The 1,103,603-nt window shown below is 42.4% G+C and overlaps 151 protein-coding genes, 5 long non-coding RNA genes, 10 other non-coding genes and 1 pseudogene across 319 annotated transcripts in view; 76 read left to right on the forward strand and 91 right to left on the reverse strand.

Annotated features, from left to right (window-relative positions):
- Nucleotides 1-1,900: 1,900 nt before the first annotated feature.
- LOC6726106 lies at nucleotides 1,901-32,217 on the reverse strand. Of its 3 annotated transcripts, none has more exons than XM_039296467.2 (5): nucleotides 31,996-32,217; nucleotides 30,036-30,376; nucleotides 12,422-12,547; nucleotides 4,992-6,999; nucleotides 1,901-4,823 (listed from the first exon to the last, which is right to left on the reverse strand). In XM_039296467.2, exons 4-5 carry the CDS (start codon nucleotides 6,888-6,890, stop codon nucleotides 2,826-2,828), a joined length of 3,897 nt encoding a protein of 1,298 aa, XP_039152401.1. In that variant the 5' UTR covers nucleotides 6,891-6,999; nucleotides 12,422-12,547; nucleotides 30,036-30,376; nucleotides 31,996-32,217; the 3' UTR covers nucleotides 1,901-2,825. The 3 variants fall into 3 exon arrangements, with proteins under 3 accessions (XP_039152401.1, XP_039152400.1, XP_039152402.1); XM_039296466.2 differs by having other exon boundaries at nucleotides 31,937-32,217; XM_039296468.2 differs by having other exon boundaries at nucleotides 32,112-32,207.
- Nucleotides 32,218-73,553: 41,336 nt separating this feature from the next.
- LOC27206954 lies at nucleotides 73,554-74,341 on the reverse strand. Its single transcript, XR_001600223.3, has 3 exons — nucleotides 74,185-74,341; nucleotides 74,011-74,128; nucleotides 73,554-73,958 (listed from the first exon to the last, which is right to left on the reverse strand). It is a non-coding gene; the product is annotated as an uncharacterized LOC27206954 (long non-coding RNA).
- Nucleotides 74,342-94,432: 20,091 nt separating this feature from the next.
- LOC27208671 (protein disconnected) lies at nucleotides 94,433-100,664 on the reverse strand. The gene is made up of 2 exons (XM_016184236.3): nucleotides 100,130-100,664; nucleotides 94,433-97,175 (listed from the first exon to the last, which is right to left on the reverse strand). Exon 2 carries the CDS (start codon nucleotides 97,107-97,109, stop codon nucleotides 95,397-95,399), a length of 1,713 nt encoding a protein of 570 aa, XP_016039595.1. The 5' UTR covers nucleotides 97,110-97,175; nucleotides 100,130-100,664; the 3' UTR covers nucleotides 94,433-95,396.
- Nucleotides 100,665-131,493: 30,829 nt separating this feature from the next.
- Nucleotides 131,494-131,617, reverse strand: LOC120285411. The gene has a single exon (XR_005544709.1). It is a non-coding gene; the product is annotated as a U5 spliceosomal RNA (small nuclear RNA).
- Nucleotides 131,618-131,942: 325 nt separating this feature from the next.
- LOC120285400 lies at nucleotides 131,943-132,138 on the forward strand. Its single transcript, XR_005544698.1, has one exon. It is a non-coding gene; the product is annotated as a U2 spliceosomal RNA (small nuclear RNA).
- A 10,156-nt stretch (nucleotides 132,139-142,294) lies between these two features.
- LOC27207049 lies at nucleotides 142,295-143,803 on the reverse strand. The gene is made up of 2 exons (XM_016182801.3): nucleotides 143,215-143,803; nucleotides 142,295-143,018 (listed from the first exon to the last, which is right to left on the reverse strand). The coding sequence occupies exons 1-2, from the start codon at nucleotides 143,673-143,675 to the stop codon at nucleotides 142,571-142,573; spliced, it is 909 nt and encodes a 302-aa protein (XP_016039596.1). The 5' UTR covers nucleotides 143,676-143,803; the 3' UTR covers nucleotides 142,295-142,570.
- A 387-nt stretch (nucleotides 143,804-144,190) lies between these two features.
- On the reverse strand, nucleotides 144,191-153,042 carry LOC27207347 (katanin p80 WD40 repeat-containing subunit B1). Of its 2 annotated transcripts, none has more exons than XM_016183047.3 (10): nucleotides 152,626-153,042; nucleotides 151,666-151,793; nucleotides 151,369-151,586; nucleotides 147,391-147,732; nucleotides 147,142-147,277; nucleotides 145,448-146,515; nucleotides 145,258-145,385; nucleotides 145,099-145,188; nucleotides 144,960-145,034; nucleotides 144,191-144,900 (listed from the first exon to the last, which is right to left on the reverse strand). In XM_016183047.3, exons 1-10 carry the CDS (start codon nucleotides 152,657-152,659, stop codon nucleotides 144,666-144,668), a joined length of 2,454 nt encoding a protein of 817 aa, XP_016039597.1. In that variant the 5' UTR covers nucleotides 152,660-153,042; the 3' UTR covers nucleotides 144,191-144,665. The 2 variants fall into 2 exon arrangements, with proteins under 2 accessions (XP_016039597.1, XP_016039598.1); XM_016183048.3 differs by having other exon boundaries at nucleotides 145,258-145,388.
- On the forward strand, nucleotides 148,050-150,915 carry LOC27209219 (peroxisomal multifunctional enzyme type 2). Its single transcript, XM_016184687.3, has 3 exons — nucleotides 148,050-148,212; nucleotides 148,545-149,330; nucleotides 149,623-150,915. The coding sequence occupies exons 2-3, from the start codon at nucleotides 148,622-148,624 to the stop codon at nucleotides 150,708-150,710; spliced, it is 1,797 nt and encodes a 598-aa protein (XP_016039599.1). The 5' UTR covers nucleotides 148,050-148,212; nucleotides 148,545-148,621; the 3' UTR covers nucleotides 150,711-150,915.
- Nucleotides 153,043-153,367: 325 nt separating the features above from the next.
- On the forward strand, nucleotides 153,368-154,668 carry LOC27206746 (proteasome subunit alpha type-7-1). Its single transcript, XM_039296991.2, has 3 exons — nucleotides 153,368-153,615; nucleotides 153,693-153,922; nucleotides 153,987-154,668. Exons 1-3 carry the CDS (start codon nucleotides 153,514-153,516, stop codon nucleotides 154,402-154,404), a joined length of 750 nt encoding a protein of 249 aa, XP_039152925.1. The 5' UTR covers nucleotides 153,368-153,513; the 3' UTR covers nucleotides 154,405-154,668.
- Nucleotides 154,669-155,455: 787 nt separating this feature from the next.
- On the forward strand, nucleotides 155,456-162,718 carry LOC6740156 (ethanolamine kinase). Of its 5 annotated transcripts, none has more exons than XM_039296985.2 (4): nucleotides 155,456-155,628; nucleotides 158,103-158,398; nucleotides 160,762-161,330; nucleotides 161,396-162,163. In XM_039296985.2, the coding sequence occupies exons 3-4, from the start codon at nucleotides 161,194-161,196 to the stop codon at nucleotides 161,949-161,951; spliced, it is 693 nt and encodes a 230-aa protein (XP_039152919.1). In that variant the 5' UTR covers nucleotides 155,456-155,628; nucleotides 158,103-158,398; nucleotides 160,762-161,193; the 3' UTR covers nucleotides 161,952-162,163. The 5 variants fall into 5 exon arrangements, with proteins under 5 accessions (XP_039152919.1, XP_039152918.1, XP_039152920.1 ...); XM_039296984.2 differs by lacking the exon at nucleotides 155,456-155,628 and adding an exon at nucleotides 155,985-156,051; XM_016181118.3 differs by lacking the exon at nucleotides 155,456-155,628 and having other exon boundaries at nucleotides 157,561-158,398; nucleotides 161,396-161,845; nucleotides 162,095-162,718.
- A 325-nt stretch (nucleotides 162,719-163,043) lies between these two features.
- On the reverse strand, nucleotides 163,044-165,629 carry LOC6726117 (vesicle transport protein GOT1B). Its single transcript, XM_016172494.3, has 5 exons — nucleotides 165,457-165,629; nucleotides 165,299-165,390; nucleotides 165,032-165,210; nucleotides 164,261-164,342; nucleotides 163,044-163,227 (listed from the first exon to the last, which is right to left on the reverse strand). The coding sequence occupies exons 1-5, from the start codon at nucleotides 165,479-165,481 to the stop codon at nucleotides 163,183-163,185; spliced, it is 423 nt and encodes a 140-aa protein (XP_016039608.1). The 5' UTR covers nucleotides 165,482-165,629; the 3' UTR covers nucleotides 163,044-163,182.
- LOC6726116 (cytochrome b-c1 complex subunit 7) lies at nucleotides 163,393-164,107 on the forward strand. The gene is made up of 3 exons (XM_002107058.3): nucleotides 163,393-163,552; nucleotides 163,668-163,715; nucleotides 163,779-164,107. The coding sequence occupies exons 1-3, from the start codon at nucleotides 163,513-163,515 to the stop codon at nucleotides 164,024-164,026; spliced, it is 336 nt and encodes a 111-aa protein (XP_002107094.1). The 5' UTR covers nucleotides 163,393-163,512; the 3' UTR covers nucleotides 164,027-164,107.
- A 227-nt stretch (nucleotides 165,630-165,856) lies between the features above and the next one.
- Nucleotides 165,857-170,554, forward strand: LOC6726118 (RNA-binding protein cabeza). Of its 5 annotated transcripts, XM_039296987.2 has the most exons (7): nucleotides 165,865-166,029; nucleotides 166,103-166,234; nucleotides 166,302-166,395; nucleotides 168,097-168,131; nucleotides 168,968-169,131; nucleotides 169,221-169,690; nucleotides 169,905-170,554. In XM_039296987.2, the coding sequence occupies exons 1-7, from the start codon at nucleotides 166,023-166,025 to the stop codon at nucleotides 170,221-170,223; spliced, it is 1,221 nt and encodes a 406-aa protein (XP_039152921.1). In that variant the 5' UTR covers nucleotides 165,865-166,022; the 3' UTR covers nucleotides 170,224-170,554. The 5 variants fall into 5 exon arrangements, with proteins under 5 accessions (XP_039152924.1, XP_039152923.1, XP_039152922.1 ...); XM_039296989.2 differs by lacking the exon at nucleotides 166,103-166,234 and having other exon boundaries at nucleotides 165,859-166,029; XM_039296988.2 differs by lacking the exon at nucleotides 168,097-168,131 and having other exon boundaries at nucleotides 165,863-166,029.
- Nucleotides 170,555-170,846: 292 nt separating this feature from the next.
- On the reverse strand, nucleotides 170,847-173,528 carry LOC6726119 (endoplasmic reticulum resident protein 44). The gene is made up of 7 exons (XM_016172493.3): nucleotides 173,245-173,528; nucleotides 172,976-173,060; nucleotides 172,220-172,311; nucleotides 171,723-172,116; nucleotides 171,386-171,652; nucleotides 171,112-171,310; nucleotides 170,847-171,039 (listed from the first exon to the last, which is right to left on the reverse strand). The coding sequence occupies exons 1-7, from the start codon at nucleotides 173,299-173,301 to the stop codon at nucleotides 170,895-170,897; spliced, it is 1,239 nt and encodes a 412-aa protein (XP_016039610.1). The 5' UTR covers nucleotides 173,302-173,528; the 3' UTR covers nucleotides 170,847-170,894.
- A 31-nt stretch (nucleotides 173,529-173,559) lies between these two features.
- Nucleotides 173,560-180,156, forward strand: LOC6726120 (myotubularin-related protein 4). Of its 6 annotated transcripts, none has more exons than XM_016174012.3 (16): nucleotides 173,560-173,725; nucleotides 174,596-174,719; nucleotides 174,784-175,775; nucleotides 175,920-176,110; nucleotides 176,172-176,367; nucleotides 176,436-176,621; nucleotides 176,690-176,854; nucleotides 176,927-177,053; nucleotides 177,122-177,227; nucleotides 177,294-177,607; nucleotides 177,667-177,771; nucleotides 177,835-178,426; nucleotides 178,479-178,629; nucleotides 178,695-178,799; nucleotides 179,088-179,290; nucleotides 179,753-180,156. In XM_016174012.3, exons 1-16 carry the CDS (start codon nucleotides 173,711-173,713, stop codon nucleotides 179,940-179,942), a joined length of 3,762 nt encoding a protein of 1,253 aa, XP_016039614.1. In that variant the 5' UTR covers nucleotides 173,560-173,710; the 3' UTR covers nucleotides 179,943-180,156. The 6 variants fall into 6 exon arrangements, with proteins under 6 accessions (XP_016039614.1, XP_016039617.1, XP_016039616.1 ...); XM_016174015.3 differs by having other exon boundaries at nucleotides 173,579-173,842; XM_016174014.3 differs by having other exon boundaries at nucleotides 173,579-173,818.
- A 551-nt stretch (nucleotides 180,157-180,707) lies between these two features.
- On the forward strand, nucleotides 180,708-183,741 carry LOC6726121. The gene is made up of 3 exons (XM_002107063.4): nucleotides 180,708-180,988; nucleotides 181,097-181,819; nucleotides 181,953-183,741. The coding sequence occupies exons 1-3, from the start codon at nucleotides 180,836-180,838 to the stop codon at nucleotides 183,006-183,008; spliced, it is 1,932 nt and encodes a 643-aa protein (XP_002107099.2). The 5' UTR covers nucleotides 180,708-180,835; the 3' UTR covers nucleotides 183,009-183,741.
- On the reverse strand, nucleotides 183,727-185,371 carry LOC6740159 (lambda-crystallin homolog). Its single transcript, XM_016180799.3, has 3 exons — nucleotides 185,040-185,371; nucleotides 184,599-184,977; nucleotides 183,727-184,357 (listed from the first exon to the last, which is right to left on the reverse strand). Exons 1-3 carry the CDS (start codon nucleotides 185,075-185,077, stop codon nucleotides 183,827-183,829), a joined length of 948 nt encoding a protein of 315 aa, XP_016039619.1. The 5' UTR covers nucleotides 185,078-185,371; the 3' UTR covers nucleotides 183,727-183,826.
- A 1,439-nt stretch (nucleotides 185,372-186,810) lies between these two features.
- On the reverse strand, nucleotides 186,811-189,797 carry LOC27208781 (IWS1-like protein). The gene is made up of 6 exons (XM_039296983.2): nucleotides 189,562-189,797; nucleotides 188,164-189,495; nucleotides 187,954-188,107; nucleotides 187,531-187,894; nucleotides 187,060-187,467; nucleotides 186,811-186,995 (listed from the first exon to the last, which is right to left on the reverse strand). Exons 1-6 carry the CDS (start codon nucleotides 189,578-189,580, stop codon nucleotides 186,873-186,875), a joined length of 2,400 nt encoding a protein of 799 aa, XP_039152917.1. The 5' UTR covers nucleotides 189,581-189,797; the 3' UTR covers nucleotides 186,811-186,872.
- A 465-nt stretch (nucleotides 189,798-190,262) lies between these two features.
- LOC27208719 (WASH complex subunit 4) lies at nucleotides 190,263-194,404 on the forward strand. The gene is made up of 9 exons (XM_016184280.3): nucleotides 190,263-190,410; nucleotides 190,472-190,989; nucleotides 191,049-191,255; nucleotides 191,310-192,410; nucleotides 192,477-192,729; nucleotides 192,793-192,947; nucleotides 193,005-193,431; nucleotides 193,493-193,698; nucleotides 193,756-194,404. The coding sequence occupies exons 1-9, from the start codon at nucleotides 190,386-190,388 to the stop codon at nucleotides 194,197-194,199; spliced, it is 3,336 nt and encodes a 1,111-aa protein (XP_016039621.1). The 5' UTR covers nucleotides 190,263-190,385; the 3' UTR covers nucleotides 194,200-194,404.
- Nucleotides 194,405-194,610: 206 nt separating this feature from the next.
- Nucleotides 194,611-196,966, reverse strand: LOC6740497 (peptidyl-prolyl cis-trans isomerase). The gene is made up of 2 exons (XM_016176523.3): nucleotides 196,677-196,966; nucleotides 194,611-195,190 (listed from the first exon to the last, which is right to left on the reverse strand). Exons 1-2 carry the CDS (start codon nucleotides 196,932-196,934, stop codon nucleotides 194,765-194,767), a joined length of 684 nt encoding a protein of 227 aa, XP_016039622.1. The 5' UTR covers nucleotides 196,935-196,966; the 3' UTR covers nucleotides 194,611-194,764.
- A 1,129-nt stretch (nucleotides 196,967-198,095) lies between these two features.
- On the reverse strand, nucleotides 198,096-199,980 carry LOC6726122 (27 kDa hemolymph protein). The gene is made up of 2 exons (XM_016172492.3): nucleotides 199,896-199,980; nucleotides 198,096-199,820 (listed from the first exon to the last, which is right to left on the reverse strand). Exon 2 carries the CDS (start codon nucleotides 199,628-199,630, stop codon nucleotides 198,725-198,727), a length of 906 nt encoding a protein of 301 aa, XP_016039624.1. The 5' UTR covers nucleotides 199,631-199,820; nucleotides 199,896-199,980; the 3' UTR covers nucleotides 198,096-198,724.
- On the forward strand, nucleotides 199,981-202,505 carry LOC6726123 (XK-related protein 6). 2 transcript variants are annotated; one of them, XM_039297464.2, is made up of 5 exons: nucleotides 199,981-200,404; nucleotides 200,481-200,636; nucleotides 200,806-200,936; nucleotides 201,182-201,334; nucleotides 202,381-202,505. In XM_039297464.2, the coding sequence occupies exons 1-5, from the start codon at nucleotides 200,175-200,177 to the stop codon at nucleotides 202,422-202,424; spliced, it is 714 nt and encodes a 237-aa protein (XP_039153398.1). In that variant the 5' UTR covers nucleotides 199,981-200,174; the 3' UTR covers nucleotides 202,425-202,505. The 2 variants fall into 2 exon arrangements, with proteins under 2 accessions (XP_039153398.1, XP_002107101.1); XM_002107065.4 differs by lacking the exon at nucleotides 202,381-202,505 and adding an exon at nucleotides 201,416-201,861.
- Nucleotides 202,506-202,695: 190 nt separating this feature from the next.
- On the forward strand, nucleotides 202,696-205,244 carry LOC6726124 (calpain-C). The gene is made up of 2 exons (XM_016174017.3): nucleotides 202,696-203,426; nucleotides 203,515-205,244. The coding sequence occupies exons 1-2, from the start codon at nucleotides 202,696-202,698 to the stop codon at nucleotides 204,824-204,826; spliced, it is 2,043 nt and encodes a 680-aa protein (XP_016039625.1). The 3' UTR covers nucleotides 204,827-205,244.
- On the reverse strand, nucleotides 205,144-207,462 carry LOC6726126. Of its 2 annotated transcripts, none has more exons than XM_039297465.1 (4): nucleotides 207,327-207,462; nucleotides 206,510-206,854; nucleotides 206,134-206,446; nucleotides 205,144-206,045 (listed from the first exon to the last, which is right to left on the reverse strand). In XM_039297465.1, exons 2-4 carry the CDS (start codon nucleotides 206,848-206,850, stop codon nucleotides 205,749-205,751), a joined length of 951 nt encoding a protein of 316 aa, XP_039153399.1. In that variant the 5' UTR covers nucleotides 206,851-206,854; nucleotides 207,327-207,462; the 3' UTR covers nucleotides 205,144-205,748. The 2 variants fall into 2 exon arrangements, with proteins under 2 accessions (XP_039153399.1, XP_016039626.1); XM_016172490.2 differs by having other exon boundaries at nucleotides 206,134-206,449; nucleotides 207,327-207,461.
- Nucleotides 207,463-207,891: 429 nt separating this feature from the next.
- Nucleotides 207,892-208,703, reverse strand: LOC6726127 (HIG1 domain family member 2A, mitochondrial). Its single transcript, XM_016172489.3, has 2 exons — nucleotides 208,449-208,703; nucleotides 207,892-208,365 (listed from the first exon to the last, which is right to left on the reverse strand). The coding sequence occupies exons 1-2, from the start codon at nucleotides 208,591-208,593 to the stop codon at nucleotides 208,202-208,204; spliced, it is 309 nt and encodes a 102-aa protein (XP_016039627.1). The 5' UTR covers nucleotides 208,594-208,703; the 3' UTR covers nucleotides 207,892-208,201.
- A 1,394-nt stretch (nucleotides 208,704-210,097) lies between these two features.
- On the forward strand, nucleotides 210,098-216,898 carry LOC6726128 (high mobility group protein DSP1). Of its 7 annotated transcripts, none has more exons than XM_016174020.3 (7): nucleotides 210,098-210,244; nucleotides 210,902-211,014; nucleotides 212,841-213,317; nucleotides 213,408-213,566; nucleotides 213,643-213,806; nucleotides 213,943-214,117; nucleotides 214,189-216,898. In XM_016174020.3, exons 2-7 carry the CDS (start codon nucleotides 210,991-210,993, stop codon nucleotides 214,369-214,371), a joined length of 1,182 nt encoding a protein of 393 aa, XP_016039630.1. In that variant the 5' UTR covers nucleotides 210,098-210,244; nucleotides 210,902-210,990; the 3' UTR covers nucleotides 214,372-216,898. The 7 variants fall into 7 exon arrangements, with proteins under 7 accessions (XP_016039630.1, XP_039153394.1, XP_039153396.1 ...); XM_039297460.2 differs by having other exon boundaries at nucleotides 212,862-213,317; XM_039297462.2 differs by having other exon boundaries at nucleotides 212,865-213,317.
- Nucleotides 216,899-217,639: 741 nt separating this feature from the next.
- LOC6726130 (1-phosphatidylinositol 4,5-bisphosphate phosphodiesterase gamma-1) lies at nucleotides 217,640-223,677 on the forward strand. The gene is made up of 4 exons (XM_016174024.3): nucleotides 217,640-219,244; nucleotides 219,581-220,049; nucleotides 220,111-220,964; nucleotides 221,019-223,677. The coding sequence occupies exons 1-4, from the start codon at nucleotides 217,940-217,942 to the stop codon at nucleotides 222,087-222,089; spliced, it is 3,699 nt and encodes a 1,232-aa protein (XP_016039633.1). The 5' UTR covers nucleotides 217,640-217,939; the 3' UTR covers nucleotides 222,090-223,677.
- Nucleotides 223,678-223,855: 178 nt separating this feature from the next.
- Nucleotides 223,856-226,147, reverse strand: LOC6740162 (splicing factor U2AF 50 kDa subunit). The gene is made up of 5 exons (XM_002077006.4): nucleotides 225,991-226,147; nucleotides 224,827-225,390; nucleotides 224,666-224,754; nucleotides 224,480-224,602; nucleotides 223,856-224,402 (listed from the first exon to the last, which is right to left on the reverse strand). Exons 1-5 carry the CDS (start codon nucleotides 226,001-226,003, stop codon nucleotides 223,941-223,943), a joined length of 1,251 nt encoding a protein of 416 aa, XP_002077042.1. The 5' UTR covers nucleotides 226,004-226,147; the 3' UTR covers nucleotides 223,856-223,940.
- A 40-nt stretch (nucleotides 226,148-226,187) lies between these two features.
- LOC6740161 lies at nucleotides 226,188-228,917 on the forward strand. The gene is made up of 8 exons (XM_016181123.3): nucleotides 226,188-227,132; nucleotides 227,191-227,299; nucleotides 227,361-227,496; nucleotides 227,558-227,702; nucleotides 227,758-227,834; nucleotides 227,893-228,008; nucleotides 228,062-228,176; nucleotides 228,250-228,917. Exons 1-8 carry the CDS (start codon nucleotides 226,486-226,488, stop codon nucleotides 228,348-228,350), a joined length of 1,446 nt encoding a protein of 481 aa, XP_016039634.1. The 5' UTR covers nucleotides 226,188-226,485; the 3' UTR covers nucleotides 228,351-228,917.
- On the forward strand, nucleotides 228,851-238,836 carry LOC6740167 (protein no-on-transient A). 3 transcript variants are annotated; one of them, XR_006542060.1, is made up of 6 exons: nucleotides 228,851-229,256; nucleotides 230,477-231,746; nucleotides 232,307-232,612; nucleotides 232,669-232,724; nucleotides 233,889-237,859; nucleotides 238,102-238,316. XR_006542060.1 is itself a non-coding variant. In XM_016181126.3 (5 exons), the coding sequence occupies exons 1-5, from the start codon at nucleotides 228,900-228,902 to the stop codon at nucleotides 238,333-238,335; spliced, it is 2,223 nt and encodes a 740-aa protein (XP_016039635.1). In that variant the 5' UTR covers nucleotides 228,851-228,899; the 3' UTR covers nucleotides 238,336-238,836. The 3 variants fall into 3 exon arrangements, 2 of the variants coding, with proteins under 2 accessions (XP_016039635.1, XP_016039636.1); XM_016181126.3 differs by lacking the exon at nucleotides 233,889-237,859 and having other exon boundaries at nucleotides 238,102-238,836; XM_016181127.3 differs by having other exon boundaries at nucleotides 233,889-238,316.
- Nucleotides 238,837-239,660: 824 nt separating this feature from the next.
- Nucleotides 239,661-248,459, forward strand: LOC6726131 (furin-like protease 2). Of its 5 annotated transcripts, none has more exons than XM_016174028.3 (17): nucleotides 239,661-239,835; nucleotides 241,558-242,485; nucleotides 242,555-242,659; nucleotides 242,721-242,796; nucleotides 242,869-242,969; nucleotides 243,254-243,388; nucleotides 243,448-243,607; nucleotides 243,666-243,969; nucleotides 244,021-245,244; nucleotides 245,303-245,490; nucleotides 245,556-245,712; nucleotides 245,779-246,053; nucleotides 246,243-246,528; nucleotides 246,603-246,802; nucleotides 246,873-247,160; nucleotides 247,225-247,448; nucleotides 247,516-248,459. In XM_016174028.3, exons 2-17 carry the CDS (start codon nucleotides 241,688-241,690, stop codon nucleotides 247,957-247,959), a joined length of 4,965 nt encoding a protein of 1,654 aa, XP_016039640.1. In that variant the 5' UTR covers nucleotides 239,661-239,835; nucleotides 241,558-241,687; the 3' UTR covers nucleotides 247,960-248,459. The 5 variants fall into 5 exon arrangements, with proteins under 5 accessions (XP_016039640.1, XP_016039641.1, XP_016039637.1 ...); XM_016174031.3 differs by having other exon boundaries at nucleotides 239,663-239,835; nucleotides 242,869-242,978; XM_016174029.3 differs by having other exon boundaries at nucleotides 242,721-242,969.
- Nucleotides 248,460-248,635: 176 nt separating this feature from the next.
- On the reverse strand, nucleotides 248,636-251,459 carry LOC6726132. Of its 3 annotated transcripts, none has more exons than XM_016172486.3 (5): nucleotides 251,123-251,459; nucleotides 249,988-250,175; nucleotides 249,582-249,843; nucleotides 249,300-249,518; nucleotides 248,636-249,242 (listed from the first exon to the last, which is right to left on the reverse strand). In XM_016172486.3, the coding sequence occupies exons 2-5, from the start codon at nucleotides 250,173-250,175 to the stop codon at nucleotides 248,943-248,945; spliced, it is 969 nt and encodes a 322-aa protein (XP_016039646.1). In that variant the 5' UTR covers nucleotides 251,123-251,459; the 3' UTR covers nucleotides 248,636-248,942. The 3 variants fall into 3 exon arrangements, with proteins under 3 accessions (XP_016039646.1, XP_016039647.1, XP_016039648.1); XM_016172487.3 differs by having other exon boundaries at nucleotides 249,988-250,189; XM_016172488.3 differs by lacking the exon at nucleotides 249,988-250,175.
- Nucleotides 251,460-251,839: 380 nt separating this feature from the next.
- On the forward strand, nucleotides 251,840-255,236 carry LOC6726133 (trimeric intracellular cation channel type 1B.1). Of its 5 annotated transcripts, none has more exons than XM_039297466.2 (4): nucleotides 251,840-251,942; nucleotides 253,520-253,838; nucleotides 253,891-254,163; nucleotides 254,225-255,236. In XM_039297466.2, the coding sequence occupies exons 2-4, from the start codon at nucleotides 253,561-253,563 to the stop codon at nucleotides 254,502-254,504; spliced, it is 831 nt and encodes a 276-aa protein (XP_039153400.1). In that variant the 5' UTR covers nucleotides 251,840-251,942; nucleotides 253,520-253,560; the 3' UTR covers nucleotides 254,505-255,236. The 5 variants fall into 5 exon arrangements, with proteins under 5 accessions (XP_039153400.1, XP_044779557.1, XP_016039650.1 ...); XM_044923622.1 differs by lacking the exon at nucleotides 251,840-251,942 and adding an exon at nucleotides 251,951-251,966; XM_016174035.3 differs by lacking the exon at nucleotides 251,840-251,942 and adding an exon at nucleotides 252,143-252,295.
- Nucleotides 255,237-255,674: 438 nt separating this feature from the next.
- LOC6726134 (negative elongation factor D) lies at nucleotides 255,675-257,968 on the reverse strand. Its single transcript, XM_002107075.4, has 5 exons — nucleotides 257,799-257,968; nucleotides 256,970-257,682; nucleotides 256,441-256,887; nucleotides 255,890-256,371; nucleotides 255,675-255,813 (listed from the first exon to the last, which is right to left on the reverse strand). The coding sequence occupies exons 1-5, from the start codon at nucleotides 257,859-257,861 to the stop codon at nucleotides 255,782-255,784; spliced, it is 1,737 nt and encodes a 578-aa protein (XP_002107111.1). The 5' UTR covers nucleotides 257,862-257,968; the 3' UTR covers nucleotides 255,675-255,781.
- A 180-nt stretch (nucleotides 257,969-258,148) lies between these two features.
- LOC6726135 (serine/threonine-protein kinase ATR) lies at nucleotides 258,149-266,258 on the forward strand. The gene is made up of 5 exons (XM_039297454.2): nucleotides 258,149-258,490; nucleotides 258,550-260,761; nucleotides 260,818-261,111; nucleotides 261,180-265,877; nucleotides 265,944-266,258. The coding sequence occupies exons 1-5, from the start codon at nucleotides 258,264-258,266 to the stop codon at nucleotides 266,067-266,069; spliced, it is 7,557 nt and encodes a 2,518-aa protein (XP_039153388.1). The 5' UTR covers nucleotides 258,149-258,263; the 3' UTR covers nucleotides 266,070-266,258.
- A 63-nt stretch (nucleotides 266,259-266,321) lies between these two features.
- On the reverse strand, nucleotides 266,322-270,346 carry LOC6740164 (phospholipid-transporting ATPase IF). Its single transcript, XM_002077009.4, has 7 exons — nucleotides 269,772-270,346; nucleotides 269,581-269,706; nucleotides 268,942-269,509; nucleotides 268,453-268,867; nucleotides 267,795-268,386; nucleotides 266,923-267,715; nucleotides 266,322-266,859 (listed from the first exon to the last, which is right to left on the reverse strand). The coding sequence occupies exons 1-7, from the start codon at nucleotides 269,971-269,973 to the stop codon at nucleotides 266,373-266,375; spliced, it is 3,183 nt and encodes a 1,060-aa protein (XP_002077045.1). The 5' UTR covers nucleotides 269,974-270,346; the 3' UTR covers nucleotides 266,322-266,372.
- Nucleotides 270,347-271,079: 733 nt separating this feature from the next.
- LOC120285342 lies at nucleotides 271,080-273,217 on the reverse strand. 2 transcript variants are annotated; one of them, XR_006542077.1, is made up of 4 exons: nucleotides 273,031-273,217; nucleotides 272,572-272,964; nucleotides 271,409-271,631; nucleotides 271,080-271,315 (listed from the first exon to the last, which is right to left on the reverse strand). It is a non-coding gene; the product is annotated as an uncharacterized LOC120285342 (long non-coding RNA). The 2 variants fall into 2 exon arrangements; XR_006542076.1 differs by having other exon boundaries at nucleotides 272,572-273,217.
- Nucleotides 273,218-273,249: 32 nt separating this feature from the next.
- LOC6740165 (phospholipid-transporting ATPase IF) lies at nucleotides 273,250-280,771 on the forward strand. Of its 2 annotated transcripts, none has more exons than XM_016181124.3 (10): nucleotides 273,250-273,476; nucleotides 276,178-276,385; nucleotides 276,452-276,577; nucleotides 276,689-277,235; nucleotides 277,310-277,724; nucleotides 277,789-278,537; nucleotides 278,602-279,098; nucleotides 279,201-280,014; nucleotides 280,072-280,398; nucleotides 280,463-280,771. In XM_016181124.3, the coding sequence occupies exons 1-10, from the start codon at nucleotides 273,441-273,443 to the stop codon at nucleotides 280,674-280,676; spliced, it is 3,933 nt and encodes a 1,310-aa protein (XP_016039653.1). In that variant the 5' UTR covers nucleotides 273,250-273,440; the 3' UTR covers nucleotides 280,677-280,771. The 2 variants fall into 2 exon arrangements, with proteins under 2 accessions (XP_016039653.1, XP_016039654.1); XM_016181125.3 differs by lacking the exon at nucleotides 273,250-273,476 and adding an exon at nucleotides 274,629-275,597.
- Nucleotides 280,772-281,190: 419 nt separating this feature from the next.
- On the forward strand, nucleotides 281,191-283,886 carry LOC27207613 (TNF receptor-associated factor 3). Of its 3 annotated transcripts, XM_039297458.2 has the most exons (6): nucleotides 281,191-281,329; nucleotides 281,630-281,783; nucleotides 281,855-282,283; nucleotides 282,352-282,760; nucleotides 282,817-282,932; nucleotides 282,991-283,886. In XM_039297458.2, the coding sequence occupies exons 1-6, from the start codon at nucleotides 281,202-281,204 to the stop codon at nucleotides 283,297-283,299; spliced, it is 1,545 nt and encodes a 514-aa protein (XP_039153392.2). In that variant the 5' UTR covers nucleotides 281,191-281,201; the 3' UTR covers nucleotides 283,300-283,886. The 3 variants fall into 3 exon arrangements, with proteins under 3 accessions (XP_039153392.2, XP_039153391.1, XP_016039658.1); XM_039297457.2 differs by lacking the exon at nucleotides 281,630-281,783 and having other exon boundaries at nucleotides 281,245-281,265; XM_016183296.3 differs by lacking the exon at nucleotides 281,191-281,329 and having other exon boundaries at nucleotides 281,525-281,725; nucleotides 281,807-282,283.
- LOC6726136 (annexin B11) lies at nucleotides 283,345-288,398 on the reverse strand. 4 transcript variants are annotated; one of them, XM_039297455.2, is made up of 8 exons: nucleotides 288,343-288,398; nucleotides 286,172-286,240; nucleotides 285,329-285,901; nucleotides 284,792-285,173; nucleotides 284,500-284,729; nucleotides 284,220-284,429; nucleotides 284,084-284,152; nucleotides 283,345-284,021 (listed from the first exon to the last, which is right to left on the reverse strand). In XM_039297455.2, exons 2-8 carry the CDS (start codon nucleotides 286,181-286,183, stop codon nucleotides 283,956-283,958), a joined length of 1,542 nt encoding a protein of 513 aa, XP_039153389.1. In that variant the 5' UTR covers nucleotides 286,184-286,240; nucleotides 288,343-288,398; the 3' UTR covers nucleotides 283,345-283,955. The 4 variants fall into 4 exon arrangements, with proteins under 4 accessions (XP_039153389.1, XP_016039660.1, XP_016039659.1 ...); XM_016172484.3 differs by having other exon boundaries at nucleotides 288,266-288,398; XM_016172483.3 differs by lacking the exon at nucleotides 285,329-285,901 and having other exon boundaries at nucleotides 288,266-288,397.
- A 427-nt stretch (nucleotides 288,399-288,825) lies between these two features.
- On the forward strand, nucleotides 288,826-302,942 carry LOC6726137 (zinc finger protein hangover). Of its 4 annotated transcripts, none has more exons than XM_039297469.2 (8): nucleotides 288,826-289,727; nucleotides 295,103-295,450; nucleotides 296,661-296,804; nucleotides 296,995-298,780; nucleotides 299,242-300,215; nucleotides 300,345-300,956; nucleotides 301,241-302,582; nucleotides 302,666-302,942. In XM_039297469.2, exons 1-8 carry the CDS (start codon nucleotides 289,380-289,382, stop codon nucleotides 302,812-302,814), a joined length of 5,703 nt encoding a protein of 1,900 aa, XP_039153403.1. In that variant the 5' UTR covers nucleotides 288,826-289,379; the 3' UTR covers nucleotides 302,815-302,942. The 4 variants fall into 4 exon arrangements, with proteins under 4 accessions (XP_039153403.1, XP_039153404.1, XP_039153401.1 ...); XM_039297470.2 differs by having other exon boundaries at nucleotides 296,995-298,768; XM_039297467.2 differs by having other exon boundaries at nucleotides 301,241-302,942.
- A 1,888-nt stretch (nucleotides 302,943-304,830) lies between these two features.
- LOC27207010 (cell cycle control protein 50A) lies at nucleotides 304,831-307,335 on the reverse strand. 2 transcript variants are annotated; one of them, XR_001600251.2, is made up of 7 exons: nucleotides 307,148-307,335; nucleotides 306,665-306,933; nucleotides 306,230-306,425; nucleotides 305,840-306,175; nucleotides 305,609-305,774; nucleotides 305,436-305,526; nucleotides 304,831-305,297 (listed from the first exon to the last, which is right to left on the reverse strand). XR_001600251.2 is itself a non-coding variant. In XM_016182774.2 (6 exons), the coding sequence occupies exons 1-6, from the start codon at nucleotides 307,206-307,208 to the stop codon at nucleotides 305,252-305,254; spliced, it is 1,074 nt and encodes a 357-aa protein (XP_016039663.1). In that variant the 5' UTR covers nucleotides 307,209-307,335; the 3' UTR covers nucleotides 304,831-305,251. The 2 variants fall into 2 exon arrangements, 1 of the variants encoding a protein (XP_016039663.1); XM_016182774.2 differs by lacking the exon at nucleotides 305,436-305,526.
- A 53-nt stretch (nucleotides 307,336-307,388) lies between these two features.
- Nucleotides 307,389-311,418, forward strand: LOC27208841 (protein DDI1 homolog 2). Its single transcript, XM_039297471.2, has 4 exons — nucleotides 307,389-308,029; nucleotides 309,538-310,021; nucleotides 310,086-310,371; nucleotides 310,435-311,418. Exons 1-4 carry the CDS (start codon nucleotides 307,792-307,794, stop codon nucleotides 310,801-310,803), a joined length of 1,377 nt encoding a protein of 458 aa, XP_039153405.1. The 5' UTR covers nucleotides 307,389-307,791; the 3' UTR covers nucleotides 310,804-311,418.
- LOC6726138 (eukaryotic translation initiation factor 2 subunit 1) lies at nucleotides 311,394-313,018 on the reverse strand. Its single transcript, XM_002107078.4, has 2 exons — nucleotides 312,202-313,018; nucleotides 311,394-311,932 (listed from the first exon to the last, which is right to left on the reverse strand). The coding sequence occupies exons 1-2, from the start codon at nucleotides 312,894-312,896 to the stop codon at nucleotides 311,602-311,604; spliced, it is 1,026 nt and encodes a 341-aa protein (XP_002107114.1). The 5' UTR covers nucleotides 312,897-313,018; the 3' UTR covers nucleotides 311,394-311,601.
- Nucleotides 313,019-313,387: 369 nt separating this feature from the next.
- LOC6726139 (histidine triad nucleotide-binding protein 3) lies at nucleotides 313,388-314,260 on the reverse strand. Its single transcript, XM_002107079.4, has 3 exons — nucleotides 313,960-314,260; nucleotides 313,711-313,901; nucleotides 313,388-313,637 (listed from the first exon to the last, which is right to left on the reverse strand). Exons 1-3 carry the CDS (start codon nucleotides 314,147-314,149, stop codon nucleotides 313,599-313,601), a joined length of 420 nt encoding a protein of 139 aa, XP_002107115.1. The 5' UTR covers nucleotides 314,150-314,260; the 3' UTR covers nucleotides 313,388-313,598.
- Nucleotides 314,261-314,473: 213 nt separating this feature from the next.
- LOC6726140 (eukaryotic translation initiation factor 4H) lies at nucleotides 314,474-319,451 on the forward strand. Of its 2 annotated transcripts, none has more exons than XM_016174041.3 (5): nucleotides 314,474-314,627; nucleotides 315,768-316,073; nucleotides 316,210-316,496; nucleotides 317,199-317,483; nucleotides 317,809-319,451. In XM_016174041.3, the coding sequence occupies exons 1-5, from the start codon at nucleotides 314,596-314,598 to the stop codon at nucleotides 317,973-317,975; spliced, it is 1,077 nt and encodes a 358-aa protein (XP_016039666.1). In that variant the 5' UTR covers nucleotides 314,474-314,595; the 3' UTR covers nucleotides 317,976-319,451. The 2 variants fall into 2 exon arrangements, with proteins under 2 accessions (XP_016039666.1, XP_016039665.1); XM_016174040.3 differs by having other exon boundaries at nucleotides 316,210-316,397.
- A 1,784-nt stretch (nucleotides 319,452-321,235) lies between these two features.
- On the reverse strand, nucleotides 321,236-385,558 carry LOC6726141 (sodium channel protein para). 50 transcript variants are annotated; one of them, XM_039297682.2, is made up of 31 exons: nucleotides 385,386-385,558; nucleotides 380,262-380,350; nucleotides 379,810-380,000; nucleotides 377,004-377,036; nucleotides 373,450-373,605; nucleotides 373,136-373,341; nucleotides 369,093-369,221; nucleotides 365,967-366,058; nucleotides 365,589-365,865; nucleotides 365,163-365,472; nucleotides 363,668-363,976; nucleotides 360,207-360,269; nucleotides 358,443-358,623; nucleotides 358,172-358,383; nucleotides 357,997-358,096; nucleotides 357,698-357,766; nucleotides 354,874-355,127; nucleotides 354,626-354,799; nucleotides 353,236-353,398; nucleotides 352,098-352,285; nucleotides 351,784-351,988; nucleotides 349,109-349,290; nucleotides 348,090-348,497; nucleotides 346,830-347,003; nucleotides 342,992-343,114; nucleotides 341,187-341,309; nucleotides 340,021-340,215; nucleotides 339,167-339,412; nucleotides 336,832-337,102; nucleotides 332,210-332,514; nucleotides 321,236-330,537 (listed from the first exon to the last, which is right to left on the reverse strand). In XM_039297682.2, the coding sequence occupies exons 3-31, from the start codon at nucleotides 379,957-379,959 to the stop codon at nucleotides 329,539-329,541; spliced, it is 6,297 nt and encodes a 2,098-aa protein (XP_039153616.1). In that variant the 5' UTR covers nucleotides 379,960-380,000; nucleotides 380,262-380,350; nucleotides 385,386-385,558; the 3' UTR covers nucleotides 321,236-329,538. The 50 variants fall into 50 exon arrangements, with proteins under 50 accessions (XP_039153616.1, XP_039153600.1, XP_039153611.1 ...); XM_039297666.2 differs by having other exon boundaries at nucleotides 348,090-348,572; XM_039297677.2 differs by having other exon boundaries at nucleotides 349,109-349,320.
- Nucleotides 381,167-383,554, reverse strand: LOC6726142 (calnexin). The gene is made up of 2 exons (XM_016172481.3): nucleotides 381,708-383,554; nucleotides 381,167-381,638 (listed from the first exon to the last, which is right to left on the reverse strand). Exons 1-2 carry the CDS (start codon nucleotides 383,337-383,339, stop codon nucleotides 381,372-381,374), a joined length of 1,899 nt encoding a protein of 632 aa, XP_016039669.1. The 5' UTR covers nucleotides 383,340-383,554; the 3' UTR covers nucleotides 381,167-381,371.
- Nucleotides 385,559-397,528: 11,970 nt separating the features above from the next.
- On the reverse strand, nucleotides 397,529-399,301 carry LOC6726144 (sodium/bile acid cotransporter). The gene is made up of 2 exons (XM_016172479.3): nucleotides 398,022-399,301; nucleotides 397,529-397,958 (listed from the first exon to the last, which is right to left on the reverse strand). The coding sequence occupies exons 1-2, from the start codon at nucleotides 399,048-399,050 to the stop codon at nucleotides 397,623-397,625; spliced, it is 1,365 nt and encodes a 454-aa protein (XP_016039671.1). The 5' UTR covers nucleotides 399,051-399,301; the 3' UTR covers nucleotides 397,529-397,622.
- Nucleotides 399,302-402,057: 2,756 nt separating this feature from the next.
- On the reverse strand, nucleotides 402,058-406,068 carry LOC6740543. Its single transcript, XM_039296700.2, has 6 exons — nucleotides 405,861-406,068; nucleotides 405,367-405,793; nucleotides 405,058-405,308; nucleotides 404,398-404,991; nucleotides 403,523-404,336; nucleotides 402,058-403,435 (listed from the first exon to the last, which is right to left on the reverse strand). Exons 1-6 carry the CDS (start codon nucleotides 405,945-405,947, stop codon nucleotides 402,252-402,254), a joined length of 3,357 nt encoding a protein of 1,118 aa, XP_039152634.1. The 5' UTR covers nucleotides 405,948-406,068; the 3' UTR covers nucleotides 402,058-402,251.
- A 743-nt stretch (nucleotides 406,069-406,811) lies between these two features.
- On the reverse strand, nucleotides 406,812-412,437 carry LOC6726145 (actin-related protein 2). 2 transcript variants are annotated; one of them, XM_039298084.2, is made up of 7 exons: nucleotides 411,809-412,437; nucleotides 410,881-410,991; nucleotides 410,035-410,049; nucleotides 408,835-409,050; nucleotides 408,570-408,779; nucleotides 408,075-408,503; nucleotides 406,812-408,006 (listed from the first exon to the last, which is right to left on the reverse strand). In XM_039298084.2, exons 1-7 carry the CDS (start codon nucleotides 411,854-411,856, stop codon nucleotides 407,836-407,838), a joined length of 1,200 nt encoding a protein of 399 aa, XP_039154018.1. In that variant the 5' UTR covers nucleotides 411,857-412,437; the 3' UTR covers nucleotides 406,812-407,835. The 2 variants fall into 2 exon arrangements, with proteins under 2 accessions (XP_039154018.1, XP_039154019.1); XM_039298085.2 differs by lacking the exon at nucleotides 410,035-410,049.
- Nucleotides 412,438-415,161: 2,724 nt separating this feature from the next.
- LOC6726146 (serine/threonine-protein phosphatase 2B catalytic subunit 2) lies at nucleotides 415,162-418,537 on the reverse strand. Its single transcript, XM_002107086.4, has one exon. The coding sequence runs from the start codon at nucleotides 417,875-417,877 to the stop codon at nucleotides 416,165-416,167; it is 1,713 nt and encodes a 570-aa protein (XP_002107122.3). The 5' UTR covers nucleotides 417,878-418,537; the 3' UTR covers nucleotides 415,162-416,164.
- Nucleotides 418,538-422,498: 3,961 nt separating this feature from the next.
- On the reverse strand, nucleotides 422,499-445,466 carry LOC120285233 (serine/threonine-protein phosphatase 2B catalytic subunit 3). Of its 2 annotated transcripts, none has more exons than XM_039296377.2 (2): nucleotides 445,143-445,466; nucleotides 422,499-426,577 (listed from the first exon to the last, which is right to left on the reverse strand). In XM_039296377.2, exon 2 carries the CDS (start codon nucleotides 426,312-426,314, stop codon nucleotides 424,572-424,574), a length of 1,743 nt encoding a protein of 580 aa, XP_039152311.1. In that variant the 5' UTR covers nucleotides 426,315-426,577; nucleotides 445,143-445,466; the 3' UTR covers nucleotides 422,499-424,571. The 2 variants fall into 2 exon arrangements, with proteins under 2 accessions (XP_039152311.1, XP_039152312.1); XM_039296378.2 differs by lacking the exon at nucleotides 445,143-445,466 and adding an exon at nucleotides 444,632-444,896.
- Nucleotides 445,467-446,117: 651 nt separating this feature from the next.
- Nucleotides 446,118-447,200, forward strand: LOC6726147. The gene has a single exon (XM_002107087.4). It carries the CDS (start codon nucleotides 446,373-446,375, stop codon nucleotides 447,069-447,071), a length of 699 nt encoding a protein of 232 aa, XP_002107123.1. The 5' UTR covers nucleotides 446,118-446,372; the 3' UTR covers nucleotides 447,072-447,200.
- Nucleotides 447,201-447,260: 60 nt separating this feature from the next.
- LOC6726148 (structural maintenance of chromosomes protein 3) lies at nucleotides 447,261-451,770 on the reverse strand. The gene is made up of 5 exons (XM_016172478.2): nucleotides 451,619-451,770; nucleotides 451,427-451,541; nucleotides 451,212-451,351; nucleotides 447,889-451,008; nucleotides 447,261-447,814 (listed from the first exon to the last, which is right to left on the reverse strand). The coding sequence occupies exons 1-5, from the start codon at nucleotides 451,631-451,633 to the stop codon at nucleotides 447,602-447,604; spliced, it is 3,603 nt and encodes a 1,200-aa protein (XP_016039673.1). The 5' UTR covers nucleotides 451,634-451,770; the 3' UTR covers nucleotides 447,261-447,601.
- A 211-nt stretch (nucleotides 451,771-451,981) lies between these two features.
- Nucleotides 451,982-453,792, forward strand: LOC6740170 (ubiquitin-conjugating enzyme E2 G2). The gene is made up of 4 exons (XM_002077013.4): nucleotides 451,982-452,318; nucleotides 452,381-452,462; nucleotides 452,536-452,795; nucleotides 453,106-453,792. Exons 1-4 carry the CDS (start codon nucleotides 452,276-452,278, stop codon nucleotides 453,222-453,224), a joined length of 504 nt encoding a protein of 167 aa, XP_002077049.2. The 5' UTR covers nucleotides 451,982-452,275; the 3' UTR covers nucleotides 453,225-453,792.
- Nucleotides 453,793-455,095: 1,303 nt separating this feature from the next.
- On the reverse strand, nucleotides 455,096-457,068 carry LOC27207710 (inositol polyphosphate 5-phosphatase K). The gene has a single exon (XM_016183392.3). The coding sequence runs from the start codon at nucleotides 456,781-456,783 to the stop codon at nucleotides 455,257-455,259; it is 1,527 nt and encodes a 508-aa protein (XP_016039674.1). The 5' UTR covers nucleotides 456,784-457,068; the 3' UTR covers nucleotides 455,096-455,256.
- Nucleotides 457,069-457,730: 662 nt separating this feature from the next.
- LOC6740169 (nuclear pore complex protein Nup153) lies at nucleotides 457,731-468,947 on the forward strand. 7 transcript variants are annotated; one of them, XM_039297505.2, is made up of 9 exons: nucleotides 457,731-458,195; nucleotides 458,280-458,866; nucleotides 458,933-459,448; nucleotides 459,506-459,759; nucleotides 459,921-464,307; nucleotides 464,370-464,525; nucleotides 465,328-465,468; nucleotides 466,358-466,425; nucleotides 467,484-467,727. In XM_039297505.2, the coding sequence occupies exons 2-9, from the start codon at nucleotides 458,711-458,713 to the stop codon at nucleotides 467,575-467,577; spliced, it is 5,772 nt and encodes a 1,923-aa protein (XP_039153439.1). In that variant the 5' UTR covers nucleotides 457,731-458,195; nucleotides 458,280-458,710; the 3' UTR covers nucleotides 467,578-467,727. The 7 variants fall into 7 exon arrangements, with proteins under 7 accessions (XP_039153439.1, XP_039153440.1, XP_039153435.1 ...); XM_039297506.2 differs by having other exon boundaries at nucleotides 465,331-465,468; XM_039297501.1 differs by lacking the exon at nucleotides 466,358-466,425 and having other exon boundaries at nucleotides 467,484-468,947.
- Nucleotides 468,948-469,152: 205 nt separating this feature from the next.
- Nucleotides 469,153-473,217, forward strand: LOC6726149 (serine/threonine-protein kinase PAK mbt). The gene is made up of 3 exons (XM_039297508.2): nucleotides 469,153-470,866; nucleotides 470,938-471,209; nucleotides 472,007-473,217. Exons 1-3 carry the CDS (start codon nucleotides 469,705-469,707, stop codon nucleotides 472,481-472,483), a joined length of 1,911 nt encoding a protein of 636 aa, XP_039153442.1. The 5' UTR covers nucleotides 469,153-469,704; the 3' UTR covers nucleotides 472,484-473,217.
- Nucleotides 473,218-473,488: 271 nt separating this feature from the next.
- Nucleotides 473,489-479,701, reverse strand: LOC6726150 (nucleolar protein dao-5). The gene is made up of 3 exons (XM_002107090.4): nucleotides 479,422-479,701; nucleotides 474,221-474,735; nucleotides 473,489-474,077 (listed from the first exon to the last, which is right to left on the reverse strand). Exons 1-3 carry the CDS (start codon nucleotides 479,436-479,438, stop codon nucleotides 473,929-473,931), a joined length of 681 nt encoding a protein of 226 aa, XP_002107126.2. The 5' UTR covers nucleotides 479,439-479,701; the 3' UTR covers nucleotides 473,489-473,928.
- Nucleotides 479,702-482,425: 2,724 nt separating this feature from the next.
- On the reverse strand, nucleotides 482,426-495,338 carry LOC27207946 (rho-associated protein kinase 1). 3 transcript variants are annotated; one of them, XM_016183571.3, is made up of 11 exons: nucleotides 494,302-495,338; nucleotides 494,087-494,235; nucleotides 490,793-490,938; nucleotides 490,465-490,721; nucleotides 486,097-488,725; nucleotides 485,759-486,033; nucleotides 485,459-485,625; nucleotides 485,192-485,385; nucleotides 485,021-485,126; nucleotides 484,733-484,957; nucleotides 482,426-484,423 (listed from the first exon to the last, which is right to left on the reverse strand). In XM_016183571.3, the coding sequence occupies exons 2-11, from the start codon at nucleotides 494,146-494,148 to the stop codon at nucleotides 484,339-484,341; spliced, it is 4,146 nt and encodes a 1,381-aa protein (XP_016039677.1). In that variant the 5' UTR covers nucleotides 494,149-494,235; nucleotides 494,302-495,338; the 3' UTR covers nucleotides 482,426-484,338. The 3 variants fall into 3 exon arrangements, with proteins under 3 accessions (XP_016039677.1, XP_016039678.1, XP_016039679.1); XM_016183572.3 differs by having other exon boundaries at nucleotides 485,459-485,652; nucleotides 494,302-495,337; XM_016183573.2 differs by lacking the exons at nucleotides 494,087-494,235; nucleotides 494,302-495,338 and adding an exon at nucleotides 493,441-493,490 and having other exon boundaries at nucleotides 485,459-485,652.
- Nucleotides 488,879-490,285, reverse strand: LOC27208711. Its single transcript, XM_016184273.3, has 2 exons — nucleotides 489,850-490,285; nucleotides 488,879-489,782 (listed from the first exon to the last, which is right to left on the reverse strand). The coding sequence occupies exons 1-2, from the start codon at nucleotides 490,193-490,195 to the stop codon at nucleotides 489,040-489,042; spliced, it is 1,089 nt and encodes a 362-aa protein (XP_016039680.1). The 5' UTR covers nucleotides 490,196-490,285; the 3' UTR covers nucleotides 488,879-489,039.
- Nucleotides 495,339-495,681: 343 nt separating the features above from the next.
- LOC6726151 (40S ribosomal protein S19a) lies at nucleotides 495,682-496,782 on the forward strand. The gene is made up of 3 exons (XM_016174044.3): nucleotides 495,682-495,807; nucleotides 496,108-496,178; nucleotides 496,268-496,782. The coding sequence occupies exons 2-3, from the start codon at nucleotides 496,108-496,110 to the stop codon at nucleotides 496,665-496,667; spliced, it is 471 nt and encodes a 156-aa protein (XP_016039682.1). The 5' UTR covers nucleotides 495,682-495,807; the 3' UTR covers nucleotides 496,668-496,782.
- A 1,024-nt stretch (nucleotides 496,783-497,806) lies between these two features.
- LOC6726152 (probable small nuclear ribonucleoprotein G) lies at nucleotides 497,807-498,426 on the reverse strand. The gene is made up of 3 exons (XM_002107092.4): nucleotides 498,269-498,426; nucleotides 498,051-498,198; nucleotides 497,807-497,988 (listed from the first exon to the last, which is right to left on the reverse strand). Exons 1-3 carry the CDS (start codon nucleotides 498,298-498,300, stop codon nucleotides 497,938-497,940), a joined length of 231 nt encoding a protein of 76 aa, XP_002107128.1. The 5' UTR covers nucleotides 498,301-498,426; the 3' UTR covers nucleotides 497,807-497,937.
- A 462-nt stretch (nucleotides 498,427-498,888) lies between these two features.
- On the forward strand, nucleotides 498,889-508,188 carry LOC6726153 (probable G-protein coupled receptor Mth-like 1). The gene is made up of 2 exons (XM_016174045.2): nucleotides 498,889-501,495; nucleotides 505,695-508,188. Exon 1 carries the CDS (start codon nucleotides 499,457-499,459, stop codon nucleotides 501,491-501,493), a length of 2,037 nt encoding a protein of 678 aa, XP_016039683.1. The 5' UTR covers nucleotides 498,889-499,456; the 3' UTR covers nucleotides 501,494-501,495; nucleotides 505,695-508,188.
- A 994-nt stretch (nucleotides 508,189-509,182) lies between these two features.
- LOC6726154 lies at nucleotides 509,183-509,856 on the forward strand. The gene is made up of 2 exons (XM_002107094.4): nucleotides 509,183-509,362; nucleotides 509,417-509,856. Exons 1-2 carry the CDS (start codon nucleotides 509,288-509,290, stop codon nucleotides 509,681-509,683), a joined length of 342 nt encoding a protein of 113 aa, XP_002107130.1. The 5' UTR covers nucleotides 509,183-509,287; the 3' UTR covers nucleotides 509,684-509,856.
- LOC6726155 lies at nucleotides 509,646-511,125 on the forward strand. The gene is made up of 2 exons (XM_039297796.2): nucleotides 509,646-509,866; nucleotides 509,927-511,125. The coding sequence occupies exons 1-2, from the start codon at nucleotides 509,777-509,779 to the stop codon at nucleotides 511,013-511,015; spliced, it is 1,179 nt and encodes a 392-aa protein (XP_039153730.1). The 5' UTR covers nucleotides 509,646-509,776; the 3' UTR covers nucleotides 511,016-511,125.
- LOC6726156 (nuclear envelope integral membrane protein 1) lies at nucleotides 511,062-512,925 on the reverse strand. The gene is made up of 2 exons (XM_002107096.4): nucleotides 512,024-512,925; nucleotides 511,062-511,952 (listed from the first exon to the last, which is right to left on the reverse strand). The coding sequence occupies exons 1-2, from the start codon at nucleotides 512,759-512,761 to the stop codon at nucleotides 511,284-511,286; spliced, it is 1,407 nt and encodes a 468-aa protein (XP_002107132.1). The 5' UTR covers nucleotides 512,762-512,925; the 3' UTR covers nucleotides 511,062-511,283.
- Nucleotides 512,926-513,234: 309 nt separating this feature from the next.
- Nucleotides 513,235-526,804, forward strand: LOC6740171 (CAD protein). Its single transcript, XM_016181129.2, has 8 exons — nucleotides 513,235-513,517; nucleotides 514,552-515,323; nucleotides 515,377-518,628; nucleotides 518,692-518,796; nucleotides 523,317-523,456; nucleotides 524,141-525,965; nucleotides 526,023-526,406; nucleotides 526,479-526,804. The coding sequence occupies exons 2-8, from the start codon at nucleotides 514,565-514,567 to the stop codon at nucleotides 526,686-526,688; spliced, it is 6,675 nt and encodes a 2,224-aa protein (XP_016039685.1). The 5' UTR covers nucleotides 513,235-513,517; nucleotides 514,552-514,564; the 3' UTR covers nucleotides 526,689-526,804.
- On the reverse strand, nucleotides 518,818-522,839 carry LOC6726166. Its single transcript, XM_002107106.4, has 2 exons — nucleotides 522,027-522,839; nucleotides 518,818-521,892 (listed from the first exon to the last, which is right to left on the reverse strand). The coding sequence occupies exons 1-2, from the start codon at nucleotides 522,641-522,643 to the stop codon at nucleotides 519,258-519,260; spliced, it is 3,252 nt and encodes a 1,083-aa protein (XP_002107142.2). The 5' UTR covers nucleotides 522,644-522,839; the 3' UTR covers nucleotides 518,818-519,257.
- Nucleotides 526,805-526,872: 68 nt separating the features above from the next.
- LOC27208310 lies at nucleotides 526,873-534,134 on the reverse strand. Of its 2 annotated transcripts, none has more exons than XM_016183909.3 (4): nucleotides 533,921-534,134; nucleotides 528,062-528,140; nucleotides 527,347-527,476; nucleotides 526,873-527,272 (listed from the first exon to the last, which is right to left on the reverse strand). In XM_016183909.3, the coding sequence occupies exons 2-4, from the start codon at nucleotides 528,135-528,137 to the stop codon at nucleotides 527,089-527,091; spliced, it is 390 nt and encodes a 129-aa protein (XP_016039686.1). In that variant the 5' UTR covers nucleotides 528,138-528,140; nucleotides 533,921-534,134; the 3' UTR covers nucleotides 526,873-527,088. The 2 variants fall into 2 exon arrangements, with proteins under 2 accessions (XP_016039686.1, XP_016039687.1); XM_016183910.3 differs by lacking the exon at nucleotides 533,921-534,134 and adding an exon at nucleotides 530,807-530,949.
- A 1,852-nt stretch (nucleotides 534,135-535,986) lies between these two features.
- LOC6726159 lies at nucleotides 535,987-536,724 on the reverse strand. The gene has a single exon (XM_002107099.4). It carries the CDS (start codon nucleotides 536,580-536,582, stop codon nucleotides 536,178-536,180), a length of 405 nt encoding a protein of 134 aa, XP_002107135.1. The 5' UTR covers nucleotides 536,583-536,724; the 3' UTR covers nucleotides 535,987-536,177.
- Nucleotides 536,725-536,835: 111 nt separating this feature from the next.
- Nucleotides 536,836-537,921, forward strand: LOC6726160 (protein singles bar). The gene is made up of 3 exons (XM_002107100.4): nucleotides 536,836-537,392; nucleotides 537,480-537,620; nucleotides 537,696-537,921. Exons 1-3 carry the CDS (start codon nucleotides 537,081-537,083, stop codon nucleotides 537,771-537,773), a joined length of 531 nt encoding a protein of 176 aa, XP_002107136.1. The 5' UTR covers nucleotides 536,836-537,080; the 3' UTR covers nucleotides 537,774-537,921.
- LOC6726161 (anoctamin-10) lies at nucleotides 537,798-541,667 on the reverse strand. Its single transcript, XM_002107101.4, has 8 exons — nucleotides 541,122-541,667; nucleotides 540,909-541,057; nucleotides 540,726-540,832; nucleotides 539,892-540,162; nucleotides 539,600-539,812; nucleotides 538,311-539,281; nucleotides 538,075-538,251; nucleotides 537,798-538,012 (listed from the first exon to the last, which is right to left on the reverse strand). The coding sequence occupies exons 1-8, from the start codon at nucleotides 541,138-541,140 to the stop codon at nucleotides 537,979-537,981; spliced, it is 1,941 nt and encodes a 646-aa protein (XP_002107137.1). The 5' UTR covers nucleotides 541,141-541,667; the 3' UTR covers nucleotides 537,798-537,978.
- Nucleotides 541,668-541,948: 281 nt separating this feature from the next.
- Nucleotides 541,949-553,046, reverse strand: LOC6726162 (septin-2). 4 transcript variants are annotated; one of them, XM_016172477.3, is made up of 5 exons: nucleotides 552,801-553,046; nucleotides 551,894-552,206; nucleotides 544,042-544,501; nucleotides 543,243-543,645; nucleotides 541,949-543,157 (listed from the first exon to the last, which is right to left on the reverse strand). In XM_016172477.3, exons 2-5 carry the CDS (start codon nucleotides 552,054-552,056, stop codon nucleotides 542,897-542,899), a joined length of 1,287 nt encoding a protein of 428 aa, XP_016039691.1. In that variant the 5' UTR covers nucleotides 552,057-552,206; nucleotides 552,801-553,046; the 3' UTR covers nucleotides 541,949-542,896. The 4 variants fall into 4 exon arrangements, with proteins under 4 accessions (XP_016039691.1, XP_016039690.1, XP_016039689.1 ...); XM_016172476.3 differs by having other exon boundaries at nucleotides 551,894-552,225; XM_016172475.3 differs by having other exon boundaries at nucleotides 551,894-552,225; nucleotides 552,970-553,022.
- Nucleotides 553,047-553,985: 939 nt separating this feature from the next.
- Nucleotides 553,986-568,788, forward strand: LOC6740172 (carboxypeptidase D). 8 transcript variants are annotated; one of them, XM_016181130.3, is made up of 10 exons: nucleotides 553,986-554,092; nucleotides 554,377-554,507; nucleotides 565,429-565,710; nucleotides 565,850-566,182; nucleotides 566,239-566,426; nucleotides 566,909-566,938; nucleotides 567,031-567,326; nucleotides 567,395-567,571; nucleotides 567,640-567,732; nucleotides 568,420-568,788. In XM_016181130.3, the coding sequence occupies exons 3-10, from the start codon at nucleotides 565,463-565,465 to the stop codon at nucleotides 568,624-568,626; spliced, it is 1,572 nt and encodes a 523-aa protein (XP_016039692.1). In that variant the 5' UTR covers nucleotides 553,986-554,092; nucleotides 554,377-554,507; nucleotides 565,429-565,462; the 3' UTR covers nucleotides 568,627-568,788. The 8 variants fall into 8 exon arrangements, with proteins under 8 accessions (XP_016039692.1, XP_039153460.1, XP_016039696.1 ...); XM_016181133.2 differs by having other exon boundaries at nucleotides 553,987-554,092; nucleotides 566,897-566,938; XM_016181131.2 differs by lacking the exon at nucleotides 568,420-568,788 and adding an exon at nucleotides 567,858-568,363 and having other exon boundaries at nucleotides 553,988-554,092; nucleotides 566,897-566,938.
- On the reverse strand, nucleotides 556,889-557,898 carry LOC6726167 (serine protease SP24D). The gene is made up of 2 exons (XM_002107107.4): nucleotides 557,631-557,898; nucleotides 556,889-557,575 (listed from the first exon to the last, which is right to left on the reverse strand). Exons 1-2 carry the CDS (start codon nucleotides 557,855-557,857, stop codon nucleotides 557,047-557,049), a joined length of 756 nt encoding a protein of 251 aa, XP_002107143.1. The 5' UTR covers nucleotides 557,858-557,898; the 3' UTR covers nucleotides 556,889-557,046.
- LOC6726169 (chymotrypsin-1) lies at nucleotides 558,547-559,727 on the reverse strand. The gene is made up of 2 exons (XM_016172473.3): nucleotides 559,422-559,727; nucleotides 558,547-559,153 (listed from the first exon to the last, which is right to left on the reverse strand). The coding sequence occupies exons 1-2, from the start codon at nucleotides 559,640-559,642 to the stop codon at nucleotides 558,625-558,627; spliced, it is 750 nt and encodes a 249-aa protein (XP_016039697.2). The 5' UTR covers nucleotides 559,643-559,727; the 3' UTR covers nucleotides 558,547-558,624.
- Nucleotides 560,452-561,498, reverse strand: LOC120284215 (chymotrypsin-1). The gene is made up of 2 exons (XM_039297531.2): nucleotides 561,227-561,498; nucleotides 560,452-561,116 (listed from the first exon to the last, which is right to left on the reverse strand). Exons 1-2 carry the CDS (start codon nucleotides 561,487-561,489, stop codon nucleotides 560,564-560,566), a joined length of 816 nt encoding a protein of 271 aa, XP_039153465.1. The 5' UTR covers nucleotides 561,490-561,498; the 3' UTR covers nucleotides 560,452-560,563.
- LOC6726170 (serine protease SP24D) lies at nucleotides 561,539-562,740 on the forward strand. The gene is made up of 2 exons (XM_002107110.4): nucleotides 561,539-561,908; nucleotides 562,161-562,740. Exons 1-2 carry the CDS (start codon nucleotides 561,685-561,687, stop codon nucleotides 562,699-562,701), a joined length of 765 nt encoding a protein of 254 aa, XP_002107146.1. The 5' UTR covers nucleotides 561,539-561,684; the 3' UTR covers nucleotides 562,702-562,740.
- Nucleotides 563,554-564,668, reverse strand: LOC6726171 (serine protease SP24D). Its single transcript, XM_002107111.4, has 2 exons — nucleotides 564,396-564,668; nucleotides 563,554-564,110 (listed from the first exon to the last, which is right to left on the reverse strand). Exons 1-2 carry the CDS (start codon nucleotides 564,617-564,619, stop codon nucleotides 563,576-563,578), a joined length of 759 nt encoding a protein of 252 aa, XP_002107147.1. The 5' UTR covers nucleotides 564,620-564,668; the 3' UTR covers nucleotides 563,554-563,575.
- A 110-nt stretch (nucleotides 568,789-568,898) lies between the features above and the next one.
- Nucleotides 568,899-572,026, forward strand: LOC6726163. Its single transcript, XM_016174047.2, has 2 exons — nucleotides 568,899-569,215; nucleotides 569,289-572,026. Exons 1-2 carry the CDS (start codon nucleotides 569,141-569,143, stop codon nucleotides 571,860-571,862), a joined length of 2,649 nt encoding a protein of 882 aa, XP_016039698.1. The 5' UTR covers nucleotides 568,899-569,140; the 3' UTR covers nucleotides 571,863-572,026.
- A 53-nt stretch (nucleotides 572,027-572,079) lies between these two features.
- LOC6726164 (transforming growth factor beta-1-induced transcript 1 protein) lies at nucleotides 572,080-578,918 on the reverse strand. Its single transcript, XM_016172474.3, has 5 exons — nucleotides 578,781-578,918; nucleotides 578,170-578,212; nucleotides 574,046-574,270; nucleotides 572,743-572,976; nucleotides 572,080-572,668 (listed from the first exon to the last, which is right to left on the reverse strand). Exons 2-5 carry the CDS (start codon nucleotides 578,170-578,172, stop codon nucleotides 572,591-572,593), a joined length of 540 nt encoding a protein of 179 aa, XP_016039699.1. The 5' UTR covers nucleotides 578,173-578,212; nucleotides 578,781-578,918; the 3' UTR covers nucleotides 572,080-572,590.
- Nucleotides 578,919-579,077: 159 nt separating this feature from the next.
- On the forward strand, nucleotides 579,078-584,726 carry LOC6726173. Its single transcript, XM_016174050.3, has 4 exons — nucleotides 579,078-579,395; nucleotides 579,623-580,404; nucleotides 583,860-584,345; nucleotides 584,402-584,726. Exons 1-4 carry the CDS (start codon nucleotides 579,078-579,080, stop codon nucleotides 584,505-584,507), a joined length of 1,692 nt encoding a protein of 563 aa, XP_016039700.1. The 3' UTR covers nucleotides 584,508-584,726.
- A 219-nt stretch (nucleotides 584,727-584,945) lies between these two features.
- On the reverse strand, nucleotides 584,946-609,342 carry LOC6726174 (protein gone early). 2 transcript variants are annotated; one of them, XM_016172471.3, is made up of 11 exons: nucleotides 608,935-609,342; nucleotides 603,123-603,561; nucleotides 602,417-602,752; nucleotides 602,195-602,353; nucleotides 587,450-587,713; nucleotides 587,234-587,385; nucleotides 587,043-587,170; nucleotides 586,428-586,979; nucleotides 586,193-586,315; nucleotides 585,591-586,094; nucleotides 584,946-585,530 (listed from the first exon to the last, which is right to left on the reverse strand). In XM_016172471.3, exons 2-11 carry the CDS (start codon nucleotides 603,439-603,441, stop codon nucleotides 585,443-585,445), a joined length of 2,625 nt encoding a protein of 874 aa, XP_016039702.1. In that variant the 5' UTR covers nucleotides 603,442-603,561; nucleotides 608,935-609,342; the 3' UTR covers nucleotides 584,946-585,442. The 2 variants fall into 2 exon arrangements, with proteins under 2 accessions (XP_016039702.1, XP_016039703.1); XM_016172472.3 differs by having other exon boundaries at nucleotides 602,417-602,767.
- Nucleotides 588,702-590,222, forward strand: LOC6726175. Its single transcript, XM_002107115.3, has 3 exons — nucleotides 588,702-588,825; nucleotides 588,894-589,644; nucleotides 589,712-590,222. The coding sequence occupies exons 1-3, from the start codon at nucleotides 588,811-588,813 to the stop codon at nucleotides 589,984-589,986; spliced, it is 1,041 nt and encodes a 346-aa protein (XP_002107151.1). The 5' UTR covers nucleotides 588,702-588,810; the 3' UTR covers nucleotides 589,987-590,222.
- LOC27206400 lies at nucleotides 592,317-593,537 on the forward strand. The gene has a single exon (XM_039297530.2). The coding sequence runs from the start codon at nucleotides 592,339-592,341 to the stop codon at nucleotides 593,389-593,391; it is 1,053 nt and encodes a 350-aa protein (XP_039153464.1). The 5' UTR covers nucleotides 592,317-592,338; the 3' UTR covers nucleotides 593,392-593,537.
- Nucleotides 595,508-596,387, forward strand: LOC27208381. Its single transcript, XM_016183966.2, has one exon. The coding sequence runs from the start codon at nucleotides 595,719-595,721 to the stop codon at nucleotides 596,385-596,387; it is 669 nt and encodes a 222-aa protein (XP_016039705.1). The 5' UTR covers nucleotides 595,508-595,718.
- LOC6726177 (serine/threonine-protein phosphatase 2A 56 kDa regulatory subunit epsilon isoform) lies at nucleotides 598,421-599,974 on the forward strand. The gene is made up of 4 exons (XM_016174052.3): nucleotides 598,421-598,684; nucleotides 598,739-598,929; nucleotides 598,996-599,329; nucleotides 599,387-599,974. The coding sequence occupies exons 1-4, from the start codon at nucleotides 598,469-598,471 to the stop codon at nucleotides 599,657-599,659; spliced, it is 1,014 nt and encodes a 337-aa protein (XP_016039706.1). The 5' UTR covers nucleotides 598,421-598,468; the 3' UTR covers nucleotides 599,660-599,974.
- On the forward strand, nucleotides 600,300-601,930 carry LOC6726178 (keratin, type I cytoskeletal 10). Its single transcript, XM_039297529.2, has 3 exons — nucleotides 600,300-600,440; nucleotides 600,531-601,368; nucleotides 601,452-601,930. Exons 1-3 carry the CDS (start codon nucleotides 600,426-600,428, stop codon nucleotides 601,814-601,816), a joined length of 1,218 nt encoding a protein of 405 aa, XP_039153463.1. The 5' UTR covers nucleotides 600,300-600,425; the 3' UTR covers nucleotides 601,817-601,930.
- Nucleotides 607,640-609,714, forward strand: LOC123327368. The gene is made up of 2 exons (XR_006542099.1): nucleotides 607,640-607,873; nucleotides 608,883-609,714. It is a non-coding gene; the product is annotated as an uncharacterized LOC123327368 (long non-coding RNA).
- Nucleotides 609,715-610,033: 319 nt separating this feature from the next.
- On the reverse strand, nucleotides 610,034-642,600 carry LOC6726179 (integrin alpha-PS2). Of its 3 annotated transcripts, none has more exons than XM_016172469.3 (12): nucleotides 642,434-642,600; nucleotides 638,949-639,293; nucleotides 630,390-630,520; nucleotides 628,701-628,798; nucleotides 623,447-623,573; nucleotides 619,986-620,047; nucleotides 619,297-619,345; nucleotides 615,891-615,965; nucleotides 613,245-614,523; nucleotides 612,930-613,173; nucleotides 611,040-612,872; nucleotides 610,034-610,959 (listed from the first exon to the last, which is right to left on the reverse strand). In XM_016172469.3, the coding sequence occupies exons 2-12, from the start codon at nucleotides 639,152-639,154 to the stop codon at nucleotides 610,870-610,872; spliced, it is 4,194 nt and encodes a 1,397-aa protein (XP_016039710.1). In that variant the 5' UTR covers nucleotides 639,155-639,293; nucleotides 642,434-642,600; the 3' UTR covers nucleotides 610,034-610,869. The 3 variants fall into 3 exon arrangements, with proteins under 3 accessions (XP_016039710.1, XP_016039709.1, XP_016039708.1); XM_016172468.3 differs by lacking the exon at nucleotides 642,434-642,600 and adding an exon at nucleotides 641,577-641,951; XM_016172467.3 differs by lacking the exon at nucleotides 615,891-615,965.
- A 431-nt stretch (nucleotides 642,601-643,031) lies between these two features.
- Nucleotides 643,032-644,179, forward strand: LOC6726180 (39S ribosomal protein L22, mitochondrial). The gene is made up of 3 exons (XM_002107120.2): nucleotides 643,032-643,432; nucleotides 643,502-643,715; nucleotides 643,830-644,179. Exons 1-3 carry the CDS (start codon nucleotides 643,169-643,171, stop codon nucleotides 644,045-644,047), a joined length of 696 nt encoding a protein of 231 aa, XP_002107156.1. The 5' UTR covers nucleotides 643,032-643,168; the 3' UTR covers nucleotides 644,048-644,179.
- Nucleotides 644,178-646,259, reverse strand: LOC6726181 (zinc finger protein 184). The gene is made up of 2 exons (XM_002107121.4): nucleotides 645,715-646,259; nucleotides 644,178-645,653 (listed from the first exon to the last, which is right to left on the reverse strand). The coding sequence occupies exons 1-2, from the start codon at nucleotides 645,898-645,900 to the stop codon at nucleotides 644,628-644,630; spliced, it is 1,212 nt and encodes a 403-aa protein (XP_002107157.1). The 5' UTR covers nucleotides 645,901-646,259; the 3' UTR covers nucleotides 644,178-644,627.
- Nucleotides 646,260-646,933: 674 nt separating this feature from the next.
- Nucleotides 646,934-647,614, reverse strand: LOC123327332 (protein deadlock-like). The gene is made up of 2 exons (XM_044923530.1): nucleotides 647,226-647,614; nucleotides 646,934-647,161 (listed from the first exon to the last, which is right to left on the reverse strand). Exons 1-2 carry the CDS (start codon nucleotides 647,388-647,390, stop codon nucleotides 646,985-646,987), a joined length of 342 nt encoding a protein of 113 aa, XP_044779465.1. The 5' UTR covers nucleotides 647,391-647,614; the 3' UTR covers nucleotides 646,934-646,984.
- A 272-nt stretch (nucleotides 647,615-647,886) lies between these two features.
- On the forward strand, nucleotides 647,887-649,388 carry LOC27208427 (histone deacetylase complex subunit SAP30 homolog). Its single transcript, XM_016183998.3, has 2 exons — nucleotides 647,887-648,525; nucleotides 648,736-649,388. Exons 1-2 carry the CDS (start codon nucleotides 648,133-648,135, stop codon nucleotides 648,862-648,864), a joined length of 522 nt encoding a protein of 173 aa, XP_016039711.2. The 5' UTR covers nucleotides 647,887-648,132; the 3' UTR covers nucleotides 648,865-649,388.
- Nucleotides 649,389-649,629: 241 nt separating this feature from the next.
- On the reverse strand, nucleotides 649,630-651,360 carry LOC6726184 (exosome complex component RRP45). Its single transcript, XM_002107124.4, has 3 exons — nucleotides 650,785-651,360; nucleotides 649,932-650,657; nucleotides 649,630-649,873 (listed from the first exon to the last, which is right to left on the reverse strand). The coding sequence occupies exons 1-3, from the start codon at nucleotides 651,242-651,244 to the stop codon at nucleotides 649,833-649,835; spliced, it is 1,227 nt and encodes a 408-aa protein (XP_002107160.2). The 5' UTR covers nucleotides 651,245-651,360; the 3' UTR covers nucleotides 649,630-649,832.
- An 831-nt stretch (nucleotides 651,361-652,191) lies between these two features.
- On the forward strand, nucleotides 652,192-655,924 carry LOC6726185 (UPF0472 protein C16orf72 homolog). Its single transcript, XM_002107125.4, has 5 exons — nucleotides 652,192-652,850; nucleotides 654,347-654,436; nucleotides 654,508-654,694; nucleotides 654,754-654,981; nucleotides 655,086-655,924. The coding sequence occupies exons 1-5, from the start codon at nucleotides 652,670-652,672 to the stop codon at nucleotides 655,207-655,209; spliced, it is 810 nt and encodes a 269-aa protein (XP_002107161.1). The 5' UTR covers nucleotides 652,192-652,669; the 3' UTR covers nucleotides 655,210-655,924.
- Nucleotides 655,925-657,932: 2,008 nt separating this feature from the next.
- LOC6726186 (NECAP-like protein CG9132) lies at nucleotides 657,933-660,538 on the reverse strand. Its single transcript, XM_002107126.4, has 4 exons — nucleotides 660,344-660,538; nucleotides 658,978-659,374; nucleotides 658,524-658,729; nucleotides 657,933-658,458 (listed from the first exon to the last, which is right to left on the reverse strand). Exons 1-4 carry the CDS (start codon nucleotides 660,424-660,426, stop codon nucleotides 658,407-658,409), a joined length of 738 nt encoding a protein of 245 aa, XP_002107162.1. The 5' UTR covers nucleotides 660,427-660,538; the 3' UTR covers nucleotides 657,933-658,406.
- Nucleotides 660,539-660,688: 150 nt separating this feature from the next.
- On the forward strand, nucleotides 660,689-661,798 carry LOC6726187 (rab-like protein 3). The gene is made up of 3 exons (XM_002107127.4): nucleotides 660,689-660,807; nucleotides 660,871-661,389; nucleotides 661,458-661,798. Exons 1-3 carry the CDS (start codon nucleotides 660,747-660,749, stop codon nucleotides 661,715-661,717), a joined length of 840 nt encoding a protein of 279 aa, XP_002107163.2. The 5' UTR covers nucleotides 660,689-660,746; the 3' UTR covers nucleotides 661,718-661,798.
- On the reverse strand, nucleotides 661,731-663,151 carry LOC6726188 (decapping nuclease DXO homolog). Its single transcript, XM_002107128.4, has 2 exons — nucleotides 662,357-663,151; nucleotides 661,731-662,270 (listed from the first exon to the last, which is right to left on the reverse strand). The coding sequence occupies exons 1-2, from the start codon at nucleotides 663,049-663,051 to the stop codon at nucleotides 661,838-661,840; spliced, it is 1,128 nt and encodes a 375-aa protein (XP_002107164.1). The 5' UTR covers nucleotides 663,052-663,151; the 3' UTR covers nucleotides 661,731-661,837.
- A 426-nt stretch (nucleotides 663,152-663,577) lies between these two features.
- On the forward strand, nucleotides 663,578-666,096 carry LOC6726189. Of its 2 annotated transcripts, XR_006542095.1 has the most exons (3): nucleotides 663,578-663,922; nucleotides 664,002-665,283; nucleotides 665,960-666,096. XR_006542095.1 is itself a non-coding variant. In XM_039297260.2 (2 exons), the coding sequence occupies exons 1-2, from the start codon at nucleotides 663,690-663,692 to the stop codon at nucleotides 665,215-665,217; spliced, it is 1,449 nt and encodes a 482-aa protein (XP_039153194.1). In that variant the 5' UTR covers nucleotides 663,578-663,689; the 3' UTR covers nucleotides 665,218-665,667. The 2 variants fall into 2 exon arrangements, 1 of the variants encoding a protein (XP_039153194.1); XM_039297260.2 differs by lacking the exon at nucleotides 665,960-666,096 and having other exon boundaries at nucleotides 664,002-665,667.
- A 125-nt stretch (nucleotides 666,097-666,221) lies between these two features.
- Nucleotides 666,222-668,324, forward strand: LOC6726190 (pickpocket protein 28). Its single transcript, XM_016174057.3, has 4 exons — nucleotides 666,222-666,415; nucleotides 666,511-667,177; nucleotides 667,242-667,836; nucleotides 667,956-668,324. The coding sequence occupies exons 1-4, from the start codon at nucleotides 666,222-666,224 to the stop codon at nucleotides 668,315-668,317; spliced, it is 1,818 nt and encodes a 605-aa protein (XP_016039714.1). The 3' UTR covers nucleotides 668,318-668,324.
- Nucleotides 668,325-671,265: 2,941 nt separating this feature from the next.
- LOC6726191 (glutathione hydrolase 1 proenzyme) lies at nucleotides 671,266-686,292 on the forward strand. 4 transcript variants are annotated; one of them, XM_016174060.3, is made up of 7 exons: nucleotides 671,266-671,418; nucleotides 682,405-682,620; nucleotides 682,940-683,043; nucleotides 683,431-683,968; nucleotides 684,153-684,566; nucleotides 684,715-685,356; nucleotides 685,430-686,292. In XM_016174060.3, exons 1-7 carry the CDS (start codon nucleotides 671,360-671,362, stop codon nucleotides 685,929-685,931), a joined length of 2,475 nt encoding a protein of 824 aa, XP_016039717.1. In that variant the 5' UTR covers nucleotides 671,266-671,359; the 3' UTR covers nucleotides 685,932-686,292. The 4 variants fall into 4 exon arrangements, with proteins under 4 accessions (XP_016039717.1, XP_016039718.1, XP_016039719.1 ...); XM_016174061.3 differs by having other exon boundaries at nucleotides 683,707-683,968; XM_016174062.3 differs by lacking the exon at nucleotides 671,266-671,418 and adding an exon at nucleotides 676,631-676,904.
- Nucleotides 686,293-686,449: 157 nt separating this feature from the next.
- LOC6726192 lies at nucleotides 686,450-694,392 on the reverse strand. 2 transcript variants are annotated; one of them, XM_016172464.3, is made up of 3 exons: nucleotides 694,147-694,392; nucleotides 687,410-687,818; nucleotides 686,450-687,337 (listed from the first exon to the last, which is right to left on the reverse strand). In XM_016172464.3, exons 2-3 carry the CDS (start codon nucleotides 687,815-687,817, stop codon nucleotides 687,131-687,133), a joined length of 615 nt encoding a protein of 204 aa, XP_016039720.1. In that variant the 5' UTR covers nucleotide 687,818; nucleotides 694,147-694,392; the 3' UTR covers nucleotides 686,450-687,130. The 2 variants fall into 2 exon arrangements, with proteins under 2 accessions (XP_016039720.1, XP_016039721.1); XM_016172465.3 differs by lacking the exon at nucleotides 694,147-694,392 and adding an exon at nucleotides 688,734-689,805.
- LOC123327365 lies at nucleotides 694,147-696,260 on the reverse strand. The gene is made up of 2 exons (XM_044923685.1): nucleotides 696,141-696,260; nucleotides 694,147-695,167 (listed from the first exon to the last, which is right to left on the reverse strand). The coding sequence occupies exons 1-2, from the start codon at nucleotides 696,243-696,245 to the stop codon at nucleotides 694,805-694,807; spliced, it is 468 nt and encodes a 155-aa protein (XP_044779620.1). The 5' UTR covers nucleotides 696,246-696,260; the 3' UTR covers nucleotides 694,147-694,804.
- On the reverse strand, nucleotides 694,525-694,617 carry LOC120285325. Its single transcript, XM_039297261.2, has one exon. The coding sequence runs from the start codon at nucleotides 694,615-694,617 to the stop codon at nucleotides 694,525-694,527; it is 93 nt and encodes a 30-aa protein (XP_039153195.1).
- Nucleotides 696,261-707,224: 10,964 nt separating the features above from the next.
- LOC6726194 (regulator of G-protein signaling 7) lies at nucleotides 707,225-711,470 on the reverse strand. The gene is made up of 7 exons (XM_039297259.2): nucleotides 710,010-711,470; nucleotides 709,449-709,696; nucleotides 709,203-709,386; nucleotides 708,804-709,090; nucleotides 708,615-708,728; nucleotides 708,416-708,541; nucleotides 707,225-708,310 (listed from the first exon to the last, which is right to left on the reverse strand). The coding sequence occupies exons 1-7, from the start codon at nucleotides 710,673-710,675 to the stop codon at nucleotides 707,983-707,985; spliced, it is 1,953 nt and encodes a 650-aa protein (XP_039153193.1). The 5' UTR covers nucleotides 710,676-711,470; the 3' UTR covers nucleotides 707,225-707,982.
- An 852-nt stretch (nucleotides 711,471-712,322) lies between these two features.
- On the reverse strand, nucleotides 712,323-743,187 carry LOC27206344 (atrophin-1). Of its 3 annotated transcripts, XM_039297257.2 has the most exons (7): nucleotides 742,996-743,187; nucleotides 742,648-742,876; nucleotides 730,988-731,021; nucleotides 724,317-724,716; nucleotides 716,181-716,809; nucleotides 713,842-715,852; nucleotides 712,323-713,472 (listed from the first exon to the last, which is right to left on the reverse strand). In XM_039297257.2, exons 4-7 carry the CDS (start codon nucleotides 724,353-724,355, stop codon nucleotides 712,648-712,650), a joined length of 3,504 nt encoding a protein of 1,167 aa, XP_039153191.1. In that variant the 5' UTR covers nucleotides 724,356-724,716; nucleotides 730,988-731,021; nucleotides 742,648-742,876; nucleotides 742,996-743,187; the 3' UTR covers nucleotides 712,323-712,647. The 3 variants fall into 3 exon arrangements, with proteins under 3 accessions (XP_039153191.1, XP_039153190.1, XP_039153189.1); XM_039297256.2 differs by having other exon boundaries at nucleotides 742,648-743,187; XM_039297255.2 differs by lacking the exons at nucleotides 742,648-742,876; nucleotides 742,996-743,187 and adding an exon at nucleotides 741,152-741,450.
- Nucleotides 743,188-747,585: 4,398 nt separating this feature from the next.
- Nucleotides 747,586-749,240, forward strand: LOC6726197 (ketimine reductase mu-crystallin). Its single transcript, XM_002107136.4, has 3 exons — nucleotides 747,586-748,698; nucleotides 748,771-748,968; nucleotides 749,060-749,240. The coding sequence occupies exons 1-3, from the start codon at nucleotides 747,915-747,917 to the stop codon at nucleotides 749,134-749,136; spliced, it is 1,059 nt and encodes a 352-aa protein (XP_002107172.1). The 5' UTR covers nucleotides 747,586-747,914; the 3' UTR covers nucleotides 749,137-749,240.
- Nucleotides 749,196-750,828, reverse strand: LOC6726198 (GATOR complex protein NPRL2). The gene is made up of 3 exons (XM_002107137.4): nucleotides 750,512-750,828; nucleotides 749,943-750,449; nucleotides 749,196-749,854 (listed from the first exon to the last, which is right to left on the reverse strand). Exons 1-3 carry the CDS (start codon nucleotides 750,686-750,688, stop codon nucleotides 749,300-749,302), a joined length of 1,239 nt encoding a protein of 412 aa, XP_002107173.1. The 5' UTR covers nucleotides 750,689-750,828; the 3' UTR covers nucleotides 749,196-749,299.
- A 191-nt stretch (nucleotides 750,829-751,019) lies between these two features.
- LOC6726199 (DNA-directed RNA polymerase III subunit RPC9) lies at nucleotides 751,020-752,294 on the forward strand. Its single transcript, XM_002107138.4, has 4 exons — nucleotides 751,020-751,112; nucleotides 751,190-751,304; nucleotides 751,368-751,520; nucleotides 751,580-752,294. The coding sequence occupies exons 1-4, from the start codon at nucleotides 751,105-751,107 to the stop codon at nucleotides 752,006-752,008; spliced, it is 705 nt and encodes a 234-aa protein (XP_002107174.1). The 5' UTR covers nucleotides 751,020-751,104; the 3' UTR covers nucleotides 752,009-752,294.
- On the reverse strand, nucleotides 752,036-753,079 carry LOC6726200 (density-regulated protein homolog). Its single transcript, XM_039296515.2, has 4 exons — nucleotides 753,061-753,079; nucleotides 752,850-752,988; nucleotides 752,499-752,760; nucleotides 752,036-752,293 (listed from the first exon to the last, which is right to left on the reverse strand). The coding sequence occupies exons 2-4, from the start codon at nucleotides 752,967-752,969 to the stop codon at nucleotides 752,106-752,108; spliced, it is 570 nt and encodes a 189-aa protein (XP_039152449.1). The 5' UTR covers nucleotides 752,970-752,988; nucleotides 753,061-753,079; the 3' UTR covers nucleotides 752,036-752,105.
- A 369-nt stretch (nucleotides 753,080-753,448) lies between these two features.
- On the forward strand, nucleotides 753,449-755,180 carry LOC6726201. The gene is made up of 2 exons (XM_002107140.4): nucleotides 753,449-754,061; nucleotides 754,127-755,180. Exons 1-2 carry the CDS (start codon nucleotides 753,612-753,614, stop codon nucleotides 754,730-754,732), a joined length of 1,056 nt encoding a protein of 351 aa, XP_002107176.1. The 5' UTR covers nucleotides 753,449-753,611; the 3' UTR covers nucleotides 754,733-755,180.
- Nucleotides 755,181-756,261: 1,081 nt separating this feature from the next.
- Nucleotides 756,262-757,635, forward strand: LOC6726203. Its single transcript, XM_002107142.4, is given in 4 exon segments — nucleotides 756,262-756,318; nucleotides 756,320-756,394; nucleotides 756,449-756,811; nucleotides 756,932-757,635. Coding segments are annotated over 4 exon segments (639 nt in total). The 5' UTR covers nucleotides 756,262-756,276; the 3' UTR covers nucleotides 757,091-757,635.
- A 4,906-nt stretch (nucleotides 757,636-762,541) lies between these two features.
- On the reverse strand, nucleotides 762,542-763,432 carry LOC6726205. Its single transcript, XM_002107144.4, has 3 exons — nucleotides 763,155-763,432; nucleotides 762,951-763,079; nucleotides 762,542-762,858 (listed from the first exon to the last, which is right to left on the reverse strand). Exons 1-3 carry the CDS (start codon nucleotides 763,314-763,316, stop codon nucleotides 762,661-762,663), a joined length of 489 nt encoding a protein of 162 aa, XP_002107180.3. The 5' UTR covers nucleotides 763,317-763,432; the 3' UTR covers nucleotides 762,542-762,660.
- A 3,744-nt stretch (nucleotides 763,433-767,176) lies between these two features.
- On the reverse strand, nucleotides 767,177-768,061 carry LOC6726204. Of its 2 annotated transcripts, XM_016172461.3 has the most exons (4): nucleotides 767,912-768,061; nucleotides 767,772-767,847; nucleotides 767,568-767,696; nucleotides 767,178-767,475 (listed from the first exon to the last, which is right to left on the reverse strand). In XM_016172461.3, exons 2-4 carry the CDS (start codon nucleotides 767,811-767,813, stop codon nucleotides 767,281-767,283), a joined length of 366 nt encoding a protein of 121 aa, XP_016022778.1. In that variant the 5' UTR covers nucleotides 767,814-767,847; nucleotides 767,912-768,061; the 3' UTR covers nucleotides 767,178-767,280. The 2 variants fall into 2 exon arrangements, with proteins under 2 accessions (XP_016022779.1, XP_016022778.1); XM_016172462.3 differs by having other exon boundaries at nucleotides 767,177-767,475; nucleotides 767,772-767,980.
- Nucleotides 768,062-784,152: 16,091 nt separating this feature from the next.
- On the forward strand, nucleotides 784,153-807,075 carry LOC6726207 (UNC93-like protein). Of its 3 annotated transcripts, none has more exons than XM_016174071.3 (6): nucleotides 784,153-785,219; nucleotides 799,237-799,364; nucleotides 804,011-804,145; nucleotides 804,630-805,035; nucleotides 805,449-806,302; nucleotides 806,698-807,075. In XM_016174071.3, the coding sequence occupies exons 2-6, from the start codon at nucleotides 799,317-799,319 to the stop codon at nucleotides 806,869-806,871; spliced, it is 1,617 nt and encodes a 538-aa protein (XP_016039728.1). In that variant the 5' UTR covers nucleotides 784,153-785,219; nucleotides 799,237-799,316; the 3' UTR covers nucleotides 806,872-807,075. The 3 variants fall into 3 exon arrangements, with proteins under 3 accessions (XP_016039728.1, XP_016039727.1, XP_016039729.1); XM_016174070.3 differs by lacking the exon at nucleotides 784,153-785,219 and adding an exon at nucleotides 787,103-787,190; XM_016174072.3 differs by lacking the exon at nucleotides 784,153-785,219 and adding an exon at nucleotides 795,820-796,042.
- Nucleotides 807,076-808,337: 1,262 nt separating this feature from the next.
- On the reverse strand, nucleotides 808,338-811,087 carry LOC27206343 (dnaJ homolog subfamily C member 22). The gene is made up of 2 exons (XM_016172459.3): nucleotides 810,691-811,087; nucleotides 808,338-810,166 (listed from the first exon to the last, which is right to left on the reverse strand). Exon 2 carries the CDS (start codon nucleotides 810,146-810,148, stop codon nucleotides 808,928-808,930), a length of 1,221 nt encoding a protein of 406 aa, XP_016039730.1. The 5' UTR covers nucleotides 810,149-810,166; nucleotides 810,691-811,087; the 3' UTR covers nucleotides 808,338-808,927.
- Nucleotides 811,088-811,266: 179 nt separating this feature from the next.
- On the reverse strand, nucleotides 811,267-813,084 carry LOC27209412 (zinc finger C4H2 domain-containing protein). Its single transcript, XM_016184848.3, has one exon. The coding sequence runs from the start codon at nucleotides 812,757-812,759 to the stop codon at nucleotides 811,752-811,754; it is 1,008 nt and encodes a 335-aa protein (XP_016039731.2). The 5' UTR covers nucleotides 812,760-813,084; the 3' UTR covers nucleotides 811,267-811,751.
- Nucleotides 813,085-813,388: 304 nt separating this feature from the next.
- On the forward strand, nucleotides 813,389-826,069 carry LOC6726209. Of its 3 annotated transcripts, none has more exons than XM_039297620.2 (9): nucleotides 813,389-814,011; nucleotides 818,967-819,690; nucleotides 821,083-823,366; nucleotides 823,426-823,552; nucleotides 823,612-824,252; nucleotides 824,452-824,547; nucleotides 824,608-824,742; nucleotides 824,816-825,339; nucleotides 825,409-826,069. In XM_039297620.2, exons 2-9 carry the CDS (start codon nucleotides 818,975-818,977, stop codon nucleotides 825,542-825,544), a joined length of 4,659 nt encoding a protein of 1,552 aa, XP_039153554.1. In that variant the 5' UTR covers nucleotides 813,389-814,011; nucleotides 818,967-818,974; the 3' UTR covers nucleotides 825,545-826,069. The 3 variants fall into 3 exon arrangements, with proteins under 3 accessions (XP_039153554.1, XP_039153555.1, XP_039153556.1); XM_039297621.2 differs by having other exon boundaries at nucleotides 818,967-819,564; XM_039297622.2 differs by lacking the exons at nucleotides 813,389-814,011; nucleotides 818,967-819,690 and adding an exon at nucleotides 820,560-820,692.
- LOC27206570 lies at nucleotides 818,215-818,639 on the reverse strand. The gene has a single exon (XM_039297626.2). It carries the CDS (start codon nucleotides 818,549-818,551, stop codon nucleotides 818,219-818,221), a length of 333 nt encoding a protein of 110 aa, XP_039153560.1. The 5' UTR covers nucleotides 818,552-818,639; the 3' UTR covers nucleotides 818,215-818,218.
- A 263-nt stretch (nucleotides 826,070-826,332) lies between the features above and the next one.
- Nucleotides 826,333-838,724, reverse strand: LOC6726210 (E3 ubiquitin-protein ligase UBR1). 2 transcript variants are annotated; one of them, XM_016172458.3, is made up of 11 exons: nucleotides 838,531-838,724; nucleotides 837,502-837,726; nucleotides 833,843-833,860; nucleotides 833,079-833,413; nucleotides 832,639-832,971; nucleotides 831,887-832,574; nucleotides 830,658-831,819; nucleotides 830,486-830,597; nucleotides 830,290-830,418; nucleotides 828,814-830,212; nucleotides 826,333-828,751 (listed from the first exon to the last, which is right to left on the reverse strand). In XM_016172458.3, exons 2-11 carry the CDS (start codon nucleotides 837,677-837,679, stop codon nucleotides 827,622-827,624), a joined length of 5,484 nt encoding a protein of 1,827 aa, XP_016039736.1. In that variant the 5' UTR covers nucleotides 837,680-837,726; nucleotides 838,531-838,724; the 3' UTR covers nucleotides 826,333-827,621. The 2 variants fall into 2 exon arrangements, with proteins under 2 accessions (XP_016039736.1, XP_016039735.1); XM_016172457.3 differs by having other exon boundaries at nucleotides 837,502-837,902.
- Nucleotides 834,787-837,224, forward strand: LOC27207864. Its single transcript, XM_016183508.3, has 2 exons — nucleotides 834,787-835,862; nucleotides 835,928-837,224. The coding sequence occupies exons 1-2, from the start codon at nucleotides 835,717-835,719 to the stop codon at nucleotides 836,184-836,186; spliced, it is 405 nt and encodes a 134-aa protein (XP_016039737.1). The 5' UTR covers nucleotides 834,787-835,716; the 3' UTR covers nucleotides 836,187-837,224.
- Nucleotides 838,725-839,078: 354 nt separating the features above from the next.
- On the reverse strand, nucleotides 839,079-938,820 carry LOC6726213 (inactive dipeptidyl peptidase 10). 4 transcript variants are annotated; one of them, XM_039297623.2, is made up of 10 exons: nucleotides 938,556-938,820; nucleotides 921,686-921,785; nucleotides 846,152-846,365; nucleotides 845,999-846,093; nucleotides 845,845-845,930; nucleotides 845,040-845,612; nucleotides 843,774-844,940; nucleotides 843,485-843,679; nucleotides 843,268-843,428; nucleotides 839,079-843,202 (listed from the first exon to the last, which is right to left on the reverse strand). In XM_039297623.2, exons 2-10 carry the CDS (start codon nucleotides 921,770-921,772, stop codon nucleotides 842,856-842,858), a joined length of 2,925 nt encoding a protein of 974 aa, XP_039153557.1. In that variant the 5' UTR covers nucleotides 921,773-921,785; nucleotides 938,556-938,820; the 3' UTR covers nucleotides 839,079-842,855. The 4 variants fall into 4 exon arrangements, with proteins under 4 accessions (XP_039153557.1, XP_016039738.2, XP_039153558.1 ...); XM_016172455.3 differs by lacking the exons at nucleotides 921,686-921,785; nucleotides 938,556-938,820 and adding exons at nucleotides 852,968-853,094; nucleotides 856,227-856,442; XM_039297624.2 differs by lacking the exons at nucleotides 921,686-921,785; nucleotides 938,556-938,820 and adding an exon at nucleotides 884,197-884,509.
- Nucleotides 894,749-895,925, forward strand: LOC27207366. Its single transcript, XM_016183063.3, has one exon. It carries the CDS (start codon nucleotides 894,884-894,886, stop codon nucleotides 895,862-895,864), a length of 981 nt encoding a protein of 326 aa, XP_016039739.1. The 5' UTR covers nucleotides 894,749-894,883; the 3' UTR covers nucleotides 895,865-895,925.
- On the forward strand, nucleotides 896,070-896,642 carry LOC27209128. The gene has a single exon (XM_016184629.2). It carries the CDS (start codon nucleotides 896,131-896,133, stop codon nucleotides 896,548-896,550), a length of 420 nt encoding a protein of 139 aa, XP_016039740.1. The 5' UTR covers nucleotides 896,070-896,130; the 3' UTR covers nucleotides 896,551-896,642.
- Nucleotides 904,777-920,195, reverse strand: LOC120285354 (annotated as a pseudogene).
- A 401-nt stretch (nucleotides 938,821-939,221) lies between the features above and the next one.
- On the reverse strand, nucleotides 939,222-940,444 carry LOC27206776. The gene is made up of 3 exons (XM_016182588.2): nucleotides 940,265-940,444; nucleotides 940,023-940,196; nucleotides 939,222-939,890 (listed from the first exon to the last, which is right to left on the reverse strand). Exons 1-3 carry the CDS (start codon nucleotides 940,349-940,351, stop codon nucleotides 939,297-939,299), a joined length of 855 nt encoding a protein of 284 aa, XP_016039741.1. The 5' UTR covers nucleotides 940,352-940,444; the 3' UTR covers nucleotides 939,222-939,296.
- A 215-nt stretch (nucleotides 940,445-940,659) lies between these two features.
- Nucleotides 940,660-949,839, reverse strand: LOC6726215 (WW domain-containing adapter protein with coiled-coil homolog). 4 transcript variants are annotated; one of them, XM_044923531.1, is made up of 15 exons: nucleotides 949,561-949,839; nucleotides 948,820-949,328; nucleotides 947,832-947,868; nucleotides 945,141-945,489; nucleotides 944,821-945,072; nucleotides 944,686-944,760; nucleotides 944,545-944,620; nucleotides 944,349-944,434; nucleotides 944,184-944,279; nucleotides 943,705-944,120; nucleotides 943,404-943,642; nucleotides 942,881-943,341; nucleotides 942,650-942,819; nucleotides 942,404-942,531; nucleotides 940,660-942,334 (listed from the first exon to the last, which is right to left on the reverse strand). In XM_044923531.1, the coding sequence occupies exons 2-15, from the start codon at nucleotides 948,858-948,860 to the stop codon at nucleotides 942,256-942,258; spliced, it is 2,505 nt and encodes an 834-aa protein (XP_044779466.1). In that variant the 5' UTR covers nucleotides 948,861-949,328; nucleotides 949,561-949,839; the 3' UTR covers nucleotides 940,660-942,255. The 4 variants fall into 4 exon arrangements, with proteins under 4 accessions (XP_044779466.1, XP_039152345.1, XP_039152344.1 ...); XM_039296411.2 differs by having other exon boundaries at nucleotides 942,404-942,525; nucleotides 949,566-949,838; XM_039296410.2 differs by having other exon boundaries at nucleotides 949,566-949,836.
- A 700-nt stretch (nucleotides 949,840-950,539) lies between these two features.
- On the forward strand, nucleotides 950,540-951,968 carry LOC6726216. The gene is made up of 2 exons (XM_002107155.4): nucleotides 950,540-950,719; nucleotides 950,778-951,968. Exons 1-2 carry the CDS (start codon nucleotides 950,645-950,647, stop codon nucleotides 951,294-951,296), a joined length of 594 nt encoding a protein of 197 aa, XP_002107191.1. The 5' UTR covers nucleotides 950,540-950,644; the 3' UTR covers nucleotides 951,297-951,968.
- LOC6726217 lies at nucleotides 951,861-959,695 on the reverse strand. Its single transcript, XM_016172453.3, has 6 exons — nucleotides 956,600-959,695; nucleotides 955,714-956,164; nucleotides 955,129-955,643; nucleotides 952,638-952,999; nucleotides 952,377-952,566; nucleotides 951,861-952,310 (listed from the first exon to the last, which is right to left on the reverse strand). The coding sequence occupies exons 1-6, from the start codon at nucleotides 959,196-959,198 to the stop codon at nucleotides 952,147-952,149; spliced, it is 4,281 nt and encodes a 1,426-aa protein (XP_016039744.1). The 5' UTR covers nucleotides 959,199-959,695; the 3' UTR covers nucleotides 951,861-952,146.
- LOC6726218 lies at nucleotides 953,144-955,022 on the forward strand. The gene is made up of 2 exons (XM_002107157.4): nucleotides 953,144-954,312; nucleotides 954,387-955,022. Exons 1-2 carry the CDS (start codon nucleotides 953,255-953,257, stop codon nucleotides 954,871-954,873), a joined length of 1,545 nt encoding a protein of 514 aa, XP_002107193.2. The 5' UTR covers nucleotides 953,144-953,254; the 3' UTR covers nucleotides 954,874-955,022.
- A 3,787-nt stretch (nucleotides 959,696-963,482) lies between the features above and the next one.
- On the forward strand, nucleotides 963,483-969,949 carry LOC6726219 (proton-coupled amino acid transporter 1). Its single transcript, XM_002107158.3, has 6 exons — nucleotides 963,483-963,614; nucleotides 966,919-967,073; nucleotides 967,739-968,099; nucleotides 968,171-968,622; nucleotides 968,691-968,863; nucleotides 968,926-969,949. The coding sequence occupies exons 1-6, from the start codon at nucleotides 963,603-963,605 to the stop codon at nucleotides 969,180-969,182; spliced, it is 1,410 nt and encodes a 469-aa protein (XP_002107194.1). The 5' UTR covers nucleotides 963,483-963,602; the 3' UTR covers nucleotides 969,183-969,949.
- LOC6726220 (proton-coupled amino acid transporter 4) lies at nucleotides 963,532-975,879 on the forward strand. 4 transcript variants are annotated; one of them, XM_016174075.2, is made up of 4 exons: nucleotides 963,532-963,614; nucleotides 973,789-974,798; nucleotides 974,861-975,036; nucleotides 975,199-975,879. In XM_016174075.2, the coding sequence occupies exons 1-4, from the start codon at nucleotides 963,603-963,605 to the stop codon at nucleotides 975,438-975,440; spliced, it is 1,440 nt and encodes a 479-aa protein (XP_016039746.1). In that variant the 5' UTR covers nucleotides 963,532-963,602; the 3' UTR covers nucleotides 975,441-975,879. The 4 variants fall into 4 exon arrangements, with proteins under 4 accessions (XP_016039746.1, XP_039152265.1, XP_016039745.1 ...); XM_039296331.1 differs by having other exon boundaries at nucleotides 963,534-963,614; nucleotides 973,792-974,798; XM_016174074.3 differs by lacking the exon at nucleotides 963,532-963,614 and adding an exon at nucleotides 972,616-972,806.
- LOC6726221 (actin-related protein 2/3 complex subunit 3) lies at nucleotides 975,871-977,180 on the reverse strand. 2 transcript variants are annotated; one of them, XM_002107160.4, is made up of 3 exons: nucleotides 977,033-977,180; nucleotides 976,757-976,930; nucleotides 975,871-976,274 (listed from the first exon to the last, which is right to left on the reverse strand). In XM_002107160.4, exons 1-3 carry the CDS (start codon nucleotides 977,036-977,038, stop codon nucleotides 975,930-975,932), a joined length of 525 nt encoding a protein of 174 aa, XP_002107196.1. In that variant the 5' UTR covers nucleotides 977,039-977,180; the 3' UTR covers nucleotides 975,871-975,929. The 2 variants fall into 2 exon arrangements, with proteins under 2 accessions (XP_002107196.1, XP_016039747.1); XM_016172452.3 differs by having other exon boundaries at nucleotides 977,014-977,164.
- A 1,486-nt stretch (nucleotides 977,181-978,666) lies between these two features.
- Nucleotides 978,667-982,316, forward strand: LOC27207043. Its single transcript, XR_006542124.1, has 4 exons — nucleotides 978,667-978,867; nucleotides 979,621-979,822; nucleotides 979,880-980,086; nucleotides 982,053-982,316. It is a non-coding gene; the product is annotated as an uncharacterized LOC27207043 (long non-coding RNA).
- Nucleotides 982,317-983,913: 1,597 nt separating this feature from the next.
- On the forward strand, nucleotides 983,914-1,006,412 carry LOC6726225 (pleckstrin homology-like domain family B member 1). 5 transcript variants are annotated; one of them, XM_016174080.3, is made up of 11 exons: nucleotides 983,914-984,405; nucleotides 995,458-995,572; nucleotides 996,553-996,637; nucleotides 996,847-998,437; nucleotides 998,562-998,737; nucleotides 998,802-999,481; nucleotides 999,774-999,909; nucleotides 1,001,526-1,001,721; nucleotides 1,004,655-1,005,100; nucleotides 1,005,165-1,005,297; nucleotides 1,005,365-1,006,412. In XM_016174080.3, exons 2-11 carry the CDS (start codon nucleotides 995,458-995,460, stop codon nucleotides 1,005,539-1,005,541), a joined length of 3,735 nt encoding a protein of 1,244 aa, XP_016039752.1. In that variant the 5' UTR covers nucleotides 983,914-984,405; the 3' UTR covers nucleotides 1,005,542-1,006,412. The 5 variants fall into 5 exon arrangements, with proteins under 5 accessions (XP_016039752.1, XP_016039749.1, XP_016039751.1 ...); XM_016174077.3 differs by lacking the exons at nucleotides 983,914-984,405; nucleotides 995,458-995,572 and adding an exon at nucleotides 996,310-996,495; XM_016174079.3 differs by lacking the exons at nucleotides 983,914-984,405; nucleotides 995,458-995,572 and adding an exon at nucleotides 996,310-996,483.
- Nucleotides 1,006,413-1,006,596: 184 nt separating this feature from the next.
- Nucleotides 1,006,597-1,011,837, reverse strand: LOC6726226 (mediator of RNA polymerase II transcription subunit 15). Of its 2 annotated transcripts, XM_044923772.1 has the most exons (6): nucleotides 1,011,680-1,011,837; nucleotides 1,010,636-1,011,616; nucleotides 1,009,279-1,010,359; nucleotides 1,007,924-1,009,215; nucleotides 1,007,635-1,007,867; nucleotides 1,006,597-1,007,369 (listed from the first exon to the last, which is right to left on the reverse strand). In XM_044923772.1, the coding sequence occupies exons 1-6, from the start codon at nucleotides 1,011,835-1,011,837 to the stop codon at nucleotides 1,007,050-1,007,052; spliced, it is 4,065 nt and encodes a 1,354-aa protein (XP_044779707.1). In that variant the 3' UTR covers nucleotides 1,006,597-1,007,049. The 2 variants fall into 2 exon arrangements, with proteins under 2 accessions (XP_044779707.1, XP_016039754.2); XM_016172451.3 differs by having other exon boundaries at nucleotides 1,009,279-1,011,616.
- On the reverse strand, nucleotides 1,011,787-1,013,715 carry LOC6726227. The gene is made up of 5 exons (XM_016172449.3): nucleotides 1,013,575-1,013,715; nucleotides 1,013,017-1,013,457; nucleotides 1,012,425-1,012,492; nucleotides 1,012,064-1,012,219; nucleotides 1,011,787-1,011,928 (listed from the first exon to the last, which is right to left on the reverse strand). Exons 1-5 carry the CDS (start codon nucleotides 1,013,634-1,013,636, stop codon nucleotides 1,011,816-1,011,818), a joined length of 840 nt encoding a protein of 279 aa, XP_016039755.1. The 5' UTR covers nucleotides 1,013,637-1,013,715; the 3' UTR covers nucleotides 1,011,787-1,011,815.
- Nucleotides 1,013,716-1,014,352: 637 nt separating this feature from the next.
- LOC6726228 (40S ribosomal protein S5a) lies at nucleotides 1,014,353-1,019,271 on the reverse strand. The gene is made up of 5 exons (XM_016172447.3): nucleotides 1,019,122-1,019,271; nucleotides 1,017,677-1,018,079; nucleotides 1,015,888-1,016,004; nucleotides 1,015,479-1,015,577; nucleotides 1,014,353-1,014,537 (listed from the first exon to the last, which is right to left on the reverse strand). The coding sequence occupies exons 2-5, from the start codon at nucleotides 1,018,076-1,018,078 to the stop codon at nucleotides 1,014,469-1,014,471; spliced, it is 687 nt and encodes a 228-aa protein (XP_016039756.1). The 5' UTR covers nucleotide 1,018,079; nucleotides 1,019,122-1,019,271; the 3' UTR covers nucleotides 1,014,353-1,014,468.
- Nucleotides 1,014,620-1,014,757, reverse strand: LOC120285406. The gene has a single exon (XR_005544704.1). It is a non-coding gene; the product is annotated as a small nucleolar RNA psi28S-1192 (small nucleolar RNA).
- On the reverse strand, nucleotides 1,014,793-1,014,929 carry LOC120285407. Its single transcript, XR_005544705.1, has one exon. It is a non-coding gene; the product is annotated as a small nucleolar RNA psi28S-1192 (small nucleolar RNA).
- On the reverse strand, nucleotides 1,014,965-1,015,101 carry LOC120285408. The gene has a single exon (XR_005544706.1). It is a non-coding gene; the product is annotated as a small nucleolar RNA psi28S-1192 (small nucleolar RNA).
- On the reverse strand, nucleotides 1,015,141-1,015,281 carry LOC120285409. The gene has a single exon (XR_005544707.1). It is a non-coding gene; the product is annotated as a small nucleolar RNA psi28S-1192 (small nucleolar RNA).
- Nucleotides 1,015,697-1,015,845, reverse strand: LOC120285405. Its single transcript, XR_005544703.1, has one exon. It is a non-coding gene; the product is annotated as a small nucleolar RNA psi28S-2876 (small nucleolar RNA).
- LOC123327384 lies at nucleotides 1,015,958-1,017,820 on the forward strand. The gene is made up of 2 exons (XR_006542125.1): nucleotides 1,015,958-1,016,037; nucleotides 1,017,510-1,017,820. It is a non-coding gene; the product is annotated as an uncharacterized LOC123327384 (long non-coding RNA).
- On the reverse strand, nucleotides 1,016,082-1,016,236 carry LOC120285402. Its single transcript, XR_005544700.1, has one exon. It is a non-coding gene; the product is annotated as a small nucleolar RNA psi18S-1854 (small nucleolar RNA).
- Nucleotides 1,016,428-1,016,581, reverse strand: LOC120285403. The gene has a single exon (XR_005544701.1). It is a non-coding gene; the product is annotated as a small nucleolar RNA psi18S-1854 (small nucleolar RNA).
- LOC120285404 lies at nucleotides 1,016,773-1,016,926 on the reverse strand. Its single transcript, XR_005544702.1, has one exon. It is a non-coding gene; the product is annotated as a small nucleolar RNA psi18S-1854 (small nucleolar RNA).
- Nucleotides 1,019,272-1,020,368: 1,097 nt separating the features above from the next.
- On the forward strand, nucleotides 1,020,369-1,022,002 carry LOC27208755 (coiled-coil-helix-coiled-coil-helix domain-containing protein 2). The gene is made up of 2 exons (XM_039297803.2): nucleotides 1,020,369-1,020,552; nucleotides 1,021,246-1,022,002. The coding sequence occupies exons 1-2, from the start codon at nucleotides 1,020,506-1,020,508 to the stop codon at nucleotides 1,021,709-1,021,711; spliced, it is 513 nt and encodes a 170-aa protein (XP_039153737.1). The 5' UTR covers nucleotides 1,020,369-1,020,505; the 3' UTR covers nucleotides 1,021,712-1,022,002.
- A 614-nt stretch (nucleotides 1,022,003-1,022,616) lies between these two features.
- LOC6726242 (protein xmas-1) lies at nucleotides 1,022,617-1,025,998 on the reverse strand. The gene is made up of 3 exons (XM_016172446.3): nucleotides 1,025,863-1,025,998; nucleotides 1,024,501-1,025,510; nucleotides 1,022,617-1,024,335 (listed from the first exon to the last, which is right to left on the reverse strand). The coding sequence occupies exons 1-3, from the start codon at nucleotides 1,025,909-1,025,911 to the stop codon at nucleotides 1,023,148-1,023,150; spliced, it is 2,247 nt and encodes a 748-aa protein (XP_016039759.1). The 5' UTR covers nucleotides 1,025,912-1,025,998; the 3' UTR covers nucleotides 1,022,617-1,023,147.
- Nucleotides 1,025,999-1,026,123: 125 nt separating this feature from the next.
- LOC6726243 (protein xmas-2) lies at nucleotides 1,026,124-1,030,861 on the reverse strand. Its single transcript, XM_039297802.2, has 3 exons — nucleotides 1,030,604-1,030,861; nucleotides 1,029,003-1,030,536; nucleotides 1,026,124-1,028,938 (listed from the first exon to the last, which is right to left on the reverse strand). Exons 1-3 carry the CDS (start codon nucleotides 1,030,645-1,030,647, stop codon nucleotides 1,026,404-1,026,406), a joined length of 4,113 nt encoding a protein of 1,370 aa, XP_039153736.1. The 5' UTR covers nucleotides 1,030,648-1,030,861; the 3' UTR covers nucleotides 1,026,124-1,026,403.
- Nucleotides 1,030,862-1,031,355: 494 nt separating this feature from the next.
- Nucleotides 1,031,356-1,066,940, forward strand: LOC6726244 (partitioning defective 3 homolog). Of its 4 annotated transcripts, XM_039297798.2 has the most exons (9): nucleotides 1,050,430-1,050,537; nucleotides 1,058,216-1,058,546; nucleotides 1,060,430-1,062,124; nucleotides 1,062,192-1,062,814; nucleotides 1,062,876-1,063,163; nucleotides 1,063,231-1,063,904; nucleotides 1,063,972-1,064,476; nucleotides 1,064,752-1,064,856; nucleotides 1,065,341-1,066,940. In XM_039297798.2, exons 2-9 carry the CDS (start codon nucleotides 1,058,364-1,058,366, stop codon nucleotides 1,065,834-1,065,836), a joined length of 4,569 nt encoding a protein of 1,522 aa, XP_039153732.1. In that variant the 5' UTR covers nucleotides 1,050,430-1,050,537; nucleotides 1,058,216-1,058,363; the 3' UTR covers nucleotides 1,065,837-1,066,940. The 4 variants fall into 4 exon arrangements, with proteins under 4 accessions (XP_039153733.1, XP_039153735.1, XP_039153732.1 ...); XM_039297799.2 differs by lacking the exons at nucleotides 1,050,430-1,050,537; nucleotides 1,058,216-1,058,546 and adding an exon at nucleotides 1,031,356-1,032,586; XM_039297800.2 differs by lacking the exon at nucleotides 1,064,752-1,064,856 and having other exon boundaries at nucleotides 1,050,431-1,050,537.
- On the reverse strand, nucleotides 1,066,644-1,069,082 carry LOC6726246 (probable tubulin polyglutamylase TTLL1). The gene is made up of 4 exons (XM_002107173.4): nucleotides 1,068,585-1,069,082; nucleotides 1,067,954-1,068,533; nucleotides 1,067,509-1,067,849; nucleotides 1,066,644-1,067,451 (listed from the first exon to the last, which is right to left on the reverse strand). The coding sequence occupies exons 1-4, from the start codon at nucleotides 1,068,917-1,068,919 to the stop codon at nucleotides 1,067,220-1,067,222; spliced, it is 1,488 nt and encodes a 495-aa protein (XP_002107209.1). The 5' UTR covers nucleotides 1,068,920-1,069,082; the 3' UTR covers nucleotides 1,066,644-1,067,219.
- Nucleotides 1,069,083-1,069,465: 383 nt separating this feature from the next.
- LOC6726247 (glycine-rich cell wall structural protein) lies at nucleotides 1,069,466-1,070,358 on the forward strand. The gene has a single exon (XM_002107174.4). It carries the CDS (start codon nucleotides 1,069,479-1,069,481, stop codon nucleotides 1,070,214-1,070,216), a length of 738 nt encoding a protein of 245 aa, XP_002107210.2. The 5' UTR covers nucleotides 1,069,466-1,069,478; the 3' UTR covers nucleotides 1,070,217-1,070,358.
- Nucleotides 1,070,359-1,072,744: 2,386 nt separating this feature from the next.
- On the forward strand, nucleotides 1,072,745-1,074,082 carry LOC6726248 (glycine, alanine and asparagine-rich protein). The gene has a single exon (XM_002107175.3). The coding sequence runs from the start codon at nucleotides 1,072,848-1,072,850 to the stop codon at nucleotides 1,074,042-1,074,044; it is 1,197 nt and encodes a 398-aa protein (XP_002107211.1). The 5' UTR covers nucleotides 1,072,745-1,072,847; the 3' UTR covers nucleotides 1,074,045-1,074,082.
- Nucleotides 1,074,083-1,074,764: 682 nt separating this feature from the next.
- On the forward strand, nucleotides 1,074,765-1,075,458 carry LOC6726249. Its single transcript, XM_002107176.4, has 2 exons — nucleotides 1,074,765-1,075,018; nucleotides 1,075,080-1,075,458. The coding sequence occupies exons 1-2, from the start codon at nucleotides 1,074,802-1,074,804 to the stop codon at nucleotides 1,075,355-1,075,357; spliced, it is 495 nt and encodes a 164-aa protein (XP_002107212.2). The 5' UTR covers nucleotides 1,074,765-1,074,801; the 3' UTR covers nucleotides 1,075,358-1,075,458.
- Nucleotides 1,075,459-1,075,679: 221 nt separating this feature from the next.
- Nucleotides 1,075,680-1,076,377, reverse strand: LOC6726250. The gene has a single exon (XM_002107177.4). The coding sequence runs from the start codon at nucleotides 1,076,308-1,076,310 to the stop codon at nucleotides 1,075,789-1,075,791; it is 522 nt and encodes a 173-aa protein (XP_002107213.1). The 5' UTR covers nucleotides 1,076,311-1,076,377; the 3' UTR covers nucleotides 1,075,680-1,075,788.
- Nucleotides 1,076,378-1,078,698: 2,321 nt separating this feature from the next.
- LOC6726251 (phospholipase A1) lies at nucleotides 1,078,699-1,080,292 on the forward strand. The gene is made up of 2 exons (XM_002107178.4): nucleotides 1,078,699-1,079,420; nucleotides 1,079,537-1,080,292. The coding sequence occupies exons 1-2, from the start codon at nucleotides 1,078,722-1,078,724 to the stop codon at nucleotides 1,080,221-1,080,223; spliced, it is 1,386 nt and encodes a 461-aa protein (XP_002107214.1). The 5' UTR covers nucleotides 1,078,699-1,078,721; the 3' UTR covers nucleotides 1,080,224-1,080,292.
- A 1,350-nt stretch (nucleotides 1,080,293-1,081,642) lies between these two features.
- Nucleotides 1,081,643-1,083,769, forward strand: LOC6726252 (vitellogenin-1). Its single transcript, XM_016174082.3, has 3 exons — nucleotides 1,081,643-1,081,924; nucleotides 1,082,170-1,082,429; nucleotides 1,082,772-1,083,769. Exons 1-3 carry the CDS (start codon nucleotides 1,081,687-1,081,689, stop codon nucleotides 1,083,504-1,083,506), a joined length of 1,233 nt encoding a protein of 410 aa, XP_016039762.1. The 5' UTR covers nucleotides 1,081,643-1,081,686; the 3' UTR covers nucleotides 1,083,507-1,083,769.
- A 1,547-nt stretch (nucleotides 1,083,770-1,085,316) lies between these two features.
- Nucleotides 1,085,317-1,085,947, forward strand: LOC27206593 (uncharacterized transmembrane protein DDB_G0289901). Its single transcript, XM_016181135.3, has one exon. It carries the CDS (start codon nucleotides 1,085,426-1,085,428, stop codon nucleotides 1,085,783-1,085,785), a length of 360 nt encoding a protein of 119 aa, XP_016039763.1. The 5' UTR covers nucleotides 1,085,317-1,085,425; the 3' UTR covers nucleotides 1,085,786-1,085,947.
- Nucleotides 1,085,948-1,087,882: 1,935 nt separating this feature from the next.
- Nucleotides 1,087,883-1,089,098, forward strand: LOC27207033 (glycine-rich protein DOT1). The gene is made up of 3 exons (XM_016182792.3): nucleotides 1,087,883-1,088,259; nucleotides 1,088,574-1,088,669; nucleotides 1,088,724-1,089,098. The coding sequence occupies exons 1-3, from the start codon at nucleotides 1,087,998-1,088,000 to the stop codon at nucleotides 1,088,930-1,088,932; spliced, it is 567 nt and encodes a 188-aa protein (XP_016039764.1). The 5' UTR covers nucleotides 1,087,883-1,087,997; the 3' UTR covers nucleotides 1,088,933-1,089,098.
- Nucleotides 1,089,099-1,089,445: 347 nt separating this feature from the next.
- Nucleotides 1,089,446-1,090,312, reverse strand: LOC27208770 (loricrin). The gene has a single exon (XM_016184323.3). It carries the CDS (start codon nucleotides 1,090,273-1,090,275, stop codon nucleotides 1,089,607-1,089,609), a length of 669 nt encoding a protein of 222 aa, XP_016039765.1. The 5' UTR covers nucleotides 1,090,276-1,090,312; the 3' UTR covers nucleotides 1,089,446-1,089,606.
- Nucleotides 1,090,313-1,096,607: 6,295 nt separating this feature from the next.
- On the reverse strand, nucleotides 1,096,608-1,097,369 carry LOC27206342 (ctenidin-1). Its single transcript, XM_016172444.3, has one exon. It carries the CDS (start codon nucleotides 1,097,289-1,097,291, stop codon nucleotides 1,096,764-1,096,766), a length of 528 nt encoding a protein of 175 aa, XP_016039766.1. The 5' UTR covers nucleotides 1,097,292-1,097,369; the 3' UTR covers nucleotides 1,096,608-1,096,763.
- Nucleotides 1,097,370-1,101,090: 3,721 nt separating this feature from the next.
- The window catches only part of LOC6726254 (glycine-rich protein 23), a 7,674-nt gene continuing 5,161 nt past the window's right edge, over nucleotides 1,101,091-1,103,603 (reverse strand). Inside the window, exons 2-3 of the mRNA XM_039296428.1 lie at nucleotides 1,101,833-1,101,920; nucleotides 1,101,091-1,101,770 (exon numbers count right to left, since the gene is read on the reverse strand). Coding sequence (XP_039152362.1) covers nucleotides 1,101,156-1,101,770; nucleotides 1,101,833-1,101,920 — 703 coding nt within the window. The 3' untranslated portion in view covers nucleotides 1,101,091-1,101,155. The remainder of the gene's footprint in view (nucleotides 1,101,771-1,101,832; nucleotides 1,101,921-1,103,603) is intronic.
- LOC6726262 (espin) overlaps nucleotides 1,103,478-1,103,603 on the forward strand; it is a 63,145-nt gene continuing 63,019 nt past the window's right edge. Inside the window, exon 1 of one of the 2 annotated variants that reach the window (XM_039297931.2) lies at nucleotides 1,103,478-1,103,603. This exon is cut by the window's right edge and continues 241 nt beyond it. The gene's annotated coding sequence lies outside the window, so the exon portion shown is untranslated. The other variant, XM_039297930.2, reaches the window with a different exon arrangement.

The following is a 1,103,603-nucleotide window of genomic DNA, read 5'->3' on the forward strand; positions in this document are numbered from 1 at the left end:
TCTCTCTTGTTTTATTTGGAAAATGGTTGGCGACTTTTCTACATATAATCTTGATGTTCTGTGTTGAAATTCAATTTCATTAAAGTCGGATGGGACGTTATGTAAATGATAAATTATTCTGTTATGCATGACATTATAATTATCTTAAATATGCGTATTGACAGAGAGATTAGGCAAAGTTTAAAAAGGCTGCGAACCATTTAAAAGAAACACACTCGCCGTGCCCCCTGTGTGTGTGTTTGTGTGTGTGTGTGTGTGTGTGTGTGTGTGTGTGTGTGTGTGTGTTGCCGTTTGCTGCTTGTTTTCTGCGTGTTCGCTTCGGGCTGAACGATAACATTGTGGCAATTTTATTTACCCACAATCTGTTGTTTTTCCTCGTAGAACTCGAGGCCGGGGCGCCAAGTGCCAAGTGCCAAGAGCCAGCAGGATAGCCAGGATAGCCAACTATAGGGCTAGGAGTTGAGGTTGGAGTTGGAGTCGGAGTTGATGTTGGTTGGAATATAGTCAGTGGCACAGACAGGGACCCAAACCGAGTCCGAGTACGAGTCCTGCCAAACAGGAAGGAAGAGAGCGGATTTCAGCGGAAGGAAACACTAAAATGTTACTTTAAATAAATTGCACCACACCGGAGGCTCGGTTCGGTTCGACTCTGCTATTTTCTAGACACAAAACCTCTCCTTTACTGTCCTCGAAAGGGGGGAGGTCATTGAAATGTGGCTATATGGCTGTATAGCTAGCTATATGGCTGTATGGCTATATGGCTATATGGCCGTGCCGATGGCAATGGCGATGGGTATGGGTTATGGGGTTGGGGTTGGCTATCCTGCTGATGGTGTTACTACCAGTATACTAGCGATATATTCAGCCCTGGGGTTGGTGGGTTCGCCGGGTGTGACATGGCCAACCACACACATGGATATGCGGATGGGATGGCACCCATGTGCATATGTATATATCTACATATGTGTATGTACATATATATCCCATATAAGATAGGAGCGAGCGCACACCTTCCTGAAAACCCGGACTGCATGTGCAGTATCGTATCTACTGGCGCACCGCACTGCATTTATTTATTTGGACACTAACGCCCTCGCAGCCCGGGCAGCAAAATTTACGAGCTTCCCTTAATCGATCTAAAATTAAACGGCTTGTGCTGGAATCAACCCTTTTTCGTGTGGAAAATGGGGGGAAAAAACAGCGAACTTCCACCTTCCACCTTCATGCATTTTAGCTATCTGCAATCCTAATTGTTATCAACAATTTGCAATTCTTCTTCCGCAAAACTAACGTTGCAAAGCGCTCAAGTTCAGGCGAATTTGCCTTTTTCCTGGACAATTCGTTTATGTGCCAAATTTATGGCTTGACTGCACATTACATTATTTACACGATGCATATATGTATAACTTTATATATGTTTACATAATAAAGCAATGCCGGAGGACCAATTTATTTAAACTATGCTTAGAACAACAGGAAACTTGCAGTTTCTGGGGAAATTAAATGAATTAATAAAAATATTTTGAAAATTCTTATTGTAAAATTCTGGAAAATCTGAATTTATAATAACTTGGAGTCTATAAAGAAATCTCTTAACTGTTAAAAGTTAAACTTCACTTTCTTGTATTTTTAATTTGCAATCAAGAGGATGGCTTAATTTCTGTTAGTAAATGAATAGAAATAAACTTAGAACATTTCAGAAAATGTCCTTTAAATTCGACAGCACTGCTCGATGAATTCGAGTAAAAAATAATAATTAATTTCCCATTGAATCTTTAGATGAGTAGGTGGCTTCCAAATTGGCGAAGGATTTATTGTGTTCCGTTTTTCCAGCTTGGATACTATTAAACGATAATAGTTGCAACATTTTGAAGTTCCGATTCCCAAACACAAACAGAGATTTAAGAATTTTTCAGATATTTTATTGCAAACATATATAGCTTAAATATGAGTTGAAGGTATTTGTCTGGTTACTGTTTCAGAACTAACTAACCGACTACATAATTACTTTAGGATTTGTTTGTAATAAAAAAACAACAAAACGGTTCATATTTTTATTTTTTTTTGCTTTTGTTTATTATTTTCGATTTTTGGATCTTGAGGACTTTTAATGAGTGATCCTAACCCAGTTCGGTGAACGGCAATCTGTAATCAAATTTAGTTCGTTTCCTCATATCAAGCGTTTCGTCGTTGGTTGACTCATATTATTTGCATTTGCATTTCCATTGCCATTCCGTCATATCATATACAACACACTTAATATTTCAGTTACAATAAAAAAAAAAAAAAAACGTTACTCACGATACCAGTAGGCGCTGCTTAGAGGCTACTTAACTTACATAATCGAGTATCACTAACAATATGTATCGTTATTTATTTATTTAGTACTTGTTATTTCTTTGCCATTTATAAATTCTCTACAACACGACGTACTTGTACACAAAACATCAGTTTTCATAAGTACAATTTAAAAAAAAAGGGACTCATATATATAGTATAAATAACTATATATATATATATATATATATTGTATGTATATTTATGTATAGAAAAAAAAATGCTAGTTGATCCATCTAAATATTTTTATTTTAGCATTAGCCTAAGTGAAAGTATTTCGTATTTATGAGCGGCAGACGATCTTCGATCCTCGATGTGAGCATGAGCAATGCATTTTCCATATATACGTATATATATATATATATAGATCAAGATATAACCCCATCCGTATATCTCGCATATCTGACTTCCAAAGTGTGTGCACCGCATGACATGGGGGGCTCTTAGTGATAAAATGCCAACGCCTTGGCATAGTACGAGGTACATGGTCATGATATGCGATCGGGACTTTGCCGCTGGCCCGGATCTTCGGTGATGCCCGTGGTGTCACCGGCATGCGCCGGATGTACACAATGATCCGGTGATCTGGACTGCGATCGCGATCTCTTCGGCGGTGGCGTTATCGAGTGCTGTGAATTTGAATCGGAGGAGGTGCGTCGACAGAAGGGACTAAGTCCGCCCATTCCGGCGGCGGCGGCGGCGGCGGCAGCTGTATTGCCAGCACTGGCGGCCAGCATGTGGGGCGTCAGTTGGGGGAATCTCGGCATGCGCGGCAGTCCGGCAAACAGAAGCGGACTCGCGCCGCCGCCGTGGCTCAAAAATAGGCGGGGACTTGGTGGCGAGCCATCGCCGGCGATCAGCGGATAACCAGCGTGGCCATGTCCAACGGCGAAACGATGCTGCAAAGCCTCGAAACAGAGCGGTACATTCAGTCCATGGGCATGGGCACCGGCGCAAATGCGGGCCAGAATCTCCGCCTGAATGCTGCCCACCGCCGCCGGATTGACACCGCCAGCGCCGCCTGCCGATGAGCCCACCATCGCCGAGTGATGGAAGCCGCTCTTGTTGTTATTCAAATTGAGACTCATTAGCTCCAGGAGCGGATCCGTTGCGGGCATCACGGGTGCATGGAGTAATCCATGATCATCGCTGGTCGACAGCAGCTTGCGATGCAAATTGAGATTCGAACTGTGACGATCGCGGCTGCGTTTCGAGGGAAATGCCGCATTGCAGCCATCTATATTGCACTTGTGGTGCAGCTTGAGGTGGACGCTCTGGTGGTGCGTCTTGAGATGAAAGTGGTTTTGGAATATCTCACCGCAGGCGGTGCACTTTAGGGGGTTCTCCTTATCGATGGGCACTTCGGGCACCTCCACCTCCGTTTCCGGTTCCGGTTCGTGTTCTTGTTCGTGTTCGGGTTCTGTTTCAGTTTCCGGTTCCGGTTCGCGCTCCTCGAGCTCACTCGCATCCAATCCGTTGTCACTTTCACGGCGCACACTATTGTTAATGTTAATATTATTGTTATTGTTATTATTATTATTGTGATTGGCAGTCTTGTCGCTGGACTCCTCCGCCAAGGACTCATCGCCACCCATTAGCTCCTGCTTGATGCGCACGTAGCGATTCTCATCCGCTTCGTAGTTGATCTCCTCCAGTGGCTCCAATTTGATGGCGGCCGCTGCCCGTGAAAGATCTAGTGTGGTGTCCACCGGCGCCGACTCCAGTTCGTCTTCCTCTGTGTCATCCCCCTTGTCAGCTGGCCTCGTTTCCTGCTCCTCCAGTTTCATTTCTGGCTTGGATGCCGCAGCTACAGGATCTGGTTCAGGTTCCTGATCCTGTTCCCGCTTACGTTCTTGACCCTGCTCCTGATCCAGTTCCTGCTCGTGATCCTGTTCCGTCTTAATGCAGAGACCCACCGGCCTGAGATCACCGTAGGGCGTGAGGGGTGGCGATGGTATCGACTTGGTGGACTCGCCCACCTCCGATTCTTTGGCGGATGCAGCGGCCTGCGCGGGCAGACGCACCTTCTTAATGGACAGATCGGCGGCCACGTCGTAGTCGATTGAATTCTCTCCCGAATTCTCATCCGATTGCACAGGACATCGGACTGGATTCTGGCTCTTGCGTTTCCGTTTATTGGCCGCCATTTGGGCGAGGGCATGGGCGTGCCCAAGCGAGTGGGCGTGGCCGTGCGAGAGGGCGTGGGCGTGGGCATGGGCATATGTGTGGCACTCCTCAAGGCCGGACTGGACAACCTTGCCCGGACTGGATTGCTCTTTGGTTTGACTCAGGCTGGATACCGCCGATGTGGAGCGCTCGTCGCTCTCGTCGTTCTCATTCTCATTATCGTTATCGTTTTCGTGGTCCAGCGGCATGCTATCAATCTCATCGCCGACCACAACGATGCCATCGGGATCATCGTCATCATCGTCCTCATCGCCGTCAGCCTCGTCGTCATCATCGTCGCCGGCCATGTGGATGCCAACCTGCGGGAGAGCAAAGGAAAATGTTATTGAATAATATGTTGCAAACTATAAACAAAGTTAAAACTTAACAAAGTTAAATGGACAACATGTCGGATGAGTAATATTTTAAGAGAGTTTACCTAAAGAATGAGATTTCCAACGTATATATACAAAGGTTGTTTAACCTACCTCCAGTATCTCGTCGTCGTCCTCATCTTCAGTGTGCTCGTTCTCCATCGCCAGTTTACGACGCTGCCCCTCGAATCGTCCGGCATCCAAGTACGATCTCTGCAGATAATCCTGTCCGTGTTTCAACTCCAGAGCACCGACTCCCGCTCCTGATCCCGCGCCCGAACCACCCATCGCATGATGCCGCAAATCCGGTGGCGGCGTCAGCAGCGGGAAGCTGCCGAATGGTGCCAGTCCCGCCATGAGGCCATTGGGCGCCTGGAGCAACAGCGGATGCGGTTGCGCACTGCGTCCATCGTGCGGCGAGATCTTGCGTCGCAGATGCGGCGAATGGAGCTTGGGATTCGGATTGGCGCTATGGCGATTCCTCGATCGCCTCGAGCTGAACATCATGCTGCATCCATCCACCGTGCACTTGTGCATCTCCCTGAGATGCACCGCCGAGAAGTGAATCTTCAGAGCACCCTTGTCGCAAAAGGTCTTCAGACAGACATTGCACTGCACTCGCTTCTTGCCCGTCACCGGATTGATAAACTGGGTGCCCAAATTGGCGGGCATCGAGCCCCATTGCCGCTTGCCACCGCCGCCGCCAACGGATCCTCCATTTCCACCACCACCTCCTCCGCCCGGTGAGTGTGGCGTCTTCCGGCTCGACCGCATATTGGAGGATAAGGCCAGACGGGTCATACGCTGCGAACTGGAACATGATCCGGAGGCGGATACCTTATCGCTGTTCCGTTGCTGCTTGCCAGAGGAATCATCCACGGATCCTGCACCCGAACTGGAGCCCGAACCCGATCCCGATCCGGAGCCGGACCCAGAACCCGCCTGATGCTGATACTGGCCAACACCTGGTGGCGGCGATGGTGGGGATCTAGAATCGGGCGGCGGTGGAGGCGGTGGCGGTGGCAGGTGATAGGCCATGGCCATTGCATTGAAGAACTGGTTCCGATGCAGGTGGTGCTGATGCTGCTGCTGCTGACTGTGATGATGGTGTTGTCCGAATTCCGTGGGACTTTGCGGCAGCGGCAAGGGACCACCAAAGGCACCCAGCGCCGCCGCCGAGCTGATTTTCCGAAAGTCAAACGGTTGCATGTTCTGCAAATCACTCAGCGGATTCATCGGGTTCGGATCGTGCGTGGGCGTACTGTTGCCCGTTCCAGTGCCCGATCCGGTGCTACTACTATTGTTGTTATTGTTATTGTTATTATTATTCCTACTTGCCGCCGCCGATAGCTTCTGCTGCAATTGATTCTGCAAATGCAGCTGGGCATGGGCCAGCTGCGAGAAGTGAACGCTCATCGATTGCGCCGACGATTGTGCGTGCGACGATGTCTGCTGGACGCTGCCGGAGGAGCGGGACGGCGACTGGTGACCGCCGGCGTTCGCATTCAGGGCGAGTGGATGGCGCAACGGTAGCGCCAGGGGCAGCGGATGCGGATGTGGATGCGGATGCGAATGCGAATGCGAGTGCGGATGGATGGGGTGCGTCGTCAAGGGCAGCGGCGGCAGGGGCGGCGAACTGCGGCGGCTGGGGGTCATCACCATTGAAGCGGGTGATGATTCGCGGCTCAGGTGCACGTTCCCTCCACCGGTTGGCAAATGTGGGTGGTGCTGATGGTAATGGTGGTGGTGCTGGTGCTGGTGCTGGTAGGGGAGGTGATGCTGGTTCTGTTGCCTCTCATGACCTTGCAGTGGATGGCGATAGGAGGCGGATACAGTGGCGGCGGCGGCGGGCAGGTGGTACAACAACGATGACGACGTCGACGGTGGCGGTGGCGGACTAACCGAACCGCCGGCGGCTAAACGATGAATTTCAGAGGCGGCGGCGCGAGGATGCGGATGCGGTTGCGGATGCGGATGAAAGTGCGGCGGATGCTTCTCGTGGCCAATATTCATCAAGCGGCGGCTTAGGAACAACAATTAATCTGTAGACTTTTGACCAAACATTAGACTAGATGCGGCATTTAGGTTTCCAAGTGTTGAGCGCTGTGCTTTTGTTGATTCGCTGCAAGAAGAGGAAAATACAATCGTTTTATTTAATATTAAAATAGTAGTAATACTTAAATAGAGAATGAATCGAAATCTTCTGTTTCAAGTCACAATAAAAACGGAACGAAAACAAAGCAAAAACAAATTCTTGACCGTAAAAGCGTTTCGTTTCATTGTAGAAAAACGTATTTGCCTAATAATATGTCTGTTTTTTTTTACTGCCAGGCACTTAAGTCACCTTTTTCATTATTTATTTATTTAATGTCACATTTGTTTTGTTATTTGCTGCCAGCAATAGTTTATCTTCTGCATAAAAGTCTCTCCAAACTTGTGTACATTTGTACGCTGTCAGTACCTGTGGCATTATAATTTCAATTAATTTCGCCCGAGTTTGTGGCGACCAAGTGTGTGTGGCATTTAAGCGATCTGAGCGCCTCGCAGCCACATATCTTCCACCATCTCAAACATTGTCAAGGAGTTTCCACCGAAACCGCCTAACGAAGTGGCCACAACTCGATGGAGCGGACCGCGGACCGCGGACCGCGGACCGCGGACCGCGGACCATCATGCCATCAAGCCATCATGCCATCATGCCATCATGCCATCGGACCTCCCAGACACCACACATCATCCACAAGCAACCACACCGTGCATACACGAGTACAGATGATTATTGAAAATAAAAATAAGAATAATGATGTGACAAATTCTGAGTGGTCACTTCACGTCTCTAGAAGGAGTGATGGCGAGGGGAGCCGCAGAGTCGTCGGATGGCAGCGGCACAGAGGGACACTTGTAGACACACACACAGATACACACATAATATCGTTTAGTGGAGAGCCCGGCGTGACATGACAATGTGATAGTGTGTGCAGAAGACGCTCTTCGCGCTGTCGTCTACGGCCACTTGAAGTCCCCATGTCACATTCTTCTGTGCCGGCACCACCACCACCACCACCACCACCGCACAAGAGCCAGACTGAAGACTCCAACAGACTGGCGATCTTCGATACGATCCGATACAATACGATCCGATCCGATCCAATCTGAGCCGAACCGACTAGATCCGAGTCCGAGTTCCGAAATCGAATCCAATCCAAATCGATAGGGCTGTGATCGTGATATTCAACTCCACTGCCACTTCCACATCAAGATGAAGATCGAGGCCGAGAGATCGCGATCATTACGCGCGACCTCTTGATGATCCCATGTGATGAGTGCCGTGCCGCTTGCGACGAATACTTAAATATTAAAGCAGAAGGTTCAGTCTGCATGCGAACATATTTAAATCCTTCTTCCAGTTTTTGCAGTTTGTTATTTTAATATGAAAGAAACTTTCTGCGTAATGAGTTACTTAAAATTACTTAAAAAAAAGCAATTGCAATCCCTTGCTTGAATATCATATGTTTGTATACTTTTAACAAATAAATCCCACTTAAAATGCTATAAATATTAAATTCCCCTGGGCGACATGCAATGATATATGGCAAATGACAAAATGTACGATTAAATGTGTATCAAAAACTGCAGCTATGGAAACTTTCGCTACTATTATTATTATTTTTTTATCATTATTTTTTTTTCATCTCTCGCCTGCCTTCGGACAGTGCCATTTGGCATTGGGGAACTTTTGCATGATATATGTCATCTTGGCAAGTCATTTAAATGGTATACAAATTGTTTTTTAATTGCCACCTGTTCGGGCTGCTGCTGCTGCTGTTGTAACGACATTTATTACGATTACGTTTCTGTTCGGATCTCGGAGTAGGGAACGTTTTTACCGGCATTTAGAACCGGAGATGCACGACGCGGCAGCTTTTAATTGCTTTCAGTTGATATTTAATTTGATATTTTTTCATACTTATTTTCCCCGCGTACAAACATATATTTTTTGTGATTTGACACGTTCCGAATCTGAGAGTTCTCCGTTCTGACCAAACCAGTTCTCCTCCATCGGCATTCACACATATGTTGTGCGAGCTGTGTGTATCTGAACCCATCTGCTCTGGCCAGAGGCACTGATTGCATAAAAGTGACAGTTTGCAGCGAGAATTATTGGAGCTTTGTTGTGCGCCTATAATTGGGGTTCATAGTCCAAAGTAGCTGGACTGGGCTTTTTCATTGTATATATTTTATATACATATTTTACAGATTCATCTTTCAGATGTTTGTCTGAAAATTCATTAATTTTGCACTTTTTGGAATTTTGGAATTTTTTTGGAATTTCAATAGTATTGTTTTTGAAGGATTCTTAAACAATACATGGCATTGATTGAAGTTAGCTAAATTTTCCAATTACGATAAAAGTTTTAAATGAAATATTAAATGTTATTTTCAAGTGGATTTTTAAAAATGTGGTTAAGTGAGATTTATATGCCAAATTTGTGACGGATGCTTAACTGAAAAAAAAAAACTTGCAGCTCATCCAAATACATCACTTCATATGTTTGTTAGTACCGATCGATGCTGTTGGGCAATTTGTATCCGAAGGTTTCATCGACATTTATGAAGCTCTTGCGAGAAGACAGATGAGAATCTGTCCGAGATGAGAACTCCTTTTAATTTCGTATTTCACATGAAACTCATTTTCGTCTCATAACAAAATTGCCGCTAAGCTGCGAGCTGCGAGCTGCGAGCTGCGATCTCAGTTCACTCTGCGTATCCCCCGGAACGAACAAAGGAGAAGAAAAATGGCATTCCAGACACCAATCATGATTATTATTGGCTTTATCGCATAGAATCGGCGGCGGCAGCCGTCATAAGGAACATTTTCTTAACGCATTTCCAAAGTCATAAAGCAGAGGCGGTCATAAATGCGTGTTAAAGTCGAACAACAGAACGTTTTCTCTTATTTTTTCTGTTTTTTTTTGTTGAAATGTCAACCATTAAACACGAAAAAGCCGATCCAAGCCGATCGTTCTCACAGATCCAATCCGATCCCACAAGATTCAACAAAAGAGCCCGAGCCCGAGCCCCATTCCCCTTGACTCTATTTTGTAAAAATTTATTTATGAAACACATTAAAAGTGTCAACACGGCTTGCCGCACATGAGATATGTTTGGCAAGTTGCCTGCTCTGTCAAAGCCGATGTTAAAGCCAACCAACCAACCAACCGCCTGCCCCTCGATATTTTGTCCAGATCTCCAGTAGTCTCCTACAGCCCTAACCTCCCCCCCCCCCCCACCCCCCATGAAACCCACCGACCGAAACCCGAATCCCAATTCGAGCCCATGGCACCACTTCAGTTCTGATTATGAACGCCTCTGAATCGCCCCGACTGCTGCCGAACAGGGCTTAACAAAGTGATTCCAACATAAACTTACTACTTCTCTGTTCTCGTTTTTATTTTAATATTTTTTTTTATGTTTTTTTCCTTTTTTTTGTTTTTCTTGCTTTTCTTTTTAGCTGTTAGTATGCAAATCCCCTGTGGGATCGTTGACGAAAGCCGCTGGGCTGGCCCGCCGGTAAAAATTCACAGGGCGAGCGCCAACATCGAGCAGTGTTCGATGGCAGGACACGAACATGAACATGGATCCCGGACCTAAATCAGGGATCCTGGGGTCCGCAATTGTGGGGCTGCGACTGCGACTGCGATTGGGCGACAAATGCGGCATTCGTGCAGAGAAAATATTTATTTTCATCAAATTATGAGTGATAACACTTAAATCGTTGTAATTAGTGGCCTGCTCATTTTTAATTGTATGATTTGATTGTTGACTTAAAATAATCGTTTCTGAAACTCTTTATTTATTTAGTGAATTTCTTGCACAGAACTACATATTTTGTTTGTTATTTAGTAAGTCTTATGCACCTATAGAATTCCTATTTATTATGGGATTAGCAAATAAACATAAACTTGTTGCTCATCGAGCAGGTGAGAAACCAAAATCTACTACTATCTACTCTATCTATTACACTCGCAGAAAAAGGTTTCTATAGCGATAGCTTATTCTAGCATAACTAACTGAAAGTGCTAATAAAAATCGAACCAGGAAGAGGATCATGAAATTGATATCTATTGACTGACTGTCTTTCCTTACACAGAAAGAATAAAATGTGAATAGAAACTGAAGTTATTGAGCAAATTTACTGCAATTATTTAGTGCACGCAATTTTCACTTGAATTCTAAACTGCATTCTTGCTTCTGCATTTTGCATTTTGCACTTTGAAGATCATTTGTATCTACCTACTATTTCTTTCGGTGCATGCTCTGGCGCTACTTGGGACCTCGGCCGACTGTCGCTGCCGATCAGACGTGATGTTTGGGCTTGGGCCGCCTGGCAGGGGTCCGCACTGAATGCTCCCCGGATCTGGCTCCCCGTATCCTCGACCTGATTCAGTCGGCCAGAATGGTCGTAATCCGGGGCTTAGACTGTGTTTTAAGTGGATAGGTCGGTTAGCCCTCAAGCGCAAACACGAAGCCGCATCAACATCATCGGATGGAAAGTGTGATGTTGGGGCTACTGGATCTATTGGGGATTTCGGAGTGTAGCATCTGCTTTTATACGTCTTCTTTTTTATTCAAGAAAGGGGAGCGTTTAAGTGGAAGAATCAGTGATTTTCAGTTTATGTTAGCGAATTTTAGCAGAAGGTTGGGGTTGACAGACGCAAGCCCCCTTTAATGTGACAAAAAAGGTTGAAGAAGCTCTTTTAAATACAAAAGTTGAAAAATACGTAAAAAAAAATGATATTTTCCACTTTAATTTTGTAAGTCAAGCAAACTATGCTTGCTAAATAATTTTTTTTCCAGCAATGAAGTATTATTTCCAGATCTCTTATCGTTCAAGCGACATTAGTGATCTGCCTGGCTTTTTGCGTTCAGCTTTTTGTTTATTTACTTATCGGGTTTTTTGGGGCGTCACCAAGATGATGTCCAAATGCGGACCATCCAGCCAAGTTGGCACAGGCTATTCAAGCCATCTCATAGGCTTGGCCGTGGCATTTTTGGTTAAAAGAGCCTCTACCGAAAGTACGCCGAGCTGATCTCAAGTAAACCACAAAAGCCATTCTTGTTTGTTGCCGGGAGCAAAATCAACGATTGATTGAAGGAAAGGAAAGGCAAGGAGATTTGAGGCTGGGGCCACAAAACTGTGGCCATAACCATCGAGGCTAAAAAAAAAAAACAAAAAATATAAAAAAAATAAAATAATAAAAGCTAAAAACTGATGATAAAAACCGAGGCTGAAACCAAGGCGGCGGCGGCTTTGTTCATCTGCTACAAGCATCGCATTTAATGAGATTTGTATCAGTTTTTAATAGCTTTGTGACTCTATTGTGCTGTGGCCGTATCTAAAGCAAATCTGGAGTCATCTTGTCGGGGCGATAGAGATATACAAATTAGTGTGCCGAGACATTGTCGAAATAATGGCCTAAAAGTGACCGGTATGAGGAAGTCGAGGAAAGCTAATATCATCTACTCATAAGACTGCAACTTACGTCTTTTTGTGGCCGTGGACCGACTTCCTGAAGTGCGTTGTATATAGATATATTTATATCTATATATATATAAATATATAAGTCTTCGGCTTGCTATAGATCGCAGTTTAGAGTTCCACGGCAGATCTAAAAGAAAAAAAAAAGAGAGGAAGGCGATGAAAAACGAGTGGTTAGCCATTGCCGATCACGATCTAACAACAAGTTTTGATGATTTATGCCAACACGTCCGTCAAAATGTCAAATTCTTGGGCACACATCAACAATTCGACACATTTCACACATCGATGCCAAAAACCAAATCTCTTCGGGATTGCCGCAATGTTAAAGTCAACGTTATTTGTACACTTTTCAAGACGCCCCCACTCCACCGCCAGTCCACCGAAAATTGTGTTAATTTAAATCAAATGACAAAATATAATAAACGACCATAAAATTTAATCCGAGTCTTCTCTAAAAAGGTACGAAAAATGTGCCAACTGATTGTGCACACAAAAGTTGTCCCAATAATCCTAAAGTCGACTTATGTAGTCACTTAAATGCATTTTCGATTGAATCATTGAAACAGTTGACTTTAAAATGCCAAAGATTTGTATATAAAGAAAATCTTTGATATATATTGAAAAACCCATTGCAAGAAAATAAAAAATGAAAATTTTAGACCATTTTAGGCACTAATTCAAAGTATGTTTTCATAGCTTAACAAGGCGCACTAGTCGTATACGTAATTATATTTGATTCAACGTTACAGTTGCTCATAAACTTATTTCCTGCACTGAGTTAAATTTCATTAATTAAACATATATTCGAAATCAGAACAACTCCACCCGGAAAAGGTATATAATGTGTTCTCTAATGTAGAGTGTTTGACATAAAGTCATGTCTACGTATGACACAAAGGCGAAAAATGAAAACCAATTAAACAAGCTAATCATTTTATTGTCATTAGCACCGGCAGCAACAACACTTGCCAAGTAAAAAAGAAGAAGTCAAATTTAAACGGCTTATTAGCATTACCATTTAGGTGTTATCGTCAGTTATGGCCATTGTGTGTGTTTGTAAAGAGAAAACCAGTGCCCATGAATGTGCACACTATGTATATACCCTCAAAGTACGTAAACAGATGTATGTATGCCTCTCTTCGAAAGAGAGAGATTACACTTTTTTATAATTTTTTATTCTCGGTTGTTAAGGATTGCAGGGTATGCCGTGTATCGGTTTACCCGAACCCAGACTACCATTTATTTACTCATCGTGTGGGCTTAAGTCTTGGACAGTTAACAGTTTTAACTGTGCAAACATTGGGTCAACCCATTAGCGGAATTATCAGCTTCGTACACGTATTATACTTGTGACAGCGGCGCATGTCAACCAGGCAAATCAACACGCTTTAAATATATAACGCAAAAGTCTGATAACAGTGGAGCATTGCATCATCAAGCTTTATATGTATACATATATTTAGCTTTTTTCAAAATATTCTCTTTGAGATCCAGTAGCAAAAGTGCAACTTTAAAACCTCTTCACTTTCCATTTCAAAAATACTGCATTTTTCGCAGGCAAACAGCAACCCCAAATTAAAATCACGCAAACATAACAATCGTTTATTTTAGGTTTGTGTAAAAGGAAAAAAAATACCACATAGTTGGGTCGCTGAAGTATTGATTGATTAATGAACTGAATATTTCATGTGTCCGGTGGTGCTTTTTATTTAGCCCTACTGCTGGCTTTATCCTTGACCAGAGCGAAACGTCTCGTTCTTGATCCTTCCGCCCAGCACGACTATTGCTGTCCCGTTGACATTGTAATTGAATCAATAATAAAATCAAAATGTACGACGATGACAATGACACTTGGATTTCGACTTCAACTGCGACTTTTCGTCTCCGTCTGGACAGAAAGCCCTGAACCTCCGCGCTCGCGTCTGTCTCTGAATCCATGTCCGTGTTCGTTTCGCTGTCCGTGTCATCGTGTCATCATTTCAGCATTTCAGCACAAGGAACGGCAACGTCACCATCGCCGGCTCTCGAGAGCCGGACCCCCCTTTTCGAATTCCGCTGGGTATAGGTGTAGGCATCGAACTTGGTTTACGATTCGGCCGGGTCAGATCTACTCCATATACATGTGTGTGCACACAGAAAGAAATGATAAAGTACAAGCTTGATAAATATACCAAAAATAATACCGAAAAATACCGAGTCCTATTTTGGGACAAAAACGTTACAATAAAGCTAATAGATTGGGACCACAGCTTAACCATTATTAACTGATTTGCTACTTGATCTCAACTTCAACAAACTATTACAAAAATACTAGAAAATACCACAAGATCAGATGGAAACTTAAATTATGCAAAGAAGCAAGTCGAGTGTTGTATTCACCGGACAGTGCTCAACAATAAAAGGGTCTATTAAATTGGAATTGGAAAATACCGAGGAACATTGTGACATCAAGCAGTGAGTGAGCTTTTCTGATATGGTTGTTGTTTGCAGCGCGAACGTCAATGCTCAATCAATGACTTCGACTGGCTGTCTGACTAGCAGACTTTCCTCGCCGAGTGCATGCTTGTGTCTTTCCTTTTAGAATTTGTTATAATGTGTACGAGTATATACATATTTCATTTTTGAACTGTCTCCCTGACAGCCCACGAACGTTTTGAGTGACGTACAAAACGATGTCGTGTTGTCGTGCCACGGATTCGACTTCGCGTTCGACCAGGTTGACTTTTTGTCGTTTCTCCTCCGCTTTTCGCGTATAAGTATATGTATATATGGCGTATATAGTATATATAGTCTCAGTCGCAGTCGAATCGACGGACATGGCAATGGTGACTTTGACTTGAATGCGCCAAGCGAGCGATTTCTCGAGTGGGACGTCAAATCAGCTGAACTTTTCATTAAGGCCTTTTGAAATTCGGCATTAACCCTTTGGTGAACCGTCCCTGTCACCCTGTCGTTTTATTATTATATAGCCGGTGCTGTTGCAAGTGATCAGGGAACCCATTAGCAGTTGATCCGTGCCAAAGCGAACCGACGAACTGAAGAAGCTCGGCGGCAAACGACTTGACTTTGTCAGCGGAATGACAACACGGTATAAATCACAATAATATATTCTATGTCGGGAGAATTGCGAATCTGACGGGTTTTTGGCCAGAATCAGGATATTTAGAATATGCCCTTAAAGTTGGGTACATTTTTTTAATGGAAACATCTTTTTCAGATGTGCTTTTCTCAAGTATGGATTTTAATTGAATTAATATTGATATCTTAATATTGAATCAAAAATTGAAGAAATAGGTTATTGTATGGTTTGCTGGATATTTCAGTAGACATTTTTAGACGCCTTGAGATATGCAACAGTTTTCTGTTTTTAATTGGCTTATAATTTGTAATATTTTAATCCTTTTCTTATATGTGACTGCGAGGATATTTAATATATAATCCTTGCTAGCCAAAAGTTCAATCCCATTAGACTTAATGATACCATTTCATTTTAAGCTTACGTCTGACTTCTAACTCTTTTGTCAACACTACTGGCCCCGAGGCGTTCAGGGGAAAAGCGACCAGGACAGGGTCTGGAAATGGGACTGCAATTGGGGACCTGGCATTGGCCTGTGCGCGTTTGCTTTTTTTCTGCCAAGTTTTTTTTTCCATTTTTTTTTTTTTTTTTTTTGAAAGGCAGCCGTCATGGCGGTGTCAGTAGTTTTGCCGGCCGGGCGAGCCGAGTAGAGCCGAGTTTGGCTGAGCTGAGCGGAGTCGAGCGACCAGGCCTCATACTGGCAGACAGTCAGTCAGCCAGTCAGTCAGCCAAGTCAGCGATTCACAAAGGAAACACTTGAGAAGTGAACATGTTAACGGGAGAAATAGTTCGTCGCCTCCTCCAATCCAAAACCGAGGCCGCAAAGGAGCCGGCATGGATGGTATTCAGTATGGAGTATGGAGTATGGAGTATGCAGTATGCTATATATGCTATATGGTATATGTGTATATGACCATCATACGGTGGTGCTTTTATAATGCTGCAGGTGGGGAGGAAGGTGCATTGTGTCGCCCGAACCCGTACCTCAAACTCAAACCCGAAGCCAAAAACACTTGCGAGAGTCACTCGAGAGCTGTCAATCCGAAAAAGCTGAAATAAAAACGAGAGAAAAAAATAGGGAAAAACGCCAGCGAATAAGGTAAATAAAAATGGGCGGCAGACGACGTCGGCGAGAAGGCAAAAAAAAAATAATAAAAAAATAAAACACACAAGCCGAAAAAGTCAAGGGTAGCGTCAAGTCGAGTGGAGTCAAAAGGCCCAGTTCCCAGTTACCACACTTCTCAGTTCTCAGTCCTCAATCCTCGCTACTCAGTCCCCCAATCATGCAGTCCCAGTCGCATTCCCATTCCGAATCCCAATCCTCATTGCCCAGAGTTCCCATTTTCGATCCGAAGCTGGATCCGCTGGACACACTCATGGCTGGATCGGTGGATCGGTGGATCGGTGGATCGCGGCGCAACGTTATTAGCTCTCGTACCAGTTTTCATCCAGGGGCGTTCCGCTCGGAGGGCATTAAATGATTATCTGGCTCTGTCATGCCACTGAGATCGGTCTCGAAAATTATGCGAATTTCATACTTTAGGGGGCATGTTCTCCTTGTTTCTGTCTGGTCTGTCTCTTGTGTTTATGTTATTTCTCGTCTCTACCGTGCGTTGTGGCATTCATCTTCCACCGTGTGTCCTGTGTCCTTTGCGTTTCAGTTTCGGTTTCGACTTCTCCATCTGATATCGATATTATTACTACTCGCTCGAAATGTAACCGAAGCGATTTGATTAAGGAACCACATTCGGGCAGCAGGTGTAACTGAAGAAACGCCATCCATCGTTTGTTTTTCGTGCTGAGGTGTTGTTTGTAGACTAGACAGTGTGGAATTTAGTTGAATCTAATGCTTAAATTCACGACTCAGTACTTGAACTTTATCAATCGTAAATTTTTTATCGCTTCAGTTGAAGTTTATGTGGACTTCGGAAGATTGATAGCTTACTACTGTTACATACACTCATTTTCTCAAGAATTTGTATTCAAATGACAGGAAAAATAAAAAAGTTGCAATTAAGGCTAACAGAATTGCTTTTAAATGAAAAACTACACTACACTGAACACAAAACAACTTGTAGTACATGTAAGACAGAATACAATTAATAGAGTTTTAAAACTGGAAAAAACTACAAATATGGACAATTTAAAATCTGTGTTTTTGATTAACATCGCTAATTGAAGGAAAATATCTCTTGGCCAAAACAACGGATTCTCGTTCTTGAATTCGGGAAAGAGTTTATAGATTTGCATATTAAGATGGCTGGATGTGGCCAAGAATGAAATATCCGGGCTAGGAGTGATTGGCTCCTTCCCAAGCGAATGGCAGCTGAAAGGTTTCCTAGGGAGCAGCTGCTGAACGAGGATGTATGCACCTTGAGCTTGCAGAATGAAAGATAGAGAGGAAAGCTCTTTTATCGGACTGAAGATCGTGGCAACCAGGCACTAGCGGCAGTATCAAAACGAAAAGCCCTGCAGTGTCCGGCAATTGGATGTGAATATAAGATGGCAACAAATTGCCATATGGCCATGGCAATGGGCATCTGCGATCGTCATATTCGGGTAATATTCGCTCGTAAAAGTATCACCGACCATGTTTTCCACAATGGGATAGATCCTCCGGCCTGGAAGTGAAGACGCCACCGCCACCGCCACCGCCAAGAATGGTCATATAATGTGAACAGGAACAGAGGGCTGTGAACCGAAAACAGCGGGAATATTATCCCTCAGTCCATGACCGAACCTTTCCAATCCATTCTCTCCGTTCGGCGGGGTAGACCTCATACGGTGCTAAAGACTCGAAATGCTCAGATGCGAATGCAAAGTCAGTCGCAATTTCAGGGCTCACCTGCCTGCCACATCGATGCTGTGCATTTCCATTCCCATTTGCATTTCCATTTACCCCACGGCTCCCCTTGATGAATTCCTTAACAAACACTCCAATCCATTCAGATCTCAGGACGCATCAACCTTGTCGTCTAACTCGACACCTAGTCCAGGTAAAATGTATCATCTGGAGCAAGGACTTCTGATTTAGGAAAGGTTATAAAAAGCGCAAGAAATCCTTGAAATATGGTATTAAGGGCTTTCATTTGACCTTATGGCATAGATGTCGTATTTGGTTGATTAAGTTAGTAAAAGGTGGGATCTTATAATATTCCCTTCTTTATATCGTTTAAGTACACTCAGATAAATACCTGAGAAGTCACATTGTTCATATTATGAACTTATATGATAATATTTCTTAGAAATTTATTGTCATTTCTATTCACGTGGTTCATTGCCAGCCAAGCTGGGAAAGATGTGAGCAAAGTGCCGATGTCCCTGTTCCAAGTCAGTTCAAGTCCACGTCCAAGTCCGCGTCCATCTGCATTCCCATGGCCTTTACCTTTCCCGCTCCTGCTGACAGGTTGGCTTATTGAGCCCGAGACAAGATAAGTGCTTTTGTCTCTCCTCTCCCGCCCCATCCCTCCGTTTTTGATGCCTGCTGATCTACGGCTCTGCACGCGGATGCGAATGTTAGCGCGTTTACATCCACACTCGCATCCGCACTCACATTCACACTCGTATTCACATCCACACTCACATTCACATCCAAGGAAATGGCGGGTTCAGTTCTCATTCGCACATTTTATGATGGCCCGAGATTGCCATACTTTCTAGCTCTGCCTCTGTTGAGTGATTGAATTGGATGGGTTAGGCTCCACATGCTCGTATCTAGTATGCATTGGTTAATACTAAACAGAAAGAAAAGAAAGAAAATCAGTCTCTATGGCAGGTGTCTCGTCTAACTGTTTGATTTCGTTTGCCATTGTTTTTCTTGCTCGTTTTTGTATAATCCCCTTTTTTTGGCATTATCAAGCCGCAGTCATGGACCCGTCGCATCACATTGCTTCGCCATTGTGCAACGGCGGTAACTGGTTTTCCATCCAGCCAGTCGGCCAGCCAGCCAACCATCCATCCATCCAGCCAGCCAACCATCCAACCATCCGTCCATCTGTCCATCTGTACAGCCGCCCAGGCCATCCATCCATCCATCGGTCCAGCCTTCCCCTTCGCTTTATCTTTTAGCGAGAATTGCCAATCATTCGCAGCCGCAATAAAATTACATGAGTAAAATGTGTCCGCGAGCATTCGTGGTACTTGATCGTTTTTTTCAAGAGTGCGGTAATCGGTTTCAATTTCATCTTTATAGTGTTATGAAACCCAGGGTTCGCACACAGCTTTTTAGTCGCCACCTTCTCAGCGAACAAACTCAACTCGACAAAAAAAAAAAAAAAAAGGAAGAGTGCTTCGGTTCGGTTTGGTATTCATTTTGGTTTCCGTTTGGTGTGCTGTGCTCGGTGGGTGGACACTGGTGGGTTAGTATCCATCCTTTAATCGGTAACATCTTATAGCACACTGTACGCAATTTGGGCAAAAAAAAAAAAAAAATGTTGAATGGAATGGAATGCAATTCCAGTAGTTAGTCGCAGTATTCATAATAACGAAGTCTCTGAGTACGAAATTCTTTACATTGGATTCTCTGTAGCCCCTTTTTATATGAATATTTACCACATAGCTTCTATCGAAAGAAGACTAATGCTAAGGCTTTGACCAAATCTAATGACTATACAGGAAGAAAAAACATTAAACTTGTTGATTTAATAAGCAATACAAGTGAACTGCTTTCATAAAATTGAACCAGCTTCAACTGGCACAAATAATTAAATATGTTTGCAGAAAAAACTCATAAACTTAATGGTTGAGCTAACTAATTTTCATGTCAACTGACTTTTAGGCACCAAAAAGAGTGAACCAAACTTCAGATACCTTCTGTTGGCCATGCACAAGATCGCCATTCCCAAATTGGTCATTTTGTCCAGTGTGCTCCACCCGCTTCTTCATATTCAGCTGACCGTTGTTGCCGTCCATGCCGCTGGGCTCTGCTCTATTGCTCCTCCATTTATTTAAGATGGCTGGAGCTGGAGCTGGGCTGGAGCTGCAGCTGGAACTGGAGTTGGGAGTCAGGAGTCAGCAGTCAGCAGTCAGGAGTAGAGAGCTGCGATCCCGGCCTGCGACTTGGACTCGGAGTTGAGCCTGTAAAAAGCAATTCACTGTAATTGCTTTGTGACTTATGGCCCGGCCCAACTTGCGCGTTCATCGCTTTACCGATTGCTAGTCGGCAGGTAGCTGCCGACTCCACTCAAAGGCACCTCCTCCTCCACCACCACCACCAACTCCACCTCCACGTCCTACTCCTCCAAAGATTTCCACCTCCATTTCCACTTCCCCATGCTCCACCACAATGTCCCTATTTTGGATTTTTTTTTGCTCTTTTTGTGCTTTGCGGTCTTCGCTTGGAGAGGCTGCGTAGTCTGGCCAAGTGGTAGTGGTAGTGGTAGTGGCGACTTGACCTTGTCATGCCATTAAATAAAATCAAACAGAAACTGAACTTGGTCCGAGATGTTCCCGCCAGTTTGCCAGTTTTGCCAGGTTTGCCAGTGTGTCCGCCCTCTCCTTCCGGCGACCCTTTTGGGGTACCAGGTAACGCCCTCTTCTCTTCTCGGGGAATCGCTAATCCCACAGTTCCATCTACGCCATCGTCTTCACTCGCCGTCTCCATCGCCTCCATCGTCTTGGCACATAACGAGTTGCTATATTTTGATGGATTTGCCCGTTCGAGGTGTAAATATTAAACAACAACCAGTGCGAAAACGTACAGTATCCAACGAAGCCCGATGTCAAGAATGCACTGCATGCACCTAGCCCCTCTTGGCCACATCTTGCTAACTGGTTGCTGCTGTTGTTTGCAGTTTGCCGTCTTCAGTTGTTAAACTTGATGACTGATGCTCATTGAATCTAATGCAAACGCAAACCGCCTCAAATCGCACTTTTCTGTGTGGAAAATCAGCCTCCATTGTCATTTGAAGACGATTTTTATGTAGACCTTTTCATTTGGCTTGGTTTAGAAGGGGCTAATTATAGTTAAAAGCTAAATATTGTCGTCCCTATTTGGTATTTGGTGTAGTAAAGGCTTTACGTTCTCGATCTGAGCAAAAACCCGGACCGTGTCGATCCAGACATGTCCATTTGTTGGCGCATATCATGCCTTCGTTGGTTAAGTTTGCTTAAAAGTGGCCAACCACGCCCCATTTAGATCGTCCCATCGTTCCTATGACAGCCATATATTATATATGTATAATTAGGAAATCGGACCTTTTTCTGTCTCTGCTTTTTGTGGTCAAGCGACAAAGTACACTGTGCAAAAATGTGCGGTCTTACTAAAGAAAATTGCACTTTTGCCAGTTGTTAAATCAAACGTATTACCAATCTGCTGGAAGTCGGCTTATGATTAAGACTGTAAGTTCATCTTTAACTTGATAACTCATCTTATGTCTAAATTCACAATACTTATGATTTAAGGACAATTTACGCTTGTTACATATTCTTCAAATCTGAAGGTCGCCAGCTTAAAACAATCTTTGATTTATGTAGATAGAGGTATAAAATCTTGATCGAAACGGATTGGAAATGAAAACTTGGGCTAATCAACATATCAGCGAGTGTATTGTGTTCGTGTGTTGTCCCATGCGGTGTGCCAATTTTCAGCAGATAATGGCGAAGAATATTGGCAATACAAAAAAAAAAAAAAAAAGGGAAAGGGAAAGGGACGGCGATAATAGGAACATCGGGATACAGAAGGGAAAAGCGAAATAAAAAAAATAATAAAAAAAAAAAAAAACAAAAAGCCGAACGGACTGCGGATCACGGGCCAAAGTTGGGATCAGCTAATACGCTTTGCTTGGACTCGGCTTGTCATTAGCTCACAGCTGCCAGCGTGAGTTCAATTACAGGCTGGGTCCAGACCTCGAAAGCCGAGACGGACTGGACTGGTTGTGCAGGTCGGCAGGAAATCGCATGCCATTACAAATTGTCCACATCAATAAATGGTGGCGAACGAGTGTGCACCGTGCGCTGCTGCACAGTGGGGCAAAGTGGTTTGAAAGTATACTTATATCAAAAAAAAAAAACTGTCCAAAGAGCTATTAAATGTAGCTATTCAATTCAAATTTTTACCAATAATGTGTTCAATTATGTAGCATACATATTTATGTAATATTCAATCACTTAAGTTTCATTTTCTGCCTTTTTGCATTTTGCTCTTTTTGACCAAATTTAAGCTTGTTTATTCCACAGTGCACTGCACTTGTCAACATGTTCTCACCAAGTCAAAAATCGCCAACGCACAGCGGAAAGAATTTGTTTCACTGTATCAGGATCATAATAGAAATTGAAATGAACCAACAAAAAGAAAAAAAAAAAGTTACTTTGAAAACAACAAAAACAAATTTGAGATTCGCAGCTGAAACAAGAAAACCGTGTTAATCCTAACAAATTGCTTTTACCATGTCACAACAAATAATTAAAATCAGTTAGGGCAATATATTAAGAAGCTGACATTTTGTTTCGTTTTCGGGATTATCTCCTCTTAAGGTTTGTGAAGCTTATAATCCAATAATTTCTTTATTGCCCCGTCAATCTTCCTTCCCCAAACCATCCCGCATTTCTCTAAGTGCAGACCTTGCTCCAGGCGCGAACTTGGTCTTAAGGAAAAAGTGGTCAAGTGGGGGGGAAATGTCTGGGGCAATCGAAAATCTTTGACTCTATGCCTATGGCATTCATCAGTATGCCTCGTTAAAAGCGAGTTCCTTACTTATCTTTGATTTGCCATAAGCACAGCGAAAAAAAGATGCCATTAAATAAAAGTTGGTACTATATGTACATACGTATGTGTTTGTATGTAACATGTGAAAATGGGATAAATTTGTGTGACCTTATATATATTTTCTACATTTCGGAAACGCCTGAAAGGGTGACTATACCTATAATTCACATAATAATATCAGGGCCAACAATGTTATTAGTGTGTGAAAATAAAAGCTTGGTTTTACGGCATTTGCGTTCATGGAAACTGTTTGGCATGCGTGTTAATTTGAATATAAAAGCATATTAAAAACGCGCTGCAACGCGCTTAATTTCTCAAGCCATCAAATGCATGATTAATTCATTGCGCGGCAGCCAGATTTTCCCAGAGAATTGTCAACCGGTTAGTTTGACGTTGGAAAATGCAATGCACATGGGAGACAATGATTTTCTTTCTTTCTTTATTTTTGGCTTAGCTCTTTTTTCTATTTTTTCTATTTTTTTTTTTTTTTTTTGAGAGCAATTAAACGCCAAGCACGCCGAGGTTTACTATGTGAAAAGAAGCCATTAAGGTCGCGCATGTCACAAATTAGCCGAAATTAAAAACATTTAATCTTTCGTGCCCAGGCAAAGTGAAGACGACAGAAGATCGAGACGCAGCCGCCATTCCCGCCAGCAGTCGAGAAAAACCCACAAAAAGCTACAAAAGCACAGCAACAGTCGGCAGAATAGAGACAAAGCCGTCAGACAAACAAAAGCATACCGCCCGTCACACGAATAGCAGCCTCATCAGCTGAAAACCAAATCAAATTGCGGCAGTTAAGTCAGCAAAAAAGTTAATACGTACTTTACATCGAATTGATGGCTAATTATTAATATTAAGATGTATAGATTTCCGTTGTAGAATACAACATTTCAACGTTCAAGAACGATAACTTATATTTGGATATGGGAAAAGTTATTTTTTCTTGCGATAAATAATGCGTAATTTCGTACAGATGGACTCATTATCTCATTATTAGCTCAAGAAACTATTGAAACGACCAGGGCTGTGCGTTTGGGCCACTCACGCCACTCAGTTGCTACAAATAGATTGAGTTTTACGAGGAACAGAGATGACGATAGGGAAAAGAAGCCCTGACGAGATAAGTTACGGACATCGTGTAGATTCCCAAGTATTCTGTTTGGATCACTGCTCAGATGGCGATATCAATGCCCGACAGACAAGAAACCACCTGATGGTAATTGAATTGCAAGCCGCTCCCCTTCTTCTCGCCAAAAAAAAAAAAAAGAAAAACAAGTGGGTTGCCGGCACACGATGGCAATGGATCTTAATCAAAGGAAGGCAAAAGCTCTGATTTGGATGTCAATTCCTCCATGTACGAAAACTAATCACCAGAGCCTCAATTCCGACATGAATGCGATATCGCAAGGGGTATAATTGCTGGTTAATAAATACAGCCGGTACGAGGGATAGATTAGTTGCAATGTATGCAGGATGGTTGGCATGGGGGGGCATTTCCGACCCTATAAAGTACCGTTGCAAGGCAACATGGCCACAAAAGGGTCCTTTGTGCAGTTAAAAGGGCTCATTGTACTCGTACAAGTAACCGTTTCCTACCCTATAAAGCGTATAAATGCATGTCCGTCTGTTTGCCAATTTCGGTACCTAAAATGGCCAGCTTACATATTATGTAACAACAGACTGGTAGTAAATAGTTGTAGTTTTTTTATATATGTATGTATACTTTAAAAACACCTATTTAGAACTCGAAACTGAAATACTAAAAATAACTATCGAAAACTTGATATTTAAATGCTAATAATTTGTGGCAATCACGATTTTATAGACGCAGCCGTATGGCCACTTCTGACTAAATCTATATACATATACAAGTATACAGATATTTTTCAAGAAAAAATCAAAGTGTTCCATTGTCTGATTGTCCATAGCCAATCTCGAGGCCGTGAAAGATCTTTTGAGATCTGAGATCTCTGACCAGCCAGACGGCAAGGTCGACACCATGCCTTAATTATTAATACACATAAGGCTATGTAATGGCTTAATCGAAATGCGGGAAAGGAAAAAACGAAAGAAAAAAATCGATTAGATCGAGAAATAATGATCTACTATTTTGGTTTTGGTTTTATGCGCAAGTTTTTGCCTAAGTTTTAGTTAAAAAGGTTTCTTCTACCACACACTTTGATTTCTTATATCTAAAATAATTACTTCCAGGTAAAAATGATAAACATTTAGAGTGATTTAGGGAATCCCCTAATAAGTTTTTAAGTTAGTTGGAGTACTACTGAGCCTTGTTAGCAATGCGATTCAGTTGCTTGCAGCATTTGCTGTACCAATGTGTTTGTGATATCACATTCCGACCGATTCGCATCATGTTTGCATCAGCTGGTAATAACATTGATATTTTGCCACTTCTTTTTGGGGGCGCCGCATTGCCATTCAACAAAGCCCTTTAATCGCGGCTTATTTCTGAGTTCGTTATGGTAATGAAAATTGGACAATAAGTGGGGAATACAAAACTGAGGAGAATCTTGTTGCAAGGCAGCAACAAGAACAACAAGATGAACAATAACAATAACAACAATAACCAAGAAGCCGAAAACAACTTGGACTCGGTGGAAAATTCAATTTGGTGCCAGCAGCAGCAGCAGCAGCAGGAGCGAAAAAAGGAGTGGGGGTGGGGGGACAAAAAGCGGCAAGGAAACACTGCAAAAGCGAGTGCAATAAATTGTTACATTCGCGGCACGACGCGCACCTGACACATAAGCTCCAAGTTGTCGTCTTCATCTGCGCCTTTTTGCCGCAAAAAACCCAAAGAGAACTCGACCTGGAGGAGTTCAAGCTATAGCATACCCAAATACATATATGCAATATGTATGTACATATATAGCCGATCGGTTGGAGAACGGAGCGACCCAAAGCGATTACGATCTGGCCAAAAACTGTTGCCAACTCGATCGAGCACTTCGAGCGGAAGATTGAACATCTGGTGGCTTGCTGTGAGGTAGCGGAGGCGGCGGCCCATTGGATCACAGTGGGCTATATTTTGATCGTTATGATTTCTGCACTCGCCAAGGTGTTATTACGTCGAATGTGTGCGATTTCTTTGGCCACTTTCAGGATATTTGGCCATTGCTTGATGGCATCTTGGCATCAAAACACACACTTGCCAATACTAAGCGAAGAAAAGTATTCCATGGGCACAAAACTTTAAACCAACATATATTCGGCCAAGTCTGTAGCATAAATGATCAATTTCTCAAACTTGCAACGAAATCATTCATAATATATGGTTTACGATACTCGACTAACTTTCTGGCTTGTAACTTATGGATCAGCCCTGTAATAAATCGTTTTCGAACCACTGTCCAGCGGTGGCTGCTCTGCAATTATACGCTGGCATGGCTGGCGGGGGTGGTGGAATGGAATGGGTTAAGGTTGGAAATGGGAATGGGAATGGGAATGGGGAAGGGGATGGGTATGGGGATCGGGATGAGGATGAGATGGTCAGCGGATTCAACGGATTATACGAGCCGGCGCTGGGCAGCAACAATTACGATGACGAGGTCGGACTTGGATGTGGACGTGGATATGGATATATGCGGTTGATGCCGTTGTGGATGTGGATACACCTTGGCTGCAGCTGTGGATGTGAGAACAATGTCCCATGTCCACCATTATTGCATCTGCGGATTCGTGTGTTTTGCTGTTGCCGCCGCCGCCGCCTTTGCAATCTTATTTTATTTTATGCCACCGCGGGCAAGGGATCATCGAGTCGCATCCATGCATTCTTGGTGTTTTCAAAGGTGGAGGCAGGCACAAATCGAGCAAAATTATTACTGTCCTGGCGAGTGAAGGAGTGATTGAGATCATTGGATTGGATCGCAGTGTGCCCCAATTTCCCATCCTTTGCTAGTGCTCGTTGGGAGTTTCAGCCTCATTTTAACGTGAGTTCGCTTCAGGCAATTTTGCGTTAATGCATAGAAAAGAGGAGCAAATACTTAAGATCCAAATGACCAAAGGACTGCAATTAGCGATATTTACGGGGGAAAATATTTTAAAATATTTTTTGATTTTACTACGGCACTATAGACACTTAAAGTAGAAAATACTTTAAAGTAGAAACATTATTCCATTGCAAAACAATTTTTTCTATTAAGATAAGTAAGTAGTAGATAATTATGTTTTGCATTTTTTACCCTATTAAACGATGCTTTTGTTTTATCATTTGTATTAATGTAACATTTGTGAACGAGTATTTTTCTTATTCGAATTATCTTTGTTAATTCAACAATGATATAATGAAATCGCAGCCCATTCAGTTGCACTGTAAGCAGGTGTCAGAGGGTCTTTAGCACTGTTTACCTTGCGGTCGGATCGGCCATTCGGATCGGTCTTGCACCAGGCTGGTGTTAGAGCTGGAGCTGGAGGCACTGAGCCATGGGCCTCCTCCGTCTCCATCTCCATCCCCATCCCCATCCCCATCCCCAACCCCATCTCTTGGACTCAACTCAAACTGGCGCCCATTGTGGACGCCTGAGCGACAATCTTTGTCGTCAGCCAAGCATGATCCCCAGGTGTTGGGAGCGGGAAAGGCGGAGTGGGAGGAGGAGTACCTGTCATTCGGTCTTTGTCTCTTTGACTGCCTTGCCCAATGACACTGAGCAAAAATGTGTAGTTATTTGCCCAAGAAAGCCCTGCGGAAATATTCCTTAAAAAACATCGATTTAAAAGACAGAGATTGATTTGAAGAAAAGTCATTCAAAACGATTTTTATTAGTTTAAATGTTTAATGAAAATCCTTAATGAAAGTTGTAAATTATTTGAAGTCATGTTATATGCAGATTGATGAAACAATTACTGGTCATATGAAGAAGTATTAGCCCTGAAAAAGTTCCATTTAAATGTAAATGGAAAATTAAGTTACTGAAATGGTGCTGCAACAACAGGGAGTTGCAGTGAAAAGATGCGAAATGAGTGGAAAGGTGTCTAGAGGTTGTGGCTAGAGAAGTCAACTGCCGTTCTATTGCTAATTATAAGCATGGTGTAAATTTACAATGCTTGTGTTTTACAGCTCACGAACAAACGATTATATGACTATATAGTTATGGCCTCCGCTGTGACTCGCCACTTGCGCCCACATAAATACATATATATATATCGTATATAGGTATACATTTTGACAAAGGTTCTTGGTTAGAAAGACAAAAGGCAGGTATATTCCCATATATTCATTCACTTGCTACCGTTCTGAATTCCTTGTGTCGTCATTTGTCATTTTTAAAGTGAGGAATCTAGATGCGTGTGCACATTTCACTTATTGTTCATCACTTCTGCGAATAGGAAATCAATGTTTAGGCAAAAACCTCCACCAGATACAAATACACACGTGCTCACCAATACAAACGCACAAACACACATACACACACACACGCAATTTAAGTATTATATGCGCGGAACCGACCTTGAGATTGAATAAAAAAGAGAATTAATAAAACCAAAATGACCTGTTTAATTCATGAGAAAATCCAGATGGAAGATATGGCTGGGAAAAAAAGCGGGGAGTGCTCGTTTGAGGGAAAATCAAGGCTGAATGAAAGAGCTCGGAAATCGCTGGAAAAGCGCTTAGGGGGAATTATCGTTCAACGCCATTTAAAAATTCGCTTGTTCTTTATTTTCATTTTTTTTTTTGTGAATATGCTGAGCAAATGATACATTTTTCAGCAAGTGAATGCTAATTGCATAGCAATAGGTTATTTGTAGAATAAAACGAATGTATATTTAACATTAGAATTACATTTTTTAATGTAAAATACACTATTTGCATTGCCAAATTGATGGAAGAATACATCAGTATGATCTTTAAATAGACCAAATTGTATCTTTAAAGAGGAAACTTTTGGTGGAAACATTGAAATCTGCTAAGCACATATGCTTTAAATATAATATAATATTGCTACTAAACACAGTTACTGTAAAAAATATATAAAATATCAAACCAAAAGTGCAGAAATAATGCTTTAAAAAGCAATTTATAACATATTTCATCGAAATTACAAAGTGTCATGTCCCAAAATGGTAACATTTTTGACACACACACAGATCCAGATCCTGATAAGCAGGTTTGCCGGCAACAACAATACGCAATCTCACTTACAGATAGGCTAATTAAATCGCACTTGATCAAATGGAGATAGTGAAAAGTTGACAGGGAACACGGAACCGGTACAAGTGACATGATCGCAATAAATACGAAAGTGCAAGTCGCTTTTAAGTTGTAGCAGCCAAATTGAATGAATTCAATCTTATTAAATATCAGTTTATAAACAACTATATGCCTAAGCTCATTTATTTGTTGAAATTATCAATTAACATAAGTCTGCTATGTAGAAATGAACTGCGTACTAATCTGTTTTCTTTGAAGCTGTTGTTGATAAGTTCAAATCAAAGCTCTTATCATTATTTGTAATGAAAAACCCAATCTGCACGCAATATTTTCATGTTAACAATCCTAGTAAAGTTTCAAGTATAAATCGAATTTAGCTTAAACTGCTTGAAATTTGATAAAATTACGTATACGATAGGTAAGCTTGCAACATAAAATTGTATCTGTCACCAAAAAAATTAAGATAATCTAAATTGGCTATTCATTTATGAAAAATAGCGTGTTCGATATCATAGGAAAAGAAAGAAAATACAGGGCTTATCACTTAAGTACTTTCAATTAATATAAGCCATGTCCTTGAGATGATATTTTAGGATTATTTCGCTGATAATTAGGGATACAGAAGTAATATCTTTGAGATATTTTTGAATTTCCTTAGATTTACTCACCTTTAGAATCGGCGTTAGTGTGCGTTTGGTGTCGGTGCGTTTGTAGCTGCAGTTGCTTTTTGCTCAGCTTGTAGTTGTTGATGCTGTTTTAGTTGCTCTCTCACACACACACACACTCACACACACACACTTGCATACTCGCACACATGCAAGCCCACGTGCGTGTGCACGAGATTTATTTGTTGTTCTCGAAATGCTCTCCGCCTTGTATGTTGTTAGATTTGTTAGCTTTGTTGTTTCTAATTCGTATTTCGTTTTTCTTAATTTGCTGGTTATTTAGAATAGGTCTTCTTCTTCCTTTTCGTTGCTGCAGTTCATGTTGATCAACTCATTTAACTGGGCTAAAATACATACATATATATATGGCATATTACGTTTTATTCCGGCACTGAATTTTGGTATTGGTTTCGTTTTTTCACATCGAAGTGTTTGTCATTTTGTACTAAAGTTCTTTTGGGTATATTTTGGTGTGCTATATTATATATGTTTCTTATTTAGCTTTAAATTTTTCTTTTTCGGGGGTGTCTCTTTCGACATTTTTCCGTGCGAAGAGGACGGACGACAGGCGGAATTCGCAGTGCCGCCGCTTTTGAAAACGGTTATAAAATCGCGCGACAAACGAACGAGAACGCTGCTTGCTTTTTTGGACGGCGAAGTCGCGTTGCGTCGCTTTTTGCTGCTACTGCTGCTTCTTCTTGCCCGTTTGCGACCCACCCGATGTGTCGCCATTTTTCGCTGGCCAAAAACTTTTATGCACTTTGCACTCTCGCTATTGCCAATCGGTCGCTCACTCGCTCTCGCTCGCACTCGCGGGCGCCAATGCACATGCAGTTGTTGCTATCTCGCTTGCTCACGCCCTGCGACACAAACAAACCAGCAACGCAACACACATACACACCGAGTCACACACACATACAGTTATACAGATAGAGGGACACCCACACACACAGAGACACCCGCGCACGACGACACACAATCAAAAACCCATTCGGCTACAATCGCCCACCACCACGCCCCCTTTTGCCCACTCTCTCTCGTTCTAATAAAAGACCCCCCCGCCGCACTGCGCCACCCGCCTCCCATTCGTTTGCCTTTCGACCAATGACACTCGACGACAATATTAGCGAGCACACACATACACTTACGCACTCTCGCACTCACACACACACGAACACACACACTCGCATACACGCACACGCAAAAAAACGAGTCACAAAAAACGAATTGTCGACGCCGACGCCGACAGCGCTGCCGGCAGAGATGCTGGGTATGTCCCCAAACGAAGGAAGGCAAAAGAAGAAAAAAAAAGGCAGAAAAAATATATCAAAGAGAAAAAGGAGCGCGTACATGTGTATATGTAATCCAATCCAAGCAGTGGGCGTGGGTGGGTGTAAAAAACGAAGGCGCAACGCACTTTGTGTGTGTGCAAAAAGCAAGGAAGCCAATCCAAAAGACGCAACGACAAGCGACAAAACGACAAGCGACAAACGACAAACGACGACGGGCGACGTGCGACACTTGGGCGTGGGTGCGACAGAGATGGCGCGACTCGGCAATTGGAATGCAAGGGGAAGAAGAAGCAGCTGGGAGCCGAGGTATAAAAAAAGTAAATAAATAGGAGGCACACGAAGCAGGACATTCGCTGTTATCCTGGAAGACAAACCGAACACCCCACACCACCACCCACTCCTCCTACTTCTCTCTTCATTTTTTTCTCACACCCACACTCACGAATGTCCTGCGAGGGGCGGAGCACCAATACCAATACCAATTCACTTGAATCCTTTTTTAGTTGTTTTTTGTTATTTCTTTGGTTTTCGTTTTTTTTTTATGGGTAGCACAGTAAAAACAGTTGTGAAAACAATAAAAAAAAGTACGAAACTTAAAATTTATAAACTAACGGTTTTAGCGACGGCAAAACACAAACGGTTTTTTAGATTTTTTTAAAATATATTTTTACTTTTTATTTAAAATTTTTTTGGTTGTTTAAAAAACGGCGACAAGGTTTTTTTTTGTTATTGCGAACGCTGGTCTACAATTCCGATTCGATTCTTTTCCCAACCGATTCCCGATTACCGATTGCGGTAAATGTGCGGTGCGATGCGATGCGGCAGCGGCAAGTCGACTTCACTGTTTGAAATCACGTCGCCGCCGCTTTTGCTGCTTTTGCCGCTTGGCGCTCTGCTCAAAAAAAAAGTACAAGAAAAAACAAAAACAACAACAACAGCGAGAGCAACGAACGAGTCTGGGAGCCAAACAAAGCACGCACACACACGCAACGGCTCTATTTACATGTGAATTCTCTGGACACTCGCACACCAGTGCACAGGAGCACACACACACAAAGCACCTCACACACTCTAACGCGCTGTCCATTCGCTTGTATCGCCGGCTCACTCGCACTCGCGCGGAGAGGCCCAAAATGCAAGCAGTCGAAAGCAGTGCTCGCACCTTAAGAGCGGCAAGAGAGCGAAGAGAGTATTTGGGCAGCTCTTCTGCGCGCTAAGAGAGAGTCCTGCGATATGGTTATAATATTTCTGTGTGCTTCCCTATCATTTGGGTACAATTATTTATCAGTTCAAATTATTAATGGGCAATTGGCAGTTTTCCGTGCGAAATGGTTGTTCTGGGACTTCTTTTAGTGGTTTAGATACAAAAATCACATCACGAAAACACAATTCATGTGCTAAAATACATTAACGTACGATAATCTGTTAAATTTCTTTTGTTTGTTGCCCGGCCCTATTTAAATTACTAAAAATTTTAAAGTTTTAAATTTGTCTTTTTTTTATTTCTTTTTTGAAAATAAAAGATGAAACATAGTTGTAGATGTACTGTTTTTACAGATTTTTAAAGACTAAAAATTATTGGTATACTATTGCTAAATAAGATATATTTTCCTTCTACAATTTATCTTATATAGCAATTTATCTTATATTTGGACTTAGTGCGAAGTTCTGTTAAATCATTTGCAATACTTTCTTGCCAACATAATGATAACAAAATTGACCAAAAAACTTGATTATTGCATGCAAATAACAACAAAGCTGGCACTTAAACAGATTTTCTTTTGCTTTATCAAATTTCCCAACAAGAGAAGATTAATACCCGTTTTAAGATTTTGAGGAAGATAATTTCAAGCGTTTTACTGCCTTCGGTTCAATTTCTAACTTAAATAGCTTAAATGCCTTGCTTCAGATGAACATTTATCTTGCATGCGGAATTTAAAGGGATGGGAAATTACACAGCAATGCTAATTTATGTAAGGCTGCAAATTGGCGAAAAGCCTTGTTATACGCCTTAAAGCTCTTAACTGCAATCCTTTGCGAAACTCGGGGGAGCCCCATTTGGGGAATTGAATGCAGAAACCAAATGTCAATTGCATACAAATGGGATAAATTTATACCACCCTGTACACACAAATATATAAAGATATATGTATATACCCATATATACGTGTTCTTGGATTTGTAGACACATTTTGTTTATTGGATGCGAAAGTAAATACGTGAGTGTGTATCCCCATGTAGAAGTTGCACATGGAGCTGTGCCCACAAGATAGGCACTCACTCACACACGCACAGTTGCAGGGAATATATATCAGTGTGTGTTTGTGGTGGGTGGGGGGGTCAAATATCCTTAACCGAAAAGGACCTGCCCCACGTCCATAGAGCGCTCCCTTTCCCCCGCACAAGCACCCAATCCGAATCCAAAGTCCGACAGAGTGCGGTGATCTCGAGGGAGGGTGGGGTTGGTTCGGCTCGGTTCCACAGGACTCCGTGTGACACATGAAAATGTGTCGCCAGGACCTTCCCTCTCTCTTTCTCGATGTCTCTCGCTCGCTGTCGCTCTCTCTCTCACTCGCACTCCCGCTCCCGCTCGCGTTCTCTCTCTCTCTCTCTCGCTCTCTCTGTCCGTCGCTCTTTGGACCAGGTGCACCTACTCCCCGCTTTATTGGTCGAAAGCAGAATGGATGGTTGCGCATGGCAAAGAGAGAAAGTCTATCGCTCTCTCTGTCGCACAAGGGGCATCTTTCGCCTTCCGCCGTCGGCTAAGCAGTGCGCCACCCAACACCTAGATGGCCACCCACCTCCCACCTCCCACCCATCCCCTATCGAATTTCGGTGGCCACTGCCCAGAGGCTAGGGTAGCCGATTCGGGTCCATCATTGCGTTTTTATCGAGCATTAACGCTAATCTCAGGTAATCCCAAGGTCGTTTCTAATTAGGAATGTTGTATTACATTAGCTCTGTTAAATTAAAGCACAGTGCAGCTTCGTCAGTGGATTTCCTATTTATGGTACAAATAAAATATGTTCAACATAACTATTTAAAATTTAGTATAAAACTAAATATTTTTTAATGAAAGTGATCTTTTGCTGCTAGATCTAATATGCATATAGATTATTTTTTCAAATAATGATAATGATATATGATATAATCTGTTTTCACTTTAATGTATTCTATTTCTTTTTAATTAAATTAGAATTGGCTAGAAAAAATATATTTTTCTAAATGTAGGTCGCCCAGCATCCCCAGCTTTCAATTGCCAACTGTCGATGCTGAGATAATCCTCGGTCCTATATTGACAAGTGTCTGGCAAAGCCAGAAATGCTCCTCCTCCAGTGAACTCGACTGCGAAAAAAAGGGCTAAAGCTGAAGTTAAAGGTAAAGCTGGGAAATTACATGTCTCGGTATCTAAACGCACATTAACCATCGCTCTTGCAACTCCACAAGCCACTTTTTGTGGGACCAGAGCGCAGCGGCTGGGCATTTTCCTCCTGCCTTTTCTTATTTAATTTCGATCGATCACTTAGGGAGGACGAATAATAAAAAAAATAGCATGAACATGCCGCGGGCCAAAAACGTAGCTCTTTTCCTGCAGATAACACAGATACCCATATATATAGACTCGTTCTAGGCAGCTCCAAAAAGTTCTAAAGCACTTGGAGAAATAATTATAAACTTGATGTATTAGAAAGATATTAAATTAAATTAAACGATTAGTATTTCTTGTATAATTATGTTTTCCTTAAGCGCGAATTTATAGTGTAGAATTTGGACTAGGGTGTCGGTTTAGCCCCACTCCACAGTTTCTTTTTGTAACAAAAGTCCCGCCTTAAGACTGTTTTTATTTTCTTTCAGAATTGATACAGAATTCTTTAAGCAACTCTTGAAATTCCCATTTGCATTGTGAAAAAATCTCAGCGGAGATTACTTCAGATTTGTGACGGTCATGCGTGGCATTTGAACTTGTGCAATCCAATGCTGCCCCATATGTGGCACTCTCAATACTCAATACTCAGTCTCGCGACCACTGATGGCGTTCATCGGCCAAGCCTGTAGAAATCAATTAAGCCAAGTTCTCACGATCCGCAATGACTTAGTTGAGGCCCCAAGCTGGGGTTTTAGCAGATGTGCACATCGGTGTGTTAATGGAGATTTCACAAGGTGACGGGATGTGAGGTGGGATGTGATGCTTTCAAGGATAGGTGATTCTTTTTACTTGTTATACTTGTTAAAAGATTACTTTCTCTTCAAACCAAAGTATAGTACAGCGTATTGCTCTACTTTGCTTTAATGATCGATATTGGCAAAATTCTACAATCGATTTAATCAATAATGCTATCGATAGCTTTGCCGTACAATAGTTTAAATATGACGTCCTGTAATGTATCATATGTAACGCAAGCATGGCAAAGGAGCTTGAGAGTATCTGCAGTGGGTGGCTACACAGATGGAGCATCCGAGGGGGATTTGGCCAGGTGCAATATACTTAGGGCACAATCGATCGGCCAGCTTCGAATGCTTTTATCGGCAAAGTAATCGCGAGGGAGAGGGCATGGTTCGCTGCTTTTTGGGGGAGGATCAGGCTGGGACTTGGAGGAACTGGACGTTCAGCTGATGCAGCTGATGACCCGCGGCGATTCGAATTTCCGTCTGGACCAGCTTCGATTGCATCTGCGTTCCGTTGCGACCGACCAAGCCAAATCCCAATAAACTGGGCCCAAATGTGCGATGAGATCGGATGAGGCGAGGGTGAGCAGTGGAAAACGGAGGGAGTGTGCGGTAATGGCATTTCGAGTCAAGTGGCTGAGGATTGACTTAGGGCCAGCGACAAATGACAAAAATCCCGCACCTTGCTGTCATCTGAAGACCGAGGGATCAGAATTGGTTTCGAAAACGGGGGGTGTGTGCTGTGCTGCAGGTCCTCAAAAAAAAAAAAATAATAATAATAAGAAAAATAAAAACCGATCTCGCACATATGTCTACCTTCACACAAAGGGGGATTAGAACCGTAAAACGTTTACGCAGGGCAATGGGCATTCTTTGAAATTCGGCAATCTCATTGTTTTGCCAGCCTCGGTGGCGCATCCTTTTATTTTATCTGTGTGTCCTTTTAAGCTCCTTACCCTCCGATTTTACCCATCACCTTTTCTCAGGTCGGACAGTCAAGTGCGCAATTCACCGAGGTGACAACGCTAAAAAATCGGAACATAAATACAAATAAATCAAGAAATGGTTGACTCTTGTCCCGTCTTCACTTAACCCACTCCAAAATGTATTGCTCCCCAACTCTGGCACTTCTTTTTTCCATTTCCATCTAACGTAATTGCTTTTCAGTTAAGTTGCGTTCGTATCTCTGGACTCGATAGCGTTAAGTATCTGGACAATTGGCAAATTTACGAGAATGTTGATTGGGTATGCTTTAGTTGAAACTGTGCGGTGCGTTCTAAATTACACAGTGAAACGTAAACCTAAATAACTATGAACTCCAAAAAATAAAAAAAATACTTAAATCAATGTTGATATATGACAAACAGTCAATATTGTAACTATTTGGGTTAAAGATACTTTAAATCCGTGGTATTTCTTTATTTTCCTCCAAGAGTAAATGCACTTTTTGTACAGTGCATTTGAAACTTAATTGCAGATGATAGCATTAAAAAGTGCCAAAGTATAGGTCTTGCAATAAGATGACACGAATATGGCATACCCATTAACTTTAAAAATATGTTTTTCAGAAATCTAAGCTTTGCTTTCTCTAAAATTCTCTAAAAACAACAATGTAGAGAGTTATAGAGAGCTTGCATGTTCAAACGATATTGGGTTTGGAATTTCCAATACTACCCCAGAAGTGCAATATACCCTTATGTTTTTACAAATAACGAGTGTAATTAACAGAAGATAAATTAATTGACGGCACGGCCACACTAATTGTGCTTAATGTGGAACCGATATAGTCAAGGCGATGGGCGCAATTTTGATAAGCGATTAAACGATTACCCATTAGTCGCGACTTAACGGTCGCAGGCCCCTTTTCGTATCTCTTTGTCCTTGGATCTTGGATCTACCAAGGGATCACTACACGAAACGCAGCCCAAAACCTTCATTAGCGGTTCGGGTGTGTCACACATCACATGACGCTATTACTACGAATATTACGAATTAACCCTCGTTCGCGATCCGTGCCATATGGGCCACCACTTTCCCTCCACAGCCACACCGACTTTCCTCAATTTCTCGGTCCTTGAGGGTCAGTTGGGCTGACTGACCAGACTTGCCCTTGCCCAACCGCAACTGTTGACCGCACAGCGAAACAGTGTTGGTCACTTTAATTACAAAATAAAAAGAAGCTAAATGACTAGCCAAATTTGGCAGTGAAAAGTAGTTAATACCTAAATTAATAAATTATTAATATTAATAAATTAATACCTAAAACCAAAATGATGCAGTATGGAGTTAATTTATGTCACTAAAATAGTTTTATATTAATTTATGTACGTATTTAAGGAATTTTTTCATTGGTTCCCTGTTTGGAAGTTATAAATGAGACTGAAAATACATCTACCATACATATATCACATATATTTGGTATATAGCCAATTTGGCATCACTGTCAAGGATCCGCAAGGCGGACTTCTAAAGCGAAGCTCAATGAATGCAATATTTGTCATGGTCATTATGAGTTATAAACGATATTTTGATCCCTAATCACTTTTTCACCGCAGGCACACACGGAGACACTCTCAAGCTGTCAACGCATTCGTTTCACGTGTTACCAAATGTCTGTGTTGGGATCCGACTTTCTGTGCCCAGTATGCTATATATACAAGGTATTGGTATTGGTATTGGTATTGGTGGTGCAGCCTGTCCTTTATCCGGACCCATCCTTCCCAGCCTTCCTGCCGCGACACTGGGACAGATTGTCTTTGTGTTCTTTTTTTTTTTTTAGTTTTCGTCGCCGGCGGTGGAATTAAAGGAACAATTGTTGTAGCAAGGGCAATTATAGATTATCACCTTGATGCCATCCCGCTCACTCCCGCACCGGAGAATCGTCGAAAGAGAACCATAAAGATGACACCACATTGTTTTATCTTTATCGCATAATTGCGGTCAATTCTCCTTCGATCGCCGAGCGCTCTTTTGCCTCTTGACTTGGATTTCGGCATTGACTTTGATCATTTGCCGTGGCCACATTCACCAGGGCTCGAACTCGAGCCCGATCGACTTGGCTCGAGACGGACGGGGGAGGGCTATAGCCATGGCTCTATATGCTTGGCTATATGTTTGTGGCATGGTATATGGTGGTACCCCCACACTAGAACGATGAGAAGGCGGTGCGGGGAGTCGGGCCACCGAGCACACATTTATCTTCATGTCAAAAATTAACGCTGTTGAAAATCGCCCGGACTTGAACAATACGCCTTTCTATTTCGTTTCGCTCAGAGTCTCGGTGTTTTGAATGTTTTGGATGTTTTGGAGTTTGGATGTTTGGTAGTCTGTTAGTTTGGTGGTTCATAGTTCGGCGTCTTGTTCTCAGGCTCATTTCCCATTTCCATTTCTACTTCTACTTCCATTTCCATTCCCTGCCCCAAGGTCTATTTTCATGAAGGGCGGAACGAGTCTGTACCAAACGGTCCACTCTGCTACCTAAACACCTCATTTGACCTCTAAGTTCTGAGTTAAAACAACGAAATTAATTTGCATCTCGAATATAAGTGAAATATGACCGGAAATTGGATAAATAAATGGGTTGAAACTAACTTAATTTGATATAGATTTAATTGTTTATGATATTAGGTTACCGAATTGCAGCTACTTGATAAAGTTTCATTGCACTGAGTAGTTAAGCAAGTAATTTGACTTGTAAACAAAAACAAGCTAGGAACTGCATTTGGAACTCAACTAATAACAGCAGACCCACGATATCCTGCAATGTGAGAATAAATCGATTTGTTGGCTCAGTGCTGTGTTGTTGGTTATTCGGCATGACAGTTTTCATGGTGGAGCGACTTAAGTTAATTAACGAATCAGCAGATCTGTGATGGGGCCGCAAGAGCGACCATGCTGGGAGTCAAATTCACACTCGCCACAAACTGCATTTGCCATTGCAAAGGGTTAAGCTTCGGCCAGAACTCGATTTGGAATCTAGAAACTGGGACTAGGACTGTGCAAGTTGCAAGTTGCAAGTTGGAAGTTGGATGGACCCGTCCTAGACACACCATCGCAAATTGTTTACAATTCGAAAATTGTTTGTTGACTCTTATCGGCGAGTGCATCTTAACGAACACGCAACACCTGAGCAACCAGGCTGTGTTTTTTTTCTTTTCTTTTTTTCATTGCTGTATTTCGAATTTCTGCGCTTTAGGTTTTCTTTCATTTGGCTTCATTCATCGTGCCCAAATGTCATGCGATGGCCGAGAGGACCCTGACCGCTAATTACAGCCTCTTGTGCGGGGAATCGTCTCACGTGATGCTGATGGGGATTGGGGATGGCAGTGCAGCCGGGGAATCGGGATCGAATGCTATAGATCACCGATCCCACAATAGGTGGCCCATCTGCAGATACACTGTGAAAAATTTCTTCAAGAGTCATGCTATAAAATATAGTGCTAAATACATTTAAAAGCTTATTATAAATAGTAGCATGTGGCCTTATAAATATGTCGTTAAAAATAGGATATAATATAAATCCAAAAATGTTTCGTACAACCTTTTTTGCAATTTATAAGTTGGCTTATTTTTATCGGTGCATGGTCACACGGTTGCATATTTGTCGAACTCGGTCACACCGGTGCTTATCACCAGTTATTGGCAGTGAACTTTCGTACACAACACGACCTTATTAAAAGACATTGAAGACCACCCACCGATGGAAAAAAACTGCTTCCATTTGCAGTTTGACAAACTTTGCACATAATTAGTGCGTGTAAAATGCACATTAGCCACTATCCTAAACCAAATGAATTTGGTTTACAAAATTCGATTTTAAGAGAAGCCTTTGTTACGTTGTTTCATTAAATCTCCTGACAGTTTAGAACCCTCCTAGTGTTGTTCTTATATACATATGTATGTGTACGCACTGTTCGTGGAGTTGGGACATGCAACATATGAGCGGTATATGAGCTTAGGTATTTCATGTTCTGCAAAAACCAAGCTACCAAGTGGATAAGTAGTTAGCCGAGAACCTCGGCGATGAAGCCCCAGACCCCGAGGTGGTTTCCAAACTCTCTAGTCTTCGCTCTGAAGAATGCGGTGGTGGTGGCAATGTTGCGCTGTCATGCGAAAGCATTTCGTCTAGGTCGCTGTGCGTTGACATTCGCGGTGCCCAGTGCAACATCAAGCCAGCCAACAACTAACCATCAACCGTCAACGACGCGGCCCTGTCGCATAATATGATAATATGATAATATGCAATCGCCCCAGGTAGAGACAACAAAGGGATCTGTATCTGTCCGCGACAGATACTACTTCTACTACCAACTCAACGGCGAAGGCGAAAACGAAGGCGAAGGCGAAGGCGTTTGCGTGTCGAGCGACATCATTTGCATAACAATGCTGGAGATAGAGACGATTCAAATTTTTGGTCTCCCAGAGCAATTTTCACGACGATACTGCGACTGTGACCGCGGCTCCCTGAGGCACCTGTTCGTATTAGTACTCACACCTGTACTCCCTGCCAACCGATACCACATGTATGTACATATATACATATGTACACGAATGTACACAGGGAAAATTCCATTGGGGACATATACTTTGTTGACGTCTTCTGAATTATTTCATTTCATATGAATATACTTGGAAAATCAAACTTAGAGTGAATGCTACTGTATCTCAATGAATTTGAGCAAGAAACATTGAATATACTTGCAAATAGTTTGCATAAATCTCGATCAATTCTAAGCCAAAAATCAGTTTGAACATAGTTTCTTAACTAGCCATAAATAAATAGTTTAAGCTGCTATTTAACAATCTGCAGAAAGGGTGTAGAAATGATTATAGGAGAAGGAGAAGGTGCTATTGGAGTAGCTTGACCTTTTGAAGGACTTCTTGTCATCATTATATTGGTTGTTTGAATGCGCAAAAATGAATATCAGCTGTTTTCGGTGGTCGATTCTGAGCTTAGAAGCAGTCCCTCTTGATCTCGATATATGGGCTCTCGACTCCACTCCACTCCACTCCACTCTACTCCATTCCATTCCATTCTACTCCACTCCACTCCACTCGACGCAACCCGACTCGGCTACGTTGCGTCGCCAATGCGGAACGGACCGAGGGCCGAGTCGAAGTCGAAGTCAAAGTCGGGAATCGCAATTGGAGGGCCGATCAGCGGGCCAGATTGGCCCAAACCACACGACACACCAGCCTAGCCAACCAGTTGTTAAATAATTTATGCGCCACCTTCACCGTCGCCGACAACGTCACCTCCTCCACGGTGCACTGTGCGAAAATACTGTGCGATTTCATAAAATTGTTAACTTAAGTCAAAACCAAAATAATCAAGTTCAAATAGTGATCTTTTGGAGACAACAAAACTATAAGGATATGTCCTAACAATTTGCCCTTTAAAGGAATGATTGCTATTCATTTTGAATTCTTTTGGAATGAAGAATTCGCGTTTCACTTTTATTTAGTGACAAGAACGAATTTATTGATTTTGAAACAGCTGTTATTTATGTTATGCATAAATTAGCACTGAAATGGATTTTTTCTCAGTGCCAACGACTCTGAATGCTTTAAGACGTAACTGCGCTGCTCTATAGGGAGAATTATTTGCGTTCGCCTCCTTGCGTTTACTAATTAAGCGAGAGAAATATTCAAAACCTTTTCCATTGTTTCGAGCGATTTTCAAGTTCAATTTACATAACATTCCTAACCGCCGTCGCCCCATAGCATTCAACTTTTTCATTATTTTAAATTAAGATCGGTTGGCCCACAGACTGCAGCTTTGACTTCTCTCTCCCTCTCCCTCTCTCTCTCTCTCTCTCTCTCTCTCTCTCTCTCTCTCTCTCTCTCTTTCTCTCCCTGTCGCGTTTTTCCATTTTTCCAGATGCGAGTAATAACGTCGCAGTCATGAATTGATAATCGGTTGGCAATGCAAGTGGGGTGGGCTCAAGGGCATTGCAAAAAGGCGGGAAAGGTCACCGCCAAATGATGGTGGAGACCCATCAGAGGAGGGTAATGTGTCAAATGAGCAACCTGGGGTAGCGATTTTCCCAGGGGACTTCAGGTTACTGATCTTATAAAGTCTAAAACTAGGGGGAATTTGCTACTGAATATCTTGTATTAAGTTGATACTCAACAGTTAGGAATATACTAGTTACAAGAGTACTTTTCAAAGTATGAAAAACATTCAAAAACAACTGTAAAATACGTATTAATCGTTGAAATCGAGACTCAACATTTAAAATTTACTCATCATACCGCGATGATATGTGCCTTCTGTTTGTGCTCCGCTTCTTTTGTTGTTTGAATATAGCGTGTATCCTGTTTAGCAAACAATTGGCAGATAGACAGGCTGCGGTTCAATCAAGGAAGCAACTGTCTCGATTCCCAAAAACATTAGATGAAAAGTGAAGAGCTAAGTAAAGTGAAGTGAAGTGAAGCAGTCCCTCCTAAAAAAATGAAGACCGATGAACCGGAGCGACCAGACAATGCATCGCCAGACGGACGGCCTTCTCATAAATGATAATAATTTCTGTAAATAAATATTGTGCAATCATCGCATCGTCAGGAGCGAGACGAAAACCGAAAACCCCTAACCCCTAACCCCTAACCCCTAGTTGCCATTATTATTATGCTGTCATAATTCCAAATAGAAATCCCAATCCTCCGCGCCCGCGATCCCTTAATCAAGCAGAAGGAGCAGCCCCTAATGACAAGCACAATGCCGAAGATAGAGAACAAGCGCCATCTGTTTACTGGTTCTCCGGGCCATAGTCCCTCCAAGCGGGAATCGGATGGCATCGATGGTCGGTTGGCCCACTCGGAAACTGAAGATAGAATGGAGTGCGAGTGCGAGTACCAGGCACAGTGTTTGTATTGTACAGCAGCGAGTTCTCATTGTTGCCATGCACACTGGCCTCCTTCATTGTTTGGGCACTTACGCAATCCTGGCTAAGGACATAGGTACTAGCGATACACACACTTACATACATACATCCGAGGTGGTGGATTGGTGCCCGCTTTTCCCCTTCAACGCTAAGGGAAATCTAAGCATTGATATCTAAGCAAATATAGAGGGATTACATAGTTTTTTACGTTTAATTGCAGAAGCAATACTTCTGCTTATAAGCAAATTCAAATTTAAATATTTGTTTGCCAGTCTAATATTAATTATTTAACATCTTGAAATTTAACATCAAGAACTCACTTAAAGGATAACAATTAAATCGACTTTGTGGCAACTTTTTCGGCTCTTCAAAGCCTTTTTGTGATAAAAGCCCACATATTGAACTCTTGCTAATCCTTTTTTTTATAGGTCGATAAATACTCCACATGAGCACGAATTTATTTCGCCCTTATTTTCGTCATTAATGAGTTAATGAAATTTGAAACATTGTATCCGCACTCAAAATGAAAACAGAGCAATAATAACAAAATGCATTTCGGTGGTCAATATGTTAAGAGCATAACTTAAACTTCTTTAAAATCAAGAAAATGAATTAAAGGCACCGCCACATTGTTTTCAGAACTAAATCAACAGTCCAATTGGTTTAGCGTAAACGTGGAATCTGAACAAAACCACTCATTAACCGCCTCGATATATGTATGTACATCCTTAACGATGTTCAGCGAGCTGGAAGACCAATTACTCATGATCCAAGAAGAGTCGTAGATGGTCATTCTAGTAGTGGAAAAGAACAGTACACTGACCAGATCGGCTCTATATAGTATGGCCTCTATATATTTTTGCTAGCAAGTGTGGCATGACAAAGACATGCCAATGATAGTGCAATGCCTACGAGACTATAACTATAACTATATATATGTTTATATATACATGTGTGTATATATGCTGTTTCTTGGTCCCCTTCCATCGGCGTCCATACCAACGTATCTAATTAAGTCAAAATTTATGCGCGTGTTCAGTGAGGACGATGAAACAAACGGCAACTGCAGAGCTAAAGACGTTAGTTTTTCTTTCTCTTCTGTTATAAATTTTGTTTTTTTCATTTTTAGTTTTTTTCTTTTTCCTCGGTTAGTTGCTGTTGTTAAAGCTTTAATTGCGAATGGCCAGAGTAATAACTGCGACTACGAAATCGTAGTACTGGCCAGCCACTACTACTGATTGACAGGGGCGCCGTTGTGGGGGGGAGGGGCTGTTTGGAAAGGGGATGCCGTGGTTGGGGGTTAGGCCTTCTGCCGCTGACAACTACATATGCCATGGTCCATGGTTATGGTATAGAGCCCATGGCGAACCTCTCGGAAACTGTCTAATATGTCTGGTTGGGATTTCATCTTCTAGTTCTAGCAGGCCCTTTGCAATGGTTACCCTTTTCTGCCAGTTGTCTCATATTTTTTACATTCATTTCGTATTTATTAAACTAAATAATCTCTACTTTTAATCATCTAAACTGTTCAACATCTCTACATCAATCTAAATTGATTTATTTGCCATTGCTGATGAGAACAACTTGAAACTGGGACACTATCCTGCATGAAATGCCAATTGATAATCCTTTTGACAGACATACAAACACATTTAGCATTGGTCAAGCACATTCGAATTGGCTCCACCCATTTATACATATGGCGAATGTATCTGCGGCAAGACAATCTCTGGGCATTATGAATCCAGTTAACATATTATATTTAAACCGTTCGTTATGATCTTAGCGCTCGCTTTTGCAACGCCCTGATTGCTTCGCTATTAATGCAACGGCCAGCGAGCAGGTGGAGCCATTCAGATCACAATATGTGGCTGTGGCTGTGGCTTTGGCTTTACCCCTTAGTTTTGTAGTTTTCGTGGCAGTCTTAGACATGGTTTCAGCTTTAGTGGCAGCAAACTCATGTCGGTACCGAATCCAAAACGGAGTCGGAGTCGCACTTAGTCACGCTCAAGTGCATCCATCGCAGCCAAAACCGCTCGCTGTTTCGCTGATTATAGGACGAGTGTGTTGGGTTTCTCGTTTGTTCGAGGCCCACTCGCCCCCTTGCGATTGTAGAAGAATTAATCCTACAATTAAGGAAATTCGTTTAAATGAGCCGCGAAGAATAAATATATATGAACAGCAGCTCAAAGTCTCTGTTACTTAGAGAGTAATGCTTTATGGGTGACCAAACTAACTAGTAAGGTCTCAACTTAACTTGAACTTTTGTCAATTGGTTTAATATCATTTCTTTAAAGTTGGTACACTTTTGGAACAAAGCAGTTGTAATGAAAAGATCAACAAATGGCTGGACTCTACTGCCGTGCGTCTTTTGTTTCACTTCTGTTTGTTTTGGAAGGTGCCCCTTTCCCTTGGTTTGTTGTCAGTTTGTTGTCCGTGGGTAATCCTTGTGGCTAGTGCAATCATGGCAATCATCTCACATGTTGGGCCCAGTCCGCGCGGCACTTGACTGGGATTCGAATCGGAATCGAAAGCGGCATGGGCTGGGCATCGGAATTGGAATCGAAATAGGCAGAGGAATGGGAATAGGAAGCAGCAGCTCCATATCAAACCGAACATGCCAGGCAATCCAGCAAACTTCAGTGGATGGCTTCCGCCGCAGGCAGTGCCATCGGAATTGACAATGGTAATTGAAACGCGGACGGTGAGTGAGCGAGTGGAGTGAGTGAGTGAGTGCTCTCGGGGAAACTCTCTCGCTTATCGTAATAAACCACTTAGGGCCAAAAGTATTTCAATGTGCTGTTAGTTTCGACCCCACAAAATTCCCCCACACAGAACTGAACAGAACTGAAAATCCAGAGATCCAAAAGTGTGCGCTCTTGGCTTTTTAATCGCATCGGGATGAAGCGAATGCGAGTATTATTATATTGGAACGGAAGTAGGCGATTCGAAATTAGAGACCAGACCCCACGGCCCACAGATGTTGTTCGCCGGACTTTTGGGCTGCAGATTTACTTTTCCCGAAGGATGGGGCTGTGGGGTTGGGGCTAATGAGTCGCTTGGAGTGTCGCACGTGCGTCTACTTTGGCTCTTGATTGCCGGAATACTTAAAGACCGAGGTTCCAACCCCGAAACGCTCGTTTCACCCATTCCACAAATTTGTGTTTTCTATTAGGCGAGACATTAAGTAAATGACCATTCAAGAGCTGGAGTTTTTTTTCTAGGTTTTTGGTTTTTACTTTTTTTTCGGTAGGCTGGTGCACTGATAAGAAGACTCCGGTAGTATTTTCGGCATAATTTCAATTGCATTTCAACGGAATGACGAACTATGTAGAAGTTCGCCCCTCTGCGTTGTCAATCTTTTCTTGGGAGCAATTCCGAATAAATGATGTTTAATGCTACACGTGGGCCACATGCGCTCCACTCTGGACGATATAATCTGGTGTAGGAGAATCCCCAAGTTGATGGTGCTATATGGCCAATCGGGGATGCAGTACATGAAAATCGGGCAGTTACAACCTGGAATGCATAAAGTGCCTCTATGAAGCAGGGTAATTGAATCGTAAAACATTGGGAAACATATTTTAGCATGTAATTCAGATATTTAAATAGTTTATAATTATATTTATAATATGCTAGCAACATAGCATCTCTGCAAATGTTTTCACCCATATGTCACTACTTAAATTAAGTAATTCAAGTGGAACTTCCTCGCGATTGCAAGATGCCCTTTTGTTGTTAGCATTTTTATTTCTTTTCCGGTTAAATGAGCTAAACTGCACATTTCTCACAGCATGATACACTGCAACAGTTAAATCATAAAAAAAGTTTTATTTGTCTATTTTTATAGCGTTGCTTAAGTTAACTTTAAAAATCATATTTATAAAAAACCTCAAGAATTACAGCAAACAAATGCGTGCTACCAAAATAATTAGACTTATCATAGATTTCAAGTTTACCCATCGAATTTTTTTAAGTGTAGGCCTGCCAGTGTCCTACTCCCTACTCCGCATCCAAAACACATTCAATGACATTCGCAGACATTAGCAAATCAATGGCAGAATGCACTCGCTCCCATAAACATGGAGCGTAAATTGATTTTAAGAATTTTCGCGCGTGCATTTGTTCTGCCCTTCATGCGTTAAGTGAACAACAGTGCTTAATGATCAGCTGGCGAGCAGAGGAGCAAGAAGCAGCCCAAGAACACCATTCCATCCGACTTCGCCATCGACATCGACATCGACTTCTGGTTGCCAGCAATTATGACTATTTGCATTGGCAAGCCTTCGCGGCTCGGCTCGACTTAACTCAACTGAACTTAGCGTCGAAATCATTGTCTTTGGATATGCTACGTTATGTTGGCAGAGCCCAAAATACTCTGGCCTCACCAATTTACTACTTCCTCATTTTCCAACACGTATGGGGTTAAATCAAGCGAACAGTTACTATAGGACCTACATATATACACAAATATACGGCCACAAGCGATTTAAGGCCTGTTTAAAAATCACTTAAAAAAAAAAAACGCAATAAAATTTGAGATCAAATGACCATCTTATTTTTTCTCAGTGTGCCCAACTCTACGTTTGGCTTAGTGACTATGCAGCTGGTTCGAGCAGGGCTGGGTTTATAAATACACATATTCACACTTTCACGTTCGAATTGAGCTAATTGAAACGTATCTTCATTAACTGCATCGGCAAAGACCTCCGGCCATCTGGTGGTATTGCCACCAGCAGGCGCAGGTTATGGCCTGTATTAAAACCAAAAAAAAAGGAAAGAGGAAAACAGGAAAACCAAAATAACAAGAGGCACAAAAAGTCAGTGCCATGGTCGTGGGTCGTGGTAATGCCCTGCCCCCCTTTTTGCGATTTTCCTCCCGGCCAAGACAAACACTCGTAAGTTTACTCGCACTTGTGCTTTTTATTTGTGGCAGGTTGCCAGCGAGGAATGAGAAATGGGGAATCAGGAATCAGGAACCCTGAAACGAAAACTACACAGAGTCAAATGGAAAGGTGATACCAATAAAATATAGCTCCACACATTGCCTGCTATCGCTACACATAATCACTTGTGATCTCAAATATGAAATGGAATTAAGGAAACTTCAATCTTTGGCTCAGTACGAACGGGTGCTCAACCCTTTAGTGGGTTTTTACATTAACCAATTGAATATGTTTAGTTAGTCCAGAAGGCTGCATAATATATTTTCTTGTATTTTTAATTAATTAATTCGGACATTGTATTTGTTACAATAAAAAGAGATTTCCGGGTTGTATTTCTGGCGAGTTTCGAGGAGCTTTCTGCATCCTTGTTGGCTGGGTTTCCAGCGGCCATTGCCCACAGGTATGTACCTCGTACTGTAGCGTTTTGTTAAATCATTTTTATGAATACTATGTACGATGAGGATGCCGCGTGGGTGGTTGCAGATCTGAATACCCAACGTCGAGGTCAAATTTCCGAGTGTCCGAAGCTCAGAGTTCACGTTTGTTTCATGTTTGTTTTTAACGCAATGGCGACGACGGTTTTGATGTTAGGCCGCTTGTAGTCAAATTGGTTTGCCTTTGTTTGGTCCACATAATGGTCTGTGTAAGGGCAAAAAGTATAAAAAAAACAAATCAAAAACCAAAAAAAAAAGAAACTCAAGCGGAGCCAAATGAAAAAGGGGAAAAAATTCACAAATTACTCTCATTTCGTTAAAAGGGCACAAAGGCTTCGGCTGCGGCGACGGCGGCGGCGGCAGCAATAATAAAACGACATAATCATCGTCGCCGTCATCTTATCCGTGGTTAAAAAATTAATAATTTAAATTTATGGAAAAAGGAAAGAGAATGAAGCGACGAAGTCATCGCCAAAACAACTCCAAAGCTGTAGTCTATTATAAAGCAACATGACTCAAAACGGACACGACGACGACGAGCTCTGTCGGTTTCGTCGCAGATTGGATGTGTCCGTGGCACAGTGGGAGATTTGGCCAGTCTTGCTCGGAAAAAGTCAATATTAATTGTTATTTTGAGTGAGCAAAATCAAGGGATTGAAAGATTGAAAAGACTAAAGCCCTTCGAGTTATGAAACTTTCAAATCTGAATACAATTAGTCAAGTTGTGGCATTCTTAAGTGCCGTTTTGGGTCACCAGATCCGTTGAACAAACATTATTCCGTTGTTTTCGAACTGTAATAAAATATACTTAATTAAAAAATAAATTTTTGGGGGGCATGACATATTAATGTTGCCATATAATTGTATCAGCTATCGACTAGAAAGTGTAGTTCGGGGTCACCATTTGTCAACCGCTGCTATTGAAAGCAAACCACTGTGCAGCGGGAGCCAATAAATAAAAGGAATACTGATTGCACACCTCGGTTGCGGCATTCCCAGGCTCCCACATTGGAACCTTCCTATTTGCGATTAGATACGAGTCTTCCAGTCTGCTTTCGCGTCGTGGACATGGGGTGCTCCCATGGGCTTATCAACGGGTTTTTGGGTAAACTTAATGACAAAGTCACACGCTTTGATTTCGCATTAAAACATTAAAGATACAAAGCTGGTGATGGCTGAGGGGGAATATAAATTAAAGAAAATGATTAATTGGTTTCGACGAATCAACGCAAGGCTACCAATACCAATAGCAATTTGCTCTGGTTTCATCTTGGGCCCCATCCTTATCTCGGAAGAAGCTCGGGTTCTCACATGAGACTGTCCTGAATGGGCAGTTATGAAGGCTTAAGACAGCATACATAATGGGAAATTGGGGGAACCTCTAGACTAATTTTCAGAAGAACATCACAATAAATTAACAAATAAAAGTCGGCCTTCCAAATGGATTTGTCCATATACGTGTGTATCCTTATGTACAATCAAATAAAGGCAAATTTTTGTGGCCGTTCTTCCTTTTTGGCCTTGTCTCCTTGTCTCCATGTCTCCGTGTCTCCAGACTCGGTCCTCGTCCCAGTTTCTCAGTTCCTCTTTTTCGGACCAGCTTGATTATTCCTCCAATAATACGAATGTGGCCAACGAGCAAAGGAAACAATCTGGCCAACATTTACTGTCGCCGACGTCTCGAGTTGGTCGCCTCCTTCAGTTTTTTGTTTTGTTCTTTTTTTTTTTCGTACCCTGCGCCATATACATACGTAGTATTATTCGCCGGTTTTAGGGACTCCATTAAAATAAGTGCCTAATTTCATTTATCCTTGCTGGTTTGTCCGCTGGTTGGCTCTTGGCTTGATTGACTGCATGGCTGGCTGGCTGATTTTCTGTCTGTCTGTCTGTCCGACTGTCTGTCTGTCAAGTTATAAGTTACAAAAATCGCCAAAATGGATGCCTTAACGTGAAATCCGGGCGCACTACCATCAGCATCAGCAACAGCACATCACAGATAAACAAAAAATGTGGATCGACAAAAAGAGGAACATCCGTTGCATTCGAGGACCTCGTGTGTCTTGGTCACGAGAATATATCAAAGGGGACGCTATGGCTAAATCTGCCTGCTGCCCTCGGGGCTCATAGAATGAATCTTAATGAATTTCGATTCGAAATGTTCAGGAGTCGGCGGTCGACTGCCGGTGGGTGTTACCTTCTGGCAGTAAAGTCAAAAAGTGGCATCTAAAAAAAACCCCAGACACATATGAGTATATGAATATATATACATATGCACATAGGTGGACACAGTTTTTAAGCGCTTTTCTCTGGCTCCTCCATCTCCCCATCATCGTCCAATCTGTGGGCCTTTTGTTGTCCTTCTTATTGTTATAGCTTGGCTTTTTTAAGTTTTTTTTGTCGTTGTTTTTTTTTTTTTTTTATTTTTTAAACTTTTTTTTAAGGCACTTCAGCCTCGTAAGCGCCGCCGCCGCCGCCGATCGATGATCGTTCCTCACATTCACACGGATCAAACAAAGACACCACGGAATTGAGGAGGACGAGTTTAAACCCTGCCCAAAACACGCAAATTGCGAATGAGTATGGGGATGTCTGCTAACCATGGCCAGGTCACGCCGTCTCCTTTTTTCTTTTGGTGTTGTTATTGAGTTTTTGGCAACAAACTTTAACAAAATCGTCCACTGCACGCACTGCTCGGGTTACCCCAAAAAAAAAATAATAATAAAAAAAAAAAAGAAAAGGAAGAAACAAAAAACAATCAAATTAGAGGCAGAAACTCCGCGAACATTGTATCTGATGGCAAGTCTATCGGTGGAAGGAAATTAAAATGGGATGGGAATATGAGAATCTGCATCGATGGCATTTAAAGTTAAATTCATTATTTACGCCTTAAAAAAACTGGGCAGGAAATGTGAGGAAAAAAATAATTAAGCGTATGCAAACGGTCTGCAGGAAAATGTGCCGATGGAACCAGATATTAAAATATCCTTAGAAATTGTATATGATACATAATATAATATCATATATGTAACGAAAAATATATAAAACTGCATGTTTATGATTCCCTAAATTCGTTGAAGCCTTGTGATTTACGATTTTTTTTTTTTTTTTTTGGTGATATAAAGAAGTGGTGTTCTGTTGAAAATGAAGAAGCATGCCACGATGTTGCAAGCCTTTTGTATACATGTCGAAATGAATGTGACTAGCCATATATGAAGGTACAAAATTGTTTTGTCGGTCGTGTGTGTACGAGTGAAATTTGAAGTGTTAATGGCGCGTGAGTCAACGTATTCCTTGAATCAATAAACATGCACGAAAAAAACAACAGAAAGATTAGAAAACGAAATCATTTGCGTTTTATATAAACGAGCTACCGAAACGATTTGTAACGATACATTCCAGCGTAGCAGTAGCAAAACTGTGTATGAAACAGAATGTCTACATTTGGTCGCAAGTACCGACTACCAAAAATATCTTTAAGTGTCTTGTATTTGTTTACTTCCAGCTAAATGTTTACCCAAGATCGAAATAAAAAATGTGTAGTAGGCATTCAAGTTTTGGACCGCTATTTTTCACGTGCCATATCCCCACACACAAAAATCTCCACTAACTCGAAGACAAGTGGAATGGGGTGGGTGGGTGGTTCTATCTCTGGACGTAAGTTTGAGTTTGAGGCAAGTGAAGTGAGGCGATTAGATACGTACATTCGTGGAGATTCTGGCAACGCCTGGCCACCACTGTGAAAAGAACCTGGCCAGATTGGCATTTACTGCTGGCACTCGCTCGCATTCACCCGCATCAATCCCTGGCCATAAACAAAAGTCCAGCACTCGGCTAAAAATACAAATGATGCTGCCGAAATGTACACATCTTAGCAATGCCCACTTTTGAACTCGTTTTTTACAACTGCACATTTAAGGGAAAAAATCACCAGCGTTTGGAATGTGCAATTCCCAAAAAATAACGAACAAAACTAATGAAATCGCTGCGATGAAGGGAATGACATTCACAGACATTCTAGAGCTAGAACTTTTAAAAATCCATCATTGCAACAGGATATTTCTGTTCTGGTTATTAGCTCTAGTAGATTTCCACTCTCGACGGCTCTTGCAAAAGTCGAAGTGATTTCTGTGGCGCATAAATACCAATTTTGGTTGCTTATTGTTTATTTATTTCGCAACAGTCAAGACCAAAAGAGATGATTTTCTCTGTCAGGTGATAAACCGATCAATTTGTATATAGATGGTATTTCTAGAGCCCTAAGCACAAGCTATTGGTTCTCATGGTTTTCATAATGTTTTTAACATGAATTTTGATGTTTTGTATGTTTATACCTATTGAAAGCAGATTAAATAAATGGTATATGGTAATCTTAGGAAAATGGGTAAAAGCTAAAAGGATTGCATTATGTTCACATAATCTAAATGGCCATTTAAAGTAGTTTGGTACATCGGAAAACTTGCAAAGAACTTACCATATAACGCCTTAAAGCAGGCAACACTTTCTGCACTACTGGGTATTAATTAGTCGAGAAACTCCACTGCATCGAAATTGCTCGCTTTTCATTAGAATTGGGATTTATATTTTTCTTTAAATATTCGTAGGGTGTAGGGGTGGGCTAAAGAAAAATATAAACATATTGGAAAAGATACAAACAGCGTATTCTTTTGCCTGGCAGAACGAATGCGTCTGTGTACGTACTACGTACTACGAGTATAATAAAATCTCATCGGCAATGACTTGAGGTGAATTCGCGTCGAAGAAGGGATATGGCGTACTATATGTATCTATGTTCAGATATTTCTTCTTTTTTTTTTGGTCTTGTTTTTGGGGGTGTTTGGGGCTATTAGGTAGAGACCGCTATTTGCGGCGTTTTGTTTGCTTATTCATAATTGTTATTAGAGCACATTTTTCATCGTAATTTCTTTCACGCGAAATAGTAAAAAATAAAGACATCTAAAAAGTTCCCCACTGTGTTTTTCTGTTGATATTGCTTTGTATGTATGTACGTTGTATGCTGCCGTTCATCTCCTTCAGCCGCTGATGATGTTTTGCTTGAGTTGAGTGTGCGGCATTTGGCGGCAAAGGCCTATTAGTGCGCCTTGTTCGTACCGCTCCTATGATTTTATTTTCCACGTACTACAACAAAAGATATTCCCTATGATTTCGATTTACGCCGGCCGACCTTATATCCATTATCCATACTCCGTGCATGCGACCTCGAGCGTTTTTCATTTTTGCTTTTAATTCATTAATGACTTTTGTAAGTGTATCCCTCGCAATTAGTCACCCATATATGCATGCCAGCAATCTCTGCGGTCCACCCGTTTACGATTATATATAAATGTATATATAGAGTATATATAGAGAGTATGTGCATGTATCCCACCTAGTCGAATCGAATCGAATTGAATCGTACAGTCCATTCCGATTCAGCGGACACACACACTCATGCATCTGTATCTGCGCGCTACACCGTGTGCAATTGCCTCAAAACAACAAAAGACAGCAGAGCACAATACCTAATTGTTAAGTATCAACAAAGTATAAATCTAAGATGCAAAGCAAACCGAAAACCAAACGAAGACGATTTAATTATATGAAATCCACGCATATTCAAAATTGCCTGCCGCGGAATAAAAACAAAATAGACAAAACACATTCAATCCAAAATGTATACAAAAAGTAAGATATTACCATTAATATAGGGCAGCGCGCCGACAGAGACCAAGTGCGAATGATGTGCAACAGATGGCCCCGCCGAATTCTCGCTGCTTGCGTTGGCGACGTTCATGATTTGTGCACTCGCAGAAAATATGTGTGCCGAGCTAGTACTTGTCCAAATTGCAGATGCTTCCATTCAGATACCCACCTACTTATCTCGAAAACATTGAAACACTTTCAAACACTGCATAAGTTAGCAAAATTGAAATCTCTTAAACATAATAAAGTTTTCTAAAATCTTTGTGACAACGTATATATATTTTAAATAATATTTCGAATATATATCCATATATTTCTTTGATAATAGTTACAAAAATCCACAAGACCTTTGTTAACTCTTAAGAACTTTTTAAAACTACGAAAGCTCTGTTTTCAATTCTTTTGTCTATGCAATTAGCAATTATGTCTAGTTTAAATGCACTTTTCAATATGTAAGAATTCAGGTAATCGACTATTTTTTTCAGTGCAGAAGAGCAGAAGATGGCGCGTATCAGTTGGTTTGAGAAAAGTCCGGTAGCTTTCACCGTTCGCATGCATCACTTTGCCACTCCGCCCCAGAAAATATCCCCCATTTCCCCAATGGCCACAACCCAAGATATCCAGTATAGTGTCTGTCCAAATGCGAATGTTTGGATCTGAATGCTGATTCTCGAAAGGAACGTCGACGATATATGTAGAACCGAAACTACAGAAGCATCGCCAGATCAGCAGGGGAGTACAAGTCGGTGGAGCACTTAGACACTTGAGTTGTCCAAAGATCCATATCCATGAATATACATATATATGTATATGGGCAGAAGGGTTGTGTGTGGGGGGAGGGTTGGGGAATGGATCTGAACTGTTTCATCTTGAAATGTTCGAAGCCACAGCAGGTTGTCTTCAGGCCAGAATCGGATGCAGATATGTATAAACATACCCACTCCCATTTCGATATTTATACACTTTCCGATTGCCCTTCTATTTCAACTTCTCCACCTATGATTTTTGGGCACACTGGGGTTAAAATGTTTGAGAACAGACTTTCTTTAAGTCATTTCTACCGATTTAAGGGGATTTTTTTAATTTTTACTAATATGTATTAAAATTAATGAAAAGCGTTTCTTTAAAAGTGTAAAATCGAATAAAAATCATTATTACTTTGACTGACATAACTACACGAAAATTTAATGTTTCCTGGGCGGAAGTTATGGCCTGATTTATGGTTTATAACCATCGATGGGAAAACAGTTAGCTCGTGTGGCACCCCATGGATGCGCAGCACTAAACTGTTCTTTTTATTTTAGCTAAAGATCACAGGAATTAAGGCACGCGAGTCGACTGGAATCCTGCTGTTTTCAGCATTTGTTTTGTATTTTATCCTTTGCCACCTATTCATTGATAATTCATTGATAATCTGAAAATTGTAAACTATTGTAAGCTCTGCGAGAGTATAAAATAGATCAAAAATTATACATTTTTTAAAGCCTGAGAATAGTTTAAATATTACATCAAAATTGTTGTCATTTTGATCAGACTTTGCAGTATTACCTAAAATATTTTTATAGTTATCATGCTGGTATAATCAGATGGATCTTATGGATGTTTTTATCATTTTTGTTTCTTACACAGAACGGGTAATAAAAAGGTGGGAAGGTTGATAAATTGAATTGATTGATCGCGCTAGAAAGCGGCATGAATAACAGCAGTAACAAGCGGTAATCACAAAATAGTATCCACTGATTTTGAGTTATGGGAAATTTTTAAATATTCCAAAACGAAATTACGGCTCAAATATCATTAACCCGTGCGATGGTCATTCCAAAGCATTTTGGGCCTGGCAAGGTTAGATCCCATGCCAGTTTGCTAACACTTAATCAAATTACCGACCGGTGGACAGTGGGCAACAAAGGCCAAAAAGTGGACAAGAACTTATAATTACATTTCTTTTTCAAGTATTTAGTTATGTTTTCTTTTTAAATTACTTACTACTGCACTTTCTTTCAAACTACACTTGCCTTTCAAAACAAATATGCTGCCTACTTAAAAGGGCATATTTGTAAGTGCTGAAAATTTAAAAAATTATTATTTCGATAGACTTTGGGCAAAAGTAAAAATAAAAGAGATTAAAAAAAATTTCTTTTTTAAAATATATACATATAAATATAAGTTAGCAAGTCCACAGTTAGCATCCCACAGTTTGATTATGGAAGATACAAACGAGAAAAAGATGGATTCTTTCAGAACTCAATTTTTGGTTGGCCATTAAATGTAATGACAAAAAGAAAGAAGAAGCTTTAATAAAAAGCCTATGCGCTCAATAGAGTTTCAATCATTAAAATATAGCAACTATTTTTTAAAAAAACCTATATGTAATATCAAAAAAACCTTTTAAATTACTTTAAGTTACATATAAATTGAAGTTTCCAAAGTGTAACCCCCTACCGTTTCGTGTGTTTATTATCACCGCCAGATCTACAGACTCCTGGAGCCAAATTCTACCTGACAAATCTGTTGATATATCAAGCGGACACATTCGACATTTGACAAAAAGCCTTTGCGGTCGCAGCTGAGTCTTAATCACCTTGTAATAGCCGGTAAGTGCATGACTTCCAAAATTTTTATCTGGATTTCCGACACGTCCCCATCATCTGCTGTGCATTTTCCAACCAGCAACCAATTCACTGTGACTCGGTTGGGTTTTTTAATTATTTTGTCACTAGCTTATCGGCGGGGCCATCGACAAATCTTGACAAAGACATGACATGGAACAATTTGTTCCGAGCGCGGTGCGATTGTGACAAATTATTGACAACAGTATCAGCGGTCTGAGAACGAAGGCGCCACCGCAGACCAGCCATCCAATCCAAATCATGCCGACCATACCAATCCAATCCAATCCCATCCCATCCCATCCCATCCCATTCGATCCGACCATCCAGCCAAATAGCCACCGACCAAGCCTGATTCTTGAGGTATAAGCCATCAATCTCAATCTGATAATGACGCCGCTGAAGCGCCAGAGTGCCCGATTGTCGGGCTAAAATACAAAAAAAAAAAAAATATACAAGAAAACACACACTCTGAGCTGAAATCAAAGTCACTCACTCACACACGCGCACATTGTCGGGGATCTGGGTTTTGTGATCTAAGTGTTCTATAAGGAGTGATTCCCAAGTCGATTCGTCTGGGATTCCGTCTCCTAGGATGTAACTAGTGATGCCAATTTATTGGCCAATATAAGTTGCTCACTCGAAAAGTCAAAGAAAGTGTGTGTTTCCGATTTCTTGAATTGATCAGTGCCTATTGTGACTTTCTTCATGTTCATTTATATTAGTTTTTGCTTAAGAATATATTGTGATTTAATATAAATTTAAGGATTTTGACTGTAATACAAATAAGTATTTAATAATTTAATAACTTGCTCTCAAAAATAGATGAAGTCGTCGGGAAAATGTCCATATTTTCAGTACTGATTGCGTTAGCTGCTACTGCAAACCCCGCAGTACAGGGGCGGGCGATTCTTTACATAATTATTACGTTTTCCCTTGTGTGGTGGGGAAAAAAAGTGCTCGCTCATACATAGAATCAATGGGCGGAGAAGGAGAGTCTGAGTTGCAGACACAATGCCATCAGGCCAGTGGCCACCATCCAGGTCCATGCTCGGCGTTGTCCAGTCGAAAAGAGTGTGCGCCAAAAGTAGAAAGTAAATGCCGATGACTATGGACTAATCTTAAAAATGACGGGAAAATGTCAGTCACTATCACAGATCAAGCGTAGAAAAAATCATTAATTTAAATTGTGACCATCTACCTCGACATCGACTTCGACATCGACCACGGCCCAGAACATCGGCAATGGCAAACAACTTGGCTACAACATCGATACGATACCAGCCAACCGACCGACCGACCAACCAACCAACCAGCCAACCAACCGACCGACCAAAAGACCTACCAACCAGCCAACCACAACTACAAAGGCCAAGAGACGGGGCCACTGAAGACCGTCGATTGCCATATTGTCGAAATCAAATTGACCGACGAGGCTGGTTTTTGGGGCTGAAACCTGGGACTGGCACTGGGATTGTGGCCGAAATGGTGGGTCCGGTGTGCTGCTTCTTTTTCCTTCATTTTGGAGAAAGGCGAAAGTGTGTGAGTCCAATTTGGTGCGCGAGTGTGAATGTGATTGGCACGTAGTGGTCAGCATGTCCCATGCTGAGTCTTAGTTATGAACAAATCTAACAAATCGATGAAAAATCATTTACGCAAGCATATGCTAGTTATCTGCTAAAGCGACAATCGTGAAAGTCATATACAGATAGATGTGAAACCAAAAAACTATTTGGGCCAAAGTTGGCAGATAAAAGGACAGATGCAGGATATATGTTTTAACAGATATACCTAAGAATGATTTTAGAGGCAGAAAATGTAAATGGCAAATAGTGAAATAAGTTGACGAACAGATATACGGACACAAATATGGACAGACGAACTGATATACGGACAGCACATCGGAGCGGATGTAAAAATTTTGAAAAGGACGAGTGTGTTGATATATATTATGATGGACAAGGATATAAAACCAGGTAGAGCAAAGGGAACATATACGAACATCTATACGGACAAATATACGGACAAATATACGGACAAATATACGACCAAATATACGGACAAATACGGACGTATTAACGGACAATTTAAGAGATCACGAGAATACTTCTTGATCTTAGAGAAGACCTCCTCATATATGATTGCCATTGTGATACTCAATGTACATTGTACTTATAAATCGAGTTCCTTCTGCTGGGTGATCAACTGGAGTGGGGTCACCACACCCCACCCCACCGTTCACTAGTATCATTAGGGCGAGCGTTAAAATGAGTCAGGTATATATACGACAAAGCCGAAACTTTGCATTCGATGGTGGAGGGGGAGCGCTCACAGGGCTCATAAGTTCGAGAAAAAGATTGCGTGGTATGGGTATGAGTTATTGTTCGTGGTGCTTCGGTAATCTGGAGGACTGTGGCGATAAAACATCAAAACAAAATTCCGAAAGAAACGATTAATCTTTTGGTCATTTTCATTTGATTGACGGATGGGAAGTAAATACGAGAATGAGATGGAAATATAAATGAAATATGCGAGATTTCAAGTGAGCCATAGTAAGACATATTGGGTTGGATTGGATTGGATTGGATGGGATGGGATGGGATTGGGTCGTCGGCAAGACGAATTATACTGGAGCCAAGCAGCAACTAGCACAGATGATCAAAGGAGGTTACGCGTCTGCCACAAACAAATGCATTTTGGGCAAAGATGCTGAATGGTAGTTACCATTTACCATTTACCAGTTACCATGTTACCTGATCTTTGAGACAACCGCAACCCAGTTTCTAGGCTGAGTATCGTGTGTATCGTCGATATACATAGATGATCATAAGCGAGTATATGTATGTGGATTCCACGTAATCCAACCCAAAGCGAACGAAAACTAAAACAAATTCAAGTCAAAGAGAAAAAGGAAAAAGGAACGCCTACCGCGGAAGCAGACGTTTGACTGCCCGAACCCGGCAATTATCAAAATATGTGCATTAATAATGCGTAGGGGAATGAATCAGCTGCCGCCGAGGTGATCTTAGGTGATCTTGCCTCTTGCCTCCGATGTGAACTGAAGGAGCGACGCGTTGCAGAGCTGCGGTGAGGTGAGTTGAGGTAAGGTGACGACCTCAGGAAAGACACCGAACTATCACTCTGGATCGGGGTGGACGACGTCACCGCCATAGCCGTCGGATACGCCCAATGCAGATAGCAGATCCGAGAGTAGACACTAACAAAAAATACTGTTGCCCAACGCTGGTTATAGCCCTTCAATCCCGCTCTGATTTATGGTGTCTGCAAGGAATACTTCCCAAAGCCATATCCGTTTCTTGGTGGTTTGGCCATTGTGGGGACTCTTTTTATAAGCTTCATTACATATGCTAAATGGTTATAAATACAAGTAATTCGTTGAGTGATGATCAATTCTATGTGCTAGTTGGAGGTACATTGGATTGTCTTTCTATAATAAATAGTGTTTAATTTCGCGATGAGACCGAAATAGCGGGCAATTATGGCCTGATTTTTCTAAGTGAAGAGAGGCCCGAGGGGCAGACCATGCCTGTGTCTCCTCTACCTTCTTCGCCGCTTAAGAGTTCCACGGTCACGGCCATGGTCACGAAAACGGCTGCGGAAGGCATTTCAATCTAGAGACTCTACCCGCTGTGAATGCGCTAATTAAAAATGTCCTTCGACAGGGACTCGCCGCAAATATTGGTGGGCGTGGTCAAATATTGCATAAAAAGGAAGGAGAAAACAATAAAAGATGTTTGTTGTTTTCGTTTCGAATACGCAGAAGAGTTCCCAAATGCACTTTTTAGCCATGAAAAATTAATTAAAATCAAGAAAATAACGTTCAAGTTGAAGAGGAAATTAGAAGACATATCTAGCACAAAGCTGAATAAAAAAAAAGAAACCAAGAGTAATTATACAAATTCAAGGTTCTGACTTGATTTTTCTTTGTACACATCCATTGTGCGGCGCGAGTTTCGATAAAGTAGTTTTCGGCTTTGATTAAACCTCATTTGTTAGCTACACATAAAACCTATAGCGACTGCCAACCAGATACAATATTATTAGTCATCGCGTAGCACATAATCGAATGCCTTCGAATGCTAAGGTCCCCTGTCAATTAAAGTTTTTACATACATATCTGTACTGGACGCAGACCACAACCCCCACTGGGTCGTCTGTTTCGCTGTGGTTAGATCATTTACTTGTCCAGTGTTCGTTCGGTCATCAGATGACAGCCTCCACCCAAAAAAAAAAAAAAAGAAAAAAAGAAGGAAAAAATCAAAATCAAAATCAAATCGAAAATCCCAAAGACCGAATATCAAAGGAAAACGAATTTTTATACGAAAGCAGCGAAGTCATGCGGGCCAAAAAGTTTCGGAGCTCTCCGTTTGATAATGTGGTAATGATGTAAATGATTAATTTCTTGAATAATTCGAAAAATCACGAAAACGTAATGAGAACAAATTATGTGGCGTCCGTCTCAGCGGAGGAGGAGTCGCTGTAGAAACCCCTTTCCAATTCTTATAGCTGTTTGCTCTTGTGGTTTCACTGGAAGTTCTCTGGTCAACCGATAGCGAACGTCTTGGGCTGATTACGAATGTAAATTTTTAGAATTACTTAAGAAAAAAAAAAAATAATAATAAGGAAAAATGTTGTATTTATGGACCGTGACCGTGAATGAAGAGACGTGGTTGGGGGTGGCGGCTGCACCTGCCAATAAATATATGCAACTCCGTATATGGGTGACAAAAGTCTGGCGGTGGCAAGTGCAATGTCTTGTTGAACTTGAGCAGCAGGTCATTATCCACAAAAGACCCCGACGAGTGTCTTTCGATGGAGGGGTTGACAACATGGGCCGAAGTAGAGGAGCTCCTGATTATGTATTCATGCATAAGTTAATATGCCTCGCTGGAAATACTTATGTATGGATGTACACCCCCTCTATACCCCTATCCCTATAAGTAGTGGGCTCCCGGAGTCGAGCGTGTGGTTCGAATTAAAAGTCGTTGGACGCTCCCGTTTGCCGTTTAGTTGGAAATGTTGCGGCGTAAAACGAATGCGCGAACTACTGCGGCATGAAATTAAATCCAACTTGGTACCAAAGTATACCACTCTCTATGTGTTTGTATCGCAGACGACCACGACGACGTCGTCGCTATCTTGCATATCCAAGTGGTGCAGTCCAGATCCGCCAGATATTCAACAGATGCACATGCATGTGTGTCCGAGAAGCCGAAACCAAGCCAAGCCAAGCCAGGCAAAAGCTAAAGCTAAAGCAAACCAAACCAAACCGAACCGAAACCGAGACAAAGAAAACTTTTCTCTCCAGTGCCGCGCAGTTGTCCAACCGTGCCATCATCATCATGGTGATGGCGATGGCGATGGCGATGGTGCTGATGATGTTGTGGATTGTCCATGTGTCCATGTGCATAGAGAGGGCACTTGTTCACTGCCCCAGAAACGAACGGAACGCAATCTGAACGGCGAACGCAAACGCAAACCGAAAAACGCTGAAAACTTAGCGCTAAAACGCTGTAACGCTGAAACGAGCCAACGATGATCGCCACATTTTCTTCATTTTTCGCTCGCTTTTTTTTTTTTTTTTTCATTCGTCTTCTTCTTCTTTGGGTGCCCGCCCCCTTCTTCTTCTTCTTTGCCTTATTAATGAGCATCGTGAAAAGTGCGACCAAATGTGACGTTTAAATATTCATGAATCACCAACTATATCGCACAGCCAGTTCCAGTTTCTTCACTCGGGGGTCCAGTTTATCTGCCCAACGACTTCCGTCCACCGGACTTTAGACTTTACATATTAGACCAAATTGCTGAAAGCGTTTTCTTTCTGTCCCCCCGTCACCATCCCCCGACTATATTGTCTTTTAGATAAGCTAATAAGGCATTGGGACACTGTGAATTCAAGGGGTTAAATTCGGGGTCATTTCATATTCCAAAACCAGGAACCAGCTAGTTTAGATGAAGCCATCACCTAGGCGGTGATAAATCCAAAACATCTGAATATAGTAAGTAACCTACTACAAAGAAGCGATTCTCTTACTTAATATTCATTTCATTTATTGTATATCTATATCTTCTGCTCTTGTCAATTTGAATAGGACCTGTAATTAAAGCTCCATCTTGTCTTAATTTATCAGCAATCTTGACCGATTAGGCTTAAATTGTAAATAAAATGTGTTGATAAGGGAGGTGGGGGCAAGTGTTCTAGATATACGCTGCGATTGACAGATTCGTTTACAGAGCCAGAGGCTTGACATTTTGATCGCTATCTTATATGCAAAACAAACAGGCCTTTGATTGCATTGAACATTATGCACCCCGACCATAAAGTCGGCTACCCCATATGCCCCGTGGATGTGAATGTGAATATGAATGTGTGAGTATGAGTATGAGTATGAGTATGGTTGTGAATGTGAATGTGCTGGTGCTGGTGCGGCAGGGCTAATGACTGCGGATTCCGAAAGCGCCCAAATTAAACCATCATAATTTGAGTAATGATTGAAAACCCTAGGGTATTTCGCGCATATACTTACTTACGTACACACACTTACCTTGTAGCGAATACTTGTTGTTGTTATATTCATATTTTTCTTCTTTTTTTTTTTGTTGTAGCGGAGTTGAGTCCTCTGCGTTGGGCTAATTTGCATATGTAAATGTGCGTTGTCCTCGTCGTTGCTGGTTGCAAGCAGCCTTTGAAGTTCCCTGGCTGTGTGTGCTCGACTTTTCCCTAAATGAATTTCATAATTTGCATCGCCCAAGTGTTAAATAAGTCGTTTATTGCGCATTAAAGGACAGCCAATTTCCACTAAATTATATTTGCATACCAATATATATGTATATATCTTCATATATAAGTTAGCCAGAAGCCACCGGTTGGCTAACAAGATGATGATGGATCATGTGCCGCGAAAGTAAACAATATTTTGCATCGTTTAAGCAGCAAATGACAGACCCTAGGCCATGCAACTAATTATGTGTCTTTTGAATTACTGGCACAATATGTCTTGTATCTGTTACTTATACTATATAAATATAATCAAGTAAGAGGACCAACTAAGATGGCATTTTTGTTTTAAGAAAGTACGTTGATTCCATTAAGTAAAAGTCGCATGGGTTCAATACAAAGTAGTTCATTTCATATATCACGCCAATATCGGTTGGCCAACACCCTTTCCTGGCCTGGTCAGTTGGCACACACATCGATTGCGTTGCTCTGCTCGATTGTATTCGTACTCGCCACCGTGTTGCCATCGCAATTGCCATCGCCATCGCGATGTTGCATCAAATTCGCTGTAATATACTAACGTCTTTTTGTGTTTGCTGCGATTTTCTGGCGATTCACTTGAGTTGTAGTGGGGCACAACTCCCCTGAGTTTTCAGCCGGACACTATGTGGTTGGTTACTCAACCTCTGACGACTCTTTGACTACTTGCCAAATTCCCCCATTCGAACAATTAATGCTTTTGGGAAATGTATCCAGCAAATTGTATCCAACACCCACATGAGCTGACAAAATTCGCAATACATACGTACGTACATATGTATGTGTGTATGTGTAGTTTTTGGAAATCCATCGAAATAGTTGCGAATTGTTCGGCAAGATGCGGAATTAATCATGGCCGTGATTCAGCTCGGTTCTGTCAAACGCAAATGTCACATTGATGAATGATTATCGTAATTAAGCGGATAACGATGCCAGATACTTAACAAGGACTCGGATATTGACTTCCCTGGAATGGTGACATGTGAAAGAGTCCCCTTGCTGCTCCTGCCTCTCCTCCTTCTGCTCCAACTCCTCAATCACAAAGGTCACAGACTGTTGGTGCTGCTGCCCAAGTCGGTTAAAGCCAGTGGCTTGGCCGAAAAATTCAAGACAACAACAACTTGAAGTTTTATATCTGAATTAATCTGGGCGCCTGCCTTTTCGGCTGCATGCATACAAACTAGAGCGGAACGGGCCGGACATTGATGTCTAAAAGTCGGAATTTGTTGGATGTGCCATTTTACGGGTAAGCAGCTAGCAGTGAGCAGCAGCAGCAAAGCCATCTGCAAATTAAATTGTAAATTTTCAATGCTCCTGGGACAAATTTCAATCTTTTATGTGTGTGCTACACGTCTGCGGCGAAGGCAGCAAAACACGGAGGTTTCGAAATATGGCAGCCACGAGATACAACTACAACGACAGGCATCCTCGTGCTGAGGTGCCACACTGCCAGTGCCAGACATACGACTTTCCACTCTTCAGTGGGTGGGATGCACCGCATCGCATCCCATCGCATCCCATCGTATACTCGTATGCATTGTCTCCGCATCTCCAGCCGGGGACTCAGTAACGGCATCTGGCGGAGTCGCATTCTCCCGTCCGGATGAGAAACTATACACAAATTAGTACGCTGAGAAAAAATGTATCGCTGTTCTAGGTGCAAAGTCCATGAGCATGGTATCTTTCTTATCAATAATAGTTTTTATACCAATAACTACTTTGTTATTGTTCTATACCAGATGATGTATCATATCAAAAACTCTATATATTGTTAGTCCAACTTGATACCATCATTATCACAATATTCCATAATGATATCCTTGAGAGGTATACCAACTTTTTAAGCTTCTATTTACGATAGGCATTTTACAGTTAATTGATGTGGGTTCTATACTCATTCCTGATTTTCTAGACAAATAAGCCTGTTTCTATCTAATTTGCTAATTATGTTTAAAGATATATGCTTTAGATATTTGATAGCATAACTGAGATACTTTGTACTTGATATTGAGGCGAGATATTTGATTGTTCTATCAGCTTTTCTCGCAGTGCAGACATCTGTGCACGACGCCTTGGGTGCATTAGTGCCGGCGACGGAGACGAAGACGGAGACAAGCCAGGCGGATATGCTCAGCGGCTGATGGTGGTAGGGCCCTATCCCTGCACCTCCAATATGCTCCGCATTTTCGGGGATCCACGGGTGGAATGGGGGCGATATATGGGGGCCTCTCGACAAATGCCATGCAATGCACGGGCGCCAATGGCAATAGCATCGGCATCGGCATCTCGGCAGCAGCATCAGAATATCTCGTTCAGACACAGATGGAGGGGCATGGAAGGGTTGTGTTGTAAATGTTTATGGTAGTGTCTTGACATTTGACAGTTTGTTTATTTTATTTCGTCACATTTTTGTGATGATTTGTAGGCGGTTTAGCGCCAATTACTCCACCAAACTTTTACAATGCAGTCTCTGGTAAACGGCAGTCTTTAAAAATAACACATTTGGCGCCAATTACCAAAAAGACCGAGCCACCGACGAATGCTCTCAAATGTCAGGGGCTAAATATCGCTAGCTTCAGCTAGCTGGTTAATATAGGTTAAATATGGAGTAGATACTTCATAGGTTTTCGCATTTGACACTTTACACCGTTGGAATTCGAATGTAATTCGAAACAAAAGCATCGCCCAATTGTTCTCTTGGCCAGCCAGCCTGTCAAGTCGTCTAAATGGGAATTCCAGCACTGAAGTTGCCATTTTGCCTAATCCACCTTAATGTGGATAAATATCTCGTACTTTTTCGGCTGGGGTGCACTTGATCGTGTCAATTTATCTGTCAAACGCGATGTCGTTTAACTTCTGTGACAGAAACGCGATTACTAACGTTCCATTGTCATCCATGGAGTGGGGGCAAAAAATGCCTCGATTCCTCGTTGCTGGTGGCGTTGACGAGCCAGTTGGCCTGGCCATTAGAGATTCGATTCAGTTCGGAGCCGTGGCAAAGACAAAAATTGGTTGAGGTGACACGGCCGAAAAGAAAAAAAAAGAAAAAAAAAAGAAATACCTCCACGGCTTGTTCAAGGCTAATTCTGTCACCTGTCAGCACTGTCTTGAGTCGTAATCGCACTCGAAATCGGGCTAAAATGGTTTGGCTATATGTATATATATGGTATGCGACATATGGTGTATGGTGCATGTGTGTGGCGATTCTTTAAATTGTCACCGTTTGTTGACTTTGACGGACCCGGCCCGAACGCAATTGTCTAGATTTTTGAGTGGCAGTATGGAATGCCGACTGAAGTGCTCGACAAAACAGGCGGCTTGTATGGGGTAATTTAAGATCTTTCCTATATGGACATCTTTACAACTGAAATGTGGGTCGAAAACGAACGATTTTATGCTCTATAGTTATATAAAAAATAATAATTAAGAAACTATTCAAACAATAGTTCTATCAATTTCAAAATAACACATATTTAATAAAAGTATAGCATTTAATTAAAGTGGAGAGGAAACATATTCAAGTTGTATGCATATAAATCTAATTTTCGCTAAGCCATTTCCGACTTATATGTATACTGACCTCCTTTCGAGGACTCACCCCAAATGGTGAAGACGAAAGTCCTGGAAGTGCACAACCCTTAATCACGTTTGCTTTTTATTTTAAAACCAAATGAAATTTATGAGAACGATTCGGACAGCATTTATTTCAATTTAAGAACCATAAAATATAGTGCCCACCACTAGCTTCGATTCCGGCATACACTTTAACGATCAATCGCGTTTATTTGGCAGCTGCTCACGGAATTTAAAATGGCCTGTATTTTGCTTCACGTTTCTGGTTTTTTTCTTCTTTTTTTCTGAGTAATATGCGGCAGGGCGAGGCCTTGGCAATCTGTGGTCAGTCCGACAATCCAATAAGATAAAAAGCTGCTGGGAAAAAAGGAGGAAGAAAAGGACATGCTGCAGGACTCGGTCCTTCGGGCTAACTATGCAGAAACCGAGCTTAACGTTCCGTCCGAGCTTACGACACCCGTGGGAGCAGCCAATAATTTCAAATCAGACATACACACCCACACACACACACATACGCACACACCCTCCACCGCACACGAACTCATAAACACGTAAGACCCCTGCCCATACCCCCCACTCCATATACTATACCTATATATATATACATATATATATTTTCCAGATCTCATGAATCAAATGGCACACATCGGGCATCCTTGAATGGGACCCCTTGTTCGCTCGCATCCGAGTGGAAGGATTCTGAATTCTATATTTTATTTAGTCACGTAACGGAGCTCAGAAGTTCTCTAATGCATTCCAGCATGTGGGAGATTTTTCAATTGAAATTGAAATCGGTTTATCAAAAGTTTTCATTCAGCATATTTATACGTTTATACGAACCATTGCCAAGTCTTTCACGTACCGCATCCATTTCAATGTATCGATTATGGTTGGGCTTTTATTCGATCCATCCAAACCTATGATTTCGGCGAAACTCTCCACCAAACTGCGCTTGTTTTTAATGTTTGTTAATGTGTCCTGGTTTTTAAGTTACTATCAGTGACCTCACACTCGACATAAAAAAAAAGAAACGACATAACATACTTTAGATAGTTGTTTTTTAGGTAGCTTTTTAAACATTAAACATTAAACAAAAAATGTTAAATACAAATATACTATTTAAGTATATTTTTATAGTTGTATGCAATTGCTTGCTACTTTAGTGGTTTAAGTGGTTGCAAATTTGACAAGAAGGTGGGGGGTATCCTTCAAAAAAAGGACGAGATTTTCAAGTTATGCCTTTCTTCTTGAAGTACAAGTAGTTCCCTCCCATCTGCGGCTGATGATCCATTAGGCTCTTTAAGATTGCGACTTGCCCAAAGCGAGTGAACTCAAGCACATGTTCGGGTTTGCAGCCGTTCGTTGTTGCGAATATGGTCGAAAAATCATTTGAATGGGCGGTGGTCCACGAGAGTATCTACAAGTAAGCAAGTATCTAAGAGGTAACGAGTCATATATTGTCTTCTTGGCATTCGTGGCCTTCTGTGGCCTTTTGCGGCTGCCGTCCGTTTTGTCGTTACACCTTTTCCCCGAAGCGAAATAAAATAAAATATTTCAAATGACCACGTCTTGGCTATTTTCCGTTACATTATGGTAAAATATTGCCCTGACTTACGGTCGATACAGCCGTCTCGGTTTTCGACTTGGGTTTCAGTATTTTTTTTTTACTTTTTCTGGGCTTTGGTTTGGGTTTTCAGTTTTGGATTTTTGGATTTGGGGAATGGGCTTCAGTGCGAGCTGAGGTCTCGTGTCCGAAAAGCGGAGCGGTAGAGCGGATCGTTCTGCGGCGTGGAGGGAAAGCGTGAAGCGTATAAAGTCATAAGGGTTTATGCATGAATTGATTGCATCAGCGTGTGCTGGTGGTAGTTGTAATAACGAAATAAGAATTATATGCCTTGTGTAGCAATTCGCTTTAATAATCTATGAAGTGGATGGGCAGTGGCTTCTTGCCACTTTCGCCTCAAGTGTGGCAAGTGGCAAGAACTTTGTTATACTCCCCCCCTAACTGCCCCCTCTTTACCCCTCTTGTCTTGTCTGCCTGTGGCTTTCCATTGTGTGCGCTTCGGTCAGTTCGGAGTTTGGAGTCTGGCGGAGTTCAGAGTACCAAGTCCCAGTTGCATTGACATGTGAGATATTTGACATAATTAAATTTTGATACGAGACCATGGAACTTGAGGGCATTCCGAATGGACAAGTTGGACAGATTTACTCCTTGTTGTTTTCTTAAGACAATTCCCAGTCTCACGTACTAAATGCCACATACTTCATACTACTACCGTGCTGCTGCTGGTAAAAACGACAGCGGCATTCCACTTGTCATTAACCTTGTTATTAAAACACTTTTGTTTATGACCATAACATCTGATGTCCGATGTCCAAAGGGCGTTTCCTCGATGACGGCACGGGGATGGTGGCACGATGGTCAGTTCGGCAGGGGGACAAGTCGAGCAAATAACTTACGTGCCTCTCATTTGTCTCTTTGTCATTGGATGTCCGAGGATGTGCGGCGAAGTCCGAGGATATTTGACCAGCACGCAAGCAAACACTTGGCGAAAAATCTATGAACTAGTCAGAAATTATTTGGGTACTCAAAAACCAGTGAGGGCAAGAATTCAATTTCACAGCCTTAAAAGATATTAAATTTCGAAGTTTAATCTGACAACTTTCTTGCGGTGTACCGATGGCAGGGGCAATGTTTACAAGCTCTAGTGCGGGACAGGACCACACCTTGCTCCCCACTCCTGGATCTCTGGACTCGGAGTCCTGTTTGCTGCGTCCGCAGTTGGGTCGTGGGTTCTGGTGCTCTGGTGTTTGGGGTTCCTGGTCCTTGGGACAGACAGGACGTGTGGCCGGCTTCCGTCAGTCGGCGACCATTTGTTTTCCGGTGATCATCGCAATGTAAGCGAAATGAGTTCAATTTGTTAGTGCTGCAGACACACACGTACTAAACACACTAATTTGCGGCATCGCTTCTGGACATATCAGCAATTTGTTGCCAGCAGCTGTCCTCAGACGAACTTTTACAGGACTTTCGTAAATTTCTGGTCCTGTTCCGGTCAGTTCAGCTCAAACTTGATCCGTTGAGCGTTGACCATATTTCTTCAACTCGGCACCCGCCAAGCAAATCGACAAAACCAATAAAACAAAACAATTTTGCGGCCAAAAAGCGAGAGAGCTTCCCTGGCCCGGGAAATAGGTGTGTTTTTATTGAGGGGTTGTTGAGGTTATTAAATGAGCACACACAACACTCACACACACAGCACATAGTTTTTAACCATCAGAGAGATGAGATGATGTGCCGCATGGAATGTGGCTTTCAATTTGTGGCTACCGACTCATTATGGCCCACTGGCAATGATGATTTACCCAGTCTGTCTGTCTGTTCTGTCTGTCTGGACTATCTGTCCCATTGTCCATTTGTCGGACAATCACTGAAAGGGTCTTGCTCCAGATAAAAGGAATATTGTCTCCATTGTCGCCCAGTTTCCGAACAATGAATGCCCACTGTCTTGGCTATAGAGCTTGAAATCTGACCCGCTCACGACCAGCTTCCAAATCCGAATCCAAGACCAGGAGCTTGGGCAACAGAAAAGAAGATGAAGTCGGCCTTAAAGCGCTTCATGGACACCCCAGCCACACGAAGCGACAACCAAGATCTCGACAAAAAGACGATTAGGCCAGCAAACTAGGGAATACCCTTAGTGTTTTCAGTTCTCTAGATCCTTGTCTTTATAAAGTGTTTGTATAACTCTGATATGTTGGCTTTAAGATTTTGTAATTCTTTGTTACATATTTTATTGTAAAATACAAAGTATTTAGTATTAGTTAAGCTCAATTATATCTTGGCTTCTACTAAAACGAAGTGGCCACGTCTCTGCTCTACCCCAAACTCATCAAAGTAATGTCCGCAAATGTAGCGAGTACCAATCTTATCTGCGAAATGCAACAGTTGCAGCAGAAGTCATCCGAACGGTGGTCCCATTTGTTAGTGTCTTGAGCTGCGGATAGTGGATACTCATAATGGAAACGAGCAGGTTCCGCGACAAAGTGTAATATGATGCCTCTGTTTTCGCTGGCTTTCGATCAGGACAATGACAAATCAGATATGTAAGTGGGTCTTCACGAATCGGATCAGTGACAATTCCCTGGGAACGGACAAGCTGAGGCCTATGGACTGGAGATGCTGACACTCTCTCTTTATAACTTGATAAATTTTTAAGTCTTACATTGGCCAAAAACAAATTCATACCTTATACAAATAAATTTTAAAAATATTCGACTAGTAAACCTTTTACTCTACGAGTAACGAGTATAATAAAAAACGAGAATGAATGCTCCAGAATGAATGTGAATGTGAAAAAATAATATGAAGTACGAAGGAAGTAAAAAACATCACCTACTTATGATACATTTCGAAAAAAGGCTACTGAATACATATATAACTAAGAATTTTTTGAATTAGGATATAAGAAATAATAAATTTAAAGTTTACAAATTATAAATTATAAATATAATAAATATGTATATATATAAAATATAAATATCTTAAGTTGCTGCATTACTTATATTTAAAAGTAAAATGTTATTCATTTAAAATGAGCTAAATAATATGTACATAGATACCATTTATCGGCCCAATTCGCACAGTGTATAAATTATAATTTGTGTTTCGGCCTTTAATAATTCCGGCACACGAAATTGCGTAGAAACTCATTAGCGGAACTGCGGAAAAAAGGGCTCAGGATCAGACGGCGGGCTCAGCAGCAGCTCCAGCTCCAGCTCCAGATCCAGCACCAAATTGAATTCGTGTACGATGGGCTTTAGTAGTTGTTTATGCAGGGAAGGCGGCGGTTGGCATATTATTTATGAATCCGGTGGGAAATGGGGGCGAATGTGTCGCAATGCCCGCCCACTTGGAAGTCAGGGAAGGGTGCCCGTGCCGGTGCCTGAGAACCCGTAAGCCCAGGAGCCCGGGAATTCCGGATTCCGGATACGGGCAACTCCGCTACCCTCCCTTTCGCCTTTCCGGTCGCAATACAAGTGGGAATACGGCGAATACCCCGAGCACGGCTGCAATAAACGAAAGTGTTTTCCGATATAAGGAGCGCTTTTAGCCTATAATGTGGTAATCGCTCGCGTAAAAGGCGACAAATCATTTAAGCCCGGCCCAACCCTTCTCCATCCGAAACTGGGCAGTGAAAGTGGATGTGGATGTGGATTTCTGGAGGCGGTGAAGAGTGCCCTGGTCCGAGGCTATATGGAAGCAGCCCACCGTCACAAGGGTGACAACATCAACATGAAAAGGGGCAAGGACTCCACCCTCGGGGATCTCGATTCTGCAAAATGTATGTGAGCCAACCCTTTGAGCCTGCCCCGTAGCTGCTAATTTCGATGTGCCTCGATGTTGCGAGTCCTTTGAAATTGGGCATCATCGCTGGTAGCATCACACTCGTTTAATGCACAGAGAATAATAAGAAGTGACTTCAAGTTATATGGCAAAGGACTTTCAAGAGGAACACCTAGCTAAAACATGTGTGCCACAAATCAGAATCGGTGGGTTATTAGAATTTTATTTTTGTACAAGCTAGACAATTGAATAAACCTTCTTTAATATTTAATGTATTTAAAGTTGTATAGTAATAAAGAATAATTAATGCCGCTTTATACACCATTTTCGCTCAGTGCTGCCTGGTCAGAGCACCCCATTTGTGATTTCTGCTAAGGGCCAATTCGATTGGGCCATGAATCTTTTCCGCCCGGTGGCCGTGCCAAAACATAAAAGTGGAATTTGTTTTTTATGACATCTTTATTCGTGCTAAATAAATACAAAGAATGCCGGGGGGACATTTGTCGAACCCGATTGACCCTCAACCCATTCACTTCCAACCAAAAAAAGAAAAAAAAAGAAAAAAGGAATACCCCAACCACATTGATTAGCAAGCCGTTCATGATAAATATACCATTATGCAGTTATCGTAATTGCGGGTTACAAATATCCAATCCATTACCGCACCGAGGTCGGTAGCCACCTTAATGATTTCACTGAATATAATATATGTGGTGCCGGTGGCCCACATATGAGGCCATAGAAGAAGCCCAGAAGTAAATTATCCCCAACTGGGCCTCCCTTAAGAGTTCAAGTCGAGGGATTCTAGCTCTTTAGCTTTTGGCTTTTATGTTTACCGGCATTAAATGCAACATAAATAGGTAGTTTATGTGCGGTATAAGCGGTTATTATCAAAACATTTGCTGAATAATTCTTAATATAATTAAGTAATCGGCTTGCTTAAAATTCTTGTTCCAACTGTTACATAGTGAGAATGGTAACTGGCAGATTTCCTTTTCTTAGAATTACTTCTATCCAAAACATGGACCAGTAATAGCTTTGCCCGACCATTGGAACATTTCATAAGGTACTTATGAAATGTACAAATGAGCCAGCAGTGCTGTAATTATCAAAGCAAGATTTGAGGTCTTCAAAACTCCAGTCATTCCAATTGGGACTTTAAGTTTATCCTGAGGGGTAACTCCTAATTGAAGACATCTGAAACTAAAGTATTAGTATGTTTTAACCACTGTGAATTCACACATTTTACCAGCACTTGATTACAAAAGTCACTAATAAACTGGGTCATCGAAAAAAATTTGGATTTGAGGTCTTGAAAACTCCAGTCATGCCAATTGGGATTTCAAGTTTGTCCTGAGGAGTAACATCTAATTGAAACTATAGTATTAGTATGTTTAAACCACTATGAACTCACACATTTTACCTGCTTTTGATTACACAAGTCACGATAATTTACTCAGATACTTTCCGAACGGGAACGCTTCTCATACTGAACGGCATTACAAAATGTGTTTCAAAGGCTTGATATTTCATAGCCCCCCTACTAAGTTTGCTTGGTATATCACAAAGACCAATGTGAACAAGTTACCAAATCACAGATATGTATATTTGCCCACTCACGATGACCAGGGAACATCTGTCACCATTCTGCGTTTGGCAAGACAGCAAAAGTGGCCAAAATGAACGCAATGCCTCGTATGTCATCGCCGAAATGAAGTTATCCAAGTGAAGCGATGGAATCCGCCGCCGCCGCCGGTGGGTTTATGAATTTTCGATTAATCAACGCTTGAATTTCGTGCGTTTAAGCCCGGCAGAAGTAGCGATGACATATCTGACAGGAAGAAAGATTGTGCAAAGTACCGGCGTGGCTCGTTTCGACAATTTCATTAATGGTAATTTGCATGTTCAACAAAGGTTGTGAAATAAATAGCGACAAGAAATCAGGAACAGGCGTAAGAGCCATGTAAATTGTATCTGCCGCCCTCTGGTAATTGTTCCCGGTATCCGCCCCTCCGGGAATCAGATGGGTCTGCTCGGCTCGTTCGCATTCGTATATTGTACATTGTATATTGTATATTGTATTCGGGTGGGCTGGTCCTGGGACACGCCCGTAAATGTCGTCGAGAAGGAGGTGGTTTTGCCGGCTGTTTCAAATAACCGAGGAGTTGCTCGGTACCCAAGTCCCATGTGAGCAGTGAAGTTTTTTAATCAAGCCTCCTGTCAAGTGTTTGCAAAACAAATATCGCGCTTATCCATCAATCAAAACACGCAATATGGCAGCGTGACTTTCCACAACTAAGCGAGGCACATCTACTACGTCCAGGCAACAGGAACGGCGACGGCTCCGACTCCGGCCCAGTAAAGCAAGTGGTTCTGCCACTTACTTGCCCTCCAACGCCAACAACTCCATCTCCGACGACGCAAGTGCCAAACCAAATGGAACGGAGCGGAACAATAAAGCGACACTGTCAAACATTTGCATACACGACACCAGCAACACCAGCAACATCAGCAACACCAGCAACAGGAACAACATCGGGATATCACGAGGGGAATCCGCATTTAGTGCTACCACAGCACTATGGTCCAGAATTCGTTTTTTTTGGCATAAAGTCTAAATTTTTATGTCAATATATCGTCCTCTAGCAATTATTTTCTAATAGAAAATTGATCATATAAATAAAAACAAAAAACAAAATTGACCGAAAGCTTCACTAAATCGTTTTATGAGCTTTTAAAGTTGAAGTGTTAAAAAGCTGATTGAGAGAATGCAATTTCCGAAAAATTACTTGCTTACTTTTGCATGTGGTATGATCGTTAATACGCATCCAAAAATTATAGTAAAATATGGAAAATAAATGCCAAGGTATGATGTTTTTAACTTATGTAGGTAATATATGTATAGTTGTACTGTTTTTATGTTGTGTGACATCCAATTTATGTGTATTTTAACAGAAAATTCTAACGTGTCCCCTGTGTTTCGTGGAGTATAACTAATTTTCTGACAATTTCTGACAAAAGTTAAAAACGTCAGTTTGTACCTTTAACTATTGTCTTTCACGGTAAAGTAATATCTTTTGCCCATTTTTGCTCGTTTTCTTAAAAATTTGATTTTAAATAGGCAATTTTGAGTTCAGACATAGCGACCTCCTGGACATTTGGAGGCGTAACAATAGGCAAAAAGTTATGTTTCAAATTACGTTTATTCCGCAATCAACAACAATAATCAGGAATCGAAAAAGACAGAAGAGATTGACAAAAAATAGTAAATTTTGAATTATTTACTAAAAAAAAACTGCCCGAGTGTAACAGACAACTAGACCGATTTATTTTCAAGCATACCAAGTGGATGGCGTCAAAGATAACAATTCTTGTTAGTGATTTTGAAAACTCCAAGACACCGAAGCAAATGGGACGCCGAAACTTATCTTACCAAAATGAAGGAGAAAGATTAAAAAGGAAACTGAAAATACGAGTGAAGCCCGGAATAAGCTTTACAAAAGGGACCGACTATCACATGCAAAAAAAGATATTCGGATCAATAGGATGAGTGATATTTTCCACAGAGCGATTGATAACTCGGACCCACTATTATCAACAATAAGTTTAAAAGAACGAGAGAGAAAAAATAGGAAAAACCACTTCCGAAGGCAGTAATAAGTCTTTTGGAAATACAGTCTAATTTTAAACCTGATCCATGAGACAAAATATTGGATTCACAATCTGATTCTGATTCGAATTCAGATTCGGAAATTTAAAATGTAGAACTAGAAAAAGAAAAGGGGGATTATTTTTAAAACAACAATATACACGACTTTAAAAAAAAAAAAAAAAAAAAAATGATATTTCGTTGACTCCTGAGCCATACCAGTAGTTAATATGGGAGGCAAGAGAGGGCGTGGTCGCACAGACTTCAAATTTTCTGTGCAAACTATTTGTGATTTAACAACAAAATGTACAAAGTTTCAAGTCTGTAGCTCAATTTTTAGACTTTATGCCAAAAAAATCGAATTCTGGACCACAGTGCACAGTACGGGCTCACTTTTCGCCTCCCTCCGGAATCGAAACACTCTCACGCAGATTTTGCCCTCTGATGCCGCGGATAACAAAAAAAAAATAATAAAGAAAAAAGCGGAAAAATATGGAAAAAAAAAAAGAAAAAAAAGAAGGAAGGAATGTGGCACACACTCTGGCTGACAAAGGTAATAATACGGGGAGCAGCGGAGCAAGTTGGGGTATTGCGATTGGCAACTGATTGAATAATTTAATTTAGTTCTCATAAATTTATGATGACCGGCTGATTGAGTTTTTCCAGGTGCCACAATTCGGCGAAACTGGTGGTGGCAATTATGATTTTATCACGATGCGAGATCTTATATTTATTAGCCAAATATTGTATCTGCATGGGGAAATCGAAATGGAAATGGTAAAGTCATTTTACAGGTGTATTTATACACAACTTTTCGGGGTGTATGTTCATAAAGAAAATGTTTTTAATTTTTAGCAGGAAAACAAAAGGATGGGGGTGTATAAATTATGTCAATAATTTAAGGACTGAATATTTTAAGCATGATACCATAAATATTAATAAAAATCGTTAACAATAATATAATAGACATACTTTTTAAAAGGCAAAACTATAAATGAACCTATGTGTTCTGGAGTTATGTTTATTATAAAATAATAATAATAATATATTTTATATAACATAATTCATTTTAATATCGGTTTAGCTTTGTATATTTTATTATTTTCTTAATTCATAAATAATTCAGACTATCTAATTTCTAATAATAGTATTTATTAATAATCCTACACTGTATTACCTAATTTTACAAGCATATTTAAAATTATTTAACTTTTTGACAACTTTATTTCAGTCTATTTTTTTTTGGGGATCTTTTGTCATTAATATGAAATGAAACTGCGACTTTGCTCAACCTGCGAAATGAGCAGAATGAGTTATCACGGCAGCGTGTGATGTCAGGCCTCACTTGTTATTAAAATCCGGAACGGCGCCTCACATCCCCCAGATTCCCCCAGCCCATTCGCTTTCCCTCTCCCGTTTTTCAACAAAGTGAAAATTTATTAAACTTCTAAATAGTGTTGACAAAGATGTACGAGAGTATGACAGGCATGACAAATAGTTTACCACTCCCGGTGCCCAAAAAAGCACACAGGGAACACCCCGTAACATCGAGAATCTCGTGCTCATACTCACACTTTGTCGCTTTGACAGCAGCAATTTAAAGTGATGCCGATGCCAGTTCCCCCCCGATCCAAGTTCCCATTTTTCGCCGGCCGTAGTAGTACTATGGTGTGGGGGGGAGGGGAACTAGGGGTTTTGTTTCGTACTGGGGTTGTGTTGCCACCACACGGCGAACTGGTGTGACAAAGTGGCGTGAGATTTTTGGGCCAAGTGGGCGGGACAGAAGAGCCGGGGAGGCGCCACCAGGCCACCAGGCCACCAGGCCACCCACTGCGGCAGCAGCCTCAATTTGAACATCATTAAATGAGTTAATGCAATTTAAGACTCTCGACATCTGTACGTATCCGTATCCATATCGGCAGCCCCATCTGCAACTCCTTTACTCGTGTATATCTACATATATTTAACGTATATTTTTGAGCTTGTGAAAAAGGGTGGGCTGTGGTTGGACCCGTGGCCCATGTTGTTGTGGTCACTTTTTCCACATTGTTTTCCTTCTGCCAATATGTATTCGTATCTGTATCTGTATCCGCATCGGTATCCGTATCTGCATCTGTATCTGAATCTGTATCTGTATCCTTTAACCAACACATTTTTACACTGGCATTTAAATTTTTTTGATGCCGTTTAATGGGCTTCGAGCAGCATGAGTAGTAGTAACATTCCCCTACCCACAAGCCACCCACTGGTTACACCATCCCCCAGGAAAATATTGCTTTCCGGCAGCATCCGTTCATCTTCCTGGTCTTTGGGTTAGGGGTTGGCAGCAGGGTACAGAGTACAGAGGACCGGAGACCGGGGACCGAGTCAATCTCGCATCATTCTTCACAGCGTTTAAGAATCAATTTCCAACACAATACAACCGACAAGTATCAACAGCACATTTTCCCATTTTTCCCAGCTCCCCCGTCCGGAAAAACACTTTCCGCAAAGGGGTATCCGTTTGGCAAATGCAAATGGCATTGTATCAATTTGCGAAAGTGTCGTTTTCTGACTGAGAGTCCTTAAATGTGTCTTGAATCGGGTCAGGGATATTTTGCCACAGTGAATATCTTTCATAGTAGTATAATAACTAAATAGAATCTAGATGTAATCCATACTAAATTTTGGCTAATTCTATCAAATGTTGGGTGTTAAATTCAATAAAACGTATTTCATGTTTATAAGCATACAGAAAAGCATCCAATAGATATATTACATTTGACTTTATCGAGATACATTATTGTTCAGATGAGATTCTTTTCGGAAAAGAATCATTTACACACTTATTTTCCATTTACTCATATAGTATTTTTCTCACATAACAGGTGCATTTCAATTAAAACAAGCCAAGTGCATTTTTTTTTAATTTGAAATAGTAATTGGGGAACAGGGTCGTATTTTGCCATTGCACTGAAATCGAAACCAGAGATCGTAGAAATATTTTGCGAGGGAAACTCGCGCTTTGTAACATAATTGAATGCACCGATTGCATTACACAATTGCATGCGAACTGCAGGCGGCAGGATTTTTTCCGTTGGGGTCGCAAGATGGTATCCAAAAATACATCTGTTCGTGACTAAAAACTGAAATATATCAGAGGGGCCGTCGATTGATTCTACATCCATGTGTCCAAAGAGTCACGGTCTGGAGTAGCCGACCGATTCGGATTCGCTGGAAATAATGTCCAGTCGATCCGTTTGCGAATATATCTGGCTCAATAATAATCGGATCGGATCGGATCGAATCGAAACGTATTGTATCGCATGGATCGCGCCGCATAGCTGAAACAGACCACCAAGAAGGGGTATGGAATGGAACTTGTAGGGGGAATCCATCCGTATATATGTACGTACGTAGTCCAGGGGTCATAAAGTCGAAAGAAACCGCACGCAGTTTGGATTGACCGGTTTATGTATTTATTCAGCCGCTCGACGGCAAACTTCGCAATTGGTGGTCCCGATATTCCGAATCCGAATCCGATTCTGATTCTGATACCGTTTCCGATGCCACACATCCCATGGCATCTAGTTGGAATATTTTCAAAGTTCGAGTACATCATATACTCGTGGTCCGAAACGCACACATGTCGATTTGAACGGAACAACAATATGTATGTCCGATGTGGATATATGAATGCGACGACACGTCTAAAATCGGCGACTGTGACTAATGGAAAAAATTCGATATTAAATTGATTATATTGACAAGATGGCAGGGAATGTTTTCCCAACACACTGCGTCAAATCATAAATTCATAAGCTATTAACACACAGACAAATTGAAAGTCGCGTTCGATGTTATGGTGATTCATGGCCAAAATGGAAATGGGGGGGTGGGAGCCCCAATTTCCCGAGACGTGGCGACACTTTGGTAAAAGCCGTCTGTCACCACGAAATCGGTGAAAAGCATTTGACAACTAATTTCTCGAGGTGTCGACACCTTGCAGAAACGTTTTCCCCGCTACCGCCACCCAAAATCCACCCGAAAATAAGCCCCCAACCGCCCACAAAACCAAACCAAACAAAAGGAAGGGTATAGAATGGAATAGATGAACCCAAACCACCCATTTTCAGTCTGACATCGCATCGCACTCGCACTAACTAAACGCACCGCAATCTAATTGTTGTAGGCAGCATCCACGGTTCTTTAATTGAACACATCAACACCAGCTAAAAATACGATAGATGTGTATGCTGCGAGTAATCGATGATGGCTAAAATGGAGTGGGTGGTGTTCGCTGGAGCTCGGTAGTTTGGTAGTTTGGAGGCACTAGTTTGGTGGCACTCATGGGATGGGGGGACGGTGGTGGCAACTTGCAGCATCTTCGACGTAGACGGCTCTTGTGCCTCGTGCTGCAGCACTGAAAGAAATAAGTGCTAGAAATAGCTGCATTTTAATTAAGTACTAGTTACTACTAGTTAAGTACTAGTTTTAGAAAGTATATTACAAACTTGTGTTTTCCAATTAGTTTGAAGTTTGCTTATCTTAAATATGAAACCTAGTTGCTTTATTCAAAGAAAATTTAAACTATTTAAACTAGCATATTAGGTACTTTTAAATTAGCATGTCTTCTATGATTTTTATAATACTTCGTTTATATTTTTCTTTTTCCAAGTACTAAGTCTTTTTTAAATATAACACATATATTTATACTTATTAACTTCTAAAGTTACTGATACAAAAGAAGTTGCTGTTCACAACTCTCTGTTATCTACTTCGATATTATATATTGTTATTTAATGTATTTAATGTTAAAAAGCCTAAATTCAGTTCCCTGAAAATCTAGCAAAGCTAACCCCTGATTTCGCCAAGTGTAGAACGACGCAGGCAAATGTGGTGTGCGCGGAAATGTATGACATCGCTGGCAGGAGGAGGGTTAGGATTTGGATTTGGATTTGGAGTTGCAGTGGGAGATGGTATTGGAGCTGGAGGATCCCCGATCCGGCCGGCCGTGCGTTGTGGCGAACGTGCAGTGCAATAAACTGTTATTTGATGGGAGTTGGGAGTCGTTGCAGTCCAGATGGTCGACGCTTCGTGCGATTCGATTTACTCCGCTGGCTCACCCGTTCATCTTTGCGGGCCGCACTGCAAGAATTTGGGGGGCGTATCGAGTGTCAGGATCATGTCAATATTATTTACTTGACATTCGTTAATGTTATGCAGCTAATTACTTGGCCAGGCCAATAAATATGCAAAAGAATTCTCCAAAAAAGACAAATCAACTTGTGGTATCCCCACATTTTGATTGAGTAAATTCTTGTTTTTTCTTTCGACTTAAAAACCCTATTTATTAGCATAAATCAATGGCAATCATTTCATTAGAAGTCAATGTCCTTTCCATTCTTTATTGCTGTGCGGGGAAAACGAGCTGTGTTTAGTTGCCCATCGGTTGTTTGTCACTTTCGTTCATTTTTAAATGACAGCAAACGTAAACTTTTGTCGTTCGTGGTGTAAACACACGGCCCAATATGAGAAAACAAATATTCGTATATCTAAAAGTCACATTGTTGACGTTGTTTTTGTGGATGTCGTCGGTGCTAAAACTGTGAGCTGTGAGTGCACAGAGAAAAATAAAGGGAAGCATGTGCAAATAAAATGGAATCAAAGGTTATTATATCCATACTCTCTAGAAGCCCATTTCTTTGGGTATGGTAGAATATATTGTATAATATATAATATATATAATATTGTGTTTGTCCAGAAACGCAAGTGGCAAAAAGTCGGGCGCCATGGACTCGTAATCCTGCGCCCGCCCTTCCTATGCCCAGATAATCGATGCATAATAAATGGCATCACTGTCCCATCTGAGAGATCATTATCACCAGAGAACTACCACTAAACGTCACTTTTTTTAAGATCAAAGTGCTGTTTGCGCGATTTAAGTATGCGCGCACGCATCTTCAATTAAAGCCATCGAAGCTGGGATCTTTTTTAGTTGGATCCGAAGTTGGAAATTAATCTGCGGCTGCGCTTTGCTGCAACGCAATACATTGCCACAGAGTGTTGTGGGTCGGACCACCGAACCCGATTCCTCGCCAGCGATTCTTCTCGTGCCTCTGCAGATGGGATCAGTGGAGCTCAGCTCAGCTCAACTCCACTGACGACAAATTAATTTGGCAGAGGGCGATGCAGAAACTCAATCTGAATCGGAAACCGAAACCGTAACCAAAATCGAAGTCCGAGTCGAACGAAAGGGAACTTCTGGATGGGGAGACAGAGTGGAACCGAAGGCACTGCAAATTGTTGTTGTTGCTGTTGTTATTGTTAGCTGCATGTGTGTGTTATCTAAATATTGTCATTGTCACAAATTTTTAAAAAGTTACGCTAATGGATTACACGATTTTCGCATTATCGCTTTGTTACCGCGCCGATCGCAATCGCATGCGAGATCAGCGGCCTGCCGCCTCGGTCGCTCTGTGGTGAGTGCCCACCGTACGGAGTGGCATCATCGGTAGCAGCATCTTAGCATCTCTCAGCATGGCATTGTATGTAAAACTACTACTACTGCCGCAGGACAAGGACCGCCACCAGCACTTTGCGATATATATTCCTCGTCGGATACGTGCCGAAACCAAAAAAAAAAAAAAATACAAATAAGAAACCTCCAGTCGTCGAATCGAGTCCAGATTAACGGGGGCCAGCTGGAGCAACTTGGCTTTTGGATTACAAGCAGGAAACGCTGCTGCCGCCGCGACTCGTTTCGGCTTTTAAAAATAAAATAAAAGAAAAAAAAAAAAAGAAAAAGGCGAAAAAAAAAATAAACTGCCCATGAGCATTATGCCAGACACTTTGTCTTTGACAGCACCCAGGTCTTGGCTTTCCGATCCCCGGATTCCCTGCCAAGTGGAGGTGCGAATCCAGTCCTCTCTTATCAGCGGCAAAAAAAAAAAAAAAAAGTAAAATGTAAAAAGTAACTGGAGAAAAAAACACAGCACGTTCCATTGTCGCTCCGCGTCGATCTAATCTGCAAATTGCGGCCACGCCGGCTTGATCTCTCTTTATCGGTTCGGTTCGGTGGGGTTTGGTGCGGTTCCATGGTTCCTGGGATAGTACACGATCGTAAACTAGCGATGCCGATGATGCCCCAACGGACACCATGTGTCATACAATCTGCGTAATGGTCTTCTAGGACTCGGTTTTCGTGAAATATGAGATGTCAAGTCACTGGGAAAGAAGTGTTCATGTGGATTGAACTACGTGCATTAGTTAATGAGTGCAAAGTACTGTTTATGGATTAGTAAGAACATATTATTTATAGTTTCATTAAGTAAGAACTGAACTACCCCATTACTTCTATTGAATTGCAATTGCCTATGGGTCTGGTTGTTATACTTTAAGAAGCTTTTACAACCAATTGTTAACAGAATCAAATCTTATCGAAATGACATTACTTAACCCTTAACCCTTAACCCTAAACACTTTGCTGGTAAGGGATTTGAACTCCATTTAGCACATTTTCCATCAGCGAATAGTTGGCACCATCAAAGTGAAATTGCTGCCTAGCTTTGGTGCCAATTCTCAAATGGAAAACTTCTACTTGGGCTGGCAACCATAACGACATATGGACCGACCTGCCAAATATTGCCGTTTTATGCTAATGATGTGGTTTAAGTAGCCACGAAGGGGTTAAACTCGCTACTAATCGGTTAAAAGCCAATTGAAGGCCACTGACATGAATCAATTGCCGGGTGGGGGAAACTGTTTAGGATGATTAAATTTGTGATAGAATTGATTTCGGTCAGGCTCGTTTTCTTTGTCGTCTGGCAAAAGCAAGCGAATGCCACGCCCCCTTTGGCGAAAAACCATTCAAAGATGAATAAACCGAGTGGCTTCTCCACTTTAATGTTACAAAAAAAAAAGGAAAAAATAGGGAAAAAATGTAAAAAGGGGAAGACGAAAGGCAGGAAATAAAAAGGGAAAACATTTCGCATAAAAAGCAAATACAACGCCGGGCAAAAACACCAGTAATCACGTGTGTACATAGCGAAGGACATGGATGATGGGATGCCGGGCAGGATGCCCCAGGATTTCCGGCAATCCTCTTTGCAGGCTTGGGGTAATAGGGTGGTTAACGCCACAATATACAAATAGGCATAGGTCGCCGGCGTCGTTGTACATTTGTTTCTTTTTTGTGGTCAAATACTTTTGCATGTAAATGTTAATTCATTGATTTTTATAATGCGAATCCGTATCCATCCATGGATAATGCCCACTGCCCCCGCCGTACCTTCTGCAACATTTTTTGAGTGGCCGGTGGCTGTGCAAACATTACGAATCCCCCAGTAACAACAACCCAACATCCCAGCATCCAACAAACAAACAAACAAATAAACCAAAGTGGGCGGAGTTGGTGGGGGTTTAAGGACAAGGCAAGCATTTGGCTTTGATCTTCCTTACTTACTTACGTTTCATCACCAAAGTCGTTGTCAATAAAGGCTAAAGTTAATGGGTAAACACACGGATTCGGGCATTGAAGGACAGGGTTCGGCGAGGACAGTTCGCAGTTCGCAGTTCGGAGTTCAGAGTTCAGATTGGCCTGGGACTGGCATTGGGCAAAAGCTCGAGTTCGGGAGCCGCAAAAACTAAAAAAAACCAAACTTCTGCCAAGAGAAACATTGTTGATGCGGTCGGCAGTCAAATATTTGTGGCTTAAGCATTTTCCTTTGTACCGTCAGCTAATTTTCCTAAACGGATGCCCACGCCCCCTTGTTCCAACAACGCAGATGGTCTCGATTATTTTACGATTTTGTGTACAACACTCCTCTTCGAAATGCTCCAAATGAATTTGGCCAGAGCCGCCTGGTGCCTGGTGGCCAAGTAGAAAGTCGTCGTGAATATGACTGATTAAAGTCATTATTTGCAGCTTGATCAAAAGGATACTTAAAATGTAACTAACTTTATTATCCTGCCGCTTTTATAGCCAGTGAAATGTAGTGCGAAAGTAAGTTGCCATTGATAACTATTTTAGAGTGGCCCACTCATTCCGAAAGAAATAGCCCGCTGGCAATTTTCTATTAATTAATTTCAATGTAACAAAATATATATTCGCATGTTTTTACATTGCCATTAATACAAAACATACGGAATGCAATCTGATATTAGTAAGAACTTTTTCGGATTATGTGTTTTTCGCATTACAGCAATCATTGAATGAAACATATTGCCTTTTGGGCTTTTAGTTATGATATTTATATTTACTAATTAGAATGTAAAGCAAAACTTGTGAATACTCTATGAATAAAACTCAATTAAAATACTGATTTTCTTATCAAATCGAGAGAGATACTACAATTTTCATGTTACCTATATATCATCTCTGAACTTAATCCCATATTAGTTGTCGCTTTTCCGGATTATGCTGTGTGGAGATCAAGCTAAATGGAGTCATATCCTTCGCATGTCGTGGGTCTTGAGGTCGCGTATGCGGTGGTTTGCTTGCCACTCCCCCACACCCATTTCCACCACCCACTTTCGGTCCATTTCCCTGCGGCTTCCGGCATTTTCAGGTAAACCAAATACAAGGCGACCTTACCAACGTTACCAACCTTTCAACCGCACTTCCACTCACACTCGCACTTGCATTCACACTCACACCCACACCCACACTCATACTCACACTCATACTCACACTCACCTGGCCGGCAAGCTTAATGAAGCTTGTGTAATTGATTTTATGTTTGTTAAAAACGGCAGAAAAAGAAGCAACGCGCTTGCACTCGGTTTGCTCCGATATTCATGGCATTCAATTTGAATTGAATCGCTCAAAAACATTTCACACACACACACAAGCCAAACAAAAAAAGCAAAACTTATTTTTACTGAACTCTGGTCAAGCGAAAAGGCCCGCAGCGGTCAAAGTGCATGAAGTACCCCGCCTGGCAGCTGGAAAAAATGGAAAAACACAACTTAGGCTCACTCACTCGTCTGGCCAAATGAAGGAGGCTTCCCGAGGACCAACACCATGCAGCTTCCATTCCAGATCCCAGATCCCAGCGCCAGTTCCAACTGGTTGATTCAAAGCGATGAGTTATGAGCGGGTTAAAATAGCATTTGATACGGCCATTGCGTCAACGAGATGATTTTTTTGATTCCTAATCAGGATTTAATGTGAAGCACAGAGTTAAGTAATCGCAAAGTTATCGCGGCAATTGATTCAATCGATAATGGTTTAAAACAATAACTTTTTGCTTTAAGAAGTAAACAAACCTTATAAGCTAAAAAATACATTGCTGGTATAGTTTAGCTAACTGACTCGTTTACAAGTTCAAAAACATTCGATCGATTTGTAGTTGATTTAATGTGAAGCACAGAGTTAAGTAATCGCAATAATCGATAATGGTTTAAAACAATAACTTTTTGCTTTAAGAAATATACAAACCTTATAAGCTACAAAATAAATTACTGGTTTAGCTAACTGACTCGTTTAGAAGTTCAAAAATATTCGATCGATTTGTAGTTGATATGGAATATAAAAATATTCCGATTTTAGCCAACCATGTGTGTTGTATGTTTTTCGATACTTTCAATGCAAGTTTGTTTAATGAAATACAATAGGAAGCACGCCCATACCATTTTTGGCCCGCCAGCATGTGGCGATGGATGTATTATTGAAACGGATGCCCGGACAGAAGTGACATTGATGTTGGATGGAATTAGGATCTATTACAGCATTAGCTATCCCCAGTCCCCAAAAAAAACAACAACTTATGAACGCAGCTGAATGCAGCCCTTTCGAATTCCGAATGGATATGGATTCGGTTTGGCTTGGTATCGGTTTCTGGCAAAGCCAATTAGCACTTACCCACTACATTTTCGGGCAGGAATCAAAGGCACCGTGTACCCATCAGCCTAGCTATATGTATGTATATGTATGTATTTGAGTTTGTTGATATAACACACAGAGATCCTTTAGCGACACATCCGAAAGACATGACATCCACAATGCGCACAGATCACATTATCTATCGTTATCAGTCGAGAACGGGATCCTAACACATTTCTACTCCGCCGAATGTGTTAATTGCACTTGGCAGTGTTTTTCCTGAAAAGTGATCCTTTTGGCCTCTCCGCCATTTGTCCCTTTGGCCAGATGATGTGCAGCAGATAAAACGGCACTGCCGCCACACAGCACAGTAGAGACCTTGGACGAACCTCGAATCTTGGCAAACACAAACAGTAACCCAAAAGGAAAAAACACCGACACACAATATTGGGTCGTCGTAGGTCGTAGGTCGTAGGTCGTAGGTCGTGGGTCTTTGGGTCGTTTTGTCGCACTATTGTAAACTGAAATTCGGTAGCATGTTTTCACAACATGTCGCCCAATTTACCCTTTCACGGTTTTTCTATTTATCTTTTGACTATTCCACAGTATTTTGTTGTTGTTCTTTTTCCCGTCCCAAAGTCGGCCGCGTGTGGAAATCGAAATGGTGATGGAAATTGAATTTGATATTGAGATGGAATTGAAAATGGAAATGCATCGTTTGTTGGCACGGTTCGGATGCACAAATTAATAAATTCGTGCATGTCTACGATCACATGTGTTTACATACCTGACAAGTATTCCTTAATGAATATATGTCACTCGAATGCAGACTGATCTTGGGGTGATCAAACTATATGATCAAACTATACTTGAGATTTCACTTTGAAATGCGTGAGTTCGTTACTAGTTTAATTTTTCAAGTTGGCCTTTTTGGCTTGGCTTCAAACGGATTGCTGCTAAAATGTCATATATTTCATATCATATCATCAATGGGATTAGCATTTTATTTTGCAATTTGAATTTCCACGTAGTGACGAAGCGAGCCATGAGGGTGTGCAAAGATAACCTATTTAAGACATGAAGAAATGAGAGTCTACAGCGGTTTGATCATAGCAAGCAACCAATTAATAAGTAAACCAAACACATAAAAAAATGGGGAAAAAATAAATTGAACATGTGACGACCGCGCATTCAAATCATTTTTTGTCACAAATATGGAAATCACACCACTTGTATTGTGATTTAATCCGTTAAGAGGCGTTTTTCTTTTGTTTTTGTTTTAACAAATTTCTTATCAGTATCAAGTTTAAGGGCTCTATCGTTCTACAAGTAGCCCTTATCAGTTTTGGTTAGACAGTCTGACCGACTGAACCATGGGGATCGTAAACACATCCCTTTTATTTCGAGCCCGGTTTGTTTGTAGAGCCGCTCCTCACACTTTTATCCCTCGCCGTTTGTTTGACGTGAAGTTCGGCTACCGACGGGCATTTCTTCAGTAGCCGTTCTGAGTATTGAGCATTGGTTCCGGAAAGATCAGAGGCACAGCAGTTGGCCAAGTCTTAACTAGTATGTGTGCATTGCGTTTTTATGGTTCTGCTAATTAGCATCCAGCAACAGACGTTCGATATACGAGTATGTGGGACTTTGAAGGAATCGCGGTGGGCCGCTTCCTCCTCCATCGCTCTCCTTCTCCTTCACTCGTGTCTAAATTGATATTTTCCCAATCCTACAAACTCCGCACTCCGGACTCCGAACGGCGTGTCTTGTTATCTTGTGGCTGGTAGATCATCTCACCTTCCCTCGAACAACAAACACAACACACATCGTATTTAACCATCCGATGATGCGTATGACAGGCAAACCGCCTTGCCCCAAAACGAAGGGGATGAATGCACACGGAGAACGGGGAGGGCAGCTAAAATGTCTAATGGCTTGATGAAAAGTCCTTGATGGCGATTATGACAAGGTGTTATTATCTAAGTGGATTGGCATAGACTTTAGTCTCTCTATTCCCTCAATTCTTACATAATATAATATTATAATGGGAAAGAATTATGTATTAGAATCAAGTATAAATTGTTATTAATGTTTGAATAATTTCAATATTTTGCAACTATTTTTTCTGACATATATACAGATACTTTTGGTTTATATGATATATTGATTTGTAGCTTAGTTATGTGTGCATCCTGTGTTTTTCTCAGTGCACGTAACTCCTGATACGGCTAGGGTGGACCCACTGCTGCACTGGACCACTGTTGTTGGAGGTATATGTTATTGTTTTTGATGTTGCTCCTGCTCCTGCTCCTGCTCCTGCTCCTTGCGGATGAGGATGCACACACAGTGCGTCGGGCAACCGTTGATGATGCCGCTGCACAGAGTGTGTGGTAGCTGCAATTTGCGCAATGTAATTTAATTAATGACAAAAAAAAAAAGAAGCCAACGAAATATGCAAATCGCTTTCCGCACACACACTGGTACCGTGCCATATTAAACCACGCCACGCCACGCCGCACCAAACCCACCAAACGATGCCCCTCATACATGGCAGCATACGCACAAAGGGAGGCAGTGAGTGTGGTGGAGCCGTGGAGCTGTGGAACTGGAGACGGCCAACACCTTTGGCTGCCCCAACTGGCCACTCTGGCCGGGCTCAATAATGGTTCGGTGGTGCGCGGATGATGGGTGCAGTGGTGCTGTGGTGCAGTGGTGCGGTGGTGGTGCAGTTGGAGCTGTGCATTCGGGGGATTCAGGGATGGGGCGCCATTGGCTGCTCGTGGCGCTGGCGCTGTTGTTGATTATGTTGTTGACAACGGGCGTTACGCACTTTACGTGACTCACTCTCTGCTCCTGCGTGTGTGTGTGTGTGTATTACGTAAATATTTATATATTGCAGCAGGTAAAATATATGTATATATATATATATATATATTTAACATATATATCGAAGAACATGCGTGTACTGTATGCCAACATACATTCATCCGTGCAAATGCACACACATGCCCGCGGGTATTACGCGCCAGTTGCCGGCGTGTTTAAATTGTTGTTCGCAAAATATTTGCATTGCTCTGCCTTGCCGGCGAGGCGAACGCAAATAGCCATTTAAGTAATTACAGCACTTAATTTTTAATATTGATTTTTCAAATTTATTAAAACTTAATCAATTGTTTAACCAGATAATGCCCCATTCGTGTGCGTGTGCGAGCAAACAATCGCCCAGAACTCCATGTTGTTTGCCCCACGACAGGTGTCAAAATCGCCCATGGGCTTCGATTCCAACTCCAACTGTTTGTGCACCGAATGTGGGTGGTATTTAACCATTTATTAACCGAATATTCGCAATTTGTAGGCACTTTGGGTAAGATTTCAAATGGAAACTTGAGTAACACTTTAATATAGCTTTTGACTGATTTTGGACCAAGAAAGGATAATTTCTTCTAAAGAAAATATATTTTTTATGAGCTAAGCTTAAGTTTTATTTATTAAATATATGAGTTCCTTTAGACCAACTACCATATATTTGCATAGCATTTAAAGCCACTAAAAAAAAGGGGTTTTAACGAGTACAAATCGATGTTGTTTGGCCCTCCAAAAAACTATTAAATGGGTAATTAACCAGGCTAAATAAGTGGTGGTCCTAGAACCCATGTTTTCCCGGAGGTCCCGTGTACCCCAGTGGCAGTCCATGTGACAACATGGAATAGTTGTTCCCAGTTGATTGGGTTACTGCCTCCGGCGGCGGCAACTTCGTGTTCTTATGTGAATGTGAATGCAAATGTGGTTGTGTGCTGCGAAGACAACCCATCATGTTTCCATGAATTGTAAATTAAAATGTCGAAGTTATTGCCCAAGTACTGAGGTCGTTGTTGTGAGTTGTTGTTCTTGCCAAGCGACTGGCCAAGTGAGTAAGAACCAAGGAACTAACGAGATTCAATCAGCGGCCACTTAAGCAGCGGTTTCTTGTCATTAAAATTAAGTAGATTTACTTACTTGGAATCAAAGTTAAACCCGACTGCTGTCGTCTGCTGCTGATCACAAGATTGTTGTTATTTCTCCTTCGTCTGCCTGTGGTGGTATGTCCACAATCACCGAAAATCGAAACAAATTTTATGGTGCTCCCAGGCTCCCAGTAATTCCACTGACAAAACGATCTATTTACCGATTGCTGGCGCATCCAAAATAAACCCAAACAGAAGCACATGAATGGTAAAGTCCCCAAAATCGTAACACAAATCCAATTACTTCGTTGTCAACCGGAATATAAACTATAATGAGCACTTTGATGGAAATTAGGGTACTTTTTATCCGATCAGGTTCATTAAAGGTGACACACACTTCTTTTAAATATATTCTTAGAATAATAAATGTTCTTAGAAGAAGGCAAAGAATTCAATTCCAGAAGAAAGTGGAATCAGCTTTAAGAACTCAAACTTAAGCGCCGTATTTATGAACTGTCAAATTGTGAATTACAAACGCATTAGGCTAATACCCACGCTGCCAATCCTTTAAGCACTTCCTTTAGAAGGGTGGTGCACCCAATCCAGCCCCCTTTCCATAATTTTTGATGTGGCAGAGTCGCATGTGTCACTCGGATGTCATATGGATCCGTTTCGCGTGACGAGCATTGGACGTTGCGATTTTGGGCCACTTTTGGATTCGCGCCAGTGTGGCCAACGTCGGTCCTATTTCAAACGTCAAGTTACTCGGCTCGAGCAGCTCGACTGCTCGACTCCAACTACTTGACTGTCACATCTCAATAACCCTCGAGTGGTTTTCAATTGTCTCCAGGAATAAACCTATTTGCATCCCTTACACACACACACAAACACACGCACACTTGAGTCTATCCCAATCCCATTTTAAATGTTAATTTTTAACGCATTGTGAATTTTTCTAATATTTCATAAAAACCAAAAGATTTTCTTGCCATCACAGCGAATATGTAATGCACTTTCTTATTAGGTTTGGAATGTGTTAGCTTGAAAAGCTAGTTAAAAGTTTCATGTGGCATAAACATATCATATTTGTGGCTATGCATACGTTATTTGTGGCAAAGATTTGCTCTGCGCATCCCATGAATACGTGATAGGGTATCTCAAAGGTTGACAGGCATGAGCAAACCTTTTTTGTTTGCCATTTCCGTTCTGTCTTCTTCACATAACGCAGAGTACTTGAAAAAAGTTACACACACACACCCCCCCAAACCCCATAACGTACATCACCTCAACAGCCCCTCCCTTCCGTCTGGTGAAGCCATCTCCAAAGGCTGCCTCGTGACATCATCCAATTGAAAAACTTAAAAGTAAATAGATCCCAAGAGATGAGACCGCACCATTCCATTCCTTTCCAATTGCCATTGCGTTCCGTTGTCTTTGCTTGACTGTTCTGTTTGTCTCAAGTGACATCGTTGCCAAGGATCATCTCATAATGTGGCAAGCGTTTAGCTTCATCCACCCCTGCACCATCACTCTCCATCAGAATGGGAATGGAAATGGGTATGGGTATGGTATGGTATGGTATGGTTATGTGGGTATAGGACTGGGTATTGGTATGGGAATGGGAATGGAGATTGGGGATTGGGGATTGGCTTAGCTCAGCTCAGCTCAGCTCATGTTTTTCGGTCTCTGAAAACTCAGGGATCCAAATTCTCGAGTTCTTAGCTGCGAGCTGTGCTCGTTCTGCATTCAGAACGCTGCGCACGGAACGAACTCTCGACTCATATCCTTCGCTTCAAACCACTTGACATTTTCACAGTCTGGCATCCATGTCAATTTTGCGGTTTCGGTTTCGGTTTCATACACATCCATGTGGATGCGAGTGTGTGGGCACGGGCACTACTGGCTCCATGCTCCATTCTCCACATGAATGTGGAATTTTGGGCTCGGATTTTGTGGCACAGCAATGATATCTTAAGCGTTCTGAATAATAGTTGGTGAATAATGGTACAACTTAGAGTCGGAGTCGTAAAACATAAACTATCGTGGAGTTTTTTGCATAATGAACGCGAATGATTGAAATACAATTTTTACGATTGCATTCAGATTTATTTGGTATGTAAAAAATCGAATGGGACAATATTGATGAAACAAGCCGTACATATGTATGTGTTCTTGGATTTTGGCCATTATAGAGCTACACTCGACCGCATTTTGACCAGTCGTAATTAGTCGCTTTAAAGTAAGCCGTGTCCGAAGTGATTGGGAAAATAAAGCAGAGAGAATATTGTGGAAGCGGTGTTAATATCGTTGCGTGTTTCATAGAATCGTAAATATGTGCGAGAGGCGGACGAGAATGTGAGGTTCCTACAGCCGTCTACTTAGGGTCTTTCTATTTGGCCACTTACGCTACAGACTATGTATCTGTATCCGTATCTGCATATACATATTTGTATCTGTGATGGTATGCGTGCGCCTGAGTGTGTAATCCGTCCATAAGTGGCCTCAAATGCTTATCCATAATGATGATGATGATGTGGTTGCCGCTGCGACCAATAGTTGGTCATTCATCACGACGATTCGCGGGGGGAGTACGATATGTACAAGTATGGGATGGAGTATAGGAATATGGTATGCTATGGTATGGTATGGTATGTTATGGTATGGTATGGTATGTTATAGTATGGTATGATTCGGAACCGTAAAGTATGGTTTCGGTATGCTATGCTATAGTTGCGGAGCCGAAAACCAATTTATGCCGCATGTCACGCCTTCTTGTGAGAGTCCGTCGGCATTTCGGATACTCATTTGCGCCAACGGGAGGGACAGAGCAGTTCGAGGGCGTTGCCCATTATAGATCTCATCAGACCAATACTATATACATTTGAATCTGGATTCGTTGGGACAAGCAAATACGTGTGCTTTTCGCAGGGGAGGAGTAGAGCCAGCTAGCTTGACTTGTGATTGTGATCCAAATGAGCTACGCACATCAGGCTGCTATTTACGTAAAATAGCATTAGCCAAAACATTACTAAATGATTTAGGATGGGCAGTAGTAACATATCTGAATTAAATGGCATTTAACGAAAATAGCAATTTTGTACATATTTTCCATTGGATTTTATATCTTTCGAATGGAAAAACAAAATCCGCATAAAACCGATGACTCATATATATATTATTCACATAAAGTACATGCTCTATTTTCTTAGCACTTGATCTAGTGAAAACGTGAAAATTATGTATCCGCCCAGAGAACCAATAAAAAAAGCAGTTTTGATTACATGTTTCTTCAATTTTGCCGTTGTTTATTTGTTAATAAAAAACTTAAAATCTTGTTGTAATACAGTACACAATCGTCGGGAGGAATTCTCGTTTGCGATAGCAATAACATTTTCGTTCACCTACGATCTATCAACCTTTGCGATTTTATAATTTTGTTTTTTGTGTTTTTTTTTAGGGATTGGGTGAATCTTCTGTTTTTCATTTTTTTTAACACACGGGGGATATGTTTCAATAGAATTTGCTTGCTGTGTTAGTACATCCAAGTTATACAATACAATATAGTTTTATTGGCTACGAAAAAAATTGTCTTAAAACTATTTAATATATGCATTCATAATATATATTTCGTTATAAATATCAATACTTCGTTGTACACCGATAGAGGGGGCAGGGAAACGGAACCCGTTCCAAAATCCCCGCTTCTGCACTGCCCAGCCCGCTTTTCAGATGACAGACTTTATGTTTTTTTTTTTGGATCCGATCCTGGGATCCCACACACACACACACACTCTCTCTCACACACACACACATTCATACATCTGCACATACACACTGAGGAACGGATTGAATACTATACACTTAGATGTCGCACTACAGTATACATTATACATTATACATAGGTTTTCAAAAAAAAATCCATATAACACATGTACGAGCAGAAAAAGCTTAGTTTCGGAGCAATTCCAGTTTTCAGAGGGGGGTGGGTGGTGTGCTCAGTGGCATTGGGTGTTGGTGGGCACACATAGGTGGGTGTTGCGGGGTCGCGCCTGAGGAGGAGTGCCAGCCATTTAATGGTCAAGCTGTGGCACAGCCCCGCCACCTGAAGCTCCACCTTCTTGTAATGCAGCACGCCACCAAATGTATTCTTCTTAAAATACGATTCACAAAAAAAAAAAGAAAAACAAATTTGACTAAGGAAATCATCTAGAAATCATCGCCATGGATCAGCAGTCTGCAGATTAGACGGAAATCGGCGCATTCGTGGCCGCCGGCGATTGCTGTTGCGGCTGCTGCTGGTGGTGCTGATGGTGATGGTGGTGGTGGTGACCCATGTGGTGACCCAGATGATGGTGCTGCTCCTGATGATGGTGGCTCAGGGTCAGATGATGATGCTGCTCCTGCTGGTGCTGCTGCTGCAGCTGATGATGATGGTTGTATTGCTGGTGCTGTGTCTTCAGCAGCATGGAGCGGTACATTTCGGAAAGGAGGCTCCACATGGGCGGCGAGTCCTTGGCCAGATCCACGGGGGATCCTGCCGGCAGGAAGGCGGTGGGCGGTGCCTGACTGGTGGCAGCGGCAGCCGCTGCGGCGGCAAACATCTGGGTCTGCAGCAGGCGCAGATGATGATGCTCCTCGAGGTCCAGAACGGGCAGTGGGAGCATTTGCCGCCGGCTGGTCATGTAGGCACTGTCGCTGTCCGGGTCCAGTTCCATTTTGATGCTCGTCTGTGGTGGATTGGCGCTAGCGCTGGCGGAGGAGCTGGAGGCGGAGGAGGCGGCTGCCGTGGAACAGGCGGAGCTGGAGGCGGTGCTGTCGTGACGCTTCCGCTTGCCCAGCAACTGATCCATGGAGAAGGCATCGCTGGGCGAGCGCTTCTCACGCTCCAGCTCATGCTCCTGTTCGGGTTCATGCTCCTTGTCGGATTCGACATCCTGTTCCTGCTCCTTTTCCGCCTCCTGCTCCCGCCGCTCCTGCTCTTGCTCCTGTTCCCGATCCTGCTCCGACTTGCGACGCTTGTGAAGGCTGAAATCCAATGGCTGATCAGCTGCTCGCTCCTCATCGGCGGCGATGCTACTACTGCTGGCCAGGCTCAAGCTGCAGTGCATCTCCTCATCCTGCTCATTATCCCGTTCGTGATCCTCCTGATCCTCGCTGGAGGCCGCCGGACTAGAGCTATTGGCCTGCATGTCCACGTACACAAAGTCGTTGTCATCCTCGGGATCAGCATCCTGCTCATTGTCCACCGATCCGGAATCGGGATCCTGACAGCCGGTGGAAAGCAGGCCCAAGCCATGGAGACCCGCCTGTCCGCCGAACATGACGTACGGATGGTGACCATGATGCGGCGGCGGCGGTGGCAGAAGTCCGGGAAACGCAACCGGAAGTCGTCCGGCGACAGCGGCCGCTGCGGCGGCTGTTCCGGGCGAGAAAACCGGAAACTGCTGGGCAGTGCGGCCATCGTGGGGCGAGATCTTGCGCCGGATGTGCGGCGAATGGAGCTTGGGATTCGGATTGGCGCTATGGCGATTCCTCGAACGCCTCGAACTGAACACCATATTGCAGCCCTCCACCGTGCACTTGTGCATCTCGCGAAGATGCACGGCCGAAAAGTGAATCTTGAGGGCGCCCTTGTCGCAGAAGGTCTTGAAGCAGATGGAGCACTGCACACGTTTCTTTCCCGTGGCCGGATTAATGAACTGGCCGGCCAGATTAATGGGCGGTGAGCCCCAGCGACGTGGCTTTAAGGACGAACCCGATCCGGTGCCTGATCCAGTGCCCGATCCCGCTGCGGATCCCGATCCAGAGCCACTGGATCCGCCGGGTGAGCTGGCCGGAGAGGCGGCATTTGGCTGCGGGTGTGTCGGTAGATGGGAGTGCACATGCTGGTGGGAATGTGGGCCATGGCCCAGCAGATAAGCCGGTGACATGAACGGATTCATTATGTGCTCCATGTCGTCTGTGGTGGATTTTGTTTCTATGGTCGCACTGGCGATGGCGGTGGCGATGACTGGTGGTGCCTGGAAAACAAACAAGAAACAGAAACGAATCGTTAGGAGTGTCAATCAGGGAGTGTCAATCAGGAAGTCACTGAATCGGTCAGTCCTAATCGAAAACTATTGCCAGGGTTGCGGGGCAAATCCGATTGCGCAACTACAGCTGGGAATCGGAATCAACCTTATCGCCGAGAGTCAGCAGGGCAAATTGTTGAATGGTCTGTGGTGCCGGGGACATGGACATTGACTCCTGGACCTGGGACATTGGGCAGTGGTCATTGATGCGCAATTAGAGTGCGAAAAGTCAAGACGGTCGCGAAAGTCAAGGGATGGCAAAGTATATTTTGGGGGGGCTCAATTAATCAGTGGATTACAGCGATTAGTTGGTCATTGCTACATGTATAAGATACATTCCGAAATCCAGATTTAAACGAAAGTCTTTAAAGATGCCAGCTGTGTGTGCTGCAAAGAAAAACCCCATTGATGATCAAATGGATTTTTCATGAAGTTCTGTGTCAATAGAATATTTATATTCGATATTCTTAAGATATAGATTAATATCTGAGGCGAATGTATGTATGTACTAATCTATAGCATTGGAAAGCGCTCTAAACCCATATCTCAAGTGTATTACCGAAATTCCCAAGTGAAAGCTCCCAAGGAGCTTAGCCAACTTTGTGCAAATCCAGCTAGATTTATTGGTAAGACACACACTGCTTGCAATAACCCAGACAAGCGAACATTTATATCGGCGACACCGATGGCGGCATATCTTTCATGTCGAACCGATCGTACAGTAGAACATCTTGAATTAACCTATGGCTTTGAATTTTGAAATAGATAAAAGGAGCATCCATCGACTGACCCTACACCATTTGATTTATTATTTATCATTTTGGTTCCTATGCAAATAGTCTTGTTTGGATCTCCCAAATTCTGACGTAGCCAGGGCCCACTGTACACTCACACTGGCGCATTACTTGTGTAAGTGCCCATTGCCTCATTTACTTGAGCGAAATCTTTTACAGCTTTTTCGGTTCTTCTGGCCATTAAAATCGCCTCTGACAACGTCGACGGCGACGACAACATGCGGCGATCAGTGTCGGACTTCGACTTTGGATCGGATCGGTCGGAGTTAAAGCCAAAACCAAAAGCCAAGCTAAAGCCGCAGCTAGCTCTTTTTTTTTATTGTGGACTCCGTTCGCTACCGTAATTGTGAGCAGTCGACTTGACGTTAAAAACAGAAACAAATCAGGGATAAGAAAAAAAAAAAGAAGTGAACCGAACCCAGGGGCGTCACAAAACTGGGGACAATTGCGGTGAGATGCGGATGACGATGGTGATGATCGTGTGTGCGATGTCGTGGCTGGCTATCTGGATTCGATCTCAAAAGTCGAACACACATTCGCATTCGCTTGCCCAATGCCCAGCTAAAAAGTTAAGCCGAAAACCACATACGACTATGGCTCACACATATGGGCACACGTACACGCACACAGTTGCAGAAAGCCAGGAGATGGTCGCTTTTTATGGGGCTCATTAGTAACGATGACAACAATAGCATTAAAATGAGTGTATGTACACACGGCAAAAATGCGAAAACGCAAAAAAAAAAAAAAAAAACAGAAAAGAAGAGCGAAAAGGGGAAAAAAACTTAATTGTCAAGTACTTGGAAGTAATCAGTTTGTGACTAGGTGCCGAAAATATTGTTACCATATTCGTTACTATTCAGGAAATAGAGAATGACCTAAAGCTATTGCAATCATTTTCTAGATCATTATAAGGTAACTATATCATATGAGTTGGAATCCAAGAATCTTCAAAAAAAAGAGATTCAATTCAAAAAATATAGATCTTTTAACATTTCAAAGTGAAAGAATATAACACAACCCAAGATCTAGGCATCATTAGAATCTTGCGTAGCACAATAATGCGCACAAAAAAACAATAAAAACCGCTCTATTTTCTCTCAGTGCACGCGGTCGACAGATCGAGGTGAGTATGCATGTACATGGGTAATTATTTTTGTCAAACGCTTAAAATGTCTTAAGCCACCGAAGGTGAAAGGGGGGTGATGTTGGGCAGCTTGAGGGGGGGAGGGGTAGGGGTATGGGGCAGGGGAAAAACCAATCACAACTTTTGATGGCTCTCGGGCGAAACGTTTTTTGATTATCGACAGTGGCAGCAAAATGTTGAAAGTCCCCAAGACAAGAAACGACAAGATTGAAGAATTCCGAGAGTTGGGAGACGCTTTAGATGGTAGATCCAAGATCGGTGGATCGGTGGAGTACGGTGTGGGGCAGTTGGTGGGGATGGAAGATGCCGAGATGTGAGCAATCCGGCGGCTATAATTGCTGTTGTAGTTGCTGTTAATAGTAGTACATTATAATAAGCAGGAGTCGATGGGCACAAGGGGCGTGCAAGGGGCTGGCGATGGTCCGAAGATGACAACCCCGATGGTCCGGAGCTCAACGAGAAAAACAGAGCTCGAAAACCGCAGACAAAAATCTTAATTACAACTTTGACATTTGGCGTTTCCCCGAAGACATCACTATTTTGTCGTCGAAGCTTACGCAGCAAATAGACAAAAATGGGATTACAAATATTGGATTAACAAGCTGCTAACAATTTAGCAAAGTCGGGATATTATAAGAAAATCTATAAACAAGAGGTATTAGATGGCAAAACATCACTAGATAATAATGATAATGGTAATACCATTTCAAATTTATACTGAAAGTCACTTGATGCCACTAGCCTATGTGATCCTAACAAGATCATCTATTACCATGAAAAGAATCCTATTGTTTCGCTCCTTTTATGCCTATTTCATTGCATATTTCTCTAATGAGTTATCCTTTTTTCTTTTTAGAAAATACTCCACTGATCTCGAAAAATATTCACTATGTCTTCACTTTGATTTAAATTCTTCGCTTGAAGAGCCGACGGCAAATCAACTTTACTCGAACTATACATACCTTTTGCTAATTTAGCAGCGAGTTGTTGATATTTTATTGTATTTTGGTTTATTGCTGTTTTTGTTTTCGATTTTCTCACTTTGTCACAGGTTTGAAATTTAAAAAAAGGGTTTCTTTCGCTTCGTTTTGTTTTGATATTTTGTTGCGTAAAAAGTTGATAAATTCAGATGGTAGAATTCACTGTTGGAGCTGTGTGCTGTTGTTGTTTTCATGCCCGTGGTGCATTTATTTTTGTTGCATTTTGCTGAGATATTAAAAAAGTTGGTCGTTCACAGTTGACGATGACACACACACACACGCGCTCGTACGCACGCACACTTATGCACTGGGGCGCGCGGCAGAGAGAAGAGTGGACTGGGCGCGGATATGCGGATGCGAATATGTGAATATGCGGAGTGGCAAAGTGGCCAACGAAGTAGCGACGAAGATGCGGATGTGCGGAGAGCAGGGACAGCAGAGATCCACTTCTTCGAATGTCGTGGGTGACACTGATTGTCGATTTGTCGTTTCACCAACGAATTTGTGCGGCGACTGCGACGCCGGCAGCGCAGCGGGCAGAGAGCGAGCGACAAATGCGGCGACACCGACACCGACACACCGACTGACTGACACACACACACACACAAGCAGACACACACACGCACACGCGGGGTGGGTGACATTTGGCTCTCTCTCGCTCGCTCTCCCGCTCGCTCTCGCGCCCTCTCTCTTTCACTCTTTCGCTCTTGCACCTGGAAGAGTGTGAGAGAGCGCGCTATTGGAATTGGCCTTCGTCACATTGTCGTCGATGGGTCATTAGGCACTCGCCCGGGTGCGAGCGAGAGATCCGCCCGCACTTGAGTCCATCCCGCTCGCCCAGTCGGCAAAGCAGTGCGCGGCAAGAGTAGCCACCACTCTCTTACTCCTGCCGCGAAAGAGCGCCGTGCCGTGCGTGCGAGCGGTTTGGCACGCTCGTGCGGCTATCTCGCGCCCGCTCGCACACTGTCGTCTGAGTGGACGAAACCGTTTCGTTGGGTTGACACATGCGACATGCGACGTGTGTGTGTGTGGTCAGTGCGGCACACACATTCACACGCACTGCCGCCAGCCAAAGAGAACGCAGCGCTCGCTCTCGCCGCTTGCTGGTATGGGTGCCTTGGATTCGATGGTGTGAGTACATGGCCGGGCACTATAGTGTGACAGAGCGAGAGAGAGGGAGCCGGAGCACAGGAGCGCAAGAGGGAGAGAGCAACGAGAGTGAAATGGCAATGGCCACAGTATACAGTACACAGTACGTAATTTGTCGCTGCTGCGACGTCACTTTTTGTCTTGGGTTTCTCCTCTCTGCTTCTCTTCACGAAGGTTCTTTTGAAATTTTTGTCATTTGATGTCTTGTCCACTCGGTGCTGTGCCCTCTCGCCGTCCCTATCGCACCCGCACGAATGGCCGCGTTGAGCGGCTCTCTTTGTTTTGCGATTGCGCTATGCATCTGTATGGGTGTGTGTGTGGGTGCGAATGTCGCTGTATAGGTGTATCTGTGTATGGGTGACACTTTGGCAATGGGGGCGATTCGCTTCGTTTTTTTTTCCCTGTCGCCACACAGCACCAATGGAATTCGAGCACTGGTGACAAAGAAGCGACGCTGCTGCTTCCTCTTTCCCCCACCCCCACCCCTACCACAGACCCTCAACGACTCTATCACCATGACCGCCCCCACCACCACTATGTATATATATGTACATATGTATGCATGTATAACTTATGTAAATCGCACAGCTTCGGTGTGTAAGTGCCTTATGTGATAGCAGCACCTACACACGTGCATATACACAGCTCCTTGTCGTTTCATTGTCCTTTTCATTGCCGAATTAAAATAATTCTCACCCACACTCCCACGCATTATATGTATGTATGTATTTGCTAGACGCTGGAATGTCCCACATAAGGATACAAACGCACACATACATATTTGGCCACATTTGTTCTTCAATTTATCCACACAAGTGTCCGAGAAAAGTTCTTAAAGCGAAACAAAAGCTTGGGCAACAATTCCTATTTGCATTAATCACCAAAAAACAAAAAAAAAAAAAGAACAATAAGGACCGCATTATTTTGTTGCTTACGTTACAAGACGTTAGCATCAATGTTGGAGTTCCAGGAAAATGGTCAGGACTTTTATGTATAATAGAAAGCACTCTCTTAACATTGAAAATCTTTAAGTATTACAAAATACCATACGTTTAAATGGTACATAAGGTTCTAACGAAAATTTATTCAAGTAAATTTAGTTACTACTTTTAAAATGAAACCTTTTGGGTTTTCGCAACCATTCAGACCCATTTTAAATCACTTCTTTAGCTTTATAGGTTTAAATCATTTTCTTGTAAACTTAAAGGCTTTAAGCTTTCTTTAATAAAATGCATCATTCATTCAATAAGTTGTTTCTTATTTATCTTTCGTAATCGCAAGTACATGTGCAGAAACATCAATTGTTCTAAATATATAAATAACATAATTTATTCATTGTTATTTTGCAAAATACTATGTTTACTTTAATTTTTCATCTGAAGGTGGGAATAAATCCTTCCAAACCAAACTATATTTTTTTCGGATAAACAAATTTATCTCAAACTTAAAAGCACAATAAATCCACTTTAAATGTTAAAATGTGATGTGAAAATGAATCAGGCGGCTTATAGTTAGATGTGTTATTAAAATCATTTCAAAGAAGTTTTTACCATCAATTTAAGTGACAAGTGCAGCAACCTTTGTGTTGCCTCGATTCTATTCAACAAGGTGTCCTCAAATTGCTTGATTTGAGAATAATATCTGATAATATTAATGTGTGGAGTGGCTTTATAATCGATTCCCCAGTGCTGAGTGTCACTTTTCAATTCGGCGCCGCCAACTGGCCTTTGTGAATTGATTGATGTGAGTTCGAAGGTGAAAAGTCAATCCTCGAAGGTTTTTTTTTTCAATATTGTATGGAACGAATGGAAATATCTTCTCTGGGGTCATCTCGATGTCGCCCCCCCTTTTTTTTCGTGTTGGACAGTGCTAGTCAACACTTTCGTTTTTCCTTTCTCTTCTATTGTGTAGCGAAATGGTTTCATTAATCAAAAATTTGGAGAAATAAATGCTCGTTTCTTTCGATTTATTTCGGCCCCCTGCCAGATTTGATAAATAATTGCTATCTTATTATGTCGATTGTCGTTGCTGTCGCCGCTGGAATCAAAATTCAGGGACCTCATGGTCCCACAGATCCACTGTCACCGGGCTAAAGTCAAGATCGAGATACTGCTGAATCGGAATCGGGCACAAAGTTCTTTATTAACACTGGGATAGCACGGCACCCTTTGTGCACGAACACCGAAATCGAAACGTAATCGAGGTCCGAGAGCCGAGACGAAATCGATCAATCATTTTTCACACTTTGTCGTCCAGGTTCTCATTCTCCGTCCCATTGCCATTACGATTACCATTACCATTCTCCGTCCTCTATCCTCTATCCTCATTCCCATTCCCATTCCCATACCATCCAGATCGAACCATCAAGTGGAGGCCCTGTGGATTACAAAGATCCAACGACTATATGTATATATATATATATCTCATCTCTTTCTCGCCGTACTTGACTTCGGGTCAATAAATCGTTTCAGATTTTTTGTTTCGGTTCTCTTTCCTCTGATTTCTTTAAATACGATTTACGCTGACACAAATGATATTAAAAATCCATTAATAATTTTTGACCCTGCATCGATTTCGATTCCGATACCCAGCTATACTCTTTTTACCCACACAAAAAACAAAACAAAAATAACGCCCTGAGCCCGAACCAGAAACCCCAGCTAAATATCAACCTGAGTATTGATACTCATATGGAACTGCAAAAGGCCATGGGAAGTTATCCAGTTCGCTGGCTTTGCTCTCTTCAGTTCAAACAAAGGCGTCACAACATCTCACATTTAATTACATTTTTTCCAGATCAGTTTGCCTCCACGCCCCCAAGCTCCCCACCAAAAATACGAAAAAATCAAGAAAAGACAGGACAGCTCATTAGTTTTGGGCGATTTATCCGGGAAAACTCAAGCAACTGTTCATCAGTTTTGTATGTGGTAAGAAAGTTAGATCACCAAATGGTTGTTTGTCGAGTAAAGGATTTTCGAAACGAATCAACCTTGCACACTTAATATAATTATCCTTGGTAACCGAAAAAGTAGGGGCATTATAAATAATGGTTGTTAATACATATAGAGCTCATCTGTAAATTGTGGGTTTGTTTCATTTTAAATTAATTGCACCTCTTACTTTTTGAAAGAAAAACAATGTGAAATTGCATGATCGTAACTATCTAACATTTTTTAAATATAAATATGTTATAAATGAAATGCTCTTTATTCTGCTTGAAAGCATATACAATATGTAAATATTTTTAAAATATCTATGTACAAAGTAACTTTTTATCTAAATAGATGCTTGACCTACCTTTAACTGATTTAACAAATTAAAATTGTTTTCTGAATAAGCCAATAATGATTTTATGGAAAATTAAAATATATTATTGATGTTTTCAACAATTTCCGAACGTTCTGAATCTGGTGACTTTTCTATGATTTTCTTTTTAGATTTATAACTTAAATCACTAAATGAGAGCTTAGTGTTCACAACCTTTGATAGATTTTCAGTACTATAAAGTCGACTATAATCGGTCGTAAAAGGTAAGTTCTGTTGCGATTTCTTCCGACGACTGTGTGAATTAGTCCTTTCTGGTTCAACCCGCATGCAAAATACGCAGGCAGTGCGATTCATTAATGCATATTGAAGTGAGGCGACGGCGAAGTTGAAGGTGAGGTGGTGCAATTATCGCACAATCCTTCGACAATTCCTCAATGAATGCGTGAAATCCGCGCAGGATGGTCCGCACATGAGACATAATAATAATGGTAGATGGTAGATGGTAAATGGTAGATGGTTGTTGGTTGATGGTGAATCGGTGGCGGTGTCTCTCCTCGGGCCCTTGGATATTGCACAATTGCAAATCCAGGTAGGCTGGGAACTTGGAAATGGGAACTGTGAACTGTGATACGGGGAATTCATAAAGGACACGGGTCGGGCGGGCTAGTAGTTTCCATTGTGAGCACTCAATAAACTCCCTTTTGCCGGCGCGGCGGTTGCCATGAATATGGTACATTATGTGCCCAATAATTAAGTGAAAGGGTTACAATGCCTTCATGAGAACTCTGCTAACCGGGTGATAAAACTCGGTTCAGTTTGGAAAGGGGTTTCATTTCGTTGCGTTGCGTTGCGTTTTTGCTTCCAACATGTCGGCAAAATATTTCATAATGGCCGATCATAAAAATCCTGCCGACCATTTCAGGTACGAATGCCAGGATGTGCAGGACAATCAGGACGAGGACTTTGTTGAATGGGAGTGCCGCCAGCGATGGGAAGGTCGTTCAGTAAGCTCGCGAATGAATAAGTAAATAATTGAACGGCACAGCTCCGGTCACCCACGAGTCCATAATGAGCTGGCATAATAAAAAGGACCTTCGCAGGCACGAGAATATTGTGTTCATAAACCTAAGGGAATTTTTGAATCAGTCGAGAATTCTTTTGAAGACTTAATGAATACGTAGCTGCCATAAATTGTGTTTTAATTTTTCATTAATTTTAATTAAGAAACAACAATTTTTATTATAATTATAAATATAATTAGAATTGTAGCCTAATATGAGATGGTGCATACGATTTTGGTCTATATCTGACCACAAATGATTCCAACTATCTGGCCGAGATGAGATGATATGTATCTGCCAATGCCCAGCAATTACGCCATAATTACAACAGATACGCAAGCACAGATATGCTCTAGAACAATGAAAACAGGCACAAAAGAAGGTTCCTTGGGTAATACTCGGTGATTTTTGGCCATCCATTGTGCAGAACAAGGAATATATAGAGAGATACGGGATCGAATCTCATCTGTTGTTTGACTTGGTGGAATATTATGATTTCCCATATTTTCTGCAGATGTTTGACGGAGATTATCCGTTGATAAAAATGGCTGCTCGATCGTATTTCCGCTATTATACAATGCATTCACATACAAACAATGGCATGGCCATGGGATTAGCAATCGATCCTGGCCCACCCACATCTGAAGGACTCAAATCCCGAATCCTGCTGGCTGAGAAAAGCAGTTCTAGATGACCCGACTAGTAAAATATGTTTAGGTCATCGATATTCCTGATTTGAACCCGCTTTATTATGGAATTACTGGTGTTCTTTTCGTAATTAATAAATATTATTTACAAGCAAAATGATGTGAAAAGTGAAATTAAAACTAATCGTGACCCAAGATCTAATGAAGTACATAGTATATTGAGTTTCAAATATTATAGCAATGAGATGGTTAATCCAATTTAAGTTAAAAGAAGAATAACATGCAATAAAGTGCAAATAGCATATGAATTAAATATAGTAAAAAAGCGTGTGTAATACCTAATAATTTAATGAAAAATTAAATTTAAACAATACAGTAGTATATATTATATATATATTCTTATATATATATATATATTCTTATATATATATATATATTCTTATATATATATTCTTATTATTCGAAGTATTTTTACTGCAAACCTTACTTTGCAGAAATCAACGAAAGCTGTCCAGTTGCCATTTTGAATAAATTTGTTTGTTCCTTATTGAAATCGAGCCTTTCCAAAAATCTCAACAGCTTGAATCCTTTCGGGGTATATTTGATATCTGGAATTCATTTCGAGGCAGGGGCTTAATACATTTTCCACTCACACAGATGCCGACAAGCCACACCCATACTCAGTAAATATCCAGGAGAGACCTCACATCGAGCAATAATTATGCATTTTTTGGGGTAGGTTTTCCGCAGATTTTCTATTCCCTGCTACCGTGTATCTGTGTGTGTGTGTGTTTCTGTGTGTGTGTGTGTGAGTTTTGAGGATATGTTTAGTAATTGCTGCTCGTAGGTCGGTACAAACTATTAAAGGACATTAGAGGTTGCACCCTCGCGGGCACATCAATGTATTATGTATGTACGAAGCACACAAAGTGATTCAGTGATTCGGGAACAAGTTTGCACCAAGCCCTAATGATGGAACCCAGATGAGATACCATTCCCAGCTAGCGTTCTACCAACGAAATGGGAACAGCCACCCCAGATGCGGTATATGGTATACGGGATCCGGGATCTGCTGGGGACGCACGCGTCCACTCGACTCGACTATCTGGGGATTATTTGTGTGGTTTACAGTTTTTAATTATGCACCGCGACATGCGGATGCAGTGGTATTATAATGGCCAGGGATCCCCAGACCGCAAGTTCAACGAAAAATTCAGGGGAGTGAACTGAAGTGGCGTGGAACACAAATGGAATGCATCATCCAAATCACTCCCTGCCCATTTTGGTTTGCTGCCCAGTCACAGGACTCGCCATTGTGTGCGATGTCCTGGGAGAGTGGGACAATTGGGGGATATCTGTACAATGTAAAGGACACAAATGGATTGAAAGGGGCAGTTTACTTCGAAAATCAGTGCTTCAACTAGGGGGTTTTTGAATTTGCACAAAAATATGTAACAATTTTGACATGCCATCAATTGGGTTAACAAATTTTTTTAAATATATACAGCTGTGTTCAAAAAAATAGCAGTGCTTGGGACCTGCGAGTTTAAGTTAAAAAATTCCTATGATTTACAATTTTAATGGTCAAATTTTTTTTATAATATCGTTAAGTATTTAATTTCAAACAATTTAGCAAATGTTTTACTTTTATTTCTTTAATAGTTTCGAAAATATAGATTAAAACAACATAATAGGCAGAAATTCAGGTGTTCACTAAAATAGCAGTGCTATGAAAAAATAGTAAAAAAAATCAACTTGACTTAGAACGAACTTAGTTTTTCTTTTTAATGTGTTAATTAGGGCCTAATACTTTGTTGGATAGCCTTTGTTAGCCAGCACAGCCTTACAACCACGCGACATGGAGTACACCAGGTCCTGGCAACGTTTGGGGGGTATTTTTGACCATGCATCCTGCACAACTTGCCAAATCTGAGCCTTAGACGTCGGGGATTTCTTCGACACATATTGTTTAATGTCCCCCCACAGGTTTTCAATCGGGTTTAAATCGGAAGATGATGCTGGCCACGGCATTACATCTATTCTATTTTGGGTGAACCTATTCTTAGCCGATTTGCTTCTGCGTTTCGTATCATTATCCTGTTGAAATGTCTATTTTAAGGGCATATTATATTCAGAATATGACAGTAAGACATCACTAAGAATATTTGTATATGCGTTTTGGTCTCTAATACCATAAATCATATGGTATGGACTCATACCATTGTAGAAAAAACAAGCCCATACCAGGATTTTAGGTCCACCATGATTGAAAGTCATCAGTGGGTGTTTTGGGTGGTACTCCGTGTTTGGAGGTCATCAGATATACTGTAGTGAACCAGTTCCACCAAATAGCACTATTTTTGACCCGTCAATCCAAAGGATATTATGCCATTTGGAGACTGGCCAGATTAGGTAGGTTTTAGGGAAGCTTAACCTTGCCTTAATATGCCGAGGGCTAAGTAGGGGATCCTTTTGTGGACTCCTCTCACATAAATTATGATTTAGTAGTCATCTCTGAATAGTAACGTTGCTTATTCCCAAGTTCAGCTCAGACTTTATGTCCCCAAAGGATGCAAAAGGATAGACTTTGCTGTAACGAACTATGCGCCGATCCTCTATATCTGTGGTTTTACGTATGGTACCACGGTTTTCGGGCTTCCATTCATATTTAATGGCATTGGATACCATTTTGGCAGAACATTCAAGGTTTTTTTGAATGTCCTTATATGTTTTTCCTTCCTTTCTAAGCTTAAAAATTAACATTCTTTTCTCCTGGGAGCAGTGGTGTCCTCTACCCACTAAAATAAAATTTTTAAAATTTTTTTTTAATTTATTGCCCTTTAAAATATACGAATTAACTTAACCAAACTCACTTTTTAGAAAATATTGATCATTTCGAGACTTTACGATGGACAAAACCAGAGACTGCTATTCTTATGAACAGCCTAAAAGTGGTGAATTTGCTCAAGAATGTAAATAAAAAAAGGATAACATGAAAAACTGACGGGATTTTCTTTTTTTCTATATCTATACATTCCATTTTACAAATATAAGTGGAAAAAAAAGTGGATTCCAAAAAGGGACATGGAGAAATACATTTGTGTTTCTTAGTTTCCATCGCACTGCTATTTTTTTGAACACAGCTGTATGTTCATATTTTTGAAGAAATTTTGAAAACTTGAAGAATATGGATTCTTTGAGCTTTCGTAGGAAAATAGGATTACAAGTATGAAAGGTCACAACTTGTTCACTTCGTATTAAGATTCTTTTCTGCAAATATTAACATCACGTAATGTAAGCTAATTTTCAATAAATCTGCTCTATTTTGTAGCCATAAGTTATATTTTTTTGGAAACAAAAATAAATAAATTTTGAACTATAAAAGAGCACACCTTCAGTTTCGATTGCAGTTTTAAATGTGGCGGCTTTAATACATTTTCCTCAACACATTGACTTACTTCTGCATATGCATATTAAGTTTCTCTTTGTCCAAAACACAAGAATCCAAAACAACTAACTTGTCGACAGGCCAACCTCATTCCGAACTTCCAGATCTCCCAATCTTCAGATACAGATACATAGTAAGTAGCAGGGAAATGGCCGTGGGGCCAGGGGGGGCGTAATGAAATTAGATTCCGCTCAGGGAAGTGGCGGGGGGATTTCATAATAGTCTAATAGTCGGAAGTGGAACTCCTGGCACACGACAATTTCACCTAAGATGGGGACAAGGCTAATTTAAATGAGCGAACAGACGCTTTTCCGCTTTTCCGGCAACCGCTCACTTCCGCTTTTCTTAGTCGACGGGAAAAATTATAACAATTTTGTAACCGAACTCGGGCGAAATTTCCTTTTGGGAATTCATAAGCAAAATATTCAGAATATATACTCTATATATATATATATATATAAACAGGGGTTGGGGTTTTTTTTTCTGGTTTCTGAGACACGGAGACGACAGAAAGGGTTGCGCTATTCTATTATATTATTCTACGGCTGTTTCCTACCGCCTGTATCTAATTTGGCCATATTATGAATTTAACCCTTTCGTGTTTGCTGGATATTTAAACAACTGTTTGCACAAAAGTTTAGCCTAGAAGGTCGTCGCTGCCGGCAGTCGTAACGGTAACGTTAACGGTAACGCAGCCTCCTCATAATTTCCCACCTCCCACTCCAGCCCAAAAAGCCCCCAAATTGATTCTACGTAATGCGTAGAGACAACCCATCCCCATTCCCATTCCCATCCTCATTCCCATCCTCATCCAGTGGCTGGAGCTTAGACCACCACCCCATTTTACTGTCTGGTGATTCAACTTTAGCTTCTGTCTGCCAGAAAGTGAACTTTGCTTTTGGCCTTACTTTTGCTTACTTAACACTGGCAGAAAAGGCGATGCACTTGTACAAAACATAAAAGAATATTTAGATCATGTCTTAAATGAAACAACTAACTGGGTGTTACATTGATAGGAAATCTAATGGGAAAATCATATAAAAATTGACTTGCCTTTTTTAAAAACAAAAGGATTCAAATCTGTTTAAATTGGTTTAAATTATAAATGTATGTATTTTCATTATTTTTTACCTATGTAAATTGCTTAACGGATCTAATTTATTGGTTTATACTTTATAGTTTTTATATTGAATGGGCAATTAATGTTGCATTAACCAAATATGAAAATGGATTTGATTTTTGATTGCATTTCCTATGATATTTCTATTTCTATTTCTATTTCGGTTGATATCCGAAATAAACATATTTCGCAAATAAAATACATATGCATGTGGTTTGCAACTATTATAACCCACTTACGCCCAAGTTTGTCTAAAGTTTATTAATTAAACGCTTGTGGCTACGTGTGTGTGGTTGAATATCGCCAAAAATGATATATTTATTTTGTTTCGCTGTATTAATGGGTTGGCTGCGATTGCGATTGCGACCCATTACCGTGGGGTATTCGAGCGGTGTTTTCATTTACTGGGCCTGTGTCCTCGTCGAACTCCTTTCCTTTGTTCTTCGCCGGAGACCTCCTTTTGGCAAGATGTCTTGGCTGTGGACGCGAACCTCGTTGTGGATGTGGTTACTCGATGCTGGAGATGTGTCGCTGATGCTCCTTTCTGCTGCTCCGCTGTTTGCTCCTTTGGCAGTTCGCGACTTACGACTGCTAATGATGCCTTTTCCAGCAATTTAATTGTTAAACAATGAAAACGCTTTTGATTACAAGAAAAACAAGGGGCAACCATCTGGGGTTTTGGGTTCCGGGTTCCGGGGCTCGGGCTCGGGCTCCTTTTGTTTTGCTTCGGTTTTGCACCCCATTCCATTCGAGGCGATTCCATTCCAAAGAGAGGCGGGGAGATATTGTCTTTGCCTCCCGCGGCAATTTCACAACGCAAAGGATGCAGGACGCAGGACGCAGGAGTAACTGGAATGGACCCACGGACGGCAGGATGTTTATTAATTTTTACCTGAGGTTATCTATTTGTCGCGCTATGTTCTGCGTTCAGCCCTTTTTTTGGGGTTGAACCGCGCCGAGATGGTGGAAAATGCCTAAAAGGGGGAAAAGTGGAAAAAGAAAAAAATTAACGAAAATATGAAATTATAAAATGGTTGCGTTGCTGGCGTCGTTTTCGCTGCCCCGCAATTTTCATGCTCATTAAATAATTTCTACTCATGAAAGTTCCTCCTTGGCCCCGAAGTAGCAAACCCCCCACCCACCATCTGGATATCCATCCGCGCTGTTCAGAGGACCAGAATCAGAAGTATCATAGAAGCATCTTTCTGAATGGGGTCGACTATGCGGCACAGAAAGGTGGGCGTTAAAAAGTTTTTATTGAAAGTTGTAATTTAAATTTATTAGGTTTCACATTTTAATTAATGCACACTTCTGCGCGTCCCAGCCTCGTTGCCGCGTTATGGGCTGCAAAAAAAAAGAAATAAATAAAATAAAGTCGAAATCGCGGTGGGGCAGATATCTATGGATATCCTGCAGAGACAATTTCAGTGATTTTTCCCAAAAAAAAAAGTTATAATTATTAAAGCTGGAGACCTCATTCAATGCTACTTAAGATACCAAATTTTATATTTCTGTGGTTGTCTTGTATTTTAGGCATATATTGTAAATATAACTTATTTCCGTTGTATTTATTTTTATATAATCCTAGTTTCTTACAATTAAACTATTATATACTCCTTAAGTTGGCTAATTATCTAGCAGAAATGCAGTTATCTATTGTGAAACCAAGATAAAATGAATCGGTAATTATAAGATTGCGAAATCAACCCGAAACAACCGTCTAACTTACATAACAGTCCAACAAGTATTTATTAATACAAATTAAGATGTTATCGACTTAAATTGAAATGTGCTTGGTGTGCGGGGACCCCCCAAGAACAAAAAATGAGCCGCTTAATTTACTCGAAGGGAGCAAACAAAGGCCAAAAAAAAAAAAAAAAAATAAAGAAAAGGGCAGCAAAAAGCGCAGACGCCCATGTAACCAAAAAGGGGGGATTCGAGATGATGGGGCAAAGGACACGCGGATCCAATTGCAATTCCCAATGCCAAACAAAGCACAAAACACAGAGCGGAGCGAATTTTAATGCGAACACAAAAGTTCACAAATTAGCAAATTTAAGATTCTTTTCGTCAGGGGGGGGGGGGGGATTGGCGGTGGTGGTGGTGGTGTTGAAAAAAGCCAAACAAACAAGACCAAATAAAGCGCAAACGGACTGAATTCCTTTTGCAAGGACTTCCCGTCCACTTTGCACACACAAATACAAATGTTTTCTCGTGTGGAACAGACATAAAAAATGGGAAATAAAAAGAAAAAAAAAAGAAAAAAAAAAGAAAATACACAGCCAACCAACCGACAGAAACACCAGTGAGAATTGAACCGCCGACGACGTCTTTGTCCTTGTCATTTTGGCTGTCATTGTGGGGGAAAAGCTCTATGGGGGCGGTTGAATTTTCCAGTAGCAGTCCAAGTGCCTCAAAAGGCAAGCGGAGAAATAAAAAGGCCATTGAAAAGCCCACCGAAAATGAGGGGCGAGCTAAAAACAAAAAAAAAAAACACAAAAATGGGCCAGCAATAATAAACAATTGTGCGATGGAAATCCGCGATTGTAATCCGCAATTTTTACGGCTTTTGGATGGGATGCCCAGATGCCCAGATGGGGGGGCTTGCTCTTTGGTCTCTGGATGTTGGAATCCGGACTGCCAGAAACCTGGATTCACGTCATTTCCGTCACCAGGCGGCGGCAAGCGGTGGCTATCGCCCAAACACCATCTTTATTCATTTTTGAAAACAATCGCATCGCAATCTGTTAACAACGAGCTGTGGCAACAAAAGTAACAGCAAATAATACCGCAGAGCTGAACAGTAGAGCAGTTGACTGACTAAATGACTGCGGAAGGACGAAAAGGACGAGAGCGAGAGGATTTCCCGCTGCGAAAAGGACAAAAGCACCTGTACAACAAAAGGTGCCCGCTGCTGATCTGGCCAAGCAAATCTCCATTTCCACATCCTCCGACCTCGATGAACTAAGAGTCCTGCGCCCATCGAATTCGAAATATCCTGCATATAGGACTACAAATGGATCGCATGGCTGTGATGTATGTGTGTGCAATTAACCCCTTTTTTTTTTGAGAAAGGAGTCGCACGACAATCCCGAAAACCAATCGGAAGTCAGAGAGAGAGAGAGCCAGGGGCAGGGTTAGAAATCGGATACTGCCCCTATAGGTCCCCTATTACAGACGTGTTTCTATCATAATCTATCAAAGACTTGAATAGAATATTAAATGTATCTATTAGAAAAATCTACATGCACACTATTATGAACTTGATTCTACCGATAGTTATTTTATACTTGAATATACATATAAATTGTAGCTAGATGAAGACTAAACTTATACATAAAAAAAAGCACTTCAATTAGTGATTATATGAGTTTTATGTTCTTGATAACATTCAGTTTCTCTATCTACTTTTAGCTAGTTGGGAATATTAAATGTATTTATTAAGAATATCAATTGTATCTAATATCTACATATATGTCCCATATTACGAGCTTGATTCTATCAATAGCAATTAAATACTTGAATATATCAGTTCTATCTTATTGACAATATACATTTTATCTATTAAGAATATCAACTGTATCTAATAAATAATAGTAATAATTTAAGAATTAAATGAGAAGGAATCGATTTGTGATCATTATGTTAAAAATTGTTTATTATATTATACTTCAAGTAAATTTTTATTATGACTAACTCGTTATTGAAAATGTTACCACCTTATTAACCAAATTGAATTCGCTTTCATAACACTCCTTTTATTTTATCTTTAATCCCAAAATAGTCTTTATTTTATAAACAATTTTGATATATTTTCGAATACAAAAAAAAAGAGAAGACAAAGCAGAATCGTCGTGTGCAATTAATGGTGTAATTATTCCGCATTAAGCGCTTCATTTAAATAGTAAATATCTGGCCAAAATACTCCCACGCTGATAATGGCACACGAAAATAAAGATAACATTTTCCACCTGCGTTGTAACACTGACAAATACGCATTTATTAGGCTTATATATGTGTATATATACATTTGAGCCGACATCTCTGTATATCCGACCTGTTAACAGTCCGCAAAAAATGGGCTTTTGACACGAGAACATCCATTATAAGCGGTACTTAATTGTGTTGTGTTGCGTTGCGTTGTGCTCCCCGTCTGCTGGTTTTGTGGCACTAGAAAAAAAAAGAAAATAAAGGAAACATGTGTGCATGGACCACTGGGGGCCACATTCGAAGCGTGTCCTGCCACACTCTCGCACAATGTCCTTTGCCCGCTGAACCCCAAAGGCCCCTTTGCCATCGGTCAAGGATAATGGCAACGACATTTCGATGAAAACGCAGCTCGTGGGGGGGACACCATATATATATGCTGCTGTTAGTTGGTCTTTAATTTGCCAGTTAAAAACGGATTTGTTAATGGGTAGAAAAAGTATGTTAAATGTTTGTGAAATTAAATTAAATGTTTAAAATGTATCAAAGCATTTTGGAGTAAGAAAGACTGATTACCCAGACTAATGTTTGATATACATATATTATAGTTATATAATTACTTTCAACAAACAACATTGATTTTATATGGAGTATAACGATTTTTCTGACTGAAATCTAATGATTAAGCTAAGATATGCGATCTTAAAATGAATATAAAATGAACTACTACTCATCCTTCATTTTCTACCGATCAATTTGCTCAAAGCCAGAGTAACCCAAAGCTGATCTCGAGAGCTACTATCCTGTTTCATTCACAAAAAAGTCGGCAAGACACAGACTGTACTTAAAGAGTACGTATGTGTGTAATTGATGGAGGATTTGTTTCCTGGCCATTTTCGAGCTGTTCGGGACAGATGACGTCGAGTTGAGTGGCCAAAGGACCGATGCGAATTTAACCCCCGCAATGAGCGCGGGATCATAATATGGGAATCAGTTTGGAAAATGTTTCACATAAGTGCCTTTCGTACATAAGGACTCTGTATAAGGACCAAAGCAATTGTGATCAGCGGCGGCGTGCTTGTTGAATAGAGCAAAGAAACAAATCTCTTTCGCAGCTCATCATCATCGCAATCATCGTAATCATCATCGCAGCATCCTCAACATTTATTTTTTAGCTCAAGCTAATGTTTATTTAAGCAGTGCGGGGTGTGTTTTCATTTTTTCATATTTTTCTTTTTTTTTTCGCGGCACTGAGATTGGCAATGGCCGATTTCTATATCACTCCATATTATTCCCATATAAGGACGACGCCGACGACAGCGCGGCAGGATGACAGCTAGGGCGATGAGGATCCTCGAGAGATTATAAAACTGTTCGTTCACCCTTGCTCTGATTTCGAGTGGCTCAATATCGCAGCTCGGCAGCTTGGCACACAAAATGTCTCCCATGAAGGATGCTTCCTCATTTTGAATAGCCCCTTCCCCTCGAAAACTCCAACGGCCAACCACCCGATGTTTTGTTGATTCAATTCACATAAGTCCCTGCATTCGTACATATATTTGATTGCATTCCCTTTTCGAACAAGAAGGACTCGTCCCAGTTGGCAGGCAGAACGACATAACGCGCTTAAAGAGGTATATAGCTAGATATATAGCATGCAAACTGAACTTGGCACCCCCTTTTTTTTGGATTTTTGATTTATGGGCACAATTATGACTGAATCGAATACGAATCCGAATTCGTCAAACTAAAGTAATAGGTATATAACAGATATATTTATATTATATACTAAACATTTTACACAGACTTTAAGCTCGTTTTTAATAATTAGAAGTGATGAGTGTGCAAATTGCCTTAACTTTTCTTTTGCTTTTGCAAATATCCAGGGTATGTTATAGGCGACCTTCAAATGTAGATTTAAGGTGAGGCTACTCTCGAATCGCCACTCGTTTCCACTTTTTCTGGAAGCCCACCCAAGGGATGGGCGCTGGCAAAGAAAAGGCTGCCCTGAGTCAACTACGGATTAATTAAATACTCATATACGAAAATGTTTGGACGTATACAGCGGTGGACTGGGACTGCCATGAATGGAGTGGAGTGGATCTGGTCGTCCTGGTCATGGTCCTGGAACATGGTCTGTGCTCTTGTGTTCTAAAGCGAATGCCATTGTTTTTTATAGCTCAATGCACATCAGTCCGTCGTCCTGCACAATGGCCAACACACACACACACACACCCAAACAGGCAAACACGCAGCCTGAGCCCCAGAGTCCTGCAATTCCGGGAGTCCTGGAGCCCTGCTCTTTCTAAGGACACATGGACACACCCTCAACCCACTCGGCAATGCACATGAATTCCAATTATGTGTATGATTTGCAGTGTTTGCTAATATTTGCATTCTCCTGTTTACCTTTGGATGCAATTTTGTCAGCTTCTTTCATTGGGGCTCTCGAATGGCATGGTGGTTGGGGTGCATCTTCCATTTAAATTGTTTTTAAAGCGGCGAACAAATGAATTTATAAAGTCTAAAATTAATGAAACAAAGAGCAATCGATTAAAGACTAACGAATAAATGAGAATCTGTAGATAAATCAATAAATTTTGAAAGTTTTTTATGATTTTTTAGTAGTAATATATAAAACTTGCTAGTTAGCTAGTTTAGCTGATACTTCAATAAAGTAGAAACAGTACATGCAAACCTTAAAGTGGGTGCACTTTACCCAGCATCCACATATTTCTGTTTCCAGTTAAACATCTTGGAAAACCCGGGACAAAATCTAAAAAACCATCTTAATGCGTGGAGTGCATTCTTTGACCATTGAAAAGGAAGTCACGCGTTTTTTTAAAGGGGTATAATTTGATATGTGACCACAAAGTTGGTCAACTTTAATTGCGGATCATCTGTGATGGTCTGCGATGGCCTTTCGGGGCGATCTTGACTCATAACATATAATATCTAGGGTCGGTCCGAAGACAAAGACTAGTTATAGAACACATCCCGTCCGGGTTTGGCGTGACCTGTAATTAAGCGCCTCAGATGTTCTTCAAACTCTTCAAAATGACACGAGTCTCATTGTCGTCGTTTCAGTTTGGATGGAGCTTTCGGTTCATGGGGGGGAATGAATGCAAGCCCTAATTGATCTGGTTCCCATTAATAATGACAGCTCAGAGGGGCTTAAATCTGTTGACCTCTCGCGGCACAGATTTTAATTCAATTAAACTACAACAACTTTCTGTGTACTTGGATTTCTCAGTTATAAGTTATAAAGTTGGAAAATGTATTGACAAAAGGAAAAGATTCTCGATGATGGCACATACTCGTATAAGTATTAAAGTTGAAATTTAATTAAACGATATTTACCATTACGAATGGTAATCTATGTGTGGGCGTTCAATCCCTGATATATTTCATTCATGTAGCAGTGATTTGGCAACGATTTCCTAGATTTTCTCATACATTTTTTGAGGCGGTCTTTGGATCGTGATTAATTTGAGAACGGCGGCGGTTTCTCCGGTTGCTGGGCAATGCTTTTTACCTAATGTCTGATGGCCAGGTGGCACTCATCTCCTCATCTGCAGCCTGCTGCCGCTACCCATTGATGTGAACCTTAATTATAACGCCATCGAGCTGCGTCATCATTTACAAAACGCCACCAACCACAAGACCGAATCAGGGCAGCCATTATTATTATTATTATTGCGGGGCATGGACGGGGCTGTTTAAGTACATAAGCCGGGGAAAATTTCCATACACCCATCCATCCGTGCACCATATATTGCTTGCCCTTATGTGCGACCCTGTGCGAGGGTTTGATTTCCGTATAGATGTACACTTTTCGCCCCCGACCCATTCCAAATCGAAAAATTCGGTTCAAATCAAGTTTCAACCGGAGGTCCAACCTTACAAAAGGGTTGCGATGCGTTTCGAACTAGGAAGAGTCCACCTTATATTTTATTAATTAATTTAATTGGACCTAACTTCTAAGTCGCATATTAATAGTTTGCTTAAAGTGTATAACTGCCTTTGTCCCAGATGAAAAATGATTGCTATTTTGATTGTTTTCCTAACAATAGTTTAAATGCTTAGTTAGGATATTAAAACAATTTCCATTTATTTATGTTTTAAATTTAACTTCCAAAAATGTATAATATTGTATATATATCCTATACATTGTTCAAAATTGTACATATTTATTATTACAACTTTTTTTTTTGTCTAGCATACGGTTTTGCTTTTAAGTCATCCACATATTTGGAGTAGTGCCCATTGTACCTGGCTGGTAATCTATGTGTTTTCCTAAATTAAGACAATTATAATTTTGCTAAGCTCGGGCAGCGAGGAGCGGAAAAACAATGCCAAGATCTGAGCGAATGCAGGTGGGATTAACCGGGAAAAGTTGAGATGCGGGGAAATGCTAAAATCGTTCGGTTAACACAACAGATCGAAGAATAGCAAAAGAAAAGCCATGCGAACCGACGTTCTTCCATACAATGCCATCGATTTCTGCTGACAACAATGGCACAGTGTTGCGAATGAATAATTAAAATAATAGGTCAAGCGGGCTGAACAAAGGGCAACAATGCCGATATCCTTGCTGATCCTGTTCGAGGCCCTCTGAGATGGTAGCGCCATGCGCTAAGGCTAAGCGCACCGAAACAGGTTGGTTATCCCGGCTATCCCGGCTGGTTATCCCATGCCGGTCCATGCTATGGACGTGCATACCTACACCTCTGGGCCAACATGCCATGCCTTATCCGTAGGGGTTTAACTGCCAAAGACAAAAGGACGCAAGGCGAACAAACGCAGCAGGCAAAACAATGCGGCAAAGCGTTAAATACGTACGTTTCGAGCAGCCAAATGGCAAAAGACAGCTAGAGAGAGAGAGAAGAGAGAGCAAAAAATGAGCAAAAGGACACGGTAGCAGCGGCAGGACAAAGGACACAAAGGGGCAAATACAACTAATTATCCTATTCACCTCGTCCGTCCGTGTGCGTGTAATTACTCAGTCTGCATCCTGGTCAGCATCCTGGTCAGCAGCACGGCTAAAAGGACCCCGATCCGCACTTGTCAACCGCGCAGCTATCGTGCAGCTCTAATCCTGCCAGATCCTTTCACTCCTGTGTTCCTGCCGCTGGCCCAATTGCTCCTACTCCCACTGCTGCGATCGCTGCTCCTGGACGACCCGAGAAGCCAATTACCAATTACCGATTTTATCTGGTAAGCTGTAAACGCTTGTGCCCTCTACTTGTACGTTTTGCGCACAGCGGAGACACTTGGATGACACTCGTCCTTGGATGATCCAAGCGGCATATGGTCGTGATGATCATCAATCAATCAATCATGCATACATTGCTCATCAAGTACCTGTTTCGAGAAGTCGAGCTCCAGCCGTGTCCAATATCGCAATATCGAGAGGAGAAATGTGGAAAATCAAAAAAAAACCAAATACTTACCTATCCTCCGCATACGGAATTCTAAAGACAAAGTGCCGAGGTGACCTGGTACTCCCAAGATGAATCGACGGTTTGTTCGCACCCCGTCGATAAGCAGTTAATTATATTTACTCCCATCCTGTTTTTAACCATCGCAAGGGCGTTGCAGCTCGGCGGCTTTGCTTTGTTTCCTGCTGCACATTATTTTCCAAGTACGGTGCATAGTACGCGTGTCTAGTTGCACTTTTTTCCCAAGTTTTCGGCGCCAAGGAGCATTAATCAATGACAGTCAATACACCCATCCATCCATCTATTCGAACTATCCATCCAATCTGTCCGCTCAACACGGCGGCATTCATTGCAACATTACCGTAAAATTTAAGTTATATGTATATGGTATATGTATGCCTCTTTTTTCGGCGATCGGAGTGGATCGCTGGCGAGCTCAAAGGGAAACCGTATAAATCATAATTACATTTCCAAATTATTCATCGTCAATCAACATAATGAAATACGTTTTTGGGCTCTCGAACCTAACTAATCTATTCCACGTGAGCCAGCACTTTCGATCAATCCCGTCTCATACGATCCAGTTGCAAGCCAAAAAAAGATATATATATATTTGAAAAAAGTGGGAAGTGTCGCAGCATGAGATTAATTACAAAACCCATGCCCTTATTCAGTTTTGCCCACTAATCAACGAGGATATGACCAAGCTCTTTTCACGATCAGGCTTTTCGTGATGATCCGATTTCGGAATCTAATAACTGAAAGTAAAGTTTCTATAAGGAACCTTTTGCTGTATTTGTATCTTATCGATTACATATTTCCGCTAATTAGTTATCGTTTTACATTTGATATATTTGATATATTTTTAGAAATGTTTGATACTCATTTTCCTAACCATCAATAGAATAAAACTTGATAGCTTTGCATAATTATTGACTAACCTTATATGATTATACAAATTATTTCAACACTCCGGGCAAAAATGAATTGCAATACAAATGATTTCAACATTTATCTAAATACATATAGTATTGATGTTTTCATACTGAATTACAGAAAAAAAAGGGCAACAGGCTATAGAGGAATGAGTTTTTACCCCATTTACCGGCCATTGGCGCCATACAAACATGCATTTTAAAATAATTAGATTCGAACCCTTCGCCCTGAACCACGAATTTTGAATGGAGGAGGGTATTCAACGTACGGAGCGAATAATACGCAATTAAATTGAGGGGTGTGGCCAGTGTCCTCATCCCTTTGCACTGGGCAAGTCAACGAAAAATTTCATTAACGAAATCACTGTCGACGCACTCGCACTGGCATTCAAATTCGAATCTACATCCACGTCCACGTCCATCGTATGCATACAATGATTTTTAAGAGCCATTTACATTTGAGTAATTCCATTGGGGTGTGTGTAGCACACAGATTTTGATTCAGCCAGCCCCTTCCCAATAATCGTCGAGAATGTTTACATAGACCCGTCGAGTTCAAAGAACCTACATATGGGCCATTCTTTTCTCTAGTTAGATTATTCATTTGCCAGCAAATTTGCCGGAAATAACTATGTGTTCACCAAAATCACCAAGCGTTTGTATTTCAATTGGGTAGAGTATTCTCATTTGATTAAAAGTCAGGCAAAACACAAGGCTCAGTATCTTAAGATGCCTTTTTCCATAAACTTCGAATTGTGTATTACTAGTGGCGCCAGTCATAGTAAATTATTCACACATTTTAGACAAAGAAAGTTGTTTCAAGACAGAGATATTGAAAAAATCTAGAAGTTTCATCTATCCATTATAAATTTCATTAACGCTTGTTTTAAGCAATACAAAGAAGTTTATAATTGTTTCATAAACATATCAACAAACATATCTTATTCTAGATCAATAATTAATACTTTAACATGAGCAAAAGAAGACACATTATCTGGTAAATATTAAATATTTACTAAGTTTAAGTAACTCATTCTAAATATAATACAAAGTTTATAAATTTTGTTGGATATTGTCACGGCCTGAAAGTAGGCAATTCAGAATAAGAACCACATACCATCTCGTGGCGCCATCTATGTACAGATAAGCGAACAACGACCGTGGTTGAGCATGAGCAGATCGCCACCTATGTTTTGACAATGGAACTTTGATCAATCATTAATTGTCATATGAGATCATCTGGAAAATTAATTTCCGCCAGCGACTAAATGAAACAAATTAAAGCTAATCATATTTTTCTGTTTAAGGTGACCATTTCCATGTGCCCAAACAAATGCGAAAACAAAAAAAAAACACACAAAAAACCATCACACACAGGATCTGTCTAAAACAATCAAACGTTCTAGGTTACTTCCGCTTAATTAATTTCAAACCCTAAATTCAGCTGTGCCAACAGAGTTTTCCGCTGCCCCAGCTACCGAGTCCCAGCTGGAATGCCCCTGGGCAGTGCACACATTTCCGTAACGCATGGAAGTGAGTCCCATCCGGACCAGGATGCCGTGTGGAAATTGTTTAACATACAATTTGCGAGTGAAAACTTTTGTCACTGAGCACCCAACTCCCACACCCACCCACGCATCCACTTTTCATAATGCGCAAATGAAAATCTAATTAAACAAACTGCTGCAGTTGAATCAGTCGCTAAATCCCAGAGCGATAAGCAATCAGAAATTCCTCACAACCAGTGCCAAAGACCAGTTTTATCGAAAATCGCAGGGGTCAGAGGTCAGGGGTCAGGGGTCAGTGGTGTGGCCGGAGTGCTTGCACGGACATTCCTTTATGCAAATTAATTTCAATTGATTGCGCACGGAACAGTTTTTATTTCGATATTCCGCTGTCGCAAATATGTATACATTTTACTTAGATGGGCCACAATCGCTTTGATGTCGCTCATGTGAAAAAGTGCCTGGCATAACATTTTTCTATCGCAATAGGTTACTCCGGCCACAAAAGTTGCTCCACTGCCTGTTGCCTTAAATAATTTGTGCGGCAGCCGAAGTGGGAAACTTTCTTCTAATGAAAAATTTGTGTCTTAAATCTGTAAGCTATTAGAATCGAACTGAAAAGTCAAGTAATGCTGTAATGCTTTTTTAATCCGGAAATCCATTAAAGCTCGAGACTTTGCGGAATTCTTAATGCTTATAGCCATTACTCACTCGCAGAGTCATAGGGTATACTAGATTCGTTGAAAAGTATGTAACAGATATAAAGAAGTGTTGATCTGGTCATGTCCGTATGTCCGTCTGTCCGTATGTCCGTCTGTCCGTATGATTTCGGGAACTATGAAAGCTTACAAATTTGTAAAATAGTATAATATTGAATTTAATCAAATTTAACTAAAAGGAATAGTCCTTCTACTTCACTTCAGTGCTGAAACTATATTACTGCATTCTTTAAGACACCTTTATAGGTGTGTTCAAATACGAACTTTGAGCCAATGTACGTTCCTAAATTCCTAAATTAGCTTTCGCTAAAAATGAGAAAAACTGGCCAATATATCTGTCTGCAGGTTATTTGCGCTCTGCACGACTGGCGGCTAAAAGCGGGGGGCTATTGTATTGGCCTTGTTGCTTTCTAACCGTTAATCGTCCTCAATTGCCTCTAAAAGCAACTTACACACGCTTTTCACGCACAAAAGACGCCGAAAGCGTTCCCTCATTGGCAAAAGCCCACAACAATATTTGTCTTTGACCCTATTATTTACTAAATTACCTTTTCCTTACGGCGAGGGCTTATGAACCCCAAGACCCAACAAAAATACCAGACATATGTCGGGCTCTTCGGGGGTGAGCTGGTACAAGTGGAGTCGCAAGGCACTCGATAAGGCACTCGCCAGCATCTGCAGGTGAAATTATTTATTTTGCTCGGGTTAATCCACTACAAAAACAACTGAACTGAACTCAACTGAACTCAACTCAACTGCTGAGTTCTCAACTCTCCACTAACGAAAACGAAAACGAAGGGTAATGCAGGGGGGCGGGAAAAGCGTCGGAAAATTCGAGCTGGAAGTCGAGGAAAGCGAGGAAAGTGAGCAGCCCCGAGGAGCTAAGCGTATGTGTACAAAGTGATTATAATTTCTTTAAGTGATTTCAACCTTACCTTGAGGTATTTCGGCTTAATTGAAAACATTTCGTTAAATGGCTTCGGCGACCGTGTTTGCGGTTGAATGCTCCACACTTTTGAGCCAGTGTTTGCAGTGATTAGCTTTATAAAACACTCATTGTACGAATAAAACGAGTCGTGTGGGTATGTTCATGAGTGTAGGTCACGGAAATGGTAGTTTTAAGAGGACATAAACCCTTAATGGTTGAGTGGGTAAAGTATAACTATAGCAATCTTTACTTGGTTCACCTTTCACTTCGGCCAATGTGCATATTACCATCAACCGGTTGTAAATATTATATGACGAGTTTTAGACTATTATTGAAAAGTAATCAGTATTTTAGCCAAAACAATGCAAATAATGGTCCAGATATTGAATGACATACCTCGTTGCGCTTGTATTTGAATTTCCAATCGATTTGCATTCAAATTTGGAAATTCTATATTTTTGACATTTTTTTTAAATTTTGATGATGGTACCCCTTACAAAAAATGCGAAAATTTGGCCAAAAATAAATTTTACAAAATTAGTTTAAAAGTGACAGAAGTTGTTAGTATTGGTTGTAAGGAGTTTAAAATGGTACTTATTTTTGCCGTGTGAGAATTTTTAGTCAAGTTATAGCCAAAAAAGTCAACTTGAAAATTGAGTTTTTTGCCAAAAATAATTTTTCTGATTTTTGGCGAAAAAAATAATCGGTGTTTTGATCAAAACATTGGAAATAATGACCCAAATATGGAATGTCATACCTCGTTGGGTTTGTTTTTTAAATCCCAATCGATTTGCATTCAAGTTTGGGAATTCTAGGATTTTTCAATTTTTCGCAAATTTTGATGAAAAAATGCGAAAATTTGGCCAAAAAATTAATTTTACAAAAGTGAATGGGGTGCTAAGTATTGCTTAGAAGGTTGGAATGATAAACGATATTTTATTCATTTCATATATTGAGTTTCTATTTTGAGCATATGTATTTCTCTGTGTGTAAATGGTAAAAGGCTATAAACGAATGGACATTCCATAGAAGTGACCCCAAGCGAACATTTTCAGCTAGACCATAATTCCTTGACAACGGTTTGCATTATTCACATAAAACTTTATAGCTTCGGCCGGTTTCAGGATGGAGCTCCTTTCTCTTTTCACCCGTTCCCTGGCCGTCTTGTCCCGGTCTCGTCCTGTGCCATTTAGTCGTCGTCCTGTGCCGTCCCGGCATTTGCATTTTAAACATTAATAGGTGCATAATTTACAAAAAAAAGGCGAAGCAAATGAGGCCGCTGTGGGCTAACAACGGGTTAATTAATAATTTCCAGCCTTAAAACACGGCATGTACTTATTCGGAGATCCATTCGACAAATAGCCAGTCTTTAAAGATAGGCTTATGCCGTCTTTAAGTCGCAGCCCTTCATTTTTTGTTGTTGGGTGGCGGCAGCCACCCCCGCCACCTAGTTGCTCATCCTTTTTTATATTTTAATTATTATGACGAGAATGTCCAATAAGGCGCGCGAGGACTTTCAGAATCCTTCCCCCTGGGTGTAAGTAAGTAATATGCGGAGTCCACCGAACGGGTTACCCAAATCCGAGTTCTCGAGGGCAAAGTTTCGAGTCGCCAGCGTTTACTTACTATCCCGCTCTTAATGAAGCCTCCCGTTTCCGGCCATCCGAAATTCACATTCGAAGCCAAGTCCTTTTGGAGTCCTTGTCTTGGTGCAAATATTGTCTGGTCTGGTCTGGTCCTGGTCTGGTCCTGGTATGGTCCTGGACTGGTTTTTGGTCTGGTTGTTGGACAAGTTTGCTCTGCTGCCGTCAGGAGATTGTCGTTTTTAATCTCCAGCGCGGTTTTTGGTCGGAGTTGGGGGTGGCTCTTCATTCTGGTAAGGGTAGGTAGCAGCTACCTCTGGGTGGGTGTGTGGGTGTGTGTGTGTCTGGGGTGCCAAAATGATTGCGAAATTGAATTTTCAATTTTATTTTTCGAATAAAAAATTCAAAAGCCAAAGAAGCAAGTGTACATGGCTGCTGTCGAGGCAAAAAGCGAAAAGCAAAAGGCAACTGGCCTGTATCCAAAAAATATTTATTGCAAGTAAACTTTTATTACAATTTGTGTTTATTTGCTCAACCTCTTTTCAATTAGAAGCCAGGGAGTCGAGTGGATGGCATCGTAAAACAAATCAAACGAATGTTCGCAAAAGTGTAGCATCTGAAGGATAAAAGCGATCGAAGTGACTTTTCAACTACGTCTGGGTATTCTATTGGTTTTTCGGTCAGCAGACTTAGCCCCCTGGGTATTTACATACAATTTTCTACCGAAAATCTTTATTAAAACATTAGCCAGACAAATCGAGTCGTATGTAGTAATAATATAAATTTTAACACATGAAATAAATAATAATAAATTTGGTAAGTAGCGCAGACATGAGATGGCGAAATTGCATCGATGGAGCTGAGGTTCAACCTTAAATCAACTGAGTCTGGTGCTTCCTGGTTTAATTAATGAGAGTGACTTGTGCTACTGCGTCCATTGCCCAGTGCACAGTGGTTTGAGACTATGACAAAAAGTGGTCGAAAATATGGTCACATAAATTGGCAAAATCAACATAGCTTTATACTAGTATTTTAATAATAATTATACACTTCATGCTAACTATTAGAAAAATAAGTAGTTTAGAATTTATTTTTCTGTTAAGTAGTTAAGTTTCTTTTTCGCACTGGAAATATTTCTTAGAAAGATGAATGTTTCTAAATCCAGCTACCTTAAATCCAACTTATATTTCATGTGTTCAGTCACTAGCTAGAATGTTCTCTTTTGACCAATTTGTTGACCATTCGCCACTGTGCGTTGTGCAGAATCAGAGTTTTGACAAATCATTATGCGAGAACAGGGATCCATATTGCATATTGAGACAGACCCCTCACATTTCCCCAACACACTGATTGTTTGCGAACACTTAGCGACTGAATTTGCAGGACTTACGGCCACAGGAGCAAGGACCAAGGACCGAGGACTAACGACCGTCCAACGAAATGACAGAGTGTCCGCGACACGATGATGTGGCAAAGGAAAAGCAAACAGGATCGAAACAGGAGTAAAAACAATGCAAATCACGCAAACCACTGCCATGTCGAACCAATAATTGAAAAGTCCTAACGCCAAATGGCCACGACAGTCATCAATCTTTGAGGTGTGTTTCCCATCCTGCCACTGCTGCTCCTCCTGTTTTCATATTTTCGTCTCATCTATTGCGTGTTTGTGGCCTCGAAATGGGAACGTACATCCCCGAATGGGACCGGATTTAACACGGAATCCGTTGCACTTCCTACTCCCAGTGCTACTCAAACTTCCTCCGCGGACACTCCCACACTTCCATGTGGATGGATACATGTATGTCTTGTGTGGACATGTCTTTCCAATCCAACAATACGAAACTACGGCAATCAGGTTAACTACTACACTGCCATCGGCATTATGGATACAGAATGCCAGTCAAATTTCATTGATTTTACAAACACGGGAGATGGATTGTCATTTTCTGTAACTTGTAAATATTCCGCCTTTGTCGTTTGACAGCTAAAATATTTAATTAGAATAAATATACATTCTGAAATGCCAGAAATTAAAGCATTAAATGAATCAGTATGTCTTGGTTAACTAAAAGTAGTGCTAGTTTTGCTAGAAGAGAAGTTGATCCTTGGTAGTAAAGGGGCTTTCGTACAACTACTATTCAACTTCAGCAATCTAAGACCTTAACTTTAATGTTTATCGAAGAAAAACTACACGATTGGACGGCAACTTCAGCACTTAGTGTCCTTAGAGTCCTGCGGCCGATAATGTCCAGTTACGCGAGTGGAATACGGATATTCGGGACTGATTGAAAGGGTTGGCCTCCAGTTATTTTCGCAGTAGTGTCTCCACTATTGATTTTCACTAGCATCTGAAGAGCATTCTGCTCCCGCCATGCGGATATATACACATATATATCTATATATTTTTGGGGAAAAAATGCCAGTGATTTACCGCGTCGTCTAATGAAAACAGCAAAGTTAAATCGTAGGTAAGGAAATGCGGTCATCCCGAAAGTAATATTTTGCTTATTTTTTTAATGTACAATTTTGTGGCTTTTAGCGGCTGTCAGGTGGAGGCAAGCCCAACTTTTTATAGTCTGCGGCGGGCGGGGTAAACATCTCAAATGGTGGTTGTGAATGGGCAAAACTTGTTCTTTGATGCGCACTTTTTTTTGTATTTTAAGTTTTTTCCTTTGTTTTTTTGAGTTCTACAAAGGAACTCGCGGCACACAGCAGCTGTGTGTGTTGTGGAATGGGCGATAACCTGGCGGGAGTTGGAGTTCTAGATGGTGCGACGACGGACATTAAGTAGTAGAATGTTGTCTTTATAACACTGTGAACACAAGCACAAGAAGCGCCGGCGAAAAGGTCACAGCATGCCTTGCCCCCCGGTACAAAGGAGCCAACTCAAGTCAAACCCACACACCCCAGCGAAACAATTTTTCAATAAATTAGGTTTCTCAGCAGATTCCGCGCCGTTTGCCCCACACCTTAATGCAGTACCATGCCAGCCATAGCTCCTCCTCCGCTCTGTCCATCCATTTACATTCGTGGGTCCACTTTTCCATTGCCCAAAAGCCAAGTCAAGCCAAGCAATTCACCCCATATTTGTTTTCTGGCTTTTTGTACGCAAACGAGGAGGTAACTTCCTTCCACCTCGTCCTGTCATCTTGTCATCCCCCAACTCCCCTCGGAAACCCCCTAACCATAGCATGGAGCAAGAAAAAAAGAATCCTACGGGTATCGCCGAACGCCTGGGGTCGTCGAAATATGCTTTGCCACTGAAGTCGCTGATTTATGCCCTTTTTAATGTGGCCAAAGTAAATGTCATTTAATTACACCCGATTTAATGGAATTTTACGCATTATCGGTAAATTTTTTGAAAACTTCCTGTCCGCAGTTACTTCCGCCTCTCCGTCTTCGCTGCTTTTGGTCCCTCGTAACTTCGTGCCTTCCGTCCTTCCTTCCGTTTGGTCGAAAGTCAAAGCAAAATTAAAGTATTGCTTGGGGGCAGGCCAGTAATTCGGTTGAAACGCTTTCGGTAGGTTACGCAAACAAGGACTCAAGTTGAATGGAAAGCGCGACACACTTCAAAGGAATGCCCAGAATTTTTGAAAAGAAAATATTTGTGCCCGACTGCAGTGTATTCAGATTTTATCTCCATCAACTTGTTTTGATTACCATCCATTTATCTATTCATTCGAATCAAATTGAAAGTAGTCGATTGAAACTGATTTTATCATTTAATAATATTTAACATATTAAATATTTAAGTGATTCAATTCGATTAGTGTGACAAATGCTGCAAACCCTAATTTAAATACGATGCTGGGGATAATGAAATCCACAAAGGACACAATGGCAAACGCAACTCATTCCCGCATATTTCCATTTCCAACTTTTGTTTTTCTTTTGCATTTTTCATAAAAGGAGCAGAGCGACGAGTTCTGTGGACATTAAAATGCCACAAAACGTTTTATAGTAATTTTTCATCTTTGTCGGCCTGCCAGCCCCAACCGCTTCCAAAAAATACCTCACATCGCCACGTTTGAGATTCAGTTTTTCCACTTTCAGTTCGCTTTTTTTTTTTCATTTGTTTTCCCTTAGTTCGCTGGTTCTGGTCCGGTGGAAGGAGTCATGTGGGTGGGCCTGGGCTGGGTGTGAGGGTTACACGGCGCTATAAAGCCGAAAAAGCCGCCGCCAACATTTATGTTGATCTCGTGCGGCGAAATAACAACGCTGCGCACCCATTTGCTGATACATTTTTATCTTTGTATGACAAGTTAATAATGTGTCAGTCCAGGCGCCTTTGTCGTCCTTTAAGGATGGACACGGAAGTGCGGTAGTACGGAAGTTCAGCGGCAAGCCTGGCAAAACCCAGGGTTGCTATGTAGATTGCTCCGCTTTTCGTATCTTCACCCACGGCATCAAATAAATTCTGGCACGCCTGTTGTTTTTTTTTTTTTTTCATTTTTTTTTTGCCCCCCGCATTCTGCATATTGAAATTTTGTTGCGTCCGGAAAAGCCTTAGGTCCAAAAGTATTTCCTTCAAGTTTTAACGGATTTATTGTGATTTTTGGGTCACGTGTCTGCTGTGGAATTTGTTGAGCCTCGTTCGTTGATAATTGATTTTCATTTGATTCATTCGCTGGAGGTTACAAATGAAAGCGAAGGGATGCAAATTGATTAGGGTAAGAAAACAAACAAGCAAGATTTTGAGTCATAATCTTAGTCTTGTTTTTTATAAATGTTTTCACACATTTTTCAATTTAATCTTTCTACTTAATATTTGCCTTACATATTAGGAAATAATCTCTGAAAATTTCCACTTTTATTAGACATTTTCCATTTTCCGCTCAGTGTTCAATATTGATTTCGTTCGAAATTTATCGAGAGAGGGTAACAAATTATAAATCTACCCACATTCGACAGTTTCGAGGCGCAAGAATTATTTCACATTCATATCTCGAAAATTACGACACCCCTGGGAAATTGGTGTTGGTCAGTTTGCGACATCTACCCCTGTCCACCACCACACAGGATATCCAGGATACCCAGGATCCCAATACCGATATCCTCTCATCGAGGGTCTTCGAAATGCCATTTTCAGTTTGTATAAATCCTGCATCTGAATCACTGGCTAAGAATGCTTAGTATGCAAGTCACACGCGCCAAAATGCGATAAATAGATTATGGATATGGCTAGGAAAAAGAAAATAAAATAAACGAGGCAGTTTCTTTAAATTTTGGACTTTACAATTCTGTATTCTGCTAGAATAAAAAGTCTACAAAAAATGATTTAAGCTCGAGGATTTGTTATTTTTAATACACCAAAATCATCTTATATTTCAGTAGTGTTTTATAGCAATGTAATGTACTTTTTAACGAATCTTTAACGAATCCCTTTACTCCACAATTAACGGGTATGATAACGTTGCTTTCCTTATTTTAACCGAAATTCAAAGTTTATTTATGCCAATAACACAAGCTAATTATATGGGTGAATTAACATTCTACAAACTCACTCAGTTTGGCATTTTTGATTTTCATTTAATTGGCACCAAGTGTTGTGCTAAACAGTTACAAGTTCTTCAATAAAATGTAACTAAAATGTTTAAAATATATAAATAATTGGCCCTATAACATAAGTTATCAGGCCTTAACAAAAATTTAGTTTAGACTCATTAGAGTGTTCCTCTCCACGGAAATCTTTAGTAAAAGGCGAAAGATTTATTCGACAATTGAAGAGAAACCAGAGTGACTTTACACCAGCAAACATAATGCCTCTAGGATCAGTATTGGCCAGAAGGACTTGGGAATTTTAAGTGTGGGTAGTGTTGGGTAGGATTGAAAACTCACTTCAAGACATCTGCTTTAGCTACCTACATAGATACTATACCTACTGACATGTTTAAATTGATACCTGAATGTTATCTTACCATATGACAATGACCTTTGTGATGTGAGGAAAAACCCCCCTGAAATATGCAATAATGATATTCGATTCTGAAGCCTGCAAATATAGTAATTCCCAACTGGTCTTGGCTGCAGTCGCATGAAGTCCTCTATCCTGGGAAAGTGTAGTTATCGCTTCTCGGCCTTATGGCTAAGATCAAAGTGTAGTATCTGTTCTTATCAGCTTAACATCTGATAGTTCCTCCATTGGAGGACAACAAATGTTAAACTGATTTTTGGAATCAGACAGAGTGCTAGGGGCTTGCTCCACCTCTGTCACGGGTTGGCCCGGTATTGCAGTACCGCCGGGATTTCGGCCCAACTGAATAATAAATATTTAATATTAACATTAGTGAAGAATTATTGCTTTCTTTACAACCTCTTTATTGGGACGTTTGACGGTAAAAACAAACTCGCCCTGCTATATGAAAATTCGAATTGTAGGATGAAATCGCCCAAAACTGCCACGCCGACATAATTGAACATTTTTTTGATATTATTTTATAATATTATTAGCCTTAAAAATTTCTATTGATTTGTCAAAAAACTTTCAGCCACGCCCACACCTTTGAACAACTTTTAAGATTTTTCTCATTTCATTTCCCAATATCTATCGATATCCCAGAAAAATGATTAAATTTTGCGTTGGCATTCACACTAGCTGAGTAACGGGTATCTGATAGTCGGGGAACTCGACTTAGCATTCCCTCTTGTTTTATTTTACAACCTTGCTTTTTGTCCAACAAATATTGTAAATATTCTGCTGCCAATCGTCAAAACTATAAAGGCGAAAATTGTTTTTTAAGCTCAACTCCCCGGCGACTGCTAATCAAAGGGGCATCTTTGATGTTATCCTGCCAACCGCCTTAGCCCTAATCCAATTGGCAAGCCGATTTGGCCATTTCGGGGAGGACAAGTCATTTGTAAATTGGGTTGGGCTATAAAATTTCATTTTTACCGCTTCATTGCCGTAATAGCACTCATTTATTGAATGCTGAGCCACACGGAGCTCTCGCACCCTGTCTAAATTAATGTAAATTTGCATTGGCCAGGCATTTGCCTTGGAAAATATGGATGGTATCTACTCGGATCCATGGGGCCACAAAAAAAAAAGCAGAAAGAAGAAAAGCCAGGAAGCTGCTATGTGACCCTTCTAAACGTTCTATAATTCGCTTATTATGCGCTCGATGCTGCTCACTTTTATGTTTCGCCACATTTGCTGGCACCCAAGACCGACCGCCAGCCAGGACATAAAGTACGCACCCTCTCGCCTGCTCCTGGTGGGCACCCACTTCCTCAGCTTGCTCAGCTTCCCTTCCTTGCGGGTCGTGACCCTAACCCTAACCCAATGCCAATGCCAATCGCAATTGCGAGGGTGGAAGTGAAGCTGTGCCCTGTGGTCATGACCCCGTCCCATCGGCGGTTCATATTTAGTCATAATTTATGTCGCTCTGGGTGTGGAGCTCTTCCGATGCCACGCCGATGCTCTGCATCTCCTCAGTTTCCGGCGTTTTTTTTTTTTTTTTTGGTTTTTTATTTTGAGCCAGAGGCACCGGAACCAGCAGCATCGAAACACCTTCGCGGCACATCAGCGGTTGATGTGCTTGCAAATTTATTAAAATTCCAACGCCAGATACATTTTATTGCGGCAGATCTGTCAAAAGTGCGTTGCAAGTGCGTAGCCAGAAGAAATGCGTTAAGTCGACGAATTCGCACTTGAAACATGGCTGGAATTTTTATACTTGCTATGTAAATAAATACTTACTTGCAGACAAAGCTCACAGTAAAAGAAAGTCAGTTTAATGCTAACTTAAATCTTCTAAAATCTTCTAAAATCTAGAATCGTTATAGTTTATACATTTGCTAAGCTTTTAGTGCATATTTGCTTGTACACTGAGCCATAAATGCACTTTAAAATGCACTTTACCTTAAAATAGCCCATTTCTATACATTTCTAGTCAATTTTTGTGCATGATGTGTGCAAAATACCAGCCATTTCTCTCAGTGCAGCAATGTGTGTGTCTGGTTCCGCTTACTGTTGGCTGGCAGCAACAAAGCAACAAAGCAACAATGGCAACATTGCGTCCCTGCGTGGCCCGCATATTACGAATTTCCTCTGGGATTCCGGGGCATCGGGCCCCGGTTCTTTTGATATTGTAATGCGCATAATAGGATTTTTATGACACCTTCTTCATTGGGGCAGCCGTTGCCAATGGCACTGGCTGCGATTAAACGCCAACGCCATCCGTTTCCGTTTCCGCTGTTCAGTTCCGGCCGAAAAAGGGAAAAAAACGATATGGAAATGGCAATGGAGAAGTGGAGATGGCAGGACGAGGATGCCGCTTGTCACCAAAGTTGTGAATTTTATCGGCCGGATGTGTGCGGCATGTGGTTTGGCTGGATTTGCATTGGATCATGAATACCGGGCGATGGTAATGGGCACATTAGCATCGACTACACGCGTTTATTGCCCCCCTTCGATATAAGTGCATGTGCCAAATTTGTAATATGCAAATTTTGTTTAAGGGCTCACCACCACCCACCATTCGCCTATCACCTTTGGCATTTCATTTACACTTGTGCTGCATATTTTATTTCCATATTTTGTGTTGTACCTACACGGCATTATTGCACACAAATGGCCAGTTACGCATTAAGGCGTATGCTTATGGCTGTGACTGTACGGCGTCGGTGCTCCTGGGGGAGATGTGAAATCCGGATGAGACGGAGACCAAAGCTGAGGATGAGTATGAGACCCAGATCCGACCTTCAGACGATTGTTAAGAGCTGCGTCTGCCACCTTCAGTCTTTCCGGGGGATTGGGACTGTCGTAATGTGCCTCTGGAATTAATTTTGGTACATTTTTTAAAGGTGTCGCCCCATGACACTGAATTTTAAGCAGATCTGCTTTCTTTATGCCATGCAATCACTCCGTGAGAAATAAAGTGAAATAAAACGAAGTGAGTGCTCAAAAACATTTTTATTGCCCTAATGGCGTTTTGGAAATTTCGAGTTAATCTCAATGGAGAAAATTTAGCTTAAATAACTAAGGCAAAATATTAACATGGTTTTTTAAAGCATACATTTCATTTCAAATTTGCATAATGCCAACTCGAAATACAAAGAAATTATGCTAAGATATTGTATTGTTTTATTATGCATCTTATTTAAACAACGCAAAGGATTTCTCACAAGCATATCTGCAATTTGAGCCCAGATTGGAAACCTTTAATTCGATTGGAACAATTGTTTTGATATTTTATATATACTTTACAATATCACCTGCCAACACTTGAAGCACAACTCCAAGTAATTAGAAATAGGTATTTGCAGTAGCTGATGGAAGGACTTGTGACAGTTGAGACACTTGATATTTCGTCACTCCTTGGCATTCCTTAGGGTTCCCCAAAAGGTTGCCCCAAAACCCAGGCTGACTCCTTGAGGAGAATAAATCAGTGGCAGGATTTCTTAATGTTACTTTTTGATGGCCGAGCCGTCCAACCGAAAGGACTGAATAAATATTTTTGCTGTAGAACAACGTGGCGGAGGGAATTACGCAAAATGCGGTTAACAATTGTAAAGAGGGTGAAATCAGTCCTCTGTAAATAATTTCACTTTGCATCGAAGCCGAAAACGAGACCGACCAAATATTTTTTGCGAGCGTGTACAAATTGTCGAGTGATAAATGGTCTTAACAGGATTCTATTTATTTTCCGCTGTGCTATGCGGCCAAGTTACTCTTCATTACATTTTTGGCCGGCTTGTCGTTTCAACAAGAGGAGCAAAATGCCATCCCAGCATCACTTTATTTTGGCATAAAAGTGTACATAATTTGACATTGACAATACACGGGGACAACAACAACAAGTGCGCGGGTGGTGTTTTTGTTGTTCGAAGGTCCTGGAAGTCCTGAAAATCCTGAAAGTACTTTAAAATGGAACAGTAGCTGTGGGGGGGAGGGGAGAAGCTGGGGCGCAAATTGATTAATTGGTTTGTGAGCGTCTAATTAAATAAAGCGGTTCAACGCCCGGTACTAAATAGATCCGGCTCGTGGGACCCACGTCACTGTGCCCTGCTTTTGAGCAACAACAGCAGCCCATTTTTTGCTGCTTTTGTTGCTTTTTATTAATGTGACGGCTATTTGTTTCTAGTAAGCAATTACAAAGCAATTTTATAGCAATTACCTTCTTCTAACAGCTTGGGACAAGGCCTTTTAAAGCTATATTTTGCGGGAGGGGGAGTGGGGCGGCTAACCACACCCAAAATCGCCCCCCACTTTCACTTCGAAAACGGGAAATTATTGCCCGGCTCCTTGAAATATGCAACTCACCCCGCATGTTTCCATTTTCCGCCTTCGTTCCTCTAATTTTGTAACGTAATTTTGGCCTTATTTTGGGACAGATGTGACCAGGGCATGTGCTGTGAAATATATCTTCTGTTTTTGGCGCTCTTTCTACACAGATTTCCGTTGTTTTTATTTTTTTTTTTTGGATCGGTCAGCGTGTAGAACATTAGCCGCATCACCTGTAATTAAATGCTTTCCCCTAATATCTGAGTGATTTTATGGTTTAAGTAGTTTAAAATCACCTGTGTAAGTACGCTAATGATGTGACAGTATCTACTGCTTTACATATCTGGACATACGGACACAAGGACATACGGACATACGGACGGACAGAATCCTAAACAATTTTCGGTACAATCATAAATCGCGATGGTTCATTTAGTTGGTATGAAACTGATAATTGCTCGTTGGTTTTTATGGCACTGCAATTAAACGTGGCCCGTATGCTTGAGAGCAAATATCGGCGATGAAATGCGCAAAAAGGTCACCGGAATGGCAAAATCCCAGCCACTTGTCTTGGCCAATTCTGGCACTTTTCACATTGCCACTTGCCACATGCCACTTGCCACTTGGTAGTCCTCATTTGTATGGACAGCGGCAGATTCCCTCAGGCAATGAAGGCGAAATCAGGCATTATTCATTAGTCGCCTAGTTCGGCTGCCGAATAATTTTGTGGACAAACAAACGGGGCAAATACATATGTAGAGCTCACAGAATCGAAGGAGTGAGCTGGAGGAAAAAAACATTTAAAGAGCTCTACGCCAGCTACATTTTGATCGAACTCATTCGATGCGGATGGGTTGGCCCTTGTCCATTGTCCATTGCCTGCTTAATTGACACACACACAGAGTTTTATCTGTGGGAAAACTAATTTCCTAGGCGTACTGTCTTCGCTGTGCGTGTGGGGCGAGTTTCGTTTTCTACGCGAAAAACTGGGTGTTTACATTTAGAGAAAAAATGTATAGCTATCTGGAATGCGCAATAATATAAACAATGGCATTTTCAAAGCAATTGATATATAATTTAATCAGATCAGCATTAAAAGAAATTCGCTGCAAACAAAAACACCTCCTAACAAGACTATAAACTAGTAACGAACGCACGTCCATGCCGTTTGATATCAAATTTGTGACGGAAGAGTTCTTACTTACTTATTATTTCGCTCTACACCAATAGATCATTCTCTTATATGAATGGCTAGAACTCCTGCTCCTATCGGTGTCCTTCGTCACTAAGGAATAAAAGCTGTTTAAAAAAGCTAGTTAAATAGTGGCAGGATTTTTCTGGCAGTGCATGTGTGCTATGCCTGTGCCTGCTGATAAGCATTTCATGTCACATCCTTAAGGGCTTCCACTCACTCGCACCACGCGGCAGACATCGGAGTTCACATGAGGACGACATGGAGGATATGGAGGACACGGAGGACATGGAGGCAGTGGCTCGGGCACACCCTCCCTTTTGTCTTTACTGTCACCGTCAGCGGCGCTTAAGATTGCTTTCAACGCTTAATTGCTTTTTTTGTGCGATGTGCGAGTCCTTTTGATGTGCCAATGTGGAGAAGGCGGGCTTTTGTCATGGACCTGAACGTGTCTCATATATATATAGTATAGTATAGCATAGTGCGTAGCATTTTCGCAGGAAGAACGTTATTTCAATTTCCGCCTTGCCGTTGGCCGCCTTCCCTCCTTTTTCGGTCAAACATCCCAGACACGCCATTATTGTTTGACGTGTCAGTGTTAATGAGTCATTGTCCATTAAGTTTGCTCATTTCAAACGGGCAATTAAATTCGACTTTATTGCACTTCACTCGCCGACGAGATCGAACCCCGAAAACCGAATCGAATCTGACTAACGACTCGCCATTCTGGCGCAGCGAATGCTTTGGATGTGGACGAGAGAAATGGCCGGACAATAAATCAGTTTGTTTATCTAAATTAATGCCGCTGCTTTGCTATGCAGCACTTGTCATACAATGTCACATGTCACGCAAGTCCCCAGGCAAAGCGAAGCGGCACAGTTTCTCCAGCGGCCACATAAATCAGATCGCAAGAGAGCAAAATATGAGGCATGGTCGACATAAATAATTAACAAACTCCGACTCAAATGATAAATTTTTTCGCACAGCACAGACGACGGAATATTTATGACAAACAAAAGCTAGCTACAAGATACAACATACACGCTTGTTTCGTTCACTCGGAATGCCCATGGCACTTGACACTCGAGTGGCCAGGGGCATCCTATCGTCCATGCCTCCGTTTGCCTCTCTAATCAAGGACCAGGGGATGCGATCTGCCCCTTGCCGGTGATTTACGAGCTCCCCAATCATTCGGGACACATAGCCAAACAAGAAGATACCGTAGACAACCAACAACGGAGAACATACTCGTACAAGAAACATAGCATCATAACTCGTCATTGCATTTGATTTTATTTCGGCGTTATTTATTTGAATTATTTATTTATCCTATTATTGGGACGTCGAACAAGTTTCGCTTGCTTCCTGGAGGGTGGTAATCTCTTCGCTGCCATCGTATCAGTAGGGTGGAGTCTCAGAGTTCCGGAGTTCGATATTCGAGAGTTCCACGCCCCGCAAATTTGACATTACTGACCGACCGTTCCCTGTGCATGAATATTCGTAATATTGCCCAGCATATGTCCATTTGCGTGTCCTGCGTCCTGGTCACAGTGCCAATCAATAATGCGGACTGGATAAAGATTTATAGGTTTTGCATTTGCCCGGCCGCACGCACCACTCCTTCCACAATTATGCTCGCCCCACCCTCGCAAGTTCCCCACCGTCCACGCACCCACACTCACACGAAATCCAAAGGACGAAGGATATATCTGCCATATTTGCACCACCCATCCAGATGGGACACCGCTTTGGGACAGACTGGCCAACTGGTAATTACAAACAAGAATAAGTGAGCAGTTATTCAACGTGGATGTATCCGAAAGATACAAAGATACAAAGGCAAGGGCCAAACAAACTGTTTATCCCACCGAATTGTATCTATCAAATGAGCAGTATTATTAATGAGCTGGCCAGAATGCAGAAGGTCAATCATAGGTGTTATAATACGATCCCACTTCGCTCTTCCGGCGAAATAATACATATTTAATTTCACTTTTATTTCAACTCAGTCCACTTTTACTTGATTTAATCAGGAAGAAGGTTTTTGGCGCGTCAGTCATTGTACTTCAACTGTAGCGAATCAAATACAGGAACTTTAAGTTATAAAAAGGAAAAATATGTTTAAACCAAATTAAATGCTGTATAACTGCTGTATTCTTTTAATTATAGCTTAAATATAAAGCATTTGTACAAATAGAGTTTAAGTATTAAAGCAACGTCTATAGCTGTCCTAATGAGATTTTTGTAAAATGTTATACTAGATTAATTCGTTGAATATTATGTAAGAGTTATAAGACGATATACAATTTATATATTCCTGTTCGGATCATAAGCTGTGCCGATCTGACCATGTCCGTCCGTATGAACGTCGAGATCTCAGCAACTATGAAAGCTAAAAGCCAAGTTTCTCTCTTGTTTTTATTTACCAATTGTCTTACAAAATCTTACAAAAACCTAGTCCTTAACTCAAGTCGAGTTCAGTAAAACAAACTTTATTTTTATCAAAAATCTCCCAAGAGTTCTTTAAAGTTATTTCGTGAACATGAAACTGCGAGTTACTCCAGCGATGATTAGCTTCCTTGAGCACATCCCCATCCATCGTTGGGCGCCACTCCATCAATTAAGGGCATTCAACTTGGGCACACTCCGGCGTTGACACTCTAATAGGGAAGTGGAATTTTTATAGGTTTCTTTATGTCGTTTGTACCTTGGTTGCCTAATTACGTGCAAGTCTACCCGGGGTAGACAAATAAATTTTCGGTGATTTGTTGACATGCGGATGCGGAAAGGCAGGCATTACTCTCCACTCTCTACTCTCTACGCAATAAGTAACTAGAGCGAATTTAACTATTCGCCGATTACAGTGGGAACAGTCCGCACGGAGTGGAGAATGAATGGCTCCAAGCGTACTTTATGTCCCATCAAAGTACGCCTACTCCATAAGGTGGTCAAGATGGCTCCCCATGACGGTCCAAAATCAGTAGCATCCTGTTGGCGGAAGTGGCTGCGGCAGTGGCAGCCATGTGGAAAGTACTGGCGAGACCGGGGCCATAAAGAAAAACTTCATTTATTCGGAGGGAAATAAATCTTTTAATGCACATCGGAGAGTCGTTATTCGGGCATTGTTTTCTCATTTGCCACAACACCTCCAAATACGCCCCCAAAAATCATGGGGCATATGTCGTGCCATTTGGCCATCGAGGCCCTCCAGCCAGCCAGCCAGGCAGCCAGTTAGCCCGTGTTCCCCCAAAGGTAAAGCATCCAGCTTCTGCTCCAGGTCCTGGCCAGAAAATGCCGACTTCCCTGTCAGAGCAAATGAACGTTGAATGGCTATTTCAATGATTCTAATTATGGAGCCGCCCGGCGCAAAAGTTTGTTAAGTATCGCGTGCATCATTGTTATTGTTTTTCTTGCCAAGCCCGAGATCCACAAAGCAGCCGAATTGCCTTGTTCTTTGGATATATGTGGGTACACGCACAGCAGCGGGCAAGAAGCTAGGTGCACATGGGTTGGGCTCTAAAAGAAAAGTCAATTAAATTAATTAGTAAATTAATATAATTTAATGTTTGCTTTACATTTTACACGTTAAAGTAACTTATTGCAGAAAATATAACACTATCATGTTGCATTCCATTTGTGGTACTATCTATGTATCTACATCTATTTTGTTGACCTGTGCTGTGGGAATCCATCCTCGCCTGTTACATTTCATTCGATGGGTGGTGTGCGCTCATTAGGTGGCCACCCCTCACTCTCACTTCCATTTCCAATTCCAGCGCGAGTCCTTCGCTTCGCATCGTCATGCAAAATGTCCCACAAGGACGGCAATTGTCCTGCGCTACCGGATTCATGGGTGTGTGTGTGAGTTCATGTGTGCGTGGCTGTGACCTGTGAAAATGTCCGTGTCAAGTTGTGAGTAATAACACGGAAATGCCGAAGGAAAAGGACAGCGAAGCACAGCTCGTAAAATGGACAAACGCAGGACAGACAGACGCGTGGCTTTCTTAATCATGTAGTAGACACGGGAATACCCTGCCTTTAACAAGAAACGCCAATTTATGCTTGGATTTGGTATATTTATTTTGGGCTACGAAAATAGTTAACTTGCTGGAAGTAGGGCACACATACTCTGAAGATCATTAAGTTCATAAAACCTACTTGGCTTAAAGAAGAGCTTAAACGGAGATTGGCAAAAAAGCATGGATATTCAGCTTGTATTGCTTGTTTTAATTATTAACCTTTAATTAATTTGTGACATGACCAATATGAGTTTCGATTGATGAAATCAAACCTCTTGACAAATCGTCCTACACCATTGGCAACCGAAAAGCTTAGCTCCAAAAAAAAAGGACATTAATTAGCCGTACGTGTTCATGCATTACACAAGTATTTGTTGTCGCTGGTATTGGGCACCATAATAGCTCTTTTGCTCCTCTTGTGTCAAAACGACAAGGAAAAAGGAGAAGAAGACCCAAGCACACATAAAGCTCCAGGATGAATGGCCCTTATGACCTTCTACCATGTGTGCGGGTATACCATATATACCATAGATATACATATGCATGCTTGTAAATAATTACGGATGCTTCTTGTTTGCTTGCAGAGACAGCGAAAAAGTTAAATTACACAAATCGCAAACTTTAATATCCATCCATCCCCCGCTAGTTCGAAACAAAAGTCAAAGTAATGGCGTTGCGTAATTAACGAGACTCTGGGGATCTCGAACCGATGGACGTAATTTTGCCGGGTCTTCAATAAATCCATATCCGTAAATGAAACTTGGTCAAAAGAAACTAAACCTGGCAAGTTGTGAATGGGCTTTATTTGCTTTGAAAGTTTTTTACACGTTTGAGTGGAGGAGAATAACTTAATTCAATTTAGGTGGGGCAACTTTTGGAGCATAATTGTATTTTTTTTTTATAATTTCTTTGGATTTAGAATTAATGTACGCTATGAAAAGTTAATTTATCGTTTTTTGTTCGATTATCTTTTAAAGAAATATATTATTCAAATATGATATAGTTTATGCGCTTATATTGATCCTATAAATCGACAAAAAAAAAGCCTTATGAAATATGAGAAGTGAGTGAAACAATTTAAATGCAAATATATATGCAAAATCATCAAAATTGCTAATAAGCTTAAGCTTACCTCAATATTTTTAATCAATGTGCTGGTACACTGAACTTGGTGCTAATTTCCATGGGTGACAACTACAAATGCATTCGAATAATGAATAATAAAAAAAAAATATATCTTACATTCTAAAAGCCCATCTACAACGTCATTTTATAGGTGGTAGAATTATTCGCTAAAGGCCGCTGAATGTTTTTGATTTTCTTCTTGTTCGGCTTGTAAGGCGCCGAGTTCCGATCCTCCGGGGATCCACTATCATACGGTGTCCGTACGATCTCCGGCAGGTGGGCGTAGTATACGATGCGTTCGTTACGAACCGGAAAATTCAGATCAGACTGCTTCGATGAGACGTACTTGCTGCTGCTGTAGGAATCGATGGGCGCCATTGGGTCACCAATGTATCCGCGCCGCATTTTCGGATAATCCCTCAATGGTGGGGCATCCGGGTATCGGTCGGGATACATAACGTAGGGTTCCGGATACTGCGGTATCCGGGGACTATAGCTATCATACGGATCGAAGCGTTGACGGTGCATGTACATGTCCTCAAAATACTGTGGATAATTCCTATGGTACTGCTCATCATATCTGCAAAAATAAATAGTTTAATAATAGTAATCAAATAATAATTAGGTTCATGTTCCATGAATGCATTTCATTAGCATAATTTTTCTGATATTAATTTTTGGTTGAACTACTTATATCAGATTCTGAGAAAAAAACCTTCCATTACAGATTAACTATCTTTTTGCGATAGCTTCGATTTACTGGAACACACACTCACCTGTCGTAGCGGCGAATATAGGGATCGTAGGACCTGGATGGATACATCGGTGGAGCACTGGCCAGCAGTTTGCCGGAGTAATCGCCGTACCAGGGCAGTGGCTTGTGGGCAACTCCACTGACCGGCCTGTTCAGCGAAGCCAAATTGCCCTCGCCATGAATCTTAATGGCTGAGGAGGCACTCAGATCATTATCGGCCCCATAGGGATCCGCCATTCGCCGAGGCCCCAGATAGTAATCGTAGTCCTTGTATCCCAAGGGCGGCTTCTGGTAATTCATTTGCTTTGGCTGCGTGGGATCCAGGACGCCCATGCCCATAGTATCCACTACGCTGCTGTCCTTCGCCTCCATATCCGGACTACGGCCAGGGTCCTCGAAACTGGGATTCGCCGCAATGCAGCTGGCCAACAGCAGTGGCAGCAGACAGCGCATCCACATATGGATGACTCTATTCTCGGACATCGTGCAGAAGTACAGCCGATGCGCTCGGAGTGCCAGGTCGAAGTGCTCCACTAATCGCTGCAAAACTCTATTGAAAGGTTGGGCATTAAACGCTACAATGATTCGGCGACATGGTAAGTTGAACTTCAAAGCCGTTTGTTCTGGCTGCTTTGTTGGTCATTCTATTGGAGCAGTGAACCGCACTACTCGTAGTACATTCCCCGATTTCACCGCCTGCACAAAAATAAGCATAATAATATAAACAACCCACCCACCCATAGAACTTCTCCCATTGCACTAGTCTGTGTGCTAAATACATGTAAAGACACTACTTTAGTTGCAATCCGACAAAAACAGATAAATCAGCCAGCTTTTAACAAACTAATTTTATTCATTTCTTTCTTTCACCAACATACCTTTGCCATACACACACATGTGCTTTAGATCGCCATGAACTTTTTTAGATTAGTTGTAAACTCTGAAAAGTGTACTTACCTCAAAGAATATTTGATCGCAAATAGTAAATAGAATCCACGTATGTTTTCTTTTATATATTTTTAACTTTTGGGACTTAGGTATAGGTAAATAATTATGATATAAATTAGTTTGCATAACAAATTAATATTACAAATCATTAAATAACTAAGGCCCATTTTCTAATCATCGCGGTCGGCTGAAATTGGCTTGTGACGAAGGAAATCATACGTAACTTTCTCAGTTCACAAGTTGACCTCATCGCAACATGCTGATGAATAGAAGGCCGAAGGGTTAATGTTAATGTTGGATAAACAGCGTTCGGAAGAGCTCGTCTTGGAGCTGCTGTTCCGGAAACGATTGTTTAAAATTCCTTAGTTTGGCAGCTTAGAGCGACAAATGAGGCCACTCCCCACGACACTGGATTTCGTAATCAGGTTTTGGGAAGCTGGTGGTTTTCTTTTGTTGACGATCTTTGTACCGTTCATGGGCTGATTTGAACGCCGAGGAGCATCTACAGCTGGAAATGCGTTGCCCTTAGAAAATAATTATGTTTTGCAATTGTGACAGCGTGGACCCAAAGTGTGTGCTCTCGGGCAGGTTCTTGATTTGCAACAACCACCGCTGGCACTCGGCGCACTTCCTCTGTCGATCCTCGCGTGTCACATCGACGCCCAGGCCATTGGCGGCCCAGGAATCGAGGTTCTCCTGTATAGTTGGCAAGAAGTTCGACAGTATAATGCGCAGGGTATCACAGGCTCTCGTAAAGTGGCTGAAATACAGATTGTAATTACTTGGGCTACCACTTCGTGTATGTTTATCTGTACTTACAACTTGTGTTGGCTTTGCAAGAGTTCGTAAATCTCTGGCAGCACAAACATGCAGAAGTCCAAGTTCCACGAGGACCTGTAATGGTATTAAACTCCTATTGCTATCGCTATCGCTTTAATATTTACAATATCATGCTTACGGTTTCTCCAGTATGGCTCCGAGTAGATCTATGAAAATGGATTTGCCACAACTTCTTGCCTGCCTTAATGCGCCCAGCACATCGTGAGACCTACATGATTACCAATGTATGCATCAATTGATTGATATGCTTCAAATATAACGTGCAACCAATACTTACCTTGTTGCGTGCCGCAGCAAATCCAGGCTAGACTGGCGATTGCTCAGCTCCTGCAGCACAGCCTCATGTGATCTCGAGAGCATATCGAAGTCGTGGTCATCCATTATAATGCGATTGTTCATTGGCTGCTGCTGGAATAATATGACGTTGATTAAATGAAGGGCACCAAGCGAAGGTTTCAAACACTCACGTGAATTTGCTTTTCCTGAGTTTTAGCCTGGTGAGACGTACGCATATCGAGGGTGGTGCGGGATCGCATCGGTGGCTTTGTGATGATTTCCACATTGATATTTTTCTGTTGATTGTTCTCCTTGCTGAACTGACTCTGGGCCGAGCCCATTGGCCGTTTGTTCTTGTTGACGACATTCGAGGAGGAGGACTTTTTCAATACCATATTGTCGTCCAGCTTGTGCAGTTCCATGGAGCTGACCGAGGAGACCTGGCTTAGCTTGCTGCCACCAAAGATGCCCGTGGACGTCTGCTTTGCGCCGGCCATGTTGCTCGTTGTCCTCTTGTGCAGGGTGGTGGTAGTGGTCTTCTTGATCGACTTGGACGAGGCGTTGATCGTGGAGGTGGCGGGCACTGGCTTATAGTTATTGGTAATGTAGTTCAGGTTCTGATTGACCGGAAAGTCCTCGGCCATTTCGTAGTTATCATAGTTGTTGAGTATTGGCGGATTGCTATCGTTCAGATTGAACTCCAACTGCTGCACATCCGCCTCCTCGTTCTTGTCCAGCGAATATTGATTGTAAATGTCCGGCTTGTGCAGCGAACTGGGTTCGTTCAAGGACATCAGGCGGGTATCGATGGCCCCGTAACTACTACCATAGCTGGCCATATTATCAGGCACTCTGGAGTACTTACCCTGCCTCAGGGAGGAATCGATTGCTCCGCCATATACGACATGATGCGGCGCCAGGTCCGCCGACGATCCGGCCATCGTAGCCAAGTGGACAGGTGGCAACGAGGACATTGGAGAAGTCTCCGCCGACTCCAGCACCGCCTCATTCACAACCTCCAGACTATAGTTGGGCGAGGACAATCCACTCTTGTCGCCCTCGTGCTCCTCCTGCACCTGTGCCGGCTTGGCACCACCCACTGACAGCCTGAACTTCTGGTTGCCACGTGTGAAGCTCTTTCGGTTCGTCGAGTTGTGCTTAAAGTTGGGTAGAGAGTTTGGCGGCTGATAGAACGGTATCACTCGATCCAGACTGATGGTGTTGATTGAAACGGTGTCGATCTCATGACAGCCACAGATCTGCAAAAAGAAGGGCAATGGATTTTAATGGATATTCCAGTTGTAGACATTTTACATTTAAGGTGATTCCTTAATCAAAACGATCAAACAGCTGAAGAAAATTTGTCGGATGCAATGTTTGCTAAAATAAAAACTGTGTTGACATTCCATATTTGGGTCATTATTTCCAATGTTTTGATCAAAATACCGATTATTTTTTCGCCAAAAATCAGAAAAATTATTTTTGGCAAAAAACTCAATTTTCAAGTTGACTTTTTTGGCTATAACTTGACTAAAAATTCTCACACGGCAAAAATAAGTACCATTTTATACTCCTTACAACCAATACTAACAACTTCTGTCACTCTTAAACGAATTTTGTAAAATTAATTTTTGGCCAAATTTTCGCATTTTTTGTAAGGGGTACCATCATCAAAATTTGCGAAAAATTGAAAAATCCTAGAATTCCCAAACTTGAATGCAAATCGATTGGGATTTAAAAAACAAACCCAACGAGGTATGACATTCCATATTTGGACCATTATTTAGAATATTCTGACCAAAATACTGATTTTTTTTTTTTCAAAAAATCAAGATAACGAGATTTCGAAGGGTACTTTGCTTGAAAAGTGAGTGCTTTAACTTACCAACTTATTGTTAACCACTTTCATGTCCGCCAAGGAGGACCAGGTGCTTTTAATATGGTCTAGCTCACGATCCGGTTCCCATCCAATTACCGAAATGCCCGAAGAACTGCCGACAAAAAGGCACTCGCCATTGTCACTGAAATAAATGAAGTTGAACATGCAGATTATTAGAATTTATGCACTATTTGGCACAATTACTATATATTTAAATATATATCACGATTACGCATTCTTCTTTGCAGGACTCACCTAAAGGTTATACACCTGATCGCCTGGCCATAGAAGTGCGTGGTCTGCGAGACGAGCTGCTGGTGCTCCAAATCGTAAATGGACACTGTGCCATCGACGCGACCGGCGGCCAGCAGGAACTCGAACGGATGGAATTGCACGCATGTGATGGCCGTAACCGGCGGATCGGCTATGAACTCCATTATCTGTTTGCTCTTCCGTATGTCCCAGATGAGTATGGAACCCTCCAAACCAGCAGAGGCGATCCAAAGTCCATCCGGCGAGAATTTTACGGAATTCACGTGGGACATGTGGCCGCGACATACCTTAATGCAGTTGTTTTCGTTCTGCACGTCCCATAGCCTGAAATGCAGAGATATGAAAGTTAATAGTTAGTTATGTAAGGAAGGAAACAATATGTAATTCATAAAGGTGCAATATATGTAATTTACTAGTTAATAACTCAATTTATTGTTGTCTATGTTAAATAAAGAGACTATTGAAATTGAAATGTTGACGATAAGTGTAGTTTCCATAATTATGCATTTTTAAATTTAAACGCCTGGAAAATGGAAATGGGTTGGAGACCTTGCTACGGCTTAGCGGAGTTCCGAACCGATGTACTGCTTTCCAGCATTTTGACGGCACTACTTTCTAGTGCTCACAAACGTACGAACGCAGGGAGTATATTTTAGTGCATTTTCGTGGGGTGAACCGATTGAACGATTGCAAAATTATCTCGACAGCGGATAGTAATGCACTTTGTACCAGCGATACTGGGTTAATCTGTGCATTCGGGCATACCACACCATCACACCATCGCACGACTAATCTTCGAGAATTGTAAGTGAACCGTGGTTAATGTGTGTGTGGTCCATTTCACGCACTTCGAATAACTGTGCTGTCGTCACTGTGCCAATGTATCTTGTATCTCGGACTTCGTTGCTTTCGGTGCCATCCGAAGCACTTGGCTGTGAACCATGAACCCCTGGACTTGGACCATATCGCCTGGGTAACGTTCTTCAGTCGAAGAGCCCAAAGTTACACTCACATATGCGAGGGCCGATAGCATTATCGCTTGAGATTAAGCCCGATTGAAAAGAAGTGCTCCTCTCCTTTCGTTTTTGATTATTAGCCAACCAGTTTATTTTCATCGTTTCATTCGTATTTTGCAGCCGAGAGCGTTGCCGCAGAGACCGGATTTGTGCAGCGAAACCAGAAATTGCGATTGCGATTGACCAACAGACAGACCATGTCCTCTTCCGATGGAAAACTTCGTTACGACGGCCGTGTGGCGGTGGTGACGGGAGCTGGCGCCGGTTTGGGCCGCGAGTACGCACTGCTCTTCGCGGAGCGTGGTGCCAAGGTGGTGGTCAACGATCTGGGTGGCACCCACTCCGGCGAGGGCGCCTCGCAGCGAGCCGCCGACATTGTGGTGGATGAGATCCGTAAGGCCGGCGGCGAGGCGGTGGCCGACTACAACTCGGTGATCGATGGGGCAAAGGTCATCGAGACGGCCATCAATGCTTTCGGACGCGTCGATATACTGGTCAACAATGCCGGCATTCTGCGCGACAGGAGTCTGGTGAAGACCAGCGAACAGGACTGGAATCTGGTCAACGATGTCCATCTGAAGGGCAGCTTCAAGTGCACCCAGGCGGCATTTCCGTACATGAAGAAGCAGAACTATGGCCGCATCATCATGACCTCGTCCAACTCGGGCATCTATGGTAATTTCGGGCAGGCCAACTACTCGGCCGCCAAGATGGGCCTCATCGGATTGGCCAACACGGTGGCCATCGAGGGCGCCCGCAACAACGTACTTTGCAACGTCATCGTGCCCACTGCAGCCAGTCGAATGACCGAGGGCATCCTGCCCGACATCCTCTTCAACGAGCTGAAGCCCAAGCTGATTGCTCCCGTGGTGGCCTACTTGTGCCACGAGTCCTGCGAGGATAATGGTAAGTGGGATCCGAAGTTATGCGAGAGTTGCATTATCCCAGAAATGGTTATCATATGAAGTTGTATCAATTTAACCCTTTGAGAATCACAAAATTATGCAATTTTTGGCCAACCAATGCTAAGGCATCTATAATATGTCCAGTAGTCCAATCCAAATGGTCAACATAATCTGCCTGATTAGGGAAATTCATACTGATAGCGTTTAAACTTAGCCCGTTTATCAGGAATATATGTACATGTGTGTATATATGGGGTTTATTAATCGCATTCTCCTCTTCTCCGGATCCACAGGTAGCTATATCGAGAGTGCCGCCGGTTGGGCCACCAAGGTGCACATTGTTCGCGGCCAGGGCGCTGTGCTGCGTCCTTCGCTGGACGACCCCGTGACCATTGAGTACGTCAAGGATGTGTGGTCGAATGTGACCGACATGTCCAGGGCAAAGCACTTGGGCGCCATCGGAGAGGCCTCCGGCACCCTGCTGGAAGTGCTTGAGAAGCTCAAGGAAGGCGGCGGCGACGCCGTCGAGGATACCTTCGAGTTCAATAGCAAAGAGCTTATCACCTACGCCCTGGGCATTGGGGCATCCATCAAAAACGCGAAGGACATGCGCTTCCTGTACGAAAACGATGCCGATTTCGCCGCCATTCCATCTTTCTTCGTTCTGCCCGGCCTCCTGCTGCAAATGTCCACCGATAAGCTGGTCAGCAAGGCTTTGCCCAACAGCCAGGTGGACTTCACCAACATTCTGCACGGCGAACAGTACCTGGAGATCGTCGACGATCTGCCCACCAGTGGCACTTTGCTGACCAGCGGCAAGGTCTTCGATGTTATGGACAAGGGATCCGGCGCCGTGGTCGTCACCAATTGCGAGTCGTTCGACGAAAATGGCCGCCTGTTGGTGCGCAACCAGAGCAGCACTTTCGTTGTCGGCGCTGGCAAATTCGGCGGCAAGAAGGAACCCATCGCCGGTGTAGTTCCGCTGCAGCCGGCGCCCAATCGCCAGCCGGACGCAACCGTCCAGTACGCGACCAGCGAGGACCAGGCAGCGCTGTACCGTCTGTCCGGCGACAAGAACCCCCTGCATATCGATCCCCAGATGGCCCTGCTGGCCGGCTTCAAGACACCCATCCTCCATGGACTCTGCACACTGGGCTTCTCGGTGCGCGCCGTGCTCGCTCAGTTTGCGGACAACAACCCGGCTCTGTTCAAGGCAGTCAAAGTGCGCTTCTCCGGACCCGTGATTCCGGGCCAGAGTTTGCGCGTGGACATGTGGAAGCAGGGCACACGCATCAACTTCCGCACCGTGGTCGTGGAGACCGGCAAGGAGGTCATATCCGGTGCCTACGTCGACCTGAAGAGCTCACAGGCGAAGCTGTAAGCTGATCACTTAGAGACACATAGTCTGCCTTAGTCGCGATGGATCATCATTGACTTTATAATTCGTTTCGCGTCCGTTTACTCTGTACATACAATATAACAAATATGCCTATACATATGCAATTGTTGAAACGCCCGTGGTGGTAGAAGTATTTTTTTGTAACACTTTTATAAAACTCCCAATAAAACATCACCTAACTGACAAAGCAATGTTGTTTAAGATCATGGATATAAAAGATCTGAGAGATAAGATAACTGAGATCCCACAAAGAATATAAACTTTAGCTAGACAACACAAAGTGATATTATCTTTGTCAATCTGTCCCCTTTTGTGCAATGTAGTGAGTCATATTATCTTAGTTTTATACTTATGTAGGTCAAGTGATATCGAAGAAAAGACTATATTAATAGATGGCATCCAATATGTACACATATGCATTAATCCAAAATAAGATTTAAGATCTTTCTTTTGTGTAGATTATAAAACCAAAATACGCGTATTCTTTAGGATTAAGCACAGCTAAAAGAGGGAGGGAGAATATCGCCATCCCTTTTCAATCTACGAATACACTTTAAATCTGCCAGTTGATAAGGAAACTAGAGCTTCCGACTGACTCATGGGGTGACTCTGACTATTTATATATCGGTCCTTAACTCACCTGACGGTGGTATCATTGCTCCCGGATACCACATATTCTCCAGACGGGTTAAAGTCCAGAGTGCGAACACTCTTCATGTGGCCATTTAGCGTGGAGTAGATTTTCTGTGAATTCAGATCCCATCTTCGGATTATTCCGATATCGTCGGCGGAGTAGACAAAGTTATCCTTATAAGCAAAACGCACGCAATCGATGGAGCGATTGTGGCCCGTCAGAGACTGAAAGGAAAGCGTCACCGATTAGTACGTACATAAATGTAGGAAGTAGTTAGTATTAGTATTAGCAGGTTAAACTCACCATAAAGCACTCATTTTGACCAATCGCCCAGAGGTTCACATTGCGATCCTCTCCTCCGGTGACCAGCACTCGTCCAGTTTCGCCAAGATCAAGGCTCGTGACCCTGCTATCATGTGCCTTTATATCGTCTGCAAAGGATGAGAATTGGTTAGTCCTTTTTGCCAAGTTTTCATGATATGATGATATGGTTAGTATGTACAGCTAAAGCCATAGGTTAAACAACGGATTTTCAAGATCAAAGCGAAAACTTACAACAAATATACAATAATAATAAAAATATGTTTTTTCCGTTATAGTATATACTAAAAAAATAAATTTTAAAATGATTTTTGAATCTTTTCAAAGGAAACTGTCGATATAAATAATTAAGTATCGTTTACGTTATCCACATTTATGAATGACAAAGATTACTAGGTTTTATTTGAGAAACAAAACAGATAAGATTAAGCTATGAAATCGATGTACATACATATGTACATATGTACAGTATGTATGTACATACGTTAATGTACGCATTTCAAAGAAATTGAAAACTTGTTCGCAGATTTAAGCCTTTTTGAACTTCTACAGTTCTGAATATTCAATTGAAGTCTTCTAAAGGCCATATACAAATATTATTTTAAAGTCTGGAGAAGCAGTATGCTGTTTATTTGATATTGATATTGCGTTGTAAAGCAAGATATTTATTATTTTAAAACGAACAATTCAGCTGCAGCTGCACTCAATGTACATAACTACATACATACATATGTACATCTGGGGATTTTCCTATTGGGTATCTGCATTGTTTATAAGAACGCATGGTATTGTTTTAAAAGTTACTGAAGTTGCATGCAACACTAGAATTTACAATAGTATTTCAACCACGCACACACACACATATACACGCAGTCGTATTTGTACGTGCTTGTGCGTGTGTCGGAATATACAACGGTACTTTCGAACATTCGGTTTACTTACAGATCTTGGATATCAGTTTTCTGGGCAGCGCCATAATCAATCAAATTGTTGTTATATAAATACGCTGGCAGCTGCTAAATTCGCTCCGAATGCCAGGTTTTCGAATAAATATTATCTTTTTGTAGCAGGTGTGAGCCAAAGTCTGTGATCAGCTGTCTGGGCTCCCGTCTTTCTTGGGCAAAATGAAGACCACTTATTTACGAAACGAACAAATAAACGCACTGAAACAAAATCACACGGTGTGTAAAACCTTTACGAGCCAATATCACCGCGATCGCATTGTTTAAAAACAGATAGTCTTAATGTTTAATCGGGCAATTCTTATTAACAAAAACAAATGCACATCACATTGTAATTACAGCGACGTCGAGGGCTGCAGCAAGCCGTCGATGAACACCGATTACCAGGGCCGGGATAGCGAGTGCATTTTGTGTGCATTTAATGTAACATTTGTTTGTTATAATAATTATTATATATAAATATATATAATTTTAAAATAAATAAATTTTGATTATTTTATAACAATAATAACATACAATGTAAAAAAAAAAATTAATTGAAATTTTACCTAATTATTTTCAACCTTGAAGCTGTAAAACGGCTTAAAAAGGCATTATAGCATTTAAATAGACTTCAATCTGGAATAGAATAGAATACTAAAGATAGACTGAAATAAAAAGAATTGTATTGTTTCTGATACATTATATCGGAAACGATATATCGTTCACTGCGAAACGGTATTATTTTAGTAATTTTCATCGAACCACTGCTGCGGTCACACTGCGGCATTTCCTCAAAAAAGCATCATCATTGCCTGGCGAACTCGAGAAGGAAAAAGCTATAAGTTAATATTCTGCAAGTACCTCAGCTATTGAATAAAGCAACAAGATGTCTTCACGCTACGATCGTGCTGTAACCATATTCTCGCCCGACGGTCACCTCCTGCAGGTGGAGTACGCCCAGGAGGCCGTTCGCAAGGGTTCGACTGCGGTAAGTGCAATTTAGTACCATTCGCAGTGCCGCCAAACCGAAACAAACCTGGACTTTTCCACTTTTTCGCCTCGCAGGTCGGAGTTCGCGGCGCCAACTGCGTTGTGCTTGGCGTGGAGAAGAAGTCGGTGGCCAAACTGCAGGAGGATCGAAAGGTGCGCAAGATTTGCATGCTCGACAACCACGTTGTAATGGCTTTTGCCGGTCTCACGGCCGACGCTCGCATCATGATCAACCGTGCCCAGGTGGAGTGCCAGAGCCATCGCCTCAATGTCGAGGATCCTGTGACCCTCGAGTACATAACCAGGTAAGGGTTTGTGAAATTGTCGCAGTAAATTAGCTTCTATATGGTTTTGGGCCTTTCATTTTAGATTCATTGCCCAGCTGAAGCAAAAATACACGCAGAGCAATGGCCGCCGTCCCTTCGGCATTTCCTGTCTTATTGGCGGCTTCGATGCAGATGGCTCTGCGCATCTGTTCCAGACTGAGCCATCGGGCATTTTCTACGAGTACAAGGCTAACGCCACCGGGCGTTCGGCAAAGGTTGTGCGCGAGTTCTTCGAGAAGTCCTACCGCGAGGAGGAGGTGGCCAACGAGCACGGAGCCGTCAAACTGGCCATTCGTGCGCTGCTGGAGGTGGCACAGTCGGGCCAGAACAATCTGGAGGTGGCCATCATGGAGAACGGCAAGCCACTGAAAATGCTGGACACCGATGTCATTACCGAATATGTTAAGATCATCGAGAAGGAGAAGGAGGAGGAGCTCGAGAAGAAGAAACAGAAAAAGTAACACCCAGCAGCTGGGACACTTCTTCGATAGAAGGCCTTTGCATTGAATCGTTTTCCAAATGCATTCGGCGACACTATCGTGTGTCGCCGCCCACATTCTGTCTGCTCATTGTGGCCAACCTGATTTGACTTGGAAAACGATTCAAATTGAATTCGGTGAACCGAATGCATACTTTTTTTAATTGTCACTTTCTATTCCTCGGAACCCTGTAAAACGGTATGAAAATATTTGATCTGTATAAAATACATGCGTCATCATACATTAGACGGAGCTCCTGTTGGATATTCGAGCTTTGTTCTTGCATCTGGGGTTCATGATTATGGGCTAGCTATAGGGTATAAAGGGTTAAAAACCTTACATTAGTGGTATGACAATGCATTTTAATGGCACCCTTATCAGAGACAAAAAGTAATTGTAAAAATACCACGATTTTACTGGACCTTAAAGCTATATATTTTACATGTTTAGTAATGGAAATGTTGGGATATAATCCAGTTGGGATATAATAAAAGCAGAAGAACAGGGAAAGAAAGAAATAAATTGTATTCAAATTAAATTTCAGTTTGGCGGGCTCTTACAAGGAGCAACAAGAAATGCAATTACAGTCTGGCAACGCCGTATTAGCTGGGTTCTTCATGCTAAGTCGATTTTCTGGGAACGCCTATATAAAAAGAGTGTGCAGATAGAAAGCTTTAGCATATTTCACCAGCTTGGAAAATTCAGGAAAAGTATGATAGAAAACACGCCAGTAACGTGCCGGTCTAACAGTCTGGCAGCACTGCTCTTGTCGAAAAGTTGTCTGCGAAAAGTTTTGCATTAATAATCAACTTGTGAGAAATTTAAGAGTATCCACTTATTCCAATTCTAGTCGAAAAACCCCTAAAATGCGATAATTTCGTTAAAAACTCTATGCAGGCCGGTGCAGTGTGCCCAGCTGGTGGCTAAGCGCAAGTACCTTCATCCGCGCGCCACTTAACCGAGGCGTTTTGGTATTACCGGCAGATGGTGCGACCGGTTGAGCGAACCGATTGTTGCACCGATAGTTCGGCAGCTATATATTCCAAGTCGGAACCGAATCGTTTGCATCGCCCGCTGTTCGTTCCCCAGTCAAATTTGTGTGTTGTGTGCGCCAATTTCAGCGGGGGCCAAAATCGATAATCTGGTTGTGTGATTTTCGCGGCTTTTTTTTTGTGTTTTCTTTTAAAAAACAATCAATACCCGAAGGTAACGTGTGTAGACAACTAACAATTCACCTCAGTGTGCGTTTGCATTCGTTGACGCTTGACATATTGGTACACATTTTATTATTATTTTACCTTGTTTGTCGTTTTCAAAACTCAAATTGCATGCGAAACACGAATCAAATCCAGTCGAATCAAATCGAATCGAATCGAATCACTATCTGAATTCAGAACCACCGAATCGGAATCAAAACCTGGTATGGGAATCCTTCGAATCAACCAACAAATATCGCACCGGGTTCAGGAAAAAGGATGCTCGGATTGTGGGAGGGGTCGTCACGGTGAGGGGGTCGTGGGCGGGGGGTTCTTAACCCAGAACGCGCTTAAGGCCCCTTCGCACGACCTAAATTCCGCATGGAATCGCCGCTTTTGAGGCTTAAAAGAGGCCTTCAATGTGACTGGCAAAGTAATGTAGCTTATATATATTTTAGTTTCATTCACAACATTTAAGTTAACAGAATTCGCGTAGTATTACAGGATATAAGGGAAACTTAGCCCGTGCAGATGGGCCCTAATCCCACCTACTATGCACACATATGCAGTTGTACCCTTGCACGTACATACATTGCCACTGTATGCGTAAACTTTTGGCCTGGCTAAAAAACCAAAATAAAGATGAAAAAATGAAGAAAGTGCGAAACGGAAAACATGTTAATATTAAGGCAAATGTCCCGTGCTAAAGCGCCCGCCCCCACCTGTCTTATTGGACCCCGGGCTTTTCACCTGATTTCCGATCTTACATACTTTCGCATGTACATAATGTACACTTGCATTGCTCAACACATGATTTGCGTGGAGTATGTACATACACATGTATGTACATTCCCGTATTCACAAGATTAGCATTTTACGCCCTATTTATTTGTGCGCGAGTGTGGGTGCATTCCCTGGCTCCAGGAGCGGAGTCAGCGGGGTCATTTCGGGGCGTCGCCCCCCAAATAGTTCCAATTGTAATCAAATTAAGTGCATACAGGCTAATTTCGATTTAAAAATGCCTTTGATCGAATTAAAAACTTAGCCACCCCCTCGTTACGCCCCTGCATTTTAAGACATTGGCTTAACACGGCGATCTTATTGACTTATTTTGACCCCCTTACCTTATCCCATGCATATACACATACGTATGTTGTCTCGTTACCTTCTCCGATTTATAGTCACAGCCGTACGCACCTTCGTATATTTCGAGTACACACGGCTACGTGTACTTTCCGCCCGGCTGTGCCGAATTCGAAGACATGCTACAGCACGGGGTAGCACAATAGCACCATTAGTGTAAACAGTTAGTTATTGTTGCCGTTTGATTCTATCATATTCGAGATGTTTGCTTATCATAAACGAATAAAAAGTTTATTTTTGAATCAGCTTTTCGTGATATAGTCGAAAATGATGACAAGATGATGGATCTAGTCAGTAGATAATGTCCAACGATAAGGTCTAAGAAGAATGGTAATCAAAAAGCGTCCCATCATACATACACACACTTGCATGAATTTGTGTAGCTAGAACTGCATTATGTATTATAATTAACTATTAACAAGTTGTTAGTTTGCAAATCGTATCATTCATTACATCATTATTAATGATTAATAAGTATCATTTAGGCAGCTTTAATCTATATTGCGAATTTTGGTGTTTAATGAGGGTAAAATAGCATGTTTATCTGTTGCTGAAATTAGAAACTTCCTGTACGAAGCGAAAACCAGTTAACGAATTGACTATCACAATTTCAAGGTTTATTTTCCGTAACCATTTTTTATGGAATATACGTACATATATATTATTTGCTTGGCAAATTAGCGAACATTTTCTCGTATAATTGTTAATTGCACATTTGGGACTCTAAGAGTGTTGATCATTATGTAGATTAGTTTTTGTTTAGGAGGTAGATTTTGCCTAACTTCGGTACAATCTTCTATATCTGCTATATAATAAATAAATCTTAAATTACTAAATACACCTTTACTGAGATTAAATTTAGTATGAGCGATACAAATATGATTCAACCCAAAGAAGGCTAGTTTTACTCAAGTGGTGAAGTGGGTGTGTTTGGTTGACTTCCCACATGGTACGCAGATCCTACTAACTGGGTGCGGTCATCTCCATCCAAAACTCTGGTTTCGGTGCGCATGAGTGAGAGGACATGGACGTAGTATACTTACTGGGTTGTTTTAATTTCTCATCTGGCTGCGGCTCGTTGGGGGGGATATCTTTGCTGGTTTGGTTGGGTTCTCGGTTGGTTTTGCATTCGGATGATTAGCCTTTAACTAACGCTACCTACCTACTCATTTTACATGCTGTTGTTATTGTCGTTCTATGTGTATGACCCGACCTGACACTTTCGTATCTCACATATATAATACAATAGAATGGGCACAGAAACCAAGAGCAACAGTTACACAGGACAGATTTCAACAAGTGGCGGCAACCCCAAAGTGATGAAAGATTCTTTATCCTTAGTTCGTCAGACGGTCAATCAGCAAACGCTATCGCTATCGCAATCGAACCAGGTCCAGAACCAATTGAATTCACATTCAAATTCAAATTCGTATCCGAATCCAAGCGGGAGCGAAAATAAAAACGAACACGAACCAAATCCGCGCGATATTCGAGCCAAACAGGAGGATAAATCCAGAAAAGAGGCAATCGTACCCTTTGTGCCCATATTTGTTGAGGAGGCCGACGTGATTCAAGGGGCCAAGGAACTGTTGAAGGTTATTCGACCGACCTGGGACCTCAGCCACGTCGAGTTTAAGGTAACGTAAACCTCATCAAACATTCAAAATTATAACGCCCCCTGCAATCTACAATAGCATAATCCCAACAATTAAATCACAAACAACTTGAATCACAAGACAAACAACACACTATATACAATGCAAAAACGAAACCATCAATGTCATATTCTCTACATTCTCCATCAGATCAGGGTAGTTCCGCAGATCGAAGATCGTTATCCGGCCCAAAATGCGATGGTGATGACGACGCTGTATGTTTCCTTATCATTTATTACGATCACTAACTGGTGTGCGGAACGTGGGCTATATACTTTACTATATACATACATAAGCACATATATATAGAGAGATATAGAGTCGTAGTAGTTGCTAACATTGTTTGAAACAGGGTTATTGCACAACAACAGCCAACCGTCCAATAGTAATTATATAATATACATATATATATTCGCTGCTGCCGCCATGATAATTGTAAATAGACTTTGTTATATCAATGAAGAGAGAGAGACGCATAGGATTGTTATTCGAAATTAACATTATTCACTACGCTGGTGTTGGTGTTGGTGTGTTAGGACAGCGAGAATTGAACTACGGAGACTTCAGACCCCGCGTCGCAGTAGAAACCAGTTTGCGGCTAATCAAGCCCTCGACTCCGGGGGGAAAATAATAAGTGCCCCCTCCTAACACACGGAGCGGGGTGGCAACGGGTGCGAGCCAAGAAATAGGCCTTCGTGCCAATTAGTCGCCTTAGTTCTAATGAAATCGCACGTTCTCCAATTGCCACAATACTTTATATGCCTGGCATGGAAGGTGTTGAAAGCAGGCAGGTGCATTGACTCGAGTGTTTTTACAGATAACCATTACCGTCCGGCCGTCCGTCCGTAATTTACGGATGATCCGAAAAAAAAGCCGTATTTTTCCCTCGCTTTTTAGGGGCTTGATTTCGTTTGTCCCGATTTGATAATGGCACGCTGTCGAGTTAGAGTAGTATGATGTATGTATGAGGCTGCCTTTAATCACTCCGGTTTTGTTTCGAAATGGGGCGTTCTTGCCTTATCGGAAGCCACTTGTACGCCTTGACCTCGCTATCTGTGTACGCCGCACCATAGGCATGACGTCTAATTGGTGTACACAGCTTGTCCGTAACTCACTTATCAGCTTTATGGCAGCTCCTCCAGTCGGAATTGCCAAGTGCTGAGTCTTGCCAAATCGCTGGTGGGCCATAAAACGTGGTTCATCCCTTGATCAGCGACTGGTTCATAGTACATGGGTACATGGGTACACAGTCTAAATCATGTCATGTCCGTTTTCAAAGCTATAGACACATTGGTAGCCGCTTTTTGTCGCTTGCAAAGGATTCAAGTGGATGGGGGGCATCCTTATGGGGAGGCACAAATCTTTGGCGCCATTCAGACGAAATGGTGATAATAAAAGCTACAATATGAATACTTGTTGCCGAGAGCAAAAATCCGAGTTGATTCATGGACCATGGCGTCATAGGCACCGTTGCTCAACCATAAACCAAATGTTTAAGTTTTACTTCAAGTTCCACGGTTATTTATGCCACACAACTGTCATGGGAGTAATGGGTTAACTATTGACATTTTTATAGCTGCCAGAGACGTCGTTCAATATGTCCATATATATATGAAGTGGAAAATTTACTATATCGCCAGCGATCTGAAACACACGTGTTTGCTGAACAAACTACTACTTTAATCTTGAGTGCATTGAACACGGAGCAAAGGGAAAATAACTGAGAAATATTGATTATACCTGCAATAAATAAACGTTTCCAAGAAATGAATAAAACCAGCAGGGGTCTTAGATTGAAGTGATTGAAATGAACTAATTACTATTTTGCTACTTTTTTTCACACACTCTGGGCTTTTTGCGCTTTGAATATTATGAATTTAAATTGTTTAGCAATTCATTATCTTATCTGTTTCTGTGTTTTCATTAAAAAAAGCACCATATGCGTATTCAAGACGAAGGTGGTCTTTCTGAGACGCTTAGCACGCAAATAGCTGGTGTCACAAAGTTTATCACCCATGTGCTTCACTCTTTTCTATACATATGTACATATGTACATGCATGTGGAGTCGATAAGGAAGTGGCCATAAGCCCTTTAACGTAGCTCTTGAGCTGCGGCTTAAAAGGCGAATTCCCGAAAACGTTCCATTGAATGCTACTAATGAACCTTTCCGTATGGCAATTGGTATTAGGTGATGATGCAATAACTTCACGTACAATAAACAAAGCACACAAATCACGTAGCTACTCAACTCTAGCTGACTAGTAATTAATCCATCCTAACCCATTCACTGGATCCACATAGATGAGCACGATTTAATGGTGCTGTTCTCTTATGCTTATTCTAGAGTTTCACCGATGGCATCACAAACAAACTGGTCGGATGTTTTCATAAGGAGATCTCCAAACTGAGCGATGAGAACGGCGGATCGTATATACCTATCAAGACGCAGGGCCTGTCGCCGGTTCAGTCCGAGGATCCAGTCATCATCGAGAAGGAGGACGATGATCAGTACACAGACGATCGGGCAACGGACGACGGCTCACCTGTACAGTACTCCGATAACGTAGTGCTGGTCAGGATATACGGTAACAAAACGGACCTACTGATAGATCGCAAGGCGGAGACGCAAAACTTTCTTCTACTGCATACGTATGGGCTAGCGCCATCGCTGTATGCCACGTTCAAGAACGGCCTCGTCTACGAATACGTACCTGGAACCACCCTGAATACGGACAGTGTGCTCTGTCCAGAGATTTGGCCCTTGGTCGCCCGTCGCATGGCCGAGATGCATCGCAAGGTGAGGAAGCACGGGGATAGTTCGGCGACCAAACCCATGCCGATGATTTGGAAGAAGACGCAGAGCTTTCTTGATTTAGTACCTGAACGTTTTAGTGATGCTGAAAAACACAAAAGGTACGGACACCAGATCCTTAGCCCTCATTGTTCATTCGCTCATTGTGTTTGATTTGCAATTGCAGAGTGAAAGAAACGTTTCTACCTATCGGCCGCCTGCGCGAGGAGTTCAACAAGCTATATGAATACCTCGAGGCTCTGGACAGTCCGATTGTCTTCTCCCACAACGATCTTCTGCTGGGAAATGTGATCTATACGCAGAGCCTGAACACGGTGAACTTCATCGACTACGAGTATGCCGATTACAATTTCCAGGCCTTCGACATTGGCAACCACTTTGCGGAGATGTGCGGCGTGGATGAGGTTGACTACTCGCGCTATCCGAAGCGCGAGTTCCAGCTGCAGTGGCTGAGGGTCTACCTCGAGGAGTACCTACAGCGCAGCCACATTCAGAACGACGAAGTCGAACTGCTCTATGTCCAGGTCAATCAGTTTGCGCTGGCATCGCATATCTTTTGGACGGTGTGGTCCCTGTTGCAAGCCGAGCATTCCACTATCGATTTCGACTACGTAGGGTGCGTGTTGCATAGTATATGCACTGTAACTTCGAATTGGGAATGCACGATGCAATTAAATGATATATCCTTTAGAAATATAGATGTATATATCAGTTTTGCTTGATGAGAGCAATCAACATCTATTAGACAGCCATTGTAATGGATTTATTATATTATTGTGCACCCTGCAATTCCTTTTTTCCCCCAATTACGACCCTTACAACCAATCGATACTAATGACCAATTTTTTATTCGCCCCACTTTTAGCTATGCATTTCTTCGTTATAATGAGTACTTGGCTCGAAAGGTGGAGTTTTTGTCATTGACTGCAGCTAAGAACAATAAGTGATTTCTCTCTCCCGGCCACTCAGCGCATTGGGAGTTACTAAATTATGTGCCCAGTGATATATGTATAAACTAAGGCTGGAACGGGTCTCAATGTTATACATATGTATATATATAACGTGTGTTCAGAAATCAGAAACAAAGCCGAAACAAACTTAAATTAGTGTCGTGTTCGTGCCAGCCTTAGTGTATGTACAGTGCTCACTCGAAACAGTGGACTATTGAGAACCAAGGGTGTGCACTGAATCGAATTTGTTCACTATAACGAATCACAGAAAAAATAAACAATTTAATATACTTTTCAAAAACACCACGTTTGAAAAAATTTGATTTTTTTTACTAAGTTAAGCGAAAGTTTCTAAAATGTCATAAATTAATCGTTCACTTTTACTAAAAGTTCACATATTCGAGTGTTCACTCTTAAGGGAGGGCACTGTATATATAAAGAATTTGTATATGTTCTTTAATTTGTATAAATTGATATTTTGTAGTCATAATAAAGCGAAGGTATGTACTTTAAAATAAAAACGCTATCAATCATTTTAATGAAGGGTTTACCGTTGGCGGGAGCTTATCGCAAAAAATTGGCGAAATAATATTTAAATAAGAAGTAGGGATTTCCGCTTGTCGAAGCACTCCGCTAATTACCAACATTTTTTCCTTTTTTGTAATCAATCTTTAGGTTTTGGGCTTACTGTTTTATATACAATACCCGTTTACAAGTTAAGTGAAAGTTGTATGTCTTCAGACATAATTTTTTAATAAATTTAATCAAGGTTATTGGTTAAAATAAATTATATCAAAGCCCAAATTAAACAACCTTTTCGGATAGTTTCCCATAACAAATTACAAAAGGAGAAAGGCACAATCATTCGGTTTGATAAACTACAAGTATTTTGTTTATGAAGGCGGTTTTTTACATGGACTTATATGGGTTTACAAGAATTTGAATTGATTTTATTTACTTTATACAAAAAGTCTTTGCAAAATGGTCAACTTTGGAGATGTAATTATACTGTAGTTCGGTTGCCGTCTCCTCCAAGTTTTTGGACAATCTAAATACAAATACAAGAGGGTAAAACGTTAATATATTATTATTATTTTTAATAGCTCTAAAAAAAATACATTTGTAACGAATGTTTTTGAGTGCGATATATCGATAACTGCAGTGTGTCTATAGTATATTTCGAAAATCGATTTGTGCAAACGCAACTGTAGTGCAATCGTTGATCGATAACGGGGTGCGATAGCTATCGAGAGGCCCATCTCCAACGTACTCATACCTAAAATAAAAAGGCTGGAGGAATATTTCTTTCCCGACTTCTAATTTTACGTAAACCATGTCGAACTATATTGCCAGAAAGGGACCCGCAGTTCTCTGTAAGTATTACGAACGGGCAACAATCGGACACACGTTGCATGCAACAAATCCCGTAGCGCAGAACGCCGGAATATTATGATTACGTAAATATGTAATGCGAATTTTTCCCCACAGCAAATCTGGGCAGATGGGCCTACAATCTCTCCGGATTCAACCAATACGGTAGGACTACTATATAACCTAGTGACTCCTAACAGCTGAGCTTTATGCCATCGATTTTTGCAGGTCTGCATCGCGATGATTGTCTGTATGAGAACGAGGATGTGAAGGAGGCCGTCCGTCGATTGCCCAGGAAGCTGTACGATGAGCGCAACTACCGCATCATGAGGGCCCTCCACCTGTCCATGACCAAGACCATTCTGCCCAAGGAGCAGTGGACCAAGTACGAGGAGGACGTCAAGTATCTGGAACCCTACCTCAAGGAGGTCGTGAAGGAGCGCGAGGAGCGTGAGGACTGGGAAAAGATCCACTAAACGCGCCACTAAATCCCTCTACTTTGGACTTGTAAATGTTGAAATACATAGCTTAGATAAATACCAAAATTGGCTATGAAATCGAGTCTGCGTGGTCGTTTGGGAATGTGGACCCTTCAGTTTATTCAATGGGCTTTCGCGTCAAGGCGAGATGAGCGCGTTAAATGATCATGAGTATGGGCTATTTGCTATGTTAAATTTTTATTTTTTGTTAGGCTCTCCATGCTACCTTACCTTTTGCATAATTGGTAAATTAAACAGCGATCCTAAAACAGGCACTCGGCCTAGGAAATTAATGGCCACGGGGAAGAAGCCGCTGAAAATAAAAAGAGAAGTGTCAGAGCTAAAAAGTAAACGATCAATCACTAAGAGGAGTTACTTCCACTTGTATTGCCATCTTGCACGTTTCGAAGTTAAGTTAAAGGTTTTATATTCACTGAATATTTGCCATACTTTAAATAAATTATTTGGATATATATGAAGCAGACCTTTTAACTTTCGTTAGAAGATATTTTAATTAATGAATAGACCTACTTATATTAGGGTAATTGTTAACTTGCACCTTTGGTCGTAGCTTATGAAGAAGCATGACATTGAATAGGTAAAAAGAGAGAGATACAGATAGGAAAAAATGTATAAAAAAACCGTAGAAACAGCGAATAATTTGAATGAAGGACATACTTTGTTGCTTTCTGTAACTCTGATCAGCAGCTATAGCAACTGATCGAGCTTATGTTGTAAGCGAATCTGAAGAATTATACTTTGTAGTTGCTATTAATGCCACGGGGTCGAATTGTCCCATCCACATGACTTGCAGTTTTTCAATTAAAATATTAAAAAATTCTAAAGGAAGTCATCTGACAGCAAATTTGACTGCTTAGCCCTCACTTGCAAATGGTGTATTAAGAGCGGGAAAGCGAGAAGACCATGTGGAGTGCGTCCGGCTAGCCCCGCTCAAATGGTCTCAAACGAATCCGACTGGGACTTGGCCAGGGTGCTACGAACCTGAAGAGTGCGAAAAATCCATAGGATTCAATAATCATGCCGATGATGGGGAATCCCAGCAGGACGATAACGATTCCCCCGAAGAAGGCCGTTGTGCCTTTGACTTTGTGCCGTTGGAAGAAAAAGCGCAGGGTGCGCTCCACGCCAATGACGCAGGCCAGGCCCGATATGAATAGAATCTGCGGGAAAGAGGCGATTGCTATTATTATAGAGCTCGCAGGGTGTGCTATATGGGGCATATGGTGCAGGTGCATGTGGGTAACGTACATTGCCAATGGCGAGCAGGCCTTTATCGAACAGCAGCAGCATGCCGAGAAACAGAAAGAAAACGCCAAAACCAGCCAAGCCGATGCCAATTTCTGCGGGAAGATTTCAATAGGCGGTTTAGTTGCGCTGATGGCTGTCGCATATCAATGGCTACTTACTCTGCAGATCTGATATTTCAATCATTTTGTGTTTGGCTCTGCTTTAATTTGATTTCAGAAAAATTAAATCCACGTAAACACCAATTCAATTTCAAAGCACAAACAGCTGATTTCGACTTTCATTCAAAGTTAAGTGCTAACGACTGTAAACAATGTTTGCAGGGATGCAACCGCTTCAGTGTTGTAAAGCATTCAAACTGCTGATTAATTATTGAAAAACCTCTTGGACTCAGTCAATTTGGATGCAAAGAAATAATGAAATGTATTAAATAAAAATTATTTCTAACATTTAATACGTATTTTCCCAAAAATATAATATTTGTCATAATTGTGTTCCATTCCCACACATTCCAAAGCATAGATATATATTTCGATAGGCGCTACGATATCCACACATACCAGCCCCCTTCGACGCACATCCCTAACTAATTTTCACACGCCATTTTACAATAGAATTTGTGACGATCTGACGCTTTTTTCAATTCGGCCAATTTGTACGCAGCGAGTTATTAAAACTCCTGCAATTCTATTGATTAAAAAGAGACTGCACGCGACGTTTAATAGTCATGGAACGTAAGTATAGTTTTACCTCGCGCAAAAGTCGCAACGTGAATACATTGAAAACGCTGAAATATGTGCACTCTAGGTGGCGGTTATGGTGGTGGTTCGGGACAGGGATATAATAATTTCGCTGTCCCCCCACCAAACTACCAGCAAATGCCAAATAAAACGGGTAACTACAACGAGCCACCTCCGAACTACGGCAAACAAGGCGGTGGTAAGGCGTGCATGCAAATTTCGTGTTGCGGGCAACACACCAATACTAACACACTTATGTTTTTAAGGTTATGATTCCGGTTCCGGTCATCGTGGTTCTGGTGGCGGCGGCAACGGCGGCGGCGGCGGCTCATGGAACGACAGAGGAGGCAATTCCTACGGGTATGTTATCCACTTTTAGTATTTTGCTGCTGTTCAGTTACAGCGAGGCTATTTAGATCATGGGTATCGTAGTCTTTCACGGAGGTTGCTTAAGTGTTATAAGAGAAGTGTATGCATATATAAACATTTACGAATCAATCCAGCCAAACCAATGAGAAAAAAGACCGAGCCACTACTGGGAACATGAAGCGTAATGTAAAGATTTTATTGAAATGCAAGCGATGCACTGTGCTGCATCAAAGTGTGAAACTGCTTGAAGCAATTCCTGCAATTACGACTTGTTCCGACTACTTTAAAACGCAGAAAACATAAAATTAGAAGGAAAAAAAACCGTATCCCCCAATTTGGCTATTTATTATTTATCCGCATGACTGTATTTCATGTACGCTTGTTTTTTTTCATCGAAAATCTGTGTAAAAATATTTAAGACTGGTATTTCAAAATGGTTTTGACGACTCAAATGAGTATAATGGTGAAAAAAAAAAGATGACGGCCTGGGGAAACAAATATCTGCAATGCATAAATAATACTGGTAATACTGAATAAGTAATAAGCCGTTGCAATCGGAATAATAATGGTCGCCTAATGAAATCTATGGTGAATTCCTTGATATTTGCATAGAGAATCGCGCACATTTTATTATCGTTTTAAACTATATATATCATACAGTAAATCATCCATTCCTGACTTAAAACGATTCCATGCAAGCATAAACATGTTCCAAAATGAACATTCAAAAAATGTGTGAGTTCCCAAGGGGATGGTAATGAAAACCAGATCAAACATGACATAAGTGATAAAAAACTATCATATTATCGAATATCAAACAGAAATCATCAAAATAAATAAATTGTGGCTCGAGGCAAAAACAATAAACAAAAAAAAAATTCGATATAACAATTATTAATGCACAGTTCGGAGGAATTGGTATGGTACTGAGACTCTAATCATCTTAAGGTATTTACGTATACAAAAAACGTTAAACAATTTCAATTATTACCTATTATACTTATTACCTATATACATATTTTTATACACATAAAAAGCAGTGATTTTGCGTCTAAGAGAGAGCTTACCTCTAACAATCTAAATGTAAGATAGTTTTAAGCAATATATTTTATATAGCTTTAATGTCTTGTGATTTTAACACCTACTAAACGTGAAAATACTTTTAAGATTAATTATTTATCACTTAAGCTTCTTTCATAGTCGTTAAGCAAGAGTATACAGGTAGTGTTTTGTGTTTAATAACGATGGTATCTCGCTGTGAGATACTTACTACCTACATTAGTGTATTTAACTAGGTCGAGCTCCTTCCTTCCCTCTCGTTTCTGTGAATTTGGCAAACAAATGCTTTTCCGTTAGTAGACTAATGCAAACGTTAAGATTATGTGTATAAGAGTTAGGTGTACATATGTAGGGCAAACATTATGTACGTTGTCCTCCTTGGCAGTTTGATCAGTGACTGCCGCCGCACTTGGCTCTAATTTTGAGAGATGGAAAGCAACAAAACGGACATTCGCTGTTTGAACGTCGTCGTCACTGACCGAACTGCGCCGGGTGCTCAATAGATGGCATTAGATGCCAGAAAATCGAACAGGCAATACGTATTCTAACAAGGGATCCTAGGCGTATACCTCACCATACTGCATTAAAACCAAAATCAAAGCATTAAATAAGTTATTCAATATCCTCTTTTAGAAATGGAGGCGCCAGCAAGGACAGCTACAACAAAGGTAAAAATAATGCAAATAATTGCAAACATATCGAGTAATGTATACCAATATTTTTCTACATATTGAACTTGAATCTAAAATCGAAGTAGAACATAAAATTTAAAAACAAAAAAAACCCAAACCGATTAGAACATAAAACAGAGTCTAAACCAAAAGAGTAAATAATTGAATATGCATATTAAACAAACATCTTCCTTTCCTGGCGGCATTCTTTCATTGTGGGGCCTTGCCCATTTGAAATTTCGTCGAAAAGTCCACGCATCGTTACCTATAAAGTGTATTTTTAGCGTACTTTTCCAAATCGTTGATCTCTGTTTGATCAATATAATGGTTAACGACCGACTCGGTCAGTCCACGGGTATTTAGTATTTAATTTCTGTAAAGTGTTGTAATACATGTCAAAGCGTTGTCACGAATTAAATCAAGGGTTGGTCGGGCAAACTCCTGGCAATTTGGGGTCACCTGTTTGTGTTCTTGTGTACCAGTCAGTCTGGCTTTGAAAGCTCAAAAGCCGACCGCAACCCGTTCAAAGTGTTCCCATGTCGTCCCACCCACTGAAGGTTTTTTTGAAATACACCTCAAAATTCTGGTTTCACATCTAAGTGTCCTGGTTAAAATGTCACGGAACAGCCAAGTATAGGATTCGGTACCAAATGCGGGCGTCTACTTTGGCCCTCACCTTCGTTGCATTCTTTGGTGGTTGCAGTGAGGGGAGAAGTTCTAAAACAAAAAAAAAAAAAAACAAAAAAAAAATAGTAATTAAATAAAGTAGCAGTTCCATTATAAGCTATACCCTGCCTTGCCAGCTCGTCCTAATTTCCCATTCGCTTTTGTAGGACCCGGAGGATACTCGGGCGGCGGCGGCGGTGGAGGAGGTGGCGGCGGGTCCGGTGGCAACGACATGATCACCCAAGAGGACACCATCTTTGTCTCCGGCATGGATCCCTCAACCACCGAGCAGGACATTGAGACTCACTTTGGAGCCATTGGCATCATCAAGGCAAGTAGTAATGCATTTTAGGTCTCTGTAGCTACGTTTTAACCATTGTATCTTTGTATCCCTTTGCAACTTTGGAATCCCAACAACAGAAAGACAAGCGTACAATGAAGCCCAAGATTTGGCTGTACAAGAACAAGGAGACCGGCGCCTCCAAGGGAGAGGCTACTGTCACCTACGACGACACCAATGCTGCTCAGTCCGCCATTGAATGGTTCGATGGACGCGACTTCAACGGGAATGCGATCAAGGTGTCGCTGGCCCAGCGCCAGAACAACTGGAACAAGGGCGGCGGTGGCGGCGGCGGCGGTGGTGGTGGACGCGGAGGATTTGGCGGACGTCGCGGTGGTGGCGGCGGCGGAGGAGGTGGCGGCGGCGGTGGAGGCCGCTTCGATCGCGGAGGAGGCGGTGGCGGTAATGGAGGCGGCGGCGGCGGACGCTACGATCGCGGAGGAGGCGGTGGAGGTGGCGGCGGCGGTGGCAACGTGCAGCCGCGTGATGGTGACTGGAAGTGCAACAGCTGTAATAACACCAACTTTGCCTGGCGCAACGAATGCAATAGGTGAGCAGAAATGAGATATAATTGCCATCAACATTCCATTCCCATCATAACTCCTAAAAATCCACAATTGCCTGTGAATATCACTTATCAGTGTTTGAGAGCAAGCAATTTAAGCTGATAAGCCACATAATTGCCATAAGTCTTTATCTTTAGGGAACCACAAATTGAACAATCTTTGGCTTGCTACGATAGTAATAACCACTTCCATTTGCAGATGCAAGACTCCCAAGGGCGACGACGAGGGCTCGAGCGGCGGTGGCGGAGGCGGCGGCGGCTACGGCGGCGGTGGTGGCGGAGGAGGAGGAGGCTACGACCGCGGAAATGATCGCGGATCCGGCGGCGGTGGATATCACAACAGAGATCGCGGAGGCAACTCGCAGGGAGGCGGCGGCGGCGGCGGTGGTGGCGGCTACTCGCGCTTCAATGACAACAATGGCGGAGGACGCGGTGGCCGTGGAGGTGGTGGCGGCAATCGCCGCGATGGTGGCGGACCGATGAGAAACGACGGAGGCATGCGCTCGAGACCATATTAAGTGCATGGCAGACAGCCGACGGCGGCACCTATTTTTTTCACTTTTACTTATTAATTGTAGCGAGAGTACGCTTTTAAATGTACTTTTAAAATTAACAGTCAGAGCAAATTTTAAATGATAATTGCCAGCACACATCTTCATTTGAACCGATTTCTATCCACACACACACGGTTATCGCTCGTTTTGACTGAATTATATTATATAATTATGTAATCTAATTTAACAACTGTAACTGTAACATGATACATACGAATAAACATATATATATATATATATACATATAGCTCATACATATGTATAGATATATATATATATATAGAGAAAATCAGAATCACTGCTTCAAATTTTGGGAGTTGGCATCATTTCCAGCTAAGCTGACTAAGAAGGGGATTCCAAAGAATTCAACAAGTTCGCCTCGCCGAAATCTCCAGCGTATTTTTAACAACAAATGAGGAACACTTGGATAATTCAGCAACTGTTGCTTTTTTGCAATAACAAAGGTTGATAAATCCAGACTTTTTATTTTTAGAATTGTATTGAGGAGAATCGAGGCTGCGCCCGCTGTTTGCATGGTCGATGGATACCTGCTCATCTGCTTTCGGGGAAGGTTGCTCACTATTACATTTTTGTATTATTTTCTTTTATTTTCAATATACATTATTATTATTATATTACAGTTCATCTTTTTCTAGCAGGGTGTAGCGATGCTTGGATGGGCCAAGTTCCTTGAATTTGGACTCTGGCGGCGATGTACCCTTGCCAGTGTGTGGATCAGGTTCAATATCATTTGAGGGATCCGGCCCGTAATGAAATTCCCTGGAAAGCAAAGCAGCAGACCGTTTAGTATTTGAGCCATGGTGTTAGCAAAGGCGGCTGAGTAACAATTACCTGTGCAGCTTGCCACTGTAGAGATCCTGGAGGAACTGCTTCAGCTTGCCCGGCGAGTACATGTCGCTGAAGTGGGGGAACAGATACATGTGCTTGAACGAGTCGATGGCAATCAGGGGCAAGTCATCCTCGGATTTACCCAGATGGTGCAGAGGATGCGCGAATCGCTTGCCATCGGCGGTCAAAAAGTTGACGTTCTCTGCAAAGTTGCGAAAATACATTGGTCAAACGAAATGCTCATATACTAAGTAATCAACGCGATGATTCATCTTACGTTTCTCATCCAGCAATTGGCGCTCAATGATCGACTTGTAATCCTTGATGGAGTTATGATCAGTTGGATGGTGGAAGAGAATTAGGAACGGCAGACCCTCCTCCGTAAGTTCCTCTGCATTCTCAAAGGTGATTTCACGCACCAGGGGCACACACTTCTCCTGGACCCAAATTTTGAGCTCATCGAAATTTTGTAGGCTGCCAGTGTAGGTCTCATCGTTCTCATGAGACAGAGCTACATCGGGTCTAAATACTATGATAGGTGTTCCTGAAAGCAACAAAAAAAAGCCGACATTCAGTATTGGCTGGCAGGGCTTGGTGCGCTCGATAGATCTTACCTGGTGGATGCATGGCCTGGGCGGCATCTCCGAAGCCCACGTGGAACTGGCAGTCCTCTTTCAGATTTGTCGCCACCTTGCGGAATATGTCGTACTCTGGCTGGTCCCTACGATCGAAGTAGCCCAGAATGAGGCGCTTCTTCGAGTCCAGGTTCTCCAGATCCTTCAGGGATTTGAACTCCTGAATGGGATCCTCCAGCTGCTTCTTGACGAACTCGAGGAACGCTTCGGCCGAACGCTGTCCTCGGTATTCGCGCTTGCTGAGCTGCCCATTGCGGACAATTTTCAAGGTTGGATACTTGTTTATGTGGAAACGGGACGCGATGGCCGTCTCCTTGTCGCAATCGACCTTGCCTAGCACCACCTTTCCAGCCTCTGGAAACTCCTCCTTAATCTGCAAGAGAAATCCCATTGAATGCCACGTATTTATATTCGATATAAATTGACTATATACATATATATGAATGTATCGCATTGTTTGTAAGCTTTTGACTCACCTTATCTGCAGCTTCCGCGAATATAGGTGCTAAAATATTACTAAACCGACACCACTCCGCATAAAAATTAAGGAAAACCAATTCATTAGACGCTGCAAGAAAACAAAGCGTGTTTTTAATGTAAGCACCAAATTGTGTAAAATTGTTGTATGTGTATAAAGAATACAACTGCGTTCAGATACTAAAGATAATAACTTTGAAAAACATATATTTTGTTATATATATTTATATCAATATGGAATTACGGGTTTATGCATTTATAATTTAAATGCATATGTATTTTTATGGAATATATTTAAATTTGTCACTGAATATACATATTAAAATTAGCCTACGGCCAGGCTTTACTGCAAAAGTTAACATTAGTAAAACAAATAAAATAAAAAAAAACAGTATAGTATTACTGCAGAAATGTGTACAGGACACACCCTATATAAAGGACCTTTTCAGGCAAAGCCCAAGCTTCGGACATTCCCGAACTGCTGACCAATGGCTAGTGCCCATTTTGGCGGACTATCGGACCAATGGATCCCAGTGCAGCATGGAAAATAAACCGCCCTAATTAAGTTTTATCCAATTTGCACACCTTGTCCTTTACGAAAGCGCATAAAACTTATTTTACCACGTTGGCAGTGCCGAATTGAACGAGCCAGTGATTTTGTTTAGTGACACGTCAATGGGGCAAGTCGGCTAATTGATTCCCGCTCACGCTGGCAGCGGGATGACTGTGATGGTTATGGTATGGGCATGTCTCACCTAGGGTCATATCGATATTATCACTGGTCATGGGCACGGCTCCGGCGGCATCTGCCGGCTGTGTGTGCTGGAGTAGCTGTAGAATCTGTAAATTCCATAGGATGTCAGTTCTGGTTAGTTAGTTATTTGGTTAGGGGGAGCCAGAAAAGCCGGGGGCTGTCTGGCCGGCCCCTCCCCGCGGTTTCCCCGCCCGCTGATCGAGCGGGTGAGCCACTCCAGTGACCAGCGACCAGCAACATGACCAGACAGAACGGAACACGTCGACTCACCGCAACTAGGGCCACACACGGCCCAAGCTTTCCGATTCCGATTCTGGCTCCAAACATTCTCGTTCGGCTTCCGAATGGCGAATGCGGCTGGTGTGGAGTGGGCGTGGAATTGCGTGCACCGGCAGAGAGTCCAAGCGATCGGTTCTCTTTTTTTCTGATTTCAGTTACACATCAGCTGGAATGGAATGCAAACGTACGCACAATTTATAAGTTTTACAAATTTTTGGTTGATTTTATCGGCTGGCCAGTGTTGGTTAGTCTCGAATGCACACCTCATCGGCAATCGAGTAACGATAGCTCAGTCACATGACTTTGCCATCGCTAACAGCAGCGATAACAGCGATAGCAGCAAACAACGATAGCAATTTCAATGGAAATGAAACAAAAAGTGTCTAAATGAATACATATGCATACATATGTATGTGCAACAACATTTGCAAATCTTTGTTTATAATAGCTGACGCTTATGGATTTTATGGTGGTAAATAGAGCGAGAAAATCTAGAAGCCAAGCGCGTTTTCAATTCGGCAATACGTTTTGAGCTAAATACCCCGAAAAGTCTGCTGAGCGAACGGTTTGTGGAATCCAAAAACCAAATGTGTGTGCATACATATGTACGATTGTAATGTGTTATTGTTGCTCCCCGAAATATCGAAACACTTACATACCTACATAGACAAATATACGTATGAGTTTATGCAAACATACACATGCGTAAATGTTTAATTACTTTGTTTATGACAACATACACGGCCATAAGAATACGTCGAGTACGATAATCGGCCATTTTTCGCCTATTGGCTATGAAATCGTGATAATCTAGTCTATTCGTATATATGTGCGTGCGTATGTAATGCAGCGACATATATATATGTGCATACTATATATTGCGCACCTTGTGGAACTGCAACTGTGTGTGCTCACATAAATGTATGTACATTGTACATTGTACATCCATACGTGCATATATATGCAGTGCATTATCTATATTGCCACCACGACACTCAAAAACTCAAATATTAACTTCGATTTGTTCTAAAAGTGTTGATTGTGTCCAAATTATCATCCCAGTGACATTTATTTGGCTTTGTTTGTGCACTGCTTAATGCACATGCACACATGTACATAGTATTATTTATTTATTTATGGGAGCCACTATACTATACGTATCGAATCGTCCCAATAACATCGCACACACACTGCTGTGCGTAATTATGTATTCGGATGGTGGATATAAGAGATATATGCACCTATAAGCGATAACCGGATTTCCAATGACACCCAAATCGACATGCCTAAATATAAGCAAATAAGTAATTTCGAATACGTTACATGCTAAGTATTCTTTTAGCCGATTCACACAATGTCCGATGGATCACCGCCTCCATCGATTTGCTTTATCCGTGCCGCCGAATCGTATCCAAAGTCACAAATGGAGAAGGAAGACTCCCAGCTGTTCGTCCCGTTTCAAGAGTGTAGGTGCTCCACCATATGCTGTTATCCATAACACCTGCTAATCTATAGTATATATCCCACCAGTGGCCGGCGAATCGATTAAGTACCTGGGGCGCACGGATGATGGTATCCTCGCCCTGTCCAATTATCGGATATTCCTCTCCAAGCAGTCAACCGGCTACGAGACCTACGTTCCACTGGGCTTAATCGAATCCGTTCAGGTGCGAGATTTGTTCCAGCTGATTGTCAATTGTAAGGATGCCAGCACTGTGCGCTGCTCCTTTCCGTCGGCGGAACAGTGCTCCGACTGGCAGCGGCGGATCCATCTGATGATCGGGGTTCCCGAGTCACTGGAGACACTCTTCGCCTTTCCCTTCTACTCCTGGACCTGCGATGTGCTCGGAAGTGGCAATGGCAGCGGTATCGTTAGCGCCCAGGCCAACGGAAACGGCCTGATTGCCAAGGATCGTTGCCTAACGCTACACAATGGCTCGGCGAAGCCCACAGCCAACGTCACAGCGTCGAATCCTCTGCCCGATCCTGCCAGCGAGACCATCTCAGCCGCCATGAGCAATCGCCTGCAACGATCCGTGCGCTATGAAAGCGACTTTAAGAACGAGGTGGCCCGCTTGGGATTCGATCTGAAGGGATCGTGGCGCATCTCCACGGCCAATGCTGATTTCAAGCTCTGTCCCTCGTATCCACCCAAATTGCTTGTGCCCTGCTGTATCACCGACGAGATGCTCCACAACGTTGCCAACTTCCGGGGATCGCGAAGGCTGCCGGCTGTCGTCTGGCGGCACCAAAAGTCGGGCGCCATCTTGGCCCGATGCAGCCAGCCGGAGGTCGGTTGGCTTGGCTGGCGCAACACACGGGACGAGCAGCTACTCAAGGCACTCGCCGATGCCTGTGCCTTTGACAGGGGCGAGCACGCCAGGCATTCCACCTGCGCCAATGCAAAGGCGCAACCAACAAAGGGCTCCAAGGAGACCAACGGCCAGTCGGGCTTATCCGGCAAGAGTTCACCGTCTCTGGACGATTCTTCGCATGAGGAACTCACGCTGGATGAAATCAAGGTAAGTTTATTAACAAAATAGCCGGGTATTCTTAGAATAAAGGTTTCAGTTACCATAAATTCATAAATTACTTAACACGTAGCAGTAAAAAGATGACAAAATGATATAAATTGATCATTGCTCTTCAATTGCATTTGCTTTCAGAAAATCCTCATTGTGGATGCTCGCAGCTACACCTCCGCAGTTACAAACCGTGCCAGAGGCGGCGGCTGTGAGTGCATCGAGTACTATCCCTGTGCCGAGATTGAGTTTATGAACTTGGGCAACATCCACGCCATTCGAAAGAGTTTCCATGCTGTCCGCCAGCTTTGCGCGTCATCTCCCGATGATCCAAAGTGAGTTTGCTAGGTGATTATTAAAGATATGCATACATGAAATGGTATCGTATTCTTACAGCTGGTACGGACAACTGGAGAAGACCATGTGGATGCAGCATCTGTCCGGCCTGCTGGGAGCCACCATGACCGTTGTGCACACCATCGAGAAGAATGGACGACCCGTCCTTGTGCACTGCTCAGACGGTTGGGATCGCACTCCACAGATCGTGGCCACGGCGCAATTATGTTTGGATCCCTACTACAGAACGGTTGAGGTACGTCGATATACATGAATTTGTTTGTTCTATGGTCTTATATTTTACCTACTTGCTTGTTTTTGCAGGGGTTCCGCGTTCTTGTCGAGCGTGAATGGCTGAACTTTGGACACAAATTCGCCGATCGCTCCGGAAATGGTCCCAATTCCGATGAAGTTAACGAGCGATGTCCAGTTTTTCTGCAGTGGCTTGATCTTGTGCATCAAATACACAGGCAGTATCCATGCAGTTTTGAGTTCAGTATAAGCTATTTGGTAAGTGGTGCAATGGAATTTCGCACGCAGTAGTGCCCCTTAACTGATTGTTATATATTTTTGATCAGATCAAACTGGCGCAACATTCGTTGTCCTGTCTCTTCGGCACGTTCCTATGTAATTCGCTCAGAGAACGCATCGAGAATTCAGTTTTCGACCGAACGTTTTCCGTGTGGCCATTTTTAGCGGAAACTATGTATAGAAATCCTCTCTATAAGCATGAGACTGAAAAGGTGGTTATCATTTGGATATATGCTGTCAGCCTAAAGGATAATGCTAATGATTTTTGTGTTTTTTTGTTTTAGGTTCTTTGGCCGGCGCACAGTGTGCGGTTTTTATATTTTTGGTCTGATGTATACCTTGGTAGTTTAGGCAACAAAAATGGAACTGATCTTCCATTACTAAGTAATGAAAGACAGAGCGGACACAATGGTGAGTTGAGTGGAGTACTCCTAATTGAAATTGACTCACTTTTTACTCTTTACTGTCACAAACAATAGGCCTGATGGCGAAGACACGATCTTCTGAAGACTTAACAACGAATGAGTTGGGACAGAGCACCATTTCCAGGAGGTCCAGTGATCCCAACCTAACCGTTGAATCCATGTAGGTCAACTGAAGATTATTTGATGCGGCAGCAAAATGAATTTTGTTCTTTTCCCTGCGATTCAGTGTTACAGATTGTTTCAATGCCAATAGCAACTCGATGTTTGACATACGATCTGAGGCCAACAACAGTGTTAGCGAAAATGTCCAAGAAAGTGTTAAAGACTCCAAAGAAGTAGAGCTGGACGTGACGGATGCAACTGAAGTAGGTCCATGTGGCCGTTCAAATAATCCCATTCCAGATTTCCATAACGACCAAAGTACAGCTTCTAACCGTGATATATTGGAAGTGGAATCACAAACGCAAAGGCGAAGTTCCTTGGTGTCGTCCTCACAGCTGATCCCTGGGCCTGTCTTCGTTTTTGGCTCATCCGAAAACGGTAAGAGATGTTAGCATAAAGCAAAAGAAACTTGACTTTAACTACATTAATGGTTTCAGAAAAAAATGCAGTTCCTTCGGAATCTGAGGAATCCTTGGCGACCTCACAGAAACTAAACCCCGAATCTGGGCGACCTTTCTTCATTTTTGGTTCATCCGAAAACGGTAAGAGATGTTAGAATGAAGCAACTGAAACTTACTTTATATTAACTATCTTAATGCTTTCAGATCAAAGTCCAGTTCCTTCAAAATCTGAAGACACAAGTGATATTTGTCGCGCCCTGTGGCATGGCGCAATTGAAACCAGCACTGATACCCTTATTCCTGCGGAGCCCGTACAAAAACCGAACAGCGACAATAGCAGTAGAGATCACATAACACCGCCCACAATGGAACTGGTCAGTGGTGATAGAAAGCTGGAGTCGACTACGACTACCACTGTCCAAGCCAGTAAAATCAGTCAGAGCTACAATAATTTGCCGAAGGTACACATAAGACCGAATGCCGTGATATGCCCGCAGCGGGTAGACGCTTTTCCGCATCACCTGGACCTACAAGTGCCAAGGGAGACGACGGGAAATCCGGACCGTTGCAAGCCGGAAAAGTTAGCCAAAGATGCGAATGCGAATGCCAATGCCAACGGATCCCTGCTGACATCCGATGGCTGCAACGGCGAGGAAAGTCTCTTTATATCACCCGACCTGCAGCGGTTCGTGGGCCAGTCGCCATTCGATGCTCCCTCAGCGGGCGGACGAATACGACGAAATACCTTCGGATCGAGCTACAGTCGCGACATGAAGTTCACAGCAGAAAATGGCAGGTGAGTTGTGTGTACCTACTCATTGGACTGAATCAAAAAACTCTACTTTCAGCGCACACCAATTCCCGTCATCGGGGATCATTTCGTTGCCCCCAACACCATTTCAGGAGAGGGCGCAGTTCACTATATCCTGTCCAGATGGCCTGGCTCACGGACTCAGCGAACAAAACATAAGACTCCACCAAATCGTACAAGAACACAAGGTGAGCTCCAGTACAAAAGCAGTTTTCTTTATAGTCATTTTAATTGCATACATACACTATTTCAGCTACGTGAGGAAATGCTACTGCGAGAAATACACGGTATGCGACTGGCTCTGTTGGAAAAAGGTTGCCCCAGCTGCAACAGCATCGTTTCGACAAATATGGAACATGTAAATAATGATCGTTTAAGATACAAAATGTGTGCATATATTCTTGAAAAGCGTGGTTAATGTTAGATATAGACCCTCGGTGCAAAGTGTGCGCCCAATATGCTTGAAACAGGGACCTTGGTCTTTGGAATCTCACAGTGCATATTATATAAAATGAGGATTTGTCCCATGCCCAAATCCCCAGAGCACCACAGTGGTGGTGTTTGAATCGAGGGCAATACTGCAATCTAAACATAAGTAGCAATGTGCATTAACTGTCAGTCGTCTAATTATTTAACTCTTCTTTAGGAAAATGGATCGGATATCGTTGAAAATGCTTCAACATGTTCCTGGGAGGCCGTCGAAGAACGTAGCGGTCCCGCCTCGTATGCCCCTTCCTCGATCCAAGAGAAAAAAGCGTCCAGTGTCCTCTGGGTACCAGACCATGCTGTTTCGCGTTGCTCTAGTTGTCAAACTGAGTTCTGGCTTGGACGAAGAAAACATCATTGTCGGTGCGCATCCAACACTTGAAACCTTAATGTTTTACTCTTAAAAAATTTGCAATATGTATGATTTTCGGCTTGAGTTGAATATTACCATTTTTAGCGATACAAAATTCCTAGACCTTAATGTCAGTAACTAAGACTCGAGTACCTTTTTTATGACTGTGCAATATTACGATTAAATTTGACTATTCAATTTTTTTTTCTGATGCTCATATTCAACTTGGGTTGAAAGCGCGTTATAATTTTCTTACTTTACTGGGATACATGACTACTATACTAACAGTGTAAACTATGCTAATCAAGAATATATAAAAGTCAAATAATTCATTTATTCTTTTAAGTTTTTCCATCGTAGCCTAGACTATTTCAGCAAATCAACGCAGTCAGTTGATATTATTTATAAACTAGTTGTTTCATACGACATTTTAGAGCAGTTAATAAAGCGAACACTATTTAATGTAATTACAGATCTTGTGGAGAAATTTTTTGTGCTGACTGCTCGGAGTTTTGGGCGCCGTTGCCAAACGAAAAGCTTTTTAACCCAGTTAGGCTATGTGGATCCTGCTACACGAGCGTCACAACCAATGTCCAGGAGTACGCTGCGGTACCTGCAGAATCCCAGGCGAAGGACGATGAGACGTCTTCGGCGAATTCCTAAGCGCTTTTCCTTTTCCCAATTCATTTAAGTCTCCTCTGTTGTATCAATTTGTACATATTATTACTCAAAAATATTTATTGCATATGTGAGCACCATAATAGCGAAAAGTTCATCTGTGCGTTTATATAGAACACGAAATTATACAATTTTGTTAGAAATATATATGTGGATATATGGAAACAATTGTAAATTAAAATACAATCTTTAAACAAAAGTCAAATTCGTTTATTCAAATGGGTCGAAATAAAGTGTAGCTAAAAAGGGGTTAACAAAATCATTAAAAGCACTGAATATGTAATTAAATAGTGTGAAAGGTGTGTCTTCCTAACATTCCGAAAAAAATCTTTTTTAAATGTTGCTTATGTTTTTTTTTTTTTAACTGTCAGTCGAATGTTTAACGCAAAGAAACAAAAAATATAATTCGACTTTTAATGTCATACGTTGAATCTTTTATAAATTTGCTTTTAAAACACATTTATTTTTAAAAGTGTTCAAAAATGTTCCTTTATCTTGCGTAATAAATGTATTTTTTCCTATTAGTTAAGTTATCCGGCAATGGATACAAAATGTATGTACCTCGTACCTCATGCTGTTGTTTTATTTTCATAGCTTAAAAATATATAAAATGAATTTTTTATATAAAATTAAGGAAACAGTTAATACTATCAATAGCAATAATTAAATCACGTACAAAATTTGCTATCGTTATCGATACTGAACCTGTGTGAACTGACTATAAAAGCTGCAGGTGTAAACCTGGGCTCAGGTAACATATGTATATCGATAACTTTTTACCCATACAGTCGTAGTAGCGCCAAACACGGCGTTGTTTCGAAGGTTTTTTTTAAATTAGTTTCATTCCTTAAATTGTTGTTATTTGTGATCCTTCGAATATGTGTGATGTCCGAAATCTAATTGACCTGACCGAATGGGATGAGCCCAGCAAGGAGACGTTGCACGAAGAGCCGGAGGACTCTGTGGTGGCCACGAACTTTGAGGTGCCCTACGATCCCTTCGATCTGATGGAGAAGGAGGCTTGCATCAAGGTAAGGTTAGGTTGCATACCACTGGGATATCCAATTGGCTGCAAAAAGGGTCTACCAGTGGTACTCATTCGTACAGCTCACTAAAAACTCAATGGTGCCAAATTTCAGGGCATGACCTTGACGTCGCAGATCGAGGAAAAGGTGTCCAGTGCCGAACGACAGTATCCGGATCTCGAGAGCGAGAGTCCTCCGGTTTGCATGCAGACGGACACAGCGAATGCGTCCGGACCAGGATCAGGAGAAACAACCCAAAAGAAACGCTCGAACAGCTCATTCCAGAAGCAGCTCCTCAAACTTAATGCCTCGCGATCCGTGATCAACACCCCACCACATAGTCGATCCAAAACGGAGTTTGAAAGAACAATCCTGAACGAAAACCTGCAGATGCTGGCGGCAGAGTCACCACTGAAGCTTATAGAGGACGACGACGTCATGTCCAGCAGTATCAATTTCGAGGAAGACCTTAAAATGTTACGCATTCCCATCCTAGACGCGCTAAACAATGCAGAACCCAAGGCAATAGCCGAAGACAATCACGGAAACGTAAACAAAATTGATGTAGTGACTCAGGAGGGTCAGGAAAGACCACAGACACCAATCGAAAACCAATCAAATGGCAAGAGTTTGAGCCAACTCCTCGAGCAGCTGAAAGTTTTGGCACACGAACACGTCGAGAGGTCGAAGTGGCATCTGTTTGACTCGGCAATTGAATCCATTGCCGCTGTCATCTTCGGACCCAGTGGCTCTTGTCTGGATGCTAAGAAAGCCGAATCTACTATACCATCGCCATACTCATACACCCGCCAAGGAACATTCGATCTCGAACTTCAAGTATGTATTTACATTGCAATGTAGCCCTTAGTAATAATAATAGGCATGTTTGTTTACCTATTCATTTTCACTGCCAATCATCATATCGCTTGAGTGTCTTATAACTAACAATTCTTGTATTTCTAAAATTTAGGGCACAAAGACAAAGCGTTCCCTGGATGCTAACCAAATACAGGAGGAGGAGATCGATGTACCAGGCAGTAACGTTCAAAGCTTTCCCGATGCCATGGTCTGTTCAACAGCCACGTTTGATGGCGAATCGCGACTGGATGCATTTGATAAGGACTTACTTACATCCCTACCATCAATACCATCAATTCCATCGATACCTTCGATACCGCCTGTCTCAGTTGCCAGAAAGGAGCCATTTATGACGGAGTTGGTCGACGAAACACTCGCTCAGCAGATTAACGAGCTGCTGGAGCGGCACAAACTCGCAAACACGGGAATGAGTGATCACGAACAACAGCAGGGAGTTGATCCCAGGACAGTCATACTGTTGGTGAACCCCAGCAACTACAGCAGCACTCAGGTGGCATACACCACGAGCAACGTGGCCAAGACTAAACCAATGCCTCTACGTGAGACCAATGCGGCGGGCTCAATGCGCCGTCGATCGTCGTCGCTTTCCATTCAGGACAAGTCGAAGCTGCCCAGGGAAGTCCTAAAGTCCGATCGCCAGGTGGAGAATCTGCCGCCGCCCAAGGAGACCAAGAACACAGCCACTGTTGGGCCGATGGGTGCAGCAGCTGCCTTTCGCCAGAGGAGCAACTCCTTCTCCACGCCCAGCAATCCGTCCACAAAGGCCTACGAAAGCAGGCGCACTCTAATGAGCAGCCGCTTGAGGAACCCAGCCATAAACGAATCGGTGACCAAACCCAGCGGAAGTGTTAAGGCGACGAAGCCCATCAAGCCGGTGATTCCCATTATGAAAGTGACCGCAAGCAACGAGTCCACCTACCTGAATCCGTTCCATCCGCGCGTACCCGAAACGCCCATCTCATCGAGGACCAAGCCCGCCCAAAAGATATCCTGCACGAGCACACCACTGCCACAAATGCGCACCCAGCAGCGCAGATCCCTGAAGCCAATGGCCATGACCGCAGGATCGGGATCCCTGTCCAATGTCTCCTATTCGACGCCCAGCATTAGGGGGCCGAGCTTCTGCAAGAAGAGCGGTTCCGGCTAGAGGATAGAGAGCGTAGGAATGGGGCCATGGGGAGCACTTCCTTGGCCCGTGGGCGGTGGCGCAATGTCGCCTGAAAGTGAATTCGAATGTGATGTCTGAGGTCAAGTTTTTAACCTTGCAGATAAAACGACAATGTGAAAACGGCTTGGCTATCTCCCCCCATATTTTTGTTTCTTCAATTTGTTTTTCCTCTTTTTTTTTGTTTTGCCCGGCGTCACAAGATAAAGCGAACTGATATGCAGTCTGCGCACTCCATACTAAACTTTAGCGAATTAGTTTTCGTTTCGAAACGGATTAGCAGGTGTAGCCAGTCCTTTGTGTTTACTTTGCACTCGAACTGAACGAACTAATTAGTTAATTTATCTTTGTTATCTCACTAACCCACTAAGTTACTCAAGTGCTTGAAATCCCTTTCCAATTTCCCTATGTTCTTGAAATCCCTTTCCAACTTCCCTATGTTTTTAAAATCCCACTGAAGTGGAGTTTGTTAAAGAAGAGATTTGAAAGTAAGCCCAGCATATCAGAAGAGAACAAAAATAGCATTTAAGGCAGGTGAAGCCGTTTGACCACAAGTATCCTACGTTTTAAGGATTTGTCCATTGATTTAATACCTAGAAGTATGTAGCTAGATAAGTCGCTTGCAAAGCACACGCCCTATTAATTTCGCTTTTCTCAGCTGGCTCGAAAGACCAGCGAAGAATAATTCAATAAAATGAGATTATCAGTTAAGCAATTTCCGTATATTTAACGTATGTATGTGGCGCTAGCATATCACAACAATGAAAAAAAAAAAAACGCAGCAGCAAGATAATAATGAGTTACTGGTTGAGCTTGCTCTTGAGAATGCTCAACTGGGTGAGGCAGTTGTCGCGGTAGTTGCGGCGTTGGGCCAACTGATCCAGCGGCACCATCTCGCCCAGCTGCTTGGCCACCTCGACGGCGACGGGGCCCTCCATTTTCGGTGTCGGTCCCATTGTCTCGCTAACCGCATAGATGGTCTTCGAGTAGCGCTCGAAATAGTTCGCCATGCCCTCGGCATTCAGATGGGCCGTCTCCAGGGGACCCAGGAAGGCGTAGCGCGGTCCCAGTCCATTGCTCATCACGCTATCGATGTCCTTGACGTTCAGGATGCCGGCCTCGACCAAACGCCATGTCTCGTTCAGGATGGCATACTGGATGCGGTTGAGGGCGAAGCCCTCGATCTCACGCGACAGCGTAACTGGTTTCTGGCCAATCTCCTCCATCAGGGCACGGGTCTTCTTCACCCATTCCGGTTTCGTCCACGGCGCAGGCACGATCTCGACCAGAGGCACGTAGTACGGTGGGTTGACGGGATGCGAGACCAAAACCTGTTCACGAAATCAAGCGTAATTGGGCTTAGTCATGGCGGCGTTCTCATCGAAATCCAACTAAATGCGAATCGAATTGGGCACAAGGACGGCGCAGCTTTAAATTAAAGCAATTGCAGCTAAGAAGAATGTGTCTATTGTATGCACTGCGATTAACTAACTATTCTCTTACTAAGTAATCAGCTCAAGGTGCAGATATACTATGAGCTCTTGGCCCACTAATCTCAAGAATTCAACTCACATTGGCCTTGTTTTTCAGATCCGCGCTGAAGAGGGAGGGCAGAAAGGTGCTGGTGGAGCTGGAGAGGATGGTGTTGGGTCCGACGACGGCGTCCAACTGCTTGTAGAGCGCCTTTTTCAGATCGAGACGCTCGGGGATGCACTCCTGGACGAAGATGGCGCCCTTGACCAGCTCCTTGAGGTCGTTGGTGCCCGAGATGCAGGCGAATTGCTGGGCGGCGGTCAGCTTGCCGCGCAGCAGGCCCTTGGCCTCCAGATCCTGCAGCTCCTTCTGCGTGGCAGTCAGCGCGGTGGACACCTGCTCGGGCAGGATGTCGTACAGCACCACCTGGTAGCCCACCGAGGCGAACAGCATGGACCAGGAGCGACCAATCAGACCGCTAAAAATGGTAACAACGCCAGTCAGCACCTGGATATCCTAGCATCTCCTGCTCCCACTCACCTGCCAACAATGCCAATTTTCTCGTTCTTCGTCGACATCTTTGTTTATTTACTTATCCCGAATTACTTCGATGGAGTTGGATTTGAGGAGGAGCTATGGAGGAGCTATTGCTGTCGACCGCCACTTGGCACAGCGTACATGCGTTTGAGCAATTAGACGGCAGCGCAACCGGTTTAATATTCGGCGATAACCACGCCAGAGGTGAACCCAAAAACGAGAACGAGACCCGAGACCCGAGAGCCCAAGTGTTTGTGGGGTGTTGCGGACGCGCTTGATGGGTGTCGCTGGAGATTTCGGAGGAGATAGTGGGCCGTGCGATAACAATGCCGCCCCGTTGGGCAATTGGACGATGCTGCCACGCCCACCGCGCTGTTTACACATCACTGAGCTGCCGCGTACCTGGCATTTAGTACCGTTGGCTTTTAATGCAGGCCCCATTTTTTGTTAAAATAAACCAAGGAGTAACTGATTGTCCATGAATTGATTTATAATCATAATTGATTTGATTAATCCCCTCAAGCAACTCACTTAATTAAACTTACAAATGCCAGCATTGGTACACTTAATTTCGATAGCTTTTACCTTGGCTAGGTACGCAGGACTGGTACCTGTACCTTTGCAACCGGTATTTTCCACTCGGTGGGCGGTGGAGGGTGGGGGGTGCGGTAGATAGTCCATTTCCTAGCGGGTGTTGTCACAACGACAAAACTGTGCCAAGATGCCCTTAATTTGACTTTTATTAATAATGCCATTTTATAATGTTAGTTTAGCTACTACGGCGGGGTATCTTTGTGATTGTCCGTGCACTTATGTATTTGCTACCGGCACAAAAATAACCCCGCGAATTGTTTACTAAGCTTTTTGAGCTTTCGCTGTCTTAAATATAAGGCAATCAAATATTGTAAATATATTTGTAGAGCAAATGGCAATAACTACGTCAAGAGTAGTATTAATCTGATTCGAGCGTTTCGTTTCAAAACTAGTTTAATTATACGTTTTTCAATGCTCTGCCTGTTAAAAATTAAAAATATAGGCTATATACTATTCCTTAAATATGATTGTGAGTTGTAAATCCAAAGATCTATTTTGTTTGTTTAGTTGTAATCTCTACTGACATATTTATCACTTAATTTCTTGCGCGAGAATGGTACAAATTTAACTTTTAGTTTCTCCAATCTTTGGTTTTTTCCACATAATAAATTAAACGCGACGTCTTAAGATTAGAATGGAAAACATGATCTTGCTTTTCTCATCTGCGATATATCATACGGTTTCTTCGTGTTTTACGTGCACATACAATATGAAACCAACCAGCCTAAAAATATAATAACCTTTGAAAGGGTATACAAAAGTTATACTCTTAAAGGATTAACTTTCCATCTTTCTTATTTCCCGTTTTTTGTGTAAGCCAGTGTTGTTAATGTATTCAAACGAACACGAAAAGAATCTGATTAGTGTATTAAAAGTGAAATTTGTATTGCTATTTTGTTGCTTAACTATTTTATTTGCTTAATGTGCTTTGCTCTGCAAAAGCAAAGTGCAGCTGAAAGCTGTAATATCTAATCGGTGAATTACACATGTGCATATTTACAACTAACAACAGTGACCAACTGATAAGATGGCAGCATTCGTGATAAGAGCAGCCTGCATGGATCTCCCATCTCTTTCCTTTTGACTTTGGATTCTAGCTCATCGTATTCAATGCCTCCTCAAATGGACCCGCAAAATTCAAAAGGCCGGCGTTTCTCGCATTTAGTCATATTCAAAAATATACATGTTTTTTTTTTTTTAATTTCCTTCTATGATTTAATTTAAAGTTAGCTAGAATGCTGCTTATAGTGCCATCTTTCGACCCTCTATCGATATCTCAACTGCCCTGCGGCTCTCCTTCAGTCGCTTTGAGTCCAGGAAACGTTTCATGTGCTTCTCGTAGCGGTTTGGCTTGCGTTTTGTCGACTGAAATGGGAACCAATGAGATCAAATGAATAAGACGAAAGGTCTTAATGCTGGGACTACTAACCGCGGAGACTTCACCCTCGACGGTTGACTTAGGGCGGATGACGTAGTCCTTGTTGGAGGGCATGGGAACACGAGCGCGAGCCACCCAGCCGGGATCTCCGGGACGCAGCAGCTTGTCCTCGTTGGAGAGGGTCTGATTTAAGGTAGGTGCTTTGCTGCTGGAGGAAGGCTCTGGATCCGGACTCTTGTGCCGATGACGCGACATCTGCGCCAAATCGCGCTCCTGACGCTCCTCCTTGCTCATCGCTGAGAAGTTGCAGCTAACGTTGAATATCGGCCGAGCCCATTCGGAAATCAGGCGACCAGCGCGATCGCGATTCGACTTGGTCTCCTGGGGATGTTTGTACAAGTACATCACAGCCTTGCCAATGCCCGACTGTTTCAACAGTCCCTTTTCAATGGTAGGAAACTAAGGGACGAGATCCCATGCATGAGAAGCCATGATATAATATAGAATAATCTATATACTTACATCTGATAACAGTTTAAGAATACTCTCGCGTATCTGAAGACATGGCAGACTTTTGTTTGGCAGGGGCGCTAGCCAATCTGTAAGTACATTGAGTATGTTGTGCTCCAAGAAGGCCAGCTGCAAGTGCTTCTTGATCAGCTGTGACATCACTTGCTTCAGCATGGAAATCTTCTTCGTGGCCGGCTGACCTGTCATGTTCAGCTGACGGTCGTCGTCCGAGGCGTTCTTCATGCTGACGATAAGCTGATCGATCAGATCATCGTTGTCGTTGATCAGATCAATATCGCGCTTGCGACGACGCACTCGCTTCTCCTCCTTCTTCCTCATGAGCATAGCATCAAAGTCGGAAATAAAGTTACTGTTCCTGCAATGGCATTTAATGTAGGGTTAAAATATATTCGCCTGAAGGAAACGAAGTCTTACTCTGGTTCATTTGAAATTGGTGTGTTCTCATCGTCAGAGCTCTCTGTGATTTTGTCTTGTGATTTCTCCTTGCCTATCCCATTGTCCTGCTCATCCTCTTCATTGTCTGTGTCCGTGATTTTTACACGCTTCTTTGTCACCTTCGGTCCGTCGTCTACATTGAAATAATACATTAATTAAGAGCCTTTAATAGTTGTAGCCAATATTTACCATCAGAGTCGCTGATGGCCAGTCTTTTTCGCCTGGAAGCAGTCTGGGATGTGGCACTACCGGACCGAGACCGGGATCCCTTTCGCGAACCACCGCTAATGGATCGGCTGCGGGAGCGGGAACCGCTTCTAGAACGCCTCGATCCGCTCCTGGAGCGCCTGGATCCACTTCTAGAGCGCCTGGAACCACTCCTAGAGCGCCTGGATCCGCTTCTAGAGCGTCTAGAACCACTTCTGGAGCGCCTGGATCCACTTCTCGAGCGACTCGATCCACTTCTCGAGCGACTAGATCCGCTGCGGGATCGTCTCGATCCACTCCTCGATCGCCTGGAGCCCGAGCCACTGCGCGAACGACTGGATCCGCTCCTAGAACGTCTGGAGCCACTGCGTGAGCGTCTAGAACCACTGCGGGAACGGCGAGATCCGCTGCGAGACCGCGCCGATCCACTGCGAGAGCGCCTGGATCCGCTCCTAGAGCGCCTGGATCCGCTCCTAGAACGCCTGGATCCGCTTCGGGAGCGAATGGAGCCACTTCGGGAGCGTTTAGAACCACTGCGCGAGCGCCTGGAGCCACTTCGAGAACGCCTTGATCCAGATCCACTACGAGATCGTCTAGATACGGAGCCGCTTCTCGAACGTCGGGAACCGCTCCGCGATATATTTGAGCGTCTAGAGCCGGACCTACTGCGAGATCGCTTAGATCCACTGCGGGAGCGACGTGACTGCTTAGAGCCACTGCGGGAGCGACGTGATCCACTGCGGGAGCGACGTGATCCACTGCGGGATCGCTTAGATCCACTGCGGGAACGCCTGGAGCCGCTGCGTGATCGTCTAGAGCCACTGCGGGATCGTCTAGAGCCACTGCGGGATCGTCTAGAGCCGCTGCGCGAACGTCTGGACCCTGCAGGCGATCCCGGTGCTGCGCCAGAATGACGGGAGCCACTGCGGGACGGAGCGGAGCCGCTCCGCGACCGACGGGAACCGTTTAGGGACTGCTTGGAGCCACTGCGCGAACGCCGGCCACTGGCTGCCGAGTGCACCGATCCGCTGCGGGACTTATGGGATCCGCTTCTCGAGCGGGATGCGCTCTTCCTGGTAGCACTGCGACTGCGACTACGCGAGCGGTCGGCGATGGCCTCGGCATTGTCATCACCATTCTTGGGTGCCGGCGAAGGAGACTTGCTCTTGCTCTTCTCTGGCAATACTGGCTCCAAATTGGTTGCGTCGGGATTGGTATCTTGAATTTCCTTTAGCTCCACTTCTGCGGCCGCGTCTGTTGTGGTCTTCTCGAGTGGCTCGGATAAGGTATCGGCTTCGTCGCCGCCGGCCTTTTCTGAAAATTAATAGTATAAAATGGTTAAACAAGAATTTCCATTTAAGAAACAATTTGGTAATCAACCTATTTCAGACGTTTCCATGTCGCACTAATTACTCTAATAAATTTGTTGTAGTGCACAACTAAATTTGCCTACTCAGTTGATCAAACTGACTTTAGGCTCAAAATAATGATTCCTGCAATGGCTTATAAAATACGACGCGATTTTATTGCTCGGCATTTGTCAGGGCCAGTGGAACGAATGGAAATGGAACCGCAACGCTTGTGGTGCACGCATACACTCATGCATACACGCTGTTTAGGGCCCTTATACACGGCAAGCCTTTTGTTATCGATAACTATGATATGATATCTGAAATAACTTATTCTATAAAACATTTAAGTCCATAAGTAAAATATCAAAATGACATTTGTCTTTGGATAAAAGTTTTGTTTTAAAAATACATTGCGACATCAAGGTTACGTGTCAAGAAGTACAATATTAATTCTTGACAATCGATAACCAAACTTATAGAAATAGATTTAAGTTGTTAAATCAGAATAAAAACTAGGTATTGCACATATTCATAGTCATTACTATTACGTATTTTTACCGCTCTTTCTTGAATTTAAAATAATATAATGCATTTTATATAAATAAATTTGAAATATGAGGATTATATTTGCTAATAAATTTTATAAATAAATTATTTATATGCTACCAACATTTGCATTCAATTAATCGCGATTTCCGATCTTACGCAGTTTTTATGTTTCAACTACTCTTGTTTAAACAAAACATATCGAGAACTTAGCGTTATCGAATTGGCATCCACCCACTTGAAATGCCCCATCCCTAAATTTCTAATAAGCAAACCAAAACAATAATATTTTTAAATTTGGTAAACATGAAGGAAGAGCAAAGCTCTATGTGTACGAAAGCGCCGATGTCAGCTATGTAGTACGATTCTTATCTATATATTTTCTATGTCAGCTATGTTTGCCGAGGATATTCTACGGGATTACGGCTCCTTCATATCGGAGCACGATGGGAAATTGAAATTATTGCGAGATAAAGTGCCAAATTGGGAAGTTTCGGAGCCTGCACAGTGTGTATATATGACGCCCGTGGTCGAGGTAAACTTTATGGGCAATGATTCCATGGCTCCGGACAGGAGCTTTGAGGAATCGGAGCTGGTGGCAAATAAACCGCTGACAACTCTGGCGAATCTGTGCAATCAGTGCAGAAATCTGTCCAGGAAGGCGAAACGGTTCCAGCTGGCATTCCTTTTCAGCGACTTTCGACTAGATGATACGCTCCCGCCACATACCCCAACATCCGAGGGTTCCGCCGGCTTGGAGGGATCCTTGGTCCGCATGAGCAGCTCCATGGACTTCTTCTGCCAGGTTTACTTCCTGCTCAATCGCATGATTGTGATACTCCAAAACCTTTGGAGACAAATAGCAGCGTCTGTTAGCGTCCCCATGGACATCAATGAAGTCCACATATTCGTAAGTCAAAGATCGAACTCGCAGGAAGTGTAGTAACCAATTGAAGTCAAAACTTGCAGGCTGTCTTTGATGCAATGACTGAGTTACTGGAACACATAGTAGTATTCAATGAACTGGCGAACCAATCGAAGATATCCACCATGTGGGCGCTGTACAAGAAGTGGCTGTTGAACCTGTCCAATAGCCAATCAGCGAACTTGGAGCTGAATGGCCTCAGTACGTCGCTAGTGGATATAGAGAATCTGATCACCAAGGATTTCTTTCGGGTAAGTAAAAGAAAAACGTGAATGGTACTCGCTTTCATGCATATTTCCAAACAGATTCTACTGGACAGCTTGATGGAATTGAAGAAGCAATTTGCCCTGAATAGTGTTAGCCCCATCACCCAGCATTCCAATGCCTATATTCGAAGGCAACTTCTCGACGTCGATGCGAATCCGAGTAACGAACTTAAGAACTATGAGGATCCCAAGCACATCATTCGCCTTACCACCTTCGTGGTGGTGGTCCATGAGCTGGGCATCCAGATGGAGGGAAAACTGGTCAAGAATGTGGTCGATTTGGTGGCCAGGCATAAGCAGGTGCCTCTCAACCGAAGCGTTTTCTGGTCGCCATACGGATTCCTCTCTCTACATGCCAAAACCCTGATGAAGTCGTCAGCCCGGTCGCAAGATGGACAAGGCCCAAAGGTGCATAACACAGTATTGGAGAAGTTTAGGCTTAGCGATCAGAGGACCTGTCGCCAATTGGGCGTCCAAATATCGCTGTGGTCCATCCAAATGCAGAGGGTATTCGATGTGGGCGTCTTCGGACACCTCAAGACTTTCCTGCAGTTGATTCTCAATGGACACTCCTATGCGGATCAAGTTAGCCTGCTGGCAGTCGCGCTAATCAATCGCCACGTGGCTCTGATGACGCCCATGACCAGGAACGATTGGATCGTTGTCTCTCGATTGCTGCAGTACCTGAAGGTCATTCAGAAGACCTTTGAGTCAAACCAAATCAATTTCGTGCGCTTCAGCAGCTCACTGATACAGTGGCAGAAGCAAAAGGTCATTCACCTGCTGCACACAACGAAAAAGAAGATAGTTGTCCTCAAGTTGCTGCAGCGCAAGATCAACTTTTTGGCCACAATAAAGCTGGCCGAGAAGTCCATTATGGGATTTCCGAGCAAGCAACGTTTGACTTTCGTGAATCTAGCCCTCGGGGAATTTCTGGATAATCGCCTCCTGCCCGCCGACAATCAAAAGTTGATCAAATCGATCCTACACCGTGTTAATAGCATCAGCGACATTATGCGGAATATTGGAGGACAACTGAACGCGTCGGAGTCCTCGAGTCTGGTATATAATCACTGGTTTCTGGACACTTCGGTGCTGAAGGAGTACACCGAACTCCAACGCAATCCATACTCATTGCAGGTTGGTTTCTTACTCGATTTGTAGCAAAGCAACTTCATGTTTATGCCATTCATCCGTCATCTGCAGAACCTCGTGTCGGTGAGCCATCATCTGGACAAGATCATGGCCATGTTCAGGGGTTCAAGGTGTCCCAAGCAATCAGCGAATGATTTGATCATTGAGTTTTTGAGCAACCACCTGGAGTTCTTTCTGCGCGTGGAGGCCCTTTCGCATCTCTTCCAGAGCCAGGATCAACCATTCCAGCAAAGTGCCTTAGACTATCGTCTCTGCATCAATGCAGTTGCAGTTGAAAACGATGGTGAATACGATATTATAAAAGGTAAGATATTGGCCATTGGTTACTAAACTGAGAGATCATGTGAGATTCATTATCGTATTTCAGATCATCTTGAGAACTACTTCACTGCCACGTTCTACAACTTAACGACAATCGCTCCGCACGACTGGAAATCGTATGAAAAGATGCGTCATTTGGCCAACAAGGTGCTGCAGCTGCGTCCCATCGATGACCATTTGCCCAACCAGATAATTGACCAGGTAACCAATCGAATCAGCAATTAGCAATCTCTTCTATTAACGAAACATACTTTCAAGGGCATAGACGTGCTGCAGATCATGCGGAATATACACACCTTCGCCTCCTCGTATGCCTACAACATGAACCTGCAGGTGTTCGTGGAGACGCACAGCAGGAGCAAGCACCTGGACATCATTGGCACCCGGCACGTGGCCAACTCGGTGCAGACGCACGGCACCGGTATCATCAACACCACCGTCAACTTTATATACCAGTTCCTGCGCCAGAAGTTTTACACCTTCTCCACCTTCCTCCACGACGAGCAGATCAAGTCGCGGCTCCTCAAGGAGCTGCGCTTTCACACGGAGCACAAGCAGAGCAAGTCCTATCTGTCGTATCCCTATGAGCGCGCCGAGAGTTTTCTTAAGAAGATCAGAAGGCTGGGCTGCTCCAACAATGGCGAGACGTATATGGATCTGTTCAGGAAGGTTATCACACAAGTCGGTAGGTTAAGGACCATAACTCAACAAAATGCTTAAAATATAATCGTAAATATTGCTTTTAGGCAACGCTGTGGGCTATGTGCGCCTCCTGCAGGCGGGAAGCAAGAATGCCAACTTCCGGAATCGCTCGTATAAAACCAGATTCGACAGCAACTTCAGTTGCGGGGGCTCCAAAGTGCACGACGCCACGGAGGGTTCCATCAGGGAGTACGAGAAGAGCCTCGGTCACATGAAGGAGTGCTATTCCGATAGCACAAACTACTTCAAGGTGCAGTCTACGATCTTAACAAGTTGGGTAACCGTAATTCATGGATTTATATTGCAGCTTCTACTGCAAGGCTTCCAGCCCTTTCTGTGCAATCCACATAACCACCACCTGCGAACATTCTACCTCATCACACCGGCGCTCATCATGAACTACATTGACTACCGGGTCAAGCAGAAGCTGAAGATCTACAAAAAGGACCAGGCCAAGATCTCGCTGTTCGAGGATGGCTTCGCCATCGGCCTGGTCTACATTCTCAGCATGTTGAACCAGCAGACGGAGTTCCATACGCTCGGCTGGAGCCAGACGATCACGCAGCACCTGAACGCAGAGCGCTCCAAGGTGCGCGACATCTTGGCGGGCCAGCAGCGGACGGCGCCGGAGCAGCTGGACGAGAAGCTCTGCCAGACGGTGGCGATAACCGAGCGACATGTGAACGCCTACGAGCATGAGTACAATCTACTGTACGCCACCTTGAGTAGCTCCGAAATATTCTTCCAATAAAAGATGCCCATTTACCAAAACCAAAGCTCCCAGCCAGCAGTGACAACAATTTAGTAGTTGGTTGCCGTTTATTTAGATTTATTAAGACGAAAATACAATTCCGATTCCGGTACATAGCGTAGAACGTTGGTATATATATATATATATGCAATTAGATAATCAGCATTACTATTACTATGATTAGTAGTAAGCCAACATCAAAAGATCAAACATTTTTCTAAGCCCCGCGACTCTCGTCGTCTCATTGTTATTCTTCTTTTTTTTGGTGAATGGAAATGTTAAAGTTACAGATTTAATGCATATTATATTGCCAATTTGAACGCTGTGGGCTCTAATTATATTCAATTTTGGCCCCCACATACAATTGATTGGCCAAAGGAAACCCAATGGGAATATAGTTAAACATGTCTATTGAAAATATGTTGGTTTGTTATGTATTTTTCTCGTAATATTACAGTACAGTAATTGGTAAAAAAAAATGTTTTGGAGAAAATGCAAATGGTTTTCGTCTTAACAGATTTTTCTTCTTGCAATGTTGCTGCTGTTGCTTTTGCATCGCACCTTCTTAAAGGGAACCAGAGTTAGCGACAATGATCTTCTTGGAGGTCTTGCCGGACTGCGATCCATAAGATTCGATCTTCTTGACCACATCCAGTCCCTCGACGACCTCGCCGAAGACGACGTGCTTGTTGTCCAGCCATGCTGTCTTAACGGTGCAAATAAAGAACTGGGAGCCGTTCGTATTGGCGCCAGCGTTGGCCATGGACAGGATGCCGGAGCCGGTGTGCTTCAGCTCGAAGTTCTCATCGGGGAACTTGTTGCCGTAGATGGACTTGCCGCCAGTGCCGTTGTGGTTGGTGAAGTCGCCGCCCTGGCACATGAAGTTGGGGATGACGCGGTGGAAAATGGAGCCCTTGTATCCGAATCCCTTCTCGCCGGTGCACAAGGCGCGGAAGTTCTCGGCTGTCTTGGGAACGACATCGGAGCGCAGCTGCAAAATACAAACAAAAGGGGAGGAACTCCGTTAGTAAACAAGAAATTAATACTAACAAAAATAAGCGAACAAAGTATGACTTTCAGGCAATTGAGTTCTTCAAGGTTTGTTTATGCCGATTCGGATGACCTTGCGACTACTATTTTTTTTTTTGAAGACTGGACAATTTTCTGTTTTATTCATGTCGAGCGGTAGTGAACACGATCAGCTGTTTTTTGACGCCGCGTTTTTTTTCGCCATTTTTAGCCCTTTGATAATGCATGCATATGTACATATGTATGTACATATATCTATACCAAGGAAATAAATATATATATGTATATAATGCACAGAACTTGCAAATGCACTAGAATTTGAGCAATTTTCCAATTCACCCAGTAATCGAGACAATTGTATAAATTAGTCAAGTAAATGCTTTTCCTAATGCCGCTTCCCTATAAATCTTCAATTGTTTAGTGTAGTAATTCGGCGTGAAGTGCAGACTTTTTCGCGCACTGCATGTATGTATGTACATGTGTACACACATATGTCCTATTGGAAGGCAAATCCTAGACATGTGGCTTTGGTTTACTTCGCGGGCAATGACTTTATTCCCAGGCCACTAAAAATATACAACAAGCATTTGCGTTTCCTATTCTTTTTCTCTATTCAAAAATTAGGTGTACATTACATCATCGGCGGAATTAATAGTGAGTTCATGTTTGCAAACGGGTTTACAGAACTCGCGCATTCACACCCGAATATCTCTGTGTGTACACTGTACATCTGCGCGTACATTACCCGCATGCACACATGTACATATGCATGCACGAATAGAACATACAGACGCGATACGCGAGTGACCGCTTGGAGGTTATGTTCGTGTATTGATCTGCATGTGTGTATGGGTATGGGCCACACATACGCAGACCACGCCGGAATGTACATATATAGCACACATGAACAGATGCATATAAAATACCGGTAAAAATTGCACACCATTTCGGCCAAAGTTTGCCGACACGTCAATTAAATTAAGGAAAATTCCATTCTATAAAGATAATGCCACCAAATGGCCGATTTGCGGGGGGTGGTGTTTGTTGCTTGCCTGTTTGCTCAAAATTCAGCGATGTAGAGATAATTATAGAGATTTTCCGATTAAACGCGCCTGTCCAATTGGGTTGGAAAATTGAAAATTTACCCATAGCGCATTGTCATGCAATTACTCATGGAAAATAATTGCACTTGTCGCTTGTAAATTACAGGGCGAGTTTGCGCTGTGTGTATATTTGGTACAAGTTTTAAATCCGTAAAAAAAAAGAAAAAAAAAACTGTATGTACTTATCACCTGCGGCAAATAGTATAAAACACAGTCTTAGGCTTAAATGCGCAAGAAATGGCTTTATGGAAAATCACGTGTTTTTCACTTGATGGTCAAATGTCACAAAAAAAAACCTCAACTTAAGTTTATAATTAAAAAAAAAAAGAAGGGCAAATAACTCACCTCCATGACGATCCGACCGAGGGGCTCGTTGTCGGCGGTCATATCAAAAAACACCCTAGGCAAAGTACTCATCTTTGACGCTTTCGAATATTCGCGAACAATCTGAATTCCAAACTGCAACTGACCCCTATTCGCACTGCACGCTGACGAAGCTAGGGTTATAGATTTCTTAGCTAAAATGGCGGACTCCGCAATCTGAAATGCCGCTGCCGACCTGTGCCGAAACTGTCGAATCAGAGTTGCACAAAAAGAGACCATCGTGTATGGCGTGCGACCGCATGTACGATACTACGATATCGTTCCGTGCGTTCCATTCCGCGCGTTTCGCCGCTGCTGCGGTCGCAGCAATTGTTACATCACTTTAGGGCGCCCATAAACGCACTTTATGCTGCCCATTCCCCCACCAAAACGGTTAAATGGTCGCGTTCATGCGGCCTTTTTATAATTGTAATAATAAATATATACATTTACTTGGGCTCTTCTGAAACTGCCAATCCAAACCACGCATTCGATTTCGTTCAGTTAATATCTTACAAAAAAATCACAGCCTCGTAATCAGCGATCAATTATAAAAAATCAAATATTATTTGCTTATAAAGAGCTATTAAAACATATAACTTAAAATTGAAATAAACTCAAGATAGAAAACTATTAAAAAATTAAGATAATAGAAAAATAGTGGTCACTTTGGCCACTTTATAAACCCAAAAATCACGGTGAAATCACGCGATTATTATAAAGATTTTTTAAGCAGCATTTGTTAAGGCATTTTTTTCTCTTTATATATAGTTAGATCTATAGCTTTTTTGAAATATATGTATTAATTATTTTTATACATGTATTCATTATTTTGAATTACTTATTTTAAATATTTACCTTGCGATAGTTTAATTGTGCGTGTCGCATTTTCTATTATGTCATTTTAAAACTTTTGTAAAGCTAATAATAGTGTTTTTATACATTATTGTAAATAAAAAAGAGCGACGTTGCAACTATAAGCCATTTAAAGTATTAAGTTTTAGAAACTTTTGTATGTGATTTGGAGAAACGATGGAAAAGTGTTAACAAATTAAATATGAAAATAAACCTCATTGTTTTTTTGTTTAAATGGCAAGATGAAAATACAATTGATCTAAAAAAATAGCGTGTAATAATACAACAGCGTGTTTCAAAATTATTTTTCGATTATTTGAAATGATTACTCACAAATAATCAGCAATTATCGGAACGTTTTCAAATTTGTTTCCGCTTTTTCCCGCGCCATTTGATGCGGTTATTCTGCCGCGAAATTTGAAAATGCCGTTCAAGGTGAAAACTAGTTGGTGATTCATTTCTGAAAACGTAATGAATGCAGCTGCAGGGTCTCAACTACTTTTCACCACCTAATTGACCTTTAACTCCCAGTTGAAATGTTTCAAATTTGTTTGTTTGTATTTGTTTTCAAATTTATCACTTTATTACTACAATAATGATACGTATATTCATTTACAAAACATATCCATTCATTGTTTACACATATATAGCATTTCATTTCCCAAACCCATACCCGATCCACTATAAAATAGTGAGATTACCATTTGCTGCCTTCAGTGAAATACGAGATTTAATACAAACCCAACTCGAATCAGAACCGCAAGCCCCACCTTTTCATAAAATTGAAATAAAGCATTAGATGAACGCATGACAAAGTTCAGAAGAAAATCAGATTCACAAGTAGAAGTATAAGTATAAGCAAATGTTCACAAATACTACATACACGCATACATCAACTGGCAATTAATTACATAAATTAGAAGCACCAAACAAAAACGATATGGCTAGCTGGCCGCCTGGAGCAGCAGCACCTTGACATGCGCATCCCCGAAAGCGGTTGAACTATGGACACCTGCTCCACGGCTACATGCATATTAATATAAGCGAAGCAAAAGCTTAAAAACAGTGATTATCGTGCTCTTTGATTAATCGCTTTGGATTGCCAAAGTCGATGCGTTGAGAAGGCGTTTTACAGATTCGGATTCGAGATATATAGCGGACGCCCAGACTTAGAACTAAGAAGACTTTTGTAGAGCGAATCGCAGGATAAGCAAAATGATGCCCACATGGGTCCACACTTGATGGAATGCCCGACTGCCTCCGCTGGCCGCAGCCGCAACTAGCGGGGATTTCTGATTGTCTCGGCACATGGTTTGGTTCCGGATGAAGTTGAACATGGACTCGACGAGATTCGCCGGTGTTATGTCCGAGCAGTTCTCCAGTTTACGGACCACACACGCCTGCAGAGTCAGCATCTCGTCGCACTGCTTCTGACCCACCGTCAGCTTGGGCATGCTCCTGATGCGGTTGTCCTGCAGATCCGACACGTTCAGGTACTCGGAGAACGTGCTGTTCACGCACTGCTGAATGTTGTCCTTCTGGGACTCAATGCATTCGGGTCCCTTTTCGGCAATGAACAGGGCTATCTGATCGCCATCCTTGTGGCAGACAAAGTTGAGCAGACTCTGGATGATCTGCTTGATGACATCCTGGCCCTCGCGCTCCTCCTGCACCAGGCAGGGCACCAGTTTGGCCGTGAACGCATCCACACACTCGACGGCATTGGAACGCCGGCTGCAGTACTTGTTGAAAACCACATCCAGTTCGCCCTTGGGCGACGCCTCCTGTATTTCCTGCTGCATTGCCGTGTAGTTGACAATGCCATTGAGGCACTCGGTTAGCACCATGAATCCGGACTCGATCTCACCGTACGCCTCGCCGCCCGCCTCCTCGCCGGCCACCTCGATGCATTTGTTGCGAAATAGCTCCTTGGCGTCATTCACGCTAAAGTTCGACTTGGTTAGCTGGTCGGGCAGCTGAGTCTGGATCTGCTCAAGGTCTAGCTGGGCCATTACGCCGGCAGTGGAGAGTATAACCAACCAAATGGCGCATATCGCATGGCTTACATATATCCTGTACATGATGTTGGCTGTATTTTTCGCACTCCTCTTTGTCTTTTTGCTTCCCTCCTCTTCCGTTATTCTCCTTTGCTTTAGTTTTTAAGCTCCAAGTTTTGCACTTTTGTTTGTGGTTGGTTCTATGCGCTTCAAGCAATCATATTTGTTCGTTTGCTCCAAACTTGTTCGAAATTTGTTCGAAATATGCCTATGCCTTGGGGCAATTGGAAAAAATTAATTTAATTAGGAAATCACTGAATGGAAATCCCAATTGGAGATTTTATCCCACCCGTCGGCTAGAGATGGCACTTCGGCGATGACGCTATCGATGCACCAGGTCCTATCGGCTTGCCGTCGATAAAAGCGTGCGATCGATTTCTAGTTCAAATGAACAAGTTCCCGTACAGATCAGTATTTATTCTAATCTTCAGTGTTCTTTTTTTTATTCGACAACGAGCCTCAATTCAGCAAGTTGAAAGCGAGAGTGGCTTGGAGGTCGAGGCCTTGGATATTTGTGTGTGGCTAGGGTGGCACATGTGCAATAACACAGTGGCAAGGCGGAGGAGACATGGCCTCCGCGGAGCAGAGAACCGAAGTGGACGCCCTCAGGATGGAGCCGATCTCGAAACTGAGCATGCTGCTCACTCTGGTGTCCATTCTGTGGCGCTTCGTCTCGATCTGCATCAACTGGAGCCTGGCGTACGCGTACTGGATGGAGGAGTCCTACGGATACTGCGCCTGGACCATTGGCTCCATTCTGGTGCCCATGGCGGTAACATCGGTCATATACATACACACGTATGTGGCATATCGCGATAGCGTGTACTTCCCCCGAAATCTGCTGCTAAACGATATCTTGGTATTTGAATTTCAGCTTGAAGGTGGCCCATGCGGGCGAAAAACGCATTCTGGAGCGAGGGGTGTACTCAAATGCTGTGATCTCATATCTCTTCCGCGATGTCTATGTCTTAAACTATGCGTTAAAATACTCGGTGGCCAAGGAGCGCGATGACAAGCAGGCGGAGATCGAGTGAGTAAATGTGTCAGCTAGTCATATATGGGTATACTAGTTACTAGTACTAGTTAATTGTAGCTTAATGCCCTAAATGGGCATAATGCCGTTTAGATTATCTTCTGTTTTCATCATAAGTGAGCACCTTAGAATGTTTGTAACGAATCTCTGAATTCTTATCTCACAGATATTACCAAAAACTCACGACGGAGGAGTGCAATGTTAGTTTCGTTCGACTATTCGATTCGTTTCTGGAATCAGCTCCGCAGAAAATACTTCAGCTGGCAATAATTTTGCGATCGACAAAGGAGCTCACATGTAATACGAAATGAATACTACATTAGTGCCATGGGTGTTCAATATTAAGTGCTATATTTCAATTTATCTCTGCCTTAATTAAGATAACGCATGCATAAGTAATTTAAGTTTATAAGCTCCAAGTTCTGACGTTCACTTTCGCAAATCAAAGTCAGTCTACTGACTCTTTGATTGTAGCCAACGAAAGTGAAAATCAGAGTGGAAAGTCGTTGTATGCAATTACCCATTCAATTTTCTTTTCCCAGACTACCGACGGATTGCCATGGTCGTCTACTTCGGCAACATAGCGTGGTGCATCCAGGCGTACAACCACTCCAATCGCCTGGCCCAACTGGACAAACATGACATCGCGGCGAAGGGACGCTTTCTGCAATTTCTCTTCCTGCTCTGCCTCACTGGTTAGTAGTTAGTAGTAGTAGTTAGCTGTATTGTTTGGAGTGTGTAGCATGCTTCTAGTTATTCGCCATTATATTTTGTAGTTTCGAGAACGCTTTGCATCGCGTATGTGGCCAGTATTTTCCCCATCGAAACGCTGATCATCTGCGCGACGCTCGCTTGCTTTTGCGGCACCATTGTGTTCTTTGTGGACTCGCCAAAGATCGCCGAATCCCGAATCATGAACTACCTGTACTGCCTGTGCTTCGGAGTTGTTTACCTATTTATCTTTACGCCCGTCAAGGATGCGCCAACCAAATATAAGTACGCTTTTTATCTCACATTCTGTTTGTTGCAAAACATCATCGCCTGCGCGTTGTACATTCCACTGTATCTTGCCACAGCCATAATTGCCTTGTATATTGTCGGCATTGTTTTGTTAATATTCTATTACGCGTACTGCCATCCAAATACCGTGCGTACTTATTTTTAGCATTATAGCATTATTAGTAGCATTTTGTATACTTGCAATAAACGTTGTTATGCCCAATTTTGATGCGCCTTTGATTTTCAGTTGTCTTAAGTCGGTTCCAGAGATGCTAAGTAATATTTATTTCAAACTAATATGTACATATATTGCTTAAAAGTCTACGATTTTGTTTGCCAAGACGATATTATCATTATTATTAGACGATATACATACATATATGCAAATTTGATTTCATTTCTAGATTTTCTATCGATATTTGACCATCGATTACTGGTAGTAAGGTTTTAAATTTAGTTAGAACTTTTCTTTGTAGTGGAACAAGAACTGATGGATATATATAGCTATATAATATAAATATGAACTATATGAATTGAATGTGACACTATGTAAGTATCTAACATATATAGATCATGTATTCCAGTGTCATTAAAAAGATGTAGATGTCATATTTATCGGTTAATCTTGTCTACTTAATTTGAAACGCTTACTAAATAATGTTTTTTAACTGCAATAAGACTTTCTGTTCAACTATTTCCCAAATATTGATCAGCAAATGCATAATTGAATCGATCATTCCAGCTGCGCATGCGCAACGAGCCAAGATGGTGGAGTCGCGCATCTGAACTGGCTGAACGTATCTGGAACCAGTTGGCTGCGATGGAGTTTGGGGCGCAATTAAAACGGTTCCCGCAGATGAACCGACCGGAACCGGTTCGGGATCGCAGCTAGAGTTGGCTAAGCTAGTTGGCATTGTATATTTCATGCAGTTGGTTAACTTTCACTTCGGCTACGAGGGGCGGAGACCAAGGCAAATCGCAGTGGGACTAGGACTAGCAGGGATCAGGATAGCAACTCGAAAGCGGGAGTGATGCAAAGGATATCGAAGCCCAGAAGATGGCATCCAAATACGAGCGCATACTGAGCGATTGCAGGGCGAAGAACGTGCTGTGGGAAGACCCCGATTTCCCCGCGGTCCAGTCTTCGGTCTTCTACTACCAGACACCGCCGTTCACCTTCCAATGGAAGCGCATCATGGATCTGGCGGATAGTGGCTCCGCTACGGTGGCCGCCAACAGTTCGCCACCAGTGTTCCTCAACGAGACGGCGGAGTTCGATGTGGTGCCTGGCAAAATGGGCGATCGCTGGCTGGTCTCCTGCCTAGGACTGTTGAGTTCCCTGAGGAATCTCTTCTACCGCGTGGTGCCCGCCGATCAGACACTGGCCAGTGCCCACGGCGTCTTTCGTTTCCGTTTGTGGTGGTGCGGCGAGTGGGTGGAGGTACTGGTCGACGACCGTCTGCCCACCATCAATGGGCGGCTGGCGTTCATGCAGCCGCAGGCATCCAATTGCTTCTGGGCCGCCCTGCTGGAGAAGGCCATTGCCAAGCTGCACGGCTCCTACGAGGCCCTCAAGTACGGCACTCGTTCCGACGGACTCACCGATCTCCTGGGCGGCGTGGTCCGGCAAATGCCCATCCTGGCGGACACCATCAGGCCGCAGACGCTGAAGGAGCTACTCACCACCACCTGCATCGTCACCTGCTTGGCCGACAAGAGCGCCACCGTGGCCAAGAAGAATCTCGCCGAGCGCATGCCCAATGGGATCCTGGTGAACGTTAACTACAGGTAGGTTGCATGAGCTGAACAATCCATCTATCTACTACCTTCTAATGTCTGTCCCACTACAACGACCTGTTTGCTTTGGAACTTACAGACTCTCCAGCTTGGACAAGGTAAAGACCCTGATGGGTGACTCGGTGCAGCTGGTGTGCCTGAAGGACACGTTCTCGAGCAAGCCGTTCGGCGAGAAGACGCACTTCCTCGGCGACTGGTCACCGATGTCCAAGACGTGGGAGCGTGTGTCGCAGGTGGAGCGGGCGCGTCTCATCCGGCAACTGGGTCCCGGCGAGTTCTGGCTGTCGTTCTGCGACTTTGTGGAGATCTTTAGCACGATGGAGGTGGTGTACCTGGACACGGAGACGTCCAACGACGAGGAGATGCTCAAGAGTCGCCCGCTGCACTGGAAGATGAAGATGCACCAGGGCCAGTGGAAGCGAGGCGTCACCGCCGGTGGTTGCCGCAATCACGAGTCGTTCCACATCAATCCCCAGCTACTGATATCCGTGCAGGATGAGCAGGATCTGGTGATCGCACTCAATCAGCACACGGCCGTGGAGCCGAAGGTCATTGGCTTTACGATGTACACATGGGATGGCGAGTACATGCTCAGCGAGTGCCTGCAGAAGGACTTCTTCAAGAACCATGTGAGCTACCTGAACTCGGACTACGGGAACACGCGGCACGTTAGCTATCATACGCACCTGGAGGCGGGTCACTACGTCCTCATACCGACCACCTATGAGCCGGCGGAGGAGGCACATTTCACGGTTCGCATCCTCGGCACCGGATCCTTCCGCCTCTCCTGTCTGGAGACGCAGACCATGATCCTGCTGGATCCATTTCCGGCACTCAAGACCACGGATGCCGAACGATGCGGCGGGCCGAAGGTGAAGAGCGTGTGCCAATATGAGCCCGTGTACATGCAACTGGCGGATGAGAACAAGACCATTAACTGCTTCGAGCTGCACGAGCTCCTGGAGGCGTGCCTGCCCAATGATTACATCAAGGGGTGCGCCAATATCGACATCTGTCGCCAGGTGATCGCTCTGCAGGACCGGAGCGGCAGTGGCCGTATCACGTTCCAACAGTTCAAGACCTTCATGGTCAACCTGAAGTCCTGGCAGGGCGTCTTCAAGATGTACACCAAGGAGAAGGCGGGCATTCTGCGCGCGGAGCGACTGCGCGACGCCCTCTGCGACATCGGCTTCCAGCTGAGCACGGACATCATGAACTGCCTGATCCAGCGGTACATCCGCAAGGATGGCACGCTCCGGCTGAGCGACTTCGTTTCGGCCGTCATCCATCTGACCACCGCCTTCAATCAGTTCCATTTGAAGAACTACGGCCAGGTGAACGTGATCGAGGTGCATCTGCACGACTGGATCAAGAGCATACTGAGCTGCTAATCCACGGGGATTGGGTATCCGCTCCACTGAATTTCTAACGACACTCTCTTTTTTTGTAATCCTAAGATTTATATACTGGTTAAGGATGACGATGATGTTGATGATGCTGATCTGCCAATCAAAAGCCAGTTTCGCTCGAACGATTTCCTAGTTTCGAATAACTTTCTAAACCAGCGAGACCTTCAACAATATACTCGTTTTTTTAACTTCCCGTCTCGCTAGTTTCTGGAACTATAGCTATATCCCCTCTTTGGTTTAAATCCATATCTATATCCATATATATAGAATCGAGCGAAATGGCCAATGCGATTGCAGACTTTAATGTACTACTGAGAATTTTATTATTATTTATTGTTCTTATGGCTAACAATTAAACGAGCGCTGAAGGCGAGACGTGTTTCAGAGTATTTTCAAAATCTATGTATGCTTATTTATTCCTGACCCCGATCCGGGCGCGAAGGACTCCAAGTGTTTGATTGGTAATAGCTATATGCAGATACAATAGTTGGCCTTTCCGATCAGCGTTAGTTGGATTATCTGATATAGTTTTATAGTTGCGGGTATTATTTATAAAAGACGTGTGTGTAGGTGTGTTTTACAAGCGAGTATTTCGTGCACGAGTATTATACATGGTACACCAGCGGATAGAATCCATAGTGGGCTTAAAAGATGATCGCATGTGCGTGATTCTCAGTGGTAAAACGGGCTACGACTCCAGCGGATGTAATCCTGGACGCACTGCTCCCTTAATCCGCGAGAACAGCCCGCACTTGTCCCTCACTCTTTTAAAATAGTCTAAAATATCAGCGTGTATGCACTGCGTTCTGCAGTTTGTCTTGTGGATCGGATCTCTCATCTCTATCTCCGAGAATCCCAATCCCAATCCCAATCCCAATGGCCTCCATTCCAATTGACAGCGCATTTACATGGAGGTTCCGTTCTGGGAGGAGGCATCGCTGATGCGACGTGACAGCGTCGTCTTGCGGCTGATGGACTTGGTATTGCCGATCTGATTGGCGCTGGCGTGGTAATTGGAGCTCGAACCGCCGCTGGTCGGGGTGTCGTTCAGTGACTCCACAGCTCGCATCGCCGAACGCTTCAGGGAGCCAGTCACCTCGTGCGGCTCCTGGTAGCCCGAGTCCATGTCATCATGGTAGGAGTCCATCAATGGCGTGGGATCCTCGTAGTCGTAGTCAACGAAGCCATTGTTGTCGAAGGACTGCAAACGGTCAGAAATATGAGTGATTGAAGACACCTTAAGATGACTTAGCCCAGTGCTATAGCATCATCCCTATCAGTTCACCAACCTTGACAAACGACTGCGAGTGCTTCTCGTAGCCACGGAACACCTGGCTGTGCGACTTGCCGCGATAGTCCACCGATTCGTAGTGCCCATCCTGCGAGTTCTCGATGATGAAGTGCCGGGTGCCATGAGGCGTTAGGGTGGCCCACAGGAGACGGCTATCGTTGACCAGCTGGCTCTGGAGCAGATCCCTACTATTGGCCGTGGCGCAGGGATACAGAATTCCGCCGGATGTGAAAGCATTGGATTTGGTGGCCTCGCCCAGGGCATTAATCGCCGTCTGCTTGATATTGGCGTCGTGGTACGAGAAGAAGGAGCTGCTGCAATGGCAAAACGGATGTAGGAAATACGACCAAATCTCGGTCAAATCCATGACTTACTCTCTGCACCGCATCACGATGAGGGCCAGGAAGCAGCCGAACACAAAGATCCCGATGCAGGACGAGACGAACAGCCAGACGCTCTCCAGACTCTTGGAATCGCTCCGCACCAGCTCCATCAGCGCGTTCCCGCTCTCGTTGTGCTGCATCCCATGGCCACACATGAAGGCGGCAAAGCACGGCTGCGACTCATTGGAGGGCACCAGGATGTCCACCGTCGCCGGCTTCGAGATTAGGAAGGACGGCAGCGGCGGCGGCGGCATCGATAGTATAAAATCCGGCGGTGGACCGGCCAGCTGGTCACAGCTGCCCACACAATTTCCAAAGAGCATGTTCATCATGAAGCTGAAAGGGTACAGAGCACACATGTAACTGCCATTGTATCAATGGGGCATACCCATGTCCCAGTGTACCCCCCATCCAAATCCACCGCATAATCATGTGTATCTGTGTTGTGTTCTTGGATTCACAACATCGTTTTTGGGGGTTGGTTTTCCACAACTAACTAGAAATCGACAAATCGCACCAAGCAATGAAATAGTTTTAACACTTGAGACCCACTAGTAGGTACTACTACTAGTAGGTACTACTATGTAAATGGATGTACTAAAAGTCTTGTTTGTTTCGTATACACAAGTGCAAACAAAGCCATTAGCAGAAAATTCCTTTGCATTCCCATGGGTGTTGTGAATATTATTTTGGACCCAGAGATTTGGGGACTTTGATAAGACACCAAGATGGTAAGGAACCCTTTGGGAACCCATTAACTGGTAATTAATAATATTGCTTGCACTTGGGATTGAAAACACCATCGAACCTTTCAACACAATGCCCTGACTTGAGTCAAGGAAATCCCAGTCAGAACTGAGTGGTAGTAACTATCCCAAATACTTGGCTCTCCTCTCCGGCGGAGGTGCGCGCGCATCTCCCCCGCCGTCGAATGGGAAAAGCCAGTAACTTGGCGATACCGTTCAGTCCGGGACAGTTACCCCCGTGCCTTTGGACACACCCAGGTATACCCCTGTATATGCATGGCTACATGGTTATCAAAACACTAAGGACCTTTCAGTGTTGGACACATATTTTGGTTTAGCACCATTACTGTTCAACACAATTGAATGCCACAAAATATTAAGGATTCTTACTCTTTTCAGACTATAATGTTAAATTAATTTATTTTCAAAGATTTAATTACAAAATTTAACACTTAATAGCATTAAAGGAAGCCCATATTTTAAATTTCCTCCAAATTCTATTGTGAACTCTTTATGCAGTTTAATTTGGAAAAATTCTAAGATTTATTGGCCAAATCTTATATTTTCTATAAAAATGTAAAATGCTTTTGTATCAACCAAGACAAGATAAGTAACTAAAATAACCGCAAAACTCATTATAATGTACATGATCATTATTTATTCAAACCTATTGTTTAATCACAGCTAAAACTATCACATTAATAGTAGCCCCTTAAGATGTTCCTCATTTCATTACAATAAATTGAGACATTATAAAAGTATTATCTATAGGCATCTTTTAGATACCATCTAAGTATTGGTTAGCGTATATTTAAACATTTATACAAGTTTGCCCTTAGTATAAGCTTTTTGTAACATGGGACTCAAAAAAAAAAAGAACAGAATCCAACTGAATGCAAATTCAGCCTATATATTTGGGTTCATAATATCGTTGTGGTTATTTTTTATCAGTGTAGGTCATGACGACGCCAACAACTAGGGCCATAACGGTAAATCCCTGAGCCGCGATACGACTTCGCATCATCAGCTGCGACATCTTGCGATTGCCAGTGCGAAAGTTGTATAAGCCAGCTGTGAGCGCCGCTGTAGTGGCCAAACATCCTGAATGCATAAATAATAAACAATTGAAGCAATGAAAAGATATGTACATTGTTTTGTTTACATAACCCGGCAAACACACTCACCCAACGGAACCAGCGGATTCTCCTTGATCTTGCGCTGCAGCTTCTCCTTGGTCGTTTCCACCTCGGCAACGGGGCCCAGGTCCTGGCGCAATTGTATCCAATCCAGTTCCTCCTCCGGAAGCGAGACTTGAATTTTGTTCGACATATCGCTCTTAGTCCCGGGCAATGTTAGTAAAACAATATCAAGCAAGTCAAATTATATTATTCAATTGGAGATGACACCAACGCTTACGATGTGCGCGCGTTCACACTATTTAAGCGATAGTTTTCTCAGGGCAATCACGACTTCCAACACGAAAAACCTCAAGAAACGCACTGAAATTGAAACAAGCCATAAATTGAAAAACGTTATTTTTTTGAATTAACAACTATTTTTAATTTTCTTTTTAATATATTTGTTATAATATAACTATATTACATGTACTACAAGTCGGTATGGTTCACACCCTTTACAAACATTACAAATCTACCAATATGTTTATATATTTTTTTAACATATTAAAACTAGCAGCAAATAATACTTAATTTCTCTAAGGAATAACTATACCTGAATTTTTAGAACGACATTTTTTTAACCACTTAAAATAAATAAATAAATTGTTTTAATTCTAGGAAGCCAGAACAGGGCTGGTATTTTAAAGACTCGAAGTTAATAAATATTAAATTAAATATAAATAATCGTCTTAAACAAATAAATTTTAAAGCAAAAACATTAACTTTAGTATGGAAAAATAAATAAATAATTTTAATGGCCAATATAATTGAGAATTTTGTTTTTTTGGGTTTTTGTGACCTCATACATTACAAACATACACACATGCATTACTCCCTCTCTCTGTAAGACAGAGAGAATTGAGAGAGAATTTGTTTTAAAGCATAAGAGAACATTTTTTTCTCTTTCGAATTCGAATTGAAAGTACAGTCAGACGGGAACACACAAAATGAAAATGTGTATGTGTATGTAGCGGGTCGCTGCGATGTACATATGTTTGTGTGTTCCACACGTATGTACTTACAGCTGCGTTCGTGGAAATAGCACTGAAAGGCAGCAAACGATTTTATTCTGAATTCCATTTTGTTAATGAATACTTTGCTTCGTCTTCTGTGTCGCAAAACAAGCAATGCAGTTACAAATGGCTTTTAGTACCTGCACTGTTTTTTAACAAAACATATAGTTTTCAGTATTTCATATAAACTTATCCATTCTGAAAAACCACATGACACATTGAACAAAGCATTTATATGAAACCATTTATTTAGAAAGTGGCGGTCTTCTGAACTGCTATTAGCATGAACACAGTTGTACATATATGCTTGCTTATGTATCAATGTGTTTGCATTGATGCATATCGGTTTTGTAGAATTCGTCGCATTAACGAATGTAGCTGGCAGTTAAAAATAAGATTTGTATGTTTAAAATAAATTTCGGCCCTAAGAACTGTGTAATGTACATATGCATACATACAGTTCTGTATTTTTCCCACACTCCACACACTCCATAGTTTGTATGTTTGGCACGCCAGCGTTTATGTACATACCCGTGATCGTATGTTTGTACGAAAGTAACAGGCCAAAAAGTTTTATAAGGCCTTTTCCCTCCACCACGTGTATGTACATATGTATGTATATGATGTTGAGCGCTCTCTCGGCAACGCTAATTCTACCAACAACGACTCTCTTCGCGCTCTCGCTCTCCCGCACACACGCACACCAGCACAGAATTGCGCACACAGTCCAACGCAACGCAACGCATACACATTTATCCGCCCGTTTGGATTTGGAAGCACAGTGAGAAGGTAAGGCAGAGACGGCAATTCAATTCAATTCATTCGTTGTTGGTACGAGCGGCGCGCGAACCAACCTCATATATTGTATTTTCCGCATTCGCATTGATACGATACCATACTGTGTGCTGTGTACTGTGTACTGTATAGCATATATACCATACCACACCAACAAAACACAAGCGATACGATACGATACAATAAACTCAGCGTATGCAGCGCTGTTTGTTTATTTTTTACAAGCTAAATACAAACGACAAAACAAATCCGCAAAGCCGCCCGCGTTTCGCGTTTTCCCAACCAAAAAACAAATAAAATCAAACAACAAATAAGCGAAAAAGGCCTAGACAAAAAAAAAAAAGAAGTACAAAAAACAACGTGCATTGTGAAATTCTTAAATTTTCGAATTTCATTTCGAAGTTTTGCCTTGTGCCGTGTTCCTTTTTTTCCTGGTAACGTGCATCATACATTCGCATTTGTGTCCGTACATGCATACATACATGCAATAATCAATACAATACGACGTACAACAAACTGCGTAGAACAGTATTAAGAAAAAGAAAACAGACAAAAAACTGGCTTAAGACTCGACTCCAATTTGCGTTGGTGTGCGTATTACATACATACGTACTTGTGCTAAAACTAAATATATATGCTTTAACCATTTAGGACTAAAAGTGAAAGATATAGAACGGAAATCCCAGTATAAAGCCAATCAACGATTGAAACATTCGGACTAGATCCGAAATCTCACAGTTATGGAACACTTTCATCAAATACAGGTAAGCTTGTGTGCAGGTATACGGCGTTTTATTTAAAACACACACGCACGCACACACATACACACATTTATATACACTCATGGCACAACACACATACAATCATGGGCGCGTTTATGTATAGGTTGCCGCGTTTTAATCATTTTCCCGCCAAACGACAATGTATAATTAATAAAAAGCCAGGCACCTCTTTATTTATTATTTATTTGGATATTTCGGCACCTGATTGCCTTTTCTCAGCCGCAGTGGAAACTTTTTGTGAATATATATGCTGCATACATACTTACATACGTATGTACATGCATGCGCTTGTACATCCATTGCGTCTCGCTTTTGTTTTTAGTTATTAAGTAAATCGGCGTGTAACTAAATGCAAAAAGTGTACGCCTATGTATGTGCAAGTATGCATACAAACAAAAAAGCGACGCTGTACAATCAAAATTGTATTTTGCGTGCGCATCCAAGTCCGCCATTTTTCTTATTAGTTTGTATAAATATACAAATATGTATATTTATACCAAGAATCGTGAATGCCTTGATGTAAACGGTAAACCGCACTGCTTTTCGTTTCTTATGAAATATGCTGCCAAAATGCGATGCACGTTTGTTTGCATGCCTATTGATACATACATACAATGTGCAAAAAAATAAGGAGAATATGATGTACATAAAATAAAAATACATACACATATAAAAACCTGTATATGAAAAGACCCAAATCACAGGCTTGCGTAATCCGAAATTGGCTATATTTTTATCCATGTGTGCATAAAATACAAATGAATGTATGTGCAAATACATGGCTATGCAAATATTTATGCGCACATGTATATTTATGTGCTTACATATGTATTCACACGTAAAACGGCTCTCTAATAAACATTTATTATTTTATTTTTATATTTTTTTTTTGGCAGTTGTAGTAAGTGTATTTAGCTTTTTCACAATTGGCAAGCAGATAGGGTCTATTTTCGGCAAAAAGAATGGGTTCATTCATGTTTTGTAACTGTGGCGCCCTGGTTTTGCACTTTAAGCCCTGGAATCGGAATCGAAATGAAGAGAATCCAATCCGATTCACAAAACGGAACCGGTGCTACTCGCTCTGCTTCTTCTTGCCCCAACAATAGTTCCACTTTCTTGCCCGATTCATGTAAAAGCTTTCTATCTATGGGTTAACAGCTGGCGCTATAATTACTATTACTTTGTAAACAAAACAAGCTAGATTATTGACATTGGAAACAAGAGAATTCACTGTGGATAGGATTTAGTATTATAGTGTGTTATTGACATCAATTTATCGGTATCTGTAGATAACGAGTATCTACATATTTATTTACATGGAAAGTAAATAAAAAGGATAACGCCCCAGTTCCGACAGATACTTTTAGAATCTATTAATGATGAATGGAGGATTTTAGAATGCTGTTTAAGCTTTTTGCTTTGGGCAACAATATTTTTCACACTTAATAAATAATTTAAAGAATCCCAGCTTAGTTCACTAAAGTTAAGTTTACCAGTGTAAAAACTGTTAAATATTTTAACAAATCAGCAAAGTGTAAACTGAATGTAGAGAAAATCGCTGCATTCGGTATTTAGTCATTTTTTTATTTTTTGAGCAAGCAAGTAATCAACAAAAACATCAGGCACTCATTACTCACAACAAAAACGCACAGTTTTCACTTTCGTTAGTATTAAGGACTATCTTAGTGGTTAGTGCGATGCCAGACATCGGGAGTCAAGCCAAATGATTGTAGTGTATTGTTGTAGCCCAATCGACTGGCATCGCACTAATAATGCTAATGAACACCCATCAACCAACTATTGATCAGCAAACAATTCAACACTATCAGCAGCAATTGGCTGCTCAGCAACAACAACAAGTACAACAGCAACAGTTGCAACAACACCAGGTGGTCGTCCAGCAAAATCAGCAGCAGGCGCACCAGAACAGCTCCAATACCACAGCCGGCGTGGGCACCCAACAGCTGTTCACATACAAAATGGCCAGCAGTTTTCCGAATCCGGCCACGACGATGGCCCAAGTGGTGGCCACATCGAACGCAGCCGGCACCACGGGCTATGATTATCGTCTAAATATGGCACAGGCAGCCGCAGCAGCAGCCGTGCCCGGCTCCCAGTGGTGGTACTCGGCCGCCAATCAGGGCCAGGTCGATGCCAATACAGCGGCGCAACTGCAGCACCAGCAGCAGCAACAGCAGCAGCAACAACAACAGCAGCAGCAACAGCACCAGCAGCAACAACAGATGCAACAGCAGCAGCAGCAACAGAATGTCATCAATTCGGCGGTAAGTTGAATATGCCACTTGCTTCCATTAGCCAGCAGCTAATCCCAATCCCATTCCCATTCCCGTTCTCGATCTCATTCGATCCAACAGAGCCCCATGATCAGAGGCAAGGCCGATGCCAAGCCCAGAGGCCGAATGACCGCCTACGCATACTTTGTACAAACTTGCAGAGAGGAGCACAAAAAGAAGCATCCCGATGAGACGGTGATATTCGCCGAATTCTCGCGGAAGTGCGCCGAACGGTGGAAGGTAAGTAAATGAGTAGATCAAATAACGTAAGGACTCCTTGTTTTAAAGTGGATTGCCATCTATCCCGTTCGTCTAGACAATGGTGGACAAGGAGAAGAAGCGCTTCCACGAAATGGCCGAGAAGGACAAGCAGCGATATGAGGCGGAAATGCAGAACTATGTGCCGCCCAAGGGAGCGGTCGTGGGACGCGGCAAGAAGAGGAAACAGATCAAGGACCCCAATGCTCCAAAACGTTCATTGTGAGTTCGTAGCAAAGTCAATTATCATATTATAAACTATAGTGCATACATAACCAATGTGACTGCAAGAGATAATGAAGCGAAACAGATCAATAATGATGACTTACTATGCTCTATTCTGCCGCTCCGCGTTTAGGTCTGCGTTCTTCTGGTTCTGCAATGACGAGAGAAATAAGGTGAAGGCACTTAATCCCGAGTTCGGAGTGGGCGACATCGCCAAAGAGCTGGGACGAAAGTGGTCCGATGTGGATCCCGAGGTCAAGCAGAAGTACGAGTCGATGGCCGAGCGGGACAAGGCTCGATATGAACGCGTAAGTTTTAGATATATATATAACTATATATAAGTATACCCGATTGACATGTGGACCTTTGCCTTCAATAGGAGATGACCGAGTACAAGACGAGCGGGAAAATAGCCATGTCCGCACCGTCGATGCAGGCGTCGATGCAGGCGCAGGCACAGAAAGCCGCGTTACTTGCCGCCGCTGCCCAGCAGCAGCACCAGCAGCTGGAAGAGCAGCACGACGACGACGACGGCGATGGAGATGATGACGAGAACCAATAGGTTTAGCAGTAAATACTCTTCACTATTTATACACACGATCGTTGTCGCGATGGAGGAAAGAAACATGATAGCGTTGGTTGATCTATTATCAGGTTGGCCAATGTGTGTTGAATATAAATTTATATATATAAGGGTGTGCCCGCTTTAGAGGTTTCGCTTTCCGGTAACAGAACCCCGTCACAATATGTTCAGAATCGTCTGGAAAAGCTAATATCGAACTTAAAAATCATGGTGGAATGGTTATTCTTTTTTTTATTTTTTGTTTAGTATTCTTTTTAAGCAGCCAAGAGAAGTGCATAATAGAGCTCTTGTGAATCTCTTACTTACTTTTTTTTTTTTTTTGCATTCATATTTAGCATATTTTGTATCAGAAATATTTGTATACCAATGTCCAACTAAAAATCCAACTATCACAGAAATCTCTTGAACTTTCAGTAGAGGTTTTCATAGTTAACCGAAGAGAGGTGAAACCATTGTTCCTAGTGCATTTCGAAAGAAGAACGAAATCTTGCGGAGATTCTGTGAAATTTGAGGATTTTTTCGAGCGATTTTCATGCCAGCCGTGGGCAAAAAATGTCTGCAGAAGATTTCTGTGATTGGAAAAACCAAAGCATAAATTGTTTTGATTCATTTATTTTCTTCGTGACAATTTGATGATTACCTGGAAGTGGAATCTCTAAGAAAATCACCTATTATGTATATGTAAATGCATATATATAAATAATATATAATTTTTTTTTTTAACATAAGTAATCAAATTTCCATGAATTATGAAGATAAATCACAAAGAAACCTTTTATAAGTTCTATGTTAAGATGAATACGATTAAGTATGGTTAGATTAAAATGACACTCAACTGTCTGCGAACCTTATTTGTGCTTCAGTGCTAAGTTTCTCCCTAAAGTAATAAGCAGAATTATTTTATAAATTGAAGAAATCCATCATGATGTCATTCGTTCTCAGCAACTATGAAGGTTACCACTACATTTATAAATATTGGTACATATTTCCCATTTATTAAAGTTAGATTCACCATAATGAAACTACAATTAATGCGTTCGAGTTTATATGTTCCCTCCCCACACACGAAACAAACTCAATGAAACGTGATAATGTGAAAAATACTTAACTCAGTGGCGGGTGATATCTCGATCTATTTATTTTTGCCGCTCACACACAAGAAAAAAATGCATTTCATTCAACACACTCTCCACTCATTAACATATTTACCAGTTCAGTTTGCGATTCGTGAATCCCCAGATCCAGATCCTTGGAGATAATTGGGTTCGTCCTCATTTGTAAATACACACATCAACTATATAATAGCCACGATCATAAGATACGGAAAGTTAGTCTTGGTTGGTTCGGTGCACTTCGGGATGAGGAGCAACCGCAACGCTGTCGCCGGGCATTGCAACACAATTGTTGTTGACTTGGCTGGCCATGTACATACTATTTGAAGTATTATTTAGATGAGACTACGTAGAGATTAACGAGAATCGAGAGCAAATAACGACATAGAAGCCTAATATTAGAGTAGATTTCAGCGGGACTGCAAAGTAATGTAAATTGCGTAGAAACCTTGAGTATAGACTAGTTTTTGAAGACTAGTTTCTCCCAAAAATGTTCCAGGCACAGAAACAGCAACAGAAACGGAAACAGAAAGTGCTTATGCAGATGTAAAGGGAGACGTTCCTCCGGCCTTTGATGGATATGGAGATGGCTGCGACGGTTGGAAGCATGTCTTCCTTTAGATCGCCTGTATAAGCTGAGTAGTAGTGGTTAGATTATAACGTGATAGGAGGGGAGCTGAAACTATAACCATGGATGCGTCCGATGGTCAGCTAACCAGGACGCCTCTAGATGTACGCCTAACTTCGCTCTCGCCACGTTATGAGTGCGAGATATGTATATGCATGTAATTATATATATATTTATATATATAAATATAAATAAACATATACATATATATATTTTTTAGCATGATTTTGATAGAGAATAACTCGCCACCGAGATTATATTCATAGAAGTGTGTCTAGGTTAAACCTTTAAATCCTAATTTTCAACAATTCGACGGTAATCCATACCCTATATTAATAAATTACTATGAAAATTCCAGTTCCCTGTGCGCTTTGTTATAAGAACTAAACTATTATGAAATAAACTTTTAGAAATGAGATTCTTTTTTTTTTTTTAGATGGAATGATGATGATGATTGATGTGTTCTTCAAAACCATTTGTCTTAAATCTTTAGTTTTTGATTTACGCTTGGTACATACGTAATAGATGAAGAACTTTTGTGTTACAAATCCCAATAATGAACAGCTTTAGCTTTTATATTTGATAGACACAACAACACTCGGTGGGAATCGCGACCGAGTTCCTAAACTTACAATGTGTGAATTACATTAGCAATACTATAGTAGCCACTAAGTATTTGTTTTTTTTTTCCTAAGAATTTACACAATACTGTAAAAATAGTTTGAAATAAATTTAATTTAGCTAGATGTACGCTTGTAAAGGCAAATCAGAGAAAATTTCTTATGAGTTGTTTTGCGTACTGCTGTGTGCCAAAATGGTTTTCAGGGGCATATTATATTGCAAAATACACATTATTGCCAGTTGGTTAAGATGATTTCGTCCAAAATTGGGTTTTTCAGGGCCACGTTGAGCTTCCTGGTCAAAATGTGGGATTTTCGAAAGAACAGACCTAGTTCTCTGCTGAAATTTAAACTGGAATATTGCACTTGTATCTAGGAAAGAAGAAGGAGCTAAAAACTATATGGTATTTAATTTAATATTTGGATCAGTCGTAGAAAAGTCGACAACAATCAGTCAATTGCCTAAGCTTATTAATTTGTAAACCTATTTTAAATACAATATCAACAAAACTTATGTTCGTATGGTTTCGAGCAGTTAGGAATTTTGTAGGTCTGTATTTATTTTCCTATATACATAAGGTGAGTATTAATGTTTTAAGCTTACTCGATTCCTCGATGCTTCATTTTACTTAATTCAAAACTAGGAATACTATTTACATTTCGAATTTTTGAATCCCACTTCGAATCAAAAGATAACTGGCCACACTATTAAATTTCAGAATGAATATTTATTCAGATAAATATTTGTAAGTATAAACCATGGAGCAATTTTTTAGAGAACTATGTAAATGAAATAGTTATTATATTTTTTTATTTGCTCACAATCCTAAATATACCGCAGTGTGAACGTCCTATTTGCGTGGATTTAGTAGTTTCTGTCGCCTGGCAACACTGGCAGTTTCCTCAACAGCTGGCTTATCTTATCTGCTTTTGTGGTATTTTTTGGGTACATTTCGGGTATTGCATTGTTAATCTCGGGTTATTGAGTCCAGTGGCCGTGATTTGTGCATCGACCAGTTGGAAGAGAGGGAGCAGTTGATCTGCGAATAGTTCCACGCGCTGGCACCAATTGTTTGCATGCATTGCACTTAGTCGGGCGATCGGTTGGCGAGGCGAGAAACAACCTGTGGCAGCCAGCGGATGAGAACCTGGATTCGATACGAAGCGACACGTTTGGACCGGACAGGATGAGCTGCTTTAGTGCGATGAGTGCCCCGCTGCTGGGCGAGATGGAGCAGACCATTGGTATGCTGGAGCGCGGCACCATCGTCACCAAGTTGTATGGGAAACAGCGTCGTCCGGATCGCCGCCACCTGATGCTCATACGAGAGACCCGACAGCTGCTCTGGGCTACGGTGGCCACCCAAACGCCACGCACCGACTACGAGGGCGCCATACAGCTGCGGGAGATTCGCGAGATACGGGTGGGCAAGCACTCGAAGGAGTTCCGCCTGTTCGCCGACGACTGCCAGCGCTTCGAGTCCAGCAAGTGCTTTGTCATACTGCACGGCAATCACTTCAAGCTGAAAAGCTTCTCGGTGGTGGCTCTGTCGGAGATCGAGGCCGATAATTGGGTGCGGGGCTTACGTTACATGGTCAAGGACACTCTGGGAGCACCATATCCCTTGCAAATTGACCGCTGGCTGCGCCGCGAGTACTACCAAATCGAGAATGTCAACACGCATTCCGCCAAGGCCACGGAACAGTCGCCAGCCCAGGTGACCATCAAGGACTTTAAGCTCTTTTTGGCCGGAGTTAGCTGTAAGATGACCACCGGCAAGTTCATGGAGCACTTTACCGAGGATGTGCGGCGCAAGCACGATCTCAAGTTTGACGATTTCTCGCGGCTATATCAGAAGTTGTTGCTGCCAAACGGATTTGCCAGCGTCTTGTCCGGTTCGGGAGTAGCCAACTTTCCCTATTCGGAGGACCAACAGGTGGTGCGACCGGCGGAGCTGAAGCAGTTCCTGGAGACGGAACAGCGCGATGTTAGCGCCAGTGAGATCAGTAACGCAGCCATTGCCACCTTCATTCGGGACTTTGTTCAGGACGTGGAACGTGACGTCCAAGAGCCGTATCTCACCTTCCCGGAGTTCGTGGACTTTCTGTTCTCCAAGCAAAACGACCTGTGGAACAGCAAGTACGACCAGGTGTTCATGGACATGAACCTGCCGTTGTCCTCCTACTGGATCGCATCGTCGCACAACACCTACCTGACGGGCGATCAGTTCTCCAGCGAATCCTCCTGCGAGGCCTACGCCCGCGCCCTTCGCATGGGCTGCCGCTGCATCGAGCTGGACTGCTGGAATGGTCCGGACAATCTGCCCTACATATTTCACGGCCACACCATTACCTCGAAGATCAAGTTCATGGATGTGATCAAGACGATCAAGGATCATGCGTTCACCAGCTCCGAGTATCCGGTAATATTGTCCATCGAGCAGAACTGCTCCCTGGAGCAGCAGCGGAATATGGCGCAGGCCTTGATCGAGGTAAGTTGACCTAATCGCATCTATTTATAACAACAATTTATATATTCCATGCGAACAGGAGCTCTGCATGATTGCTTTTTGATTCATTCGCTGTAATAATGAGTTCTTTTATGGCTTTCTATGTGATTGATATACATAATTGAAATGGGTTTTGTAAATTTCGATAGTTAGTTAATTATAAGTGCAACAGAATAATATTTTTAATTTCTTAAATTACAAGGCGATGATAATTGATACTAGAACAATTAGCACTTCAGCTAGATGCTTTAGAATTAGCTTATTCCCTCTTTGAACTTAATTGGTATTTTAAAACAAGTCTTTTATGCCATCTTACAGGTTTTCGGCGATATGCTGCTTACGCAACCTTGTGATCGAAACGAGCAGCACTTGCCATCGCCATACCAGTTGCGTCGCAAGATAATCCTGAAGCACAAGAAGTTGCCGCAGTTTGACGACATCACGAATGGGATTTCCAGCACGGGTTCACTGGGCCATAGGTCATCGTTGGGCGGAGCTCCAGGGGAGAACGATGGCGAGAATGTGCGCAAGGTGTTCAAGGAGGGGCTGCTCTACTTCAAGGATCCGGTCGATAAGTCCTGGAATCTGTATCAGTTCGTTCTGACCCATCAGGAGCTGATCTACTCCTCCGAGATCAACGAGTCGCGCAACGGAAACTCCGAGGATGACGACTTTGGGCTCTCTTCGTCGTGCTCCCTGAATAGCAACATGCAGCAGAAGCAAAAGGATACCTCGGCCAACGATGAGCTGCACTTCGGCGAGAATTGGTTCCATGGCAAACTTGAAGGTGCGTCAATCGGTTGCATATATGTATATTCCTTGAATTTCGTTAACAATTTGCATTTTAGGCGGCAGAAAGGAGGCGGATGATCTACTAAAGAAGTATAAACATTTTGGCGATGGTACGTTTTTGGTTCGGGAATCGGCCACGTTTGTGGGCGACTATAGTCTTTCGTTCTGGCGACGAAATCGCCCGAATCACTGCCGCATCAAGCTAAAGCATGAAAACGGATCGATCAAGTACTATCTAGTGGAGAATTTTGTGTTCGATTCACTATACTCACTGATCGTTTACTATCGCAAGAATATGCTGCGCAGCTCCGAGTTTTCGATTATACTGAAGGAGCCAGTTCCGCAGCCGAAAAAGCACGAGGATCAGGAGTGGTTCCACCCGAACACCACCAAGGAGCAGGCCGAACAGGGCCTATATCGGCTGGAAATTGGTTCGTTTCTGGTGCGGCCATCGGTGCAGAGCATCAACGCCTTCGTCATTTCGTTCACAATCAATCGAAAGATCAAGCACTGTCGCATTATGCAGGAGGGTCGTTTGTACGGCATCGATACGATGAACTTTGAGTCTCTGGTCTCGCTGATCAACTACTATACGCGAAACCCGCTCTATCGCAATGTCAAGCTCAGCCATCCGGTGTCGCAGGAGCTGTTGCGTCAGGCGCTGGCAGAGGCGGCCCAGGGTGATCACAGTGGCGGCCACGACGACAACGGTGCCTCCAACTACATGGGCTCCAATCTGGAGGAGAATGTCACGTGCAAGGCGCTCTACAGCTATAAGGCGAACAAGCCAGACGAACTCTCTTTTCCCAAGCACGCCATCATAACGAATGTCCAGCGGGACAACTCGATGTGGTGGATTGGGGATTACGGTGGCATGATCAAGAAGCATCTGCCGGCTAACTACGTAAAGGTGAGATGCATATATTGATTAATCATATTATATTTGACAAATTCCAATGTCTAGGTTATCGATTCAACCACCGAGGACTACAACTCGCTGAACGAAGAGGGCACGGATGGACGCACCGATTCCATTGAGATTTTCGGTGCGGTTGCCTCGCTCTTTGAGTCCAACGATCCGGGGATCATCTTCAAGCTGCAGATACAAACGCCAACGATGCAGAATCCGTTTGTGATTGGCTTCGACAACCAGGAGACGGCGTACGAGTGGATAAAGGCGATCCAGGAGGCGGCCCTCATCGCCAGCCAGCTGGCATCGCAGAGGCGGAAAAAGGAGCGCACTGCCCGGGTGGCCAAGGAGATGTCCGACCTGATTATCTACTTCCGCAGCGTGCCGTTCCGCGAGCATTCGTGGATATTTCAGGAAATGTCGAGTTTCCCCGAAACGAAGGCCGAGAAGCAGTTCTTCCAGCAGAACGCACAACTCTTTCTCTCCTACCATCGCAATCAGATTAGCCGAGTGTACCCGAAGGGTCAGCGCTTGGACTCGTCGAACTTTAACCCCATGCCATTCTGGAATGTTGGATCCCAGATGATCGCACTGAACTATCAGACAGGCGATAAGGCCATGCAGCTGAATCAGGCCAAATTCCGAAATAATGGACAATGCGGCTATATCTTAAAGCCGTCGTTTATGAAATCGGACAGCTTCAATCCGAACAATCCGCTGTGCGATGGCCTAAGCGAAGTTAAGGTTAGCATACGTCTAATAGCCGCACGTCATCTATTCCGGGGCGGCAAATCGAACAATCCGCAGATCGTGGTCGAATTGGTTGGCGCTAGCTTTGATACGGGCGTTAAGTACCGCACCAAAGTCAATGAGAATGGCTTCAATCCGGTGTGGAATGAATCGTGCGAGTTCAACGTGCGCAATCCACAGTTCGCGATCCTGCGCTTCGAAGTGCAGGACGAGGATATGTTCGCCGAGACGCACTTCATCGCCCAGGCGTGCTATCCGCTGACCTGCATTCGCCAGGGCTATCGCAGCGTCATCCTGCGCAATAAGTTCAGCGAGGAGCTGGAACTTTCGTCCCTGCTGATCAACATTAAGATTGCAAATGCCACCACTCCGTAGGAGGATTGTTGGGCTAGCCCGGATCAATATCAAACGATGATTCTAAATCGAAGGGAAAAGCTAATTGCGAAGCTAATTGGCAAAATCAATTTATCAACAACTGTATATAAGAGCATTTCATCGAACTATGAACCTGATTCTCCCACTTGTAATAGTCTTAGTATCTGAAACGTATGATTTAGATTTAGATTACTTTCTATACACATCAGCAGTTATGGTTAGTTCATACTATACAACTGAGTATTCAAATGGTAACCATGAATTCTGAACTCCTGGAACTGAAATCAAGTTTATGTAATCCCTGCGTTCAAGTCTGTTGTCCTCTATATGTTGTATTTGTGCGTGAGATTGATTCAGGAGAACAGAATATTACGAATAAGTTTTAACTATGCGTCACCTCATTATAAGCATAAGCAAACCGGAATGATTTGATTTCGATTTAGGGAACTACTTGAGCTATTTTCATTTGCTTTCACCATCAAAAGTTGTACATTAAGTTGATTCCAAAAGTAGAAATGGAAAATGGAATCAATTTGATGGGCATTTGATATTCAGTTTCAGGATCAGCTTTTTATAAGTATTACAATCTTTTAACTAAAGAAAATATCATTTGTGAGCACCCGTTCTTTCAAATATTAGCTGAAAAACTATTTTAGACCTTTCTTTTAGCACAAATACTCAAACAGCATTTCAATCATTTAGCATTTACCTTTTTATTTTCTCTTTTAAAGCTTAAAGTAATAATACAATTTATGAAAAGGCAAACCTCTTTGATTACATAAGTCTTCCAGTTGTTTAACAATTACGATATACCACATAATTGTGTCTATTGTTGTAGCTAATGTTACAAAAACTAAAAGTTTGGAAACAATATTAAAATGAAATGTAATTATTGTGAGGTGTGTGATTCACTTAAATCAAAATGAAAGTGCCTAAAAATTCGAAATGATCGAAATTTGAAATGTTTGAATGTTAACTATTGAAGTACACCTGTTGCTAAACAACAAATAATTGAAAACAGTAATATAGCTCAAAGATATCTATTTTTATAAACTCAAAGTTCTAAAAACATATCGTGAAATGCAACTTAACTTACCTTCTGCTCTCTACTAAACGAAATCTAAATATCTAAAGCCTAAGTTCAATAGACGTATTATTACTAAATGCATTATATAATTTATATATTTAGATATATAGTTAAGAAGTGGAAAAGTGAGCTACCTATGCGAATCATTTAGGATTTGAATCTGAAACTAATTGCATTCCATACGAATGCCCACTGAAACGATCGATAAATATTTAACGATAAATATCTAACGATCGATAATATCTTGCACTTGCATTTAATTATTTAACAAACATTCTGCTGTTTCCATTCGCACAATAGTTCTAATTTGGACATTAGCAGATCATGCTTAGTATATGTATATGTACCCAAAATGTATTTCATTTGTACGTTCCGTTTTGTAAGTGATTTGTAACTTGTTTTTGTAATTGCCTTATATATTCAGTAAACAACACAACATACGTATACATTCATAATTATTTAATGCCAAATAAATGTTTATCGGCGTTAGCTGTCTATATATATACAAAGTGGTTTCTATGTCGGATTTCTGAGCATTGGAATCGCCGCCTCCGAATGAAGTAGTCATACATATACCCTTAAACTCGCGTACAGTTTCACCCCATTCGGAGCACTTGGAGTTTTGGTTTGCAACTCCCGCTCGCAGCGAAATAAGCGACTATCCCTTTCTTTTTCATGGTTTTTTCGTAGTCAAAACTTTACTTTTATTCTGATATTTATTGGACAAGTGGTGAATGTGAGATATATATATGATTTACTTGTATCTAAAACTCGCGTCTGTGGTATTTGTCGGGATCGAAATATGATGTGACCACAACGCGGTCGCTGAATTTGCGTCCAGTAAGTGCTTGCTGCGCCTTCTGACAGTCGAGAACCGAGTTGAATTCGACAAAGACCTTGCCGCATCCCGGAACTTCGACGCCCTCGATGGGACGTGGAATTTCCACGCTCCGCACGACGCCGTACTTCGTGCACTCCTCCTTGATGTCCTCCAGGATGTCCTCGTACTCCTCCTCGTCCCGCAGTTCATCGGGCGTGACCATGTTGAGCAAGCAAAGTACCTCGGTCGGCGGACCAGAGGTCACCACATTGGACAGGCCCGGCACTTGGAGCATTACCGACTGCGTGGTGTTGGCCGCGTTCTGCGCATTCTTGGCGCCCACGCTGGCACGTTGGACAATCAGTTTCTTGTCACCCAGCTGCATTCCATTCAGGCCAGCAATCGACTACGAATTGTATTGGGAATCGAAAGAGAGCGAGAGTTAACATTGTGTCTGTTTGCAATTCTGAAATAGTTTCGTACCTGATCTGTGATGCTAAGATCGACATATTCACAGAAAGCATACCCCTTGCTCAACCCAGTAGCAGCATCCTTAACCAGATTGAAGGCTCGTAGCTTGCCAAACGACAAAAGCAGTTCCTTAACCTGCAGGAGAAGATAAAAATGCCTATGAGAATTCGAATGGAAACGCTTTAATGTTTAACCAACCTGATCGTCGTTCAGATAGTTTGGTAGACCACCGATGAAGATTTTGTGAGGCGAGTCCGGGACCACTGTCGAAATAACTCCACTGGAAACTGTTGTGGTGGAATGGTGATTATTAGATTAGACCGTGTGCCAACGAAATTCGTTGGATATTCGTTACTTACCAACAGCGGGCTTTATTGCCGGCGTATCTGTTATACCCGGCATGGGCTGGTAATCGTGCGGACGCCTAATCTTTAAGCTCTGCCCCTTCAAATTGATGCCATCGAATGCCATGGCCTGGGTGGTTTCGTCAATCGATCGGAACTCGAGGAAAGCAAAGTTTTTGTCCAAGTTAATTTGGCAGGCCAAGACGGGACTGCCGGCCGCCTGGGCGAGCCCAACTAAATGCATCTGTTGGTTGAAGAACTCCATCATTTCCTCCTCGGTGACGCCAAACGGAATGTTGCCAACGTACAGGCGACGCGCCTGTCGGGTAATTGTCGATCCGACCACGGGCACTGCCGTTTGCGGTGTATCCGGCACAACGCTTGCCGGGATCTGTCCGGACGCCTGCATGGCTTTGTACTGCATCGGGGTGATGTGCTCGAATCCCGGCGGCGGTACATCCCAATAAAGCGAGGGCTTGCGCCTCGAGTTCCGGTGATGGCGTCGATCCCTGGAGCGTTCGCGATGGCGGTCCCGAGAGCGGGAACGATGTCGGCGTCTCTCGCGATCACGTTCACGGTCTGCAAAAACGGTATGAATTAAACACGTTGATTCTCGAATCGCGCCTTTCGCAAATTTGAGGGGCAGGCCCCCCTCGCCCAGGAAGTGCACACAAATTTGGCCATGTGCATGCATACACACGCATATGTAAGCCATGAACAAGGACACATTTCGGTGTATGTTGTATGGTTAGAAGCATTTATGGTCATAAGCACTCGCCTTCATTGTCGATGTGCAAATATTTATCTTCGAACATCATTTTAATACCGAAATGCACTGTATTCCATTAAAAATAGACTCAAAACTCAACGTATGTACGTATGTATGAATGTATGAATGAACGAAACGAAATAAAAAAAAAACAACCGGTCTAGAATGAATGCGAATATTAACAAAAACTAATGCAACACACCTTTTTAACATTTAAAAAAAAAGAAACAAGGAACAGGCTGTGTTGCCGCGATAAACAAATTCAGTTGCACATTTTTCACTTTCTTTGCATTTATACATTTATAGTTGTATGTATGCATACATACATATAAATACATAAACATCTATTTATGCACACTTGGACATTAAATTCAGTGCTGCCCTTTACTTCCTCTCTTCATTGAACTCACCGTCATAGCCCATTATTGTTGCTAAATCAAACAAATTTTTTTTACACGAAAACAATTTTGACTTATTAAAATGCCGAAGAAAAATGTGTCCCTCTATTGCGTATATTAACGCAAATATCAAAGAAACGACTTAAAACAGAACACGTGAAAACTGAAAAACAATGGAATGGGCCACCGATAGCCGAGGGCTTGCAGTGCGACACTGTCATTTTCAAAGTATCGTTGAAAGATTTATCGGCATATTTCAATTGTATGGTGTGGAATTACTGCAAAATATTTGTATAAATTATTATACATAGAAATCGGAATAGGGAAATACGTTTAAGCGACATCTGACATATACAAATATGTAACTATTCTATACTCGCTACTTTGTTAATCAAAACTCTGTGACGTCACACTGAATTGTACACCACCTTCTCAAGCATGCTGCATTTGTTTTGTTTTGATTGAGAGAAGAAATACCGGTGTTTTTGTCAGTTAATCGATTATATTATGAGCATTAAGATATATCTACCGCTCAACTATTATTACATCAAAAAGCCAACTAATTTGTACGGGCAAGTGCAGATAAATGAAGATAATGTCGTATCGTATTACGTGCTGGAAGCATCAGATTTGGAGTTCAGTGACAAGGCCATAAATCATGAAAAGGGCAATCTGCGTTTCCTGGGCTCTATTCTCAACGAGGATTTCAATGCGGACCAGAACCAATTTCTTAAGTTCAATATGCGATTGTGCTTCACCTACAATAGCAGTCAGGCGAATATAACACTGGTTTACCTAGGCATTACGCCCGAATATCTGAAGCACATTAAAGTGATTCTCTACGACAAGCAAATGGTACGAAATCTTTTCGTATCTGGTGAATCTGGAAAAAGCCGATCCTTGGAATACAATGATCTTGATAGCACCGATTGCGACTTTCTGGAGCTCTCTAGACTGAATCAACCCACTGCTGAGAACCAAAACAAGCCAAACAATAGTGCCAACAGGAGTATACAACATGGCTTAACACTCATTGCCGATTCTCCAATTAAGATATTCGAATATATGGCAGAAAATGTATTTATCAACAGAGTTATGGTTCACTCAACTATTTATAAGCATTTCAAGGAATGGCAGACTGCATGTGATAAACGGTATTATTATTATTACTATTATTATAACTATAACTATTACTTAGTTTCTATCAAGCAGATCTCGACCGGCTAATATAGTACTTGATAGAATACTGGGGATTATACTGATGCTAATACTATTTTCGCTTGCCACACAGCCTGGTGATTTTCTAATACAAATATCTCATGTATGTCCGCCATACAAATTTGATTTTAAATATGTGACATTAACTTGCTTATCTATTGTAGTACGTCATTGACGAATTGTACGGCCTGTTGAAAGTATTAGAGGGCAGTCCCATTGGCCTCAAGCTGAATATACATTTAAATAATTTCTTTCTCGACTGCTTCAAATATCATATTGAGCTGTGGTCAACATTTTTGGGTAAGCTTTTGGGTCTACTTAAGTGCATGATAAGATTGATAACTTTGTTCCCTTACTACAGATTTCATTGAACCTTTAGTACGACAAGTTTTCTTGGCCATTGGCATGATTGGATGCTTGGGCTTTACATTCCAGATAGCCTTACTAGTGGACTTAATATCCGTTATTGGCTTACATTCACATTGCTTCTATATTTATACCAAAGTGTAAGTTTCTGCAACATATATTGACCGCTTTAAAACATTAATATTATTTTCATAGCCTCTACAATGTGGAAAGAAGAGGTCTTTCTGTCCTATGGCAAGTGGTTCGAGGCAATCGTTACAACATTTTAAAAGGTATGTATTTTTAAGATTTTTGCTGAAGTTTAGTTTTACCAACTCTTATACTTTTCAGGTCGCACTGAGTCCCACAACTATATGAATCGGCAATTATATCTAGCTACCATATTTTTCTCGGCTATTCTGTTTTTGTTACCCACCACCCTTGTCTACTATATAGTTTTTGCTGCTGTAAGTTTAATATAAAATCGTTGAATTTCACAATAATACAACTTTCTTTATAGCTGAAGGCGCTCACATTTGCCACTCTAAGTGTCTTTGATTTTTTGCGAAGAAAACTGATGTATCTGCCGATTGAAGTCTGTATAAAGCGGTTATTAAGAGGGTGTCATGAAATAGGTAATTGTAAAAAAATAAATAATAATAAAATATAAAATAATATTTAAATAATGATTTTTCTATTGACTTGCAGATTGTATTCAAATCAAAGATGTTTCACATCACGAAAGGGCTTTCCTGATGCACAAACAGCAGAAAATCAACGTGACAGTGTATAAAATTACAACTTTATAATCCTTGCCATATATAGAATATATTTAGAAGTAAACATGAGATGTTTCAAAAGTACATTTACATTTTATTTATTGTAACTTCATTTGTTCATTTGATGATTTTTATTATTATTATTAATACAAGACAAAATAGAAAATAATAGAAATTGTGGTTTTTGTGTTTCGATAAATTTGTGTTCGTGGGAGAATCTAATTATCGATAACAATTTTCAATCAGTGTTCAAGGTCCATAATATTCTAAAACTTATACCAATTATTTTTAAACCCTTCCAAATGTTTGATTTTTCTGGCTACTCGTTTTTTTTAAAACTTATTTCTCATTTTTAAAAGCATGTTATATTAGACATCTGTTTTTTTTTATATACCGATATTACGTTTGTTCCATTCCACACATACCAAAGTAGGCATTGTGTCACCACCTATGCTGTGTACGTATAATACGTTTATCTGCTTTGTTCCATTACATTCAGTTTTTCAATTTTGACGACGCTTGTCAACGATTTGTAGCAAGCACTTTTTAGTAAAGCGAAAGGAATAATAATATTAAAAAATGGAAAGTGCGGGGAAACAAGATAATAACGCCACGCAACAGTTGCCGCAGCGACAGCAGCGGGGAAACCAGCAGGCCAACAAAAATCTCGGCAAGCATAATGCACTAAAACAAAATGATTCCGCGGATGGATGTCCGGCTGAAAAGAAGCAACGATTCGGTGGTCCAAATGCCCAGAATCAAAACCAGAACCAGAATCAAAATGGTGGTGTAACGGGCGGTGGTGGTGCAGTTGGTGGCCCCAATCAAAATAAGAATTTTGGAAACAACAAGGGTGGGTTCGCTGGAAACCGCAATCGCAACAACAATCGCGCTGGAAACCAAAACCGGACTTTTCCAGGCAACAACAATTTAAATGTAAGTTATCTAAATTCGATATAGTTGATTAGATTATCGCGGGCACTTAATTGTATACAAATATTAGGTATTCTTCACATTTTTCGGGTAACTGACCACATACAGCTTTAATCAAACATATGCATGCATATAATTGCCGTTACTGATAATTTTTGCAAATATTTTTATGTACAAATGCCCAAGAAAGCATATGTATGTATGTACATATCGAATTCTTATAAAATGAACACTTGTAGCCAAATGTGCTGGGGCATGTACATACATACACGAGTAGAAAATATGTACATATGTGTGAACGAGTAAATATTCTTGACTTTTCTAAATGAAATGAATTAACATTATTCATTGGGCGAATATGTATTTGTACCCTTATGCTGCATAAGTCATCAGTATTTTCCCGCTAATTAATTAATGTTTCAAAACGTTCATTTTCAACAGTAGAACTATCACTAATTTTATGATTCCCAAGTACTTTTTTGTAATATATGTTTAGAGAACAGTCCGCATAGAAATGCAAATTAGTTATTTGAAAAGGAAAACATTACGTTTTTATAGGAATTTAGTCACTACCTACAATATATTCTGCTGAATTATAGTGCTCAGTGGATCAATTAAATGGTTTGCTTATTGATTACATTGATGACGAATGGCTATAAGCATTATGAAAATGGGTTTGCAAAGTATCGCGTGCTTGAACTACAAATACTAAAATTAAGCAAATTGCTAAGCTTAGTCAATAACCTGGCACTTATAGTACAAAATGTTTCGGATGATTGGTGCCAGATAGTTGTCATAACATCCAAGATATGGTTTTTGAATTGCCTACAAACTACAGATGTTTTGGAAAACCGAAACTAGATTCCAATGACTTATATCCTTTTGCTGCTAGAAGAAACTTAACTTAAGTGTACTTTGCTGTGTGAATGTATCAAGGACAAACCCGTTTTCCAAACAACTAATATTGAGTATTTCACCCGCTCTGTATAAACTTTGAAGGGATGAAAAGGAGGAGTATCTCATTAGAACAAAGACCGTATTTAAATTCACTTCTGGTTGTCAATTTATATGGGGGAAGTTTAAGTGGGGGGCACGCCTGTAGAGCCGATTCAATTCCAGTTCAGTTTGTATTCAAATGGTGTAACTGGATTGGAATGACGGCACTGCAGATGCGGCTCACATATTGCATATTGTACTTATTCAAATGTATAACACAAATATAGCAAAAGCCCAACAACGAAACATCAAAGGCGGACGGTCCTAATGCACTTGCTAAGAACAATGAACCGGCAACTGCAGCTGCTGGCCAAAATCAAGCGAATCAGAACGCCAACAAGGGCCAAAATCAACGGCAAGGACAAAACCAAAATCAAAATCAAGTCCATGGTCAAGGAAATCAAGGAGGACCAGGAAATCAAGGAGGAGCAGGCAATCAAGGAGGCCAAGGAAATCAAGGAGGAGCCGGAAATCAGGGAAATGGTCAGGGATTCAGAGGTCGCAATGCTGGTAACAATCAAGGTGGCGGTTTCTCCGGAGGTCCGCAGAACCAGCAGCGTGACAACCGAAACCGCAGTGGTCCACGCCCTGGCGGAGGTGCAGGTGGCACGATGAACAGCACCAATATGGGTGGTGGTGGTGGCGGTGGAGGCGGCGGTCCGCGCGGCGGTGAAGACTTCTTCATTTCCCAGCGGTTGCGCAGCATCTCTGGGCCCACCTTTGAACTGGAACCGGTGGAAGTGCCCACGGAGACGAAGTTCTCTGGACGAAATCGTCTCTATGTGGGCAACCTGACCAATGACATCACCGACGATGAGCTGCGCGAGATGTTCAAGCCATACGGCGAGATTAGCGAGATCTTCTCGAACCTGGATAAGAACTTTACATTCCTAAAGGTCGACTATCATCCCAATGCCGAGAAGGCTAAACGCGCCCTGGACGGATCGATGCGAAAGGGTCGCCAGTTGCGTGTACGATTCGCACCGAATGCCACCATTTTGCGGGTGAGCAATCTCACGCCGTTCGTTTCCAACGAGCTGCTGTACAAGTCCTTCGAAATCTTTGGTCCCATCGAGAGGGCCAGCATCACCGTCGACGATCGTGGCAAGCATATGGGCGAGGGCATAGTTGAGTTTGCCAAGAAGTCATCGGCCAGCGCCTGCCTGCGGATGTGCAACGAGAAGTGCTTCTTCCTCACTGCATCCCTTCGACCGTGTCTGGTCGATCCGATGGAGGTGAACGACGACACCGACGGACTGCCGGAGAAGGCGTTCAACAAAAAGATGCCCGACTTCAACCAGGAGCGCAGCATTGGTCCGCGCTTCGCCGATCCCAATTCGTTTGAGCACGAGTACGGTTCGCGCTGGAAGCAGCTGCACAACTTGTTTAAAACCAAGCAGGACGCACTCAAACGCGAACTGAAAATGGAGGAGGACAAGCTGGAGGCTCAGATGGAGTACGCACGCTATGAGCAAGAGACGGAACTGTTGCGTCAAGGTCAGTATATGTCACGATTTGGGCGGGTTTTCCAAATGCCAACAGCATTTTAACAATTCGCATATTTGATGCCCGATAAATCGAAGTGTTAAAATGGTTAGGGTAACATATTTAAATTGATCCTTTGCGCAAATCAAAAGGAATCCATTCCGCTTTGCGTGTTCCTCGAACAATTTCTTAATAACTAATGCTATTTTATGCATTCACAAAGTATTTGATTCGCATTGAAGTGATAATTTCGGTGCTTTTAAAAACAAGAAAATTAATAGCTTATTTGCTATTCATTCTGTCTGTATGACAATGATTTTTTTGGGATAGGCTTTTCTTGATTTATCTTTGCTTTGGGAGCGGATCTTAAAGCGTTCGTTAAAGAATCCAAAAACATTTCATTTATGCCAGTCCGTTTCGTACTTTTTCGATTCTGGACACACAAATCACACTTGTAATTGCTGTGCACAGTATTCTGGGATAATGGAGCTAACTTATGGCCACCTAAAATAATTATTTGGGCGATCTAAAATCAATTTGTGCCCTACTAAGTAAATACGCTTCCATTGCAGAGCTGCGAAAACGCGAAGTTGACAACGAGCGCAAGAAATTGGAGTGGGAGATGCGCGAGAAGCAGGCCGAGGAGATGCGCAAGCGCGAGGAGGAGACCATGCGGCGGCATCAGACCGAGATGCAGAGCCACATGAATCGCCAGGAGGAGGACATGCTCCGTCGGCAGCAGGAGACACTGTTCATGAAGGCGCAGCAGCTCAATTCATTGCTGGATCAGCAGGAGGGATTTGGTGGCGGCGGCGGTAACAACACCACTTTTGACAACTTCGCTGGCAATAGCAATTCGCCATTCGAGGTTTTTAGAGGTAAGCGATCGAAACTTCGATCTTCGATGATCCAACAATAATATGCTCGATTTTAGGCAATAACAATAACAATTCCACAATGATTGGAAACAATGCTGCGCCCAACACACAGGTATGTCCGCATCCTAAATACTATTCAACGAAATATTCAGTAACCAACAGATCTGTGGAGCTACAAGAGCTACTGTCTATGATACCCTTCACGAAACTATAACCCAATGCATATACTTTTCTTAAAGTTAATATCAATTATTAACATACTCCGCTGGCAATTTATCAGATCAGGTCTATTTCGAAAAGTTACAACAGTTTTTTTTTGGGGAACATGAAGAGATTCTAACGAACTTAATTGATTAAATGGGGCGGAAAGCTAATTTATTCGATGTCAAACAAGAGGATTATCCTTTAAAACGCTGAGGCTAAGCGTTAACAATCATTTGGGATTTGCTTACCTCTCTGCTCTTTGGAACTCAATATGTACTGAGTGGCTAAAGAAAGAAAACTACTACTTTTTTATTAGACAATGAAATTGATTGATTTTGTACTCAGTTCATCCAAATGGATCGGTTCAATGTGATTATTTTGATTTGCTGACATCGCAAAGTCAAAAGAATTATAATTTACCATCTTAATCTTAAATGCAAGTTTATCTTTCATGTTTGAAGATTGTGGGTAGTAGGCACTTCTCATTTTGAACTAGAGGTTTATAAAACCTCGGAACAGGAACACTTTTGTGTGTTATTTTCTACAAAGACGATCAAAACTTTGTGAGTAGCTAGCTGTCGAAAACATTGCAAGTGTTTCGTAAGACAGCAGTTACAACATCCATCTGCTCGAAGCTGGTAGTTAAAACAATAAACCAGTAAACAATATGCCAATTACTTGAATAGAAAAAAAGGATTTTAATATTTTCTGGTAGCTGCTTTCATCAGCCAGGTCTGGGTGAAAAAATATAAATTATATAAAATCTGGAATGCATTTAAGACTTGCGATGAGTGGGGGCTATGTACTTTATTTTGCGTAACGATTAACATATTTAATCATAAAAACGAAGTCAATTCTTTGTGCAAACGAATCAGAAGTTGGGAATCGAGATTTGAATCGATATATTCGAGTTTGGGGCTATGTGGTTAGTTATTCTATTCAATATTTGGAGATTGGGTGTGGTGGGTGGCCACAGATACAAATTTAAACATAATTCACCTCTTTTTTGAACTGGGTTCCTCACGGCTAATGCAACACTCAATTGAACAATTGTATTTCCTTGCTTGAATAGGACTCCTTCGCTTTTGAATTTGGGGTTAACAATATGAACCAAGGCGGCAATCAACGTGGAAATAATGGCGGAGGAAATAATGTCCCATGGGGACGTCGACGTTTTTAGACACTGGATCGATCGAACAATATACAATACATATAAGGATGAGATTTGACGTACTCTCAAATATTTGAATGCGTTTCACATTTTAACTTGGCTCTCGCTTGTGCGCGCGATCAGAATGAACTTGCTTAAAAGGATCCCTCTAATCGCATGCACCCAAATATGTTTTAATTTATTATCGATCGTCTATCGATCCTAAATTTTAAGAGTAAGGACACGCAAAGGATGAACCTTACAAAATAGTATACAATCTGAATCCGAAAGTGAAAGTGCAATGCTGCAGCAAAAAGAAAAACGAAATCATTGCGTACATATACTTAATCATAGCGATAATTTAAGATTATGTATGCGGCGAACTACATTCTCCAGTAATTTAATTCTTTTTTGTCCACCATTCAAATTAAATATATATAAAGATATATTCCTAATCGATTTATTTGAACATGAAAAACGCAATATTAATTCAAAAGAAAAGAAAAAAAGAAAAAGAAAGTTAAGAACACTTCGAAAATCTGGTGAGTATTCCGGATGAGCGCATGGACTTGATCTGGATCTGGATCTTGGTCTGGATCTCTCATCTCATTCGATGTCCACTAATGGATCCTTCTGTTGTGCAGAACTATTCTACGCTTTCCCACTATTTTGTTAATGATTAACAAATTAAATGATTAACAACTTTTTTTCTGGCAGTAGTCGAATTGCAACTCAATTTTTTTTTATTCATTCTAAATAAAGTTTTTATTTTCTTCATATGTTTTAGTATTTATTTCAAGTATTTATCGGAAGAATTCAATTAATTTCGGTAAAATTTTGTTTAATTTTTGTTTTTACATTTTGTCTCTTGCCCCTTTTTTTTAAAATATTCTTTTATTTGATAGAAATATTTAACAGAACTGCATATCTTATCTAATATGGAATTTTTGGGAACTGATATTTGTTTTGGGGAAAATGCAAGGGAAAACCATTCAAACGCTTGTGTATTTGGATATACATTTCTCACCGATTTTGGATATTACTTCAAGTACTATATTATTTAGGCTAGATCTTGATAGTTTACGCCGTTTTCTTGCAATGAAACCGACAATCTCAGACCTCGACCAAAATTTGATGAATAATACTTTGTGTTAACATAGAGAAATCAAACAGTTGTTTGTGTTTTATACCCGTATACCTTTCATGTTGCATAAATATACATTTGGCATATACCTACAAAGCAACAAATTTAAATGTAGATGTAATCAATTGTCATGCTAATAATTTAATTATACTTATATAAATACATATATTAGTATGTTCAAAATACAACTTTAATCAAACAAATATTGCACTTTGAAAGCAAACATCAAATATTTACATTTTGATCAGTTCTGGGTGTTGGCACCGAAAATTAATTTTAGTAAATTAATAAACAATTCGAAGTGTATAGCATATCTTTAATTTTTTTCAATTTTGACGCAAATGAGAAATAAACGGAAATTGACTTCCAAATGCGAACATAACCATGTTATACTGGAATGCAGATGTCAACTTATGATATTCGGGATTTATCTGTACTTATTATATTAATATTCTTATACCCTTACAGAAAGTATTTTTGTCACAAGTTGCAACGCATCAATGGAAAGAATTCTTAAACAGCAACTCACCGTAGCAAATTTAACTTGACTACAGTTTATTCGGTTTTTTTTGTTCGATTTTGTTAAATTTTGGAAGTTTGTCGAGTACCTCGACTAACAGATACCCTGTATTCTGCTATGCAAGCTGGTACAGTTTCCGGGCTGCATCGGCGTCTGGAATCTGCATGCTTAATCCCAATTTCAAGCTGGTATAGATATAGAAATATCAAAGTCCAACATACGGACAGACATACGGACAAGCAGGCGGACATCAAATCAAATCATATAAATTCATATCAACTAATCTAGTATACCCTTCTACTCCGCGTAGTAACAGGTGTATATGGACTTCCAAAGATAAAACTATCGGATGGGTTCTTTCTCTTGAAATTGGATTTATTTCTTTGCTTGGGCACAATATTTTTTACTTTTTGTGCAATTATCAAGACAGTGTAAAAGAGTTTGAAGCTCAAATCTAATAAACAAATTTGTAAGCTAGCAAACATGTGGAAACATGAACTTTTGGCTTTCGTCAATTTGGAAATTCTGAATTTTAGTAATGTGATTTAATTAATTACCAAATTTTGCTCCCGCATCGTAATATTCATTTGGATAATATATATATATCAAGGTATATATCTGCTGGAAATCATTTTGGAGGATGGTTTTTAGTGCAATCAAGAGAATCGATTTTGGTAATTCGTTTTTTGTGGTTTCTGGGCAAAGATGGGCGCGCGAAAAGTGGGCGGTGTGTTATGAAGAAGCAACGTCTTGCGATTTTCCATGAAAAATGCTCTCTGAGAAGGATGAATATTTCAATGCAATGCCATGGCGAATGGGAAAAGGTAATGCCTGCCCTTGTGAAATTTTAAATTTATTTTAACCCCCTTACAGCTGAAATAATTTAATTATTTTTATATTCAAGTTCTTTTACAGGTTTATTTAATGAATGTACGAAGACTTGCATCGTATTGCATGTATATACAAATAACATTGGAATCTCTTTAGATGGAACATCGCTCTATTGCACTTAGTGTAATATTGTGAACTAAAATAATATTTCAACAACGATTTTTGGGCTTACGATTCTTATGTGGCACAGATATCGATACGATATAGGGTTCAAAACTGATTTCTTCTGCCAGTAATTTAGTGCAAATTGAAATATTACCTTTTGGGTGTAAACTTCTTTTTTTTTTTGTCCTTCGGGAATACGTGATTGTTCTTTTCTTCTTTTTTTCAATATTTCAAAACACAATCTTATATATTTAATAAAAATCAGACTGGTTTCAACATACTATATGTTTATAAGTCATGAAATTGCTATTGCTTCTGGCAAAACGGCATTAATGAATGTTTAATATATGTTTTAAAGGCAATATTGTGTGGAACTCCCAGTCAAGTTCATTATCATACGCGTAAATTATGCAAAATATTGCTATATCAGTGGGCGAAAATGAAAAGTTATCTATGAGGTTTATAAATCTTATAATCTGAATCTTATAATTTGAAGTACAAATTGGTAGCGGCTATTCCAATTTTTTAAAAATGAATTCTATGATTCAGTGCTGCTTCAACGATTTAAAAATACAAAACTGTATGTTTTCGTCTCGAAAAGTAAATGGAATATTTAATCCATCGTTATGTATAATGAATGGTTCGACCATCAAAAGAGATTTATGTGGCCAAAATGGCATTTTAGTTGTTAATTTTTTTTATATAATAAATGCTGGGCAGTCGGTTTTCTTCGTTTTGAATTTGTTCAATACGGAATGACTGTATTCTAAAAGATCTGATTGATTTGGCTTAAACCCTTTATCAAATCAATAATAATAATCTATAATCTATTTTATTTAGTCTGATAATATGCACTGCATATTAAGATGCAAATATACTTTGGTTATTTAGTGTAGTAATTAATTTCGTTCGACGATCAATCAAACATACATACGTATGTATTCAATTGAAAATTGATCTTCTGTGTTAGATTCAAAAGGTTTCCTCAGAATTTTTGGCTACATAGAAAATCTACAAATTTGTGGTGACCAAAAAATAACGAAAAATGTTTGTTTTCTTGATGAAAATGTTTGCGTGTGGATTTTTGGGTTCGAACCGGCGATAATAAGCTCTTATTTCGATGAAACTCTTCAGCTTTGGCCGAAGATGAAATATTTTCAAGATCGCAAAACGGCGTCTTTGCTCGCAAATGAAGTCCAAATCGACTGGCAGCAAAGCGCTGACGTTAATCAGGTAATCTAATCAATATGTTAAAATGAACCCCCAACACTTTTAAGCTATAAAGTGTTTCTTAAAGTAAAGTTACCATTGTTCGATCAACGTTGCTTGGTTAACTAAGATCCTGCAACGTGGGCTTGCTGTCCATTTTCCGTTTTTTTTTTTGTTATTTATTATGCAGCACTTCATTAACCACGCGCTGCATTATTGAAATACTCCCTACCAGAATTTTGAACTAATCCAGTTTGTGTTTGCAGGAGATCAAACGCCTTGACGGTCCCATAAGCGACATTACTTCAAACTTCAACCCACCAGATTTGGATTCGGATATATATATAGTGGCATTCGTATTGGAAAAGTTCCCATATCACGTGTTTTATACGAAAATTGTACAGAACTGTGGCAGCTTTAAGAAACGCACACAGCTTGATGCTCGATCAAATATTATTAAAAAATGCATAAGCAACTTAAATTGGTTAATTGTTTTATAATTGATGCGGGGATATGAAATTGCGATGAGCTGAAATGAAAAGCTTGAAAGATTTAAAAAGTATTAAAACATATAAGCAGAAAACCCTTTCAAATAAAAGAAGTTGTATACAAATGTTCTTTTGATCGTTATAATCATTCTAATAGCTTCGTTTTATCGTATTATTTTAGTTAATTTGTTTGATCTAACTCGTGTCTTATTTAACGGTATCATTCAACAGCTGGCAATCAGCAATCTGGCAACACTGCAAATCCAATCTGAAAAAATATTTTTACGCAAGTCAAACTGGCACTTAAATCTATAAATAGCAATCAAAAAGGAAGCTAATAATTTAATATAGCTGATAAAGCGGCAATTTATTTATTTATTTTGGAAACATTCATTTTTTCTATTTTTTTTACGCCGAAACCCGCTCGATTTGATAAGCTTTTTCGTATTTCCGGCAACATAAAATAAGTCACCGATAAGCCAAATTGAAATAAATAATTTAGATTTCATATTACTTCCAAGGCTTTTTTTATTACAGTGCACTTCCAATTTGCGTCTGCTTAAGGTTTGTGTATTACTTCCCATTGGAAACAACCATAACCTGTCCTAACCGCTAATAATTGTTTAATGTTGAAGCAGATATTAAAAAGTAGCGCGTTGCCTTCGCATCTGTTTGTATTTGCGTGCTTGTGTGTGTAGCGACACCGGGGCTCAAGATGCATATGTATGTGCATACATTTGGGATTTGCCAAAATCTTTGGCTTAAATACATATGTACATACAAACAACCAAACATTTATGGGGGATTTTGTGCGACTGGATTCATTTGTTTTTCGGGTCACAAAAAAGCGGAAAATGGAAACGCTAATCTCGGCTAACCAATAACAACGAAAACCTTGCGCTACCGCTAAATGTTATCTCTTGTTTGAATGTCAGCGCTTAGAGAGCGTCTTCGCACGTATGTATGTACGGTACAAACATACGTATGGCTGGATGGATGGACAAGCTTCCAGCGGTTTGTGTGTATGTATGTACTTGGCTTGCACGAAAGTTTCAGTTTCCTATCGAAACACGTCTTAAATGTGTATTTATCATCGGCTGTGGTACGAAATGCACGTCGGTGTATGCGTGCGTACGTAATAGTTGATATTTCTCTTTTTTTTTATTGTTACAGCACGGTTGCGTGTTATGTTTTGCATTTTGTTTTGAAAGCTCCGAAAGCTGTGCTTTATGTAAAAACATACATACACTTGCCAATGTACGAATGTTTGATTGCACGATTGTATGTACGTACGTTTGTATGTTCGTTTGTACGTTAATACTTGGCGTGTGTTTGTGTATGCGGTTAGCACAAATCCAGCGAGAAAGAAACAACCAACGTTGGCTATATGTATTAACTTCAAAATAAAGTTCAGTTTAAGCTGGAGCGCAGTCGAGGTTGCGTCGCTTGTTCGTTCGGTCGGCTTTTTGGTCTTTCGGCTTTCGGCTAGTTCCTATATTGTATGTACGCATGGTAAGCATGCGTTCTCTTTCGCTTTTCAAGTCTCAGTTTCAGTTTTCAGTCTGTTCGATTGCGTTTTGCATAGCATTGCATTGATTTAACAATAGCTAAATAAAGCTTAGAGAGTGTATCTGTGATTTATTTCTAAATGTGACCGCTTTGAGCCAATTTGTGCATAAATATGTATGTACATATAATGCTTTGGATTACATGAATCGCTATTGCCATTTCTGATGCACAATGATGTATGTATGTACGCAAAGAGCATACGAATGCATGGCTTGCATTACGTGATTTCATACATCTGTGGGTGTATGTATGTATGCACCATCGAAATGGCAACTCTTACGCATAAAAATTGCAAATGTGTAAAGCCCCACGGACCCACACAGCCACATAAACATTATCGGACGCAAATGTATACATACAAAAATAAGTTGGCTTGGTGGCTTAATTGTTGTTGTTGTTTTTTTGTTGATAGTGTGCACACAGTGCGAAATTAGTGTGATTAAGTGTGGAGATGTGTGATTTAATAAGCATGTGGGAAATACAGCGAGAGTGACTGAGATGGAAAATGGGAGATGTACAAGCTGAACTTGCCCAGAAACATATACATATATACACACGTACATATGCATACGTTGGTAGGATTATGCTCGGCAAAGTGTATTATAAAGTATTTCCTTACAAGCGAACACAGCCATATATGTATGTTTTTTTAAACGAATGGCACAGTAAAACAGAGACCGGAATAGATGTTGTATGTACATATGATACTGTTGATATGATACCATAGCCATAATTTAATAGCCTTTTCATGTAGCATATGCGTCTAGCTATGCAATATCGGGCATGCATAACTGCATATCCTATGTACATATGTATATCGAAATATGGGATAAACATATCACTTGACTAACACATATGCATACATACATACATATACATGTACTCATAAAAATTGAAAGAAGCGTGCGCAAATTTAAACATTGATAATATAAATTTACACGCAGCGCCGTGTGCATACATACATACATATATTATTTTCTAATTGGAAACGCGTTGGCAATGCCTAATTGGTTTGATTATAAAATTAAATTTCTTCATTTGGTCGCAGGTGTACGGTAACTCTCTGTTTTTTAATAGGGTTTTCATATAAACAAGCGTGGTTCGATGGAGTGATATCCCCGGTTTTCCGTTATTTGTTTATAACTTTCAATTGCTATTGAGCTTAGTATAATGCTATTTCAATAAAGAATAATGTTAATTCAATTTAAAAGCTCGGGTTCCGTAGTGGTGAATATGTTAATTAGAAACATGATTAGAATGGGCTATTGCATAATTCCCCTATTGCAGACCCACTGCATCTTACACTTCGGGGGACTTTCCGACCGAAAACAATAGAATCAAATGACATGTGCATAGATACGTACATATCTATGTACAGAGATATGTGTATATGGCTTACTCATTGTTAACACTTACCTGTAGTTCCCCCCAGGTGATTCTGTTGTGTCATCCGACGAACAATGGATCATCGCAAATAGGCACTTCATTAATAAGTAAGCACAAACCGTTTCGGCCATAAATATCTGTGATATACGATATATGAATCATTTTGGCATCTCTGGTTATAAAAAGCCCACGTTTAACCGGTCCAAGGTTTTTATTTGGGTCTCTCGCACAACACAAATTCAATCTACAATTGAAGTGCTTTTTCGTGTTCTCTTGCAGATACTAGATCGTGAGATACGAGATCAAAAAAATAGATTCATGAGTACGACAACAGGAAAGGGAAACGTCGCAAAAGGACTCTTCGGGAGAATCAAACTACCTTAATACCATTAGCTAAACTTAGTTAAATATGTCAAATACGACGAGGTCCAGCCGAGTTACCATCGGTAGAATTGGAACCGCGCCACAGATCACAGATCCATGGTCGTCCGGCTTGGAGAAGCAGCGACCTTCCCGCTGTGGAGGCCCCAAATCTCTCGCAGAGCCAACGTACCGAAAGATCGGACGGCGAAAGATGATGCTCCATATGCGAGTCCATGACCCTGGAACGACTGCAACACAAAGAGCAAATGAAACGGCAACGGCAAAACTCAATAGAATCTATTTATGTACATTTAACCGAATGGCACAGAGCTGTATATATTTTGTATTATTTTTAGTAATCCTAAGCCCAAATACTAGTTGTGCTCTACGGAGTAGTGCGGGTGAGACTCAGAATTATGCCGGAATACTCAGCAACGATAGTGCGTCGACAACATACGATGTGTCGTCACCGCACAGCAGTAGAAGAACAAATCCCCCAACATCATCATCCAATGCCAATGATGATGTTGATTATCGTAATGATAGAGAGCTCCACAAGGTCGACCTGGGAGGTGAAAGAGCGGGTCAAGCTGAGACCATTAGCGGCGGCAAATACGATTATAACTATGAAAATACTCACACAAATGCCAGTGCGAAAGATGAAATTGTTGAGCAGCTTGAACGGCAGTCAAATAGCCTCGACTTCGACGGGGTCGATATGTTTGGCGCCTTCAGCATTCCGGAGGAGGCGATATACACAAATGAGTTCGCCGTCAACATTCCAGCTGGCAAGCAAATGGCAGATGTTATAGCTAACAAACATGGATTTATCAATAGAGGACAGGTGAGAAGAATGTTTGTCCAACGCTGCCATGGAATTGGTGCTCACACAATTTACTTAATTTTTTCATAGATTGGATCGCTGGACAACTACTATCTGTTTCAGCATCACCATGTATCAAAGCGTTCGCTGCGCTCCAGTCGCAAGCATCAGGGCGCCCTTAAATCAGAGAACGAGGTGCGTACTCTTTAAAAAGTATCCAGTGGGAGCAGAGATTTCAATCGTGATTGCCTTGCAGGTGAAATGGATGCAGCAACAGCACGAGAAGGTGCGCCGAAAGAGGGACGGCCCGTACCAGGACTTACCCACCTACAGTCCGTATAATCTTTTACGCCAACACGGCGGCTACGTTGTCGATCCGAATCCGCATCTTTCATTCTCCCCAGAATCGATTTCGTTAGCCTCGCACTCACAGCGCATGGAGTACCGGGATGTCAGCTCGCATTTCATCTTTCCGGATCCGTTGTTTAAGGAACAGTGGTATCTGGTGAGTAAAGTATGTAATCATCTCTCATTTAAATGCATGCTTCATGAATCCATATATATTTTATAGTCCATAGTCCATTAGCTCAGCGTAGTTTCCTTTGAGACGTTCAATCGATTGCTACTAACCGTGTTTAGTGTTGATTTTGTTGATTTCGAAATATTTTCTTTTCTTTTAACATGCTTAATTTGTAAATGTTTGGATTTCTTTGTGGAATGATTGCCTATTTTTGCTTATCTCTTCGTTTGTTAATCAATTTGTAAATTCCCACAAAAATCGCTTTGTAGAATGGCGGCGCCAAGGATGGCTTGGACATGAATGTGGGTCCCGCCTGGCAAAAGGGCTACACCGGCAAGGGCGTGGTCGTGTCCATTCTGGACGATGGGATTCAGACAAACCATCCCGATTTGGCCCAAAACTATGTAAGTATCCCAACAAAAAAATCCTATGATCAATTGTTAAAAATACGATTTAAACGCAGGATCCCGAGGCCTCTTTCGATATTAATGGCAACGATTCGGATCCAACGCCCCAGGACAATGGTGACAACAAGCACGGAACCAGATGTGCCGGCGAAGTGGCCGCGGTGGCTTTCAACAATTACTGCGGAGTGGGAGTGGCCTACAATGCCAGCATTGGTGGTAAGTGATCATGGTTGGTGTGTATCAACTGCAAACCATCTAAGCTGTTTGCTATTAGGAGTACGAATGCTGGACGGAAAGGTCAACGATGTGGTTGAGGCCCAGGCATTGAGTCTTAATCCGTCGCACATCGATATATACAGCGCTTCCTGGGGACCGGAGGATGATGGCTCCACTGTCGATGGTCCTGGTCCGTTGGCCCGCCGAGCCTTCATCTACGGAGTGACCAGCGGTCGGCAGGGCAAGGGCTCGATTTTCGTTTGGGCCTCTGGCAACGGTGGACGCTACACTGACTCCTGCAACTGCGATGGCTACACCAATTCGATCTTCACCCTTTCCATTTCGAGTGCCACTCAAGCCGGGTAAGTTGACAGGATGTAGACTTGGATTCTGATTCAGTAATGCTGTTGCAGCTTCAAGCCCTGGTACCTGGAGGAGTGCTCCTCCACGCTGGCTACCACCTACAGCTCCGGAACGCCGGGACATGACAAGAGCGTCGCCACCGTCGACATGGACGGCAGCCTGAGACCCGATCATATCTGTACGGTGGAACATACGGGCACCTCGGCATCGGCACCACTGGCAGCCGGCATTTGCGCCCTGGCGCTAGAGGCCAATCCGGAATTGACTTGGCGCGACATGCAATACTTGGTGGTGTACACATCAAGGCCGGCGCCACTGGAGAAGGAGAACGGATGGACGCTGAACGGTGTGAAGCGAAAGTACAGCCACAAGTTTGGGTACGGTTTAATGGACGCTGGAGCAATGGTGTCGCTGGCGGAGCAGTGGACATCGGTGCCGCCGCAGCACATCTGCAAGTCGCGGGAAAATAATGAGGATCGCAAGATAGACGGTGCATACGGCAACACTTTGGCCACGCATATGGATGTCAATGGGTGTGCGGGCACGATCAATGAAGTGCGTTACCTAGAGCATGTCCAATGTCGCATTACCCTACGGTTTTTCCCGCGAGGAAATCTGCGCATACTGCTCACCTCGCCGATGGGCACCACCAGTACCCTGTTGTTTGAGAGGCCGCGCGACATCGTCAAGTCCAACTTCGATGACTGGCCCTTCCTGAGCGTTCACTTTTGGGGCGAGAAGGCGGAGGGTCGCTGGACCCTGCAGGTGATCAACGGCGGACGCCGGCGCGTCAATCAGCCGGGCATCCTGTCCAAGTGGCAGCTGATATTCTATGGCACTTCCACTCAGCCCATGCGGCTCAAGTCCGAGCTGCTGAACAGCAGTCCCCAGCTGCGCAGCCCTAGCAGCTCCAATCCGTTCCTCTTCCCATCGGCCTCGAACATTGGCCAGCCTGCCAACGAGGGTGGGAACTTCAATACGGATAGCTTTGCCAGTTACCTCAACTATCAGAACATCTTTAGCAGCGCTGGCTCCGATCCGGAACCGGCAACAGCTACACTCGACGGTCAGAATGTGACCGCAGCGATTGCTGGCGGCTCGTCCGCTGAATCGCTTGGATTTACCGCCTCTGCTGCTCAACTGGTAGCGGCGCCCGAAACGAGGGACGGCGACAAGAAGATCCTGCACTCCTGCGATGCCGAGTGCGACTCCTCCGGCTGCTATGGCCGTGGACCCACGCAGTGCGTTGCCTGCAGTCACTACCGCTTGGACAAGTAAGTGGTACCAGCGCGCATTTGTGGAGCTCGGGTGCTAATGGTCTTATGTTTACAGTACTTGTGTAAGTCGCTGCCCACCGCGTTCCTTTCCCAACCAGGTTGGAATCTGCTGGCCCTGCCACGACACCTGCGAAACGTGCGCCGGTGCCGGACCCGACAGCTGCCTCACATGTGCTCCGGCCCACCTGCACGTCATCGATCTCGCCGTCTGCCTGCAATTCTGCCCGGACGGATATTTTGAAAGTAATAATCATCTGGCTTTGTTCTTCAAACATTTGCTGTTGTTAAACAATCATTTCTTTGTACAGACAGCAGGAATAGAACGTGCGTTCCCTGCGAGCCCAACTGTGCCTCATGCCAGGACCATCCCGAGTACTGCACTAGCTGTGATCACCACTTGGTCATGCATGAGCACAAATGCTACTCGGCCTGTCCCTTGGATACGTACGAAACGGAGGATAACAAGTGAGTAAACATATATTTGGTTAGCGCAATAAGTGCTTAATTTGTTAATCACATCGCGTTCAATAGATGTGCCTTCTGCCACTCGACTTGCGCCACCTGCAATGGCCCCACGGACCAGGACTGCATCACGTGCCGCTCGAGTCGATATGCCTGGCAAAACAAATGCCTTATTAGCTGTCCGGACGGATTCTATGCCGACAAAAAACGTCTGGAGTGCATGCCCTGCCAGGAGGGATGTAAGACCTGCACCAGCAACGGAGTTTGCTCCGAGTGCCTTCAAAACTGGACGCTGAACAAGCGGGACAAGTGCATCGTGAGCGGCAGCGAAGGCTGCAGTGAATGTAAGCTTATCCAAAGGCATCCAGTTTATATCTATATTAGTTAGGAAAGGGTATTCTCTTTGCCTTTCCCACTGAAGAAAAACTTAATTTTAAGGGAGGAAAAACTATGAGATTGAATCTTAGTTGCTACCCTTTTTTTTAATTGCTTGATTTAATGTATAATTTGCTGAATTGCTCTTCATCCTGCAGCTGAGTTCTTCAGCCAGGATGAGGGACAGTGCCGCCCGTGCCACGCATCCTGCGGCAGCTGCAACGGACCAGCGGATACCAGCTGCACGTCCTGCCCGCCGAATCGACTGCTGGAACAGAGTCGCTGTGTTAGCGGCTGTCGCGAGGGCTTCTTCATGGAAGCGGGCTCCCTATGCTCACCATGTCTGCACACGTGCAGCCAGTGCGTCTCGCGGACGAACTGCAGCAACTGCTCCAAGGGTCTGGAGCTGCAGAATGGCGAATGTCGCACCACCTGTGCCGATGGGTAAGCTGTTAAGATTGAAGTACCACCAGTGTCCCGGAGCCGCAACTCTCAATGTGTGCCGTGTATCATTATAGTTACTACAGCGATCGTGGCATTTGCGCCAAGTGCTATCTCAGCTGCCACACCTGCAGCGGACCGAGGCGCAACCAGTGCGTCCAGTGCCCGGCCGGATGGCAACTGGCCGCCGGCGAATGCCATCCCGAGTGCCCCGAGGGCTTCTACAAGTCGGACTTTGGATGCCAGAAGTGTCACCATTACTGCAAGACGTGCAATGGTATGTTGTATTCTCATCTAGCTGTCAATTTTCTAGCATAATGTATTTCCCCAACGTTTTTCTTTCCCAGATGCTGGACCATTGGCCTGCACGTCGTGTCCGCCACACTCGATGCTCGATGGCGGTCTGTGCATGGAGTGCCTGAGCTCACAATATTACGATACGACGTCGGCCACATGCAAAACGTGCCACGATTCGTGCCGCTCCTGCTTCGGACCCGGCCAGTTCTCGTGCAAGGGCTGTGTGCCGCCGCTCCACCTGGACCAGCTGAACGGCCAGTGTGTGTCCTGTTGTCAGAATCAAACGTTGGCCGAAAAGACTTCGTCAGCGGCGTGCTGCAATTGCGATGGCGAAACCGGTAGGCAAACAGTTTATATACGAGCAGCAGGATCTAATATCATTGAAATGGCAACTGATTTCAGGCGAATGCAAGGCTGCCTCGACGGGTGGCAAGCGGCGCACGGTTGTGGGCAGCGGTAGTGCGTACAAAAGCAGCGAATCCAAGCACGGATCCTTCGAGAACGACGGCAATGCCAGGGAGTTCGTCCTGCGACTGGACTCCCCGCTGACGGCAATCACAGCCATAGCTGTGGCCATATGCCTGCTGATCATAACAATATTCTCCATCATCTTTGCTGTTTTACAGGTGAGAAACTGACCTAAAGGTAATTGAATATAGCTTCAAGTTCAAGTTTCGTACTCTTTTTGTGCAGCGCAATAGCAACCATGTATCCAGGAATTCAGTGCGATATAGGAAAATAGCGAACACGTCGTCGTGCAGGCGAAAGAACTTGTCCGCCAAGCCCGCCAGCGATGCAAGATTCATTTTTAACATTGGCGAGGACGACGATACAGATGGTGATAATTCCGATGACGAGTTGGACGGCAACGTGGGCACAGATATAAGCAACAGGATCGTCTACGACCGCAAGGGCAATGATCATGGACACGAATTTTACATTGAGAGTACAAATGATATTGATGCGATCGAGTTTCACTGCAATGGAGCCGGAGCCCAGAAAGCAGAGACCCAACCACCAAGGTGCAATGCGAACGGAGGCAATGATGATGACATGCTTCATTACGATAGGCATACGGATGCGAACCGAACAAATCATCCGTCATCAAGCACAAGCCGTACAAACATCCGTAGCTGATTGATTGAACAATGGACGACGCGACAGCGAACGTAATTGTACCAACCAACCAACCAACCAACCATCAAGAACTTTGATCTTGGCTTTCTTGCTCTGGACTAGTAAATTGTAACCTTGCTTTGAAGGAATATAGCGAATCGAAATATTTAACATCTGAAAATGATAAAAATTTATATGTGATTGTGAATTGTTTTTATATATATATTTGTAAATTTAATGTTTGTATTAAATTTTTATGAAAAATGTTATGTCAAGTTGAATGATGACAGTGTCCTTTTTTATTGTTCCCAGCCATTATCCATTATCTTTTCTATTCAAATAGGGAAGATGAAAATGGTTAAGAGAAAAAAAAAACCAAAATAAATTTTGATCGATTTATTGGCAAACATCGGAGAACAAGAGAAAATATCGCTTTCGATACAACAAAATTAGTCTTAGGATTTATTGTTTTTAGTTTAATAAATTTTTTAATAAATGTAAACAATTTTTAAGTATCCGAATCCATTCTTTTTCTTCGTTTGTTATTTATCGTTGTAATTTTTCAAGCATTTCTGCGTTGCACGCAAATGAAAGGGAAGGCATTACTATTATGGTTTTTTATTTCATTCTATTTTGTTTATTGCATATTTATATTTTCAGGTTGCAGTGCATCCATCCAACCCAGTGAAATACAGAGTTTCGGTTTCGGTAGAAAATGTTTTATTTACAAAAATAGAAAATATCTACATATCTAAATATACGTGTTTCGTTCACTTATTTCAATATTCAAGCCAAATAGTCGTAGCCATGAAGTTTTTAATTTCCGAATTTTCACAATGTTAGTTGCTCCATGTAAGTCATTATAAATTCGTTAATACTTATGTCTTCTTCTGTCCTATTTAGCTGCGTACGCCAAGTACACCACAAATCGAATATAGATATTTTTACATAGTTGGCTGAGAGGTATATTACATGGACGCGGATCCGTATTATGCGCGATCCATTTAAGATATAGTACAGTCGCAGCACATCAGTGAGTAGTACAAGCATTTGACGACCTTCTCGTCGTTGTCATCGTACTCCTTGCGATTCAATTTGGCCTTGTCATTGTCATAGCCAAACGACTTGGCATCCAACTGATCGGCGGACAGGGCCTCCACCTTCTTGGGCATCTTGCGCTTATTCGTGTGCATCATTTCGTTGCTGTTTCGCTGTGCCGCCATCTCGTCGATCCAATCGAAGTCTGTGACGTTACCCTGAAATCTGGTTAAACTGGAAATGCTCTCGATCGAATTGATATCCTCCTGTTTGTGCAGCAAAAATAAGTATTATAGTTCAAAGTACATGAACATCATTTATACCTGATTGTTGTTGTGGTTCTTATATCTATTTTTCTGTGGCGTTGTTTGCTGGGAATGGGAGGCGGGCGGCGACGAGCCCGGCTTATGATTGGCCAGTGGCGAAGAGTTGGTTGCTATCGATGCTGTGGTTCCCGCCGAGCTATTTAGCACCACATCGGTATCCTGTGCTACTGGCATATTTGGCACCTTCGGCAAATCCTCGGGGCTCAAAAAGTTGTGCTGCAAGCGGATAATGGTTGGATTCAATTGAATTGAGCGGACATAGAACATAGCCTAACATACCAAGTCCTGTATTACGACGGTGGTGATCACGCTGGGCGAAGTCATGGCTCGCGTGGATGCGGTTGCAGTCTCGGAAGTGGGACTATACGGGATGGGTGAGTTCGGGCTGACAGGCGTGGTCGGCAGTGTGGCAGTCTCCGAAACGATGGCCAAGTCCTCAGAGGATGCTCTATCGCTGTTTGCGCATCCTTGGACCAGCGAACAGGTGGCCACAATGCTCAGCGACGATGATGGTGAGTTGCCAGACAAATCGGGGGAGGGACTGTAAGGTAGTTTATAATTAGCTTCCTTATGATTATACTAAAACGAAAATATCTTAGTCACTGTGCATAGGTAAGCCGCATGTTTGGTTAATACAACTACAACTACTTGAGTGTCTTAATCACAATCTCGCCACCGTACTTACAAGTCAATCAGCTCGGCCTGAGCCTTGCTGCCGCCCAAGGACCATACTTCGCTCTTTTTCTGTGGTGCCGAGTACGAGACATGCTTGTTGGTGGCATTAAAACGACCCTTGGAATGGGACTTTCGGCCCGGTATCCACAATATGCGCATACCGCTTGGTTTACTCTTTTTCGTCGAGTTGGAAGCCATCTGAAAATCGTATACTAAATTCAGAAATTAGACTATAAAAACAAACCGGTCGTTTGATTGTGTTCATGTGAGCTATCATACTATTTGTCAAGTGTAACTCAGAAGTTTTGGCTTGGCCAACTAAGCTTGAAAAAGAAACCTTATCTACCCGAATAATTTATTTAAAAAAATATATAATTGCCTCTTTTTATATTTGCTTAAAGTTCAAGACTTTCCAATTCGGCAATGGGATTCTTATCAGATCGAGTTCATAAATACTGTACATACATACATACGTATATACATCCAATCAGCATTAAGAAATCCTACTATTGCAGGGAATTTATCGTTGTGAAAAAAATGTGAACACATTTCTTGCTAAACGTGGTAAATAGTATTATTTTAAACGTAAAGATCCTCAATGGCATTCTAATGGAATGAAAGCATTGAATAAAATACATACAACACAAAGATATGTCTATTCATAAGCACGGTATGAATAAATATTTATCATCGCAAACAATCTGATGTTTGCTTACTACTTAGAAGAAATTACTGTTTGCCTAAATTTATTGACAAATTGGCGCTATGAACGAAGACATTGTACGCAAAAATGCCTGAAAAGGTATTTTCCCAATTTGATTTGGTTTTTGGGATTACGTTATGCGTCCGTATGTATACATATGTATGTATGATGCGAATCGCGGCGACGTGAATAAAATTGAAAAAAGCGGTTTACCAAATATATTCATACATACATACATATGTACAAAAATCGAGATTCACAACACCACGCACATTTACTCCGCTATGAACATATATATCCACACATATATCTACTTGCCCACACATACATATTTTTAGGTGACAAATAAGTAGCAGAAGCACGAATACGAATTGATGTTAGTGGTTTAAACAGAAATTAGCCTATTGGTCTAAGATTAAGACAAAACTTAGAATGCACTCACCTTTTCTTCTCAGATATTGACCTCAATATCACAAGGTTTTGTGCAAATAAAGAATTTTGTAAGCCAAGTAAATACATACGTATATATACTATCGTATGTGGACTTCAATATATGTACATATAAGCCGTGATATGGTTTGAGATTCACAGTTAGCGAAGTTAGTGAATTTCTTTGAGTGTTGTCTTTGTTTTGTTAACACCGTGGGAACTTATCACCGCAATTGGAAGGGGATCAATAACTTCCCGTTACATTACTTATTTGTTTAAGGACCCGAGCTCACGTATATATCGAATAAACAAAACTCCGAAGTGCCAGTGTTGGAAAAATCAGTGCACACCTTCATAGCTTTCTCTTTTTCTATCGGTAATCGTAAAATGCGTTATTCACACCGCAGGTAGTAAGATATCGATATTGTTGTCAAACCCAATCACTTTAAGTAGTGGAATAGCAAAGGCAATTAAACTAAATTACACATATAAAAAATTCCTGTTGCCTTTATCCCTGCTATGGATAATTAATTGTATTTATTTAGCTACCCTACACATCGATCGCATTCATAAGCGGATAAGTAACATATTTTAAAATCAATTTAAGTGTCTTGGCATGGATATTGTAAACCAAAGTAAAAGCTAATACAGCATTTAAATTATTCTATTAACAATATTAAATTACTAACACAAAATAAGTGGTGGATGGAAGGCATTTTTGAGTGGCTTTTGGTTGGATTTTGAAACGCGAACGGTCACACCTGACACAAATTGTTTAGCTTCGCGGAGCTTTTATCTGTTTGTTTACGTTTAGCCGCAATCCAATTATTTATGTAAGCGGCCAACGAGTGTAAATAGTAGTATCCCAATAATAACACCAACTAATCAGCATAAGCCACATGAGTATATCTCATTTTATGTTTACTCAGCGTGTAAATCGGTCGAAAAATAAGTGCAACATAGGGCGGGCAATCAATTTCCGTTGGGTTTTGAAAGAGCCGTCAGAATGCGATAATGGTGCTCTGCTCGCGAGAGTTTCGGTTCTCTAGAAAGTCGAGCATTCTAATAATATATCAGGTTCTCGAGAGCAGCCCCCATACCATATAGTATAATATCTGGCCCAGTCTCCCAGTGTTCGTGCTGCACTCTGCTATCCATTATCCGTTTGCTCGCGTGTTAGACGTAGGTAATTTCCAGCTTAATTCGTTTAAATCTTACAAATATTTGCATTTGCCACCCGCCGCGTGTGTGCCCGGATTTGTAAGAGTGGCTGACAACTCCACTCTCCTTAGCCCAGCAATCTATGTGGCTATAGATTTTTACCATCTTGTAGTATGTACATTATGTGCCTGCCGCCGACAAATCTCTTCCAACTTACGCCGCTCAAAAATAGCCAGGAGGCAGGCAACATATAGTATATGTACATAATAAACACAGCTGTGGCTAAAATATTAGCACTTACCCAACGCTACTCATCCCGTACATGTGTACATAAATATTTGCCAAGTGCCCCAGACATTTCAAATTGAAACTTCGGTCATTAGCCGCCGCGATTTTGCAATTATTCGCTTGACTAGTCGTTGGACTACTTTTAAGTTTAGTAATATTAGATAAGATTAGATGCTACTAGTCGGTATTACTTAGTTTGTTTTCTAAACGAAGACTAGATATGCTGGCTTTTACTAATCACTTCGAAAAGATTATCTTTTGTTTCATTATTTCTATTTTTGAGTTATTGCTAGGTAGCAAATTAAGTGAGCCACAATGTTAGATCCTTGGGGTGCTATTATCTTGGCCCCCATCGTCGGTATAAACAATCGTACGTATGTATATATGTACTTATGTGTCAGGCCCGACCCGGCGCGCTTCTTTTAACAGCCCTCATGGTGAAATTTATTTTTGGAGGTGCGGCAAAAACAGCGCAATTTTTATTCGAATTTTTTTTTTCTATGTTTCGTCTGCATGAACACATAATCTGACAACTTCTACAACACATCCCCTGCAGCATCCGTGCACCGATTGCTGCAGTTCAAAAATCGCTTGAATTGCATTTGAAAAACAGCCCGCCAATACGTCGATACTGTTGGGAATGTAAGGAAACACTAGTTGGGTGATTGGGGAACCTGTTATGGCCACCAATCCGTGTGAATTTCGCGTCTATTTTGCCCAGAATTACAGAGAATTTTCGAAAATATTGAAACACGAGTTTCCCACTTTTCAGTTATGTAACTTTTTACGAAGCATTGGTGCGAGTTTTCTATTCCGTTTTTTTTTTGTGGAGCAGCATTTAATTGCACAAAATATTTATATTAATTAGCAAAGAAATCTATTGGAATATTTTCAAGTTTTTCCAATATTTTGTCATATTTTGATTGACGAGTCTTAAAATAAATGAAACTACCTTTTCCAGATTATCATCCGTGAAGGCAGGACACAAGATCGGCTGTGATCATGGACCCGGAAGCATTTTTGGACGTGGCCAACCAGGTCATCAAGCTGAAAATGTTTCCGTTCTTCGACATCGCTCACAGTCTACTTGCCGCGCTGGCCGTGCGCGAGGACTTGGGCGCCAATGCCCAGGCGTTTTCGCGGAAGCATCCGCTCGCCTGCTGGCTCTCCACCATGCTGGTGATCTTCGCCGGCGGTATGGTGGCCAACGGACTGCTGGGCGAACCGATACTGGCCCCACTCAAGAACACGGGTCAGCTTCTCGTGGGCACAGCTGTGTGGTAAGTTCATTCGCTGATTGCCCGCTCGAAATCTCAATTAAATGTCGCGCAGGTACGTCGTCTTCTACACGCCATTTGACATCGGTTACAAGGTGGCCAAGTTCCTGCCCGTAAAGATCGTGGCCAGTGCCATGAAGGAGATCTACCGGGCAAAAAAGGTGTACGATGGTGTGGGACATGCGGCCAAGCTGTATCCGAATGCCTGGATAATCATGATCATCATCGGCACGCTGAAGGGCAACGGAGCGGGATTCACCAAGCTGATCGAGCGTCTCATCCGTGGAGCATGGACTCCCACGGCCATGGAATTCATGCAGCCCAGCTTGTGAGTACTTGAGTGCTTCCCGTATCCGGATTTGTGACCATGTTTGATTTCTCTAAAACAGCTACACCAAGGCTTCCCTGCTGGCCTCGATCATCTTTGTGCTGGACAAGAAGACCGACTGGATCTCAGCACCGCATGCGCTCGTTTACTTTGGCATCGTCATATTCCTGGTCTACTTTAAGCTGTCTTCCATTCTGCTGGGCATCCACGATCCCTTCCTGCCGCTGGAGAACCTCTGCTGTGCCATCTTTTTCGGCGGCATTTGGGACAGCCTGGCCAAGATCCTGGGCCGCGGGCAGGCCAAGGACGGCGATAGCAAAGATGTTAAGAAGAGCAACTAAACTATTTGTAGTCAGCCCCCCGCCCCCTTTCCCCACCCCCGACAAATAGTACTTAACGCTGCCAGCCAAAGCTAACGCCTAAAACGCACACAATTTATACATAAATAGCAATTTATAATTTATACATAACGAACGAGATCTTCCCATGTGATTCGATTGAGAAGCGCAAGCCAAAGACATTATTTGCGAGGCGTGAACATTTTTGCTCTCGAGGATCAGCACTTGGTTGGGTGTGCCAGCAGCAGCTGTTCCTCGACTCCGACTCCTTCACGCCGAGTGTAAGCCCTCGAAAATTTTAATTTGTGTTTTGATAGGATTTCGTTTTTTTGTTTTTGTAAAAAAGCGCAGCTGCAGAAACCACAGACTTATTAAGATGCCATACTTTAGTGCTTTAAACATGGCCCATTGCAGTTTATCTTTAACTAAGACGACAGCCAATCATGATTTTGGACAGGAGCACGTCGAGTCCTGTGACCTTTGCCGCAAAAGCGCGTGCTCAACGAAAGGAAATGTGTGTAAATGTAAAATACTGAGGTCGTTTCCATTGCATCCCTATTACTTTTTTTTTTTTTTTGTATACATTCTAAGAGTTTTTTTGTGCCGAAGACCCATTCGAAAACCGAATGATAATATAGATCATTGCTTCAAGATTGTGAACACGCATTCAAGCTGAATTTATGGCAATTGTATGAGGTGTGAATGTTTATTGTTTGCAATAAAATTAAACTACGATTTTGCTTGAGTTTCTTTGGTAACTTGTCCATCAAATTGGGATTTGCTGGCAGAGCCAATTGTTGTAATCTGGATTTGTATTGGATCCTTGGGACAAATGATTGATGATGATGATGATGCCTACGTTATTGTCAAATATTTATTCTGCAATATATTTCGTTATAACGTATCAATCAGTAGTATATTTTTATACATTTAGAATCTTGACAATTCTGAAAGCTTAATTAGTTAGTTCAAAATGTTGAATTAAATGCGTTTTTAGAAATTTTAACACAAAAAAAATATAATAAAAAACTTACAACTTAAACATTTTTCAAAGCCTAGTGAAATTTTAGCGGCCAAGATGCTTATAATTAAATTTAGATAGATACATTGTAGATTTTTTCATATTTTTTTTTGTTAGCCTAAAAGAAGAATTGGGTACTTTTCTTTAATAGATTCTATTTAAAAAATTGTTTATTTAAACTAAATGTTATTAAAATTGGGCTTAATTGAGGTCGTCTTTGAACGAAAGTCGCCTGTAAAGCACGTTCTATTGTCACAATCTATACAGTCGTGTAGTGCGCCTTGCAGTGAACTGAAAAAGATAAAAAGATGAGGCACATGGGTGAGCAGGAGGCGTGGCAACAAGTGGACTACGAATAGCTGCATACCAATAAACTCGGAGACGGGATCGTTGTCGCCCTCGCCGCGCATTGTGCCGGTGATCTCCTCGTTCTCCACCATCGGCAGGAACAGCTGCACAAACTCCGGCGAGTAGGGATGTGTGATGGTCTCCAGCACCTCGGTGACGAAGTATCGGATTAGCGAAATGTCTGTGTCCTCGATGGCGCAGCACTGCTTTATGTATCTGAGAACGGGTACAACGCAGCCGCGCGTCAACAGGTTAACCATTCGGTCCAGGATCATTTTCTTCATTTCCAGTTGAACGAGAATCTCCAGCTCATCCTGCTTAGACTCAAACAAGCGGATGAGCAGGAAGAGGATCTGCTGCTGCAGGGTGGGATGAACGGCGGCCACTTCATCGAGTACCGCCAAATGCGTGGGACAGCTGTCGGTGGATAGCTTGAAATACGAAGGCTCCATAACCACGTTTTCGATCCACCGAATGACACCAACGCCCACCACAGGATATCTGCGATTAAAAGAGGTCTTTACGTTAGAGGAACCCAATCCTTTTTCGGATATATATCCGTCGGCTTACTTGATGCAATTGTAGAGCGTTTGCAACTCGGCGATTAGCTCGGTGGAACCCTGGTCCACATTACAAATGGTGTGTGCCTTTTCGATAGCCTGGATGGTGCTCTTTAGCTCCTCCTTGTTTAGCATGCGCTCAGTCATTGGTCGCTTTTTGGCCGGCTGATCGATGACCGCAGACGCGTAGGCTAACAAAAACATATACTTCGGCTTGTGCTCGGGATTGATCTTGACGCCGGAACGGAAGAGCGCGTCCACCAGGAGCTCAAGAAATTGAGGGTTTCGTATCAGGTCGATGGGCGGCGGATCGGTACCAGAGTAGTTGCGAAACAGCACGGTGATATCGGCGGGATTCAGTGTATTGCGGGTGAGCATGGAAGTTAGGGCTTGACATGCCTGCGGATAGACTGCCGAACCATTCAGGGCCATTGTAATCGGCGTTACATTTTGATTGCTAAACAAAGAAGCAAAAGAAAGGATTTATGTTACGACTGACTATGTGGACAAGGGCATAGAATCGTCAGTTATTTTCATACTTCTGCAGGGCGTATTTAATAATTTCCTGAGAGAGCCGCTTCATGTTGAACCCACCCTTCTGCTCCTGGCTGAGGACCTGGATGAGCACCTGGGAGTAGACGTAAGTGTGCTGGCCATGGCAGACCATTCGGGCGCACTCCTGAATGGCGCCGTGCACATCATCCGGATTGTTCAGAAACTTGACGATCGAGGTCTTCAGCACCCGCGAGAAGACCTCAATCTGCTGTGCCGCCGTCGAAATGGAAGTGATCTCGCTCTGGAAGCCCGCGTCCGAGATCAACTTGATTGTAAAGTTGAGCATTAGACAGTCGGGATATTCTTCGGCCAGTCGGTAGATTAGAGAGCGCCACGTATAGTGGTCGATCATCTCGGTTAGCCAGTCGGGCGTCTCACCCTCCTCCGTGAATATGGTGTCCGCCTTCTTGGGATCGAAGGACTTAAGTATCATTTCCTTGAGATGATTCTCCACCATGGCCTGGACCTCGGTAACCTTGACGCCCGCCAGGATGAGCCACTCCGCTAGCAGGTTGGCCATCTGGGCTACCGCCTTGTAGTTCTCCGATAGCATCGATATAACCTCCTCCGGAGATCCGCCCGACTGGAAATAGCGCTTCAGCTGCGTGAATATCCCCGGCTCCATGATGTAGTCCGGTGTGAGGAACTTCTCCAGGCATTCCTGTATCGTCTTCTGCGGATTGTCCTCAAGCGTTTCCTTCGATTGGGATGGGATAACATGATGTTTAGTTGCTATCTTTTATGGTTTATCTAGTAGCGTCATCAAAGTGCCGGGATTGCCTGCCACGCCGTACACGCTCTATACTCAATTACCTCCGGATTTGTTTGTCCTTTGGCGCGGCCCTGCCAACCAGAGTCGTCATATTCCACTTCCATTTTTTTCTCTAAAACTTATTTACAATAACATAAAAATATTTTTCTTATTTTGATTAATTCTGCATTTTTAGTGTGACTGTAAATTGTTAACCACGACGCGCACACCTACGCGGGTTATGCGCCGTTTACACATAGCAAAATCTTCTGTTAATATATTATTATGCAATGTAAATCTAAAATTTGAGGAGAAAAACAAAATTGTAAGTAAGTGTAAAACGCAGAAATATATGAATTAATTTTTTTTAAATGAATATATGTAAAATGCGCAGTTGGAATGTGGCTGTTCTTTAAGAAGAAGAAGAAGAAGCAGCCGCCAAACCTATCGATAGTCACAAGTGCGGCAAATGCCGGTTTTCGTAAACAAAAGTCGCGCTTGTGCGAGTTTTAAATAAACTTGGCAAAATGTCGACACAACGGAAGGATATGTGGAAGTTGCTTTACAACCACGTAAACCGCAACGTAAGCAACTTTTCCGGCGTGTACAGCGTTATAGAAGACATATTGTGCCAGGAGCCGAGCCTGATAAGCTGTTCGTTGGTGCGGGAGCTGCACAACAAATTCCAGGACACGTTCCTCCTCTGGCTGCTCAACAAGCTGTCCAAGTGCCTTAGTGAGTCTCCAAATAGCAGGTAAGATTTGCCACAAACATTGGACTCCAAACTTATGACACACCATTTTTCTGCTGCAGCGAGTGCATCAATCTTCAAAGGAAAATACTGAGCTCTTGCTGTTCCAATCACCCCAAGCTTTATGAACGCCTTGTACTGGCCTATGTGGAAGCCATCGAGGAGACGCACCTGCAGCTAAGTTCCCTGGACCTTGGCCAATTGAGTAATGAGCAAAAACCCGCCATAACTGTAAGAATATTCCGATGCGATGTGGAATGCCTGCAGGAGTTCGATCCGCACTGCGCTATCGAGGACATCAAGGTGCCTCTTGAGCAAGCCGACATGTATGCCAAGAGCCTGCTGGAGATCCTCCAGCATGCCCATCACATTGGATACGCCACGCACGGTGACATCTTCTCGGGCAGCCTTCATCAGGCCCTGCTAATCCTCAAGGAGTGCGACATGGACACAAAGCTGGCCAGCTTGAATTACTGCCACAGTGTCCTACGATCACAGTCGGCCAGCAGCTGGATAACAAATCCAGATGTTGGACATTATGCGCACTTAACGTTGGAGGCGACGGCAATTATGTGGTCGGCGGTAGCCAAGTGGCTGGACATGGGCTGCATGACGCGCCAGGAGCTAAAACGGCTCAATATAACCACCAAGCTACTGCTAGAAGTTCTGCATATGCGTGCTCGTCCAGCCCACCATCTGGGTTACCTGCTTTTGAACGAGATTCTTAGCTTGCCGACTGCCATTGAATTGGACGATGGACTGCTGGAGACCTTAAGTTCCTATATTCAAGGCCAGCTAGAACATTCGGTTGTACCATTGGAGCAACTGGTGCACTTTCAGCAGCTATTGCTAAGCCATTGGCACTGCCACCCCACACATTTGGTGCCCATATTGGCGCTAATGGGCTTGAAACAGGATGAGATGCGCTCAGAGGTGGTGCATGTGCTTAGCCAAAGCCTCGTTCAAATCTTGCAGAAGGAAGAAGTCTCGGCGAAGGATTGGCATAAACTGATTGCTATTTTACGTGGCTTCAAGCAGCTGGAGAAACTCGTTCTGTCGCAGAGTCAGCATAAAATAGCTGAGCACGAAGGCCACATCGATTCCTCAGTTCTGGCCATGTTACGGCTGCAGTGTGAAGTCATAAAGGTTGCGGATACCAATTGGAATAACCTTTCAATGCAGCTGGTTGAGCTGGAATCGAGGTGTCCCGCAGACAAAAGACACATATACTTGGAAATCTGTTCCCTTTTGATGCAAATCACCTCCATCCGACACTTTCTAAAGACTCAAACGCAACACCAGCTGCTGGCCATTTTGCAGCGACATTTGAAGCTGTCCCACCTTTGCGCCATTCGCTTAGAGACACCTTCTAGTGTGCATACCCAAATGCAAAGCTTTTATGCCCAGCAGTACATGAGGCTATTTAAATCCGAGGAGACACAGGAGATATTCTGCAGCAACCTTCCACAGTTGTACATTTCGGGTTTCATAAAGCCGGAGCAACTGATGAAAGCTCTGCCCACCATTAACAATCGTAGTGGCCGCGCTCAAGTTATGCGCCTATTGCTCTGCTCCCAGCCAGGTAAATTAAGTGTCTTTAAAGTCCAAGATCGCATTGAGCTGTACTGTCCGAAATGCAGGCCACTGCCAAAGAAGCTGCCAGGTATTTACCTCGGAAAATGCAAGCAGCAGCTGCCATGTCCAGACTTTTCAAGCACCACCCTCGAAATGATAGCAAAGGATTTATTGTTTTATCCCGATTTTGCATGCATTGCCCAGCATCTGGACCTTTTGTGCTTTGAACCCGATGTGATTCTTGACCTTCTTAGAGAAACGGAGGCACTGCAAAAGGTTAACGTTAAGGTTATCGGCCTGCTGGTCGCTGCGATGCGTGTGCGTTCGCCAGAATTCCTGGAGCAATTGGCCAATCTTGTCCTAGCTGCTATAAAAGCAATGCTGGCAAAGCCGCTGACAGAGCAAAATGTGCTGCAGCAAAGGAGTATGCTAAACGTACTGACCGCCATTGCTCACACGGAGGACGATGAAATCTGGCTCTTTCACTGGTTCAAAATGACGTTCTTCTTCCTGGTGCACACTCGCTCACTGGTGGCGCAAGAAGCTGTGCTGGCGGCCACCGAGATGTGCGCCAGCCAGGGTCTGCAGACGATTCATCTGTGGAACTGGTACAAGCGAGATGCTCTCGACCTCGCCGTTCGCCTGGCTTTGAACGTCTATCTTTTTGATGGCGTGCGCTTCACCCGATCCCTCCGAGCGGTGCGTAATTGGACGAACTTTGCTTTACTTCACAAATTTGACCGGTCTGTTTGCAGCTTACGAAAATGTTGGGATTCACGTGCGTTCAGGAGTTCACCTGCAAGTATCATCGCCTTCTGACTGCTATGGTCCTGCCGCATTGCGTCGTGAACCCGCGTTGCAAGGGAGTTTTGGTATTGATAGCCAAGCAAATGCAGAAACACATTGGCACCTTGTTCTCCATCTCGTTTCTGCGGATCTACACGCATATCTTTCTGACCGAGGAACCGGAGCTGGCGAACAGTTGCATCGAGCTGGTGGTCAGTTGCACCCAGTCCAGCCTGCAGCAGCTAATGAATGCAGATGTCAAGGTGGGCAGCAGTTTATTTATATTTTATTATTTCTCTTTTATTTTATTTTATTTGGTTATCCCTTGTAGCAAACGGTGGCCGAGTTGCTTATTTATTTCAACCGAAACCCCACATTCGTGATGCGATCCTTTCAAAGCCTCTTGCAGTTATCAATCGGTTCCCTGGAGGAGTTGTCCAGTCAAACGGCGAATGCTGAGTTTGCGAATTTCATTGCTGAGCGTTTCCTCGGTGTGATTACCTACTTCGAGAGCTGCCTGAGTGAACCGTCTTTTGAGAAGCCATTGAAGGAGGAGACTCTGTACAGCTTGGGCCAGATTATGCGATTCGTGGGCTCTCAGCATGTCACCCAGTTTCGCTTCAAAATCATTGCCATGCTGAGTTTCGTTCACACATTGCAGGAGCCTCGTCTCCAGCGAATTTGCCTGAAGATCTGGCACATATTCCTGCATGTTGTAAATGTGCAGGAGCTGGGACCCTCGCTGGGAAGAATCGTGGCCACCTTGCAGCCGCTGCTGGCGGACAACGAGAGCGTGAAGCAGGTCAACGATCTGTATGAATTCATAATTCTGCGCAATGCCTCCATGCTGGGCACCTTTATAACAGATCTGTACTTCCTAGATCGCATGGAGAATGTTTCGCCCTCGATTCAGAAATGTATCAGAAGGCATACGGCCCATCTGGACCTAAAGGGATTGGCGGAGGAGGAGGATCAATCGCCACCATTGGTGGACCAGTTGCGTTTCCTGCAAAAGCACATAACCGATGAATGTCTCCAGGTACGCGTCTATGCCCTCCAACATCTTGGCGATCTGTTCGGCAGGCGACGACCCAAGCTAAACAGTACGATACTGAGTGAACTACCTCTGGAGCCAATGCTGGAGCAGATTGTGAATGTCCTGATGGCTGGCTGCCAGCACGACGACAGCCAACTACAAATGGCATCGGCCAAGTGCCTCGGAGAACTGGGAGCCATCGATGCCAGCTACCTGCCCTCGAACTACAATTTTGCCAGTCCACAGCAGTTGCCGCTCAACATTTTATCAGATGATTTTGCGGTTCTGGCGCTGACTTCGCTGTGCCGTGGCTATCAGTTCCAGCAGAATACAAAGCACGTGGATAGCTTCTCGCTGGCCATTCAGGAGACGCTAGCCATTTGTGGCATCTCGCCCAAGGAGCAGAAGAAGGTTCAGCTGTGGCAATCGCTGCCAGCACGAATGCGTCAGCTGATGGAACCGATGCTTCATTCCTGTTACACCTGTGTCCATCGACCCAGCACCTGCCTGCAGCAGCCGCTCTTTGGGAGCCACTACTCTCACAACTATTATGAGGAATGGGCCTTTCTGTGGGCAAGTCGATTGATCGACTACATCCCATCCTCGGGTAAGCGCCATCTGCTCAGCTCCTACAAGCCGTGCATCAAGCGGGATAGTAACATGCTCAGCACATTCTACCCGTACATTCTGTTGCACGCACTGATTGAGTGCACGACGGAGCAGAGGAATCACATCCAGGAGGAGTTCATGGCAGTTCTGCAAGCCAACGAGGAAAGCTCGAGCTCAGTCAGGGGCCGCCAGGAGCTTGGAGCCATTAAGGAAAATGCCTTCAAGCAATTCGAGTCTAGAAAGTATGCCGCGGGTATCAAGCCACTGGCGAGCACTTTGGTTTCGGATCGCAAGGAAGATTCCAGCCGTGTTCCTCGCCTGGCTGGCAAGCTGTGCGCCGAACTCTTGGACTTCCTGCAGCGCTGGCTAAGGGAGTGGCAGAGAATTCACGGCCGGAGCACCGGCGGCAAGCCACCAGAGACAATAGATTCTAACTACCGAAAGATCCATGAGTTTCTCAATCTGATACCGAAGCTATTGGTATCTCGAGCCAGCTACAATTGCGGCGAATATGCTCGTGCGCTTAGCTACCTGGAGAGCTATTTGGAGGAGGGCGAGGACAAATCGCAGAGGTTGCTGGAGCAGTTCACATTCCTCGTTGAAGTGTACGGCTCACTCAGAGACCCCGATTCTGTGGAGGGCGCCGTGCAGGTTCGCAGTTACGACATGAGTGTGACGCAGGACATTCTCGTCAATCGACTTGTGGAGCGGCAGCAGGACATGATCACCTCCTACGAGCAGCTGCTCTCCAGCACAGACCAGATGCAGCCGGATCACGTGCGCGCCATGATCGATGCATATTTGAGGGACACCCCAAAGACAGCCCAGCTAATCGCCGACGGTCTTTGGCAGCGCCTGTCCGATCAGTATTCCGATCAGTGTTTCGCCGAGTGCAAGTCAGAGTTACTCTGGCGCCTGGGCAGCTATGATGAGATGGAGGAGCTGCAGTCTAACTGGCCAGCTCAGTGTTCGCAAGGCTGTCTGAAGCTACGTAGGCCACTTACCACGCGTACCGAATTCGACTCGTTGCTGGACGGGATGCGCGAGTCGGTGCTGGAGGAGCTGCGTAGCTGTTCGGCAGTGCAGCAGCACTCGTATGCCAATGCATACGATGCTGTGTTGAAACTGCACTTGGTGCATGAACTGCACTGCAGCCAGGAGCTTGTGGAGAAGCTCGAACAGGAGCGCGATCAGGACAATCAGGAGAAGCTAATGAAGAATTACTTCGACGACTGGCAGTATCGCCTGCAGATTGTACAACCGCAAGTCCGCGTCCAGGAGTCTATATACAGCTTTCGGCGAAATATACTGGCTGAGCTCCAACGCCGCCTGACAGATCGCAACCATTTGCTGCCCCATCTCAAGACGGAGCTGGCCAGAATCTGGCTTAATAGTGCGCAAATCAATCGCAACGCCGGTCAACTGCAGCGAGCTCAGCTTTACATACTCAAGGCGGCGGAATATCAGCCCTCAGGGCTCTTCATCGAGCGCGCTAAACTGCTGTGGCAAAAGGGCGATCAGGTGATGGCCATGAACTATCTGGAGGAGCAGCTCTCGATCATGCGATCGGGTTGCCAGGGCAATGTGAAGCAGCTGGCACCGGAGCAACGACATCTCTTCTTTCGCGGAAAGTACTTGCAGGCGGTATATAGCGCCGAGTCCATGCACCTGTGCGCGGATGCAGTACTGAAGTACTTCCAAGAGGCCATCGCTGTGCATCGCCAATCGGAGAGCTGCCACGTACAGATGGCACAGTTTTTGGAGAAGATACTGGAAGCCAGGCAGGGCGGTGGTAAGTCGGAGACAACTGGCGAGCAAGACGATATGTTGATCAATGTGATGGTCAACTATGCCAAGTCCCTGCGCTATGGCAGCGAGCATGTCTATCAGTCGATGCCACGACTGATCAGCCTCTGGCTGGACACCACCGAGACCTCCACAAACACCGAGCAGGTGAAGAAGATGAACGATTTGCTGACAAACTGCTGCACCGCACTGCCGACGGCGGTGTTCTATACGGTGTACTCCCAGATGCTGAGTCGCCTTTGTCACCCGGTGAACGATGTGTTCACTGTTCTCCGTAATGTGATAATCAAATTGGTGGAGGCGTATCCGCAACAGTCGCTGTGGATGCTCTTGCCGCATTTTAAGTCGGCCAAGGCGCAGAGGATCAAGCGCTGCAAGCTGGTGCTCACCGACAGCCGCCTGCAGAATTCCACTTTCCAGAAGCTGCTGCAAGACTTTAACTCGCTCACAGAGCGTCTCATGGATCTCACCAACAAGGAGGTGACACTGGATCGCACGTACAAGTTGAGTGACCTGGACACGCGCCTCTCTAAGCTATGCAAACAGTCTGAATTTTCCCAAATACTGCTGCCGTTTGAGAAGTACATGCAGCCAACGCTGCCATTGAATTCCGACTCCAATTCAAGTGCGGGATCGCATCTTCCGGCAAGCCATTCGACCGCCAACTGGTTTCCCTACCAGCAGATCTACATCAGTGGCTTCCAGGAGTCTGTGCTAATCCTGCGCTCGGCAGCGAAGCCCAAGAAGCTGACCATTCGCTGCAGCGATGGCAAGGACTACGATGTTCTGGTGAAGCCCAAGGATGATTTGCGTCGAGATGCTCGCCTGATGGAGTTCAATGGCCTGGTCAAGCGATATCTGCACCAGGATGCCCCGGCCAGGCAGCGGCGTCTTCACATCCGTACATATGCCGTGCTGCCGTTCAACGAGGAGTGCGGCCTGGTCGAGTGGCTGCCCAATCTGGCGTCGTATCGAAGTATCTGTATGAATCTGTATGCTCAGCGAAGGCTGGTGATGTCCACCCGACAGCTGCAGAGTCTGGCTGTGCCGCTGCACGAGTCCATGGAGCGCAAGCGAGAGGTCTTCACCAAGCAGCTGGTGCCTGCCCATCCGCCGGTCTTTCAGGAGTGGCTGCGCCAACGCTTCGCCACTCCGCACAGTTGGTACGAGGCGAGAAATACGTACATTCGTACCGTGGCCGTTATGTCCATGGTGGGATATATCCTTGGCCTGGGCGATCGCCACGGCGAGAACATCCTGTTCGCCGAGGGCAACGGCGACGCTGTCCACGTGGACTTCAATTGCCTGTTCAATCAGGGCGAGCTGTTGCCCTACCCGGAGGTGGTGCCCTTCCGTCTCACACATAACATGATCGTTGCCATGGGCCCGCTGGGCGTGGAGGGCAGCTATCGCAAGTGCTGCGAGATTACGCTGCGCCTGCTGAAGCAGGAGTCCAAGACCCTGATGTCCATTCTGCGGCCCTTTGTCTACGATGTGGGGGCACAGACGCGCAAAGGCGCCGCCACGGCCAAAATAACGAAGGATGTGCAGCGCATCGCCGATCGCCTGCAAGGACACGTAAGTAGAGTGGAGAATGTGAATCTGTGGATCTGAAATGTAATGAATGCTTTACCTTGCTTCCAGGTTAAACGCCAGCAGGCGAACAGCATTCCGCTTTCGACCGAAGGACAGGTGAACTTCCTCATCAACGAGGCCACCAAGGTGGACAACCTGGCGTCCATGTATATTGGCTGGGGAGCGTTTCTTTGAACGTATGTAAATGTTGTTATCTAACTGAGTCGAGGTCTGCGGATTGTTCGATTTTATACATATATGTGTATAAACAATTCAGATTGAATTCATATTATATGCACAATTATTGGTTACATAAGTTATAGTTAAGTCTGTTACAAAAGTTCAAAAACACATATTTAGTTAAATATACCTTCGTTAGTTGTTTTATAACATACATTTAAATAACATATTCATAAGCTGCCCATCGAATTAAAAGCACACAGAGAATTGAATTGTGATCATCATTGCCCACTTTATTAAGATCTTCAGTAAGTGTTCCTAGGCTACTGACTTGCTCTTGGGTGGCACTTTCCTGTACATATCATTAACGACCTTGAGGACAAAGTCGGGCAGCAGACATGCCACCGAGCAAATGATCGTGAACAGCCAGATGGGAAGTGAGCTGAGGAACTGGTTGTAGACATCGTACAGCTCACCACTGGGGTACAGGTTGTAGAGGTACGTGGTCAGCATAAAGGCGGCAATGGAGGCGAGGATCATGGCAAAGTTCCTATAGGTCATGTAGCGGGCCACCAGCAGCAGTTTCAGGTTGCCCACAATCACGATATTGGTGATGAGCATGGTGCCAAAGGTCTGGAAGCTGGCAGTCTGTCCGCCATTGAAGAGGACATTCGCGTCGTTGAGCATGGCGTAGGTGAAGAAGAAGATGATGAAGCACTGGACAAATCCGTTGAGTATCCACAGACTGAATACTCCCATCGAGGCTTGTCTATTGTGGGCTAGTGGCTTGTATAGCTCAGGATGACTGAAAATGAAATGGAAGTGGATAGGGTTCACACGATGCGATTCTATATTCCTATTTCCTTACCTGAGCAGCGTCTCCTCGCTGTAATCCTTATCGCAAATGGCCAGGACCGTGAAACTGAACGAGATGTAGACGATGTCGAAGAGCCACAGGTAGATCGAATTGTAGACGTTCGTGGCGGAGTATAGGTCGTACACCTGGTAGAGGGCCATGCACCCGGTGATGATTATGTTCTTGTAGCAGTAGAAGAGCACCAGGAAGGCCAGCCGCTGCGAGTTGTAGTGACCGTGGACGAGGAGCAGACGGCGCAGCATCTCGAAGCGGGCAATCGCAAAGTCGGCACACCGGGCGGCTTGTTTGCCCTCACGACCCGTGATCCCAATGCCAATGTGCGCCTCCTGGATCATGGACACATCGTTGGCGCCGTCGCCAATCGCAGCCGTAATGTGCTTCTTGCGCCGCTTGATCAGCGTGACAATCTCGGACTTTTGCAGCGGACTGAGTCGGCAACAAAGCACCGCTCGGCAGCGCAGTGCAAGGTCGCCAAACTGGCGCGGTGTGTGCTCCAGCAGGGCGGCTATAGTAGTTCCATCTACTATCAGCACCTCCGGCTCATCATCGCCAATCATCTCCAGTCGGGCAAGGAGCTCCGCTGGCTCAGTCGTGTTGATGATGAAGTGCTGCTTCGATCCACGCGGAATGTGGCGGCAAGCAAGTCCAATGTTGTAGGCCGTTTCCACTTTGTCGCCGGTGAGCACCCAGATCTTTAGACCAGCCGCTTGCAGAGCCTCTAGGGTATCGCCCACGTGCTCCTGCAGTGCGTCCTCCAAGGCAGTGGCGCCGAGCAGGTCGAGTTCTGTGAAAAGTTACTAGTTTTAATTGGAGCGGATGCGGCTCGAAGGACCATATTTGCCACAATCGTCACCATTCCTTACCATTCTCCACTGTTTCATAGCAGCTTGATATTAGTTCGTTCCTGTTACTCAACTGGGTGTTGGCCTTCCGGTAGAGCTCCTCGAAATGAAACAACTCATCAGCGGTCAGTGTGCGTCGCGCCACGGCCATGGTGCGAAGGCCATTTTGGGCATATTTCGTGATCTGCGCGTCAGTCTGCTCCACAAGAGGACTCGCCTTGCATCTTGGAAAGATGGCACTTTCCGCTCCTTTGCAATATAGCCAGATGGTGTCGCTCTGATCTCGGACAATGACGCTCATCCGCTGACGCTCCGAACTGAACTCCAGAACGTGCAGTCTCTTGAACTGCAACTTTTCGGCGCTTGGATACCGGCAGATGCGTAGGACATCATTCTCCTGACCCTCGTACACTAGACCCAGACTGGCGCAGCCCTCGAGAAGAGCCTTCTCGTCGGGACTGGACGCCTGATAGCGATCCACAATGTTCCTGCTCATCAAGCGACTTTGTTCCGATACGGATTCCGACGACTCCAGCGACTTCTCACCCACTTCCTGGAGTACTTCCACCGTATGGCACACGGTCAGTGCCTCGAAGAGGACTGCTGCATCGGCCTTGGGCAGGGTATAACGATATATTTATCTATCTATATGCTTCGATGGAAGAAATGTAGTACTCACATCCAGTTTCTCCAGTTCAAACTTTTCACCGGTGCCCTCGGAAACGAGATGGGTGTTTTGGAGCTGATAATTAATATCTGGCACATAGCAATTGACGAACTTCATGAGGTTCTTGGTGAGTGTGCCCGTCTTGTCGGAGAACAGAATATTGACCTGGCCCAGCTCCTCGTTCAGATTGGACGCGTTGACCCGACATGGCTGATCGGTTTCCTCATCGTACAAATGGAGATCGTTGTGCATGAAGTGCATGCCGAAGATGCGATACACTTCGATGTTCATATAGGCGGAAATGGGCACCATGTAATTGAAGAGCAGCAGAAAGGAGAGGAAGTCCTCGAAGATTTGCCACGCTGAATTGAAGTTGGTTGGTGGACCCAGGTAGGGCATGGTGGGCACAATCTTCGCCTCCCTGTGACTACATTTGGAAAAGATGATCTTTTATAGATAACTTTTATAAACGTTTGTATCTCATTCCAGATATACACCCACCGTTCGATGAGATACAAAACCACCACCACCACGATCATTCCCACGATGAGGGCCACCATAAATCGATTGATGTACTTCTCGCTGGATGCGGACTTGTTGCCGGTGTAGCGGCTATTCAGCTGCAACTTGGTGTGCATTCCAGTGTAGATGGCACAGCCAACCACCCGTTCGGTGCTCTTAACTCGAACACCGCGCAGTAGAAGATTATCAATGGTCAGGGGCAGGGCGTCACCACCGCTGGATCCTTCAGCATCGCTGCCCGTCCTCAACTCCAGGCGACCATTAAAGCTGTAGAGATCAGCGCTAGCAGGCTCGCAGACAATGCAATCCTTGCCCTGCAGTTCATGATCTCCGGATAGCTGGTAGCTTGCTGGCACGCATATGGTCTTCAAATTGGTCTCGCCATCCAAATTGGCTGTGTTCACGAAGCATTTGCGATCCGCACTAGATGATTGGAGCAGTACAAGGTCACAGGGCACATCGCCATCGTTTCGCACCATCACAAGATCGCCGGGCACAATGAACTGCGAGTCTATGATCTCCTCCTTGCCGCTCCTTATGACAGTTACTAGATATGGAGAGCCGATGCTGATTCAAATGGAGAACCCAACATACCCACAAGTCGCATTCATTTCTTACCTCTGGCTGTATTCACAAGCTTATCGCTTTTCGATCTCGAGTAGTCTTCCAATCCCTCCTTTAGGGCGGTAATGATCATGACAAAGAGTAGCGGCAGCAGGGAAACCAGTGGCGATATCGTTTCGTCTAGTCAAGGATCAAGGGATCGACCATTGAGTATTGCCCGATTTGGGAATAGTAAGCGTACTTACTTACGAAAAACGATACAATTGTGATGATCAGAAAGTAAAAGTAAACGGCCCGCCTAAACTGTTCGTAGAAGTTGAGGGGCAGGAATGTGAGCCAGGTGTACTTGGTGGTCGTCACCCGGTTGAGCGGCTTCTGCTGGCGACTCTCGATGCCGCCAATCTGAATCCGCAGCGGATCCGCCGATTTCTTCTTGCCAGCTCCCATTTGGTAGCCGTATCTAATGAACTATCTGGAGTGTTATATGGCTCATTCAGATGATCATTGGGTGGTGGTGGGCACGCGTGGTGCCTTTGGGAGCAGACGTTGGACTGAACTGAAGTTAGCCATGGAACAGCCTGAATTGGCCACATACATAAATTGGCATATGATAAAGATAATGTTCCATTCCTCGCTTATATAAAACCCATTTTGGCCTCCAAGTGGCCCTGTCACAATGGGTATCCCATCGAAAAGAAGCAATGCTTATTTCCGGCGTTTTGCCGATGACAGATTAGTGCAAGCTAAGTTGTAGCTACTAGGCACGCTCGCAGCTTAGATTAGATGAACTCATGTCATGTCAGATTAGTAATGAAATTGAATTTTAATATTTTTGGGTGCCATTCCTCTTCAAACCATGCCGAACTGCTGTAAACATTCAAAGATTACTTCACACCAAATGTGCCAGCGCTTTCCCTTAACTGATTAGTACTATCGCCTTTCTTCAATTCGAATATCTAATCCAGGTGATATCGGCTTACATACTAGCCTAATCACTGGTCTAATCAGTTAAACACTTCGATTATAGCAGTGGCACTTGGGGCTGTTTTCAAAAATAAACGAAGGTCTTTGAGCTATGGACTCCCTGCTTCTGGGCATTCTTAATCAACTAGAGAGCCGACTAGGCGATACCCTCTAATAACTAATTGTGTATTAGATGTGTGGGCAACAAAGAACTAAAAGTAAGTATTTCAAAACCGAAAATGAATGTTTTTTTTTTTTAATTACTATTTATTAAGTGAAGAATCCGTACATCATAATATTGTATCACAGGGTGGAGAAAATGTATTGTAAATAATACCTAATGGTATTATCTATAATTTTTATAATATATTCTTTTTAGAATGAGGAGATGAGTGTCGTTGTGATTCTCGATCAGCTTAAAAGCTAACGCCATAAAGCTTTTGCTAAAGCTTAAATGGGTTACCACCTCTGGCAAAGCTTAAACATAAACCATTTGCATTCTTCATTTTATTGGAATTCTTATGAAAATCAACAGTTTATTAAAAAATAACTTAAAACTCACATTGTTAGTAAGTTATGACTCCATAGGAATTAATTGGGAAAATATGGAGGTTGCTTGAAACATTAGATATGTTTCAAGTATTACTCATACGCCACGTTGGTTTATCCTACATTGCTAGCTCATGCTTAAGATCTTGATTCTCCACGAATGCCTCTTGTTGGATAGTCTTTCTATTGCTCCAAAGTTCATGTAATTGGTTATCATATCATACGTTTGTCATTCAAAACTTACAGTACTCACTTAATATCTCCTCAGAAATGAAAGCTTAAACCAAAATGAAACATAGAAAGGATTGTGATATTTAAGTTCCTTTCATTTCTTATCACACAGTGTTAATCCCATTCGCGAATAGCTTACCTTTGACTCATGTTGAGTTTCATCGGTCATGGAACATTCGCTTTTGGGATGAGTGAGTCAAGGTGGAAGTTGCACGATTTCAGATAGGCTTGTCCGTAAGCCTCATGTGTTCGTATGTGAAGTCCGTTCAATGCTGAGCGATAAGATTGTTGTTATCGACATTATCTCTTCGACTAATGGCAAAACCGCGGGCTTATTCGCTCGCGAGAGCCCAATGTGAACTCTAACCAAACAAAAAAAAAAAAAATATTACAAAATAAAGAAAAAATGAGCGAAGAGAGTAGCTCTGAGGATCGTATGGGCCAGCGTGGTACTGCCAACTATTGGAGAGTGCAATGCACTGGCTATGAACGCATTTAGGGATATCTAAAAGTTGGTAAGACCCCGACCTGGGTGCGATATGGGTACGGTATGGGTTTGGCTATGCGAATAAATAATTGCGTATATATGCATATATATATATATAATATACATGAACATGCATGGAAAGGTCCGTCAGGCTAGCCCATGTGTATGGCGACTTTGTTAGTGGTATCGGTATCAACAATTCTTTGACAGTTTGCCGATAGATCAGTTTGCGCGTGGAAGGTCTCTTTTTCCTTTCGATTCGGTGTACAATAATCTATATGTTCAGTATATATACAGAAGTCTATATATATTATATCTGTGATCCATAGCGGTCTTGTACATATATTTGATTTCGCCCGCAAAGCTCGCTGTTTGTTTACCCGTTTGTTTGGCCAGAGGACCTCGGGTGCAAAACGACTCAGCACTTCAGCACAATTTGGTCGCCAGAAAAATGGTAGGTTTGCCCATCGCCCAGATATTTCAACTAGGAAAACATCCTGGCATTCGAATATTTTTACATTCTGCAATAAATTTGGATAGCTGTGTGTGTGATTATGTTTTAATATTTAGAAAACCAACTATTTCATTACAAAACTATCTCAAATACCCAAGACTTAAGACCTAATACGCTAATTAAATTGTGAAATACAAGGTGGTCGTGTAAAGCTATCGTTCTCCAGTGCATGTGGCCTTTAAAGTGATAAAGCTTTGTGATAAAAGAACTCCCCCCTGGATGTCGTCGATATCCGTATCTCTTATCGAAATTTATGGACCGTAAAATGACGAGAAGATGTTGAGTTTGGATAGAAATTTACCTCGATCATGGTGACGAACGGCTGGATGGATATACATGTATATATCTTTCGCTCTGCGCTACAGTGAACCCAACCCAAGTGGGAAACATGCCATCGAAATGTCGCTCAAAATGTACCCCGGCCACCGTCGATTAGTCAGCTGAGGTGCCCGCCACCTAGATATACCCATAATCTTATCAGTTTTTTGGCAGTCTACATATAGGCGGTTAGATATGGGTGGGTCTCGCTGCTCCGGAGAGCTCCAGCACTGGCTGCTCCAAGAAGAGAATATACTGGGTGAGGATATGGGATTATGGACCCGGTGCTCTTGCACGGATATCAGTTTATCAGTTGGGCAAGTACGTTTTGGCAGACGGTGGCTCCAATGAGCATGTGCACGTTGTTCGCTGTGAACTGAAAGCAAAAGACTCGAATGCATTGCACTCCCAACTAACTGATACCATCATAACAATGACGTACCGAGTGCAACAATCATGGTAACTCGATGGAACACTACTTTGTCCCACCTCGGAGAGGATTGGTCTATCCTGGACGAGAGTGTGCGAGCTTCGGCTATTCGAAACTGATCGGAAATACCTTACTCATCGGAATCTAGCGAAGAGATTACCTGGCTAGTCGGCTATTGGTTTCAAAAAAAAAAAAAAAAAAAAAAAGTAAAAACGAAAAAAAAAAACTGTTATTACCGATAAGCAATACGACGAATTCGTGGTAACGAAGTATTTTAGAGAGATACAGAAATCGGTCAGTTTTAGTCAGTTATGCTATTGTTTCGCGTCGGTGCCACATTGTCCCCAAGAACTGCCAACAATTGTTAATGTACCTCGTGAGGATTGAAGCCCCAGCGCAGTGGATTAAGTCAAGGGATCATCATGGGCAAGTTCTTCGAGAGACTGTTTCAGAAAAGGGTGAGTTCAGAAAGTTCGGTGTTGTGTAATAGCGACAGGAACCAAACAGTGAACAGTGTTAAGGTTTTCTTCAGCTATGTATGTGTGTATGCGAGTGTGTCTCCATATCCATCAGTGAATTTCTATATATTAGATAAGCAACGTCGTTTGTCGATATGCGAGTGCGAAAGAGATAGCGTCGCTTAGATAAAGTGGATTGCAACTTTATAATCTTGGAACTCCATCGCACGACTCACTGGATGGGTTGGAAATCCGGAGACTTTCCAATTGGTTTTTAATCTCCACCAATGGTTGGTTTTTCAAAATATTTGGGTTTTTTTCTTCTAAATTGACTGATCGACACATTTACTTGTGACATCGTGTGAGTCATTCTTCAGTGTACAGAAATTGCGTATACGACGCGTTGGCTTTGCGTTGTTATAGTTTTTAAACAATATATGGAAAAGCTTATGTTTTTAACATAAGAATCTCTGAAAAGGCACATATTCAGTGCCCATGAGAGTTTTTTGGATATATTTTATAGAAAACTACTATGTTAAGCATAAACATACGCAAAAGTGAAAGGTTTTTAAATTCAAATTGCTGTCGTTTTAAAATATAATTAAGAATTCATTGTGGCTCCGAGCAATGTATTAGTACTAACGTACTTCATTTACTGAATTTGTAATCTACCCTCATTTAACTTTTCAATAGAATTCTTTTTTATTTGCTTGACAGATAAACAATTGCTTTCAAACGTATGTTTTTCAAAACTGAACTTTCTTTTACAGCAAAACATATTTTGAGTTAAAGCTATTTAATGAGAAAGTCAGTGCAAGATCTTAAGCAATTGAATTTGATGAGATTTGATTTGAGTGGGACGTCATCGAATTGACAATACGCCAAATTAACTATGCACTTTGAACCTATTAGTTGCCGAATGTCTGAATGTCTGAGTTTCTGAATTTCTTCATGTGTCGTTGTATATCGCAAACTTGAACTGGCGACGTCAATAAGTTTTCGAGCTTTTTATTGGATGCCCGAAGCTGAATGTGAAGCTGCGGCCGTACGACCGATTTTTGAAGCTGTGAATGGGAATGGGCATGGGTATGGGAATGGGTATGGATACGGGTATCGGTACGGTACGGGTACGGGTATAGGTATGCCATCCGAATAGCCATAGAAATGCAGATCGAATTCTCAGTGTGAGAACGGCTTGGCACTGGCGCACATCACGCGGCTCTCTCGCGATCCATTAGATAGATAGATAGATCTACGCATAGATGTATCTCGGAAGGACATTGAATGATGTGATATAGAATAGATAGCGAGTGCGGTGTGTGAAGTACATTTGGATATTAACTACATATGTAAATTCGTATGCAAATACCCACTGATATATAGTACAAATCTATAAAAAATCCATAAAAAAAAAAAAAAATCGTTGGTCGTGGACGTGCACCATAGAACTGTTCAATTGAAGTGTTAAAATTGCCCACTTAACATCGTTTTAAGGTTATACACTTAAGTGTGCTGAGAAAAAGTCGATAAATATACAAATGGTTGTGTGTGCATTAGGGTGGACCCTATTCGAGTGCCTAAAGTTATGGGCTGCGCTGTAAAAGTGATTAAACTCCATTAGCACTTCGTTTCAAACATTCTAACGTTAATAGTTAGTTCGACTGAAATAAACAAACATAAAAACGCGTTTTACACAGGTTCGCTCCATTGTGCATACAAGACCTATGTACATATGTATGTATGTATGTGCGACCGAATGTCGATGAATAAACAATAATTAACAATAGCCAAATAACGAGTGACCGCATAAACAAGCAGGTGTTTGAAAATGTGATTGCGCCAAAACACGAGAATTGTCGTACATAAAAATATAAAATAAAAAGAAAAGGAAAACTGCTTTCCATTGTCCGGAAAAATCTTTTTGAGCGATGATCGGGCGCGTCCGTGGTCACACCGCTACCAAATGCGCCCATCCTGGAATGGTGAACAATGAATTTCTTTGGCCATGACCATCTGAGCGGATTTCGACGCATAGATCGACTGGGCGCCCATCGCCAGACGCCGTGGGCAGAACAGGAGTCCTTTCATCTCAAAGACGCCTTCCTATGGAATTGGCACAAGGTGTGTGGGTTGGGCTTGGGTTTTGGTAAAGGAATAATACTCCAGTAGTGTCTATTGGTCACTATTTCAAGAAAGTCAGCAGTTGGAATTATCGATTTTGAGTATAAGATTCCATCTGGCTTATGTGGCGTATGCGTGATATTTACTTAGGTTGCAAAGCGATTGCGCAAGCTGCTCACCAACCAAGTATAGTTAATACATATAATGATTATATTTATTTATTATATTATTGCTTTATCTGAATATTATGTGAATCTTTTCCAACTGCAATTTAATACAAAATTTGCTTAGTTATGCGCTTTTCCATTGATCATTTTAGCTATTACTTGTCATATAAACAACTTGATGGACATTCTTCTGTCGAAATAAGTTAATTAATCTTAATAGTAAACATTTGGCGGAATTTAACAAACAATGCCCACAGGCAGTGGCCAAAAATGGACGCTGATTCATTGGCCAAACACACATGAATGCTCTGATAATTCGAGTTCTCTTATCACTAGATGTCTACCAATTTGTTGTTCAATCAACGTTTTACGATGGCCTCCAGTTAACCGTATGTCATTTTTTTATCTTCCAGGGCTCCAGAGTTAGTACAATAAATGATTGGCTGCAAATACAAATCGGTGGCCCCCAGGATGTCAAAAAGAAAAGACCAAAGGGCCAGAATCGCATCAAGTCCACCAAATACACGCTTATCACATTCCTGCCACAAAATCTTCTGGAGCAATTTCGCCGCATTGCGAATTTCTACTTCCTGGTGATGACAATAATATCACTTTTAATTGGTAAATATACAAATATAACAACAATTTCATAATAAATAATTATATATATCTTTTATCTACTCGCAGATAGTCCAGTGTCCCCAATGACCTCACTTTTACCTCTGGTATTTGTAATTGCTGTGACCGCCGCTAAACAAGGATATGAAGATATCCTGCGTTATAGAACCGATAATGTGGTCAATTCATCGCCAGGTGGGTGAAAGAAAGTCCACTTTCCAACTTTGTTTCTTATGAAAAGAGTGGAAATTTAGCAGAGGAAAATTAATTGATACCAATTAATGAGTATTTATTTGAAAACTTCAGTTACTGTCATCCGCGATGGCAAGGAGGCGATAATCAAGTCGCAGGATGTGATTCCCGGCGAACTGATCGTCGTGGAGCGGGACTGCGATGTGCCGTGCGATCTGGTGCTGCTGCGATCCACCGATCCGCATGGCAAGTGCTTCATCACCACGGCGAACTTGGACGGCGAGTCCAACCTGAAGACGCTGATGGTGCCGCGCGACCTGCCCACCGTCGACCTGCCGGAGATGCACAAGCTGGGCATGATCGAGTGCGAGAGCCCCACCACCGATCTGTACAGCTTCAATGGCAAGATCGAGCTGAAGGGCGGCGAGGGTCGGGTGCTACCGCTGTCCGCCGAGAATGTCCTGCTGCGCGGATCGCGGGTGAAGAACACGGAGTGCGTCATCGGCTGCGCCGTCTACACGGGCATGATCTCCAAGCTGCAGCTGAACAGCCGGCTCACCCGGAACAAGAACGCCTCCAGCGAGACGTACATCAATCGCTTTTTGATCGTCATCCTGGTCGCCCTGATCGCCATCGTCACCCTGCTCTACTTCCTGAAGAGGTGGGCCTAATCTTGGACTACATATATATTCTCAAATTGGGTCAATATCCAACCCACTCGTATTTGATCCGCAGGTACAACGAACTATTTGTGATACCCAAGCTGTTCTATCTGGGGGATGCGACGGATAGCTACAGTGTGAAGCAGTTCCTGCAGGACTACCTGTCGTTCCTGATCCTCTTCAACTACCTGATACCCATCTCCCTCTACGTGACCATCGAGCTGCAGCGCGTCATCGGCAGCTGGTTCATGGAGTGGGACCTTGAGCTTTACGAGAACGAGACCGATCAGCCGTGCGTGGTCAACACCTCCAATCTGAACGAGGAACTGGGCCAGATCAATATACTGTTCTCGGATAAGACGGGCACGCTGACCAAGAACGAGATGAACTTCCAGCAGTGCTCGATAAATGGTAGCAAATTCCTCTTTAAGAAGACGCGGCTGGAGGATGAGGAGACCAAGGCGCTCCTGGACATCAATAAGTTTTCCGTGAGTCTTTGCCGACGCTTTAGCTTGCACGCCAATCCCAAATGTCTGTCCTTTGTCCTTGCAGGCCAATCAGCGCGTCTTCTTCCAGGCCTTGTCCATATGCCACACCGTTCAGGTGGCCTCCGGATCTCTGGAACAGGCGGATGCGGGCACTGCCAAACGGGAGCCGGTGACGGCGATTAAGTCGGGTCCGCCGGAGATGTACTCCATTTCAGACATCACCGAGGAGAGCCACAATGCTAGTCAGCAGAGCGAGCTAAATGTGGGCCACACCATCGACAACTCGGTGTCGGCTCATCCCAATGGGGTCAATTCAACGACCATATCATCCGATGTCAATCCACTGTTGGTCTCCGACGACGGCTATGGCGTGGAGCGTCGCAAGCGTCCGGTGGTTGTCAAGAGGAGTCCCAACTTTGCGCGCTCCAATCGGATGAACAATGGTGCCGCCAGCGATCTGAATATCAATCAGACTGACCTTAATGCGCCCGCGAACGGAGTGGAGCCCACACCCAACTTTCGACCCATTTCGCTGCAATTCCGACGGTCTACCTCAGAGAAGGATCTGCAACAGTCGTGGGAAGCGCCCAGTGGTCAGGCGCCGGGTCACCGAAGGGCCCACTCCTATGGCGCGCCCAATGCCTACCTCACAAACCCTGTTTCGGCCAGCACCCCGCCGGCCAGTGTGCTCTTTCGATCGCCGAGCACCACTTCTCGGGAATCCTACGCCGCACCCACATTCACCCGACAGCCCACCATTTTGGTGCGGGCTGAATCACAGCGCCGGAAGAACGAAATCCGGGACTTTATATTGTAAGCGAATGAAAGAAAATCCAGAATTCGATGAAACATCTCAATTTGATATCCCCTTCCACAGCACCTTGGACTATCAGGCCTCCAGTCCGGATGAGAAGGCCTTGGTGGAGGCGTGTGCCAATTTGGGCATGGTCTACACCGGAGACGATGACGAAACGCTCCGCGTGCGCATCGTCCCGCCCCACATGGACTACAAGCGACCGTTCGCCAAGCCCAGGGAGGAGACCTTCCAGCGTCTCCATGTCCTGGAGTTCACGTCGGATCGCAAGCGCATGAGCGTGATTGTCCGGGATACGGAGGGCAAGAAGTGGATCTACACCAAGGGTGCCGAGAGCTATGTCTTTCCACTGTGCGCCAACAGTTCAGCCGAGCTGGTCACCAAGACGGACGCCCACATAAGTGATTTCGCCCGTCTAGGATTACGTACATTGGCTATTGCCAGGAGGCTAATCAGCGAGGAGGAGTACCAGGACTTCCTTGTGGAGCTGGCACAGGCGAACAGCTCACTCGAGAATCGAAAGCAGCTCAGCGAGGAGTGTTATGCCAAAATTGAAAGCAGTGAGTACCAGTGACATTCCTCACAAGTCCTTTGTGCCCCACGTTGGGCGCCAAGTCTTTTAGTTTTAGAAACCAACTTATACATTTGTGTCCTCTGCACAGATCTGGATTTGCTCGGTGCGACAGCTGTGGAGGATGCCCTGCAGGACGACGTGGCCGATACGCTGGTATCCCTGCAAGCGGCTGGCATTAAAATCTGGGTGCTAACGGGCGATAAGGTGGAGACAGCCCTGAATATAGCCCTGTCCTGCGGACACATTCCACCCGATGCCAAGAAGTACTTCATTATGGACTGCAAGAATAGGGAGGAGATGCTGCTGCACCTGAACGCACTTGACCGTGAGATCATCTTCGGTATTGGCCAGGAGTGCGCCCTTCTCATTGACGGCAAGAGCTTGGGCGTGGCCCTGGCAGAGGCCAGCTCGGAGTTCCGGGACGTGGCTGTCAAGTGTACGGCGGTTCTGTGCTGCCGCCTCAGTCCGCTGCAGAAAAGCGAAGTGGTGTCACTGATCAAGTCATCCAACGAGAACTACAACACGGCCTCCATTGGCGATGGCGCCAATGATGTGTCAATGATCCAGGAGGCTCACGTGGGCATTGGCATCATGGGACGCGAGGGCAGGCAGGCGGCACGATGCGCCGACTTCGCCTTCGCCAAGTTTTGCATGCTCAAGAGACTGCTCCTCGTCCATGGACACTATCACAGTGTCCGACTGTCCCTGCTGGTGCTGTACTTCTTCTACAAGAACATCGTCTTCATGGGCATCATGTTCCTCTTCCAGTTCCACACGCTGTTCTCCTCGTCCTCCGTCTACGATTCGCTGTTCCTCACCTTGTACAATGTGATATACACCTCGCTGCCCATTTTGTTCATAGCTATCTCCGAGAAGCCATACACCGAGGAAAAGCTGATGAGGTAACACGGGTTCAATCGTTTATATAATTGATGTTACTTAAAGTGCAACCTGAACAGAACGCCACAGCTTTACAAGAAGAACACGGACAACAAGCAGCTCCACTGGCCGTACTTCCTGATGTGGGTCCTCTTTGCCATCTACCACAGTGTCATCATTTTCTACTTCGCCTTCTGCCTCTTCCACTACAACAACGTGATCCTGAACTACGGACAGACGGTGGCCTTCTCCTGCTTCGGCACCCTGCTCATCTGGACGGTGGTGGTGGTCGTGAACCTTAAGCTCTGGCTGGAGTCAATGTATCTGTCCTTCTGGTACATATTCACCATTATCATTTCCATTTTGGGCTTTATAGTCACAACGGTTATCTACAACGTTATCAATCTGTGAGTCCATCGCTTCGATTAATTCCATTTAAGGTTTAAACCAATATAATATGTATTTTGGCAGGGACTACGACACCGACATCTACTGGGCCTACAACAATCTGTTGGCCTCACTGCCGGTCTGGCTGTGGATCATATTGACCTGTGTGGCCTGCCTGGTACCCGACTATACCATCCGAATGCTCCAGAGGGCGCTCAACATCAAGAGTTTCAGCATTTTCCCCGGAAAACAACGTAAACTTAAGATGCGCGAAAAGTTCGAGTCCACATACTTGTAATCGTCGATTAGGCTATAGTTTTTATACCCCTAATTTATTTATTTCCCTATGTATACACTTTTTTTTTTTTGTTAGATAAACAAATTTTTGTTGAACGTTTGCTATTGTTTGATTTCTGGCAGGAAAGTATCTCCAACTTGCCAAAAGAGAACCTTGAAAACGCAGTCAAACTGGGAGTACAACATTTTAGGCTGATAACATTTTTATCATAATCTCGGCGAGTTATGGAGAGCAAGTGCATCTACACTTGGAGAAATGGTTGCTTTTCGAGAATGCCCCACTTTTGATACCATAAAGTAGGGCGAGTCAATAAATGTACATACGTAGGGCACCTGTTGGGTCGGCCATACCCACTGCCAGTGCCACGCCCACGACCACTCCCGCCCACCACATGGTTATCTGGCTGGTGGCGTCGTTACCATTTGCATTGCCGAGGCAATGGACAAAATTTTGATTGCGAGCTCGTTTTTTTCATTGATAATGATATCTGCCTCGCATTCCGAATATGTTTGCACAAGCGGAGATATGAGATACGAGCATTTTGCAGGTACACATGGGCATATAGTCGCTGGAAGATCTGGTGACAACGGTAACGATTTTGGTGGATACTCCGGTGGCTGTGTTCTCCTGGTCGACGCAGAGCGGTTCGCCAAGTTAGTGGTCAATACGTTTCCGGTGGTGGTTGCTCTCGCATTTCGAAATAGTGGTAATCGCACCAAATGGCAGTGCTATCAGTTCGAGGTTGTCGTATAGATTCCATGGACGCCCTAATGCCAACACATGTGCAAAGCTATATCTAAACCATGTCGGTGTGCGTCGCGTATGACTATGCCCAAGGAAAGTCTTAATCATTTTTGGCTGAGTTTAGTGTGCATAGGGCGGTACTCGCAGCGCCAGAGAATTTGCCGATCCAAAGTTTGATTTTCCCCATTCAATATAATGTCACTGACCAGGTCGTCGTCGAGAAAGGATCTAACCGAGCAGCAGAATCCAGGGTATCAGAATCAGAACCAGAACGGCAGTCAGCCCAAATCGACGACCATAGTCAAGTATGAGAAGTCGTCGTGCCTCTTCTGCAACGAATGGTTCGATGCCCAGACATTCACGGTTATAATCGTCCAACTTTTCAGTCCACCTTTGATTACTATTACATTACTCCCCTTTGGATGCGACTGCAGGAACACCTGATCCACTGCGGCCAGGTGCTGGAGGAGTGTCCCAACGGCTGTCAGGCCTTCATCCCACGCATCCGGATGCGATCCCATCTGAAGGAGTGTCCACGCAACCAGCACAATCTGAGCAGCCAGCAGCGCATGAGTGTCAGCATGGATCGCCTGGATAGGCAGTCGGATCAGCGTCTCCTGGTCATCGAACAGGACGTGGGCACCATACGGTCCGTTCTCAACGAGGAGATACGACAGCGCTTGCATCTCATCACCGATGTGGGCAACATACGGAAGCAGAACCAGGTCGTCGAGGATTGGACCCGTGAAACGGAGAAGGCGATGGACGATCTGCGCCGCCAGATGGAGGAGGAAACCAATCGGAAGGCATTTGCCATCGAACAGAACCAGCTGGATGTCCAGTACTGCTGTGATATCACACAGGTGAGTTGATGCTACTTTATTCGAATATAACCACCATCTATCTTTATTATGCATACATTCCATCGTAGTCCTTGAAGGAGCAAGTGGAGTCCAGGCTGGATGAGGCCCAAAAGCTGGTCAACCAGCTCTCGGCGGACGTGACCTATCACCAGAATCAGCTGAACGACAATATCCTGAAGCTGGAGGAGCTGATCTTTGAGAACGAGCGGCTCAACAGGGAGAAGTTCTTTCAGATCGAGGAGTTCCTGCAGCAGATCAATGAGGATATCAAAACGAAGCTGGGCAACAGTGACTATGTGACGTCGAAGCAGGCCACCTTGGACTACGAGGTGAAGAATGTGAAGAACATTGTGTGCGAAACGGAGGAGCGTTGCGATAAATTGGATCGAGCACTTCACCAGACCATGCAGAATATATCGGACTTGGAGACGCAAATGGCCATGCAGCAGCGGATTGCCAGTGTCCAGAATATAAGGGGTATGTTTTTGGTTTAATATAGTTACTTAGATATATAATGCCCGGTCCCGGTGCAGGACACTTGATTTGGCGCATCAAGGATTACTCGAAAAAACTGGAAGAGTCCAAGCAGTACGACACCATTCTCCACAGCGCCATGTTCTCCAATAAAGCCTTTGGCTATGCTCTACGGGTGAGTTGAGGTCGCATCTCCGATGGATATGCCATTTATATATATATCCCTTTACCAGCTGGATATATACTTGAATGGCAAGGGCACCTGGAAGGGCAGGAACATGATCGCCTGCTTGAACGTTCTATCCGGGGAGTACGATCCCCTACTGGCCTGGCCCTGCCGCCTCCAGGCCGAGATCATCATCCGGGATCAGTGCACGAATGCGGCAGACGCCGAGGATTATGTGAAGACCATCTTTGTGCGCAAGAAGAGCGATGATTTTATCCAGAGCAACCAGTACTTTCATATACCACACAAGGTGATCACCAGTCGCAACTATCTTCGCAACGATTCCATGTTCATCGAGGTTCGAGTTTTGAAATAAAACCCATGTACCTACCCGCCCGGGATCCAAAAAGAAAAAATCCAATTGAGGATTGCCACGTACATATATCATAATTTATTCCATTGAGAGCGAACTGGAAGTTAAAAACCCGCTTACAAACACGAGCGTGTGTATATAGTGTGTATAAGTGCGTACGAATCGATTCAACGATTCAATATGCGTATATTGTAGTGTATGTCATTGCAGTTTTAAATGCTTTTTTTCGAAGTAGGAGGCAATTGTCACATTGAGGCACTGTCGAGACGAAGTCGGTAGTTAGAAAGCATAGCTTTTATTGCAACATTTCCCTGGTCACTTGCCAAGATACAAGCAACTTTCATTTCGAGCTAATTAACAAGCGATTTCCATAGTATGTGTCTTTACGAACGCGTTTAAATACAAAGGTCTTTTAATAAAATACAACATCAACACTTGTTCATTTCTTTGAAAGAGGTATCAAATGTCTGATCCCGTTCAGGTATTATTTGTGAGCACTTATAGTCTACGTTGTGGTTCATAATTGTCTGGCTTCGTTGGCGTGTTCGTGTATGTTGTATGCATGTAAATGAACGAATATATAGAAGAGATAATACATATTCGAATAATTGATTTCACGTCGGATTTGGTTTGAATAATACATATATATGCGGAGATTCTTAAGAGGAACGCTGTTCACCCACCAGGGCGTAGAGGGCGTGCTTGTAGTGGCCCGAAGTATCGCCCTGCAAGAGAGATTATATATGATTATAGATTATAGATATAGTTAGATATATATATATCTTACCTTGATCCAGCTCTTGAGGGACTTGCCGTACAGACGTTCGAAGGCCACCTTAATGTCCGTCATATCAATCTAAAAAACGTGGCAACATCTTAGGCTCGTGTCCAACTTGAATGATTTTATATATAGATGTACTTACCTCGCTGCGCGTGATGATCACACGGATCAACTGGGTGTCATTGGTGCCGATTCCGGCCATCGCCTTGTGCAGGCGCGAAGCGAAGTATTCGGCCTTGTTGGTGACGCACCTGTAGATGGCAATCAGGCCCTCCATCACATCGCCGGAGAACTCCTTCTTGATCGCCTTCTCCAGCGAGTGGCCAGTCATGCCCTCGTACTCTTGGAATATCTGCAGTTGGGTAGGATTAAGTTGCGGTTTCAATTATACACTCAAGTACTACAAGTATCAAGCAGCATACCAGTTTCAATTGCTGGTAGTTCCTCTGGCAGAGAATCATGTTGAACATGCTCTCATCGGTGCCGACGCGCAGTTCGCCGGCTTTCAGTAGCTCCCTGGCATCGTTCTTGGCCGCCACGGGATCCACGCGACCACTCTCATCCCGCGCCGCCGTGCACAAGGAGGTGAGCAGCCGCTTGAAGTTGCCCGACGTCTCCGACTTCAGTTCAGACTCCAAATGGGCGCCGTACACTATATACACAAAATCCACATAAGCACAAAGAGAAATGGCTAAGCCAAATAGATGAACCTACATCGTAAGTACTGGTTTTTGATCGTATTGATCTCCATGTTGGACAGCGTGCAGAGGATCTCGATGAGGACCTCCTCGTCGGTGCCCAGACCAGCCATGGCATCGTTTAGCTCGGCGCAGTAGTAGTCCACGATGGGACGCAGCAGGCCGACGAGGAGCTTTTCAAAGTTGCCGCTCGTCTCCGACTTGATGTCCTCGATGAGGTCCTTGCCGAAGTGCGTCTTGAACTGGCGCTGGATCTCCTGGCGCTGCTCGTTGGATCGCCGGCAGATGATGTTAATCAGAGCGTCCTCATCTGTTCCAAAGCCCTTCATGGCCTTGCGCAAGTCGTGGGCATCCTTGACGGCATCGAAGTTTGCGGCAGGCACCACAGTGGGAGTTCCCTGAAAAGAACATTCAAAACAGTCACTCAAAACGAGATCAGATCTCATGGGCATGATGAACATGATATTGTTTTAGACCCGCCCTGGAACAAATTCGACTGAGGATGGGGGAGTGCGGTTAGTGTGGACGTGAGTCCCCAAATTTGATGACCAACCTCTCTGTGAGCTGGGAGTGACCGATGCGCGTGCCCCTGACCATTCCCATGCCCCTGTCCATGCCCATAGCCCTGCCCATATCCATGCCCATGATCATGTCCTTGCCCATGTCCGTGCCCATGTCCATGTCCATGTCCATGTCCATGTCCTTGTCCATGTCCTTGTCCGTTTCCGTAGCCATAGCCCGCATCATATCCGGCTGTCATGGCTGGTGTGTATCCACGATCCGCGGGATAGGGACTGTTCGAAACATGTGGCTGCTGATAATGATTGTGCGCTGGAGGAGCGTATTGTGCCGGATAGGGATTCGATGTGGGATAAGGTGGATAGGATGGGGCGGCGGACGGGTACGGTGCCGTCATAGGTGGATACGGAGCTGGAGCTCCGCCTGGATATTGCTGATGCTGCTGAGGATGCATTTGGGACGATGGCTGTGAGTGTGGGTGTGGCTGGGAGGGTGGTGGGTATGGCGAGTTCTGCTGCATCGGTGGCACCCAACCAGCTCCAAAGGGCGCCCGTGGCGGCTCGTGGTGGTTAGTGGAGGTAGGGGGGTGCGATGGCATTCCAGAACCCTATAAAAGTCAGAAAATGTACAATTCAAGTTGACTCCATGGAGCTGGATTAAACACAGGGCTCACACAAATGACATCTAACTCTTAGAAAAATGAATCAGACTAAACGAAAAGTATTCAATGAACTCACCCGCATAAATTATTATAGTTTTATAACCAAAAAGTAATATATTGTGAGTATGTTATGATATTTAAGAACCAAGGCACTGATTTATGCAATGATTGATGCTTTTACAACTAAAATCTACAGGATGTGCATTCAAAACTTACGAAGGGATACATTTTGAGGGAGGTTCTATGGAGATTCTGTGGATAATTTCCGGTGATTGAGATTCAGTACTGGAAAAGAGCAAAATAGGAATTATGCGTTTCGTTAAATTGAAAATATTCACACACATGCGCATGTACAATGTATAGTTTTAATGTTTAATCAGCTGCTGTGATCAACACACTTATTCTAACAATGATCTAACAACAAGATGGTAAAGATTGGGGCTCAAATAGAAGGTACAAGCGGCTTTGAACCGAGACATTAGACTACACTACGCAACAAAACGTGCTAATGAACAAACCAAACTTTAAGTTATGAAATATATTCAACTCGTACTTGAGTAAACTTTGGAATCCAATCAAATGGGAGTGGGAATTGCGCTAGTAGATAAGAACATTATTACAGGGTATGCCTTTTAATTTAAGCACTTAAGAGTGATATGAATTTGCGTCATTTATGGGATAAAGGCATCCGGTGTTGCTCAGAGCGGAAACTTTAAAAAAAAAATCGACTGATATCAATTTGGCCTTATTATGCATCTGTGAAATATGCAAATACTATAGAATGGCAATTAAATATAATTATTAAATTCGGCGATATAACCAACCGTCCCAAGAGACCTTATAAGTGGTTCCACTGAAATGTCGCCAATGTAGACTTTCGCCACATGTATGCTATACCCATTTGTGGCCCACAAAGTAGCTCATATCTACATATATAATCGTGGGGTTTTCCCCTTAACTTATATTATATATGCGCAATATAGCTGCGGGTCATGCGTGTTACTTGTAATTTGTAATTTTTTTGCTTCAGACAGAGGGACGCCTCCTGACTTTATGGGCATGGAAACAAATGTGAGGCCTGAATATAATATATTAAATTATTTGCACAAAGGCTTTTGTGGGCCTGTTTCCCAATTGTTTCGTCATTTGCAAAGGCTTTCTTGAAAACTTTTCAATTGATAAATACATTTGGTACATTTTTAAACAAAAACCCTAAAAATGTAATTCGAAGTCTTCAATGGCACCTCGCAGCGCAAATAACCAGAACAATGGCTTTATTTCCATCGCCGATTTCTGCGGTCCATTATTATCGGAAAGGGCCGTTTTCAAGGCAACAGAACGCTTTTGCTCACTCCGAGATGATTCATCTTACACTCAAACCCACGTCAACAAAGTCTACCCGTGCGCATACATAAGTATCTATGTATCTAAGTATCTACATATGTATACTAATTGAGTCATGCTTTTACAAATGGATCAGAAGTAAAATTCCTTTGAATTTTGGATTCACACTTGCATAGAACCTAAAATATATCTCGAACATTTGCGAAATACAATTTTGATGCTTCATTTTGCAGTTAGTGTTGTACATTTCATAAATTTCTTTTGTTATGATTTTGGCAGCCTGAATTTGAACAATTTTGAGCATATAACTCTAAAAAACAGAAAATAATCGCTTAGAGTTTTAAGTGCGTTTATCTCGAAATGCTTTGCAATGGTCCAGATTCCGGGAAAAGTATGAGTTCGATCGCTTTCATTTTAGTACAACCTATTAAAAGCGCACATGAGATAGCTAGAGGTCAGAAGATTGGCATTTAGGCATAAAAATGGGCCTTATGTGCACGCCCCTACATAATTAGATACATTAGGTGGGCGCATCTATTCCTATTGTATCATAATTTATAAGATGGTAATTATTTACTAGCAAGGTCGCAATCAACAGATGGGTAAAACGCAGACAAGTGCAGCACATCAACACGTGTCAGTGCCGGTGTGCGTGCGTGCGTGTGTGTGTGAGCAGTTGCATTTCGAGATACAATTGTATCTTTGTATCTTAAGATACCAAACGAAAGTTTCTATCGCTGGTTACCCCGCCGCCAGTCGTACGATATATGTATTTCTTCTCGGTAGATACACACACAGGCACACAAATACGTCTGTATTGGAGAATATTTGGGCACAGAGTCTTAAAGTAAAGATTTCACAAGTCTACACTCCAGGTAAATGCGTTTAACAGCAATAAGAACACGCATGTTGCGCGAAAACAAATACACCATAAAAAAACGACATAATTATAACGCTTTTAATTACTTTAAGTATCGGCAAACGCGATGTTGGCACTCTGCGGATATTTTGTAATGCCGAAGTGAATTTATCAACTGACTTACCGCCAGGGCGGGACAACTACCTGTTGTTGCTCTGACTACTCGATTCTAGTCGATAGCTGTGCCCTTTCCAATCGGAATATCGGTGGATATCGAGTAGCCGGTGTACTCACAATTTCGCATGTTCCCGATATAACTGCGAAATAACAGCAATATTATAACATTAATTTCTTTAATTTAGAAATCAGATTTCAGAATTCATCTATATAGTTGTATAATTCAAATCTCTTAACATGCTTAATTTCCCAATAAGAAGTCAACAGAAATGTAAGCCAAAGTACGTTAAATGCAGCAAATTATATGATGCACCTTATAGAGAATCTTTGTATAATCTTTAAGTGGAGTTTTTTATATTTTTATTTTGAAATTCTGTATAGCCGCGATATAAAAAGTCGAAAATATCGACTTATCGAATTAAAATGGCTTCTTCGATGGTTATTTCCCAGAGTGACCGGGTCTGCGACCGCTAAAAAAAACCGCCATACAGTGGTAAGTGTGACCACGCATGCGTCCGCCACAAGCGATAGCGATAGTAAAGTCCAGGCTTCGCCCGGCGTGCCCATCTCTAGCCAAAAACGACCTTTTCGCCAGAAATCGTTTTACCGTTTACAGTCGCAGATACGCAACGGCAATTCGCAGTCCCAGTGTAGCGTTCAATTTTTTTCCAGTGCGACTCCTCCAAACAAAAGCGAAGTGGAAAAGGAGGCGAAGATAAAGGAAGCCCAAGAGCGAAACTCCAAATTGCGAATCAGCAAAGGATCAATGGAGGCAACGAAATAAGTAAAAGAACCAGTGCGAACAATGTGCGAAAAGTGGGTAACGCGAGCGGCGTGGTCGTTTCCGTCGGAGAGCGGATAATATAGCACATAGTAGTATATTGTAGTAGTGGATGTGGATGGTGTGGAACGATTGCGAACGGACGCAGACCGAAACAAAAGTGAAAACGTGCAAAAAACCAAACCCAAAAACAAATTCAACCGAGAAGTAGAAGCAAGCGGCAAAGAAGAGAGCGAGAGGGCGACCAATACAAAAGCGACAAAATGTGCGACGCTGCGGCGGCAACAGCGACAACAACAACAGCAGTAGCAGCAGCCGTCGCAACAACAACAGCATCGGTAGCATTGGAGGCCACAGCGACACAGCCTGGAACGACAACGACGACGACGGCGGTAGCCACTGCGTCAGCGGGAACCACATCCCCTGAAGCGGCCATTCCAACAGCAGCAATAGCAACATCGGCGAAACACAGCAACAGCGAACGGTCGGCGCGACAAAACTGCTGTCGCCTGTGCATCGCCCCACAAACCGAATGCATCTCGATCATCAATAGCTATGCGGCGGACAAGGAGCCGCTGTCCACCAAGATCCTCAACTGCGTCGGCATCAAGGTGAGTGGCTATGGGTATGGGTATGGGTGTGTGGGCATGGGCACGGGCACGGGTGCGGATGCGGATGCGGGTATATACATAATCCGGCTGTTGCCATCGCCATTGCTGTCGTCGGTGTCGTCATCCCGGGTCTCCGATTCCGAGTCCGAGTCCGCCGCTCTCACTGAACGCTCTCTTGGGTGCTCTGGCACTCCGGTGCTCTGGTGGTTGGACACCATTAACAGTTATACACACAGATCCCAAATGGTCAGTGGAAGGATGAGGCGGTGGCCACACCCGTTCGCTGGACAGAATGGAAAAGTGAGGTTACGGATGATGCCGAGTAGCCATTGGGCAGTGGGCATTGGGCATTGGGCCCCGGGGTTCAAGACCCATCGAAGTGGGATTGTGCAAGCACCCAAAGATGATGGCCACATCCAAAAACGAAAAACCAAGCAAACAGAAAAAAAAAATAACCGAACGAACCGAAAACCAGCCAAACTCCGCCTATTCCTCCTCATCTGCTTTGGTATGGGTGTGTGGCTAGCTTTTGGGTTTCCAATGTTTCCACTGCCAAGTCACGATGCAGTGGGAGTGGAAGAGAATGGGTGTAGGAGAAAGAGGAGACGGAGGAGTAGAATTGGAGCTCCCCATTCTGGCTGAAATCCAATCACGACCACAATCTTTAGCTCATAATCAAACTTGAACTCTACACTTTTGCTACTCCTCCTCCTTCGATTCCATTCCTTCCATTGCCTTCCCGCTTTGAGGTTAGGACTGATCCTGCTTCCTTTCCAAAAATCTACAGCCTGCTCCGCTTGCTCCTCTTCTTCCTCCAGCGGCTCATCCGTTTCCTCCTTCTCCTTTTCATCCTCCACTTCTCGATTGCGAGAGCAGCTGCGAATGACCAGCACAAAGCATAAAGCCCGATGAGCGCGCCGTCGTTGCCGCCGCCGCCGCCGTTGTTGCCTTGGTATTAGTGTGCCTGGCTGCGTCTGTGTGCCCCTGGCTGTAGCTGTGTTGGTGTGTGTGCGGCGGACACACAGAGATTCAGAGATTCCAGGCCAGAAAACCGAAAAACCGAAAACCCAAAAACCCAGGCCAATTACATATAATTTTGCGCTGTGCTGCCTGCTGCGTACCTTTTTCAAGGAATTTCGCTTGGAGGGCAGCAGTTGCTCTCTGCTCCGCCGCCGCTCTCTCTTTGCGCGCGCGCATCCTTGCAAGGAAATTGAAGTGGCGGAGACGGAACAGGCTGAACAGGAGGCGGACTTGGACTGGGGCTTCGCTAGCTTCGTTTATTGATTCTTTCTACGGGCTCTTGCATGCTTGCTTTTCCGGTTTTTCCGCTGGGTTTCCCCCGGCATCCCATCCAGTATGTGTATCCCCAATATTCCATATCCGCTTCGCCAGCTTCGCCAGCTTGGTCTGCTGGTCTGCTGGTGCCCCCAATGGCTGGATGGATGGATGGGTCCAATGGTGCTCGGTTGCTTCTCCGCGATTCTCTGTTCTTTTCCCTGGGCTTCGATTCGATTTCATGGCAATTGCTCTTCACACAGACACGGGAACATGGCCACATGGACACACGCACACCATGGCACGCCAGTTGGCTCCGACAGAGGTGGTGTATATGTACATATATAAGTTGGCGTCATCGTCGTCATCGTCGCTAGCTCGACTGCTTCTCTTGCTGTTGCTCTTGGCTCTTCCTCTTCCACTGGCACTGGCACTGGCTCTGGCTGTGCTGGCTCTTGCTCTTGCTCCGTTCTCGTTATCTGGAGGCGGACCACATGCTCGCCATGGCATACACACGCACACAGCACCACAGGCACACGAAACAAAGACACTGGCAAAAGAGACCGGGAAACGGGAGTGGGTATATGGGTATGGGAATGGGTATGGGCATAGGCATGGACTTGGGTATGGGCTCGGACTTGGGCTTGGTCTTGGGCTTCAGCATGGGTAAGGGCATGGGCATATGGGCACGGTTATGGAGAAAGAGCAGGGGTTGGCTGGCGGTAAACGGACAACGGTCAGCGGCGGAGACCCAAAACCGGGCACACAATTTCGTCGAGTGGTTTCACCTTGGGCACACCAGATTACCTGGCGGGATGTTCATATATTTGTGCTTTATGCCTTCTTCTGCTGCTTCTTTAACTGGCTGGATGAGCTCCTCCTGCGGCCCGCATCGAATTTCCAACAACAAAAGCAACAACAAACTGAAGCAGCGGGCAGGCAGTTGAGCGGCGTCTCCATTTTGTGGCTCTTGGTCCCCAGGTGGACCAACTTTCTCCCCTTGGCCAAAAAATGCGACGACGACGACGACGATGAAGATGAAGCGACGTGACGAGATGACATGCCGATAAAAGAGGGATTCCGCGGGGAGCGGCGGGCTTGGGGTATTGGATACGAGGGGAAGCCAACAAGGGCACACAGAAGCAGCCGAGGCATCCGCACATTTCCTTCCATTGCCTCATCCAAGATGGCGGGTGAGGGCTGGCTGGACTGGTTGGAATAGGTAGCCGGGATACGATGAATCAAGGATACACACTTGAGGGATACACAAACGGCCAAGGATGTGGCCCTGGTTGCCCAGAAGAGAAAACTGGCTTGCGATGAAGGGCGCAATGATCCGCGATGAGACGAAAACATTATTTTGAGGAAACTATGCAAAATTGTGTAATTAGGAGTTAAAATCATTGCGAAATATAAAAGCATTAAAGGGAAAAAGCAAAAAGATTGTCCAAATACAATGCAGATTTCTTTGGAAATGAGTTCACATATTCATAGAATTAAATATTTAATATTCCTCTTAAATCATACTGTTCACTGTCATGAAATCTTGCCTTTCCAGAATTGGTAACTGTAAATCGCATATTCAATTCCTCGAATTTATTTCTATTTGCTATTGCGCCTCTTACACCTCTGCCCCTCCCCCCTCCCTTGGCGTTGAAGTTTCGAGACCGCCGTCTTTATCGATAACTCATTCGCATTGATCTTAGCATGAACGATAACAGCTGTTCGGACGCGCTAGGGTGGACCCTGTTGCACTTGCGTTTTTATTTGTATTTTGTTTTGCGTCGTCGTTTGCCTTTGCCTGCGACGAAATTCAATATGCCCGAAATGAACCCTGATTCCGAATCCCGACTCCTCATCGTCCTGCTCCTGCTCCTGTTCCTGCGTTGCTGTTGTTGTTGTTGCTTTGTTGCTGCCCTCAAGATCTCCGGTCTGCTAAATATGAGGGTTACTTTTTGGTTATTTCTACGTCTTGTTGTGCGTGGAACGGACAGGACAGGATGCTCTCTTTCTCTTGCCCACAGGCACACATACACACGAATATACATATATAGAGATATCCATATAGATATAAACAGCATGGGTTTGAAACGAATAAGGACACAAAAAGGAAAAGAACTTGTTCCACGACGCAGGAGCTGAGGCGGCGGGGAATGGCGTGGAATGGATTGGATGGATGGTCCATGCTCCATGGCTGGTGATTATTGCACCTGGTGGCCAGCAGAAAACGAAGGCGGCAGCTGGTGGAATCGCATCTGCAGCTGCCACAAGTCTTTCTGCATTGTATACATACATACGTACACCGTGACCACTATGTATGTATGTATGTACACACTATGTATATGTATGTACATAACTCCTGCCCTTTTGCGACTTTCTAAAATCTCACCTTATTGCGTAGCATATCGCCACAATGTGGATAAACCCAAACCCAAATGGTTTTCCAATGTTGCCGCATTAAAGTGCAGTCCGCGGAACATGGGAATCCTTGTATCCTGTATCCAATTGCACTGGGAAACATGGCGGCCATAAAGGAAACGCTGGTTTGGGCGAGGTGAATGAACAACATATTATCGAATCGGAATGGAGTTGGAGTGTGCAGTTGGAAGCGGAGATGGAGCAGCTCACTCGAAATCCTCTGCTGGTAGTGTGGGATAATTGTACATAGGATGCGGTAGATATTTACTACCATAATACATGTACATATGTAGGCCCAAAATTGGAGGGGGGTGACAGTGTATTGTTCGTGTGTGTGTGTGTGTGTGTTTAAAGGACCCTCTGGGCTTTAATATCCTGGGGTTTCAATTACACTGGCACAACAATACGAGCAGCAGCAACAACAGGCCCTCGATTATTAAATTAAACACACCAACACAAACAAACGCATGTGCACACATAGCTGAAGTCGAAAAGACAAATGCAAAACAAAACATTTCCATCGTTTGTTTTGATCACTTTCATTCGCCTTTCCGACAGCTAATTCTTGTCGTTGTATTGCTATCGATATTCAAGTAGAACGGCGAAGGGGGGGGAATAGAGCTGATAGTTGGGCGGGTTTCAAGCCAGGTATACTTCAAGCTACTGATCGGATTGAGTACAATAGAGTAAATACTTAAAACGACAAACAAAATTAGTAACTATAAAATAATTACTTGATCAACTCAAACAATTATAAATAATAACTGTTTGCTATTACGAATTATTTTTGAAATTTTGTTATGACTTGAATAGTTGTCAAATATTTGCTTCTTACGGTAGGTACGGTTTTTAAATGAGAAATTAAACTTTATAAATTGATTAGCCTATCTTGGCAACAAGCCGGCTTGCCATCACTGACGAGCTGCAACAGCGACTTCGATAAGCGATTACGATAAAAGATGCCTAACCGCGGACTTAGATAATTGAGATTTAATAGATTTTGTGACGGGGGCGGCCAAGATGTTTTCAGCCCGGTCTACCGGTGAAATCGACCCATGTGCTGTGTGTGTTTTGCGGCAGGACGGGCGTACATAGTTATGTATGTACGTATGTATGTATGTATATAAGGGCGGACATGGACTTACATACATAGGCTTGCAATTCAAGCGATACACACAGTCGTGCACGCACACAAACAAACATGCGCACACACTGTTATCAGCCAGCAGGACATTTCATATGATTTGCGCAGTGTTCTGTGTGTTTGTATTGGTGACTGTTGAGGGCGGAGGAGGAGGTGGAGGGGTGGATAAGGTTCATCCAAAGGGGGTGGTGTGGGATGCTGGCGCAGTATTGCATATAATTATAAGCAGGTCATTGACATTAATAGGATAGTTGGGAGCCGGGGTCTGCTGCCACTGCTACCTGCCTGCATTCTCCGCATCGCTGGACACACACAAATCTGCACTGTTGTCCCCCGCCCCCAAATGTCCAAAGGAAATGACCAGAAATCGAAAGAGTGGGTTATCTAGACTTTAAATAACGCATGTTGCATCATCCCATAAGGGTTATTGCATTTTAAACTTGTATAATTGGGCTTCTTGCGAGTAACCTTACTTTTCCATATTCGAAACTGAACCATTTGATTAATCGACCCACCATTTTTGCAAACCTATTTTCAGGTTACACCGCAGGATCGGCTGTCGCAGCAAATTTGCCACGCCTGCATCAGTTACCTGAACTCGTGGCAGAGCTTCAAGAACCGGTGCTTCAGCTCGCAGGCGAAGCAGCGCCAGTGGCTGGATAACAACAAGAGCAAGCTCCTCAACTACCTGGACCTGAACAGTGCCGAGAATGGGGGAGGAGGCTTCTTCGATCAGCATCTGCATCAGCAACAGCAACACCACCAGCACTTGGAGAATGAGCTCGAAGCGGAGAAGGAGAAGGCGACGCCAACGGCCGCATCGACAGCCGCCAACATATTGGACGGCATACACTCGCTGAAGAAACGCAAATCCCTAACAGTCTATGTGAGTCCTAAACCGCAGCAGTTGCCACAGCATCAATTGCAGCTGCAACCACCGGCCCGAATGACCGCGACGATCAGCAGTGCTCAGCAATCGCTGCAGACCCTTCTCTTGCAGGTACCAGCATCGGCGGCGGCTAGCTGCTCATCCACATCCACGTCCACCACATCCGCATCCCAGCAGCGGGAACAGCAGCAGCATCAGCAGCGCCAGCAATCTCACCAGTATCGCAGATACCATCATCATCATCAGCAGCAGCAGCAACAGCAGCAGCAGCATCAGCAGCAGCGTGGCAAGCAATTGTTGCCACATCATCAGCAGCATCAGCAACAGCACCACAGACGCCAGCGACAATTTCGCCCACAGCGTCCACTTCCAGTTCCGGTGGTCAATCCGGCTCCAACATTGCGCAAATTTAAACCAAAGCTATATTTGCCATTGGACATAACAGTTCCTCCGTTGCCACCGCTGCCAACGATTCCATCGATTCCAACTTTGCCCCCAGTGGGCCCGGGATCCATTGCTCCGCCTCCTGCTACTGCTGCTGCTGAACTGCTGCCGGGAATTTCGGGTGTGGCTGGAATGGAGAGCCTTTCGCTGTCGCTGCCGCTTGATTTCAGCCAGAGCTGCAGCAGCAGCGGTCACGTCCAACATCAGCAGAGTGGTGGACTGGCCACGTCGACGACCACGTCCAATCCGCCGGGCAGCGTCGTTTCCGCCACGCCTTCTGCATCTGTATCTGCTTCTGCTTCTGCTTCCGCATCCGTATCAACGGCTCCGCTGCTTATGCCGGTGACGCTCCAGAGCGCCGCCCAGCAGCTGCGCTTTTTCAGACGCTACTCCTATAATGTAATTGTATCGTGCATTCGAAGCGTGAACGAATCGAATCCCCTGCCCCAATCCTGTACACAGCGCTCTTCTACCTGTTATCCCGAATGCGAAATTATGCAAAATCACCAATGTCCGTCTGGATTTAGTCTTGCTTTTGCCGGTTTTTGGAATGCATCAATTTATAATACCAACACGGCCATAGATCTCTGGCTAACGGGTATCAAATGGACGTACTGCAGCGTCCATGATCGATGTTATTGATTTATCTTACTATGCCATTTACGAATTTGTGCAAATGTTGTTTATTCGATTTCAACTAATTTCCGTTTCGTTTGGCACTGTTTGCTCTTTCATTTTTGGACGAACGTTGGACACCCTGCAGCCACTGCCTGCGATGCCCATCAAAGATGAGCCGATTGATACGGATGACGACTACCAGATGAAGTCCATAGACGAGTCCGATGACATGGTCGATCCCACAATGTTCCTAGAGCGCTCCGAGCACGAGGGCGATGTGCCGCTGACGGTGAGTCACCATAAAATATGTAGCACAGAGTAGATAAAGTGTATACTATATATACTACTAAATGTATTTAGGTATCTCTTTACCAGACATATTACTGATTAAATTATTTTAATTAAGCAAAATTCAAGACTTTAAGCGAGATTTCCCTGTCAGCCCGACTATAATTTATATTTCATTTGTGCCCCCGCAGGCCTCGGATTACGACTACACTGCGCAGCATGGCGTGAATGCCTCGTCCGTGGCTGCCTCGCTGCCGCCGAATGCGGTGGCCAATGTGGCAGCCGCCGGGGACTCCAAGGTGGCCAGCTGCAGGGCCTGCAGCCTGCAGTTCTCTACCCGGGCCAACGCCCGTCGCCACGAAAGGAATCTGCACCCAAACCTGTTCCAGTTGTCCACAGACTCCCCCCACAACACACCCATCACAAAGCCGACGCCCGCTTTGGCTGCCGCCTTGGAAATCCAACGGGCAGCGGCCGCGGCGGCCACCGCTGAGGCAAATCGGGCAGCGGGCGCCGCTGGCGGGAATATCTCCACGCAAAAGTATCGCCAGGTGGTGATGAACGCGTTCATTAAGTGCGAGGGCGGCGGCTACGACTACGATAATCCCGAACAGTACCGACCACTGCTCACCCGCGACAAAGTGGAGTTCATTGAGCAGAACGACGAGTTCCTCGAGCAATACCAGACGATGACCTGCCGATGTTGCAACAAGTACTTTAGCACGTACAAGAACTTCATGGCGCACGTTCGCAAGAAGTATCCGCAGCTGCCGCGCAACCTATGCTTCAATTGCCTCAAGATGAACGACTCCAAGGCGCTGTTCATCTCGCATCTGAAGAAGCGGAATTGCATAAATCTCTTTAGAGTCTTGAATGCGCTGCGTGGGAAAACAACGACAGTGGTTGTGCCCATTGCAGATGATGGGGCTGACGATGGAGCAACAGGAGCGGTTCCAGTTGCCGATGCCGGAGCAGGAGTGATGGCCATGAATAGTCCCACAGTGACAGCCAGCGGAGAAGTTGTTACACCCGGCGGCGGCTCCGAACGCCCAGAGAAACTGCGTGCCAAGGAGCTGCTAGTCAACAAACTGTACGAGTGCAAGCTCTGTCCCAAGGGATTCCGCACCAAGCACGAGTTCCGCACGCATGTCTACGACAAGCACGCAGATGTCCAGCGCAAGGATAACAACTCGATACAGTGCAGCTTCTGCGGACTGGACTTTGCCGATCCCGTGGACAGACGGCGGCACTACAACAACATGGACTGCATTGTCCGGCTGCGCTGCATGACGTGCGATGCCAAGCTGGAAACGCACCAGCGTTTCCTCGATCATGTCTACCAGGATCACTTGGGCGGCGTGGGTGGTGGCGCGGTCAGCGACAATGCCTCCACCACTGGCAGCGGCATGGCCAGGAGCAACAGCATGGAACACTCGCCGGGCAAGAGGAGCCTGCTCGGCGCCCTAGGCGTTGGTTCCTCGGCGGAGGAGTCGCGAAGCAGCAGTGCGGCTCCGCCGCTGACCTCTACACCAAAACTGGCGGGCGGTAATCAGGTGGGTGGCGGTGGATCGACCAGCGCATCTGCCGCCGCAGCCGCTCAGAGCTCGGCGAATCGCGATGCATCCGCACCCAAATCCCAGTACTTCTCCCGCATGCCGCAGGTTTGCCCCATTTGCGGCCAGCAGTACAACAACTACAACAATGTGCTGCGCCACATGGAATCGAAGCATCCGAACAAACTGCCAGAGACATACAAGTGCGTGCGCTGCGGACTGGGCTATCCACGGATCTCCTACCTGCGGGAGCACATGATCAATGTGCACGGAGTGGACAAGAATCGTCACTCTGGCGGCTTCGAGTACATCGTGAATGCGGATGCCGTGAAGTTGGCGGACGGAAGTACGCCGAACGTCTACACGGGTCGCTACGATTACGTGATGAAGGACCTGATGTCGATAACAAATGGTGGGACACTCGGTAATTAGGCTTAGATTGTAGACGTCCCCCCGCTCTGCCTGACTGTTTCATCGTTTCATCTTCATACCCATATTTGTTTAAATACCAAAACTTAATCATGTTTAAAAAAAAAAGATAAAATCAAGCAGATTTATCCGTACTCTTTAGTCCTTCTGACATTAAAGTTCCGATTTCACAAATATGCGATATTAAAGTTTCATTAAATGTTACAAATATGTTTATATGTCGATATATTTCCCAACTAGCTCCCATCTAAATTTTTGTTAATTGGTAAAGCACTTCGTTCGATTTTATCGCAAAACAATAGCATTTAAAATGTCTACTCACATTTGTAAATTCATATATCAATGGCTTCAATATGCTGGTATGTCTGACGTTGCTTAGTTTGTGTCCTTGTTTGCCAATGAGACGAGATAACACTGAAAGTGACACATTAACGCGCTCCACCTTCTCAATTCCAGATGATGACGAGGAGGAGCCTGGCAGCGTGGCCAAGAAGATGCGCCTGGATGACAGCAGCAACAACAGCAGCCTGGTGGGCGTGGCTAGCCAGCAGAAGGAGTGCCCCATCTGCAATGCGGTGTTCAGCAACAACATTGGCCTGTCCAATCACATGCGCTCCCACTATACAGCCTCGAATGCAGTGAATGCAGCCTTGGCGGCTGCCAATCGAATGACACCCAAATCGCTAACGATTACCGCAACGCCAGCAACGGATTCGGAGTTCGGAGTTGGCGGAACAATGTCCGAGTCGGCTCCAGCAACGCCTGCCAATGTGCCACCGGCAATGGCCAATCAAACGCCCCAGGAGCAGGCAGTTTTTCGCCGGAGCCTTGACCAGGCAGCCGATCGACGCTTCCGGCGAATGCGCTGCCGCATCTGCCAGCGTCGCTTCAGTTCGAAGAAGTCCTATCGCTACCACATGCTCACCGATCATCAGGTGCAGAATGTGCAGTTCATCAAATGCAAGCTGTGCAACGCAGAGTTTGCCTACGAGAAGGGCCTGAAGGTGCATCTGTTCAAGGTGCACGGAAGGGCCATCAAGGATGAAATGATTATCAAGCAGTTCGAGTGTGAGGTTTGCTCGATTGTCTATAGTTCAGAGTCGGAGCTGCAGCAGCACAAACGCAGCGTTCACAAGCTGACATCCGCCTCCGCTTCCACATCGGCGTCCACGTCCTCTAAGATCGACGACGACTCTCTAATGGATGAGGGCAAGCCGACATCATCGGATCTAGCTGATCTCTCCACCCTCGCGGCGGGTGGATCCACTGCATCTGCTCCACTGTACTGGTACCAGTGCAAGTACTGTCCATCAAACTTTAACACCAACAAGAAGCTGGCCATCCACATCAACTCGCACGACGAGTTTGACTCGAACGATTATTCCTGCAAAGATTGCGGAAATGTCTACAGCGGACGCAAGAGTCTATGGGTAAGTCTGGATGGGATTAACTAGTTTCTTCGGTTCTCTGGGTGGGTGTTTGTGGGGGAGGGGGGGTGGTGATACTAATTGGTGGCACAATATGTTACAACAACTATTCCGATACTCACTCGTCCACAGGTTCATCGCTATAAGAAGCATCCGCAAGTGCCCAACCCAGCTGAGTGCTCGCTGTGCCGCAAGGTCTTCTTCGACCGCCAGATGCATGACAACCACACGCCCACCTGCAACCGCAAGCCGATCACCTCGACCGGTGCCCACCAGCAGCAGGATGGACAGCTGCATTCGCACCACACGACCAAAAGAACAATTTTCCGGCATAAGACCGGCGATGACGATGACGAGGAGGATGACGATGAGCAGCAGCAACTGGAGGAGAGGGCCAATAGCGATGGCAATGGCACCACTGTGGGAGTGGCGTCGGGCAGTACTGCAACTGCGGGCACGTCACTGAAGATCCGCATTCCGGAGGTGGCGTGCACCATTTGCGGCGCTCGCTTCACCGACCAGGAGCACTTTAGCAAGCACATCCAGAAGCACGAGCAAGAGCTGTACGTGGACAATCCGCTGGCGGCGATGTTCGATGATGGGCCGGCGGATGCCGGTCAGTTCCAGGTGGAGCGGCAGAATGAGAACGGGGAATACGCGTGCGATTTGTGCGCCAAGACGTTCCCCCAGGTGATCGCACTCAAGGTGCATCGCAAGTGGCATTTCAGAGGTGATAGCAAGCAGGTGAGCGTTTTTGGGCTTGTGCAGCGAGGAGGACAAGCGACGGACGATGGCGAGGATCGTCGTCTGTCGCGCCACCAACAACTTTTGATGTGCTGATGATGATGATGATGCCTCCGCACCAGTCGCAAAAAACAGATATCAACATCTCGTCATTGCCAATTGAATTTGTACTAATCTTTGTTTTCTCTTCTTTCTTCCACCCCCCACCAACCCAACTGCCCAACTACCCACCAACCCAAATCCCGCTGTATCCTGCTACCTTTCGGGCATGTTAATCCTTGCAGAACCCCATCGACGGCGAAGCGACACAGTTGACCAACAACAATCACACAACCAACAACAACAACAACTCGATGCACCTCCGCGAGCTGCATGCGGTGGGCCTGATGCCCAACCAGCAGCAGCAGAGCCTCAACAACTCGTGCAACAACAGCATGAACCACAACAACAACAGCAGCAGCAACCGCAGCAAGTCGATGAAGCGGAAACGTGAGCTGAAATGCGAATACTGCGCCTCCACCTTCATCAGCAATAACAATCTGCGTCGCCACATGTACGAGCTGCACAAACACGAGGTAAGCAATCTGCCCGAGCCGCCGGTGATTGTGGTGGACGATCACCTCACCTGCCGTCGCTGTCAGTTGAAGTTCGACACAAAGGAGCTGTGGATCGAGCACAAGCTGGCCGATGCGAAGGTGGTGCGACCTTTCTGCCCCTTCCAGTGGGGCTGTGATCTGTGCGGCGAGTATCTGTCGCGCAAGGAGAAGCTGATGAACCATATTAACAACCATTTGAAGGAGGATGTCATAGTGCCAGTGGCCACTAAGGCGGCCATTGAGAGAACAGCGGCCATGGAATCAGCGGCAGTAGATGCGAATGCAGCGGCGACACTATCAGCATTGGGCGACGGAGCCGAAACTGAAGATCAGTTTGCAGAGAAGGGTGAGGCTGCAGGAGGAACAACAGCAGATAAGTTGGCGAATCCCGACGAGGAGGATAGCGATGATTTGGATGAGGATAGCTCGGGCGACGACGATGATAGTTCGGGCACGGGAGATGATGACGACACCGACGATGATGAGGATGGCGAGGGTGAAGATGAGGACGAGGAGGGAGATGGTGGCGAAGGCGAGGACGAAGAAGGTGTCCAGCCACCCGCTCAACTTTTGCCGCAGCAGCTACACAAAGCGGATCTTAATCAGGACGACGATGATCTCGTCGAGGAGGTCATCAGCTCCGATGACGACGATGACGATGATGGAGAGGTGGAAAGCGACGATGACGACGAAGATGATGATGATGAGGAGGACGATGTGGAGGAGCCGGAGCCAGTGGGATTGGCGGTGCGACCGCTTATGAATGGCAAATCAAAGATGCCGCCGCTGATAGTGGCCAGTTCGGATGATGAAGACGATGGTGTGATGCCCATAGAGGACATTATCGAAGAGGAGTTCGATGAGGATGCCGATCCAGATCCGGAGGATGCCATTGAGGAGGTAGACGAAGATGATTTAGATGAGGGGGATGTGGAGGACGAGCCGAATGTGGTGTCGACGGCCTCTTTCTCGGAGAGCGAGTCCAGCACAACGACCACGTCCAATTCGCATTCGCATTCGCATTCAACGGGTGAGCGGCGTAAGAAGGCCGTCGATCAGTTGAATGATCCCGGCTTTACCTGTGATCTATGTCAACTTTGTTTCGATTCTCAGGAGCTTCTCCAGAGCCACATCAAAAGCCATATCCTCAATGGGCCAAAGCTCTCGACAGCGTCAGCGTCAGCAGCAGCAGCAGCAGCAGCCGCCGCCACAGCAAGCAGCAAGGCAACAGCATTACTAACGGCAGCAAAGGCGAAGCCTGACTCCAAGTCAGCGGTGCTGGCCAACAATAATAACAGCAAGACAAGCAGCAAGACTGTGGCAGCAGCTGCGACACATTGAGTGATCATACTCCAACTCCAACTCCAACTCCAACTACCACAACCACTACCACCACACCTCATCATCTCAATGCAAAATCACTTGAAATGTACAAAGCCAATCCACTCAGACACCGCCATCATTCATCTCATCATACTCGTAATCATCATTCGAACAATGAATACATCAGCAGTCACATAAACATCCGCAACGCATTCCATCAACAAATCAGCCACGTTTATGTATAGCACGAGATGCGTGTGTGTGCGTGTGTGTTTATATAACAAAACTTTTTTTCTTGCTTCTAGTCTTAAGAACTTAACTTACATATATGTACATCATATATAAGACCTTTTTTTTTAAATGTTAACCTAGTATGTACCGCGCACACACCCACACACAAGGCAAATTATGGGATCCCATAGACATCCCTCTACTGCTAAGTTTCGCTATTAAAACTATATATATATATATACATACATTGATATAGTAGGCTTAAGCATAAAGTACGTCTTAATATGTTACACATCAATTAACAAGCAAAAACAAAAGTTTACGACGCACCAAAGCAAGCGACAGAAAACGCAAGGGAAACCGCTCAGTTAGAGTTAGTAAAAACTATCAGGATTTTTAAGTATTTCACACAACACCATGACACTCCCAAAAACAAAACAAAAAAAAAACACACAAACACAACGCGAAAGTTGTGAAGACGTTTATTTTTCTCATATTCAAGCCTTGGTCTTTCCAAAATTTTGAATTCAATTTAAAGCTTTCATAAGGACCTTCGAATTATAACAATTTCATTTCGTTTTCATTGACTTTTCATAGAAGTCTGACTAAAATTTGACAATTTGGAATACTGAAATTCTATGTCCAGACTTCTTACTAAAATTAATATTTTACTAGTTTTTTTATCCCACGAACATGTATTTCTGAATAACTTTAATTTCTAAACGAGAATTTTTAATTGAGAAAGCTTTGTTTTGTTTCATTTTGTTTTAACCATGTTTATTAAAAGCAGAAAATAAATTTGTAGTCGGATGTATGTAAAATATACGCCGGATGTACGTCTACGCCTTCGAAATCATATTGAAATAAAGAATATTTTACTAGTTTTCTATCCCACAAATAACTTTAATTTCTAATCATGAATTGTTGTTTTGTTTTTACCACGTTTATAAGAGCAGAGAATTAATTCTTGTTCGGAAATCATGTTGATGTGCGCGGAAGACCAAGGTCAATAGTGGATCCATACTTAGAACCGTATTTACATAGATTGAGATTCATTCATATGGCTTATATAAAGATTCAGCATAATCTGTACATTACCTATATTTCACAACCTACAACAACCACACGCATGCGCACACAACTTCGACAAACATATATAGACCGAACTAATGATGGCGACATTATAAGTTAACTAGCTTAAGCCACTTCTAAACTGTAACTGGAAATGTAGTCTAAAACGTACAAAATAAATTAAAGCAAATGCAGAACGCAGAATCATATAAGCAAACTTTTGTCCCTCACGCGTTGAAGAATCGAAAAGAAAGTAATAAAAGAAACGTAAACCTAAAACAATATATATAGCAAATGGAAAGTGTTTTCCTTTTTCACTTTGGTGTGGGGCTCGCGCAGTTTGGAGGCCTTATCTGAAATTCAGCTGGAAATTCTTAAGTAGCACTGATAACCACATGATTACGAACTAAACTACTTGATAATGTCATCCAATTTTATTCGCTTAACATTGGTTAAATACATGAATTCGATTGTACTTTTAAAGAAGAAATAGAGAAGAAGTCTATTTAAAAGAAGAAAATAATAGACATCTTAACGACTATTTAGAAAAGCTTAAACACAATCCTAAACTTATCTATTACGATCCCATATTAGCAAGGAATATAGTTTAATTTCAAATTGGGCCCATTTACTTGCCAATAAAACAAGAGAGCTATGCCATTAACAATGTTTATTTGCGCGTATAAACGTAGTAAAAGGCAATGCAGATTAAGTCAGGCACAAAGTATTACTTTGCTGTTTGTAAAGCAATGGTGGAAATTCGTGTGGATGTTGCAAAGGGCGCCCACTGTTTCTTTGTTGTGTGTGATGTGCGGCAGAATAGGTTATACAAAAGATCACAATTTGGGTGCACACATATAGGAAATCAAGAACGAACAGAACATCAACAAAAGGCACTTGGCCAGCTCATCGCGTGGTCAAGTGCACACAGTTAGAAAACATAAAGAATAGAAGAGCAGTCGAGAATACGTTAGTAGAAATGGGTTAATAGAAACTATTTTATGCTGATAAGGCTTAAACAAATGGATCTACTATAGCTAAGTGAAGCGGCCCGGAATACTGACGGTGCTCGGTCTAGGAGTACTGCGTGTGCGGATTCACGTTGATCATCTCCATGTTGCTGTTGGGGAAACAGAAATAAAACCATGATTAGTTCAAGGGCCCTTAGTATGGAAGGTGTCAATCATTTTGGCCAGTGCCCGATTAGGTAGAATGCTACTTATCAAACGCTACTTAATTGTCAATACTTATCGCGCACCGAGCAAAACGCTAATTTGGCCATGAGAAACGATTCGGCTTCAATGGGGTATGAAATACTCGACTCTTAGCAGACCTAATGAACTATAATGCTGTGGGAATGGTGGATAAGGGCAGGATGAATGACGATCGGTACAATGAGGATGAATCAACGTTGTGCGATGGGCAACTCACCTGCGACTGCATCGCATATGAATAAATAGCAGGGCCAGGCCTAGGGTGATGCAAATGGCACCGATCACAATGTACGCAATGCCCAGGAACGGGTTCTTGCCACCGAGCACGGATGTGGTGGAGAGTATCATTCGCTTCGTACCGTCGAACGACACCACCGGATATTCTGAAATATATAAACACAAATACATTAGATACAGCATTCGCGATGTCCCAGCCAATCGTACTTACGATACGTAATGTTAAGCGTATAATTGCCAGCCTTGAGGCCATTGGCATAGTTGGTGTTCGTTTGGTTGAGACGGCGATATAGCTTCCGGAAGCTGGGCAGAGCGGCGGTGCGCATCCACACGATCAGATCCTCGTTCTGGAAGCCATTGTTGTCCGGATTCTCCGGGTCCAGGTCGGCCAGGCCATTCTTCCAGAACATTGGCTTCGAGAAGCCCTCAAGGGAGACGTTCAGGTTACCCTCCGGGTTGCGGAACTTGACGCGCTTGTCCGACGGCCAGGCAATGCCCGTCTTCAGCAGCTTGATCTCGGATCCACCCTGCAAGAGGGTCAGCGTGTCTGGAAGAGATCAATGTTAGTTGTGGTACAATCAAAGTAGTTTCTGTGCCGCACCATTGAAAAGCGAGTTGGCAATGGCACCGCAGGGCGCGATGGGCTTTCCGGAATCGGGATCATAGGCGAAGGGGGCACAGTCCGTGCTGGGCGTTTGCGACAGGTGACCCAGCAGCTGCTCGTCGTCCCGTGACTTCACATAGCGCCGATGGTTCTGATAGTAGTTGGTCAGTCCGTAGTACATGTATACCACACCCTTTAAAGGAAGTTAACGAAATACTTAAATGAGAATCTCTTTTTAAAGTATTATAAAGAATCCAAATCCACTATCAACAAGATCATCAATATTTTTTCCAAGCCAATCTGCTATGATAAAATACCTTGCAGATTATAAGAGCAGCATATAGCTTTTGATTTTAACTACTTCACTACCTAAACTCAGTGCTGATTACATGAGCTGGACAGCTACTGAAGCTCTGGATTCCTATAACTCACATTGAAGTCCGAGGGCAGGACGAAGGGCACCTGGCAGGTGCACTCACCGCCGGGGTGGGCCTCCAGATACTCCGCACAGGTGGTATTTCCGCCCGAGCTTCTGCACTTGGTGTAGTCGATGATCAGCTCGTTGGCGGTGTTGCTCAGGTGGAGGAGGACCACGCCGATGGGTATGAATAGAACTCCGATAACGAAGAAGGTGGGCAGTACGGTGCGGGCGGTCAGGACGGGCTGCCAGGCGGGCAGGCGCTGCTGCTTGAAGGCCGAATCTGTGGGTGGACAGCATGAGAAACGGGCAAACGTGAGCGACTAGGCATGACCTCATGGTTAATGCAGGGCCACCAGGATGGGCCCCGAAAATCGATTTGCCATTGGACATTAGTCATTCCCCTCCTTATCACCTGTTACGCAGGTAAGTGTGTGTGTGTATTTTTGGGGGATTGGAAGTTGGATGGGGAGACTCGCTTGAAACTGGGTTTTCACCTGAAGGTCGCTTGGACTTCGCCGCTGCACTCTCCTCGTTCTCCGCTTGCTGTGTGGACATGGTGGCTTATCTGCTTTCTCGCTAGTCTCCTCGAAAAGCTCCTTGGTGTCCAAACGCTGCAAGTGACTCCAATTGAATAATGTAAATACAATAAAATTTCGATGACAGCACATGAGTCATCGATATGTATCGGTACCATTTACCTCTAGTGATGGCATATATCGATGAAATTTCATCTATATTAAGCTTTTGCTCCATTCGACTCATCTTTGAGGAAAATGTCAAATTAAGCTATGTAGAAAATCATTCGTCCCTCCAAATTCGCAGTAAAACCCCTATAAGCAATGCTCTAGCCATCTCATTTAGACATCGATGGTCCGACCTGGAATAGTATCGATAAGGTGACGCTTGCAACCGCGTGGAGGCGGCGTTTTCGTTGTTGTGTCAAAACAATAAGCGAGCAGCAGAACACCCACCCATCCAGCTAGCAAAGATAAAGGCGAAAAAGGCTAGGCCAGCAGAGATTGGGATTCACCTTGCCACCCACCAGTCCAGTACATACCCGCGCTCGCTAACATCCGATCCCCGCTAAAACAACACAGAAACGCCAACGCACACACACATACACACAGACGCAGCGGCAATGAAAATCACAGTGACGACCAGCGATGACAAGGTCTTCTGCTTGGACGTGGCCCAGGATCTGGAGTTGGAGAATCTCAAGGCCCTCTGCGCGATGGAGATCGGTGCGGAAGTGGCCCAAATAGCGGTCATTTTCAACGGGCGGGAGCTTTCCAGCGACAAACAGACGCTGCAACAGTGCGGCGTCGGCGACGGCGACTTCATCATGCTGGAACGACGCAGGAGCGGCAATCGCTCAGGTGAGAGAGAGTTGAAATTCGGCGTGGAAATGGGAACGGGATGGGAAAGTGTTAAGAGCGGGGGTAAAGGTGGGGAGAGTCATTATCCTTATGTGGGTCACGTTTTTCGCAGGGGGGATCTTAAGTGGAGTTTTGGGGGATGATAAAAATGTCAGATAACGCGAATTCGCACAATAATGAAATTAATTACTGTCCTGCATGATTCCTAACATGTATTGTACATATTGAAATGGCGCCTAAACAAATACTGCAGCAACATAATATTTGGGATAGGGAAAACCCCGAATACGTAGTGCATACATGTGTACGTAAGCGAACATTTCATTTAACAATACTTTTGCAATGTGAAATTTGAACTGTGCTCATTTTTTTTTTTCTTGTAAATGTTGGCGTTTTTTAGTTGCTAGATTTTTATGGAAAAACGCAGCGAGCACAGCTCATCTTTTTGCGGCGCAATTGGTGTTAAAAATAAACGCCTTGCTGCGTCTGACTTTCTTTTCGCAAATTCCAAAAAAAACAGCGACACACAGACACGGACGGGAACGAACACTGGAAGTGTGGAAGTGGCTTATCTGTTTCCACTGCAGCACTAGCGGCAGAGGGGTGCGGGTTCGGAGGGTATGGGGCATACCAAGGGAAGTGGAGGAGCAGCAGCAGGTGCGTTGCCTCTGCCTTAGCCTCAGCCCCATGGATCCACCCACTTGGGCCGCCCACTGTGGCTGGCCCACTGTTTTGTTGACCCCTGAATGCGCATTTGGCCTTGCCAGCTTGTCCATTGAAATGGGATCGTAGTATATATAATTGTTTAGCTATATGTTTAAATGGTATTTCTGCACACATGTGCACACATTTTGGCAACTGCAGACAGGTGTGGGCGGTGAACAATTTTCGATTTCATTTGACCATTGCACAGCACTTTGGACTCCATGGTTCGCATGAGAGCAAGCCTCATTTGCCAGCCAGAAAATGAGTTCAACTGCATATATCATTTATCTACAGATATTTACATATTATCTAGTTAACACAACTGCACTTGCATTGGTTTATCTCGCTAGTCTGATGTTTTTAATTCGATCATAGATCACAGATCAATTAAGTTCCATTCAAATCGGATGACGGTGATTTAATCTATCTGGACAAACGTTTATACATATGCACATATTTATATAAATGTTGTGTGGCAATTAGCATGAGTTATTTGCAATCATTTATTTCACAATAATTTCACAATCTGCAAGCCAGATTGTATTTGCACAAATTTGGTTGAGGTTTTTAGGTATTGCTTGCTCTTTCTTTCTCAAAATGTTGCCAAATTTACGCGTAAATATGTTCATAATTATCTCGATTTGTATCAGATAACTGCACTGACCACAATATGTCTTTTATACTATATTTTATTATAATATTATAAGCGATTTTAAGGAATATTGGCAAATGTAATCCTGTAAAGAAACGCTATAGAAAACCACCTCAATCGATTGATCTTTCGTTTCATTCAATAAATTCAGCGGGCGGAAATCCAGCGATCAGCACGCTGGACTTCAGCAACATCGCCGTGCCGGGCACTAGTTCCGGCGGCAGTCCACCATCGAGGCGGGTGCAGCAGCAGGGAGTGCAGCAGCCGCAGTTCAACAACCTCACGGACATACCCACGACCGATGAGTTCAATGTGAACTTCGACGACGACCCAGAGACGGTGCGACAGATGTTCCTGTCCAGTCCCGAGACGCTGTCGCTCCTCCGGCAGTACAATCCCAGCCTGGCGGAGGCCATCGATTCCGGCGACAGGGAAAAGTTCGCTCGGCTGCTCCGCGAGCATATTACGGAGCGAAAGCGTCGTAACGAGCATCGCATGCGAATGCTAAACGCCGATCCCTTCGATGAGGAGACCCAACGTCTGATTGCCGAGGAGATCAAGCAGAAGAATATCCAGGATAACATGGCAGCTGCCATTGAATACAATCCGGAGATCTTTGGCACGGTTACAATGCTGTAAGTAATGGTACACATAATTAATATGATTGGATTGGCTCACTGCAATATTACACATTATTAGCTATATCAACTGCAAAGTGAATGGCATTCCTGTGAAGGCCTTTGTGGACTCTGGCGCCCAGACGACGATCATGAGCAAGGACTGCGCCGAGAGATGCCACGTCAACCGGCTGATTGACACGCGCTGGAACGGTGTGGCCAAGGGTGTTGGTACACAGCCCATTCTGGGCAGGATACACATGGTCCAGTTGCAGATTGAGAACGATCACTTAACGTCCAGCTTCACCGTGCTGGGCCAGCAGCCCATGGACATGTTGCTGGGTCTGGACATGCTGAAGCGACATCAGGTAATGCCGTCTAGATAGCCTCAGATTAAATCGGCTCAATGCTAATTGAATTGTTTGTTTCAGTGCCTGATTGACTTGCAGCGTAATTTATTGATTATTGGCACCACGGGAACAACGACACCCTTTCTGCCGGAAAGTGAGCTGCCGGTCAGCGCCCGGCTGACAGGAAACTCGGAGGATTCGATGGAACAGGAGGCAATTTCCAATGCAATCGAGCAAAGCAAACGGGAGAGCGGTGGCGCCGGTGGCGGACCCAACACGATCAGTCCGCAAGAACGATTCACCGAACAGGATGTCACTGATCTCATGGCCCTTGGCTATCCTCGCAGCGATGTGCTTACCGTGCTGCGCCTGTGCGGCGGTAACAAGCAGGCGGCCAGGTCCGTGCTGCTCCACCGCAACGATGCCGCCTCGGGGAGCGAACTCAGCTGAACGCGGCTAGACGCACAGCCCACACCACCACCTAAAGCCGAACTCCCCATAGCCAGAAACCGGATTGCAATAGGATGATGAACAGACTGGACCCCACTAACTGGAAGCCGTTCCAACGAAATACTCCGAGCAATACCAAAAAATACGCCACGCCACGCCACATATAAAATCAAGTAGGAAATAGTAAGGACTATACACAACCACAAAGCATGAATACCGAAACGAAAACCTTTCTAATTTAGTGAAATGTTTATAAACTGATGTCACTTTTTTTATACGAATCGTTTGTTACGATGTACAATATCTAATTAGGGTGCTACGCAGCACCGGGACATTTTTAAAGCAGAGGTGGGTTGGTTTTTTCTAGAAAAAATAGTAAGCGATATAATCTTAAATTTGATAAATGAAAATCTGGACGGTGATGGAAACAAGCCGCATCAACGAAAGCATGAAACAAGTAAATACAAAAGAAAAACGAAAACGAAAGAATGCCTGACTATTAAATAATAGTACACTTATACACAATTTGAACTAGTATTAAGGGTCTGTCAAGAAAAACTGAATTGGGTTCAATAATAAACGGTCGATAGTATTGTTTTGGATTTGAAAAGAAAAGATGAACAAGCGCATTTTGAATTGTCTTCTTGGGCATCTCGTTGTTTTCACTTTTATAAATCTTTAATAGCATTCGTTATATGTTATGTTTATAAATTATAAAATTACAACTTCTGATTTTTGCAAAACTCCTTTTAATTGTTTGTTACAGTTGCTATAGTTGTGTCTGATGCTGTGGCTACGCTAATCCTCTTCCTCGTCCTCATCCTCCTCGTTCGCACGACCCGCCCCCGATCCCTTGTGGTTGAACTCCTTCTCTGGATCAAACTGCATGCCCTCCTGGTCGGCGCCATCCTCCTCGTCATCGTCGCCAGCCACCTGGGCGTTCTCGGCCTCAGCGCGCTCCAGGCGTCTGGCCAGATCCGCCTCGTCGATGGCCGTAACCAGTTTGGGTGCCATGATCACCTTGAACTCTCCATCGTATTCGCTGGTCTTGGCGCGAATGTGCTCAATGGCCACCTCCAGAGCCTTCAAACCGTCTGTCTTCTTGGTAGTGGATGTGGTCATTACATAGCTAAAATGATAAGGATGAAGAACGATTACTTTTAGGGACCCATTAACTCATTTAAGCAACATTCTTAGTTATTTCGATTTCACAAGAAGTTGTGTAAATTACCACTTGCATTTACAATATATACACGATTATAGGGATTTCCTTATTTTAACGATAAATTTCGGCTAAAATGAAGAACAGAAATCTACAATTTTCCTATCCTTTTAACTAAAGAAACCCTCGTTAATTTTGTCTACACCAAGGGGAACTACAATAGCTAAGGTGCTTACAGTGGCGGTGCTATCAGGTTGATGCGGATGGGCAGCTCCTCGGTGCTCAGCTCCAGGCCCTTGGTGAGCGATGCCTTGACAGCGTCGATGCCCTCGTAACCGTAGCAGGAGCACTCGATGTCCGCACGGATCTTGACAGTGGGCGAGACCAGCTTCCGCTTGATGTTGCTCAACAGGACCTCCTTGGTCTCCGGTTCCAGGTTGCACTCATCGAAGACGGTGGGATCGGTGACCGATTGCTTGAAGATGTCGTAGGCGACCGTCTTGTTGTTGTACTTCTTCTCGAAATGCCAGGCGGTCTTCTGGTAGAGATCCTCCAACTTCTCGTTGCCCTCGAAGCCGAGTATGTCGGCGACATGGCGGAGCAGTGAGTTGATGGCCTTGGCCTTAGCGAAGCGCTCCGTGCACTTTTCGACATCTTCGGGCGAAACGCGACGCTTGGACAGATCGATGTAGCCCTTCTCCTTGTCAACACGGATGACCACCACCGGTTCGGTCTTGCCGACACGAATCAGCTTGTTGATGGAGCGGATGCGCCGGCGGGACAGCTCCGACAGCAGGATCATGCCCTCGATGTTGTTGTACTCAAGCAGATGAACGTAGGCGCCCATCTCGGCGATGGACAGCACGTTTACCATAACGACATCCTCGATCTCCGGATAACGCTCGTTGTAGAAGCGCGACGTGAGGGCCATGTTAAAGTCTGTGGTCTATCGCCAAAAACTGGGCAATTTGGACTTTTCGAAATGAAAAACGTGTACAATTTCTGCCGAGCGGGCGCAAGAAGAAGAAGCGTAAGGTATGACAGTGGTGATATCGATATTTAATTGCGTAGCCGGCAAAACGTCGCCAGTTGGCTTGCTACTGGTCACACTGGAAAGGTGGGGCAGCAGCGGTCTATCGATTGTGTCATCCGACTGTCACATGGATTGCCGGGAAATTTTAAATGTTCTGTTTTTGGTTTGAGCATTCGAAATAATATTCCAAATATGGAATGTTATATCTTGGTGAGCTTGTTATTTAAATACCAATCAATTTCGATTCAATTTTGGAATGATAATGATAATGATAATTCCCATATATCCAATTTTTTCGCCATTTTTTGTATTATTCTGTCTAAATTTGCTTACAAGTAATAGGGATTGTTAACATTCCAGATTAGCTGCCCATTTAAAGCAAGTTATTATGAAAATTTTAAAAGAAAGTTGCATATTATTGCATACAAAAAGTCCATTGTATTGACTTGTAGCTTGAATCCGTTTCTTTTTATAAGCTACACTTTTAATTTAACGAATCTTAGAATATTTGTATAGGTTGGCTCCGTTTAATAGTTATTTATGACCGCGCGAGGGTATAATATATATATTTATCTAACAATTATCTATGATGGTCCCGATCTATTCCTTTTGTGAAAGGTAAAAACGCGCCTCGTCGACCTATAATTAAATAGATAAGATTAAATTGCAACAGACCTCTAAGTGGTCAAAATCAGAATAGCCAAATACGTACGGGTTTGAACCAAACGGAGGGTCTAAAGATCAACTTCGATAGGAAGGTCATTTGGGTGCGTGGGCTAATGGCATGCATGTGAAGATGCTTCACCGTGATGAACGGCGGCAGATGGAATCCGAAGAGGGCATCATCGACAGAAACTCCCTTGGACGCCAGGAGATCCTTCAGGGCGATCTCCATGCGCGAGACTGTAAGATATTAGGATTATTAGGGCATGACCCGAGGTCATGCTAATTCCAATCTTACCCAGAGAATCGTGCGATTTGTTCAGATCCTTGAGGCTGGCGTAGTGCTTTTTGGTCACTGCTAAGTAATGGTGCTGGGATGCGGGTTTAATGTCCTGGAAGATGACAAATTCATCGTTTTCGACTTCCAAAACAGTTGAGGAGTCCAGCCCCTCAGAAATTCGGCAGAAAACGCAGTTGTCGTCCGCCATGACTTAATTTTAAGCTCAGTCTATATTAAATATAGCAGTTTGTACTTTGACAGCTGATTAGTTGCGGTGTCGATAACGATAAGAACTACCCTGGTGCTCAAAAATAAATACCGCGAAATAGTATTATTTTTTTTCAACAAAAAAATTTATACAGACGTATGTATTTCTCCCTATGTATTTAACGTCATTTTCGAATGTTTCATTGGGAAAAGAGCAATTGTAAAAAGCTAACAAGCTAGAATTATTACTAGAATTATTAATCGATATCTGAAAATTGGTCGCAATTGGGCATGCGTCCCTGCTAACTACATAAATACCAAAATAAGGCGGCAATCGGCTTATTGGTGTGGTAACACTGTTGGACCAAATTCGCCGCGATAGTATTTTTCGCCCGTGTGTTAACACTGCGGTTTGCAGCGAATTCGCTCATTTGAAAAAAATAAAACATGGCTGGAAGAGGTGGTTATGAACACGCTAGGTAAATATTATTAATTATTTTTGCAATCGCGTACGCTACGCGTTGGCCGCGATGCGCCGGTGCTTGTGAAAGTGAACGCGATGCGATCGAATTGCGCGAGTGCCGACAATCTTGGCAAAATGTGTAATAATGCACGCGGTTTTTTGGGGTTTGGGCAAAAAAAAAAGGCAACACCAGCCCACCAACACACGCGCACGCTCTCGCCTCGCCGCTCGCACACCGATACACCCATGTGCATGTGTATTGTACGTGTCGCCGACACCGCCGCCGCCGCCGCCTTTGTACGTGCGTGCGTGTGCGTATGTGTGTGTGTGTGTGTGCGGGGCAGTGTGCGTTTTTTTTTCTTAACATTCTTTTTCGGTTTTTATTTTGTCGATTCTTTTCATCGCTTGCGTTGTTTTTCTTGGAAAACTCTGCTGCAGCCTTCGTCTGCGCCTACGTCGGCTACGCCGCTGACAGCACACCGGCAGATTTCACATTTAATTCCCCCCACCCCTCATCAAAAAATGAAAAAAAGAAGAAGAGAATATAAACCCAAAAATAGTTGCAAATTCCATGCAAAATGCAATTTTCGCCAAAAAGCGCGCGCGATTTTACCCCCACCCCCCCTGACCATTTGACACCTGTCCCACTGCATTTGTTGTTCTTCGGTTTTGTTATTTGTGCCTGCATCTCTGTTGACTGTTTGCCGGGAATCCGAGCCAGCGTTAGTCCACATAGATAAATTGCCGACCATGTGCGTTTTGCCCCAAGGGGTGGCGCCGCAAAACCCCCCCACCCCCCTCACACACACACACACACACCTCAGGCCCTCAATAGGGAAGAAGAAGAAGAGACAGACACACCCCCATTAATTGGATTCGATGTCAAGGTTCCCAGGCCACGGAGTACTCCTCCAAACAAAGCGGCACAGCAAATACCAGGAGCACAGAATCAAGCACACTTTGCAGTTGCTTCGGTTGCGCAAATCTATAGAGGGGATCTGCAATCCAACTTTATAGACTAACGTACGACATGCAGCATAGGTTTTTAATGGGTGCATCCCATTTCCAAGATTCTTTGCCTTTAAATGTATTAGTTACTCTTAAGTAATGTATTCACTCCACTAAACATTCATTCTTATTTATCGATTTTTTTCAGAAGCGGATTCGGCGGGGATCGGGCATCCAAGCAGTTGCCCACGGAACCGCCTTTCATCGCATTCGTCGGCAATTTGCCGCAAGGCCTTGTGCAGGGCGATGTGATCAAAATATTCCAGGACTTTGAGGTGAAGTACGTGCGTCTGGTGAAGGACCGGGAAACGGATCAGTTCAAAGGCTTCTGCTACGTGGAATTCGAGACGCTGGACAATCTGGAGCGGGCGCTAGAATGCGACGGTCGCATCAAACTGGACGATCTGTCGGCGCCGCTGAGAATCGACATTGCTGATCGTAGAAAAAATGATCGGTGAGTTGAGACCAGATAATTGTATACTTTAGATTGGATCGTTGGGAGCTTTGCAAACGAACTGAGCTGAATCGATTCACACCCATCACCATGCGCATTTACCACTTGACTAACCATATTTTCGACTTTCTTACAGCCCTGGTGGCGGTGTTGGCGGCGGCAACGGCGGCATGACCCGCGGCGACGGCGGCAGAGACGGTTTCCAGAAGCGCGGCCCACCTCGCCAGGGCGGCAGCAGTCAGTCCTACAGCCGGGGAGGTCCTGGCACTGGCGGCGGCGGTCGGGAGGGCGGCGGCGGTTCGGGTAATCGCGGCGATAGTAGAGGTTCGTACATTGATAGTTATGGTGGTCACACTGATAGAAGTCGCGGCGTCGGCGGCAGCGGCGCGGGCTCCGGCGGTGGCATGAATAGAGGATACAATGGTAAAGCATTTTTATCTGCCGTCCAACCAACCAACCAACACTTAGCTGCATCCCTCGTAGTGCCGCCAAAAACCAGTTGATACTGATTACTTATAACGATTTTGATTCAGTCGCATGGCTGGAAGACAGATCCATGCAGCAATCCTCGAAAGTGAAAGTAGAATCTGCCCCACTGTTCTGTTTCGATTATCGTTTATGTGCCTACCTTGGCATCCTACTGCGGTTCTACATTCTGATCTTGCGTTGGTTTTGCTATATGTTTCAAGGAGTGGCCACAAGATAACACAATGCACCCGAAGAAGTAGTACATAGCCTTAAGAAAGGTGTAAAGGTGCATAAATATGCGTAGAAAATTATGTTTGTTCACTTCTTTATTTAAAGGATCGATAGAACAACATGTTGGAGTCATTGATTGGCAGGAATCCATAGATGGTTAATCGAAACTGATCGACAAGTTAATTTATTTTGAAGTGGGCTTGCTGCATACTTACTACTCCTCCTGGACTGCTAGCTGTCACCGCCTATTTCCAACCTTCTTTTGAGATTAGTTTGCGCCCATTGAAAACGCCCACTCCCTGTAGCCGTAGCCTAAGCACACCCGCACGATTTTTCTTTGAACTGCATTTAGCTAGCATGTTGAACCGAATCTTAAGCAGGTTAACTCATGGCCCACAGGCACTAATCCAGTTGCTTCCATTGCAGATCGGCCGGCAAATCGTGGTCGGTACGGCAGTTTCAATAACGACGATCGACCATTCGATCGTAACCAGGATCGGGATCGCGGCCAGCGGGAAGGCAGCTATGGCAACCAGTCGCGCGACGGCGATCGCTACAACAACTTCAACCGTCACCGCGACCGCGAGCGCACCCACTACAATCCTAACCAGCAGAGCGAACGTCCTAGTGGCGGCATGACCGGCCTCGGCGGCGGGTCCGGCGGATCAGGAGGCCTGGGCGTTGGCGGTGGTTCCTCAATGGGCGCCATTGGTGAGTTGCAATAATAAGTACATAGTATTTTATAGATGGGAGGATAGTCGCTAGGAGCATTTCATGTTGTCTAAATTTGCAAATATTAATTTACCTATCCATTCCCTGCCCACAGACCATATTCAGAAACCGATTTCAAGTACTTTTTCAAATATGTGTCAATCAAGAGTATCACAATTAGACGCACCATGTATTTGTAAGTCAGTTCAATGCACGTTTTCATAGTACTTCCTTGCATTTGAATGATGTACATATAGCATTAAGCACTAAGTTTGCCCAACCGATCAAGCACTTATCCATTTACCTATTCGTTCCTTACCCGCAGACGACAATGAGCGGCCACGTCTGCAGCTGAAGCCACGGACCATTGCCGCGCCCATTAACGCGGTGGCAGAGACCAAGCAATCGGCCTCGATCTTTGGCAACGCCAAGCCGCGCGAGGAGAAGCTGAAGGAGCTGCAGCAGAATGTCAATCACAACGGCGATAACTAGAGGGCAGGAGTCGGTCCGCAATACAATATATGCCTGATATGATATTTTGGTGTGCGAGAGCGAGGGAATCCGAGATAGAGGGAGAGAAGGCGAGGAGGAGAAGAGGAGGAAGCTGAAATAGCAAGAGGAGGAGGAGGAGGATGATGATGACAAGAAGGAGCATCAGCAGCATGCATATATAAACACATACATTAATTAATAACACTACGCTACATACCTATTATATACGAACGATATGTACTACATTACAAGAACGAAGATGAAACAACAGGCTGGCCTCTGTGTCTCTGTGTCAGTGTCCAGTGTCAGTCAGCAAGCAACTTAACAAGCAACAAGCAACATGCAACACGCAACATCAGCAACATCAGCAACAAAGCCAAGCAGCAATAAAGCAACTAATCTAACTCTTTGCAACCAGAAAACATCCGCAACAGCAATGGAAAGTCTTTAAATGTTAGTCCTTAAGCAGCGATAAACTTTAGTCTCGTGCATATGGCCAATATATATAGTATATATATGCGGCTATGTGCGCTTCATGTACAGCAGCTGTATGCACGCTGCTATTTGTTAGTTAAGTGATGCATATAAACCAACAAAACAAAAGTTCTACCATTAAGGTATAAATAGTAAACAAAAAACCATTAAAACAAAACAAAAAAACGAAAACAATGCAAAACAAAAAAGAAAACAAAAGAAAAAACTCGAAAAACAAAGCAAAAATCGAAAACAACAACTTTTTGACAAAACGTTCAGCGTAGCAGGCAGGCAATTTATACAGTTTATATAGCAAAAAAAAAAAAAAGGAAAAAAAAAACATAAATATAATTATTAAACAGACATACCTTATGAAATTAAAACACCAACAGCAGATCTTACAAAACAAATCGCAGAGAAGCAGAACATCCACTAAGTACGTAAAATAAAACAAAAAATGAAAAAATAAAAACCGGAAAAGTTATCATTGCAGATTCACTAGAGAAAAACTTATATAGCTACCGAAAAGCAATCAACTACATAGGTCTTATGTAGCTGAAGATAGTGTTAAAAGTCAAAGCCGACCAAATTATTCAAATATTATTTGGATATCCATATCCACCCATTATGCACTTCACTTATTTAGATCAATTTCATTTACAACTAGCTTCGGTTCGAATGTTTCTTTGCCTATATGTGTACATTTACTTTTCTAACATTGAATTATTATCGTGCACATAGGATCTGATTTCTTTGTAGATAACCTTGATATAAGACGACAAAAATAATATGAAAAACAATGTATACATTTTATTGTTGTTTGTGTGTTTCAATTATTATTTGCATAAGTAGAGTTTTTCCTTAACGTCATCCTCTTTGTTTCCTCACCAGTTTTTTTTTTAAAAACAATTTTTTTTGTACCTTGCAAGAGCTGATTAATCGCGAAAGTTGTACATTAATTTGAAAATAAAGCGAAAACAAATTAAATATGCGTGTACCGTATCGGTTTGGTGTTTTCCTTCGCACATTCGATTTCGAAATTCGACTTTTTCGGAGTGCGGCTCAAAAAAAAAAAGAAAAAAGCCTCAGCACTTTGTATATATACAAAATAATCAAATCCTAACCCGTTGCCGGAAGTATCCAATTGTTGTGTTGTCCAGTCCGAACAGGCCATGTCCTGCTCCGGATTCCGACACCAAGCACCTGCCCACTTCGATTGCGAAAAGATAATCCAATCCAACCCAATCCACTCCAATCCAATCCACTCCACTCCACTCTAATCCAGTCGAGTTCAGTCCAATTCAATATCTCAAATGCACAGCCGACTTGACCGACTTGACCAGCTTAGAAACCAGAGTGAACCAGCAGAGAAGCAAATAGGAATACAGATCAGATCAGAGTGTGTGTAGCAGTTAAAGTAAGGATTACGTTTAATATACCTTTAAAGCTAAAGATAAACTTAAAATTTAATTTTTAGCACCAATACCGTAAGCAGTCAAAGATTTACACTAACGAATGTGGACAAACAATATTTGTAACTCCTTAACAACAAAAAAAAAAAAAAAAACTAAACAACAAAAATGAAAAAACGAAAGAAAGAAAGAAAGAAAAAAATCGAAAGAAAAGCGACAAAAACTAATTGAAAGTGAATGAATAAATAACTTGATCGAGTTGACAACTTAATTGCTGCTCTATACCTAATTAAGAACTTTGATATGCATTTTAAAACGCCCATAAAGACGAGGACAAAGAATTGTTTAAATTAATTAACGAATAAACCAAAAGCAAAGCAACACTAAAACGAGAATTTATACAAAGCAAGAGTTAGACATTAACGTACATCATAAAACATCTATATATACACACAGATATAAATAAATATACGATTGTGCTATGATTAATGACGAAACTGATCGAGTAAGCCAGGATTAAATAGCAATTCTACTCTTAGCAACCGCAATAAATTAAAACAAATACACAAGTGCAGAACTAACCGAAATTAGCAAGCAGTTAGAGCAAACAATCGTAGATGTGAACGAAGAAGATATACATTTTTACCAATTACCAACATCAGCAGACATCGCAAAATGCTAACTTCGTGTAACTTGCATAACAAGAAATGAATATAAACAAATCAACAAAGTCAAATCTACAGACAACAACATGTTTAATTAAGTGAATGATGGACGAACGCTAAACAAAGTTCACACACAGCATTATAACGAAATATATAAATATATATACATACATATATATATTTTTTGTTGTTTGAACATTTTGTACGATACGTATATATACACATATATACACATAACTAAATAAATAAATAAAACAAATTATAATACAACTCACCGCGTTTTCATTTTCCGGGGGAAATTGCATTTAGCTAGCAACAAATAAAACACGAACAGGTTTTCATTTGCATAACAAATTCAATTAAATCTCATTTTATTTCAGTTTTGTTTGTTTGTTTTTTTGTATTTTTTACAATTTATTAAGCTAAAGTGTGAAAAAATTTCGCTTTTAATTTATATATATATCCTTTTGTTTTTGTATTGTTTTTTTTTTCATTTTCATTTATTAAATTACAATATTTTTAGGTTGCCCCTTTATTAATTTGATTTATTTTAAATGTTGGGTTTTCTTTATAAATTATACATAAATTATGCAACTTGTTTAAGAACTAAAAAAGCGTTAATTATTTATATATAATGGAAATAAAAATCGTTTACTTTTATCTCATTTTCTTTGGGCTTTCCTTTGTATTTGCTTTCTTTTAGTTCATATTTTTACATTTAGATGTTATTGTGCAGTTTTGGTTTCCTTTTTGTTTTTGGGTATGGTTGTTTTTTTTGTTTTTTGTTTTATTTTATTTGGAATTAACTAATTATAATCCTTTTCTTTTGCGTAATAAACTAATTCAGGCGTTTGTTTCTTTACTTTTCATTAATTTTTGTTTTGTTTTTTACTTTATTTTAAATATATTAATCGAATATATCTTTATAAAAACAATTTTTGTCTGTCCGTGTGTTTTACGAGTGTTCTCTGTTTTCTTTTGGTTTCCGGTTTGTATTTTCCCTTTTGGTTTTTCTCGATTTCTTTTTAATAAAAATGAATACATACAAAAATTGTTGTTGTGTTTCATTTGTCGTCCCATACAGATTTCCCATATGCTGTTGTTATAAAAAAAATATATATGCAGGTATATTTATATTAATATGTGTGTTTCTGGGCAAACTCAATCGATTATCTGTGGTTGGTAGTAAATACACGTATTCGTATTCTATCGACAAAAATTGATAACAAGAGGCTGGCTTCAATCGAAAATCGAAGGTTGTGCCGGCGAAAACATTACAATGTATGACAGCGATGGCCCTATTCGTATTCGTAGTCGTATTATTTTGCAAGATTTAGTTATTAAGAGTATCGCTAGTACAAGTTAATGTCCCTTTAAAAAACTAGAAAACAAAATGCAGATCGTGTGCCTGGCTGTGTGTGTGTGTGTTTGTGTGTATCTGTGTGTGTATGGTTCTGTTTGTCAAGCAATTGGACAAAGTGTTATACTCTACATACTGTTATACTGCTACATAAATATACTCATATTATCATATATATATATATATATGTATATATGTCTTCATACATATATATATACTTGTATATATATACAGTCGATTTCTTTTTAGTAGAAAAGTGGCGGGTGTCATTAATTTTTAGCAATTTTTTATTTGGTTTTTCGGTACTTTTTCTAGCTGCTTTTACTTGATCGCACATATATATATATATTTTCTATACATATACATATTCATATGAACATATCTTTTATCATCTTTAAGAGGAGATTTTCAGTGTCTGTGTGAGTGTGTGTGTGCTTGTATGTGTCCGGTTGTCCTATAGCCATTTGAACCACTAAGAATTTGTAGCCGGGGAAGTTGCTATCAAATAGAGTTGCTCAACAACGGCTCTGGCTCGGTTTGGAGGAATCTTTGGAGGTCGAGGGGTGCCAGCGACACAACGCAGGCTCCCCAAAAAAACGGGCTTAGAAATCAGGGTGGGCTAATGAAGTACAAAGCTTGCAAGGGCACGATGAAGAAGACTGAGCACTTTCTTTTCGGCTGCATCGCTTACAAGCAGTTCATAGTGCGCCTCTCTCCGCGCTTCTCATCGTAGGTAGCTAAGCCCTTGTTTCGAATGATGTGAATGGTCTTACTCAGGAGTTTGTCTGTCTGTGTCGTGTCTGCACAAGCGAGAGAAAGAGAGAGAGGGGGGGGAGTGGGAGAAAGTAGGGGAGGGAGAAAGTGTTGTGTTCGTGTCTCAGTGTTTGTGTTAGAGTCAGACAGCTAGGCAGATGTAGGCATATGGCAGGCATATATAAAGTCTTTACAAAGACATCATCAGTTGCTTCGGTTTCTCACTAATATATTACTTCAATTTGTTGATTTTCGTATTCGTTTGCTTAAATTGTATTTGTATAAAAAAAATATGCTAACTGTGCCTGTGTCTCCTCCTCGCAAACGTTTTCATTGTAATCTCGCTAATTTTTGCATTTGCATTTGTCAGTTTCTGCTGTTGCTTTAGTTTAAGACATCCATTAATGTGTATATTTAACTTATGCTTCTCGTTAGTATCATGTATCCATTTTCGCTAGCTTGCTGGTGTATAAATATAAATACATATTTCCCTCACATCTCAATCTATTCATGAGCTACTCAATCGCCAGTGTGTGCGTGTGTTCGTGTATCCGAGTGTCGTGGGTGGGCGGTCGTGTGGGGCGTGGCAGGATATCCGGCCCCCTGTGTGTGTGTGCGAGTGAGTGGATGGGGCTCAGCTCTGGATGCATGTAAAAGCAGCTTGGCAATTTGTGATTCTGTTCATATAGCTTGGATGCACTTGTCTCTATTGGCTATCATTACATATATATAAATTTTCTTGTTAAATAATTCTCATTTTCTTCAGTCTGTTTTTGGTTTTCTTCTCGTTTTGTTTTTTTTTTTTTCATTTGGTTTTCGTGTTCAACGGGCTTTATATAAACGGCTATTAACTCTTGCTCTCAATATAAATTGCAAATACTTCGCTGGATGGCAACTTTCGTAATTGTGTGTTCTTGTGTTCTGTTTGGTATTGGTTTCGGTATCGTATAGGCTTGGATTGGTATCTTAATCTCTGCTGCTTGGCGTGGCATCTTTTTATTCGGGGTCTGTCTGGTACAGTGTCTCGTGTGGGTCCTTACTGGCGTCTGTCTATGTGCTTAAATGGATGGGTTGGCAACTGATAGCACTCGAAATCAGGATAACGACCTATCCACAGGTCGCCGGAAATCAAATTGTACTCATATAGGGATGTATTCGGGAATGCGCATGTGTGCGTGTGTGTCTGTGTGTTTTGCTTGTGTGTGGTTGTATATGCAACCTATGTTTTACTAAAGATCTCGAATTTTTTATGTAGAATATCTAATTGCAATAATTGTTCTTATTTCTTGGATTCGTCTCCCGCTCCTGCTCTGTATTTTGAATTTTATTAGCTATGCATAATAACTGGCTGTTTTACATTTAAATGTTTTCTCTTTTTTTTTACAGTTCGTTTTTGGGGTTTCTTCATTTTTTTGTATTTCGATTTTTGTACGCTATTTATGAATTTACTTTGAATTTCATTTGCTATGCTTCGTTTGATTTGGGTTTTTATTGATTTTTTTTTGCGTTTTTTTTATTTGTAAAATTTTTTTCGGTTTTGCTTTTGTATAATTATAATTTATAATATATTTTCTATTTTTCCTTTGTTTTTATGTAATTATCTAGACTTATGTAATATATTACAAATGTACGAGTATAAAGCTAAAGTTTTTGTCCATCTTTGTTTTCATTTTAATATAGTGAGTTAACAAAAAAAGGAATTTATTATTAACTAATATAGAAATTTCCACGCTTTGATTTTCGAAGTGTATCTAAAAATGTTTAATCGTCTTCTGTATCCGCAACATCTCCTAGCATTTGCCATTGCATTTCTATTTGGTATTTGAGAACGCTGCTTTCTGTTTCCTGGTTGCATACTTTGCGGCGCCACTGTGCGAAGTGTGCGAGAGCAGTGCGGAGCGCCATCTCGCTCTCTTTCGCACGCCCGTTGGGCATACAGTGGCGGTGCAAATATTCGGCAATCTTCTGTGATGAGCGTGTGTATGTGTGTGTGTTCGTGTGTGTGTGAGTGTGGTTTTATTGCTCAAAAATTGTTAGAAATTTATATATGTTTTATTGTTATCATGTTTTTGTTGCGTTGTGACTTTCTTCAGCAGCACAAAATATGCAGTTGTTTTGTTTTTTGTTTTTTATAATTATTAGTGGTAGTTTTCTTTTTCTTTTTGTTTTTTGTTTTTTGTATTATTTTTAGGCATATTGTATATATAATTAATTTTATTTTGTCTAATGGCAATGATGCGCGTGTTGCTTCGAACGTAACCTCGGCACAAAAAATATGTTTACACGTATGCTAAAAATATGAAATAGATTTCCTTATCAATATCGTTATCATCCCTTCTTCACGACATCGTCGTCCTTTTCGTCTTCGAGTCCTCATATATAATTTTCAACTTTTCGATTTCGATTTGCGTTTCGGTTTCGTTTTGAATTTACCGCTTGCTAAAATTCATATCCCTCTCTCGGCTTTTATTATCGTAAATTTACAGTTATATTATTACAGAGTATCTCTTCTCTCGTCTTCTTGTTAAGTTTTGTTTTTATTTCTTTCTTCGGTTTGCTTGTCGCATAAGCTTCATGTGTGGCTGTTGTTTTGCAGATGATGTTATTCACACATAGATAGTAGAATATCTTGAAGTATATACCATTATAATATGTTTGGTTTTCTTTTTCTTTTTCGTTTGATTCGTTTTTGTTGTTGTTGTTGTTTTTTTTATTTATTCTCGCCCCGCCCCTCGTTTATAACAGTGCACTCAGTATAAGTAGATATATTATGCGTTAAGTTCAATCAGTATTATATGCTTTTTTCGTTAAACTTATGCATTTTGTACGGAATTTTCAAACTTAATTTTCTGTTATTAGTTTATAGCATGTTTCGTTTATTATTCTCGACTAAGCGATTTATCGTTTTGCGTTATTTCCATGTGATCTATTATTCATCAAAGTGGGTACTCGTATTATTTGTCAAACAGCCAACAAAATGTATAATAATGAAGCTACATTCAAGTCGTTACAAAATTGGCAATCGGCAAGCGTTAAATCAATGTGGGTTTAAAATACAAATACGTAATACGATGATTGTAAGACCAACCAAATTGGAGTCTGTTCGAGTCGGGTTGCGTTACGTCTTGGGGTTTGGTTAGGGGTTAAGCGGTCACGGGGTCAAGGGGTTAAGGGGTCACGGGGTCAAGATGGCGGGGATGTGCCGTTCGTGGCACAAAACAGAAGGGTTTAATCTGATCTAAACGACAAAGCTCTCTTGTAAAAGCGTGCGCAAATAAATAAACACTTAATTTTTGGACTTTAAGGCAACGCTTAAACTGGTCCCCATAATGTACACAAGTTATTACTCTACAATTTTTGTTGTTTGCGTTACTTTTTTGTGTTGGCTAGGATAAATAGTGATTGATCGCATTGTGAAATCGGAACGGTCTAGTATTGGGAAGCTATTGCGGGATGCAAAAGGTTTTCTTTTTATTAAACGTCTTGCGAACAAATAAAGACAGCTGATCGATGTTAAGTGGCCAAATGTAACTGGAGTGTTTGTTGTCAACCTTTAAGATAGTCAGTTGTGTTTTATAGTAAAGCAAAAACCAAGCGGATATACAACTGTTGTACAGTGGCATAAAACCGTTATACAAATGCCTTACGATTGACTTATCGCTTAGTATAACAGAGATACTACTGTTATGAGCGTGTTAAGCAACTAATGTAGGACTGTCATGTAACGGTTATAGTACTGTTGTACAAATACTACTGGTATCCAACACAGAAAGTTAATGTAAACACTCTGGCCATTAAATATTAACTGAAAGGAACTGAGAACCGGAAATTGGCGTCTACCAAGAAAAAACCTAATGGAACAGAATATCAAATATCTAAAGGGTATGGCAAATTAAGGGATTCGTTGGCCGAGGGTCATTTGTTATTTCCCAATGTTGATTAATTTTGTAAGATGCTGTTTACCTTCTAGTGGGTAGATGTGGATGTGCTTAGAACAAGTTCCGCATTTGTATTTGATTTAACAGATAGTTAGAAGTCAAGCAGTGTGTGAAAGCATGTTTCGTATAACAGTTTCAATTCGTGTTGTGTTGGAGAACGAGTGAGAGCAAGTCAGCGAGAAGAGGCTCGTTTCGTCACTGAAAGAAGTTTCTTTCAATGCCCATGTCTGTAACTGTGTATGTTTTCCCAAAAAACGTGAGTAGTGTCAGTGGGTGAATTGGTAGTTGTTTTATTGTCAAAACCAAAAAACGCATTGATCCCAAAGTATTCGTTTCCCATTCACCTCCTACGATTGCAGCAATTTCAAAGCAAAAGCAAAGCATTTACATGTATCTGAGATTCTATATGTTGGGTGAGTGTGACTGGGCAATGTGGCGAGTGTGTACTGTACTGTGTACTGTGTGCGCAATGGAACCTCACATATAATTTTCACTCTGGTCGAACTGCTCCACAACCTTTAGTGTGGCGGGGCCATTCGATGGAGTTTTATTGTTCGTTATCGTAATCGGTATCAGTTATCGGTTGTTTTGTCGATACATAACTGAACAGCGGCGAAAAAGGCATTGCTAGCTAGTAAATCATACGACAGAGAAACCAAAGAAATCATATGCAGTAAAGCTTATTCAAACAAAGCTTAGCTTGGCAAAATTGGGCACAACTGATCGAAATACTTTCGTTTTTTTGGTTTTTTCTTTTCATATTTTGATTGTTATCGGTTATCGATTTTCGGTTTGCTCACATTTCCATCGTCTATCGTTATAACGCGATTGCGGCGGATACGGAAAGGAAAGCGAATGCGAAGGCGACTGGCGCTGAAAAGTGTGCTACGCTTTTAAGCGGTCTGGCTAAAACTTTGTTTGAATTCAATTCAGTATTAATATCGTATTTTAGTTAAATTAGTTATGTTATAATTATGTGTAATATATATTCGTTTGGTATTTACTCTCCTTGCTCATTGTGTAGTTAACCATTAATCTCGGTCTTTGCTCGACTCTACTTGTAGGTTAAAGATAAAAAGAAGTATGCGAAAATAGAGCACTTTGAAAACAAAAACTTGTTCAAATTGTTCACTCGTTTTCGTATCTCTATTTGCTGTTTTTTTTTTTATTTTGTGCTAGGCACAAACGCTTCTTCTGCTATTTTCCGAATTGTTTTTATTTTCTTGTCTTTTAGCACTTGCTTCGCCTCGCTTTAAACTTGTTTCGGTACTGTGTTCTCTTTCACTTCACATTCTCGGCATTGTTCGTTTCATTTATTCACTTCTTGCGCGTTTTCTTCGTTCTTAATTCTTCGCTCAGCGTTCTTTGTTAATTGTTTTTGTAAATTGGTTTCTGACTGATCGAATTCAAATTTGAATTGCTAAGGTCTTCGTTGAAGGTTTCACTCGTCTTTATCTCACTTTCTGCGGCTCCATGCGCCCCAGCTCCAAGGATTTGTTCGGTACTGTTGTCGCTTTGTGTCGGTGTTTTTGTGTGTGTGTGGGAGTGTGTATGTTGTTGAGGACATAACCTCAAAGTGAGAACATAACCTCAAAGGGAGGACATAACCTCAAAATGAGACATAACCTCAAATATGCGATCGCTATGGTTAAAATGTTTGCTTTGAACTTTCTTGCTGACCCAATGGGTTGGGATGTCATCGCCTGAATCGAAACTGCAAAGGGAATGCCCGATTATATAGTTCGATCGTATCTGAATGTGAAATAACTCTGTCTGCCTATTACTCTCCTGGTGACCATTTCCCCTCCTTCTGTGTGTGTGTGTGTGTGCGGGTGTTGGTGTGAGTGGGTGTATGGATGTTGTGTGATTATACTTTGACATCTAGCAGCTTTCGCTATTGTTTGTTTCTCTAGTTTTTGGTTCGTATTGCTTTCAATGGCAGTTCAGGCGGTATTTGTTTTTATATTGGTGTCGCTTTAGTTTCTAGTTTTGGGTCCGCTTTTGATTTTAACCATTTGGCTTTTCATTATTTAGCTGGATAAATGTACATACATACAATACAATCTATGCAAATTGGTGTTGTTCTCATCTCATTTAGAATAAGTTAAAAGGGTTTATCTTGTTTATTATAGAATGTTGCTTTCGGGGATTGGTTTTGTTTTTTGTGGATTTGCTTCTGCTTCCTTATCTTTACCGTCATTTGCTCGCCATTTTCATTGTTTTTGTTATTTGGTATTTGCTTTAAGGTTTCGCAAGTAGGTAATTAAATAAAGCGTGTTTTTGCTCTCTCACTACTGGCAAATACAATTTTTAGAGCTTGTTCGTCGTTCTTCAATTTTGTTATCCGTGTTGATTTGTTTCTTTTTTTGCTTTCTGTGGATTATAATTGTTTATGATTATGTTGATGTGTGGGAGTGTGTTTGTGTGTGAGTGTGAGTGTGTTTGTTTCATGGGTTTCTTCTTCTTTTTCTGCATCCACCTGCTTAGGCAAATAGTTGTTCGGAAAAACGCCTATACGGATTGGACTACGAGCTGCTTATAAATTAATTAGACATTTCGGTTTAGCTTAAGTATGATTGTTGTTGGTTGCTGACTCGTTAACTGAATAATGCGGGTATACAAATATGTATGTTTCAAATCAAAGACGTTACACTTGAGTTCTAATTGTTGTTGTTGTTCATCTTCGTCGTTATATCATCGGGTTTGTTGTTGTTCTGTGTTCTCTTGATGTTGTTGTTGTTGTTTGTTTGTTTGTATCTGTTATTGTTGTTGTATTTGTTTGTATGGTGTTCTTTCATTATATAGCAGAAAATTATGCTTGTTGTTCGCCTGGTTGCTGTTGTTGTTAGCTCACTGTTGTCGCTGCTGCAACGCTGCTGCATCGCTGATGCAACGTGCAACATCCAACACGTACTCATGCTAATACTCGCGTGCATCTTGGAGGGGGGGGCGAGGCCTGGCTCAGACATCCGCCGTGCGCGACGTGATGCTCGGCGATCGCGAGTGGATGACCACCTTGTGGCCGTTCTTCGTCACGAACCCGTCGCTCTCCACGAGAACGGCGGTCTGTCGCCCGGCGCTACCCGCTCCGGGACTTCCCGCTGTCGTCGTGCCCGCCGCCGCCGCTGCTGCTGCTGCTGCTGCCGCTGCATCCTCACCCGGACTATTTACATTACTCTCGTCGGCATCGGCAGCTCCTTCTGCAGTACCGTTAACACTACCATCACCACCAGCGGGCGCATCGCCGTCCGTTGGTTCATCGGGCGCCGGGTCCCCGGCATCCGGATCACCGCCATCGCCATGATCCGTATCCGGCTCGAAGGACCCACCTCCCTCGCCGCGCGCCTTGTGCTTTCGCCAGGCGTGCTGGATTAGCCGGGCGCAGTACTCCTCACGCTGACGCCACAGCGTTGATGAGACGGGCTCGTAGCCCTCCGTATCCGGGCGGGCCGCTATCTCACCGATCTCACCCGTCTCCTCTATCGGATTGCCCTTCCGCGCAAAGAAGTCTTTCGTAAGGGCGTCGAGGATGTCGACGCAGTACATGAGGTCACCGCGACAGATGGGTATGTCCATCGATATGATCTTGTACTTGTTCGGTTTGTGGATCTGCAGCGGGGGCTCCAGTACGTCCAGGAATTCGGACAGCTGATCATAGCGTATGTACTGTGTGCCCTCCGGATCGAATTGCTGCCAGATCTCATAGTACATGTCGTAGTCGTCGTCGGTTAGACCCTCTTGCACGTCCTCGGTGGCCTGACTATAGTTCTCGAGAATGACAGCAATGTACATATTAATAACTATCAAAAAGCTTATAACTAGGTATGAGAGGAGAAACGTTATTCCAACGGTCGCTGAACCACAATTGCCCGGATAGCCTTTGTCGTTGTCGGGTGGATCGCATGCTTCCTCATTGATAATGGCGTCCAGTACACCATCCCAACCGGCTGACGTCGACATCTGCCAGTTTTAATAGGATTTGGATTTGGGATACAGAAGAATATTGGAATGTGGGATTTGGTATTATCGAATGGGTTTGGATTTGGGATAAGCCATTGGGGATAGTGCAATCAGGATTATTGAGATTGGAATCGACAGTTTAAATTTCGGATCAGGAGGATGGGATCATAGTTTTCGAGTCGCAATACGAGCGCGTTACCGATTCGCAATCGAATACAAATTTATCGGATAGGATTGGCAGTTGTGCGATCGGTTGGGCATGGTTCGATGCATCGATATTTATCGATGCATGTCAGGTCGTTCGTTCGTGGTGTGTTTTTTTCGGAGTGTTCGTATGTGGGCGGTGGGAGAGAGAGAGAAGTTTAAGACAGAAGATACAATAACAAGAAGAGTCATCATTAGTCAAACGTTTTGTACCGGGATCACTCGGCTAAGCAAACTAGTTATGGCATACGGTAGGTGGTTAGTACAGTTACGGCTATAGTTAGTAGTTATACATTGAGTGTGTAATCGGTTTGCGGTTACTAAACGGATAAATGGCTGCTTTGCTTTGATCCAGCCCCGAAAAAGAGGCAAGCTGGTAAGCCATATGAAATCCCCTCGGCCCAGTCGAAGGGGCGATCAGGGGCGTGGCTGGGAGGGCGGAGTTGCGGGGGACTCTAGCCCCAAAACTAGGGGATTCAAAGCGGTAAGCGTGGCAAGCATTTGTAGCAGCTCGGGGAGTCGGTAGACACCCAATGGAATGGGGTCAGATTGAAATAGTTGGATACTTAAAGCAGTTGCAATAGTAAGATAGTTAAAAAGAGATAGATATAGAGAGCGAGGGATAAAGATATATAGAGATAGAGGTGGGGCTGTGTACCCTGGATCTTAAGATCGAATCTATACTTTTGGTTTGCCCTTAGTTGTATTTTGCATTTAAGTAGCTACATTTGCATGTATATAGGTGGCGAGACTTTAGGGGGGTGGTATTGTTGTTTTCTGGACAGGACGGGGGTGTCTTGAGGAAACTTAACATTTCATTTGGTGTTTGTTGAAAGAGCTGAATTAGATTTGTTTTTTGTACAATTTTCTAAAATTAGGCATATACAGAGAAGCGTATACGTTAGGTACAAATCGAAAGAAAAAGAAGTGCAAAACGATAATTGAAAGCCGTTTTCCATGACTCCAGCGTGGGACCACATCACTTTTGGCCCTTAAGTAGAGTCATGGTGCAAAGTAAAACGTTAATAAGGTGAATCGTTTAGATCGTTGGCGTACTTTGTACAGAGAGAACGTAAAAGAGTAAATGGTTAACCGATAGGCAGACAGATAGACAGAGGATTTAAACAAATTGATAAATGAAATCGTAGGTTAATCAAAAAATCGCACTAATTTAGCTTTTACCAACAACTACCGTAGCTTCAATCAACATTGTGATGTTGCCACTGGACTGAACGCATAATGGTCGCCGCAAATGGCGGCCCCACTTCCGTTTCCGGCCATCGATCGACGCCCAAACTCCAGCGATAGAGCGTCGCCGATAGATGGTCAGAGTGGTGTGGGCTTTGCTAATCGCTTCACGCAGCTTCTAGTTGTTTCCGATTTCAGCAGTGGGTTGTGGCAACATCACCCAACGACAACAACAATAGACAACATAAACCGTCAACGGAATTGTGGCTGGGCCTCTTACCTGAAAGAGCAGGATCATGCTCTGGCCAAAGGTCTTGAAGTTGTAGACGTCGTTGATGCCGCTCTTCTCCTTCACGTGCATGAAGAACGACATGCCGAAGATGGCGAAGATGAACATGACCAGGAACAGCAGCAGGCAGATGTTGAACAGGGCCGGCAGCGACATGGCCAACGCGAAGAGCAGTGTCCGAATGCCCTTGGCTCCCTTCACCAGTCGAAGGACACGGCCCACTTTCGCCACACGCACCACTCGGAGCAGGGTCGGCGACACGAAGTACTTCTCGATAATATCGCTAAGTACGAGACCTGCGGCGAACATTTGGCAGCGGATTGGGGATTGAGTTTGTGAAGAGAAATCAGTTGAGTTATGATCACAGAGTCAAAGTGGGGATCGTGGATGGGGATCTTGGGGGATTGCGGATTGGGTTTCTTTTCTTTTTTTTGTTTTGCTGGCGACTAAAGCTCCTGGAGCTCGAGACACAAACACTTGACATAGCTGAAATATGAAAAGCATTAGGTTGTCGGCACGCTCCGCCTCTTTCATTGTCTGCAATGTCAGTCAACATTTACAGACAGACACACTTAATTGGGTAGGGAATACGTAAATGAACGCAAAAATCGTATATGTACAATTGGGAGAAAAGAAACAGGTACAGTTGACACAAAACATAAACTGGCCGAACGGATATAGGAAATAATAACAGGGTAACCGAGCAATTGAAGAGCAACTTCAATCGTCATGGAGCGAGTATATTACAATTAGAATACAATTACATATACAACATATACATGTACATATACAGTCAAGGTACAGTTACTTATACAGTTATGTATACGGATTAGCAGTACAGGTACAGTTAACACAAAGTATTTTAACGACTTTACAGCTGGCCTAGAACAAATTAGAGAGATTGCTGCGCAAAAATCAAAACGAAGAGAGAGAAAAACGATTAAGAAACGAAACAATAAAGAGATTCAAACAAAAGGAGTTACGGTTAGAGTAAACGGTGAACGCTGAACGCTTAACAGCAAACGGTTAACAGTAAACGGTTAAGCAGCAATGCTTGGTAGTCGATATCCTTCGGCTGTTTGCGAGCAGCTGGCGCAGGAGCAGGCGATCTTTGGCGTTGGTTTAAGCAGCGACAGCGAAATTAGCATCAAAACAAAATCTTGGAGCCCGGAATACGTCTTCCAGTATACCGTTATCGACAATAAAATCTTAATAAAATTTCTTTACTTATTTTTCTTTTGTTTTGAATGCGTGGTTACGTTTTCTTTAGCGATAATCCGCAGCATATTTTATATGTGCCAAATACTATACACTGCAAAGTTCGTTCGCTGCCCGGTTGATCAAAATGTTCATTGGTTCTAATTTTGTTTATCTCCGTTTGATGGCGCTAGCAATGGCGAAAAGGGCGTTTGGAAGGAGGCGGGGGCGGTGGTCGAACGAACTATTTGCAGGACTTTTCTGAATTTTGATTTGAGCTGAGCTGAGAGCGAAATTACAGCGATCTCGAAAAAGGATTACAAAAAAAGTAAGAGTAGTATGCAGGGGAAAGCTTCTTATAGTTTGGGAAGAAAGAGTTGTAGAAAGTAAGAACAGGGTACTGGATTGGTGGGCATATTTTATATGTGGCGGCGTGGTAGGGGCGATTGGTTGGTTAGTCAAGTCCCGCACTAGGGAATGGCTTGGGAACCATTTGGAGGGGTACTCATCTATAGATTATATAAAGTTATATGCTTTTTACTACGTTCATAGTAAAGTACATAATCTCCATCGTAGATTGGACCAAAACCATTAAGAAGATTCAGGCTATTGCTACGGTTATCCATCCATTTGGTTTGCTTTTTTAGATTTTCAATCGAAAATTGCCGAGATCGTGGGCCAAATTGTGGGCGGAACCCTCCGGCATGGGCGGCTACACACTATGTATATCAACGGGGCTCGGAATACGGGTACTTTGTGGGGGCTCGATTCGGGCTGGGTTGGATTGCCGTTGGGTCCGGTCCGATCCAGTTCAACGGCCTTGCAGGATCTGCGCGCTAAGACAGTCCGCATGGCCGTTGTCCTGGCTGGGGCCCCGCCCTTCAGAGCCAGTGGCTCCTGGATTGCTGGGGGATTGGGACCGCTGGAAACGAGTGCGGATCCCCAGCTGGAATGCGGTATGGATACCATATGCAGTAGCTAACAGAGTTATGCAACCGACAATCGCACAGAGTGGAATGCTTGTGGAATGCCCATTGACACCTAACTCTGAATGAATCTTGTGTGATTGGATTGAGTTTATCTTGATATTCACTGTCATCTCGTTTCGTTTTTCATATTTTTTTATGCGTTCTTTTTGTGCAAGCCATTTAACGTGTTTAAGTAGTTGTGTAGGTGTGTAAGTGTGTGTGTGTGTGTAGCGATTGCTTTTCTTTATTGATTTTTTATTGTTATTAATGTTATTTTGTTATTTAAAGAATTTGCATTTACAAAAGCTCGTACGTCGTTTTCTTTTTTTTTTATTCTTTTTTTTTGTGTATTGTTTTCTTTTGCCTTAAGCGTGTATTAATATATTCGTCTATAAGGATATCACTTTGCGTCTGTCGCAACATCGAAGCCAAATAATGAAGCATACTTTAGAGCGTTCGAAAAAGTTGTAAGCATTATAGTATCGGTTTTTGTTTTTGTATTTTTTTTTTGCTTCTTGGAAAGTGCGCTTGAGAACAAGTTTGGGGCGCGTGAATCTCTGGCGAGTAGTAAACATATACAGATATAGATACATATGAGATAAAGGAAGCGTAAGCAACATTTAAGTTTGGCAGCTCTTAAATAGTAAGGGTTTACTTGAAGCCTCCCTCGCACAAACTATACGTATTTCTAAAGTGAAACGAAAAGCTTGTAGATGCAGGGGGTAAAACACAATACGATCGGTTTGTTTAGGTTCCGACTTTTTTTTTCTCGATGGGGGATTAACTTGGTAACTGGTTTTGGTTCGGTTCTGGCTTGGAGTTGGATAGAGGTTCGGGGTTTTGGGTTTCTGGTTTTCGAGAGGGGGGGATGTTTCAGGACTTTCGCTAGACAAAATATTTTTTTGGGCGCATTTCGAATCGGGGTAACACCTTCGATAGCAACAGATCGTTCGAAAGCATCCTTTTCAACGCACTCGGGCACTAAAAAGGAAGCTCCCTGTTGCATTGGTCAATGTAGTAAAGCATATTTTAAGCCATCTTTTGTATAGTTTATCGTGCTCGTTTCTCGTTTCATCCAAAAGCCAATTCCTATTTGATTTTCAGAATATAATTCGACCCGCTTTCAGTGGGAAATCTTTCGCCTTAGCTCTTCCATTTGTTCGTTCTTTTTTTGTGCTTACGTATGCGCAACATTTCGGGCTATTAATTGTAGTTTGATGTTGAATAAAATATAAATAAAATACTTATTCGGGAACGGTTAATCGTACCCTTTAAACTTGAAATAATATCAATATTTATTCGACAAACTTCAGATGAAATCTGCCAATTCGTAGTATTTTTAGATTGACAACGAAAGAATATATCAAGTTTATGGTCAAATACAAATATTTAGAATTTAACGCCAGCTACAAACGACAACAATTACATGGAAAATACATTAAAAATAACACCAATATTACGTTTACTTTCAAACTTAGGTTTAAATAAAAATTCAACATTAATTTACTTATGTTATACATACAAATTTGGCAATAACAACAACAACAATTAAATTATTTATCACATAAATTGATCGATTACGCATTTGCCATATTAGCTGAGATTCTGTAAAGCTTTAAAGCAATTAAGCCAAACAAATATATTGCAAAAAACTATTAAGCATGTAAAACAGTTTTGAAACATTGTTTAAATTGTACTATGGGATTAAATAACAGTTTATCAGAATCTTTAAAGTCTGATTGGAAAATCTGATTAGAAATATCTTAGCTCGTATAGCAGTATTAGCAAAAGATTTGTATAACAGTCTTGATGGTTAAATAGCTCGCTTGTTTTCTTTTTAAATTAAATTTCAAACCCTTTTTTAAAAGCAAATATTACTTCTTCAGCTAATTATGCAAATGGCAAGTCGAAAGCAAAAACGAAAACATTATTTGGAATACGTTAAGCACAACAACATGGAGCTGCTCATAAAGGGAATTTGATACCGTCATACACATTAGTATAACAGTTGCAATCACATCTCAATATGAACACTCGCGATACAACAATTTTTTGTACACAACAAATCGGTTGGGGGGATTATTACATTGCTTTTTTCTTTTGCATGGGAATGGGGAAGTTCAATACGAATCAACATCGAACAATGGAAATACGCATTATCTATACGACAACAAATTAGCAACAATTATTAGAAAGTACAATACGTAAAGAGAGAGGAGCGTACTGTAGCAATGACAGAGAGGATTTTACATCAAATAAATGCATATAGATAGAGTGGGAAAGTGAGTTGACGACTCGAGGACCACAGAACTGATCCTGAATTCAAAAAGTGTTTTTTCTTAAGGTTTTTAGAGCTTGGGGTCGATTTGCATACTTTGGCTATTTGGTTTGGCGGTTGGGTGGTGGTTGGTTGGGTTAATTTGGAAATTGATTTTCGGTTTTACTTACCTAAGATGGATAAAATGACAACTACTACATCAAATAAATTCCATGGCTCAATAAAATAGTGATATCGTAAAGCGAATATTTTTAATAGACATTCGGAACTGAAAATAACTACGAATATCGCATTGAGATAGTCTAGGACCGCGTTATACGTGTCCGACGCATCGTAACGATCGAGGGTCATGGTGAACATGTTCAGACCAATGAATAACATAATGATTATATCGAATTTCTTATCGGTTACTATTTCAAAGACTATTGCTTGTGGTCGCCACTGGAATGGTAAAAGAAGTCAACCAAAGATCAACACGGAAATCAAAAGGGAAATGAAAAGGAAAGGTAAGAACAAAAAAGATAATCAATCGTTGGACACCGACATAACACATTGGAGAGAAGAGAGAAAAGGAATAGAAGAGTTTTGTATAAGTACATTTGTTTAAATACGTCGCATTTGCTTATTAGTTATAAGTATATGGTATAAGAGTTTTCAGCTCAGTTGATCGCTTTATATAGGTTATTAGGTTATGGCGGTTATATGTTGGTTCTTTTCACTATTACATAACGGTTGTAGATCTGTGCCAATTGCAAACTTTTTTCCATGATGTGATCTTCTGTGGATCGTAGACCGCACCTGCAGACGTACAGAGTAGGCGTATAACAGTAGAACAGTTGGGTAAGGTAACATTGTTAAACAGTGACTCAGTGTGCTAGTAACATTCATTCAATGCATCGGTTAAAAGTTAATAGTTAACGGTTATGTTATGGCTAGAGCACACTACGCGAGACAGAGACGGATACATTTACAGAGCTATTACTTGAGAGAAATGGCGGAAACGTGCAGTCAGTCAGTCCGTCTCTTTTCTCCGTCAGCATGCTAGACTCTAGCCTTTGCCTTCGCCCTTCTAATTGTTCTTCGATTTGATATAACTATCGAATTAGTTTTGGTTTTAGTTTTCAGTTATCGGATATTTGTTATCGTTCTGTGACTATCACTAAACATGCCCAGAGTACAGTAGAGAGTAGAGATAAAAGAGAGACGTGCCAAGATGTATGCTATGTACACATCCAGATTAGGAGTAGTAAGTAGTAGTTGTACGAGAGTAGTAAAGAAACATGCATTGGTTGCCATATCTAAGTTAGGAGTGTTGCGAGTGGGGTATCATAGATAGGTAGGTATATACATATATAGATAGATTGTAGTTTTGCTTTGCTTTTGGAATTTTAAATTTTATAGAACGAACGTCCAGCTGATAAATGGCAGACATAAAAATGTTTAAGTACAGACGAACCAAACGGACACAATACTTAAATACAGCTAGTGGAAATTAAGTATTAGAGTAGAAAAGAAAACGGTATGTTGCGACTATATCGTCGTCGCACTCGCACACGCAGTCGCACGCAGGAGTCGCTCAATGGCAACAGTGGCGTTGTCTCTCTCTAGCGCCACGGCAGCCATTCCAGAGACTCGACTTGGTGCGCTGCCTTCATCTTCTTGTTCTTTTCGTTTTCGGAATGTTTCTCTTGTTGTTTTTCTTGTTTCAAAGATCCGTCAATTAACTTGACAAAATATTGCTAGAGAACAGGGCCTTTCACATACGTACATACGCGCGTAAGTAAATATGTGTTTAGTACATAAATATACTCAACGGATTGCAAGGGTTTTTGGTCGACGTCCCAGTTCGTATAACAGTTTGTCACAAGTTGGTATTTCATCGGATATTAATCGAATGAATACAGAATACAGAAGGCCCAAGGGCCATAAACTAATCACGCAATTTATAGATTTTCATTTAAGTTCAACGGTCAGGTATAACAGTCTGTTTCGATAGCACAGTTCGGCGTTTCTTTAATACAAGTTAACATAGAAAAAAGTTTATCATATATACAAAATGTTATATATACAATACAGATACGATTGGCACAGATTACGCGATCAAAAGCTTATTTCTCTTATTGTTCTGATTTTTATTTAGTAACATTATTTTACTTATTGATTCATAGTTAGTTATGTATGGGGTTTGAGTTTGATTTCGCTTGTGGGGCATCAAGTGAATTGACAAAACGGCTGAAAGCGGAAAGTTTGAGAACTTGGCAAGTATTTTACTTGGATAAATTGGCACTTCTTCAAATGCACACTATGAACTTTGATGACCCCAGCAAAGATATTTTTAAGTTAATTTTAATGTATTAAACGTTTTTTCTCATTCTTATTCCGTTATATCAAGTTAAATTTGTACTTTGATTTTTGTTTCAGCTTATTTATTGTTTATAGTTTTTTTTGGGTTATTAAATTATGGTAATTTTTAATATTATTTTGTTGTATTTGTTGTTGTCTTACCCTTGGTCTTGGAATGGCTTTTAATGGTTTTTTAGAGCCCATCTTTTTCATAGCATTATAGTACTTTTTCTGATCTTCTGTCATGAACATTTCTAATGATCCACCTGCTTTTTTCTTTTGCTCATTAAAATTATCAATGATAACACCAATGAACAGATTGAGTGTGAAAAATGATCCAAATATGATGAAGAATACGAAATATAAATACATGTAGATGTTCGTTTCACGAATTGGTTGCTTGTCCACCTGTTATCGATCATTTGGCCAGTTCGAAGTCAATCGATAGCAGCAGGAATCGTTGTTGAATTTTATGTTTTGCGGGGGAATTTAGTAGAATGGCATCGTTGGTTTCAGAGTTTCAGTTTCGGTTTCGGTTTTCATTTCATTTTTTTGGTTTGGTGAATGGATCATTTTTAGTGTTGCTCGTGTGGTTGTTGTGGAGTGGGTGTGGCCAGGGTTTTGTTTTGGAGTGGTGTGACCATATTTGTTGTTGTTTGTAGATGTTGTTATAGTGTCGAGTGTTGTTGTAGTTGTAGATTTGTCGATCATATATAAAAAAGAGAAAAAGTTATAGATAAAATTGGTTGATTAATAAAAAGTATCATAGACTGGACTTAGGTATATATTATAGACATTTCTATACATTTGCAAGTATGTATGGATCAACTAGCTATTCGTTTGCAACATATGTAGCTTTGTCATAGCGGCTTTCTGCTCTATTTTGCGTGTTCAATTATTGACTTATTATCTAACTGGTTTTTGTGGTTGGCAAAGCGCATTGGCAAACATAAATGCAGTCTGATGTGGCTGTGGGTGTCTGTTGTGAGATATGGATTGAAACGGTGGTACATTACCTCTCGTGAATCGATAGCATCGTTCATGATTTGTATCCAGCCTTTGAAGGTGGCCACTTGGAAAAGGCACAGATACGCGTTACCTACATGATCGAAATTCATTGCTGAATTCACCCACGTGTAGTTCTCGCTCTCGCAGGCATTGCGATTTGGTATGATCTCGTGGCTGAGCTTCGTGCCATTCATGTCCTCGCACTGTCGGTTATCGATCGTGGTTATCGGTTCGGCGTTCATCGGTGGTTGGCGTCGATGGGTTTGGTTTTGTTTATCGAATTGATTTCGGAAAAATGTATTTCAGTTATGCGGGATTCACATACAGATATAGATATAAATTGTATATATAGAGAGTATAATAGATAATTATATGGACGGGGCAGATTATATAAGGAAACAGCTATACATAGATGCTAACTAAGTTTGTAAAAGTGTCAGTGGCTCTGGTAGTGTGTGTTAGTGTTTGAGCAGCTAATTAGCTTGGCCTCTTGACTATACGATATTTGAAAAGCTCAGCTTGAATTTAATTGATTTGAATAGGTTTATTTATTTGATCATTCTTAAAAAGATCTGCTCTTTTTTCAATTTTCGGTGCAAAAGGCAAAGTACAAACTAAGGCTAATACTAAGGAGTGTTCTAAGAAACGATTTTAGTGCAGCAACTTTCGCAAGGTCGCATACTCGTATAGTTATATAACGTTCGATAAGCATGCCCAAGCTGAATCGGATTCTGCATTTGATTTCGATTTTGATTTTGATTCCGATTCTGGTTATCGCTCAGGACTTGCACTTGAATGAATTCTGATCTGATTTTATGTACAGTCAGCTAGGGCTTGTCTTTGATTTTTTTTGGACAAGCCCTTCGCTCGTTACTTTTGAACTTTACTTTAAACTCAACTATTTACGAAAAATAGATGCAAAGATACGCATTTCTTTCAAGATGGATTCAATAGTTCGATTAAATTGATCATTGCTAATTATGTAATGCTGCTTGGAATTGATTTCTCTTATTGAACTTGAGCCATTTGCAGGCAAAGTGAGCACAAGTATGTAACTTGTATTCATTTTACCTTCAAAGTTTGGCATGTTTGATTATGTTTCGGTTTCAGTTTTTGGTTTTGGCTTGGTTTCTGGTTTTGGTTCAGGTTTTAGTTTGAAACATTTGGCACGTACCTTAAAATATTTTCCAGCAAAAAGCTGTACACCCATTATGGCAAAAATTAGCCAAAATATTAGACACACCAATAGCACATTGAAGATGGACGGTATAGCTTGTACCAGCGCATTAACGACGACCTGAATTTGGTTTGGTTTTTTGATTTGTTGAATTCGTGGATTGATTGATCAATCATTCGATCGTTAACCGATTGGGTCGTCGTTGGCAACGTCGATGATGATTGGGAGTTGAGTTATCGATGGATTGGTTGGTTGGTTGTTTAATTGGTTGTTGTAGTAGTTGGGATACATGGGTGTATGGGTGATGCGAGGCAAGGCGAGGCGAGGCGAGGGCGGGGAGAGGGGATAGAATATAATACAATAAATGCAGAGAGTTATTTAGTCAGTTGGGAATATATAGATATATAATTATCAGTATACGCTAGTTCAAGTTAGTATCAGACTTAAGAATAATGATGTTGATGTACAGATGTGTGTTATTGCGTGTACATGGTTGTTTGTGAATGAGTGTATTGCTGTATAGATGAATAGTTTTTTTTTTATTGTCTATGAGATGAAAGCGTGCGACTGTGTGAGTGCAATGGAGACTTTCTCGGTGTGCTGACTAACACTACTTGCAGGCGACGTGCGTTTCTCAACACTGAGCCAAGCCAAGGCAGCCGTTTACTTTACAATACTACATATATAACAGTTAGGCACAACGGGCAACAGCATAACGGTTCATTGGCGAACAAGCAAGCACATGTCCAAATTGAAGTTATTAAGTATATACGACAAAATTAGCTAAGAGTTAACTTAAACTAGAGACTAAGTACGTGACTAGATGAGATGGTTAAAGTACGAGTAGAATCAAAAGTGGTGTGGCTGGTACATAAGGCGATGATAATTCTAGTTATAAGTTCGATCGGTTCTACAGTACTTGGCAAGCATAGGACTCGACCGATAGTCGTCGATTGGTTAAGCTGGTTAAGCGAATTTCTTTGTTCTGATCAGCCAATTATATTCTAAGTGTGAGCCGAGTGGACAATCAATTAAGGATGTGGATAGTAGGTCAAAAAAAGAGAGAGAGAGAGACAGAGAGAGATAGACAGAGCGAGCTAGCTAGAGCGAAAAAGAGATCGAGCAAGACGCAACTTGTGTGTGAGAGAAGGCAAGGCAAAACAGTTGTCTAATTATTTATAACGATATGCATAAGTAAGTATGTAAGAATAACGATTAACGATAGCTAAGATTAACTCTAGTACTTGGAGTGTGGTTTTTGTGTTCGGCTGATCGATGAGAGAGAGATTTGAGTAAGTTGTTGGGTAAGTGGCATCTAATCAGTCAATCAATTACGATTTATGTTGATAATTTCATAAGGTTTACAAATTACGGATGCAACAAATGAATTCAACTGCTGCACTGATGCAGATTATCATGGTTATGAGCCCATCAATCCAAATGGTTAACTGTAAAGCTATGCACGTTTCAATTTCTATAGCTACACAATTCGGATCGGTTGCTGTTAGTTTGGAATGAATGGCTGGTGTTAACGAGTTCGAGTAGAGAGGTTAAGACGGCGTAAAGGAGTCGCCAGTATTAGTTATGATGAGATTTGGCGCTATTGGCTGGATTGAGATACGATTTACGATATGCAGATACTGATACTGATACTGATACTGATTTGATGAAATTGTTTGTTTGTTTGTTGGTAAGTATTTTTGTTGTGGTAATTGGTTTCGATTTGATTTGATTTGATTTGATTTTGGTATTGATATTGGTTTGGTATTGGGTTGTTACGAGTATGTATGGAAAGTACGTACCCTCATGCCCTGCATACGGGACATGGCACGTAGTGGTCTCAGTGCTCTTAACGTTCGCATAGTCTTGAAGGCTTGAATACCACCAGCTCCAACAAGTGAAGCAACGAAGTTGATAAGCGATACCTAGTTTCGATATAGTTCGAATAGTGCCAAGTTTAACATATTAAGTTGCATACTTAGAGATTCTTTGTAAATAAAGCAAAAGTGATTGATCTTTCATTTTTCGGTACTTTGTTCGGTTTTTCGGTATCGGGTTTCGGGTTTTATGTTTTAAGTTTCAAGTTTTAGTTTCTGTCTGTCTAACGAAAAGAAGCTTTAAAGAGATTAATCCGCGCCGTTGTTGTATTTTTTTTCAATTGCAGCTGCAGCTGCTGCTCGACAAAAGGGGTCAAAGGCAAAAAAGGGGCGGAACGGGGCGTGGCAGGGGCCCTATGGGTTCGGAGAACTTACTTGCATATTACCAATGCGCTCTTCTGACTTAGACAAAACATGTTCTTAAACAATAGCCTAGTGTAGTACGATAGTTGATACATTATATAGCTTGTACGATTATATGTATATATTCTGGCAAATACATAGATGGTAACACTTATAGACGTAGACACATACACACAAAACAGGTTAACACATATGCATATAGAGTATATGTAGATTACTGTGGGTTCGGTTCGTTAACGATTGGTTTTCGGATTGGTTCGATGTGTATTGGAAGTAGTTTCGGTTCAATCCAAGGGTAAAGTAGTAGGTATACGATAACTGCTCTGGGTGAGACATACATAGAGAGACGAGAGCTGAGTGTGTGTGTGTTGTTCGATACGAGTACGGATTACTGAAATCGGGGAGGTCCTTTCTTGATAGCAAAGGGTCTTTTGGGGGGGACGGCACATCCAGAGAGGTACAGAAAGAGTTATGACTTTGGGATCTAGGCTAGGTCTGTCTAAATCGATTGTTTCCTACGATTGTTTGCACCACCAGCCGCACCGCACTCCACAATGGACGAATTCGGCATGCACACGCCATGGACGAAACGAAAGGAAACGAAACGATAGACGAGAGATCGAGAATGGATGTTCCATGATTCGATAGATTTTTCTAATATATACAAACTGTACTTTATGACGAATTTGGTGTTGCTCGCGGCGTATGCAGGGACCTCAAGGAGTCCATTGTGCAGTCGTGCGACCTCATCACTAGGTTCTCATTGAAAAATGGCTTTCGGCTTTTGGTTTTCCTGTCTTGATCTGTCTCTATGTTGACACATTTTTGCTCAAACTTTGCTGCCGGACTCGATTGGGTATTGTGGATCCCAGTTTGCACTGGACTGAAGTTAGTCTTGGGGCGAGTTTAGCCCTAGATGGAAAAGAGCTCAGTTAAGTTAGCCCAGACCAAGCGATATCTGTTGGTGTGAGACGGGACGCGACTGGAGCGTCGTTTGTTGTAAGTAAAACACTGCCACCACTGCGTATGAGCGATTTATCGAATAATCGACATCTGGTTGTTGTTCTGATTGTACTGATTGTGGTTGAATATACAGTATATATACATATACGAGTAAACGATTTCGATATCTATACACTAACGACTGAGCGTCGTGAAGTTTTCGGATACTTGGATACATTTGTTTGTTTTACTTCTTGTTTGTACAATTCAGTGCAGTTGTGGCTCTTTTGCGTTGTTCGCTTGCAACAATTATGGGGATATACATTTGGTATGTACATACACCTGTACAGATGGATATAGTTTTGTGCCGCTAAGTTGGAGGCCGTGGCGAGGGAAGGGGTCCAGTTCCGGTTCAAATTCGTTGTGTTCATGTGGACGTGGCTTTGGAGATGGGATTAACTAGGACTAACTGTCTAAGACAACCAAAACGATCTAGGGGTTCGGACTTGGCAACTGGGAGTGTACACGGGGTTTTGAGGTTCTGGGGGAGGTATCGCTACCAATGACTAAGCTATGGCTAGTTATTGAACCAAACTACTTATACACAAGTTATTATACGCTTGTACTCGTATAACAGTTACGTCAGCTGACCAATCGTGTTGCATGTATGGTTCCTATCTCTAATTTCATTATATACGTAGGAATATTATATATAGTACAGTTTAAAAGCTATGACAGACCTATGTATGTATGTATCAATGGTCCTAGATTACTTGTTTAAACTATAACCGTATGATTACGCTACTGTTATACAATGTAGGCAGCTAAGCTGAAGCGCGCGACGGCAGCAATGGAGTACAATGCCTACAAAGCTTCTTGAAGATATTGCGGTTGGCTTGTATATTTTACGTTAACTTTACATTTACGCAACAATATTTGTATATAGGGACAATGGTATCAATAAATATATGTATATATATTTGGGGTAGGCAGGGACAAACATATGTAGGAGTAAATACATCAACATTAACAGGCAGCAGAAAATGTACAGAACTGGCCGGTATAACACTTAGCATGGCGCTGCCCTGGGCGCAATGTGAGCGATTCGGCTTGGACGGATAGTAGCGTATAACACACACATATTGAGCGAAAGAAAACCACGTACACCCATAGATACACACGCACATAGATGGCTTAAATATCGATATATGTATGCTCAGAACACAATATTGAGAACTGACGGTGATTAATAACATTGCTCGAACATGTATTTAGTGTGTGTATAACAGTTTCGGAGGCGGGAATTTAAGCGCTTTGCCAACGAAGTTGCGGTCAATGTTGGATCCTAAAAGCTTCCAACCGTTTTGCGATAGTTGTAAACGGCGCTTCGCAATTATTCAAATAGCCGCTGCACCGTGTACAACCAGCTGAAGATCGTAGCGTTTGAAGTATAACAGTTTTTGATAGATACATATGTGATTGAAGATTGTAGAGCTCGCCATTTAGATAGACCGCAAGTAAGGAACTCAGTTTGTTAGTGAAGCAACAACATTTAACGAATGTATATAGCTATTGAATATTATTAGTTGTATACTTAGCACACACACATACACGCACGCACACACACCCACCCGCACACACATAGAGACAACAGTGAATGCGAATGAGGGAAAGATACACAGCGAGAAACATATATAGGAATTTAGTCTGAGATTAGATTAGAACTTTTAAGGAGGAGAAAGAGCAAGAGAGACACACAGAGACAGCGAGAGAGAGAGAGATAGACAGATAGAGAGGCTGTGGTGGACGCTACTTACTTTCATGCCCTCCCAGCGCGAAACTGCCCGCAGAGGTCGCAGGGCGCGCAGAGTTCGCATCGAGCGAAAGGCGGGCACATCATCGGCCCCGGACCAGACCGCGGCCAAATTAATTAGCGACAGCTAGATGGGCGATTTAGATTGGCGGGTAACTCAAAACGAAACTCAAAGTTGGATAAGCTATGTCTATAGGGATGATCTATATACGAGTATATGTATAGAGGGCACTTATCGTACTAAGCTATAGTGAATAACTATGCTAACCTATGGTTATATCAAACAAGTTCTTTACGTTTACTCGTTACTCTTTACTGTTTACTAGTTACTTGTTCTTTGGCTTTATATCATACAACGGTTCTCAATATACAGTTTAGATACAAACTCGGGACGAGCTGGTTTCTCAAGACATCTGTCATACTGCCCTAAGCAGTACACAGCGATTTCGGGGCGGGAATAAGGCATACAGACTAAAGGCTTAACTGAAAAGTCTTAAATCGTCGTCTTCAAATAACTCAATTCATTTCGGTCCAGGGTCTTGTGGTTGGTTAAGTTTTAAACGGTTTCGATACGTTCGGCAAACAAAATATAGAGGTCCGAAAGCTGATTGGGGAGCGATCTACTTGGGTAACCGGTGGACTTACCATGACAATCACGAAATCGAGCCAACACCACGCGTTGGTGAAGTACACTTTGAAGCCGAGCGCCAACCACTTGATTAACATTTCCAAGAAGAATATAACCGTAAATATTCTGTCCATATAGTATAAAATATCCTGCAGTATGGGTCTTTGTGGCAGATGTACATCTTCTAATGCCTGTTCCAGTTCGAAGTGGTTGATTTCGGTATTATTCGTAGAGACGGTGGTACGTTGATTCGTTGGTGTTGCGTATTCATAGAAGAAACACATGGACATTTACATTGGCGTTATAGAGTGGTTAGGTGAGTATGAGGTAACATTAGACGAGAACGAGTTTAACAATTATCTAGAAGCAGTATAAGAAGCTATATAACATTAATGAGTATTAAAATGGTATTCAAAGCGTTGCTGTATTGCTGTACAACAGTCGGCTTTTCCTTCTTGGTGTCCTTCTTTCTTTTTTTTCGTTCTGATCTTCTTCTTGGGCGGACAAATTAAAGTCAAACGCAATTAAAGAAAAATTTTCAAAGAAATTGAAGACAAAATTCTTGAAATGATACGCACAAAGCGTCTACATCTAGTTCTATATCGAATATCTAGGTAAACAGGAACATCTACAGCTAACACTAGCCGATCTACAAGATAATCCAGTAGATCGCTGAACAAGATTTGCGATCTCACGCGGAGACACAAGCCGTTTGACAGGAATGTGCCTAGGCGTAGGAGGCAAACCATTTAAGCTACCAAAATACATAGTATCTTCTCTCAGTTTTGGATAGTTGGGAATACAATTGAATTTGGGGTTAAGGCCGATGGAAAATCTTTATTAGCAAGAAGTGCCATCGGTTTGGGGAACTTGAACAGAAAAATCAGATCAAATCGGATAAGGTCTACGCTAAGACTATGCTATACTGGGTAGATTCCGGGATCGAACTGAAAAATTGGGTCGGGTGGGGGTTTTTTTGAATGAAGCAATCAACTTTGGTAAAGTTTAAGCATGGCTTGATTAACTACATATTCAATTGTTCGGCTTATTTTGAATGCTTATTGATTTTTGAATTAAATTGGTAAATTTAGTGATCTGTTGCAAGCTACGATTTGCGTTTTTAGCATTTTAAAAAAGCAAATGACACAAATTTGCAACAATCTAAATGGCAAACAAGAGTCTTGAGTCTGCTTTAGAGTCTTTTGAATTAATATTATTTTTTTAAACGTTTTTTTTCTCGATAAATTTAATTTAATTTAATTTTGTAGTTGACTTACCAAAGCTAAGCTACTCATTAAAATCATAGTGATAACAGCTGTTTCAAAATATTTATTTTCAATTAATTGAAAAGTTTTCAGTCGTAAATTGCCCCATCCTTGCCAGAACGGCGAGTCATCGTCACCGGCTAAGATCGGAAATTTCTTATAGTACGAATCGGGGCAGCAATCAGCTGGATATTCATCGAGTATATCCTCGTCGTGTGCATGAATAATGATATCACCGTCGAGCGGGCCCTCCTCGCATTCGCCCTCCTCGTCCAGTTCCTCGTCGAGACCTAAATCCTCCTTGCTGGCGTCGCGCTTCTCCTCGCCCTCCATCGTCTCGGCGCTGCCCTTGTGGCTCTCGTCCTTGAATGGTCGATTCTTATGGCTACCATATGAGTTAATGCTGGCAGTGTCGTCGTCCTGTAAGGACAAACCTCTATGGTTTAGCTCGTGTTCCAGTCTATTGTCTTGGTGGTTAATTGAGTTGCCAATCATCTGTATAGTTATAGTTATAGTTATACATATATATATTTATATATATCGGTATAGATATTTTTGGTATTTGTTTTTTTTTTTGTTTTTGTAGCGAGATTTTAGTTCATGTGTTTCGTTATTTTAGTTTTTTTTTCAGTTGGGTTAGTATTATCATTTTTTTGTGATTGGGTGGTGGAATATAGACAGTTATATGTAATAGGAATAAATTGTGTCAATTTAATGAACGAAAAAGAGAAACAAAACAAATAATGTAAATCAATTTCTTGTCGTCACAAAAATGTTCTATAAAATATTCGATAACAAAGTATATCTGGGAGGAGTTGTAGAGGCAGTACTTGTATTAATACTCAATAGTGTATGGGAATCGGGTTGGTTAGTAATCACAAATCAATACATATATAGGAGAATATATTGCGCACTTGAGCTCGAGTACCAACAAAAAAGAAATAAAGTAAGGAAATTGCACACAAGCTCAAGTTCCAGTTGAAGTTCAAATTCGATAACTTGCGATGCGCGCTCGAAAGGATTGTATTTACCGTTGCGTTATTTAGATATTTGGATTTCTTCGGCTTGTTGTTCTTCATGTCGCCGTGTATCGTGAACTCCATGCCATCCCCGATGGCCACCTCCAGTTGCGTCTGCTCCTTGATCCCCTTCTTGATGAGGCCGTCGGCGAGGATCTCGTCGTGGCCCAGCTCCAGTTCGTTGTCACCATGCTCTGCAGATATACAACGACAAACGCCTTTGCCTTTCGTATCCCATATTCGATCGTAATAGGTTTATAGATAGTGTGTTTACATAATCGGTTCGATATATACATATGTAACGTAACAGAGGTATGGCATTTATATAGATATATATGTTGTTATTGAGTTGTACGGATGGGCAATGACGATTGTTGATCGGTTATCGATTATCGATGTTGGGAAATCATAAAGAGCGAAACGAATTCATAATTCATACAAGCAGTTGCCGTTCGCATTAAAGTTGTTGTTGTTGTTGTTGGTTGTTTGTCGATCGTTTCGGTTGATTTGAATTTTCAATTTCAATTTGATTTGAATTGGTTAAAGTCGATTTGGGATGAGTCGAGATTCGATTTGGTTTAAGCGTTGTTCGTTACGTCGGCCGATTCAAAATTGGGTTGATTTTTTGAATTTTAGAATTTGATGTTTTATGGGAAATCATGACAAGCCATTTTAAATGAAAAGAATGAAGATAGATATAACGATTAATTCTTAATTTTGGGATCAAATTGTTAAATCGATAAGGGCACAGAAAAGGAACACAAAACACACACTTAATCAGCGTCATCGCGGTTCGTTTGAGTGGTTTTAGTGGTTCGTGGAGGTGTCAGTGGCTCACATTGAATGGATCTTGTTTCGTTTAAGGTGTCGTGTGATTGGTTGGGTTGATGTTAGTGTCTGGTAACGAACGGAGGAGGTGGAACGCTCACAACACAACAGCGAACAACACAAATCGCAAAATGATCAATGAACTCAATAAACTAGTGAGCAGAACGTAACTAAGGCGTTTCCACTAGCCAGCACCAATGGGCAAGCAGTCCGTTGTGTGCACTGCTTGCCGCATCGCTGTAGAGAATTGAACTAAGGTGATTCCACTACTCGGCAACAGTGGGCGGATAGGGCGTTTCCACCGCACCCGCACCAGTGATGCCAACTAATGAACGTAACTGAGCAATTAATTGAATAAGCTGGTGAGCCGTAAATAATCAAAGTGTTTCCACTGGCTGGCATCAGTGTAGACATACTGTTACCACTGAGCGCCAGTCAGTGGATGCAACTTAAGGTGACGGATGATTCGAGTTGCTAAGGTTTAAACAAAAATCCATACATATTACTAATACACAGACAGTAAATCGAACAAATAAAAATTCGAATAACGAGAGTAAGAAAAGTTCATAACACTATGAAGGATCAAATCCACTGTTTTACTTTCAATTTATATAATTCCACATTACAATGCGAGTCTAATACTGTTTTCGCTTATTTATGTTTCATTTTCGGTAATGTCAGCTAGACACATAATTCAATTTGCCATGTGGGAGTTGCTTTTTATTCGAAATATTGAAATCTTTTTCGTTTCGGCTCGGCCAATTAATCTCCGCTTGCGATGCCAGCGAGGAATATTGAAAATGCAAATGTACAAGGATGTGGGGAAGTGGTTGTTGTGAAACCAAAACCATTAACCTAGGTCCGAACTCAAAAGGGTGAGGTAAAACAAGGCTTACTAATTTTAAGCTAGATTCAAAGAACTCAACCAAAGTCATAAATATTCAATTGCTAACAGTATTGACGACGAGGATCAAACTAGTTTATAAAATGTTTAGAAACTTGAATAATATGTATCTAAGGAAAATACGCATAAGAGTACAATATACTTGGTTTTTGGATTACTGGTACTGATACTGTTACTTTCGGTTCAGCTAAATACAGACTATCTAAGTAATGCTAAAGATTATGACGGTTACGGTTACGGTTACGATTTGTTTTAGTTGTTTGTTGGGTATGATGTGATCGGAAATGGCACGGCACGGCACAGTTCCCTCAGTGCGACTCACATTGGTCAGAGGAGGTCTGAGGTCAGAGGTCTGAGGTCTGAGGTCAGAGTTCAGAGGATCAGTGACCGGCTGAAGAACAACAACACTTAGGTTCAAATCGAACGGGAACCGATACAAACAAACCAAAGAAATGGAAGCAATCTCTCGATCGACATGAATACCAGGATGAGACTTTTTCGCTTTACAGATACATGTTCTGGTGAGTGGCTTAAATGGCTGAGTCTGAGGCTGAGGCTGAGGTCGAGGTTAAAGGTCTAGGTCTAGGTCTAGAGGGCGGGGGGAGAGGTATACTTGAAACTAACTAAAGAGAATTTGCAAATTGTCAGCTAAGAACGTATTTTTAGTTTTGGGGATTTCTCCTTTTACAATTAGTATACAGAATGCGAATCGGGTTTGATTTGATTTTTGGTATTTGCAATTGATTTAGATACTGATATTTGGTTTTAGATCGATTACGCAATTCAATTACTGGCCAATAGTGAGTTGAAGTTAACGTTAACGGTATACGCAATTATATCGTTGGCAATATACGAGTATTACGAGTATCATATAATTAAAAGTAGTTTAGTAATTGGAAAACAAGTGGATAAAAACCTTCGCTCCAAATCCAACTGATCTGGTTGGTCCTCTCACCTGATGGTTGATCACTTATTTGATTTGTCAATTTGTTACGTATTAACTTGAAACAATCAGCAATATTACGCTTAACCCAACTTTTAAATCGGCCAATTCGATTGAAGGCCTCGGCTATTTTATTCGTATCGTTATCGGCAGTCGGCGCTGATAAGCTAGATGAGCCAAAATTGGACAAAAGCAAGGCTAAGAAAAGGTTAAGTACCTGCAAACATACGACCACAATTAGTTATCTACATCTGCTTTAGGCCATGGTTAGGCGATAAGTCAGCATTATCCTTTCACAGGGATATGTGCTCGATAAGAGTACTCACCACAAGATTGCCGATGACAACGGTGGCCAAGAAGAAGGGAATGCACGAGACGTCGCCCACGTACATGCAGTCCCACATGGACTCGATCCATTCTCCGCATAGCACCCGGAACACGATCATGAAGCTGTGCATAAAGTCGGTGAAGTTCCAGCGCGGCAGATCGCCATCCGGAAAGCGGTCCTTGTGATCTGTCGATGGTTTGGCATAGATTAGCAATAGATCGCACTGTTTGCTGAGAGTTTAGTTTATGTTTGGGGATATTTGGACACAGTTTCAATTGGTGTTCAATATTTTATTTGATTTTTATTGGTTTTAGTTTGATTTGGTGTCAAGCCACATACAAAAGCGTGTGCAAACGGTGTTCAGCGCAGCGGGCACTCACAAAAAACGGTGTGTGTTACAAGTTAAAATGCCAGTAAAATCGTACACAAAATGAAAAAGAAAGAGTTAACCGCCTCATCTGCATCAACATCATTTGATTTTATCGATTTCTTCAGGCTAGAGCTACGAAAGTGTGTAGCTATACAAAGTTTACGCTTGCGATCGCATATACAAAATGCTTAGGAAGGAAAAAATCAAATAGACGAGCTTGGAGTAAATTAGCTAGGAGAAAAGTTAGTTGCCGCACTTTCGCTGGCAGGGAGTACTTACGGAGGACACGGCCACTCAACGATCCAAAGATCTTGAGCTCCAAGTAAATCATAAACCATACTTATAGTCGCTAGATGTCGACTATGCTGGATTGCTTAGGATGGGGCTCGGTTTTATTCGGGTTCTGATTCGGATACACGGACTGGTGAGCTAAGCAGGCCGCAATAGTAACGAATACTCAATGTGGGTGTGGATCAAATTATAAGGTAGCATGGTTATATATGTCTCGAGGGAATCCAAACGGATGGCATAGCCTTAAGTTGTCCCAATCCACTTGGATTCCGCCCAGTTTGGTGAACACAAACACAAACGCAGTAGCAGTACATACAGACAGGTGGGTCTAAATAAATTGGGAGTACAATGGTTCCCAGGACACATAGACACGAATACGTACACTTAGTGAACAGAAACACACATAATACACATAACACACAAATCGAATTAAGTCTGGTATGATAGTTGGGGATGCGATCGATCTTGCACTTACCATGATAATTCTTTCCGAACAGTTGCATTCCCATCACCGCAAAGATGAAGATGATAATGCAAAGTACAAATGTCAGATTACCCAAAGCGCCCATGGTGCGTCCCATAATCGAAATGAGTAAATTAAGTGTGGGCCAAGACTTGGCCAGTTTAAATACACGCAGCTGCAGTTAGCGAATTGATTTCGATTCGATTCGATTCGATTTATTTTTGGGGATCATTCACAGTTCAATTGGTGTATGGGAAGTTGATTCAATTAGATCGGTTTATCGATTATGTTGTTTATTTAGTTAGGATTTGATTTGATTTGATTGGTTTTGTTTTGAAAGCCGGGCAAAGCATTAGGAAAATATAGTGGAAAAAAGTCGTATTAAGGTTATATAGAATTAATCCAAAAAACAATCGATTTAAAGATTAAAGTCAAATATCAATGATACTTGAACCCCATAAACGCTTAAGTACTTGCTAAATATGTATACACGTTATATCGTTCTTACTTAGGATTAGTTCATTTCCGGTCCTATAAAAGGAGTCTTATAGCGTAACATTCGCTTAAAATGCGTTAAGGATCTGTCTAGGAAAAAGTGGTAAAGCAGACATAGTCCGGGCATGATTTTCCGCTATAATTTCTTGATTAGTTTTTGATTGGCAGCAAAAGCAGAATCGTTAAAATATAGGCTAAAATCAAACTGAAGTGTGGTAAACTCAAGATGAAACCGTGCCCAAAGCGTGGCTCTCTAAACGTGTTCTCGGATTTGGCGAATTCTTGGTCTTACGTAGGTGTATTTTTCAAGACTATAGCTAGGAATTAGTATAGAGTTAGGAGCATTAAGAGTCAAAAAACGTATGTAAGTTGAAAAAGTTGGAGGCAAAAAGTTGGAGAAAGGTTGCACTAAGAAAATAGTTTCATTGCACGCTAGAACTTTGCTTTTAGAATTCGAGGCCTTTGGTTATCGATTTTGGTTGTGGGAGTGGATAGATGGATCTGGTTTGGGATCAGGAGGTTCTGGAGGTGGCTCTGGAGGTTCTCCTAAAGTACCTGTGTAGTTCTTGCCAAACAGCTGCATGCCCATGACCGCGAATATGAAGATAATAATGCACAGGACGAAGGTCAGATTGCCGAGGGCGCCGACAGTGCGGCCCATAATCGATATGAGCAAATTCAGCGTCGGCCAGGATTTGGCCAGCTTGAAAACACGCAGCTGCAAATTGGCGGGTCAAAAGGAAAGGAAAAGGGTGTTTTATACGAGCACGAGTACGAGTTAATTACGATTCGATTAGCGCGCATATCACGACAGTTTTGCCTGCTAAATTGAGAGATTAAAGTCGCAGTAACTTACAACTAACTTAGGACTAGACTAATAAAGTTGCAACAGCAAAACGAAACTTACCAATCGAAAGGAACGCAAGACGGACAGACCCTGGACACCCTCCAGTCCGAGTTCCAGCAGCGATAGGGCCACGATGATGAAGTCGAAGATGTTCCAGCCCTCCTGGAAATAGTACTTGGGGCTCATGGCCATCAGCTTCATGGTGGCCTCGATGGCAAAGGTGGCCGTGAAGAACTGCAGGAATAGATGGATGTTGTAGGCATCATACGAGTATGTGATGAGGTGATGGGATGTCAGATAGTACTCACATAGTTGCCACTCTTGAGCACGCGCTCCATCTCCTTGTTCATATCGTGGTGATCCATCGCCATGAACATCGTGTTGACCACAATGCACAGCGTGATGAAGAGCTCGACGAAGGGATCGAAGACGATGAGCGATACCCACTCCTGAAATTTCAACCAAACCCAGCAACAGTCCCACACACAAAACACATCGATGCCTTTGAGGATCACTTCGAGTGCCTTGTCTTTGAACGTCGGCCCATCCTCGTCATCGTCCTCTGTTGGGAAATAGTAAACGGAGACTGAACCATACAAAAATTTGTTATTAGTGGTGATTTGACCAACTTTGACTCAGCCAGATTGCGTTTACTTTAGATAGTTTTCATTCTTTTCTTTTTTTTTGTTTTTAATTTATTTTTTTTCTTGTATTGCTGTTTTTGTTTGTTGAAGCTCATTGCATTGGATATTATTCGTTAAGCGGTTCAAACGGTTCAAAGTTTGTGTCTTGTGTGAAAGAGAGGCTTTGGCTTTGAGATATTGATGCTCAATTCTTGCTTTGCAGATTGCACATTGCGAAAACGAAAAGTTTGTAGGTAGAATTGCAAATTTTATTCAATTTTATAGGTACTATATAGGTATTTATTAAACTGAACTACTTATCCGTAGATGATAGATATTCATGTCTAGAGCTGGCAAGCTATCAATATAAGGTAAGACCTATATAAAAAATATACTATCCTTAAAATAATTATTATTCAGCTTTTTGAATAATTAAATAATTGTAAAGTTACTACATGGAAATTAATATGTTTTGAACTTCTGTCTTCTTTACATTAGGAATATCTTTACTTCGACACCCGCAGATTTTAACGACAATTTGGTATTCGGCTAATCGATGTTTACACTTTTCTACTAAAATCTGAACGAATTCTAATTATATGCTACTAGTTCTGATAACTAACTACATTTTGACTCTTGGCTGGGATAGTTGATTTCGGAATCTATACGGATACTCTGAAAAGTCACAAATTAAATACTACTCGAATCATATTCCAATACAATCGTTGTTCGGCGCTTCAATTACCAGTTAGATTAGTTCTAAGCATATTGTTTATAATCATGAAATCATTGGATAATTGTGAATGTGATTGTACTAAATAATGAACTACGAACTGATCAACAAAAGCATGCTCTAGTATTAGCAAATTTACCGTTGTTTCTTACGCATTTTATTAGGCCAAAATTCAAAATAACTACCAAATATGACAAAATGTACGTAAAAAATATATTTATCTAGTTAGGCAGTTTTCTAAAGTATTCAAAATATACAAGTATCTAGTTTAGGCATGCACTAAAATAAATAGGTAACGAAAGGTAAAACATTTAGCATTGTAACCAACAAGGGAAGAAAATCGAATTTTGCGATTTACTTGAATTTTATAAAAGTCTTTTTGAAAGTTTTTGTCAAATTGAGCCTCTCGAAGGAGCAGCCTTCGTGACGAAACACTGTCGTGACTGGCAGGAAAGGAGATTTCGTCACCTCTCCGGCTGCTCAGTGTGTGTGTGTGTGTGTGTTAAGTGTCCGTGTGTGGGTGAGAGCGGCAGCGGCAGCGTGCGAAATGCGAATGCTTTAAGTTTCTGAGAGAAAGCGGAGAAAGGCTTTTTAGAGAGCGCCTTGCTCTCCCGCAGTACGCGTGTGTATATGTGTGTGTGAGGAAATAACTCTAATTATATATGGGTGTGTGGCTGTTTGGCTGTGTGAGTGTGGCTTGCTAACTGCATTTTTTAAAGTTTTCGAACGGACTGTTGTTTTTGTTTGCTTTTAAACATTTGTTGTATTGGTTTTGTCATTTTTGCTTGTTCGCTTTCTTCTGTTAGCATCAACGGCATTAAATAAAATGGACGAGTCAAAGAAGTCATTCATTGGAGTATATATATATATATGTTTGGATACATATGCATAAGTATATATATAAAATAAGTTTTGCTTGTTTTTGTTCAGCTTAGAACAGAGGAATGTAAAAGAGAAATTAAAATTATTAAAATATATATATATAGGTATGCACGCGAGAGAAGAGTTAGAATGCAGAACAGAACACAAAGGATAATGCAATGGGTGAAATATATATAAACAAAAGAAACGAATCGTTCGCTCTTCGCCGACGGAAATGGGGATATCGGTTATTGGTTATCGGCTATCAGTTATCAATCGAGGGATGCACGGGATGCACAGGATGCAGGCCGCATGCGAGCTCTAGGAGCAGGACCCACTGGCACATTCGCTTCAGCCATCAGCCATTCAACCAATCAATCAACCGGCCGAAGGACTCGGCCAGGCGGGGTCACAAAACGCATGCGAACCGATAAAATCAAAACAAGACCGCAATCAAAATGCAAAATGAAATGCATAAAATATGAGGGCAAATTTAATTAAATATTTGTCGGAACAGCCATGATGGCCAGCTCAATGAAACTGTCACTCCATTTGTTATTTATTTTTATTTTGTTTTAAGAAATTGGTCTGGAGATGATCTTAAGCTATTATGCTGTTTTTTTGTAAAGCCAAAAATTTAAATTGTTTAAAAGAGAAGAGATTGTCGGGGAAAATCGACTGGCAATCTTTATTCCCCGCGCTCTCGCAAGGCTGTTTTTACAGTATTGTATTTACATGATAACGAAACAGGAAACGGAAACGGAAACCAAAGCGAACAATGCACATGTAAGGTTAACACAAAAGAGACGACGATCGATATCGATTAGGATGCAAGAATGTACAGAATGAACGGAATGGAGATTAATCGATAGTAAACAATTACAGACATCGGTAAGCTTGTATCAATCCACTTACCACCGCGATCGCTTGCCCGACTGTGCCGACCAGCGGCCTGTTCGATGATATCATTCAGGACCATCACATCTGAAAGGAGCAAAACGCAATGGGGGGTTATCGTGTGTGTAATAAGAATAATCGAAGATATTGCATCCATCCACTTTAACCGTAAGGCATTGAAAAGACTTAAAGGCATTACCTTTATAAAATATGAAATCGCTTTTAGCTTAAAGAAAATCAAAGATGAAATACATATCCTTTGAAACATAATACTTATAGCATATATTGATTAGGAGTGTATTTCGATTATATCCTACCTTTCATGTCAACCACCGTTTGTGTCTGGACGGGCTCGATAAAAGGATTGTCATGATGTTTAATCTTGCCAGCTTCGTCCGTGCACTCCAGGCCAATTTCCTGTAATTATCGAAATAATTGGTTGTTAAAATCGATAAACACCGATTGCCTGTAAGCTGAAGTAAAGAGGCTTACGTAGTCGCGATGATCGAGCTTGTGATTGGTGTCCAGACAGGTGGTGCCGCCATTGGTGGCGCCCACTGATTGATTGCGTGTGTTGCGGTTGCGTAATTTGCTCTCCTTGGTCATTGTGCTGACGCCCATGACGGCCATGCCGCCGAGTAGATCGCCATGTGAGGTATACGATATTCGGGACTGATGCGAGGTATACGATGAGTGCCGAGAGCCTGAAAGGAAATCATTTTACAGTCAGGCGTTTAAGCGGCATAACAGCGCATCAACTAACCTAGATTGCCATAATACACGGGCACTATGATGGCCCCATTCTCTTCGGACATCGGGGTGACGGCATTCGAGTCGTCGGCATAGGGCAAGTGCTGCTGGGCATCCTGATATGTTGACAATACCAATGGCTTACGATCGCTACCGGGTATACCAAAGCGGCCACGTCCGTTCCGTATCGTGTACTGGACATGGTTACATGGATATGGAATTGGGTTTGGTTAGTTCATCTGCTTTGGCCCTCTGGCATCCACTTGCACACTCGCACACACACGCACCCACTCGCGCATTCAGTGAAGGCACACAGCATTGTATATTATATATATTCATATATATTGATATATAGTCGTAATTAGAGTTATTACAAAGTAGTTATACAGCAGAGAGCAGTAGTAGGAGTAGGTATTAGGTGGTATTTGCCGAGAGTGGTGAGAGTTATGACGCTGGGTATTCTTCGCCATATTAGACTCGTTATCGATGTGATTGAAATGAGCAATTATAGACAACAATAATAAATCAAGAGCGGAAGAACGAATCAAATGATCTGGCCACTAAATCAGTTCAGATTGCGTGATCTGAGCTGATTTCGTATATTAATTAATATTTTATTTGGTAAGGAAAGTAGAATGAGAACGGACCACAGTCAGACTACAAAGAGTTTACTGGTTTCATTGGTTGCTTTGTTATTTTTTGTGGTTTTGCGTATACATAGACGTAGTACGTACAGATAACTAAAAAAATTAAAACAAATAAGACTGGTAAGATAAGAAATCAAAGGGCAAAACGATCATAAGAATGCACATCGAGACATGACAGTGAGGGTGATTGTGACAGTGACAGTGAGCGGTGACAGTGGTTGCGATTGTGGCAGTGACCGCGTAACAGTGACCGAGAGATGAGTGACATCCGGCCGAGAACTGTTCCCTTCGAAGCCCACTGCTGAGATCAAGCTAATCGTGTGTACAGTGTACAGTGTACAATGGTACAGTTGTACAGAGGAGGTACAGAGGACAGGTACACAGAGACAGACACACTTACAACCGAGTACAGTTAAGAGCAGTACAGTTAGTTAGACGACTATACGTTATAGATGGATATGCACGATAGTATACATATATAACAGTATATATATATTGAGGGATATGAAGATACAGCGATACACAAAACAAGGCCAAACAAGGAAACACAATTATCGAAGAGTAGAAAACCATAAAAACATGTAGACAGTAATAGACGATTAGGTGAGCATGACTATGTGATTATGGCTATGTTATGGTAATGCAAATGCGAAAGCTTATCGATATGGTTAGTGCCACATATGACTCTCGTATCCAAAGATGATCGGGTATTACAGATGCTACGCTAACTAGTCGCTTAAATGTGGAGTTCATGATCGAAGGACATCGTTTCAGTGTGGAATGGAAACCGATCCGAAAACTATATATGTTATGTTCTAAACGCTGTACGGTAGCAACTGCCTACGAGATACGATTACTTGGCTAAGACTAAGACGGGTGACTTTCAGTCTCAGATGATCGACGAGTGTGGCTGTTGTGATTCGTGATTTGTGAACTGTGATCTCTGATGATCTATGGCCAATTCCACGGTTTCGGATCAAAGATCCGCATGGCCGCCGATGCGGGGTGTGTGTGTATGTGTGTAACGCAAATCCGTGTCTGTGTTAGTGGACGGTGTATCTGTGTGCGGTGTCAGTGGGTGTGGAGCGTTCGAGTGTGTGTGTGTGTGTGTGTGTGTGTTGGGCGCTTACCTTGTGAGAACTACGTGATCCCCTGCGTATGTTAAACGGTGAACCAGGTAAGGATAAGGATGTCTAAGTTTGTTTTTTATTTTCGGTTCGTTTTCATTTTTCATTTGTTGTACAAACAAAGTATAAATAGAAGAAGAAAAAGAAAAATGAATCAAATAAAATATATATATTCCTCGATTGCGATTTTATTATCTATGGATAAATGTATATTTATATTTTGTACAAAAACGTTTTTTTGGGGTTTGGCATAAATTATTTGGTTTTGTTGTCTACGATTTAAAGGAAAAGTTATTACTTGGAGCGTTTAGTTGTGAGAATACGCGTGTGTTTTGTGTGTGAGTGTGTTTCTGTATGTGTCATATTGTGTTAATATTATGTATGTGTTCCTTTTAACATGATAAGTTAGCAACTATTTTACATTTTGTAGTTTGGTGAACGGTTGATTTGAGTTTTAAATTTGTGTTGTGATTTCGGTTCTACTTCAGCGTAGCGTTTGATTAAAAAGTTGATTCGTTTAGCTAAATATTTAAGGGTCGGGGTTGGAGAACTAAATAACTAAAATGTTCCAAACAGGGTTAAATACTTATACAGTTCTTAGATCAAGAATCATATCAACCAACAAAAGAGAAAACTTCAATGGAACAATACGGGAAACGAAAAGATTTGAACAAACGTCGATCGGGAAAATCGGTCCCATTGGCGGAAAAGCCGGCTCAATAATGAAAACGAAAACAATCCAAAATCAGAATCAAGTGTTAATCGGTAAGTTCTACAATCAACTCTAGGCAAATCTCTTCCAAACTTCGTACGGATGCATTTCTAGTTTCAATTCACAACTCTACTGCGCTTTCGATCTCTTTTTTCGTTGCATACTCAGCGGGGCATGGCAAAGGGGGCGGCCAACGGATCGAAAATGGGGATATATATCATCTACACGGTATGTCTAGACGGATTTCATCGAACCAGGCTCTGCCTTGAGTCCTAATCAGACACTGATTTCGGTTTTTGGGTGTGTACGCGTGTTTTGTTTCTTGTCTGTGTAAGTTCGCTTTGGTTGTTTTAACAGAGCCAGACAGAGAGAAAGTTGGAGAGAGAAAGAGTGTGTGTGTGTGGGAGAGAGAGAGAAATAGAATAGGAGCGAGAGAGAGAGAGCAACCTACCTGAGGCAACTGGGGACTTATCGTTATACGATCAACGGTCAATCCCAAATAGTTTCTGCTCTCATCGAAAACTATCTGAGGCTGCCCTGAGCAAAATTGATGGTTGGTTAGAACGAGCTAGCGAGCGAGCGAGAGCGAGATAGCAATAGCGAGTTATCAATCAGTATATCGGTTAGGTTAATATCGTGTGAAATAGTGTTTTCATTATCTTAGGTATTCAAGGCGGTTCATTGCTGTGTTAGCGGGCTCATAACTTAAACGGAAAAGCCGAAAACTTTATGTTCAGCACCTGAGCGTTAGCTGCTCGATAAAGGGAACCGCTTACTATCGGTTATTGGCTATCGGTTATCGCAGAGATCCTCCAATTGCGCGCGTGTTTTGTGTAAGTGTAGCTGTGCTGAAAAGCAATCGCTTGCCATTTGCCAAAAAATCCGTGTTTCGTGAGAGGTACATAACTAGCATAGCGATGAAGAGAAAAATCTATGGTTATCGCAATTGGTTATCGCTCGCCCGATAGGTACACTGGTCGATTGGACTCGATTCGTTTTGATTCAATTTAATTCTATTCAATCTGGTGCTACGAGCACAAGTGGCAACTTTCTCCAATCAATGGATTCTAATTTTCGGAAGTCGATTGTGGCGTGTGTCAACTGTTATAATTGTTATACATTTATAGATGCTATAACGGGAAATGTAACGTTCGATCAATGCATGCAATGGTTATGCAGCCACAGAAATTATCAAATCCGAAACTCTATCGTACAATATATCAACAAATATCAAAACGGAACATTAAACGAAATATCGGAACAGGAACTCAACATCAACTCAAAGAAACCATTGATCGGTGGCTATGGCCAGCGATCGAGAACAGTATGTACTCAACCGAAATCGAATCCAAAACAATAGTCGAAAATGAAGTCAAATCAAAAACCGAAAAAGCGCAGTGGTTTTTATATGGGTTCAAAGCCTTTAAGCGCAGGTCCAATAGTCAAGCCAAGCTGACGAATCTGAAGCCTATGATTTTTATTGGTTCCGTTAGCGTTGCAGAATGCGGTACGAAGCCAATTGTCAAAGCATCCATAACATATGTATATACTTTGATAAGGAGTTTTTGATGTTACCTAAAGCATTCCGAGCAATGACCCAAAATCGAAACGAATCGAAATGATAAGGAAAATTAAGAAATCAGTGGAAAGTAAGGACACAACTCAAAACAAATACAAATTTGAAGCTAGGCAAATGGAAAATCATTGTCAAAAGCTCCTACAATAGAACTGGAAAACTGTCTGGGAATCTATGTATATCCCGCCGACACTCACGCACACACAGGCACTCGCATGCACAAAACGAACGGAAATGATAGTGGAAAACTAAAACAGAAAAATAATTTAAGAGTTTGAGTAAGAGATATAGTTATAGATAGATAGAGATAGATAGGTAAAAAGGTCAAAGAACATACATACATATCGACACGCACTAACACTATATCCATATACAGGTATGAAAGGATTCAATATCTAGTTGCATGATCATACGGGTAAATTTATACAGCATATAAGGCACGAAATGTACGATCCAATCAAAAAAGGGAGAGATCTAACAAAATTATCAAACTAATCCAAAGAAAATCGACGAGAAACGATACAAAATGATAGGCGACAACTGGAACTCAGGTTCGATAACAATGCAATGGCAATGTAACGATAGCGGTAACGGTTACTATAACTGTAGCTTTTACTGTAGCTCTAACTTTATCGGTAGCGGCGACGCGATTAGTCGATAGCTCTTGGAGGGACTCGAAGCTGCAACGCAAGCTGAAAGTGGAGCCCAGTGATCGGTGATCGATAGGCAGCGATCGGAAGACAAGACCCTTGCAGGGGAGTCGATTAGAATAACGAAAACGCAACGGAAAAGCAACCTAACCGAGGCCAAAAGCAACTCAAGCCAACACATATGCATATATGTATGTATATAATAATCGGTGGCCCGTCGGGCCAACCAAACACAATTCAAGTACAGTTAACACATCTAGGTCTAACGACATTGGGTACAGTAGAGCCCAAAACGCAAAAAGCTAAACGGAAACGAAAGAAACGGAAAGCAGTATCGAAACGAATAGGATTTGTATGGAGAACGATAAACGAAACGAACACGGAAACGGAAACGGAAACTCGTCAAATGGAATCAAACTGAAAAGAAGGGAACGAAACGGAACGTTACGGAATGGAACGGAACACAAAAGACTGGAATGGAAAGGAAGGTAAAGAAAAATGCTGCGCCTGCGCTCGGAATACTTACCGTGCTCACTTTACGAACTTTGGTAGCTTGGTGTGCTGTGGTAGGTGCTGGTTGTCTTTGTATAACGCTCACCGACTCCGACTCCACCTCGACGCTCCGAATGGACATCTTCTCTTTGTTGTTGTCATCGTTGCCCTTCTCGCCGCCAACAAATAGCTCATAGCTGATGCAAGAATACGTCGGACTCTTGGCCATTTCCGGATGCAGTGCAGCCTCTTCGGCGGCAGCCGCATCCGCTGCTGCCTGAGCCTGCGCATTGGCCCGCTCCTCCAGCTTGGCCGCTTTGGCGGCGGCAGCTTCTTCCGCTTCCTACAACAATTGTGTATGGCAATTAGCGATTATGTACAGTCCCATCACTCCGCAATCTCACACATCCGGAGGATTGGATTTGGGGCTATTTGAGGGTAGGAATGGGACTTCTCAATGGGGGTTCGGAGTTTGGTACATTACGAAAAGCAAAACTACGACACTACTTTGATCGGTTATGGTTGATACATAAGTACACAGATCAAATGAAATCATACAGTAAGGTGCTGTGCTGGGTCGGTTTAGTTTTTGTTTCGGTATGGGATGGGTCGAGGGGTCAGGATTTTGGATATAGGGGTGGAACTTATTCGATACATATTTATATAGATATTTATATATATAGAGAGAGAGAGATAGTAAGTATAGGTTGTGAGTAATTTGATTTCTTCTTTTGTTATTTCCGTTAATCGTTTGTGACTAGTGACAGGATCGGAACTAATGGTGCACTAAAATCATAAGTAAGTACGAGTATATCTCCAAAGAGTTTACATACAAGATAAAATATATAAGTATACATGGAGAGATAGAAAAGGGCAAGTTCCAGGAACTTTGAAAGCTAAATGGTTCGTGATTAGGACCAGGTCCTATAACAGTTACTGGATGACAGTATCGGACGGAACCGAGCTCGACACTTTATACACAATGATTGAAAAGTACAGGATAGACAGAGTAGTTTTGATAAGATGTTGCGATAGTTTTAAGTTGATTAGTTGATTAAGTTTCATAGACAGTTAGCTAAAGCATACGATATTAGGGCATACGATATACGATACACGATATACATACGAGTAGTCGACTCAAATTCATATTCATACTCATAATCATATTGATATTGATATTGATATTGATATTCATATTGATATTGATATTCATATTCACATGGTACATACAAAAGAAAAAAGCAAGTCTGTTGTGGTTGCTGCTGTATTCGAGTCATTGGTACGGGTAGATATTCTCAATATTCGATCGAGTTCCGGCAACAATCGAAATTGAAATTATCTACCACAACTGTGCTAGTTGTGTATGGTACTTAGTACGGTATGGTAGTAGTTAGTGGTTCTGTACTGTACTGTTGTCTGTTCTTGTCCCACTGCGTAGCACTTGCTGCTGCAGTTGCAGTGGCAGTTGCAGCTGCAGTTGCTGTTGCTGTTGCAGTTGTCTGGGGCAGTTGGTCTGGGTGTCTACTTACACGTATCGCCTCCTCTTCGGCAGCCTCTTCTTCTTCGGCCTTCTTTTGCAATTCGTCATACGACATGGCAACAATGGCCAAAATCAAATTCACAAGATAGAATGAACCTAGGAAGATGATGACTATAAAGAACAGCATGTGCCATGGTCCGGCGGCGCGCAACACCAGCTGGTACAGGTCCTCCCAGAAGTCCTGTGTCATCAGCCGGAAGGCGGACAGGAAAGCCCATCCGAACGAATCGAAGCTGGTGTAGCCGTAATTCGGATTCGGACCAAACCCCTGCAGGCACACGTAGTCGTCGTCGCATTGCCTGGTATCGAATGGGATCGCATGGAAAGTAGATAGATCACAACAGAGTTTATAATCGATAAACGCAGCTATGCAGCATAGGATATCCATATCGGATGCAATCGATAATGCACTTACCCCGCACCGGATATATTGCCGCACAACGGAAATGAGATGCCCTCGTCCTCGGAGTACCAATTGGAGCTATTGCGATTGTGATAGTCCCAGTTCTCGTCGGTCAGATTGCCCCAGGAGCCGTCCAGCGGGAACTTCTTGATGCACTTCTGCGTGAGCACGCCCATGTAGATCTGTAGGCCCATCAACGCGAACACCGACAGGGAGAACATGGTCAGGATTATCACATCGCGCAGATTCTTCACCGATTCGATGACGGCGCCGACGATGGTCTTCAAGCCTGTTTGTGGAATATTTTATCGGGTGGATAGTGTTTATTCGATTAATGCATACGAATTTCGATAATTAAGTTAATATGCCTATCATATGCAGATTCCATACCTGGCACAATGGCTACGGTTTTAAGCGCTCGCAGCACCCTAAACGTTCGCAGGGCTGCTAGATTACCTAAATCTATACCCATGGTCACATAACTGCGGTTCGGGTATAGATCGTTGATTTGTTGGGGCAGCAGATACAGGTTGAGATACAGATACGGATATACACACAGAATGTCATCGAGTATTAGTAATTAGAGTGCTATAGGCATGCAATTAGTTTATTCAGTTTATTTATAGAATTTGCCTCGATTCGATTTGATTCGATTGCATTCGATATAATTACAAATGTTGTGGGTTCATTATTCGTTCGTTGTTCTTTACAAAGCAATTAAGGTAAATCAAACGAGTGAGTGTGCGTGTGTGTGTGTTTGTATGAATGAAAGGTATGCTTGTATGCCATAAAAAGCCCAAATGAATGCGAACTTTGACATATGCCCCCAAGCATAGGTACTAAAATAAATAAAGCTGCGACCGGGCCAAGTTTATTACACATTTTGTAAATTAGCTTCACCTGGCCCACTTCCCATTTCCCACTACATTGTGTCCCGCTCCCCCATATCCAGCGATCAATTTTCTTTCACCGTGGCTGGCCATAAAAAAGCATATTAATAGAGCCTGCTTAGCCCCCGCACCAGAAAGTGCTTCCCAGTGACCCGTCGTACGTCATCCTTTGGGAATTCTCGCTGCTAGTTGGAGAGTGGGTGGGTTACCTACGGCAAGTGCCACTAGCAACAGCGGTTCCATTTATTTTTCATGAATATTTATCGATTTGTCTGCCATTGCGTGCACTGCTGTCGTATAATTGACCATTTTTCGGATAAATATGAGAGGGCCAAAAGCAAAAATGTAATGAAAAAGTTGTGAGATCTTCCAACTAGATCAAAAGATTATTAACATTGCTTTAAATAATTGGGGATTCAAGGAGTATTACAAGTAATTCATACGTCATTGCCCTGCGTATACGTAATAAATTGCGTATACGCCAAGTTGGTCATACTTTTAGATGCAATTGCTTGAGAAATATATAACACGTATACGACAGCTTGCAAATTGGATAGGCAGTTCGATTTAACTGGCTGCAGACCCTATTTCTGGCTGAATCCGGGGCTTTTGCGGAAAGTGGCCTGCATTCGCCGCCAACTCTGGTGAAACTCTCCGTGAAAAAGGGGGGGAATGGAAAATGCAGAATGCTTTAAGCCGCGAGCTTTAAAATGTCGTGCCTGGCATTGACGAGCCAAGGCTGCGCGTCCTGGCGGCGCCACCAGCCAAATGTGCCGCACGACATAGTCACCTCCTCCTTGTCCCCGTTCTCCTCTTTCATTCCCCTCGTTGGCCACCCAGAAAAATAAAAAAAAAACAAGAAAAATAAGAAAAAAGTATGGCAAATAGACAGCTCCAATAAATGCTTAAAATGAAGCAGAAAGCAATGAAATGGAATTGTCACGAAACGACAAAAAGAACAAGGCAAAGCGGCAATCACAAATACAAAGAGCAAAAGAAGAGAGAAGAGAAGAAAAATATAAACCAAAAGCTGGGAAATGGAACAAAAATTAACTTGAGCGACCAAAAATTTGTTTATGGCATTTTTATGTGTGTGTGTGAGTGTGCCTGGAAAGTAATCGTAGAAAATCCAGTCATGTGCCATTGTATGAGTGTATGTATGTATGTGCGAGTATGAGAGTATTTGTATGAGTATGTGTGTGGTTGGGCGCGTCATTAGAAACGGCAAAAATAAATCAATAAAAATGCTCCGTTAACACGACTTTTTTTGTTTCCCCCATCGCGTGTAACGTGTATAATTCTATAGAATTTCTATGGCCATAGCTGCTTTTCTTGTGGCTGCCCCTCCTTCCTGTTTTTTTTTTTTACCGTTTTTATTATTTTCCAACTGCTGACTCTAATGAATGTAATTCCATTTGCTCTTTGGTTCTGCGGCTCCGTTCATTTTAATTCGGTTTGAGCTCTACTTTTGAATATTTCCGTTGGCCTCTCTACGCTTTGATTAATTCTGAAAATTCCCCTCTACATGTAGCCCTATTTATAAATAAATATAAATTTATTTTATTATTGCTTAGTCAGCCAGTAATTGCTGAGCTTACAAGGTGGATATGCATTTTACTTTGCAGTAAAAAAAAAAGGTATTAACTCTCAATACAATGAATTGATGAATGTAAGTATTGCCAGACTTGAATTTACTTTGGATATTCATTCTTTTAATTGAGAAATGCCGACACTTTTTTACGCCCCATGAGTTTTCTACGATTTTTTACTGCGCCTTTCGCGTATTTCGAGCTCATTTCTGACATTACAGATGCTGATAGGACACACAGCTGTCCCTTTGATTGCATTTAATGGACCAGAAGAATGTGCATGTATGCATATATGTCTGTAAATCGGTTAACGCCGCATTCAGCCTTGTTTTTTATGTATTTTTTTGTTCATTTTTTCGCTTTCATTGATTGACTCAACTTGATGCTGCTAATTGCGCGACTCCCACGCACACTTTTGCAAGTGTATGTGTATTGGTTGTGTGGACACGATTATGTTAATGAAGTGTGAACGTGTGGGTGTGTGAATGCTTTGCATAAATTGATAATAATAATAAATATTATATGCAAATAGCGCTAATTTGTAATCGGAAGTCAACTGACTGTAAACTCGCAACGGAAAATGAAATAAAAATTCATAAAACAGAAAACAGAAAACATGTCGTGGGAAAATGGGAAGAAAATTCGGGTTGAGTGGGCGGATAGGCCAGCTATTCAGATTCGTGTGACTACGGCTTTTACGATGGATGATTCAGTTACGATACCAATACGAAAGCAAATCTTAAGTCAAAGGCAACGCAAAAAACAAGAGCTGGTCCTTATAGATGATACATTGGTGCGAAAGATACTGCTGAGCACCAAAAACACTATCTTTATGGTTTCAAAGTGTTTAAAATTTCAATAAATTAATCTGATTGAAATAAATGACTTGTTTATGTAAGTATAATAGATACATGTATTTTTGGTGCCCAGGCAATATGCAATGGGTATTTGTAAGCGTGACATACGAATGGATGATAATTTATTATTCAATTGAATTAAGTAATATATAGTATTATATATAGGTTTATATAACTCACGCTAAAGCTATTACTACGAAGTCCAGCCAATTCCATGCATCTCTAAGATACGTAAACGGGCATAAAATGAAACCTCGTGCCATCACTTTAACAGCTGATTCAAATGTGTAGATTCCGGTGAATATCACCCTAAAAACGAATTGAATTTCGAAATGCAATTTGTTGTTGTCTTCTTGGCTTTTATGCACTTCAAATGTAGCTTGAAATGTTGATTTTTTTTATTTTTTTTGGTTAGACTGCCTTAGATGATGGGTCATCAACACAATTAATGAAAAAAAATACGTGAAGAACAGACACACAAAAACTAAAACCAATTGTTAAAGGTTGACCAAGAAAATAGATGTTTAACTGTTACACAGAAATCGAAAATCAAATATTGATTAAGAGTTAGTTGCATTGAGTGGTGGAAAAATTGCGCTTAAAAGTAGGCTACACTTCTTATGGCTCCCAATTTCGGTGCTCTCCACAATTCCATCCAACGTTGTTTTACCATTTGCATTTCGGATTGTCGCAGTGTTCCAAGGATATATGTATTCCGAAACTTCATAGTTACACGTACTCGTTAAAACTAACTTAAATGATTAGCCTAACCTTTGGCATCGGGTTGTGTGAATGATGCCACAACCCCAACCAGATAGTATCTGAATATGAGATTCACAAATTGCCTTTTCTATTGTCCTAGATTTATGTGCCTTACCACAACAGCCACGTCCACTCAACTAGCACTCCAAAGGGTCACACACACACACACGCACAGTTATGAAATACTTTTTCACAAAGTTTTGTTTAATATTTAGTAAATTAAGACAATAAATTGAATCTGCTATTCAAACCGAAGCGAATGCTACCTAAATGAGTTCCCAGAAGCGTACTTAGCGATTGAAATTAACCCATTATATTCCATAATCACAGCAACATTTCTTGGGTGCACAGGTACTGAAAGAAATGCCTTGCATTCCACATCAAAAGGACACTTGGCAAGTGCTCGAGCGTCCTAATTACTGAATTGCAGATGCAGATAGACAATTGTCAATGTCAATAATGGTTAATACTTAACCACCAACCGCTTGACGCTGCCTTTGTCTCTGTGTGCGTGTGCTTGTGCTTGTGCAAGGGATGCTGTTCGTGTGTGGGTGTCAGATCAATAGGCCGACCTTCGGCCAACTGGCCGACCCAGCCACGCCCCCTCCCTCCGCCTGCTCACCCTGCTCCGCCTGCTGTTATGCCCCCGCTGCCTGGTTAGCCATTTGACAGATTTCAGCCAGCATTTCAGACAGTGCTCGTTGTCCTTTGGGCGCCGCAACTAGTTTAAAGTCGCTGCAGGAGGGCTGCTGGGCGGTTTTATGGGTGGGGCTGGGACTGGGAATGCGTCTGACCTAGGCCCCAATGCCCGTGAAGGACACTTGAGCTGTGTTTTAATTGCAGGTATTATGTCTTTCTTAGGGGCCTACACAAGTGTGACCCCTGCACCGTAGAAAACAATGGAGCAAATGGTATGCAATGAGTGGGGCGAATCGCATTCCCAAAATCAGTTGGCTAGTATTTTAAGTCCATTTATAAATCATTATATATTGCCTTGAAACATTCCTAAACATAAAGATATGTTAGTCTATAAATTAAACAACTGATTCTATCTTCTTCTAAAATCAAGGACTTACTATTCATTTGGCTTCAATTTGATGCTAGTTAAAAAATTTCATTATAGAATATAAAATACTCTTCTAGTAGTTCTTGAATTCATTTTTCTCTCTGCATCTCTCTCTCTCTCTCTTGCTCTATCCACCTCGCTCTCTCTCTTTCTCTCTCGACCCACTTTGAGGAGGGTCCTTTGGTCCTTTCCATTTCTTTCTCTGGTTATTCCGCACATTCATACTTTCCCTTTTCCCGGTTTGTGTGTGTGTGTGTGTGTCCCAAGTTATGCAGCACCTGCCGTTTAGGCGCCCATCTCATCCCATACCATATCATACCATTCCATGCCATCCTATCTCATCCCCTATTTCCTGAATCCTCCAGTGCGTGCAACCCTTGGCCAAGTTCAAGTGGCGTTTCCGCTTGCACTTCCATCTGGCTAGCTGGCAGCCACCTGCTCCTCCTTATTCCTATGCCCAAAGTCATCCCTGGCCTGTCTTTAGTCTCTCTCTATCTTAGGGTGCTCGATTCTGATACCAAATCTGCGACAATAACTTTGATATCAGCTAGAAAAATGACGTAACTCTTTTCACTTTACATTTTGCTTTATTGGCGCTGTGCGCTCTCTTCAAAGCATTTTTGCTCGCTTGGCTTTCCTTAAGTTTTTCGCTAGATGTTACTATATAGTTTACCTATGTACAAGTTACGTCTACGTATACGCAATGTTTTTGAATTGTTGTTCTATGATAAACGACTTTTAGATGAGCACTAATCGAATCGATTCTAGCTAAATGTCAAATCGATTGGGAGTCGACTAAGTGAACAGAGAGAGAGAGACAAATGTCCTGCCAAGATATGGGAGTTCTATATATTTTTCTATTGATATATATCAACTGTTCTAAGGATATGAGTTTTCTAAGTCAGCTAATTACCACACAAATTCTACTTTACTTTTAACCCCAGAGCGAACTGCAAAAAGTACGATACGTACCCCTTATACAAAATGGTATATATTCTCTAAAACTAATTTCGATTATACGGGGGAGCTTAACTAACTAACTTTATATAGTTCTAAGATTACAATGATTTACATAGTTACGATGATCAAAACGAACTAAGTTCTTTTGCTAGTTTGGGATCTTTTGGGGTGTTTAGTTTACAATAAGGTTTACTTAATACATAATTGAGCAATTTACATAAGTTCTATCTATGGATATATATATAAATTCAAGTTGTATGATCTAAGCGTGTGTATAAGGTAAATATTAATAAACTAGGTAGCTAGGAATCAACTACGGAGCAAAGTTACTTCATTTACAAATGATATATCGATTGAATTCAATTCGAAACGTGAACAAACCAAAACCAACCAGCTCGACTGGTTCGGTCCCAGCTGGACCTCTACGAGTACCCGATGGCCGGGATCGGGATAGTCGGTTCTCGGAGGGATTTCGATTTTCGATTTGGATGCCCAACCGCGACTGGATGGACTAGCGTGGCAAATTTACAGTTGGAATGAGCAATTTGAATGGATCTGATTTGGAGATTGTTGGGACGCGAGTGGTGGCTCTATGATCGAGTTATCGAGTAGTTATCGAACGATCGATTATTGCAAAGTTACTCACGACAGAAACGAGTACGGATATGAGCATATACATCGATATATATATATATAAATAGTTATTAGACTGAAGTTAGGTATGTATGCAGTTTGATGCGATAGTGGTGTCATATCATACAAGAGCGGATGCACTCAACAGATCTCGATTCCCAATGGACTAGCCATCGTCGAGTGTTCGTACCACTACTTAAATGCATCATGATTTCAAGGTTCTCTTACTGGAAATGGCTTTAGCTACCTAGGAACTTTACTTTACTCGACATCGTTACCTTCGCCTGCGTCATAAAGATTGATTAGACAGTTAAATGGGTGGTTTTTTTTTACATATAGATATAGTACATAGTTTTGCATATCGATTGCACTTTGGTTTGTTGCTGTTTTTCGATTTCTTTTCGTTTGGCTTTTGTTGAAATCATAGAGGAAAGAAATTCAAGTTTGACCTAAATACACATCTGCATAAATATCGAAAAAGTTACATATATAGTTTTGTATAATATATCGTTTAAATATAGTTAGGTAAGTCGATTATATAGCACATAGGTATATAGATGTTTATATACTTATATGACTAGTACAGCGTATAATAACATTAGTTATAACAGATTCGTAAAAGAAAGACGAACCGAAAACGGAAATCAACCGAAATATGTTTCGAAAATCAAAGTTATCTAAGGGAAGGGAACCAAATCAAGTGTACCTTTGGGGTTGGGGGTTACACTTATATAGTATGTGGTCAGATAAATTAGATATATGGGTATGCATATAGGACGGCTGACTGACTCGGCGTACTTACTCAGTGGACTCAACCGTGGGCGTTGTCGGCATTATCATCAGGATGCAGTTGACGAGAATTGTGGTGATGATGAATAGGGAAAATAATGGATGCACTAGAATGTAAATGGCCACACGACGTATCGGATTGAATGGATCGAGCATCCACATTGCTTTTGATGCAGAAAAGCGAAAAATATCTTTTCCTTTGCTTACAACTACGAATGTCTGCAAGAGAGCGTTGATATATTGCGTGGGGTCAATATCAGGGGGTTATCGGCTGGGAGTCCCCCCCTTGGGGGAATCTAACAGATCACTTGGAGACGAAAAACTTACCAGTACATTGCTGTAGTAGGGATCGATATCCTCGAGAGGAGTGGAGGCCAATTCCGGCGGGAAGCTGCCCTGCAATCGAACAGGTATTGGCACACCCTGTTCAAGTGTAGGATCCGGTTGTGGACCTTCATCCTCGTCCTCGTCATCATATCGGATCTGCACAGAATGGTTTGGGCAACAATAGATTAGCAGGGACTTTCGTATAAAGTACGTAAAACACCATTATCACGCGGCACGACTGAGCCCCGAATTCAAAACTCAACTCAAAAACGGAATTGAAAGTATCGAAAATCATAAGAAGGTGGGCAACATCAATTTCAAGCGCTTTTGATTCGAATTGAAAAATTTCGTGATGGTTTCAGTTTTGCATATCATTTGAATTGTTTCTTTACATATATATTTATGTACATATATGCTATAAGGGTATTGATACAATATATATGTATAAAGTATATATACATGGTGATAGAGAAAGCACAAGGATGGGAGATAGTTTTGGGTTTTTGGGGTTCAGCAGATTCTGTTGGTATGCAAAAGTAACACCAAGTCGCTTCGACCAATATATCTGGGTTACACCTTTTTGGGCGCTTCATCATTTGAATCGTTTCTTTTATATTCCGATTCATCATTGTTTTTCCCTTTTGTCAGGTTCAAAGAAACGGATATCAAATGAAACGGAAATGTTCATGGAAACGGAAAAGGAAACTAAGGTAACCAGTGTTGAACAAGGTCACTTTCCAAGTGTGTCTGTGTGTGGAAATACATATGTGGCATGCTTTGACGAACTAAAAATTGTGTCCAGTGGGGGAAAACGATTAGCTAGAGTGCGAAAACACTAGACTATACTACTTTTTACGGCTTGGGAATGGGTCACAAAGAGAGGATCACAAGCAGGATTGTTGGGTGGATGGTACTCAATGTCGTATTGGGTTTCCCAATTTCGTTTCGTTTCGTTTCTGATTGCCCAGACAAACATTATTCTTGCATGTTCTGGCAACTTTTAATTGCCCCGCCATGCATATTGTATGACAATATTTGGCCCCAGTGACGACCGCCTTGGGTTCGTGGGTTACCATACGATACCACACCATGCCATACCATATACCTCTCTATCGATTTCGGTCAGACGCGCTAAGTCGCAACTGAAACGTATCGGTTTTACTTTCCATGGACGCGGAGAGAGAAAGTTTTTCATGCGCCATGCAACGTCAACCGCAAAGACATGCACACTTCTTAAGCACACGCACTTTCACACACTCACGTATGTATGTATGTATGTACACAAACACCCAGGCACACCTTTACAGAGATAGCAGGTGGGTTCTTGGAAAAGGTATCTTGGACTTGGAGCTGGGGTTCAGGTGGTTCTACATTATATCTGAAGCCAACTACAAATGATAGTTCAAACCGAAATGTAACCGAAGCTGATAAACCTTTTTTAATGATATTCATCTAACGCTAGGAATCAACTAACGCCCAAGATATTGCTGGGACATGGGGCTATTGGATGGAACTACATGCTTTGTGATCGGTTTGGGTTTTGGTTTTTAGTCCCAGCAATATATGAGGTGGGCCATTTTGATGGCCCTAGCTTCGATACGCAACCGAAGGCATCAGGCTGTGGCTGTCCTTGGATGAGATACTTTGAGTTACTGTGAGATACTTTGACATACTTTTAGTTACTTTGAGATACTTTGTCTGGCACTTACTCGATTCACCGCCCACAACTTACAGTACGCTGGCCATTGGTTGAGTCATCTGTTTGCTTGACTTCTCCTGCGTTATAGTTTCTGTTTTGTTTTAATTGGTTTTTATGTAATCGTCTCTATCGGTCGGAATTTATATACGAATTTCTAAAGCGTCGGTTCGTCGGATGCGGGGCAATGCAAAAATTTGCGCTTCTGGGAAATCTTTGCGGATTGCTCGCCGCATTGAAAATCATCAGACATCTGCATAGTATGGTCAAAAGAAACGAGTTGCTAGCCCTGCATCCCTAGATCCCTAGCACCTTGCACTTAATCATTGGGTTCGGAGCTGGATCTGGTTTTGGATCGGGTGGTTAAGTGTGTATATATATAGGCTTACATCTGCTCACATTGAGAACATCAAATAGTACGCATACACACACAAATTACTCAAGTATTAGCCGGCAAAAAACATATACAGATACACATATAGTAGATACGATTACGGATACACATAATTGGGATACTCTGTTTCGGTTTTTGGAGGGGCAGGGGACCTTGTTTCGCCATTAAAACATCTCGATGCACCCAAGCCAGGACATCATGCCGCATCTATGCGTGTGTATTAGTGTCTGTGTGTGTGTGTGAGTGTGTTAGCGGCTTTGATTCCTGCCTTTGGGGCCCAGGCCATTCGGTCCGGATTGCTAAGCTCCTTAGCCACTCGAGGCACTCAGTCATTTCGGAGGCTCCACCTCGATAAGTAATTGAAGCCCCCGAGCAGTGTCAATAACTATGGCAATGCCAAATGGCAAGCGGCGAACGACAAAGGGATATATACACATGTATCCTGAAGCGGTATTTTTATACAGCAATAGGTAAAGCATAAAGTTTGGGCTCCTCATCGGCGAGCCGAAGTACAATGAAGGTCCTTGCACGGAATCTGCTTTATAATTGTCGATAGAAAATGAGCGATGTAAGTTCAGAACAATAATTTCGAGGAGAATCCGTATCCTTAATACAGCTGATTATAAGAAAATCATATCTTTATCTTTATGTTAAATTAAGTTTAATTTAAGTATGTGCTTGGCACATATCCTGTACTAGATCCTAGGCAATAATCAAGTTTAAATGATACACAAATGCACAAATATCGGACTGACAATTTTATACGCAATGAAAAGAGCTCCTGCAAGGATCCATAAGCAAAAGCTGAGAAAAGCAATAAATTTGAAAGCGTATTTCCAGCTGCATTCTTATGTATTTTGTTGGTCTTTTTTTGAGGGTGAGCTTTTTTTGGGGTTTCTTTCGTTGATTTGCATTAAGCGACCCGGGCGGTGGTAAAGATATAGTACGGCAAAGATATAGTACGAGCTTACGATATACATAGATAGGCTACACTTATAGAACGGATACAAAGATACATACGTTGTAGATACTGGGTACGAAATTGGCAATATATAGATACATTTATATTGAATCTGGGGGCACACCAGTGTGTGTGGTGGTGGGACGGGGGTCTGGATCAAACTGGGCTAAGTGGCGTGGATTGGCTGGCTTGATTGGTAAGTTGCAGCAGTTGCACAAAGAAAACGAGGCAACAACAACGGAAAATGGCAACGGAAAATTGTTCGGCTAAAGGAAAACGATTTGTGGCAATAAAGTCTGAACTCAAAAAGGCACCAAAATAAGGTGAAATCATAAAACTTTTCCTTCGATTCAGATTAAGATTGAGATTCTCTCCCGAGGCGTGTGTGTGTGTGTGTGTGTGTGTGTGTGTGTGTGTTCTCAAAGGTCGGGGAGTGTTGGGTGGAAAATTGGTGGGTGGGTTGTTGGGTGGCTTCTAGTTTTTTGTTCTGAGCAAAATCTTACTTCTTTTTGTTTTTTCTTGCGACCATATTGCGGCTGAAAGAAGATTCGGATTTGGTATTTGGTTTAGGGCATTCATTACGAGCATTATCAAGTTCAAGTAAAAAGTAGCGTAGTAGTAGAGAAAAGTTCATGTTCGATTTGGATTTGGATTTTGATTTGGTATTTCGTAATTTGTTTTTGATTGCATTATGCAAGCGCCGAATTCGCATTTGTCATTCATTGTTGATCGTTTTTATACAGTATATTTATATTTATAATCATGGTAAAATTCATTTTTCATCCAGACAGCGGCGCGCAAAAGTTTCGTTGAGAGAGAGCGTTCAAAAAGTAGAGAGAAAGTTGTAAATGAAACGGAAGAAGAGTACACGAAAGAAAAAACAAACGGTAGAAAGTGGTTATGTAGGCGAGCAGTTTTCAGCAATATGTCAGGGGATAATACATATGGGATATCGTATACGATATCGGATACGATATAGGCTATCCCTAATAATTTCATTTGCGCATCCTCGCAATGCAAATATCAAGGATCATGAGTAGTGTATTCTGTATTCTGAATTGATTTATATAGCTAGTGTGGTTGAGTCTGTGTTGCATCTGTGACTGGGTGTTTTAAATGGAAGATCAGAGGTCAGAGAGGGACAGACATAGAGACAGAGACAGAGACAGAGACAGAGCCAAAGGCGAGGACAGAGACAGAGCTAGGTTTAAAGTTGAAATTTAAAAGTTGAAAGTTAGTTGAGGTGCGCATGGGCTAAGTCGTGGCTTTTCTATGTGTAGGTGACTTATGACAATGCGCTTGAATGGTTTTTACAAGATTTCATAGCAGGCAGCTTGAGGCTACGATCAGTTTGGGTCGATGATGCTATACTTTTTAATGGATCCATAATGGTACATATGCTCGTTGGCAATGGTGGTGCTTCAACTAAAAAAGTTGGCTTTTAAATTTCCAGTTTTTGCTTTGTTTCGTGGCTTACATACGATGAATAAAAGTTTGGTCCTTTGGCTTTGATTTTGAGTGATGTAGCAAATAGCTTTCTTGCCTTAACTTGTCCGAATTGTTATTGAAATAATATCACTTACGGCATCTGTTTCATTATTAGTTATTAATTTCCAAATGTTATTCGATTTCTTGTAAGCCTCCATCATAATAGTATTATATTTATATTATTTTCGACTCCATTTTTTTAAGTTCTTGATGATTCGGTTGTTAATGGTCTGAAGCTGAGTACTGGCAATAATGATTGGCAATAAGCACAGCTATCGAGTTTTGATACACGTATTCACAGGCGAGTTGACTATTTACAGGACAAGATACCTGAAGATTTGCTAAAGATTTGTGCTGAGACAAGGGTCATGGGTTTCATGGACATGGACATGGACGTAGACTTGGCCAGTGGTTTCTATACCCAAGCCGTTGAAGCTGCTTAAATGAAATCGAAAGAAATCGAAACGAAAATGAAGAATATAACTTAAGAATTTGTAGCCGTCGATAAGTAGAATACGATAACGATACGACAATGATAATGTAAAATCGTTTTGGGGTTGCTGGCATTGAAAATGATATATGTTTACGCAATAATACAAAACAATTGATTAGGTAATCGTAATTAGGATACACATTAGAACACATTACGAAGCCAATGGGTTACAGAAAACACAGTTCTTACTCTCAAATAGATAAAACAAGTAAACAAACCAACAAACGAACAAACATACAACGATTATATGGCAGGAAAGAATTTTACAGATTCGATAGTAATACGTTACGATATCGGTACGTACAGAGCATATAGGTAGTTGGATTGGTGGAGATTTTTGGGGTACATTATGCGGAATACAAAATACGAGTACATACAACCAAAGAAGTAAATCAGAAATCACTGTACTATTTTTAGACACTTTTACGTTTTGTAATTTTGTTGTAAATTAAAAAGGAAGAAAATAAAAGAATCGAAACGGAGGTCGGTGGGTGGACTTATGCTGTTCTAGTTTCAGGTACTTGAGTTCAGTTGCAATGAGGTTTTTAGCTACGATAAAAGTAGGTGAAATGCTGGCTGAGATTACGGAAAACAATAGACAGTAGACAGTATACAGTTGGTAGTTAATAGTAGAGGTCCAGTTAGATGGGTCAGAGAGAGAGAGAGAGATATGTAGAAAGAGATACATAAGATCTGCTTCGTTTGCATTTGGGTTTACGGATTGGATGGCGGGGCTCAAGCAGAGTGGATTAATGTGACGTGACTCTGAGATACGTATAACGAGATGGATTCGATGGATAGTAGCTGCATTTACAGAGGCGGATATGAGTTACTGAAGGGCTTTAAATGGGATATATAAAGAGAACTGTAGACACAGAGGCATTCGATATACAGATACGTATATGGAGGATGACTGCTTGTGGGTTGGATGGTTTCTTTTCATGTTGGTAACTTCGGGTGGATATGTATGTATGGTTAGTAAGTAGAACATATTCGAGTATTTGTTATATATGTATATTATATAAAATAGACGTTCAGGCTTAAGTTGAAGCACGAACATAAGCGCACAGTAGCGGCAATCGGTTATTGGTTATCGGCCATCGATGATCACTGATCTTTGATCGATCAGCGATCAGCATCGACCGTGTGGCATTCGATCTCAATTGGAAGTCAATTCACTTAGACGTAGTAGAGAGAGATACACATACTGATATGGTTACAGATACGTATACGGATACGGTTACAGATACTGATACAGATACAGAAAGAGTAGTAGAGTAGGCACACAAAATCGAGAAAGCTAAGCACATTCAGCTAGAAATAATTACCACCTCTCCCTCGGCTCTCTTTCTTTCCAGCTCCTTCTGCTTTTCATGTTCAGCGGCAATGCGTTGTTCGATTTGCACCAATGATTCGCGGGTAAAGGGACGGAACAAACTGCGTTCTTCCTCAGATATCGAGTCGGAATCTTCTGTCATTGTCTATGCGGCCAACGATGAGAGCCTTAGATTTCCAAGGCCTGCAAGAGAACAAAAGGAAGATATTATGTCTCGTGTACAGTACAGTACGCAAGTTCAACAAAAATCTAGGATATTTGGATAGCCACTAGGATATTTGTTCATGCATCTTCTGCTGCGAAGAAAGTGATTTATATGAATAAATATAAATAATAATATATAATATATATGCACTGCACATAACTACTTTTTGCCAACACTTAATGGGCCTTATACCTCCCACTTACAACTATTTTCTAGGGTATGCATGTGGTCTTACTTACATGAGGCACATGGATGTCGCCTGCTACATTAAAGCTACAACTATATCCGAGGCGCCATGTTCGATTAGCGCCCGCCGCTTAGCACGATGCTGCAAGTAAATGAAATGGGGAAAATGTAAAGCATTAGTTAGAGCCGCGCTATTAAAGTTAGTTATGGCATGGAGTAAGGGTGGAGACTTAAAGCTAGCGCATTGATCCCGCGGTGGAGAGTCGATGTCGAAACCTCAACAGCTGACTAATTGGATTACCGCAGGCGGCGATTCGCGTTAAATGAAATGCAATCAAAAGTGAAATGCAACAAACAAAAACAATGGCCAATCAATAAACCAGCCAGCACGCACACACACATACTTGCGTTTTTTTTTTTAATACAGCGACCTACGCAGAATTTAAAACGGGGAGTTGGGAAAAAGAAGGATTAACTGCATTAAAGGCTCAATTTATGCTTATGCGCTTATTTACGACCCTTACTTGTTTGGATAAATTTTATGTTTGACTTACTAAGATAGCTTTTTATAATATAAGTATACGGTGCAATTAGATGCATTACCAAGACACACCTTGGTTATTACTGGCAGTGGCCACCTCAGCACCCCATCGCACATGGCGTTCCACAGCAGTGGCTCGAGTACTGATCCTTGGGGCATTCAGCAGGTTACCCTATGCTCACGGGTCCCTTAGTTTACATAACATTTCCAGTGTATCGCGACTGCTTCTTCGCCTTTTACACTTAGCATTTGTAGCCCCAGCAAGTTAATGCTAATTTCCCTGGGATTTAAAAGTATGCTACGACCAGCGACAAGATCGTTCGTCGATTTGCGTAGCAAGTAGCTTTTGACATGCGGAAATTTGCTAGTTTTCAAACACTTTTCCCTTTCACACCAAATTCTTTTTTTTTTTAAATCCGATTTTATTTGGATTTTGATGTGTGTTTTTTTTTGTTTAATTCGTGTGTGTCTGTTTGTGGTATAGTGTGTGTGTGCAGTGTGCAGTGTGATGGAGATGTGGGCTGCCTTGGCGAAATCATAACATGTTTGAAATGTACGTGTGCTTGATCATTTGGTTGTTGGTGGTGTGCAACAGCTGGACTTGGGAATTCGATTTAGTTTCTTATATAGAGTTGCAGTGCTTATTTGTTTTTGCTTTCGGTGTCCATGGATTCTTTGGAATTGGTTCCAGAGTCTGTAATGTTCCTTCCTCCTCTTTGATAATGTCTAAAAAATAATTTTTCTTGTGACTAGCGGACAGCGGTGTGCTTTCCTTGATGGTATCGCCAGCGGCCCTTTCGTCGCACTCCTCTTCGTCGTCCTTCTGCTCCTCCTCGTCATCCTTCTGCTCCTTCTCCCCCTCCTCGTCATCCTTCTTCTCCTTCTCCTCCTCCTCGTCATCCTTCTTCTCCTTCTCCTCCTCCTTGTCATCCTTCTCCTTCTCCTCCTCCTTCTTTACCTCCTTCTCCTGCTCCTTCTCCTCTTTCTTCTCCTCCTCCTTCTCCTCCTCCTTTTCCTTCTCCTTCTCGCCCTTCTCCAACTTTTTCTCCTCCTTCTCGCCCTTCTCCAACTTTTCATCCTCCACGGCCCCGAGCTCATCATCGGGCTGAGGATCGTCTGTCTTCTTGGCCTCGGCAGCAGCCTTTCTGGCAGCCGCGACCTTACTCGGACCTAAACCAAATTTAGAGACGATGGTAAAGGCAACCGGCACCGCAATGGCACCCATGGCAATGCCCCAAATCACCTTATCCCCGATTGAGTTTAATTCACGATCGATGTAGAGACGCTTGATGTCGAAGCTGTTGGCGGCAACGTCAAGGGCCAACTGCACGTCGTCCGTGACGATCAGGTTGTCGAAGAGAATATCGCTGGACATGGCCCACAGCTCCAGACCCACAGCGCTGATTGGTGTCAGATCCTTAAAGAAGTCTGGATTGGCTATCTTCCTGGGGGCCCACTTGCCGTGGTAGTTGGGGTTCTTGATCATTGGTGCAAGCCACTTGCCCTTGTATTTGGGATTGGGGATGAGCGGAGTCTTCCACTTGCCACAGCCGGGAGCGTTCTTGCACACTGGGTTCTCCACCAGAGGAGCCTCCCACTCGCCATCGATTTCGTTATTCCAATCTTTTGGTTTGATGGCAGTTGGATCGAAAATCAAATCGGGCTCATCCTCTAGCCAGCCGTTTGGCATGACGGCCTCGGTATCGGGCAGCTGTGGTGGAGCATCCTCGTCCCAATCCTCGGGCTTGTGGGCAGCAGGGTCTGGGATCTTCTCTCGCTCATCCCACGATTCTGGCTTGAGGTCGTTGGGGTCATCTATCTCCGCCGCCGGGTTGACTGGTGGCTTGAAGTCGGTCAGCAGGGAACCCTCGTTGATGATCTTGTGGTCAATGCGAATCTCAAAGCTGTTATCGGGACGGACCACCAGCTGGTAGAGGTGGGGTAGCTTGTCCATGAATGCCCCTTCCAAAAGGTCTATTGGCTTACTGCAGTGCTTTTCGGTGATGGTGCCATTAATTGGATTGACGTGACGGAATATGAAGTGCATTTCCACATCTTCGCCGATCTTGTCCGGTCCGAACATGATGGTAAAGGGTGTCTTGTCATTGAAGGCATTTAGTTGCTCCGTATCTTTTCCGGCGGACAAAAGCTTCAGATACGAGCCGCCGCAGACCTGACCCTCCTGCCACGTAATCTCGTACTGCACCACCAGCGGCTTGCCCGACTTGAAATCGAACGGCTGGCGAAAGGGGGCGGCTATGGCCGCATTCTTGGCCTTCGACTTGAGCACCAGACCCAGATCGTTTGCCCACAAGATGCTCTGCGGCGACTCCCAGTTCCAGATGCCATCCCTCTCCGCCTGCGATAGCACCCACTTCTTCCTGGATGTCTGCACGTCGTCAAAGTTATCCGCGAAGTAAAACTTGTCGTCATCGATCACCGGGCTCTTGTAGGCCAGCTTCTCATCGCCATCGCTGGCGGCGGGCTCCTGCTGTCCATCCTGCACAGAGCCCTCCGACTCCGGGGCCAAATCGGCGGCTTTGAGCGCACCCAGCAGCAGCAAACTGACGAGGAGCATTTTCCACACCATCTTCACACACTCTTCGTTTGCTCGATTACTCAGAGTTGCAAAAGATATGAATTGACTGAATTGAGCCTTGCGTTTTTCAATATAGCGACGTTCGAAGAATTTCAAATGCGGACGATTTTAACACTCGAAGTTGAGAAAAATGGGACTTGACTGAACAGAGCCTTTTATGCGTATGACTTTACTGACGCCGCTGACTTGTTTGTATGAACTTTAGATTTGACTTACATAGTTAGCTTTTGAAATTAAAAGCAATAGGTAACATGATTAGGATTTTTAAAGAGTAGATAATGTTGTATACACTTCATTTGCTTGAAATGGTCTAACTCTACCTTCTACCTTCACTACAGAAATCGTGAGAATTGAATCTAGATTCGGTTACGGATGGTCCTGCGGTATTCGGATATTGGGCTTACATAAGCAGCCTCCGCTAAGGTCAAAGCACTCTTTTTCCATTTGCCAATCTGGCTGCGTGTGTGTATGTGTGTGCGCGCCAGTGTGTGTGTGTGTGTGTGTGTGTATCGAGCATAAAAGTAGGTCAGTTCGATATTTCGCCAAACTCACACACACACAGAGGCATGAAGCATAGGGTAGCGCTCTCACACACACACACACACACACACAGCGAAGCAGTGGATGTGCCAATATGAGCATATATTTATGTGTGTCTGTTTCCATTCATGACACTCGCAAAATCCTGCTTGCCGAATTAATTTTTTGGCCATTCGCTGGGTCGATGAGTCATGCGAAAAACCGCAAACAAGAATTGAAATAAAAAACAACCCGAGCCGGAATTTGTGTCAATATGCAAATGACACATGGCAAACACATGAGCGAAACGCAGAGCGTTTTCCTTAGCCAACCCACGGTATCGATTTGGCAATAGAACACAGAATATCTGCTACCCTATTAATTGTTGAACAAAATTCGAAGGGAAAGAAAGTACTAAAAAGCTAAAAAACAAACAGAACGGCAAAAAACTGAACGAAGTTAGCATGTTGTTAGTCAATGAATTTTGCATGGGAGAGCGCAATGGGCTGGCGAGAGAGCCAGGACTCTCACTCCTCTCCTGCCTGCGCCGAGAGAGCCAGTGCCCGCTCTCTTCCGCTCTCACTTCTGTGTGTTGCCGCCAACAAGCACGGACTACAACAATACATTTTTGGGTTCCCTTCTCTCTTAACGAACCTCCTTTCCATGTGTGCGTGAGCAAAGGAATTCCGTTAGAAAACCCCCTCTCCCCACCTTCCTCATTCATTTTTTTCTGCTCTGCTCTGTGCTTTTTTTTTTTTGTGGCAGCTGAAAGTTTGCCCTCCAAAAGCCAGCAAAAGGTTGTAGCCCAAAAGCAAAGGGGCGTGCCAGTGGGCGGGACAAAAAGGGGCGCAGATACCCCATTGATATGGTCTTGAGGTCGGGCCTGGTTAACTGGGATTTTCACCAAGGAGGCATGACATAATCGAGCCAAGTTCATCAAGTCGCCCACTGCTCCGTTCGCACTTTTCTAGCTATTCAAATATTGAAATACATACGAAAGACACAATTGGTTTCTAAATTCTCATTTGATGTGCAGCGTAAATTGCCCTTTTTGGTATTCTATATAAAATAGCAATCGATGGGAATATCAAATGTGAGTGTCTTAAAATCTTTCAATAAAAGTTGGACCATTGACCCAGTAAAATTTAGCTCCCTTTGACCAAAATGAAAAGTAAATTAATGACTTAGTTATGAAGTATAAGCCCAAAATAAGAGCTGAGAAATTCCAATATAACAGTCTGTTTGATCTAACATAGCTAACAGAATTATTTTCTGCATTTCCAGTATGTGTTAATGTGTAAGAATTCATCGTAAAAGTGGCTTGAGACTCGAAAGATCGTTAAGTCTTAAGAATAAATCATTCAATATTATTATAAATGTATATTTGGAACTCAACGAATCAAAAATTCCACGATTTTTTACTCTCTTGGGGTTAAATGTCATTAGCATAATTAAAAGTTCAATGAAATTTATAATAAAATGTTAAATCGACTTTTTCGATTTCTTACGCTAACCTACCGTTAATCGATGTCTATCGATGTTGTGCCTGGCTGCTCGCTCTATCCGCTGATGTTGTTGTTGCTGTAGTTGCTATTGTGGTTGTTGTTGTTGCTGCTGCTTTTGTTGTGAGGGTGCTTGCTTGTATTGTTGTTGTTGCTGCTAAGAATTGTTGCTGCTGTTAACTACTGTTGTTGTTGTGGTTGTGGCTCTGGCTGCTGCTGCTGTTGTTGTAGTTGTTGTTGTGGCTCACACATTTACAGGCACCAACACACACGCGACGCACTCACACACATATGCATACATATACATAGATGTATATATATATATATATGTATATTTTATATATATGTATATATATTACGGAGACGAAGACGAATAAAGTTGAAGCGGTAGAACAAGTAGAAGATGAATTTGTTGTTTGTTTTGTTTTGTGTTTTTTTTGTTTGTTTTTTTTTTATATTTGTATTTGCTTTTATTTGTTTTGGTTTTGTTTGTTAAATCTGCATTATCATTGGGTATTTGAATTTGTTTTTATTTAATTTTTTTGCGTGGTTAACAACAACCAAGACGTGTTGCCAGAAATTTTCATCAAACGTTGCGTTTTGTTCCCAGAGCTGTTTCAATTTGTTATTGTTAATGTTAATATTATTTGTTGTATTGCTTCTACTATAATCTGGCTATCTGGCTGGGATGTTTCAATGAGTTTGCCTCGGCTTGGTTTCACAACTGTTGCTATGATTATAATTGGGTTTCCGTATTATGGCTAATATTATTATTATAATTATTATTATTAACTGCGGATTTTGTTTCGGTTTTAGTTACAATTTCGCCAGCGTCGCCTGCGGAAAAGCGAACAAGTTGTTGAAACCCAGCTTAAATTGGGAAATTTGATGGGAAAACTCATTCACAAAAGGTGACAGAAATGAAAAACCATATTATCTGAAGGACAAATTTGGAAAATTTTGTATGTCCCACTAAAAAACCCCTAGTATTGTTTGCATGGCTTTAAATTATTTTTTTAATATTTATTTCTTTTTATATGTTAGCTTTACTGCTGTCCTTGTGCCCATTATGTGAATTATGTCGTTAGTTTATTTGATTCCTTCTACTAAACTTGTTATATTTCTTCAATAGATAGACTTCAAATGGGCTTGTAAATTGTATTCACACACTTGATGGCTTTCACTCAGACACTCGAAAAAAAAAACGTTAAATAAGCACTCAATTGGCAGGATAATGTCTCACTGAATGGGATGCACTGTAAAAAAAAGTCGAGGCAGCGAGTCGCGGCTTGTTTGTGTTTATGCAATTTTCGCGCGCACGTGAAACGCAGAGCAGTATTGAAAAAGGACACAAGGGACTCAAAGGATGCGGGAAAAGGTCGAGCACTGAGCACTGAAAAGTTCCTACTCTCTGGGTAACTCCGTTTTCGGGCGAACCAGGCAGCTGTTCGCCGCTTCGCCGTGACTTCCTTTTATCCGAATTTGCCGCGAAAAGGAGCAGAAGCAGTTCGCGTGTGTGTGTGTGTGTGAGAAGTTCTTTCGCCCTAGAGCATTTGCCATATATAACCACCCAAGTCGTTGTCAACACAGGTTTTGTTGTGCTACTTTGCCACCCTGTTTTTCGCTGCTTATCCTTTCGCCCTTCGCTATTCTCCGCCATTTGCCACACACTATTCGCCTTCGCCGATTCTCCTTTCTTTTTTTTTTGGCTTTGGTCACTTATTCTATTTTTAGGTCATGAAGCTGATATTCCACGGCTTTGCTGCCCGAAAATTGCAACAGTGGGTCATTATTTTCGGGCGTTTGGCACCAGTTGGACTGGTCAAGTCAAGTCCGACTGCGTTCATAACTAATGTGGCCCGAGAATATGGAGCACCAGCTATAATCGCAAATCATGCTGACCCGCTTTTCGGGGCCCCCCATCTTGGACACCGACCAATCGATCCGATCCGAACTTTATCTAACCCAGCGATGGCGGGGTCACCAAGTCACCAGTCAGCCCACCCATTTGCACACACTGAGGAACTGCGTTTCTAATGTCCTTACAAATGGACATGTATATGCATATCTATAAACAAATTGAAAACAATGGAGTTTAAGTGCGTGTGTTAACTGGATTGGGGTTACCAAAGCGCGCAGTTTTTGTGGGAGTTTTGGTAATATTGCTTTTAAATCAGTAAACTGCTTTCGAAGCGTTTAAGTTTGCTATAAATTTAACCTCGTTGACTTCATTTTTCAGTGTGTGATACTTGGACTTATCATTTCTTAGCACTTAATAGTGGGAAACTAAATAACTTGCCAATTTGTCTTTGCACTTGTGCTTTTAGTTCTGGGAATGGAGAGAGCATCACAGTTTTATCCATAAAGGGAACAATGATTTTGAATTAGTTTGGATCATGAACCTTGGCCTTGCTCCTAATTGAATTTGCAGTGAGGATCTCCGCGTAACATGAGACATTTGTCGCAGGTCGCATATGGATGGCAATATTACCGAGAGCACAATCTCCTTATTGGATTGCGTCCTGATTGCAAGCCCTTGGGACTCGCACAATGGAAGCCAAAGGCCAGAGCCTTGCACACATGCCATTCGACTTGGGTTTGGCTGGGTCCTTTGACCATTTGCACGTCACGTATTTAATAATTTATTTATGCATCAATTTGGGTTATGTAAATTTTTTAAACCAAAAGCCAACACAGGCAAGGGGCGAGCAAAGAACAACAATGGGGCGAAAGCCAATTGAACACGCACAACCCAGGGGCAGATTGAACTGCGACTGCCATTTGGTGACTGGTGGTGCTCCGGCTGGGCAACCTCCCTCTCCATGGGATGCAATGGGATGGGGGTCCTGCGGAGCCTTCGCCCCGGGACAAGCTGGTGGGCAAGGTGGATGGCTGGTGGCAGGCTGGTGGCCAAGTGGCACCGGCCTAACCCGCTGGGCATTGGACGAGCCGCAAAGTTATTGTAACACCCATTTGGACTGGTCTTAACACATCGGTACTTTCTTACGGGGGTTCCCCACGCCATTTCACTATATTTTCAGCTTTTTGGCTTTCTATAGCGCCCAGAAGTCGCGAAAGCAACACAAATAGCCACACGAAAGCCACACAATCGCACACGAATGACAGCAAGTGCGTTTTATAAACGAAAGTTTATAGATTTTGGCCAAGGAAGGGAAAGTTTTCGCTTTCGATTCTGGGCCACAATTGCGTGTCCTTTCGGTTTCGACGAGGTCCTTGCAAGTTCTCGGCAAGAGGCATATACAAAATGAATCCTTCGTTGTAATGTGGCACCCATAAATGTTTAAACAATTTAACAATACCTAAGTACCAAGTTCAAAAAAATGCCTAAAGTGTTCCTTTTTTCAAAATAAATGATGTTACGAACATAATCTTACCTAAAATAGATTAATAGGCAAACCAAACCATTATTAGCTGCTATCTAACCTCAATTCTTTGGGGATTTGCACAGCACTGAAATATTCTCCGAACGCAATTGTCAGTAATAAACTTTGCATTCGACTACACGATTTCCACAATCATGACAGCACTTTCGTGACAATAACTGTTATAAATGGCTGTTGTAAATCAAATATGAACAATTCCAATTATCCGCTTTTCTGGCAATTAACCACCATGTCCTGCATACAGCTTGTTTTTATGCATGTACACGTATGGCATGGCTGTATTTTTCATTAGAAATCAACTTCAAACTTCAATAGCGTTGCACAATTTCGTATTTTTGTTCGCATTTTTTTTTTTTTAGATTCAATTTTTTGTGAGCTAAGCCAAGGCAATTTGAGACACCCTTGTCCCTTTTTCGCCAATCTCGCTCACACAGTCGCTTTCAGCGCTCTCTTGAATATCCTGCTCTCTTTGGAGGGCTCCTCGTGGCCTCGTCCTGAGTTCTTCGGAACCCGGTAAGCAGTACCCAAAACCCAGTCCCCAGTCCCCAGTCCCCAATCCTCAGACCCCAAGTCTTTTGGAGCTCGGCTCTTTTTGCGCACAGCACGAAAACGAAACGCGATATGGCACACGCGCGACTCGAATCGAATCGAGCAAAAAAGCACAGCAAAAGCAAGGGAAAAGCAAAAGCAAATGCAGAGGCAAAGCAAAAGCAAAAGCAGGAGGGGATCCTTTGGCTCTACCCAGTTAGCAAGGCGCCCAACTGGCTGACTGACTGACTGACTGACTGACTGAGTTGCCCCACACTCACACACATACACCGATAAACAGCTCGAACCCCTCCCTCCACCAAATCCTCTCTCTCTGTTGATTTTCGGGGCGAGTTAAGTTGAATTGTGTTGTGTTGTGTTGAGTTTCGTTTCGTTTCGTGCTAGCGCATATGCGCGCTCCAAAAAGGAAAAGGCAGGCAAAAAGGACATGCCAGATACACATAACCTAAACAGCAGGCGAAATCCACACGGAGTGGAGTTCAAACCGTTGAAGAGGGGGGGGGGGGGGGGGGGGGGGGGGGACAGTAAAGGGGGCGACATCGCCAACAGCAACAACAAGCAAAGGAGCAACAACAAAGGACACTCGAGAACATATACAAGAAAACCGACCGAGTCACGAAAAATCGAAAGTCCGCGGCACACACATAGTCGACTTTAGCTGCTTCTGCTTCTTCTATCCCAAATCAATGTGTGTGTGTGTGTGTGTGTGAGTTGGTTGGCCCTGTCTGTGTGTGCGTGTGTGCCCTGCAATTTGTTGTAACCATTTTCGTTGCCTACTTTTCCGGGCACTTTGCTCTAAACAACAAACCAAAAGTTTTCAACGGCAAAGGCGATGGATACGAGCGGCGGCTCGGGGGGTTACTCTGCGTAACACGTTGTGTGTGACGCACACAAGCACACACTCGCACACACACGCACACACACAAACACAGGCACGAGACACAGAGAGGCGCACTAGGCGTATACGCAATCGTTGCTGGTTGCGGCCACATCAAGTATACGCCATGTCTAACACGCGCTTTTGCACAATTAGAAAAAAAAAACTTAACCGAATTTTAGGAGTGAAAAAAAATAGCGGATTTTTCAAGCTAATTCCAGAGATCATGCTGCTTTCACACACTTAACACACACTCGCCGACTTCCTATATGCCACTTTGTATCTTTTCTTTGTATTTCGCCAATGCAGCCAAATGAGTAGTTTATTTTTTGGACTTTTGTGCTTTCCTGCTGGCTGGCTGCTGGCTTCTCGTATTCTTCTTCCTCTTGCTGCCTTTTCGCTTCTCTTTGATTATTTTGGTTTTTTGGGTCACACTCACGGAAAAAAAACTATGCAAAAAAAAGTGGTGATGTGATTTGAGGAGGGAGAACTTATGTAAAACTTTCTTTGGAATTGGCTCCTCGCTGAAATGCCTGCCTGCGCACAGCTCAAGGCATTTGTATATATTGCACACATATATATATATATTTTAATATATATATGTATATATCTGGATGGCATGGCAAGTGTGTGAACTTTTTTCTATTTTTTTCCTTTTTGGCTTTTTAAAACAGGGAACTCAGCGCTCGTGGTTTTCTCGCCTGTGCGACTTTTCATAGCTCTGTGTTTGATGTTCGGATGATGTTTCTCTTTGAGTTTTTTAGTTTTTTTTGGCTCCTGCTTTTTCTACATTTTTTTTTTTTTTTTTTGGTGTTTGCTGTTTTCTTGTTTCTTTTTTATGGTTTTATTTTGTGGCTGCTGCTGCCACTGGTGCTGCTGTTTCGTTACCCGTAATCCGTTCGTCTCCGTGGTTTACTGAAACTGTCAGCTGCCGCAGCGCGTGTGCGTCCGCAGAGTGCGACTTTCGTTCAGTTTTGCTCGGCAATCGGTTCGTGGCGCATTCGTCACGCCATCGGCCAGCCTCGATGGGCATTCGTCACCGCTCGGCGGCGTTCGGCGCTGTGCCACTTTCCACTTACAGGATCTCGTAGTCGTCGTGCCTCGGATTCGGATTCCGATTCGGAATTTCTGCGGCTGAGAGCGAGGCGGAGCGGCGCGACGCGACGCGACATACCGCCACTCGGTCATTGGGACAGGCCCAAAAGCAGCCTAAGAACAGCCCAAAGAAGCCGAGAAGAACCCAGGCCAGAAAGGCTGCAAAAGGGACACGCCAGGATAACAGCGGGCCGCGGCTGGCGGGGATTGGGGAGTGGGGAACTCGGAACTCGGAACTGGGAATCGGGGCGGGTGGCAAGTGGCATACGTCAAGCCGACTGGCAAAGCAAAGACAAGGAGCAGGAGGGGCGAAGGATGAAGGATGAAGGAGGCAAGAACAAATTCACGAGGAAACCATGTGGCTTTGCATGGGGCATTCGAAAGTGCAGCTGCACTTAGAGCTCCGAGCGAAATTCACGGTTGAAGGAAACCTTTTGGCTTTAAATATAAAATATTTCGCCATAAACATACTTCAAACAACTTGCAAGCAACAATCGGTGAAACGAAACTTAAATGTATTAATTACTAATAAGTTAACAGGATAATGAAATAGATGCAATACATACACAAAAGATTTGGATACAAAGAAACAACTAGTAATTTCTCAATATATTCTGCCTATTTATTTGTTTTTTCAGGCAAAATATATAAATTAAAGGTTTTGTAAACAATAGAAAGGAAAGAGAATACTATTTCATAAGCATTTCAATGTAAAAGTTCTTTATGACAAATTCATTGTACGAGTATAAATATAATCAATGAAAATTCCTACGTAGTTGTTTTCGTTACCAAGGCATCTTCAATATTTAAAACATTTAAAATAATATGCGTTTGTTGGGGCATTTGTGTGATGACAGCCTCTGTGGCAAACATATTTGCAGGACTGCCCCAAAATTTGTGGAAATTAGGTCCGCTCTATTTTCGCTCCATCACCGTTAACCGTTGACTGGCAATTGCGGCAAGATGGGCTAAATGCCGCAAATAGTTAATTGTTTTCTTTGTGCCGTGCACAACACTGGCGTGGCATTTGGCCCACTCCCCAATTAGCCGGAAGTGGTAATGGGCCCCAAGGTGCCGGCGATCGGTGTTCGCCCCCCTGCCAGTTGATCTACCTAATTGCAGGCAAACATTCAAATGTCCTTTAAGGACTTCTGTGTATATATGTACACATATATATGTGTGTGTGTGCATATAAATAAATGAGTGCGTGTGTGTGTGAGTGGCTGAGGGAATTTGAACAGCGTCAAACGGACAAACAATAACTTCAATGTCGCAACAAATGACAATATTTACGCCAACAAGCAAGCTGCCCCGCCCACAAGATATTAGCCCCCTTTCTCCCTGCTCCTTGCTCCTTGCTCCATTATCCTGCCCCCCACGAGTGGTTGCGGATGATGTCAGCGAGTGTGGCGCAGTGTGTGTGTGTGTGCATGTGTGTGTGGTTGTGCCACACAGTCGCATGTCCTCGCACACACACACTTATGAACGCTTCTCTCTCTCTCTCTCTTTCTCCTTCTTCCCCATCTCTCTCTTTCTTGCTTTCTCACTCCTCCGCTTGGGTTCCCTTTTCTTTCGTTTCATTTTGCGGCCATTGCGGTTGTTGCAGCACTCAGAGAAAAAATTTAATAACAAATTTAAAGTTCCATTAAAATGAAAATATGTGAAATATATGAAAATATGAAAATATATATATTGATTTACGTAAAAGTAAATGTATATATATATATATATTAATATTAATAGTAGAATGCAACTAAATTTAATTGACTAATCGTACCGAATATTCCATGCCATCATATTATTTTATTCTTATAATTTTAAGCCAAACTGCTTAGTTCGATAGCAGCCATCAAATGTGGCAACTCGAGGCAGTTTAAAAAGATTTCTATATGTACATATATATTGTTTGTGGCATATGCATCAAAGTATTGAGCTCTTTCTCTTACTGTTGTTGGGTAAAATGTAAAAAGGCGCACATTTCATGAATGAACAATGACGACATTTTGACAGCGGCAACGTTTACGTTTCCCCATCCGCCCCACTCAGCCATCTACTCCAAATATAATACCTCAGCTCCCACAGGAACCTCCATGCATATGGGTATGTATAGTATATCTATATAAAATCTGTATAGATATATAGATTCAATGTTGAGCGGATGGATGGAGGGAGGGGGCAGAGGGGGGAGTGTGTGAGTTGCAGTGCGGCGATATCTGTCGTTCATCATCTTGTCAAATGCAACTAACTTTCTCATACCTTTTGTACTTACGAAATAAAAAACAGGAAGGAAAGTTACTTTGCTAATCAATTTTCCAATTCAGATATAGATGGCGCCTGTTGATGATACTGCATACGTTTCTGCATATCCATTTATCTACTGGACACTAAGAGCTTGTCTAAAAATTAAGATATATATCTATAAGATGAACTGAACTTGGCTGCTAATAACCATTCCTTTTTGGTGAATTAAGATGTATTAATTTCCAAGCTTGAATCTCAAGTGATTGTGAGTTTAATACGAGCTTAGCGATGTAAGACAATTCCTATTTGCACCATCATTTTTAACTTTTTGGGGAAAACCCCGAATATTCCTGGACAGAAATCAAGAAAACGACAAGCTTAATATGGTCTAAAGCATCTATAGATCCATTTTGTTCATCTAATCTGGCGTATTATGCATTGGTTTAACTATAACTTTTCATAGTCACGTATAAAGTGCGTATCTTTAATTTAATGCGGATCTTTAATTTAAGTTATAATGCATAGCGTAAAATTGTTAACTACACAATAATTAAACTGGTAAATAGAATAGAACGTGATACCTCAAGCTGGATTTGTGTTCCTCGTGAATGGGAAACGCTCTGCCCTGCTGGCCGATCTCGAATATACGAGTATCCGGCTGGTTAAAGGAAATTGAATATTTAATTTAATCGCTCTCGGTTATGGCAAACACTTTCCACTTGCACTTTCCACTTCCACGGGGGGAGGGATGTGGCATGAGCATGTGGATGGATGACGACAAGGACGAGAATGCGGATCCGAACAGGCATGAGGATGGGCAAGAGGAGCGTGTTAGGATGAGGGTGTGGCCATGGAGCGGTGGACAGGCGACCCCCATAAATGCCAAAGCAAATGCAGCGAATGTGTAATGTACACCTGTGCGTACCTGCACATTAGCATAACCTTACATTATTCAACTGTGCGTTTCCTTTGCACTTGCCAGTGGGCGGTGGGCGGTGGGTGGTGCTCCATTGGCAGGACTAAAAAGGACTAGGGGACAACCGAAAGGACGAAGCGAATTTGCATAAATTTTGGCTCATGAGACGCGCATGTTTAGCATCCTGGCTGTGCAAACGCTTTGTTTCAGTTCCAATTACACCCTGTTTTAAATCAGAAATCAAAATATGAATATCATCATATGTACATATATGTATGTACATATATGCTTTTATCTTAAATATATGTTTTTAGTTTAATTACAAGCAAGTCAACATGTATTGCTGATATTTATATATTATTTAACTATTATTATTCGTTATATTATAACTCTATTACCTTTAGTATTATTATAGATAAATAGATATAGATATATTAATAGCCTCAGCATCGCCAGACTACTAAAGGGTATCAAGTGCGTTCATTCCATTTGCTTGTTTGCACATTGAGGGCCATAATAACCGAATACACAAGTAACAGGACTAATTATGCCATCGCCATCTCGAGCGCCATAATTACGCATAATATTTAAGTACACGTGCTGCGGATAATTGACTTGAATTTTTTCGCCTGCCGCACTTTTATTTTGGCTTTTTTTTTGTGTACATTTATTTATTTCGTGCCACGCATCTGAGTGGCGAAGTGAATTTCCTGGCTGATTTTCCTTGCGGCCCATTTTTTTCCAGCGCCTTGAAATGGAGACAGGAAATGAAGAGCAGCGAGTAGCGAGAAGCGATTTGCCAACGCACCTTCCTCGGTTGCAAATGGGTTGGATGCAAACCAACCCATTCGAGCCACCCAGATCCACCCGAATCCACACAAATCCACCCATCAGCCCCCAGAATTCACCCACTGCTCTTTTGCAATGCATTTGCAGTTCGTGTTGTGTTGCTGTGGCAACCGTCAACTGAAAACGACGAGCGTTAAAATGTGCGCCAAGCACGCGATTAAAGTCGGCCAGAGGGTTAAGAATGGGGTGGTGGGTGGTGCTCTGGGCTTGCTGGGTGGTCTGTGTGTTTGGGCCAGGAAATAGGCAGAAATCATCCAAATGTCACGAAACGAAACCAAATGCTCTGCTTCGACTTGTGGCCCCTGCCAACGTCTGCCGCTACTTCGCAGCCCCACATTTCGCCCACTTGCAACACCCACCATCCACGTTGCCCCATCTCATACCCCTCATGCCGTCACTCAAGTGCAGTTGCACTGGCATTGGGGCAAAAGACCAGCCGAGAATGAAATTGCCTCATCGAAAGACTGCTGCAACTCCTTTTCAAAGTTGTCTTGGCACGGCCCAAAAATGGAGCACTATGGCTGCACTGAGAAAAACTAATTATAAGCATGTACATAGTTATTTGAAAAATTATCAAATATTTTGGCTAAACAACTGCTGGTTATGACAACATATATGTTGTATGATTGACCTATGTGCACTCAAATTGAATTCAAATGAGTTAATATATGTGTCTAATTTCTAAGCTCTTTCAGATCCTAGAATCTTTTTCTTTTGCCCTAGATAGATATCAAAATTCTTTCAGTGTACTTGCTGCATTGTTCCTTTCGGGGTTAACTGCAATGCGCAGCAGCAGGCCAAAACGGTCAATGGAGTCGCATATTATGCTGCACGGGATATGGATGGCTATGGATGGGAATGAAAATGGGGATAGGCATAAAAATGGGGATAGGCATACAAATAGGGATAGGTCGACGTATAGGGTAAGTTACTAGATCTCTTCCCTCGCATTCCAGACCATAACATATCTCATCCCAGCCTAAAGAAATCTCTAAAGTCACTGAAATCCCTGCAAAGTGTGTCTCAAAATTGAGCACCGGCATTTTTTAATGGGCCTCCAGAGAGAGAAGGTCGAGGGTGCACGCACTGCGTATACGTAATTTTCTTGGGCATTGGAACGTTTATAAAAAAAAATATTAAATTAACTTAGATAATATTGGTCCCAATAAAACATAAAGGTATTTCCAATTTAAAAGGCATTCTTTTAAGACTCATAATTAAGTTCCCAAGTACTTATTAAAATTTTAAATAAATATTTTATAAGTAAGTATAGGTAAGTATAGGATCTCTTCTATTCAAAGTAGCCCAAAAGGCCCAATGGAAATCATCATATTTGTTGTTATCATATCACCAACCCATATAAATGACGAGCCTTTGCAATATCATTTTTTATCCCAGTTAATGTTAGTTAGCTTCCTGTTAAAGTATGTTGCACGTTATGTCATTTACCACCTTTGAAAAATGTATTTATAACCGAAAAACATTGTCAGGGCTGGCTAACGAGGTCGGTGGGGCAATTTGGGGCGGGATCGGTAGGTTAGTGGGTTGGTTGGTTGGTGGTTGAGTGGGTGGTTGGGTGGTTGGGTAATGCGTTCCGCGCGTGAACCGTTAGTTGACCACGCACACACGTGTGCAGGCAAAGGTAGCACTTATTTTTATATCTTCTTCCCTACACGAGCACGTGTTCATACGAATATATATATTATATAATATATACATACATATATGTAAATATATATATATATATATGGAGGTACTAAGTGTACTATATGCGCCATGTTCGTGTGTCGTAATTGGCAGCCCTGCATCGCGGCGAACTGATGACATCATGCGCCTTCCTGGGTTCCCAGGCGCCGAGCGCTTGTCCAGCGGCCAATGCTCCAAATTCCTCGTACATACGCAGTGACCAACGGCCGACGTTGACACACTATTTTATTTTATTGCCACGAGCTGGCCTAAAACGAAATTTGCATGTAAACACACACACACACACACACGTGAATTAAAAAGACATTAGAATCGAGCGAATTGGATTTTCCCGCGCTCAACAATTGGCCAATGCTGCCCAGAAGCGAAGAAAGTGATGCCAATCAATTTGACATGCTTTTTTTTAAAACGAGTAGCAACAATTTATATCTTTACGTTTAAAATTGCACAATATGCAATGTGTAATATATTTGTAATCTAAAGCTTAAATCGTAAAGTCTATACACACAAATACATCATATATAACAAAAAAAATTAAACCACTCACAATTTTATAACATTAACTTACTAGGAAAAAAAAAAAGAAATGTGTTACTAAATTTTTGAGAAATCAAGCTAGACATCACCTTCCTGCTCTGCCAACAGCTTCTTGTGATCAAAGCCATCCGCATCCTGCTGTCTATTGCAGCCCAGGCAACGCCGAATGCCATAGAACAGGACGACCAGGACGAGGGAGATCAGCGAAGAGGCAATGGGCACGACCAGGATGAGATCCAGTTGCGGTTGCTGCAGCTGACTGGACTGCAGCAGCACAATGGGCATGGTCATGTTCAGCACGCTGGCCTCGATGGACAAAGTTAGTGCGTCGGTGGACGAGCGGCAGAGGATCTTGGACAGCACATAAGTGGATAGGTAGCCGGCGAGGGGCAGACATATGGCAGCCACTAGAATCTATACGCAAATAGGTCCAAATTAGTTGTTGCCCATTTAAATTGGATAGCAAATTGTACTCACCTGCCAGGTGAACTCGTAGAAGACGAATGCGTTGAGACCCACCGTCAGGCCCACGAGGCACAAGCTCAGTACGACGGACAGTGGCTTCAGGAAGCGGAAGATGAACCTGGTGGTCCGCGGGACGCAGAGTCGCAGCAGCACGCCGATGGCCAGACAGGCCACCAGGGCAGCAGCTCCTCCGGAAAGCTGACCAAACGGCACTGTTAGCTCTTCGTCCTCGTAGAGCATCCGGCCCAGAACCAGTATCCAAATGGGCAGCAAGGCCAGGGCCAGCAGGCTATTGATCGTGGTGGTGGCCACAGAAAGATTGATATTTCCCTTGAGGAAGACGGCGCACACATTGGCCAATCCGCCACTGGGCGCCAGTGCCGTATAGAAGAGGGCCAGCTGGAGTGGCCAACTGCCTGGCCAAAGAGCACGACCCAGTCCGAATCCCAAGGCGGGCATCAGCACATATCGACTGACCACACCCACCACAGGCCCCACCGGTCGGCAGATGATGCCCGCCAGGCGCTGCATATCCAACACGGTTCCGAGATTGAGGAACATCAGCAGAGCCAAGGCGGCGGACACATAGGTGGTGATGCGTTCGTCCACCACTTGTGTTCGGAGCACTGTAATTGGCAGGGGATTTGGATATGTCTCCGTCACCGCGCCGGACTTCAGTTCCACCTCCAGCGAACTGTATCCAAATCGAACTCCAGTCACATATAGCGCTCCCCGCCAGCTGCCCAACAGATCGAAGTCCTCCTTCTTTATCTCCAGCGGTGGCGACGACGCCCTCCGATCATCCTTGGAGTACACCACAAAGTAGTAGTCCAGCGCAGAGTCCTTGGGTAACACATTGTATATGTGCAAATCAACGCGCCAAATCGAATCCTCAAAAAAAGTGAGCTCGTCTCGATCATAATCCACCAGCCAATCGCCAACCAGGTCGCCATACTCAGATCGGACTCCTTGGAGTCCCAGAATCATCAGTACTCCCACCGCCACAAACTGCCGTCCGATATTTTGTTTCGCATTGCCCATGCTGCGTCGTTACACCAACTGACCACTCTGACCACTCCAACGAATCCGAGTGCTGGAGTGGGTCGTGGATCACAAAGAGGCTTTATCTGGCCATCGAGCAGACGGTTCGATTTCCTCTTATCGGACGGGCTCAGGTGCGAACCGGAGGTGTGAATAATAATATTAATAAATCAGGTTGGTTTGTAAATGTAAAGGTCTTCGAGGGAATTTCTAATTCAATTGAGTGCATCTTATCGTCGTTGTGGGGGATGATAAGCATATTAACTTGGCGTATCCATAGGAAAGTCGAACAATGGGTCAAGACAAAAGAAAAGGAGCAGAAATAGTAAACAAATAAAATCTATAAAAATGCTGAAACATTAATTATCAATTCAAATTTATTTCATTTTTCATAAACTGTTTATTTTTTAAAACCTCTAACTGTACAAATCCGCTACCCGCTCGTTTAAGTTTTCTTGGGATTTCCTTTGTTTGTTGTTTTTTCGCTTTGCATTATATTGCACTTTGTTTAGATGAGCTCTAAACAATTTGCTACTGATTACGGCCACAAAGAACATTGTTAAAATAACGTTTTGATCGGGGGCAATAAATTGCTCGGCTGGCTGTGGGAACTTCGAAGTCACCCGGTAATAAAACACTTAAGATTGGGCGGGTTTGTTTCTGTTTTTATTATACCCATTACTCGCAGAGTAAAAGGGTAGACTAGATTCGTTGAAAAGTATGTAACACTAGTGTTGTAACCAACGTATTCCAGACCCATCTTGCCAGACCCAATGAAAAATGCTTTGATATATTTTCATATGTTTATTAGTGTTGTAAATTTTTTAACGTTTTGCCAAAAAAAAAAAGAATTGACACTCACACTGTAACGCCCACAAAACGCCCAAAACTGCGACGGCCACACTTCTGAAAAAATCCAACTATTAGTATTACACAACTTACCCATTATCTATCGATATCACAGAAAAATTATGAATTTCTTTTTCACATTGCCACTAGCTAAGTAACGGGTATTTTATAGTCGGGTAACTCGACTAAAGCATTCTCTCTTGGTTTGTTTTTGCATTTACTTGTATTTGTCTATTGAAAGTGAGACACCTGAGAAAGCGCACCATTGATTTATATTGTTAAAGAGGGAGCAACGGTTAGTTAAGGGGTTTTTAGTTCTCTTGAGCGCAATTAATAAATGAAAATAGTCGGCGTAAGCGAAGAAATTAATTTGTTTTGGAAGGAAGATAATAGCAGTAAGCGAATTTTAGGTGATTAGAAATAGATAGGTGTTGGAAAAGTCCAATGATATTATAGAGCGGTGGCGCTTTTGAGAGAGTAATCTTGTTGTTATAATCTAGAGAAATGTGGGAATTTAGGATATCACAGTTTCTTTAATTGCACTTCGATACTTCGCTTTGTTTGTTGTATTTATTTTTATTTTAATGATTTTCCATTCAGTGTTTTTTTTTTATTTTTTTAGTCAAGAAAGTTCCTGGATCCACCAAGGAACTGAACGGGATAGGGGAAAGTTGATACCTTTGCGGCGCATCCAACAAGAAGAACACGAAGCATCAACCCTCCGGCTGCCGAGGTCTTCGCCAGAATCCGTTTCCGTGCAACTGATTCAACGTAATTTGAATCTTAAGACCGATCACGATCTAAAGACAGATCCCAACAAGTGGTTTTCAGACCGAACAAGCAAAGCAACCATATGCGTGGAGGTAGCAACGCAGATAGTCGAGGTCATGAAAGCCAACGGATTTGTCCGCGGAAAGGTAGGCAGGCTCTGGATCTACAGCTCTTACCTGACATTGAACCTTCCCCTTGATGCATATAAGGCGCATCATGGACGACCTCAGCTGCGATATTCGAGGACGCAGCAAAGTCGTGGTAACTGGGGCACTAGACTGGGGCTCCCACTCACACAACTCTCAACTCTCAGAGGCCCTCCTCAGCGAGGACAACCAGCATACGTTCAACAGCGCCGGCACAGGATTAATTATCAACCTCACAGAACACTGACACGCCTCTCCCGTTGGGGTATCAAGGAGGTGTACACAGGCAGTGATCACGAGGTCGAGATCCAGGTCGAAATCGGCACAAGACCACTCGACAGCAGGGCCACCACGCAGCCACCTAAAGCCTACCGACAGGACACCATGAGACTAGAGGAGTTCGACGGCTCTCTTCACTACCTGACGGTCGACGAGGTGGACTGTGCGAACGCAGCAGCGGATAAAATGGCAGCGAGAGTGGAGGAGGCCATTCCCACTTGGCAGATAAAGACAAGCGGAGAATTACGGTCTGTCACGCAGCCCAAGATTCTGGCGGCTGCGAGAAGCCTCAAAACCAGAAGGGCACCAGGATCCGATCGGATCCCAAACAAGGCAACCAAGCTGCTGTTGTCCATGCATTCGAAGGACAACGCTGATTTGTTCAACAAATCCTTAAGCGAGGGAACAGATGAAAGCGCCAGAAACGACTGCTACTGGCCAAGCTAGGCAAGCCCCCGGGCGAACCCTTCTCGTACAGACCCACCTGCCTGCTGGACACGATTGGCAAGGTCTTCGAGAAGGTGATCGCAGCGAGGCTCGACGAAGCAATAGCGGCTGCAAGGGGACTTTCTACAAACCAGTATGGATTCCGAAGGAATTGTCGACGCTGGACGCGATCTCCATGGTCACCAACACGGTCACTTGGTTTTCAGGTCCAAGGTTACTTGATGCAGGTCAGCTATTGGGTGCTCGTCCTCGAATCGACATCGGGCTCCAGAGAGTTCGATTTCACGAACAGAGTCTCACATGGCTCTACAGATTGCTCTTCCGGAAAGCACCAAGATCGTGGGATTCCGAGTATTTGGTACCCCTAATGCTGGACACTCCGAGGACATGGGAGGTTGTGTCCGTCATGAAGACCCTGCGGGTCTTGCGGCAGTACCGCGCGATCCGGGTTCCATTATCCGGTTTAACATCTCAACTAGCACCGAGGCTAAATAATAAATTGTTACATAGTTATGGTATATATGTAAATAAAGAAATAACAAAAAAAAAAAAAAAGGGTTTCATATGGAGCTTATCTTTCTGTTGTCTAGTATTTGGTAGATCCTGTTCCGTTTGTTCGGTTTTTTTGGCTTTCGGTCCGCCTGTCTTGCTTCCAGTCCATCTACTTCGAACAGGCTATTTAGGGGGACCTGTTTGAGATCACTAGTTTCTATGACATCTCCCGGGGGCTCCTTGGTCTATTATACAGTTTTAATGGGCTTCTTGGGTCCAGAGTCTTCTGTGGCACGTTTGTAGTTTTTAGGGCGCCATTGATCATATGCGCCTCAGTCTCATTGGTGGGCTTCAACACTTCCGGGTCAGTGTTTAAATTAGAGTTCGCGGTCGGCGAAGGTGTTTGCTCTTTCCCTTCACCGGAGGTACCTACACTGGTCTCCTCCACGTTGATGTCGTGTGTAGCCATCGTGGAAGTTTCGGAGTTTACGCTTTCAGTTTCTGATCCTGTGCGAACTAGCTGTGGACATGGCTGCCCGGCTGCTTTTGCAGATTTGGCCATTTTGAGGTCCTTCAATAGCTTCATTTTGGCCATGATCGAGCTGCACTCTACCATGTCGTTGGGCCCGCTAACAACATTCTGCAGCTCTTCCTTTTTGAAATTCCATATGTCGGGGATCGGCTTAAAACCTTCGGTTACATTGGTAAACTTGGGTCGTGACTCTATCAGCTCGGCAAACGTACGCTTTCGTTGATTTTGCGGCTGTACTGCGATTTTTGGCTCCTCCTCGACGACGGGCTGTGTATCAGAATGCTTATCCGATGTCTCTAGAGAGATCGATCGTCGACCACCGCGCACTTGTCGATCCATTTCACGCAAATTGCCTTTGGTTGCAGTGGCTGCGGCTCTAATCCGATTCAGGCGGCCATTTCGGGTGTAGCAGTGCTCCGTATCGGTGGAAGAAGACTTATCCTCGTCTTCTGAAAACAATACTGATTTTTGTTTTTTAAGCTCGACTGCGATTTTTGGCTGTGTAACAAAGTGCTTTTTCGATGTCTCCGAAGAGGACATTTGAGACAATTTGGCTTTGGCTGCAATGGCTGCGGCTCTAATCCCAGTCCGGCGGCCATTTCCTGTGTAGCAGGGCTTCGAAGCACCTGAGGCAGCCTCCTCCTCGTCTTCCGAAAACATTGCTGTTTTTTGTTTTTTAGGCTGGACTCTGATTTTTGGCTGCTCCTTGACGACGCGCTGTGCAACAAAGTGCTTATTCGATGTCTCTCTCATTTTAGACAATTTGGCTTTGGCTGCAATGGCTGCAGCTCTCATCCCAGTCCGGCGTCCATTTCCGGAGTAGCAGGGTTCGGAATCACTTGAGGCAGCCTCTTCCTCATCTTCCGAAACTGAGGGATTTTAAATTGAAATCATTAGTTTAACTGAAGCTAATCATTTATAAAAGTTGCTCAAAGAAAAAAAATTTCGTTGCTAACCTTCATACCAAAATTTGCGTTTTGCGGGTCGCCGCTTTTTCTGCTCCTTGGCCTTCTCTGCTTTATCATCCACTACTGGCGTTGGTTCAGCTTCCCCCTTTTCATTCGAGAGATTAGTCGCATTTTCGTAGCCCTCTTCTATGGTGCCATAGTCCAACTGTGGTCGATTCCTGTACTTGGCATAGTCGATCTGGAGATTATTCAAGTCGTCGCATGACTCGGCCATGTTAAGAGACACAAATTTTCTCTTCAGGTCCTGGCTTTTGAGTAGGGCATCGCAACGCTCGTCTAGCGTGTGCCAATCGAGAGCCCATGAGTATTGTTTATTTCGAGGTTGGAAGACCACGTTTAGGAGGTCCTTGGTCATGTGGCTGGGAAGACCCAACGCCTTCAGCGACTTGTTTATAGGATCGTAGTCGGACACTGGATCTTCATGGTTTGTTATGGTCATAATCTGGTGCACGTCGATGGTGGAGCTCAGCAATTCGTACTTGACGTTGCTAGGCGCTGGAGCAGGGAGCCCGCCCTCCTCCTGTCGATTTTTCATGGCCCACGAACAGCGCTTCACTTCGTTATAATTTGATAATGTGGGGTGGAGATAGAAAGCAGTCAGCCAGAATTCTGCCTCCATAAATCCATGGTCGGAGAACAATTTGGCTAGGTCAGCATAGCTTGCAGACATCTTTTGCTCCAAATCAAGCATAAAATCAACGGTTAATCCGGAATGATATCTCCATGTTTCTAATGCATTTATTTGTTGCCCAATGATTTTCAGCAGCAGGGCAATCTTAGCAAACCTCCAGCCAGAAAAATCCTAAATAAAAAAAGCGCTTTGATTAGTGAAAGTGTTGCTTTTGTTAGTTCTCATCACTTACCCGTTTTACCAGCAGTTTGTACACATAGCTCAAAACTTCCTCATTGTCTGGTACTTTTTGAAAAACTGGATCTGCTTGTTCTTCTTGTTCTTCGCCCACCTGAGGCTGAATCTCTTCGTTGTCACCACTGTCATTGCAGTTGATGATGTTGATGGATCGGTTTCCCTTGCATATCTGCTGCTGGTAGTTGAGATTTAGGTCTACTACATGTGGTTTAGTGGAGCTGTTTCGCTGTTGTTCCATCTTCTTGAGCTCGTTTAGAAGGAAGCGCTCGCTGCTCTCCCGCTCCTCTACATAGCGATCCATTAGCTTTTTGTACTGTGGCAGGTGCTCCAGAAAATTGTCCCCGTTAAGCGCCTGAAGATCCAACAGGAGATTCCCCAGCACATAGCTGGAGTAGGCATCCAGTATGACGGCAAATGAAGTGGCCAGACTGAGTTTGAATTTCCTAAATCCAATTTTCTCAAAAAACCCATTCCTTCCGAGTCGAAGACGCACGCAAACCTGGGCAATAAGCTGATCGGGCGTACAGGTAATTTCAGGTGGGATCTCTAAATCGCCCAAGATCATGACATAGAACCTTATGTCGAAAATCTACGCGGTGGTTTTATGATGACATTTAGTTTGATATGTTAGTTACATGATGGATGTTTTCCTTACCAAATTATCAATCACATAGCCTTGCTTAGTATCTCTGACAAAGGCAGCCATGAGGCATAGATGACCGATTAGTGTAATTGTGTTTTCATCCCCTTCAAAGGACTCAAATGGGGCATTTTGGTGGATTTTCAGCCAAGCAGCCAGCATCCGAAGCGCCAGCTGGTTCACAGCCTCAAAGTTGCCGGCGTTGAAGAGCTGGACTAGTCGCAGCAGGGCCAGGGATACCCCTTCCTGCATGAGGAAAGCAACGTCTAAGAAATTGGCAATGATTAGATGAATCCTTGAGGGTAATCCTTAGTAATGGCTTACCTTCTTCTGGTGCCTCTTCAACTGTGTATTCGAGGTCGTCTTGTTTGTTCAGGTTCAGGTTAAGGAAAAGCTGCTCCAGGTAGGGCAGGCTCCAGGGCTGCATTTGGAGCTGCAGAACGTACGACCAGTTGATATTGGGCAGGTCACCAATCTGGCGGAATGCCGGCACTGCCTTCTTGAGGGTGTTGAGCAAAAGCTGCTTGCGGATTTCGATGCAGGTCTTCCACTCTTCGCTAAACCACATCAGCAGCGTGTGGTAGAGCAAAACCCTCACCATGTGACACAGATCTGGATCCTTTAGGGACTCGGAATTCCTGATAGGCAGGTGGCAAACCCCCCATCCGTAGAGTAACTGTGTCAACCGGTCATCGGCCGTTACCTCAATCACATCCCCATCGCTGCGCTTATCGTATAATACAAACATTTTCTATACAACCAAGATTTAAGCCATTAAAACGTGTATATAAGGATTTATGTACAAAGCAAGTCCTTACCGCCGAATACTCGTTGTACATCAGTTTCTTCGCGCAATCGAGGAACTTCTGTTCATCGTGCACATCCTGGGAAAATATAATATCCATTTTGCAGCATTTAATTCATGGCAATGTTGCGGCAAGTCGATGAATTTTTTTTTTGCCGGCTTTGATTTATTTCAATTTAGCTTGTAAGTTGAACAGCTGAACACGATTACTGTAAGTCGATGTTAATCGAAAGTGGCAACGCTGTCTGCACAAGGTTCATACACTCGCTAAGCTGCAAGGCTAGGTGTATTTGCTAACTGTGGAAGGTGCATTCGCTAAGGCCATTGTTGCCAACTTAAATTTCAATATGCAGGCAAAAATAATTTAACAATTTATTTGAATGAAACAAGAATACAAAATACAACTAAAATATGTGTCCCTTGTAAATGTAATAGAGTTAAGAAATTTTTATGCCCGTTTCTCGTAGACAAGAAGGGTATACTAAATTCGTTGATGAGTACATACAGTATGTCAAGAAACTGTTTACACACTGTGAAATATTCAACTGATTACACAGTGTGTAAACAGTTTCTTGATTCAACTGATTACACAGTGTGTAAACAGTTTCTTGACATACTGTATGTAACAAGTAGAAGGAAGCGTTTTCGACCATATAAAGTATATATATTCTTGATCAGGATCAATAGCCGAGTCGAGATCTCAAGAACTATTAAAGCTATAAGGTTGAGATTCTAGAGTTTGTTGACCAATGTTACCTCCCTTTTAAAAACAAGTTGTGATATTTTTTCATATTTTTATTAGTCTCTTAAAGTTCTATCGATTTGCCAAACAACTTTTTTCGGGTATCTGATAGTCGGCGAACTCGACTATAGCATGCTCTCTTGTTGTGATATTTCTTTTGTTTTAATTTGGTAAAAAAAAACCATAAAAAAGTCGTATGCGATTTAGCTTTAGACTACAGTATACAGTACACATCATACATAATTACGTTTATTGCATTCACTTAGATAATTGGCATTCCACATTCATTTTACATATACGGGATATATGTATATGGATCACACATATATGTATATACTATTCATATGCCGATAGTTGCGACCCAACAATCATCAAATTGCAACTAACTAGAAAAGGCAGGTGAGGAAATTAAATCAAATTTAACACTTCGGCTGATGGTACTTTCGATTATATGGGGCAACGTAAATGCGTAATCTTGTGACTTCGATTATCATCTGTATCGTTATCGGTAACTTCATCTTTATCTAGTTGGAGACAAGCCAGAAATGCTTAGTTCAAGGTCGAGTGTCGGGAGTAGACGGGATCGAATCAATCAGTGTATTTAGTTAACGACCGAACTCGCGCTTTCTCCTTCTGTGCTATGCAACTTCCTCGTAATATTTCCGTCTCTCTCTCTCTCTGTCTCTGTCTTAAACACACACGATTTTAGTTGCTGCTACTAGCAGACTTGGCCTAGTTAATACTTAATGTGAAATACTCGCTGGAAATGAAACATTTTGCGTTTACAAAAATATCGCCGCACTTTGAATTTATATATGTAAATGTATATAGTTATATATATAGTTATATATATGTATTCATTTAAGAAAAGGGGTTTTGGGTTTGAATTTTAGACGTAATTATAAACAATTAAACACACTAACGCAAGGTTACACAAATTAGGCGACTATCGAATTACACTTTTCGCGCTCAAAGAAATATTACATTATATTGTACGGGGGTAACGACCAGTGTCGGCATGTCTGCGTTTATTGATAATCTAAGGGCAAGTGGACCAATCCTGCTCAACAGACACGCCCACTCGCACAGGCACACACACAAAAAAAAACACATATAGACGGATATATCACGTGAATCGGAAAGGTTTAAACTTATAGAAAATAGAGAAAAGAAATCTATCACTTTTTTATCCTATTTCTCGCGGTCCGCACACACACACACACTGACTTCGCATCTGACTCCGCCTCTAGTGACTGATCTTCTGCAGCTTCTGCAATACTTTGAGACCCTGCTCCTGGTACTCCTGCTTGGACATCCAGAAGCCGTCGCGATCCTTTGTCACCTCCGCCAGAACAGCTCCGCCGATGAAGACCATATCCTTGCGTCGCGGTGGATCCTCAATGCGTATTTTGAATTTCTGCAAAGTAAGCCCGTTCAATTTGTTACACACGATGTGGATTGTTTAGCTTTAACTTGGCAACTCACCGCCAGCTTTTCCGTATCGTTCTTGAGTACCCGCTCCAGGTACAGCTGTTTGATCTCACGCTCCAGCCGACTGGGCAGACCCGGATACATGGTGGAGCCGCCGGACAGGACTATGTGCTTGTAGAGTTCGGGCCGTATGTCGATGTCTGCCGCCTGGATGGTGTTGAAGGCCAGTTCCGCAATGCCCGGTCCCTCGACGTTGATTAAATGCGGCTGGAACAGAGCCTCTGGAGCCTCGAATCTCTCGCCGCCGACCTTGATAACACGACCGTCGGGTAGCGTGTACGATTCCACCAGCACCGTCGTCTCCAGGGCCAACCGCTGCTCCATCTCGATGTCGTAGCCAATGTAGCAGAGCTTCTCCTTCATTATGCGGACCGTTTCGAAGTCGGCGGAATGATTGAAAGCGTAGCCACGTAGTAACAATAACTAATGATCATGGAAAGATGCGAAATTATAACAGTTTGGCATAATGTAATTGTGAGTCAAAGCAACCTTTATCAAATAGCGAGTGATGTCGCGACCGGCAATGTCCAATCGTCGCGTCAAATGGGGCAGGGCAAACTCCTCGTAGACGGGGCATATATGCGTCACACCATCGCCCGAATCGATCACCACGCCGGAGATCAGACCCTGGGCATATAGCGTCAGCACGGCCTGGATGGCAATGTACGCCGAATCGAAGCCGTATTTCTCGAACATGACCTGTAAACAAACAATGTTAGTTTGAAGTGGGATTTTAACATATGGTATGACTCACCTCAATCATCTTCTCGCGATTCTTTGTGGGATTCATGGGCGGCTCGGTCAGCAGGATTTTTGTGTTTGTCGGATCGATGTCCATCTTTTTGGGACCGAACGTGTAGTCCCACACGTGGCACATGTCGTCCCAGTTGCGCACCACACCGTTCTCCATCGGATAGGAGACCTCCAGCAGGGATCGCAGCTGTGAGGCCTCATCGCCGACCATTAGATCCTGTAAATTCGTTCGTCAGAGGACGCAGCGTTAGTGACCGTAGCTTTCTCAATGGGTAGCCATTGGGATTCGGATAGGTTTGGACTGTTTGGTTGGTTGGTTGGGTATTTGCTTAGAGGCTGGGATGGTTAGTCATTAGTATGGGAGACATACACAGGTGGAAGGCACAATCACAGCGAGCACACTAAAAGAATGCAACCAAACTCGTCTAAACAATCAACGATTAACAAGAGGCAGCAGTGAGTGAGTAGTTCCGAAAAAGGACTTGCCTTTCCGAAACTCTGGCAAACACAGGGTCATGCTAAACAAACTAGGGATTAAAACAGGGCTAAGCAGACACAGGATATCATGCAGACGAGAACCTAACAATTTCAAATCAGCAAATCACAATTAAAACGAGCAGCAACTGAATTTGGTTGCCTTAAGATATGTACAAAAAACCAAAGGGTGTAAGCTTGGAAACAAATGGTATAAAAACATAGGAGTAAAAGTTAAATAACAAAAATTATATTTACGTAAATTTGTCGTTAAATTGAACAGATTCGATTGGAATTCGGTTTTAAACACGCCTCAGATTTATCCGATATGAGAATTAATAGATTTGTTTTTATTTTTATTTTTTTTTTTTTGTGGATGGAGTACAATTATAGATGATGGCCAAAAGGAAGCAACAAGATAGTTGGACGGGGCCGGAATATAGTTGGGAAAATATTCAAGGCAAACAACTAGTGAAAAATGTGAACAGTTAACAGTTAAGTTAATTAATTAATTAAATCCTAAGTGCGCAGCTTGAACTTCAGGAAAATTTCGCAATATTTTGTCAAGCGTGTGTTGTTTTGGTTTTTGGTATTTTCGTATTGTGTCAATCGTATACAAATTTTTATTATTTGATGTTTACTTGGTGATTAGATTTCTTAGTGGTAGTTTGGAGTTTGGTTTTTTGTTGTTTTTTTTTTTTTTTTTAACTATACAAACTTGACTTACATCGACATGTAAATCCTGCAAAATATTTGTTTTTAAAAATATATGTGAAAAAAAAGAACAGAAAAATGTATAAGAATATTAAAAAAGAACAGAAAGATTACAATTTTAAAAATATTTATTTTCTGTATCGTTTTTTGTTGCTATTCAAGATGTGTTCTCAATGATTTTGATGTTTCTTCTGTCTAAACTAAAGAACTTCTAAGTAAGATCTATATATCGAAAATCAAGTGATGCATTAAAAAAAAAGCACAATGTTCGCGGGGTTCAGCCTCCATATCCACAGTTCTTTGAGCTATGCCTAAACCTGGGTTAGAATCAGATATCCACGGACCAACTTTTAGCATGATATATTCACCATAATATATATATATATAGTATGCATGTGTATAATAATATGAGGGCCCACACACCGAGACCGAATGCAACTCAAGCAAAAATGCAATGTTGGGATAAGTGACCCCCAGAAGAGATGAAATCAAGATGGTAAATGAAACGATATGCGAATGGGGTAGATCGAAAACAAATGATATAGAAGTAAGTAGATATGCGACACTAATAGACAGAATAGAAAATAGAGCAATTCCACTCCAAAATCAGATGGGTTGGGGGTGAAAAAATATGGTGGGTAACTTGGTGGATAGTGAACTTCTATGCGCTAAATGTATTTCTTGCCGTTTAACTAGTCATGGAGTAGTTACATCGAAAAAAATATGATATAATATATGGATATTCGTGTATTTGATGGCCTGTGCACAATTGAATTTGTGTAGTGTATATGGTTATACTATCTCATCATGTTGTTTATTAATTTGAAATACTTTAATTGGCAAGTACGATGGACCATACCTTGACTTCGATGTCGCCGATTTTGTTGACCGCCCGAATCATGGGTCGCCCCACCATCGAGGGAAAAATGTGGGTGGGAAAATTGCTGCCGGCATATCCGCACTTAACGAACTGAAAAATAAATGGAGATGTTATAGAGACATACATATATATTATTGTGTATATGGAAAAGTATTAAAATAATATGATAGCAGACAATTTCTTAAATTTGTGCACAAAGATAAGGATATCTAACTTTAACGTTGAATTTAATTTATAAGAAAACTGAGAGGAAAGCCCAAAACACGTAATGTGATAATTTGAAATGCTTCTGTATCAACAGGTACTTAAAAGTTGAACATAATAATAAATAATTATTTTTGATTATTTGGTTTGGGACCAGCTATATAATTTTTCTCGGTGCAGCATTTGCTTGCGCCTTTAGTGTTGTGGTTTATCGAACGCTTATCGAAATCGGACCGTTATCACAATACAAAAATTCTGGGCCTGCGATAAGAACTGAATGTCGGAAATTTTATGGAAGTGTTGGTGTGTGCCAGTGTCGCTCTTTTCGAAAAATATGTAGGTGTGGGAGATACTGAGTAACGCTGGAATCGTGAGTAATCCACTGATTAGTCAAGCGGAGAGCTAGAAGAAGAGCGGGGAAGCGGAATATGAAGGAGAGGAAGAGGCAATCGCGTAATTGCAACTGCTGCAACTGCTTGACTGACCGCGACGTCAACGCCCGCTTGCCGGCAAGCAGTGGATTTAGCAGCAGCAGAAGCGCTGCTTAGACCACAAGAAGAAGAAAACGAAAGAAGCGCAGCCAACAACACTCGAAATGTGTGTCACACACCAGTCGATGGCGATGGTGTGGGTGTGTGCGCTCTGTTTTCTCCGCTTCTTGGTGCTGTGGGCGGTGCGGGTGGTGACTTTCCCGTTATCTTACCCCAGTGCCGTTATCACAGACGATAACATTGCGACCCTTGCTGTCCATGCTTGAAGGACTCAAAACCGGATCTGGAAAACCACTGCTTCTGCTACTCCCGTTGCTTCTGCCTCTGCTGCGGCAACTGCCTTTCCACTTCCACTGATGACGCGACCAGGTTGCCTTTTTGGGTGTTGGTTGTGATTCGGTTTGAAATCACAGCTTGCAGCGCCTCTGCTCGATGAAACCAAACAAAATATTGCACATCAATCGCCTTTCCCGTTGACTTCCTGCGCCGTTTATTGAGCACTGCGGTTAATTGATTCCTTTTCGGTTTTTTTGTATTTGGACCGCCGGAGAGCGATTGGACTTAATCATACACTTTCCTCTTCCACTCGCACACTCTCACAACACGCGGGCGGGAACCTTGCTCTCTTCGCCGCTCTATCGCTTGCGTTTATCGCCGCTTCGTTTGGCGGTTATTCGGTATTTAACTCTTAATTTGGACACGCAATTAAGTTTAGGCCAACACAGTTTGCCGCTATCGACAATTTATACTCATAATTTAGTTATTGTGCTGTACGAAAACTCCCTCGTTACTCCCCAGAGTTGAATAAAAATAGATTCGTAATCGATACTATCGGCATTGGACTGAAGCGTACAAAACACCGAAAATAAATACCAGAACCGTTTAGATACTAGATCGCACAATACTTCAGCCAATTTTAAAATTGTTGTTAATTAAAAATTTGTAGATTAAGTTTGCGAGTCTGTGTGCCACTATTAACAATTAAAAAAGTTTCAATAAATACAAATGTATTAGTAATATATGTACCATGCACAGGATTTACATAAAACAATTTCAATTCAATTAAGACATTATTAAGTAAATTATTGTATTAACGATTTGGCAATTTAACAACTAATCACAGCTATTTGAAAAAGCAATACCACAATAGGTAAAATTGTAAAAATTCGCACAATAATTTTTAGTATTTTTCGCTTGCGCTCTTGCCTTTCGCTCACTCTCATACTTAGAAAAATGTTCCTGGCTTAAAACTGAAAACAGGTTCAAAATTGGGCGCCAACATTGAATACATGCATGTATTTGAAGAGTTGCAATTTAAGCAACTATTTCGAACACAGAATTTCGATTTCAGAAATTATTAAACTAAAAAGAATAATTGCCCAAAATGTTAAGTTGACAATTCTGCTGCCAAGTTAAAAAATGAAAGTGAAATGAAATGATTGAACGCCATAAAATGGAAAGTTTGTTGCTGATTTATTTTATTCCGTTTATATAGTATGTATATGTATGTATAATTTAATAATATAATAAACGTTACTCATTTGTTATCTTTATAATTGCTTTAAGAGGCGAAATGTCTTATATATGTATGTATATACCATGCAGCCGTCTCGTTCCCGCACTTTTGATTCTGCTTTTGTCTGGGTATTATGTGTTATATTGAACGTTTTAATGCTTTTTAATAGTTCCCATTAGTATGTTGGTATGGTCTTGACGTATTATCAAAATCTACTCATCTCCTCAGCCGTTCTATTCAATTAATTACTTTTACTATGTGCCAGGAAGTTTCGCCTATGCCTCTCATGCGGTAGTTATGTACTTTCTTTATCGAGGGAACTAAGCAAATGTATCGTTAGTCATACATGGTGTAGAATTATTAATACTTCTTAGCTTTATACTTTACCATGGCTCTTGATACACTCGGAATGCAAATCGCCCTAAGAATCCAAAATTTACAATTAATTTATTTCAGAAAGTTATCTGAATATTGCCTACGTTCAATGGCTTAAAATGTATAGTTCTTTGATAATTAAACTATATTTCAAACCAAAAATTTAAAAGTTAATTGTTGACCTATGCATATTTTGATATTAACAATTGAAATAAATATTTGTAGTTTTAAAAAATTATACTAAAATTATACCTGAAATGTTGTCCTTCAGTGGAAACACTTGTTAATAGCCTAACAATATTGAATTTAGTTTTCAATTTCATTATTTTAAATCCGTAAAAATCCATACTTGTTGAAAATATTTGCGGCGATTTTCGAACATAAATGCCGATTGGTTTTCTGAGTGTATACAATCATTCTGTGGAGTTGGTGTTCTTGCGTTCAATACTCGAGACTATTGCAATTAAATCTGATTCGGGGGAACCCCCATTTCACTCGGCTAACTAAGTATGCATTTGCGGTATAACAACATCAACAATTTTAACCACATAGAGAACAGAAACTCTGAAACTTAAACGACCCATCATCAGCTTGCATCAACTTTCAATAATTATATAGTTGTGGTGGCGGATTAAAAAAAACGCTATATATATATGTATATAAATATGGTGTATCTCTCAATTAGTTGAGTAAGTTGTTTCCATTTCTCCAACTTTTTTTTATAAAAGCTAAGTTTCCCTCCTCGACTGCCTTGATTTGTTTCTTTTAGCTACGATTTAATTAATCTTGGTATTGTTACGATACGTGCATAGATCACTAAAACTAACTTTCCAATGCCAACTCGGTATATAATATATATATATATATATCTGTATAAATATTTAGATTAGAGTTCAATGCAATTATTGGTGGTTGAAGAGTCGAAGCAAAGTACAGCGTTAATATTCTTGGTTCGTGGATATTATGATCTGGATGAAGGCATTTCTTGCGTGAGTATGTATCTATATCTTATATCTTTTGATTTCGCATTGATAGTGGTTGTGATAGTGATAAGGGAGAAGCCGATGCCATCGGTTTGGGGAAGAGGTGTAGGCGCAAAAATTGAGAACTTGATTGCCATCATTATCATTGAATTGATCTGAAACGCCGAAACTCATCCGTTTCTCATGTGTGTTCCATGCCTTATACTTACTTAAATACATCTCATTCGCTTAATCTCATTGCAATTAGCTCATTCTAAGTCAAGGGAAATAAGTTTTGTGTGTGTGTGTGTGCTAGCGCTCTTTCTCTCTCAACAAAAATCGATTCGCTAAATTAGTTAATTAATTATACGTTTAGTTCAATTTACACGCAGAAATATATTATACGTTATTAGGTTTACACAGTAATTTAATAGTTAAATATTTGATTTGCTATTTAAATGGTAAACGATCCGCTCTTTCAGTGTTCAAAATGCATTCACATCAATGGAAATCGATCGATCCTATTCATCGAATTTATTAATTAGCTAGACTGATCCTCAAACAAACGATTATCATCTTGTGATCTCTTGTGGATTTTTGCTGCTTTTTGTTTGCTTTTGTTTGGTTTTTTGTTCGCCAAGCTACTGATAAAACGCAAATAGTTTATACACACACAGTCGTACACGTAAAATGTAACATATTAAGTCGAAAGTTAGATTATGCAACAATAATACATATACATATATTTAAGTATATATTAAAAAAAAAAAATATAAACTCTGATTTCACTTTCAATGTTTAATTCGTATAAGGAACATTTATGGACTATTGCGGCACATATTGCAAATGGTTTCGAAATTGTTTGCTTCTTTCTTTTGTTTCTATGCAAGATTACATTTCTAGAGTTCAAGGATTACGATTATTACAAAAAATGACCTTTGCTCATTTCAAATTTCATTACACTTTCGGTTGCATCGCGGCACTGCGCCTCGATATTTCTAAATAATCATATGTATACATATATGTACGCTTCTTTTTTGGCGCTGCTAAATGTTTGGAACAGATTAGCGCTGGATTTTGTTTCCCATATCTCTTCAATTGGATTAGTGTTGTTTCTTGCTTTTGGGGAATTCTGGGGTTATTATTCTTCTTAAATTATCGCATTATCGCAGGGGGGAGGGGTTGCAATTTGCTCATTCCGTTTTGTTCATTTTCCATTTTAAAATTTGCCCATTTCAGTTTATACATTACAACTTAAGCTAGGTTATGGGTTACGTTATGGGTTGGTTTTCTTCTATCGAGAAAGGGAATTTTCCTTTTTGGGGGCCGGCGCGCCAAAGTATGCCACACATAATTCTAATATCCAATGTGCGCGCGCCTGCGTTAAAACAAATCTCTGCTCCGTGCCGTCGGTTTGGAGGCTCTGGGCCATGGACATAGACATGGGCATGGAGCTGGTGCGGGATCACATACGAAATGCAGGGGGTTATGACAATTACTTAGAATTAGAATTGGTTTTAGTATTTAAGTTGTTGCTCTGCCACATTAAGTTTAATTAAGGTTCCGTTCGGTTGGTGTTCTTTGTGTTGCCTCCGCTCCGCTCCACTCAGCCCCTCCTTCAGACCAATTCAGACCTCGCCAGACTCCTCCGTGCCGCATCTGCATCTGCATCTGCATATGCATCCTCGTCCTGCAGCCGCACTAGATGGCACAGCTTACCCATGTCCTGCCCCATTTTTGCCGCCCTGCTGACTGTGCTGATTCGGATCCTCGCTGGGCGTGGGCGGCTGATCCCGCCGCGGCGGCATCCGTTCGTTGACGGCATCCAGGCCCTTGGCCTCCGCGAACGAGGTAATCTTGTGGTTGGGCGAGAAGCCCTGCATGGCGTTCTTGAGCGACTGCTTGCCGCCGGAGAGGGCGCCGAGGGGCAGGGCGCCCGTGGGCGTCAGGCCCTTCAGCTGCAGCACCGACTCGGACTCCTCGCGCAGCACGGAGAAGACGCGCGCCATCTTGCCGATGGCACGGATCTTGTTGCGGATCACCTCCTTGCGCAGCGCCGCCTCGTCGTCGGAGAGCGGCTCCTCGCTCTCCTCGGTCATGAGCTCGTCGTCGGAGCAGATGTTCAGCACGTTCACCAGCATCTCGGTGACCTTCTCGCCCACGAAGGGCAGCGACCAGGTGAACACGTCCATGAAGTTGGGCAGCCAGTACGGGTGCGGCGAGCAGTTGAACTGCCGGATGTTCATCACGTTGTTCTCGTACTTCAGCACCGCCGCCTTGTTGTTGTACACGTCGAGATAGTTGGGCGCCGAGAAGATGGTGATCAGCGAGGGGAAGCCGGTGGTCTGGCTCTTGCGGTACATGCGGTAGCCGGCGTCCTGCGCCTCGTGCGCCCGGATGATCGACAGCAGGTTGTTGTTCTGCAGGAAGTCGCAGCAGGCGGCGTAGCTGTAGAAGTACGAGCAGCCGCGCACGGAGTTGTGCGTGTAGAAGTCCGAGTTCTTCTCGTTGCCGAAGTCCTCCAGCGGATCGGACCACAGCAGGTCGCACATGGGGCCGAAGGCGGGCGGCTCCTTGAAGCGGTCGAGCCGCCGGATGTCCTCCAGCTCGTGTATCTCCGGCGACAGGCCGCCGTGCACGCAGAGGAACTGCTGGTTCATGAGCGCCGCCAGCGGCAGGCAGTCGAATGCGTCCATGCAGGCGTCGTACACGCGCTCCGAGTACTTGATCTTGCACTCCTGCTTGAAGGTGAAGTACTCGGTTAAGTGCCGGCACTCGTGGTTGCCGCGCAGCAGGAACAGCGTCTGCGGATAGGTGATCTTCAGCGACCACAAATACAGGACGCACTCGATGCTGAAGTAGCCCCGATCGACGTAGTCGCCCAGGAACAGATACTTGGTGCTCGCGGGCGAGCCGCCCACTTCGAACAGCTTCATCAGGTCGTAGAACTGGCCGTGGATATCGCCGCACACCGTCACCGGCGCCTCGATATCGATCATCGTCTTCTCCTGACGCAGCAGGGCGGCACCGTCCTGGATGATTTTCAGGGCGGGCGCCTCATCGATTCTGCCCTCCAGGATGAAGTGCTGCTTGAGCAGCTCGTGGTTGGGCTTGCCGGTGCGCTGGTCGAACACCTCCGCCAAGGTCAGCTTGTGGCTGGGCGGGAAGGGAACGCTGTCCACCACCCGTTCCTTGGTGTTTACTGCCGTGTGGCCGCCGTGCAGCTTTCCAGTGCTCGCTCCTGTGCCCGTTCCAGTGGTGGGACTGCTGTTGTCGCTGTTGTTGCCCGCTGCAGCGGTACTGCTGCTATTGTTGTTGTTGTTCGAGGCGGTACTATTGGCATCTGTGGCTTCCGCCGATCCGGCACTGACGGTGCGGGCACTTGTTGCCGCCTGGGCAACGCTGCTGCTCTGGTTATTCGAAGACATGGTTGGGACTTCTGTTTCTGTTTCGGTTTTTGGCTCTGCTGCTACGGCTACTGCTTCCCGTTTCCTTTTTCCTGGTTTCTATTCCGGGATTCGGAATCGGACTGCTCCTCTCCCGCTCCCACTTCCACTGGCTCGCTCTCCCGCTCTCGCTCTCTCACGGCTCAGTTCTGTTTCCACTGCCCACACACAAACGCACACACACACACGCACAGTCGCTCACTCACTCACTCACACTCTGGTACTTTCCCTGGCTGCTGCTGCTGTGTGGTTGTTGCTGCTGCTCCTACTGTTGTTGCTATTGTTGCTGTTGTTGTTGGAGTGCCTGGTGAGCCGCTTTATCGCCTTCCAGCTTTGATTCGCTTTCCTTTCCTTTCCGCTGGCTTTGCTTTGATTTTGGAACGCTGACTCCGCTGCTTTCTTCCGTGGCCTGCGCCGCTGGCCTAGCCGTTTTCCAAAAGTGCTGCTTTCACTTAACAACAATCATAGTCACTCTGTCTCAGTATTTGCTGCTTTTTTCGCTTCGACCCTGCAGACGTCGTAATTTCTCTCTTTCGCTACGTTTTTTTTCTCGCTTTTTTTAATGGAATTTTCTGCAGTGTGGCCGTGGCTCAAAAGCTCAAACTTACTGCACGTCCGCTGGAATGTGTACTCTAGTCGAGACTCGCACCTGGAAAGTCATGGAAGTAGTCGAGTTAGGTACATGCAAAATTATATATTTCTCTTTATGCTTAATAATTTAAATAAATACGCTTGCTTTTATCTCCTTTCTAAAAATAGTATTTACATTAAAGATGTAGATAGTGAGGCAAAACTAACATCGCAACAAGTTCGGCACAGCAATGTACCACAAGGTGCAAAACTTGGATAATTATATCGAATTGGACTTGGGACGTTTTCAAAATGCCAATTAGAAAACAATTTATTTTAAAAAGCTAAAGCTATCAATTAAGCCTTTCAGCGTTATTATTCTTTAAACTTAGATAACTAAACATTATAAAATGAATTAAAATGAGAATATAAGAGCCCAGATGCTGAATCTATCAATATACATAAGTAAAAGCCTCATAACTGGAGTTCTTGCCCACCTGTCGGTTTCGCCCCACTTACCTGGTCCTTAATTTTCGAGCAAATTCTGGACATTACTCACTCAGTCCACCACTTCTCGAGCCTTCTGGTGGATATGCTTCCCGGGATTAAATATGTATATGCTTATTCTGAAATTCCCCGGTGGCGAAATCGACTCAAACGAACTTTTAGAGGAAATAATAAATGTGCGCGCATTTTATTCTCAGGATAGGTACTTGTATATTTTTTTAATGTTTTTGTATTTCTTTTTTGGTTGTTTTTGTTTTTTTTTGCTTGTTTTTTTCCTTTTTGTTAATATTAATTATGTTAATAACATTGATAATCATTTTGTTTTCATTGGGTTTCTTCATTTTGTTTTGCATTCACTTAAGGTTAAAACTTGTTGTCTGCATTTTGTTGTTGCCTTCATTTATTCTCCATCGTCTACATCTCCATTATCATCATCTTTATCTTGTAAATTAATTTGTTATCTTCCTTGGATTGCATACAATGTTCGTCACAACGGCGCAAATTTTATTTAATATTTGCCAGCCAGCTGCGCCTTGCAATACAGTTTATAAATTTGTTTATCCATTAACTTTGGTTTCGGTTTAATAATAAAATTGAAAATTTTTAAGAGATTTATCTAGATGTGATGTTTTCTTGTTTGTTAATTTGTTATGTTGCATTTTTAATATTATTTATTTTGTTTTTGGTTTTTCTTTCCCATCTTCCATCCATTTGTTTTGTTTTTCTTTTAATATAAGTATATAAACTTTTTGCTTTGACAAAGTTTTTCCAACTTATATTTATCATACATGTTATATATAAATAAATGTTTAAATATATATAAAATATGCATTTAAATTGATTTATCCAAAAGGTAAAGTTTTAATTGTTTTTGTTTTTTTCTTCACTTGGTTTTTCTTGTTTTTTTTTTGCCTTTGCTTTTTTTTGTCCATTTCTTTTTTGTTTATAATATATATTAAATTGTTTTCTTTTTCGTGTAAAGTTTTAAAGCATTCGAGGGCAGGAAGTAGATGTTGAAAAATACATGTATCAAAAAAATTAAGGTAACGTATATAATTACATACATACATACATATGATGAAAAGGTTTTCATTCGCATTGCAATGGATGAGATGAGTGGAAACGAAAAACAAGAAATCTTCCCATTTTCTCTTTATTCTCGTTAATTTTAATAAGTGTATATACGATTATAAAAAAATCAATTGGTTAACAAAATGGCTTACTTAAAGCGACTTAAATATTTGATTGTACATAGTAGTTCAAGCTAATCGATAAACTAACAGTCTAACGGAAATTTGAAAAAAAAAACTCTAAAAACGTTTATGTTCAATACGCGATTTATTCGATATCGAACTGAGTGTGGAATTGATTGTAATCGGCCATTCTGATTTTAACTTTCGGCTGAAATTTGAGTATAGTTTTTTATGGGCATTTTTTCATCACGTCTTGGCTATCTTTAAATATCATTCTCTGGGTTTTGAAACCACTTCAAAAACTGCCTAGACGTGTGCTACGAAAGACTTTTCGAATGAAAATTGTTTGTTTTTCATACCATACTGATAGGCAGCTTTCGAAATGGTTTCAAAACTCAAGGGATTTTACAAAAACGGTGCCGAAAGTCAAGTTCGAAATAGGACCCATTCGTTTTTATATTGAAATTGTGGTTTGCTGTAGTTGGTAATTTGGTTTTAACTTTATATTCGCTTCTTCTTCTCTTGTATTTCCTATTCATATATGGTGTAGTAGAAAATGTACCGATAAAAAGTGTTATTTTCCTTTGCTTTTGGTATGGTTTTCGCATTTTTGCTGGGTCCTCTTCTGAGGTCACCGAAACGACAGAGAGAAAGACATAGAGATAGAGAGAGAGAAAAGATAAAGGGTCAAGGTCGAAGTCGAGTCGGGAGTTCACAGTGCGAGAGAGACGGAGAGAGATAGAGAGAGAGAGAGAGAGAAAAGAAGAGCAGGACAACAGGAGAATGGAGAGGTTAGAGCGAGAGGGGTAGTCGTTAATATAATTTTTTGTTTAGTTCTTAGGCTTCGTGTATATAGTATAAAAGTATTTTTTATATATTATTTGCTTACTCGTAATATGTTATATATTTTGGTTTTTGGTTTCTTCTCATATATGTGTATATTAATTAAATTTACTTTGGTTTTTGCATTTGCTTTTTTATGTTAGAAGAGCGCGCTAATTTGTAATTTTGCTTTTTTTTCCTTTTTTTTATTGTGGGAACGTTGGAGGAGAGAAAAGTATTCAGTTATATGCTATACATATGTATACGGGTTGCGGTAATTTGTTAAAAAGTTCTCATTTACTTTAAAAATAATAGTAAGAGCTTGCTTGCTGTAATCCATTATTGTAATTATTGTTTATAATATTTGTATTATTCGTATTCTTGATTTTTCATTGAATCGAAATGCATAAACGTCTTGTAAATTGTTGTGTCTGTGTGTGAAACGCTTAACATTAGATCGGTTTATATTGTATATGGATATATATATATGTAAATATATATAAATGTAAATCATCTGTAACCATTAACTGCTTGATGACGTAGCCGCTGATGCGCATGGGCACCCGCGCAAAGGCAAAAAACACGCGAGGAAGAAGCGGAAAGTGGAAACGGAGCCAAAAGCATGCTTTCTTCTTGGTGCTCTGCTCGCCAAGCATGCTTTCCATCACACCTCGCCCGCAAAAAGCATGCTGCGTGTGTTTGTTGTTTGTGTGGGTGTTCGGGTGTGTTTATGGGTGCCTATCAACATAACTTGAATATGTCACCGACTTTTAACTGTCCTTCTGATTGCTGCTGCACTTTTGCACATCGCGTTCGCATTCTCTGTGCTTTTTGCTTTCTTGTATCTCATGTTCGATTAGCTGCTGCTCGCTCTACGTCTCCTTCTCTTTTCGTCTCATGCTTGGCCTATACGCACGGCTTACTGGCCAATACAAGTCGAACTATCGTAGTTAATCTCCTATTCGCAAGTTAGTAAGTCACAAAAGCTATTACTAGACTAAAAACCTTGATTGCAAAATTGAAAACCAAAGGTTTACACTCGAAAAAGTGGGCTAGCGAATCATTTGTATTCGCAAATAAGCCGTGCGCATAATCATATAGTACCAACTTCGACCCTTAACTATTTCAAATATATATATATATATATATATGTGTATATACGTTCTCTTAGGCGTATGTATGTATATTTGTTTATAAAGTACTTCAAATTGCTATAAGTTTGCATTTTGTATTACATGTTCTTTAAACTTTAAATTGGGTTTGTTTGTTGTCTTGTCGAATTTGAAAAATTGTTTTAAGTTTTTTTTTTGTGGTTTTGCATGCTGCACAATTGTTTGCTTTTTTTTGGTTTCAACATATTATTTTTGTTAATGGTTGTAAACGTTATTTGGTTTAATTTTCATCTTGTATAATTTAAACTTAATAGTTAATTCACATAGTTCGGTTTCCTTTCTGTTTTTGTTGTTAATGATTTTTCCCTTACGACTTATTGTAGAATATAATTATTTTTGTTTAAGAAAACGTTTCGCCTTGCCCTTTTTGGCTGCAGGCGGTTTTTGTTTGTTTAAATTTTCTTTTTATTAAATTCATTTAATTAAATTACTTAACGCTTATAGAAAAAGGTGTAGTAAACAATAATGAAGTAGAAACAACAATTTAGTTTATAAATATATATTTATGTATTTATATTATGTGTGTTGCTGATTGTGTGTGTATATGTATATATATATAAATAGTTTACAATAAATACAAATTATAAAAAAGATAACAAGAAATATAAAAAAATTTAAGAAATAACAAAATTCCCTTTGCACACGTTAATTACATCTTCATTAGTTAGGCTTCGCGTTTCTATTTATTTTTTCTGCTCTGCTCTATTCTATTCTCTTCATATCCCCCTTTGAATTCTTCCTACGTCTTCTTCTTTTTCGACTTTAAAAAGTAACTAAAATTCCATTAAGTATAAAAAAGATTTGCACACGGCCACGAGGACGAAGCAGGCGCAAATGCTGGAGGGAAACGGGGAAGAGTTTGGACAACAGCCTATCGACGCGCCTTGAGATTCGATTATTTCGATAGGTTCGATAACGATTATTTCGATTGCTGGCAGGCTGCAGGTGGAGAAGGATGGTGGGTTGACTCAGCACTGGCGCCTGCATCGCTGCAGCCCATGCAAGTGTACTAATTATATATTCAGCTAATGACTACGACAAAGATGGCACGTATATAAAGACCACATACACAATCACCAGATGAGAGAGTGTGAGGCGACAATGGCGACGATAAACAATTACCGATAAACGATTGACAGGGGAGATCAACTTTGAGTTGGATCATCGCCCTGCTTGTTGGTGTATGTATGTATGTTTTGCGTGTTTTGTGTGTGTGTTTGTGGTGTTTGATGTTGTGTGTGCGAGAGAGAAAGAGTCGGATAGTTAGATAGATAGAGAGAGATTCAGTCGTTTCTTGTTCTTGTATTAAAATATTGTAGTAAAATATTGTTGCTGCTGTTGTTGTTGTAGGAAGTTGTTTTTGTTTCTATCATTTTCATTAATTTTAATTTGTTTTCTTTTTTTGTTGTTGAGAAGAAGTCGCCGCAGACGCCACACAACGAAAGTAGTAGAATTCGCTTAGCTTTCGCTTCAGTTTAGATGCTAGATTTAGTTCTCGTTTGGTTTTGTCACTTCGTTTGGTTTGACTTTACAGAGATGAAGGATTGGTTTCCGATTCGTCTTACAATTTGTTAGCAAATAATTTAAATAACCTAATTTGCTTTTATTACGCTTTTTTCTTTTTTTTGGTTTGCCTCATTAAATCTTCTTCATCATCATCATCACCTTCTTCTCCTTTTTCTTCTTGAATGGGGAAATGCGCGCAACTGGCAACTGCTTCATGTCTACTGCTTTCTGGTCAACTGCTTGCCAAAAAGACAGGCGCGCATGCGCACTTTAATACTTCTGCTTAGCTTTTACATTTGCTCTTTTGATATAACGTTGCACAAAATTTTGATATATATATATATTTTTGTTATATATATAATTCTATAATCTTTCAACTTTATAATTAGCTTCCATTTTGGGGGGTGTTGTTGTTATGCATTTTTGCATTTAATACCAATAAGTACTCGTTAACGCTTGCTGCAATGCTGCTGCTCCGCTCTTGTTGTTGTAGTGGCTGCTGTTGCTGTTACTGTTGTTGTTGCTATGTTGTTGTAGTGGTGGTGGTGGTGGTGGTAGTGGTGGTGTCTCTGCTCTTGCTCCTTACTATCCTTGATCAATTTCGCCTTCTATACTATATACGATCTTTCAATTAGTTGTGTTCTATGTCTGTATATGCCCAGTGTTTATCTTCTTTGAGCCGAACTTGAGACTATTCCTATGTTCCGAACTGTATGTGCTGACTCCCTCCCACCGTTCGCTGCTTAACTGTCGACTACCAACTGACTATGCTGCTCCTCCTCCTCCTCCTCCTTCTCCTCCGATCCCCCGGATCACCCGGATCCCTAGAGGACCCATCGATCCGACTGACTAACTTGACTGTTACATATGTAGCTGCAGCTGTAGCTGGTGCTAACTGACTTAGAATTATCCATTGATTGAATTCGCATTTGCATTGGCCGCTGCTGCTGCCGCGGCTGACAGTGATTTCTGGCCCTCCTCCGCCGGCGAGGGCGTTGCATCCCGCCGCGGCGGCATCCGTTCGTTGACGGCATCCAGGCCCTTGGCCTCCGCGAACGAGGTAATCTTGTGGTTGGGCGAGAAGCCCTGCATGGCGTTCTTGAGCGACTGCTTGCCGCCGGAGAGGGCGCCGAGGGGCAGGGCGCCCGTGGGCGTCAGGCCCTTCAGCTGCAGCACCGACTCGGACTCCTCGCGCAGCACGGAGAAGACGCGCGCCATCTTGCCGATGGCACGGATCTTGTTGCGGATCACCTCCTTGCGCAGCGCCGCCTCGTCGTCGGAGAGCGGCTCCTCGCTCTCCTCGGTCATGAGCTCGTCGTCGGAGCAGATGTTCAGCACGTTCACCAGCATCTCGGTGACCTTCTCGCCCACGAAGGGCAACGACCAGGTGAACACGTCCATGAAGTTGGGCAGCCAGTACGGGTGCGGCGAGCAGTTGAACTGCCGGATGTTCATCACGTTGTTCTCGTACTTCAGCACCGCCGCCTTGTTGTTGTACACGTCGAGATAGTTGGGCGCCGAGAAGATGGTGATCAGCGAGGGGAAGCCGGTGGTCTGGCTCTTGCGGTACATGCGGTAGCCGGCGTCCTGCGCCTCGTGCGCCCGGATGATCGACAGCAGGTTGTTGTTCTGCAGGAAGTCGCAGCAGGCGGCGTAGCTGTAGAAGTACGAGCAGCCGCGCACGGAGTTGTGCGTGTAGAAGTCCGAGTTCTTCTCGTTGCCGAAGTCCTCCAGCGGATCGGACCACAGCAGGTCGCACATGGGGCCGAAGGCGGGCGGCTCCTTGAAGCGGTCGAGCCGCCGGATGTCCTCCAGCTCGTGTATCTCCGGCGACAGGCCGCCGTGCACGCAGAGGAACTGCTGGTTCATGAGCGCCGCCAGCGGCAGGCAGTCGAATGCGTCCATGCAGGCGTCGTACACGCGCTCCGAGTACTTGATCTTGCACTCCTGCTTGAAGGTGAAGTACTCGGTTAAGTGCCGGCACTCGTGGTTGCCGCGCAGCAGGAACAGCGTCTGCGGATAGGTGATCTTCAGCGACCACAAATACAGGACGCACTCGATGCTGAAGTAGCCCCGATCGACGTAGTCGCCCAGGAACAGATACTTGGTGGTCGCCGGCGAGCCCCCAATCTCGAATAGCTTCATCAGATCGTAGAACTGGCCATGGATATCGCCGCACACCGTCACCGGCGCCTCGATGTCGATCATCGTCTTTTCCGTGCGCAGTAGCGTGGCGCCCTCCTGGATGATGCGCAGGGCGGCGCTCTCCTCGATCCTGCCCTCCAGGATGAAGTGCTGCTTGAGGACATCGTGCTGCGGCTTTCCGGTCCGCGCGTCGAACACATCCGCGCAGGTGAGTTTACGGCTCGGCGGAAATGCCACGCTGTCGATCACACGCTCCTTTGTCGATATTGTGCTGCGCTTGGTTGGGCTGGATGGACCGCTTGAGGTTCCAGTGCCGCCCTGACCCTGCTGCTGTGTGCCCGCCGAGCCTGCCGCTCCCGATCCCGCCGCTGTCCCCGTCGTCGCCGCGGCATTCTTGTTGTCGTGTGTGTTGTTGACATTGGCCTTTTGATTCTGCTGCTGCTGCTGGGCTGCGGACTGCGACTGGCTGCTGCTGCTGTTGCTCTGCGCCGCCGGCGAAGACATGGTTGCCCGATCCTCCGACTGCCCCGCCTGCGTCCTCGACTGCTGACTGCTGCTGATTCTGGAGCTTCTGCTGGCTGCTGGTTGCTGACTTTCCCCCCCCGTAAGAGTTGATCACGTGTCACTGCTCCAGACGCGCCAGCTCCTGCTCCACCGCCAAATGCTGCTGCTGCTGCTGCTGCTGCTCCTTGTCCTTGTCTATGTCCTGATTCGTCCTGGATCGTCCGTGGTATTCCCCTCTCTCACTGCTTGCTATTCCACGCGCTCTGCAATGAAAAATGTGGGCGCCCAGTTAGCATTTGTATTTATATTCATGCTGGCGCACAGTACATGGCTGTGATTAAAAATAAAAGAATCCCGACCACCAAATGTGCTACATAGTATACATCTATATTATTTCCTGTTCATAACAAGCATATGAATCATGTATAGAATAATGCAAACATTATGGGTAGCTCACAGGAGGAACCTCAAAATTATGCCTTTCAATGAGCGAAATTAAATGATTTTATCCAAATATTTGTGTAAAGCCATCTATAAGCAACAATAATACCATCTAAATGCTATAAAGTGCTATTATCTTGACCGCCACTGTGGTACACACACACTGCAATTTTGCAGGTGTGTGGGTGGCCATTTACAGTTAAACAATTGCAACGAAATTGCAGCGGTTTATTAGTCAGAAATGCGGAAAGAGAAATCATTTTATGGCAACTGCAACAGTAAATCAAGAACCGAATTAGATTCGAAAATTATACTATTTGTTCAAATTTCACATATGTATGTATAGTACCTGCTGAAATTACAATTGAAAAGACTATAGATTGAGAACAAAGTGACACAACATCACATGGGAAGGGTATTAATTGAAAACGTGAGAAATACATTATGTATGTTATTTATACGCATTTTAAATGTCAGTGGCTGTAATGAAACATGCTAAAAAGGGCATTACAAATTCTGAAGGTTAACCAAAGTGACGGAAACCGTTTATACATACTAAATGTACCTTCAGAGTGTTGTGTAATTATTTCAAGCTTGCAATTTGCAGTAATGCAAAATTCCTGAAGCTTGCGACTGCTGACGGAATATAAAAAGTTTAAGCTATGGCTTTGCAGTGTTCAACATTTGCAGTAATAAAATAATTGGAAAAACAGCAGTGACACATTTTCAGTGTTAGACTAGTGACGAAATTTCTTTCATTGAATGAAGAATTTGTGTTGGACATGGTAATAATGTAATAATGTGTTTATATTAATCATTCATGCAGTTTTTCAATCAAATTGAGATGTAAATCTATCGTTTAGCAACACAGCTAGTGACGAAAGCCACACGACGGGCGTCAAGTTACAGTTAATATGAGCATGACCTGTTACCCCTTTTTTTCACACACTTCGACGTTTTTGGCAGCGTTTTGGCTTTTTTCTTTGCTTTGATTAATTGCAGTGTTTCGCAATTGTGCACACACAACACATTTTTGTTGGTAGCCGGCTGACTGGCTGTCATTCCTTGCACAAATGCAAATATGTGCGGATAAATTAGAAAAATAATCAACGCCGTCTGAATAAATATAGCGCTAACAATCACCGCAGCGGTTGCACAAACAGACCAACTGACGAATAAATACAGTACAGTAACTGCGACCAGTACGTCTGCCAGTGACGTATTGACTGACTGACTGACTGACTAACTGACTGACTGACAACTGCAGACTGTGGCCGAGTAACGCAGCAGTAATGGCTAAAACAATAGGGCCAAAAACACGTGCGTCCTGCCGAGCGGGCATCACCCATCCGCCCCGTGGTACCATCGCCACAAATTAAAGTCAGCTGTCGCTTCCAAATTGAACAGGCGATGGAATGACGCAAAAAATTAACCTGCCGACTGCTTTTAATCCAATGCGAATCTAGTTGATTGCGTAAACGAAAAGAACGAAGTCAAACGGGAAATTATTTAGCAATATGTGTGTTGAAAGCAAGCTAAAGCTGCTAGTTTTATCATATTGTTATTTTATTTAGTAAGTTAGTAAAGTAGAGCTGTTTCACTTTCAGTTCATAACCCACAAAATGGAGAACTAACTAAGCTATGGTGCGTTCTCAAAATCAATTTCATTTCGAACAAAGTAAGTTAACGACTCAGTTTCATGTTGCTGCCTTTTATGAAAAGACATTAAAATCACTCGAAGACAATTACAACCGAAAACTGATTGCAAACTTTATGGCCAACACTTTGTGCAACTTTGAAATTGACAGTAGCAAAGAATGTGGAATTGGCAACTGATATTAATAAACAAAGTTGCTTTTATGCAAATATATCTTTAATAAACACACACACACATACCGCTTGAGTGTGTGTGAGCTGATTTTTAATTATTAAACGAGTTTTGCCAATTGGAGAGGGAACAACATTTTATCATTGCCTACACAGCGCTAATTTCATGCATATATTTCATTTGTTTGCCTGTTGTTAGGTTTTTATGGCTTTGCGCATATTTTTGCGTTTACACGATCGCATCAACACACCCACAACAAGGCGCAAAATGTTCGACATTCCTGGCTGAACGTGTCCCCCATCTTACACTCGACGAAATAGGAGGCTCCTCCCCTTGCACCCCACAAAAAAAAAAACAGAGAATGAAAAAAAACAAAAAACAAAGTCGCTAGAAGACAACTCAAATTGTAGGTGAAACATCGCCATGCGGGCTAATGAAATACAACTTTTTGTTTACAAAGTCTGTGCTACTTTTCCGACGATATCAGGCCTACAGTGGGCACCAGAATAAACGAACTGTCTACCATTTCTTATAATTTAAAAATTGATTTAATTAAAATTTCCAAAATGAAGCTATTGAAACTTCTTAGTTCATATGTTATTGATAGAAATTACTTTGCAAATTGTTAGCTATGCGTAGAATTCGTCACTAAAATCATTGACAAATCAGCTTTTAAAAGTTTCCGCGGTAACCACAAACACCTGTTGCGATCTGTTACACATCTGGTAAACATATATAGAAAAGTATATTTACATAGAATGTGTATCTTTGACTGCTTATTAAAAGGCAATTATGCGAACGTTTCGTTATTTTGTGCGTATTTTAGCCTTGCATTGTTTAAAATCAATTTAAATATACAGATAGATTCAGTTTCTCAAAGAATCTGTCTAACTATCCAAACAAACCACACAACTTGAAAATTTCCACAATAGTTTCCAATCAATTAAATTAGGCAAACCACTTAGACAACAACGGCGTTGTGTTTCATTTAATACCTTAATTAATGGCTGATAAAATGTTACGGATTTTATTGAATTAATTCCGGCTGTCAGATGAGCGATATGTGTGCATTGCACTGCCATAATGGAGGGGCTCGTCCCCAATGTGCAATTTATTGTGTGCCACGTTGTACACACATTAATGTGCATAAATGGGCATGTCTTCATTTTGTATGAAGCTCGGCTCACATGTCGGCGTAATTATATAAGCACTCGTTACTGGAATCTCCCGAGTGCAATAATGTGCAGAATGTGCAACGTTGGGCGCCACAAATCGGTAACGAGCGCCCAAACGCAATTGTGCGAAAATTAAGTCGGTTTCTGGTGTTTCTTGTACGATCGTAGCCCGTTTGTGATTCATTTGATCATGTTTTAAATATATACGTGGCTATTATACAACTGATTGCTGACCAAATGTAGAAGGAAAACCTTTGATGGATAATATGTCCTTGCTTCAAAAGCCTAATCGATTTGTTGAGCATTTCTTCGCATTGATGACGTTGCTACAGTTTTGGGAGCTTGATTAACCGAAACCGAAAACCAGCAGAGGCTTCAAATTCAAATTAGCACTCAGCCAGAGAACGGCATTAATAATTTAGTGGGCCGTATGCCATAATGTCCAATTGGTTGGAAGGGCGACGTCACGTCGGTGGTTTTGTGGCTGGCTGCGCGCGGTTGCTAATCGACCATTTGACGCATCAAATTGAACGCAAGCGTTTTAATGGATATGCATTGACAGTTGCAATAAATTTGCGCCATAGTTATTAACCTCAATTTTAATGCAAATAAAACAGTTTGACCGCGTAATGAACACACACAGCCACACATACTGCACACATGTGTTTCTGCCTCCATCGCCATGTCAATTGTAATTTGTGCTAATGTTTTTGCTCAATTTATGGCAATAAATATATATTGGCACGCGTTTATACGCCTTCATTAAAAGTGGCAAAAGTGCAAACTGTTGGCATTCAACTATAGAATATTTATAAGAAAAATATTCCCCTGCCATTGGCCTTAGAAGTTCAAGTTTAAGGACTTTTAAAAAAGGCACAAATAATTGGATAAATGATAATGGAAATGTTACAAAGATTGAACTTAAGCTTATTGTTATTTTTACATGTGGCTAATCCGTTAAACTAGGCTTTCATTGTTATCGGTATTATCGTTCACTTGCTTATCGGTGGCCATGTTCTTGGAATCCACTATTATCGAAAGCTTTAGTTCATGAATGTTTGCACTATTCGAACTATTTTCGAATAAATGTATAATCATTTGATCTTGACATTCGTCGATATGGTAATTGGCCTAATTTCTCGCTCTTATCGCTCACGCGCTTATCGCTGGATTTACATAAGTTGTTGGTCCCACAAATTGAATACCCACACATAATCGATCAGACTGGCGGACATTTAATGCATTTTATGCGTCTACTCCGAGCGAAGCGAAATGAACAACAGCGGAAAATAACAACACCAACTGGTAAAAACAATTTGTTCAACCCATTAACTTGGCATTTAATAGCCCACTTGGCCTCACTTATTGACGCTTTGTACAGGTGTCAGTCCTATAGAGACAAACTTTTTCCGGCTCGCTTTTTTTCCATTTCTCTGCAGTTGGTTGTTATTCTCGTTCTCGTTTCGCTTCTTTGGCATTTACTTTTTGTTTTAGACGGACACGGCTAGGCGGGGTTTGCGGTTTAAAATTCTGGCTGGCATTGTTGTACGGTCGGTGGTTTATATCATGCGATAAACATGTGTGCCAGGTCTGGCCATTCAAAAAACCAAAAAGGAGAATAAAAAAAAAAGAAAAACTGCCCAACCACCCACACGTTTGTAATATTTCGACCGAAACTGAATCCATAAATTCAGCGTTCTGTATTCCCAATGTTTATCCAACAAGTAAATACATGCATGCCTGCATCTTTTGCGTTCGATTGTTTGTATCACCGTTTGCGAATATACAAATATGCATGGGGTGTCGGTTTTAGGGTTGCCACCGTCACAATTAAAGCAGCTCTCGGCAACGTAATTAGAAAACAAAAAAAAAGGTAACAGCAAATGTGTAAATATTTATTGTTGAATGCAAATCAAGCGATCCGAGCCTTTAATTAAAGCGGGCCAAGTGCTGTGTTTGCTCGAAACTATTTGCGAAATGTGGCAAAACTAATTAAAAAGTGTGTCGAATGCCAATGGCAAGAACAAAAGGCGAGACACCGAACTACATAAGCGAAACCAAGCCAAACCAAGCCGAAACGAAGCGAGGCGAAACCAAATGAAACAAAACGAACTTAAGAGGGTCAGCAAAAAGCAGCTGTTTGCTTCCATGTTTATGTGTTTGCTTTGCGGTGTCTGGTAAAAAAAAAAGAAGTTAAATATCAACATTCGAACTGCCGCCAACAACAATTGCTGTTTGCATTTGTGAACAATGGAGCGTTATTGAAAACAGAGCGACACGATAATAATATTTGTGTTCGATATGCAATCACAAGTGGGATACATTGAGCACTAGGTTACGTATGATGCATTAGAGCTTCTGTTTCTGGTTTTAGACCTTTAGCCGTATAGTTTGTTTCCGGTTTCTGGTTTTAGACCTTAAACCATATAGCTTGTTAAATAGATTTGCAGTTGTTGTTATATTAGATCTCGAAATTTATACGGACGGACAAACAGACTTACGGACACGACCAGTTCTGGGAACAAACTTTCGATTTATATTAAATACTTTGTATCGAATGCAGTATACCCCATTGACTCTACTCTGCGGGGTATTAGGTGGCCCCTTACACCTCGAACTGAAAGTGGAAATGAAAATGGAAATGGAAGACGGTCCCCACGACAGAGCGACGGACAAAAGCTGGCTGGCACAGCAGCCAGTGCGAAACTGTTATACTATCCGCGTTGATGTTCTTGGCTTACTTTGCATTTGCATAATTCCGCTTTCATGCGCACAAAATGGCTTAGCAATTGTTCTTATTCATTTTTATAAACAAACATTTACGTATTATTCTTTGTTTTACGTTTTTCACTAGTATTACGCCATCCATTGTCTGTGTGTGGCATTGTTTTCCACTGGAGCACAGAGCAAACACATGGAGGAAAACGGCGTTTATAAATGGTAAATTATTCAGCTAAACTGGAGGCTTTTGTCGCCTGGCCGTAAGAATCGCGCCCGAGCGTAAGAGAGGCTAATTTAAATGATTTTCCTGCACAGTGGTCGAAAAATTCTGGAACATTCGCGCCACTTCCAACCATTTTCGCCTGTTGAACTACATTTCGTATAGCCCACTTGTGGGCGTGTTGCGTGTTGCCTCGTTCGCCTCTATATGGTTTTTATGCCCCCCTTCGGCTCAGTCGTTGTTCCTGCTGCCAATTAATTATAATAATTAAGTTAGAAATGCGTTGCGACTGAGCAACAGTAACAGCGGCAACACAAAACACACAGTGAGACAGTACCGAAATAAGAAAAAAAAAAAATAAAAGAAAAAATTCATAAAACTAGCGACAAAATGGGGAGAAATGAAACTGTTTGGCTGGCACACGCAAGCGAAAGCGCATTTTACGGCCGAAGCCAATTTGCCGGGCAATCCTTCGACGTTGCTATATGGCTAGAAAATGTTTGCACAAAAAACCGCAGAAGGGGAAACAACGCTCACATGAGCACACATAAATATTCATGCAATTGTTTTTCACGTTACGCAGTCGTCGACAATGATCATGTTGTATGATGATGAAGTCACGTTGTTGCCAAAACGAAACGAAAAAACCAGGCAGCAAAGGAGGAAAGTGTGCTACGGGGGAAAAAAACGTCCGAAACAAATAACCCAAAAACAAACAGCTCCACCGAAAACCCCACCCCCTATCTATATGCACATGTCACCCACAAAAGAACCCACCCACCACCCACCTCCAAAACCACACAAACACATGGATACACACGACAGACTGCGCGACGAGTAAAATTTTTATTTTCACATAAATAAAAATGGAACGGAAGGAAAAAAGCGAAACACATACGGGCGTTAAAAACATATTTGTTCGAAATTTGAAGCGGATTTTTTTGTTTCATTTTTTTTTTTTTTTTTTTTTTTTATTTTTCCTTTTTTTCCTTGCCGAACCAATACGCGGTGTCTCGTTCTGTCGCTAGCAATTATTCTACACGCTGGTCGCACGCCATTTGGCCAATTTTTACCGTTAGGGCGCAAACAGAGTGTACAGTTACCCGCGGCATAGGGCCCAAAGACACACACACACACACAAACACATGTCACAAAAAATGTCAAAAAAGTAAATGAAAAAAAAAAAAAAATATTGGACACACGCACGGAAAAGGCTACAGTGGAAATTGGTTATAGGTGTAAAAGGGCTGAAAAACACCAGTGTTCAATAGGGCTCCTTAAATTGCTCATAAAGTGTAGGCAATGCAAAAAAAAAAAAACTGCTTTGCATTTAAATCAAATGCATTGCTGCACGCTTTTAGGCGCATTAATAGGTGATTTTGCAGGAATAATCGTGATTTCAATTGCATTCCTCTTAGGAATCGTTAATTTTGAAAACAACATAATATTAAGATAACCACTGCCCCAACAGAATATTAAATAGCAATCCATAATAGCATGTGTATGTATAACAGGACATACTGATGCTAAGCTATCTTGACCCAGATTTGAGATTCGTTTTAACTTTTTGCGAAATTAATGTACTGTCGCTTTATTCTACAAGTACAAGTACCGGCTACACAAATTATAAATGCCAATTCAAAACTAGCTGCAAATTTATAATAGCATCATAATTTCGGACACAAACATGTGGCACACACAAAATAAGTGGCATTAAAGAACTAGCTTTCGCTTTTAAGCTACACACACCTTCACGTTTAGATATTTTGTTCAAGTGAATGCTTAACTTAATTTATTGTTTCTAAAGAGCAAAGAAGAAAAAAAAAAAATAGGCGACACCAAAAAAAAAAAAAAAAAAAAAAGAAAAAAAGAAAAAAAAAATACGAAGAAAACCAAGTCCAAATCAACGCCTCGCACTTTTTTGGTGTCCGTTTGATTGACAGCTCTCGGCATCTCGACTTCCCCCCGATGCCAGCGATCTTGCCCACCCAAAGACCCCAACGCCCCCATTCATCTTATAAACGAAGCCCCCTAGACCCCCTATGCACCCCGCCCTTCTGCGGCTGCCTGCTCCAATAACTCAAGTACTTTTTTTTTTCACTTTGAGCGATTTTTCATATCCTATGCGTATGTGTGTGTGTGTGTGTGCATGCATGAGTATTTGTACATATATATGTATTGTTTGTTTGGTGCATGAAAATTGTCGCACAGCGAGATTATTTTCGGCAAATTGTATTCTACTGGCTGTACTGTCCTGTGCTGCTCTGTTACTGCTCGACCTAATTTTAGTGTGTGCTTCGTTCTATCTGCCTTCCACCTCACTCTTGCTTTTGCTTTTGCTATGCTTTGCTTTTGCTTTTGCTTTCCACCCGGCAATTAGCATTAGTCCACTGCTTGCTGGCTGCTCAACTGGCGGCGGTTTCAAGTGTGCGTGTGCGTATGCGTGTGTGTGTGTGTGTGTTGGTGGGGGGTGTGGTGGGTGGGTGGGGGGTGAGGTGTGCACAGGTTCAGGCGAAGGTGTGCAAAGTGGCCAGCTAGACTGCGCATGCAATTGTTTATAAATAAATCCGTCCTATTAAGCGGCTAGCGAAAGTTGCGACACAAATGAAGTTCTTAGTGCACTAATGGCCCAATCTACCCAAGCTAGTTAGCAGCAAATGTAAGTAAGCGTCGTTCGTGTGACATTTACTTTTTAGTTACACCGATTATCAACATACACATTTGCATTTTGCATAGTTAAGTGCAAACATGTCAGTAGTGAACACACAACTGACCGTGTCTATATGAAACTCCTCGCTGGAATTCTTAAGTGAAATGTACTGGAACTCAAAAAAAAAAAAAAACAAAAAACTAAAAGTAGAGCAGTTTAATTAATTAAGTCCCTTTGAACTACCACTGTTCTACTATCTACTTTGAAACTTCTCACTGAACTTCTAAGAGGAGCCGTAATGAAATAGAAAAATCAGAACGAGCATAGTTACGTTTAATTAAATCTATTCAGCTTGGTCAAACCATTAACCGACTCAATCCATTTATTTACTCTAAACTGCTCGACCAATATGCGCACATAGTGGAATCTAAACCAAATATTGAACAAAATACCTTTCAGATTGAGGGGATTTAGCACTAATATGAATTCGAACACCGCAAATGCGGCTTAAGTCGGTGCAAACAGCTGATGGGCGTATCGTGACCACATTTAAGCAATCACCCAAACACACACACACACGCACACACACGTGCAAATCTTGTAAAATGCTTGCCATAGGTGTCAACGACAGCAACAAATTACCTATAAGCTATTTAAAAGCATTAACTTTAACGAGTAGCCGTAAAATGCAACATCACGTATACGCACGCAGCGACACGCACACGCACGTCGAGCATTGGAGGGAGATGGCGAGCTGGGTTGAATGAAAGAGAGGGGGCGAAAAGGACATGTCATTGACAAAGCCAACGGAACGAGGATAAACGGCCAAGGCAACGTCATCATTGCCATTATCCTTCGTCGCACAGTGGCGGTCATAAAAACTGCAACAGCTTAGCCAAATTTTCTTCTTACGCTAGTTTTTTCATCGTTTTTTCCTCTGCTTTCTTTATCAGACATCTCTTTTTTTTTTTTTTTTTGTTAGTTGCCCGTTTTGTGTGTGCAAATTTATGCAAAGCAGCTAGCAAAACAAAAACAAAGCCAGCCAACAAAACCAAAGCAACCGCCTTTGTTGCTGGCTAACGGCATTGTTTGCATGCTGAGTGCACTCACACAATCAAAGCGAAGGGAGGCCAAAAGGAAAAGTAGCTCCGCCACTCGATGGTCAAGAGCTGAGCACAAAATCAAGCGGCATGACCAAAACATGTACGAAAAATGGCACTGAGTAAGCCGGGATGCGACTTCTTAATACCCTTTGGCACCTAGGAAACTGTACATATGTACATACATATATCGTTTTAAAGGCGGTAGAAAGGAGCACACTTTAAACAAATGGTTGGAATATTAGCATTACATTGGTGGGGCTCAGAGTATATAAAAACAAAGTGGAAATATTATTCAAAACACAATGCCACTGGGTAACAATGGGCTATATCAACACTCATATTAAGGATAATCCATTAATCCATAATAAATGTTAACGGCCAAACATAATCGGAAAGGGCATCAAAATGAGTGTAACAACAACACTCAGCAAAGTTTCCGTCATACAGCATAAAATACTTTGGCCAACAACTTTGCAAAATGCTGCCAACAAAAAAGGTTAAGTAGCACAAACGCAAAGCACAGAAAAGCAGCAACACCAACAGTAGGCAAAAAAAAACAACAGCAACAGAAACAAGGAAGCAACTTTTCACTATGCACTCGAACGGGGCCAAAAACCCACAATAGACGAAGGCCAACACGAATACCCTTCCTAATCTGCTCAAATATTCAACTTTTGTAGGCAAAAATGCCTTATTTCCGGTCTAAAAAATGGTTATCACACTTGAAAAGCATGATTATAGATGTTTCTAGGATTAAAATTCAGATCCATGTAAATAACTTTTTTTGAAAAGTGGAAACTTTTTCTTAAGATACATTTATAGTATTTTATTTCAACTATTTTAAACTACTCTTTGCCTCATGATTATAGTTTACCGCGGTCTCCATTTATGCCAAGTTCTTAAAACTCGTCCTTAAAAATTTGTTAATAGAATCTAGACTGTTTGTTTGAGTATTCTTTGATTTAAGGTGCTGCGAAGGGTTAATTTAGGAAAAGTAAGTAGCATAATCTTTAACCTGGTTTCCCTTTGTTCGAAATTCTCGACCCACTCACACATACACGCACACATAAATACACGCACGCACACACAAGGAGCCCCAGAACGGAATTCCCCAAGTGGTTTTTGTTGTTTCATTCATTCGCGTTGCGGTTTTTACGACCGCCAGTGTATGTGTGCAAAAGTAACTGTAACGAAGCTCCGGGAGAGTGCGTTTAAAGAATACGAAAGGGGATGGGGGGGAAATGGGGTAGAAAGAGGGGGCGAGAAAGGTAACGGGAACAGCAGCAGGAGCGGGAGCAGCTGTTTAAAGTGCGAGGCTGAAAGCGAAAGGGCGAAACAAAAGCAAGCAGAGGGAAAAGACACACACACACACACACACACTCAGCTGGAGATGAAGGAAGGATGGGAAAAAGTCGCTTTTGAATATTTAATATTTATAACTTGAGCAACGAACCGAGAGATGATTTATATCCCCACCGGAAGCTAATCTCGAGTTGGTCTAACTGGGACGAAGGAGAGGGCTACAGAGAGAGATAGACAGAGGGAGAAAGAGAACGAGAGAGAGAAGGAGAGAGAGAGCAGGACAGCGGAGCTTTTGATGGCGCAGCCATAACGCGGTTTGAGGTTATGTGCGGTGGGTTGCCCGAGCATATAATGCTAAAATATGACACACCGTGCCCACTGCTCACACGGAAAGAAAAGCTATGCTGACAAGTGCGCAGGTCAATTAAATAATTACATTTCAACAGAAATCAGTGTGAAATCACCAATAAATTTTATCCCAAACAATAGAGCAGTACTTCTTAAATCCGAATTCATTGCGGAAGGTGCCCTTAATGCCAACATTTATTATTATTTATTTATATATAATATAATATATATTTATTATTTGTAACATAATGGTATGAAAGTATGGAAATTTATATTGCTTCTCTACTAAAAATTTATTATTAAAAATGTTTTTAGTTTCGTTTTAAATCCCCAAAAGCTGAATACCTCATTTGATCACAATAAGCAAATGTTTCTTTCCGTGCATCTCTTGTTATTATGTATCTGTGTCTGTTTGTGTGTATACGAAGTTTAAAGCATGTTGCACCAAAAATTCCTAATAAGTATGCTTTATCGATTCCCCAGCACAGTGACACACACACACACACACACACACACATACAAACCCACCCGCCAACACACTCATACAAATGTCGAAATCCAATAAGACCGAAGAAGCGAGCGGATTTGGTTGGGATTCAGCTTAATTTCGTTGCCGTTGCGCTGGCAAGAGGGTTATAACGGTTTCCTTGGGGCCACCAAGGGGTGATTGCCTGGGTCCTGGGCTCCGTTCTGCTATGCTATGCTCCGAGTCCTGAGTCCTGTATCTTCCTCCATTTCGACTGCTTCCTCCTGCAAAAAGTCAACCCTGACCGCCGTTGAGGCGCATGCACGAACAGAGAGATACGATACAGGCGCATTTGGAGCCTCGCAGCGAAAAGAATGAAAAAACACACACACGCACGCCCAGGATCAGGATAACAAACGTACGCAGTCACTCAGTTAGTCGGTCATTATGACGAAAACGATGTGGATGTGGATGCCTATGCCACCCACTGTTCCTGCCTTCGTTTCCTCTGTTGCTTCTGATTCTGATTCTGTTTCTGCCTCTGCCTCTGCCTCTGCCTCTGCCTCTGCCTCTCCTATTCCTGTCTGTGTGTCCTGTGAGTCCTGTTGCTGGCACACGAGCAAAAGAACAACAGGACAACAGGATGGCATCGGGCAAAACAGCTACAACGGCACGCCAATAAAAATGACAACAATGCAACGTCGTCCTCGTGAGAGGAAAACACCGAAAAGCTTCAACAAAAATAAACGTGATGGGTAGCAACGAACGTGTGATGTTTGATAGGATAACAAAATTCTACCTTCGGAAGTTTAAGAAAAGTTAGTAAACTAACCAATTTAAACTAAACAATTTCTTCTTTTTCTGACACAAATTACAATAAATTGATTAAAAACATAATCAGTTGAACTTCGAATAACACTATCGTGACTTTAACGATTTTCGATTGATTTTACAGACTGTGTCGCCTTTAATTTCTGTATTATACTTGTTCAAATTTCATTTCCAAAATTACTCGATTTATGATTGAGCAAATAATTGCTTTTTGATTGCGGGCGAAAATTTGAATTGCTACCCGAAAGTTGAATTTTAATTTGGGCACTTCATAAAGGCCAACGTGAGTTCCCTTTTATGTTTATTTTGGTTAGTGCCTTTTCCTCTTCCGACTTTCATCAGCACGCATCCTTTTTCTTGGACCCGAAACGTCATCTGCAGCAGAAGAGGATGCGAAGGATGAAGCAGAAACGGCAAAGAATGCCAAGTACAATGGGTCGCAACGGGGTTGGTTGGCGTAAAAAAAGAGATGCTGATGTCATTGACAACAAGGAAATAATAAAAGGCAGCCGGAGGTATCGAGAATTAGGCTGCCGCATATGAGTTAATACGAATTAAACATACACTGAGCCCCATGACATTACCGTTACACTGTTACGGTAACAGTGGTCCGGGTTCAACTACCACTGCTGCCCAACTATCTTGTAATAGTGTTTTCTGTTTAAGTAAATTAAGTAAATCAGCTGAAGATTCAGCTGTTTGTGCATATCTGTAACACATTTATACAAATTGCAATTTTTTTTCTGTGTAAAAAGCTCTTCTTCCGATGAGAAAGTGCAGACCCACGCATACCGTTAAATATTTATGGATATTTTATAGAGGTGCGCGCTTGAAAACATTGCTAAAACTCAAACCAACGAGCGTTGCGAAATCAAGGCTCAATGTTTGAGTTTATCACGCCCACCGTGCGATGACGTTTGGGTGAAACAGAGATAGCGGGAGTGGGAGAGAGAGAAATGAGCAGGTGGCGTTAGAGGGAGTGAGAGTGGGAGTGGGAGTAGGAGATGACGAGGACGAGGGAGAAACTGTGCCCGTGCCTGTGTGCTCCTATATACACACACATACACCGACACACACATGTACTATCTGTGTGAGCTTAGGCTTTGGCTTTGGCTCAGGCGATTTGTTGCGTGCGCTGTCGCTGCCTCTGTCAGCGTCGACGCCAGCAGAGTTGCCGTGTTGCTTTTTACTTTTTGCGAGCTTTTCCTTTTTGCCTGCGCCGCTGCCAGCACACCCACACCCACACAAGCCAAGCAGAGCGAAACGCAGGGATGTGTTTGTTTGTGTGTGTGTGTGTGTTTGCAGCACTACACTAAAAGTCAATTGACCCGAAACTGTTGGGGATAACTGTATATATGTACATACAGCTGTGTTCACAATAATAACACTGCCACCTCCCTTCAACATCAAAGAATTCTTTTATGGCGTTATCTATTTTCGCTTAGAAAGCAAAAAGAAAGAAGCGAAATATTCGTTTAAAAAATGTAAGGAAATTATTAAATTTCCCAGATTTAAGTTATGTATATTAATCGATTCTAATTGATTGACTGCTAAAATTTTCCCACCTCTCGTATACGTAATTTTTTTAGCTGGCCTACTAGGCGTATACTTAATTTTTGATTAATCTTTTATACTAATAAACTCTTTTTTGAAAGAAGAATGGGGAGACAAACAACAAATTGTCTCGAATAATTTTCATTGAAATTAAATAATTGCATTCAAATTCCTTGTTATCATGAACATAGTTGTACGTACAGAACATATATTAAACGAACGCCTGTGCAGTGCCAACAAAAATATTGACATTCCGTGGCAAACAAACGTTCCTTTAAACTTTACTCAAAATGCAAATGGGTTAAATTAATATTTAATCAGCATTCCAAAAATTAATAAAAAGGCGTTCGTTCGTTCATGCAATCCAGGTCAAATACACGTTTCTTTCCTTATAAGTAATTATTTCAAAAACGAAGATGGAAAAAACATTTTGCGGAATTTCAAGCATTGTTAAAACAAGCTATGCATGAAATGCAATGTTTTTTTTGCTCAATACTCGCTCTTTTTAAACTATTCAGAAATGGTGTAGCAACATTCGATTTGATTTCTTTTGTGTAAAAATGCATTTAGGTTGATAGTTTGATTTAATTATTGTGCGTATGAAAAAGTGAAGCACTTTCATTTGTGGAATGCAGGCCAAAGTCAAATATATTTGCCTTTTAATTTCATTAAAAATGAAATGCACAAGCTTTTTAGATGCGAGATACATTGGAATTTCTGCTCTTTTTGTTCAAGTTTGAATGAAACAACTAAATAAATTCCCTTATCGCATTCGAATTCAAGCACATAAACCTAAAAACTTTAGGGTTTATTTGCAGCAACGATCTTTATCGTGACTATTTCAATTGCATTAAAGTTTAAGTACTGACATTATTGGCCAATGATTTTTTGTTGTTGACATTTTTTTGCAGCTTAAATGGCCATCGTTATATTTTTAAGTGCAACAGGGCAAACTGCAAGCGACTCGACTTCATATTCCTATTCACGGAAGATTTCCACCGAGCATTCTGTGTGCTCTTCTAAGTATTCCGATTCGTGTTGTTATGCTCGCGTTCCTATTTTTGCGTTTGAAAAATAACATAAAAAACTCTCTGTACTTCTAATAGTTTCTTCTGCCGCTTTTTTTTCGCTATTATTAGCGCAATTTGTGTGTGCGAAAAGAGAAAAAAACAAGAAAATCACACCGACCGAGCAACTTTTGTGTGTTTGCTATTCGCTTTGAAAATTCTGTGTGTTGGCGGCTGCTTTATTATTCAATTCTATCTATGCTTTGTAGTTTCTTATTTATTTTTATGTTTCGTATTTTTTTTTTTTTTTTTGCCTCATTTCTCGCCGCTCGTTTCAATTGTATTCCATGCGATTCTATGTGGTTCTGGGCTGTCTGTGGCCATTCGAGTGACTCATTTCCCATTGGCCATTCCCACGCAGCCTCTGGTTACCACTTGCAGCAATTGTCGCCCAGCTAATTGCTCGAAAAAAGTGCCAACATGCACATACCCATCTATTTCACCTGCGAATCGCACCTGCGAATTGGCGCTTGTGCTCGTAATTAACTGGCAAATGTTAACCGATGGCCCGATTAGCTGTCAAACTGCATATTTGCATAGCTAATCATTCAATCGGTCGCCCATTCAATTGGTGCATTTTAAAATGACACAAACGGAACTCCGAGTCGAAACAAAATGCCCTCCATAGCATTTAAATAGCGTTCATGTTTATGCGGAGGCATTCGGGCGAAAGAAACTAAACAGCTCACGCTGAGTTTTAATAGAAGCATCTCCTGTTCTACTGAAAACGATCGATTGAAAAACACTGGCCAGCATTAATATTCAGTGTTCTAAACATTTAGGCTCTCATCTTCCTGGCATACAACAATATTCAGTTGGAGATCTAGAGAAAAATATATTTCAAAACATGTTTGCTAGTCAAAACACATTCGAAACCAACTAACTTTCTTTCTTACAAACATTTTTGATATAAAATTCAATATATATTAAATAATTAGCTGTCGATCTAGATCAACTTTCTGGGCTACTTTTGAAAACTTACAAATTGAATGAACGCCATAAATATATTGTTGTGATTAGTGAATTACCGTAAACAGACTGAAAACGATTTCAAAAATTTTATAGCATATAATTTCAATAACTTCTTATGAAACTCAAATTATTTAGTTGTGTAGGCTTGCTTAAATTTCGTTGCTATTCAGAATAAATGCATTAGAAATTCACGAATTTCTTGACGCATGAACGTGGTGTTATCAGCATTTGCTCTTTAATTACGGGGGGATGGGAATTCGGAATTCGGAATACGAAATACGAAATACGGAGTGGCGGAACGTCAATTGCGAATCGCTTCGATTGGAACGCCGATGGAGCAATTATTGGATGATTGCATTGGACGGACGCCCCGCAATTATTAATGAATTGCAGCAGTTTTCCCGGCAGCAGCTCGCCACTTGGCACCTTCTGGCCGCTCCTCGTGGGATTTCGGGCAGCTTGAGAGGAATGCAGGCAGGAATGCAGTGGAATTCTCCTTTATATTTATTTTGGGGGGTGGGTCGCGGAAGGTTGGGTATCAGTAAGGGGATCCTGGGGAATACGGAATAAGGAATAAGAAATAAGGAGCAAAAGTGACGAGATGAGCCAGGGACCTTGGGTCTAAGCTCTCGGAACGAAAACACGCGCACAGTGGAACCTTGTGGCATGTCCCTGGAGTTAAGAGCTCAGGAGTCGAAGGACAACAAAATACGCAAGGAGGCTACAGAGAGAAAGAGGCACAGAGGGAGCAAGAGAGAGCGAGAGAGATCTGGGAAACAGAGAGAGAGCGCCAAATTGGACAAACAAATTTCAAAGAAACGCACAGAAAGAAACATAGTTTTTATGAAGCAAACTGATGTTTCATAGATAAATAGTTTCTTATCGTTTGGCATGTAGAATATTCGATTCTTAACATAACTTGCTTAACTTTTCAATTTGATAGAGACAAAATATAATTGACAAACAATTTATTTGAGACACGAGGATTTAGAAACTAGATATGAAGCTTAAATGGTTGAAATACTTTAATTAATTATCATATATTTCTGACTGTGCATTCAACGTCGGCAGAGACTGCGCAGCAGCAGAGCTGGCAAAAAACAGTAAAAAAGGAGAAAAAACAGAACAGAAACATACACACACACACACATTGGGAAAAGCGAAGGAAGAACCGTTATGTGCTGCTGCTACAGCATGAAAATTTTCGTAGCTTTTGGTGTCCTGCCGCTCACACACACAAGCGCACAAACGCAGGACGAGGAGAACCGTAATTTACGTGCGGCTCTCTTCGAGAAAATCTCTTGTTTGCACACACAAACACACACACACACACATAGGCACACACGAAAGTTTTCTTGTTGAATTTTACTGATATTTCCATTCCATCAGTTGCCTTTGGCAGCCTTTTTTCGGTTATAATTTTCTTGTTTCACTTGTTCTTGCTGGTTTTTGCACACGAAAAAAAATTGTTTGTTGGGGATGTATGTACGTAGTGCGTACAGCTTCAGCTGAAATTTCATCGCTTTTCATCACACACACCAAAGATGACTAATAAGAGAAAAAATGTTGCCTATGTATACATATATAATGAACACCCACACACACACACACATGTGCTGTGTGTATCATGTTATTTTACCCGTTGCACTCGCGTATTTTCGCTGTTGTTTTTCCTTCTTTTTTTGGGCCCAAAAATCGACAGGAAAATTAATTGAAACGGGCATGGGCGGACATTGACATTGCGCTTTTCTTCTTCCTTTTTATTTCATATTTTGTATTTCTTTTTTTGTTATTTGTTTTTTTGCCCGTTTAATGCAATTAATGTATGTATGCACACACAACAAAAAAAAACATTTCACGTCTTGGCCCGTTCTTATTGGAATATGTACACATACAGCTGTATGTATGCATATGTATATCGGTATATGTATATGCGCGCGTGTGGCTGGGCATGTGTGCGTGTGTTTGTTGGTGGTTTGAAACTGCTCCAAGCCTCCCATTTGCGTCTGTGTGCGTGCGTGTGTTGCACAATTGTATGGGGGCGGGGCGGTCGAGAATGGTGGGGGAGGGGTTCAGGGGGCAGGATGATGGAGGAGGATGAGAAGTAGAAAATAGCACGAGAAAAAAAACAGAGACTGCTTGCAATTTACCTTAGCTTCGTTTTGCTTTTAGCTCGAAATTTTCACACTCGACGGTTTAAGCTTTTGTTTTTTCGCTATTCGCAATTCGTGTTATACTTTTTACTTAATTTTTGTGTGTGTGTTGGCGGAGCGCGTTCGAAATGCACACGGATATCTGATTTATACGGGAGATTAATAAAAAGTGCACGCGCGCAGCAGGGCAAATCGCAAATGTTGCACTCGATAACACGCTCGTTCGTTTTCCTTTCTTATAAGAAATCGATAGAGGCGTGATTTGTCTGGGCTTATCGAGGAGCGATTCCGATTGGACTGAATGGTGCGGTGTGACCGTTTCGCGTGTCTGGAAATATGAAAACGCTCAGTTGGATATAATACCATAGGGATGGAACAAAAAGCAACCAGCAGTTTGATTCAAAATCGGATTGAAATCTTTAACAAATAAGTAATTTAAACATAAAAACTTATATTATACTTTAATTCGATGCAATAGATCACGTCTTCTTAGGCCCGTAAATAATAATAAAAAATGCACTCTTATATTGTTAACTGAAAATGACTTCCTTTTTTCAAAAACTATAGCATACATTTTGCTGCATTGACATCAAAATTAGCCCATAAGAAAATTTTTTCTTATTAGCAATTTTACCATCGTATTAACGTTAAACATTAAATTGGCTAAAACTTAAGTCTTTTATTATATAATCCAATAGTAAATTAAAATAACATTTGTATTCGTTTTTGTCCGAGTGAATGCTAGTTCATTAAATAAAAGTGAAATGTTTGATCAACTATCTGTTCTAAACTTTTGTTTTCTCCTTAAGTTAAACTGTACCATATTACAATTATGTTTTTATGTTAAATTCATATATTTATTAAGAAAACCAAATAAATTTGGATAAGAAACTAGCTATCCCGCAAAAGGGATATTTCAAGGCTCTGTCCACATTTATGCCGAATCCGTTGTATTATCGAGGAATTTACGCTATCGATAAAAGAAACAACCTAAAAAATCCATGCTTATGTCGAAATACGACACCGATTTAATATTGACGTAAATCTTGTTATTGTTTTGATCCAACAAATATTTAATAAAGTTTAACTAAAAATCAATTGTCTGCCGTTACATCGGCACCAGACTTGGTCGAGGAACCAAGTCGCCCGTCCGCAAACTGGACGGAACATTCGCCACCTTGAGGTGGAACCACCGCCAACCGGCGTGATCGCTCTCAAGTCAAAACAATGGTGTCCAGCAGAAGTCCTCCGCCGAATCATGGTCCCTTGCCGGGGTCCAGTGGTGGCACCTCCCGCCTAGCCCTGTGCCTGATCCACTTCGTACTGGCCGTGATCTCCGGCTGGGGACTGAAACGGAGCACCGGCAGCAAGGCGATGACTGCCTTTGGGATCTACTTTGGCCACAGCCTGCTCTGCCTGCTGCGACACACGCATCCCAATCCGGGCGCAGTCCAGCGTCTGCTGTGCGACAAGTCGAGACGTTACTCCTGCGTCCTATTTGTCACCCTGGTGGTGGGCGAGCTGCAGACCGTGAATCCGGCCACCAGAATGGGTGACTTCTTTGGCGCCGATTGGGAGCGACTGGCCTTTGGACTGTGGAGCGCTGTACTGACACTTGCAGTCACCAGCTTGTGGTTCGGCAACAGTCGCAGTCCGCTGGGTGCCACATTCATAAAGCTGGATGCCGCCCAATTGGGCCTCTGTGTTCTGTGGAATGTCCACTGTCTTTGGCGCATCGCCATCGTCGACGAGCACTGGTGGTCACTTGGCCTAGCCCTGCTCGTTCTGCTGAATCACTTTGTCCTGTGGCGACTGCCGCTGCACTACAACATCAGCCAATTGGAGGTGGCCACCGTGGGCATGTGCTTCAGCACCATCTTTGCGCTGAATGCCATCCAGGAGCAACTGGACGCTGTGGCCAGCTGAGAGCAGCTGGTCGGGCAACCAGGGACTGGAGCCTTGATTGCCCAGCTCTAAGACACCACATTTAATTATAATATGCACGTTGTTGAACAATTTTTTGAGTAATAAACTAGACTTCTTATTTTGAAACAATTGTTGCATTGTTATCATACATACATATGTAAGTGTGGAATTATTTTGGATTAGAGACGGTTTCCTTTTGCATAAGTTTTTTAATACATATTTTCGTTTTAAATATAGTTTAAATTACTTCTCTATGCGCTTTATTACATATTGATCTGGGTTTGGAGTTGCTCTACGCTCGGTTTTGTTCGCCGGCTCGATGTGTTTCACGCAACGTGCACGGCCTGGCCGAAAACGAACTCTCATTGTTAAGGAAAATTAAATGTAGCAAGTATCGTTAGAAAAAAAACTATATATATGTATACGATTCAAAAGAATGTGAAAACAAATCGTAGGCCTACGAAACTAATAATTGGGGCGAGAGATGGTTGTGGTGGGTTGAGGGATGAGGTTTTGGGCGGGGCAATTTCCTAGGCGTGGGTGCTGTCGTCCTCGACGAAGTCCTTGGCCTCCTCCCTGGTCACACAATCAATGTGGCTGACCTTATTTCGGAATCGCACGCCGTAGAACTTGTGCGCGTTCTCCAGCAATTCCGGCCGGAACGTTGTCGTAATGAACTGGGCAGTGTCGCTGAGCTCGTGGATCATGTTCGCCACCGCCTTTCGATGCATTGCATCCAGGGCCTGCACAAAACATAAGTAGATCATTAGTCAACGAACCAAAGTAATGGGTAATGATAGTTAATCAGACGACTCACCTGATCTATCTCGTCGAATAGGTAGAAGGGAGCTGGATCGCACTTTTGGATGGAGAAAATGAGGGCCAGGGCGACAAGCGACTTCTGTCCACCGGACAACTGGTTCATCTCACGCATCTCAGCCTCAACGCCGGTGAACGAAACCCGAATGCCGATTCCTGTGAAAGCATCGGAGTTTTCCACCTCCTTTTCCATCTCGTCGCCATCGTTGTCCTTGGTCTTCAGGATGAGAAAGCCCGCGCCCATGGGCACCAGCTTCTTAAACACCTTGGTGAAGTTTTGCGCCACTTGTCGGAACGTAAATTGAATGGCCTCCACCTTTTGCATCTCCAATGACTGAATGAGCATGTGGATCTTCTGGTCACCGATGTCGAGCTCCTCTTTGCGGCGATAGAGCTTCTCCTTCTGCTCGGAGAAGCTCAAGAACTGATCCAGGGCTTTTTTGTTCACATGGTTATACTTCTTCAGGTGCTGGTTTGCCTTCTCCAGCTCCTTGAAGATGTTCTTCAGGGACATGCGCGTGTAGGCAGGATCAACTAGCGGCACGGCGCCCAAGCTGGCAATCTTTTCCGTACACTCGTCGATTTTCTCGTTGAGCATGTTCTCCTTGGTCGACCATTTCTCCAGCTGCTTGGAATCCTTGTTAAGATTCTCCTCGGCCTCCTTCTCCTTGCGCACATGCGTTTCGAGCTCCTGCTGCAGTTCCTTTTGCAGCTGCACGGCCTCCGTTACCCGCTTTTCGATCTCCTCCAGATCGGAGTTGACCTTCTTGATTCTCTTTTCGGCGGAAACCAGTTCCGTTTTGCAATTGTTAAGCTTTCGCTTGCGGTCCTCCACGGAAATCTCCTGCAGCGCCTGGATCAGTTCGTCGCGACGCCGGAACAGATTGTTGATCAGCAGGTTGTCCAACTTGTTCTTGCGCACCTCGAACTGCATACGCTGCGTAAACGCTTCCTTGTTCTCCTGGTTCAGTCGACGAATGTCGTCGTTCAGCTGGTCAATCTCGCGCTGATCCTGCGACGACAACGTGGACATCAGCTCCTGCTTCAGCTCCGCCTCCAAACTAGACTTCGTACTGGTCATGGACTCCAATGAGGCCTTGCACTGGGCCAGTGAGCGCTCCTTGGGCGCACGATACTGCTCGATGCGCACCAGCTCCTCCTTCATCAGACGAATCTCGCCCTGCACCTTTTCGAACACATCCTTCGACTTGCCCTGCTTCGTTTCCGTTTTCTGCATCTCGGATACGATTGAGTTGATGTTGTTCTCGGTGGACTTGAGCTCGTTTCTCAGCTTGCTGAGTTTCTTTTCGAATTCAGCTATCTGGCTGGTGTATTCCGTGCGCTTCTTTTGCATCTCCAGACGGGAACGGGATGTATTGAAATAGCCACCAGTGAGGGATCCCTTGGAGGACACCTGATCTCCGTCCAGCGTAACGCAATCCAGGCCAGTGCTCTTGGCCAGCTCGGTGGCGCGCTCCAGATTTCTGCAGATGAGCGTTTTTCCAAAGATATACCTCAGCGCCTTGTCGTGCTGTTCATCGTACTTCAGTTTGGAGATCATTGGTATGGAGTCGGGATCATCCGGATAATCGTGTATTTTAACCTGAAGGCGGTTCAGGGGCATAAAGGTCACCTCGCCCGGTAACTTCAGCTTATTCATCTCCTTGAGGATTTGCGTGCCTTCGTATTCTGATTCCACAATGTGATGGAATAACCGATTGGCGGCTGTTACCTCCACCGCCGTGTAGATGGTCTTGTCGCAGCTGAAGTTCTCTATGACGGGACCATAGTAGGCACGGGCAATCTCCGCCGATTGGCCGCCACGTTCCACAAAGCTGTCGAGAACCTTGCGCACAGAATCGCAGCCATTCAGGATCGGCTTGCCGGCCATGCTGCGCAGCGCCTGGTCGGCCCGCGATAGCTCCTCTTTGTGCGTCTGCAGCTGCTGCGTCATCTGTGTCTCCTTGCGCCACAACTCGTTTCGCATGGACTGATGCTGGTCCTTGGTCTTCTTTAGCTCGTAGTACTTCTTGTTGTGCTCGTCGATCTGCAGTCGGAGCTGCTCCAGCTCCGATGAGTGCTCCTCGATCTTTTGACCCAGATCCTTTTCGGAGGTAGCGTCCTTCTTCAGATCCTCCACGAGTTTTGCGTGGTGAGCGATCTTATCGCGCGTCTGCTTGCTAATGGACTTCAGCTCGTTGGTGATCCACTTGTCGCGATCCTCCCTAGAGGAGAACTGCGAACCGCGACCCTGCTTGGCGTAAAGCTCCTTGCGCTTCTGTTCCTTGAGCTGCAGCTCTCTGGAGCAGTCCTCCTCCTTGCGCTTCATCGCCTCGTATTTGGGCTTTACGTCGTCCAGTTCCTTTTCGCGCTCCGCTATCGTTACCTTGAGGTTCTTAAGCTCCTGGTCAGCCCGCTCCTTGGACTTGTTGTCGCCCTGAACCTCGTCATTTAGATCGACAATGGTTAGGTCCAGTTTCGTTTTCTCGCGCAGTAACTGCTGCTGCTCCGTCATCAGTACGGAGCGCTCCTCCTTGGTGCTCTGCACTTTCTTCTTTGCCTCTTTAAGGTTCTTTTGCACATCCTTGATCTTCTCTTGTGCCTTCTGAATCTCAATGTTGTAGATCTTCTTTTTGTCCGAGGACGACTTGCGCTGCAGCTGGAGCTCGTCGAGAGCCTTCTTGGTGTCCTTCAGCTCGGTTTCGTAGCGTATGTACTCTAGCGTGCGGCGCGTCTTGTCCCACTTCTGGTACTCCTTTAGCTCTTCCTTCTCCTCTTCGAGCGTCTGGAGCCGGTCCTCGATGGTCTTTAGGTACTCACTGATTTTCTCCACCTTGCTGTCCGTCTCGCGCAATAGATTCAACGACTCCTCCTTCCGTTCGTCGTAAACACGCGTTCCCGCGACCTCGCGGAGCAGCTTGAGACGATAGGAATCGGCGGCAGTTGCCATCTGATTGATTTTGCCCTGCTTAACAATGTAGTAGGGATTTGAACTGGAAAAACCAGCCGATTCCAGCAGATTGACCACCTCATTGCGCGGCACCACCTTCTTGTTGAGGAAGTACTGGTCCTTCTTGGCGCCAATCACGCGCCGCAGAAAGATCTCTTCTTTGTCGATCTGTAAAATAAGCGTAGCGTCAGTTATGAAATGGTTAGAAATGTTTGCCTATAAGTTTGAATATTATAAGAAGATGCTATGAGCGGGATGCTGTAGAGGATTTCGAGCGATTTGTTACAACCAATTGACTGCATCTTCCAAGGCAATATAAATGAGTTCTTGCAAAGACTATGTTTTCTGAGTCACTTTGTTTGACTACTCACTGGAACTCGGTTGTCCGAGTTGTCGAAGATGATCTCCACATAGGCGGAGATGACGCGGGCACCTGTTCCCTCGTGCAGAAGCGACTGGCGCTGCTCCGGCCGCAAGTGGGTGAACTCATCGCTTAGCACAAACTGGATCGCTGCAAAGTGGATGGGATAGTATTAGGGTCGATGAAATATTGTTAGCTGAATAGGCAATAGGAGCTGATACTCACCGTAGAAGAAGTTGCTCTTCCCGGAGCCATTACGTCCAACAACAACGTTATGGCGCTTGTCGAATGGTTCCACCACCGTCTGGTCCTTGTAACTCTTGAAGCCTTGTATAATAATCTGGAATTGACGGGGGGATTTCAGATCTTCGGTGTCCAACGGGTGGCCAGAAGCACGGCGGTCAGTTCAACACTCACCTGCTTGATGTGCATCTTATTATATGCGATTTTTTGCACAAAATCGCGCTCTTTTTGTTTTACAACAAATACATAAATAATATCGACTCAGGCAGCGACTTATCGATGTTTGCGTTTCACTATCGATGTCCCAACTTTGAACAGCACTCGCTTGCAATCGAACAAAAATTCAAATTATATAAAATTTTACGAAAAAAAATTGAAATTTTATGCAAATTTTTATAAAATTGACCATCAATAATTGTTTAAGAAGCAAACAAATAATATGTTTAATTAAGTAGTGTGAAGGTATAAAATACTAAAACAACGATAGCCGACGACACGCGTTATCGAATCGATCGATTACCCTTTCCAAATTCACTCAGTACATATTTATTATTATAGAAAGACATTCGATACATTCGATATAAATAAACACGAAACACGGTTTGTGTTTATTATATTACGACGTGTCTGCATTTTGACCCGTGCCCGAGGATCTGGAAAGTGCGCGATTGCCACCATAACAAGCAGGACACCATTCGGGTGTAGAGCAGGTGCAGGAGCAGGTGGACAGGAAACGGAGGAGCAGCTGAAGGAAACGCGAAGGAAGTGGTCATAGTGGGGAGAAGGAGCCAGTGAACTGAACCATCATCATTACCATCGAGCACATCCAGAATGGCTGGGTCCGCACTGCGCCGCCTGATGGCGGAATACAAACGTGAGTCGAAAGTCCACAGGGCAGCAAGAGCTTTCCCTTACCACCGCTCCGATCCTCTCCAGAGTTAACACTTGACCCGCCCGAGGGCATTGTGGCCGGCCCCATCAGCGAGGACAACTTCTTCGAGTGGGAGGCACTGATCGCGTGAGTTAAGATCCCCGAACGATCGACATGGATCGGACAGATTCAGCCATTAATTGCCCTTTGCCCTTTGCAGCGGACCTGAGGGCACTTGCTTCGAGGGCGGAGTGTTTCCCGCCCGGCTCATCTTTCCGACCGACTATCCCCTGAGTCCGCCTAAAATGAAATTCACTTGTGACATGTTCCATCCCAACATATTCGCCGACGGGCGCGTCTGCATATCAATACTACACGCACCCGGCGACGATCCCATGGGCTATGAGCTATCCGCGGAGCGCTGGAGTCCTGTCCAGAGCGTGGAGAAGATTTTGCTTAGTGTGGTCAGCATGCTGGCGGGTAAGAAAAAAGTTACACTATTTCAACGGGGGTATCTACTTCCAAGTTCATTTGCTCACTAGGTTGTATGGTTGATCATGCCGATAGTTCATTTCACTTGTTCATTCCTCAAGATCATATGTTCATTCCCTTAGTTCATTTGTTTATCTATGAAAATTATTTGTTCATTCCTTGGGATCACTGCTCAATGCAACTGATTCACATTGCATTTGCATTTAGTTTCCTATGTTGGCCACCGCATCATTAGTAAATAGGCTTTCCTGCCTGCCCAAACCAAATAACTACTGATGTCGTTCATTTTTGCCCACAGAACCCAACGATGAGAGCGGCGCTAATGTGGATGCGGCGATTATGTGGCGCGAACAGAGGGATGAGTTCAACGCCATCGCTCGTCGGCTGGTGCGGAAAACCCTTGGTTTGCCGGCGTAAATGATCAGCACGTCGTACTGAATATGAACCATATGCGTCACCGTCTATACTTTTTACCCTGAACAACACGATTCCAACAACTCGCTAACCCATAGTTTTCTCAAAAATCCCTCGTCGGGCTAACCCGACACGTTTCAAATTAGCAAAAATGAAGAACCTAACGTCAAAATCGACTTACTCAAGTTTATCTAGCACACTGACGGCTTCACCGGACTTAACTGGAGGGCCAATCACCTGAAGTACATGTTGTTGGTCACGAGGCCTGGTGAAGGCGGTGTGGGAAGTTGTCAAAAAATAAGTAAAAAATTGTAATAATTTCTATTATTAAATGTTTATTTTTTATATTTTCGTTGGATATAATATGTATTGATGCTTTATAAAGATGATGTTTTGAAAAGTGAAATAGAAATTACGAACATTCAAGTGCAAAGGCAAAAAATAAGTGAAAATTGTAATAACTTATATTATTAAATGTTTATTTTTTATATTTTCGCTGGATATAATTTGTATTGATGCTTTATAAAGATGCTGTTTTGAAAAGTGAAATAGAAATTACGAACAAAGTGAAGTGATTGAGTCGTTTGATTTGTATTAGGCTTTATGTTTGCTTTATATAGTCATTACACACTTAATTCGACTGATCATTAACTGAAATCCAACATGAAATTGTCCTATGTACTCATAAATTACTACACAATTGTAAACGTTTTCATTCGATTAAGTAAATTGATTAATGTTCACTTTGATAAGGCATACGACTGTATGTATATATATATTTATATGTTTATAGGTAGGTGGTAAATGCACTCCCATGCGTACATTGGTTAAGTGTCCACTGGTATGAGCGTAATATAGTTATCTAATAGTTGCTGAAGGTTACTAAGCCACACGAATTTCAATTGACCGAGCCCGCATAAATTTGTGCTCTCTCTTTTTTTTTTTGGTTTTCGGACCACAGATGGGCTCGAAAATGTTTACACCATTCGATCGTTCGAGTACAGTGGGCACCAAAGACTTTTACGGCCCACTGTACGTTTCACCAGTCAGTCGATCAAAACATTGCCAATTAGTGGGAGTGGGCCAGCTCGGATTTCCAATGACCCACTGTACGGTGGGTGGAAGTCAACGCAGATTGCTTGAATTTTCTGCTTGGTGGTCTTTTTGGGTTTCAGCTATCGTTAAGGTGCAGTTCTTATCTAAAATACCCTTATATAACTTTTATGGACTATACCAATCAGATAATGGAAAAAACATCGCATTTCGCTATAAATTTGAAGTCGCTTTATAAGAGTCTTTACGTTTCAGGAAAAAAAACCTTTTCTTTTTGTTTAAAACAATAAAAATCTTACGTAAGTTGAGCTGTTTTTTTTTTTTTTTTTTGAATCATGGTTAAAAGGTTCACTTTTCTTTTTTTTGTTATTTTAAAAATTAAATACAATTTGCCTACGTTAAATAGTTAAATTAAGATAAAATTACAGTTATACTTTGCTACTATTCAATATATCTTTTCTCTATATATTTGGCTTGAGAGGCATTCAAAAATATCACTTTTCAGACTCCGGATTCTGCCCATTTGGCTTACTTTCACTTAATTCGAACTCAAATTTGAAGAAGAGCTCTCACCGGGCTAGAGGATTCAATACGTTTTTGCCTGCTACTGGCCCCACTGTGCGCGGGTGTGTCATAGTGTAAATATGTGACAGTGAATGTGGCGTAATTAACCTTTTGCAAACCGGTTAAATACAAATATCTAGTGCCATGACACCGTACAAATAAAAATAACAAAATGACCGCAGAGCAAATAGAACATATGCAAACGAAAAAGCGGGATTCAGGCCGGGAATGGGTGGAATTGGTAGTAAACACAAATATTATTGGTTCGATAATTGTATAATTATATAGGGGAAGGGGGCGCTGAGTCAACAGCTAACAAGCAAACTTAACACGGTCACATAGGGTCAATAAAATTAGATCGGCACGGTGGTTAGGGAAGCGGAGACTAAAGAATAAAGATGTCCAGAGCCTCGGCTAGCTAGTCAACATGGTACTCCGTCCGATGGGGCGAGCCGTGCCGCTTCTCCGCCACAAAGACGCCACTGACGCCGGCCAAACTGGTCACGCCCCTGACTCCGGTGCTGCGGAAATATATCAACAGGTACTGCTCGCCGTGACGCAGTTCCACATCGTCGGCGAAATCTAGCCGCACCAGCTCTTGGGCATTTGCCTCCTGATGGCGACGCTGTCGCTGGCGATTCCTGTGATGATGCCGACCACTTCGATGATGCGAGGGCGTCTCAAACGGATCCGGTACTTGATTGGAGTCCGAGGATGTGGGCGACTCAGCCTGATTGACATACTCGTAGGCTACGTAATCCGCCAAACTGGCGTACTCAGCCGGAAAGATGCCAATCCAGTCGTTGGGACCCTCGTCGAACTCTGCCTGCTTGCGGTACTCCACCGTGTTCTCGTCCCCAATCTTCCAGAGCGACAGAGGCGAGAACACCACTCCGGGCGCCCGTACATTCGGGTAGAGCTTGAGGGTGAAGTCACTTGTCACCGGCTTGTGATCACTGATGGTGTACAGGGGATGGGACTTATACGAGCACTGCTCAATGGACAGCTGCATGCCGGGCTGCCGGTTCAGTGGCTGCACGGCGTACATGATCCGATCCGTCCAGGCTGGCCGCCGCTTCAGGTCGTACTCGGAGGTGCCCTCGCGGAACTTGAAGGTGGGCGGAAAGGCGGGCAGTCGCTCCTGCAGAACTTGAAAGGCCTGCTGCGCCTTCTCGCGAACTTGGTACAATTGATCCCGCTGGATTAGGGCCTCGTGCTGGGACTCGTCGCGTAGCAGCTCGCGCACTTCCGTCGACGAATCGCTGCCCTGCAGTCGGAAGTTCAGATCGCCAAACCAGAAGACATAGTCGTGATCGTAGATCTCCCTATACCGCTTGACGTGGTAGTGATGGTTCTCCAGTATCTGCTTGTAGTCCTCGATGCGCTCCTCCAGCATATGGTCATGGGCAGACAAATGGGCCACCACAAAGGCCAGGCCGCAGCCGTAAAGGGTGAACCTGACACTGACGGCGCCCTTGTTGCCCCAAATGCCGCCGAAACCGGTCCTCGTGAACTCCGCCTCGATGTCCTGCAAGTGCTCAACGTGCTGCCGCCTCACAAACATGCTGACCAGCAGCCCCTGCATCTGCTCGGTCTTTACGGCCACATAGTCGTAGTTGCGTAGCAGTTCCTTCGCCTTGTGCGTCCACGGATCCTCCTTGAACAGGCCCAACACCTGTTGCTGCGGCTGGGCGTTGACCTCCTGGAACCCCAACGCATAGATGTCCGGCAAGTGGGCATTAGTCTCTTTCGTGTCCTTGTCCACTGTCACATCCTGCAGTCCCAGCAGATGGCGGAGGGATATGTTTTCCGGAAAACGACTGCCCACATTCCAGGTGACCACATACACCCGGTAAGTTTCCAGCTGTTGCTTCCCTTTGCCCTTCGATCCGTCCGGCTCCGAGTCCGGGATCTTGGGTAACTTGCTAGCCTCCGTTTGGCTCATTGTTGTTGGGCTTGACAAATCGAAGAGATTAACCCAACTGGCTGCTCACAGCAATCAAGTTGTTTACCCAACCGATTAAGGCTTAATTGTGTAAGTCGATTCTTTATGCCTTTGTGGATTTTGTTGCTCCAATCTGGGTTGCTGGTTAAGTTGGGTGGTGAACAGCGGCGAGGGCGGTCGGTAATTGCTGAAAATATTGCAGCACAAATATTTTTAACACTTGTTTGCCCAGCAGCAGCAACAACAACTGTGCTACAACAACACGACGAACACAATAACAACAACTAGGGGTGGCAAAACTGAAATGATGACGATATCGACTAGCGGTATTTAATTTCCAGCCCTAAAAATGTAAATTTCTTTGGCGTTAATAAGTAACATATTTTGTGTAATAAAACAATTTAAAAAGTACAGTAAGAACGACAGTAATCAGGAGTAGTATAGTCTAGATATTTTAAAATGGCTTGCCAAAATCGAACCAGAACAATTTGGTTTCCCCTATGATCCATTTTTGAAGATTTATTCAACACATATATTGGTATATTTTCTTTGTTATATTTGCATCTTAATAAGGCTTTTTAGATTTGGCGCTTATGTTCGCTTATTATTTTTTTTATTTCTAATTCAGAATCTGTGGTCACACTGGCACTCGCTGCACTTTGACTCGCTGGAAATATTTTTTAGGACAACTATCGATTAACATTAGGAGAGTATTTAAGCTTTAGCATTATCACAAAGCGAAATAAATACCTCAATAAATCTCAATACGAGAATTCAATTTAATCACTGCAATTTCTTAGTAATCAAATGACAAAACAAGCAAATGGTTACATACGTTATTAAGCTTGTCTGTCAAATGGGATAAAGTATATGCTAAGAAATGCCGATTGTTGAGTTATCGTATAGCAGCTCATCACCATTTAAAAATAACCGTGCATATAATCGATAGCTGCTAGCAATGTATCGATTAGCACACGCTGTCCGACACACCGATAGTATCTGGCAAACATCGATTTTGGTTCCAGCTCTACTTTGTGGCCACACACGCGTTTTTTCCCAAATCAAATCGTGCTCTTTTGAAATTCTGTTTCTTGCACATCGACGGTGCGTTGTGCTCGTGCAACAAACGAAAACCGGAATGCGACCAGCGGCAAATGTTAAATTGCAATCAAAAGTGTAGATTTCGCGGCGGTAAAACGCCAAAATTCGTACCGAATCGGTGCGCGCGTGTGTGTGTGAGCAGAGCGTGAAGAAGAGGAACGAAGAATTGCGAAAGCAGTGTGTGCGGAAGAAGTGGAAGAAGCACAAAGACAAAAGGAAGGTGAAAATATTTCAAATATATATCAAATTTATCCGGCAGACCTGACAAATAGAACAAATATTGAAGAAAACGGGCGGCATGCTGAAAAGCGGTAAGGGCAAACCCAAAAGCAAGAAACTCGAGCGCTTCGCCCGAATTCGGTATTCAATCCTTTTTCCCGCCTCTAATTTTGCAGTGCTTGTGCCCAGAATTTGCTCTTCATTGGTGGCCAAGAAGCCAAATCCTGATCAAACGCGGTCAGTTTGTGGCGCCAAACAGAATATTATTTAAAAATATCGCCGCGTGTGTAAAACCTCGGCGAAACGCGAACAAAAAAAAAAAACCACGACGGCGTGCGTAAGCGCACTCACACCTTTACACACGCACAGACAGAGAGAGAAGGCAGGATAGAGAGTGAGAACGAATCGAGTGAGCGAACATTATCCGCACCTACACATACAAACTCGCTCGCAGGAATTTCAACAGTGTGTGCTTTTTTTTTTTGGTTTTTTTTTACTTACGTTTTTTGTTGTGTGTGCGGAAACGCTTCTTTTTCGCGTTTTTCATCTCTCTTTTGTGCCGTTGCTTCGCCGGCTAAAAAGGTGAGTCTGAATCTAAAGCGGCATAATGGAGGATGCACAGGAGCAAAGGGAATCCTCGCAAGCCGAATTGGCCAAAAAGCATCCGCTGACGCCGCTCAAGGAACTGCCTGAAGAAAGCGAGGAGGAGGAGGAGGAGGATGAATCCTCGGCGGGAGCCCAACGGGAGACTGACAGCAACAACGTAAGTACAGTCGGCGATAACTTGGTTCCCATCAAATAGCCAACTTCCATGCAATTGCAATTGCAGTCCATCATGGGCAAGATGAAGAAGCGCGTGTCCAGCATTCTGCCTGCCTCCTTGAGCGGTTGGTTTTCGCCGTCGTCCAAAGATGGGAACGATGCCTTATCCTCCCCAGCTAATCTCCGCCAGTCACAGCCACGCCAGTCCAATGGACGCTCTACTACCAAGCGGAAACGTGGACGCCGTCGGATAATGCTAGCCGAAGCGGATGCCGATGCAGCCGACGATCTTGATGACGGCTCCGATGCCAAGGGCCTGAACTACGAGGAGGTGGCCCTGGCCGACAATATAGCCGAGCACGACCTAGCCGCCGAGGATGAGCAGACGCGTCGGAGCGAGTACAATGTGTTCCTGCTGCGCAAGCGAGCCGGGGCTGTTGCAGCTGCCGGCGGTGATGAGGATGAGGCCGAGGAGGATGAACTGGAAGAGGACGACGAGGAAGGCGATGAGGAGGATGACGATGAAGAGCAGGAGAATCTCCAACAATCCGCCCGCGTGCAGACCAAGCGTCGACGCCTGGAGGTAGATCACATCTTCAATCCTGTCTACATTTCCCAACTAATCTTGAATCCCTTTCAGCTGGAGACCCCCGTCAATTTGCCCAACATGCGTCGTCTGCCCCTATTGTCATCCACGCCTGCTGCTCCGCTCGCGGCTGCCACCAGCTCCTCCAGCTCCTCCACCTCGCAGATGTACAAGAGCGTCAGCCAGTTGGCTCCACATCGGCGCAACCACCTCAATTTGTATGGTAATCAACGGCAGCGCGAACCCGCGTACAACTTTTTTACGGGCAACGAAGCCGCCGAGGGAAGCACTGGGGATCTGCCACACAGGTATGTTACTGCAGTATGCTGTATGCTATTGGCTCGTATGTCAATATCGATTTCAAAAAGATATCAACCTTAGAGCTTATTGGGCGTTGAAAAGACATGCTATTACCGAAAAAGTAGAACCCTTAGGAAATCTAAAATGGCAATAATTTTAATCATTTTAGCATCCGCCGTTCACTGAACATACCTTTCGGAGGAAGCAGCACCTCTAGCAGCTACAACAACAGCCTATCCAGCCTTCCTAACCACAAGCGACCACCGCTCATAGGCAAGCGAACCCATCGACGCGATCTTACCATGGATGAGACGGGGACTGGCCCGGACATGAGTTCGGAAGAACACCTCAATCATTTGCTGGGAATAAGCAGGACCAACAACAACACTAGCAACAATAATAATAATAATAACAACAATGTCATTAAGACAAAAACAAGACGAAGTGAACTGTCTGCAGCCGCAGGAGGTGGCGGCGATTCTCAGTCCGAGAGCGATTTGAACGAATGCCACGACAATGGCGAAGGGCACGAAGGACTGCGCCGGTCGCATTACAACAGCAACAGCAATTTAGAATTTTACGGAAATCTGCAGAGCTCGAAGTCAATATTTAACAGGAGCAACGCCGCCGCACAGCAATCGCATCGGAATTCTACGTGGTCGCTGAACTCCCTGACCCAACGACGTCGCTTCAATGCGTCCATATACGGCAGTACGTCGGCACTGAGCGACAGTCGTTTGCTGAGTGGCAGTGCCTCTAATTCAGGCTCTGCATCTGCCTCTAGCTCGCCCTTTTACCAGGGACGCACCACCTTTGGCGGCTATTCCGGTAACAATCGCCTCTTCAGTCGCACCAATCTGAGCTCATCCGCCGCATCCTCAATAATGGGACTCAATTCTGCCGGCAGCTCACCGGCGCATCCGCTGCATGCTTCCATGTCTGGTGGTATTGGATACGGTATAAAAGCGGTAGACATGCGACCTTCCGACTCCGGCAATCTTGCGGCGACATCTGTGGGCCAAGGTGGCAGTAAGAAACCCAGTACCGGGCTGTCGAACACCACGATGCGCATCCTCAACCTGCTGGAAAGCTACTCCACGCCATTGATCGATGCCAAGCGCATGGGCAGCAGCATCAAGGAGCATCAAAGCAGTCGCCAGCAGCGCCTGGGTACGTCAGCCACCCCGTATCTACGTTCCACAAGTGCCAGCAGCAATGCTCCGGTGCCCAATCACATCAACGAGTTGGCGGAACTGCGCTCCAACAAACTGCTGGTGCCGACGATGCAGCAGCTTCTGGAACGCCGTCGCCTGCACCGCGTTACACAGAACTCTCGAGATGTGGTTCACAGCCGGAACGTTCGTGCTGGTGGGGAAAACAACGAGGAGAAGCCCAAGCAAGCTGCCCCATATGTTGCTCCGATAGACCAGTCGTCTAACCATACTCACCACACAAACAAGATGCGTTCGCGTCTTTCGCACCAGACGCGCAACAAGGAGCCACGCGCGGCGGAAGAGGAAGCACCCCCGCCGCTGGAGTTGCCACAGATCAGCTTTCCGGAAATGGCAAGCGCGCCAAAGTTTGATTTGATAATCAAACCCACGGTGCCAGTGGTATCAAAGCCATCTACCACCGACCCAATCCCAAGTAGCAATGCCTCCAACTCCAAGCAGATGCCAAACTTCCTGGCTAATCCCCAGCCTGCGGCACCAATTGTTAACTTCGCTGCCAATGGAAACGTTCCTGCAATCAGTGAACCAACTAGACGCACATTCACTTTCTCGGAACCCATACCTTTGTCGAACTTCAGGGAGAACTGCATCCTCAAGACGAAGATCAATCGCAATTTCACCTTCCCGTCACCGGCATCACTAGATGATTTGCGTACAACGAATGAGCAGTCGCAGCCAACCATAAACGGAACACCGTCATCCAAGGAGTGGGAGTGTGATACGTGTATGGTGCGGAACAAGCCCGAGGTCAACAAGTGTGTGGCCTGTGAGACGGCCAAGCCGGTAGCATCTGCGGCTACTGCCCAAGCACCATCAGCACCACCTACGGCAGCTATTGAGACACAAAGTTTCGGTGGTTTTGGGGATCGCTTCAAGAAATCAACGACTGACTGGGAGTGCGATGCCTGCATGCTGTCCAATAAGGCTGAAGCCAGCAAATGCATTGCCTGCGAGACTCCAAGGAAAACTGTTGCACCAAAGGTCAACAACTTCTCACCGTTGATTACAAATGCGAAAAGCAACGAGTGGGAGTGCTCCGTGTGTCTGGTGCGCAACAAAGTCGAGGCTAGCAAGTGTGTGGCCTGTGAGTCGGCCAAACCAGGCCCAACTATCGCTCTCCCTGCAACATCTAATATAGCTGTTGCGACTCCCTCTATGATTACGGACGGCTTTGGGGATCGCTTCAAGAAATCAACGACTGCCTGGGAGTGCGATGCCTGCATGCTGTCCAATAAGGCTGAAGCCAGCAAATGCATTGCTTGCGAAACTCCGCGAAAAACTTCGACTTCAATAGCGAACAGCCTCCCGTCGATGAACAATAATTTGTCAGCCGGATCCGGTTTTGATATGTCCTTCATGAAAAAGGCAAACATGTGGGAGTGCCAGACGTGCCTGGTGATGAACAAATCGAGTGATGTGGAATGCATTGCCTGTCAAACGCCAAACTCAAGGGCGAGTAGCAACAACAACGAGTCCGCACCAAGTTCATCCATGAGCTCTTTCCCCTTGTTCTCCGGGACTTTATCCAGATCCTCATCTAGATCATCCTCTGGGTCAGCCTCAACCTTTGGGTCAGTTGGTTCGGGATCTATCGTCAGCATTAGCTCCACGAGCGAAAGCTCCAAAACATTATCAACAAGTAAGGTGCCCCCCAAGCCGGATACGGGATTTCAGCAGCTGGTGGCAGCCCAAAAATCATCAACTTGGGAATGCGAAGCATGCCTGGCAAAGAATGATATGTCGCGGAAGACTTGTATCTGCTGTGAGCAGATGATGCCGGAAGCATTGAACCCTGCCGCAGCAACGGCCAACTCCGCAGCCAGTTCGGTACCCAAATTTCGTTTTGGATTTTCTCATGTAAAGGAGGTTGTCAAGCCATCTGTGGAAACGACGACCACTCCAGCACCAACTTCCGCTCAATTTAGCTTCGGTTTTGGTCAAAGCAATCAGGGTAAGGATGTGGCGGACAGCAAGAAGACGGAGGCCCCGAAGACCTTTTCGTTTGGCGTGAGCAAAGTGGAAGAGCCCAAGACGGTGACTTTTGGGACAGACATCAAGGAAACGACTGCCACATCCAGCTCAGAAGCAACAGCTCCAGCTGCAGCTGCAGCACCACTCCAGTTTGTATTCAAGGCACCGACTACCGCAACCACGGCTGCCAGCTCAATCACCACCACAATCAGCACCACCAGCAACGCTCCTGCTTTGGGTGGCTTCAGATTTGGCGCTCCATCATCGTCCTCTGCAGTTTCCAGTTCGACGGCCAGCACCAGTGCGAATCCCGCGGCTGTCAAGCCCATGTTCAGCTTTTCCGGAGCTGGCAGTGCCGTGAGCAGCACCAGTAGCAGCCAGCAGCCAGTGGCCAAGGCGCCAACCATGGGTTTTGGTGTTTCCTCCAGCACCGTAACAACGACGACAACCTCAACGAAAGTCTTTGCTTTCACACCGGCATCTGCTCCAGCTCCGTCAGCAGCCACCTCGACACCAGCTCCAGCTGCCGGCTTAACCTTTGGAAGTCAGTCAAAGCCAGCGACCACACAGAACACTGGAACCTTCTTCTTTGGCCAGCCAACAGCGGCTGCGCCAGCAACGCCAACCAACTCTAGCGTGAGCTCCATCTTCGGGGCACCAGCAACAAGCACCACTGCAAACACCAGCGTGAGTGCCACCACCAGCACCGCCAACGCCATTGCATCCAGCTTTGCGACCACCTCGACCCCTCAGCTCTTTGGCAATTGGGGTGAAAATAAAACGGACATGACCACCAGCAGCGCGACCAAGCCATTCACCTTTGGTGCTCCTTCCGTTTCGGGAACGACTACAACGCCCAGCTTCGGCTGGTCGAGCAATGGAGATGCGGCAAAGAGCAACAGCGTTGCGGTCGGCAGTGCGGCGGTTCCTTCGTCTTCGGCCTCCAAGATGGCGACTCCGATATTTGGAAGCAGCTCCATGTTTGGACCATCCAGTAGCAGTAACAACACAACCAGCACCACTAGTCTACCATTCGGATCAGCGGCGACCACTGCCGCAACCACGCCGGCGGCGGGCGGCAATGGACCGCTTACTGGGATATTCGGCAATGTGGGCAACTCTCTAGTGGGAGTAGGAGCTCCTGTAGCCACAACACCAGCGCCAACAGCCGCTGCTCCATTGGCCAACTTTTTTGGCAACCCCACGCCAGTTGCTGCGGCCGCGCCTGTCTTCGGCAGCGGGAGCACCATCACAAGCGCAGGATTTGGAGCACCTGCTGCAGCTGCTCCATTGGCGGGCACAGCGTTACCAGGAGCATTTAACTTTGGCGGAGCCACTGCAGCCACGCCAGCTGTAAGTACACTTATACGAATTAAATTCTGCATTTATCCAATCCGCATTTTTGCATATTGCAGGCCTCAAGTGCTCCATACAAATTCGGAAGCAGCACCAATGAGCCGCTGGCCAAACCAGCGTTCAACTTCACCGGCTCGGCGGCGAGCTCGACTGCTCCTGCGCCAGCCTTCAATTTCACGGCCAATACGGCGGCCACTAATCTCACCGGTGGCGATGTAAGTATACGATTTCCACCCAACTCCCAGTAGATCACCAAACCACCAGCCCACCATAGCCACCTGATCAACTTATATAGTATTCGCAATACAAGCACAAGGTGATCGATGGGAGCTGAGCGCCTGATGTGATGATGAAGTAGATCGATCACACCACACACTCACTCACCCAGTTTCATCCATGCAAATGTGTTTGCGATTGTTTGTAGTCGTAGCTGTCCGTCATATTTCCTTTTAATTTTCCGACTTGCATGCCCACGTTATAGAAATGATAACAATGCGCTCAAAAATCGATCGATCCTCCTAATGTATAACCTACCTGGCCGACATTGTATATTAATTTAGAGCTACTCACTTGTCGTATTGATTTTACCTTCTAACTTTTATACTACATATTATACATACAATATCTCTATATATATATATTTATTTGTATTCTTCTCTCATTTTCTTTTTTATCTTTTTCCACAACCCTTTCTACACAAAAACGGTCGTGCGTGTTGTTACTGTTGAATAATATTGTCGTATACCATGTAACTTAATGTATACACTCCTTAACTACGCAACTTCCGTAAATCTGTAATGTACGCTCTATGTACTTAAAAAAAAAAAAAAAAACGAAAACTCTGTGGGCACGGGCACGAATCAACTTTACTACCATCCTACTACTACCTATTATTATAATTACCAATCCTTCCGCAAAATGAACTACCCGGTAAAATGAACATGAAAATGAACTACCCGGCAAAATGAACATAAAAATGTACTGAATGGATCTGCAAATGAATTCGAATCACAAAAGCAGTCGCATCCGCGCATCTTCCAATTCGGTAGTTCGCAACCGGCGGCCAATAACCAGTTCGGTGGTATGGGCAGTGCCACCAACAACTCCGCCGGCGGTATGCCCATGTTCAATTTTGCGCCCGGGCCGCCGCAGATGCAGGTAATGCGAAGTCGTGGTCGATATCCAGAGAGTTTCGCCGACTCGATTTTAACGATACTCGATTGCTAATACCCAGTACTTTATGCCATTTCGTATGTACGCATAAATATAAAGAAGAACGGGGAATGCCAAAGAAATTCGCGCATAATCTATTGTATATAACTTAGTGTCATTTCTTATATTACAAATAGTAAAAATCGAACATGTGTTAGTTTATTATGCATTTGATTTTGAAATCGTAGAGTATAGGGATTCCCCAAAATGCCGTTAGTACATAATTTCTTTGGCACGCCCCGTGTATGAAAGTCACATTATAACCATTATTTACATATGTATGTAAATCGTGCTTGTCTCATCTTGCTCAGTTAGCTGTAGTTGAATGTATTTCTGTAGTTGTAAGTAGTTTCCTTAGAACGCATGTGTCGCAGGGCTTGTCAAATGATACCTATCAATTAGAATCGAAAGTAGATTGGTTTCAATGTGCTATATGTATGTATGTATGTGTCAATTGTTTACAGTGTAGTTAAGCATGCGTTAACGGTAAATATTTGACAAGCTCTCACGTATGCCCACCATCCCCCACCTCACACACGCATGCACTTACACACACATACACACACCACACACACATTCAAAGACGCACATCAGTTGTCATTCTTCATATATGTAGCAATATCCAAACCAAATACAATTTGTACATAACCAAGAAGAAACAAAAATACCCATCAAACATCCAAATTGCAATCTGTATGTAGAAGAAGCAGAAATTATTAACCATCAGCCATCGTGATCCGTCCTGTAAAACCAGAAAAAAAACACCCAACAAAATTTACTTGCTATACAAAACCAACTTACCAAGGAAAACAAACCAAAAATATTCTTCTTGCAGTCCACACCGAATGCCAATGCACCGTACCAATTTGGCGCGACCTCCGCAGCGCCAGCCAATATATTTGCGTAAGTAAGACAGAGACGGATGTTTCGATCCGACGGTGAAGGGTTGCTACCCACAAATGCGAGCGAGACAGACGTAAGAGCGGCCCAAAAGAGAGAGAGAGAGAGAGAAGTTTACGCGCTTTTTGCTGCTGTCGCCCTCTTTCCGTACTTTGAATTGATCCTTTTACCAACACAATCGAAGAACACACACACACACAAACACACACATTATAATGCATTATAATTGCATTTGTTTTAATTTTTTTATTTTTAAGGTTTTCGTTTTTTTGTGCATACCATTTGTTTTGTTTCCGTTGAGAAGAAAAGCTTACACCTTTCATATTTACACATGGATAGCGTAGGCATTTACAAGACTGTTCATGATTACCGTCCTGTTTTCCGCATTTTGAAAATCAGGCTTAAATCAATTGGTCAAAAATAATGCGGTATATTAGCTTAAAAAGGGCTTTATACATTTGCAATGTTTTAAAATCAAGTGATTTAATTTAAAAAGGTTTCCAAAGAAAAATATATTCGTAATTTAAGGTTAAAGAGACAAAATTCTTAAAATCATCACATCACTATATGTTTTCGATTACATTAACATACGATTTGTGTTCATAAAAAACTGGTTTGAGCTGTGCTTATAAAAAAAACACCTGATGAATGATGAATAGTATTATAAATCAATCATTTTAATCATATTTTCATATATGGAAACTGGCCGTAAGTGAAAACTAAATCAAAGTTAAAAACGCATCCACTTCCCCCCATGGAATCGAACTGCATTTGTACAATCTCAATGTTTTTATTTACCATTGTGTAAATAGGATATATGTAGCATTTTCAATATCCTGCGAATGTCATATTTTACTATAGTTTGTTTCTTTGTTTGTCTTTTTTGTGTGTGCCATATTGTTTCGTTTTGTTCATAGCATTTCGTATCCATTATTTATTATTTGTTCAATTAATGTTTCTTGTTCACATAACTCGCTACGCAGCAGCAGCAACCGCCAGTGGGAGTCTCGAAAGTCGCCAACCAAATATGATAATGATACTAATCCATTGTTAATCCGCAGCTTCAATCCGCCAGCCGCTGGCAACTCGGCGCAGAGTTCCCAAATGGCTCGCCGCAAAATCCGTGCCCCCGCACGCCGTCTGCCGCCCCGGTAGAAATGGCATCGCAGTCGGCCATCACGATAGCAAATGAGGCCGCCGTCGGATTAGGATTAGGATTTCGGGTGCCATTGCCGAGAGCAGGAGGATCAGCGGTAGCAGAAGCAGAAGCATCGAGGGCCGAAGACACAGGAGACGCCGGGGGCAATAACAGTGAGCTCAATGGTTCGGTCAAGAGCCAATATCATCACCAGGAGCCAGATATTCAAGGATCATCGAGGATGTACATGCAGCCACGCCAGCCGCCATTTGTGAACAAATACCGCTTCGTACGCCGCCGCCACAGCCTGGACGGTGATACCAATGTAGTCGTCCCCTTCAGCAGGAATAAATGGCGGAGAACAGTGGAACAGAATACAGCAGGAGAAGGCCATAAAACCAGTGGCGGCGACGTTCCTGAAACACCAACAACTGGCGACCAAGAGGACAACCACCAGGAGGGACGACATTCACCGGTATATACATCAACAGAACGAAATTTACTAGTAAGGACCCAATTCAAGATAGTGCGGCAAAGGAGCGTCATCTCGAAAAAAAAACAAGAAGCTTTCGAATAGCTGTTAAAAAGCTAAGGGATAGGTTCTTTCCACATCCTTCTCCGCTCTCCGATGATTGGGAGATGACCACGCGAATGTCGCTCATACTACGCATATTGATGATTACAATGATTACAAATTATACAAACACTTCGTTGGATTTACGCGAGAATTGGTCGCACCAAAAAAACGAAAATGAATATATTTTAACGTTATTTTTGTTGAATATATAATATACCTTAACGATAATTATGTAATAATTATTTTGCGAAATAGTAAAGAAACGTGTAATGCTGCAATCAAACAGAGATGCGAGGCCAATTAAAAGCGCAAAAAATCAACTACTATATAATGTAGTATACGTATATTCGAGTTATTGGCCGATGCGTCGAGCAGATGATGATTGCAGTCAGATAAGAGAGACCGGCGAACGATTGCATTAAGTCTTTAGTTTTTGTTATTAATTTTAGCGTTTAGATTCACACACACAATTCATACGAGGGAAATACCTGCAGCCAAGGTGGAAAGCCAACAAATTAAAGAAAAACAACTATCTAGCAACGTAAAGAAACAAAACCTATAGCTAACAGATAACAGATTAGATGAAAAGATTAGAGAGAATGTGGTGGCAAACTGGAAAACCGAAAAAGTTATAACTGTATGCATGTTTTTTATATACATAAATACATAAAGAACATTTAATATTTTATTTTAATTTTAAATTGATCATTTTTAAGTGGAGAACAGAAATGGAAATCAGAAGTCTTTATGTTGAGAGAGAAACGGTATCATAATGTAAATAAGTAAATATATTCGGTATGATAATTTAAACTTTGCGCTGTTTACTTGGGTTTTCAACAGGAATTGCAATGAAATCACTATCTATCGAAGATTTGGTGTTTGAAAGTATATTTCTTTAAAAAAAAATTTGACTTTATTTTGAATAGTAATTGTTTTCAGCGCGAATACTTTACAAATATATGAAATTCAAAAAAGAAAAGTTGACCACAGGCGAACCCACCATGCATCGGCAACGGTCACACTGCCGCCATTGCGATAGACATCGATAGCCGTTCCAGCACTAATACTCACGATAAACACCACCTCTATTTCTGGCATCGGCAATTATTTCCCTAGGTTTATTATTTTTTTGTTAAGCGTATTGCTTGTGCTCGTGCTGTCGCCATAATGTGTGCAATGTGTGGCTGCCAGTGGTGCCAGTGCTGAAGGTGTATCGCTTGTGCGCATCTCGATTTGGCCATACAAATCCAATTGAATCCCAGTTTCCCAGTCGCGTCCGCTGCTATGCGTGTGTGTGTGTGTGCGTGCGTGCCCATGTCCCTGCATGTGTGTGTGTGAGTGAGATCGGGAAGAAGTTGTGTGCTGCTGTTGTTGTTGCTGTTGCTGTCGGATTTGCCGTTGCCATCGTTTGTTGTTTGTGCATTTTCCATTGTCGGGCGACGCAACAGAAGGAAAAAATTACAAATTAAAAATAGAGAGCAAGAGCGAGAGGGAAGGAGTGGTGTGGAGTGGAAAAGGGCGGTAAAAGGGCAGAAATTTGGAGCACGGGAAATCCGAGTCGCTGAAGATGTTCTCGAAGAAGAAAAAGAAACCGCTGATCTCGATGCCCAGCAATTTTGAGCATCGTGTGCACACGGGCTTCGACAAGCGGGAGAACAAATATGTTGGCCTGCCCCTCCAATGGGCGTCCATTGTGGGCAACAATCAGATACTCAAGTCCTCCAACCGCCCGCTGCCACTGGTCGATCCCTCGGAGATTACGCCCACCGAGATTCTCGATCTGAAGACCATTGTGCGTCCGCATCACAACAACAACAAGGCGGACACCACCTCGCTCAACAGCAGCAGCACCATGATGATGGGCTCAATGGCGCCGATGAATCCGATGGCACCTGGCGCACACCCAATGATGAGCCATGGCCCCGGAATGATGATGCCACCCGAGACGGGCGGCATAGTCCTCCCGAAGACCTCTCACGTGGCCAGATCCAATTCGCTGCGGAGCTCCAGTCCGCCGCGAGTGCGACGGGTGGCCAATGTGCCGCCATCGGTGCCGGAGGAGGAGGGACCACCGACAGCTGGAACACCGGGAGCAGGTGGAGCTACTAGCGGTGGCTTTAAGCCACCCGGTGCCCATCCCTCCCTGCTCTATAACAGTCAGCATGCGCACGCGAATGGAGCAACAGGACCACTGGCCGTGCGCACGGATCAAACCAACCTGCAGCAGTATCGCAGCAATCTGGCCCCGCCATCCGGCGGCTCCATGCCCCAGCAACAGCAGACTTCGCCCGTGGGCTCGGTGGCCAGTGGCACGCGATCCAATCACTCGCACACGAACAATGGCAACACCGGCGGCAGCTATCCTCCCATGTATCCCACAAACCATCAGCAGCAGCAACAGCAGGCCAAACAGGGTGGCGATCAGAACCAAAATCCTCTGCATCCGCATGCACATCCGCATCCGCACCATCACCAACACCTGGCCAAGTCGGCTTCCAGGGCATCCAGTTCCAGCGGGGGAGCGAGCAGTGCTGCCCAGCAGGCGAGCGGCGCCAGTGGAGGAGCGGCGGGTCAGCCCAAGCAGGACCAACGCCTCACCCACGAACAGTTCCGTGCCGCCCTGCAGATGGTGGTCTCCGCCGGTGATCCGCGCGAGAACCTCGACCACTTCAACAAAATAGGCGAGGGCTCCACGGGCACCGTATGCATTGCCACGGACAAATCCACAGGCAAGAACATCCGCTTTAACTATTGACTGAACCATTCAATTAATGGCATTTGGTTTTCTCATTCCGTGCAGGTCGCCAGGTGGCCGTGAAGAAGATGGATCTGCGCAAACAGCAGCGACGGGAGCTGTTGTTCAACGAGGTCGTCATCATGCGGGACTACCATCATCCCAATATCGTGGAGACATACTCCAGCTTTCTGGTCAACGATGAGCTGTGGGTGGTGATGGAGTACCTCGAGGGCGGCGCCCTCACCGATATTGTCACCCATTCGCGCATGGACGAGGAGCAGATAGCCACCGTCTGCAAGCAATGCTTGAAGGCTTTGGCCTATTTGCACTCACAGGTGCGTGACCAGCATGACACTGCCCCGTTCCCGTTCCCATTCCCATTTCCATTCCCTTGGCCAAACTGGGCAGCAGAGTACAGAGTACTCGCCATCATGCGATTCTTTGTGCCTTTGTACCTTGCCATTTGCGGCGCTTTCTTCGCCCTCCGCTTTCGCGTGGCTTTGGTTTCAATTTCTAAATGTTGTCACCAACAAAAGTCGTCGGCCGCACAGTGGGCCACCGAGTGGCGTAGCACGCCCAAATGGCCAGGTGAAATCGCACGTGCATGCCCTACCTCAAAGCGAATAGATAGTTAATTTTAGCTTATAGAGAAGGAAGTTTGAAGTTATAGTTCATTACTCATTGATAGATCGCTATGATTTTTGCCTTAGATACAACGTTAGATGTTAAAACCCAGTTAGTAATAGAATATTAGAATAGCATATAATATTAATATTAATTCAATGAACTTGTTTAAGCCGCAACATTTCACAATTGTTAGAATTCCTAGTGTTTTAGATGTAATCCATTTACATCAAATTAGAACTAGAACCCAACCTGTTTATGCTAACTTCCACGTTAGGGAAACCAGCGTGTTCCCAAGAGCAGGAAATTCTTTTTGGGCGTTGCAGGGTCGAGCTGGTTTCTTTTGTGCATTTCTGTCCCACGTTGGCTCGTGTAATGCGATAAGTGTCTGTCGGCGGGAGAAAGGGCGTTGGTTGGGGGAAAACCGCAAACTGTGAACGCTTTTAACCAATTTCCCTTCTCTCTGTCTCTTCCGACGGTGCTGCCGATGGCGATAAACCATAAACAGGGCGTCATCCATCGCGACATCAAGTCGGACTCGATTCTGCTGGCCGCCGATGGTCGCGTGAAGCTGTCGGACTTTGGATTCTGCGCCCAGGTGTCCCAGGAGCTGCCGAAGCGCAAGAGTCTGGTTGGCACGCCGTACTGGATGTCGCCGGAGGTCATATCGCGCCTGCCGTACGGCCCGGAAGTGGATATCTGGTCGCTGGGCATCATGGTCATCGAGATGGTGGACGGCGAGCCGCCCTTCTTCAACGAACCGCCGCTGCAGGCGATGCGCCGCATCCGTGACATGCAGCCGCCGAACCTGAAGAACGCCCACAAGGTCTCGCCGCGCCTGCAGTCCTTCCTCGACCGGATGCTGGTGCGGGATCCGGCGCAGCGTGCCACCGCCGCCGAGCTGCTGGCCCATCCCTTCCTGCGCCAGGCGGGACCGCCGTCGCTGCTGGTTCCGCTGATGCGCAATGCGCGACACCATCCGTAGTTGGATGCCACAGCGCACGCTGACTGGACAAACCAGACGATCCGGCTGCTCGATGAAAGCAATCATTCCCACAGACAACGGACCCCGGCCCGTGGGCATCCATCTATTAAATTCTAGTATTAACATTCTGTTTGGCAGCTGTACTTAAATCCCCGGAGTTTCCCTCGAAACGTTGTAAAGTCATTTAAGCTCCGCACATCCATGCCCACTAACGTTCCGGAAGAGAACGCAATGTGCCTTTCGCAAGCCTCGAAATCGAAACTGAAATCGCATCCTGCAACCGATACGGCTGGAGAAACGATATAGCATTTATCTGCCCGAGAACCACATTTTTATATATATATATCTGAGTATTTCAGCATTTTGCTCTCTCTCTTCTTGTCAATATTGATTTGTGTGCGTGTGTGTTTGATTTTTTTTAACCAGCCCATAAAACATTGTTCGAATATATACATATATACGCTAAGAGCTAATGTTAAAAATCGATATATATATATATACACATATATTTTTTATAAAAACAAACCTAATTCTAAGCAAAAGCGAAACAACGAAGGTGTGAATCGAAGGGAGACAGAAAACGAAAGAGAAAGAGATGGAGTTAGGCGGAAAAGCATATATACAATTTGGACATAAATATTTTTTAAACATTTACATTTTACATTTGTGTGAAAAGTTATACGCTCCAGACATACACATATGCATATATCTAAACACATTCCCGATTTCGAAAATATTTTAGAACTTTTAGCTTACATTCTTTGTTCTGTTTTTTTGATTTAACCCGTGTAATTATTAATTAATGAATAAACTTAAATGCGAAAATGTTCAATCTTGTGGTTTCATTCATAGTTAAAAACTAACAAAAATAACTGCAAATCCAAAAATACTTTCTACCAATAAATATTAAATATTTTAATATTTTATTCGACATTTTGGAGGTTAACTTTAAAGATATTTATTTTTTCTGTTTTTTTTTATTACAAACTAATTGAAAAATGCGTGTTTCGATTTTGTTGTTTTTATTACTGGTTGATTGATTGTTTGATTGATTGATTGTTTGATGGTTGTGAAGAATACATAATTGTGCCCGCTTAAATACTCGCACATATATTCGCAAAATATATATGCGTATTTATCGCGTACATGGAGGATGTGGGACTGGCTCTGGACAGTGGGCGTGGTCGTGGTGGTGGGCGTGATTGAGTGAGTGTTGCGTGTGCGCGTGTGTTTTTGTTTACAACATAAGATTACAAATATATTACATACACGAAAAATCAATTGCGAACTAAGAACTAAAGGGCAGATCGGGCTGCCACATAGCTAGCCATATGATTCGATGGGCAGAGGGGGGAGTGTGGTGGGGGAGGGGTGTGGAGTTGGGTGTGGTCACTGGGCATGTGTGTAGAATAGGAGTTGGAACTGATTGACACTCAAATCCGCGCTCAGTTGCGCTTCCGCAGGGCCAGACGACCGATGGGGCGCTTGGGCTTCGTCTCCTCCTTCTGCTGCTGCTCCGATTCCTCGGCGGCGGCATCCTCCACCGCCTCCACGGGCGTCGCCTTGGCGGGCTTCGACAGCTTGCGACGGCTCACTGGGGATGGTTAAAGAGATAGTTAGTAATGGATTTAGTAACTTCACATAGAGAGATGATTTTAAAGATTTCCTTTCTAGGAAAAGTTCTGTCTTTCGTTATCGTTAGTCAATTATTCCTGGCCTAATCCCTGCCAAACTTACATGCTGAGTTGCCCTTGTAGCCCTTGGCGGGACTGGCTGCTGGGGCGGGTGCTGGCGCGGATGCCTGCTCCTCCTGCTCGCCGGAGTTGGACTCGTCGCTCTTCTTGGCCGGCTTGCTGGGACTGGGCGGCTTCTCGGCGCGATGCTTCTTCGCGTTCGCCTGGCGGCGCTTCAGCGAGTTGAGGAAGTCATCGTTGGAGCGGAATGGCCGGATAACCGGGCCAACCTTTTTGGGCGCCTCCGTGGTGGTGGTGGTGGTGGAGCTGGCGAAGGCCGCCTCGTCGCCCTCCTCGCCATGATCGCCGTGCTCGCCGGTTTCCTCGTCGTACTCCTCGCCCTCGCCGCCGGCATCCGCTTGTGCTGGCGCCGCTGTCGTCGTGGTGGTCACCTTGGCCGCCTTCCCGACCGGACGGCGCAGGGCGGCGATTCTCTTCGCCGGCGAGACGGCGGGACCACCCTCCTCCTGGGCGGACACCACTCCGTAGCACAGGACGCAAACGATGAAGAGCAGGCAGCTAAGTGAATGAAATAAAATATATAGAAATTAATAATAATATATAAATAACAATAATAAATAATAATACATGTCAATCATATTGATTAAGTATTCCAATTATTATATAGCTCCTACTTTAAATATTTAGCTCATTAAAAACCATTGCCAAAAGTAGAGCATTATTTAATTACTAAAATTATTTTTAAATTGTTAAAAAAACACACTTCCTTCTACTTAAATTAAATTATACGTTAAGTAAGTATTCTGAAGGTTTCTTGGAATATACGAATGATCATTCATCTTGGTATCATTAGTGAGTAACATTAGGATTTAAGTGCAATCGCCTATTTGTGGCCATGATTAGGTGTTTAAATATTCAAATTTTACATAAATCAATACTGAATTGTTGGCATTAAAATCCCAGTGGTTGTTCATGCGAACAATGTTTCATTAATTACGAGTATTTACTGGAATAACTTGAATTTTTGAAGCCGCTGGTGCAATGCACTGCTCGACTTTCGAATCGATACGAAACGGATCTATTCGACTGGATTCAGTGATGGCATGGCGGCATCTGGTGGTGAATCCCCCGGGCAAGGTTGCCCAACATCTACACGCATCTAATCCTCGTGACTTCCAGCTCGAACCCAACTCTTGGACGGACAGGTCTGGTTGGACGGGTTATTCAATACAGAACCTGAAGTCGTAAATATTGTGTACATAAATACATATGTGCCCGCCCCTACATATACAGTGGATATTGGCTAGGAGGAACTGTTTGAATGGCACGACAAGATATATGGTAATTAACTGAATGAGAAACAATAAGCTTATATGCTTCCAGAATCAGCGGGATTTGTTTAGATTAAACTAAAGCTGTTACAGAATAAAGGTCGTAAAAAGCTGTATTTGTTTAGGCTAATAATTAATATTTAATAGACCTGAGACTTAAAGTAGTTGCCATTCGGGTTTCCTGTAAGTTTTGCTATTTTATTTATTTATTTCTTTTTTTTTTTTTGTATATTTTATGTCGCATGCTGACGGAGGACAGAGATGTGCTAACAAATATTAATGTGTAAAGGTCAGGCAAACGGGTTTGTTCACTTTCGATTTCGATTTGGATATGGATTTCGCCTTAATGCCGAATTCGAATGCGAATGAATGTTGCTCCGTATCTGTTGTTGTTTCTACTGTATATATGTATATATCTCTCTTTTTTTCCTTATTTCTTGCTTTAGTTAACTACTTTTTATTCCTCTTTGCCGCTGGCGACGTTGGCGGCGGCTTCAGTGAGTCAAGTCAATTGCTCATATTTTATGCAAAACAAAAGACTTAGGCAGCGAACTCGTTTTGAAATTCTTTTTTCCTATGGCAACACTAAAGTCGAGTGCCTTGTTGTTGTTGTTGTTGTTGCCGCGATGAGGGGTTGGCCAGAGGAGCAGGAGGGGGGGGGGGGGGCTGTGGAGGGCGTTGCGGTGGGTGAGTGGCCAAAGGAAACAGGTGCTTATGCAAAAGGCAGTCGTCAACCAGGCGGGGGAAACCAGTTGGTGGCAGCCAGCACCACGCCAGAATATATTTAAGTGCGCGCTCACAGTTGCAGTTGGCTAATAACGGTAAAATGTGCAAGCCAAGTTTTATTTTTAGCCAACACACAGCACCGTTGTTCATTATAATTACTTCTATTCGATTATCGTATCGCTGGTTTACTTGGCATTTCCTCCATTTGGGATTTATTTGCTTATGGGGTCATGTGAATACATGTGGCTATGGATATCAGCGATATGAATGTGGATGTGGCTATGGATGAGATGGCCCAGTTAAGCGACAATTATGCAACTGGCAAAGGTGAAAGGCGTATGGGCCCAAGTTGTGGGTGCGTGCCCGGCATCTTCAACATCCCAGCGACTCCAAACTTCAGTTGTGCCCAGAGGCGTGCCCAGAAAATTATTTCCCAAGGGGGCTTGGGCCAGCGATTTTCACTTCGTTTAAGCGATCATCTTGCATTTTGAATGGATCGATCACGTTTTGAATAAAACATAAAAGCTTTTATTCACTAAAAGTGATTCAGTTTGTTGCTTGTGATTCACTTATTGTTATTAGTTAATTTCTAATATTTATTTTACCATTGTAAGGCAATATTTGGTATTTATATGTCGGTTCTGCAAGCGCTGGGTTTTCCATGACATTTGGCTAGGCACTGGGCATAGAGCAGCTCGCAACCGGTTACCCCCCATTGGATTGGCCAACGGGAACAATGGCTGGGCGCAGTCCACACCCACAGGCAATCCGTTGGGTGGACAGGCAGTTAGATGGGTAGGCACATGGTTACGGCTGGCACGGCTTGTACACCGGCAGACGGGCACAGTGGGCCGTCTTTTTGCAAATCGTCTTTAGTGCCAGCCGGTGGTTATATAAGCCGACATTAGTGGCGAATTTATGATAAGCAGCTGCTCGCGTTGGCGAGAATTTCGTGAATCAGGCGGAACCACTTACTTAATGCAGCCTCATCGCTCGGCATCATTATCATCCTCGTTTAAAGAGCTTGGTCAACAAATTGGCCTGGCTCTTAATTTATTTCATTTCATTTCGCTTTTGTTTGGTCTCCTTCTGTTTTCCTTTCGTTTCGCACTCTGTTATGCTGCTTATTATTATTTTTTTGCCTTTTTATTTCGACTTAATGGGCTGACGTCATTGGGCCTACTGCGTATATGAAAGAACTTCCACACACTCAAAAGCAATTTATGCAGCATTTAAACGATTGGTTGTCCTCAAGCTTTAAGAAGCGGAAGTTGCCTTGCTTGAATTATGCATTTCGAGTTTTTGTTAAATAAAAACTTAAGTCTTAAGGAAACCCATTTAAATAATGCCTTAAAATCTGAGAAACCTTTTCGAAACGAAAAACGCCTCTTGAAAGTGCCGCATGTGTTGATCTTGAGCTGGGCTCAAAGTCCCAGTTAAGCCATGCACGTTCTCTAATTGCCCTGGAGCCCTCATTACGCGTCCACTGCCCGCATGCACCTTTGTGCCCCAACTCGGGCAACTCCCCACCCCCTTTGGGGCCATATGCATATGTAGCCACTTATTACGGGCCAAACGTGCACATTCGACACCGAATCGGATTCAAATTCGAATTCAATTTGATTGTAACTGCTTTTATTGCTGCCGCGTTGGATCAAGTTGAAGTCAGCTAGCCAGTTAAATTGGCTGGAGTGGAGTGGAGCGGGGTTTGGCCTGCTGAGTTGTTCCAAAAATTAAGGCGAAAAGAGCCGATTGGCCGCTTGAGGCAAGTGGGTTCAATAACGGTGCATTGTGTCGTTGTTAGTTGGCCAAGTACGTGTTTTGGTTGCTTTGGTACGTGTTTTTACACTACTACTACTTCTGGCTAGCTGGCTGGCTGGCTGGCTGCATGCCAAATCGATCGAGTTCGCTGCCTAAGTCTTTTGATTTGGCCCAGAGTGGTGTTTACGTTTTCGGTCTCGCATTGAATTCGCTTTGGCCCATGAAGTGCAGCACATATGTATATTACTCACACACACAACACAGCCAATTTGGCGACTCGAAAGTCCTTGAATCTTGAGTGTTGAATCTTGAAGGCATTATCATTTCTTTTATTTATTTCAACTAAATTGCATAATACGCCATGCCGGGGAAATGGAACGGAAAATCCTGATTTAGCCGTCTGCCTGGCGCCTCACCTCCAACTGCAACTCCAACTCCACCTCTCTCTCCACACCATTTCCATCGCGATCTCGATCTGGTGTGATTAATTTCATGCATACAACGCTGCGATTAACACATATAATATGCATATATATGTATGCTACACACACCCGATTCGAGTGGTATTGCATTTATGCAGATATGCGGTCGGTCTGTCAGTTCGCATTAAAAGTGCAACCGTTAATTTATAAGACAACCGCGGTAATTAATCCAATATACTTAATTTGCTGCAGCTGCGAAAAGTCGAGGAAAGCGGGGATCTGGTGATCTGGCGATCTGAGGCGCGATGCGCATCCACTTCGAAAGGAGGAGCCACTTGAGCTGGCGACCTTGAAACATGGAGCAGACCACCAACCCCCGCCAGCAGCTCTCCAGCTGCTGCCACTGCGATCGCCTTTTACGATCTGAAGCTTTAACTTTTGCCATTTCTTTGCCGGCAAAATGCCAGCCTCACATCCCGTGACAACTTCATCACATCATCATCATCATCATCGTCGTCGCCTTGCTGATCATGGTGATCATCGTTATGACCAAACTTTGGCATTTTAGCCACAGCCACGGAGCTCGGTTCAGTTCCAGTTTGGAGCCACGGCATGTTAAAGTTCAAATTGGCATTAAGACGAGCTTACCTACACCTGCATGTGCTCGTGCACCATAAAGGTTGCAAGTCAACGTGCTACATGCAACCGAGTCGATTGCCAATGCATTTCGACGCTTGGCAACTAAGTTGGGATTTCGAAAATTGAGTTATATGTACCAGAGAAATTCGAGAAGTTAAGGGGGTGGGGGGTTTATGCAAATCAAGCTTAAAGTGGTTCGATTAAATATTTTTAATTATAACTATTCAATAAGTAACTATTTCTTTTCCCATGTCCTGTTCAGCTTTATATCAATCACTTAAAAAAAAAGAGTACGATCTCTCCTCATCGTTCACGAAATAATATTTTGAATGAAATATATACTATATATCTTTGGGATCACTCACATGTTGAAGTACTTCATTTTGTCTTGATGTGTGTTGCTGTGCGTGTTTTTCGATGCGTGGAACTAACAACGATTTGAACTCGAAACGCGCGCGTCTTAAACTTAAACTAGAAAAAAAACACTTGTGTATTTATAATGGATTTGATTTTGGTTTTTTGTTGGGAGGGGGGCGAGGGTCTCGGCTTCTCTGCTAGCGAGCGGTACTGACGACTGGCCACGATCACGATCGACTTCTAGAGGCAGACTGAACGTTACTTATGCCGTGTGCACACAGTTAACCTACGGCCATCCAATATTTTGTGGCAGCGACGGTGACTTCGACGGCGGCAGCGGCCGCGCAACAGGTTCAGACCGCCCTAGCCAAACCGCCTGCCTGCCAGCGCCTCCAACCCGTGGCCACCGCCTCCTCCTCCTCCGCCTCCGCCAGCGACTCCCAGCCCCTCCACTTCCATCGCCGCCTGCGCTCAAAACTCTGCTTTTGCACGGCGCGAAAAATGTGGTAAAAAACGTCGGATTCTAGCCACACTTTCATCTATGGTCATCTATGTTCATCTATCAAGCCAGGCACTCGAATTCCACAGGACTTCTCATTTTTGGCATATAACATATACAGTAGCTTTTGCTTAACTTAACTTAACTTTCTTCTGTAATTGTATCAAATTACAAATGTAAATTCTTCAGGACTTTTTAGTCAAATGAACAAGTTTTCTATAAACTATATTCTCTAAGAGAAATTCCTTAACTTAGCATTCAATTTAACTAACTAGAATGTGTTTAATATAAGTATGAATTCATGCTGAATAAAACATTTTTCTGAATATATAGAAGTTTATGATACCACAAATTATTTAGATTATTAGATTATTTAGATTATTAGATTATTTAGATTATTAGATTATTTAGATTATTAGATTATTTAGATTATTAGATTATTTAGATTATTTAGATTATTAGATTATTTAGATTATTAGATTATTTAGATTACTAACGTTTTCTTGCCACATTTTTTGTGTATAGTGAGCAGAAGAGATCTTTAATAATTTTAAATTCATTTATTTCACATATTCCCTGAATTTTTCCACTGACAAGAAGAAAATTCCTATGCCCCTTCAATGACATCATTGATTAAATTAGTGCTGCTTGCGATGGTCGTATAATTTAACATTATCTGATGCCAAGCTGATATTAAAAATGTAAATCCTGATTTTTTCGCCTTGTGTGCCCAAGCGCCTCGATGGTCGATCTGTGCTGGCAGGAGCACTTCTGGTTTTTCGGAGCCAATTTGTCACGGGCCTGGGCTCTGGTTATGACAGGTTTTTCGAACCCAATCCACTCCAATCCCAAGCCAATCCAATCTGAGCCGCGCCGAGTTGAGTTGAGTCAAATGGAGTTGAGTGGAGCCGACTTAGCATTCGCAATTTGTATATTTTATTAATTAATTTATTGATTTTAGGCCAATTGTTGTTTTGCCTCTTTGCCGATCTGGTAAATCCCGATCGAGCTGCCCAACCCCCGATCCCCGAAAGCAGCCGACCCGCTCCGCCCGTTGGCCAAAAACACACAGGGCACATCTGTCCCGCATGTAAATCGCTTAGTTCGCGTTTAAAAATCAGCCAAATCAAGTAAGTGAGCAGATCAGTCAGTTAGTTATCAACGATATGCAAATACCCTAGAAAGTGTAATGAAACAAATATCAATTGACATGTCAAATGAATTTTTCATGATGAAAAGGCTTCCTTAACAAGAAAGTGAAATAAATACAAATATTATTTTAAATTAAATATTTTTACAAGCATTAAACTCTTTGCAGACTAAAATCACTGCAGACCATAAGATAAAACCTCAAAGGCAAGTTAACAACGGATCTTTGAAAACTTGAATGAATCTCAATTCTATGGCCACCAAATCCAATCGAAATCCATCTGCAAGTCTGGGGGCCCTGAGCCAATTTAAGGTATGGAATGGCAGCAAATTAAAAATCCGTAAAAGCTGATAAAGCCAGAAATATTTATGCATATTTTGTGGGTTCGTCGCGGCCTTGAACTGATTGATCAGGGGTGGAGCAGGGGGGCAGGGGGACAGGGGGACAGGGGCGGGGTCTGTAGGGTGATGGCTGCATATGTTTAATGGGTGACAAAGCTGATGGGCGCTAATTAATCTTCCACACCCATCCATCCAACCATCCATCCATCCAATCAGCTAACGATCGCTTTGAACTCTTGCAGATGTTCTGCGGCCAGGTGTTGATTTTTTGGCGGCACTTGGCTCGATGGGACATACTAATTAAGCTCCAAGCTCCAAGCTGTGAAGCCAGCCGTCTGGCCAACTCACCTTGAACTACAAAATGTCAGCCAAAATGGCAAAAATAAATGTTATAAAATATAAGCGATGGCTGATATGCCAGATGATACGCAACGCAATGCTGCTACAGAGCATAAACCAGAAACTTGTTAAAAATATGAATACAAAAAAATACGCAATGGGACAATGGCCGCCATTTCCATCCCAGTTCCATTAAGATCCAATCCAAATGCAAATAGCCATGCAAATGGAGCTAATGGACCCGATGATTCCGGCATATTTCCATGCCCATCACGTATTTGGGGGCCAGATTAATGCCGCCACATAGACAGATACAGATACAGAAACAGATGCAGATACAGATACGAACCCAAAAATAAAGGCAGTTTTATGCAAGTTTTCATGAACCGAATAACTTTAGTTTGCATTTGATCAGACTTTTTGTTTGGGCTTAGCTCTAGGCTTAAAGTACATATTACAAAATGATTTCAGTTTCATTAATTGCTTCCGATTCCGATTCCTGTCGTATTTTTATCCGTACTCTCTAAGGCAGTAGAACAGTCTCATCGTTGTTGGATCTTATATGCCGCTCCAGAAGATCTATGATATAGGGGGAGATATATACATACACACATATGTGGGGATAACCGAACCAAACCAAAGTAGAAAAACAAAAACGTTGATGAACAGAAAACAAATGAATACTGATTTTATACACATTATAGTTTTTATTTTCTTGACGCTTGCAATTCCATTTGGATGCCAGTCGATTTGAAGATTCGATGGCAAATGCAATTACAAACGCGGTTAAACTAGAGAGTACAATTAAACATAAACGTAATACGAATGATCATCATAATAATAGTGCAAATAAAATACAAAGTAAAAATGAAAGCAGCGCTTCGATCGATTTCCAAATCAAAGTTCGAACTTTACGGCGATCGATAGACGATTAGCGATGAACAATAACCGACTACCGATGTTCAACGAAGGGCCATCAACTCCGAAATTTCGCTATTATCGTTACTTTTAAATGCAATCCGCTGGCGCCTCTCACTCTGTACACTCTGCTCTGTAAAACGAACTACTCAACTACTACTACCGCTACTACTCAAATTACAAAACTCAAAACGGGTTCGAAATCATAAGTAAAATCAACATTAATGGAATACAAATCATACAAATTGTAGAGTGCTAAGCTGCGCTGCCGTTTCTGTTGTCGAACGCTAGATGGCGCCATCGAACAATGATATAAATAAATAATTTGCTTAGCTTACAACTAGAACATATTGGATATTTAATACTTAGACGTAGCCTTTTACACACAACTCTGTGTCGCTTCTTTCGTTTTGTATAGTTAGGTGTACTTTACTTTAGTTTTAGTTTTAGTTTTAGTTTACTTTCGATTCATGTTTCGCTCTGTCCATGGCTAGAATCCCTCCATTCCGTTTCGTTTCCATTTCCGCTTCCTATCGATTGGTTGCATAACATTTCCCAGTTTTACATTCCATTTGCCTCAAAGGCAAAATGTTTAAAAACCTCGAACTCAAATGCTCATCGCAGACCAATTTGGATCGGATATGGAAACTGAAACAGGACAGTAGACAGTATATTTAGTTGCTTTCGCGTTTTCTATTTAAGTAACTGATTGATACTCGCTGCTGGTACACATAAAACTACATTATTAAAGTAAAAAAAAGAGTGCTCATTAAATGGAATACAAGTCAAGGCTTTGTAAAGTGGCTTTAACTTAGTTCTGAGTTCGCTGATTGCTCGATTCGTTTGTTGTTAGCTGGCATGTGGCTTACAGGATATGCTCTCTATGTGTCTCTACGAATGTATGGTATAGCTTTGTTTCTGTTTACAAACTACGAACAACGTTTGGCCAATCCAATTCGCTACACAACAACAACAATTATGCATATGTATTCATATGTGCAAAAAAAAAGTTCTTACAAGGCATCAATATGTAAAGAGAAGGGGATGATGGAGGAAACATCTCTCCTTCTGCGACATGGATTCACTTAACTAAGTACAGCTTTCATCGTTGTGCTGGGCGCGGTGACAGAATACAATAGCAAGCCAGCCGTACAATACCATATCGTATTTATATTTATATAATATTAGTATAGTATACAAAGTACAAACGATTTATCTGACCCGCTTGACGTTGCCACTTCTGCTATACATATGCTTTTCTCACCATCCAGTTTGATGTTAGGTAAGCGTTAAACGAGTTGCATTGGCATTACATGTTCTTTAAGATACAGCTTTAGTTTTAGTATTAGGTTTAGTTTTAGTTTTAGTTTTAGTTGTAGTTTTAGTTTAGTTGTAGTTTAGTTTAGCTTGTAAATTACTCAAAAAATATTTGTAGATTACTGTAGCATGTATGTTTGGAGCGTATATATAAGATAGTAGTTGCAGTTGCCTTTCAAGTTGCAGTTGCAGTTGCTCTCTCTCTGTTATTTTCTCTCTATATCAGTTTCAGTTTGCATAGCGCTAGTTTCGTTGGGGCTGGAGAGTCGCGACTGCCGGCTCCAGCTGCATTGCAACGCCAGCGATCTGGCATGTGGCATCTGGGATGTGGGATCTGGGATCGCATCGGATCGTTTGGCGTTCATTTCAGCGATGAATTGGCTGGCAGCGTGGCGGAGCGTTGGACATTAACCGCATACGGCTTGTAGGAGGAGCGCGTCGATTGGCTGCCAATTCGGTGCCAGGCGATGAATGAATGGTGATGAGGTTGAATGATATGGATGGTCATGATGATCATGATGGTGGTTAGCAGCGACAGTGGGAGGGAGAGAGCGAAAAAGAGAAATACCAATCGAGATTAGAGACACACAATACAGATACGGGGAAACACAAAAGCCATGGGATTCACACAATTTGGATCAGTTAGTGGGATTTGTTTAGGATTCGGAAAAACTCTGACTGCTGCTGACTCCCTGGCAACGTCAAGGGTCTTGGTCCTGGGCCTGGGTGTGGTTCTGGTTCTGGTTGTGCTTTACCTGGGCGATATCTTGCTGCCATCGGTGCTGTTGTTGTTGGACGAAGTGGGCTTGTATCCACTCTTTTGGATACGCTTCAGCAGGCGCGCCACCCACAGCGATTGATCCTCGGGCGTGGCGGCCAGCAGCAGCATGTCGCGTGCGCTGCGCGGATCGTGATTGAGCTTGCAGGGCGCCAGCGGGTCGTGCTTGTCCACATGCTCCTTGTGTATCTTGTTGCGGCATCTGGAATTACGAACAATGCATTATCAACACACAATTAGATGATTAGGTAGTGCCGCTACTAACCTCTTGCATTCGTAAGCCGCCGGCGGCTTGAACATGTGCCACAAAGGCTTCGGGCACACCTCGCAAGCCGTGGGCATGTGGTAGGTGATGTGAACGAACTCGTGACCTAGCCAAAACAAAATGGGTTTTGTGTCATTAAGTGTCAATGTCTCGGAAAGTGTGTCAGCTTACCTTTGTGGACAATGGTGCCCGGGCGCTCCTCGTTGCTATTACCGTGCAGCACGCTCACATCCAACTGGCTCTGCTCATCGGGACGATGGGAGGCGCCCTCGCCGGCGTACAGTAGCTGGAATATGCGTGGAATCTCTTTGGCATCGGCGCGTATGACATCGCCCTGAGTGACGCTTCGAACGTGGTACACTTTGCTGCAGGTTTCAAGGGAAGAACAATGAAATGATGCATATTATTTAATATTATTAAGCACAGTATTTAACGCACCTCAGGTCCAGGATGAGCACGGCATCCGTGGTGTTGTGCTTGTCAATGTCCGAATTGTAGAAGATGATCTTGCGCGACGACACAATGACGTACTGCCGCTTCCAGCCGTGGCCACGTCGCCGATTCTGCTTGTTGGGCACACTTAGCCAGCCCTCGAAGACGGAGTCCTGTGTGAGGGAGAGCAGAGAGGAGTGCTACAGAGGTCCGGGAGGATTGGGGGAAGCATGTGTGCGGTGTGGTGTGGTGTGGGTTTTGTGTGAGTGTTCTATGTGGTTGCTGGACGCTGGCAATAATGCTCACCTGGCTATCCTCGGGATCGTTGTCCGCCGAGGAGAGCGACGCCGTCTCGTTGAGCTTGCTCTGCAGGTTCTCGATCTCGGTGGCCTTGCAATCGATCTCCATGACCATCTTCTGCTTGAGCTGCTGCTCCTCGGCGCACAGCTGCTGCAGGTCCTGGTGCTTGAGCAGCAGCTGGTTGAACTTGTCGCGCTCCTGCGAGAGCTCCTGCTGCAGCCGGCGCATCTCCTTCTCCTTCTTGCGCAGCTCGGCGGTGGAGCGCGCCTTGTTCTTTTGTTCTGCGGAATAGAGATTCGGAATGGAATTAGCGAAGGCAGGCGGAATGTGCGAATGTAACTTACTGGGCAGATCGGAGTCGCGACGGTTCATCACTTCGGCCAGCTTGTTCACTGCCACCTGTTTGAGGAGCACTTCGTTCTTGCACTTATCCAGCAGCTTGCTGATCTCTTCGTCCTTGCTGCTTCTCATCAGCGCAAGCTCCTCCTGCTGTTTCTTGTGCTGCTGGACAAGATCCTCGTACTCGGCTGCCTTCTGGCCCAGCTTCTTGTGCAGTTCGTTCTCGGCCTCCTTGAGCGTGGCTAAGGCCGCCTCCTTGGCGTTGATCTCGTTGCGATGCTTCATGACGAAGTCCTTCAGCTCTAGCTCCTTGATAGTCTTCTCCTTTTCGAGATCCGCCACCGTCTCTTCGGCAATGGAGCGGGCCAAGGCCTCTGAGTCTGCACGGGCAACGGCCACCTGTACCTGGTGTTTGAGTGAGACGCGTTCCTCCTCAAGATCCTCGATCTTCGCCAACCGCTCAGCGCTCTCTTCGCGATTCTCGTTCGCCTGTGTCTTGTACAGCCGCGAGAAGCACTGCTCCGCCTCGAGTTGGGCCTGAAGCTCACGGTTATTGGCCAGCGCTTCGTGGTGGGTGCCCTTTAGCTGGGTGAGGTCCTCCTCGAAGCGTCGCTTCGCCTCGCGCTGGGTGGACAGTTCCTTCTGCAGCTGGTTTTCGCGGGATCGCAGGTGGGCCACCTCCGAGCTGTGCAGGCTGAGTTCCGAGAGCAGGGCATTGCGCTTGCTGTGCTCCTGGTCGAGCTGCGACTGCAGAGCGGCCACCTTCTCCGACTCCTGGCGGCACTCGCCTTCGAGCTTCTGGAGACGTAGTTGGATTTGGCGATAGTCCACGGACAGCATGCTCAGCTGGCGCTCTTTTTCCTGAGAATGCTGATCTGCCTTGATGCGAGCGGACTTCTCCTCGTTGAGCTTGGACTGCAGTGCCTTTACCTCCTGCAGATTGGCCTCCTCGCGGGAGACGAGGCGCGACTTCTCGGTCTCTTGGTGGGCCTTAACCTCCTGCTGGTAGCGGCCCTGGGCCGCCTTCAGTTCGAAGTCGAGGCCGGCATGCGCCTTCTCCAAGTCGCTGATCTTCTCAAGCAACGCCCGGTTGTCCTCCTGCGCCTTTTGTTCGCGACTCAAAGTACGTTCGATGTCGTTGATCAGTGTCTGCATCTTGTTCTCGGCCTCCTTGTGCATCTCCTTGAGCTGCGATCGCAGATTCTTCTCCTGCACCACCAGCGCCTGCAGCTCGGCATTCTCCTGGCCGAGCTCCTCCTTATGCTTTTGTAGCGTGTCGATCATGTCGACCATGTCGCGCACCTTCTCCTCCTGCGACTTGACCGTGAAGTCCAGCTCGGCATTGTGCTTTTTCAGCTTTTGAGTGTGCTCCGTCTCCGTTTTGTAGCTCTGCTCCATCTCCAGCAGCTGCTTTTCGAGTGAGACCACCTTGTCGTTGATATTGAGGTCGCGGGCCCGCGTCTTTTGCTCGTTTTCCAGATTGCGCTGCGTCTCCACGAGCAGTGCCTCCGTCTTCTTGCGCAGCTCGATCTCCTGCTCCACCTTCTGCATGGCCACCTTGTAGTTGTGTTGACGCAGAGCCAAATCCTTCTCGTACTCTGAGGCAATCCTCTGCAGCTCCGCTTCGCGCTTTGTTATCAGCTCTATCTGCTGCCGCAGGCCAGCATCCTGCTGCTCCAAGGCTTCCGACCTGCCACGCTCCCGCTCGAGCAGCGCCTCCAGGCGCTTCAGCTCGTTGGAGTTCGACGGCCGATGGCGGTGATTATGCCCGTGGCCGTGATTATTGCTGGCCGCCCCGCTGTTTGCCACATTGGCCTCCTTGGACTCCGCGTCCACGGTGTCGCTAGACAGCAGCTGATAGTCGCCCGTATACGTAAAGCCGATGAAGGGCAGGTGATTGCCATCGAAGCCCTTGGGTACGGGAAACACTTCCTCCGGCTTCTCGTCCCGCTCAATGTCCTCGAAATTTCGCGTATCATCGTCGGAGGAGAGCTCGGGCACCACAGGCGGCACACTCTCGCGAATGTTGTCGAACGACCAGGTATCATTCCGGAAAAACGGATGCGCCTTGATGTCCTCGATGCCGTAGCGACCCAAACGTTGCGTTCGGTCCGTGAGAAAGGCGCGGATCAGTGCCTTGGCCTGCTCGCTGATCTCCACCTCGGGTGGAAAACTGAGCGAGTTCTTGTGGTCCATGATCTTGCCGTAGGTGCCCACCAGCGAGTCTGCATAGAAGGGCGTCTCGCCGAACAGCATCTCGTAGAGGAAGATGCCCACCGACCACCAGTCGCACTCCCGTCCGTACTCGTTGTCCACGCCCTGCGACTGCAGCACCTCCGGGCTGATGTAGTCCGGCGTGCCAACCGCATTGCTGGACACCACCTGGCCATTGGCGCCCATTCGCATACAGGTGCCAAAGTCGGCCAATTTCAGGTGCCCGTAGCTGTCCAGGAGCATGTTGTCCGGCTTAACGTCTCGATGCACGAAGCCCATATTGTGAATGGTGTCCAGCGCGAGAACCACCTCCATTGTGTAAAAGATGGCCCACTTCTCCGGGATGTCGTAGTCACCCATCAGCGAGACTATGTCGCCGCCGGGCATGAAGTCCATCACCATGTATAGGTATTTGGCATCCTGTGAGGAAAGAATTATGAATGAATTAATTGCTGATCTACATTTGATGTAATCTAACCTATGATATAGCTACTTGACTCTTAAAATACAAGCAATACTTTGTAAGAGTAGAGCTTTCTTAAATAGAAATTAAATTATTCACAATTTTCTAGTGGGCTACAATGATATATTTTAATATTTAGAATGACAAAGTTAAGTAATAATAATACATGGTAGGTGGAATGAAAATTTAAAACGAAACTGATCCAAATTGTTTATAAATCGAATTAAATGTAAGCCCGAAAAGTTGCGTAGAGTTGTGCGTGGTTATCATATTAAGTGTCCTTCAATAAATTATTATTAATCAACGCCACTTCAGCAGGAACTTCAAGATCTTCCGGTTGCGGTTCCAACTTCAGCAATTCCTCAATAGTATAACGAATCACATTTCCTTTCTTCACCTGACGATCTTTCTGCTCGCCTTCAATTGGCTGACTTTCCATCGGAGTAGGAGCTACATTCGCTCCATAATGAGTGATATTCCCATTGCGACTCTCCGCCTCGAGTTTTTTAGTTGGCAGCGTGGCGTTCATTTCGGTTTCCATCTTGAAACGACACTGTTCGTCCCATTCCTTGGTGGTGGGTATATATCTTTTGGCGGTCATCGTGGTGGCCGGAGGCATCTGGTCCACTGTGGTTGGCGATTTTTGGGCCTTGAAACGACATTGCTCGTCCCACTCCTTGTCGGTGGGTATATATCTTTTGGGGGTCAACGCGACCACCGAACCGCTGGCCTCTTGGTCTTCCTCGCCTTCCTTGACAGCTTGCATGCGATCGACTTCAGTGCGTTCCTCCGCAGAAAAATGTATGGGCGAATCGTTGCCTGGAACTGGAACCGGAACCGAAGAAGGATCCTCCATGCTTTTTTCTTCGGTCAATTTCGTGGCTTCCAGAGCCGCCATTCTTTCCTGCTCAAGACGCTTTTCCCTGGCCTTCTCAAAAGTAATCTTTGCCTTTCTGCGAGAAATACGCATGAAGTCCAAATTATCCATAAATTCCTCCGGATCACCGAAAGAAACTAAAAAGAGAATGCATTTAAACTAGCATACCAAACTAGCTCATCGAAGAGCTATTAGCTTCCTTACTTTTCAGGTTTCTATTGGGAACTTCTTTCCATGCCTCCACCGCAGTCGATAGATTTTCCATTCCCACGCCGTCGACGACTGTGTTACCTAAATCCACATCGTCCGTACGTGAAGACTCCAGAAAATCGAACAGTTTGTTTATTTTGGACAAATCCGCACAAAGCGAACGCTCCTCCGTCTTCTCTGGAGCCGGCACAAATTCTTCGGGAATGGGACTTGGATTCCCGGTCGTTTTGTTGGTATCACCAGCGGAATTGTTTGTAGCGCCGCCATCCCTCAAAGAATTTCGCGGCATTGGCTTCTTTAAGATCTCGGAGAGTGCATTACTTTTTACCAAATTGTACATGATTTTCGAATTTTTCACAGTTTGTTAAATCTCGTTTTGTTAGACAGTTACGATGCGTGTCGTTTGGTAGCCAGTTGAGAAGTGATTCGATTCGATCGGAAGCCCTGACAGGACAGTCAAACTGACTGACAGCAAAAGCATGGGTATCCATATATGCACATATGTATCCCACACTGGGTTATTTCTTTTTCCCCCACAAGCAATTAACTTAAAGCTAACCTAAAGTAACCTAACCTAAACCACGTTGAACACTGAGTGTCCCAGCTCACCTGAAAGGCAAAGTGCAGCTGAACGATCCATTCGGAGTTGGCGTGCGCCATGATGTGTCGCTCCTCCCAGAAGAACGCGGAGTCCGGTCGCTTCATCATCTCGAATTTGGACAGCCGCTTCATGGCGTACACCTGGCTGGAGGACTTGTGCCGCACCAGCTGCACCTCTCCAAAGGCGCCGGCGCCGATGAGTTTGATAAAGTGAAAATCCTCGACGTTCATGCGCAGCTGATTGATCTGCATCGCCAATGGTTTGTCTGCAAACGAAGAAGTGGAAGAGGAGTAACGATTACCATTGGATTCCATTTCAGGGATCATAACCACTCACATTTGGCCGCATACTGCTCGATGTTCTTAAGCCGCCGCAGGGACTCGTGGTCACAATCGCTGACCAAGGCCGACACCGTGTCCAGCAGGCAGTCCACATTGCAGATGCTGGTCGGATCGCGCATCTCGCGCTCGAGCGTATTCGCCCTGGAAAAACGGAAATATGGAAAGAGTTATAGTAAATATAGTCAAAAGATATAGCAGAGAAGTGTTCCAAAATCCGAAATTATTCATCTGCGCTGAGTGTTTGATTGTTCAACTGGTTCCTCACCGTTTGGTCGTCATGCAAGTAAACAAATCAAATAAAATGAAACTGGGAAAACGAGAAGGAACTATGAGGGAAAGTGCGCAGATTACTCATGGACGTGTAAACACCACTTTCCGGGTACACTCCATCCACAGGGCAACAGCTGCGGTCCAAGTAATGGCATTCATAGGTTTGCACATCGTTTCTAAATTTAAGATTTCCCATTATAACCGATTCAACGAATTCGAGTGGCCGTGAATTGGATATAAACATTAGTATTGAAGGGAGGAGTTGGACCACGGCATAGTCTTCCCAGAATCCCAGCATTATGAGAATCGAAATAAGTAATTCCAGATCAAATCGAAAGCGGAGTACTTAAGTGATATCACATTGACCGCAACTGTCTGCACAGCGACAGTGTAAACAAAAAAACAAAAAAAAAACAGCGACAGGCTTTCAGATCTTGGAATTGAAGTGGCGGTGAGTCAGTGCGAGGAGGAGCGGACGGACGCCGAATGCCCCGGAGATTTGTCCCAATCGGGCGCTTTTTAGCGGCAGACAAATGGGCGGCACATGATACGGATACAGATGAAGGCGTTATCGCACTGGAAACACTAGCCACCATTGATAACCTGGCATAGGCATAGTGGAGCTGATGTTGGTGGAGTACGAGGAGGGGCCTTGACTTTATCACCCTGCGCTGTATGGAATTTGCAGTGCCAGGAATGCGAGCCACTGACAGCAACTTGCAGTTGATACGGCGCACTTGAGCAGTTGGAGCTGCCACGATGATGGGCACACACTGGAATGGAACCAGCCAACACCCCACCTTGTTGTGGACACCCATCGGAAACTAGACTTTCTGTACACAGATATGAACGGCAAAGTGGACAAGGAAAAATCAAGTTGTTATCTTGGGCGGCATTACAACTGATATAGAATTATTAATATTCGTGGAATATTAAATGGGTTGAATTTGATTCAGCGACAATGACTTTCATTTATACAAACATATTTATCAGGGGAAGTCTGTTAATTTATGCATTTTCATGAATCAAATATTTGCGTAACTATAGTATAGTAAAAAGCATAGTACGCTAATTTAATTTATCAGTGCTGGTTTTAAAATCTCAAAAAAAAAAATAAAACATTGTGTTATGATTCACCCAGCGTTTCATTCGTTATAATTGATATTTAGAATATACAAATTGCTTATTTACTTTCGAATGTAAACAAAAAGTTAAAGTTCATTGCTTGGAAAATATGCAAGTACATAAATCATGGAAATTAAAATCTGGCGTATGCAAATATAGAAAATGCTACAATTAGAAAATTAATTATAACAATTAGGTATTTGCATACGAGGTTACTAGAGCATGGGAAAAGAGCTCTTTCAAATGGAATTTCTCGGCAAATTAAACTACAAATTCGGCAAAGAACGAAACAATTAAATTTGGCTTGCCTGAATTTCGGAATTTCAAGGCATTTTCCGGTCAAAAGCTAATACCCGTAACCAAGATGCAAGATTAGCAAGATGGAAGATTGAATTTTGGAGCCCAGAAAGCAAAAGTCCAACTCAGATGCAGGAGCAGGCAAACTGCGATGACAGTCGGCGCTAAAAATTGATACTAAAAGGTGTTTGAATTGTTGTGATTTCATCATCGCCACTTACGGCATGACAGAAAAACCAAAAACAAAGTAATAGCAGCACACACACCATACACCCATACACACACACACCATACACACAAAAGCAAACAACTTGGGAAAGTGGAATTTTCAAAAATGCTGCGATGAATTTTCGTTGCCGCTGTTGATTTCGATTTGGCCAAAGCGGCAATGGCAACAACAACATAATTATGAGCAACATTATTGACAAAAACAACGGCAATAATACATAATACATAATAACCAACGACGACGACGACAACATTATCGTCACCTATAGACAATATAATTTTCAACTTAATTTATACAACGTCGCCAAATTCGATCTGCCTCCTTTTTTTTTCATCCAGTTTCTACAAATTGAACGCTTCACATTCAGAGGCACTGCATCTGCGTTGCAGAATCTCTTCACACCTTATTAATTCTAATTAATTATTTGCCCAGGCAGCACAAAGGAACTGTTCGGCTTTTATGACCAAATGCGCATTGCAATTGGCCATTGTTGTTAGTACGCAAATGCCTTAACGTTTGCGCTTATGACTGCTTACAACAGATACCCACCGGAGTGGTGGGATGGGTAATTAAATTTAAGTATTTATATGCATACTCGACGCTGCGGAATTGCTGGGCAAGTTGTATTCGCGGAATTCGGAATGCAAGCGAACCAGGACGAAAACTGGGAGCTGGGAGCTAGGATGCTGAATGCTAGGAGCGTGGAGATGATAACAACGTACCGTTCCGGCTCGCACGAATGGAGGGCGGCGGGCATTAGCCATGTCCCCATGCCCTGTACCGTCTACTGTCCAATGGAAGAAACCGGCGTGGTGCTGGCTATCTTCTACCTTTTTGGCCCAAAACGATGCAAACGATGCAGCCGATGCAACGCGACGCCTGCAACTGACAAACGGCGGCATCAGCCACTGTGCGTTCGTTTCAGTTCGCTTTTCGTTTTGGTTTTGGTTTTTTTTGGTTTGGTTACAAATTTTAATGCGAAAATGGCAAATTTATTATAAAGTCGCCCCCCGTTTTGTTCACTCGCTTGTCAATTTGATTGCCGCGCTGTCGCTTTGAACATGAGATATGGAAGGTGTTTGCCAGCGGTGTATTACTTTTTGATTTGTTTTGGCCAGGCCCGTTTGGCTTGCGCTGAATTGTGCTAGCTGGCTAGTTGGTTGGCTAGGTGGTTAGCTGCTTGAACAGTTGAACAAATCACAAATCTGTCTGTACAAATCGCACGTATCTGTGCGATGGCTACTGCCACTTCTACTTCTACTTCGACTTCTACTATTGCTGCTGCTACGGCTGCTGCTGATGCTGCCATTCAGGTGACAATTAATTGAGTGGAGCAGTCGCTTTTGGGCCGCCATCACGAGCACTCACCGGCGCCTTCGTTCCACGTCCATGCTGCGCTGCTTGGTCACAGTTTCTCGTCCAGCTGGCATGCAAATGCAAGATAACAAGCTGATACTGCTGCTCCAGCTGCTGCAGCTACTGCTTCCTGTTGGTCAACTGCTGCTCCTGTGCTGCAACTGAAAGCGAAGCATGAGTTTACAAGAATTCTTCTCTGGGCACACATATTTATATAGTACATTTACCTGCCAGCAGGAGTTGTTGGACGTCTGTCTATGCTGGGAATGCTAATGGTAATGAGGAGAGGAGGCACGCGTCAAGCGCTAGTTGTTTGCTGTTCTGGCGATGAGGTCACGAGCGTTTCGTTGGATTTCTGGCTAACTGCTGCCGCTGAACGCCAAACGAATACGGATGGGTATGGGAATGGGAATGGGTATGGGGATTGGGCACTTGGGCACTTGGCGCTGGCTTCTTTTGGTGGAGTGCCGCCAACGCCACATGCGGACGCAGCCGAGCACCCGGGCGTTCCCAGGTGCGTTTCCCACACGGCAGGCAGGTGTGCTATCAATTCCCGGAATATGCTAACCGTCTACTTTACTTCCTGTGCAAATGGGATCGCAATGACCAGGATGATCACGCTGACCACGATGGTTTGTTGGGTAAACAAGGGAACGGGGATTATTGTCCGCAGTCCGCTTGGCATGCAACAGTTGTGTCAACACTTGTGGCCAAAAACCTGGCCAAAATGTGGCGAATGCGGCGGATTGGGGGTGTTGAAGGTGGGCTTTTGTTTCTCGGCCTTTTGAGTTGTGTGTTTTTGTGTGCCCCAATCTCGTAGCTTTTTCCTTCTTCTATTTTTTTTTTGTTAATTCCAACGATACCTCTGTGCACACACACACTCACACGAGCGCACGCACACCAGTGCACTGCGAACGGCGAACGTAGCAAGCGCTACAACAACAATAACAAGGCGCTTCACACACACACACACACGCGCGCACACACCGATGTGCGTCACACCGACGTGCTGTCCGTCGGCAGCGGGGGAAACGCGCGGGGGGGCGGGACGGGACGGGGGCGGCTGACCGCCCAAATTGCGAATGTCCAGTTTGGGCCGCGGCCAAATCGATCAATTTGGTTTCAATTAGACGCTGCGCGTTGCACTTATTTTATTTCGGCTCGGTGCTGGTAGAGATGGCAATTGTGTTTACATATCGAAGTTAAAGTATCGGAGTCACTAGGCGCCGATGAAAATACCAGAATATACCAGGGCCAACAGGTGGCGCTCCAACTGGGGATGGTGCTGCGGCAATATCGATTGTCTGCGTCATCGATGTGCCGTTCGTTATTCGATAGTCTCACAAGCTAGCTTCATGAATAGTTTTTTCAATTGACTGTTAACAAAATAAGAAATTCTGTTACTTATGAATTCAGTGATAAAGCAACAGGTAAATAGTATTATGCATTTTTGAGCCACATTCAAAATATACCCATACGAACATGCATGTCTAAACAAGGTCTTCAAATGCCAAGTAATATATAATATAATCTTGGTGTGCAGATTCATTTTAAATATTTTTAAAAATACCTATAAATTTAACACATACTTTGCCAGATTTACCGAAACTTCGATAGTTCGCCGCGCCGACATTCGATTAATCGATACTATTGCTGGTGACTAGCCCAGCACTATTAACCGCAGCCAACTTCACGCGCCTTGTTCTTTTTTCCGGTTGACTTTAACGAGAAAGGTTGTGCACGAATTCTTTTCAAGTGAATTATCTTTTTTTTTATGTTTTGAATGGGTGAAATTCAATGAAAGAGCCCACACCAAGTGGCAATTGACACAATGGGCAGGCCGTAAACACGAAAAGACTGCTTTTCTCGAGTTAAAACTCCGGCTGGCAATTTTTTGTTGTGCCCCTGCATGTGTGTGTGCGAGGGAGAGAGAGAAAGAGAGTGTGTCTGTGAGAGAATCGTGGAAATCGCGACAACGTGTTTTTGGCAGCATTTTAATAGATTCCCATTTGTTTTTCCCGTTCTGCCCGCAGATGCCAGGCGTCACAGTGAAGGATATTGACCAGCACGCGGTTACCAAGGCGGTCGCCGTCTTCTTGAAGAAGTGAGTACTGAACATCAAGTATATTTCCACCACATAACCTCACAATCCATTTGTTTATCCCCCGAAAAAAAAATGAAAAAACCAAATAGGACTGGCAAGTTGAAGGTGCCCGACCAGATGGACATCGTCAAGACCGCCAAATTCAAGGAGCTGGCGCCCTACGATCCCGACTGGTTCTACGTGCGTTGCGCCTCGATCCTGCGCCATCTGTACCACCGCAGTCCCGCTGGAGTCGGTTCGATCACCAAGATCTACGGCGGACGCAAGCGCAACGGTGTCCACCCCTCGCACTTCTGCCGCGCCGCCGACGGTGCTGCCCGCAAGGCTCTGCAGGCCTTGGAGCACGCCCGTTTGGTCGAGAAGCACCCGGACGGTGGTCGCAAACTGAGCTCCATTGGACAGCGTGATTTGGACCGTATTGCTAACCAGATCGTGTTCAAGCAGCGCGATGCCGCCAAGCAGACCGGGCCCCTTGTTATTTCCAAGTAATCACACTGCGCCCCTTCGAATTCTAAAAACACATTTTTAGACTTCTATTGTAAGCGCTTTTTGTTTGCACGAGAGAGATGAGAAAATAAAACCAACCACAATTTGTAAAAGTCTACGAAACATGCGTTCTTCGAATGCTGGAAACATTTTTTATGCGGTCTGTAAATAGGGGAATTGAATAGCTCTTGGCAGAAATATTGCAAAAAAGTGATCGATTTATCAGGATGCTGTTTATGTTAGTAATATACATGTGCTATGAACAATGTGGTTGTGGACCACAGCTACAGTTGGCTTAGTAAGCTAGCCTAACTAGCCAATTTATACTTTTCCCAAGCCTTCACACTGTTCTCTTAAGTAAATGGCTTTCCTTTTATCTTTAAGCTATAAGTATCAGTTTGGAATTCTGCTCTTAGAAGGTACATAGTTTTATTAACAATCCATGTGCTAAATAGTTGCTTGCCTTGAAGATATAAACATTTTATATCTATACATACTGCTCATGTGCAACAGCATAGTTAATTGAGTTTTTAGTCATGTGGACTTGTAAGGTTCTTAAGATTTAAAGCATTGCCTCTTTGATGGAACATACAGAGAATGGTGGAGCTTCCTTGCTTCAATATATATATATATTGTTTTTTGTTTTCTATTCCAATTTGAAAAATTCCGTTGTCAAATAAAATCTGCGAATGATGAACTTTCTGATATACTTGAAGTAAACTTCTTGCATTAATCGAAGACTAAAACGACGTAGCCTTTTAGTTGGGCAGCTTTGAAATAAAGTCGATCGACCACTGCTAAGCAAATTCAAAAAGGAATGACCAAAATCTATCAACAAGTAAGGTACTAATAAGGGGAAACTAAGTTAAATTAACAAAGTCCTTTCACAGCAGAATACAGAAATCAAGAAGCTGTTGTATAAAATCAAAGGCACACAAATTGATTAGGAAACCAATTATCTGTGAAGCTATATGTTTGCATTTCGTGGAAAAAACATTTCCTAGTCTTGGCGATGCCATTTAAAGTTGCAATCTTCCGACTGAAGTTCCCATGCAGTAAATCACAAAATACGCAATATGATTAAATATTAACGACTTATTTTCCAGACTGCCCATATAAATCATCAGTTCAAAAAGGATAAGTATTTGTTATAGAATTTATTCAAGAGTTAGTGTGTTTCTTCTGACTATGTGCAGCGCATGAATGTTACGGAGCCTTAAGACTAAGCACTACGTCTAACGATGCTCGACGAGATCGGTTTCCGAGGCGGGTGCTAGACCCTGTCCAGGGCCTCCACCATGACGATGCTGTTGCCGCGAATAACCTGGTAAGGTGGGAAAAACAAGTGAGTCGGTAGTTTTAGGCAGGCTATGCTGCGCATCTTACCACCATGCCGATGTTGTTCTTCGTGTTGTCCTTGCACTCCTCCACCGTGTCGTCCAGGACCACGTTCATGAAGGGATCGAAGCCTCGCAAAATGCCGGTCACCGCGCGTCCGCCGTTCAGTTTCAGCATCATGCGCTTGTCCATGTATCTGCAAGTTTTGTTGTATTGTTAATCGCATTTATGGAGCGCTATCTTTTCTACACTTGGGTGTCACTTACTTTTTCACCTCTGGGGGATGGGCCTTCGACATTTTGATGGTTTAATTTGCGCAAATCGGGAAAATTAAGTAAAAACGCGGACCACACGCTAGAGATGTCACTATAGTGTGGAGCGATACTATCGTCTTGGCCACTCGACCAACTGGTCACACTTTTGGGCGGGAAAAATATTTTCCCACCAAATTCGCTGGCTTTTAAGTGCTTACAAAAATGAAATTGTTAAATAGCAAATAACATAGGAATAATCTTTCTAAATCGCACTATAAAAACATATATACAAGGACTGTTAACTGACACTATTCTATTAATGGGTCAACTGACAAATAGTGGGCAGTATAATTTACGAATTTTTTAAACAGACGGCGCATCTGCATCAACGATCTTTCATTTCTAAGTTGCACACTTTTTATTAACGGTTAGTATAAATAAAATTAAAAAAAAAACTATTTATTTGGGCAATTTTGGTTGCTTATGTTGATTTTTGAAATATATGCATTTTCATCAAATGTTGGCCTGCCTACTTCATGCAGTGCGAACATACCGCATCAACGCGTTTTGAAGCGGCCGTGTGAAAAGGCTATTTTGTGGTTGGCGCAGATCTGCGCTGCAGTGTGACCCCGGCTGCAGGTATTTCGCCGTCGCGCAGGGTCACACTCGCCCAAGCACCCGTATAAAATCCCCGCCCCCCTGATCGACGATAGTATTTCGAAAAAAACGCGAGGAAAAGTCTGATGCGCGTTAAAATCGGAGCGCAAATCGTGCACATATTTTTTTTTACACACTGCGCGCCGTGCTTACGACTGAAAACGGAGACAGACATAAAAGCCTTGGCGCACTAGCACGCAATGAAAACGCACCGAAATGAATGTGATATTGCGATAAAATACATGATTCGCTGACAACTCTATTTTATATTGAATGCATTCGAGAAATCGAACGCAGCGCAGCGTGTGTTGTTTACTTAACGATTTTCTGTGTTTGTTTGCCCAACTTGCGGAGGTGAAATTCAGCATTTCTGATTTTCCATTTGCCAACGAAAGAGAGGAAAAGTGAAAAGTGCTATTCGACGAAGCGCAACGGAACGCAAAATCAAAAGAAAAACAGCATATCCAAAGATATGTGTACATAGCACATAAATTGCAAATTGAGGCCAAGAGACAAGAGAACCTGAAATCCACACAGATCTTGATGAGTGAGCTCACGATGGACAGGAGTCGGAGTAGCAGAGCTGCCAGCAGCAACCAGTTCATCAGGCCATGTGGCCTACTGACGACCGTCATCCTGCTGCATGCGCTGGTGTCGATGAGTTTGGCCATCGAGGAGACGTCGCCACCACCGGCCGCCCCGCCACGGCCATCGCCGCCGCCCACCGTGAAGCTCAACAAGTGCTGCCATTCGGGCGAGTATCTGAACGATGGCACCTGCATCGCCGGCAGCGAAGCCCTGTGGCTGCCCATGGTGTACTTGGTGCAGCAGCAGCGCTTCTTCGAGCCCCATGGCGCCAGTCCGCGATTCTTGAAGTTCCTGCCCAATACGAGACCCAACTGCCGAAAGGATCAGACGACGGAGATCTTTCGCAGCCGCGGAGCCAATGTGATGCTCTTTCCCAATGGCACGCTCTATGTGCGGGAACGCGCCCTGATGGTCCAGCCATCGGACTACTGCGTCGACTGGGAGGTGGCCGTCGTCTGCTTGGACAGTCCGCCGACCAACGCTGTGGAGGATCCCGATTACGCAGCCAATCCCCTCGTGCAGCAGGAGCCGCCCAAGGCCAGCCTGCGACTGAGCAAGTGCTGCGGCAAGTGGGGCAGCTATAACACGCAGCTCCAGAACTGCGATCTGCAGCCCAACCATCAGGCAGCCGTCGATGGACTGCTGCGACTGTCGCCGCAGCTACCCGAGGGCAGCTATCAGACCAGCTACGGCCTGCCCGACTGTGGCCAACCCGGTGGCTACTCCATCGCCGGGGATTGGCAGGATGCCAAGCTGGATCGGAACACGGCCATGCTCCAGTTGCCGCACAAGAACCTTAGCGCCGGGCAATACTGCCTGGAGCACACGCAGCGCGAGGGCGAGGTGAAGATCATAGCCTGCCAGCATTTGTTTAGCTCCGCAGGAGCCGGCACCCACGAGGGCTCCATTGGAGGCACCATCGAGCAGGCCAATGGCCAGAATCTGCAGAAGGCCGTCCTGACTGGCGGCATACTTGTGTCCATTGTCTTTCTGTCCGCCACTTTGGTGGCCGGCTTCCTGCTGCCCGCTGTGCATCATGCGCTTCATTGGCGCTGCCAAATCTGCTATGTCACCTGCCTGCTATTCGGCAAAATCCTGCTGGCCGTCGAGGAGCTGAGCTCCAGCCTTCAGCCGGGCAGTGCCGCCTGCCACACGCTTGCTATCACCATGCAGTTCTTCTTTCTGGCCGCCTTCTTTTGGCTGAACACCATGTGCTTCAACATCTGGTGGACGTTCCGGGACTTTCGACCCAGTTCGCTGGAACGCAATCAGGAGGCACTGCGTCGCTATCTGTACTCCCTGTACGCGTGGGGCGGTCCGCTGCTTATCACCTTCGTGGCCGCCTGCGTGGATCAGCTGCCGGAGACGACGCTGCTGCGTCCGGGATTCGGACAGCTCTACTGCTGGTTCGACAATCGCAACCTCTCCATCTTCGCCTACTTCTACGGACCCATTGGCCTGCTGCTGTGCGCCAATATAGCGCTCTTCGTGTCCACCACCCATCAGTTGACTTGTGGCCTGTGGAAGCGGGACGATGTCAAGTCCTCCTCGGAGAAGTCCGCCCTGGGACGCGTCTGCCTGAAGCTGGTCGTCGTTATGGGCGTCACCTGGATAGCGGATATTCTGTCCTGGCTGGTGGGTGGACCACATGGCGTATGGTTCTTCACCGACCTGATCAACGCCCTGCAAGGCGTCTTCATCTTCATCGTGGTGGGCTGCCAGCCGCAGGTGTGGACCGCCTGCCGCAGGATCTTCTGTCCGCGATTGCGTCATGACATCACCAATACGACCAACGGTGTCCAGCACTCGAGCAGCTCGCAGGGCTTGCCCTCGTTGGCCGGCGGCACGGAGATTACCCAGAACACCACCACCACCACCACGACGACGACCACCACCAGCCACAAGCCCAGCAGTCCGGCGGAGGATGAGGTACCGGAGAAGGCTCCCATTGCCCCCGCCGCACCCATCATCAAAATGGAGACCATTTGCTAAACGTAAGTTGAACACCCGATAGCCAGTGAAGTGTGCTTGTAAAGAGATAGCTCTGTTTGCGCCTGCTGTTCCCACTCCCAACGCAGTTTGCCAAGTGGCTTACAAAACGCGGCTTTAAGCACACACACACTTGCTGATAGACTTATCGGCCTTAATGGGCTTTAGGGCCCAGCCGGGAATGCAAAGTATCTCAATGAGCTGGCTGGCTGGCTGGCTGACTGGCTGTTTGCCCGCCGGTTACGCCATGCATCGCGGCAGTTTCGATCCTATAAAGTGCACGTATGTACAGGTGGGGCCACTTCAATATCACTAAGCAGCTTTAGCTTCAATAGACTTCAATCCGAGGAAGGTGGAGCAGAAACATTGTTTGGGCTTTGGTGTTATTAGTTCGCTTGCAGAACACCAAGAATCTAAGTTTCTTATTAAGTTTTAGTCTTTCAAAGGAGGTCTTAAATTAACCCGAAAATGATTTAGAATCCGTGTAAATTGGATGTATCAACACATTAGCTGAATTTTCCGGTATATAACCAAAAATGTCGGCTGATTATCACATATATGTGTGTCGGAGAAGATAGTGTGATAATTGCGCTGTCTGTGGATTTAACCCAAATACCAATGATGTATTCACAAAAATGTGGAAACAAATAGGAGGAAACCCCGAATTTGTCATGAAAATTGTGTGTGTTTGCGCTGACAACTTTCGAGAACCAACCACCAATATGAAGATAAAAAAAAAAAGAAACTGGTTTGGTTTTCTAGGGGGAAAACGAGGAGAACTTTTCAATTCAAAACCTTTGGAGTTTCATTCAATTGGGTAAGTGTCCTTTTTGGGCCATGCCCGTTGGAAAATACCCTGCTCTATAGGACACTATTCGTCTCACCCCCCATGTGGACTATACGCTATCCAGATGAAATTTTAAGGGTTCGAGATTTCCTGTGCGGCTGGCGGCTACCTGGAGCGTTTTTCCAACCAGGCGCCGGGTGAAAAAGTCTAGCACGTTTTTACTTTTCCCATTTCGTTTTATGGTTTTATATGGGGGGAATTTACGTAGGGTGCGAAGATGGTCCTACGATGGTCAGTGGTGGCCGGATGACCATATTCCATTTGCATGACCGAAACTGCTTTACAGCATGCGCCAAGTTTACGATTTCGCGTGCAGCACTTGAGTTCGAGAATGGTCATAAAGATGAAAATGTTGCCGCTGTGCCGTTATGTTTTTCATCGGAAAACTCTGACGCCGGGCCGGGCGAATTCGATTTTCGAATTTCCTGTCCGATTTTCACATTTCCACATGGCCATAAAGTAATCAGCGCAACCCTTGACACACACGCAAGCGAAGATAATGGAAATCGTAGCTGGCATCCGTATCGGCTGGATCCAAAAATGTGTGTGCTCTGTGTGCTGAGCCCGAAAGGGAAAATCGAGTTTAAATTGGACTCACCGGCGACGATGGTGATGGTGATGGTGATGGTGATAAGCACACAACACAACATATCGTCTTGTTTGGATTCCGGCCTATTTACTTATTTACTTGTTACTTTGTTAGTTTGGTCGCCTCAAGTGGTCTTGACACATCCCAAATGATCCAATGCCAGACATGCGGACAGGTCTCGAAATCTTTCTACTATCTAAAAAGCAAACTTAGCTCGGAGCTCATAAAGTTTTGAAAAACTATAATTCCGTTTTCGAGCACTAAAAAATGGGGCAACTTGAAATCTAGCATTAAACTGTCTGCTTAATGTTCCAATGAAAAGATAAGAATTTAACAATTAAAAAAACTGTTTTTTATGTACTGCATGTTGATAGCAACATTAGTTTAAGAAACTAATCAATGAAGTCTGTTTTTTCCATATGAACAACAAATGCTGCTTTGTTTAGGCCACGTTTGTGTTATTAGAGCCGAAGAACATTGGTTTGCATTGTACGCTGGCGTATAGAAAATGTGTAATTACTTCAGTTTGTAACATTTTCGAATGTGACAGCTGCTGGTGGCAGTTTTATTGTCTGTTACTTTTGAATTTTTCTTTTCTTTTCGGCCCTGATCGCGTCATACTTTTTTGGGATCCGTGTCTGTCCGTCCGGGTGAACAGATGTGCTGTCTGCCGTTCGCTTGTGTGTAGGTCCGTGTTGGAATCAGAGGTTTTGCCCCAAACGAAAGAGAAAACAAAACAAACACTGGGTTTTTGGCCCATGGGCTCATTCGATGGGATTGCGCAACCGAGTTAAATGGCCTGGCCCCTGAAAAGCTGAAACCCAAAAACAGAAATATGAAATCTTAAATCGGGAAGTCTGAAATTGTGGCTGGCACACGCAATACTCGTAATCAGACTGAAATGAGGGGCAGTCAGTCGCCTCAAAACTGTGACCTGCATGCGTTTGCCAACTGCCAACTGCAAACTGCAACTGCAACTTCGAAGGCACAACGAAATGCATCTGCAACTGCAACTGCAGCTGCCGTGCCATTTGTGTTCATCTGCATAATCCCAGAGCAGCGTGTCCACGTCACGCTCATCACAACGCGACGGTGCAAAAATGCAGCGAAATTGGAGTGGCGGTTGCGGGAAGGAGGGGGGGTGCGTTGCTCGTTTGTCAACCGAAATGGTCCAGATGCACAATGCAACGGAGGGAAGATGCGGCAGGAATGCACTGCAATCGATGCAGCAATGCGTTTTGAGCTATCATGGGATCAGATGGGGTCACATCAGTGGCAAAATGCTAACTCAGTGGGCTAAAACCAGTTGGGAATTAGAGCGGGATTTAGAGCTAAACTAATATGCAATACTATTTATTAAGAGCTAAGAAAAATGATTGTATGCCAAAAACTAAAAACGAAAGTTTCCCTACACTTACTTTTGGCATCGCCCAAAAAACCGTTTCCCTACACTTACTTTTGGCATCGCCCAAAAAACACTTTCTTTCATTAGCCATTTCACTGATTATCTTGTTTGGTAACCAAGCGGAGTCATCATCATAAGCACACAGCGTTAAACTATTCAGCTATTTCCAGCTTGTTGAGAGAACTAAAAGCTCGGACACGCTTGAGTTCCACTTTGTATCTCCATCAAACATTTAATAATTAAGTGATTTCGCTAATTGTTCTATTATTTATTAGCGCATTACCTAATTGTTTGACACGACGAAACACGAAGTGATTACTAATTTCATAGAATGCCAGTGACCCATGCTCGTTGGCATTTCGATTAAATAATATTCCCAGTTGCATGAAATATAAATATGTATATAGATTGCTTCTGAACGTGACCTGTACTTCCTATTGAAACTGAATCTTGGCAGTGTTCTTTCGTATCTGGGTCAGCTTTTATCTGCCTAGTTCGCTGACATTTTAAAGTTTGCAACACTTGGCAGCGTAATGAATTCCTTCCTGTTGACTCCGCCACGCAAATTGGCACAAATTTCGCAGTAAGAATACTTAATGTCCAACTCCAGACGCAATCGCAGCGGCACACGCACACATGCTCTGCGTTCATTTGAGTTTAGCGGCAATTTTTAATTTGAACGTTCTGCAGTTTCTCAACTTATAATTGCACTCTGGCCCATTTACATTTTACGCAGGGCATTATTTTTTTTTAATTTGTGCCTGCTACGTCGGTCGACATCGGATTCCTCGTTGGAGGCCGAAGGAAGCAAAGCGGGGGCATTGTTGTCATGCATCCACAGTTGCGGTTAATGCAATAGCTCTGCTGGATAATAATTACCTTGAATGTTGTGAAAATATCTTTGCAGTTCTTATAAGCATAGCATTGCGTTTGGTACATGAATTTCAATTGGCAATAATAAGTATTTCATCTGGCAGCAGTTCACACCTCAAATCATATCGCAAATGCCAACTTTTCGCAAGAATTTCAAATCAAAATAAATCTCGGAATTCCTGATTACGCGATGCCTGGAAATCTAAACAGATCATGACTAATACGCAAATGTTTCAGCTGAGAAAAATTAAAAGAACAAAGTTTCTGCTAAAGGTTTTTAGAAAGGTAGTTAACTTTTAGATCTCTCTGGTGTTTTGAAACAACGCTTTCCTAGCAGCGTAAACTAAGACTGCAAGTCCATGAACTAAAGCCCTTTTCAACACTGCTTCTAAGTACTAATATCTTGAGTGCACTGTACCCACATGTGCACGCATATCATATGAAAATTTGTACTTATTTGTGCCCCTCTTCTTTCTTATTTTTTTTGCAGACAACTGAGACGACGAGCGACAATGCGAAAGCCAGGCCCGGATACAAAAGTCCAGACCTCGAGCGAGCGAAATAATGGCAATGGGCAGCTCAGAAATAAGAAAGAAAGAATGGAAAAAACACGGAAAAAAAAACGCTGCCAAAGCTGGAGTTTCGAGACGAGAGCGGCACACACTTGCGCAATCGCGGCAACAAAACCAAGCTGACCAGCTAATTGTGCGAGTGTACGAGCGAATGAGTGTGTGTGTGTGTATGGTTGTGTGTGTGTGTGCAAGCGACTTGCGCGTGATTTTGAAATCGGCCAACAACCGCTGGCGAACAAAACGTACTCAGTATGCCAGTATTCAACTTCAATTTAAGCCAGCGCACAAAAGAAACGTATTATTTTATTCATCATCATCATCATAATCGCATAGCATCGCATCGCATCGCAGAATACCGGTAAAGCAGTTCGGGTCACATTAACACGTTCTAATTGGACACTCCGGTCAGTGTTGCGAAATGGAATGTGCAGCAAACGAAACAGGAATTCAGCCTAGACAAAACAAAGCAGCGCTATTGTGGCTCTTTCTTTCATTTAAGCACTTTTAGCCAACAGAAATAAAAACAAGAGGGCTGTATGTGTGTGCCTGTCTGCATGCTGTATGTGTGTGTGTGGCAACCACAAGGAATTTTCTGTTGAGGCACTTTTGTTGTTTAGTTTAGATCGCGTTGCTCTGCTTTTCTGACTGACTCAAATCTCAAGTGTGAGAAAAACAGCAGGCGCACCACACACAAACACACACACACCCATGCATGCACATATCGGATGTTTAACATTTAAATTAGCTGCTTCTGATTGGCATTACTCGTATGACACTGCTTGCATCCAGTTCTTTATTCGTGCACGTGTGTGTGTGTGTGTCTTTGACGTTTTTATTGCCTAATCACTTTTTTTATTTGCACTTTACTGCGAGAATACTGGACGAAAACCGCTGACTGGAACTATTTTTATGTTTGCCCCATAATGTTTTTCAACCGAAAAATGTTTGTATATTTTTTTTTACGTCTAGTGTAAACAATTGAAATTTATTTACTTCAGGGCATAAACAAAATCGTTATACACACACTTTTGATAGGCGGAAACAATCAAATTGATCATCGAAAGTTCAACGATACGCAGCGATCAAGGTTAAATGGTTCAAAATTAAAGCGCGCTAAATTTAACAATGATAAAGCGGTGCACACACACACATGTGCATTTGTCAATGCTTTCGGGCAAGCAGTGCAGTTGTCCTGCATCCTGTTTAGGAACTCCAAATTTGAGATGTATTCCCCCCCATTACAAACGTATTTTTATGTATTTTAGCTCTTGAAAACGCAGAAACTACAATGCAGTACAATTATTATTTCTCATAATATTTATTTAATTTTTTTTTGTAATTAACTAATATTAATTTATTGCTCAAGTTACGATGGCACGTTCAACGTGCTTGAGTGACAATTGTATTATGTAGTAGAACTTCCAAAGTGTTCAGGCCAAAAGTAATTCTCCCCGAACTAAAGAGCGATCGTACTGAGAAGCTGGTAGGAGTCGAGTGATTATCTATATATATATTTATATATATATATATTTTTACATTTGTGTACATATTACTGCGTATTTTCTATGTAGCTTATTTAGTTATCTTGATGTAAGCAACGAATCGAATATGAAATTATCGAATGACTGAGACAAAGGCAGCGAATACTTTACACCAACATAGATTTTACATTTTGATACTAACTATTAACTATTGACCATTGTATATAAAAGTATTTTGTACACACCCTATTGGCTAAGCAATTCATATAAAATATATATACATTTAAATTAAAATGTGCATAAACAACGATTGTTAGCTCGAATCCCTGTAACTCCACAACGAATAGCCACTAAGTCTTAGTCGTAAAAAGCAGACTATTATTAACTGAATCGGAAACTTTAACTAAATCACTAAAACAAGCGAACAAGTCTGCAAGGCAAGGCAAAAGGCCCACTAAGTCAGCTGCTCCACGCCCTCAAAAGCCAATTTCGAACGATTTCCCTCGAGAGGAAGAGTATTTTAACGTTAATTATCATATAATGTATGGCATTCGTAAGGAATATATCAATAAATCGCTTTTGGAGGCGTCCGCATGCCCCTCGATCCGTCGCCTCTGTTTGCTATTAATTTATGGCGCAGAGCGCGGGAACATTTTATAGATAAACATGCGGAACAAAATTGTCTGAAATGGCAATTAAATGAAACCGAAACTGAAACTTGGCATAAATGTGCAGCTACATAGATATATAGGATAGATATAGATATACGCCAGATACCCCGATATTCACAACAATACACCCGCAATAGTATAAATAGTATAAACACGAATAACGATGGCAGCAAATGGGTATTGCCATTGAGCAAACCACCACTGAACTATTTATATTTACATAGCGTACAATAAAGCTTTTTGGCAAATATCAATCGAAACCGAACAAACCAAACAAAGAACCAGCTAATAGCGAATGTCTTTCAATTGGTGGCCGACTCATCAGGGTTGCTCCTGCGGATTGGCATTGCGGCAATGGTGACCCACTTCGGGCTGCGATGACTCCAAGTGGATTAAACCTTTGTCGTCGTGGGACTGGAACCACAATCTTCTTCTATCGCCGCCTCCAGCTGTTTGTCCACTTATCCCCTTTTGTATGCAAATTAGCCACTGGCACAGTGGGTCTCACACGTGCATTTGCTGGGTATAATTGATACTTCAGGACGTGGACTTGCTTAACTGCAAGAATGCATGATTATACCCGATTTGAAGTAATCTGCCTTCTTGGTGCTAATAATTTGTATGAAAGGTAACTTTGATTTTGATTCCATGGTGCTCAGGTGTGGCTTGCATTTACAGTTTGTGGTGCAATCGACCTTTAAGGCGGAAAAACCGGTTAAATATTTCAAATACGCCGGCGTATTCAATTCAATAACACCGTCATCACGTCTGCAAATAGCAAAATAAATAAACGAAGTGTGATGCGAGAAAATCGCTGAGCATGCATATTGGCTATGTTACTGACCCAAAATTGTGATTAAGTCGTTTGCCTACGGAATGAATCAGCACGGGAAAGTTTATCATTTCGAAACTGAAATTCAAGTTAAAATGAAACGTCCAAAAAAGGCACAGTTAAATTAATGCTTCTTATTTTGTGGTGCTGAATTCTTTGCTTTCAATTAATGTGTAGTTGGTATAAAATGGGTATTTCTTTTATTTAATATTCGATTTGAAAATAGATGTTAAATCTAACATAGCAAACACATACGTTGTCAATTAAGAAATTCAAATATCCCGCCGAAAGTGTTGTAAAGTGTCACATTACATGGCCACATCTATCGGTGTCACCAACCGTACCGCTTCGCAAATGCATTCTGTCATACTACGGTTACGGTATTGGATGTTAAACTATCGATTTCCGATAGGTATGGAATAACGACAGTTTTTGACATATACCGCCTCGTGTTATCGAAAGTTGTGTTGAAATCAAAAGAAGTCATATTAAATTTGTTTAAATACGTCGCTGGTTACCGTTTCATTATGGAGAACAACAATGATCTAAGAGGAATGGACATGGGCCTATCTCGAGCTGATATGTTGGAACAGCTCGAAAAAGTGACTTGTTAATTTAAATTAAGACATAAGACAATATTTTTAATACATTTTCAGAGACTAATATTTCTGCCCGCCGGCAAGGATATGCCGCTGGAACGTGTGGAGGATATCTATCGCAATTTCATAGTTCCCAAGCCCAAGAGAGAGCGCAAGCAGCGCATTCCAAGCCCCAATCCCGATTTCAATTACAATTCCAATTCCTTCGAAATAGAGCAGCTAACGGAGCGCATCAAGTCGGTTGTCATAGTGGGACAGAAACGAGCGCATGGTGAGAAAAATAGCGACGACCAAGCCAAGCAAATCAAGATGGACCAGGACTGACCCCATGCTGATTGGCGATAACACAAATGGAGGCAACAATCCAATCAGGCAAATTTCCAATCACACTCCCAGCTCGACCAGCAGACAAACAAGATGATCCAGCTGATCCACTTGCTTCTATGTACTATTCCTATCGTTGTGGGCGAGGTTCTGCCCCTGCAACTCGATTTGGACAACAGTCAAGTCTGACAGACCACCGAGCTACACATAAATAAAACAAATAACACTCGGCTTATATCTTAGATTACCCTACGGCGAAGTGCCAGTCGCGGTGACAAGCTGCAAGTGTTCCACAGCATCTGGGGCGCCATTCGCTCCGACTTCGCCACCGATACGGACAAGGTAAAAGGCCTGTACAGTCAGCTGGGCGGGTTTGTTCGCGACGAGGTGCAGTGCAGCAGCGGCTCCACGGGTCGATCTGCCTGCGAACTGCAGCAGGAGGTGCGACGCCACCTGCGGACCCTCATGGCCCAGCGACTGGCCAATCTGCTGAACGCCGAGGAGAGCATTCAGACGTACGGCATGTACATAGCGGCCAGTGTGGAGCCCGCCCTGGTCAGGGACATTCTGGTGCACGCCATCGAGGACGTGTACTTCCATCGCCCGCTGGAGAAGCTGGTCCAGCAGCTGGAGCAACTGTACGCGGATCGCGACGAGGTCAGCTTCCGCACGATGATCGAGGCGCAGTTGGCGCTCTTCTGGCGCTATCAGGCCATGCAGGACAGCAGCGAGGCGTTCCTGTTCAACGTGGCGCACATGGTCAGCAAGATCCGGAGCCATCACATGTACGCCAGCGTGGATGCGGGTCTGCAGAAGCGAGTGGAGGCACTGGGACAGCGTCTGCCGCCCGTTCTGGGCCTGCTCTTCGATCCGCAGGGCTTCTGCCTGCTGAGCCGCTCCGATCGCGAGTACATCTATACGACCATAACGGACGAGTGGAACTACGGCCTGAATGGGCGGCAGGTGTTCTCCTGGCGCGAGAAGAACTTCACCGATTCCGCGGGCCTGACACGCGCCTTCGTCCAGGAGCAGCACTCCACGCCGCTCTTCACGCTGCGTAGCGAGCTCTTCAAGTGGTACTACTTTGTGGATCCCAGCGAGGGCAATCGCTTGGCCGCCCTGCGCTCCGGCAGTCCCAGCTCCTCGACCAGCACCTGGACCATCGCCTACGCGGGGGACGCACTCATCTTCCGGCAGCGCGACCTCACGCTCTGTGCCGCCGAGAAGTTCGACGACGACCGCCGTCTGGTGAAGATGCTGCCCGGGCAGATGCACACGCCGCCATCGGAGGCTTGCCAGTGGCTGCCGATCGCCTGTGCTCCGCCAAAGTGAGCGGGATGGCTGTACCCTGGAATGTGCGCATCAAATAAACTTATGCTTAAGTGTATAAGTGCATTTATTCCTAGCCAGTCATGAACAATTAAATGTATCTTTTATAATAATTTGTGTTTCCGTTCAGTCTGAAAGTGATTATTAACAAACACATGTTACAAAACGACACAGTATAGAACGCGGTGGGCCGTTGAAGGCAACATGCACTCTGCAATGGTTTGAACTTAGCCTAATCAGTGTTTCCCCCTTTGGTTGAGCTGCTCGGCCGTTACTGCACCGCTTGCCGAATGTCCACCTCCTGCTCGTAGAACTCCTCCTCTTCGCTCTCATCTGGCTCCGAGTCGCAGGCGGCCTGTTGATGGCGGAACCGCGAGTTGGGCAGCGGTATGTTGACACGGTGGCGCGAAAGGCCAGCCAACGGACGATAGAACATGCTGCCATGCACATACTCCTCGGGTTTATTCTCGCGGTTATCCACGAGTTCCTCCTCGAGCGCCGCATCCATGGACTCCTCGACGGTGCGCGAGTGGTCCGCGATCTCCTCGTCGTCCAGATGCGGTGCTCCATTGGCGAACGAGGCGAAGCGCACGGGATCACGCAGTTTGCTCATCATCGCCCACTGCTTGCACTCCGGACTGTTGACGTACTGGCGCAGGTCCGCCAGTGATTTCGAGGTCACCACGGCCGTCTGCTCCTCGTACTCCTCCTGGGTGAGCATGCGCCTCTTTGGCGGAAAGCGGCGGCGGTACATGGTCTTGATCTGGTTCGCCCACGAACTGGGGAAGTAGTGGGCCGCAAAGACCAGCACCATGATGAAGGCCACGGCGCTGGTGTACCAGCTGCTTAAGTAAACCATGAAGCCGCCTATGGCCTGCAGCACCCACATGACAATGGTTTGCGAGCGAGGATTCTTGGGCGGACCAATGCGATAGCAGATCTGCAGAACAATCGAGGCAATCGGCTGGGATTAGTTAATCACAATGGCTGGAATATCAAGTGGTTACGTACCAGGAACGAGATCAGTCCGGTGACCACCAGATACCACAGCAAATGGTCGCGGTAGGTGATCAGGATCAGACGCAGATTGTTCGCCAGCTGCTTGAGCACATAGAAGCCAAGGGTCCAGCCGCCAATTAGTACACCACACACCATGGAACGGCGCGGAAACAGTTTGGCGGCGAAATAGACGATCACCAGCAGGGAGGCGCATATGCCGCCTGAAATCCCGGCCAGATAGTAGAACACACTGTTCTTGGCCAGCCGCTGGGCGCTCAAGAAGAGCACTATGCCGACGGCGAACAGTGAGAGACGCCACAGATCCAGCGGGATGCTGTTTAGCATAACGGTGTACGCCTGGCGGGAGGAAATCCCGATGCACTGCTGATCGAAGGGCGAGAGCTGCAGGAGCTGGCGCTTCTGCGCGAACAGGGTGATGCTAAACAGCGATTGCTTCTCCTCGTAGTGCTGCATCACCTCCTCCGGCGTCTTGCCGCCGTACTGGGAGTAATCATCGCTCCCGATGCCCAGGATGAACTCCACCGTCTCGAAGAGACTTGACACAGTGTGCCGCTTACCCGGATAGCAGAACGTGCGCAGAGTCTGCGGCCCCAAGAAGTTCTCCGACAAATTTATGTAGGTGCCCGGCGTCAGGTAGGCAACGTCCGAGCGAGCCGAATTGCCAGGAATAGCCGATGCGAAAAATCCAGCCACGGTCAGCATCGTTAGTTTAAATCCTGCCGACTGCATTTTGACCGCTTGCAATGGCGTTAGTCTTATCAATAAGTGCTTTCAGTCTGTTGCTTTAGCCAGACGTTCGTTTGTTATTCTTCACTTGCTTATGCTTGATGCTTGATGTTAACTCTACTTTGATGAATCAAATGATAGAACAACGCCGCTTTGGTTTATGTCCTCACTCACGACGGGACGGGCAACGTAGTAACGTAAGAACATTTATCGATAGGTGTGTGACCTACTATCTTATCTGCGCTATTGTGATTTCAAATTTGTGACTTACCATTTAAATGTTGCTTATTTATTTCCTTTGGAATACTTTGCAGGCAAACGCATGAAAACATGTCATCAAACTTTGCTCAGATTATTACTAATATCTTATCTTATTTGTAACAATTAATGAATAAGTAACGTTCCAGCCAAGTTCCCAACCCGCAATATTACTTCCAGCTTAGTTCCACACCGACGAGCTGAGCTCTTGCTGTGGCATTTTTTAGCACGTAATGCACGAAGATTCCGAATCAACAAGGCGGTGAATTCAGTTGCTCGACTTTGATTTTCCAGACGTTAATTGGAGTCAATTTGCAAGCAAACACAGTTAAATGCTCAAATCAAACACATCGGAGCAGTGCGAAATTAACCAGCTCTAAAAGCGGTGTCGCAAAGTAAACAAATCAAGTTGTCAATCGAATTTTAGTCGAAACCAAAACGTGTTCACAACTACAAGTGCAGCAAAGAGAGAGCTTCGCTTGAAAGTACACGGAATCGCAAGTGAGTTGTAGTTGTAATGGGTGCAGATGGGAGAAGGATAACTTGATGGCGATATAAGTGCATCGTAGCTTAAGGATTCTCAATTGGTTATTCCTCAATTCCCTGCCCAAAGTCCAATTCAAAATCAAAGTCAATGTTATTGTTATTCTTATTTGCTGACCGAACCGGTTTCCAACTGGAGCCAAACTTCTCACACGTGCTTACGCACACACAAAACGCACCCTCTCACACTCGCTCTTCCTCTTTCGGCTCCGCCGTTAGTCGTCGTGTAAACAAACCGTGAATGGCAATATCAAATGACAACAACAAAATGAATCGCTTGATAAGCAGTGTCCATTCCCAATCAGAACCGTGTTGTGCCCCGCGCAACATGTTGCCAGACAGGCAAATACATGCATACAATTATCTATCGCGGCTTCCTATTCGAATCTTTGTATATTTTCTTGGGCCGGCAAACTGTGTGCGTGTGACTGTGTGTTTATAAACACATGTTGCTTTTGCGGCGTATTTGATATGTTGGTACCCTGCTATTGTAAAGTCTATGGGTGTACAAGACATGGATCAACTTAAATAAAATAGTACGTTTTGGTGCTTGGGATTAAAAGTAAAAGAAAAACTACCTACGGTTGGGAAAACTATAATATGATATTTGGAAGTGCCGAAATATCCTTAAAGGAGAATTAATTCAATAAGTATATGTATATATATTTTAATATATAAATCATAGCATTAAAAATATTAATCATAAAGATTTTAATCATAATTATTTGAAATTGCGTGCTTTTTGAACAAGATAACCTGTGGAATTAAATTACATTTTTTAAAATCGAGGGTATGTACGCGTTCTACATATAACTCATTAAGTAAAGTTTCCAGAATCGCCGAATATTGTTATCAGATTTTCGACTCAATTTTGTGTCTACTTGCCTTCGTAGAGATATGATCTCTTAATTAATTAACTTTGCTCGTTTATTTAAGACAGTTTTCGAGTTAAAGGTACTAAAGAATACCCTATGGTTTCCAATCCTCCCCAGCAACTCGTCCAATATGGCCTCTGCGAACTGTTACCTCGCACTGGAGGATGGCACAGTGTTGCCCGGCTACTCCTTTGGCTACGTTCCCCCGGAGAATGAATCCGATGTGGGTGTTGGTGGCGAGGTGGTCTTCCAAACGGGCATGGTTGGCTACACGGAGGCGCTCACGGATCGATCGTACAGTGGTCAGATCCTGGTGCTGACCTATCCACTGATCGGTAACTATGGGGTGCCAGCTCCAGATGAGGACGAGCACGGACTGCCGCTGCACTTCGAGTGGATGAAGGGCGTCGTCCAGGCCACCGCCTTGGTGGTGGGCGAGGTGGCTGAAGAGGCATTTCACTGGCGCAAATGGAAGACGCTGCCCAATTGGCTGCAGCAGCACAAGGTGCCCGGAATTCGAGACATCGATACTCGAGCCCTGACCAAAAAGCTGAGGGAGCAGGGAAGCATGCTAGGCAAGATTGTCTACGAGAAACCGCCGGTCGAAGGTCTGCCCAAGTCCAGTTTCGTGGATCCGAACGTCAGGAATTTGGCCAAGGAGTGCAGCGTTAAGGAGCGACAAGTGTACGGGAATCCCAATGGCAAGGGACCCCGGATCGCCATTCTGGACTGCGGACTGAAACTCAACCAGCTGCGCTGCCTGCTGCAACGTGGCGCCTCGGTGACCTTGCTCCCCTGGAGCGCTCGTCTCGAGGATGAGCAGTTCGACGCCCTCTTTCTGTCTAACGGACCTGGTAATCCGGAGAGCTGCGACCAGATCGTCCAACAGGTGCGTCACAATGGATTCATTTGTACCTAATGTACCTAATCTTTTGTTTCTAGGTGCGAAAAGTGATTGAGGAGGGTCAAAAGCCCGTCTTTGGTATCTGTTTGGGTCACCAGCTGCTGGCGAAGGCCATCGGCTGCTCCACGTACAAGATGAAGTACGGCAATCGAGGACACAATCTGCCCTGCCTGCACCGAGCAACTGGACGCTGCCTGATGACGTCGCAGAATCACGGATACGCGGTCGATTTGGAGCAGTTGCCCGACGGCTGGTCGGAGCTGTTTGTGAATGCCAACGACGGCACCAACGAGGGCATTGTCCATGCCAGCAAGCCCTACTTTTCGGTTCAGTTCCATCCGGAGCATCATGCTGGGCCGCAGGACACGGAGTTCCTGTTCGATGTCTTCATGGAGAGCATTCAACAGAAGGATCTGACCATTCCGCAGCTGATCGAGCAGCGACTGCGTCCGACTACGATTGGCATAGATTCGGCTCCGGAGATGCCGCGCAAAGTCCTTATCCTGGGATCCGGTGGACTGTCCATTGGTCAGGCTGGCGAGTTTGACTACTCCGGCTCGCAGGCCATTAAAGCCATGAGGGAATCAAACATTCAGACAGTGCTCATTAATCCGAACATAGCCACCGTTCAAACCTCCAAGGGAATGGCCGACAAGTGCTATTTCCTTCCCCTAACACCTCACTATGTTGAGCAGGTGATCAAGTCGGAGCGTCCGAACGGAGTACTCCTCACCTTTGGCGGCCAGACCGCCCTCAATTGTGGCGTGCAGCTGGAGCGAGCCGGAGTGTTCTCCAAATACAATGTTCGCATTTTGGGCACACCCATCCAGTCGATCATCGAGACGGAGGATCGGAAGCTCTTTGCCGAGCGGGTGAACGAGATTGGCGAGCAGGTGGCGCCATCTGAGGCGGTGTACTCCGTTGCGCAGGCACTGGATGCGGCCAGTCGCTTGGGTTATCCGGTGATGGCTCGTGCTGCCTTCTCCCTGGGCGGACTGGGTTCCGGGTTCGCCAACAACGAGGAGGAGCTGCAGAGCCTGGCCCAACAGGCACTGGCCCACTCGAGCCAATTGATTGTGGACAAATCCCTGAAGGGTTGGAAGGAGGTGGAGTACGAGGTGGTGCGCGATGCCTACAACAACTGCATTACCGTGTGCAACATGGAGAACTTCGATCCGCTGGGCATCCACACGGGCGAGAGTATAGTGGTGGCCCCATCGCAGACCCTCTCGGATCGCGAGTACCAAATGCTCCGGAGCACCGCCCTGAAGGTGATCCGTCACTTTGGCGTCGTTGGCGAGTGCAACATTCAGTACGCCTTGTGTCCCCATTCGGAGCAGTACTACATTATCGAGGTGAACGCCCGACTGTCGCGCAGCTCCGCGTTGGCCAGCAAGGCCACCGGCTATCCACTGGCCTATGTGGCCGCCAAGTTGGCTTTGGGATTGCCCCTGCCAGATATCAAGAACTCGGTGACGGGCAATACGACGGCCTGCTTTGAGCCATCCCTCGATTACTGTGTGGTCAAGATTCCACGCTGGGATTTGGCCAAATTCGTGCGGGTTAGCAAGCACATTGGCAGCTCGATGAAAAGTGTCGGTGAGGTGATGGCCATCGGTCGCAACTTCGAGGAAGCGTTCCAAAAAGCCCTGCGCATGGTGGACAGCGATGTGCTGGGCTTTGATCCGGATGTGGTTCCGCTTAAAAAGGATCAGCTGGCCGAGCAGCTTTCGGAGCCGACAGATCGTCGTCCCTTCGTCATCGCCGCTGCTTTGCAATTGGGCATGGAACTTCGGGAACTGCATCAACTAACAAATATCGATTACTGGTTTCTGGAAAAGCTTCAAAGGATCATCTTCCTGCAGTCCCAGCTCACTCGTAATGGCAGTCGAACCGATGCCGCTCTGCTGTTGAAGGCCAAGCGTTTCGGTTTTTCGGACAAGCAGATAGCTAAGTGCATCAAGAGCACGGAGCTGGCTGTTCGTCACCAGCGGCAGGAGTTCGGCATCCGCCCGCATGTCAAGCAAATCGACACGGTGGCCGGCGAATGGCCCGCCAGTACCAACTATCTGTACCATACATATAATGGAAGCGAGCACGATGTGGACTTCCCCGGCGGGCACACCATTGTGGTGGGCTCGGGCGTCTACCGTATCGGATCCTCCGTGGAGTTCGATTGGTGTGCCGTGGGCTGCCTGCGCGAACTGAGGAAGCTACAGCGACCCACCATCATGATTAACTACAATCCTGAAACGGTGTCCACCGACTACGATATGTGCGACCGCTTGTATTTCGAGGAGATTAGCTTCGAAGTGGTCATGGACATCTACGAGATGGAGAATAGCGAGGGCATCATTCTGTCCATGGGAGGCCAGTTGCCCAACAACATAGCCATGGATCTGCATCGCCAGCAGGCCAAGGTGTTGGGCACATCGCCGGAGTCCATCGACTGTGCCGAAAATCGATTCAAGTTCTCGCGCATGCTGGACAGGAAGGGCATCTTGCAGCCGCGTTGGAAGGAGCTGACCAACCTACAGTCGGCCATCGAATTTTGCGAGGAGGTTGGATATCCCTGTCTGGTTAGGCCATCCTATGTGCTTTCCGGTGCGGCCATGAATGTGGCCTATTCCAACCAGGATCTGGAGACATATCTGAACGCCGCCTCCGAGGTGAGCCGCGAGCATCCGGTGGTCATTTCGAAGTTCCTCACCGAGGCCAAGGAGATCGATGTGGATGCAGTGGCAGCCGATGGACGCATCCTGTGCATGGCAGTTTCGGAGCACGTGGAGAATGCCGGAGTGCATTCGGGGGATGCCACGCTGGTCACGCCACCGCAGGATCTGAATGCGGAGACCCTGGAGGCCATCAAACGGATCACATGCGATCTGGCCAGCGTACTGGATGTCACCGGTCCCTTCAACATGCAGCTGATTGCCAAGAACAACGAGCTGAAGGTCATCGAATGCAATGTCCGTGTGTCGCGATCCTTTCCCTTCGTCTCCAAGACGCTGGACCATGACTTTGTGGCCACAGCGACGCGTGCCATTGTGGGACTCGATGTGGAGCCACTGGATGTGCTCCATGGTGTCGGCAAGGTGGGCGTCAAGGTGCCCCAATTCAGTTTCTCGCGCCTCGCCGGCGCGGATGTCCAGCTGGGCGTTGAGATGGCCTCCACCGGCGAGGTTGCCTGCTTCGGGGACAACCGCTATGAGGCGTATCTGAAGGCCATGATGTCCACGGGCTTCCAGATACCCAAGAACGCCGTGCTCCTTTCCATTGGCAGTTTCAAGGTTTGTTGGCCACTCCATTGATTACATATTGGTTACTCCATTGATAACTCCATTCCTCTGCAGCACAAGATGGAGCTGCTGCCTTCCATACGGGATCTGGCCAAGATGGGTTACAAGCTATACGCTTCCATGGGCACTGGCGACTTTTATGCCGAACACGGAGTTAATGTGAGTATATTTATGTCTAGAACATGATCATGTGTTATGATCATTGTGTGCTTATTGTGTTCATGCGACTTTAATCAAAATCCATTGGAGATGCGAGTCAACAAAGTTGAGTGGTTCCAGTGCTCATTTCCTACTATTTATTTTCCCTGACTTGGTTAACAAATTGAACGGTTGCGCCATGTTTATTTTGCATTATTTATTTGCGATGGCTTTGGTTTACAAATTCAATAACATTATTATCATAGAGAAATTACGTTGATTTCAAGATTAGTTATTATGAAAATATATATGGCGCACATGGTATGGACAATATTTATGGCCCATAACTATATATAATTCTATCTCTATCTCTAGCCCTTATCACAACTCGTTTATCTGGTATCAATATATCAATATATGTATCACTAATCGCCGGGATTTAGCAATTTGGCTACTATATGGTAGTATTATCTTTATTGTCACTAGTTGAATGCGCCCTTGAGCTTCTGTGCGTTGCGCTTGAGGATCTCCTTGATTTCATCCCGTTTGGCCTCGGATGGGGCCACTCTTTGGACCAGTTGCTCCGTTTTGCTGCCCAGCATTTGCACCGTATCCGTGTCGAGGGAGAGCCTCTGAAGGATTCCGTTCAGTGAGAGAAGTGATTCCTCCTTGGCTGTTTCCTCCGATTTTGATTCCATTTCCGTTTCCGGCTCTACGCTATCCACTTCAGGGGAATCTTTTGGTTCTCTGTCCCTTTGGACTTTAGGTGCCCCTTCTATGCGACTTTTTATTTCGCGCAGCAACGCGCTCTTGTTCTCCTCCTCCTCTAGGGTTTCAGTGGCGTTCGCATCCTCTTGGTGGTGAGCTCTTAGAATCCCATGGAGCTGTTGGTTTTCCAAATGGGGCATATGCTTCTGCATGGCCAGCGGTTCTGGAGTGTGTATCTGCACGACGTGCTCCTGGAACTTGATGGATTTCCTTGGCGCTGGCGGAGATTCAACCACCGTGGGGGGACTGCCGCCGGATGTGGTTGGTATATGCGATTCACACATGCGTTCCATATCGCTGGCTGCGTTCTGTAGTTCCTGCACGAAGTGCTGTGCCTGCTGGGAGCAACCGAGGTGTTGATAGAGGCGGCACAATCTTTGGCCATGCTCCAGATAAAGCTGCGCATGTCCACGGTTGCCAAACCGAATGGCACGAGCCAACATGGCCAGCGAATGGTCCAGCAGAAGCTCGACCAGATTGCTCCTTCGCAGGATCTCCAAGCCGTTGTTCAGTTGCGGTTTCGCTGCTTCCTGGCTCTTGGAACCCTCCGGATTGGAGCGTGCCAATAACAATTGGCGATCCAGGGAGTCGAGCGAGCAGCGTCTTTGTTCCGTCTCCGAGATCTGAAATTGCTGAGTCGTCGCCCTTAAGAGCTGTGTCTTCCTGCGCAGCTTTCCTCTCGAGCGCTCCTGGTGCTGAGCCAATCCCAAGAGTCCCTTGGCATCGGTGATCTCCGTCCTCTCGGTTTTTTTCTTTTCCACCTGTTGCCCGGCATTGTTTTCATCACGGTTCTCCAGAGCGGGAAATCCCTGACGTGGACGCGAGAACTTGCCGCGTCCGTGCAGCTCCAGGTAATCCTGGCTAAAGAGATTCTCCAACAGTCGCTTATACTCCAGTTGCGGGTAGAATTCCGGCGCGTGCTGAAGATTCCTCAGTGCCTGGATGACATGCAGCAGCGGTTGCTCCGCAATTCCGGCCATTATGCTGCGCAGCTTCATCAGCGTATCCTCTGGGACATGCTCGAAGAGATTCCGCCGCTCGATGAAGTAGTCGCTCAAGTGTTTCTTGGCCAAACAGGCGTCGAAGGAGCGAATGAACCGAACCAATCGCTCGCCCAGAAACTCCTCTGGCCAATCATTGCTGTGCTGCTCACACTGCCAAAACATATGGGCTCTCAGCTGCTCGAGCAAAGCTCCCGGTGATTGGTCACAGGATGTGGATGATTCGTCCACAAAGGTTTTGACCAGCAGCTTCATTAGTTGGAACACCTTCAGTTGCATGGGCGTCAGGCAGTGCCGCTCGAGAAACTGCTCCGCCTGGGGAAAGACAATGCGCCACTCCAGTTCCCTGAAGGGATTTCTCGAGCGCTTTGGTGCATAGCCCACTGGTACGACATGGAAGCCCATGGAGCGGATACGTTTCTTCATCTGCTCCGTCGGCCATTGGAACTGTTCGGCAGTATGGAGGTTGGTCAAACGGGGACGAGCCCTCAGCCAGAACTCGAAGGCGCAATCCGGCCAGGAATTGGGCACATGAATGGCGGGCACCAGCTCCTCACGAGCGGTATATACACTACAGCCCCGATACGAGCACGCGGCCAGCTGGGATTGGCTGATGCCCAATTGGTTGGCCAAGTGATGACGCAGCACCTCTCCAAAGTACAACATGAACTGCTGCGAACTGAGGTAGCACTGCTGCAGTTGCTCCACATGACACTGACGAAGCACCTCCACCGTTTCATAGCCAGCCGGTGGATATTTGCGATGATCGGAACTCGCCTCATCCTTCTCGTCCTCGTCACTGCTGGAGGCGGCGGAGGATGACTCCTCGTCGTCGGTTTGCTCTAGCCAAGGAGGCAGACAGTTGGCCAAACGGCGAATGCAACTCTCCGGCAGGACATTCCTTTGAAAATTGAAATCCCGACCGAATCGCAGCTCCTCCAGCGATCGCGGAGTATTCAGTCTGGCCAAGTAGACATAATCGTAGTCCCCCGAACTGTAGCCAGAGGATGGGGAGTTGGATGCGGAGGATCCCACATCCCCGTAAATGCATTCCTCATCGCTGCTGGCCGGCAAAGATAAGCTGGAGCTACTGGGCGTGCCCGCCTGCGGATGCGGCAATTGGTCGCGCAGCTTGAGGCGCACGTAGCCCATCCATCTGGTCATCTCCATCAAGTTGACTAGCTCCGAGGGGCAGGGCGTGGTTCGGTAGTAGTCCGTCTCCAGGAGCACCTTGCACAGTGCCGCCACGGTGTCGTAGTTGGCATCGTGCGGTCGCGCCACGTCCACGTTCTCAAAGACCACATAGGTCACGGGTTTCTGCAGCAGCTGTGGTGGACTCTTCGAAGATCTGGAACAAGGTATAGATTTATCAAAACCAATTTTAAAATGAAAAAAGAGAAGATCATAAAATGTTGGCAAAAAAGTGTAGAAAAATCCAGAAAGTATATATACACATGCACAAAGGATAAGGAGAAGACTTACGGCGGCTTGAAGAGCAGGTTCCTGGCGACAGCCGCATCGATGGCGCTACTTTGGAGCAGGCTGTGCTCGGCCAGCTTCTCGGCGGAGCAGTTGCGTCGCCTGTCCACGATTTGGGCATCGACCACGGCCATCTCGGCCTCGAAGTGCCCAAAGAACTGGACTCCCATAAGCAATTGGTTCAGCAGGAAGGTGTGCAGCTCGCAGTCCAATTGGTGCAGGGTCCTCTGCTCCACGGTCCGCTGGAACTCCTCGCGCTGCTGCTCCAATGTTCTGGCATACAGGGCACTGACACATTCGGTGGCCGTGCTTCCATTGCTGCCGCCCAGTAGACGCAGTTGCAGGGCGAGATCAGGATGGCTTTTTCCGCTAATGTGTCGTCTGTGAATCGATCCACCACGACCGGAGAAAGGTCCTCCGGCGCTGGCAGATCCGGATCCTGCGCCCCTCTTTCGGCGACGTTTACGCGCGTTGCGCTTTTGGAGCTTCTGCAGCTGGCGGAGTTGCTTCTCCTCTTGGCGCCGTCGCCTCTGTAGGCGTTGGGCTGGAATGCCCGCCTGCAGGGCATTCGGCGTGGCACTGGAATCCACCTGCTCGGATCGCGACCAGGAGCAGCCCATACTCGACGGACGATCGCTGATTTGTGACTGAATTCCGGCTGATAAAGTGTGCAATCTGCGATCGGAGTTCACCAATCACCAATTACCAATTACCTGCGATCTGCGATCTAGTAATGACACTGGCAATCGGAAAGATAAGAGCTGAACGACTCTTCCGGCCACCACCTCCTCCGGCCCAATTATCCATTATCAGCCAGTTCCTGGTGCTCCAATGAAAACGGAATTGATTTCCACTTCACTGTGCCGCACAAACAAAACTTAAGGAGGCGTCTAAAATAGATGGTCTTCAAAGAAGATATTATATAAAAAGTGATCTTTAGAATTCTTATCTTAAAATAGTAACTTTTTAGTAGCTTTTTTTCTGATAGCACTCTTAGTTTAATTGAATATTTCTTATTCACTTGTAATTTTTGTGCAAGATTGTACATATCTGCACCACTGTGCCATTGCTATGGCCTGTTGCTCTATTGTCTTTGTTGTAGACATGAAAGATCCATAAATAATGGTATCTATATGGTGTACTCTGGGCAAACAGTTGATTGAAAGTGGAGTTGGTGGCCCGGATGACGATGACATGTGTGGCCTTGGTGATGATCGGTCGGTCGCATTCTTTATATATAATAGATATATTATGTACGATTATATATATGTATGTGTGCTTTTGCCCTTGCAGGTGGAATCTGTGCAGTGGACATTCGACAAGACGACTCCCGATGACATCAACGGTGAGCTGAGGCACCTGGCCGAGTTCCTGGCCAACAAGCAGTTCGACCTGGTCATCAACCTTCCGATGAGCGGCGGGGGTGCCAGGCGGTGAGTACGATTCGATGGTGACTCTTTTTAATGGCACCCAACGATAAGTTAATGCGCTAGATCGTTCTAGATTATATATACCACTAAGTTGGTGATCCATGGAACTTGAGCGAGAAGTCCGCAAGTGCAAATAGTATTTGCATTCTAATTGTGTTTAGCTATATAAGATATACATAGCTGTATATAGCTAACCTACTTAGATAAAAATTCAGTTTTCAGGGGTATTAACGATTTAATGATTCAATATTCAAACAAATGTTAGTCACTGGGATTGTTAGGCCTTGAACACAGTTTGCACAACAATTGGGCATATAATATTTTAAGTTATAAAAAGGGCTTGTCTTAATTCCATTTCTTATCTGACTCAGACATCTTAAATGTTATTTATATTTTCTATAAAGCCCACTTGAAGTGCAAAGTACTTATAACTGAGTGCAAACTGATACACGAACGATATATTTTCAGTGTTTTTTTTATCTTTGATTAGGTTATTTTCAGTGCAATCAAAATTGAAGATAATTCCGATCCTATAAAGTATATCTATTCTAAGCATCAGTCGTGTCCGTATGTCAGTTTGTCCGTATCTTTTTACGCAAGCTATTCTCTTATTTTTAAAAATAGAGCAACATTCTTTCTTCAATTAAGAATCATCCAAGTAAATATAATTTCCTGATATTATTCCAGAGTCTCCTCGTTCATGACCCATGGCTACCGCACCCGTCGCCTGGCCGTGGACTACTCCATTCCGCTGGTGACCGATGTGAAGTGCACCAAACTGCTGGTGGAATCGATGCGAATGAACGGTGGCAAGCCGCCAATGAAGACGCACACGGATTGTATGACCTCGCGTAGGATTGTGAAGCTGCCGGGCTTCATCGATGTGCATGTGCATTTGCGGGAGCCGGGCGCCACGCACAAGGAGGACTTCGCCAGTGGAACAGCAGCCGCTCTGGCTGGCGGAGTGACCCTCGTGTGCGCCATGCCCAACACGAATCCCTCGATCGTGGACAGAGAGACGTTCACCCAGTTCCAGGAGCTGGCCAAAGCGGGAGCTCGATGCGACTATGCCCTGTATGTGGGGGCCTCGGATGAGAATTGGGCGCAGGTCAACGAGCTGGCCAGTCACGCGTGTGGCCTTAAGATGTACTTGAACGACACTTTTGGCACCCTGAAACTGAGCGATATGACCAGCTGGCAGAGGCATCTCAGCCACTGGCCCAAGCGGTCTCCCATCGTTTGTCATGCGGAGAGGCAGAGCACAGCGGCTGTGATCATGCTGGCCCACCTCCTCGACCGTTCCGTGCACATATGCCACGTGGCGCGAAAGGAGGAGATCCAGTTGATCCGTGCCGCCAAGGAGAAGGGCGTCAAGGTGACCTGCGAGGTGTGCCCGCATCACTTGTTCCTCAGCACCAAGGATGTGGAGCGTTTGGGCCATGGAATGTCCGAGGTAAGGCCATTGCTCTGCTCTCCAGAGGATCAAGAGGCTCTGTGGGAGAATATTGATTACATCGATGTGTTTGCCACCGATCACGCGCCACACACGCTGGCCGAGAAACGTTCGGAGCGTCCACCGCCTGGATTTCCGGGCGTGGAGACCATTCTGCCGCTCCTCCTGCAGGCCGTTCACGAGGGTCGTTTGACGCTGGAGGACATCAAGAGGAAGTTCCATCGCAATCCGAAAATCATCTTCAACCTGCCCGATCAGGCGCAGACCTACGTGGAGGTGGATCTCGACGAGGAGTGGACCATAACGGGCAAGGAGATGAAGAGCAAGTCCGGCTGGACACCATTCGAGGGCACCAAGGTCAAGGGACGCGTCCACCGTGTGGTTCTCCGGGGCGAGGTGGCCTTCGTCGATGGCCAAGTGCTGGTGCAGCCCGGCTTCGGGCTGAATGTGCGCCCCAAACAGGTGCCCTTGGTGTCGGAGGCGTCCCAGGATCTGCTGCCCAGCGACAACGATGCCAATGACACCTTTGCCCGCCTCCTCACCTCCGACGGACCCGGGGGAGGCGTACATGGAATATCGACCAAGGTGCACTTTGTGGACGGAGCCAACTTCCTGCGCCCCAACTCGCCATCCCCACGCGTCCGTCTGGATTCCGCCAGCAACACCACGTTGCGGGAGTACTTGCAGCGCACTACCACCTCAAATCCGGTGGCCCACTCGCTGATGGGCAAGCACATCCTTGCCGTCGACATGTTCAACAAAGATCACCTCAACGACATCTTTAACCTGGCACAGCTGCTCAAGCTGCGCGGTACGAAGGATCGTCCAGTGGACGAGCTGCTGCCAGGCAAGATCATGGCCAGTGTGTTTTACGAGGTCAGCACGCGGACGCAGTGCAGTTTTGCAGCTGCCATGCTGCGTTTGGGAGGCCGAGTGATCAGCATGGACAACATCACGTCGTCGGTGAAGAAGGGTGAGAGCCTGGAGGACAGCATCAAGGTTGTGTCCAGCTATGCCGACGTCGTGGTGCTCCGTCATCCTTCGCCCGGAGCTGTAGCGGTGAGTAGGAGTTCGTGGAGTTCGTGGAGTTCTTCTTAATTTGTTTATTTCCAACAGCGCGCAGCGACCTTCTCCCGAAAGCCGCTGATCAATGCCGGCGATGGCGTCGGGGAGCATCCCACGCAGGCGCTGCTGGACATCTTCACCATTCGCGAGGAGTTTGGCACTGTGAACGGACTGACCATCACCATGGTGGGCGACTTGAAGAACGGACGCACCGTGCACTCGCTGGCCCGCCTGCTGACCTTGTACAATGTGACCCTGCAGTATGTGGCGCCGACTAGCCTGCAGATGCCCCAGGAGGTTGTCCAGTTCGTCCACCAGCGCGGCGTCAAGCAGTTATTTTACGGCGGTCTTGAGGGTGTGCTGCCCGACACGGATGTGTTCTACATGACTCGCATTCAGCGCGAGCGTTTTGATAACGTGGAAGATTACGACAAGGTAATAAGGGTGGCATTGTCTCCATTTAACTTGATATACTACTTGCTCACACCCACTGGTTTCCTTCGACAGTGCTGTGGCCATCTGGTGCTGACGCCTGAGCATATGACGCGTGCCAAGAAGCGTTCGATTGTTCTGCATCCGTTGCCGCGTCTGGACGAGATCAGCCGGGAGCTTGACTCGGACCCGAGGGCCGCCTACTTCCGGCAGGCGGAGTACGGCATGTACATCCGCATGGCCTTGCTGGCCATGGTCGTTGGTGGACGCAATACGGCGCTCTAGAGGATTTCCCCATGGAAGACCCACCATCTTTGACTCTCTACTATTTTTTTGTATACTATATTTTATACCACACATGTACGCAGCTGCATACGAATATATTGATCCATTTGGTTGAATTATTTGTTTTTTTATGCTTGTAAATGAATCCAAGGTGTGCACAAATCATATCTTTCTCTGGAAAATGTGAAATAGTTTTACAGTTTTCCCTTTAATTCTAACAAATATATATTTTCACATATTTTATAGTATAGTAGTATAATATTTTAACAAGCAAAAAAAAGGTGTCATATTTTATATAGATATAAGATGGTGATGGAAATCCTTAGGCTAAGTGTCAGTCTCAAACGTTTACAATAAACATCACGTGCCCATGTGCCGCTGGTTGGCGGTGGTGCTTCCACTAGTACCGCTCCACCACCACGGCTGTGGGTCGCCACTGGTCCTCCGTGCCCTGCTTGACCTTGTCCAAGGTCAGAGTGCTCTCAGCGAACGCTGCGTTCAAGTTACCGGCCAACTGGGGCTGATCCTGCGCCACACTGGTCATGGCCACCACATTGGCGGAGGAATTGCTCTTCCGGTTGTTGCTGCATTTTTTTAAACGACAAGAATCAAAATATTATATGCAATAATTCATATATATATGTATGTATGCTGTTACCTCTTCTGCTTGCGACAAGATACCATGGACACAAGGACGGCCAGAATGATGATGGCCGCCAAAAGGCCGGACAATCCGGCCACCATGGTCATCATGCCGTGCGGCTCGCCATCGGAGGTCACCTTGGTAACTGCAAAACCGAGAGAAAGCCGCCGGTTAGTGAGCGAGTGAATGATGATTGATTGACTGACTACTGGAGGTGACGTGCTGATCCAATTTGGCAGGTGTGAAATGTAAATTGACCCAAGGTCAACTGTAAAGCTAAAGCAAACTCTAAAAAAAAAAATATATATATGTACATAGACATGACTTCGCCGCACTAAACGGCCTTAAATATGCATAAATATATTAATGAGTTTCGTAAAAGCCAATCCTCTATTGATATAAATATAAAATAAAATTCAAGAAGTTAAGAGTAAGTTCTAAAACGGAGTTTTCCATGTACTTTAGGATTATATCAATGCGGAAGATTTCAAATGCAATAGGATTTTAAAATATTAAGCCTTGTAGCTTAAGTACTAGTTATTTTTCAGAGTGCTTTGAACTTCAACTTGACGGCGATCTGAATGCAATCCGATCTGAGTCGATTTAAAATGCGTGGAACGGCGGGCAGCAGGTTTATTTAACTGCCGCTGGCAGGCAGGCCGACGCACTTCCTCAACTTTCTAAACCGGAAGGCAGCACCCTTCACCCCCCCTCGGGGAAACCCACTCACTGGAGTCCTCCACGACGAAGCGCTTCGTGTTGGGTGCGGAGTGCACGTAGCCGCCCAGCTCCATTTTCAGATCCATGTTCTGGAATGAATTATAAGTAAAATAAAGTAAATATAAACAAAATAATGTCTCATTTAACAAATAAAAAAATGAATATATATGCTGCATTTATATTACGTTTTAAAGTTCAAATTCAAAGTGCTCATATATTTTTTTGAGTGCACAAGTTGGGTAAAAACAAGAGGAGGCCGTGAAACATCTGTGTAAATGCAGTTAGCTAACTGCAGTGATCAAACACTAATTGATCGAAATACAGTGAAGCTTCGCTGCAAATGATCTTTGGGTTTGATAAACATCATAGTTTCTAATTTGTGTGCTCTATTCAGATCCAAAAATAATCATGATTGAGCTGAGATTTTTATGCAATAAATTATGATTTTTTTATTACTTACAACCGCTTATTTATTTAAAAAGTTTTAATAAAGTTTCAAACTGATCTGATTGTTTAGAAAATGTTGAAATTTCGCATATAAATACATAATTAGATTTCGAATTTTCTAAATTTTGCACTGTGCAGCTTGAATTTTCCAAATTGTCAACGCGGATCGGTTCGCTCCACGGAATGTCGACCGTACTGCCCCAGTTGCAGAAACCGCAGACGCATGCGCAGCGCGGCAGATGAAAAAGCGCAGAGTCCGCTCGACTTCACCGCCTCGGCATCGAACTTCGGTTGGCCAATAGCCGCCGCTGCCACTGCTACCGCCGCTGCCTCTGCTGCCGCCGCTGCCTCTGCTGCCGCCGCTGCCTCTGCTGCCGCCGCTGCCTCTGCTACCGCCGCTGCCGCTGTCGACGCACTCATTAATTGGCTGGTGCTGGAGGAGCTCGGCTAAGCGATGCGCGATGCGATGCGATGCCATGTCGCTTATCAGCAGAGGGCAATAATTCTGCCCCCGAGTTGGGATGCCAGTGATTTATTTGGCCATAATTAATTTGATTTTATTGTTTACAGACAATGCTCGACGGCGCTGCTTTGAAAGCGATGTTCTTCGGTTAATTGTGAGTGACAACTCACTCACTCACTCACCAACTTTGCGGCGAAAAACAGTCTGACTTCCTCAGTAAGACACCCTATCGTATGGAATACAAATGTTCTCTTCCGGCATCCAAAACTTGATTTGGTTTATACAAATAGTGCGAATTCTTGAAACAAGGCCAAAATATGGTAGGTGGCAGGTCTAACACTTTCCCAAAAACAATACACATACGTTAATATGCCATGTTTGTGTCGCAACTTGGCGAGGTTTCACTGTGGACGTTGATAAGACATCCATTCCAGCACTCAAAAGCTGTGCAAACACTTTGGAAATATACTCAAAAACTAGTTTCCCCTTAAATATTATTTATATCAAGTCAAGTGCGGAAGTAAGCTGTACTATATAATATTCATAGGAACCAATTAAGATTTTCCAAGTAAATATATATTAGAAAGAAAACAGACTGTAACTGCTGATACTTCTTAAATTAGTTAGGAATTTTATCTGTCACGTTTGCCAATTAGGCGTTGGTTGTATCCACCAAAAAAAAAATGGAAGGAGAATCGTGTCTGGAAAAGTATCTGATATAAGATAGGCACTAAAACCCTTTTATGTGCCAGCAGAAGCTGCCAAGTGGGGAATATCTCCAGTTGTCACCTATTATTCGGCAGTGATTGGGGGAGGAGGAGGGTGGTCCCAAAAGGTAAATTGATGGGTGTTCATGATTGGAATTTAAAGGCCCGTCTGATTAGCACAGAATGCTTGTTTTCTATGAGACACCCCCCATCCGCCCATATGATTTGCATGCGAATCGAATAACTATCGAAAACTAAGCGATATAAAGTTAGCTGGAAATGCGAAAGGTACACCGAGAAAAAATCTGTGTGGGTACCAATAATGCTGGCATAAATACAACATCTTGTAGGGCACTTAAATAAAAACTAAGACATTCATTCAACATTCAAACAAACAAGGATTAAAAACTATTTGTTAACAAATTAAGCTAGAATATAAGAAACTATATATTAAAGTAAGAAGATTTCATTTCAAATTCTTTAAAAGGTTAAATACATTCTTGTCATGCAAAAAAAGGCAAAAGCCGAAAAGGTTTTTAAAAAGTTAGTCTAATTGAACTGCTTAACTTTCGCATTTGCACTAATAATTTTAAACATTTTATTTTTAGTTGTTTATTCAAGAATGTCTCCACTAATATTTAATTTTTTTTTGTGAAATGGACCGGAAGGAATGGAATTGCATGCAAAGTCGCTGGAGAAATGCGGGCACGATTTTCAGCTGGTTTCATATTCCTATATATATATGTACGATCACAATGTTCTACGATATATGTACAATAGTATATGATATAGTATGTGATATATGTGGTGTCGCGTCTTCTGTAGTTGTTTAGCCACCGCGCCATTAATAATTTAATTAATTTAATCATTTGTGGTGGCAACAATTTGCAATTTAATGGCACAAATTACGGCTCGCAAATGGCACACAGCGTCGAAATTTTCCAATTAAAATTCGGCAATCATCTAAATTTGCACATTAAAATGAATTCAGAACGCGCCGTCCGAAATTCACGCCAATCAATTGATTATCACTGATCTCACAAATCTGCAGAACACAACAATTCCACTCGATATGAGATATATGTATGTAGCATTATTAAGTTATATGGTATATTGGCCAAGAACTAAAACCACTCACTTGCAATTTCTGTATCTTCGAGATGCACTACTCTAATCGTATTTATGCTCGTTGTATTCGTATTTCACTTTTAACTCTCAACTAATGCCGCCGACAATCGCCGTTCGACTAATGCGCTCGACGTAAAGCCCAAACGTAACTTTCGATTGCGCCAAAAGCGGCGGCTGCGACGCCGACTGCGCAGTCGCGAGAACGTCGAGAAAGGCGGCTTAACCCTATAAAGGCCAAGCACTCATTTTTGGGCCAAGTTAGGATCATGAAAGTGGAACCAGTTAGAACGCTTTTATCATGTAGATAGATGGGTGGAGTAAGAGCATTCTAGCTGGCTTATGCAACAGAAAAACTCAACAAATTGCATTAGTTTTACGCAATTCGGTGTTTCCACATTTAAGTACGATTACCGGATTTGCTTAACACAAGTGGCTAAAACAATAATATGCATTAACTTCAATAAATGCGCACGCGATTAGCTACAGACGTCCATCACTCATACGCACTGTTGGCCGCTCGAAGCGTGCTCGACTTAATTACCATTAATTAAAATGAATTGAATTGATTTGATTTTATTTTATTTATCACTTCTAGCGAATTTGAAATCTTCTTTTGAATTTAAAGCGAGTAGCTTTAACTCAAAACTAAAGGACTCAAAACACATATATAACCACATGACAAAAGGTTGGGTTATTTTTGACTATATCTGATATATAACTGGGGTTAAAACGGGAGAAGACGTGATCTCCGTCAAGTTGAGCCGGGTCTACTTTCCATACGATACGAAAATGATCTTAAATCTAATTAAAATGTAACGAACGCAATGGAATTGAAATTGAAATCGTTGTCAAATGAAAGCGATGCCAGCGCCTCAATGCCAGCGATCAAGTCAGTTACGAATAGAACGGCATTTGCAGTAGATCAAGGTGGGGGAAGATCGCCATCGTCATAGCTATTGTCATTGCCGAACCCCTGGGAACATGATTTATCGATTTGACGATACCAGATGGCTGATAAGCAGCATGGAGAACACGATCCCCAGGAATTCGAGGTACATGGCGCCTCGGAGAAACACTAAAGCGAATGTACATACATGTATCTAAGGGCGCCTACAGCAGCGGCCAAGATGGTAGTACTGTCAAGCAATTGAAGTATATTAGTATAATTTAAGAAGACTAAACGACTTCATTGAGAGCAACCAGTGCACTTCTCTACCCAATTGCTGGCATATTCCTACATATATCATAAATCTGACAAAGAAGTAGTGGCCTTGATATGCCCAAATCAGCTTAGATCACATTAAATTTCGCAGTTTAAAAAGGGTTTTAATTTTTCTTCAAAACTGCTCGTTTACCTGCGCCCGCAATTGTTTGTGTGTCAGCACACCTCCGGCCACGCCCACTTCGCCAACAAGTGGGCGACAAGTGTTTTTTTTCGCAATGACGCAGATGGACAGACTGGGCAAACTGTTTTTTTTTTGTTTTCTCCCACAAATTGGCAATCCAAAGTGGCTACCATTCCGGAATTTTCCGTTCCGGATGGGAAGACTCTTCCGCTTTGGATCCATCAGTGGAGTGGGTGAATCATCGATACTCGATACTCGATTCTCGATTGTTTCGATTAGCTAGAAGATGCGGTTTTCAGGAACTCGTTAGCTTATTAAAGCAAAGAGCGGCATCCTATCAGTATAGATTCCATCTGTATAACTATTCTCTGAAAACATAAATAACAAATTGTTCGTATCAATCTATTTAGTTTTCAATTAAAGAGCAATGACTAAGATTATTTGCGCGGCACGAACATATATTTAGTAATTAAACTTATGAGTGTGCTGCTATGTTTTTCTCTAAAGATAAGATTTCGGCGAAATCTTGGATCGCTGATCATCGGGTCATCTAATCAGGAACTCAAACTCAAAGGATATCTACTCGGAACTGCAGTGTCATTCGAAAACTGGGGTTCTCCCATCTGAGACAGCATTGCAGAAGATATAGTACATTACCATGTGATTTTGGACTTTCCAATCGACGGGCACTTGTTCACATTCTGTCAACTCATCTCCGGTGCGGGGCACGCAGTGAGTAGTACACTGAACGAAACTGGTTGGCATTTCAAAATACAATTTCGAAAATGCGTAGTTTGGCATTCTTTCGAATCCGTATTATTTGACAACTACCTACTTAATTAATCACTTTTTTTTTTTGGTACTGCTATTTATTTGTACTGAAGAAAAGGGTTTTTAGTGCCCACAAGTTAAAGTGGGCCATTTATTTTCCGGCGATATGCGTTCGAGTGTACTTGACTTACAAACGCTTAAAAGTCTCTACGTTTTCAGACTTCCAAAAATCATGACAATAGCAAATGATTGTGACGTCGACGGGGCGGCAAACAAATTGCTATAAATAAATGGCAATCGCATAGCACTTCTAGACCAGGATCGCATCGGATCGGATCGGTTAACTATAGACATGATGGGTATATATAATAGTCAATCAGCGTGCCAGACTGCCCAGGCACTTGGCCATTATCTCCTACTCACTCGATTTTGGCCCAGATAGAGCGTTTTGTTTACGGCCCTTCATTGCGACTTTCGCCCCAAGAATTCGAACCTCCTGCCACTTGTTGTTGGCCCATGAATTTGCGTTTCAGAAAAAAAAAAAAAATAAATAAAAAAAAATAATAAAAAAAAATATACTCTATTTCAAACATTTGTGCTGCTCGTACTTGTTGTTTTTGGTCTATCAACACCCTCCACTCACAATTGTGTTCGTCAAATTAAACTTTAAGTTGCGGGAAATATTTGCTATTTGCCAGCAAGTTGTTGCCAATTGACAGCTGCATTTGGCTGTTAATGGGAAAAGCGATTTGTTTGGCCAGCCAACAGTTTTTAAACTGTTTAAGTTCTGGGAAAAGCACTTTCATTCACTTTCAAAACGATCGTAACAGCACACTTTCTAACTCACTTCATAAGTTTTTGAAATATTTAGCTATTTTTCAAGCATCTAATTTTATTATTTACTAATTTTTTTTTTTTTTTTGAAACTGAAACTTAGGAATTTGCCTTTTTTTAAACCTGTGATGTATGTATATATTGCTTTTGGTCACTTTTCCCATCATAAATACCGTTTTCTCAGATGATTTCAATTGTTTCCTGTTCTGCGTTTTCTCTCGCCAGATTTGATCTCTCGAAATGTGCTATATAGTATATAGAATGTCCGATATAATGTCCGATTTGGCGGCTGGAAATAACAGGCCGTTGACTAATGATTGCGATTTATTTAATTAAATGCCCCGTTGTTGTGTACGTTTATTTTTTTTATTTTTTTTTTTAAGTCGATTTGGAGATTGTCAGGCGACCGAAATTAAACCGAGACCGAAATAAACAAATACAAAACTGAAAATGAAAATGAAACTGAAAATGCAACCGAATGCGAGAATTTGTCGCACTTTTAATTTGACTCAACAACAATCAGCGCACTGTGCCTTTTTTTGTTAATTTTTTCTTATTTTTTCAGTCTTCACTTCTGCCGCAATTAATGGCAACAATTAACAATTTACAAGTGAGTTTTCTATTTTGCAGCGCGAATTATTTTTACATTCCTTGTTTGTTCGGATTTTCACGTAAACATTTGTAAATTTAACATATTTTTTGTTGTTTTCTTTCGTTGCTGCGACGTCAGACGCATTTGCCCCAATGAGAAAGGCAGACAGAGCTTTCCCATTTTCCGACCGATCGGCAGATATTATGTATATATATATATATACATAACTTTAACCACAGATGCCTATGTGTATATCTTATTCGTATTCTTGACTTTAAAAATAAACAAGAGAGCATAAAGAGATCTCTGTGTTCGTCGTTGTTTTTGGTCGGAAAAGCGGAAAATCGGAAAATGCCTCTCATTCCACAGTTCCAATCGGAGGAAGTTGGACGGGCGATTGATTGTTTAACCAACTCACTCCAATGATTTATGCACGTGCAAAATTCGTGACGAAATTGGCAAATTCCTAATTGCAGATTGCAAAATTCCCGCTGAGGGGCGGGGGGAGGGGCGAGGGGTTTTGCAACGATTTATGCAAATTCTGAACGGTTTCACTTGTTACAGCATTTCTGGGGCGTCATCGTTATAGCTACCTTTTATTCGAAACAACACTTAAAAAAATTCTTAAGTTAATAAATTCAAAAGAATTGCATTACAATCAATTTTTACACATTCAAAAAGAATTATGTATAAATAAACGCTTGAATATATTGATTCTAAAGTAGTTGAATGTTTACAGAAAAATATTATTTAAAATATTTTTGAACTATAATTGTTGATTCTACAAATAACTCAAATAACTTTGTTTCTAATGCAATCTTAGGTTTTTAAAGTAAATATTTGTTCTCTTATTTGTAATCTTAGAATTATTGGTATTTTTACAAAATTTGCCTTTCGCTTAGCCCTAATTTCTCGCAGTGTAGCCGCCCATTGACGCAAGCGACAGCGCACAACAATAGCGGTAGGAGCAACAATAACAACTGCCGGCAGCAACAATTACTTGTGATAACAGCCACATTATTTTATTGTCAAAAAGCATCCACCCCCGCACGAGCACACCCCCTCCCCCACCACCCATCCAATCCCACAAACATCTACGTCTATATATATATATATATCCCACCGATCGGGCTTAGCCATATAAATTGCCGTTGCGACTGATAAATTACACTAATCGCTGGCGGTGCCGACGTTTGAGCTTTGTTTGCATGCCGCCCCTGCCACGCCCCCTGCCCGGACACAACACGATCTTCTAGAGCGCCAGCCGATCGTCTAAAGAAATCGGAGAACAGAGTGGGCACAAAGAAAGCTCAGGGGCGTAGAGATCGACGGGGAAAGTGAAAGTACATATATATACATATATACTTGGCCGTAACTTTCCTGATTTATTAACCAATTTAGTTGCCAACTTTATTTGAGTTTAGATTATGCATTTTTTCTAGGATTTCCCCCAGCTTCATTATCTCATAACACACGATAATTATATTGAAATCTAAAATTTATCTATTTTAAATGTACTGTCAGTTTGACGAGATCTGGAAGCCTAACACGAATTTTTGAAAACTATTATTTAAATATATTAGTTCTGGGAACTAACTAAAATGCTAATGATAGGTTGCCATAATTACCATATAGAAACTAAAGGACTTTTGGTGTTCCAAAGGTCTGAACTGGAACGTTTTTATATTTTTATCATCGAACTTATATCTCGAAAGCGAAAAAAGCAAAAGATTGTTGGATAAGTGTATAGGGAACTGCAAGCCAAACTTCGATGACCATCAACTACTATTGAATATGTGTATGCATTGCAATTGGCTTCCATCCCGATCCTCGGCAGTCTAGAGCGACTCAATGCTGGACTTCTTGTTCTTGCTCATGCCAAAGTATCCCCACCAGGAGCGGCGCGACCTCGCCTCGTCGGCTGGAGCAGCACTGGTGGCCATCGAGGCGGTGGCGTTGCGCACAGCTCCTCGGGAGGCGGTCGCCAGAGGTTGCTCCGTATTATCCTCATTGCTGCTGACACTGGACTCAGTAGGAATGGCAGCAGTGGTACTACGGCGACCGGCGGACTTGCCGGACTTAGCCGACTTCGCTGACTTGGCTGACTTTGCGGACTTGACGGTGTCCATGGAGACCTGGGTAACATTGGCCAGGCTGGGTAATGGGGTGACGCCTCCATCGCGGGTGCGACGCTGCCGGCGATCGCCTCCACCGAAGAGCTTACTCAGATACGGCATGCACATCCTGGAAGTGGGGCTTTGGATGCAGGATCAGTTGCGATCGCGTGACCTCGAAATTTGGGGATTTATGCTTAACGTTATTTTTGGAACGATTCGAATGAGGGACTAGAATTTGAATGTCATCGAAAATCAAACTGAACGTAGGATAGCAAACACTTGGGTAAATGGATCAAAGTGAAAGGCAAAAAGGCTGTTATGTATCAAAAATTTAACATAACTATCATATAATTTCAGAGAAAATAAATCTTGTATTTAAGGAAGACACCTTCCGCATAGACAAATCCTCGCCCATTGTGAAAATTGCCGATGGCTGTTCTAAATTTAGCTGAAGATTGGGGTGGATTTGTTGCCGCGTCGCTGGAAATGCAAGGAAATGCACCACTTGGGGTCCATGTGTCTCGGTAGCTATTTATAGAACCTGGCTGGCTGGCACTGCGACAACATACAACAAAGCGGAGTCGCTGCATCGCCGGATGATCGACGATCAGTTGCAATCAGACCATGGCCTCGTTTGGAGTTCGGGGAATGGGCCAGCCGCTGGGCATCCGGATCTGCTGTTGCCGCGTCTGCACCTGCATCAATTTCGGGTTCGTTCTGTCGCGGATCGGTCTCCTGAAGCTGATGCAGCTGGGCCTGGCCATGCTGTGCGAGGGACTGCTCATCCGGTACGGCGTGCCATACGCCGATTCCATTGGCCAGGCGCTAACCAGCTTCCTGGCCACCACTGGCCACTGCTTCACCACCACTGGCATTCTGCTCCTGTGCTACGCCTTCTCCGACAAATCCTACAACCTCATCCGGCAGTCACTATTCGTAGGTTGACTTGGAGAACAATTCAAATTGAAGGATGCATTTTTAGTTTTTTCTGATCTAACGATATGGTGATTGCTCTTATTCCAGGAGACCTTGTTCAATGGCCTCGCCAGCTGCATGTACTTCAGCTCATCCAGTTACATGGGTTTCGCCTGCGTGGTGTGGCTGCATCCGCAGTTCCTGGTGCGACCCGGATTCTGGGCATATCCCGCCATGACGGCCTGCTATGTAAGTGCTATTGATTCAAATAAAAAATATGCCTATCTTTAACAAATAATTTCTTTTTTACTCCTTAACTTTCAGTATATGGGCTATGCAGCGGGAATATTGCATGCCCTGGATGCCTACTTGGCGTTCCGGCACTTTCGAGGCGCACGCTAATCCCGGTCAGACAAAATCAGTATCTTAAGTACTCTGTGGACATATTTATATGAGTTTTAGGTTTAAGGCACCTTACTTCCGTTGGTCTCGAACATTCGCGGTAAACGCGCTTAGTCGTATGTTTATAAATAATAACATTTAAAATGGACTGGTTTCATTAGCACCAAAAGGAGTGGAGTGGGAGATCCGGCGATCTTGTGGCCCATCAGGCCATCTTGTTGGCCTCCGCCTTGAATTTTCTGCAAGTACATAGTTCGTTAGATGTTTTGTTGTTTCTCCATTGAATTCCATTTACACCCACTTGAGTTGCTTGAGAGCCTGGCTGGTCTCGAAGTCCGCCTTTAGCAGTCCGATGCGCACCCAGCGCGGCCTCTCGTGGATAACCTTGTGGATGAGAAACTTCAAACCCAGCAGCAAGTGCTCGAAGATCACGAACGAAAGATCCGGCACCGATGGCAGCCAGTGAGAGAAGAAGTCCCTGATGGATTAAAAAAAGGATGATTATCAGGAAGAAAGTCCTAAAAGGCCAGCACTCACTTGACATTCGGCTGGAGGAAGAGCAGACCGCAGTTGCTAAGCAGCGACATCACTGAGAGCAGCTCGAAGGCCAGCTGCCAGGCGCCGATGTTCTTGGCGCGCCTTGCGAATGGTCGCTTGAAGATGTTGCACAGCTTCCACATATCAATGTGGACCGCAAAGACGTTGTTCAGCAGAGCTCCAATGGCGGCAAACGGGGCAACGGCGGCAAACAGGACCACGAATCCAAACTGGATGCACACCTGCAGGTAGTCCTCGTACGTGGAATGATATTCATCTAGTCCGGACTCGTAGAACGATTGCTCGTAGCGCGGCAGATCACTGATGGATCGCAGCTTCTCCTCGGCCACCTCGCGATGACGGAACTCGGCGTACTTCTGGCGCAGCACCGCCAGCAGCGGTATTCCGATCTCCTGGGCGATGCACAGCAGCTGGAAGACCAGCAGTTGCATCATCAACTGGTACTTCAGCTGGCGCAGATCGTGCAGCACGAAGGCAATATAGAATTGCGAGAAGAAGTTATTCACGATCTCGAAGAGCATCAGCTTATTGACCCGATGACGATCGTACTGCGAGCGAGTTCGGTGGTTCTCCAGGTTGGTGAGGAATGTGGCCAGCTTCTCGTATGCCCACGAAAAGATCGCAATCAGCACCGACTGTACGATAACCGGCACGTACAGCAGCCAGGAGTCTGGTCCGAAATCCGCCAGCACCTCGGCTTCGATCTGGAACTGGTAGAGGGCAAACCAGCCGGCGGCAACCACACAGCCCAGCACCACCGGATACGAGATGCAGTACATCTGCAGGTATGTGTACCGCATCGGGTAGTGGAGTGTCATCTTGCCGGTGATGGGGTCCGGTTTCAATTGGCCCGTATATGCGGATCGCGGCTTGTCCAGGCTGCTCATCTCGATGGTGCCCCATCGGTACGAGTAGCCGGCACACTTACGCTTCCACAACTCCAGGAAAATCTAGAAATATGGATATATGTTAATATAAAATCGATTGGAAAAAAATAATAATAAAATCTTTATGCCTTAAACTTTAGTTAACTGATTCTTGTGGCGATGATTTAGTGTATATATTTAAACTATTCGAACTAGAAAATTGATAAAACTGCAAGATTAAAATACATACATGCTAGCTATTTTTACTATAGCACTTAAAAGTTTCCAACTTAAGAGCACTTAAGTGATGCTATACTTAGATTTATAAGCTGTAAAAGCAATTTATTTTTATTGTGCAAAGGTTTACTTTGTTTCGCCTTGAAAACTAACAATTTAACTTACCGTGGTCCAAACAACGTAGAAACTGCAGACCAGCGAGATGTTCAGATCGAATACATATTGGAGGATACCAAAGAGGGAGGGAAAGATCAGGGCCTTCGTGTAGAACTCGATGAAGCCGAAATAAAGACCTATGCTGGAACCAAAGTAGTTCCGGATGTCCTCGATGGGCAGCTTGGTGCGTTTCAGGTTCCAGTTGAAGCGTTCGAGATACAGCTAGGTATATAGATTGATGCATTACATAACATTAAACAATCTGTCCATGAATATAAATAGGATATTATGTATAACTTACGATATCGTGGAGTGGAAACATATCCTCAATGTACCCCTTTTGCACGTAGGACTTAATGCCGTCCTGGATTACGTCCTTGATGAGAACAGGTATCTCGCAGTAGCGCAGGATCTGCTCCTTGCCCATACCGGGCAGTAGAAAGTCCGAGATGCAGCCGTGATTGAACTTCTGCATGCTGTGCGTGGTGGTCATCTTCTCCAGCTCGGCGGCATCGGCCAAACGGAGCAGGGTATCCACGCTGGCCGACAGGTAGAGATACTTTTCGGTTTTCCTGTACGAAATTTAATTGGATTAGTCGCCTGCCAATCTGGAGGAGTACTTAACCAAGCGCTTTCGTAAACAAATAGTTAAATCGATTTTCATTTCTAAACAAAGTGGAGATCAAAAGATCTGGTTTTTGTATTATAAACAATGCACTAGTTGTTTGCTAATTTAAAATGATTTACTGATATGTCCTAAATTCTAATTGTTTTTCATGGAAATTTTGCTATAAATTTATAAGAACAGCAACCAATGTAACATCTGTGAAGATTTTTAAACTATATTTTCTACATTTTCTCGTTGAGTAATTTATGTAATTCATTCAAGTTTTCTTTTAGATTATGTAAAATTATTTTTGTTTTTGTCTATAAGTTAATAATATAGACTTTATAATTCTACAGCATAATTATGTTGTGAAAATCTATATTTTAATGCGTTACATAAATGATTTTCTATACTCGATGTTAGTGTTTGGATTTATGGCTTAAAAATTTAGATTTTCTTACTAGTTTTTAAGCAAAAAAACCTTTATGATTTGTTGTTCTTTATGTATCTAACGTAATCCCGGCTTACCCCACGATCTCCAGCGTGGTCTGGATGCCAAACTCCTGGATGATCTTCTCCACATCCTGGCAGTGTCTCAGCTTGGCCTTCTCCGTAAAGATGATGACGATGTGCGTCTGTTGTTGGCGAGAGGAAGATGATCAAACGTAAATATACCATGCGGAGCACACCATGAAATGCAAAATAACTGACCTTGTCGAAGGGTTCCGTGTCTGCGCCCAATCCCTCCACCCCGTCGTTGGAATCCAAGGTCCGCTGGCGCTGCAGTGCCTCCAATTTCAGGCTACGCTGCCGGCGGAACAGCTGATTCTCGATGATGTTCCGTGTGCGTGGTCCTGGACCTGGGAAGTTATTCGATTTTAATGGATCTGTGGCATCAAGTGCCAGCTCACTGGGTGCACTTACTCTTGGCATCTTCGGACATCGTTTACGGGTGACGACGAGTGGCGTCGCTGAACTAATAACAAAATATAACAATCACATCCACATCCGAATATGATATTGCAGAATTCTCTCTTTCAGTTCAGTTCAGTTGCGTTTATTTTGTTTTTGCTTTTCTTCTCCGCTCGCATGAGTAAGTGCTTGCTATCCCGCTCGCTCTTGCGCTGTGCGTGTGTGTGCTAATTGCGTGTATGAGTGTATCTTGGCCCGCGCCAATGCCAAAATACTGAATTTTTAATAATAATGCCAAAATATTCAGTTCTTGCCGGTTCAAATCCAATTGTTTTTGTTGCTGTCCCAGCTGCGTGGCGCGTGACGTCATCGCTGCCATGTTATCGAATCGATTCGCCTCTCTGCCACAACAACAGCAACAGCTACAAAAATAAATCATTTATGTCACAATTAATTTGGTTTTAATTTGTTTAAATTAACTAGAATCTCCTCTTCTTTCCCGCCCTTCGTCATTGCAACAAATCGAGCACCTATCGATAACCGTGTGCACCTTTGCCAGTGATGCGCAACTGTTGCACTCGCTGACTGGCAGTCACGGCAAGCAGTTGGCAAGCAGTGAAAAATAAGCGGTTCAAAGCAGCATAAACGGGCCGTTTTCAAAATTGAAAATCAGAGACTGGTAAATCAGTTGGAAGGTATTAATGTTGAAACATCTCTTTAAGTTGGTTTTCATTGATGTACTAAATACTAAATAAATACTAAATATATTTAGTTTTCTCGAGCAGTTTCCTTAAAAGAAAAACCAATCTGAAAATTAACAAGCGTTCTCCAAGGCCAAGTCGTTTGTAAATGCACCACTTAAATTGTTTTTATCTTTATTTGAAATCGATTTTTAGCAATCGCTATGTTTATATATAATTTTTCGACTATAATTTCATTTAAATATTATGGTTGTTGCGTGAAGGCTTAATCGATATAATTTAAAATAAATTCATTAACAATTCGTTTCAACAAAATAGGTTTTGTTCATAGATACATATATCTGATAATACGTAATTAGCATAAATAATTGGAACTTGCTGAAAGTCGATTCATGGAAATTCAGTGCCAAAACCTCCAGCGGTTTGTCCTATATCATCAGATCTGATATATTCTTACAATATAAATGGTATAAGTTCTTTACACATAATTAAAGCAAACTTGCTTATAACTCTTCTCCTCTTCTCAAGTTTTGTTCTTTAAAACCAAAACGAAAGGAAATCAAATATATCAAAATTATACTCGTACAATAAATTAAAACATTTTTGGGATCTGTATATGTCTTTCTGTTTATCGTTATCGGTACTTCTATGTGCCTCTGTGGTTTCTTGATCTTTTCCATTAACAATTTACTTGCGTTAAGTTTTTGAAACTCCCTAAACTTTGGTATAATATCGTAATCGTGTTGATCAATATCTAATGTCTCAAGATAGACGTGTTCTATTAAATCGTTAGTTCTTAACGAAATCGTTACTTTAGCTACAAAATTGAAAAAGGCTGTGTGATGTCTGAAGTTTTTGGTTCGTCGGATTCTTTGTGCTTTTGGGGGAATCGTTGTCTTAATCATTTTTCTTTTTGTTTGGATTTAATTGGTTGTTTTTGTTTTTAAAAAGTCTGTGCTAGCTTATAAACAAAGTCGATTTGGTTGCAGCTGCTCCAGGATTTCTCTGGGTCACCATATAAGTCCTATATAGTAGGTAGATGCATATATGGCGGTGCAAAATTGAACACGTTCCCATTTCCGTTCCCTAGACGTCGATCACGCTGTCATTCTTCTTCATCTCCATGAGATGGGTCTGCTTGAGCTTCTCCTGCATCTGGGTGAGCATGTCCTGCATCCTCCGTATCTCCTCGTCCTTCTGCAGGAGCAGCCTGTCCGTCTCCGAGATGGCCGCGTCGAATCCGTTGGTCGAGCTAATCGAGTCCCGCTTCAACTTGCCGCGCTCACGCAGCGCGTGCTGCGAAATCTGCGAGATGCACTGCGCCCGGAAGTTCTCGTAGTGCACGTCCTGAAACATTTCCAAAGTATATGTATTAGTAATGCTCAAAGATAAGGCGGAATTTCTTTTGCTCTAAAACAATAGTTTCACCCACCTGCGTGGTGTCCTTGAGGTCCTGCATGTGCGTGGATATCAAGAAGGTGCGCAGCTTGATGAAGTCACTGTGCTCCGGATCCTCCACGTTCACCACGCCCCACGGATACTGGCGCCCCCGGACCTTCTTGCCGGCCACCTCCAGAATGGTGTTGCTGCCGACGACGGCGAACGGAATGGAGGCCTTTAGCTCGCGGTCCTGCTGCTTGAAGTCGTCGTCCTCGTCGGAGTCGCACTCGGGGAACTGATACAGCTGGATGTGGTTGTCCTCCAGGTCCTGCAGGATGCGCTCCTTCAGCTTGCGCACCTCTTGCTTGTTAAGGCAGTCGGCCTTACCGATCACCAGCACGATGTTCACCTTGCGGTGCAGCCGCCGGATCAAGTCGAGGTCCATCTGTCGCAGGCTGAAAAAAGGATTGAAGTTAACATTACTGCATTCCATATTTCTAATATCCAAAATATCTAAAATACGTAATCACTAATAACTAACACAAGAGCGCAAAAAAATACTGATACAAGAAATTTGTCATAAAACATTCCACGATAATCAAGAGTCGTAAATAATATACGTAATATAATATTTGTTACGCATGAAAAATTGCTCAAAGTGGATTTCGGCTTATCGTGGCATTTACTATAAAAAAAATAAATAAATAAATAAAACAACATGGTACTGAAATGCTAATGTTAAAACTCTATATATAATAAATATGTAAGCATTTTTTCGAGCCTGATTTTATATCTTTTAGCATAGCTAAAAAATGATTTATTTTTATTATGATTATTATTTAGTATCCTACCTGTGGCCCCATGGCGGCACAAAGTAGAGGCAGCAGTGCACCCGATTGTCCTGGATGTTGCGGCGATTCAGGCCGCTCTCGTCGGTGAAGTACTGGCGGAACTGCTCGTCGATGTACTGGGTGCAGACGCGCCAGCTGTCCTCGCAGTTGATGGCATCCCCGAATCCCGGGGTGTCCACCACCGTCAGCCGGAGCCGCACGCCCCGCTCCTCGATGTCCATCGTCTTCTTCTCCACCTTTGTCGTCTTCTCGATGCGCTCCTCCACATTGGGCATCTGCCGATTCTTGTAGAGATCGCCCAGGAAGAGGCTGTTGATCAGCGTGGACTTGCCCAGTCCGGACTCGCCGACCACCATGAGGGTGAACTCGAAGCCCCGCTTCACCGACTTCCGGTGCACTTGCTCTGGAAGCGTGGCAAAGCCTATGTAATCACGATCTTTGTCGAACGAGGGCGTTTTAGCTGTAAGAAAATATGAATCGAGGAGTTAGTTATAGTAAAAGGTTTCAAGGATTAAAATACTAGGAAAACGGAAAATATATCAGATGGTATGGATGCATCTTTAAATCAAACGAAGTGCTCATTCCCCGATTTATTCTTCGAGTGTTTAATTGAGGAGTGAGAACTCAAAACGGGCTAATCGCCTGAAGGACCTTGCACTTGGTTCTTGATTCTCGGCTCTTGAGCGACTTCATCGCCGTCTCATTAGGCAAATGAATTGCTGGAAATGACTGTCGAGTGAAGGGGTGACAACTTTTGCGATGCGGTGGGAGAAGGCCCATGCATTCCATCTGCGCCCCTTGGATGCTCCTTACACATGTTCCTGCTGCTGGTGTGTGTCCTGGTCCTTTGGTCCTCGTAACTCCCTCCGCCTCCTGCCGCCCGTGCCGCCCTTTCCCGCCGACTTTCGTGTGTATACGGAACGCCTACTTAAAACGTAATTGGCCCAAAAGCCTTCGCCACTTTTTCTGCCTTCCGGGTTTTCACTTTATGTTCCTGCTTATCAGCAAATTTGCCACATATTTGGATTTGTTTATTATTTTTGGTTTGATATTCGATCGTAGTGAGAGTCAGTAGTTGTTTGTTGTTTGGTCGTTGAAAAAATAAATCCCCGAGTTTGATGAACACTTTATTGTATTGTGGTGGAGCTGCAACTGGCGAGCGAACTGCCCTAAAACCGTCCAAAAGTAATGGTCTCTCGCACACTCTCTCTCTCTCTCTTGCTCGCTCTCCTCAGCGCCCTTCTGCCACACGCCCTCAACCTCCGCCCACTATCCTGTTCCAAGGATGTTACGTTAAGTGGCAACACCGAAATGCAACTTTCACCCGTACTATCACCCCCATCTAGTCGCGTTCTCTCCGCGCGTGCGCTCAAGGACCTGGCTCAAACTAACGGAAGCCCGGAAAAAAAGTGGGCCAGATGTTACGGTGCCTTTTGGTCGAAAAAGAAGGAATAACGGTCACTCAGCGGGGCTGCCAGATAGTTGCGAAATATGATTTATCCTATGAAATTCAAAAACTTTAGCCTAGCTCAAACAAATAAATGATATAAAAAGAGAACTTAATGTAAATAAAGACCTTTCAAATTAAAATATATGTTAATGTGACACAATTTAATTTGAAAATTCTTGTCGAATTCCTTATTTTAATTGCAATGCCCCAGTCACAATTTCCTCTTCGCGCAGCTCAGGTTTCTTGCATTTGTTTACAAACCGTTTTGTATTCGCACCCCGTGACAGTCTGGGTTCGTCCCCTTCCACGCTTCCTGCGATATGGTAGCACTGGTTGAGGGGCCCACCCCCGCGAATCTGTAAAGCACTCATCCCCTGATTTCCCAAGTTACCGTGTTCCTGAGTTCCTAAGGGTGTCACTCAGCGGGGAGACAGTCAGTGCATTGTTCCCGCTCACGTTTCGCATTAAATCGAGTTTGAAAAGCGCTCAGCTGGCAAGGCCAAGGGATATGGAATAAGGACTCCTCTGCAGGGTGACACAGTGCAACTCGAGTACAAACCCTCATCCTGAAGAGCTCAATTCTTAAATGGCACTGGTCAAAGGAAATGTGGATTCAGTTTTCAGTTCTGGCAACTAAGATTAACTAATTAAAGAGACTATAGTTGTTGCCATAAAGAAAGTATCTTTTAAAATTGTTGATTAAAAATTCAAAAAGAAAAAAAATTAGTTGAAATTCAGAAAATATATGGTCCGTAGGATTGCAATGCATATATATTAAATAAAAGTTTGGAATATATTTGCTTAATTTATGTGCATAAGTGGTACTCAAAAGATTAAAGCATAGATGACGCTACCAAATCGGGGTATATCAGTTGGAAAAGACCTCTTTTTAACCCGCCCCACAAAACTCATCGCATGATCATCGCTGAATGTCTCGAAATATTTTGTGTAAACTTTGTTCAATTGTTGCGAATCGCGTGCAAACATTGGACGGACTAAGATATTTGTTTGGGTCTTAGGGCCCAGATACAGTTATCTCCCCAGATATCTTTATATCTTTTGCATATCTCCATCTGTCGGATAAATGTGCGAAATCGTACCGAGACCGCAAGGAAGGCTAATGAGCTCAATGACTTGGCCCGGCTGAAAGATTGGCTTGTGTAAACAAGAAGGGGCTGGGCAAGGGGGATTCTAAAGGGTGAGAGAAGCAAAATGCACTGAGCGAAATGCTTGAATTTAATTGAATCCCATATAGAGGAAACTAATGGCTGACTCTTGAGTTTTATTAAAATATTTGATGAATAAAAAAAAAATAATATACCTAGAGTAATAATAGTATTTAAACATGTGAAGTGTAAAATGCAAGCCAAATTGAGGAAAGTAGAGTTCTTTCACCTTTTGGCTCTTCTCCTTCACCTGCTTTATCTTTTCCATCATCAGTTGAGATGTGAAAACGCCCACAGACAGCACCCACTACACGTATGTGTAAAACCCCCACCCGCAGCCTTCTCCATTTCCCATTTTCCTTTATTCATTTTCCAGACCCACCCACACACTCGTCTTCCGACAAAATCTGAGCTCTCAATTCCGTAAATCTGATAGCTGCCCCCTCTGTCCAATATTTCTTACTGTGCCCGAAGATCCCGATCCCGATCCCTATCGCCGCCGCTTATTGTCGTTTGTTTATCCCAAAGAGCTTTTCTGTGGGCGTTGCAGTTTTCATCTTTCCCCGCCCACTTTCCCCCCGCGTTCAGCCCCACTTCGATGTGGTTCATTGACTAGACTTGTCGCTGTCATTATTGCTGGGTCGTCTGTCGCCTAAAGTTCTACACTAAAAAAAAAAAAAAAAATAATAATAAAAAGACATCTCTGCAGAGTTGCCTTCCATTCCGTTGTTAACCCGAGAGTCGATTGCAATGCCCATGGGAATTATTAGATAGGTTGTTGGGTGTCAAGCACTTGAGCATTTCAAAACGTTTGATCGAAATCGGCTGGCAAATGGCCTGGGAAATGATTTTCCCTATTTTCCACTCGACACACACACACGATCTCGATCGGCATTATGACAGACCATTTAACACTTGGCGACACATCAATTTCAATCTCGGTCGCTCATTCATTCGCCACCCCCCCTCCACCCGTCTCGATTTCATTTCAATTAAGTTCAATTCGAGTTATGCTGCAAAATGCAGCTCATTTTTTGTAGGTTCTTAAGTGCGCTTTTATACCCTATACCAAAAAGGATTAAGTACTTTTTTAGGGGGGTTGGTTCTCAACTCAAATGGTTACAATTGAAAAGATCTACGAATAATGTATATATACGGATATATATCACTAAAATATAATTTATACTGGAATTTATAATAGAGTATTGGCGATTTCGGTGCCCTGAGTAGCGCTGCAATCTTGTTATAATTTCTTGGAGCCCTACGCATCTTGTTCCTCCTCTTTCTGGAGTTCGAGTGGCTCGTTGAACGCACGAGTGCCCAGACGGAGAAATGGGAATCTGGAGGCGGGGACTTGGGGGACCTGGGGAACTTCGGGGTCTTTGGGGGCTTGGAGTGACTCTCGCTCGTTGCAGCCATCGAACGTGCATCGGCATTGGGTTTCTTCGCCGCTCACTTTTCAGCCATTTCCACAGACCAGAATCACAGGCATTTGGTTGGGCAAACAAAGGCAAGCGGACAGGAGCCATAGTGGAAGTGGTTCCAATATGACCAATATATATACCAAGCTTCTTACCTAATCAAAGATATCTTACACATTCGTTAAGATATTTAAAAATCAGTGTTTTTTATAGGGAATACATACTTTCAGCCCATTTTAGAGCATCTAATGTATATAATGGATATTCTTCCCCACCCTATCAACTCCTGAGTTCGTCTTGGCCAGGCTCCACTGTACGCCTGTCCACACATCCAAGGGCATTCGTTGTGCCGTGTTGCACTGTTCCATAAATAGCTGCATCTCTGCTCTTGACACGCTGAAAACTTTTGAAAACAATTGACGGCATTTGAAGTAGCTGGCCAGGTTTGCCGCCTCCCATTCCCCAACCATTTCCCCACCCCAGGCAGCTTTTCACCGGGAATCTTCAAGGGAATTTCTCGCATCCAGAGAAGCATTTTCCATTCCTTACGATTTCGAACTTCTTCGGTTTCCACACACAGAAAATTGTTTATCTTCGAATCCGAATACAAATTTTTATCTTTACTTGGTTAAATGAGAATCAATAGGGAATCAAAAGTATTAACAATTCAGATTTCAACATATCCATCTGTTTTTGATCGCTTAATCGATCAGATTTCAAAAATCTGTAAATTTAGCTTCAGGCAGCTTGCATTTGATTATTCAGACTAAACAAGATGTTTTAAATAACTATGTATGTGTATATGTATCTGAAGAGCTATTACTTCAACCGCAATTGTTGTTAGTGGAACATCGTTGTCAGTCTGAAACTTTGATCTCTGAAATGGATCTGTCCCGCCTTTGACATCCCACCACTTCCAATGCTGATATGTAGGTTCAATTCCGCCCAAATGCACCCTGTCTTGATTTACGCATTCTATTAATAATACATGCATAGCCGAAAACATCAGAATATGTGCCATTGCAGCACTTAACCCCTTTTCAGAGAATGGGGAATTTGACAGCTTTATGCACTGATTTCCCTAATTGCCATGAAAATTCCACTCCCACTGTGCACTGCGCACAGACGAGGGCAGAAAAGTAGAGTCGCTATTGCTGAGAAGTAAGTAGTAATTACATATTTCAGTGCATAAAAAAGATAATTCATTTATATTTATATTTATATATTAGTTTTAATTCATAGACAGCTACATTTACTCATTCGTGGTGCTCCTTTCTTGACCGCTGCTGTACAACTGCACCAACGCCCCCGCATCAAGCGAACAATGAGTGAGAAAACATATAGTAGAACATATAGCAAACATCGGGCAAAGGGAACGACAACCACAATTGCGGTAGATATGTATGTATGTATGTACATAGATGTTTATTCATTTGCCATAACAATGAAGTTGGCTCCTAATGAGTTTTTAAACGCTAGGCTGCAGCATTTTTAATTGGAACCAACAAACGAAAGCCTTCCATAACAAAAATTGGAACTGCAACTTGGAAAACTTGGAATGCGAAAGGAAGGCACCATGGAAATAGCAAATGGAAATGGAAATGGAAATGGATGACTAAACTTAGACAATCGATGAGCGTGATTTTTCCCAATGCAACTAATTGAACGCCATTTGGAGAGAGTTGCTGCTAGTAAGTACAGTGAACACAAGTTGAACGACTTAGGCTGAACGAGTGTGTATAAAAAAAACCATGGTTTTCACATTACACTTGAATAATTGATTGAGCAGTGTTTGATTGTATCCATCCATATCCATTACATATATCCAAAAAAAATGCCCATAGAAATGTATTATCAAACTGGCTCAATTATAATGCGCTAGCTAACACTGCAAAATCAACTAAGAAAATAGAACACTAGTTGGGGTGAGCTCAGTGCAATATTTATAAATAATGTGTTTATATGTGTTTATCTTATCACGTCTGATTCTGGGGCTATGACTGTATGTAAACATGTATTTGCCAATGACTATGCTAGCTGAATGAAGTGAGAAAACCTATTGCTCAACAAATTGTGAATCGATTAATAATGCTCATAACAATATCGCACTCCATATGATCAGGCTGTGAATAAAAAGGAGGATGATGAATATATTCCAAATGAATTCAAAAACTATTAACAAATCGTACTGAGTCATAAATGGCTTAAAAACATAACTGATTAATAATGGTGATTAAATTCATAGAAGAAATATCTGAGATGAAAGTATAATAGGTATGATATCATCTTGGGATCAATGTAATCTTTTACTTTAAGGCGTTACTGTGTCCTTTCATTTTTAATAAAAAATATAACCATTAAGAAGTTATTGATAAAGACATTAAATATAATTAAAACCCCATAACTAACTTCGTTTTCTTGGAGTGTAGCTAAGTAAACATAGATTCCAATGGGTCGTTCGGCCAAGTTAGGAGGGCCGTAGCCCGATATCGGCGACACAAATGCTCATCGGCCACTAACGACGACATGTCAACCAGGAGAACCGTTAGCTGCGGTCACGTTGCCCACCGAAGTAACCAAGTTACCAAGTTAAGGCCAATGCCAAGACCCAAGGCCCAGACCGATCTGCAATTGGGATTGTGCTGGGTGGTTTTGGGTGCGGCCTGCTGCACAACACACCACACAAGCTGCGAAGTAGGAACAAAATAGAAAACATGGGGCAAAAAAAAAAATAATAATAAAAACAAAGTCTACGCCTACCAAAAACGGCAGTCGCAACCAACAAGCCACTCAGTCCAAACTCCCCAGTCGAAAAGCCAAGAAAAAGTTGATGAAAAAAAATTCAAGGCGAAAGCGAAGCCAAAACAAAGTGAAGTGGGCAAAAAAGGAAAGGAAGCCGCCGCCGTCGACTTTCCTCCAAAACCGAAACCAAAACCATCGGAAAATACATACAGTATGTACAATACATACATATGTACATACATACATACATCCGTATGTACATAGTTACCGTGGCCAGTCAATTTTCTTGTCGGCGGAAAAGCAGCGGAGTGGGCCACGTAATGGGGTAGCCTATCGAGATCCCATATTCCAGATCCCAGTTAGCAGATACCGAATGCGAAATACCAGATAAGATCGATCCAGCCAAAGGCAATTGGCCCGTTGAAAATAGGGAACCCAAATGCACTGCAAGCCAAGATGTTTAGTTGTGCCTTAATATTAATATTATAATATTGCTAACATTCTTTAAACTAATATGTCATTCGGTTAGCTAATCAAACGTTTATCTTTAAAGGTCGTTTTCGGTATCAACTTGGTATGATAACTTGAGCCATGGTATGTGGGATTCATTTAGCTATGCATCATAGATATGAGTTACTAAGAAATAAAATTAATATTAAATAAAAAAAATAATTAATAATTCCTTATAAAAGCTGCACCGAGCAAAGCTGGTGTTTTGTTTTATCTAGCGTTGATTGATGATTTCAAAAATCTCACAAACATTATATCATTTCATAGCATTCATATTTCCAGGAATTTAAATATATGAATGATAATAAAAAATAAAACTTTTGAAGTAGAAATACAGTTTTGAATATTGTCTTTTTTCATGTGACATTAAAAGAATGCCAGAGTTTTCCAGGAATTTGTTTTACGCATTAAAAGTAAGTAGTGCCAATACCAATAGAATGCAATACAATATAACGGTTAACCCCTTTGTAAACTGCTTCATCAACCCCTTTGATGTTTTCATCAGGTTTTTTGCTTTTTTTTTTAACAATTTGCTTGCACCCTGAAAAAAGGCATTTACTTACGTTTGGGGTAAATGGGTGGTCGGCATTTAACCGCCTCAATGCCACTGCTGCTGTTGCCGTTCATGGTGCTTATAACGCTGGCCACGCCCCCCGCCGCTGTTGTAGCGCCCATCGAGGGCGGCTGGCTAAGGGGGAGTGGCGGGGGCGGCGGCTGGTGCTTCATGGACGCCGAGGCGGGCACATTGCCGCCGCCGAAGAGGCGACGCTGCGGTAGAAACGCCGTTTTGCTGCCTGTGTTGCAAGTTGCAGGTTGCACAATCCGGTGTTGTTTTATGTTTTTGTTGATACTGCTGCACGTTGCCAGCTGCTAGTGCTGCCACATTAAATTGACACTAAAGTTAATATAAAATGGGCAACTAAATAATAAGAAGTATAAGTACTGAAGTATATAAGTACTGTAAGTATTTTTATTATTACTTAATTGGGAAGCTATCAATCAATCACTTTAATTACTGTTTCATATTTTTGTTTATTTTGTTCTATATATTTTGGAACATCACATTTCATTTACGTGCAAGTTTGTTGTTTACTAAGGGTTAAGCTTAACAGTAACTTACGCACACACATGCTTATCTAGTGCTTATCTCACTCGATGAGGTGCGAGCGGGAGGGAGGGAGGTAGGCAGGCAGGCAGGCAGGGTGGGCAGTGCGAAAGAGAGCTACTAACTGCAATATTGACTTTTTAGGGTTTCTGCACACACATATGCATAATATCAAACGCATTTGCGATTGAAAACTGCATAGTCAATGGGTGGAAAACTAACGGTGCAGCTGCTTCACCTTGACCTACACGACCACAAATAACAGTGGGATGCACAATACACACACACACACACACACACACACACTGCTAAATTACCGCTCTCACACACACGAAAAATAATAATAAAAAAAAAGGCTCACGCACTTTGTTATTAACTATTTCCGTTGTTTTGGTTTCCTCTTTGTTTTTGTTTTTGGCAAAACTGTATGAAAGTTCACCGAAAAAAAATTGTCGCGAGAAATATTCCAAATTGCTAAGGGAATATTATTTACAATAACAAATATTGTTTTCCGAGCGGAGTTTTGAAACATACACTTTCCGCGCGCTCCTACTGATGCTTCTTCATCGCCGTCGCGTCGAGATCTGATTGCAATTTAGCACTGCTCTGCTTTTCCATTTCCAAAAACATTCGAACCGAAAATACCAGCAAAAATACCAAACATATAATACTGCTGGAAAAAAGGGTCTTACTTTGCGCCAATTCACTTGAACAACTTAATTCAAATTAAAAAAAGAACATTTGAACAAGAATAAAAATTCTTAAAAATAAGAATGGTATTTAATATGGGTCTATCATAATAAAAATATGAGTGCCATTACCTCAAAAACAAAGCATACATTTTTTATGAATTTTTCCTGAAATGTCCTTTAAGGTGGTCTATCATGTATTTATAACACGATCTGCATTTTTATTGTTTAGAATTCACCTATAAATAACGAAAAAAAACATATATATAAAAAAATTCCCCATGTTCTATACTTAGTGGAGCAAATTTGAAGCTTATTTAATAAATATTAATCAGTTAAGATTTCCAAATTTAAAGGAATAGTAATTGAAAACTGAATGAAAAACTCTAGCGAATTTTTAATTATACAACGTAAAAACTGAAACAAATATCGTAATAGTATTAGTGTGGTTTTTTAACAAATTGTATTGAAGACCGAATAGAAACTAGGAAAAACAGAGAGTTTGTTTCTAAGCAATGTGAGCAGTTTAAAATATACCTTAAAAATACTGAATACGCAAACACAGCCTCTCCAATTGTGGGTACTGACACAAGCTGGTGGTTGTAAAATTACAGCGGGTGCTTAAAATGTGCAGGCTGGCAAAAGCAGAATGTCTTGAAAACCAAAAGTTGAAAAGGCTTTTCAGGAAAATTGATTTTAAAAATACAAAAACGAAGGAATAAAATGACAAAAAATTAATTTTAAACAGTAAAATAAATTATTTGTTGTTTAAAAGAAAACTTTCGTGACTGAAGCCCTTTTCCAGCCCGATTGGAGGTCGCAGCATTGGCGGCTGGATTTCTGATTTCTGGCCTCCGTAGCCACGAACAACGCGCCACAAACTCAGTCGAACTTAAACGGCGCTGGCAATCGGACGCGTTTTGAAAACTCGCTCTCTCTGCGATTTCATTCTGGTTTTTTGGGAAAGTGTAAGCTCGATGAGATGAAAAGAAGAATCCATTGAAACGCGTAAATCTTCCTTTGATTTGTCAAACACTCGCGGCATTTTTGTTTCAACAATTTTTCAGTGCTAATTTGTTTAATCGCGTAGGCGCAAAGAGAAACTACCCAAAAACAAAAAAAATAGACGGAATTTGTTTTGCTTTCTGTTTGTTTGCATTTTTTTTATGTGCTCGAAATTGAAGCCCGGCAAAGGCAGCCGCCTGGAACAATGAAAGTTGATTGAATATTTTATGCAAATTTCCCATTGCAGAAAAAAAGGTGCGAAGAACAACGAGAACAACAACAACAGTAACAACAACACCAACGGCAGCTGCAAGAATAATAATAGAAATTGCTGTCGAGCAGAAAACTGGAAATCCAAAGGCAGCAGCAAGAAATCAGGTGAATACCGAATACCGAATACCGTCTGTTTTCTCGTGGGAAAGTTTAAGATCAAGGCCAGGCCTTGCGAGGATTGGGCGGACATGGGCTGGTCGTGTGGAAAGCGGGTGGTGCAGGCGCGGCCTTGCGGCCGCCACTGCCAAGGTGAAGGTCACATTGCAGGCGAATGTCGGCGGGCCTGCAGCAGCATTGTTGTTATATAAACACCCCCCACTCCACAGCGCCACAATCCAGCAGCCAAATGGCTCACTAACCCACTGCGCATGTCGCCTCCTTCGAAGGCCATCGCATGACCTCAGGCCCCGCCACGCCCACTGGCCTCCCCGCCTCCTTTTCCCAGCACAGCAGGGGGCATGATGATGGGGCATGTGATAAAACATGTACAACATATTCATGGATACCCTCACACTGTTCTCAATTCATCATACACAAGTCATCAAAATGTCTTACTCATAAGTAAGATTTATTTTAAATAATAATTTTTAGTAGAGTGGAATAATGTAACAAATGCATATTTCATAACATTCAAATTGTTCTTTTTTCTATCTGCAAGTTAAATTGGGCTGTCACTATTTGCTTGGCCATAGGTGTGTGCTGCCCCTTTTGGCAGGCTTTTAGCATTGAACTTGACAGTGGTGGTGCGCGCCTTTAACCAGTGGCTGCCCACTTTTAAGCTAACAAGGTTAGTGGGTTAACTGGCCTGCTCCACTGCCCCCTCCCGTCCCCCCACCATGCTCACCACTCGCAACTCTTGAATCCCCAGTCTTCTGTCTGCTGTCTTCTGTCTTCTTCTGTCTGCTGTCTGCTGTCTTTAGTTTTCAGTCTTCGGACTGCAAAGAGTCATGAGTGTTTCTCCACGCCCGGATTCGGGCAAACCCGTTACCATTAACCCGCCGATCGGCTTTGCCATCGCTGTGACCATTAAAAGCCACTTACACTGACTTTCCATGCTAATCAAAATTGAAGCCCAAAATAAGAAGAAATTTGTTTGCCGCCGCGACATGTCTCGACTTTTGAATGTTTCTCTCGCGTCTCCAGTGGATTTCCAACTGGCCAGTGCAAGTGGGCAAAGCGAGGAGGATGGCTTCTTGGAACTGGCACCAAAGTGGAGCGGGTGAAATTGAGCCACTGCGGCGGTGGGGAGATGATAAACTCGGCGATTTCTTATCAGGTTTGAACCACACTGAGACAAATCTACACAATGGTAGACACTTCTTAACTTCGAATATAAATTAAGTTTAGTAACCAAGGAAAGTCTATGTTATTATGCAATATATCATGAGCAATCATATCTTAAGCAGATACATATAGTCAGCGCCTAGAAATCCAATAATATTCCAAAGAAATGCAAATGCAGCTTATTATTTAAGTGCAATTGTCCAAATTGTTATAACCACGAATGAGCATTGAACATTCAGGTATTTGGAAGCCAATCCCCCGAATCACCGCCAAGATCGTGGATCATGGAGTTCTTCAACTCCAAAAGGTTCGATGACTTTGTCCGTGAATTGCATTTCGAGCGTCGCATTGACTGACAGATTGATGGACTGATTGATGGAGCGGCGGATTGACAGAGCCAGCCGGGTGGACAAACTGAACAAATCGTGCCAGATTTACCTGGGGCATTACTTTGGGATGGGACCGAAACCCATGGAGGCACGCCACGATCCCCAGCGATCCGATAATTGCGCCCCGAAAAGAGAGCGAAGGAAAACAAAGAGGCGGTGGAAAACTGAAGCTGTGGAAACTGTGGAAAAGTAAATAAAAAGTGCGAGACCAGTTAAATGAAAAGCAAAACAAAGTCATTAAACGCCGTTAAAAAAAAAAAGAAGTCAGCAAAGCTGAAAACTGAAAACCGAAAAAAAGCGGAAAATTACCGAGCAATAATAGAAAGAGTTGGGCGAGTTTCGGAGCTGATTTTCATTTTCACTTTCACTGGCCGGCGGGGAAATGCGGGGAAAAGCGGGTAAAAGTTGCGCTCTAATAAATTGCCAAGCGGCCAAAATGGGAAGCCACCAAGTCACCCATCTCCCAATCTATCAAGTGGGTTCTAAAAAGCGGTCACAATCCGTTGGCTCGCAAATGAGTCATGTAGAGATAACCCAAACAAAAAAAAAAAAAATAAAAAATAAATAATAAAAAAAATAAGGGAAAATGGGGGACTTCTCATTAGATCAACTAACTCCCATATAGATTTAAATAGCACGAAAATGATACAAACGCATGATATCATAGTATAGATATATACAAATGGGGTCACGAACTTTGAAGTTGAATCTTAACTAATATATCAAAATATAAAAGGAAAAACCGTTGTTATTTTATAGTAAAATTAAGAATTATTATCAATAATAGACTTTAAAATTCCTTTGCTGTGCTGCTAATATTTAATATTTATTAAGTGCATTATACAACATAGCAATCTGCTACGCTGCTAAAATGAATGTGAAAGAATATATATAAGATATATGGAAAACCGCTTTTCCATGGGAATTTTCCGTGATATCTTTGCGTGATATCCGAACCTCGATTTTTTTTTTTACACACTGGCCTTCTCGGCGATCCAATTCCTCAGTTTGGAGACCCTTTCGTAGCCATCGGGCGCAGATCGTCCGCAGCCACCGATGACGAAACTGGCCACGCCGACCAATTTGCCCTGGTAGGTGGCCGGACCACCGGAATCGCCGTAGCAGGCACCCTTGTCCTTGGGATGCAGCAGGCACATGGTGGTCTCCGGCAACTGACGCAAGTACGACTTCTGGCAAGTTTCCCGGGACAGAGCCTTCACCTGGACGTACAGCAGGGAGTTGGAGAGCGGTCCGCGCTGGGAGATGGCGCCCCAGCCGGAGATGTCCACGTTGGCATCGTTGGGCGGATCTTCGGTGGCCAGTTTGATGGCAGCTATGTTGGAGTTGAAGGTCAGCGAGTTGCGCAGTCGCAGCACAGCGACATCGTGGCCATTGCCCTGGTAACTGGGATGCACGGTGACGGTGGCCACGGGAACGCGAACTCCGCCGCTGGAAAGGAGCAGGCTGCCCGCCTGAATCTCCAGCTGGTTAGCTGGAGCTCTAAGGACAAACACTCTGATTGAGAAACGCTATTTCCTGAGCATTCAATACCTACACATTGTTGCCTTGCTTAACGCAATGGGCGGCGGTGACAACGTAGTCCTTCGAGATTATGGAGCCACCACAAGTGTGGCTTCCACGTCGACGAAGTGAGATCTGGTGGGGAAACTGACCCTCCCTCGCCCTGGTGCCGCCCACAATGCGGGGCTCCACTACGGTGTCGTTTTGTGCCAGGACTCCGGCTGCACAAAGGACGAGTAGAGAAGTCCACAATGGTAACATGACTGATTGGGCTTAGCTAACTGAAAAGCAGTGCTCACTGCAAGATTCACTGGGTGTATATATATATACCACCCAAATCTAAGACCCTCATCATCATTAGTTCCTTAAAATGTCAAAGTCAATGTCGCTATCGAGCTGCAGCCTAATTTAGTTTAGTTGCCCCATTTCGTTGGCAAATGAAGCCCCTCTAATTACAAGGGGTGAGCAACGCGCGGTGGGAAGAGTCTGGAGGCCAAAGTTGGGCGAAAAGGGTTAAGGAACCACAAAAATGCTTAAGCGAAACTGGCTGAAAGTTTCCTATTGCATAATTATTGAATATTAGCATATAGCATAAGATATTCTAATTATGTTACCATGGTACTTAAGTGCAGAAGTAAGAAAAGTCAGGCTGGAATTTTGAAACATTCAATAGATCAAGAAAAGATAGTTTAGTGAATATCAACTTGTTTTGGATTTAGATAAGTCTCAACATTGCCTTATATAATTAACTGAAGGCCCAAATTACGTAAAGCTTGCCTAAATTGACCCTAAAAACCGGAAAGCTTTATCGATGACTCGAGTTCTGGGCTATAAAAGCCATGCCATTGAGCTCATAAATAACTAAGTGTGCTTAGTTAGCGATTATTACGTTAACCACAAGTCCAGTGGCAATCGCCGATCCTTATCCTTATCAAAATCAAACTATTGAGTCATTTTGCCCGCTTTGAGTCTGGGAAAAAGTTTCTATTTTGAACTAGCTATGTGAAGGAAAAACGGGTTGGTGTGACCTAGGCGATCTGCTCCTGGATCCAATCCGCGTAGCTGGAGAGTCGCACAAAGACATCCGGATAGCGGGAGCCGCAGGCGCCCACCACAAAGTTGGTCAGCCCGATCAACTTGTCGCCGTAGACGGCACCACCGCCGCCGTCTCCGTGGCAGGTGCCCTCCTTCAGCTCGTGGGCGAGGCAGAAGCTCTGCTCGCCGTGATCGCTGTACGCATCCAGGCAGGTCGCCTCCGGGGCCACCTTGAGCGATATCTCACGGATCTTGTAGGAGTTGGTGCCGTCAGTGGTGCGTCCCCAGCCGGCCACGCTCACCTCCGATCCCTCGGCGGGCAGAGCCTCTCCGCTGGCGACCACCGGGATGGCAGTGATCCGATCGGTGTAGGTTAGCGCAGAGCTCAGCGTGATCACGGCCAGGTTGTTGTTCAGGTTATAGTAGTCCGGATGCACTGCCACCGACTCCACGCTGACAATCTTGCCACCGGCATACTGATTGGTGCTGCCCACGCGGCAGGAAAGGCGACTGGCATCGATTCTGTTTGGGATTTGGTGAGAATAATCTAGATTAGTTTATCATTACCATTATCCATAATGGTTTAAACAAAAAGGGAATACAAATTTACTTATATATGGGATTCATCAACTCAGACCACACTCTGCGAATATATTCTTTATGGTTATCATATATCAAATATCACTCATTCGCCTAGTTGTACAAACCAAACTACGTATTTGCTATTTCTACGATTTAAGACCACTTAATATTAATAATAGTTAATTAGTAGATTGTTATTGGTACTCACAGCTTTCCATCGCGATGCACGCAGTGGGCGGTGGTCAGGATCTTGGTCTGGGAGAGAATGCTAGCGCCGCACACATGGGCATTGTCCACTCGCAAGGAGGCGGCGTAGGTGGTGGCTGTGGCGTCTGCGTCATCCCCGCCCATAATGCGTCCCTGGGCGTGGCACATGCCCACCACCGTCAATCCGATCAGACCCAAAATCACAAGTCTCGGCTGCATCATTATATTCGTGTATTCTTTGGTTTTTTTTTGGTGGTTCTGCTGTCCACGGCGGTTGGAATGGAAATGCGCAATGCCAGCGGCGAGAATATAAGAGACTAGCTCCATATAACCACCACCTCCTCCACCTTATCCCTCCCCACGCTCTCCACCACTTCCTTGACCAAGCCTTATCTTCGGCTTGGGCATCAGACAAAATCTAATCTTATCACCGCCATTGCCAACTTTATGCCGCTATAGACTATTGTTACTTGTTATTTCACCGATTAATTGGCACATAAATAGAAAATTGCACAAGGCGGTGGAAGGGAAGTCCAAATAAACCAAACGACCAAGTGGTGTCCAGTGACAGTCCAACACCATCCATAGTAGATAATGATGAGTAACACATGACTCAGGTGAGCTATATCAGAATGATCTAAGATCTGGCGTGGAAAACTTGGGATTTTGCCGTATTTAGTAGGAATTACCCTTGCTTGATATCTTTAGCTTGGCGATAAGAAATCTGGATTATAAAGATTCAGCCTAGTCATCGGAGATTGACCCAGGTTTATTACGGGCTTTTCCTTCGATCTCTATCTAAATGTATTGTTAAATAGCCATGCTCCGTAATATATATGACTCCATAAACAATAATGGCCATTTACTTGGCAGTTTTGTTAGATAATCCTTGACGGCATCCCATAAACAAGTTTCAAGGCTTCTTGGTAACTGAAAAACTGAAGAACCTTTGAACGGCGCCAATTGAATGTTCTACCGATTGGAGCTTTATGACCAGCACTAAATTCCATATAGTTTGCAAGCATATAAAGTTAAAAACACAATTTCTTTTTTTTTTTGTAGAGGGGGTAACACACTTTATGCACATGAAAAAAAAAAATATAAAAAATTGAAGAGTAGTCCTTGAATGGCGAACCAAAAGGTTTACTGCGTGTTGGCCTCGATCCAGGTTAGGTAGTAGGAGACACGGGTGGCCACATCGGGATACTTGCTGCCGCAGGGTCCGAAGTTGAAGCTGGTCAAACCGCGCAGCACCTTCTCGTCATCGATGACGGGCGCTCCGGCATCCCCACGACAGATGCCCTCGCCCTCGGCTCTGGAGAGGCACACGACGGATTCGTAGCCGTATCCGGCTTCCCATTCGCACAGCGATCGGCTCAGCGTATTGTAGTTGGCCTTCTGCTGCTTGTAGGATGCAGTACCATCCGAAAGTTCACCCCATCCGGCCACATAGACCGGAGTTCCGTTGGGCAGCTCAGCGTCCACATCTTCCGTCTCCTCCTCAGTTTTGGGGGGCAGTGCGATGGCTGCGATGCGATCGCTGAAGACCAGGGTCTCGGCCAGCTCCAGAATGGCGATGTCGTGCAGGAAGTTGCCGTACGATGGCTGGATGAGCACGCTCTTCACATTCACGATGCTGCCGCCGGCGTACTGGTTAATGGTGCCCACGCGGACGGCCAAGGTGCTGGCATCCACTCTGGGGAATCAGAACAAACTGGGATTAGAACTGGTGGATGAATATATTCATACAGTTCTCATAGTGAAACGCTTAGGAAATCCAAGATATATTATGTAGTTGGAACTCACGGGGTGATGCCCACGCTGGACACACAGTGGGCGGCGGTCAGGACGTGGGTCTGCGAGATGATGGCGCCGGAGCAGACGTGGGCCTTGTTGTATCGCACGGATGCCGACCAGGGGTACTCACCCTGGGCGACGTCCTCGCCGCCGAGAATGCGACCTTGTGGCGAGGCCTCCGCGGAGAGGATCAGGCCAAAGATTAGCAGGCCGAGGCCCAGAGTAATGCGTGGATCAGCCATGGCGATGGATTGGCAACTGAATGTGTCCATCACCCAACGATCGGTGGTCAGCGCCACTCAGCGATCTAATCGATGGCCATTGCATGGCGATAAGGAGAGCGACTTGAATTTATGGGGGTAACAAACGTGTGGCGATTAGATTGCTTAACCCAAGGTCGTAAACGGGGTGTTCTATAAAGGCCCGCCGGCCGGCAGGAGCACCTTTCAGTTGAGATCCCACAAGCCATGAGTCCGGTTCAGTCATATCCACACAGTCGACTACTCCTCCTCCTGGTCATCGTGACCTTGGGCGTGGTCCAATCCAGTCGACTGCCGGCGGAGGTGGGCTCCCAGCCACACAGCATCTCCCTGCGGCGGAATGGCGCACATGTGTGCGGAGGAGCTCTGATCCGCGAAAAGTGGGTCCTCACCGCAGCACATTGCGTCAGCTTGGGCGGTGGACAGCAGAGGTAGATGGTTTTTACACAGAGAGAAAAAGTTCATATCAACTTAATATTTTTGCGCAGTTTTTTAGATGCTAATTGTTTCCTTTTCAAGACATTACATATTTATTTCGAAATATTTTCAAAATTTGGAAAACAACTTAACATAGCTGTTAATTCCATTTAATTAATTGAAAAGGGCTGCCAAGTTGATATAACTTTTTCACTGTGTAGAATAACCCTGTGAAACAGAATACATTTCCCAATCCCTCCATTTAGCTACCCAGCTCCTTCCTACAATGTGCGAGCGGGCAGCATTCAGCGCCTGGCCGGTGGTCAACTGGTGCCGCTGTCCAAGATCATAATCCACACGAACTACTCCAGTTCGGATGCACTTGGCTCTAATGACTTGGCCTTGCTGGAGCTGCAATCGCCGGTGGTCCAGAATGCGAATACGAAACCGATTGATTTGGCCACCGAGCGACCGGCGGCGGGCTCCCAGATCACCTTCTCCGGCTGGGGATCCAGCCAGTTGGACGGATCTCTCAGTCATGACCTCCAGGTGGCCACCAGGCAGAGTCTGAGTGCGTCCGATTGCCAGAAGGAGCTGTTCCTGCAGCAGGAGGATCTGCTCTGTTTGTCCCCGGTGGCCGAGGATTTCGCCGGACTCTGTTCCGGTGATGCCGGAGCTCCGGCGTCCTACAACAACCAATTGGTGGGCATTGCCGCCTTCTTCGTGAGCGGATGTGGTTCCGATCAGCCCGATGGCTACGTGGATGTGACCCAGCATCTGGAGTGGATTAACGAAAACGCTGTTTAAATAAAACCGAGCCGTTTATAGGGATATGATGTATGAGAATATTGCATTTTAACAATTACTTTCATGAGCCACTTCAAATAGTATTTGTTGTTTCATACTAAGTAAAGGGGAAACATCGTTTAAATTATTTCAAATATCAGTTGTGTAACTCTTTAAATACAAAAACAACTGAAGCAGATTTTATAAATATTATTTCACCTAAAGTGGTTCAGGTAGAGTAGGATTTTCCGGCTTTGATTTACACTCAACAATCTTTTCTATTACAAAACTTTTACTTCGAGTGCGTTTAAGATAAAGAAGGTTTTGTTTTCTCTGATAGGAAGTAATCCATTATACCAATGTTACAAATTTTAAGTGCTATCAGCATTTCAGCTTATATATGGGTATATATTTACATCTGACTCCGCAATCATTGAATCCACTTATTAATTTATGACTTAATCATTGACCTTTTTATAAGATTTCTAATAAGGCTCCTATAAGTATGCTACATAATTCGAATTTCAAAATAATAATGGCTATATTTATTGTCTATCGATATTTGTTTGATTTTTACTTCATTAGCATTAGCAATAGAAATATTCTTAAGAATTACCAAACTTTCTTAAGAATATTTCTTCACCCTATGATGTTAAGATACAATATTATCTTAACTTAATTTGAATGTATAAAACCTATTAAAAAGCCACTAAATGAGGAAATATGATTTACAAAAACGAAAAAGTACCTCTAGGTTTTATTTAGTTAATATACACGTTATAAACATGATATCACAATATTAATAAACTATTTTTAAACATTAATGTTAAGTTCAAATTCCCTCTTAAAAAACAAAAACGTAAGCTTTTAGAATGCTTTTGCTATCGACATTGGTTTATTGCATTTGCTGCTGGATCCAATCGTAGTTGGCCGCGATGCTAATGAATCGCTCGGGCAGCATTCCGCCGCACTCGCCCAGGATCTGGGCACCCAGACCCACCAGCTGGCCCTGGTAGACGGCCGGGCCTCCAATGTCTCCACTGCAGATTCCCTGACGACGTCCATGACCCAGGCACAGTACCTGGTCGTCATTCACCAGCAGCTCATCGCGTCTGGCCATGGAGCATTCGCGTGGTGCCATCACCTCGGCGGCTCCAATTTGCAGAGTGCGGTGCATGTTCACCTCGGACTCGGTGGTGCGGCCCCAGCCGGAGACCTCCACCAAGGCGCCCATGGGCGGAACGTCCTGGGACAGCGGAATGGCACTGATTGTCTCGCTGAAAGTAATCTCCTCCTGCAGACGCAGCAGGGCGATTCCGGTATTTAGGGTGCTGTAGTTCGGGTTGATGGTGATCTCCTCCACGCGAATCTGCTTGCCATTGTAGAGATCCACCGATCCCACGTGCACAGCGAACAGGACAGCAGACCATCTGAAATAGGGAGAATTTAATTCGCTAGTTTGCTAGTATGTCTTGGGAGAAAGTTTAGAAGGACTCCAAGTAGCTTAATTTAAATACCCTTCGCTTTTGAACAAATATGTCCTACATATCTATAAATATTTGGAATGTCCATTTATCATTGTCTTTTCATAAGAAATACTTTTGGATGCAAACCTCCTTGATCCTAGTTGCATAAATATTTTGAAGATATATATCTCCAGCAAGTTTCGCTTCAACTATAGAAAGTTAATCCAGATTTCCATTACGGTCACTTACGGCTTATCCTTGCCATCGGAGCAGACGCAGGTGAGGGCAGTGAGTGCGTAACGCTGGCCAATGATCACGGCGCCGCAGTTGTAGCTTCCGCCGATGGAGAGGGCCGCCTGGTAGGGCAGCTGGCCGAGAACGGCGTCTTCTCCGCCGGCGATCCTGCCCTGCGGCTGGGCCTCCAGAGCTCCGGCGGCCACAAGGATTAGTCCAATGGTGAGGGTCAGCTTCATGGCACTTCGCTTGCTTGACTTTTGATGGGCTCGCAGCGATGGCGTGAGTTCTTATAGGGCTCGCCACCCGTACAGGGGGTATGGCATGGGTATGGGTATCTTATCTGTCAGCCGGAGAGATAGCCGGATAGATAGAGCCATCCGGTGACAGCGACTCCTCCTGATTAGACAAGCCCTCGCCTTGTGGGAGCTATCGGGATCGAGCCGCGTATCAATGGTATCTCCGGGGATCAGTTTCTGGGAACGCGATAGGGATGGCAAAAGTATAAGTCTATTATATACTATTATTGGGACTATTATTGTCGCAATTTAAAAACTTAATAATTATTTAAAGTGAAATTAAAGTTATAATAATGACTGAAAAGATGTGGTATAATGCCAGGACTGGCTGTTTTCTACGATTATTACCATCATATTTACTTGGATATTTTTGGGATCCAGTAAATTAAGATGTTGTATGACGATTATGTGGGCATTTCCTTGGCCATGTATCAACGAACTCCGCTGGGGTGATAGTTGCTGTCAGCTGCCGGAGTGGAGGGGGTAATAGTCCAGGGCGAACACGTTTGAGGCGAGGCATGCCACACAGAAACGACGACCGGGGCCAACGATCGCAGATCTCGATTCGCACGTAGCAAAGCTCATCTCATCCCATCCCATACCATACCATACCACACCATCTCATCTTATCCCATCCCATGGCGATCCGATTCGATTTGGCCAGCCGCACAACCAGTTGGCTCTCGTTTCGAACCGCATTTCGCACCGCCAGAGACAAGCCCCCATTATATGGTCGGTCCGACCGCCAGTTTTGACCATTCGCAGACTCACCGCCGACCGACCATGATCTTGCGAACGCCACTCGTTGCCGGCCACCAGCTGCAGCTGCTCCTGCTGCCCTCCGTCCTGCTCCTCCTGCTCCATCTCCTTTTCTGCGATGCGAAGACGGTCAATCCCGATGATTCCATGCAGATGCAGCACCACCAGATGAACGCGGAGCCGGGACTGCCGGAGCCCAGGGCCTACATGCCGGATGCCCAGCACTTGGACTTTGTCTACCACGATCACGAGGAGCTCACAAGGTTTCTCAGGTGAGTCCATTACTCGGAGCTCCTTTGCGGAGATTCTTCATTTATTTATATAATTTAAACTTGATTAAGAACACCTATTATGCTAACTAAACAAGGTATACTGCTAACTATTTTGCTTACTCACGCAATTTTTAAATAGAGCCACCAGTGCGAGGTACCCCAATCTCACCGCCTTGTACTCCATCGGAAAGTCCATCCAGGGACGTGATCTTTGGGTGATGGTGGTCAGCTCGTCGCCATATGAGCACATGGTGGGCAAGCCGGATGTGAAGTACGTGGGCAATATCCACGGAAATGAGCCCGTCGGCCGGGAGATGCTGCTCCACCTCATCCAGTACTTCGTGACCAGCTACAACTCGGATCAGTACGTCAAATGGCTGCTGGACAACACACGGATTCACATCCTGCCCACAATGAATCCGGATGGTTATGCGGTTTCCAAGGAGGGCACATGCGATGGTGGCCAAGGAAGGTGGGTTTCTCTTGCAGATTTCCTAGATTGCACCTCCTAACTTATCTACTTCATAGATATAATGCCCGTGGATTCGATCTGAATCGCAACTTCCCCGACTATTTCAAGCAGAACAACAAGCGGGGTCAGCCGGAAACGGATTCGGTGAAGGATTGGATATCCAAGATCCAGTTCGTGCTCAGTGGAAGCCTGCATGGTGGTGCCCTGGTGGCCAGCTATCCGTACGACAATACGCCGAACTCCAGTAAGTAGTCTCAGTAGTTTGTACTATGTCCAGATCCTGCTACTCCAAATGTCCCTGCAGAAAGAGATCCTAAGTTATTCCCATCTACAGATCATAAAGTTATGTCTGTCTGCTTATTTGGTTACCCATGTTTCTCAGCTGATATGAAAATATGAAATGGGGTGGGTCACAACCGAAACTTTGTTAGGAAGCACATTACTCGGTTTCTAGATAGTTCCAGATGGGTGTTATCAACAGAGCCTTACAAAGTCCAATGATAGCCGAATGTTTGTGGACTATGCATTATCAAGAGATCTTAGTGAATGAGCTGTTATGATTTAGTGAATGAGCTATTATCGTTTGAAAACTTGATTGCGATCTGCAAGGACATCCTTAGCTTCGTTCTGCGAGGCCTTATCCTTGCGGCTGCATTTTGGACTCCCAGTCGAGTTCCGATTGATAAAGCTGATTCTGTACTCTCCCACCAATATGGCTGCTCAAAGGGATCTGCCGTTCGTCCGCCCTGTGCGCGAGTGAGTCCGCGACATTAGATCCCGAACGATCCATCTAATCGTGTTTGCTTCTCTTTCCGTTCCGTTCCGCCAAACATGTCCTTTGGGCGCAGTGTTCCAGACCTACTCGGCGGCGCCATCGCTGACGCCCGACGACGATGTGTTCAAGCACCTGTCCCTGGTCTATGCCCGCAACCATGCCAAGATGTCCAGGGGCGTCGCCTGCAAGTCGGCGACGCCGGCCTTCGAGAACGGCATCACCAACGGAGCCGCCTGGTATCCACTGACCGGCGGGATGCAGGACTACAACTACGTGTGGTACGGCTGCATGGAGATTACGCTGGAGATATCCTGCTGCAAGTTCCCGCCAGCCTACGAGCTCAAGAAGTACTGGGAGGACAATCAGCTGGTGAGTAAATGATTATTTGAAATAGACTAATATACTTATTCCATGATCTCTTTATTTCCCCCATGAAGTCCCTCATCAAATTCCTGGCCGAGGCGCACCGCGGAGTCCAGGGATTCGTGTTCGATCCGGCGGGCATGCCCATTGAGCGAGCCTCCATCAAGATCAAGGGACGCGATGTGGGCTTCCAGACCACCAAGTACGGCGAGTTCTGGCGCATACTTCTGCCGGGCTACTACAAAGTGGAGGTGAGTATTCCTGGCCAGGACCACCATATGTATGTATGTATAACTTAACTATGCCAATTATATTGAAGGTCTTTGCCGAGGGCTTCGCTCCTCGCGAGGTGGAGTTCGTGATCGTGGAGCAGCATCCCACGCTGCTCAATGTGACGCTGCAGCCCTCAAAGGTAGGTAACCCAAGCAACCCTCGGTGGAGTGGGGTCACCACTTGCCCTATGCTCTTAAAATCCAAGGTGATGGCTAACCCTTTTGTGTGCTTTGAATCCCCTTAATATCCGCTAACGATAATCAGTATCTGTTGGCTTCGGGCACATCGACCACCACAAAATCCTCAACTGTGAATCGCCGCGTCAATGGAAAGCTGCAGCTGCCAACAGAATAATGGCGATCCGATTTCTTTGAGTGTGTAAATAATAGCTAAATTGGTTTAGACCTAGGAAATGCTACGCAACTAACCCACTAAAACACCATTGAACATCTCACATGAAGCTCAAGTAATCTGTTTTGGTTTCCAAAACTTTCCTAACTTTCCAAATTAATATATTTTAAAGATCTAACACTTTTAGTTTGAAAAATCTATAAAATATTAAATTGCGTAAAATATAAATTAAGATATTGATTACATTTTTGTTATTACATTTCGTTTATCAAAAACTTATTCTTTAAAAAACAGATTTTCTTTTTGGTTTAACAAATCTTAGACAAAAGTTGACAAATAATACCCTTAAATACACTGACCTTTGCTGGCAAAAGGTCTATTATTAAATATAATGGTTGCTTGTAACAATAATCTAGAAAGGGAACCAAATCGTAATCTCTGTGCACCTACGTATAACATCTTGTTGACTTCACAGCGCTTGGAGGGCATCGGGCCCATGGGTCCCGGCGGAGTGCCAGTGGGTGGCGGAGTGGGTCCCGGTGGGTTGTACCGCCCGATTCCGGCGCCCCAGCATTACCGCCCACCTGTACCGCCGTACGCGGGCGCCGCCTCCAGCGACAGCGGCATATTCTCGACCATCAGCAATGGCTTGAACAGCCTGTACTCGAATATATTCGGCTGAGGAGCGGCGATTTCGAGGATCTTCATTAAGGATTTTTTTATTTTATTTTAAGCATGCCTAGAACTTAAGTTGAAACCTTCGTCGTACTATTTATTGTGAACAGGAAGAGATGGGATGGAGAGATCCGAATAAAGCGTTCAACCCGTGCAATCTATTCTATAAGATAATGGTGTTCTTTTTACTGGATGGAAACTCAACCTGGGAACATGCACTTTGCTTCAAAACTGAGCAGCTCGACAAAAAGCAGTCAGATTTTGTGCTCAGCTAAATGGCAAGCTGTAGACTTGGGAAAACTAGGTCGATCAGAACGTTCATTCAAAACCTATCAACAGAAGTCTTATCTCAGACCTTTTCTTACAATTTTTTTTTATTTTGGAAAAAACGTTCAGAGCAAAATTCTATTCGGTTTTAAGGTCCCTCGAAAATAAGAAAACCCACTGACATATAGATGCAATATCCGTGAAAAGATTGAAAAACGCTAACACTTAACAGACGTATAAAAAGTTCGAGGAAGATGAGCTACCAAGATATGTACGGATGCAATTTCGATTCGCAATCGGCTGGTCGAGGGAGCAACTTTGAGTTTCGGGTAAGATTGATGCAGTATATAAATGTTCCTAAAGCAAATGGTAACCCAACTATTTGGTTACTTGGTTACCTAGTTCTCTGGACCGGAATCCATTCCGAATGCGGTGAGGCGTTATAATGCCATGCGAGGTGCCGAATTGGCCCAAATGAAGCGGCAGCGGGACATGGGCCGAACCCATGTGCCCAGCATGCCGCGATTCTGCAAGGTTCGTCGTCCGGGTCAGGATGTGACCAGCATGGTGACCTCACGCGATTTGGACGTGGTCACCCAGCTGTCTCTCGATTCCGATCCCATCTGCAATGATGATAATGATAATATTGATAATGATGACAATGATGACAATGATGATGAAGAGTATGTTGGTAGTGAGCCAGACGACTTTCAGTACCAATCACAATCTTCGCCTCGTCTTTGTGGTGGTTCCGAATCACCAAGAATTGTAAAGCATACAGTCAAGAGTCGAAAAAAGCAGAGTCGCACGAGCCGGAAGAAGAATCATCATATGCAGTTCTTGCAGCAGGGCCATACCTACGAAAGATTGGAGGAACTGCATCAGGAGGTCTGCGCTGAACTCCAGACTTTGGGAGAGTCTAACCCAGTTAGTCCCGAAGCCACTCCGCGTCCACAAATGTTGGTCAAACAGCGAAGGACTCGAACGAAGAAGCAGAGGAAGACACAGGAATCGTCGGTAGATGTGGATGGTTCGCCGGCCCATCTGGGACAAGTATCCTTCGAGGATTATCATACGCCGCAGCCCAACTGGACGTACATCCTGCCATCAAAGATGGCTTCGCAGGCGATCAAGGTGAATGTCTGCGAGGCGCAGAATGCCAGTTCCCTTTCGGCGTACGAATTCATGGAGCAACATGGCACAGTGGAGCCAGAGCCAGTCGTGCCCTTCTTCCTCGAGGACAGCGATCTGGAGCACGAGTATGCGGATCGTCAGGGCTATATGCGCTATGTGGAGCCCAAGCCACAGTACACGTCCAGTGATTCGGATAAGGATCATCTCGCCGGGAATACCCTCCACCCTGTTTTTGTGGAGATGGAAAGGCGACCCCATCGGCTCAGCTTGCTCAAGAGTCTCTCGCCCATGAGATACACATCGCAGAAGTCGGAGGAGACGTTTCGAACCCAGGGTCAGGAAACCCAGGAGCCACCGTCGGAGCTGTCCAACGCACCACCAGCACCCAGGCGGGGCAACCAAAGGACGTCGGTAGTTGATGCTGGTCAGAAGACTAGCAAGCCTCGCAGGACTAATGTCTTGGCCACGGGAAATCAAAGGAGTGCTCCCAATCCAAGGACACGGCGCACCGTAAGAGCGGGTGGTGGAGATGAGCCTGCTGCCGTGCCGCAGAGCTCACAACATCCACCTAATCCCCCGAATCCGCCGAATCCCCCGAAGGAAGTAGTAACCGCACCCGAAAGGCTAAACAAACGACGCAAACCCAAGCCCATGGTGGTCTACAGCAAATCCCTGGAGGATCTGAAGTTCGAGAAGCTGGCCATCTACAACAAGATCACCCTGACCCAAGAGCGGATCATCAACGCGCTGGACAAGCTGCAGACCAGTCTGCTCCACCTTCAGGTGCCCAATAGCAGTGCCCAGGAGCGGCAGAAACGCCAGCGAAATGCCTTCGAGTTCTGCGTGCGCTTCTCGAGGAACTTCCTCTATCCTCTGAAGGGAATGATCGACGATGTGCGCTACACCACGGTGGCCAGCTTTAACAGTGCCACCTCCAACGAGGCCTGCCAGAGGGTCGTCTGCGTCTACGGCCTGATGCAGCAGTCTATCCAGACGTACCAGAGGCAACTACGCTACTTCCTGCTCGAGAAGGTGCCCCAGAAGCTGAGCGCCCTCATTGAGATGATCTACACGATGACCAACTGCTGCCTGGACAAGGGCATGCTGGATCGCCAGGATCCTGTGGTGGAGTGCCTGCAGGAACGGTGCACCCGATTCCTCAGCTTCATCGAGGACATGCAGGAGGAGCGCTTCAAGTTGGCCCGCGAGGCGATGCGGCGCCTACAGAAGGGTCACTCACAGGGTAATAACCACCAGGGTGCCCAGAAACATAGCAAGAAGAGATCAGCGAAGCCCCCGAGGGCACCCACTCAGCCCAGGCAGGAGAAGCTACGATCGCACGAGCGGTACGATCTCAAGATGTGCCTGAATGACCTGAAGCTCTACGAACCGCGTCTGGTGCCCAAGGAGCGTCAGCAGCCGGAGAAGCGACCGCTACGGATGCGTCGTCCGAGAAACACTCAAAATGTAGCCACCACTCCAGGGAATCCTGGTGAGAATGCTAATGGACAGATAGAACAGCCCTGTGACATGGATATGCAATCCCTTGGACCCGACGAGATGCAAACCCAGATTCAGATGACCGCCGATGTTGGCACCAGCAGTTCGATGAGCCTGCTGCCCACTGTGGCCTATCAGCGTGCTCAGCTCAACGAGGATGCCCAGCTGGAGAGATCAAAGCCAGCGCCGCGGGATGAGCAACTGCGTCGCGCTTTGCTGGATGCCTTGCACATGGTATCCCGCTCGCAGGTGAAACAGGTGCTGGATCCACTCATTCGATCTCTGGGCGTTATACTCGCTGAGAAGACTGCACAGGCAGGTGGTGTTCACCAGGAGCAGTAGTTCCTCCAATCCTCCATCGATCGTTTTATCCATCTGGCTGTCGTCTAAATTGCTCATTTTCCAAATTGTTTAATTATTATTCACTAGTTACGCTTGTGTCGGTCAAATGCGAGTCTAAATTGTTAAGTATTGGTAATGCAAATAAAATGCTTATTTCAAACGAATTAATTTATTTATATTTAATTTATTAATATTAACAACAAAAATGCAATCAGTGCTTGTTTGTATTTTGTTTATTTGTAAGAGATATCAACAATGATTCAAAGATTATTTTTTGTATATACCATTTATCAGATATTTTTGTGCAAGTGGAGAATCGTAGTGGGTGGCGTGGGCGTGGTTGTGGGCGTGGCTGTGGGCGTGTGAGTGAGTGAGATAGCAAAAGAGAAATATAATTATTTTAAGCATTAACAGAACCCCCCTCCGCCCACCAACAGCTCCAACCCATTTGCATGCACTTCTCGTGTTCCTGTGTAAATTGTAAAAATGTAAGTTTCTCCAGCCCGAAATGGTTTGGAATTATCCAAAATTTTTCAAATTTTCCAAAATTTTTCAACATTTTCCAAAATTTTTCAAATTTTCCAAATTTTTCAAATGTTCCATTTTCACATCCACGACCTAGCTGCTGCGTTCCTCGGCGATTGGATCAACAAATTGGATTACTACAAATACCATAAGAATAGATAATATACATGGATAGCGATGTGAATGGTTGCGTTCCGGATTTCCTAATCGGAGCAGGCCTTGCACAACGGTTGGTTATCCTCCACGACAAAGGAACTGGTCGTGATGGGTGTTTGGCATTTCTGAAATCACAGATATACATATACATAACCAATATACACTCCTCGATCGATCAGTAGTAGTAGTAGTTATATACCTTGCACGTGAAGCACTCCCGATGCCACTTGGCATCGAGGGCCACGATCGCGTTCTCCGTAATGGGAGCTTTGCATTTGCCGCACCGGGCGGCGAACAAATGCTCGAAATCTGTCCGGCAGTAGGGACGTCCATCATGCTCGTAGAAGGAGGAGCCCGCCAGTTGCTGCTTGCAGGGTCCGCTGCACAGGAAACATTCCTCGTGCCACGTCTCACCCATGGCCTTGATGGTGCGCTAGGAATATAAGATAGATGTATATTAGCATGGGAAAATACTATTCAATACTAAACAAGTATATTATCCTATAATTCAGCTTAAAATCCATACAACAAGTAGTGCAAGAAATGAGTTAATTAACTAAGTATAAACCAAGTGATTATAACAGCATACTTTCATGCTGCTCGAAAATCAGAAAAGTAATTGGAATGGCTACCTCCAATAACTAATAGCTAATAACCAATAGTGCACACAATGTGCATATATACAAATATTTATAATCATAATCAAAGCCAATCAATCGCGCACACACCCACGATGATTTCAGCCCGACCTTGCGCAAAATTCAACAGCAAACGGGGAATAACAAATGCTCTCCAAATAAATTGAGCAAACAAAATACAGCTTCAAAAATATTTAATGAATTCGGAGAAAAAAAAAGAGAAATTCTAAGAAAGAAAGTCAGTTCATGTAATCTCTGAATCGATTAAAAACTATTTATTTGCGTATTTATTGCTTTTCAAAATGCCAAAATGCAGTTTCGAATTTCAGTTCAAGAGGTGAAACTGAAAATGATTTTCGAAACGCTGCACTTAAATATAGAAATTCACGGCTACTTTCTTGCCGTATTCAATTCGAAAGATGTCTAAAAATACAATTGCAAGCACTTCCTTAATTAAATCGTCACTAAGCATATAAGAGCTGATATCTAAGTGGTTTTATGGCGCAGCGAATCTAGGTAAATGTTGACAATATTCATTACAACGATGCTCGTAAAGCCGCGGATTTTATGGCAAACAGACGATGCGAACTTATGGATACGAAAAAAAAAGATACGGATACGTATTACTCGTATGTGGAAGTACATAAATATTTGCACATTTGGCTTGGGCAAAAAAGGAAACAATATTGGTAAGACAAATCAGTTTCGGGCAAGTTTCAAAAAATAGTTACAGAAAAACGATTTAAAATAAAAATGTATAAATATTATATTACTTGATTAAAGCTGTATGCATGTGCGCAAAATACCCGGAATAATTAACATTTTAATATCTCCATCTCCATCTTAATCATACTGATTACTCACCTCCAGGATGGGACGTTGGCAGCCGTGGCAGACGCCCGAGTAGTTCGACACGAAGCAGTCGGCGCAGACGGGCTCACCCTCCTTGATGTTGAAGGTGGCCTCGGTGATGGGGCATTGGCAGTCCTTGCAGACGAAGTGCTCCGGATGCCAGGTCTTGCCCAGAGCGGTAATGATGCGCAGTTGGATGACCTCATTGCACTTGTGACAGATGGACGGCTGCTCCGACTGGGGGAGAAATGGGAGAGAGATCAACCGAATGAATGAGCAGCGGCGGATAGAAGTCATTAATTTCGCGCATTTCAAATGAAAATCACGTACTTCAAATATTTCATAATACACCATAATTGTGGGCGAATTTTCTGGGAGCGGGCTAATGGGATTCATCGGAGATTCAGCTCATCCGGCGGGTTCAAAAACCGCAGAGACAGCTGCTGGCGCGAATTTACGTAACCCAATACCAAATGCCAAAGGCTTCGACACAAAGAACCCCCGGCACAAATATCAAAATAAATATATGTATATATACATATATACTACAATAAACGATGAGCATCAGCGTAAAATTATTTACAAAGCAGCGGCAATAATAACAATAACATAGATTATACAATATTGAGTTGTCAGATGGGTTGCCACCAAAGTTGTGAAAGATTCAAGTTTTCGATAAGTAAATATCAGCGGAAAGGGAATGCAAAATATAAATAAATATTATATAATATTAATTATATTTTTAACGCATTAAAAATATTAAAAAGCCACTTGTGTTTGCCTTAAAGGAATTCCGACCCCAAAAGTATGCAGCTTTCTTATAAATACTTTGGTAGCAAACACCTGCCCCCTTTTGGCCATGTTTAGCCATTAGCTCTTCGTATGGCCAGCCATTAAATGAACTAGCCCAGCACGTTTGGCCCATTATCACCTGGCTGTAACACCTTCGAATAAATAAGCCTGAACCGCCCAAGAAGTCGGCCCACAAATGGGATGTGTGTTGGCCAAGTTAGGCGATTCCAAACGGATGCCAAACGAGAGAATGCAACGATTGCTCATAAGAATGCAGCAAGAGGCGGCCATAAATAATGGGAATAAAGTGAAATATCCGCGAATGGCAATCCTTCGATGTTTTCATTGCAATTTTATTTACATTTCAGTGTGCGGTAATTTCGAGAAATTTAATTTGCCCAAATTAAACGCACATTTCTTTCGGGTTTGCTCGTTCTTCCATTTTTTTCTTTCTTTGGCTTGTTTCAAGTTGTTCGCCAGATGTAGCAAAAACAAGCATTTCTTTCTGCATTAGACGACGTCTCACTTAGATCATCGCTAGAGTTAGAATTCGAATTAAACAAACACGCACGGGAAAGAGAGGGGGCTATTCCGGAAGAAAGAGAGGGGGCTATCGCGGAGGAAAGAGAGGGGGCACTTTTTAGGGGGCCAAGGGCAGCACACACTCTCTCGCACACTTCAAATAAGTTTGCTTGGATAAAGAAAACAATAACAAAAGGCCACACAACCCGAATACAAAAAAGTTGCAAAAAGCCAGGCAACGAAAATTAAGCAAAATGTTTAGCGCTTAATGGGCAGCAAACAAACAAACAAAAATATATGTATATAGTATAAAAAAGTTAGCACTGAATAAATGGGGAATCCGTTTCCTAAATACACACACATTACATTTAGTAAAAAGTGTAATTCGAAAATAAGTTCAATGACCTTTACTGCCAGCTTAACCCCCAACTATAAATTGAACTAATCAGAAATCGAAGTTGCCGCTTAACCCATATAATTGCGAATTCCAAGCGCATTTGGCCCGCCATTTAACCCACTGTCACCCATCTTTTGCTTACTCAGTTTAGCTCGAATTGCAATTTTCACGTTTATTACGTTTACGTTTTTGTTGACGATTTGCATTTCTTATCAGTTAATTGCCGCATTATTGCATGCGATCCCAATATTTTTCCCTTGAAAGCAGCAAAAGTAAAAAAAAAAACACAGCCGATGCAGCAGAACAAAAATAATAAACGTAACATTTACAAAAAAAAAAAAATAATAATTAAAACAATACATCAGAGGCTACCGCAACAAGTCGAAAACAATATTACAGTTCTCTGTTTTTTTATTTTATTTTTTTGTTGTATGGTGTATATTGTTTATTCATAGGCGATAATTAAAATATTGAACGCATGATTCATGGCAGGCAGTGAAAATTTACAGGGCTTTCGGTGGGTGGCGTCAAGTGCTCTCGATTGTTGTTATTGTTTGCTCTGCGTCCATCAATCAGAGTTGTCAATCATCGAGGAGGAGCGGGGCACGCATGCAATGTGTATATAAGGCCTGCTGCCTTGGATCAGATAATTGCTAGCAGACGCCTCCAATGAGCGAAAGATCCCCCACAAAAGAGCCCCACACACTCGAAATTTCGTGCGGCACACAGTGCGTATACGTGATGGCCATTATACCATTTAAACTGTGAGTGAAATGCCGAAATGGCTTTGTAATATACGGCAAATTGTATATACGAATGCGATTATCTGCCGGGAAACTTTTGCGGAAGATCGATGGAGCGGATTATTCAAAGACGAAAAACATTGGAAATTGTACTTTTCGGAAGGCTACAAATTTATGACAACATCTTTTAAATAAGTTAAGATAAAAGGAAGCTAGCCAATTGCTAGAAAGTTCAATTTATTTCATCATGAACAAAAGCAGCAACTAATCGCAACATAAAGAGACACTAAAATATGTTATAAATTACATAGAGGAAATTGCAAATCCATAGCCATTTAAATAACATAAACAAATAGAAACGATAATGGAAAGTTTTTGTATGAAACATATCTCAAATCTCAAACAATATGCATATTTATAATAACAAGTGAGTTGTTGAAAATCTATAGAAGAAGACCCAGTTTCTATAGAAACCCCAAGTCAGTCAATCGAGTTGTTGTGAAATATAAAAGCAAATCGTTTTCATTCATCTTTTACAGCAGCTATTTGAAGATCACAACTTGTGTGCTTAGAAAAGTGCCAAGCCCAAAAGTAACATTAATTTCCCTGTGTTTGCAGTGTTGGTTAGTCGGGTGAATAAACCAATTTCATATATCACTCGTCGAGACACTGACCAGACCATCACTCCCTCCACGATCCCGATCCCAATCTCCATCCCAATCCCTGTCCCGATCACGATCATTATGGTGATGGTGCTGGTGGAACATAACGATGATCGCGTTGATGACTCTTCAAAACCTTCTGGTTAAGCAGGCTTCGCCAAAGTGGCTGATTTATATGGCTCATTTTATTAAGCGGACAACGAATAAATCGCTTTGTAAATTGATGATATTTTGTGTGTAAAAAGCTGGGGATGATATCATCCGCGGCGAGATGTTCTGGGCTTAGCTTAACCTTAGGACGCTAAGTATATATTATAATGTATATGGCAAGCGAGGCCCTTAATCCGCACTTTTGCTATCGCCCACTGATAAAAAACACTATTCGAAACTCAAATATTTTCCAAAACACGACTTGGAACGCCCACTTGGCAAAACACTTGGTAACTCTTGAAAATCACTACTATTTCTAAATTGTTTTTTTCATTTTTTTTTTTCATTTTTAGTATGGTAATTAACATAAAGTCTAATAAGGCAAGGCAAACCATATTCGAGTGTGCGTGAATTTTTATTTTTGTTTGTTTTTTTCTCGCTGCTATTTTTTTTTTTTTGTTTTTTTTTTTTTTGGTAGCCAAAAGCCAGATGGATGACAATTTCAGTTGGGTTTAGTTGATTTCGCTGGCAGTTGACACACTCTCAAAATTCCGCTCACACAATTGTGCCATGACTCTTGCACATGGAAAGCCAAAAACTTTCGGGCCGAAAATCGAAAGCGGAAAACTTAGGCGCAACACACACACAGCACACACCGAATGGGTGGGCAACGCGGCGTATGAGCAATCTGCAACCTGTTTGAAAAACGCCCACGCCGGAGATTGGGGATTCGGATTTGAATTGGGATTGGGTTTTGGGCCAGCCAGCTGGGCGACCAGTTAGTTGGAAAGTGATTTCAATTTGGAGCACCCAGCCTCCCACACTGCCCACTCTTTTCGTTCCCCGAAATGGTTATATTATTTCACTTACCATTTTGTATGCTGTTTTTGCGCTTCTCTGTGATATTTAGACACTAAAAAAAAATGTGAAAAAAAATTCAGTTGAAATTAGTTTTGAGCGAACTGAACTGAACTGATGCACTGACTAAAACATAAACAAAAATATGAAAAACACAGGATAAGCACAGTCTACTAAAAAGGAGTTTTGCTACTTTCACTTAAAAACATAACCTAACAAATTTATTTGCTTTACTTTTAAGGTTAAAAGTGCAGCAAGTCGATTAAGCACTTTATTTACTTAATTTAAAATAATTTAATTCATTTTATTTAATTTAATTAATTTAATAAAAGCAATATAAGTAGTTATGAAATAAAAATCGGCATGCTTCAATTTAAAGGGTGTTTCTGAGTGTGTTTTTAATTTTTATTTTTTTGTAAAACATATTTTTCTGAAACTGCTCGATCGCGCCTCGTTCAATCAAAACAAAGTAACCCTCATAGCAAAAGCTGTCAATAAAAGTCAAGTTTGAAATACATAAAGCAAACGACATCGAACAATTTAAGTAATTGTAGCAAATATTAATACGTTTCCCCTCAATTTTTGCGAACATATTTTTTTTGTTTGTTTCTTTCTTAGTATACCGTGCAAATTTCAGTTGAAAACCGGGATAGAAAGGGCAGTGTCGACAACAAAAACACGCGAAACGTTGGCAGAGCGCGAAAATAAAAGTCGAAAAACACCGCGACTCGTATTTGGTGGCTATATAGTGTGGTTATATATCGAAGTGGATCGGATCGAAGCGAACCGAACCGGCGAACGTCGGCCAAGAAACTGAAACTGAAACTGAACCGCCGACCGTCGGCGTGCGTGGCAGCGCAGCAGCAGAGGAGCGACTGAGGAGCGGCAGCGGAGCGACTGAGGAGCGGCAGAGGAGGAGCATGGAATTGGATATGAATATGACGGGGCCGGTGCAGCTGCTGCCGACGCTGCCGGCGTCCTCGACGCGTCAGTTGGTGCGCAGGCGCACTGGTCACGCAGCGGAGAGTCCGAGTATCCAGCGGTGCAGGAGCACCCTTACCGCCCACGCACCCGCAACCCAATTCGCATCCACCGGCAAGCGGAGCCGGCTCTCGCCTCCCAGTTCCGGAAACATAGCGGTGGTGCGACCGGGTAGCAATGACAATCGAGTGCGGCAGGATCGCAAAAATCCACGGGAGTCATCTGTGAGACCACCGCGTCAAGTTCTCTCCGCCAGGGTATGTATCCTAATATCCATATCATCCTGGAAAGCATTCATTATATTAACTATACAAGTACATAATCCTAAGATTAAAAGTAATGCTTCAACTAACTTATAGTATAAGGTCATATCTGATAATCCTTGAAAAATAGATAAAGGCAGTTAAATAAAATAATAAATAAATAAATAATAATTTAACACTAAGATATTATTTAGCTAATTTAAATATTTCCCAAATGCCAGGTTCTTGCTCACTCCAATCCTTATATGGTTAAGCAGCCGCCCAAGGAGCGGCGATCTGGGACCCAGCGAGCGCGTAACCAGCAGCACCCCACTGTGGCCACCTCCAGATCAGCCTTCGATCCTCCAGCGCCGCGTAAAGCTGCTCCACTGCCGCCTGCCAGCCAGATGCGTCCATCTCTGCGATCGGTCCGCGCCAAGGTCGACTCGCACCTGTGTCCCCACCTCTCCAACCGCCAACGTTCAGCCCCCAAGCAACCTCAGCCTGCCCAGCCGAGCTCCCAACGAACTTGCCAGTCCACGAAGGGCAAATCCTTGGCGGCGGCGCACCAGCAGCTGGAGCTGATGCTAACGAGGATTGAGCGCGTCACCGATTATCAGCCACCGCCGCCGCCGCCTGCCGCGCAATTCAAGCGAAGGGGCAGTGGCGTCAAGGTCGCCAAGGGCGTGAGCCGCCAGATGGCGCACCCACCTCCAGTGCCAGCTGGAACGCCAATGCTCAGCGCCCGTAAAAACAAGAACAGCGCCATGAGAACAGATGGCGGTGGCGGTGCTGAATGGGAGGAGGATCGGAATGGGGATGGAGAAGGCGATGGGGATGGAGAAGGGGATCACATCGACAATGCCATACCGCTCGTCCAGAATCCGCAGTGTCTGCCGCCGGCGAAGCGGGATGCACTGATGAAGCTCCTGCAGCGGACCGAGCAGCACGACAAGGGCATCGTGGATATGATGGGCACCACCGGAGACTCCCGGGACGCCATGCTCATGCTGCTCCAGATGATGTGAGTATACATGACACCATTTTAGCATTTAAAACCCTTTATTATAGGAAACTCTTAGTTACCATTCCATTTCTGCAACTCTACTTTAGAGTATATTAAAAAAGTATATCCCGCGTATTAGTAATATTGTAGAGAAGTTTTCGAAATTACCCTTTTCAGTTACGGTTGTAAAATTGATTCGGTTATTTCGGTTGAAACGGTTTAATGGTTACGGTTTCGCTTGGCTACCCAGGTGGCAGCAATATTTGAAAATAATAATCAAATAATGTTCCTCCAGATGCTGTAAGTGCCCCAAACAGCTCAGGTACTGAGTATAGCATCTAGAAACATTTAAAAAACTTTGTAGCTGTCGCAAATACTGCACAATTGGGAAAGTAGAGATATTTAACTGATATGTAAAGTATGATAAGCTTAACATTTCAATTTCTTTATTATTTAACATAGTCGTATTTTAGAATTTAGAATTAGAATTCTTCAAATACTGAGGTTTCCTTACAGATTTTTTTTATAAAAAATTTAAATATTTTTAATCCTTAATTTTAAGCAATACTGCCTGTGATTAGCGTTGCTATTTGACTCACCTTCACTGTTGACGAGGTGGCGACGTTTGGGGCGCTGCGACTGCGCCGCGGCAGAGGCAATGGCAGCGCCAGAATGATGTCATCGCCGGTCGTCAGCTGAGAGAGAGTGTGGGGGAGAGTGCGAAAGAGATGGGAGAGAGGGGGAGTTTGTGGGGAACGGCGAGAGTGGGAGTCAGCTGGCAATGCTCCTCCGCTGACGCCATCTGCTCTGTCGGCGCCTCTGCCGATGCTCTGCCCGCGTGGAGTTACTCATAAACACACACACACTACTACACCTTAGCCGGCGTCTAAATCAACAAAACCAACAACATAAGCAAAAACAACAGCTAAAGAAGAACTAAAACAGGAGCAATAAGAACAACAACAACAAGGGCCACCAGGTTGTTTTGGTATTTGTTTTGATTTCTTTTGTTGTTGTAGTTCAAGACCTCTCTCTTTCTCACTCTCTTTTCTGTTGACCCTTTTTTGTGTGCTTAAACTTACTCGACAGTCCTGGTACCCTGTATTTAATTTAAAAGTTAAAAGAAAGGTATTAAAATCAAACATACAATGATATTTTAAATTTGAATTTAATTTAACTCTACGTTTCTATTTATATAAAAGTAAAAAGTTTAACTTTTAATTTGATTATTTGCGCGTATTTTTATTATTCACTTATCAATTTTATTGCACTCCCAACCGCGCCATAAAGTAAAAATTGGCAATGGCATAATGAGCAATAATATATCGTGAAATAATTGAAAAGAATTAATGACAAAGACTTCCAACTGTAAAGATGTTATGGCTGGGCAATCAAAGCAATAAAGCATTAATGCTCAATTATCCATTAACCAATGTCTTTATATACTTTGCTTGTTTCTAAATTTAAAAAAAAATTATACGTGTGCTTAAACTAATTTCTAGTAAACTCTGCTAATTGTTTTCATGAGTATTACGAGTATATGTATATATACATATATGCATCTATAGGGCACACTTTTAATGTTAAATTTAACGCGTTTTATCTGCCAGATAGGCTTAATTGTAGATATCTAACTGTTAAGATAGTCAAAGTCGGTGACTAATGGCCAGTTCAGGTTCAGGGTCGCTCGTCTCCCGCTGATTTTTTGGATTACTGGCTGGATGGCTTTATATGGTTCTGGTTTTTGGGTCATTACTGGCTCCGCTAATGTCTCATGTTGTGTCTCGCGCTTTCGTTACTTTTTTATTGTCTTTTCGGTGTGCAAATTTAGCAGCTTTTTTTGTTGTTGTATATTTTTGCAGGTTGCTCTTTTGCTGATATGAAGAACGAACGTAATCAAATACTACGATCGCCGGTCGCTAATCGACAACTGTTTGCAGTTGGAATTTGCGTTATATGGGCGTATATGTACATATATGTATATATGTTTATATATATATATATGTACAGTGTGCATATACCGTGTACTGTACTATATTTACCTAACCAAAATTCGGCAATCTTGCGATTTCGGTTAATGGAGGAGCTCTAAAAATAATGATGGCATTTTGCTCACTCCTGAAAATCATATAACCGTTTAGTTAATCGTTTAGTATGATCCAAAAATCACTACTTGAAGTTCCAATGACTATTTTATATTAATATGTTTAATATATTTATATTTACCTAACCAAAGTTCAGCAATCATGTCATAAAATATGTACTAATATCTATCCTATAGATATGAAATCGTGTTTTCGTAGTTCGTATATCCTTCATTCCGACATGTACTGGGTATAATGGGTATATTGTGGCTATATTTACCTATCGGCAATCGTCCGTATGAATTGTGATGGGCTCTTTACCACCCGAAAACCTTTTAACCTTTCGATAAATCCTATTCTCTAGATCTGAAACCCCCTTTTCGTAGTTCTCATGACTTTATTTCGTCATTTTCTCCACTCTGGACTTTTGTTTTATTTTTGCTGCTGCTGATGCGCTTTATTTGTTTGATCAATAAATTTGGCTTTGCCATTTAGCGAATGCCTAGCTCCATCTCTTTCTGCCGGAGGGTTGCCTCATCGGGCGGTGTTTATTAATTAATTCTTCAACGGTTTTTGGCTTCTCCATTTCCAAGTTTGATTGTGTCATATTATTTACGTGCGCTATCACTGCGATTGAAATGGGTGGGGGTTACCCAAAAAACAGGGGAGGGGGTGGAGAAGGATGGGTTGTTGTGGTGCCACAACCCTAACCCCAGTGACCCAGGCTATGAATAAAGGCACAACTGAATGAATGAGTGAATGAATCGCGTAATTATACTCTTCAAAACCAACGAGTTGCAACGACTATCTCACGCACTTCGACAAACAGTTCATAAATATTTAGTTCCTAGTGTTTCAAACTTTAAGTTTAAAATCTTATAGTATAAATACTTAATTTTAAACTTAATATATAAACTTTAATGTACATTTAAGCCAAATTAAAAGTAAGCTGAAGGAATTCTAATTTCTTTACTAATTTTTAATCAAAGTAGGGTATTTAAAAATGCGTTTTGAAAGCATTGTAAGTTTCCTATTTTTGGCATTGGCCTTGAGAGCTCTGCCTTCGAAAAAGGAACTGGAGTGGGTGGCTGGGCGGTTTTGGGGGCTTGGGACATTGTGTGCAGTTCCCCGCGGGGTAAGAAAACTTGCGTGACGGCAGCCCATATGAAAGCCAATGCCAAACAGCTCCCCGGACACCTCTTTCCCAGAGAAAACGACAAAAGCTGATGCAATAACTCAACTTTATCTATAGGGAAAACATTCATGAATACACGGGTGTTATATTAAAGACATCAGCGATGTCTATCAAAGCAATATAGCAAGATATACTCTCTTATTGTAACATAAAATCATAATTATCTTTAGATCTAATTAGCTTGATTTTTGTAGGCCCCTAAGCCTGGAAGATTCCCCGTATAAGAAGAAGTTAGTGGACGTGCATCGCCACCCGAAGGAGCGCCAGAAGCAGCAACAGAAACTACGCCCCGTCGATGAGGGCTTCAAGGAGCTGAAGGAACTGCATGGTCCCGATGGCCAGGAACGGTACCATAATGTGAGGAATGCACTAGAGCATCGAAGCGATCCGCATCCGCTGAGCGAACGTCAGGAGCAGGCGATGCTGGAGCGGGAGCAGCTGGAGCGGGACAAGCAGCTGGTGATCAACTGCCGCGAGAAGCGTCGTCTGAAGGAGCAGATAGGGGAGCAGCCGCCACCGCAGGATAGCAACCAGTCCAAGAATCCAACTAAAGAATCCAACAAATCCACTGATCCCTGGAAGCAGGTCCTCCAAGACCGGGACCGCTTTCAAGCCAACTGCAATCGCAGCTGTTTCTACAACAATTCGCAGAGCTCAGCGCCCTGGAAAATATATGCCAAGTAAGCTATAAAATAATAAGATATATACTATTTTATAATATCCAAATCGTCCACAGAGTGGCTAGCAAATTGAGCTCGCAGCTAATCGCAAGCGTGGATGTGGAGTTTCATCGCAGTGTAATAAATTATATCAATGACATTGTGGGCCACAAAGTGAAATAATTATTGCAACATCCTGCGATCCTTATCTCTACTGCCAATCTTTTTATCAGATTTTACAGAACTGAATGTAGAGCTTTGTACTACTCTTTTATGGTATCTCAACTAGTATCATTATATCGCCTCAAGGTGACAAATTGTAAGTGTAGTAAAATTAACACAATTTTTAAATTAAGTGGACCAAAAATTATGTAAATAAAAAATTATAGTGTGTACAGATGACGAGAGTGCATATTTTAATATTTAATTGATGTGAACCCTGAAAGTAGGCAATGATTTGTAGCCTTTTCTTAAGATTCTTCAAAAGATTAGCTACTTTTTATTAGCTAGATACTGATTTTAAGAAAAAACTTCCCTGTCTTGAAATAATTATTGTTATTATTTTAGTCTTTTTGGCAAACCGATTGGTAAACCCCAAACAATTATAAGTTCCTTTTCCGATTGCGTGAAAAGTCATTCTCATTTAATGGTTCTCCAAAAATCAAATTCAATCAATTTATACAGGGTGGCAGACGGCGCTTAGCAACTAACTAAGTTAAGGCTACCGAACTAGACTAAACTAGGCGTAGGGTTCGTACTTAAGCCGACTTGCTGCCCCACTTGGTTACTTCGTGTCCAGTTGGAGCAGATTGCGAATGTGTGGCGTGATGTCAACAGTGGCTAGTCAATGTCAAGTCTGATCCTTCATGGTTAAGCTACGTGCTAGGCTTAATCGCTAAGCTACAACTAGGGCGATGTGTGCGGTGTGGGGTCAGTGTCTGTCTGTATCTGTCAGGTGTATCGTGTATTCTGTATCTGTGTCTCTGGCAATGTGTGGGAGTAAAAAAAAGTACAATAAATAGGTTGTTCCGTTTCGCAGCTGCCGAAGGACATCATCCTCCGGTTCATCCACAGGGCTCTGGCTGAGGTGGAGGTCCTGGTGGATGGAAAATCGCATCTCAGAGCAGGTTGGAGCAACTCGCCTCCGCGGCGGCACAGTTTGTGGAGCGGGGTAGAAACTGGATGTGCTGCCAGGTGGCGTTAAAGCTGAAATAACACGGAACATGAGTGCCTATTGTGCTGGTAACAAAAGTGTCAACCACTCACAGATAACTCTCGGCCAGCTGGCTCTCTACGAGCGGCTTGATCCTGGCGTAGTCCTTGTCAGCAATTGTGGTGCTGCAGTGCTGCTGCATGTAGGAGAGCGTAAAGAGTTCGTTCTCGTTGAAAGACCTCAGACCGGGTATCCTCAAGCGCCTGGTAAGTCCAAGGGCCTCATAGGTATAAGCCTGATCGATTCCCGATCCCTGGATGGCACTGCCCGCATCGATGGCATTCACAAAGCTACTCAACGCCCTCGCTGCCGTTCGAGCTGCACTCAGCGTTACATGGAAGCTCTTCAGGGCATTACTAGACAGCTCATTCAGCTCGTGGACCAATCTCGGTGGCTGTCCTGCTGCCAGACAATTAACATCCGGCTGGGCATACCGAATCTCCGGTGCCGCATCACTGATATCCGTGCTCTGGGTGTTGAACTGCAGCAGGAAGGTGGAGAAGTTATCGATCAGGGCCTCCAATATATCAGTGCCTATGCGGGCAAAGTTCACAGCTCTGCACAAAATGGAAAAGGAAAAGAAATCGAATCATTAGAAAGAGAGATCTTCAAGTATTTTATACATGTATATAAGTATATATTCGATTTTACGTACACAGGATATCGGTAGTCATAGTAATTGGAGCTGATCAACACCTTAGAGACAAGCAGCATATTCAGTTTATTGGAGTAGGCGATGGCCTGTGGATTGTCCCTTGTGTACATCTCGGAAACAATGCTGTTGGCAGCCAAAGAGAGCGGGATGGATGGATGCACGGATAGATGGGTTGATCGTGGAGAAAGTGTTAGAAAGTTTTTGGATCAGCAGATGCACATTGCGCAAGACTTACACATCCAGTATGGCCAGCTGTCCCAGCTTCTTCTCCATCTGCGATCGACGGAATGTCCAAATCCACTCCAAATGCTCCACGAAGAACACATTATTGAGTATCAGTTCGTTGTAGTATTGCGCAAGATAGTGGGGCTGCTGCAATACCTCATCGGGTATGCCGAACTGCAGCCGCATCTCGTTCAGTTTCTTTTGGATAAACTGCCTGGCCGCCGGCTCCAGCCATTTGGCTTGCTCCAGCGAATCTTTCAACTGATTGCGCAGACTGAAGAACATCAGCTTGAGTAGCTCCTCGTTGCCCTGGGTCTTGTTTAAGCCTCGGCTCTTGGACGTCATCGTTTCGAATTGCTGCCTGGGTGGCTGTTGCTGCAGTGCATCCACCGCAAAGGGCAGCCAATCACGCACCACTTTGCTGCATATGAGCCACCTCGGATAGCTGGCTGTGCGTCCATACAGCGCATGGTCGAAGTTCTCTGCCAAAGTGCGATACTCCTTGGACAAATGCGGCAGCATTTTACGCGCCAGCGACCATATAATAAAGTTGTTAATAGGCCTATAAACAAAGAGATTTAATTAAGCGTTAGCTTCTAGGGACTTATGTACAATTGAAACATACTTCTTATCCGATGAGGAGAGTAAAACAGATAGGGCATGCATAACCTCTGGATCTCGGACCAAGACCTCGGTGTCTTCAGTGATTTTGGTTTTTGGGAAAATGGCCTGCAGGGACTCCAAAATTGGCAACTAAATGGAAATCCATATTAAATCGTTATAACTTAAAATAAAATATAAATTAGCCTGGCTTACGGATGGTGCTTGTATCTTCAGATCGGCCAGACGCACTAGTTTATTTATCGGACGATTTGCATCAGCTTTGGCGTCCTCAATGTGATTAACAATGCGACGTTCGTAGTGGAAAATATCGTCGGCAAATAGATCAGCCTCCCGGGAAACGATTCCTAAATAAAGATATATAGATATATTCATAACGAACACCAGCACTCTTTTAAGCTCGTAGCTTACCCATATTGATAGCAAAGTCCCGGAGGAGCAGCTTATAGCCACGAACCACTTCCTCATCAGCATCATGGCCATAGAAGTACTTGTCCGGCAGACCAAGTTCGCCCTCGTCCAGGGTGATCACATAGTCGTGGGGATTACTAAAGCCGTTCTCCACGGTGACGCGGTAGTAGGGAAATATGCCATGTTTGGCCTGTAGGACGACCAGAACCCGCTTGTATTCCCAGGATTGCAGTCGATTGGAGTCGCGGAATGCCTGCCAGCCATCTGGAAATTAATCAAGACGCGCAAATTAGTGGGATCATGCGAATAGTTCTGGTTCTATCAGTGGAAACCCCCCGTTTGGCTTGGCTATGCGCTAATAGAAATTCCCCAGAACCAATAGCCCATGGATTTTGGCAAGAAAGTATCAGTTGCATGCACACATTATACCATAGATCCGCAATATACATACATATATTGTAAACACAATCAAGTTTATATTGCCGAATATTGGTGGTTTATGGCAATTAAAAGCGCTAAAATGTTTGGCTGCTTGAAGTTTTTCGGGGCGCTCAGTTCGTCTTCTCTTGCAATCATAAAATATTAAAAAAAAAACAAATGAATGATAAAGAGAAAATTTGGAATGCCCTTTCTTAAGAAGTTCCTTTTAAAATCGTAGAAAAATTTGGCTTATTATATATCTTTGCTATTCGAAATACAAATTACCACTTAGATATTGGGTAAAAGTATATATTGTATAAATGTAATCTATTTATTAGCTGGATGCAATGCAGTTTTTTCCTATTAGGCAGTGAGATATCAACCAAAAGATCAAGAAATATTACTTCCAGATCATTATATATGTAAAATACATGTTAGTACTGCCACCTTGAAGGCAATTCCCCTTGGATTATCACTAATAGGGATCACTCATCAGCCCTCCAAGTCTTTGTAGACACCATCATTTGACCCCCATGCGATTATGACTGTCTTCCTCGCAAGCTTCATCATCCAGTCGAATGACATGCAGACATAGAAATTGACTGTGTTTCAGTTTGTTGACACCTGCAATTAGCACTTGCTGATGATACAAAAAAAAGAAGCAAAAGATACAAGAAGAAATATATCAAAATACCAGCCGTGCTAGCCGGATTTCGTAGTTATAACACGGAGTTGGATTTTCGATTTTGGGATTTTTGGGTGTTATAGTTTTTTAACGATTTATTGCAAACCACTTTAATTAACTTCAATTAAAGGCAAATCTTGGCCGCTATATAAAAGGTGACAGTTGTTAGTGACTGGCATATCAATCCAGTGCAACAGCTCCAGGGCGACAGTTGCTTCTCCTCCTCATCCATCCATCCATACCTAGCAAGTCCAGCATGAAGCAGTTTGTGGTAAGTCCAAAGCGAATCTTCACGTGCATTTCCAGAGCAACTTACTAAGAGACTTCGAAAACCCATAGGTTTTGGCCGTTCTGGCTGTGATTGGCGGTTCCCTGGCCGCTCCTCGTCCGGATGTCAGCCATCTGGCGGGATACAGCTACCAGGCTGGTGGCTACAACGGCAACCTGGTGGCCAACCAGGTGCTCAGTGCTCCCCTGACCACGGTGACCACCTCGTACCAGCCCACGGCAGCTGGTACCAACTACTACAGTTCGTCACCATCCATTGGCCAGCTTAGCCTGGGCTCCTCCGGCTCCTCTGGTGCGGTCAACTACCAGGTGGGCGGCTCTGGCTCGTCCAGCTACCAAGTGGGCTCCTCCTCTGTCGGCGGTGGCATCGTGAACGACAACATTGGCCTGGCCGGTCTGCAGCCCGGACCCACCATCAACTACAACGAGCAGGAGTCGTACATCAGCCATCTGGCCAACTTCCAGCCCGCCCAGATCAACAAGCACTTCTACATCCACAGTGCTCCCGAGGATCACGATGAGCAGCAGATCGTGCGCTATGTGAATGTGGGCAGGCCCCAGAAGAACTACCGCGTGGTCTTCATCAACGCGCCCACATCCACCGCCAGCAAGGCCAAGATCATTGCCAACGTGGCGCCCGTTGAGGAGAAGACTGCCATCTATGTCCTGTCCAAGAAGTCCAATGCTCTGGATGTCACCGCCGAGGTGGTCACTCAGCGCCCTGTGGCCAACAAGCCGGAGGTGTTCTTCGTCAAGTACAAGACTCCTCAGGAGGCGGCTCATGCCCAGCAGACCATTCAGGGTGAGTTTACTCCTTATTCACTTTTAAAATCTTATCAACTTCATATTATTTTGTGCCACTTAAATAGCCAACTATGATGCTCTGGGTGGAAGCTCCGAGACCAGCAACGAGGGTGTGATTCCCGTTTCCTCCGTGATCGGTAGCCTGGGCGACAATGGAGCCTCCGGAGTGTTGACCGATGCCAGCGGCAGCGTGAACATCGTGGGCACCGGCGGTGTTCCCACCGTGGATGCTGGAGCCAGCTATGATGCCGAGGGCAGCCAGCGCCAGGTGATCAGCACCGTGACCACCGGCACCAATGCCCAGGCCACCTATCTGCCCGTGAGGCCGGTGAGGAAGTAGGTGAATCACCAGAATTCCATCACATAATCCGCATCCACTGCCAATGAATGACAGACACACTCCAGCCCCGGAAGATTCGGACTGGATGGGAAAGCCCCTTGGGTTTGGGGCCCATTACAGTGGAATCTTGCCGGGGAAACCTTTGCGATTTTTCCTATTTAGTTTTGCCTTCGGCACTAATTCATATTTTTGTGTATAATTTTTTTTTTTATTAATAAAATTTAAGAGTTCTCATAGGCATTCAAAAAATGTAAAGCTCATGGAGTTCTTTTTGTGGTGGATCGTGGAGTGCAATAAGCATTCATAGTGACCATAGATTTTCAGCTTTAAATGGAAATTCCTGGAGTGAATTGATCTGGTTGAACCGCCTGCATCTTGCATAATCGGAAAGCCCGCGATGCCGCCCAAGAAATACCTAAGACTAATCCATGGGACAGCCTCAACTATTTGGCAAGCTGCTCATAATTGTTCAATCCGATCGACTGGGCCCGTTCAACCCGTTCAAAACTCAACTCAAAAAGCCACTCGGGTAAATAAATTAGCGACTTAGGGGGAAACTCAACTCGAAGTTGGAATTGGAATTGAAATCGGAATAGCTAACGCTATCGGTGGTCGCCAAGGTCGCCAGTTGGGCCAATGCAAGTCGCATTAAAATACCTGAGGGTATTAAATAAAAATTAGCCATACTAAATATATTAAGCGGCAAATGGGTCACGCCCGCAAACAAATATGTTATCAATTACAAATGGGTGGAGGGATGAAATCAGTTACCAACTCCCATATCTCTCTCTCTCTCGGAGATCTGGCGATCTGCATATCAATGGGCGGCGGCGGCCAGATCTTTTGCATAAAGATAATCACACCTACTAAATAAAACCTACCGCGACGGACGGTAGCCGCCAAGAGCCGAGGTCCGAAGAAGATTGAGATCGAAAGATCGAAGATTTGTCCCTCGATTCGATTTCTATTACTGTCATCATCAATAAAATGTTACATAAATTTTCAGCACAGCAAGCGATCGCGATCGCAGGTGGTTATAAATATGGAATGCCTAATTGATAATTATCATTTTGTTCGGTTTTCCATAATCCACGGGCGATATGCGATCTATGCGATCTATCTGTGATCGCTGATCGGCTAATGGCTAAATTAGTCTAGTCGGATTGGAAATCGATTGGAAACTGTTAGAATACGGATTACTATCCATTCCAATCGCCACCCATTGTCTATTGTCTGTCGCCGCAAATTGTCGATCGGTTTTATGCATTTATGTTCTGTCATCAATCTTGGCGGCCATAAATCCATTCAAAGGCATTATTCAAATATGCTCGATGAGTGCAAATTATGTTTTATGTGTTTATTTTGGCAATATTTATGCGACCTCCAAAGCGCCGAGTGAATGTTGGTTCGCGTCTTCGCTTTTCAACTGACTCACCACGAATGGATTTTGCGTTGGGGTCACCATTTATGGTGACAAAAATAGCGAAGCACCAGTCGAAATCGATGGGAAATTCCGGAAAGCGAACAAGATGGCTAATCGGAGCGATAATGATTTGATCTTTTAAGGCAGCGGAAATTAAATTGGACTCAAATCTGAATCAATACCATTTTCATTTTTCTTATATATAATATAATATATGTAAAACTAAAAAGTTCCAAAAGAAGTAAATTTGAATTCATATATTTGTCTATTTCAGTTACAAGCAAGTATTTTTTCATGCAACTGGTTTGTTTTCACTTAATTATTGGTATAATCAAAGCAATAGTTTACATTCGTATAATGTGCTTAACAAGTAATTAATAGAAACTTCTGGAGAACAAACTCATTATTTTTTTTATTATATTAAAAAATTTAAATAAGCAACCATGTGCATTTTCTCAAAATATAAATAAATGCTAGGCCCAGCCAATCGTCCCCAAAAAATTCATTGATCAATCCAACTGTTATAGATATTCGCAAATTAATTGATAGGCTCGAAACTAATGATAGACGTGGGCAAACAAACTAGAAAAAACCCAGCAAACGTGTTTCTGGACAAGATTGATGCCGCCAGTGGTGATGAGGTGCCGTTTAATGAGATTCGCTAGGCCCCCCATTCAATAGTTTCTTTTTTGCAGGTAAGATCAGCAGATCAGCTAGTTATGAAGCCGTATATTTAGATATTCGCTAATCCATCGTGAATGCCCAGCCGTCCACCAGGGTCACCGCACCGCTGCGGCCCAGTCAAGTTCAATGTCAGAGAAGACTCTTTGTCCAATGGTTAGTCCAAGCCATGGTGGTATCTGTTGCTATTGCTGTTTCGGCTGCGTTCGTTCTAATTTGAATAAATTTTAGGTCAGATCACAAGGCGTATGCCATGCCAATGGATCCATAGGCCCAGAGAAGACGCCGATGACGATGCTTTGGATATCGAGAGCAGCGGCGACGATGATGTTATATGCGGCATTTGCATTTGCATAAGCGGCCAAACGCGACGCCGACAGAGGAGGCAGCCATTTGACAATCGGAGCATATTTAAGACAAGTGGAGCGGCCCAAAATGCAATCATTGCCTCGCAGCAATTCGTCAACGAAGCATCCCAAACAGGAGAACTACCATTAAGGATTACAAACACTCGAGAAGGGATTACACATATATTAAAAAAAAAAAAAAAAAACACCATGTTTGTCCAACAAGTGCTCGTGGGCTGCCTGATCCTGGTGGCTTTGACCCAAGCCCGTCCTCAGTACGGCTACGAACAGCCCAGTTCGGACACCTTCATCGGCGGTGGATCGGCGCCCGTCGGTGGTGTGGGAATCGGCGGCTCCTCCGGCGGCGGTCTGGTCAGCATCCAGCCACACCGTGGTGGCGACAAGTACCTGCCGCCGGCCAGCACCACCCTGGCGCCCATCATCAACAAGAAGTTCTATCTGGTTTCCGCACCCGAGGATCACAGCAACGATGGCAAGGTGAAGCATCTGGTCTTGGGACGTCCGCAGAAGAACTACCGCGTGGTGTTCATCAAGGCTCCAGCCGGCGATAATGCCAACGTGAAGTATTCCGCCGAGTTTGCGCCACAGGAGGAGAAGACCGTCATCTATGTGCTCAGCAAGAAGGATAACGATGTGGACGCCAGTGATATTGCCACGCCCGCACCCACGCAGCCCAGCAAGCCGGAGGTGTTCTTCATCAAGTACAAGACCGACGACGAGGCCAAGCAGGCGCAGCAGGAGATCCAGGGCCAGTACGACAAGCTGGGAGGCACCAACGAGTACCAGGAGGACAACAACGCCCCCATCACCTCGGTGATCGGCAGCCTCGATGGCCTGAATCCCGATGGCAGCTACAACTACCGCCAGATCGCCAACCGCCCACCGGCAGTGGCGCCCAACTCGCAGTATCTGCCCAGTTTGCTGAAGCACTAGAGGATGTCGCCGCCAGTAGATCATCTCTGCATCATCGAAATCAGAAAACAAAACACCCATTCTCGAACCCTGTTGTGTTGTATATTTTTAAGAAAATCCCTTAATATTTTTTTTGCATTTTTTTTTTTGTTATATCGAACTGTTGTTAATAAAAAGCTTATATTAAAAAAAAATATTAAGCAATGTGTTTAAATTTCTCAAAGAAATCTCGACTGCCATTTCTTTTATAAAGTGAAAATTTATGAAAAGAGATGTGGCTTTCGAAAAATCTTCCAGTAATTTCCGATGCTTCTATTAAAAAAAAAAAAACTTATATTTCTTGTTTCACCAGTCCAATATAACTATATGTAAAAACAAGTATGAAAAAAGTCAGAAGGTCAGGCATTTAAAAAATTAATAAAAATCGTATAAATAAAATTGAAATGTCTCATCGGCGCAATTAAATTAAAAACGAAATCAAAATCCAAATCAAAGTCAAAGTCAAAAATAAATCGAGGCAGAAACAAAAATTTCGGCTTTGTTTTCCCCGATATTCAAATCAGCAGACGACACATTTCAATATATGTCCAAATCCAAATCCAAATCCGAATCGGAATCGGAATTGGAATTGGAATCGGTGGGTATTCACAAATCGAAGCCAAAGCTGCTGTTAAAATTTCCAACAGAAATTAGCTTAAATGAAGTGAGAAATCAAAATAAGCTCATCAAATTTAATTAAATAGCAGAGTTTTATATTTTGATTTTGGCTTATTTCTCTTTATTTTGTTGCTTTGTTTGGGCCATTAAACTGACGCTGCATAAACCCGGGCCAAAGATCGATTGATTAATGTTGAATCCGGAGCTAATGGCACCCCAAGATACTCCAAAAAATCGTGAAATTGAACCGAGGAAATAAAACAGCCAAGTGCAAACCAATTTGGACATCAGGGAAGTTATCTCGTCTCTTTATCGGCATTAGCATTAATATTAATTGACATTTAATTGCGGTAATAAAACAATGTGTGTGTGGGAAAAATAACAGTGAGCAGTTGCGGATTGCAAAATACTACTACTACTTTTGTTAATACTAGAATTCCAAGCTTTTTGTTTAATAAATAAATAATTTATTAAGAGAACCGATTACTAAGAGCTTACTTAAGAGATTATCGATTACCTCCCACTCTCTTTATCACAGCATTATACGTTGACCTCCCACAAAAGTCATCTGAGAATGACCCAAAAAAAATCAATTCATGCCAACTTTAACATCTTCATAGGCCACTTATCTAAACCCACTTATCTATGCATATGCCGCATATGGCTAGACAATTTTTCTTAATAAAAATCGAGCATAAATCAAATTAGCTGTACCATTTTGCTTAAATGCGACATGAAAGTGTGGGAATTACGCGCCAATTTATGCAAATCCAATGCACATAGTATATAGAAATATATATATCGAAATTCCATTGGTGATATTTTAACTGTCTCTTGTTGACAACAACGAGCAGAAAACGAGAAAAAGAGCCCAAATTAATCTACTAATCAGCGACGAGGCTGCGAACCAAATACAACTAACCGATTTCGGAATTGGCCGAAAGATGCATCAACTAGAGTTGGCCAAGATCATTAGTCAACGATGGAGGCGTCGGATGCTGGGATCAATCCCGCCCAAAATGCCTAAGATCATAGAGCACATCAATATCCAAATCCCACCTGATGATAAATGATCTGCAGATCGGTGAGATGTGAGAAGAGCATAACGAAAAGGTATGTCAAAACCGAAGCAAATCAAGCTTTAATTAATTACTTTTAAATTAAGTTAGGGGATTTTTTGGTGTAATCGGGTTTTCAAGTGAATTTTCAAGGCCATTTGGCCATGAACTTCTTGGATTAAAGAACGAACGAGCAAAACGGCGTTGTAAACAAATAAACATAAATAAAACTATTATTCAATCAAAATCCTTCATTCTGAATAATATTTACTATTACTTATTACTTACATTATATACTTTAACAAGGATATGGCGAAACTTTAATGTTCCTCTAACATTACTAAGCCAACTAATATAATTTAATAATATTTTGTAGCAAAGACCTAGAGATAACATGCTTATTTTGTAATAGAGTAATACAAAAACCCTGAGGCAGCTTCTTTCTGTTCCCACATTTTCACGCACAATTAAGTTTCGAGCCAAAAGCAAGTTCGTTGCTCAAGTCTTTTGTTTGGCAGCTTTTAATGGAGCGATTTGAGGTCGAAAAAATATGTGATAGAGCTAATTTTCACAAATTTTCATTCCTATCGGACTGTGCGATCTAAGTAGATCTCTTTTAAAAGTGAACCTGAGATGAAAAACCCAAGTCAGTTGTCTTCTGCAATTCGTGAAATGTTGAACATATTTGTGTGGTTATCACTTTCGTTGATTAGTCTGTCCTGGGCCCAAGGATCGCGTTATTTACCACCAACGAATCCGGCCATGGAACCCATCATAACCAAGCAGTTTTACAGCATATCACCCGCCGAAGATCCTGAGGATCTGGAGCCAAGGACTAAACATTTGCTGATTGGACAGCCACGGAGAAATTACCGAGTGATTTTCATCCGCGCTCCAACGGGAAACAGCGAGCATGTGAAATATACGGCGGAGTTGGCGCCTCAGGAGGAGCGAACTGTCATCTATGTGCTGACCCGGAAGCAACAGGAACTGGAGGCCGCCGATATTGTGGCACCGCAGCAGAAGTCTCAAGTCGAACAGAAGCCGGATGTATTCTTCATCAAGTACAAAACCAACGATGAGGCAGCGGCTGCCCAAAGGGAAATCCAAACGCAATACGATCAACTTGGTGGGAATACGGAAATCGCAGCGCCCTATGTGGCGCCCATTAAGTCGGTGATTGGAGCACTCAGTAGCCCCCAATATCCAGCAGCTCCATATCCAATTCAAAGACAATCCCCTGGCTATCACTACGATAGGCCCGTCTCCACAATCTTGGCGCCAGTGGAACGAACTAACTGAAGCGTCGATTATATCCGCAACTCGTTGAATATTCCATGCTATTTGCATATAATTGATAAGACATTTCCACCAACGAAGTTTTTGTTTTTTTTTTTGTGTTTTTTTTTTGTTTAGCATAATTTTTGCAAACTTTTTTATCTGATTTGCTTTGTGTTTAAAATAGATACTGACAAAAGTGCTTTGACCCTGTGACAAAGGAGAAGAATTCGAGATGAGTTTGCAAAGGGCTTATTTATTTGGCCAACAGGTGGTTTAATTAAAATTATTGAAATAACATATATATAGATAATTACCACAACCAATAAACAAATTTAGAAAGTACCTAAATATATAAATAATATTCTATAAATTTGTGAAATTTTCGTATTTCTGAGTTTCAGGGGCTTCAAAACTTCGTTTCAACTTGATAGTTTGCCAAAAAATTGAATCGTAAAACAAACAATCTGCATAAATTTTGCAAGTCGCAACCGAAAAAAGAAACCGCAAAACGGCAATGCAGTTTTTTTTATGATGTGTCTCCTCTTTGGCTCTGCCAGTTTATCTTCTTTTGGATTTATTTGCATTTGCATTTAATTAATGGGATTTTTTTCAAGCCATTTTTGGGCATCAAGTGGGCGACCTTTTTTTGATTGGCAGCAGCAACAATTTGGCAGCAATTAATCTTGATGGTTGGTTGGCCAAGAAGCGAATAAAAGCCAAGGTCGCGGCGAAAATTCGAAACTAAAAAGTGCGATTCTAAGTCGCCAAACTGAGCCTTTTCACACTTCATTGTATTCTCAATAATATTGAGCATTTCAAGGTGGCCAAATATATACATAAATAAATCACACATTGGTTTTAGCCAAAAAGCGCAAACACAGACAATGGGCCTAAATCGGCCCTGCCCAAAACGCATTCAAATTATGGCAATTATATTGAAATTTTTCATCAACAAAAACCAGCAGAAACACTCGGCCGACGATTTGTGGTTTTGGAATTTCTGCTTTTAGCAGCCTTAACTAAAAATAGACCATGACACAACGCCATCTATGCATATTTTCGTATACCCTTTGTTGGATACTACCAATAAATGTAATAAAATTATGCAGCTCATAGATAAATAAATATTAAAATAATATAAGTGCCTAGGGTATTTCCTGTCTTGTGTATTATAAAATCCTTTGCGGCACTTTGTTTGCCGTGCCGCCGAACTTATCAAAACTAATGACATAATTTATGGGCTAACAAAGATTTGTCAAAACTGCGAAGATCAAAGCGGAAACCTAAAGTCCAACAATAATTGAAATGCCATTGCAACAACAGATAGCCGGACTAGTTTCTTAAAAACTCAAAATGAGCTTAGTTTAATTCAAGAGGCAGATTATGTAGCAAAGTTTATCATCAAATAAATCTATATAAATATATTAATTTCAATGAATTTACAGTGAACTTTTCAAATACAAGAGTATACAGCAATCAAAATCAATGCCAATAAATTGCTGCGCCTGTGGCTCCAAAAAATTAAAAATAATAACGCTCTTAGTGATGCTGTTTAATTCCTCCAACATAATTAAGCTCTTGTTAACAATGGCTTAATACGTCAAACTAAAGTCCCATGGCGGAAGCAAGTTATATTCCAAGAACCAACCAAGCCGGCAAAACAGAAATCCCAATAAAATCAAGAAAAATCACCGGCGAAGAGAAAAGAACCAGAAAAATAATAAAGAACCAACTGATTCTTTCAGACATTTGTTTGAACAACGAAGACAGCAAACAAATTGCGCCCATCAATCAAGATGGTCAAAGCTATAATTTCAAGTATATGCACAACCGGTCAAACATTCCTTTTAAGATGGTGAATGCGATTGAAAGAGAATTTCCAAAGGAAATTGAAAGCACTGCGAATGGAATGAAATTCCATTGCTAATTCTTGGGGCCAAAAAAAAAAAACGTTTGAAAATCTCTAATCAAATAGTCCTTGATTTTCATCATATCATTCTGTCAAATCACATTACCTTACATAATCGCTTCAACTGGGGCATAACTCTCACTTCTCATTGAAGGGCCGATCGACGAACATATATTCTGATTCTCGAACGAAAATGTCCCAAAAAAATAAAATAAAAAAACCAAAAATGAATAACTTTGACCACTCTCGACTCACCGACAGCGATGCTAGTCCGTGCAAAATTCGAAAACTGAGCAAGTCGTTGTCCAAGAAGCAGGCAGTCACAGAGCTATTCGCCAGTTTCGTGAAAACACATCGTTTTCGTCCCAACCTCGATGCTCAGAGGATTCATAAAATAATTGTCGTGAAGGTGAGTGCAAGTGATCATTAGAGTTTGGAGTTAACTAACGACCAATTCCCATAGTTAGTGGAACGCTTAGAAAGTAAGGATGCTAATGATCGCAAATTTATGCAGGATATATTGCGCCGCATCTATTTAAATTGTATCGACTTGCGTCCATTTATTCGCAGTCAGTACAACGATGTATTCTTTCGATTAATTTTCGAAAAAAATGACTTTCTTTGCATCGCAGAAATTCTGGACGCTTACTATGAGTACGTTTATTTCAAAGCCTGATAATTTTTTTCGTATTTTTTCCATATTTTTTCTTTTTTGAACAGTATAATCATGGGATTTACTCAACCAGTTGAGACCGAACATGAGCAACTGCTCTTTAAGATACTTTTGCCTTTGCACAAGCCACCATCGCTACCAAAGTACTTCAATCAGCTGATAAAATGCGTTATCGCACTCCTTATCCAAAATCCATCTTTCATTGAGAAATATTTAAAAGGCTTTCTACGTATCTGGCCGAAGACGTCTATTACTAAGGTGACTTACTTTCTAAACGAGATTGGCAGAATTCTGCTTATAAAAGATGAGCAAAGGGTCAAGAAAGTCCTGCCGATGGTGTTTAATCATATTTCCAAATGCCTGTGCAATGAAAGCTCTAAGGTAAGAGTCGACCGAATTGAACCTACAAATTGTATTACTAGTAATATTACCTCTCAGATATCTGAGTACACTCTTCTTTTGTGGGAAAACTATGAGGTCTTGGAGGTTATAGATCGAAACCACGAGCTCATCATACCCATCGTACAACCACACCTATTACGCATATTGATCCGTCATTTGGGAACACCAATGCAATCGCATGTCTCCATTGTTTTATGTTATTTACTAAAAATGAACAACACGCTGTTTAAAAGCCTGACTTCTATGTGTATGTGCGGCAAAGAACCGATGAAGGCCAAGAGTTCTATACTACTTGAGCATATTAAATAAGAACTACATAATGATTACAACAGAAACATTGCATATATACTTTATATGTCATATTTCTTAACACTTCATACTTTTCAATACAGCTGAATTCAATACTATAACATTAAAAACCTTACACAACTTTGAGCACAATCTACATATATCTGCAAGCGGGCTAATCATTTCAATGCTGATCAAATTAAGACATTAACACGTTCCTGCATATGCCAGGAACCCTATACATGATCAATCGCCAAAAATCAATCAATTAATCGAGGATTTTATACAAACCTTTGCATACAACTTAAAAATGGTGGCTTGATAATAATCGCGAAACAATACGACAAAACGGAAAAAATGCAACCGAATTTCGTGCGATTTGAAAACGATATTTTGATAGTGACGGTGATATGGATATTGATATTGATCCACCTGCGATCAACAACGTCGACGACCGGCGAATATATATGAACTCGACTATGATTTATGATCGCACCGAAAAAAAAAAAAAAAAAAATAACAAAACGAGCAACGCTGGACAACAGGTCACATTAAAGGAAGCGCGAAAGAGACGGTGCCAAGCGGTGCGACAGAGAGGGCCACACAAACAAGTCAAATGTCAGAGGTTCAGCATAGTCAAATAATTGAGCAATTAATTAAACCGGCGAAAAGAAAAAAAAAATTATAGAAAAATCGTAAGAAGCGGAGGAACCAATATTCGGTGTATAAAAGGCCACAAATCATCAAGGGGGAGCATCATTAAGCCAACAACTGAAAACCACTCAACATGCGTCTATTTGTGGTAAGTTAACTGACGGATTAACCGGAGGAGCAACCGCAGGATTAACCCCGGAGGATTACATTTTTTTTTTTTTTTTTTTTGTGATTCTAGACACTTTGCTCTCTGCTGGTTCTTAGCCAAGCCAAGCCCCAGGGCTATAACTACGGCAGCGGAGTGTCTGGTTCTTTGACCACGACCGGATCCAGTGGAGGATCCAGCGGCGGTTTCCTGACGGCTCCCAGCCACTCCTCGGTGGCTTCCTATGGACCACTGGGCGCTTTCCAGACCGCCAGCGTTGGCTCCCTGGTGGGCAGCTCCTCTGCCCCCCATGCGGTGAGCCACTATGGTGGTGGTAATGGAGCCACCTACACCACTGGTGGGGGCAATGGTCACGGAGCCACCTACTCGACTGGTGGACATGGAGCCACCTACTCGACTGGAGGAAATGGAGCCACCTACTCGACTGGCGGAAATGGAGCCACCTACAGCACTGGCGGTAGCTCCTTCACTGGATTTGGACCCTCGCCCAATATTGGATTCGGTACTCTGGCCGGCTATCAGGCACCCACCTACCAGCAGCAGCAGGAGCAGGAGGTCCAGCGTGGCTTCCAGGAGCCCATCATCCACAAACAGTTCTTCACCGTTGCCGCACCCGAAGAGCATGAGAATCTGGAGCGCTCCAAGCATCTGGTGATTGGACGCCCGCAGAAGAACTACCGTGTGGTATTCATTAAGGCCCCATCCTCAAGCAATGCCAACGTCAAGCTGTCCGCCGAATATGCACCCAAGGAGGAGAAGACCGTCATCTATGTGCTCAGCAAGAAGGACAATCAGCTGGAGGTCAACGATATTGCCACGCCCGCACCCACGGTGCCCAGCAAGCCGGAGGTCTTCTTCATCAAGTACAAGACCGACGCCGAGGCGTCTCATGCCCAGCAGCAGATTCAGGGTGAGTTGTCCACATGTTGGCACAGTAAATTAGGGTATTTGCAAAACTGGTACTGATTACATATTGTCCCTATCATCTATCAGCCGAATACGACAGGATCGAAGGAACCTCAGAGCACCAGGATGGTGGTGTGGCTCCCGCTCAGTCGGTTGTTGGCATTTTGGATGGTGGTGCTGTTGGTGCCGCAAGCTCTGGCAGCTCTCACTACGTTTCCGGAGGCACTGGCTCCACTGGCGGCACTTCTCAATACGTTTCTGGAGGCACTACTGGCTCCACTGGCGGCACTTCTCACTACGTTTCCGGTGGCACTGGATCCACTGGTGGCAGCTACACTACGACCTCGTTGTCCGGCGGCACCTCTGGCGGAGTCGCCGGAGGAGTCATCTCCGGTGGCACCATTATCAAGAATGCCCAGAGTGCCACCTATCTGCCACCCAATGGCAAATAGATGTTGTTCAGCAGGATACTGATAAATAGCCACCATTTTTACTGTACAGTCATGCAATAGTCAAAGGTTTTTTTTTTTTGAAAACATAAATACACAGAGATAGAAGAATATAAATAATCGTCTCGATTTTCTAAGTGCAACGAAGAATGAGTAAAGTTGAAGGCCCAAAAGTTATTAACAATCGGAACAAAACTTCCTAATGTATTGGTCAATTTGGTCAAAACTTTAACTAAGAAGCCTAAAAGTATGTCATTTTTTTTGTATAAAAGTTTAGAGAAAAGAAAAAGTCCATAGAAACGCAATATGCCAAGGAAACAATCAGCATCTTTCAGTGCATATAACCCCCTAAAAGTGTAGGTAATCATAACTAGAACTCACACACTGCATTGATGGCCCGTTTCAGGAGCAGATCCGACTGGCTCTTGTCGAGGACATCCGTCTCGCGGCAACTGCGATACAGACTGCTCACCGTTGACTCCACGGAACCCTCTTGCGAATTTGGCAGCATTGCAATAAATCGATTCAGTTCATTGAGTTCTGTGAAGAGATACAGTATATAAATGAATCAAATGGAATCAAAGGGAATAAAGCTCAGCTCACCCTGATACTCATTGTAGGTCTCGTAGTTCCACTCGCCGCGTTTGATCACAAAGTACTCGTGGTTGGCATAATCGCTGGCAAAGTTGCCGCACGCCCACTCGTACGTCTCGTGGCAAGGACTCTTCGAGGTGTTGGCCCACAGGAGCAGCTGCCGGCTGCTCTCCACGCACTCCTTCTCCAGGCAGAGCGGCGCACGCAGGTAGAAGGGCACCTCTGGCCAGAAGGCCAGCAGCAGGATGATGATCAGCAGGAGCAGGGCGCAGAGGCAGGCGGTGGTTACGTACAGGATGCGTCGCTTGCGCGACAGGCTCATCAGCGCGTCGAAGGATCGTCGGCCTGGAAGCAGCAAGGCTATCATCGGGCGAGGGCCAGGGATAGGGAAAGAGTGATATTAATGAAATGAGGATGGAACTGGTTACATGTGGTATATACATATACAATTATGAAATATGAAAGAAATCTAAGAATCAAATTTAAGTCGTCATACGTAAGAATGAACAATTTGAATAGAACTTTAGATCCCTATTTGTATTAAATTTTTTTTAATAAAATGAGATTTACTTTGTATATTTACGATCGTCTACTATTTTAATAACAATTATCTTAGAAACATGAAGCTACATAAACTTTTTAAACAAAAAGTTAGCCCTAATTTGAGAATGAATGGATATATGAATGTATCATGCTTTTGTTGATGGATTCACACCTCTCAGTCCATTGGCCGATGGATGCGTGGAGTTGGGTGTGATTGCCGCTGGCGTCCTGCCACCTGCTCCTCCGGCAGCGACCTCGTTGAGGGCATCCTGGCGCGCCGCCTCCAGATCCTTGGGCGTCAGATGTGAGCCGTCGTCCATGTGCAACTTCTGCTGATTGGTGGTCAGCGGAGCCGTTTCGCTGCCCTCGATCTGCTGCAGCTGCTGCTTGCCACCGATCTCGTCCTGGCTGTTGTGCAGCTTGAAACTGCGGTCATCCACCTCGTCGATGGCGCAGATCGTCGGTTTGTACTTGCCCTGATTGATGGCCATTGCGTGTGGCTGTGCAACTCGATGTTTCCCCAGCTGATCAGCCGATTTAAGTCGTGCTCTCGTCGTTGTCTACCGCTCAATTCAGATAATTCGGCATTTTCAATCACTTCCTAAGTAGCTCTGCAAGTAAGACAAGGAAATCGTTGAGAATTTTCACAGAGTGAGTACAAATACACGGAATTCCAGGCGGTATAACCCGTCTCTTGCTAATCAAAAAGATTACCTTGAGACATGATATACGGACATGGCTATACACCCAACTACCCACCAACCGCTGGCAATAAAGAAACCTTTTTGTTATGTGGAGCATCGGAGATAAGTGAAAATTGCCCAGAGATAGCAGCCACTTGATGCCTGAGATCCACAGCTGCGGCCAACGAAATGGCACCTGTATGTTTGCTAAAAAGTAATCCGATAATCTGCGGCATTGCTTTTCAAAAGTTAAAAACTTATCATTAAGTTAAATTTAACATACTTCAATCATTTTTTAGGTGATGGTTTTGATACTTGAATGTATGATGGTAAATCAAAAACACAATCCTTGCGATTTCGAAATACAAATATGCATTGAATTATTTTAAAACGGAATATTCTATAACTATATATCATTTTTATATATGAAAGTGTTCAAGTATCCAAGATCACCGGCTATATATTCCCTCTTAAGCGCACATACATATATGTTGCCTGCATTCTTGTTCAACATTTGACTTCTTTTCAATTTTAAATTGACAACAATTGCTGGCAATTTGCACTGGCGAAAGACTTCGACTGGCGAAAATATATACATATATCCGAATATGTGGGAGGGAGACCTCCAAAAGAAAAGGGAAAGAGACTGGTTTTTTTTTTGCGACATGCATAAATTTCTATTGAGCGCCGTGCAAATAATTAAAAATGCAGCGACGTCTCGGTTGTCTTAAAAAATTAAACTGGGTTAATTGCTAATTGCACGAAAAATCTGTCTGGCAATTTATGCAAGTTCTAACAGTATTTATTTTAGAAATTATATATTACTTGTTATTTTGGAGCATTGATTGGCTATATCAATCGTTATAGTATATAGGATCTTAAAAAGTGATCTATTTGTATTGCGGGCCGCTTTAGTTTCGCTCCGCCGACCGCCAGAGGGCGTCACTGGGCTGTGTTTCTGTTTCTCTGTGGTTATGCTAGACTTGAAATAGTTTTCCACCTTTTGTTTTCGCCGTGAAATCGTATAGCATTTTTGTCATTTAATCCGCAACGAAAGCAGCCAATCCACCCACACAATTGAAATGGGGAGGCGGCAGGTTAATTATGAAACTACATACAATGCACGCGAGAGTTTATGAAGCGCAATTCGAGCATCAACACATGATGTTCAACAAGCAGGTTTTTCTGCTTCTTCTTCTCTTGTAAATAATACATTTTCCAACATTGGAAATTTTACAATGCCAGGCGGACATTACCAGCCCGTGAATCACAATTACATTTAATTAGAAGAGCCCTCAGCGCATTGGCATTTGAAAAAGAGTTCGACATTCAATCTAGATTTAGTTTTCCAAGCCCCTGCAAATCTTTAAATTCCCAAAATAGCGATAAGTTGTGGTCAGTTGCGAGGATTTGGCTGGGTGAAAAATAATATAAGCGGAACGGGGGAAAAAAAACAATGAAAACGGCTATTACTTATCTTATCGAGTTGAGATTATTGCCTAATACATTGCTCATTTCTAGACGCCGCTACTAAGACATTCTCCGCCCATTTTTTTTCAGCCTGATAAGTTTGTATATAGTTTTATATATTTAGTTCACGGTTAGCATAAATCAATTTCGTAACATTCAGCAAAGATTAGTTCTGTAGATTGCCTAAGGGATTAATTAAAAAAATAAAGGTCTGTTTAAAATTCGGAGAGCCATAAACAATTATCTCCGCACTCTATATCTCCGACTTTATCTGTCCTATATAGTTCTATATAGCCACTCGAAAAAAAAACTGAAGGTTGCGATGGAATATGGCGGTGCTATGGGCAACTATCTCAGGTTGTTGAGTAATGCTGGGAGAACTTAGCTCCATATCAAGCGATAAGATCTCCACAAGAAGTCGTAAAGAGATAAACGCGGATGACACACTAAAATAACTGAGATACTTGAAAGGATTTTTGAAGTTAAAAAAAAAACTAAAAATATTGAAAACTAATTATGAAAGTGTGTTTTTTTTATCAGATCTTAGAGCATATGTTTTTTTTTTATATATAATATAATATTACGAGTCTTTATACGTTCCACTTTGACTTTTTAGCTGCATCTTCAAATACTCGTAGAATACTCTGTCTTCGCTTTCAACCCTTTTAGTGTGATTCATATTTCTGCAGGCTTTAATGCCTTTAATTATTTTTTTAAGAAAAATTAGTTGTCACTTCTCGGGTTTTATGGGGCACTTTGTCAGCTCAAAGAACGCCTGCCGCAGTGGCGAAATTTCATAAAAAAAATCATTCATTATTGGGGACACACGCTTCGGCCAAAAAAAGAGCTCAATTTCATCGCTCTTATCAAGTTGCAATTGCTTTGATTTCGAGGTTTTTTTCTGAAGCCTGATTTATGCATATTTGGCTTGATTCGATTATGGATTGAGAAGCCATGGCCATGGAGAAACTGAAGTTTGGACTGAGTTTATCTCAGCCACTAGAAAATATTGAGAAAATGCGGCGTCATTTAGTTTGGGGTGGATTCTCGATTATTATTGTTCTTATTCCTCCAGCGAGGCGCAATTGAAAGTTGAGACGCAGTTCGATTGGGGATGGGATGGAGATAATACAAGTGAAGAGGTGTGGGAAATTTCCTTGGAAGTCGGAGATAAACTTTGATAAAATCCCAAAGCTGAAGGGAGCTCAATGAAAGTGCGAGTCAGCACTTCTTCTTTTTTTTATATATATCTTTTTTCTATATACAATAACAGTAATAATGAATCAGGTTTCGCTTCAAAATTATATTGCTATTTCATTACAATTATGAGGCAATAATTTTTAGCCAAGTGAAATATGAAGACATTATTCATTCACAGCATATTTAGGTGTTTATTGTAATATTTCCGGGCGAGCGGAAACCCCGAAGAAAAATGAAAGAAAATCGGTGCTTCCTTTGTGTGACCAAATAAAAAAAGAAAGAAAACCCGGCATCGACTCTCCCCTTCCATTTATTTGCTTTCCAGTTCGAGTTACCATATTTGAACATGCCGCGCATAAATCACCAGCGACCATATCATATATATACAGATACAGATAGGTTGGGAAGACCATAAATTCCCTGATCACTTGTGACAGGCGTTATAAAACGTAATGCTGCGACTTAAACAATCACACTCATGCTAAACAGATATTAGCCATACAAACTAATGCTTGGTATTAGAAAATCAATTTGACTTTGCGGCTAATTGAGTGTGGCGTACTTTGACAGCGATTTTCGCCCCGTGTCGAACCCAATTTATACGATTTTTTGTGCCCCGCGCTATTGACATTTAATTTGAGTTAATGGCACAGCGAACAACGCTAGTATTATCAAAAGTGTTGATTGGCCAGCTTTGGGTGCGATGATAACCTTGTCGCACCTCCCCCAAGCCCACTAGCCCCCAGTCGCCACCTTCCACCCACCGACCATCGCAATCAGTTGTTAAATGTGTCAACAATTTGTCGTCAACTAGTCGAAGTCACTAAAAAGTCGACAAATTGAGAACTGCAGAATGCGAATGTTTGCTTATGCAACTTCGCTTTCGAACGAAACAAACACTCCAAACATGGAAACCTAATTAATTGAGCTGGCTGAGAACATTTCTAAGATTTTAGAACACTGGCGTGCAAATAAATGTAGTTTTTCCTGTGTATTTCCCAACCATTTAAATGCTAAGGCAATCAAAATGTAAAGGGAAATGCATTCAGAAACGTATTTACATATTTACGAGAAATAGTTCTATGTTTTAGATCACATTTTAAATGGATTTCAAAACCAATTATCTGTATAACCTATCATATTCGATCGACCAAGTCTGTAAGTCAGTCAAGTCTTTGTGATCTTAACCCTCGTATGCAAAAAGCACTCGAGCGGAATGCTGAAACCGTAAAACGTTTAACGGAAAAAGGTGCGGTTAAGGTAAGCTTTTCGAGTGTTTTTTTTTTTTTTACTTTTTGTTTCGATGGACAAAAAGTGCGTAACGAGTGACGCAGACAATGGAAAAGTGACGAATGCGGGCGGAGGCGAATATTTGGTACAATAAATAGGAGGGAGTTTTTGGGGATTTGCTAGTCCCAATTTCGTGCGTGAGCATTACAATGAAGACGATACAGCGATGAAGAACGGAGGCTTCACTTTTGCACATGCTCAAAATGCTAAATGCATAACGGTAATCCAAAAATAAGTGGGCCAAAACGGAAGAAGCTGAGAAACAGATGTATGCAATGGGGTAAGGACAACAGGAAGTGCATACTTCAAATGTCATAATTATCCACATAGTCATCAAATTATCAAAAACAAACAATATCTGGGAAAAGATACAAGAAATTTCTTACTAAGTATTACCATCTGGTAGAATGATTTATTTTATTATGCAATGTGTACCAAAACAATTGTTTGTGTGTAATGAAAACTGCGAGCCAACTAAATACGCAATCAGGCGTTAAAATCTGTAGATTTGTGCCCAAGATCAAGGTTATTTAAGACGTTTTTCAATGTCACCGGCTTATTATCTCAAAATTATGATTTCTTGTTGTTTTTTCTGGGACGTGATGCTGTGATCCTCTGATTCTTCTTCTTCTCATTCTTCTTCTGCCGACGTCGACGTTCTTACGCATTAATTACGGGAATTTCGGGGAAAGGAAATAAAAATAAAAGAATTGACACGAGTGCATTTGCAACGAATGAGGGGGGAGGAGGAGATGGCGAAGAAGAGAGAGCGACACAGAATTGTTGGTATGGCCGTTGTTTGTCGTTCACACGAAAGGAGATCGCCATGTTCATTCATGGGAAGATTGCGAACGAAACGAATTGATTCTTTAAATACACAGATTTTAGAAAAAGAAAGTCGGCAATAAGTCGATAACCTCTTTACACACAATTAAATAATAAATCTACTTCAATATAAATATAACTTGGTTTACAAATATGTTCGGTTTTCATTCATGTCATATATGTCCAACGATCTTTACACGTCATCAGTGGCAATAGGGGATATAAAATCCTGATCGCAATACCGATCGACGTGTGAACGAAGTATCTGATCAGTTTTTTTTTATTATTTTTATTTTCTTTTTGTTTTTGCTTTGGCCACTTGCTAAACCGGTTCTGCCGGCATTTCACACACACACAAGCACACACACACTGCGACACTTTTCCACCTTCGTACAAAAACAACAACAAAACGGTGGCTTGAAGTGCGCTTACATTTACGCTCTTTCTCTCTGTCTCTTTCACAGGCACATACGCGATTGGAAATTCCTCTGCAGAAGGAAAATCTTAGTTTTTTACCTTTTTGTTTATAGCTCATTTGGCATTCCGAAATATTTGCATCGCGCCACAATTACAAATATATTTATTTGCAAAAACACACACTCGAAAAAAAATCAAGCAGTACACATACGCGCGAATTTTTTGGAGATTTGCTTTGAATTCTTACGCGCTCAGCAACAACAACAACGAGAAACCGAATAAACCGCTATGTTCGCTTTCTCAATGAAAACAGGGTTGTAAGTGATTTAAATTCGAGTCCACTTATTTTGTATCCTTATCAAGAATTGAAATACCAAATTCTTATAATTTTCGCGGCGGTTTATGGTTTTTTTTATTTTAATTTTTAAACGAGGAACGACATCCAAATCAACGGTCGTAGTTTTGTTTTGTGACGATTTTTATGGCGATGGTCGCTAGGGATGGACAATCGGAGCCGCAAATGAAATCGAAAAACCATCTCTATATCAGCGCAAAATATCGCCAACGTGGAAAACTTGGGTATGGTGCGAAAAAATGCTTTGGAATAGCGAAGACATAAACCGGAAGAGGAATTGCCAGAAAAAACGTTATTTTAATTTAAAATAGCTCAAAATAATTGTGCATGTGTGATGAAATTATACCGCACATATCAGAATCTCCAACCCAAATAGTCATAATAAAAGCCACACACTTCTTTAATTTTACAACTCGACCGTCATTTTTATTTATATTTTTATGGTAAATCATTAAATTTAATACAGAAATTAGCAAAAAAAATATAAGGGGCAATCAATCATTATTCATGACACGCATTAATAAGTACAGTTAATAAATTAAACAGTAGCGTATAATTGAACTAAACTAACTGTGAGCAGCGGGCGAGACAAATTTTTAGTAGGGGTTTTACGTGGTACAGACAGGGGTTTTATTTCGAGAGTACACTGCAAGAAGTCGGTCAGCGCTTCTCCCACTGTAATTTGGAAATAAATGCAATATTAATTTAAATATAACGATTCAACTGTTCTCCATCTCCGCTTTCCATTTTGTTTTTCATTTTTAGTATTTACACAGAGTTTACATTCAAGAATTACATAGATTATTTAATAATTTTTTTATGTTTTTAATAATTTCTTTTGCATTTTTCAACACATTTTGGCGTTGTAACTTTTCCTCCGACAGGCAAACTTTGAGTTTGGCAAACAATTGTCCATAAATGGGCTTTGCACTAGGCAAACGCCGAATAATTTTAAGCGATTTAAAAAAAATTACAGTAGCACCTAATAAGTGTGGATTTTCTCTGTATTAATTTCCATGCCTGGGCTGCTGGGGGCGTGGCAGTATTGGGCAGCTATCGGCTCTACATTCTCCCCTCTTTCTCGATTCAGAACTTATAACTTCGATATTTCCATATTGGCTATCACTCACATTCAATCAGTGTTCATTCACTCAGTCATTCAACTGACTCATTCAGTCATTCACTCACTTAGCCTAGGTTCCTTTCGACTTCTTCAATTCGCTTCCTTAGTACAGATTAATATAGCACTTGTGTAACTTTCCTCGAAATTTTTGCAAAGAACAAAAACACAAAAGTCTAAAAATTATAAAAAAAAGTGTGTGTTTGTTAAAGTTAAAAAACCTTTACGCATTAGAAAGTTCTTCATGTCGTGACTAGGCAAGTTTAAATGTGTTGTTTTCTAACAATGTTCTCCATCGTGTTTTCCAAGCAGCAGGCTGATCCCCCAAAATAATCTATATAGAGGGGATTATCCACTGGCAACTCCCGTGTCGACATCGCATGGTTTAAAACTCGACTAAGAGCTCGATTTTAGTACGTCTTAGAGCCGTTTCGTTGTTTTTAGTACGTTTTGGTTTTGGTTTTAGTGCGATGTTAGAGATATTTCGTGGCTATGTTAGTTCCCTTGCTACGATCGCTGCCTTTGCTAAACTGGAGGACCTGCAGGACATCCCGGCACTCTACAGGTGCTCGTCGCCGTGGTATCCATTCCTCAGTGGCTGCCGCTCCTGCGAGTGATCCGTTGGCCGGTTGCGGTTAAAGAAGCCGCACTGTAGGGTTAAAGGAATGAGATATATTTCATCAATCACATCCATACTGGAATCCCCGAGAGAAAGGGTTAACAACTCACCTTGTAGAGCAGCCAGACGAGCAGCAGGAAGATGAGGGCTCCGGCACAGGCGGCCAGGACGACGACCCACAGAGGCACCACATCGGGCACCTGGAGCGGTTCCGGTTCCGCCTTGTAGAAGATCTCGTGCGTCTTCACGATGGCATCCTTGGGCGCTCCGATGAAGGGCAGCAGTGTGACATTGGCCACCGCCAGGGTGGACACATTCAGTGGCACATTGGAGGCCAGCTTCTCCATCGTCTTGGCCACCATGCGTGCACGGATGGCCACAAAGGCGGCGTCGCCGTCCTCGGTGCCTAGATTCGTTACCACGCAACGGATGCTCTTACACCTTGCCGACTGGCATGGTGAGTTCAGGTCGATCTGTTGTGGCTTCTCCGCCGCTCCCTCCTTATCGTTGGACCTCCGCAGGCGGCGTGTGCCGGAACTGGAGCTGGAGCTACTGCTGCTGCTCCAGTGTCCAGGCGTTGCCTGCTGCAGGTTATCCTCGTCGTAGAAGTCCTCATTCTCGCGGCCATAGTAGGGCTTGCTGCCAGAGGAGTAGGTTACATGGTGGGTCTGATAGCCGCCGGGTTGGCCACTGTACTGCGTCTGTCCCTGGTAGGAAGTCTGTCCCTGGAAGCCCGGATTGCGAGCCTGGAACTGGGCCTGGTTTTGTCCCTGGTAGTGTCCCTGGTTGGCATTGGCCTGGAACTGACCCTGGCTTTGGCCCAGACTCTGGCTGGGATTCTGGTATTGACCCTGACTCCTGTACAGCTCGCTGTCCACATTGCCTCGGTTTAGGGTGCCCAAATCCAGAGTACCGGTGTGGAAGTTGTTGTTACGGCCACCAAATTGCGATTTGTCGTTAAAGGTAACTGGAGATCCAAGGCCAGATCCTCCGGAACCGGCTAAAAGTAGTTGCTGATGATGCTGCTGCTGCTGCTGCGCTGGCCAAGATCGGTAGTTGGAAGAGGAGGAGCTGCTCGTGTGCTGAACTGGTCCGGCCATCTGGATGTGACCCTGTGTGCTGTGGCCACGCAGTTGTGCCGATGGAGCACCCGAACCGGAGGAAGAGCTGCTGGTGGAGTAGGTAGTGAAGCTGGTCTGGTTAACTCGTGGTTCCTGGACCGCCTGACTGGCGCGATCGCGGTGCACGAAGGATGCATCCCCAAGCGCCTCCAAGGTGTCCTCCTGCCGCCGTTGTTCCACTTGCTTGGGACTTAGTTTGTCACCCGCATCGGTGCTATTGCTGACCAAGACTCCTCTAACGAAACCCTCACCGCGGGCCTTCTCGATGTGAACGCTGGCACCGCTGGATGATGAGGAGCTAGACGATTGGCCAGAGACCTGGGCCGAATTCCAAATGGCGCCCTGGGCCTGCAGATAGGACTTCTTCAGGAGCTTCTCGTCCAGCAGCAGATTGTACTCATTGAATGCCACATCGTCGCACTGGATCTTGCCCCCGGTTTCTGGTTGATTCAACAGGTACATCAGAGGATCCCCGACGATTGTCTCGTAGGGCAGATGGATGAAGACCTCCGCCTCCTCGATGATCGAGGGACGATTGTTGCGGATCTCGTAGATGTGCACCACCTGCGGTCCAATATCGTCCTCCTTGGTGGCATTCTCCAACTCCTTGTAGTCGTCGGCCTTGTACAGCTGGTAGTCTGGCAGGGAGGTGCCCTTGATGTCCAGATCCGTGTCCACCCAGATGCCCACGCTTTGGCGGATCTTGTTGTCGTATTCGGAGCCGGGTTTCTCCAGGTTCGTGGAATTGGCCTCCCAGTAGAAGTCGTAGCTGGACGAGCTACCGTACTTCTCCTCCGGCACCAAGCTGATCTTGAAGTGAGCCTATAAAGAATATAAACATTTGCATTGGCTGTTCTGTTTCACCAATAACGAACTTACAATCTTTCCAGACTCTAACGGGTTTCCAATGTCGCACTTGAGTGTGTGGTTGTTCTCCGGAGTGGGCGGCGAGCAGGTGATGGGCGTGTCCTTCTTCTCGCCCAGCTGCTGCAGCTTCCTGAACTGAAGATCCGGCGGGGTGACCATGTAGAAGGCAGCCTCGAAGGCATCCTCATTGGTGTTCGAGATAAAGACCTCGATGACCAGAGGTTCGGGTGAGCCAAACAGATACTTGTCCACAGTGCTGTTCCATAAACAATAGATATATTTATTACTACCTAGTGCATCTGGAGGAGATTATGCCCCTTGACTTACCTGACTTTCAGTTTGAGATCTGGCTCGCAAATATTGTCGGGCCCACAGTTCTTCTGAATGTTGATGGCATCCCGCAGGACGATCTCCCGGTTCTGATCAATAACCGGCTCAAGGATGCTCCTCCTACGACGAACCATCGGGTCCAAGGGACGACTACTGCGCAAATTGTAGCGGGCTTCCACCTCCAGAGGCGTCAGCTTATCCTGCACCTTGTCCAGCAGATAGACGGTCTCGTTCAGGCAGTACTTCTGGCCATAGTTCAAGCGGATCGTCTGATTCCTGATGTTCTTTCCCTCATCCCTCAGGAAGAACATGCGGGGATTGGGCAACTTCTTGGCGTCCAGCAGCCAGGACACATCGAAGTCCAGTTGCTCGGGCAGATAGCGACCCGTGTAGCTCCAGCAGGTGGTCAGTAGCATGCAGGGCACCTTCTTGTGATCCCTGAGCAGCTGACAGCTCCTGTCGTCCAGACTGATCAGCTTCGAGTTGCTGGCGAAACTGGTTTCGGCATTGACTGCGGCCACAGGTCGCGACTTGAAGATGAACACCTGGTCGGAGCTGTAGGCGCCCACGGCAAGATCTGGATAGGTATTGCCGTCCATGTCCAGACCGCCGGACAGGGCGAAGCCAAATGTTCGCGGATAGGGAGCTCCCTCCACCAACTGCTCGGACTTGATGATCTGCGACGGTTTGGCCAGTGGACCCATCGGCGAGCCATGGAAGATATAGACCACTCCACGACCCTCGGGTCCATCGTAGGGCGCACCCACGGCGAAGTCTCCATAGCCATCGCCATTCACATCGCCCAAGGTGGTCAGGGCCAAGCCGAATCTACCCTTGCTGTGGTAGCCATCGCGAATGTGCTCCGTAGTCCAACGCTTCTCCTCGGTGGGACCGCCCTGCAGCAGGATGTACACCCTGCCCACATCGTATTTGCCCTCGACGTTGTCGGGATCCGTGTACATGGGAGCACCGATAAGCAGATCGTCCAGGCCGTCGCCATCCACATCGCTGGTGGCCAAGGAGTAGCCAAAGTACTCGCCAATCTGGCGACCCGTAATATTAAAGATGTTCGCCATGTTCCAGCGATTAACGACGATCCTTCCGACGAGATTACCACCGCGGGGCATTCCAATGGCCACATCCTCGCTGCGATCGCCATCGAAATCACCGGTGACCATTGAGTAGCCCAAATAGGAGTCATCGTTCACCGAGGCACTCTCCGAGGTGGAGAACACTTGGTTCTCCGGCCTGGTCACGTCGTGGGAGCTGGCCATACCTGTGAATCAGCGGAAAATACTCCGGTTATTGACCGAGAATGATAGCTCTCTATATCTCTGGTGTTTTCAGGTGAGTTGGTTTCGCCTCAGTTGCGGTCAAAATAAAAGAATAGTAACTTTTAATACAATTTATATGTAAAGGTGATAATTTTGTTTTTTTTTCGCTTCGTTAACTTTATCTACCATCATATCCTAGTTTTGTGACCGCAACTGTTGGCGCTAAATGGCTATGGGCATGCTGGGCAAGAACAAACAACGAGATCAACGATGATGGGCACATGGTAAGATGGCACATGGAACGTTTTTAAACTACTCCCAGCCAAGGAAGCCACAACAACAATTACCACAAGATACTACGCTACGGTTTTTGGATGATTACGTGTGTATGTGTGTGATTACAGGGGGCACTACGAACAGAAACATGCCTGGCGAACGTGCTGAGATTAAGGTTAGTTAGCATGCCCAGTTAGTACAGTCAATACCAGATATAAGCTACATGCACTACAACTAAAAGCTAAGCGGGTTTTGGGCTAGACACGAGGGAAGGCAACAAGAGAAATAATATGTATTTAATTGGGAATTCTTAAATGTATAATTTATAATATTTCCAGCACTGGAAGTTGTAATTCTTTACACTACGCTTATCAAACAGATCACTTTCTTTTTTTAGAAAACATTTACTTTAAACTTTCTCCAAAGTATTTAAAAATGTATTGCATACTTTTAGAATGAATATTTAAATGAATATTCTATTCTATGATGGCGACTGTCTCTTTTTGCCGTTCCGTGACTACTTTGCCAACCCTTTAGGAAAAACCCATTGTTAGGCGAAAGAGAAATTAGTTTCCTACTAAAACAGTTACATAATTTAAAGGAACTTCTCTTTCGCCTAATTTTCCCAAAAAGAGTAAAGCTGTTTAGGCAATAACCATTTAAGCAGATTTCAGCAAAGCGACAGGTACTATAAGTATATTTTTTGAACCTATGGAACCACAGATATTAATAAGCCAAGCTTTCTTCTAGCGACTTCTATTGCCAACCATCGCACAAATCTATAGAGTTTGCTTTATTTCGATGGATTGCCAAGGTGGTTTTCATATATGGATGATTGATGTTGGAAAGAGCTTTCATGAGGTTGATATGGTATTTTATTTTTGATTATCAGACACCGTTAATGGTACTCCCATTGGAGTTTTGTGTGTGAACGGGTGTTGGTGTTTGTGTTTAGGTACTTTTTTTTTGAGCTGGGTTAATGTTCGTAGGTACAGTTTCGGTTGAGTTTTTGAGGCAGTGAGTGAGAAGCATAGTTGCTGTTTGTATTTTTGGTTGTTTTATTTTTTATTTTTGGCATTTTTATTATTATTACCTCCAGTGCCGAAGGGCTGATAAAGAGGCGGCTTAAATGGAAACTCGGCATCGGGCGGTATCGAGTAGGTTTGTCCTTTTTATGGTTTTTGTTTTCGGTATATCGGGAGTTTTTCAAATAGCAACAATAGTTGTAGGGAAGATTGTTGATTGGGATTCGATATTGGTTTACGGGTTCGGGTGATCGAGTGGTGCGGTTCGGTTTTTTTTTTATTGGGAATCGGTACAGAATGCATTTCGCATTTTCATATCAATTTCGGTACAAAATCGCATGCATTTTGCCCCGACACACGGGAGATTGATTGAGTGTAGAGTGAGACAGAAGGTGGAGGAAGGAGCAAAAAATATAAAGAGAAAGAGAGAACATAATTTTGATTAATTAGATCAGGAAGAACATGACGCGTTATACGGTACAGGTACAGGTACAGTTACAGTTATAGATACGATTACAGTTACAGTTACAGTAGAAATCGTGTATCAAATACGGTACAGTAAATGCAGCTAACTTCTATGGGGTTAAGTATACATTAAATTACGATTAACAATAATACGATATACGGTTATAATGCTGACTCCTGCTGTCGAGTTGTAGATGATATCGGAGTTAGCAAAGTAATTTTAAAGTACCTTGAGACGGTACATGGGTACAATTTGGAACGGTACAATCTTGTTAGCTTCTGGGAGCGACAACAGAGCGACGTTAGGCCAATTGGGGTTAAACGAATTGGAGGACAACAACTCGACAACACAATATACATACAGTTGCGGTAACAATAATAGCACCAAAAGCACATTTCGTGTTTGCCCCAGCGTTTCTCTATTTTCTGACATTTTTTCATCATTTTTTCCACTAATCTTAAATACTACAATGATTTTCAATCGAAATAATAAAATTGGTAACAGATCTAATGGATATTTTAAAAATAATTGGTAAAACAAAAAAAAACTCCAAATTTAGGCGGTAACAAAAATAGCACTGTTTCTCGTATTTTGCTAAAACTAACTAAAAAAATAAAATAAGAGTTCACCAAATGGATTATATCTTAAGAACTATGTTTAAAGAATATTAATATTTGGTTGCGTGACCATTGTAGGCAATGACAGCTGCGCATCCTCTTGGCATGGAGTCCACCAAGTCCTGGTACCGTTTTTCAGGAATTTTGCTCCATGAATCCTTGATCCTCGATCCCCCATGAATCCAAAGTTCCTCGATATTGTTGGGTTTGGCTTCAGAAACCTTTTTTTCACGTCCGCACAAAGTTTTTCGATTGGATTCAAGTCGTGTGACTGAGCAGGCCATTTCATTACTCTGATCGATTTCTGCTCAAACCACTTTCGAGCCTTCTTCCTCGTGTGTTTTGGGTCGTTATCCTGTTGAAATGTCCAAAAAAAACGGCATTTCATCCTCGGCATATAGCGCCATAATATTTTCCGGGATATCTGTGTAAATGTGCGGATCCATGATGCCTTGAATCATATGAATCGGATCTACTCCATAGTATGAAAATCACGCCCATACCATGATGTGTGATCCCCCGTGCTTTACCGTCTTAAAGGAGAAGCGAGGATTATTTTCAGTTCGTGGTGGACGCCGAACATAAGACCGAGAGCCTTTCCAACCAAAAAACCCAATTTTGCTTTCATCTGACCACAAAATGTGGCGCCACTTCTCCACAGGCCAGTCCTTGCGTATCTTGGCATATTCGATTCGCTTTGCCACATGCTTCACAGTCAAAAGCGGGACTTTTCTGGGACTGCACACATTATGGTTGTTTTGTCTTAAGTGTTTGCGAACTTTTTCCACGTTTGCAGCTATCTGAAGCTCCTTCTTCAGTTCCGTCACCGGCTTAAAAGGCTCCTTCTTGCTTTGCCGAACCAAGCGCTTGATCTCCACATTGGACATAGAGGGCTTTCTTCCACGTTTTTCGTTATTTTCGACAAACAGCAGTGCGTTGCGGATCATATTGTTTGAAAAACAAAAAAAACCGTCCCATTTTAGCGTAGGTTTTACCTTCACAGATCATGTTTCTAATCAAATTCCTTATTTCGACGGTAAAATGCTTTCCCCGACCCATAACTAGAGAATTTTTGGTCTTCTTTCGAAAAAAATTTAATTAAAACCTTTAATGCAACTCCTTTTTTCAAAATATGTCGAAAAAAAACCCAAAGCAATCGCTCCTATTAATTTTATTCAGCAAAAACGTGGTCAGTGCTATTTTTGTTACCGCCTCATTTAGCGCCCTTTTGCAGAAAGTGCCCAAAAACAAAAAGAACCGTTACATTGAGAGAGTCAAAATTTCTTGCTTAGAGAGACAACATATGGTACTTATTATTCATGCAATCGGACTTTAAAAAAAAAAAACATTCAATACCTTTTTTTAGGAAATCAACTTTCCACCTGCAGTAGTGCTATTATTTTAACCGCAGCTGTATATGAATGTACGTCACAAAACTTAGGTAACTTTAATTGTTTGATAAGTGCGCACTTAATAATTGTACCTAAAGTAAACAATTGATTGGCATTTTGCCAAACATACTAAGACTTTAGTAACTTTTTCGAAATACTTGGTATATTAAAAGAATAAGCATTCTCATATGCACACTTATCGTTTCTTAGAAACATATTTTATAAGCCAGAAAATTGTATAAAATAAGAAACAAGTTTTTAATATCTACCTAATGATAATTTATCGACTAGAGGACACTACAATGCGACATGCACTTTAGACACATCCTAGATACAGCTAAATTTGGCATTCCATCTTCTACAGATGCACATTTGGTTTAGCCCGCTTAGATCTACGGATCGAGTGTTAGAGACTGGAGAACATAAGTTCCCTTTGGAAAATGGGTATTACGGTACAAACATATAGCTAGACCCGTATTATTTTTATAGTATCTATATTCATATATCTGTGAAAGTTACTTAGGTTACGGACTGTCTAACAAATAAAATTAAAAACACACGAAGGAGAAAGAGTAAGATAAACTAAACTAGGGACTACTATGTTAATGCAATCACTTTGATTTTGTACATCGGAAGGCAATCAAAATTCAATACTTTCGTGGGGAAGGACGAAGACAAATGCTAAATGAAAACGGGGATAACGAAATTCAAATTTCAAACCAGACTACGTGTGTGTTTGTGTGTGTGTTCGTGTCTTGGGATCGTCTAGAGGGGTTTAAGGATATTACTTATAGTTCTAGCTATCTCTAAGTACATTGGATCAATTTCGGTAGCCTCATTGAGACACGAGATACGAGAAACAGCAGCAACATCAAAATACATACAGTAAAGTAACTCGTCTCAAGAGACAAAAGGTATTGAGGTACGGATAAATAAATAAATAAATAAATAAGAAGTGGAACAACGGTACACGGAGCATGTGGGAAAAACGTGCACTTACCTTGCCAATACCAACTGCCAGGTGCGCCAATGAACAGACGCGAGCCATTCTGCAACGGGAGAAAAGAGGTTACAAATATATCTACATACATAGCTAGTTATATGTACGTATGTACGTATATGTGCATAATAGTCAAATCGAATGCTGGGGATGCAATTGTGAATGCAAATGCTATGCCACGATCCCAACGAGGTGCCAACTAAACGTGCCCACGTCCGACCATCCGTCTGTCTTATCCGAATCATTCCATGCATATAATAACTCAATGAAACCCAAAAAATACGAGAGAGAAAAAGGGAGCGCTGCGAAGATCTAGCGATCGGAATATGTCAACTACGAACTTGGGATACTCTTACAATTATTCGAAATTTATAATTCATCATATAGGGCGAAACTCAACTAAAGATTTGTCTCACTTAAATAACTATGCTATTGAAATAACCTAAGAATGTATCTTAAATAATGCAACAGTATTTTTAGAACGCTATTTTTTGGGCTGTGCTGCATACTTTTAGAACCCTAAAGTGAAATTGTTATAATAATAATTGTATTTTTAAATGGTATTTATTTTAATATTCTGTTTCTGGCATAAAGGTAAATAACATTCGTATAAATCTTCACTGGAGCATGGATAAGTATCCCCCCTGTTCTTCGATGGAGTGTTCAGTTTATACCCAATGAATACTTACCCCGTTGATCGCTGCACTGAATCCAGCCTGACACGAGCCCTGGCGATGATAACCCCAGTTGTCTGCAACGAAAGATGGAAATGCATCGCATAAGTGAGTGATTGGGCAAAAAGAAAAAAAGGGAAAAAAACTGGGAGGCTGGGGCCAGGGGAATGCCAGTCACACGCAGTTGACCATTTAGGCATCGTGCGATTTCATCATAAATGTTCGCAGGGCCACGGGGCTGTTTTTTCCCGAAAAAGGGGAACGGTGTGTGGGACAATAAATTGCAAATAATTACCGATGCAATGCAATAAATTGCGCTGCTATTTGTCAGACGCTGGACGAGAGTTGGACGAGCGAGTTGGCACAACATAAAAGGATTAGAGCGCGCCTTTGGGGCAAGATCTTTGCCTGCCACAGCGATGGACATTGAAATGAAAACACAACAATGAAGGCAGCAGCCCCAACTGCCGAGCGGCAAACAAAAAGATCAAGACGAGGCCCAAAGTGAAGACGGCATCCGCACACATACATATGTATCCACAAGCACATCCACATCCCCACATGCACAGTCACACATCCTTTTGTTGGCCCCGCCTTTTGTTTGTTTGTTTGTTTGTCCGGCAAAGTGTCTGGCGAATGTTGCCTTGCTACCAAATACGAAATCACGTAACATCAGCAAACAGCTCAACAAGAAATAAAACGGCCGAAAGTCGAGTGCTAGGATACTCTATAGCAATGCCATCATGGTAGTTGCACCATTTGAAAATTGTGGCGCCCACTGGTGGGCATTTAACCATGTCCCCCAATGGCGAACTTTTCCTTCAATATAAGCGCTTCAAACTGGATTTTATTTCATTTGCCTTCCATTCCCTTGTCAAATTGGTAATATCCTGTTTTGAGGAAAGGGTATTTCTTGCAACACCAACAACTTGATGTCGCATGCTCGGATAAAAGCCAGGCCTCCAGCTAAAAAGGGGAGCGGGCAAGGGTTCCCTGGAGCAAAAACAACAGAGAAATCAACAGGCAGATCGTGCGTTTGATCAAATTAAACGATAACAATTTGTCTCGAAGTGTTTCAATTTGAGCTCAGCGACAGCAGCGACGGCAGCAACATGTTGCTGCTGGCACCGGCAATCGCATAAGTCAACTCTTTTAACTCGTCTTTTTTTTTTTTTGTATTTTTTTTTGTATAATCGTAACGCACACAGGTCCTCGTACGTGAGCATACCCATGGCATTGTCTTGGCAGTTGTAGTAATTCCCATAATAAAATCGCCCCGTCTTGAATTACAATTAGTTTTTAGCAAGGGCACGCCGAGAACTCCGCTCCTTCGCCGACATTTCAACTTGGCTTGGTCACTCCACTCCACTCCACTCCACTCCACTCGATTCGACTCGATTGCTTTGTACTTTGATTTACCCCTCTTTTCCTTTAACTATTTAGTTTGGCATTTTGTGCGTTAAGTTGGTATTTATTGCTTTCAGTGATGTCGGAATGTGCTCAACCGACTGTCAGGATGAGTTGTTGCTGCTGCTGCTGCTGCTGCTGATGTTGCTGCTAATCATTTCACAACAACAGCATTAATAACGCAACAAAAAGGCCACTGGGAATCGAGTTGGCCCATTCGCGTGTGTTTAGAATCTATAAATCGCCCTTGGATGGGCCACATTGGCCGCGGATTGAGCAATCGCCTCAAATGAGCTCAGGCAACTGGTTCAGAGAAATATAGCCAATAAAAATTAAAAAAAAAAAAATATATATATATAACCAATTATTAAACAAGCATATTAAATTCTCCAAATGATACTGCCATAAAGTGAGTTTTTAGTTAGTTAAGTTAGGTTTATTAAGCCACTTTTAAGCTCAAGAAATTCTAGGTCAATGTGAATTATATTTAGCTTTTTTCACCGAGCACAGTGAATAATATTTTATATTTTTTGATTAGAACTAGATTTCTCGAAAGTGTATATCATACAAAACGTGTTCGATAAGCAGTTGTATTCCATGGACCAAGTATCTAAAAATGGAATATTTTTCTGAATGAATCAGTTTACTACAGCCACCTCGATTGACTCAGAGGCTTCAACCAAATGCATCATATGCAAATGCCATCATATTCTTGGCCATTCCACGAACCACACCAAGTAAATAAGCCATAAAGCTGAAAATTTAAATAAGCATAGCAATTCTTCCGTATGATAAACTAGTTCAAGAGTCACAACCCCGACTAATGGCCATATGCTAGCCCTCATATAGTACGACTCATACGTAAACACACATAGGTACATACATATATACGGATATAGCTCCTTAAAAATCCGAAAGATATATGCACAAATATATAGACACGCCAGTTGAATGCTTTGCATCTGCGAGGCACTGCTAAAAATAATCACACCTCATCGAAACTTTGCGGAGGAGGAGGACGCGACTGCCCCATGTGTGCTGGCACATGTATGTATCTATATGACCATTTATATAGACCTAGATATAGTCGGTAAAGTCGGATAATGCGATGACTAACCAAACAAATTTGGCAGGCTGTCCCAAAATCAACGGAAAAAATAAAGCGTAAAAAACAAAAAAATAATAAAAACAAAATAAAATAGAAAGGCAGGGAAAGTAAATGTGAGGTAAAAGCCAGAAAAACAAATGCATCAGAACGAAAGAAATAAAACTACAAAACATCGAATCAAATATTTTTAGATTTACAAACACCGCACTACACGGCATGCATATGTTTTTTCAAAAGTTTTCGACGCTGCGCATTTGTCGGCTGTCAAGTCGCATAAATCTTTCAGTCCATCCAGATGATGGGTGGGGATTTTCTGGGTTGCAAAGGTTTACGATTCGATCCGCTGTTGGTTTATGCCTCCAAATGACTTCAAATTAGTCACTTAGGGCTAAGTTGTGTTCGAAAAACGAGCGAACATCAAAAACTTCACTTTCGAAAACAGCTGCATTCGTAAAAGAAGCTATATTTCGCTCACGAATCGAATAATAAACTTTGTAATCCAAACATTGAAAGTCTTTTTAAAATTCTTTTGAAGTTATCGAACTATGTCTTAGCTCTTGAACATTTCTTTTAATATTGATATTAATATTTAAGATATTTGAACTTTCTGCAGTAAAGCACAAATATTTGTAGAAAGTCTTAAAATCTTATGCTGCAGCATGTTCCAGCCAACTAAATTGTTTCCAAAGTGATTGTTGTTCACTCTTGACGTTTTTTCACTTTCCCTAAAGTTGCCGTTATTCGATACGCTCGAGTATTACCAAAAAAAAAAAATAAATAAAGCTAACTACAAGAAATTGAAGCAACAAAAGCCGAAGGAATGCCGGCGACTGACAGTTTGAATTTCGCTTTTCAAGGGATTCCCTGCCGCTCGAATTACAGAATCACACCGAATCGCAGGCCGAATTAGGCCCATTGGTGTGGGTTAATGTTAATCCCTGTCCCGCTGATCGATACTCACTTGTCCGGCAGGGGGAGACCTCGTAGAACTCCTCGAAGTTGTGCGAGGTGAAGCAGGTGCCCACGGGATCAATGCGGAACGCCCTCGATGGCGTCATCGTGTGGAAGACATAGCGCGGTGCGCAGGCCTGCAATGGGAAATGGGGAAAATCATTGGAGATGGAGTACATTACACGGCGAGAAATCAATGGCGATTAACACCAAAGTGTGACTAATTCAATTAATTGTATAGATATCTAAACTTATGATTTTGTATGGCTTCTTAAATCCCTTCACTTTCTATGCGGTTTTAATTGTATAATATTTATAAATATATATTTATATATAATACTTAAATTTTACGTTGTATTTACTATGTTATTTTTTTCGGTGCAGCTGGGGGGGAGAGGGACATGGAGGCATGGAAATTATTTGGTGAAGATGTGAGACAATGGCAGGCCATGGCAGAAACGGCAAAGGCATGGAGTGGTGGCCCTCCTAAAATGGCCAAAGCGAATTAACAGACCCCATATCCCCCAGGCACAGTGGGACCACAGTCCTAAAACAGGATCCCTAATCCTTGGATAAATGTACAAGAATAATAGCAACTTTCAGATATGCACTGTTTTTGAAAAAGTTTGTTAATATTAAAGCATTAAAATCACATTCCACATAAGTGTTTCTTTTTGGTTTGTATTTTTTGCATTCTCACTTTTTTCCTAGGCAATGGACACACTGTGCTTGGGTAGTGAGTTAACGTCGTCGCATTGGATCGCTTCGCATCCCAGCCGATCTGTGTGTTTATATAGTTTTATAATGTATAAATGGCTGGCAGTTGGACATAAAACACGCACGAGACTCGAGGTCTCAGCCATCTCTGTCGCAGTGCCATTCCAAATATGGTCAGCGGTTTGCTGAGTTTGTGGCATGGGGCATGAGGCATGGGGCATTGGGTATGGGGCAGGAACAGCCAGTGAAGACGGAGAAGGCAGGAAGGCAGGAGGCATCAACATCAGCGTCAAGATCTTAGGCCTGGCCATTGTCTCCGCAGTGCAATTACTTTTACAAATTTATACATATTGTGCCATTTATGGCAACCAGTGGCTCTCTGTATCTGTCGCTTTTCCGCCCATCCGCCAGCCACCTCCTCCAACCTCCTCCATCCTCCACCTCCTTTTGGCAACTCTGACATAAACTCAAAATGACGCGCTATCGCCAAAAATGCATGCTGATCGGATATCGGATGGTAGCGGATGGAGGGGCCAAACCATTCAAATGCCCCATTGAATCACAAATCTATGGGCCAGGCCATATTATGCAAGCAGGCGCAGAAACGGGCAACCAAGAAAATATCGCGAAAAAAATCACAGTCCAGCTAAACTTACACTTGAGGAAAGTTAAGTCATATTTATATAAAATTCCAATAACTTCAAAACCAGGAGAAAACCTAATGGTTTTCTTAGTTTTTCACCCATAATCCACTGTACAACAGAAGCGTTAAAATTCCCAAGTCCTTTTTCAGTAAACAACAAATAAGGTGCGCCCCTTTATAATCAAGTGATCATTCAAGTACCCCATGTTTTTCCCAGTGTATGCATAAGAAATGGGTAAATAATAATAAAAAACAAGACCCTGCGAGCTGTTCCAGACAATCGATTTGCCGCTGGGCACTCGGGGGAGCGTTGAACAATTCAATTGAAATTCCCAACAATTGCCCGCGTGGACCATTGTCCATGCCATGATCAATAAGTTAATAGCAATTTCCTATTAAAAACTTTATTATCAGTTGGCCGGCAGACAGATTCTTTGGCTAACTGAGCGGCCCAAACACAGTTTGCAGTTCGCGGTAAAATAGTTAGATATGCAAATGAGGAGCGGCCGGTGGAGAATGGATACCGAATGGTCCGAACAGGTCCCAAGTTGCTCTTCATCCCGAGCATTGAAATCAAAAATTATGGTTATGAATATGGGTTTTGGCCAAGAGTGGTGGCCTATATGTACATATGTATATACGAATATATATCGCTACCATTTCCAGATGCCTTATTTATGGCAAGAAAGTTGGCTACGAAGTTCGTTTATTGCACTTCGAATAAGTGTTTTACCATTTAGTCAAAACATTAAGCAATTTATATACATTTTCTACCAGTGTTCATATTTAACTTGGTAAATATTGGCATACATTTTCAGCGGTGACCCCAAAAGCGGGCTAATAAACACTCTAAGGGAGATGTGACTCCGCCGATTGTAAAAAGTATTAATAAAATTGGGTCACCATTAATTGCTGTGAATTTGGGCCAAGGATCAGGCAACAATTGGATGCTGTAGCCCCAAAAAAAAAAAAGTATTCGTATGAGATCACACTTCGACTGTGGCCCCAATCAACAACTTGTCGCCGAGTGGGCGGGGTGGCCATCGCCATCGCCATCGTCACCGCCCACAATGGCCATGATCCGCAATCAGCGGCGCAGCAACACCAAGGTGACATCACTGTGAACTCACTCGCAACGCTGCGTCTCGCTCCCTCCGCCCATATAGCCGTCTCTTTCGCGGATGCCCTCGCCCGGGGGCATGTGCCGCATGTCGTGCGGTCTCGTTTTGCTACGTTTTTTAGACTCTGCATACCCAGTGATCGAAAAATGGGTGGGTGGGTATACATGGGGCAGTCAGGTGTTAATGCCAGAATAATTACACAATATAAGTGTCTAAAAGTATGCAGCAAAAAGTGTGATTCTTTTAGAATGCAACCATGGGGCTGTTTCATTGAAAGAAGATCAATTAAAGAAACCTTTTTTGAGATATTTAAACCTGTGGAATATCCTACAGCTAGCAGTTATTACCAAATATATTAATAAATAATTAATATATACATGGGCAGAACAATTTGGTTAGGTAATTGAAAGTCGGCTTAAAGTTCAACATTTCCTGCAGGGATGCTGTTTGGTTTGCAGTGCTTCGATTGCGACATGATCATCGACACGATCTGCGAAATTGCAGCGCTATTGAACTCCAATATGGTCAGGGCACTCGCACACAGATATAAATCGGTATATATAGTAAACACTGAAAGGGGGGGATCGGGGGATCGATGGACTTGGGGATCAGAGGATCCTCAGATCGTAGCTGCCTTGGGCCTAGCCGATTTGGCATCTGCATCTGGCTTGCGGGTGCCCCCAGATATTCTTGGGCATTCGCAATGGTAACGTCTGCATGTCGACCATGTCAAACGTGTTGACTTTTGACTTCAGTTGTTGTTTTCTTTTCATTTCTTCTTTTTTTTCTTTTTTTTTCCTTTTGCTCCCACAACAAACAGGAAGAACCGACGGCGTCTGCAAAAGTGCAGTTTAATGTCTCAAAAATTTATCGTTGGCGTTTTGGTATGCACTCTGCTCCAAACATGGGCAATAAACCACATGAACAAAAAAATACACAGAAAAATCGGGCGCAAAAAAACAAAAGCCCAAATACAGACAGAGAGCTCAAAACTACTAAAAAGCCAGCGAAAAGAAAGCTCAAACAAAGCCAGGAACAAAAATCGTTCAAAATATGTTAAGCTGCTGAGGAAATAAGCCGGGAACACGACCAAACAATTTGGTTTTAAAGAATGGAATTGGAAATGGAAACGCTTGACATGCCCAAAAAATGAGCCAGGCTAAAGGTCACTTCGAGGTACTTGGCGTTTTTAAAGCCGAACTCGACGGATATTTGGCTTGAAGGAAGCTATATGCTATGCTATATACATGTAACTAAGATTGCATATGAAGTGGAACCGATGGACAAAATACATTCTTAAAGCTGCCTGATGATATAATTCCTGGACAGCGATGACTGATGTAATGCGTTCGATGGATTGTGATGTGGCACTTGGGGCAGCGAAAACCAATCGATGGATGACCTGCTCGCTCCTCATCCGGTTAATGGGCGTTTGAAGGCCATTCCCAGTCCTAGACCCAGTTCCCAAGTTTCCAGGTTCCCATATACCATTGCCCATTTGGCGGAAGTGACCTGACCTGGCCGCAGCAACAACAACAAGGGTAACAGAAATGGGGGAAACAAAAGGGCGTACTGGCCATCAATGTTAACGGTTCTTGGTGCGCCAGGGCCAAAATCAAATGGGCCAAATCAAAGTTAATTGAGAACTAAAGTGAAAATCAAATGTTTATGCTGGGTGGGCGGTCAACAAGCGGCCAACAAAAGAAGCCAACGCCAACGCAATTAACAAAAGTTGCGAGACGTGGCGCACCTTAAAGAGTCCGAGCACCAAAAGCAGAAAAGCACACAAGCACACTGGCAACAAAGCAACAAAGCGCACTTGCACAAACAGAAACTCCATAGAATGAATACAATATTGATATTTTATAAGCTAAATTTATAAGCTAAATTTTATAAAGCTAAAACAATACTAAGCACATATCAATGGAAATAGCAATACCAAAGCAGCAAAGCAGCATTGCACGAATGCTGAAAAGCAGACTTGCACAAATGACTTGAAGATTTCTCACTGTGCAGCAACAAAGCACTGTATCTGAGCATTGGTATCTTATTATAGTTTTCCATCTGTCTTGGTCGTTTTCTATTGTGGCTTACTTGACGCAATCCGCCGGTGAACCGCAGTGATGACAAAATCATAGAAATCGAAAACCAAAACCATACCCAAAACCCCATTGAGAAGAACACGGACTTCTTTCCGTAACACCCACTGATATCTAACGGCAGAGCGATAGACAGCCATAAAAAAAAGGTAATTTTCCTCACAGATTTTCCTGGCACATGATGATGGAAATGGAAAAGGTGTCAGTTACGCGATGAGGTGGGCGAATGCCATCAATTCCCTTGCACTTTCAATGCAATTTGACATTTTAACGAGCTACGATGATGCCATCATCGGTGAACACTAAAATCAGACAGGGTTTTCCAGTGGTTTTCGATTTTTTTCTCTCTTAGTTAGTACTCGTATATAGGTCGTCTTGTGGTCTGCGGAAAATGAAAGTATCTTTCAGCTTAGTCCTCACATTGACTCACTTTGTGTGGCCCATAAACCGGGGTTTTAACGGGCGATAATAGGAGCTATCTGTGGGTTATTAACTATTTTTAGGGCACACCAAAAGGGCATTGGGTAATCGTAAAACTAAAAATAAAATCAATGACTTAAACGGTGCTTTAATAAAAAAAATGGAAAATAAAAGTATATTTCGATTTTATTTTCTACAGAAATATGTAGTATCATTATCATCTTATGATTATTTATATTATTATTTAAAGTATTTCACACTTACCACAACCAAGTCACTATCCCGACCGGTGGCCACAGTGGCGCCCAACCATTGATAGGATTTCCTGTCCACGACCTCCTTGTCCACATTGCGATTGTTGCCTGTTGTGAAAACGAGAGATTCATATTATTAACTTGTCAAATAAATAACGCACATTTGTATTTCAAAATGGCAGGTCAGCAAAAACGGCAGAAAAGATAATGAACATAATTTTGAAATGTACAAAAGAAGCGGGTAAAGATTAAGATCTCTGAGGACAGCGAAAAACAAAGACGCTGAAATAATTCTGACAAAATGTGGACGGAAATGAACAATTTGGTGAAATTAATATGTATTTTAAAGGAGGGAGAAAGGCAAACTAATTAAGCTACACTGAGAACACAAAACACTCGAGAACGACGTGGATAATGATGATGGTCACTTCCTTTGTCACTGATTTATGACACAATTTCCAGATCTAAAGTGAGGTGGTGCTATACAAATTTCAAAGTGGGCTAAAACAATTATTATGGTGCTGTACAACTTTACAACTAATAGGGGCATAAAAGGCCCAGGAGTGAATCCATCAAAAATGGTAATTAAATGTGATGGATGGCTGAATGTGCTTGTTGGCTGCTGAAAAAAAAGGACATTTAGTGATGTTAAGTATGCTATTTTTATAATGGATTATAGTGGATCCATCAAATGATTCAACGGGATCTGTGAATATTCTGTGAAAGAAATCTGTACAATCTTCACTGATTTCTCGGTACCTAACTAACTAACGAATCATTGGGCATTCATAACGAATTAATCATGAATCACGGAACACAGGGATGCATTTCCTTCCGTTTAAGTATGAGTATTTAGTCATGAAGTCACCGCAGTGTGCTATATGAATGAATGGTGAATAAGATCTAACAACTAATGGAAGGCTGACAGATGAGCGGATGAATCACAGAATCACTTTAGTAGATGAGCAAACCCAACGAACCTGCAAGCTGAATGAAGCACCTGTTGACTCCTTTTTTTTTTTAGCCACATTACGCATGAGTTTGAGCAGAGATTTATATATTATTTTAGCGATATGAACAGGGAGCTGGGGGTCTGTAAATTTATGGGGACACACCCCCCGTGGTTGGCCAACATCCATTATCGAGTCTGCAGTCTGATGGGGCACGTGTCAATAACTTTAACCATTTTTTCTTTTTTTTTTGCTTTTCCTTTTATTTGTTACTTTTTTCACCGATTTGCGTATATTTATGGCAGACAAACGCTGAGTGCAGAGAACTCAGCTAATGCGAAAAATATGCAAAAACTTTGGGGCCACAGGAGGAAGTGGATGCGAGTAGTGAGTGTGTGATCGTTTCCGCTTTGTGCCGCGGATGTTCTGCGCGGCGGCAATTGTCTAAAAATATATTATTGCAATTTTGCAAATTTTGCATTTTTCGCATTTACTTTTTTTTCTACGTTTTTGCGCCACTGCATTCTTCGCATTTTGCATACTAAAAGGTTGCGCATGCGTGTAGGCCATAAATAAACTAATTGCGATTTCTGCTTCCCTGGCGCCAGTTTCTGGCGCGGATTGGCGCCAACTTCTGCGCTTAGGAACTCCCATCGGCGCTCAAGAGGTGCCAACAGACTCAGACTCGATCAAGTTACCCCGGAATTAAAGTGCATATATATGCGTTTATATATATGCGTTTCTCTTACCTTTAGAGTCGAATGGCACCAATTTGCAGTCGTCGTCGTTCAGGCTGCATTTGAAAACGCCTCCTGCCTCGGTCACGCCCTGTTGATAGCGGGAGGTGTCGAATTTGGGGGCTCCGACAATCAAACTGACACTGAAAAGGAAGATATGGAGGTTAATGTGGGCCAGAGACTCGGAATAAGGTATATCCTTAAGATTAAAGGTGGGATAAGTGCAAAAGTGGAGGTTATAGAAGGGAAACCCTATTATATCCTATAGTATGCATTCTTCTATATATCACATCTACATATCATATATATATCATACCATTTCAAATATCAGAACTAACATTATGGTAGTTAAAAACCTATTAAGCTTGAAATGATTTGAAGTGTTGTAAAACAGCATTACTTCTTATTTTAAAGGTTACTAAACACATAAACTATTTAATCAATGTTGTACAGCTGACTTATTCGAGATTTGGTGGCTTTTGACTCAAGTGTTGCTTTCAATTGTCATTTGCAACACTTTTTCTGATCATCTGTTTAGAACTAGAACCCTGTTTTAAAGATCTTTCGATGAGTTGCCGATGCTGCCACTTTAAACTTTATGCCATTCCTTTAACACATTTAATTGGACTCTTGAAATTCATTCCGTTTCATTTCGAACCGATAAAACCTCCCTAGTGGCCATTTGGCAACCCTCCTAATGGGACAGCACCGCCCGCACCCTCGATCCCTCCATCATCATGGCTCTGGATTTCGGAGAGTCAGTGGTTCGGATGGTTCGGATGGTTCTAGTGGTTCGTTCTCCTCCAGGGGCAGCAGTTCATCATGGCACGCACATTGACAGCTGTCATTAGCATTGAATGCGGAAGTGCGGCGAGCAGAAAGGAAAAGAATGGAAAAGGGTGCCCAGTGCCCTCAGCTTTAACCCTAGGGTGCACCAAATGGGTCTTCATTAAAATCGAGCATAATAAAACGGAAAGTGAATAAGTGCACTGGCATAATTTGGCTAGCATTTGAAAGACATTTACAGAAAAAGAACACACATTTTCTCAGATAAATGCATCTGAAATAGGTTTTTAAATTATACAAAAATGTAAAGTCACTGTTTTATTATTGCTTCAAATTTGACGTTCACTTTAATGCAATATTATTATTTGCAGAATTTCAATTTCCCTATGATTTTCCAACTTAAGAATTAAAATTATATTTAAAAAATAAAAAACTATCTAAAGAGAAGGGAGCACATTTTTTCGCAAGTGTAGCGAACTTCCAACGGTCGAAGCGAAACGGTCCAAATCAAACACTTGAGAGTTGATTAAACCACCCATTCACCGCCCCGCCCCCTTTTGCCACCCCCTTCGTGCGATCCGCCCCCTTATCGAGCGACCTGCGCGGCCCACATGCAACAATTTGATGCTTCACTAAAGCAAAAATGCCACAGATGCGTGAAACTCGAGAGGGGACGACCCACAGAAGAACTTCCTATGAATGGGCGAGTAAGTGCACTGAGCAAAAAGTCATGGCACCTAGATTAAACTTCGATTAAAAGCAAACAGAATTCAACAAACACACATGCCTTGTAAACTAAACTATAGTTTAGATTAGAGGTTTACCAACCATAAAATGTATTTTAGCTCTATAAAGCTGGACTTTGAAATATTCTTTTTAATATCATAGGTATAGATAATTTTTTCAAGTGCATCTCAATAAATGGGAGGGTTTGCAACGACTGAATGAAGCGGGTCTTTGGAAGTTTGCAAGCTGTTGTTTCTGCCGGCATTTGCAACGTACTTATTTAAAAAAGATTTAAACAACACAAATAGGCAGCTGCAATTTATTACGAAGTACGAGGCAAAAAAGTTAAGTAACGTTAGGTGAAACAAAAAGTAAAGTAGCTAGCTAAAAGTATGGAGTATTGAGTGCATTAAGATCACTTGCGCTCTGTAAGCCCGAAAGCAAGTATCTTTCCATCTTTGTATCTTTGTATCTGCTGTGTGTTCTCAGTGCTGACATCATTGGCATTCATCGAACGGCGTCGATTCGATCATTCTCTCGCTCGCCTTTGAATATAATTAATATTAATTTATGAACAGACGAACCGAAATGATACAAACTCAAAACAGGTTCCCCCATTCCGAGTTCTCATTTCGAGGGGGCGCCTCGTAGATCCCATTTGCATTGCGTTTAAGTGAATCAATGAGTAACGAAATTTCCGAAAACCGAGAGAGACCTTTCTTCACCAGATGATTAATGCATATTGGTTTGTTTGACTCATGTCAATTGATTTCCAAGTATGGCAGTGCAATATTTATTTTTATACCACGAAGTCGAGCAATTATAAATAGATTTTTTATCATGCCTTTAAGAAGTATTTATAAATTATTTACATTTAAATTTGATAACCTTATAAATGGATTTAGAAATCAGAGCTCAAGTAAATATTATACATTTACTGCTTACTTGTTCTTATAATTTATATTTATATTCGCTATTTCCCTTTTGATTTCATGATAATTTGCCTGAAATCACCTACATATATGTAAATATTCCCCATTGCCAAATGAATTTAAGGCACTCAAGCGTTCTGGCTTACGTAATTTTTAATTTATAAGTTTTTAGAGCACGCGTCAGTCCGGAATGCGTTGGTATTGTCGTGGTGTTCAGTGGACCTTATAGAGATCAAAACCCCCGACGCCACCACAATGCCAGCCTCTAAAATGATCAAAATCAATGCGAGTCAATTGAAAAAAATCAAAACATGCGACCAGGCGCCAAACGAACAAATGCGATTGTTTCTGTTCTGTTTTTCCTTTTTTTTCGATTTTTCGATTTTTCAATTTGTAATTTGAAAACGGTTCAATGTCTCAATCGAAAAGGATAGATCGAAAAGCAATTTTCCGCACACATGTCTTGAAACCGAAATTCAGGGAAAAAAGGAGCCACGTAGAAGATACCATACAATACAATACAATAAACTGAAATGGTATGGTATGGAATGGAAACCTTCTGTTGCTTCGCGCCTTGAATGCTAAATTGAGTTTGTCCAGGGAGACCCGTCTTGAATTACCTTCGACTTGGACGTCGCGTGCAGCAGCCGCAATAAAAATAATGTTTTAAAAATAACATTTTCGAAAAACTACCGCCTCTCCTAAGCCCCCGACTTCCGAGTCAATCGCTGAACACATGTGTTTGCAGGATGTGTACTCCTATACTCGAAGGTACATACATACATTCATACATATGTATATCTTCATGTCCCACTGCGATTTGTAGACCTACTCCGGTTCCAATTTTCTCAATGATGTGGGTGAGGGGCTCGTGTGAAGCTGCGCATGCTTCCTGCCGCACATGTGCATGGTGCTCCTCCTGAATGAATTAAGTCCACAGTGGCGCAGAAAAGTGTGCGGTCGGTGGATGGATGCAGATGCCCAGGATGACAGCTGCCGGAACGGGGTTTCTACGGTAGTTTATAGACTGGGATCTCTCAAGGGAATGGTTTCAAAAATGTCAGTAAAAGTGAAATTAAGCTGCCGAAATAATATTATTCTCTGCTGCACTAGAAAGTTAAGTACTTTAAAGTACTTCCCCTTAAAATGTTATATATTAAATAAATATAATTTAAATTCTTACAAAAAGCTAAACAATATTTCCTTACAAAATTACTACCATTAAATGATCGGCATTTTTATTCAAAATTAAATAAATATTATTTGAAGTAGACTTTCGCTGGGGAAACGGTATCGCATGGCCAAATTCTTTGATCTTTGTTTAGATGCATTTGCAAAATCAGCAAAAAATTGTTTAGTTTCCATAAGAGATCACTCCGATTTCGGCTGATCTAATCAGCTCTTATTTGTATAACTCCAGTCTGTTATTTAAATTTTTAAGGTTTATGGAAAAAACCCCCTAGTTGCTCAACTTTAAACCCAACTTCCGCCGATTGAGTCTGACTTTTGAGGGGCACTGTCACTTGGTAACCTTTCAACTTAGGCGCGAGGTAAATAAAAGGGGGTACCATTCCCTTCGATTCGAAACCGAACAGGGAAAAGTGAATATAGAAAAACAGCCAACTCACTTGCGAAGTCAGGCGGCGTTAAAGGAACCGAAACGAACGGATAGGATAGGATCGTATCGGATCGTAATGATATGAGGGTGAGGCAAGAGGCGGGGAGAAACTGGGAAAAGTGGGCAACGGCGAGGGCGTGTCGGCGCTAAACATGTGTGCGCCCCCCGGAGGACTGGGAAAACTGGGAAAAGCCGAACTGAAAACCCTTGCACACGTGACAGACCCGGCGTTTGTTTTGTCCATTGAGCGATTTACCATTTTCAATTTACCATTTTACCATTTTTCCCATTTCCCATTTTCGATTTACCATTTTCCCATTTTCCATTTCCCCGTACCCAAGTGCGTGTGTGCGGTTTCCCAGCACCTTTTTTACACATTGACACTTCCGTTTTCCTGAGTTACCCCTATGGCCAGCTGATCTGCGATCGATGATCGACTATCTGCGATCTGCGATGGATATCTTATAGCTGCTACCCCGCCACTCGAAACTCCGCAATCAAGCGGCAATTAAGGCGGTTCGGCCAAACAAATGAAAATGCCAAAGTATTCGAATGCAGAGAAAATACAAATGGTCACTAAGAGATGTTAATATTATTAAATAATAATAATATATATATATATATAAAGCAACAAGAATGAGCTACTAAGAATTTGGGCTTTGAATAACTGGTTTAATTTCTTTTAAATAATATATTAAACTGGGATTTAGCCTAGAGAACATTTAACAAAGAAATAGTTAATATAAGAGATATTTCAATTCTTTTATAAATTTACATAGAAACACAGCTTGCTAGTGATAAATACACTATTTTTTTTGCAGTGCACGTGCGGCATAAATATTTGAAATCAATTACAGTACTCATTGCCTGCCGCCGTTTTTTTGCCATTTCATAACCACAACAAAAAGGCCGAGAGACAGACGATCGATACGATCTCAGCTGCAGCTGACAGTAGTTTATTTGAGTTTATGCAATAGATGGATTGCCCAGACCAGGCCAGACCCAAGCAGCCCACTTACTGGAGGTCTGGTGAACCGGAGAACCGGAGAACTGGAGAACCGAGGGAAGACTCTGTGGACGGAGACCCCAAATGAACTCCTCAAGTGATCTTGCAATGCGATCGTTGTTGGTGGGCTACCGGAGAAGTGGCTAAAAATAATTCAAGGGGTGACTTTGTAGATGCTATCCTCGAGATACGCTTACTAAATGTGTTACGAAAATGTTTGTTTGGCATCTCTTTATCAACAATTTAAACATTACTATACAAATGATTTAGAAAATCAATTGCAATTAGGCTAAATAATATACAAATCTATTTATACACGTCTGCAAACAACGCACATTACTCATAAAAATGGTTTAGTGATAACAATTCAGCTGATTGGCGAGTGTAGCAGACAATAAATATAAAGATTATTATGTAAATTATGGATTCTAATTGGTGAGCAAAAGAAACCAAGAGTCTTATCATCTGGAAGCTATCTTTATGCCAAGCTGTGTGTGTTAATTCGACACCGGCGATTTCACTTGGCCAAGAGTCTGGTCCAGATATGTATGTATGATGTGCCACAAGGATCCCGAAAGCAGGCAAGGCATGGAGAACGGGGTCAGGCTAATGAGTTGGCCGTCTATAAGGAAACTTGTGGCCAGCTAGCCAGCTAGCTAGCCAACCAACCGATCGACTCTCGTTCTGGATAACGGACAAACGACTTTATTTGGCCAATTGGGTGAAGCGGCGACAACCTTGCCGCTTTGTATCCAAACACTTGACCGTAAATAGAACGCACCACGCAGATAACTATGTCGCTGCGGCAGATACAGGTACATTGCATAGATGCCCAGCTACAGCGGCAGATACATAGATACATATGCTATTCAAGGTGGAACGGCAGATATAGGCTCACGTAGAATTCTTCGGCAAATACGGTTACATCGTGTATTAATTGCCGCTCTCAGGGCAAACCACATACATATTGGCCAACGACTTCGGGGGCTGTTGCCTTATAAACAATAAGCAAGTCTAGTTACTTAGCCACCTTGTGTTCAGCACTTTCCTCACTTCGTATCTCGAATTGCCTGTGTATCTTTGTCTTCAGAGTTAAGCGCACAATTATCCCATGGAGTCGAGTGATCTTAGGCTTTCAGCGATGCGAAGACCGCGAAAGTAATGCCCTTGCCCGCCCAGCTGGGCAGTTGTTCGCTTCGGAGATTAATATTAATATGTATATTTAAATAATATATATACTAATATTAATTTACTATATAGACTCTACTGGTGCTATCAATATTGTCTGGGTACAGTTTACAGCATTATGTCACTTGATTTTGATGCCTTCAAGTTTTAAGATACTTGCACCTTAAAAGATTCAACATCTTTATTTTTCAGAGCTATATGCTAAACAGTTGCAGATACATTTTCGAATCTACATTTAAAGAGCATTCAGAGAGCAGTCAACTTGGGTCTAAAGTCACTCAGTGCTAACATTTTGTTCGGCCTTTTGTATCTAGGTATCTTTGTAGCTGTATCTGTAGCTGTATCTGTATCTGTATCTGTATCTCCAATTGTCGCCACTTCTGGGGCAGGGTCTAACCAAATGCCGCGTGTGTTTGCGTCTGTTTATTGAATTGTAAACAATTTTAACGCTGCATTTAAATAATTTTCGTTGCTTTTAAGTGCACTTAGCGCAGCAGCTCGTTTTTTCTTCTTTTTTTTTTGGATCTTTGGCCCGGCCGGTGTGTATAAATGGATTATAGAGACTTATGGCGGTAAAAGAAGTGCAAACGGCCAAAAGGCCATTCACACACATAGCCAGATGCTGTTGCCCTGATAGCCTGGTGCCCACTTCCTCCACTTTTCACCCGGCCACTCTCTCCATCCATATGGTATGGATCTTCGGTTCTTCAATCCTCTCGAACTCTGCTCATAGTGGACCTAGCACTAGACCCCAACTCCGGCTAAACCATCCAGCTAACGTGCGAAAAGTCCAAGCAGACTACCGCCTGAATGCCACAGTACACAGCAATTATAGAATATTTGTAGTAAAAATGTACAAAATGCATTGCCACACGGTAGTGCAAAGTTGACAATTGAATAACATCTGAGCGATTGAATTTTCTCCTATAATTTTCTCGCATCTATTTGCCAACTCACTGGGATTTTCGCGCAGTGCACGGCCTGAGACTGCGCGATTAACACGGTCCATCAAGCTGAACTTTGCGGGTTCAGAAAGGCTATCGCTCCAATCGAACGGCTCACATGAATAGCGTGAAAGTACTGGGTGGATCGCATGGGCGGGAAATGAAATGAAAATATGTTTTTCGCCATTTGTCAGGGGTCAGCAAGGGGCCCTGGAAAAGACCCCAATAAACTAACCGCTCGAAAGCGCGGCGGTTGGGGGCGAAGTGTCCCAGATAGATTCAAATGACCGTCCGATGCGACACGCTCGTAAATTTATCAATGAATCTTTACCCGAATGGGCGACGCTATCTCACTGCGATTGAAACTAATGGGCGTTTAGCATTCTAGATGCATATTTTCACGCTCCTCAAGATTGGAGGCAGGCATGGCTGCGTGCTGGGAGCCTAGTGCCGATAGCCGGGAATCTCTACTTGAAGATTAACATGTCACTGGATTATCTACACCATGGGCTGCGAAAAAAAAAAAACAAAAAAGACTTAAGAAGCGGTCTGTCATGACCAAAGTATCTCTCAGTTTTCTACGCGACTGATAACAATAATAGTCGCTGGAATCGTATGGCAATATGATTCAATATTGGGCTATCCATCTGACATGTGAAAATGAGACTACCGTGCTGAAAAGTTTTCGAAAATGAAAGAATTGAACTGTGATATCCCGGAAACTTGCGTGAATTGAATGAATTCTTTTATCGCCAGCAAGAAAACGAAGTACTTCCGATGCTCTGGTTTTTTCCCTTTTTACTCATATCGGAATTCTTTTTTTTTTTTTGGGAACACTTGAATTTATCAAAACAAGAGCTCCACTTAATTGAGAAAAAAACGATGGCCTTAATTAATATAATATTAATATAATATTAATATTAAACTATATTTCACATTTTATATTTATATCGCAGATGCTCTTATCAGGTATTTTTATATGATGGGTGAACACCAGCATCTTTTAGATCGTCGTACAAATAAGTGAAATGGAAAGAGTAACCGATAGCGGCGTGAATTCTGAAATTCAGCAATTCAGATAAAACGACTATACGGACTGCATTAAATGGAAAGCGTGCTTAAATCCCATATGATTTACTTATCTTTAATGAGTTTCATTTTAAAGCACATTTCTCCCAACGAAGATAATTCAATGAAAAGAAATGTCAAGAGGGTCGCTCGAAGATAAAGCGAAATAAATGACCCTATTCGGAAGTTGTAATGAACATAAGCAATCCCTTGGAATGCAATGCCTTGGAATCGAAACTTCTCTAGTTAGTTATATGAGTATATGTATCTAGATCTGTGCCTGGCTAACAATTAGTTACTTACTTGTTCTGATTGCCGTAGAATCCACTGCGACCCTTGTGCATCGCAATGCTGAATCCGAACATCGAGTTGCTGGACTGCCGGAAACGGACGTAGCTGGGCAGGTCGATGTTGTAGCCATGGGCGGACATGGCGATCAGGAGCAGGATCAGGCTCGCTATGGGGCAGTGAAGGGCCATTCTTCTTCGGTGGATGGGATCTCCACTCATTTTGAGGACTTTCTAACTTCTTATTCGCTGAGCTGATTACTCTACTTTTTGCTGTATTTCTACTTTCTCTCGAATTTGTGTATCGATTTCGTTGGGTTTGCATCCAAGAACTTAGCACTTTACGCTTGCATCTTCACAGCTGGCGATCGGAATCGAGAATTATTATAACATATGGTCAAAAGAGACGCACACACACGCGCGGCTTTATTTATTATATAAACTCAACCTTGGCCAACATGAGTGGAGATTCCAAAAACGAAAACCGAAAACCAAAATACAAAAAAAAAAAAAAGAGCATAAAACACGAAAGCCAAAAACAAAAACTATATTCTTCAACTCGGCAAATGCTGAGTGTCTCTGTTTTTTAGTATCTCCACATATCTCTATCTCTACGTCTGCGATCTTCCTCTCTCTTTCGCTCCCACTCGCCCGCTCTCTCTCTCTCTCGGTTAACATCATAATCAAGATCTGTTGGCCTTGGGAATCGCGGGGTGGGCGGGGTGGTTAGGGCTGGTCGGATATCTAATGTCTGAAGTCGGATGTCGGGCCAATTACGTGTATCTTTATTACACGGTTCAGTTTCTTTTCAAATTATTCGATACCATTCGACTGTCAATGCCAAAAAATCAATAAAATGCAAGTCATCCGATAATTTGAACTTATTTTGATCGATTATTTTTAATACTTAATGTTTTCTTTCGCTGGTTAAACTTGTATTGTCAAAGTCAAAGATTTAATCAAAGCGTTTTAGTTATATTACTTGGCATGTAAGGTTTTTTATATTATATTTTTATATTTAGTAGATTTTGTTTTCATTAAAACGATTGCTCGTTAATTGTATCACTTATCTTTATTATTTATTATGTATTTTAAGTTTAAATGATTGCAATCAATGATTTTCTTTTCACTGCAGCAAAATGCTAGGGTATCAGTCGGGTCGTTTATATATTGTTGGCTTATTCTAAAATCTGATTTGTTGTTTTTAGACATTTTTGACGGTTTCATGTTTGCTTTTGGATTATTTTTTTTTTTTTGCTGCATGCTTAGATTTTGGCGCGTTCTACGCTCAGCATCGCGATGATGGTGATGGTGACGTAATGGGCCGTCAAACAGGTTGGCCGAAATAACAAAATAACGGCCAAAAAGCCATTAGACTTTTAGCCAGAATGAAAGCCAACCAGCCAGCCCTTCCCACACAACTTTAGTTTAAATTGAAGATAACTTTGAAGGAAAAGTTGAAACGATTCGAAATATTATTTTAGTTGCAAGTACGTGAAGAAATCAAGATCTCTTGTCCTCACTTCAAGTAAGTATTTGAGCTGAATATTTTTTGCAGTGTAACTAGGTTTCTGTGGCGGAAAAAATAAAACAAGTTGTAGGCGGTTTTGTGCAGGTGACATTTGACACATTTTCCACTATATATGCCCAGTTTTTCCGCCGAGTGTGGGCGCGATTCGAGTTCATTGATGGGCGGCTGCCATTCATAGACAAGAAAATGAATTATAATTAAGCGAGAGAGAAAAAGAAACAACCTTAAAATTCGCTGTAGAACGCGCCATATGGTGTAGGCAATTTAACATTCAACAAATTGATCATGCGGCTGGCATTCAAAATGACTGGCGATTGTGCCAATATAAATAAGACAGTTAATTTCGTGGCCCACAAATTGCAGGCTAAAAATTGAAATGCGTTGCCAGGCAAACACAATTGTTAACTGAAAGTTGCTAAATTTGCATAAATAACTTCCTAAGCGTGCAATTTACATTTAAATGCAAAGAAGACTGAAAGAGTCGCTGGCGAAAGTTTCTAAAAATATTTCTTTGTTTCTCATTTATTTGATTATTATTTGAACTTGTAACTAACAGTTTGAAGTAAAGTTTTGAAACCCTTTTTTGAAATACTTCTCGTTTTTTCGTGCAGCAAGTGAATATATTTGGCAAGAGTCACTCCGCTGGAATTGCCATACAATCTTGCCCAGATGGTTAAGATATGAATACGAAAAAAAACACATCAAATTAGTGGAAAAAACACACACCCGATCATTTGTCTAAAAATAAATCTAAAAAGTTGGAAGCTGTGTGCTACGCCCAGCAGAGTCCGCCTATATCTAGGTATATATGCACATGTATATATAGACGTGCATATACAGATCGAATTCTACACTGCACAAAACACAGCTGCGACATTAGTTTATTGATTTTGGCTTTTTGTCATATTTGGTTTAATATGCGTATATTTGAGGAATTTATTTCGTGGGTGCACTTTTCACTGGTGCTGCAACACTGGAAAAAAATGTTTTAAGCAATTTGTTGGCGCGTCGCGTGTTGTGCTGTTAATTAGTAAAGTTCACTTTCAATTGGTGTTTTTGTATTATTTGTATTTATATTTTTATTTGCCATTTGGCGCTTGGTGTTTGCTCTACCTCGGCAGCGAACGCAGCAAGATTTAAACCACGACTAATGGCGCACAGTATCTGTAAGATACATCTTAGCACCGTCAGAGATACATGGGTGAACTGCTCGTGCCAGGTCGCCTACTCAATACTCAATGTAGTCTCTAGTTTTTAGACTCGCGAGAGCGATCTCGGAACAAACGCAAAGCTCTCAAACAACCAAAACGATAGCAAAAGTTTTATTTTTTCATTATCTACACATGTGTGTACCGAGCATCCCACTCGAAAAAATTTCAAAGGTGAGTTTCGTGTGGGAAGTCTGTAATTTCCGTTAGCAAAAGTTTCGACCATTTGATGTGTCATTTTGGTGGCCCATACAGATGGAAGAACGTTTATTTCGAACATGGAATCCACTCTATTCATACAAATTTATGATTTTTATGTTCATATATTCAACACACAAACTTATAGGATTTTTAGCCAGTTTTTTAAGTTAAGTTAAAGAAAATATGTTTTAAATAAATACACATTTTCCCAAGTTTTAACTAAATCAGCTTTGAAATCTATAAGTTTTAATTGCACAATATGCAACATTTTCGCATGTGCGTTGGTGCAAATGAACTCTGCCTCGAAAATTAGAACGCTGCAGTGAAAATGGGTTCTCCCATTTATCCAGATGGTTTAGATTCGCAATCACGAGATCTCGGAATGTGCAATTCGACTATACGAGCAAATTCGCCGGCTAGCCGAGGCAGAGCAAGCTGGCAAATGCAAATTAATGAAAACAAACAATTAGCCCTCGAAACTCCGCTAAACAATTTCGACGGCTGGATCTGGATATATGTATCAGATATCACGCAAATAGCAATGTTTCGCCGTTCAATTACCATCGATTGCATTTGCATACGCGAATTTGTGTTCCGAATTTGAATCGAATCTGGCGCCCGTTGGATTTCCGTTTCGAACGCGAGCGCTCCGCACTTTACACCAGGCAACTTTCGCTTCACGCCACCGAATGCAGCACTCAGATGGCTAGCAATCCCTCAGATACAATTTCAAATTTCGCGCAGGGCTGCCAGACCGTTGGGCGATTCAACTGAAGTGTATAATATTGAACTAGAATAGTTACATAGCGCATAAGGATTATTTATGTCTTTCGATTTTATTATACTTTAAAGATGGTCAAAGAAGGTGCTATAATTGTTTATTTACGAAAATATGTTTTTATTGCTAATTGCTTATTTGTATGGAGATAAATGTTTTCCTTACAAAGCATAAGTTAAATGACTTCTTAATGTGAATTACTGATATTCTCTTATTTGATTTGAGTTTATATTTTAATGTTGTGCTAAATTGTTTTTGAAATGTTTTAGTTTTAATTTATTATATAAATATATTGTCAAGCAATATCAGTAGCGCTGCCAGATGTTTATCTATCATAATCAAGCGCTGCCAGACCGCTCGCAGATCAGCCGTTTGTGCGGTATGTTTTAGGTGCACGGCATACCAGCTGCCACTGGTCACACTGGCAGATTACGCGATTATTTTTTTTACGGAAAGTCTGCGTTTTCCCTTCCGGATTGAATTGCCTGGATTTGCTGTGATAACTCAAGCAAGCTAAGATGCACAAGGTGATCCGGCAGATGTCCCAGCTGCGCCTGCAGGCGCCACAGGGAGCAGCGCTCCTCCGATCGGCGGAAAGCAGCTCAACCGCCATATCACCAGTTTCACCACCTGCCCTCCAGTCGAAATCCCTGCACACGGCCGCTTCCGCCGGAATGCTGTGCGCCAAGTGGAACAAGCACAACTACGGACCCCGCAAGTGGCTGGAGTACAACAAGACCGTGCATCCGCCGCAGGAAACGGACGAGGAGCCCCGAAAGGCTGTAAGATATTTCGAACGCACTGCAGTTAGCCCTCCAGCCATAATCCTCTAATCCACTTGCATTGCACAGTACGTCTGCCACATGCGCAGCAACATCAAATACAGTCCGGACAAGATGTGGTACATCGCTGCCTTCGTTCGCGGAATGTCCGTCGACGAGGCGCTGAAGCAACTGAACTTCGTGCTCAAAAAGGGGGCCACCGATGTGAAGGAGACCATTCTGGAGGCCCAGCAAATGGCCGTGGAGCGGCACAACGTGGAATACAAGAGCAATCTGTGGATAGGTGAGCCGCAGGGGCACAAGGAATCTATCTATCCACTGTGAATGATGGATCATCATTGGTTTCTTCATCACTATCCATTATATTGATGAATCTCTGTCTGTTTCTACCCACCAGCCGAATCCTTTGTGGGCAAGGGACGCGTCTTCAAGGGCGTGAGGAGGCATGCTCGCGGTCGCTTCGGCAAAGTGGAGTACAAGCACTGCCACTACTTCGTGCGCCTGGAGGAGGGCGAGCCGCCGCAGCACTACTACCAGGAGCCGCAGACGCCGGAGCAGCAGTACGAGAGCTGGATGGAGCAGATGCGCAGCCGGAAGATCATCAACTCGCTGTAGCCACCTGAATTGGCACTCGCATGCTACCGATCCGCACTCCTGCAGTCCTCCATCGCCATCGCGTCCACGCATTAAGCATTTTTTTTGGGTTTAGAAGATTGTTTAATAAAATAGAAACAGACAAAAGATGTATGTCAGAGGTTCTTTTTGTTTTTTGTTTTTACTTAGAGGAGTTTATTGGAAATGTTGTTTTATACAATGGATATTATTGGTTTTCTGTCTGGATGCCCGAGAGTTTCGAAACTCTAGTTGAAGTCAGGGAATGTATGCAACTGCAGCTTAAAGTAAATAAGCTAATTCGCTCCAGGCGAATACAACTAGCAATAGCTTACTAATTTATTTAACACACATTCAGTGCGTAGTTAGATGTATTTTAATGCAATTTCTGATGTTTCTGACCGCAAATCCTAAGTATTTACTGATCATTTAGTTGTTTCTCTTATTCTTTTCTCTGTTTTTTAGCATTAAGGTAGTCATTCAATGGTTAGCCTCTTGTAGCTAATATTCGTTATTTGTATGATTATTTACTAGTTTCTGACCAGACCTTCTCACTCGCTTCCCTTTTGAATGGCCTTTTGCGCTACTCCTGCTCCATGTCCTCGTTATCGAGCAGGGTCTGTGCCAGCAGCTCCTCGATGGGGTCATCCTTCAGCGACTGGGTGATCTTTTCGAGGACCAAAGGCTGTCGCTCGCGCACCGCCTCATCGTCTTCCTTGTCCAGTTGCAGGCATGCCAGTTTGGATAGACTCGAGTGTTTGCTGCGTCCTGCGTCGCGTCGTCGCTTGCGGGAGGTGGACTTAGGTTTGCCCTCTTCTCCATTCTTACCCTTGTCCTTCTTCTTGGCTTTCAATTCCTTCTTCGTCTGACCATCTTTGTGATCCCTGAGCAGATGTCTTGCCAGATTCTGCGCACTGCTGAAACAGCTGCCGCAGTCCAAGGCCTGGCACTCGAAACGCCTGCCCGAGTGGGCGGTGAGCATGTGCTGGCGGAGATTCCTGAGATACGAGTAGCTCTTGCCGCATCCCTCCTCGTTGCAGGTGAAGGAGGTGGCGCCCTCATCCGCCTGCGACGCCTCCTTGTGCTTCACCTCGAGGTGACGCTTCAGTTCGCTCGGCTTGTCGAAGGCGCTCTCGCAGCGGTCGCACTTGTGGCGATTCTTACCGTGCAACGAGTCGCGACAATGCTTCGTATACAACGTCCACTTGTCGAACTGCAGCGGGCAGCCGGGACACTGGTACAGCTTGCAGCTGGGCTCGTGACTCTGGCACTGCCACTGCTGGTAGAAGCCGCGCGAGCACTTCGAGCAGCTGAAAGGATACTCCTGCGTGTGCTCCCTGATCTCGTGGCGCTTCAGCTTGAGCTTCTGCGAGAATTTGGCACTGCACTGGCTGCACGGATAGACCTTTGGGCTCTCGTGGGTCTCGCGCATGTGGCGGGTCATGTTGCTGACCGAGATGAACATCTTGCTGCACTCCTCCAGCGCGCACTTCACCGTCTTCTTGGCCGCCGACTCCGGACGCTCGTGGGTGCTGCGCAGATGCCTCTTCAAGTGCGTCACAATGGAGTAGGTCTTGTCGCAGCCCTCGTACGAGCAGGCGTGCTTCTTCTGCAAAGTGGCGGCGTTACTACTACTGGCTTATACTTGTCATACAATTAACAATACTCACAATCCCTGTGTGATGATATTCATGGCGGTCCAATTGGTCCAGCCGCTTGAAGCTGGCCTCGCAATTGGGCATGCTGCACGCGTACTTGGCCGAGCCGATGCTGTTGCGGCGGCCCTGGCGCTGCTTGAACTCCTCCAGAGCGGTCTCCATGTCGCTGTCGCTGGCAATTTGTGTTCCAGGTGGCATTTTTAAGCTTTTTTTTTCTAGAAAATTCGAATCCTTTTCTTTTTTGTGTGTTTTAAGGTACCGCGATATCCGTAAATGTCGTGTAATTATTTGGCCACACTCGTGTACGCGGAATTGCCAAGGACTCAAGTTTGGAAAGATTTATTTTATTTATTTTATTATAATTTAATATAATGTCCCGGTAAGCGTTTTTGTTTTCGATATTAGAGAGATGCTAGATTTTGTGGTATTTTTCCAGGGCTGGAAAGTGTTGCCTAGCAGTGTTGTACTTCAACAGCAGAAGAAGAGGTGCGATAAGTTATCGATAACGATACATTGGTCACATATGTTATCCTTTGTAACGTGCACTTTATTCAAAGTTTAATTTTCAAATGGATTATCGCTGAAATATAGATATAGGTATATGATATAGATTGAAAAGAGTCGGGCTGAGGCAGCATTAATTAAAAAGGTCTCTGACCTCAGGATACTTAATTTGATGCTGTGATTATATATGCTTGATATATTATACGCAGACGCCACCACAGCCAAAATATTTTTGGTTTTCCAAAATATCTATATAATCTGAATAATCTTATAATCTGGAATGCTGCAGTCTGTCTTTGACCCAGATTTCAGATAGGATGGCTATTTCACTATTGTTATTCACTTGCCGCAGGTTTAAGAGCTGTTTATTGTTTAGTTTATTCAAACTTTGAATGTTTAGTTGTAGAATTTTCATTGTGTTTGGCTTGGTTGATTAAATGCGCTAATGGCTTTAGAAATTTGCTGATCCTTGGGTCCCCTAAAAAAAATGGGCATTGGGCGATGCCTTTCTGCACTTGAAAACATTTTTGTTGGGAGCACTAGCACGTGGTTCTCGGTTTTTGCGCGAATCATCCGTTGTATCGCCTACAGGTGCACATGTTTCTGGGAGTTGCTTCTACTTGAGAGTTTAGAAACTCTGCGCTTGGAAATTTGGGCTTTGGAGGAACTGGAAGTCGTATGGATATTAATCCGCTTTTAGATTTTAACACATTTGTGGTCACAAGGATTTTTATACGTATAATTTTCATTTTATTTATCTTTCTCCATCCCCAGGATCTCAATCTGTTGAATTTACAGAGGAATCCAGGGACTTGCTGGGACTCGGATGTTCACGCGACGCGGCGGTGGAATTGGTGAGTTCCAAGCAAACAGGGGACTCTGGTGTGGCCACCGGTCCATGCGGGTTTTCCTCCAGATCTTCCAAGTGCTTCAGTATTAGCAGTAGTCTCGGATCCTGTTGGTTGATTAAAACAAATAACAAACGAGTAGTTCTCGGATAAAATTTGCAGAAATCTTACGGAGCGGCTTCGGATGGCGTCGGGATGCTTTTCCCAGCTGTCGAGGAAATCCTTGAAATGAGTATCCCAATTCTCCTCTGACGTGTAACTCGGTCCCAACATGCTCCGAATTTGCTGCCAGCAGGCCAGTTTTTGGCTCATACTTATTTTCGTCGAGTTTTTCATGATTACGGCACGTGTTTTGCGCGTTAACTTTAATAGTTCTTACTAGTGTGACCGTCGTGCTTAACGGTAGTTAAATACCAGACGGTCCTGTGAAAAGGCTTTTTGCCATTTTGTAAACAAATTTAAATTTAGCAAAGGGGTTGAGGTCAAAGGTAAAAATCCAGCGAACTAAAAGGTCATAAACAAAGATAATCAAGAATTGGTCTAAAAACGAGTATAATTAATATTCACAAAGGACCAGTCGGTGCCCAAATGTGAGCCATTAATGACAAAAACGGTTAGTGGCAATTGGAATCAGTGCTGGAAAAGACCAGTATGTTTTAGTACACGGTATTTTTAAATTTAACTATTAAGATTAACTAATCAACTAATTTAATTAATATTTTTTGTGATTATTAGTACCAATTTTAAATTAATGATTGGTATTCTGGAAAAAAGCAGCTGCACTTGATATTTAAGAATTTTAGCAACCCTTCAAGGGCAAATGCCCCAGTTTCAAATTGTCCGCTCTTGTCAGCTGCTGACGAATTTCCCCATTGCCCAGTCTGGTCACATCACAAAGAAAATTTTTTTCTGGCAAAGAGAAACAAAGCAAAGCAATAGTCAAAAGAGAGAAAGGCGAAAGAGGAGACAAAGGAGCGAAACGGAGAAAATCAGAGGAGCAGTAAGCAGAGCAGGAAGGGATTGGATCAGATTGGATTGGATACGAACGCGAAAGCAATCGGCCAGGCTTGGGAACAGGATGAACAACGGATTCAGCACCGGTGAGGAGGACAGTCGCGGGCACACGGACCAAACGTGCTGCCTAATCGACGACATGGAGCGCTGTCGCAACCAGGCTGGCTACGCCAGCTACTCCAAGCGCATCCAGAAGACGGTGGCCCAGAAGCGGCTCAAGCTCAGCAGCGATCCGGCCGCGCAGCACATCTACATCTGTGACCACCACAAGGAGCGCATCCAGTCTGTGCGCACCAAGCGTCGGCGCAAGGACAGCGAGGACGACAGCAACGAGACGGACACGGACCTGCACGAGTTCCCCGATCTCTACCAGCTGGGCGTGAGCACGCTGCGACGCTACAAGCGCCACTTCAAGGTCCAAACGAGGCAGGGCATGAAGCGGGCGCAGCTGGCGGATGTAAGTTTGACCTAGTTAACGAATTGGGCAGGCTATGCGGAATTCATGGGGTAGCACGCTGGCCTAATGTGCTCCGTGATGCTCCATGATCCATGGGCCCTCTTTCAGTAGCCTCCACTCCAAAGAGCTTATATATTTTATTATATTAGCTTATAAGGTTTTCTAAACCCTGTTTTAATCAAGTTGCAAACCTCTACTCTCCACCCGCAGACAATTATGAAACACTTCAAGACAATACCCATCAAGGAGAAGGAGATCATCACGTTCTTCGTGTACATGGTGAAGATGGGCTCGAATAAGCTGGACCAGAAGAACGGCCTTGGCAACGACACCACCTGAAGGCGCGTCGGCGGGCGGAGGGAGGAGGAGGACGCCGACGACGTCTACTCCTTTTAACGCTGGCCAACTGCCGATCAAAGAAAAAAAAAAAGTAAACACACACGCACTTCTCACATTGTTGCTGCATTTGCTGGACGTCGGCATTGTTGACCAGAATAAGGATGAACGAGAATACTGATAGTGCAATGCCTCATCCTCATCCGTGTGACCCCCTAGTAACCTAATCCCCTACCCATAAGCCACCACTGCCCAAACCCTTAAACCTTTCCTCGACTCCCCGGAACACAAAAGTAATATGCAATGAAAGAACGTAAGGAAAAAGGCAACTGGTGCTCCCACAAAAAACAAAAAAATTAAATTAAGAAAATAGTATGTTGCGAAAGTAAGCCTAATATTAAAAAAAAGAAATTTACAAAAACTATTTGTAGCCTTGGTCCGTTGTTAATAGCTCTTTATACACGCACTAAAATTAAATAAACTATGTAAATTTACAAGAGAATTAACAGAAAACACAACACACTAAATCAAATAGCAATTCGTATTCTTAGGCTTAAAGACATGTTCATTTAGTCGTTTGTACTATACATCAAGTTAAATGAAGTGGGGCTCTGGCTAGACATCAGTTAGTAGTAAGCAGACAAGCAAACACCGAGATACAATTGCACTTCAATGTGAAAGCAAATTGAATCCGGAAGCCAATGCATTATCGCTACAAAGAGAGAAATAAGGAACGAATTAACTTGCAATATTTAAACTAAAACATCGTGTCGTTCGCCCCGGCGGGTTGCATATATATTTAGAGCTCTAGTTTTAAGTCTAACTTGGACGAACATCGGTTCCACAAATCAATTGGAATTCCGCATTAAACGATTTCTGTTAAAAGCCTAGACTGATTTTAGCTATACATATAAGCCTAAATAAAACTTAATAGAAAGCATATTCTCTTAACTACACGACCATCACATCGACTAGATGTACTGCTTGGCTTCCTCCTCGGAGTCGCTGTTATCTGGAGGAGAATCAATGCATTATCAATAATGGGACTCCAGCTTTGATTGCCAACTTACTTTGCTTGCGCGGACGTGTCTTTTTGTTCGTCTTGTATTTGCCTGCCTTCGATGGGATTGCCTCCGAGCGCATGGGCAGTTCCTGGGAGTCCTCATCGTGAGGCAGCCAGTCGCTGGTGTCCATGGGAGCGCCAGCTCCTTCCTTCTTGGACGGCTCTTCGTTGGCCACAGGGGTCTCACTGCTCTCATTATCCAACTCCATGTTCTCGCCTGGCGGAAGTTGCTGCTGCTGCTGCTGCTGCTGCTTCTGGATGCCCATCAGTTTGTTGTAGCTCAGCTTGTGCTCCGTATTTAAAATCAGTCCCACCAGTCCATTGACCGATCGATCGCCCTGCGATCGACGCTCTTCGTCCAGCGCCAAAGCTTTGCGTACGAAATCCAACAGGGACTTGCAACGAGCTGCCGCATTGCGGGCACACTGCATGACGATGGGAGCATTTGTGGGTGCAGTGCCTCCGGCAGTCAGGCTGCACAGCTCCTGATAGGAGTTAAAGCTCAGGACAATCACCGAATCGGCGGCGTTCTCCTCCAGCAGCGTAGGATCCAGTATTGGTTGCCCGCTGCTCTTGTAAACACAGTAGGTTACACTGACGGGATAGTGGTGGAATAGCAGTGGCGTGAATTCCAGCCCATTTTGCTTAAAGATGCGCAGTTCACCGTCCTTGTACGAGACATCCGGACGGCGAAAGTGCATCAATGCAGCCAAAGTGGCTATGGAGCTGGCGTCTGTGAGAAAGAATAGAGATATATAGATATGGAATATATAGATTTTCTTCAGAAACGATTAAAGTATGCCGCTCAGGTGACGGCATGGCACCAACTGATAGCTTTTGATCATTTTAAGTTCCCTTACCATACAGATTCCCGTCGTGATTGATCACATTAACGTTGACACGGATGCACCACACATGCTTCTCGGCGGCCACGCACAGAGATTCCAAATCGATGCATTTAGAGCTGCGGAAGGTCCTCTCGAGCAAGGAGTTCAGTTTCAGCGATCGCTGGTCATGTGTGCTATACGCCTCGTCCAGAAAAGCAACGCCGCCAAGGAGCACGTTCAGTTGGAGCTTACCCTCGTTGGGGCGAGACAAGGACGGCAGGCCCATTTCGCAGATCACTTGGGCCATTACCTTCGTGTCGCCCATGGACACCGCCACGGAGCCCCAATCCGTGCCGAAGGTCAGCTCCACATCGCGGCTCTCGTTGGAGCGCCGGCCATCGAGGCGCTGGTTTTGCTTCACCGCCAATTGGACGAAGCTTCGCTCCGGCTTCGATTTACCCGGCTCGAAGAGATTGGAGTTCATGGACATCATGGTTTTTCGCTGGGAAGGATCCTTTCGATTTGTTTTCAATTCGTTTCGGACTGAATTTGGCCGGCTTTTGACAGCGTGCAGAGTGCGGCGATGCCACTGTGATCCACATATATTCTGATCCGGAACTGGTTCCACGGAACTGGAACAATTAAAACGCTTACTAAATATTTAGACATTTCTTGTGCTTGTGAAATAAAAAACTATTTTATAGGACACTACAAGAGGACTTTTAGCGCCGTAAACATATTTAAGCTGGACTTTAAATTTTGCACAAATAAAGATTTTTTACGTTGGCTATCATAAAAATAATTATTTAAATGCATAAATAGCTTATTCGGCATCAAACTTGTACAATAACTGTAAAAGAATCGGGTAATGCACTAATTCAAGTTCTTAAATAGTATTGGACATATATATACATATGCAAATTGTTAATAGTTTAACAGATGGCAACATTATTATTATGCATTTTTTACTGGTTCGCAAATTATATATATATAGCCAGAGTGGAATATCGGAAAAATATACAAATATTACAAATTCAACACTAAAAACATTAAAGTTATATAGTTTTATTGTTCCAAAACGCAACATATAAAAGAGATTATTTTAATATCATAAAATCACTGTTTCAAGCACAAATAAAAGCTTGTAATAATGCTTTCTACAACTTTTAAATAACAATCTAAAATATTTACTTATATAAATATTTAAGGAACATAGTGATTCGCGACTGGTTCGCCAAATCAAACGAATTTTTTAAGCCTAGAAGTCTTTATGTAAATTATTACCAAAATAAAATGCAACACTTCCTATTAAATTTATTAACTTTACATCAGGCATTAGATGGAATTTTTATTTCCATTTTTGCTATCTTTATTTTTAAGAAGTAAAAAAGAAGTCACTGGTTCACCAGGATCAGAACCTGCTACCGGATTCAAAATCGAACTAGAATGCCAGCAGCGGTCGCTCGACAGTTTTTCCAGATCTAGCAACGCTGTCGCTGAGTGTCGTTCTTTTTTGTGCTGGTTTACTACGTAAAAGTGTTGCTCGCTCTGCGTTCGTGCAATAAATAAATTATTATCATTCCCAACCGGGCGTCCAGAGTAGCCCCCTTCTCGGGCAGACGGTCGAAACGAAGGATTGGCATCCAATTTCCTGGCTAACACCAATATCGAAACCAAGAGTTTGGTCCAAAGTGCGTGCGAGTGTGTTGGTGCGTTTCGCTTCGCGTGTGAGTGTGTGTGTGTGTGCGTGTGTCGTCGTAGCAGCAGCGCCAGTGGAGGAAGAAGAAGCAGCAGCAACAGCAGCAGCAGAAAAGGAGCAGCGGAAGAAGAAGATTGTCCAGGCACATTTGCCGGAACGGGAACGAACCCGTAACTTGGAAGGGACACAAGGCGAGAGAGCGCGTTAGTGGAGAGAGAAATGCAACAACAACCGGAGTCCGGAGGCGAGGAGAGCTGGCTGGAGGAGCAGTGTCACCGAGAAATCCACGGTCAGCACGATGAATACGAACGGGAGTTTGTGCGTCAGCGGGATAACAATCTGGGCACTGTTTGGGGAGCATTCCAGGATTCGGCCACCGCCGTTGCCCAGCTGTACAGAGGTGAGTTGATTGCGATGGCGAGGATGTGGTGGTTGGGGGGGATATAGATCCCGTTATCCCTTCCAAGGGCGTAGGCTTCCATGCTTATTTTTTTGTTGCTATTCTTTGTGTTTCCATTCCGTCTGACTATCTGCGTCCGTGTGTGTGTTCGTGTGTGTGTGTGTGTAGTCTCTCTTCAAAAATAGTTTTGGGCGAGGTATTAATAGAACAGCCAGGAGAAAAAGAAGAAGAAGAGGAGGGGGTAGCAGCAGCCCGGCTTTCATCATGAAAATGCAACTTCCCTTTTCGCTCGCTCCTCAATACTACGCATTATCAAAATGCAGAAAGGGCTCCAGTGTTGCTTTTGTTGTTTTTGTTATGGTTTATTGGCCATGTTGTTTATGAAGGGGGGAGGGGGGAGAGGGATGCAATAGAACAGGGAGCATAAGAACGAGAGAACGAGACGGTGCGAAAAGAGAGATGGCAAGTGCAATGGCAATCGAAAATAGGGAGAGCAAGAGAAAGAAAGGGGCAGAGGCGTCGCCGTTTAGAATTTTCATGCCCCCCATTTGTTGTTGCTGGCGACTGTGGTGTTGTTGCTGTTATTGTTGATATCATTAATCAACATGTGCGTACAGGCTCATCTGTTTGCTTGCGTGCGTGTGTGTGTGAGAGAGTCGAACAGCTGTTTTGCTTTCGTCATTGTTTTCGGCTAGCGAAATACAAAACAAAATGAAGTAGGGAAACTCGCTGTAAGATTAATCTGCCATGCTCTTTGCTTTCTCATTCTTGTTTTTTTCTTTTTATTTTGCTTGCAAATAACTTCGAGTGCCTATTGCCATCCCTCTTGCACCGCATTCTTCCTCTTTCTCCGGGTCGATAACGGCTCTTCTCTTGCCTTCTGTCTCCCTCTCGTCCTTTTTCGTCCTTTCGTGCAGCAGGTGTGCAAGGAGCAGGGGTCAACCGTGAAAGGAGAGAATGAGAGAGGGAAGAAACGATCGACAGGTCGTAGGTGTTTCTTTCCATTGTTCACTTTCCACAAGGAAAAACGTCTTTCAGGGATTTCGTGTCCGCCATTTCATTCCACCATGTCCTGACATCCTGTATATACATATATAATAATATTTCAGGAACATAGACAAAACATTTTTTATTTGTTTCCCAAAATTATACAAACAATAAGTTTGTTTATGTATCAATTTTCTTTCCATGAGGGTAATAACTTATAAATACCAGTAGTTTGGAAAAAGCGTGTGATATAAACATAATTATTGTCGAGCATTGCACTTTTATATTCCATAGTAGGGATTGGCTAGTTGAAACTGGATTCTTAGATCAATAACATCCATGCTTTCGGATCAGCAATTCCACACCAATCTATCAAATTTCAAATAAAAAAGCGCAAAAAAGGGGGGAATGACTTATTCATATTAAAGGGATAAACCCATATATCAAATGTATGACCCTCAAAAGTACGATATTATTTAATAAATAACATATTTCTCCATATTCCACAGAACGCTCATCGAACACATTTTCCTCGGATACAGGCGCCCTTTGGCTGCCCTTCCAGACCGCAGCTGGCACTGTGACAACACTCTACAAAGGTGAGTCCATGTCGCTTCTCCCAAAGCATCTGACTTGACTAATCCGATCCGTGTCCCCCGATCTCCTCCAGAATCATGTGATGGTCTCAAACGCACCAGCGACGCTGCCATTCAATGCGGCTACCAAAGACGCACTCGCGAATTGGCCGATTGGGCGCGTAGCAAAAAACGCCGCATGATACGTCGCGAGGATCTGTTGGCCTATTTGGCCGGAAAGCCACTACCGCCATCCAACTCAAATCCACATGCCAATCGTCGGTGAGTCGCCGTTGCCATTTGCACAATTAAAACTGCTCACCTTCGTCGGTTTCTTGCAGCTCACCGAAGCCGGAGCATCACCACCAGAGCGGCAGTGGTGGCTCTGGCCTGGGATTCCACGGCTCCGGACTGGGCCTGACCGGTGGTCCGCTCACAGCTGCCGGCGGTGGGCACTTGCTGTCCGCCGGAGCAGCCGGTGGCCGTCAGGAGGTAACGGGCGGTGCCCCCGGTGGCGGAATCGGCGATGACTTGCACACGTTCAAGGAGGCCTTGGTTTTGCGACCCCGGTTAGTATTTATCAAGCATTATTATGAACTTGGTTGCTCAGCAAACATTGTAGCTACTCCAGAGCCAATTTAAAGATACCTAATCAATGTCCTTTATATTTCAGTGGCCCGGAACTATTCGCATTTGTCGCCAACGAAATAGCGCGACATTGCAAGCGTCCCGGGAGTCCCATCGACGACAAAATGGACATTTGCCACTACAGTAGTAAACGCCAGCGCTTCATGTAATCCACAAGCAATTGCAATTGCGATCCCAGCCCAAAGCCAAGCTCCCGGTCACTAGGACACCATGTAACTCCACCTCGTCTAATTGAAAATAAAAATGGAAATAAAAAGGAAAAAGGAAAAATATAAAGGCCACTGCGAGCGAATCGAGTGGAAGGCTTGCGAGAACGAGAACATAAGTAGTAACTTGATGTTAAGATTTTCAGTTTAAGAATTGCCTACCGTATTGTTTTTTTTTTTAACAAAGCAACCCACTTTTAGCCACCCACTTTGTGCACATACATGCAGCAAATGTACGTAAAACACACAAAAACCACACACATGAATAGAGTTAAGTTATGTTTTAGTTGATAGCACTTAAGCGAAAAGTCATGTCGATTGTAATGACACCAGAAGGAAGATGTTTATGTTATAAGGATAATGCCGATGGTGGGCACAAACTGTTAATCATTGTCATCATGCATTAATGCGAACGGAGTGAAAAGCTTAGGAGTACGATATCTGTTATATGCCAGCTGTGCGTCTGATTTACGATTACGATTAAGCGAAGCGGTAATAGTGAATGGTATTGTAAAATGTATAACCCACAATATATTATACATATATATATTTTTTTTTTGCATTATGCAAACCACAAATGAAGCTGTGTAAATAACAACAAAATAAGAGACACCCCCCAGAAATCCGAAGCAGAAATATAATGTTACATATTTATATATATACACTCTTTGTATATGCTACTTAAAGCCGCCTCTGCCGCCTCATTTCATCCAATTTCCGAAACTTGCAGCTCAAAATGCCACAAATGTGGGTGTCCAACGAAATCGAAATTGTGCCCATAACTCATGGCGGTTGAGGGAGCTGAAAAGGAACTCCGACCTAACTATGGCTAATGATCGGATGTGGAAACTAAAACTAAAACTATGATGTGCAATCCGTGGTGATTGCGACTTCAAGCTAGCCAGGTTATACCAGATACCCCCCCCACATCTATTTATACATATATAGATAGCTATGTATATGAGTAGCGTACGATGATGTAACATTGATCCACGTAGTTCGGTGAGAGAAATCCGGAGGCAGAGAATTACTAAAGCTAAATATTGAAGAGGGCAGCAAGCCGGTTAAATTAATTGTGTATCGGCGCGAAGTCAAGAGTCGGGAATCGAAGTCCTATGAAAATATTGCGTTGTATTTGTATGTACTAAAAACTAAACGATTATTTAAAAAACGAAATCCATAAGAATGTCGAAAAACAATACCTTAATGCAAAGAACAACCGGCGAGAGAACCGAAAACAAAATTGTAAGTTAAATAAAAACGTATGAAAAAAAAGAACAGAAAAATGCAAAGCAAAAGTGGTTTTTATTTAACAAGGGGCTGATTTAAACAAAGATTATAATTTAAACAAAGATTATATTTATCAGCGAGCTGGAGAATATCCATATTCATTTTACCCACAAAATTAAAATATCTGTGGCATTTTACATTGAAATTCATTGCTATTTTTATTTCGTATTTCATTAATATTAATTACATTTCTTGTATATATCTTGTGTGTGTATATATATATATATAATTTTATTTCCATGTAATTTATGTTTCGTTTGTTGATTTTGTTGACTGCTCAAAGCTGGCGAATATGTTCGTTTCGAAGGTTGTCTAAAATTAGTTACGAAAACTCAGCGAAAATATATATATCCTGTTTGCAATTCTGGCCGGTTACACTGAGAACATAAACAGCGTTGAACCAGAAAATATATGTGGAAAATATCGTGTAAATTTCAAAAATAGAAACTGTCAGCCGCTTTTTAATCAAAAAATAATTGGCTGTCGGTGATTAAATTCGCAAGTAAAATGGAATCAACTCTTGTGTGCTTTCTCGTTGAAAGTAAGCAATAAATTAGCCAAAAATAACAATTAAAAAATAGCAGTTAACTTTTTCGAATACGAATACGTCCCCAGAAGACGCGAGCCGATCTTTCCACATAGTATATATATATTTCTAAAGTTAAAGCGATGAAAATGTGTGCCAAAAGCAGCTCTTCTAATCATAAAACACTTATGGAACGAATAGAACGCGCTTTTTTAAACTTTTCCTTTTTTTTTTAGGTTTTTATGTTATCTTTCAACAGCAACAGAAACGAGAGAGCATAGTTATAGGATATTGATTTGTGGTGATTTGTGGTCGGGGCTGAAACAACAATTCAGATATAGCAAGATTTACTTCTCTACAATTATGTGGTTTATTAAATACATATGGATATTCCTTCATATTGTATATTATGTATATATAATTCATTTGATTTACTTAAACGCTATGCATGTGTGTGCCACTTTTGAAAACAGAACAAAATATATATATATATGTATATATAATGACCTGATATCCCGATTGCGAACCACTCAAATAATGTGAAACCATAAAACTGATCGCCTAATTCAATTCCGATTTCAAACAATGTGATTCGAGTTTGGAAAACGGGAAACAGGTGCAAGGATCTGCATAATTTCGGGTATTCCATATAAGGTAGGGGCTGTGAAACAAGTGGATCGGAGGGGGGAGGGGGTAATTTGGAATAGAGTTAACAATAAATAAGATTGGCATGTAGTGCGTCCTATCGCTCATCTGCGGAATGTCCTTTTTTTACGTGCGTGTGTAAGTACTCAAAAGTTGAATAATTCACTTTAGTTTAGCTGTTGCAGTGTTCGTGTTCGTGTGTAACTTGATTTAAACTTAGTTTGCATATTTAATTGCATTATCTCGACGTTAACAAATTACATTTTAGTATAATTTCCATACAAATTATCGTTACTTTCACTTATACAATTAACAACCAGGCTAAATAGTTCGCTACAGATCCCCGCCCACTGAGAACTCCGCCCACGCCCATCGTACTCCTCCTCAATTAGAGCGAGACGCAACTACGCAGGCAGACAGAGAGAGAGAGAGAGGGAGGGAGAGTGGTGGGCGGGGAAACTAATACACAATTTCAATTGAATTATAAATCTTTAACTTTAACGCGTGACGCCTTTGCTGAATGTTATGTTCAATCTTTTGGTCTTGTTCAAAACGATAATAATTTGCTTGAAAATGGTGAATACAAAAAAAAAACACATCTGAAGAGTCTTAAAACATAAAGTTCTGGGTGATAGGAGCGCAGCAGCAGGAGCAGCAGCAGGAACAGGATGATGTCTATCTAGAACTGCACCCAGTTGGCGTTGGACGAGTTCTGTTGTCCTTGGTTGCCACTGGAAAACGAAGAATTCGCGATGTAAAGCAGATCTAGTTGGGAATAATCCCAGTTACAACTCACCCGGCTGATGCGTAGTCGGTCCATTCGGATCCTCCAGCGGCGGGTCTGTGGGCGGGCGAAACGCCGGGACTTTGCCGTACCGTCGGGGCTGGGGCGGCGGCCGGTGGCGGAGCGATCTTTCCAAGGCCACCGGGCGGCGGTGGCAGCACGCCCGAGGAGCCTTTGTTCTTGCCAGTGCGCGAGGATCCCTCGGAGCCATCCTTTTTCTGAAACAAACAACGAAGTACCCACACATTAAGCAAGTTCGATTCCGCGGTTTTTTGGGCTTGAAAGCGTTATCACCCGCCATAAACATAATGATCAAGTTTCAACATCTCAGCAACTCAGATATGCTGATTAAGCAAAATGAGTGGCTCGGATGGGGGAATCTTCTTTCCCAGAAATAGCTGATATAGCAGCAGATTGCTTATGGCAATGATTACTTGGCATTCAAAGTCAATGCAGCTGAACCCACCGTTATCCTCATGTTAATCTTGATGGTCTCGCCCTCCTTGAATCCCAGATCCAGCTCCTGCTTGGGCTCCGTCTTCTCCTTCTCGATCTGCTCCTGGTTCTTCACCCACTTGAAGTGGTCCTGCAGCGCCACATTCAGATCGAACGAATCGGATCGATCGCCGAAGCCGAGGCCCAGGAATGCCGACCGTCCATTATCGTCCTGCACGCGGATGACAAAGTAGCGGGAGCTGTCGGAAACCGCCTCGATGGCCACGCCGGGATATGTGTCGATGGGGCAGTTGGCGAACAGGGCACCACTGGTCTTGTCCTCCAGCTTGAGGATGACGGCGGTGCCCTTGGCCACCAGTCGCATCCTGCCCGTCCAGGTGGGCTCCTTTAAGTTCCAATCTCCCGCTCTGCGAATAGGATAAATCACTTAGAATGCTACTCTTCTTCGTCTGGCGGAAATTGTATGCGCAAACTGATAAGAACGGTTAAATATATTATTTAGGTCTGAAGATCTGGCAGAAAATGAACGACTTTATCTGGCGTTTCTAGTCTAAGAATGCGTTCAGTTTCCATGCTATCTGCTAGAAATTCCATTACTTGGCAAAATTACGAGCATATAGGGTGTTGTTGTAGTTGTAAGAAGTTAATAGATCTCAAAAACTCCACTTAAGATCACGAGGATCAGGGATTTGTGAGGAATTCTTGCATATTATGATCCTTAGATTATATATATATATACAGAAATAATTGCTATAGAGAGATAAATAATATTACGATATATTTAAGCCATAAAATGCAATAGAAAAACCGGTGGAATGTGGTTCTTTGTGGATCAATTCGCCTGGCATTCGATTAATGGATCGTTCGCAGCCATTTAATTGTAGTATACCCCCAATATTTGAGTTATTTCGATAATTTGTGTTATTTGCTCACCTGAGCGCAGTTAACTGTGAAATGAACAGCAACAAAAGGAAAACAAAGAGAGTGGCTGCAAATAGCAACAATTACACGCACGCCAGCGAAGCTTTTTCGCTGCCCCCCATTTCTTTCTGTGTGTTTATCTGTTTTTTTTTTTGTGTTTTTGTTTTTGGCTCCCTGATACGTGTAAGTGAAAATGTTCAACAATAATTCAGGGAAAAAAAAATCAATTGGAATTGAACTTCACAGTCTCAGCAGCGGAAGTCGTGCTGCCTTTAACCTTGACTTTTCTTAGAAAAACATAATTAATGCATTCCCGCACACTTATATATTTAGTTATATGTGCAGCGAGTGGGCGTTGAAATGCACGAAGAACTTTCAATTTTGATGGCAGAAAATCAAAAGAAAGGGGCGAAAAAAAGTAGTCACCTGGCTTGCCAGCCGATTTGTCGACTTACCTGTAGCCTCGATTGCTCGCACGGGGCGGTATTTTGTAGATAAACACCTCCGGCTTCACGATCAGCACACTTTCGTATTCCATCTTATTCGAAGTTCAGATAAATTTGATTTTGTTTATTATCTGAGTCTTGCCAAGTGTTTTTTTTAAGCTTTAGCCAGTGTGACCGGCGGGCGATAGTCTGTATAAGCCAAACGACCCTCGAAAATATACCAACACAAAAGTGGTGAACGTCATTTTTAAATTTATATTTAAAAACTATTAAATCATTTAAATGGCATTTACAGTTCAAAGCTTATGTTTTTTTTGGAAAATTACAATCTTATAGTTGAGCTATCATTGAAATTTGTGTCATTGTTTTTTAGTAGTTTTTATTGAACACCAGTGTGGCTGCAACCAACAAAATGGGGACCAATCAAAAGGTGATGAATAATCGAGTGCGTATTGTTGTGGTTGGCGATTCAGGTAAATAATGGACTCCAAACGCTCTCCGTGCCACTAATCCTCTCGAAAATTCCCCCTACACAGGTGTGGGCAAGACCTCCCTGACGCACCTGATCACCCACAATGAATCCCTCATCCGGCCCGGCTGGACGGTGGGCTGCAACATCCAGGTGAAGATGCATCCGTTCAGGGAGGGCACCTCCCGCGAGTGTCCCTACTTCGTGGAGCTGTTCGATGTTGGGGGCTCGCTGAACCACAAGAACACGCGCAGCGTCTTCTACGCGGGCATCGATGGGATCATTCTGGTGCACGACCTCACCAACGCCAAGTCGCAGAGGCAGCTGGTCGACTGGCTGTACGAGATCGTCAACAAGGAGGGCAAGGATACGAACAAATCGAACGGCAACTCCATGCCGCCATCGCCGCCCAGCCCGCTGAGCAGCTGCTCATCGGACACCCCCGGCACGGACGGCCACATTCTCTTCGACATGGAGGAGTTTATGGGCGCCACGCAAACGCCCATCCTGGTCATGGGCACCAAACTGGACCTAATGGACGAGAAGCGCCACCCTAAGATGGGGGTGAAGAAGCCGGGCGGAATAGGTGCCTCCTAATATGACATATAACAAATGCTTCCTCCTTACGTTTATCCATTTTATTATCTCCCCCAGCCGATAAGTGTGGAGCCGAGGAGATTTGGCTAAATTGTCGCAACAGTCGCAGCCTGGCCGCTGGAACCACTGATGCCGTGAAACTGTCCCGCTTCTTCGACCGCGTTATCGAAAAGCGCAAGGCGCTGCGCGCAGCCCTTGCATTCGGAGTGAGCAGCCCTAACGTCGTCAGTCCGCCCGACAGGCGACGTTTTGGCCCGACCAGTGACAAAATGGAAGCCAGCGTCTTGCCCCTCCTGGATACCAACGACCTCAAATGACTTATCCATTCAATTCAGTAGTTCTAAGTCGGATTGTATATATCGTACGAGAAGCATTAAAAAAAGCATGATTAAATCAGACTTGCTGTTGTTAAGAAAATGTCATACATTGGAAATCCCTTAGGTGCGCGTTTTGAGCAAATCTCGATACCAGTCGGGCAGTATTTGGTGTTCCGCACCGCGCAGCACTTCGTAGTTGGCGCGCTTGTCGCTAAAAGTCACCTGGACCACTGCAAACGGATCGTTAATGGTCAGCAGCAGCTTCTTAAGATTGTGCAGAAACTGTTCCAGGTACCAAAACATTGCCGATGGACTCCACGGCTTGTTGCGGGTCAGTGTGGGCACATCGATCTTTTCGATCTTATGCATCATGCCCTTGGTGTCGCGCAGTCCCACGTAGAGCGTCGTGATGTCCACCAGGAATGACTGACTCCACCAGTTGGCAGACTTGAACGAATTGAAGCTGCGCGTTTGGTACTTGTTCATATTCAAGGCGCTGGTCTTCAGCTCCACGAATTTCAAGGATTCGAGCACTTTGCGATCTTTGAAGTCACTATGGGATTCGTGTAAGTGTATACACAAATAAAAAATGGTTGGACCATATATCATTCGTAAGTATTTAAACCCTGGACCACTCACACTGGCTCCATGCTGTCCACACAGTCCAATTCGGCGCCGTATAGCATCGAAATCCCGGCCAGATTACTGTGGAACACGCCCATGAACTCCTCTGCTTCGTTGACCGGCACATTGGTCACCGGTTTGCCCTGCGCCTGGGCACTGGTCAGGTACTGCTCGAACTTGAAGCCCCAGGAGCACATGTCCCGCTGTGCCTTGGTCATGTTCGCGTTCTCCACCTGCTGCTCTAAGGTTTCCTCCTTGCACATGTAGATGCTGCCGTTCAGGAGCGTGGCCTTGACGCGGAAAGTGCGATTATCATACTGGAGGCACATTATCTGCCGCAAAATGCCGCGCAGCGTTACAAAGTCGCTGTCCAGCCGTAGATATCCCGCATCGGAGCTCCCCTGGCGGAGCAGCTCCTTCTGGTGATGCTTGATGTAGAGCAGCATATTTTCCAGATCACGTTTGCCCTTCTCGACGGGCTTGCGGATCACATCCTCTATACCCCCGTTAAGATCGAACGGCAGCGGTGGCCACGGTTGACCAGCCAAGTAGCTGGCGCAGCTGGCGTCGTCCACAAATTCCCGGCTAGCGTTTATGCTGCACACGCCGATGCACTCCGGCTGGCTAATCGAGGGAAACGGCCTATTGTACCGCGCGCCCAGCCGGTGCTGCTTCCAGGGCACACTGATGTAGCCCGTGTTCTCGCTCATGTCCTTCGCCTCCACGGATTTTCCAAGTTCAAACAGTAAGAATCCGGGAAATCAAGCATTTAAATGTAGAGGTGGCTAACATCGAAAAATCATAACCATCTCTATTTTCCAAGAATCATCGATGTTTTTCCATCTCTAAGAAAAGTGTTTAAATTGTAAGTATTAATAATTTTCCTTATTTTTTTAAATTATTAATAGCATATTGCAAATGTAATGTGACTTGCTGGTGGTGTCGGCATCGATGATTCTCCACCTCTAAATAGGCGGGCTAAGGCCTTCGCACATTGTTGCGGTGAGAATCAAGTGTAGGCGATTATTATCGAAAGCTAAATTGTATTAAAAATGGCAATATATATCTGATGAGTATGTGCTTATTTATTTAAATTTAATGAGTGAACGCTTATGATGATAAAACCTCGATTAAGAGTAGAATTCTTGACTCTTCGATTTGCTTCATATTCTGTTTGAGCACGTCTATTCACCACGAGGTATTTACAAGCTTAAATCAAACAATTTGTGTGACCACAGTCATGGAAATGTAAGAATATACTAAATACCAAAATAACACGAAATCCAATTCGGTTTTGTTCTTAGATTTGTTTTTATGTTTATTTGTAACCACCAAACGTGGCTGGCAAATGAAGCATCTCCTGGAGGATCCCTCGGTCCTGGCCGACCTGCAGGTGCTGCCGGATAAGACCGGTGGTGTACAGGATCGACAGGAGGCCGCCAAGAATCCTGCAGAGAATTCCGTGCGCGACGGAGATTCGCCGGCTGCTGAAGGCGATTTGCTAAGCGATAAGGATACTCTGGGCCAGCTGGCCTGCAGTCTGTACAAGCTGTCCAAAAACGACCACATAGTCATCGATCGGTGGGTAGTAATCCCTTTTTCTTTAGTGCTTTCATTCACCTTCTCTGATCACTTTCCGTAATCTTTGAATCCTGTGCAGAAAGCGTCATCAAGTGATTCGCACGGATGCGGCGACACAACAGATAACGATTTACCGCTGTCCGGATCCTGCCGTCATGGGAATTCGCCCGGCGATAGGGAAAAATGCCCAGAATCCGCCGCCCAAAGTGGGTAGACCATCGAAAAGAGCCTGTGCGGTTGCCACAGCTCCTGTGGCGAAGAAACCAACACTAGCGGAGCAAAAACCTCCTCCCGACATCCAACGCACTAGATCCGGTCGCCAGGTGCGCAGCTTGATGCCACAGCCCGCTCCCGTGACCAGTGGCTCAGCGGTGGAGCCAAGTTCTGTCCGCATGCTTGAGATGCTGGTGGCCGACTTGCGGGACAAGGACTACAAGGCACCCATGGCAGCGCCGAAAAGCACGAGTGTTAGCAGCAGCGTCAGTATAAGCCAGGAGCCGACCACAACGACAACCACCCAACGAGCCGTGCCCAAAAATGCCGTTTGTCCCGGCTGTGGAAAGATCTTTTTGGGACGCCGTCTGCAGCGTCACTTTGTCAAATTCCCAGAGCACATGCCGCGTCCGGTCGAGCAGACACCACCTGTAGCTGCAGCCGCAGCAACAGTACCATCAACAGCGCCTCCTTCCTCGACGCCATCGTTGTTCGGCCTTCTGACCGCCCAACTGCAGCGGCATTCGCATCTCAGCGAGGAACAGCGCTCTGATCTCTTTCTTAACGAACTTAACGACTTTGTGGAGCAGCTGCAGTTGCGCAGCCAACGGCTTATACGGAATACCTCTGGACTACATTTTGTAAATGCGCGAATTGCACGAGTTTTGGGCATACCCGAGGGACAGTATGCGCTGGATATGTCCGCCATGGAGTCGCCGCTGGCACCGATGCCGGAATCAGAGGGAGCAGCCTTGGTTGCCGGCAGCGGTAGTGAAGGAGCCCGCAATCTGGTGGTCTACGCAGAGTTGAGCATGTCGCTGGACGATCCGCTCACTGACGAGGCTGCACAGCGTCTCAATCTATCGGCGGGCGGTCAACTTCATCCGCCTTCCGAGGAGAGTCTGCTTAGAAATGTCAGCGATCTTATGCAGCCGCCAGTGGCAACTGCTCCTCCGACTGTGAACCATGGCTACGATCATGCCAGCGATAATGCCGTGGAGGCCCTGACCATGAAGGAAACGCCCAACACGGAGGCCATTCTCGATCTCAACGTGGACTTCTTCCAGTTCAATCCGAACTAAAAGGACAAATGTATCGGAAGCGATTAACTAGCAATGGAGATGAAGAATCCTATGATAGAGTGAAAGGTATTTCAACTACTTTTTATCTTGAACACAGAAAAGGTTCTAAAATATGAAAGTTTAAAACATTTATTTTATTTTCATGCATATTATTGCATGAAGAAAGTCTCTGAAAATTGAAACGAACTTTTCTAAGTAGATTAATAATGGATACATATGTAAATATAGAAATAAGGGATCTCGTAGATACATTTTTGTATGATATTTTGAATTTTTATTGAATATTAATATTGAAATTGTATAATTTGAAAAGTAACCAAATGAAAAGCCAAATATCTAGGCCAATGTAAATGGTTGAGTGGCAAAAACGCCGCATGTTGATGGAGATTATTTATGAAGTACTTAACTGGCTAACGAAAGATGCCTATTAAATGAATTAAGCATCCCAGAGTTTTGAAATTGATGCGTTATTATTTGCTGGAACATTTGGCGGTGATTTAAAAATCTTGGCCAATTTAGTTAAATGTACTTATGCCGCTTTTCATATTTGTGTTTACTGCACATCAATTAAATTCATCGCAATTTTAATGGCGTTCAGCTAAATGGTAAATTTCTGCGTAAACATATTATTGCTTTTAGTACAAAGCTGCTGCTAAAATAAATTCCGTTCAATACCTGTGTGTATTATAATTTCCAGAATATCTCTATTGAAAAGCGTGCGTGTATCCATGTTTACTTTCAGGTGTAAAGTTTATTTGCCACGATGTAATCGTATTTTCTGGCCATCCGCTTGACTTTCGAAATTCGCGGAGGATGGCAATGGGGTGGCTAAAATCAATTTGGCAGTTATCACTGCAAATGGACGACCGTGTTTGCCCTGGTTCAATATGATTAAAGCTGATGACCGCCATGGAATTGCACCTGAAAGTGCCGTCCACTTGGATGGCAGTCAGCGAGTGACCTATAAATAGTGCAGATCCAAGGAAGTGCGGACGCAGTGCATCATGAGGACGTTGACGGAGAGCAGGCGGCGCCACAGTGGCTCCTCGGCGTGCAAAGGGGACTCCGAGTCGGATGACGATGAGAATACCATCTGTAGCAGGGCGGCCATCAAGAGGAGTGTGGTCTACTATCTCAAGAACAGCACTCTGCATGGATTAAAGTACATCGCCGAAGAGAGCATCACCATTCCGGAACGGTACGTAAGCAAGGTAGCCGAATCGATCAGCCTGTATGAACCCAGAGAGCGCGGACACTAATAACTTATAATTCTTATTTGATATCACCTTTCAGCATCTTTTTTGGTCTTGCCTTTGTGCTGGTGGTAATCCTTTCTGGGTTCTTCATATCCAACGTGTACGTAAAGTGGAGTGCCTCGCCCATAATCATTTCGACCAGTGCCAAGCAAAAGCTGACCAGCAACATGCCCTTTCCGGCGATCACGATCTGTAATCTCAACCAGGCGCTGCTCAGCAAAGTGGATCGCATCGGTCGGACCAGCACGAATTTCTCGCTGCTAATGGGTCTGTGTGACCAGGGCGGGGACACGACCATCTCGTACATCGGCACCTGGAAGTACTTCAAAGCGATCCTGGTGGACGTCGCCCAGCCGTGCGAGAAAATGCTGCTGTACTGCAGCTTCGGATCGCGGGAGGAGGACTGCTCCTGGCTCTTCACCTCCATTCTGACGGACGATGGGCTGTGCTGCAACTTCAATGCCCTGCATCCGTCGTATCTTATACGGAACTACAGTGACGATGTGCGGCTGGAGACGGCTCATCCGAATACCCGCTATGAGCCCATCGATTGGACACCGGAGAAGGGTTATGCCCGCAATTTGCCAGAATTCTACTTTCCGCGCACCTCGGGTGGCACGGGCATTCGCATGGGTCTAACCGTCGTGCTGAACGCCTCCATAGCGGAGTACTACTGCACCAAGTCAATGAGTGTCGGTTTCAAGGTGGGATGCGACGCATAGTATTTGGTCAACTATTTACTACTGTTTGTATAAATCCGCTTTGAAGGTACTCGTGCACAATCCCGCCGAACTACCGAAGGTGAGCAACTATGGTTTCGTTGTGACCGCGGGACGCGAGGCACGGATACCCATCGAACCCGTCTACGAGGATGCCCTGCCCACGATACGGTCCATTAAGAAATCGGTGCGTCGCTGCCTTTTCTCCGATGAGAATGACCTGGCCTACTATCGGACATATTCGCGTAAGAACTGCGAGCTGGAGTGCGAGGCGAAGTTGCTGCTCCGCGAGTGCAGCTGTGTGCTGTACTATCTGCCCCGGATTGATCCGCTGGCCCGGGTGTGCGGACCCAACGATAATCAGTGCACGGATCGGGTGCAAACCGAGATCGAGTCCTCGCTGACGAATCTATCCTGCGAGAGCTGCTGGCCGGGTTGCTTCGAGCTTACCTACAAGGCCACACTTTCGACGGCGTCGATCGTTTCGGATCCACGATTTCAGGCCGGCGAGAATCTACCCGACAATATCTTTCACGGACCATATAGCAATGCCAGCGAGATTTCGATACTGCACTTCTACTACATGACCAACATATTTCGCAGCACCACCAAGTCCGAGATGTTTGGCTTTACCGAATTCTTGTGTAAGTTCTTGTTCTTCGAACATAATGGATAGGAGTTCTAAACTAAGATACTTTCTTTTAAGATACTTAATGTAGGAATGTAATTGATCTTAATTATATTTTATTTTTTAACTTTCCAGCTAACACGGGCGGCCTCTTGGGACTTTTCATGGGCTTCAGCATTTTCTCGGTGATCGAGGTCTTCTTCTACATCACTGTCCGTCCGTACTGCGCCTCGCGGACACTCCGGCAGCGCCACAAACGCCGCCTGGAGCAGCTGCGCTGGCTGACGCCGGTCCGGTTGCCCATCCGCAGAGCACTGCGCCGCAATCGAGGTGGTCTGCTCCGGAATCCGCCGCCGCCGGCGTACAGTGATCTGCAGAAGAGCCGCGGGAAACTGGACAAGCCGGAGCCAGGCAAGCGGAAGCTTTGGCGGATGCTGCAAGTGCGGCCAGTGGATCGGGTGGATGAGGAACTGCCCACCTATCCCTACTTGGACTAAGTTTATGTGAAGAAGCGAAAAACAACCGTTCACTATACTAAAAACAAAAGAAGTAAGCTGAAAGCAATAAAGTTGCTTCATATTTGAAAGTTATTAAAGAACAAATGTTGTTGCGATGCAATAAAAAATTATTAAAAATTATTAAAAACTAAAGAATACAATGGCACAGAAAATTTAATATTCTTAAATGGAAACACTGAAATTTCTCTCTCTGTAGCCACGTTTCCCATATTCTTATTTATTGTTCTTCTTGCATAGTCGAATGTTTATGGCCCAGAAAACAGTACAACAATAAATAAATCCACGGCAAAGACAACAAAAAATAAAGGGCAACGAACGCTGAATCCACGGGTAAAATGACCTCAGTTGACACTGAAAAAAAAACTATATCTGTTTGAAGAAACAACAAAAAGCCTGGTTTAATAAAAGCAGTTCAAAGTGCAACATTTATGGGCCTTGCACTAAGAAAGAAAGTCAAGTTCATATTCAAAGCACTTATAGGACTTACCCACTTTTTCGCTGCGTGTAGGTAGGCTGCGCCGGAAATTCGGACTGCGCCCTCTGCGATTGCGGATATCGGCTAATGGCGCTAATCGCCACGCGACTTCAATTTTAATTGATACCCAACTCAGTTTCTACCGCTGCCCTTACAAAGTGAAAAGGAAACAATGCTTGTTTATAAAAAAAATTGAAAAAATTAAATACATCATTTTTTTATAAATATTTTCACGCATTTTTATATATACTATAAGTTAATTAAAGTGCGAACTCTAAGCTCAATAAACAAATAAATGCAATAACTTTTATACAAAATTTTCAGAATATGTTAGTTACTCATACAAAATATTTGAATATAAAAATAAGAAATGTTTTAAACTTAAGCATATACTTTTTTTCAGGGCATTCACAGTTCGTCTTGGCCATCGTATTGCCCTTGTTTTGCTTTGGCCGCATTGTGTGTCAATTGAAACTTAATTGAGAGACCATTTTGGTATTGGCCAAATTTTGTTCCGGACTTCTGTCCGTTTTGGCCAACGAAATTCGAACATGAAACGAGCAAGAATTTCGCAGGGCTGATGTCACTCCTCCGCCGCTATGCTTTCCCAAATTTTAACGAGCTGCTTTCGGGGGAGGATTGATGAGACCACAAGTGACACCACCACTCAAGTCCAGTGCTCTGTGGGATCTCCTGAGAATGGAGAATCCTCACCCATCAATGTCAAGTGGTCGAGTGTGTGTCTGTTTCTGCGAGTTCTCGACTTCACATCTCGCATCGCTCTAAGTACATAAGTGCCTTATTTCGCTACATTCCCACCCAAACTAAATTTCTATTTCAGATACTGCCTCTTTTAAGTTTTTTTTCCGTTTTTTTTTCTGTGGTAAACCCCACCAGCTCGAGGATCTTTATTACACGGCCAGATGGAATATCTCACATAGCGCTTGCATCTACAGTTCTATTTTACTTTTTTTTCGATATTCTTCGATTTTTGGGATCCTCCTCTTTTTCGAATGGGGATTGTAAACAAACAAGTGGCGGATTGTTTATGGGCTTAGTCAGTGAAGTAGTGGGCAAAATGGGGATGGGGATGCCTTAAGATGCAATGACTTTCTCAAAATATCGAAGTGCATGCGTATTCTACAAATGCTACATTAAATTGAATATTTGAAAATGCATTTCATGGAGTTTTGAATGTATTTCTTGCTATAGCAGTTTCTAAATGGGGATTGTAAAAGGTTTTATAAGAATATATTATATATATATGTTTTAGCCACCCCTTGTGACCACTAATTTCAAACTTTAGCTACGCTACTTTTTGGCCAGCCCATAAACTCTACTTTTCGCCATTCGGTTGCTCTGAATAATCCACGTATGTTTCAGACTATATATGTATATATATCTATCTCGGAACATTTCACTTTCGCCGGCTGTTGGCTTGGGGCCTCCAGTTTTATGGGGGATATATATTTTCTCTGTCCGTGATTCATGGGATTCATGCCACCACAGACATTCCCGCAAACTAACATGTGTCCGCCGGTTCCTGGAATTGGAGAGAAAGAAATCCGCCGGAATGGAATACAGATCTTGGATTAGTTATGAATTCCTAGCTTTGCAAGAAATTACTTCAGGCAGAACTTTCTTAACTTCTTGAGTTCTCTGTAAATACTACTGTAAACTGATTAATGGCCAGCCACATTGCTCATACGCAGCGTAGGTCTTCTATGCACTGTGATGTTTCGGGTCGTTTAATTGTGGTTAAATAAAACAGTGACATGCATCGCTCACCTACACGGAGAACTGAGAACAGCACCGGCAACGGGAGTCATTTCCTTTTGGTTATTTATCTTATTTGGACAGTGCGTTGCGAAATTATAAGACATGTTCGTACTATTGTCGTTCTAAAGCTTAAACCGAAATTGTTAAATTCTATTAGCCATATAAGATGATGTAAGCAAAGTACACACTCGTGCTATTTCCCTAGCCTTACATGTCTGTCGCGCACTGTCGCTGGTTGCTTAAATGTTTATGCTAACGGCAGCAACAATTGGCCGGCCCACGTGGGTGGATTTGGATTCGGATCTGTATTTAGCTGCGGCCGTAGCTATGAGGTGGCATGGAATGGGGATGGTGATGCTGATGGTGATGGTGATGGTAATGTTAATGGGAAATGGGGCCGGACTCTGCCTCTGCCGGCGTCGCAGCGGCAGCATCTCCGGACGGCATCTCCGCCGGAAAGTGAGAATTCAGTCGGAAAGTGAACGCCGCGAACGCCGCCGCCTCCAAAAATTGTCCCGACAAGTAGTAAACCCAACTTTCAAGCTATTCTAGATTCAAACTGCCAAATCATAATTCCAATTCAAAACCAAGCAAAGTTTAATTCAAGGAAATCCCACCGTGCCCCGAGTTCATAATTATTTTTTTTGTTGAAATTTTTTATTGTGCATTGGCATAAGCGATTTGAATCGCCAGCTGGCGGCATCCGAAAGCTGGAGAGGAGGTGCTAATCCCATAGAGAGCACAATAAAATCGGCAAAAGTTGCGAAATGCATTCCACGGCATGCGGCGTTGGTGCCTCGGCCACAAATCTCTCGACACTGCAATCGTAAGTTCACCTGGGTTCAAATCGGGATCGAAAGAGTCTTGGAAAATATATTTAAATTTTATAAAGTCGTTACAAAACATGCAAAATACACTCGAGTCCCAAAATAAGCCAAAAAAGCATTTCGATATAAATATATAGAAATATATCAAAATATGAGTTAGCTTACCTATATATTTTGAGAAGCGCATAGAACGGTGGCAAATACTCAAACCTTTTTTGCGATGTGCCTTGGCCACAAATCTCTCGACACTGCTATAGTAAGTTAATCGAAATATATGCAAAATAAGAGTTAGCTTACCTACAGTTCTTGAGAAGCGCATAGAACGGTGGCAAATACCCAAACCTTTGCTATAGTAACTTCATCGAAATATATGCAAAATATGAGTTAGCTTACCTATATATTTTGAGAAGCGCATAGAACGGTGGCAAATATTCAAACCTTTTTGCGATGTACCTCGGCCACAAATCTCTTAACACTGCTATAGTAACTTAATCGAAATATATATTCAAAGTAGGAGTTAGCTTACCTATATGTTTTGAGAAGCGCATAGAACGGTAGCAAATACTCAAACCTTTTTGCAATGATAAATACATTAATAATTCATATTTGTTGGCCACTAGGCAATTGCACAATAATCTTTTAGAATATTTAAAACTTGTTTCAAGGTTTCTAATATAGTTTTGCCCAAAGTTCCACTAACTAAATACTTCGTGGGCAGCATAAACAAAAATTCTGGATGTTTTGGTATGCTCTCAAAGGTAGCCCAGAGGAAATGTTTACGTTTGAATCTTCAAAATGTCTGAGTGAATTCAAGGTAATCAAAGATCAAATCGCTTCAATGTTGTTTACATTTACATGCCAGCCAAATATGTGCATTGGGCCCATCCCCAATTTTTTTGTGTGCACACACAACACTAGTGCTTCCATCGGATATTTTTGTTGCCATTAGTTCAAACTTAAAGTTTCGTCGATTTCAGTGGACCGCAAAACAATCCATCAAAAAAAAAAGAAGAGGGATAATGCGCGGAAAAACCAACAAGTGAAATTCTTGTGCCACGCTTTTTTTTTCTCTTGCAGGGAAATGGGGAGGAAAATCGGTGGAAATGTGCGGGTTGGGGGCGTGGTTACATGCTGGGCCGTAAAGTAGCTCACAAGAAGCGCAATGTAAACAATTACTCACTCTGCTTTTCCGCTTTTCCTGCCCATCGATGTGTGTCAGACGAACCGAAAATAGTTTCCACAGGATGATTGGGGCGTGGCATGCCACATGAAAGCGCAACACAATGTGGGGCACTTCAAAAACCAGAGATCCGAAAAAAGAAAACAAAAACATCCAGTACGCGAAGGGAATTTTTCCACGACCATTTAATGAGCCCGCCAAGTGCCTCCATCTCCATCTGCATCCATGTTTTTTTGGCCCAGAGGTGGCGGGGGATTAATGGGCAGCGCCGATCAAGTTGTTGCCCAAACCAAGCCAAATTCACGAATCCCAGACAGACACAAGTGACAAGTTCAAATATGCACTGGGCAAAATAGATATTTACAAAATAAGAATAAGAAATACTGAGTGCAAATAGACTGAGTTCATAGGAACTTAAGAAATATTTGATATCTTATATGCATAACTTAAGTCAATTTTAATATACACTTGAAGAAATCAAGAGGTATATTCTTTTATTATTTAATTATTTTATTTCAAATTTATTACGGCGTTATTTTGAGATTTTTTTTTAAAAATTCCTACGCACACTCAATTATTCTATATTTTGAATTTGTTAGCTTACAGTGAGTTAGTCAGTACTATTAGTTTTCACTGTACTTAGTGGAAATGCAGAAAATATATAAATCTCGATTTCCGCGCCCCTTCACCACTGCGAGTGCGAGCGAGAGCGTAGATCGGGCCAAGGTTAGCTGGTTAAATGAGTTTGTGACGTCACCGCGTCGGCGTCGCCAACAACCAACGCACAAAAAATAAAAAATTAAAACTGCATTTGATGGATGTGTATATAGATTTTCCTCTGCATTCCCACCTAAAAAATGTCAACGAGCAAAAAGCCATTTATTTAATTTTGGGCTGGGCCTGTGACCATTGATGGGCAGCTTTGCAGGGTATCGCAAATGCAGAGATCCGACTTATAAAGAATATCCCTCATTTCTATAGATAATATTTTTAGATAACTGACATCTATATGGTTTTGAATGATATGCAAGGCAAGAATTATTATGGAATTTTCAAGATGATATTTATTTATTTATGTCAAGCAAACTTAAGATTGATTTCTACAGCAAACAAACTGATATATTTATGTCTACAATTTCCTCTCTGATTTTATAGTTATACTTTCATAAAATCCAATTTCCAGCATATTTCGATTTTCAAGCCCAAAAGAAACCCACGCAATGTTGTGTTTACAGTAGCTGTGATTCGGTATGCAAATCGATATAAAGTGGAATGTGATGAATGAATCCAAACCAAAAAGGGCAGATAAAGGCAGGGTCAAGTGTTGAGTTATGTTTTTTACAAACAGTGGGATGAGTCCGCGTGATGGATTCCCTGTAATTAGCCCATTGTCATGTGGATGGACGCAATGCCGCCCACGCCGCCCACAAGCGTACGCTTCAAGTACAGTGAAGCCTCCCCCAAGTCGCCCCTCCTCTTCGGTCAGTGTGCACAACGTGCATTTAGGGTAAATTATCATAGCATGCCAATTTGGAGGTGATCAGATTAAGGTCATATCTTTGTTTGTTGTCACACATTGGAAAAATGCGTTGTGGGGGTCAGTGAGGTTGGGCTACACCGAAAGAAAATGTTGGGCAGATATCAATTAATACAAATAAAACAAGAGGAATTTGTGTTAAATTTAGATCAATTTCAACCAATTTTTCAGGCCTTTTTTCTCTTAAAATTAACTTTCCAATATTCAAATTTTCTTATGAGTGGATTTATTTTTTTTGAGTATACCCAAACTGCGCTCAACTGCCAATAATTTGTGCAATTTGTTGACACACATTTTAATTTTTTCCGTGCGCTCTTTTTTGTTCGCCGTTTGTCGTCTGCTGCTGCCTTTGATTTGCCTCTGGATCCAGCCACTATATAGTTTATAACATATAGTATATAGTATACTGTTCAGTATGGCGACTGTGGCAAATTGCACGCTTTAGCAGCACGACATCGCGCATGTATAAATAAATAAGTAGTGTTTTCGCCAGCCATCTACATACATATGTACGTATGTATCTCAGTATCTTTGTATCTCTGGTGCAATTGACATGCTTCCATGATCATCATCCTCCTTGTGGCGTTTGGCGTTGCCTTTTGTCCGCTGCGCAGCTCTTATCACCGGCAGACAACTGCAAATGTCAAACTGCAGCGGAAATCTGCGTGGCCCCACAAAATAGTACAAAAACAACAGCGCGGATGCCCAGCGGATGTGCGGAGATGATGGCCAAACGATGACCACTCCAGCGAACACGCACAGCGGGTCACAGTCGCGGTCAAGTCATTAGATCTGGTGCTAGGCTATCGAGCATATAAACTTTTAAAAATATATATCGACAGTTTTTAGTCGTCTGGCATAACTTACTTTTATTTTATTGACTTTTTACTTAATAGAAAAGTATTAAAAAATTTTAAATTCCACGATGTTTAAACAAAAATTGTACAACTTTATATAAATATTTTTTTGTATTACCCTTTATTAGGCATAAATTTGGTTATTATTTATTTTTTTTTTTTTAATAGATATATAAATGCTTGCCCGCTGCTGTGACTGCAAGCTAACTTGCTTACCATTATCTTATTTCACCTGTTCCAACATAAAGCGCTGCCAATTTCACCTGGCTTTCAGAAGCACACATCCGAAAGATACTCAAAGACCGCTGGAAGAGTCAGTAGTCAGATACAAAATTAGATTCAACAGTTGGAGGAGGAAAATGCTCAGTAATGGGAAATAAATCAAAGTAAAATAAATGAGGATATAAATATATATCCTCCTCATAAATATAAGAACTACGCTTATTCTTACTCCATTTGCCAACCTTGGGCGGCGATTGCAATTAAAGTGATTTGATGATGTCACTGGATTGTCTCACACATTTTCCGATTTTCCCTCCATGTTATCATTACTATTTTATTTCGCTTTTTTTTTGTGTTAGCTTGGCTTGGTTTGTTTGTTTGGTTGAGCCTGTTTTGTCGCCTCGCGTCGCTTTGTGTGTCCATTTTTGTGTGTCACTGTCAACAAATTGCTCTTAATGGCTCGCCGGCGGGTGGGTGGTGGCCACGCCCCCCGGCAACCACTGAAAAAATAAAACCAAAGATACAACTATAACCGAAAGCCAACCAGAACTCGCAGAACCTAGCATCCAGATCCATGATGGCAATCACGGCAGCTCCATGTCCATGTCCATCGGGGTCGTCTAATTTTTTGTGATTTCCGCACCGCCAGCAACAATTTGCAATGCAGCGTGGAACAAAAAATAAATAAGTAAAAAAAAAAATAAAATAAAATATAGTATCAAACAAAAATACAATAAGAGCAACAGCAGCTGCGCTGCGGCAGCGACGCAACTTCGCTGCCCACTCGGCTAGACGAAAAGCAGTCGTAGTCAGAGATGGCTAGCATTTTAGAATAGGAAGCTATGCTATATTATCTTTAAATATTATCACTATAAGATATCATAATTAAAATTAAAATTGTACTAATATCTAAATGTAATTTGAAGCTCTTGAAAATATGTAAATTATGGGTTGGGATATAAATATGAATGTATGTATATGAATAAACAAATGTTATTTTTTGAATTTATTACTTATTTAAAGAGATTTATTTTTTATTGCTAAGACTCATAGGACATTCTAACATTAGCTGATTATCTGAAAAGATTAAAAGGACAGTCTTTACACCTTCCTAATTTTCGACTTAGCTCTCGCACTAAAATATGTTTACCTAAACATTCTATTAAAATCTTAAATGAGTAGGTGTTTCGGATTTTTGTGCATTTGTTACAATTGTAAACATTTCTTATCAGCTTGATAACCTTCAAAAGGCAGTAGCTGGCCAATTGCTAGTACTACAAACTTACAACTGTGAGTCAGAATGTTTTTGTATTTCAAAACTCGAAATTCTCGAAATATGTCGGTAATCAAGCCAGATGGGCATCACTGGCTCTGCCGGCGTCGCCGTACAACGCTGCCGCTGCGCCAGCGTCGTCGTCATCGTTAGCGGCCGTTCTTAATTCAGTTGACCAACAGACGCAGACGACGTCGCAGACGCGACACGCGACTAAAAAATATAGCTAAAAAGAAGTTATATATATAATTGAAAATTATAGAATTCCCACACAGTTATATATAGCTGCGGTGTATATTTGCGTAGGATACGATACTACGAGTGCATTCGTTATTCAACTTCGCAGTTTTTTGAGTATAAATCAAAAAAACGCGCGCGTTTTCGAAAAAGTTACACGACTTAAATTTAAAAAAAAGGTGACAAAACATAATTTTTTTATTCCATTTTGTTGTTGTTGTTGTGTGCGTGTGCGTATCAGGATCGTTAAATCAAGATGTGTTTTATTTTTGTTGTATGTTTCTTGTTTCTTCATTTTTTTTTTTTTTTTTGTTTAATGCTGGGCCGGCATTCGCCAGGTTCGCCCACCTGAAAAAAAACTGTCCACCACAGAGCTGAAAAAATATAGAAGGAGATATATGTATATGTGTATTTATAAAAAATACGTTGGCAGCAACAAGTCCAAGTCCAAGTCTAGGGCCAAAAAAAAAAAAAAAACACAGCGTGTCTTTTCCGTTTCATTTTGCAATTATTATATTTAAAAATAACCGAAAACAGCAGCGAAACAAAGGCGTCGTCGGCCAAAGAATGAAAGCCAAATAAATGCCAGACGCCGAAAATGCCGCCAAATGCGCCAAAATGAAAAAGTTATAACAAAATTAACAAAGAAAAAAAAAAACAGAGAGCGTAGAAAATCAAACACTTGTTGAGAATGCACTCTGTTTCTTGCTGAAGGTCATTGCATACCCTGAGAAATATTGGTGTTTCAAATATTCGAAAAATTTGTAAATTTATGATAACATGTCGAATTCCCAAAATGCCAAAAGTTTTCCAGCTAAAATATATGGATATCCATATCCATTGGTAGCAGTGCCATAAATCAGTCGAAGAATGGCATGAAAATTTTAAAAATTTATGGGAGGGGGTGGAAAATAGGAAGAGGTTGCTAAATAGTTTTGCCATATATCAAATTGCTTTACAGCAATTTTTAAAATGCTTTTAAATTTCAGTAGTTCTTATTTTGAAAAAAATTTTGAAACAATAAAACTAAGACTTGATCTTTATCAATTGGTCATACGAACAAAAAGCGGAAGGAGCGAGTAAGAAATTCCCAAGAAGTTACCATACAATGTTGATATGAGCGCCAAGAGAGGAAATGAAAATGGAAGTGGGTTTTTCTGCCATTATTTTATCGCGTATTTGAATTTGAATGAACTCCGCTTTAGCAGCAGCAGAGGTTTATTGGCCATCATGGATGGCAGCTGCAAAAATATTATATTTCCAGCGAATCATAGGTACTGGTCGTAACTCAATAGGAATGTGAGTGAATTAAATGTAATAAGCTTGGTTGGGGGGGATTAGTTTGACATGTCATGTGAGTCTATTTTTGGCAATCACACAACCCCTTAATCTTTTTATTGGCTTTCGGAACCCTGACCTTCACTCCTGGGCCCAGTGGGCACAATAAAGATAATGGGCGGGAAAACACACAAGAATATCACAACTGCGATAGGTCGAGTTCAGGCTCCCTTTGTTTTCGGCTTATCTTTTGATCCCGCATGAACTCGCCGGCACTCTCTCCTTCCCATTTCCCACTATTTTCCATCATTTTCCATCGTTTTCCATCATTTTTTCTATTTCTTCAGTCCAAGTGCGGTGTTTGTTTGGTTTGTTGCTATTTGGTGGGCTGGTTTTTTTTTTTTTTTTTTATCAAGCTAATTCCCAAGAGAGCGCTCAATTGTTGGCTCAACAGATCCAGATCTGGGATCGGGCCACTTAGTCTAACAGTAATCGACGCTAAACGCCGTCTCGTTTCGGTGCCTTCAGCTGATTGCTGACAACTTAATCAAGCGAACGGACGAGTAGAGAAGAACAAAATCAGAGCTCGGAAGAAAAGGCCATGCCAGCTAATATCTGGATCTGGGTGTCGTCTATCTACTACACAACACCCAGATGCCACTCGACACACCATGCTACATACACTACATAGTACACAATGTGCACCCGCATTGGGATTGCGATACTTATCTGGTGGCCAGTGTCCCTGAACTTTGGGCGAGATCAATTTGCACTGTCACCAATTTGGATTGGAAAATGCGAGTGCCAGTGCGGCGAATGTGTCAAAATCTGTGAATCAGCAAGGGGGCTGGGGGGTTAATCCTCCACAATGACAGATCTTTGTTCTAGTTGATCTATGGGGCGAGTCCCTTCCTTCCATTATCTCGTCTGGGTTTTGAATTGAGCATCTTTGTGCTGAAAGGGTTAGGCAAATAATACTAAATTTATACATAACAATGACTTAATAAGAGCTACGTCCTGAGAATATTTACTATATATTACTAGCAAGGATAGCAAAATGAAATGAATACAAAATATGATATTTTACCTTTTTATCTAACTAATAAAAAACTTACAAGTGGAAATACGTATATTTTGAGTGAACCTCTTTAGCTAAAAATACAATAAATGTTCTAATAAACATTTACATTCAGCAGATATTGTAAATTTTATTTTAAATTATATTATATTTGTGAAAAATCGTATTTTTACGCGTTAACTCGCTATCAACTGTGTTACAAAATTTATAAGCGATATTAGATTTTTTAAATAGGTTTGTCATTTGAATACTTCCTTTATGATTCCCGAACTTTATGGCTGTTCTAGATCTTTGAAATTCGCATTGAGGCATACCATTTTCATAATTCTCCCGTCCATTCGATTTCGAAAGATGTTTTTTGAGTAGCTGCGAACAAAATAGAGTAAAAATAGCTCTTAGCCGACCGACTCCTCGTAAAGCTGAGAATGGGGCCACTTTGGGGTCTCTGTGGGCGCAAAAAACTCAAAAGATTCGTCATTTTGGCCAACTTTGGGTCATAACAAACTTTGACGCATTGCAATTTGGAAAATTTTTAGTGTCTCGCAAAGGCGTTCGTCACTCGGAGCTAAATTATGCCCAGTATTGGCCCTCGGCAAGTTTTGATTTATTTGCGCCGGTCTTCGTGCATTTTAATTGTATTTGTTTTGTCAAATTGTTGATTTAATTGCCCACCGAATCGATTCGTTTGGCATCCGAAATGCAAATTGGATTGGTGCCGCCATTTGATTGGGCTTGGGCATGCCCGATCAACCATGATCTATGGCCATCTGCCCTTGCCCTCTTGAAATGCAAACAATAATCAAGTATTTTGTGTGGAAATCTACTCGAAATAGCTTGTGTTTAGCTGAGAATCTGCTTTTGGGTTAAATATTGTAGTTAGTTGAAAGGAAATACATACGTGTTTAGTATGTCTGCTTAATAAGAAATATACAACTATTTTAAATAAATTGTAAATATTTCTCTGAACTAACTAACCCATATCTTTAAGCTTTCGCATGTACTCCATATTTCCGCTTTTATTAAGATTATTAATACTTTTGATAAGAAGTCGGCTAAAGATGAAAGCCAAGCTATGATTTTCGCATTTCTTTGCCTTGTGAATATAATGAGTAATTAAAGTAATGCACACTCGCATGTCTAAAACACATGTAGCCATGTATTTGGACATGGGTGTACTTATTATTTATATTGCTTGTCGGTCACTTCCCCTAAAAGTACTGACCCAAACGAAGAAACTATCCAACAGCCATAATTTAAGCGGTTTCTTATCGGATTTTTGAAATTATTGCTATTTGTTTAGTCCTCACACGTAGGCATAATGATAGCCAATTCCAATTGCGATTTCATATTAGTTAGCTGGCAGTTAATTTTGTTTGCAGGCGCTGCGCAAGCGCCAAAACTAAAAATTGTAATGTGAAAATGAAGTTGCCAGAATTTAAATGGACGAAAGGCGAAAATTAAACGTTATTGAATAAATATGTAATGTTGTGTGTAGCGAAAGCTTAACAATTTTAAAGTTACTTGGATATTTATATTACAAAGTAATTTAACTTAATTAAAGCATAAGTTATTTAGTTTTCAAATGATTTCTGCGAAGCACTTGCCTAACAAAGTTGCAATTGAGTAATTATCCTTGCCTAATGACACCACCAACACGCCACCTGTCGTTCGGTTCCTGCGAACCGCTAAGTGCAAATGGCAATCAATTAAAGTGAAGCAGAATAGGGAACTATTTGTGGGTATTTGTATTTAATTTGCTATGGTCATGGCACGGCGAACTCTATTTTGGGTTCCATGTGCCATTTTTCGTGGGCGCAGCCAGGAACAAGTGGATCGTAAACCCCAATTGCATTCCGAATGCCTCATAATTGTGGCTTGTTCTTTCGGCCCACCGACCATTTAACGAAAACGCAACGAAATTAAATGCAGTTGACCCAAAAATAGCGCGAATGCCTGCCCGCCAGGCAGCGCAAAGTCGGCAGCAGCAAAGAGTATTATTAACCAGAAAAAAAAAAACAACATGGGCAATATTAAAAAGTGCACACAACGTAAAGGGGCAATTCATGTCAGGCCGAACTGTAAACGATGTACAGTGGTACTTAAATAAATTGACTGTAAATCGCAGAAAATATCGCAAATTTATCTGTGATTTGCTAGTTAATAACATTATATTTTTTTAGACTAAAATCTTTCTTACATGTTGAACAATTGATTTTTAAAATGTAATTTTAATATTTAAAATATTAAATTTTTAAATAAAACTTTTATAACACCAATTTCTCTGGGTGTAGCTGCTTAAAACTTCGAACTGCTATCAAGCACGATTAACTCACCGCCTGCATTCGAGTGTGTCTACTTTTTGAGCACCCTGTTTTACGAGGGGCTTTTCCTCTTCAGCAAGTGTCGTCATCACTGCGTTGCGGGTTAAGGGGGCTGGTTGGGGTTTCAGGGGTTAAAAAAAGGGGGCGGGGGTTGTGCGAGTGCGAGTGGCGACGTCAACAATTACAAATGTAGCCCAGGTCAGGACCGCGGTGCAAAAGGTGCTGCCCTGTCCGTTGGATATGTTTTAAATTTTTTATTTTTCGCATTTCTCTTCGCTGGCAGCAATTAACCCAATTCCCGCGAGCAATGACTTAACCCAACACCAACCCATTTCCGCCCACAAAATCCCGCGGACCACGCGAGCTCACAATCACAACATTCAATTATGGTTATGGTCGAAACAACAAAAGGAAATCCACTCGCTCGATTGAGGGAAATGCATTTCCCACTGCTACCGCCTCGGCCGGCGTCGCTGTCGACGTCGACGCTTGTCTGACCCATTTTTATACGGGACACGCCCACCCAAGGAACGTGGGGGCGGTGGGCGGTGGGCGGTGAACGGTGTCGGGTAGTCGAGCACACAAGCCACATCCTGCCATCAAAGTTGGCGATGACGACAGCGATATAGTTGTTGTTAGAGCTGTAACAGTGGAGTTTCGCTAAGACGAACTTAAAAGCTGGCATATGCCAAATTAAGCCAATTGATTAAGTTTGTATAAAATCAAAAGATATTTGTTGCTTTACAAATATTAAAGATTATAAAGCGCTGTTCATACCCAATTTTCTATACTTGTGCAAATTTATGGAGACTCCACTGTACTTGTCGTTGAATGAGAATCGCTTGAGATTGTCGGTGCTTGGGCCGCATTCATTTTCAGTTTCAGTTGCTGCTGAAAGCTGCTGGCGAAAACTGTTGCATATTTTCGAGCGCCGAGGATAACAAAAACTGTTGCATTTGTTTACAACTTATTTTCGACCTTTATTTTTGTTGCCAACTACAGCTCCATCACAATCCCAGCGGGATCAGCGGGAACGGGAACAGGAGCCGGAGCAAGTGCAGCAGCGGATGCCCACAAGATGGTGCACCACAGCAACGAGGATGCCATGAACAAGATACCACTGAAGTCCGCCGGCGGATTGGACTCCGACGAGGAGAAGAATGGCGGCGAACTCATGCAGGACACCGCCGCCGCCGAGGAGGCGCGTCGCGAACAGATGTGAGCATAAAAAAGAGCATTAACAATAGCATTTAGCTGCGAAGTGTCCTTGGCGAGTTTTTATGGTTGCCATGCGGAGACGAAGTGGCTTACATAGAAATCGCATTTATTGGATTGAGCCAACTGCAATAGAACGCGGATAGTAAATTCTTGTTTCGGACAATTTGCAGATACATTTCTGTTCTATAAACAGAAGTTCAAGGATGCGGCAAGGACTTCAGTTATTTAAAAATTCTTTTTTTAAATCACAGATATTTTAACTAATTATTATTATCATTATTAGGCTTAGTATCTGAATATGTGAATTTGAATTTTACAGGCGCGTAAAAGTTTTGGCCTGGATGAAGAAGCTAACCATCGTGCTAATCTGCTTTATCGGCATTGCCCTGATCAGCTACGTGATTATTAGCCTGTGTTTCAGTGGTGAGTATGGGAGAAATCGGGTTAAAGGTATATAGCCAACCACATTCAGCTAACAATTCACTCACCCACTGCAAACTAATACCGAAACTCGATTCACATAGATATTGTATGTGTAGATGTGTATTGTGTATTGTACATATGTATACGAACAGACGGACTGTTTTTTAAAGACCGAATTTAGTCAAACTGTGAAATTGAAATGAAAAATAGAACAACCTTCGCTTATTTTCTGCATGCTTTCGATTCATCTTAACCAAGCACCTGGCATTTAATCTAGTTCAAAATAATTTCTTCTATTGTGGCACCAAAAAGTATTCACATGAACAAAACCCCAACCAAAAACTTTACACCCCAACTCACTAAACAACAACAACAACAACAACGAAGACTGGCCTAAATCGACGCCAAATAGAAACAACACAACAACCACAACAACAACAACGACAGCAACACCAACAACAATAAGCACAGAGGCAACCATACCAACAATTGCACCATCAGGATTAGCAACAACAATAAGCACCAGCACAACAACAATAGCAACAATAGCAACAAGTGCAACACAACAACCACCAACAGCAACAACAACAACAACAAGAACAACAACCACTAGCAGAACAGATAGCAATCCCAGCCCCACACCTAAAACATTTCATTTAACAGATGATGAGCAGCAACGGGAACCGGAAACGGAAACGGACAACATTGGCAACCTCAATCTGGGAATCACAAACACAGCGACCACGCCATCGGACGACGTCCTGCCCAATGTGGCCGCCTCCACGGCGGCAACGACGGCGGCACCACCCACCTGGCTAGCGGATCAGATCAAGATCGATACCAGCGAACATTACAACTCGGTCCTGGGTGTCTACCAACATGGAGCCGTGAGTTCCGATAACCTCGAGTGCAGCAAGATCGGCAGGTAACTATATGTGGGCTATATGGGCTTTAAAGGTAGAATTGAAAGATCTAAAGATAGAATAGTGAAGGTAAAGTAGCATGGGACAGAGCCACAATTCACCAACGTTAGACAATTTGCAGTTTTGGGTCACTTAACATTAAATATACTTAAGTATGAAGTATTAATTGAATATTTTTATTATTAGCGGCATCCTGCAGAAGAATGGCAGCGCGGTGGATGCAGCGATCGCCGCCCTCCTGTGCAACGGCCTGCTGACCCTGCAGAGCATGGGCATCGGTGGTGGCCACCTGATGAACATCTACAACCGGAAGGAGCGCCACGCAACCGCCATCGATGCCCGCGAGGTGGCGCCCTACGAGGCCACCGAGGACATGTTCGCCCAGCAGCCGGAGAAGTCCGACCAGGGACCGCTGAGCATCGCTGTGCCCGGCGAGGTGATGGGCTACCATGTGGCGCATCAGAAGTTTGGAAAGCTGCCGTGGGCGGATTTGGTCGCACCATCGCTGGAGCTCTGCGAGAAGGGATACCATGTGTCGCAGCACATGGAACGGTCCCTGGGTATGGCCTTGTCGTACATCAAGGAGCGCGAGCAGTACCAGTAAATTGTTGAAAAGCTTGAAATTGCTCTAAGAGTGCTTAAAAGAACGCCACATTTCTTTAAGTGTACTTTTCAGCAGCTTTTCAAGCAATTTCAAGCTCACACTTTTGTGAATAGAGCTTCTTTCTAAGCGTATGATTCCTTACAGAACCTATCTGAATGCGGAAACTGGCAAACCCCATGTCGCCGGAACGGTAGTGAAGCCGCCCAAAAATCTCTGCAAGACCTACAAGCTGCTGGCCGAGAATGGACCCATGGACATGTACAATGGAACGATAGCCAAGTTGCTGGCGCAGGATCTGCAGGACATGGGCAGTATTATTTTGGCCGATGATCTGGAGTCATACGAGGCCGATGTGATCAACTCCATTACCATGGACTTGGGTGACGACACCTTGTATGTAATGCCTCCGGTCAGTTCCGGTTCGGTGGTGGCCCACATTCTGGCCATCCTGCAGGGCTATAACTTCACCGCACAGGATCTGTCCACGGATGAGCTGAAGGCGCGCACCATCCATCGATTTGCCGAGGCCATGAAGTTCGCCTTTGCCCAGCGTCCAGAATTGGGCGATATGCATTTCATCGATGCGCGAGAGCTGGTTAGCCGGCTGAATAGTCCGGACTTTGGCGATCAGAACCGGGCCAAGATCAATGATTCCCACGTGCTGCCCGATGCCCAGGCGTATGGCGCCAACTTTGCCGCCATCGATGATCTGGATGGCACTTCGAATTTGGTTGTCTTGGCGCCCAACGGTGATGCCGTCTCAGTGACCAGCTCAATCAATTCCTAGTGAGTATCCATTGTTAGCCTCCGAGAGCTTTTAAAATGACCTGGATTAATCTACTCAATATTTATCCATCAGTTTTGGCTCCGGATTAATTGGATCCCGTACGGGTATTGTTCTCAACAACGGAATGAACGACTTTGCGGTGGAGAACAACTTTTTTGAATTGCCCCTGTCGCAGTCGAATAAAATCGAGGCCCACAAGCGGGCGATGTCCTCGCAATCGCCGATTCTTCTGGCCGATAAGGAGGGCAACATGAAGATGGTCATCGGATCAGCTGGAGGCAGCAAGATCATTCCGGCCGTGGTTGAGGTGGTCGCCAATGTTTTGTGGTTCGGCAAGGATCTACGCCAAGCGGTTGATGCACCGCGCTTCTACCATCAACTGATGCCCGATGTCTTGGAGTACGAGGAGGATGGCTTCTCGGAATCCCTGCTCCAATTGCTGACCAAACGGGGACACAAGTTGAAGGCCATTTCCGGGAAAACTGGATCCATTGTCACGGCCATTTCGAGAAATGCCACAGCGATCTATGCGAATGCCGATTATCGCAAACGCGGCGGAGTTGCAGGTTTCTAGGGTGAGGAGTTGAAGTTGAGGTCACCCAACCAACCAACCATCCACCCATCCACCCACTCACTCATACACGCATACGTCACACACACACAGACACTCACACACCATACACGCACGGAAACATTGCATTGAGATTAGAGTAGAACTGCCCGAAAAAGAGAGCAATTTCCATGGAACAAGAGAGTATAAATGGGCAGATCTGGTTTAGAGAGTGGTAAAGCAGATCGATCGCATCAAGTGAAAGTATTTAAGCTAGCTATGTCTTTTTTACATACTATGTATATCGTACGTTATATAAATTTATATGCTACTACCTAACTACTACCTTATACAATAAAAATAAAAACGAACAAAAACCAAGAAACCGAATCTTATTAGGACACAGGTTTCAATAACTTTCGAATGGAATAACCACTATCTTAACTGTTTAATTATCCATTGAGAATAACCGGACGAGTATGTAATGTTATGATTTTGGGCATTATTATTCGAAAACCCCCAAAAGATGCAAAACTATTCGCTTGGATTTCAATAAACTTAATAGGAATTCTTTATTTCTGGAAAGCAACTGTGAACGTTTTCCGACATTTGTTGGCAATCGACATCGCCTATCGATATGGCTATAAAAGTAGTTGTAATCGAAATATACATACATAGTTATATACAGGCGTAACGCTAAGACTAAGACTAATTACTACCCTGTAGTTTTGTTGTTTGATTGCCGCCCTGCCCTGGCATTGATTCAATTTACAATATGTGTGTTTAAACTTATATGAGCGCATCATGTGTGGTTCCGTTATTTCTTTTTCGGCTATATACAACTTTGGACTAGATGCTGTGCGTTTCAAAAAACTCTATGTACAGTGCGAGAGAATCGATATCGTTATTGATAGGCTCTACGAGTTAAAATACTATCTGCTTAAAATCAAAGTAAATACAATGCCATAATGCTTTGCTAAAAATGTATAATAGACATACGGATATATTGGCGGCATTCAGCTAAATGCTCTGGGAACTTTCGAAAACACCAGAGTTTCCAGAACACCACCTATCGATATCGAGGTTATAGATTTGCTTGCATGTGGTTACTTTAAGTGGGTCAAGTACAGAAATCCGTTGCGCTGCCAGTTGGGAAAAAATCTCTTAATTCTCTCTCCTCCTTCTACTGCTCCATTAGTCCTTTCAAGTCCCTCCCTCGCCCACTAGATGTGCAGGGTGGTCCCGGGCGGGGAGGTGGATCCTCCACCTCCTGGCTTGGCTGAGGTCTGTGGCGGCTCCAAGTACTTCGACCGATCCATTTCGATGACCAGGCACTCGTAGGCCGGCGGCGGCAGCTCGTACTTGACCACGCTCTCGTAACTTGGCGGCAGTGAGTCCACAATGCGCAGCACATCGTTCTGGGAGTTGATCTGCAATTATAGTTTCGGATTATTAATGGAATATTTACATATAAGCCATTTTTCATCCTGCTCGGCACTCACATGTGGCATGGCTCCATTGGTGGCTCTGTTTCCCGCCTCGTCGATGGGTCCCGCCCAAATGCAGACGCCCATGCGGTGCGTGACATATCCGCAAATGATCACGCTGATCACCAGCATCCCGATGCCCAGGGCGAAGACCAGCCAGCGGGACTCCACGCTGTTGTCCCGCAGATTCTTCTCCAGCTGCAGGGCGCAGAGGATCAGCACCGGCACGGCCACCATGGCCACCAGCAGGTCGACAATGGGACGCTGGGTGCTGGGTCCGGCGTTCAGGGGACTACGTCCGCTTCCGGATCCATTGGGCGACCCACCTGGGTGATCCATCGGATGGGAGCCAAAGTTCTGGCTGCTGCTGTTCGGGGTCAAGGTGGAACGGGCCACCACAGTGTTGTGGTTTTGTAGTACCATTCTGGAAAATGAGACACAAGTCCAGGATTACACGGCGGAAAACTAAGAGGGATGGCTTATTACAAATATTCTCCATTTATTTCGATTTTGTGAAACAATCACTTTGGTGCTGAAGCCTACTTATATATTTTCTCAGGCCTGATCGAATCGATTTGAGTTTATTGTTAAAATATGATGTTATTTTTCCTAGTGTAGTTTAGACATCTCATGTTTATTTGATGGGAACTTCGGCTAATTGGTGGCTCTCAATTGTTAATCCCCAATGAATACCCATGAGATTTTTGCAGTGGAAGCGGTTCCGATCGCTAACTGTAATCACTGTACTATCCAGACAATGGGTTATTATACATATGCAGCATACTATTAGATCTAATTTCATAAGAATTCATGCAGATGCATTGCACAAGAACAAAATATTTAATGTACACACTTAGATTTGTATCGATTTGTGCCCAGTATGTGAGAAATTAAGACGAATAGAACTAGATACAATTAATTGTTGCTATAGTTTCATTGCTAGATTTTAACGAGGTTTTATTATCGTGTTAATGGAGTTGGCGATCCGATATTTTTCAATTTATTTCTCCGCGAACACTTTCCTGCCTAATTGCCGTATTCGATTTGTTTGGCAAATATTTAGCGTGTTAATAATACAATAAACATTTGATAAACGCCCCATCTTTGTCAATAAAATCAACTGCGTCACTTGGGCGCAGACGGTGAAAATCAAATATTTGCTAAGCATTTCTCGTTTAGAGTCCAATTAACATTGGTTAGCATTCAATTACCGGCCAAGATGTATCATATTCTTCGATTCTGATTGGGATTGTGGTCTATATAGCCACATACATACACATATGTACAATGTACATAAACATAAGCATATATATATAGATATGGCGAATACCATTCGTACCTGGGATCAAAGGCGTTGCTCAGCAACAAGTCGTAAACGGCGCGCATTTCGATATTCGTTCTATTCACTCCTCTCGATTTTGTTTTTTCTATTGATATCAATTGGTTAATTTATTACTGTCTCTATATTGTTGATGCGAGCATATTTATTCAATGATTTCAGTTGAATTGTTGATGCAGTCTTTAATTTTTCCAGCCATCTCATGTCTATTTTTTACTATTTGAGCTAAGAAAACTGCTTTTAATTCTCACATGGATTTTAACGAATATAGTTTTTGTTTATTATTTAATTAATTAATATCCACGGTAATTAAAGCACGAGAAATTAACATCTTGTTATCTGATTAGTTGTATTAAGTGCGCTTAACACATTGTTTATATTGTTCGCTTTAAAGATGCAATTTTTTATACAAATATTTCTCAATGAGCGTTTCTATCTACACTGAAAACGAAATCACTGAATATTTCAAATATTTTCAAAAGTGCAAATTAATACTATTTAATTCGCTTGCTGCTTGTTTGCATTAAAAACATTAGGTAAACAATAACCGGGTGTTTACGTTTAATTTATATCTACTTGTATTTGCCTTGTTTTTCTTTATAAAGTTTATAATTTATGTGCATATTATTTATGGTTTTTGAGAGAGGAGCGCTTTATGGCTGTGTTTTTTTTTACACCGCCCAGAGATAAGACCGAAAAATCAAGATGAAATGGCATCAACGCCACACCCGGCGTATACTTGATGTGTAAAACTATGGTGGATGGTGGACCTGCATCGAAGATCGGTCTTATCAAGAGGGGATTTCCAGTTCACTTGAATGATAAGGAACTGCACGTGATTGTTTGTCGTTTTTACACACATATGTACAAACATATGTGTATTGATTTGCCTCAATAAGAAGATAGTATTTGCACCAAGGCGTTTGTCAATTAACACTTCAGCATTGGACTTCACTTGCACAAAATAAACAACAAAAAATAAACAATCAAACAAGCTGCGAAGGAAATTAAAGCCAGCTCGGTCGGGCTGAAACCGATTCGTGGCGATCTGGGCTGGTCAAATGTTGAAATCGGACTGGAAAAGCGTCCAAGCAAAAGTGGCCATATAGCATAATCGATGTGGATATGCTGTCAGCTGGGAGCTTCAAAACTTTCATATCTGGACTTTGGACGCACCCTAGTGTTTATGGAATGGAAATAAACAATTGAAACTCAAGCTAACAAAAATAAATCGACTGCAGTTTCTGAACTTTGAACAAATGTATCTTGGTGCTGGATTATAATGAGGGATAAACTAAAATTCTGAGTGGTGCATTTTCCGTTGGAAAAGTGCCAGCATACCCTGGAAACAGCAATGGGCAGCAGCACACGATCACACAGAATGCAATTTAAGAATGAAAAGCTAAGCGGAAAAAATTAGTCTATTTTTTTATTTTTTTGTCAATTGCAGTGGTGAAAATTAAATATTGCAAAAGGGAATGGAGAGTTGGTAATTGCCCAAGAAAATGATAATGATAGCAGCCAAGTTAATAGGGTTCTTGTCATCTGGTATTATCTAGAAACCGGTTGCAAAGAATTGCCATCGCTCCTTTGATATTGTGAACTTTATCTGAAAGTTGTCTGAACTCTGGTAGATACATACAGTATTTCAGATACCAGATAGCGTGGCGACATGTCTTGATTACCGGTGAAATACTTAAGATCTCTGCAAGTGAGAATGCGGCGAACTTCGAGATGTGAAAACCTCGAAGTCGATCAGACAATGGAAATTTGCAATTGTAATGCCAACTGCGTCTACTGAATGAATCGCCACAATAGATACACTCTTAATTGCAGTCCATATAGATTGAGATATACAGATGCATCATATGACAAGCGCAAATATGAGATACACAGATGGTGTGCGCCTGTTATCAGTTCACACTGATAAGACAGCGGAATGGCTTAAATATATACACTCAAATAAAAACCGGTTGGTTGCAAAGTGTTTGTCATTGATTGTCCTCGTTTTTATTCCCGTTTTCCGACTCGTTTGCCTCATTTGAATGATTTAATGCGCTTGTTAATTTATAAAGTTTGCTTTCTGGGTGAGGACCCAATTTGGGAAGACTCCCGACATCGATTTGCGTAAGAATCGGGGCGCATTAACCTCTTCCCTTGTTTCCCGTTATTGTTTCCCTCGAATTTCATCTGTGTGTATGTTTTTGCATCCCTATAATCATCCAACTAATTTTGTTTGCCATAAGATACATATTTGCGAAGCTGCAAGTTTAAAGATTCAAGTCAATCTTTGCCCATGCATTTCCGTATCTTTCAGATACTTCTACATCTTCATTAATAAACTTCCGGTGCAGGGTTGATATGCGTAAGTACTCTACGTGACGATATCCGAATTTTCATTCACAAATTGCATCAGCATCGGATCGAAAATCGGTTCGAGTCATTGACCAGATGTTGAAAAGCACATTATATATCCAGAGGTTAAGTGTATAGATATATATATATATATATCTTTACCGGTTGCATGTGCACGTTGTCAGCTGACTGGCAGTACGAATAGCAAAATGATTGCCTAAAAATACAAATTAGCTGTCAGCGCAACGCCCACAAATACTGGGAAAATCGACTGAAGGGAAAGGCCGAAAGAATAGCTGGCAAAACGCTAAATCGCGTTCAGTACACATATATAGCATATAGCATATAGTTTAGTCCAAATAACCGGCAATTACAAATAAAACATAACTACTACTGGCTGAGCTTGACTTTGAAAAGAGGGACTTTGATCGCGATTCGAGCGTCAGCAGTGGCCCAGAAACCCAATTGGAGTACAAATCAGCCAAGTGCAGAGATCACCAGAACATTTATCGGTTCCATATGCCATATGAATAAATATATGTACATAAGTATCATATTTCTGATGACTCGGCTTGAGTTGCTTTCGAGGGAGCTGCACTTTCGATTCCAGCTAAATTCGCATTTAGAGTTATGCTTTTAAAGGCCTTCGGATTTATTTATTTCGATACTGGGTTCTCCAGTTGGCCAGACTTACAAAGAATTTGCCTAGACACAAAAACAATAACAAGGCCGTAAAAGTATACGGTTCCCAGTAGACGGGTGAATTTCCCTATTTGTTTTCTGGAGCACATGCGTCATATATGTGCATATATACCCTATGATTCAGCCCAGCTGGATAGAATTATATGTATCTGTATGTATATAAAGATTTGGCGAATCTGCAGTTCGCCTCGAAATCTTCTGGGGCTTATCAACACCTGATAAGAGGGTTATTGCAGCTCTAGTGCCACAAAAGATATATTAGATGTGGCAATAGCACTATGTACTTCTGTGGGTTTTTTGTGCATCGCCCAGATTTCACCCATTAGTTGCCAGGGGAAAATGATATACAGCTGTTTGTGAGCAAAAATAATGCACTTAATGTGGGTAGATTTTCATCGGATTACATTGGATATCATTGGTATATGGACTGGTCAGAATTTCCTAGCTTGCTGCAGGAATATGTAATATCACCCGTACTTGTAGATACATATTATATGAACCTTGAAGGTGACATTCAAATGCCACAGTCAATTTCCAATCAATTGTTCTGCAGCTAAAGTATTCCTAATCTTGAGAATGTCAGCTTTTTTATGTTATTTATTATTATTTATTTCCGCTTTTCTTCAAAATACGTTATGAAACCACCAAGGAAGACTATAGTTTGACGGGCAAAGTTGCGTTTGTGGCTCAGAACAATGCACAATTTAATTAAAATTCCTTGGCCGCCATTCCCGACCTCCCTCACCATTATCCGATGTGTGGCAATCTATATGGCACAAAGCAGATACAACATAGCACAGCACAACAATTTCCTTAATTGCCGCGACAAGAAAATCATAAAACTAAAGCAGAAAATGAAAAAGAAAAACTTGACGAAACTGACGCCCACAAAAAGCGAGGCAACCGATTCTTGGGAATTGTCTGGCCCACTTTGCAAGGGAGCCTGAATCGGATATAGTACAGCAGCGGGCAATTAACTAGGAATCAACTTCATAAAGTTGATCAAAATTGTTGAAATACTTTTACAAAATAATAAAAAATCTATAAAAAACACATAACTTTTTTCATTACATAATTGGTATTCCCATGGGAAAATCTAGATACTTTATCTATTCGCCTAACCCCCACTGTGTGTTGCACATCTGTATCTTCAAGTGCTTTACATGAGGCAAAAACAAAATAAATCGATGACGTTGCCATGGAGTGGCATTAAATAATGTATTAATTGATCAGATCGCCGAGTGGCGCTGAATTGTGAATGGGGGAGAATTTGTTGCCCGATGCCATTTGATTGACTTAATGGGCGGGGCGCAGCCTAGGGGGCGGGGACTCGTGACCCCCTGTGAAGTGAAAGCTTGGCCGGAGAAAAAACCGAAAAAGATTCCTCCACTTGTTCAGCTCGCTGCTGCTCTTCTCTATTTCCTGTTTGGTCACGTAGTCAAGTTTTTGACAATAATTGGTGGCCATCGTATATAGGAATAAAAAGTGCCTCGGCTCGTTCTGCTAGTTCTACTTTTATTGTTTGTATTTTTTTTTTATATTTTTGTTTTATCACATGCTGGACTGCGCAAGAAGTGGCTATATATATATATATATATGTGTGTACAACGATACTATATATAGAAACTAATGATGAAAACATTTAATTTCTGTTGCCTGCTATCAATAAATTTTATTTATCCGCTCTTGACGATTCTTCTCAACTCTTTTGTGAAACAAAAACATTTCGAAGTGTGGAAACGCTTTGTTTACTTTTTTTTCCCAGGGGGGGAGGGGGATTTCAAAATAAATGGCTTTGTTTTAGCTGCTGATAAGCATTGAAATTGAAAACACCTGTTTTCCAAGCGAAGGAATAGCTCACAATTTTTTTTTTTTTTTGCCAATTGCATGGTTCACAAAGAGAAGAAAAGAAGAGCAATGCGAATATGCACACCAGCTGCCTGCCATCCCTTTCGCTCCTCTGGGTTTTGCCACTTTGTGCATTTTATTTATAGAATTAGAAATCGGGGGGTTTTTGGGGGGTTACTTGGGGTAAACATGTTTGTCGGCATTTGGTACACTTCGGAAAAGCGACCCACTTGGAAAAACCTATTTTGGAAAGTTGTGATTGACCCTGTACCATGGAATATAATTTTGTAGTTTGTAGAATTCTTAATAATTATTGAAATGATGATCTTCAAGGGGAACATCATATTTGACTACTTTATGTAACGCTTTTATAACATATAATCTATATTCATGTGGATATAAGATCTTTTTATAAGAATAAAGCATTGTTATTCCAGTGTTATCTCCTTTTATTACTAGCTTAACTAAATCTTTAGTAGCATATAGGAATTTCTCTGTGTGTACTCACTCGAAAATGCTTTTTGGCCGCCGTGGATCTTCCTCTCTCTTTCTGCTCTCTATCTCACGCACTCTTTCGCTCGTCTCGTTTTTGCAATTCTTCGATTGAATTCTCTTCCTCACATTTGAGGAGCACAAAAAGCCAAACAATAAAAAATACAAACAAAAAGCACTGAATTTCTGTTTTTCCTTCTTTTGTTTTATATTAGCAATTATGCACGCGTTTCAATTGTTTTTCGTGTGGGGGATTTTTGTTTTTAAATTTATTTTTATTTTGTTTTGTTATGTTGTGATTATTTTGCGGTTGCAAATGAGATCGAGATCGTTGGCACAAATAATTGCAGCAAGTTGAATGGACTTATTTGGGGGGATTTCGCTTGGATTGGAATTATCGGTGCTGGCTTTGGGTATACTCGTAGTGCTCCTTCCTGAAGTTTGGATCCTCGCCGCTCTCACAGAAAATCCAGCGCCTGTGCACCATTACAACAAATCTTGGATCGATTCTGTCTCCTCCGCGCAGGATTCGTATTTAAGATTTGGTTTTGGTTTCGGATTTGGAGACTCCACCCTCGGATTCCTCTTTTGCCCACTCACTGAACTTTGGAACTGTGGAACACAACGATGCTACTACTACGGACGACCGGTCTACGAGCAGGAACTGCGTTCATTTACACATCTCGATCTCGATCTCGACGTGGATTCTCGATGTCGATGTTGGGTATATAGAAATGGATTTTTGTTATTTTCTGTTTTTCCGTCTTCTGTTCGCTGGCCCCCGCTTCCCCTGTTCCACGGTCTTTATTCGGTAGGGTCTTTATGCTTTTCTTTTCTGAACGGCCTGAGAATTTCGAACCAGAGGCGAAGAATGCTGAGAAGCGACTGGCAGATCGCAGACATCGCTGCCAGCGCCTCGCTTTCCGCTGCCGACGTCGACTGAGGCGGCGGCGTCTGTTGTTGCTTTTGTTGCGGCTCGGGAAGATGCTCTCCACTCTCCGCTCTCCAATCTTCGCACCAGAGATGTTGTAACGGCTCTGGAAAAAATATTAGTTGCCAATGTAACTACAAATATAATATAATAGCTTAATTCTAGATAATTTTGAAACCTTAGAATGAATATATTTTTATAAGCTGAACTTTATGAACTTTGCAATTTTATTTAAGTGAAGAATCCTTAAAAAACTTTATTTTACTATACTAAAGATTGTATTATTTTTTTTTTTGCTAAAGTTTGCGACACTTTATCGACTTCTTTCTTTAAATAGCTTTTTCAAGACCTTGATGGAAGAAAAGCTAGCAGCGGTGCGAAAATTATCAGACAGCTTAAAGACTACACGAATATGTTAAAAAATATTTAAAAACTGCCCAAAAACAGAAGGTTCTTCTTTAAAACATAACCTAAATGAAGAATCAATTATTTATTTTATACACAAAAAAAAAAGAGTTATTTATTGATTATAAATCCTTTCTGGCGAAAATCACAGTGATCGCGTCAGCATCTCTAGGTACTTTCGTAGAACTAGTTTGGTTCTCTCCTCCTCTCGCAGCTACAATGTGAACTGTGTGAATCGTGACGCGAGTGCGAGTTGAAGACTGTCTTCGCAATTCTTCGCTCCGCCGCTCTCTCTGCTGCTGCTGCTCATTCGCTCATTCTCGATTCTGCGTTCGAGCGCCTGGTGATAAGAGATGCCGTTATCTGATTGCCAATGTGACACATTGAGGCGGCGATGGGCCAACGCTTGTTGTTGTTGTCGCAGCTTTACGATCTGCACACGCACACACAAAAGCACTGATAAGAGAAGACACCTCTTCTGCCGCCTGTCTTCCAACCTTCTGTCTGGAGTCTTCTGCTCTTTCTTCGGTGTTGCGTCTTCTGCACTCTTATCTTCCTGCTCCTTTATCTTTATTCGCACATTCTTGGCCTGGCAAGTGGTGAAATCTGCACTTACTGGTATTTATTCGTGTCTTTTCGGATAGTTGGCTCTCAGAAATGTTTATGGTGCTTACCTTGGTCGTGAGCCATGGATTTAGGATCTCAGCGAGGAGTTTCTGGAATTCACTAAGATGTGAGAAGAGATTACAGATTTTGGGAGGCAGCAGAAGCCACTGCATTGGAAGTTATAAAGTGGTAAATGAAAATATTTTTATTTTAACGAGTACAGGAGATAAAAAAGATTATGAAGACGCAAAAAAATGCCATAAAAACTATAAGATAAAGAAATCATTTTGCGTATCATTCTGCGTTTGCTACATGAGTTTAGCACTAGTTTTATTTAAAAATAGTTCGTTTATGAATAAAAAGATAAAGCAGGAATTAAATCTTTAGTGTTTGATTTGCAATATTGAGCTAAAACAAGAAGGTACGTCCTAAAGTAGGCTTGACTGTACATTACCTTTTGCCTTATCGGACTAATTTTTTGATCCGTCAAAATTGAACAATAAAACCCGATTGCGTCATCCAAATATTGTTTTCTGTTGTATTGTATTGTACGAGTATTTAATTTAAAATAAATGTGGGTCAATGGATTATCAATGCCCCGAATGAGGCGTCGCATAGGCACGATTAGCCTGGATACGAAGCACCGGGTACCGTTACCCCGATTAGATTATATCATATATTGTATGTTCCCATAGGATAGTTCAATGAACACATGGACAACAGTGCAATGACTCGAGATGATCACTCTTTGTTTTTATTGAGGTACGCAGATATATGGATTTCCAGAGAGAACGGGACTTAGAGAGGCAAAGTCCCATTTAAGGTTTTATAGCGAAAACGTGATCGGGCTGCTCTCTAAAAAAGAATCCGCCCTCGCCCCCCTCACATTCGCCCGTAGCATCGCCTTCGGGAAAAACTTGTGCAAAATGCCGGTCACGTCGCATGCTGCTGTATCTGTATCTGAGTATCTTTTCCTGCATCTCAACTTGACTGCCATTCGCAAGTATCTGTATCTTGGCCAAAAGCCCAGCCAAAGCACATTAGATAAGTCGCATCCCCCGGATAAAACTTGGCCACATTCGGTTTCAAATTGAGACTCATACTCATACTCATATTCCGGGAGACAAATTGATAGCGGGGCAGCAAAGCTTTATGGCTTATGGGACGGGAAGTCGTTGTTGCTTAGGCTTATCTCGAGACCTCGCGGGTAATAATACAAAAAAAAATATAAATAAAAAATGTATAAACAGAGGTAAACATCTGACACTCGGAGCAGGGTGTGGGTGGTGTCGCTATCGCCATTTGATTTGGGTTCGGCATGGCCATATGCCAACGGAAACTCTGATTTCAATTCGGGGCTTCTACCCATTTTCAACGGAACCACCTACTTTTATAACTACTCGTGTAAAATTCCAATATGGAAAAGAACTCACAGAATTGTATATTTTATACCCCAATATCTATCGATATCCCAGAAAAATGTAAGTAAGGGGTATCTGATAGTCGGAGAACTCGACTACAGCATTCTCTCTGATTTTTGTTTAAGTTTGTGTTTTATTCAGTGTTGTGTCACAATTTAATTCATTTATTTTATGTTTTTGTTTTTGTTGCTTAAATTGCGCTTTTATTTATTTACTTCAGTTTTTATTTTTCTTGCTGAACAATTTACAATAAACGCGGCCATTTGTTGAGTTTTTCATGTAGTTTTCCTTGCTTGTTTAAGTTTATTTAATACTTACTGATTTTTATTTTTATGTTGCTCGTAGTGTTTTTTTTTTTGTTAATTTCTTTCTGCTGGCTAAACCTAAAAAGTTGTTTTGCTGTTGCTTGTTGTGTACACGTACATATATCGAATATTTTTTGATTATTTGATTTAATTAGTTTTCTCCGATTTAAGTGGGCAATTTCCCTTTCTAACCACTTAGTTTTTCATCGATTTTGTTTAGAGTTTTTATAGTTTCCGCTACATTTAATGGTTATTTTCATTAGGTGGGGCGTTGGAACAGTAAAAGGGGGAAAACAGTTGGCCAACAGTTCCTATATATATATATATATAAATATATATATTTACGAATTCAGACCGAGTGTTTAATAAAAAAAGAACACAGGAGGTTATTTTATTTATTATTAAACGTTTTATTATTTCCAGTAAAGGAAGAACTAGAGCCTTTGGATTATCACTAGGTTGGATAATGGACTTCGAGGTTGAAGTGGGCTTAGCAGTGTTATCGCGATTGATAACGTACTCAGAACTGAACTGATGTATGGGGACATGATTGGGTTTATATAGGCGGATTGGGATAGCTTAAGAGCGAAGTTTAAGAGAATAAGGTTATCAACGTTTATTCTCCCGGAAAGAGAGGTGTCTATTCTCCCGTTAAGAGAGGAGCCCCGAAAAATAGGAGTAATTTGAGAATCCTGAGACGATTGTGTGGGCGGAAGTTTTTGTTATTTCAGTTGGCTCGCCAAGTGATCGAATGTTTAGGGGACGTGGACATTGGCTCGCCCCAGAGTCTAGACTTTGGACTTCGGACTTTTGCACTTTGCTGCGCGTAGATGAAAGCTAAGCATAATCGAAGGGCTCTCGATCTTTGAATACATTTCGTACTTAGAGATTAATGTGTGTGTGTGATTGTTTACAATAGTGTGTGTGGTTGTGATTGGGGAGTTGTGGGTGTAGATATGTTACTTCCCCATCCTTAAGAAAAAAGCCTGTCCTCAGGCGTTTAGAGTAGGGTACAATACAGGGGTATTGGGGGGTGCAGTATTGTCTTTTTCAGGACTTATAATATTTTCATTTTTTTGCGTTTGATTTTTAAATTTTACAATTAACTTTTGAGGTATAGTTTTATATTTATAGATAAAGTACAATATTACAATAATAACTATCATGATTAATGTTGCAAGTGTTATTATTTGAAAGATATTATTCGTCTGATTGTGTTGTTTGATTATTTCTTTTGCCTGGATGTATTCGAGTGGTTCAAGTTTTGTTACATTATTGTTTACATAGATAGTTTGAGTATAGTCTAACATTGTGTTGGTAATTAATATTTCTTCTAATTGGACCGAACAATTAAATGCTTTTATCATGTTATTGCCTTCTATTATAGTTTCCCTATTGATACAGTTTTGGTTTAGGATAGTCTTGGGAAGGTTCCAAGTTGTGATTATATTAGGTTCTACATATTTTATTTCAAAATCAGAATGTGTTTTACTGAATCTACATTGTGTTGGGACCTGGTTTAATATACCAATTATACACTTATTTACAACTAAGCTTTGAGAACTTGCCGTGTATGTTTGATTATTGTGTGAAAAATATTTGTCATGTATTGTTTCGGTTAATATGTAACTTTTTCCGTCTGGGTAGGGTATTATTTTAAAACGGGTGTTTTGGTTATTTCTCTTGGAATGTGGGATATTATCAGGATTTCGTTCGTATCAGATTTAAGCCAAGCTGAAGTTTTAATATTAAGAAGTTTTTCAGAATTGACGTGGATTAATGAGTCGTGTTTTAAAAGTTTTGGATTAAAGATACCTAAGCGTGTCAGTTGCAAACCAAGCTCTATGTCTTCAATGTATTCAGTGAATTGTTGTAAATTGAAAATTATTAGATTTATCATTTGTTCTCCTTCAAAGTTATTATTTAAATGGTTGGTCAATTCGATTCCTTGGTTAATGACTTCTATTACGTGGTTAAGTTCGCTTATTTGTACATTATTTTTAGAGATGTCGGCTATTTTTTGTTGTAATTCTTCTTTATCTTCTTGATCTAAGGTACCGAATAAGTATTTGTAAATTGTTCCCATAAAGTTAACAAGACCGCGTTTACTACGTTTTACAATTCGTATACCGTTCATTTCTCTGTTAAGTTTTTCTACTAGATACTGTATTTGTGGTGAGTTATTAAAATGTTGAGCTTGTTTAATAAGTTCTTCATAAGTATTTTCTGTTTTAGTTAAGTTAATAGATAAGTGATGATATTCGTGGTTTATCGGTAAATCTATTGATCCGGTTTGAAAGATTAGGTAACCGTTTTTGGCCTGGATAGGGGTTACTTCTAGGTATTGTGTGTTAATTGTCGATAGGAGGCATAACATGAATATCATGCTCGGGAGTAAGCCTGGAATTATCGTTATTATATTTACTTTTATTAATTTTCTTTTTCTTTTTAAACTTAGACTTATAATGTGTTATATTTCTACCTCTATTTGTTTCTTCGAAATGTTTATCATCTATTTGTCTTACGTTTCCTGTCTTTTTGAATGGGTTAGTCGTTTTTGATCTAACTAGAGGGGATTCTTTGAAGTTTGTGTCTATGTTAAAGTCGTGTCTATTTTCATTGAGTTTGTCAATTTTGTTTACTTTATTTTGTTGAGTGTTATAGGCCGGGGTTCCTGCAAAAATGAAGATGTCTGCTGGGGTTCGACCAGTTGTGTTGTGTTTTGTTTTGTGATTGTAAATGTAAAGTATTTTTTCAAATTTTGTGAATTGGTTTTCAGGTTCATTTTCGCTTGTTATTATTCTTAATTTTTCATTAACGGTTTTATGAAATCGCTCAACGTCAGAGATTCCATTTTTACTTGTTGTTATACTTAAAGTTACTCCTTCTGATTCTAACCAAATTTTAAGTGCAATGCACATGAAGGCGGAGTCTTTGTCGGCTTTTATTTCTATGGGTTTACCCATATCGTTGAATATGCGTAAAATAGCTCTTTTAGTTTCAAGCCAATCTCTACTATTTACTTCTATCAGGGAGGCGTATTTAGAATAAATGTCAATGCATGATAGGAATTGTTTATTGTTTACTAAGTAAAAATCCATGACGTACTTTTCTCTGGGACTAAAAGATTCTGGGGTTGTTTCAAGGATTAATTTTGTGTTTCTATGTTCAGTTTTAGCGATGTTACAGATTTCACATTCGTTTATGATGTTTTGGATAAGTTTTTGGTAATCAGGGTAATAGTAAAGTTCTTTGAACTGAAGTGTGAGTTTTTCTATACCAGGGTGTAATAATTCTTTATGTGTTTTGAGAATGATTTCCTTGAATTGGGCGTATGTTTGAATGTCTATTAGTTTTATGCTGGTTTTCATAGTTTTAGTGAAACTGTCGGGACTTATGATTTGAATATACGCATTTTGAAATATTTGAAAGTCGATCTCATCAGGAAAGTAAATAACACTTTTCTTAGTGCAAATATATTCTTTAATGATATTTTTAGCAAGGGTATCAGTCATTTCTTTATAACTGATTTTAATTCTGGTTTTATGGAAATATTTTATTATTTGGACGTCGTCAAAATTGTCTTTTATGAATTCGAATTGTCTGTTATAATAATTAAGAGGTCTTTCTGTTATTGAAATGTGATTTTGGTTGTCTTCTTGTGCACTATGCACAGTAGCTGTTGTGAGCAGGGAAGCTGGGTCATCTTCTCCTAGGAAGTTTTCCTTAATTTGAACTCTAGATAGAGCGTCAGCTACATGATTTTCTTTACCGGGTAGATATTGAATATTATAATCGTATTCGTTAAGTTTTATCTTCCATCTCTGTAATTTCATATTGGGATCTTTTATGTTATTTAGCCATACAAGTGGTCTATGATCACTTAATATGTCAAACTTTCTACCGAATAGGTAGGATCTAAAATATTTTGTTGCCCATACTATAGCTAATAGTTCTTTTTCTATAGCCGAATAGTTAAGTTCATGTTCGTTTAGAGTTCTGCTTGCATAGCAGATGGGTTTATGTTCTTGGGATAATACAGCACCTATGGCTATATTACTAGCGTCTGTTGTCAGTGAAAATTTCTTTTCGAAGTTGGGGTATATTAGAATTGGGTCGGATGTGATGAGTACTTTTAGTTTCTCGAAGGCGGACATGTAATCATTATCTTTTGTGTTAATTACTGTTCCTTTCTTTAATTTGGACGTCATAGGTTTTGCTATTTTTGCAAAATTGGGAATGAACTTACGGTAGAATCCGCAGAGTCCAAGGAATGATTTTATTCCTTTTGTGGTTTTAGGAATAGGAAAATTAATAACTGCATTTATTTTGTTAGGGTTTGGTTTTATACCGTCTGTTGTGATAATGTGACCGAGAAATTCTGTTTCTTTCTTCAGAAATTCACATTTGTCAAGTTGCAATTTTAGATTAGCTAATCTTAGCTTATCAAATACCCTTTTTAGAGACATTATGTGTTCTTCCAATGAAGTGGAATAAATGATAATATCATCTAAATAAACTAAACAATCTTTATAAATTAAGTCTTCAAGAAGATTGTTCATGCAGCGTTGAAATGTTGCTGGTGCATTTTTCAGACCAAAAGGCATACGAGTATATTCGTAATGTCCATGTTTTGTTGAAAATGCTGTTTTGGATATTGATTGCTTGTCCATTTGAATTTGATGGAAACCTTTAGCTAAATCAATGGTTGTGAAGTATTGACAGCGTCCAAGCTTGTCTAATATTTCGTCCATTACTGGTATAGGGAATTTGTCGTCGATGGTTATTTCATTGAGACTACGATAGTCTATGACTAATCGAAATTTTGGTTTACCAGAAGCATCACTTTTCTTTGGCACAATCCAAATTGGAGAACAATAGGGGGAATTAGATTTCCTAATTATTTTTTGTTCTATCATTTCGTTGATTTGCCTGTTGACTTCTTGATCAAACGCTTGAGGGTATTTATACGGTTTTTTATAGATAGGGTCTTCGTGTTTTGTATGAATGGAATGTTTAATCGTACTCGTGAAGGTCAAAGTTTCACCTTCTTTGTACTGAATATCACGGTATTCAAGCAAAACGTGGGAAAGTTGCTCCCTTTCTTCTGTATTTAGATGTTCTAATCTAAATACGTTAGATTCTCTTAACTCGTCATCTAGGGCGTAGTTAGAGGATGTTACTAGAAGGGCTTCTTCTAGGTATGGGGTAATAAGAGGGTTTTCCTCAGATTTAGAAGTCTTGGGACGCTCATAGGTAATCTTGGACTCTTCTGGGTTAGATGATCTGGGGCACTGATTGGATGCTGACTCATCTGTTTTTAAGTGGTGTTTCCGCTTAATTTTCTGGATGTTTTTCTCCTTTTTTTGTATATGTAGAGGGGTTTCCTCTGAATTGGATGATCTGGGGTACTCATTGGTAACCTTTGACTCATCTGATTTTAAGTGGGGTTTCCGCTTAATTTTCCGGAGGGTTTTCTCCTTTTTTGGGGTATGTAGAGGGGTTTCCTCTGAGTTAGATGACTTGGGGCACTCATTGATGGCCTTGGATTCATCTGTTTGGATGTGGTCGTACCACATTTTAAATATGTAGCCATTTATAGTGACTGTTTGTGTTGAATAATTAATCTGAGTGTTAGTTGGTTCTAAATAGTTTCTGCCTAATAGTAAGTCATATTTTTCTGAAAAGTTTTGAATATAGAATGTTTGTTTAATGGGACAAAGTTTGCTTGACTGCAATGAAACGCTTTGATTCAACATTATAATGCCATTAATAGTGTGGACTTTAACTTTAGAAGGTTTGATTGGAAAATTAAAGAAATTTTGTTTCATAATATTAATTGACGAACCGGTGTCTACTAAGCATTTGAGAGTAATATTATTCATTGTGATTTTTAAGAATGGGTTTCCTCCTCCTCTAAATCGCTTTCTGATTCCGAGGCTGGTTGAAGAAAATTTTCGCATCCTGTATCCATTCTGTATTGGGCACTATCACTTTCTCTCTGTCGTTTGACGGGAGGGTTTGGGGCACTATTATTTCTTTGTTGAAAATTTAATGGATTCTGGACTCTTCCTGTATTTAATTTTTGTGTGAGTTCTCTTGCAAACTTTGGATTTGGTTCGCAGGGTTTCGGAGTAGTGCTTGGATTTGACTTAATTGTGTTATGCATAGCATTGCTCACGAAATTTTGATAGTTTCCCTTATTCTTAGAGGTTTGGGGTTGGGTTTTGTTATGATCGGAATAATTTTGGGATCTTGTTCTGTCATTGAAAGTTATTTCGTATACGCCTTCTTGTTGCGCTATTTGTTTGAGATTAGATACTGTCGTAATGTCAAATCTAGCAAGAGTCATAAATAACCTATCGGGCAATTTTCTCATGATTACATCTTTGATTGTCTTATTTAATGCATTTGTGTATAATACAGTATTATTGATATCATTTTCTAGCATAAGTTTATTCGATATCGTGAATGATTTTATTTCTAATTCTTCGACGAACTTACGGATACTTCCGTTGAAGGGTGTGTTGTAAATGTGACGAAGTAGTTCTTCACATGGTGTTTGGGTTTTATACTCGCTGATGAGCGCATTCATAAGGGTTGGCCAGGTTGTTGCTCCGGATAACTGGGATACACGTTGAGCATCTCCTGCAAGTTGCATTTCAATTGCGCTGAAGAATACATGCTTTTGCCTGATGTCCGTTGATGGATAAAGCTGAAGTATGAACTCGATCCTTCGGATAAAGGCACTGAGTTCTTGGGTATTACCGCTGAATATTGGTATTTGCCTTATTTGGCTTAAGGCTTGATTAAGGTGGGATTCCGATAACAATTTTACTTGTTCGGTTGCCATGGTTGTTGATTTTTTTTCTTTTTTTTGTTGTTTTTACACTTTCGTTAACCGTATGCAGTAGGTTTGACTATTATGTGTCAACCTCCGATTATACGTAGTTCTTTTGCGGATAAAAAGAGTTAATTGTATTACGATATTATGTTCACTTTAGCGCCGATTCGCGTGGTTCAATCTTAAAAGATACGCTTGGTCGTACAAGGATCTTTTGTCACTAGATTGATATTTGTAAACAACTCGTACAACTTTTTCTATTTATCCTACCGACTGCGCCATTTACGAATTCAGACCGAGTGTTTAATAAAAAAAGAACACAGGAGGTTATTTTATTTATTATTAAACGTTTTATTATTTCCAGTAAAGGAAGAACTAGAGCCTTTGGATTATCACTAGGTTGGATAATGGACTTCGAGGTTGAAGTGGGCTTAGCAGTGTTATCGCGATTGATAACGTACTCAGAACTGAACTGATGTATGGGGACATGATTGGGTTTATATAGGCGGATTGGGATAGCTTAAGAGCGAAGTTTAAGAGAATAAGGTTATCAACGTTTATTCTCCCGGAAAGAGAGGTGTCTATTCTCCCGTTAAGAGAGGAGCCCCGAAAAATAGGAGTAATTTGAGAATCCTGAGACGATTGTGTGGGCGGAAGTTTTTGTTATTTCAGTTGGCTCGCCAAGTGATCGAATGTTTAGGGGACGTGGACATTGGCTCGCCCCAGAGTCTAGACTTTGGACTTCGGACTTTTGCACTTTGCTGCGCGTAGATGAAAGCTAAGCATAATCGAAGGGCTCTCGATCTTTGAATACATTTCGTACTTAGAGATTAATGTGTGTGTGTGATTGTTTACAATAGTGTGTGTGGTTGTGATTGGGGAGTTGTGGGTGTAGATATGTTACTATATATATATATATGTAATTATATATAATCTGGCAAACGATAACAGTGGAAAGCCAAAAGGAAAATTTGTGTGTGAGTTCGGGGGGTTTCCCAGTTTTCTTTCTTGTCTTAGCTTTGGCTATTTCGAAATCGATTTAAATTTGTCACTACCAACACACAGACGCACATCGAGATATATGGTATATATCGTAGTTTATAATTATTCCGTTTTCTTTCTTCTATTTTCGTTTATCTTTAATTTTACTGAATTCTGTATACTTCATATTGTATAGTTATAGTTATTATTTGCTTGTTAATTTGTAGACACCATTTACAATTACAATTACAGTTACAATTAGATAGACACACACAATGCGATCCTAATTAAATACATTTAATACGCCTCTGATTTTTGTATCCTTTGTTATTCCTTTTTTTTCGGCCCAAAAGTAGGCAGCATGAGTGCATGAGTGTGTGTGCAAATTACATGTGTATATATATAGTTCCAAGTTTCAAGTTCCTTAGTTTACCTAAGTCTAATTGCTATTCCGAAAGATCCGAGGATCAGTTTGATGTTTCACATTAATACATAGCTGCGTCCACTTTCACACAGTTGCGGCCAAAACAATAGCAGCATAATATAACGTAACGTTTCTAATAATGAAATAAGAAAATCCTATTTTCGAGAACCTAATTTGAAATTTGAATATTTCTCTTATAAGACACAAAACTACAGCTGATTGCTTGTGAGACTTCGTATTAGGTAAGGATATTTCGACTGTTTTAAGCCCACGCTGCTATTGTTTTGGACGCAACTGTATGTGTAATAGTTTCGAGTCTTACCCCGTTTGTCCAATCCGAATTATATATTTTGGGAGAGATTTTACCAAGAGAACCAAGTTCGTTGCGGCTATCAAGTCTCCCTAGTTGTTTAGCCCCTTTATTTGTTTGTAAAGCTCACTTGTTTTTTTTTGTTTGATCTAACTTCCTATAAGCTATCACACCTTTGACCCTATCTATCCTACTTCACTGCCCACTCGCCCAACCGAACTTGGCTCTCGCACTCTCGTCTTCAATCTTCCACTTGTTGCTATAACTTTAATGTCTATTATTAACATAATTAGTTCTAAACATTTACTAAAAACAAAAAAAAAAACATGCCGTCTCTCTCTCTCGGTCAAACACACATACGCGCACAGTGAGCGGCAAAAAATATTATGATTAAAATCTTAGCTATTCTCTTTCTAATTTTTCTGGCGCCTTAACGATATGTGAGTGGGTGTGTATGGGTATGCAGGTAACTGTGCTGGTGTGTGTGTGTGTGGGAGAGAGAGATAGAGAGGGAGCGATGAAAAGAGACACCTAATCAAGGTGTTAAAGGAACTTAAGCCAACGATTTCATTTTTTACATTTCTCTGATAGAAGGGGATCGTGTCAAAAGCTGTTTAAAATTTGACCGGCAGAAAAGCTGAATGCTATCGCATCGCATGCGGACAAAAGCTGTCTGGCATGCGTGAGTTTTCAATTTTCAATTTACGTAAGATTTCCGCTTTGATTTCCTATTAATTAAGCTAATTCTCTTAGTTTGAATATAAGTACCTCTTAGAATCGGTTCTTTTTTTTGCATTTTCGTATCTTTGGTGTTTTTTGGTTACAGTTTGACATTTACTAGTGGTTTCTCTATAGTATTTCTTCATATTTTCTTGGTGTCTTCGATTACGATCGTTTGCATTTCGGTTAATAATTAATAATTCGTATTTGCTTGTATATTATGAGTATGAGAATAAGGTCTCGGCGGTTGTTGGTGTTGTCTTTCGTCTTCAACTTTTCGTATTCGGTTATTAAAATAAGTACATTCCGGATGGCTTAACTGAGAATCGCTAGAGATTTGAAAACAACTATTGTGTGGCTTCAAAAAATAGGATGATCAAGTTTTCGAAATCTCCAATTGTGGAATTATAAAGTTTACAATATTGCTGTGGAATTCCTGGGGACTTTGCTTTTCGGTGGGGGAATTAGTTCCCATTTCCTATATATTAGACCTCAGCTGGTAATTGTTTTAAAATATCCATTGATTTCAGAAAAACCTCCAGTATTCGATTATTTTTTGTTCTTAATCAAGCCTTTGGCAGTTTCTTATTTGCATAGTAAGTGGTGTTTTAGCTTTTCGTCTGATTTAGAGGGAGATAGCTACAGCTTGAGATGGCGGCTACTATGGGCAAATTTGGTTGTAAGTATTTCTTGGGGCACTTTGAGGTAACGCATAATCAATCGATCGATCAACAAACAATCACATAAAAAGTACTTCAAAATCGAGAGAACACGCGACACAGTGGCAGATTAATCAAATGAGTAACAACGAATGAGTACCGAATGAGTACCTAGTTCAACTGGTAATTCCCCTACACAAGGACGTTCTAGCCCACTGCGATGACGGGGAATCCCCGCAGCGTATCTCAACGTTTCACCCCGAACAGATTCGGTATGGACTTGATCTTCTTGCGCGAGCAGTTCAGATAATCCTTGTACATATCGGATCGCAGATACCTGGAGTACGAGTCGCTCTTCATCAGGTGATACACATGCGAGGCGGCCACGTCGAAGCACCATCGATTGGGGCCACTGGGCGAGTTGACCGCCTCGCGGGCCAGCTCCACCGACTTGGAGTCCACGTTGACCGGACAGGGCGCCTCGGGGGCGAGGAACTCCTGCCATATCTTCTGGATCGCCTCCTTGATCTCCGACTGCGGCAGCGCCTTCATCTCCTGCACCGATTCCCAGAATCTGCGAGAAGTGAAGAAGATATTGTTAATAATCAATGCGCATTAGAAACATTTTTAAGGAGCTGTTTAAGTCGTTATTGATTATATTATTATGGAAGGCACTCACTTGAGATTCTCGCCGCTGTACTCCTTCTCCAAGAACTTGGTGAACTGCTCGCGTCCAATGGCATCGTTCAGCAACTCCCGCAAACTGAATGCCCAGCGCTTCACGCGCCGCACAGGAACTTCTTTGCTGTTGGATTGAAAAGTAATTTAGTCATTAATTAAACGTATTATTTAGTATTTTAACCAATTAAGTTTCTTACCTATTCTTCTCCGTATCCCACATCTCGGTGCTGTCTGTTTGCCAAGGATTCGGCAGCTCGGGCGAGGTTATAAAGTAATCGAACTCATTGTACTGGTCGTAGTAGGCAACCAAACTGCGGAATAGTATTAATTTTAATTAATTACGTATTAATTAAATAATTTTTTTTATGTATAAATAGATTTCTTACGCCTCGGCCGCCTTTGACACTTTGATTGTGCGACGCTCGAGCTTCTGTTTGCGCAGCGCGATGATCCGCGTCAGCTGCTCGACGGGATTCTTGGCCAGGGAGGCGCCGGCGGATCCGGTTCCATGGCTGGAACCACCGCGTCTGTAGGCCTTCTTTATGTCAATCTCGGTGGTGTTGACGCAGCCGGGCATTGGCCGGTGGACATCCCAGAAGGCGCGCTCCTGCGAGTCCAGCACCTTCCGCTCCAGCTTATCCCGCTTCTTGGCCACTTTGCTCTGCGATTCGGCCTAGAAATATGAAATAATATGAAAATCATCAGATTTAAATTATTAATATTATAAAAGAGTATCCAAAAGATAGTTATTTGTGAACTATATTCTCTATTGACAGTCGTCTCACCTGCATGAATATAAACTCCCACTTCCTGGAGAACATCTTCTGCAGCTTGGCCAGATTCTCGGCCTCGTAGTCGGCCAACTCCAGACGCGTCTTATTCTGCATGGTGCGCTTGCAAAGGTAGACGGCATAGTCCGTATTCTCGGGCTCCCAGCAATTCGAGGGCCAAAAGTAGGGCGTCTGGAATCTGTGCGAGAATTGCCTATTTATATCTGTATGCCCAGATGCTAAGAGACAGCTACCACTCACCTGTAGAAGGTGCCGTCGTTTTTGACGGTCAGCGCGTGATCGTCGATGGGGAATATGTAGCCATGCGAGCTGAGCAGGTGGGCAAAGTGCAGGGCCTCCGTCACGTCCTCCACGTCGAAGTTCTTGAGGATCCAGGCGACCAGGTCCGCACCCGTGAACACCGATGGCACCTTGCTCATGAACGCCTTCACCGTGCGCACCGCCACGCCCGTCGACTCCGCCTGCATCTTCTCGATGATGGCCTCCATCTGGGAATGGAATCGATTTAATTAGCCCCAATTAGCGGCACAACTGACTGGCAATCAATAAGCTGGCATGTGCATAACAAAGATAATGAAGCACTCCAAAGACAGAAAGTGAAATGCAATTATCTAGCGAATGCAAATTTGCAAGGCATCGTTCAAGGTAACCATCAAAGGTTTGCACATATTCACCAAAGTATAAAGTTCCAATAAAATGATAACTTTGGCTAAGTAAGTATGGGTAAGGCTCAAGAACGTTGGGTAGAAAATCGTAGAAATAAGTAACAAAACTAATTATTAATGTATATAATTACATTACCTTTTTGTACACTAGGATATTGGGTGCATCCTCGTTCTTCCCGCCGCGTTGGTGGTGCGACGCCGATGGAACCGCCAAGGCGGTTGCGGTGGGCGGCTGGGGCGGCTGGGCGGCCGACTGACCCGCCGCCGACTGCTGTGGGTGGGTGTGGTGGTGGTGATGGTGGTTCCCGCTGACGGTCAGCAGTCCGCCGCTGGAGCCGCTCTGCTTGCTGCCCGCCGCTGCCGTCGACGAGGATGTGGCCGAGGAGGAGGATGTGGTGGTGGCGGCTGCCGTCTTGGCTCCAACAACGCTGGCCGTGGATGTGGATGCAGTGGTTGGGTTGCTCGCTGGCGGGGATGCCGATGTTGTGCCTGCTGCTGCTGCTGCTGCTGGAGCACTTGCTACTGTGGCTACTGCTCCTGCTCCTGTTGCTGCCGGTGAGACCGATGACCCAGTGCCATTGTTACTACCATTGGAGAGTGGTGTTGGCGATGGGGTGGCCGTGCCGGGTGCTACTCCTCCTCCGCCTCCTCCAACGACGGCGGTGGCGGACTGTGGCTCCGGAATGGCCACCGCCAGCGGATCGCTGCTGTTGCTGCTGGTGCAGTCCGTCTTGGCCGGCGCCGCGGTGCTGCTGGCATTGGTGGCTTGTGTTTTGTCCGCCTCCGAGTTCATCGTTACCATTTTCTCGAACGGCTGCGCTCCAGGGATATTTGGTTTCCAGAGCTGTGGCTATTTTTAAACGCTTGGCGCAGAGGGGCGCGGGTGCCGGCTGCTCGTCGATGGGGGGGGGCGTGTTCCTGCTGCTGCTCCTTTCACAAAAGTGGGTGGTGTTTTCCCAGCTCTCCTGTGTGCGTGTGTGTGTGCGTGTGGCGGGTGTGTGTGTGCGAATCAATTTGATGGCTTAAATAGATTTTATTCAGCTTGTAGGTGTCATTTTGCCTGTTCTAATGCCATTTTTGGTCGCTTTTTCCACCTCTGGCTCCTCCTTGATTTTCACTTCGTTTTTGCTGCTTTTCTTCTTCCGTTTCCTTTTTTCCTGTATGCTGGAAATTCACAGGAGTTATGGCACACACACACACACACGCACACAAGGTGTTTGATTGTTTGTTACAGTGCTCCAGCAGCTTTCCAGTTAAAGTTTTTAATTTGTGGATTTTTAGAATTTTTAAATTTAATTTTTGTTTTATTTTTAGCAGCGATTTTTCCAAGTTTTCGCTTGCTGTCGCTGTTGCTCCTTTTGCCCTCTCTCTCTCTCTCCCTCTCGCTCGCACGTCCTCTCTCGCTCTCGCGCGAAGTGTTTTTTAGCTTTTAGCCCGTAATCATTTTACGGCCCAAAGTCAATCGGCTCCTTAGAGCTTCCTGCTGATAGTCCTTCATCGATTTTTCGTCCTTCCTACCCCAGAAACTCTCTCTCGATCCGCTCTTCCGCTCTCTTTTCGTCCTGCGGCTGCGCCAATACCGTTGTTTACATCCAGCCAGCTGTTGCTTATCGATGACAAATAACCGATATCATATCGATAAGTGCATATCCTTAACTCTTAACTTTTAAGCTAAAGAGTGAGTATTGAAATAAACGTTGTTAATATCGATTTTTAAAGCGTTTATTATTGATCTGAAATTAGGTTTTATATTAATAACACAAAAATCATTATTTTCATTTTGCTTTATTTCGATAATAAGAATTTTTGTCTACAAATTATTTTATTCGTTTACATTAATCAAAAAAAAAAGATATATTTTTTATGTATGGTATACAAACTAAATGTTTAATTAACGCATAGTGTGTTCATTAGTTGCATAGCGTGATTTTAACTTATAGTGACCTTAGTTGTTATGGCTTTTATACAAAGTTTTGCAATGATTTTGGAAAACATTCAAAAACAGATTACAATAAATAGAAAAAAATAATACATATAGTGTGTGTGCAGGATAAAACATATAGCTAAGGCTAAACGAAGGATCCTTCGTTTCTATCGATATCGATAAAGTATTTATGTATTTTACTGCCCCTAAGACTAAGTGGTGTCCGTAGCGCCTACACTCGTTTTTTTATTTACATAGGTTTTCGAATATATATATTTACCGCATAGGGATATATGTAGGTACTTAATTGTGGTATAAATATATATTAACTCTGTCAGCGATTGGCGATATATATGTATCTGCATATCGATAGTTGATCGCCATCGAGAGGTGAGCAGCAGGACCAAATCGGGGTTTATTTCTTATATGACCAGCTCTACATAACGTAACTATTTGTTAGTGGTGGCGAAGAACGTGGATTAATGGACTTATTCGGTTAATCAGAAAAAATTTAATTTTTTTAAAAAAGCTTTGTAGTACAAGAAATATTCTGTATTCTGAAAAGCTCGAAATATAATGTAGAAAATATAGAAATGTTGAAAGAACAAACGTGAGACCATATTAAAAGATTTGGGTGTATGGAATCCAAAGACCGTAATGAAATGGTATACACAGAAAGGATTTCTCTATAAAAAATGGTCGACTTCCATCTCGTATTGTCTAGGCTGGTATTCGATAGCGGGTTCGGCTTGGCCTCCGTATAGATCACATTTTGACACTACGTTTATCAATGACATAGAACCATCGTTATCGACATGATTACTCAGATTATGATATAGTACGTATATTATTACTGCTGCTGCTGCTGCTGTTCCCTTGACTGCCTCACCGATCGCTCCCTGTCGCGATCCCGTTCCCGTTCCCTTTCGGACCACAACGGCTGGCCACTTTGGGCCTGATAGGAAAGCGGAGGAGGCGGTGCCGCCAACTGGGCCTGGGGCACCAGTTCCGCCTGCGGATTGAACTGGTTGTTCGTGTTGTAGTTGACCAGGATATCGCCGGCGAGACTGTGACCGATATTCACGCTCCGATCGGGATAGCCCTGATTCTGAGCCTGCACCTGGATGGGCTGCGATTGCACCTGCTGCACCTGCGGCTGCTTGTTCCTCCAGTGCTTGTGCTGGGCCACGGGCACCAGACGGTATAGGGGTTCCGCCGCCGGAGCACTCGGATACCCAGGCACATAGTACGGCGGATAGTGTGGATGCGGATGTGAATGGGCAAGGTGTCCCTGTTTGCTGCTCGGACGCACCCTCTTGAACTGCGGCGGAGGTCGCTGCCAAAACTGCAGCGGATTGGACTGGACAGGAGACGGGGGCCTCAATTGTTGCTGATCCTCCATAAATTGCGGTATCGGCGTGCTGTAGATCTGCGGCTCATAGATGGGCTGCTGCTGGTGCTGTTTGCCCACGCGGAAGTGGCGACCCGGTAGGTAGGAATCCGGCTGAGTCGCATCCAGATTGGGATCCAACTGGAGCTGCTGTTTGCCGACCCGCAAATGACGCTGTCGCTGGCCAGGAGGCTGGTAAACTATCGCCTTGAAGGCGTTCTGATCGTGCTCATCCGCACTGTAGTTCACCATGGGCAGGAAGGGCTGCTTGTCGAAGTCGGGGGCCTGTAAATATGGAATATTAATATATTACAATTACAAGATTGTGGGTTCTTATGATGTAATCAATCAAACATAGCTTAAGCTTTAAAAGTAACTAAAAGACACACTGCTAGTATCGTTGAGCCTGAAAGTATGCAGCATTTTTATTTGACTGTTAAAAGCTTTTCCAGAGAGACCATAGATGGCGCTGTGGTGAAATTGCCAATCGTTTTGCTTTGCCTACATTTTAGCAGTCAATGTTAGTCTTGAGCTTGTGATCAAAATATAAGAGAAGAACTAAACATTATCACATAATCTACGATAGCTTACTTAATATTTAATTTAATTCCTGAATTACTATTATAATTTCATTGGCTGCAGGTATTAACTCACCTGGAATCGCCCTGGATTTGCTCCTCCTGTTGGCGAGATGAGGTTGCTTCTAAGAAGCTGGCCCAGTGATGCCTCGTACTCCGCGTGTAGCTGCAGCTGAGCAGTCCTGGGTTTGGGCGTAATGTTGACCACCTCGGGGGCCACATCGTTGGCGGGACTTGGCGACGCCTTGTAGTGCTGCAGATGCTCACGCTGGTGGAGATTATTGCTGTGATGGTGCCGCTTGGGCGGCTTGGTGGCCAGAAAGTCGTCGATGGCATTGGATTTGATTGAGCCCGGTTGCCGCTTGGCCTCGAAATACTCGTAGTAGATGGGATTGGACTTGGAAAGCGGCGGATCGAGTGACTGATCCTGGCGAGAGCCCTCCGTGGAGCTGGGCACAAAGACCAGCTGGGGTCGCGGTGTGTAGTTGACTGGATAGATCGGAATGGGCACGGCCACCGGCACGGGCACTCTTTCCACATATTTGGGTGAACTGTGTCTGGGCGGAGGTGGCAGGTAGGTGATTCCATTGTACTTGGGCTTATACGACGTTCGGATGGCGGGCAAGTGCACTGGAGGTCTGGAAGTGGTGGTGGTGGTGGTACTGGTCGTGGTACTGCTGGTCGTACTACTCGTGGTGCTGCTGGTCGTGGTCGGGGGTCTTCTCGTCGAGACACCGCCCTCCAGTCGGCTGAAGTGATCCGGCGGCGGTGGTAGGACTATGCCCGGTACCAGCGGACCTGGTGGCACCGGATTCGAGTAGTTGCTCCTGTATACGAACGTATAGGCTGGCGGATAGTAGAGCGAGGGATCATCCTCGTCGAAATCGCTGACATTGCCTGGAAGTGGGGAATCCCCGATCAGCGAACCATTGCCATTCAGTCCGTTGATCAGCCAGGGTCCCAGGAGCGGTGGAGTCCTCAGCAGGCCCTTGGACGCCACCGTGTCGTTAGAGGGGTAGAGCAGCCATGGGGCATAGGGCGCCGGATAGACGTAGGCCGGACCGGTATCCGGACCGCCGGCATCCGCGGACTTAGCTGCCGGAGATGCTGCAGTCGCTCCCGTCCGGGCAACAGGATGCGATGAGAGATTTTCAGCGGCGGCGCCTTGGTGGCCCTGGTAGTTGGCTCCCTTAGCGGATAGCGTTGCATTGCCAGCCGCCGGACGGAGGATCTCGAGTTGATTATCTCGGATAAGCTGCAGCGGCCCGTTCGGTTCGAGCTGCACGGGAAATGGAGGCGGCACCGCCGGATTTGCTGGCAACTTAATCTGTCTCCCGGGTGCATCATAGTCATCGATGGCCGGCCACGGGCCCTGCTGATTGTCCTCCGCCTCCTCGTTGAGAGAGCCACCCTTGATCACCAGCAGGTGATCCTCGGCCAGCCAGATGTCCTCCTCGTTCAGTCCACCGTAGTTCCGCTCGTTGTCCAGCGGCACCTCCGAGTTGCGAGCATAGCTCAGCACTCCTGGTCGCTTGGGAATGCGGCGGAAGAGCTCCTTTTCGATCAGCCCGTACTTCCCATCCCTGACCTGATCGGCCAGCGTTTTCTTCTGGTCCTCCTTGGCTGGCTTTTTGGCCGGAGCATCGGCTTCCTTGCCCGATCCAGCGCTCAGCCGCAGGATGCCATTGTCCCAGTTGTCGAAGTCGTCGGGCTCGTTGAGCAGAGCCTCATCATCGTCGGACTCCCGTTCCTTGTAGGAACTCGGGGTATTGGATCTGGGTGGAGGCAGCGGAGTTGTGGATCTCGAGATGCTCGGCGGATTACTAAATCTGGTCGTGGCTACCGTGCTTGTTAATCTCGGCCTAATCGATGGCTTGGCCAGACGGTAGCTGCTGCTCGCCTTGCTCCTCAAAGGAGTTGGCTTCGTCGTTGTGGTTGTCGTGGAAGTTGAGGTACTGGTCCTTTCCGTCGTGGAAGGACCGAAACTGGAGAAGGAGCTGTTGGCACTCACCGCCGACACCTCGTAGGTGGAATGCCCCTGGGCATTCTGGATGTGACCGGCCACCAGGCGCTGAATCATTCGGGGCCTGTCAACGAAATCGGATTGGGAATCGCAGTCAGGGATCGGGAATCTCACATATCTGTGCCATGGCACATAAATCAAAAGGCGGCACCCAAAATGGGCAGGCGCCTGGCAAGATCTCAAAAGGAAAAGACCACAATGAAGGTGGTGGGCCTAGGTGAACCGAAGGTTTAAATACCGTGCACTTAATTATCAAATATAATATTTCTTTAGATTATTGTTTAAATTTTCAATATTATCTTTTATAACTCAATATCTTCATCTTTTACACTATACTCCTATGCAAACAAAACCAAGCATCCCTAGTCTCCTTGATGTAGGGTATCACTCACGTTTTCAGTGCGCCGCGACTGGAAGTGGTGCTGGAAGTGGAGCCGGCGCTGTCACTGGAACTGGGGCTGGATGTGGGCGAGTGGGCGTGGTAGGGAATTGCGGTGGGTGGCGCAGACTGCCAGCTGCGTCGTATACTCGACTCGCCACTTAAATCCGGGGTATCACGCGGTTGTCTGGGACCTCGCACACTGCCCCGATCCCTCGAAGATCTGCCGGCTGAAGCAGGAGCTCCCGTTGTTGTTGTTGTTGCTGCTGTGCTGCGCCGCCGCTGCAAAAGCCTACCGCTTGTTGTTGTTGTTGCTGCTGCTGCTGTGAGCGGCGGCAGAGGCGTCGCTGCGCTGCCACTGCGGCCGCGACTGCGAATCGGGGTCACCGTCACCGTTAAATCGATCGACTGCGTCGTGGGCGGACGACGCTGACGTGGCGCCCTCAGCGTTGGCGCCTCTGTGCTGGTTGTGGATACCGGCACGCCCCCCGCCCCCTGGAAGACGACCAAGCCGCGGCCGCGCTGTCGCGTCGCTGCCGGCGTCGCAGTTGCTGCTGCTGTTGCTGTTGGTGTCGTCGCCGTTGACAGCGCCGTCGACGCCAGCAGAGCTATCACTATCAAGTGCAAGGTTAACGATGCCATCTGCAGGAAAAAAAAGGAAACAGGCGAACGAAAGTCAAATGAGTTTTGCATGTAAACGAGATACAGTGGGAAATGTAACGCATAAAACATAGTCTACCTACGCAGTAAAGTTACTTTGACAATCCAAAGTATCTCAAGTTCTTTAAGATTTATGTATTGTATTTCGCAGTACATTTTCACTTTTCTTATTTTTAAATATTTTTTAAATGTTCTGAGTCATTTATAATTATTTTTTAAAAAGTTCACTGATCATAATAATTGTGTTAGAGTGCAAAGAATAATATTATTATTCTTATATTCGTTTTATTATAGTAAGGAAAATATCTTTGTCTTTAAATATTTTTATATCTTGAAATATCTTTAAACAAGTTAACGCATCTATTAAACTTCCTAAGACAGCAATCACTTTGCTGGCCGAAATAAAAGCAAATTGTATTGATCCGGCGCATAAAGTGGATTTAGTTATAAATCTCCTACCACCATAACCCTTCCGATTCGAGATTCGATCTCAAATAATCCCTGTAGACAATGGACGTAAAGCAGGCGCATTCGGCCGTTAATCAATTGGAAATAGCAACAAATGTATGGCAAAAACCGCTCACAATCGTGTTTGCAGTTGTTGTTGCTGCGAGCGGTTAATTAACATGAATGAGCAGATAACAATAACAAAAACCAGCCGTAAAGTTTGAAGCACGCGTCGCTTGCAAAAAACCAAAAAAAAAAAGGTGAAGACAAGCGAAAAAAAAACCTGAAGTCAAAATCGTTTTTGTTTCCAAATGCACTTGAGCGCATCGTTGGATAAAAAAGAGAGGGGTGCGATTCGTGAATTTGCAGCCATTCGATTGCACAATTAAAAGCAGGAAAAGCTGGGAAATTCATGAACACAGAGTGGTATAACATAATTAAAAAAATTTAACAATAATTCAAGACCTAATTAAATATTTAGATAGCACAATGGGATATGATTCAATTGGATTCAAATAATTTAAGGAACTTCAATTATAACTACAATATTTAATTATCATGATAAAAAAGTTATAATTCTTCTAGTTATAAAACAAATCCAAAGGAAGTTAGTTTGATCACACTTAAATTTTGCATTTTTTTGTTGCATTTGTATTGACATAATCATACATTTGTTAACAAAATGTTCTAGGAATTATGGAGCTGCATTTAATTGCACCTCCAATTAGACCTTTAAGTCTGAGCTCCAAGTTCGATTTTCTTACGCCACTTGAAGGCGAAAGAACCTAGGCTTGTCCGCCCATCAATTTACTACAATCCAATCCAATCCAATCCAATTCGATGCCAGTCACTTTCGACGCCCCGAAATGCCAAAAGCGAAATCAAGGACAGAGCTTTGAAGAAATCGAATCATAAATAACATTTTACTTTTGCTCACTGTGCACTCTTGTCTTTTCGGTTTTTACTCGAACTTCTTGTCGCTGGGCATTACTCATACGCGCCGTGGCTAATTGACCAAAAACGCGACAGGTTGAAGACTTTTTTCCACCAAATATATATATATATATGGTATATATGCTATTTTACAATTTTTTTTATTGGCGCCCACAAGTGCAGGCGCCAAGCTTGAGGCATTTTGGTTGTTGGGCGCAGTTGCCAAACCCCCAAAAAGAAAAAAAACAATGCAAAGTGCAGTCACAAGAAGTAGATATATATATATATATATATATGCAGGGTGAGCACAAAAAATGGGGGAAAAATAGAAACAATCAAATGGAACGTGATTCGAAGCCGAACTGAAACTGAAACTGAAACCGTAAACTGAAACCCGGTCCAAGACTAAGACTAAGCCCAAAACTGGACTGGGCACTGGACTTCGGAATGGACTAGGAATGCGTTGTATCGTGTGCCTTGCGCCTGTCCACGGCGCTCCAATTTCAGCCTTTGCTTTTAGCCCGCTTTTATTTGGCTTTTATTTTATTCGTAGAACCAGCGACGGCTGCCAAATTGTTGTTTGGCAATCAAAAAAGAAGTTGAAACAAAAAGCCAGCAGATAATCGCGGTTGGTAGGTGCCCCAAAGCAGATTGCTTCATAAATTACACATTAAATATATTAAATATAAAATATTAAATATTATGAATATTAAGCACTAAATATATAATAATCAAATGTGTACTAATAATATACCTAATAAATATCTAATATAGTATTTCTAACTTAAAGCACCTTTTTTTATTTAATTGCTTACTAAATGAGCTGAATTTTAAGTGGCACTTTTATGATCAAATTTCCATACCCTATAGTCTAGTGCATGTACCCGTTCTGTTTAGATCGCTTTGGGCGCAGGGTATCATAAACAGTAAATAATGAAAACTGTTCGCGTGCGCAGTGGTCGGTGCCTAACGGTGCCTGTAGTGGCCAAACCCCCGGTTACCCCGGCTGCCACCGATCCCCCTGCTGCCACCGATCTCCGCCAGAGATTCGTCATAGAGGCGACCACGTTCCAGGCCAAGCCTTGGAGTCGCCGCCAGCCACTTGGAGGCATTTTTCATAACCGCAACGAGGGTACTGCAAAGTGGCCTAATCTTTGATTTTGGCACTAGTCGGCAATGGACATATTTTGTACATTTCCATATAATATGGATTAAAGTTTTTAAATTCCAATTAAAAGTGCTACATAGATTGAACTGATATATAATAAAATTCTGACTGTCCTATACTATTTCTATCGCATTATTAGTATCTTTGAATTTTACATTACTAAGATAGATATATCAATAAAATATAGAATTTAATCAAGGCACCTAATATTTTGACATTATTGCTCCATCATTTTGATATTTCAGCCATAACTGAAACTGAAATATAACTGCCGCCATAATTCAAGGGTATCTCCATTCGGTACGACCGAACCAGCCCGCCTTTCTTATACATTTTTTGTGTTTCGTAGGCTTTTGTGTTTTGAATGAAAGGCAACGTGCTTGTCTTTGGCTATTGGCAATAAATAATTCTTTGTTGTTGCTGCGCCTGTTGCTTTACTTAAATTTAATTAGTTTATTTGAAAGCAGTTTGGGGCGATGGTGTCATAGATTAAATTGGACTCAATTCATTTTTTGTTTTGTTTCTTGTTACCCCGCAGTTCGCAGTTCGTGTTTTTGCTCGACATTATTATCTAATTGTTCTTGTTATTTTTTTTCATATTTATATCTTAGACATTCCTTTGGCTGTTCTCGATTTTTACAATACTCCTATTGTACCCAATTGGCCAACTTCGTTTCCGCAACACTTTGTAACGCGCCACAATTCAAATGAGAACTGATGCTGGAATTTTGTGAGCTATATTTTGGGGGTGGTGGCTAATAAATGAGTTTAGATGGGATTTTTGCTCTAGTTAATAGTAAATCAAAGAACAATAGAAGTAGCGAAGCAAGTCGAATGACAATAGGCCGCCAAATTAAAACTAAATGCTAATCAAAAATATTAAATTCGTGCTGCGGATTTAGAGCGGAGAAAGAAACTTTCCGTGCCGCGGAATTGTGCAATCGAATACGAATAATCCAAATTAAAATGCTGTAACTTCGCTTGGGCGTAACTGGCAAACCGAATTGGAGTGAAGGTTAATCGGCGATGGTCGATGATTGATAGGAATGGAAAGGTGCAATGCTTTATGGGTTGTTACACTCCATTCAAAAACATATTGTGCTAAAATAGAGCACAAAATAACATGTGTATATTTAATAGAAATACAAGTGAAAGACCGCCAGTAGTGACATGTTTATGGTGCTTACGGATTCCTTCATCCTTAATAAGTTTAACACGGCACCTGAGGCCAGGCTGAAACCGAAAACCGAATCGAAATCTTAACATGGCGAATAGTAAGTCACTCGGTTATCGCAGCCCGAAATCAGCGACAGGAAAATGGAACAAGGCAGCAAGCAGTGGGAAAAACAAAGCAAAATGTTAACCGCCACGAGGCTTCACTGTGGGGGCGAACTACCCTGGATATCGTGGACACCGCGGTACCCCTCGAACTCCTCCAGACCCCGGGATACCCCGCAAAGTCCAGTCTGCGATGCCCAGAAGTTGGGACATGATCGTTCGGTTTGCATACATATATATACTATATATATATATAATTTTTTTTTTTGCCGCCAAAGCGAAATATTTGTATTTGCGGCGTTGTTTCGCGTTGATACCTTTCGTTGAGCGCCGCTCGCAATGGTCTGGAATTTTAAATAAATGCGATTTAGTTGTGCAACAATTTGCCTTGCTTTACTTTTTTCCCCCCAACTTATTGCTCTATTTTCTTGGACGCCACTTGCTCTCTGAATTTATGGTAAATAATTAAAGTAACAAAAAAGCGGAATAACAAAATGGCAAACAATATCATCAGGGGCAATGCAACACCGAAATACCTCATAGGCATTTTGGTTTTAATTGTTGCATATCGCAATTATTGAAAACCAATTAAGATTTTCTTGTTCTTCGCTAGAGAATTATATGTTTTTGTCAGTTTTATGTAATGCAATTGCAACACTTTGTTGTCTTACGTATTTTGCATTCAAAAAGAAGTGATTTTGTTAAACGAACGCTAATCAATTAGGTCGTATAAATAGTATAGAATAGATAAGCAATTTTAAGATTTCATATTGACTTCTGCAGGGTAGCATGTGTGCCTGACACTTCCTGGCTTTGCGTAAGCTCTTAACAATTTTATATGAAGTATTATCGTTGGTCTTACGTTGGTTTCTGTTTCTGTTTATTGGCAACGAATATCAAGAGGCACTCGGCGCATTAACCAACCCAAGTTAAGCTAGCTTTATTTACACCTCCGTCCACAAAAATAGTTCTGCGAGCAAAAAAATCTTAATGCTACGTCTTTAATCTTAATTAAACTGCTTACTAAAAAGTCAGAAAAATGCCAGAATTAGATTTAATAAATTATTTCTTAATGACAGAAAGTGGCATTCATTTAAAAGATTTTTTAAATTTTAATTTTTTAATAATAATAATAGTAATAATATATTTTTAATTTTAAAAACCCCTCAATATATCAATTTTCAATATAAATATATCAAATCATCAATATATCACATATCAATAATATTACCAAAATTCTGTTTTTCTTAACCTTAAAAGATAACTATTTGTTGGTTATTTTTGTATAGTTTTTTCTAAGCCCACACCTATTATTTTAAACTCGTCTGTGTGTGTGTATTTCATTCTGTATTCCGGCGGGTCTGGTGTGAAAGCGAGAGTCCGTCGTCGTTGTTATTATGGATAAAGTTATGCTCGGCGCGTAACTGGGCCAGCAACAACAACGAGAAATGTTTACAAAATATTCATTGATTTAAAATGTGGTATTTCTGAGTTTATTGCTATGCTTGCTTTTTTGGGGGAATTTTATTGTTGTTGCGGGTTGATTGATGATCAGGCTGCAGTGTGTGATGCAATTATGAGGGAGTAGTTTTTTTTTTTGTTACAGTTTAAAGTAAACATACACGCCGACATATGCGGCGTATGCGTAATATTTGGGCATGCATTTCGCACATTGCGCATACGCCACTTGGGCCGCAGCTAGAAATATTGAACCCTCAATTAAGCGGAAATCTTGTGTCATTCGCAGAGCAGTGTTGTTGGGCGTGTCTCTTCTGACTCCAAACAAAATTGCAGACCCAGCGCGAAACAAGCAATAAAAAAACACTTGATTTGGGGGCAAATCGGTGGAATTTGTTGAGATATAACTAGGGGAAACTGGGCGTGGGAAGCGTGCAGCAAAAGCCAAAACCAAACAACTTTATTATGCAAAGTGGCCAGAATGCCCCCTTCGTCGTGGCTGCTCCCCAGTCCCCAGCCCCCGTCCCCCCACTGTCCATTTCCCATTCCCATCATGATTTTGCCCTAATGACAAGCTGCCTACTTAGCTCTCTATATATTTAGTTAACCAGCTTGTAAAGCCATTCGATTCGTGTGCCGGTTCAAGCGAAAAGGGCGACAGCAGTTGCTTCGATTTTATGGGAACAGAAGCGATATGCATCGATTGAACTTTATTGGTTCCTTAAAGCACGCTTTACATTTAGCTTAAAAGTATAATATAGTATTACTATTTTACGATATATGGTGGCTTATATCAGATTTACAATAGAAAAGCGGAAAAACTAATGACAATGCTTAGATTGTCGGCTACTCCTATTTGATGTGAAAGCTAGACCCATGGTATCCAGTTCCTCTTTGGAGCACAAGAGCTCGGCAAAATGTTCCCACCTGAAACCGCAAATGAATCACGTAGTTTTGAGCTCCCCCGAAATCAAAGTGCTCGCGGCTTCAATACATGCAACAACATATTGCATGTTGCATGTTGCGGGCTGGCTGCTTGTTGGTCGGCTTGGCCGGTGATTGACACCTTTTAACTACCGTGACGCAATGGGGCGACCAACAGCCGGGCTTTGGGAGCCGAGTGACACATTTCCACAGGTTTTTCCAGCACCGGCCACCCACCGGCTTTTCCCATGCGGGGGGAAAAAAATTGATGTGGCCTCCGCGTAAAACTCGAATTTCGTACCGAATTTTCATCCGATAATCTATAATTATAATTGCCACTCACCGCGGCGGCTCGGCGAAAAGCCAATGAAAATTTCCCAACCGCACTTATGCAACGTCGATCTGGAATCTGGATCGGTTCGGATCCAAGCGCTATATAGCCACGCCCCGATCTCGCGGCCCTCCCGCCGAGTTGCGATTCAGTTTCGCCCGTCGCACATTTAGTTAGCATAATTCGCTGTCTAATTGTCAACGACAGGCGAAGAATGCGGTTTTCACACCGCGAAAATAATGCACTCTTTATGTTGAAAGCTTATCTAAATAGTGAAAAGTTAAGAAATTACCTACTTACATACATATAATATAGATATAGAGATCTTAAACTTCTGAAGGTATTAACTTGGCTTTTTCTCAGTGCTGTCATTGTGAATACTCCTTCTTTTTTTGCAGTGTATCCTTCGGTTCCCGCTTTTAATTGAGCTGAGGTGAGCTACACCCACCGCTAAGTTGGGACGCAACATGATCGACTAATTCCAATACCCATATGTACATATACATCTATCTATATCTGGCCAGTAGAACCGATCGAAAGCGAGGGACAACCAGTGAGATACAATCTAAGCAGGAAACTTATGAGTGCAGAAAAAATGGGTGAAAAATGGGATTGGCTGAGCTATGAAAGTTGAAGTAATAAATTAATGAGATTAGGTGCTTGTATTATTTGTAACTAGCTGCCAATAATGAAGTCATAAACATTGTGATTATTTGCGCATTCATATTAATTAGCTGATTAAAATGAATATACAAAACAAAACACCAATGTTTGAATTCTAACTTGGAGTTTTCAATTTAAGACCCCCCCTCCCAATTTAACCACCTTGATAAGCAAAGGTTAATGCATTTCCGTTTCCGCAGGCCAAGTGTTTCTACTTCCACCTTTGATTTCCTTTTCGAAACTCTGCGTTTTTCAAATCGCCGGTAAAATTGGTTTGTGCAACTCACCTTTGGGTCTTGAGATATCACAGAATGGTTTTTGTGCATAAGAAAACGGCGACACTTGCTGTTCTTTTTTGTGTTTTGATTTTCGCTCGGCTTGTTCCTAAAGTTGTCGTTCTTGAATGTTATTATTATTTCGTTTCTGGGGTTTCTTGTTTCGGTGTGAACCAAAAGATTTCCAGCAATTTTCTGGCTATTTTCGCGCTTGGCCTTTGTGCTTTTTGCTCCACTTGGGTCGCTGGCAGAGCCGGGAGTTATTTACGCTACTTTTTTATGATTTTCGCAAATTACTTTTCGTTGGGCAACTTTTGTTAGTGTTGCTGTTTATTGTTGTTGTCGTTGCTGCTGGACATATTTCCGCTGGCAGCAACAACATGACGCGGCGTTCTGGCCGCCAATCAACGAACTGCAAGAGGTTAAAGAAAAGGTTATTATTATTGAATTATATTCAGATATATAACTTTGTTGATAAACACAATCAGTTAGGAACAAGAAATGGACAAGAATTGCAAGTTAGGATATTCCTACTTAAAGTGGGCATAATTTTATTTAAAAGTAAAATATTCTGTTAGCAATGCAATTATTAATTCTTATCAAGTACCAGTATTACTGAAACTTTGTTGTTAAATCCAATTAGTTGTAAGCTCAGATTGCCACAAAATTCAATCAATTGAAAGTGGAGCTGATCTACCGATCTCTGGTGCTTAATATCCACAACAAGAATGGTAATGAAACCGCTGGCAGTACAAAAAAAAAAAGGCAATCCAAAGCGTAATTACGATTTTAATTAGGGGATTTATAAGCGGATTCTACGATTTCCACTATTTCCTCGGGCGAAAGGCGGAAGTCCATAGTTTTGCCAACTATTTGTGTCTCTGGATTTCTGTTTTGGTGTGGATGCAACACCTGGCGCGACTGTCACCATCCATTTGGATGAGTGTCGTCCATCTGCCTTCCGTTCCACGTAATTGCCGCATTAAGAAGAGAAATGATAAATAAGCAACCATATTTACCACACTCGTTTTGTGCAGTACATCAAAATTACATTAGGCCAACCGTGTGAGCAACGCCAACTGACCCATTTATCGAGTGCTGACCGTCGTCTCACCCAGTTGACTGTGATGTGTTAATTAGTCAAATGTTGGCCAACACACTTGGCCCGACTTGGCCATGTTTGACTTGGCTTTCAAGTGTACTCAGTTTTTTCCGCGGGGCGGTGGAAGCACTTTGAAGCACATTTTTTAAATTGCTTAAACGGATTAATTGTTTCATTTGTCAATGTATAATTTGAATGAGTAGTTTTTTTGTATTTTAAGCTTAACAGTATGTTTAGATAATTTCTAATATAAATCAAACAAGGATATATATATAGTTCCATTTCACTTATTCAAATGAATTGCAGCTTCGCCAACTTCGATTTTTTAACATATTCCCTAAATTATTTAACTAAATTAAAAATTCCAAGCAAGCCCTAAAAATCCACTTTCCTGTGTTAATCAACTCCTTACCATTGCTTTCATATCTACTCCTCGTAAATGGGCAATCAATCTCACGTAATGTTCCTCCCTTTTTTGCTTCGCCTCATTTCCTCTGTATTATTTTTCAGTTTATTAAGATTTTGCAATATTATTTCTGGCATCTGCCACACTCTGTGCATATATCGCTTTGGTGTTTTCCTGCGTGCAGTGCTTTTGTATGCCAGGCACAAAAATGCCAGGCAACGAGCAAAAGGCAAAAATGATTTAATAAGTCGCCGGGCAGCAACAAAAACCCACTGGCAACCGGATATCGGAGTCGAAGTTGAAGTTGAAACTGAGTAAATGTTTTGCAATTTCCCTAAGATTTCCATGAGTCGACTGCTCTCTGTATCTGTATCTGTTGCTGCTCAGATACACGTATTTGCATCTGTGTGGCATGTTGCAATTGAACATGTGCGTGTGCCACCTGATCGGCGGTTCCTCAATTAAACAGCACTTGCATATACAATTTTATTTGTTTTTGCCATCCATCGTTAAGCTCCCGAAAATTAAGTGCAGCCAAAGCCGATTAATGGCTAAGCGTTTTAATGCCCCCAACTCGAAGTGTTGATCATCATGAGAGCAACAATTGGACACCAAACACAAATGCACAGAAAGAAAAATTAGAAACATTATGTCATATACTTTTTTTGTTTCCATTTTAAACTTAAATAATCGAATATGAATAGGTTAATTTACCCATATAATCTTGGTTTATTTATTTTGACCCTTTACAATCTATATCAAAAAGATTTATAAAATACATTTATGGACGTATAAGCCCATAAATAATAAATGTACCAAATCATCGTGAAAATCAATCCATCGTGCTTTAAATTGTGTAAAAAAGCATGCATTGAAGAAAATGTATAACAAAATCTGACTGAATAATTTATTTTCATTGCAATAAATCAAATTTTAAAACACCAAATGTAATTTGTTTTAGTTACTCAATGAATTTAATTTCTTAATTTTTTACTTATGTAACTATATTTGCATTTTTCGCAGTGCAGCAAACACCGATCGGCGGACAAAAAACACTTGATTTACGAGTTCCGTCCGCAGAAGCTGCAACTTGGTGGAAGCTGCAGTCGTGGATGCCACTTGACTCATTTGCGGCACTCATCCACTCGCCGAATTCATTCATTACGGGACAGCCGCTCTGCCGCCAATAATTGTTATTTTATTGTTTAATCGCCGACAACGACGCTGTTTGCTTTGATTTTCGCCGTCGATTTGCCCCATGAATAATAGAGTTGTTTTTTTTTTGTTTATTATTATTTTTTTTTTTTCCTCTGAGCTGTGAACGGAAGGCATTGGCATTACGTCTGGGGATTCGACAGCAGATTCGTTTGTCTGCTTGAGTACGAGTGCTATACCCCATCTCTGGCCCGCTACGCGATTGCGATCGATTTGATCTCGTTTTTATGGCGATTGATTGTTACAAGGTTTTCGTTTGCCACACGCTCTCCATCAAGGTTAATGTGGGTGGATTGGAAAACGGAAAACAGGTACAACATTTGAAAAATTTACCATCAATTGGGGTATTGAACAAGTCTGGATGTCTGGATTAATAACAATTAGAATAAGTAGTCTATTTACGTATGCCAACATTATGGCGTATCCACGGCAATTAAAGAGCACTTCCCTTTCAGTTCCCATCGCTTTGGTCCGAAAGCCCAAAATTAGAATAAACCCCCGATCATTATGCAAATGCGGGTAATGAGCGGCATCACATCTCGCTTTTGTGGGTCGCCAATTGCGGTTCGCTTTTACTAATTCGGCTTAATTAAGGTGTTGCGGCGTTAATGAACCGAGGCGGCACAGTGGGCCAATAGCTTCAGTTTCAGCTGCCTGTTTTTCTCTGTTGCCTCTTGTCTCACCATCCAGCGAGTGAAAGAAGGGCAAAAGTCAAGACGCTAAAAACAAACGGCAGACAAAGAGGCAACTTTCCCGCTGTCAACAATGGGCAGGTTGGCTGTCAGGTGGGCGTGGCACCCCAGCTGTTCACATGTGTCTGTTTGCGAGTGCGACTACTGTCTACAGTCTGCAGTCTGCAGACTGTTTGTAGTCCAACGCTAATGACAATGACTGCTGGGTGAGTAAAAGTGGAGTGCCGCCAGAGAAATGTTCGGATTTGGATTCGCACAGCACTGTGAAAGCTGCGAAAAGCGAGTGACTTTGGCCCTAGAATCATGTTTTTATTATAATATGCACATGCAAGGGCACTTTAGAGATCTAGAAAGCGACGGAAAGTTTGCAGCTTTGCATGAAAGTGGAGGAAAGCTCATAGCTACGATTTAGATAAGAGCAAAATAAGTAACAATTAAAGATAAAATGTTTAACATATTAAACGGAAAACATATGAATTGAAATCTTAAAGATATTAGTTTCATATTGAATATTTAAGAAGTAATTGGAACTTGCGCTCCAAGTTCTTAGCTTAAGTCTTTTGATTTGCATATATTCCTTCAAGGGTAATCAATGTTATTTCGGTCCATTCTACGACTAGAATTTTGTGCTGATTCAGCAGCAGCTCAAAGCAACCTGACACCCTTCTAAAATTGTGAAAGGAACCCATGACAGATCATTAAATCTGCAGAAAATGTTCTTTTTTTTTCTTGGTTGTTTTTGTTCGTCTTGGCCAAATCAACCCACACACACATGCGTAGCACGATTAAGTATTAAATAAGCTAACGCACTAACGGGCTGCGACATGATCATTATGCAGATTTATGACTTCAACACTTGCAACTGATAGTGAGGCCAGCCCCCCTTTGAAGCCCCTTTTGCACCCCCGCCCCTGGCCATTTCGTTGTTAACAAAGTTGTTTGTTTATGAGGCGCTTGGCTTGAATTATGGCTGCAAATTAACAACAATTTAACGGCTCAGACTTGTCGCCAACATCCACAGCTATTAGCAACGACACTTGGTCGGATCGGCTTGGATCGTATGGTATCGTATAGGATAAGTACCGGGTCACATATATATAGACATTTACCGATCGGAACATATGTTGGGCCCATATCTATGTAGGCCCCAAGTGGGCGTTTCGAATTGGCTTTAATTAATCAGTTTGACATAGTACTCAGCTCTAATTAAATTCAATTTTAAGAATCGATCACTCGGTCGGTCAGGTTGAAAAATGGTTATTAAACTATTGCGAAATCTTGTCTGGGCTAAACGCTCTAATTGGTTTTACGTTAGTTTGCACTATTTTTTTTTTTTACTGCCTTATAATGTCCCCGATAACTGTTTAATTGCCAAACGTTAACAAGGAGCCCACTGAAAACTCTGAAATTGTTGCATGCAACTTAGTACGTACTAGTATATAGCTTTCCAGTTCGCCCCCCGTGCCACGCCCCCACGATAGGATGGGGGTAGTGGGGCGTTGCGATCTGGTGGTCAGCAAAATGTTTGTTTAAACTGCGCTTTGGCAGCCAACGAAATGGAAACACCAAAGGTTACAGTGGGGCAGGCAGTTTAAAATGCTATTATACTATTATTATTATTTATTATCAACAATTTGAAATGCATAAAATTTTAATTGCCAATTTTTAATAATTTCCAATGATGTTTATGAGTTTTTTTTTACTCCGAGAGGCGTACATGTGACATTAAAATGTACAAAATTATTAGAAACTTAGTTATGCATAACAACCGAAAAACACACTTATAGTTAATGAAATTATATTTCTTCTAATTTATGTTATGGTTGGTGAGTCATTACCACTAATTCATTATTTTTGCAACAAAGAAAATAATTTTTAACTTTCAAAAACTGTACTGCAGTTTAAATGCTATTGAAATGCAAGGATCTTAACTAGTTAAATCAATGAATAATACTACTGTAAATAGTTTAAAAAGAAATCCAAAAACGGTGTGACTATTTGCTCGAGTATTTTCCTCAGCGTGCTGGATAGCATGTGTGTGTCGATTGCAATTAACTAGCTGGAAATATGATCGGGCCAAGAAGCAAACCAGACAAACAGCCCCCTTGCCCCTTCGCTACCCCCTTTGTTACGCCCCTTTGACCCGGTGGCTTTCTGCTTTGCATTTGTCGCCTGTCGCTCGTCTGGTTTATTGCACTTTTGGCAGCTAATATTTATTAACCATAATTATCGGTTGCCGCCGGCCGTTCTAACTGTACGCGATCTTTTGGGCACGGCTTCCGGGCCAGACCAACTAGCCTTAATTGCCAACAAGAGCAGCTAAAGCAGCTAAAGTTGGCACAGCAGCAGCAGCAACATCATGCAAATTACTTGACTTGACTATGAATCTAAATCGAGTGGGCTGGCTAAATTCAATTCAAATTGATAGATGGGCCGAGGTGAGGACAGGCAGTATTGTGGCCACAAAAAAGCGCCAACTCATCTTTCACCACAAGTCCATTTTCCGAAAAGTGGAAAAGCGGCACGGAAATTATGAGGCGCTTTTCTTTTTGGCATTGAATGGAAATGGAAATGGAAATGCGAAGGTAGCCAAAGTGAATGTCTGCTGTTGATGTTGCCACTTGCCACCGTTGGTGTTGCTGTTCCCCAGTTGCCAGTTGCTATTTGATGTTGCTACTGTTGCAGGTGGGCCAGCGAAATCTTTTTTTTTTTTTGGCCGGAAGCATCGACAAATTTGCACTAAATGGCGCCATGGCACGCGCATCATCATCATCAACATAATCATCGTCTTTTTGGGCATTCAACAGATTATGCTGATGGTTTTATTATTTCATTTTTTTTTCCATTTGCGATTGCTCGCGCTTCGTGATTTAATTTTTTTTTTCATCTGGTTTGAGGGTTTTTTTTCTTTGTTGCTTAAATTAAAAGGCGCTCGGTCGGATGTAGTTGGTTGGCTAAGAAAAAAGTACTAAATTGATAGATAAACCGATTTAATGGGCAGATAATAAACGAGTATTAAAATCCAAAAAAATTACATTGGTGTATATCGACGAATAGAAGAGCGTTGAATAGGTAAACATTATGGCAAATAAATATTTAAACAGAAAATGGGTTGTCATGAAAATAATTGTAATAAAAAAACTTAAGACCGATTAAATTAACATCTGCACAAAGAAGTTTATAATTTCGTTTTAAATATCAATTGTATTGCGCAAGAAACAATAAACCACTTACTTAAAAACACATTACATATATATAACATACTCACCCCGAAAACATGTGTGTACGATTGGCAGAGGTTTCTAAAAAGATAATAAAATACAACAATAATTTTAATAAGCTACACTAAAATCAATACGTAATATTATAAAATTGCATTCACGAGGTAACATTGTACATTCCCTGTTAAATTTCCCATTGCAATGTTTCCATTTCGCACTCAGAATTTCCCAGCGGAAAAATTCGAATGGGGAAAAAACGAAAGACTTAGGACACAAACTTGCCAGTTATTTAAGCTTACGCGCAATTGAAATGACAAATGCCACAATGCATATGTCTAGATGACGCAAGTGGCTACAGACTTAACCACTTGGTCTGGTTTTTTATATCTTTTTTTGTTGTTAGTCCCTCTATAATTTGCTTGGTATGCGTGCGCGTTCGATGCATTTTTCCTTTATTTCTCTGCTCGGTGGCACGATAATTTTCATTTTTTTTTCATTGCACCGCCGCCGTTTGTTGCCTGCCAATAAAAGTCTTTGTCAACGGTTTTGTTGTTGTAATCAAGTCACACGCATGCGCAACGAAATCAGCTATTTCAGCTATTTTCTGCGGCCTGCACTCTTCATTTGCATTTAATTCCAGCGAAAGAAATAAAACATATATGTATGTATATCTATCCATTTCCCCATCCCTCCGGCCATCCGTTTGATAATTAAATCGCTTTTAATTGCCCTCAACCGTAATAAAAACAATGTGTGGCAATTGTGAGAACCCGCAGAAGCCATTGACATATGGCATCGGCATCGGCATCGCCATCGCCATCGGAATCGGAATACGGAATATGGCAACGATTGCAAAACATATTGCCAACCATTTGTCCAACCAGATATTGTTCGGGCTGAGTTATTTGCCTTTGCCGTGCCACAAGACAAACGATATGCATTCATTGCTTATGACAGCAATTAATGCATATTCCAATGGCCCTTGAAACGAATTGCAGATCGGATCGGCAAAGAGGGATGGTCGATGGTTTTCCGCTCAGAAAATAATTGATTTATGTATTTTTCCGCCTGAAAGGTCAATCCTTTTTAAGAGGTTTTTGAAATTCATTACATATACATAAATGTAAAGTGCGTAAATACATTTTATTTTGGTTCAATGAAACTAAATTAGCTTTTATGGTATATGTGGCTCTTCTTATTTCAAAGTTAGAAGTATAAAATAGAATATAATTATAAGCGCATTTAGCATTTAAAATAATCACATACAGTAGGTATGGTAAATGCAGATTTCCTAGCATTAGCCACACGAAACAATTTCCCAAGGGTCTTTCCACCAAAAACTAAAATGACTTGGAAATTTTCATTGTCAACCGCGCTAAGCGGCTACTTATCGCATTTAATTGTGATTATAATTCGTCTGTTTATGGCGGGGACCAGAGCTGCAATTAGCCGGCTGCTGATTAACAATAATTGCGATGTGAAACACTTTAAAACGCCATAAAAGAGGCTTATGAGCAGCATGCCAAACGGAGTTGGTGGGGGGGATTTTACTGGTGTTGCAGAGATCGCAGAGAATGCCCCACATTTGGACAGACCCCCAAAAGTGGTCGAAAAATGTGTGTTCAACAGGATGCAATCAATGCCATCTGACATGAACAGCCGGCGATATAATTAAGTCGAGAATGCCGGATAATTGATGCCAATCGATTGGACGGACAGGAAGCGCATAAATTGAATCGAATCGAAACAAATCGAATTGTCAATGGAAAATTGAGAGCATAGAACTTATGACAGCTTCATTGTAGGAAAATGGATAAAAAAAAACCTTGCAAAAAACAGACGTTGAAAAAAAAAATGAAAAACAGATGGCGATCCGATCTTATCGCTGGACAGGCGGCTGGACAACTTGATCGATCGATGGGACCACACATCGACGGCAGCTTGTCGAACCTATCGTTATCGATTGCCAATCGGCACGATTCGGACAGTCGACATGTGCCCAATAAATCGAACATTGACAACGGACACAACACTTGGGCGGTAGTTGGGTATAAATTATCTTTCCAGCCTCCATAATTTTTCATAATAATATTTTTTGTTTTTTTGACCAAGCAATTTCCTTATTTGCTGTGCCAAATAAATTAAGATATTGCTAACATGCTGGTGATCTCGAAATGTGTGGGGAAAAACAAGAAAGAAAGTAATGAAAACTGGGCAAACTGCAAATGATGAATGTCTGCAGATAAATTCAGCGAAGTATTAAGTGAAAGATATTTTGTTATAGCCAAAATATGACTGCAACTAAAGCCAAATTGTGGATGAAATGATAATGGTGTGTGCCTAATGATGAAACTTAGTTTTAACAGTCTTTAATTAATTTTTTTAACGTCTTAAGAGATTATAAACCAATTTAAGACTTGGCATGCTTTTACTTTACTTTTAACCAGTTTTTCTTTTCCTTTCGTTTTTAAAACTATTCAAGAAGAACGTCCTGGTTTTTTATTTCGGAAAATATATTGCTGGCCATAATCTCGTGATTTACATATTCAATCTATTTATAAAATTCTAGTCTAAAAAATGCACTTTAATTGAAATTTTCAGCACTCCTTGGCATACCAGAGCTGCTGATTAATTGCCTTGATTCGTGGACTCCTCGATTCCGTGATTCATTCCGCAGAACGATCTTGGTGCCTGTTCCAGATATTTGCATTTTACAGATCGCCTGACAACGGGAGGCATTCGCTGATTTGCACTCGAACATACACTCGTATGTACTACACATATAGCATATGAGCCGGCGATCGCACATGAATATTTGCTCATGGTAACCTTGGATGCGTGGCCCAAACCCGTTACGACCGGACGGGCATTATCTAGCATTGGGTGCGCATTTTCCGAGACTTGCCTGCGGGGCATAATTGGGTTTTAATTGATACCAAAGCGAAAAGCGAATGAAAAACCCCACAAAAGGCGTCTGAACTCGAATCAAATCAAAACTGAGGCAGGCAAAAAATCGAAAGTCTGAAGTCTGCATGCAAATTCTAGTAAAGGGAAGTGATTAATTTTGACGTTGCGGAGGCTTGGCTTAGTTTTCCATTTTTTTTTTTTCCTTTTCTAAGCCACATATCACATCATATCGTATTACCGAACGGCCTTAACAACACAATTAAGACCCGTTTACAATTTTGGCTTTGGGTTTTTATTACCATTTTTCCCGCAGCCAATTGAATTGGCCTAATGAGTGCAACGAATTTGACAGTATGGATATCTATGGATATATGCTCATATATAGTGGCCCATTCGGATCTGTCGATGCAGCTAATCCGCGGCCACTGATTGTTCAGTCCGAAATAAAAAATATGTGAAAGGGCCGTCGTCGGGTTGTCAACGCGATTCGAATACACAAATATAGCCACGCCGATATGCGATATGCAGATCGACGCTTATATAGCCGCGGACTACAAATCATCGAGTCACGCCTATGAAATTTACATAAATATGAGCATTGAAAATAAAAGAAGGAAAAACGTTTAAATGAGCCATATACATCACGGCAAATAATGAACGTTTAATGCTCTTTTTAGGAGAAGTTACATTAAACAAATTAAATAAATCATAAACTCAATTGAAGGGCGTAAAAACAGCTAATAAAATGCAAGATGTCAACTATCTTGCATATTTTACTCACACAAAATACATGGTCGCCTATCATATTCAATGAACTCTCTAGCCGCCACAAATTTAGTTAGGGTATGCAAAATGCAATTCATCAGCTAGCAATAAGCATAAAGCCATAAAACCATCGACTGACTTAATGGAGTCGTTTGAGCGACAAAATTGTGCAGCTGAAAAAAAAAGTAAAAATCAAAAGCCCCCTTTCCACCCTCTTGATTGAGCCACGCCCCTGGGATTTTTTCATGGGGCAGTGTGGATAAGAAAATTCGCAAGAAAAAATGAAAGAAGCCGGGCTGGAGGCAGGAAAAAATGCTAAAGTTCGTTTCTTAAGTCTTTCGTTTGGCGGCGCTAAAGATTGCGCAAAAAGAGTTGGGGAACAAAAAGCAAAACAACTCCCGAAATCCCAGAAATCCAACATCGTGCAACAACTTAAGCAGTTTTACAATGAAAAAATAAAGCCAGTAAATCATATGACCAGCGGCTTTTGGATAATTGTTTGGTTATCTCAAATATGTTTCTTGGTTTTCCTTTGTCTCGATTACTGCTCCAATTTAAAATATCGCACAGCCACCAATCCCAAAATCAAATCAAATCAAATCAAAAATTGCCAAATGCCGCTGCAGTAATTATTGTTTCCAGGCAATATCGATGTGTGGGCGTGGCAGGCTGTGCCTTAGAATGCGGTAGAGAAAGCAATAATACAATTACCAAACACAATAATAATAACAACAACAACAACATGCGGCAGAAAATAAACAAAATACCAAGTTGGGCAAAGTAAAGCAAACAAATTGGTGCCAAGGTTGCCGCGGGACAAACAAATAGGGTCCAAAGCCATAATTAGATCAAAAGTCATAATTTTTCTCTATTTTTTTTTAGTTACCTTTTCGTAGCCGCTCGTTGCTGTACCAACAAACAAATAACAAACAACAAACCACAAAGGTATACAACAACAAGAAATGCGCTAAGCAATAAAGAAGCAAGACCAAAGCCCCGACCAAAAAAAAAATCACTTTAATTTGAGCGCATTTCATTTTGTCAAGTCGCTGCTCTGGCTTTTATAGAAAGAAACCCGAAAAAAACACAGCACCAACTATAGAGCACGTTTTGTAGGGCGGTCAGAAAAGCGAGAAAAAAAATAAGGAAAAATTCGTAGCCAATTTAAATGTCATTGCGCCATTTTGATCCCCACCCCCAACCCTATTTGCCTCGGCCAACTTTTAATTCGAAATTGAAAACCGTAAAGTACACGTCTTATCAATGGATTATCTACAAGAGCAGCACAGCATCGCGAAAATCAATGGAGGTGCAGGGGTTTGGCTTCGGGGGCGGGGCTGAGCGGTTGGTTGAGAGGTGAGAGGTCAGCGGTGGTTCACGGAGGCGTCAACTAGCCACTCACAAAGTGATTGGATCCCGATCGATTCGGACAGATAAAATAAACAAAACCAAGTCAGGCCAAGCTGCGATTCGAAAGTGAAAGCCACACAAAGCGAGCGCTCAGCGGTTCTGGGCTGGGTTGTGGGTCAAAAGGCGAAGCCATCGGGTGGCCAGTCCAGCGAGGATTCAGCAAGTGGAAAATGCAGCATTGAAAGATATAGGAAATATATAAAAAAAATATATATATATATAATATATATAATATAAAAGTATAACTCTTTATGCAGTCCAAGATTTTTATATATTTAGAGATTGATATAAATTTTTAAGTATTTTGCAACTTTATATAGGAAAATCCTAACATAAAGCCAGTGATATTGAAAGCTTAATAAATATCAATTACATATTAAGCTGGCTCGTTTAATCCCCTTTAACCTCGGCACACACATAAATACGCTGAGGTGTCAGAACCACCTCTTGCAACACCCTGCACCACCTGACACCAGCGTGCACCACCTGACACTAACCCTGACCCAACCTTGCACCGTCAATCAGCCAAGTGAATGCCAGACAGCTCGCATTTGGATCTCCCCTATCATCGAATCTTCTATCGGCGACACCAGCGATCGATTGAACCGCCCTGACTTGCACCACTGAACCACCGAACCGAGCCAAACTGAACCACCGCGGGCAAATAGAGCATAGCCATGCCGAATGTTTGGCCAACTGTGTCTGCACAAAAATTTGAAAGTAATACTATGGTGCTTCAAAGGAAATATATATGTGTATAGCAACGTCAGAAGTTAAAATTAAGAGATCAATAAAAGAATTTACTAGCAATCAAACTTAAGATTAGAAATATGTCACATAAAATCAGAAATCTATGTATAGCTTGGTTTCCCTCAGCTAGCAGTGACCTGTGCCAGTGTGGTGCGTCCTTCTAGAAGCGATGGGGGTGGAGACTTCTCGAACAGCTTGACCCACGCCACCTCATGTCTAGATTTAAATGCTTTAGTTTTCGAGGCATGTGGCGCGAGGTCTTGACATTGTACCTTGAGCATTGTCATGATTTGTTGTCATCAGCGGGTTGCAAATGAAAAGCTGCCAAAGCAAATCAAATGGCAAATAGCAAACGGCAAACGGCAAACAGCAAACAGCAGACGGCAAACACCAAACTGCTAATAGCAAATTGTTTTGCCAACTTGAAGGCATGGCCATCCAGCATCGGACGTCTCCACACCCAGTGGGCGTTACACATGTGGTTGTTGCTCTACTTTATGCTAGATCTGTACACTTTATTTTCTATCGTGAGTCATGGGGGGGCTGGAGAATCGATGGGAGCGACTGGGCCGCGCGGGGCGAGGGGTGTTAATGTTTAAAAGGAAAAATCCAAAATGAAAAACCAAAGGGGCTCTGCTGAAAATGCAATTGCACAACACGGCAGCGCGGCAGCTGAAAATTGATAAACCAAATGACGCGCTTGAGTGGTTGTTGTTGCCCGTGGTGGTTGCGCCATGGAAATTCTTGCCAAGGTTCATTTAGCCGAACATGCCTTGCGCCTTGCTTTAATTAAACTTTTGCCCACTAAATGTTTTACTTTTCGAATGACGGTGCTCAGTGGCTCGGTGGCTCGATCCAGTGGTGCAGTGGTTTCGCCTGCGGTTACCCTTTGAAGTCGCCCAAAACGGGGCGCGAGCCATAAATGAGACATCCCACCACCGAACACATGTGGGTGGCTGCCCGATTGGCATCGCATATTGCACAATTCTCTAATTAAAATGTAAGCTACCCATTGGGTTTGGGTCGAACGGAAAATGTGGGTGGAAATTGCATTGTTTTATAACAGTGACATCTTCTCATTTGCATTGTTATGACATCTATCTATAAATAGGAATCACATCAATAAGGTATTCAACATTTGGTTGAATAACCTATTTCCAATTTCAAACTGCATTTCATTTTTGAATGTATTTGTTCTATCTGCTTATACGCTCAAGTCGTTAGTACATACTAGCTATTTGCATAGCCCCACGTTGGGCGCCATTAACTGTTAGCCTGCGCACATTTCACAATTTTGTTCAAATATTTCTTGAATATTAGTTTTGGTGGCCCCCCGTCGGTCGCATTTATTAATAGTCTACCAAATGTTACCATTCCATTGTCACATTTTGTAATTTGTATGTTTCAGAACAGAAAGATACGTCCAGTAAGCGGCTCTACATAGTTTAAGCTCAATTTAACCCCTGGAGTTACCCAATCGAGCAAAAAGGCTTTTGTTTTGCTACCATTATGGCAGCTACCTGGATGTGGCACTTTGTCATCTTGCAGTGGCATTTCAGAGACGCAAGCACTCAACACCGACACTTTGTGGCATGTGGGCGAAGCTTATCTTTTTGCCGAGGGCTCAGACTCGCAGTTCCTACAAGATAAACATGGCCAAGGTGTCCGCAACTTGAGGCTCTCGCCATAATTACAAGAAGCTGTTGTCGTCGTCGGCTCTTGGCCAGCAAAGCAACAAAGCAGCGCGACCAAAAGTCAGTCGGACAGCGAAACTAAAAACAGGAAAGGAAGCAAGTCTGCGATAACTGAAGATTGCAATACTCTTCGCTGGAAAATGCTGAATACAAGAAATTAGGCATGAACATAAGCCAACTAAGCAAAAATCCAACAACTAACATAAAACAGTGATTTTCGAAAATAAGAATCTTTATCACTCTGTCACTTAACTCCTGCAATAGCTATAAATACCTTGTGCTAGGGTATGCAAAGCAGAAATAGCCACCGCGGCGGCGAAAAAAATAAAGTTTGCAATAAGTTTTGGCTTACAAATTTGCCAAACAATGCAGATCGCTGGGCACGACGTTGAGCCGGGTCTCTTTGCCTTTTTTTTTCTGTGGCTTCAAGTTGGCCCAGAGTCACCAGATCTCTGGACTGAAGACTCTCGACTGGCGACTTGCGACTTGGTCGATCGGGACTAACGACTCCTCGAGTGGCTGATGGAACTATTTTCCTCGTGTGTGAGTGCCGGCAATTATGGTTGCAGCGACTTGGGGATTCGATCGCACTCGACTCGTGCCACGCGTCCGCATTTACAAGAGCAGCAAATTATGGGGAATCCCCTTCAGCCCGGGCTCCATCAAATCTGGTTGTACTTCGGCTCCAATCTTGGCGCATCTTATCAGATCGACTGCCGAACGGAAGACTTCGGAAAGAGGTCATCCTCCGATCTCCTTTCTTCTTTTTTAAAGCGATGCTCCAGAAGAAACACCATTAAATGGCGTTTCGAAACATATAGATTTCACCTCAGTTTTTATGAAATGGTTATTGGTGCATGTAAGGCTTATTGTTTGTAGCTAGGTTCTACTGTAAGTATATGTGTATAGTCAAATCGAAAGCAAAGACAAAAAGGGTTCGCTGAGCTGCGAAATGGAGCAACATTTGTTTTTTTTTTTTCGTTTGCATTTATTGTGAAGTTAAAAAAGTTTGCAAACTTTTGCGGTTGGCGATTTATTTTCGGTGGTTTTTTGTCGTTTTTGTTGTAGTTTTCTGTTGCTGTGGCAGGTTCACAACGAACACGATCGGAGTGAAAGAGAGGGGCAATGGGGAGCAAACGAGACGGGGGCCGAGCGGGACAGTGGTAACGGGAAACTGTCCAAGTTATCCAGTTATCCATGTGCCTCACGCAGCAGTCGAAACGAGAGCAAAAGTAGCCACCGACATCGCTTGTTTCGCTGCATGTTGGCGCTGCACTGCGAGAAAATGCTACAGACTTTCATGGTAATCTTCAACATAGAATGAATTGAAAATGCAATATTTTTGTTTAGTGTAAACATGTAGAAAATGAGTCTCGGTAGGAACATTAAAATATCTTTATATTCATAATAATATACTGCGGCTTATTTAATTTATATATATTATTATATTCCTTTTTTTAAATATAAAGAACGTTTAATGCAGTAAAAATTTTGAATAATCAGATATCTTTGATTGCACTTCTGTGCCCAAAGTGATATTCTAGATCATTTATTGTTCACAGTGCGCTTTACTGACTGCTTTTCGCTTTTTGTTTTCTTAGCAGTTTAGCGCCCGCCGTCCATGATTGTCCCCATGCCCCACTCAGGCCAGCCCCCTCCCCGCATCCGCCCCAGCCACTCCCCCCGCTGCGGCCGCCCCCTTTTGGAGGAGTGTGTCCACGTACCAACATTGGCCTAATGTTGCACATTGTGTGCTGAGCCTGATCTTGTTTATTATGCAAGAAAGCTGCCAAAGTGAGCCAAAGCCGAGCGACACACCGATATACGCTATATGCGCTATATATATATATGTATATGTACATATAGCGTACGGCATACGAAGCCAAACGGCAACAATTGCAGAAAGTAAATTTACAAAAAATTCAATCGAACAAAGTGCTGAAGACTCTTGACCAGCGACAAGAGAAATGGGAAGTTATGGGGACATGACCGGGTTGTGTCGAAATTATATCGCCGTGATCACAGAAAACGTAATGCGGCCAACAAAACGTTTGCAGATCGCGAATAGTTCCAAAATCGATAAAACCAAAATAGTTAGGTCTTAATTCGAAATATTCGAAGTTTTTTTTGACTTTATTACAAACTGGCTCAAAGGGAAAGTTCTAGATTAAATGAATTTAAAACCAAATTTAAGAATAAAGATCCAGGGCAGGTGGAATGTAGATAGTAAACAATCAGTGCTTTAATCAAACAAGCATTTTTTTTATTTTCAATATATGATTATTATGCAAATTGTGAGATTTAGCAATTGAACAAAAATTTACTTTCCAGACAACACAAATTACCAATAACCAATTTACTTGAGCCCAAATATTTTAGAATTCCCAAAACGAGTTCGCTATTGTTTCATTATTAATGTAAAACCGTATTTCAAAGTATATACTATTTAAAACACAATGCGTTTTAAATTTCATAGTCTTTCAACAAATGTATTCCTTTTGTTAAAATATCAATGTATTTTAACACAATTTCGTTGCATCCAATTAAACACTTGTAATAAACTGTTTGGATTTTAAAATTCTAAAAACGTGGCCATCACTTTCACATGCCCACAACACTCAGTCCATATAAAGTGGCTGATTTTTGGGCCTGTATCATCATCACTCTTATGTGTATTACGCATACCTTTTGCTAATTTATGGCTTGTTTCACTGGATGCACCTTGTTTTTATTATATTTTTTATGACCGATCGACTGGCGAAAAAACCCAAAAAAAACACACTGCTTTATTGCAGATAAACATCACATTTAAAAGCAGTGCATGCCCAGTACCGTTAGTGGTTCAAATCGATCGAGCTATTTGATAATATTCGAAATTCTCGTTTGGAGTTTTCGAAAATAACCGCCGTCGGAAAACGGTTGAGCGATATGAATGGCTCCGCACAGCGCGCACTTTGAATTGCGACTGATCGCTGCGAATCGGGTTGCTGATAAAGCACAGACGGCACGCTGTGGAATGGAACGGCGAAACGGGCGGAATGGCACATTTGCTGCCGCAGCACAGCCGCAAAGTGGGCGGCATTCTGCGCGTAGGCCTAAATGTTAATGCAATTTGCTTTATGCGCATATGGAACAACGCAATCATCGGAGATCGGGGGTCTGGAATTTTTGTAGGTTTTTTCTTTGATTTTCCAGGGTGCTTTCAATGGAGGAGCAGTGGGTACAGCAGCAACAGCGACGAACAACCGAATCGAATCGAATCACTATCACCACCAACCACCGACTGACGCTGTTCTTTTGTGACATATGGAAGTGGGTCGGGTCAAGAGGTGAGTGCCTAAAATGCTCTTTAATGCCGCCGAGCTGCCAACTTGTGGTCATTGCTCACCCGATCCCTTATTCACTCCACTGGATGGAGCCGAAAGTTGGGCAAGCGATGGGGTAATCCCAGTCCGAAAACCCATAAATATAGAAGGTGTTCAAGGAGCATTTGGGTTGCGAAAATATTTAAAAATCGCATGCAAGTCAAAAATGTATAAAACAATTAAATATAATATAATAAATATGATATAAAATAATATAAATGTAATTTTGGAAACTGGATAGTATACTGCTTGAAAAGCAGTTTTTGTTCAATCATTAAATGCTTGAAATATTTCAGGCAGCGTTTCTACTAATCTATATTATCTACTATAAAAAGTAGCTGAAAGTTATGTTGTTCAGATAATCTTAAAACATAACAGCTCTGATATTATCCATAAATTATATTCATTTTAAAAATGCATTGTTATACTCATGAAGACGACCTTGCCTTGATTCCGCCACTCGGCCATCCTTCAGTCCCACCGGACTTCCTCCCCCTGAAAACCATGGGTGGCCACTTCAGTGGGTTCTGGTTCTTCTTTCATGGGCAAGGTCGTCTTTCTTCCACCGAGATGGTTGCGGTTCAGTGGGATCGGAAGTGTTTTACTGCCACTAATCCAAAGCCAAAGCCAAGTCCAAGTCAGCGTTGCAGAACTGCAGCCAAATCGGATCACAAGTCGGCCATATATGTATATATATACATATATTATATATATGATACATCTTGATAAGCCCCACTAGCTATTCTCTATCAGAGATGTATTGCGACGCATTTGAGCCGTGTATGAATATGATTTGGCCAAAATAAATCAGCTTACCTCAATCGACGGATCCAGCCGCTATCAGAACAGGTTAAAATTTTCAAATAAAATATTTTGTTGTTTTACTTTTTTGCACTTTATTTTCGGAATTCTTTCGACTGCACCATAAACAAAATTATTTAATTTGCATATTCGAATTTGTTGTTTCTCTCGCTTCGCTTTGTTTTATTAATATTATTATTTGTTGCTGCTGCTGCTGCTGTTGTTGAATTTTTATAATTCACCGCTGTACAGAATATTGTAAATTACCAATTGCACAAAAACAAAAAGGAGTACAAAAAAATTGGCAAATCAAAACAAATAAGTAACTCGATAGACGCTAATTAGCGAATAAATATGATTTACCCCTTTCTATACTATATATTGATGGATTTGATCAATTCATAGTCACTTCACCACACAACCGCCAACTTTTTTGAACGTTTCTGCTGCCCGTTTGATTATTGTTTTTGGCCGGGCTCAAAGGCGAGAGGAGGAAATTCGTCAGCTCTGGCCAAAAGCGAAACACTGACTGACTGGCTGATAAAAGCCAAGCCGAGTTCAACCGAAAAATCCCCGGCGAAGAAAACCGATCGTGGCTGAGACGACTGAAAAGCCAGTGGAACGACTGAAAGCCAGGTTGGTGGAAACGAAACGCGGCCCAAACTCGTCGGCCACTGAGAGGGGGGAAGCGGGCTGAAATATGCTAATCATAGGCCTCGGAAATATTAGGCCCTGGATTAGTCAGTGGGCGTACGAAAAAGGCAGCAGAAATAAGTCGAGCAGTTAAAGTGCAGCAATTGCAGCCATAAAGACTCATGAAGGGCCGCCGCATAAATTTCAGGCCTAAAACGTAAAAATATTATTCAGTAACTCAGGATAAGTGCATTTTTAAGGCACAATAGTATTAAAAAAAAATAAAGGTTTAACCGAAAACGTGATAAAGTAAGCAAATGTTTCTCAACAAAAATATTTTGATTGCGGAAAAATAGTTATTTAAAATATTATAGACATATTTTTTTTTCGATTAAGCTCAGTATTATATTTTATTATTATTATTTTATTTATATATTTAAATAATATTGCATAAAATGGTCCCACATTAAATTTAAAACAAAAAACCCCACAAATATATTTGATACCAATCAATTTTGCTATTCGTTAGCACATTAGCATGTTTAAAATTAAATACTTGTATTGATATGGAAAATGGATGTAATATTGATTTTAAGTGACGTTGGACTTTCAGGAAATATCTTTCGGATAAAATATGAGTAGTTTAGAGACTAAAGTCAAATTTGATCGAGTTACTAAAACCTGCTTCTTTGCTTATTTTGATTTTGAGCCCACTTTGCATTTTTTATTATTCTAGCCATCGGGTATTTAAGATAGCCCAAACTAAATCAATGGCTCAATTTATTTTGTGTAATATTTGATGTACGAATATGATTTTCAGGAAATCTCTTTCGATAATGTAATCGGATTCGAATACGATCCAACTAACTACCAAAAGCAGCTCCAATTTATGCTGATGTTATGTCCAATTTGCATTTTTATCATTCTAGCATTCCAGTGCTCCACGCAAAGTGCACCAGACGGAAGTTGTAAAAATGTATCATAAAAAAAGCGAACATAGTCCGAGAAATAAGGGGGAAATAAAACAATCCAATAATCGAAATCATTAGACAAAGGCGAACTAAGCCATTGGCTGCAATGAGTCCGACAACAATAACAAGAAACAATGCTTGCCGATCGAATCCAATTGTGGGTGCAAGCGGCGGGTGACGGGATCCGCGGGGGGGCAGGGAGTTCGGTGGCAGAGGGGCGGGAATAGGATGGGGGTGGCAGCGGGCGGACAGCTCGATGGAGTCCATTGGGTGCGGCGCCAACGCTTAAACATAACGGCACAATTATAGTCGTCGTCAGATGTGTGGACACATATATCCCAGCACTGGAAAGAATTTTTGTTTGTTTTTATAGCCAACAGAAAAAAATTACAGATTTTCCATAAAATAAAGAAAGTTTTCTACCAAGAAATGTAAATCACTTAAATTAATTAATAATTAATTCAATAATAATACCACTATATCAGAATATGCATAGGAATATTTTCTTAAAATTAAATGATCCATTATTATATGTATATAAATGTAAATTTTTTTTTTTAATCTATTATAATATTATCTGCTTTTATTTGTCACTTACATGTTAAAGTGTATTTATTTCATTTATTTGTTCATTTTAATGAACAAAAAATAAGGTTTTTATTAGGTAAAAAATAATTTCATATTTTTGTTCTATGTAAGTCCCAATTAGTATTTTTTAAATATTCTTTAGCACACTTTTAGGCAACGATTGTTTACGAACAACTCATATGCATTTTTGTCATGTGTTAGAATCAGATTTCTCTTGAAACAAAAACCTATAAATTATCAAGCAAAATGCTTAATGATTTGCAGCGAATTTTTTCGCTGTGCACTTGCACGGTAACAGTGCGCATACGTATATTATAATTTTAAAATTTTTTCCATACAATTTTTCTATCTTTTTTGCCACATTCTCCAAGGACAAACAACATTTTAGTGAGCGACGACGTCGCCGGCGGCTAACGGCACAAACCCATTCCAAGATTGATCTACAAAATACGAAATACGAAATACGAGGTACAATATGCGAGATACAATATGCGAATATACTACAGCACCGAGTTTTTCGCGCCGGCAGACTTTCCTTTTTCTAACCTACGTGTGTGCGCCTGTGTGTGAGTGTGTATCTGTGTGAGCCAAGTGTGCGGGCGCGCACTAAAACAATAACAAAATTAAGCTAAGCGCAGCAAAAAGGCAGTAAAAAATTAAAATCCAGCTCCGCGAAGAAAAGGTGTGGCAACGTTCTGTTTCTGTGTGTGGTTGCTAGACTATAGTATGCTATAGTCGACTATAGGCATTGCTATTACCGTTACTATTACTATAACTATTATAGTTACATTTACCGTTACCTGTTACCGTTACAGTTTCAGCAACTTAAAGACAAAGCCCCAACACCCAATTGTCAATTGATCTTAAGAACCCATTTATTCCATTTAAAAATAATAACTAAATAATGTTCAATTTGATAAAGTCACTTTTTTAGTGAGTTTTAGTAAGTTTCTTAAATGGTAACTATTTAAGTTGAAGTAGTTAAGCAAGATTAAATTAATATTAAATTTTTCTTACTACAAAACGTATACATACAAATAAACTAACACTTCAAAAAGAAAACAGCCAATGCTTTTACTCTTTTTCAGAGTATATATCCTTAACTATTTTTACGTAGTTGCTCAATAAATTCGTCATTGATTTTGGCCCGCAAATTTATGCGCAGCGAGGCGAAATCCTTTTTGGCCATTAAGTTTTGGCGCTTGCCAAATCGTTTAGCAATTTATTCAAAGCGTCAGAGCGACAATTCACTTTTCGGATATGGATTCTTGGGATTGGATTTGGTATTGGAATCGGGGCGTTATTTTTTTTAGCTGCCGGTGTGGCTTTTGCGCAATGCCAAAATTTATGGCCAACCACTTACCCACCAGCAAGGTCAGAACACTCAGAAGTGCTGCTGCTGGTGGTTCTGCAAGTTCTGTTGGTTCTGTTAGTTCTGGTGGTGCCACCGCCGAGTGTCCAGGAGTGGGGCATGCAACAGGTCACCGCGATAAACCAGGAGCCGCTCCAATGAGTCAGCAGCAGCGGCTCGACTTTGATTTGTGGCACTTGGGGGCGAATATAAATCAGCCAGCAACTGCACAATCCCAAGGCCGCCACCACACAACAACAACAACAACAAAAGGCTGTGGACCCACCCTACACACAGGCCCATGCACTGGAAAAAAAGTTTAGCTCATCCTGTTCATATACAGAAAGGCCCAAAAACAAGCTGGAAACAAGATTGCATATTCTGAGTGGTGGTAAGTTTGTGATGTTTTGTTTTCAATATTAATAAAATTGTCTTGTATTAAAAAAAAACTATTTGGTAATTTAAATTATTATTAATATTATTAATAAAAACATTTTACAATCGTTATAAATGCATATGGTTAATATAGACATTGGGCCTTATGATGGTTTTTAGGTATCATACATCAGCCCAAAGCTATTTTTTAATATAAAATCATGAAATACTTTCCCAATTTCTCACTGTGCACTGTATAATCCTAGCCGTTTGCATGATCGATATAATCGGTAGCCATTTAGAAGAATTCTACAATAGAGATGCGATGCATTTCGCCCAGTGCATGGAAACCCATGAAATTGCCGCGCAAAGGTCAAGTCAAGTGAAATTGGTTGGGAAAAAGGCGAGAAAGCAGGCGACGGAGGCGCACAGTGAAGAAATTATGTCAAAATTTGAATTAGCAGCTGGGAAAATAAAATGGCGCGACCAGAAAGACAATGGCGGCGCATAAATTAATTTCCCTATCAGCTGCAGCCTCGGAAAAGTGCATTCGCTTTTCACTTTCGTGTCGCCTGCTGCGGCTCCGAATTGGATTGGTCTGGGTGGGATTGGATTGGAGTGGAGTGGAGTGGAGTGGACGGGTTGTGTGGGCTGTGGTTCAGTTTCCAGCTGTTCGCGAGAATCGTTTCGGGGCGATAAAGCCGTTGACAGAAGCGGTTTCCCTTTTTCGCGCTGCGGTTTCGCCCTTGGCGTGCGGTGAAAATGCATTTTCCCAGCGACGGCGAAGAATGGGGAAAACTGCATTAGAAATGAGGAAAAACAGTCGCCCGTGAAAATTGGTTTTCGGTTGGTTTTTCCCACTTCAGATAATGGTCTTTCCTGATTTAAGCTGAACGCAATTGTTTTATCTTCAATACGTTGTATGTTATCAAATAATGCGCACCTTGATCGTAAATTTAAAATTTTAACGCCTTGCATCATCAAAGTTATCGACTGTTGATTTCGATAAGTGTTAAATGATAATAGGGGTATTTTTTAGTTAATTTTTAGGTTAACTCAACAGTTCTCCCAAGATTGCGAACTAAAAAAGTTCTTGTGCCCAAATATTTACAAAAGCCCAATTAAACTTAATAACTTACAATCAACGGTTTTAGGCCTAATATTATTCGAATATATGTATATTATTACAAATTAAAACTTTGCTTAATTTAGTTATTTCCACGCCAATATCCCTGAAACCTGGCATCACTGGTGACTTGGTCGCTAGTGAGATACTAAGTTGCAATCCAATTATAATTATAATATTTTAATTTGCGAGAATTACTTTGTTTTAAATCCATTTCATTGCCAATATAAGCAGCGTTATGGTAAATTACTACAGTGCGGATGCAGTGCGTGAGGTTCTCACCTGGCCGCTGGTCAATAAAGCAGTGGAATCTGCACTTGTAGCTATAGTTAAAGAGGATCCCAAAACGCCCTCCACATCCTTTGCCTTTCAACCGAAGAGGACTTTCACCGCATGCGGCAAGGAACCTGGCAAGATTCTGCTCACCATGCCCGCCTATGTGGGAAACTACAAGCTGAAATCGCCAAGGGATCCTGGGGAAGTGGAGCACACCCACTCCACACTGGCCTGCAAGTTGGTGACCTCGTTCAGTGGGAATCCGCGCCGCGATCTTCCGCTGCCCAGCATCCAAGCCCATGTGCTGTTGTTCGACAATCAAACCGGTCAACTGTCGGCCATAATGGAGGGCACGGACTTGACCACCTGGCGCACTGTATCCGCTTCACTGGTAGCCACCAAGTATCTGTACTTCAGGCGCTTTGGGGCGCAGGCAGAGCAGGAAAGGAATATCAACGTGGCCATAGTGGGCTGTGGAGTCCAAGGACAACTCCATGCCGCCGCCTTTTGCGCACACTTCCGGGTGAGGCAGCTCAATCTCTACAATCGCACGCATTCAAAGGCACAGGATTTATCGTACCAGCTGCGGCAGAAATTGAACATCGAGAGCGGAACCCAGATTAATGTTTGTTCAAGTCCCAACGAAGCTTGCCAGGATGCCGATATCATCTGCATTGCCACGTACTCCAAGGAGCCGCTCATCCAGTTGGCAGATCTTAAAACTAACCAGGGTGTTCATATTAATGGTAGGTCTGCTGTTGTAACGGAATGATGGATGGAAGATAATGAAGTAATGATACCTTAACTTTCAATTTCAGCTGTGGGAGCCGGCGAAATTCACTTTTCGGAGGTGGCTCCAGACATTTACCAGCAGGCCAAAGTCTACGTGGATTGCTATGCCAATGCCGAGGCTGAATTGGTGGGACTACCTGCTCCGATCACTGCTGAAGTGGGTGAGATCATTCTGAATGGAAACTATCCCAGGGAGGCAGAAATCAGCATCTTTCAATCCATGGGTGCGTTTTTATTAAGTTTGTGTAACTATATGACTATCTCTGTCTTTTTCAAAATTGTATCATTATTAATTTCATACATTTCCTATTTAAGGCATGGCCTCAGAGGACGCCTGTGTGGCCCAGGCGGTTCGGAATGCACTTTCTCTACCGCAAAGATTTCCTTATTGATGTCCAGCTGGCAAAGCAATTCCTTAACCAGCCCAAGCCCAACCAGTAAATTTTGAAACTTTATGTGTATATGCGTGTATATAAAAAAGCATTTGGAAACATAACAATCGGTTCGCTTACAAACTACAACAAACCCAACCGGCCGGAGACGTCCTTCCGGTCGTCACTTCCAGATCACAGTCACATTCGTGTCCTTCTCGATATCCCGCTCGATGGTGCAGGGCGAGAGGCCCGTCTTGCAGCAGATCTCGTCAAAGCTGATCAGCCCGGTGTACATCTTCTGCCGCCCGGAAGGCACTGAGCCCGTAAACACCGGGTACTTGTGGATGCAGCGAATGAATCGGTGCTGCAGCCCAAAGATCACCATGCGACGCTCATCGATGTTGTGGTGCTGGGGGCACAATCTCTGGCAGATCGCTCGCAGAGTAACGCCGTGAGTCATCGAGGCGTAGAACTGAAAGATGCGCTGAACACTGGGCAGCGTCTTGTCCGGACGCAAGGCCACGTATTTCCGGCAGGCGCCGCTCAGTGATGCACTCTGGATGAGATGCTTTAGGTTCTGTGTCATGTACACGTTGCTGTACTTCAGGATGGGTAGCAGCTGAACGACCCCGTAGTAGACCAGATTCTGTATGCACGACTTGACCAGGTCCGTTTCCACGTCCGCTTCGGCGGCAATGCGGGCAACATGGTTGATTCCATTTATATAAGGCAGGATCTAGAGGAAACCATATTAGTCCAATGGTATTACAGGATTATTTACATCGCAACGGTGGTATAACTATAAAATCAGGAATAGTCCGCACCTGTTGCGTGGTAAGGTCCCAGTTGTCCAGCGGAGCATCGCGCAGGTTTGCCAGCAGCAGGGGCACCATGTGATCCTTGACCGGCGGCGGGTCCGGCTTGTGCATGACGATCTTCAGATATATAGTGTTATCGCCCTCAACAATGGTGGCCACCTTGCGCTCGTTAAGGTCGCGTAGTACAGTCTCAAAGATGTTCTGTAGGCGGCGCTTGTCATCTTCGCGAGACAGGAAGCACGACTCCTCCTCCATCATTATAAGGTACTCGGACAGCTTCTTGACCACGGGCTCGTACTGGACGCTCCTGGCCCGCGAGTCGCAGACAAAGCATAGGTTGAATAGGAAGGCGTTCCGTGCGTACTTCTGCTGATCCTGGATGCCCACTGGATAGCCGACAATCTTTACGTCCATTGCGTTCACGGTGAGAATGCAGCGTTGAAGATGCTGCTTGGGTATGATGTATACATTGATAGCATCGAACACATCCTTGGATATGTAGTTATCGGGAACCTGAGGGACGCGGATTAGTTCGAACTATACTGCGTTATCACCGCTCCTGGGAACCAGCTCACCTGGCAGCTTATCTTGCAGCCCGCCGTCGCATGAAACTCGCTGAGGAAGATGCACCGGATCTTGCCCTCCGTGCTGCCATGGGCTCCCGCTGCTCCAGCTCCCGATCCGCCTGCTCCATTCGTGACTACGCCCGCCGTTGTCGACGTTGCCGCCGTCTCATTCGTATGGGAATGCATGCCGTACAAAGGATTCCAGTATCAGAAGCATCCACATCCTCTGCTTCCTTCAGCGGAGTGGAATCCAAAGCCTTAACAGCAGGTGGCACAATCCAATAACAGTGGCGGAATTCGCTGTAATGTTATGTTAAGCGTTGCCTTAGTGTGCCCATAGCTTTTCTGTAACAAATATACTGCAATGCAAAAACCAATTGCAACTAATTTAATAATATTGAACTAACTTTAATATATTGAACTTATCGAGTTATGAATTCAACACAATGTTTAATACATTTATCACCATTTGTTGAGTACATCGTTTTCATATTAATTCATAAATAAAAAATCTGTTATGTTATATACAAAACCTAACTGTAATATGCTTTGGTGGGGTATATTTCAGCGTCTGCTCTGCGGTCATACTAAAAATTGCCGAAATGGAAACGTGAGGATTGTTTTGTTTTTATTTTGTTTTTCCATTAAACAGTAAATAACATGCAGATGATTACGCTTCAATTTCAGGGTCAATCCCACGTTCTCGTACCTCACCAATCTGGAAGTAATGCAGATTCTACAGAAGATCAAGAGCACCAAAAAGAAGTTCGGTATGCGCAACTTGGCCACGGTTACTTATGAGGTGTTGCTTTTTTAAAATACTTAACTAACATATGATAAATTAAGCAAACACTTTGTTCCACAGGCACTGCAGTATCTGGAGGAGTCTCCCTGCAAGACGCAAACTCGTGAGAACATTATGAATTACGTTAAGGACCTGTCTTCTTATCGTCTGAAGTCCCAAGAGATCCTGCAAATGATCAATGATCCGCCTACAAGTGCCCTGCACACGCAGCTGGTGAGGATTAATCTATCATATGCCAGAAAGGTTACTGAAGTATATAATAACCTCCCCAGCTCATCGACGATAATAAAGCTCCACTAACCGATGAGGAGAACGAGAAAATCATTCAGCTGAGCTACAAACACTTCCATGGTGGAGAAACCAAAGGCGCTACTAAGGAAACACCGGCGGAAAAACCTGCGGAGTCCACTGCGAAGACCGGCAAGCAATCTGGAAAGCGTAATGCCCAGGCCAAATCCAATCCAGCGGAAATAGCTCCAGCGGACAAGACCACGCCAGATGATGGAGTTACTGATGTCGCTACTCCTTCAAGTGAAGCCACTACAGCAGTTATAACTACTCCAGCGGAAGAAGCAACCCCAGTGGAAACATCGTCTTCAGAGAATAAAGCAACTCCAGCCACTACAGTGCCTGCAACGGATGAAGTCATTTCAATGGAAACCAATTCCAATCCTTCACCAGATGGAGAAAAACTCGGGTAGCAGCCGCCGCAATAACCCATCCGCTTATTACGTTTAACGTTTCATATATTTATGTTGATGTAGCGTATAAAATAAGCTAAAAAAAAAAGTAAATTATTTATGTTCGCTTCTGATCGCCCAAATCCTCGATGACGTCCTCATCGATCTCGGCCCATTTCTCGGGTATGACATCGAACAAGTCATCCTTGACGTCGCCCTGAATGACGATCTCGTCGTCTCCGGTCACCGAGGAGCCGCAGGCAAACTTTGTGCCAAAGAACTTGGCGGCCACTTTGAGATCAATATCTGGAACAGACAGGGAATGTATTAGTCTTGGTTAACAATAAAGCTCGTGATACTCATCTATAAAATTAAATAAGTATATCTAAGTTACATGGTATTACCATTACCAGCTACTCTTAGCATCCGGCGTGCCCGATACCCAAGTTTTGTGCATGCTGCATGCCCTCCATTTCCTACTCTATACTCGTAATGTGCGAACAGAACCTACCAAAAGTGCTCAATCCTGTGACCACGGTCACGGACTTCTTCTTGCCACGTGCCGCCCGCGAGACGCAGATACGCTTGGGTACGTCTTCCTTCTTCTTGACGCGCAGCAGTCCCTTGCCACCACGCTTTTGGCGCTTCTTGTCGTCATCCGTTCCGTCGGCGGCGGCAGCCTCCTCCTCGATCTTTAGTCGCTCGAAGTCATCCGGCATGTGGAGCTCCAGCCAGTCCTTGCACTTCTCGTATTCCGGATAGTACTCGCAGTACTGCGTATAGTGGATATTTATATATGTAAAAATATGGGCCATATATGATCCCCAATATGGATTTTTCCCAGGTTTGAAGACAAACTCACCTCAATGGGCATCGTGCAGTGGCCACAGTACTTCATCTGGATCGGATAGGTGACGCCTTCGCGCGGACCCACCTGCAGGCGGTCGGCGACGCTGTTGGTGCCCACATCTTCGTTCGTCATTGCGGATCGGATTGACTGCCTGGGATTTGCTCCGGGTTATTGAAATATTAAAATAATGATAGTTTTAAGAAGTCGGCTATTGCAAACTGACCGTTTTTGTTTAGGCTCGTAAAATATACTAAAATTGACACATGCTAAAATATACCCTTAATATACCACAACAGGCAGGGCTGGTTTTATTGTTTAAATTTTAAATATTTAATGCTGATTTAAAAATCTATAAGTAATGCAAACTTAAATTGCTGCTTTAAATGGGTTTTTATTTATTTAACGTAATATAATTCGAATTTAAGTCCCAGTACAAGTCCGACTATCAACAAACTAAAATTACAATTACGTATTTTCATTTATTTTAAATTGATTGTATCTTTTTAATTTTTTTAATACCTTGTATTGTAATAAAAAATTCTTCTTATTATTGTATTTATTGGTGGAACAGAAGAATGTTTCGATAGTAAAATACCAAAATATGCTGGCCTACCAAAACAACAGTTGCGAAATACTGCATGAAAGAAGCGGCATTTAGAATAACTTGCCGGTTGTAGCATGCAACCAAAGTTTTAACTAAGTAGGCTAATAATTGTATTCGAGCTCAAGTCAGCCAAAAACAATCCAGTTGCTTACGATACACGGGTTAATAAAATGGTCTCACACAATGCACTAATGCTGAACGAAAAGAATCAAAATGCGGTCGCCCCGATAAACCGACAATTCGCTAGAAATAGGAGGACTGAGATTCGCCGCCTGCAGTCCAACAAGCGGTTGAATAAAAAGGTCAGCGAACGCCATTTGGACATTGCCCATTGTACCCAGAAGAAGGCTCCATGGCGGAATTGGGGATACCTCATCCTCGTCCTCGTCCTCGCCGCAGGAATTGGCATGTTTTTGCAGTTCACCGGCAGGTTGTCCACGGTCAACGGGTTCCTGGAAAGCTACAACAATCAGTTCCACTCGATCGTCCACAACCAGGACAACTACTGCAATCCCTCCCGGCGGCTGGGCGACATGGTCCTGCACGCCCGCCACCAGGTACTCAACCAGGATCATGCACTGAACCAGCTAGAACTGGCACTGGACAACACCACCAATGAGGTGAGAAGGGGGAAACTGTAGATTTAATATTTTGTGTATTAATACCCCGGACTCCTTCCAAACAGGCAATCGCCTTGGTGGGCACCTCTGGCGTGGGCAAGAGCCACACTGCGCGCATCTTGCGGGAAACGTTTCCCTGGCCCGAGAACGTGAAGACACTCTCCTGGACCGACCGTTCTCCTTTGGACCGAGTGAAGAGCATGCTATCCGGCCTGACATTTTGCGGACAGAAAATGATCTTGATCGATAACATGACTCCGAAGGATGCACACTTCGTGCCAATCATTAACGAAATGATAAGTGAGGGCGAAAAGAGAGCCAACCACACTGAGCATCAGCAGCAGAAGCGGTTGACCGTTGTTGTCATCTTTAACGTGAATGGCATGCAGTCGCGCGAAGAGGTTGAGATGGATATGGAGATCCTGAGAAATATGCCACACACCCAGCTGGTCACCTTCGCGACTCTGGAACCCACACATCTTGTCGACTGCATCCGCAGGGAAGCCGCCATCGCAATGGTGCACCTGGAAGACGAGCACGTAGAAGAGATAATCAAAAGTATCGATGCTAGCGCCTCTGGCTGCAAGTCCATTTGGGCCAAGGTCCTGCTCTACGGCAAACCAATAATCGCAGACTCCCAGGAAACTGACCAAGTCCTTCCAACCGACTGACTTTTTCAAATGTTCTATTTTAGTAGGTTTTTAAAGTTTTAGGCTATCAAAGACAATTCTGCAAACCAGTCGTGATAAATTTAAAAGTAGGTAGGCAAAAACTATTAGGCTAGCATCGGTGGAATATCAGTAGACAAAATTTTATGTTGTAAATCTAAAACCAATGTTTAATAAGCATTTATTCCTGTGTATCGTACATGAACACTTTGCCATTTTTGTACTACCAAATGTGTAAATGAAATTAAGGCCGCATAATGACTAAATTTTTGTAAAAGAAAACCAATTGTATCATATAAGAATAAATTTAAATGATTGCGCAGGTAAATGCTATTGCGCTGATAAATGCTACCTCAAACGCTTAAGCACGTAAGACATTATGTTTAAATTGTAAGTTGACAGAATTCAACCACTATTTTAAGAAAATGTGATTAAAATTGACATACGTATATATGTAAGCATCTAGAATCTAGTTCTTATAAATATACAATTTTTTTTATTTTAAAAATAAGAATTTAATTATTCTTCTGCTACCTTAACCAAATATATATTTCGAAAAATTGAAATTTTTTTATTTATACCTTGTATTGTATTACAAAATACTTCTTATAATTGTATTAATTTGTGGAACACGATTTTAATATATTTCTTATAAATATACAACTATTTTTTTTATTTTAAAAATAAGAATTATGTGCGATTTGGCAGCGATTCCATAAACTTAAAGGGCACATCTCCAAATCGGTATGCATCACCAATGTAGTATGCTGGCCAAAGTTTAGTTGCCTGTGTGTCCAGGATGACCCCGATGCTTCAGCACCGACCCGAGAAGCGTTTCATTTCTGCACGTGAATCTTTCGATTCAGCCTATAGCTATGCTTCAGCTTTAATCGCAACCCGAAAAGTATGCTACAGCTCCGGAGCACCCTGCTCCATATTCCCCGGGCCATTAAAGCAAGCGAAGCCCACGCGCTTCTGCTGCTGTTCTGGCTTTTGTCTTGTTTGCGCCTTATGGGCACTGCGAAGAGACGCTCCGTTATCGGATAACTCGGATTCGGATAAGGGGCGTCGTGTGGCAGACCGATTTGCTATTCCACGGCAGCCATGGCCTACAAACAGAATCGGCGAACCAGGCCCAAGTCGCTCGGTTGTCCAGGGTCAAGTGCGTTTGCTTATTTTTATTAGCTACTCGTACTACACTCGTTGTCCCGCAGGCGCACACGACGTATGCGTGATGTGGGTGTACGAGATATACGAGGTGTACTATGTGTGGATGGGTGTTCCATTGAGACGGCGACCCACTTCCGGACGAGTCCGGGCTCCGACCTTCCGGATTACGCCCGCCGAATGCTGAATTGCCCCGCTTTTGTTGTTTGCAGCGTTCTCTACTCCGTTTTTTTCCAAAATGTTTTTGAGGGTGCTACGATCGGTGAATCTGAATAGCATTTTAGAGTATCTGCATCGGCAATTAAACAAAATGTGTACAATTTAATTTGGCAATTAGTTAAACAATGCGAATATCGTTGCCTAATTGGCGAGCAATTAGTATGGGGCTGTATAAATTGTTGCAACCATCGGAGATCTTCGAAAAGCCACGAAATGGAGCAGTGCATCGCCTGGATTTTTGCCTTGCTATGCATTCTGCACTCCCTTCGAGGAACTCGGGTATAAATCCTTATACCTTAATATCCTGGTATTTTCAGTTTTACATTTTTTTAGAGCACCACCTACGAGGTACTGGGCGATGACAAGACCTTGGATATTGTGTGCGATGCTTCCGAGGATAGGGGCAACACACCGATTCGACAGATTTTGGACATTAGCGGCTTGACTGTCGATATGGCCGCCGATCTGGAGACCCTGTACTTCAATGGCGACATCAAGGTGCTGATTGATGTGCCCAACAATCCGATGGAAATGGAGGTCGATGTATTCCGCTGGGAGCGCAGCGAGTGGATTCCCACCACGCTTGCCATGAAGAGGAACAACTTCTGCAAGTCCTTGTCAAATCCCATGGAACTCTGGTATCCCGTATTTATGAAAGTACCCAAGGAGGAGATGATTTGTCCGCCGAAAAAGGGGGTGAGTTCGGATAGAATGGATTTTTGAAGGGGAAAAGTAAGTTTTGGGAATATCTACAAACTGCATTTGGAATTTAGTTACCAATTCCCTAAGGGATTACATTCGTTGTCCATCTTCCAGCACGTCTACAGGCTGGCCAATGTGAGCAACCACGTGTTTTTGAGGAATATGCCCCGTGCGAACATCGCCGGAGATGCGAAGGCCGTGGTCCATCTGACCTCGGGAGATATGAAGACCTGTGCGGTGATCTTCTTCAAGATCTACGCCTCGGACGATTGACACTTGGGATGGGAACGGGAACGGGCACGGGCAAGTGTGGGTACTGCACCCCTGACACTGGCCCAGTGGATCTCGACGGGATCCCACTGTTTGCCCACTTTATAGTTTGTACTTTATGGTAGCCGGCTGCTCTGGTTTTATGGCCTGATTTGGTGGTGTTTGCTCGGCTTCAATGGCGCGTCCCACCGTTTATGGCGCTAGCTAAATGATTTGCAAATAAAGCGAAATATTTCATATTCATGCACCCGAAACAGAATTCTTGTCACTCCTTTCCAGCTTCCCAGTCAGTGGGTCTTCTCTTCTTTTTTCATTTCCATTTTTCGGTTATTTCTGGTGGCGCTGGCGATATAAGCCCGGCACTCGAAATGGGAACTTAGCCCAGTAATCCGCTTCTGGTATTTGCCAAAGGATCACATGCGGCGCCATCCCCAGATCACAGTCCACATCCCCATCCGCATCCATCTCCCCATCAGCGTCCAAATTCGCTGAACTCATTCGCAATTACGCGTGACGATTGCTACGTACATATAAGGTGATTTCCCCCCCAAAAAACTGACATTTCAGATCTCGGTAAATTTACAATGTTTGTGTTTTTCTTATAAAACGTATTGTTTAATGCACGTGGTTTGCATTTGTCATGTGAATCATTTGAGGAGGGCAATAAAATTCTGCTAATATTTGTACTATATCAATGACTACTTTTTGTGACTTAAAAGCCAAATAATATTGAAAGTTCGTTAGTGCAAATAATAATAGATCATGATAGAAATGGGTATATCAATTAATTGTTTCTTAGGATGTTTTCTATGCAAATAAGATGATAAATTTGAACATAGTAGTTCATCCTATCAGCTGAGGTCCTTGAAAATACCCATTGATTTGATAGATTTCGATCTAGTTATCATATATGTATAGATGATGATGAAATAAAAATGCGGTTGTGAGTGGTCAGTGTGTGTGTAGTTTCCGCTTTCCATGAGATGTTATAGAATACGTATGACTCTATTTGTTTTCTGGGCCGCTTTCCGTTTGCCTCGCGCGGTGTCGTAATAACAATAAGCAGGCGATTAGCTGACGATAGTCGAGTCACAACAAACGATAAATTTGAAATATAAATAGTAAATAGTAGTAAATCTGCACTCGAGCCGGCGTGTGACGCCTATTGGCACAATACGTTCTAAATGCCTTCTAAGGTCGCAGCTACAGGGTAGCAGAGTGTGCGATTCCAATCCATATGCGATTGAGATCGATGCGATGCGATTACAATGACTGCGACCAGACTTTACATATATAGGATACAGTGCGGTACGGCATTGTAGGCATGCATGAAGTTATGCTGCCCTTTTACTAAGAACTTCTTTGTTGTGCTATTTGGATTTTTAAAGAAATATTTTAAGAATTTCTCTTAATAATTTAGCTATTTAAATGTGTTTGCCCATTACATTGACTGCAACGCACTGTTTGAATGCAAATTTCGAGTCGAATGCTCATGCAAATGCAATATAATCGGAATTCATATGCATCAATTACAATGTGTATTATAGTGGTCACAGCTGATGTGAGCCGATCGAATGTGTTTGCATCATAAACACCCGTATTAACTAACCAGCCACGAAGACCGCTTTGAACTGGTGCTGACCCGATCTGACCGGATCGAAAGGCCTGATCAGTATATCGGTTATATCAGTGCACATTAACCCATTATCGAGAGGTTAAGAGAGAAGAGTATTAGAAAGTAATCCATTTAAAGGACATCCTGTGAAATGATTTTAAGATTCGTACAGCTGCCTCAAGGATCAGACAACAGTATCTCATTCCATGAACTATATATTTTCTGAACTATATTAAATTACATAGGTAATATCTCCATTAGTACTTCCAGTTACATTGCTACAAGTTACATTAGTTTGTTTGACAGATTCGAAAGTTGATTGATTCTATTTGAAATCTATTTTTAATTCAGGGCCGCACACAATAGTTTCTTGCCAATGCTAAACTCGGCATAAAGATGTTATCAAATTTCTAAACAACCACGTTCGTATTTAATCAAAACTAATTATTTTCACAGTCTGTCATTATCAGTGCACGATAAAGCCTAATGGATATAACTCCCACCAATTATAGAAATAGACAACTAACGTCGAATTCTGTTCTGAAAGGGCACAGCACGCAAGCTCTTTGAGATTGATGTGCGAGTATTTAAATCTAAGTAGGTGCATTTATTATTTTGTATAACTACGGATGCAGATACTGTATCTGGAGCTGGAGATAAAAACGCAGTGTATTTATTTGCATTTCGTAACATTTCTCGCTGCTCTTCTTATATCTTCCTATTGTTTACTTCTACTTTTTGTTATATAAATGCCATAGATAAAGCGCCTAATTCGTGCATTTTAGCGACATGCATATACTTACTATATATACATCATATGCACATATTGAAACAGCTATAGAAGTGTGGATCTGAACGATGTGCAAACAGGCTACTTGGCTACTGTTTTGTATATAACTCTATAAACATTGTTTGTCCGCTCGTTCTGTTTATTTGCCTGTTTGCACTCCAAACTGTTGACCATGGGATGCATTTTCACTTCGAAAACAGAAATCAACAATGCAATCCCTACGATTAAATGCAGGAACAAATCGTGTACCTAAATTATTTTTAGATTTAATAGCGGCTTAACACTGTTGCATAGTATTTTTTAAGCCATAAAATGGGTTTGTTTTCCCGGATTGCCACAAAAACAAGTAAATATTTGCTAAAGTTAACACTCTTGCTAATATAACGCATACGCCCTGTTTGCAGATTTCAATGCGTCGTTTCTTACATTAGTTATTTGTAAATTTTAACCATTTTGAAGATGATATTTTAGACATGGCGCACTTAATTACATATAATTAGTTGCTTTGTCTCACTTTCCTTTAAAAATCAAAATGTATTATAAATGCACCGAGATTCCTTGGAAATTCCCTATCGAGGGCATTCAGCCCACAATCATTTCCTGCTGCCTGGCGTTGCACTTTTAATTTGTCGCAAGTCGTTGACATTTCATCTACGCTCCAAAACGAAACCACCACCACCACCCACCCATTGCCACCCACTCTCATTTGATTAAATACAGAACAGCATTTAATCAAAATGAGAAGAGCAAACACGCGGAGTACACATCGTGGGCCATTTGCCGTTCGCCGTTCGCATTTCGTTTATTAAGCAAATAAATAAATGAGAAGGGTATTAAATTAATTAAATAAATAATACTTTCAGGAACAAATAAATAAATAGCAAATTTTAATGCGCAAAAAGGCAAACAAGTGAATGCGAAGTCGACACGCAAATAGAAGACTCCGGATTCGATGGCCAAGACTCGACGGCGGTGCGCTTAAGTTGGCTAAAAACAATTATTAGCATTTAGCCATGTCTATTAAATACTCAGCCATGCTTATTATTATTTTATTCAATCTGAATTTGGCAGGAACCCACATTTACTAGCTAAAAAAAAAATAATATTCTAAACGCTCGATAAGCACTTCCTACCACCACACTTGTGTAATGTCGAAAATTCCCAGACAGTCACGGATTCCGGATCACGGAGCTACGGATCACGTGACCTCGACTTGGACATGCTTCGCTGACTTGTCTTTATTATTTGCCTAAACCATTTTCAATTAGTTGTATGCAATAATTGATAGATTAGCTAAATATGGCAATCATGCAAGCGCTGACGAAGGTTGTCAGACTCTAGCCGGGACTGGCAGATTCCCTTTCGGCTGCCGGGTAATTTGGCCCGTAATTACATCCATCCCCTAATTGCCCACGACTATGGGTATCATTGTGTAAACGATACAGCGGCTGTGCGGGAAGCCGATGCTGCAATCCGATCGCTGATCATTTAGATCACTGGACGCGATCATGCCCCAGTGGCGATCCCAGTTGATTGAGTAATTAGGAAGTGCAGGGATCCCTCATCCAAATCAGTGCATCCACATCCATATCCATGTCCGACTCAGAACGATCGAGTATCTGTATCTCTTCTGATTGGCTCAATTAGATATTATTTTCGATGTGACACGGATTGTGGCGAATTAGAGAATCAGTTAACGATGCAGCAAATCAAATTGAATGCTTTCAGACGGCGCTCAATTACGTTATTAGTTTTCAAATACGTTTCAAAATGGAATAAAAGTTTTGAATTTAATATTAGGCAATTGAGTTGTTTGGGAACTGAGCCAACGTTCTATTAATTCAATCTGCAGCATTTGCGTTCTTGATCTTGAATTTTGCATTGGAATTTGCATAACTAACAAATCTTTATAAAGCGTTAAGGGGTTTTAAATAAACTTTGCATGAAAGGATCACCAATTATATTTAGTGATGATGATTCATCGCAACATATTTTCCTTCTAATTAAGTCTTAATGAACTCGATCTCTTTTTGGTTCGTTCTTTCTTTTTTTGCCAAATTGATTTGATTAGAAACTCGTTTAAAATTATGCCAAATCAAGGTTCTTGATTTATAGACAATAAACAAATTATATGTCTATCGTTGGATATTATTAAATTAAATATGGAAAAATGATTTCTAGAAAATGTTTTTTTTTTTTCATTTTTAGGAAATATGAAATAAGCCGACACGTTTTCCGTATATTAAAAATGCTTCGCAACAAATGGAAAAGTGAATTATGAGACCAAATATTACTCGAAATGCGTTCCTTTTTTGTGGCAGTGTAGGTCTCGTACCTTCCAGCTCGAGCTCGAAAGCGTTAAGTCTTCCTTTGTGCGCTTTGTCTCAAAGTGTTAAAGCAAATTGGCTGCAGCCACCCGGGCGTCAGTTCTTAACCCCCTTAACCCCTTAACCCCTGATGGCCAATGATTATACACACACCCAGTGGCGGCTGTGCGGCAGTTGCCAAAAGCCAGTCGACCATGGCAAATAATAAAATGTAAGACACTCGGCAAACAAGAAATGGCCCCTCAAAAATGTCACATTTGCACAATTGATTAGCGGGGTGTTTACAGTGGGCCATAAAAGTTTTCGGATGCCGGGCGTTAAATTGCCATTTACGGCTGGCAAGTTCGGATTCTGGATGGCAAATTCAATATCTGGTTGAGTCCGGTGCTGAAAAATTCCCTGGCAATTGCTTTTTATTGAACCTTTCGATTCGGTTTTCTAGCATTTACCTGCGAACAGCAAATATTTCGATTCGGCCTTTTCATTTTGCGCTGGTGGAAAATTTTCGCCAAGTTCGCGGTTAATTAATATGCAATTAGAGGTTGATATCAATTTGCGCAATGTACAACCAATAACCGATTTTATTGTTTGTTTGACAAGTTTCTTTCAAATTTGCCTGTAAATTAGAGCAGAAAGAAATTTCGTTTAGCAGGTTGTATGCATTATTTGGCTTTCCATTGAACGGAAAATAATTGTATAATTTTATTCAGATCTCCTTGATATGCGATGTTAGTGGTTTTATTTTTCAGAAATGTGTAAGTATTTATATGTTTTTAACAACAAAAAAACAAAAACGAATGTGTCTAATAACTTGGCTTATCATCATAGAACGCATCGTAAGCTAAAAGTAGTCCTGATTGTTGAGGATCGCCCGTACGTAAAAAACAAAGCACATGTTGAGCATTATATTCCAAATGGTCACCTTGCGGTCCAGTGTTATCCTGACACGTCGCACGATATCTAATACCAGGGCGAACAAATCGATGGCCAAAGTGATGCCAGAAAGCACAAGAAAGGGATATACGAAACACGGCTTGATCTGGATGAAAACAATAGTTGCAGTAATTTAGTACGATGTTAAATAATGGTACAATATATAAGCTAATATATTTAAAGTGCTTTTGTACTCACAAATACCATGGCGTATATCACTAATAACCACGCTGTCAGCATTAAAAAGTTTTTGTTTGTCAAGATTCTGATTGGCCCCAAACGCATCGCTCCGAAGAAAAGGTTCATGAAATCTATAAAATGGAATATCTGCGAATTTGGGTTAGGTGTAATTAGTCCTTTACTTGCTGCCCACCAAACAATAGAGGGCTTCCATTTACTAACCACGCCAAGGATACTGAAGCCGAAGGTACAGAAGAATACCATTGCCTCGTGACTGCTCGAGAATTTCCAAACGGAGCTTGTTTCGCAAAATGATAGGGGTATATTTAGCTTGTTGCGCACAACGCGGCAAAACTGATTACCGATCCCTTCGAAGATTTTCATGGCGAAATTAGGTAAGTTTGTACAAAGAAATTTTCGAAATTTATAAAGATCTCAGAGAGAATGTAAAAATAACTGCTTTGCTCAAGTCAAAGGGGCTGACTGACTGAAAGGCAACGAATGAGAACCGAATAAGATTAGGGCACTAAATCATGGCCAACTACTCCGGCTGGCTGTGCAAGGACAGGGATAAAAAGTTAGCACGACGAAATGTACAACAAAAGCTCCAACATTTTTCAAAATTTGAAATCTTGGTAATCAGCAAAAATCTATTAATCTCTATGATCTAATCTCTATTAAATCTAACTATTGCGACGTATAAATAGCATAATTGTATACTATTTGTCTTTCAATCATCCTCTAATAATATAAAGAGACACAAAAGGGGAGGAAATATGCCGCTCAACATAACCTTAAACAAGCTCCACGTTTTGGGTAGTTCCACTTGCACTTCTTTGTCCATTTTGTCGTTTTTTCTGTTTCCTTTTCCTTTGTATTATTCTCTAGACGGTCTGCTTAACTTCCTACAATCCACTTTACCCATCTTTAACGCTTTCACCCTTTTTCTTGCTTAGAATAAAATTTGAATGCAAATCGATTGGGGCTTAAAAAACAAACGCAACGAATAATGACATTCCATATTTGGGTCATTCTTGTGAATGTTTTGATCAAAATACCGATTTTTTTTTTCACAAAAAATCTGGGAAACAATTTTTGTAAAAAACTCAATTTTCAAGTTGGCTTTTTTGGCTATAATTTGACTAAAAATCGTGTCACAGCAAAAAGGAGTACCAAATTATACTCATCACAACCAATACTAATCACCCCTTTCATTTTTAAACGGATTTTGTAAAATTAATTTTTGGTCAAATTTTCGCATATTTTGTAATCAAAATTTGCAAAAAATTTAAACATCCTAGAATTCCAAAACTTGAATGCAATTCGATTGGGATTTAAAAAACAAACTCAACGAGGTATGACATTCCATATTTGGGTAATTATTTCGAATGTTTTGATCAAAATACCAAATATTTTTTTTACAAAAAATCTGGGAAAATATTTTTGGCAAAAAAATGAAATTTCAAATTGGCGTTTTTGGCTATAACTTGACTAAAAATGGTCACAGAGCAAAAAAGAGTACCATTTTGTACTCCTTACAACCAATACTAACAACCCCTTTCACTTTTAAACTGATTTTGTTAAATTAATTTTTGGCCGAATTTTCGCATTTTTTGTAAGGTCATCAAATCAAAATTTGCGAAAAATTTAAATATCCTAGAATTCCCAAACTTGAATGCAAATCGATTGGAATTTAAAAAACAAACTCAACGAGGTATGACATTCCATATTTGGTTCAGTAATTTCAAAGTTTTGATCTAATTAGCTATTATTATTTTTCACAAAAAATCTGGAAAACTATTTTGGCCAAAAACTCAATTTTCAAGTTGGCTTTTTTGGCTATAACTTGACTAAAAATCGTCTCACAGCAAAAAGGAGTACCAATTTGTACTCCTCACAACCAATACTAATCACCCCTATCATTTTTAAACGGATTTTGTAAATTTAATTTTTGGCCAAATTTTCGCATATTTTGTAAGGGGTACCATCATCAAAATTTGCGAAAAATTTAAATATCCTAGAATTCCCAAACTTGAATGCAAATCGATTGGAATTTAAAAAACAAACTCAACGAGGTATGACATTCCATATTTGGTTCAGTAATTTCAAAGTTTTGATCTAATTAGCTATTATTTTTTTTCACAAAAAATCTGGAAAACTATTTTGGCCAAAAACTCAATTTTCAAGTTGGCTTTTTTGGCTATAACTTGACTAAAAATCGTCTCACAGCAAAAAGGAGTACCAATTTGTACTCCTCACAACCAATACTAATCACCCCTATCATTTTTAAACGGATTTTGTAAATTTAATTTTTGGCCAAATTTTCGCATATTTTGTAAGGGGTACCAGCATCAAAATTTGCGAAAAATTTAAATATCCTAGAATTCCCAAACTTGAATGCAAATCGATTAGAATTTAAACAACGAACTCAACGAGGTATGACAATCCATATTTGGGTCATTCTTGTGAATGTTATGATCAAAATACCGATTTTTTTTTTCACAAAAAATCTGGGAAACAATTTTCGTAAAAAACTCAATTTTCAAGTTGGCTTTTTTGGCTATAACTTGACTAAAAATCGTCTCACAGCAAAAAGGAGTACCAAATTATACTCATCACAACCAATACTAATCACCCCTTTCATTTTTAAACTTATTTTGTAAAATTAATTTTTGGCCAAATTTTCGCATATTTTGTAAGGGGTACCATCATCAAAATTTGCAAAAAATTTAAACATCCTAGAATTCCAAAACTTGAATGCAATTCGATTGGGATTTAAGAAACAAACTCAACGAGGTATGACATTCCATATTTGGGTAATTATTTCGAATGTTTTGATCAAAATACCAAATATTTTTTGCACAAAAAATCTGGGAATCAATTTTTGTAAAAAACTCAATTTTCAAGTTGGGTTTTTTGGCTATAACTTGACTAAAGATCGTCTCACAGCAAAAAGGAGTACCAAATTATACTCATCACAACCAATACTAATCACCCCTTTCATTTTTAAACGGATTTTGTAAAATTAATTTCTGGCCAAATTTTCGCATATTTTGTAATCAAAATTTGCAAAAATTTAAACATCCTAGAATTCCAAAACTTGAATGCAATTCGATTGGGATTTAAGAAACAAACTCAACGAGGTATGACATTCCATATTTGGGTAATTATTTCGAATGTTTTGATCAAAATACCAAATATTTTTTTTACAAAAAATCTGGGAAAATATTTTTGGCAAAAAAATGAAATTTCAAATTGGCGTTGTTGGCTATAACTTGACTAAAAATGGTCACAGCGCAAAAAGGAGTACCATTTTGTACTCCTTACAACCAATACTAACAACCCCTTTCACTTTTAAACTGATTTTGTTAAATTAATTTTTGGCCAAATTTTCGCATTTTTTGTAAGGGGTACCATCATCAAAATTTGCAAAAAATTTAAACATCCTAGAATTCCAAAACTTGAATGCAATTCGATTGGGATTTAAGAAACAAACTCAACGAGGTATGACATTCCATATTTGGATAATTATTTCGAATGTTTTGATCAAAATACCAAATATTTTTTGCACAAAAAATCTGGGAAACAATTTTTGTAAAAAACTCAATTTTCAAGTTGGGTTTTTTGGCTATAACTTGACTAAAGATCGTCTCACAGCAAAAAGGAGTACCAATTTGTACTCCTCACAACCGATACTAATCACCCCTATAATTTTTAAACGGATTTTGTAAAATAATTTTTGGCCAAATTTTCGCATTTTTTGTAAGGGGTACCATCATCAAAATTTGCGAATAATTTAAATATCCTAGAATTCCCAAACTTGAATTCAAATCGATTGGAATTTAAAAAAACAAACTCAACGAGGTATGACATTCCATATTTGGGTCATTCTTGTGAATGTTTTGATCAAAATACCAAATATTTTTTGCACAAAAAATCTGGGAAACAATTTTCGTAAAAAACTCAATTTTCAAGTTGGCTTTTTTGGCTATAATTTGACTAAAAATCGTCTCACAGCAAAAAGGAGTACCAAATTATACTCATCACAACCAATACTAATCACCCCTTTCATTTTTAAACGGATTTTGTAAAATTAATTTTTGACCAAATTTTCGCATATTTTGTAATCAAAATTTGCAAAAAATTTAAACATCCTAGAATTCCAAAACTTGAATGCAATTCGATTGGGATTTAAGAAACAAACTCAACGAGGTATGACATTCCATATTTGGGCCATTCTTGTGAATGATTTGATCAAAATACAGATTATTTTTTTTTACAAAAAATCTGGGAAACAATTTATGTAACAAACTAAATTTTCAAATTGGCTTTTTTGGCTATAACTTGACTAAAAATTCTGTTTGTTAAGGATCGCCTGTACGTAAACAACAAAGCACAAGTTGAGCATCATATTCCAAATGGTCACCTTGCGGTCCAGTGATATCCTGACACGTCGCACGATATCTAATACCAGGACGAACAAATCGATGGTCAAGATGATGCCAGAAAGCCCAAGATAGGGATATACGAAACACGGCTTGATCTGGATGAAAACAATAGTTGCAGTAATTTAGTACGATGTTAAATAATGGTACAATATATAAGCTAATATATTTAAAGTGCTTTTGTACTTACAAATACCATGGCGTATATCACTAATAACCACGCTGTCAGCATTAAAAAGTTTTTGTTTGTCAAGATTCTGATTGGCCCCAAACGCATCGCTCCGAAGAAAAGGTTCATGAAATCTATAAAATGGAATATCTGCGAATTTGGGTTAGGTGTAATTAGTCCTTTACTTGCTGCCCACCAAACAATAGAGGGCTTCCATTTACTAACCACGCCAAGGATACTGAAGCCGAAGGTACAGAAGAATACCATTGCCTCGTGACTGCTCGAGAATTTCCAATCGGAGCTTGTTTCGCAAAATGATAGGGGTATTATTAGCTTGTTGCGCACAACGCGGCAAAACTGATTACCGATCCCTTCGAAGATTTTCATGGCGAAATTAGGTAAGTTTGTACAAAGAAATTTTCGAAATTTATAAAGATCTCAGAGAGAATGTAAAAATAACTGCTTTGCTCAAGTCAAAGGGGCTGACTGACTGAAAGGCAACGAATGAGAACCGAATAAGATTAGGGCACTAAATCATGGCCAACTACTCCGGCTGGCTGTGCAAGGACAGGGATAAAAAGTTAGCACGACGAAATGTACAACAAAAGCTCCAACATTTTTCAAAATTTGAAATCTTGGTAATCAGCAAAAATCTATTAATCTCTATGATCTAATCTCTATTAAATCTAACTATTGCGACGTATAAATAGCATAATTGTATACTATTTGTCTTTCAATCATCCTCTAATAACATCCTCAACATAACCTTAAACAAGCTCCACGTTTTGGGTAGTTCCACTTGCACTTCTTTGTCCATTTTGTCGTTTTTTCTGTTTCCTTTTCCTTTGTATTATTCTCTAGACGGTCTGCTTAACTTCCTACAATCCACTTTATTCCACTGACCCATCTTTAACGCTTTCACCCTTTTTCTTGCTTAGAATAAAATTTGAATGCAAATCGATTGGGGCTTAAAAAACAAACGCAACGAATAATGACATTCCATATTTGGGTCATTCTTGTGAATGTTTTGATCAAAATACCGATTTTTGACCAAATTTTCGCATTTTTTGTAAGGGGTACTATCATCAAAATTTGCGAAAAATTGAAAAATCCTATAATTCCCAAACTTGAATGCATATCGATTGGAATTTAAAAAACAAACTCAACGAAGTATGACACTCCTCATTTGGCATCCCACGGTATATTCCATTAGACATCCTAAGGATACTCTATAGGTTTTCCTAAATGAAATGCCACTGGAAAGTTTCTTAGGCAGCATCTTAGTGTTTTTCAAGAACGGAAAGGTATGAAATTTGAAAAATAATTTTTCAGCAGGCCTGTTAAAATTTTTAATACAAGCTCCATGGATTGCGCCATCTTTTCCTTGACCACAAAGAGCAGAGATTGTGTATCCGACATGGTGGTCAGAATACTGCTGGCGGCTTACTGGATTCAACTGGATTGTGTGGTGCCCGGTTTTCCTTTCGAAGACCCCCCTCAAATTGCCACTGGCACCTGGCAGCGCTGCTGAGGTAAGAGTCGGATATAGACATTTTAATTGAATTGAGTCAGTCATTGGCAATTAACACTATGGACATACATTAGAGCCCGTCAAGAATTTAATTGCCGGCCAAGCAATCACCTGTCTTAATTGATCTCTCTCTCCCAGATTAACGTATTTCCCAGATCGTAAGAGGAGAATGGATACTGGAGAATAGAGTATCCGATCGAGATGGAAAGCGTTTGCGGGTGCGGCTTTGGGGTCTCAGGAATGCCACCGCCATGGTCTCCACTTAAGCCCAACTCTGTAACAGGTTCACACCGAATAAGCTCCACCAAGTGACCAACAAAGTAAGTGCTACATGGTTGGGCAGTTCGAATGACTTATGGATACTTTATGAATATATGTATATATAGACTGGTAAGGCATTTCAAGTTAGTTTGCCACTACTTAAGAAAAAGAATAAATACTTCTATATTAACTTTGGGTTCCACTTATTTCCTAATCACAATAACTGCTTTTAACCCCAGACAAAAGGTAGACCGAATTCAAAAGTGAGGACAACTCATATTTACCAGCTACTTGGTAGAGTATACCATTTCGTAAGCCACTAAAAGCCTCTTAATGTTCTTCTAAAACATTTTCGATCTAATTGATTGTACAGAAATCGAGAGTCGTTAAAAGTTGGAATGTGATTGAGAGGGGTGAGAATTGATTGAAAATGACAGATGAAAGTGGCAGATGTTGAGAAGGTGAAAGGATTGGAGAGATGGGGAGAAAGTCGCTTTATGTCAGTTGGATAATCCGCAAAGAATGCTTAGACGAGGAGAGACAATCCGCAGTGTCGCTTTGCTATTTCCACTATTATATATTATTAACGATTTCCAGCGCTGATTTATGGCTCTGACCGGGCGACCCTGCTAATCATGAGTTGCAATATCGTATTGTTGCTAAACTTGGTCGCAAGGCTATTCTTAAACAGAATGAATTACACTTGGCCCAGCTGACATAGTCTTAGAACAAGTGTCGATCAGTTCTGGCTGACTTCCTTTACTCTATTACACTTAAGTCATTAGGGTGGACAGCAAACGAAGATTTGTAAAAGATATGATAGTGTAATATGAATTGCTACCTAGGTGGAAGTAACTATAACCATATAACTATTTTACCCGTACAACATGTCGCATGAGTAATAAACCTAGATAACCCTTTGTATTTACCTGCAAATTTGTTGCAATTTAATAATATATAGTTTGGTGCGTTAACTTAACAACATTCTTTTATTCACATGTCCAATTAACGGCAAGTGCGGAACAACGTGGCGTATGCGTGATATTTTCCATATTTTCGCTACTATTCAATGTTCATTATTATTTGGTGCCCCCCAGACCATCTGCTCACCTGCTCTCTCTTTCCAAGCCCATAGTGCTATCTCGCTCACTGGCCGCTGCAGAAACGTGCGGCTGACCCAAGGCCAATTGGCAAATTGAAAGCGGAGTGGAGTCGGCGTTCTAATTGGAATCCACTTACAGCGCCGCTCCACCTGCACAGAATCACTTGGATGTGTGGCAAAAAGTGGGTATATTAAAATAATAGAAACATAAAGAGCATAAAAGCAGGAACTGCGAGCAGGCGCTGTGCGGATCAAGAAACTGCCAACCCTGAGAATCCGAATGAGACACTCTTGTCAGCCGGTTCCACAGATAATAGTAATAATAATGCCATGTGCACGCACACCACTTATATAGCAGATAGGTATATACATATATTCACAATCTTATATACCGCCTCTCAAACGCCGATCCTAAAAACCTAGGCTTGTGGCTTTGTTGCTGCTTCTGGCGACGTGGACACTTTGAATCTGAAGACACATCTTATTAAATATTCTTTATGCCGCTGCTGATGATGCTCCTCGGGTTCTTTTTTGCCGAGGTAAACAAATCGGTCAACGGGCAACGGACTCGGGCACGTTTTTGCCAAAAAACGAGAAGAGAAGCTCATCTTGAGTGTATTCATTCATATACCCTATCCGGATATAATTCAAATAGTTTTAGTAACAAACCTAAAAGTGTGAAAATTGCAAATTACATAGTTTGGGATACTAGATACTATTTCTAGATGGTATAAATATTTTTGATAGCAGCAATTCAAGTTTGGGATACCAAGGTTCTTCATTAGCACAGAAATCATATATGGTAAAAAATAAATATATGTAACTCTTGCACATTTTTAAATATCCTGTAAGTTACTTTTGTTTGGGATACCAAAGTTATAGTTTATGCCATGATTTTCTAGATGAAAATACCTATTTTTAGGGTATTCAAAAAAAGAAATAAAACACTCGTATAAATATAGCTTCCGCAATGGCAAAAAACTCTCGGCTCCTCTTATCGTTCACCAGATGGCCTTTTTTTTTGGTTTTTTTTGCCTTCTTTTTTTTTTGTGTGGCATTTTTCGCTCAGTGATGGCGCTTCTTCTGTTGTCAGCGGGTTGGGCAATTTTTCATGAGATCTCAAAAACCCCGACGAGTTCGAAGAACTCCGAAATCGAAAACATAAACAAAATCCGAGACATATAAAAATTTGCAAGCAAAATGGCCGACAGGTTTGGCTCAAATTATAAACTATTAGAAGCGGTTCAGGCTAAAGTCGTTGCTCGTTGGCCAACTTCCAGTCGGCCGACTGCAGAAACAATAATGAAAACAATAACAAATACTGGCCGAAAACAAACAGCAGCAGCAGCAGCAACAACAACAAAAGAGCCCGGATCACTGGTATTTTTAGTATGTGGCGCTGATTTACAAGGTGAACGGGTAAGGCAGCCAAGCCAGTTCAAAACCCCGGCTCAGGTCGCTTCACCGCCCCCTCTAGGCCCCCTCCTCAACCCCTAAACACCCCCGTTTGCCACTTCAAACCCACCTGCTCAACAGCAAACATTGTGCTCTCGAAATCGTTTTGGACAAATTCCTAAACCGAAAAACAAACCGATACTAACCGTTTGGCAAAAAAAAAACTAATTGTTGCGGCGCAAATTAAAGTATGATTTATTCGTATTCAAATTCAATAAACAAAGTTTTTGAAGCATAACATTTAAGTTAAATAGTTATATTATTATTAACTTAATAGTTATTTATAGTTATATATAGTTATATAGTATATTATTAAGGCAGATGATCACTAAACATTTATTTCTTGTTTTCAAAACATTTCCCCACATTATGCCATCAATACCCATCGATAATTGGAACTTATTAGTGTTATCATCCCTCGATTCTTATCGTTTAGCGACGTTATCATTTTGGCAGAGTCTGGTGAATGAGGTTTTCCCCAAAGTTTTAATTGCCGCCAATAGATCGAACTATAAACAATCAATAAAGATAAACTTGATTTGAAACAATTTGTTTAATTGACCGAATAAGGCAGTGCTATCTATTTACGAGTCATGAGTTTGAAGGGTTATTTCTATTTTTGATAAGAAGTAATTACTAAATATTCCATAACTATTTGTTTACCTGCTGTATGCTTCGCAAAGTGACTAATATTTCTTTAAGTGAACACCGAAATATATTCAAATACTCACTGCCTCATATCTTGTTTTCCAATGTATGACGTCTGCACTTCTTGATGTTTTCGATGAACAAACAAATCTAGACGAGAAGCCAATTAATTAAGAAATAAAAATGCAACTCGAAATGCTTATCGAGGTTTGATTAAAAATTATTATTCTTATTTGCGGCGGTGAGTCATGCAAATAGACGGGGGAATCACCGCGATGATTTAAGGCCTGCCAGAAAAGATGGCGATTTTGGATCACTTGAAGATCATCCTCAGACATCCCGAAATTCAATTGTTTGTGCATATCATCATCATCATCATCATCATCATGGAAGTTGACAGCTCGTGCCAAGTGCTCAATCAAGTGTATAAATATAAAGAATTATAAATAAGCGGCTTAGTCAACAATTATATGTTTATTGTTCTGGCGCAATTGTCTTGATTTTATTTCTTGTGATTTCCACTGTGATAAGGGCCCCCTGATATAATATTTCATCGATTTCATCGAACTGCCCATAAATAGGAGTGGGAAATCCCTTGACCCGATCATGAGTCCAGAGAATGTCTGGTCGTCTCCTTGGCCTTCACATATATAATTATTTCTTCCATCGAAAAACTCGTCTGCCTTGTGTTTCTGGCACTAATTCCCTTTAAAAGGGGTTCAATTGATTATATTGATAAATTTGTCCTACAATATCCATTGATGATAAATGGCCTACCTGCAGTTCCGCCAATTGTGTAGAAAATAATATGTAAAGACATTAAACTATTGTGTGCCTTTTTCGGTGCTCGTGTTTATATAATTTCATTGTGAAATGAGTTCTTTATTTATTCGCTTACGCTCATTTGTGTTTATTATTATAAGCCGTCTTATTGATTATTTAATTTGCCATTCAACAGTTCATAATATTTGACACCTAATCGGATGTTATTAGTTCTTTTTTATGTTTCGTATACAAATCACTTGTTATTATAAATATTTATATTTTCTTAATTGATTGCCATCCATACACTTATCCTTCTCGAGTTAATATAATATGTTTTAATATAATATGTTTAGTTAAGAGCATTAAAACATTCAGCGAAGAATGCTTAGTGCATTTGCAATGCGTGGGGTCACCCAAAGGGGTAACCTTCCAATTCGCTGCTCCCGTTGCTGTCGCTTCTGTTGCTGCCACTGGATTGGTGATTGTTGATTGTTGATTGTTGAAAGTTGAATGTTGTTTTTGGACGTGCTGGCACCAACGAAATTTCAATTGTGGCTCCCTCGCCGCCGCTTTTATTGTAATTTATCGACTCGGATGCTACGTGAGTGTTATTGAAAATGGTCATTTGGCTGTCAGCACCTCCAAGCACTCGATAAAGTCTGGCCTACCTCCAGTAATACTATCAGCATGTGTCTACATACCAGGCTGGGTCTTTGAGTTTAATGTATTCAAACATTGAACTTTTATTTACTGTGCAAGTGACCATAATGCTGATGATGAGGAAGGGGAGGGCGTGGTCGCAACGGTTGTTGATTACGCCCACCGTGCGGATTTTTGCATTATTGATTTGTAAACACGAATGCTTTTTGTACATTTATGCAAAACCTCAAGGAAAATGTATGGGTACGAAGATAAAACTTAATAATAATTCACATGCAAACGGCGAAGCATAAATATGCGAACAACACAAAAAATGTTAACAAGATATACTATGTAGATGAACGGAATTATAACTATTTGGAGGCCCAGATGGTTTTTGCTGTAAATGCTGTCAAACTTACATTTTTATACACTTTTTACAGTCCCCATAACTTATTGAATTTTATGGTCTTTTTGGTTAACCTCAGAATAAATATTCAGTTGCGGTTTGATTTTTTTAGACAAGAATTTTGCACATGGGAGTGGTAACAAATTGACAGAGTCCACAAAGAAGAAGTTAATTAATATTTTGAAACTGCGGACTGGCAAAAAAAAAGATTAATTAGCGTTTTGAAAGGCAAGAAACATGCATATTATAAATTTACATTACAAATCGAATAGGGTTAACTGCAAATAATAATTGGCAAAAGCAATCTGAGCTAAAAACATTGTTAAACAATCTGTAATTGATGGCTTACACCTAAAAATGCATACACAATCCCGTACTAACTTAGTGCGCAATAAATGGTAGTCTGTTTTAGTTAATGTGCTAAAATGGCCACCCCCTCCGACTGAATTTAGATATTACTTGGACTTTCCACGTATAGCTGCGCTCCGCCCCAAAAGTCGCATGAAATGGGATATGGACAGATAATAAAGTGAACCAAATTACGGGGAACGTTGGACATTTGCTACGCCACATTCATAAATAACCAAGTGTTTGGCACATTTTGATGGATCGCCAGTCATTTGTCATAATGCTGGAAATAAAAGCCACAACAGAAGAGCCGAAAATGAAAACCGGATTCGATTCTCCCGCCAAGAAGATCGAATATGAAAGACAGGCCTCCCCGGCCCCAATTTTCGATACGAACACTAATTCCAATTTCAATTCCCATTCCAATTCCAATTCCTAGATTAAAACACAAACACATTTCATCGAAATGTGGGGGTTTCGCAAGACGCGACTTCCCATTGATTGGCGATAATTAATCAAGGGTTGAAGGGGTTTTGACCGCACAGACGGACGTTGGAGGATGGCCACTTAGCAGCGCCGTGTTAATGGTCCACTCTAATGTCGCACATTAATTGCCCCGATGACTGATCGCTCGCGGAAGGCTATGCAAAGTCTGGTCTCGATTACGGATCATACACTATGCGTTATACATTGTAGATAGATATGTGGATTACGAATTTTAGACTACGAATTTCACCTGGGCCAGAGCAAACAAATATGGTGCTTATCAATTAGATAGTTCGCAAATTGATGCTAATTGCAATTTGCTCGTCGAAGGGGGAAATAAATATTGTGGAATTATATTGGAAAAAACTAAATAGTTTTCTCAGCCTCCGCGCTATTTGTTTAATTTTTTGCAATAATATTTGTATTTGTATTCGCGCTTTTCACGTACTTTGCTCAATATTTTCTTCTTCTTCTAATTTTGTGTGTTGTTTGCATTTCGGTTTTTTTCTTTTTTTTTTTTTTTTGAAGCAGCTGTGCTAATTTTTTCCCGCTATTGTTTGGAAAACTTACCCTGAGAGACTCGAACAACGGAGAAAAAAATACAAAATAAATAAATATTAAGTACATAAATGGTATTTACCGCCAGTTGGAAAGAGTTTACTACGTCAATTTGTGTGGCGTGTGGCAAAGGCAACGCAGGCGGCACGGGGAAGGTCGCGAGCACGGCTTTGCATCCGATCGGATCGGATCGTATCGGATCGTATCATATCGTATCTAGAATATCTCGAATGAGTCGAGTGGTACCCTCAGCTGTAGCATCTGGAAGTAGCATTGTGTTTTTGGGGGGTTGGTGGGCGGTTTTTGGTCGACATTGAAATGTAGTTCGCATTTGATAGTCAAGGTCCCCAGTATTCTTGGGATTGTGAAACGTTTTTTTTTTTTTTTTGGGGGGGCGGATGTTTGGGGCGGTGCCATTGATGTATTGTGGGAGAAAAGCGTTCTCTTCGAAATGCTCGCTTAATTGGAAATTTGCGTAACACCTGAGATAATTGGCCAAATATAATGACGCACGTGAATATTTACAGCGACCTCGGTTCTTTTGTCCTTCGCAATATGTTTATATTTATAACATTTAGCCTTTTCTTTTTATTCTGAATATATCCGCAAGTGTTGTAAATCGAATTCCAAGTGCAATTTTTGCACAACCAGACGGGTGGGATAAATCAATCGGTGAATTTTTCAGCGTAAATGGTTACGCTGCTTAAAAAGATGGCCGAAAAGTTGTAAACTTAATGGGCCATATTCGCAAAATAATAAAATCAATAAAATGCAATCAACTGGGACAGTCCAGATCAACTGTGCATATATGCATATATGTTTTTATGAACGACCTTGCGATAAGAGAGAAAAACCGAATTTCAGTTCCCATTGTTGGGCAATAAAATGCGGCATAAAAACGCTGGTCAGCGTTATAAAAATTGCAATTGAAATGGATCCGAGCAAAAAGCGACATTCTTGTTTTCGGGGTGTGGCTGCCGTTAATTCAACATTTCAGACCAAAGACCAGCGACCACAGAATATTGCGCATACGCCACGTGCAACCAACTGAGCAATGTCAACAAAAAAAAAAAAATCTAAGAAATATGGATAAAAAACAAACTGTTTAGAAAGGTTTTACCAACCTGTCAGGCCAATTTACTATTTTCCAGTCTACTCACTTTTGCGCTAAAGTAATTCGAAATGTCGATTTATTAATGAATTTCAACGTGCGATCTTCCGCTTATTTGTTTCTTTATATCGATATATATTTCATTTGAGTGTAGTTCTTTTCTAACAAAATGTTTTAAGTTATGTTATTGATACGTTTTATTTTGCTGTAAAAATAAATGCTTTAAACGTAATTTGCTGATATTATCGCCATGTTCTTCTTCTGTTAATTGTTTTAATTTATTTAGTTATGCTTTTCCTCTCGTCTTCTTGTTTACTCTGGTCACTCAGCGCGCAAGCTACCTGTGCCGGCCATTTATATAATTGTCTGTCTGGCCTTTGTCTTCACTGTACCCCGCCCGTTGCGGCACAGTGGGCCCTGGTTAATGTACGTCCTTGACCATCGGTGCTGCCAAAAACAGCCAAGAAATGACTTTAGCCGAAATATACTGATACTGATACTGACGTGGACGCGTTTTGGCCGTTCTTCGGCATGCAACTGCAGGCCATTTCGATTCGCTGCGATTCGTTTCGTTTCGCATCTGAGTGGATCGTATGGTTTCGTGCGAGTGTTTTTGGGCACGAGATTCCGAGTGGCCAGACCAGTTTGCGATTGCATCGAGAGATTTATTTATAGACACTCGAACTGGCACTGCACCGACTGCACTGGCTCTTAACCTCCATTTGGGACACGCGGCGTATGAGTTATGTCGATTGCGGTTCACTGCAAATTATGCGACACGATTCGCAAAACACCATCGAGAGGTGGCACTATGTGTATGCGATTGCCAAACCCGTGGTGATTGTCTGCAAAAAAGAAAAAAAATATATTCAGTATTTGTGGGGAGAACGGATTTTCAGGGAGCAGAATTGCCCACAAGATCACGTGATTGGGTTAGCATATATATTGTATACAATAAATTCTGTTAAAACTAGCAGTGCTAGACGTTATATTTAGTATCAAGACTTATAGATTTAGATCTTTCTGCTTAGAAAATAGCTTTATTATATAATATATATGTATCTCGATTCATTTAAAAACTTGCATCCCTAACGGGTATTTCTCAGTCGTTATCCTTTCAAATTTCAGAAGCCTCCCGAAACTCAAAGAACGTCTCATCATAATCGTATTTAAGTCAGCTTAATGCGTTTCTTAGTCGGCCATGCCAATAATTTGTGGCCTCATGGGGGTTCGGGATTCATTTTCTTTGTCAGGTGCGGACCAAAGTCCGTAAATCAGCGACTTTTTGGCCAGTTTGTTAGTTGGCAATGTCCGATATACGGATGCCCGCAAATCGTCTTAATGGGCCGATAACCAAGTCGAGCCCGTCTTAACTTGGCCAGCCTGCACGCAAGCCAACCAAACCAAACCCAACCCAACTCAACCCAGCCCAGCCCAAGCCAAGCCAAGCCAGGCCAGGCCAGGCCAAGCCATGCCAAGCCAATCCAATCCGAGCCAAAATTGAAACCCAACCGATCCGAACCGATCCGAACGGTCCACCGATCCGAACCACCGATTCTAGTTTTAACCGGCAACAAGCAGTTTCGGGCTGATTTCTGTTTTCATCGACGTCGCCGACTTGCCGGTTTTCAACAATATTTATTTACATACCCTCAATGGGGGTACTCCGCTCACAGCTCCGTACTTGTCACCATTTTCCACACCATATAGATGTGGTTATTGCCATTTCATTTCTTGCAATTAGGAAGCAGATTTATAGGATCATATTTATTTGCAAATATTAGTTTCCTTATTGCATCATTTTCTAACAACTCTATAAATCATTAGAAAGTTATGACAATTTCAGTTTAGTTTCTATATTTTATAGAGGTAATTCAAAGAAGTTGTCTAAATGAAATGCCTGAAAACGCCAAGGTACCAATCATATAACACCTAATGCTTAAACGTTATAATACAAGATTAGTTTTGCGATTAACCTACAAATTTGGATTTTGATGTGGTATGCTTGGTCTTATGAACTATGCAAGCCATTAAATCCATCTCTAATCTAGATACATGCAAGAGTATCTAGTTGTTTTCAGCGGCACCAACCATGTTTTTTGGCACTTGTTCGTGTGGCTCTGTTGCGATTGGGATCGGATCTGATCGGATCGGATCGAAGGGGCTAAGCCAAGCTATGGATGGACGTGGACAATTGAAAGATTGATGACTGCGCCACAGCGCTGGCTAATGATTCAAAGCGTACCGATGCGATACGATACCGCGATACGATACCCCCATATCATTCGATACCATCCTAACTGTCGGTCCCCGATCTAGACTGAAGTACCGTTGCGGACTCAGCCGTGGACTTCTTGGCTCGCGTGCGTGGGCTTAAATGGGTTGAAATGGATTGGGTTGGGCAATTGGCATTTCGGGTAGGAAATCCAGTTGCGCCGCAGAGAACTCTAACTGAATACGCGTGCACAAGGAGAAAAGCTTGATTATTCATGGGAAATAATTACCATTTAAATGACAGGAACGATCAGAATTTCCCATACTCAATCATCATTTGGCTAAAGATTTCTTTTGTTGCAAATTATACATTAGAGGCTTGGTGAGCTCGTGTGATTTATGCCGTTTAGTTGAGTTCATTATTTAGCCATCTCGATTCACAAATGATTGCGAAGAGCTGGACGGGAAATTAATGTTTAATTAACTGTGACTTGGTAAACAAAACGGCCGGCGAAAACTTACACTTGGTTCTTGGGATCTATATTTATAATTCCCAGCACTTAGCACCCGAACATCTTTTCACTGCCAATAATGACAGCTGTTCAAATTGTTTAATGATTATTTACAATATTAACGAACTGTTTACGCTAAATGAGCGAAAATACTATGTTCACAGTAATTCTTACAACTCTTTGTGCAATAATCGCCCATCCACATTGATGAAATAGAAATAGAATCCTGACAATGGTGGTGATTCACACCTCTCATAACTTCTCCATGGCTCGCTTTTATCTATGTACTTTACCTGCCGAAAAATATCATAAATAAACTTTTTAATTTTTCATTTAAAGTACTCCACTTTAAGGCTGTGAATCACACCCCTTGCCCCATTTTGAGTTCGCCACTTGAACGCCACGAAAATCGTACAATTTTAATTAAAATCTAATCAGGGAAATTTAATGGGCTTTTGCATTAGCTGAACGCTGTCTAAGGATGAGTAGGTAAATTAGCACTCTAATTTAGCTATCTGCTGCTGAAGTGGAAATTCGCAGAAGCTCGAGAAAAAGCTAATTAAATTGTTTCAGACTGATATGTATCTGCATCCAGACATCCCAATTCACACAACACAATCCGCAAAGAACAAAAAGAATCTATTCTAATAGTACCACATGTCGCAGATGGGAGTTGGATGGATCGATGGACCGATGGAGCTCTGGATCGGCGGATCGAGGCGGATGGAAACCAATTGGGTCCGGCGCAGAGCGGTCTGCCGATCGCAAATGTATCTGTATCTGTATCTACAGCGGCTTGGCCAAGTGTTAATTGTTCTTAGCCATTATTAATTGATTGAATTAATGAATGAACGGCCGCAGACGATAACGACGACCGAAATCGTATCAAACGTCGCTGCAGATGATGAAATGCGGGGTATCGGTTGGATTGGAATGGAATGGTGCGGGTGGTGGGGGGGATAGTACAGTAAACAATGGCTACTGTGTGATACAACGCAGCGAGGCAGTGAACTTGAAAAGGTTATTAAACATTCAAGTGCGGTAGCCGGGGCGCTAAGGCAAATACCCGTGCTCGTATATATTCGTCGCTGTCTGACCCACATGGGTGTCGCCGGATCGGCCAGATAAATGAGCCTATATGTGCACAGTTATGGCACTAGATTTACAGTTTGCAGAGCTCGTAAAGTGATTTGCAATTTGCTAAGGCCAAACACAAACAGCGAAGCATGGTCCACGAATTCTAACGCACTCTTATCGCCGAAAGATCCAAAAGATTTCACAGATCTGTGAAAATATCGCTCGGTTGGTTAGTCAGAATCTTTAGATTAGAACAACTGCATGGCAGATATTGTTTTTCTGGAAATCATAAAATGTGCCATAAAGATTCTACTGGATTACTATGGTTCCATGATTCACTCTTATAATACTGTATATATCGACATAGTTCCAGTTGGTTAGTCTTACAACGCAATTTTAGGCAACACAAACCTTATTACCATACTCGAGTCTACTCGAAATACCGTTTGGAAAACGAGTTACATTCCAGTCGAATTCTTTGCGACCAAATTTGAATATATTTCCTCCATAGCTCGACTTCGAGTTGAAGATCTACATCTATCTTATCTCGGGCGGTGGCTTATCTATCGCGTTAGTCAGCCCAAATAAGCTAAGTATCTTGTGATGACTGGTTAGGATTTCGTCTTTGTTTTTTTTGGGGGTTTTTCGTGTCATTGGGCGCGGAGGTTATGCAATTTCACACCGATTTGATTAATAGAGCTGGTTCAGAATATAGCCTATAGATTATAGCCTTTGGCTCTGGAAGATACTAGCACGTGTCGCGCCTCCAATTAGCGCCCCATCTAGTAGTTACATACTACAGACTATCATGTGGTGCCTACGATAATTGCATAAGCCATTATGACTGGAAGTCGCATCGCATCGCATCGGATCTCCCATCGCCCATTGGCATCCGGGTGACGCATTAAGGAGGCCAAATGAATCAGTCTTCTATATGTACACTACTATACTATACCCATATATGCACATATACGCACTCGATCCTAACCGAGTCAGCTTGGGGCAGATCAGTGCAGATTGTATTGTGTCTTGGGTGTTTAATTGAAATGGGCGATGGTGGGGGCATTGAATGGCGATATCTAATAAATAAATCGACAATTAAGCGAGGGACAGCACGGCACTTGCACCCCACTTCCCCCTCCCATCTATAGATATATGTATATATCCACCATATACACGAGATACACGAGATTGATAACAGCGCACTGTTTGTCCGCCTGATGACGTCGACAAGTTCGAAGCTGGCCTGCACTTTGGTATTATTCCATTAGGATCAATTGCGCAGTGCAAAAGGCGTTCAAAGAGTGGACAATAAAAATTAACAATAAAATTAAGAATAATATTAAAAATAATAAAAATAATAGTGTTAAGTATGGAACGGAGCTTGGGAGTTTTAAAAGACACGTGACTTTAAGTCTTAATCTTATGCTTATGTTGTAGTATTTAGATGTCCGTAAATAATACAGCTTTGATAGAAAGTAGAAACAATTCTGGAATAAAAGATTATATTTACTTTAATTGTAATAAAATAAACTCAAAAAATAAAAATTACATGCACCAAACACGAGAGTTTCAAATATATTTGAAAAGCAGCTATTTTCGAATAACAAATGTGGGTTATAGGTTGGCCTTGAAACCGGGTTAAACGAACCGAAATCGTTCAATAGCTTATTCGGGCTTATTTACACAAAAGAACGTATATGTTTTGTTTAAACATAAAGTTGACAGAAAAACGAGAAATGAAAGGAACAACCGCTTTATGGCGAAACAAATGTTCTTTTTAGACCGAGTTTCCAGCCAAATTCTCGAGAAGCAAGAAGGCCAAAACATTGCGGATATGGTTAGCTCGATTGCTCGAATATATATATATATAGAATCATATACATCTGTGTATCAGCATAAATATACTTACTCTTACCCGTATATATCATCCATATCGGAATACCGAAATTGAGACACAAACACCGAGAGGCGAATGGGAGACGACAATAAACGAACGACGTCGTTCGTTTAAGCAAACAAATAAATAATTAATAAATTAAAAATGAAACGATAAAAATTGCTTGACGGCTTGTCTGGCTCTTTTGTTTCTGCCCATACAAATATGGGGAATCATTGAAAGTTGGGGGCTTTTGTTTTGTTTGTCCATCCATCCATCCATCCGTTTGTTTGTCGTCGCTTTGCCCCAAACAATTGCACCTGTTGGGGGGAGCCTATATCTCCGATATCTCATATGCATCATATAACCGATTTAATGTGCCATATTCCACGATTTATCAATGGCGTTGCGCCAATTGTTGTTTCATCTCTTCCATTAACGGCAATTATTGGCAATTATCGAATTAAGATGTGCTAAAATTAGGGGGGCGATATGGCCAAGGCGGGGGGATATGGCGATATCGCTGCCGCTAAATCCAATTTTCAATATATATCCCCACAAGCACACACACTCTCACACACAATCGGATGCTCCACGAAAGTGGGCGTGGCATCGGATAATTTCTAATGAAAGTTGAAAAGCGCCGCTGGAAGCGATTGGCTGGCGTGTGAATCCCACATGCTGCGCAGTCGACTTCCGCACAGTGGGCCCAAATTCAAGAACTCCAATTTCACGATCACTAATTAAGAACGTTCAAAAAAAAAAAAACTGAGTAATAGGTCCTCTTTAACTGTCGATATAACATTTACATTGGGAGTAAAACCCATCGTTTTATGTACATATGTACATGGTATTAATTTTATTATTTGTATTCAGTTCATGATGTACATCTAGTTTACACGTGTGCCCTTTTATATTTGGCTTGAAAAACGTAATGAACGTAATTGGCAAGTGGCCGCGGTTTACCAAATCACTTTGAATTCCTTTATTTTCTTAAGTCCACAGCTAATTGACATGCAAATGTAACAAAACACAGTTTGCCTTGATTCTGATTAATATTAATTATTTGCATATTACTTGTGTTTGATTTGCAAAACGTAATAGGCAGCTTGCCAACTAGGAAATATATTTACCAAATCAATGTGATTAGATTAATTTGCTGGTCGAACCACCGATTTGCATTTGATTTTCAGAAATTCGAATAGGACAGTAAAATTCGAAATTCGCATTCGAAAGAGAAATTTTCGCGATCTTAACATTCTTACGATGCTTTAAATAGGTTCCTTGTAATATTTGTGAACATGTTATTTTGCACTTAAAATATATTTGATTTGTTAAAACGTAATAGGCAAACTGCCAAGTGGCTAATGTTTACCAAAACAATTTGATTCAATTATTCACCGTTTTTTTGTTGTATTTTTGTGTCTGGGCAAACAGCCAACTGGCATTTTCCGCTTTCTGGCCCACTGTGCGATGCAGGGCCAACAAAAATCGGAATCGGAAAAAAGCTCGTGATCTTTCTCTTCGCATCGCTCTCTTCTGCCGCCGGCTGCGACGCCGACAGCGGCGCCGGCAGCGACGTCGACGGCATGCAAACAGGATCTGAGCGTATATTACGTAGCGCCGGGCTTTAAGCCAACATCATTCCCAAGCGAACGGCCAGCGATCAACGTTTGGCCACCACAGCAGCACTCGAGAGCGATAACGAGCAGCTGATTTTGCCTGATTTTAGCTGATTTCGGCTGATTTTTTGCCATTATCCATTTTATCTGGCACCGCAACGGCAGCAGCAGCAACAACTGCAGCAACAACAACAACAGCAACAAGGGCATCGCATCTCTCTCTCCCCCGCAACAACAACAACAATTATAATAACGATCTGTGACAAGACAACAACAACAACAACAACAACAGCAACAGCGATAAATATCAAGAAAAAAGTGAAGTGAACTCTCGGGCGCTCTCTCGCTCTCGCTTTCGGCCAACTTCGGCTTTTTTCGGGCTTCGCTTCGGCTCCGGCTTGTAAATTACTTGCAAAGTTAATTTTAGTCTCGGCTTTTAATACCGTTTTAGTGCGTTTTCAAGTTGGTCGTGTGCTATTCCCTCTCTCTGAAAATTTCGAAAAAAAGAAACAAATTTTAATTTCGAAAATAAATTGCAATTCGAAAATAATCGAATACGCTATAAATAAATAAAAGCTAAAGCACATATGTGACTTTTTTGGTGACCACGCATCCTTGTGACATTTTTTTTTGCGAATCCATATTTTCGCCCAACGGAAATGTAAACCATTCGCCCCCAAAAAGCCCCCCTTAAGCTTCCTGCTTCAAAGTCCAGAACAAAAGAGCAACAAAATCCATTCAATTGCATAACATTTAATTGCCAAAAAAACAAACAAAAATTATAAAAACAATAAACAAAATAAAAACAATAATATCATAATTCAGGAGTTCAAAAACGCGCTCACCAATACAAAGGCGATCGCATTAAAAGACGGAAGTGCATTTTTTTTCGTTAAGCGGCAAAGCAGCGCATCCTGTTTTTTTGGGCCCTCCACACACGCTCACGCACACACACGCACCCCGAACACAAGCCCACACACACTCACACACACACACACACGCTGTGAGGACTGGAAGTCGCTCTCTCGTTTAAGAGTTGCAGATCCACAAATAACGGTAAGTGCAGGAGCCAACTTAAAGCTTGCTAAGGGATCTAAAAAGTCGGGATCGCCGAGCATATGAGACTTGAAGTTAGCGAGATACAGTATCCTGTAGGTAGTTTAATATATATATTTGCAAATTGGTGGCATTTTTGAAGAGCATGAAGCCTGGCTTTGTCTGAATTTTACCTTTAAATACACTCTTTTTTAATGAGTTCTGTTTGTCAGGTATTTTAAAATATTAATTGTGTTGAATAGTTTGAAGAAAGCAAATTGAGTGCGGAATTATTTCAGCATAGGCCAATTCCCTATATAAACTTATATAACATGCTAAATTATATAACAGTAAGTGTTTAGAAAACAAACACACTTATATAACATACCCAAATATTGCATTTCATTGAAAACAATCAAAGCACTTACACACTGTTTTGCAACTATTATTCATTTTTATAAAAATACAACGAACCTTCTTAATCATGAGAACTCATTTACAGGGGCGAAAAACCCAAAGACCCAAAACAACTGGCTGCCGCAAATATAAATAAACAAATTGCATAAACTTTGCGGCTTAGTGGGGCCAAAAACAACACAAAATAGAAATAAAAATAAAACAATAAAATAAAACCAAACAAGGCAAAAGTGGAAGTTGTTAGGCAATTCTAATGAAAGCCAAGTGGGCGTGGCAAATGGGGTTGTTCCCCCCTCAAGTTGAGCGTAGAAGTTGAGCTAGTTCAATCACATCTATCTTATGTTACCAATATATTTTCTCAAAAATATTCGCAACATTTATTATTGGCGTAAAACATTTGAGTTATGTGTGGACTTTGGGAAAAACCTAACAATCTTTGAAATACAGCCCAATTTTTGCACCTAATTTATTTACGATAATCGCTTTTCACTTGCAAACTGTGCCTTTCGACTTAAGAAAGTGAATGACTTTCAAACGAAGGGCGCTGCTAGTTAATGGAGCTGAAAATTCCAGACTTTACTATACTAGCAATCTAACTACGAATTTGCACTTGCAAAGTGAGCTATAAAAATCTAACTACCTATGTTCTAGGCACAAGTGCCAATTAAATTTAAACATTCAAATATTTTGTGCAGACGAAAGCCTTAGTTTGCGAGGTGGCAAATTTAAATATCTTACGAAGCAAGTAATTTCGTGGAAATGCAGATTTAGATTTCGAGGGAAATATTCAGGTCGCCAAAAGATTTTAAATCATTATTCACTCGAATTCCCTAACGTACCCGCAATTTTTATGTCGGATAATTTGGCGCAAATGGGGTTTTGTGGGTGGTCCACACCCACACGCCCATCTATGGCCATGTGACGCGCTGTATCTGATGGATACTTTTTGGGATTTGGGATTGAGGTTTGCGGAACAGGGGAAAAGGGGTGACAGGGGTCTTGAAAACCCGGGGGCACATAGACTGGGGATTTTGAATTTTGGCATGCGCGATGCAGAGACACGGGGCGTTATTTAAGCGATGGCCGCGCATGCGCAGCTTGTCAATCGGCGTCGTCGGCTTACGCCTTGTATATATCTTTTATATATATATATATATATGCATGCGAGTATCTGTGTTATATGTAGCTTATATGGCAGGCAGCTCACATCTGGCGCCACGGATCAGCATAGAAAACTTTCACTATTGGGATCCACATCGGGCTTTTTTCGATTTCGATTTTTAGTCGATTTGTTCGATTTTTTCGATTGCTGCGAGTGTTTTTTTTTTTAGAGCCAAGTCGCATGAAGATGCGTTTGCAAGCGGATTTCCGCACACAAATTGCCCACTTGCAATGGCAATTTGCATAAATGTTGCGATAACAAATCACCTAGAAACAACTGCCGCTGCTGACAAACAGAAATACTAATACTAAGTTCTAATTAAAAGTGCTGGCCGCCGGGGAAAAAAACTAATTAACATTTTTCGAGCGCTGCGCGGTGCGAGAGGAGAAGCTGAAAAAGTTAAGTAAATAAAGGTGAGAAAATCAATTCATGACGACAGCGGCGAGTCAAGTGCCCACTTGAGTGGAAAATCAATGCACTTCCGCAAAAAAAAAAAAAAAAAATACGAAAAAACGAACAAAAAGTATCAGACAGCAAACACAGATACAAATCAAACTCTTTATTTAATTATGAAATATTTATGGCTCAATGAGTCGCACAATAATTGTAAAAACTCATAACGGTATGGGCTGTAGAATGCGATTATTCTTACCAGATTTATTAAGTCTTATTCAATTAAGTCTTATTAGTATCCAACCGAAAATATTATATATGTATATCCGAGCAATTATTGCAACGCTTTGCGGGCAATTAAAATTGGTTGCTTAATTAAACTATAAACTAAACAATTGCATAACTTAATATTGAACGTTGAGAACTTGGCTGTTTTCAGGCATTCAATAAATATTTTTATTAACAATTGTTTCAAAGATTTTTTAAGAAATTTAAACAACACGAAATTACGTGATTGCGTTGAATCTAGATATTTAGATATTTATGCAAGGCAACATTTTTTCATCTTAATTGTCTTCGGAAATGTTCCCATAAATCGAAAAGCGAACTGCAAACTATTGCAAGCAAACTGAAAATTAATTAACCCATCAAACTCAGCAACAAAATTGATTGTTATTGAAAAATCTTTAAAATGACATTTCATAAATTCCTGTCGCTTAAATTATCAATTTGTAGATCAGGAACTTGGCCATAAATTAAGTCTTATACTCGTACTCCCAAAACATGGCCATAAATTGAGCACCACCGAAGTAATCATCATTTAAAATAGATGAAAACAAATACCCGAATTATTTTCTTAATGACGAACGAGTTTTTCAGATAGTCGGCCATTAATCAATCAGAAATATAGCCAAGTAAGCGATAAAATTGGCAGCAACTTAAATTATGAACTCGACCAGGGAAACTTGAAGCCTATGGCTTTATATATAGTAAGCGATATAGATCAGACAATCCGACAACTTTTCCATTGTTGTTGGGCGAACAACTCTCTTTGTCTATAGTTCATTCTGTATTTGTTTATGCACAGTTTTTTCGGCACTGTTGGCGCTGCAGATGTAAAACAAAAACCGAAACACAATGCTGATAATAATATCTGAGTTCTTTTTTTTTTTGCGGCTGCTTTATGGCAGCTATATCTGCTGTTGATATCGTTGTGCGATCGTTTGCACAACAACTTCGTCTTGAATGACAGCGTTGAAGACGGCAGCTTGACTTTATTACTCATCCGCCCCGTTGGTCGCATCCTCGTTGGCACGACCAGTGCCAAATGGCCTGGCAAATATTGACTCCCGTCTCGTTAATACGCTGGGCAAATCAAGTTTATGTAAACGGCAAATTAGCATCCTCCATCCGAAAGCAAAATTGGAGCGTCTTCTTGGCCCGTCCAATGTGTTATCACTTCATTAAAGTTGGCAACACGGCAAACAGGCGCACCCATCATCATCATCATCGTCTTGAATTCAAATCTAGATATCAAGGGGTAATTAGTCAGCCAATTCGCTCGATTTGCATTTTTCGGGGAAGAGCCCCAGACACAGCAGCCTGATAAAGAAGTTAGCGAAACTGGTTAAAGACAAAAAAAAGTGGGCTAAAATGCGGCTTTGTATTCTACTCAAATTCATGTTTGCACGTAATCGTTTATTTTTCCCGGAATTCGTTATAGCATGATTAAATAAGGCGAATATAATATCTGATAAAATGCGCCACTTATTCCGCCTCTTTTACAACTCGCACTAATCCCCGCTTTTATTTATTGCACAATTTATGGCTGCCCTATATTTTTTTTCTTATTTAATTGTAATGTTAAGCAAGGTTGCTGGGTAAACTATATAATTTAATACGCCAGGCTAGCAATCTGCGAGATACGTTTTATTTTCAGTTTGTTTAATTCTCAGTTAATGTCACATCCTACAGAGTTGTGTGAATTTGGTAAAATCATCCTTAGAATCTTTTTTTTTTGCCAACATGGTCAATTGGAATGGCCAACACTTTGGGGCCGCAGCAAGTGATAAAATCCATAGGCAACATTGCATAAGCCTCGAGCAGCCATGATCGGCGACAGAAAATAAGACTAAAACTCGTTTACATCAGATATGAATATATAGATACATATATGGATCACATACGCGTATATGTTTGTAGGCATCTTTTGTTGCCGCTGACGAGTTTCTTTTGTGAATGAAATAAACATGAGTCGGCTTGTAACCTCTAGAATCGGAGTTTCAAGGCGCTGGGAAAACTTCCAAGTCGCAATCAAAACTTTCCATTAACAGGCTCCGCGATCTGGTGTTGATTTTGATTTAGTCTCTTTGGAATTTTGGGTTTTTGCTTTTGGCTTTTCCACACAGCCCCCCCATTGAAATCGAGGGAAATTATAAAACTGCGAGAGATACCGAAATGAAAGACGGTAGCCAAGCGGCCAACGATCATTATCGTGATAAGGTGCGCTGTGAGTTTTACGATCAGGTTTTTATTGTTATTTATAGCCAAATAATTACCAGCTCCCCGTGATAAGAGCCACCGTATGACCAGCCACGTCGCTGATGAGCCCGAATCCGATTCGGAATCCGAATACGGGTATATAGCATCCAGACTCGTGGCCGCTGCTAGATAAGATTTGGTATTCGTATTCCCATTCCCATTCGCATTTCATAATATCACCGAGTGATATGATAGTGCTAGAAGCGTCTCAATGGCAAACATTGAACTTTGATGTGCTCTGCGATTATATAACACGTTCATTATGTCCCATTATGCCCCCCAATTTTTGTTTCTTCTCTTGATTTTTGAAATGAAGGCGCTTGGGAAAGACCCATGTTTTGCGACGCAGAAAAACACGGACAAAAGCGTCGAAAAATATCAAAAGCCAAATAATTGAGTTTAAGCCGCCGACTGGGCAAACACTTAATGGCCGAAAGCAGAGGCGGATTTCTGATTTTTCATTCATTTGTCCACAAAAAAATATACAAAACAATACAAACGGACAGGTGACTGGGCATTAATTTTCTAATAATCTTTTTACGCTTAAGTTCTTACATTTATTTTTTATGGAGCATTTATTAGAGTTATTTCGAAGATGATAAGATGACAGCCGTAAGAAAAAAAGATACGGATATATAAATTTCTCGAAGGTTTCACACCATCGAAATCTTTTCGAATATCATTTGAATGTGCTGCTTGAATGCATATTCCCTTTGATTCCCAATTTATTTGGCCACAAAAATAAATAAAAATAAAAGCAGACAGGTGACAAGGCATTATTCTCTTCCCATAATCTCTTCATGCCAAAATTCTTGCCGAAAATAAACCTCATGGGCAAAACAATGTGGGTTAAGTAAAGAACTCGGTTCTGTATAGCCCCCTCTAATTATTCTTACGCTCGTAAAGAGAGCCTGAAGCGGAAGTTATTATGACAGATAAAAAAAAAATAATGCCGGAGCAAATGAAAAATAAATAAATAAAAAACGACAACTAGCTGAAAACGAAACTGTAACGGCGGGCAGAGTAAAAAATTGAATTGAAATCGAGCAGAATGAAATGAAGCTCAATGCAATGTTTTGTTAGAACACTTTTTTTTCGAGGAGTTTTTTCTATTACAGTTTTGTTATTTTTTTTTCGTTTTTTTTTTGTTTTTTTGTTGTGTTTGCCGTTTGCTTGCTGCCACTAATTGCATTCTAATCGCGGACGAAGGTCTCGGTCTTGGCCATTTTTAGTTCAGTTCGCTGTATTACGCGGTGATTTGTTGGGTTTTTTGTGTGCTTTTATTTCTCGCTGCGCTGCTGTGGGAAGCAGTTGGCCAAGATGTGCAAAAAACACACGCGGCGTATGCGCAATATTTGCCCGGGCAGAGCAACGCTGCGTATACTTGATGCAAAGAGAAATACATCTTCTCTTGCAGAATGCTTCAGGTTGCAAATAGCTTCGGTTGCAAGAGCCAGCCATTCGAAAATGCAATGCAGTTGTGTTCTTGAAATTGAAATTGCAATAGCAGAAATGTATATATGTACATATACATAGAAGAATTTCGATGACGAGTCTTGGCGACCTGTTAGATGTCAATCGGATGTTTTTAGCCGGCTCAAGGTCTAGGTTGTCTTGTGCGCACAGTACTTTCTTTCTCTCAGTCGAGTGAAATGAATGAAATGCTATCTATATGAAAATATATTCGGCTGAGACCTTTGCAACTAAGGTCATTAGCTTTCTAGAACCTTTCACTTTCAATGGCCGCACGTGCAGAACCCTTTCGAGTGCCGGAATTTCGCTAGACTCTGGATTCCCTTAGAGTCACTTCCTCTTTGCCAACTAATCCCGGTCATAATTTTATGGCACTGTTTTATTGTATAACGCTCTATAAATGAGCTGCTGATAGCGATACGATACGAATCAATCGATTTATAGCCGCGTGCAGTAATCTTTACGGCCGCCGCCAAATCAATCAATTTAAATTTGATTAAGCCGTGATTTCTGATTTCTGCCATCCAACCATCCCGCACACACACACGTGCGCACAGGTGCACACAGATAATATATATGTATATACTATATGATATATGGCGAGCATGCCGATTACAGCCCGGTTATACCAATATAATATTTTATGGCCAGACAAATCACGCAAACTCACTCGACGAGGTTCAAATTGGCGGGCGGAAATTGGCTAACCCGAGCCTTAGTTCATATAATATCACAAAACAAAATAATGCCCATATATAACATATATGCACGTTATATATATATATATATATATAACTATATTTGATGTATGTGTGGAACGGGGGACTCTGGAAATCATTGTTATTAATACGATTATTGTGTGCACAGTTGCGTGTTAATTTCACTGTGATTTAACCTGGGAGAATCTTTTTTTTCTCGCTCTATGTTTTGATTATTTCTGTGTTTTGTTTTCTGATCTCTCAGATTTGTGGCCAACAATTTTTGTATTATTTTGCCGCGTTTTTCCCATTTTCAATTTGCCCCCGAACACAATGCAAATCGCTTTGGCCCCCGTGCCACGCCCCTCGAAGATTAACTGTCATTAGGGCCTTGTTATCAAATCGCCAAAATCAATCCGCCTTTGTACCGATCTCGTTGACATTCGACAACAATTAAGAGCCAAGATTTTAATTATATCACATAGAGATACAGGCCGATATATGAAACGTATTGTTATTAAGTAATTGTCGTGTACAATTGCTTTTGGGCCAGTTCAATCAACTCGGCCGCCGGCCAACAAAGCGAAACAGTTTGGCTACTCGAATTGTTAGACAAGTTTTGGAGCATGTTGTTTTCAATATGTGTAACATGGCGAAAAAATAAAATAAATAAATATATTTAATTATAATCTGGCTGCTTCAAACCTTTTTTTTCGCACCTGCACAAAGTCTTTTTGTATTTTTTTCTTTTCGGCTATCAATTTCATTAGGCCAACTAACTATAATTTCCTGTAGAAACATCTCGTACAACGCGGGCTATCAAGTGTCTAATCGGAATTGGAAATTGGAATTGCACCCTCCAAAAATCCCGAATGGCTTATACGTCTATCTGGCTAAGATCTGAACAGAAATCGCGCATACGACGTGTGTGCCGCAATCTCTAATCCCCCTTAGACAATTTGTCGCTGGTCGCTGGTCACTTAAGCGATTTGTGTTGTTACTTTAATTAAAATATATGTACACGCCTCGAGTATCGGACACTCCAGCAAATGAAATGAAATCAGCAGCTAAAAATATTGGCTATAAATAGGCAAATGGCCGCAAAAAGACAAAAAAGGCAGAGAAAAAGGCAAAAAGTGTATGGCCACAATTGCCGACGACGAAACCAGTTGGGTTCCCAGAGTTTTTTTTTTTTTTAGCCCACTCGAGATCCATGCACGTGACCAGCAAAAAATTGTCATATATGTGTGTGGAGATTTTGTGAAATTTTCTGGCAATAAACCTGATTATCGGAATTCACAGCAGCAACAAAAATGGGTTGGAAAAAAGTTTTAATTAATATAATATCAATATCAATTTCAATATCGATATCGATAGAAGTCGGGCCTCTGGCACCAAGAATAGCCAGTGATTTGGCCACCCATTTCATCAGTTGTTATTCACATTTTTGACCCATTTGACTTGGTAACAGATCGCCTCAGATCTCGTGAGTCATTATACTCGTGTATTACTTCCCTAGCTGGCAGCTTTTCCTGTTTATGTGTCGTTTATCAATGGTTTAGCCTTCGATTTTCGATTTTCGACTTTCAATGGTTGTTGTTGGCGTTATGCGACTGCCATTGTTGTATTGCGAGTGATAAGCTGTCTCTATCAATCAGCCATTGACTTATGTCGATGGCCTCTCGTGGCTTTAGGGCCTAAGTACACACCGAATCGAAGATTAATTGATTTTAAACGATCTATTAGACTGATACGCCATACAATGTGTGCGGCTACTTAACCTTTAAAGATCAAAGATCGGTTTATCGACTATCTGAGCAAGTTGAGGCAAATGCACTTCGATGAGTTGTTCACTCAAAAGGATAAGTGAGTGAGAAGCGCACCTATATTCAGTTAAGTGATTAAGAGCTACTTGCAGGTTTTATAACCATTTGTAATGTTCATTTAAGAACGGCAATAATAAGGTTCATAAAAACCTTTTTTTTAATTCATTAGATCATTCCTCCTAAAGTCATTTAAATAACTAAAGTGTCAGTACTTTATATAACTGTTACAGGTTATTTGTAAATTTTGCATTATTACTTGTTAAATACCGAAACTTAAAAAACAACTCATAAACAAAAAGTTTGCTTCTGAAAGAAACTACATTCGTTGGTTTATTCAAATGCCCACCAATGCCAATCGAAGTGTATGGTTTTTTTTCTCCACCTAAGTCTTGGCATTTTTTATTTGGTTGCTTTGGCCCGAAAACTGGGTCATCCAAATAGCAAATATTTTGTGCGGCTCTTGATCGTTCCCTCCAGTTGGCTCTTCCCTTCGGGCCAGATCCGCAACGAGTCTTGCTGGCTTTGCAGCTCCATGACTTCAAGACTCCATGGCTCCATGTCTATATAGCTCCATAGCTTCATAACCGACTTATGGCCGATCGGTGAGTGAATAAACCCAGGCATGTGTCAAGTGCGATACCCTTCAACGCGGGCATCATACTTTTGTTGACACAACTGCTGCGCGCAGCCAGTTGGCGGTGCCTGTGATACACTCGCTTTGCGCATTTCCAATTATTTTTGGCAACGAATTTGGAGTTCGCAGCAATCTGAATAAAATACGTATATTCCATTTTGAGTGTACCCAATTTCTGGCAGTGCACCATACCGGTATTACTGATCCCTATCCTAGGGGCAATTTCATCCGTCATTCTTCATTAGCGCCTGTCACCCGATTCTCGACTTTCGAGTGACCGAATTTATTGATATCCCGATAAACCGAAGACCCTTAGTCACAGGCACTTGAGCCACTTTCAAATGGACTCCGAAATGGCCAAGTGGCCATAAACCGAATGAATTCGATTCGATTCGAAACGAAACAAAGAAAAAGACGGTAGCAAGTGGGTAAAAAATCCCTAAAACCCGTGGACACCCGATTTTTTATTGCCCGGTTTTCCGCGTAACTTTGTCCTAATCATAGTATATTATTTACGATCGCCGGCATCGAAATCACAGTCCACATAATCACGCGCTAATAACGGCGATAACTTAGCTATCACATTTTTTTGATAGGATGAGCCACACAAAAAAAAAAAAGGAAAAAATACCACACCACCCACCGCCCCCCAAAACGCCCTTCGATCAACCCGTGCGCGTTTATTAATTAGAATTTATGGAACGACTATTGCCGCGTCCAAATGGAGACAATAAATAGCCGTTGTATATGTTGTTGGAGCTGGAACGGACTAATCTTATCGAGCCGGATCCACTCCTCGCTGCCGCGCTTCAAAGTATCAATCTCTCGACAGCTGAAGAGCCCTCCTATCGCCCAGGAGCGGTTGTCCCGTCGGATTCGTCGAGATCCAAGCGATACCAATGGCATATTAATTCCAGCTCGCATAGTAGTAAGAAACTTTTCGAATCTTATTCTGTGTTTCCAACAAGATATTCCAGTGCATCCTTAGAAGTCTCCAAAGACTGAAAAATATAGGGGCCCCGCAATATGATCTTGCGGCGCACTTCCTCGGCTGAACCGCTCCTGAGAGCTGCCACACGACCCACGGGCAATCGGGGATTTAGCTGCCACGCCCACCTGCCGCCACCCACCGCACACCTGCCGCCCAGTTATCTGGGCCCCCTTTGAAATTGGCAAAGGCAAATCAGGCCCAAAATGAGCAGAACACTATGAGACGAGTACAACAAATACATATAGTTAAATATATATATATATGTATATATAATAATGCCGCTGGGGCGGAATGGTCGTCACTCTATCTCCGTCCCTGTCCGATTATTTACAGTTAGCTCCGGCCAGGCGATAACCTTGCCCACATATATCTTGGCCAGCTCTTGGACCGCCATTTGCGATTACCTGGTGGCGACGTCGGCGGCGACGTCGACGTCGACAGCGACGCCTGCCACTAATCACTCCAATTAGCTAGAAAGTGCTTTTCGTTTAAAATTCGCACGTTGTCGCAGTTTCTTGGCATTGTACTGCGAGGCTCTGAGACAGCCACTTGGCCACCTGGAGTTCCCTTTATTCCTTGGCTTAGTCCGAAAATCGAGAATCGATCGTCAAGGCTCGAGGTTCGAGTTTCAAGTTTCAACTTTCAAGTTTCACGTTTCGAGTTCCGTGTCCACCGGCCGAAGGATTCGCCTTTTTTTTGCCCAACAATTGTGAGTGTGACCCTTTAAAAAAAAGTGAAGATCCTGCCAAAGCCTCAAAAGCACAAACATAAAGCCAACAAACAAGGCTAAAAAAAAGAAAAAAAGAAAAAGAAAAAAGCCATAAATCTGAGCAAAGCGAAGCGAAAGAGCAACAAAAGCGCATTGCAAATAACCAAATTCGAATGCAGAAAGCAAAAAAAAAATAAAAGAAACAAATTGAAGCAAATTGTAGTATTTAGTAATAAAAATCAAAACACGCCGACAGTCTTGAGTTACTCTATAAAGAGAGGAAAAAGCAAACAACTCGTTGAACAAGTGCTATAAAGCATTCGGTTTAAGGTTTTCCACTGCCACACGAATAATACTATAGATTTTATTTTTCAATTGCGGAAACCGCGAGAGTTCCGCGTGTCGGAAAAAGTCTTAAATCTTGTATAAAAATAATACGTTTCGATTCGAAACGATTTGTTGAAAAAGTAGCTGTTCTTCCTTTTTACTTGCCAAGTTCACTTGTTGCCAAAAGAAAAAAAATAGTGGTACAGCTTAGGAGCTTTTTATTGGTTTCAAAAAAATTCAATTTTGATCGCGAATGTTAGGAAAAAATTTCAATAAATTGGAATTTAAAATTTGCAGAAATAGATGCTATAAACTAGCAAGTGCCACATTTTCCAACCACAAGCTTTTGATTTTTTCAAGAGTATCCCCAAAAAGTACAAAAAATGAGCAAAAGTTTGGGTGAAGGGCTGGCTTTGTAGCAAAATGGAAACAATATTAAATAAAAGCAAGCGAATAACAATGAAACAACTTTTGGCACTAGCCAATTTGTAGGCCACTTAAGTCCCGATCTACGCGCGGCCAAGATAATGCAGATTGTCTATAGCCGATTTCGAAACGCGTTGGATGGAAGGGGAAATAGATTCGACGATGATATGGACGATGTGTTATGGAGTTCCCGACTTTGATGAGTGCGTTATTTCGCTAGAATAATAATTGAAATCGCACTGCTTGCTTTTTAATGACGTTTTGGCGCGTGTCGCGTTTTTTTCATGTACTATATACGATATATACGAAAATTAACCCACACGCAGCAGCCATAAAAATCTTTGGCTCAAACGTACAGAACCGCCAATTGCCGGCCAAATTCGGATCATAGATGTATCTATTATACATATTATACGTTTTATATAAGAGCTGGCGGCTTATTTAGTTTTTAATCGAATGCATGCCATCAGTGAAATCGTGGAAATCCGCTAAAACTATATCGCCAATCGGCCAAATCGGCCAATTGAAAGGCTCAGAAAACAACACGTGCTGGCCGAATATTCTGGCATGCTCATATTGTATTCGTGTATATTTCATACGAGGTATATACTATAAAGACTATCGACTTCTGCCAGCTGTTTGGCTTTAAGATAATTAGCATTAGACGGCGCCGACTTTGTTGTGATGACGTCAGTGGATCGTGGCTAGCAGTCGCCAGTAGCAAGTTCTTTATGAGCCGTATTCATTTTGGCCAGGTTTTGTGCTATCGCTGCTGGATTTCTTCGTAAATAATAAAAACCCGAAATGACCAAACTACGTCGTATTATCTGACGTATTATCTGCGATAGTAGCCGAGCCAAATCGAATACTTAATTCCCACTAATCGTTAGCATATTGTATATACATATCAATCATAAGCACAGCCGGTAGAGAACTTATCGAACGCACTGTTCACGCGCTCTTCGAGTCACAAATTCGACTGTCACTGCCATAACACCCAGTCCCATATATAATGCATGTGAAGTCACATGCCGCATAGTGACGAGTCACGGATTGCATCACAAAACATCTTAGACAATTGCCAGAGTGACTGCGAAAATTCGTAGGACACCTGGAACTGCCGTTTATACCACATTATAGTAACAATACACATCAGTCATAGGATCTACTAATGAAATCATTAAAAGGTTCCAACTCACAACTAAATCGAAAAAACGTGACACATTCCGTAAAATTGAATATATGGAACACAAGATTCAATAGTAAATAGTTTACTAAAATGTATAATTTGTAAAAAGTACAAATATACCCAAATGTAATGATAGCTAGGGCTAGAAAGCAGTTAAAGCTCTTTAAAATAGCAACAATAAAAATCCAACAAGTTTTAGAATATGATACGCTTTTGTTTGGTTATAGTTCACTGATCCACACGTGACTTCAAACTGCGATCACTTGGCTAGGCCATCGATATTTTCAGTCTATATCCTCATCTTTTTGCAGTCGTTTCGTTTTTTTTTCTTAAAATGTTATCTTCTTAGTTAGCATAAATAAATATTAATTTATGTAGAATTGTAAAAAGAAACCGAAGCCGGCGATCGACAGCGACATGATTATAACTCATAAAGTTTTTAGCATTTTTATGCTGAAGTTTTTTATTATTTATTGTTAGCATTAACGATAGCAATCGTTAATTTGCTGTGCTTATTTCCTTTGAGAATTTCTATGCCAATGTCTGGCCATAAAAAGTTTACCCAATTTTTTTTTTATTATCATTACTGGTTTTGTGCGAGTGTGTGTTTGATATTTTAGTGTTTTTTTTTTTTTTTGTGTCGTCAGGGGTTTCATTGTGTTTTGTCGCTTCAGTTGAGGGGCCTGAATAATAGTTTTTGATACCGCCTAATATGCAATTAATTGGACATGAACTTGAACTGCGGCCGAAACGGGGAGGGGCGGGGTATGTCAATTATAAACAATTAGACAATGGCAAAATTGGTAACCAACCGATGGGAACGCGCGGGCCAAATGAATGGGGAAGACTTTGGCGAAATGCTTCTGAATCTCAAAAAGATTCGCAATTGTTCCTGGGCTACACTCGTAATATAATATGTATTTATAGTAGATACGAGTACGAGTATATACGGTCAGTCAGTCAGTCAGTCAGTCAGTCAGTCAGTCAGTCAAGCAGTCAGTGCCATCAAATTTGTCTACGAAATTTTCATCAATTATGGCTCGGTCCAGGCAATTTTCAATAACAAAAATCTTTCAGTATTGAAGTTATTATATTTTTTATGATTATTGTTATTACCTTTGTTGAGCACATACACACACACACACACACACTGGCAAATCGCTGACTTTGCCCACTCGCAATCGCGAACAAATGGCTTTATAATCATCTAATGGTGTTACATGTCTTTTTCTCTCTCTTTCTGTGCTTGCAGCCCACTTTTCCCTTGGCTTAATTGATTAACCAGGCCCAAATAAATCCAAAAGGGAGCGGACAACACAAAGAGCCAGCAAGATGACTGGTTTCACGAACGCCGGTTTCGAGAACGATGAGCCCGTCAAGGTGAGTGTTTGTATATTGTTGTGCGCCCTGGTATGGGATCTGGATGGGATCCCAAGTAGTTCTCCAGTCCGAGGAGTGCTTACCTGGCTCCCACCTCCCACCTCATTCATCTTGAACAAGCACTGGACACGTCAACGTACCCATAATGAAATCACCGGCCCACAAATCTTGTAAACAAAGGCGAGCGAAAAGAAATTACGAAACAAGGCTCATTATTTCGAGTTCTGCATAATTAAATGATAACTCTTCCTCAATTATTCAACATTAAAAAGTGTCAGGAAACCCTATACCAAATTTGGGGCAGGAACCTCAATTCGTTAGTCAGTTCGCTGGGTTGGTATGGGTCTTCTAACCAGGGTCTCTTAATTGGGTTTACCTTACCTCCACTCGCTACAAATTAGCACCACATACCGAATCCTAAGCCAGTTGCCTTATCCATTCAGCAGATCTCACATAAGAACATTATCGCCCTAGTCGGTTAATTAGAATTCGATTTAGTAGGGTAATTACAATTAATTATATCAACTGGTTTACCTACCAGTTCAATGAGAAATAGCGCGCATAGGAAGTGATTGCAATTAGCTTAGATTAAATTATAGAACGGACTTTCTGCAAACTGTGCAGTGCACATGGCCAACCTTATAAACACCTAGCCAAGATCGAGTCTTAATCAGACGGCTTGGGAATTTCCCGGGTTCGCATAGAACCTATCGAAATGGCCATAAAGGCTGCCACTTGAAAATTGCTGTCACATTCACATTCTCACATAGTTGGCCGTCTCGTTTTTGGCATTCATTCATGCATGGACGAATGTGTATATATGTATATATAGCATTTGGCCATATAGCTTATAAGGTGGATTACACTTATCGAGTGTCTGGGGCTGCTTGTTTTTTGTTTTTCCTTTTTTTTTGCCTTTTATATTGTTTAGTAGTGTATTGTTTTGATGTTGAGCTAATGACTGTGTTTGCCTTCGCCAAAGAAATCATGTTTTATAATGACACGCGTCACAGTTTGTATTTTTTTTTCTTACGATGGCCCTTAGTTTTGGGGAGGAAGTGTTCAATAAAGCGAGATACCCAGTCGAACTAAGCCAAAATTCGGACTCGGGTGATCATTAGCATGTGGAGTGGTTGGCTTTGGCCACTCCTTGGCTCGGCTTTTAATGAGGCGAAATAAATTTCACCTCAAGAAACTGAAAACCAAAAACCGAAAACCAAAGACAAAAATTCGAAAAACCCACGCGAGAAGCTGAAAAGCAGAAAAAGAAATGTGACAGCAGAAAGCGCACACACACACACACACACGCACAGCTAGCAAGTATTTATGGATATGTCTTAGCCACAAACTTGACCAGCCAGCTGATGGCCAATCGATTTGGCAATAAATAAGCTAACAGAAACAGAAGAAACTTAAAGCGATGAAAATAATAATAATAATAAACCAAGCGGGCGAACAAGCCGCAACTAAACGTATTGCACAATTAAAGCACCGACAAGGTTTCATAATAAAATATTGCCAATTTACAATGGCCACGCCCCCCGCCCCTCCACACGACCACCCCCTCCGCAAGAGACACCCATGCCCCCCACCCAGTGTAATCGGTTCTTGGGAGACATCGAAACCAAACTCGTTTTCCTCGCTTGGCCAACACAGAACCGCAGCAGCCGAAAAGTAATACAAATTCGTAAAAGAAACCAGAGAACGTTAACAAACTAACAGCGGCGGTCAGCAGAATAATAATTTTTTGGCATATATGGCAAATATAAACATAGACAAAAAATATGGGATAAATATCAAATAAATAGCAAACAAAATCAATCGAATTTCCAATGAGTAGCAATTACCATATCCAGTAAATATCAATTAAATTTCCTTGTTTTTACTAAAAAGTATACTTAACATACATTCAATAACTTGTATATTTCCATGAAATGTATCCTTGTTCCTTGCTTTTATGGCTCTTGAGCTCTATTCTGCTGACCGCAGGTGTATGTAAGGCACCAACGCCAAATGGCATGTAAAATGTGAAGGGGACCCTCCAGGGGGTGGAGGGGGTGTGGCGGAAACTTGTGAGCTGTGCAAACACGAAACGTGCCGCGTTTAAAAATAAAACGCAAATCTCGTGCGGCGCAGCGCGTGCGCAACATGTTGCCACAGACAGACACCGACAGCGACACACACACACAGGCGCACGCACACACATGCACCAGACAGTAGGTCGCTGGCAACATGTTGCCGAAGTGATTGGCTTCCGCAGCTCAAAAAAAGGAATATTTATTACTCAAGCAACATTTATCGATAGCTAATTTGTTTTGCTTCCTTTTTGCATGTTTATAAACATTTTTTTGAAAAACATTTTTCCATAAATTATGCGAGGCTTTCTTGAATAATCATAACTATTAAATTTAGCAAGCCAGTCCAATAGCTTAATGTTTTAAAAGTTTAATTCATATTGCTAGTAAGAGCTACTTTTTTCTGCCGGTGCACTCACGCAAACACACTTGAAAAAAAATGTATTCAAAATCAACACACACCTGCGGCCACACTCGAAGCGACGGTCCGCTCACCTGGCCGCTTTGAACTGGTTTGCGGCGGTTTTTGTTTGTCTCGGTCTCTCAACTAGCGGCGTCGCTGCCAACACTCTCGCATATCATTATGGCAACCCCCACCCCTCCCCTGTGCACTGGCATTATTATTACGCGCACTTGTTTCGAAGCTCGGCTTGTCGTTTCTTCGTAAAGTATAAAAAATACAAAAAACGAGGAAAAATGGGTGAACAAAACCTAAATATCAGCTGTTAGCGGGAAAAGCATGGCACACACACACAGCCATCAAACAAACACAGACAGTTAGGAGTGGTTTTCCAGTTGGCTCTGTGCATTGTCATGATTTTCCTAGCATTTTTCACCTACTTGCCATATGCTAGCCCATATTTTTTTTTTTTTTTGCAAGCATTGATTGCACTTGCGGTGTGGCAACTTGCATTGATAGCAGAAAATCCCTTGCAGCTTTTTAACCACAAAGCGTTTCGCTGGAATTCTCGATCGCATTTCTTAGAAAGAAAAAATATTAAATTGTTTTGTTATCGATTGCAATCCGTCAGTCAATACTTTCGAACGCCAGTTGTTTATTCAACTTTTTTAAACCTTTTCGCTAGTTTCAAAATAAGTTTCGCATACAGGGCGTATGCGCGATATTAAATTTCTGACTGCTTTTTTAGAAGTTTTGTTACACTTCGCGTCAAGCAATTGCGCTCAACTTTCAATTTTACACTTTTGCGTTTCTACCTCTTAATTAAATGTGACATTTCGGAGTTTCAGGATTTTTTTCACTTTTTTTTTGATATTTTTCTGTGTGTGTTCGCTGACGTTTTTAATGGTTTGCCATTTTTTTTGTTCACTTTTCGTTTTTAATATAAATTTAAATGCAATTTTATTATGCTGATAAGCAGCGAGGGGATTTTTGTATCTGAAATCTGTCTGCAATTTGCATACAAACAAAACGGGGTTTCTATAGCCCCCCAACTCGCCCGATCCGCCGATTTCCTTAACTTTAAAATCGTGTGAACAGCGTCAACTATTATGTGCTGTAATTAAGTCCATATTGTTGGCTCAAATTAAACACTCACACACACACACTCACACAATGTCCAGTGAACGAAACAGATAAAATGTGAAAAAAATGTAATCGATGGGGCGACTTGCATAACAACGCGTGTGGGTTAAACCGAACCCCCTGCGAAGCCGACGCCCCTGACCACATGTATGTATGTATGTATGTAATCCTATCGATGTAACCTTCTGGCCCTGTGCGGTGCATGCGAAATGGCCCGTTTCGGAGTGGCTTTGGGCCCGTTTCTGGCTCTGGGTCGGTTCTCGGGACCACCACGGGCATTTCGATGGCCATTTCGGAGGCGACAAGCGGGCAGAGGGCGCGCCACGCATGCGCAATGCGAAAAACGCGCGCGAAACGCGAGCAAAACGCGTGCGGGCTTTTTAAATTGACTGCGCAGCAATCCGAAAATTTTCCCCCCTTGTTTTTTTTTAGAAACTAAAAGCGTAAAATGCGCCAACACATAAATAATTAATTAATGCGTGTAGTGTGTGGGGTGGCAAAAACAAGACCAGAAAATGAAAGCTGTCAAGGGGCAAGACGAACTGGGAATGCTCTGTAGATTAAAGCATCTAGATAACCTATCAATGCACCATTAATGATTATCTCACAATTGTGTAACATTCATATTGGTATTTTATTTTTTTTTTTTAATATTTTCCACCCTCCAATTTCTCGCCGTGTATTTGGGTTTACAGCCCAAAGGAAATTAACTTTGATGGCCGGCAATTTAAATAAATTTGTTTATTATCTAAAGACATAGCAAGAAAGTTAACGCTGCTCCGAAAATGCGGAGATAAGAAAGAAAGTAGGATCATGATCACGATCATCCATTCATTATCCCATCCCATTTGATACTATACATATATGTATGTATGTATGTATCCACTGCCCCGCTGGCTGCACTCCTCGGGCTCAAAGATGGGCGATCTGAGCTGGGAGATGTGAGGCGGCCAAAAGCGAATACCGATCTGTTGCCACTTTGCTTACGATATGTATGTTTTCTTTGCTTGTTTTTCGTTTATTTTTAGCCAAAAGCTGGTTTCGAGCCCGACACCGCCTCGCTGCGAGAGAAAGTTGTGCTGAATCCGGCCGAGAAATGGCGCATCTTAAAGAATATCTCGATCATCTCGATCGCCTTCATGGTGCAGTTTACAGCGTTTCAGGTGAGAGACACAATTGCCATGGTCGCGAAAAAAAATTTGTAGTTTCGAAATTTGTAGTAAACGTTGCCAAAATTGTATTGTTAATGTAATTGTTGAATCCGACATACCTACTGCAAATTGTTTGAATGCACTAAGTATAATAATGTTATATTTATTTATTGCAGAATTTTTCTGTGATATTAACAGCATTTAAAATAACTTAAGAATATTGATCGCAAAGTATGTACCGCCATCTTTGACAATTGAACAAAAACCAAAAACCAAAAAAAAAAAAAACTAAACTAGAAACTAAAAACTATAAACTAAATACCAATAACTTAAAACTAATTACATTATTAAGCAACTTTTTCCTCAGCTTCATTAATTTCCCAAATTTATCGCACATCATTGCTCGAATGATGTGTTATCGATAAATTCGATATTCGAAATTCAAAAAGCGCTTGCAGAGCAACAGCCATGAGCTAACCAAACTCTCCCATTCCAGGGCACGGCCAATCTGCAATCCTCTATAAACGCAAAGGATGGCCTGGGCACAGTGTCGCTTAGTGCGATCTACGCCGCCTTGGTGGTCTCCTGCATCTTCCTGCCCACTCTGATCATTAGGAAACTAACGGTCAAATGGACATTGGTGTGCAGCATGCTCTGCTACGCACCATACATCGCATTCCAGCTCTTCCCGCGATTCTACACGTTGGTGCCCGCCGGTATCCTTGTGGGTATGGGCGCCGCACCCATGTGGGCGTCCAAGGCCACCTATTTGACGCAGGTTGGACAGGTGTATGCCAAGATCACGGAACAGGCGGTGGATGCCATTATAGTGCGATTCTTTGGCTTCTTCTTCCTTGCCTGGCAATCCGCTGAGCTCTGGGGCAATCTCATCTCCAGTTTGGGTGAGTTTCATATAGTCATAAAGTCAAATAGGAAACTATGCTAAGTAATCACCTCCAACTTCCTGTATAAAATTCCATGCCAGAGATGGTCATAAAGAATTGCGAAAAGTCAGCGGCAATCTTATCGGATCATAAAGACTGAAAAGATTGCCACGGCTCTTAAATTAATAAAGTATTAGCTTTTGATTTTGCCAGCTACCGGGAATCATATAACTAAGAACCGCCTCATTTGAGGCCACCGATTAGGAAGCATATTTGATAATCTCCGATTCACGGAAATCTACAACATTTGTAAACATAATTATGATAAGAGCCGTGCGACTGTAGGGCAGTAGGATTAGGCCCTGGCTGATTGCAAGACTTCATTGTACATTTAATACCCAACTAACGTGAGATCCTGCCATCCCCTTTAGTCCTCTCCAGCGGCGCTCATGGCGGTGGCAGCAGCTCGAACACGACGGTCAGCGAGGAGGATTTGCAGTTCTGCGGTGCCAACTTCTGCACCACCGGAAGCGGCGGCCATGGCAACCTGGAGCGTCCGCCAGAGGATGAGATCTTCGAGATCTCGATGATCTATCTGTCCTGCATTGTGGCCGCCGTCTGCATCATCGCCTTCTTCCTGGATCCCCTCAAGCGGTATGGTGAGAAGCGCAAGGGCTCCAATTCCGCCGCCGAGTTGTCCGGACTGCAACTGCTGTCTGCCACCTTCCGCCAGATGAAGAAACCGAATCTGCAGCTCCTCATCCCCATCACCGTTTTCATTGGCATGGAGCAGGCTTTCATTGGTGCCGATTTCACCCAGGCCTATGTGGCCTGCGCCCTGGGAGTGAACAAGATTGGCTTCGTCATGATCTGTTTCGGTGTGGTGAATGCCCTCTGCTCGATCCTCTTCGGATCGGTGATGAAGTACATCGGTCGCACGCCCATCATTGTCCTGGGCGCCGTCGTCCACTTCACCCTGATCACCGTCGAGCTCTTCTGGCGCCCCAATCCCGATAATCCCATCATCTTCTATGCCATGTCCGGCCTGTGGGGCGTCGGCGATGCCGTGTGGCAGACCCAGATCAACGGACTGTACGGACTGCTGTTCCGCAGGAACAAGGAGGCCGCCTTCTCCAACTACCGCCTATGGGAGTCCGCCGGATTCGTGATTGCCTACGCCTATGCCACAACACTCTGCACGCAGATGAAGCTCTACATTCTGCTGGCCGTGCTCACGCTCGGCTGCATCGGCTACGTGATTGTGGAGATCCTCTACAGGAAGAAGGTAAGTCTGCCCATCCACGATACAATAATGTTGTTAGTTGGGGTTCTTTACAACAAGAAAGTAGTCTTGGGGTTTGGATAAAACTAAAACTATAGTATTTGATATGTAGAAAGTATAAAATAATTTATTTTTGAATTATTATATTTCCCGTTGCCTTTCATGCCCAAAAGTAGGCAATATTTTTGCATATTGCATTTATCAGCTCAGGAGAAAATAAATAAAAAGTTGTTGCTATGTTTCTAAAAGATCTATAAAAAAATGATGAGAACAATTTTTAAAAAGAAAAGAATTGAATTAAATCTAGACTTTCCTTGAGAAACCCCACTTCGAATATCCCCGGAAGTGGGCTATCAAATGTATATACATCCGAAACCTAATATCATCTCCTATTCCAGCAACGCAAGCTCAAGAAGCAGGAGAAGCTGGAGGCCGCGGAGAAGGAGAAGGAGGCCGCCGCCGCCGCAGCAGCCGCCGCTTTGGCCGCCGCCGAGGCAGGAGCAGATGGCGTCGAGGAGACCGACGACGAGCTGGACGATCTCGAGGAGGACATTGTGGTCACGCGCCTGTAAATGTTTTATTCTCACCCAAGGATACCCCAAAAACAAAAACACAAAAAAAAAAACACCGCACAAGCCCCTCACACCCCACATTCCATCAAGATATCGATAGAAGGAAGCAGAATTGATTGGATGCTTTATCGATTTAAATGCAAAAAAGACAAGATTGAAAAACAAGACGAAAAGCTCTATCGATAAAATGATAACTAGCATAACTATCGATAGACAAATACGCACCGCGATCGATAAGCAACCAGTGCCGATTGAAGGTCGAGACGCGTTGCATACTTTTGTGGTTGTAGTTTTGTAGTAGAACATTTGTACCCCTCACCCACGAAAACCCGATCCTGCAAGAGAAAAACCATTTAGCTCAAAGTCCAACGGAGTTTGGCTTAACTTTAGTTTGTACATACAGAGAAGAGATCGAAAAGAGCGAAATGCTATTGAATGCAAAGGCAGTGAGAAGCCCCGGAAATGCAAATCCTTTGTGTGTTAGTCTAGGTGTAAGCACACTCGTACTCGGTTGAAACGGACTTCCTGTTTTCAAATATAAATCAATCGAGACCTATCGAAAAAATCGATATAATCGATCGACTTAAAATCGCAAGTGTTTTTTATTTGCTGAATGAAAGTCAAACAAACAGTTTCTGAAATATGCATTTTGATATTCAAGAGCAGTTTACTATCGATACATTTATATTTGAAAAAAGGGGCGTTCTTAAAAACTTGGTACCGCACAATCATACAAAAAAAAAAACGCACACACCTATACACCTATATACAAGACGCACACACTGCAGCAGTGTGTGTGTGTACGATGCCTAACAAATTGTTATTTTATTTTAAAACGTATTTTAAATATAGTCTATCCCTATACGAAAATTGTAATACCCCTCTTTTTTTGTAATTGAGTTTTTGTTTTTTGAAAAAGAAAAAAGAAAACGTGATAATCTACACACGCCCACACGAAACACAAAAAAACAGTCACAACAAAAAAAAAAAAACAAATATATAAAAATAGTCAAATTTGTAAAGCTTAAAAATACTGGCCCTTATGAAATATATATTTAAAAAATATATATATTCGATGGATCAGTGCAAAAATGGAAAAACAAACAAAACGAAAAGCAATTAATTAATATATAAAAATATCTTTAAACAAAAAAGCAAAAAATCTAGTAGGCAAAATGTTATATACACATTTTTTGCTCAGTATTATGTTTTAAACTAAAATTAAGCGAGTTATTGTTTCCTGTTTATATATTTTTTTCGTAAACCCTATTTTTACGATTTTTTGTTTTTCGATTTCGATTTCGAGTTTGATTTTTCTTCTTCTTCAACAAACTCGCTGCGATGGCAATTAATACTAAAGTGAAATCTAATGATATACCATAAACACATCTACAAAACGATATATATACATTTTTTTCGTTTTATTTAAACGTTTTACTTAAATATTAATGAAAAAATACACGCACATAACAAATTTGTGAGAAAAAAATTACAATAAATATTTTTCTTTTTTTTTTTTGCTTAGTCTCGTAAGTAGTTCATTATATTATGTAAAATATATAAAATAAATAAATGAATATAAATCTAATTAAAATGAATTCTTTCACTGAGAAAGGGAAACGTGATTTGGTAATGTTTTGCCGGTCACGCGGCAATAAGTTAAAGGCATTTTCTTAACGGACGACACGTAAGCGCAACTAATTTTCTATTTTTTCTACTCGCATCGACGGTGCGCACAGTTCGACCGATTGACCGACTAATAGATACCCAGTAAAATGAAATTTTTGATTAGCATTTGGTGTTTTGAATGTATTTTAGGGTGCTTTAATATTTTTTAACGCAGTCTTGACAATAAACAACGCAGATTTATGGTAATAAATACATGTGGAAACAAATACAGGTGAACAGCATTAGCTAATTAATATGAATAACATTTAGAGAATTCGCAATATGTGCTCTAGCAGCATTTGGGTACTATTGCTTTAATTAATCGCATTTAATGAATCTTAGTTCCTAGTCGTTATAAATACTTAGACTAGATGGAGGAGTGCTCCGCTCAAAGGACGATGGCCTCCTCCTCCTGGTACTGCTTGTTCTTGCGCCGCCGATTGGACTTGATCTTGCTGAGCACACTGTACGCCTGCTGGATTTCGATAAAGCGCTGGTGGGCCTGGGCCCGCAAGCCCTCGTCCTTGACCTTGTCGGGATGGTACTCCTTGGAGAGCTTCCTGTACGCAGCGGTGATCTCTGCCTGCGAGGCGGTGGCACTTACGCCCAAGACCTTGTATGAATTGCGTTCGCCATCCACGTCCATGCTTTCGAACACCTCCTTCCAGGTCTCGTACCAGCCGTGATGCTGCGCATAGTTATAGGTGTCCTGCAGGGCTTGCTTCAGATCTGTCCACCAGGCGGAGGCCAAGAAGTTATGGATGGCCTCGTGGATGGGCACTTCGCCGCCGTCCTCGTCCGAAATGGTGCCGTTGAAGTACAGGAAGCTGCCCCAGAAGGCGCAGTAGATGATCACGGCGGTGGTCAGCTTGAAGGTCCTCTCACCGGGGCTTCCCCTTCGTGGCGGAGTCCTGCGCCACTGCTTGGACAAGCCGTCGAAGGTCAGTGCCGCCACGAGACCAGTGAGCAGTAGGGAGTAGGTCTCGTCGTATATCAGATACCTGGCCGGATACGCCAGATAGGCGGCCAGCAGGCAGTGCCACCATACACCCTGCTCGCGGCCAATGTTGCCCACCAGCCAAACGCCCAGGGAAACAAAGAGCGGTATCGCCCAGTGCAGGAAGCTCAGATCCCAGCCGCCGACCAGCGTCTCCGGAATGGCCATGGAGCACACCTGACCGAACAGATGGCCGATCATCACCTGGCCCACGAATCTCTTCGAGGAGTACGGCGGTTTCGGATACGCCTGCAGCTTGGCCACGAACATCTTGACGAACTTGGGATCCTCGTTGGCATCCCGCACATATTCGGGGATCAGGAAGAGCTCGCCCATCCAGCCAATGCCCATGTAGCCACCCAGGGTGCACCACCAAATGAAGGCGTGGCGATCGCGGTGCAGGTACAGATGATGCAGGCCGAAGATTCCGCCGAAAAGCCAGCATAGATAGGCGATGACCACCGATTTCTGGGGCGGCAGAGCGTTGACCTCCTTGTTTTTGGTCTTGCCTTGGACCTGGCCATTGGACTTAGCCTTCGAAGGAGATCCTTTGGAGGTATCGTTGGTCTTATCCTTTCCAGCCACTGGAGATACTGTCTGCGTGGTGCCCATGGTGTTCCAAACGGATTACTGCAAGGGAAGGGTGCAAAATTGTGATGATAAATGGAATAATTCGAAAGTAGTTTTACTAACAATATTATGGAAAGAGAAAAACATAAAAAAAACAACATAACATAATAACCATATGCATTTTGGTAGTACAACATTAAATATTGTTCTAAAAACAGCAATTATGAAAAAGTTATTATACATAATTGTGTATAAATTAAAATATAAAATAGTGTCACGATGAGCAATCGTCCATATCTAACATAACAAGCATATCTCATATACAACACAACAATATATTATAATATATGTATAATACCTATAAAAATTTTAAGTAAAGTAACACGATTTGATGTAGCACATTTAACTGAATAAAGATAAGCTTTTTGTATTTCAAACACATTTAAGCAATAACGAGCTCAAACTAACGAATAAAGAAATCTCTTACAAAGACTACCAACAGCAAAGAGTTTCGAAGATATACAATTTATTATTATTATTTTAGTTACAGGCTTTAAACATCACTTTCCGTGAAAGACACTTACCCACTTGCGATCGACCTCGATTTCTTGTGAAATTGTCGCTGCGCAGGCGCAACTTCTTGGCCACGACTGTGCGGAGAATTGGAGAAAGAGAGGCGGAGAAAGACGCGGCGCAGAACTTTCTCTTTTCACAAATTCTACGCACGCAGCGACAACAAGAACAAAAACTACAAACTGATCCACAAAAACCAAAAAAAAAAAGAAGAAAACCAAATGCACTGATGCGCTCAATTTAAATTGGTTGTTGCTATGTTTCACTAAAATTGCAATTGAAACAACGAGACTTGTCGCAACAAATACGAATTTGTTGTTTTGCGGGCTGGATTAAAATATTGAATAAAGAATCCGAACTTTTTGCTCGGCTGAAGTTAGGTGTGACCAAGTGCAGGGACGGGCCAAAATACCATGGATCTGAATTTTAGTACGTTGTATACTTACAATACTTTTTAGATCACAATCGATGTATGGCAAATGTAAGATGTAAAATTGGATAAAAAATAATGCAAATGTATAAACATCAGTTATAATCATTGTATTAAAATACACATTATACACTCAAATCTATTTCAAAAAAACCCATTTAAAAATGAAATATTTTTATTGATATTTGTGTTTTTTTTTTGCTGCTTAAATATAACATAGTTGCATATTTAGCATGGCTTACATGTATAAACAAAATTTTTGTTCTCGATAATTTGACACGTTATTTGAGCTTTTAAAAAATACTTAGCCTATGATTATAGTAAAAATAAAAACCAAATTGGGTTTACCAACTAAAATTGTTATGAGAATTTGTTAATGGCCGGCCTGTCGTGAATAATTTGTTCAGAGATTTTTAAATACCCTAATAATTTATAAAATATTCATGCAGTTACTTGACGTTCTTTTAAAACTTCTCCGACAATCACGAGCACACCCGCCTTGCGTCGTTGTAATACTTTCCATTGGGATTAATAATAAATAGATGAGGCAAAAAAAAAAAACATTCGATTTAGTGCGCTAAGTTTCCGGAACCAGCTCCGGACTTAAGATGAGTGTAGTTGCTGGTCTTGAACGGTGGCCGCTTAGTTGTTCTTCTTCTTGGGCTTCTTGGGATTGCGGGAGCGAGACTTGGCCTTGCAGAGCGGACAGATGGGCGCGTTCCGGTGGATCTGCTGGTGGCAGGACAGACAGGACTTCATGGGCGGCGGCTGCTGGCGGAGATTCACATTGAAGTCGGAGCGGAACGAGGGATGGTGGCCGATGCCGATCGAGGGCGATTGCTGTAGTCGATTGCTGGGCGGCGGCGGTGGCGGTGGTGCTGAGAAGTCACCCTTGCCCAGACGCACTGCAGCAGCAGCGGCGGCGGCAGCAGCACTGCCTGCTCCCGGCGGTGCGGGTGGCATGAAGGCGTGTCCAGGATTGCCGCCACCGCCGCCTCCGCCGCCCACAGATCCTCCGCCACCGCCTGCAGCGCCGCCACCACCAACGCCGCCCTGTCCGCCGCCAGTTGGCAGCGCGGTGACCGTGGCCTCCGGCATCAGAGGATGCCGGGCATGCGGACGGGCCAGCGACGAGTTCTGATTAACCGAGGCCGCCGCCGCAGCTGCAGCAGCTGCTGCTGCCGCCGACTGGGCGGCCACCTTAAGGAAGTTGGTCTGGAAGCGATCCTTCGAAATGGGACTGCCCTCCTCCTCGTGCAGATCTCGCAGCGGGCTTAGTCCGAGATAGTCGCGGCGCATGTGATCAATCTGGTACTTTAGGGCCAGGTACTCCTCGTACACCCGATTGGCCATGTCGAAGGAGCGCGTCTGGTTCTCCTTCGTCTGCTTGATGATGTTCTCCATGTCGTTGATGTCCGCATGGATCTGGCGCAGCTCCTCCACGTGCGACATTTTCTCCTCGAGCAGGTGCTCCATCTCCTTGCGGTACTCCTCCAGGCACTTCTCCTCGTCGTCGCTCAGCTTCACCTCCTTGATGATCCGCACCTTGAGCTTCTCCAGCGACAGCGTCTTGTCCCTGATGTCCTTGATGGCCTCCAGTTTGGCGTAGTAGTGCCGCTCATTGGAGCTCGAGATCTCGCTGGTGGCCATTGTAGATCCAAAGCGATCCGTGTGGTATAATATGTGTATTTTCGGAAGACTCTAGTGTTTTTTTTTTTTGAATGGCCCCCTCCACTGGGCGAATGTTTATTTTGCACTTTTTCACTAGCCTAATAGTTCGGTGTCGGATTTTCCGGCCGATTCTTAAGCATATGATATTGATGATCGAATATTTTGGGATGATCCTTTAGAATGGCGCACTTTTAATTGATTTTTTCTTTATTTACTTGATTTTTTCGCTGCTAATACCATTTTTTTCTGGTATACAATGCAGTGTTACCAGAGTGTGGAAGCAATTTTATCCATTTCATCACGACCAGCCGATTACTTGCTATCGATAGCTGGCAGTGCGTACAATTTTACTAAATTTATATAGTTTATATAGTCAAAGCGCTATAATGATTTTACCTTGGGCGGTGCTTTTTAAATTGTAAAATCCGCTAAATTCCAGTTGCTTGATATTAGTGGCAAAAAACTGAAATCTGGCATTCATGTCGAGATAATTTTAAGCCACCTATTAATATAAAATTCTTCAGCTATACAGAAGGAAAGTTAGTATTCAAGAAATAAGTATGGAGTTACATCTAACTAAAATTAATAGCTAGTATCATTTTTGCAGGCAATCCCCGTCTTTTCACCAACGGTCACACTAGGCGCGCCCCGTTATATTACACTATGCATTTGTATTTTTCGATCGGGCGCAGATCGTTCGGATCGGAAAATCCGGTTCGGAAAGCGGGCTTTGGGGACAAAACAAAGAATCTTGTTCTGGTCATGACTTTTCCATCCGCGAATTGTCAACTTTTGCTTAGCGAATAGTTGTTGTTCCCTTTTGAAGCCAACAACAATAAAGACACCGATCGTGCAAGAGAGAGAGACGGATGCAAACAATGCGTACGCGCGCGTATGTGTGTGTGAGACATTCCGCAAGTGATTCATTCCGCAAGAATAGTAAATAAATAAACAAATAAAAAAGGTGTTGCAAACTGGGCCGAAATGTTTGTGGAAATGTGTCAACAAGTTGCGGCCGTAAAATATCAGTGCAATATCGATATGTGTGGGAAATCTGTTTAGCAATTTAGCAGACACTATTCGCCCACCGCTCTCTCCCTCTCTCTCACACTCTTTGTTTTGTTTTTTATTGTTGTGCTCTGGTTGTGTGTGTGTGTTGTGAACATAAAACGAAGTTAAGTTGACCACGCATAAACTGCATACGAAATTTTTAACAAGGCAAAAGCGAAAGGTAAAAGCGATTTTTATTATTTTTATTTGAAAGCCGCGGTTTCTTCGCGATCTCTTTTTCTGCGGGCTTCGATTTTCAATGGTCTCTTCTCTCTCCAATGCGTTCTAATCAATCCGTGTTTATATACGGGCTGTGTGTCTGTGTTGGTGGGCTGATAATTTTTAGAGACAGCTATGTGCCAAATAATAGTAATATCTAAATTAAATGTAAATAAAGCGAAATTCGGCAATGTTGATAACATTGTGAATTTTAATCATTAAACATTTAAATGTTTAAAAACTTTTCGTTAGTATATGTATATATATTTTTCATAATATGTTAATTTAGTGTTTTTGCCACCTATGCATGTAAGTTTAATGCGTTTAATGTAATAATTTTTCCTAAATTTATAATATCCCTATTGCTGTGTTCTGTATTTATGATAATTTTTGACATACATATATTTCGCTTCTAACTGCTTATCGCTCCCATTTGGCGATAGACTGACTGTGCGAGCGGGACAGGTGTCACCTGTTGCGCCTCTCCGCTCCATCTCTCCAACGCTCTCCCCCCTCTCTCTTTCTCTCCACCGTTTGACACATTTTGTTGCTGTTCTTAATTGTTTGGCAATTAAGTCAATTATAAACATATTAAGACAGCCGACACACATTCTCCGATTGGATGCGCTTTTCCCTTTGACTTTCGCAGAAGAATCAATAACCAAATAATCGATCAATCCAGGCGAAAAGTCCGAAAAACGGGCTAAATAAATAAAAGCCTCTCAAGATCTTTTAGTTATGGTAATAAATAAAGTACACTATGCATACGTTCGTTGGGGTACGTAAAAAAATAAACAAACTCGTGAGTTGACAAATATTTGGATTTTTAGAGCTTAATGTATCTATGATCCGCAAACATTATGATCATTAAAAGAGAATATTAGCTGCTCATTCTATCTACAATATATTTATATTAAATGGGAAGAGCTGTAATCTACCATTTCTTCAAAGACTATAGCTTACTTATGTAATAGCTTTCAGTGTTCTAAATGGTTTGTGTAAATGGTTCGAGTGTACTAAATGGTTTGTCAAAACAATATGGTAAATGACCATAAATCTGTAACCCTTCAGTAGATACACCTAAAGATTCCTATTTAAACGTAGTTTGTGGGCAAAAATACTTACATATGAACGGAATAGCTGCACGCTTAGCATTCCCCTCGTGATAGTCCAGGTAATCAAGTGTCTGGGATTTCCTTTACCCTCTAACGATCGCTTTGTGGATTCTTCTTTGTCTACCTGTCTTCTCGTTTCTCTGTGTGTAAATCAAATCACAAATCGATGGCAACTTACATACGACAAAAAATGTTGTCAAACAACTTGGAAATCGAGTCGCGAGATCGCTTAACCCCACACTGCCCCCCTCTGATTCTTCGCACTCTCTGGTCTTATATAATTGGGGCCATGGAAGCGTTAAGTCGAGTGTGGAACTATCTGTGCCCATTTCCTCCAGTTCAGTTTCAGTTTTGTACTTTTTGCACCATGAATACGATCCCGGAATGAGGGACGAACAGTTAACTCAGCTTATTTTTACTGTCGCCGCTCTTATCGCGCTTATAAACATAAACAAAAACAAAGCTCAAACGCGGTCTGTGAATCAGAATCAGAGAATACGTATAGATACACAGGGAAAATATCATTATCTATATCTGTTCTGCACTCGCAACTTCAGTTATTCCAATATTATACCAAGTATTATCAAAACACGTATCAAAGTGTTATCAATGATTCTGAAAATATTACATATTTGACATGCAAACTAGATGCATTATATTTTTCTCAGTGCACTATCATATAGCCATTGCTCTTGGTCCATGGAAACTGCTGTAATTAGCAAAATAACAATGCAACAAAAGAAGAAATGCATAAAAACGCAAGGGGAGAACGCAAGTGATTCATGCGAATAAATAAATGACTATCCAATTGCAAATGCGCATGAATGCATCATTTTATTTGCATGCAAACATATAAATATGAATTAAGTACAAGCGTTTTCATATTGCACATGCATATATGTATATTTTGAAATATATACATTTTTAGCTTGGCCAAATATTATCGCAACGGAAGTAAGCCCTATTAGATCGTATAATTGCGCAAAATAATGGAGCAAATCAGCGAAATATGATACATATGAATGTATATACACATAAATCAAAATTGGCTTAAATGACACTCCAAGATGGATTTATGGCCATGTTTGTCGCTATCTAAGCTCAAAACTCTTCATCGAAAATATTCCTTGCAGAAAATAGTATATGAACTTTAAGTTTCATATTTATCATATATAGATAGGTATTGCTTTTTGCTGCCATTGATAAATCCAGAGTTATGCTTTGCCTATCAAGTTTACCATATAATCCCAAGGATTTGCACACCACCATCTATGGCCGGTCATTCATGATGTAAACTGGCATTCAGCTCTATATAATTATCACTCTTGGGTGGCTCGTCATTGTTATCGCTCTTTTTGCCCAGCCACTATAAATACGAACGATATCTGGACAGAACGTGTATATAGAGAGTGTTTTATACTATACTGACTATATGCACTGGGTACAATTCGCGAGTATCTCACCACACGAAAGTGTGACACATTTCAGTCATATCTATGGGGACAATAATTGAAGAGCAAATAGTTAACACATGTCTTTTAAATTTTGTTACATGGAGAGAGTTAAGATCGTTTTATTACAAATACATAAAACAATCATAATAAGTTTCAATTTCATATAAAAAGGAAAACCATAATGCCCTACGTCTATGAAACGCACTGTGGATAGTCCACATGGTCACAGAATTGGGTAATTGAATGTGGATTCGTATTCGTGATTGTGTGTGGCAAAACAATTGATTCACTTGGTCAGCACTCGCTTTACTATGCGAGTCGATTCGAGTATATATATATATATATATATATCCCCTGGTGTGAGAGCGTAAAAATTTGAAATTCGATTAATCATCGAGGAAGAGACGCGACAGGCGGCATAGTAGTAGGTCTAGCTGATATTCCCGGGAAATAATTTAGGGTCCGATCTAATGTGAGTCATCCATCAAGTTCATTCATCCAACTTATCCAGCGCAATATGCAAAAAAATATAAAAAAAGAGAAGTGCCCCGGCGACAATAAACACAACAATGGGTTCGTTTAAACTTTAAACGCTTATAAACAAAATCATCGAGGCCGAGGGAAGTGGACTATTGCTGGAGTGGAGGAGAACTCCCATTTGAAGTGGGGCGACCACTTAAGCGACAACGACAGCAATTCCCGGCATGCCCAGATGGTCCACTCTCTGCAATTCCATGCCAAGCGATCCAATCCGATTCCATCCGATCTGGTGGGGTCTGGTCCACTTTAGACGCTGTCGAGAGTTGAAAAGTTCAGGGAACTGCAATGGGAGGAAAGCGTAGCAATGGGTGGGCCCAAGAAATTAAGATCATCAATGGAGCAGTGATGTAAAAACTCTCAAATGCCAGATGCTTCGGTCGTAAGAGTTACAATGCTTGGGAGTAGTTGGGTGCATTAAGCTATTGTCTACTATATTATATAAACGTAAAAACTAGAGAGCACACTGCGGTCGTTTGGCTCGACTATTGCATACCCATTACCTCAAGTAAAGGATAATGTGTGTGGTTGCTTTGAATACATAAAATGCTTTGCTTTGTTTTCAGTAAACCTAAAGCAACTTATTGATGGTCAGGTTACATCCTTTTGGGCATATTATCTATCAAATTCCACAGAACTGCAAACTTTGTTTATTGAATTTGAAACTTATCGTTGTTTGTTAGTTTTCTATCCGACTTTCTAAGCTCGCCGTTGAAAATGTGCTGATAATTGCACTCGGGCAGTTTGTATATTGTTTATTCAAATCTCTGTTTCAATCCAACTGAATAAATAATCGACTGAAAAGCGCTGACTTTGAAAGCGGAAAGTGAAAGCGCATCTGTGAGTGGGGGAAAAACTAATGATGATCGAAGAGGCGAACCTTGTTGGTCGTTCGAGAAAAAATGCAAACACGTGTCTTTAATTTCCGCACTCTGCATTTTTTTATTTGCATTTGCCTCGTTGGCACTTAATTATGTGGCCACTTAAAAATTGCGAATACTTGGGCATAATCTAAGCGTAAATTATAAATCTAAATAAATTATGAGCTAATTGCACTGCTAGTCTAATTGGAGTAGTCCAGTCGCCTCCTGGCCAGAGCCAATCGAATGAGTCGGCGCTGCTCCAGTTCCCGCAGTTGCTGCTGGACGAGCAGGCGATGCAGTAGCTCCACCTTGGCGTACTCCTGGGCCTTCCGTTGCACCCGCTTCTGCTGCTCCTCCACGAAGGCGTCCATGGTTTTTGAGATGGCACAGGGTTCGTTGAGTTCCTCCTGCTGCTGCTCCTTCTGTGTGATGTGATTCCAGCAGTTGGTCTGGATGAACTGCAGCACTATATGGATCAGATGGCTCCAGAAAATCAGTGAGGATTGATAGAATTCCAAGAGGCTCGTGGACATGTCGAGTGTTCAGTTAACTGGTGAGAAGTGTGAGGTGTCAAGCGGAATTCGAGACTTATATAGTACAAGAGGTAACCTGAGAAACTCAAGCAGGTAACTACTGAAATTCCAAGGGGATACTTGTAAGAGTAAATAATGTACGGATTAAGTCATCTCACAGGGCTTAAATCCTTCGGCTATCCTAATCAGGTAACTTTTAAGGTCAATAGGTCACAAATATGTTGAGCCAAAAGATGTTGGGATAACCTAACGGCTACCTATGGTCCTTAGGGATAGAGAGGATTGTCTCTTTACCTAGATTAAAAATTTCAAGTTTTCATATCTACTCAGGTATTATGTATCACATTAAATGCTTTCGGTTCTAATTAGTTTGTTACAAACAGTTTTAACCCGATTTTCTATCTCTATCCTCTAGGCTCCACCATGGAGCAGGCGCGTCCTGTGCCCGCTCCCCGCCGCCTCTATCCAGAGCTGCGTCCCGCCAACTACGAGAATATCGAGATCAGAAGGCCCAATAGTCCCAGCAACAATATCAACCACAATAACATTAAGAAACTCAACATTAATGCGGAGAATCTGCACGGCAATTGTGCGGAAAAGAAGCTGCCATCGAGTGGACAAAACAAGTTGATCCTGCAGGAGAACAACTCCGATAGTCAGCAGCCGATCTACGGTCCGGATGCCAATGAGAATGTCCAGGAGCCGATGTATGCGACACCAAGGCCAGCTCCACGCCAGCGATTGCCACCAGCAGGCGAGCCGGAGGATCCCTATCCGGAACCGGACGATGAGGTGCCACTGAGGATTCTGCGAGCGGCGCCACAGATTCCACCCAAGCCACTCAACATCCTGCTCGACCAGCGTGCCTCGATCTGCAGCGAGCTGTCCACCACCAGTGTGCAGACATCAGGCAAAGCTGGCGAGGATCGGGAAGAATCGCGGTACGCGTCCAACGCCTCACTGGACTGCAGCGAGAGCTCCCACAGCGGCAAGTTCAAGTCGCAGTCACCCGGGTACGTAGACGCCGTCGATTCATCCATTCCGCAGTCGGATCACCCGGATCCAAACGGGCACCATCCACAGGCAGAGTCCTCCTCCGCAGAACAGTCCTCCGGCAGCCAAGATGGCGACGATGACAAGTAAACCATTGACCATCATTTCTACCCTTTGTCCTGCACTTTCCTTAGTTTTCCGATGGGTTGCCCCTTTATATTTTTTGTTGCTGTGAAATGGAAGCTAACAATACACAGTATATATGTTAATAAGTGGATTTTTGGGTAGTCAATTTGGTTGTAGATAGCACAAAATGTTTATAAAAGTTTATGCACGGAGAAAAATAATTTTTAAAATCATTTTCACTTTTAATTTAATTATATGAAACTTCTTAAATTTGGTATTTGCTGAGTTCTTTTATGTTTTTTTTTTTTCACTGCACTTTTTAGTAGTTCAACTTCTATAAATGTTTTCTTTATTTGCGGTTGTGGTTACAATAATTTTTTAAACATCAAACAACAAAATGTTATTGCATTTAGGTAAACATTTGAAGCCAAAACACACATCGTTAAATAATCACATTTTTGCTTCGGCATTACTATACAAATTTGCTAGAATTGCTATCTGGTTTATTGAGCTTTTTTTTTTTTTTTGGCGACCATTTCTTATCGAGAGTTTATCACAGAGTTGGCATTTTTCTGTGGGTACTTTGGATTTAGATAAATAATTTTTAACAGCGACATTTCTGAGTTTGGTAGAACTGAAACGATTTATTTTAGCTTCCTGTGATGGAAACAGCTGTTTTCACTAATCATTTACACATCACATTTGGGCACAATTATGCCTCCAGTTTGATAGCATCCCCTCCTATTTATGTACTTCCCTGCGGAACTCCATGTCCTTCTATTTCGAGGTGCGTCTCCTCAAGATCACTTCCGCCGCCCTGTCCAACCGTGAATATAAATGGGCCCATCAAGGGATTCGTCACTATAAATAGCCCGGCGTCTGTTCAAGATCAATGACAAGCGGAATTGTTTAAAAATAGTAGAGCGGAAAGTCTTAAGATCGTTTTTCACACCGAAATCTGAGTTTTGTGCGGTCGACAATTGTTTTCAAGATCAGTCGGTAGGGAATCGTGTATGGGAAAGGTATTGTCGGGTGCCTTAGTCTTAATTGTTTAAAAATATTAAGCAAAGTTATAACTGCGGCATATTGGTAAATGTCAAGTAATATTTTTTAGGATTTTATTGGTTTTGGTGTGATTTCCACTCTTCATATATTGAAATAATTTAAATCTAAGTATTGAATTTATAATAGGAAATCCTTGAAGGATTTCTTTTCGTGTTCTTCGAATGATAAGTGGTGTTTTGGTTTGGTTTGATTCCCATATTCAATCTCTGGAACAATAAGATTTTTGTGGTCTAACATTTTTAGCTTGATGTTTCCTTGGATCTTAACCACTAACTTAACAGGGAATGGAATAGTCTTTAGACTGAAAGTCAAAATATCTAATAGATTGTGTTCCTTAAACTCCCTAGTAACCTGCTTCGATCGCTGGGCACCACATCTAAGCTGCTGGGAGAAGCCATCGGCGAGCGGATTACGTTCAAGGCCAAGGGAGCCAAGAAGCGACTGGACAGGAACCTCAAGAGCTCCACGGAGGCAATCAGCACCATCGGAGCGGATGCTGGCCGGAGTTTGAAGCACGCCAGCAAGAGATTCGGCTCCAATTTCAGTCTTGGCAGGAATAAGGACAAGACGGATATAGGCATAGGCGGAAGGCCAGGAGGATCGGGTGACATGGATCTGGACAGGCGGCAGACGATGCCCAATACGGAGGTCTTCAGCACAATCCAGTTCTCGAGTCCATTGAACCGAAACGGTGGTCTCCCGGATCTGCGTGAAAACGAGGCAAAGCTGCAAAAGGATAATTATCTGCGGCCGGATCCGGATCAGGAGGACGACGGCTGCTATGAGGTGCCTAAAACGCAAGGCAAACCGCCCAGCTACGATGAGGCACTGCGATCACGACCCTCGCCCAGTGACTCGCCAATGTCCAGGAATCTCGCCCAGGAGGCTGCCCAATTGGTGCAGTTGCGCAACCAGCGGCAGCTGAGCAGCAGCTCCTCAAATGGCGACGAGTCGCCGCGACTGCCCATGCCTGCCTTTCCTCCACCCCGCCTCTCCCAGCAACCGGAGCAGTTCCGCATGGATGCACTGCAGCCGCCGGTGCGCCAGAAGCGTCGGAAGAACTACGAACACATCGAACTGCGACGTCCGCCCGTCGACTCTGCCCAGCTGGAGGAACTCAATCGGGCTGCAGCGGCCGCAGAGCGCGAGGAATCCCTGCTGATCTCCGCCAAGAATGCCGAGGCGGAGACCAAGACACCGAAACCAGAACGCAGCGATTCGTGGGAGTTCTACGGTGAAGACGAGAACGTGGAGGAGGATGGGGATGAGGAACAGGAGGGGAGCTCCTCGCCCGAACCGGTGTATGCCAATCAGGAGGCAACATACGGCAAGCTCTTTGAAATGGCCACAGCAGGGAGCAGTCGCAGCAATGTGCTGACCCCCAACCAGGTGGCGGAGCAGCAGCAGCTGGCCTGCATCACCGAGGATTCGGAGTTGGATGCCTGCGAAGGAGCTGTGGGCGGAGTTCCCCTGCCGCAGGCCCTCATAGAAGAGTTCGACCCGCTGAGCAGCAAGAGTTCGACCCTGGCCAGGTCCAACAAAAGCAATGAGTTGCTGCTGCTCGAGCATTTGCTGGAGGAGGACACCTACGGCACGGTGAAGGCGGAGCAGGACGATGTGAGCATGTGCACCTCCGAGGAAGAGCCCACGACGAGCGCCGCCACATCACCTAAGCCCCAGCAGCCGCAGATAGTGCACCAGAATGCCCGTCTGCTGAGCGATAGCATGGAGAATATGCTGGACTCGGACCAGGAGCGAGCAAAGCCCTATCTCAGCCGAATGCCGGAGTCGACAAATAAGGCCAGTGGACCAGTGGACTTGGCCAGTGCCTCAAGGAACCGCACCAATTGGTTTGTGCCGGATAAGGCATCAGGTTCCGATGTAACACCCAACACTTCTAAAACTACGCCCACAATCGAAGGCGACAGCCCACCCACATATCTGGAAGCCATTGGAGGTAGCAAGGATGCCACCGGCGGTCAGGAGAATCGCTCCACCATCGGCTCCCGCTTCCGTCAAACCATGAATGCCATCTCCAATGTAAAACTGAAAATGGACGCCATGAAACGAAAGGCCAGCTTCAGGGCAGCCAATCAGCGGCAGTCCGACGTACGGGTGGCCCTGCAAATGGTGCCCAGACCGAGCTTATCGCCTTTGCTAATCCGCTACGAGGGTCCGCTGGTGCGTTTCCCATCCGGTGTCGTGGAGGATATACTCAAGGAGATGCAGAATCGCAAGGCCATACTCAGGGAACGCCAGTTTCAGACGTTCCTCGACCAGGAGATGAAGACGCCCAGGGAAATGATACCCCTGGACACGATCACCACGCTGCAATGCGTGAGCAATAGTCGCGTCACGGACACAGCTACCCATTTCTACTGCTTCGAGATAACCACGTCACAGCCAAAGAACGGAAACGGAGCGGGGGATACCATGTCATCCAATCCCAATCTTCTAATGACCAGCAGCTCGTCGGGTAATGTGAAGCAGCAGCGTGTCTCGCATCTGTATGGCGTGGGCAAGGAGTCGGAACGCGGCGTCTGGATGCAAAAGATCCTGGAGAGCTTGACCAACAGCCTGCCGGTGAAGTACACTTGCCACTACTACCGTGCTGGATGGTGTTACCTTAAGGTGAGTACATTCTTTAGATGGATTTAGCTGGACAGGATGCATATGCCATTAATCTGCAGAACTCTATCACCTCGGAGTGGAGCGGCACCTGGTTGGTGCTTCGCAAAAGCCAGCGACGTTTGATCTTTGTAAGCGAGGCCAACGGCAATGTGGAGAAGATGGATCTGCGGAAAGCGCGCTGCATAGGTGAGGTGATCCTTAAACTAATCCACGTAAAATCCCATTAAACCCATACTTTGAAACAGTGCTGAAGGAGAGTGACGAGTCCATTGACAATCTGCACGTGGAAAGCGGACCCATGCTAATGATCGACTGCCCGCCGTATGCGGTCTACATGATCATGAGTTCTGCACGCGAGACAAAGATCTGGAGGCACATCATCCGCGAAGTGGCCCACAATAATGGCTTCTCGCTGGGCGATCAACAGCTTACGCGATACGATGTGCCCGTCATTGTGGACAAGTGCATCAACTTTGTGTACATCCACGGCTCCATGTCGGAGGGCATTTATCGCAAGTCCGGATCGGAGAACTCCATGCACAAGCTGATGAGCGCCTTCCGCGCGGACGCCTTTAATGTGGAGATCACCCGAAATGAATACAATGAGCACGATGTGGCCAATGTCCTTAAGCGTTTCATGCGCGATCTACCCGAACGATTGCTAGGCAAGCTGACGGACAGCTTTGTCTTCGTCACGGAGCTGGCGGTGGCCACCGAAAAGATTCCCATCTATCGGGAGCTACTTGCCCGCCTCTCAGCCATCGAGCGCGAAACACTGCGTCGAATCGTGGGTCATCTGGTCTTCATTAGTTCGCAGCAGGCCAAGAACAAGATGAGTGTCCAAAACCTAACCATGATCTGGGGTCCCACGTTGCTGGCCAAGAAGGTAAAGGGATTGAATTTCTATATGATATAAGCGAAATTTCTACAAATTACGCAACTCGTCCATCCATAAAGTCGAAAGATTTACAATGAAGTATATACCTACATATATCAAGAAGAATTAGTACCCAACTGATGCTTTAAAATAGTAGTTTTTTTTTATATTTTAAAGATTTCGTTTTAAATTATAATTAAATTCACAGAGCGACGAGCTAATCTACTCACAAAAGGAGGCGGATGTGCTCAGTGATCTAGTTGTGCTCTACAAGAATCTTTTCCCCTGCAGTGCCGATGAAATTGTGAGTAAACTTAAAATAAACATACATGTGATATATGATTTAGGATCATACTCCTTTTAGAAACGGGAGCAGGCCATGCTGGCATGTCTGCAAAAGTATTATGCGGCCGCCGAAACGCTTAAGGATGCGGTTAAGCAGTCCGGGGACATCAAGATCTGGATCAGCCTGAATCCCAATCCTGAAAACAAAACAGAGGTGGTATTTCGTTAAATATAATAATGATAAAATATGTGTTTTTACCAACTCTCTGTGGTTTTCCTTTGGGCAGGAGAAGACGCAAGTGAATGCCACCATATCGCCCACGAAGACCGCCTACGAGCTGTGCCGCGAATACTCCGCCAAGATGCAGCTGCCCACCCATCAGTTGACCCTGTACGAGGTGATCCTGAACGACAGCTTAGAGCGTCCGCTTCACCATGACACCAAGGTGTTCGATGTCATTCTGAATTGGTCCTATTGGCCTGAGGAGGATCGCAAGCACAACTACCTGGTGGTACGTCCCGTTGAGATGCTGTGCGAGATTCAGCGAGCGGTGAAAAATCTAGCCACCGTAACGCCCGGCAAGGAGCTGCGATTCGCCGACTCCAGAACGAAAACCTTTAAAACGCTGCAGTGCGAGCTGCGGGATGGAAAGATTGTGGTGTCCAAGAAGGACAAGAATGATAAAACGACCATTGTGCGGGAGATCTTCTTGCAGAGCAGCACGGCGTACCTGGGCTGCGAGCGAAAACGCGACTTTCCCTGGAGCTGGGCCATCACCTTTGTGGAGCGTACGCAGGCGCAGATCATGAGGTGGGACATCATATATAGTACATCATATTTGACTGGAATGAAATAGTGTAATATAATCCTTCCTAACAGATCGCGCGATGCACCCTTCATTGGGCACGTCCTGGCGGGCAGCGAGTGGATGGACCGCACCATTTGGTACTCCAGCATCTGGTACTGCTTGTACAGGGACAACATCTTGCCGCCGGCGGAGATCATCATCAAGTAGAAGTGCCCTCTCCCAGCTGCCAAACATAGATTTTACCGCCGTCTTGTGCATTTTTCTGTAGATATTCTGAATTTATTCGCAATATTAGGGAATATATACGTTTAGCAATATTTTTACGAACAATTTCGAGAATTTTCCAATATTTCGAATTAGCCAAGGAAAAAATCAATTTTTTTTTTTTCACTTTTTCTGTAAATAATCACGTTTAATCAAATACCAAATTGTATATAAGCTTAAGAAAAAACGATTGTATAACTAGGTATATGCCCTTTGTCTTCAACATAGCTCGATATCTGACATATCTAGTGTTTATCTACATATGTAGATATGTATGGTAACTATTAGTTAGGCACAGCCACACCGAGCAGCAAATTTTAGGCTAGTTAAAGGTTTCGTAATTGTAATTTTTATACGTACATATGTATATGTTTTTAATTGGATTCGCATTTATTCAATGTTTGCTTACATTTGAAACCATTAAATTAATAAAATTCATTTGCTAATGATTATTTCGATATAATTAAACTATCAAGTTCAGTTTATTTATTTCAAATTAATGAGGCAATCAATGCAAAGTTGTATATAGACCACTTCTCACTGTCAACTGAAAGTTTAGATCACATTCATTTTTTTTTCGAACAGTTTTCAGCCTGCAGGGATTTTTTAACAATCGACAAACAATCGCAGCTTTCATATCTCAAAAATTCTAAAATCTTTAAGACGAAATATCATTCCGACAACATTTAGACCGTACATTTGGAAAACCACCCATTAAAAACGCAAGCACATTTGAATATCACTAAAATGTTGCATTTATTTCTGTTGTTTCTTGTTTTGCTTCTGTTTCATTATCCATTTCCTTACGATTTATGTTTTTCGAGAACATTAGTTTTTGTTTTGCTTGAATTTCACTTACATAGTCGATTTATTTGTTTGTTGTACAATACATAAAAAGAAATATGCGTGTTATGTTTCTATAATATATATATATATATATGTATATATATATATATATATATATTATATATATATATAAAATATATATAATATATATATATAAAATATATATAATATATATATTCATATATATATACGCGTTATTATGTAAATATATAGTCGTATAGGGTGTTAAGTATATTGATCAAGTAAACATGGTTTGACTAATATTATCGTGTTCCTCGGGTTAGAGTGAGATGGATATCAAACAGGGCTCTGAAAGAGAGGGTGTATGCTTCAGTGTGTGCGTAGGCGGTTGGTGGGCGGATGGAGTGGTGTGTGAGGTGTGTTGTTTGAGGGGGTGGAGGGAGGTGGGTTAGTTATGGAAGGGGGGGATGAGGCGCGACTACGAATTTTGGACGTACTCTTAATCGGTATCAATATTTTTACACTAACTAAACGAAAAACTCAACAAACGCCAAAAAAAAAAATCTCAACCTGGTTAGGATCGGCACTCAAAGTTCGGGACTATATATACATCGAGTGGGGCTGCATGAGCACGAGCGAGAGAGAGTGGAGAGAGCAGGAAATACTTATTTTTCCTTTATTTTAAAGTAATTTTCTTCTTTAGTTGCTGCGCGACAACATTCGAAGTGCTGGCAAAAATCTAACCTAGTTGTTATATTTTTTAGCATTTGATTATATATATATATATATACATATGCATATATGTATACACATACATATATGTAACTAGAGGAGGGCACTGGGCCGCTCAAACTATCAACAAGTTTACTAACGATAGCTCAAAAAAGTAATAAGAATATTGTTATCAATTAATATTAATTAATAAGAAAAAAAATCAACCAATGGTTACAGTTCCCGCTTGGGGGCCGCTGGACAGGATTGTGTGGTGATGGCGTGTTCGTGGCTGGTGTCGTTGACTGTGTGGGATGGGGGTGCTGGCTGGGTGCCTGGTTGGCTCGCTGGATGAGTGAGCGCTTCTCCAAAACGGATAAGTAGTAAAATGCTTAGACGTAAAAATAGGCTCTCCTAATGTTAGTATGTAATAATCACATAGACTGCCGCCATTTCCATTTTGCTGCCTGTCCCCTGCTTCCTTCTCGGTGCCTGCGGAGGACTACATGTGATGCCACTGCGCCGCCGCCGCCACATTGGCGTTGTCGTTCAGACGGGCGATCTCCCCGTGCAGCCCATGTCCCAGCCACTGCAGGTAGATCTTTCTGTAAGCCGCCTCGGACAGTCTCAGCGGATTGCCGCGCCTCAGGCCCATATCCGTCTCGCCGTACTCGTCCAAATATGGCGGCGGGACGAAGCACCCCTTGCCGCGGCCCAGGTACACCACCTGGCAGTCGCGAATCCGCAGAAAGATGCCCACTTCGGCGCCACAAGCGAGAGCGTGATGAGTGCACGCGCCCACCGAGTGCATGCTGCCCAGCTCTGGCTGGCAGCAGTACGACTGACCACACAGGATTAAGCCGCATATCAGACACATCGTTGGCGTCTTCATCTCCTCGCGCTCGTTGTTCGGACAGAAGATGTCCGAGACGCTGTTGATCAAATCGCTGAAGTCATCACACAGTACCTTCAAGCGTGGCAGCGGGCGCAGGCAAGGCTCCACCTGAAGGTCCGTCGCCCCTCGTTCGTCAGGCTGGCAACGCTGTTCCACTTCAAGGTCAATGTGAGGATGCGAGGCAAACGAGTGCATCATGGTGGCGTATACCGTCTCCATATCAAAGTAGACACCCAGCATGGGGTCCAGACCCAAGTACTGGCACATCAGATCAAAGCGATCCGGTTGATCTGTGGGAAACGTGTCTGGGAAATCCACATCGGTGAGAAAGCGATAGAAGAGACAGGAGCAGCGCAGGAATGAGCTCATCTGTCGCTGCACGTACTCGAGAAGAAGGGCCAAATCATGCGATTCACAGGGTATCACCACTGTCTGCACATGACCCTGATTCTCTTCCGATTCTTCCTCCTCCAGCTTTTTCTGTTGCGTCTTCTGCAGCACTCTAGCTGGGATATTGTAGCGGCGATAAAAGTCGATCATGTTGTCCCGAATTCTTGATGGTAGCTGCTCTACGTAATCCAATTGTGTAAGTTCAGGATTGGGCGTCTTCTCCGCTCGTTTGGCCTTCTCCTTATTCACGTCAAAGCAGAGGACCGCCTTGGTGAGCTGGGCCAGGAACATAGTCTGCATGATGTAAAAGTCGAACATGCTGCCGCTGGGTATGATTGTTTTAAATCCTGAACAATTATGAAACAATCTGGTCAATTACAATTGGTTAATGAATGATTTTCACACTTACCCATCTCGGGTACCATCAGATTGAGCACTGCAAACTGGAACGGCACCAGCACGCGGAAGCAGTCCCATACGAGCACACTGGTGTCACTATGATTAAAGATTGTATCCAGCAGTCTAGAGGAGAACTCCGCCTGGGTACGCATCGACGCAAGCAATGGAACATCATTTTCCCATTCCAAGGCGGAGCTGCGTGAGCAAGCCCTCACCAAGTTCCTGGCACAGCTCTGGTGGCGCATTGACAGCTCGGCCTTCAATGGCTTCTCGACCGCGTACAAATAGATCTCCAGGGCCTGCAGCGTGTAGCTGCAGCTATCCCACAGTATGGCTACAATCTCGATATTTTCGATGCCTAGTTGGACCTTTAGATGTGAGTGCTGAACCTTCATGGTATTTAGCAGGGCTTTTTTAAGGAATTCTATCCCTTCCATGTAGTCACCATGCAACCTAGGAGGATTCTTGATGAGCTGCACGCTCCGCTCGTATTGAGCCATGCCACCGACCACGCCAGACAACCGCAAAATGTGGGACACACTTGGAAGTGTTGTCAATTCGTGGTCCTTCATGTGACCCAGTTCGATGGCCAGTGTGCTCATCATCTCCACGAAACTGTCCAATGGTAAATAGCTTTCGTTCGGTGAAGGAGGCGCCGAAAAAGCGGGCAGCGTTTCGGTTACCGGTACTATAGTGTTACTTAGGGTTCGGCAATACGGACATTGGAACTCCACGTTCGCGGTCTGGGCTAGGGCCGCACGATTGCGGTGCGGACGACGCAGCTCCTTGAACTCCTCATTGCTGAAGTACTCCAGCCAGCAGCTGTAGTGCATCACATGGCCGCAGCAACTGATGTGCAGTGCGCTCTTACTATTACGCAAATTGGGCGTAGTGAAGATCACACGTGAGGTTTGGACAAAGGCAGAGCTAACCAATTGCCGGCCCCCACGGCTGATGGCACAGTTCTCGAAGCATAGGATGCATTTGAAGGTATCATCGCTGCCATGATAAATCTTGCGGTGCGGTCCCAAGCAGGCTACGTTCGACTCAAGGCCCACTGCTCCCTGTTCCTCCTCGGAGGGTATATCCTCCCAATCCATTGGACCCGTGGATGCTGACTCTTTGCGCGTTTCGTTTTCGGTGTCCGCAAACATTTCTGCATTGCTGCTTATGAACGACTTCTGGGCTTTCTGCATCTGGGCCATTATGTGGGCTCGACGCTCGGCTGCTAGACGAGCACGATTCTCCCTCTCCTCACGCGCCTGCTCCTCGGCGCTGAGTGACAGTTTCTCCCCGGTTTTTTGCTGAGAGCAACTGGGTCCTGCTCCACCATCACTGGGAGCCTGCTTTGCCTGCAGCTGCTTGAAACGCTCGATGGTCCACAGCACAAAGTCGTAATGAGCCTCCAACTGGCCGGGTAATAGGTAATAAATAATACAAATTGATTTAGCTAGTGGAACTTTTAACTTTTAGGGATTAGACTCACCCTCGGGCAGCGGGCGAGCTCTTCCAACTTCTCCAGAATTCCGTACTCCTGGGAACGCTCGTAGAAGCTCAAGAAGGGATAGTTCTCGCTAAGCTCCTCCTGAATGGCATAACCCAGCAGGTGAAGGACCTGTAGGGAAATAAACGAATGGCAATTTTAGAAGAATTGAAACTTCTGTAAAATGTAATACAAATACCTTTTGAAGATGGGATTCGGTAAAGGAGCGACTATAAGTATTTAAAGCCCTTTCCATAATCAACACGCAGATGTTAAGGAACACAGGGCACTGCAGGATGTTGGCCATGGATCTAGAAGAGATTAGTAGATTAGAGATTGTATGGATTAAGACATATTCACTTTAGACTCACGTGAAGGCTGGTGTTAGTTTTGGCAACATTGGTGGCGGGCAGCAGACAAGCTGCTTCTTGGCCTTTCGGCGCTCCCGTTGCAGTTCCTCGGCCTTGGACTTGTCCTCTTTGGTGTAGTGATAGAAGTACATGTTGAACTCCTCAAGCAAATGCTCCTTTAGTTCGTACACCCCCTTGCTGTCGGCTCCAACGGGTTTCTTGAACACGGCCACCGTGTTGATAACTTCCTCGAAAACGTTGTCGCTATTTCCGCTATTGCCATCTGGCAAGGCGCGACTCAACTCCGAGTGTGAGTAGGGTTTGATACACAACAGCTGGATGATCTCCTTGCGCAGGCGATCCTCTTCGGTCACCATCGAAACGCCAGGCATCCAACGTTCTCCAATGATCACGATCAGCAGTTCCAGGAACTCGTCAAAGATTGATGCCTCTCGAATGATGTCATCGTTCATTTCATTACCCGACAATATGGACCAGTAGTTTTCCTGTAACCAGGGGATTGTGTTGAACCTATTCAACACATGGATCAGGAACTCGTTGCTCTCCATTAGGGAGGCGCCTATCTGCAGGCAGGCTATGTCCCTGTCCAGCATCTCCACGCGGCAACGCACATTTCGGTAGAAGTAGAGCTGGTGCAGCAGTGTGTAACCATTGCGGCGCCATAGTCCTGCGCCCACCTGGGCGATCATTGCTTGGGTGCACAAAACCGGTTCTATAATCTCCCTGGGCGTTAGCTTGATGCTCAACGCTTCTGTTTCCGTCTGCAGCCCGTCGTAGGTTAAATCGTGGGCACCCAAGTGCAGATAGATTCCGGCGAAGAAACGCGACAAAGGCAAGTGGATGGACACCGGCTGCACTGATATGTCGTAAACTAGACAGTTGGCTACATGGCCAGCCACTTTTTTCGGCTGCATGACCTTCTCGCCACCCACAATAAAACTGTTGCTCACCAGCGCCCGCATTGTCATCTTGTAGAGCTTACGCAGCAGCTTCACATCGCCGGACGCCCAATCAATCACCTGCGAGATGGTCGTGGCCAGCTTGATGTGCAGGTTGAAGGCGCACTCCCACTCTGGCTCGTAGTCCATATGTTGGCCCGTCTGTCTGGTCATCGACTCCATGCCCTGCATCACGTTTAGAACGCGCATCAAAGCTCGGCATCCTGTGGGTTACAAATGGGGTAAATTATCTTAAATGGCTTACAAATTTAACATGTTGCCGGTGCCTACCTTCTAGGAAACCGTTCCGTAGATCATTGCTCAGCACATCCGGCTTTAGGCTGAGCAGGTATCGCAGATCGTAGAGGATGTAGTTGGCCCGCTTGAAGAAGGTGAGGCTGGCGATGTTCTTGCTAAAGTGCAGCGTCTTGTTACGGATGAACTTCTCGATGGCAACGTGGTAGAACGTGTGCAGCAGCTTGTCAAAGATGCCCTCATGAGCGATCAGATGATGGGCAATGCTGGGCACCGTGAACAGCTGGACGCTGAGCGACACAATCGAAAAGGCGTGATCATGATCATCACTGATAAAGTCCTCCACAATAGTGGCGTAGCGTCGCGAAAACTCCTGGGCTAGGATCATCTTGTTGTCATACTCCATAAGCATGCCAGAGATCAGGAGGCGGTGCCAGCAGGTACGCGCAGTCTTCCACAGCTTCACGTCGTACTCGAGGATGTGGCGAATGCAGAATGTCTCCTGCTTGCGCTGCACCAACTCGGAGAACGTCTTACGGAAGAGGTAGTGTCGCACCAGGAACTCCTGGAACCAGCCGAGCAGCTGCAGGGCAAACTGCTGGCAGGCCACGGCCCCGACGTGCAGTACCGATGTCCTGAGCGACTGGTTGTTGCGCGCCGTCGACAGCAGGGAGGTCGGCAGAATCATTTGGTTCTCGATGGATACCTTCAGTTTGTTGCACTCCTGAAAAATGATACCGTGATAAATAAATAATGCTTCTGCGGATAAGTTATGTCTCTTAGCCCACCTCAAATGTATCGCATTTGACCACTGCTCGTCCCTCGCGATCAATCGCCGCCACGATTTCCATGGCGTCCTTTGGCCGACACTTGGCAATTTTGGTCAGCGTCTGGATGACCTGGTCGAACGTGTGCGACTCATCATTGTAGAGCACAGTGCAGTACTGTGCTCCGTCCACTTGGCCGCCTTCCACGTTTCCATCCAGGCACTGTAGACTGGCGTTTGGCTCGATTTCAAGATAACTCACGCAGAAGGCGAGGATTGCCCCAAAGCAGATCTCAACACGCTCCAGTACTGCATCGGTCAGGATCTTGCTCTCCAGCGGATTCTTGCGATTTGCCTGCACAGATGAATGTATAAGAAAAATTCGGATTATTAGTTGCTTAGTTTTCTTGGTTTTAATTAAAGTGAACTATGAACTATAGCCTTGCTTTGCAAGCTACTGACCAGATGCAGTTCGCAGTACTGATCCTTCTTCCAGGCCTCGTCGTCTCCGCAGTCACAGCAGCCGCCGCCGCCGGATGTGGACATCTTGTACTTGTGGAAGCGATGCGCCGAGCGCTTGAAACAGTTGACGCAAAGCACGCAGGTGGGATCAACGCCGCACTCGCGGCAGCTGTAGGTGGGCTCCCCGTTCTTAAAGACCTTGCCACAGACGGTGGCCGTGTTGCCCTCCAGTCGGAGCTTCTCCAGTGCGGAGGAAGGATTGTCGCCCAGCATAAACTCCACAACGACATCGATGATCTCCTCCTTTGCCAGCGACTCCTTAAACATACACTTCACTGGAAGAGATAACACGCTTCATTAGTCTTAATCGAATCAAAGTGGGCTCACTGAGTTGCGCAATGCGGTGTATAGTAAGAGACTAGGTGGGGTTTGGTCGGGTCACACTTATTCGCTCCAGACCTACTAGAGCCGCAAATCAGGCTCTTCTGTCTCCATGATCGCCTTCTTCGTGTTCGTAGGCCCTTGGCCTCAACAATGCTCGTGGTGACTACACCCACAAAACAGCCCTCAAAGTTGAAATAGTATTGGATTGGATGGATTGGATTTAATTGATGAATGGGGAATGGGTGGGGGAGGATGAGGGGTTACGCTTAGTGCGAGCTTATGCGGATCGGTGAAATAGTGTCTGTTGTGGCTGCTCAATCAGGATTCTAGTGTCCACCTAACAAGTCATTTCTGAAACTTAATAATTGTTGTGTACTCACGAGTAATCACATTGGTATCTGAAAAGAAATCAATTGGTCAATGTTAGTAACATATCTTGATTGGATCAAGGACTATAAACATGTTTCATGAACTGCATGGACCTTGTCTTATGATCCTTATTTATCTAGTTTAGTAAGCAAAGCCTAAATTCATGTTGGAAAACAAATATGTATATTCACAAATAGAATTTAATTAAGTACGTCCGATACTTTTATAAAATTATATCTTTACTGATGGCTAAAAAAACAACTGTTTTTCAGTTGGCCCAGTATCTTTTGGTTAAATACAATTAGAGACGGCTCGAAGACATTAGAATTACAGGTTATAAATAAACGTGCTGACTCATGGGTTAGCAAACTGTCATCTTCTGGCTTTATTGCCTTTCGATGCCGTGAGTAATGCAATGGCGATGGAGTATCGTTAAAATGATTAGAACAGGTCGGACCGCACCGCATGTGGATAATGAACATGATCGTGATCATGATCGCGGCTATATTATTGGGCCTGGGTGACCGCAAAAGAGAACCACAGTCGCAGACAAGAGAAACCTTCGGGCTAAACGAGTTTTCGCAACCAGAGAAACCAAATAAAATCAAAATCAAATTCAAATGCAAATACAAATACAAATATAAAAGCCAGCAGTTTACAACAAATGCAGTTCAAGGTCGCCGCAAACGATGTGAAAACTCTGCAGCGCAGAATCGAAAAAAAATACAATATTGAAAAGAGAGCGATAAGCTTTCAATATAATCTATATTATCAACGCATCTAACGTAGGGCTATCAGTGAAAAATGAAATATATTTACGCATATGTACATATCTACAATGCAATGCACATACAATAAATACAAATTGAAGAGAACTAGCAGTGTACTTCCTTTAAATAATCTTCAGCTATATCTCCAGGTAACATGGCTGCCTATATAGAAATGCATTTAAAACTGCGTGTGCGTCAGTTTACTGAGGCGTAATAGACTGGAACAAAGAAGGCGCCTGGAGCGGAAAATAAAAGAAAGAAACCGAAATCGAATCGAACTGAACTGAACTGAAATGCACTATACAGAAATGCCTCTATACTATGCCAGGAGGAAGAATGCCGGAGAAGAGGCCACCTCATCGGTTCCTGAATCACAGCGGATTGTTCAGGAGCAGCACACTCAATTCCGCAGGCACGATCACAAAAAGAAATCAAATATGAAGTATGTAACAGCATGATATAAACATCCGAGGTCTAATTATTATTTAAACAATAATTACAAAGGGAAATACAAAAAGTAGTACTCAATTAAACTCCTAACAAGACGTCATCAAAAGGTGACTGAATCGAAAATATATGCATAATTTAAACGATATTAAACTTGATTGCAATGCAAACATCACACGTAATTACAGCTTCCAATGAATTGTGCATTTTTTTGAACCAATAAATCTTGGCCTTTATTCAAGATGATTCGCCCTTAGCATGGAAATTAATTATGGCAGCCACTGTACTGCACATTTCTCAATCCAAAGAGGAAACAAAATTTAAACGATCGTTACAAAGAGCATTTCTGATTTCTGCAAGGGTAGGTGGGCGATCGAGGGCATATAAATCTCGATAAATACGGACACCTACACCCACACCTTTTGTAAAATATAATATATATTCATGCCCAAAAATGTGTCAGCTGTTTGCTGTTTTTGCACAATGAAACGAGAGCGAAAGCGGAAAAAGAAACAAGACATTGAGTGTGCGCCTAGGATGAGTGGTGGATATCCAACAAAGATAAGAAAGAAAGACTAAATTCGCAGAATGTGCAAGCGATTTGGACAACATTTTAACTAGTAATAATACATGAGTGTTCCAAGTTTGAATCACTTCCATTGAGACAAATGTCTTCGCACTGTGAGGCCAGAACAGCCTCTATAGAGGCGAACCAGCCAGAGATATGTATAAACAGCGAAAATCGGCAAAAACTGGACACGTCAGGCGGCCGCGAAGACCTCCGCGGATGTGCACCTGGACCAGATAAACGCAGGTTGAATAAACTGCCTCCGAATACATATTTCTGTACATTTTATATTTAACTCTCTGGCTTATCAGTCCGGCAGGCAGGCAAGCAGCGAAGTCTGCGGATTCGTCTCCGTTCTCTGCGGAATCCGGCTGTCCACCTCATCCGTATCTGTTGGCTTTCGTCATTGTGCATCGGGATTCGAGTGTAGTAGTCTACGGCCAATTAGACAGCAGGCAAATATCAGCGGAACGCAACTATGTATATACAGGGGGTATGGTATGGTATGGTATATGGCCATGGCAACGCAACAACATCGGTAGCCATGCCCTCCATATGCTTAGCAGCTGATAAGGAACGATAAGAGCCATGAGAAGGGGTAAGAACCCGATTAGCAAAGGCGGAAAGTAAACATTGTTGGAGTTATTTGGCAAAAACATTCGCTATGCCAAGAACGGATTACTCAATGGAGCCGGGAAAATGAGGAGCACTCTTGAAGAAGCTACACTGGAAATGATTTCCATTACCTGCTATTTGTTTAACAAATTGGTCATAAGTAACAATATAGTTTTGTATTGTATATTTTCATCCTTGGCATACAAACAGATAGTTGCAACTCCTCTCGTTTCATTTCCCCATCTCCTATTAAATCAATATTTTATAAACAGAAAGTCATCGCAAATTTGAGACGCTTTAGGTGTCTTCCTAGGAATCTAGATTCTCCCAATTTGTTTCATTCAAAAGTCGCGTATTTGATTCGGATAATGTTCACTTCTGGCGATATTAAGTTCAAAACGAGTTTGTTTACTTAATTCATTTGTTGCCTGACCAGGCTTGAGCCATTGTTGGATCAACTTGCAAACACTGGGCAAAAATGATTGTCACAAAAAATGTCATTTTGCATTTTGTACTTGAATATACAAGTATTTTCCTATTGATTAATGCTAGGAGATGTAATAGCAATTAAAACATTCCCATTTGAAAAAGAGCCTGAATTGTATTAGTTTCAAAAATTCGAACAGAAGATTTCTCACAGTGTACGATGAGTGTGCATAGAAGGCGAGACAGGTAGAAAACAGAGAAGGTGGCGATTTTTGAACTGGCAAACTTGAAACTGGCCAATTGAAAGGAAAACTTGGCGCAGCAAGGCATGCCGCCGAGGAAAAACAAATTCGCGGAAATGGGAAATAGACGAAACGTGAGAACAGCAGCAAAGTCAACAAAAGCGTGCAACTGCTCAATGGCAATAAACAAAAGACGAAAGCAGAACAAAAATAGCATTAAAACGCACGACGAATAATGATAATTCAAGAGCGAGAGTTTTTAATGGGATTCGGTCAACTTTTGACGCCGCATCGATTTGGCATTATGGTAGTTACCGTTATACCAGCCTTTTGGTCGAAAGAGAAAACTATCTTTTTGAAATTAATCTTATCTTATTGGAATTGAAACGATCCGATTGAACTCTTTTCTATTGGATTGATCAAGGCCTATATATGTATGCATCATTAATAGCTCTGTCTGCATAATTTTGAGTTTTGATTTATGGTGTCATATACAAGAAACAAGCTGTTTGCCGAGCGCAATTAAACTAGTTATTAGATCTTTTAACCCTTCCTGCAGATTCATACAATCAAGGATTATATGCATTGTCATCTCGACTCACCTTTAACCGTAGCGCTAGTCTGGTAATCAAAATATTTGGGCGACTCGCGCTTTAAGAACTCGATGATATCGGAGCGGTCTAGTGTGCCCGCCTGGCGCTTGAGGCGCCACTCCTTAAGCGGCGAGCTGCACTCGGCAGGGGGCGCCACAACGACGTCCTCCATGTCGTAGCGATCCATCGTTGCCTTCGCTCGCACTGGCTCTGGCTCCTCTCTTTTTCTCTTTCCTGGTGGGGATGAGAAAAACAAAATAATTGCAGCGGGGCTGAGGATGTGTGTGTTTGCGTTGGGGGCGTCTCGCTCTCTATTTTTCTTCCTTTCTCTATCGTCCGTGTGTCCTTGCTATTCCTGTGACAGTAGTTGTTGTTGTTGCTGATGTTGTTGTTCTTGTTGCATTGGTTGTCTTATGAGTTTTTTGCGAAAAGCAAAAAAAAACGGGATTTAATTAGGATGCGGGACAAAAAAAATTTTGAGTTGCGCTCTCGCCCTCGCTCTCGCTCTCTTGTCGTAGAAAAATTTTCGTTTCTTGTTTTGGAGCACACACTTACTTGTTACTTGTTAATAAACGACTCATATTTTGACAACAGTTCCGAATTTTACAAAGGCTGACAATTCAATCGAGGAAAAATGTACATATTTACGAATGGCAGCTGTTGCTTTGCACTTTTTCCTTTGTATCAGCCAGTTGTGATTTTTTTTGGATTTAATTTTTTGACAGCAAGCAAAGGCAGAAAAAAAGAGAGACAGAGCGCATGGCAAAACGCGAGAAACAGTAACTTTAAACACACGCACACACATGCACGGCCACGGGCACTATTTTTGGTTTTATTATATTTTTATAATAATCGTTTATTATCTACAATTTTCCTTTTGGTTGCCTTTACGTGCGCTTAGCACCTTAAAAAAATAGCTTCTCTTTTTCTTAATTTTTCACTTTCTGACAATCACACACACGAACACGCACACCAACTTAAATTCACTCTACTGCGTTTCGCTTTCGTTTTCTTCTTTTCCCAACCTTTTGCACGTACCTATTTCGTTTTTGTTTGGCTCGTGGCGTTCACGAGCAATTTAGACCTGTGTTGTTAGTTAAATCTACTTATTTCAACTGGCACAACGAGTATTCGTCTGCCAATTTCGTAACCTAAACGCAAAAAAACAAGACTGTCATCGATAAAAGCAGGCGTTTTGTGTCTGCGCCTATCGGGCAATGCGGTACGTCGATATCTGGTCGTGCTATCATCGATAGCATGCGAGCGGTGATAGCGAGTACACACTACGAGGTTGCTCATGAATCGCGAGTATCGATAAGAAATCCAATTGGCGCCAATAAAATCGATTTTAACTAAATTTGTATATGGTAATACAAATCGTTTTCCATTTGCCAACATAAAACTAAATATGATTGAAAATTGTTTGCCTAATGTACACGCTTTATTTCCGTTTAGAAATTAATATAGCAATAATACATTTTAGGCAAATTGATGTGGTGAAAATACCAAATATAGCTGAAAGAGACATATTCAATTAAAGACCCAGATTAATTTTAAAGCCCCGAATGCAAAAAAAAAACACAATATCAAAACCAGATTTTTCTATTTAATCTTACATACACACAAAAATGTCTTTATTGTTTCGCTTTTTTGGTTTTTAGTTGCTTTGGATCGCTTTGTTGGTATACTTGTGTCTGTTTGTTGGAAATACATAGTTTTGTTCGTTTTTTCGCTATATCTATTTGGATTCTGTTCGATTTCGGCTTGAATACTTTATGCTGAGATGTTGTCTTGAAACCAAATCACTTCGTTCAATACTGTCCAGTTTTGGTCTTTTTTGTGTTAGATGGTGTGGTTTCTGTGCTCAACTGAATAATCAGGCATGCTCCGGTAATCGTAACTTAGTTTCGATTTCGATTTGAGAAAAATCGTTCGATTTCGTTATTAGCTGCTCCGGTTTTCGCAAAATTGTTGCTATCGAAATGATTTGTAAACAGTAACAGTGTTTAAGCTGTTTCCAGACAATAGAGCGGCCAAATTTGCCACTGTTTCAATTCCAATATTCGCAATTACGTTTTTACTCCACTTTGACCATTTAATTAATTAAATTAAATATCATTATTTACAAACAACACTTTTGGCCCTCCTTTATATAATTCGCCTGATTCGTTTCACCAACAATATGGAGTTCTTCCCTTGCCAAATCGAATCTTTTTGTTACCGACCGCAAAATTTTGTTTGTCAAATTTTAAGGTGGGGTCAGAAATACATATTTTATAAAATACCTAAGTAACAGAATGATCTTGTGGTGATGTGGAATAAGTAAACTATTTTTCCCCTTTTGAAAATAAGATCTAATTGAATATAAAAAAAATAATTTCAAATCGAAATTGTAAAATTCTTACGAATTCGATTAACGGAGCATGCCCATATATGTGGGTTTTCCATCGTTTCCTTTGTACTTTAGGGAAATGAGTTGTATGTTGCAGTTTGTATTTGTTGTTAGCTTTGCGTTTACATTGTTTGGTTCCACGTAGTTAATGGCTTTTTGTCGCTTTGGTAGCTTGGAATACATTAAATTCTGCCTTAGCACAATTACATATATAGTTTTCCTTTAGTTTATTATAGAATTGTTGTTTTAAACATTTATAAATATGCATTTATCGTTTAGTTAAGTTTAACATTTATTTATTCTCGGGTCTGTTTTTGGGCATTCTCTTCTTTTGGTTTAGTTAACTTGGGTTTCAAGTGGCTGCGACCCCCCATCGTGTACAACATTTAAAGCTTGACTATATTGTTTTATCTGGATTTCTTAGTTATAGTTGGATTCCGGAAGTCGGGGGCCTCTCGTCGGCCCCGCTACAATAAAATTTCAATTTCAATTTCGGTTTCGCTTATTGACGCAACATTTAACACCTAGGCTTTTGACAAGTACATCCCATTTCAAATATGGAACTCGCGACTTCCTCCTTCCGTTTAATGTTAATGGTAAAAAAATCTAAAAAAAATTGTTTCGCCACTTGTTTATTTCTTGGTTTAGTTCTCGCTAAAGCACACCAATTCCCCCCACATATGTACATATATACATATGTATAAAACATATGTGTCCTGATCCAATGCGATCGATATACATAGGGGGCTTTGCAAGCCTGGGACTTGTCTTTAGTGTGGCACAATCTCCGCTCCATCCACTCTCCATATATATTTAGATTAAAAATTAGATCTGTTTTGGATGCTAGACAGCTGGAAATACCCTGTATCCACAGCATTGAACGTCGAATGGATATGAAGATTAAAGCTTTTGCACACCGAAAGTCGGGAGAGAAGAATCGCATTCGCGATCACGATCGGGATCGGGATGAGTATCTATGGAGTACAGGGTATTTTATAGTCGCCTACTCTCGACTATCACAAACATTCAATGGGGCATTAAGCGTTCAATTCTCCTCTCCGATTCTTCATGACTACTCACAAACACTTGTTGGCTATTTAAAAGATATTTCCACCATCTTTCATTTGGACATGACTTGTGTAATTGTTTCAATAAGTTTCGAATTCGATTAGCGCGCTCAATCTCGCTTTCACATCTCATTTAAAATTTAATCGTTAATATATACAAAAAAAATAACGTTCAGTCAATTATAACTATATGTTTATACACATCGAAACGAACACGTAAAGAAACAACAATGAGGTCTAAACGAATTACATGCACCATGACACACACATATCGCGCTGCATTCGGTGCGCCATTTGCAATTAGGTAAATGTAAGTCCCCTACATTTGTATCCTTACGTCAAGGACATCGACATCTCGCCGGCCCGTTACACCATCGTCACCCCCCTCGCTCCGTCAGTTTGGTTAATTATTTAATACACATATGTTAATAATCAGTCGCATAAATGAATCACCTTGCTTTGGTTTTGTTTCTAATTACTCTGTTTTCTCGATTCGCATTCACACTCGATTCTCGCCGGCGAAATCATATCAACCGAAATATACAGATATATAGTCGAGTTGGCCGACTTTGGTGACTAGTTCTCGACATTTGATGGCTCGTCTCTGAATTAACCTTTTCAATTTTATTCTAGGGAAAAAACACGATCTACAAGTTCGAGCTATAAAAAAACCTAAGCTAAACTAAACTAAATTGCATAATAATAATAATGTAATAATTTATACCTATTCAAAATATTTTGATCCTAGCTCGTATTATAAAAATGACAAATCATTTTGAAGAAATATTTAAATTTGGAAAACCATGAATGCCATTTAGATTTTTATAAATTTCAAAAGTGACAAAACTTGTAATATTTTCTCCCAAAAAATAAAAGGTTTTCAAAATCTAGTCTACTTTGCCAAAGAATTGTACCCATTAATGCCTTTGGAGAATCCACACTTTCACACAAAATGACCTTTCCTCGTTTTCACATTCGTTACAAATTTGCGGAAGCTAAGTTTGCACGTGGTAATTTAGCAAAATTAAATTAATTAGGTTTAACTTTAAGAAGACCTGCAATTGAATACTTTATCCCCATTTTCACTTTCGCCAGCAATCAGCGGACTTGAATATTTATATCGATTTTGTATAATTCTTTAAATAAGTGATAGAGAAATTGCAGGTTTTAGAAAATAATAATAAATGTAAGTATAAAAAAGCATGTAAATATGTAAAATAAGTAAGCATGTGCTTACTATGTTATCGCAGCCAACTTCAAGTAGGAAATGTTAAAACTGACGCTATGTTAATTGAGGGATTGGAAATGTTAAGTTGTTGGTTTTATAGGAAATTAAGAAAGACATCTTGTAAAGCCTGCCACAAATTCAAATCTTTTATATTAAAATTAAAATAGAATTAATTGAAAATGATCAACATTATTTAGAGCGTGCTCTTGACTTGTAAACAGCATCAAGATGTATAAACTTTTCGCAAACTGAAGTCGAAAGTGAAATGAGGATAGATCTGCCCGCCCGGGAAACACACGCTTGACACACGGAGGAGGACACCCCTTGGGTGAATCCCCTAGTGCTGGAGGATACGCGACTTCTGGGCGAGCACGGCCTCCGACTGGTGGAGTCGGCGCTTGCTGCTGTAGTTGCACAGCTTGCCGGCGACCTTGCTGAGGGTGGTGGCCGTGGAGGAGGTGATCAGGTCCAGGGCCTGCAGCCGGTTGTCCAGTTCGTCGAGCGCCGACAGCGAGGCGCTCGTCGTCGTGGCGGTCAGCAGGGTGGACAGATTGCTGCCGGCGGAATCGCCGGCGGCATCCGCATCCGGATGCGCATCGGTGGCGGGCCCGATGTCGATGTCGCTGAGCTGATTGGCCAGCGGATCCTCGTCGTAAGGATCGTAGGGGGGTCTTAATTATTGCTTGAACACGAACAGACCCGTGGGGTCCCACTCGTTGTCGTCGACGGGGCCGAAGCACTCATCGAAGTACCATTCCATCGTCTTGTAGACGTGGCTCAGCGACCTGGCGATGGCGTGATCCTCGTCGGGATACACCTGGTGCCGGAACTTCACCTGCTGCTCCACGAGCGCCCGCACCAACATCAGCGTGTGCTCCTGGTGGACCAGCGTGTCCGCCGTGCCGTGCATTAGCATCAGGTTGCGGCCCTTGATGTTGCCCGCCTTCATCGTGAGATCCGCCTCCTGGAGGGCACGCAGATAGTCGCCCTTCAGTGGGATGTAGCGCTCCGTGAAGAAGGAATCTGCAGGAAGGAATACACATCAGTTGGGCTGCATTAAATGGTCTTTAAAGCTTAGTGCCACTCACAGTGGAATCCAAAGTTGACAATGGGATTGATCGCCACCGCGCACTGGAGCACCTGCTGCGAGTCGTCGATGAGCATCATGGAGGAGGCGTAGCCACCGTAGCCCCAGCCAAAGGCGCAAATCCTCAGCGGATCGATGAACTTCAGGTTGTCCCGCAGGTACCTGTAAAGTGAAATATATTAGATTGTTATATATACTGTGTGTGGGGATTCCCTTACGTTAGGACTCCTAGTTGATCCTCCACCTCGACGGTGCCCAGTTTTCCGTGCACCTGGGTGCGGAGCAATTCGCCCTGGAAGCCACTGCCACGCCCGTCGATCTGGGCCACAATAAAACTCCTCTGGCTGGCCAAATACCAGTTCCAGTCCACGTGGAAGCGCTCTGTTACCAACTGTGATCCCGGCGAGGCATCGCTGTGGTTTCAAAACAGAAATCATTAGTTTTAAGAAATGATTTAAAATCAAATAACTTTTAACTGTCCTAGCTGAAGAAAGAATAGTAACTTACACGTGGAGCACCAGTGGAAAGGCTACGTCCTCCTCCTCTCGCATTCCGGGTGGCAGGAAGAGACGCACCTGGGCGTGGAATCCGTGCCGGATCTCCACGCTGAAGGTGCGCGATTGCGGAATGGCGAGTTGGGAGAGTCGGTGACGCAGGACATCGCCGGCGTTCAGCACATAAATCTTGTCATTGCTGGCCGTCTCCACCAGGTAGACACTGGGTGCCTCCGGACCCAGGCACTCCTGCACATAGTAGCTGTAGTCCTGGCTGAACTGCACCCGATTGAACAGGCAATTCTTGGGTATATCGTAGAGGCAATCGTCGGGCTCCAGGCGAGCCACAATATCCTCCCATCGATCGCCTCGCTGCGAGATTCTGGCCCGGTGGAGCCGGTACGTGGACTCCGTGTTGTCGCAGGTGAGACAGGTGGGCGATGTGGAGGTGATGTACGTCCGATTCGATTCGGTGACATTGAGCTTCAGGTTAATCTTGTACAAATGCCGTTCGCCAGGTCTCTTCTCCGGCGCAGCCATGAAGTAGACGATCTCATGCGGCTCATCCCAACCGACGATCTCGGTGACCTCGAACCGACCCATGGTCAGCGGCACGGGGCGTCGGTCCAGCGAGGATATGAAGACCACGTGGCGGTAGTGACCGTGTTCGCCATCTCGAACCGGCAGACGCTTTAGCAGATAGCCACCATTGCTGATCTCGTGTGTCGTGTGCGTTTGGCCATCCGTCACATTCACATTCTGACTCTCCGCCTGGATCTCCTCCGCATTCTGGACCAGTTTTCCCAGTCGACTGTGGCCCTGGTTCCGCACCGAGAAGATGGGCCGTTCCGATGGCAGAACCCAGCCATCGTTGATGGTCACCTCCGTGTGCACCGCCTGGCAATGGAAGTGTGGAGCTCTGCACAGCACCGTGGTGGCCTTGGTCTGCTCGCGGTTGGTCACCGTCACCGACAGGTCAGTGGACGAGGCCCAGGTCAAGCCGCCCACGTAGCTACCATTGGAGAGCTCACTCGGCAGCTTGATCTGCGTGGGAAAGATGTACTTGATCACCGAGAGATTCACCACGTTGACCGTGACATTCGGATTGCGGGAACCCGTCTTGGGATAGCGTTGGCTCATCACCGCCGGGTATTTGATATCATCACCCATCCAAGTGTATCTGCGGAAATTACAAAAGAAATTGCAATTATTGCTTTTGTCATGAAATGAATCTTTAAGTGCAGAAAAGTGTGAGCAATGCCAAGGAACTTCCACTCACTTGTACTCGCTGACCTCGCTGTCATTGTAGCTGAGGAAGGCCAAAAAGAGTCCGTCCGGCGAGAACTCCATGCTGCTCCGGCGGCTCTCCAGCTCCGGCACATTCTCGTACATCCAATCGGGCACCCCGTTGAACACCACCCCTGTGGATTCGCCTTCCAGCGAACCCGAACCCGTCTGCGTTATCCGGCACACAAGTTCGCCCTGCACCTTGGGCTTGTAGTAGATGTCGTTGTGGTGGACAAAGGCGATGGCCTGGTTCAAAGTGTAACCGCCGGCCTTGCCATTCGGATTTGTTGCGGAGGAGCCGGAGGCTCCGGCTGATGCTGGTCCATTGGCAGCCCCAGCCAGGCTGTTTAGGATTATGCTGCCACTGGGCAAAGGGGCCATTGTCGTGGTGCTGGCGCCGCTGGCACCATTTGCACCACTTGCGCCACTGGGTGGTGGTGCTCCAAGCGGTGGCGGCGGATTCGCTGGCGCCCACACCACGTGCTGGAGGCGTGGCGCCTCGGCTATGTTCTCCGTTGGACCCAACGGAAATGTGTTGGCCGTCTGCACCTCGTATACGTGATGTCTGTTCGGAAAAAAGTGGAATATATGCAAAAAAAATTGTTTAAAATTGTTTATTGTTAAGAATTAAGCAGAAATAAAAAGTGAGAAGTGTGAATGCGAATTGAGCTACAATAAAAATGATATTCACATTTTAGGAAGCAGCGGAGATGGGTTCAACTAATTTTAGTTGAAATATTTAACTAAATACAACATTTTAGTATGAATTCTAGATTAAAGTCCATCAGATAACCCACCTGGAGCCCTCGGCATTTGAATCCGACTGCAGTAGTACGTATTTTTGGTCAGGTGCGACTAAAAATGATTCCGCATTCAATTGGCGCTGAAATATGTGAATGCATTCATTGCTAACAACTGAATAGTGTATTAGTTAATTTTTGAAGAACTTACGAATGTTGAATTGGTCATTAGGATGCGTGTGGTAAGATCGGCCATATTGAGAATGGATAGGCCGCCCGTTGGATCGCGATAAATGAGCTCACGACCTACAAAAAGGACTTGGACTCACTACGAAGGACTTGCAACATGGATGGCAGGACTTACCATTGCTCCAGGTGCCGTTGAACGGCTTCCACTGGAGGCTCCTGCCCAGGATGTCGCTGGGCAGCATCCGGCGACCACGGATCCGTAGACCCTCATCCTCCGGCGACAGCAGGAAGATCGAGAATATGATCAGGCTAAAAACGGCAGCGATGACCAGCAGGGCGATGAAGATGCCACGCCAGTTGCGGCGCTCCGGAGAAATGGCCACCAGTTCCTGGAAAATTGCGAAACGAAGTGCGGTTTTAGTATAGATTTTAAATCAAAAATGTTCAGTATAAAACGCTGTTATATAATATATCAGAGGGTCAAGGGTTTTTATTTCATCATGACTTGTAAATACTTCCTTTTTCGCATTCAATATTTCCCAATTTCCCCTTAATTGGTTAATTGCATGAGACTGCGCCTTGTTTTCGATTTAATTAAACTAATGGCATAAGAACGAAGGTTAGGAATAGTTTGGGTATTTATCAAATTTTATATCCGAATTTTGTGTATTGAATATACACACGCCCTAATGAATGTTTTTCGTTCAATTTCCACACCCTTTTACCACAAGTGACCATGCGAAAGTGCTAAACAATTTTAATGCATTTTGCATGTGTGGTCAGAAGTGCCGCCCCAGTTTTAGGCCACGCCCACATTACACCCCGCCCCCCCGTCGATTTTCATTTAGCCAGGACTCGGATTTCTTATCGCAGGACTCGGAGCTGTGCATTTGGACTTGGTTGTATTTTTGGTTTTTGGTCTTGGTTTCGGTTGCTGTACCCATTCATTTTCATTTTGATTTTCATTTCGATTTCCATTTTCCCTGGAAGTAGTCGTAGTCCCCGAAGTGGCTTACACTCGCAATCAATGGCACTGCTTGTGCAGAAATTGAATTAAAAATTGATATGCACTTGGCTGTGTGAGTGTGGAAATGGAAAATGCTGGCTGGTATGGTAAATGGCGAATGGCGAATGGCAAGTGGTGAATGAAAGCAGAAAAGGGGATTTCCCGGCTGGCATGTGAGGGCAAAAGTGCTAATTGAAATTAGTTGCTCCGGCTGCAGAATGCCAAACAAATTCGGTTGGCCAAGGAGAAAGTTTGCCCAAGTCGAGAGATCGCTGCACTTTCATGGCCTCGTGCATTCGCTTTAGTTATTTTCATTTGGTATGCATAAATCAAAGTTTTTCATAATTAAATTATTTATTATATCTACAGACACATCCCTGACCTATTTAATTAAATATTAAATAGCTGGCGAGTTAATAAACCACATTATAGATAATTTTATTACATACCCACCGGCGACTAAAGAATTATTGCAATTAATCAAGCTCTTTGGCAAATATAAAGCCAATTTTCAATTAAGTGGAGTTGCCTACGGGCCGAATTTAAATTTACATGTGTACAAGTTTTTCCGGAAGCACGAACAGTTCAAACGTGACATAAACTGGCAAATTAATTACGGAAAAGTCGGAACAGGATGCGGAAAGAGAAAACTCGGGAAAAACAACAGCCAAAAGTTTTCGAACAAAGCGGGAACCGCACCAATTTATGGCCACAAAAAGGGAGAGACAATAGCAAATTGTCTGGCAATTTGATGGCGGCCAATTGTCCTTCGTCCTGCGGCCTTTTTATTGCCAGTGCCATGTGGTCGGGTCGTTGATGTTCCTTCATTAGCTATTAATGCGAGCCCGGCCGTAAAAAGGTGTGACAATTGTCGGTGCCAACAATAGGTGTGGAGTCCACACTGTGGACCGAAAATGGAAGGACCTCTTAATGGCACTCGACTGGCGGGGATACCTGGCCATAAGAGTTTTAAGTGTGAATTCAACCCATTGAAGTGAAACTGTAGCTTTTTGGTGTGGAACATCATAGGAAAAATGGGCAGAACATTGAGAGCTAATATAGGTATATGGTATATAGGACATATGGTCCTTCAAGCCGGTTTGTTAAATTGGAAAAATTCGCCCATAGCAGACATTTTAATACCAATTCTAAGTCGGTAGGTCTAAGTGAATGCAAAGTGTTATTAGCCTGCCTGTATTCACTTCCAATTAAACCAATGTTTTTGGCTTATCCTAGAATCGTGCTAATATACCCCAAGTCCACGACCCACGGGGCGTATACGTGGCCAACAGTACGCATAATTTATGTGCAAATGACTGAAGTTGTTGCCGGCCCATTGTCGTCACATCGACTCTTTGTTGTTGGTCCTTGGGCAGGACGCCAAATGCAGGCGCTTTGTGAACGCGTTCACAGCTCATTAAATGCCCATTGGAGGAAAGTGCGGGACTGGGTACGCCTCATCCGCTGTATTATCGATTCAAGAGCTGCATTTGCATTTCGTATTCCGGATGTAGGATGTCGGATTCCGTTTCCCTGTCCCCGGACTCGAGTTGCGGCTTTGCGTACTTTCCCGTAATTTTCTGTGATTACATCTCGACTGGTTTTTCGATTGTTCCATGCCCAACCAGAGAATGCGCCGAGAAAATGCATTGGATAATGCGGAAGGCCCGTGAGACTCTTAAATATATTTCTTATATTAAATAGTCATGTTTTTGAGGCAACAAATTAATTGCATTTCGCCTTGGGCGTCTTTTGATGGGACTTAAACTATCAGCCTGCCTTAAAGGATTTTTTTTGCCTTTGTGATGGTGGCAAAAAGAGAAACCTTTTTGCCGTTTTCAATGGACTCTGTTTGCTTGTTTTTTTTCCTGCTCCATTAAACGGCAACCAAAGCCGACAGCTGACAAAGCCATGTTCGGATCGGATCGGATGGGTTGGTTTCTGTGGGCCGGACTGGGTTAGGATGCATCTTTTATGGGCTTCCACTCTGGAGAAGATGCCACTGACAAGTGCATATGCTTGAGCAGAGGATACTTTGTTATTGTTGATTTTACCTCCACGTTGCCGTGTGTATATGTGTGTGTGTGTTCCGGTGTAGGTGTATGTGTTTGTATTTGTATTTGTATTTGTGTTTGCCTTTGCGGTCGGACCACAAAGGATTGTTTTCCACGTATCCGTGTCCGTATTCAGTATCCTGGCTAGCCATGATTGCATTTTGCGACTTGGCCTGCAGTTGATAACTCACTTTCAGGATTAATCCACAAACTGCCAAAAGAGGAAATATTCAACCAGCATCCTGGTCTAACCATTTTATTTTCCCATCGCAAATAATGACCCAGCACAAAGGATGTTCGAATGACAACAGAAAAAGTGCTAAAGGATAATGATGTGGAGAAGGAAGTAAATGCGAATGCAACCATTAAAGCAAAAAATAGACGAAAAATGCCCGGAAGTCAAATATTTCTACATGAATGCAGAAAAAAAAAACAAACAAGCATGCAATGTAAAATAATAGTAGACACGTATCTGTGAAAAAACAACTTTAAATGCTGATCAATTTGTTGAAAAGTATCTTACATTTGTTGATGGATAAATAAATACACCATTTCATTTGAAAATTGTAAATTTTTGTGTAAAGCTTTAATTCTAGAGCCAAGAAATATTTTGAAAAATTTCCAACAGCTGAGTAGAGTATGTAATCGAGATAAGATTCTGTAAATATTTAAGAGCAACTATTATGAAACTTTTTAGTGTTGCATAAAAGGGTTTTATGTGCCTGGTCAAAAATTCATGTGTGAGACATTGTGGCGGTTTTTGCAGCTGCATTTAATGGCCCACCATAAACATTCTCCACTGAACCCGTAGAAAAGGGCAGGAATTTCGGAATTTCTGCATTTTCGCCGAAAATGGGGCTTTTAATGCCCGGGCTGTCCGCCCGCAAGTCGTCAAGTACTTAATTGGATTTCCGGCGGCTGGCCAAAAAAACAATGACGAATATGTGGCGACAATTGTGATTGCACCGCATTCGACGGCAAGCTGCTGCCCGGCGATAAGATTGGTGGCCACCAGTGGGAGAATCAAATTATGAACTCTTCTATGCAACAATGGGCATGCCAGGATTGAAAATTGAACGGGCCCTAAAAAGTATGCTACAAACCACTGAGTTTGTGCCTTAGTTTTTCACTCCGAAGCGATTAAGGTTAAAGCACTTGATTAAAATTCGTATTTTGCAATATAGCACTGTTAAAATTAAAAGTTAGAGCTTTATAAAATATGATCAAGTTCGTGGCCAGCAGTCAAAGGATGCATTATAAGCCCTTCCACGGAACAAAGGATTCCCCGCAGGATTGAATGCTAGATAGAGCCCCGAAAAGCATGGTATACATATATTCTAAGCTCTTAAGTGGGATTTTGTTGCTTAACTTCCCTCGCACAAGTTATTAAAGTTGTTGTACTTGGTTTGCCTCTACTTCTTCGACGATGAATAACTTATTAAAATCTCTTTTGTTTGCATTTCACTTAAAGCCGCTTGCAATACTTATCTATATATTTACTTCAAAATGCAAAGTATCCTGCCGGGCCATGTGCTTCCTCAAAGGACGAAATGTTCGCACGAAATGTTCGCGGACAGGCAACACGACCGAGTAATCTAATGAATCCTTGAGTCCTTGAACAGGCGTGTTGATCCATACTTTTCGGCTGTCAGCGCTCAACTAACTGTCGGCTTTTAATTAGAAATTGCACAGAAAAAAGTTATAGCCCTGGGCCGAGAAAGAGGAAGAATAGGCGCAAATATTACGCAAACCAGTGGATATATAGAAAACGCGGTGGGAAAATGGAAAAATTGGTAAATGGGTAAATGGGGGGAATAAGAACGGGTAAGCATTTCAAAATGGGTCTCCTGAGGCCCGGTGGAAAAAAATTATTTGCAACATTGAAGGCACAAGCGGAGAAAGTCGTTATGCTGCACAGAAAGAACCAAATTTAAATTCAAATAATTTTATTTTTTATTTTATTTCAATTCGCAAGCATGACAGACAAAACTGTCCCAATGAATGTAAATTTGTAAGCTCTTAACTTCTTTATTTTATATTTATTAAAAAATAGTTTAACAAATTAAGCAGTATTTATTGAATGAATTAGTATAGCCTATACTTAAATCGAAAAGATATTCAAGAATTATTTTCCGTGCATTGAAAATACAGAGAAAGGGAGATAGAAATAGGGAGTGATAGAGAAAGGTACACAAAGTTTTTACTGCCCACACACACACACAGCGACACACATGGAGCGAAAACTTATGTCATTATGATGGACTTTTGGTCCTTTGGCCATTTGTACGGTGACCATTGCCACCCAGTCGTGGCCCACATTTCCACATTTCCCTCATGCGTGGCTGACAATTATTAATGAAAGGGTAAAAACTCTAACCATTCAAAGCTGAATAGCACAGAGCTTATCCTTATCGCCACTTTTGCCCGGCATGCAAAATTTATTGTCTACTTTTATTTATTGATCCAAGTTTGCGCCGCCTTTCACTTTGGCCATCTCCAGCGTCTTATCGTGGCCACAAATTGCAGCGAAACTTCATGGGAAAAGTTTGGCAATTCCTTGGATTCTTGAAGACATACATATGTTACAATCGAAGGGATCGAAGTTTTGGGAAAAGTGCAGACTTGATTGGGCCCGCATAGAATGTACAATTTTATTTATGGAAATAATATATCACAAGTAACCCATTAATTTGCCATTTAAATCAAGCGGGCTATGGCCATAAAGCCAAAGAGTTATGTTCAAATTTTCACAACCCAGTCACATTTCACAAATGAGGATAATTAAAAGCGAATCAGGGGAAAGTGCGCCTTAACCCGCTGAGCCCCTTAACCCTCTACACAACCCGTAATCAGCTACTGGAAAACTTTTTCCCCCATTTGTCGCCAGCCAAAAAGTTTGTCAGCTTAAAATGAGTTTAACAACTGGAGAAAGGGTGAAGAAGTAAATCAGTGAAACAAATTTAATTTGGGAAGCCCTAACAATTTTATTTTCATATTATTTTCTCTTATTAATTTATATCCGCTACTTCCGGCACAAGAAAAAAGGACAACAAAAAATGAGGTAATAAAGAACAGGACTGCTTATTTATGGGCGAAGATTTGCCGGAAAATGCTGGCGGGGAAAAGCAGCGAAAGCCCAGGAAGCGGCTGCTTTTGATGGCATTGCCGCAGGACTCTCGATATGGCAATCGATATGGCAAATCGAGTTTGTGTTTTATTTACGGCCGAGACCCGAAATAATGAAATGCCAATCGAAAGTCCTGGAAAGTGCCACTCCCCCCACTCAATTACTCGCTCTTAGGCTGAAGTGTATAATTTGGAAATTTATAAACTGTGAAATCTGGCCCACGTTGTTTTATTTATGAATTCGGTCTAGAAAAGGGATCAAGGACGAAGGACTCTATATCTCCGGCGCGTCTGAAAGCAATTAAATGAGCGTAGGAAAAAGGAAGCCACTTAATCCCATCCATTCGTGTCTAGAACCTCTGTATTTCCCACTGCTCTCGAAGACAAAGACAAAGACTAAGGCATTTGCATACTTAATTAACTTGACTAAATTATTCCAAGGACTTTGGTGTCGAATGTAGCCAAAAAATGTGGCCGAAATATCGGCGACAAATTGGTTTTGACGCTCAGATATACCGACCGTAAAGTATAAATGACATTTCGATACATCGCATTATTATTATGCACTCCAATTTATCAGTCAAATTAGAAATCAATCCATCTAATTGGTATTTGTATTCGTCACTATCAAAGGCACAATGAGTAATTAAATTGTTCAGTTTAAATGCCAGCACATGTCTTTTGTGTAATTAAGCAATAAATATGGCAAAAATAATCTAATAATGTGGCCAGAAATACATTACTTTCCGGCCGCAAATTAATGCAAATTGAGTGGATTTCACAGGTAACAGATCCTTTTTCTCACCTCGTCCTTGGGCACCAGAGTCACCTTTTTGATGGTCGGCGCACTGTTGTTAACAACGACCGTTTCCCGTTTCAGCGATGGTCGTTTTAGGGCCGAGTGCGGCTTTTGTATCTCCACCATGATGAAGCTGTGGCCGATTATTATCACGCGGATTACGCACCCGTCAAAAAATAAGATGAGATGATGCGATGAGATGGCTTATTAGTTTGCAGGCTGTTTGCAGCTTAGACCTCTGAGAACTGGCCAAACTGTTGCCACTTTTTTGGGTAACGCAAATTGCTCAAAGCCATTTTTGGCCAAGAATTCACTTAGACGCAGAGCGCCTTTTGCTGCTGCTCTCGCTGCTTTTGCTTTTTCCAAGTCAAATGGCTCATTAATCAAATAAGAATGGCCATTATAGCATGCATTAGGTGTACACATGCAAAAATTACCTCGCAAAAATAATAAAAAAAATTATCTAAAAGCAAAATTTAATATTTTAGAGAGAGTAATCAGAGAAGTATGATATATTTTAGTTTTTATTACAATGCTTACAAAAGGAATAGTGCAAAAAAGGGAAATTGTTTCGATAAATTTATATATATATTCTCTCAATTTATTGTAGTTAATTTATTTACTTATCGCTGTTTTAAAATTATGTTGTGATATATAAAGATATGTGATACTTTCATTGACTTTTGGGATATCATATATATTTAGACATAGATATTTAGACCTACAGGTGGTACACAATTTTTTTCAGTGTCTTGTCTGCCGCTTTTTCGTGCCTTGACTTTTGGACACACATACGCCATGTTGTGCGTTGGGCATTATCTAAATTAGAGATGTGCGTCGTAAAGATTTTCCCGCACCATTTTGCACCAAGATTTTTCCCGCCTAATGCCGTCCTTTGTGTGTGTGTGTGTGTGTGTGCGTCTTTTAATGAGCTGTTTATGCAATCATCAGGCCCAAAACCTTGGCGGCTTTTTGGGCAATAAATTCTGGCTGCCTTTTCAAACCCCTCCAAATTTGCATAATCGCGGCGATGTCAAGCGACTTAACCTGAACGCGTCCGCATAATGCGACCGACGTCATGATTATAATGATGTGCTATCCCGTAACTTTAAGCTGTTGATTCAATTTGCCGGCACTGTTTGGTGCCAGATAAACGACTTAGTCGCAGAGCGCCAAAAAAGAAGATTTCAATTGAATCCCGGATGGCACGCACACGTGGTGAGGCGGAAGGGAAATCTTTGCAGAAAGTATTAGCATAAAACTGAGAAAACTGGCAGAACTGGCAAAACTGGCAAGACTGGAAAACTTCAACAGCGCCAGCTGTTTTGGCAGAGATGGAGCAAGAAAGTGGGATGAAAGGAAAACTTTTCGAAAAACTTGGCCCACATTTGCAATTTGCATATTGTTCGCCAATGGAAAGGCGGTCAAGTGGGCAGGATCCTATGCAAATGTTTGCGACGACGTACAACACTGCGTATGATTGATGTGGCCGGTCGGTCAGTTGCTTACATAGGTTTTGCGCCCGCTTTCTTCGCCTTCTCTCGCATTTTTTCGGGCAATCAATTTGGTTTCTGTGGCTCTCAATTTTAAACCCCTTCTCGTTTCAATGGCCTTGAACAATCTTGTTGAATTTTCGCCAGCTTACTTTTCGCACGGTTCTCTGTGTGTGTGTGTTCAAAAACAGGAAACTATTTTGGCCAAAAGGGGCGGCGCCATATTCTTAGTAAGCCAAAGTCGAAGAGTTTCCGCTTGTAAAACGGGGAAATATTATTTTGGCAAGTGTTCGTCAGCGGAAGTTGCTAAAGGTTAAATACTTGCAGCGAGAACTCAAATATTTCGCAATTATTTCAACTAGCTTTGTAGTAGATTCTGAAAATATTTAAAGTTGCAAAACCAAATGAAAGCGTACATTAAACGAAAGGTATATTTCATACGTATACATCGAAATGAGGTATATATTTTTCACTCCATGCATCTGACATTTGAGCTAGCTCCAGTACAATATCACATAAAAACACGACAAGCTAAAGATGTCTTCGTCCTGCAAAAGTGCACTGTGAAATTGAGATAATAGCCCGAACCTCGTATTATCCTTAAGCCCATTCGTCTGTCGTATCAGTGGCCAATCTCGGGTGCTCCGCACTAACCGAAGCACTGGCATATATCAATGCCAAGCACACACATACACACACAGCCAGGATCTGAAGCTGTGTGCAAACAGTGAACATGGCCAAAAGGAGCACTGCCAGCGGGCCAAGATGGGAAAGGAAAAAAAAAATAAGGACGGCAAAGGCAGCAAAATATACAGCCCTCGGCTTTAGGTTGGGCAAACTTTTTGTCTTCTTCTGTGGGCCAAGATGGAACGCACAAATAGGACGGGTTCTTGTGGGTGGTATACTCGTATATGTACGGCATAGGTGATATAGTTTAGTATATGCAGTATAGTAGCACACTGGGCATGCATTTTAAACAGCTGCTGCAGTCTGACGATATGAGCACGGACTTTGACACACTTTGCCCCGATTGTCAGCTGTTTGTTTGCATTCTGCTCGCCATTCAGCAGGAAATTAAAAATGTCCTCATGGATTTATGTGCCTGGCACGCACACATGCTTAGCTGCACTGCAAAAAAACCTCAACAAGGTTTCCTTTGCTTCATCAAAATTGAAAGGATCATTCGCTTTCTTATTTCTCTAAACATATTGGTTACCAAATAAGCATTTTAATGATGATGGTTATTTTATATAGATCTTTGTAAAAATATAGCTTATAGATATGTATATTACAAATATCACTTAGTTAGTTAGTTAGTTTCCAGAATTAAATTCATTATTTCAAATCTTAAGCTCACAAATATTTATGTATGTTACTTTGAAACTTAAACAAAAGCATTCATTATTCTGTTAATAATTTAATACAGTAGAAGCTTATTCATCCCATATAATTGTATTTCCTGGCTAGCTTGAAATCTTAATTATTCTTAAAAATATTTGATTAAAATTGATAATTTTCTTCAGTGCACTTTTTAATGGTTATTTATTTGTTGTTTTAGTTCTTTCTTCTTGTTTCTCTGTGTAGATTGTTTTGCTTTCATTGAGTAAGTAAAACAGAGCAGGATAATTTGAAGGAGGGGTTAAATGGCGTAACGAACACACATGCAATAACACACACACACACACATAGCAGCAACGAGAGCAACAACAACTACAGCTGTTCTATATATTTTTCTTTGTTATTTTTTGAGCAACTTTCCCCGCTTTTCCCACCTTTAATGGATGATTTCTTGTCACAATATATTCCCTCTGTGCGCTTTTTTTGCGGTCTTGTTCTTCGAGTTGATTACATTTTCCTGGGCTACACTGAGCGAAAAAATGGCCAGCAAATATCAAAATAATAACAACAATAGAGAGAGTCGAAGACGGAGAGAGTGAGAGGGACGAACGCGAGAGAGCGAACGCTTCCGTGCGGAAGTCAAACGACGACTGAAAGTGAAAATGAAACTGAATGCCAAAAACTCAATGGCGGAGCGAAACAAACGGTAAATTCCGTCCGCCATTTCTCTGCTGCGTCTGCGTGTGTGTGTCCACTGTGCAAGTGTGTGTGAGGTGAAGCAGTTCGTTGTGTCGGTGTTCAGTGTGCAGTAGTGTGCGTAAATGGGGCCGGGCGTTTTTATTGTTTACGCTTCACGAACACACACAGCACACTCACACACATACTCCTGTGGATTTTGGGCGCCAAAAGATAATGGCCCAAAAACAGCTGATCGAACGAACGGAGCTTTTATTGTCCTGGCTGAGCTTTTTCGGCAGAAGTAGATAGCTTTTCAAAACAAAGTTCAGCTAAGTGATTTCTTTCAATCAATTTACTTTTTCATATATTTACTAGGGATCAATGCATCGAGTTTCATTGATCTGTATTTTTTTAAATTTATTACACTTTGCAAGCAGTTTTAGGCCATAAACAAATTTGTACAAATCAAAATATGCCTATTCACCCAAGTTTAAAACCAGTTTTAGTTCTCTGATAATGTTTAAATTTCTTTACGTTGTTTTATATTTTTGCAAAGCGTAATTTTAATTTTTTTTATTAAAAGTAATTTCCTTTAAATGGGATATGACTTATCTTTTCTGGGAGATGCTAATATCGTTTTATCAGTTCAAATTGAATTACTTAAAAGCCAGTAGATTGAAACAGCTTTAAAGCTGCTAGAACTCAAGACTCCTCTAGAAGACCTTTTTGCAGTGCTCTAGAGCTTTAAACGTGAAAAATCCCTTCCTTTCGGAAGCTTTGAAAAGTCGCAAAAGTCCTGCAAATAATCTAGGCTCTTGAGAAAGCTATTTAAGCCTTCTGCTGATAAAGTTTTTCCACACCAAAGCTCCCAAAATCCATCTACCACTCGGAAACTTTTCATAAATCGTGGACTTTAAGCCACACAATTCTCGCGCCAGCTTTTAACTGCCTTTTTGGCATAATCCTGCTGGTTTTTTGAATATTACCCCAAAAAGTTTTGACCGCAAAGAAATTAATGCTGTAAAGCCGATGGGAATGCGAATGTGGATGTCCTAACTGCTTGAGTGGAAATTTGAACGTGAATGGGCGGCGGTTTGTGGCTAAAATTGCTTACGAAGCGCCTGCTGACTTGAGTATTTTACAATTCACCGCATATGTCAAATGCAGGACTCGCAAAGCCGCACAGAAACCGCAAGGACATTCCGCTGACTGGGAAATGTGTGTACACTTTGCGTGTGTGTGTGATGAGGGGGCGGCATCAGAATTTAGCTGGGAAAAGGGGGCAGTCAGGCATGATGTAAAGCCATCCTGAACACATAAACCAATCCAATTCGTGCTCACCTCAATCGACTGTCAGTCCCAAGAACTCGATTAACATTTATTTTCCTTTTTGCACGTCTATTTCTTTTTTTGCCTTGTCGCATTGGCGTGGCAATGTTGCAAAATTAATGCGATATCCAATGCGATTACAGATGTGACAACAACATGGGCAAATACCCAGTTGTAGAGGCAGAAATGGGAGCTACAACAAGTGTTACAACCACTTGAAGTTGGTTTGGCTCAAAGTTGATTTACAATAATCGCCATCGACAAGCGAAATGGCAACAAATAACAGATGTAACTGCCAAAGCTGTTGGCCATAAACACCAGCTGCCAAACAGGGTGATGCGGATTAAAATCTATTTTTAATCTATAAAGATAAAGGGCGTAGGCATCAAGGGTCATAGATTGAGTGAAGCATTTCGAAAGAATCCTATAACCTTATAATATGAAGTTTTTCTATACGCAATAGTACTTTAATCTTTAAAGCATGAAATAAATGTTATTTTCAGCCCAAGAAGAAACACCCTTTTCGACTTTTGGTGGCAGGTGTTTCTGCTCTGTATGTAAAACACACAAATCGAGGCGAAAACGGAAACCAGACTCAAAGATGGTCGGCGTTGAAGTGGGAGATATAAAGATTCCGTTGACCAACTCTCAACAGCATATTTATATTTATCGATGGCATCACGCACACAGCCGCATCCACCTATGCATATATGAATGTGGATACGTCGAGTTGTGTTTACAATCATGGCACTTGAATAGCACAAAAGTTATGCTTTAATCCGATATTAAATGCAATTTCGCCCTGTTTCTCCAAGACGACTATATGTTCATCAGAAGATATTTATTCATTTATAAGAATTTCTTTTAATGAATTAAATTTGTGGTTAGCATATTTATAACAAATTGGAAAAATCATTATTTGAAACTCTTTAGTAAAATACAATCTCTGATTGGCTTTTAATCAGTTTTCATACTGAGATCATAGAAGTATCACTATTATTTTGAACACAACTGTGCCTATAGCGAATCGAAAATATGGCTTGTGGAATAAAAGACGCCTCGGAGGCCTTGCAGCTGGGATAGGGGTTTATTAAAAATGTATGCCGTAAAAATTTCGCTTCATATTGTGGGAAATGCCCCTGAATATTTACACGCTTTTCCGTGCCGCTGTATTTGTATGGGGCTCCTCTGTGTGAGTGTGTGAGTGGTTGTTCTTGTGCTCGTAAACAGGAAACGGAAATCAGCATGCAGGCGCACGCAGCAACAACAACAAGAGCGGCGTGGAAAATCAACATCAGCAGTTGGATTATTGTTTTTCCGAGGCACTCACATTGCCGCGGTTGCTTGTGGCCAACATGTTTAATAACCGCACGACCGCAGTGCCGCGTTTTTAGCCCCAAGCCTCCATTACCCATTGGCCAAAATGGCAAAACTGGCCAAATCAACACATGTAACTAGTGGCAGGAAATCGTGGAGTGGCGGGCTTTGTTTTCCATTTTCCCCACCAAGTTGGCCTGGTAATGCTCGATGGCCATGCAAATATTGTTATGCAGATGTGGATTGACTGCGATCGTATATGTTATTCATAAATATATGCGCATGTTTGTGGATAAACAGTAAACAACCAGTTGATGAGGTCAAAATCAAAGAGGACATAGATGTATTTGGTCTAGTGGGAACACACTTCTTGTTTTAAGTGTAAAACTACGAATAATGTGTAATTGATAATTTATTCCTGCGATAATAAAGATCTCTGTTAAATTTAAGATGAACAAATTCATTTTTATGTACATATATGAAGCCATCTATTTGTTCTTATTGGAAAAATGTATTATTTGTTTGCAAAATTTATGGAAAACAAAACGGTTTCTGAAATATTCCGCGGAACTTTCTCTACTTTTCTATTTTATTGTGCAGATATGCGGTTTACATAAATTATTTTTGCAATAACAAACGCCAGTTTGCGCATTTATGGAATTAAATATTTATTTTGCGAACGTCCCATGTATAAAAAGTGGGATAAGCAAGCAGAGATATTTATTCAGCGATTTAATGGACCAATTTTGAACTGCACAGAATGGTGGCCATTTGAGCCTTAATCGTTATTCGCTTGGCTTCAGTTTTGGCCATAATCGAATGCAGCTGGCCATCACAGTGGAATTCAATTTAAATGGGAAACTACATTTTTGCAGCGCGTGGGAAAATGGCTGAAGTTTGTTGCAGCTAAAATTAAATTAATGCCACATTGGTATGCGCATAGAAAATGCGGCCAAAAGGCAATAAAATAAGGACAACGAAAAGGACCAAAAAAGAGGGAGATGGGTGTACAAAAGAAGAAAGAGACAGGCAGCCAAGTTAATTTATGTTCGAGTCCTTACCGTCCTTATGCCTCATGTTGAGCCCCAAGTTTTGGAGAGAGTGTTTTCTAAATATCATGTAAATACGAGTGCCAATACAAGAGCACCTTCACACACACACACACTAAGGCAGGGAAAACACACCTGCACACACGTTCAGTCCGCTTTGTCTTTGTGTGGGTGAGCAGAAAAGTTTTGCCACCTGCGTTTTTTCATTTACATGAGTAAGTATCCACATTAAGCGCAGGGAAAATGAAAAGAAAAACCAGGCCTTCCCCATTTTCCACTACCTCGCGACTTTCCTCGCAAAATTTAAAGTTAATCCCAACGAACATTTGTGCGGTACAAAAAAATTCAAAATTTAAAAAGCCTCTCTGCGCCAATCCATTTCAATTTTTGTTTAATCAGCGTTAATTGTGCGTTAAATTTATAATCGAATATTTGACAGTAATTAAATGAATTACTCTGAACACAAACACACACACACAAGTGCATAATTAAATGAAAATCAGGCATAAATTGAATTTGTATTTCTATTAAATATTAAACAGAATATCAGCATTCTTTTTTGTTCAATTTCAATTCGGGTGAAATCAAATGGAATTTCTTGATGACTTCACTCAGTCAGCTGGGCCAAGAAAAAAGGCGAAAGGAAGATTCTCCGAATTGTCTCTGGCTTTATGTACACTGTAAAAAAATAAACAAGAGATCGATATCTTGTGGAATACGAACAGTTGAATACTTCTGCTATTAGTATAGCCAATAGTCGCATTTTGAGTAAGCAAAAATGCTCATTCCATTGCGCGCTAATTAATTTTGAATTTTTAAATGTTTAAGATATTTCTGAGAACTGAGTCAAAAATTTTTTGCTGGTGCATTTACCAGCTACCAAAAAGTTAAGCACATCTCTTCTGCTCGCTCGACGAATGTGAAACCAAAGTTAAATAAATAAGCGGCAGTTGATTAGGCAGCATCAAGGGGGCGGATGTGTCGGTGGAGGGGGCGTGGCCATGGCAGGGGATTCCCGTACATGGCTCAGTTGCTGAGCTCGGCATGCCTGTGGCCGAATTCCAGGTAAAGAGGCGCCTCCCCACCACCAACGCCACGCCCACCTGCGCAGCTGCCTCCGGCCAACGCCTTATTAAGTTAACACAAATGCTGGTAACTGGATGACAGGGGCGTAGGATTGGGAATGGGGGCTTCTGCTTGTGGCACCTGTAACATCTTGCGAGTCGCAGATGGCTGCGCACTTGAATAATAAGCATCTATTTATCGGCCTAGACAGTTCGCAGAGCTCTCCACCTCCTTTCGGTGAGATAAGATACTCATTTTGCCCTGTATCCTTATGGTTATTAGGGATATATTGGGCAAGGAATAGATACGGAAAAAATATTAAAAAAACAAACACATATAACCTTGCGGAAATGCGTGTTTAAGGTTTAAATTTACGCAAAGCGAGAGCCAAAGCATTCCGCTCAAAAATTGCGCATACGACATGTTTCCCCACATAAAATTATGCATAGCTCTTTGTAAATAAAATGTGTCAAAACTATTTATGAACATAAAACTTTTTACACAAGCCCGCTAGCATTGCGTTCAATTCACTTTGCATCCACTGAGTGTAACAAAATGTGTCAACACTGCGTATGCGTAATGAACTTTGAAACTTTGTGGCTTGGCAAACATTAAAATTAATTTCTAAACAATTTATGTATGGGCTCTTGCAATGATATTTGTGAGTGCCATGAATTAAGGATTGACTTTAAATTATTTCATCCGTTTAAGTTAAATAAAGCTGGATTTCATCGGCAGATAAACATAAATAATCAAAAACAGATAAATTAAAATGTCATTATTTAACGCACATAACGTTTGTCACAACTTTTAATAAGTATCATTTGTTCGAAGTGCTTCGATGTTGAATTCATTTCGTATTCCTGTGTGTCTGCCATTGGCGGGCCTTTAATCTATAATTTATTATAATTTTTATTATTATTATTGTACTTGTAGTTGTTGTTGGTCCTTGGCAGCTTAACGCGAATTTAATTTGCCATTTCCCGACGAATTTTCCGATGGCATCGTTAGCAGGGCGCTTATTTGTTTTCCTCCCGAAAAATACTCAATTTTTCTCTCAAACAAAGCACAAAAATCGCGTGGGGAATTGTAGAAAGTTTTCGCAGATTGTCGAGTGCCACTAATTGTCTATAACCGGGGGCGTGCTATATGTACATATATATGCATATAAAATCATGGATGTATGTACATATATCCAGCGCCACACATACGCTTCTCTGGGGACTTAAATGCCACATGGCGCCACTTGAATGAGGTTTTAAATGTTTGCCGACTTTGTGGCCATAAAAACGAGGAGTGGAACGTGGGCATTAGTGTTTGCTTGTGCGCCCATTATGCAGGCGATCCAAATGCGCTGCACAATTTAATTGAGTTTAAACATCTATTTTTTGATTTTTTTTTCACTTTTTTGTTCCGGTTTTTGGCTTTGGTTTGGGCTCTTACAGTTGGCATATTGGTGCCGAAAATTTCCCCAGGGAAAAGCTGCTATCCATCATTGTCTGCCATTGATTCGAAATCTGGCGAAGAAAGCAGCTTTGATAAATTGCCTTCGCATGGAATTGGTCAAAAACAAGAACGGATTGAAAACATTTAAAGCTGGATTGTTTTTGCTTGTTTTAAACAAGGAATGGGTACGATTTTTGTGTTCATTCCACAGCTAAATGCAGTTTTATATGCTTACTCATTAACAAAAAAAACTTTGAGATTATCAAGAGCAAAATAAAAAAGATATAATTGCTTTAAAACATTTAAAAATTCCGTACCATACCTTTTTAATTTGGTTCGTTGACTAAAGTTTTATAAAATGTACAGGATTAAAGTTACTTGCAATAATAATACAGAATTTTCTTAATAACCCTCCACATGTGAGCTGTAAATATTGTATTTAAAGCGCAAGTTAAGTAATCGCTTGCATTTTCCCTTCATTTTCCCTCTGGCAAACTCATGGAGTTCGTTTGCTGCTGGGAAATTTAAATTGAAATGCTATTGAAAGTTTGTCCCGGCGACAGTTACACACATGCACACAAGAAATTCAATTAGAGTTTTCAGTACTTTCATCAGCTGTTTTTCGTGCCCAACTCATCCCCCTGGCCATTTGCTATTTGCCTTCATTTGGCTGATGAGGGGGTGGGTCGGGTGGACTTCGGGCCAGCTGGGGCGTGAAATTGTGCCAAGGCAGCTTTTGGGCCAACTAAGGTTGAGGATGTCCTTTCAAGCTTACCTGCAAAGAAACAAAATGAAGGGTAGGGTATTAAGCACACAAGCAAACATATCTACACTTGTAGTTTGGAAAGAGAAAGCAGGAGAAAGGCCAGCTAAACCAAAGCAAGTCCAGTTAAAGTTTGGCCATAAACACAAAAAGCCAAATTAATCATGACTCGGCCAGTCATAAAACTCAGCACAAAAAGTTTCAGGCAGAAGGTGAGAGGATCTGGAGGATATATAACTCCACATTGCGGGTTTACTTTAAAGAACCTGGGGATTCGTTTTAAGGTAAACTAAAAAACATTCATCAAAGCTCATTATTTAGATAGTTATTACTATGAATACCTCAAATGCAGTGTTTTAGTAATCAGCTTTAACGATTTCTTAAGTTAATTTCTCTTTATTTGTATGCTATAATGAACAATAATCAAGTTAAAAGTTGTATACAAAATATGTAAGCCTCAAATAAAAAAGTTAAGTCTAAGTCTTTTCCTTTTATTTATATTGCTTTTTATATTAAAGCCCCTTATTATGACTGCATATCTTTCGTTAAACATTTCAAATAAAAATGCCCATGATAATTTCGACCAATTATTGGCCAACCCTTTCACATTCCAGATATTATTAAGAAAAGGAAACTTGTGGAAACTTTTTGCTTTGGTTTTGAACTTATACTAACCGGGCTGAAGCCCAAATATCAAGTGGCTGCTGTCGTGTTGCTGTTCCAACTTGAGCCCAAGTGCACGGGGGTCAGGAGGTCGGGATGATACGGCCACCCTGCCGAGTGAATCCCAAAAGGCACTTAGGCCACATGATGAGCTGGCTGACAGGTCAGAGAACCGGAGAAACGGAACGCAGAACCGAGAACCGAGAACCGGAGAGCCAGGTCTCAAGTGAATGGCGTTGATGGGCCACGACCTTGCATTTGGTCATGGCGCTCTCGTCTGTCGTGTCAGCCAGCCCATCAGGCCATCAGCTCGCCAGGCCACCACCCACTGCCTAGGACACCCAGATAGGTCTGGGATCTGCCCACACCCACATTCATCCTTCGCCTTCCATGTCCTGTTGACAGTTGCACTAATTGCAAAATGCTGTTGTTTGTTCTGCTGCCATTGTCTGTGGCATACTTTTAGGCAATTTGCATATTTCGTTAAGCAGCAGGAGCGGCAGGATGCAGGACTCACGCGCTGCATCTGCGAATGTCCTGCTGCATCCTGCTGCGTCCTGCCTTGCAGCTGAACTCCTTCGCTTTTGCTATCCTCGGCATTTTGGGGCCGGGTAAATATTTTCGTGCGACACACTCTAATTGATAACGAAGGCTTCCATTTCACTAATTGACACCATGATTAATTGGCCAGAAATCGAAATTTGCCCGGCGGCTGCATTTCATTAGCCTCTTGAAAACATAAATAATAATACGGAGATGTAATAGCAAATAATAACAGTTTAAATAACTAATTAAAGAATGTGGAATTGAGCATGCGTGTTTTAAAATAAGGTTGTTTTTCTTCGAATAGTTTTCCAACGTGTGCAGAATTTTCAATCCCTTACGTTGTGACTCAAGTTTAAGTAGTTTTTTTTCGAAAATTTCCTTGAGCTCTAATTAAACTAGCCTGTATGGGCACGAACTTTTAGAAATTTCCTTTTCAGCTTCCGCCCATTTTCTTTCGTCCTACATTTCATTCTCATTTCGAATGCATTTTTCTTTTTCCTGCCTCTTTTTTTTGTGTAGAAAAACGTGACCCACACACACAATCGTCATTTATTTTTCCTTTTTTCCCCACTTTCCCCTCTCTTTCTCTCCCTCTCTCTCTCTCTCTCTCGCCGTCGTTTGCATCTAAATTATGGCAATTGAGTGTGAGCCCCATAAATCATATTCATCCTGCACTTGTTTTGTATTCAGAGTTAGTTTTTTAAGGGGCATGTGTGATATGATATGATGACTTTGTTTTATTGTAGATTTATAATCTACAAATATTTTTTATGATTTTTTATCTGGCAAAAAGTAAGCAATTATGCCAAAAAATTTAAAAAATATCAAGATTTTATATTTTATGTTTGATATAAATTATTTAAGCCGAAACTTTGCTAAAGAATAAGTATATATGCTAATTAAAATCTATGACACACAATATAATATTATCGTAAGAACTGGTGTGGCACGCAAGGAAGAGAAAAACTATATTCATCAAAAATGATGTATAAAATCGTATACTACTATGAAAATGTATGTGCCAAGAATAACAAAAAAAATTGTATAAAAAAGTATCATAAAACCTAGTGTGAAATAAAGCACGCGACAAGCGTATTGGCTTCATTTTGAATGATTTACGACAAGTGGTCCTTTGATGTATTGTCATTTCGTTTTGGCCATCAATTTTGGCCATGGCATCGGGCCAAAAGTGAGCTTAACATGCACGGAAACCCATGGATCCTTAATGTCCACCCATCCACTGGACTCCACTTTACTCCGCACAGTTTCTGCTCTTGTGTTTCGATTAATTTTTAATGAGAAACCATTTATGCGGCGTCCGTTTGTGCCGGGCTTAATTAGTTGCAACTTCAATGGGATATTAATGGAGGGCGAATTTTGGCAGAGTGCAACAGCGACAGACTCATTATGGTGGACAGCGGGAATACGGAATTGGGAACTCGGTGTTCGGCGTTCGGGATCATAATCGTTATGCCCGCTCCGTTTAATTAAACTTTCCAACCCTTGAGGGTTGAAATTGTGGCCTTGTTCGGCTAAATTGCTAACACGCACACACACACACACAACCAATACACACGCATACACATAGCAGCCGGAGGACTTTGTTCTAGCCCCAAAAAGTATGCAATAAAAATTAATGAGCGGGAAAATTTTTATTGACGCGCCTTTGGCAATGCATAAATGAATAATGCCCCTGGGGTAAAACATAATGAGCGTTGCTTGAATTTCTATATGCGTGTGTGTGTTTGTATATATATACATATATCTTTGGAGGCAGTTGGAGCCACGCCCCCACAGTAAAAACTAGGCAAACAACGTCATTGTTCGCGCAGCTGGGGCGACTGAATAATCTCGGTTTGTTTGCCAAAAGAATTTCGCCCGCTCTGATTTGTGGCCACTAAAAGCTTCTCTGACATCAGCCGAAGGACATGTTGGGCCAGGACACTCAGGACATGCCATCGCTGGCCAAATAAATGAATGGACACACGTGTGCGGCTCGCGGCGGAAGGAGGCATTGCCCATTGTGCGGAGGGCACAGTGGGATCATAATAGCATTCTTTTTTAACTGCTTTTTAAATTAAAAAGGTAATTAACATACAAACATGTATTTTGTGATTGGTTCTAAAAGCAATTGCAGACAATTTAATAGAAAGGAATAGAAAGTTTCGTATGACATCTGTTTTTATATATTTATTTATATATATTTGGAATGCTGAAAGAAATATGTGTATATTTGTTTATATATGATCAATATCAATATTTTATAGAACTACAAAGCTATCTTGCTTACAAACTGCTGACCACTTTGTGTCAATTGTGCGGCGCCACCGGTCTGAGCATAACAAATGCCATCCGCCCATTTATCCAGTGGCCCAGCTGCACCTGCCCCTTCTTGCATCCGGACCCGCCCCCTCCTCGACCCTGCTAATTGCAGTTGGAAAGAGTGGAGCCAGGCGTCAACATTGCGCATACGCCACGTGGGCTGCAGATTTTTGAAAGAGCTCTCGTCGCTCTTCAGTTGGAATTCAATCAGAGTGCCTGGCCGTATTTTCACCAGTCATTAGCCGCCAAAAATAGCCGTCTAAAAACACAGAGCACAAGTTGAAAGGCCAGTGAAAGTGAAAAGGAAATGTGGCAAGAGGAAGCTGAAAGGTCGAGAGCAAAGAAAAGGCAACTTCTTTATGACATCAGCCGAGGAGCTGGGGGTCCACAAAAGTCACACAAAAGTTGACCGAAAACCCTGGGGGTGCGTGTGCGATGTGCGATATGCGATATGCAAACTAAACGAAGGCACGTGACCATCGCACAAAAACAAACTTCCGAACCTTTGGCGTACAATCTCGCAGGACATTCACGCACACGCAAACGCACAGAAGCGAGTCCTTGAGGAGGCTCCAGGTGGACACGTGTGGCCATTTGAAATAGACTGCTCTCTTAAAATAAACCGAAAAAAAAATGTAGTCGGGAAAGCCTGTCTACTATTTATCATATAAATTATTTCGGATGTCCTTTATATTAAAATATTTGAAGGCAAAAAATCCTTGTTATGATCGTACAACTACTGCAGGTTTCCATTTCTTTGCGAGTATTTCTTTAGAGTAATTATCTACAAAAAGCTATGAAAAATAGCAAATAAATAATAAGGCTGTTTTCTTATAGAAAAAAAAACAAGTTACATTTATTTTTTACCATTTTCGCATTCCGAGCTTGCCTTCCGAAATTCCTCTAAGCAAACAAAGTTGTTACTTTGCCACGTAATAATTATCCCTCCCATCTTCGCAAAAAAGGATGTCTAAAAATAAACTTGTGTCTCGTAAATCGCGTGACCCACGGGCTTTCCTTTCCTCTTTTTCGGCGAAAGCAGTTCGTGGGTCACTTGGGGGGTCAAAGGTTGCCTCGTTGGCCGAGTACATTTTTGAGTTAAATACGATGTCTCCTCCGTGCGCCATTTATTATCTACGGAAGTGTCCACCAGCGATTGCGTGTTGCATGCGCTGGCCATTTAGCCAGCCACGCCCACTTTCCGCTCTCGCCGACCCAACGCCCACTGAATTTTCACAGCCGTTACATAGTGTTCCCTTCACAAAAACTCACGTAGTCGAACGGTTAACACAACAATTTGCCGAAGGATTTTCGTTATCGCCTTTAGAGGGGGGCAAAAATGTGGGGAAATGGAAAACACACAGAAAGAAAAAATGTATAGCACTTAAATCTATGTTAGAAATAGTATTTAAGGCTAACTAATTGTGAGTTTTAAGACAATTTTCTAATAGATAAAAGATGGATCCCAAAAAAATGCTAACAGTTTTTCCCTACTATTGGATATATAAGATATATATTTTTGGAACAGCTTAGTTCTCAGCCCGTTTTTCGCAGTGTACTAGATCGAGATTTGTGTTGTGCTAACCTTATTTTTGGTATGTTTTATTGTCGCTTTCCGGGCATCCGTAGCACCTGTCGCAAATTGGCCAGCGAATGAGGGGCGAGCGGTGAAATTTTGGGGGCGTTGTCACGTTCTTCCCAAAAATGCTGCAATTCTACACAGCTTCCACATTTTCCGCACTTTCCACTTTCCATTTCTCATTTGTTTGCAGCCCCCAGATGTTTTGCTATTGTACCCGTTTCGGTTTCACTTTCAGTTGGTGTTTGCCAGCTTGTTTGTTTGTTGCATGCTTTTGAGTAGCGCTTGATTTGGTCTAAAAGCAAATTGGCATTTCCCTGGCACGTTTTTGAATTATAAACGAGTTCACAATGGGGTGGGGCTTTCAGGGGGTTAAGTGGGCAGGCTTTCTGATTGTGCAGGCCCTCAATTATGCACACACGTCGAATTAAAAGGGGGCAGAATGGAGGGGTTTTAGTGGGGCAAACACGCACAAATCTGGAAATTGCATCCAGGAACTGGCCCCCATTCCGCCAGCCATATTGCATCCTTCTATGCACTTTGACTCCTCCTCCTCCCTCGTGACCCGCACCAAATGGCATAGCAAATGAGCTGGAGAAATCGGAGGAGCTGGGAGTTCTCAGGCGGAGAAACTTCCCAAGGCAGGTAATAAAACCCCGGGCACTTTGAGCCAAATTGAACATGGCAAAGTTAAAGCCAACGCAAGTGGTCAAAAATAATAAGTACCTAACTTTGAAAGTTTTCATCTTGCTAAACTTAGCCAGCAAAACAGCTAAATTGTTTAATAAAATGATACTTATTATTCATAATTTTAATTGTAAATGGAGTATAAAACGTCAAATATATTTGAAAGTAATTTAAATAGCATACAACTTCTACCACCGCTTAAAAATGGAATATAAATTTTGTACATTTATTTTAAAATAATATTGGTTATAAATTACCCTGTATGTAAGTTCTTGGTATGACATAATCGCATCGTTTTGCCATTTTGTCGGCCAGCTTATATTATACGAATCCATATCCATATATAATCGCCATTATTCTCAGCTGATTGCCATTTGCAGGCACTCAACTTGATTTAGGTCCCAGTCACGCCCCTGACTCCGACTTTCTTCAGCTTTCTCCCTCATTCTGCCACACCTTCCAGTTTTTTTTCTTTTTTTTAAGAGCAATCTCACCCAACTCGAGTGGCCATAGAAATTTGCATGAGACGAGAGAAAGCTTTTGGCCCATAAATTCATACAAAATAAACTTGATGCCAAAATGTCTCAACGGCGACACGAATGCGCGCATGGAAGTAGTCCGAAAGTATTGAAGGGGGCTCCAGCTGGGGTGGTGACCTTGAAAGTATGATACCAGAAATGGGCGATGGATTTGAAACCGATTTCAAGGCACTTTACTCGGCTCATTCTTTGACATTCACCTCCTCTAGACCTCCACCTCAGCCGCCACTGACCCACATGCCATGTTTATACATTTGGGGGCGTCTATTAATGAGTGCCACGCCCACGCACGAGCCCCACTTGATAGTCGATCATAAAAAGCATAATGGAAGCATCCATGTGCCGCACATAAAGTCACAATCGAAGACATAAGCCAGGAAATATGGCAACTAAGTTGGCCAAGAAGTGGATGGGATTACTTATTGAAAATCAGGGAATGCGCCAAAAGAATATAAATCTTGTGCAAACTTGGGATAATGTCGTTCAGTCTGTTAATACTTAAAATGTATCCACCTAAAATAAGAAAATTTATTTATTTATTATTTATTTAAGACACCTTAGAATCCAAAAAGGTGTTCGTTACATTTTAATTTATAATATTAAACAATCTGTTATTACAATTCATAAGAAATAAACACAGTATCAAGACTATACTAAGAAATAAAGTGGTCCAGTTAAGTGGGCGCGTAACTCTTGAATTCTGTGAATTCTCGACATTGAATTTCTATTGTGGCTGTGATTAGCCAACCCATATATTCAATATTCGATGGCCCCTTTGGCGAGTGAGCGATTGAATGAATAAATCATTCGATTTATTCAAATGCCATATCGATTTCTTAACGGCCAACTTATTCGGCATTGTTGGCCAATTTCCCAACACACACAGTTTGCAACCGATGGCAAAATTAATTATGCGACGCGTTTCACTGGCGGAAGGAAGCCATCGAGGACTCGCCGCAAAAATGGACCAGGACCAGGACAAAAAAACCGACGGGGGCAGAAAGACAAACAGTCGTTGGTGCGCTGGACAGGGGACACTGGCCACGGCACAACTCAATCAATTTCAGTGGGTACCGATGGTGGACCAGATCCCAGATTCCAGATACCACTTTTCCATCCGCCGGTCACGTCACGTCTCGCACACTGGGCAAAAAGCAATCAAACAAGCGGAAGAGACGCCAACCGGAAGTTGCACAGTCAAACTGGGCACAAATGGATTGGGATGATGATGGGTATGATGGGGACCATGGCATAACACAATGATGATTGAGATTGGGACATTTGTCTCTTGTGTCCGGAGCAGCTGTCAAATTTGTATGGAAATATACCTCAATGTATGCGAGTTATTCCTGATAAATTGACACCTTTTTTGGAGGAAAATGTTTTCCCGCGATAAGTGGTTCAAAGAAAAATGTCCCACATTTCCAATTAGATGGGGCCTTTTTCCCTTCGTTAAGTTGAATAATAAATGTTGTAAAACAAGGAGCTCAAACTGCATTTGTATTTCATTAATTGAAGGTCGCTTATGATTTTACAGCAGTTACAAACCCTAGTAAATATCTTTATTTTCTGGAAAATAAAGAAGGAATTGACCAAGTTAAAAACTTCAAGACTTGCTGTTTTTATTGACTCCATCCCTTGGAAAACGGCGGCAATGAGCACGAATTTGAACATGAGCGGAAATCAATTGATTGGCGCCCACAGATGTGAAATGTGTGTTTTCGCTTGTGCGATTTCCGCCGGCTGCAATTAAATGTGCACGAACTGTCCGTCGGTGCCACGCCCCTGGGCAATCGCCGCCCACTTTCCCAAGCTTCCGCACTTTCTTATTTTCGCCGAGTTGTCGTTCTCCCCGCCTGGTTGAAAATCAATCACTTGTGCAGCTGCCAAAAAGAAATGCCTTGTCATTTATATCCCCCTTAAATCGTTTTTGTATCCATCAAATGCCCGGGAACGCTGCGATTGTTGTTGAAAAATTGTCGGACATGTTCAATAATGTTTATCAAATGGCATCTCCTTGTGTGGATTGGGATATGGCCCCACCCAAAAAAAAAAAATATTTTTTTCTTGTTTTTATCGTTTCAAGAAGGGAAACTTTGATTTGTTGCTTGATTTTCGCCGGGGGCCACAAAGGTGAGGCGGGAAAATCAGGAGCCAGATAAAATGAAATAAAATAAAGGCGAAAGTGTCAAAGTGCATTTGTAATGGCTTAACGGAAAGATGAAAGCATCCCTGATTTATGGTTTCCTCGAGAAAACCCCTTCTGCAAATCAGGGAATTGAATCTGTCGTCCTCGATGGAGCGGCCATCTTCTGGCTCAGCAGCTCAACAGTTGCTGCAATTTCACTCCGTTGACCTCGGTGGCAATCCACCAGCAAGCAATTCCTTTCTGGGATGCTATCGCATATAGATATCACTGAAATCCGATGCATACTTCTTGGTTACTTCCCAAGAAAGCGCTAGAGCGACGGAATTGTATCCACCGAGTATACATAACCGTGGATATTTCTATGCCCTTCAGGGGAAGCATCTTAATTCAAACAAAAGGGCTTAGATCTAAAAAGGAATTTAAGCTTTAAGGAAAATATGTGTGGAAATTAAGAATAAAATACATGTTTAAATTTCGGGAAAGTACTGAAAACCACCAGTTGTTACTAAATAAATTCATAAATAAATTTCATATTTCAAAGCCGTTTTATATTTCTTATCAGTTTAAAAAAATATGGTGACAAATTCTGTGTTATTATAAGCTTTTTAGTAATACTTCGTTGTATAATTTCTGCAGTTAAGAGTGTTTAAATATTCAGAATACCAATGCCCAGTGCTTTCGCCTGTCGATATTATTTATTTTTGGGCTTGCTGTGGCAAGTATTCAAGTACTCGACTCGACTCGACTTCTATTTGTTCTGTTTGCATTGAATGTCGATGGCTGAAAGGGGCTGTGACTGTGGAGCCAAGTGGGTTGGCGCTTGCTTTTTTGATAAGAGCTCCATCGAGGCAACTCGAGTGTTTGCCCAAGGCAAGCTGTCACTGCTCCTGCTGCGGATTTTACAGCCGGGAGAGTCCTTGATTTACCAGCCATTTCTCATATCGATGCGCTACATTAAATATTCACCAGTTGGCCTTGGCAAGTGTCAAGTGGTGGGGATTAGTTTTAGGTTTCGGCTCGGCACGGCTCCCCTTTCAATTAGCGTCCAATTAATTCAATTGCAGCCTTGCATTGACAGCACATCGCTGACATGTGTCGCTACGCGTTTTCCCGCACGCTGGCAGAGGGACCACATGGCGTATGCGCGATAATATTGCGCATACGTCAGCATTCTGTTTACTCATCAGCTAAAAAAAAACTTTCTCTTGATAGGTAATAGCAGCCACATCAACTCAAAAGTTTTTGGCTTGATGGTGAAAGTTTCAGCTAGCTAGCATTTGATGATATCAAACAGCCCTAACAAAATATCAGCTGCGAACGCGAACTTGAATGAAATTGGAATGCAAATTGTGCTCGATATGTGTTTTAACTAGACAAACACTGGGATAAATTAGGCCTAGCTCTGTGATATTTAATTAATGGTTTCAACATTTAACCAAGTTCATTAAATGCAATATTTGGTAAGACAAAAACTAAAAGCAACCAACTTAAATTGCCTATTTATTTAATTGCACTTCATTTGATTGGATTCATTTGCTCTCTCGAGCAGGAATATTGTTTGCGGTTCGATTTCATGGGTTGTGTAAATATTTGACTGGATTAATTAAAGCCTAAAGAGCTGGGATAACCGCATATCCAGGGATCTTCTGGCCCCATTCGATATGCACATCTCTCAGGCAGCCAAGCGAATCGAAACGAAAAGCTGTCAGACTAACGAAGCGGCACATCGCACATCCCCCAGCACACTCACTCACACACACACACACACACACATCCCTTATAGTCTATCGTAGTCCTGCAAGGTCCTGTGGGCCGGGGGGTGGCACTCAAATCCGTTGGCAACTCAACATACTTCACAAATTGTGTTGCACTTGCCAGCGATTTTCGATGCGGCTTTTAAGTGCAGCTCCAGACGAAATAAAGTGCGGAATACATAAATCAAGCATCAATCATTCATCATCAATCATTGACAAAGCAGAATAATAAATTCGGGAAACGGAAGACACATAAAAATACATGTAAAATATTTAAACAAATAATAAAATCATCTCAATGCCTATCAAAACCCATTTTTTTTTAGAAATTGATGAATTCAATTGGAATCCCTAAGTCAATAAGCTGCAATTTTTAAACACATAAATACAGTCTTTTCAGGAATTTGTGACGAAGATATGTGAATAAAATCAACTGAAAGCTGATTAAAAATATTTTCCGCAAGTGCTGTAAATTTTTCCTTGATATTTATGGTTTCAAATTCCATAACTAAAAATGTATATGAACCTTGTGTTGTTTGTAATTTGAATGGCCAACAAGGCACTTGTTTGGCACTTGTTGTGAGTGTGAATGTGAGCAGGTCCTTTGCCATAAATTACGCACACACACATGCTGACATCCTGCTGCTCTTCGGGCTCCATCATCATCATCGGGATCCCATTGCCACCATCATCATCATCAGCATGGTGGCCATTCAAGGCAGGCGGCAAGTGCATAATAAAATTTTATTATTTTGCTCTGCTTAAAGCGGAAATGAATGCAGCCCTCGCATTCGCACACAAGCGCACAAAAGGTCATACAAGTTAGTTCCTGGTCGGGATTCCATCCTCATACTCATACTCATACTCATCTTCATCCACATACACATCCACATCACAATCACCATCAACAGCAGCAAACTCCAGCTCTGAGCAGCTTTTGAGCATTTTGCTCGCCTTATGCTCAAAGTAAATGGCAGCAAATTGCATTTTAATCACATTGTTGTGCTCGTGTGGAATGCATGGCACTAGCATCAGCAGGACATGCTGCATGATGAAGGGGCGTGGCCGGCATTGCAAGTGAATTTCCTGTGCTTTCCTGCCCCCAAGTTAGCCTCAATTAAACACGTCTTATCCCGTCACAGTGTCACTTAACCCCAACTAAACTTAGATTCAGTTGGTCTGGACATACACTGGAGAAAATGTATATAGATTTGGATGTTTTTATGAGACCTGCTAAGCTAACCACACCTGCTGGAAAACTTTTGGTCTTTCGGTCTCAAAAAGCTTAAATTCGCTTTAAATTTTTCCTAAATACTTTTCTACAATCATAAATGGCTTGAAATACCCGTGCTTCTTTCTCAAATATATGATATCATTTATCATGATTGCACAGCTGCGCTTATTCTGAATTTTAACAGATCCTAAGTTATTGCCCTAAGTTCGCTTCATTGGCTCCTGCGTTGAACTCCATTTGAGAGTCGCAGTTCCATTTTCATTACAGTTCACATGCTGCTGTCAAGTGCAGAGATTCAGGGCGATTTCCATCAGATAGCTGCAGGCTGACGGGGGAAACGCGGGAAAAGCGCTGGGAAAATGAGAAATATAGGAGAAGACAGCTGAGAAAGTGGGACAGAGATGGCCAGATGAAGATAATTGCCGAGTGACATGTGATTGCATCCATTGTAGATTACTTTGCACTTTCATTGCTTTACATAGAAATTTACAGATTTTCCGCTTTCTACTACCCCGCTTTCCGTTTTCCAGCACGTTTTCTGTTCCCAATCCCAAATTAAATCCGTTTGATAACACCACGATCGATTGTACTGACACATTGCGTATACGCCGCGTTGCTACATCTTAATTAATATGCAAGGGATATGGTGCAAAGGTGTGGTGGCCAGGACTCCACATGCCAGGACATCATCCCCAGCTTTTCTTTCTTTACCATTTTCTTGGCTGCTGTCAAAAATGTGGTTGACCAGACTAAGCATGCAATATTACTTTTTATTTCTATTATATATTTATCTGTATAATTGTTTGATTATTAATTTGCATCGCAAATTAAAAGAAATTTGGTAAATGCTTATTTAATTCCTCTGTAGAATCCAGAGCTCATTTTGTCATTTCAAATTCCAAAAACTTTGCGCTCATTGTCTTTCTTTTCTTTGGCTTTAAAAAACTTTTTGCCCAAAGTTGGTTTTATGTCGCACCGCTAACAATCCGCGTTGTTTATAGGGTATCCAAGGGGTATTCGCGAGGGTAGCATGAAATGCATGCGAAGAACACGAAACGGAAAACGCAAACTTTTCCGCAGCATTTTTCTTTATACGCTCGCAGGGGGCAAAAGCAAGCCAAGCGGATTTGTAGCGTTTTTATTTATAAATTCCGCTTTTTACTTTTTCCCTCGCATTTAGCTTTTTTTTTCTTTTCGGTTTTATGTAAGGGGCGTGGCAGGGGGAGTAGCTTTGGCAGGGGCTTTAGTCGTATCTGGATTTTGGTAACGTGCACGCAGCTAGAGATTAGCTAAGCAGAAATGACGACCAGTGCAGGGGGTTCCCCCGGATTGACAGGGGGCTCCAGTGGGGGTGGCTCCTTCGTCCTTGGCGGTGCAGGAGGCTATCCGGCTATCCAGCATAGTGGCCAGCAGCACAGTTCGTTTGTTAGCTGCCATGCGTGGAATTAGCCGCGTTAATAAAACGCCAGCGACTGCGGCAGCCAAATTGCCATTTAGGGATTGCCAACCGCCCCCTCGCAGCTCCCTTTAGCCCCAAACGCACCACCCACCACCCACCGCCCACCGCTCTTTGCCCTTAACTTGGCTTAACTTCCTATCTCGCTCCCTCTCTTTCTCTCTCTCTCTTTGATGCTCTGGGCAGCTTCAAAAACTTTTGCTCGTTAAAATAAATTTCGCCTTCTATAACCAAAATAAAAAAAAGTCCAAAAACAATAGAGTATGCTTGCAAGTGTAAGAGGAACATTTGAATATTCCTCTTGGCAAAACAAACAAAGTAAATTGGCCTTAAATCGGTTGTGCAGAAAAATAATACTTATAAAATAAATTTCAAATTTTAAAAGCTGCACAAATGTAATGCAAAATATATATTATATTTAGCTTAGCTATGTTTCTACTGCAATGTTTAAGTATTCTAGTACTCCAGAAACGAAAAAACATAAAATATTTATTTAGAGGCTACAGTTTTGCTGATCGAGCATAAGCCTCCCGTTTTTATGTTCAATATTTTGTTATTTTTAACGCGCGCAAACATTGTGACAATTTTATTGTACCCTGTTGCTGGAGTGTATAAAATACTAAATGTTTTTCTTCTCCATCTAGGGCTTTATCGTTTCTGTTCTTATTGTTGCTGCGTGAAAATTTACGCGCTTGAAGCTTTTATGGCTCATGAGGGCCCATTGCCATTGCGTCTAAGCCATTGTCTTTGGGTCCTGGCCATGTTTATGGACTTTTTCGCCTGGCAATTAAATGCGCGAACAGCGGTGTTCAAAATAATAGTAGCTAAATGAACCCAACAATACTTCAAAATCCACGAGAAAATGCATTAGCCCTTATATATTCATTTCCAGCACTCAAGAGAAATTAATTAAATATTTTTTATAATTATAAATACAATGCATTAGCCCTTATATATTCACTAACTGCACTTAAGAAAAATTAATTTAATATTTTTTATAATTATAAATACATAATAAAGACTCCTATGATTGTGTAGCCAACTGTACGTGCATATAACCATCTCTTTCGTTCTCTTTTGCAACTGATTGAGTTGCAGCCGCGTTAAAAACTTGCTAACAGCACAGGCAGCAACTTTTCCGATCCGACTTCTTGGCCAAAAAAAAAAAATACGCACACACACTTGAAAAGTTTGGGGGACAAAAGGCATCGGGGATCAATCAGCGTTGGAGGTCCTTGCAAAAGTTGTAAATTGTTTTTATTGTCAGCAGCATGGTACGCTCTTCTGCCGCTCCTGTTGAACTTTCACTAGTATTTTTGGCGTTTCGCTGGAGTTGGCCAGGAATTCATTGGCTTACTTAGCTGGCTGGCATGGCTAACGGCGATCTACTGACTCGACTTCACTTAAGATTTTATGCACTAAATTTCAAAAGGAATGTCCGAAGCAGAATTGGTCTTAGCTTGTTGGCAAGCTTGTTTGGCAAACGAAATAAATACTTAAGGCTAGTACTACACAAACCGATTTTAAATTAAATAACTAAACATATTATATTTGAAAATAGTGAAAAATTCTTGAAGTGCTAAAAGGATATATATGTGGCATAAGACTGCTTTGCACGTTTTTTTCGCTTCGATTTCCTTTTGTTTGTTCTTTGCCATGATTTCTTTGGCGTTTTGGCAACACCTGACTTTAGCCAGGGGTTTTTCCCCCCTGGAAAAGCGGCATGCCCCCTTTTTCCTTTTTTCGTCAATTGATGTGCCCGTCACGTGTCGGCGCCTACGCGTATGCAGCACAACATTTTAATGCTTTCTCCGCTTTCTTCGCTTTTTCCAGACATCAAGGTCATCGGTGGCAGTTTATTCAGCTTTCGCTTTTGTGCGAAAGAAATGAAAATAAATTAAAATTAAAACGAAATAAATTAGAAAATAAAATGCGCAGTGCACAGAAGATTTTCGCGCAGTTTTTAGCCAGTTTTTCGCCGCCTTTGTCACACAATTTCTCGTTGGTCACGTACAAAATGACGGCACAAAGAATTTTTAGATCTTTTGTTTTAATCATAAATTGTAGGCCATTGGAGGGGCGGGCGATGGTTGGAATTGGGTCGTTCTTGTTTGTTTTTGGGTGGTTTTTGGGGCGGACAGCAACAATAATGTTTTTTGCTTTGTTGCGTAGTTTGCAATAAATTTCAAACCAGCCTCCCCCTCGCACAACCACACACTTTTGCCCCCCGAACACTTCACATTCATTTTGCATTTTTGGCTTTACGCTTCTTGGTGGAAAAAGAGGGGCGTGGGGAGCAGTGGAAAAGTGGAAAAGTGGGTGGCTGACTGCTGACAGATAGAGTGTCTGACCAACTGACAGAACGGGGGAGCGCGGAGGCTAAATGGAAACCCTACGGTTTTCCAGCCCAAGACAAATGATAAGCGTTGACACTTTCTTTTTCCACTTCTTCCCACTTTGAATACGCTCAAGTTTTTCCCAGTTTTCCCGCTTTTCCCAGACTCGCATTTGACGCGCTATGTGATAAATTGCCAACAATCAAAATCCAAAGGCCAAATGCGCTCCTGCTTCTTCGTCTTTGGCAAATGTAAATTTAATTCTTGATTACCTGAAAATGCGATGGCAAATGCAGGAAAATTCTGCGAAATTTGATAAGCAATTTTTCGTCTATGTACCCACAACAGCGCAGATACCGAAAACAGAGAAGGAAAACAGAACAAGTCAAATATCCCAGAGGAGATGAAGTTCTGTTGCCAGGAATACAAAAATTTATGTACCGGAAAATGCTAATTTCGAGGGAAATGTACAGTGCGCCCCAAAACCGAGTATGATAAATGAATTTCATTAAAGTAAAATATTAAATACATTTAGCGAACGTTACACCGAATTTACCAAATTAATTAAGCTTATGGGGCTATCAAAATGCAAGGCATTCATTTTGCTATTAAACTATGTGCTTGCTCGACAAGAAAATCCCCCCAGAAAGATGAAAGAACTTTAGCACAAATTGCTCCATATTCAAGTTGCTTTTCCCAACCCAAATGCCAACATTGAGCAACTCCATTGACTTGCCCCAAGTTACATTTGTATCTTTTCATCTCATGTTGGCTCTATCTTTATCTGTGTGTCATCGCCGACAACCGCAAGGGCATTTGACATATGGAAACTGTCCCCTGCTTTTCCATTTCCCTCTGTTCGACAAATGTCAAACTATGAGCCGTAGAAAATTTTGAAATTTAATTCAATTAGTTTTTTAGCTCTTGCCTTTTTTTGCGGCGCTCGTTTTTATGGCCAATACAAGTAATGGTTGTACCGACGTAACCTCACTACCGCCCCTTCACCCCCATTTGCCAGCAAATATTTAGAGAAAATATCTCGGCCCGTTGCCCCCGGCCTATTTTGTGGCTGGCCAAAAGGAAGGAAAGCAGAGTTGGCCAAAAAAAAAAAATTGGCCAAGAAAAATACGGGGACCTTTGAAGTCCAAAATGGGAATACTCTGCAAAAGGAATTGTATTCATTAATTACACATAATATCTATATAAAACTGATTAATTCTCACCATTCAGTCTTAATAAAAATACTAATTTCTACAAAGAAATGATAAAAGAAATTAGTTAATAGATCAAAGACATTATTTTCAACCATTCCCACTTAGTTATAATACCCCCTGTTAGGGTATAAAAATCAAAAGAAATGCTTGCATGAAGGGAAATTTAACATGTGTTCGTGGAGGATTTTCCAAATGGGCGGCGCGGTGGGGGTACCGACTTGTAGGCGGTATCTGACGAGCTCATCTTGTGGTTTTTAAGTAACTCTAACATGCATGTGCCGACCCCTTTTTCCGGCCTGTTCTTCGTTGCTTTTCTTTTTTTTTCGTTTTTGGTGATTTAAGAAAATTGATGGCTTGCTCTTGACATGACTTGCCAATGGACCAATGGACGAAAAAGCCCGCTCCAAGCCCAAGGCCGTGACAATGCGAAAAGGAAGCAGGAGTCCAAAGAAAAGGGCATAGAAAAGAGAACAGGAAGAATGGGAAGGTCCTCTTAAAAATTCATAGATTTGATTTGCTTGTAGTGCGTATAAAGATGCTTACACAGTCCCCAAAAGGATTAGGGCAACCCAAGCAGGCAGCAAATTTGAACAAAAATATGCCACGGCATCGAGATTTATTTGGGAGTCATAAATGTGACAATAAAAATTGTGAGCGGACTCGTAAAAAGCACAAGCCCTGATTTGTTAAACGCTCGACGGAATGCAAAAAACAGCCAGATTTTGGCAAAAAAGTGGGAAAAAAAGACTTCAAGCTGTGGAAGTCCTTTCTTTTTTCAGGGAATTTCAATTTAAAGTCCCAATTAACAGGATTCATTATATATTTTTCTATTTCTCATTATAGTAATGATTCTTTCCTTTACACTTGAAGTTCTTCTGCTCGAAGAAGAATATATATCTCAATTGTTAATTAAGCTCGCAACATTTGCAATGGAAATTTTGGTTTGAGCCATTTTCCAAGCAGCCAACCAAGTCTCTAACGTTTTTCGGTCTTCATGGGCCGGAAATTAGCTCACTGAGCGACTTCGACCCGGATTCAGTCAACACTTTAGCTTTGATTGCTTGGCTAAGAAGGGTTCCGAAATACCATCACGCAATGCAATTGTGTCAACTCTGTGGCATATCCGCCATGCTTCCAAAAAAAAAAGAAAAATACGATAAAAAACTGCTATCCTTTTGACTAGATTTAATTAAATCCGGGCGGAAAATAACGAATTTTCAGCATTTCTCGCTAGCGTTTAATTAGAAGCGCCATGCGAAGGGAGTGAAAAGGCAGCGCGGCCACGTGGCGTATACGCAATGCGCCAAAAAGGAAAACAAAGATAGAAAAGCGAAAGCTTGCAGAGAAATCGGTGTCATGTTAATGACCGATTAGCATGGCGTGTGCACCACCAGGACCTAAGTTTTCCTGGATGAGGTGACGAGGGTGATGGCTGCTACTGGTTGGACATCGTGAACTGTGACCTGTCAGCCAAACTCAAACGCACTTTCTTGCAAAAGTGAAAGGTGAAAGTTACTGCAGAGTTATTGCGCTAAAAATATTCACTTCTTTTTAGTAAAAACTTTTAGTAATAAGTCTTTAGAATGTCTAGTAATTAGAGGAATACAGTTTGTAACTGTGTAACCATTTAATATAATAAAAAATTCATATAAAAGCAAGAAGGAGCCTGCACTCTAATTTACAACGAATCTAGAATACCCTTTTCAATGGCATACCAGTATACATACATGCATTTAAGCCAATTTTTCTTCTTCATTGCTTTGATTGTATAGATTTTTTCCTGGACTTTGTTTAATTTCTTGTGCCACATTTCCTTCCGGTTTTTTGAGCTTTTGCCGAGGAAACCAACTGACCTAAGCGGATTTGTCCACATAACAAATTAAAATATAGCACGCAAATGGAACGGCCGGCGTAATTTTTCGCAGGCATCATCATAGCGCAAAATGGCTATTTGTGTCGCATTCCAAGTGAAGTTCATATATATCATGTAAGTTTTTCTTAGTCTGTTTTTTTTTTTGGGCGGCGAGGAAGCTACTATGTACATATACATACACATATAATGGTTGAAGTAAATTGGATTTCGCTTTATGCAAATTTATGCGCACAGATTGAGTGACATTAATGGATGATGAAGTTGCCAGCCATGACTGAATCGCAATCGCACCGCGAAAAGTGAGGCGAATGCGGGATGGCCATTCTTGGTGAGAGGTGGGTGGTGGGTGGTTGGAGGTGGGTGGTGCCTTGAGGCCGAAACTTAGTGCCTCTACCCCGACCCACAGTCGCGCGGAGAATTGGAGGCCACGAACGTGCTTTCGCTATGACCACAAAACCTGAACCACTCAAAACCATCCACTACCCCACCACCCAAAATGGGGTTTCTGCACAATTGCGGAATGAAAAAATTATGCAAGTAGCACGACTATTAAATGCCTGGGGATTATAATTTTAGTTTGCCTGCAAAGCATTGCCAATGTTTATGAACGTGTACAGCATTGAATTTTGAAATATTTTTGAAACTAAGGCAGAGAAATTGATTTAACTAAAAGCTAATCACTTTAATTAATGGTGATAATTAACATGATTGGAAGAGTTTTCTTTTGGAATAATATAATTCAGATATTTTCTGGCAAAATAAATACCGTGGCAAAAAATAAATGATATATTATTATATAAATATTTTTTTAACTAAGTCTGCTGTACCTAATTTTTGCAATTGACAAATTCTGGCTTCCCAAAATTAAAAACTTTTTGTGCACTTATCTTAAGTTATTTGTCTAACTAATAATTTGTCGTATATAAAATATGTGATTTAGAAAAATTCTGACCTGGCCAAAATTAAAGTACCCCATCCGATGGACTTAAATAAATATATTCAACAAATTGCAATCAAAAGCTGGGGCAAGGGACAAAGTGAAAGGAAGAATTTCTGGCTTAATTAGGAATGAACAACACAAATGAAAATGGGGGAGGCGTTTTTTCTTTTTTTTTTTTGGGGTTGGAGCAGAGCCTGCTCATTAAGCTGTTGTTGCTTTACGGCCATTTAAAACATTTATGGCCAAGAGTGTTTGAATGACAGGTGCGATGGCAGCGGACAACCTTGCCCATTATATGCCCAACCACTCAGCCACCCAACCACCCAACCACCCAAACATGCCCAAAAAACCACCCACCGTTTTTAATTGTGTGTTTACAGGAGCATGGGGGCAACAGCAGAACAACAAGGACATTGTGATCCTGATTGCCACTTGCCAAATGGAATTCTCACAATTTAATTTTTAATGTGCGCTTACTTGTTTGTTTTTGTTTAATTTATTCATTTACTTGTAGTTTAATGTTTATGGCCTGTGTTGTTTTTTGGTGACCAAATTTAATTAGAGCCAATCCCCTTTTTATTATGATTTGATTATTTGCTTTGATTTTATAGAATGGCACAGTTTCGGAATTAAAGAACTCATACCATTTTGAGAAACTGGTCTTCAACTTAATTGCCTTTAGCTTGATTGAGAATTTCATGCCTGAAAGCTAATCGAATTGCTTTGTTTTAATTTGTGTTTCTACTTTCACTTTGTTTTCTTTTTATGCTTTTCTACTTTCGTTTTTTCAAGACCTAAGTCACGTCTCAACTCAGCATAGAAAATTCAATTTGCGCTCATTACAAATGGCGACACACAGGTCAAGCCTGCCACGCCCCCTCGCTGTGGGCGCGCCCAGCATTTTCGGATGCCTTAAGAAATGCCCATAAATGGTACAAAGCAAAACGCTGTAAATTGAAGCCCAAAAATGGTCAAAAATAAAGAGGGTGGACCATGAAAAAGCAAATACTAAGACATTTAATACTCTTGAAATTTCGAAAAAAATTAAGTACGAATTATAATTACTATAATAATATATAATTTAATTATAATTACTATGTGGCTTCATACTTAGTTACAATAGAGCTCAGAAAATAATTATAATATAGTCATAATTCTCAAAAAAATATTAATACTTGAAAAATGCATTTAAAGGATTTTTAATTGGGCTTTGAATGAAACTTGTATTTATATGTTTATTTTGAGTATCTTAAGGTTTGGAGCTCAAGGAAGTCCCAGAGTTTATGGACTACCGGTAATATTCGCAGTAATGCTCAAAAGGGTATTAATGCAAAAGAAAGAGGGTAATACGTTTCAAATAAAGACCAAATCGAAGGCAATGAAAGGACTTCTTGGATCGCAACTGGACGCGCACTTTCAGTCCCTTACATTTCAGTGGGTGGTAAATAAAATTTAATATAATTACCTCCATTTGGGAGCCCTTCTTGCCCATGGAACCACCGCCACCCGTGTGGCCGCCGCTCTGTGCGGCATTCATACTGGCTTTTCTTCTTGTATCTGTATCTGGATGTGTATCTCGTTTTGGTCCTGCTGCTCCAACGGTTAGTATCTGCGGCTTGGGGGCTGCTCTATTTGCGGGCCAAGTGTATCTACGTTCGGCTGGCCGCCTTAATTATTATCGTCGGGCGATAAATCCTGAGGCCCGGCCTTCACTTCGACTTTGCCAATTGAAATTTATGTGTAATTTGAGTTCGTTTTGCACTCTGTATTAAAGTTCGTTTGAGAGATTTATTGCATTATTCCGAGTATGGTTTATTCGATTTGGTTGCTTTTGCCGCCTTCTATCTGAGCGCTCTGCACTTTGGCACGCTCCAAATTATGCTTTTTTTTGTGCCAACCGTACTTTTTGTACACCGAGAGAAAAAGTGATTTTAAGAAGTGTACAATATGCCTTTAAGATATGGCATTCACTCATATTTTCCTACTAATTTTTAGGGGTAATTATTAATTATTATATATGCATAAAGCTATTTGAATGCCTTGTTCTATTGAACTAAAATCATTTTTTTGCCTGTGTAGCTGCAATTTGGGAAAGTTTCGCCGACAGCTCCTTCATGCTAATGATATACAACTAACTGGGGGATTGAGGGGAACCATGGGGCTGCTGTTTGCTGGATGCTGCGAATGAGATACTTGAGCACGTCGGCCGCCTTTAATACAATGTCTTTGCTGGGCGGACAGCTGAAAACAGAAACTCGAGCTGAAGTTGAAACTTAAATAAGCCAACAGCCAGGCTGCAACAACAACAACAATAACCATGAGGGCCGTTGTGTGCGGTTAATGTAACTATATACGGGCACTTGAAGTCCTTGCCGACATATCGCATGACTTGTCGCCCAGCGGATAGAATGGGATGGGATCGGATGAAATGGAAGGGAATAGGATGGGATGTACGAGATGGAGGATGAGATGGGTCCAAACGCGAAGGAGAAGGGTGTCCTTTAAAATGCCACAAAAGTTGACCAGAATCCGCAATGTGTCAATCGAGAAAAGTAACTTAGGGAAACGTCAGGAAATTGACTACTACAAATTAAAAAAAATGCCATTAAACAATAAAGTTTCTTGTTCGAGAAATTATTTACATTTTCAAAGACATCAAAACACTCAAGTTAAGCTAAATATTACATTAAAAATTAAAAATGTCTATTTACAAAATATGTTTGTATAGTTATGTACATCTTTTAATTTATATCTCATCTTTTTGGTTCGGTAAATTTATTTTATTTCAACAGGTGAGAATATTGACCTGATAAATGAATAAACCCATTTAGCAGATGCAAAACATTGCCAACTGCAAACCAAAAGATTTGTGTAAACTTTGCGAAGTCCGGAAAAACCCGCAGCTCAGTGTCATTGTGTTTATTATGGAAAGTTTGTGTGAGTTTTGCTTGGTTAGGCGTGGAAAGTTTCGCAGATAATTCAATAAGAGATTCGCATGCATTTGCTTTAATTTCATTTTCAAAACTTTCTCCAGGCCACGCTCCTTTTTTATGTACATTTTTTTGAAGTTTCCCATTTGTGTGTTAATGCCGCAAGATGACAGGAAATTTTAATATACTTCGCCGTGTGTGTCGGGCATAGAAATGGGTGTTCAAAAGAAACTTTCGGATGAAAGGAAAAAATGGAATGGTGAGACCACACCAGAGAAGCCGGGCGAAAAGTGAAAGATGATGAAGGCAATTTATTCGAACCCTTAAGCCTTTGATGGGTGTGGGCAAAATGGGAAATGGGAAAGTGGGAAAATAGGGGGTGGAAAATGGAGGTCTGGGACCTTAGACAATGCTTACATATGTGAGCCAGCCAAAGGCCTAATTGCTGTTGTTTGTCTGAGCCCGGTCTTCTTTTTAAAGCTTTTTAAAGCTGTTGTTGCTTTACGGCCATTTAAAACATTTATGGCCAAGAGTGTTTGAATGACAGGTGCGATGGCAGCGGACAACCTTGCCCATTATATGCCCAACCACTCAGCCACCCAACCACCCAACCACCCAAACATGCCCAAAAAACCACCCACCGTTTTTAATTGTGTGTTTACAGGAGCATGGGGGCAACAGCAGAACAACAAGGACATTGTGATCCTGATTGCCACTTGCCAAATGGAATTCTCACAATTTAATTTTTAATGTGCGCTTACTTGTTTGTTTTTGTTTAATTTATTCATTTACTTGTAGTTTAATGTTTATGGCCTGTGTTGTTTTTTGGTGACCAAATTTAATTAGAGCCAATCCCCTTTTTATTATGATTTGATTATTTGCTTTGATTTTATAGAATGGCACAGTTTCGGAATTAAAGAACTCATACCATTTTGAGAAACTGGTCTTCAACTTAATTGCCTTTAGCTTGATTGAGAATTTCATGCCTGAAAGCTAATCGAATTGCTTTGTTTTAATTTGTGTTTCTACTTTCACTTTGTTTTCTTTTTATGCTTTTCTACTTTCGTTTTTTCAAGACCTAAGTCACGTCTCAACTCAGCATAGAAAATTCAATTTGCGCTCATTACAAATGGCGACACACAGGTCAAGCCTGCCACGCCCCCTCGCTGTGGGCGCGCCCAGCATTTTCGGATGCCTTAAGAAATGCCCATAAATGGTACAAAGCAAAACGCTGTAAATTGAAGCCCAAAAATGGTCAAAAATAAAGAGGGTGGACCATGAAAAAGCAAATACTAAGACATTTAATACTCTTGAAATTTCGAAAAAAATTAAGTACGAATTATAATTACTATAATAATATATAATTTAATTATAATTACTATGTGGCTTCATACTTAGTTACAATAGAGCTCAGAAAATAATTATAATATAGTCATAATTCTCAAAAAAATATTAATACTTGAAAAATGCATTTAAAGGATTTTTAATTGGGCTTTGAATGAAACTTGTATTTATATGTTTATTTTGAGTATCTTAAGGTTTGGAGCTCAAGGAAGTCCCAGAGTTTATGGACTACCGGTAATATTCGCAGTAATGCTCAAAAGGGTATTAATGCAAAAGAAAGAGGGTAATACGTTTCAAATAAAGACCAAATCGAAGGCAATGAAAGGACTTCTTGGATCGCAACTGGACGCGCACTTTCAGTCCCTTACATTTCAGTGGGTGGTAAATAAAATTTAATATAATTACCTCCATTTGGGAGCCCTTCTTGCCCATGGAACCACCGCCACCCGTGTGGCCGCCGCTCTGTGCGGCATTCATACTGGCTTTTCTTCTTGTATCTGTATCTGGATGTGTATCTCGTTTTGGTCCTGCTGCTCCAACGGTTAGTATCTGCGGCTTGGGGGCTGCTCTATTTGCGGGCCAAGTGTATCTACGTTCGGCTGGCCGCCTTAATTATTATCGTCGGGCGATAAATCCTGAGGCCCGGCCTTCACTTCGACTTTGCCAATTGAAATTTATGTGTAATTTGAGTTCGTTTTGCACTCTGTATTAAAGTTCGTTTGAGAGATTTATTGCATTATTCCGAGTATGGTTTATTCGATTTGGTTGCTTTTGCCGCCTTCTATCTGAGCGCTCTGCACTTTGGCACGCTCCAAATTATGCTTTTTTTTGTGCCAACCGTACTTTTTGTACACCGAGAGAAAAAGTGATTTTAAGAAGTGTACAATATGCCTTTAAGATATGGCATTCACTCATATTTTCCTACTAATTTTTAGGGGTAATTATTAATTATTATATATGCATAAAGCTATTTGAATGCCTTGTTCTATTGAACTAAAATCATTTTTTTGCCTGTGTAGCTGCAATTTGGGAAAGTTTCGCCGACAGCTCCTTCATGCTAATGATATACAACTAACTGGGGGATTGAGGGGAACCATGGGGCTGCTGTTTGCTGGATGCTGCGAATGAGATACTTGAGCACGTCGGCCGCCTTTAATACAATGTCTTTGCTGGGCGGACAGCTGAAAACAGAAACTCGAGCTGAAGTTGAAACTTAAATAAGCCAACAGCCAGGCTGCAACAACAACAACAATAACCATGAGGGCCGTTGTGTGCGGTTAATGTAACTATATACGGGCACTTGAAGTCCTTGCCGACATATCGCATGACTTGTCGCCCAGCGGATAGAATGGGATGGGATCGGATGAAATGGAAGGGAATAGGATGGGATGTACGAGATGGAGGATGAGATGGGTCCAAACGCGAAGGAGAAGGGTGTCCTTTAAAATGCCACAAAAGTTGACCAGAATCCGCAATGTGTCAATCGAGAAAAGTAACTTAGGGAAACGTCAGGAAATTGACTACTACAAATTAAAAAAAATGCCATTAAACAATAAAGTTTCTTGTTCGAGAAATTATTTACATTTTCAAAGACATCAAAACACTCAAGTTAAGCTAAATATTACATTAAAAATTAAAAATGTCTATTTACAAAATATGTTTGTATAGTTATGTACATCTTTTAATTTATATCTCATCTTTTTGGTTCGGTAAATTTATTTTATTTCAACAGGTGAGAATATTGACCTGATAAATGAATAAACCCATTTAGCAGATGCAAAACATTGCCAACTGCAAACCAAAAGATTTGTGTAAACTTTGCGAAGTCCGGAAAAACCCGCAGCTCAGTGTCATTGTGTTTATTATGGAAAGTTTGTGTGAGTTTTGCTTGGTTAGGCGTGGAAAGTTTCGCAGATAATTCAATAAGAGATTCGCATGCATTTGCTTTAATTTCATTTTCAAAACTTTCTCCAGGCCACGCTCCTTTTTTATGTACATTTTTTTGAAGTTTCCCATTTGTGTGTTAATGCCGCAAGATGACAGGAAATTTTAATATACTTCGCCGTGTGTGTCGGGCATAGAAATGGGTGTTCAAAAGAAACTTTCGGATGAAAGGAAAAAATGGAATGGTGAGACCACACCAGAGAAGCCGGGCGAAAAGTGAAAGATGATGAAGGCAATTTATTCGAACCCTTAAGCCTTTGATGGGTGTGGGCAAAATGGGAAATGGGAAAGTGGGAAAATAGGGGGTGGAAAATGGAGGTCTGGGACCTTAGACAATGCTTACATATGTGAGCCAGCCAAAGGCCTAATTGCTGTTGTTTGTCTGAGCCCGGTCTTCTTTTTCTTGGCCTATTAATTTGCCTAAAAGTGGCGGCATTTTGGCCCACAGGGATCAAATTAGAGATAGAACGAAACGCTTTATTTTTATGCATTTGCTACGTGATTTAATTAGCTGACGCTGTTTGCCAAATTATCCGACGCCCGACTTTTTGGCTAATTACCAAAGCATTATTAACATATTGCCCATGGCCAAAGGGCGAATGAATAAGGACCAAGGCGATAACGAAAATAACGATAAACATCGCCGATAAGCAGCATTCAGTATTGTGGCTTTATCCGGCTTCTATTTGCCATGCAAATATTGGCCAAAGACAAAGTAACCGATTCCAAAGCCAGACAGTGCCAATTCCCAAATAAATAAGGTGAGGCCCGGGCATCAGAAGTCAGCATTCACCATCCACCATCCACCATTCAGCATTCGGCAAGGCTAGGTACACAGTACATAGTGAAAAGGACAAAGGACTCAGGACCCAGGGAGGCGCATAAAAGGACTAAGGACGGCGGCATTTTACGGGCTCTTGGGGCAATCAGCACGCAACGAAACGAGAGAGAAATCAAAGATTTGCCAATCGAAATTCCTCAGCAATTTGTGTCGACTCTTTTTATTTTAGCAATCTGTGCCAGGATGGCAACAGGCGAAATCCCACAAACAAGCGGCAAAAGCAACCACGCGGCGTATACTTGATTTACAGGCCTGCAATCCCTTTGGCAGTGCTCTTAGAGCCTATACGACTTTTGTATAATTATAGTCAATTTTTTAATTTATTTTATATCAAATATAGTAGTACGTTTGTCTTCTAAAATTAAATTAATTATCAATTCCCACAATCTTACCAAGATTAGACATTACTAAACATTACTTAGGGCACACAGTTCACAAAAATTGAATTGCGTAATAAATTAGAGATTTTACATTATTTTTATTCTTATGTTCATAATTTTATCTAAGATTATAATTATTGCTCAATTAAAAATTTCTGTATCTGAATCAATTAAATAGATTTATTTTACAATTTGCATTGAATTAACTTTTTATCTCATTAGTAAATATAAAGTGACATTTCTTATAAAGTCTCATTGCTCAGTTCATTAAACTAATATTTTTAGCATTTAAATTCCCTAATTTCCTCTTAAGTCTGTTTCCCCCGATTTCCTTCCGTTAATTCCATTTAATGGCTTTTTTATGCGTTCTTTATTTGATTACTTTACGGCTTTGGTTGGCCAATTGTCAATTAAGCAATTTGCGCATTTTTATTTCGCACTCACAGAATTTCCGTTTTTACTAGCTTATAACACCGAAAAAAAAATGAAAATATTTATGGGGATATGGCTGATTAATTCACGTTTTAGTTTTCTTGTTTTTTTGGCTTGGATTTTTACGGGAAATACAAATGGGCGCGCAGAGAGGGGGAGATTTCAAATGGATAAACAACGATCGCCGACGAGATGCGCCAGGATTCAACAAGGAGCAACGAGGACGAGCGACGCAACGCGATTTCCGCTCGCGCGTTTTCCGTGCGACTTCAGCGGTGCGACTTCAGCAGCTGGCGTTTTGGGCAGAACTGAGCGAAGACGCTGCGAAAAATCGGAAAATCGCACACGCACAGTTGTCGCCAGTTTCCATTCGACATTTTCCGTATTATCGCAGCAGCCGCGCGCTGGCGAGCTTTCAAAACATCCGCATGAAAGCTGCCGCCTGTTTGTGGCACCCAAGCTTTTCCACAATCACGTGGAAAATTGTTTTGAGGGCAGTGCCAGGAAAAACGCGGAAGGCAGCGAGCAAAACAAAATTGCCAAAAGCAAAATAAATCCGCCATTAAAGCCAAGCGACTGGGTTATTAGAAACGTATTAGAAAAACTCACTTTAAGTTGCGGTAACTTAGTTTATACCATCTGTAATATAAAACTATTTTCCCTGTTGCTGCTCAACTAAAATTGCTGATCCTAGAACCTTTAGCTTATTTGTAAAGTAATTTATAAAAATATATCCCTTTTTAGTTTGCAATTTTCAAAGCTCTAAACCAACCAAAAACTTTAATTTAAGACCATAATGACAGAACGTGCCTAATGAGGTTTTATTCTCATGTCGTTGCTTTTTTAAAGTTTTTGCCATCTTGCAGTTCTTTTTTTAAGTAGCAACCGAGTTAGTGAAGGGCAAAAAATAATGCAGACGATGGAAAAAAGCGTTTTAAGAACTTTGCAAAGTATAAAAAGTTGTGAACATGACTTGGTATTCGCATCAGCCTTCTTGTCCACTAAGATTATATAGGAAGAGCACAAACAGAGTCCTAATTATAGATTCTTACAGCTATTAAAATTTGATTTATATAATAAAAAAAATATGTATATTTTCCAAAAATATGTAAAAACCCTTTTAAATAATTGAGCTAACTCTTTAAATTAAACAGCTAATGCAATTAGAGTTTTCAAGAAAGTGATTAGGCTTTCATTGAGAGCAATTGCAATTAATCACAACCATTAGCGTTCTTATATCCTCGGGGTATTATCAAGTCGATTACCGCCCATTTCCCCATCGCATACGTGTCCTTATTTTAGTATTTTTTTGTTTTTGGGGGCCGTGTCAGAGGAATGAATAATGTGCACCTGGTACACCTGAAAAAAGGGGGATGGCTTGGAGATGGGATGTGCAGGAAAACCCCCTGGTGAAACAAGGGTTAACCCAAGCAGTTGATCAACCGCCGTCGTTTGTTTGTTTGTTTGTCTTGAGTTCGCGTCCATTTAGCATATTTCACGTGCCGTCGTCCTGCGTACCGTGCCATGAAAAATCCTTTATGGCAAGTGAATGGAATAAGCAAGCAGCTGAATGAAAGTCATTGCCTAAACAAAACACAGAATGAAAGCAGAAAAAAAAACAAAGTGCTTGGCCAAGTTTTTTCTTTTTAGCTAATGTCTAATAAGCAATTTTCCCTTTTGTTTTTCCTGTCAATTAAAAGATTTTTTACAAATGATGCTGGCGCACATTTTTGGCAACATTACTCGGAAAAAACCCCCCACATTAAAAGTGAAAACTCAGCAACAGGCCAGCGGCCAAAAGTCAGAATATAAAGTCTAGGGGGTCATAAATTTTGTTTCGCCAACAGCTTTTCAATGCCATTTTCCGAATGCAGTGGAAAAACCACACACAACATTGTGCAACGCTGCGTATGCTTAACCCTCCGAGGAGAAATGATTTATGCGGTGCACGAAGAAAAGCGCGGAAAAAATGGGAAACGGTGGAAAGCGATGCAAGCATAAAAGAGAAAGTGGAAAGTGATGAAAATGACAGGAGCGGCAAACTTTGTGTTTTGAATAATTTGAGCTTTTCTAGAGGAACCCAAGCTCTGAAAGGCTCTTGAGCTTACTTAGGTTGGTGAACATCAGGACAGAACTTCTGTATTACCTTTGGGCTTGTAAGTTATGTCACTTTTGTAAGCTTAAAGCTTGAAGTCAAGGATAACAGCTTTTAAGCTTTAAGCACAGCTTTCGCCAAGTAAATTTTAGTCATGATTTCAACTTTATTTGAAATATTAATTCAAATCGTGATTCATTAAGTCAGAATAAGTATATTGGTTTAATTAAAAGTCTTGTGCGCAGAGAATAATGCTCTTAACTAACAAATTTATTCATAACAAAAACTATTTTCTGAAAAATGCTGGTATTTATTAATCAAAATGGCTTTTAAACAATTTTGAATTGAAATGCGTCATTTGGTAACGCCAAAAAATTGCTCAATTGAAACCTGCAACTCATAATAATAATTTATAATTATTTTTATTCGTTTTTTGTATGGTCCAAAGGTTATTATCTTAGTCCGCAGCAAATAATAACAGGGAAAATAAATTATTTTCCATTAAAAAGGGGCAAACCCCGAAACACATAATTAGAAATAGCTCATTTCGTGCTCCCCTCTTTTCACTGCTAATTGCCATTGCGAGTAGAAGGGCTTGCCACTTTAAATTAAAGTTTAAATGTCACTGAACTAAAAAGCTCCCTCTGGCCAACTTTTCCCCCACAGATGTGCGTTTTCCTGCTCGCTGTATATCCTGTGGAAATGGAATCGACTCCCCAACGACGACTGCCATCAACTGCAGCAGTTTAATTGCAAATTGCAGGGAAGTCGCCTGGTCGAGCAATTACAAAATGCTGGAGTGGCCCGGCGGAATTAAATCAAATCTCTAAGAGGACATAGGTCTGATAACAAACCTGTTTAAGCATACCTCTACACCTAGAGAAATATTATGCCCAAAGTGCTGCCTATACAGATAGCCTATTACAATTAAAATGTTCTAAAAATAACGAGCATTTATTGTAAAATGCTAATAATATTATGCCTTAAAGAAAAAATACAGCAATATAAAAAATTTAACAAAACCTAAGATGCCATAATCTTAATTGTGGTTTCAATAAAAAGTTCGATCGGTGAATTTTCCTCAGTGCACGCATGTTTTCCAATTTTGCTCGGGCATAAAGACATTTTCATGGGACAGCTTGTTGCACCCACGGCGGGAAAGCGACACTGAAAATGCATTTTCCATGAGCGGGACTCATCATGCCCCGCCCATCGTCCTCCGGTGATGCATATAAGTCGTAACTATCCCCACTCCCACCTGCGGCACCTGCATCACCTGCACCATCATCGTCTTCATCATCGGACTTGTCTGTAGCACTTGTGCTGCGTTTCTATTTCCATCCTCACCGACATCCTTTCCATCCTTTAGCAACTTCCGCAAGGGTGACGCTCAGCAGGGTGTGATTATGCACTAAGAAAAATTGTTCACCATTTTAAGATATGAGAAAATATGCATGTTTTCCTATAGTATAGTATTGAACTATATATGTATGTATATATAAAGTATGAAACTTTTATAATAAACCATTCTAGAATTAGGTTTTTGTATTTCTTTCACCACATTTTTTTCAGTGCATGGCCTGGTGTAGGGGTTTTTCTGGGGGGATGGTGAGTGACTTCCCTTCCGCTTGCGTAGGTGTTTCGCTCGTGGCCATCTTTTGGCCTCAGCTTACCATTTTTCTTCATCTTTTGTGAGCGCTGATGAATTCGTTAGACGCCACCCCCTTTATCCACAACCCACCCATCACCACCCACCACCCACATTTCCCAACCCCCAATGCCAACCCGCCCATGGTCGCACCTTTGGGGCAATCGTGCGCAGGTTGTAAACAACAGGCGGGGTAAAAGAATGGAAACAAAAACCGCAATAAGTGAACATTTCAGTGCCGCATCCTTGACGTCAGTGGCAGCAGGAAACTGCGGGAAAATCAGGGAAAAGCTGGAGAAAAGCATCAGGAGATGAAGCCGCCAGAAGCCGCAGGAATGCAAACCGATGACATACCGGAAGGAAAGCCACAGGAATCCATTGGTTTTGTAAGATTTCCATTCCGGAGGTTGAGCGAAAATGGTTATGAAAATCAAAAGCAAACAATTAAAATTCAAAGAAACATCGTTTGATGTTTCAATGTTAAGAAAAGCATTAAATGTCAATTGCTACGTACAAATAGAGGTCGGGATAAAATAAAATGGTCTGGTTAACTAAAATAATCATTATATTTATCGTTTTGCTGCACATTCAATTGGCTCAACTGAAACAGTATATCGATGAGGGTGACACATTTGATGGCTTTAACTCGATATTTCAAAAGCCGAAGAAGCAACGAAGCGGGGCCATGGAGGACGATATCGATCGAGATCGGGATCAGTGGAACGGCAATACCGGCATGGACTCGCAATCGGGCATATGTCCCGCCGAAAATCCGCAGGATATGAAGTATGAGAAGAAGGATAACTGCAAGGCTGACAAGAAGATGGTGAAGGATGAGGAGGATGACGAGGATGCCGATCCTGCAGGCAATAGTGATGACGATGATATAAATGATGGTGATGAAGACAATGGCGATGATGAGGCCAATGAAGAGGAGGACGATGAAATTAGCTTTGAGGATGAAGCTTTTGTGGCTAGAATCAACTGCTTGATGGGAGCTCTGAACAAGCACATCAAAGCCATGGCCGATAATCTGCAGATCCTTCAATCCCGTTTGATAAAAAAAAATGATAACTTATGCAAAAACAATAACCAAGGCACTACGCCTTCGGAACATCCTAGTCTGAAATGGTCAAAGAAGCCGGATTTCTATGGGTCATCCGAGCCGTGTGGTGACGACAACTGTCATATCGAGGAGAGTGTGGATAGCAAAGAGGTCCAGCCACAAGCTTTTGCTGAGGATCGTCGAGTGCTGGTGCCGCCTCTATTTCAACTCTTCCATGGTCCTGTCCAGCTGCAAACCACTTTGAACAGCGGCCAGGACATCACGGGATCAAAGTCGAGATATTGGATGACCTCACCGGAATCATCAGACGAATTTCAGGCTTCATCGCAGGTACAACCGGATGAAAAAAATCAAGTACGATACGAGGGTTACGAGGCCAAGTTGCGGCGCCTCATGGACAGTCGGGATGAGATCGAGCGAAATGTGATGAGAATGATAAGTCCGGAGATATAAATTAGATATTGTATGAATATTAATACTTAAAGAGTCCCTAGAATAAAAAGGTTTTCCTCTGAATAAGACCATTTGTATGTACTTTTGCTTTAAATATTTTCTCTTGGGGATTTCTTAGGAAGTGAAGTACCAGAACTTGACTTTCTAAAAAATATGGGAAAATCTATCAAATGTGTAATCCCAGTACGCCAGCCCTTCTTCTGTCAAATGTTTCAGCTGCTTTCACTCATTCCGACTATATTCAGCACTCCGACAACTTATCGAAAATGACTACAATGGTGATTCTGCTGATAATCTACATTTCCATCGTGATTCTCGGCTACTGGCGAGTGGACGGACGACGTGCACCGAAGAAACCGAGCTACTACGACTACGATGATGAATCGGACATGTTTGAAAAGATGACGGACCAGGAATATGAGGTCCAGTCGAACTCGCACAAAGGCAAAAATGTGGACCCCATGGACGAGGTACTGGACACCAGTGACTTGGATATGCACCTAGATTACCGCATGTACAAGAATATGGCACGTTCACAGCGCAAGTCGCCACAAAAGTCTCCCGATTCCTGGGCCATGTTGGTCAAGGAGGGAAAGGATGAAATGCAGCTGGGGAAAATGAAGCGAGGCGGCCACTTCGGTGCCGACTGCCAGATGATCGACGAGGGGGACGAGGAGCAGCACTAAAATACACTTCGCATTGACCACTTAAATTCCAATGTTTATATTTGTTATTCATGTTTCATTCGTCGTTTACAGAAATACACAGACACAGCGCATTTCTTGGTTTTATTATTTATAGGGAAAACGTCTTTGAGCCCTTATCTTTATTTTGAAACAATCCTTGGATAAATATAAAGAATGGTTAGCGAATTAAAATATTAATGCTAAATAAACCTATGTTTGATATCTCTGTACTTTTATTGCAATGGCTTTTATAACTTTGAGTGCATTTTTTGCAAATACCACTTTGAAAACTCGTTTAAAATAAAGCCCAAATGTGAGTCCATATACGCATATGGCAGAATAAAATTTGTTGCTCAACTTTCTGCCACATCATCGATTCGAATCAACTTTGACTGATTTTCCTGTTGAGTCAGCTGGAAGTTTTCCCCCTGTTCCGTCGCTCCTTCCCCCGATTTCCCTTGATTTTCCACCACGCTCCTTTGTGTCGACGGGATGTGTCGAATGGAACCGAATCGTAGCTGGGGAAACTTTGGCGGAGGTGTCAGAGGCAGTCAATCATTCAGTGCACCCGGCTGCAGCCCACCCACCGATTCCTGAGTTCTGAGCTCTGTCAAATTAGTGCAGCCTATTTCAGTTGTCATAGCTGCCAGCCACGCCCCCTTGCCTTGCCCGCCTCCGAAATCACAAAGGATGTGGGAAGAGCAGGAAAATTGTTTCTGCTTCTGTGGATTTTTTGGGAAGAGGAAATCAAAACTAACCCAATCGGTGTTTTAAATATCCTTAAATTTGGGTTTGAAATGGATTGTCAAATAGAAAAGATTGGTTTATCATTTACCTACAATGTCAAAAGAAGTAGAATTATATAAGGAGCGTTTATGAAGTACAGCTGCATTTTTGAATTTAAATAATACATTTAACTTTCTATATTCTGTTAATACCACCAAGCTATCACTAGTAACCCGTTCTTTTCAGAGAACATTCTAAACTTTCACAGAATTTGTCTCTGTGCGCGTGTGTGTGTGTTTGTCTTGCAAATGTGTGCGTGGGCGGGCATGTGTGTGTGAACATGTGGGTTTTCTTATTTGCCAACCGCTTGTCGCTCGACTTGCCCCAAAATGGCTCAAAGCAATTTTCAAATTGTTTTCACAATCACAACGAAATCGATTTGCAAATATACACAACGCACAGCCCTCTTGGCAACCAACAACAAGTGCCACGCCCACTTGGGCTCACACAATGTGTAGAAGTATGTCCTGCATTTGATGTCCTTTTTCTAGCTACAATTATGTCCGGATCGTAGTTAAAATGCCCATGTGTTTATGGCCCTGGCCGAGGATACGCAGGATTTGCTCCTCGGATTTCCGGCGATTTATTTCCGCTGATAAAGTGCGATTTGAAAAGCGATTTACACAAACAAATCTCTCTTTTGTCCGCCCAGCAACTGATTGCTTTTATGGCCATGTCAATTGTTTTGTCGCCTTATTCGCTGCTTATTTTTATGTTCGCCCTTTTTTTTCGGGGGTGTTATTCCGGATTCTCTGGGCATGGGTATAATAACTTATCGAGGGCTCAACGCTTGGCTGGCTAAGCATCTACAACTTTCCTGTCGGTTTTTATTAAATTTTTGCGCCCGCGACGTTTAATAAACGAGAAATAGCTGGCATAGCACAGCGCCACATGGCGTATACTTGATGTGTCAAGCGCGGGCAGGGTGGGAAATGCGGCAAATGCGAGAAGAACCGCAGCTTAAATGCCAGTTTAAGGAAGGAACGGGGGGCTCGCAGGACGAAAGGACGCTATGTGGAATATGTCGGCCCAAACTGAATTATGAATGAACGAAAGGTGGAAAAATGCGCCAGTTGCAACTGGAAAACTGAGAGAAGATTAGTATATTTTCGCTAATTACCAAGAGAAAAATGGTGGTAAGCCAAAAGAACAAGCGATAAACAATAAGAATGTATAATTTATGAAACATTATTAAGCAGCCTGACTACTTATTTATTATTCAATTTATTTATATACAATTCAAAAACATGTTTTTCTAACTCAATTGTCGATGTTTAACTGCAGAAACCGAAGTCTAAAGAAGCAATTTATATTTATTAAAGATTTTAACAGATATATAATAAATAGTTGTTTAAGTTAGTTAATAAAGTAAATAGTATTTAGTAATTAGTATTTTCTGTAACAGTGCAGCTGCAGAATCCTTGCCTGCCGTGCACTTTGCACTTGTCTCCGCAAGGTCAGCGAAAAGGGGTGGCTAGTTGTGGATGGGTGGTCTTATAACGGTTGGCAAGGGGCGGTGGTTCTCGTTTGCTGCCGCTCTGAACTTGAACTTTGTCAGACCGAAAACAGATGCTCGCTGTCTGCTAAGTCGGCTTTAATTATGGCAGACAACACTTTGCACGTTATTTTTTGCTAGGATACCAAGAGGTGGGCAAACACAGCGCGTTGGGGGCGGGCTAAAAAAATACACAGGTCTTCAGTTACCGCCAAGCAATTAGAGGCGAGGCTACAAATTCTTCACACGCGCCGCACATAAATTCGCTTGGCCAAGAAAGGGACACACACAGAGGCAGCAAAAGAGACAGCAACAAAGGGACAGGAGTCGCAGAAAGAGACGGAAAGAAGTGGGCAGAAAGAGAGGGCGCCACTGTGCTGTTGGAATGGTGACAAGCGTTGCCTGCATTCTGCCATATTTTCCGCTATTTATTTAAGGCCAAAACTTTTCCCCCTCAATCTTGAACAACAAGTGAAATATGATGCCAGCCTTCGCGCCTTACCTTTATGTCGTGCCCCCGCCCCCCCGGAAAATACGATATTTATATATATGGGCCGACATAATCATATTCATGACAATATAATGGCATCGTTAGATAGGCACAGGAAAGTCGCTCGCCTGGAAGTCCTAGGCAACCGCAGAAGTCGCTTTCTCTTTTTTCCACTTTGCCCAACGGCTGTCCATTAGCCAAGTCAGCGGGACCACCACAAGTCGGTCTATAAGGGGTGACCTCGGGGGTTTTTGGGAGCTGGGGGGTGCCTTACCAACGGGGGCAAATTCATAAATTCAGCGGGCCGTCAGGACACGTCCAGACTATAAAGGTTTCCGGCGCTTCCGTTGAGGTCTCTAAATAATTTTATTACCAACGCGCTGCTTACTTAATAATTGTAAACAATTATGGCAGGTTATAATGAGTAAAAAAAAAATATGCGGGAAATGTACTTGATAATTTTATATAAACGTCATTTTTTCGCACCTAATAAATTAATCTTTCCCTTAACATTACAATAAAAATGCTTATATCTATATCTTTTTCCTGAGTTTATCATTAAAATCACTTATAATAGGCTTAAACTTTTCCTAGTAACACCGAATTTTTAAATTTTTCTGCTTTTTTTTACATCCAACATATTTTTAAACAATAATACTTAGCATACTTACCGAATGCTGCTCGTTTCATATTTTTAGACATTATTTTTGGCATTTCATGTAAGTATTTTTGGGGTTTAAATTTTGTTTTGTGGTGACACATATACACATAAGTACATACATATATACATACATACATACATATATATATTTCGGGGATTCGTGTGAGTTTTGTGGGTGTGTGCGTGTGTGTTTGAGAGGGTGGCGCGGGGAGTAGAAGAGAAAAAGAAAAAATATATAAATTCTTTTATATATATATATATGTAAATGTTTATCAAATGATTGTACATTTAACACGATGAGATTTATTTTTAAGTTTTTTATTTCTTTTTTTTGGAAATTTGGGAAGCATGATGCTGGATTTGTGTTGGTGTGTGTGCGTGTGTATTGGTCATGCAGGAAGCTAGAAAAAGACAGACAAAGGTACGGAAAATACACTAGAACAACAAACAGCAAAGGGAAATTTCTAGGACTTACCTGGGTCAAAAGCCACCGGCAGGGAAAATCTAATAAAACGAAAAAGCTTTTGACAGGCAATCAGAGCGTTGTATTTTGCCGCTGGCAGCTGTTAAACGCTGACATCTATCGATTTTGACAATAAAATATGCGTTTCCAAAAGACAGAGATATTGGCACCCCTTTTTCCCGATTTAAATCCAAACAGAAGAAATAGATATGTAGCCAAAACCAGCTGAAGATACCCTTTCAGTTGAAGTATAACAGAAAAGAAGTCATGCATGCACTTTGAACTTCTGGTGTACACCAAAATTGCCACTGGAAGGGTAGTTAAAATAAGAGGTGAAGAACCTGCAGCTTTACTCGATTGTTTGGCCCTTTGTTTCAGTTTCATTCGCATTTCCGTTTTCAGTCTCGGCCCGCCTGTTGCCAACCAAGCCAAATGTCACGTTCCGTTTTTATTTCAATTTGCAATGCGAGCTGGGAGGGTACCACAAATCTGATTTTGAACTCAATCAAGCGTGTCAGGTCCCGACTAACAGTTACGGCCATGCCACGCCACAATCGACGACGCCCATCCACCACGTTATAGCCACCGGAAAACCACAGTGGTGCGCGTGAATTGAGAAACAATTGAGAATTGAGAAATAAAATAGTGGTATTAATTCGATAATTTATATAGCTTCTGAAATCTACACGTTTATACGGACAGAGAAACGACGAACAAGCCGTTTCGGCGAATGATTCTGATAACGAGTATATACATAACGAGATCAATTACGATGATAACGAGTATACTAACGTCTTCTTGTCACATTAATCTTCGAATGTTTAATTATAATTTTTTAAATTAAATGTTATACAATTTGGTTGAATATTTACTAGATTTGCCCCACTGTGGCCAAGACTTAATGCACTGCCATCTGCTCATGTCCCTGACAATGGCTTTGGCCAATGCCTGTGGACACAACGTGCGGTGCATTTGATTCGATTAACGCCAGCCAGTTACCCATTACCACGCCGATCCCCATTCTGAGCCCCTTTGGAGATGGGCCCAGCAAATGGGGCCTAGCCACCGACATCGGTGGCATCAGATGCATACATCATACATACATGTATCATGCAAGCGGAGGCTGGAGGCAAACTCAATCATTCATGCAACACCGAAATGTTTTGTCGCTCTGGCCGCCGTGTGCATGTCGTATCTGACGGATAGGCAGATTGACAGACAGATACTCTTGACCAACTCGGATCACAGTTGCGCTTCACTGGTCGTTGCCACCCAATCAGCCGCCCACATCGCAAATCAATTTGGCAAATGGCACTGCACATTTAATGCATATACACTTATGCCAGCGTCGATGTTGCGAGTCAGAAAATCATTGCGCTTCGATTAAAACTGTTTGCCCATCTTGTAAACATTTCTATAACACGCTCTTTGCGGCATGGACGCGATGTGGAAAATGCCCGAGTGGAAAATGTGGCTGGCAGTCGATGCGCAAGATTACAGATTTTCGATTTCCTTCGCCGACACACGAGCTGAGAAAAAAAAACACATGAGCGGACTGGCGAAATCGTTTTCCTTTTAATATTTTCCCATTTTCTTCGAATCACATAAAATGGCTGCTCTGTCGTCTAAGGACTCTAAAATGCTCTTAAATGCATTTAATTGGGTTTGTAGCTCCTTTTTTATTGACTTTTAACTTCTACAAAATAAATTCGTTTATAAAATTCATATAATTAATTTATTAACTTAATAATTGCAATTGCTTTGTTCAATTTTCCCCCCTTGCATAATTTATAATCATTTCGTTTTTGTATATAACAAATAATTATTTTGCGATATTCAAACAAAGATATTCATATAGAATTTTCTAAAAATTGGCTACTGGCAATTCTTCTAAAAATTCTGTAGTAGCTTGACAAAGTTAGTTCCCAACCAATGGGAAGCCGCTTAGTGGAAAGTGGGGGAAAATGCAACTGCATTGCCATTTTTTTATCATCCTTCGCCGGAATGGAAGCCCCACCAAAAACCCACCCACTTTTCTCGACACATGTTCTTTTTACGCTTTTATGGCACATAATCAAATGGTTGGATTTGGCTGTTTAATGAGCTTGTTCCACATCAACTGGCCCACACACACTCACACACATTACTAAGTGTGCAACTAACCACGTAGATATATACATATATGTATATACATGTCAGATATGGAAGACATAAAAAAATATCGCATTACCACCGACCGAATGGCAAACTAAAGTTGGGTTCTTTCAGCTGGGGTGCTAATCCCCTTTCGCTATGCAGTAAAATTTATGTGCGCATTTTATTGGTTCTAAAATATAAATTAAGGAAAATGTGGGGAAAGGCAAAACGGCCACATCAAATGGGAGATGGGTATTTAAGATATGGCAAGGAGTCCGGCCAAGAGCTTTACTTTTAATTTGATTGAATTCCGTTTCGTTGGGGCCCTAATTAAAAAAGGGAAGCAGTAAAACCAGGACTTAAGCTCGCCTTCTGGGGAAAGGTCACTGAGCAATTTGGAAAAAATCATAAAATATTCAAAATTTCCCTTTTCCCTCAACGCTCAATATTTCAAATACTAAATACAAAAAAGCTACAATATTTTAAGTTTTTTTTTTTAAGCTTACATTGTTTACAAACTACAATGCAATTTTCTACTACCATATTACTTTTAATTTGCTTGCATAAATCCAAGGTCCGAGCGGGGCAACCTTATTTATAATTTGATTGAATTTCGTTTGGTTGGCTTTTTAATTAAAAATGGCAACCCAATAAAGCCAGACTTGCACTTACTTTCATTTGTTTTGTGGCTTTCCCTCCGCAATTTATTTGCTCGCTCACTAACTTTCTGCAGTTGCGGGAAAACTAAAATGGAAATTGTGTGCATTGTGTTGAGGGCGGAAAATGCGGAAAACAGGCAACAAGAGCCAGCCGCTTAATTAACATTGGGGCCAAGTTGAAATCGAGTTGGCCACATCAAAGTGGAAAAGTCTCATTATCAGTTGAGGCCTGGGTCGAATCAAAAACGCTGCCCCACAAATTTGGCAACAGTAAAATGTTATATTTTTGCTGCCAAAATTTATATACATATGTATAAAATGGCAGTCATGAATGAAACACAAAAGCATCATAAATGATTTGGATTTCAATTAAAATCTGCAGCTATCATTTCCAACAAAGATGCTCAACCTATTGACTCTCAAAACGTAATCGGCACTAATTGAAATTTAGAAAATCAAATCATCAGCATTAAATATTAAAATCAAATTGGAATCAGCATTATTCATGGACACGTTCAACTTAATTAGAGTAACGATTTTACCTTTGTCTCATTTGTGGTCACATCACTTTCCTCTACAATGTTGTGGATATTCAGAACCATTTTTCATTTGCACTAATCTCATTCCACATTTATTTTATTTTATTTTTTATTTTATTGCTGTTGCAATCGAATGTGGAAGTAAAGCTTTGGCCAAGCTGGTCGAAAGTCAACTAAATGGGCAAAAACGCAGTTCATTCAAATAAATAGCAGGTTCAGTTCGAAGCAGCTCCAAAATTTACACGTAAAGAAAGAGTTAAATACTTACGCTTTGTGGAGGGGGGAGGGGAACTTAAACCTAGGCTAAAATGGCTATAGTTAACCGATGTAGTTTAGTTATAATAGGAGAAAGTGAGAGAGCTTGCAACTACGTTTTAGCTAATGACAAAAATTGTGTGAGCAGAGGAAAGTATTTTCTTGTACATATTTTTGGTTTTGTTGTCTGTTGACACCCACCAAAGCCGTTCCAACTAGTTGAAGTATTCGAGAGGTGGTAAAGTGTGAACAGAGCAAAAAATAGAGCAAAACGAAAGCCAAGCCAAATATTTGTCTAGCTAAAATGCAAGAGGCAATGGACAGTATGCGCTTCAGTTTGGTTTGCCTTCTTTTCATTCTTTTTTCATGTTATAAATAAAATATTAAAATACCCTTGTAGATTTCTGCAAATTCCATAGGAATCGTAAAATTAATGATTTTTAAGAAGCTTGTAACTTAACTGCACTTTAAAATGTTGCCATATTTATACAATTTACAAGGTGACCTGAACAAAAACAATATAGAATTTTTGATTTATTACAAAATCAAGCTGGTCAAAAATCTGAAGTTTCGCGTACAAAAAATCTGGCAAAAATACTTTAAGGTTAATTAAAATCCTCGCATCCAAGGATGAGTGGCAAATATCTTTCTGCAAGGGTATTCGTGTATCTAAGTTCTCTACTTTTTGGTAGTTGGCTTATATATTATTTTTCTGGTTTTTTTTCTGTTTATTAGTAAACATCACGCACTTTGCTACTTAGTGAGGGGAAATAGTCAATGTTTTTGTATGTGGTTTCTCTGTTTGTTCGGATGAGGGGCACTGGTAGGTGGTGGATGGTAGATGGTAGATGGGTGGTGTTCCATTGGTGATTCCCAATTCGTGCTACTCACCCCAATCCTGCCAAGCAGCAGGGCGTCCATTTCGCCACCGTTTTGGGCCACCGGAACTGTGGTTATCACCGATATGGTCGGCTCCTGCTGTCCACTCAAATCGACCGACATGGTTTTAATATGTATATCCCGATCGGTTCACTCGAGCCACAGTATTATTGGGCGACGGTTATGGTTATATGCGGTTATTATTATTTTACGACTATTATTATTATTGTTATTATACACGGCGTGTGCTCAGTCCTCGTTTTGGCAGAGCGGATAACAGAAGCTGCAGCAAAATTCCACGAATGAAGCGAACTTTTAATTGATTTACTAATTGCCACTGACAGCTCAGCGTCGAAAAAGTGTAAGTGAATCAAAGCCCAAGTGGAATATTCGACTATTAATTGGCATTGGCGCGTGCCGATGGCCACCATAAGTTGGCCAAATCCGCAAAAGTTGCCCACAACAATTACGGAAAACTGACTCGGCCGTAAAAAAAAAATATGTTCTCATGGCCAACTTTTGGGTGACAGCAAAAGTGGGAAAATTCCAGCAGACCAAGTTGGTGGACAAAGTTAGTGTAGAAGCAGAAAGTATCCCTTTCATTCATTCAAGCCTTAAGTTTATACCTAAGTTTGAGCAGAAAAACTGTGTAACCAATTAAAGGTAACAGAACTCGCAGTAATTTGAAGAGAATTTTTAAGGAAAATACAAAACATTTCTATACAAAGCAATTATATTAAAACATTTCGTATATCAATGTCATTCTTAAATGCAGATAAATATTTCCCATTTTATACCAAATATGTTTACTTAATCAAACAAAGTAGAGTTTCCTGGGAATCCAATCAAGTAATATTAAGAGAAATATAAAAAGCGCCCTCCTTTGATCTGCAGTTGCGTAATCCAATGCTTTAGGCCAACAATTTCAAATGAACTGCGTAAAATCACATTAGGACCTCGTGTGGATATTAACCCGCCAATCGAGTTCACAGGAAATTACCCTGCCTAGAGGGGTTTTTTAGGTTTGCAGGGTAGCGCAGAGTGCTGACAAATAACAATTCCAATAAGCCGCAATTCTAATTAAACATGACGAGCGATTCTCGAGGGACGGGGGCGAATCAGCGAAAAGCAGCGAGGAGCAGCGACCCGGCACGTCTGTCAATAAACCCGAGAAGACATATGACAACTGACGGAGCCTCTTCACAGCACCGTTCAAGAAAATAGTAGTGATTGAGCGAACAAGAAAATGCTAATTTACAATCATTTTGTGAAAACCTGCAGGCTTTATTTCTTAGATTAAATAGAATTTTCAAAATGACCAATTAGTTTTATAAACTTTCAACTGCTCCTCCCAGTCAGTCATTATTGCATTGAAAACACTTGTAAGGGAGTGTGTATATTGTACAGCACTCAAGCATATACAGGCCATATAGCCAAAGGCGGCTGCTGCTGACACGTTGAAAATTCCATTTTCAAAGCTGAAACGTCTGTTTGTCCCCAATGATTATGCCCACCTTTCCACCTGCACCACGCGTCGTATGCGCAATTTGTAAACGCTGAAAATTTGTATTAACGGCATTACACACGCTTTACGAGCAGCCAGGGAGATGGAATAAAAGCCAGAACGAGGCGACAGCAAGCAGGTAACGCACACGGCAACAAAAATCAAGTGTTTTGCACTAAAAATAATAATAATCATATGCACACAGCAAACACTTCATATTTCACCTTTCAAAAACTAAAATAGCTTCCTTAAATGGTTTAAAAATGTACTTTCATATAACATATCACAGATAAACTTTCTTAACTATGTTAAGTCCCACATTAGTAGGCCACATTTTCGTGCAGTGCACCTAAGGTGACAACTAAACGGCTATGAAATTGTATTTGTTTTTTTACATTTACTTGGCGCCGGAAAAGAAAATGTGTCACCTCAACTTGAACAGGCCATCAAAAACAGCGGCAGCATTTTAGCAAGAAAGTGGGAAAATAAACCAAACTGTGGCGAACTTTTTTGTTATGCCGCAAAACTTTTCGATGGTTTTCTCAATGGAAAAATGATTGAGCACATGAAAAAGATAAATGCCGGAAAGGTGTAAACTTTGCCCATGAAAATTCGCGATGCGGTGTAAGTTATGAAGTGTGTTCACCGGCACACTTCATCGAAAAGCAATTCGAGTTGACAATTGAAATGATGGCGGTCAAGTGGCGGCGCCAAAGCGTTAAAATTCTCACGGACCACGCCCACAAAAGTAGATGGCAGTGACAGTGAAAATGAAAATCCAACGCCCGCCCACTTGCTAATTTGGCTTTAATTTGCATTTTAATACGCAATATTCATAATGGGTCCAAGTCAAACAACTAGGCGCATGCGTGATATGCGGGGAAACAAGAAAAAGTTAAAAGGGGGGGCCGCACTCGTATCATCAGCATTAATATGCAAATCAAAAAATGGGCCCAGCAACGCACTGCATACGTAATTATGCAACCGGAACGCGGAAAAACGGAAACAAGGATTCAGATTCACATTCGCGTTTGGATTCCGGATTCCGGCGAGGATTCAGCCAACTTAACCAGACGCAGTCAACGGATCTCACACATGCACAGTGGGCTATAATTTTGAATGTAAGTATTATAGATAATCTTTAAAAATAAAACACTAAAAATATTATTGGTGTATAATCGAAGAATTATCAAAATATATTCATCATTAATAATGTGTATAATCTTTAAGCTTTAGTTTTTAGTGCAAAATTTCTTTGATTTGCAAACATTGTAATTTAATTAATGCCTAACTTCTTTTGTGATACGAATTGATTGTTTTATTCTAAAGTGCAACACCAAGTTCCACAAAAGTACATTTCTGCAGCGCCTGTCACGCCCCCTTTACCTGGATAGCCCTCCTGCCCATGTTCTCATGCATTTCAAGCTCTTTCCACGGGACAGTCAACAGGGTAGCAAAACATGAGCGGGCATGCACGACAGATTGCTAGGCGAAGGTAATTGAATCAGAACAGGAGTTTCTTCACTTAACCTGTTCTTATTTGATTTTCGGATTCCTTTACAGGATATTATATTGTTGGTTAGTCTCAACTATTATTTAAATGTAATTATGAAAATAAGTTATCTAGCTATCTAAAAAAAATGCTAAAATTTTAAATTTTACTGAATATAAAGTTTAAGCTATAAAAACGCTAAAAGTAACCTTAATTTGAATTATGTTAAGAATATATTAGTTTGGTATACAAAGCCTTAGAACTTTTTAAGATCTAGCTAAAAACTGTTATTTGAGTGTTGATTAAATATATAAGTAAGTGATGAACTAATGAAATTTTAAGCCCTTAGATCATTACAATAGGTAGTAGTTCCGCCCCCCTTGGAAAATGCTCTGCCCGCTGAGGAGGATTGCGGTGCCACCGACAGCCAAATGGTTTTGGCCAGTCCAAGAGAAAGTGGAGTGGTAAATTATGCATGAGCGCCTCAGTGCTCCGCAAGTGCAAAAAGGCAAAAAAGCAGAAATGCAAAAATGCAAAAGCGACCCCCTCTAAACGCCGGCCATGTGCAATTGAGAGAACGCTTTCAACTGTCAAGTTTCCCATGGCAAAATGCAAATAATTGACAGGGACTCTCGGCAGTGCCCAAGCACCAAAACCCCATAGCCCATTGCCCAAATCCAAGATCCAAATTCCGGCATCCGGATGCGGATACGGATTCGGATTCAGACTCGCATTTGGTGGCTTTCTTGTGCATATTTACTTATTTTCTTGCCTCGTTCAAGCGCCATTAGCAGTGGCCACCAGCTCCTGGCCACTTCTTAATTTGGCTATATTTTTTTTTTGCGCGCCCTACGGCTTTGTCTCCCTTGAAATAAAAATAAAAAAAATAAAAGAAAGAAAATAAAGAAATGGCCGCAACATAATTTCCGCTTTGCCTGCTTTGACCAACTTATTTTCTTCTTATTTTTTTTTTTTTGCTTAATTTTCCTACGCTTTTCTTCTAATTTTCATTTGAACTTTTCGACGACGGTCCAGAGGAAAAATGTTCGGCACGCTTCGTTAGTTGCCACTCCCTCCAGCTTTTCTATTCTCTGGCCGCTCGCAGGGCGCGAAATTTCCACTTTGTTGGTCTTAATTAAATTGCATTGAGAAGCTGGTGGGGATTCGGTGCTCGGTCTCTTGGCAGGAAGCACTTAAAGTGCCAAAGTTGGCGACACTGTGCCTCCTTTTCAATTGCTGCGGCTTCGCCCCGCCAATCGCTCATAATTACAAGACTTTTCCTCTGAATAAAGCACAGCGCATCGATTGAAATTAAGCTGGGGAAAATGCAGAACGCAGAACGAAAGTGGAGGAGCCACATGTCCCTGTAGCCAGGAAACCGATTCTAAATAAAGCGTTTAATGGAAATTCCAGGCAAATATTCTGGCTGCCACGACTACTAACAGTGGGCCAGAGAAGTCTGCTGCCTCAAAAATAAAAGAGAAAAAATTTTATAATTATAGCTCAAAATGTTAAATTGATAAAACATTAAAGACATTAATTTGCATATACAATGTATATGAATTATCGCATTAAACATGATTGGCAAGCAAACAATTTTCGGGCAGTGTTCCTTTTTTGTTTTTTCAGACCGTATGCTAGATGTAAATTGAGTTTGGCTCTGGTTGGATCGTTTGACATGTTTAGCCACATATTTGCAGCTCGGATGTCACGAATGCCGCAATTGGGCGCTTAATTGAGCGGAAGGAAGGTCGACCGGAGGGGTAATTCGCTGCGAAAGTTAATTAAAATGCGCTTTTGAGTTATTCAGATTCATTTATTTATTTGCACTCGGCCGACTGCCTGACGCCATATGAGAAATGCATTTTTAATGCGACATCATTCTACACGAGGCGAGTTTTGGGTTTTGGTCAACTGCAGTCTGCACCATTAATTGCTGTGGGGTGACCTTCGGCACACGACCTACAAGCGACCTTCGTCTGCCTTCCTTGGCAGCGTCTCCTCCTGCTGGAAACTTATCCCTCATCGTCCTTGCCCTTCGCCCCTTCACCCCATCGCTCCGACCCCGCAACGCCCACTCCATGTCCTTGGCTCGATTCCCTGGCCACCTGCAGCAGCTGCGGGCCATTTGGGATTTGTACGAGAGCTGCAGCAGCTCCAAACGGCTAGGAAAGCAAAAAAAAATAAAGAACATGGAGAGCCATAAAAAACAGCTTCACTTGCTGTTTCGGTTTGTGCAAGGATGGCGGGGCAAGGATTGCCCAGGATATCCAAGGACAACCCGTCGGCATTGACGGATTGTTTCAACAATTTGGGCAAATTTGCCCAGTCAAACAGAACAGAAAGTGAAATTTTTTTTTGGTATTTTGATCAAATTTAGACAACACCCAAACGTCTTGCACTGCTAGTGTAGCCAGGCACTGAGAGAAACGCTTTTCAACTTACCAAAACTCGAAGTAATTAAATTAAATTATAACTTCATGTAAATTTATATTTTGATACAATAATTCCTCATAAATTCTGAAACTTAAAACAAAATATATGACCAAATTTCTTATTTAAATGTTGTCTTAGTGCCAAGAACAATACAACTCTATTGCGTAATACCATTTTTAATAATTCAAGTTACTTTCAAAGTGCAAAATACTAAAAAATGTTGACTGTGCACCACTAGTGGTAAACAGCAGTGGCAATAGAAGTAGCACTCGCTGATTGCTTTTCATGGTCGACTCAAGTTAAGAGGACAGCAAAGCCGCAGGATATCTCAGTGGCTTGTTATTTTGAGAAGGCCCGAAACGGAAAACATAGAAACGGAGAAGGAATCAAAAGATTGTGTAGATTTTGGCCCATTTGAATGAACTTGGCCAGCAGAGTTGGGCCTACAATACCAAAATATATGTGTTTACTTTGTGAAATTCCCAAAAATGTATTCAAGTGGATTTAAATATGTTCCATGATTCGATTTAGCCCAATTTCTTATGGTCCTTACCATTTTTCGCCTTAGTCAGCTGAGCATTTTCGATTCTTTGCACCACAAACAACGGCTTTCTTAATCAACTTTTGAGCCTCATCAACAAACATTACTGACTTTGAAGGCTATGCACAAATTTGCTGTAGTAATTGTTGACCCATTTGTGCTGCCAACGTCATTCGCTACGATATTTGCACTAATATTATCGAAAAAAAATCTGGAATCTACACATTTGGGTAGTTAAAATATGCTTTTGACTATTTTAATCTTAATATATCCAACCTGATGTTGTAAATTGCAGTCTAGCTATATATCATCATCATTTTATGTAACTGATTATACCGATTTAATTGTCTTTAACTGCTTCTTTTATTTTGTATTCAATTTTGGTCGCCTTTCTTTTACATTTTATTCTCTGTGCACCATCATCGTCGTCGTCATCTTCATGTAGTCATCGCTCGATGTCGATGTCGAGCAAATCACTTAAGCGCACTTAATTATTTGCACAAGTTTCGTTTGGCTGCTGATGCCTTCATGTCCTTTTGGCCCCCTCAGCCCCGCCCTATCCACCATTCTGGCCCACTTTTTGGGCCAAGTTTCATGGCGTCCTATCCCTTCTGCACCCTCGCATCCACTTGCGTTACATTTCAATCGACTCGACTCGACTCGAATCGAACGATGGGGCGCACAACGGCGCGTATGAGTGATATGACACGTAATCAATAAATAACGGCTAACGCCCCATATCCCAAAAGCGGATGGTGGCCCGAGGGGCGTGGCACACCGATAACTCGTGGAACTAGTTCCGCTGGGAAACTTGCCTTAATTGAATGCCGGGGCGGTGAGGTGGCGCAAAAAAAAAAGTGAGAAAACTCAGTGAGAATATTAACAAGTTATGATTCAATCAGGAAGCATCGATGTGCTGGGTTTGGGAATAAAAATAATTGCAGTTGAACCAGAGTTCGGCGAGATTAGTTTCACAAGATCTCATCAAATAAACTAAAGACATACATTTTTGAAGAAGGTTAGCGGAAAACTTGGGCTTCATTACATACTTAACAGCACTATTAAATTCAATGACCTATTATTTTTTAAATAGATTTGTCTTAAGATATTTCAATATTCTTCAAACTTCAAAACTCGAACTTTCTACAGCGGAATTAACTACTTTTTGCTGTCTAGTACATGAATAATGAATTGTTGATGTGCAGGCTGGTGAATTTTAAGACTAGTTTATAAGAACTTGAAGCATTATTCGAGGGAACGAATGCGTAATCAAGTTTCCTAACTTAATATGCAATCGCCAGCAAGGCCGCCTGTCTACCATTAATAAGACCAGTTCGCTAACTCAATGAACCATGGCCAACACTCTGCATTTGGAGAACCCATACCCCCAACCAATCCCTGCCACCCACTTGCCCCACTATCCCATGCATAATTACTTTTTCAAGCGTGTCTCGAGGGCTGTTTACTTTGCTAAATGCCTTGAAATTTTGAACAAGATTGCTGGCTTGATTTGTTTTCTCACGCTGCTGTTCTGGGCTTTGATTTTGTTTTTTCGGTGCCGAATGCCGAAAACGGGGCCGCAGGGCGTATGATTAATATGCGTGAATTAAGTCAAATCGAATCGAATCAATCAAGACGACAACAACACCAACAAAAACGGAGTGTAGCAGCAAAAAAAGAAGGCCAAGTAAATACGTATAAAAACACTTAATCTGCATGGCCTAATGACGAAATTTATTTCCACTACTACAGCCCCACTCAAACGGCAAAACTCCAAAAGATACGCTCCTCCAAAAATAAGCAAGAAAGCACAATAAAAGCAAGGCTCTAAAGTGCCGACTTCCGGTCAGGGCTAATGCAGGAAGTAAAAGGGTGGCAAAATGGCGACCCGCCGAGCGACTGGGGCAACAATGTGACACATACTAAATTTTTATTACGCCCCTCACACAAACACTCACGTACATATATGTACGTATGAACTCAACGCACTTTCAGACACTAATGCAACGACATTTTTATTACGGCCCAAAAACGGCAAAAGTCCATAGACAGAGGCCTTTTACGGCCGGGCATCTCCGGGCAATCGCTCCACTCCGGCGATGGTGTTAATTTTTATCATGTGCTCCGGCCGTGAACCTCGAGGAGGAAACCCTGCCGCACAGACCGCTGTCCCCATGACCGGAGTACTCCCACCACCACATCCTGTGGCCCTAAAAATCCGGATTTGGCATTGTTTTTGTATATTGCCCTTTCTCGCAAAAGGTCATAGTGGGTTCGTAGACAATAATAATGTAGATTACGATTCCGATTATGGATTATCATTAAATCAATAATGGCATAAGCTTGGATCAAAAAGGAATTATACTTGGCTTCCATATGGTCAATCAAGAATGATAGTTTAATCAATTGTAATTTAATAATATTTACATACACTAGTATTATTAAGGGTTAATTCATATAATATATTCGACTTGATTAGGTATACAACTAAAATACTTAGGCAGTGTATTAGAAACAATTCTAGAACGCAATTATCTCACTATTATAACAACAATAAATATACGATCCAATATTTATAACTTTAAAACTTTTGTTCTTTTTTTTATTGTTCAATTTGAATTTTTTAAATTCACATATAATACTTAAAGGAATTGTTTAAAATATTTAAAAAGAAATATGGGATCACATCGAAATCATCTATGAATCACTTTTGGACCAACCATACATTTTCCTATTGAAATATGTATTCATTAATTTGGGCGAATTTTAATTAACCACATTTTAAGGGTATTTTAAGTGCGGCTTGTTAAATTTCCTTCATTGTTTTCCATGTATTTTCTTTGTGGGCATTTTCGCAGCAGCTTTTTTTGCCCGCCCTGTTGTGTTTTTCAGCTTAGTCGGCGTTTATTTGATTTATGGCCAGGACCGCTAAGATTTTTCGGTGGGGCGTTCAGAGTCGCCGTAATGATGTCCTGTCCCGTTGTCCTGCTGTCCTGTTATCCTGCCATCCTGCTGACCAGTGATGTGATGTCGCCTGGCCCCGAGGGTTTCGGTTTCGTTTTGGCTTTTGGGTTGGGCTTTGGCTTTTACTTTGGTTGCGGTTCCAGTTTGGCTTCGGTTTTGGTTTTGGTTTCGGTTTCGGTTTTGGTTTCCGTTTTCATGGATGAATTCAGTGTCCCGGATTGTCAGTCAGTAGAGGGTTCCAAGTCCGGGGGCCCTAATTAAAATCGACACTAAAGCTGGCCGTTTAAGCCGGGGCCAATTTGCTGACAATGAAAAATGAGGCGGCGGCCCAGAAACATTTTACACGAATGGGTATACCTACACTTTACAAAAATAATGACGACAAAGGCTGAGTAAAAGTAACTTTTATGTTATGCATACATTCATAAGAGATTAAAAAATAATTTAAGATACAAATTATTAATAAATAAAATTATAGCTTATTTTTAAATAATAAGAGAGCATAAATGTAATTAAGCTATAGAGAAAATCGTATGGATAAATATCTAATAATAATAATCTCATAATACAAGCATATATTATAAATACCAAAAAAAAAGAAAGATACCCTTCACTTAATTTCCAATAAAATTACTAATTTAAAAACCATATTTTTTCAAGCGTGTATCTAGGCGCCCTTAAAAAACTGATTGAAATTCTCGCCAAGTAAATAATGTTAATAATTGCAGCCGCAAAAGTGGAACAGTCTATGAATTTCAAATTTCATGTTTGTCTCAGGTCGGAGAGTATTTTTCGGGCTGTCTGCTGATTTTGGTTCTCCTCTTTTTTTTGCTCCTTTCTCCCTTTTCTGCCAGCGCCGAAGAATTTGAATTTAAATATTTTAATATTCATGAAAATTGTTGGCATTTTATGGGAAAGGCGGGCGGCGAGAAAAGTTTCTTCTAATTTGCGGCTTTTGCTAATGAAAATTAAATGGAATTGCTTAAAGAGTCTGAATTAATGTTTGACTTTATCTAAACGAAGCTTGGCACACATAATTAAGCAATTTTCATGTGCAGTCGCAAATGGAGGGAAACTTGAATCCGGAATCCAGAATCCTGAATCCTGAATCCTGATGCCTGCGAGTGCGAAATCGTAGGTCCTGTGCAAAATGCATAAATCAGTTTGGTGGCTGACAGGCTGTCTGAATGCTGGAATTCCCACTTATCCATTCTTGATTTGCCTAGGTGCTCTGGGCCGCAAATCCTTTGCATCTATCAGCTCCACCTGCGCGTATCCTGGCCAACATGGCCACTTCCGCCCATGCCCATCCTCATCCTGACATCCTCTCCATGTGGACTTGTGCAATCCCTTTTGGCCAATGCCCGCATAATTGTTTGTTATTTATGATATGTTGTATATGTTTTATAGATGCCAGAGCGCTGTCTTTGATGTCCGGAGCAGGCTTATTTGAGTCGCACACCCCGACCCCCGATGCCAGGACCTTCTAGCTGGCATTCATTTGTAGCAGCTCATTCGAAACAAATTAATAACAGGACACAGAAGTGGAAGGTCGTCTGCCGTTGAAAGCTGCCATCGATGGAAATTTGTTAGGGGGAGGTGGCATGAAAAGTTTTCTCAAAACTTTCAATGTAACCATTTGCTTATCTCCCTAACAACTCTTATTATCTGCTTGAAAGCCGTTTATGTCCTTAGAAACTAATTTAATATATAAAGTTTTATGTGTCACTTAAAAAAATCTTCTGGATAGATAAGGATATATATTTAAGCTTAGCTCAATGTAAATGATTTTTATACCTATTTAGTGAGGATAAAAATAATTGTAATATATAACCGAATGTGTTTTCAGTTGCCATTATACTATAAATACTATAAGCTGATTTTAATTTATTTAAAAAAAAATCTGTGTTGAATCATGTGAAAGTTGTTTGACCTTATTTAATCCTGTTTGCTTTTTCTGACCGACATTGCTGGCATTTTATTCGCATTCTCTTGGCAATTATCGCCAATTCCACTGCGAGTGCAATGTTAATCATACGCACCGTTGGCCGGCTGCAGTTGAAAGGGGAGCACAGAGGCAGTTTGCGAAGGCGGAGCGACTTCAATTGGTCAATTGCTGTGAGCTAATTTGATTATCGGATCATTACGGCGAAGGGACGATGCCATGGGAGACTGAAAAGTGCGGGAGCTGGGTGGAAAATCAATGCAAGAGATTAACAATTACACGCAATTGCGGTCACAATGGGAATGGAAATGGTTGGAGCGATGGAACAAGGCATCGAATAAAAGACTGACTAACTGACAGAATGACGGACTGACTCAATAACAGACTGACTGAATGACTTTCGCACACAAAAGACGTTGGCCATAACGATTTAATGTTGGTCTGCACAATAGTCTTAACAATATTCGTGGATACACTGGGAAAAATGGAAAAAAATAATACCTTCCAGTTGAGTACAAATATAATCTATTCAGGACATCAGAACTAACCATATGCATAAAGTGTGAAACCAATTTTTGGAAACGCAATATACAAATTAATTCTAACATATGTTGTAATTAACTTGCATGCTAATTTTAAAAAGAAAGGATTTCTAATTTTAATATTTTTATATTCTTATTTATAACACGTTTTGCGCCGTGTACTTTGACGAGTGGGTGTGTGTATGTTTCTTTCTGGCTGCGATTTATTTCAAGTGCGTTCAGCACTCGATTGCAGACGATGGCGAAGTGAAAGCCTCAAGGACGAGATGCGAGACGAACCTGCTTTCTCCACAAGTTCTCCTGCTTCTGGACCTGTTCGCCGGCTTATGCTGCTTCTTGCCCGTTATCGATAGTCATTGTGTGGCATACCCACACTTTGCAGACCCAAAGTTCTTTATTGATGGCGAATATTACGCCAACTAAGCAAATTAAATTGTTTACATTGACAAAGGCCAAAAGGAGAGGACCAGGACAAATGGTGTGGGTGTACTGGATGTTGTGGGTGTTAGTCGGTGGGCGGTGGGCGTTCGGTGAGGGCGTGGCACATGACGCACAGCTTGCCAAACAGAACAACAAGAAACAGACAATGGAACAGCCAGGCAAGCCAAGGTAGCCCAGACAACAATGGACAGCATTCAGTAGTGCTGGCCACCATACGCCCACCCACCACACCACCCACTATCAGCCACACTCGCCCCCTCGCAAACCCCCTCCCCCCCGTGTGTGCAGTCCCTGCCCGACAAAATAGATGCACACTTTTCATACACCTCCAAAGGGTTGAGGACGAAGGACCAAGGACGCCGGACGAACGAAGGAATTCTCCTGGTGGCCACTCAGCAAGTTGGAATTATGCACAGTCGCCGGTGGCTAAGTGGGAATTTTAAGTGGGCCAACATAAAAAGTTGGTGAAAGTTGACAACTAACCATGAAGCATCATTTTCACATCGCACGTAACACATTTAAGCCAATTTGGATGAACACATAAGTTTTGAAAATCGCGATTTCCGTTTTAATAGTGTATTAAATTAAAATCATAACTGATGAGATGATTTTTAAATAATGAGTTGTAACTTTAAAGCTTAATAAATAATATCTTTTTTATACCAAATAGAAGAGCTCTTGTATCTCTTGATTATATTTTGCTATTCTTTTTCCTTTTACCAAGTAATTTAAGTAGTTCTTAGGCTGTCTTCACTGTACCAGTCAACCTGACAACGGGCTGCAAATGCTTTATTGCCTGCCAAAAACACTGGGAGCAAAGTGGGAGCATGTCCCGAAATGATGGCCATCTCACCAAAGGATAGGCTTCGTTTTAATCGAGTTGATTATAAGTAGAGTGACAAGTTTTAACAGCATTAAAAACTATGTCCCAGGAGTCTGTATTCGTGTGTGGAAAAATGTTTGTGCAGGACACGGAATACAGGATCCCCAAATGGACACACATACAAGCACAACGCGATTTGCGGTTGGCAGCGCTTTGGGTCAGAATAACCCCCTACATTTCACTATGCCCCAGAACATTGATGGCCTCCGAATGCAAAACAAACCAACACAAAATTCAATAAGGATACTAGTCCTGAAATCCTCGACGCCCAAAAAAAAAGGGGGCGGCATTGAAGTTCAGGTCTCTCAGACTGGCCAAAATGCTCTTTGGCTTTCAATAATAAAGTCGGGCCTAAACGGCTTCCTTTTCTTTCGTTTTCGGCCCATAAAAGGACCAACGTAATATGATAATCAAGCTGAGTGCCAACCACGAACAAGATGAGTGACCCCCGCTGCCCAGGGGCGTGTGAAAATGGGGCGGGCCATCGAATCGAACCCTTGGCAACCTTCTCAATGAGCTTTTGGTCATTTAAAACAATTTTATTTGATTTGGCAAAGCAGAAAAGCGAGAGCAGTTAAATAAAAGTGCTGCCAGAAATTACTCTATTTAAAAGCAATACAATTGAAGTCGACTTGGGCATACGCTATGCAAAAATATGATGTTAAATAATAGCACATTTAAATAAAAACTAATATTCGAGGTATTAATATATTTACCTTTAATTAATAAGAACAAATTTTGGTAGAACGGTATTCTGTTTAAACCTTTACTTTGAAACATAGATGTGATTTTTTCTGGGGAAACCGAAATGCTATTAGTTTTAAATATTCAAGAATGTTCGCTATGTTCTATGTTGTATTAGCTTATAAGGCTACCAATCTCATTCCCTTCTTTTATAAATGGTATTTCCCACTTTAGTCACCAAATTGTGCTCCGTTGTGCCATTTGGTGTACATGGAAAATACTTTCGAAACGTAAAAGTGCCCCAGTGGACCGACCGCCTTGAAACTATCATTTAGCCCGAGGAGCTGGAAAATACGAGTGGCCAGTGAAAATCGCAGAACGAGCCGGCTACTCAACTCCACATTTCTCAGCCAGCTGCATGCAACAAGCTGCAAGTGACGACCTCCACGGGTCAGGGGTCAGGGCCAATGTCATTTGTCGGTTTTTGGGGGTGAAGGCCTCACTACGGTTCACTTCATTTCGTTTTGAACTACTTCAGCTTCAGCAGCCCCCGGCTGAATGACACATTGTCAAGGTCTGCCGTAGTACATATGTATGAAGAGCCCCACAAAGTGTGCTAAATAAATTAATTCGCCTGCGGGACACTTGCAATGGGGCCAATCAATCTTCAAAGATAAATCAGCGGGTTTAAGAAAGTTATTTCTTATTACAGTTTGTCCACAAGAGCATAATTTTTAAATCCATGATGACAATCTTATATAGCTTGGGGCTAAATATTTCCTTTGATTTTTCTGCATTTCTATCAATATTATATCTTACACTTTTCAATATTTTAATATAAAATACAATTTTTATTTATATTTTATGATTTAAGGAAATTATCGAAATTATTTCTTTTCAAGCACCTGCATTTCAAAACTTTTTACACATATTTGTGTCGCTTATAAATCGATGTATGTATTTACCCCCTTTTAATTCCCCAATTAAAACGAACTTTGCCACTTATATGTGAAATCTGCTGGGAAAGTTTTGCGCCTTCGAGAAACATTCGAAACTGTTGTTCACTTTTACTTTTAGCCTAGCTGCTTTGTTTACCCCCAAACAACGAAAGTTTTACCCAACGCAATGACCTCGAGTGTGCCGACTTGATTAATAATCTCGATTTTCCCGGCAGTTAAACGGGGTACAATGCTCAACAGCTCGACAGCTGTTATCGCAGAAAATATTATATATTAATTTCGAAATGCACACACACACACACAAGGACCTTCGTCTCTCATTGCTCGCATTCCATTGTCCTTCGTTGGCAAGTGACAATTAGGATGGAATTACTGGGTACTCATGCCTGATGGCTAAATTAATAATCCCATTTGGAAGGATAATAAAACAGATTTCTGTACCGTACAATGTGCGAGTGCAAACAGAGCTACCGTCGAAGGCTATAGCATTGGTTTTCTTTTTTTTTTTTGCTCTTCGTGTTGCTCCTTTTTGGTCAGCTGATGTGAAGGATGCGAAGTTATTTACGCGCCAAACTCAAAATGCCGGCCCAGCTCACACACATGCCACATAAAAGCGAAAATTTCCGAACTTCAGAGGCGATGAATGCGTGGAAAAATTAACTTGTTTAATTACTTTTTTTGGCACACAGAACACGCGGTACACTCGAACAAAAATGTAGCGAAATCAGCAAGTGCGGTAAATGAAAATGGAATTGAATTTGCTGCAGCTTTTGAACGGATAAGATGGATAACGTTGCTAAGAAGCGTTCGAATCGCCCGTCGCGGACCGAACTGTTCGCATGTCAACACGCGCCAAAATGTTGCAAGCGACTGAGCAAAAAAGCGGAAAGCCAGAGGAAAAGCAGCGCCCACGCTCCGACCACAACTCACCACCCCCCCTCCACCCAAACGCTCCCCTTGGCGCCGCCCCACTCGGGGAAAAAGGTTCATTGAGAAAAGCCAGTCTGGCCAGCTGGCGGGGTGTTTTTCCCGAGGGGGGGGAAGGGCGGTGCACAAAACAAAAATCAGATGGCCGTTTTCGCCGAGAAATCTGCACGAGCAGCTGATGCTGGGCGCGAGCTTTTTCGCTTTTCCTGCAATTTCCGCAGCTTAAAGCTCGCAGAAGTGCGCATGCGCGCACGCTGCAAAAGCTCAGGATTCGCTCTCTGCAAATGACACTTGTTGCATGCCCCAAAGTTAAAACAAATTTTAGGGAAAAGTATGCAGAGTACGTGGCTAAACATAACTGAATTCTGTAAGGATTTAGGTTTTGAACCGCAGCTGTATTAAAAATCAGTGTATTTTACATTAACATTAAGAGCTGTTACAGTTCCATTTTGATTGGTAACTCATTGCAGCCAAGCTTTTGCAGACGGTCCTTCTGAAAAGCTTTGACTCATTTACCCAGTCAACATATGCCCGGAATGAAAATAGTCATAATTTGGAAAAGATTTTTCAGATGGAATATTTTTGAAATCAGCATAATAAACATGCAATCTCTAGCCAGTCCATATATACGATTTTTTATTAAAAAAAAACGTTCCTCCTGTTTTTCATTTGAAAAAGGTTTTAAATAATATTTAACATATATTATATGTTACAAATATTCCAGATCAATTTTAATATCCCCCAAAATATAATCAATACATTTTATATTTAACGAAAATAACAAATTAGTCAATTGTTTGTTAGTTTATAACCAACAATTATTTAAATAAGCCCTACAAAATAATTTATATAAATATAAAACTATTATTAAAAAAATTGTAAATGTTTGTTTTCGAAGCTGGCCACCGTGAAGAATATCAAATTAATTTAAAATAACAGATGTGTGCATATATCCCAGACAATTTGTTAACCTTTATTATTCCTTTATTATTCCATTTGTCAGACAACATATTCATGAGACCGCTTTTGACGTAGCGTAATCTAAATAAATGTCAAACTTTCGGCCTAGGCGTGTTTAGAAAATATGGTAAATTGAATTAATGGCCATCGTCGTATGGACAAACAAATCAAATCATGAGCCTGCCGCCCACATATGATCCTGGTGTTCCATCTACCATAATTAATTAAGTTTCAACCTTGTCTGGCCATCAAGAAATCACCCAAAGCAACGGACCAATTCAATTTGATGGCCACCCAGCAGCAGATGGGAATGGAGGCGGAGGACCAAACTTTCAACTGTAATTAATATGCTTGAAATGCGAGCATGTTTCGATGTTTCACTGTTTTGGCTGCTGCGGCTCCGGGCGGGATGCCTATGTATACTGGTATCCATCGCCAGCCAGGATATCCACTGCCCGCTCGCAACAAAGGACATGTGTTAAGTGGACACTCACCTCTATGGTGATGTGATGGCCACGGGAACGGAAATTGTCATCGGTGCTGCGCAGATTCTTCGAGTCGATTTGCACATTCGTCTGCATCTTGGGAACGTATCTGAAACGACACGATGGATGAGAAGTTATGGCACGTCTGTCATTCGCTCATAAGTGAAATATTCCCGGGAACACCCAACTCCACCGACAAAAAACGGAAAACACCAAAAAACAGCCATCATAAACTTTACGAGATTGGATGTGTTCTGTGTGTGTGTGCGTGGAAAAGCCTTCTTCAAGTCAATGATGCGTGTTCCCGATAAAGACGCCGAAAAAACAAAGTGCGAGCAGAAAGGCCAAAAAAAAGTGAAATGGCCAAAAAATGTCAGTCATAAAATCAAAATATTACCGCTCAAGAAATTTTCTTTATGCGTTCAAGTCCCCAAAAATGCACACGTCCAATAAAGAAGAAATGTTGAGAAAGTGGCAAATTACTGGAACCAAAACAAAACTGGCTTAAGAAATTTTGTTTGTAATTATTAGTAAATTTAAAAAAAATTTGAATTAATATAGTTTTTAGTACTAACAACTATACATGCTATAGAGCAAAATAATTCTTAGCAGTTTAGATTAAAAATAAGGTTTTATATTTATGTACTTTTTTGTATCCTTAATTTTTAATTAATATTTTAGATAAATATGTACATAATCAATGAGTTGAATATATTTTGCAATATTTTATTACAAATATTTGATTAGGAATAATATTTAGATCTAAACACCTTACATACAAATAACACGTTCCAAAAATTAATGGAGAATATGGCACCAGTTTATGAAATGAAAGTCTGTTCTGCATTTGCCATCTAATAAATGTCCTCTTGAATGCTGAAAGTTGCGGCTGAAAGGATGAAACCCATCAACCTAACGCGGATTTTTCGCTGCTGTCATTGACAACGTGTTTTATCCACTCTGGGGTTTATTTATTTCCTGTTTTCGGTTACTCGTTTTTTGTGTTCTTGTATTTTTTTTTATTTTTTGGCCAAATCGAGAAACCGCATTGCCGATTAACGGCAGCCAACAAGTGCAGACATGGCAAATCCATTCGAGCTACACTCATCCACCTTCGCCGCATTTGTGGCAACAAAATTTCAAATTTAATTTACGCCTCTTTATTTATGCAGTAGCTCGATGGCGGCGAAACTTGAACGTGAATTCCCGGATTCCAGGGATCCTTCTGCTCCAGCGCAGCTTTGCCTTCATCCACATCCACATCCACCCAAATGACAAGCCAGCAGTTGTGCATCCAGCTCAATTTAGTTGCCCAACCGCCCGGGGCAACGCACCATGGCAAACGGTAGGATGGCGGGAAAAGCCAGGTCCCTCGGAAAATTCAGAGAGCTGGGAAAAACTCCGACTATGCCAGTCACAATAGGGGAAAACTCAGAAATATTTAAGGCAAAATAGCATTCGGTGAGCATGCTGCACTTTCTTGTGGCAAGTAGCTGGTAAATTCATTCATTCATTTATGCATTCAACCTAAGCTACGAAAATGGGGTTCCCAATTGCCACTGCTTTCAAATTGTTACGCTCAATTATGGCAAAACAACTTCAACTAGCATTTTTTGGAAAAGTATTTCTCGCATAAGTAATGCTATTACAATAACTTACAAAGAAGCTATATATATAAATACTATAAATACTTGCAACTCAGTTTTAAAGTCGAAAAGTCATTTGATTTACGATGTAATTTAATTTGCGGGCAAACCACAAGAAAACAGGCAATATGAATGCGACATGTTTCATCACGTTGAATTAATGTGGCTGCACTTTCCACACGGGCGAGGGCCACACAAATGAAGTGTGGCCGCACTCTCGCTGAATAACAGAGACACGACAACACAATTAACACAGGAACTTGCATATGCATGGAACGTTTGCCGTTTCCCATTTGCCAACATTGTTTTCCCAGTATCACAGTGTTTTTCCTTTTGGCCGCATTTTCACGGCCCTTTGGGCCAATCAAGTTGCAATTGTTGCCGCTGTCAAACAGCAGGAAAATTCGTTGCATATTTGAGAGACCGCGGCCGCTGAGTTTCCGAACGCCATTTTTTCGGGCCTGAACGAATGCGTTTGCATAAGTGATTGCGGATGGATTTTCCAACACGGTGAGAGAATTCTGAAAAGATTTCAGCGAGATCCTCTTTAAAGGTGGTTTTCCGAGCAACATAAACAAAAAGCAAAAACCCGAACATTGCCTCTGGGAATTGTTAAGATGGTTGTTACTGCTTTGATTTCGGTTTCTGTTTCAGTTTTGGATGATGGCTTGCTTTCGCTTTCCTTCAACGGCTGTCAAATGGCCTCAACAATCGTAGGCCCAATTGTGAATGCTACTTCGCCGCATGCCAAAACCATAAATAGTTCCCACCCACTGTCCATTACTCGCAGCATTTGCATCGGTATGGCTGTGCGTGTCCGGAATGCGTACGGCTCTATCTCTATCCGGTATTTCCATCTGGCTAGTGTCTTCATGACACCATTCCCCTGCCGAATGGCGAATATCTGTGAGTGGAATCGTGAATTTTGGGCACACAATCAGCATTCACTCACGCAGTTCGCCCATTCACGCCTAATTCGATCGCCGTCTCTGGCTCACAATTTCTAGGCATTGCCTTTAAATTTGCTTAAAAACTATTCGTTTTTAGTAACATTTTAGTATATCATTTTTCAATTCGATTCATTATACAATTACGTGCAAGTTCTTTAACCATAAACATAAGCAACCAGCAATTTTTCTCTCTTTTAACTCTTTATGATCCAGAATTTTTCACATTTTTGCAGAAATAATTTAATTATTGTAACGAATTACAAATAATGTGCAGCTTGGTTGGGCTTCTCAGTGTTTGTGGTGTGTCTATTGTGCCTATGTAATCATTGTCCGGATAATAAACAGGCTCAGATATCTCATTCGCACACGCTGAGATAGAAAGATACACAGCAACATAAACAGCAACCGATATGGATGCTAGATTGTAGATGGTGAATGGAAAATGGGGGGTCCCCTGGTGGCATAAGCATATGACTGCTGTCATACCCACCTGGGGGTTGAGGGAGCTATGGGGGCGTGGCATCCTAGATTGGAGTGTGGAATATAGTCGCTGGGAGTTGCCATTGTCATTGTGGCGCAAAATGACTTTGTATTTCATTATTTATATTTATTTGTTGCTATTGCTTTTGCTTTTGCTGTCTGCTCTGCTGCCTTCGTGCTTTCCGTTTGCTTCGTGCAATAAAACAAACGCCAGCGCAACGGAAATCTTAGCATGCTTAAGTGGCCAAGGGGAAGTAGCGCGGCAGCGGGGTTTTGTGGGCGGTGTTGCAAGTACTGCCAGCAACTACCAAGCACCAAGTAGCTACAACCAAGTAGCAAGCACAAAGCAGCAAGTCTGCCAAGCTGCTCAGCCAGCAAAAAGGATGGGGCTAAATTACAGACCCTTGGCTCGAGCTGCCAAGACAATCCGATTTTCTTCTGGCCACAACAAAAGCTGCGGGGTACTCGGAGAAATAAGTGTTTAAAAGTATTTATATATTTGTCTTTCGAATATTTTGTAATATTTTTTATCGCATCTATAGAAAGGCGCTGTTACAATTGTCGCTTTTATGATCAAATTTAGATTTGAGCTAATATTTATGAGGAATTAGATCACTATATAAATGTATTATCTTAACTCATTCCTGGCCATCTACTGAGTACTACAGAACTAAATTTATATATATGTTTTTTTTTTTAATTTTAAATTTAGCTGGCAGTGTTCATCCAAAATATCTCAAGCACACAAAGTAAATGTGTGTGTACTTTCATCATGAAATAAATGCGAGTTGAGAGAAAGCCAAAGCCACCAAAAACAGTAGACAAATTAAGTGGCAGGAAAAATGTATTTTTTGCCAACTGCATTTTTCATGGTACGAAATTGCGCGCAGTGTAGTGCATTCAACTCCATGTTCGCGAGGATGATTGCCACCAAATGATTGACAAATGAAGCAAATGCCATGAGGTGGCGTGAAACTATTAAACAATGAGCCAGCAAACAGAGGAGATTCCAAGAAGCAAGAGAAGTTCCAGGACAGCGAGTTCCCGGAGCAGAGGAGAGAAGCAGGACGAAGGACGAAGGATTCTCTAAAGTGCTGAATAAATAAGTTAATCAGATTCCACAAACTAGATTAAGGCAGTCGCAGATAATTGTTATTGATTGAGTTCTGGAAATTGTTAGTTACGTGCGGCATTAAAGACTTAAACTTATTATATATTATATCTACCAAATGAAAAATTTAAAAATTCGAATAATACTTTTTACTTTTTTTAGTTTTTCTCAGCTTATTGCTATTTGATTGCCATACTTTCTAGCCCGGCAGTAATGCATTCAATCCTTTTCGCATTCTCAGGTGCTTTATTTACCCCCATTGATATTTTCCCACCGCTTTTCAGCCCTGACCGTGCCCACCAGCCTGCCCCCTTCGCTGGGGGGAGTTTTCTTTTCAATTTTCCTGCTGGCGCTGCTGGCGCACGAAGTCGGCAAACATCATCAACAATGTGCGAAACAAAAATTAATTGAAATAGCGGCAGCATCGCAGCCAAGAGACAACAGGCAGGAAGTCCTTTCTGTTTTCCCTTTTTCCATTTTCCCCACAACCAGTCACACGCACACACGCAACGCTATTCCGCAAAGCGAAATGCCAGGAGGTAACAAGTACATAAAAATAATCGTAAATAATATACAAAAAAGTGAACACGAGAAATAATGGAGAACACTGCAACACTTAAAACGCGCCACTATCGCATATAAACTGTATTAATGCCTTTGAGTGTGGCCCAAAATGTAGCATACTTTTCAGTGTGACCGACGTGGAAAAAAATGTTTGGTGAAATTTTTGAGAAAAGCCCATTCCCAAGATTCAACCATTGAAAGTGAAGAAGTTTGGAATGTGAGAGAATTTCAGCAGATGTCTTGCATTTATGTCTTTATAAGAAGAATAGTTAAATGAAATATATGTAAGCAAAATAATTAAATTTCATTTAAACAAAAGCAGTGTGGTTTCAAATATTATTCAATATATTCAATATAGATTCATAAGATTTTTTAAAACGACAAATGAAACATATAAACAGCTACTTCACATTGAATTAATTTTACGCAGTACCTAATCTTCGTTACCAACCGTAAATTTGCAGTGATAAAATGGCCATATCTCAACCTTTCGACCCATGAGAATGTTTCATTTTTGTTGTCTTAATGAAGTTCGCTCCAAGTAATTCTCGGCCCGCTTTTGTATGAGATTTGTTTACATTTTTTTGTGGGTTAGCCTCTAACTGGTAACTGGGGGATTCGTTTCGGCCTCTTCAGTTCTTTTGCTTGGCTGACCGTTGGTAATTTGAAAAGTGTTAATCAGCCGGTCGTATCTCAGTGGGCGACTTTATGGCCAAAACTTTGCCATCATCATCAGGTGCAGCCAATAATTTCGTTATTCAAACCTTTTTTGTGTCTGATGGAAGAAACTTTTTGGCCGCTGCTCGTTTGTAGTTCAAAAGGATGCGAAACTCGTGGCTCATGAAATTGCTTGACATTCGGGGGAAAATGCGGAAAAAATGGCGAAAAGGGCAGCAAGAGAAATAAAAGTTTTTCCCCCCCTCCATAATGGAATTGCCAAGCATCCGGCAAAAGTCAGGGTCATGACATAATATACTATCCAGCAGCACAGGTAGTAATATGTGCTCTGTGCCCCGATCTTCCTACCCACATAAGTAAGTTAATTTCCATTGCCTGTGTCAACTCGGATGTCTCATGTCTGGCGGCAGTTTGCTCATTTTTCGGGTCCACAACTTGTCGCCCTCGCGATATGCAAACTTCATCTGTACTTCAGATGAAGTATATTCCAGCCACTTAAATAAGCCAAAAATGCACTGGAAAATTGGTGGTAATTTTGTGACATTAAATAATATCCAATGTATGTATTCAGTTAGGAAATATTTAAAAATAAGTTGTTGGTTCAATTATTCTTCAATTACAACCAAGTGTTGATTTTATTCAATTTTTTTACATTAAAGTGTGCATTCATGTTAGTGTGCATTTTTTCTCGGTGCATTCGTGGCATCACATTTCAGGCGACGCAGGCACTCAACTCGATTCCATTTGGCCGACGTTGCAGCAACTCTCTGCAACTGTTGCACTTTGCGCACTTTCTAAACCCCCCCCCTTGAAAAAGCCCCCCTTGAACCCTTTTTGGCATGCATATTTGGTGCAATTCCTGGCTGGGGAAATATGCAAATAGAGCTCACAATTTGGATTCTGTGCGGCTGCTGGTCGAAAATCAAAAATGGCAACAAACTCGAATGGCAAATCTCGAAAACAGAGCAAAAATAAAAATGCTCCATGGCGTGTTTGGAGGCCATCGAAACAATGTCAACAATGGCGCCCAATTTTCTGCACTTCCTCTGCACTTTCACCCATCAACCCACTGAAATTCATTCCCTTTCCGACCTTCCCCACTTTCCCCACCCAATTTCCAATCCCATCTTTTCTTGGAACTCCGATTGCAAAGGGAGTTTTACAAGGAAATGGATCTTAAAGAAAAAAAACATCAAATAATGCACTGACTTCAATTTGCTTTGAATGCAAATAATATTATTGTATAATATTTTTTCCATTAATAATATATTACAATGTTATATTAGAGGACAACTGACAATCCTTTATATTTAATAAAAATTCCTTTGGCAAGCCGAATAATTCTTGGAAAATACAACATTTCAGCTAAAAGTTTTCCCTTCAGGGCTCTGCATTTTAGATTTGAATTCGGATTTCGCGCTTAGAATTTGCATTGCCGTCTGCTGCAATTTAAAAGTTTTCGCCCGCCATCACAAAATATATGCAAAACTTATACATAAATGCTACGAGTATAGGAGTTTGGGAACGAACAAAGAGCAAACCATATAATCGATTTGACTGTCGGCGGAATTTATAGTTTTTGGCTACTCAATTATGCAAATGCCCAGCGAAAACATCCAATTCTGGGCACCACAACACAATGGAACAGCATGAAACCAGCAGAAACACCACGAACACACAGACCATTTAATAAAACTGACACAAAAACACAAAAACAAGCCAATCAACAATGAACAATGAACAAAAGTTTTCAATGCATTTCAACTAGGACGAGGGGAAAAGCGTCGAGGATAAAGGCATTTTAAACAAATGGAAACGCAGATTCTTGCAATCCGTTTTGGTTGCGAATTTAAAATGATGATATGGCACGAGGACCAACATTCAAATCACCTGTTGAATAATTAACACTGAAATGGCATTGCTATAAATTCACATATAAACACAAATATTTCATCGAAAATCAAGGATAATAATCGGGTTTGTTTTTTTTTTCTTTGCCTTTATTGTGCAGAATTTTTGATATGAATTCAACAAAAGTTAATTGTTTTAAATATATATTTATTTATTTGGACTCTCTGAATCAGCAGATAAAAGGCAGCTTGACTTTTTTGCTTGCAAATATTTACTGGCATCTTTAAATATGAACTGTTTTGTTTAAAACATAAATTATTTTTAAAAATCAACATTTGGCAATGTTTTTATTTTGTATAGTGCATTTTTAAATTAAAAACAATTATTTGGTAAATCAAGACACGCACTTAGCTGGTAAATATCACAATAACTTGACATCATTCGATTGCGTTTAATGGCAATTTAAATGCCGACTTGACTTTCGTCTCGTCCACACACTTTTCCCACCCATCAATTAATCGGAAAATACCGCCCAGCTCGTTGGCAAGGCAAACCAATTAAGCTCAGCCGGTTAAGCCAATAGCTTTGGTAAACATACCGGGATATGGGATATGCTATATGGTATTTGGGATATATATGGTCCATCAGATGCTATGGCATCTGAACCGGATTTCATTTATTTTGAGTGGCCATCTCGTCTTTGTGCGTCAATTAAATATTCAGCATATTTAACATAAATAATGCGACAAGCAGCTTAACTCGTATTTTGCATCAAAAGCTCATTAAAATTTCAACGTTTCGGCATTCGGCGAAAATAAACGAAATGCCAATATAAATTGAAGGTGTTCGGTTCGAGTCAAGTGGGGAGCATCATCCATCCATCGCCCATATGGAATAATCAATCATCCGGAGCTCAACTGAAACTCATTTGCTAAGCATTTTGCACCTGCAAGCGAGCGGCAAATTTGCGCTGCTTACCTTTGATAAATGTCAAAACATTTTCATTCGCCACGCGTTGCATAACAAATCAAACGTTTGACAGTTGTCACGGCGAAAAGACAAAGAACGGCGAAGTCTAGGGTGTCACGAGGGTATGATGAACACCAGGGGCACTGAGAAAAAAAGCGTACAGCCATGCAAAAGCAGAAAACTGACTTAAAGCTGCCATGATTCATGATCGCTTCAATAAACCATTATTCTGTACTCAAAAATTAGCTTAAAAATACTCGTAGGTTTTCCCATTTATGTTGTAAAAATGTTGTGTTAAATATATAAAAAAGGGAACTAAAATACATATATTTAGCCATTTAACAGCATTTAAAATATGAAGTCTAAGATATTTAATACAATTATTTCTCGATGAAATTCAAATGGCTAACTTTTGAATAAAATGATGTACATCTAGGGAAATAAATCGAAGATTAACCATTTAATAACCTTTTGATTGCATGCATGAATCATACAGAGCACAAATTGAAATGCCAAAATTGCGATTACCGTTGGCAATTAATTAAATAACGTTTATTTATGACCAAAGTGGACATTCTGCATTAAAGGAGGCAGCGCGTCCTGCCACTCAATTAGCAAAGCCATGTGCCATGCATTTGCGCAGGACCTTTCGCACATTTTGAGGGGTTAAGCTGCTTAAGTTCATTAGGCCATAAAAATAGCGCTCATTTGGACGCCCTGCGATTCCCGGGGCCATGAAAGTTGAGTGCTCGCTCTGCACCCCAGAATGTAACAATTTCAGGTCCTTAAAATAACACGGAAATAGCCGACAGTGAATAAAAGGCGGCAACACGAGACCGAATGGAAAAAAATATTCCACATAATAGTGTAACTAAAATGCTGTTACTAAGGAAAGTACTTGTACTATAATGCAGTTAAAGTAGAAAGTACTTGGTACTCAACATTGGCTTGTTGTTCACTTTCGTCTTTATGGAAAAACATGTTCAATGGTTTTAAAACAGCTTATACTAGCTTATAATTCAACTCGGATGTAAATATCAAATGTTCAAATTTTAACAACACTATCTGAGTCAAAAAAAAGTGTGACTTCTTGAACTTTTTAGCTGCGATTCCTTGAGAAATCAGTCTTTTTAGCGAAGGACTCAATTGAATTTTCTTGTGCATTTTCCGCTTTGTATGCTCACCTTTTTCTGCGGTTTGCTTATCTTTCCTCTTCGCATCCTGGGGTTTTTTTCTCCATTTACCACACTGAGCAATTAGTAAGGACATAAATAAACAAAAAATGGGAGATTGAAAATTCTAAAGGCATTCTGTACGTTTTGCTGGCTTCTTGCCCACTTGGCAGCTTTGTCCTATTTTTTTTTAGAGTTTTCGCACCTTAAGAGAAGACTCCTCCGTTGTGGTTCCTTAACGGTTTTCTAATGAGCTCGACTTATGACGCCCTAGGATAAGCCCAGGAGAATGGAGAATCTGTCGCCCACTTGTGGGCCTTCCCAGGAAACTACGCCCTCTTAAACTTTTCTTCCTCCTGACAGGATGCATAAATTCCAAGCAATTTAAGCTGAGACACACCAGCATCCACCAAAGCACCCGCGCCACCCACATGTCGTGGCCAAAACAATGGGGCACTTTTGGCCCTAAGTAAGTGCTCGACCCTGCCCCCTTTTTGTCGCCACCCATGATGTCCTGGGAATTCTGTTATTCTTTAGGCTGCTCTATGCGCGTTTGTTAGTGTGTGTGTGTGTGTGAGGTGCGTAGTAGATAATTATGCCCAAGGATAAATATTCATGATATTTTTGTTTAGTGCTCGCAAGCCGAAAGACCCGAGATGCAATCGTTTTTTGTCCAGGAATGTGGGCAAAACGTTAGTTTCAGCTGGAATTTGGCGGAATATAAGTGGGATTAAAAGGTATATATACAAAAAAGCAAAAAAACAGGGGAAAATATTGAGGAGTTCATCTAAGCGATGAGTCCAATGCAGCCATTTGTAGCCCTCCACCAATCTCACTTGGAAAATGCCATTACAAAATCGCCCTAAAGCTGATAAATTGAATTGTCTCCTCTCGGCCATTATCCACGCCCCTTTTTGCGATGCCCCTGCCCCAAAACCAAACCGTCTTTTTCCAGTTTTGATGACTGCAATTTGTGGCCAAAGCGAGGCGAAGTTTCAAAGCAGAACTTGGTCAATTAATTCATTGCAAATAGAACAACAACCACGACAGCAATGGCAATACCAACAACCAAGGAAAGGAGCAAAAAAAAGGAAAACAATTCTGATGATGGCCACTTGAAGGATACTTTTGTTTTCCTGTTGTCCTCTTCTTTTTACAATGACATCGTTTCCCTGTTGCGTTCTGTTCACAACAGAAATGAGAAGTTGTCCTTTTTTCTCACTTCTGAGATTTTACTATTAAATAACAGATTTATCTTATTTAGTAACTACTAATCTTTAAGCATTTAAAAAAAAGCACGTTACGTATACGCAATGTGGACATATCGTATGCGTAACTTCTAAGGCATTTGCGTAAGCATTGGAATAAAAAAGTTTTAAATAGCTACATTAATATCTCAAGTTGTTACCAGTGTTTTGGGTTAGATTTACGTAGCACCAGCCTTTTAATTTAAATCAAAAAATAAATGCAATAAAAAGCGAAAATCCCTAGCCTCCGTTTTATTTTCCATTCTATTTTCTAATTGTTATTTTTCCCCGCTCGCTGTTGATTTTCCACTGGCATCACTTTTCCCACACACTCACATGCGGCGCGGGGGGCGTGGCCCGACTGGGGGCGGGGGATGAAAACAAGTTTGTTGTCGTTGTGTCGGTGCCTGTGGCCTGTCCATTGAATTTAATGCCCGAGTTTAACTTTTCACCCCCCCCATCACCAATACCCCTGTTGACAAATCCGTGGTCTCACCCTTCTGCCGGCGCCCCTGGACAGCATGATGGACATACGTGCCCGGAATCCCAACAATATGGAGCAATTTGGATCGGGATGCACCCAAGACCGACCAACACGAAACTTATTTGTCATATTTCAAATTTATCTGCCGGTTTTAACAAGCATTCTTGTGGCTGTATTTGGTACCTAAAATCCTTTGATTATTTTACCAAATTAGGATTAATCGCAAATATTTTGTTACTTTAAAACACATGCATATCAAAACAGGCTGAAAAACAGAATATAAAATGTTAGAGAAAATAAACTGAAATCTTTACTTGTTAATGGATTTCATAAATGTACACTATTGTTATAACAATTCTGTTCACTTTCAAAGCACCTTGACTCCAAATTGAGCTGCACTTGATAAGATAATTGATCTGGCTAAACATTTCCGTAAGCACTTTCAACCGGACGTCCAATGCAGGTTCAATTGTTATTTTAATTTCGTTTTATCTTTTGGCTTCCAGTGCGAACAAGTTCAGCTGCAATTTAGGGACACCAACGGGCGATAAGCTTACGTTGTGGACAAGGGACACAGGACGCAGGAAGCAGGACACAGGACACAGGACACATGACATTTGACAAGGGCTTAAGGGCGCAAAGCTTTAAAAGCCAGGCTCAATTCTATGCTGCCCCAGAGGTTCTTGCTACACGGCAAGAAATAACTACGAAAAGTAGTTAGCCTACAAATGGTTAAAAAACAAACCTTGAAAATATTCACATATGGCTATAAGTAAATATAAATATTTTTTTGCTTAAATTTAAATACTTCTAACAAATAATTCGTTAAGAATAAAAAATGAAAACATTTGTGATATTTTCTCTCCGCACAGCATGTTTGGCCGATAAGGAGAGGTGGCCCCTTTGGGCCATAAAAGTTAAGATGGATTTTATTGGCAAGCATCGAGCGGGCCACTTTTTATTGGCACATAATTTGTTCGCTCATAGATGGAAAGGCATCTGGGGAGTCCAGTGTCCAGAGTCCCACTCCTGCGTACTGGACCAAAAGGAAGGGCGTAGCTCAAACGGAAACGGAAATGCACAGCACAACAATGGCCGATAAGAGGCGTAAACAAATGCATCAAAGCAAACGGAGATAAAAGCAGAGAAAATCTGTTTCCGGCCCACTTAAGTAGGCAACGTAAATCCGCCCAAGTCACCCGAACACTTTGAATGCAAATTCAAGGAAAAATTGCAACTCGTACGGCACAAAATCGGGGAATTAGTCCTGGCCAGCCTAAAAGCATTCGCCGTGTTCGTTGGGCACTTTGGGCCAGGTCGAAAATCCCTCAACCCCAACAAAAGCCATTAAAAGCCCGGGGTCGCAGGTTAAAGCCGCTGAATTTGCCGCCAGAACACCAGCCAACCAAATGACAACAAAAAAAAAAATTAATATACATATATACTAGATGTAAAGCTGCGACAAAATCTCGGCGGACTTACCAAAAAGGCTTAGCTAATGACAATTTAAGGATTTTGCTGATTTTGTTATTAACATAAATTTACTCTCAAAGTAATGGAAGGCGCGAGGACGGAAGGTGGAAACGGGTAATGGCCTAGCGAATAAAGTGTTTTTTCTGGCCCCAAAATCTCTTGCAAATCTCACTCAAAAGTAACGAATTTCTTTGCGTGCACAACGCACTTTCAGTGCTCTACAAAATAATTGAAAATACAGATGCATTTTATATTATATCTTAAAATATCTCTTGAACTAAACAGTTAAATATTATTTATTAATTGGTTAATGTTTCTAAACATATCTTCATATCTTAAATCAATTACATCCCTGTAATGATGTTAAATATTCCAAATATTTTTGAAGTCCTCAAGGATATATTTTCGAAATCAAGACACCCACGAATGGAGTATACCCCGCAAAAACTAAGTACCCTAAATACACAAACACAAATGTTCCGAGTTGGCTTTTCGCACACATAAACCTTAATGCGACGCACACTTTAAATGTATTTGTGCCCGGGTTTCTTTTTCTTTTCGCAATTTTTCGTTGTTTTAGAAAAAAAGACGATGTACACACACATATATACCATTTATATATATATATACATATATATAAAGGCGAGTATATGTATGTGCGCATAACACCTTGGTGACATATGCCAACTTACGACAATGACATGCGAAACATCAGCAGCCCACAAGCCAAACCCACCTCCCCTGCCACGCCCCCTTTTCCACAACAACTGAGGGGCTGGGGAAAATGTTGAAGAAGCAGCAGAACAACAACAATCAGATATAATCAGCAGGAAAAAAAACAATTTAGCCATCTTAGATAAGGGAAATGCTGGCAAACCGACCTGGTTCTCGAGGAAAACCCATTATTGAAGGATTAGAAATCGATATGGGAAGCGGATAAGGAATATTGAAAGAATTATTTCGATTACCGCTACAATCTGCCAGTTTCGGATTCTCAGATTGAACCCGTATTTCTATTTCTAAATAGCCAAAACACTTGAATTTAATAAGCTGTGACTCATATATATGTATACTACATTAATATAAGCCAACACCACCACCAATGATGACCGCATAATAATCCCATAAAAATAATAACGTTTGTATAATTTCCATAAAATTAAAATGTATTTTGCTTACTGTTTTCTTAGGCCAGTGTGAAAAAGAAAACATATTCCCTTAGAATCAGCATCGTAAACAGTTCATTCGCACTTATCCCACACTTGATTTGGACTATCCCCAATCGCTATATATACATATATATATATATATGGATATATTATTCTAGCCCCAAAGCAACATCTGTAGCGCCCGGCTATAAAGAAAAGTCGCACATAAAACTGTAGGCTCGAAAAGTGGGAAATCAGAGCTAGATGTTTACGATTTCATTGCCATGTATCTTGATTTTGGACAACCGATACAGATTTGTTTGAAATTGTAGTTACGTGACCAAATGTGGCAAAACAAAGAGGTTGTTTTCAAAAGTTTATATACAAATAAGAATAGTTTTTAAAATTTGTAGTTCTAAAAGAAATCAAAAAATATTTTTGAAAACTGGATTAAAAGTAACAATATCAAGTTATCAACAAAAATTAATATCTAACAAGTATAAAATCTTTAAATATGTTGAATTATTAGATATCTTATTTAAGATACCTATTCACTCATCCACAGCTGTATGCAAAGTAGTATGTCCCTGCTGATTTTTTTTGTGGCTTTCGGGTCTGGATAAACCCTCATAAAAAACACGGCCAAAAAGGAAGTGTGGTGGGGCCTGGATGCTCTCCTTTTTAGTTTGCTGACAATGTGTTTACTGCGCTCCACTTTCCTTGCAGATTTTCTTTTGGAGTCGAGCAAGTTCGTAAGTCAAAAATGTTCGAGGAAAACTCCAGATGATAAATGCAATTTGTATAAGTGTCGCGCAGTTCTCTGGGGATCGGAAAACTGTGTCCTCGACTTTGGACCACTTCTATTAGCTCATTTAAATCAGACCAAAAACATTAGGCCAAAGTCATAAAACATGGTGAAAACAATTTTTTTTTTGTGTCACAGGCGTCCGGTAGGAAATAAAAATGTAAATGAAATTATAACAGGGAGCTGTTTCCATTTTTTTTTTTCTGCCTCAATTTTGGGGCGGCGAAATTCCCTGGGAAATTCCATTGAAAATTTCCCCATCCACAAAAAAAAAAAAAAAAGAAATAGCCAACTAAATAAAATGCGAAGAGGCTATAAAATTGAGTGCAGTTGCCGAAACAAGAGCAATAAGGAATCGCCAGCGAAAATGAAAATGAAAATGAAAATGTTTGTCAAGCACGAAACAACAACAGCCACATCAACATTGAGCATTTCGACCGCACTGCTGGCCAATGTTTTTGGCCATAAACAGAAATCCGGCCGAAACAAGAGTCTAAATCAAGAAAAGCAGCGGCAGAAAGTCGCAAATGAAAACGAAAGTGAAATACATGCACATAATTTGAATAGAAGGAACGCTCCTTTCCCACTGATTTTTCGTTTTTTTTTTCGATTCCCAACGAAGGTCAAAGGAAATTTGGTTTAACCAATTAAGAAACTGCGGTCGTCTGAGGTTGTGGTTTTTTGGGTTTTTGGGCGTGGGAATTCAATTGATTGGGGACTTAATCAACTAAATAAATGTGTGAGGGAAACCACGAGTAAGTTTTATTAATTTAATTTGATTGAAGGTGCCTTTACTTATTCTTAAATATATATTTATATGTAGATAACTTTTGCCAATATATTATAATACAACGTTACAAGCGTTAAACTAATTAGGAAGTATCTGAATCTGCATCAGTGCAAAGAAGAAAACTTAAATTTTCTCGTGAAAAACTTTAGCAAACGCATTGAAGACCCTTTGGCGAAAATGTGGAGACAAATAATAGCTGTAGATTAATAATGAAAATAATATTATTATTTTTGTTTGCTGCACATTTCTCTTGCTGGCACTCAAATGACCGCATCAACCCGGCACCCTCGCCCCTACAATTTTCCTTTATGATTTTCCCCCGCCCCGCCCCTCCCCGCGCCGCCTTAACGCATTTTGTTTGCTGTGGATGCCAAAAGGACTTGGCGGCGTCAAATTTATGGCTCTTGACTCTCGACTCTTGGCATTCCAGAGCGCGCAGAATGCAGAATGCTCCATTGTCAATAAGGTCCTTCCGCCCAAACACCCTTCCCCAATTTCCGCCTCAACCCCCCCTCCCCCTTTTTAGCTTTAAGAGAGTTTCGCCATTTTTGGCGGGCAAGCGATATAAATTTCGAGGGCAGCCAGAAGAAGTGCATGAAATCAAACACAATAAGCGGAAGAGAGCCGCAAATCATTTTGAAGGACATGACAGTATCCTTGGACCCTTCTCTAATTAGCTTACAAGGGGGTGGAGGGGGGGTCCAAGGAGTCGCGGGGGCAAATGGAACGGAAAACAAATCAATGACAGATGATGAGTGGTCGCGACAAGCACTCAAGCGTGGCACACTGAAAAAAAAATCAGGGCACATGCATAGCCCGCAGTGCAATCGACCAACACAACAATATATAGTTCCTATTCATAGCTAATAGTAATAATATATCTAAAAACTGACCCACATTTTCTTCGAGTGCACTACAAGGGCTACGAGGGCAGCAATTCCAGCCCCCACCCATAAATATGTATTTGTATATTCGCCTGTTTGTTCGGTTTATGTGACAGCCTCAAAGTGCATTCAAAATAAAGTATGCAGGCTGCCTTTTTTTAGCTGCCTGTTTTCAACTGGTTTTCACGCGATTTTTGCCGAGTTTGACTATTTGCAAATGGGAAATCATAAAGGACATACAGGCTAGTCCAAAATGGTCGCGTATTTCAGTAAATTTAAAACTATACAGCAAAGTTTTCCGCCATGTGCTGTTCTAAATATTGTTTATCAACATCAGGCCAGCAATATTTACTTATTGTGCATTATTTATTTGTCAAAAGCACAACAATTTAAACATAAATATTAAATGTATTATTAATATTTGAAAAGGCATCATTATCAATTTTTTTACGTTTTTAAGATAATTTTACATGCATGTGCAAAAATAAATAGCTCGGCTAATAGGAACTTCACATTTTAATGGCATTGTGTTCGTTGCACTTTTGTATCAAATTATATTACTACAATGTGATATCCACATTTTAAAAAATTCCAATATATTTTTTTTTAAATTTTTTTTTTGCTCACCCTTGAGAGTTTTTGGTTAGTGAACTTCCACAAGAAATTAAAGGTGCAAGTTTATTTTATTAATTTGGTTCTACCGCGCTCTTCTGATGTCTTCACACATGCGAAACACTCTCAAACAAAAATAAAAAATTCGAGAACTGTCCGAACCGATAACCGTTACTCGGCGTTTTCGAAACCCAACCGTTTCGCTGAAAGTTGACCCGTTTAGTTGGTCCTGTGTCCGCTGGCAAGCGAACGCGTCGAATGCTGAACTGCTACTTGTTGGCGTTTCGTCGTCCTCCGAAAACGAAAACGAAGCAGAGATGCTATGCTAGGGCAATGCAAAAAAAAAAGAAACCCAAAGGAAAAAGGAAAACAACACAGATACGCACGCACACGGACGCGAACTTTTCCGCCTCACCCGCCACCCCCCGCCGAAAGTTCATTTTGCGATTCATTCTGGCGAATTCGCTGCGCTGCAAATTCGTCTATTGGGTATTCGCAAGCTTTGAGCTTTGAGCTTTTCCAACGGCTTCTCCGACTTCTCGCTGCAAAGAGCTCCTTTGGCGCCAAATTTGAAATTTTAGCTCCTTTGTGAACCTGCTGAATTCGCGATCAGCTTCTAAACTTCGAATTCTTCGCGATAAATTTGTAGTTCTCTCCCAAATATTAAGAAGACAAGTCGAATATGTTTCCCCCCGTTACCCCCAATTTAATTATATAAAATATAAAATAATATTACAAAAATAAAAAGGAATCCCATCAGTTATCTCGTTTCCTCCTATTTTCTTTGAATAGTGCCACCGCCTCATGCAGACTATCCAGGAGGCCAAGCTCGATTATCTTGTTATTCAGGCATATGCGCAGCAAATGCTTTATCGTCGAATAAATTAGCTCGGAATTAGTTAAATCATCGGTAGCAGTAGTGCGCCAATCAATTTTACCAAGTAACAATTTCTCGGACTCCGTGAAAATATCTTCATCTTTAGATTTACTCTTCGTTCTGTCATTAGCTGACAAGGGCACACTCTGCGGTGGCTTGCAGGAGGCACAATTACAGCTTTTTGCCCTCTTTTGCTCTATCTCTGCAATCTCCGCCCGAACCGCCCTTCGGATTTCTTCGGCAGTTCTTGAAACAAACTTTCTTGGCTGTTCTGTTGTGAAGCAGTTGCAGTTTCCGGAAAACTTACATTTATCCGAGGACTTTGGCCTTCGTATATCCTCCTTATAACAACTGAATGGTGTTGATATGCTGGACTCTCTATCTGTCTCTCTTTCGTACATCGGAGTCGAATATTTCACTTTATTAGCACTATTTCGTCCTTTATCCGAAGGACACGGCTGTATGATAAAACTCTAAGATCGTAATTATAATCAGAAACAATCAGTGATGGGATATATCATTTTTGATAATAGCGATTACTGAAGAATTCGCGGCATGTACATATGTACATACTTTGAAATAAACTAATTATTGCCTATATTTACCCGCTTTGGTTGTGGCGCTCGAGAAGTGGACTCCGCCGGGTGCGATAAACGGATTTCCATTCCAGGCGCTTTGCTTAATGTACATCTGGGATCTGAGCATTTCTCGCATTCATATCTATATTTCAAACCTTTCCGAAGAAGGAAGCAGCGACTCGATTCATCGGAGCTGTATCGCTACATTATTATTGAAGAATAGTTGAATCGTTATGAACCAGAAACGAGAACTATTCGCGGCGACTCACTTTTAAAGACGAGCAGGAGCAAGGGCAATAGCACGAGCAATAGCAACAATTGCATCCATTCCATGGGGTTTCCTCGTTTTTATTCATTGTTCAGAATAAGAAAATCGATAGAATATTATTATTTTGTTGTTAGAGATTTTTTCGAATGACTTTCGTGTACGGGAGCACGATTGGAACTGATGCTTTCCTGTGACGCGGCGAGTGACATTGGAATCAGGAAAGGAAACGCCTGCTCGATGAACAAAACTCCCCATTGAAATAACCATGTTAACCATTATTTTGTTGTTGTTGTATTTTTTAATTAATTCATAATAAAAGTTTCTATTTTTCGGTTGTTTTTTTTTTGTTTTGTTTTCGACGCTTAGCTAATATATTTTTTATATATTATTTATATGTATATCTACAATAGTTATTAGCATTATCATTATTAAACTGTTTGCTTTATTTTTGTTTCGAATCTGCGCGATTCGCAGATCCATTCCTTTTGTTTGTTGGTTTGTCAAGTTAAGATTTAAAAAAAAAACTCAAAATTACAATTGTTAGTTCTTCTTTCCCCGCCCTTCTCCCTCGTGTCTGCTTTCGCTTCGCTACGCTTATATAAACAAAAAAATTGTAGCTTTTGCCAAATAAATAATATATGCATATATAATAAAATTTATGTATATATGATCATATATCGTAAAGACATTAATGTAGTGCATACAAAAAAAACTACACTAAAACAAATCTATTTGCAATTTGAATCGGAGGTTAAAAAATATGGTGTGTTGTAAAAATATAAATTTGCAAGCTTATCGATTTAAAATAAAAAATATGAATTGTAATCGGTAAATAACTACAAAACACGATATAAATTTTGCACCAATTAGCAGGATACAAAGCCGACGATCAGCAGATTGAACAAACATTTTGATTGCACTGTAAAAATAAATGTGGGAAGTGTGGTGGTTGCCAACCTATAAATATATATACAAATAAATATATATATAAAATTGTCGATTTCCTCGTCCCGATAAGCGTGCATTCGGTTCGACTTGACTCGCATTTTGGTTGTCATCGTAATCATTTTATCATCATGATTTATCCTCCGTATTTATGTTAGGTGGATGTAAATATACAATCTTTCATATACTCTATTTATATATATTTGTTTATATATAATTTGTATATAGTTTAATTAGCTTTTTATTGCAGTTGAGTATACTATGTTGACTTGTTATTTGTTGGTGTTGTTGCTTTGCTGGTGTTGTTGATCCTATTTCGTTTGTTTATCTTTTGCTTTGTTTTGTTTCTTTCGATTCGATTTGATTCGATTCGATACGAGGCTTTATCCATATTGCTTCTTGATCTTGATAGGTCGGCTGTTGTCGGCTGTATTCTTCTTTTGTAGTTATCTTGAATTGAATGCTGTGTTTTGTTTGTGGCTATTTCTCTTGCTTTTCCTCCGTCTTGCTTAATGCAATGCTTATTTTAGTTTATTTTTGCTTTTAATTTACGCTTTGCTAATTATAAATTATGTTTTAGTTTTTGTGTTTCTTGTTGAAGTTCTTGTTGCAGCTGTTGGTTGATTTATCCTGATTTGTCCTGTGCCAAGTCCATGCAGTCCGCTCAGCCAGTTACATACTGCCACTATATAGTCGGTTGGGGACTGGAACTCGATCCGAACACAAGTGAATCGCGGGCTGGTTGTGGTGGTGGGGAGAGATGCGTCGCCCAGAGGAGAGAAGTAGGAGGATGGAGCAGGATGCACGCGGTTTCTCAGTCATTGTCGTGGGCCACCGCCAGTCGTCGTCATCATCTAATCCATTTCCAGATGCCCTCAATAAATAGGGGTAAATCCGGGCCTGCGAAACGAGGACAAAGGCTAGCTGCTGACGGCGGCCACAATGGACCAATCATCATCGCAATCATCATCAGCTGCGCCAGAAGAAGCTCTTTTTGAGCCTAACAGACAGCTTGCGATGTACGCGCAGCCTAACCTGCTCCTGATCCTAAGTATCGTCTGACATGAACGCGTTCTGAGTCTTCGACTCCTCGATACGGCGGATCTGGTGGCGTAAATACATAATTCTGCGAAAGGCAATACATAAAATGCATTGGTTAGAACCACTACTATTTAGATGTCATTGCGACACTCACTTTTGTTCCTGCAGGGTGGCATTGATTTCGGTGCTTCGCACCAGGCTGCGGGCGCACTTCAATTCCGCGCATATTCTCGTGCACGTGATGTCGCCGAACAGGTGCGTATCCTCACAGCACTTCTGCGCCTTCGAGAAACAATGGAAAACATTTACAATCAGTTCGAGTCCATGGATATATTGTATATGTATGTTAAGAGGTCGAGCTAGTGCCTTATTCGCTGGCAAATGCTACCTCACAGCTTACCTGACGCTCCAGCACCTCCGCGTGCCAATTGGTCACATGCGCAATCAGATCGGCGCGGAAGTATTTGGCCAGCTTTGGCGAAATCTCGGGACCGCGCATGTTTGCCGCCTGTCCTGAGGAACTCACACAGCTCTGCAGTGAGCTCAGCGTGGCCGACGACGTGCCATCCACTGGAATAACAAATAATTAAACATTGTCATATATTTTAAATTCGGAATTTCAAATACATACATTTCCGCTGCTGCTGGGCCTGTTGCGCCGCCTGTAGCTGGAGGCTGGACGCTGACGCGGCTGCCGCTGCGGCGGCCAACTGTTGCTGCTCCAACGCCGAGCCGCTTAAATCCAGCTCCTGGGTGGGCGTTGGCGGTCCTTCGCAAAGCGTGCCGCTGTTGCTGCCCATCGAGGTGATCACACTGATTCCGCAGACGGGGCCCATGCCGGGCACGATGCTTTGGCTGCTATTCGCTCCACTGGAGCCTGAGGAGGCGTTGCCACCGGGCGTGGCCGGTGAGGCATTCGCCACCATCACTCCGCCATCGAGGGTAGCCTTGAGGCCAAAGGGTGGATTGCAGGTGTAGGCGATGCTCATGTTATTCGTGTGGCCCACAATCGTCGGTATGGGGCTCTTGGTGAAGTTCAACGAGGGCGACATGCTGTGGTGCATATACAACGGCGAGTTAACGCTGTTGTCCCTGCAATATTGATATCAATGAAGTTTACTTGATGGTCTTGCAACATGCCTTCAATAGCTTACCGTAAGCTGCCGGAGACCGAGTTATTGACCGAATTGTAGGCGTGATTGGTCCCATCTGACACCGAACCAACCGAGTTAACGCCGTGATGTGATTGTACATCGAGGACGCCCAGGCCCAGGTGCATCTTCTGGCGCATCAGCAGCGCCTGATCCTTGCCCTTGGCACCCGGTGGCAGTGGAGCATTCGAGTTCAGATGGTGCTGGTGCGGATCCTGACTTCCCAGTGTGGGCACAGTCGTCTGCAATGCATACAAAAAAAGAGTTAGGCCAAAGCTCAGGGCTATCAAAAAGCCAAACTTACGCCAGATGTGGAGCCAATGTGACCGACAACGGAGTTCCTCAGGCTGCTGCTGCTGGCATTGCTGCTGCTGCCGCCGGCACTGTTGCTGCTGTTGCTGTTCAGCATTCCCGACATGGTGGGCAGCATTGTGGCGCCCGTTACCGGGCCACCACCCGCTCCGCTGCCGTAGTGCAGTCCCCCCGCCGCACCTGTGCCCGTCGCCACGGATGCGGAGGAGTTGGCAGTTGGGTGGGAGGACAAACGGGGCAGGGCATTGCCCATTGGCTGATCGCTGTTGCTACCGCCGCCGCCTCCGGGACCGCCTCCGCCCGGACCGCCGCCGTGTGTGGTGGGCGTGCCGCTTAGCGAGTAACTGGCTTCCGAGGTAGGCGTCGAGTCGCCGCTTATATCCATATCAGCATTGTCGTTGTGTCGACCTGTCGGTAGGATTTTAAAATCAATTAACTATGTAGATCCTACGCAACCTGCGTTATGCTCACCATCCAAACGCCTTCGATGACTGGGCGGACCGCCATCGTTGTCGTAATTCCATCTCAGTCGTGAATTGTCGCGCGAAGAATTGGAATGTTTGTATGCTGCCATGAAAAACGCAAGTTTTGAATATCAAATTCTGAAATTTCTGAAGCAGGTTCTTATTAACTTACTTGATCTGGAGAAACGATCATCGCGGTCGCGATCGCGATCCTTGTCACGATAATCCTTCTCACGATGCTGATCGCGCGGCAAATTTCTGTAACCATAGAACACATTAATGACTATTTTAAGCTAGGACTAGGGTGCTCTTATTACAGATTCTTCCCAAGATCTTTGCTGGTCATATTATAATGCCATTGCCTTTACCTTTCTCTGTCCACCCATTCCTTTGGCTTCTCCCATTGAGAGATTTCCGTCTTGCAGTTGTAGTAATACATTTTGCCTGAAAGCAACCCAATATTATAGTTTGGAGCCTGGAGAAGAATAAGCTGCCATAGGTGGACTCACCTGATGAGCTGACATGCTCGCTCCAGTCGCCATATCGCGCCGTCCGCTCACCGCGATCGCTGCGCTCTCGTTTGTCTAACAGAAAAGCAGCCATAAATTAGGGGAAATGTGGTGTAAATGGGCACTTGGACCTACCTGCGTACTTGTCCTTCTTGTACATGTCCCTGTCGCGATCGGAACCGCGGTCCCGCTTGTCGCGCAAGTCGCGCAGATCTCGATCCCGATCCCGATCGCGATCGTCGGACCCGGATCGCTTGTCGTTCTCCCGCGAGGAGCAGAGCTTGCCGCTGCCGCCTCCGCTGCCTCCTCCGCCACGACGATCCCTATCATGGTTGGTGCGATACGACGACTCCGAGTCGCGATCGTTGCCACGCCGATCACGTTTATCTATGGAGAATAAAATAATGTATTGTTGTGGTATACAACTCCAACTTGCAGCTGCTCAGCCAACTCACCTGAATATTTATCCTTCTTGTAGACATCCCGATCTCGATCCCGCATCTTCTGCATAAAGCTGTACCGCTCGCCACTGCCGCCACGCCCATTGCCGCCACCTCCGCCCCGATGATCGCTGCGGTCGCGCAGATCGTGCGAACGGGACGACGGCGAATCAATGTCCGGCGACTGGGAGCGATAGCTGTTGCCATTGTTCAATGGTCCGCCGCCATTGCCGCTGCCGCCGCCACCTCCTCCAGCGGATCCGCCGCCTCCTCCACCGCCAGCGCCTGGCGACAGGTCACGATCGCGATAATTGGAGGAACGATCGCGTTCGTAGTCGCGCTTTGAACTGCTGTACTTTGAGCTCTGCACGGGTAAATAGAAGCGCACACAGTTTTTAGTCGATTTACATTCCCAAAATCAATTGCACAGTGCTACAAAATACAATGTATGTCAAGTACTCTCTAAGAAATCGCAGTAAGGATTCAAGATGTGGTCGATATAATCAATACATCAAGTAATGTAGCCAATTTATGAGTATCCCGTGTTCCAACGAATGGAATTCATTTAGGAAATCCTTACTGTATCTCTTTGAAAGTACCAACCCACTGGTATATTCAGTATTGCATTCTTAATAGCGGTTGATTTAAGTCTCGGTTTAGTTGTAACTCTTGAAGTTGGGTGGTTGGTTAGTTGAACTAAATCTACTCAATAGGAAAATCATAAGTTAATGCATAATGCCAGCTACTTTTGCCAATGTTCTCGCTTGTGATTATTGCCAATGGAAACGAAAGGATATGAAAGGAAAGTTGGGTGAAATGAAACTCCCGATGGTTTGAGAAATCAAATGTGTAATTGAGAACAATTTTGAAATGTGTCGTGTGTTTGGTGTGTGGTTTGTTTTGTCGTCTCCTGAGTAAATTATACTTTAATTGAAAGTAAATATTTAGGATGTTTTTAATTGATACATTCGTTTTTGGTTCACATTGGTCGGTCGTTGTCTTCGGTTTATCCAAACTGAAAATCGAATTGTCCATTTTAATATTAATCAAAATTATAATCCTTGTTTGTTGTCCATCGTTAATTTTGGTATCATCCATAAAAATTCCAATCTTGAGTTTATCAAAAAAATTGTATAATAATTAATAAAGAATCCTTTATAATTGAGTGGTGTTTCATTGTTTTAAACATATACAATAATAGCTCTTTGGGTGTTTGGTATGTAAATCATAATTTGTTGATGTTTTTAATAGCGGCGATTTGTGTCTCGTTTTAGTCAGATTTTTGTTGAAAATATACGAGTTTGGATGGAAGATTTATTGCTGCTGCATGTTTCATGTTCTGTTGCCTTCTTTTGATTTTTATTATTCATTATTAAGTGATTTTATTTGTTCCTTAATTTGAATGTTTGTTTATTGCTTGGCAGGATTGGTTTTCCTGCGCACAGCACGATGTTCGTGGCACTTTATTGGTTTTTGGTCACTTGGTTTGCGTTTTTATATTTTACTATTGTTTTTAACCATTATTTTTTGGGATCTTTGGATTACTTACTTCTAGGCGACAGAGACCCACTGCTGAAGGCGTTGAATTCGCTGCCAGCGTCGCTGCTGCTGCGCTGCTTTTGTTATTGTTGTTATTGTGGTTGCTAATGTTGCTGTTGCAATTGGCAATTGTTGTTGTCGAAAGGGAGAGATCAACAGCCATGTTGTTGCTGTTGTTGTTGCTGCTGCCGTAGGAGTTTTTGTTGCTCCTCATAGATAATTAATTGAAGTGTATTCGATTTCTATTTGAATTAAAAGTCCAATTGGTCGCTTGTTTTTGAGGGCACACTTGATTTGGCTTTGGTTTAATTCCTATTTGTTTTGCATTAGTTATTATTTGTTGGTGTCTTAATTGATTGTTGTTGCTTTATGTATGAGGCACATTTGTGTTTTTGTTGTTGTCGTTGATTATTTCGTTAAACAATTTGGAAATTGGTTTGTTCTTCCGTTGCACATTCATGTTATTTTTAATATTGGTGTATAATTGTTTACTACGTCGTTTTTAAGGCTATTTTAGTTTGATTAGGTTCCTATTTCTTAGGCAGAGTTTAGAAATTGGTTATGCATTCGATTTCTAATTAAAATAGTTTGATAAATTTGTATACTTTTAACCATATATATCATTCGATTTAAAGCATTTGTTTGTGCTGTTCGGTTAGATGTTGTAATTGATTAAATGATCGAATTCGGATTGGATTTGTTTTCTGTTTTCTGTTTTTTTTAGCAGTGATGCGTTCAGATTCGTTTCTCAAGTTAAGATCAGTTCAGGCTGCAATGCCGCGTTTTTGAATGGGTTAAAATGAAACACGATTCGGTCAGTTCAAAAATGGATGAGGTTACGGGAACGTAAGATCTTGGGATGCACAACAAAGACAGCGATGGAAAAAGAAGGAGAAATATGAACAAAAAAATAATCCAAAATCCAGGCTATACAATTTGCAAATTTTGTTGATTTTACCAAAATATCAGCAAATGACAGAAGGGAAATCGATGGTTCGATAAAATACGATTTACATTGGCTTTTACATTCTTTTTTCTTTTTTGTGGCTTTGGGTGCACTACGAGCTAATGAGCTAAACTACAAAATTAAAAATGTCCACTAAAGGCTGGCATGTAAATGTGATTAATTGCGGTGTTCGAGGAGAATTTTCGGATCGGTCTGCTTACCTGGTATGATGTGTGACTGGTATGCTTCTCAAAGTACCTGAAAAATGGTGGGGAAAGATGAAGAGTTAATTAGTTTGCCTTCAAATGAAGTTGGGTATATAAGACACACATAGTTGGGTTAGTTCTGCTATACTCGGCCTAAATATGTAATGATTAAGGGCAAATATTTAAGTGACTATTTGAAGGAACACGACAATGTTTATGACATGACAAAGTACATGTTTCGAAGTTAACCAGCTATTGCAGCTTATTTACAGCGCACTTTTAAACTGACTTCAATCGATTTTTGTCAAATTCTCTATTTGAAATCCTCAATTTGCGCTAAAAAACCATATTTAGATATTAATAATAATGTACAATTAACGGGCTTAGAGGGAAAATGCCAATTGTAAATCGATTTCCCAATTCCGATTGAGCTTTATTTATCAACAGAAGCGCTTATCAATTGCCGGCATTGATTTGTTGACAGTCATTAATTTTAGTTGCTCTGGGTTCAACGGACAATCGAAAGCCGGCTAAAAAGCGATGGTAAATAAACAAACTAAGCGAAATGCGCTTGATAAACAGTGGATATGAACTAATTTTGCAGTGCAATAAGCAACTGTAAATGTTACAAGAACTATTTTTTTTTTTTTTTGGCCTTTTGCCAGCTGAGCGCGTGCGAGCGAGAGGCAACTATTGTGTGGTGAAAAGACGAAAAACACGAGTAGCGCGAGAAGATGGATAAGTGGGAAAATCAAAGCAATAAACATAGCGAAAACATATTTATTTACGAAAATCACTTAACTAGGGTAAACGGAGAAAATTGGAGGATAAAAAGGAAACGCGGGCACTGCGAGTTAGAGCGAGATGGCAGTAGGACAGAACGTAAACAAAAAAATATACAATTATGGGTGCGCGTTTGCCTGTGTGTGTGAGTGTGAGTACGTTGGGAATCACTGTTATTGCCGATATTACGGTAGATTGAAAATTATATTTGATATATTACCCATCGTTCATACGCTGCGGTTTTCTAGCATGCATTACCATCAATGCAAGTTTTTCGCCAAATACGCTGCTGCTGCTTCTGTTGGTTTTCCCTCTCTCTCTCCCGCTCCTCCTCCTGCTACTGCTTCTTCCGCTGCTGCTGCTGCTGATGCGTCTGCTTCCTCTTCTCCTTCGTCGGCTGCTGTTGCTGGTAGTGCTGATGCTGCTTCCTCTTCTCGTGGAGAAGATAATGCAGCCTTATTCCGATTTTATCCAATATTCTGGGGCCGATGGCGCCTCCTGTTTGCTCCTCCTTCTGCCTCCACCGCTTCCTCTTCTTCTTCTCACCTGCCAAGGCACGCTCGCTTGAATGTGTGTGTGTGTGTGTTGTGGTCTGCTTGTATGGGAGGCTCTCAGTGGCATGTGTGTGTGTGTGCTTTTCGTCTGTGTGGCCCGCTGACTCGGTGTTTGTGTGGCGTATATGTGTGCCCGAATTGCGGTCGCCGTATTATCGGCTTATTTTACTGCCTCCTAAAAGTACAAACATTCATAGCAATCCTTTAGACAGCTTCCTTTTTGTCCTCTTAATGCAATTAGCATTCGGAACGCCTTTAATTTTTCACTTAAAGCACACACGGCATTCGCCTCTGCGTGCACGACCGTGAGTGACTGTGTGCGTGCGTCCGTGCATGTGTGTGTGGTGTCGCTTGATCCGTATTTCGTTTGACTTCTTTTCAATTTTACTCGCTTTTTTTCTAGATACCTTACCGCAATTCGCAATTTGCCGCTCGCCTTCTTTGCTGGGCTGTAATCGCCGCATTTATTTTGTCAGCATTGAACGACAATTGTTAAATTATACGCCGACTTGCTGTGTTCGCTTTTTGGCCTCTATACTTGATGATTTTTTTCAATTCTTTTGCATTACGCTTTGTGCGGTCTGTTCGTCGGCACGGCTGTGTTGAGTTTGCCAGCAATCGGTCGCTGCGTGCGGCTATCCCTTTCGCGCGGTATGCTACGCGAGCGCGAGAAGAGTGCGGCTATATGTGCCAATTGGCTGGTTGATATGGTGGACTCTAGGTGGCGCCCCGCTTCTGGTATTTTTTAGTGCCTAACACCGCTAGGCGTTGGACGGAATGCAAAATGGTCACTCTGCGGCCTGGGATGCCAATTCGGTTCGTAATTAAATAATAAATTTATAGATATATATATATATATAGACCTAACTTTAAAATCTTATTTGGCTTTGGTTATTATGCATGACATATATTTAAAAGTATATAGGCAATAGCCGATTTTTATGAACTTTTGATGCTACTGTAACGATAGTTTATATTAATTTATCATCTATTGCATTGCATTTGGTATTTACAAATTCTTTTCGATATAATAAATATATATAAATAAAAAACTAGATGTTTTCTAAAAAAAATGTATTATTTTATTTACATTTAGAAATAAGAAAACATATTTATATATTATTAAATTGTATTAATTTGAAATGTAATATAAAACAAATCAATAAATAATAATATTTCAAACTTAAAATCAATGAGATTTATTTTTATATGCAACATCTTAAGCTGGGATAACTGATAATAATAATAATTTTAAAAAAATATATATGACTTCAAGCTTATATTTATTTAGGTGATTAACCTAAAGATATCGATAGTCTGAAATAAACATCGATGTGCGGCATAAATAAAAAAACATCGGTGCATCGATATTAGTTAGCATCGATGTTTTGGCACCTCTATTAAAAACTCATCCCGATACCGATAATAGCGGCAGAAGAATTTTAGAATTCCTTAAATATATATTGTTTAATTTCTAAGCATTTTCAAGGAATGAGTTTAAGCGACTGCAACAATAACTATATATATTTGACGGGCAGTGAGGATTATGCCCTTAATTTGGCAAAGGTAAGTTGGGAACACCGATTTGGGTTGGTTTTTGAACATCAAATTGCATTTCTTTTAGCTATGCGAACGCTTTGCCACCAAAGAAAAGCGCGTCTTACTGATCACCAGTCGCCAGCAGGGAATGGCAAAGCGCTATCCATGGGAGGCCCATAACTGCAGCAAATACCTGACCATTCTGCAACTGGTGGATGTGGAGAGCACCCCGCTTCGCATGCTGGAAATGCAGGATAGCGCCGAGTCCTTGTGCAGTCCCGATTTGATAGTCTTTGACCTGCAGTCGCTCGTTTTGGATGCACTACTGCGTCCTGTGATGCAGCAGTGCTCCACGGACAAAATGGTCCGTCAAATTGCCAAGTGCTCGGCATCCTTTGTGAATTACCGCGAAATCCTGGCCAACCTGGCGGGACAGAAGGCGGGCAAGAGCATCGACACCATTGTGGTCATGTCGCAGGAACCGTATCCCATGTCAGCAGCTCAGTTCAAGCTGCTAATTGGACTCTATTTCCACGGCAACGAGTGCCACACGAATTTTGCCAAGCTCTCGGCCAAGATAATGGTCTCCCAGCGATTCGCCTAGGCGGAGGACAGAAGATTGGAGCCACTACAGTGCCTTGGTAACCAGTTCCTGAGTTTAAACATAGCTGGCAGTATTGTAGTTTTTCGCCGTATGCTCTTGCTTTTCAATCAACGTTTACCTTTCTGCATTGTCAAAACATGCATTTTGTCAGGTTAGACGAATATTTTCCAATCTCGAACGAATTTCGAGTAATCTCTATAAGAATTATCAGCTATTGAGACTGTATTTCCATTTAATTGACTTGAAGCTATTCATATTGCCTTCCCAAAAGGATATCCAAATGGAGTTTGTTGTTAGGCTACAGAATATATTCGAATATTTAAGAAATTGAATTTATAAAAGGCAACGCACGCCATATTATATCAGAATATAATACTAAGACAGTGCGTACCTTTGGCAAGAACTTAAGAAATACTGTACGTTGAAAATATCTCCCTACATGGCATCCATGCATAATGTTATACGAAAGCGAAGCAATCGAATGCTCGATCAAATATAAGACTTTATTATAGTATACTATTTAGTCTAAACGGGATTAAAACTACCAAAAAAAATTGCTGATAATTAATTATAATATACATACATATAACAATAATATTTATTATGCTAAACGGAAATCTCAACTTAAGGGAATTTGTATGAAATAAAAAAAAATTTCGAATGCATAAGATACGTACATAAATGCAGCTAAAAGTATTGGAGAATGTATTCCGGAAATACGGCAAGTGATCTCCGGAACGCAAGCCACCAAAGCCCGTTTAAAAGGAACTAAAACTCATTCACATGTAGCCACACCCCAAATCCCTGCTGCCTTCGACTTCGATTGGAATCCGATCTGCGCATCCCAGCCTCATATGTAGTCCAGCATGCCGCTTATGATCTCAAAGGCATCCCGAGCCGTGGGCTCGATGGCACTGCTGGGCAGCAGATAGCCGTGCACTCCGTTGTCCGCCAGCTGGAGCGTGTAGCTAAAGGGAATTCCAATCTCGTAGGCGGCAAAGGCGTCCGCACAGCCTGGAGAAATCAAGGTAACCAAACGAATGAAGATCAATCTCTATAAATAATATAAATAGTACGCACCCGATCGCTGTTCAATTAGATCGTTGGATGCGTCGACCTTGTATCGGGACTTACTACCCTTTTTGCGCAATCCATCGGTGCCCACCATCGCCACGTCCAGAAAATCATCCAATCTCTCTGAATTGAAAGTGGAATTGGCCTTGACCGGATAGGATATCACCTGACCATAGGCCTGTAGGGAAATGTACAGCTGCAAAAATAATAATTAAAGTTAATAAATGTAAAGAGAGTTAATGATAAACTATGTAGTTGTAAGCATACCTTTATCTGCGTCCTATAATCCATGAGGAACTCAGAGACCGCCTTGGTTTCCGGTTCGGAAAATGGCGCTGGACCGGCGTAGAACTCGTTGCAGGGCGCCTTGGAGCTGCCCCGTTTGCCCCAATGATACAGCCAGTTTCTGTCCAGATCCACCCCGTAGCAGATCTTATCCGGACCCCGTTTCTGCTGGAGCCACGTCATCGCCGAGTCGAGGAGACCACTGGGAGGTGGAGTCTGGTGCTGCGATCGCGACTTCTTCCAGAAACGATCGTACTCGTGGCTGTACGCATAGCCGTCCGGATTCAGGACCGGCATTATGTACCACGTGGTGTTCCGGATGAACTCCACGTCCTCGTTGCTTTCTGTTGAGTAGACGTTTTATGGGTTATTTTTATACATTATTTAACATAGTAATTAAATAAATTTAAATATATTAATTCGCTTAAGAAAATGTATACGTTGTTCCGATCAACGTAGCCGCTTTTCCCCAACTCAAAATACATTAGTTATCCCTTTGTCAGTCCGTTAGTCAGTATATTTGTAGACCCAGGAATCGATAGTGTTTACTTTAGGCCTCTACAGCTTGCCACTTCTCCTCCAGTTGGATCAAGATAAGAATGGAGAGGCGAAGACCCCGAAAGTCCTCGCGTAAATACGTGCGCTCCAAATCGAATCCATCAGTTGGAGGAGGAGTAGCGGAAGGCAGTCCTTCAGCATTGCCTGCCACCGCCAAAGCGATACTCCTCCAGCCGGACGGTAATCAAGCACCCACCATGATGACATCCCTTCTGGGCGAACGACTTAAAAGAGTTTCTCGCATCGCAAGAGCTCCGCACAGCCTACAAGTTACCGAAAACCCAGAAGAAGGTGGAGCACCAATCGTACCAATAAGAGAATCCGGCGCATCGGAGGTGTCAGAAGTAAATCCGGGGGTTATGGTCATTCCGGAGGCGGCCAGTCCCCGGGGTTCGGCGGTGCACGGACCACACGCTAGCTTGGTGTTCAGCGCTGAAGCCAGGGATTCGGATAGTACGCGGGTATCGGAGGAAGTGGTAGAGGTGTTCCGAACCTCTTCGGCGAGAACCACATCCAATGAGCCGGCAGGGGGCAATCTGCGCTTTGAATCCACTCCCGTGGCTATAGACGGCAATATAAACTTCTCCCCGAACGCCATCTACGATCAGAACAGGTATAGCAGCATGATGTCCAACGGGGATTACAACAATGGCAACAGGGGTATAAGTGAGAGGAGCTTGGGAGCCTGCCACCATGGCTGGGCGATGCGGCAACAACAAGCTGCCGCTGGACCTGCCGGCAGAGACACCCTGGGATTCGCCATCAGTCTGGGCGCCGCTAATTTGGGCCAGGACCGATGCAGTCTGGGCGTTGCATGCGATGAGGACTGTGGCTATGGAACTGGCTGTGATTTCGGATGCGGCCAGGCCCATGGCGTTGATCCCGGAAGCTTTCTAGGTTCGGGAACCATGGGTACTGGCCCCTTAACATTGGCAACGGGATCAGGAGGCCCACCTGTGCAGAGCGCCCTGCGAGGAGCTCAAGGTGGAGGCTATAAGCCAGTTGGCGCCGGGCAGCGGGGAACTTTTGGAACAGATTTCGGAAGTGAACAGCTAAACTTCTTCGTTACCTTCCTACTGGAGGTCCTCGGTGTTTTAGTGTGAGTATATATTTACTTATCTGTTTTCCACGGATCATTCCACCTCTTTGATAATCTACGAAATCTTCCACTAGTTTTTTTGCCATCTGCACGATAACATTTTGGATTACTCTGGGCTACCATGTTGTCCAGTTGCTGGTGGACCTAAAGAACGCCGATCGCAACATTCAGGTGGCGGTGGCCATTGTGTTCGGGCTGCTGCTCGTCGCGTTTGCCATATCGCAGGTGACGAACCTCAGTGGTTCCTGCTGTCATTCACGGGATCGAGCCCGTTCCAGGGCCAAAAGTGGTGGCATTGGCTTCTTTCACAGATCCACCAAGGCCAAGACCAAGAGCTGTGCCTCCAAAGCCAAGACCTGTGCCCATAAGTCGAAGATTAAGAAGGCAGCCAGTTGTGGACCTAGCCTGGGCTTCCACACGCACCGCAAAACGAGGTACACGGATTGCGAGGGACGGGCAATTTTCTTGAGCTCCAGACGATATGCTATTCCGACTGAGATGAAACAACCACCCACCATTGTGCTCTGGATGCGCGACACACTGGCTCGCATGCTGCAGTAACCACCAATGACGCCACACGTTGGGCGCCACTAATACTTAAGCTGAGTTGAGACTGCCTAACTATATGTATTGCCTATTGCCTGGAGACACGAACCATTCGACCATTTGCAAAAATTTCAATTTGAATAAACTTTAAGAGACAAATTTGATATCATTAAATTGATATTTATGATCTGGGCCACCATTATCGTGAATATCGTGAAATAATATGTTTCGAAAAGATACAGTTCGGTAATAGTATATGTGTATACTCACTGTTTGTTTTCATTAGTCGCAGCAGTTCGGCAATCATCCAGGTGGCCGTCGCGGGTCCAATCCAGGCCAATCCCTGAGCTCCAGCTTCGACGAAAACGGCATTAGCCTGGCCCGACTTCCGCTTCCGCTTGGGTCGCTTGATGGTGTGTAGACCTTCGTTGTTCGCCGCCGCCGCCGTCTGTTTGGATTCGATCTTTACCACAATTAAGGGTCGACCCTCGAAGGAACGACCAATGTGGATGAGCTCAACGAGCTGCGGATGACGCATTCGCACCGTCTCCAGATACTTGACGATCTCATCGTGATTGTGGTAACGATTCCATGTCATGGGCGGTGGTGCCGTGGGTCGCGGCTTCGAGGGACGAGTGGTTTGTAGGTAATCCTCTTTGGTCAGTTCGTAAGCGATGGCCTTGCCCACATCGAAAATGAGCACTTCGTGCGCTATGCCCTCGTAGTTTAGAGTGCCCTGGAAGTCCACGAGCATCTTGGGTGGCACTAGAACATCCGTAAGACCTCTGAAATGATGAGGTGAGTGAGAAGGAATTGATTGCCATCATACATTTTTGAGCTTTAGGTCTTGCTAACCTGAGACTTGGACCCTTGAGCCAGTGCAACTTAACGCCGTCCTCGCCCTTTTTGAACTCCTCCAGTGCACGGACCTGCTCCTCATCCTGCGGCTTTAGGCGCCAAATTTGGTACTTATCATAGCTTATGCGCCTGGGTACCTCCGGCCGCGACGTGGTGGTTGTGGTGCTAGTGGTTCCCCTGGTGGTCATTCGAGTGGCCAGTGCCTGGAGGAGCGGATTACTGGTGCTCGTGGAGATGGCACTACCAGTGGAATTGACAATATGATGGGCCAGTATGCCAATCCAGTTCTGTGGATTCCTCAGCGGATCCACAATGGTCAGGATGGGCACCTGGGCCGCCGCCGATGGTGTGTGCGTCGTTGTAGTCGTCGAGGTGGTCGATGTGGAGGTAGTGGAACGACGTCTAACCTTACGTCTTGGCCGCGAATCGAACCAGCTGGAAAACCATTCTGTTCACGGGGAAAATAAGTCATATATTGTGCTTGGGCTGTTTTTCTTTGGTTATATGTGTTTCCTAGCGGTGCAGAAAGCGTGAAGGAGAAACGAGAACCCATTTGGGAGACCCACTCCGTTAGCCATTCAATTAGGTTCTGGGTTTCCCTTTTATCTTCCTGCTCATTCAGCCAATCTCGCCATTAAATGAATCACTCGAATAACTAGAACTTAGCTTTTAATTGCACGGTAATTAGATTGAAAACAATGTTAGAAAAGCCAAACGTATAAATTAATGAATTGTCGTCTAATCATCGTTACTATATTTCCTAAAATTAATATCAAATCAACCATGAAGTTGTTTTGAATGCCCTTATATAGCGTGACTATTACTTAGGGCATGGTACTACCTAACATCCTTGCAATCTGAACACTCTTTTTCTAGTACTCACTGTCGTAGTCATCTTCCGCATCCGCCTCCGTGGTCGAGCCGAATCCGAACCAGGACTCCAGCCAACTGGGCGGCGCCTTGGTGGGCGGGGGCAATGGCACTGGCATGGTAGTGGTAGTGCTGCCGATCTTCTTAGTGCGTCGCTGCAGGCCAAACCAGGAGCCAAACCAGCTGCCCAGCGAGGAGGAGTCTTCTTCATCCTCCGAGTCCTCATCATCCGTCTCGGCATAGGCTTCATTGCTGTGGGCGCTGTGATAGAGGGTATAGCTGGGGTACTTTGAAACGGATGGAGTGGCTGGCTCTTTGTCCTCCTCCTCATCGGGAGTGCCAAAGCCATCCATGAGCCGCGACATGGCCACTTGGACGGGGTAGAAGATCATGCGAAAGAAGCCAGCAATTCCGGAGTCCTCATCATCGTCGTAATCCTCATCGGAGTCCACCGGTCGCCTCTTGATGCGAATCTTCTTTTTGGCCATGGAGTTCTTGGTGCTTGACGTGGCATCCTCCTCCTCGCTGCTCGATATAGTCGCTGTGGTCGTTGTTTCCTCCTCCACCATAGCTCCAAAATCAGCGCCCTCCTCCGCGGAGCTGCTATCTTCTTTGAGATCACTCTGTGCCATCTCTGTGCTGCTGCTTTCATTGGGTGTATTTTTATCCACATCCTTGTGCTCGTCCTCGAAATAGTAGTCTTCATCGTCGTCCTGCTCCTCCTCCTCCTCCTCCCCCTCATCCTCGTAGTCGCCATCGGACATGAGCTCGAATATATCAAAACTGGGCAACTGGGGTCTTCCGCGTTTGCGTTCTTTAACTTTTCTTCTTTTTTTTTGATTGGCATTTATTGGAACTTTGGATACTTCATCCTGACTGTGATTTTTGTGGAGCAGATGCAGGGCAGTGGGTATGTGAAGTACGCCACCCGAACTCTTCTCTTTCTTCTGCGTGGATGGTGGTGTTTGCTGCTTGGTCTTTCGCCTTCTGGAACTTCCCTTCGGTGAGCGCCTTTTGGGAGTACTCACCCGCCGAGCTGCTACTCCATTTGGGGATGCTTTGGATAATATGGTTTTGGACTCCTTAGATACGACTTTTTGTGATCGTTTTGTAGATTCTGCTGTGATCTCTTTTTCAGCTTCCTCTGGAGGAACTTTGGTCGCACTTTCTGATTTTACAGATTTCTCTATTCCACCATTTTTAATGCTATGCAAAGAGCGACGACTTCTACGGTGAAGTGCTTTAGAAGAATCCAATTCTCCCTGATTCTTCAGGAGCTTAGCTCTCTTAACCGCACTTTTAAGTACTTTCTTTTTAAGTGAATTTAAAGATAAATTTCTTTTTGCGTTAAGTGGTCCCCTTCTTTCATCTCTTGAAATATCTTTCACCGAGCGCCGTATTCTATGATTCAGTGCCTCATTCGATTGCAGTGGTTCCTGTTCTTCTAGTGTTTCACTTTCTTCCGCCGGCTCTAAGTCGCTCCTCAACAAATGCTGACTAAAGACATTGGAAGTGGGCAGTGTGGCCTGGGGCATATGTGGTTTCTCCAGTTGCGTATAAGCCGGCGGTGGTCGCGAGGTGGTGGTGGTGGTGCTCGGTCTTTTGCCCAGGATGATGGGCAAGGAGCCTTGCGGACCTCTGGTGTTATTTGCCCCATAGCCCGGCCTCTTTTTGATCACTTTAGTCTTATTCTTTGGTATCTTCTTACGCTTCTTCCTGCGTGTGTTTGGCCTTGAAGTTGTGCTGGTGGTGGTGGTGGTTGTGCTTCTGGTGGTGCTCCCCGTCCGGTGGGGCAGCTTGAGCAGCTGATCGGAAACATGATCGATGGGTCCGCTGGTTACCATCACAGGTGGTGGTCGATAATTTGGTTTGGGTAATTTATTACTGGGCTTGGTAATTGGATTCTTGGGCTTCTTCAGTCGGATGATCTGTGGCCTGGCGGTGGTGCCATCATGATGCACTGGATTCAGCGTGGATATAACCGTTCCCGGTGGAATCGGCTGGCATTGCTGCTCATATTGCCTCCGCAGACTCTCCATATCGGCATCATACTGCGCCTTCGTTACATAGATCGCTATTGAATTGCTATCATTCCTACTTTGGGTAGGTATTCCATTGGGATTATGACCCACTCCCACTTGGCTAATGGCGTAGACAATCCCGGTGGTTGGATGGGTGAAGTATATGGGAAATGTGGTGCCATTACCGGCTGATTGTGGCTTTGTTTGGGGTTTGCGCGATGGATTGGGTTCCTTGATATCTAGCAGTTCGCTCTGCACATGGAATTGATCAGAAATTGTGGATCCCGGTTGGCTTTCCTCCACAGACTCAAAGACATACGGCTGCGAGGGCGCCTGATCCTGATCCTCATCGAAAAGCTGAAAATCCAGTTCCGGCGGCTCGAAACGAATGGAGGTCTGATGCTGGTAGCGCGGCACAAAACGGCGATCCTGGACGCGACGCTGGAGGAGATCGCGACCCCAGCTTTGGCGCACCAGGCTGTCGAACTCTTCGGCACTCGGATGATAGCCAAAGTCGATGGCCCCCGTTGGATGGACGACATCCACGACCACGATCACGATCAAGAGCACAACGGGCAGCCCAGTTACCATGTCTAATGCTCGCCAAACTGACGATTATCCACGACGACGATATTACTATGACTGTTTGGCTGCGCGGCTGGTTGGCAAATGAAACGAGCCCCAAGTTGCGGGCCCAACTCAGCCGGTCGGTGAAAGCCCCGTCTTCGGGCCCCTGCGCCATCACAGTTTCGGCCACTTGGCTTTTGGCCCGTAACGCTGCTCCTCCTCCTCCCAGTCAAGCTCCTCTTCCTCCTCTTCTTCGCTTCGAGCTCCCGTAACCCCAACCCCTCGAACGTTCTGGCCTCCAGTTAGCTGGTAGATTCCCCCCCCAAGCCAAACAACCAACTATCTTCTTAACTGGCCTTGCGACAGTTATCGAGCCATGCCAAATTGCCGATCTAATCGCCAATGGGGCACACAAGGGTTAAGTGCTGGATAAGTTATGGAATAAGGAATCGAAAGTACAGGAGCATAGATAACGTAAATCCTATCCTAGTTTTTTTTAGATTTTTTTTTTACATATATTAAATTAAATAAAATACACTACAATTATGTAGGAGTAATAGAGTAGAATGATAGGTGTAAGTAAATAAAATTGTCTATGAAATTGACAACTAACCTTATCTAAAATATTTATTTAAATATTTCGCTAAAACTGAAATATTAAGTGGACTTTTTGCTCAGTGCTTCCCTGTGCGATCTTGGGAGGCCCCATGCGATTTGGCTTTATGGAGGCACGCATCCCAGCAGATGGGATGAGCCAGCATGCGATGGCGATCTCGGCCAGGTCATTTGCTTGCGGTATGTGGTACGCAGCATATAGTGGCTAGAATGTGGTGCTTGGAGTGGCGACCCACTTAGGCGACACCGCTGCTTGCCTTTCTGGAGGATTAGGCACCGGAGGTGGGCCAACAGGTCGGACTTGTCCAGCGGTGGGCGGTCGTGGGGGAGGCAGTGGGGCACAGGCTCCAAAGAGCCAACACTAAATGGCCGGCAATGACGACAATTCAGTTCGATTGCTCATCCAAAATGGAATTCGCTGGACATGGCCATAAGCTACAAGAAATCGCTCATTTCTTATGTGGGAGAAAAACGTATAACAACAGTGTGAGAATTGCTTGAGGCTACCCCTGAAGAAAAAAGCTAGTAAATAATAATTCAATTCTAAAATATAACATAATGTGGTATATAATGTATTTGCACCAGCAGAGTGGCTTAAAAGTATTTTTTATTAGCCCAATAAATTAGTCTAAGTTGCAAATCTAAAATCGTGATTTCGCTTTCGAATACAGTGACAATGGCGTGAAGTGACTTGGAACGGGAGAATCGCAGAATGAGTTAGGAGATCGAGATTCCGTCTCGGATATGGCGACAATGTCTAAATCCGGAGACGACTCTTCAGATCTTTCACTTTCTACGCATTCTGCAATTAAATCGGAACATTTTTTTTTTGTTTGTTTTATTTTTTTCATAATTTTGTGCCGACTTTGAGTGGTTGTTGGTGGTGACTTTCGCCGAGGGGCGGTGACCCCGCCCTCAAAATCAGGTATGTCTATATGTCACTGGGTAATTACCAGCACTAAGACAATAATATTCTCCGGCAGTACGGACTTACTGGAGCGTCACTAAAAAACGTTTAACGTTTCGAGCCAACGGCAATTGACGAAACGCTTCGAAAACGCCTCAAGCGAATAAAAGGGGGTCTGTCCGTATGACTTTTAATAACAATAATGCACTGAATAATATAAACAAAAACCGCCGTCGCCGGCCAAGAGACAACGAAATAAAAAAGTAACATTTTTAATTGCAAGTTTTCGTTTTAAACCGAAGCCAACCATGTCAGGGGTTCCACATACATATGTACATACTATAAATATATAGATGTGAAGATACGATTATATCGTCCATATGGCAGAAGCAGAACTACTTGTTTTGGATGAGTTAAGAAGCTGAAAGCGAAAGTCACCTGGAATGGTTACTACGGAGTCCAACACTCAAGTATCTTGAAACTAAGTTTCATTTCAACTGGGAAATAGAGACTCGTTAAGTTGTATCTTTAATCCTAAGGAAGAGTAAGCAAAAATTCTAGTTTCAAAAGAAAACAATCAAAATACTCAAAATGTTTTTTGACAAAATATTCGCCAAATACAAAAAATGCTCCTAATGTTTCTCAAATGTTGGCACGCGATAGTGGAAAATTTTCACGTTTTGTCATAAATTGTGTCTTGAAAGCAATAAAAAAATAACTATATATTTATTTATAGGTACACGGCTAATGGACTGTTCAACCCTCAAAAAGATAATCCATTTTATTGTGATAAAAATTGAGAACAGAAAATAATCCTGCAGCTCATTCACAAAGTAATTGAGGAGTATTTTTTTTTGGTTCGACGACATTCGAATGAAAACAATCCGTTTCTATTTTCCCAGCTAACACGTTTTATTCATTTGTATTAATATATTTTCGTTATTTTGAGAAATTTATAGGAACACACAAAACGTATTTCCTTTCGAGCTGAACTTTGAATACTCTGTAAAAATATATTTTCTGATAATATATGTTAGCTAGCCATTTTCTGGGGGTATCTCTTAATTACTAATTAAATTTCAAAAGAAAATAATAAGTATATGCTCCAAATTGCCGATTTAAAGTTGTTTATATTTAGTCAGAGTATTGCGTTCATATATATCTGGGATCCGCACATGTTCTGTCTAAATTGTATTCGTCATTGGATCGGTCGGCTGACCCAAAATTGGATTCTTTTTATATTCAAACCGTACACTCATCCACATCCACGAATCATTCGAAGAAAAGGCGCATCATGCCAAATCAGAGGACAATGTTCGATCTTGTGAGGTGGCACATGTGTATGAGTATATATGTATATCTATGGAATTATGGACTCATGGGTGTGCTACCCATCTATTTTCAAGGCCAGGGACAGGGTCTCATGGTCGAATTGGCGCTTCTTTGTGTTCTGAGGTCGCCGCCCGTCTCCAATTGAGCGATCAGCTCAAATAGTTGACGTGCGTCCCGCAATAGAACCTCGTCGAAAGGAATCTACACTGAGAGAAATGGAATAATAATGCAAATAATATTTTAATAATAAACTAGTGGTACTTTGGAATAAACTCGATCAATCGTTGATAATAAAATATAATAATCAAAATTATTCAATCGCTTTAATGTGTTGCAATGTTTCTAGCGAACCAAATTATTTTTTGCTGTGCACATTTATTACTGTAATTCTTTGTTCTCCCACCGCCATAGTCGTTTGCTTTAATTTATTTTTATACAAATCAATAATAATAAAACACAAATTAAACGGTCCATAACCCGCAGATGGTTAGACTACTGGCCAAAAAAAAATCTAAAATGAAAATAACCATTTTTATTTTTGAAAATATAATTTATAGTTTGTAGAATAGTAAAGTCTTATCGTCGTTGCTTAATTGCTTAAGAACATACGCTATTCGTGGTACCTGATTAAGCAGCAAAGTTTCGACTTTGTTATCTTTTAACTAAATTATTTCATTCATTCATTAATTGACTTCATCATTTGTGGCAGCGCCACCTGTGGGGCGCTATGCGCACTCTGCAATTTAATTATAACAGCTGATCGACAACCTGTTAGTCGGCTATCTCTCTTGCACTCTCATCTGTCGAATTTTTTGTAATGAGCCAGTGAAGGAGTGAGCGAGATCGAGTGTGAGAATCGTTTTGGAGGAGATGCTCTCTTTTATTTTTTACACTTGGAAAAACCCAAATATAAATATTTTTAAAAATGAATTTTAAAGGATTGGCCAAATAAAGTTAGAAGCCTGGACTAAGATTTTTTAATTTAAATCTTATCGAATCAGTTGAAAATAAAATAAGGGACTTATGTAATTAAATGAAAATATTTAAACTAGGTAACACAGAAATTAATGCATATATGGGCAAAAAAAAATTAATTTGGCTATATTAATTTGTTCTTCAATTTAAATAAAAAATAATAATAACAAAATAAATGAGAAACAATTTTTTATCTTATATTTTATCTTGTATTGTTTTGACTGCGGGCTTTTCTGCGAGTGTACTCCCATCCATCTCACTCCCACTCGCTGGCCGTCCGAATAACCAAACGATTGTCGCCGGTCGTCAGTCTTGAATTTTTCGTGGAGCGATTAACACACAGTGAACACAGATCGCCAAAGGCTACAAATCGCTGAATCGGATTCTAACCATTCGCATCCGCATCCTCAGAAAACCAAGACGAAAATTAGATCGGTGGCCAAATGCAGGCTACGAAAATAAATCATTAAGATCAAGAACAGGCGAATTACGTGTGTGTTTTCTGTATTTTGTTGTTGACTTTTTTTGCTTCGTTTGTTTTGCTTACTTTTTTGACCGACTTCTGGGACAAGAACAACATCGAGAGCTACAGCAACAACATGGATGCCGAGGTGTGTAATTAAAATGCAATCGTTTAATTTAAGACACATGCCTAAAAAAAAAGAAAACCCAAAACGCAAAAAGTGAAACCCAAAAGACGAAAGGGCCGAAAAAGAGAAATAATTACGACGCACAACAAAAAACGAGTTAATTTTGCCGGTTGTCAAACAACAACAAAAACTCAAATTCAAAGCAAGAAACAAAAACAAAAAAAAAAACATAAACACAGGCAACTGCCTTTGGCAAAACGAATTAAATTCAAGTGTAAAGTCATACAAAGAAAAAAGGAACAAATATTTTAGTACAGCTGTTGCATTTTTCTTGGCCAAAATCCAGGGGTGTGGCGGAGTTAATTTAGAAGGGGGCTGATTAACAACAGCAATTTACCACTGAAATTAAGTATGCAAATAATTGTATTAACATCAGAGCATTATGAATTAGGCGGAAGTGTAACTACCAGTGTTAATTATTTATGTATTATAAATTAATAAAAACCCAAAGGAAATAACAGTTTAGCATATATTTACAAAAAAAAGTTTTTTTTAAATATTATTTAAACAAATGGCACTAAAATAAGGATGATCAATTGTTTTCAAGGCTTCTTCCCTATTTAATTGAGTTAATAACTTCAGTGAATCCAATAAATTCAGATATACCCCACATGACTTGGTTTTTATGGCCATTAGGCTTCAATATTGGCATCAACTTCCGCTAAGCGAGTTCATTGATTAGTGCGAAAAATTCCTGCTTATCTGGTGGATTGGATTTATGGATTTGCTGGCACTTATCTCCATTGAAAGATTACCAAGAATTTATTGTAGCAAAAACCCCTCCTAGATGAGACACCCCTGCATTTTGCCCAGTTACGCCTGAGGTGTTTATTTATTTATTTTTTTTATGCAATTTGAAAATGCAAATGATGAAAAATGGAAAATCACACACTTTTATGCATTTGCTTGATCAAGGTCAGAACTTGTTCTGCCCAGACACCAACCGCTATTTTACTTTTATACACTTAGCTAAACGATCAGTAGGCTTCATTGGATTCAGAAATATAAACAGATATTTCAAAAATCATTATAGACACTTAAAATTTAAAGTTTAAAAACTTAAAAATTTAGAAAGAATTTAAAGAATAATTTGCAAATTTGTAAAAATGCAAATCCCCTAAAATAAACTACAACTTTCGCTGTCCCAAAAGTGAAGCTCACATATCTCGAAATTCATTTTTCCAAATGCATTTGTATGGCGAACAAAAGCTTTGCCAATAAAAGCCAATCAAGATTCCCTTTGAGCTTGCCAGATTTCCGGCAACATTAATAAAGGAGAAATTAAACAATTTTTTGTTGTGTTGCCTCCCAGTGCAGTGAACCCTCGACAGCGCGACCAGACCACAAGAACCCCACGCACCATCGGCGGTTGAAAATTTTCCACTCGAAGACATTGCTCAATTCAAGAAGCAAAGAGTACAAAAATGACAAAAACTAAAAAAAAAAGCATAAGGGAAATGAGACCGCACATAAATAATATCTCTGTTGACAGTTTGCCAATGTGTGCCGCCATCCATGGGTTAAGAGGGGGGTCGTCCAGAGTGGGGTTTCGCGGGTGGACCATACCACGCACTTGAGACTGCTGGGAGACTATCTGGTGTTATCTGTCATCAATTGACGGCATGCCCGTCCGCTTTTCCACGGTAAATGTCTGGTCTAGATTAAAGTGGAAGCGATTCAAGGGTAATGGTATCGCCCCCCTTACCCAACCCATGGCCTACCTCTATACTTCCGTTACTTGCAAGGCACCAAAAATTTGGAAATGCGACTGCCTGAATACCCTACTTTCTATATTAATTTATTATCGAGCATACTCTTGTATGTCTTGCTTTCTCATTTTTCCTTTTATTCACATACTTACTACCTTCTAGCTGGTGCACGATAATAACAATTTATACTTGGCTTTAACTACTTTTAACTGCCGATAAGCAACGAAATTGGTGTCTAGATTTACACAAGGCGTCATGCTAGCTATGTACGACAGTTGCGCAGAGCACCCTGTTGAATATCACGTATACGTCAGGGGCGCCATGTCCTCCAGTAGATTGCGTATACCACATGTGAGACGACGATAATCTAAACGAGGCCTAAATGATTCGCAGCGAAAGCAAAATCAGTTTGGCGATAAGTAGCTCATTATTTACGACACTTGAGATTCACTTGGACCACTTCATAGATATATGTACACAAAATATAGCATATATACATTAGGTAGCTGGCAACAGGTATTGAAAAACACTCCAACACTTTCGACAACATCATGTGTCCAACTGACAAAGTGGCCAATAAGTCATGCAGTCATCCATCTTGATCAATGTATCATATGTTCAATATGGCTGTCATAATTCACTGATAGCAATGTATCGATCGCGATTTAAATGTTGTGAATGAACGTGGGTTTTTCCAATACGTGTCCATGGTGACTCTTGCGATGAATAACTTTTGTGAGTAAACGTGATGGGATCCAATTGCAAGGCACGGATTGATAGAAAATTTAATAAATTAGTCAAATTTTGTAAATTCTTAACGAGTAGTGAGTAATTCGTATGAGTAATTTTTTATTTTCCCGAATACTTCAAAGTTGAACAACGCCCTTAACAGAAGTCAATATATTTTATAACAATGTTAACTACTTTCCGAGATTGTCTACAAATTTCAATTAGACCCATTGAACTCCGACGCTCGAGACAGACACGTGCTATAGATATAGATATCGGTGGGTCTATTGCTCTGTTTGGCAGTCGTTCGGGTGTCATCGAAAGGCCACTTATCTGGCCGACACTATATATAGATAAAGATATAGATGGCATTTAATTTGCTTTGTATTGGGCTTTTATGAATCCGTTTAATTGGCTTTGATTTAGTTTGTGACCATATTTATGGCCATTGGACTAACCCGAATGGATCGTTGGCATTCTTATCACTCATATGGGGAGAACTTTTCCATCTGTCGCCCTGGCATGGAAATCCCCTATTCAATTTATTACAGTGGCCACTAAGTTGTCAGGCCATGTGGTATTCTATATATTTTCACGACTTGATCTGTGATTCCCCCGAGATAAGATCTCCGTCTATGAACCTAAACATGGAGATTGACAGGCGGAAACACTTGAGAGGTTTGCGTTTTTATCGGTTAATTAAAAACCATCAAGCATTCGTGGAAAAAGGCGATTATTTCGATGCATACTTTTAATTTAACTGTAAGCTTTTGTTCTTATTTTTTTGCTTCTTGCCACCAATGAAATACGTATTATAAAACCGAAAGGCGCCAGTTCAACTAGAGAAAAATCAGACAGCAACAGTTCCGAGACAGGAAACTGTGGAGGGAGGATCCACGGGTGAAACGGCAGGTGGAGGTGCAGCAGGTGCCAAGGTCACGAAGGAACAGGATCACGATGCGGAGTATCATCCGCCTACAAGGTATGACTGCTTGTGGAAATTCCTCGATCTAACTGCCTGCTTCCTGTAACCAACCTAAAAACCCAGAAACCTGCAAATTATAATACCATTTACTAAAGCCTCAATCCTACTAACCGTTGAAAGAGCTTTATCCTAACTTCCACCTAAGTACCTGTACCAACACCCAGCATTTACCTCAATTCAGCCTGAAATCCTCCTTTAACCAACTAACCTGCCATGACTCCCAGCTTCGAAATAATAGCCTTGTACCTTTTACCAGCACTAATTCACGTTCCTGTGTCAAAAGCTATCATCGATAAGCCCCAATAATCCCAGCTTTAAACGGGTTTCCTCAGTACCAACTAACAAAAATCCCGACGATATCCCTCTCCAAGGAACAAAAAAAAAATGTAAACCATCAAGCAACCCGAATATCCAGTTAATTCCCGAAACCTTTAACCCCATAACCTATATATCTGCAATTCAACCTATAACGAACCTGAATCCCAGCTTTAAACAAATTTACCACCGATTAAAACCTACTAACCGTGATCCCAACTAAAGCCCTCCCAATTGCAAAAGACTAACGGAGTTAATATACCAACCCATCAGTGGACAAGACCTAACCCAGCTCCTCCATAAACGAACCCCAAGCCCCAAGATGATCTATGTTCCTGTAATTCAAGCTATCTGGAGACCATCGTGCACCTATTCAAGGGCAATATTGGTCCTGGTCTGTTCGCCATGGGAGATGCCTTCAAGAACGGAGGTCTCCTGGTGGCCCCACTCCTGACTGTGGTCATAGCAGTGGTGTCCATCCACTGCCAACATGTCCTAGTGACCTGCTCCAAGAAGATGCGCGATCTCAAGGGCGATAGCGTATGTGCGGACTATGCCCAGACAGTGGAGCAGTGCTTCGAGAATGGGCCGTCAAAGTTGAGGGGCTGGTCCCGAACGATGGGCCGACTGGTGGACATATTCATTTGTGTGACCCAGTTGGGCTTTTGTTGCATATACTTTGTATTCATCAGCACGAATCTGAAGCAGGTGAGTTTTGTTTGCGATAGGAGGCGAGAGAAGTAAACTGATGATGGAGTCTTGGATTGCCTTTTCCAAAGATCCTGCAAGCCTACGATATCGACATGGACGTCCATCTGGTGATGCTGCTGGCCTTCGTACCCGTTCTACTCAGTTCACTAATCACGAACCTTAAGTGGCTGACCCCCGTCTCTATGTTCGCCAATGTTTGCATGATCCTGGGACTGGCCATAACGTTGTATTATGCCCTCAAGGACGGACTGCCGGAGGTGGAGGAACGCGCCCTCTGGACGAATGGCTCCCAGCTGGCTCTCTTCTTCGGCACCGCCATCTTTGCCTTCGAAGGCATTGCCTTAGTGATGCCGCTGAAGAACGCCATGCGAAAGCCACACCAGTTCGAGCGACCATTGGGTGTGCTCAATGTGGGCATGTTCCTCGTCTCCGTCATGTTCATGTTCGCTGGATCAGTGGGCTACATGAAGTGGGGCGAGCAGGTCGGAGGAAGTTTGACCCTCAATCTGGGCGATACCATGTGAGTGGGGCAGTCTTGGCTATGACGCCTATATCGCACGATTCTATGAGATCCTTCGTCATCCACAGACTGGCCCAGGCGGTCAAACTGATGGTGTCCGCTGGAGTACTTCTCGGTTATCCACTGCAGTTCTTTGTGGCCATCCAGATTATGTGGCCAAGTGCCAAGCAAATGTGCGGCATCGAAGGACGATCACTGCTTGGAGAGCTCGGCTTCCGCACTTTCATGGTCCTGGTGACTCGTAAGTATCCGGCATGTGGGACCACCTTTAAAACAGGAAAAACTGACTAGGTTCTCCTGCAGTTGCCATCGCGGAAATGGTTCCGGCCCTGGGACTATTCATATCGCTGATAGGCGCACTATGCTCAACGGCGTTGGCCCTGGTGTTTCCACCAGTCATCGAGTTGATCTCAAGGAGCGAGCTGAACAAAGGACCAGGCATCTGGATTTGCGTGAAAAACTTAGTCATTCTAGTGATGGCTTTGCTTGGCTTCTTCACTGGCTCCTACGAAAGCCTAAAGCAAATTGTCAAGCACTTCGGGGAGGAAGAGGTGCACTGAGAATTAACCAACAATTGAGGGCAACATGGATAACTAAAGATCCCCATCCAGTCGTCATCAACATAGCTGAAAAAGAAAATAGCCGGAGTCCTTCAAGAACAGATCAATACGAGATCAGGCAAAATAAAACTCAAAGGATCAACCAAATCAACATATTAGTTACAAAAATAGTTGGGCAGAACTACTCATTTTTATAAACGCCAAAATTCCCAAATAATATTAACAACGGACTCAGGACTCCGGCGCGAAATGTAAGAAATATTAAAACAGGAGACGACTACCAAAAATGGATTTTAGGAGAAACACAACGATTAACGATCTCCGAGTTTTTGAGATGCCAAATCAGTTGGGATGCCTAATACGAACAATACAGGAGTGGCAGAGGATCATATTTATCAAAGCGAAATGATATACCAAACCTCAATGATATAAAGCTTTAAAGATAATGAGAAAAACAACGGCAAACATTTAACAACCATTATTTTAGCAATATGGTCAGCGTATCACAAAAACATTTTGAAGCAATTTAAAATGTACCCACTCTTAATCCTTAATTATTTACATAAAAACACAATATGCTTGCGAATTTACCATCAACAACAAAAACACCCATTTATATATATTTATTTATACGTAAGTGCCTTCTTTTGTGTCTTAGTAAGCGTGTAGCGCATTTTACCTACTATAATTGATTATTTTTTTAATAGATATTAAGTGAGAATAAACAATGCGACGTTCGTTTTGACGTCATCGCAACATGACAAGAACTTGACAGATGTGTTTTTGGGGCTTGGACTGCTCAAAGGAAAAGACTAACAATAATAAATAAATAATTGGAATAGATTTTCAATATGAGAGGAATGTGCAGTCGAGTGAAAAAGGCGCGGAATATTGATATCATGATGACAACGCCCTTCTCTGCGCTTCTCAATGTATCCAGCTAACCAATTCAAATGACTTGCGTGCCACAATTAATATGCTGAATCACAAATCATCTGCGGCTCTTTACCGCCACAGAAAACGTGCGAATAAAAGTAGTTATAAAATAAATGAGCCGAATACTGATAAGGTCGTGGAACAGGTTGCTTGAAACCGTATTAAGCTGGCAGCGAAAATAAATTCGCAATTATACGTTAAATTAGTTTTGACATTGACCCCGTTTCTGAAGAAACGATAAATTATATTCTGATAGATATCACATACATACGTTCGCGGACTTTCGCTTTCATCTGGCGCAAACTGGTTAAGAGCCATACCGGGAATCATATCTACCTCCCCGTATGGGAATTACACTAATCTAATCCGATCCGAACCAAATCAATCTAATCGAAACCGTTCAAACCTTCAACTCAAACGATGAATGGAACTGCAGGCAATGTCGTTGGATATGGACATATCTTGTTAAGATCATTTGATCATTTAAAAGAGAGATACTAATAGTGGGGAAAAAAAAGATGCCACAAGAGGAATCTAATCGAATTTAATAAAGAAGTTATCAAACTTCCTAAAATATTGACTTTAATAATAGTGTTGTATGATTTCGTTAAGATCTGGCCAATATTTATCCCCCCTCAAGCGACACTGCTGCTTGTTATGCATTTGTTTTTCGTACCTCTTATATAATCCAATTGCTGGATTCCGTCAACATCGATCGATCGACTGGTTGATTGGAAGATTGGAAGAAGTGAGATGCAGCAACCGACCGGAGAACTTTGATTCCGTGCAATTCATTTAACTGGCGCTTCTTCAATCAAGGCGGTAAATTTCCGTGCGTCTTCCAATTGCAAATACCATGGGGGCTTCAGGGGGTTAAGGTAAAGGTGTAACGATCACGAATGCAGTCCGCCTTACGTTCTCATACAGACTACGGAATATCTGTAAATTATTCATGCTACGCCCAAGAATTCGATGCGCTGGGCACGTGCCGTGTAAAACCGCACCGAGAACCGAATTCCGGAATGCGGCCGGATCCTTGAACCTGATCGAACCACTTCCTGCCGGTAAAAAACCATCCAACTTTATAAAAAATATAACAATATCAGTGTCCAATGTCGTGACGCAATCGGCGTTACGATGCCAACATTTTACTCTTAAGGTACAGTCGCAATGCGAACAGCGAGCAAATAAATAAATTAACTAACTTTGAATGATGAATGACAACATTTTTGCTGCCCATAAATATGTACGTCGTCATAAGCAAACACGAATATGAACAAAATACGATGAGTTTTCTGTACCACTTTTTGTACATTTGGAATGCCTGTCCTTTAGAAAAAATATTGCCAGCCATAAACTCAACTACTGAACAAATTTAAGCTCGTACTTAAACTACGTTGCTCATTTATTGTAATTTAAGAACACTTAGTTGCAGATAATTACTTCGGTGCAGGGAAACAATATGGATTTAATTTCTAAACAATCTCCACTCACGTTTCATGTGATTGTAGATTGTAGATACTAAAGTAAATAGTAAATAAATTAACTAACTCGCATGACGACCATATACATATAATTGCAATTTAGAGCAGAATGTTTTAAATCAGATAAATTAATAAAAAAATACTTAGACAATGTTTATAGTCGAGAAAGTATATCGATAGTATAATTAGAAGAAGAGTATAGAAGAGGGGGTATACATACATATATATTTCCTGGCAAGGCAATTAATAAATGTAATTAGCATGAATTGGAAACAATAATTAATTCAATTAATTAGCATGCTATATCCCCTTTATTTGGTTTCGTTTGTTCTCCTAATTCGTTTTATTTATTAAAGTGCAATAAACTTTGTTGTGAAAAATTCTTAGTCCATAGATTTATATTAACCACTGATCCATGACGGCACATCATATCTTTTATCGATGAGTGATTGCGCGCTATATATATATTACATAGGTTTACATATTTATATTCTATCTGCCATATGCACAATGCATTTCCCCCGTTATTTTCCACAGAAAAGTGACAAGATCTCGAGGGAAAGTGATTTGAAAACACCTTGAGTCAGCCAACCCAGGTGGAAAGATCGCTTAGAAAACCGTTATCGATTTTAGGATCGGAATTGACCTCACACACTCCCACTCCCGATCTCCCACGCATTTTAACCCCTTACTATCTGACTTAACCAAAATAATTTCACAGTTAGTCAATACAGCGAGTAATTAAGTTGATAAAATATCTGAATTAAGATTTCGGTATTTATTTAATGCACTTTTGTTGAGCATGCACGTATGCCATATTTATATTAATATTTTTTTTTAAACCATGAAGTGGGTGGTATTTTAGTTTGTGGCGAGTGCAGGGGGTTAAACGATATGCGCTTTTTGCATCGCTCACACAGACGCCGCTCTTTATTTATATATTGTTTTGTTTTATTTCTGCCTTCCGACTTTTGCCTTTTGCAATTTTCGCTTTTCGCCGCTGTTGGCCAACTCGAGCATTGAGTCTGGTTTGAGTTCTTGCCGTGAGCGGTCCTACATTTCGTGCGATTCCGGCGATTCACAGAAACACTCGATACACTTGATCTCGTTCTCGTACTCACAGCGAGCAAGAGGTGATCATCGCCGATCGAGTGAATAAATTAGATATTCGACATATTCAATACGTACTGATCAGTGTTGTTAGGTGAGAATAACGCTTGCTGCTAAATCTTCACCTATAATCTGTGTCTAATGATCATAAGAGATGGAAGTGCATCATAGTGCTCATTCTGGATATCTGAATAATTAAGTGCTGTGGCCTTGGCGAATTAAGTATAATTTTTTTTATTTTTTTTTTACTTTCCGGTTTTTGAAAGTGTGTTGTTTACTCACCCCTGCGAGCGCGACAGTAATTAGTTTTTATGTCCAGTGCGCGCCACAACAATGGATATTCTAATTTGGTTTAAAGCTCGTAAATTATAAACCAGACAAAATTAAGTGAACTTTAGTATTATCAGGGTCTTGATTTTCGTAGCACCTACTGATTGTTCTGCTACTTGTGGTGTTAAAAAAAATGAATTTAAAACCAATGTCACTATGCTAATTTCTGCAAATCACAAAATTCCGCCGTGGAAGCAATGAAATGTGTGTTGATATTATGAGCTTTGACATTGATGTGAACTGGTCAAAAGCGATGTGAATTATAATGAATTGGGCGTATTTAATTGGCATTCAGTATTTTATTCGAATTAATTAGCATGTAGACAATGGTAAAACTATTTCATATGTGTCAGCGTTTTTATTGCCACGAATTTCAATTTCGAACACTTTTGCTATTATTTACAATACTTTTTATCAGGAAGAACTTCTTTAAAAAATTATTTTTTTTTCTAAGTGCCACTTGCTAGGGTTAAATCTTATAGGAGAAGAATTGAAGTTATTTAAATATTTATTTGTATAATACTATCAAGAAGATATAATGTCTTTTTTACTTATGTATGTGGGGTTACCTGGGGTTAAGGCTTAAGCAAAGATAAAGATAATGCCAAAGAGAGACCTAACTGTACTTCATCGCTCCTTCTCTGGCCGTCTTTTTCCCGCGAGAACGCAAGTACCGTTAAAGCTTTTCTGGACTTTCTTCTTGAGCCGACGAGAGATTTTTTTCAAATATTCCATTTAATCCACAGCAGCAGCAGCAGCAGAGCGATCAAAAGGCGATCGAAGCAGCCGGCGAAATGGGAAGAACACTGGAAATAAACGGAAGACAGAATGATAAGAGTCTGGAGAAGAATCCGGAGCGCTTCACGAATAATGTGACGGAGAAAGGCGGCGATCCCGAGAACGGAGACCCGGTGCGCAGACGCGGCCATGAGACCAGCGAACTGGAGGCGGCCACGCATCTCTTCAAGGGCAGCGTGGGCGCCGGACTCTTCGCCATGGGCGATTGCTTCAAGAACGGCGGATTGGCTGGAGCCACCATCCTGCTGCCCATCATTGCGGTGATGTGCGTCCACTGCGAGCGCATGCTGATCCGTGGTTCCGTGCTGGCTGTGGAGCGCACGCCCGGCGTGGACTTTCTCGACTATCCGGAAACAGTGGAGAAGTGCTTCGAGCACGGGCCACGCCCACTGCGGAAAATGTCGCGCGTGATGAAGCTGATCGTCGAAATGTTTCTCTGCGTCACGCAGTTTGGCTTCTGCGCCATCTACTTTGTCTTCATCACGGAAAATCTGCACCAGGTCCTCCAGCAGAACGGCATCGATATCAGCATGAGCATGGTGATGCTGATCACCCTGCTACCGGCGATGATTCCCTCGCTGATGACCAACCTGAAGTACATCTCGCCCGTGTCGCTGTTCGCCAATGTGGCGCTGCTCTTCGGCTTGATTGCCACCCTGACCATAGCCTTCTCGGATGGACCCATGCCGTCCGTTGGCGACAGGCACCTCTTCACTGGCGGAGCTCAGTTGGCCCTGTTCTTTGGTACCGCTCTGTTCTCCTACGAGGGCATCGCCCTCATCCTGCCGCTCCGGAACTCGATGCGCCGACCGGAGAAATTCAGCACCCGGTTTGGAGTGCTCAACTCCACGATGTTCTTTACCACGGCCCTGTTCATCTTCACCGGATTCGTGAGCTATGTGCGATGGGGCGAGGAGGTCGCCGGCAGCATAACCCTAAATCTTGTGGTGGAGGAAGTGTAAGTAGAGTCACCAGTTTAGGATAATAAATTATTGATATTATTAATTTATTTAATTGCAGCTTCTCGCAGGTGGTGAAAGTTATCGCCGCCTTGGGCGTTTTCCTGGGCTACCCCATCCAGTTCTTTGTGATGATTAAGATTTTGTGGCCCCCACTAAAGAGGTCTAGTAACTGCTCTCAAAAGTATCCCATTACCTCGCAGGTGTGCCTCCGCTTCTTCATGGTGATGATGACATGTAAGTGGGTTGTAAATCAAACAAATTTTGAAATATGCAATAGGAAATGGAATCACTATTATTATCCCATATCGATGATAATGTAGTATAATCTGTTTTAAATGATCATAGCTATAGCTTTTACGCTATTCAGAATATATTTTGATATGCGCTTTTCCCCAGTTGGCGTTGCGCTGGTCGTTCCCAAGCTCAATCTGTTCATCTCGCTGATCGGAGCACTGTGCTCCACCTGTCTGGCCTTTGTGATTCCGGTACTGATCGACTTCGTGACGCGGGCGCAGGTGCCCAAGGCACTGGGGGTGTGGTCCTACATCAAAAACATCCTCATCCTGACGGTGGCCGTGCTGGGCATCGTCACTGGCACCTACCAGAGCATCGTGGAGATCGTCAAGGAGTTTAAGTAGGCTTAGAGCGCTAGCAAGTATCTTTTTTGTACATAAATAATGCTGTCATTCCGCGGAACTATGTGAATGCGTTGTCCTGTTCTGTTGTAAGATTAATTTGTGTATTTTTCCACAATTTTTTTTTTATTATTTTGTTGATAGTTTTAAGCTGTGCATTTGTTTGTATGTATAAAGAAATGTTTATTTGGCACAAAAACGAAAAGGAGGCATAAAGCAAAAACATGATCTGCAGCTATAACCCATTTTAATAATTGATTACCAAACCAATGAGGCTTTGATTGTGTGAGAGCCTGCAAATGATCGTTAAAGCCATATGTAATAAATACTATTCATCGATTTTATAAATATATATAGAGTATTAACTAGCCTTCAGCCAACAATGTTTTACACTAAGTTCGCTTACAATGTAAAAAATAAAATGCACAACGAATTTAATACATTCAAAGCAGTTTATTCGTAAATTTTGGTGGCAGTATATAAGTGAGTCTTCTACATTCCCGGTCCCGAAAGACTCTTCTCCATGAACTTCTTCTTGGCAAAGCATATCCACCACTTGCTCGGCTTTCCATCCGGAGTATCGAAGACCTTTTCCAGCAATCTGTTGCCGGTTTCCTGGCGCAACTGTAGGAAGTACTGACGCATCAGCTCCGGATCCTCGGGCTTGGTGTAGATTCCGTTCAGGGGGAATCCCGCATCTCCGGGTATATCGAACCGCGAGATGGCCAGCGTATAGAGCTCCTGCTGACCCTGCAACTTGCTTGTGCAGCGGGCCAATCGCTTCAAACATTCCGTGATGTAGAGAGTTATGTAGATAAGCACCCTGTCCACCTCCGACTGCGATTAGATAAACATGGAATGTATGGAATAGGGGTTTTTTTAAAACTAAGTTTAAAAGTTTAGACATAGCAGCTATATTCTAAGAATTATATCATAATTGATAAGGCTTAGACATTATTGAACATTACAAAAAAAAAATCCAAACTTTCAAAGCTTATTTAAAAAATTACAAAAAAAAAATCATTTCATTATATAGAAATAGCCAACTCTTGGAACAACATATAACAAGTGGATATTACTAAAAAATAAACGAATAACTGCACTCTTATCAGGCTGATTGTAACGACATATTTCTACAAATAAAGGCGGTGAGATAACGCACTTGGCTTTAACATTATAAAATTGACTTCACTAGGGCTATAAGATTGTTTCGAAATATTTAACAAGCTGCGCCGTCTTCTTGATGTATCTTCACTTTAAAATTAGAATATCGCCTCGCTTTATCTCTGTGCTCATTTTTTTTGTCCAGTCACACCAACCTTAACTTCGTAAGTGCGGAAGAAAATGTTCGATTTCCAGAAGTAGAGTGACTCATCGATGATGTCGTTGGGAATATCAACAGTGGGCGCTGGTCCTCGGACTTGGGTGCGTAATGGTAGAAGGGCCATATTCCCCACCGAGGCTTGGAAATCCTCTATTTCCGAGTGAAAGGCCTGTGCGAACCATGTAAACAAATGGGCGGGTTAAGGGCTTAATGCGTTTAATGTCAGGAAACTGTCCATCTGCAGCTGCATACCTCGTTGTATTTTACTCACCGGCATTTCAATGACTTCTGTCTTGTTTTTCAACGGTTAAAAATAAACGAAAAGATTTAGTAATATATGATTTATCAGAACTTCCTAGTGATGTGAAAACGTTATCTTTTTGAAGTTGAATAAACGGCCCATTGGCGTTTAAATGAACTGGTTCATTTGGTATTTATTGTAAATATACATTTCTAATGATATTAATTTAATTTAAAGTGAATTGCTATTCATTTTAATTATTATGTACTTTACTCACCAATAGCACTCATAATCGCTATATTGATCATTGAATCATGCGAATTGTACATAATTAGATTTCTAATTTTATGAAAGTCAATGAAATGATAATACTTACATACAATAAATATTGTAACATGTGATTTACAAAATGAAATAAATATTTTAAAAGCGCTCTAAATACTCAACTCTTCATTTTTTAAATTTAAAATCAAAGTTATTAACACTGGTTTGAGTCTCTGCTAAGGAACCGCTAGAGATGTGCAAATTGATTTTATTCTAGACACAAATTCAAATTGGAAGAAACTAAAAAACGGTCAAAAAAGCAATTACTTGGTTTTTAAAGCACAAGTAGAGCAAGAGAATCGCAAACGCGAAATTTTATTATTTATATCGATAGATATTGGGAATTAAAACCATAAAAATTTTAAAATTGTTTTGGCGGCTTGTGGGCGTTAGAGTGGGCGTGGCATCATGGCGCAACAAACTTGCGTCTCTACGATCTGTATGTCTAATCCCAACCTTTATAGTTCCTTTTATAGTTCCAGAGCCAAGAGCAAAGCAGATGCTGTTTTCCTGATTTGGGAGTTATTCGGATCGGGGTGTGGCAACCTTATCTTATAGCTTTCTACCCTGTAGAGTTCCTCAGATCACGAGATACGGACGGACAGACAAACATGGCTTATTTTTAGCTGTTTCAAACTTTTAAACAAATGTGACACATACAAAGCTTTGGAAATCGATAAGCTTATTATTACTTACTGACTTATTTGACTTCATCCACCTTCAGCCTTCAGTTCAATACCCATAAAAAAGGATGTTATATTGTCCAAAATATTAATTCTACTGCCAATAGATAGACTTTAAGGATATTCTGTACTCTATGATCCAGATGATAGGCGGCAGCAGTATCAATGGGGCTGGACACCAACAAAACCAAAAAGTAGAATCTGAAGTGCAAGGATTACAGAGGGATCACTGCAACCAACACCCATTTTGTCCAAGTTAGAAGGTCACAACACGTAGTTAAACACCTTACTCGTAGAGTAAAAGGGTATACTAGATTCGTTCAAAATGATGTAACTTAGTCTCCGACCATATAAAGTGTACAACACGTCGATACGATTCGACCAAAATTTCTTAGCCACACCGAGTTAATTAGCGCGGCGGCTAGAAATTTAAATAAGCTAAATATTAATATTTAATTTCATATGATGAACTTACCACACCGCCAACGGCAAAGGAAAACATGGTGGCGTACCCACCTAACAGAAGAATGTTTCCTTCGCATCCTGGAATCCGCCGGCGTCGTTTTGATCAAATCTAACTTTATTCGATCTAGTTGGCGTGGGGTTTGCCGTACACGTATACAGCTAGCAATTTCGTTTTTCGAACCTCAGTCGTAACTTGGTGGAGTCGGAACACACATCAGACAAAATATTATTCAAAATTCTTACAAATAAGTTAAGTAAGAAAAATTACAGTTATAATAAAAATGTTAACGTTAAAAAGTGTATTCGTGTGGACCAAAATTTCAATTTTTTTCGACCTGCCAATCAGTTTCGATAAAATTCATTTTCAATCATTTTACGCTTAAAATTCTCTGGGTAAGAATTTTTTTTTTTAATTCAGTTCTGTTAAATTCATTGTGAGTTGCGATTAAAGTGTTGCAAGTCGAAGCGGAAAGTCGGCGGTTACGGCTTTTTGGCGGCCCGCGTGTTTGTCTATATGTCGAATGGATGTGGCCCTCCTAACTGGCGTTAAACTAATGCCGGGGGCAGCCTGTCGACAGCCAACCACCTTGCCACGCCCCACACCCCACACCCCACGCCTTGTAATGACGTCATTCAAGCGCTGACAATTAAATAAATCATAGAGCACGCGGTTCGGCCGATTGAAAGATCGAGTTAATCTGAAGAGGAACTCCTGGTTCTTTCTTTCGTTGCCAGAGTGAAATTGTAAATGAATTACACGTCCTGGTTGATAAATTTTTTGCTCGTTGACAACCATAAAATGACAGTCATTGTGATTGTTGCCACCGTTCCGTTACGTCTGCAACCTAATGGGGCAATGAGTGGAGTTGTGGGCTAAGGGGTGGTGAGTAGGGACTTGTGTTCCAACTGGGTGTTTATTTATGGGCTTTTTTGCAGTTCCATCCTGGTTGCATAGCAGGTCTTGGGATTTCCTTTTGGTTTTAGACTCGGGTTCCAAACTTATTAGGTGACTTCTCTAGAACGCAACTCTGCGGCTTCTGGGGCCAACACTCACATGCGGGAAAACATTCTGCATCACAGTTAATAGCTGACATCGTACACAACAAGTAAATACTATATTGAACTCCCCTTTCCTTTTCTTTTCAGAATTTGTAAAAATATTCTATAAAATTGCAGCACGACGACAAGGTCCCCGCGACCAGCTTGTGTCAAGCCAAGCCAAGCCAGATGTAAAGAACCGATTTCTTCTATTTTTGCTCGCTACTAATTGCAACGGCTAGCCCAGGGAGTTTGTGCGTTCGTCCCACCAAATTTATGATTTGTGTGATTGCCTGACCAAGGAAAAGGAGTGGGTTTTTATCATAATCGATTTATTCTACTGTTCTATGGATGACTCCCCCAACAGCTCTTGGATTATGATGTCCGTTAGATCTGCTTTAGTCTGCTCCTCGCGCTTAGCTGCTTTCCTTATTTCTTGATCCCGCTGACGGTTCTGCTGCTGCTGCTGGCAATAATCCGGCTGTCAATACTGTTGCTGTGTTTGGCAATAACGGCGGTCCTGCTTCTGCTGATTTGGATCCATATTCTGTGGATGCTTGTGGTACTTATTGCCGTAAGTAAGCCTCTGGAAAATGTGCGTGGGCTTGCGTACCATACGTTTTTATTATTAATTTATTTATTAAGGCATACGGGGAAGTCTTGAAGCCCCTTTGTGTCCTTCTTATCCATTAATTCAGCCCATTTGGGCTCGCCGGCTAACTATAGTTAGCTTTTTCAAATTTACAGTAATTTCACTACAATTACATAACAATCACATATAACAAATAGGATTTAAGATAAGCGTCAGCTTCTGCTGACCCTTGTCAAAGGAGATCGGGTAATGAGATCCCTCGGTTGCCTTCTATTGAGCCTCCTTGGTGGGCGAGATCTGTTTAGAGCGCTGGCCAGCCGATTTCTGTGGCGCTCCAGCATGTCATGGTATCTGCTCGAGTGCTGGTTTATTTCGTCAAATTCCGTTGCTAGTGATAGGTCTCTGTGCAGGGTGGTGCTTCGAACAAACCACTCGCAGCCGGTGATAAGTCTTGCTACCTTATTTTGAATAGCCTGGATCCTTTTGATTCGGCTGTCGCATGCCAAGCCCCAGATTTGGCACCCATACTTCCAGTTTGGTGCTAAGATCTGTTTGTAAATTGTCAGCTTGTTGGATAGCGACAATATACTGTGATGAACGCCTGATTGCCCTTATACTTGCCTTTATACTTTAGCTTTATACTTGCGTATGGTACGCAAGCCCGCGAACATTTTCGAGGGATTTACTTACTGCAATAAGTACCACAACCAACCACAGAATATGGATCCAAATCATCAGAAGCCGGACCGCCGTCATTGTCAAACACCGCCAGAGTTGAACTGATTCGTATCCTTAAGCAGCTCTTGGTCATTCGAGTGGCCCAGCCTGCGAAAGGGTATCGTCTCACCCTCGATCTCCATGTAATCTTCGACGATGGACCGCAGCTCGACCGGCGGCTTAGCTGATGTGATCAGGGCCCTGACCACCTTGGCCACGTTTCCCAGGACCTCCTGCTTTTCCATTGCGCTCGTTCAACGATTCAAATTATTAATCAATTCAATTCATAAATACCCAAAAGACCGTCAACAGCTACACAGCATATGCATGCCTTCTGCATACATATTTATATGTATGAATGTAAGTAAGATCGAATATATATAATGGAATTACTCACAGCTTTTTTTTAGTACCGACAGTACCGACAACATCATTTTCAAAAGGCGTTGCACGAGGAAGGCGCCTCTAGTCGATAGCAACGGGACATGGTGTCGGACCGACTTGGGACAAGCGGAGGAGACAAGTGCTAAGGTGGCGAAGCACTACTGGCTACTTTGTTCGCGCAGTAAATTGTCGCTATCCAACAAGCTGACAATTTACAAACAGATCTTAGCACCAAACTGGAAGTATGGGTGCCAAATCTGGGGCTTGGCATGCGACAGCCAAATCAAAAGGATCCAGGCTATTCAAAATTAGGTAGCAAGACTTATCACCGGCTGCGAGTGGTTTGTTGGAAGCACCACCCTGCACAGAGACCTATCACTAGCAACGGTATTAGACGAACTAAACCAGCACTCGAGCAGATACCATGACATGCTGGAGCGCCACAGAAACAGATCTAAACAGATCTCGTCCACCAAGGAGGCTCAATAGAAGGCAACCGAGGGATCTCATTACCCGATCTCCTTTGACAAGGGTCAGCAGAAGCTGACGCTTATCTTAAATCCTATTTGTTATATGTGAATGTTATGTAATTGTAGTTAAATTACTGTAAATTTGAAAAAGCTATCTATAGTTAGCCGGCGAGCCCAAATGGGCTGAATTAATAGATAAGGACACAAAGGGGATCCAAGACTTTCCCGTATGCCTTAATAAATAAATTAATAATAAAAAAAAAAAAAAAACATCATTTTACGGATCCTTTTAAATGATCCTTTTACGGATCATTTTACTCAATCCGTCAAGTAATGCGGGCGGAGGATATGATGCGTACCTTATCGACTTTATGCAGATCTACAAAAACAACCACCACTAAATATCGCGCTGGAATAGCCGAGGAAGACATAGCCATGCTGAATGAAATCGATGAGAGCACCAGTGATCCTCTGAAGGCAGTTCTTGGATTACGAGCAACGCATTTGCCGGCACTACGATTCCAAGCTGAATGGCTGTTTTAAGGGTAACAACTGTCGTTTGGCTCATGAGCCCTTTCCTCCAAATGGCGCCACCAAGGATGTCGAACTAGCTAGAGCTCTTCCGGAGACAATCCTTGATACACCAGAGATGTGCCAGAGAACAAACGGACCTTCAAGTCGAAACCGCGTCTTCTCGACACTGTACTTGCTCTCTACAGCGATGGTTGCTTCTTTCGCGCCCAAATAATCGATGAATTTCCCAATGAGTACATGATCTTCTATGTGGATTACGGCAACACGGAATTCGTGCCCGTGTACTGTTTGGTCAAAATATCTGACACACCAAACGACAATGGATTGCATTGAGTATCTCAAGAGTAAGCTGCTAAACACGGAGATGAATGTACACCTGGTACAGCGCCTGCCGGATGGCTTCCTAATTCGCTTCCTGGACGATGGGAAAGATATACCTCAACAGCTATTGCGACGCAACTACGCCCAGATGGAAGAGTGATTACTCACCGTAGTATGTTTTCCAACTCTTCGCGCGACAATGAAAAGCTTCATCTTTGGCGGTTAGTTGAAAGCAGTGTGCCCAGGCACATTTGGGTTAGCAAGTTCCAGTTCATTTCTAAAATACTAATTACGTCTATCAATAACATTTTTCGATGGGCGACACAGTTGATTGTTTATTAATAGAAAAATTTGTAAATTGTGTATATATATATAATACTAGGTAACACTAATATCGATAGAATTAATTGTTAAGTCTTAAGAACAAACGATGGTGTGATCGAGATTGACGAGTTTGAATTGAGAGCTTAAAAGAGAAACAACGTGATTAAAAAGATTGTTACAGACCAAGACAACACTAATAAAGCAAGAATACAGTGGAATAAAGTGTTAATCTAAAAAATCAAAACCCGAACTAATTGGCATATTAAAAGCAAAAAAAGTTTATTTTGGTGAAGAAGCGACTGAAGACGCGATAATAAAAAAACAATAGAGACAGATGAATTACCAACAATTGAGACGATTCCTGGAAGTGGGATAAGTTCGATTGGTGGCGCCAAGAAGAATTATTTTTGACCGAGGATCTTGTTTTACTAGGAATATCCAGCACTCACAACACAAAAATGAGCAATTTTATGCGAAGAAAAATAAAGCTCCTTTGGAACATAAATTTGGAGATTTTGTAGCTATACGTAACACCTGGAGTTAATAAAAAAGTCGCACCTAAATATCGCGGCCCATATACAAATAAATTTTCATGTTAAATAGTGTTTAAAAGTGACCGTTATAAAATTATTGATGTATGTAGATGATTGTCAACTAACGCAGTTATCATTTAAGGGTTTATTGGAACCAGCGATATTCAAACATTGGACAAACGTTGTAAACCTCACCATAGCATTTTAGATAGGTAGTAGAACGAGGTCATAAGCCAGGTAGGCGGAATGTAAACTGTATGTAAATGTAATGGACTAGGTAACACTAATGTCGATATAATTAATTGTACAGTTTTAAGAACAAGCGATGGTGTGATTAAGATCGAGGAGCTTGAATTGAGAGCTTTAAAAAGTTTTTATAAGATAATTATATTTATACTTACTTTTATAAGAGAAAGTAGAATAAATTACTATGGCGGCACAGCAGTGGTATTTTCGCTGAACAAATTAGTATATGGTGGTATTATGTTCTGCCCTGCGGTATTTCCAACTCTAACCGCGCTGGTCACACTGGCCGCTTGAGTAGTTGCTGTTGTTGCGTTGCTGAATTCGGTTCAAAAGCGATGAGAGTTTGTAAATAGTTCCTTCGTCGGCGTTTCGTGCGTTTATTTACCTTTTTTTCGCCGTGTTTTGTTTTGTTTTTTTTTTTACGTTCACTGGCTCGTCCGCTGCCTTCCATTCAGCACTGAGAGAAAATCGAGCACCCGACGATGCGGTGGAATTTAATTGCAAATCGCATTTTATCCTTGGCTGCTTGCGGTTTCCTTTTCGCCTTTGTTGTTGTTGTTGCTGTTGTGTGCAGCAAATAAACTCGTTTCGCGCACTGGTCTGCGTGTGCCCTCGTGCGTGCGTGTGTGTGTTTGTTTGTTTGCTTGCGCGGCTTTTAGCTTCTTGTGTTCTTTGTTTTTGTTATTATTGAATGCAAATTCGACGAGAACTGTGACACTTCCTAGCAGCCCATCAACAACAAACATCAACAGTTAACTACGGAAGTTGTAAAGTAAGTTATGCTCTTCATATATAGTAAATGCAACAATATTGAAGTCCCAAAAGTAACTGTTTATTTCCAAATAGAGAAGAAAACGCCCTTGACAGTCGAAGTAAAATGCAGTGCACTGAGAAAAATAACTTACTAAGAAAATGTACAGTAAAGCGCAATCGAGAAGAAAACTATACGAAATTTATATAGTTTTATATGATTTTTCCTGATTGGAAATATTTGCTTCAGAATCAACTTGGAAAATATGTCTTGATAACAATAGAGTTGCTCGAGGCAAAAGGCTAAAAGGATCTCTAGGTTCACTAGTAAATAACTTTCCTGAATCCAAAGAGAGAACCTATTAACTAAGGAAAGAAAAGCGTAATCTCCACTATCATAATTTTCTTTTATTCTTAAAATTATCTCAATAGACAATAGAAAGTTCGTAACCCTAAATTATTTCCCTTATTATCCTTATTTAAAGATTAAGATAAACAACATTTAGGCAATCTTAAAGTGGAGACGGAAAAGATAAGATTATTTGGCCGGCACTTGGTCATCCTAAACTTGCCCATCAGAATTGTAACATTTTTCAAGTTAGGCTAAAATCCAACAATATACGAGATTTTTTATCACACCTTAAAGACAGCCAACGAAAAACCAGTTGGGCTTCAGGAATGGCAATATGTTAATGGATCAGCAATGCATTTTTAGTCCGCTAACTGGCGATATGTGGGAAAAAATGTACATATGTATTTTTTTCCGTGCAGAGAAAGAAGGAAGAGAAAAGCAAAAGCACAGAAATGATGACAAGAAGACGGAGGCTCTGGCTCTTGGCTCGACTTCCAAATCAAATGGAATTTAGCCGGTTTCCATAAAAAGCAGCTCTCAGACAGGCGAAAAGAGAGGGATTCTGCATTCCCCATTCCCCATTTTCGATTCTCGAGTGAGTGGGTCACTTGTGGTGGCTGCGGCTGGCGAGGGTTAAACGGCGGGTCCGTGGATAAGTCAAAGCGGGCGGCCAGTTGCGAAAGTTCGGTTGCGCGTTTCTTCTTTTGTTGCCTTTTCCTTTTTGGGGCGTGGCTGCCACATTGCGATGCAACCACTGTGAACTCCCAGCTGGCGGGTAACCTCGCCACGGATTTGAATGCACTTCATAAGGACGGCTTCTTCCGTTTCTGTTCCGTATTATATTTAAATACTGATTTCTTTATTAGTCAGTTAATATATATATAGCTAATGGATATTTACTTTTGTCTTAAGGAACCAAGCCTTAAATATCCAAAACTATGTTGCATATTCGAGAGTTTTGATATTAATATAAAGTAGTAATCTAAAAGCTGGCTATGCAAGCAACATTAAATAGTTCTAGGGCCTTAACATTCAATTATTACTTAAATGACAACGGTTTAATGTCATATTTCATATAGAATTAAACATAAAATCCTGCCTGTACCACATATGTCTGTATTTTGCCACTAATCATGTTACTTATGTCCGTTTAAACTAGCCAGCCGAGTTAAGCTAGAAATTAAAAAGAAAATCCGCGGCTCAGCAGTGGAAAGTAGACTGTAATTACAGTATTGTAATGCCTACGAGTTTCCGCCTGATGTTATGACGTCTAAATGTGGTTACTATTACTATTCGGCCACAAAGCCCATTCCCAGCGACTGGAATTATGTAAATTGCTCAAATTGGCATCGCTGGGAATGGCAAGGCCAGTAAATGAATAGACCGGCTAAATACACAAATAACCAGCGAATATAAAGAGTCAAGATACATATTTAATTATTTACCCGAGAACTTGTTCGGGGCTTATATTACCTTTTTTTATTTCTCCTCTGTACGGTTTTTTATTTGTCTTTTTTTTGCGTTTCGTTTTTTGGGCTGCGAAATTTCAAACGCGAGTGGAACGTGTCTGAGATAAAAAATAAATAAAATAAAAAAAAGGGCATTCGGAAAATAAAGCAAAACGAAGTTTAAGGCAAAAATCAACTTTTGGCTGGGATTAATGAATACATATTGTCATTTACACGAAAGGCAAATAATGCAATTGAAACCAAAAACTGCCGCGAATTTGTTGATTTTCCGTCGCTCGATTGTCATGGCCTTTTATTAATTTGTTGGCTTAGCTGGGCTCAGCTAACAATTGTTGTTATTTTCTTTGCCGGTTTGGTTTTCGTATGTTAGCTTCAAGAAATGAGCTCAGTTAAATTCACATACTTACGCGCAGCCCACGTTAAAATGTATTGTATATAGTATATAGTTAGACATATTTTTGGCATGCAAAAATATATTAATATACCAGGATTTACCATCACAAATGTCTTACATTTACAAAAGAAAATGTATTTGATTTAAATTTTAGTTAACTTTCAAGCCCATGCTAATTTTTTGTTTTTTTTTTTAAATCCTTTTTTTTCAAAATAATTGCTTAAATACCACTTCTATAAGTCCGCCTGATTAAATTAAATATTTGGTGGCTCAATAAGTCTATTTTTAATGGTACAAATCTCGCATAAGTTTCATAAAAAAACATAAACACCAATGTTCTGTGTGTCATTTTGCCTCGTCTGCAGTCAGCTCGTTTAAACATCAACACAACATTGGCCAAGAAAAAAAAGAGATCATAAAACTCTGGTTTGGTTCGGATTGCAGTTTGGATGTCAACGAATGGACAAACAGATGTGGATACTCACACTGCCTTCCACAAGTTTGCCGACCAAGCGAAATGAGTGCGATAAGATTTGATTTTTGCCGGCTCGGCTTTTTTTTCCAACAGGGGTCTTTTTTTCCGCATCCTCTGTGGGTGGGCATTTCAGTTTCGTTCCAGAGAAGTTTATTTTCTCGCCCAAATGGCATCAAATGGCCCCGCATCAAGTGCAAGATGGATGGCCATGTTCTGCGGAATCATCGTGTTTGACCACCCCGTCCTCCAGAGCTCCACTCCTTCCGCCTAGAATTACATAGCCCGGCGAAACACAATAGTGCTGGTTATGCAAAGCCACTCAAAGGAATTCCGCAGAATCGCCTTTGAAGATCCGGTTCCCGAAAGTCTGCGAATTAATGGGCTTCTACAATTTTTGCAATCCGTGTTAGAGAGCTATGAATGCATTTCTCTGAACGTGATCCTACTCCCAACATGGCTGGAATACTATATATTATAATATGCCATATATCGACAAAAGAAAGTTTAGATGTATATTGTGGCATATGATATATTTATTAGTTTCCCAGCATATTTTTGGATTTATTTCGAAAACATATTTTTGTGATATGTTTCAGTATTTATTTTAAAATTTTTTTGCAGAAATTTTGTTATATTGGTATCGCGTTCATTAGTTTCATAATTTTTATTTTTCCGCTCTGGCAGCAGCAACCTATATTTTGCTATTTAATTGTTTGCTCGTTCCCATTGAATTAAGTTTCATTTGGGAAAAGGTTCAAATGGGAAATTTAACGAGCTTCCGTGGCGTTTTAATATTTTTCGTACTTTAATGATTTAACACTATTTGACCCACTGTGCCGCATTTTACCGACCCGCCGCCAGTCAGACAGCCAGCCAGCATATGTTTTGTTCTTTTCCCCCGACTTTTTCCCTGCTTTTTTAATGTGTTTTTCCATTTCACACTTTATGGTGTTGCAGCTGGTTGGGAAAAGAGTGGAAATGGGAAGCAGAAGCATTTAACAGCGCTGCACATGTTTCGATTTCAATTTCCCTCCCTGCGAAAAGTGCGTTGCCAATATTGTTATTTTTTGTTCCCCCGCCATTTTGATGACTTTTCTCTCCATCTATCGCTGGCTTCTCCATCTCCTTATCCAACTGCTCCTCCTCCTCCTACTCGTTCTCTTTATCCCCCGCCTTGCACATTTGCATCCAACACTTTTTGAAAACCGGATGCACTTTGTCACCGTCGCTGATCTTTAATGGTGCGTCCATATCCGTGTGTGTGTGTGAGTGATGAATATGCACTGGAAAAGATATCGGATATGAACGTAACCCCATTTCACCTGTCTAATATTCCAAAGCAGCAGACACGCACTTAACTTTTGAGAGGGTTGATAGATCATGAAAAACTAGTGAAAGCGTCTCCTCGCTCATAAAACACCTAAAATATCAAATTGTATATCGATCATATCAAGAGTGTGTCGATAAGTTGTCTAAATTAATCGATAAAAAAATATACAAAAAGCTGAAGGAAATATAAAACACATTTACACTATTAACAAATCGAAAATTTTATTGCAGAGAAAAATCGCTTTAAATGAAACATTTTTTTTTTTAAATGTAAACAATTTCCTATGCTTTTAAAACTGACTAGAATGGAAAAGAGATCGTACATATATAGCAATATACCTCTATGTATAACCTCATTTTTCGCAGTGCACGTGCCATGTGCGACATGTGGCAATTGTTGGAGGCGACACCTTTGGCAGCGACAACGGTGCTCCCATTGCAAAGTCACCATTTCGTTCCAATTCGCCGCTCGCGGTTGTCTAGTCGCAGGTTCCATTCTCTATACCCTAGATGTAAATATGCATTCCCTATACGCGGAGTCTCTAGCCCATAACCATAAACGCACATTCATAATTCTTTCAATGGACAGCGCAGCATAAATGCAGACAATAATAAACAATACCAAAACAGGCGCTTCCGTTTTCCGGTCGTAAGCAGTGCAAAAACAAAAGGACTGAAAAAAAGCGTAGTTTTGTGTTTGTGAGTTCAACAAACCGCCAGCATTAACCCTTGTTCGCCCCTGGAATCCACGCACATTGCGTGGGACAAAGATGGCCTTCATTTTCATCTTGGGGCTTGGACTTTAATTAAACGCAATGGGCAAAGTTGAATTTAATTGAATCAACAAAGTAAATAAATTAAAAACAACAATCTGTTAATAAATAGAATCAATGGTGTAAAAACACTACTCTTTCAAGTAAAATAATCTCATTAAAACAATGAATATGAAGTTTTAGATCTGTAACATAAGGTTGGAAATGCATACGATTCTTACTGTAACCCATAATTAATAATTATGGATTTGCGCTATAGTTTTTAATAACATTTCTTCGTTTTTTTTTTTTTTTTCAATGAGTACGTGGGGATGTAAAATCGCTTTGTCTGCTGCGTCGTGTTCCGTTAATGAAGTCATCCAGTCAAATCAAGTTTTGTTGTTTCACTTTGCCTCACTTTACTTTGAATTACTCTACCCCCCACACAGCCGCATATTCACAAAAAAAAAAATAATAATAAAAAAAAAAATAATAATAATAAAAAAATAAAAAAAAAATAACAACAGTAACCTCTACAGAACGAAAAAAAAAGTATATAAATTGTTAGACAAATAAGAAATAAAATGAGATATTAGCAAGTAGTTTGGTAAAACGATCAAATACAAAACGATATATATATTTAGTTGTAAAAATATTTAAAAATATGTACTTAAATTGATAACTGATAAATTTTCTCCCAGTGTACTCATACAACTTGGCCCGCTGATTGTGGTGAACGCTTTGTCTTCGTTGTTGTCGTGTTAAATGCAATTGCTCGATGTTGCTGCTGTTTTGCTGCTGCCTTTGTGATGACATCACGCATTTGTTTGCATTTGCATTTGCATTTTGCAGTGCGGCGCACGCTTTCTGCAATTTCCCCTACTGATTTTGTTATATTTGCCACAAATGATTCATAAATGGTGTGCCATTGTTGTTTGGTCGCTACTTCAATTGAACTCAATTGGTTGGAGATGAGCATCTAGCCGACTGAGAATTGCCTCAAATTGTGTGTTAATTAGATATTTTTTTTTGTTATTTGTTGGTATATCTCCCAAAAGCCACTCCATAGCTTCAGTTTCTCCCCATTTTTGGGTAATTCTCTTCAAGTCATAAGCATAATTAACAAGCCACTTGACACACAGAAAGGGGCCCCCACATAACCCCATCGAAAATGGAGATTCGGCGATCTAGTGATGGCCCGAAAATCCAGTCTGTTAATTAAGTTTGTTACACTTTGTTTCTATTCTTATTAATTGCCATGTTAAAGTTACTTAAGCTGAATTAATGCCCATCGAACTATAACTTTAAGTCGAATTTAAAATCTATTTAAATTAGGGATCCGTTTATCTCAATCTTCAACTTCCTATCACTATAGTGCAACATTATAAAGGTATAATATATATGTATATATAAATAATGAAAAAATGCTTACTATACTCCATTGTTTGTTGTCATCTCTGTGCCGGCCTTTTGACAGTCCAAAGTTTTCAAGTGGCGCCCACAGCACACAGTTTACCCTTCTCTTTCGCGTGGGTGGAGTTTTGGACAAGTTAATAGACTTAAAACTGTGTCACAGCCATAGAAACATAGAAAGGGGGGACGAGTGTGAAAACCCTTTGAGAATCATCATTTCAATTTGCGACAGGTGAGAAGCAAGTGCCACGATAATTTTCACACATTATTTATTACCAAGAGGTGTGTGCGTGCGTGTGGGAAAAATGGGGGCGTGGTACCAAAAGTGGGTTGCATTTTGATATGCACACGGCATGGGCGTGCGACCCCCTTTTCACCACTCCCCGCTGTCCCAGCATAAATTTATTTACGTTTTATTTCACGCACGTAACTGTGTCGACTGACCTTCGAAACATAAATTACAGGTGAACTTTATTGATTCGAAGGAAAAACTTATTGTTTATTAAAAACAAATATGTACCCTGGTTAAATGCAAAATATATTTATATTTAGTTTCATTTTTGGCATTTAATTTATGGCATATTCACTGTACTTCTCATTTATAAATCGTGGGCTTTATTGAGTTCTGTTTTCTGTTTGTTTTTTTTTTCATCATTTTAATTCACAATTTGCCAACGAAATAAACTGTTTTATTTCGGCTTGTGCATAGATAATTATGTTTGTATAATTTTATAGCCAAGAAATTTGCTCGCAATTGTGTGTCATATATGCATATGTTTCTCATTTGCTCTGTCGGTAAAAAAAAACCGTGTTCCACATTTGACTTTTTTTAATATTATATACATATATATTTTTGAGGTCTCGAGGTTCTTAAATTGGGTAAATATCAACATTTATTATATGCTTAACCCATGATAATGTGCCAAATTTGGTCGCATTTTCAGTGGATTACACAATCTGCACAGGGCTTCTAGATAATATTATTATCATTAGTATATGTAATTATAAATAAAATGAATGTGTATATTTAATTCGGGTCTACTGTGAATTTGTTTCTGCATAACAATAATTATGCCAAATAATTGTTATGATTTCATGACACGTTTCTCGAATTTTTCCTTGAGCGTGCATTGCAATCACAAGTTCAACTATGAAGTGGAGTTCCAATTGCCGGAAGTTCTTATGTACCTTTGTACATACACATGTCATTTAGCCAAGGGTTTTAATTCCCTTGTTCAGGTCACGTCGCAAGCTGAATTCCACATTGGCTTACATTTGGCATTTGTTTGGCTTTGAAACAGCAAAATGCCATTAGCAAACGCCCTCGGATCACGCCCACCAGCCTCAGCGAAAGAGTAGAAAACTTGTCCGTGGGGATTGTGTGGATTTTTGGCACTGAAATGGAGCCAAAACTGACAGCAGCAGCCTCAAAAACAAGCAAACAAACAAACCGAGTTTTTTGCCAATTGAAAATATTGACAGTTGGCTAATGCACCTTGCATATATTTGTTACACTTCTGAAAACGAGAGACATTTAAAGTAATCAAAAGCGTTATTAAATATGTCATATGAAACTATCAACTTTTTAGGGATATTTTCAATATATAATAGTTGTATTTCTTTATAAGGTATACATTTGCATGCTCCTAAAAATGTTCTTTCTATTTTAATGTCAGCTGTATTACCACCCTGTGATGTTAAGATACAATATTATGATGTTCGGATTCGTCACTTAATAAAAAAAAATGTCAGCATATCTTAAAGGTTAATCCTAAAACAAATATTGTTGCATAACACGATATTAATGGCTTTTGTTAGTAAAAATCTCCCGAGTATGCTCTTGTTTTTTGCTGTGTAAGCAACAACAGAGAAAGGGAGGCATATTTACCAGCTGTGTTTGCTCTCTATAAATAAAGTCAACTAAAAATGGCAAAAATGTATTCATCATCATCGGATGTGGAGCTCATCAGGCTAAAGTCAAACCATTGGTGGGGTATTTCGGTCTGTGAGGCCGGGGATGGGGGCTGTATATTAAATCGGTGAAGAGGGCTGATCTGGGGGTTAATGAGGCAAATGGTCGGGTAGAAATAAGGGAAAAGGAAACTGTTAATTGCGTTGACACTCTTTTTGTTTGATTATTTGTCTTGTGAGCAAAGATGCCCCAGCTTCAAAGGCCCATGCCACATTATTGGGTTCCCTGCCCTCCACACACACGTGTCACAATGGTTTTGGCGCTTTAATGCACAGCAGGGGTGAAAATAATGGAGTTTCTAGCATTATTCACCTTAAAATATATTAACGGACAGCCAAATGTGGCATAAAATACATCACATAGCGTATTTTCATAGGTGCAGCTAACTGAAATGATGTACATATGCATGTACATGTATGTACATTATTATTCAGTTTTGAAAATTTCGAGTTTTATTTCTATTATTATTCATATTATACAATTTTAGGCCGCTTTATTAACTGGCGGTGTATGAAAAGTATGTATGTTTGTTATCGCTCCAGAGTTTTTACATAATGCTCGTTGCGCGGCGGCATATCTGTGGTCTTTCGATGATTTTCCGTTTGCCTTTATCTTATCTCAATGAAATTGGAATACCTTTGTTGTTGGCGGTCATAAAAAGCCTACAATAACACACGAAACTCAAGGGAAGGGGATGAAAGGGGGGCAATTGGGGAGCGCATCTTGGATCGCTTCTTCTGACTCACTTTCGGATTTGGATGGAGTTGGCGTTGGTTGGGGATTCGTTTGGCCGCGAATGGACTATTCCAGGCCATTTGATTCACTTTAAAAGCGCCTTTGTTGTCTCGCCTTTCTTCGGTGTAATTTATTACACATCTTGTGGATTTTCCTTTAGTTTTTCCAGTCACACAAGATGACGTGCCACAGAATTCGAGGGAAGCGAGAGGTGAAGCGAAAGAAGATGAACATCGAATGAAAGCAAAAGCTAAAATGCATTTCGTAATGTTTTGTTGTAATGATCGGCTGATGATGCAGCCCCCAAAGTCGCCCATCATCGTGATTATAATCACAATGATGATGATGAATATGAGGTACCCCAAACTAAAAAGAAACCAAAGAAGCGTCTAGACGGAAAGCGAAAGTAGCGCTCTGTGGGTTAAGAAATTGAATTTGGACGATGACATGCAACTGGAAAAGTTGATAAGAAATTGCACAAGTAATACCAATAGTCAATAGGATATTCTGCAATAAGCTAATTATCTAATATTGTTAATTGTCCACAATAATTGTGCGATAGATCGAATAAAATATATAAATATCTATATTTCATTAAACATAATCCAATCGAACGGCAATACCGAAAAGCCCTTAAGTTTTTATTGGCATAAAATCGAAATACCTTAGCTATATTTAAAGTGACATGGGATATACATATTATGGAATATGTTGGCTTGAATCATTGCGACCGAATACGTTATGGGCCTAATCAATCAGCCGTAAACAAATAAATGAAAAATTCGGCCTTTGATAAGGCACGCACATACACTTAACGAAAAAAAAGCGATATAGCATCTAAAGCGACCTATGTACATGAGCGGAAAAAAGAGAAGTCGTCGTAAAAGTTTTCACTTTTATTTTTGGGGCGCGGAAATGATTGCGTTGGAGGGCATTCCCCCACCTCATTTTCCGCCCGGTGATCCGCCTCCAAAGTTGTTTTTCGTTTTTCAAAAAGGTGGCCCCCATTCGGCCCCATCTGCCTATCTCCCGGCTCGGATTTCCCCTACCGTATCCCCCGGAAATGTGGAGTGAAGCAAACGAAGCTGAAACAGTCCGAATTGGATCATAAACACAAAAAGTGGTCGACGCCAAAAAGGCGACTGTGATTAAGTGGCGGCATCATGATCATCATTATAATTCAGTGTCATGCCGCTGCTGGATTTTCGGGGGCTAAGATTTAAACTTTAAGATTCAACTTGATAGGAATATATGATATGATAATTGTTTATTAAATATGAAATGCATACACATATCCAAACTTGCAATCATGTTTCTAAATTTATAAACCATATTATCCCCTTGCAAAAATCATACGTACGCCCCTGTATCAATACCACTTTATGGTCATCCGTGATCATGTCACCGATAATTCCCATAACTTTCGTATCACTGTGGCTGTTGGACCATCGTGTGTGGTGGTGGCTTTATAGTTGACCCGTTCCACATTATGTGTCCACATTGGATAACTGGAAAATGGGAGCGCACGTTGTTTGCCTGATAAAGTTTTCAATCTTTAAAAGCAACACACATAACCATTCATTCATATTGCACATAAATCATTTTCCACCATTTCTTGTTTGATTGATGTTGTTGTTGCTATTGTTGCCTCTCCATTTTTTATATACCATACAAACACACCATACATGTATGCATGTACATATACTATTTACTGTTGCGAGTGCAACTTTATCAGCTACAAGTGCGTGAGTTTGAGCCAGAAATCGGCTTGAAAGGGGGCTCACTCATCACATATGACATCATTCGGAAGTTGTGAAAACAGTTTATGGCAACTTCGGCTGTAAAAAGTTGGAGATAGTGAGAAACGTGGGTTTCAAAACGAAATTTTAATAAGGGATTACAAAAATCATTAAATGCCAATAATTCAGCACATCTGTGGAATTTCCTCCCTTTGAAGAGCACGTGCTGGCACACACGTACATACATATGTACGTACGTACACACACATGGTCACTTATAATTATAGGGAACCCCTGAAATCCCTCAACAGTGTGCCAAAAATCCCAATAACAATTACTGGCCAGCTGCCCATGGCCATGCAACTCCCATATGACACTGTGCATTCCTGGTATTCAATCGAGCGCCCTTTTAATTCCCGGTCTTTTCACCTTCTTGTTTTGCAGATGTCCCTGACGAAAAAGGATCCGTCGCTGAGAGTCGCCGCCTCGGATCCGCATCTCGTTTCTCTGGGCGGCGGACGACTGAGCACCGCCGTCACCATCCACTACATACACATAGGTGAGTGCGAAAGCGGGAAGTTTTGGGGATGGACGAGACACGAACGAGTTGGAAACTCTAGAAAAGACTCTAACAGCTCACAAAAAGTAGCCTTAAAGTTCAGTAAAGTACTTTCGAATATTAATTTAAAATATACAAATTATATAATTCATTCTCGACGAAAACAAGTAGTTTTAAAATTGTTAGAAAGAAACTTTTATTAAAACCTCGTGACTCGATATGTGCTACCACAGCTATCGCAACACGCGGCCATCTCTAACAGAGTCCACTGGATACGCACCGTTACTCGGATGCGTCCCTCTCCCTCGCACACGTGTCATTTGCGTTTTGTTTGCTGCTGCGGCCACGCGTGCGCATTTGCTCCTCTCTTGCTCGCTCTCTTTATTATTATTATTTTGTGCCCCAGCAAGGTCACTTGTAAAGCGATAAGCAAAATACCGAACTAGAAGCAAAAACAACAAGTAGCAAGGCGCACACAAAAAAAGTCTTGCGAAAGCAACGCACAAAAGACAAAATAATGGTGAGCAAACTGCGATAAGCTCAACTTTTTTTTTAAAGTTTACAATGGCATGCATAGTGTTGAAACTGTTTAAATAAAGTGAGTAAAAAAGTTGTACCTGAAATAAATGAAAAAAGTTGGCGGTGGCATGTTAAAAAAATTCAAAAAATTAAAGTAGAAATTACAAAAAAAAAATATAATAGTTAAAACAGAAATTCAAATTCATCCAAAAAAACATTTCTGGAAAAAAGTTAGTTATTACCACTGTACCGAAACCAAGAGAAGTTAAGAATATGCTATTTATTCCCAAAAAATCAGAGAGCGAGAGATGTGAAGCGAGATAGGAAATACTGTTGAACCGAATCGACTGTTGAAATATTCCAACCTCACATTACCGAAAACCACTTCAAGTGTAAGGCTTTTGGTTTGTAAACTGAGTTTTAAAAAAAATCACACTTACTCTATTTAAATTTCCATTTAGGTGACACTACGATTGGATCCGCAGCCAGTTGCAGCATATCGTTGAATGGAAGTGGGGTGCGTCCACTCCACTGCACCATTTACAGGTACTTGTACACTTATTTTAATAATAATATTATGTGATGAATGCAAACATTTACATAGAACTGGTAAAATCTTCAAAAGTCTTTGTATAACTTCAATATTTATGTAACTCTTTTTAAGGCAAGTCTAAATTAGATGTGCAACAACATGTTACAATACATATTTTTATGTTTGCCACATGCACCTAACCTTTTCACGTACAATTTTGCAGGAGCGACGCCAACGAGGTGACCCTGGTACCCGAAAAGGATTCTCGCCTACTGATCGACGGTGCACCGATCCTGGAGGAGACGAAGCTTAGCCAGGGGGCAATGATCACCATTGGCAATTCGAATTATCTGAGGTTCAACAATCCGGACGAGGCCCAGATGATGCGATCGGCGATGGGCTCCAATGAAAGGATTTCGATGCCCCAAATCGATTTTACACAATCGGCGAGGCAGGCCCACGAGCTGAGTCAGTCCCTGGAGCTGGAATCCTTCTACGAAAGCATCATTAACCCGATTAATAACCCATCCACCTACGAACTGGAGTGCCCCAAGGTCTTCTCCTCCGACCTGGTCACTGTCAACATGCCGGCCAAGGATGTTTTGGGGCAGAAATACGCCAGTTTTGCCCGTAATCTCGCCGAGAATCATCGCAACGAAAAACAGCTAAACAATCAGTATGCCAAGGGAGTTGGCAGCAATGGTGGTTACTGGAATGTGCCCAGCAATGCGGCGATCTACAAGGAGCAGCATCATCAGCAGCAGCAGCAGGCTCCACCGGATCTACTAACGAAAGTCAATAACGATCGCTACGATCGTTACCCCAAGGCGGGTGGCCTGCAGATCTACTCGATGAATGGTGTGAATAGCGATATAAATAATGGTCTGGCTACCGGTAATAATTCTGGCACTGGAGGAGGAGGAGCCGAACTGGAGGATATGCTTAAGATCTGCACGGAGTACGCGGATCGGAACAACTCCATGCCTCCTACGCACAATGTTTCCAGTACCTCCAGCATCACATCTTCCCCGATTGTGCAGAACCGTATCAAAACCAATGGTTCGTTACCGCGGGACAAGAATAAGTCACCATTTCCACAGCAGGCAGGAGCAGCAAGCAGTGCCAATATTTCACTTTTGAGTAGTTCCTCTGGCTATGAGAATGTACGGTTGCTGGGACCCAATCGTGTGGAGATCAATGGCCAAATCCATGTGCCAGCTTCAGCGGGAGATGGCGGATCGTCCTCCACTGCACTTGCTCCCACGGCTGCGGTCAGGGCCAGCCACGAGAATCTTAACCAGAACCATTCGGCAACTACAGGTGGCAAGTATGTGCCACAGAGCCCGAGGACAAAGATCCGCACCAACTGTATGTCGCCCAAAAAAGACGTGTCCTTTGGCAATGCCTTTGCTTTGGCTATTAGTCCACCACTTCTGGCATCCAGCGCGGTAGTGTCTACATCCAAACCCATGCCCATTCCCAGCATGGTGAAGCCACCATTGGCACCCAAACCACCGGCTCCAAATCAGCAACGCGACTACGAGCAGCTCTTCAAATCCTTCGAACGAAAGCAGCAGCAATTGGATCGCATGGTGCCCGCCAAGCGGAGTAACAAGAACATCAACAATCTCACCCTTAATCTGCAGTCCGTGGAGTCGCAGACGCAGTCACCCAAACCGAGCAGAAAGCCAGCTCCGGCACCCAGAAGCATTCACCTAGAGCAGCGTCAGCGTCGGGAGCTCATCCAGCGACGCAAGCAGCTCAAGCGGGAACTGGCCGAGCTGCCACCTTCATCTGGAATCGAGGGACTGGAGGTACATTTAAAGTTTCAAATTAGAATCCCTTGTTACCCCATAGGCTATACGGTCAAAACCTTTCAGAATTGCCCTCTTCAAGTTCTTGAGAATCCGTTCACTAAAGAAATTCCTTTCCTTTCAGTTGAAATTGGGCGAGCAGCCCTTAGCCGCCAATGCCTCCCCGCGTCTGCAACTGCAGGCCTTGCAGAATCGAGTTTGCCGCCTGGAGGCCCAAAGGAATGCCACTCGTGTGATGGAGGAGAATCAGCAGGCCAAACTTAAGCAGTCCATCGAAATAAAGCAGGATCAGCTGAAGAAGTAAGCCAACTTATAGACAAAAGAAAAACTATTTGATTTACATACATTTTCCATCGCCTTGCAGACTGCGAGCCATGTTAAAGCAGAAACCAAACAATGCCTGCCTCAAGGAGGAGCTGCAGCTGGTATGCGAATCTTTGGAGAGCGATAGAAAGACTTTCGAGGACCTAGAGTTTCAGTATTTCGAGGAGGAGTCCGAGCACCATGCCAGTCATGAGGAATTTAAACGACAGGAGCAGCGTCTTATGTTGGAAGCCGAATTGGCCGCTCTGCGCATTCAAATTGGACCGGATGAGGAGGAACCAGGTTCGCCCACCTCGCCAGAATCCACAGGCAGTAATCTGGTCAATGGCGTGATGTCCCAATCTCTGTTTGGCTCCGCCGAACTGCTTTGCCCGAAGCGACGTAACCAAGAGGACTTGATGTCAAAGAGCGTAAATGAAAATATGTTCTATAACCATAAAATCGAAGCCAACACCAGTACGCCCAAGCGCCTTCCCCTCCAGCTTTTCGAGGATTTGGCAGGCGGCAGCTGCGAGCAGATAAGCTTCAATCTTTCGCTGCAGGGCGATCGCTTTGAGGTCAATCCACTGGAGAGACGTGTGCCCTCGCAGGACGACATCGATCGCAGCTGCAAGGTGGCCAATGATGCGCCCATCTCCGCCAGCCAGGGTGCAAGCACAAAGATCTTTGACAGCATCATGGAGATCGAGCGGAATCGCAAACTTCTGTTGGCCCAGCAGGGTAGGAAAACCTTAGTTTTAATCTGAAAACTATAGAAGCAAAATCGTTTATAACAAGTACCCTCTCCCAAACTTAATTTCCAAAAGTATGAAAGAAACCCTATTAAAACTAGTATTGTTTCGCTACAGTGGTTCTTGAAACCGAATTAGTAGACTCTTCGATTTGACCGCCAATCAAGTTTCAAGACAAAATGAAATTAAATAAATTCTTAAATTGCAATCTTATATTCATTTTCCTAATGGATGTTGCTTGATAGTTTTTTAATACTCACACTCTTGTTTACGGTCCACAGGTCATCAGGTCATTGAGCACGAGCGCCAGAAGATGTACGATCTGAAAAAGAAGAGCCACGACGAGGCCCGCACCCAGTATCTGCTCTCCACCCAACAATCGATGGAGCAGCAACGCCAGCTGGAATCGGATGCCAAGTGAGTTGACCCCCATTCGGTATCCAGCCCCCTGCTCCACTGCACCCTCGGCTAATTGAATGTGTGCCCCCTGTCGAGATAATTTCTCCAAGTGCGACAACAAAGATGCACTTCCAGTGCCACTTACACTCGGATGCACGAAATGATATTTGCATATATATTTTTGAATTATAATTACACCATTTAGGTATTTAATTGGTAGCTGTATTGTGAAGAGCTTAAGCTAACTAACCAATAATCGCCCATCCCAATTAGCATTCACTTTAGATTTGTTTGGTATAAATTATTTAATATCTTATCTTGCAAATTGTCCGAAGTTGAATGAAATCGTTTCTTGATTAATTAATTGTCAATTGTATCTACGGCACAAGTGTCTTTTGTGAATCAGTCTTTGATTGATACTGATTTATTAGAATGACTATGGCTCGATTAAAATACCATTTCGCCGAAGAAGATACCCAGTTTTGTGGTGCAGTGTGTTGTTGAAATGCCTATTGGCTTGCTCATTGAACTCGCGCTCCTATAATTAATCAAACTTTGTGGCTAATAGCTAAACAATGTGTGCCCAGCACTCCACCCGCTTGAAAACCGGTTGTCAAGTCACTTTGAAATTTGAATTGAAAACCCAAACAAAACCACACACCAAAATCAATAAAGACGCGACGAGCACATTTGTCTGGGCAAATAATAAACTTCCACCGACTGGAGTTTTATTTCAGTGCTCATTTGCTGATCGAATGGACGCGCCGTCACCTGAGTAGCTTTTCAAATTATTTATTTTTCTGACTTCGTGCTCTCAAATTTTGCAATAGAAGCGAAAGATATTTTCAAAAGTCTTCGATAAAGTTTCCCGATCAAGTTTATGAAATAAAATAATTGAAATTCAATTAAAATTGTGAATTAATATATACAATAAATATACATATGAATAATATTATTTTCATAAAACCTAATTCATTTCTCTCTGTGCACCGTTGCTGATAAGCTTATCAGCTGATTGTGTATCCGAGTGTGCGTTCGCCGGAGTATCTATGTGACTCAATCGTCGGATTGTGTGCCAACTGTTGCTTTCGGATTGTGCATTCACATCCATTGCGTCCGCCCGCTTAGTCAGTTTTTTGGGCTTTCGCAGTCTTGCAGTTGGAACTCGAGCGCGTTAGCCATCGGATTCGGATTCGGAATCGGGAATTGGGAATCGGGAATCGAAGTTCGCGCGGGAATGAGTCATTCTAAGTAGATGATGAATCGAATCAACGCGATTATTCCCTGCTGGTACGATGATCGAATAAAAAGCTTAAATAATGCCGGTGGTTATGGTGACAGAAATCCCACGAATAAATCCATAAGGAACTCGCGGCACTAGAGCGTTCAGAGATAGTGACACATTCTGATAGAATTCAACAGATATAAAAAGTTATAAAAATACATATCAGTGCTAGTGGCGATTTGTGTGCGTAATAAAGCATTGAAATCAAAACAAATGCAGACACATATTTTCTAAAGGACTTGATGTTCATATCATAAACGAAATCAACTGCATTTGCTTAACAAATATTGGTGTTTTCATTTCTTATTTAAATATTTCATAATAATGGTTTATTAATTATCTCTTGCAGCGGCGGCAAAGACGCGAAGTTATTCGAGACGACCGAGTTGCAGAAGCTCAATCAGCAGCCAGGTGACCCAGTGGATGACCAGGTGCAGAAGATCGCCGGCGACAAGGAGAACAATGTACAAAACCGAAAGTCAACAGGCAGTAGTCCCACGACGACGACAACAACAACAGCAGCTGGTGGAACGACACCTCAGCAGGTGAGCTGATGGAAGCGATTTAAAAATAAAAATAAGTCTTGACCCCTTCACTAAATTGATGACCTAGGCCAAACAAAGCGAAAGCTTTTCCATTTGTTTATAGATTTGTTTTGGCCCGGCTTCCGGGAAATTTTTGATGGTCAAAAGCGCAATTGTCAGTGACCCCATCCATTTTTCCACCCACCAATTTATGTGCCATTTCCTTTCTGTCCATAAACAAATCGGATATTGTGAGCAGCCAGATGAATTTGTAATTCCACTGAAACATTGATTAATGCTGCTATATTTCTCGCATGACGGTTGTTTTGCATTCAAATGGTATTTGTGGTACTTACAAGATCAAAATGCAAAGAAAAATTTGTTAGATTAGATTAGTTAGTACGCTGCTTTTGTCTGAAGAAGTATGCAATTGCCAACTACTAGTAACTGGCTCGAATGGGTGTTTCGATGTATCTTTTTATATATCTTGATAAAGTGCAAGGGGTTTAACAATTGCGATAAGAGAACTTTGAATTGTTTTGGGTTTTATTAAACACCTCCGCTCAGATAACTAAATAGTGTAAATAAATGGGCCCACAAATGAAACTGATTGCCGATAATAATGCCTACAAGGTTGAAATATTTTTATGAAGTGCTTTTCGCTTCCCTTGATCGCAATCCAAAAGATTGCCCACCTAAAAACTCTTGAAGATTGAATATATATTATAAAATAGAGTTCTTGAGAATTATCTACTGGCATGTTCACGTGCTTCTAATTGAAAACCATTTAGTTGGAATATAGCTCACAGTAAAGTAATTAGTAATTAGTAATAGCTACTTGAAAAACCTATTAGATGCAAGATATTTTGATTTAATTAGTTAAGGCTTTTCTTTTCATAATTTAGTTTTAATTTAATAACTTCCTTCCACCCAACGACTTTTTCGAATAGGTATACAAGTTTCTAGGCTTATCGGTTTTTTTATTAAAATGAATCACTGCTTATTTTTTATTGTAAATACTTTTTATTTGTTATCGTTGATGGACTTTTAGCGCACAAATAAGATTCATCGACATTAATATTTGAAAATTACTCCTTTGATTTTATTTATTTTGCTGTTGGATTATCTGTGTTCAGAGCTTTCAGAAGAATATCTTACTCATGTTTTTGTTTTGCTCGAATTTCCCAGTAAATCCCCCTTTTTCATTTACCCGAAAATTCATTCATTGCAATTTTGTTTTTGTTTGTGCAGAGTATACGATTTTACGAGTTGCAGTCGTAATTTCTCCAAATTTATGATGGTGATATATCAATAAGTTTCAAGTGCAAGCTCTTCTTCTTTGATTTTTCTTAACTTTTAAAATGACTCTTTTAAAGTTGACAATGAACTACACTGTTAAATATCAATTGGATTTCAAGATCACACGATCGTGAAGGCAAGTGTACACAAAATTGGGTTAAGATTAAGAGAAATAGTGGGAGTAAGAGTGCGATCCTATGCGTAATTTTAGAAAACTTGTTTCTCTTCGCCATGCGCTCGCAAAAATCTTTTAAGTTTTTTAAGTGAAATAAAATCAATTTAATCTACAAAAGTAGCAAATCTTTTTGTAACTGTCGCAATATGAGCAAATATTTTAATTTATCCCTCGCTATAATTCCCAAGTTAAATTTTTTATATGAACATAGCCGTGTTTGCTAAATTTAGCCATAGTTGGTGTTGGTGGATTTGGTGTATTTCTTAATGAGGTTTTAGCCTCTATTTAAATTGGAATAAATACATTTTTTTCGAGTGCAGCTCTCCCATCCTCCTGGATGACGATGAAATCCATCGCCAGCTCGTTAGTCACGAGTTGTTGGCCGCCTCGGCATTTTGTTAGCTGTTTTATTTTAGCCGTGTTTATTTTAAAAGAGCCACCCCACCACCCCGTCGTGCTCTCAATTGCGGATTTCTATATGGACTGCACTTATTAATAAGTTTAATATTTGCTGTGGTCTTTGTTTTATTTTGGCTGTATCTCTCTCACTTAGTTACGCGTTACGTTTTCTACGCTCCGTATTATTTTATTTGGATTATTTTTCGTTTTGCGATGTTTACGTTTCACCACGATTCTTAGCCCATTTGTTTACACATTTACCGAACTCGCCAATAGACTGGCCATCGTTATCGTCTCACGTTCATTGGCCACATAGATCCGCGGCCCATTACGGATTAAACTACGTCGATCTGGTTCGCGATCCTACGGCTGCTGGACAATGTTCATGTGCGCCCCATTCGATGCGATCCGTCGGATAGCCTGAAAGTCGGAAAGTCTGTCGAGCAAGAAGCTTTGGTGGCGCTGGCGGTCGCCCCATCATCATCGGTTTTCGTCGGAGAATCGCTTAGTTAGTTGCCCATTTCCACTGGAAGCACAAGTGTTTTTTAAGAATTTTTCCCATCCGGTTTTTCGCATCGATATGTCCGTGTGGATGACTTACGTGCAGCATCGGCGCACGGATGCAAATGCACGCCAGCGCAATGAGTTGTACTACTTAGTGAGTGGATCGAGAATTTATTAGCAAGAGTTGGGTTTTATAACTGAATTTTAAAAGTAATCACTGATAGATTTTGTGAATCAATAAATCCACAAATGTTTGCGGGTTACAATAATATGAATATAGATAAATGAATAAAAGATACTTTGAAGAATTTGTTCTTTAGTTAAAAAATGTAAGCCATTGCAAAACATGAAATTTCGTTAAGTCATATATGACAAAACAATCATACTTACGAATTATTGAGGACACAATCATATAAAAGCGTTCAACAAAGGCTATAAGTTTATTGGCAATAAAAATAAACAAAATGTGCTAAATGTAAAAGCAATATTAAATTAATAGACTTAATATAATGGCAATTTGGCAAAAATTGCAAGGCATTGAAGACCCATTTTAAACGGATTCTTTCTACCATTTCAGCAACGCCACTCGCAACCGGAATTGGAGCACCATGCCATTGCCCTGGGAATAGGAGGCGGCGGCAGCGGAGGAGTAGGTGGTGCCAATCAAATGGTGGCGCGTAGCCCGCGTCCGCTCTCGGAGGCCAACAATTGCGATGCGGCGATTGAGGCGCCCAAGTTTGGCAACGGGATGGACTCCAACGCGTCGCCGGCGGTGGCGGATAGCAAGCGGGCCAGCAGCAATTCACAGGACACCGCGTCGGCGGGCAGCGGAAGTGGGAACAGCGGAAGCGGTGGCAGCACCGCCAGCGATCGGAAACGCATTCTACCGAAACACCAGCGTCCGCTCACCCGCTACCTACCCATATTCTCGCCGGATCTGAATCTGCGCCACCACATCGAGACCGCTGGCCACCAGATTGATCAGTGCCCGCACGTGTTTGTGGACGCCCACAGTTGTCGCGGGTAAGCTTGTCGTTTTCCCCTTAAAGCATAAGCAAACTATTCTATAATTCGAATGATTTTCCAGTTACCTGCACAAGCTGGGTGCCACGTTTCATGCCTGGTCGAGGCGCTGGTTTGTCCTCGATCGCCAGAGGAGCGCCTTAATTTACTACTCGGATAAATCGGAGAGGAAACCAAGAGGCGGAGCCTATTTTGCAGTGAGTCCATGTCATGGTACACTTGAAACTCGTGTATATTAAAGACACATCTTGTACTTATCCACAGACCATCGACGAGGTCTATCTGGATCATCTGAATGCCTCGAAGAGCGGCCGACCGCATTGTACTTTTATTGTAAAAACGAAGAAGCGAAGCTACAACTTACAGGCCGCATCCGATTCAGCGGCGCGCATTTGGATCGATGCCATCATTACCGGAGCCCAGGGTAACCTGGACTACTAACGGATTCCGCGGAGGACTCCAAACACTTTTGCCCAGTGCACAGTCTCAGCATTATATGGGAAATATATTAAATGTATAAGCTCAAATAACTTACCTAATAATAACAAAGGAAACATAAGAATAAAAAGTAGCCATGTAAGACCAAAAAACAGCTGCTCAACAAGGACACGGGCAAAAGGAACCTAAAACTATCTTTTTTTTGGCGAACTAACGAAATCTGAGATTTCAGAACTGGACCAAAGTCAAGAACGTATTTTTTAGACCTAAAAATTATGTATATACATTTTACTTTGTCATATTGTAGTTAAGAACTATTTTTATGTCTAGATTTAGAAACAAATGTAAGTCAAAAACAAACCCATGCTACTAACACCGCCATTCTAAAACCTAATCATACAACAGATGTTGAAATTCTTGCTTATTAGGACGGCCTGGTATTAAAGGCAAGCATCTATATGATCGCATATATATCATAAACCCTAGACTATAGCAATAAACGTATACAAATTGTATAACGATTTAAAAGTAACTACCAAAATGACTCTTGAACACTTGAAGTTTCATCGTGAATTTACCCAATAACGTTATAATATTGTATGCCTATCTATTATATTTTATGAAAAATATACCATATATTTTGATAAATGTATAATTATTGGTACAATCCAATCGAGAGATGGAGGGGGTCAAACTATTTGCCCATCGCTATGCGTAAGACTAAAACTGAACGATTTGCTCAGGCAGCTGGAAAGGATAATCAAAAGGAGAAGAATAACTGAGAAACACTAAACTAATAATAACAATAACTATGTATAAATATATGTGTAACACTACAAGCTAGTTAATAAAAAGAATTGTTTTTTTAAATAAACAAATGATTTTTATTCGATTTGAAACGGAAGTATTCTGAGTATTCTAACATTGTGTTGACTTTACATAGTTAACATAGTCAACATATATATATTTTATGTATTTTTTATGTATTGTTCACAGTTCATTTCAGGTGTAAGCATATTCTGTGAAAATATGTTTTTTATAAAAAAAAATTATACAGATTCTTGGCCACACATTAATTTTATTACTTGTACCAAAAACAATTTTACAAATTAGTTTCCAAAAAATTTGCAAAAACATCGTTGATAAGCGATTAGCAACGGTGCAAGACTATTCCAACAGGTTCCTGATTTTCGGGAACTAAATTTTGAAAACTATCCGCGATCAGCTTGCGATATACACAAAACATATATATCACGGAATGTGAAGGAGATGGGGAATATCTGTGTGTGGCGTCTGTTTGTGAATGCTTACAAATATAGGTTTCGTTTTTGAACGCTTCAGGTGTTGTTTGTGTAGTGAATGGTTAGGTGTAGTATCTAGTGGCTTCAGTGCCGATTTTGTTTACAAACACAAGTGCAGTAAATTCAATCGTATAAAACTAGAAAAGGTATTCAAAATTGGTCCAGTGGCCAAATGAATGCCAAGTTGGTCTAGGGATCTATGCCAAGCGTTTAGGGCATGGCCCAGCTATCTGTGCGCCGCTTCTTGTCCGCGTGCATCCCCAGCTCCTCGTCCTCGTAGCTATTCAGATACTGAAGTAGCCAGCGTGTAAACTTGTTCATGTACGGATCGATGGAGGAGATCACATTGAAATTGAAGACTGCCGGCGGTGCCTGGTTTTCTTTGGCCCCGAAAATGCCCTGCACGAAATGCTCACAGTGGTAGATGGCCACACAAACGTCCGATTCAAGGACCTCCAGACGCAGCGCCAGCTTGGCAAAGCACTCAGCTAATTGCTTCAGCACTATGTAGGTCTTGCTGGAGAAGACATCTGGAAATGAGCGGGATGGAAAACGTTAATTGCCATCGATTAGAGGAGCACAGAAAAGTAACAAAAGTTGTAAATAGTATTTGAAGTTTCGAGAATGATTAACAGAGTCAAATGCTTTACTAAAGTCAGTGTGGATTAGATCTGTTTGAAGATTATTATGAATGAAGGTTAGTGAATGTTGATCTGTGATCTGTTTCATAAAACCGTACTGACACGACCCTTCCTTTTGAAGCTGGGAAGACGGTTTGCTGCTTAATGGACTTACTCGGTCGCTCTTTCCGGGAGATCACATAATACTTTTGCAGCATATGCTGAGCGGGATCGGTTAAGGTGGTCTTGCGCTGATGCAACAGATGTATTAGCATGCGCATGTCGTCCTCGGGAATGTTCAAGCCATCGTTGACCACAATTTCTCCCTCAGCGTTGTGCTTCTGAATTATGGAGTGCCAGAGACTATTGTTGACCTGACCACCCATATAAATAGGCAGACCGAAGATTCTGCAAATTAGGTTAACTTAATATACGAGCGTAATTTTTAGTTTTGTCCACCTTACGGGCACAATTTGGCGAGGGCCAGTGTCTGATTGGTGGAGTTGTTCGGCTGCCAGTAAGTCCAAACGGCTGCCTTCAAGGGCTGATCGACGTGCAACTGCGCCACTGGGACCGCTCCATTTTCGACGCACTTTTCCAGCTGGCATCCCTGATCCTTGGACAGACGATTCCAATCGCCGACGTAGTAAACACCCTGTTGGGCCAATAGTAAAGGACTGGCCACTACCCAATTAAAGCGCGAGGGTAGGGCATTGAAAGTGGGCTGCAGTCCGTATTCGTGGGGTCCCAGGAAACGTGGAGCCAGTTGGCCCACTTTGTTCATTAGACGGCTGGCCATCAGGCTGTCGCTGGCGATTATGCATAAGGAAATTGGAGCCCGCACCTCATCAGATTCGATTGAAACGATACTGGCCAGCAGTATCATCTTCAGGTAAACAAAGCAATCCATGGGCACACAGTCCTGACAGATCTGAGCACTTAGGGCGTAGACGAAGGAGTAGTCAGAATACTGTGATGAGATCAGGTAATGTAGTTTCCTGATGCTGGACGGCACGCAGTTTAGATCCGGCTTGGGATATTCTTGGCCGTGCTGCGATGGGGCTCGAAATATCATATGACGCTCTAGTGGTGATCCTGCGTCCTTAGCGACGGGCGCGTCTTTTTCGCCGAGTGCGTCGGCGACGACCTGTTTCTTCGACTGGAACCTCGGGGGCTCCATCTCCGACTCCCACTGCCATTCCTGGTCCTGTTGCTCCGGCTGGGTTTCCTCCTGATCCATATCCAACAGAGGCCGGCTGTACATTAGGTCCTCGTCCTGGTGGCTGCATGAATGTTCCTGGTGCTGGTTCTCCACCGGCGGCGAACTGAGAGTATGCGATAACTGGGTTGTCCTGGAAATGCTGGATGGGAGGCGGCTGGAGCTGATATGCTGGATAGTGGGTGGAGATATGGTAAATATATCCATATTGGGGGTGCCAACTCCTGTACACGGGAGACTGGCTAGCCGAAAAACCGACAGGCTGGCACTGGTGTTTTGGATTTCAATCGGAATGTATGGTGATGGGTTGCTCCATATAACTCCCGCCTGCTGATCAAAGAAGACCATGGGTAGTGCCGGTGCCGGTGGTAAATTGGGTTGGATTGGTATGTTGACTGGCTGTTGTGGCTGATCACCTATCTCAGAGGTGCATTCGAGTATTGGTTCTGGGGCACTTTCAGGATTTGGTCCTGGCTCGCTTTGGTTCTGTTGTTTCGCGCGTGAAGATCGCATAAATCGCTGTCGACAACGTCTCCGCTGTAATTGCCGAGGGAAAAGGGATTATAAAATAAGGATTCAACATACTGTGCAATGACTTACGCTCAATTTACACACTGAGTCGGGGGGATTGCATTTTGCGGTAGGGTTGAACTCCTTAGCATTTAAATTTAAAGCGCTGACCGTAGGCAATTGCTGAATGTGGCTGTTCTGTTGGATTTCTGGTGAGCGCTTCACCTGGGGCGGATGCTCATGTTGCTGGTACGGCACAACCTCTTTTTCCGGCAATCCCCCTAAAGGTCCCTCCGGCGAGGATTCTGTAAACTCTCGACTCACCGCCTGCAGACTGCGCACCATCCGGTGGTTGTGATTGCGACGTGGGAACCTCTTCTGCCTTCTCTCACTTTGGTTGGGCGTCGGCGGCATAACATCCTCGTCCTCATTGTGGACAACACTGGGACTCGATGATTGAATCTGGAATCTGGTCTGCTGGCTGTGGTTAACGGTATGTATGCTGATTGGTACCGGAGAATTGTTTGTAACTAAAGCTCTCCTTGAGTGCGAGTAAGTGGGCTTGATAGGTCTCCCTGATTGCGACTGACTATGATTAGGGTTCACTTGCTGTTGCTGCTGCTGAACAGAAGTTTGCGAACAATTCTGAAGACTCTTTGGCTGCTGCTGCTCCTGTTGTTGTTTCCAAGAGTGTTGAATGCCAGGAGATTTCTGATTCTTTTGGCTCCCTTTATTTTTTTCAGGACTCTTCTTTTGCTGCTGTCGGAATTTGCTATGAGAATTGCTTACTTGGTAAGAACTTTCAGGACTCTTCTGCTGTAAAGAACTGGCAGAACTCTTCTGATATTGCGAGGAATTGATACAACTCCTCTGCTGCTGTAAGGAACTGGCAGAACTCTTCTGCTGCTGTGAAGAATTGACGGAACCCTTCTGCGGTATGATAGTAAAATTGACTGAACTCTTCTGTTGCGGTAAGGAACTGGCACAACTCTTCTGCTGCTGTAAGGAACTGGCAGAACACTTCTGCTGCTGTGAAGAATTGACGGAAACCTTCTGCGGTATGATAGTAAAATTGACTGAACTCTTCTGTTGCGGTAAGGAACTGGCACAACTCTTCTGCTGCTGTAAGGAACTGGCCGAACTCTTCTGCTGCTGTAAGGAACTGGCAGAACTCTTCTGCTGCTGTAAGGAACTGGCAGAACTCTTCTGCTGCTGTGGAGAATTGACGGAAACCTTCTGCGGTATGATAGTAAAATTGACTGAACTCTTCTGTTGCGGTAAGGAACTGGCACAACTCTTCTGCTGCTGTGAAGAATTTACGGAAACCTTCTGCGGTATGATAGTAAAATTGACTGAACTCTTCTGTTGCGGTAAGGAACTGGCACAACTCTTCTGCTGCTGTAAGGAACTGGCCGAACTCTTCTGCTGCTGTAAGGAACTGGCAGAACTCTTCTGCTGCTGTGGAGAATTGACGGAAACCTTCTGCGGTATGATAGTAAAATTGACTGAACTCTTCTGTTGCGGTAAGGAACTGGCACAACTCTTCTGCTGCTGTAAGGAACTGGCCGAACTCTTCTGCTGCTGTAAGGAACTGGCAGAACTCTTCTGCTGCTGTGAAGAATTGACGGAAACCTTCTGCGGTATGATAGTAAAATTGACTGAACTCTTCTGTTGCGGTAAGGAACTGGCACAACTCTTCTGCTGCTTTAAGGAACTGGCAGAACTCTTCTGCTGCTGTGAAGAATTGACCAAATTCTTCCGCTTCTGTAAGGAATTGACCGAACTCTTCTGCTGCTGTAAGGAAGTGGCAGAACTGTTCTGCTGCTCCTTTGGAGAGTTAGTTGTTTCCACCTGATGAATGACAGAATTAGCCGGGCTTGTCTCCTGCTGTTGGGAATTAGCTGGAGTATTCTGCTTCTGTTGGATATTCTCCTCGCCAGGAGAAGACTTGGCAGCACTTTTTGGCGCAAGCGGCTGTACTGAATCATTTTTCACCAGTGTCATCGTAGTCGAAGAAGAGCAACGTGCCTGGTCGTTTGAAGACTTTTGGCTGTCGCTAGGACGTACTGACGATAGCCAAGTGGTCACCGCTTGATGATTGCTGTTGCTCGATTTCGAAAGCATAAAATCCGGCAAAAAGTTGGCCAGCACAGGCGCATCTTTTACGCGACTAAAACCTTTGGCATGGCTCGAATCAGTGCCGCCGTCATCTTGAGTACGCGTCGGCGGCGAACGTTGTTTGGATCTCTTCTGACGCTGGCCCAAATCAGGATACTCCTCGGCACTCACAACATAGGTACGATCACGCTTAGTGGCTTCTTTAGATACGCGCCAGACGTTATCATTTGGTTTGTAGACACCGACCTTCGGTGTGGGAGTCATAACAGGCGTCACATCGCTTTCGACCAGGCCATTCGATGGTATGGTGCTGGGCATTGGGGGATACATTAATACATTTGCTCATTATGATAGTGTAAATAGAATATTTTACCCTATGGAGCTTGTGTTGGCATTTTGAGTACAATTTAAGACCTGTTCCTTGGATTCATTTGCAGATAAACCATCGCCATCGTTGCACAGGAAAACATTTAGCAGGTGGGGAATGTCCCCACGAGAATCTTTGTTCTCTAGTTTACTCCTAGATGACATGCTTCCAGTTGATATGTGCTGGCTGAGCTGGCAAAGTATCCACTGATTAGGTAGCTAGCACCCAACTTTAATTCGCAGTCGTGGGCGTGGGCTGAGAAATGCAGTTATTATTTAAACAAAAACTAAACATTATTATTATTATTCATGATAGTGACATCTATATGAGTATGTCCTAGTTTACAAGGCATATTGAAGTTCACGTGTTTATGATGTCCTGGATACCTACCTCTAAGTCGAACTAATTTGGGGCGATGAAGGCAATTGGTGACACGAGGTGTTTGAACTGCTGAAATAGGCAAGATAGCTAAGATTCGATACGTTTCAGTGACGCGTAGCTTTTGGTATTCACTCATGGGCCGCGAGCAGCTCGAACAAAAGGGTGCTGAAAGATATCGAGAAGATGGATTAGCAATGGAGCTGGCTCAGGATCTCGTGAACCAGGAATGCTGGGTTAGATAACATTTTGTTAGACAGGGTTCCGAAGGTGGTGAGTATGGTTAGAGGATAAATATGTTTGGGCATTGGTTGTGCCACAATTTGGATGAAGTGCATGGGGTTTTTTTAGGTTCCTAGCCTATGGGACCTACCATCTGTTGAGCTGGTCTGTATGGCATTTCGCATACAGCCACTGCCGCAGTACCAGATCGATTGCAAGCTACAATGGAATATCAGGATATAAATTTCACATATTATCAAAGATTGGCACACCCTAGCAGAGCAGCTGTATGTTTTACAATTGATATGTTTAGAAATAGATATTGCCTAAGGCATAAGAAAATAATACATGCAATAGACAAATAATAAATACCATTAGCCAACTTAAATGAAAAATAATGATAATACGATCCATGCTTTTTTAACTTTAACCACAATGATCATGTATAGAAAGGTGATGGGAGATATACTGCTTTTGTAGGCTAGTATTTACATAAACTCTTGAAAGCCTAAACTTAAAAACCTCTTGAACTAGACCAAAGAAGGTGAACCAGTTAGGCAAAAATGGGTTCGGTTAGTTAAGAACTATAACTATACTTAATCAGGCATATCTAAATAAAAAGGCAAGACATGCTACACTAACATAACCACATCGAATAAGAAAAATGTCGAATAAGCACACCAAAGCAAAGTAGGGGAACATAGCAATTCTCTGCAAGGACATGTACAAAATGCAAAACTGACACCAGTGTTTCTTGCGGCGTAAAGGCGGCTAGGATGCCCCGGATCTGGGACAAACCCAGCCGGATCAACTGATCCCGCGGCTCGAACTGCAGGCCCGGCGTAAAGGGCAGTCCCACCAGGCGCCAGTGGGCGTGCAGCTGGTTGATATCGATGGCCTTTAGGCCAGCGTCCTTGAGATGTGAGCGGATCAAGCCATAAACCGAGTAGCGGACCGCTTCTTGGAACTGCAGCGGCTCCTCGACGATGAGCTGCAGTAGCTGTGGTGAGATTTCGAGTAGTTGCCGGTATTCGAAGTCCAGACGCAGCTGGATGGGGGCCAGCAGGTCCTCTGGCCGCCGGGAGCTCCTATAGTTCGCCACAAAGCGGCCAGAGGAACCCTGGACCAGCTTGAGCAGCTGCGTCTGCCGGCAATAGTGCTCCACTAACTTCTGCTCGTGGAATCTGTATTGTATATTAAGGATATTGTGTGGCGTTTAGAAAATTGCACGTGTTTTATGTCTTAGGGGCCTGCGAATATAAATGCGTCCTGCTTTTTGGCCAGGATTGCCGTGCACTTACTGGCTTTTCAATGGAGTCTCGTTTGCAACTGATGATCCTTCGCCTGCATCCACTGTGAACATTATACACTAATCCAGAAATGTAAATCTATTGCAATCCGACCTACTACCAAGGAATTTTAAAATAAAGTGTTGGACGAAGGACAAATTGCAATTAAAACCGATTGCGATGTGAAGTGTACCTATCGGGCCCTGATTTACATCGATAATGAATTGACTCGATCGGGTGGAGTGACAGTTGGATTTTAAATGTCATTAAATGACTAGCCTCCTACAATAAATGGAAATTTTGTTGATTTGACATAGATTTCCTTAAAAGTAGAGAAAATAAAAAATAACTGTAGAATTTAAGGGTTTAAATCAATCGGAGTATTGTTAACTGTTTCCCGCTTCCCAGTACTATTATTTTAGAAAAGTGATGCCAGATCGATAGAGTATCGCAACTATCTGTAGATTTTATGCACTAAAAATGCCAAAATCTATCGTGAGTAATTAGTGAAATATCTATGAAAAAAAGTTGCATCAATATTATTATGAACTGAATATCGATAAAAAACTTTCAAGAAAGTTCCTTAAATCATTTACTTTAATTTTTTAGCTTAATTTAATTTTATTATTTTTAGCTATTCCAAACAAGCCAATTTCACGTTTTCCTCACGCTTAACATCACATATTTCTGAGACCAGCAGCCCAATAGAAAATAGCTAAAATACCATTTCTTCTCTGACAACCAATTTTATTATAAACTAAAAACTATAAAAAAAAAGAATGTTCCACAGTTAATTTTTCATCTTGTTGTTTATTTTAGTTTTAGTGTATCATTTCTCAGTGTACACACGTTATTTGTATAAAAAAAAACAGACAGAAGTTTGTTTTTGCTGGTGATGATGTCTCCTTAACGGTTGGACTTGGCGACACGCTCCAACTCATCCTTCTTCTTGATGGCGTACGAGTTGGAAGATCCCTGGAAATACATTCAAACACAAGTCATTAGTACTGGCGATCAATGTTTTTCTAGATCAATAAGTTCCTAACTTATTTAAAGCTAGTGTTCATTTACGTTTCTCGTGTGCATTGAACTAAGTAATATTACAAGCACAAGGATAATAAAGGATGTGAATTAATCTGGTCCAAAAGCGAGACTACATAATTAAACCACGATGCAGAATTAGATTGGACCTATTATTAACCTCTATATACCAACTTTTAAACAGTTTCCTAATGTTCTTTTACGTTTCTCGTGTGCATTGAACTGATATTGTCACAAGCACAAGGATAATAAAGGATGTGAATTAATCTGGTCCAAAAGCGAGACTACATAATTAAACCACGATGCAGAATTAGATTGGACCTATTATTAACCTCGATATACCAACTTTTAAACAGTTTCCTAATGTTCTTTTACGTTTCTCGTGTGCATTGAACTGATATTGTCACAAGCACAAGGATAATAAAGGATGGTGATTGTTCTGGTCCAAAAGCGAGACTACATAGTTAAACCACGATGCAGAATTAGATTGGACCTCCGCTTTCCTAATCGAATCAGTTGCTAAATGCTAATACATAAAAGTGTTCTTTTACGTTTCTCGTGTGCATAGGACAGTTAAGTGGTCACTAGCACAAGGATAATAAGAGATTTGGAGTTTGATCTGGTCCAAAAGCGAGACTACATAAATAAACCATGATGCAGAATTAGATTGGACTGGTTGAAATGACCAGCTGTGTCACTAGAAGGAAGAAAAGAGCTATATCGAAGCTCAATTCTTGGGTTAATCCGAGTGCCGAACGTGGTTCTCGATCTGGTCTACAAGCGAGGCCAGGCATTTTGGTAGTACAATGCCAAGCATTAGAGTAGACCACCCCCCCATTCCCACTTTGAGCTCGCCACATGCCCAATGTACCCACCTTAGCAGCGTTGATCAGCTCATCAGCCAGGCACTCGGCGATGGTCTTGATGTTCCTGAAGGCAGCCTCACGAGCTCCGGTGCACAGCAGCCAGATAGCCTAGAGAAAATAGACAGAAAAAATTAATGAAGTAAACTTTATGAACGCAATCACATAGCAGCGTAACTATTTGGGGTTCTTATCATTGGTGAAGTGAAACCCCTGTGTGTTATGCAATTGATAATGTCTCTTCGTTTCATACGCCAAATGTCGGCTATACTACACATTATGACGCTACGGATATAAGATAGATTTTCGTTCTGGCCAAGTGTTATAAGCAAGCAGTCAGTCTCTAAAGGAACCACAAGCCATTGCTACCGGCCACCGTGTGCACATGCATCTGGCATTCAAATCCTCTGAAGAAACTCACCTGGTTGACGCGACGCAGGGGCGACACATCGACGGCCTGACGACGGACGGTACCGGCACGTCCAATACGGGTGGAGTCCTCACGGGGTCCCGAGTTGATGATGGCGCTGACCAGGATCTGCAAAGAGGACACAAAGAAAAATCGAAATGAGTAAGCTGTCACATTGATCCACTCGAAGCACCAAGGTGGAACTTTTGCTGGTTTTGTTGATTTATTGCTTTATTAAGGTTTCATTTTTGAGGCTATGCCCTTAAGAGGAATAGCTAATCATGGGGTTTATTGTGGTCCAGTTGAATACCACAACGCTGTAGAGATCAACGCTGCAGTTTTAGTTTTGGACGGATAATGATACTCTTGGTGAATAATGCTTAACTATAGTGTTGTTTTAATTTCCAGGAGAGCAGGAAGTGGCTTATATCTTCAGGCACAAGGATAGTTAAAACAATTTCAATTGATATTAGTCCATTTTTTTTATGCTCAGTATGGCATGGTATTTTTAAGCCGTCTGGCATTGAGGTGGACTGAAACGTGGTTTCTGAGATTAGGTTTTTGTTGATTTATGCTTTATTAAGGTTTCATTTTTGAGGCCATGCCCTTAAGAGGAATAGCTAATCATGGGGTTTATTGTGGTCCAGTTGAATACCACAACGCTGTAGAGATCAACGCTGCAGTTTTAGTTTTGGACGGATAATGATACTCTTGGTGAATAATGCTTAACTATAGTGTTGTTTTAATTTCCAGGAGAGCAGGAAGTGGCTTATATCTTCAGGCACAAGGATAGTTAAAACAATTTCAATTGATATTAGTCCATTTTTTTTATGCTCAGTATGGCATGGTATTTTTAAGCCGTCTGGCATTGAGGTGGACTGAAACGTGGTTTCTGAGATTAGGTTTTTGTTGATTTATGCTTTATTAAGGTTGCATTTTTGAGGCTATGCCCTTAAGAGGAATAGCTAACCATGAGGTTTATTGTGGTCCAATTGAATACCACAACGCTGTAGAGATCAACGCTGCAGTTTTAGTTTTGGACGGATACTAATCTCTCTAATGAATGCTTTCTTTCTAATGTAGTCTTAAATTCCAGGAGAGCGGGAAGTGGTTTAATCTTCAAGCACTAGGATAATTAACACTTATTCCTCTGAGTCTATTTAATATATGCCTTAGCTGAGATAGAATTTCCTTCAACTAGCATTGAGGTAGACCCATTGTGAACGATCCACTAATATGCTATTGTCTTCAATGTCGAATTAAGTTCCAGGAGAGCGGGAAGTGGTTTTATCTTCAAGCACAAGGATAGTTAATACCTTTTCCTATGAGTCCGTTAAGAGTTATGCTCAGTTCGGCTAAAAATTACCATCAACTGGCATTGAGGAGGACTCCTCTATAATACTACTGTAGCTTTAAGTTCCAGGAGAACCAGAATTGGCTATCTATTCTAGCACTAGGATAATTAAATCTTTGGTTCACTATTAGTCCCTTTGAGAGTTATGCTTCGGAAAGTATGTAAAACCTAGCCAGCATTGAGGAGGACTAGAAATCAGTAAAGATTCCCTTTAAATCAGTTTACAGCAAGGTACCGCATATGCTTTATAATGGTTTTGTAGTGTGGTTTTAAATTCCAGGAAAACAAGAAGAGGATTTGATATCTTCAGGCACTAGGACATTAAAACCTTGGGTTCGCTCTGCGTGCCCATTCTACCCATGGCCGAGTGGCAAAGTTCTCTGGCCACAGTTTAGCATGGGCCGCTCGTTGGAAGTGGAAACATTTGGACGGGATGGGCATGTTTACCTGCAGAGGGTTCTCCCCGGTGAGCAGATGGATGATCTCGAACGAGTGCTTGACGATGCGGCAGGCCATCAGCTTCTTGCCGTTGTTGCGACCCTTCATCATCAGGGAACAGGTCAAACGCTCCACAATGGGGCACTGGGCCTTGCGGAAACGCTTGGCGGCATAACGACCGGCGGAATGGGGAAGATAGCGGGCAAACTTCTCCTTCACCGAGATGTAATCCTGCAGAGAGATGTCGTTGACGGTGACATCGTCGCAAGACCAGCGGCCGAACAGCTTGATCTCCGGCAGCTCAGTGGTGGACACCACATTCGTCTCCAGGATCGTCTCGGCCACCTCGGCTTCCATAGGTGCCGCTGGCTCCTCGAAGGTCTCCACCACGTTTTCAGCAACTTCGGCCATGCTGCAAAAGTTTTTTGGAAGGCAAATAAGTTAGTCACGTGTCTGCAAATCGGTATGGGTAATTCTACTGTGGGATGGGATACTTTAGGGCTTTGCGATCTATTACTATCACGGTTGGTAATTGGTATTTGGTCGTTATTTATATTAAGCTAACTTATGTTATTGAACATCATTGTATGGCTTGAACATCACCTAGAAGTTTTACAAAAACGTGTTTTTCAGTATTTGTTTATGAAAACATCGTAACAAAAGGGAATTGATGTAGAAAAACGTTTTACTGTATGTAAAATAATGAAAATGCAATCATTTTTGAACACACATACACATACAAAATTGTTTATAAATTTAACTAGATTTGGTTCAATTCGTTTACGAATACAAAACCCAAGAAAGGGCTGTAATAAACTGATACGAATAAGACCTTAACATTCGTTTTTAAATCTTAAAAACTTATTAAAAACAAAAATAAACTAAAAATATATTTTCAAGGTTTATGAAAGAAGCAAGTTTCAGTGAAGATCATGTTTAAGTATACAAAAAGGGTCACAATAACTTTCAAATACAGATTTAAGTAGTTTTTCTGCGTTAACACGTTTTTAAAACTGTAGATGGGCGCTATACGCACACACACGCAAGCATAAGCACCGCAAAAAAAACACACGCGCGTTGTTGTTGTTGACTTGCGAGTTTTTCAGGGTTTATACTTTCTTAAGGGTTATCCTTTTTGATAATTGGCTCAATATACGTGGATGTATATTGTATTTAACATATTCTTGCGCTGCAAGCAGATGAAAAAAATATACAAAAAAAAAAAAGGGGGAAACAAACACGTGTGACGCACACACACAGTTGCACTCTCGCGCACACACACAAACAAAAAGCCGCCCGTTTTTAACCTCATTTTGGTGGAAATTGCAATATTCCGCAGTTTGCCGTCGTAAATTCACAAAACCCTTAGTATCCACACTAAGCGCCAGCATTTAGCCGACTTTTGGCCATCCTCTGGCTTCAATCCACACAATTAAACGTTGAAAATCCCTTACTTTGTCACAGAAGAAATCGAGATACGATGTCAGCGCAAAGGCAAACGCCTGAAAAAGAACATGTTGCGGCAGTGTGCAGCAACGCCAGAGAGTCCGCTTCCGCCGACACGCACACGGTTGCATTCCGGCTGCCAGGGATGCACAACAAGTGAACTATCGAACGTAGATTGGCGGCGATAATTGCTGCTTATTCCTCGACTTAATTACTTGTTCGAAAGCGTTTGCTGCATGAGTTGCACATTTATATCTACTTCATAGAAATACATCCTGCTTTAAGGCACACTAATAGTTTTAAGCCACTTTTTTAAGAACAAAGTCTGAACCTTCTATCGATATGCGGCATTTGGCGGTTTTGCCAGTCACAACGAGTGACGATAGTTTTAATTTGCGTGACAATATTTCTGTATTACAGTCACTTTATAGAAATTTGGATATATGCTTAAGTATTATAAAATGTAATTATTTAAATGATTCTAAAATAAATAATTGTATATAATGTATTGTCATTACAATTGTCATGTCTTATAATTTGTTCTTTGATATTAGTAGGGCATATATATATATTGTTATAACATAAAGTTCTTAATTTAAATTTGTTAGTGGAAAACATTATGTGATATATATATATATTATATATATTGAAAATATATAATGCAGAACAATTTAACTATTTTTAGGTGGTAAAACGCTTTTTACACGAATATAATATTCAAATACTTCTAGTAAAATATGTTTTTAATCTTAAGAATTTACCCATTCTATTAACCAGGCTGTCACATTCTGTATCCGATAGTTTACACCTTATACCTCAGTATTTTCCGGTATTTTCTTATAGAAATTTGGATATATGCTTAAGTATTATAATATGTAATTATTTCAATAACTAACATAAACAGTGATATGTATCGTATTGTCATTAAAGTGTTATAATTTGAACTTGTATATTACTAAGGCATATATATATTTATAACATATAGTTCTTTATTTAAATTTGTAAGTGGAAAACATGTAATATATATACATACATATATATAATATATATAATACACAACAATTTAACTATTTTCTAAAGTACATTTGAAGGTGCTAAAACGGTTTCTACACAAATATAATATTCAAATTCTTCTAGTAAAATATCTAATCTTAAGAATTTGCCCATGTTATTAACCGGGCTGGCACATTCTATATCCGATAGTTTACACCTTATGCCTTGGTATTTTCTGGTATTTTCTCCGGCCACACTGGCAGCAGGCCGAAGTTTCTCGTCCAATTGGGATTATTTCGGAATTTCAGTTACTAGCTCGTCATCAAAACAGCAACAACTGTTCATAGTAAAATTCTTGCGTGAAACCGAGTCGATAGAAAAACAAATAAAACAAACAAAATGGTTCGCCGTGGACGTTCAGCCAGTCCCCCGCCCTCCACTCGTCGGTAAGAAAGTCGCGAAAAGCGAATTAAATTCGGGGGAAATTGGAGAAAGCGCCGGCAGGAAATTCATTTCGTAATCACCGACCAATCAATCGGATGATCTGGCTTTATCTCATGGACAGAATTTCACTGCCGCCGCTTTTTCCGGCCCCCGAAATGGGTTAAGGTTACGTAACCTTAAAAATAAGAGGAGTCAAAATAACATGGGATGTTTCAGTGGTGCTGTCCTCCTAGCGGATGTCCCGCTCAATCTGGCTACTTATTCAATTACGAAAGTGCTTTAAAAAGCCCCTTTTGTAGAAACTAAAACCAAACTAAATTTATCGTTTTAAGTATATATATATATCTCAGGCCATTGATTTACTTAAATATAAAACTTCTCATGCTTTTATTTTGTGTTAAAAAAGTAAAATATACAAATGTTTATACATTTTCGTTTATATTATAAACTTAACAATATCATTTCAATTTGGCTTATTATAAAGAAAACAAGAAATTGCATAGGAATATTGAAATATTACCTACTTTTGCAGTAGATATAAAACAAAGTGCTTTAAAATTCCCAGTAATTGGTTCAATTTCCATAGTTCATTGTTCTCACCACAAAGACCCTCCGATTTCGTCACGAAAAGATCAACGATACTACGTCAGAGCAAAGTCCACAATAACAACTGATTGTTTTTGTTTTCCCAACAGCACCGCACCTGTGCAGGCCCGTGCCCCCGCCCCGGCCCCGGCTCCTGTCCAGGCACGTGCCCCAGCACCGGCCGCCGCTGCCCCTGTGCCGGCGCCCATGAGCGCTCCTCCCAGTGCCGTCGGCATGCCGGCACCGCAGCAGCCATCGATGTTCCAGCAGATGGCCGCCACCGCTGGAGGCGTGGCCGTGGGCTCAGCCATTGGACACACCGTGGGTCATGGACTGACCTCGCTGTTCAGCGGATCTGGCGACAAGGAGGCCGCTGCTCCCGCTCCGGCGGCAGCCGCTCCTGCCCCCCAGCAGCCATACTACGCCCAGCAGCAGCAGCCCAATGAGCCGCAGGGAGCCTGCGCCTGGGAGCTCAAACAGTTCATCCAGTGCGCCCAGGGTCAGGCGGATCTGACCCTCTGCGAGGGATTCAACGAGGCGCTGCGGCAGTGCAAGCAGAGCCACCATCTCCAGTAGAGGGTCCAGCTCCGGTAGAATAGCATCTGGCCAAGCACCGGCGGATGAACGCAGCCGGATGAACCCTTCGGATGAACACCTCCGGATGAATTCTGTCCTACCCATTCGTTTAGTTCATAATTGTTTAATTGCAAGCATCTGAAAGAAAGCATTGTTTAATTGTAGTGCAAAATGAAATGTTAAATAGAAAATCCCGTTGGCAGCCCAAAACCATTTCCAAAAACACCAACAAACAAAACAAAAAAGAAACCAAACCCCACGGGTTGTCAATGTGGGCCAAAACAAAACGAAGTTTCCAAGAGTTTTTATTGTTTAAAATATATACATATATTCATAAGTTAATATCAAGTTCTAATTGTTGTCTAAACATGGAGCTAGGAAAATATTCATTTTTCAAGAAGCTTCTAGAAAAAATGCCACTTTCCCTTTTCCTTCCTTCGGGAAAATGCAATATTTGCATTCTATTGTGAAATGTGGCTTGCATGCGGTTGCCAAAAATAATTTTGGTGACATTGCACTTCTATAAATAGAAAAATCGATTCATTTCCCTACACATTTCCCTTTCCCGCGTTTCCATTGTCACGTGTCTTTCATTGCTGCTTTTCTTGTGTTTTGATTGCAATGCGCGTTGTTTTGTTGAAATTAGGCGGTAAACAAATGGGAAATATGATAAACATGTTTACCCACTTGCTGTTTAGTTATAAATGAAGGCTTATATAGTATATTTAACGTGTGCCATACATATACATATGTACATATTCATGGTTAAACGAGCGATTAGTCATAGTTCTTATAAATGGTCTTATGAAAAATTCACCGTGGCAACGTAATTTTGAAAAGTTAAGAACTTTAAAAAAGGTTCCCTAAATTCCCATCCAAGAAAATGTAATGAATAAATTCCTGCGTTCGAGACATTCCATGTTTCCGTTTTTATTCAATAATTTTTACATAGTGTCATGACTGTTCATAATTTTGCAGCGTATTAACAATTTTTTTTTGTAATGGGGCAATACGTATGTAACAACTACAAATTTTTCGACTCTAGTAACACTAATGTCTCCTATTATCGAAAAACAGTGTCTATATATATATAAAAAAAAAAGAAACAAAGAGTTATAAAGAACCATCAAAAGGCCAAATGGATGAAAGCTATAGTTTTCGTAGCTTTTTTGAAGATTTTTGGAATTTTCGATTCTGGTCGTTTTCGAATGGTGCGCCTTTAGGGGAAGTTTAGTTTTGATTAGAGTTTTCCGATTTCAAAAAAAAAAGTCTCCGGGGAGGAGCATCGATCCACCAGGTGTGTGTGTGTGTGTGTATATATAATGTTGCATATTTGTAGTGTTCACTGCTCAATTTGGAATTCCGCTTCGAATGTGGATTTGCCTTCGATTGTCCGGGTTTTGTGGGTAAAAACGGATGATATAAGGGGTCATCATTTATCTTGAGAGCTTTTCGGTCTTTTTGGTCCCCGGGCCAAGATTTTCCCGGGACTTTTGCTTGTGCAGCACGCTGGGCACCTGAACCTTTGGACTGACCACCGGTGGCTTGGGTGGCTTCACCTTTTTGGAGGATCCCGGTTGTGCGATCGCCGTCGTGGAGGAGTTGCGCTTGGCCAGGAAGTAACCGTCTGTCTTGTCCTTGACAACGCACTTCTTGCCGGGATATGCTCTCCGGCGGTAGGGGTTGATCGCGTCGTACATTTTGCTTATGACCACATACGCCTGTTTCCAGCTGGCGGCCACCTCCTTCTCTTTGATGCGTGGCTTGTCGAGGTCCTTGAATGGATCCGCCACCTTGCCAATGTCCACTTTGCTGGTCACATGAGGCAGTCTCTGGCTCGCCACTCTGTGGTAGTCAGTGGCCGATGATGGAGACTTCGGTTCGGATGTGGGCTTGGCTTGGGCCTTGACGATGGCCTCCAGGGTAGAGGGATTCCTCACCAGGCGCCGTTGGTAGGCGTGCTCTTTGGGACGCACACCCGCTAAATTTGATTTTTTGGCAGGCACTTTCCGTCCATTCTGGTCCCAGTTGGCGGCACTCTGACGGATGACAGTGAGTAGCGATGGCTTGACCACCACTTCCACAGGACGCGGTCGCTTGGCGCCATCTCTACGATGCAGCGTGGTCACCGGCTGGCGGGGCGAACCCCTCCCCTCTAGATTGAACGCAAGTATGAGGGAATTTGGCCTGACGGAATGCAGGTTGATGAACTGCTCGCGGCGCAGCGATACATAGCACTTGCCCTGCTCGAGGAGCTGCCGTGTGGGTGCATTGGGTTGATAGCCAATCCGAAAGGAGTCCTCTGGCTCTGACACGGCCAGCAGATCGGCCAGATGCTGTTTGAGCAATGCCCGCTCTGGAGCTCTTTTGGACATCTTGTGGCTGCCTCCGGGGTGACGATGGTTGGTATCCTGATCCTCCGTCTCTTCTGCCTGCACTGCGTTCACTGTCCGCCTGGGTCTATAGACCAGCTCCTTGGTGATCAGCCTATGGTGCTTGTCCCGCGCCTCCTGGGCCTTCATAACCGCCGACTTGGCCGCCCTGATCCTGGGCATTCGTACCTTATTGCTGGTGGTCACCTCAGTGCGGTTCCACGGTGATTTCTTCTTTTGCTCCCAAACCATCTGAAAGGAGGCGATATATAGAATATACAATACAAACTAATCCCATATACATCCTACATATATAATCCTAACAAGGGTTTTGAATTTATAGGTGACCCAGAAGGGTTACCCATGTGAGATGTAAAATACCTATTAAATTTTGTTGGGTAATGCATGAACTGCTACCTGACAACTCTCCTGGGCATCCGTAATGCTCCTGGCGCTGGCCTTGTGACTGGCGTGACGCAGGTGCTCCTGCTCGCCGGGTTGGCCCTGGAAGACGGGCACTGGCTGGTGATTGGACGATCTCCGCCAGCCTTCGAGCTCGGAAACGACGTGATACCTCTTGGCGCCGGGACGACGGCTGCGGTATCTTCTGTGATTCCCGCTGAACCAGGTTTGTGTCGTCATCCGAACGGATGGCTGCGTCTTCATCTGCTGCTCGAGATTCAGCAGCTGGCGCTCCCTGTCGGTGACACTGGTGGTTTGCCACTTGGTGGCCAGTTCGGGTGTCATCAGTTCGCTGGCTACGTAGGGCTGACGATGTCCCCTATTCTCCTCCTCCGGCTCGGAGTTGTCCTGCTCTCCCATCGGCAGATAAAACTCCGAGCACTCGCTGCGAAGACGACTGCCATCCTTTCGCCTCTGGAGCTGATGCTCCTCTTCCTCGCTCTGCTCTTTGGTAATCCTCAGCTGGGGGACTGCCCGGCGTTCCACCTCCTCCTCCTCCTCGGCGGGACGCAGTCGTGGTACATAGAAACGCTTGCTGAGCACAGCGGTCCACAGATTCGACGAGGGCAGGAGCAGCGGTCGCATCGAGGACTGGCGCCAAAAGAGCAAAGCGCGCCCATGCAGCGTTTTGGGCGCATAACGCGTCTTCACCGACAGCACGCAGCTCGTCAATCCCGAGTGCTCACCCTTCTTCGCCAGGCAGCGACTTAGGAGGCTGAAGCTCAGTCCACGTCGCTCCGTTTGGACGGGCTGTTTGCGGACGTGGCGGGTGCTGTGGCTAACATGTGGCCGCCACTGGTGACGGGTGCTCGCATCCTTGCGATCGATCAGCGACGTTAGGTTCGGCGTCCACTGGTACTTCACCTTATCCGCCTCCGCTATCTGCGCCACCAGCCTACAAACTGCGCTGCTCTTTCCCTGGTGATCACCTCGGGCAGCCTTTAGCGCCGATACCAAGCTAGACACTTGAACATATTTAGGATCATTAGAGTTAATCTTTATTAAGTTGGAAAATTCTTTAAGATAAAATAATTTTATAAGTGAGCTAACAAGGCTATGTATGTATAAATATAGCTAATCAGATGGTTATTATAATTAAAAAGAAAATAATTTAAAAAATTGAGCTGTGTGCTTTCCACTTAATAAACTTAATAAGCTAAGAAGTATCTATGTAAGTATCCTAATCCTTATCGTTCTTAAAATGACCTCCTACTGCAATTACGAGCTCCAATGGCAAAAGACAGCCACATTTAACTATCTGCCACTGCATGTGGCCTCGGGAATGTGGCCACATCCTCTCCAGACGCACGCACTCACCCTTAAGAGGCCGCAGTTGGCATTCCGTCTGAGCCACTAAGCTCTTCATTTTCCAGGCAAATCCTTTTGTGTGGTTTTGAATGTAGAAAAAAACCTTAAAACAAAATAAAAAAAAAACGGAAACACAAATATTTTGGATAAATGGATGCTATCGCCTCGGAGCTGTTTAGTTGACTGAAGGGTGACAAGGCCTGTCACTTGGGAGTTCAGGGCCCACTCAGTGCTAACGATACTCTACTCTACACACAGGATGCTATCGGATCTTGGTCCAGAACATATATATTGCAGAACTCGCAGAATTACTTTTTTTAGCTTAGGCTAGCACATATAAGGTCTTGTGTTCGATTGTCTCGCTCTTTTTGGCGTTCGCCACATGGTTTCACTTATAATTACTCGACTAATCTAACCTAATCTAGATGCAGTTTAAAATCTAGCCTTGTCTCATGTTACAATTGGCAAATATTATGCTTAACCACATGTATTAGAACTACAATTAACATACATATGATACATTTTAAAGAATAGCTACAGCAAAACGTGACTACTTGGATTTGGACCGCTTGCGCTTGTGATTACTGGCATGTTTGTGGTCCGATGCGTCCATCCTCTTCCGCGACTTATGTGACCTGTTGAGCTCGCGCAGGGTGTGACGCCCCTCCTGACGCTGTTGATACCTCTTGAGAACAGCCTCCGCCTTGCTCGTAATCTCGTCGAAGTCCAGTGGTTGCAGCTCCGCTTGTGTTAATGACTGTTCCTCCAACTTCTGGGCATCCTCTTCGGCGGAAACGGGCTTGTGAATCTGAGGCTCACGGAACTCATAGTACCATGCGCTCAGGAAGCGACTCTTCAGCGTTTTTTCTTTGTACACAACTCCTTGGGGCAGATTCCTCTCTTGCCGCAGTATGTACAGCATTCGTTCGCCAGCGAGATATTCCACAAAGTTCAAGTAGTCATCCGTGTTGGATTGCAGAATTTTAATGGCCTGGAGGGCGATCTGTTCCACGCAGTCTTCCTGCTGACTTATCTGCGCGTAGTCCAACACCCACTGGCACTGGGCTTCGGCCAGGGATGAAGACCTCGGCAGTACCGGCACCCTTGGAAGTTTACAGCGCTCCAAAAGCTGGACAATACGCTGGCGTCGCTCGGGCAAGTGCCAACCGGGTTCAAAGTGCTCCAATCGATTGGTGTTCAGTGATGATTCGATGGGCAGTGGCTGCACAAAGACACGCAGCTCCTCGGGAAACTGGGGGCAGTCACTCAAATCCTCGCCGGCCACCAATTGCAGGCGATGCACTGCCTCGTTAAAAAGGTCCACACAACGCTGTGGATTTAGCTGAGCGTCACTTCTGATGGCCGTATCGTGCTCAGCGGCGTATTTTAGGCGGCGAAATAGTTCCGATCCCAGATTAACGAGCAAATACTCGCGGGTTTCCACTTGGTAAAGATGTCCATCGCGTTTCCCTTCTGTGGCTTTGGCCAAAAACTTTACAGCCGATTCCAATGCAATCATCAAGCGCTGGCGGTTGTTTCCAGATTTTCGCAAACAAAAGATGTTAAATGAGCGCAGACACAGTTCCTGGAGAGGAATATCAGGTTGAACAAAGGCGGTATTAGCTGGATGCTGCACAATAACAGCCACATCAGGGCAGCGGCTTGCTTGCAGCAATGGTTTCAAGCGATCCGGCAGTAAAGGAAAGTCATCCAGCCCAATTAAGCAAACAATACCGTTGGCTTCGGCCAGGTCGGTGGCTTTCCAGTCGTGGCAATCATCTCGGATCTTCCGCACACTCAATCCAATACCCTTAGAGAAGCCTCTGATATAGCCTCCTTCCACAAAACGAGCATCCGGCGACTGTGGCTGCTGCAGTAGTCCCCTATCCAAATCGTAGTTCAACTGAAAACCCTCCTGGCCGCTGGAAAGGCTTATCAATAGCTTGTAGAAGCGTCTAGCTCCTGGTTGCGCTTGCGGCAGACACTTGTCCAAAACGTGCCACAGATCCAGCTTCAGCCAACTCTGCTCCTCCAGGCCAGCCAGAAGTTTGCTAAAATCGCAGGGCTCGCCAACTCGATAGCGTCTGCTTAGACGCAGTAAATCCTCCATGCTTCGTTTGTTCACCACTCCCTCGGGGTTTTCGGCGCCAAAACTCAAAGGCAGTTGGTTAAATAGCGAGTCCTTTTGCTGCTGCGTTCGCCGATAGTTCCGCCATCGCCTGATGCACATCCTCATGACGCCCAGTTCGTAGATGTATTGCTCCATCTGCCGCTCGACGAGATCGCGTATTATTGAGTTCAGCACTGATTCGTAGGAACTGCAAGCCTGACTATGCGGCTTAAACTCTCTTTGGCAAATCTTCGCGAGGGTGTCCTGGAATATTTCCTGATACAACTCCAGAGCCCTGGTCTGTTTTCGGGCTTCCTTTTCCTGCTGCTGCACAAAAAACAGCTGTTCCAGTTTCAGTTGCCTCTCTTTTTCCAGCTGAAGTTTCTCCCGATCCCGCTGGCGTTGCTCCTCCAGTTCCTGCTGCTGGCGACGCTCCTGCTCCTGGCGTTCCTTGAGTTTCTGCTGACGCACTCGCTCTGCCTCGGCCACTTTGGCCTCGTGAATAGCCATCAGCTCAGCTTCCCGCTTCTTTGCAGCGGCAATGGCTACTTGGAGGGCCTGATGCCTGGCCTCTTCTTGTGCCCGTCGCTGCTGCGCAGCCAGAGCCTGTTCCTGCAACTCCTGGGTGCGTGACTTGGGAAGGACAAAACTGAATCCATCGATGGAGGAGGCTGGCGGAACAGCAGCCGCAGCAAATACTCCAGACCCTGCTGCCGTTCCGTCGGGTTGCATCGGCACCTTAAACAAATTATCGCTATATTTTGAGACTGCTGGTGGCTGCGAAGGCATTTGTGGCTGCATCTCCTCTTGCTGCATGCCAGCCAGCTGATCCTTGGCCGTCCATGCATTGCTCTTGAGCATTCCATACTCGTCGAAGCTATTGTGCGGCCGGTGGTTGAGGTAGAGGTCTCGTGGTGGCAAAGGTTCCCCACTGACCACTTCGCCCACGCTCTGCACGCGTTTTACTTCCACCAACTGGAAGTGGATAATAAAAATCACATTAATAACAGATTCATGTAAACAATAACCATTTACTTACCTCATACTGTCGCGGCAGCTTGTAGTCCGTCTCCACCGTGTGCATTCTGCTCAGCACAACTCTCCCCGCCTCGTTGACCTGCAGGCCATAGTGTTGGACAAAATCCGCCGCCTCCTGTTCGCTGGCAAAGCTCAGTAGTTCGGCGATGTAGGTGAGAGGCAGCGAAGACACCTCATCCTTCCGCGGAGACCTATACGCATGGATCAGACGATGCAGCCCCAGCACGCGCAGTCGCGTAAAGTAATTGACTAGGATGCAGGCACTCAGGTAACTGGTATCCTTGTCAGCCAGCAGCTTGAAGAACCGCACGAAGTTCGTGTCCTGCAGGGCCAAGTAGAATTGAATGGCTTGACGCACTTCGGGACAACTCTGCAGTTCCACGGGCAGCTGGCCAATGTCCCAGAGAAAGTTGGCATCGGCCAGATTTAGCAATACAATGTAGCCCCGAAATTCCGTCTCTTTGGGACACGGGACGCCCTTAATCCGCAGGTCATGGTACATGTACTTCAAAGTCTGCAGGCATTTGGTTAGATTCTCGGCGTTGATCTTGCTGTCAAAGACGCTGGGGTCGGCGTCAACCAGACGGGCGGCGCAATGGATGTGAAACCGGGCGCACTGCTCCACCAGCTTCACGGCGCCCAGCGAGCATAGCTCCTGCTGGGTGATCTCCTTTCGGATGGACCTCGTGCGATCCCAAACGAAGTGAAACCAATCGCCCATATGACTTTGCGGATCCGGGCGCTCGCTAATGTCCATGATCTCGTGCATTAGATAGCTCATGGTCATGTGCAGGGCAGTCTCATTTCGCAGTTCATGCGGCAGTGGCGTCTCCTGGTCGGCACTGCTGCGTGAGTACTGCTTCAGGGCTCTTTCGTGGCAGATTAGCTCATCGGAGCCCGGTTGCAGTTCATAGTAGGCCACCTGGCGCTGGAACTCTCTCAGCACGCGCTCCTTTTCCGGACACATATCGGCGCAGTGACCCTGGGTGGCACCGGACAGCTTGTGTTGCGTTCGGTTCAGCCGGAGCAGCTTATCGCGGGCATCAAGCACGCTGAACTTCTCCTCGCTTGTATGGGCGGGTCTGCGCATTATGTTCTCAAGATCCCTGAGCTGGCCAGGCGTACGATCTCTGCTCACCGCCGCCGTTGCGGACCCAACTGGTAGGGCAGGCAGCATTGAACTGCCACCGCCACCACTGCCTCCATTTGGTGGTGTTCTTATCGGCTTGCCCGACGCATACTCATTGCGCCAGCCCGACTGCAGTGCACTCAACTCCGCCTGAATTTCAGGATCCACCCACTCCTCCGTTTTCTGTGCCGGCGCCGTCTCGTTATCAGCATAGGATATATCAAACAGGTGGCCCTGAAAGCTGGCGCCATCGAGGAGCGCCCGCGACGCCTCCTCCTCGCTGGCATAGCTCACGGTGCAGGTCATTCGCCGCGGACGCAGGACGAAGTTTACGAGGGTGCCAAACCGTCCGAAGTGCGAACGCGCCACATATTTGTCCAAAAATAGCTCCGGAATGTTTCTGCATCTGGGGGGGATTCGTATGGAACTAGAGTTGACCTCTCTCTGCCTGTGACAACCGAACTTTTACTCACAATAATGTTTTGTAGTTGTAGGCGCCGGGAGGGGGTTCTGCCATCGATCGAATATAGTTTAAGATTTTTAGTTCTTTTTTTTTTTTTGCTGAAAGAGAGCGAATGCGTGCCTTGTTGTTACAATATTGCCATCAAGCGATTGCCGTCAATCGATATTGCAGATCCGAAAATGGCGCGAAAAAAAATACCGCAGTGGCGGTCCACCATCCACCCGCCCAATATCGTTTGAGTTTAATAATTAAAAATGTTAATGTTTCACTTTCGAGAGGAATGTAGTTGCCTAATAAATAAAATGTTAATAGGAGTTGGGAAATATTTTTGATTTCTTAGGAAATTTGGAAGTGCTTGGGGCGTTCCCCAAACTGTTCATTGCAATCGAACATCTTCTAATATTATCTTATATATAAAAAGAAATTTTAGATATAGCAATATTTTTAAGTTTTTAATGCTCTTTTAAGCTCTCGATTTAAACTCCTCGATCTTGATAGCACTATCGTTTGTTCTTAAGACCATAAAATAAATCCTATCGAAATTAGTGTTACCCAGTATTTTGTATTTATACATGACACTTAATTAATATCTCTATTTAAGCGCTAATAGGCTGACTTATATAAAGAAATGCAAATTAAATAAAATTTATTTTAGAATTAGATGACATTTAGCTCCAGCCCTGCTTTTAAGATAAGCGGCAGATTACGAGCAGTATGACCGCCCATTGAACTACAACCAAATACCGCAAAGACGACAAGCTGCTGTGCCGATAGTATCGACGTCCCTGCCATCCCCAGAATTTTGGTCATTTGTTGTTACTCGCCAGGGCGAATTCGAACTCAAAGCGCAGTAATCAAAGCGCTGCTCGTGGATTTTTTTGCATTTTTTTGAGTTCAAATAGTTCGTTAATAAGAGTGGCGGTCAACGATACTATTCCACTTGCAATCGAAATATAAATAGTTGAAAGTGATAAATAACAAAAAAGAAGCGACGCCAACGGGCGAAAAAGGAGATAACCGAAAACGAAAAACCCGACAAAAGCAACGTTGAAAGAGAGTAAAAAAAAAAGAAAACGATGATCGAACCGTAAATTTAAAACCATGCAATCTACAGTGCATAATATATAATAATTTGACCAAAACAAATGCCAAGTTGGAGAGCGAGAGCGAAGAACGTTAAAAAAAGAAGTAAATAAGTGATCTTGGCCCGCTGTTTGTTGTTCTTGTTATTATGGTTGCCGTTGTTGTAACTCGTTTTTTTTAATGCGCGCGTGTATGAATCACACAAACACAACAAAACAAACAATAACAACGATGCGATACGGTGAAATATGCTAAGTAAATAGCAAAAGAGAGTTCCAGTTTCCAGAGAGCGACAGAGAGAGCGCGCGAGAGCGACTACAAGTACATACTGGAAAGCGATCCCGATCCTTTTTCCAGGCACGCAGCCATCTCGCTTGCACCCATGCCGCCCTAGACCAACTTTTGTTGCAGCTGCCTAACAACCAACAACTACAGCAACAACAAGCGCACTGTGCACGCGAAAGGAGCAACAAGGATGGCGATAGCTGGAAAGCGACGACGATGATGATGATGCGGTCGCAACAACAACACAAGCAACGAGAACAACAACAAGCTGCTGCAGGCAGACGAGCATAGCGTTAAAAAAAGTAGCTGCATACAAAATAGTAATAGGAAAAAATTCGAAAAATTTGAGAGAAAAAAATAAGTTAAAGAAACGATCGCCCAATTTAATCAAGTGCATATATGTGTGTGCAAAATAAGAAGTGCATTGCAGCAGTCAAAAATACATACATACTTATTATCGCAGATCGCAGACGATAATAGTTATTGTTAACACGAAAAGTACGAAATGAAGGTCACCGTCTGCTTCGGTGACGTTCGCATTCTGGTTCCCTGCGGTTCCGGCGAACTCCTCGTCCGCGATCTCGTCAAGGAGGCCACGCGACGCTACATTAAGGCGGCCGGCAAGGTAAGCGGATATATCTGATATATATTATATAGTATGATAAAGCATAGTGTATTGCTACTTACTTCTGGGATGTAACAGAGGGTATTATCTAACCGACATAATACCATCTATGAACATTACTTTCTCAGTTAACGAGGGTACCAATAAATACATTATTTATAAAGAAGGGTATCTCAAAATATATTATATATATAAAGGAGATACTCCAAACATATGTATGATTTATAAAAATTACAATGGATTCCAATAGTAGACTAATTTTCTTCAAATGTATCATTATTATATTATATCATATAATATGCAGGACTTCCTTAAAATACAAAACTTAATTAACTTATAATTCTACCCAATAATTTTAGGGATCCAAATTGTAAGGCACAATATTATTTAGTTTACACCAATTGCAATTGCAATATTACTGAAGTTACAAACTTACGATTATACTAATGATATAAATATAGATAACCATTATCTCTCCCAATTCGTTGGAATCTTTACATTCAAATTATACAAACTAATAGATATCGTAAAACACCCGAAGTTCTCAAATATACATATATTATTATACACAAATAATGGTAGAAACTGGTAAAAAAAAATATCTAATGGGTCTTATGGGATCAACAAATACAAATAAATAAAATGTTATCTTTTCATGTAGAAATTAGTGCTCCTACATTTATTTATGTTGGTTACCAACCCATCTCAAAAATTGCTGACAAAACAAGATAAATAAATAATAAAATAATAAAATATTACCATTTTACTTATTACTTATTACTTTTCTGTGACATCCAGTTGAAGTGTTTATATAATGTGGTTATTGGGTTCATAAACGTAATTAAAAAGAAAAGTGTCGCTAATGAGCGTTATTATAATCGTATATTTGGTTGGCCATTAACTTATAATTATAGAATTTTGTTTCTTAGCAAGCACTTTCAATTAGTTTAGTCCGCAGAGTTTAGTTTCTTACACATATTATTTGAATAGATTTTGAAAGGAATGTATCAATTGATACGTATCTACGTATCTTTGTAAGTCATGCCGCGACTGGTAATTGTATCTTTTGACTGTTCTTCTCGAGTGATTCCCGAAAAATACCCACCGTCATTTCTCCCGCAGTTCCGTAAACAATTTTCTCAAGAGCGGAAACGTTGCACTTGAGAGTGATGTAATTACACGAGAAAATAACCCAAAAAAAAAAAAAAACTAGAATTAAACCGAACAAGAAAAGGTTCTTCAGCGGCGCTTATCTGGGGAAAAGGTATACATACACACATGTGGCAGGGATCGGGGCAAAAAGGAACAGGGCCTAGGTAAAATATTTGAATAATGATAAGCCCCTGACGAAGCCATAAAAACAAACTGAAACCCCCCCAAAAAAAGTGAGTGTCAGAGTGAATAAAAAGACAGAGAGAACAAGGCGCAAGATGATAACAACAACCAACAAATCGGAGAAGAAAGCGAAGAACTCAAACAAGCAACAGAGCAGAAGACTCGAATTATAATAAAAGTCAGTTCGGAATCAAAAGAACATTTTTATTTCGTTTTGAACTCGTTTGAACCCGATTCCGATCGAGCCAACAGGTAACCCCAAAAAGAAGACGGGGAAAAAGGGTCAAGAAATGCACTTTACAGGGCGAGAAATGCCAAGGAGGGAGACCCCTTAATTAATCAGAAATAACATCTGAAATTCGTTGGGGTCCTCTATAATTAATCAAAAGTTCAAGGGAAGGGTTCGCCCGATTCCGCCGGAATTTTCCAGGGAAAATTCTGATTCGAAATCAATTTGGGAGTGCGGGGGATCCTCTTTTTTCTATTTTCTTTTATTTTTCCCCCCTTTATTTTGATAATGATTATGAGTTGTGTTTTTGTTCTTTGCTGGCCGAAACGATTAAGTCATAATTTAGATGGGAAGAGCGCCCTGGGAATCTTGAACTTCCGATAAGAAATTATTATTCCCACAGGAATTTTGTAAATTAAACCATAGTTCTATTGGAAAATATAGTCTACTATTTTATACGGTAGAAAGTGTGAGCCAATGGAAAGGCCATAATTTGTTTATTGCAGCTGAGAGGAAAAGCTGAGCTAATTAGGCGTTTTTCCAAGCCACAAATAGTCCGAAACCAAAGTCTTCTGCATTGCATTTCCGGCGAGGATTTGGATTCTCGCGGCGATTGGGGGCGGGGTCCGGAAATGGGGGGCCTGTGTGGAGCCCGATCTGTTGCAACGTGTGTGAATTTTGGTTTGCTTTCATTGTCTGGCCAAAAGACGAAACTGTGTCAGCTGCAATTAAGTGCAAGAGCCAAAAGAGAGAAAAGAAAGGGGGAAATGAACAGATCGGGGGGCAGCGGTGGTGCTACCAACAGATAAGACGCTTTCCATTTCGCGATCACGTGCGCCGTCCAATTGCAGACGAAAAATGCAACCTGCTAATTATGCAATTGCGTGCAAATGCAATATATGTTTTCTACACCAACTTGTAGATCAACCCTCGTAGCAGATTCCAAAAGCTAACTAACTAAGGAGAATCCAAAAGCATTATATATTAAAAGTAAAATACTGACGATAGTGTTTCATATTACAATTCCTACTCTTTTACCCTCGATTGTTTACTCATTTTGTTTTTTGCAAGATCAACGAAATCGAATGACTTGCAGCTAAATTCTTCGGCACATGAGATACTATTGTATTTTTTATATATACTTTTGCTAAACCGAATCCGTATTTTTTTTTGCAGCTGTGCGATCGCAGTTTTTAGTTTCTAGTGCTCTGTTTTGTTTTTCGCCTTTCGTTTCATTATCTTTTGCTGCCAACATGTGCAAACCTCACATTGTGTGTGAGGTGTGAAGTGGAATAGGAGGAAAAAGAGCTAGAAAACAAATAAAAAAGTGCAGTGATAGAGTGTTACCAACTGACCTATTGCAATGGAAGATATATAACATTCGTGTTTTTGTCATATGCGGTTTCAAGTGTGAGATAATTGGGTTCTTCACCATACTGTTCCGTAGTAACTCGGAATTTAATTAAGGAATATAGATGGAAATTGGTATATGAACTAATTGAATGGGGAAATAGATAATTATGATTGAAAATCATAATCCCAAGCATGCTGTTCCATTGAAACTAGGAATTTAGTGGAAGAATATAGATGAAAATTGGTATACGAACCTATTGAATTGGGAAATAGATAATTACATCATGTTCCATTGTAACTGGGAAAAAATGAGAAGAATTAACCTGAAAATTGGTATATCAATAATCTAGATTGAGATACTTATATAAATCGTGATTAAATATTATAATTATAGCCTATCCTTGAGATATCAAACCTAAAAGATGATAAATTGTATTATTTTTGTAAAGCCGTTACATTATTAGTAATGAACTTGAAACTGACTTATAAGGAGTCAGCTATAAATGTACGAAATTGATACATATGGCAACTCGATTCGCAACCTATAAAATTGCATAAAGAATTGTTTGCCGCTTGGTTTAGGAGCAATATGATATGGCCGCCTTCGATTCCTTTGTTCGATCTCGACTTTAGTGGGCGTTACGTGTTATCAAAGCTCAACTCTTCTGTCGTCTGTTTATTTTGTTTGCCTGGGAAACCAGAGATATGAGTGTACAAAAAATACAGACAAATACAGCGTATAAACCCAAGATGAAGAAAAAAATTCATTGAGCATTTTTCTTGTCGCTGTTGCTGAATTCTTGGCATTAAGCGGCAACAGTGGCGGCAGAAAAACCAGTTTTGCACAATTTGTAAATTATTTAGTCATAAAAAAATATATCCAGCTCTCTTCTTTCGCTCTCTCGCTCGCTCCTGTGCTGCCATCTCGCTTGCACATTGTTTGCGGTTAAATTTTTTGATTTTTCTACTCACGCTACTAATTGTTAGCGTATTTTAAGTGCGCTCTAATTGGTTTAAGTCAATAATTACAATGAAAATATGGTAGCAACACCACAATGAGTGGAAAAGCGGAAGGGGCATTATGGGGTTTTATGTTGGGGCCAGGCTTTGACAATGGCAAATAATCGATAAATCCAAGCGGCAAACACCTTGGCCAGTTTCTTTTTATGGCCAATGGAATTTCGTTAGAATTTCGCTGGCATTCGGACGAACGGCGAAATGTCGGTTGTAGTTATGGGACTGAAGGTCGGAAATGTCCGGAATTCCATATAGAAATGAAATGAAATACGAACCAAATGAAGTAATGGGTATTAAAAGAGATTTCAATGCATTCGGAATTTTTTATTACATGTCATGATGCAAGGATAACTCTTCAGAATTTGCAGTAAAAATATATGTATAGAAAGTAAACTATTTTCTCTTAATTTAGTCAATTTTATTGTTTGGCATTATCTTTCAGATCTTTCCCCCTGAACAATGTATATAAAACATTTTTGCAGCTGTTGGTCGAACAGAAAAATGCAAGCCAATTATGAGAGGCTATGTGAGAGGCCTTCCACCAGGCTGACCAAAAAAAAAAAGTAGAAACCATTTAAGGTGGACCTTCCGCACGTACACGTACGGTCCACCCCATCCATTCCGTAGATAATCTCCATTGGCATCTGCATTTCCCACTTGCCCATGGGAAACTAAAAGAAAATGTGGTCAGAATGAAAAGGGAAAAGGGAGAGAAATCAATTGCATTTTAACTGTTTTCTTTGCGAGAACGTGTTGGTTTAATTAAAATTAAAACGTAAAATTAAACGTTCTAAAAGTAAAATATATGTATTTTCAACTCTCATTGGGAAGTTGTTTGGAGTAACGAACTAAAACACTGACAAAACAAACAACTGCAATCAAAATTCTTTATCGTAAACAAGTCAGTGCAATATAATGAAATGCCTGAGTTCACCAGAACCCCTGCCCCTGGCCACGCCCCCAAAACCTCGACGCCTTTCGTCGGGCGTCAGGTAGCACTGTACTACGCGTATATCGTATATGTGGTATAGTATGTAGGCTCGAACCCAAACCCCTACCCATACCCATACCCAAACTCAGACTCAGACTCAAACTCAAACTCAGTAAAACTCGACTCTTGGGGGTTGTGAGTGCAGCTATAATAGTTTCTGTTTTGTCGGTTGGCATGACAACAACCTGATTACACGTCTGTTCGTTTCTCCATTCTGTATATATACATTTGTATCTATATAAATATATATACATATACATAGTTAGTTATATGGCAAAAACAACAGGCTACAACAAAACAGCAGTTGACTGCGTCATTTTCAATATAGCCAGGCCATAATATCCAAGCCATAGATATGTATTATTATTGCAGTGCATTGTGGGCTGATTCACTTGGCCACGCTACCAAATTGGGAGCGAGAAATTCAATTGAATTATCGTTTCTCCACTCACAATATATCCAGTATTTAGTTTCTAGCTCGATTTGTTTGTAATTGGAAATTGGAAATAATTTCAAGTGACACCCACTCACCAGGCGAGATATCGCCGACATGTCTCGCCTACGGCGGGTTCTTCGATTAATTTAATTATTCTACAAACTGCAGCGATCGATGATCGGATATGGAATTACTATGCCAATTGCCAGTTGGTTTTCCCAGAAGAGAACTAGCTTATTGCAGAGGGTTCCATGAACTAAAACGATTGGGTTTCAGTTTCAACGGGAGATTAGAAAGAAATCTAATGCAATGTTTAGATTACTGCTGCTTATAACCTTATACTTTCTTATATAATACATCGCCACAGTGTTTGATCATTTTCTGCATTAGTCACGAGAATTCGTCACTGATTTGGAATTTGTTGCTGCTTTCGTCTATCGATTTATTGAGGTATTGTTTTTTTAACCCCCTTATTTTTCGCGCACCATGTCTCTGGATTGTTTACATTGTATTGCATGCCAAATTGTTTCCCCTTTATGGAAACAAAAACTCAAATTTGAATTCAAAAATGGTGCTAAGAAAAGGGGTTACGAGGCAGAAGTCGGGGTGTAAATGGGCATATTTGAGTTGCATTTGCATGCCTGGCACGAGTGCACGATTTTTTGATGCCTTTTGGAAAATGGCTGCATCGAGTTGCATTCTCTAGGAAAGTTTGCGCTTTTTCCTGTCTATAAAGTCATCTATATCAATCTGCTTGCATTTGAACTAGTTCTTTAGACTATTAGGGTGGACCAAGCTAAAAGCTAAAGTTTAGTTTTTAAATATTGGCAAAACAGAAAAACTAGATTTTTTATTTTGCTTTTAAAGGATTTCATTTTAGATGTGATATTATTTTGACTCACCATTTAAAGTACTTTTTTTTAAGTGTAGCCTAGAATGCACTTTTAGTTATCATATCGTGTAGAATTACAAAGCATTTTATTGCCACACTAATTGAGTATCTATTTTTGGTCACGCACGTGTGTGTGCACCCACCGCCCCATTGCTGCCACGCCCCTGACCTCCGGCCACGCCCCCTTCCCTTGTGGGTATTTGTTTTCTATACCCGTTACTCGTAGAGTAATATTGAATATGATATTGAAATTTCTCGTTCACACTTTCAGTAGGAGTAGGAGGTATCTGATAGTCGGGGTACTCGACTATAGCATTCTCCCTTGTTTTTTGTTATTTTGGTGGTTCACCTCCCAATTGCAGGAATGGGTGTGTGCTCCAGATGGGTTTGGTTTGGTGCCGCTTCCGTTTTCATGTACACTTCGGGATGCATTTCAGGATACGAGGGTTAATACCCATTAATGAGTAGCGGGGGAAAAAGGGAGTAGCAGCTGCTGTTTGCTGCAACGACGCCTTTCAATGTCAAAACCAACAGGCCAAAGGCAAATTAATTGGTTAATATTATTAGTGGACAAGCTAACGGTGGCGGAAACATCGAAACACACCTACCGAAAATAATGCGATCGACATCTAGCCCACCCACCAACCCCACTCTGACTTTAGCCTATTTATTATTATTATATCACTCGAATTAATGAGAAGTAAAGAGAGTTCAAGGTGGGGAGCACCACTCTACGTCATATTCATGCTTGGTTAGGTCGCCAAGGTGGCCCAAAAGATCATAAAAAAGTTAAATAGAATCGGGGATGTGGCGGTGCGTGTGTGTCGACAAGCTCCATTGAAGGGGAACCCCGGGGTCAAGTGCACAATATTGGCCAAATAGTTCAAGATCAAGCTGAAGTTGTTCAAAAAGATATTACGAAGCAATTGCCCTAAATTTCTTATAATTTTCCATCTATTAATCAAGATGATAATAGGATAAAAAGTATTTTCTGTTACATTTAACATTTTCTCGAAATTATCTCACTGTCATTTTAACACATAACCAAACTAAAAGTTTACTGATTACCACTTTCAGATAAATTTACATTTCCATTAATTTCTATCCAATTTCTCCCATTGGAAAATCTCTTTTTATCCCATAATATTATGAATTGGTTCCCGTTCCGTGCTTTTTAATAAAATACAAACAACAAAACACGGCCATTTAGTTTGTGTTTTGTTTATTTATTTCATTTTTTTTTATAATTGGGCTTTGTTCAAACTAGCTTGGTTTTGTTTTGTCATCTACAAAAAAAAAAAAAACGTGGCAACAAGACGAAAACAAATAAAGCGACAACGCTTAACAATGCAACGATCTGCTGGTCAGTGGAGCTCGAGTGGGCGTGGCACCTTCCGCCCACCGCCGCCGCCCTCTTCCCGGTCTATTTTTTTATTTCATATATTTTTTTTTCATTGCACAAAAGCATTTTCTGTGCAGCAACGTGACGTTTTCGGGCAATGAGTAAGCGCGAAATAAACACGGTCTCTAAAACACTGATAAAAACTTTTAAAATAAAAAGGAGATAATAAAGTTTATCGTCGAAAATGGTGTAAGACTTAACAATAAGAAGCAAATTAGTGTACAACAATATTAGTTGGTTAATTAGTAATTAATTTCAGGATTGAATTGATTGAGAAATATATTGGTCATTGTTGTAAATGAATTGTTTTATTATTACCCATACAACAGCTTCATTTGCATTTCCATTTAAATGCCTTCCATTGATTTTGGTGTGATTCATTGCTCATTATTCTGTATCCTTTCGATCGGACCTCTTTATCGTGTAAATATAGCATGTTGTGTACCATATGCATACCTTACCCCAAAAAGCGTTCAACCGATGGCGATCGCACATGCCTGATATAGGCACGTATCGGAATGTATCTTTGTTGTTTGTTTATTTTTTGCGAGTGTTTGGCAAAGGGGTTGGCTTGGGTCAACTACCCAAACCCGTACCGTAACCATATCCGTGCCCATCGCCAGTCATCGACACTAGCAGCGTCACCATTCATCGGCCATAAAGTACCCACGACTACACTCGAACACACTCGCAAACGGTTGTTTGGTTGGTCAACTTTTGCACTTCATTCCCCGGGTTCTCTTCCATTGCATTCATCGAATCAGTTCCGCTGAATTCCCAGCCAACTCAATCGCCGGGTAACCAAAAACCCAGACGAACTCTGTTGCAACTCTCAAGCCCTCCTCCATACTCTCGGATGCGATGATTCCGCGGTGAAATGAGCACTAGGTTATTCTACTTATATACTATTTAATAGAAAATAAAAGTTACCAACTGTTATGTGAGCAATTATGACGAAATGTATAAATATTCTAAAATACCCGCTTTGCAGGGCATTATCATCTTCATCTCGGCAGCTCCTGTGCTTGTTTTCTTAACGTTTTTATTTCAATTTCAATTTGTGTAATAACCAAAAACGTAAGACTCAAAGCAGAACGTCGCTCACGTTTCGGTGATAAAGACAAAAATGAGCAAGTAGTAGAAATCGACAAAAACCGCATTTTTTTTTCTCGATGATACAAAGTAACAAATAATACAAAAAAAACCAAGCCTGACTGGCTGGAATGCCGACTGAATTGGCAGCCAACGGTTATTGAGTTCAAAAAAAGAGGCGAAATGCGGCGATTGCGCCGCTTTTTTTTTGGGCTAGGTCAGTTTTAGTTTAGCTTTGGCGGGCAATGAAAGGCGATACTTCCAGAAAGCAAATAAACGTAGCCATTAATTTTGGAACAGCTTTTCTTCGGCTCCAATTAATAAACGTTGTTGTAGATGTATTTAGACATATGTCAGCCCGAAATTAACATTTGGCCGACTGTGAGTCACAAATTTGTATATTTCCCCCTAAATAAAACTACCTATCGCTTTTATCTCCCTATATTTGTATTTATCCAGGTGTTTCCTCTATATACATAAATACCAAAAAAAAAAGACACGTGAAATTTGTACATGATTCATCCAAAGAGAGAAATAAGAGGCACTGCCAAAGAATGTCGATGATGAAGGCCACTTCGCAAAAGGCTGTAAAGATAGTCTAGTCTCGACTTTGGCTTCTTTTGAGTTTTTTTTTTTTTAGTTTGCTTTTATTTCGTGACCGCTTTTCGTAGGCGCTGCACGTGCAAATGCTTTTGAATGAAAATGAAAAATAGGCAGGAAGGTGAGCCAAACCGCAAAAGGCAACGGCGATAGCTAAAACCCCTCTAAAAGCCCCCGCAATTGGGCCACGCCCAATCCAAATTGCGCACTTGCCTCCCCTACGTGTTTAATTAATTATAGACAGTCGCTGCTCGATAAGGTGAACTGTTTGCTTAATGGGCAAGCTTGAACTTGCGGTGCAGAATATAATGCAGAATATGAACAATTAACACGTGTATTATAAATTGATTTTATTTTAATATATTGCTTTAATATCTGGTTACTGATATTAAGGTACCACTGTACTTTAAGCGGGGGCGATGCTCTTTGCCCAGCTAGCGAGGCAGAGAGAGAGCAACGCCGCTCTTTTTTGCATGCCTGTCGCACATTTTGCTCTCTTATTTGCTCACATGCTCACTGCGTTCTCGCCAAACGAAAGACTGAGGCGACAAACTCGACGACTGGCGGCAAATGGCGGACGAAGAGAAAGAGTCGTTCCAATTGAGCACATTTATTTATGTGCATGTACACTTGTATGTATGGCCATAAAGGTGTGTGTACAATGCACCCACATGCCACAACAATACAACTAACAACAACTCTGGCTTGGCCTTGAAATTGCTTAGCAACAACAACCCTACTTTTTTGCACGCGCTGACTTCAAATCGGTGGGCAAATAACAAGGAAACACGAGAAAAACTTCTTTGGCTTGGAAAAATTACAAAAAATATTAACAAATACATTTATATTAAGTTCAGTTCGACTGCAGTGAGGAATTTTTGACTTCTCAAATATGCTTTTCCCTTATGGTTATCTTCGGAAAAAATAAATTTCAGGAAATTGTTACTCTTGCTTTTCATTCGACAATATTTATGACCTAAAAGCCACCCAAACACTTTCCATTTATGTTTGTGGAATTCAGAGACAAACGCTTCCACTCTGCGCCCCTCATAATTTCAAAGCATTTTTGGGCATTTAATTTCACTTCCATGAACAATAAAAAACTACGAGAAAAGAGTAAATTTAATTTCTATATGAAACCTATTTTTATTCAACCCAAAAAAGGAAAGCATAAAAAGATTTGTCATCGCGCTGAAGTTGCCTTTGTGCATGGTTTATATTTTCATAGTATTACTTTATTTTTGACTGTGTTTCTTTATGATAATTGTTATTTGTGTTGAAATATTTGTTTATTTTTGTTGGCCTGCGTTGGCCAGCTTATGAAATGATGTGAACTTTTGCACAGGGTTGTCTTGGTTCAGGGTTTCTTGTGGTTGATCATTTTATTCCTTTGCGCGTTTTAGGAAGCCGGAATTCTAGCCGAAAAATGTGTATTTGCCCGCACAGTAACATTATTATGTTTATGATTCCAAAGCACAGAAACCAAGCCCATAAATGTATCTTCTTGTTAAGGTTTAATGTTGTGTCCCCTGTCGTTGGGAAAAATTCCTGGAATCGGGAATCGTTAGGCCTGAGGCGGAATTCTCTCATCTATTGCAATGCAGGTCTCAACAATTCACAGATAAAAAGAGGGTGTGCCAGGGAATATATATATCTGTATACGGACATATAAAATGGTGTGGTGTGGGTATGATAGAAAGGGGCTTTGTTGTAGTTCTGTTTGAAGTACGTATTTAAGTGGCATTTAGCATGAAATTGCGATCCTTTTGTTTGCTGGCTTGCTTGTCTTGGGTTTGTTTAGTGTCTGAAAAAGGAAGCTTTCATTTAACGCTTTCGACGGTGCTACAGTGGGCCCTCTGGAGTGGCAGAAATTCGTGAAAAAGCTTATTTAATGTGTATATTGTTGTGCCATATTTTAAAAGTGGAAATACGGACTGTCGTTTGAAAATGAAACGGAGGAACGAACCAAAAATCGTATTTCCTGGCAATAAACAAATTAGTTTATCTTGTCAGTTCGCATTAACTGTTACACACTGTACCTCCGCGTTCTGTGTCATGCGACACACATGAATGTAAATCTCGACTTACTCTTTCTTCCTTTGTGCGTGTGTGGTGTGTCGTCTCTTTTTTCAATTCCGCAAACAATAAATTATATTGTTTTTGGATACCCCAGCGATGTGGAGAATAAGAATAAGAAGAAGCCTTTCTTCATCTTGCATTTCTCCACACGATCTTTGCTTTTGTTTGGCCAGAAGAAGAATAAAGATAAATAAGAACAGTCAGAAAAAATCCCCCAAAGCGGCATTCGGTTACCAAATACAGTAAGCACTCGTAAATTTGAATAAACTGAAGTTTTGTTATATTTGTAAATATTATTCTCGTTAAGCACAAATTTAACAATTTAATATTGATAAAAATGTAATATTTATAAGTAGAACATTTACTTACCTTGTATCTTAAAGATACAATTTTATAGTTCACCCTGTTGAAATGAGGATCGGTTCTCTCAGCGCTTTGTTGTTCGGCTTTTTCTTTGTGGTTTTGGTAGGGGACCCAGTTGATTGGATTACCTTACCTTATTCACTTGATTGATTGGATGATTGATTGATTGACTGATTGAGTGAAGTTGCAGCTACATCTCCAACTTCAATCTCAAGCTGGTTTGCCTTGAAATAAATGCGTTTCCGTCGTTTCTTTTCTTTGTCGCTGTCTTGGCTTTTTCATTTTCTTCATCACCTGTTGCCGTCTCACTTTCACTCGAATTGACTATCTCTTTCTGCCGTGGCTTTTGCATAACCACGATCGAACGAGCTTTTGTAATGAACTCTGACCCCCGACAACTCCCCTCCCACTTTCATCGCCCCTTTAAACATTTTGATGGCATTGCGGAAATTCACACACATTAAAAATAACAAAAAAAGGTACAAAAAACTACGCAGGCCGAAATGAAAACAACATTTTAAACTTGCGCAATATCCGATTGGTTTATTGCTGTCTTGTTTTAGTTTTACAATGTTTTTTCTTTATTTTTTGTTTTGTTTTGTTGGCTTTAGAGGAAGAAGTGACCCAAACCAAGCCGCTTAGACAATTACAATTAGGAGCGACTACTATATTCTAGATATTTTTTCGTTGCCTCTCTGGGTCAGTTTTTGTATTACTTCGATTTGTTTCGCTGGCGCTAAGTGACTCGGCTAAAAAGTGGAGGAAAACACAAGATAAGTGCTGTAAATGGGACAAATAATGATGAATCATTAGATCATGTTGCTAATGGGAAGAATTACTCATCTGATAAGTGTTATAAGCTAACCAAAATGCTATGCAACGTTATTTAAAACTTAAACTTAAGACCATCTAATGTGCTATAGATCTGATTTCAATTCACTCATCAGTATTCGGTTAACGTGCCTTGTATATGGCTTGAATTTCATGGCATTTCCCAGAATTATATCGGCGCATTGCCTAGGCACACATCTCCATTAGTTAAATAGTTTCTCAAACGGAATATCCATCCCCAGCCATCCAGGATACTCTGCACATTTTAAAATTCAGAGCAAGCAGATGCATAAATAAACGTCAGGCATTCGCTCAAAAATGTCAGGGGTTTGGCTTGGCTTGCCTTGGTTCTTGGGTTTGGTTTGGCTTGGTTTTGGTTTTGGTTTTGGTTTAGTTTTGGTCCTACCCATTCCCGTTCCCATTCCTCTCGAGCTCCCTGCCGGTGACACCGTCATTCCTCTCACGTTTCCCTCGCTCACTGCGTGTCAAATCAAAGTGCGACTTGAGTGCGGCTCCCCAAAGATTTGCCCTGCAACCCGCTCCCTCGTAATCCCATCCATATGGAGACCCCACCCCCAACACACGAGCACAGCGGTCGCGTACAGTGGAACCTTTAATTATGCAGCCTTATCTGGCCTAACGCTCAAAGTACATTGGACATTTAAATAAATATTATAATTATAAATTTATAAGTATTACCAAAATGTATTATTAAAGAAAGTTATTATAAAGAACATTTAAAAATCTTTAATGATGTACTTCGAAAAATGTTTTCACTGTGCTACAGTAACCACACAACCGCAGCAACAGCAGCAGGCAGTCACGAGCCGCCGACTTTAAGCCGCTTGTAATTGATCGTGTCTTTGACATTAGAAAAACATTTTCTTTCTTTCCGCCCGCTCCCAATTTTCCTCCTCCCAGTTTTCCCCTAGTTTTCCCCTCCGTGTCTTGTTGTTGCTCCGCTTGTTGCATGAAAATGTAACGCAAGCACGAGACATCGTCATCCGCCGACCAACTGGTGCACGGTGGCTAATAAAGCGCACGCAGCGACAGTAAATCCACTTAGCGGTGGGTGGTGGGTGTTGGGTGGCGGAAGGTGGTTGGAGTGGGCGGAGTGGGATGGAGGTGGTGAGTGGAGTGGAGCGGTGCAAAACAGAAGGGAAGCCGCACAAATGGTCCAAAAGATTCAGAGAGTGTCAAATGAAATGAGACGTGGCTGGAGCAACAGGCGAAGAAAAAAAAAAACAGGGAGTTCACTGCCGATACAGTAAACATAGGATAAAGACAATTCATAATTTACTTTAATGGAATTTAACATATTTGAAATCTGGACATATGTATGTATGCATATATTAATATTATGATCTGAGATAGAAAACAAAGTGGCAAAGAATACGTAAATACGTTTTAACTTAATTTGATAGTTAATTTATAGAATATGATTAAGATTGAACATATATTTATATAAGAAAGAAATGGAAATTCGAAAGGAATTTAAGTTTTGATGCGCACATATTTCGGCGATGATTCAACGCTTTTCATTTTAATATCTAACTAGAGCACGTATGAAATGGATTCCTAAACAGTGTAACCTAGTTTTGTAGACATATCAATAGACTTATTATCACTGTTCCAATTTATTGCCTACCCCAAAAATAAACAAATAACCAGTGTCGGTAATCTGAAACTAATTTTCTTTTCCATTTTTATCTACTTGCAGGTAAGATAACAGCTAGTTAATTGAAACAAAAGTTGGTGGGGCACTGCGAACAGGTATGCCGTATGGATGACCCACTTGAACGAGCATTTATTTCCACTGACAAATGAAATGCAAGCACCGAGCTGACACATGCCATGGGTGCAGTGAGTCGTGGTTGAGTACTAGTTCCAGAATGCGGAGATTCCAGTCTGCATGTATGCTTGCAGCAAACTAAACTAGGCAGGGCTCCCAATTCATAGCTCCCATATCTTATCAGCCCCAAACCAATCGATGCATGTTGCAAGCGCAACAACCCCCCGAAAAAAAAAAAACAAAATCAACAAAATACCCAACACTCGAGGGGGAAAAACAACAAACGTGATTGGGGTAAATGGGACAGCGGGAACACCAAACAAATGCCAAAAACTAATAAATTATTTATAATTATTTATGTCCGGGGACGAGGCACAGAAACAAAAAAAAAAAAACAAAGGTCAAAGACAATAGGTTCAGAACTAATTTGTTTCATAGGAAAAGTACGAACGATCTTTCTACAGAAACTTACATACATTTTACGGAGTATTTTACACAGTTCACCAACACGCCAACTGGTTTCGGCGGACGTTTCTTAAATGTTCTTAAATGTAGTTCGATAGTTAGGTGCTTAGATGGCGCTGTAAACTTGAGCACTGATCGATCATCAAATTATAAAAACAAAATCAAACAAAAGTATCGCAGCTCGAATAATATTGTTTTAATTGAAGTCGCTTTGTTTTGTTTTTTTATTATTTTATAATATTGCTGCAACTGTTATCGTTCTTAGGCTACAGTTTTATGGCAATTGTATGATCATTTCCGTTAGGGGTCGCTCTCGAAGTAAACTTTAAAACTAGATGGCGCCAATTGACTGAGCATTTTAATTTAAATTAAAATTAAAATCAATTGTTAAGAAGAGATGGCGACCTTGGGGTCATCGAAGCGCAACAATTACAACCTGCTACCCACTTTTGCACCTGTTTTGATTTTGACCGACTGCAGAACAAAACAAAACCGAAATAAACGAAACGGAACGGGAAACAAATCAAAACACTCGAAAAGCCATCGAAAATTGGGTGAAATGGTGAACGAACTTAACTTTTTTTTTTTGCGGCTGCATCTGTGTTCGTCTAAATCTATTGTTTAAACACACACACTCGCGTCATAAAGCCCAGATGCTGAAGACAATGGACCAGTCGAGCAACTTTGTCTTAAGCACGCGAAACTGTGAAAAAATAACAAAAAAAAAAAATAAATAAAATAAAAAAAAACGAGACCAGCTGCTCAAAAACAGCTGAGAAGTTTTCAATAACGAAACCACACACTTTTCAGTTACAGAGAAAAAAAGTTATGAGCATTGGATAAACATGGGTTTATGGTGTTCTTCCTATGAGTTTCGACGAGCTAAGCCCTAATATCTTGCAAATGTATCGGATTATATTTCGTGTTTTATTATAACCCTAAATTAAACTTTTTCTCGGTGCACCTCGTTATATATTTTCCCAACTCCCGGCGACTCATTGCTCATCTGTTATTGTGTGCTCGCATTTTGGCTGATGACAACGCTTTTTTGTTTTTTGTTTTTGTTTTGTTTAAAGCCGAACGGAAGTTTTGGATGCCTAAAGTTTTACAGTCACTGGCCGAACAATGGGAATTTGTAAATGAATGAATGAATGATGGAGCCAAAGAAAGGCAAAGATCTAATTGCTCAAGAACGGAAACTAACGACTTGATTGATGACTCACCTGATTGAGTGGTGAGAATTAATTAAGTGCAGTCAGAGAACGTGATGAGCCTTAATTCACACAAAACTGACCACTCACTCTTTCTCTTCATTTGGGCAAATGCATAATTATGCCGCTAATGGTACCAACAAATCGGGTACAGTGAACACTAGACAGCGAGCACAAGATCTAGTATCTAGCATAATCTAAAAGAAAATAAGACATTTACTATCACATTTTATATTGCCAAACCAATACATAACAAAATTTAAACATACATTTAGTATGTGCCTACCATATAACATATAATACTGTACTAATAAGTCCAGCAACAAATTGAATTTATGTATTTATTTTTTCCGCTCTTTCGTTTCTCTCATTAATTATGCGAATGTTGTCGAGTTTTTCCTCCTCATTTGCAGTTGCTGTTTTGCTCGTGGAAAAAGGAAGCTTTCCAGTTCGTTTGGTTTCATAGCGCGAGAATTTCAGCTGAAAAGCGGAATAAATGCCTAGCTAACTAACAATTGCAAATGCACTTGAAGGCCAGGCCATTGTAGTAGTAGTGGTTGTTGTTGTTGTTGCTGTTGCTGATGTGGTGATGTTTTGGTCCCAGAATAAGTGGAAAAAGGAAACAGCTAATGATGATGATTACCATCCGACCATCGTCATTATCAGGCGTCGCCGACATCGTCGTCAATCCGTTCATGGCATTCTGTGTCTAGTTTGCCTTGCCTCACCTTCCTGCCACCAACAACAACGGCAAGTACACCGCTTAACAATGCCAACGACGACGTCCTGGCGTCAACTCTGCGTTTCCCTCCGCCAACCAACCCATCCTCGAACTCCTCCCGCCCATTCCACATAAATTTGCATTCAGCGCCGCCCAGGAAGCGCCGGGTATATGGACTATAGCATCGCACAGGTTGCTTCGGTGGATATTGTAACTGGAATATATCTGTAATTACGGTTTTTTAGTTTGAAGATCCGTTCTTGAAAATTTAAATAATTTGTCCAAGAAATATAGTATCGCATATAATGCATTTGGTCCTAACATGAAAATGTAAATAATATTGAAATTCACGTATTTAATCGAGGAGTTTTTTTATGATTATCTGATTTTTCATTTAACACTTTTTATTTGTATTTATGATTGATTTTTAAATTTTTCTGTGCCTATGCAGTTTTTTTAATGCGATATATCCGCATTCTGGGCACTTGTTGCTTCTAATTTTGTTGTTGTTGCTGTTTTTGATGGTTGCATCCCCTTTTCCTGCTGCATTTTTTGTTGTTTTTTTGTTGTTCTGCGCATTTGAGTTTGCGTTCCGCTTGACAAAGTTCTTTTGCGCAGTATTTGTTGTTGTTTTTCCTTGCCCGGTGGTCAGTCGCAAGCAGTTTGAGAGCCACTGACACCGCCTGCACTTGCCAAAGCCAAAGCCAAACGCAGGTGAAAAGAGAGAGAGAGAGAGAGAGCGGAGATAGTGAGAGAGAATGGTTATGCTCTCTCAACACACTGCAAAAATTAATTTAAAATGGTTACCTCTTTAATTTAAAATAATGCTAGTTCTAATTGTATTCTGCTACAATGTTAATTTGGTTATGTTTTTGTACTCACATTTTATTTATTTGTATTTTTAGAGATCTTTCTTTAAAATATGCAGTTTACTCACACGTTATTCTTCCGAGTGCACGCGATCTTGCGCGCTCTCTCTCCCTCGCTCTTTCTCTTCGGCGGCTGCGATTGGTGTGAGTGCCGTGAGTGTTTTGTTTTTGCGGCCGCACTTCACTTCGCTTCAGAAATGCGTCGTCGTCGGACGTCGCCGTCGCTGGCCGCCGCCGTCGGTACCGCAATTGTTTAACACAATTATTTTAACGGTTCGCATAAAAGTGCAAAAGATATAATGCAAACATAAAAAACAACTAAAAAAATTCGTATTTTTTTGTGTTTTGTTCAAGTGCCAAACGAAAAAGAGTGAAAACACAGAGTTTGCAGACCTTTGTGCTTTAGTTGAAATTGCAAGAATTTGAGGTTTATCTAAAATTGGCTGGCAGCCGATAAAGAAATAGATATATATCTACCACGACAAAAAACAGTCGAGATTAAATTCCAGATAGCGCAGAAGTGTCTTATTTAAATATGCGCAAGGCGCAAACACTTGTTGTTAGGGGTGATTCTTCTGAAAAAGGTTTTCTTGTGCTTAGATTCCCATGACGAGCGAGGAGGTGCAGGAAATGTCTTGACGTGCACACACACATACACTGGGAAAAACATATGCCCAAAAGATGTTTAATATAGTTTAATAGGTGGTTATGACCTGAACAAATCGAAAATTTGCTAGTTCAAAAGGTTCTCTATTAAGAAATCTATATATCGTCTATATTGTAAAATGGAATTGATTTAATATTGTATAACCTTCCCCATTTCGCTAATGGCACCTGTACTTGGAAACGATCATGAGTAGGGAATCTTCCCACCATATGGCCAATGTTCCCTTCCTTGGCATTTTTATTTTTGTAACTTTTAGGTGGCTTCTTTTGAAGTATCGGATCGGATCGGATCCTTTGACCTTTTACATTTTTCTTTCGTCTACCTTCGCATTTCCACATCCACATCCTTGTTACGAAGGCTAATAAATCCATTTTGGTCTCCAATTTCAGTTGATTTTACGGCAGGTAATTAGAAGCAGACATTCCCACATTTGTACTGGTGTGATGATGATGCCAATGGAATTAACTTTACGATAGGGTTTCACGAAAATATTACGTACCGGATTGGGTTGCTAAGGGATTATTGTATGACTTTACTTTGCTTATGGGAAAGGTTCTTCCATTCTTCCAGCAGTCTTATCAATAGATTCTTAAGGTTAATTCGAAATACCTGGGATACCACAACACCTACCACTAATTGATATTCTTTTGTCCAAAAGAGTTTGAAGTTTTATCTTTGATTGAATACCAGACTTTCGTTTATATAACAAACATCTTAAGGGATTTGAATTTAAATCTATTGTATGCCTTGAAAATGTTTTTTCCTTTCATTTAAATAGATTTGTTATCAGCTTTTGAAGGTGTCAGTTCCATATTGGCAATATTCTATAATCCTAACTTAGCTAGTTGCAATGATCGTAAAATGTGTAACTCGAAGATATAGAACGTGCGTCTTTAAGTTTAACAACTAGTTAATGGGCTTTTATGGTTTGCAGGAAGTTGTGTGGCAAGTGGATAAGTATCTGAATATATAGCCTTGATTCCAGCGACTTTCACTTGGTAGGAATGCTGCAAAGAACAAGAATCCGCATCCGAATGGGAACGAGAACTGAAACTGCGACTCCAACTTGGTATATCGAAGCAGGTTGGAAGCCGGGAAAACCGGGGGGCGTGGCCGGGGACGGGGCCAACTGAAGGGGGTGGGTGGTTCCACCAGTTGGAGTTGCCGCTTGAGTTAAGCTTGTGGTTGGCCTTCACTGACTTTGGCATCGATTGGGTGGGTCTGACCCACTAGAATGCTTCCACCATGCGCAGATACATATATATACATATATAGTAATAATCTGTTTGCTTTCGATTCTTGGGGTTAATCTTATCGTTCTGCACAGATAAAATAACTTTCGGGTTACGGTTGTGGTTTCGAATTGATAAAATATTTTGGCCATTCTCTGCGTTCTTTGTTTTTGGGAACGAAAAGGTTTTTCCAAACAATTTCGATTAGTGCGATCTAAAGCGGGATAGGTCATATAACTATTTTGGTAGCCCTATGGGTGGGGCTCTTAATGGTTATAATTAGTAATCTTTCTTTCATAATCACTCAATTATTGAATTTTCGATTCAGGTGCTCACTTCCTGTACATTTGCATTAAAAGGTGTACCCACCTTGGATTCTAAAAAAATATTTACAATTTAAAACTGATGAAAATTGAGTGTTCATAATAGTTTACCAAGAAATTAGTCGTTTTTTTTTTTTAGGAATTTAACATGTTTACCTTATGGTTTAGTTTGCAATTTTGCAATACCTGTGAATTGCAATGTTTTGTTTGATCGGTTTTAACCAAAATAAAAACGATACCAGCTATAAAAGCCGCACCAGTGCCGACAGAAAAACAAAGCATAAATACCAATAAATCGCTGATTGTTGGCCATCAAACAAAACGATTCGAAACAATCGAAATGCACAGTTAAAAGCCGGCTCTGCTTGATTAACTGTTCGTTTATAGTATTTGTTGTTTTGGCTTTGGATTGCCGTAGTGTCACCGAAGTGGCTTTAAACAAAAATAAAAGTAAATAAATATAAACTTGTTGGTTGGTTACAGACGACAGTGAGTGAAAGTGACAGTGAACTCAATTGACCTGAAACGAATACGAAATACGAGCACGTGTTGTGTTTGTCTCTCTCTAGCGCCATCCTGCGCTCTCTGTCCAACATCGCCTGCCTGTCTCTTTCGCTGCGTTATCATTACCATTTTTTTGTTAGATAAAATGCTAAAATGCGTATAACTGAGGTATTAAATAATGCTTGAGTAATGCGGGTTGGTGAAGCTAACTCAAGGGTTTCCAAAGCACAGAGCACTCATTAAAATATTTATTACACTGAGAAAAAAGATAAGTGGGCAAATAAATAAACACAATTGATATACATATATATTTGTTTAATTGCCTGTCTTGTCTTTAAATAAATTGCGATGGGTGGTATCTCAAAAGAGAGCAGTTTCTTTTCTATTTACATATTTGTATGTATCTGTAATACATTTTCTCCAAGTGTACGCCCAGCTTTTACTTTTCTCCCCAACTTCCGTACATCCTCTGCCTTTTCACGTGCAATTAAGCACAAGTCGCAGCCGTTTAAATCAATTAAAATCCGTGTTACTCAATCACAACTACTCATTCGCCCAAAAATCCTCCCTTCTCCCTCGCCATCGTGGGTTCAGTCAACTTTTTTGGAGTCCGAAAAGCGAACCGGTTGGGGATATTACCCCCACCCTCCTCCCTTTTTAAATATTTTTTTTTTCGGCAATGGCAATTACGAGCAAACGTTAAAAAGTTAAAGTTTGTAAGCGGCTTTTGTTGTTTACCATTTGTCCGTTGCTCACTGTATTCAACTCACTGTTGCTGTCGACGACGCTCCACTTTAGAAATGGCTAGGAAAAAGATGAAAGTTTTTCCCTGCTCAGCTGCAATTAATATTAATACGTAACAAACATAAAAAAAAAACGAAGAAACGTCAAGGAAAAAAAGGTACATTAAGCAAACAATTTTTAAGAGCACACAAAGCGTCACGTTGTAAGTTTCTCAATTTGTCCAGATGTCAACAGGGGAAGGAGTAATGTTATATGAAAATGGTATTATCTGCTTTCAAGGCCCTGACTCACACACTTTTGCATTTGGGGCTAAAACGGGTGGGGTAATCATTTGTTTACCTATCAGCGGAAATGTGAGCCAAGCGCGTGTTTGTGAAATATAATTTGTGATTCAGCTAGGTATTTACACGAGAATTAAGGAAGATTGATACTCCATATATACAGAATCGGGTAATCGGATATAAATGCCAGTTTTCGCACTTAAATAAGCAATGCACATGGTTTATTGTTACACAAAACAGTAGCTACTTTTTAGCAATACAAAAACTAGTAGATATAGTTATTTGTAATTGCTATCATAAGGTTTGATCAGTTCTATGCTTATCATAATAATAATCATTTTAAAGCAGATCACTTATGTTTCTTTTATTCCGATCTTAGTAAAATATAATAGTATAATATTATGTTTTATTATGTTAGTTTGGCTGGCTTAGTTTTCAAAAGTTCCCAATAAGTTCCCGCATCATTATAATGATGTGTTGGCATCAACTTCCGCGGTTCTCAAGCCATTGATCTTGACTAAAGTGTCGCATAATTACCTGGGCAGTAATTAAGCCAGAAGGGAAAAAGGTAAAAGCTGGGAAAAGAGCAAAAGCAAAAGTTGATGAGCCGTAATATGGTGGAAGGTTTCGTTTTTTTCCCCCGATCTTCAAAGCACGCATGATGGGTGTTAAAGGTCCAAGCTCTTTTTCTTGCCGGTCTTTCAGTTATTTCTTCTGTTATTTTTTTGAGTAATTATGGCAGGCTTTCTTTGGCCATCAACCTGGAATAGAGTGGCGTTTACGACGGAGCTTGTGTCACTTTTGCTGGCTTTTCTTTTTCCACGTCCATTGTGAAATATTTTTCCGCGGGCCAGCGACCTCGGCATATGGGAAATACGCTGGGTGACTAGATGACACCCACTCGATCCCATATATCTCACTATCATATCATATCGCAGCGATTGATTATAATTAGAGTGCCTAATGTGATTGGGAAAGCCAAATCGAATGGGGCTGTGGCCATTAGAAAGCGTTGCAATTGACATTAATAGCCTCAAATGGCGGCGACTGCATTTTCACTCGGATTTCCCGACAGCTGTTTTAAGCCTTTTTCCCCGCCAAGAAACAGCAGCTGTTGTTTTTGCCACCTTTCGTAACTGGAGTGACCCACAGCTGCCCTTGTCACCCCCACTATGTACATTTGTATGTGTTTTCAGCTGGAGATGGGTGCAAAACAACAGAATACCATAAACAGACGATCTGGATTCAATTATCTGCTAATCATTTGTGCAAATGCCCTTCATGATGCCATATTATTTTGCTTTCTTCGTGTTAATCATTTGCTGATTTAGAGCTGCCTGCTAAAAAAAAAGGTGCCGCCTCTCTCTCCTTTCACTTGTTTTTTCCGTTTTCTGGGATCTTGAAAGTTCGCGTTTGGGCGAGAAAAAAGTTCGATCGTTTAACTGGTCTCACCTATTTCCTGGTGTTTAGTGTTTTGAAACGGAAAGAAATAATACTTAATTAATAACTTCGAGCTGAGTTTCGAATAATATTGTGTTGGAAAATTCTTCTGTTTCTTTTTTTTGTCGTATTTCTTCGTTATGTTGCCCCGGCGTTAACAATAATGTCTTTTAAATCAACAATAGTGTGCCACGCCTCCAGACCCGTTGGCCCGCCTCCTTGTGCCTGCACTTAGCTATAGTTATATCTAATTTTACATTATTTTTTTTTTGCATACATTTTTCCACTCTTTGCTACACTGCATTATGGTGGGGGGGTTTTTCTTCAGATTTTTGCAGTTTTTTCCCGCCCTTTGCTGCATGGCATGCATAATGACAGCGTGTAATTTGGCCTTTCTTTTCTTCTCCTGCATATTTCCTGCACGTTTGTGGCACTCACATTTATCCCACCCCCCAGACCCCATCTATCCGTAGCCCCACCCCATCATTTCCCCCAACCGATGGAGATTGGGACCTCACGGCATCTCGTGGGTTGTTAAAGGCCTGATTGCGAATTATGGCCAACAGCTCTTTCAGAAATCTGAAAACTGAAAACTCGAAAACTCGAGCGGAAAGCTGGCTGGCAAAGGCACAAAGGAATCGACGACGGGGGCGGTTGCATGTCTGGGGAGGGGGGCGTGGCAGCGTCAGAAAACTTTATATGATCCCATTTTATGCTAATTTACGAGCATTTTTCCCCTTTCAATTAATTTCTTCCCAAGGGAGGGGCATCGCTGATTCCATTATAATATGCACATGTATTTATGATATATGTATATGGTCGGGGGTTATTATAATGCCATTTCTATGCAGACAGCGTTTTTATTTTCCGAATCGCGCAGCCAACAAGGGATTTCCTAATTGATAATTCAAATTGGTGCGTGATTCGTAATCAAAATGGATGCTAAATATAAAACTAGGCATAAATTGGAAAATCATAGTTAAATAATTAATTACTGTTTCTTTGCAATATGATGATGAAGCTAAATTTACTTTATTTGTATTGCTTGCAGTTGTAAAGTGCAAGTAATAAATGATTATTTAATAAACATCATATTATCTTTATTATAAAGTCCTAATGAAATTGACCCTTGGCCTTCATTCTGCTACTAATTACTTGATTATTTGTTGAATGAATGATAAATCAATCAATGAACGCTCGGCCGAATGAATGAATGGATTCACTCTGCACAATGACTACATTCGTTTGAATGGCATGAATGGTAATGAATGAGTTAAGCAGGTGACCTTTAAACGATCGTGCGAATATTTTTTACGTTTGTTTCAAGGGATTTTCGATTCATTTGAATTGGATTTGGAAAGATACGCAATGCTATAAATAAAATCAAATAAACACACACCCACTTTTTGCTCAGTGCAGAACAAACCAGTGAATTGAGCGAGTTTGTTTTACTTCTGCACTCAACTTGGGTTTTATTTTCGGCTTAAGCAAATATTGGCTCGGCCTGGAAAAATGTTTATGCGAATTTCGGGGTCTAGTCTATATGCACATATACATATACATAAACGTAAACAAATAAATATTCCGAATGTATCTGTATCTGCTTGTCAGTTGATTTTCTTGTACTAAGGAGACTGCCTTTAGCTGTGTCTAAAATTTCTAGTAGGCAAATAAATCGCATTTGCGAGCGGGGCTGGGTGGATATGGGAGATATATCTTGTCATGCTTCGGCGCGTTGTTGGCGCTTCAAAAAGCAAAAAAAAAAAAATGCGAGCCATTGTTGTTGTCGTTGCGAACCGAACGTCGTACTTATTACAGGTGTGTCTCACCATCCATCTCTTTCGCTCCCACGGCATTGAGGCAGTCGAGCTGCTCAGGTGCATAATCAAAGCGAATTTGTGTGCGAAATGGGTTCAACTTGCCGCCGTTGCTGCCACTGCCTTTTTGCTGTTGCAACTGTCCGTTGTCAGTTGATTTATCTATATATTAATGCATTTTATATATATGTATATATATATTATGGAAAAATGCCTGAACACGAACACACGATCGTCGTATGTAAAGGGGGAAATAAAATGGTAGCCGTGCAAGCCTGAAAATTGCTTGGGAAAATGCCTTTGCTTTCAGCCAAAGAGTCTCAGAATCGAAAAACTAGTTTTTCGTTCAAAATAATTGTAAACCCCAATGGAAAATTTGGGTTACATTTTTGTTGAATGTGCAGAATGAAAAACCGGGTTGCAGACATACATACATATATATAAACCTTGAATTTCTGTGACTCGGCTTTAATTTCCACTTGTTTATTTTCAATTTGATAAGTGATAAGTTTGTTTATTATCGCTCGACACAACTTCCATTGACTGACTCGCTTAGATATCTGATTTGCAATTATTTGCTTTGCGTTCGTCAGCAAATCTCAGAATTCATATACAAATCTCCTTCGCATAGAAGAAGTTTTAATGGCGTCTGCCACAATATCTTACTTACAATTTCCAATGTCGTAGACGGGAGTCGAGTTTTGTTTTTGTGTGTGTGCCAAAGATAGCATTTCCGTGTGCCACCGATAAGGCAGCCAATTCACACTGCATTTTGATAGCGTTTTTGATAGGACGGCACTCAACAGTTGCCGCATTGCATCACCGATAAGAGCGTAGACTAAACAGTAACAACAATAGTAATCATCATAATAAGTACAATGGCGCAAACGCAGTGACTAAGCTTTGAATCACAGCTAATAAATACCTTTTAAATGCCACACAGCGGTGAAATGTTCCTCGAATCGAAATTAGTCGGCAGTTGCAAGGAAAAGCGAACGAAAAGCGAACAATAAAACAAAGCGGAGAGAATCAATCGAAATATATTTAACAAAATTAACCAATCAGCATATACCAAAGATCGCATTTTGATCATGTTCGACGTACCGCCAAAATGTCCTGCGTTGGCCAACAAGCTGGGCGGTCTCTTTGGGTGGCGACACACCTACAAGGTGGCCGCCAAGCAGGAGGGGATTCCCCATGGGCAGCTGCACAAGTCCTACTCCCTCACGCTGCCCAAGCGACCGCCTTCGCCGTCGGCCTACTCGTGTGTGAAGGTAAAGATCGAGCGATATAGTATACTATATTAAGGAATTGCAATGTTTAAGTTCAAAGACTGGAATCAAGATCACTGGGAAAAATCGTCAAAATAAACAAAATATCATGAAATAGAGTTATTCCTAAGAAGATTATCGAATAATCAACTACCAATTATTTATCTCTAATTATTTTAGTATAAAATAGTACAAAAATAAATAAGATTATATCTAAATATTTTGAGGTAATACAGTATGTTTTGCATATCAAGTATATTATTAATTAATATTTAAAAAGCAGCAATATTAGATTAGAGATATTGCAAATATATTTCTCTACGTGCCGATAAACACACATGCCAAATTCAATCACAATCTCTTTTGGCATTCCTCCAGTTCGATACCACACTGGTTTGCCCTGCGACCACGCCCACATAGCATTTTCAATCTTTTTATGATATATGAGATCGAGATCGTGTTGTCGACTCGTTGCCGCATAATTTCCATTGACAAATGACCATAAAGAAGTGTAATCAATGAGGCACAGTGGGGCAAAGGTGGTTAACCTGCTAAGTGAAATCTTGAATAAAAAGGAGTCGAAAAATTTCTGATAAAATTATTAATGTAAAAATTGATTGTTTTTATAAAAATATAATAGAAATGTATAATGTGTTGTTTGTCTTTTGCAAACACCAAGCAAATGCATATTTAACAAATTTCAAATCGATTCATTTCGTCTACATAACCCACTGTTCGCAAACTGCATTTTTAAGGCTCTATTCTACATGCCAAGTGGCGATTCGGTATCTCAAAAATCAGTGCTGCATCTGATAGATACTTAGAATGTCTGAATGCGCGCTCTTTGACCAACAAACAAAAAAAGACATCGAAGAAACCAGGTGAAGAAACAAACCAAAAAAAAAAAAAAACCGAAAACAGAAATCAAGGAAAAGACGCGAAAAATAGCCGAAATTATTGCGCCAAGTTGACGATTCGTTCGACGTTCCAGTTCTGCAGCTCGTCTCAGTTTGCTGAGCCTCCAACGCTTTTGACTGGTTTTCAGCCATGATGCAATTGTTTTGTTTCTTCTGCACTAGAAAAAAATATAACAAAAATTCCCAAAATATCTGCAATAACTATATAACTATAATAAACCAGCAAAAGATAAAAATCAATAGCATAAAGTTAAACAGAAACTCAGGTTGAATGAAGCAGTTTAGATTAATTAATCCATAGAGTTCCTATGAAAATGGAATGTTGATCTAAGATTTGTAAAATCTCCTCCAGTTCTTGCTAGAATTTTCTCCAAGTGAGTCTTGTTGATGTTGGTCGGCATTTGGCATTTGTTGTGGAATCCATCGGAATGCCAAAAGCAACACCGCCAGCAGCTCCTTGGCTGCTCAGCTCAGCTCGACGAGAAGAGTAGATTGCAATTTGGGGCGCTGGAGGTCGTCGTGGTCTTATTAGGCTTATTAGGCGTCGCTCAGGGAGTTCAAGTTGATGATGAGCCCACGTGAGCGGAGATTTTTGTGGCGATGGAGTGACTCAACACGTAGCGGTTGCTCCATGCGGAAGCACAGATGTGCAGATGGTGCAAATGGGATGTGAGAAGCGAGTCCGCGAGACGATGCGTCGTCGCCTCCATTGGCCTTTCCAGATTGAAGATTGCAGTTACGAGATTTGGGGGAGGATGGATGGATGGATGTTGGGAAAGAGTTCCGCGACTTCCACGGCCCCCAGTCTAATGGAAATAACAGATGCAAGAGATGCACGTCTTACTGTTTCGTTGCTGGGGAGATACAGTGCATACTCCATAATGTGAACTAATAAAATATATTTTAATTTGCTCAGCAATAATAATAAACTCAAAAATCATTGAATGTTTTTATCTTTTCCACTTACAGCCCGATTCCTGGGTGACCGTTACGCATCTGCAGACACAGTCGGGCATCCTCGATCCGGATGATTGTGTCCGCGACGTGGCCGACGATCGGGAGCAGATATTGGCGCACTTTGATGACCCAGGACCGGATCCGGGAGTTCCGCAAGGAGGCGGCGATGGAGCATCGGGCAGTTCATCCGTTGGCACAGGTTCGCCGGACATCTTTCGCGATCCCACCAACACGGAGGCGCCCACCTGTCCGCGGGATCTATCCACGCCACACATCGAGGTCACCAGCACCACATCGGGACCGATGGCTGGACTCGGAGTTGGACTGATGGTGCGTCGCAGCAGTGATCCCAATCTGCTGGCCTCCCTGAAGGCGGAGGGCAGTAACAAACGCTGGTCGGCGGCGGCTCCCCATTACGCTGGCGGGGATTCGCCGGAGCGCCTGTTTCTTGACAAGGCCGGTGGCCAGTTATCGCCACAGTGGGAGGAGGACGACGATCCCAGTCATCAGCTAAAGGAACAGCTGCTACATCAACAGCAGCCCCATGCCGCTAATGGAGGCTCCTCCTCCGGTAACCATCAGCCGTTTGCCCGATCCGGTCGGCTGTCGATGCAGTTTCTGGGCGATGGCAATGGCTACAAGTGGATGGAGGCGGCCGAGAAACTACAGAATCAGCCGCCAGCCCAGCAGATATATCAGCAGGGTGGTCATCATGCTGGTCACGGTCAAACCGGTGCCTACTCCAGCAAGTCCTTGCCCCGGGAGAGCAAGCGAAAGGAGCCCTTGGGACAGGCATATGAATCCATCAGGGAGAAGGATGGTGAAATGCTGCTGATCATCAACGAGTACGGTAGTCCGCTGGGACTCACTGCTCTGCCGGACAAGGAGCATGGCGGTGGACTGCTGGTGCAACATGTGGAGCCGGGCAGCCGAGCCGAAAGAGGACGACTGCGTCGTGATGATCGCATCTTGGAGATCAATGGCATTAAGCTAATAGGACTCACCGAATCACAGGTTCAGGAGCAACTGCGACGGGCTTTGGAGAGCTCGGAGTTGAGAGTTCGAGTGCTGCGCGGTGATCGCAATCGCCGCCAACAGCGTGACTCCAAGGTGGCCGAGATGGTGGAGGTGGCCACGGTTTCACCCACCCGCAAACCACATGCTGCTCCGGTGGGCACCTCGCTGCAAGTGGCAAATACCCGTAAACTGGGCAGGAAAATCGAAATTATGCTCAAGAAGGGACCCAACGGTCTGGGCTTTTCCGTCACAACACGCGATAATCCCGCCGGTGGCCACTGTCCCATCTACATCAAGAATATCCTGCCACGAGGTGCGGCCATCGAGGATGGACGCCTGAAGCCCGGTGATCGTTTGCTCGAGGTGGATGGCACTCCAATGACCGGTAAAACGCAAACAGATGTGGTGGCAATCTTGAGGGGCATGCCAGCGGGAGCAACCGTTAGGATTGTGGTCTCCCGCCAGCAGGAGTTGGCGGAGCAGTCTGACCAGCCGGCTGAGAAAAGTGCTGGCGTGGCGGTGGCACCTTCAGTTGCTCCACCACCTGTTCCTGCATCTGCAGCTCCAGCGCCTCCCATTCCGGTCCAGAAATCCAGCAGCGCACGATCTCTGTTCACTCATCAGCAGCAATCGCAGCTAAATGAATCTCAGCACTTTATTGATGCGGGCAGCGAGTCGGCGGCTTCAAATGTAAGTTTAATCACAACCTTTGCAGGATTTTGTACTATGCTAATTTATTTTATTCTTAAACCCACAGGACAGCCTGCCACCCAGCAGCAACAGTTGGCACTCCCGCGAGGAGCTGACCCTGCACATTCCCGTACACGACACCGAAAAGGCCGGACTGGGGGTCAGTGTGAAGGGCAAGACGTGCTCGAATCTGAACGCTTCCGGATCGAGTGCCTCCAGCGGCAGCAATGGACTGATGAAGCACGACGGTGACTTGGGTATATTCGTGAAGAATGTGATTCATGGCGGGGCTGCATCCCGCGATGGTCGCTTGCGGATGAATGATCAACTGCTGAGCGTGAATGGAGTATCGTTGCGCGGGCAAAACAATGCCGAGGCCATGGAGACACTACGTCGGGCAATGGTCAACACGCCCGGCAAACATCCGGGCACCATAACCCTGCTGGTAGGCCGCAAGATCTTGCGATCGGCCAGTTCCAGTGACATTCTGGACCACAGTAACAGTCACAGTCATAGCCATAGCAATAGTAGCGGCGGCAGCAATTCAAATGGTAGCGGTAACAACAACAATAGCAGCTCAAATGCCAGCGATAATTCTGGAGCCACGGTCATATATTTGAGCCCGGAGAAGAGGGAGCAGCGCTGCAATGGCGGCGGAGGTGGTGGCAGTGCTGGCAATGAGATGAATAGGTGGGTATATTACTCGACATATGTAGTACAACTTAGTACAACTAAGCGTATTGTCTTACAGATGGAGCAATCCCGTTTTGGATCGCCTAACCGGTGGCATTTGCTCCTCGAACTCAGCGCAGCCATCCTCTCAGCAGTCTCACCAGCAGCAGCAGCAGTCGCATCCTTCGCAGCAGCAACAACAGCAGCGTCGACTGCCAGCAGCGCCCGTTTGCAGCAGTGCAGCTCTCAGAAACGAGAGCTACTACATGGCCACCAATGACAACTGGTCGCCGGCGCAGCTGCACTTAATGACTGCTCATGGCAACACGGCGCTGCTTATCGAGGACGATGCCGAGCCGATGTCTCCGTGAGTCTGATAACTAGATATCTCTCAAAGACACCTTTTAACTCACTATATTCTTCATTTCTTTCAGAACACTACCGGCACGTCCGCATGATGGGCAGCACTGCAACTCGAGCAGTACTAATCCATCGCAGAACTTGGCCGTCGGCAATCAGGGGCCACCCATAAATACCGTGCCTGGCACTCCGTCGACATCCAGCAACTTTGATGCCACCTACTCCTCGCAACTGAGCTTGGAGACAAACTCGGGCGTGGAGCATTTCTCGCGCGATGCTTTGGGACGACGCAGCATCTCTGAGAAGCACCATGCGGCGCTCGATGCCCGCGAAACTGGCACCTATCAGCGGAATAAGAAGTTACGTGAGGAGCGCGAACGCGAGCGTCGCATTCAGCTGACGAAATCCGCTGTGTATGGTGGTTCCATTGAATCCCTTACGGCTCGCATAGCCAGTGCTAATGCCCAGTTTTCGGGATATAAACATGCCAAGACTGCATCCAGCATCGAGCAAAGAGAGACGCAGCAGCAATTGGCCGCTGCCGAGGCGGAGGCCAGGGATCAGCTGGGCGATCTGGGTCCATCGTTGGGCATGAAGAAGTCTTCGTCGTTAGAGTCGCTCCAGACGATGGTGCAGGAGCTGCAGATGTCGGATGAGCCGCGTGGTCATCAGGCGTTGCGTGCACCGCGTGGGCGTGGCAGGGAGGACAGTCTGCGGGCGGCGGTGGTCAGCGAACCGGATGCGAGCAGTAAGTTTTTGGATAATATACAGATATTTCTGGATTGTGAATAATTTGTATGCGCTTATCTTTTTAGAGCCCCGCAAGACCTGGCTTTTGGAGGATGGCGATCACGAGGGTGGTTTTGCCTCGCAGCGCAATGGACCGTTCCAGAGTTCGCTGAACGATGGCAAACACGGCTGCAAGTCGTCGCGGGCCAAGAAGCCAAGCATACTGCGCGGCATCGGTCACATGTTCCGCTTTGGCAAGAATCGCAAGGATGGCGTGGTGCCAGTGGATAACTATGCGGTAAACATTTCGCCCCCTACATCGGTGGTTTCCACAGCCACATCGCCGCAGCTGCAGCAGCAGCAACAGCAGCAATTGCAGCAACACCAGCAGCAGCAACAGATACCAACCGCTGCGTTGGCCGCTCTGGAGAGAAATGGCAAGCCGCCGGCGTATCAGCCACCGCCACCGCTGCCTGCTCCAAATGGAGTAGGTAGCAATGGGATCCATCAGAACGACATCTTCAACCATCGCTATCAGCATTATGCCAACTACGAGGACCTCCACCAGCAGCACCAGCAACACCAGATTAGGTGAGAGCGGGCCCGCACCTTCTTTGCATCCTTTCATTTTGCCGGTGTCGGGATATTTGTTTGTTTAACCCAGTTTATTAGCCATTTAACACAACATTGTGTACATATGTGTCGTATATCTCTTTCTCGCCCTTTTTTCTCTCTCTGTTCCGCGTGTCTGTGTATCTATGTTGTTGTCAATGTGTTAACCACCCATCATCACACGCACACTCACCCCCAAACACACACACCACACTATAACAATTACACTGGTAAAAACAAATATATCGAAGCAGTGGAGACGATTCCACCACATCGATTTCGGAAACGCTTTCGGAGTCAACACTAGAGTGCATGCGGCAGCAGGTCATCCGTCAGCGCATCAAGGTCGAGGCGGAAAGGTAACCCACCCACCTACACCAACACCCGCATCCACACTCACACCCCCACCCACAACCTCACCCATCACACAGATAGCCCAGTGCAGTGCGGTTCGTAGATATAAAGCGGCTAAATGGTAATGGGCTTTTAGAGCTTCAGTTAATTAAGTAAAAATTTAGGTGTGCTAGAGATTCGTTTATATAAAAAAAAATATTGCAGTCAATAAATAATATTAAAAAAGGTTATGGGTTGAATAGCTAAGAATGTACATATTTAATCAAATTACAATGACATGATCTTTATAGTGTTCGTAGATATCATAAAACGTAAATCAAATATTAAAAAGTAGTTATAGTTTAACACTCGAATTGCACTGTATCAAAACACTTGAATTTTGGCTGCTTACTTGTAAATTTTACATTTCCGTTTTTGCCGACAAAACACAACAATCATAATATCTGCATTCTGTAAATTACTCATGGACATTCCCGCTTGCTTTCGCAGTCGCCGCCATCAGCATTACCATTCGCAGCGCAGTGCCCGCTCGCAGGATGTGAGCATGCACTCGACGAGCTCCGGATCCCAGCCAGGATCCCTGGCCCAGCCGCAAGCGCAATCGAACGGCGTTCGTCCCATGAGCAGTTACTACGAGTACGAGACGGTGCAACAGCAGCGGGTGGGCAGTATCAAGCACAGCCATAGCAGCAGCGCCACGTCGTCCTCCTCGTCGCCCATCAATGTGCCGCATTGGAAGGCGGCGGCCATGAATGGCTACTCGCCAGCCAGCCTGAACAGCAGTGCCCGGAGTCGAGGTCCGTTTGTGACGCAGGTGACCATACGGGAGCAGAGCAGTGGCGGCATACCCGCCCACCTGCTGCAGCAACATCAGCAGCAGCAACTCCAGCAGCAGCAGCCCACCTACCAGACTGTCCAGAAGATGTCCGGACCATCGCAATATGGTAGTGCCGCCGGTTCCCAGCCACACGCCTCCAAGGTGTGACTATAGGTGTTGGCGCAAGCGCGCGCCACTCGCGATGTGCTGGCCGAAAACCGGGTCGTTCTCAGCGAGGTCAACGAGGAGGTGGAGGTATTCTACTTCGCCACCGAGTGCTAAACACATTGCATATTCGAGGGACTTATTTGTTTAAGTTAGATTAAGTGGAATTTCCACTAAACCACATGCATTAGGGGTGGGTTGGTTAATGTAATCTTGTCTATTCAATATTCAATTAATATGAGGCAGGAGGAAATTTATTTTATATTATGAGGTTTAAATTTGATTTGTTACTAGCTCCAAGCCAAGGAATGGTTGCTATATAATTTAAATTCTATCCTGATTAAACAATATATATATATATATATATATATATTTATCCGTGATATATGATTAAGCAAACAAAACCTAGACGTTTTCTTGCTAAGCGGAAAGAACCAGGATAATATTTACATTAGTATTCCATTATAATTTCATGGTCCAAGTGGTAAGGATAAAATTGATTTTATATTTGTAAATTGCTAAGAATACTACTTGGTTTCATTGGATTTCCAACCTATTGACCCACCCTGACACACGTCTATATTAAGTTCACAATTCACAATATATAAACTAAAGGATTGCATATTTGGCGAAACAGAAACCAAGAGAGTAACGATTAAGGAAAGTATTCCCGTAAAGCGCTATCCATTTGTCGAGTGCTTAGATATAATTTAAACGATTGTATTAAGCTTTAGCTCTAAGTCCAAGTCAAACGCCTTTGTACATAACTAGTTTACCCGGAAGCCAACAAGAAAAAAGAACAACATCAAATTCCAAAAGTTTTGGACCTACACAGCGAAAGGTCTTAAGAATATCCATTGTCATTTATCATTTTTTTTTTTTTTCATTTACCTATATTTTTTTGATTTGTACATAGATCTTGTTTGTTTGTTTTGTAAAGCTTTAAAGCGGACGCCATTTTGTGTGTGCAAACGTGAGGATTTGCAAGAAGCGAAAAGTTAAACTTAAAGCCAACCCATTTAATACGTATAGCTAACATGTAAGAGTAAGCGAAGTACTTTTTTTTTGTTCCAACAATTATCGAGCTTAGACAAGAAGTTTTGTGCAGCCGACCTCGGCCCAGGTCTCTAAAAAAGACAAGCAGCTTAACTTAGTTATACGAATCCATACGATTAAGCCGAACTAGTGGGTAAGCCTACATGTATAGCGAATATATACGATACTTTTCTTTATACTTGTGTACTTCCTAAGTAATTTGTGCGATGCCGACCGAATACCGAGTTGCGAATTAAACGTTAAAAATTTTCATAAAGAACCAGTCGTCCGAAATGATATGCATTTGACAACCACCCAACGACAAAGGGATTTGGGATTTTCACAGCATCACTACTGTTTTACTACCCTGTTGGACCTTTTAATCTTGGTCTCTCCTTCGGCGGGCGGTGGAGTGGATGAGCAAACGGCTGAAGATGCAGCAGTCGACTTGGACTTCTTTTTCTTCGATAATCTGCCCTTGCGTCGAACGGGGGCTTGCTCCTCGGGCTTAGATGGCGAAATGGGCATTAGAACGGTGAAGTTTTTCAGCAACTCTGGATTGGGCGTTTTATCCCAGTGCTCACTAAGGGTTCGCATTGAAAATCAATCAAATCAATCGCGATCACCTATTCAGACTTACTTTGGCATACAATTCGGTGGAACAACGACATCCAGGACGTTGTCTATTAGCCGCGATTTGAGCATGCGGTCGTTCGTGGTGGTCGAGTGCATAGACGGCGATGTATTGATCTCGATCAGCCAGGGCTTCAGGTTATTATCAATAATTATGTCATAGCCATAGACCTCGAAACAATGACGATCGTTGGCCATCACCGGAGCCACTGCATCCAAGGAGTGCCTGATAGTGGCGGTGATGCGGCTCCACAGCATATCCGAAACGCCCTCGCCTCGCAGGCTATCCAAGTATAGCCAGAGATTCTGGAGTGGCCATTTGCCACCATGGATGGAATTGTACTCTTGCTAGATGTTAGAGTAGAACATTTATAAAGCAATGGTTAAGTGGGCGCAAAACACACTTATTTGCAATGTTGACTTTGGACTTATGTACTTTTACGGCTACTTACGTTCGTTTTCTGGATGCTGACGTTCGTCAAGTGCATAAACACGTTATCAATCTCAGTTTCGTCGTACTTCTCGGTGCAAAAACGGCAGAAACCCTCCTTATAGAGATACGCCTTGAGCGGATTGAATGTGGTCACTAGGACGAAGAGTCGCAGGTCGAACTTCTTGCCGCCGATGAGCAGTGGATTGTCGATGTACTTGGAAATGACGCAGGTGTCCCGGTTGATTTGCGGATAGAAGGTGCGCGCATCGTATGCGAATTTTTTCAGCTTGGACAACTTGTTGACCAGATAGATACCTACACCCTGGGACTTGCTGCATGGCTTCACTATCCACGTGCTGGCCGGATTGCGATGAAAGACCTCGACGAACATCTGGTAGTCGGAGGGCAGGACAAAGGTCATGGGTATGATGTCCAGGTGCTTGTAGCGGGTACCACCTATGCCCAGTTTCGTGTCCGGTGGATGGCTTTGCGCCAATGGATCGCCACGCCGCTCCAGATCTTTGCGATACCGCTTGATGTTCTTGATTAGCAAATCCTTGCGCGACAGCTCAATGGAGTTCGGGAAGTGGTTAATGACTCTGGGGTGAGATCTTAGATGGTTAGACAAAAAGTTGCTAACCACTACTTACTGATCGGATCGCATGCGATACGGATGATCGATGCCGAAGATGTAGCGGCAATTCTGGGTGCACGCCCAATAGAAATTCCATTCGCCATTGAAGGAGGGCACCTGTAGCCAACCTCTTTTCTGAAAATTGCTGACCAGCGCAGACTTGTCCCAATCTGTGCTGTAGTAAATGCCCTTTCGGGATTTTGGTGGTCTCAGTCGATTCCGGATGTAGTGCAGACCGTTGATAGGCTGGGTGATCAACTTGATCTCAGGCAGGTCATCGTCACTAGTGCAGCTGCCACCGCATTTCTGGCGAAGATTCCTCAGAGGACTGGTCTCGCCCCGCGTGCTCATTTGGGTGGTTGTATTTTGGATACTAACCCTCTTGGACTCCAACACTTTATGCTGATAACTGAGAATTTTGCCTAATTTCGAAGCGATCCTACTTCAGTTGCTGACAATTTAATTATGGCCTGGCTGATGCCCACGCCTTGGCATCTAGTAAACTCCTACCCATCCAAGAATAGGATCATACTTATTTCGTTTCCGGTTTTAGCAGTAATTCACTTGTTCCCACAACTAATGACAAAATCTGACTGTTTTCCCGCAACAGATCCGCTTGCATAATCCCCGGGAAGAAAACGAAAGTGCTAATTCCCTTGAAGCTGCAATGTTTGCCCAAAAATTGCGTTATATTCTTGGATTCTAGATAAAAGCAAACCCTCTGCGGAACCACAAGACCGCAAAGAGTGAAAAATCTGACTTTGACACAAATATTTGTGACACTAGTTCACCTGGCATCGGAACAGGGGGCCCTCCAAAACCCATTGAGTAATTTCACACATTGCGGGTTTTGGTACAGAACAATCGCGCACTATTGTCGAGCAATTCGACTTTGCTGGGTATAAAGTCGATGGTATGGTCACCAGAGTTCATCAGTCGACGCGGCAAAGTCAAGAGTGGATTTTGTGGATTAGCAGGAACACCGAATCGAAGATACACACATTACATAACCATGAAGTTCTACCTGGGATTGGCGGCAGTCATAGTTGTGATGGTTTCCCTGGCGAAGCCGGGAGAGGCCACCTTTGGCAAGCTTAATCTTCTTCTGGGCGGAGCCACTACATCTGGCTATGGATCTGGATATGGATATGGCGGCGGCTATGGTTCCGGCTACGGCTATGGAAGTGGCTATGGATCAGGATATGGCGCCGGCTATGGATACGCTCCCGAGAACGTGGTGAAGGTGATCAAGGTGTCGGTGGTGCCAGGAGGTGGAATCGGAGGAGGGTATGGCGGAAGCTATGGTGGAGGATATGGCGGCGGTTACACTGGCGGCTATGGCGGTGGCTATTCCACCGGCTTTGTGGGCGCTGCTCCAGCCATATCCACCTCGGCCGTGGTTACCCCAGTGGTCACTTCGGTGTCCACGCCGGTTGCCACTCCTGTCCTGGCCGGTGGAGCCGGCTATGTGGGAGGATTCGGTGGCGGTCTGGGCGGAGGATTGGGTGGGTATGGAGGCTCCTTCGGCGGTGGTGCCGCACTGCCCGCCTCCTACGGATTTGGAGCTGGCTATGGCGCCGGCGGCGGCTTTGGACTGGGATTCGGTGCACCACCACCACCACTGGGCTTGGCTGGAGGACTCTGCTAGAGAACGACGAAGCCACAATGTCAAGTGGTTATATTTTTTTTTGATAATTTTAAACAACGATTTGTAATTAAAAGTTAACGATTTGTAATAAAATGTATAAACGAAGTGAATAGTGTTTGCTTTTAAGCTCACGAAGAGTAATGTTTTAATAATACTATTTAAGGTTCCCTAAAGAATATTTTAATAAACATATGAACATGTCTAAAAGCGTTCTTTGTTATAAATATTTAGAAATATAATAATTTGTTTTTAGCTCATAAAGCAATAAAAAAAGAAATAGAATACAATCAATGAGTTTGGCTGCCCAAAAGTGTGCTAAATAATATGACATTAAACAAAACCCTCTAAGTTCTATATACTCATATATGGCTTATAGATCTACGATGTAACTTTTTGCTTTTGCAATTTACTACTTGACAATTACAAAATAAAAAATTTCGCACCCATTTGAAGAGCAACCACCCAAAAAATGTATATAGGCCCACCCAATCCCAGTGACCTTCGGTTTGGACCTCTGAATGAAAACGAGAGTTGAGTGCTGTTTACGCACTCAGTTAGCCGGCTTTAACCCTTTCCGCTCCCCCCAGACCTTATCTTAGCCCATCGAACTGGAGATCGTGAGCCCAAGAAAACTGTTAATGGTAATCAAGTGCCAAAAACCAAAAGCAAAACCAAAGTCAAAGTCAAGTCACAAGAGCCAAGCCCAAAAAAAAAAAAAAAATATAATGTTCGACTGAGAATGCTGTACGCCACATGGGTGCAAATTGGTTGAGCTGGACCAGCTCCAACTCTAGCCACATATGCAGCAGCCACTTCAACCAAAATGTAGACAATCTGTAAATGGAAATGTGTAAATTGACTATGATTTAATATTTGCAAAGCTAAGAAATTGGAAGATAAAATAGAAATGAAATAAAAATAAAAATAAAACGTTTTAAAGAAGGTTAACACTCATCTTAGTTAATGTTCAAAATTTTAAATATAAATTCTTATATACATAAGTAATTTGTAAACTACATCCAATTGGGTTTGGCAACTATCTTAAAATTGTATGCTTGTTTTATTTTTGTTTAGGAGTTATAAAGAATCTTTGTTGCTTTAAAACGCATAGTGATTGTCTGGAACTTTTGTAAAAATACAAAAAGTATAAACTTTAGAATTAGTCGCTTACTTTGCAAAACTGCCTAAAATTCCACGCATCTTTCCATAAAAATGAATTTTACGATACTCTCGTGCTACCAAAAAAAAAAAAAAACAAAAAAAAAACCAGTTGTCGAATTATGGGAACAGAAAATTTCGCCAGATGGAACAAACATACATATTTGGTGGGTTCTTCTCCATTTGGTGACCCAATTTGCATAACCGTCTAAATCAATAGAAAAAATACAAAGGGTTCCAAAAAGCGACATTTACATATATGTAATATTTGATCTGAGCTGGGAGGGAATACGTCAGAAAACGTGGACGTGGACAGGTTTTCGGGTCGAAATCCGAGATGAGCGAAGATTTCTGGGCGTGCTTGGGTTATTTGGATTTTCGGATTTTGGCTATTTGGATATTGGCGAGGCTCCAACCCAATGAGCCCCTTGACTACGTGGAGTCATGCATACGATTTCGGGGGCTGAATGAGTGACAATGCCAATACGCTGGCCACGCACATGTGCCAGCGTGCACTGCGAGAAATCGTGAGGCGTCTTTTCGATGAAAAATAAATAATTAAATAAATAATATGAATTATTTATCCTTTTTTTGCTTTAAAACTGTTCATTAAATTGCCATATTTGTACTACACAGTAATTTGTATTTGTTTTACAAATCGATTTACAAATTTTTAAATAAAAGTTTATGTATTTTCATTTAGTAGTAGATTGAATTATGACTGCTATCGATCAGATATAAAAAAATACTCTCTTAAATCAGCTTGATTGAAATTGGGACAGTATATGAATCAGACAATTAATATGCAAGTCGCATTACATGGTAGAACGTTTGGAATTTCTCAACATTAACAGATAAATAATAAATTTAGGCACAAAAATATTTTAATTTAATATCACTTCATCTAATTGAATCTATATTAATTTAATTCAAAGGTGTTTATAGTTTCCGTACTTCTAGCTTAAGCTGCGTTACAGATCATATCACGTCAACAGCTCCAAATATTTCGCTCAGTGCTAATTGGGGAATTACCCGAGCTTCTTGCGAATCCGTAACGCTCTTGGGTCGTGGATTTATTTAACTATTTTGTGCCGTGCCGGTAGATGCGAGAAAATATCTCACTTGATGGTTAAGTAGTTGAGGTGACATATGGACAGACAGCCAGACAGCCGGTGGCTCAGGGCCCCGCCCAGATTTGGAATACATTTCGACCGGGCCGACTCGTCTTGGGTTGTATTGGCTTGTCTTGTCTCATTGGCCCATAAGTAACCATTTATGAATTAAGCAAACATCTGTGTTGGGGGCATCTCATCTCGTTGACTGGAGGGAGCATAACATGGTTTAGAACTACACAAACGCACACGGCTGTTGGCCGGCTATAAATTAGTGCCTCGCCTCGATTTGGGACATCAGTTGAGTTTCGTTCAGGTTGGCGGCAGCATCAGTAGCACCATTAGCATCACCAGTAACACCATGAAGCTGTACGTTTGCGTTTCGCTGGCCCTTTTGGCCCTTTTGGCCCCAGTTCCCTCCGATGCCCTGTTGGGCGCCAAGTTGGCCCTGCTCAAGGCCATTGGCGGCGGTCTGGGTGGCGGCAGCTCCGGCGGCGGTGGCTACTCCACCGGCAGTGGTGGCTATGGAGGCGGCTATGGCAGCGGTGGATACTCCGGCGGCTACAATCAGGGATACTACAACCAGCCCAGCCGCCCGGTGTACAACTCCGGATACGGCAGCTCCTCGTCCTCTGCCGCCAGCAGCAGCAGCAGCTATGGAGGCAGCTATGGTGGTGGTTATGGCGGCGGCTACGGTGGTGGCGAGCAGGTCATCAAGGTCATCAAGGTGGTGGAGCAGCCCTCTTACTCTTACGGACGCTCCTCCGGCTATGGTGGCAACTATGGTGGATACTCGTCCAGTGCCTCGTCCAGCGCCAGCGCCAGTGCCAACTCCTACTCCGCTCCCTCTGTGAGCTACTCTGCTCCAGCTCCCGCTGTGACCTACTCCGCTCCTGCACCCGCTGTTACCTACTCTGCCCCAGCTCCCGCTGTGACCTACTCCGCTCCTGCTCCTGCCCCAGCTGTGACCTACTCTGCTCCAGCTCCGGTAGTGCGCGTTCAGGCTGCTCCAGCTGTGACCTACTCTGCTCCTGCTCCTGCCCCAGCTGTGACCTACTCCGCTCCTGCCCCCGCTCCTGTGGTGCGAGTACAGGCTGCTCCCGCTGTTACCTACTCCGCGCCCGCTCCCGCCGTGACCTACGCCGCTCCCGCTCCTGCTGTTACCTACTCCGCTCCTGCTCCAGCTCCAGTGGTGCGTTACTCAGCCCCAGCTCCAGCTCCCATCAGCTACGCCCCTGCTCCCGTATCCTACGCCCCCGCTCCCGTGTCCTACGCCCCGCAGCCACAGAGCCAACAGGTGGTGAAGACCATCAAGCTGATCGTCGATGAGGATCGTGCACCCGCCCAGGTTTACGGACCACCTGCCGTGGAATCCAGCTACTCCAGCGCTTCCTCCTCCGCTGCCGCTTCCGCTGGTGGATACAACGGTGGCTACAATGGTGGATACAACGGCGGCTACAATGGTGGCTACAATGGCGGTTCCAATAGCGGATTCTCAGGTGGATTCAATGGCGGCTGGAAGCGTGGCGGCATCTTCGAGAAGCTGGTGGGCTGCTAGGTGCTCATGTATGGTAGCCATAACTCAAAGCCACTCAAGGAATCCAAAATCTATCCTAACCTAACCGTACTCAACTATTTTTTTTTCTAGTTCTAAAACGAATAACTGTATTTTTTTGTTCGATCGATGTGTACATAAAATAAATCAATATACCCGATATCAGGTCTTTATAACTTTATGCTCTTATGTAATGGCCAATACCTCAGTCAAATTCGTCTGTCTGTTAGTTTATATGTACATATATATACATATATATCTTCTTTTGGGGTTTTTTAGGGTTCATTGTGTTATTGATTCTAAGCCAAATTAACACCAAGTTGCTAACTCCCAACGAATCGGTTGCGATTCATATTCCAATTCCGGATCTGAAGAGATCGCGGAGAGGGCCCTGAGAACAAGGTTACGATCGAGGGACAGAAAGATGGCGGGAGATTCTGGTTTATAGGGTTCTTCTGATTTGCATTTGAATACAAATTTGTTAATAAAATTGCTTAAATGTGCGGGAGATGTTTATAAACATTTAAAAGAGAGACTTAAGGAATTGTTTGGTCAATAGGCTAAGAATCGTATACCTTTGATATGCCTGCTGATGATTACAAATTTGTAGAATCTTTTAGGCTTGCATCAAAATAAATTAAGCTCTACCTATAAACAATGATGGACTAAATCAAACTATATTTCATATTAATTGGATAATTGATTCAAAGTATCTATGGAAAATTTCAATAGGTTCCACGATCTTTATCGGCCAAGTGTCATGCGATTTGAGGTGCAGTCATCCAAAATCGTCACCGATGGGCGTTCATCCAAGACCAAGAACATCCGTTCGCCGGCGAATATAAAAGCTGCTATCCCCGCGAAGAATTGGCCAAACAAAATGCAGGTGCTCCATGTGCAATTGTTTATTTTGGCAGCAGTTGTTGCGGCTTTAGTACGTGGTCATGCGGTGGAGAAGGAGCAGCCGGCGAGCCACGGTGCGTATGAGCGACACTATTTAAAGTACTTCACTTATTTGTGGTTTTACTATATCTGCAGCCTATGGACCACCCATACACATTAGCTCGGGTGTACTCCAGCTAGCTCCGGATACGGAACAACCCCATCTGCTGCTGGTGCCCAGCTCGTACTCCACGTCACTGGGAAATCCCTGGCCGCATTTCTATGTGGACACCTTGACGGCTTCGCACCTGCCACATTCAGTGATTCCATCGATACCTTCGATCCACGAACCCCGCATCGTGGTCAATGATAATGTGGACTTTTCGCAGCTCAAATTGCCCCAGCATCAAGTTGTCCACTCCCACGGCCGTTAAATGGGTTCATTGCGAAACAATTTATAAACTATCATAAATAACTACTTTTCGGCGGTCTTATTACTTTAAGTTAAGTTTTTTTTTGTTTTCAATTTATTATTCAATAAAATTGCTATAAAATATATTGGGTTTTTAAGGTTGACGAATACTTGGACAATATTCATATGTGTGCCACATTTTTAAAATATGTAAAATTTTAATTGGTTATATTGGCAGCTTTTGTAATTAATTAAAATCCAGGACATCTTTTTAACTTAATTACATTTTCATAAATACTTGACCATGTTTTCATATAGGCTGTGCCCCCAAGATTGCTTTTCAATTCAATTAAACTTACATTTATTTTAATAATCGTACAAAAAAAAAAAACATTTTTAGAATAATAAAATCTTTGAGCATTTTACTAGGTCTTGGGTGCGACTATCACAGTCTTAGTAGAGATGCTCCAGCTGGTGGTGCTCCGCCAGGTGGTGGTCGTGCTCCGCCTGGTGTTCCACCTGCTGTTCGAGTGCCTGGTGCTGAATGTGGTGCAGTTCGTGCTCATCCCGATCCTTGAACTCGTACAGGGTGCTGTAGCTGAAGGCGCCCTTGCCATGATCGATGCCGGGCACAGCCTTGTGGTCCTCGTAGTGAGAGTGCAACTCGCTGGCCTCGGCGTACTCCTCGCCGGCATCGCTGCTGCCGTAATCTGCCGGGAAGCTCTCCTCGCCCAGGTGATCGCCCAGTGAGCCCAAGTGATCCGCCTCTCCGGAGGCTCCGAACTCGTGCGAAGATGAGCTAAAGTCCAGCTTGGACAGGGCTTCGCCGCCAGTCAGACCGCCGGCGTAGTGGCCCAAGAGTCCTGCCGAATGGACCACTGCATTGGAGGACACATCATCGCCCAAAGGATAACTTTGGATGCCTAGCAGCAGCTGACACAGCAGGATCATCAGTTTCAGGCGATAGGTGAACATGGTTGGATGTAGTAGAAGTGATTTAACCGACGCGGCGAAATGTTTCGAGTCAACTAATTTACTGCTACCAACTGCATTGGATTTTATATGCTCGGAGCACTCACATTCGACCGCAAATACATGCCGCATTTTCCTGCATTTTCCGTCGACTTTTGCACACAGTCTTTTGTTTTGTTTGGCGAAAAGCGAAAAACACAGAAAAAAAATGTTGCAACGGACATCTGCCTGCTGGCCGCTCGTTCGGCTGGAGCTGATAATTTGCTGCACTTACTCCGCATTACGTCGACGTCTAAGTGGCGGGGCCATTGAAAAGCCTGTTGCAATGGTGCGTATACGTAATAATTTTGGTCTTCTCAATTATTTTTTGGCTTTTTGGCCATCAGGCCCGTTCTCGGTATATGGTCCATTGCGTCATCTGTGGCATCCCTGTGGGCCTTAACCCTCCGCCTATTTGCACATGAGGCGGAAGCTCGCTAGATTTTTGGCACAGGCCAACTAATTGGGTTTATCAACAGCAAATAGTGGAAGTAGAATGGCAAATATAAAGAGTCATTCACATATACGAGTATGTGCGTTGAAGGTGTATATTTATCGGCCCAAACAATGCAGTGAGATGTGTCCATTGTGCAAAGTGGCCAAAAATTGCAATTAACTCATTGGGAAACTGTTTGGATAGGTACTTTTTTTTATCTTTATCAAATAGTCAAAGATGCAAAGTACAAACTAATTTAAAATTTTAAATTGCAAAAAGGATATAAATACATTGCCAAAAATGTTCTCTAAGAACAGCATCTGTTTAATAAGTCTTGTTGTTTATATATTTCTCTCAATAGAGAGAGTAGTGACTTATAGTGACTTATAATCAGCGAGTCTTACATAAATCTTTACCTCAAACTGACTCCAAATTATAGTCTAATGGATATAGAGCAATCTGAATTGATTTCGATTTCATGAGTCTCTCGACTGCAATTAAAAGCACAAGAAGCCAGCAGAGCGAGAAGTCCGCGCTCGATCGCCAGTAGTTTTCAAAAAACCCACAGCTCCATGCGTCTGACATGCTCACCCATATTCCCATTCCCAACTAGATATGGGTGCTATATACTCCATATATGGAGCGCGAGTGCCTGGAAGATTGCAAAAGGTGGAAAAGCGAAACAAAACCGCTACCAATGTTCATATAAACATTTGCCGTCAATTCAACGCGCTATGTGCGAATAAATTTCCAAAAACTAAAAAGATCGGTTTGTAACGAAGTTCGGCTGCTCTCATTAAATTAATAATAGTATATGAATCAGTAAATAAAATCAAGAAAATAAACAAATAATACTAGCAACAAAACTTTCCTAAAACACATCTGAGAATATTATCTGAACAAAGCATATTATATTTTGAATGATATACAGTTTATTTTAATTACCTATTAAATGAAACAACTGAACAATATATATTTTATTACATTATTATATTAAGATATGACATTAAAATTAATTGGAAAATTTCTTATTTAAATGGTTATTGGCCATAGTACATATAATCATACATACATACATACATCATACATTCTCTAGTACATATCATCTGATTAGGATTGACATTTATAGCGTTTTTTCTTTGGGTGTAGCTCGGCATTTCTTCGAAGTCGGCCAGTGTGAATAATTGGGCAGTATTAATCTGTGAATCCACCATCCAAATGGCCAACTGGAAGCGCTCGCATTTGGACTATTGGTGCTTCTGATTGCCATGTTGCTGGTTGCTGGTTGCTGGTTAATAGTTGCTAGTTGCTGGCGGGTTGCGTGCCGGCAACATCAACGAACAGCAGCAGCAACACCACCAGTGGGGCTCACAAATTACCAATGTAATAGCACCGCTTGTTTTGTGTTTAATTTTGATACCCCTTAAGTCTTTGAGTAAGAGGGTGTACTGGATTCGTTAAGAAGTATGAAACAGGTAGACGATAGCATTTCGAATGTGGATATGCGTTTTCCTCGCACTATTTAATAGTTGAGCCACTCGAATACCTCTTGTCATAATTTTGTATTTTTTGCCTTTTGTTGATTGAGGGGGCGGTGAGTAATTGGGAGCGGTGCAATGTGGTTATTAGGTGGCTCACTTTTTGGAAGTCGATGCAACATTTCCTAACGCAAAATATTTGCTAGGAAATTTTGCGATTGCTACCTGGATTTCGCAAGATCAAGTAGTTCGTGAGGCTCGGACACGTGGAAGGTGGCCTATATCGTGAATTCGTGTCTTAGAATAACACAGTTTTAGCTCGGAGAGTGATAAATTTTGTTTGGAATGAATGAAAAGAAATGTATATATATGTATACATATATATACATATTTATCTCACTTGGCCTTCGTATAAAAGGCCAGCCATGTGTAGGTGTTTTTACAGTACCTTCCGGATTACCATGTCTTCTTCGATTCCAGTGGTGCTGGTGGTGGTGCTTATTGGGATTTCTGCGTCCATTAAGGCTGATTCTCTGATGATGACCTCTTCTTTAACTCCAGAGATTTCGAAGTCTGATACATTAAAACCAAACGTGCCGCAAAATGCGGAAAGTTCAGAGGATACAGATGCCTTCGAAACTAACGTCTCTAATGAACATGATCCAGGTGATGCCTTAAAGGACTCCAGTTCGCCGGATGCGGATGTTTTAAGGAATAAGACAACTGAAAATAAAGCCGAGAACACAATGACGGGACTTAATGATTCTGAAAATCTTAACTTGGCACGGCCAGCGAGTTCATATCAGGAAGCGCTGCTCAATCGCCTGCAGGATCAGTTGAATCAGTTCGTTGTTGGCCTGCCCCTGGACTTGGGCTTCTCCACCTTGAACTATATATGCAGCACCATTGTGGATCTCGGAGTGGTGAGGTCCAAGCTAATACCGGATATGTCGCGTATGAGTTTTCTGCTTCGATCGAGTGATGATTGTCAGAATACCAGTATTCCACTGACGCAGGCGGAACGGTTATGGAACACTACCGGATTTTACCAGGATCGACCCACTGTCTTGTTCATCACCGGCTGGACAACAAGCATTAATAATTCCAATAGTGGCCCCGTGGCAAAAGCTTATCTTTGTCGCAATGATACCAATGTTTTGGTAAGTCGGTATTTAATCTATTCATCTACAGGTATGAAAAGATTCATTGAATATAAAAACATGCGGATAACACTTGTATATCACTTTCAAGTCATTACAAATACACCTCTACTTAGATTCTAGATGCTGCGAACTTCATAGACACCCTGTATACATGGTCTGCCCTAAACACAGAGGTCATTGGAGATTATCTGGCCAAGGCGCTCCTCCGGCTGAATACGAGCTATGTGACCAAACAGTTCCATTTGGTGGGTCACAGCTTGGGCGCCCAGATAGCCGGCTCAGCGGGCAGAAACTATCGACGATTGTCTGGGGGACAAATCCTGAAGAGAATCACCGGACTGGATCCGGCTAACCCATGTTTTTACGATGGCAATGAGCTGGAGGGTCTGCGGAGTGGCGATGCCCGATTTGTGGACATTATCCACACGAATCCCGGCATGTTTGGCACATCGAAGCGTGCCGGCGATGCTGACTTCTTTGTCCAGGGACGGATTCCCTTCAAGCCGGGATGCGAGAGCCTTGACCCCATTAGCTGTTCGCATCAGAGAGCCGTGGATTACTGGACGGAAACGGTGTATCCGTCGAATGGGAATGACTTCCTGGCCAAGCGATGTAAGCGCTATTCGGAACTCCTCCTTGGAAACTATTGCAAGAACACGAATACCGTGATGGGCTATGCCGCCAAGGCCACGGGTCTGGGCCTGTTCTACGTGGGCGCCAATCGAGAGGAGCCCTATGGCCAAAATGCCAATCTGGAGAGCTACACCAACTCTGCAACAAAATGTGGAGCTTGTGCATGAATATACGTACATGTATTTTAATAGTAGTATTATTAAAAAGAAACGCAATTAAAAAACTGTAACCCACAGCAAAGTCTTATGCTATACTTTAAAGATAAATCCTTTTTACATAGATAGGCTATGTCAACAAAGTAATCTAATATTATTACTAAACGATGATAGCTCACAATTTAAATACAGATCGACTGTATGACTGATCTGTTAATTGTTAGGCATAAACACATTGATAAACAGATACCTAAGGGATTTTACCTGATAATTTCAAGGACAAATCCCAGTTGAGCTCCCGCCTTCCCTCTTCCAAAGAATTAAGAGCTCCGTGATTTGTGTGAGAAATCGCCGAAGGCTGATGTCAACGCCAAGTTAATTCTTTTGTGACGTCTTTTTGTTTGGGGCACACTAAAAATTGTCCAGGGCACGTTGACGGAATGACAATGGCTTGGAGATTGGGAGCCGAGATCGGGGAATACGGAATGGGAAATAAGTGGTGAGCAATGGGCCCGCATTAATATGGCCATTAATATGGCCCTGTTGTCGCAACCGGAGGCACTATTTGATGTTAAGTACGTGAGAATTGACCTTACACTGCAACTTTATATACTAGGGCTTTAAATTTCAAAAATGATTAGAAACAAAAATGAGATATAAGAATTTATTAAAAGGCTTACGAAACAAAAACCCTCAAGTGGCTTTATTGAAATTTGCTTATATAAATACTTTTTATATATAAAAATGTAATTAAATAATATTTAAATTATTCAACTCTTCTATTATGTATATTTTTTATTATTTGTATACATATGTTTATTCCCAGTGTATATTTTGATACACTATTGATGGCACGGGCCATTGTCGGTCGAGTGAGGTTTTGTGTAAACTGAAAGATTGTTTATGCCATTATCAGTTAAGAACTTCACGTGGCGATTGAGGGGATGAAGAAAAATTTGGGGAATTCCAAGACCACCTCGTTGTCATTTGTTTGCTGAGATTAAAACATAATCTGTTTTTAGTGTATGAGAACAATTGAATTAGAGGTCAAGTTTTGTAGCTGATAATCGCTGTAATAGGGTGTTTAACCGATCGACTGGATGCCCCGTTGACTGCATAACAGGGCGTTATCTTTCAGTGCTAATGCCGTCCGATTTGCTTTAGTTTTCGATTAGAATTAAAATAAATGCAGATGAGCTCGGGACATGCGAATGCAGTTTGCTCCGGGCCGGATTTCTCGATTTCTCCCCGAGATGTGGCGAAGGCGACGAATCGAAATGGAAATGGAAACTAATTAAGTGACAAGTGCACCTTATCTGATCGGAACACACATCGATATGGTCACAGTTGACTGGAATCATATATATATATATATAAGGCAATGTGTTTGTCGCGCGAGCCCCTCCCTCTGGAGGCTATAAAAACAATTGTCATTTGGCTTCCGGCATTCAGTGCTCGTTGAGTTTGTGTCCAGGATGGGACGAGTTCCGGCAAAGATGCTAACGCTCCTCGCGCTTCTCCTCCAGCTTCTGGTGCCCTCCATCCCCGCTATCGAGTGGACGCTTCCGGATGTGATCAATTCCATCGGAAATGTGGGCACCAGCATCGTGGATCCCAGTCTTCTGCCCACACCCCAAGGACTCCTCGATGGCAGCAAGCAGCTCATCGCGGGATATCCATTCGAGTTCGTTTCCAACTCCCTGAACATCATTTGTGAGTATTTATTTTTAGGTCCATGCTATACGGCATTCGAAAAAGTATTTTTATCACAAAAGTTAAAAAATACACTTAAAAATATCGAGTTCTAGAAAACACATAAGTTTTAAATGCAGAATTACATTTTGATTAATATATATAAGCTATTAACTGAACAGTTTTATATAGTCATTCCAAAACAAAATATCTAAAATAAAAAAATTAAAGCTGCTTAAAATAAATTACTTCAACAATATTTTCAGGCTCCCAGGCGCTGGCTTCAAACAAAATCAAGTCGAAATACTCGCCGGATATCAATAAAATGAACTTCCAGCTGCAAACGGCGTGTGAAAAGAAAAACTTCCCACTAACAAATCCGGAGTCCATGTGGAAGAGTCCGCTTTTCGATGTCAAGAAGAAGGTCGTCATCCTGGCCACCGGATGGACCACCACCGTGAATGGATCCGATACCATCGAAGTCTTCTCAAAGGCCTACAATTGCCGTGGCGATGTCAACTTTGTGGTAAGTGCAATCTATATGAATTAAGTTTAAAATTTACCAATTAAACCTTTCAATCAACAAGTTTGACATATAAACATTTATTGTTATTAAGTTTTCCAACTGATAAGGTTCAGATCAGATTAAATACACTCACAAGCAGGTTCAACTCGTTAGCTCCGGACTTAATGTAAATGATTAACATTTTATTTCACATTGCACATTCAAATTAATGCTAATATTAAATCCACGGGCTTAAACGTTCTCATTATACTTTGAATATCCTAACACCTACTGGCATAATACACAGCTTATGCATATATGTACATATATCTAGGTTAATTTGTTGAAAATATGTCATTACAGGCGGTGGACGCTGCTCGTTTCGTGGATACCCTGTACACCTGGTCGGCCTTCAATACGGAGGAGATTGGCGAGAACATCGCCCTCGGACTGGTGAAGCTTCTCGATCTGGTGCCGGTGGAGAATATCCACCTGATTGGCCATAGCCTGGGCGCCCACATTGTGGGTTCGGCGGGACGGCACCTGCAACACCTGACCAACCAGACGATACCCAGGATAACTGGATTGGATCCGGCCAAGCCGTGCTTTAACGAGGGTGAAGCCCTCTCTGGTCTGATGCGCGGAGATGCTCACTTTGTCGATGTGATCCATAGCAATCCCGGGGTGCTGGGCAAGCGGGATCCGGTGGGCGATGTGGACTTCTATCCGGGCGGAATGAGCCCCCTTGCGGCAGGCTGTTTCTCGGTAACCTGTGCTCATGCCCGGTCCTGGGAATATTTTGCGGAAACCGTTTTCCCAGGAAATGAGCGCAACTTCATGGCCACTCGCTGCAATTCGATATCCAGACTGCGCGACTTCCGCTGTCCGGGCGACGAGGTGCCCATGGGATATGCGGTGCCGCAAAACATTAAGGGCAACTATTTCCTGGAGGTCAGCGCCTCTGCACCGTTTGGCATGCATGCCTCCGTTGTGCGATCGGCCCACTTGGAGCATTGCGGCCTGTGTCCCGAGTCCACGAGCACCACTGAGGTGCCGAGTACCACAACCACGGGGAAGCCGGGTTGGTTCTCAGGATAAGGGGATATCGTCCAATAATCTATCCTAAGCTAGCAATAAGCCTTGTTTTTTTTTGGCTCAAACCGATTGCGGTCGATAAGCAATACACAACTTGCCTTCTAAGCGTTGACATTTCAATTAAATTTGTGTTTACTGTGCGTATGCAAAGCCCAAAACGGAAAAGGTAGCAGGCTCACGAACTTGGAATACCCTACGTATGTGATAACGAAGGATAATGGTAAATGGCATAAGCATACTTAAATAAATATAAATAAACCAACCAATATTGCTTAGTCTTAAATCATTTGCTAAGAAGCATTGAATCGTTCAACAATTTCAATTTAGCACTACAAAGATGGTAATCACTAATAGTTACATTGTGTGGAGGGCATAATCTTATATTATTCGCTTAATAGAACAGGGTCCATTTTAAAAGTGCTCACACATGTACCTTATAATTGATTCCTATTTGGACGCGTGGACAAGGTAATAATGTACGAACACATTATTGTCACAAATTACTAGGTAAATTATAATACTCCGTGAAAGAAAACCGAAAGATAAATAACTTGTGGAAAAGAGGCCGCGGTGTCGCCATTGCCCCAAGCTCATGATTGTTGGCTGTTGACTGCAGTTGTTTTATTTTTTGTTGGCCATTATCCGAGTGGCGCCCAGGTACAGTGGGAAAATTGCACTGCCAGTGGAATTGGATGTCATCTGGTTTGTGTTTGTGTCCAGATGAGTTTTATAGCGACCTGAGGTCAGCCGCCTATGTTGGTGAATGTTGTCGGGGAAGTGATGATTTCATCTCTATCTGGTATCGATGATGCATGGAATTCTAGAGCACTTTAATGGCCTAGATGTCCTAGATGGAATTGCATATCTATAGCTGAAAAGTTAACTATCTAGCTCAATGGCAGCCTTTGCTCCGTAAACTTGTTGTTTATAGTCCAAGTTATATTTTAGATACACATATCAGCCATCACGTAGACATTGATTGAGGTTTTGTTCGGGGCTTTCCCTTGTCCTTCGGACGACTGTCAGGATCAGGAAATGCCATCGCCAAGATCCAGTTACCTTTCGAGCTCATCTTCCCACTGTGCCACTCGCTGTTCGGGTTTTAATTTTTGTTTTTTTTTTGCCCCCTTCACCTGGGATCTGCATCTGCATCGGCATCTCCATCTCCGTCTTCATAACTATCTGCAAGTGTCTCCGTTTGCGGCTTAAGCTGCCAGTTTGACAAATGACTCACCTGACGCCAACTTCTCGGTTTCAGCTTAAGCTTAATGCTATACTGCGAAAAATACTGCTTAAAAGACCGATAATTTAAAGATATTTCTCTGGAAGCCTTGTAGGGTTAACTTCAAGAGCGTGATGACACTTTAGTGTATAATAATGCAAATAATAATACTTTGTAAAATTCCACGCACACCTTTATTACTTTATATTCAATCTGTATTCAAAACATCTAGTTCTTTCTCGCAGTGCAGGCTCTGCTGCAGTTTCCGCCAGCAGCGAGGCGAGGAAATGATCCATCAAGCGTGTGAGTTATGTACGAATTTTGCAACTTGGCCACATGGTTGGCTGACTTGGCTTGATGGCTACCCAGTTGCGGCTTCTGCCTCTGCTTGTAAAGCAGACCCAGTTGACCCTGGTCAAGAATCGGACGCTCAAAGTGGTTTAATAAACTGCAATTACCCGACCTGGCCGGGCCTGGCCTAGCCCAGCCACCCGCCGCTGGAGATTTATTTTGTGGATTCTCGTCCAGATTAGTCTGGGCCACGCAGTTTGCAGTTCGCCAGTTATTTTTTGCGATAAATAGCGAGTGTTGATCCAGTGGTTACAGCATTCGAGTGCCACACTTCGAGACGCACAGCAAATCAAACCAGGATCTACTCACCGAGTCAGGACTATAAGCTAAAAATCCCAAACCGCACATAATGAAGGTATTCATTGTACTCTGCGCACTGGTGGCCTGTGTTTCGGCCGGAGTGGTCCGATCCTCGGGCTGGGGATCGAATCCTTGGGGCGGCAGCAGCTCCGGATGGAATAGTGGCTGGGTCGCCCAGCAGCCGCAAGTCATCAAGGTCATAAAGATCGGAGGAGGCGGCGGCTCCGGATGGGGCGGAAACTCCGGATGGGGCGGTAACTCCGGATGGGGCGGTAACTCCGGATGGGGTAGCAACTCCGGATGGGGCGGCAACTCCGGATGGGGTGGAAACTCTGGTTGGAGCAGCGGCAACTCCGGATGGAACAGCAATGGATGGTCCAGTTCCAGCTCCAATAGTGGATGGTGGTAAAGAATCGAGGAGCTACCATCTCTAGGAGACGAAAAACCCAAACCCAATCCCAATCCCCTCTCTCCGCACCTGGTTCACAATCCGCACGATTTTATAACATAGTTTTTAAGTACCTTTTTTTTTGTGTAACAAATAAATAAATGAATAAATCAAAGGCATAAAGTTAGCATTTTTATGATGCATCATCTTTGAATTATGGATCGTTAGCAATTAACATTCTAAGCCTGGGAGCCGACTATATATCTGACTGAGCAGTTATTAATATTTTATGCATCGCGCAAATGATTGTGGAACAGCGTCTTGGTGGCCAAGGTGGTGATGCGATTGGAGTTCAGCGGAGATCATCATCATCACCTGGGGGTGGAGGCACTGTGGTTAAACTTTTAGGTTTATAAAAATATAGTCGGTTATTCTTTACAACGGAGCATAGCATTTGATTTTTGCAACTTATTTAAACGATTTATTTAAATCAAATTATTTGGTTATTTGACCTTGATAAAATGTTGCTAAGTACAGCAATACCTATAAAAATAAACGTTACATTCTGAAATCACTATAAAATAAACTTTGTTAGGAAAAGAATCGAGCATAGATAAAATTGTATTTTTTTATACATTAATCAATGCCACAGGGAACTTCCCTCATTTCAACATCTAACGTTTTCGTATAAAAATGAAGGCCGAATTCTATTAACTGTGTCGGATGTTTTGTATTTATTTATATTTTTTAATGAAAATGTAAAATACGGAGAAAATTTGTCCTATACACCAACTTGTTTGTGTCTTCTTATAAACCTTAATTATTGTAACAGAATATTTGAAAAATATAAGACAAGGTTGTAATAACAAGGACAATTAGTTGTAATATATTATAATGTTTTTCTTTAATAATTCATTTTACTAGTTATTAGTATCAATGATATATGCATAGCTTACTTTGCCAGTTTCCAACTTGAACTTCTACCATGTGCGGGCAATTTTCCTAGGCTCTGTGGTTTTGACTCTGGGTTAAGCCCCCAACTAAACAAATGTGTTTGCGTATATCTGCAGCACGCGTTGGAAGCCAAGAAAAGCAATATGTTCACATTCACGGTGGAGTTGATGAAATTTATGGTAAGTGATGCACTTGAGCGATGCAGCCAGCCATGTTTGCACGCCAATTGACATTGAACCAGTGTCTGCGGAGTCGTGTCTCCTCCATTTGGCGATTCAATTGCGGCTGCTGTATAAATGAAGATTAATCGCCGCAAACATTGCATGGCTGTAGTGAGAAACGAAGCCGAAATTAAACATAACTACGAAATGAAAAATATATTAACATTTTTTTCTTTATAACAGCACCGTTTAAATGCTCTGCGACATCGGAAAAATTCAAATTGGTCGAGTTAAATATCCATAAAAATGTTCTAAGTAGTAAACAATATGATTAAATATTCAAATAAGTAACGTCTTAAATTACCGTAAAGCAATAAACAATATATCGTGTACTGAAGGTTTAAGCTCTATTTATACAAAAACCTATTAAAATATGTTTGCATTGAGTAAACAAATGAAATACGGGTGCAATAGTAAAATAGTAAATATAAACCAACGATTCTCCACAGCGTCGGTAAATGTGTTCCATAAATTCCAAACTTTACTTAACCCTGCCAAGCGGCAAGACTGAAAATAATAATTAAGAAAATTCAACAACAAATTGAATGGATGGCGCAAAATGAAAAAAGCAAATATTCTTAGAATTTCGCATGGAAATAGTAAACTTGTAAGACAAATTGCGAGGCGTTTCGTGGCCAAATGTGCTATGTGCGCTGGCAATTAATGATGCAGCCATGGCTCAGCAGTTTGCAAGTGGTGCGGTGGCGTATACGCGATGTTCCCAGACAGCGCACATTGCGTATCCGCCGAGTGCGCCGACGTACTTGAGACTATTTTGAACCAGACAAGTTGCTGGCGAAGCCAGCCGCTTGCCGCATTGTGCCGACATGAAGTGCAGTTCTCAACCTTCCTTTGGGAGCTCCAGCTTGGAGTTGGAGGGATGGCAGGCTGCTGACTCAGCCGAAGTTTCCGCCTTTCGGAGCTATAAAAAGGTGCCTCGATTCTGGGTTAGTTCATCAGTGATATTGAGCCTCCAGCAGCGATTGCACAGCGCTTCTAAGTCGGTCCAACAACCATTTTTTTAATATATTTTTTTGAGTGACTAAGGAGTTCTAAGGATGCGTCACGCTGTGATCCTTGTTTTCGTGTGTTGCTTGCTGATCGCCGTGGCCTCAGCCGGTTTGCTGACCGGTGGAGGTGGTGGTGGTGGCTACGGCGGTGGTGGTGGTGGTGGTCAGAGCGGCTACGGCGGTGGTGGTGGTGGTCAGAGCGGCTACGGCGGCGGTGGCGGAGGAGGTGGTGGTCAAGGCGGCTGGCAAAAGAACGGAGGAGGCGGCCATGGAGGTGGCGGCCAGGGAAGCTACGGCGGCGGTAGCCAAGGTAAGTGAATATATTTAGGCATTTGCTTATAGTTAACACTTACTATAATCCGATATTACTTCTATGCCTAATTTGATTTCATAATAATTTCATACTTTATTGGTTTTAAAAATCTCATTTTACAAAAAAGTTTTATGGTATGTGAATAGTTTAAATGATTTCAGCATACAAATGTTCAAAACATTTAAATAAATATTTAACTAATAAATATTTGAGTGCATTAAATTGGCAACTAATATTTAATATGTACAATTTACTGATGTTAAGGTTAAGGTTTACGACTTCTGTAATAATTATATACACTTGACTTTTAGGTGGACATGGAGGCGGTGGCCAAGGAGGTTGGCAGAAGAACGGAGGAGGTGGTCATGGAGGTGGTGGACAAGGAGGCTACGGAGGTGGCAACCAAGGTAATTATTTAGTTCAATTAGTTCAACCCAAGATTACAGCGCTTTTTGATTCAGGTGGCCACGGAGGACAAGGAGGCTACGGCGGTGGCGGTCATGGAGGCGGTGGCCATGCAAGCAAGTCCTTGGCCGGCAATCGCGGTAGTTCCGTGTCCTGGCAGGGCGGAAATGGAGGCAACAAGCACGGTGGCGGCGGAGGAGGTGGTGGTGGCCTGTACGGTGGTGGTGGCGGCGGAGGTGGCAAACAACATGGCGGTGGCTGGTAATCAAACCACCAGGAGCATCTAATCCACCGGCTGATGCTGACTTGTGTTCCATGGCATAGAGATAGAGACAATCCCTAGAATCTTCCATTTTTCTTCTATCGAAAGCCCAAATTTTCCTCCTTTTTATGTTTTTTATACTAATAAATCTTGTTTATGCATTTTGTAATTATTTTTGTTTTTATATGGGACAATTTACATTATCGCAGTAAAAAAATTATAATCTGTTGCAAAAAGTTTATCATATTCACCAAAGAACTATAGGTAGTTAATTTAGATACAAAATTTAAAAAAATTGGCGGCATTGGCAAATAATAAAAAATAATTAATGAACAATTTTTATGCACCCGAAATATATTTACTATATGTACATATATTCAATCAGATTATAAATATAGTCACAAGCTCTTTACAATTTCAAAGAAAAAAGTTCCCTTGATTTTCTTGTTTCATTTTTAATTAATTTAAAATAATAGAATTAACTCACTCATAAAAACAACACGTGGGACGCATATGTATACTTTCTTGTAAGATTTATTCACATAGTTAGATACACAAAAAAAAAATTGGTTAATTTAAGGGCAGAGAATTATTATGTACAGGTTGAGCAGTGGATAGTGGTGTCGCCTCGTCGCCGATTTTTCTCGGATGGATGTCGTCTTCTTTGCAGGATTTGATTACCAGCTCCAGCCGCCGCCTCCGCCTCCTCCGGCGGACCAGCCACCGCCACCTCCACCTCCACCAGAGGACCAACCGCTGCTGATCTTGCTGGGCCAAGCGGAGGACCCACCTGAGGACCAACCACCAGATCCACCGCCGCTCTTCCAGCCGCCGCCTGAGGAACCACCAGATGACCAGCCACCTCCACCGCCGCCGCTTTTCCAACCGCTGCTTAAGCTACCCAAAGCTTGGGATTTCCAACTGGAGAGACTGGACAGTGCACTGGATAATCCCGAGCTGCCTCCTGACTTCCAGCCAGAGCTGCCGGAACTGGGCCAGCCGGAGGATCCACCGGAGGACCAGCCACCTGAGCCGCCGCCGCTCTTCCAGCCACCTGAGCCGCCGCCGCTCTTCCAGCCACCTCCTGATCCACCAGATGACCAGCCGCCGCCGCCGCCACCACCGCTCTTCCAGCCTCCAGATCCGCCACCAGAGGACCAACCTCCTCCACCGCTGGAAGGCCAAGCACTGATAATGACCTTACTGCCACCCGATCCTCCAGAGGACCAGCCTCCACCACCGCCGCCGCTGCTCCATCCATGTGGTTTGCCCTGGGCGACGATGCAGCCCAGCACCACCAGCAGACCGAGAAGGCCAAGTCGTCGCGTTGTCATCGTGGTTTGCATCTCCGCAGCTGCCGTGCACTAACTAATGCCCCACTGCAGCCACTCTCGACTATTTATACCCATCCAAGATTCTGAGCCACAGCTTCGCCACAGCCGCTGCCTCGTATAATCAGATGTAATTGCCAAAACTGCCAGCGACCAGCTTACAATGGCCAGTGCTTGGGCGCTTCGGGGTGGCTCCGAGTGGTTCAGAGTGGGCCAGAGTGGTTCGGGTGGTGGCTCAACTCACCTCAGTACTCGGGCCTCATTATGCCGGCATCAACTTTCGGTTTCGTACGCTTTGTGGGTCGCATAGGTCGGCTGTTCTGTGCCCAGCAAACGCCCCCAGATGGAGCACCTGATTTACTTTACTACATAGATAACACTCTTCAACAATTGGTTCCTTATCTCAGGATAATGGATACGATCAGCTTATGAATCAGTGGTAGGAATCAGTGATTAAGGTAGCTATGAATGCAAAGTGTAGAGCAATGTGGGCATTTAAGTGAAGCTCACTTAATATATATTTTTAAAGAACGGGTTGTTTGAAATTAAAAAAGGACTTTCTTGAGCAAGTCTTTTTAATAAGGTCAGTAAATATTTTTGATATTCCTATACCATCATTTTGTGCGTTAAGTGTTTAATCTATAGGTAATATAAAACATAAACAATTAATTTTGTTATTTTATTCAATTAATAAAGGAAAAAATCTAGTTAGTTAAATCATTTTATTAATTTCAACCCAAGGCATATTTTTATTTTGCAGTTTAGTGTAGCCCAGTAGCCGAAACCGCATCATGATCGCCGATCTAATGGCTCTCCATTTTTATGTAGCAACCGCAAAGTACTTAATTGAGTTCGCCCGCCGGCGGTTGGATGGATACTATAGATATAGGAGCCAGGGATTGATCTGACGATCAGTTCTTTATGTCTGCCCATTATTCAGAATGGCGATGGCGATACAGATGGAATTGGTAATGGAGTCGGTATAGAAATTGGCATTGCAGACGGCAGGTGGAGGAGGTGTGCCATGGAATTGGAAATGGAGATCGAGGCAGCTGCGTGTTTGTCTTTTCGGCTACCGTGCTACTGTGCGGTTGCACATAATTCGTGCTGTCTTGAAAATCGGGTCACCGCAAATCAATCAATCAATCGGAGACTTGGGCCCAATTGTTCCGCTGCAACTTATGAGTTGGCACAGAACCCATCACAGGAGATTGACGGGTCTCGAAAGAAGGTGTCTCACACCACGATGAGCTATGTCATTATTTCAAAAATGCGGATCATTGCTGTATATTTTTCGATTTCTTCACAGACATAATTCTAAAGAAGCATAGAAAGCGAGATGTTTATACATTTAGTTATTGAAAATATTTAATATTTAATATTTAATTGTTACTTTGAGGTATATACTTTATTTTAAAAATATTTATTTATCTACTTTGTTCAAATCACATATAGTGTTATTTTAATACTTTATGTTTCATTTAATTTTATTAATAACATTAACACTTGTTTTAAAGAACGAACTATTTTAAAGCAGTCTTCGACTAGCTCTTGTCGAACGCGGTTGTAAAAATTGAACGCTGCGATCGTTATCTTCTGTTCTCTCTGAGAACATTTTGGTGTACATTAGATATTTTCTGTTTTCTTCTTTAATTGTGATATTCGCAAAGGACTACAATAAAACGTTCAAGTGATGCAATTGGTGATGCTGAAGCATCTGCCGTTGAAAAAATGCGTACTAAAAGGAATAAACCACTAGTGGAGCGCCAGAACGAACGGGGCTCCAAGCAATTTACAAATTATTTTCGTCCACTACAAACTTTAGACGATGATAATGATGATAAACCTATTGAAACGGACACACTTGATGAAATAATAATCAAACCACCTCCTATAACATTAATTAAACAAAATACAAAATTTGTACACGAGCTAATGGCTAAAATTAAAACTGATGATTACTTTATTAAAACCATCTCAATTGGAATTAAAATATTTTTACCAAATATGGACTGTTTCAATGCAGCTTGTAACCAACTCAAGGAACATAACTGTGAGTTCTACACGTACGATACTAGATCAAACAAGCCATACAAAGCCATTTTATCCGGGCTGGATAAACTACCAATTGAAACTGTCAAATCCATGCTACAAAACCTAGGATTACAATGCACCGAAGTCAAAATTGTGGAAAAGAAAACTAAGTCTGATCATGAATTATTACTGTACATTGTTTATTTCGTAAACAAAAGTATCACAGTAAAGGAACTGCGCAAAAACTTTATGTATGTCAACCACACTAAAGTACGCTGGGAGTATAAAGTGAAATTGCAGAATAAAATTACTCAATGCTACAATTGCCAACTATTTGGACATGGATCAAATAATTGTTCAGTTAAAACATCATGTGCCCATTGTGCTGGATCACACCAGACTGCCGTATGTATGGACGTAAACAACAAAAAATGCGCTAACTGTAAAGGCGACCATCCATCGACAGAACTGACATGCCCATGCCGAATTTCTTATCTCAATTTACTTTCCAAACGCTCATCACAACGCATTGGAAGAAATAACTTGGAAGCTCATGGAATGAGGAATTCTAAGCAACACATCGCTCCATCTGCTCTCTTTGGAAATCAACCCCAGATCTCATTGCCTACTCAAACTAAGAGAGTGCAACAACTCAACTTTGGTAGCTATAGTAATGCACTCACCAATATTCATACTTTGCCTAATCCCAAAGCAAATATCACAAATGAAACTAATCTCTTTTCATGTGAAGAGATAAATTCTCTTTTGTCTGAATTAATAACAAGACTTAATGAATGCTCCAATAAGGGAGAGCAATTTCAAGCAATTTCTCAGTTAGCGATTAAGTATGTTTACACAAACAAATAATTTTATTGATAATTTGAATATTATGGCATGGAATGCTCGTGCCGTTAGAAACAAACGTATAGAACTAATCAAGTTCTTAGAAAATAATCACATTCACATAGCACTTATAAATGAAACGTGGCTGACTCATAGTGACCGTTTTAATATACCCGAATACACTATATACAGAAATGACAGGAAGGAAAGTAGGGGAGGCGGCGTTGCCATTGCAGTTAGTAACACATTGATACATGAACAAATACCCTGCATTAAAAGTCATGTTATTGAAAATGTAGGTATACAAATCAACACTGACTCTAATTCCAGTCTAAAAATTTACTCTATTTACTTTGCTGGAAATACTTCAAAATGTATTCCTAGTTCATGTGACTTATCTTGGGACCATAATCATTTAAAAAGTTTGTATAGATCTGATCTCCTTAAGATCTCACAAATAAATGGAAATTTTCTAATTTGCGGGGACTTCAACTCGCGCCACAGAGCATGGAAGTGTACCCGAGCCAATGGTTGGGGCAAAATTCTCAATGAACTTTCAGATCTGGGAAAATTCAGTATTTTGTACCCTACGCAACCCACATATATTCCGCATAACCATAAAGCAAAAGCATCAACATTGGACCTATGCCTCACTAATATCCCTAACCAGCTGGCTAATCCAGCAGTAATGCAAGAGCTTTCCTCTGATCACCTACCAGTGGTTATTAAATACTCTACAAATTTTATGCGCAATGTAAAAACATATCCGATTTTGGGAAGGGCAAATTGGGCGCTTTTTAAGAGAATTATAAATGAAAGGCTGATGGTTGAAGAGGTGGTTGTCAACTGCTCACAGATATCGACTTTGGATATTGATAATTTAATCGGCTCTTTCACTAGAGTAATCAATTATGCCTTTCTTAAAGCAGTCCCTCATAAACCTATACATCACTCCAAGCTTACACTCCCTGTACATATAACTGAATTATTTAAAACAAGAAATATTATCCAAAGACAATGGTTTAGGTCACGTCATCCATTATTAAAATCAAGATGTGATCATTTAAATTACATCATACGAAAAGAGCTTTTCATTTATAATAATGCAAAATGGAACAATAAACTTCAAAAGCTGGATAAATGCAGCAAACCCTTTTGGAATATAACCAAAGCAATTAAAAAAAGAAAACAAATTGTTCCGTGTCTAAGTAAAGCTGATGAAATATACGCTTCTGGAAAAGAAAAAGCGAATATTCTTGCTGATGTCTTTCAACTGAAGCATAATCTGACACATTCATATTCAAACCAAAATACAATTGACCAAGTCAAAATATCTTTACAATCTATAGCTGAAACCCCAAACAACATCGCAGAAATTTGTAGAGTCACTTATCCAGAGGTTTTTTCAATTGTAAAAGCTCTCCATACTAGAAAATCTCCTGGAATTGATGGAATACCTAATATATCCTTGAAAAACCTTCCTACAAGCGCCATTAATCATATTGTTAACATTGCCAATCACTGTCTTCAGGCAGGCTATTTCCCACGGGATTGGAAGATAGCAAAAATAGTTCCAATTCTCAAACCAGGAAAACCTCCTGATAACCCTGAAAGCTACCGACCAATAAGCCTATTAAGCGGATTGTCCAAGATTCTGGAAAAATTAATTAAATTGAGATTGGTGAAATTTTTGGACATACACAACACACTACCAACGGTACAGTATGGTTTTAGAAATGGTCTAAATACCATACTGCCGACCTTAAAACTAAGAAATTATATTAAAGAAAGTATCCAATCCAAACAATCTGTAGGGCTGGTTACACTTGATATTGAGGCTGCATTTGATACTGTATGGCATGACGGACTGTTGCACAAACTAAAGATGATTGGAACTCCCATATACCTCATTAAAATAGTTCAAAATTTTTTGACACATCGATACTTTAGCGTTAATTTGGACAGTAGTCAATCTGCTAGACGAATTTTAAATGCAGGTGTGCCACAGGGTTCTGTCTTAGGACCTACATTGTTTAATATTTTTACACACGATATTCCACAAGCTACAAACTGTGTACTTTCACTGTTTGCTGACGACGCCGCTGTCTACAGTGCTGGTTTCTCGTACAGCGAGATAAATCAATCCATGCAGAGTTACTTAAATGAATTAGACATATATTACAAAAAATGGAAAATTAAAATTAACCCTAATAAAACGAATGCTATATTTTTTACAAAAAGAAGGAAACCTCGTTATCTTCCTGATAGACAGTTGCGAATACTAGACTCTCCAATACAATGGGTTGACAACATTCGATATTTGGGTATAATTTTTGATAAAAAACTAACATTTAAATACCACATCAACAACACAATTATGAAAGTTAATAAAATTATTTGCACACTGTACCCTCTAATAAATCGTAAATCTAAATTATCAATATCCAATAAGATCATAATTTTTAAAACAATTTTTAATCCAATATTAATGTATGGGTCACCTGTTTGGGGTAGATGTGCTCAAACTCATATCAAAAAACTTCAAATATGCCAAAACAAGCTGTTAAAATTAATAATGAACTTACCTTATTACACAAACACTAAGTACCTACATATAAAAGTAGGTGTACAAAAAGTTCAACAAAAAATACAATATTAACAATCTTTTGTTTCAAGTCTTAGTTTTTTAAGTTAGTTGTAAGTCAATTAAGGTTTTTCTTCTCCCTTGTTTTCCTTAATAAATAATAAATATTGTTATACAAAAAACTAAAAACAGGTCAACTAGACATAATTAATAAATATTTCAGATGAAAGCCTTAGCTAAACACTGTAAATACCTAATTATACCATTAGCTTTAATGAAATGTACATATATATATAAGGGATAAAGCACAAATAAATTAAATTAAATTAAACTATTTTAAAGCTCATCATAAATTAAGGAAATTTGATTGAAACGAATTTTTATTTATTGGTCTACCCCATTTGTGTACAAATTTATTCACAGAACTTAATCCTCTAGAACAAAGAACAGAATAAATATTTTTTGAAAAATTAAATCGGCCTATCTTGGCCCAAAATGCTAATTATAGACGTCTGATCGGCTAATTCTAGAACCGAACCGCTTGAACCTTTTGGCTTTTGCACGTTTCCATTTTAATTCATGGGCGGCATAAAAATCAAATTTGGCTCTCTTGTGCGATCGACTGACAGGCTTTTTTTGCGACGGATTGATCGATGGCTGGAAAACAATCAAATGCGCTTTTTGGTTGCGCAAGTGCTGCAGAAAAGCCGAAATAGATGTCGAAAGTGCACTAAGTACCTGTCTCATTACCTTCCTTCTTCTTACTTCGATTGGCAGGTGATGACCTCAACCATTTGGCCATTGGGTCAGCGGCAGAATCGACTCAAGAGTCGGAGCAGGAAGCCAAAGTCAACCGGTTCCCCCTCCAAGCACAAAGCGCACGCAATTAAAAATGGAAATTCTTTTCTTGTATATTGTATAAATTCTAACAAACAAATACCGCTAAAAAATATTAAAAAAAAATATTAAATCCTAAGCTGCTTGGCTTTCTGTTTGGCAGTTTGAACTATTTATAGTTGGTCCATATTGGCTTGCTCCACATTTACCAGCCTTTGTTCCAGCCGCCGGACTGAGCGCCGGAGTAGCCGCCGGAGTAGCCACCAGAGTAGCCACCAGACTGAGCGCCGGAGTAGCCACCAGACTGAGCACCGGAGTAGCCGCCAGAGTAGCCCTCGTTGATGACCTTCACGATGACCACCTTCTCAACGGGCCTGGGAGCAGCATATCCGCCAGAGTAGCCACCGCCGCCGGAGTATCCACCAGCTCCGGAGTATCCACCGCCGCCGGAGTAGCCACCACCGTTGGAGTAGCCACCGGAGTAGCCGCCGCCGCCGCCGCCTCCACCGCCGCCGAGCTTGCCGCCAAGACCACCGCTCAGACCGCCCAGGCCGCCGCCCAATCCTCCGCCGAGACCGCCCAGCTTGCTCTGCAGCAGCTGTCCGATGCCGCCAGCACCTCCGCCAATGGAGCCGCCGCCTCCACCGCCACCGCCAAGGAGTCCGCCCAGGGAGGCCTGTCCGACGGACAGGATGGCGGCAAGGATCACCAGGATGCAGGCAAAGGGTTTCATCTCGAGTAGCGAATGGGATACAATCGGTATCAAACAGCTGACCAAACTAATTCCAACCGCTGACGGAGCACGCACCTTTATACCCCCGAAAAATCGATGGGTCGCTCCGAATGAGATGGGGGGCCCAATTAGAAGCCATTGATGGGCAGAGCGACCAGAGGAGCATCATCGATTCGGCTGCGATTTCATAATAACCCACATTCGGTTATGCTCGCCGGCGGTTCTTTTGTTTGCCTATGCTAATCTGTGCGCATGCGCGGCTTACTTCGGATGAGGAACCGCTTCTCCTACAGTTTGCACAGTGGGTTGGGAGGTGTTAAATGCAGAGCTGCAGCCGTTGGGAAATCGAGTGACAACATCATCTGACCAGGAGTGGACAGTTCAATTTGCAACAAAATCACACTTAGTTTGGAGTGATCAAGTTTCTATCTGCATTTTAGGCCACGAAATTCATTTGCAATTACTTATTTTTATTTTGTTTTATTTTTATATTTTCTGTGAGCTAACTTCATTCTTCTGTTCACTAGAACCTTAGTCGTTTTGCATTGCTTCTTCTAAATGTTAGTTGAAATAAACATAGATTAACCAGTGAAAACCCACTGTGCAAATCGCCGAAAGTCAAACAAATTATCGGCATTTAATCACCGCGGCCGGCAGTGGCCAACAATGGATCGACAATCAACATTTATATCAATGTTTTGTCAGTTGGCCAAAAGCAGATAGCAGAAGCAGCCGAAGTGTCAAACTGATGAATGGCTAAATCGTGAGTTCTGCCCAAGGTTCAGGTTAAAGTGGGAAAACTAAGGCATCTTCCTGCTTTGGCCAAGAACTTTTATTAACTCATCGCTCGGAGGCCTATTCAAATCTGTACCCGTATTGTATAGCCAATAGCAAATACCTATACCCGTAGCCCACATCATCGCTTATTAATACGTATAACCGGTTCGGCGATTCTATTTCTATGCTTCAGTTTGGCATATATTTGCATAGTGGCTGGGCGGATATGGCAGATTGCCTGGGAATTTTCGCTGGCCCTCTAGTTGTCGGTACTAACCCGAAAGATAAACACTACTCAGAGAACTCTCCCACAAGTCCAAGGGTTCAATGCACTGCTCCAAGCACACGCCTTAGAAATCGGAAAAAATATTAGTTCTGCACAAAACGAAAGACAGTTTAAGTTCTTTTTTTTTTTGTTTGTTTAAGTATTTGGCATTTACATACCCGTTCTTGTGGTATGAATATTCACAATCGTATTATTCGATTATACCTAAAGCTGTAAGCTCCCAATCCGACGACAGATCGACAGCATTCGATGGGGCACTAATCAATTAAGCGGAATACAAGTTGGCCTAGCAAGTATACAAGTAGCAATTCTGAGACTTCAAAGTGCGTTTCTCAGCTTGCAAAATGCTGTGATGGTCACTTGAAAGATCAGAAGCTAGGAAACGACAATTTTAATTGAATTTCCTCATTACCAACTTATTGACTTAATTGATTATCAATTATAAAAGATCTGGTCACGAAATGGACATATAAATAATAAGTTTAGCATAAAAGCAATATATATATGTAAATATATATTTCATTTTAGGATCACGTTTGTGCTTTTATATGTAACTCTAATAAAATGGAGACTCCTTACTAGGTTTTTTAAATATACATATAGCTTAATTACGACTTTTTGGTCGCGTTTCTGGTTTGCTCATTAACCCACTGAAACCAGATACTAACTTTATGTCCAGCATGTTGTTAAGTCAATATGCGAATATGGTGATGTATATCTATACGTATATCTTCTTTACAATGGCGTCTATATTGCTGGGCTGTAATGAACGAACCTACAAAACTATTTCCCATCGCTTTGGCTTTGGACGGCTGAAGGCTTCCATTAAAAACAACAGAATTAACATATTTAATTACTAGTTATGTACAAAAATGAAATTACCAGTGCAATAGTAAACACAAAGGTAAATATGGATAGAAACCGAAACCGAGACCAAAACCCCGGACCAAAAAGTGAACGTAGTTGATGCTGTTTTGAGGAGAACTTTTGATAGAGTCATCGTCATCCCATCCGCGGGGGGCATAACATTAAGGCTAAAATTGATGACACTCATAAATAAGTTGGTAATGTGTAGTGATAATAACTAATATTGTAGCGGCATTAATTCAATTCCAAATATGAATTTGCAAGCTTGCATAGAAAATTGACGATGCCAATGCATTTGGCATTTAATGGGGAATCCAGCAGACACATAAATACCCATCGCACATCACTGCCTTCTATACATTCTATCCATATATATAATTTTATCATCTCGCAGCTGAGATCTCGTACATATGCAAAAGGGTAATTGATGGCAAGCAGGCTCATATAAATGTAAGTTAATTACACTGCATTGCAAGATCATCGGCGATGTGGTCGTAAAACATCGATAGTTAATTGCAGGTTAATCGATTGCATTTTTCCATCAATCACTAAAATCGGCTTAGGGATGGTGGATCGTTAAAGCCATGATGTTATCATCCCCTTATTATAAGTTAGAAGTAAAAACATAAGCTTTGCTGAATTCTAGATAATATAGGGAATAATAATATTAACTTGGTTAAATCGAAAGCTCCATTCCGGAAGAACACGTAATTGATTAAATGCTCAAGACTTCAAAGCTTCAAATAAATTTCCCAATCCATCGCATTCCGCTGTATTAATTTTTATAATGTGCGTTACAAGCTTTTCAAATGCAGAAAACCGATCAAAAAATGCAAAACCTAAAACAGGTTACCACACACGCAAGCATAATTTGTCCAGATCAGTGTAAATAAAAGATTTGTTTATAAACAAACATGCGAATCGTAATGCGTTTGTCCAAGGCTCCCTGGTAACCGAAAACCAAAAGGCCGAGAACGCACATGGCACATGGAACTCAGTCGAGACTGGTCGACGCCGCAACTTCATGATCATCGAATCAAAGACAATGGCACAGACAAAGAAAATCGGCGGATTCAAAGCCAAACAACGATTGCCAACGGAAGTAAAACAAAACAAAATACACAAAAAAAAGGAGAGCCGAAAAGCAAAGAAACTTATTTTCATATAAATCAATGATAGCCAATAAACTGTTTAACTTCATGTTAAGCACACATACTTGAATTAAGTTTATGTTTTATGGGCTGGTGTCAAGGATTGGCATCAACACAAGAGTTGTTCCCCGCCTTGACCTCAAAAGAAATAGTCGTTTAACATTTCCTTCAGTTCCTATGAAATTGTCCCTCTTTCCATATCTTTTTTCCTTAATTAACTTTCGCTTTCGGTGGCAATGGCTGGAAATGATCTTGAACTTCAGCAATCCATCGCATGGGCAGGGCGTAAAAGGCAAAGTTGTAAACGGGTTTTATCGAGCCGACAAACGAATGACTTAAGCAACGAACTTTGGCACAGCGCCATCTGGTGCTCATGATACGAAAAGTTTCTATGCGAAAAAGCTGTAATGTGTGCGCTGTACAAAATCGTAGCAATTTTTTAAACATAACGTATTTGCAACAAGTTTTGATTCTGTTATCTACATTAAGTCATTTAGTTAGTTATTGTGTAAGTTAAGCTGTGTAATCTGATAGGGATCAAAAGGAATTTGAATGTAATTTCGTTCATTTTATAAGGGCTAGCCTAAACATGTTGCTTGTGATCGCCCAAAAATATCCCAGCCATTAAAGCTTAGCATAGTTTGCAACCACTGAGAGTAAAATTCAAAATCATAGCCAAGCACCTGTTTTGTGAAATCGAACGACTGAAGAGGAAAACTTATTTTTATGTTAAAACTTTATTGGTCGGATTCAGATGTTTACAGATAAAGCAGGTGTCGTTACTTAATCGTTCCACCAGCCGGCACCGCCGCGGGAGCCACCACCGTAGGCACCAGCAGCACCACCGTAGGCCCCACCTGCACCACCAGCACCTCCGGAAGCGTGGTTGACAGTGTAATCGAACTCAGCGGGGTTGCCCCAGGCGTTGCCAGCTCCAGCTCCTCCGGCACCACCCTGCCAGCCGCCTGCTCCACCACGACCTGCTCCAGCACCTTGCCAGCCAGCAGCTCCTCCAGCACCACCACGTCCAGCCCCAGCTCCTTGCCATCCACCAGATCCGCGTCCACCGCCATAAGAAGCTGCACCACCGCCGTAGGAAGCTCCAGCACCACCGCCATAGGCAGCACCAGCTCCACCGCCGTACGAGGCAGCACCGCCGCCATAGCCGCCACCTCCGTAAGCACCAGCACCGCCGGCGGAACCACCGCCGATGTGGACCTTAGTGTTGCCCTGCGACTGCGAGACGTGGGACACCAGGCCAGCTCCAATAGCCGGGCGGCCACCGAATCCTCCGCCGCCACCACCACGTCCTCCACCGGGCAGATAGCCGCCTCCTGCACCGCCTCGGAGGCCACCGGCGTTGGCCAGAGCCAGGGAAACCAACAAGCACACAAAGACCTTGAAGGATGACATTAACGGGACTAACTCTTAAAGATCCTTAGCGCTCCGCGATTTCTTACCTTCATTCTGGAAGTTGAGTTTATTAGATTTAAGATTCTGATCGAAACTGAGATCCAATGGTTTGTGATGCCTTTGGACCAAGAAACACTTGAATTTATAGTCCAAGTCCTATAGATCTTCTTTGGCTAATGATCCGGCCAAGAAAACAAAAAACGAGTAAGACAGATAAGATATAAAAATCAATTTTAATTTTCAAAAACCAAAACATCAATTTGCTCCGCTCAATCATTAGATTCTCTTGCCCTCTGAAATCATCTTTATCTATAGCTCTACGAAAACTACTCTTCGCTTTGTTTTCCTTGGCTTTAATTAAAGATCACAAATTAATTGCATGGCGGCAATTAGCCCGCGGGCTTCCGATTGCCCAATCACGACCAAGCCAGGTGTCTTAAAAGCCCGAAAAGTGGACGCAGTGCGTCCAGTTTATGCCCATGTTGCTGCGTGGGCGCACACTCCTGGCTGCTCCTCCACAAACCTTTGTCTTTGGTTTTTTTATTTTTATTTTTTTTTTGAAAGTGCAAAAATTGTTAGTTATGCAAGCGAAAATGCAGAAATGCAACACATCAACTTGACAGAAATAAAGTGGAAGTCTTGCTGAGCAAAAATGCTGTGAATGGGAAAAATTTGAAATGGGGAAGTCAAATATTTTGGCATCCAACTGAAATTTGTATTTCACCTGTGCCAAGTCACCTCGAATGACCTAGTGGCTTTTAGAAAATTCGTGAAGGTTTTTCTGGCAATGATAAGTGGTTTTTTCTTGCAAGCGAATTGTGTTAAATAATCACTAGCTCATAATCCTATATTAACATTTAATGTATTTAACATTTATCATATTTAAATATACCCGTCACCCGATACCCGATTAAGCATACAGATTTTAGGAACATAGACGCAGCGCGAGTTTCTTAAACCATGTTGCCACGCCCACTCTAACGCCCACAAACCGCCCAAATCAATCCCGCCCAAACCTTGGAGCATTAAAATTAATTTTCTTAACGGGTATCTAATAGTCGGGGAACTCGACTATTAGAATGTTATTTCTCTTTTGTCTTTTTTTAAATCAATTGAAAACACAAAATCGAATTAATGACAACAACAAATAACTGCTAATCTGCCCACACAAATATTATAATTATAAATTATAAATATATGTAATAAACATAAACCTAAACATCAATAACCTAAATAATCTGAATCGTGAATTTTTCACATTTTATTGCTAAACAATACTCTTCCATTATTCAAATTGGGCTCATGATCGCATAAAGTACGCGATTAATTGCTTATCAAATGGATTAGTTGGACCAGTAAAAAGCAGTGGAACTGTAAGTAGCCAATGATGGAGTGCACCTGTCTGCAGAGCATTATCTGTAATGGGACAACATGGCTGGAAAATACAAGAGCTGGCCATAAGCGATGGAAATTTATGCGCTGAAAGGCGCACAGAAGCCAATAGTTTAGTGCACAGATCACCTGCGTGGTAGGGTATTCACAGTGGTAGACAGTCTCGCTTTTTCTTCTCAGCCGGAGAAAGCCTCTCTCCGGGCCATTTTCTCAGCTCTCTGGCTGTGGCTCTCTGTTTGATTTGCCGGCTTTCGCTCTTTGGGATAATTTCGGGCTTCAACGAAGCCGCTGCAGATTTGGCCATTTCATTCCGTTGCCAACGTTGTAACTGGAAAACGTGTCAGCCGGATCGTCGGCGTCGCGTCGTCAGCTTCGCAGTTTTCCTCCCGATTTTCCACCGCGTCTCGCGTATTTTCCCAGTGAATA

The sequence above is a fragment of the Drosophila simulans genome, chromosome X (genome assembly GCF_016746395.2).
Source record: "Drosophila simulans strain w501 chromosome X, Prin_Dsim_3.1, whole genome shotgun sequence".
Classification (NCBI taxonomy): Eukaryota; Metazoa; Arthropoda; class Insecta; order Diptera; family Drosophilidae; genus Drosophila; species Drosophila simulans.

Coding starts and splice junctions, on each gene's coding strand:
- LOC6726106 (XM_039296467.2), bottom strand. CDS start 6,890: ATGAATATTGGCCACGAGAAGCATCCGCCGCACTTTCATCCGCATCCG. Junction 4,824..4,991: donor ACGACGACGAGATACTGGAG/GTAGGTTAAACA, acceptor GCTCTCCCGCAG/GTTGGCATCCACATGGCCGG.
- LOC27208671 (XM_016184236.3), bottom strand. CDS start 97,109: ATGGAGCACATAATGAATCCGTTCATGTCACCGGCTTATCTGCTGGGC.
- LOC27207049 (XM_016182801.3), bottom strand. CDS start 143,675: ATGTCCGAGAATAGAGTCATCCATATGTGGATGCGCTGTCTGCTGCCA. Junction 143,019..143,214: donor TATATTCGCCGCTACGACAG/GTGAGTGTGTGT, acceptor TTATTTTTGCAG/ATATGATGAGCAGTACCATA.
- LOC27209219 (XM_016184687.3), top strand. CDS start 148,622: ATGTCCTCTTCCGATGGAAAACTTCGTTACGACGGCCGTGTGGCGGTG. Junction 149,331..149,622: donor CGAGTCCTGCGAGGATAATG/GTAAGTGGGATC, acceptor CCGGATCCACAG/GTAGCTATATCGAGAGTGCC.
- LOC27207347 (XM_016183048.3), bottom strand. CDS start 152,659: ATGGCGCTGCCCAGAAAACTGATATCCAAGATCT. Junction 147,278..147,390: donor ATCAGGTGTATAACCTTTAG/GTGAGTCCTGCA, acceptor CATTTATTTCAG/TGACAATGGCGAGTGCCTTT. Junction 145,035..145,098: donor GGAGCCATACTGGAGAAACC/GTAAGCATGATA, acceptor ATACCATTACAG/GTCCTCGTGGAACTTGGACT.
- LOC27206746 (XM_039296991.2), top strand. CDS start 153,514: ATGTCTTCACGCTACGATCGTGCTGTAACCATATTCTCGCCCGACGGT. Junction 153,616..153,692: donor TTCGCAAGGGTTCGACTGCG/GTAAGTGCAATT, acceptor TTCGCCTCGCAG/GTCGGAGTTCGCGGCGCCAA. Junction 153,923..153,986: donor ACCCTCGAGTACATAACCAG/GTAAGGGTTTGT, acceptor CTTTCATTTTAG/ATTCATTGCCCAGCTGAAGC.
- LOC6740156 (XM_016181120.3), top strand. CDS start 158,012: ATGGGCACAGAAACCAAGAGCAACAGTTACACAGGACAGATTTCAACA. Junction 158,399..160,761: donor TCAGCCACGTCGAGTTTAAG/GTAACGTAAACC, acceptor TGCTTATTCTAG/AGTTTCACCGATGGCATCAC. Junction 161,331..161,395: donor GATGCTGAAAAACACAAAAG/GTACGGACACCA, acceptor TTGCAATTGCAG/AGTGAAAGAAACGTTTCTAC.
- LOC6726116 (XM_002107058.3), top strand. CDS start 163,513: ATGTCGAACTATATTGCCAGAAAGGGACCCGCAGTTCTCT. Junction 163,553..163,667: donor AAAGGGACCCGCAGTTCTCT/GTAAGTATTACG, acceptor TTTTCCCCACAG/CAAATCTGGGCAGATGGGCC. Junction 163,716..163,778: donor CTCCGGATTCAACCAATACG/GTAGGACTACTA, acceptor CGATTTTTGCAG/GTCTGCATCGCGATGATTGT.
- LOC6726117 (XM_016172494.3), bottom strand. CDS start 165,481: ATGATTGAAATATCAGATCTGCAGA. Junction 165,391..165,456: donor TGAAATATCAGATCTGCAGA/GTAAGTAGCCAT, acceptor ATCTTCCCGCAG/AAATTGGCATCGGCTTGGCT. Junction 164,343..165,031: donor GGATTTTTCGCACTCTTCAG/GTTCGTAGCACC, acceptor TTTTATTTTCAG/CGGCTTCTTCCCCGTGGCCA.
- LOC6726118 (XM_039296987.2), top strand. Junction 166,235..166,301: donor CTACGGCAAACAAGGCGGTG/GTAAGGCGTGCA, acceptor TATGTTTTTAAG/GTTATGATTCCGGTTCCGGT. Junction 169,691..169,904: donor TGGCGCAACGAATGCAATAG/GTGAGCAGAAAT, acceptor TTCCATTTGCAG/ATGCAAGACTCCCAAGGGCG.
- LOC6726119 (XM_016172493.3), bottom strand. CDS start 173,301: ATGTTTGGAGCCAGAATCGGAATCGGAAAGCTTGGGCCGTGTGTGGCC. Junction 172,117..172,219: donor TCGCGGAAGCTGCAGATAAG/GTGAGTCAAAAG, acceptor TTTCTCTTGCAG/ATTAAGGAGGAGTTTCCAGA. Junction 171,311..171,385: donor CCAATTGCTGGATGAGAAAC/GTAAGATGAATC, acceptor GCAACTTTGCAG/AGAACGTCAACTTTTTGACC.
- LOC6726120 (XM_016174012.3), top strand. Junction 176,368..176,435: donor CCTACTACAGAACGGTTGAG/GTACGTCGATAT, acceptor TTGTTTTTGCAG/GGGTTCCGCGTTCTTGTCGA. Junction 177,054..177,121: donor AAGACAGAGCGGACACAATG/GTGAGTTGAGTG, acceptor CACAAACAATAG/GCCTGATGGCGAAGACACGA.
- LOC6726121 (XM_002107063.4), top strand. CDS start 180,836: ATGTGTGATGTCCGAAATCTAATTGACCTGACCGAATGGGATGAGCCC. Junction 180,989..181,096: donor AGAAGGAGGCTTGCATCAAG/GTAAGGTTAGGT, acceptor GCCAAATTTCAG/GGCATGACCTTGACGTCGCA. Junction 181,820..181,952: donor CATTCGATCTCGAACTTCAA/GTATGTATTTAC, acceptor TCTAAAATTTAG/GGCACAAAGACAAAGCGTTC.
- LOC6740159 (XM_016180799.3), bottom strand. CDS start 185,077: ATGTCGACGAAGAACGAGAAAATTGGCATTGTTGGCAG. Junction 184,978..185,039: donor AAAATTGGCATTGTTGGCAG/GTGAGTGGGAGC, acceptor TACCATTTTTAG/CGGTCTGATTGGTCGCTCCT. Junction 184,358..184,598: donor ATCTGAAAAACAAGGCCAAT/GTGAGTTGAATT, acceptor TTTCGTGAACAG/GTTTTGGTCTCGCATCCCGT.
- LOC27208781 (XM_039296983.2), bottom strand. Junction 188,108..188,163: donor GGCCATCAGCGACTCTGATG/GTAAATATTGGC, acceptor ATTTCAATGTAG/ACGACGGACCGAAGGTGACA. Junction 187,895..187,953: donor CCAATTTCAAATGAACCAGA/GTAAGACTTCGT, acceptor ATGCCATTGCAG/GAACAGTAACTTTATTTCCG.
- LOC27208719 (XM_016184280.3), top strand. CDS start 190,386: ATGAAGGAAGAGCAAAGCTCTATGT. Junction 190,990..191,048: donor TCAATGAAGTCCACATATTC/GTAAGTCAAAGA, acceptor CAAAACTTGCAG/GCTGTCTTTGATGCAATGAC. Junction 193,699..193,755: donor ATAGCACAAACTACTTCAAG/GTGCAGTCTACG, acceptor TTTATATTGCAG/CTTCTACTGCAAGGCTTCCA.
- LOC6740497 (XM_016176523.3), bottom strand. CDS start 196,934: ATGGTCTCTTTTTGTGCAACTCTGATTCGACAGTTTCGGCACAGGTCG. Junction 195,191..196,676: donor TCGGTCGGATCGTCATGGAG/GTGAGTTATTTG, acceptor TGTATTTTGCAG/CTGCGCTCCGATGTCGTTCC.
- LOC6726122 (XM_016172492.3), bottom strand. CDS start 199,630: ATGTACAGGATATATGTAAGCCATGCGATATGCGCCATTTGGTTGGTT.
- LOC6726123 (XM_002107065.4), top strand. CDS start 200,175: ATGGCCTCCGCGGAGCAGAGAACCGAAGTGGACGCCCTCAGGATGGAG. Junction 200,937..201,181: donor ATCGACAAAGGAGCTCACAT/GTAATACGAAAT, acceptor TTCTTTTCCCAG/ACTACCGACGGATTGCCATG. Junction 201,335..201,415: donor CTTCCTGCTCTGCCTCACTG/GTTAGTAGTTAG, acceptor TATATTTTGTAG/TTTCGAGAACGCTTTGCATC.
- LOC6726124 (XM_016174017.3), top strand. CDS start 202,696: ATGGCATCCAAATACGAGCGCATACTGAGCGATTGCAGGGCGAAGAAC. Junction 203,427..203,514: donor CTGGTGAACGTTAACTACAG/GTAGGTTGCATG, acceptor TGGAACTTACAG/ACTCTCCAGCTTGGACAAGG.
- LOC6726126 (XM_016172490.2), bottom strand. CDS start 206,850: ATGATGAACATGCTCTTTGGAAATTGTGTGGGCAGCTGTGACCAGCTG. Junction 206,450..206,509: donor ATCGTGATGCGGTGCAGAGA/GTAAGTCATGGA, acceptor TTGCCATTGCAG/CAGCTCCTTCTTCTCGTACC. Junction 206,046..206,133: donor ACTCGCAGTCGTTTGTCAAG/GTTGGTGAACTG, acceptor GACCGTTTGCAG/TCCTTCGACAACAATGGCTT.
- LOC6726127 (XM_016172489.3), bottom strand. CDS start 208,593: ATGTCGAACAAAATTCAAGTCTCGCTTCCGGAGGAGGAACTGGATTGG. Junction 208,366..208,448: donor GAATCCGCTGGTTCCGTTGG/GTGAGTGTGTTT, acceptor TTATGCATTCAG/GATGTTTGGCCACTACAGCG.
- LOC6726128 (XM_016174022.3), top strand. CDS start 212,805: ATGCTAATGAACACCCATCAACCAACTATTGATCAGCAAACAATTCAA. Junction 213,567..213,642: donor AGTGCGCCGAACGGTGGAAG/GTAAGTAAATGA, acceptor CCGTTCGTCTAG/ACAATGGTGGACAAGGAGAA. Junction 214,118..214,188: donor ACAAGGCTCGATATGAACGC/GTAAGTTTTAGA, acceptor TGCCTTCAATAG/GAGATGACCGAGTACAAGAC.
- LOC6726130 (XM_016174024.3), top strand. CDS start 217,940: ATGAGCTGCTTTAGTGCGATGAGTGCCCCGCTGCTGGGCGAGATGGAG. Junction 219,245..219,580: donor TGGCGCAGGCCTTGATCGAG/GTAAGTTGACCT, acceptor GCCATCTTACAG/GTTTTCGGCGATATGCTGCT. Junction 220,965..221,018: donor TGCCGGCTAACTACGTAAAG/GTGAGATGCATA, acceptor TCCAATGTCTAG/GTTATCGATTCAACCACCGA.
- LOC6740162 (XM_002077006.4), bottom strand. Junction 224,755..224,826: donor GGCAATAAAGCCCGCTGTTG/GTAAGTAACGAA, acceptor CCACCACAACAG/TTTCCAGTGGAGTTATTTCG. Junction 224,603..224,665: donor ACTATCTGAACGACGATCAG/GTTGGTTAAACA, acceptor CTTCTCCTGCAG/GTTAAGGAACTGCTTTTGTC.
- LOC6740161 (XM_016181123.3), top strand. CDS start 226,486: ATGAGCATTAAGATATATCTACCGCTCAACTATTATTACATCAAAAAG. Junction 227,497..227,557: donor GCTGTGGTCAACATTTTTGG/GTAAGCTTTTGG, acceptor CCCTTACTACAG/ATTTCATTGAACCTTTAGTA. Junction 228,009..228,061: donor ACTATATAGTTTTTGCTGCT/GTAAGTTTAATA, acceptor CTTTCTTTATAG/CTGAAGGCGCTCACATTTGC.
- LOC6740167 (XM_016181126.3), top strand. CDS start 228,900: ATGGAAAGTGCGGGGAAACAAGATAATAACGCCACGCAACAGTTGCCG. Junction 231,747..232,306: donor GACGGAACTGTTGCGTCAAG/GTCAGTATATGT, acceptor CTTCCATTGCAG/AGCTGCGAAAACGCGAAGTT. Junction 232,725..238,101: donor ATGCTGCGCCCAACACACAG/GTATGTCCGCAT, acceptor TTGTGTTTGCAG/GAGATCAAACGCCTTGACGG.
- LOC6726131 (XM_016174025.3), top strand. CDS start 241,688: ATGTCAAATACGACGAGGTCCAGCCGAGTTACCATCGGTAGAATTGGA. Junction 242,486..242,554: donor GATTTATCAATAGAGGACAG/GTGAGAAGAATG, acceptor ATTTTTTCATAG/ATTGGATCGCTGGACAACTA. Junction 242,979..243,253: donor AGTGGTATCTGGTGAGTAAA/GTATGTAATCAT, acceptor ATCGCTTTGTAG/AATGGCGGCGCCAAGGATGG.
- LOC6726132 (XM_016172486.3), bottom strand. CDS start 250,175: ATGGCTTCCAACTCGACGAAAAAGAGTAAACCAAGCGGTATGCGCATA. Junction 249,844..249,987: donor CAGGCCGAGCTGATTGACTT/GTAAGTACGGTG, acceptor ACTACCTTACAG/TCCCTCCCCCGATTTGTCTG. Junction 249,243..249,299: donor AGAACCACAACAACAATCAG/GTATAAATGATG, acceptor CTGCACAAACAG/GAGGATATCAATTCGATCGA.
- LOC6726133 (XM_039297466.2), top strand. CDS start 253,561: ATGGACCCGGAAGCATTTTTGGACGTGGCCAACCAGGTCATCAAGCTG. Junction 253,839..253,890: donor CTCGTGGGCACAGCTGTGTG/GTAAGTTCATTC, acceptor AATGTCGCGCAG/GTACGTCGTCTTCTACACGC. Junction 254,164..254,224: donor GAATTCATGCAGCCCAGCTT/GTGAGTACTTGA, acceptor TCTCTAAAACAG/CTACACCAAGGCTTCCCTGC.
- LOC6726134 (XM_002107075.4), bottom strand. CDS start 257,861: ATGGAAGTGGAATATGACGACTCTGGTTGGCAGGGCCGCGCCAAAGGA. Junction 257,683..257,798: donor AAGGACAAACAAATCCGGAG/GTAATTGAGTAT, acceptor TCCCAATCGAAG/GAAACGCTTGAGGACAATCC. Junction 256,372..256,440: donor ACGCTCTACAATTGCATCAA/GTAAGCCGACGG, acceptor TTTTAATCGCAG/ATATCCTGTGGTGGGCGTTG.
- LOC6726135 (XM_039297454.2), top strand. CDS start 258,264: ATGTCGACACAACGGAAGGATATGTGGAAGTTGCTTTACAACCACGTA. Junction 260,762..260,817: donor TCACCCGATCCCTCCGAGCG/GTGCGTAATTGG, acceptor GTCTGTTTGCAG/CTTACGAAAATGTTGGGATT. Junction 265,878..265,943: donor CCGATCGCCTGCAAGGACAC/GTAAGTAGAGTG, acceptor CCTTGCTTCCAG/GTTAAACGCCAGCAGGCGAA.
- LOC6740164 (XM_002077009.4), bottom strand. CDS start 269,973: ATGGGAGCTGGCAAGAAGAAATCGGCGGATCCGCTGCGGATTCAGATT. Junction 269,510..269,580: donor GCTTGTGAATACAGCCAGAG/GTAAGAAATGAA, acceptor CTCCATATCTAG/TAACTGTCATAAGGAGCGGC. Junction 268,868..268,941: donor GTTTTGTATCTCATCGAACG/GTGGGTGTATAT, acceptor TTCCAAATGTAG/TCACAGGGAGGCGAAGATTG.
- LOC6740165 (XM_016181125.3), top strand. CDS start 275,466: ATGAATTTCTTTGGCCATGACCATCTGAGCGGATTTCGACGCATAGAT. Junction 276,386..276,451: donor AATAATATCACTTTTAATTG/GTAAATATACAA, acceptor ATCTACTCGCAG/ATAGTCCAGTGTCCCCAATG. Junction 276,578..276,688: donor TGTGGTCAATTCATCGCCAG/GTGGGTGAAAGA, acceptor TGAAAACTTCAG/TTACTGTCATCCGCGATGGC.
- LOC27207613 (XM_039297458.2), top strand. CDS start 281,202: ATGAGATACGAGCATTTTGCAGGTACACATGGGCATATAGTCGCTGGA. Junction 281,784..281,854: donor TCGATGCCCAGACATTCACG/GTTATAATCGTC, acceptor ATGCGACTGCAG/GAACACCTGATCCACTGCGG. Junction 282,761..282,816: donor CAGTGTCCAGAATATAAGGG/GTATGTTTTTGG, acceptor GTCCCGGTGCAG/GACACTTGATTTGGCGCATC.
- LOC6726136 (XM_039297455.2), bottom strand. Junction 284,430..284,499: donor ACTACCAGCAATTGAAACTG/GTATGCTGCTTG, acceptor ACCCAACTGCAG/ATATTCCAAGAGTACGAGGG. Junction 284,022..284,083: donor CCCTCAAGAGCTGGATCAAG/GTAAGATATATA, acceptor TCTCTCTTGCAG/GGCGATACTTCGGGCCACTA.
- LOC6726137 (XM_039297467.2), top strand. CDS start 289,380: ATGTGCGACGCTGCGGCGGCAACAGCGACAACAACAACAGCAGTAGCA. Junction 295,451..296,660: donor GCAAATCCCTAACAGTCTAT/GTGAGTCCTAAA, acceptor GACACCCTGCAG/CCACTGCCTGCGATGCCCAT. Junction 296,805..296,994: donor AGGGCGATGTGCCGCTGACG/GTGAGTCACCAT, acceptor GTGCCCCCGCAG/GCCTCGGATTACGACTACAC.
- LOC27207010 (XM_016182774.2), bottom strand. CDS start 307,208: ATGTCCACACAGCAAGCGGAGAACGAGGAGAGTGCAGCGGCGAAGTCC. Junction 306,176..306,229: donor TGCCAACTCGCTTTTCAATG/GTGCGGCACAGA, acceptor GATCTCTTCCAG/ACACGCTGACCCTCTTGCAG. Junction 305,775..305,839: donor TACGCTTAACATTACGTATC/GTAAGTACGATT, acceptor TATATATTTCAG/AATATCCGGTGGTGTCGTTC.
- LOC27208841 (XM_039297471.2), top strand. CDS start 307,792: ATGAAAATCACAGTGACGACCAGCGATGACAAGGTCTTCTGCTTGGAC. Junction 308,030..309,537: donor CAGGAGCGGCAATCGCTCAG/GTGAGAGAGAGT, acceptor CAATAAATTCAG/CGGGCGGAAATCCAGCGATC. Junction 310,022..310,085: donor TTTGGCACGGTTACAATGCT/GTAAGTAATGGT, acceptor ACACATTATTAG/CTATATCAACTGCAAAGTGA.
- LOC6726138 (XM_002107078.4), bottom strand. CDS start 312,896: ATGGCCCTCACGTCGCGCTTCTACAACGAGCGTTATCCGGAGATCGAG. Junction 311,933..312,201: donor AACCTGATAGCACCGCCACT/GTAAGCACCTTA, acceptor TTATCATTTTAG/CTATGTAATGACCACATCCA.
- LOC6726139 (XM_002107079.4), bottom strand. CDS start 314,149: ATGGCGGACGACAACTGCGTTTTCTGCCGAATTTCTGAGGGGCTGGAC. Junction 313,902..313,959: donor CAAATCGCACGATTCTCTGG/GTAAGATTGGAA, acceptor AATATCTTACAG/TCTCGCGCATGGAGATCGCC. Junction 313,638..313,710: donor CCTCCGTTTGGTTCAAACCC/GTACGTATTTGG, acceptor ATTTAATTATAG/GTCGACGAGGCGCGTTTTTA.
- LOC6726140 (XM_016174041.3), top strand. CDS start 314,596: ATGGCTGGAAGAGGTGGTTATGAACACGCTAG. Junction 314,628..315,767: donor GGTGGTTATGAACACGCTAG/GTAAATATTATT, acceptor GATTTTTTTCAG/AAGCGGATTCGGCGGGGATC. Junction 317,484..317,808: donor TTCCTCAATGGGCGCCATTG/GTGAGTTGCAAT, acceptor CCTTACCCGCAG/ACGACAATGAGCGGCCACGT.
- LOC6726141 (XM_039297651.2), bottom strand. CDS start 379,959: ATGACAGAAGATTCCGACTCGATATCTGAGGAAGAACGCAGTTTGTTC. Junction 354,800..354,873: donor TGCTCAAGAGTGGCAACTAT/GTGAGTACTATC, acceptor CTATTCCTGCAG/TTCTTCACGGCCACCTTTGC. Junction 341,310..342,991: donor CCCGTATGCAGGGCATGAGG/GTACGTACTTTC, acceptor AACCAAATTCAG/GTCGTCGTTAATGCGCTGGT.
- LOC6726142 (XM_016172481.3), bottom strand. CDS start 383,339: ATGGTGTGGAAAATGCTCCTCGTCAGTTTGCTGCTGCTGGGTGCGCTC. Junction 381,639..381,707: donor AGAAGGAGCAGGAGAAGGAG/GTAAAGAAGGAG, acceptor GATGACGAGGAG/GAGGAGAAGGAGAAGAAGGA.
- LOC6726144 (XM_016172479.3), bottom strand. CDS start 399,050: ATGGGCAATGCGAAACAAAATATCGGACGGCAGTTTGTGGCGGTGGGA. Junction 397,959..398,021: donor TCTACGAGTTCACCTGGCAG/GTGAGTACAATT, acceptor ATTTGCGTATAG/ATTCTAGTGGCTGCCATATG.
- LOC6740543 (XM_039296700.2), bottom strand. CDS start 405,947: ATGGATATTATATTTTCCCAGGATGTGCACGATGAACAGAAGTTCCTC. Junction 404,992..405,057: donor GCTATGTGATTGATAATTTG/GTAAGGAAAACA, acceptor ACCACCGCGTAG/ATTTTCGACATAAGGTTCTA. Junction 404,337..404,397: donor ACAAACTGCTGGTAAAACGG/GTAAGTGATGAG, acceptor TTTTTTATTTAG/GATTTTTCTGGCTGGAGGTT.
- LOC6726145 (XM_039298084.2), bottom strand. CDS start 411,856: ATGGACAGCAAGGGTCGCAATGTTATCGTCTGTGATAACGGCACTGGG. Junction 408,780..408,834: donor ATCGCGAGAAGATGATTGAG/GTGAGTCATACC, acceptor GTTTGTTTACAG/GTCATGTTCGAGAAATACGG. Junction 408,007..408,074: donor ACGATACGGAAAAGCTGGCG/GTGAGTTGCCAA, acceptor CTTACTTTGCAG/AAATTCAAAATACGCATTGA.
- LOC6726146 (XM_002107086.4), bottom strand. CDS start 417,877: ATGTCTTCGAATAACCAGAGCAGCAGCGTTGCCCAGGCGGCAACAAGT.
- LOC120285233 (XM_039296377.2), bottom strand. CDS start 426,314: ATGTCTTCGCCGGCGGCGCAGAGCAACAGCAGCAGCAGCCAGTCGCAG.
- LOC6726147 (XM_002107087.4), top strand. CDS start 446,373: ATGGTGTCCAGCAGAAGTCCTCCGCCGAATCATGGTCCCTTGCCGGGG.
- LOC6726148 (XM_016172478.2), bottom strand. Junction 451,009..451,211: donor ACTCGGACAACCGAGTTCCA/GTGAGTAGTCAA, acceptor CTTATTTTACAG/ATCGACAAAGAAGAGATCTT. Junction 447,815..447,888: donor TATTCGACGAGATAGATCAG/GTGAGTCGTCTG, acceptor TGTTTTGTGCAG/GCCCTGGATGCAATGCATCG.
- LOC6740170 (XM_002077013.4), top strand. CDS start 452,276: ATGGCTGGGTCCGCACTGCGCCGCCTGATGGCGGAATACAAAC. Junction 452,463..452,535: donor GAGTGGGAGGCACTGATCGC/GTGAGTTAAGAT, acceptor TGCCCTTTGCAG/CGGACCTGAGGGCACTTGCT. Junction 452,796..453,105: donor TGTGGTCAGCATGCTGGCGG/GTAAGAAAAAAG, acceptor TTTTGCCCACAG/AACCCAACGATGAGAGCGGC.
- LOC27207710 (XM_016183392.3), bottom strand. CDS start 456,783: ATGAGCCAAACGGAGGCTAGCAAGTTACCCAAGATCCCGGACTCGGAG.
- LOC6740169 (XM_039297502.1), top strand. CDS start 458,711: ATGGAGGATGCACAGGAGCAAAGGGAATCCTCGCAAGCCGAATTGGCC. Junction 458,867..458,932: donor GGGAGACTGACAGCAACAAC/GTAAGTACAGTC, acceptor TTGCAATTGCAG/TCCATCATGGGCAAGATGAA. Junction 459,449..459,505: donor CCAAGCGTCGACGCCTGGAG/GTAGATCACATC, acceptor AATCCCTTTCAG/CTGGAGACCCCCGTCAATTT.
- LOC6726149 (XM_039297508.2), top strand. CDS start 469,705: ATGTTCTCGAAGAAGAAAAAGAAACCGCTGATCTCGATGCCCAGCAAT. Junction 470,867..470,937: donor TGCCACGGACAAATCCACAG/GCAAGAACATCC, acceptor CATTCCGTGCAG/GTCGCCAGGTGGCCGTGAAG. Junction 471,210..472,006: donor TGGCCTATTTGCACTCACAG/GTGCGTGACCAG, acceptor AACCATAAACAG/GGCGTCATCCATCGCGACAT.
- LOC6726150 (XM_002107090.4), bottom strand. Junction 474,078..474,220: donor CTACAAGGGCAACTCAGCAT/GTAAGTTTGGCA, acceptor AACCATCCCCAG/TGAGCCGTCGCAAGCTGTCG.
- LOC27208711 (XM_016184273.3), bottom strand. CDS start 490,195: ATGTACAATTTGGTAAAAAGTAATGCACTCTCCGAGATCTTAAAGAAG. Junction 489,783..489,849: donor TCCCAATAGAAACCTGAAAA/GTAAGGAAGCTA, acceptor TTCTCTTTTTAG/TTTCTTTCGGTGATCCGGAG.
- LOC27207946 (XM_016183572.3), bottom strand. CDS start 494,148: ATGCCAGCTGGACGAGAAACTGTGACCAAGCAGCGCAGCATGGACGTG. Junction 488,726..490,464: donor AGCTGCACTTTGCCTTTCAG/GTGAGCTGGGAC, acceptor CTTTCCTCACAG/GATGCCAAATACCTATACAT. Junction 485,386..485,458: donor GTGCTCATCCTGGACCTGAG/GTGCGTTAAATA, acceptor TGAAACCTGCAG/CAAAGTGTACCACGTTCGAA.
- LOC6726151 (XM_016174044.3), top strand. CDS start 496,108: ATGCCAGGCGTCACAGTGAAGGATATTGACCAGCACGCGGTTACCAAG. Junction 496,179..496,267: donor GTCGCCGTCTTCTTGAAGAA/GTGAGTACTGAA, acceptor AAAACCAAATAG/GACTGGCAAGTTGAAGGTGC.
- LOC6726152 (XM_002107092.4), bottom strand. CDS start 498,300: ATGTCGAAGGCCCATCCCCCAGAGGTGAAAAA. Junction 498,199..498,268: donor CATCCCCCAGAGGTGAAAAA/GTAAGTGACACC, acceptor CAAAACTTGCAG/ATACATGGACAAGCGCATGA. Junction 497,989..498,050: donor AGAACAACATCGGCATGGTG/GTAAGATGCGCA, acceptor CCACCTTACCAG/GTTATTCGCGGCAACAGCAT.
- LOC6726153 (XM_016174045.2), top strand. CDS start 499,457: ATGAGTGAGCTCACGATGGACAGGAGTCGGAGTAGCAGAGCTGCCAGC.
- LOC6726154 (XM_002107094.4), top strand. CDS start 509,288: ATGGAGAACAACAATGATCTAAGAGGAATGGACATGGGCCTATCTCGA. Junction 509,363..509,416: donor TGTTGGAACAGCTCGAAAAA/GTGACTTGTTAA, acceptor ATACATTTTCAG/AGACTAATATTTCTGCCCGC.
- LOC6726155 (XM_039297796.2), top strand. CDS start 509,777: ATGATCCAGCTGATCCACTTGCTTCTATGTACTATTCCTATCGTTGTG. Junction 509,867..509,926: donor TCGATTTGGACAACAGTCAA/GTCTGACAGACC, acceptor CTTATATCTTAG/ATTACCCTACGGCGAAGTGC.
- LOC6726156 (XM_002107096.4), bottom strand. CDS start 512,761: ATGCAGTCGGCAGGATTTAAACTAACGATGCTGACCGTGGCTGGATTT. Junction 511,953..512,023: donor CCGGACTGATCTCGTTCCTG/GTACGTAACCAC, acceptor ATTGTTCTGCAG/ATCTGCTATCGCATTGGTCC.
- LOC6740171 (XM_016181129.2), top strand. CDS start 514,565: ATGGCCTCTGCGAACTGTTACCTCGCACTGGAGGATGGCACAGTGTTG. Junction 515,324..515,376: donor GCGACCAGATCGTCCAACAG/GTGCGTCACAAT, acceptor TTTTGTTTCTAG/GTGCGAAAAGTGATTGAGGA. Junction 525,966..526,022: donor CTTCGCCCGGAGCTGTAGCG/GTGAGTAGGAGT, acceptor TATTTCCAACAG/CGCGCAGCGACCTTCTCCCG.
- LOC6726166 (XM_002107106.4), bottom strand. CDS start 522,643: ATGGGCTGCTCCTGGTCGCGATCCGAGCAGGTGGATTCCAGTGCCACG. Junction 521,893..522,026: donor AACCTGCTCTTCAAGCCGCC/GTAAGTCTTCTC, acceptor ACCTTGTTCCAG/ATCTTCGAAGAGTCCACCAC.
- LOC27208310 (XM_016183909.3), bottom strand. CDS start 528,137: ATGGATCTGAAAATGGAGCTGGGCGGCTACGTGCACTCCGCACCCAAC. Junction 527,477..528,061: donor CTTCGTCGTGGAGGACTCCA/GTGAGTGGGTTT, acceptor TCGGTTTTGCAG/TTACCAAGGTGACCTCCGAT. Junction 527,273..527,346: donor TCTTGTCGCAAGCAGAAGAG/GTAACAGCATAC, acceptor AAAAAAATGCAG/CAACAACCGGAAGAGCAATT.
- LOC6726159 (XM_002107099.4), bottom strand. CDS start 536,582: ATGTGCATGCCGTATCTGAGTAAGCTCTTCGGTGGAGGCGATCGCCGG.
- LOC6726160 (XM_002107100.4), top strand. CDS start 537,081: ATGGCCTCGTTTGGAGTTCGGGGAATGGGCCAGCCGCTGGGCATCCGG. Junction 537,393..537,479: donor TCATCCGGCAGTCACTATTC/GTAGGTTGACTT, acceptor CTCTTATTCCAG/GAGACCTTGTTCAATGGCCT. Junction 537,621..537,695: donor CCGCCATGACGGCCTGCTAT/GTAAGTGCTATT, acceptor CTTAACTTTCAG/TATATGGGCTATGCAGCGGG.
- LOC6726161 (XM_002107101.4), bottom strand. Junction 539,813..539,891: donor TGTTTCCACTCCACGATATC/GTAAGTTATACA, acceptor CTATATACCTAG/CTGTATCTCGAACGCTTCAA. Junction 538,013..538,074: donor CAGGCTCTCAAGCAACTCAA/GTGGGTGTAAAT, acceptor ATGTACTTGCAG/AAAATTCAAGGCGGAGGCCA.
- LOC6726162 (XM_016172477.3), bottom strand. CDS start 552,056: ATGAAGCACCAGCCGCCGCCCCCGCCACTCCCCCTTAGCCAGCCGCCC. Junction 544,502..551,893: donor ACCACCCATTTACCCCAAAC/GTAAGTAAATGC, acceptor ATTTTCTTACAG/CTAAAACGCCCTCGTTCGAC. Junction 543,158..543,242: donor ACCTCAAGGACACCACGCAG/GTGGGTGAAACT, acceptor GAAATGTTTCAG/GACGTGCACTACGAGAACTT.
- LOC6726167 (XM_002107107.4), bottom strand. CDS start 557,857: ATGTTACCATTGTGGACTTCTCTACTCGTCCTTTGTGCAGCCGGAGTC. Junction 557,576..557,630: donor GTTAAGCAAGGCAACAATGT/GTAGGTATTGAA, acceptor GTTTGTCCTTAG/AGCTCCAGCTAACCAGCTGG.
- LOC6726169 (XM_016172473.3), bottom strand. CDS start 559,642: ATGATGCAGCCGAGACTTGTGATTTTGGGTCTGATCGGATTGACGGTG. Junction 559,154..559,421: donor GTGCATCGCGATGGAAAGCT/GTGAGTACCAAT, acceptor AATCCCAAACAG/AATCGATGCCAGTCGCCTTT.
- LOC120284215 (XM_039297531.2), bottom strand. CDS start 561,489: ATGGACACATTCAGTTGCCAATCCATCGCCATGGCTGATCCACGCATT. Junction 561,117..561,226: donor TCCAGCGTGGGCATCACCCC/GTGAGTTCCAAC, acceptor CTGATTCCCCAG/AGTGGATGCCAGCACCTTGG.
- LOC6726170 (XM_002107110.4), top strand. CDS start 561,685: ATGAGTCCGGTTCAGTCATATCCACACAGTCGACTACTCCTCCTCCTG. Junction 561,909..562,160: donor TTGGGCGGTGGACAGCAGAG/GTAGATGGTTTT, acceptor CCCTCCATTTAG/CTACCCAGCTCCTTCCTACA.
- LOC6726171 (XM_002107111.4), bottom strand. CDS start 564,619: ATGAAGCTGACCCTCACCATTGGACTAATCCTTGTGGCCGCCGGAGCT. Junction 564,111..564,395: donor TCCGATGGCAAGGATAAGCC/GTAAGTGACCGT, acceptor TCCCTATTTCAG/ATGGTCTGCTGTCCTGTTCG.
- LOC6740172 (XM_016181133.2), top strand. CDS start 565,463: ATGATCTTGCGAACGCCACTCGTTGCCGGCCACCAGCTGCAGCTGCTC. Junction 566,183..566,238: donor TGCGATGGTGGCCAAGGAAG/GTGGGTTTCTCT, acceptor TCTACTTCATAG/ATATAATGCCCGTGGATTCG. Junction 566,427..566,896: donor CGACAATACGCCGAACTCCA/GTAAGTAGTCTC, acceptor TCCCACCAATAT/GGCTGCTCAAAGGGATCTGC.
- LOC6726163 (XM_016174047.2), top strand. CDS start 569,141: ATGAGCTACCAAGATATGTACGGATGCAATTTCGATTCGCAATCGGCT. Junction 569,216..569,288: donor GGAGCAACTTTGAGTTTCGG/GTAAGATTGATG, acceptor TTGGTTACCTAG/TTCTCTGGACCGGAATCCAT.
- LOC6726164 (XM_016172474.3), bottom strand. Junction 572,977..574,045: donor GCCAACGTCCCATCCTGGAG/GTGAGTAATCAG, acceptor TTATATTCCTAG/CGCACCATCAAGGCCATGGG. Junction 572,669..572,742: donor GGGAGTGCTTCACGTGCAAG/GTATATAACTAC, acceptor CTGTGATTTCAG/AAATGCCAAACACCCATCAC.
- LOC6726173 (XM_016174050.3), top strand. CDS start 579,078: ATGGAATTGGATATGAATATGACGGGGCCGGTGCAGCTGCTGCCGACG. Junction 579,396..579,622: donor GTCAAGTTCTCTCCGCCAGG/GTATGTATCCTA, acceptor CCCAAATGCCAG/GTTCTTGCTCACTCCAATCC. Junction 584,346..584,401: donor CCCTGGAAAATATATGCCAA/GTAAGCTATAAA, acceptor AATCGTCCACAG/AGTGGCTAGCAAATTGAGCT.
- LOC6726175 (XM_002107115.3), top strand. Junction 589,645..589,711: donor TGCCCAGCAGACCATTCAGG/GTGAGTTTACTC, acceptor CCACTTAAATAG/CCAACTATGATGCTCTGGGT.
- LOC27206400 (XM_039297530.2), top strand. CDS start 592,339: ATGCCATGCCAATGGATCCATAGGCCCAGAGAAGACGCCGATGACGAT.
- LOC27208381 (XM_016183966.2), top strand. CDS start 595,719: ATGAAAAACCCAAGTCAGTTGTCTTCTGCAATTCGTGAAATGTTGAAC.
- LOC6726177 (XM_016174052.3), top strand. CDS start 598,469: ATGTCCCAAAAAAATAAAATAAAAAAACCAAAAATGAATAACTTTGAC. Junction 598,930..598,995: donor ATTCTGGACGCTTACTATGA/GTACGTTTATTT, acceptor TTTTTTGAACAG/TATAATCATGGGATTTACTC. Junction 599,330..599,386: donor TGTGCAATGAAAGCTCTAAG/GTAAGAGTCGAC, acceptor ATTACCTCTCAG/ATATCTGAGTACACTCTTCT.
- LOC6726178 (XM_039297529.2), top strand. Junction 601,369..601,451: donor TGCCCAGCAGCAGATTCAGG/GTGAGTTGTCCA, acceptor ATCATCTATCAG/CCGAATACGACAGGATCGAA.
- LOC6726174 (XM_016172472.3), bottom strand. CDS start 603,441: ATGGCCATCAATCAGGGCAAGTACAAACCGACGATCTGCGCCATCGAC. Junction 602,768..603,122: donor ATCGGCCAATGGACTGAGAG/GTGTGAATCCAT, acceptor GCCCGATGATAG/CCTTGCTGCTTCCAGGCCGA. Junction 585,531..585,590: donor CAGCTGGCCGAGAGTTATCT/GTGAGTGGTTGA, acceptor GTGTTATTTCAG/CTTTAACGCCACCTGGCAGC.
- LOC6726179 (XM_016172469.3), bottom strand. CDS start 639,154: ATGAGTGGAGATCCCATCCACCGAAGAAGAATGGCCCTTCACTGCCCC. Junction 615,966..619,296: donor TGGCAGTTGGTATTGGCAAG/GTAAGTGCACGT, acceptor AACCATAAAAAG/GACAAACCTACTCGATACCG. Junction 610,960..611,039: donor TCGTCTGGCTGCTCTACAAG/GTGAGTTGTTAA, acceptor TTAACCCTACAG/TGCGGCTTCTTTAACCGCAA.
- LOC6726180 (XM_002107120.2), top strand. CDS start 643,169: ATGCACAAGGTGATCCGGCAGATGTCCCAGCTGCGCCTGCAGGCGCCA. Junction 643,433..643,501: donor ACGAGGAGCCCCGAAAGGCT/GTAAGATATTTC, acceptor TGCATTGCACAG/TACGTCTGCCACATGCGCAG. Junction 643,716..643,829: donor CAAGAGCAATCTGTGGATAG/GTGAGCCGCAGG, acceptor TCTACCCACCAG/CCGAATCCTTTGTGGGCAAG.
- LOC6726181 (XM_002107121.4), bottom strand. CDS start 645,900: ATGCCACCTGGAACACAAATTGCCAGCGACAGCGACATGGAGACCGCT. Junction 645,654..645,714: donor AATATCATCACACAGGGATT/GTGAGTATTGTT, acceptor GCCACTTTGCAG/AAGAAGCACGCCTGCTCGTA.
- LOC123327332 (XM_044923530.1), bottom strand. CDS start 647,390: ATGAAAAACTCGACGAAAATAAGTATGAGCCAAAAACTGGCCTGCTGG. Junction 647,162..647,225: donor ACGCCATCCGAAGCCGCTCC/GTAAGATTTCTG, acceptor ATCAACCAACAG/GATCCGAGACTACTGCTAAT.
- LOC27208427 (XM_016183998.3), top strand. CDS start 648,133: ATGAACAACGGATTCAGCACCGGTGAGGAGGACAGTCGCGGGCACACG. Junction 648,526..648,735: donor AGCGGGCGCAGCTGGCGGAT/GTAAGTTTGACC, acceptor CTCCACCCGCAG/ACAATTATGAAACACTTCAA.
- LOC6726184 (XM_002107124.4), bottom strand. CDS start 651,244: ATGATGTCCATGAACTCCAATCTCTTCGAGCCGGGTAAATCGAAGCCG. Junction 650,658..650,784: donor TCACGACGGGAATCTGTATG/GTAAGGGAACTT, acceptor TCTTTCTCACAG/ACGCCAGCTCCATAGCCACT. Junction 649,874..649,931: donor GACACGTCCGCGCAAGCAAA/GTAAGTTGGCAA, acceptor ATTCTCCTCCAG/ATAACAGCGACTCCGAGGAG.
- LOC6726185 (XM_002107125.4), top strand. CDS start 652,670: ATGCAACAACAACCGGAGTCCGGAGGCGAGGAGAGCTGGCTGGAGGAG. Junction 652,851..654,346: donor CGTTGCCCAGCTGTACAGAG/GTGAGTTGATTG, acceptor CATATTCCACAG/AACGCTCATCGAACACATTT. Junction 654,437..654,507: donor TGTGACAACACTCTACAAAG/GTGAGTCCATGT, acceptor GATCTCCTCCAG/AATCATGTGATGGTCTCAAA.
- LOC6726186 (XM_002107126.4), bottom strand. CDS start 660,426: ATGGAATACGAAAGTGTGCTGATCGTGAAGCCGGAGGTGTTTATCTAC. Junction 659,375..660,343: donor GCGAGCAATCGAGGCTACAG/GTAAGTCGACAA, acceptor TCCTATTCGCAG/AGCGGGAGATTGGAACTTAA. Junction 658,459..658,523: donor ACCGACTACGCATCAGCCGG/GTGAGTTGTAAC, acceptor TTCGTTTTCCAG/TGGCAACCAAGGACAACAGA.
- LOC6726187 (XM_002107127.4), top strand. CDS start 660,747: ATGGGGACCAATCAAAAGGTGATGAATAATCGAGTGCGTATTGTTGTG. Junction 660,808..660,870: donor TGTTGTGGTTGGCGATTCAG/GTAAATAATGGA, acceptor CCCCCTACACAG/GTGTGGGCAAGACCTCCCTG. Junction 661,390..661,457: donor GAAGAAGCCGGGCGGAATAG/GTGCCTCCTAAT, acceptor TATCTCCCCCAG/CCGATAAGTGTGGAGCCGAG.
- LOC6726188 (XM_002107128.4), bottom strand. CDS start 663,051: ATGAGCGAGAACACGGGCTACATCAGTGTGCCCTGGAAGCAGCACCGG. Junction 662,271..662,356: donor GTGGACAGCATGGAGCCAGT/GTGAGTGGTCCA, acceptor CGAATCCCATAG/TGACTTCAAAGATCGCAAAG.
- LOC6726189 (XM_039297260.2), top strand. CDS start 663,690: ATGAAGCATCTCCTGGAGGATCCCTCGGTCCTGGCCGACCTGCAGGTG. Junction 663,923..664,001: donor GACCACATAGTCATCGATCG/GTGGGTAGTAAT, acceptor AATCCTGTGCAG/AAAGCGTCATCAAGTGATTC.
- LOC6726190 (XM_016174057.3), top strand. CDS start 666,222: ATGAGGACGTTGACGGAGAGCAGGCGGCGCCACAGTGGCTCCTCGGCG. Junction 666,416..666,510: donor AGCATCACCATTCCGGAACG/GTACGTAAGCAA, acceptor ATCACCTTTCAG/CATCTTTTTTGGTCTTGCCT. Junction 667,837..667,955: donor TGGCTTTACCGAATTCTTGT/GTAAGTTCTTGT, acceptor TTAACTTTCCAG/CTAACACGGGCGGCCTCTTG.
- LOC6726191 (XM_016174060.3), top strand. CDS start 671,360: ATGCATTCCACGGCATGCGGCGTTGGTGCCTCGGCCACAAATCTCTCG. Junction 671,419..682,404: donor AATCTCTCGACACTGCAATC/GTAAGTTCACCT, acceptor TGCCAACTACAG/CTCCATCACAATCCCAGCGG. Junction 683,044..683,430: donor TATTAGCCTGTGTTTCAGTG/GTGAGTATGGGA, acceptor ACAACAACGAAG/ACTGGCCTAAATCGACGCCA.
- LOC6726192 (XM_016172465.3), bottom strand. CDS start 688,780: ATGCGCGCCGTTTACGACTTGTTGCTGAGCAACGCCTTTGATCCCAG. Junction 687,819..688,733: donor AGCAACGCCTTTGATCCCAG/GTACGAATGGTA, acceptor CTCATTTTCCAG/AATGGTACTACAAAACCACA. Junction 687,338..687,409: donor CCAATGGAGCCATGCCACAT/GTGAGTGCCGAG, acceptor CTATAATTGCAG/ATCAACTCCCAGAACGATGT.
- LOC120285325 (XM_039297261.2), bottom strand. CDS start 694,617: ATGGTGCACAGGCGCTGGATTTTCTGTGAGAGCGGCGAGGATCCAAAC.
- LOC123327365 (XM_044923685.1), bottom strand. CDS start 696,245: ATGCAGTGGCTTCTGCTGCCTCCCAAAATCTGTAATCTCTTCTCACAT. Junction 695,168..696,140: donor ATCCATGGCTCACGACCAAG/GTAAGCACCATA, acceptor TATTTTTTCCAG/AGCCGTTACAACATCTCTGG.
- LOC6726194 (XM_039297259.2), bottom strand. CDS start 710,675: ATGGTAACGATGAACTCGGAGGCGGACAAAACACAAGCCACCAATGCC. Junction 709,387..709,448: donor AACGACGGCACCTTCTACAG/GTGAGTGGTAGC, acceptor ATTCTCGCACAG/ATTCCAGACGCCCTACTTTT. Junction 709,091..709,202: donor GGGAGTTTATATTCATGCAG/GTGAGACGACTG, acceptor TCATATTTCTAG/GCCGAATCGCAGAGCAAAGT.
- LOC27206344 (XM_039297257.2), bottom strand. CDS start 724,355: ATGCACAAAAACCATTCTGTGATATCTCAAGACCCAAAG. Junction 715,853..716,180: donor AGTCGCGGCGCACTGAAAAC/GTGAGTGATACC, acceptor TTTCGTTGACAG/GCCCCGAATGATTCAGCGCC. Junction 713,473..713,841: donor CAAATCCAGGGCGATTCCAG/GTGAGTTAATAC, acceptor CCATATTTACAG/GCCCCCGACTTCGACAAGCA.
- LOC6726197 (XM_002107136.4), top strand. CDS start 747,915: ATGGTAAATTACTACAGTGCGGATGCAGTGCGTGAGGTTCTCACCTGG. Junction 748,699..748,770: donor CCAGGGTGTTCATATTAATG/GTAGGTCTGCTG, acceptor TTTCAATTTCAG/CTGTGGGAGCCGGCGAAATT. Junction 748,969..749,059: donor CAGCATCTTTCAATCCATGG/GTGCGTTTTTAT, acceptor TTCCTATTTAAG/GCATGGCCTCAGAGGACGCC.
- LOC6726198 (XM_002107137.4), bottom strand. CDS start 750,688: ATGCATTCCCATACGAATGAGACGGCGGCAACGTCGACAACGGCGGGC. Junction 750,450..750,511: donor GCTGCAAGATAAGCTGCCAG/GTGAGCTGGTTC, acceptor CGCGTCCCTCAG/GTTCCCGATAACTACATATC. Junction 749,855..749,942: donor GGGACCTTACCACGCAACAG/GTGCGGACTATT, acceptor GGTTTCCTCTAG/ATCCTGCCTTATATAAATGG.
- LOC6726199 (XM_002107138.4), top strand. Junction 751,305..751,367: donor TGGCCACGGTTACTTATGAG/GTGTTGCTTTTT, acceptor TTTGTTCCACAG/GCACTGCAGTATCTGGAGGA. Junction 751,521..751,579: donor GTGCCCTGCACACGCAGCTG/GTGAGGATTAAT, acceptor TAACCTCCCCAG/CTCATCGACGATAATAAAGC.
- LOC6726200 (XM_039296515.2), bottom strand. CDS start 752,969: ATGACGAACGAAGATGTGGGCACCAACAGCGTCGCCGACCGCCTGCAG. Junction 752,761..752,849: donor ACTGCACGATGCCCATTGAG/GTGAGTTTGTCT, acceptor CACTATACGCAG/TACTGCGAGTACTATCCGGA. Junction 752,294..752,498: donor CACAGGATTGAGCACTTTTG/GTAGGTTCTGTT, acceptor TGTCTGTTCCAG/ATATTGATCTCAAAGTGGCC.
- LOC6726201 (XM_002107140.4), top strand. CDS start 753,612: ATGGTCTCACACAATGCACTAATGCTGAACGAAAAGAATCAAAATGCG. Junction 754,062..754,126: donor TGGACAACACCACCAATGAG/GTGAGAAGGGGG, acceptor CCTTCCAAACAG/GCAATCGCCTTGGTGGGCAC.
- LOC6726205 (XM_002107144.4), bottom strand. CDS start 763,316: ATGAAAATCTTCGAAGGGATCGGTAATCAGTTTTGCCGCGTTGTGCGC. Junction 763,080..763,154: donor GCTTCAGTATCCTTGGCGTG/GTTAGTAAATGG, acceptor CCAAATTCGCAG/ATATTCCATTTTATAGATTT. Junction 762,859..762,950: donor TGATATACGCCATGGTATTT/GTGAGTACAAAA, acceptor GTTTTCATCCAG/ATCAAGCCGTGTTTCGTATA.
- LOC6726204 (XM_016172462.3), bottom strand. CDS start 767,933: ATGAAAATCTTCGAAGGGATCGGTAATCAGTTTTGCCGCGTTGTGCGC. Junction 767,697..767,771: donor GCTTCAGTATCCTTGGCGTG/GTTAGTAAATGG, acceptor CCAAATTCGCAG/ATATTCCATTTTATAGATTT. Junction 767,476..767,567: donor TGATATACGCCATGGTATTT/GTAAGTACAAAA, acceptor GTTTTCATCCAG/ATCAAGCCGTGTTTCGTATA.
- LOC6726207 (XM_016174071.3), top strand. CDS start 799,317: ATGACTGGTTTCACGAACGCCGGTTTCGAGAACGATGAGCCCGTCAAG. Junction 799,365..804,010: donor AGAACGATGAGCCCGTCAAG/GTGAGTGTTTGT, acceptor GTTTATTTTTAG/CCAAAAGCTGGTTTCGAGCC. Junction 804,146..804,629: donor TGCAGTTTACAGCGTTTCAG/GTGAGAGACACA, acceptor CTCCCATTCCAG/GGCACGGCCAATCTGCAATC.
- LOC27206343 (XM_016172459.3), bottom strand. CDS start 810,148: ATGGGCACCACGCAGACAGTATCTCCAGTGGCTGGAAAGGATAAGACC.
- LOC27209412 (XM_016184848.3), bottom strand. CDS start 812,759: ATGGCCACCAGCGAGATCTCGAGCTCCAATGAGCGGCACTACTACGCC.
- LOC27206570 (XM_039297626.2), bottom strand. CDS start 818,551: ATGTCCACGAGCCTCTTGGAATTCTATCAATCCTCACTGATTTTCTGG.
- LOC6726209 (XM_039297620.2), top strand. CDS start 818,975: ATGGAGCAGGCGCGTCCTGTGCCCGCTCCCCGCCGCCTCTATCCAGAG. Junction 823,367..823,425: donor CTGGATGGTGTTACCTTAAG/GTGAGTACATTC, acceptor ATTAATCTGCAG/AACTCTATCACCTCGGAGTG. Junction 824,743..824,815: donor ATCCTGAAAACAAAACAGAG/GTGGTATTTCGT, acceptor TCCTTTGGGCAG/GAGAAGACGCAAGTGAATGC.
- LOC27207864 (XM_016183508.3), top strand. CDS start 835,717: ATGTCTTCGCACTGTGAGGCCAGAACAGCCTCTATAGAGGCGAACCAG. Junction 835,863..835,927: donor CCTGGACCAGATAAACGCAG/GTTGAATAAACT, acceptor CTGGCTTATCAG/TCCGGCAGGCAGGCAAGCAG.
- LOC6726210 (XM_016172458.3), bottom strand. CDS start 837,679: ATGGATCGCTACGACATGGAGGACGTCGTTGTGGCGCCCCCTGCCGAG. Junction 831,820..831,886: donor ACGGAACGGTTTCCTAGAAG/GTAGGCACCGGC, acceptor TGTAACCCACAG/GATGCCGAGCTTTGATGCGC. Junction 830,598..830,657: donor AAACTAACACCAGCCTTCAC/GTGAGTCTAAAG, acceptor AATCTCTTCTAG/ATCCATGGCCAACATCCTGC.
- LOC6726213 (XM_016172455.3), bottom strand. CDS start 853,087: ATGGTGGAGATACAAAAGCCGCACTCGGCCCTAAAACGACCATCGCTG. Junction 845,931..845,998: donor TAATGACCAATTCAACATTC/GTAAGTTCTTCA, acceptor CACATATTTCAG/CGCCAATTGAATGCGGAATC. Junction 844,941..845,039: donor AGCGAGGTCAGCGAGTACAA/GTGAGTGGAAGT, acceptor TAATTTCCGCAG/ATACACTTGGATGGGTGATG.
- LOC27207366 (XM_016183063.3), top strand. CDS start 894,884: ATGGTCTGGTTAACTAAAATAATCATTATATTTATCGTTTTGCTGCAC.
- LOC27209128 (XM_016184629.2), top strand. CDS start 896,131: ATGACTACAATGGTGATTCTGCTGATAATCTACATTTCCATCGTGATT.
- LOC27206776 (XM_016182588.2), bottom strand. CDS start 940,351: ATGAATAAAAACGAGGAAACCCCATGGAATGGATGCAATTGTTGCTAT. Junction 940,197..940,264: donor GCTCCTGCTCGTCTTTAAAA/GTGAGTCGCCGC, acceptor ATAATAATGTAG/CGATACAGCTCCGATGAATC. Junction 939,891..940,022: donor GAGCGCCACAACCAAAGCGG/GTAAATATAGGC, acceptor TTACGATCTTAG/AGTTTTATCATACAGCCGTG.
- LOC6726215 (XM_039296408.2), bottom strand. CDS start 946,878: ATGAGGAGCAACAAAAACTCCTACGGCAGCAGCAACAACAACAGCAAC. Junction 944,435..944,544: donor GAATGGGTGGACAGAGAAAG/GTAAAGGCAATG, acceptor CTATGGTTACAG/AAATTTGCCGCGCGATCAGC. Junction 942,335..942,403: donor GCCACCCTGCAGGAACAAAA/GTGAGTGTCGCA, acceptor TGCCTTTCGCAG/AATTATGTATTTACGCCACC.
- LOC6726216 (XM_002107155.4), top strand. CDS start 950,645: ATGAGTTTAAGCGACTGCAACAATAACTATATATATTTGACGGGCAGT. Junction 950,720..950,777: donor ATGCCCTTAATTTGGCAAAG/GTAAGTTGGGAA, acceptor CATTTCTTTTAG/CTATGCGAACGCTTTGCCAC.
- LOC6726218 (XM_002107157.4), top strand. CDS start 953,255: ATGGAGAGGCGAAGACCCCGAAAGTCCTCGCGTAAATACGTGCGCTCC. Junction 954,313..954,386: donor GAGGTCCTCGGTGTTTTAGT/GTGAGTATATAT, acceptor ATCTTCCACTAG/TTTTTTTGCCATCTGCACGA.
- LOC6726217 (XM_016172453.3), bottom strand. CDS start 959,198: ATGGTAACTGGGCTGCCCGTTGTGCTCTTGATCGTGATCGTGGTCGTG. Junction 953,000..955,128: donor GCGACTAATGAAAACAAACA/GTGAGTATACAC, acceptor TCTACTCAACAG/AAAGCAACGAGGACGTGGAG. Junction 952,567..952,637: donor ATTATAGGACGCAGATAAAG/GTATGCTTACAA, acceptor TTATTTTTGCAG/CTGTACATTTCCCTACAGGC.
- LOC6726219 (XM_002107158.3), top strand. Junction 967,074..967,738: donor GAGTATCATCCGCCTACAAG/GTATGACTGCTT, acceptor CTGTAATTCAAG/CTATCTGGAGACCATCGTGC. Junction 968,623..968,690: donor CTCAATCTGGGCGATACCAT/GTGAGTGGGGCA, acceptor CGTCATCCACAG/ACTGGCCCAGGCGGTCAAAC.
- LOC6726220 (XM_016174075.2), top strand. Junction 974,799..974,860: donor AATCTTGTGGTGGAGGAAGT/GTAAGTAGAGTC, acceptor ATTTAATTGCAG/CTTCTCGCAGGTGGTGAAAG. Junction 975,037..975,198: donor CTTCATGGTGATGATGACAT/GTAAGTGGGTTG, acceptor GCTTTTCCCCAG/TTGGCGTTGCGCTGGTCGTT.
- LOC6726221 (XM_002107160.4), bottom strand. Junction 976,275..976,756: donor TCCGCACTTACGAAGTTAAG/GTTGGTGTGACT, acceptor ATCTAATCGCAG/TCGGAGGTGGACAGGGTGCT.
- LOC6726225 (XM_016174080.3), top strand. CDS start 995,458: ATGTCCCTGACGAAAAAGGATCCGTCGCTGAGAGTCGCCGCCTCGGAT. Junction 998,438..998,561: donor CTGGAATCGAGGGACTGGAG/GTACATTTAAAG, acceptor CTTTCCTTTCAG/TTGAAATTGGGCGAGCAGCC. Junction 1,005,101..1,005,164: donor GACGCCCACAGTTGTCGCGG/GTAAGCTTGTCG, acceptor ATGATTTTCCAG/TTACCTGCACAAGCTGGGTG.
- LOC6726226 (XM_016172451.3), bottom strand. CDS start 1,011,837: ATGTCATCTAGGAGTAAACTAGAGAACAAAGATTCTCGTGGGGACATT. Junction 1,009,216..1,009,278: donor ACTCAGTGTGTAAATTGAGC/GTAAGTCATTGC, acceptor CGGCAATTACAG/CGGAGACGTTGTCGACAGCG. Junction 1,007,370..1,007,634: donor CTCCCGGAAAGAGCGACCGA/GTAAGTCCATTA, acceptor GCTCATTTCCAG/ATGTCTTCTCCAGCAAGACC.
- LOC6726227 (XM_016172449.3), bottom strand. CDS start 1,013,636: ATGTTCACAGTGGATGCAGGCGAAGGATCATCAGTTGCAAACGAGACT. Junction 1,013,458..1,013,574: donor GAGACTCCATTGAAAAGCCA/GTAAGTGCACGG, acceptor TATACAATACAG/ATTCCACGAGCAGAAGTTAG. Junction 1,012,220..1,012,424: donor ACAGACCAGCTCAACAGATG/GTAGGTCCCATA, acceptor GATATCTTTCAG/CACCCTTTTGTTCGAGCTGC.
- LOC6726228 (XM_016172447.3), bottom strand. CDS start 1,018,078: ATGGCCGAAGTTGCTGAAAACGTGGTGGAGACCTTCGAGGAGCCAGCG. Junction 1,015,578..1,015,887: donor CCCTGCGTCGCGTCAACCAG/GTGAGTTTCTTC, acceptor TATTTTCTCTAG/GCTATCTGGCTGCTGTGCAC. Junction 1,014,538..1,015,478: donor AGCTGATCAACGCTGCTAAG/GTGGGTACATTG, acceptor ATGTATTTCCAG/GGATCTTCCAACTCGTACGC.
- LOC27208755 (XM_039297803.2), top strand. CDS start 1,020,506: ATGGTTCGCCGTGGACGTTCAGCCAGTCCCCCGCCCTCCACTCGTCG. Junction 1,020,553..1,021,245: donor CCCCCGCCCTCCACTCGTCG/GTAAGAAAGTCG, acceptor TTTTCCCAACAG/CACCGCACCTGTGCAGGCCC.
- LOC6726242 (XM_016172446.3), bottom strand. CDS start 1,025,911: ATGAAGAGCTTAGTGGCTCAGACGGAATGCCAACTGCGGCCTCTTAAG. Junction 1,025,511..1,025,862: donor CCAACTGCGGCCTCTTAAGG/GTGAGTGCGTGC, acceptor AATATGTTCAAG/TGTCTAGCTTGGTATCGGCG. Junction 1,024,336..1,024,500: donor ATGCCCAGGAGAGTTGTCAG/GTAGCAGTTCAT, acceptor GCCTCCTTTCAG/ATGGTTTGGGAGCAAAAGAA.
- LOC6726243 (XM_039297802.2), bottom strand. CDS start 1,030,647: ATGGCAGAACCCCCTCCCGGCGCCTACAACTACAAAACATTATT. Junction 1,030,537..1,030,603: donor TACAACTACAAAACATTATT/GTGAGTAAAAGT, acceptor AATCCCCCCCAG/ATGCAGAAACATTCCGGAGC. Junction 1,028,939..1,029,002: donor AGCTGCCGCGACAGTATGAG/GTAAGTAAATGG, acceptor ATCCACTTCCAG/TTGGTGGAAGTAAAACGCGT.
- LOC6726244 (XM_039297798.2), top strand. CDS start 1,058,364: ATGTTCGACGTACCGCCAAAATGTCCTGCGTTGGCCAACAAGCTGGGC. Junction 1,058,547..1,060,429: donor CGGCCTACTCGTGTGTGAAG/GTAAAGATCGAG, acceptor TTCCACTTACAG/CCCGATTCCTGGGTGACCGT. Junction 1,064,857..1,065,340: donor ATCAAGGTCGAGGCGGAAAG/GTAACCCACCCA, acceptor TTGCTTTCGCAG/TCGCCGCCATCAGCATTACC.
- LOC6726246 (XM_002107173.4), bottom strand. CDS start 1,068,919: ATGAGCACGCGGGGCGAGACCAGTCCTCTGAGGAATCTTCGCCAGAAA. Junction 1,067,850..1,067,953: donor TCAGCATCCAGAAAACGAAC/GTAAGTAGCCGT, acceptor TCTAACATCTAG/CAAGAGTACAATTCCATCCA. Junction 1,067,452..1,067,508: donor CCACCGAATTGTATGCCAAA/GTAAGTCTGAAT, acceptor GCGAACCCTTAG/TGAGCACTGGGATAAAACGC.
- LOC6726247 (XM_002107174.4), top strand. CDS start 1,069,479: ATGGTATGGTCACCAGAGTTCATCAGTCGACGCGGCAAAGTCAAGAGT.
- LOC6726248 (XM_002107175.3), top strand. CDS start 1,072,848: ATGAAGCTGTACGTTTGCGTTTCGCTGGCCCTTTTGGCCCTTTTGGCC.
- LOC6726249 (XM_002107176.4), top strand. CDS start 1,074,802: ATGCGATTTGAGGTGCAGTCATCCAAAATCGTCACCGATGGGCGTTCA. Junction 1,075,019..1,075,079: donor GGAGCAGCCGGCGAGCCACG/GTGCGTATGAGC, acceptor CTATATCTGCAG/CCTATGGACCACCCATACAC.
- LOC6726250 (XM_002107177.4), bottom strand. CDS start 1,076,310: ATGTTCACCTATCGCCTGAAACTGATGATCCTGCTGTGTCAGCTGCTG.
- LOC6726251 (XM_002107178.4), top strand. CDS start 1,078,722: ATGTCTTCTTCGATTCCAGTGGTGCTGGTGGTGGTGCTTATTGGGATT. Junction 1,079,421..1,079,536: donor GCAATGATACCAATGTTTTG/GTAAGTCGGTAT, acceptor ACCTCTACTTAG/ATTCTAGATGCTGCGAACTT.
- LOC6726252 (XM_016174082.3), top strand. CDS start 1,081,687: ATGGGACGAGTTCCGGCAAAGATGCTAACGCTCCTCGCGCTTCTCCTC. Junction 1,081,925..1,082,169: donor CAACTCCCTGAACATCATTT/GTGAGTATTTAT, acceptor CAATATTTTCAG/GCTCCCAGGCGCTGGCTTCA. Junction 1,082,430..1,082,771: donor GTGGCGATGTCAACTTTGTG/GTAAGTGCAATC, acceptor ATGTCATTACAG/GCGGTGGACGCTGCTCGTTT.
- LOC27206593 (XM_016181135.3), top strand. CDS start 1,085,426: ATGAAGGTATTCATTGTACTCTGCGCACTGGTGGCCTGTGTTTCGGCC.
- LOC27207033 (XM_016182792.3), top strand. CDS start 1,087,998: ATGCGTCACGCTGTGATCCTTGTTTTCGTGTGTTGCTTGCTGATCGCC. Junction 1,088,260..1,088,573: donor CTACGGCGGCGGTAGCCAAG/GTAAGTGAATAT, acceptor CTTGACTTTTAG/GTGGACATGGAGGCGGTGGC. Junction 1,088,670..1,088,723: donor CTACGGAGGTGGCAACCAAG/GTAATTATTTAG, acceptor TTTTTGATTCAG/GTGGCCACGGAGGACAAGGA.
- LOC27208770 (XM_016184323.3), bottom strand. CDS start 1,090,275: ATGCAAACCACGATGACAACGCGACGACTTGGCCTTCTCGGTCTGCTG.
- LOC27206342 (XM_016172444.3), bottom strand. CDS start 1,097,291: ATGAAACCCTTTGCCTGCATCCTGGTGATCCTTGCCGCCATCCTGTCC.